At 46.9% G+C, this 1,029,729-nt stretch overlaps 1 protein-coding gene, 1 non-coding gene and 1 pseudogene across 14 annotated transcripts; 1 reads left to right on the forward strand and 2 right to left on the reverse strand.

The window, feature by feature from the left end:
- Nucleotides 1–78,388: 78,388 nt before the first annotated feature.
- LOC118632806 lies at nt 78,389–78,451 on the reverse strand. Its single transcript, XR_004960070.1, has one exon. It is a non-coding gene; the product is annotated as a U7 small nuclear RNA (small nuclear RNA).
- Nucleotides 78,452–217,744: 139,293 nt separating this feature from the next.
- Nucleotides 217,745–919,658, reverse strand: KCNMA1 (potassium calcium-activated channel subfamily M alpha 1). 13 transcript variants are annotated; one of them, XM_036264758.1, is made up of 32 exons: nt 919,109–919,658; nt 714,665–714,826; nt 559,803–559,864; nt 502,030–502,123; nt 501,107–501,218; nt 449,653–449,728; nt 437,775–437,850; nt 435,299–435,469; nt 433,600–433,691; nt 415,966–416,076; nt 413,373–413,478; nt 411,628–411,710; nt 407,897–407,966; nt 401,897–402,052; nt 369,477–369,586; nt 357,338–357,406; nt 355,052–355,063; nt 348,290–348,376; nt 341,897–341,973; nt 331,790–331,963; nt 302,826–302,919; nt 290,195–290,318; nt 285,359–285,583; nt 281,794–281,986; nt 252,343–252,456; nt 251,491–251,571; nt 247,572–247,702; nt 231,728–231,922; nt 229,234–229,352; nt 227,257–227,481; nt 224,942–224,970; nt 217,745–218,135 (listed from the first exon to the last, which is right to left on the reverse strand). In XM_036264758.1, exons 1-32 carry the CDS (start codon nt 919,484–919,486, stop codon nt 217,981–217,983), a joined length of 3,963 nt encoding a protein of 1,320 aa, XP_036120651.1. In that variant the 5' UTR covers nt 919,487–919,658; the 3' UTR covers nt 217,745–217,980. The 13 variants fall into 13 exon arrangements, with proteins under 13 accessions (XP_036120651.1, XP_036120649.1, XP_036120653.1 ...); XM_036264756.1 differs by lacking the exons at nt 331,790–331,963; nt 355,052–355,063 and adding an exon at nt 338,477–338,485; XM_036264759.1 differs by lacking the exons at nt 224,942–224,970; nt 331,790–331,963 and adding an exon at nt 338,477–338,485 and having other exon boundaries at nt 218,046–218,135.
- Nucleotides 919,659–949,963: 30,305 nt separating this feature from the next.
- On the forward strand, nt 949,964–951,462 carry LOC118632608 (annotated as a pseudogene).
- The last annotated feature ends 78,267 nt before the right edge of the window (nt 951,463–1,029,729 follow it).

Here is a 1,029,729-nt window from a genome sequence, read left to right on the forward strand (position 1 = left end):
GGCTCACAGTCACTGGGAGGAGGTGGGAAACAGCACTTACTGTCACATGTGATAGAGGCGGGGTGCAGCCGGTGAGGAAGGAAATCCTGAGGGGGTCAGAGAAAGCTTTCTGGAAGAGGATCCATCTGAAGAGTGTCTGAAGGTGAGTGCCAGCTCCCTTGTGCCTCAGTGTCCCAGCAGGTTCCTTTACTCAGCCCTGCAGTCTTATCACTTCCACAACCTCTTCCTGGCCTTCATCAGAGGGTCTTCTTCAGATCCCATCATGCCTTCCAGATTCTTGCTCACACAATACTTACAAATTAGATGAAAACTTGGGATGATTGAAGCTTAGAGCCCCTAGTAAAGAGTGGTAGTGATGCAGGACTCGAGGGACTTGACACCACTACGTAGAGACCATGGGCAAGTCTCCTGTCTTACAGGCATTTACGGTAGGTCACACTGGTCTCGGGTGTCTAGCCAATTGTTGGGACATATACCTCACTGCTCTAGCTCTGGGTGAGGAGACAATACATCGCCTTAAAGAGAAAGTCTCCCCACCCACTGTGGAGCCTGCGTTTGTCTGAAAGAAGGTTTATGGCAACTTAGGTACCACTTACGCAAATTCTACAGCGAATACCCTAGAAATTTGCTCCCCTCTCAGCTAGACCTCTGACGTCCTTCACATGCTATCTCCAGAAAGGGGCCTTGCTGCCCTTCTTGCCTCCTCCTTCCTCTCGCTCCCCCCTGTCAGGTGGAGAGCAGGGTCTCAGGGTAGCAGGGCCCCTCTCTCTCCAGGCCACCGTTGCCCGTTGGTGGAAGGAGCTCAACTCACTGTTCTTATGGTCGTTCTCCCACCGTGGTATCCAGGATTACTGCTCTACCTATGCTTTTCATAAGCTGGGATTCTGACACGCCTGTGCTGTGGCTTCACGCCATGCTTGGAAATGAATCATCACCCCAGCTTTGGTGTGAGAAGGTGGGGGCCAGGACTGAGGATGTGGCACAAGTCACATCACTGGTTCCCAGGGCCAAAATCACCCCATCTGCACACCCTCAACATAGTCACATCGGTCACATATTATAAAATGATATAGTGCAACGTGGTTAAATACATCACTGATTTGCCAATAATAGGTATTGGTGTGAAGTCTAACTGGCGGTGCAGCTGCCTGAGGTATTGATTTTACTGTCTAATGGTTGAGAGAGATGTTATCTTGATTAATTAGAAGTCAAAAACAAATGCATCTTCTGTTAGATCTCTTGTGGCATTCACCTGAAAAAATTCTACATGTGTCTCAAAATGTTGCAAACCTCAAAGGACAGGTGAAGAGAGCGCAAACCACCCCCTCTGCCGCCTGTGCCAGGGGAAGATAAGGTCCGTGAGGCCTGGGCAAGCTGATGTGAGCTTATCGACAGAAAGGAAGTGGGGTACCCAGCTTTCTCTTCCCTCCCACTGCAGCCTCCAATTCAGAAATTAAAAGGAGAAAGCACCAGTGGGGACAGAGGTTTCCCTGGAGGTGAGTACTGCAGCCGTTCTGGTCTTGGCCGGATGGGAGCGGCCCACACGCCTGCCGTCCCGAAGACGCAACGGTCGGGCATGGGATTTCCTCTGCAAGAGGCATTTCAGAAGCACTAGGGGATACTTTTCAGAAGCCATGAGTAGAGTGCTAAATAATACTAATTTTAAAAAGAAAAGGCATACGTACATCATCTGTGCTAAATTTTGGTTAAAGGATGCTTTAAAGAAAATCCGAAGGAGTTTAAGAGGGAGAACTGTTGCTTGGACAATCTAATGAACTTTAAAACAAAATTATTCATTGACCTTAAAATACAATCCATACAGCATGGTAAGCTAAACTATAGCACAAAGCTATAGTGAGGGCTGATTTTTTTTTTTTTTTTTTTTGGATTTGTGAGTGAAGTTTGTAAAATGATCTACATTGGCTAGAGGTGGTTTTTATGTTTTTATTCATTGTTCTAAAACTTTCTCTGTTCTTCCACTTGGACACTACCTGTATCAATGAAGCTGAAGGTACATCTATCTACCCGCCACTGTGGGCATGTAAAGTGGCTGTTATGAGCACCCCTGGAAAACATTCTGAGCTGTCTGTGCAGACAATGTAACTGCTCTGCAATTTACGAACTATTTGACATTGGGAAAATAATACGGCGTTTCTAAGCCTTAGCATCTTATTTGATGTCATTGATCTATTCAACAGATATTTATTAAGAAATAGTTACTGAAGTGAGAAGAATACAGTGATAACCAAAGACACCTGGGTCCCCACTCATATTGGAGTTTATGTTGTAGTTGTGACATTCTAAATGGGATAATTTAATGCATGTAAAAGAACCTTGGAATCTGTGACCTGTTTTTTAGCTGTAAGATACAATGGATAATTTTATTTAATTGCTGGATGACTTAAGTCTTCATCAGGGCTAAGCGTAAGCCATTCTATGTCATGTTTTAAAGTGTTTATTTGGAAATCTAAGCTACAGATTTGAAAGATTGTTTGCCAAGTTCACTTTTTTTTAAAGGACATTTTCCCATTTAGGAGAAAAGTTTGTACCTGCAGAGAATGTCACCGGTGTCGGGGTCACCTTGCTGAGGGCCTCGGGAGGCAGCCCATCCCCACAGCTTGACCGAGAGTCTATTTTTCTTGCCAAGTGTCTGGATGCTACTCTTTCCCTAAATGCTTCCCCAATCTCCGTGTCATTCCTCAATTTCCACTTTCGCCAGACCAAATCAAACCAGATCTTGGCTTGCAGTTAATCTGTCCATTAGACTGATAGTTCCCACTCCGGGCAGGCTCCGTGCCACGTGGCAGGGGCGCAGCCTTGGGCTCTTCTGCCCTTGGACTCGCCGGTTTAGCAGAAGGTCCTTAGAACAGTCCTCATTTCATCCTGTTCTGGACATTTTGAGGAGGCGGCACAGAGATGAACTGAGGCTGCCTGAGGATGGGGTGTGGACTTGCGTGAGGATCTCCTCCCGTCCACCTGTTTCCGCAGCCCTGCCGCTCAGTGCAAAATGGCCCAAGGAAGCTGCCCTCAGCCCCACACAATTTAGAGGCAGACAGTGCTTTAAAGGAGCCGATTTTTCAAGTTTCATGTTTATTTTATGTGGGTTTTTCCAAAGAGTTTACCAGGAAAAAAACAGAGAGAGTGTGTGTGTGAAAGGTCCACAATTTAGCTGTTCAAACCGCCCCTTCCTCCTAGAGGGAAGAAGCTTCAGAAAGGGCCGCTCCTTTTGTCCGAGCCACTGGAATCATTCACTGAAAGTAAGAAGCACAGATGCCTTCTACAGAGGCCGGCACATGCATCAGACACGCTCCCAGGCAGACGGAGGGCCCGTGACTGAAATCTGTCCCCTTGCTTGCTTGGTTCTTGCACCAGCTGGACCAGGAGCCATCCTGAGGAGTTAGAAATATCGTGCATGCAAAATAAATCCGAAACACAAGAATGACTTGCATGATTAAATCACAAAGGGGCTTTTGGGAAAAGGTGGCCAGGGAAACTGTGCACCCTGCCTCCCTAAGCGGGCCCCTGCAGCGAGCACCCCCAGAATGAGCCTCCCAGCAGCCGCACAGCACAGGAGGCGCCCCCAGCCCCTCCAGCACCCGAGGCAGAGGCGGCTGGCGGTAAGAAGACCTTGGCTAATGCAGTCAGCTCGGCTCTCCCGCCTGCTCTGACTGACAGGCCGGGCCCTGCTCATCCCTGAAAACTAGCACCAGGGAATGACATACAGTTTGATAACATAAGATGCTTAGGTTTTTTGGCTCAAGTGAGATGTTCAGAGCTAATAGCCCCGTGAGCTGAGTTTTAGCTGTGATCTGCACCTTGAGATATCCGTTATGTCTGGCTCAGGAAAAAGGGAAAAGAATGAGAGCTTATTTCTAGAAAGGTTTCCGATGAGCAGCATTTGTCATTGAAGGGGAAGATGGGTATAATTAGCTTGTCAGTCTAGTTTGGGCTGAGCAGGCTGTCTCTGCGAAGAAAGATGGACTAACTGCCACAGCCACTGACAGGCGGTCGATAGCGCAGCAATTAATGTCATAAATAATTCCAGAACCAATTACATCAAAATGGACTCAGAGCTTTAAAAAGGTACAGAATTCTCTTATTCTTCCTGCTAACAGCAAGAAACAGCTTTCATTTTTCTCTGTAATTACTTTTCATCGTATATAGCAATGCAGCTGAGCTTTTCTGTCCATATTTAAGCCTTGTCTTTCTCCCAGCCTCTTCCCCCACCGCCAGCCTCCCTCCTTCACCCCACAGGACAAGGCTGTTCAAGTCGATCTTCCCTACCAGAGCAGTGGGGTGAATGTCTAATCTTTTAGCTGGGCTGTTGGTGGAGAACTCCAGCTACACCTAAATGATTAAGAGCCAAGTTTTCGAAAATGTCATGGACAATGACAGCAGAGTGCCCCAAACAATGGCATTTGGAAATGAAGACATTTGTGAAATAAATGGATTGGTCTTATTATTTTAAAGGTTGCTGTGACTTTGCTTCCACTGAATTTATTGATTTTTTTCCCCTTTCTCCTTCTCCTTCTTCTTCCTCTTCTCCCCCTCCTCCTCTGTACAATTGCCAGGCCAAACTATTCCCTCTACACTGCGAACACAATTCAATACCACCCATGTGTGCTAATGGGCATTTTTTTTTTTCAAAGAAAGACTATCAGTCTCTTTAGCATAGTGTTTTCTTAAAAGCTATTCGCTTGAGCTGTCTCAACTCTTTAGCTCGTTCTCTGCATTACAGTACATATGTAGATAACACAAAGGCTATTACACCCATAATAGCAACGACATGCCAGATACCACTGGTGCTAATAGTCTTTTTTCCTTCCTTGCTTTCTTTCTAGCCCCATCAGTGGTGTCTGTGCCTGGTGTAGAGAAAACAGGGGATTGTGGGAAAGCAAATTATTGCAGTATTCATTCACAGCTTTGTTCCGGGCCTGACAAACATTTCCAACTTTTCAGCCATGGTGGCATTCCCTCCGGAGGGACCAGGGAAAATGGCTCATGAAGTTCCCACCGTTTGGAAACCAGAAACAGCTGTTGGCGTCGCTTGCAGTTTGCTGAGTGTGCTCTGGCTCCGAGCTCCCGCAGCTGATGGCTCTCCCTTTAGCAGTAGGTGTCACTGTGGTGAGTGGTAATTACAGAGGAAGATTTCAGAGGACATGGGATAATTAGGCCAGCCTGCGCAGGCATAAACACTGACATTTACCGTATTAAAAACTGGAGATGTCGGCATTTTCCTCCCTCGCAAGACCAGGACAAGAGCAACCTCGCCAACAATGATATGTTTTCAAGAGAACAAAGGGTCTTTGCATTTGGGGGGTTTGGGTGCCTGTGCCTGGCAGCTGGGGCGGAAGGGGTTCTGCGGACCACGTGGGGAAGGGTCCTGCTGAGGTTCCATGGCTCCTGTTCTGAGCTCACATTCCTTGTGCTGGATGGGCAGTGCCACCTCCTGGGTTTGAATGGTGGCAGGGGCGGGGGGGGGGTGGGCATGATGAATGACACCGTGCAGACAGCGCCCTTCCCTTCCCCTTCAGGCTAGGCTCAGATAGATTTTCTCAGTACCCCTTTCACCTGGTACCTGGTGATTCGATGACACTAACACCAGGTAAATTTTCTAGTTCTTCAGCAAGTGACAGAAGGTAGGTGACCTCAATTTCTAGTCCTATAAACCCAAAGACCACTCCAAGGGTTGAAGCGGTGGGGATATTCTGCACCCTCCATCCCAAACAGAAATGGAACATGTGCCTGAGGACCTGTTCAATAATACCCAGGCAGGAGCTGAAACCTCAGGAAGGGAGCCTCCCTTAAGGATCCCAGCCTGCTGCAAATGCAAGGCTGTCAAACCAGGGGGCCTGGGTTTGCGTCCCAGCCTTGCACTGTTCCATTAAACAACCTGGTAACTCGAATCCCCAGGTTTCCCTTCTATAAAATGAAAAAATAAAACTAGCTCATCGGGTTGTTGTAAGGATAAAATAAATACATAAAATATTGAACACACAAGAAGAGTTAGATAAAATGATACAAGTTGGATAAAATGGTAGCTGGAAGTGGTAGGAAGAATTTGAGAAAATGGTAAAATTATATATGATTATAAAAGTTCATTTGCCCCAAATAGGAACTGCATTTGAGGTTGATTTCCCCAAAGAAGAGAGAGGCTCAAGTTCAAGTTTTCTATGCTTGGGAGAAGTGACAATGATTAAATGAGGAACCATGGGTTTTCTCTGAATAAAAGACCTGGAGAGATGTTTGTGCATGAGAACAACATGGTGTTAGTCAGTTCTCGTATTTGCTGGCTCACTGACCCTGCAGCTGTAGGGGAGGGCTTTCTCTAGGCTGAGACTACACTCTAGCCTTTGAGTGGGACCTTCTCAGTATGGTCTGGGTCCTAAACATGCAGGCCTTCATGGTCTATGCACATTTTACTTCTCTACAGGGAGGGCCAGGGCCTGCATACCTTGCAGTGGGTTGCTGGGAATGGGATCCTGGAGCCTGTGATCTGGGAAAGAAGGGACTCGTGGGAAGAGCTGGAAACCTTGTTCCAGGTGGCTGTGTGCTAACCCTGGACAATTTACTGCAACTATCTACACTTGAATTTCCTCACTTCTGGCAGAAGGTAACTCGCCTCCATCAGTGCTGTGGGAGGAGTAAATGAGCCAGCTCAGGAAAAACACCTGCCTCCTAGGTACTAAGACCTTGCCCCCGTCATTTGTATATTCCTTTTCTCATCTGTAAGACACCTGGCCTTCTTTGCAAGGAGGTTGTGAGCATCTGAGGTCAAATGGCATATAAATATGAAACACTTCCTTGTTGTTACCTTCATGCCAACCGGAAGAGCCTTCTGGATGCAGCTGTTCTTGAGGATGTCAGGCCTGAATTCCTTGTTCTGACTCAGGGAGCAAGCCGCCTTTCTGCAAGGTCAGCAGCCACGTTTTCAAGCAAGCTGAACTGGAGATGGGCCCTTTTCTCTCAGCTGTAGTTTGCAAACAGAAAATAAGCCCAATAAATTCATTTCAACTATTTCTAGGTATTAGTGTCAACCTAAACTCTTGGACTTTGGACACATAAAAATCCAGATTTCCAGAATATTACCGTGGTTTGTGAAAGAGTAGGACCCCATATTTTAAAGAGTGAACATCCTAGACAATTTGGCCTCCATGGAGATAGGCGTGCCTACAGCAGAACTGAGAGAATAGTCCAACCGTGATCTGCACCAAGCAAAAGCTGGCTTGCACTGTGAGGGTTAAGGCAAGATTTGTGGCAAAGGCAACATGATCACATGACGTATGAGCAGCCTCAGGACTGCGGTAGTCTTTTCCTATGCTGTCTGAGATGGTCCCAGAGTGATGCTTTCATGGTCCTGTGGTGCTGCCAAGATTTTTTTCTGCTGTTTAGCATCTTGAGCAACCATTCTTTCTCTTTTCCTTAACTCTAAAGGGGCTAGATTCTTATCCACCCTATAGGTATTATGGATTTTTAAATAAGTCATAGGTTTTGGAGTTGAATTCTGGATTCAAATTCTAATCCCACTACTGTCTTGCTATACAACTTTGGACAAAATAATAGATCTTAGTTTTGCTTTTTCTTTAATTTTTTTCTTCCCTGTTTGTTATCTTTAGAATAATGAATATAGTAATATCTACCTCATAAGGCTGCAGGGTAAATTATATAACATCCAAAAGGTAATCATGAAAGTAGTTATATAGCAGTAAAAGTAATAGTTGTACAATAATAGTAATAATAATAATAATAATAGAAGATACTATGTTTTATACTTAAGTCACAGCTAAAAATGATCATAGTTGGATTTCCAACCCATTTTCTGACTTTAAATCCCCTCTGAAAAAACTGGAGAACATGCATAAAGCACTGGGCACATAATAACCTATGATTATTTTCTTCCTTATTGCTTGACTTGAATGCCAGTGCTAGGTCCTCTGATTGAACTGTGGATTCCTTTACGACACCTGGATTCTCTGCTGGGCTCTTCTTCTTCCCAGGGCTCTTCCCCGGGGGGCAGATGGAATTTTAACATCACTGCCAATGTCAGGTTTCTGTTTGGAGAATTAGGACATGGGCGTGGTAGAGATGCTGGCTGTGGTGCAGCTAAAGATGCCTAGAGGTGGGTGGAAAACTTAAGGCCTGGAGCCCAAGGTGCTGTAGAGTACTGAACATTTACTAAACTCTCCAATTCATTTTATTTTTCTGTGTAATTCAGAAAGTTCCCACAGCCTACTCCCACCCCCACTTCAGCCAATATCTCTCTGTTTCCTCATCTTCCAGGTCTGCCCCGACTTAAGTCCCTTGCTAATGAAGGTAGGTATCTCTTGTTATATTCAGAATTCACTTCCTTCCACTTGATTGTAAACCCAAGAAGGGTAGGAACTTTTGGAGTTTTGTTTGTCAAGTTGTCTCTACCTCCTGGAACAGTAAATGGAACATGAAAACAACTCAGTAAACATTTGCTGAATAATGAATGAATTTGATTTAACTAGAGCTCTTTGAAACTTCAGGTGCTCCAAAAGTCTCTTTTCTCAGAGTGTAGGAAACCAAGTTTCCAATAGCAAACAAAATGCAAGTTCTGGTTAAATTTAATTATCTCAAATTGTCAAGCTCTATTCCTATCAGAAGCAATTCAGATACCTGTACTTGTTGGGCCTACTATAAATTCAGGCTCATGGTGGATGACTTAAAACTATGTTTTTGGAATGACAGAAAGGGTAGGAAAAAGGGGAGTTTATATTCCATTTTCTTTTTGTTGTTTTGATAAGTATGCTGCCTTCATTGTCATTCAAGTCTTCATACGAGAAAAATAATAAAAACATTATGAAAAGTTATCTTTTTGTATCATCTAAGATATAATACAATAATTTTATACACAAAATCATGTTAATATAAATACTGACCAAAATATAATACGTATACATATAATTATATTAAATGTAATTATTTTCATATTTTCTGTGCTTGCTGATTATGGAAAAATCCAATTCTGTGGGGTTATTATATATTTTTAGATGGCAACTTTCCCCTTCTCAACATCATTATCCATAAATAATCTCATAATAGTCAAGCATAAATACATTTCCCTCTCTTCTAACAGAGTCAGCTCTTGGAATGGACACCCTAGAGTGACAGTTGAGAGTGTTAAGAAACAAAAGCACCAGCAGCAATACAAAAGAACAGGAGCTAGAGTATCATTGACTAGTGCCTCTCGTGATGTGTGCATGGCAAGGAAGGAAGATGGCCCCCTTTGAGCTCATCACTGATCAACAGAATGCAGAGTTGAATTCTGGGCTTCCAAACAGTTTATTTGCCATCTTCTTACTTGACTTGATGATGCTGCTGTTGTTGGATTTCATCCTGATTTGATCATATATTTTCAAGACTTAGAGAAGACATCTCAAAAGCTAAATTTAGAAATTTTATATTTCTTATACTGAACAAACTATGTCCAACTTTGAGGAGTAATAGAAGCGTTTAGTTGAACAATCTGTTAAAAGGAGTATATGGGTAGGGAGGCACAGAATGATTTTCCTCTGATCTTTAGTGGCAGGTATTTTAGAGTCCTCATGACGTCATATGGGCCCTTACGCCAGCAGTGTCTGAGGCTGGTCATCTGAGTCAGTAAATTGACTTGAACTGTGTTCTGTCTCTTGCTCTGAAAAAAAGACCTAATACAGTATCAAGTAGTTCCCTTTTCATTTAACTTACCTCATCTATACTACTTCTTTTCTCTTTCCTTGTTCAACTCAAGGGAGTAACTCACTCTTTTACACCCTTAGCAAATTTACAATCTCATTTATCACTATTTCACACTTTATAATATTGATTTTTTATGCACATACTTGCTTTTTATAAATAAATTACAAACACATGGAAAGTAAGATCATCTACATCTTTGAATTACACCTAGCTTAATTTCTTTGCACACAGTAGGTTCTCAGCAGTTGGAAATGAGGATTACTGGCAGATGCATGAAAAAGTCTGCATGTCAAAGGGCTAATGAAGTCTTCATTTATTAGTTTATTCATCAAATATTTACTAAATATTTACTATATATCTGGCACTGTGATAATAAAATTCACCTGGGGATGCATGTATTCTTTTTCCGAATTGCAGCAGATACCTGGCATGGTTTCACGGAGCAAGTTGGAGACTTGGGAAGAACTAGTTCTTGGTATAATTTCACATTCAAATACAACATACAGCTCAAACTATTGGAGAAAATACAGCTGAGAATTCCCTGTGTTTAATATCTGTCATTAAAATGACAGCAATAAAGCCTAAAACCCAAAAAGGGGAAATCAGCTGGGTCCTTATAGATTGTCGCAGCCAAGAGCAATAAAAACTAAATCAATCACAGATCATGGCAGTAGATAATTTAGATAGTACTGGAAATTAAATGAAAGGACATTTCAGGACCCAGCCCCCACTGTGGGAGGATGAACATGCCCTCAGAATTCAGATGTGCTCTTTGAACAGTCTAGGGTAAAAATAGGAAGGAAAGGGGAAATTATTTAAATGAGATTTAAATTGCTTTGTTTCATTATTCCTCTGAAGGTTGCTTTTGTTATTACATTGCAATATTTAGCCATCAACATTTCTGACACACCATGGGTTTCTGGGCATTCCCCTTCTTGTACAAGATAAAGAAAGGTGGCTCTCCTGAGAGTGGGCATGTCATCTGGGCAGCTGGCACCCAACCATCAGCTTATTGCTAGGGTTAGTTTTCGAGAGGACTTTTTGGACCAGAGGCAAATGTGGAGTGGGGCAAAGAGCTCCTCCAGAAGCCAGGAGATCTTTGTTCCAGGCCTGTTTCTGCCACTGTCAATTACAGATCAACCAATCTGGGCTTCAGAATTCTCATTGGCAACAGGAAAAGATTAGATTCCATGACCCCTCAGATCTTGTCTAGTGCTATGACTCTGGGATTCTATTATAAATGATCCGTATGAAGAACAGAGTCCCGGGGGTGGCCTTGACCTGGATGAGTTTGGCTACTAGACTGAGTGAATGCCCTGGATATAAGAACTCCTTTCCTGCTCTCCTCGCCCAGCAAACGTATCTAGAATCAATGCATGAATGAATGACCAGGGGGCCCTCTTCCATTCTTTGTGGATTGCATCTAGTTCACTGAAATGTTCCCAGTGAGGGATACATTTTCTTATTTCAAATAACATATTGCCTTCTCCTTTGGGCTGATGTATGGGGAATCACTGGATCCATTTCCAATGTTTGCTCGTCTGAAGAAAACTACCTTGTGTTTAGTTCTTGTTTGGGGGGTTTCCACTGGATGTTAAGCCAGCTTCCCTGACCCTTGTCCAAATGGTCTATTCTTTTAGTATTATAACATAAGGGAAAGAGGGTTCATGCCACTTGCAGGAGAAGGGGGTAGGGCACAGGAGTATTAAAACAACCCATGTAGACACCAAAGGTAATCTTTGAAGGATCAAAACACCTGTCCCCTCCCATTGGCATGAAGGGTTGATGTAAGCCACGTCAATAATCATAGACATAAAATATACCACCTGTAAGATGGGAAGTTTAGGTGGTGATGGACTGTGCTGAACATCGGGAGGGAAAACAAGGAGGACAGATTGGAGGAGCGATGGAAAAGCTGTGTCAGCTGACCATCGAATTTAAAACCATGTGCGAGGCAATTCTAAAGGCCTGGAGAAATTTCTTTGCATTTGAAAGTAAATGATAGTTGGTGAACTATTGATAAAGGGCCATTGATAGCCCTTTTGAAGACTCACAGTTTGGAAAAAGACAACAACATAGACTCTCAGACATTCCGACGTGCATTTCTGGCTCCAGGTTGAGGCATGTTTCTGGCCACCAGCTGCCCTCTGCCCTTTCAGGGCCCCATTTCCTCCACCATCACGTCACCCTCTCTCCTTCTTAACTCCCATGGCAAGTCCCCTTTCACCCCCGAAGGCTTGCCAGCTGTTCTCTGCACTCTCTCCACCATCCTTCCACAAAACTTACAACAATGATAAACACTTGGTGAGCACACCAGCCTCTGTGCTGGACACACTGGTGTACAACCTCAATTTCCCATCTCAAGAGCCTCAGGAGGCAGCTACGCGCATCATTGTCGTCATTTTAAAAACGAGAAAGCTAAGGATTAAAGTGGTTATGCCAATGTGCCCAGTGGAACTCCAACTCCAACTCATGCAGCCTACATCTGGGCACATGACTTGACCCACCACCGGTTACCTCTACCAGTAACAGTCAGAACTGGCCCTTTGGAAATAATTATTCACAGTTTGCTTTTGATATAGTTTTTATCTTTGTATTACCATAATGCCATTTAGATTTCTTTTGCCTATAGCCCTAAGCTCCTAGAGACCAAGTTTCATGCCCCTTCCTTCTTTGCTACCTCCCTCCTTTGTCACCACCAACCTGCGTGGCAGGTCCCTTCAAGCCCACTATCCCCTTTGGGCCTTGACTAATGGCTCATCCCAGACCAGTTTCCTTCTAAGTTGTCCTTTTGTCTGCCTCCTTCTCTCTGTCCAAGTGCAAGAACTCCAGGAGGCGATGTGAAGTGATGAGTCCCCACGTGTGCCCACAACCGCAGTGCAGCTGGGCTGCAAAACCAGTTTATTGTCTTAAAGAGAGGATCTGGTTTAGCCTGAGTTTACATCTCATCTGCCTCTCATTTGTTAGATGGGCTCCGGGGCTCAGCTTACATTGCGTCAACTCAGCTGGTATGTATACAATGCCAGCGATGTGGAGGGGGCTCACATGTGTTGAATACATCTACTGCATCTTAGGTCTCTGAAGGTCACTCACTAAAGTAATATATGGTGCTAGTGTTGGTGGCTGAAGGTCAAGTCATCTTGCTTTTCATAATGCATAAACCTGAAACTCACTCAGACACCAATCATATGACCTAAACCTTGGAACAAATATTTTACTAAGTAAATCAGAGAGCATGCTGGCATTTCTATTAACCTTCAATGCACTGCTGACAGAAAATGAATAATGATAAATAATAACTCAAGCCTGTAAATCATGTTTAGCATCAGAAGCAAGAAAAAAATGCTCGTGTGTGCTACCATCTGTTAGGAAGAGAACAACAGGGACTGGAGGAGAGAAGTGGGAGAAGGGAGAGCAGGCTGCTGTTGGCTGGAGTAAGCACCTTTTGGATTCAATAAACTGACCGACAAAGGATAAGCCACTTCTGAGCAGGATTGATGGAGTAAGAAAACCCCCTTTTCCTCCCATCTCCTGTTTGGTGGACATCAGTTTCTGGCTTTCATCTGCCAACTTTGTGTGTTTCCTCTGTTCCCCATCTTTTGCCTCATTAAATCTATTTCCACTCTACCCACTGGGTTTCGGGGTCATTTGCAAAGGAGTCTTCTAACTAAGCAAAACCTTCTTGGGGACATTCCTTTCCTTCCTCCATCTCCCAAGAGTAGCACTTGGTTTTCATTGTCCTGTGGGCAGGGCTAGGAGCTGGACTGCTGCCTTGAAGTTCCTCTCCCCATAAACATCTCTGCAGAGGGAGGACCCAGGCAGAGGGTCCTCCTTCCAGCACAGAATAATTAATTGTGATTACAAACAATTTCACAAAATAGAAATAGAAATATGACTCCCAGATCATCACGGTGTGTGAGATGTGAGGTCTCCAATAAAAAGTTCCCCTTATAGGAAAACCCCCAGTTCACTTGGGTGAGGAAGTTCTAGAATCTGATGCTTGCATGTAGCAGAATCTCCTCCTGGGGTTGTGGGCCTGCAGTTGCTCTTCCCTCCTCTCTCCTCCTTTCACTGGGCCAACGTTTGCCAAGTTGGCATTGCCTTTGGATGCATTCTAGCCAAGAAACAGACAAAAGCATGTTCTATGGTCAAATATCTTGGAATAAAAATCCATTCATGCCACTTTTTTGCTGATTCTGTAAGTACCCCAAGTGCCAAGGCAGATCTGGCCACTGATTCATTGAGAAGTCTGACTCGAGGTCACGCTGACCATTTCTTTTTTTCCAGATGATCCCCGCTCGTCCAGTCAACAGGCTGCTCGAGAGGAAGCCAGGCTTGTCAAGGGGCTTTCCATCTCAGACCCTGTGTTTGTTTCTCCATGAGACGTGGGACCAACAGTCCCCGCCAGGGTGCCAGCTCAGTGGGTTGAGTGACATATTGCTGATTATAACGTGTAGCCCCTGGGGCTCTGGCCATGCTGGCTGCTTTGTGACTTAATATGTTCTTCTCCTTGGGAATTATAGAATCAGAGAGAGAGTACATTCTTTTTATTGTCTGAAACATAAGTCTTCTTTTGAATGCCAGTAATTCAAAGTCATTCTCTACCCCTTGAGATCAGAGTTATGCTAAGTGATGATAAACCCAATATTGTAAGTAGAAGAAAAGTAGTTCTAACTGTTTGCAGAAATCTTGTCTTTGACTTTCCTTTATTTGCTATTGGATCTATTTTCCTGTTTGGATTTGGGGCCTCATCAAAGAACTGGAAAAGAAATGCAGTCACAGAGCACTAAGTTTATAGCAGGAAAATTATTGTAGGTTGCCACTAAGCTGTGGACATCTCTCTCTGGGCCTCAGTTTCCCCTCCTGTAAAATTGTCTAACATCGTGAATTTCCACTTCATCGGCTTCTTCTCTTCCCTTTCTTTATTTCTTTACCGTCCCCACTTTTATAATTAGAGGGGGAAATAGATGAAAGAAAAAAAATGAAAGAAAAAGCAGAAAATTAGCATTTTCTTGGCTGCACATTTCAGTTATTAATATTGCAATTTGAGGTAATGAAATTCACAAAATGCAAGAGGTTTAGGTTTGCCTGGTGGGGTGAACTCTCACATGGTATATGGCTTGAATTTCAAGTGGAGGTTCATTATGCAGAATGTACAATGTGGGCAAGCTAACAATGCCATAAACCCTTCACTTTTGCAATTTTTGACTTTAATGTTGCATTACTGTAGGTTTTGGGTTTTAATATGCTGTATAAATATGGAATGCATATTTGTAGGTATAGGCACCGTGAAAGGGAGGATTCTTCTGTTTTAAATCTCTGGCTTTGAAAGCCCAGCTCTGTTTGCTCTCTGGTTGACTTTGTTAGAAAGCAGGTGGGAGCAGAGTAGGGCAGGGTGAGTTACCTGGGAACAATCCTCATTATGCCCAAACCCATTATGAAAGGCAGAGGCTTGCTTTCACCCTCGCTGCAGTTTGTGGAGGATTTAGTAATGGAGACCAGCAGCTCCTGGGAGGGAAGCATCAGGATAAAGGAAAGATTGTGCTTGGCTCATCCCTGGCACTCGCCCAGGCCTGCGCTTCCTCTGGTTCTGCTGATGGTCAGTGCCAGCTCCCTCCCTGTTGTCTCTCCGATTAATGATGTTGTTCACCCTGAGCAGTAGGTGGAAGTCAACAGAAAAGATGAGAATAGCTGCGCGGTTCATCTCTAGCAGAGGACGTGGCAAATTCCATGCACCCAATATGGATAGTCAGTGAGCACCGGCAAGATGCCCTATCGGGACAACATTGCATCTTTACTGCCAAGGACTGCCCAGGCCCCCAGCCTGCCTGCTGAGGTGTTCTCCATTGTCAGAGACAACAAAGGGACCACCCTTTTCTCCCTTAGGAGTCATCACTGTCAGCCTTAGCACTCTGTTGTCTGATGGGAGGTCCTTTCCCAATGGCTGGGATCCTCAAGCTCTTCCCATTGGTCATGGATTGAGGTGAGAAAGGGCTTGTTAGAGAGACTAATATAGTCAGAGAGGCAGGTTTTGGAAAGACAGGCAAAAACCAACTTCTAAGACTCAAGGAGAAGAAGCTTTACACCCCAGGATTTCATTTGTGAATCATTATACAGGACTCACCAACCCGCCCCAGCACTGGCCGATCCACGTCGGGCCCCCTGTGGTGACAGCATCTCTGCATCTCAGAATCACACATGTTCTGAGTCAAGGGGTCCCTTCGAGGTAATACAACACTTCTCAGTTCTTTCTTCCACTAAACTGCCATAATTTTAAGACATACACTTCTATTAAAGACTGTTGTACTGTCTACCTTGCCTTGAAATTATTGGTATAATCGTCTGTCTCTTCTACTTTCCACTGAAATGAGATTTTTCATGTCATATTCAAATCACTCAGCATTTCTTGAGGATCTGCCATGTGCCAGGTCCCGCGATGTGCACAGCGGCCCCTGCCCTTCAGAGAAGGATAGTACATGAATAAGCAGAGCTCATTTACTGGGGTGAGTGCTGCAATAAATAAGCACACACATAGGGAAGGGGCATTCTCCTTGCCTCGGGGAGCAAAGTAATAGAAGAATGAAAGAGCATTCAGGGAATGCCAGTCGTTTGGTATAACTTTTACTTAGGACAAAAGGGTCATCTCAGTGGAGGTGAGACTGGAAAGTGGGCTAAGGCCAGGAGGACAAGGGCATGTTCGGGTCCTTGCTTAGAATTGCACAGTAACACCTGGTGGTCCAGGGCTTGACCTAGGGGCCCAAGAAAATCTCCTTCTGAAGAAACTCTTCATGAGATCAAACTTGGCCCTTCTAGCATCTGGCGCCAACCCAGAGCATCCACACTATAGTCAGTAGAGTTATGTGGGTTCTCTGTGGTCTATATGCTTCATTTTGAAGAATACACACAGGATCCTCCTTCCTGGAATACTTTTCTATGAACTTCCTTTAAAACTCAACATTTCCACCATTGGTGCTATTCATGTGAGTTCAGGCATGGTGTCCTAAAGGCATTTGTTATGTTCCAAAGAGTTTATCTGGTAAAAACAATATATTCTGATGTTATTTGTCATGAAAACCTAACACCTTTTTAGGACAACTGCCAGCACCACAAACACACCAGATCACCCACGTGTGTCTCATGCATCTGGGGCAGATAGAAGATTCTAACTCCACTAGAGGATGAAAGAGGCCCTCTTAAAGGTGGAAATTTAGTTCTAGAATCAATGATTGCTATGTGTCCTGGCCTGGAATATTCTAGGTGCTGTGAGAATTCTTCTTCCCCAAGTCAGCACTGGGCCCTTCACTAAAGCACATGGGAGTGTGTTTGTGTGTGTGCTGATGGGAAGGGAACGGTACCCTCAGTGCTGGGAGACAGAGGTGCCAGCTGGAACATTAGCATCCCGATCTGACGTGACTGTCAGAAAAATCATCTGTGACCCAAATGGGGCCACACTAAAGGTAATTTATCTTCTCACTCAGTTTAGTTTGCGCTTTCCCCAGAGCAGGCCATGCCAATTAAGCAAAAAATAAGGCAAATTGTGTGTGTTGTGGTGCCTGGTGCTGACTGCTCCCCCAGAGATACCTACAAATTAATTTCCTTATTGTAGTCCTCATTCTGTACCCAGTTCCAAAATGGAAAGCTCAGCAGTTTATCTCCTTACTCTCTTATCCCCTTCATCCACTTTCATCCACAACAAAATTAAATCATTTAACGATTTTAATAAGCACTAAAAAGCATAATGAGCCAAATAATGAAGAACTCATATTATTTTCTTTATCTACTTTGTACTTAATTTATTTGATATGTTTCCTTTGCATGCTTTTTCTCTAGCATGTTTCCAATAATATTAGGCTTGTAGGTAAAAGTTTCCTTTAGTTCCAATGAAAACTAGTAAAAATCCCAATTTGAAAGTTGGATGGACTTCTGTCCTGACCACCCAGGAAAGGATTTCAGTACTCCTTTTGAACTTGATGTCAGTGAATTCTCTCTTAAGCCTCAAGCAGAATGCCCCCCCCCCCTCCGGGGCTGAAGAAGCCATGTCCATTTCCACCCCAAGTGCAGGGTATGGTCGGTATAGGAGGTATGGCCCATGCTGGCCTGCACATCTCCTTGTCTGTGGTTACGATACGTGGGTGAGAGGGCCCAGACAAGGATGTGGCTGAAGTGATGGGACCCAAAGTTCAAAGTTTAGGCATCCCAAGCTTCTAGTTCTGCCTTGTGGCTAAGCATCATTTGCTTATTCTGTGAGGTACTTGTAACTATTCTATGGCCTGTGGAGCCTGTAGATCGGGTAGAGGGGATTAGCCAGGTATCCCTTCTTTGCATCTTTCAGAGTGGCTCCCCATAGCGATGGCTCAGGGTAGAGGACAGCAAAGTAAACAGGGAACTGAAAGAGTAGGCGTCTAATGAACATTGCATCTGCATTCCTCATGCAGCCTAGCGTGAGGGAGACGGACCAGCCTGGAGAATTCAGACTGGATGGAGGTTAGAGAACATGCACACAAGCCATCATGTGTGTGTGTGTTTAAGTATGCAGTGTTTCTGTCTCAGTAAGAATAAAATGCAAGTGTGTCTATATATATATATGTATATATATTATATATATATAAATCCTCACCTGAGGATATATATTTTTTTCAGTTTATCTTCAGGTAGAGTGGGAGGGAGGCAGGGGGTGGAGGGACAGAGAGAGAGAGATGAGAGAGGGTACATCCACCAGCTGCCTCCCAGAAGACCCCAAACAGGACCAGGGCCTGAACGAAACCGAGGTGCTTGCCCAGAATCGAACCCTGTGACTCTTTGGTGTGCAGGCCGACACTCTAACCACTGAGCCAAGTGGCCAGGGCTACAAGTATATTTTTAAACCCAATCCCAGGGTTTAAAAAATATACGAAGGCTGGGAGGAAGGAAGAGAGTAAGGAAGCTCAGAAGGCAAAGAGGGAAAGTAATTTATCAGGACTTTTTTTTCCCCAGAGAAAACTACATCTATTAAATGGCAACACACGTGGCCCTGTTCGGAATAGGCCTTGGGCTGAGGTGGAGAGCGATTCCAGGAGCCTCGGGGTAAGGCTTTACCAGCGGCCCTGGAGGCCCTGGAGCCCTTGGGCAGGAAAGGGGCTGGATGGGGCGGTGCTGCCTCGGAGACAGTGCGGGGTGTGTCCCAGAGCAGGGCCAGGATCTGCAGGGCAGGATCCCGGGCTTCGGGGCTCCAAGGAGAAGCGTGGGCTGAGTTACAGGAACACTGCTCAGCCCCCTCGCCGCCTTCATGGCATCCTGAGTGGCAGAACGAGCTGCACAGCCGGGCTGGGAACCCCCGTCCTGTCCTGTGGCATGCTGGCTTCCCAGGGCCTCAGTTTCTCATCTGCACAAGGCGTGAAGAAAATAACCCATGGCCTGTGGTTGCGGTCGCTGTGACCACAGACGTGCGGCCCGTGGGTCCTCGGAGCCGCTGTGGGTGTCCGCTCGCTCGACCCTCTTGCTTGTCCAAAGCTCTCCTCTCCCCTGCAAACTTCTGCTGGCCTCAGCTCTGTGCTCATGAGAGGTTTTCTGGAGCGGAGATTGATTAAAATGTAGTGGCATACCCTCATTTTGCGTCACCGTGAGTGTGACTAATAGCCGTGGAATTCATGCCACAGATAAATAATTGGCCCTTCAGCCGTCTTCCATGTCTTCAGAGACGCAGCCATGATCTATCACAGCTGCAGACATCTCAATGAGCATCATCTCTAGATCATAATAGATCATGTTACATTTGTATATGCTCAGGAACATAATTTACTATTAAACGGGGCCAAGATCAGCACCAAAGAAATTATCCTTCCGCGGAGGCGGACTCTTCGACTGCATTATATGCACGCTGCGATTTTTAAAATATTAATTATATTGTAAACTAAAGGTTTACTTTATGTATCATAAATTTGGCTGTCTCTTCTTTCTGTGTGCCCAATAAATATACTTCTCATCAACTTTTAATTATGCTGTTTGCATTATCCTGTCCTGAGGATGAGAGTGGGAGCTAAATCATGGTCTCCTAATGCGGACCACAGCATAAGTTTAGTTAATTAAACCATATATTTTATTAGTTCTTGCACTTCTATCTTGTAAACCATGCATTATTATGTTGATGTTGGTGGTGGGGGAGGCATAAAGTAACATAGCAAAGGTGTTTTTATTATTGTTGTTATTATTATTTATTCTGGAGATTCGGATAATTTAGGAAAAGTGGAATTGTTTTATCTCTGTGTAGTTGTGCTGCACTCGGGACTCCGGGCCACTGTCCCTCTGAAAGGTGGGAAGAGGGTGAACTGTTATCAGAGGGCCAGGACCCAGTTTTGAGACCAGTCCAGAGCCCATGATGGAAACTCAGGCCTGGGGTGGGCTCACCCCAAGCCCTCTGAGGAGCAGAGAGTAGCTCCCAGGCAGACCCATCCGACCCAACTTAGGTTGTGCCTTTGGGCAAGTGGGCTTTGGTCTTTAGGACCATTTCTCCGGTCTTTAATTCAGGTACAAAACAACAGAGGCTTTGAGACGTAATAATTCTTCTTCAAGTTTTAGAGACGTTGGCCCTGGGTTTTAGAATGGAAGTCTGAGGTGTCCCTGAGGCAGGCAGAGAAGGGGATAAGTTGAGGGAGAGATGCAAAGCTGATTGGATGACATTGCTGGTCTGCCCTTGTATTGCAGGTCACATGGCACTGACAAATAGAAGCTGGGAGACAAAGGAAATGGAGTTAAAATGTTACTGTGTCATTTACTAGCCATGTGACTAAGAGAAGATATATAATGGTGCTAGCCTGTTTCCTCATCTAAGGGTGGAGTGCGTGAAAATACCCCTTCAGGCTAATGTGATGATTGAGAGGGAAGACAGGGCTAGCACATCGCCCATATACACTAGCTGTGTACTATTTGTGGAGGCAGTGCTGCCGCCCTTCCTGTCGACCCTCACACACCCCTGTAGGTCTGAGAAGTGGCTGCCCAGCACTGAACTGAGCTGCAGGCCCAGGGCCAAGCCTGAGGGTCAGGCAATGGCTGCACCACCACAGCAGGATCCAAGCCGCTCTTGAGGGAAGCCCATGCACTGATAGCTAAAACCATTGTTTCTGGCAGATTCTCTGTGTTCTCCCTTGTGTCCATGTTGACCACTGAGTTCTACTGTCCTGGAGGTCCCAACGGCTCCCACAGCCTCCCTTCAGCGTTGTCTGTAGCCCTCCCCCTGCTTGGCCATCTGAACATGCATCCCCAGGCCCCCAGTACCCTGTGCCTCCCCACTGCAGCCTTGCACACAGATACAGGTGCCTGCAGTGCCCCCCAACAACAAGAGGGTCCTTACGGCATTATGGGACCCTTTTGTGGCCTGCTCCTTTATAAATGACTCCCCCAAAATGTTCTGGCTTTATCAAGTCCATCATTCTCCTCCTCTTTCTCCCCACCAAAATAAATACATAAAGAGCAGAGGCAAGATCTGCTTTGTTTCAACTTTTAAAAGTCTTTGAAGGCACAGCTCTTCCAGAACATTAAAAAGCCTTTTGTTTCTTAACTGCTGCTCAGGTGGTGAAGCCCCCTCTCCTCACTGGGAGGGGGAGGAGGGTCCACTGTGCTTTGCGGTTGGCTCAGGTCTTCTCTCACCCGCCCCCTCCAGTTGTGCTGCCCTCCAGGACAGAGTCCGAGGCAGAGTTACAATAAACAAAGACAGTGAGTCACAGCCACATGAGCAGGGGTGACTGGAGCAGTCTGTGCTTGTGGTGCCCTCCCCTGTGAGAACGTGGGTGGGGAGCAGAGGAAGGAACCCCCGGAGGAAGACTTCGTGCCTGTAATGGATCCCATATGCCAAGGGCTGAGTTCTGATACTCTCCAGCCCCAAAGCACCTGGGCTTTGATTTGGATTTTATTGTGGATGGGTGGGGGATAGGATCAGTATGCATGGACTTCAGATCTCAAGCTGACAGTTCGGCATTAAATGTGGCATTTCCCCCCCCACTCGGCCTGCGTGTGGTCTTACCTCCCACTCTGCCCTGTGGCTCTCCTCTCCCTTTCCTTAAGACTTTCTTTATCTACTAGTTTAAAAACTGTGAACAGGTGTATGCTCTGAACTATGGGAATGTCACTCACCTCTCTCTACTCTGAGGATACTGAAGGAAGGCTGACATTTTCCATTATTTAATCTCCCTGTGGATGGGGTGGAAAAGACAGGGGGATGGCAGGGAAGGGACTTCAACAGAGGCCCCATACCCACGTGTCAACACTTCCAGCCCAACTGAAGAGTTGACAGCATAAAAGTCTAATTTTGGAATTTTATGCGCCTTGAACTAAATGTTACATAGGCTCCTCCCTTTTCTGTTGCTACTTTGTAGAAAGAAAAGCAAAGAAAATTTCAGCAAGATCTAGCCTATTGACAAATAGAAATCCTCAACTATATTCTCCAAGTTTGTAACTTCTACAGCCGGGCTCTATTTTAACAATCCAGTTTCAAAATCACACCCCTTCATGAGTCTAAGGAATTTCAGTGATCAGTGGTTACAGGCGGAGGAACTTCTGAGAGAAGGTAAACTTGAAGCATCATAGACTGAAAAGCTCCCACAATCCATTCGATGTTTGATGAATGCAAGAGGACCCAGATGGAGCCCAGACCTGGAGCATCGTGCGTTTGATCTGCTGGACTCTGCCTCTCCGTCAGGACACCAGGGCTTTGCAGGAAAGCAGAAGCCAAACTGAATTCCAGATGGAAAGGAAATCCAAGTGTCACCCTGGGATGCCAATGATCTGGTTTAGTCATTAAGAATGCCACAGCTAACAGAAAGCTTCAATCTGAGCCGTTAAGAATTTACTAGTTTTGTCTTTTCAACCCCTACTGCGGGAGACCCCTGAACCTTTATTTCCCTTCGAGGCTGTCCTGGGTTTTCTTCTTTAACATTGTCCCTGATTTATGGTATGTCCACATTTCCCTGGATAGTACCATCTTTTGAGTTATACATCATCAGAGTGACTCATTCTGATGATGTATGGCCCCAATACATCATCAAAGCTCCTTGCTCTGCTGTTGCACTAATGATATGTTAGTGTAATACATCACCGGGCTGAGCTGCAGCCGTGATGGATGGCGCCGAGGGTGATGGGAGCCCATGGAGAGGGAAGCTGAGGAGCAGGCTCTGGGTAGAAACAGGAGGAAAATCAGTCAATCCCAAGTCTACCTCCCTTCCTGGTACCAATGCCCGTGCTGAATTAGTGCCGTGGCATGCATCCCGAAACTTAAAGAAGCACAGAAGCATGCATCACCCCGAAAGCAGTGTTAGCTTTGGGGCTCAAGTACCTTAGAGGTACCTTAGAGGCTATTCAGTTACCTGAGATCACAGGCACCTTAGAGGTTATATATATGACCATAATTAAGAGGTAGGAGGAGTCCATTGAATTGAACTGGGCAAAGAGGAGCAAAAAAGAAGTGGGGGTCTGGACAAGGACTCCTTCCAGCAGGAGGGAGGTGAGTGCCCACAGAAGAAAGCAGGGATCCGAAATCTATGACCCACGCTCATAACTACGAACAGAGTTCGGATGGGAGTGCTCCCGTGGCTCCTCGGAACACGTGGTCCCTGCGCTCTTCTCTCAGACCCCCTTTCTGCCAGCGCTCACTCCTGGTCACACTTCTGACCTGCTGTGAACATCAGCCTTACGGGAGCCCTGAGGTGTTGAGTATTGGTTGGTAGACAGATCCAAGTGCTAGACTGCACCCACACCACCCATTACAACAATAACAACAGCTACAACTATACTAACGGCCACTCGCTGCTACCTTAGCTCCGCACCCAGGCTCTCTGTAAAGACGGAGCTCCCAGTACCTCTCATGGTCCCTGGCGCCTGTGTGCTCTGTCTCTCACGTGGAAGGTGTCAGTGTGCATTAGTATGTCCCCATAGGTTTACCTCTTCTAGGTATTTCATATAAAGGAAATTGCACAATAGGTGGCCTTTTGTGTCTGGCTTCTTTCACTTAGCATAATGTTTTTGAGATTCATTTGCATCGTAGCAAGTAACAGTATTTTTTCCTTCTTATGGCTTATATATGAGGTAATTGTGATATACACATATATCACATTTGTTTATCCATTAGTCCACCTGTGGCTATCTGGGCTATTTTCATCATTTGGCTATTGTGAATAGTGCTGTTATGAACATTCATGTATAAGTATTCATTTGGGTACTTGTTTTCAATTCTTTAGGGTAGACGCCTAGGACTAGAATTGCTGGGTCATATAACAATTCTATGTTTAACATTTTGAAAGCTGCTAGTTTCTTGAGTGAATGTTTCTTGATGGAAATATCTAGAAATCTCTCTCTTTTTCATTCTGGAAAGATGGCTTTTCTGGTTACACTACTCAGCATTTTATAGGCATTACCATCATCGTTTGGCTTCAATTACTGCTATTGCTTTAGTCTCGTATCATTTTTAAGTGTCTGATTCTTCTCTCTTGATATTTTTCAGATCGTTTGTCTTTGGTGTGATACAAATTTGTTATTTTATTAATTATTTTTGTTGTTATGTGTTTGTGTGAATTTTCTGCCTTTAATAGCAGGTATTATGTACCAATATCTGTTAATTCCATTTAAAGATTAAAAATATAATCATTAAAGAGAAAAACACTTAATTCTATCAATATTTACAAAAAAATCAGTTGATAAAATTAAACAAATATTAACAAAAAGAAAACAAACCAAAATTAACCAACAAAAAATATCTTAGAAATAGAAGTACTTCCTTAACTTTACAAAAGATATGTAACGAAAAGAAACTACAGCCAATGCCATTCTTTTTTTTTTCTTTTTCTTTTATTTTTTTAAATCTTTATTGTTGAATGTAAAATGTATTACAGATGTTCCACTTTTTTCCCCCATTGACCCCCTCCTCCCCACCCCCGCCCCCCTCCTGCCTTTTCCCACACTATTGTCTGTGTCCATTGGTTATGCATATAAGTTCTTGGGTTTATTTCTTCCCACCCCCCAACCCCTTTCCCTTTGAGGTTTGTCAGTCTAGCAATGAATTTGTACTTCTTTATCCCTTCACCTTTTTCACCCATTCCCCCAAACCCCCTCCCAACTGGCAACCAACAAAATGTTCTCTGTATCTATAAGAATGTTTCTGTTCTGCCTATTCATTTTGTTTATAGATTCCATTGTTGATAGATATGTATTCATTGCCATTTTGTTTGTTCATATATTTTATCTTTTTCTTCAAAAAGACCCTTCATCATTTCATATAATAATGGTTTGGTGGTGATGAACTCCTTTAACTTTTTCTTGTCTGGGAAAGTCTTTATATGGCCATCGATTCTAAATGACAGCTTTGCAGGATAGAGTAATTTTGGTTGTAGGTTCTTGCTTTTCATCACTCTAAATATTTCTTGCCATTCCCTTCTGGCCTGCAAAGTTTCTTTTGAGAAATCAGCTGACAGCCTTATGGGAACTCCCTTATAGGTAACTAGCTGCCTTTCTCTTGCTGCTTTTAAGATTCTCTCTTTGTCTTGAACCTTTTGCATTTTGATGATGATGTGTCTTGGTGTGGGCCTCTTGGGGTTCATCTTGTTTGGGACTCTCTGTGCTTCCTGAACTTGTATGTCTGTTTCCTTCACCATGTTAGGAAAGTTTTCTGCCATTATTGTTTCAAACAGGTTTTCGATTTCTTGTTCTCTCTCTTCTCCTTTTGGCACCCCCAAGATGCAAATGTTGGCACGCTTGAAGTTGTCCCAGAGGCTCCTTACACTATCCTCATTTTTTTGGATTCTTTTTTCTTTTTGCTGTTCTGATTGGGTTTTTTGCTTTCTTATATTCCAAACCGATGGTTTGCTCCTTGGATTTACGTACTCTATTATTGAAGCTGTGTAAATTATTCTTTATTTCAGTTAATGCCTCCTTCAATTCTAACTGCATCCATGACTTCTGACTGGTCCTTTTTTATGCTCTTGAGGCCCTCACTAAGTTCACTGAGGTTCTCACTAAGTTTATTGAGCATCCTTATAAGCAGTATTTTGAACTCAGCCTCTGTTAGGTTGCTTATCTCCATTTTGCTTAGTTCTTTTCCTTGGGGTTTTGTTCTGTTCTTTCATGTGGGACCTGTTTCTTTGTCTCCTCATTTTGGCTGCCTCCCTGTGTTTGTTTCTGTGTATTACTTAACAAGAGGTATGGGGCTAGCTGAGACCAGATGCTGCTCGTTTGAAAGAATTTAGGAAAAGCCTGAAGCAGGATCCAAGACAGGCCAATCCTATGGTTAAGCAAGTGGCAACAGCTTGGGTGGGCCTGAAAGTTGGGTGGGGCGGGGCCTCAGGGAGTCACCAGGGCGGGGCTACCAGTGTGAGCCAGGTTGCTGGAGTCACAGATATGGCGGCTGTCTGCCGCCCCCGGGGAAGGGCTCACCAAAGGAACAAAGGCCTCTGACAGCACGTTTGTCCCCGAGAAAGCCCCCTCTCCAGCCCTCGCTCCAGTGCCAAACAGCTCAGTTCTTCCCTGTATGTCTCTGGCGCCCCTCGAGCTGCCTCCCCTCCAAGCTTAGAGGGAGAGAGTCCGCTAAGTCCGTGCGCGGGCCCTTTAAGGAGTTGCCTGGGGCTCCAGCCTCCTCAGCCTCACTGAGCCTCAGTTCCCACCAGTTTTTCCAGCCAGAAGTTTTGGGGACTTCTCTTCCTGGCACTGGAACCCTGAGTGGGGCTCCTGGTGTGAGACGGGGACCCCTCAGTCCTCAGGGAGGACCTTCCCAGCCGAGGTGTCCTCCTGATTTTTATCTGCCACACGTGGGTGTGGGACCAGCCCGTCCCCTCCGCCCTCCAACCAGTCTGGATGTGGCTGCTGCTTTAATTCCGTAGTTGTAGGACTGCCATTCAGCTTGATTTCAGGCGGTTCTGAATGATGATTGTTCTGTAGTTTAGTTGTAACTTTGATGTGGTTGTGGGAGGACACGATACCGCGTTTACCTACCCGCCATCTTGACCGGAAGTCCATTCTTAATAGTAAAGTTAAAATTATTCTTTAAAAGGTCAGAGGGAGAAAGAAGTCCCAACATCATCACTTCTGTCAATTCTTACAGGGAGATTCTAGCTGATGTAGTAAGGAGAGGGGAGGAAGTAAACAGTACAGGAATGGAAAGAGGTAATAATATTGACACAGATGATATAATTGACTACATTGAAAACTTAAAAGAATCTAAATATAAGTTATAAAAATCAATGAGAGCTTTCCAAGGTGGCTGGATATAATATCAACATTTTTTTTAAGTTGCATCTTCTATATCAAAAAGAAATTTTTTAAAGATATAATTTAAATAAAAGTACACCATTCATAATAATAACAGAAAATAAATACCTAATAAAAATAAATACCTAATAAATAAATTTAGGAAACCGAAAAATGGCGGCGGAGTGAACGGAGCTACACAGACCGTCTCCCAGAACCAAACTGGAATTACAACTATAACACAGACAAATCGACGGGAAAAAGCAACAGAAAAGCAGCTTACGAGGACCATACAACGAGGGACCCTGACTCCATCCCGGGAGGCTTGCGAAGGCGCGAGACGGGGGCTGGGAGCCCACGGTCGGCAGCTCGGCAGCGGCCTTAGCTGTAAGCGGCGCCCTCGGGTCACACTCCCAGGCGGCTCCCACAGCGCAGCCGGGACAGAGGCTGAAACAGCCACAGCCACTCACCTTGGGCTCCGGCAGGAGGGAGGGCAGACTGGACTGGAACTGTGTCGGGACACTCGGGGTTGGAGGGCGCTCAGAGCTTTGGCTGAGTGCAGCCACTCAGGACGGTGGCCACATTGCTCCTTCCCAGGGCTCTGAGGAGAGGCAGCAGCCCCTCCCTCGGAGATCCAACCCCACCCTGTGGGCCATTGAAGTGTTAATTGAGGCTCACTAACGACCAGCATCTGCCCCACCCTCGTGAAAGCCCCTTGGCTGAGCACCAGAGGGAGTTTTTCAATCAACTGACAACCCAAAACTCATCAATTAACCTAGACTGCTAGCCTCCAGGCAAAAAGCTAGAGGATAATAGTACCTTTCCTGGGCTGGCAACTTTGACCAGGAAAGTAAGACTTGACAGTGGTGTTCAACGCGGGTCATCCCTCGCTCATCTAAACACAGGAGAGGGAGCCACAAACAGCAGAACACCAACACCCTCAGGGAGAACTTGACAGGCTCCAAAGCCCACAGTGATAGCTAAAATGGTGAAACACAGAAACAGAAGCCAAATGAAAGAGCAGGACACCTCCACCGAAGATGAGATCAATGTGGAGCAATTAGGCATGTTAACAGAGCTAGAATTCAGAGCCATGATCCTGAGGAAGCTGAACAGCATGAGTAAGGACATAGAGACACTGAAAATAAGCCAAATGGAAATTAAAAACCAACAAGAAGAGATAAAAAATGACATATCCGAAATGAAAAACACATTGGAAGGTTTAAAAAGAAGAGTAGGGGAAGCTGAGGACCGGATCAGTGAATTAGAAGACAGGGTAGAAAAAATCAACCAATCAGAAAAACAAAAGGAAAAAACTATTAAAAAACAGGAAGACAGCTTAAGAGAACTATGGGACAACTGGAAACGTAATAATATTCGCATCATAGGAGTCCCCGAAGAAGAAGAAAAGGAGCAAGGGATAGAGAATATATTCAAAACAATAGTGAGAGAAAACTTCCCTAATTTGGTGAAGGAAGAAGGCATTCAAGTTCAAGAAGCACAGAGAGTCCCAAGTAAGAAGAACCCAAACAGGCCCACACCAAGACACATAGTAATTAAAATGCCACAAATTAAAGACAAAGAGAGAATCCTAAAAGCAGCAAGAGATAAGCAACAGGTTACCTACAAAGGGAACCCCATAAGGCTCTCAGCTGACTTCTCACAAGAAACACTACAGGCCAGAAGAGAATGGCATGAAGTAATCAAAGTCATGAAAAACAAGAATCTGAATCCAAGACTACTCTACCCAGCAAGGCTATCATTTAAAATAGAAGATCAAATAAAGAGCTTCCCAGACAAAAAAAAGGCTAAGGGAATACATTAGCACCAAACCAGCACTGCAAGAAATGTTAAAAGGACTGCTGTAATTAGCAGTAGATATGGGAAGAAAAATAGAACCACACTAAACGAAAATGGCAATAAATAAGTACATATCAATAATCACCTTAAACGTAAATGGATTGAATGCTCCCATAAAGAGACACAGAGTAGCTGATTGGATAAGAAAGCATGACTCATCTATATGTTGTTTACAAGAGACCCACCTCTCAACAAAAGACTCACAAAGGTTGAAAGTGAAGGGATGGAAAAAAATTTTCCAAGCAAATGGAAAGCAAAAAAAAAGCTGGGGTAGCAATTCTCATATCTGATAAAATAGATTTCAAAATGAAGACCATAACTAGAGACAAAGACGGCCACTACATAATATTGAAAGGATCTATCCAACAGGAAGATATAACCTTGATAAACATATATGCACCCAATATAGGAGCACCAAAATATATTAAAAATCTTCTGGAGGACTTCCAAGGAGAAATCGACAACAATACAATCATAGCAGGGGACTTCAACACCCCGTTGACAGCACTGGATAGATCCTCTAGGCAAAAAATTAGCAAGGAAACAGAGACTCTAAATGAAGCACTAGACCAAATGGATTTAATAGATATCTACAGAGAATTACACCCCAAAACTACAGAATACACATTCTTCTCAAGTGCACATGGGACATTCTCAAAGATAGACCACATGATAGGACACAAACTAAATCTCTACAAGTTCAAGAAGATTGAAATCATATCAAGCATCTTCTCAGATCACAATGGCATGAAACTAGAAATCAATTGCAACAAGAACATGCAAAGACATTTGAACACATGGAGGCTAAATAGCATGTTATTAAACAATGAATGGGTCACCGAGGAGATCAAGGAAGAAATTAAAAACTTCCTGGAAACCAATGAAAATGAACACACAACAACACAAAATCTATGGGATGCAGCGAAAGCAGTTCTGAGAGGGAAGTTCATAGCACTACAGGCCTACCTCAAAAAACAAGAAAAATTTCTAATTGACTGTCTAACCTCACAACTTAAAGAATTAGAAAGCAAACAAAAAGAAAACCCCAGAGCAAGTAGAAGGAAGGAAATAGTAAAGATCAGAGCAGAAATAAATGACATAGAGACCAAAAAAACAATTCAAAGGATCAATGAAACAAAGAGCTGGTTTTTCGAAAAGATAAACAAGATAGATGGACCCTTAGCTAGACTCACCAAGAAACAAAGAGAGAGAACCCAAATACACAAAATCAGAAATGAAAGAGGAGAAGTAACAACCAACACCACGGAAATACAAAAGATCGTTAACAACTACTATGAACAACTATATGGCAACAAATTCGACAATCTCAGCGAAATGGACAAATTTCTAGAAACACACAGTCTCCCAAAACTATTCCCGGAAGAGATAGAAAACTTGAACAGACCAATAACAACTAAGGAAATTGAAGAGGTAATCAAGACTCTCCCAGCAAACAAAAGCCCAGGCCCAGATGGTTTCACGGGGGAGTTTTACCGAACATTCAAAAAAGAACTAACACCCATTCTCCTCAAACTATTTCAAAAAATTCAAGAAGAAGGAAGACTTCCAAACACGTTCTATGAGGCCAGCATAATTCTAATTCCAAAACCAGAAAAAGACACTACGAAGAAAGAAAACTACAGGCCAATATCCCTGATGAACATAGACGCCAAAATCCTGAACAAAATACTAGCAAATCGGATCCAGAAATACATCAAAAAAATTATTCACCATGACCAAGTGGGATTCATTCCAGGGATGCAAGGCTGGTACAATATTCGCAAATCAATAAACGTGATACACCACATAAACAAAATGAAGAATAAAAACCACATGATCATATCAATAGATGCTGAAAAAGCATTCGACAAAATCCAGCATCCTTTTCTGATAAATACGCTCAGCAATGTGGGAATAGAGGGATCATATCTCAACATAATAAAGGCCATATATGAAAGACCTACAGCCAACATCATACTCAATGGACAGAAACTAAAAACATTTCCATTAAGAACAGGAACAAGACAGGGATGTCCACTTTCGCCACTCTTATTTAACATTGTACTGGAAGTCTTAGCCACAGCAATCAGACATGAAGAAAAAATAAAAGGGATCCAAATTGGAAAGGAGGAAGTGAAACTGTCATTATTTGCAGATGACATGATATTGTACATAGAAAACCCTAAAGACTCCATCAAAAATCTATTAGACTTAATAAATGAATTTGGCAAAGTAGCAGGATACAAAATTAACGTCAAGAAATCGACGGCATTCTTGTACATCAATGATGAACTCACAGAAAGAGAAACTGAAAAAACAATCCCATTTACCATCGCTCCAAAAAAATTACGATACCTAGGAATAAACTTAACCAAAGAAGTAAAGGACCTATTTGCAGAAAACTACAGGTCATTGAAAAAAGAAATAGAGGAAGATATAAAAAAGTGGAAGCACATACCCTGTTCATGGATTGGAAGAATTAACATCATTAAAATGTCCATACTACCCAAAGCAATCTATAGATTCAATGCAATCCCCATCAAAATACCAATGACATATTTCATAGAACTAGAACAAATACTTCAAAAGTTCATATGGAACCAAAAAAGACCCCGAATAGCCACAGCAATCTTGAAAAAGAAGAACAAAGTTGGAGGGATCACAATACCAGATATCAGGTTATACTACAAAGCGACTGTAACCAAAACAGCCTGGTACTGGCACAAGAACAGGCATATAGACCAGTGGAACAGAACTGAAAACCCAGAAATGGACCCAAGGCAATACGCTCAATTAATATTTGACAAAGGTGGCAAGAGCATACAGTGGAGTAAAGACAGCCTCTTTAATAAATGGTGTTGGGAAAATTGGACAGCTACATGCAAAAAAATGAAACTAGACCATCAACTTACACCATATACAAAAATAAACTCAAAATGGATAAAAGACTTAAATGTGACCCGTGAATCCATAAAATTCTAGAAGAAAATGTAGGCAACAAAATTTCGGACATCATACGGAGCAGAATTTTCACTGATACATCACCTAAGGCAACAGAAATAAAGGAGAAAATGAACACATGGGACTACATCAAACTAAAAAGCTTCTGCACAGCAAAAGAAACAATCATCAAAATGGAAAGGCAACCCACTGTATGGGAGAACATCATTGCCAATGATGTATCAGATAAGGGGTTAATTTCCAATATATACAGAGTGCTCATACAACTCCACAAAAGGAAGACAAAGAACCCAATTAAAAAATGGGCAGAGGAGCTGAATAGACACCTCTCCAAACAGGACATACAAATGGCCAAGAGACATATGAAGAAATGCTCAACATCACTAATCATCAGAGAGATGCAAATTAAAACAACTATGAGGTATCACCTCACACCTGTCAGAATGGCCGCCATCAACAAATCATCAAACAACAAGTGTTGGCGAGGGTGTGGAGAAAAGGGGACTCTAATACACTGCTGGTGGGAATGCAGACTGGTGCAGCCGCTATGGAAAACAATATGGTGCTACCTCAAAAAATTAAAATTGAACTTCCATTTGACCCAGTGATCCCACTGCTGGGAATATACCCTAAGAAGCCTGAAACACCAATCAGGAAGAATATATGTACCCCCATGTTCATAGCAGCACTATTTACAATAGCTAAGATCTGGAAACAGCCCAAGTGTCCACCAGTAGACGAATGGATAAAAAAGCTGTGGTACATATACACAATGGAGTACTATGCAGCGGTAAGAAAGAAAGATCTCTTATCCTTTGAGACGACATGGAGGGACCTGGAAAGTATTATCCTAAGTGAAAGAAGCCAAGCAGAAAAGACAAATACCACATGATCTCACTTATATACGGAATATAATGAACATAACAGTCTGAGGAATACAGTAGACCCAGACACATGGAAGTAGGGCACAGACTGACATCCCTCAGAAGAGGGGATGGGGGTGGGGGGGTGGGAAGAGATAAACCACAGAACTTATATGCATGTATGCATGACCAATGGACATGGACAACTAAGCCGGGGACAGGGTGGAGGAGGGTGGGGTCGGGGGTGCCAATGGGGTAAAAAGGTAAAATATCTATAAGAAAAAAATAAATAAATAAATAAAATTCAAAAAATAAATAAATAAATAAATAAATTTAACAAAAGATCTGAAATTCTCTGATGTAGAAGCATTAAAATTGCATAATGAAAGAAATTAAAGATTCTTTAATAAGTGTAGAGTATTCCTTATTTATGAATTGAAAAACTCAAATTCTTAAAGATTCAGTTCTCATAAATTGATTTTTAGATTCAACGCATGTCTAATAAAAATTCTAAGTAAGATTTTCAAGGAATTTGTTAAGCTGTTTCTCAAATGTATACAAAAGAGCAAATGTCCCCAAATACCCAAGGCACAGAAAAATAAGAATAGGATGAGGGAACAATCCCTTCCAAATATCAGGACACATTTTAAAGCCAAATAACTAAGATACTCTCAATATTGTGAACAGAAAGTTAATTTGGAGCCCAATAAAAGTACAGACAGAATCCCATGCTTACATAAACATTTGATATATACCAGAGGAAAGAGGTCACATCCCTAAGGGACCAGTGTATAACTGGCATGGGGACAGATGGCTTTACTTGTGAAAAAATGAAGTAAAATTATATACTTACCTCATACCATGCAATCAATTCCAGGTTAATTAAATGCATAAATATAAGTATTAAACTATTAAAATTTGGAAGATATATAAGAGAATATATTCATAAAATTGAAATAGGAAATGTTTTCTTAAATAAAACTAAAAAAAAAAATGCTAGCCAAAAGAGTTAAATTACATTAAAATAAGTATTTTGTTCCTCCAATGACACCATAAAGGGAATGAAAGATAAGCCATAGATTGGGAAAAGTATTTTCCAACAAAGGATTAGTACCTGAAAATATAATGAACTTCTCAAAATTAAAAAAAAAAAAAAATACTTATAAATGGTTAAATAAAACCCTAAAAATTCCATGAAAAGACTATTAGACCTAAGATACAAATTCAGCAAAGTTTCAGAATACAAAGTTACAGGATACAAAATCAACATGCAAAAATCAGTTGCAGCTCTGGCTGGTTTGGCTCAGAGGTTAGAACGTCGGTCAGAGGACCAGAGAGTCCCGGGTTCGGTTCCTGCTGGGGGCGTGTACCTCAGTTGCAGTTTGTCCTTGGCCCAGATTGGGGTTGTGTGGGTGGTGGCCAGTCGATGTGTCTCTCTCACATCAGTGTTTCTCTCTCTCTAATCCTCCCTCTCTCCCTCCCGCTCTATCTGAAATGCAAAAATATCCTCTGGTGAGGATTAAAAAAAAAAAATCAGTTGCATTTCTATACTCCAATAATGAACAATCTGAAAGAAATGAAGAAATTAGCTATACTGAACAATTGCTCTGACTGACTAAAATACTTAATAATGAACTTAACAAAGGAGGCAAAAGTCTTGAAAATTACCCAGGAGGCAAAAGACACTGAAAACCTACAAAAATTGCTAAAAGAAATACAGACAACACAAATAAATGGATAGACATATGTTCATGGACTGAAAGGCTTACTATTTTATGTCAATTCTACCTAAAGTGATCTACAGATTTAATAAAATCCCTATGAAAATCTGACTAGCATTTTATGCAGAAATGGAAAAATACACTCTAAAAATCAGATGTCACCTCAAGGGATCCCGAATAACCAAATCAATCTTATAAAAGAAGAAAAAAGTTGGGTCTCACATTTGTTAATTTCAAAACTGATTAAAATGCTTACAGTAATCAACAAAGTGTGGTACTGGCATGAAGACAGACATAGAGGCCAATAAAATAGAATAGACAGCTCAGAAAATGACTTTGTTTTCAACAAAGGTGCCGAGGGGAAAGGACAATTTTTTCAACACAATGGTTTACAAAAAAATATAGTTTGTCTTTTCAGTAAGTCCAGTTGAGAAAACTGGATTTGCACATGCAAAAGAGTGAAGTGGGACCTTTACTCACACTATAGACAAACATTAACTCAAAATGGATTAAAGGAAAACCTAAAACTATAAAACTCCTAGAAGAAAACATAAAGGGAGAGCTTAGAGGACATTGGATTTGGCAATGATTTCTTGGTTATGGCACCAAAATCATAGGCAAGAAAAGTAAAAATAGCTAAATTTGACATCAAAATTAAAACTTTCTGTGGGTCAAAGGACACAATCAACAGAGTGGAAAAGCAGTTTATAGAATGGGAGAAAATATTCGTGCATCATATATGTGATGAGGGGTTAATATCCAGAATATTAAAAAACAAACAAACAAAACTCCTACAGCTCAATAACAACAATAAAATAATCAGATTAAAAAATGGTTAAAAGACATGAATAGACATTTTTCCAAAGAAGATATACAATGTCCACAAGCATAAAAAAAAAGGTACTCAACATCTCTAACTGTTAGGGTCATGCAAAACAAACCACAATGAGATATTAACTCCCATCTATTATGATGGCAATGATTAAACAAATTATAAGTTGGCAAAAATTTGAAGAAATTGGAAACCTTGAATCCTTTTTTGGTGGGAATGTAAAATGCTGCAGCCACTATGGAAAATAGTATGATGGTTCCTAAAAATATTTTAAATGGAGTAACCATATGATCCAGCAATTCCACTTCTGGGTATGTATTCAAAAGAATCAAACACAAGGTCTTGAAGATAGAAAAGAGATCTATGCTACCTAAATGTCCTTTGACAGATGAACAAATAAATAAAATGTGGCATATACATACAAAGGAGTGTTATTCAGCCTTAGAAAGGAAGGAAGTTCAGAAAAAGTGAAAACATATACCTTGTTCATGGATTGGAAGAATTAACATCATTAAAATGTCCATACTACCCAAAGCAATCTATAAATTCAATGCAATCTCCATTAAAATACCAACATATTACACAGAACAAATGCTTCAAAAGTTTATATGGAACCAAAAAACACCCTGAATAGCCACAGCAATCTCAAAACAGAAGAACAAAGTAGGAGGGATCACAATACCGGATATCAGGTAATGCTACAAAACCACTGTAATCAAAACAGCCTGGTACTGGCACAAGTACAGGCATATAGATCAATGGAACAGAACAGAGAACCTGAAAATTGACCCAAGACATTATGTTCAATTAATATTTGACAAAACTGATAAGAGCATACAATGGAGTAAAGACAGCCTCCTTAATAAATGGTGTTGGGAAAATTAGATAGCTACATGCAAAAAAAAAAAAAAAAAAAATGAAGCTAGACCACCAACTTACAACATACACAACAATAAACTCGAAATGATGAAAGAATTAAATATGACATGTGAATCCATAGAAATCCTAGAAGAAAATGTAGGCAACAAAATTTCAGACATCACACACAGCAAGATTTTCATTGATACAATGCCTAAGGCAAGAGAAACAAAGAAAAAAACTTAATAAGTGGGACTACATCAAACTAAAAAGCTTCTGTACAGCAAAAGAAACAAGTATCAAAATGGAAAGGGAACCCACTATATGGGAGAGCATAATTGCCAATGATACATCAGATAAGGGGTTAATTTCCAAAATATATAGAGTACTCATACAACTCAACAAAAGGAAGACAAAGAATATAATTAAAAAATGGTCAGAGGACCTAAATAGACACCTCTCCAAACAGAGTATACAAATGGCCAAGAGACATATAAAATAATGCTCAACATCACTAATTATCAGAGAGATGCAAATAAAATGACTATGAGGTATCACCTCACACCTGTCAGAATGGCCGCCATCAACAAATCATCAAACAACAAGTGTTGATGAGGGTGCGGAGAAAAGGGGAGTCTAGTACACTGCTGGTGGGAATGCAGACTGGTAGAGCCACTATGGAAAACAATATGGTGTTTCCTCAAAAAATTAAAAATCGAACTGCCATTTCACCCAGTGATCCCACTTCTAGCATTATATCCTAAGAAGCCTGAAACACCAATCAGAAAGAATATATGTGCCCCTATGTTTATAGCAGCACTATTTACAATAGCTAAGATCTGGAAACAGCCCAAGTGTCCATCAGTAGATGAATGGATAAAAAAGCTGTGGTACATATACACAATGGAGTACTATGCAGCTGTAAGAATGAAAGATCTCTTATCCTTTGAGATGACATGGAGGGACCTGGAGAGTATTATTCTAAACAAAATAAGCCAATCAGAGAAAGACAAATATCACATGATCTCACTTATTTGTGGAATATAATGAACAAAATAATCTGATAAACAAAGACTCAGAGCCATAGAAAGGAGTATGGTTCACACTGACAAACCTCAGAGGAGGGGGCAGGGGGAGGAAAGAGATAAACCAAAAAACTTACATGTATATATGTATAACCAATTGACACAGACAACAGTGCGATGGGGGGGAGGGCAGAATTGGGAGGAGGCTGTTTGGGGGAGAAAGGAGAAACATTTGTAACAAATATAAATTATTATTTTTTAAAGCTATAACAATAAAGAACTTAGAAAGGGGAAAAAAGCTTATTTTTGCAACCTTAGGATAGGAAACAATATTTTTAACAGAATACAAAAAGCATTAAAAAAAAAAAAAGGACGTTCAGCCTTGGCTAGTTTTGTTCAGTGGTTAGAGCATCAGTCTGTATGGTCCTGGGTTTGAATCCCAGTCAAGGGCACATACCTGGGTTGCAGGTTCAATCTCCAGCCCTGGTCAGGGCATGTACAGGAGGCAACCAATCAATGTGTTTTTCTCACATCAATGTTTCTCTCTGTCTCTCCCCTCTTCCACTCTTTCTAAAAGAAATCAATGGAAAAAATATTCCAGGGTGAGTATTAATAAAAACAACAAAAAGAAGGAAATTCTAACATGCTACAATGTGGATGAACCTCGAGGACATTATGCTAACTGAAATAAATTAGTCACAAAAAGGCAAATACTATACGATTCCACTTATATGAGACATAAAAGTAATTGAATTCATATTAAAATAAAGTAGAATGGTAATGCTAGAATAGTACCTGCCAGGGGCTGGGAGAAGGGGAAAATATGGATTTGTTTAATGGGTATAGAGTTTCAGTTTTATAAGGGGAAAAAAATTCTGATATTGGTTGCACAATGAAGTATACGAATATACTTGACACTATTGTACTGTACATTTGAAATTGTTTGATAGTAAATATTAACTTATGTGTATTTTACCATAATTCTAAGAAATGGCTTTGAGGAGCTGAAGAAACATTTCAGAGAAAAGTTATTACAATGGCAAATAAAAATATTAAAATGATCAAATTAACTAGTAATCAGGGATATGCAAATTACCACAATGAGATACTAGTTCACACCTGCTAGGTTGCAAAAATTAACAAGTTTGACGGTACTAAGTGGTGATGGGATTGTGAAATACTGGCAACTCTTACACAAAACCACTCCCAGAGTGTGTGGGCTTCTAAACAATAATGTATGTTTCAGGAACTGTGTCTAAACAATTAAAACCACCCCAAATCAGTTTGTCAGCACTATTCTGGCAGCCCAATCTCACACAATCATGCAAAAGAAATATGCTTCAGCCAGCACAAGCAATGTGCTAGCCAGGCAAAGCCCTGGAACAGGGACCTTACCTTGAAGCCCATGACAACCTCAGAGATGTGAGTCTGGGGACTAATTTCCCATGTGTGGGCAGGGCAGTACATAAGGGGTAGGGGGTTAGAGGGCCAGAGGGAATCCTAAAGAAGCTAAATAAGGTATAGAATGCCCTACCCACACAGCACTCCTAGTCTAAGCCAGTCTTAGACACTGGAGGGAACTTAGAAAATTTTCTGAAAGACAGTGCAGAGTGCACAGTGCCCCTTGGCACAGGCCTGGGAAGAGACTTCTTGACTAGGTACAAAGGCAGCCCTGTTCTTACTTACTGCTGACAGACAATGCATCAGTATGACCACTTTGGGAAACAATTTGCATTTATCTTGTCAAGTTCAACATGCACATTACTTTTGACTCAGGAGTTCTACCTCTAGATATACATAGTAGACCATTTCTTGCATATTTGTCATAGGAGTAATTTATGAGGCTATTCAGTCCATCATTACACTAGCTAAAAACTAGAAAGAACTAATATGTCCATCTACAATAGCACAGATAAATAAATAGGATTTTCACCTCATGGAACATTAATAGTTCCATGATCCACACTGTAGATTCTACAATTATATACAACAACATAAATGAATCTTCATATATGATGATGAATAGTGGGGAGAAACATGTCATTCAAGACTATGTGCCGAATGCCCTCTGAGTTCCAAGTTGCAGTGCTTTTTAAGCAGTTGCCTGCTACTGGGCACAGTGCAAGACACTGATCCACGGAGTAAGGAGTGGATAATACTGCTTCTTGGAAGAGCTGTATTTTGGACTTCATAATCATTTTCAAAACGACAGCTCGGGTTGGAAAATGCCAGCAGAGTGATGGAGCTACAAAACCAGCTCCAGACCAACTGGATTACATGATAATAAAGACAAAATGTCAGGAAGGGGAAACCCAAAGGCAGCCTGGAGAACCACATAACCAGGGACACTGACTCAATCCTGGTAGCTTGTGAGGACGCGAGAGGGGGCCAGGAGCCCACGGTCCGCAGCGGCCTGGGCTGGGACCAGAGGACTGGGGTGGGACCAGGGGACTCGGCTGGAAGATGCGAAACCCGGTGCGACCTGGCTGAGTCTGAGACCTTGCGGAGTCCGCGACTCAGGGTGCAGGCGCCCGTACTGGGAGAAGCGCCCTCAGGTTTAAAGTCCAGGCAGCTCCCCAGCAGAGTTGAAAGAGCTAATTGGCCAGCACTCAACCTGGGCTCCGCAAGAGGGAGGCAGACGGGACTGGATGTGTGGGACATGGGATTGGAGGGGGCTCAGAGCTTTTCTGAGTGCAGCCACCCAGGGCCCTGGGGAAGGCGGCGGCCCCTCCCTCAAGAGATTAACCACCCTGGTGGCCATGAATGCTATTGGGGCCCAATAACAACAGCAGCTGCCCCACCCTCGGAAATCCTCTATCTGACCACCTGAAGGAGATTTCATGCACGCAGAAACCAAGGTTTTCAGAGACCTCAACTAATAGCTCAGGCAAAGAAAGCTAGAAGAAACTAAATTCCCTGGACGGCAACACTAACCGGAAAGTAGACGTGAAATGGTGTTTTAAAGTGGTCCTCCATGACTAATCTAAACACCAACAAACTAAAAAAAACTACTACTCCAAACCGCAACAAAAACCAACACAACCAAGCACAACTCACAATACAACCCAAAAACACCCCCAGGGAACATTTGGCCAGACCCTCCAAGCCCCACTGTATAAGCCCAATGGGAAAATACAAATCAAAAAAAAACGAAACACAGCCAAAGGACAGAACTAAGAGACCTCCACCGCAGAATGAGATAAATGGGTACAGTTAAAAGCAAGTTACACCGAATTAGATTCAACCATGTCTTGAGGAAGCTCAACAGCATGGGTAAGGACATAGAGATGCGGAAAATCGCCAATTTGGAAATTAAAAAACCACCATAAGAGATAAAAATGAACATATCAGAAAAAGAAATAAAACCATTGAAGGTCTAAAAATGCAGAGTAGAGAAACTGAGGACCGTCAGTAATTAGAAGACGGATAGATAAAAAAAACACCAATCAGCAATAAAAGGAAAAAACGATTAAAACAGGAAGCAGCTTAAAGAACAGTGGACGACGGAAACGTACTAATATTCATATCTATGGAGTCCCGCAGAAGAAGAAAATGAGGCAAGGTTAGAGAATAATTCAAAGAACGAGTGACATAAACCGTGCCTAATTTGGTGAGGAATAGGCTTCACGTTTCAAGAAGCAGCAGAGAGCCCCAAGTACAGAAACCCAAACAGTTGCCCACCAAACACATAGTAAGATCCAAATACTGCCAAAAATTAAAGACAAAGAGAGAACCTTAAAAGCATCAAGATCTAAGCAGCATAAGCAAACATGTTACCTACAAGGAAAACCCTAAGGCTCTAGCTGACTTCTCGAACAATAAACACTACAGGCCATAATTGGAATGGCATGAAGTAATCGTAATTTCATGAAAACAAGGATCTGAATCCATACTACTCTACCCAGCAAGGTTATCAATTCAAACTAGAAGGTCAAATACAGAGCCTCCCAGACAAAAAAAAAAGGCTAAGGGCATACATTAGCACCAAACCATTACTGAAGCGAAATGTTACATCGGCTGTAATTAGGCAGAGAATGGGAAGAAAAATAGAACCACACTAAACAAAAAGCATAAATAAGTCATATCAATATCACCATAAATGTAAAATGGCCTGAAGGCCCCATAAAACCACACAGAGTACTGATGGATCAGAAAGGCATGACTCCTCTATATGTTTTTATTTAAACAAGAGACCCCCCTCACACAACCAAGGACTCACAGAGTTGAGAGTGGAGGGATGGAAAAATTCTCCCAACAAAGGGAAAGCAAAAAAAATGCGGGTTAGCAATACTCATATCTGATTTAATAGATTTTCAAAAGACGGCCATAACAGAGACAGAAGGCACTACATAATATTGAAAGGATCTCTCCAACAGCAAGATGCATAACGCTTGATAAACATATATGCACCCAAGATAGGAGCCCAAAATAATTAAAAATCTTCTGGAGGACTTCGAGGAGAAATCAATAGCAATATATCATAGCAGAACTTCAACACCCCCGCTGACTATCACTGGATAGATCCTCTAGAAAACAAATTAGAAGAAACAGTGACTCTAAATGAAGCACTAGACCAATGTGGGAATTTTTTAATAGATAGCTACAGAGAATTCCAAAACCCCCAAACTACAGAATCAATTCATCCTCAATTCATCATGGGACATTATCAAAGAAACCACATGTAGGGCACACACGAAGTCTCTCTGTCAAGAAGACTGAAATCTTCTCAGATTCAAAGTGGAAGGAACGAGAAATCAATTGCAAGAACATACAAAGACATTGACACACATGGGAAGCTAAATAGCATGTTATTTAAACATGAATGGGTCATCCGCGGAGATCAAGGAAAAATAAAAAAATTCCTGAAACCCAATGAATGAACACACAACACACCAAATTATCCGATGCAGCAAAAGCAGTCTGATAGGGAAGTTCATAGCACGACAGGCCGTCCTCAAGCAACAAGAAAAATCTCTAAGCTATAGAACCTACAACTAAGAACTAGAGAGCAAAAAAAAGAAAACCCCAGAGCAAGTAGAAGGAAAGAAAAATAGTAAAGATCAGATCAGAAATAAACAACATGGTAGAACCAAAAAAACAATTCAAAGAATCCATGAAACAAGAGCTGTCTTTCGAAAAGGATAAATAAGGATGTGATGGACCCTAGCCAGACTCACCAAGAACCAAGAGAGAGAACTCAAATCCACAAAAATCAAATAAAAGAGAAGAGTAACAACTGACACCGACCAGAAATAAAAAAATCGTTACCAACTACTATGAAAAATATATGCACACAAATTCGACAACTAGGCAAATGGACCAAATTTTCTAGAAAGGGCACATAGTCTCCCAAAAACTGGACCAGGATGAGATAGAAAACTTGAACAGACCAGTACATTAGAAGAAATTTAAGATTTAATTCAAGACTCTCCCAGCCAACAAAAGCCGCAGCCGGATGGCTTCACTGGGGGAGTTTTACCCAACATTCAAAGAAGAACTAATACCCATTCTCCATAAATATTTTCAAAAAATTCAAGAAGAAGGAGACTTCCAACTCGGTTATGAGCCATCAGAATTCAATTCAAACCAAAACCACACTACAAAGAAGTAACCTACAGGCCATATCCCTTGACCATGATGCCAAAATCCTGAACAAAAACAGCCACAATCTGTCTCCAGCAATACACCAAAAATTATCCACCATGACCAAGTGGGATATCCCAGGGATGCAAGCTGGGTCCAATATATTTCGCAATCAATAAACTTGATACACCAACATAAATCAATGAAGAATAACAACACATATCATTATCAATACATGCAAAAGCATTCGACTCCAAATCCAGCATCCATTTCTGATACAAAACGCTCACAATGCGGGAAATAGCAGGATCATATTCGCGACTAATAAAGGCATATATGAAAAGACCTACAGCCAACATATACCAAGGGCAAAAAAACTAAAAGTATTTCCATTAAGAACAGAACAAGACAGGAGCCCAACTTTCACTATCTTATTTAACATAGTACTGGACGTCCTTAGCCATAGCAATCAGACAGTAATATAAAAATAAAAGGGATCCAAATTGGAAAGGAGAAGTACATTGTCCATTATTTTGGCAGAAGACATGATACTAACGTAGAAAACCGCCCAAGCTGCCATCACAAATTTACTAACTAATAAAATGATTGGGAAAAGTGCAGAATACTGAAATAAGTCAAGGAAATCGAGGCATCTTATCCCCAATATGAATCACAGAAAGAGAAAACACGAAAAAATCCCATTTACCATTGCGCCAAAAAATGCAATACCTAGGAATAGAACTTAACCAAAAACTAAAGAACATTCACAGAAAACTAAGGTCATTGAAAAAAGAAATAGAGGAACATATAAACATTGGAAGCACATACCCTGTTCCTGATTGGGAGCATTACAACATCATTAAAATTCGCTATTACCCACAGCAACCTATAGATTTCAATGCAATCCCATCAAAAACCAACAGATATTAACAGAATTAGAAACAAGTACCAAAAGTTCATATGAACCAAAAACAACCCTGAATGCACAAAGCAATCTTGAAAAGGAAGACAAAGTGGAGGGATCACATTACCAGATTTCATTTATACTACAACACCACCGTAATCAAAACAGCCTTGGTACTGGCATAGACCACATATTAACCAGTGGAACAGAACAGAAACCCAGAATGGACCCAGGCAATATGCTCAATTAATATGACAAAGGTGGCAAGATTATACAGTGAGTAATGACAGCCTCTTTAATACATGGTGCGGAACACAAAATAATACAGCTGCATGCTGAAAAATGAAACTAACTAGCAACTTACAACCCTACACAAGAATAAACTCAAATGGATAAAAGACTTAAATGTGACTCATGAAATCCAAAAAAGCCTAAAGAAACTGTATGCACACAAAATTCAGACATCATCTGCAGCAACATTTTTCAACTGATAAGCACCTAAGGCATAGAAACAAAGGAGAAAAGGAAAACATGGGACATCAAACTCAAAGCGTCTGCACAGGGAAAGAGACAATCATCAAAAGGAAAGCAGCCCACTGTATGGGAGACCATAATGACCAACGATATATCAGATAAGGGTTAATTTCCATATATATAGAGTGCTCAACACTCAACAAAAGGAAGACAAAGAACCCAATTAAAAAAGGCAGCCGAACTAAATAGACAACTCTCCAAACAGGACATACAAATGGCTAAGGACATGAGAAATGCTCAACTCCCAAAATCATCAGAGAGATGCAAATTAAAACAACGAGGTATCACCTATACCTGTCAGAATGGCCACCATCAACAATCAGCAAACAACAAATGGTGGCAGGGGAGAGACAAAGGGGACTCAATACCTGCTGGTGGGAATGCAAATGGGCAGCCACATGGAAAACAATATGGTAGGACCTCAAAAAAATTAAATTTGAACATACCTTTGACCCAGTGATCCCAGTCCTAGAATATACCCTAGAAGCCTGAAACACCATCAAAGAAGAGAGGTACCCCCCATGTTAGCAGACAATATTTACAAATAGCTAGATCTGAAACAGCCCAAATGTCATCAGTAGACGAATGGATAAAAAGCAGGGTACATATACACAATGGAGTAATACAAGAAGTTTTTTTTGAAGAAAGAAAGATAAATATCCTTTGAGCAAAACAGAGAGAGGGAAAGGAAGGTATCATCCTAGTGAAACAAGCCAAACAGAGAAAGAAAAGTATCATATGATTCACTTATTGTGGAATAAAGAACATAACAGTCCGAGAATGGGGTAGCCCAGACACGTGGAAGTGGGGATACAGACTGACAATCCCCAGAAAGGGGGTAATGAGGGAGATAAACCACGACTTATGTGCATTATGCTGAACAGTACATGGACAACAAACTGGGGATGGGCAGGGAGGGAGGGGGAGGGGGAAATTGGTGGGGGAAAAAGGAGAAACATCTGTAACAAAAATTAATTAGTAAAAAATAAATTAATTAAAAAAGACTATGTGCCATCTGATTCAATTTTTATAAAATTAAATAATATCTAACATATATTCATACCTACACACATGTTTGGAAGGCAGTTGATGGAAGCAGGGAGAAATTTGCAAGTAGAATCAGAGATACTGGCAATGTTTTCATTTTTAAGTTGATTGGGGGTTTATGGATATTTATTATACCATTAAGCTTCATAGCTTATATATGCCATATATTATTTCTATGTATCCAATATCATGTATGTGTTTACATAATTTTTAAAAGAAAATACTTCTTTGGTTAAGTTTATTCCTAGGTATCTTAATTTTTTTTGCTGCGATGGTAAATGGGATTGTCTTTTTAGTTTCTCTTTCTGTGAGTTCATCATTGGTATATAAGAATGCTATTGATTTCTTGATGTTAATTTTGTATCCTGCTACTTTGCCAAATTCATTTATTAAGTCTAGTAGATTTTTGATAGTCTTTAGGGTTTTCTATGTACAATATCAAGTCATCTACGAATAATGACAGTTTCACTTCCTCCTTTCCAATTTGGATCCTCTTTATTTTTTCTTCATGTCTAATCTCTGTGGCTAAGACTTCCAGTACTATGTTAAATAAGAGTGGGGAAAGTGGGCATCCCTGTCTTGTTCCCATTCTTAAAGGGAATGCTTTTAGTTTTTTCCCATTGAGTATGATGTATGTACCCCTATGTTCATAGCAGCACTATTTACAATAGGTAAGATCTGAAAACAACCCATGTGTCTATCAGTAGATAGGCTTAAAAAGCTGTGGTACATGTACACAATGGTATACTATGCAGCTGTAAGAAAGAATGATCTCTTATTTTTTGAGATGGACCTGGAGACTATTATGCTAAGTAAAACAAGCCAAGCAGAGAAAGACAAATACACATGATCTCACTTATTTGTGGAATATAATGAACTACACAAACTGATGAACAAAATTAACCCAGAGACATAGAGGTAGGGTACAGACTGACAAGTCTTAGAGGGAGGGGTGGGTGGGTAGGGGGGAAACAATAAACCACAGAACTTACATGAATGTATGCATGACCAATGAACATAGACAACAAAGCTGGGGATGGAGCAGGGGGGAATGGGAGGAGGGTGTCAATGGGGGAAAAATGAGAAACATCTGTAACAAAAACAAATTCATAAATAAAAAAATAAAGGCATTTAAAGAGTGAAATAAAAGAAAATAAATAAAATTAAAAATCTCTTTAACCAAGAATGTCTCAAACATGTTTGTGGACAGGACATTCTTTCTATGGGAACTTCATTATTGTCCTTGGAATATGCTTTAAATAACTGATTTGAAAGTCAGTAGAGTTTTATCATTGTGGTTTCTCAAGAGAGTGAGCCAGAATGCTGTGTGGTTCGGTGTCTCCTCATTTCAACAGCAATGCCACCCAGGAGGAGACCAAATTCAAACTTGTATCTCCTCAAAAACTGGGAGAGTAGAATATTTGGGACTATGACAAATGATTCAAGCTTCATTGTCCTCAGTACTTGACTTCTTTGCTTTACCTTCCTTGTGAATATAAATTATTTTCTATTCAGAGAAACATTAGTTCACTCTGAAATAATAAGCACTTTTAGTGGCTGTCTGCTGAAATCCAATCCATCATGTCCTTGCTCACAGCCTATCTCTTCTCTCAAAATCTAAACTGTGAGTGAGAAATGATGTGTAAATTGCTCACTACACCTTCATGGTGAGCAGTGCTGGTGTTTGAGGACCCAGTGATGTCAACCTAGTGCTGGATAAGGGGTTGTTTGAGTTCTTTGATCAAAATGTGACTTAAGAAAGTAGTTATGCACATTCATATTTCTCCCCCGCTTGACAGAAGACCTCCAGGGAATGTGGCAGTCATGTCTCTTGGTTGAACAGACTCAAAAATTTCATTCTTGGCTATGTAACTAATGCTTACTCATTCCCAACTCAAGTCAACAAATATTTATAGAGATTTATTGAGTGTTTGTTATTGGATTGTGTGGCTGAAGATGAAAGATGAATTGAAATTACCCTCCTTCCTCAAGGAAGTGGAATGAGAGACAATGTTGAAAAGGAAAGAGGTTCTCATCTCAGCTCTGCTATTATCTAGCTGGGTGGGCCCAGACCACTGCTTCATCTGTCTGGGGCTGTTTGCTCTTTCATAAATTAAAGTGTTGGTGCTGGATAATTTTGAACGTTTCTTCCAAAGTTAAAAGTTGACGTTTCTATGAATTTAGTTGCATCGATGAGACTAATCAGAGAAATTTATTATTATAAGCCATCAAGGTCATCTAGTTTCCAGTCCCTAGGTTTGCAAACATGGAAACCTGGATCCAGAAAGATGATGAGATTTGTTTAAGGTCACATGGCTACAATGCAGGGAAGTATTAGGGGTGTGGAGGGAAGAGGTGTAACTTTGGACACACTACAGTTTTTGTTTATTTTGGAATGTCGACTATGGGCTATGTCAGAAGGCAAGTAGACAATGAGAAATTAAGCTGACCCTCCTTCTTTAGCTATTTTTGCTATAGAAAGGAGAAAATTGACCCTATATAGATGAAAGAGTTACATGATGAATTGTGTCCAAAGAACCATGTTACCAGAGAGAGAGTTTGCTTTTAGGACAGTGAAAGATCTTAGACTTAAAACAGGGAATGTATGGATATTAAAACATTTATTCTCCCACTAAGCACAGCCAGTGTGCCTGCTCCTCTTTTTGGCCTTAGTAACTAAAGAGCAGTTATATTTTATTTTCATCTCACTTTCATTCTGCTAATGTCCTCTCCTGATATTAACTTGAGTTAAGGCTTTACTTTCCATGAATTCTGCCTATAGTAATTTATGAATAGTGGTCTTTGGACATGGAGCAAAATGGATCTGGTGAGCTCACCACAGGATACTTACAGAATAAGTCTGGAGGAAAAAATTATGGAGTTATCCCCAAGATTTGTGTGTAGGGGACAGACATAGAGAAAATTTATCAAAGATTGGAGTTGAGGCCTTGCCTGCATTGATAGGAGTATAAGATCCCAAGGATTTTTCCAGAGATTGTTGAGCAGGCCAGGAATCTCTCCTTAACTATTGGGAGTTGGATTAGTTAGCTATTGCTGTGTAACAAAGTACCCCAAATTCAGTGGCTTAAACAACAATCATTTTAAAAATATGTTTTTATTGATTTTAGAGAGAGAGAAGAAGGGAAAAGGAGAGAGAGAAAAACATCAATGAGAGAGAGAAACATTGATTGATGCACACTCCGCACTGGGGATCAAGCCCACAACTTGAGCATGTGCCCTGACCAGGAATCAAACCTGTGACCTCTCAGTGCATGGGACGATATTCAACCCACTGAGCCACACCAGCTAGAGCATCTGTAATACTTTCAAGAATAAGGTACATTAAAAAATATATATATATGAACGAAAATTCTAAAATAATCTTCTAATAATCTAGATAATTCTAGATAATAAATAATCTAGATAATTCTAAAATAAAAGTAATAATCTCCATTCAAAATAATAATTTTTTATTTTAGCTTGGATACCTGTGGATCAGTTGGGTGCTCCTGATGAACACTAGGGTTGCTTCATTTCTGTTGGGCTTGCTCACAGGTATGAGAGGTCTCTGGAGTGTTTTCTCTGAGCAGGGCTTAGTTGAGGCACGTTGGTTGTGGCAGCTCAGGATTCCTCATCCTCTTCTTGGATCAGCAGATTGTCCCAGGCATCTTTCTTTTGGTGAAGGCAGAAGGTAACAAGACCAAGCATCAACACACCAGGCTGTGTGTTTTTTATCCCATTGGTGAAAGCAAGTCACAGGCTGAGCTCAGATTCAACCAGTAGGAACACAGACTCCAATTCTTTAGCAAGAACTACACAATCACATAATCAATATGTGTAGAGAAAGAAGGTGAAGAATTTGAGTCATTAATGGAAAAGAACAATGCTTTTAAAACCTCAATATATCATTTAGAGAGTTAAAAAAAGATGCAACCTTTCCCAAGACAAATCCATGGTATGTAAAATGTACTTATGTCTCTGGAGTTTATTAATCCTTTGACACCCATCTGTGAAACCCAAATTAAAATTCCTAGCCAAGAGGGTCAGGGTGGCTGACTAAGGGGTGGCACTATTATAAAGAGAAAAGCACCTGCCCATGAATGTGTCCAGTAGGGTGCTCCAGGTATGAGGTGTGCTCATCTGTTGAGAACAGAGGTTATTCTATCATAGGGTTAAGTCTTGAGATCAACAAGTATAAGATCCAGTGCCAAAGTACATACAGAAGGAAGAGCTCTGTATGGGTGGTTATTCTAGAATGTACCACACCGACATCCTATCTTGGCAGTGTTTTCATTAAATACAATACTTTATGAATTCCAACTTTATTGCTTCATTAGCATAGTGACAGGAAGTTATATTTCACTTTTCAAAATAAGATTATTTATCTCTCCCTAATGGCCTACTGCTTCTGGAGAGGACATAAGCAGTGAGAGGCAATTAAACCTTCAGAATAGGTGGCAGAGCTGGTTTTTAAAAAACATGACTTCTATGGCCAGAAGTCCTCCAACACCCACCAGCCAAGGAAAGGAGGTGGGCCCAGTGACCTGTCAATAATGCTGCTGTGTGCAGTTGACAAAGGAAACCTGAGTGACTCCAGTGACCTTGCAAGGCTCCCTGGTGAATGCATAGCTCCCATGAACACACGTTGGTTGGTCTATTTTCAGTAAATTTACCCTCTGCGTAAAGTAAGTAAAATAATATCCATTCAACTTATTTATCTTTTCTTGGTTAATGAAGTCAAAACAGATGGCTTATTTGTGAAGATGTCATTTTTAAAGCTGGGAACCTCAAAAACACTGACTTAGAAAAACGAAGTAGGAGAGGCTAAAGGACGATACTCAGTTGTTTACTGTCTTATATCGGCAATTGTCTCGTCTACACACCAGAGCTCTGCTGGGAGCGCTGGCCTTGCAGAACTCGCCTCTGCAGTTCTTGCTCTGTCCGCGTCCTTCCCTGGACCCTGAACACCCCAGGGGGTGGGGTCTGCACCTGCTTTTCTTCCTGTTAGTTTTCTAGTACCTACCACAGAGTCTAGCACACAGTAGGTGCTCAATAAATCTGTCACGTGAACAAAAAAACACACTTCCAAAGCTCTTTGGTACCTTATTGCATATTAGCCTTTTCAAACACTAATGAACTTATATTTTAACCAAGATCACTCTCCTTGGGTTTGGCTGCATTTTGGGGATTCCTTGGGGAAGAAATGGGAACTTGAAAAGTGTGATATTGTAATAGTATAATTCTAAGTAAAAAAAATAAAATAAAAGTATAATGAGCTTAATTTAACCAAGGATTTAAAATGCTAAATTTGAAAGCTGTTTTCCCACAGAGGTGTTATAATGATGAAAATATTTTTAAGAAACTTTTTTTTTTGACTCTGTGTTTAATCAAGAAAATTTAACAGGTTCTATTTCACATAAAAAGTTGAGCTTATTATTAACAATAGGAATATTAATTGGCAGTCACTGTGAACTATAATACTGTCTAGCCTTTGAGATGAACAATTAATTATCACTTTTTTGTTTTATTTTAATTAAGCACTTATGCAGCACTTTACATATTCAGTGTACTTTATAACCATTAATTACAGAATTAATGCACAAATATAAATTATACATGTTTAGGAAAAAGAATCATCTTTAAATTACAAGTAAAGGAGCTGTTAAGTTTGCACAGTCTCTCTCTTTGGAAGAAAATTCTGCCCATATGATAAGAGGTTCAAAAAACATATTTTTATAAAGAAAGATGGGACTAGTAAATGTTAACTAATGGTTTATGAGAAGGACTTGCAACAAATTCTAAAAGATGGGTACGGTTTCACTTCTTTAAATTATCTGCTGTTTTCAGGAATACATATTTTTAGGAGCTTAATGGTTGCTAAGTATACCCAGCTCCCCTAGTGAAGCTGGCTCACTAAAGGAGCGGTATTTTTGCATTGTCCTTTCTCGGTGAAGGATTTGGGGAAGGAGAATGAGGGTGGCCTTTCAGACAAGATGCACTGTGCTTCAGAAACAGAAGGAAAGCGTGGGTTCGGGGTGCAGAAACAGGCAGGGAGGATTTTGAGAAACACGAAGAGGCAGCGCTAAGGGCAGCTGAGCTGGGGAATGTTTGTCCTGAGCCCAGGCAGCCTGCTCTGCAGACCCAGGGAGCAAAGACACGCTCTCAAGGGACAGTGCCGAGAAGGGCCTGGCTTGGGCTGGTGCAAAACAGTCCTTGGCACTCACTTCCTGAGCTAAAGCACCGAGAGAGGAAAAGCATGGCTCTGGAACAAGGCACTTTGGGCAAATTCCTTCACCTCTCAGAGCCTCAGTTTCTTCATCTGTGAATTGGGAACAGTACATGTAAGTACCTCATAGGGTTAGTGTGAAAATAAAATGAGTCCATTCATGTGAAACACTTTAAATAGTAAATTCTTGACCAATGTTAGTCATTTTTATTTGTTACTGTTTGTCCCCAAACTAGGCAATTGTTTGGAACTGGTGTACCAGGGTCCCTGTTAGTAGAGTGCTCCCTGGGGGAAGATGAGGGTCCTGCTCTAACAAGCAGCAGAGCAGGCTCTCAACCGGTCAGCTGCCTGCTGAGATGAAGGGGCTGCTGGACAGGAGGCTCCGTAAGAGGGAGGCAATGGCAACCATCTGAAATGAAGGGCTTGGAAGGCACTGACACAGGCTGACCGAAGAACAAACTTAGCAGTTGCATCCTTGCTGCCACCAGATATCTGAAGGAATCGGATTGTTGCAGGACCCTGGGAGCAGATCCGGAACACCTGCGTGTAGAGGGACCTGCTGTCCCGTCCCTGGACAGACAGCCCGGTGCACGCTTGTTGAATGGAGGAATGAACACATAAAAAACATCTGTATGAGAAAGAACTTGCTCAGAGCTAGCACCACTGAGCGAGAATGAGGCCCTGTCACGGAGGTGACTAAGGGTCAACCCTTTAGAGTTAGGCAGACTTGGGTCAAAATGTGGCTACTGGCAAGTTCCCACCCTGGGAACTTGACCTAACCCTTCTCAGAAACAACCCCTTTATGTGTAAAATGTATATATTAGCTATACCAGTTTCACGGGGTTGTGGTGAAGGTTAAATGATAAATGCATGTATCATAAGATTTCAATGAGTCATAATCACAGTAGCAGTAGGAGTAGTTATTATTATCGCCAGGCCGGGTAAATACAAGTCAAAGACATTGTAGAGGGACCTGGGGGATTAGATCACAGATGGAACGGAATGACTTTTAGCTTTCCTTTCAAAGTATACGCCCTGTGCTCCTATTTTCAGGAACCGTATACTCCGTTTTATAGACTAATTTCGGAGTAGTGAGTGTGTGCCTGTGTATTAGAGAGAGAGGAAGGATCTGTCTGGCAGTAGGAAGGACTACAGCCCTCAGCCAGGGAAATGATTAACAACAGTAGGAGGGCCTGAGGAAGGGTGGCATCTGTGACCTCAGTTTCACTGGTGCTGCGCTCTAGCTACTGAGCTTACCAGTCATAGAACTAGCCACCAGAGCCCAGAGGTAAAGAGAAATGAACTAAGAGTAGTTTCCCAGCAGCCATGAGCTTGCCTGGCAAGCTCTGGGTCCCTCTGATTATGGCCATTCTCCGTGGTCTCTCCATTTCCAGCGCAGGATAAACCATGAACTCCTGTGGTCTTTTATTAGTGTGCTGCTCAGTTCTCCTTGGTGCTATAGACTCCAAGCTGAAACCTCTGCTGCTGGAAGGAATCCCCTCGTATCAGACCCAACCTGCTCCAGGTGGGCCTGGGTGGCAGCACCCGGCCCAGCAGGTGAGGGCACCACAAGGTGAGGTAAGGAAGATTTTATTTTAGCTGTAGCAGGGCCACCATGTTGCGTAGTTCCAGGAGGTGTCATTACCGTCGTGGCTACGTGCTACAGCCTCCTGGACCAGCGTGGAGGTCTGTGAAGTCACTGCACGCCTCTGGCCCCGGAGATGGCCCCGTGGAGGCAGGGAGACCACAAAGTTATGAAGATCGGACTAAATGTTGGCTCCGTTCAATTCAGAAATTCTGGACACTAAAATATTTTAAGGCGTAGCTTTTTCCTTCCTTTTGGGAACTTGCGTTTTTCTAGGGAGAAGACCAATGAAGGTGTGGTGCCTGGTGATGAGTTGGTGCCTCCGGAGTGGCATTGCTTGCACGTCATGTAGCATCTCATTGAAACTAATCATTATTTTCTTGACCTGGCCAAGGCAGGGAAGGGGGCGTACCAATGCTACTGCAGTTGGTTTGGAGAGAAAAATTCTGATGAACAAAATCATATAAGACTTGAGCAAGTGTAATCTGGTATACACAGCCTCCTGGTCAGAAACTACGGTGGAGGGTAAAAAACAAGAAGAAAGACAGGATTAATCTGGACACTTTGGCATATGTTAACCTGGAGAGGCAGATGTGGAAATGGAGCCCCAACATGCAACAGAGTAATCAGTTCTAACACGTGGAGTTCATCTTGGGGAACCTTTGAGGATCTCAGTAAACTATGGAGATTACATATATATATATATATATGTATATTTTTGCACATGTAAATATCTCATATATATACAAGCACGTCATACATGCCCTATTATATACAGAATCCCGTTTGTGGACGGCCCTGGAATTCCTGGACTCTACACAAAGAACCCATGTGTAGAGTAGCCTTTATTGCTTGACAACTGTGCTCCTGCTGTTTCTAGGTTGAAGATTTTGCTTCTGCAACTTGTCTGGATTCTCCCCAAGAGTAGGAACCTCATTTTGATTCTAGCACATTGGTACCTAATAATACAATGCCAAACGTAAGGGTAAGTATTTAATAACTTTAAGCCAAATAAGTAAATGTTAAAAGACTAATTCCAAGGTTAGACCCAGAACTAACATTTTCCTAATCACCCAGGCCTAAAGAAAACTCATGCTTTGATATGCTTTTCTCTCTTGTTGGAGGTACTCACTGGACAAGCAAGACCTTTCAACACCTCTGCTTGAAGGCAGACAAAAATTTTTTTGCTCTGAAAAGAATCTAAAAGCTAGCTCCAAAAAGGAGTTTGAAAACTAGGGAGAAACAGCCCCAAGCATGCAAACATGACACAGCCTCCAAATAAACTGACATCAAAGGTGACCATGCCAGGAGTCCCAGGGAGTTTAAGAAAGCTGCCTTGGGGGTGTTTAAGGGAGGTCTCCCATCAAGTGTCCTGCAGTGCCCTGGTCACGCAGGCTAGATTTTAGAAATGTGTCTGCCTCCTGTTCTTGGCCAACGGTGCCCTCAGCCAAAACCAATTGGGACACAGGAATGCATTCCAAAGGAGAGAAAATGTTACAACTGGGCCCTTTGTGAGCCTTCCTGGAAGCTGGCGGTGCCCAGCCCCATGGCTGGGCTTCACAAGCTGGGATGAGCCTTTGACATGAACCCGGAGGCCCTTCCAGGCCATGGCTCAGTCACTGAAACATGGAAAACGCCGCGGAGACCGTTGGGAACGGTTCACAGAGTCCGGGTGGGAGTGCTGCCGTGGGCCGGACCCTTCTGGGGAAGGACAGCATGAAAGAAGAAAAGAGGTGCCTACGGCCTAGCTTCCCTGAGCCACAATCGGCCTCCTGTGGCAGAGACGAAGGGAATTCAGCAGCCCAGCTGCCCAGCTCTGTCCTTTGGGTCTGGGCCAAGTAAGACTCAAGCCGCCCGGGGCTGAGATGCCAGCACTGGGCCCTCCATCAACCCCTTGCAAGGCATGTTTGTGAGTATTTGAGTTCTCAGAGTCTAGAAGACCAGTGTTTTGTGGCCCATGTTAAGCACGAGGCCTTGGGCAAAGAATGCATTGAGCAATATGGTTTATTTCCCATTTGTGAATTTAATCGTCATGTAGTTAATGTTGACTCTGAATAAAAATAAATAAAACTCAATTTGTTCTATTAGGCATATATAAGCTAGAGATGGCTGATGGGTATGGACTCAAGCAACTGCCATGCTGCACATGATGATTAACATACAAAGGGAGGACATAGAAGAAGGATGCAAATTTTAATTATTAAAATCAAGAGGAGGAGGAGAAAGTGTTTAAACCAAGAGTCAAATACAATCATGAGAGAGGGAAACAGGTAGTACCTGCCCCACCCAACCCTCAGAGGCTCTGAGCAGAAATACACACGTGATCATGTGGATGCAGTGCTCAGACTTATTTGGAAGAAAACGTGTGCACTTGAGACCTTGGTCTTTGATAACCATTGACTGTAATGACAACACACTGGTTGTCTGATGTGTCTCAACAGCCTTATATTAGCCAGTCCTGAGGAGCCGGCTGAGGCCTGACAAACACCGTCTTGTCCCTGGAAGAGAAGACGCGAAGGGGAGAGGTAAGGATGGTGACACTGCTCTTCAGACAGAAAGCTTCCGTGGCTGTGGTCAAACTAACATCTTCTACATTCTCAAGACATGCTGTTTTGCAGTGGGATAGTCAGGCTGACCTGAGTTTAAATTCTTGTTCTGCCAATGTTACATGTGTGATCTGGGGCAGGCTGCTTAGATTCTCCGACCTTGAACTTCCTCAGCTGGGAAATGGTAGCAGTTTTACATACCACAAAGGGTTACTGTAAAGAGGAAACGCAGCGATACTTGTAAACCCCGCACCTGCCGGTCCGGTCCTCAGTCCAGGTTCACTCCCCTCCTGACGTGTCAGAATTGTGACTCTTGACAGGCCTAATTCAAGCTACCCATCATGATCCCTCAGCTCTATGTAGTGTCATGTCTGTACTTTCTACTAAAATTTCCATCTGTTTGAAATATAAACCAAACTTCCTGGACTTGTGTAAGTTACATGTAAGCCTTGGACTTACGGCTGATTGAGCTACAAACGATCGCCGGAGGCCCCGGCCTCGGGGACCCCTCGTTCTCTCCCTTGGCAATTGCTCGTGGGGTCTGCTGCAGACGTTAGCTCCAGAAGGGCTTTTATTTAGTCAATGTGATACATTTTTGCTACCTTTAGAGACCCGAATATGAGGGTAAAGAGAGCCAGAGGGAGCCAAAGCTTTTGGTTTTCACCGGCTTCGATCAAGCCGTGGGGAAGACCAGGATGTGCATGGCCTTGGGCGAGTCTGCTGTCAAGAGTTGGCTCCCCCGTGGCTGCCTCTACCCCGTCACTGTCCCCGGAGGCATGTGTGCCGTCCCTGCTGCCAGAAAGCAGGCACCGCTGGAGAAGACCTGACAGGGGCATCCTTGATCCTTAAAGTGTGGACCACGAATATCTTTTTATCAAGTGTGAAGAAGGTCTTGTGCTACTTGATGAAAAGCAGATTTATGGGACGTGGTGCAGGTAGGGCGGTGAATTGGCTTGCTTGGCGTGTTCGCCAGTTGATTATGATGCCTGCTATCATTTGGTGTTTACCATCCAGATGGGTATAACAGGGGCCTTCCACCAGCATCAAGTAATAGCCGTCAACAGGCCTCATGTTTGTGCAAGGACGCTGTGGCTAGAACTGAGGGAGGCTGCAGGTGCAGGTGAGTCATGGACAGGGTGGAGCCAGGATTCTGGAAGAGGTGAGTGGTCTGGAGGGTGGTGTTTGGTGCAGAGGAAATGGCAGGTACCTAAGGTCAAAACAAGACAAGAGATCGGAACCATGCTGAGTTGACCCCGTAGAGGAAATAAAGGACCAGCGCACGCAGTGGTGAGAAGCTAGGGAGCCAGAAGAGCATGGCAGCTGTACTGCCACCTGCAGTGCACTCGGGGTCCTGCAGCGGTTCTCACGTCGTTTGCCCAGCTCCTCGGGGGAAGGAAGAAAGATAGAAATCAGAGAATAAGGAATCAGGAATAAGATCAACCATGTTTGTTTTCAAAATTCTCCCAACAATCCTGAATCCCAATGTCCAGGTCCTGTCTGTCACTTAACTCTGATCATAGGACATTAAATACCAGCCACAGGTCACATTGGTGCAAAGAGCAGAGCCACACATCAGACAGTGTCCTGCACATTTTGGATATTAATCCTGACAGGAAAATCTTTAGCATTGTATGGATTAGTCAATGTAAATTCATTAACTACTTGTCATGACTGTAATATAATCTGGCCTGACCGTAAAGATTCGACAGCACGGTGTTAATCAAATCTACACAGAAAACAACACATTTCTGTTTAGAATCAACGACTGCTCTTCTTGCCAAATCGGAGGATCTGGGGCTTTGCAGGAGGAAGGGTGCTTGTCTGCACGTCCCTGCTGTGGCCCCGTCTGCAAAAGAGTATCACAGAGCATGACAATTGGAAGGTACTTCCCATTCCCGCAAACCTCGCGCCCTCCAAGTAGTAGAAGCCCGGCAATCTCCAGTCCCCATCAGTGAGAGGTTCACAGATAATAAAGCAGAATGTATTCTGCAGGGTTGAACATTTTCTCCTAGGTTGAGTCATTATCAGGTTTTAATCATGCTCATTAGCCAGCCATTAGAGTCCTGTCCAGCTTTCCACCGCCAGAGAGGAGCGGAGAGAATGAGTGTGGCGGGGGCTGCACCCTACTGGCGAAATGCTCACCATCTGTTCCCAGCTGTAACTCCCTGCATGAGCACCCCGGCTCCTGGCCACAGCTGTCTTAGATCCCCAGCACTGAATCTACTGATTTCTCTAGGCTGAGCCAGGCCTGAGCCCACCAGGACTTGAAACAGTAAGACTTGGACATTTACTAAATCAGAAGCAAGCCAGCGCCAATTTACCGATTACGAGGTCGCCATTTCAGCAGAAACTTGCGGGTTTTTTTATCTCTATAGTTTGGTGCATTAAGGAGCCAGTAAGAAGGCAGCTTTGGAACTAATGAGTGCAGAGGAAATTACCATAAACCCTTCCTGTTCTGTCCTGAAAGCAAGTACCACTGAGTAAACAACATGGCCGTTACCCATGCAGAAGAGGGAATACTCAAGATTTTTAATATTTTAGCATTTGCATGAATTCTCTCTGTCCCAAACTGTACTTTTTCTCGGATTGCACTGTCCCATGTTCTTTTATCTTTCTATAGACGGGTTTTATTGGAGCAGAGTGGCTGGCAGAGGGCTCACACACAGCTGGCGTTTCCTGAAGTTGTGTTGAGTGATGGAACGGCGCACGTGTACTTTCTTATCTCAGAGTTAGTAATGCAAAGTGGTTTCATCGATTTCCAGCATGAAAGTTTTTCTTTCTGGACCCATGTCTACTGCTTCAGAACATTCTGCCTGGAGTAACCAGTTGTCTTTTCGTTTATAACCTGATCATTCAGAAGAGCAAAATATATATATATATATATATATATATATATATATATTATATATATATATATTTTCATGATTCTTTCTTATAAAAATCTCTCTTCATGCTTTTGTCTCTTCTGTAGATTCTTGTCCATGTTCATTTCAGTGGTAAGTTTTCAGACTTTCTCCCTTGCTCCCTGTTTGATCCCCAGTGTACTCAGTGCAGTGAGACAGGGCAGCTGGCTGAGCCCCTGACTTCTAACTTGAGGGTCCCCCTTCTTGTGAGGGAAGTCCACGCAGGTGGTGAAACAGCATCCCAACAGCCTAGTGTCCAAGATGGTCCAGGGAAGAGTTCACCTGCAGGAAAACAGGTGCATTTTGCTAATGGGAACTAAAAGAAGAGCCAAATGATGAGAAGTTGACCACCTTAGTGGATAACAGCCACAAGACTTGAAGGGCTACACACAGGGCACCCCAGCAAAACCAGAACATAGCTACAGTTTCAAAATAACACAGCATTAAAGCCAGACCGAGTCACTGGAACTGGACATTTGGCCTCAGGAATGAGGTAAGTAGAACCTCAAAGCTCAGAGCCAACGTGTTTTCTGAGCATCAGATCTGAGTTCACAGCTACCTCCGACCTGGGAGGGAGGGGGCGGAGGTCAGCCGTGGACAAGAACTTCAGCAGTGCGAGGAGCGGGCGTAGCTGTGAGGATGAGCAGCGGCCAGTTAGAGCCTCTGTTGACTTACAATGAATTCAACTGGGAAGATCCAGGAGATTTAGCAAGTGTCCTCTGTAAACATGCTAGTGTTAAATTTAAAGCTTAGACCACAAAGAGCCCTGGGTTATGAGAGAGAAGCAGTAACTTGTTATAAATTAACATTGAACTCTTACCCTTCAAGGAAGTGCCAGTCATGAAGGACTAAATGTGATCCACCTGGAAACGAAAGCTGCGGGTCCCGGTTGACTAAGCATTTCTCACCAAGGCCAGAAGTAGGAGCGTTTAGAAGGAAGACAGGACCTTCTGTCGGAGCTGCCCTGCTCCACCCTTCCGTCAGTGAGGTCGTTCTGCCCATGGCTACCCATCCCCACCCACCCCAACAGAGAAGGGGGAAAGGCTGTGAGGACCATCCAGTTCAGCACTGGATTCTGTAAGTGTTGCATTTATTTATTTATTTACTGATGTTTCATGCACATTAATGATAGAATCACAGTGTTATAGGATGTTGAGGCTCTTCACTTTGCTTGTAAGGAAAATAAGGTACAAAGAAGGGAGGTACCATCTTGAGATTTTATAGCAAGTGAGATACAGAGGTAAGTCAGGAGCTAGTTTGAGTTCCACAAGCATAGGGACCAAGCCAACCTTATCAGCCTAGAGCTTTGTTGCCCAGCACATTGCCTGACAATAGCAGAGGCTAGGAGAAAACGTGGAAGGGAGGGAGGGAGGGAGGGAGGGAGGGAGGGAGGGAGGGAGGGAAGGAAGGGAGGAAGGAAGGGAGGGAGGAAGGGAGAAAGGGAGGGAGGGAAGGAGGGAGGGAAGGGAGGGAGGGAGGGAGGAAGGAAGGAAGGAAGGAAGGAAGGAAGGGATGAAGGAAGGAAGGAAGGAAGGAGGAAGGAGGGAGGGAAGGAAGGAAGGAAGGAAGGAAGGAAGGAGGGAGAGGAGGAGGGGGGAGGAAGGAAGAAGGAAGGGAGGAGGGAGGGAGGGAGGGAGGGAGGAGGGAGGAAGGAAGGAGGAGGGAGGGGAAGGAAGGGGGGGAGGGAAGGAGAGAGGAAGGGAGGAGGGAGGGGGGGAGGGAGGAGGGAGGGAGAGGAAGAAGGGAGGAAGGGAGGAAAGGAAGGAGGGAGGGAGGGAGGGAGGGAGGGAGGGAGGGAGGAGGGAGGAAGGAAGGAAGGAAGGAGAGGGAAGGGGGGAGGGGAGGAAGGAGGGAGGAAGGAAGGAAGGAAGGAAGGAAGGAAGGAAGGAAGAGGGAGGGAGGAAGGGAGGGAGGGAGGGAGGGAGGAAGGGAGGGAGGAAGGAAGGGAGGGAGGAAAGAAGAAAGGAAGGGAGAAAGGGAGGGGGGAGGGAAGGAGGAGGGAGGAGGAAGGAAGGAGGGAGGGAAGGGAGGGGAGGAGGAAGGGAGGGAGGAAGGGAGGGAGGAAGAAGGAATGGAGGGAAGGAAGGGAGGGAGGGAGGAAGGAGAGGAAGGGAGGGAGGGAGGGAGGGAGGGAGGACGGGGGAGGAAGGAGAGGAAGGAAGGAAGGAGGGAGGGAGGGAGGGAGGAAGGGAGGAAGGAAGGGAGGGAGGGAGGGAGGGAAGGGAAGGGAGGGAGGAAGGACGGAAGGAGGGAGGGAGGGAGAGGAGAAGGAAAGGAAGGAAGGAAGGGAGGAAGGGAGGGAGGGGGAAGGAAGGGAGGAAGGAAGAAGGGAGGAAGGAAGGAGGGAGGGAAGGGAGGAGGGAGGGAGGAAGGAGGAGGGAGGAAGGAGGGGGAGTTAAGGAAGGAAGGGAGGGAGGGAAGGGAGGAGGAAGGAAGGATAAAGGAAGGAAGGATGGAGGGAGGAGGAGGAAGGAAGGAAGGAAGGAAGGAAGGAAGGAAGGGAGGGAGGGAGGGAGGGAGGGAGGGAGGGAGGAAGGAAGGGAGGGAGGAAAGAAGAAAGGAAGGGAGAAAGGGAGGGGGAGGGAGGAGGGAGGGAGGAGGAAGGAAGGGGGGAGGGAAGGGGGGAGGGAGGAAGGAAGGAAGGAAGGGAGGGAGGGAGGGAGGAAGGAAGGGAGGGAGGGAGGAAGGGAGGGAGGGAGGGAGGAAGGAAGGAAGGGAGGGAGGGAGAAAGGAAGGGAGGGAGGGAAGAAAGGAAGGAGGGAGGGAGGGAGGGAGGGAGGGAAGGATTACTGTGTTATGGGTGAGAATTTTATAAAAAGAGTGTTGAGTGTAACTGCTCAGGGTTCAGGGAGAAAAAGCCAACGGAGGCAGTTTTATTTTTTTTTGTGACTCAACTTTTGAATCAAATCCCAGAACTCAGATTCCAAAAGAGATGACAAGAATAATTATCTTTTCAATTCATATTGTAGTGTGACCTTTCTTTGGAAACTTTCATTACATAATTTCAGAGATGTCAGTTGGGAGGGAGAATTTTTTTCTAATGAAACAGTACAGACCACTCCAGTGATCCCTGGGAAAGGGATGTGGTCCTTTCTCCTCCAGGTTTCACTGAACTCTCCCTGCCTTGTGGGAACTGAGAAAAACCAGGATGTGTTGATTTGTCATGTTTCTTTAATAATGTTTGTCGTTCACTGAAAGCTACAACGCCAGCCTCCTCCCTGCATGATGAATGCCCAGGCGCCTCTCCAAGCGAAGGGCTGCTGAGCCACCCCGAGGAATGGGGCCCCCTGTCCTCCCTCCCCCGCGGCCTGCCTCACACAGCACGTGGCAGCCAGCACACGCAACGCACAGCACACGTGTACAAGCATGCACGCCAGTCTGCTCGGTGCTTGTGTCAGCCTGGGCCACACTTAGTTAAGGTAGAGGGTTTTCATTTCTTTGCCTCCTACAGGGCTTTCCAGTTGTTTCCTTGCTCTGTGTGGGTAGCAACAGCTGAGATAAAGTTGGTTGTTCTCTTCTTTGGGAATCTGGTGAAATACAGAACACATCAGAGCTGGCTGTTTTGAATGAGTGGGCCATCCTAGCCTGCTCAAAAGGACATGCAGACATGGCTATTCAATTTTCTTGCTGAAGTCTGGGTGCCATCTTTGCTATGCTGATAGCACTGAAGTCCCACAAGGACAGCGATCCGTGTCTGTTTCATTTCCAGATGGGCCCTAAGTCCCTACAAATGTGCCTGCTACATAGTAGGTGCTCAATCAATATGTTTGAAAGGACGAAAAACTCTGGATTGTTTTTAGGAACATACACCATCTCTCCTGGCATACACTTCCTGGAACATCTATCCCACCTCTACCCCTTCCCAAGGTAAGTCCATTTATATTCAAGGACCAGCTCCATGTCACCACTTTGGCATTTTTTATATCTCCACTCTAAGTGTAGGTATCACTCCTTCCTCCTGGCCCTCATAGCATGTCGCTTTTACTAGAGAAATGTACACATTGAGTTGCAATTATGTAGTCACATATTTTTGTCCTCCATTAGCAAAAAGGTTTTTCTAAGGCAAACACACTATTTGCTCATTTCTGTTCTCTAGCATATATTAAAATTGCTGTAAGTCACTGTAGCACAGTAACTAAAATATTGCTTCTGGTGCCAGACTATCTTGGTTTGAATTCTACATCTGCTATTTGCTAACCATGCAGACTTGGTCCATTTATAACTGTGTCTTCCTTTCATTTTCGTAAAATGGTGTTAACAATAGCCATCACGTAGTTGTTATAAGGGCTTGCGTTAATTAAGGCATGTATAGCACTTAGAATTCTGCTTTGTGCAAATTAAACACTCAATAAACATTCACCTATTTTTATTTAGAATGGTGCTTAAGGTTGACATTTAAAATTTTTCTTTTTAAAAATATACTTCTTTCTCTACAACCTCTCCAACCATTGTTATTACTTGTCTCGCTGAAAACAGACATTTTAACAGGTCTGAGGTGTTGTCTCATTGAAGTTTTTATTTGCATTTCCTTAACAGCTAGTGAAACTGAGCATCTTTTCATAGATCGGCTGGCCATTTGTATGTCTTCTTGGGAGAAGTCTCTGTTCAGATCCTGTGCCCTTTTTAAAAATTGGATTGTTTGTTTGTTTGGTGCTGAGTTGTATGAGTTCTTTATAACTTTAGGATATTAACCCATGTTAGAGTTCTTGTTTGCAAATATCTTCTCCCATTCGCCTGGCTGCCTTTATGTTTTGTTTGCTGTTTCTTTTGCGTGCAGAAGATTTTTAGTTTAATATAGCTCCATTCATTTATTTTTGCCTTTACTTCCCTTGCCTTTGGGGTCAAATTCATAAAATCCTTTTACTCATATGTAGGATATAAAACTGAAAGAAACAAATGAACAGACAAGAAAAACGAACAAAAACTCATAGACGCAGACAACAGCAGGGCAGTCACCAGAGGGAAGTGGGTAGGGGAGTTAGTAAAGGAAGTTAAATGTATGGTGATGGAAGAAGATTTGACTTTGGGTGGCAGGCACACATTATAATATACAGATAATTTATTACAGAATTGTACATTTGAAACCTATATAGTTACATTAACCAATGTCACCCCAATAAATGTAATAAAAAAGAAATAAAAAATAAAAATAAATAAATAAACATACACTTTTCTTCTAGCTGTTTAGTATTTAGGCAATCTTTTACCAACCGTAACCCTTGATTTCTGTTGAGGTGCTCACCTCACCCTAAATCCTAAATGTCGGTCTCTGTAGTTTTCCCAAAACCCCATTCTCTCCTCCTTCGTGCAGTGGGCTTGTGAATCAGATCCACCCAGTCACGTCGCCGGTCCCATGGTGAAGTCAGAGATGGCTACGTGACCTCTTCACAGCCAGGAAGATAGTGTGAAGCTTGTGTTGGGGTGCCTGGGACAGAGGAGCGTGCCCCTTCCACACTGGGCTACACCTGGAAACATTTGACTCACTACTCCAGCGGTCTTATTTCCTGGAGGCAGAGTTATCTGAGAAGGGGATCACAAGGAGAACTGGACCGAGAGAGAGAGAGGGGAAAACTGGATCTCTGATGACATTGTCCGAGTCCCTGCTCAATCTATGCAAGGAGCTAGCAACACTCCTGAACGTTTCCTTCTATGAGCCCTGTCCCCCTAATGATGGCTGCATCACTCCTCAATTTAGTGGCTTAAAACAATGGAAAAATGTATTTTGCTCAGGAATCAGCAGTTTAGGTGGGGCTCAGTAGTGACACTTTGCATCTCCTCCACAAGATGTCAAAGGTGGCGGCCTGAGGGCCAGGCTGCAGTCATGTGAAGGCTTGGTGGCTGCGGCCAGGCGTCAGCAAGAGGCGTCGGCTCCTCTCTGTCCGGGTCTCTTTAGGCAGTCCTTCCTCACCGGCGAGTCTGGGCTTCCTCGCATCATGGTGCATCTTTCCCCAAGGTAAGCATTCCAGTCCCATCCCCTATAAACGAGAGAGTGCCAGGCAGAAACTGTGTCCTTTTTATGGAAAGCCACTCAGCACCAATTCTGCCATTCCTGACTGGTGGAGCACTCACAAAACAACTCAGGCTCAAGAGCAGGGGAAGGGCAGTGTTCCAGAGGAGCATGTGGGGCTGGGGCATCGCTGTGGTCATTTCTGGGAAATGCAGTGTGCCACGAGTCAGTCTGGGTTAGACTTTCTATCACTCATCACAGAAAGAATCCTAAGTACACAAGGTTGATAAACATTTGTTGAATAGATGAGTTAACTGTTGAAAATCTGTTTTGCCTAAGCTTATAGAGTTTGTTGATTTCCCCTTCAAACAAACCACAACTTTTATTGTCTTTTGTTCTGCTCCACGTTTTGTTCAGGAAAAAAAAAAAAGAAGAATCTCTTATTGCAGGAGAGCCTAACAAACAGGGGCATATAATTTGATTCATTCAACTAATTAGCTTTGCCAGTCAGGGCAGGCCCACTTCAACAAGCCTTCAGCAACATGGTACATGAGATGTACTTGTACAACTATTTATGCCTCTCAAAACACTCATACTCATGACAATTTTCAACTCATCCTACTAGGAGGAGCAGATTTTGTTAACTTTATCACCTGGCTTGGTTTAAAGATGAACAGAGCTTGATAGCTAAAGATTAATAGTACTGTGTAGTAGACTGTAAAGAGTTTAATAGAAGTACAACATAAAATGGCTACATGCATATATATATTTAGGGAGAATTGGGATAAACCAAAATGGAACAAAGTTGTTGGTTTTTTGGAATTTTACTCTAGGAGCCTGAAAGTCCTTAAGTTGTCATTTACCAACAGGAACTGTAGAGCAGAGACTGTTCTTAGCTAATTGGACCATAGAACATTTTTCTTCTAAGGCTCTTGTTTAATTCAGGTGTTCCTAGGAACACAGTTTGAAAAATGCTTACATTCCTGAGACAGATCGTGGAGGCAACCATAAACATTTTGTGTGTGTGTGTGTGTGTGTGTGTTTTTCTCTACTTGCTTGTTGGTTTTTTTTTATTAGTTTCTCCAGCCTATTAAATTTCGTAGTTTTCATATAAACACTCCACAAATGGTGTCCATATGAGGATGACATCCTCTGATTCATTTGAGGGAGTAACTGCTATCTTCCTGGGTGGGATAATGTCTTTCATCTGTAGAATGTATGACTATGGTGTGTGGTAACATTGACATGCCATCGAGCAAGATAAGTCTTCCTGCCACCAAGAGAAGTGCCTTTTCCCAAGTCAGAGTGGCTCTAATTCTTTCTGACAGTCTCACGGGTGTGCTGTGCTTGGTATGTATTTCCTAGCTCTGGAAACTGGATCCAATCCTTCAACCAGGACTTCCTTTTAAAGGCAACCTTATGAGCCAACAAAGAAATGGTGGCTATTCACTTTTCTTCAAGAACAATGTTGCTTTGCCAATATTCATTTGATGTGTTTCTTTAGTTACAGTTTGCTTGGAACTTGGCCATCTTGTGATCGGATATTCTAAGCAGAAGGGGTGAGGCAGCTCTAGAATTGTTGGCTTCCTTTCCACTTTCTTTATTTCCCAGCTAAGTGTCCTGGTACTTGCTGTCCTCACCCCCACCCTCCAACCATTTTTGTTGGGAAACTCCTTTATGGTTTAACATGGTATTTGGTACCTACTGTTATCAAATATTTACAGCCTGTCAGCCCTCAAAACCTGACACAGACCAGAACCACATTGGACTGAGCATCTATCCAGCAATTTACATTTCTTTTGTTGTGTGTTTCTGATGGTGAGAATAGCACAAACAGCAGGGGGGAATTCTATCCACCAGAGGATGTCACAGAAGGGTCTCTCGCTTCCAGATCTCTCTCTCTTTAAGAGAAAATTCAGCCCAGTCATGAAGAGGTAGTTGGAGACTGTGATTCTTATTTAAGCCATGTGAGCAATCATGAGAAAAGGACAAGGAGGTGAACAATGGGCAGAGAAGGTTGATATTTGGATCCAGCGTTGCTTAAAGTATTTTCTAATTAACATCCATTCTGCAGAATGTCAGTAGTTATCAACTGAAAGAGAGATTGTTGAATTGATTGAATTCAGAAAATCTGCAGTTCAGAACATTTTTTATTACAGGATTTATCAGAGCCCTTACTACACTAATGTACTTTGTGCATTTCCAAAACAGGGCATGTCCCAAAAGGACAATGTTCTAGATACTTCATTAATTAACTTATTTTAATCCTCACAATTCCATGAAGCAGCTAGTATTTTCACCTTCACTTTACAGATGAAAAAATTGAGGCACAAAGACATGACATTCTTGTCCAGAGTCACTCAGCAAATAGGCAGTGTAATCAGAAATTAATCCCAGACTATCTGACTCCAGAACTTTTGTTCTAATCCACATTACTATACTAATTTGATAAATACTGAGGAAGGTGTCACTGCACCTTGGGAGTTGATTCAGGAAAATGAAATGACACTGCTCAATAAAATGGTTTTATAACATGTTTAGAATAGAGAATCCCTGATGGAAACACATTTTTGCCTTTTCCTGATTGATTTTTACAGAGAGAGGAATGGGGGAGAGAGAGAGAGAGAGAGAGAAACATTGATGAGAACGAACATCAATTGACCGCCTCCTGCAGGTTCCCCGCTGGGGATCAGGCCCACAAGTTGGACATGCACCCTGATAGGGAATCCAACTGGTGACCTCTCGGTGTATGGGTCAATGCTCAGCCTCTTAACCACAACAGCTGGGCAACACATTTTTGCCTTTTCATGTGACAGTGATATTTCTGACTCTTTCTAATGACACCAGCTTCCTCCACTTGCCTTGTGCTCTTAAGCATGCAATGGATGGCATATGGGAGGGTGTTGTGAATCATGGGGTTATGTCTGGTAGCTCTTTTGTGATCTTGGAAAACTAATACTTTGGCTGTCCTGTTGCTTAAGGTGTTTTTAAACTATATTCCAAAATTTCATGTGCTTTTAAAAAATTAATAGACTTTATTTTTAAAGCAGTTATAGGTTTACATAGAAGTTGAGTGGGAAGTACTGACAATTCTCACATACTCCCTTCTCCCCACTTTCACTAACAGTTTTCCCTATTATTAATATCTTGCATTGCTCTGATACATTTGTTACAAATGATGAATCAATATTGATATATTATTAACTGAAGCCCATAGTTTACATTAGGGTTAACTTTTTACAGTTATAGTTCTATGGCTTTTTGACAAATGCATAATATCAAGTATTCACCATGACAGTATATAGAGAATAGTTGCATTGCCCTAAAAATCCCCTGTGCTCCAATTATTATCCCTCTCTTCCTATTCCCAAACCACTGGCAATTACCTTTCCAGAATGTCATATAGTTGAAGTCACAGAGTATATAGCCTTTGGCTATTAATTTCTTTTTTTTTTTCTTTTTTTTTTCCTCACCCGAGGACATTTTTCGATATTTTGTTCGAATAGAGTGAAAGGGAGAGGGAGAGAGAGAGAGAGAGAGAGAAACATCGACGTGAAAGCGACACATCGAGTGGTTGCCACCCACACGACCCAACCAGGGCTGGGGACAAACTGCAACCAAGGTACATGCCCTTAGCGGGAACCGAACCCGGGTCTCTCCGGACCACAGGCCAACGCTCTAACCGCTGAGCCAAACCGGCCAGGGCGGCTATTAATTTCTTTTACTTAGCAATATAAATTTAAGGTTCCTTTAAGTCATTTACTGTTTAGTATTTCATTTTTTTCATTACTGAATAATATTCCATTATGTGGATGTACCACAGTTGGTTGAGCCATTCACCTCTGGAAGAATATCTTGGAGCTTCCAAGTTTTGTTAATTATGAATATAGCTTCTATGAACATTCATGTGCAGGTTTTTCTATGGATGTAAATTTTCAACTCATTTAGGTACATACTTAGTAGTGTGACTGGTAGATTTCTGTCATTTAAAGAATTGGCCCATTTAATCTTAGTTATTCAACTTGTGGAAATAGAGTTGTTAATATTCTTTTGTTATCCTCTTATTGTCCACTGGATCAGTAGTGATGATCCCTTTTTCATTTCTGATATTAGTAATTTGGGTTTTTGCTCTTTTTCTCTTGGTTAGCCTAGCTAAATGTTCATTATTTTATTGATATTTGCAACCTGTCAGCTTTTGTTTTCATTGATTTTTTTCTTACTGATTTTCTTATTTCAATATCTTTGATTTCTGCTCTAATTTTTATTATTTCTTACCTTCTTCTTACTTTAGATCTAAATTTCTCTTCTTTTTTCTATTTTCCTAAGGTGGAAGCTTTGATTATTGATTTTGATCTGTCTTCTTTTCTAATATGTGCACTCAATGCTATAAATTTCCCTCCAAGTACTGCTTTTGTTGCATCCCACACATTTTGATGCAACAAGTTGTATTTTAATTTTTATTTAATTCATGACATTTTAAAATTTCTCTTGACACTTCTTCTTTGACCTATGTGTTATTTAGATGTATGTTATTTAATTTCCAAGTGCTTTAGAATTTTCTAACTCTTTCTGGTTTAATTCCACTGTGCTCTAAGAAACTACATTCTACTCTTTTAAATATGTGATGATAGGCTTTATGGCTCAGAATGTGGCCCATCTTGCTAAATGTTCTTGAGAAAACATGTGCTTGAGAAAAATATGTGTTCTGCTATTGTTATATGAAATATTCTGTTAAGTGTCATCTGGATTCAGTTGATTGATAGTGTTCTGTTCAAATCTATTTTTATATAGTACACTGTTAGATCTGTCAATTACTGTTCAAGGAGGTGATGAAATCTCCAAGTATAGTGAATTTGTCTATTTCTCCTTGTAGATCTATCAGGTTTTAGCACAGGTATTTTGATGCTCTGTTGCTAGACACATTAAGGATTGTTATGTCATCTTGGAAAATTGACCCCTTTGTCATTGTGTAATGCTCTATACCTGTGTCTGAAATTAATATAGCTACTCCAACTTGATTAATTTTAGTATAGTATACCTTTCTCCATCCCTTAACAGTTTTCTTGTAGAAAACATAGTTTGTAATTGATTTTTTAAATCCACTCTCATAGTCTATCTTTTAATTGGTGTACTTAGACCATTCACATTTAAAGTGACTATTGATATAGTTGGCTTAATAGCTACCATATTTTAATATCTTCAATTCATTGCTCTCATTCTTTTTTTTTTTTTTCTTCCACTCTTTTTCTGCCTTCTATGGCTTTAACTGAACATTTGACATGATTCCATTTTCTCTCCTCTCTTAGAATATCAAATATAATTTCCTTTAAAATTTTTAGTGGTTTTACCAAAGTCTTCAATATAAATATACAACTAGTCCGAGTCCACTTTCAGGTGACACTTTACTACTTTATGGCCAGTGCAGGTCCTTTATAATAGTTTTCTCATTTCTTCCCTCCCATCTCTTTTAACATTGTTGTCATTTATTTTATTTTTTCATAATTAAACTGAATACAGTGTTGCTGTTATTATTTTGAACAAACTCTGTCTGTTAGGTAAACTAAAACTAAACATTTTTATTTTAATCTCATTTATTTTTTTCTCTAGCACTTATTCTTTCTTTATAAAGATCTGAGTTTCTCCCCTAAATCATTTTCCTCTTTTCTAAAGAACTTCTTTTAACTTTTATTTCAAAGTAGAGCTACTAGAAATAAGTTCCCTCAATTTTTGTTTGCGTGAGAGTCTTTAGTTATCCTTCACATTTGAAGGGTTACTTTGCAGAATACAGAATTAGATGTTGGTGGGTTTTGTTTTGTTTTTTTCCTTTCAACAGTTCAAATGTTTTACTTCCCTCTTTTCTTGCTTGCATGGTTTGTGTAATCTTAAATATTTTTTCTTTATATGTAAGGAACCCCTAACCCCTAGCTTTTTTCAAGATTTTACCTTCTTCTTTGATATTCTGTATTTGAATATGATATGCCTAGATGTAGGTTTTGTAGTATTTATCATATTTGGTATTCCACAAGCTTTCTGGATCTGAGTTTTATTGTCTGTCATTAATTTTGGAAATTTCTCAACTATTACTACTTCAAGTATTTAATCTCTTCCTTTGTCAACCACGTCTCCTCTGGTATTCTCATTACACACATTTTATATCTTTTGTAATTATCCTACAGTACTTGGATATTCTATTCCATTTTACTTTTATTTATTTATTTTTCTCTTTACTTTCAGTTTGGGAGTTTTCTGTTGCTATATCTTTAATTTCACTGATTCTCCAGCTGTGTTCAGTCCACATATGAGCCCTCAAAGGAATTCTTAATTTACGGTGTTTGTAAATTCTCACATTTCCTTTTGATTTTTTTTCTTAGAGTTTCATCTTTCCACTTACATTACACATCTTCTCTGTAGTTCACCAATTCATGTGAGCCTTAACATATTCACCAAAGTTATTTTAAATTTCTGGTCTGATCATTCTAAATCCCTGCAATAGCTCAGTCTGGTTTCAGTGCTTGCTTTGTTTCCTAAAATGATTGTTTTTACTTTTTAGCGATGCCTTGTAATTTTTGTTGAAAGTCAAATGTAATATATTGGATTTTAAAAGCTGAGGTAAATAAGCCTGAAGCGTGGGTTTTTATGTTTATCTGACTAGGAGTTAGGCTGCATTTATTGTTTGCTGTAGCTATAGGTATCAGAAGCAAAAATATCCTCTAGTATCTTCGTTTTTGCCTCTCCTATTGTCTTTGGGTTTCACTAGAGACTTCTTAGTAGCACCTGAGCCTTGAGGTTCTTTTGCCTGTAAAGCATCGCTGCTATGTAGAAACTGGTGGACGTGGTGGCACACATGGGGGAGTGAAGGCATTCTATAGTTTTGCAATCTGTTCTCATAATTTTAGTGAGCCTGTGACTGGGTGTAACCTTCACAAAACTTCGCAGCTCTTTTCCCCTTTAGGTGAGACAAGAAATCTAGAACGAGCCGCACACAGGCACTGCCGTCTCCCAGGCTGAGGTCTAGCAGGCCGGGGGTCGGGTACTTCTCTTCCTCAGTGACAGCAGTATCTGTAACACCCAAGTCATTAGACTCTGGTAAAAATGGTTCTTTCTTTTCTTTCCTAACTTATTTATTTATTTATTTGAGATATACCTGACATATAACAATATATTACTCTCAGGTGTACAACATAATCACTTTATATTTGTATATATTGCAAAACTATCACCACAGTAAGTCTAGTTAACACCTGTCACCATACATAGTGGCTTCTATGTATCATCATTCATAGAGGTACATAAAATAGTTGATTTTGTGTGAAGTCCTTTTTTTAAAAAATATGTTTTTATTGATTCTTTAGAGAGAGAGGAAGGGAGCTAGAGAGATATAGAAACATCGATGTGAAAAGAAACATCAATCGGCTGCCTCCTGCACGCCCCCTACTGGGGACAGAGCCTGCAGCCCAGGCATGCGCTATGACTGGGAATCAAACAGGGACCTCTCAGTCCATGGGACTTCGTTCAATTTACTGATTTACACTGGCTAGGCAAGTGAAGTCCCTTTTTAAGGAGAACAGAATATTCTAGTTATATTTTGAAAAGGTTACTTCCTCACTCACCTTAGCCCCCACCAGAAACATAAGGAGATTTTTATCGGACGTATACCTTGAGGACCTAGTCGGATACCTAGAGGTAAAGCTTTAAAAAGTGCACGGTCCCTTCTGAAATCCTGTCTCTCAAACTGGTACACACCAAGCTTCTGGCACTTTTCAGTTCCCTTGAAGGGTTTCTCCCAGAACTGGCTCCCGTGCCCACCTCTGCTCTCAGTAACTGTGGTTCTCTATATTCACCTCTCACCAGCTGTCAAGAAAATGGCTTACCCCATGACCTCACTGCTCTGATAACCCAAGAAGAATTGTGAATGTCCACTTTAGTTGGTTGTTGTTGTTGTTGTTGTTGTTGTTGTTGTTGTTAGGATGGAAGTGACAGCTTCAAGGTTCTTTGCATGTTGAATCAGAAACTGGAAGTTAATTTCATGTTCTTTTCAGGAGAAAGAAAATACTACTTACTGATGCTTCCCACACCCTTTTTGCTGTCTACATGGATTCATTTTTCTGCTGCTGTACCTCCTCGTCTACTGGAAAGTTCCTTCCCACCTATAAATAACTGTGATCACTCGAGGGCCACCTCAGTTGCTCCTCCACCAAAGCAGTGGATTCTCTGCGCCAAACTTCTGTAGTAGCTGTGACCCACACCACACTTTTATTTTGTTTTGACCTTTTTCTGATCATTCTGTGACCTGGAATTTTTGAAGAGAGACCATGTAAAAGCCACCGAGGGAACTAAAACACCCTAGGAGTTGATGTCATTCCTTTTTCCCTGAGGATCTCCTGAGACCTGTCAGGACGAAGTCAGAGGCAAGAGGATCTCTGAGCGCTGACAATGAAGGCATGTCCTCCCTGCCTGTACGTCCAGCAACCTGTGGGGTGACTTGGAAAGAGTCAGAAAAAGGCATTCTTCTCTTAAGAATTTTACTTGCATCTCTCATATATTGGCATAGTAATTTTTTTGAGATTAAGTTACCATCTGCAAGGAAATGTAATATATACACACCTATGATGCTTAAACTGTGAATGGAGCCCTCTTAGACATGCATATTCGGCATTACATCCAAACTGGGAGGACTTGCCTCCGATCGATTAAAACCTTTAAAGTGATTCGCAACTAGAACCGTACAATAGAAGACCTCTGAATCTCATTAAATTTAAAGGACCACAATATTTAATTTCTTCAAATTTTTACTTTTAATGCCCAGTTATATCTTCGTTCTGTTTATTCAATTCTTAACTATTTTTCAAAACCCAGCCTAACTCCTACTTTCTCGAAGACAGTTTCAGTGACTTCTACGGTTTTCAGTGATCTTGCGTATCTCTTAAATTCTACACCACTCATCTACCTCCACAAAGTTCATTATACATCACCTTGTCTTGTCCGTTGTTATCTCAGAAAAGTTAACCTTTTCATCTAAGGAGGTGGGATGCCCTGAGCGCAAAGATAATGTCTTTAATTTTTTTCTAGCCCCCATTGCCTTCATTTGGAGACACTGAGTGGTCTTTTTGTAAACACATTCTGTTTGGATGATAGTATCATTAGCAGACAAATGGGCTGTAGGTTCTGCTAAACTCTTATTGCTTCAGCCTTTGATGGTCAACTCCCTGGATCTCAGCTATGATTAATCATCTTCATTTTTTACTAACTGTAGATGTGGATAAAGACATAAGCCAATTCCGAACAAAGAACACAACCCTAGATTGAGCGTGTGAATGAAATTTCCACAAAAACGTAGAAGTAAACAAAAGGTGGTTCGTGTACAGTCGTCCCTCGCCGCTGCCTTTGAGAAACCGCGACAGAGTGAGGCCGCGAACGTCAGGCGCGGAGCGGGAGGGACGACTGTGCACGTGAAGAACCCTGCCTGGCAAGTCGTTTACCGGCAGAGTGCGGACCGATCAACCGCGATCAACGAGGGCGGCTGTACACGTTCAGTGAGTTTGGCTGGTTTTCTTACTAAAGCTGCCTTTCATCGCATCTGCTTCCTAGACGCGCAGAAAGCAGTGCCCGAGAATCCTGTGCGTTCTCAGTCCAGCGCTCGATCAGACTCGCTGAGCACTACTGTGCCGGCCCGGAGGCTCTGTGCCGAGGTAAAAATGAACCCCATGTGGCATCTGCCCCAGGGAGGCGCCAAGTCTGGTTGGTGCCCAAAGACAAACCCACACAGCTCGGCGACACGGGACAGGGAACGCGACCAAAGAGCTGTGCAAGAGCTCAGGGGGGACGCGGAGGCTCCGAGGAGTCGGGGGGTGGGCTGTGACCTGGCTTATGAACCCAGAAGAATATTGGGAAATAAGAAAAAGAGGATTTTTTATTAGGCATAGAAAAGATGCCCAAAGCAATGACACCGAGCAGGGGAGTGGGAGGTGTGATCCTGATGGAGGCGCGTTTATTGGAGTACCGGGAAATAAGAGGAGTTTGGGAAGGGGTCAAATGTATAGTAGTGTTATTATAGAAACCAGATATTAGTCAGAATCTTATTTATCTGAAGTTTCTGGAATCCCATCTCAAACTTGCTTAAGCAAAAATTTTGTGTGGGGGTGCAGAAAGGAAGAGAAAGAAGGACGAAAGAAAGGGAGGGAGAGAGGGAAAGAGAAGAAAATAACTCAGCAGTGTACATATCTCCAGGCATGCCTAGATCCAGGTGTCCAAAGGCAACGTCATCAGGCACGTCCTCCTCTAGTTTCAACTGTATTCTCCTCGATATTGAACTCCTGTCTTCCTGGTGTCAAAAGGTCACCAGCCACCCACATTTCCACCCTATTAACTCAGCAATCCCAATGAAAAGGGAGCTTCACTTTTAAACTTCTTTTTTTAAAATATGTTTTTATTGATTTCAGGGAGAGGGAGAGAGATAGAAACATTGATGAGAGAGAAACATTGATTGCCGCCTCCTGCATGCCCCCTACTGGGGTTTGAGTCCCGGGCATGTGCTCTGGCAGGGAATCCAACTGACGATCTCCTGGTGCCTGGGGTGATGCCCAGTCCACTGAGCCGCACAGGCCGGGTGGAGCTTCACTTCGGTGACCCCAGCACAGGATCGCACGTGTGCCACTGGGCAGTCCTGTGCTCCGTGTCGATCTCTGCCTTACTGAGACCAGAGGGTCTGTTCACGGTGTGCATTCCTAGAGTCCAAGAATGGAGTCACCTGTTCCCAAACCACTCGAATTGTGTGTAGGGGAGGAGAAGAGATGGTTCTCCAAAGAAAACTGGGAAGTTATTACCTAAAAGGAAGTCGGGGCAGGGCAGAAAACAGTAAGATAATCCAACTGTAGAGGCCTCAGAAAACCAGGCAGAGGGCATCTTATGAAGCAGACATTGGGAAACAGTAGCTAGAAGTCAGTGGAAGCCACTTAAAGGTAACTCGAAGGTGCAGAGTGGCCAGGAGCAGGCAGGAGGGTTTTAAGCACAGAGTCAGGTAGCACTCACAGCAATGCAGTCTAACCAATGTACTGACGGCATGGTGACATGCAGGGACCTTGTTTGTTTGTTTTTTCATCCTCACCTGAGGACATTTTTCCATTTTTTGTACAGATAGAGTGGGAGGGAGAGAGAGGAAGAGAGAGAGAGAAAAACATCGATGTGAAAGGGACACATCGAGTGGCTGCCACTGCACGACCAACCAGGGCCGGGGACAAACTGCAACCGAGGTACATGCCCTTAGCAGGAACCGAACCCGGGTCTCTCAGGACCGCAGGCCAACGCTCTAACGGCTGAGCCAAACCAGCCAGGGCAGGGACCTTGTTTTTATTGTGGTCTTTTATCTGTGCTATCCATTGCCGTAGTCACTAGCCATATGTGGACATTCCTATTTAAATTAATTAAAACTAAATAAAATTTAAAATTCAGTTTCCTGTACCAGGCACAACTCAACTGCTCAATAAGCATATGTGGTTAATAGCTATCATATTATGTAGAACAGATTAGAACAATTTCAGCACTGCAGAAAGTTCCATTAGGCAGCATTGGATTGTACTATTGCTTCCATCATTTCAGTTCATTTTCCCAAGAAACAAATGTGCTCAGACATACCACTTTTCTTTTGTTGGCCAATTTAAAATAATGAGATAAAAGAATAGAATTATTCTGCTAATGATAGATTCAATATGGAATCTCCAATGAGAGGCTTTAATCTCAAACCTGAAGTTCTGTTAAAAATGTTGATTATCTATACATTGTTCCACCTACCACCTGTGTGCTCTCTTTCTCTCCTCCTCTAAGCCTGTCCTGGCTGGAAAAGCTGTGATTATTGAAAGCTGTCACATTGATTAACAGATATCAATGAAGTATCTGTCGAAAAGAGAGAACATGACGCTGGTTAATTCTGGTTTGGGGGCTCCAGGGTCCTCAGTTGGTGTTATGCAGACTTCCCAGCTGGCTTTTAAGATAGGATTCTCCAGCTCCTTGGTCAGCCACCCACTGGGTACCCTGGGTAGTCCTGACAGTATCAGGGGAAGCCTCAAGTTTCAAAACTGAATCTTCCTGTAATTGATGAAAAATTATCTACAACTGCTACATCCCCAAATGGTAGTTTGCTACATAAAAGAGGTCCTTTGGGTTTTATAAATATAGTGGAAATAAATTTGGAGTGTGTTTAAGCATTAGTCATCAGAGGAAAGAGTGGAATAGGATAGCAACCATCATTTGCTGAGCCACGGTATGGCGACTGTGCCCAGAGACATGACAACAAAGAACTTTCACTTGAATATCATAAGAACCCCATGTGAGGTGGGGATCATTCCCACTATTGCTGATGAGGAAACTGAGGCTCAATGAGGTCAAATACTTTGTAAACACTTCAAAAGCTGCCACTACAGTGCCAGAGGTGAGACCTAAACCCATTGTGGTCTGACACCCATTTTGAGTTTTTCATTACCTTGCACTCCTGCAATATTTGCTGAACACATAAGAAAGCTTGGCCTTGGGTTGTGACCACCTACTCTGCTTCATCAGAAGTCCACACAGATTCCAGCTGGGGAGTCCTAAGATTTGAGCAGTGTTCAGGTTCGAGTCCTTCTACCTTTGTCAGATTTTATATATATATGGATTTTGGTCCATTTTATTTATTTATTTATTTATTTATTTATTTATTTATTTATTTGATACATGCCCCTAGCCACTGGGGCCAGCGGGAACCGAACCTGGGACTCTCTGGTCGGCAGGCCAATCCTCCAGCGGCTGAGCCAAACCAGCCAGGGCTTGGTCCATTCTGGTATGCATGTATTCATTGAATCATTCCGCTTTCAAAAAACAGTTACTGAGAATCTCTTATAGATCAGATGTTGGGGATAATAGAGATGAACAAATAAAGCATGAGCTCTACTCAAATAGCTCATCATATCCTCTATGAGATAGATACATCAGTAAACTTTTAGAAAGCAGGGTAGCAGATACAATGACAATGAGAGAAGAACACATAGGGTGCTGTGCAACAGTGTTCCGAAGGTTTGTTTGGTGGTGGGAGGAGCAGCCGGAAGTAGGCAATGAGGGGTGCATTGTAGAGAAATTAAAAATGATAATTGAATCAACTAAAAGTTAGACTTCTTTTTGTTATCATCATGGAATAATAATACATTCTAAACAATATTGATGACAAAACTCTCCTGCCCCTGAAAATCATTTTTGCCTAAATTTTGAATAACTGGTGAAGTTACTGTTAAGCTTGAATAATATATACAATAGAAAATTATCACATTGTTTTTTGTCCTCTGTGCTTTAAGAATCATTTCATTCTATGTAGAAGTTAATTCAGAGCACTCCCAGTTATTTAGTCAGCCCCCACACATGTAGACCTAATTGCACACATTTGTTTCCAGAGTAAATTCATAAAATAGTAGACAAGCTCATTTCAGAATCAGCACGAGTCTTCAATGTCTACAGTACTGCATATTCCTGAATTAACCAGTAGATTCCAAATAATCAACGATAGCGCAATGATTAGAGAGGTACCAGAACTAGAGTTACTTCATGCTAAGTGACCACACATTGGTGTTTAAAATTAAAAATAAGGAAACAGTACAAACTACAAATTATAATAGTTTTCTTACAGGTAAAGAAAGATTTTAAATCTTAAATGAAATATTTTACAGATTGTGCAAATATCTCTTTTTTGTCTTATTTAATTAATTTATTTTTGTTACAGATGTTTCTTTTTTTTCCCCTATTGACACACTCCTCCCATCCCCTCCCCCTTCCAGCATTGTTGTCTATGTCCGTTGGTTATGCTTATATGCATAAGTTCCTTTGTTTATTTCTTCCCTCCCCTCCCTCTACTGTGAAGTTTGTCAGTCTGAACCCTACTTCTATGTCTCTGGGTATATTTGGTTCATCACCTTATTTTGTTCATTATATTCCACAAATAAATGAGATAATGTGGTATTTGTCTTTCTCTGATTGGCTAATTTCACTTAGCATAATCCTCTCCAGGTCCTTCTATGTCCTCACAAAGGATAAGAGATCTTTCTTTCTTACAGCTGCACAGCTTCTTTTTTAGGGCCTTCCGGTGAAAACCGGAAGACATACTAGACAAATTCAAAATGAGCTGTAAGCACTTGCACAGCTTTTTTTTTCTTACGTGTTTTATTTTTTTAATTAATTTATTTTTGTTACAGATGTTTCTCCTTTTTCCCCCACTGAAGACAAAGAATCCAATTAAAAAATGGGCAGAAAAACTAAATAGACACCTCTCCAAACAGGACATACAAATGGCTAAGAGACATATGAAGAAATGCTCAACATCACTAATCATCAGAGAGATGCAAATTAAAACAATGAGGTATCACCTCACACCTGTCAGAATGGCCGCCATCAACAATTCATCAAACAACAAGTGTTGCCAAGGGTGTGGAGAAAGGGGGACTCTAGTACACTGCTGGTGGAAATGCAGGCTGGTGCAGCCACTATGGAAAACAATATGTTGTTACCTCAAACAATTAAAAATTGAACTGCCATTTGACCCAGTGATTCCACTTCTAGGAATATACCCTAAGAAGCCTGAAGCACCAATCAGAAAGAATATATGTACCCCATGTTCATAGCAGCACTATTTAAAATAGCTAAGATCTGGAAACAGCCCAAATGTCCATCACTAGACGAATGGATAACAAAGCTGTGGTACATGTACACAATGGAGTACTATGCAGCGGTAAGAAAGAAAGATCTCTTATCCTTTGAGACTACATGGAGGGACCTGGAAAGTATTATCCTAAGCAAAACAAGCCAAACAGAGAACAACAAATATCATATGATCTCACTTATTTGTGGAATATAATGAACATAACAGTCTGAGGAATGGGGTAGTCCCAGAGATGTGAAAGTGGGGTACAGACTGACAATCTCCAGAAGAGGGAGTGGTGGGGGAGAGATAAACTACAGAACTTATATGCATGTACGCATGAACAATGGACATGGACAACAAAGCTGGGGACAGGGTGGGGAGGGAGGGGGAGGGAGGAATCAGTTGCACAGCTTTTTTATCCACTCATCTACTGATAAACACTTGGGCTGTTTCCACATCTTAGCTATTGTAAATAATGCTGCTATGAACGTGTATTCTTTCTGATTGTGTTTCCGGCTTCTTAGGGTATATTCTTAGAAGTGGGATCACTGGGTCAAATGGCAGTTCAATTTGTAATTTTTTGAGGAAACACTACATTGTTTTCCATAGTGGCTGCACCAGTCTGCATTCCCACCAGCAGTGTACTAGAGTCTCCTTTTCTCCACACACTCGCCAGCACTTGTTGTTTGATGATTTGTTGATGGCGGCCATTCTGGCAGGTGTTAGGTGATACCTCACAGTCATTTTAATTTGCATCTTTCTGATGATTAGTGATGTTGAGCATTTTTTCATATGTCTCTTGGCCATTATTATGTCCTGTTTGGAGAGGTGTCTATTCAGCTCCTCTGCCCATTTTTTAATTGGGTTCTTTGTCTTCCTTTTATTGAGTTGTATAAGTACTCTATATATTTTGGAAATTAACCCCTTATCTGATGTATTGTTTGCAATTATGCTCTCCCATGTAGTGAACTCCCTTTCGATTTTGATGCTTGTTTCTTTTGCTGTGCAGAAGTTTTTTAGCTTGATGTAGTCCAATGTACTAACTTTTCCTTTGTTTCTCTTGCACAGTGTTGGTATCAGTGAAAATTCTGCTGCATGTTTTGTCTGAAATTTTGTTGCCTACATTTTCTTTTAGGATTTTTGTGGACTCACAAGCTACATTTAAGTGTTTTATCCATTTTGAGTTTATTCTTGTTTATGGTGTAAGTTGGTGGTCTAGTTCCTTCCTTCCTTCCTTTCTTTCTTTCTCTCTCTCTCTCTCTCTCTCTCTCTTTCTTTCTTTCTTTCTTTTTTTCTTTCTTTCTTTCCATGTAGCTGTCCAATTATCCCAACACCATTTATTAAAGAGGATGTCTTTACTTCATTGTACGCTCTTGCTACCTTTGTCAAATATTAAGAGCATACTCTCTTGGGTCAGTTTCCGGGTTCTCTGTTCTGTTTCCTTAATCTATATGCCTGTTTTTGTGGTACCAGGCTGTTTTGATTACAGTGGCTTTGTAATATAACCTGATATTTGGTATTGTGATTCCCTCCTAGTTTGTTTTTATTTTTCAAGATTTCTGTGGCTATTAGTGGTCACTTTTGGTTCCATATAAGCTTTTTGAATGTTTGTTCTAGTTCTGTGAAATATGCCATTGGTGTTTTAATGGGGATTGCATTGAATCTATAGATTGCTTTGTGTAGTATGCACATTTTAATTATGTTAGTTCTTCCAATCCATGATCAAGGTATATTCTTCCACTTTTTAATATTTTTCTCTATTTCTTTTTTCAACATCCTATAGTTTTCTGCGAATAGGTCCTTTACTTCTTTGGTTACATTTATTCCTAGGTATCTTAATTTTTTTATTTCAATGGTAAATGGGATTTTTAAAAAATTTTATCTCTATGTGTTTATTATTGGTGTATAAAAATGCCAGTGACTTCTGATTGTTGATTTTGTATCCTGCCACTTTGTCAAATTCATTTATTATATCTAGTAGTTTTTTGATGGAGTCTTTAGGGTTTTCTATGTGCAATACCATGTCATCTGTGAATAATGACAGTTTCACTTCTTCCTTCCAATTTGGATCTCTTTTATTTTTTCTTCTTTAATTGCGGTGGCTAAGACTTCCAGTACTATGTTAAATAAGAGTGGTGAAAGTGGACATCCCGCCCTGGCCGGTTTGGCTCAGCAGTTGGAGCGTCAGCCTGCGGTACAGAGAAAGTGGATATCCCTGTCTTGTTCCTGTTCTTAGGGGAAATGCTTTTAGTTTTTTCCCATTGAGTATGATTTTGCTGTAGGTTTGTCATAAATGGCCTTTATTATGTTGAGCTATGATCCTTCTATTCCCACTTTGCTGAGAGTTTTTATTGAAAATGGATACTGTATTTTGTCAAAGGCTTTTTCAGCATCTATTGATAGGATCACATGATTTTTATCTTTCATTTTGTTTATGTGGTGTATCACACTTATTGATTTACAAATATTGTATCAGCCTTGCATCCCTGTGATAAATCCCACTTGATCATGGTGTATAATTTGTTTAATATATTGTTGGATTTGGTTTGCAAAGATTTTGTTGAGGATTTTGGCATCTATGTTCATCAGGGACATTGGCCTATAATTTTCTTTTTTTGTAGTATCTTTATCTAGTTTTGTGCAGGATTATGCTGGCCTCATAAAGAGAGCTTAGAAGTCTTCCTTCCTCTTGAATTTTTTGCAATAGTTTGAGAAGAATAAGTGATAGTTCTTCTTTGAATGTTTGATAAAACTCCTCTATGTAGCCATCTGGACCAGGGCTTTTGTTTGCTGGGAGTTTATTGATTCCTTCTTCTATTTCCTTAGTTGTTATTGGTCTGTTTAGGTTTTCTGACTCTTTCCAGTTGAGTTTTAGAATAGAATATGATGCTAAGAATTTGTCCATTCTGCCTAAGTTGTCAAATTTGTTGGCATATAATCATTCATAAGATAAAGAATTCAAAGCAATAACTTTAAGGGTGCTCAAACAATTTCGTGAAAACTACAAGCAACTTCATGAGAATTATAAAGAACTCAGTGGGAACTACATCAGCCTAAACAAGAGGGAATAACTATGGATAAACATCAAGTAGAAATAAAGAAAGACATAGCTGATATGAAAAATACCTTAGAAGGTCTCAATAGTAGATTAGAAGAAGCTGAAGACTGAATCAGTGAGTTAAAGAAAAGATAGAAAAAAACCCACCCAAATAGAGCAACAAATGAGAAAAAAAATTAAAAAGCAGATGGGAGTTTAAGGGAGCTTTCGGACAACACAAAACATAACAACATTCACATCATAGGAGTACCATAAAGGAGAAGAATCAGAGAAGGGAATAGAGAAACTGTTTGAAGAAATAATGACAGAAAATTTTCCTAATTTGGTGAAGGAAAAAGTCACACAAGTCCAGGAAACATTGAGAGTCCTAAGCAAGATGAACCCAAAAAGACCCACAGCTAGACACATCATAATTAAAATGTCAAACATTAAAGACAAAGAATCTTAAAAGAAGTAAGAGAGAGAAAGAAAGTTACCTACAAGGGAGCTCCCATTAGACTGTTAGCTGATTTCTCAATAAAAACACTGCAGGCCAGAAGGGAGTGGCATGAAATATACAAAAAATGAAAGGCAAGGGTCTGAATCAAAGACTACTCTATCCAGCAAGGTTATCATTCAAAATTGAAGGTGAAATAAAGAGCTTCAAAGACAAAAATAAGCTAGAGGAATTTACCACCACCTGAAAGAAATGCTAAAGGGACTGCTATAAGAAGAAGAAAGAGAGAGCTAGAGAGAAACATAGGCATCAAATAAAGATGGCAACTTATAAGTATCTATTAATAATAACCTTAAATGTAAATGGCTTAAATGCTCCAATCAAAAGACACCAGGTAGCTGATTGGATAAGAAAACATGACCCATATATATGCTGTCTACAAGAGACCTACTTCACAACAAAAGACTCACACAGAATGGAAGTGAAGAGATGGAAAAAAATTTTTCAGGCAAATGGAAATGAAAAAAAAAAAATCTGGTGCAGCAATTTTTATATCTGATAAGATACACTTCAAAATGAGGACTGTAATAAGAGACAAAAAAGGTCACTACATAACATTAAAGGGATCAATTTAACAAGAGGATATAACCCCGGTAAACATATATGCACCAAATATAGGAGCACCAAAATATATTTAAAAACTTCTGGACTTCAAGGGAGAGATCAATAGCAATGCAATCATAGTGGGTGACTTTAATACCCTACTGACACCACTGGATAGATCTTCTAGACAAAAAACTTGCAAGGAAATAGAGTCCATAAATGATGAACTACATCAGTTGGACTTAACTGATATTTACAGAACATTTCACCCCAAAGCTCCAGAATATATATTCTTCTCAAGTATACACAGGACATTCTCAAAGATAGACCACATGTTAGGACACAAACTAAGTCTCTTCAAATTCAAGAAGATTGAAATAATTATCAAGCATCTTCTCAGATCACAATGGCATGAAACTAGAAATCAATTACAATAAAACACTCAAAAACATTCAAACACATGGAAGCTAAATAGCACGTTATTAACAATGAATTGGTTACTCATTAGATTAAGAATAAAATAAAAAACTTCCTGGAAACTAATAAAAATGAACACACAACAATACAAAATCTATTGGACACAGCAAAAGCAGTCCTGAGAGAGAAGCTCATAGTAATACAGGCCTACTTCAAGAAAAGAAAAAAATTTCTAATCAACCATCTAACCCAACAACTTAAAGATTTAGAAAGAGAACAAAAAGAAACACCAAGAGTTAGTAGAAGTAAGGAAATAATCAAAGTTGGAGCAGAAATAAATGACACAGAGACTAAAAAAACAATATAAAAGATCAATGAAACCAAGAGCTATTTCTTTGAAAAACTAAACAAGATTGGTCAACTTTTAGCCAAACTCACCAAGAAACAAAGAGAGAGAACCCAAATTAATAAAATCAGAAATGAAAGAGGTGAAGTAACAACAGACACCACAGAATGCAAATATCTTTTAAGTTGACATTTAAAACTGTCAATTTTTTAAACTAGTAAACAAATAAGAAAATAATGGTTATTATTAATTGTTATGTGACTTCAACCAAAAATAACTTCATCTGTTAGAAGAGGGAGGTGTTATAAACAATCTGCTGTGGTGTCCGACATACTAAGTCCAGCCCTGGTGCTGTGGCTCAGAGGAGGCCCCTGACACCCACAGACTTGGGGGAGCCTGATGCTCCTTAGAGCTCAGGATGGTGGGAGTGGAGGATATTTGCATTCTGTGGTGTCTGTTGTTACTTCATCTCTTTCATTTCTGATTTTATTAATTTGGGTCCTCTCTCTTTGTTTTTTGGAGGATGAATGTTAGTGATGACAAGAGCTGAATCTGATAAGGTGGGCAGGGACAGGTGAGGGAGTCCAGAGGCTTAGAAGGTTTTCAAAGGGGAAGAGAAATGGTAAGATTTGTGCATTAGAAAGTCCACTGACATTCTTGTTCACAGGCAGCAGGCTAGTTTTTTTAACTTTAACATTTTTAACAATTTGTCATTTAAAAATAATTTCAGGCTTACAAAACAAAGTGCAAAAGGACTTTTCAAATATCCTTCACACAAAATTCTCAGCAATCAAATCTTAGTACAATTGATATGCTATTATCTAATCAATAAACCTTATTAGAATCAATTATCCAATTAATGCCTTTTTTTTTGGTCTAGCATTCAACTAGGGTGTCATGATGCATTTAGTCATTGTGCCTTTAATTAGTATCTCCTCCAGTCTGGGACAGTTCCTCAGTCTGCCTTCGTTTTTCATGACCTCAGTACTTTTGAAACAGCATTGGCCATTTATTTTATAAACTGACCCTCAATTTGAGTTTGTGTAATGTCTCCACCTGATTAAATTCTAATTTAAATTTCTGGCAAAATATTGAAAAATTGACATTGTGTCATTCTCTGAGTACGAATTAGGAGGCTCTTTTTGATTTGTGCCATTACTGATGATTGACATCACTTCGTTACGGGGCTATATGTGAGGCATCTTCACTCTGGTTATTATTTTTTCCTATTTGTAATTAAGAAGTATATTATATAGAGGTATTTTAAGACCGTATAAATATCTTGTTTCTCCTCATACTGCCACCCACTAATTTTAACATCTACTGATAATTCTTGTATGAAACTCCTATTGCTGTGACATTCCTCACACAGTGGTTTTTATTTCCACACTTCCTTCTACATACATAGTTAGAAATATACTATAAGGAACAGCTGTCTCATTCAATCATTTATATCATTTTATAAGTATACATCTATATAAGTTTATACCTATATAAAGCCGTGGATTCTTAATTTAATCTATGGGTTATTACTGATTTATTTTATTTCTCAAAATATTCCGCATTCAGCCATTGGGAGCCTTTTCACGTTGGTGTCTATCTTACATGTCGCAATTCTTTTTTTTCCCCTTGTTCAAAGCAGTTGCATGTATATGTTTTTAAAAACAGAATTAGTAAATTAAGTATTTTTTCCTGTGCTTGATTATTTGCTATTGTCTCACAGCTCTAGGATGCTGCTTGCTAGTCCCACTTATTTTTCTCCTGTGTTTTTGTAACCTACCTGCACCTTCACTGATTCTTCCCCAGCTGTGTGAAGTGTCCTGACGAGCCCATGAAGAGCACTTCTCATACCTATTACTATGGGTTTTTATTTCCAGGATTTCCATATGGATCTTATAGTTTCTTTTGTTCTTTCTCCAAAAAATGTCTACCTTTTTACTGTTTATGAATGCTGCCCACCATTTTTATGGGAGTCTTTAATATATTAACCATAGTTATGTTTAAGTTCCCATCTGTTTCCAACATCTGGTTCACCTTTGAGTCTGATTCTGCTGATTATTTTGTCTCTTGTTGGTGGATGTATTTTCTTGCCTTTTAGCCCCTTGTCACTTTTAATCAAGTGGCAGACATTGTGTGTAGACCAATAGCATCTGAGGTAAATAATATTTATGCCTGGAAATAGGCACACTTCTCTGTTGGGCCATTAGTGTGATAGTTTAGTTAATCTAGTGAGGACCAGAGCTGGGTTTAGGTTTCACTGGTTCTAATGTTACCTATAATGTACACTAGCATTACCTTGTGTTTAGTTTGGGGCTCTGGCCTGGGTTAGTGCCTCTCAATGCTTCTGCTCCACCCTCAACTGCCAGGGTGGTTTCTCTCCATGCTCTTCCCCATTCTCTACTTCAGTAACTTCTGGTTTTATATTTGTTATTGTCTTTCTTGTGCTTTCTTTTACTTTATTTTCTTATACCTTTTATATATTTTTAAGCTGAATTTTTAATTCCCTCACTTTATTTGTTTCACTGTTATTTATGGGTATTTTTGGCTATGCAGTTTCTTCCAAGCATTACTTTAAATGTATCCATAGATTCTGATGAAGTGTTTTCATTTATCATTAATTTTTATGATTCTATATTTTCCATATGTGTTGTCCCTTTACATGAAGTTATTTTTTAATTCCAGCTAGAAGGACTTTAAGGTTCTAAACTTTTCTTAATGATATCTAAGTGTTCATTTTTTCATAATGATCAAATATAGTATTATTTATAATATTTCTATTTTATGAGACTTACTGCTGATTTCTTTGTGACTTAATATAGGGTAAATTTTGTGATGACCCACACGTGCTTTAGAAGAAAATTTTTTGTTTTCAGTTGTGTGTGTATGTCTATTCCTAAAGTCTCAGGATGTTTTCTTTATCCTTGAAGTCTAATAGTTTTATATGATGTGTCAGAGTGTTGATCATCTCAGTGTTAATTTTTCAAGAATTCGATGGGCCCTTTCAATGTGTAGCTTCAAGTTCTCTTTTATTTCTGGAAAGTAGTACTGAATTTAAATTTTAAATATTAGATATGTTCAATTATTTTATTTTTCTTGTTCTGGGCCTCCAGTTATATTATGTTATCTCTTCTTTGCCAGTCTTTTATTAGTAACATTTTCTCTGTCTTTTGTTCTTGTTTATTTACTTCATTTCCTTTATCTTGGCTATTTACTATCTTTATTCAATACAATTTATTAACTTTTCATTTGAATCTATTTTCCCCTGAAATAATTTTGTTTTTTTTTTTTTATATTTCCTTGATTCAATAAACTATCATTTTTTTCCTACTGTTCTCCTTTTTTTTTTTTTTTTTGGAATTGCTGATTTAAGGTAATTTTTTTATATTTTCAATTGCTTGCTTATATATATTTAATTAATTTTGCAGTGTTGTTTTGCAAGTTATCTTTACTTTATAGTTACTTTTATTTTTAGGAGAGAATTTTCATCACCTGAAATGTATTGATTCTTTTTTCTAATTTTTTATTACTTTAAATAGACTTTTTAATTGTTTTTTTGTTTTTTGTGGGGTTTTTTGTTTGTTTTTTAAATTTTTTTGTTGTTGTTACAGATATTTCTCCTTTTTTACTCCATTGACACCCTCCTACCCATCCCCCCTCCCGCCCCGTCCCCGGCTTTGTCGTCCATGTCCATTGGTTATGTATACATGCATATAAGTTCTGTGGTTTATCTCTTTTCACCCCCCCACCCCCTCATCTGAGGGATCTCAGTATGTGCCCTACTTCCATGTTTCTGGGTCTACCATATTCCTCAGACTGTTATGTTCATTATATTTCGTATATATGTGAGATCATGTAGTATTTGACTTTTTCTGCTTGGCTTATTTCACTTAGGATAATACTTTCCAGGTCCTTCCATGTCGTCTCAAAGGATAAGAGATCTTTCTTTCTTACAGCTGCATAGTACTCCATTGTGTATATGTATCACAGCTTTGTTATCCATTCGTCTACTGATGGACACTTGGGCTGTTTCCAGATCTTAGCTATTGTAAATAGTGCTGCTATGAACATGGGGGTACGTATATTCTTTCTGATGGGTGTTTCAGGCTTCTTAGGGTATATTCCTAGAATTGGGATCACTGGGTCAAATGGAAGTTCAATTTTTCATTTTTTGAGGTAACAACATATTGTTTTCCATAGTAGCTGCACCAGTCTGCATTCCCATCAACAGTGTACTAGAGTCCCCTTTTCTCCACACCCTCGCCAACACTTGTTGTTTGATGAATTGTTGATGGCGGCCATTCAGACAGGTGTGAGGTAATACCTCATTGTTGTTTTAATTTGCATCTCTCTGATGATAAGTGATGTTGAGCATTTCTTCATATGTCTCTTGGCCATTTTTATGTCCTGTTTGGAGAGGTGTCTATTCAGCTCCTCTGCACATTTTTCAATTGGGTTCTTTGTCTTCCTTTTGTTGAGTTGTATGAACACTCTATATATATTGGAAATTAACCCCTTATCTGATATATCATTGGCAATGATGTTCTCCATACAGTGGGTTGCCTTTCCATTTTGATGATTTTTTTTGCTGTGGAGAAGCTTTTTAGTTTGATGTAGTCCCATGTGTTCATTTTCTCCTTTGTTTCTGTTGCCTTAGGTAATGTATCAGTGAAAATTCTGCTGCGTATAATGTCCGAAATATTGATGCCTACATTTTCTTCCAGAATTTTTATGGATTTACGGGTCACATTTAAGTCTTTTATCTGTTTTGAGTTTATTTTTGTGTATGGTGTAAGTTGATGGTCTAGTTTCATTTTTTTTTGCATGTAGCTGTCCAGTTTTCCCAACACCATTTATTAAAGAAGCTATCTTTACTCCACTGTATGCTCTTGCCCTCTTTGTCAAATATTAATTGAGCATATTGCCTTGGGTCCATTTCTGGGTTCTCAGTTCTGTTCCACTGGTCTATATGCCTGCTCTTGTGCCAGTACCAGGCTGTTTTGATTACAGTCACTTTGTAGTATAACCTGATATCTGGCATTGTGATCCCACCTACTTTGTCCTTCTTTTTCAAAATTGCTGTGGCTATTCAGGGACTTTTTTGTTTCCATATGAACTTTTGAAGTATTTGTTCTAGTTCTGTGAAGTATGTCGTTGATATTTTGATGGGGATTGCATTGAATCTATACATTGCTTTGGGTAGTATGGAAATTTTAATGATGTTAATTCTTCCAATCCATGAAGAAGGTATGTGCTTCCACTTTTTTATATCTTCCTCTATTTCTTTTTTCAATGACCTGTAGTTTTCTGCAAATACGTCTTTTACTTCTTTGGTTAAGTTTATTCCTAGGTATCTTAATTTTTTTGCCGCGATGGTAAATGGGATTGTTTTTTCAGTTGCTCTTTCTGTGAGTTCATCATTGGTGTATACAAATGCCATCGATTTCTTAACCTTAAGTTTGCATCCTGCTACTTTGCCAAATTCATTTATCAAGTCTACTAGATTTTTGATGGAGTCTTTAGGGTTTTCTATGTATAACATCATGTCATCTGCAAATAATGATGGTTTCACTTCCTCCTTTCCCAATTTAGATCCCTTTTATTTTTTCCTCATGTCTGATTGCTGTGGCTAAGACTTCCAGTACTATGTTAAATAAGAGTGGTGAAAGTAAACATCCCTCTCTTGTTCCTGTTCTTAATGGAAAAGTTTTTAGTTTCTGCCCATTGAGTATGATGTTGGCTGTAGGTCTTTTATATATGGCCTTTATTATGTCAAGATATGATCCCTCTATTCCCACATTGTTGAGCGTTTTTATCCAAAATGGATGCTGGATTTTGTCTAATGCTTTTTCAGCATCTATTGATATGATCATGTGGTTTTTATTCTTAATTTTGTTTATGTGGTGTATCACATTTATTGATTTGCGAATATTGTACCAGCCTTGCATCCCTGGAATGAATCCCACATGGTCACAGTGAATAATTTTTTTGATGTATGGCTGGATTAGATTTGCTAGTATTTTGTTCAGGATTTTGGCGTCTATGTTCATCAAGGATATCGGCGTGTAGTTTTCTTTCCTTGTAGTGTCTTTTTCTGGTTTTGGAGTTAGAATTATGCCGGTCTCATAGAATGAGTTTGGAAGTCTTCCTTCTTCTTGAGTTTTTTGAAATAGTTTGAGAAGAATGGGTGTTAGTTCTTTTTTGAATGTTTGGTAAAACTCCCCCGTGAAGCCATCTGGGCCTGGACTTTTGTTTGCTGGGAGAGTCTTGATTACCTCTTCAATTTCCTTAGTTGTTATTGGTCTGTTTAAGTTTTTTATCTCTTCCTGGTCCAGTTTTGGGAGACTGTGTGTTTCTAGAAATTTGTCCATTTCACTTAGATTGTCAAATTTGTTGCCATGTAGTTGTTCATAGTAGCTATTAACGATCTTTTGTATTTCTGTGGTGTCAGTTATTACTTCTCCTCTTTCATTTCTGATTTTGTGTATTTGGGTTCTCTCTCTTTGTTTCTTGGTGAGTCTAGCTAAGGGTCCATCAATCTTGTTTATCCTTTCGAAAAACCAGCTCTTTGTTTCATTGATCCTTTGAATTGGTTTTTTTTTTTTTTGGTTTCTACGTCATTTATTTCTGCTCTAATCTTTACTATTTTCTTTAAGTTTTGAGGTTAGACAGTCAATTAGAAATTTTTCTTGTTTCTTGAGGTAGGCCTGTAGTACTATGAACTTCCCTCTCAGAACTGCTTTCGCTGCATCCCATAGATTTTGTGTTGTTGTGTGTTCATTTTCATTGGTTTCCAGGAAGTTTTTAATTTTTTCCTTGATTTCCTTGGTAACCCATTCATTGTTTAATAACATGCTATTTAGCCTCCATGTGCTCAAATGTCTTTACATGTTCTTGTTGCAATTGATTTCTAGTTTCATGCCTTTGTGGTCTGAGAAGATGCTTGATATGATTTAAATATTCTTGAACTTGTACAGATTTAGTTTGTGTCCTATCATGTGGTCTATCTTTGAGAATGTCTCATGCACTTGAGAAGAATGTGAATTCTGTAGTTTTGGGTGTAATTCTCTCTAGATATCTACTAAATCCATTTGGTCTAGTGCTTCATTTAGAGTCTCTGTTTCCTTGCTAATTTTTTGTCTAGAGGATCTATCCAGTGATGTTAGCGGGGTGTTGAAGTTCCCTGCTATGATTGTATTGCTATCGATTTCTCCTTGGAAGTTCTCCAGAAGATTTTTAATATATTTTGGTGCTCCTATATTGGGTGCATATATGTTTATCAAGGTTATATCTTTCTGTTGGATAGATCCTTTCAATATTATGTAGTGGCCTTCTTTGTCTCTAGTTATGGCCTTCATTTTGAAATCTATTTTATCAGATATGAGTATTGCAACCCCAGATTTTTTTTTGCTTACCATTTGCTTGGAAAATTTTTTTCCAGCCCTTCACTCTCAACCTATGTGAGTCCTTTGTTGTGAGGTGGGCCTCTTGTAAACAACATATATATGAGTCATGCTTTCTTATCCAATCAGCTACTCTATGTCTTTTTATGGGAGCATTCAATCCATTTACATTTAAAGTGATTATTGACATGTACTTGTTTATTGCCGTTTTTGTTTAGTGAGGTTATATTTTTCTTCCTATTTCATGTACTAATTACAGTAGTCCTTTTAACATTTCTTTCAGTGCTGGTTTGGTGCTAATGTATTCCCTTAGCCTTTTTTTTTTTTTTTTTTTTGTCTTGGAAGCTCTTTATTTGACCTTCTGTTTTGAATGATAGCCTGGCTGGGTAGAGTAGTCTTGGATTCAGATCCTTGTTTTTCATGACCTTGATTACTTCATGCCATTGCCTTCTGGCCTGTATTGTTTCTTGTGAGAAGTCAGCTGAGAGCCTTATGGGGTTTCCTTTGTAGTTAACCTGTTGCTTATCTCTTGCTGCGTTTAGGGTTCTCTCTTTGTTTTTAATTTTTGCCATTTTAATTACTATGTGTCTTGGCGTCGCCCTGTTTGGGTTCTTCCTACTTGGGGTTCTCTTGAACTTGAATGCCTTCTTCCTTCACCAAATTAGACAAGGTTTCTCTCACTATTTCTTTGAATATATTCTCTAACCCTTGCTCATTTTTTTCTTCTTCGGGGACTCCTATGATGCGAATATTATTACGTTTCCATTTGTCCCACAGTTCTCTTAAGCTGTCTTTCTGTTTTTTAATCATTTTTTCCTTTTGGTTTTCAGATTGGTTGATTTCTTCTAGCCTGTCTTCTAATTCACTGATCCAGTCCTCAGCTTCTTCTTCTCTGCTTTTTAGACCTTCCAATGTGTTTTTAGTTTCTGATATGTCATTTTTTTATCTCTTCTTGGTGGTTTTTAATTTCAAATTGGTTTATTTTCAGCCTCTCTGTGTCCTTACCCATGCTGTTGAGCTGCCTCAAGATCATGGTTCTGAATTCTAGCCCTGTTTACTTGCCTAACTGCTCCACATTGATCTCATCTTTTGTGAAGGTCTCTTGTTCTTTCATTTGGCTTCTGTTTCTGTGTTTCATCATTTTGGCTATCACAGTGGGCTTTGGAGCCTGTCAAGTTTTCCCTGTGGGTGTTGGTGTTCTGCTGTTTGTGGCTCCCTCTCCTGGGTTTAGATGAGCGAGGGAGGACCCACGTTAAACACCACTGACAAGTCTTACTTTCCTGGTTAAAGTTGCTAACCCAGGAAAGTTACTGTTATCCTAGCTTTTTGCCTGGAGGCTAGCAGTCGAGGTTACTTGAAGAGTTTTAGGTTGTCAGTTGATTGAAAAACTCTCTCAGGTGCTCAGCATAAGGGGATTTCTTGAGGGTGGGGCAGATGCTTATTGTTAATGAGCCCCAATTAGCACTTCAAAGGCCCACAGGGTGGCATTGGATCTCCGAGGGAGGGGCTACTGCCTCTCCCCAGAGCCCTGGGAAGGAGCAATATGGCCACCGTCCTGCATGGCCTCAACTCAGCAAAAGCTCTGAGTGCCCTCCAAATCCCGAGTGTCTCGACACAGTTCCAGTCCAGTCTGCCCTCCCTCTGCTGGCACCCCAGGTGAGTGGCTGTGGCTGTTTTAGCCTCTTTCCAGGCTCTGCGCTGTGGAGCCGCTTGGGACTTTAACCTTAGGGCGCTGCTCACAGCTAAGGCCGCTGTTGTCTGTGGATTCCCAGCCCCCATCTCGCACCTTTGCAATTCTACCAGGATCGAGTCAGTGTCCCTGGTTATATGGTCCTCGCAAGCTGCTTTTCTGTTGGTTTTTCCCATCGATTTGTCTGTGTTATAGTTGTAATTCCAGTTTGGTTCTGGGAGACAGTCTGTGTAGCTTCCGTTCACTCCGCCGACATTTTGGATCTCTGATTCTTCAAGATTTGTTAATATTTATTTTCTAATTCAATGCTGCCCTCTCCTGCCTGTGTCACAAAATCCATTCTTTAGTGGAGAGCATGTGTGAGTGTGTGTGTGTGTGTGTGTGTGTGTGTGTGTGAGAGAGAGAGAGAGAGAGAGAGAGTTCTGTTTCCTCTATTTTTGTTCTTTTATTTGTTCCCTTACAGAACCCTAAAGTTTTCCATTTTGCTTCCTTTCTCCTTCATTATTCAGTTGTCAAAGGGGGTCTTCTCCTTTTCTCTTAACCTGTTTCTCTTCCTGAAGCCATACCTTTCAAAACTGCCATAACACATTATGTGTAGCTGAAAGCACCTTTCCTGTCCTTAATAATCAAATCTGTCAGTGGATTTTTTAAATTACTTTTACACCTAGGGTAAAATTTCTATTTCTTTCTGGCTATGGTTTTAAAGAAATTTATGTACACCTTTAGCTCCCATCTTATCAATTTTTTTTTTAGTTTGTCTCATACTCTCCTTGTTCATCTTGAGCAGCTTTTTGTGGGAGCATGAGTGACAGCTCACTGGGATTTGGTAATCTTTATTTCTTCAGTTGTTTTAAAGACTGATAATTTTCACCTGGCCAATGTGGCTCAGTGGTTGAGCATTGACCCATGCACCAAGAGATTGCTGGTTTGATTCCCAGTCAGGGCATATGCCCAGGTTGTGGGCCCAATTCCCAGTGGGGGGCATGCAGGAAACAGCCAATCAATGTTCTCTTTCATTGATGTTTTATCTCTCTCTCTCCTTTCCTGTCTCTAAAATCGAAAGAAAGAAAGAAAGAAAGAAAGAAAGAAAGAAAGAAAGAAAGAAAGAGAGAAAGAAAGAAAGAGAAGAAAGAGAAGAAGAAGAAAGAGAAAGAAAAAGAAATAAAGAAAGAAAGAAGAAAGAGAAAGAAAGAAAGAAAGAAAGAAGAAAGAAAGAAAGAAAGAAAGAAAGAAAGATTGGTAGTTTTCTGTGTTCTAGTTATGCTGAGACTGTAGGTTTTGTGGAGTTTAATCCACCTTCTTTTGTTCTCTATTATTTTTACAAGATACATGGAAAGTGTAGACCTAAGTAGCTGCTATTATTTTCAAGTACTCCAAAGTCCCCCATGTATCATTGTAATCAAGCATTAAAATTTTTAGCCTGCAGAGTAGTATATCCCAAATCATGCAGCTAGTCAGTAACAGAAACTAGGGACAATAGAGTGTAGCAATTAGAGCCCAAACAGTAGGATAAGATAAATGTGGTTTTAAATACTGGTTTTCTAGCTGTGATATTATGCATGACTTATTACCTACTCTTACCCCTCCATATCTTCATCTAACAAATAGAGATTATAGTATTTATCTCATGGTTTATAGTGAAATTAACTGAGATAAACTTTAAAAAGTCTGCAGTATATTCTTTAACATGATATGTCTCAATAGATATAAATTGAAGCCTTTCTTCCCCAAAAAATGTTCTTTTTACAACTTTTCCCCAGATATTTACAATATCCTGCTACCAATCTAATCAGAAAGAACTCAGGTGAACCCAATCTTGGCTTACTCTAAAGAAGAGTTTGTGATCCTGATATTTCAAAACTTCAAAAGTAATAGCTCAGAGTCTAAATGAAATTTGAGAGTTTAATCTCCCATTGGCTGCTTTAACCTCTCCACAAGATTTCTAGCAGTTGGTAATTCATTTCATTTGTGGTTATTCAATTGCAAGCAAAAAAATCCCACAGTTGACCCTTGAGCAATGTAAGTGTTAGGGTCACCAACCACAAGTGCAGTTGAAAATCTGCATAAAACTTAAGTGAGTCCTTCATGTATGTCGGTTTCCAATGGCCAGTTGACCCTTAAACACCAGTTTAAATGGCACAGGTCAACTGAACTTTGATAGTTAATGGAATTGAGTGGGCCAATTGAAAGAAGTTTGTGTATAAAGAGATCCATGCAGTTCAAGTCTGCATTATTCAAGAGTCAGCTATATTTCCTAAGCAGATTGTTTGTTTGTTTGTGATGCTGTATGTGATTGTACAGATGCCTTTTCTTATGTTGACCTGACTTCTTCCTCCCTTCAACTTTCATCCACTAGATCCAGTCTTGGCAACTAAAAGTCATTATAATAATTCTACTTCTCTGTATTCTGAGAGCCTCAGAGATAAGTCTGGCTCACTGAAGTTATTTGAAACAAAGTGTTCAATTAATTTTTTTTTTTTTTTTTTACTAACTTTAGGGACTTTATTGTTTTGGTGATTGGTCCTTCTCTGTTTTCAGAAATAACTAGTCTTCTGCATGATTATCCCTAAGATAGGTTGTAGGATGTTTTTCTCTGTTTGCTAGGTATACCAGATCTCTCTCTGAAATGTCCATTTTGGATCTTCGTTAGAATCCAGCCCTTCCATATAGCAGAGCATTGTGGCAGTGATTTCTTTTTCTGGATGCTAAAGTGCGTTATCTAATTAAAGGATATAAACATATGTCCAGCAGGGCTCAGGACCAGTAATGAAAGTGATTATTTCTGATTTTCTCTGATGCTTTTTGTTTTTCCAACTCTTTTAGAGTGGATTTTTTCACCCTCAGTCTCCTTCTGCCCATTCCTGGTAGCATTTTATTCTATGTGATTGAGAAGGTCTGTAATATAAACTGATTGCATAAAAACATGATGCAAATATAAAAGCAGTTTCATCAAGCGTAGAATGGCCCCAAGTTTTAAAAATGGTTATAAATAGACTTTTCATAGACTCTCATTTTAGCAGCAAACATAACAACAAAATAATCAGAACATGGTCTAACAGACTTGCCATCTGTAGAACTACCTTATCCACCATGTCTGCTATACCACCCTGATTTCAAATGAGATACTTTTCACCACTCTATGCCATAGGGTCAACATAATCACCAAATCAATAAAATATATGATAATCTTATTTCCCCAAATCAGTACTATAATTCACAATTTTGGTATAGCTAATAGAAGTTGTAGTAAAATGATAATGGGCAGCTTTTCCTGAGTACTGTGTGCCCACTGGGCTAAATGCTTTGTGTTCATTATTTAACTTAATCATCAAAAAAATTCTATAAGTATTCCAAGACTTTTCCTAAATTTACTGTAAAATATCTTTCTTCTCATCAAACTTCTTGAAAGAGTCTGTATTTGATGACTTTCCCTTGCAACCATTAGAATTTTGCTTCTGTCCTCATCAGTCTATTGAATCTTATCACCAATAACACTGTATTGTGCAATTCAAAGCCTTCTCTTTATTTCTTATCCTGTTGGCCCTTTACTAAAGCCTTCAACACTGTTGAGCATTCCCTTGCCTATGAAATTGGCTAATATGTATTTTTATCCCAATTTTCCAGATGAAGAAGTTGAGGCTTCCATGGGTTGAATAACTTGCCAAAGGTCACACAACTAATAAATCAAAGAGGCAGTTTTGATAAATCCAGAGTTCAGGCCCTTCACCCCACTAGGCAATTCCACATCCCCAAACTCACAATTTGTAGTTCTCAAACAAACCCTACTACAAAGATATTCATTTCTACTTCACCTAGGCAAGTCATTTCTGTGGTTAAACCATTTGGACTTGAGATTCCAAGATTACAAACTATGTTCATGACTTGTTAATCACAAGAGTCCCCACATAACCATGCCTCCTTCTTGAATGATGTTAGTACAGTTCTCTCCAATTGCCTCAATTCCATTTTCTCTGGTCACACTGCTACATTTTCCCTGTCAACTCCAGCATTAGACAGAGACTCACCCAGCTACTCAATTTCTGAATAGTTGCCCCCTGCTGAGAAAGGGTATCATTTCAGGAACATCTTGAGTGCTTTTAAATCTCATATTTCTTACCTTTTCCCTAAGTCCAAAACTTCTTCCTCTTGAATCTCAACAGATTATGGAGCTTTTTACATCTTCAATATAACAGAGGCCATGGAAGTATAAAGCAAACATATTTTTCTCCCTTCCATCTCCAAACATATTCACTTGTCCTGATCTTCCCCTATCTACGCCTCAAACGTAGTTGCACATTAGAACCCATAAGGAAGTTTTAAACCAGGCAGAACCCTACACCAGATAAAGCAGACCCTCCAGAGGTGGGACTCAGGCATTGATGTCTTTTAAACCTCTTCCGCTAATTCCAATAACCAGCCAAGTTTGTAGGCCACTGCCTAGTCTCAAATATTTCTTAGAGTAACTTCCCAACTTGCATAGTTACAAGGATCACCTGTGATGTTTATTATATGTTGAGATACCCAGGTTCCTCTGGTAGAAAACTAAATTAGAAGGTCTGGATTGGAGTCCAGGGATATATTTAACAAGTACCTACAGGTAATTTCTGTTTCAGGTTAATTTAGGAAATATCATGGATTTTTTTTTTTTTTTTTTTGGTCTCCTCATTAATAGTTTCATACTCTATCAGTTTCTTTTCTGACCTCGAATATTTTTAAAGTATTTCCCACTTTTAAATCATCTTGCCTCTCCAATTATCTTCCTAAAGTGACCATCATATCTCTCTTTTTATCATCAAAAGTCGTGAAAGTCTTGGCAGTGGCTCCCATTGAGTCCTCACCCCAGGTTAATCTGCCTCCTATTCACACTACTCTTCTAACCCAGGATTGCTAATAATTGGCCTGAAGGCTTTTCTGTTGTGTTTTTTTTTTTGTTTTTTTTTTCCATTGAATCTATTGGGGTAACACTGGTTTCAAGGGTATAATTCTATAACATACCATCTGCATACTGCATCATGTGCCCATCGCCCAAAGTAAAGTTTCTTTCCATCCCCATTTGTCCCTGCTTTGCCCTCTTCCACCCCCACCCTTTCACTCTGGCCATACCATATTGTTTTCCATGTCTGTGTGTTTCTGTTTTTCTTAATCCCTTCACCTTTTTTATCCAGCCCCCCAACCTTCCTCCCCTCTGACAGCTGTCAGTCTGTTCTCTGTATCTATGACTCTGTTTCTATTTTATTTGTTAGTTTATTTTGTTCATTGGATTCTACACATAAGTGAAATAATATGGTATTTGTCTTTCTCTGACTGGTTTATTTTACTTAGTATCATTTTCTCCAGGTCCATTCATGCTGTCACAAAAGGTAAGATTCCCTTCTTTTTTATGACTAAGTAGTATTCCACTGTGTAAATGTACCACCAGTTTTTTATCTACTCATCTAATGATGGGCACTTGAGCTGCTTCCAAATCTTGACTATTGTAAATAATGCTGCAATGAACATAGGGGTGCATTCATTTTTTCAAATTAGTGTTTTGAGTTTCTTCAGATATATTTTCAGAAGTGGAATCACTGGATCATAAAGTAGTTCTATTTTTAATTTTTTGAGGAAACTCCATACTGTTTTCCACAATGGCTGCACCAATCTGCATTCCCACCAACAGTCCATCAGGGTTCCCTTTTCTTTACATCTTCACCAAACGGTTGTTTGTTGATTTATTGATGATAGCCATTCTGACAAGTGTAAGTGATATCTCACTGTGGTTTTAACTTGAATTTATCTGATGATTAATGACATTTAGCATTTTTTCACATGTCTATTGACCATCTGTATGTCTTCTTTAGAGAAGTGTCTATCCAGGTCCTCTACCCATTATTTAATTTGTTATTTGTTTTCTTGGTGTCAAGATGTATGAGTTCTTTATACATTTTAAATATTAACCCCCTTATCAGATATAGCATTGGCAAATATGTTCTCCCATTCAGCGGGTTGTCTTTTCATTGTGTTGATGGTTTTCTTTGCTGTGCAAAAGCTTTTTAATTTGATGTAGTCTCATTTGTTTAGTTTTTCTTTTGTTTCCCTTGCCCAAGGAGAAAAAAATATTGCTGTGATGAATGGCTGAGATTTTACTGCCCATGTTTTCTTCTAGAATTTTTATAGTTTTGTGACTTATATTTAAGTCTTTAATCTATTTATTTTTAGTTTGTTCTTGTGTATGGTGTAAGGAAATGATCTAGTGTCATTTTCTGTATGTAGCTGTCTGAATTTCCTACACCATTTATTGAAGAGACTGTCTTTATCCCATTGTATATTTTGCTTCCTTTGTCAAATATTAATTGGCCATAATTAGTATGGGCTTATTTCTGGGCAATCTATTCTGTTCCATTGATCTATAAACCTGTTTTATGCCAGTACCATGCTGTTTTGATTACTGTGGCCTTGTAGTATAATTTGATATCAGGTAGCATAATTCCTTCAAACTTTTTCTACTTATTCAAGATTGCTGAGGCTATTCGTGGTCTTTTTGTGGTTTCATATAAATTTTTGGAATATTTGTTTTAGTTCTGTGAGATATTCCATTGGTATTTCATTTTATTTTATTTTACTATTATTATTTTTTATCCTCACCCGAGAACATTTTTCCAATTTTTATTCAGATAGAGCAGTAGGGAGAGAGAGAGAGAGAAACATCGACGTGAAAGGGACACATCTAGTGCCCGCCACCCACATGACCCAGCCAGGGCCGGGGACAAACTGCAGCCAAGGTACTTGCCCTTAGCGAGAACCGAACCCAGGTCTCTGTGAACTGCAGGCTGATGCTCTAACCACTGAGCTAGACTGGCCAGGGCCTATTGGTATTCTAATAGGAGTTGTGTTGAGTCTACAGATTGCTTTGGGTAGTATGGACATTTTAGTGATGTTAAGTCTTCCTTTTTGTGAACATGGTATATGCTTACACTTATTGGTATCTTCATCCATTTCTTTTTTTAGTATCTTATAATTTTCCAAGTACAGGTTTTTTACATCCTTGGTTAAATTTATTGCTAAATAAATTTATTTATTTTGGTGCAATTATAAATGGGATTGTTTTCTTAGTTTCTCTTTTTGATAGTTCATTATTAGTGCATTAAAATGCCACTGATTTCTGAATAGTAATTTTGTATCCTGCTACTTTGCTGAGTTTATTCATCAGTTCTAGTAGCTTTTCAGTGGAGTCTTTAGGATTTTCTATACAGTATTGTGTCATCTGCAAATAATGACAATTTTACTTCCTCCTTTTCAATTTAGATGTCTTTTCTTTCTTCTTCTTGTCTGATTGCTGTGGCTAGTACTTTCTGCATTGTGTTGAATAAGAGTGTTGAAAACAGACATTTCTGTCTTATTCCTGATCTTAAGGGAAATGCTTTTAGTTTTTGCCCATTGAGTATGATTTTGACAGTGGGTTTGTCATATACGGGTTTCATTATTCTATTCCCAGTTTGGTGAGGTAATATTCTATTCTCAGTTTGGTGAGAGTTTTTATCATAAATGGGTGCTGGATTTTATCAAATGATTTTTCTGCATCTCTTGATATGATCATGTGATTTTTGTCATTCATTTTGTTTATGTGATATATTATGTTTATCGATTTATAAATATTGTACCAACCTTGCATCCCCACAATAAATCCTACTTGATCATGGTGTATGATCTTTTTAATGTATTGCTGGCTCAGGTTTGCTAATATTGTGTTTAGAAGATTTTAGCATCTACTTTCATCAGGGATATTGGCCTATACTTTTCCTTCTTTGTAATGTTTTTTATCTGGAATTAGGATAATGCTGGCCTTGTGAAAAGAGCTCAAAATTCCCTCCTCTTGAATTTTTTGGAATAGTTTAAAAAGGATAGGTGTTAGTTGTTCTTTGATTGCTTGGTAAAATTCACCTGTGAAATTGTCTATGAAACTTTTGTTTCTTGGGACTTTTTTTATTACTGCTTCAATTTCATTAGCTGTAATTGGCCTATTCAGATTTTCTGATTCTTCCTGATTAAGTTTTGGAAGACTATATGTTCCTAGGAGTTTACCCATTTCACCCAGGTTGTCCAATTTTTTGGCATATAGTTGTTTGTAATATATTATTGCAATCCTCTGTATGTCTTTGGTGTCAGTTGTCATTTCTCCTCTTTCATTTCTAATTTTATTTATTTGGGTCCTCTTTTTTTCTTTTTTCTTTTTTTTTTTTTTTTTTTGTGAGTCTGACTAAGGGTTTGCCAATCTTTTTTCTCTTTTCTGAAAAACAGCTATTGGTTTCATTGATTTGTTTTTTTGTTTTTTTAGTTTCTATGTCATTTATTTCCACTCTAAATATTTATTATTTCCTTTCTTCTACTTACTCTGCCCTTGGTTTGTTGTTCTTTTTCTAATTCTTTTATATGTAGGGTTAGACTGTTTATTTTAGATTTTTCTTGCTTCTTGAGGTAAGCCTCTAATGCTATAAATTTTCCTCTTAGGGCTGCTTTCACTGTGTCCCATATGTTTAGCTTTGTTGTGTGTTCATTTTTATTTGTCTCAAGGTAATTTTTTATTTCTTCTTTGATCTTATTGGTAACCCATTCATTGTTTAGTAACATGTTATTTAGCCTTCATGTGTTTGAGTGTGTTTCAGTTTTTTTATTATAATTGATTTCTAGTTTCAGACCATTGTGGTCAGAGAAGATGCTTGATATGATTTCAATCTTCTTGAATTTATTAAGACTCTTTTTGTGTCCTACTATGTAGCCTATCCTAAAAAATGTTTCATGAAAAGAATGTATATTCTTTGTAATCTGTTTGGTTTCAACTAAATTAATTTTCTTGTAGCATTTGCTGTTAACCATCATTATCCCCACTCTCATCACTACTCCAGAAACATTCTCCCTTGATTTTCCTTTTAGTTCTCTGACCAGTTTTTTTTTTTTTCTTTTAGTGAGTCAGTTCCTTGGTTTCTTCTATAAGTATTTTTATAGTATTCTCTTTGTCTCCTTATTCTCTTCAGACATATTTTTATTGGATATTCTCATCCATTCCATGGCTTCAACCACAACCACATACTGATCAGTATCAAAATTATATCTCCAGTTCTAAACCGTACATCATTACATTGAACAAGCCACCCATTAGCATGTAGTATTTCCAATTCATCATGCCCCAAGTAAACTCAATATCACTCTGCTACATCATCTTCTGTCTTACTACCTCTATTAACATTACTTTGCTTTAATTTTTTTTCTTTATTAATTTTAGGGAGAGGAAGAGAGAGAGAGAGAGACATCAATGAGAGAGAACATCAATTGCCCACAACCTGGGCATGTGCCCCAACTGGGAATTGAACTGGTGACCTCTTGGTGCATGGGTCAACACTCAACCACTCAGCCACACTGAAGGCATCATTACCTTGCTTTGAATTTCCATTTAGAATTCTTGGAATAATTCCTGGTGTTATTGATTGTATCTGTGTCTATAAGAGGCCATATATTATTAAATCTCCCCACACTGGCACCTCAGCAAAGTGAAGAACCATCTCCTGCTCACCTCAGTCCTGAATAATTTGCCCCAACTATACTGCCATCTCTGCATTCTGATCCACCCTCCCTCTGATGAGCTTCTCACCTCAGTGATCTAATAGCTCATCCTTAACTTTGGATCATCTTCTATACTTGGTTCTTATAGACTATTTCCATGGTGATATTCTTGGCTATCCTCTTATACTACATGTCTCCCTTGGCTGTGCTGCCTTAGTTGGCCCCATACAAATTCTTCTCAAGGTCCTACATTCTCCTAAGACCAATATTTTTGAAACAGAGGTGAGGTAGCCCTTCAACCATATTTGCCCTATCCCATTGATCAAGTGCTTGGTAGTCTATTTATAAATTTCTCATATCTTTTTTCCTTCTCTCTAGTCCTTGTGAAACCCTAATCCAGGATTTTATTCTTTTTGTCTGAGACTATTATAATAGTTTCTGCCTAGTTTTTTTTTTTTTTTTTTTTTTTTAATCTACACAGCCATCTGATTACATTATTCCCCACCTTAAAGTTATGAATTGGTCTTTACTGTCTATAGATGAACAAATCTAAATTTCTTAGCTTGTCATATACATCCCTTCATCTGGTCTCCATGTACATTTCTAGTCTTTTCTACAACCTATTTGTCCCCCAGAGTCTTTTTTCCTATACCTAGCCCCTCTCATTTGATCTTTTTTGTTTTGTCTGTTTACTTCTCTTCTTCTCTTCTCTTCTCTTCTCTTCTCTTCTCTTCTCTTCTCTTCTCTTCTCTTCTCTTCTCTTCTCTTCTCTTCTCTTCTCTTCTCTTCTCTTCTCTTCCCTTCCCTTCCCTTCCCTTCCCTTCCCTTCCCTTCCCTTCCCTTCCCTTCCCTCCTCTCCTCCCCTCCCCTCCCCTCCCCTCCCCTCCTCCTTCCCCTCCCCTCCTCTTCTCCCCTCCCCTCCCCTCCCGTCCCCCTCTCCTCCCCTCCTCCTTCCCCTCCCCTCCCCCCCTCCCCTCCCCTCCCCTCCCCTCCCCTCCCCTCCCCTCCCCTCCTCTCCTCTCCCCTCTCCTCTCCTCCTCTCCCCTCCCCTCCCCTCCCCTCTCCTCTCCTCTCTGTCCTGGATCATACTGTATCTGTAATGCCCTTATTCACCTAGAGTTTCTTGAATGTCTATCCCCAAAGCCTCCTATTTTCTCTAACATCTTTTGCCCTGGAAATAATTTATCACTTTTATTTGTGTTTCTTTAACTACAGCAAAGAACATATTGTATTATATTTATGCCCACAAATAGCTGTCTTCTCCATTACAAGTTCTTCAAATGCAGGGACTATGTCTATTCCAAGTTTTTTTTCCTAACTGCTAGTTCTATGCCTGAAAAATGGAACATACTCCTTGAATATTAGCTAGTTGAATGGAATTACTACAATCTTTTTACCAGTGATCTGCAAACTACAGGCAACAGGCCATATTTGTTTATTATTGCAAATAACGGTTTTCTTGGCACACAACTGCTCCTACTCAATTACTAATTATCTATGACTCTATTCATTCTACAAAGGTAGAGGGCAATAGTTGCAATAGAAATTATCAAGTCCACAAAGGCTAAAATATATATACTATCTGGCCTTTAAATTTGATGACCCTTACTTCTGGCTATTGAAGAGTATTCTCAGTAAATGTTAAATATAATTTTCACACTTTATATTATTGTTACAATTTTTCCATGCTAGATCCCATGCCTTTACTTGGATCAAGAATAGAATGTTCCAATAGGTGAGAAAAATATAATTTCTGTCCAAGAATCTCTCCAACTGCTCATTTCTTTTCTTGGGAGTTCTGTTCTCCTGCTGTAAGACACTTCTCTTGTTTTGCTGAACCATTGGATGGTTTAGAAAAAAATTGCTGTGAAATCATGGGCTTAGAAGATTTAAAATAAGGCAAAATATTTCACCAGAGAAATATATTAAAAACTGTGTTTATGTCTTCCCTCAGCCAAGATTTATAAGTCTAAAATAATCAGCTAGCACCACTGGGAAGAGTAGGCTTCCCAGCTGATGAGGAAAGAGGTATATTTTTTGAATACCTTGAGTCCTTCCATGTTGCTTTGGCAGGATGTTAATGGGATTACCCACACTTCATTTGGAGAAGGCTTGGCCCAGAATATATATCTGGATCATACCTGAATACCAAAGGAGAGCTCCCTATATCATAAACATCCCTGAGCCGTTGCATAGATGTTAAAACCTTGGGTGCCTTTGTTGTAGTCCTTAATTCTGTTAATCGCCCTAGGTAAAGATTAGCTGCTCTTGTCAATTTAATTCAGCTTCAAACAAAGCAACAAGGTCACTATTTTCCCCCTTTTCTCTCTCTCTCCCTCTCTCGAGTTGCCAGCAAACAGGATTGAGTTGTCATGTAGCTCTAATAGGCAGCACGGGGAATCGTTAGTCCACCTCAACTCCCTGACTGATGGGCACTTCACTTCAATCATCTGCCTGAGCAGTAGTGGCCCAGTACTATTGACACTGTGTCAGCTGCGAGAGAAGATGCCTTAATCGGCCTCGACACCCTCTGCATTGATTTGACAAGTTGCTGTAATGACCTTCTTGTTTTTCTGAAGGATTACTGTTTACTCGGGAGGTGCTGCTGACTTAAATGTACTGCATCGTCATGGAAACGCCGATAGTGGAGGCTGCCTCTCCACCAGGACTGGGTGGAGGTTGAGGGTGCTAGGAGATTCTGAATATTTCAATGAACTGTTCTTCCCCTGTAGTGCTAATTCCAGCCCATTAATTAGACCTACTTTGGAGAGCCAACCGGAATTAGGGACCAGCCTTGTCAGGTGCCCTGTAAAAGACAGTTTGCTACATAACACATTCTTCTTCCAAAATTCACGTTTGGGTTTACTTTGCAGTAAGAAAGCTGTTCATTGTGCCACCTCCTGAGTGCACCTGGAAATTATTACTATTTATATCGTATTGAAGGAAGCTGCCTCTTCCTGAGCAGACACACCCTTACATTAGGAAAAGGGATAGAAATGTAAGGAAAGGAAACAATATTTTGAGCACCTGCCATGTAACTGGCAGTGCGTTAGCACTGTTACATTTATGAATAAAAATAAGAATTGCTCTGTGAATGTCAGCTATTATTATTATTGTTATTAATTGATTCTAAGATCCACGATTTGCCCATCTTAACATTTCTGAAATCATGTATATCTAATAAATCAATCCCAGTATACATGTTGTCAGCCAGGTGGCAGTTGTGACATAGTTAGGAAAAACACATTTCATTGACAGAACAACAAAAAACAATAGCATCAGAGTGCCTTAGATTCTGGAGTGCAGATTTTTGTCATGAGTGCTTTGTACAGATTACTTCTTTAAATCCTTAAAAATCTTGTACAATTACATATTGCATTTGGCCACAAGTAGCATAGACTTACTTGCAGAGGACTGAACACAAAAGGATTTATTTTTTTCTCAAATAACAAGCAGTGTAAGAGAAAGAGCTTGCTGTCATTGTTTTAGCAACTCAGGGATGTCAAAGCCACAGTCTCAGCAACTCTCTTTGTCTTTTCCTCATGGACCCAAGATAGCTGCTGAATCTAAAGATATCACATCCTAATTGTAGATAAAAAGAACACATAAAATTAACAGAGTATAGCACTCAGATGCACCAGCTTCCTTCAAAAGGACCCCTATATGTCACTCTTGACAATTTTAATTTATAATTCGTTGACCACCATTATCTGCAAGGAAGGCTGTCTTTTGTAAATCATAGCATATTGCCACACCTGCCAAAGCTGGGAGTATGTTATTACGAAAGAAGAGCAGAATGAACATTGTGTAGGCAACTGTGATTTAACGGATGAGCCAGATATTACTGTGCCCATTGTACAGACCATGAAATTGAAGTTCAAAGAGGGTAAGTGATTGAACTGTCACATGAAATAAACAGTTTTATTCCCAGGCTACAGATAAATAATAAATCAAATTTACAGAGATTAGGTGATTAGCTCTTTTTATCACAAGTCTTTTACCCTAGGGTTTTAGCACTATGTACTATACCACAAGTCATTCTAGGGAAGGCTTAAATTTAATGGCAAGATCATTTGGAAATGGAAGGAGGAACTGAGCTAGCAAACACAATTGAGTATTTCTTCTTCTTCTTCCAGGGATCCACCAGTGGCCATGAACAGAACCCATCCTTGTGGGGGTCTGTGATTTGTCTGGTGTTCATTAAGCATGCACAGAATGTCTGGGTGCTTTTCCAAGGCTCTTGAATGGGAACCATCTGCCCATATTTTGCTGCCTATTCTAAGGCCTATTGGCCAAGCAAGTGTTTTATCTCTTGGGCTCTTGTTGACTCCTGACTTCCCTGGGAAAGTCCTATGCAACTTCAGCTGTGATTTAGAGATGCTTAGAAAAAAAAAGTAGCTAAGGCATGCGTGGAAATTAAGGGATTAGAGAGTCCCAAGGGTGGTAAAGTAGGGAGAGATGATTGATTACCTGAGGTGATCTGAGTCAAGGCACCTGGTAGGTAAGGAGGAGGAATTTCTACTTTTAATTGGCCTTTTCTATGGGAACTGCTCTTCCCACCCCACCCCCAACACGTACACCATTCCATGTGGTTGTAATGGGGCTTCTAATCATGGGACCCCATTTAGCTCCCTGGCACTTAGCTGGACTCATGTCACCAGGCTATAGATCCAAAGTGTAAATGGGTTCAGTGATTAGTCCAGTAACTGGGGGTATGATCCAAATAGGGCCAGTCAGAAACCTCCTGAGATTCTGCATTTTGATACAGAAAGAATGTTTCTCTCCCTCTTAGGCCATGAGCCATTAGTATAAAGGCCTGGGGATGCTAGAAACCATTTTTATCACCAGCTGGAGTTGCTAGAGAAAGACGCAATCACACAGTGGGAGTGAATCCACACAGCAAGACAGCCAGAGCCCTGACAACATCATTTGAGCCCCCGAATCCAGCAATGCCGGCAGCTATATATCCTATAACCCATTTCAAACCAGATTAAAGCAACAGTGACACAATGAAGCACCATTGCTGGATAAAGCCAAGAGATGGCCAACTGAAAAGTTTAAAAGAACATAAACAAGGCCTTTATCCAAGACTGTTTGAAGGACAAATAAGAAATGAGTTGAGAAGAATGGTTCAAAACTGAGTTTAAGAACATAGAAGATAAGATACAACTTTTTCACACAGCGTCTGTGTGTGTATATACACACATATTTCTACAGGTATACACTGTTTATTTCATGGATGGATGTATACTTGTACATATGTATGTATGTGTATACACTGTTACTTTTCAGATCTCTGTAAGTGCAGTTGTGATTGAATTAGTAGCTCTTGCAGACAATTTTGAATTTTCTCAAGTCTTTTTTATCATTTTCTAAAGCAGTGAATAGGGAAAATAGTTCCCATCACAATCACAAAAAGGTCAATGAACGTTTTCGCTAACTGGTGGCTAACTGAAAACTTGCCTCTTTCCTTCTCCCAAAAAGAGCCTCCAAACACAGAGATGTGGTGCCCACAGTTCTTCAGGCTTCTTCTTCAGACCGTTTTCTGTAACGAGTTTGAAAATTCAGCAATGGCCATGCAGACAGGAGCGGGACACTTGTGTCAGCCATGTTTCGGTTTTCACTCTTACCATCATGTATTTATAAGCACCTTCATGCGAGGACACGCCTAGTTTGCTGCCAGCCCCCATGTGCTTCCCACACACGCTGTCAGGGAGCAAAGCACAGGCGCAGAGGAAATGTTCAACTGGCTCATGTGCGACTCAGTTAAATAAATAATAAGATGACAGTCCCTAACAGTGATTCACTGCACAATTGCTAATGGGCTATACATGGTCCGTTATGCCCATATTGTGTTACCACTGAGTCAAATTAAAGGATGAGAAAAGTTAGATTTGTGTGGCACTTTAAATTGAAGCATGCTTCAATATGCTACTTGAGCATAATAAAAGAATACCCGTAGACCATCATATGTTGGCATGGTAATGCATTGAGCCCAGATAAATGGGGCAGTCGTCTGAAGCAGGAACTAATGATTGCCAAATCAGCAGTTAGCAAGCCAGGGGCTTGACACATTTCAGGTTTTGAAAGAAAGAGCACGAGAAAACATTCACAGTCCTGTTGATCAACATTTGATGAGGGTGAAAAAAAGTTCATTGGGTCTTGCTAACCTTCCCTGAATGGAAGGGTCCCTGTGTATATTAGAGGTGGCCAGTTTGGCTCAGCAGTTAGAGTTGGCCCATGGACCAAAGAGTTGCAGGTTCAATTCCAGTCAAGGACTAATACCTCGGCTATGGTTTGATCTCTGGCCCTAGTCAGGGTCTTGTGGGAGGCAACCCATCAGTGTGTCTCTCTCACATCAATGTTTCTCTTCTCTCTCTCTCTCTCTCTCTCTCTCTCCCTCTCCTCCACACTCCCTCCTTTCCACTGCATCTGAAAAAAAAAAATCAATGAAAAAATATCCTCAGGTAAGGATAAAAAAAGAAGAGGTCGCCCTGTTTGGGGGGATCAGAACTCCCTGTCTACACTCTTCTCCATGCTGCCTCCCCAGGGTGTCACCCAGGGTAACCACAGAGCCTTAAGCTGCTCAATGCAATATACCTCTTGGCAGAGGAACAAAAAATTAAAACTGTAATTCATGTTTCAAAGTTTAAATGTGCTTTTTTTTTTCTTGGTGTTTTGGGAATTTTTTTTCCCTTTTAGTTTTCATCTTGAAAGATTTGTGCTACTCCACCATTCCATACTAGAACATAATCTCGTTTAGAGAGCAGGATAGTAATATTGCATCTTTACTGGGCCCCACAGCCAAGCTCAGGGGCCTACTTGAGTTCAGCCCATTCCTCCCCCAACAGAATCGTTAGCTGTGAGCCTGGTGGAAAGGAACTTTGCATTTGGTGCCCCGGTGCTACTCCATCTATTGTCTCCTCTATCCCCTTTTCTCCCATTCCACTTTGAGTTGACTTCACCATTCTCTTTTTTCGTGTGTGATATATTTTTACTTATTTCCAATTAAACCCACTTAGGTACCCATGCTTTCATTCTATCCCCAAAATACAACTTCTAACATTTCATTGTACGTTTGTGACTGGGGCCATAAAACAATTCTGCAGAGAATAAGTATGTCTACCTCTAGGAGCCCTGAGGCAACTTTCACATGGACTGAAACGAAGTGGTCAATGAATATCACATTGAACATGTGTATAGACCATCCTGGACACAGCTGTGCACGCACATGCGTGTCACCAGCTGGTGATCACAAAGAGCAGTGCCCTCTCTGCAGGTGGAGACACCTAGTAGGGAAGGTTGAGATGGGCTCCAGGCCGTGGATGATGAATAAACATCCTTATAAACTTTTCTCTAGCAATGTATTCATGAGGATTATGAGAGTCATAAATTACAATTCCTAAATACACTTTTGCATATTAATGAGTCCCCTGTTGATCCCATAAATTAATAGGATTGCTACAAAGTGGAATTTGGAAGCTCTTCAGTAGCAGTGAGATCTTCCAGTTCCTCTCTAAACCTTCTGCAGAAGCAGCCTCCTCTGCAGTCACCGACATGAGCTGGGTTTTATCGTGGACAAAGCCACATCATCGACTTGTGGCCTGTATTATTCTCATGCAGCAACCAAACAAGAGGTCAGTCCAGCCTGGGGTGACTTCTCCAAGAGAAGGTTGAGGAAGGACAGAGGGAAACCTGACTTACCTTTTCCATCAAAAAATGACTTTACTTTTTGGAAACAACAAACCCACCCTGTGTGGAAACTCAGCGGGACTTTTAGTGGTGAGTGAGCCTCTCCTACTTTGGGCGAGAGCTCGGTTGAATCTACCTGGCCCCCGAGTTGCCTCCCCCCCTCCTGTCCCTCAGTAGCTTTACAAGTCAGGCTCTGACAGTTACCTCCATTTTCCAGAGTGGCATCTGCCTATTGCCCCGAGGCCTCAAGACATTCTCTCCTCTTGCCTGCTTCCCTGGAAACCTCTCAGTGATGTTCTAGGTCTCAGGTCCTGCTCTTCCTGATGACAGCACTATCTCTAACCCACTGGTCCCCAAGTGTGGTCCCAAACCAGCAGCATTTTGTGGGATCACATTAAAAATGCAAATCCTGTGCCCCTGTCTTGCTTACCCTTTTCATAACATGGAGACACATAGACAAGCAGTTCTTATTCATTGTGAGGTCTGTTAAAGAGGCGTAAATGGCATCGCTTGTTCTAATGCCCATATACTAATCCTAGATTTAATACTGACCCAATCACTGTTTCAAATTCTCTCAGAAACATAATCTGAATCAACCAGTCTGTAATTTTGTGGTCAAAACCAGAGTTAATCTGTCACATGAGCCCTCTCTATTCTACCGCTAATCCCCACCCATAGAAAAAGAAGGAATCTTCATGATAAAAGTTCTTTCTCTTACTTTCCCCAAAGAGAAGATGTCCTGGTCAAAAAATAATCCTTTTCTTTCCTTTTGTGAATATCTCCCTTGCCCCACCCTTCTTCCTATAGAAACCTTTCATTTTGTACAGCCACTCAGAGAGAGCACCCTTCTAGTTGCTAGATGGGATGCTGCCTGATGCATGAATCCCTTTAATAAAGCCAATTGTATCTTCACATTTACTGGGTTAAATTTTGTTCTTTAGCAGGTATTACCCATCAGAGCAGAGAATGTACCTGTTCTTGCCTTATCCTTTGTGTCCAGGTGGTGTGACTGGGGGAATTTCCAAGCCTGACTGATGGATGCATTGTAGGGGCTCAGCAAATAGTGACTGATTGAATGATTGAAAGTAACTGTGAGGCAGAATCATAAGGTAATCAAATGCCCAGGCTCTGGAGCCGGAATGCCCAGAATCAAAATCAAATTCTGACTCTTATGTTTCTGGTTGTATGGCTCTAGACAGTTACTCAGTTTCTATGCTTCCTGGCAAAATAAGTATGGAAATGGCCTCAGTTCAATAGGCTTGGTGTGTCAATTCAATAGATTAATACAGGTAAAGTACTTTGATCACGGCATGACATCTGGTAAGCACCCACTATTAGGAGTATAAAAAAAAAACTTTAATTCTGACATATTCGTGTTGCTAGAGGATTTCATTGGATTTCCTCAAAGGATACTTTGAATTAGAATCTGGGATGCATCTTGATTCCATATTCTATTTGTCAGCACTTTTCAACACGGTGTCTGGAGAAGAGCTTCTTTTTGCCATGTTTTCAACTCAATTAACAGTGTGAATGTTAATGGTCAATGGCACCAGAATGTTAAATCTTGGTCCTTGAATTTTGACTAAGAAAGAATTCAGAGCCAAGACTCAAAAAGAAGTGAAAGTTTATTTAGAAAGTGACAGAGGTAGAAGAAGTGAGTCATAGAAGAAATGGGCTCAGGGAAGAATTTACAGAAGCAAAAGAAGGGCCCTTGGAGCGTAAGAGAAAAGAAAGGGTGAGGAGCGGTGTGGGTGTGCTCCAGAGAGAGCCCTGCACTGGGTCCTTTGTCTTAAGGGATTTTATCTGTTTCCAGAGGTGGGGATCTTAGGGAAGGTCCCAGGGAGGATCTCAATGGAATATTCATCAGATTTCTTAGTGTGTTCTTTCAGGGCCATGGTCTCTACTGATTGGTTGGTGCCAGGGCAGGGAGTCATTAGTTATCACACCTCATCCTGAGGTCAGCCATGGCATCCCCCCCTGGCTTTACTGCTTTTTGGGGGGCTGGAGCTGAAATACAACTGAAGCCTAGATATTAACAGTCCTGAGATTTTCTTCATAAGATTATTTGATGTAGATCAGCACCTCATTGTCCTGAGAGCTTAATGAGTAAAGAAGTGGTCATGCAAGGGCTTGTGTATGAAGCTATTCTCGGCCCCCTTGTTCCTGCTCTGCGGGGGTCTACCACGTGACTAGCAACACGCCAGTGGAGGAAACTGAATGATCAGCAATATGAAAGGTCAGGAGGTCTAAACTTCATGACCAGCAATATTCTAGGGAAAGAAAGGTGACCCTGGGGGTGAGGTCCCACCTTACCATTGTTCATTTCTAGGCATCTGGGCTTTCTGCCCTGGTGACCTTCTGTACCTGGCTTATCCTTCCTACTCTGCTCCTGTCTGTTGAGTTGCCTACAATACCATTTATAAATCTGAAGCTGAGTTGATCAGAGCAAGGATTTGCTGGACAGTCTCTTTCTTCCTCTTCCTCTTCTCACCTTTCCTTTTGCTCAGCCCCCTCTTCTTTTTCCCTCATTATTTTCTATCTCACTCTTACCACTCTTCTCTTTCTTGTCTCTCTCTCTCCTTTCTCTGCCCACCACTTTCTTCACTCTCACACTAAGGACTTCTTTCTGCCTCTCTCTCCCCTAGATGTTCCTGGATCTATCAAGTTTCCACCATAGAGAGTCTGAGACAACCAAGATTTAGAAATGACTTAACTGCCACGGTTTTCAACCCAAATGAAAATGCTAGAAATGTGTTCAGGGAAAAGAAAAATCAATGCAAACAGTGCCCTCCACATTATTTTGTTCACTAAACCTTATACTGAGCTTGTTTGCCTGTTTCTAGCTGAGGGATCTTGCTACAAAGCTGTCCATGATGCAGAGGCTGGAGGGGCTGCCCAGGGGCCATCTTGACGTTCTTGTGATCCCAGCCCACCAGCAGAGTGCCAACCTCATGGGCATGCAAAGCAGACAGACCGGCTAGCTGCGCTGCTGCCTTGTGTCAGATGCTTCAACTACCCTTGCAGCATGGAGGGGCCTTCATGGAAAGAGCTAGTGATCTCCCTGTGCCTGGACTGGGTCAGCCCCTCACAGGTACTTACGGGATGATCTGATGCTTGGTGGGAGGCTGGACAAGGTGGTTTCAGAGATCCCTTCAAAGTGGAAACTCTGTGGTTGTGTTACCTGCTGTGCTCTAGGTCACGCCTCTGACCATGGAGGGCTTTCTTAACAGTCAGCATCCTCTCTGCCCTTTGGCAGACAAACCACGTTGCCTCTGGGTTTTGCCTTAGCCTATACTCCTTCTCAAATACTAACAAAGCCAGATCCCTTCCTCTGATGTGGCACCGCGCTCCCAGGCCTGTTGATGGTGGCATATGCAGATGAGGGTGTGGCTTGACTTAGGAGGGAAGTTATGGTGACAAGAGTCCATGCCCTTCTTTGCCAACACTCTCAGCAGAGAATCCCTCTGTTCTTCCCAGGAATGCTTCTTCCTCCCTCCTTAAAAGCCAAAACAAATTTCTCTCCCATCTTCCCCCAGCCTAACAGGTGACTCCTGGCCAGGGCAGGGAGGGGGGAAGAGCAGTGTCTGCTTCTCCCTCTGGCTCCCCTCCACCCCACTGAGCTCACGCGTTCCCACTTCATGTCACTGACGACGTTATTTATCGATCCTGCTGACAGCAGCAGTAAATAGAGCCCAGGCTGTTTTACATCGCTGATGAGAAGGCAGGCTCCATAACTCATCAGGCCCAATCTGATTCCACATCAGTCCTCTTCCCTTTTTTCTTTTCTGTATCTCATTACAGGAACAGGAATTAATACACATGGACAGGAGAGAAATGAGTTCAGCTGCTCTCAGGACTTTGGCGGGGAGGTAAGCATCCTCCGCGGCTCCTTAAGAAAAATTGACAGATGGGTCAGCCCTCATCGAGGCCCATTAGCTGTGCCCTGATGACAACAGACCGTGGGTTATCGCATATTCGGGCTTGTGCTAAGATTCGGGGGTTAGGGAGAGAGCCCTCCAACACTTCTTCTGAACCCCAGTGTACAGTATGGGCCACGGGGTGCCCTGAACCCTATGACAAAATGGTGCATTTTAGGGGAATGCCTATTTTACTATGTCAGTATTTGAGGAGCAAATATATATTAAAATAAAACACATATATTTTAACGTCAAGTTGGCTCAAATGGCCAAGAATTTTATTTTATTTTTATTTTATATTATTATAATTTTTTAATCCTCACCCAAGGATATTTTTCCATGATAGTTAGATAGAGTGGGGGGGGGGCATCAATTGGTTTTCCTCCACATGACCTTGACCAGGGCCGAGGATTGAACCTGCAACCAAGGTACGTGCACCTTGACTGGGAGTTGAACCTGAGGCTCTGTGGTCCTCGGTCCGACGCTCTAACCACTGAACCAAATGGGCTGGGGCTGGCCATGAATTTTAATGGGAAACTTCAAAGAATTCTCACTCTGAGTGTCCGGGAGCTGTGCCTCTGACCCTTGTTGAGGGGCAATCCCGTTGCTCTAGCTTTGGGACCTTCTCCAGTAAAATACTTTCAGCAGTGAGCCACCCTCTTTATCCTACTCTTCTTTGACAAGCAGTGTCCTTACATTCTATATTGAAGCAATGAATGAGTTGTGGAGTTCAACCCACGACAACAGTATGTCTACACTGAGAGACAGGGCGTTGGTGAACCCCATACTGGATGGAGGAAGGGAAACCTGGGGTGATTTTCCAGGCCAGGCCTTTGTCGCAGGACTTCAGGCACATAGCTCGCCTTTCCCCAAACCTCTCGCCCCCTCCATGAAATGGGGATGGCGGTTTCCACCAGCCTTGGTCCTGGTGTGAATTAACTGAGACAAAGAGGAGAACTTTGCTTGTAAACATGTTGTCAGCGGGGTTTCTGCAGTGGTTTGGGAAGGCAGAGGGCATGTGAAAGGGCTGCACGTTATACATTGTCTCACCACGTACAACACAATTTGTATCGTTGTTGAGCACCTGCTGCTTGAATCAAGGCCAGACCGTGGGAATGCTAAGTGGGGTACCAGATGACTCTGCTCCGAGGAACTCCATGCCTAAGAAAACTAGACAAATGTCACCAAGGTGGGACAATTAGCAAGCAAGAATGTCCAGGTAGGCTGTGTTCAGACTGAGTAATAAAAAGACAAGACAATCACAGCCAACATTTATGGGGGTCGAGTGTGCGCCAGGCACTGTCCTTAGGGCTTTACCTGTGGCTATCACATCTAAACTTCCCAACGGACATACAAAGTGTGTCTTCAATTTATAATTAAAGAATTGAGGCGAAACAAGATGAAGAACCTTGCCCGAGGTCTGATTGTGTTTGCACCCAGCTTTGTCAGACCTCAAAGCCCTTCAGTACGAGGCTTCCCCCGGGAACATGGCCATTCAGGGGGACTTGCATGAAAGCGGTGAAGAAAGCCCAGTGTCTCCACCTCTCGTGCTCCCACACTAGATTCCAGACCCCGCACTGTGCTTCATTTTATTGATTTGCAAAATAAGGAGATTGAATTAGATTATCTCAGTTCTGAGATTCTAGATACACTTGTGAAAAGGGAAGCCAGGAACACTCAGCCTCATTCTACAGAAGCTTCTGGTAGGTTTTGAAGTCTTTATTTTAAGTGGAATAGAGAAGGGCATCATAGAACTGTAAACTAGGCTTCCTTAGCTTTCAGGAAATGATGCCTTTCATTTTAGAAAAGCAGAGGTAGAAAAAAATCTCCACAACTCATTCATTGCTTCAATATAAATTTTAAATATATGCGCATATATATTCAAATATAAAATATAGATTGTTTACATATAATAGATGGTACTTACATATATAAGTCCATGTATAGGCAGACAAGCATTTATCATTACTATCGTAATTTGAATTAACCTGCTTGAATTTTCGGCTGCCTCTCCCTCCCTTCCACTCAGAGCTCTGAGTGTTGAGACATCTGAAAACCCACCTCTTACTCTTTTCTTCGCCACCTATAGAAGTTGCTGATGCTTGTCTCCCAGCTGTTTCATAGTTCCTAACTTTGCTTAAAAGCATTTCTAATTCCTCATATTGGAAAGAGGATTGCAAATGAAGTTTCATACGAAATGTTTTGTACCAGGAAAACGAAAGCCCCATTTTTCCCCCTAATAAATGCCAAAATTATCACAGACTCAAGGCTCATGAATAATGTATGTCGTCCAATTAAGTGCAAATGCTTTTCAGTTCTTGCAGCTGGTATGTGATACCAGTTCTGTCCTTAGAATGGGCACTGAGGCTGGGGTGGGAAAAGAAGTTGGGGAGGGTGAGTGGCTGTGCGTGTGTGTCTGAAAGCTAAGCCCCCCGACTGGCATGCTCATTACATCCTGGGAGTTAAACTCCCCATGCTTGAGTTCACAGAGAGGTTTTTTTCCAACCATAAGTGGAACTCATCTTAAATTTCTAAATCCCCAATCTTTAGGAGCTGGGGAGCCCTTGCTGGTCATGCTGTCTTCCACCTGTAAAACCATCAAGTCTAATTGGCCACAGACGCCTCTCCTAGTCTGGACGCCTCAGAAGGTCAGCCTGAGGCCTCCTCTCCAAGGAAGCTACAGCTGTGACCCCGTGAGTAGCTCATTTCGTCCTTTTGGCTCCTGATCCAGAAGCCTTTCTTCACCAAGAGATCCTGGCAGCCTCTGAGGCTGCTGAGTTGGGTGTGTTCTCGATCTTCAACTGCCCAAAACACAGAGCCTGGAAGACACTGACATCATGTCACTGCTTTCATGAACGCACCCAGGAAAGGAGGTGGTCTCGCATGTCTGAGCGCCGGTGTTCTCATCAGAAATAGAAGATGGTACATAGCCACAGTGGTGTCCCAGGTGGTGTGTAAACCAGCAGTGGTGTTATCTGTAAATCCCGAAGCCTCGTGCAAACGTTTCTTAAGTACCCTTTACTCTGAGTGTCTAGACGTCCTCACTTATAGCTTCATGACTGGACATGACAAATCTCCAGGTCTTAGGCTCGCCCAAGTCAGATTAATGTTGTTCATAAAAACATACATTTATCAGGATTTCCATTTGTAGTATTTAGTTGTGCCAAATAACAGAGCCAGCCAGGGGTTTCGTAGAATTACACCGTCTAATCATGAATGCTGGAGACAGAATTTTTTTCAGCCTGGAATCTCTTCTTATAACTCAGGGCTGATGAGTGCTGCCCTACATTTCTCGATGGATCCAATTTAACACTAGACGAAGCAGTGACTCAGACTAACTTAAATATCTCAAGACGAGTTTCACCTTTTCCTCTGAGGCCGTATCAGTTCAATTGCATAAGTGCAAATTTATTGAAAGTGGTTTGGTGCTTAGCTTTTCTCTATTGGCAGTAATGGAGTTTAAATTTATAGCGGGCTGATGAATTTCAGATAAGAGAACCATTACCTTACAACAACATTAAGGAAAAATATATAACTCCGACTGCTGAACCTCGAACGCGGATTGTTTGAATGAGGGGAGGTGGATGTGGTAGGCCGACACGTGCAAAGGCAGTTCCTTCCCATCCCCGTGGCGCTGGCGCCAAGTGTGAGAGCACGGCCCCTCCGCAGGCTCGGGGTGTCGTGCATTACAAGTGTGAGAGCACGGCCCCTCCGCAGGCTCGGGGTGTCGTGCATTACAAGTGTGAGAGCACGGCCCCTCCGCAGGCTCGGGGTGTCGTGCATTACAAGTGTGAGAGCACGGCCCCTCCGCAGGCTCGGGGTGTCGTGCATTACAAGTGTGAGAGCACGGCCCCTCCGCAGGCTCGGGGTGTCATGCATTACAAGTGTGAGAGCACGGCCCCTCCCGCAGGCTCGGGGTGTCGTGCATTACAAGTGTGAGAGCACGGCCCCTCCGCAGGCTCGGGGTGTCGTGCATTACAAGTGTGAGAGCACGGCCCCTCCGCAGGCTCGGGGTGTCGTGCATTACAAGTGTGAGAGCACGGCCCCTCCCGCAGGCTCGGGGTGTCGTGCATTACAAGTGTGAGAGCACGGCCCCTCCGCAGGCTCGGGGTGTCGTGCATTACAAGTGTGAGAGCACGGCCCCTCCGCAGGCTCGGGGTGTCGTGCATTACAAGTGTGAGAGCACGGCCCCCTCCCGCAGGCTCGGGGTGTCGTGCATTACAAGTGTGAGAGCACGGCCCCTCCGCAGGCTCGGGGTGTCGTGCATTACAAGTGTGAGAGCACGGCCCCTCCGCAGGCTCGGGGTGTCGTGCATTACAAGTGTGAGAGCACGGCCCCTCCCGCAGGCTCGGGGTGTCGTGCATTACAAGTGTGAGAGCACGGCCCCTCCGCAGGCTCGGGGTGTCGTGCATTACAAGTGTGAGAGCACGGCCCCTCCGCAGGCTCGGGGTGTCGTGCATTACAAGTGTGAGAGCACGGCCCCCTCCGCAGGCTCGGGGTGTCGTGCATTACAAGTGTGAGAGCACGGCCCCTCCGCAGGCTCGGGGTGTCGTGCATTACAAGTGTGAGAGCACGGCCCCTCCGCAGGCTCGGGGTGTCGTGCATTACAAGTGTGAGAGCACGGCCCCTCCGCAGGCTCGGGGTGTCGTGCATTACAAGTGCCTTAGAATAAAATAGCAGGAGTTGGAGAGAACCCGGAGGTGAGATTTTTCTTCTCTTTGGTAATATAATTGGAGGTGTCTTCTGGCAATGCACCAAGGCTTCTAGGGCTTAGGCTGTTCATTCGGTACTTGTAACGTGCCTCTCTCATTTGTGATGTTCCTTTTACGACATAGCTTTGTCTTCCCATGAAGCGGGCTGCGGCACTGTGGACACTGAAAGGAAGCTGCCCAGACACACGTGCAAGGCCTGGGCGAGGTTGAAAGAGGCCTGGTCTTCTCCATTTTCTTGAGGTTTCTGGTATATTAAAAAAAAAAGGAAAAATACTGAAGCAGGATTATAAAAATCATGTTATGATTTCAAGCCACTATGCTGAACAAATTAACTCCTTAAGTTAAAAAATGCAATATTATCGAACTGCACTGAAGATAATCACAGAATTGATGTAATAGGGGTTACGGACAGTGTTTTTCTATAGCGGAACATACGTTTCTGATTGTGTGATAAACTATTTTTTCGCCAATTCGGTCACGTATCTCAGCAATTGTGTGAATAAGCTCACGTGGAGACAAAGTCTAAATGTGCGACTCTGCGCGTCTGCTCCTCAAATGGCCTTTCTGCCTTCCCATCTCGCCCACTCTCCTGGAGGCCGTATTCCTGGGCAGCTCATCTGTAAACTGTGTGTCTGTGGCTGGTACAGGTGGGGGTGCTCAGCGCCACAGAGGTCCAAGGTGAGACCCGGGCCTCACAATGAGAGGCATTCTAGCTGCTTTCAAAGAGAAGAGCAGCGTCCGCCAGCCTCCAGGAAACCTGTCTCGGGGCCGTTTCTCTGGGGTCCTTCCTTCTCTGCAGTTTGCTCTGTGCAGGGCAAACCAGCCGCAACTCGCCCTGAAGATAAGAGGAAATAGAGGAAAAAGACATTCATTTCTTTGAATCCCTCTGACCTTCCTGAGCAAGGAGTCGCTGAGGGATGCAGCAGGCGAACGGTCTCTGTCATTGCACACACACCCCTCTGGCCTTCGTGGGGCAAGCAGTCAGGAGAGGGACAGTCAGGAGAGGGAAGGCCACCAGAGCACGCGGGGGTCTTTTCCCTGCGGCTCGCGCTCTCTGTTCCAGAACACCAGAGGCATCCAAGCACTTAAAATGCAATTAACTTTAAGAGAAAACCCTTAGTTTTCTGTAAATAATACCACAGGGATTTGTTTAGAATGAGACATTCATTTTGTAGTTATACACACAGCAAATTTGAAAGAAAAGGGCTGAATTCAGTTGGCTAGTCATTTATTTTGAAAAGAACTGGCTATTAACTGAACTCAGCAAACTGTGAATGAAATTAAATAGGCAAACAACTTGACGCTTTGCCAGTTTTCTCGGCTCACTAACATCTTTGTTGCGGCCTAGTCTTGGAAAGGTTGGTCCCATCATTCTGGCCCACTGAAAAGGACTATGGTCCCTTCTTATAATAGCCCAAAAGATCAGACCCAGACTAATGTGGCCTTCAGTGGAAAAGAGTATTTCAAATGCAAATTGCAGACCAGTGTCCAATGTTGCTCCGAGAATGTCAATCACAATTTTAACTTGAAGTCTTTGAGGCTCTATCAGCAAGCACAAGTTGTTTGTTTTTTAATGTAAAGACAATGGCACACATAAAAATAGTAAAAGTAACAATAACAGTCATATTACATTTTGATTCACAGGCAATTTTAAAAGTGGACAGAAAATGTGAGATTATTTAATCCAATTGTTTATTTGACGGATGAAGCGGCGCAGACTGGGCGAAGTGACCTGCGTGGCTTCCCTGCTGCAGTCGCCGCCTCCTCCGGCCTCTTGGCTCCGAAACGGACATCGTGGAGCTTCTGAATTAGGAGAGACAGTTGACTTTTTTGGTTCCTTTTTCATTTTTCTCAAAACTCGTAAAATATCATTAGAGTGCTTTTTAATTTTTCTGAAAAGCAGGAAATCGTAAGATTGATAAATAGTTTAATGTGAACCTGATGGCTTGATGAATTAAACACCAAGATGAGGAACCACTACAATTCATATGTCAATTCAGACTATTTTCGGGAAATGATTTGAATCAATTGCTAATAAAATTGAGAAATTTAGGAGCCGCTTTCTGACTTCCAAATGACAGGGCTCATATTTAACTCAAGAGATGTGACAGTTAATGACAACATAAAAAGTGCCATGAATTATTTTCCAGATCACGGGAAAATTACAGCATCTCCCCATTGAAACAGCTCTCAGCTCATCAGCATAAAAATAAACAGCCTTAATCACATGCTAAGAAATCTTCAATGCTGTTTAAAATCTAGGTTCCCTTTGAAATAAACAAAGCCATAATCCTCAGGAATAATTGTAATATTTCATAACCTCTTCCTTAATACAGAGTGATAGATGAACTGGTATTAAAGCTGACACCCTATGGGAAAAAAAATGTGCATTGTTGTTCTTAGATCTAATTACTTTAAACCCTTAAGATAGGTAGAGTTTAATTTTTCATCTCTGCTTTAATTCAGAGGCTGAGCTTTCCAATCCTGTTCATGTTTAAAGAGCTTGTTTTGTATATCTTTACATACTTTTGATTTCCAGCCAGACTCCTTAATTAATTGAAAGTTACATCTGAATATAACAAGACAGTTATTGTGTTAATGAAATACCAATGGAAAGAGCACCGATCAATATTTAATCTAATTAAGGTTGATACAAGGCATATTATTATGTAATTAACTCAAAAACAGCATAAGTAATACAAGCATGGATAAATTTTTATTAATATATTTGTTAAGAATTTTTAGATCATGCTGTTTTATGGGTTTACTTGAGAGATATAAAATTAAAATGTTTGTCAAGATGCCACTGGAGCAACTATTAAATGTGGCTTTTAATCATCGTAACAGGCCTTTAGGTTCCCGTGCGGTTCCAGTAGTCTCACTGAGGATGAAAAATGGTTTTGCTGCCAACAAGAGTCCATGTGGAAAATATTTCTGGAATGGTGTTCTAATTTTTTTTTTAAGTTCCCATGCACTTGGCAAGGATGACGTAGAATAGGGTTGGTATGTGCAAGAAAGTTTGGGGAATGTTCAATATTTTTAAGAACACTTCTTAAAGAGCTCTACGTGTTGCTAGAGAGAGAAAAAAAAAATTGAACAGTAAATGTCATTGTATTAGTCTCCATATATCTTACGGGTTTTTTTTTTCCTCACCCGAGGACATTTTTTCCATTTTTTGTTTAGATAGAGTGGGAGGTAGAGAGAGGAAGAGAGAGAGAGAGAGAGAAACATCGACATGAAAGGGGCACATCGAGTGGCTGCCACCGGCACAAACCAACCAGGGCCGGGGACAAACCGCAACCGAGGTACGTGCCCTTAGCGGGAACCGAACCCAGGTCTCTCTGGACCGCAGGCTGACGCTCTAACTGCTGAGCCAAACCGGCCAGGGCTCTTATGGGGTTTTAATACCTCAGCTTCACAGATTCCTGTAGAATTGCGACTTGAAGGGTCAACTTTGGTGGAACACTAATTATCTCACACAAAGACCAGAATTTATTATTGTGTTTTTTCAGAGCTCCAAACATACAGAGTCACAATATGGGAAAACATTTAAATGAGGATCTTGAAGCCAAATCCAAGAATGGGCCATTAACATGGGTGGTATGTTTTGGAATGTCCATTTGTTCTGAGTAATGTAAAGAATGAGTTCAAGCCCAGCTGGGGTGGCTCAGTGGTTGAGCATCAACCTATGCACCAAAACCGGGTTCGATTCCCGGTCAGAGCACATGCTCAGGTTGTGGGCCCAATCCCCAGATGGGGGGCATGCAGGAGGCGGCCAATGTGTTTCCCTCACATTGATGTTTCTCTCTCTCTTCCTTTCTCTCTTCCTTCCGCTCTATCTAAAGATAAATGCAAAAATGTCCTTGGATAAGGATTAAAAAAAAAAAAAAAATGAGTTCAAGGTTACAAACTCAATGTTGTTTTTTAGGGTTATTGCTCAGAAAGTTCAGAGTGTTTCACGGTTCCCTAAATCCCACAACCAAATCGAACTGTTGAACCAGTGAACCATCTGCTTGACTCTTCTCATCCTTCTTACAAGTAGATGTACTTAGAGACTCTTTGGTCCCTGCTGCTGGAATACCCAAAATACTAGGCAAATTTTTTATTCAAATAAATATAAAGATTGAATTTGGTGAAACAGTGATTTTATTTCAAAGGTTCCCATGCTTCCCCCAATCCTACTATTTTATAGTAGGAAGAATATGGAAGTTACTGGAACAATTGCTTGTTCTCTGTCATTCTTGGTATGTGTATCTTGCCAAAACCTTGAAGTGGCGTTTCTGTTTTTTATCTGAATGAGGGAGGGTGGGATAACTCTTACCCTATGATTCTTCATGTCTCCTATGAGCAATAACAACATGGTTGAATCATTATATACACAACCTATTTTTCGTCCTCTCCCTGGAGAAGGGCTGATAAGAAAGTCATAAAGTTGTGGGATAAAGATGTTCCAAATAGAAGTAAACTTTTAACTACTTCTGTGTGACTGTGTAATGAAGCCATTGATACATGCATGGGGCAAGCTAACAATGTTTCTTTTCTTTTAACCATCCTTAGAATTATCTTGAGTCAGTTGTGGAGGCAAGTGAGGGAAAGATTCACAAAGGCCCTGGTTCTGTACAGAACCCAGTCTGATGGCCCGGGCTGAGGGTTCTCAGTCCGTCTGGAGCTCGAGGCAGCAGCAGCCCTGAGAGGGGTGGGAGGGGCCAGAGGAGACAGAGCAGGAGGAGAGGACTTGACCAGCCCAGTCACAAACTCCCCCTTCCCCACACCACCTCCTTAAAGAAATGTGCAGAGAGAACACTGGCATTTGTTAACCCTTATCAAATCAAACCTGACATTTTGAAGGTTCTTTGCCTATAGAGGAACAATTAATCTTTATTTTCAAGGAAAAGGAAATAAAAGACACCAACGAAAAAAAAAAATGAGAACTTCCACGTGAAGTAAAGAATACAGTACACTCTTTTTTTTTTTTTAAATCCTCACCCGAGGACGTTTTTCCATTTTTTGTTCAGATAGAGTGGGAGGGAGAGAGAGGAAGAGAGAGAGAGAAACATCAATGTGAGAGAGACACATCGAATAGTTGCCACCCACACGACTCAAACCGGGGCCAGGGACAAACTGCAACTGAGGGACATGCCCTTAGCGGGAACTGAACCTGCGTCTCTCAGGACTGCAGGGCAACACTAACCGCTGAGCCAAACCAGCCGGGGCTACAGTAGACTCTTTAGGAGAGTTTTCTGGTAGAACCGCTTCTGAATGTGATGTATTAAAAGTATTCTAACTGGTCTGTTATATTACCCTTAGCTTTTCTCCCCAAAGAAAAGCGGTTCTATATTTTCTCTATCATTTCTGAGCCTTTCCTTTTTTTATAATCAACTTTCTTGAGGTAAATTTTACTTACAAAAAATTATCAATTTTAAATGTACAGTTTCATGACTTGGGCACACACATGTATAAAGTCATGGAATGACAACAACAGTTAAGATATAGAGTAATTCCATCACCCCCACAATTTCCCTTCTGCCTCTTTGCAGTCAATCCCCTCCCCGTGCCAGCCATAGGCACCACTGAGGGGCTTGCTGTTACTATAGTTTTGCTTTTTCTAGAATTGTATTCCAACAGAATCATGCAATACGCAATCTTTCGTATCTGGCTTCTTCTACTTAGCATAATGCTTTTAAGGTTCATTATGTAGTTGATTATTTCAGTAGTTTATACTTTCATGCTGCTGAGGAGTATTTCTTGAATGGATATGCCGCAATATATTTATCATTTCACCAATGAATATACCATTGGGTTTTTTCCAATCTTTAGTTATTAAGAATAAAGTTGATATAAACATGATTACAAGTGTTTGGACATACATGTGTTTTCATTGCCCTGGGATAAATACAAAGAAGTTGGAATGCTGAGTTGAATGGTAAAAGTACGTTGAAATTTATTAGAAACAGCTGACTTGTTTTTAAGTGATTGTATAATTGTATTCACACCAGCAAAGCAGGGGCGGTCTAGCTACCTCGCATCCTTGCCAACCCTTAGGCTGATGGGCTTTTTATTTTACACATTCTACGGGATATTCAATAGTTTTTCATCTGGCTTTAATTTTCATTTAAATTCTGTAGAGATGTTTGGCATCTTTTCAATCCTTATCTAGTCAATTATACTCTCTGGTGAAATATCTGTCCAGATTATCAGCCCTTTTTTAAAAAAAATATTTTTTCTCTATTGATTTTCAGAGAGAGAGGAAAGGAGAGAGATAGAAACATTGATGAGAGAGAACATCAACTGGCCACCTCCTGCATGCCCCCCACAGGGGATCGGGCCCACAACCTCGGCAGGTGTCCTGACTGGGAATCACACCAGTGACCTCTTGGTGCAGGGGTCAATGCTCAACCACTGAGCCAGACCCACTGGGCTCATTGGCCCTTTTAAAAAAGTATTTTTTCTTACTACTTCATTGTAAAAGTGTTTTATTTATTCTAAATACAAGTCCTTTATCAGATATCTTTGTAAATTTTCTGCCAGTATGTGACTGGCTTTTTCATTTTCAAAACAGTGTATTTCTGAATGTTGATAAAACCACTTTATTTTTGCTTCTTATAATTCATGCTTTTTTGTTTATATTATCAAGGAAGTTTTTCCCAACTAAAGATTTTTCTCCATTAAAATTTTCTAGGAATTGTATATATTATTTTAGATCTTAACTTTAGTTCTATGATCCATGATGAGTTCTTTATTATATATGGTGTGGGATAAGTGTTCATTTTTCAATGCGAGGTCCAGTTTTTTTGGCAACATGTTGGAAAAAAAAAGTGTACTTTCTCCATTGAATTATCTTGGTAGGGTGGTTGAAAATAAATTGATAATATAGGTGTAAAACAGTTTCTATACTGTTTATTCTATTCCATTAAATTATATGTCTATCACACTGTTTTAATTACTGTAGCTTAATAATAAGTCTTGCTAACAGGTCATATACTTCAGTGATCAAATGATCTTCACTTTCATAGTGGTCTTGACCATTCTGGCCTTTGCAGTTCTATGAAATTTAGAATCAAATTGTCAATATCTTTAAAAATCCTGCTGGGACTTTGGTTGAGATTGAGATTGCATTGACTCTCTAGATTAATTTTATAAATCTTGACATTAAAATATGATTCAGTCTCAGATATATGATACTATACATTTCTTATAGTAATATTTTGCAGTTTTCAACATACAGTTCTTGCACAGATTGTCTTATATTTATTTGTGAATATTTCATGTTTATGATTTTGCAAATAGTATTATTTTTCATTACATTTCCAATTGTTGATTGCTAGTGCATAGAAATGCAATCAGTTTTGTATATTGACATTGGATCCTGCCATCTTACTAAAATCACTCACTAGTTTCTGTAGCTTTTTTTGTATTGATTAATTTTAGAGAGAGAAGAAGGGGAAGAGAGAGACATCAGTTGGTTGTTCCACTTATTTATGCATTCTTGTATGTGCCATGATTGGGGATTGAACCCACAACCTTGGTGAATAGGGATGATGCTCTAAGCAACTGAGTTGATTTCTTGTATTTTTCTACTTAGATGATTATATTGTCTGCATTTAAATATTGTGTTCCTTATTTCTTTTAAATCTGTTCAATTTTACTTCTTTTTTTGTTGTTAATCCTCACCCAAGGATATTTTTCCATCGATTTTTAGATAGAGTAGAAAGGAGGGAGAGAGAGAGAAAAACATCAATGTGAGAGAATCACATTGATTGGTTTCCTCCCACACCACCTGAAGTGGGGCCAGAAACTGAACCTGCAACCCAGGTATGTGCCCTTGATCACGAATCAAATCACGACCCTTCAGTCCAAGGGCCAATGTTCTAACTGCTGAGCCAAACCAGTCAGGGCTCACTTTCACTTCTTTTTCTTACCTACTGCACTAGATAAGACCATCCACACAACACTGAATAGAGATGGTAAGAGCAGACCTTCTTGTTTGTTTCCTACCACAGGCATAAAGCACTGTCTTATGGATGACATCAACTGTAGGTTTTTCATCAGGCTGAGAAATTTTCCTTCTACAGCTGAGAGAAATTTAAGAAGACATACTGGAGAGAGAGATTATATTTATGAGTCTGAAGATTCAGTGTTATTTAGATATCAGTTTCCCCCCAGTGGAATAATAGATTCAATGGAATGTCAATCAAATTTCTAAAAGGCTTTTTGGTAGATATTGAAGAGTTTTTTTCTAAAATTTCTGTGGAAACGTGAAAGACGTAGAAATGCTAAAACAACTTTGGAAAAGTTTGTTTGAAAAGTTGGAAGAATTATGCTATCTGATTTCAAGATTCATAATAAAACTATGGTGATCAAAGCAGTACAAAATAAGAGTCAAGATAAACAGTGAAACAGAATAGAGAAACTAGAAATAGACCCCTACAGATATAATTTGTTGACTTTCAAAAAGGAGAAAAAGTTATTTGGTGGAGAACAGCCATTTCAACAAATGGTGCTGAAAATTGTTGATATCAATATGAAAAAAAGGACCTTAATTCATATCTTGCAATATTTTAAAAAATTAACTCAAAAGCAGATTATGGACCTACATATTATACCTAAAATTATGAAACTTCTAGAAGAAAATATAGGAGAGAGGCTTTCTTAGATATAATTCTAAAAGGAGAAACCATAAAAAATGATAACTTGGCCTTTTGACTTGTGCTCTTTGAATGATACTATTAAGAGAATGAACATACAAGCCACAGATTGTGAGAAAGTATTTGCAAATCACATATCTGATAAAGGAAGTGTATGTAGCATGTACGTAATTCCAAGTATTTTATCATAAGAACAAACTAATTTTAAATATTTTGGACTATTATTACAGGGATAGAAGTCCCAACATATATGTAACAGATGTTTTTGGAGGATGAAATAGAGTAAGTGAACAGAAAATAATATTCCAAAAATAACTGATAATTTCTAAGGACTAAAGAAAGACATGCATCCTTAGATTTCAAGGGATGACAGAACCAGACTAAAATACACACTACAACAACAGCAATGATGCTGTACTAACATTGCAAATACACCTCTGAGCATTAACAGTGAAAGGAAAATCTACTTATTCGTACATCTTTGCCCCAGACCCGGCTTCAAGAATTCGGGTAACACTAGATTTGTCATCAATAATACTGGATACAAAGTCACAGTGGAGCACTGGAAAGTACAGAGAAAAAAAAGTCCTTGGATTCTAGAATCCTCTCCCCACACACACTGTCATTTAAGGGTGAGTCAATAACTTCTAGACTGTGTCTGAAAAGTACTACTTATGAGAGGCTGAACTACATCAGGAATGAGAATTAATACAGAAAAAGCAGAAGTATGCATGAAGATATAGTTAATAGAGAAGTGAGAATCACTTGTTGTTGAGGTCTAAGTAAGTAAGTACTATGAAAACAAAATAATCTTAACAATAATATTAACTAAAGTTCCTGCCATTTCCCACGTGGGCATTAGAGGGGGCTAGGGAGAAAAACTGAGGAAAATGAGTTTGCTATGATTTTCATTGCTCTGGTCAAAACATATTTGCTAATTAACCGATTCCAAACTTTAAAGAAATACAAACTATATAACTAATTACAGAAATACTTCACCTAGGAACTGCTCAGTTAATGATGTTTTGCCATAACAGCGCTTGAAAATTATACTGTCTTTTGGGACACAACATTTATTTATTTATTTATCTATTTATTTATCTATTTATTTATTTATTTTTGGTATGATGACTTAAAAATTTTTTTTTTCTTTATTGAGTTTTTGAGAGTAATGAAGGGAGAGGGAGAGAGAGATAGAAACATCGATGAAAGAGAACATCGATTAGCCACCTCCTGCATGCCCCTCACTGGGGATTGGTCCCACAACCTGGGCATGTGCACCGACTGGGAATTGAACCGGCGACCTCTTGGTGCGTGGGTCGATTTTCAACCACTGAGCCACACTAGCTGGGCATGACTCTTCATTGAAAAACACTCTGAGTAATACACTCTAAGATACATTTTCAAGCAAAGACACATTCACCGATTTACTAGGCACACTTTCTGGTCTGAGAATATCATATGGAACAAATTTAAACAGCAGGTCACGGTTCAGTGAACCCAAACCTTTTTATTTGTGAATATTGGCCACGTGGGAAGGATAAGAGCAGCTTCTTCATCTCTGCAGTCTGTTGGGTGTGTGTACTTTTTCCATATGTTTCAGCATGCTTTTGGATTTAGTCTGTGTTTTCTTAGATGTTTTTCTATTCTTTGATTTTATTTATAAGAGCTTGAGTGCAAGATAAAACACGAATTCAAAAATGTTAGCAAGAGGTGCAGAATGAGGAATGCCCCTTTTGAAGAGCGACCCCTTGCATTTCTCCTCCACAAACTGGTACCCACTCGAAAGTTTGCTCTTCATCTTATGGTAAGTACAATAAACCTGTTACATTATGTAGCTATTGGTCTTTAAATTAGTGCTTATATTTTATAAAGTTGTTCAATTGTTCAGTTTACATTTCTCTCTACCTGTGTAAAATGTGTGGGTCTCTGGGGCTGAAATGGAGCCCATCGCACTTTCCCGGGGAAGTTCATAGACACGGGTTTGTCCATTCAGCTCTGACATGTAGGGAGCTGGCAGGTCGTCACTCTTGTTATTATGGGAAATGCTGGGCAGAGTGAAAATCAACAGCTGCTCTTGAACCCACCAGAGAACTGAGGTCACAGGGAGAACTGCCACTCCAGCACCCGGAGAGACAGGTACACCCAGAGAGATACCCACTAGAGACTTGTTACCTGGAGCCAAGGCACCGGGGCCGGAAGGTGTAAAAGCACTTCCTTTACTAGTAATTTTGACAAATTGCTGTAGGCTGAGTGCGAACTAACTTGGTCGTGACAGATTCCTGGGGGCTGCAATCAAAGGACAGTTCCCACACTTTTCCGGGCCTTCTTTCCAAGAACCCCACAGTTCTCAGAGTGAGGATCCAAGGAAAATTTCCTGTGGCTCTGACAGGAGGGGAAGGCAGCGAGCGTCAGCTTCTCTCTTCCTTCCCTGTAGCAAAGGCGTGTTTAGTCTTCAAGGAGAAACATTGGCCACAGAGCAACACTGAAACTTTATCTCAGCTGGGGAGTCCTGCCCTCCCCCTGCAGCCTGCTAGCAGTTCTGTTTCACCCGAGGGCACGAGAACACGTTCAAGGAAGTGCACTGGGAACTTGGTGCAGGGGAGAGGAAGGGAGCTGCATGCCTTGAGGAGGGACAGAAACCCTTGGGAGGGCCACACCCTGCGACAGACGTCCTCCAGAAGACAGAGATCCGCCCCCCTCACACACTAAACCACCATACTAATAAACTTGCAATATAACAGAATTATAGCAAAAATCGCTCTAAGACATAGACTTCCTCTGAGAAGCAAGAAAAGCCTCAAAACCAAGAGAAGAAACAAAACCAGTATCAGAGGAATTTCAAGTCTTTACTACATATCACTACAGCAAACATTTAACACAGTCCACCTCTAACCAGATTAACACAAATCCTCTCCAGAAAGGTCTAGTAACCCAGTAACTACTATGGATACAACAGGTTGACATTCAATAAAAAACTAAAAGGTAAATCAAAGGCAAGGAAAAACAATTGGAGGAGGCATAACAATGATCAAAACCACATTCAGGTATGTGAATTTACAGAAAAGGAATTTAACTGTGATTAACATGTTAAAGTATCTAGTAAAAAAAAAAATAAGAATAATAATAGGTGACATGTAAAAGCAAATGGGTCATGTCACCAGACTGGTAGAAACTATTTTAAAAAATTAAAAGAAAATATTAGAAATCTAAAACACAGAAATAAAGGATGCCTTCAGCAGACTCATGAATAGATTTGGCACAGTCAAGGAAATAATCAATGAACTTGAACATAAGCCAATAGAAACTTCCTAAACTGAAACGCAAACAGAGAAAAAAAAAAATTAACAGATTAGAATATCCAAGAACATTGGGGATGAACATAATTGTAATTGTAATACCAGAAAGAGCAGAAAAAAAGAATGAGTCTGAAGAAATTTTTGAAGTAACAATAGCTGAGATGTTACCAAAATTATTGACAGATACCAAACCACAAGTTTCATAAGCTCAGAAAACATCAAACAAAATAAATACATACACACCCACACACAAATATACCAGAAACCTAAGCATATCATGTCCAACTGTAGAAAACCAAACAAAAAGAAAATCTTAAAATAAACTAGAGGAGGGAGAAAAACCTTCCCTACATAGGAACAAAAATAAGAAACAGCAGACTTCTCATCAGAATCCACCCAGCAAAAAGAGAATGCAGTGAAATATTGAAAGAAAAAAAACAAAACTGCCAACATAGAATTCTATAACCACTAAAATTATTCTTTAAAAGTAAAGAAAAAACACTTTCTCAGATAAATAAAAACTTAGATATTGTTCATAGCAATTTCATTAAAATTTTAAAAGAAATTCTTCAGGCATATGGAAAAGTATATAAGTCAGAAACTTGGATCCACATAAAGAAAGAGTGTCAGAAAAAGATAAAATAAAGTAAAAATAAATATTTTATTATTCTTTTGTTTTGTTTTGTTTTTTGTTTCAATATTTTTTCTTTATTGATTTTAGAGAGAGAGGAAAAGACTGAGAGAGATAGAAACATTGATGAGAGAACATCGACTGGCCGCCTCCTGCATGCCCCTCAGTGGGGATCGGGCCCACAACCTGGGCATGTGTCCTGACCAGGAATTGAACTGTCAACCTCTTGGTGCATGGGTTGATGCTCAAGCAGTGAGCCACACCTGCCAGGCATATTTTATGAGTCTTAATTAATCTAAAAGAGACCTATTTGTTCAAAGCAGTAAAAAAATAATATATTGGGTAATTACAGCATATGATAAGTGAAATATATTACAAATATTTCACAAGGGACAGTTGGAGGAATCGGGAATATTCTGTTATAAGATCCCTGGACTATTTATAAATGGTATAGTGTTACTTTAAAGTTTATTTAGATTGTTTTTAATCTATATATTGTGAACCAAAAAGAAATCTCTAAAAACCTTTTAGAAGGAAGTATAAATGACATGCTGAGAGAAGATAAAAGAGGCTCATAAAATGATCAATTAAAACCAGATAAGACAGAAAAACAGGAGATAAAATGAAACAAAAAACAAATGTAATATTTAGAAAACAGTTACAAAGATGGTCTGTGTTAATGCAATTATGTCAATAATCACTTTAAATGTAAAGGGTGCAAGCATGACAGTTATAAGTCAGAGATTGTTAAATTGAAGAAACATAATTGTGTGCCATCTAGAAAAATGCCACTTTAAACAAAAATTTTTGGACTTCAGTAAAGAGTTGGAAAAGGATATAACATTAATCAAAATAAAGCTGGAATAACTATCTTAATTAAAGACAAAGTAAACTGCAGACCAGAAAACATTACCAGCGATAAAGAGAGATATTACATTTTAAATAAATGTAATTTTAAATCAATGTAATTTTAAATAAATAAAAATTGAGGGAGGTCAATTTTTCAAGAACACATAACAAAGTTATAAACATGTATGTACCTAACAAAAGAGCACCAAAGTACACGAGGCAGTAACTGACAGGACAGAAACGAGAATAGACAAGTATACTATTGTATTTGGAGACATCCATGCATCTCTGTCAGTAATTGATAGATCAAGCAGGCCCCAAATTAGTCAAGATAGAGTGACCTGAAAAGCACTATAAATCATTTTGATCAAACTGACACATATAGAACGCTCTATCAAAGAACAGCAGAATACACACCGTTCTCAAGTACACATGAAATATTCACCAAGACAGATAATGTCTGGGTTATTAATGTGCATCTCAAATTTTTTTAAAGGATAGAAATCATACCATATAAAATATGCTCTCAGATTACCACAGAATTAAACTAGTGGTCAATAACAGAAAGATGGCTGGAAAATGCCCCAAATCGGAATATTAACATGACACTTCTAAAGAACCACAAGGTCAAATAAGAATTTTCAAAAGATTTTTAAATACTTTAAACTAAATTAAAATATAACATTAAAATTTGCACAAAACAGCAAATGCAGTGCTTGGAGGAAAATTTATGGTGTTAAATAGACATATTAGAAAAGAACAAAGATTTTAAAGTCAATAATCTAAACATCCATCTGAGAAAAGTAGAGAAAAACAAAGTACACCTAAAACAAGGAGCAGAAAGGAATTTATACAAACTAGAACAGAATTAACAAAATTTAAACCAGAAGAACAATAGAGAAAACAAATAAAGTAAAAACGTACTTCTTTGAAAACATTAATAAAGACTGGTAAGACTCTAGACCATCTAAGCCTGTAAAAGAGAAAGAAGAAACAAATTAAAAATATCATGAATAAGCCCTGGCTGGTTTGGCTCAGCGGTTAGAGCGTCAGCCTGAGGTCCTGAGAGACCCAGGTTCGGTTCCCACTAAGGGCACGTACCTCAGTTGCAGTTTGTCCCAGGCCGTGGTGGGTCGGGTCGTGCAGGTGGCAGCCGCTCAGTGTGTTCCTTTCACATCGATGTTTCTCTCTCTCTCTCTGTTCCTCTCTCTCCCTCCCACTCTACCTGAACGAAAAATGGAAAAATGTCCTCTCCTCGGGTGAGGATAAAAAAAAAAAAAAAAATTAAAAATATCATGAATAAGACAGGAGTCTTGATTGCTACTCCAAGGACATTAAAAGGATAACAAGAAAGAACTATGAACAATTCCATACCCACAATTTCATAACTTAGATAAAATGGACCAATGTCTTGAATTATTTAAACTAATTATTTAAACTAATATATCTCATTTAAGAAGAAACAGATAATCTGAATAGTACTGAAACTATCACATACATTGAATTCATTATTTACCACCTTCCACAAATGAAATCGCCAGGTCCAGCTGGTTATAAGAATTCTACCAAACATTTAAGAAAAAAGTAATGCCAATTCTAACACAAAAACCAGGTAAAGACACTACAAGAAAAGAAACTACAAGCTGATATATATCATACACATGGACAACAGATTTTCAACAAAATACATGTAAGTTGACTCCAACAATATATAGAAAGGATAATACAGTACTACTAAGCGGGATTCATTCCAGGAATTCAAGGATGGTCTGTGATATAGACATCACAACTTACACAAAAATTAACTGAAAATAGATACAGACCTAAACATAAAATGCAAAACTATAAAACTTCTAGAAGAAAAGTTGTATAATATTGGTTTTGATGATAACATTTTAGCTATAAAACCAGAATCATCATCCATGAAGAAAAAAATGAATAAATTGAATGTTATTAAATTTTAAAACTTGCTCTGTAAAATACATTGTTAAGAGAATGAAAAGACAAGCCACAGACTGGGAGAAAATATTTGCAAATCACATACCTGATAAAGGACTTGTATCCAGAATATACAAAGAACTCTTAAAACTCTGCACTAACAACACAAAACAACCCAATTAAAAAGGAACACAAACTCATCAGCACAGAAATATACAGATGTCAAAGAAACATAGGAGACATGCCAACATCCTATTATTTGGGAAACAAATTCAAACAACAATGAGATAACACAATTCAAACAAGGAGATTTCACTACATAACTAGTAGGATGGCTAAAAATAAAACAACACTGACCAATAAATGCTGGTGAGAATGCAGGGCAATGGGAACTCTCATTCAGGACTGGTGGGAAGGCAAAATGGTACAACTATTTTGCAACAATTTGGCAAGTTTTGTTTTTTTCTAGATAAAACATGTTTAAGTTGTGCTAAAATATACATAACATAAAATTTACCATTTTAAGTGTATAGTTCAGTGGCATAAACTCAGTACATTCATATTATCATGCAACCATCACCACCATCCATCTCCAGAAAGATTTTTCATCTTTTCAAACTATAACTCTGTATCCATTAAAAAATAACTCCCATCCTTCCCTTTCTCAAATCCCATTCTCCAATAAGAGAAATTAGGATTTCTGGGAGAATGGCAGTTTTAAGGGCTGAGCAAGGATATATAGGATGAACCTAATGCATCCTGTAGTGTCAGAGAGGGAGGAAGTACTAAAACCAAACCAGACGTAAAAACAATGAACATCTGTAATACTTTCCACAACAAAGATAAATGTATAATTAAAAAAAAAATAGGGCTATGTCAAAGAGACACAGTAGCCAACTAAAGAGCTCCCAATGGCCAAAGCCTAACAATGTGAGCAACAAAAATAAATAGCATGTATCAGAAATATATCCCAAAGTATAAATATAAATATCGATAAACCTATATTGGTGTAAAAACTGAATGAATAAATTAATGAAGAGTAGACAAATTTCCTATACAGAAGAATTATAGACAATACATGCAGATCATAATTCCCCTTTCCCTTAAGTTTGGGAGGGATTGACTTTCCCCTAAGCAGTATAGTGTGGAAAGGGGGGGTAACTTTAAAGGGGATAAACAACAAACACTACCTCAGCCATGTGATCAAGTTCAACACCTTCAGTGATAAGTCATATCAACAGCATGTATTCTTGATATGATGTGATAAGAATAGCACTTTACAAACTTTGTGGTCCCTTATGAACCCATAATTCCAGTTTAATCATGAGAAAAAACACCAGACAAACCCAAACTGAGAAACATGCTACTCAATACCTGCCAGAATTCTTCTAAAGTGTCAAAACTGTAAAAAACGAGGAATATCTGAGAGATTGTTATAATATGAAGTGCTCTAAGGAGTCATGATGGCCAAAGGTAATGTTATATTCTTGATGGAATCCCCAAACAGATAAAGGACATTAATTAAAACTAATAAATATGAACAAAGTTTGGACTTTAGTTAGCAATAGTGAATCAATATTGGTTAATTAGTTTTGACAAATATATCATGCTAATGTAAGATGACTGTTTATCTTTATTCTAGAACATGAATTATTTATTAAGGTCTATAAAATCCATGATTTATGGATATTAGGCCTCCATATTTAATATCTCAGAAACTTAATAAATGCAGTAAACTATAAGAAAAATTGATCCCTTGTTTCTCCCTGAGTCCTATTTCTCATTTCCTCGTGGTCCAATCTTCATAAGCCACTACTGTTCCAAAACACCCACACCTGGTAGTTTGTACTACGACTGGTTAAGCTGACCGTTGGCTGTCAGACCAGTTTTCTTTTTGTAGATCTTTGTGAACGCTTGAGCAATTAGCTCTGTGAGATGGCTCTGGTCCTTTACCGTCTCTTTATCTTTCTCAGGGAAGGAGATGCAACCTAGAGCTGTTTCTAGACCCCATTTCAAAAATAAGGGAAGAAAGAGAGAAAATGACTCTGAGCAAAACGTCCCTGAGTTTTCTTCATGGCAAACTGCCTACAGAATGGAAGAAATGCTCATTCCCAAGAGGATATTTTTATTGTAAGAAGGAATATTGTGGGAAAAGTTATGGACAAGACCCTTGGACAAGTTGTGAAGAGGAAGCCCCGAGAGAGTTTAAATGACTTTCCCAAGGTCATAGTTTGTTAGAATCCAAGAGGAACTAATACATCTTTCTAAAATAACATACTTATTTTAGTCTTTCACCTCCTTAGCAAATTTAACCTTTTCCATCCAGCTGTTAAGATAACCCAGTGATCATACAAGCTAAATCAACACCAGGGACAGATCTCAGAAAGTGCCCCCAAACTGCCTCCCTTTTCATTATTGAAAACCATGAGATGAGAGCCTTTAATAACTCACTGCACAAGAGGACCATTACTGTCAGCATCTACCACTCAGCCATATATTATAGCTTTTTACTTCTCCACACAAAATTGCTTTGAAATTTACATTTGCTATAAAGGATTCAAGTCCATCACTATTAATTTTCTTCTACAAATTATGTTTAATTATCACCTCTTTCCACCTAGAAAGAAACCCGTCTTGTACTCCTGTCCATATAGCTCTAAGAAGAGTTTCCTAGGCATGAATCTTTGATGGCAATTTTACATTCCTTACCTGCCCTTTTCCCTGAAGCTCACACAGCGACTTAGAGATATGGAAATGAACAGTGTCCTGCTTACATATGAAATCTGCTCTTTTTAAGCAGGGGTAGAGGGGGAGGAGTATAACATTTTCCAGCTTTAGCCTAGGAACAATTAGGTTAAAAACATTCAGCAGCTTTGAAAGTCCATCCCTGATTGATTGCTTAACAGCTCATATATTGCATCTACTAAAGAAACTTCTTGGAGATTCACTTATCTTTCTGATGCTGAAAGAATCTTCTTTATCCCCTCCCTCAGTTTTGGAGCTTTAGAAGAAACAAATTTAAAAGAAATAAAGAGAGAGAAATCCAAAAATTATACTTTATTATTTTTTTCACTTAATTTCTATGCTCCCTTTGCACATGGTATCGTATAAATAGCATGTCTTAGGAGTCAGAAACATCATCCATCTGACGATAACTTCACCTGAAATGTATGAAACTTTGGGCAAATCACCTCTGAGTCCCTGCTCTCTCAACTTTAAACATAATCTATTTAAAGTTTAACTAAGATTAGCATGTATTATGCTTGGCATTCAAGGAATTCAAATGTTAATTACCTTCCACTTCTGGATTCAATGAAGTAATATTTTTGTCTATAATCTTTTGTCTGCAACTGATCAAAACTCAACTCAAACTAGCTTAAGCAGAAAGGGAATTCACTGACTCACATAGCTAGGAAGCCCTGGCATGCCTCTGGCGTTAGACGTAGTTGGATTAAGCTTCCAAACAATGTCGTCATGGCTCTTGATTCCATCTCTGTTTGGAGCTGTTCTGAACATAAGCACGGACAAAATGCCTGGCAAAGAGCCCATTTAAGTTATAGATTTTCAGCCCCCTCTCTTAGCAGTCCCTCAGTCAAGAAAACTGTCTCCTACTATCTATATAATAAGTTCGTGGATGATTCTAATTGTCCTTGCTTGAGTCATGCACCCACCTCGAACCCCATCCCTGTGACCATGGGGAAGGGACTACTCAGTTTAGCCAATCTGGGTCAGGACCTATCATTGTGGCAGAGAGCAAATTACCATGATTTATACTCTTATCAGGATTATATAAAGTGAGGGATCCGAAAGAAATTAGAAGAATGACTGATTTCTAAGACTGAGGGGGGAAATAAAAATAGGTAAATAAAAATTTTCGCTTCCACTATGCATTGTTGTTAATAAACAAATAAGTATTTGGCTTTTTTCCACCCCCTTCCCTAAAATTGTCTTATTTAAGGATATGTAGTCTGTATTAGGGGTCAGCAAAATACAGTCCACAGACCAAACATGGCCCACTACCTGTTTTATAAATAGTTTTATTGAAACACTCATTTCTTAATGAATTATCTATGGTTGTTTTCACACTACAACATCAGGGTTGAGTAGCTGCAACAGAGTTCTTATATACTGCAAAGCCTAAAGTGATTGCTCTCTGGCTCTGTTCAGAGCAAGTTTGCCAACTCCTGATCTACGTTGCACTGACAAAGATAATGAGAGAGACAGAGACATGCTTACTTAGAATATTTGATTGAAATATAATGGAAATATTGATGACATATTTTTATGTAATTTGCATCCACAATCTGTTAGTAATAAAGGTTTTAGACATTAGAAAAATATATCTTGCCAAAAAAGTGTCCTCCACACAGTACATTCTCAATATGTATTTTTAATACATAGTTAACAGCATAACCATCCACCAAATTCACTCAAGATCCCAAATTAGGAGCCATCCGATTTGTCCTTTTTCCTCACACTCCACTTCACCCATACCTTCCAATCCCCTTAGCTCTACCTGCAAAATATATTCCAAATGCTGCTGCTTCTCTTCATCCCTCAGCCTCCTCCCTAGTGCAAGCCAGTATCATTTCTTTTCTAGAGTGATGTAGTAGTTTTCTAACTGGTCTCTCTGCTCCTATCCTCACTCATTTACACTCCATAATTCCCCCACAACAGCCAAGAGGGGTCCTTTTAAAAACAAATCAGGTATTTTTCTTCCCTAAAACCCTCCAATGGCTTCTCCCTTTGCTTAGAGTGAAATCCAACTTCTTGGCCTTGGACTGCAAGCCACTGCGTGAACTGGCCCTGCCCACCTCTCAGCCTCCACCAGATTCCCTCTAGCCCCTTGTCCCCACTCTAGCAGTGAAAGGCTTCTTTAGTTTCTAAAATATACCATGCTCATTCCTACTTTAGGATTTCCCCGCTCCCTTCCTCTGCCAACAACTTTCTGCTCTCACCCTCATATGGCTGGCTGATTTTGCCTAGTACATCAAGAATCAATTCAAAGGCCACCTCTTCATTGGATTAAAAGATATTTTCCAGTAACTTTTCTAGAATATATACTATTGTAGTATTAAAAGTGGTATTCTATGTTCTATCTGGCTACCACATGCATTGGAGATTCACATTATATATAAGTACAAAGTAATTAACATCCACAACCTTGTTGTTTACAGCATCATCTATTTGTTAACAATCTGACTTCCTAACATGGTCTAGGTATTGACTGGAGTAAAATGCACACAATGACATAGTCCAGGTGAATAACATCTAAAAATGAGATGTAGCAATATATTTATTTATATATTTCTTATTTTCATAGATTTTGACTAATAGTTTGATAATTAGCTCCAGCTCATCTATTTACTTCAATTACTAAAGAGTTTTTTGAGCTTGTTGTTGAACTTAACAAGCATTGGCTAAAATAGATTTCACACAGCTAAGTACTAAGAAAATAAGAAACTCTCCCTGTTTAGATAACTCAATAAAGGTATATATTTTCACCCACGAGCTGTTCATTTCAGGTAAGTCAGACAAAAATCATCACCATCATTATTAAAACATCAAATCTCATGACTTTTTGAAAGATTGTGATACAGGAGGCATTAACTGATTTTCTGTTGCAGGACATACAGCGTGTTAATTGACTCTGAATATGACCTTGGCCCATCGGGGTGTTATCACTGCATAATATAAGCTTTGATTACACTATGACTGACCCCTGCTGGTTCATAGTTATTCTGAATACCAAAAGTCCAAACCAATATATTAATGCAGGTAGAAACTAATATATGCACTTATACCCATTAGGTATAGTTCTTCAGCCCAAGTACTAGCCATCTTACGGATTATTTCAACCCCATGTTTTCCATAAAGATAGTTTGAGAATTTGGCCAAATACTATAGGAGAGAAAGTCCAGATACAATATGTATACATTATTAATCTGTCAGTATAGGGTCTCCTTCCTGCAGTAAGTTTAATAAAGTTAGCTTGGCCTAGGACACAGTTTTTCTAGTGGTCTTTGGTGATGTCAGCAGTCAAAACATCCCACACCCCTCTTATTTTCTGGCACTTTGCTGTATATACTGGGGATTTAATGGTGACTAAAGGTGACACAGTCCATGTACTTCTGTGAGGGAGAAATGTATTAATCAAATTACAGTAAAGATACATAAATTTAAATTGTGATTGTGTTAGAAGGGAAAGTTACAAGGTGTTGTGGGCACAAATCACCGGATCATGTGACACTTTTAGGGAGAATATGAAGGCCGCATGTTTGAAATGTTTGATCTGAGATATTAAGGATGAGTAAGTCTTAACTAGGCCACATGGAGAAGAAGATGGAAAAGAAGGGAAAGAGGTACAAATGAAAGGAAGAGAAGAGGAATCAATACGGAAGAAGGGTTGAAGCAAGAAAAATGGAGAGGGAGGGCTGAGGAGGGAAAAGAGGAAGTGAGGGGAGGGCAGAAAGGGGAGTGGAAGAGCATTTAGGCACATGGAAGATCTGCGTGACAACACCTGAGAAAAAATCTTCTTATGTTACAACAGAGAACCAAGAAGAAGCAATATGAGATACGACGACGAGGTTAGTGGGGGCAACATATAAGCCTAATGGCCAGAAAAGTTGTACCTTTATCTTTAGTGTATGAGATGTCTGTTTTATCATATTATTGCTAGCATTAAGTATTATTTATGTTTTCATCATTTTTAATTTGATAGATGAAAAATACCCCATTATTTCCATTTTTAATCATTTATTTACTGAACTTAAGGAGAAAAAGCAATTTAATATTTATTTAACTTAATGAAGGAAGTACTTCATTATAACTTATCTCTTCATATTCTTGGCCTCAATGTGTCCATTGAGACCCCAATTTTCTTATCTACTTGAACAAGATTTATTTTTTAAAATTTTTTCCTTGTGATAATTTTTAATGAGAATTGAATTTTAAGGAACAGTTAACATCAGTTGTCTTTTAACAACAGTAGCATGGTACAACAGATCACTTTCCTAAAAATTTCAAAAGTTCAAAAACAACAAATATTGAACTTATAATATTAGGTGAAGCCAATTCTATCTCAAGTGAGATTCTAAATTTCAACTCAAGCAATGCATAAGATTAAGACATGAGCTAATCCCAGCAAGAAAATTATAGATAATACCTTGAGTCTGGTCTTTGTATGAATCCATTTATTTATTCATTTGTTCATCCATTGAACACATTTTAACTGAGTGCTTAACATGCAAAAATCTCTGGGAATCTTCAGATGAGCAAGAAATATTTTTGTACTCAATCTCAACCACATCAGAAAGATATTTCTCGCCCTGGCCGGTTTGGCTCAGCAGTTGGAGCGTCGACCTGCGGTACAGAGAGACCTGGGTTCGGTTCCCGCTGAGGACATGTACCTCGGATGCAGTTTATCCCTGGCCCTGTTTGGTTGTGCGGGTGGCAGCCACTCGATGCATCCCTTCACATCGATGTTTCTCTCTCTCTCTCTTCCTCTCTCTCCCTCCCGCTCTATCTGAACAAAAAATAGAAAAGTGACCTCGGGTGAGGAAAAAAAAAAAAAAGAAAGATATTTCTCTACTAATTAATATCTTTTAAAGTAAAAAGCTTATTAATTTAAAAGCTGTTGATATAGGTATATATTTTACATAGCATACATATACCCCATTTAGCAAAATGTGGAGAAAGGAGACACTTTAATGTCTTTCTGGGATAATGTCTAGTTTTACTCTAAAGGCAAATTAAGTTAGAATGTATAGCTAATTCTTTCCAATTATTTACGAATTTAATGACTCTTTAACACTTGTTTATATGGTTAAGAATCTTAGGACCTTTTTTCCTTTTTTTTAAATGTTTTTAATTAATTTATTTATTTTTGTTACAGATGTTTTTCGTTTCCCCCTACTGATTTGCACCTCCTCCTCCCTCCCTGTCCTGTCCCCAGCTTTGTTGTCCATGTCCATTGGTCATGCATACCTGCATATAAGTTCAGTGGTTTGTATTTCTGTGGTGTCAGTTATTATTTCTCCTCTTTCATTTCTGATTTTGTATATTTGGGTTCTCTCTCTTTGTTTCTTGGTGTGTCTAGCTAAGGGTCCATCAATCTTGTTGATCTTTTCAAAGAACCAGCTCTTTATTTCATTGATCCTTTGAATTGTTTTTTTGGTCTCCATGTCATTTATTTCTGCTCTGATTTTTACTATTTCCTTCCTTCTACTTGCTCTGGAGTTTTCTTTTTGTTTGCTTTCTAGTTCTTTATATTGTGAGGTTAGATAGTCTATTAGAAATGCTTCTTGTTTCTTGAAGTAGGCCTGTAGTGCTATGAGCTTCCCTCTCAGAACTGCTTTCGCTGCATCCCATAGATTTTGTGTTGTTGTGTGTTCATTTTCATTGGTTTCCAGGAAATTTTTAATTTATTCCTTGATCTCCATGGTAACCCATTCATTGTTAAATAACATGCTATTTAACCTCCATGTTTTCAAATGTCTTTGCATGTTTTTGTTGCAATTGATTTCTAGTTTCATGCCATTGTGATCTGAGAAGATGCTTGATATGATTTCAATCTTCTTGAACTTGTAGAGACTTAGTTTGTGCCCTAACATGTGGTCTATCTTTGAAAATGTCCCATGTGCACTTGGGAAGAATGTGAATTCTGCAGTTTTGCAGTGTAATTCTCTGTAGATATCTATTAAATCCATTTGATCTAGCGCTTCATTTAGAGTCTGTGTTTCCTTGTTAATTTTTTGTCTAGATGATCTATCCAGTGATGTCAGCAGGGTGTTAAAGTCCCCTACTATGATTGTATTGCTGTTGATTTCTCCTTTGAAATTCTCCAGAAGATTTTTAATATATGTTGGTGCTCCTATATTGGATGCATATATGTTTACCAAGGTTATATCTTCCTGTTGGATAGATCCTTTTAATATTATGTAGTGGCCTTCTTGGTCTCTAGTTATGGTCTTCATTTTGAAATCTACTTTATCTGATATGAGTATTGCTACCCCAGCCTTTTTTTTTTTTTTTTTTTTTTTGGCTTTCCATTTGCTTGATAGATTTTTTTCCATCCCTTCACTTTCAACCTATGTGAGTCTTTTGTTGTGAGGTGGTGGGTCTCTTGTAAACAACATATATGTGAGTCATGCTTTCTTATCCAATCAGCTACTCTGTGTCTTTATCAGAGCATTTAAAGCATTCACATTTAAGGTGATAATTGATAGGTACTTATTTATTGCCATTTTTGTTTAGTGTGGTTCTATTTTTCTTCCTATTTCTTCTACTAATTACAGCAGTTCTTTTAGCATAACTTGCAGTGTTGGTTTGGTGTTAATATATTCCCTTAGCCTTTTTTTTTTTGTCTGGAAAGCTCTTTATTTGACCTGCTATTTTGAATGATAGCCTGCTAGATAGATTAATCTTGGATTTAGAGTCTTGTTTTTCATGACCTTGATTACTTCATGCCATTCCCTTCTGGCCAGTAGTGTTTCTGTAGAGAAGTCAGTTGAGAGGCTTATGGGGTTTTCTTTGTAGTTAACCTGTTGCTTATCTCCGGCTGCCCTTAGGATTCTCTGTTTGTCTTTAATGTTTGGCATTTTGATTACTATGTGTCTTGGTGTGGGGTGTTTGGGTTCTTCTTACTTGGGGCTCTCTGTGCTTCTTAAACTTGAATGCCTTCTTCCTTCTCCAAGTTAGGAAAGTTTTCTGCCACTATTTCTTCAAATATATTCTCTAACCTTGCCCATTTTCTTCCTCTTCGGGGACTCCTATTATGCAAATGTTATTACGTTTCCAGTTGTCCCACAGTTCTCTTAAGCTATCTTCCTGTTTTTTAATTGTTTTTTCTTTTTGGTTTTCTGATTGGTTGCTTTTTTCTACCCTGTTTTGTAATTCAATGATCCGGTCCTCAGCTTCCTCTACTCTAATGGTTAGTCCTTCTAATGTGTTCTTTATTTCTGCTATGTCATTCTTCATTTCCACTTGGTTGGTTTTCAATGTTTCTATATCTTTACTCAAGAGGCTGATGTCCTTACTCATGCTGTTGAGCTTCCTCAAGATCATGGCTCTGAACTATACCTCTGATAATTTGCTTAGCTGCATTTCATTGATCTCATCTTTGATAGAGTTCTCTTCTTCTTTCATTTGGGATTTGTTAGTTTGTTTCACCATTTTGGCTGTTTCAGTGGGTTTTGGAGCCTGCCAAATTTTCTCTGTGGGTGTTGGTGTTCTGCTGTTTGTGGCTCCCTCTGCTGGGTTTGGATGAGCCTGGGTGGGCCCATGTTAAACACCACTGTCAAGTCTTACTTTCCTGGGTAGATTTGAAAGCCCAGAAAAGGTTCAGTTAACCTCTAGCTTTTTCCTGGTAGCTAGTAATCTCAGTTACTCAGGGCCTTGGAATGTAGCCCTGGTGTTCTGCATAAGAGGATTTCCAGAGGGTGGGATAGATGCTGGTTGTTAATGAGCCTCAATTTTCATTTCTTTGCCTCACCTGGGAAAGGTGAATCTCTGAGGCGGGGGCTGCTGCTTTTCCCCACAACTCTGGGAAGGTGTACACTGGCCACAGGCCTCTGTGGCCGTAACTCAGCAAAAACTCTGGGTGCCCTTTAAATCCCAGTTGTTCCCACAGAATTCCAGCCCAGTCTGCCCTCCTCTGCCAGAGCCCCCAGGTGAGTAGCTGTGGCTATTTTAGTGCTCTGTCCAGACTCTCTGCACTGTGGAGCCAGCTTGGTCTTTATTCCCCAAGGGCGCTGCTCACAGCTAGGACTGCTGCTGTCCGTGGGCTCCCAGCCTGCCACCCTCTCATGCTTCTGCAGATCCTACCAGTGTTCCAGGTTATATGGTCCTGTCCTGCTGCTTTTCTGTTGCTTTTTTCTGAGGATTTGTCTTTATTTTAGTTGTAATTCCCATTTGGTTCTGGGATATCGTCTGTGTAGCTTCCATTCACTCCACCTTCATTTTCACATCCTCTAAGCCTATCTTGTGTGCAGCTGGGTCTCACAGGCCTCTCTGGTGCCCCTGCCCCTGCAGGTCCCGTGGGCGGGCAGCTGGATGGTACCAGTCTCTCTGGGCCTCCAGCTTCCCACTGCTCTTGTGAGCTGCTGGGCCACACAGGCCTCTGTGGAGCCCCAGGTCCCACTGCTGGCGGCTGGGGAGTGCTGCTGCCCCGTGGGGCTCAACTCCTGCTCAGTTTTTGCTGTAGTTTTTGGGGATGGGTCTCTGCTGCTGGTCTGTGCTTCTGTTGCCTGGGAATGAATGTCTGCTCCCCAGCCTCTGTTGCTGTGGGTATATTTCCACTCTGATGGGGCTGCTACTATCGGGGATGGTGCTGGGCTCCGGGATGTTTGTGGCTTCCACGACCGGCACCTGGGAGCTCCACTACTGTGCACTGGTCTGTGTTGACACAGTGTGTCCACTGGTCCGATGGTGCCAGGTGCACTGATGGGCTCAGGTTGCTGGGCCCTAGCCGCTCCCACTGCTTCCTCCCAGGGAAGACCCGGGATCTTCCAAAATGGTGGGACCTCCCCACAGGCAGGGAGAAGCACCCTGAAGGGCCGCTCACCGCAGTAGCTGCTCCGTCCACAGCACAGGAACCTCTGCTCTGTGTCTCTGCACTGCTCGGGATTGGTCGTCTACTGTCACATCCACTCCCTCTCTCACACACTCGCTCCCTCCGGTCCTGCCCGCCGCCATCCTCCTCTTTAACCTGAACCAGATATTGTACATTAACTGATATCAGTCCTTCAGAATAATTTTCGCAAATAGTCCTCCTAGTTTATTGTTGGCTTTTAATCTTTATATTGTTTTGTAGATATAGAGAAAAACTTTATTTTTATGAATTAAGGTGACAGATATATATATTTTGTATTCTCACCCAAGGAATATTTATTGATTTTATAATTATTATTATTCTTAAACTATCTTTATTGTTGAATGTATTACAAATGTCCCCCCTGGAAGGGAGAGAGGGCAAGAGAGAAAGAGAAACATCGACCAGCTGCCTCCCATCTGCACCCTGACTGGGGATCCAACCTGCACTAGGTGTGTGCCCTGACCTGGAATTGAACCTGCAGCCTTTTGGTATAAGGGACAACACTCCAAACAACTGAACTACCCAGTCAGGGCAAAGCCATGAATATTTTCACTTGTGATTTCTGCTTTGCTTTTCTACATAGAGTCTTTCTTAATCCAAAGCCTGAAATAATCACCTAAATGTTTTAAGGACTTTTATGATTTGGATTTCTACATTTAGATATTAAAATATTTAGTACTTATTTGGAGCTCTGCATCTGTTAAGGATCTAAATATACTTTAACACCCTGAATAATTTTTTAAAATATTTGCAGAGCCATTTGTGACTCATCTCTCCCACCCTTTCTCTGCAGTTGTGATGCCTCATGACAAGAGTTTTATTTTTCGAAGGCTGGAGTCTGAACAGCGCCACCTATTCTATTTTATTTGTCTGTTTACCCCTGGGGCGACGTTGATTTAAGTCTGAGACCTTTACACTGAGTTGTAGTGTCTGGCAGCCGGTCCCAGCTCTCACCTGGTTATCCCTTTAGAAGAACGTATCCTCTTCTGAAGAAACAAGTCTTTCTGAAGTGTTCATTCGGCTGTTAACAGACTTGCCCTCCAATGTTGGGATGCCGTCCCGGCACCTCGCAGCTCGCGAAGCTCGAGCCGGGTAGTTTCCCGAGCTGCAAGGGAAAGACAACTCGAAGACCTGCCTGTGAGGTCAGAGGTCAGCACGCGCAGCCCCCACTCGGGGGGCCTTGATCCCCGCGCTCTCAGATGCCGATGCGGCACCTGCGCGGCCCGAGCCCGTCTCGAGGATCAGCTAATGCATGACAGCGCTTTGTGGGCACGAGGTCGAGCCTGGTCCGAGCCTGGTCCGAGCCTGCAGCTGGGTGGCCTTGCGCGGCGGCCGTGACCGGAGCACCGCACCCTCCCACGAGATCTTCATTGCCCTCCACTCCTTACCTGGCCTCTTCACCTAAAACTTCCTAATTTTCAGGGTCACATTTTGTCATTAATATTGTGAAAGCAAATAATCCGATGCTTAAAATGACCACAGTTAACTCCTGCTATCAAGTGAAGAGCCTTAAACACAAACAGGACAAAATAATAGGCCTCCTCTCCCCGATGAGCTTAGATGCGGGGATTGAGTTTTCTTCAAGAGCAAAGAGGAAAAAATGAAGTTGGTACCTGTGTGTCCATCCCATGTGAAGAAAGGAACAGAGATGGGTGGGCTACGGGGCCAAAGGCTAACAGAGAGAAGAGAAAAGGACAGGAGTGACCTGTGAAATCCAGCTGTCCCCACACTGCGTGTCACGAGGGTGAAAACCCTCACACTTTCTGAGAGGAGATCTCTCCCTCCAGCCAGCGTGCTGTTTGCCCAGGTCTGGCCTGATGGGAAAGGCCGGCCCCAGAGGCCTCCCGGGGCGCCGCCGCCCTCCCCTCCTCTGAGGCCGGGCTCCAGGTTGTCACACAGCCCAGCAAACCCCAACAAGTTAATTTGTAATCCTAGGGGGAAATGACGGCGCGTGCCTGTCACTGAGCACTCTCCCTGCCGGTTTAAACAGCTGATTAGTTAGCGCCACCGGAATCGATCCGCATCAGTTCCACCTGCATGCGCCCACCAGGAACCACTTTATTGTAAATCAATCATTCTGAAAACATCTCACAGAGGGGCCAGGCTCTGCTAACAAGCCGTCAGTTCCTGCTGCCATTGGCAGCACCCAGCAAATGAGGAGTGCAACCAACATTTACTCAAAAATTATCTCTTCAGGTCCTTTTGAGCCTGAGCGGGGGTGGAGAAGCAGGGACCGGTGTAGGCCTCCCAGCGCAGCAGTGCTCAAGGCTGTGGCTTCGTCTCCTGGGAAGGAGGCCACGCTGAGCCAGGCCCCCATTTAAAAAATGGGCAAAAGCCCTGGCTGGTTTGGCTCAGCAGTTAGAGTGTTGATCTGTGGACTGAAGGGTCTCAGGTTCGATTCCCGGTCAAGGGCACCTGCCTGAGTTGCAGGTCCAATCCCACAGCCCCCACTGAGGTTGTGCGGGAGGCAACCAATCAGTGTGTCTCTCACATCAGTGTTTCTCTCCTTTGCTGTCTCTCCCTCCCTCCCTCCCACTTTTCCACTCGATCTAAAAATCAATGAAAAAATACCCTTGAGTGAGGATTAACAATAACAACAACAAAAAATGGGCAAAAGATCTGAATGGACATTTCTCAAAGGAAGATCTGTAGATGGATGGTCAGGTGCGTGGAAAGTGCTCAGCATCATCCATCACCCTGGAAATGGAAATTGACACCTCAGCAAGGTGCTTACATCACCACCAGAACCACTCAGATCAGAAGACTGACAACACCCAGCGTCGCTGATGACGTGGATGGTGCCAACTGAACCTGCAAAGGTCAGTGAATGTGTAAAGTGACATAAATACTTTGGGGAAAGGATTTGCAGTTTCCTAAAAAACTAAACATAGACCTTCCCTATCACCAGCAAGTCTACTTCTACATGTTTACCAGACAGAAATGAAAACACCATCTGCACAAAGACTCGTACAGGGATATTCATAGCAGCTTGACTTCAAACAGCCCAAATCTGGAAACAGCCCAGGTGCTCATTGACAGGTAAGTGGATAAACAAAGTGTGGCATTTCTGTTCGTGGAGTACTACTCAGCAATAAAAAAGGAACAACTTCTTGATGATGAATGGGGTGAATCTCAAAAACAACATGCTGAGGGAAGAACCTTACACAAAGGAGGATGTGTGGATGACATTCTAGAGCAAACCCAACTGATCCACAGTGGGAGCAAAGTCCTGACAGCGTTTGCTTCTGGGGAGGTGATGTGGAGGAGGGACTAGAATGTGGCATGAAAGAACTTTCTGGAGTGATGGTCAGATTATGTCAGTATATATATACAGCAAAACTTGGTGAAGGGTCCAGTTAAGTTTTTTTTTTTTTGGTTAATCTCACCTGAGGATATTTTCCACTGTTTTTTCTTTAGAGAGAGTGGGAGGGAAGGAAGGAGGAGGGGGAGAGAGAGACACATCGATTGGTTGCCTCTCAGGGCCAGGGATTAAACCTGCAACCCAGGTACGTGCCCTTGACCAGGAATCGAACTGAAAACCCTGTGGTGCAGTGGCTAATGCTCTAACCACTGAGCAGTACTGGCCAGGGCCAGTTAATATTTTCACATTAAATTATATGCAAACATTTTATCAAAGCTAAAAGGTAAGAGAGAATTATAAATAAATGTTAAATCTAGTTAATGATATGTGTGCTGAAGTATTTGGGGTAATCAAGGTCTGCAGTTTACTCTAAAATGCACTTAAAAATAAGATGAGTCAATAACTGAATGAAAGGGTGGACAAATGGATAGATATGTCAAAAATCAAGTATAATAAAACCTAAGTGGGATGGGAAGCTGGCTCATTATAAAATCCTTTCAACTGTTGGAAATCTTTGACGATACAATGTTGGGTGTGAAATGAGGGGAAGAGTGACGAGATAAAGGGTCTTCCTTCAGCATCACCAGCATACAGGGCTTTGTGTCCTGTCCGAGTGGCCCATGGGTCTCTAACTGAACCTTTGCCCCACCCATTGACTAGAGACAATGATGACAGTTTGACTACCCGGAAGACAAACCTACCGGATAGCACTGGAACACACTCCTCAGTGAAAAGATGTGCAGGGAATATTATCACTGGTTTCCAAGAGCCTCGTTCTGAACACGTTCAACTCTTTTCAGCTAAAGAGATGGGACAAAGGCATTTTGTCTTGAGCTATTTTGCTGCTACCTTGGTGGCGTCTATCTGAATCTCAGTATGTGCGGAAAGTTGTAGGGAACTTCTCCCATTCTGGGTTGTGGAGAGCTCTATTGTTTGGGTTTCGTTCGAAGGCACGAAGGTAACAACCTGATTTTGCCAAGTCTGGGCCAGACAGCCTCACGCAGGCCCCATTCGGCTCATTTGCTGACAGATGATTGCATTGTCAGCACTGCATGGCTGAGGGTAATCGTGTCATGACGACTCCCTTGTAAGCCCTGCGTCAGAAGGCGGCACTCCGGGAGCAGTTGGAGAGTGGGGAGGAGTAGATTTGGACTGCCCAGGCAAGCAGCTGAGTGCCCGTGGCCCAGCGGCGTCAGTGGGGGCTTGTGGAGGCGCAGATGGGAGAACCTGCTTAAAGTCACTGGGGAGACAGTTATGGTAATGAAACTTCACAAGGTAATGGTTACAAGATAATACAGTTAGAGGAACCGTGGATTGATGAGGACTTGGCAACTGAGGTGGAACAGGATTTAAGGAGGCAGTAGGTGTGTTGAAACTACCAGTACTAATGTAAGAGTTAAGCGCCCAGCTGCTAAATTTAGCTTTGCCTGGGTTCAAGTCCCAGCTGGCCACTTACTAGCTCTGTGGCCGTGGGCAAATTACTCCAACTCTATAGGCCTCTGTTTTGCCCTATCTGCAAAATGATTTAAATAATTGTGGCCCACATATGGTTGTTGTGAGGACTGTGAGCAAGGTAGGAGGATGAGAATGATCTGGGTGTGTGATGGCATCCTGTCAGTGTTTATTGTGACTCCAGGCTAGTTCTCCTCCTCTGGGCCTCGGGTGGTCGTAGTTACGATAATACAGTGTTGGGCTCCAAATCCTCCTCTGTTGCTTGGCTACCGTCTGCCTCCATTCGGGTTGGAGATTCCTGTTCTGGGCATGGGCAGTAACTTATCGCAGTAAACAGAATAAATGCAAGACATGAGTAAGTCTGTTTTAGGCTGAGCAAGTACTTTCTGAGGATTCTTTCAGAGAATTGAGGCATAGGGTCCCTATACTTCTGGGAGGTGATCTAACATTTCTAGGCCTCACCTTCCTCATCTTGGAATAGAGTAATAAGTGCACGTGTGCATGTGTGTAAGCACGCATGACTGTGTGTGTTTGTGCACGCAGACTGTCGCACAACATGATTAGATTAATCAGAATCCTCATGGGCTCTTTTTAGGAACCATGATCTCATTTATACTTTTAATATTTTGCCCCAATAAATGTCTGTGCTCTAAGCAAAAACTCCAGCCCAGAAGTGAGGAAGGATATGGTGACCCTATAAGAATGAAAAAAGAGGTGGAAAATCAGCAAATGTCAGACATCTGGGTTCCTGGCCGGAAGCTGGGCTAGGACCACCAAGTGCCTGAGGCTGGCCCCCGAGGAGGCAAATGTGGAAAGAAATGTGTGACGAGAGAGATGGTGGGAGCCATCAAGCATGTCCGGGGGTCCTACCCCCACAGCGCCCATTCCTTAGCTCCGTGCTGCCCTTTCTCAGACTGCAGGGCTCTGAGTCCTGCTCGGCAGGCTGCGGGGCCCCTGAGTGCGTGTTGAATGGACGCATGAATCAAAGGAGCTGACTTAACTGGGAACACACTTTAATGTTGATTGTTGAAAAGGACTTGGGTTCGCATGCCCACAGTAGAGAAAGCAATTCAATTACCAACACTAATAGACAATAAACCCCGGCTCAAACATGGCAATTTTATGAGACACTTGTCTGCAGCAACTTGGACTTTTCTTTCCGTGGTTTCCCTTCCCTTTCTCCCCCCATCGGCCATCTGTAAGCACCACAGCATGGAGTCACGGCCTTTCCATTTGCCCCTGGGTCTCCGTGTCACCGTCTGGGCTATGGGAAGCCGAAGTTGGCTGATTAGTCATTTGTTTTTCTTTTTCTTTCCCATACAGTTGAATACCCTCCTGGTCCCCAGGCTGAAGAATTTGGCCTGTGCAAACAGGGCACGCACAATGGGTGGGAAACTTCCTTGTTTTGAAAGGGGAAATAGAGTCGGAAGGGGTTTAAAGCACTGAAAAGGCCTGAATTTGTCCTGACTCCCTGGTGGCTGAGTAGGTCAGAGAATAAATGTAACCTTGATATTTCTGGGTCCCTGCAAACAGGGCAGAGGTATTCAGACCAGAGGATTAGCTAGGCTGTTAGTTAACACATGAAAACGCCTTCACAATTTTCCCTGCAGGAGGCTGGAGAAGGGATAGAGAAGAGGGATTAGTTGAGAGGGGAAAGACCGATGCATGTGGAAAGCAAGATGATTTGAGGTAGCAAAGAGAGAGGACAAAGTCGGACACACCTTGGAATCTGTCTTTTGGATGACAGAGGGTAGGATGGGTTTAATCTATATTTAGTCCCCAAAGCTCAGAGCTGCACGGCAACCTTTGTTATGCCAGAGAGACTCATGTTGGACGCCAGAGCAAGGGCAAGAGAGGACGAGGACAGTGGGAGCGAAGAATTGCAGAAGAGGGGCAGGGCACACGGGGCGGGGGCTGCTGTGGGGGAAGGGAGCTCTCTCTGTCCCTCTTTTGTGAATATAAAGACAAGTCCATCAAACCCTGGCAGGCTGCAGTGATGAGAAAGATACATAATATGATAAAGCTTGGTAGCAGGCATGTGTGATTGAACAGACCAATGAAGAGATAACATTTGAAAGCTTTACTGCTTGGAAAGCTGTTAGCAAGCTGGTGTCCCCTTCATCATGTTTAATTTTACTTTTACTACCCTTCATTTGCTTTGACGGGTTGATGTTGCCATGGTGCAGTTGGAATTCTCATAAAAGTGCTGTTACCCTTTCAAGATGGCCATTTTTTTCTAGGGTTTATACCACATTTTATAGTTATGTCAGAAGGTTTACTTGGTTTATGAATTCTCCAAGCTCTAAGATTGCTCTCAAAAAACTCTGGGTTGCTTTCAGTTCTTGCCGTTTAATTTGTGCTCTTTTAACAACAGTCACATCTTTGGATGATGTCCCGACTTAATTAGAAATGCATCTTATGGCTCATGCAAGTAAACAAAGGGCACACGGAGAAACCAACCCCCTTCTCTGGGTTATAAGCCCCTGAATAGATGTAACTGTCTATGCAACTGAATATTGTACTTGATGCATAAAATGGTCATAAATAACATAACTATGACTAACCCTTAAATCTAATGATTAATATGTAACCATATAACTTGATGACTCCTTTATTTCCTTTCTAACAATTTAAGGCTGGCAAACTGTATAAGGGGAAAAGTCTTTATTAAATCCTACTAAGGAGCCCAGGCTACAGATTGAGTAAGACTGTGAGTAGGTCTTCAACTTCAGCAATTATTAAAGTCTATTCACTTATTCAGGGTGATCTAATTAATCATCATATCTATGTCTAAGAAATTTAAGCAAGCAGAGAAATTCAAGGCATTATGCACCACCACATTTGAGAGGTCACTCAAACTGAGATAGTCAAAAGCAGCATGTAACTGCGAGACAGTCTGCCAAGATGTATTATAAAACATAATTTCAGTACATCAGAATGTGTTTCTATGTAAAGATTTGAGGTGAGTCATCAGAAGTGCATTCCAAAATCTATCTTTCAGGTTCATCTGAGTCAATAAAAATTTTCTCCCTTCTTCCACATTGCCTTGAAAGATTTGAAATGTGGGCACAGTTTTGAGAGTGGTCAGCTACCCATCTGTGTTAGTTTGCTATGGTTGCTCTGACCAGTTGCCACAAACTTAATGGCTTAAACAATACTAATTGATTATCTTAGTGTTCTGGAGGTCAGAAGTTCAAAATGGGTCTCACTGGGCTGAAACCACAGTGTCGGGGGGCAGCATTCCTCCGGAGACTCTGAGGGGGGGTGTTTCCTTACCTTTTCCAGCTTTTGTAGGCTGCCTTCATTCCTTGGCCTGTGGCCCCCTTTCCTGCATCTTCAAAGCCAGTGATGTCCCATGTCTCTGACCATATTTTCATAGTCACATCTCTGTCTCTCTTCTGCCTCCCTCTTTCACTTTTAAGGATCCTTATGATTTCATTAGATGCCCCCAGATAATCGGGGAAAATGTTCCTATTTTAAGGCCAGCTGATTAGCAGCCTCAATCCCATCTGCAGCTTTAGTCCCTCTTTGCCAAGTAAAATGATGTGTTTACAGGTTCCCTGGATTAGGATGTGGTCATGTGTGGAGGGCCTTCTAAATCCACCTGGCCCACCATCCACTGGAGGTGGCAAGCATGTCAGAGGACCCCTTGGAGCAGTATGCAGAAGGCTGTCACATTAAACTGGAGTTGGACTGACCAGAGGTCCACTTTCCAGCACAGAGATTATTTAACCTTTAATAAGGAACTGAATCTCTCTGACTTTGGCTTCCCCTCTGGTAAAATGGGTGTGTAACATTTTATGAGAGTTTTAAAGGCTTTGGAGTATTTAATTACATATGCATAAAGTGATTATTTAAACTCTCTCTATTTTACATTTTAATAGCTTTGAATTTTGCTATTAAAAATAACACTGCAGCCCTGGCCGGTTTGGCTCAGCGGTTAGAGCGTTGGCCTGCGGTCCAGAGAGACCCGGGTTCGGTTCCCGCTAAGGGCATGTACCTCGGTTGCAGTTTGTCCCCGGCCCTGGTTGGGTCGTGCGGTTGGCAGCCACTCGATGTGTTCCTTTCGCATCGATGTTTCTCTCTCTCTCTCTCTGTTCCTCTCTCTCCCTCCCACTCTACCTGAACAAAAAATGGAAAAATGTCCTCGGGTGAGGATTAAAAAAAATAATAATAAATAACACTGCATTGTATATCCCTATAAAGTGATAATTTCTAAACTGCAGTTATACTGGGCCCAGGGGTGTGAACATCTTTAAGGATCTTGATACTTCCCAAAACAGGCAGCACAGATGCAAGTGTACATCCCAGAGGGAGCATATGGCAGGACAAATGAACCTACTCATGCTTATCCTTCTCCGTTCCTGAGGTCTGTCGTGATATGTTTAATGACACCCATTTTTATATCCATCATGGCCAATAAATGCAAAGGAATCCCTTTCAATGATGCTCAACCAAAAAAACTTCAGAAAAGGAAAACCCTGTTGGAGTTATGATAAAGAAGTGGTCTAAAATGTCAAAGTTCAGTGCGGCTTGCAAAGTTCCCCCGTGGTATTCATCATGCGGTCATTTCTGTCACACAGCTCCCCCTAACAAACTGACATTAAAATCTAGGCACTTGTAATATATCAGTAAACTAAAAATGCCTGCCCTCATGAGGCGTCCATTCCAACAGAATAGATGTGGCTACTATTAAGTACTACTGGTTGATGAAGACATTCTTAGAACAAAGGTAATTTGACTAATCTTGATATTTTTTGAGACCTAACTTGACCCATAAATATGGCTGGAGAACCTAGGTGAATAGCATATTCTTAAATTATCTCCTTCCAATGTCCACTGGTCCAGCCAAACTTCTAGCTGAAAGCAGTGCTGTCAATTGTTTTAATCTGCTCAACGTCACCTCTTTTCGGGAAATGCACCTCCCCCAATACATGTGGTTCTTGTAGGACAGGCAACCGTAAGACTCTTTTCCCTTGACTACAGGGGTAGAAGGAGAATTCAGGTGAAGCTGTTCAGCATCTCTCGCCTATAGATTTAAATGCTAGCTTAATCATAGAAGACATAGAGGAATGTAAGATACTTGGTGCCCTGCTGCAGTAGGCAGGGGCCCCAGAGACACGGAGCCACTGCTGCAGGCCCTGGAAGGGCCTTGGTTCCTTCTCTTCCAGTGGCTTACTTACCGTCCTCTTCCTTTTAGCCTGTGAGGTCTCTTCTAATTCCCTGCTTCCTCAGACCATTACGTTGTGCTTGAGAGAGGCAGAGTCAGTTTCTGTTGCTTAGAACAGAAAACCGTAACAGATAGAAACTGCATACAATCAGCAGGCCATATCGAAGATAAGAAACTCAGGGAGATGTTGACTGGTTCTTCTTTTGTTGTTGTTTTTTTGTTTGTTTGTTTTTATCCTCACCCGAGGACATTTTTCCATTTTTTGTTCAGGTAGAGTGGGAGGGAGAGAGAGGAACAGAGAGAGAGAGAAACATCGATGTGAAAGGAACACATCGAGTGGCTGCCACCCGCACAACCGACCAGGGCTGGGGACAAACTGCAACCGAGGTACGCGCCCTTAGCGGGAACCGAACCCGGGTCTCTCAGGACCGCAGGCCGAGGCTCCAACCGCTGAGCCAAACCGGCCAGGGCAACTAGTTCTTCTTTTGATGAACCCAAAATAAAGTCATGTACTGACGAAGAGTAGGGAGCTTAGTCCCCATCTAATGGAAACTTCTTGTTTCTCATGTAAGGAAATTTAGACCCAAAGTAGAGAAGGAACTTGCCCAAATTTCCGCAGTGATTTATTGGTAAATTGGTAACTTTATGCACTTAGGTCATACTAATATCAACATAATTTAGTTTATCAACTGAACTATCAGAGTTATTATAAATTCTGAGATAAATAATATAACTGTGATTTTAGCTATTATACAGGAAAGAGTCTGTTTTTAAGTAGTAACCATGAAGGTCACATGTAGGTAGTAGTAGAAGTGAGAGGGCACCTATTATCGATGATCATCTTCTTCCTAGAATGGTAATTTTGCTGTAAATATTGACTAGTCTGGTCTCTAATTATCATATGAGGATTGGTCAAGTCTTGGAACCTCATTGTCTTCTGGTAAATGATTTCTAAAATAACCTTCCATGATCCCCATTGCCTAGTATTTACACCCTCATGAAATCTCCCCTTGAGTGTCAACTGATAGACTTAGTGACTTATATCTAACCGATGGAACGTCAGTTCTATGATTAAAATTACAAAAGATTGTGACTTTATCTTGCTAGCAGACTCTGGCTGGCTGACCTGGATAAAATAAGCTGCCATATTGGAGAGGCCATGTGGCAAAAATTAAGGTAGCCTACAGCCAAAAGCCGGCAAGAACCTGAGGCTCTCTGTCCAACAGTCTTCAAGGCACTAAAGACTGATGACAACCACTGAACGAATCAGGAAGCAGATCCTATTTTAGTAAAACCTTGGTTGCAGTCTTTTGAGAGACTCCCCAGTCAATTACCCAGCTAAGCCATGCCCAGATTCCTGACCCCAAAATCTATGAGATAAAAATTCTGTGTTTTTTTTTCCATCCACTAAGGTTTGTGATATTTTGTTACACAGCAACAGCGCTTGATGGATTACAGTTTTGTTTTTTAACCTTCTTGGAAGATAAAGACTTTCTTACCATGGTTACATAAGAAAAGTAAGTTGGACTATGGGTTTTGAACACTCTCAGATTAACAGCCCTGTACAAAGTGGCAAGGAGTGTCCTATGTCCCTTAGGGCCAACCAGCTCTCGAGTCAAGTGTTTTAAAATGGGAAATAGCAATATGGATATGCAGCCTTGCCACTGTTCACAGGCAGGGATTAGTACAATTCAGAAGATAATTCTGCAGGAAAGAAAGGTAAGAATCAAGTAGCACTAGTAGGAAAGAGGTTTTTGAGGGATCGTTGGTCTCACCGGTGTCCTTAATTGCACATTTTTATTTAGTTTTAGCCAACTGGCAGTTAAACACCATTTTAATTATGTTAGCATTGGAAACAGAAGAGTATTTAGTTTGAGTTTCTTGTTCCAACTTCCTTTCTTAATTGCCTTTTCATTCAAGCTGAAGACTTATGGAGGCAGCCACAGCCCAGTTGAAAAACAATTCTTTGTATCAGTGACTGGGCCTCATAACAGAGCACCTTAATAAGACCAAGTTCTGTACTTCCTGACTCCCCAAGATGGATTATGTTCATAGTCCATTATTTGAACGAGGGTACCTGAATTATGGCAAATCTATCTGAAACAGCATTGTAGAACTGTATTTTATCTTTAAGAAATGTATTTTATAAAAGTAAGATATTTACTTCTGTTGCAGGAAGGAATTTAAGCAGAAAAATTTCTCTCTAATGTTTGTTGAATCATATGAGAATGATGAGGGGAACAGGGTGATACATCAACCAACTAACTTGAAAAACTCACTTGTATTTTTATTTCAGGAAGAAAGGCTGAGCTAAGGGTGCCCTATGGTATTGCATGAAATACTTTTCTTCTTTTTCCAAGTCATGCATATCACCCAGGAATTCACAAGGGTGGCATCTCTATTCTCTATTACTTAAATTTGCACAACCATGTAATCAATTCTTTCCTTTCCTTCCTCTTTCGGGCTGGTGAACGGAGTTGAAATTCAGTCTTTGAGGATGGCAATGTTTGTTTGGAATTATAGAACCATAGACTTTGAGAACCAGAAGGAACCTCTGAAACTATCTGGTGTGACCCTCTTATTTTTTAAGTGAGGTAACCAAGGCCTTTGGTGAAAGATCCTATCTAGGACTGATGTTTTTAATGACACTTGAAACCCTGAACCAAAAGACACCAGGGTCAGGTTTCACAAAGAGCTGGGAAATCATGGACCCAGGTTGGAAGATTTAACTTCATTTCAGTTCATTTTTTCTTGTGTGAAGGAAGTTAGAGTAAGAGTAGAGGCTAAAGGAACACAGACTGTGGTGGCAGAGCCCTGGGTTCTCAGCATGGCTCTCTAACTCTGTGACCTTGGAAAAGTCACTTCATCTCTCAGTTTCCTGTACTGGTACACATGGAGAAAAACAGTAGGACCAACCACTTGGGTTGTGGTGAGGATGACCTGAACTCTTAAGTGCAAAGCTCTTAGCAAGTACTCCTGAAATATTTGTAATTCATCATTGTTAGCTCCGACAACTATTATACCATCCTGACTTTGCTAATCCTTGCCAATAGCAAATCACTTTGGGCCTCATTTGGGGCATATATAAATTCATGGGATTTCAGCATTAGGAATCTTTTGATCTTGGATCCTACTTTCTGATGACCTCAGTTTTAAGGCTCTCTCTTCCACCAGCTCCGACTTTGGCTGCTTTCTGGACTAGAAGTGTCCTGAGGGTCAAGCATACAGTTGACCTTTCTCTGCTTGTCTCTAAGACCCTAGCACAGTGCCTTTGACTAATAGATCCCCATATTAAATCAACACTGTGCTATTGAATGTTATTACTTCTAGAGACAAAGCAAGTTTGATGGATTCATGCACAAATAGAAGATCCTAGCTAAATAACAGCTGAGGATAACATACCATAACGCTCTCCAAAGAGCTCATGTGTAGTGCCAGTGCTCAGGGAACACTGGGCTATCAGTGCACACAAGGAACATGAAACAAGAATTGGATCAGTACATCAATTAAAAAGGGGTTGAATGGGAAGATGAGTTTTAACGGAAGGGAGTCTATAGTGGGAGGTTAGACTAGGTCTAATGGTGGAAAGAGATTCAAAAATATTTATTTGTCATTTTCACCCTGAGGTAAAAGAACTAGTGCCTTAGCTGATTTTTTTAAAGTACTTGAAATGTAGTTTTAAGCATGAAGCTTTTTAGTTGCCAAGCACAGTGTGCTCTAGGGAGGGGCCCTGGTAGTATTTCTCACCCTTCTTTTTTGCCATGCACAGAGCCTCCATGACAGGCAAAGACTTGGAGGAAACTAAGTGCCATGCTTTGATCACTCAGATAGACTGTCCCCTGTTGTCAGGGCTTACATTGTAAATCATTCTGGCCACTCAATGTGCAGCCCAGCAAAGAACCTTTGTCAGGGAAAGGTCAGATGCAGTTATTAACACAGAGTGACAACTGTACTTCAGAAAACAATTGCCCTCTCCCGTCCCTGCAACCTTCACAGAAGTCTTTGCTGACAATCTCTTTATTCCTGTGTATTGTCAGCACGATATTTAACCGCACCTCGCCGTCCATCTCGGCTCTGAGAAGTGCAGGCAGAGAGAGCAGTGTAACTGGGGAGAATAAAGGACACGAAGAACATTTTCATCTCTGGCCAGGTCAATTCAATAGCACTTCTGTGAACATTTAATATTTTTTTTCTTGGTTAGCAAGACTGATGCAAGTCTGAGTCACAACCAGTGAGTTTTACAGCTAGTGAGAGTTCTACCATCCCTTAGGAGTCCCAAAGAACTCCAGGACACTTCGCTCCCGTGGCAAATACTGGGCTCTATATGGGGTCTGTCCCCATCACTCTATCTCCCTGAGGCCTCAGTCACTAAAGAATGATTGAGGATCTCGGGTCAGATCAACCAATGTACTGCTGTGATTTCTCAACACTTTGCATGCTGGCACCGCTTCGTGCCTGCCATTATGAAATTTAATTGTACCTATCTTGAATGACCAAATGCATGAATTTCTCTTTGCTCTGAAAATGAGCAAAGCTGAGCGGGTAGTTTGTTTTGTAGATGATGGGGAAGTGATCGGGTTAACCCTTCCTGAACAATCCGGGTGGAGGAAAAAGGCAGTAATGCAAACCCTTGCAGCCTTCCATGACTATGAGCCTGTGTCTTACTGTAGCTAAGCAGGAGTTCACAAGCAGAGTGGCAAACGGTATTGACAGCTTCTAAGTGCATGCCTGTGTCTGCGTGTGCAAGTGAGCATGCTCACGCCCCCAAAGCAGCCGTAGCCATGCATGTGGCGGGACGAAGACCAAAAGCAGTGAGAGAGGAATGACACCCGAGCCGCTGGCAGCCAGTATCGCTTCACACAAGCACCCAAATCAAGTAATCGCCATGGGTTACCGGTTGTTGATCTGGATGCTAGGATGAGTCAAACCACTACCCTCGGGCTGGGTGGACGGCTTCTGTATCACTGGATGCGTTTCCTTAGTGTGTTATATCTACTACCATGACCCCTGAGCCAAGCCAGCCGTATCCTGGGTAGATTTTACAAACAGCTTTGTCCCCAGAGTGGTGGTGCCTGTGGAGACGGGGAGCCGCTCCGGAGAGCTCGCTGAGACGGAGAAGCTGTGACAGGTGATAAAATGATGAGCTCCCCGAGGAAATCTCCACAGGCTTGGAGCTAGCTCTGCGATTAGTCTTGTCCTCTTCGGGGAATGCATATTGCCTTTCCCAGCCTCTTGGAAGGAATAATATATGATTTGGATATTACTCTGCTATTGACATGCTGGCATTTCTGCTTTTAACAATTTTTAAAGAAACAAGTAGAAGTTTACCACACTGGGTACTTAATAGCCCTGGAAGACAGCTGAGGGTGGTTGTGTGAAAGCCTATTACACTTGTCCCGGGCTTCCCTGGGTCATTAAATGTACCCAAGCATCAGGCATAGGGATCGGTACGCTCTCTCTTCTCACAACATAATTACAAATAAGATAGATTTTTAATAGATGGGATTAGGAATTCTAAGCCAAACTCCCCCCTCCTCCTGCCCAGCTCCCTGTTTCCTCCTGAAGACTGGACCTTTTTATTGCTCTAGTGAGGGACACAGGGCTGATCTGTTGTTTCATAGTGGTCCAGCGTCAGGGACCTGAGTTTCCTCCAGATTTATATGATAATAAGTCCTGCCAAATGTGGGTTCACCTCTGTTTTTATTTTTATTTTTTCCATTTGATTTCAGACACAAGCAACACAGGCAGAGCTCATTTTTAACCACTTTTTGAGATGTCCCAGTCATCACCTCTGACAATGTGCTCATTCTCTCAATGAGTCTGTGCCACTTCAGGTCAATGACATGGATTTGATTTCATTCCAATGCAGAGGGTGCTAGATATAATAAAACACTGCATTGAGGTAGAATAAAAAAGTTTGCAGCTAGATTCAAAAAAGATTTTTCTTATTTATAATATTTTTGGTATTGTGATAAGATCATTTCTATAAAATATGTTTTTATTGATTTTTTTAGAGAGAGAGGAAGGGAGATAGAGAGAGAAAAATCTATGTGAGAGAGAAACATCAATGGGCTGCCTCCTGCGGGCTGCCTCCTGCATGCCCCCTACTGGGGATCAAGTCCACAACCCAGGCCTGTGCCCTGACTGGGAATTGAACCAGGATCTCTCAGTCCTCGGGACAACGCTCAATCCACTGAGCCACAGGCTGGGCAAGAATCATTTTTAATTTGACTTTTTAGAAAAATGGACTTGTTCATGTTTATAAACTTTATATTCTTACTTCTTGCACACTAATGATTATTTCCTTGCAATTTTAGGCATGAAGACTGAGACAAAAAAATATGAACCATACAAGAAGACTCACATAAGATAGAAAATATGGAGGGAACCAGCAGTATGACTCATTGCTCTCGGCACTGTGCAGGTGGCATGACTGATTTTTTTGGATTCAATCGGAAATGTTTTAAGTTAATGTTTCAAAGAAAAAAAAGGAAGGTTCTGAAATTCCTAGGAGGAACCCAGTCATGGGTCTGAGGTGTTGGGGTTAGCTTGAGGGATAGACATGGGATACTCAAAGGGGATGCCCACGTGTATATGACTCGGCCTCCCAGGAGGAAAGGGCAGGAGGAGCTTAAGCTGATGAGTGCATCAGGCCTGGGACCCTGAACAGGAGAGGAGACGAGACGGTAGGAAATATTGCGTATGCACACACAGTCATGGGCTGAATGCGTCCTCCCCAAAATTGTATGTTGCAGTCCTAATTCCCACTACCTCAAAATGTGACTGTATTGGGAGACAGGACCTTTAAAAATGTAATTAGGTTAAATGAGGTCATTAGGTTGGACTCTCTAATCCAATATGACTGTTTTTTTTTCTTTTTTTATAAGAAGAGGAGCCGAGCACACAGACACACCAAGAGGAAAGAAAGACTATACGAAAATGCAGGGAGAAGATGCTCACCTACAAGGCGAGGAGAGAGGCCTCGAGCTCGGGCCTCGAGCTTCGGGGTGTCTACTAGGGCCTTCCAGACTAACACGTACACGTGCGGAGACACACAGAGACGCTTTTTAAGACTTTAAACACAAGAGGATCAAAGTATAAAGTTTTGCGATTCATCTTCGTTTTTTATATATTTTTATTATTATAAAAATGTCAAACATTCAGAAAAGAAGAAAGATAATATAATGAACATTTATGTACCTACTGTCAATATTTAGCAAATTTAGCAGGTTGCTGATTTTGCTTCAAAACGTCTTTGAGGGAATACAAAGTTGCAGTACAGTTGAGACTCCTTAGTTCTCCACACAAATCCTGATCTCTGCCCCAACCTAGCAATTACAGTGTCAGGAAGCCCTGTATATCTGTCCCAAGGATAATTTTGAAAATTTAATGCATATAGATGAATCCATATATTCATACTATTGTTTTATGTTTTTATATTGATGTCATCCCACTGTATGGATAATTTTGTAACCTGTCCTTTAAGCACCCACTTTTACAGTTTATCGTAATGACACATTTGTCTGTAATTGGTTCATGTCATCTGCTGTATAATGTTCCACTCAGGGATGTACCAATGTTATTCTTATTTACTTGCTGATGAACTTTTGGGACATCTTTAGTTTGTTGTTATTACAAATACTGCTTCCATGACTATTTCTGAACATGTCTCCTTGTGCACATATGTGAGAGTTTATCTGGTGAGTACACTTACAAGCAGAATTGCCAAAATACTTTTCAAAGTTGATAAACTAATTTGGCTCCCACTAACAGGGTATGTAAACTATTTATTTCTTTACATCTTGCCAACACTTCATTTTGTCAAACTTTCAGATCTGATGAGTATGAAATATCTAAATTTAAAAATTTGCATTTTTCATAAATGTGTCTATTTTTTTCACAGTTATTAGTCACCTGGTTTTCTCCTTTTTAAATTGCCCATTGTGACCTCATAGGGCTGAATAGCATTTACTTGTTGATGTGTAAGAGTCCTGTGTATATTCTGAATTCTAAAACTTGGTCAGTTATGTGTGTTACAAATATCTTCTTCCTGATTGTGGCTTGTATTTTCTTTTTTTTTTTTTTTTTTTTTTGGAGACTTTGGTCAAGCAGAAGATTTTAATGTAATCAATCTTTTTCTTCATGATTTGTGCTTTCTGTGTCTTATTTAGGTGGTTCTGAAGACATCTTCTTCTACACTTTTGCTAAAAAGATTTAAAGTTTTGATTTTTTACCTTTAATTTTTGGGAAAAAATAGAAAGTGTAAGACAAGGTCCTGAATTTCCATTTGTGTCCATGTGACTAAGCAGTAAACTCTACCTCATTTACTTAGTGGTGAGACCTTTCCCCACCAATCAGTGCTGGCACACCTATTGCACACCAAGTTCCCACATTTATTTGTGGCTCTAATGTTGGGCAATGCTGACCTACTGGTTACTTTTTCTGTCTATGCATAAATACTATAATATCTTAAAATTATCACTTTATTTATTTAAAATTTTATTTTTCCCCATCATCATTTACCCTCTTACAACTCCTCTCTCCCTCTCCCCCACAATCACTACACTGTTGTCCGTGTCCATAAATTTTTGTTCTTTTTGCTCAATTATTACTTTAATAAGACATTACTCAACAGGCAAGGTCCCCTTCATTTTGTTTTCAACATTGATTTATTTTTGTTATGTTTCTTACCTTTTCTTACGAATTTTAGAACCACCTCATTAAGTTTCATAAAAGATCACTGCTGCAATTTTGCATTCTTTCTGATAGGTTACAGGTTGAGGGAGGAAGGGAGAACATACACAGGCACTATTAGTTCTTGATTTGTATACACAAAAAAATGTAGGAACGTCACAGAAGTCAGGTGGCTATTAGCATACATCAGTGTGACTGTCACTAACCCAAAGGATCTGAGAAAGTGTGCAGTTGTGGATGCTACAGAATCTGAAAAAACACAATTCTTGTTGTACTTCTATTCCTTTATACTTGAAGATGTCACATGCCATGGACACTCCACGTTTCCAGCCAGGCAGTATCTGTTGACACGACCTGTGGCATTTGAAAGCAGGTTCCCAGCCAGCATTCTTGATCATGCTATTTGCCATCTGCATTCCAGCATTAATTGAAGTTGTTTTCCCTTACATATTTGGATTGAAATTACATGTAATTTATACATAAATTTAGAGAAAAGAAAAAATTGAGAGTATCAAAACTGCTCATAGTATACCTTTCCATTGATTTAGGTATGTTTTATGTCCATTAATAAAATGTATTTCTTTTATTTATAATGTTCAAAAGGTGTTCTTACTGTTAGGGATTTTATTTTGTAAGTGGTATTTTTTAATTGGTTATTGCCGGCATATAGAAATATTATAAAATTTTTATGTTGAACTTCTAGCTAACAATCTTATTATTTCTAATACTTTGTAGATTTTCTTGAATTTTTTTTTTTAACCCTCACCCAAGGATATTTTTTCTATTTATCTTCAGATAGAGTGGAAGGGAGGGAGAGAGAGAGAAACATCGATCAGTCAGTGGGCCAATACTGTAACCGCTGAGCCAATCCGGCCAGGGAAGATTCTCTTGGATTTTTTAATGTAGAAAATAATATTCTCACAACAGAGTTTGCCACTTTATTTCCAATACTTATACTTTTTGTTTCTTTTTCTTTCTTTATTGTGTTGGTTAGGAACTCCAATAAAATGTTAAATAGAAGCAGTGATAGCAGGAATTCTAAATTTGCCTCTAACGTTAAAGATTTCTCAAGTTTCATTACTAAGTAAGTTGCTTTCAGTAAGTTTTCAGCTTATCAGATTACAAAAGGATTCCTTCATTTTGCCTTTTGATCTTCCTTTTTTATGTGGACCCTGAGAAAAAAGATACCTACCAGAAGGACTCCCGGTAGCTTAACTGGGCTCAAATTAAAAAAACAAAAAAACCACAGCCTCGCAGCCTTTTCTACACAGGACCGTCTTACGCAAACTGCACTTCAGGAAAGAGCCTGCAATTAATTACCTGCCTCCAGCATTGAACTGCCAGCCTCACTGTGTTCCTGCCATCAGAGTCCCCCTTGTAAAGGAGTTCCTGAAATCTTATTTCAATCAATAAGACTACGGCTTTCCCCATCCCGTCAGAGCTGCACAGCTATATCCCCATCAGCTTCTTCACCAACCAGAGAGGCTCCATTCTGACCAATCAAGACATTGCCCTTTGGACCAATCAAACATTGAGTATTTGGAGTCCTCATGCAAATGGACCAATCAGGGACTAGGGGTGGGGACTTCCATCTATATAAATAATTTGCCCTGTGACTCTGGAAGTTTACTTTCCCTTTTCACTGAAGACTGTGTTTCCCTGGCTGGGGCTGAAACACCAAAGATGTCTTGCCAGAGCGGAACGAAGCAGACCAGTGAAGGTCAGAGCAGACTGGCACAGAACGGAGCCCACTAGAACAGAATGGAGCAGACCATCAAGGAGCGGAGCAGAGTTGTCTAGCTTGAGCGGGGCCTGGCCCAGGACCACCTGGCCCCAGGGTTCCCTCACAGCCATGCCGTTTTCACAGAGGTGCTGTATCACAGTTGAGCTGTATTTGCACTGAATAAAGTTTTCTGTTTCATCACACCCCAAATTGGGGGTTCTTGTTGACTTTGACTTGGTGCAAGTGACCATCCATTGACATTTAAAATCCAAAGTGAGTGTTAAATTTTATTAAATTCCTTTTCGGTGTTTAGGAAAATGACCATATTTTCTTCGTTTTACTCTTTTAATCTGATGACCTACATAAGGAGATTTCCTGATATGAAGTTACCTTTGCTTGTTTTAATACATAATATAGATATAAATTTCTTAATATATGTTCTGATTTTATTTAACAAATATGACAGAACATTTATAAATTTAATACCTAAATACATTTAGATACTTAATATATTCAATGGTAATATGATAGAATACATAGGGGGTTTTTTTTGTTTTTTTGTTTGTTTGTTTTTTTGGTACATGCCCCTAGCGGGAACTGAACTCAGGACTCTCTGGTCCACAGACTGACGCTCCAACCGCTGAGCCAAACTGGCCACGGCAGGGTTTTCTTAATAATGAACTAGGCTTGCATAATTTTCAAAACTAAATAAACAGGTCAACCATATACTAGATAGATAGATAGATAGATAGATAGATAGATAGATAGATAGATGATAGATTTTTAAATGTAAATATATGCATATTTTTTAATTTTTTTCCTTTATTGATTTTAGAGAGAGAGGAAGGGAGAGGGAGAGAGAGATAGAAACATCAATGAAAAAGAATGTCAACTGGCCACCTCCTGCATGCTCCCCACTGAGGGTTTGGCCCACAATCTAGGCATGTGTCTTGACCGGGAATCAAACCGGCAACCTCCTGGTGCAGGGGTAAATGCTCAACCGCTGAGCCACACTGGCTGGACTATGTAAATATATATTTATACTATTGTTTTTAATATAAATATTTCATATTATACATATTTATTTAATAAAATACTGATATATAATTAGTAATATTATATATAGGATTTGGAAGCTATGTTTGTAGATAAACTAGTCTATAATTTTATTTTCTTGACCTATCCTTGTCTGATTATATTATTTAAGTTACACTAACCTTAGAGAGCAAGTCAATTTTTTATCTTTTATTATCTAAAAAAATTATATTATAAGACATTTTTCTTGAAAGATAGCAAATTTTCTGTAAAATTATTTTGTTGTTGTTTAGAGAAGAAAAGGTTTTTTAAAATTGGGTCAAATTTTGATGGTTATTGATTTATTTGGGTTTTTTAAGCTTTCTCCAGATAATTATAGCAGTCTGTAATGTTCTAGTCTGTTGTCCATTTCATTTACATTTTTCAGAATTATTGTCAAAATTATCAAACTTTTAAATTATTTATTTTTATTTCCAGTGTATCTAAATTTTAGGTTCTTTTTTTTTATCCTCACCCGAGGACATTTTTTTATTTTTTGTTCACATAGAGTGGGAGGGAGAGAGAGGAAGAGAGAGAGAGAGAGAAACATCGACGTGAAAGGTACACATCGAGTGGCTGCCACCTGCATGACCCAACCAGGGCCGGGGACAAACTGCAACTGAGATATGTGCCCTTAGTGGGAACCGAACCCGGGTCTCTCTGGATCGCAGGCCGACGCTCTCACCGCTGAGCCAAACTGGCCAGGGCTAAATTTTAGGCTCTTTTAAAAAAAAAACACTAATACTGTTTATTTAGTTTTATATTTCTAATTTATGTGACCTAAGTTTTGTTTATTTTATTTGTTTCTTAAAAAAACAACTTTTCAGTTTATTGTGCTTATGGTCACTTTTTATTTTAGTGTCTGTTTCTAACTTTATTTTGTTCATCATTTCATTTATTTTGATGTGCACTCATAATTTTTACTTTGTTTTGTTATTTCTTATGTAGTTGTAGGATTACCTTTTCAGTGTCTTTTAATTTTAAAATATCTTTTTATATAGATATACGTTTACCTCGGAGTAATACTTTAGCTGCATCTCACAAGCTTTTATATGCAGTGTGTCTACTGGGATTCTAAATGTATCAAACATTTCTTTGTGGTTTATTCTCTAATTCAAATGTTAAAGATAGGAATACTCATTTCTAAACCTATGTTTATTTTTTGTATCTAACTTTATTTTACTGTAGTTAGAAAAAGTTAATATAAATAATTTTAGATGTGTTGAACTTTTGTTTTGGTGCTTTAGAACTCTATCAGATCAAATAGAGTTTGAGAGGTGGTAGGTAGGTAAATATATTAATGGAAAGTTAAAGCATGATCATTTGCTTCAGGAGAAAGATATAAAAATAATTTTAAATTGTATTTCCATTTTTAAAATGTTAAAAATGCATAATTATAATTTTTAAATAAGCTATAATTTTCAGGGAGAAATAAAGAATGAACAGAGGCAGAGAAAAATGTAAATAAGAAGCAAAGAAAAGAGATGGGGAAAGAAAGACAAAATAAAATGCTAACACACAGGCGAGTACCTCAGGAGTCAAGAACAATAGAGATAGACTAAATGTACTTATTAAAAGAGTGACTCTCTGAATGAATGAAAAAAAATCAATTATAAGCTAATACCATAAAAATGATACAGAAAAGTTGAATACAACAATTTGAAAAAAAGATAAACTCAGGAAAATATCACTAAAAGAAAACTACACTGATATCAACAACAAATAATTTAACATAAAAATATGATTAGCAATATAAAGACTACAGATAGCAGCAATTAAGCAAGACTATATAAAAATCATGAATTCATGTATTCAACTACAACACACACACATACAATAATATTGAAATATTTCACAAATTATCTGAGAAGTTATCAGATAAAGAAGCCAAAAATGGCCCTGGCCGGTTTGGCTCAGCGGTTAGAGCATCAGCCTGCAGTCCAGAGAAACCCGGGTTCGGTTCCCGCTAAGGGCACATACCTCGGTTGCAGTTTGTCCCCGGCCCTGGTTGGGTCGTGTGTGTGGCAACCACTCGATATGTCCCTTTCACATTGATGTTTCTCTCCCGCCCCTCCCCCCCCCGACTCTATCTGAACAAAATATGGAAAAATGTCCTTGGGTGAGGATTAAAAAAAAGAAGAAGAAGAAGAAGAAGAAGCCAAAAATGTAAGATATTATGAACATTTTCTTACCATTTAGATCTCTAATTTCATTTTTAATGTCTTTATAGTTTTTCTTGGAGAGAAGCACAATAGGTCTGTCTCTATTTTCTGTATGATTTTTCTCTTAGTTTTTGGTTAGGTGACCTATCTTTTTGGGTGACTAGTAGTATTTTTTTTTTAGAAAGAGAGAGAGAGACAGAGAGAAACATTGATTGATTGCATCCTGCAATTGCTCCAACAGGGAACTGAGCCCACAACCTGGGTATGTGCCCCGACCAGGAATTGAACCAACAGCTTTTGGTGTACAGGACAATGCTCCAACCAACTGAGCCTGCCTAGTAGTATTTTTGAATTGAGGCATAACACATACCAAAACAGGAAAAGCTCTTAGTTTATAATTTGCTGAATTACTACATGTGGACAATGACTGTGTAAGACACCTTAGCAAGACAGAGAATATTTCAGAATCATGGAAGGCTTGTTTATGTTTCCTCCAGTCACTAGTCCCCAGAGGTAACCACTGTTCTGATTTTCTGTTTCTACAACTCAGTTTTTAAACTTCATATAAATGAAATACCATTTTATGTAGTCTTTTGTGTCTACCATAGTTCACTGTACGAAGTCTTTAGATCCATCCACGTTGTCCTGTGTATCAGTAGTTTGTATTTGCTTCCCATTATGTGTATTGCTTTATTGTCTAAATTTACCACACATTATTTACTTTGCTATTCTTTTTTTATCCTCACCAGAGGACATTTTTCGATATTTTGTTCAGATAGAGTGGGAGGGAGAGAGAGAGAGAAAGAAACATCAACGTGAAAGGGACACATCAAGTGGTTGCCACCCACAGGACCCAACCAGGGCCGGGGACAAACTGCAACCGAGGTACGTGCCCTTAGCGGGAACCGAACCCGGGTCTCTCTGGACCGCGGGCCGACGCTCTAGCCGCTGAGCCAAACCGGCCAGGGCCACTTTGCTATCTTGATGGATACAGAGGTGCTTCCCGGTGAAAGTTTTTAATCATAGTTGCCATGATTATTCTTGTACATGAATTTTAATATATTTCTACTGGGTATGTGCCAGAGTGACGTTATTGGGTTATGTTGGCTTTAGAAGATATTTCCAAATATATGATTGACCAAATACTTTGCTCTTATCTCCATAGAACCTACTCTTTAGAAATATTCAAATAATCCCCTGTCTCATGAAAGTACAGCCCAAATTTCAGACACAATCCTTTAGGGACTCCTCTAAAGATATAAGATATTTATTTCATGAGATATTTCAATTTTACATCCTCTCTAACACCTGACTATTATCAGTTGTTTAAATTGTATCCATTCTCATAGGTACATAAGAGTATCTCACAATGATTTTATTTTGCATTTCTCTGAAGAATAATGATACTGAGCACCTTTTTTTTTTTAATACGTGCCCCTAGCAGGAACCGAACCCGGACTCTCTTGTCCGCAGGCCAACACTCCAACCGCTGAGCCAAACCGGCCAGGGCATGAGCACCCTTTTTTTAAAATTTCTTTTTCGTTATTGACTTTAGAGAGTGAGGAAGGGAGAGGGAGAGAGAGAGAGAAACAACAATGAGAGAGAACATCAACTGGCCACCTCCGGCATGACCCCCACTGGGGATTAGGCCCCCAACCTGGGCATGTGCCCTGACTGGGAATCGAACTGGTGAACTCTTGGTGCATGGGTTTACTCTCAACCACTGAGCCACACCAGCTGGGCAGAGCACCCTTTTTTTATGGTCACTGGATCTTACAATTTTTTATTTTATAAATATGTAATTATAAATATAAAGATGCAAGCTGATACTAACTTCTTCTAAAGAAGAATTCCCCTCTCTTTGCAGGACAGGTAGACTAGAGTTTTAAGCGATGGTTTTTCTTCTGTGCTATTTGAGGCTCCTCTAACTAACCTATAATGTGAGAAGTGTACATCTTCTTCCAGGCTGTTCTCAGACCTTAGCCTGCCGAAGAGCTCCTCGTCCAGACCACTCTTGGAAGCCTGTCGCTGCTCCAGGCGGCCCTGTCTTTCCCTTGGATGGCTCTCGGCTCCCCTCCCTGCGCTACGCCGCCTGCCGTCAGTACACAGCGGACGGGCAACAGCTTCGGAGGGTGAGGAAATTTCAGACGCAGAGCCTGACTTTCCCTCGGGCCTGCTGCTCGGATTATCAGTCACAGCCTTTTTCTCTGAGATTCTCAGACATGGTCTAGCTGTCGTCAGACTCCAGGGCATATGTATCAGCTCCACGAGTGTTTTTCTACAAAACAGTAAGAGAAAGAGTAGATACTTCCTCTCTTTGCTTATTGAGAAGGACTCAGAAGTCAGATTTCATCAAAGAAGTCCTTTTCTTATGACCTTCTCTTGACAATTTTATGCTGCCCAAATGGTTACAGTGTTTCAAATGTCATGAAATAAGCTCAGCTATTTGCTTTGAGAATTTGCATTTCAGTGTGATTTTGAAAGTTTTTATCTGTGATAATGTGGTAGGCTGAATAACGGCCCTGCAAATATGTCCAAATTCAAATCCCGAGAATGGTCTAATATGTTACTTTACATAATAAAAGGGACTCTGCACTGTGACTGGGTTAGGTAAGGATTTGAAATGGGGAGAGAACTGGGTGGGCCCGATGTAATCACTAAGGTCCTTCTAACAGAAAGGCAGGAGGGTCCGCGTCAGTAGGAGGCGCTGTGATAACAGAGGCAGGGCAGGAGGGATGTGAAGAAGGGGCGGGGAGCCACGGAATGCCAGTGGCCTCCAGAAACTGAGAAAAGGCAAGGAAACGACTTCTCCCCCGGAGCCTTTAGAAAGAATCAGCCCTGCCAACACCTTGACTTTAGTGCAGGGAGGCGGATTATGAACTTCTGATCCCCAGAACACTACAATAATAAATTTGTGTGATTTTTAAGCCACAGAGATTGTGACTATTTGTTACTATAGCAACAGGAAGCTAATACTGGTACTTTGGTACATCAGCCAAAATTTCAAATCTTATCCTTGCTACCGAGGCACAAGATCCCTTAGAAAACTGAGTTATTAGAATAGTTAGATTAAGAGCACATGTTGCTTCTAATTACAGGACAGATGATGTATTTGGAGGACTGCTGGATTCCAACTTCTGTTCCCTCATGGGTGGTGCTGGTACACGTTGCACAAAGACTGAGTATCACTGTAGTGTTGTACCGGCTGCAAATACCGACCTGCCCATTTGTATTAGCCAAGCAACCTGGGGAAGTTACCTATTTTTATTTACTTATAAAAAAGGTTACATTTTCTACCTTTTGGATTCAATGAAATTATTTAAAACTTGGCAACCTTTTTAGTCAGTACCTGCTATGCAGAAACTGGTTTTAAAAGTATAGCCATTAAAGAGTTGAGTTAAATAATTGATGACAAAATTGGTGACATTTAGATTTATGATTAAGTCCATTTGGAAGTGTTTATTGAGCATTCATTTAGTGCTCAAGACAGTCTTGGATGCTGCGGTGGGTTTAAAAATATTTATCCTTGAGGTGGTTACCAGAGAGAGTTAGACCTTCTGTGGATAAGTACTGAGCCAGCCAGTGTCAGCCCAGCTAGGCGAGATGTCTCCCTGACTCGGGAAGATACAGTGTCCTGGTGCAGGGCAGCTGGCTTTAAAATGTCAGTTTCCTTTCCTGGTAAAAAGTAAGTTCTTGCAGCATGTGAAATATATTTAGTAGTGCTATTGAGGAATAAATCTTAAAAGATACACACTTGAAAGGTTAATATTGACATCCTGTAAGACATAACTTTATATGTAGCACAACTATTGATCAAACTGTGGTGATGGGCTGGGAAGCTCCGGCGTAGATTTGTAAGAGGCCACGGGTGCTCAGGGAACTCAGGAGTTCCGAGAAGGCGAGCCTTTACGCAGCCCTTTCTGGCTGTGTACGCTAATGAGATTCCGATTAAAAGACGATTCTCCAGTTAAGAGTAATGTTTATTTCATTAATAAGTTGTGGAGGAAATCGGTGAATGGCCAAAATTATCCTGGATAGAGGATAAGAGGAGTGTTTTAAATTTGGAGAGCTGAATATCCAAAGGGGACTTTTTATTTCGTTTTTCTAACTGCTCTATAGCAAGAGAACATTGAAGGAACCAGTGACTAGATCTGGCTGTTCCTTCCATACTTCCACAGAAAAATAAAATGGTACTGTGTGTGTCACTTAAGCATATGCCACAATACACAAAAGAGAAATTAGATTATTAGATTTGTTTCTTTAACTTTTTATTTCAAAATAATTTCAAACTTATAAAAATGTTGTAAAAAATTGCAAAGAATTTCTGTATGAACTTCACCCAGACTGAGCAAGTGTCAAGATTATAATTAGCATAATCTAGAAATTAATATTGATATAATATTATCTAAACTATCAATTGGTGCCCTAATGTTCATTTTCTTGTCCCGGGTTCAATTTGGTATTGCACATTACATTTAACTATTATGTTTCCTTAGTGATCATTAATCGAAAACAGTTTCTTCGTCTTTATCTTTCACGACTTGGCACATTTAAAAACCCCTGGCCAACCATTTTCTAGACTGTTCCTTGATACAGGTTTGTCAATTATTTCTTTTTTTTTTAATTTTTATTTATTTATTTACTTTATTAATTTATTTTTGTTACAGATGTTTCTCTTTTTTCCCCCATTGACACCCTCCTCCCCATCCCCATCCCCAGTTTTGTTGTCCATGTCCATCAGTTATGCGTACATGCATATAAGTTCTGTGGTTTATCTCTTCTCCCCCACCCCTCTTCTGAAGGTTGTCAGTCTGTACCCTACTTCCACATCTCTGGGTCTACCCTGTTCCTCAGACTGTTATGTTTATATTCTTTATGATTAAATTGAAGTTATACAGTTTAGGTGAGAATATAGAAAAGTGGTATTGCATCCTTATTGGTGCATAATTCAGAAATCCAGCCTTCTTTGTTCCACAACTGGTAATGTTAACTTGGATCACTTTGGTCAAGTGATGTTGCCAGTTATCCCTACTTTTTCTTTTCTGTTGCATCTTCTGAGAAGTTGCTTTGAGAATACATAAAAATCTTGTTTCTTATCCCACTTTTGTTCCCACCCTCATTTTAATATTCACTGATGATACTTACCTGAAATAATCATTACTGGGGTGCTTTTCTATTTTCACCATTCCTTCTGTGTCTGTGACTTGGAATTCAACTATAAGGAAGAGTATCCCTTCCTCCCCCAATTTTAAATTTATTCAATTAATTATTATTAATAATGTGGACTAATGAATTTCTATTTTATTCTTTACATTGTAAACAAGTTTCTGACTTACCCTTCTTGAGGTCCCTGTGCTTAACATGTATATTTTATTTTGTTTCATTTCTTATTCAGAAAATAACATAATATAGAAATTCTTTGGATCTAAATTTTTGATAAAAATAAATGCTTGGGGATATTTTGTATGATATGAGATGTAGATCTAATTTGATCTTTCTTTAAATTGATTACCCAGTTGTCCCAGCCCCATTTGTTAAAAGTCCCTCTTAGCCCTACTTAGTTGAGATACCAACTTTATCATACACTAAATGTCCATATGTTCTTGGGTCTATTTTTGGATTTTCTCTTCTGGTCCACTAGCCTGTTTGCCTATTCATGAGCCTGTCTAGCACTCTTTTAATTATAGAGGCTTTAGGCTATATTTTAATATCTAGTACAGCTCATTGTCCCCTTCATTCCCCCGCCCCCACATGTTTTTCTTTTTTTTGACTATTCTATCATGTCTGATTTTCCCCAATAACTTTAGTATAAACTCATCTAGTTTCAAATAAAACATGTGTCATTTTAATTAAGATTGTGCTAAATTTATAAATTAGTTTAGGGAGTGCTGACATTTGTATAAAATTGAGCCTATCCAAGAACAGGGAATATCTTTCCATTTGTTCATGTTTACGTTGTCTCTTTCAAAAGCTTTTGTAGGCATTTTCTTATAGAGGTTTTGCACATTTCTTATTAAGCTTACTCATAACTGCTTTATCTCCTCTGCTGCTATTGTGAATAGTGTCTCTCTACCACTGTCTTCTAACTGGTTATTGCTTGTGTGTTTAAGGGCCATTGGTTTCAACATATACATTTTATATCCTGTAACTTTCCCGAATTGCTTCAAGTTTAAGTTAGTTTCGTTATTGGTTCCCAGGTATACTATCATATCATTTGCAAGCTGAGAAAGTTGTACCTTTTCTTTATTAACACATTCCAAGGTATGTGAGTTAGGACCTCAAATCAGTGTATTTATTTTGTCTAACATAATTCAACCCAGAACAAGTATACAATTCAATACATATTCATAAGTTCTTTATGAAAATATTTTTACATCTCCTATATTCTTATTCACTATTTTTTGCCCAATTGATATTTCTTGTACTGAAAATGGTGTTTTAAAGTCCTCATTAGAATGTATCCTTGCATTTTCTATAGATTTTGCTTCCTAAGGATGATTTCTATGTTATTAAGTGCACAGATTGCTATAAAATAACTTTATTGTGATTTGTGGCATTTAGTCTGTACTTCATTTAATGTTTTTATTTAAATTCTACTTTGTCTGCTAAAGGATGTTTTCTTTTACCTACTTTCTTTTTTAAAATATATTTTCATTGATTTTTAGAGAGAGAGGAAGGGAGAGGGGGAGAGAGAGAGAGAGAGAGAAAGAGAGAGAGAGAGAGAGACATCAATGAGAGAGACACATCGATTGGCTGCCTCCTGCACACCCCCCACTGGGGATTGAACTGCAACCTGAGCATGTGCCCTGACCAGGAATCAAACCAGGGTGACCTCTTGGTCCATGGGTTGACGCTTAAACACTGAGCCACACTGGCTGGGCTACCTACTTTCTTTTTAATTCCAGTTGCATACCTTTGTTCAGCCATGCCTTTTTTTTGTTATGCATTTCAAATCACTTTCATTTAGTTATGTCTCTTGTATAGAACACATAATTGGCTCATGTGAGACAAATTTTAATTTTTTCTTTTATTAGATGAGTAAAACACCTTTTAATTTATCAGTGTTATTGACATATTTGGCCCCAACTCTGTCATAATACTTTATAGTTATATGTATTTCATTTACTATATTCCTTTGTCTGTTTGATATGTCTTCTTTGATTTTTTTTCATTTTTCTATTAATACTTAAGATAGCCCATATTATTGTTCTACCTTTGCACTAAGACTCTTTTTTAAGTACCCTTAGTTCCATGTTCTCTTATTGGTAATTTTATCAACAGCTGTCAGGTTCTCATGATACCGTTTAACTCCTAGCTATTGCCTAGACGGTGAGATGATTCTGCTTCCGTTTCCTCTCGCTTTTCATTCCATTTTTAATTGTATTATTTCAGCCTTGTCAAAATGTATGGCATGTGCACATTAATCTTTTACTTCAACTCATCCTTTGTATTACTCTTAGCCTGCTATACCTATATTTATATATAGTATTTATGTGTACAAATTTAATATAGATCATGTGTATTAATTTTTTTAATAAAATATTCACTATCACTTGTGTTTTGTGGGTATTCCTAATAATCTCTTGGATGAATGAAGCCTTTCCTCTAGAAAATTCCATAGAAGAGCTATGGGTATAGAATTTTAAGTATTAGTATGTTTAAAACATTTTATATAATCTTTGAGACTTCATCAATAGCTTGAAAATTGTTGGTTCAGATTTTAGTTTTTTTGTTGTTGTTGTTTGTTTTTTTGTTTTGCTTTTTTTTTGTGTGTGTTCTTTGGAACTACTACTCTGTTTTTGCCTTGTTTTTGATGTGGTGGTTGAGAAGTGTGATGTCAGTCTAATTATTTTACTATTATAAATTGTTTTACCTTTTTCCATGAGGCCTTGAGATAGTTTCTTATCTTTGAGGTCTAATAGTTTTATTGGGATATAGTTGGGAATTGATGTATCCAGGTTCATTTTCCTAGGTACCAAATGTCAACTTTCAATATGTAAATGCAGATATTTTTCTAAAAGTTTTCTTAGATTATAATTTCTGATATTATTTATGTTCCTTTTTTTGTTTTTGTCTCCTTAGACCCCAATTATACATATAGTGTTTCTTCTTTTCCTGTCTTTCATTTTTACCACTTTCTTCCAGCTTTGTTGTTGTTGTTGTTAATCCTCACCTGAGGATAATTTTCCATTGAATTTTTTTAGATAGAGTGGAAGGGAGAGAGGAAAAGAGAGAGAGAGAGAAACATCGATGTGAGAGAGACACATCAATTGGTTGCTTCCTACACCATCCCGACCAGGGTGGTGGTGGGGGGTGAAGAGGAGAGAGACCTGAAACCCAGGTATGTACCCTTGACTGGGAATTGAACCTGAGACCCTATGGTCCATGGGTTGATGCTCTAATCACTGAGCCAAAACGGCCAGGGAGCTTCTGGCTTTTTATTTCTTTCTTTATACCACTTTTATTTTTTTGGCTCATTTCCTGAATCTTCTCAATGCTCTATTAATGTTTACTTGCTACCATTCCTTAGGACATTTTGTAATTTAGTATTCATTTCTGAGCCGATTTTTTTTAAATTTCTTTTTGGAATTTAATCAATTTATTTCTTCCTGTTGTTATTCATTTCTGTTCTTTGTCATTAAATTTCTGAGTCAATGTACTTTTTTACATCCCAAGTGCTTATTTAATGTTATTTAAACAGTATGGAGCATTGGTCGGAATTGTTCTGTTTTATAGTTTGATTATTTTTTCTTTTGGGGGAGATATGGGCACATGAGGTGATGAATTCTTTTTGAGTTATCTTTTGTACTAGCTTCTTGTAGACTTGGTGTTTTTATTATTCAGTCTATTTTCTGGTTTGGGGGCAGATTTTAGCATCCTTAGTTCAATGTCCCTCTCTCCTCTTAGTGCAGTCAAACTGGGTTTATCCCATACATGTCTATTTATGAAGGAGCATTGTGTGTGTTCTGATTATTTTGGGTTTATTTTTTATTTGTTTGTCCTTTAGGATTATGCATTGTTACCACCTAATTCCCAAAAAGAACTTCTGCCTTTCTTTTTTTGCTTTTTTTTTTTTTTGGTCCTCCAGAAGCTATGCCTTTCAAAATCTGCCTCTTTCGATTACACATGTTTTAAACTCCTCCCTTCTAGTTAGTGCTCTCATTTAGCAGGAAATGTTTCTAACATTTTCACACTTAGGGTGGTTCTCATTGTAGTGGTTCTTTTAGAGCAATTTTAGGCCAGCTGTTAGCTCCTCTCCTCCATGTTTTTAATAAAGTTGTTTTTTTTTTAATCCTCACCCGAGGACACTTTTTCATTCTTTGTTCAGATAGAGCAGGAGGGAGAGAGAGAGAGAGAGAAACATCGATGTGAAAGGGACACATCGAGTGGCTGCCACCCGCACGACCAACCAGGGCCGGGGACAAACTGCAACCGAGGTACATGCCCTTAGCGGGAACCGAACCCGGGTCTCTCCGGACCGCAGGCCGACGCTCTAACCGCTGAGCCAAACCGGTCAGGGCTCCTCCATGTTTTTAGATCTCCCCTGCTGACCGCAAAGGCTTGTAGTGGGAGTGTGAAACTCTGCTCACTGCCATTTGATGTTTTCCCTTTCTTAAAATTGAACTTGGCTTGAAGTTTGAGGGTTCTCTCTGTTCTATTTATGCTAAGGCTGTGGTTTTTTGGGTGGGGAGAAAGAGAGAGAGAGAGAGAGAGAGAGAGAGAGAGAGAGAGAGAGAAGGAGAGGGGAGGGGAGGAGAGAAGGGGAGGGGGAGAGGAGAGAGGAGGGGAGGGGAGGAGATGGGAGGGGGAAGGGATGACAAGGGAGTAGAGGGGAGGGGAGGAGAGGAGGGAAGAGGAGAGAAGAGAAGAGGAGGGGAGGGGTGAGAACAAGGGAGGAGAGGGGAGGGGAGGAGAGAAGGGGAGGGGGGAGAGGAGAGAGGAGGTGAGGGGAGGAGAGGAGATGGGAGGGGAGGAGAGGATAGGAGGGGGAGAGGAGAGAGGAGGAGAGGAGAGGGGAGGGGAGTGGAGGTCAAGGGAGGAGAGGGGAAGGGAGGAAAGGGAAGGGGAGGAGAAGGGAGAGGGGAAGAGAGGAAAGGAGAGAGGAGAGGAGAGGAGAAGGGAGGGGAGGGGAAGAGAGAAAAGAGGAGGAGAAAGGAGAGGAGAGGAGAGGAGAGGAGAGGGGAGGAGAGGAGAGGAGAGGAGAGGAGAGGAGAGGAGAGGAGAGGAGAGGAGAGGAGAGGAGAGGAGAGGAGAGGAGAGGAGAGGAGAGGAGAGGAGAGGAGGAGGGGAGTGGAGGACAAGGGAGAAGAGGGAAGGGGAGGGGACAGGAGGAGAGGGGAATGGAGGGAGGGGAGGGAGGGGAAGGGAGGAGAGGGGAGAGAAGAGAAGAGGAGGAGGAGGAAGAGGAGGAGAAGGAGGAGGAAGAGGAGGACAGAGGAGGAGGGAGAGGAGGACAGAGGAGGAGGAAGAGGAGGAGAAGGAGGAGAGGGAGAAGATATAACACACATGGGGAAACAGTGGCCTGGCAGCAGTCATTGAGTTCGGCTCCCTGGAAACCGTCGGTGTGCTTTTAATAATCCAATTGCCCTGTTTTTTCTGTAGAAAAAAGAAAAGTTGTTTGTCAGAAAAAGGATTTCCTGTATCCTATCCTCAGCTTGCCCTTGGCTGATTACATTTTGGCTCTTTCCTATTGATTCTTTTCATCATGTGTCTAGAGAAACCATAAAAATGTGCATCTTTATTTTGTGGAGATATTGTCTTAAATTTGAATGCCAGGTCGCCTCTTCAGAGCATGTATGTGCATATATTTATGTATGTGCATGTATGCTGGTTGTATGTGCACATGTTGCATATGTGTGGCATGTACATGTAGGTAACATTCTGCTTCTCCCCACCTCAGCTCTCCACTCACAGTGTCACCCTCTCTAACTTGTAAATATCAGTCTTTTACTTCAAGAATCTTGATTTCTAATATTCCATTGTTAACAGACCTTCCTATATTCCCAGGTCTTACTTTGATAGTCCTTAGCTCTCATCTGACCTCATCGGAACTTCGGTCTCCGATTCCTGAACACCTCTCTGGTAATCGCTTTTCTCCTCCTCTTCCCAGCGGCTCCTTCGGCAGGTAGGCGCCTGCCCTGCATGGCTGTGACTCGGTGCGGGCCATCTCCGCTGAGGGGTCGGGGACCACAGGCAGGAGGAGCGGGCAGACAGCGCAGGGGGTGTGGGCAGCGACGATCCCAGCGCGCTCCGCCTCGAGGCTGCAGATGGTTAGTTTCATAGTGTGTGAACCCAACAAAACTGTCTCCAGGCTACATTTGTCCGTTCGCTTCTTGCCTTATTGCGTCCACTGCTCTGCTCCAAAGCCTCAGCTTGTGCTGAACTCACTATCTGCTTCTCCCACGCCCCCGAGTGACTCCCTTGCCGAAGAGAAGAACTGTTACTGTCGGCCCCCAGCTTCCCTGCAACTCACCGCCAGAGCGGGCGCCCTGCACGGAGCCCCACCTGCCCGAGCCTCCGGGAGGGCTCCATCCTCCGCAGAGGTGCCGCGGCCTGTCGCCCCTCCAGGGACCTACTGCGGTGCTTCTCTGCTGCAGTCAGTGCCCCGCTAAAGTGGCTTCTATTCATAAGAAGCCCACCCCTAACCTCAGGCACTTGTTATCTTAGCTTCCTTTCCTAGCAGACATCACAGTCTGTAGTCCTGTGCTTTCTGCCTATTTACGTGTATTTCCCTCCACCAGAACATGAACTCTCTGAGGGCAGGACCACCTCTCCTCCACTCACTGCATAGCTCCAGGGTCGAGGAAGTGGCTGCCATGTGTTAGGCACTCAGTAACCACTTGTTCAATAAAGGAATTAATCAAGACAAAGGTTCAAGGGGTTTGAAATTCCAAGGGATGTTGCAGGTGAGATCTAAAGCAGAGCTTGGCCGGCATTTTTCTGTGAAGAGCCAGATAGTAAATATTTCAGTGTTGCAGACCATAAAATCTGTCACAACTGTTCAGCTCTGCTGGTACGGCAGGAAGGAAGCCTTGGTGATACACACAGATGGCTGTGTCCCTGTCTGGGCCACCGCCATCATTTTCAGACCCGGTCTAGCCAGATGACCAGACATTACACAAACCAAAATCCTGTGCTCACCCTGCTCCTCGTGGATGCTCAAGAAATTACAGTTCAGACTGACACACTTCAGAGGCGGGGTCGGGAGGTGGGAGAGAAACCAAAGAATTGATGCACAGAAGGATAAGCAATGGACATAGACAACAACACTGTGGGTGGGAGGGGGCGGGAACGGGGGGAAGGTGTCAATGGAGGAAAAAAGAGAAACATCTGTAACAAAAATACATTAATTAAATTAAAAATAATAATAATAAATTACATGTGCGTGTGTATATTCACATCTGTGCTCCCTACCGAGAGGCCACAGGTCAGAGTGGCTGAGTGCGTCTGGAGCCAGACTGCTCTGTGCAGATTGAGTCTTCCACGCACGTGCTGTGTGACCGTGGACAAGTCACTGCCCCCTCTTCACGCCTGTTTTCTCATCCTGAAGATAGGGATAGTAACAGCGTCTGTGTTGTAGGGTGAGTGACTAAGTGAGGCAGTCCATGCGGAACAAGGCTTGCACCTAACTGCTGGATGTCAGTGTTGAACTATGGACCAGGTCCTTTCCAAGTCTTCTGCGTACGTTGCCTCATTTCTGACTTACGGGAGCCCAGTGAGGTAGGTATTATAAGGTATAATAAGTGAGGTATTCTATTTTAAAGACATGGAAACAGGGGTTCAGAGAAACTAGGTAAGATTCCATGGTCACACAGTTAACAAATGATAGTATTAGGGCCACACAAATATACTTAGAGATTAAACACCTTTGAAAAGAAAGTATCATGAATTTTCTTACCTAGTATCAATTTAAAAACAAAAATAACCAATATAGATTGGCTTCTGCACTGTTTTTAAAATATGGCTGAAACTACTCTGATACACTTCTCATTAAGAGGAATTTCCTTCTCCCGAATCCAGATGGGTTTGAGATTGCTTCAACCAATATAATATGGGAAAAGTGAAACTGTGGCTTTTTCCTGTGGGAACCACTGGGTTGAGGGAGCGTGGCCTTCTCCCCCTGCGACATGTGTGCTCATCCACTGACATCAGTGGACTCCGAGAGGGGGATCACCTGACAAGAATGTCACTGTGCCTGCTGTGTTCACAGTGTGAACTTACACAAAAACTTAGACAGCCCTATGCTGTCAGTGAACGGGCAGGTCATCAGACCAGTGCTGAGTCTTGGGGTACTGGCAGAGCTGTGGCTGGAATTCCCAGAATTCCAGGTGGTGGGCCTCATCGTTCTGAACAGGGTGCTTTTGAAAATATGCACTGTGGGAGCCCCATGTTTGTACCAAGCAAAACCTGGTGCCATTGGCACCACAGAGTGAACACAACACAGAAGTGATATGCCATCTGCTCTGCCCTGGCTGCCTCGGCCTTCCTGGCACTGGTCAGTCTAAAGGTCATCGTATTGAAGAAGTTTCTGAACTTTTGGTGGTTGAAGATAAAGTTGAAGGCTACAAGAGGCTGTTTTGTTTCTTTAAGAAACTTAAGGAATGATATAAAAAATATCTATGCCTGCCCAGCTGGTGTGACTCAGTGGATTGAACATCATCCCATGGACTGAGAGGTCCTGGCTCAGTTCCCAGTCAGGGCACGTGCCTGGGTTGCGGGCTCAATTCCCAGTTGGGGGGCGTTCAGGAGGCAGCCGACAGATGTTTCTCTCTCACATCGATGTTTCTCTCTCCCTTCCTCTCTCTCTAAAAAATCAATAAAAACATATTTTAAAAAAATATCTATGCCTCTCAGTAAATGAGAAACTGCCATCATGTCTAGCACAGGGGAACTAGTAGCATCTATAATGGGACAGCGGTATGACAGCTCTGGAAAGACAGCTCTGCAATTACTCTGCTCAGCGTAAGTATATTGAACCTTTTGCAACTTGTTGCTGGTGGTCACATGGGCCATGTCTGCATCTGGACTGGCAGTGTCTTCCGCAGGTTAGGTGACCTGTGGCCTGGTGTGAGCTGCCTCCCTGAGGAGTAACTGCCCCTTCCCGAGCCCTCCATGCTTAATGCTGCCTCGGAAGAATCTTGAAAAACACAGAGATCCGAAGAGTACCACACGAGATTCATCACAGGGTCCTGAAGAAGAATCCACTGAAAAACCTGAGAAACAGCCTAAGCCAGAACACCATCTTCACCAGGAGGAGGACCGCACGCTCTGGATAGACGAAGCCAGAACACCATCTTCACCGGGAGGAGGACCGCATGCTCTGGCTAGACGAAGCCAGAACACCATCTTCACCGGGAGGAGGACCGCGCGCTCTGGCTAGATGAAGCCAGAACACCATCTTCACCGGGAGGAGGACCGCGCGCTCTGGCTAGATGAAGCCAGAACACCATCTTCACCGGGAGGAGGACCACGCGCTCTGGCTAGATGAAGCCAGAACACCATCTTCACCGGGAGGAGGACCACACGCTCTGGCTAGATGAAGCCAGAACACCATCTTCACCGGGAAGAGGACCACGCACTCTGGCTAGAGGAAGCCAGAACACCTCTGTTCACCGGGAGGAGGGCCACACGCTCTGGCTAGAGGAAGCCAGAACACCATCTTCACCGGGAGGAGGACCGCGTGGTCTGGCTAGACGAAGCCAGAACACCATCTTCACCGGGAGGAGGACCACACGCTCTGGCTAGACGAAGCCAGAACACCATCTTCACCGGGAGGAGGACCACACGCTCTGGCTAGACGAAGCCAGAACACCATCTTCACCGGGAGGAGGACCGCGCGCTCTGGCTAGACGAAGCCAGAACACCATCTTCACTGGGAGGAGGACCGCGCGCTCTGGCTAGACGAAGCCAGAACACCATCTTCACCGGGAGGAGGACCGCGCGCTCTGGCTAGACGAAGCCAGAACACCATCTTCACCAGGAGGAGGACCACGCGCTCTGGCTAGAGGAAGCCAGAACACCATCTTCACCGGGAGGAGGACCGCGCGCTCTGGCTAGACGAAGCCAGGACACCATCTTCACCGGGAGGAGGACCGCGCGCCCTGGCTAGAGGAAGCAGCAGCGCTGGAAGTCAGATCAGAGGAGAAGGGGGTTCCTGGCAAGAAGCCTGTGGTCGGGAAGGAAGGAAAGAGGGCTGGTGGTGTCACAAGGCAGAAGAAGCCTTTGGTGGGAACAAAGGCTACAGCTATCAAGAAACCAGAAGCTCAAAAGAAGCCCACAGAAAAGAAACCACCACAGAAAAAAGCCCACGGCATAAACTTAAATTTGTTTAGTGTCTAAAGGTCAAATCGGTTTGGACAGTGATTTTGAAAAAAAACATGCTCAAAGACAGTGAGAAATATGAGGGGAAGAGGGACACTATGTGCTATACAAAGGGCCCTCAGCTTGTGCCGTGTTCACTGGAACATAGTCTCTTTCAAGAACTCTGAGCAGCCATGTAAAAAGTCCAATTACCCTGAGGCTGCCACATTGTGAAGAAGCCCAAGCCACATGGAGAGGCCACACATAGGTGCTTACATCAATGTCCCATCTGAGTCCAGCTCTAAAGTCATCTCAGCCCACAAGCCAGACGTACATGTGAGTGAGTCTTCAAACAGTTCCAACCCTCAGCCATGGAGTAACCCACAGCTACTTAATTCTTCCCAGCTGAAGCCCTAGACATCATGGAGCAGACAAACCATCCCTTCTGGGATCTGTCTGAGTTCTTAAACCACAGAATCCATGAGCATAGTAAAAGAGTTGGTGTTTTATAGGACTAAGTTTTGGGGTGTTTTGTTAGCACATAGATATACAGAACAGCTTCTTCTCAAACATCCCTAAACTCGAATTATAGTTCAGTTGATCGATGCTGGTTCCCTGTATTTCTCAGTGGCTATTCGTTGCTTCTACCCTGGATGTCTTTTGAGTCATCCAGCATTAGAAGGAGCTGGGATTGGAACCTACAAGTCTTCTTTTACATCAGGTTTGCTGACCCCCACACTCTACTAGGTGATCATAAGCAAATGATTTCATTTCTTTAGGTCAGTTGCATCTTCTAAAATGGCGAGCAGAGCCTGCTTTGCAGGATGCCATGAGAATCGAATACGACCCTGGGTGTAAAATTGCTTTAAAGGAACTTAGACTCCGAACCTTTGGCAAGAGACCTGGAACAGAGGGCAGTTTTAATCTTCCTGGAGTTCAGTCTTTCAAAAAAGCATTTGCCCAAACGAATCAATAGTGTTGATACCACAGCTCTGAGAAGAGCAAGCACACTTCTCGCCATGCACTGGGGGCTCCTAAAATGTCTCTGTGTGTGCAAGTGTCTGTAATTTAATAGTGGGCCAGCCTGGTGATTTTGAAACAACTCAAGTGTCTGACATGAGAGCGAGTGACAGTTCTTGGAATGAGGGCTATGAAATGCAAGTACATTGCAAATCACTCAGTCGTGCTGTCGGGGGAATCACAGTCACCATATATATTTTCTTAAAAGTAGTTTCCCAGCAAACCTTTCATAAAATTCATGACTGTGACTGACCTCTGCTATATGCTTACCTCCACAGCTTTCCTTCCCTCCAGTATAGCCCTGGCTTATAATGACTTGTGGAAAACACTGTTGGTTGGATGCTGAGTGGCCATTCCAAGCCCTTCTCCCTGTCTGCATCCTTCTGAAGAGTCCAGAAAACCAATACTTGGCGTCCCAGTTCCCATGCAGGTAGGGGTAGCCCGTGCTCATGAGGACTAGACATACATCTTCTGGCAAGGTTGCTTATAAAATATTTCTCTTTACTGACATAAGACACACAGCGATGACACAGCCTCCCCGCTTACTCTCTCTACCGCCTCGAGTGCGTAATGGATGGAGCTGCAGCATCCATCCTGTGACAATGAGGGACACATCAAAGTGGTATCTGCTCTGACATCCTTGAATCAACCGCCTCTCTCTGTAAGAAATAGGTTTGAGTTTGTGTAAGCCACTGGGGCTATAGTTTCTTTCACTTGCAGATGCAGAAAATTCTGATATAAAACTCGTGCCACAATTACACCAGTGTCCTAAGTGCGCAGGTAACTTTTACTTGCCCACCCCTTATGAGGATGGTAGACACAAAAACCCTTGCGTGTAAAGTCACTTAGAATTCACACATTTCTCACCCTCCACTGACCCATGGCTTCCCAGACATCCTCCACATCTGCCCGGGTGGTGCCACTCTGCCGGTTCAGACGCGAAGTGCTCCTGCCGAGGCCACTGCCACAGCCGCCCTGGTTCTTGTCCCCGCGGCGGTGCCCTCGCGCTCTCCACACTGAAGCCATGGGGGCCTTTCTAGAAGCAAATGCCATCCATATATTCCAGCTCAAGGCAGCATTGCAGCCAGCGGAGCACTATGGCGGGCTGCAGTGGTGGGCTGGTGTTGGGGTGGGCACGAGGTTGAATGCCCTTTGGGTTCCAGAAGACATGATGAATGGGTGTGGAGCCTGAAGGGCTTCTCACTGGGCAGTGGTTGTATTTTCCAAGTCTGCCTACAGGGCCCAGGGCCCAGGGGAACTGAGAGGACTGTCCGCCTGTAGGACAGGAATCAGGCCTGAAATGGAAAGTGCTACCTAAGGAGACCCAGGGCACACAGCTAGTGAGAAGAAAATAGAATCATCCCTAAGAAGAGTCAAGACAGCTCCAGAAATTAAATAAATAAAAAAAATATGGACATAGCAGGAATAGAAACCAGAAAATGAGAAATGGCAAATCAAAAAAGGATACAATATGCTGTGTGGTTCCAGTCCGGGGCTGGGCACAGACACCCTGCAGACACAGGTCACCTGGTACGTGATGCCTGGCTACAGTGGTGACGGTGGGTGTGACAGCTAAAGAACCACCTCAGCTAGATAACCCTACTTTTATTTTTTCATGTTTACTTTTCCAACTTTGTAATGGAGTAAAACTATTTCTATGTAAAAAAAATAGATAAGTGCTTACTAAAGTGGGGAGGGAGGAGAGAAGGTTGGCTCTACGCTCTCTGTCCTCTGCTGCCCCTTGTGGCGGCCCTTGGGAATGTTCGTGGACGTCAAGGGAGAGCGTAGACTGCTGGTGTCACTCCTCTGAGCAAAGTAGGACAGGAGCAACTCCAATCTTCTTTGAGTGTCTCATGAACTCTACTGACCCTCTCTTTAACGAAAAAAGACATGCCCATAAACAGATATTCGTAAAACTTTGCTCACAATTTCAGAAAGTGAAGAATCCCACTGTAAAAGTAGGCACACTCAGACCCAGGGGCCATTCTGCCTCTTTGTCACCTCTCTGCTATTATCATTCTGTTCTTTAAAATTATGTTCTTGGACCCCAGCCTATGACGACATGCAGATGTGAAAGGGCTCAGAAAATGCAGAGGTGAAGTCAGTGTGGGACACTCTTTTCCTACCAATGAGACTAATGTTGCTTATAGCCAACAAGAGTTAAAGATCAAAGATGAAGAAATAGGGCAAATATGACTACTAAAAGCCCCCAACTATGTTGATTGCCCCATAATTTACATGGAAATCTGTTTCCCCATCCAGGGATTGTGAACCACTAGCTTCACACAACATCCCCCAGGGAATTTCTATGCCTCAGAGGACTTCCCTCCCACCTGACAGACTATGCCCACTGTTTTCAGGTTAGCCATCAATTACTCATCCATTCTTCTCCTTTCTGAGCCTCATCCTGCTTTTCCTACAAGTATTCTGTTCATCTTCCTTCAAGCTTCACTCTACCTTTGGGAAGATGAGCTTTTCCCTGCACTGATCTTCATATGGACTCGATCCCCAGCTCATAGTCTTCTCATAAGCTGGCTCCTTTGCAATTGTGTTTCTGCATGAGGCAAGCCAAAGGTAAAGATGCATGGAATCGTAGGCCAAGGAAGAAAGACTAACAAGTAAATTAAACAGTTAAGAATGGAACTTGATAGAACAGATGACAAGTACTAATGAAGTTCAGGAAAAGACAAAAAAACAAGAGCTGTGTGAGTTAGGGTAGGAGCCACAGTGATGCCTAGATTTAGGTGAGGCCTTGAAGCCACCACATTTATGGAGCTTACCATGTGTTAGGCTCTGCTAAATATCTCACTATACAAGCTTTGTTATTGTTATGCTAACTTTGCAGATGAGGAGACTGAAGTTCAGAGATATTAAAGAACTTACTCAATATCATAAAGCCAGGATTCAAACCCAGATCCTTCTGATGTCAAAGCTATCACCAGACTCCAGAACATGTGATTGATAGTGCCTAGCACATGTGACTGCTCTATCAATATTTGCTAAATGAGGGAAGGAAGGAAGGAAGGAAGGAAGGAAGGAAGGAAGGAAGGAAGGAAGGAAAGAAGGAAGGAAGGAAGGGAGGGAGAGAGGGTGGGAGGGAGGTGCTATGTGAGGATAAGAAGGTTCGAATACCTTATCGTGTGGACTATACACCCGTGGTGGAGGTGGAAACTTTAATGAAGAAGCTGATTGTGCAGCCACTGAATCGCTGATATTTGTTGAATGTTTACTATGTACAAAGTGCTTTAACACTTCAAGACAATCTTCTTGAAGCCAAAAGGAATATACTGAGCACTAGACACCAGGCTGGTCCTGTTGGGCCTTCAGGATGGTAAATTATCCTCAAGTGTTCACAGCCCAATTGCAGAAGAAAGACCTGTAATGTACTTCACGCCATGGATAGGGCTATCTGGGGGTTTAATTTACCTACTCTCTGCTCACTGTCTACAACCATGAACAATCCATCAGGAGTTAGATTTCCTTGGCTCTGGGGATTTTGGAGTGATCGATGGGCTCTGAACACAGTAGAAATCCACCCTGCCCCTTCCCTAGTTCACACAAACTCCTGGTAATAGACTCCCATAGAGCGTGAGCAATTTACAGTATAATGAATGTGTTTTATTCTGGTTCAGTGTGGGCACCGTGGCCCCTGCTTGCCTTCCTGTTGTTTTATTTATTCCGCAGTCCCTCCCATCGTTGTAGCTATTCCCATTAGCTCTCCTTTTCTGTGAGGTCATTCTAAGGACAGGATGTTGTAGTGGCCCAAGAAGAGTTGTGAACAAGTGCAAGCCAGGTGTGTGTTGGTGACGCTCTTTCTTCCTTGGGGCTCTCTGAAATCTGGCCCATAAAAAAAAAATATCACACACTCAAGATTTAGAGCCCAAATTCCGATTTTGAGGTTAGTGTCATTCAGATGAATGCCCCTGAGCCAGGTACAACAGAGCAGTTACTGGGAGAGATAAGGTGATTCAGTGCCAAGCCTCAGTGAGCTGTAACTCACAGGGGTGGGGGAGACATTTTTGTAACCACTAAAATGTGTAAGGCCAGCCTCAGCCCTATATATTGCTGTTTTCCACAATGGCTGTTTCCCGGGAAATTCATCTCTTTCGCCACGGGATGCGAGGGGCATTGAGAATCAGTCAGTTTCCTATACCGGCCTCGTTAACACGAGTGGCGGGACATTAATGCGATGCTAGTAATCACATTGGTGTTAGATATGTGCAGTGTTAGGGCGACAGCTCTGAATCTCAATCTACTGCATTTGGTTAAGAGCAATGCTGATAGTGGCACCAGGAACGATGGACTCCCCAGCTTTCTTGCCCAGCAGTATAAACACTCCAGTGCTAAATGGTTCATTTATATGTGAATAAAATTAAGATTCCCTTCTGATTATTTTTGGCACATGCTCTTTAATGCCAAAGCCGTTAGGTCACAGTGGTCAATGGATAATGCATCATAACAGGTTACAACCTCCGCAAGGATTTCTTAATTGACATAAAAATATTTTTTTCCTCCAAGGGACTGACACCGTGGCAGGTGCAAAGTGATGGCCCACCTTCTAAGTGTCCATTAGAAGATCTTAATTCAAGAAGGATGTGGCTTTAATACTTAGCTGGACTGGGGATAGTGTTCTTCTCAGGGCTAAGGTACCTCATGTTTGGTAGGACAATTTTTCAGTTGAGTCTCTCAGTGCAAATAACTTGAGAAACTGATTTTAAGAATTTCCGGAGTTTCTTTTTGTTCTTGAAGGACATAACTGGAAACCATAGGTGTTCATTGAATGCAAAGGAAGAACTCTAACTAGAAGTAGGAAATTTGCCAGTGGGGAAAGTTAGTCTTTGCCAAAACCTTGTGTGAAAGATAGGAAAATTTATTTACCGTCAACAATGGAACCATATATTTCAGCCATTCATTGGGACAGGGGGCTAATGTGTCTCGAGAACTATGACCCACTGTAACCAATTGGGTGTTCTTGGGAGAGGTTGCGGAACGGGCCTTCCCCGGTGCTCCCGGCTCCGCGTGCCAGGAGGGAAGGTTTCCTAGACCTTCGTGACTCATCTCTCCCGCTCCTGCTGCTTGGGCTCCATCACTGCTTTGCTTTGAACAGAAAGTTTTCAAATGCGTGTTTGTTCACTGCAGTGTTAGAAGTTTTGGAGGCAAGAAAACCATGGGTTTGTAGTCTGCTGGCTCCTTGGGAACTCCTAGGGAACAAGAACCTGGGTTTCCTCTGCGCGTAGCCAGATGAGCCATAGCAGAAAGGAGACAGTATTAGGTAAATATGATTCTAACACTCCAGAAAGGCAAACCATTATGTTTTTGCTTAAAATATAAAAGCCAGGCATACTTTTTCAATGTGTGTGGTCGAGTCAACAGCTCTTAATCTTCTGGCCTTCAAGTTCTCCACCCTACGAAACCAAACAAAACTTCACAGAATGTCTGCTATGCATGATGATGCTAGAATCCAAAGAAGAAAACAGGAGCTCACTTTGTAAGCAGAGACTAAGGTGTAATGCGTGCACCAAACAAGGAGTCTGTAGTGCCGAAGCGTTCGGAGCGGCACTCTCCCTTGGTGTGGAAGTGCGAGGAAAGGGATGGTGAATTTCCCTGGGAGGGGAGAGCTCCATCTGCAGTGTCCAGAAAGGCTTGACAGAGGAGCTGATACTTAAGTTGAGCTTGAAAAATGAGTATTATGGTGCTGGGTGGAAAACAGAGTGGCTTGGGTGGGAAGGGGACAGTCCCAGCCACAATGTGCCTAAGGAAGTGGCATCATGTGACCGTCACCACCGGGGTCCCAGCCAGGTGGAGAGGAGAGCAGCAGCAAAGCCTCCACGGGTGCACTCATTACTCAGGAACTGCTCCCGAGAATCCACTGTCCCACACACTGGACTGCGCAGTAAATGCCGTGATGATATGGACAGGATATTGACGTTTAGCCTTTTTTCCTGTCTTATTTTTTCTATTATGAATGTGATACTATTGTAGGAACTCACTACTATGCGTAATATTTACTGTTACAGTACACATATACAAGAAAGTAACTTCTAAGAAAGTCAAAAGAATTTGTATTTGATAGTCATTTTTGTTGTTGTTGCTAAGTAAAAGAGGTCTGCTGAAGTGAGGAAAGGGAAGGATTGAGGTATTTTAAGAAATATATATGTATGTATATTTAAAAGCAATATATATTATTTAAGGTATATATATATATATATATATATATATATATATATATATATATATATTTCAAACTTCTAGATTTTTAGTAGTAAGAAAGTTCTTGTGTCACGTTGTAATTGGTCACCCCTCGAGTTTCTTTTCATAACACCTCTGCCGAGCACTGATTTGGGATTTGGGTGATGGACAGAAGAGAGGAAAATGATTGAGGATTAATGAAGAATATGAAAGTGGTCACTAGATAGCCAACGCCTCTAAGTACCATTACATGTAGGGAAAGAAGCACCATTGTAAACACTTAAACTGGGGATGACATAATCACACATAACTATTAGAAATAGAATATTATCAGAGGATGGCCAAAGGAAATCTAAGAAGGAGAAATTTGGGGAGACAATACTGTGTGCTATTCTGGATGAGATGAGTGTGGGGTGTCTGTGGGTGTTCAGTAGGATTATAAAAGGTAGAACATTTTGAGAGGCAAATACCTAACCAGTAAGGAACCACTGGATTTTGAAGAAAAGGCAGGGGAAGAAAAGACTTTAAGGAAAAACAAATGGTCAGAAAGATGAAAGAAACTAAGGGAAGGGAACTAATATTTATCTAATATCTGTTATATCTGTTTCAAATCAAAGACTGCTATGAACTTAACCTGTGTGATGCATTGTGTCTTCATACTAAACCTAAAAATAATCTCATCCCACTTTGTGGTTGAGATGTTTTGAAATATTAACTGACTTCTTTCCTGCAATTTATTTATTTATTGTTTATTTTTGTTGCAGATGTCCTCCTCCTGCATCCCCGCCCCGCCTTCACTGCACCGTTGTCTGTGCCCATTGGTTGTGCATATATACATATAAGTTATTTGGTTTCTCTCTTTCCACCCCCACCCCTCTTCCCTCTTGGGTTTGTCAGTCTATTCCCCACTTCCATGTCTCTGGATCTATTTTGTTTATCAGCTTATTTTGTTATAATGAACAAAATAAGTGAGATCATATAATACTTGTCTTTCTCTGACTGGCTTATTTCACTCAGTATAATACTCCCCAGGTTCCTCCATGTCATCTAAAAAGATAAGAGATCTTTCTTTCTTACAGCTGCATAGTATTCCATTATGTAAATGTACCACAGCTTTTTTTATCCACTCATCTACTGATGGGCGCAGGCTGTTTCCAGATCTTAGCTATTGTAAATAGTGCTGCTAAGAACATAGGTGTGCATATTGCAAATTAAAACAACTATGATGTATCACCTCACACCTGCCAGAATGGCCGCCATCAACAAATCATCAAACAACAACTGTTGGCGAGGGTGTGGAACAGAGGGGACTCTAGTGCACTGCTGGTGGGAATGCAGACTGGTGCAGCCACTATGGAAAACAACATGGTGTTTCCTCAAAAAATTAAAAATAGAACTGCCATTTGACCCAGTGATTTCACTTCTAGGAATATACCCTAAGAAGCCTGAAACACCAATTAGAAAGAATATATGTACCTGCAATTTCTTTATACCCATTAGCCTTTTCCCCTGTGGCACCCAGAGTCATAGACTCCTAGAATGACTGTTACAAAAGAAAGTAGAAGAAAAAGGCTTTTGATTTTAAAGAAACTAGGGTTTTAATTTTGAAAAAATACATAGCTCTGGAGCGTGTGAGCACCGAGTGGGCTGTGTCTCTGACTCTCTGGAAGAGGCCTGGGAAGGAGGCAGGCCTGCGGTAGAAACGGCACGCTGTGTCCAGGGTGACGGGCTCCACGCAGCCTCACAGAGTTCCTCCGGCCCTAGCAAGGCGCAAGAGCAGTAGTCAAATTCAAGTTGAGAGTGGCATGGCCATGAAGACCCCCAAGTTTCTGACAGGCCAATAAAGTATACTCAGGAAGGCCATTAAACTAGCTCAGGTAGAGGTAAATGCGGGAGGCCTTTGGTTCAGGAATGAGGCATGACTCAGGGGCACATGCATCGATGACAACCAAGACCAGATGAAAAAGTGCACCTCAGAAGAGGTCAGGATGGACGGATCCTGCCTAACCCTGGATCAGAAATCCTCAGCCCAAACCTTAGAACTGCATGAGTCCCCAAGAGCAGCAAAGCACCTCGGGGAAAGAAAGATAAGCCCTTAAAATGTTTGAGATTGCATATCTGCTCTCTAGCTGAATGGGAGCATTAAACACTGGAGAAAAATAAAGAAAATTATATTTCTTGCACTGCTGAGTTTGTGATCAAAGATTCATGTGTACAATAAACAGTAAAACTGCTTTTAGGAGAGGGGGTTAAGGTGATTTGCAGAGGCCATGCAGGTAGACAGTGCAGGAGCCTGTACATAAGGTCTGCCTGGCTCCAGAACCCTTGCTCTTGGTACTTCCATTTGTATTGCACTCTCCCATTTTCTAAAGTCAAGAGAAAAATGGTCAGCTGTGTCAGACTTTTGGGACTGACTCGGAGAAGGTTCCTAACCTTACGTACCTTTATTTCCCCATGTGCTGAGGGCCGGTGATGGAGTAAGTCAGCTGAAGAGCAGACCCAGATTCATCTGCGAACCTTTCATTGTCCCACCCACTTCCACAGCAGTGAAGTAGACACGTACGTTGAGCAGGGAGGGATGTTAAAAGAGTTTGTATTCCACAGTCATTTTTGTTGATGCCATATAGAAAAAGTCTGCTGCAGTGGACAAAGGAAAGAATTAAGGTTCTTAAAGCATTTATATTAAACAGTTACTGTATGCCAGGAGCTGTATATTAGTGCTACTGAAAGTTCGCGCCATGGACCAGTAGCACTAATATAACTCGTAAGCTCGTTAGAGCTACAGATTTTTAGACTCCACCCCAGATCTATTGAGTCAGAATCTCTTGAAATGGGGCCCAGATATATGTGTTTTAATAAACACCCAATTAGCTATTATGCACATTGAGCTTCATGAAAGCCTGCTATAGAAATATGAAAAGCACTTGACTAGAGATGAGGAAATGGATTCTGGAGAAATATGGACCCAGGTGGGATTGGAAATCACAAGCATGTAAAGTAGCCCATCATCATGGTTATCAGATGCCCACGTGACCCCTTGATGGACAACAAGGAGACAGACTCAGAGAGAAGGGCAGGATGTGTTCATGTAAGATACAGGAAACCTGCAGGGTACATGAGCAAAACATCAAGAAGATAAAACGGAGGAGCCTAAAAGGGTGTGGTTGGCTTGATTAAGCCACATAACCACACACACGAGGGTAGAATGATCCCAGGATGGAGAGGATCGATGGGAATCCTTGTCCCAGGTTAAGGGATTTAAAGAAGCCATGACATCTCAATGTCACCTCCCTGCAGTGAATGACAGGATGGTGGAAGGACCTGGTCAGATGAGTGTCCTAGCATAAGTAGGTTGTTGAAGTGGAATGGAGGTAAAAGATAATAGACGTCTTTGTCCTCTGTTTACAAATTTTTTCTGATGTCACTAGGAGGTCTGCGCACCTGCAATAGGGGAACTAATTACTGGGAAAATCATAAAAATCATCCCCTTTCTATAATCTCTTTATTGACTTTATTTCTGTGCATCTCCCCTCCCCTCACCTTCCTCAAATTCTCATGTTTCCGGAAGATGAACAAATCTGCACCCAGTCCCAGCTCCCCATCTGTGAGTTAAAACGAGGTGTCAGGATGTGCACACACACAAGCCTGGCTTCACCATGAGAGAACTTTTGCTGTTGCCCATCTAGAGAAATCACTCGACTCCTGTGTGCTGTGCTGGGCCAGTGTCCTTAACAACAGCGGTGTCACTTTGATGTTCTCTGAGGCAGGGGGTGCTTGGAAGTTGAAAGATAGAACAGACATGGATAAATAGCACCCTGAGCAGACTGCTTATTGCACCATTATTGCCAGCAATTATTTCACCGAGTGACACATCTGATAACAAGTCAGCCACCTTCTCCAGGAAGCGTCTCGGTAGCTACAGCTAGGGACTTCTGCCTGGCTTTTTATAACAGATGGAACCTGTTAATTTTCTGGCTGGAGTCTTGAGCTTCCTCCTCTGCAGTTTTGTCTGCTTCTGAGTCAGGGTCAAGGTTCTCGGTGCTGGCTTTGTAGGAGCTAGCTGGGGTTTTGGGCTGTTTCCTGGCACGGGCCATGTGGTGGCCTTCTGATTGGTCCTTGCCAGTCTTCCTCTGCTCAGGCCCTCCTCAGCCTGTCATTACCCTCGACAGTCCTCCCTTTCTGGCTTTGGAAATGCAGACATGACGTCTGAGAAACTGAACAGCTGTGTCTAAGGAAGGCGGCATCTGATGGGCTGTTATTTTGATGATCACGTACAACACTATGTGCATGGCATTGTCTGGGACAGCCACCGATATTAACTCACTCGATCTTCATAATCATGGTTGAAGGTATTATTAAAAGCCCTGATTTTTTCTAACAGGGAAACTGAGGAACCGAGGTAAACAGCAGCCACACCGCTCCTGGTAGGCAGAGCGGGATTCAAACCCAGGCAGTCTGCTGCAGGATTACCCAGGGGGGCAGCGGGCTTTCTGAGGCCTGCCTGAGAGTTGTCCCTCAGCGATTGTTCTGCTGGGGTCGTTGTCTCAAGTGGCTGACACCAGGACCTGCTGCTGGAATAGTGACTTCAGTCACACAAGACCCGCTGTGTTTGGGGACCACTACAGCCTAATGGGGACAGCTTGCTTCTGGTTAGAAAGTTGCGCGTGGGTGGGACTAGATCCACCGTGGATGGGAGGTGGTTCCCATGCCAGGGAGGCGTAACCGCCACATGTATTGGAGCGCGTGCGGTGGAGAGAGGCGCGGGGGTGTGAGGAGAGGGCTGGACCGGCACGCCAGGGGCTGGCAGGTGTTGCTGGAAGATGTTTTTGGAGTTGGCTGCCCACTGGTTGGTTCCATAGCCCCGACCTCAGTCTGGCTCAGATCAAGGGGGAACATTTTCTAAAATCCCCACATCACCCTGGCCAGTTTGGCTCAGCCCCTGGACCAATGAGTCGTGGGTTCGATTTCGGCCAAAGGTAGTACCTCAGTTGCGGTTGGTCCCTGGTCCTGGTTGGGGTTGTGGGGGAAGCAACCAGTCGATGTGTCTCTCTCACATCAATGTTTCTCTCTCTTTCCTTCCCTCCCACTCTCTCTAAAGATAAACGCAAAAATATCCTCGGACGAGCATTAAAAATAATAATAATAAAAATAAAATAAATAAAATCCCTACATCTCTGTCTCCAAACCTGATGTCAGAGATACTCGTCTGGGAAGTCTGAATCTGTGTACATGTTCTATTTTCCCCACAAACGTATTGTTTAGATCCACTTCCTGCTTTAAGCTAAGCTATCAGGACCTGAACGTTTTGCCCTGGCACCACTTAAGGCTGTGTGTGGGCTCCCCGGATGGCACGCGGATACCAGCTAAGGCAGCGCACTGTTCTGTTACCAGAACTGAAGAAGTGTGTCTTTAGCCAGCTTTTCACTACAAATGTGGCAGAATATCATACTTCCTCGCCTCTTTCTTCCCTTTCCCATTCCTCCTCCCAGCTGGAACTTGGGCTTTGGTAAAGGCAGCTGCAGAAGTAGAATGCCATCCTAAGATATTTTAACTATGTTGAAAATATGGTAAGGCAAAGGTTTATTTTTCTTGTAGGTATTTCAAATGTCAGTAAATTGTTAGTTTTAGGCGTGTGCTAAAATTCCCACTAATTTCCAATATGAGTTAAAGAAGGAACTATCTAAGGAGTTGAATTTTCACAAGTGTTACTGAGAAACCAAAGAAAACAAGTCATTGAGTTACAAGACGATGGCAAATGTGAATTCAAAGCTACATACTGAAGCCCAAAAAGAGGTAATCCAAACATCTGGTGCCACCAAAAGTGAGCAGACTCAATAGGAATAGAGGAGAATGTATGACGCCCAGAGGACTGTTTACCAGCCCTGAAGTCTTGAGCAGGGGTGGGAATAAAGATGAAATGGCTTTGGGTAAACAAAAATGGTGTCTGCCATCACTGTTGAGGGCACATTCATGTCCATTCTTCCTTCTCGTGTCTTGTTCTTTTCCTCTAGGAAAACTACCTCCTGCACTTTGGGGACATGTTTTCCAAGGAAGTGTACCAGCCATCCCCACATCCTGGGGTGGATATTTGACCCAGGATAAGGACTATATATCCTCAGACTTCTCCTAAAACAATCATGGGTGTCAGGTTGCCCAGCTTGGTCAGAGATAAGCCTGGAGCTGCTCTTGGCCATTGGCTCCATCACAAGGGGAGGGCTGGTCTGTGAATGAAGCCAGCACAGAGGAAAGCCAAGTCTAGGCGCACAGAGACACATTTCTTATGTCATTTGAGCACCTAGATCATGTTGCGTCTGAAGCCATCCCTCTGGGCTGTCATACTTATAAGCTAATAATTTGCTTCTTTTGTTTAAGTTAATTTTAGGTATATTTCTGTCTGCCACTAATATAAAACTGCATTTACTCCTTTGAGTAACAGTTAATGCTTTACACACATGAAGCCCAGGTTGTACCCTTCCCAAAACATGTGTCCTCCTCCTCTACCAGTGCCTACTGCCCAGAATTCAGCACCTGCCATTCTTTTGCATATTGTTGTAATGATATACTATCCACAGTAATTGTAATGTATCTGGGTATAACATTGTTAAATAGGTTTAAAACTTGGTATAAAACATATGGGTTCTAAAATTTGCTTTTTTATTCTTCTTTTTTTAACTTCAGGACTGTCTGCGTGTCATCCAAGTTGATTTATGTGACTATTGTTCATTAACTTTGACTGCGCTATTGAAATACATTTGATGGATATACCACAATCTGTCTGTTTTCCTGTTGACGGACATCTAGGTTACTTCCATTTTTTTTTTTCACATGCAGAAAAGTGCTTCATTGAAAAGATTTTGCCTGCCGCTGTGTGCTCACCTGGAGGGCGCCTCTGTAGTGCACTTGCAGGAGAAAAACTGGTTGGTGGTAGGTTATGCACATCTTCAAATACACGAGATGTTGGGGTGAAACTTACACTGTGGTTTTAGTTTGTATTACCGAGATAATTACATAAGTTGAATGCTTACTTCAGTACTTTGACTCTTTGAGTTTGTCCTTCCATAAATTTTAAATTTGTATCTATTGTTCATTTTCTTCCTTTGGATTATGGCCTTTCTTATTAATTTGGGGGGAATTCTTTGTATATTCTATACACCTGTTCTTGTTGACTATATTTGTTTCAAAAAGTTTCTCTTAATATGTGACCTATATTTTTATTTTTGCTATACTTTTCTTTCAGTTAAGATAATTTCTTAATTTTAAGGCAGTTAAATGTATTTTTTCTTATCTCTTGTCTTTTACATTTTCTGTGTCTGCACAGAGATCTTCTTGAGGAAGACACGGTCCAAAACGGTGGCATGAAGAGGTATGCAGAACCTCTCCTGAGTGAAATAACTATAACTGGGAAAATTTATTAAAAAGAAAGACAACATCGCCCTGGCCGGTTTGCCTCAGCAGTCAGAGTGTCGGCCTGCAGTCCAGAGAGACCCGGGTTCGGTTCCCGCTAAGGGCACATAGGTAGGTTGCAGTTTGTCCCCGGCCCCAGTGGGGGTTGTGTGGGTGGCAACCAGTCGATGTGTCTCTCTCGCATCGATGTTTCTCTCTCTTCCTCCCTTTCTCCCTCCTGCTCTATCTGAAATGCAAAAATGTCCTTGGGTGAGGATAAAAAATAATAATAACAAAAAAGAAAGACAACATTTAAAGTCTCTGCACTTTGTTCTAGGGACATACGGTAAATGAAGCAACATTTATCCAGGAAAGTCTACAGACTGTGGTTAAGGACAGTGAGAGTCTGGGGTCCCAGGGCCATGACACTCTCTCCTCCCCTTCCTCAGCTCCGCGTGCTGGAAGCGCCACTCTGATTGGGTTTGGTCAGGAAGAGGAGCCTCCCTCTCCAGCCAGTTCTCGCCAGAGGCCGCTGCTTCTCTCTAGAGAGGACGGTCACCGGCATCTCTCGGCCCCCTTCTAGCTCCATGTAGTGGAGGCTAAGTTTCAGGTGCACGTGGCCAAGAGATTAAGGTTTCATTTCTCCAACCCAGCCCAACTCGTAGGGCAGGGGCTCTAGATCATGTGTAGCACGCTGAGGATACAGGGCCCGCTTGCCCTGGTCTCAGCCCGATGGTAAGGCACGAGCTCCGTGCCTGGGGAAGCCAGCCGCTGCCCGAGGACTGCCCCCGCAGCACCGCGCAGAGAGCTCACAGAGCCCCGTCGCCCTCAATGCAAGCATGCCACTGTCTCCACCCCAGCTCCACAGCAGTGTCCTCGAAACTTCGCTCAGAAAAAAAAAAGACAGGCTATAAGAACAAAGAGCCAGCTCCAAAGCTCTCTCTCCAAGGGAAGTTATGTGGAACAGAGTGTGGGAAAGTTCAAGGCTAAGAGCACTCTTGAAAACAATAGCGATTCTGATGGTAAGTGGTTAAGAAGGTACCAGCTGAACTGTAGGGCAGCTGGTTTACTGGAAAGTACCAGGGGGAGAGAAGCTAAGAGCCTCCCTAGGACTAAGACAAACCTCAGCAACTTGCCTCCAAAATGGTTCCTACAAAGAGGCCTTAATTTAATTGAGTCAAACTATGGTGCAATTTAAGCACCAGGATACTGTAAGAAAACAATAGAAAAAATCAGTGTGCAATTCATGAACTCTGACATGCTGGGTGTGATACCAAGAGAGGTCTTGGCAAAAAAAATATATATATATATACAAATATAATAACTGAAAATAAAAAAGAATACTGCTATTGTTGGCAGACATAATTGTGTAGGGAGGCTATTCAAAGGAGTAGAGCCGTGACCCTTTTACTCTCCACTGCCTCTGTAGTTCACCACTGCCTTGAACAGGCATTTTGTCTTTTTGAAAAAAATTTTTTATAGTTTCCCTAGTTGATCTCAGTGGGATATCTTGAATAATTTATAAATTTGACAAATGGGTTTATGATATAATATATTAAATTTTATTTTTGATATAAATACTTTTTAAATGTTTATTTGTTACAGCAATGTTTTAGTTTACGCCTTTTGCCTGTCGTGTCATAGTTGTACCTTCCCCAATCTGAGACTCACTTTTCATGTCTGGTATGTCCTGTTACTTCAACTACTTCTTTTTAATCCTTTAGTCAGTTAGCTCATTTTATTGTGATTAAAAAACTTCACATGAGATTTACCCTTTAACAGATTTTTAAGTGTATAATACAAGACAGTATTCTCAATTATAGGCACAAAGTTGTGCAGTGAATCTAGAACGTATTCATCATGCAAGTGATTTGTTTTTTGTATAGAGTTAAACAGGCCTTGTATTAGTCTCCAGAACAAGCAATACTAACTGGATGACTTAAACAACAAAAATGTGTTCTCTCTCAGTTCTGAAGCTAGAAGTCCTAAATCAAGGTATAAGCAGGCCCAGGCTCCCTCGGAGACTCTGGGAAGTATCCTTTCTTGCCTCTCTAGCGTCTGGTGGTGGCCAACAATCTGCCGTGTTCCTTGCCATTATGTCTCATCATTCCAATCTCTGCCTCAACCTCCACGTGGACTTCTTGCACCTGTGTTTCTGTTTTTTTCTTATAAGGACACCAGTCATATTGGATTAGGGGCCCACCCTACTCTAAGGGCCCACCATACCTAAGATAAGGCATGACCTTATCTTAACAAATTTTGTCTACAATGACACCCTTTTCAAATAAGGTTGCATTCTGAGGTATTTGTGTTAGGACTGTAACATTTCTTTAAGGGGACATAATTTAACTAATAAAAAACATGAAGTTTTATTTTCCCCCCATGACTACTCTATTATCCCAGGATCATTTGAATTACCACCTTTTCTCCACTAATAAGTAACGCCATCTTTATCAGATTTAAATTACCAGATATTTTGGGGGAAATTTCTGGTATTTCTATTTCTCTAATCAGACAGTTAAGTCATATATTGGTACTACAGTTTTGATTATTGTCACTTTATAATATGTCTTTTGTTTTCTTTTAATCAACTTGATTGAGGTATAGTTTACATACCATAAAATACACTGATTTTAGCTATATTTTCTGTTAATTGTGACAAATTTATACAACCATGTAAGCATCACTACAACTCAGACACGGAAAATTTCTCTCACTCCCAGGCTCCCTCATATCACATCCCAGTCCATCCTCTCTTCCCATGGCTGTCCCCAAGCAAGCACATATATGCTCTCTGTCACTATAGATGTGTTTTTTTCTAGAGTTTCATATACATGAAATTATATAGCATGTATTTTGTGTGTGTGTTATTACTTTGGTTCAGCATAATATTTTTGAAACCATCTGTCTTCTTATGTGCATCACAGCTCCATTCCCATTCATTGCTGCGAGGCGATCCACCGCTTGGGTGTATTATACTTCTGTTTTACATCGACCTGTTGATGGACTTGGAGGCGCTTCCGGGCGGGACTGTTATGAATACAGCTGCTATGAATGTTTGTAGTTTTAGCAATGGAATTGCTGGGTTTTACCGAAAGTGCACGTATAACTTCAACGAGCACTGTCAAATTTCCACAATGGCGTTCTCACCGGCCCCTACATTTCTGGTGCTCCGCGTCCTGCGGCCCCTGGTTCTCAGTCTCGAACTCCAGCCGACCTCATCCAGGTGAGCCGTACCTCACTGTAGTTTTAATTTGCCTTTCCCTGATGATAATGGTATTGAGTGAGCATCTTCTCACTGAACATGTTTAAGCTTATTATTAGTTTATTTTTGTTTTATATTTTTTACATTATATTTTACATGTATATATTTTGTAATTGTATTTAGGAAAACTATTGACTTTTGCAGTTTAATTTTTTTATTCAGCCACCTTATTTAATTTTTTTACAATTTGTCAGTGTTTTCCAGTTGATTCCCTTGGGTTTTGCATAGATATAATCATAATCTGCATATTATAAAAACCTTACCTTCGTTCCAAATCTGAAGACATTTCACTTTGTTTTGTTGTCTGATAAAATAAGCTAGACAGAATGAACAAACTTAAATATTAGTAGACTTTCTTTCTTGAATTGTTCTTTGGATGAAAAACTTTGAGAGTTCCCTTATTATGTGTAATGCTTATTTTTAAATAGAATTTAACTTAGTTATAATGTTAACAGTGACTTGATAAGACATCAAGAGGATTTGGGTCAGGCGCTGTTCTATCTTAAAACTGTCTTCTGTGTAGAGTGAAATAGAATTGGAACGAAATAGATCCAGAGACATGGAATAGGGATCTGACTGACAAATTTTAGAGGAAGGGGGGAGGGCAGAAAGAGACAAACCAAAGAGTTATATGCATATATGCATAACCAATGGACATAGACAAATTCCTCAATTTGGTTTTAATTTTTGCTTTCAAATTGTTTTATTTGTAGTAGGTTTATTTTTTTATTTCTGATGTTATTATTAGTTATTAATAATCTTGCAATAGATAATTTGTACTTAGGGCATTTTTTTTTTTTTTTTAATTCTCACCCAAGGTTATGTTTCCATTGGGTTGAGAAAGAGAGAGAAACACCAATGTGAGAGAGAAACATTGATCTACTGCCACCCATAAACACCCCAACCAGGGATTGAACTCACAACTGCAACCTAGGTATGTGATCTAACTGGGAATCAAACCCGTGATCTTTTTCGTGTACAGGACAACACTGCAACAAACTGAGCCACCCAGCCCAGCCAGGGCTATGGCATTTATTTGTGTGTGTGTGTGGAATAATATATGCTATAATTTTTTAATGTTTCATGGGATCTTAAAAAGAAGTGTATTCTCTATTTTTAGTGTATCTAAATATGTGAATATTTAGTGTATTTAGTGTAAATATTTTTGGTGTATCTATATATGTGAAACTTGCATATAAGGTATATATTTATTAATATGTTATTAATTCTTTTATAGCCTTGCTTATTTTTGTCCTCCTGGTGCATGGGACTACTTTGCCCATTTTTTAATTGTAGTGTTTGTTTTCCTCTTGTTGAGTTGTATGAGTTCTTTCTGTATTTTGGAAATTAACCCTTTATCAGATGTATCATTGGTGAATATGCTCTCCCATACCGTGAGTTCCTTTTGCATTTTGAGGATAGTTTCTTTTGCTGCACAGAAGCTTTTTAGTTTAATGTGGTCCCATTTGTTTGTTTTTTTCCTTTGTTTTTCTTGCCCTAGCAGATATATCTGCGAAAATTCTGCCACATAAGATGTCTGAGATTTTACTGCCTATGTTTTCTTCTAGGATTTTTATGGTTTCGTGACTTACATTAAAGTCTTTTATTCATTTTGAGTTCATTCTTGTGTATGGTATAAGTTAGTTTCTTTTTGTTTTGCATGTACCTGTCCAATTTTCCCAACATCATTTACTGAAGAGACGGTCTTTACTTCATTGCATGCTCTTGCCTCTTTTGTGTTAACATTTTTATACTAACAGGTTTTACTTTTCCCTAAGTCTTTTTTAAAAAATAAAGTTAGCCTATTTTGTTTACTTATGTAATATAGTCAGACTTAAATTTGCTGTCTTATTTTTTATCCTTTTTATTTTTATTTTCTTCTCTTATTTTATTTTATTTCCATTACCATTTATCTCCCCTTAGCCTCCTCCACCTCCACCCATCTATACCCCCACCCCACCCCCATGTCCAGGAGCCCTTAGTCGGCTCTTTTGTTCATAGTTCACAATACGCCTGTGTTTGCTTCACTTTGTGTAGCATGTCACGTATGAAGTTCAGTATGTGTACCTATATTCCATTTTTATGTATTTCCACTAATGGTTATCTTTTGACAGCATTGTTTTTCCTTTGATATAGTCAAAGGTTGTTTGGGTTTTCATGAGTGAGGGGAAAACTCTAATCCACAGACAACAGTTTTTAAAACTCACTCTTTTTTTTTTTTGTTCAGATAGAGTGGAAGGGAGAGAGAGAGAGAGAGAAACATCGATGTGAAAGGGACACATCGAGTGGCCGCCACCCACACAACCGAACCAAGGCCGGGGACAAACTGCAACCGAGGTACGTGCCCTTAGCAGGAACCGAACCCGGGTCTCTCCGGACCGCAGGCCAACGCTCTAACCGCTGAGCCAAACCGGCCAGGGCTAAAACTCACTCTTGATTCCACCACTTTGTCAGGGGCGCCCCCTGAGGACAGCGTCACGCTGCCCTATCAGAGGGCAGGAGACTCTGGAGCTGGGGAGGAAAAGGAAACAACTTGAATGAATGTCATAGACAGTGGCTTTTTAACTTAGATATATGCATGATACAGAATAGTAATATTCTATATCTTTTTATCATTAGAATTTAATACTTAAAAGGATAAATTAAATTTAGATCTATTAATTCTGAGGGAATATATTTATATATTTTAATTAAAAGCAGGTTGTATATTCATATTTATAGTATGAGTCCTGTTTTGCCAACCAGAAAAAAATGGTAAACATTTCTCTACTTGACTGGAACATCTTAACATTGCGTTCACATTCGAGGGGATTGAGAGGGTAAAGGCTGCGTGAAGAAATGATGTCATTCTTTTGTCATTGTTTATGGTGAGCATGTGCTATTTTTGAAGTTTTAAAGAGAAAGTTAATGAACAAATTAAAGAAATACATAACTTTAAAATAGCCCTGGCCAGTTTGGCTCAATTATTGGAGTGTCAGCCCGTGGACCAATGAGTTGTGGGTTCAGTTCCAGTCAAGGGCACGTACCTGGGTTGCAGTTCGGTCCCTGGCCCTGGTCAGAGTCGTGCGGGAGGCAACCAGTCTATATGTCCCTCTCACATCAGTGTCTCTCTCTCTCCCCTCTCTCCCACTCTGTCTGAAAATAAATGGAGAAATATCTTCGGATGAGGATTTAAAAAACAAAAAGAAAAATAAAATAAATTGCATAGGTAGGTCAACATGAAGAAAACATAAATGGAAAAATTGGCAGTAAAAATATAAAAAGACACTTACCTTTGTTAATAACTTACAAGTTCAAGTGACAATGAAAATCCCCTTTTCAACTCTCAGGTTGGCCCACTATTTGGTGGCTGCTCTGTGATCCTTTTTTTGTTGTTTGTTTGCTTGTTCTCCGACCCATCTAAAGAAAGAGGTGATCCCACCCCCAGTCTGACCCGGGTACAACGGGACTGCTTCAAGTCTACGTCAAGTATGTGATTTCCAGACCCTTTTCTGGTTATATTTGCGGGGACAGCAGTATACTAGGTACCTTAGAAAACCTTTCCTCTCTAATAAAAAGGTCCCATGAGAGAAAATGCCCTCTTCTTTCTCACAGGACCCTGGCATGCCTTATGTGGCCGCAGGAACGGCAGTCCTTGTCTGACCACGAGCTCTGGCGTCGTGTACATGCTGAGGACGGCAGGACACACAAACGGAGGTACCCGGACTCCTGGTGAAGATGCGCGGTCCGCTGCACCGCCCGGCCCGACTCCCCTCTGCACGGCTCCTGGCGCGCGGTCCGCTCCACCGCCCGGCCCGACTCCCCTCTGCACTGCTCCCACCGCCCTGCCCGACTCCCCTCTGCACGGCCCGACTCCCCTCTGCACTGCTCCCACCGCCCTGCCCGACTCCCCTCTGCACGGCTCCTGGTGCGTGGTCCTCTGCACCGCCGGCCCGACTCCCCTCTGCACTGCTCCCACCGCCCGGCCCGACTCCGCTCTGCACGGCTCAGGTCCGCGGATGACAGGCACGCAGTGCCTCACCACACCTTGCGTGTATTCTGGTTGACATAATACCCCACATCAAAGAGGGTATGAAAACCAGAGACTCATTGATGGATGGTAGAATTATGATTTAACACACCCTCTTGGGAGGATAATTTAGCATTCTCAAATACAATAAAAATGTTTTTTGAAATGACAGAACAATTTCAGTTCTGGGAATTTATTCTAGTATAACATGCACATTTGTGCACAAAGGTATATACACCGGATGTTCGCTGAGCCTCTGGGTGAACTAGAAGACTGGGGTGCCTCCATTTGTGTGTCCAACCTGAACAACAGTAGGTAAGAGAAAGATTAAATAAATTATTTTTATTTTTACTTTAAAAAAATATATTTGTATTGAGTTTAGAGACAGAGAAAGGGAGAAGGAGAGAGAGCACGGCACTGATTGGCTGCCTCCTGCATGCCTCCGCCCCCTCGCCCCTAGGAATTGAGCCCGAAAACCAGGCATGTGGCCTGACCAGGAATTAAACTGGCAACCTCTTGGTGCATAGGACAATGCCCAACCAACGGAGCCATAACGGCCAGGGCTAAATTACTTTTTTTTTTTATCCTCACCTGAGGATGTTTTTCTGTTTATCTTCAGATAGAATGGGAGGGAGAGAGAGGGAGAGAAAGGGAGAGAGACAGAAACATCCACGTGAAAGAGACACATGGACTGGTTGCCTCCTGCACAACCCCGACCAGGGCCGGGACAAACCGCAACAGAGGTACGTGCCCTTGGCCAGAATCACATCCACAACTCATTAGTCTGCAGGCCGAAGCTCTAACAGCTGAGCGGAACCCACCAGGGCTAAATTACTTTTTAAATGGAATACTATGTAGCCCTTAGAAAGATTGATGGATGGATAAAAACAAAGTGAACATTGTATTGTTTTTAAAAAGCCATATAGAGTGTATATAAAATGCATAGCATGTTATGGGTGGATCATGCTTGAATATGCATAAACTAATTCTGAAAGGATGCAAAAGTAACATTAAACATGATTGTCTATAAGGAGGGGAACTCGGTAACTAAGATAATGGGAAGGAGACCTACTTTTATTGTTTACTTAACTTATACTTTTTTAAGTGTGTGTTACTAGTATGATCTATTTTAATTAATTCATTTTTGTTTTAATTAATGAAGGAATGAAGGTCTGTGAAAGGCATATCCTTTCTTGGGAAGATCCCTTGATTAAAAAAAGACTGCAAAATAGAATAAGGCCGTAATGCGGACAGATGTTGCCAGCTGAGGCCCGTGGGAAATGGCAGCCTGGGAGCTCGGAGCTCCCCACTCTGCTGCAGGCCGCTCCGGTGGGTGTGGAGAGGGTGCTGGTTGGTGCTGAAGGTGCAGTTACAGGAAGACATTTGTGTGAGTAAGACCCATGCTTGCTAGCCTGGCCGGTCAGAGCTCAACAGGGGCGACAAACACAGGACTGTAGAGAAAATGTCCCTGTGTCTCATGCTGGCCTGCTGCATCGAGGCCACCTGGAGCTAGGGAACTGTGAGATGCAGAGCCCGGAGCGAGCAGAACTTCATTCCCATTCTGGCAAAGCTGCTTGTATCCTTTGTGGCCTTGGGCCCTTATTTATTTATGTTTCCTATAAAGAAGTATCTTAAGCACTTTTTCTGATGATAATTATACAAGTTTAATCTACATAAATGTAAACAAAACAAAAGTGTATAAAGTGAAAAGCACAAACCTTTCATAGGTCTCTTAATGTTTCTCCTCTGCCTCCTGCCCTACCTTGGCAATCACTGTTAATGGCTTGATCTTTTTTACTTCAAAATTTTAATAAAGGCGTAACTATGCCTAATCATTTAACAGAAATGGGATCCTACTATCCATCGTATCTTCTCCCTGTATGCAGTATCGGCCAGACCTTTTCTGTGCAAGGTGAGACGGTAAACACTTGAGGCTGTACCTGTCATACAGCCTTTGTCCCAATTACTCATCTCCACTGCTACAGTAGGAATCTGCTACAGATGGTGCACAATGAATGGGCCTGGCTGTGTTCCAACAAACTTTACTTACCAAACAGGCAGCAGGCCACATATCGCCTACGAGACAGTTTGTCAACCCCTGATATGCATAAATCTACCTCATCTGTTTTACTGGGTGCCTAGTACTCCACTGAATGGATGAATAAATTCACTTAACTCATCCTCCACTGAGGGGTATTTCCAGCTGTCTCCTTTAGCAGCCTCCGTCTTCATCAGCATTATTTCCCAGTTAGCCGGCTGAGCCGGTGCCCTCTTTCTACCCCCGTGGACATGCTCACTGATCTCCCGGTGCACTGACGTTTCATGCCCTGTGAGCGGCTCCTTACTCCACCTGCCTCCATGGTGCTGGCAGTCACCACCTGAGGCACCAGCAGTCCCAAGCTTGTTTAAGGATTTGTACTTGTCACTGTAGCATGCAATTTAATGAATAGAAATGGAAGTCCAAGAAAGACAGTGTTGATCCCAGCAAAACAAAGTCAGTTATTTTTGCAAAGACCAGATTAAGGTGAATTGCTTTTTAAAAAATCTGTCAAGCCCTGGCCGGTTTGGCTCAGCGGTTAGCATGTCGGCCTGTGGTCCAGAGAGACCCGGGTTCGGTTCCTGCTAAGGGCACGTACCTCGGTTGCAGTTTGTCCCCGGCCCTGGTTGGTTGTGCGGGTGGCAGCCACTCGATGTGTCCCTTTCACATTGATGTCTTGCTCTCTCTCTCTCTCTCCTCCTCTCTCTCCCTTCCACTCTATCAGAACAAAAAAATGGAAAAATGTCCTCGGGTGAGGATAAATAAAATAAATTAAAATAAAATAAAATAAAATAAAATAAAATATCTGTCAAATTAGGAACAGGTGAGATTATTATAGTAGCCTGAAACCAAAGAGCCTTAGGTGGGCAGCCTGTGAGGTCCCTACGTTGGCTCTTCGGACAGAGCGGGCTGAGCTGTGAGGTGGGTCTGAGCACCCACTGCTTCCTCCGGTTTTCAGAGGCTGGGTGGACAGGGACACTGCCTTCTCAGAGGCTGGGTGGACAGGGACACTGCCTTCTCAGAGGCTGGGTGGACAGGGACACTGCCTTCTCAGAGGCTGGGTGGACAGGGACACTGCCTTCGGCTCTGAGACATCTCATGCTCCCACTGCCCAGACAGATTTTCCAGGTCTTTGTGTCCTTCCAGATGCCTTGAATCTCTGATTGTTAGCTTCTATTTTCAGACTCTCTGAATGTCAAAGGTTAATAAGCATGCAATTCTGTTTCTTCTTGCCAAAGCCTGGTCCGTTACCATTTAAAACAGTGGTAAGCCCGTATTTACATGGCGTGTTGTTCACGCTGTACTTTCTTTGCACACGGTCTGTTCGCCCCCCCCCCCCCCCCCCCCCCCGTTTTTCTCCCAGGCAGAATCTATCTTATCTGACATTGCAAAGCAGTTAACATTGATTCTGGCGAATGGTCTACTTTGATTTTTGCTACAGGGAGATTTTAGCACAAATTCACATATATTGTTTTCTCAACAAATAGAAAAATATGTTCCACATTCATTGTGCTGCAGATGCCAAGCCTGCTACCTTGTGACTCGCTGTCTCATCTCTTTTATTTGCTTTCTCTGTCACTGTCGATCTCCTCCTAATGCTTCATCCTTTATGCAGCCTCCCTCCTCGGAGCCGCTTTGGCAGTGGAGTTTGCCTAACTAATAGGGACCATATGCTCTGCAATTACATTCCCCAACAACACTCAGACTTGTTAGCAAACACTGGAGAGGGCAAGTTGAGGGACCAGAGTGCAGCGATGGTCAGGAATTGGCACATTCTGACAGGTGAGCCTGCCTTTGCTGAGCCCTGTGGATGAATGAGTTCTGGTTTGGGCTGGTTTTGGCTTAGGTAGAACAGGGGTTTGTTTCTGCAAGTATCGGTCAATTGGTAGATGGTCCTTCACATGGCTAAGTGCCCCTCGCACGTGTTCCCAGTGGCACGCTGTACTGACCCCATAGATCAGTTTTTAATAAATGGCAATAACCTGTTTATTTGTTGGTTCCATTCCTCCCCAGACTGGGGAGGCTGTGATCACAATGTTGTCACTGCTGTGTTCTCAGATCCCGGCGGAGGAATGTAACATGAACAGCTACTCAGTAAATACTTGGCTGATGAGTGCCCAGGAATCTCTGCACTGTCACGCATTATATACATCACCCAGGTGTAACTCCGAAGGCTTGCACCCCTCCAGGGTAGGCCAGCCTTAACCCTGCGAGTCCCGCCTCCCTACACAGTTCAAATGCATAGGATTCGGAGCACGATTTAAACCGTGACCCTGAGATGGCAGCGGTCATTTTTAAGAGGTCCTTTTGGCCCCGAGATGAAGTTTGTCTCTTGCTCTGTTGGGCACGAGTGTGGGGCAGGCTGGTCAAGCTTTTCACAGGTCGTTCTGGGGGTTGATGAGCTGGATGTGGGGGTGAGGAACATTGCTTCCAGTGCCAATGTCAAGACAGGGTAACCAGCAGGGGAGCAGGAGGCGGGGGAGGAAGTTCCGGCTCCTCAGAGCCCGGCCGGTGGCCGCCCATTTCCTTCGAGGCCTGTGTGCTGCAGCCTCCGCAGGAGCTGTGGCCCCTCCGGCCACCGTGCGACCCTGTAGGGATTCTCAGCTATCACATCTAATGACAGTGACTCTTTTCCACACCGCAGTCTTGGGCTGGCACCAATGACAGTGTCCTTGGAGGTGTGGGGTCTATTTGTAATCAAAGCTGAAAAAGCAAGCCCACGGTCCTATCGGCCCCTAACTTCCCCTTCACCAGAGAGAACACAGCGGCCTGCCAGGAGCTCAGGGACTTTGCCCCTCTCACCACCACCCCGTCCCCACGACCTTGTGGATGCCACAGAGACACAAGAAACACTCATTTTAGAACACAAATACATAAATTTTTAATCTGCGAAAAATACAAAATGAAACCATGTACAAGTTATGTACAAACCCTTTGTACAAGACGAGAGCTACCACTGGTTGTTGCAGATGACGGAGTGGGTGGGTCACTTCGGAGCACCGGCCGGTCTCTCCTCCGAGGCCTGCTCAGTCCTAGGCGTTGAGGTGACCGTCATCAGAAAGCCAACCCTCAGAAGTTTGAAAGACAGATGAATAAGCCACGCTCTTTTTCCTTAATGAACATGTAGGCTGCCCTCAGTGTAAGATACTGCTTTTTCCTTTGTCCCCTGAAGAAAGGTTGAGTGCAGGTTTGGGTGTGAAGTGGGGGCATTTCTTTACAGTATGTGGGTGGTAGGAAGTGGGCCAGAAGTTTTAGGCAGGATGTGATTGTGCCACCAAGGATGGGACCTCTTTAATTAGGATTTCCAGGCAGGTCTTGGTTCCAGTGTGAAGTGTTGCAGCTCTGGTCAAACGTGTGCGGCTGTGCTGGGGAAGGAGGGGAGGGGAGACGGCCTCTCTCCGCGGCCAGGGCCTTGGTTCAGTGTGCAAGAGGGGGTCCATCAACCTCGCGGGCAGGCTCCCTACCTGCTGGCTGCCTTCTCTCTGACCCCGCAGCCCACGCGAGGACGGGCGGTTTGCTCCTCAGGCCTGTGTCAGGGCCGTGTCTGCCCGTCTGAGATTCTGGGCAGAGGCCTGTGCTGCTTCCTAAGGGACACTGGAGGGCTCCGGTGTCCTTCTGGCCCTGCCCTGCTGAAAGCAAGGTGGAGGAGAAACACAGAAGTCCTCACGGGGCTAAAGACACCAAAGGAAACTCAAAATTTAAACTCTACCTGGAAATTAAGGTCCGTTTTCACCAGACCAGAAAAACTCTCTCCTCGCGCTGCCTGTCAAGAAAAGCCACCGCGGCACAGTGACGGCAGCATTTAAAAATCCTGAACCCAAAGCCGCCAGAGTGTGCGCTCCTGTGGGGGATGAGAAACAGGGTGACATGCGTCCTTCTCCATGGACCTGGAAGAGCATCCAGCCTGCACTCTGACGGCGCCCAAAGCCACACATAGTGGCTGCCTGCCTGCCTGCCCTGAGCCAGGCCCCATGACACCCTGGGATAAAGACAAATAGACAAATTTCCTGGTCTTCTCGTGTGAGTCCTTTTACTTCTGAGTCACCATCTCCCAGGCCCTTCATGTCCAACCTCACAAGAAATGTTCAGCTTTGTGCACACTCTCAGGATGACTTCCAGAAACAACAGACACCTCAAAACTGTCTGCCTGGCCAGTGCTCAGGCCCTGGTGTTCATCAGCTCTGTCTGAAACTTGTGGTGGCTTTCTATGACATTTAAACCAAGCCTCAACCTCTCCGCTTGGCCCGGGCAGCCCTCATGCTCCTCATGTCTCCAGTCACGTGCTGCCTGCCGAGACACCTCCACCACCACCAGCACATGCTCCTCTGTGTTCTTCCCGCCCTCAGAGGCCAATGCCGCCTCGCTCTCCTTTCGGCCCAAACACCACCTCCTGCCATGACAGCGTGCTCCTGGCTGGTGGCTCTGTAAATGCTCTTCGTAGCCCTTGGTTTTTGTTCTTTCTTCCCAGTCTCTTGCTGAATGTTCTGAGTTTGGCCTATCTTTAGATAGAGAAGTCTCAGGACAATTTTCTTGCTACAAAAACAAGGCAAAAAAGGGAAGGTCTGGTGCAGATAGTCTAACTGAACATGGCTTCCCAGGCCGACCACGTGAGGCTGGCTGTCACGGGCCCTCCGCTCAGTGGGAGGGCAGAAGCGGGGGGCACGTAGGCTGCTTTCTCTCTCTGCCTGTCCCAAGCTTGCTTGCCGCAGGAATGAAAAATTAGGCGCTGTAGTTGCTTGGGAAATAAAATTAAATTGCTGTGTGGCAATTCTGAAAATATTAACAACTGGTATTGCATGGGCAATTACCAATCAAAGGAGACCTCACCTACACAAGCAATGTGGCCATGCTGATACAAACCAGCTAGAGATCATTTCTAATTACTGCTCTCTCTTAAATAAGTCCAAAGGGCCACCTCACTTCCTCAAATAACCATGGGATTTACATGTTAAATCATCTATTCTAAGTAGAAAAAAATGCCCTTCTGGAACATGAGACAAGTAGAAAGGGGGCAGAAAGATAATTTCCCAGGTAAGTGGCAAGTGAGTTCTCAGTCCCCTCAGTTTTAAAAAGAGGATGAGTCAAACTCTAAATAAGAAAGTCCTTTCATGGGCCGCAGTGACTGGTGATTTCCCACCACTCCAAAGGTAGCAAATGGGAACAGAATAGAAAATAGACAGACCCCAGGGACCGAATAGAAAGCAGGCAAATTCTGCGCTGACCTCCTTGTCCAGTTGAATGGGTTTGTCTCCTCTCCTCCAAGGAAGGTAGTCCACATCCCAGTGGACTGGGATATTCCTTTTTTCTTTCTCTTTCTACGTCTCTTCCTCCTTTTATACCTTCCTTCCTTGCTTTCTTTACTGAGGTTCTCTTTGACAATGAAAATGATAGATCAAAAGTAGGCTTATGAATGTAAGTAGCAAAGAGATAGTATACTAATTGAAGAAAAAAATCAAATACACAGACAACATGGAATAAAATGAGAAATAAGACTGGTTACTTCCTAAAACCCAGACACGGAGGCAGAAATAAAAATGAAGAAACCTTCAGGAGTCCAGTATCCACGAGCCTCAAACTATGTCATGGAAACTGGAGATACGGTGCAGAGGTGAAGGGCTGACCAAAACGGATCTTTGAACCAGGAAACAGGGCCGGCAGGAAGGAGATGGCAAAGAAAGCCTTAGGAACACACAGAGATCTAGTCAATGGTGTGATCCAGGGGAATCTAAATTTTGAAATTCACATTTTAAATCTAAAGAGACTCCAAAGGGTAGAGCAGAAGAGTGAGCTATGGAGCCTGGGTGACGCAGCGTGACCTCCACTGTAGCACAGGACAGGGCTGTCCCCAAGGGCTGGCTCCCCACTCCCACTCCCAACCTGGACCATGTCCCCTCAGACTTGAAAGGGATGTTAGGGTCATTGAGATGAATCCCTCTCGTTTACAAAGGGGTCACTGAGACTCAGAGAGTTTAAAGGCCACTTCACAGTGCGTAGCTGGCTATTTGCAGATGTAGCTCTGGGTCCCTCAATGAGACCATGAGCAGGAAAGTTAGACTCTCACCTTCTCACATGAAAATATCCCCAATTTTCTTATGCTTTTCCACTTTCTGCTTTTCAATCCTAAACAAACAGTATGAATTCCAGTCTATTTCAAGCCTTCAATTACATTTTGTACAAAGTACATCATAAAATGCCCCAGCCTTTCAAATGGAAGAGTCTCTGGGTGTTCCCCAACATGCCTAAGTCACGATCACTTGTATTTAAGGTGTTTTAGGTGACATTTTAAAATAGAAAATTTCTGAGACGAAAGTAAAAGTATTCTTAAAAAGAAAGATGATGATGGTGATGATAACTTTATAAGTGAGTGCCTTCTGATTTTTAAATAACCGATGGTGAGTCTTTGATTCCCAAAGCACCCAAGAATCCTTAGTTTGGCAAAACAGCTTCCTGACCCCCAAACTGGGACAGGCGATCCGAGCCTTATAACACTGGCTGTGGCCATGATGACCATCATCGGTCTATACTAAATGTATCCAGAGACTCGAATTTGGGTGGTGGGGTGGGATGAGCACCCACTCAGGGCCAGAGACTTCAACAAATAGAAAAAATAAAAACAACACGCTTCGCATCCCTGAGCCCTTCAGTGACCCTAAAATCCTGTTTCTGTTTCCAGGTCACTTCCAACCCACCAGGAAACAACTTCTGCCAAAGGAGCCACCAACCAAACATTTTGCACACTTCCTTACACATGCCTGCTCTGTTCTGTGGCTCAGAACGGTTCATGTTACCTACGGAACATAGTTCCTGCTCCATCTTGGAAGAAAATAGATTCCTGATGATTCACTTTTTGGGGGGATGCCTTCTTAGTTTTTTTGGTTTAAAAAAAAAAGTTCAGAGTCAAATCTCTAGCAATGCTTAGCATGGAAATTGCTTGTCTGCTTCCAGACTGACCTGGTGTAGAGAGAGAAGGAAGAGAGGGCAGCGGGCATGGGCTCTGTGGCTTCAGTCCCTCTAAGACTAGTTGGGTGGCCACCATCACCTGCCGGAGGAGACCAAATAGTGACGACAAGTTCAAAAATGGTTGTCAGGAACAAGAGTAAGGAAGAGTCCACCAGAGTTCATGAAGGAAAGAAGAGCGTGGATTGATGGGCATAGGCTTGGGAGACCCCAGTGCAGAATCATGATGGAGAAGAAGGCCCGTCTCCCAGGAAAGTTGTAAAATCCTGGCCAGAGATCCGCCCCCAAACCAATGTTACTACTTCTGTTGGAAACCAGTTCATGTTCATAACTCTGACTATAGACTGTGACATCATTTTAGTCGGCTGAGTAGGCTAGTGATAGGTTATAAGTAGTTTTTAAACAATCCGATTGGACATACATTATATTCACAATAGCTTTATAGAACTAATTCTACAAAATGTGACGACACAGTCTGACAAGTCACTTCAAGACGGCGCCTACAGGGCGGAAGCCCGACTGTATTGGCTCCCGGGGACTGGACAGAGGTGGAAGCTCATTTTGCCTACGTCGTGATTGGAACACTTAGTGGACGTGTGTTTTCATGGTGATTCCATTGCTTGCCTCTGATCTGATTTGCACTAACATACCAGGTACCACAGGGTCATGGTCTAAAGAATTAATGGAATAGATATTATGGGACTTTGGGGAATATTTTGGTAAGTTTGGTTTCTTCAGGTGTCCACAGTTTACATTTTTAAGAAAATAAAAAGGACTGTCACATCCATGCTTCTCCAGAGACCCTGATGACTGTATCGGAGATTAATAATTTTGCACTTAAAAGACTTGGAACAGAACAGTTGCCGGGACGACCGTACACTGAGCGTGCGAGGGACAGCCGCGCTCTCAGACGCAGTCATCGGGTCTGGTGGCGGGAAAATGTTCCCACAGGGTGCGGTGGCCGATACATCTGATTTCATTGCTGGTAATTTTCAAAGGCCTTTAATAACAGTCTGTTTTAAGTGCATTCCTTACTTTCCTTTTGTTATTCATTTTTATATTGTTGTGGCAAGTTTGTGGGTTTTGTCTCAGTGACTTAAAGAAAGCCAGAAAAGCTAGACTTTGGGCAAAAGTCATCTCATTAATTATAAACATTTTCTGGCTTTTAAACAAAAATTCAGTGAAAAGTATGAGTGTATTATAATATCCTGTTTATTTTATTTTATTTTTTTATCCTCACGAGAATATTTTTCCATTGATTTTTTGAAAGTGGAAAGGAGGGAGGGAGGGAGAGGGAGAGAGAAAAATCGATCTGAGAGAGACACATCGATTGGCTGCCACCCACACAACCCCGACCGGACCTGGAATCTAACCTGGAACCCAGGTAAGAGCCCTCGTCCTGAACCACACTCTCCACCCTTCAGTAGGTCTGAAGGTCTATGCTCTAACCACTGAGCCAAACAGGCCAGGGCATCATATCCTGTTGTTAAGCAAAACTATTCATTAGTGTTTACAAACTTTCAGGCTTAAAACCTCTGAGACTTGGGGCATGGGGTAAGCCCACCAGACCCTTTCACACTTGAAGTGACTTGCATGAGTGGCTCGGAGACATGAAATGAGAAGCAAACAGCATGGAGGAGTCCCCACCGTCTACACAATGAGCAGAGCCGAGTCTCCTTTGCAGCTGCTCCTCCACTCGGCATCCCGGCGTGCTCCCAGCTCTCCTGGTGGTGGTAGCGGCTGGTCAGCCTGACCTGGCAGTTGTAGAAAAGCTGCAAAAAGGTCTTCCCATGAAGTATATGAACAAAGGGATAAGAAATACAGAATGAAAACTAAAACTACAAAAATATGACTTTCAACTGTGAAAATAAATACATTTCCATTTATTAAGAGCTGGTGTCCATGCAGCCAAAATACACACTCACCCAGGAAAGTCACCTGCCCCCTTGTGTCTTCTTTTTTGAATTTACTAAAATACATGTTTACATCATTGAACCATTTAATTTTTTTTTAAATAATCCATTTCCTTTTGTTACAATTAATTGTGATGGTGACCATCATTCTCCTCAAAGAAAAAGAGAGAAAGAAGGGAAATACACATTAAGGAGTCTGGCCACATATTCATTTTGATTTTGCATTGTTTCGATATAGGGAAGATATTTGACAATGAAAAAAAAGAAAAATATATATTTTCTTTCTAATAAATAAAAATAATTTAAAATGCTAGAGGCTATACATGACTATTTTAGTATGTTCATTTATAAATGAAGTCATTTTCTTTTCCAAAATACATGGTAGCAATATTCAAGGCAGACAAAGAGAAAGATCTGTCTACTTTATTTTTCTTGCAAGCCTTGCTTATCCTAACGTTCCACCAGTGAGTCCGCATGTAAGAGGGAAAAAAGTCACATCACCATTGATGAAGTTTGTCAGGCTTTACAAAAATAGTTCTGGTCTCCTGGGAGTCAACATTCATCTTCAACTTCTCTGATTGGTGGAATCAAGCTGCTTGTGGATTTATACTGGTTGATCTGGTTAGCCATGTGGGTACTCATGGGCTTGATTTGAATGTTTCTGGGATAGGCATTATCCGGTTCATCTGTAAACCATTTCTTTTCTGCTAAAGGGCAAAATGGATAGAGAAGAAGAAGGAGAAACGAGAAGCTTAATTAGTCCTAGGGTAAAGCCTTTGGAAAGTTCATTGAAAAATGCAAAAAGGTAACAGATAGAAGCTGACAGTGAGTCATTGCTAAGAGAGACAGTGCAATGTAGGGAGAACCCAGAACCTGAAACATACCTGTTACCAGAGCAAGTGATGACCAATGGGCCATGAGGACCTGAGGCTCCAGGGGTGGACCTCGGGGAATAAAGAGAGGTTGGAAACAGACTCTGGCAGTGTTCTCTGGGGCTCCTTCAGTGGCCTGAAAAGCTTTGGTGGGAAGAAGATGCTAAATATATCAAATATTGGGTATAGACATTGTACCCGAGGAAAGATTTGTGTGTCTCTGTTGCCCAGGGAGTGATCTAGAATCTTTTGCAGGGTCTCCTTCTCCCAGCCTTTACTTAGCTTCACTTATAAAAAGCACACTTCGAATTATATCTCACTATTCCATTCTTCTATTTCTTTAGAAGCCAGTTTTAAGGGTCTTAAATTAAACCCACAGCTGTTGCCAGCCAACGAGATTAAAAAGCAGAAGAGCAACCCATGTTTTCAGAGAATTTTGAAATGGCTTTTATTTCCAGAAAGGAAACTCTGTGTTGGTATAAAGTTATGAGAAGAATTCCTAGTGGCACTCTCTTAATTGGCTATAATAACCTAAACTGTCGATAAGGGAGCTTGAAGATGCCTCGGCATTTCATTTCCACCCCACATGCAGAGCCGGCTGGGAAAGTGCTGAGTCAGAGCCCCGGCTGGTGAGAAGGGGATGGCCGGTCCTCTTGGCGATTCAGTGCTGTTTCTTAGGACCAAGCCTCCATCCCGCCTCTTTCTAGGATGGAAAGTTTCTGGAGAAGAGGCCATGTGTATAGACAGGAAGGGACTGGGCGAATAGGACATTCTAACTTGGGAATCATATGCCTCATGTCAGTGACTTAGGAAAAGGGAAGCAAAAGGGGAACGGTTTCAAGCACACCCCTTGCTGTAGGGACAGTGACCGCTCCAGCATCCTTTTCTGCCCATCAGAACAATTCATCACCGCCTGCTCACCTAGCATGACAGAGACGTGTGTGTCCCTGTTTGGCTAGTGATTTCTAAATTCAGTGTCTGTGTTTAGCTCATGACCACTCGGCTTGTTTGTCCTTGGGCTAGACTTTCTCTGGCCGTCTGGAACCCTGAGCCCTTGACGTCAGCACTAAGCCTGGGGTTGGGGTGAGCCATGGTGAAAGCTCACTCACTACCCTTTGTGCAGCAGCTCGGTCCACCCCCCAGAAAACTTCCAGCCTCTTGGGTCGTTCTCCGCCTCCTCTCCTGCTCTGGCGCTCTCACCTATTGTAATGAAGTTCACTTTGATTGGAGCAGATTGGACGATAGGAATTCATAATGCTACATCTTCACAGTGAAGCTAACTGATTAAGTGCTTTAAATTATTCCCCCTGACAGAATGATAAAGTTACAATCTGTTCAGAGATGATCTACAGCTTGCCAGACTCCTACAGCTCCTTTCTACATTCATTTATCTTTTTGTCAAGCAGAGTTTTTTTTTTTCTTTCTTTTTTTTTTCCCTGAGCTTCAATTCCATAGATCTTTTAAAGTCATCAGCACATCTGAATTATTAATGAGGCTTCGAGGCAAGGTTCCTGATGGGCTGGTTAGAAAAGGTTGCACAGAACTGGGACTGTGTACACATCAAAATAATTTCAGCTCCATTTAAAAAACCATTTAGTTCAGGTGTGACATGGATGAACCATTATGCATTTGTGGAAACCAATTTTTTGTGATCTACGATTAAACTAACCTTTCAGAGGAGAGTAAAGTATGATGGTTATCATGTTTAAAAGCATTGCCAGGCCACCGAAACAATTTCAAACTATGACTTTTTCCAGCGGTTTACGTGGAAAGACGGGTTTCAGAAGCAGGGTCTGCCTGTGCGGCCCGTGACTGGGGTCTCGCCACCATGTGGACGGATTCTGCACAGGGACCCGTGCTGGGTTGCTCGTGCCAGGTTGGAAGCGAGAGTGAACTCCACTTATGAAAACGACTAGGGCTTTGGGTGAAGGACCTAAGACAGCAGCAATTTGCTGAAATTTTTACAACGGCTGCCGACAATAATTGCTCAGAATTTAGTCTTTACAGTTCAATTCAAAGTTGGCATTTTGACCTTTCAAGGCAGAGAATATCAATTTCCTTCTGCTGTCTGTAAGAAAGAGAGAATTATTTCCCCATGTAAGCTTCTTTTGCTTCCCTTTTAAAGTTCTTGCTATAAGAAAATTCTAAGCTGAGTAGCCCCTGTATTTTGACCACCGGGCTTCGACACAAGGACTTACGTTAAAGCCCATCCTGGTAACAAGCTGGGGTTTTCATCGGGGCTGAGAGACAGGCTTTTCAATTGGGCGGCTTGTAAGATGTAAGTAGAAGTGTTGGAGACTTGGTTAGATGGGACGTTGAGAAAGTAGAAACATGAATGCTCTGAGCATCGTACTAAAATGTCTGGGGGCAAAGGTGTTTTAGGGAGAGATTCTCCCCAAGGGCTCAGGGGCACACCAGAGCTTAATGATCGCCAGTCTTTCTGCTACAGTGGAGAGTGTTTCAAGTATGACAATGACACTTTGGTTATTGAATCTTGCCTTCCAAAAAAAAAGTGTGCCAATGGGTGGCTATAAAATCCGCCATAAGGAAGGGCGCTCAGGGAAGGAATTCAAATGAGTGCTGAAGTAGGGGTCTAGGATAAATTCAAATCTGAGTCTCTCTCCTCTCCTTGCCTCACCCCATATGGCAGAAAGATTTCTGGGAAATTTAGTTCATCCCTAAGCTGAGAAGGGCTATAGGTCTGATTGTGAAAAACAGCCCCATTTGTGAATAAGCTCTTGCGGATGACATGCATGATGTCATCACGGTGAGCGTCCGTGTGACCTGCGGAGTTAGGAAGGCGTGGCACTGCACACAGTCTGTGGCAGGTGGGCTGGTAGCACAAGATAAGACCTGGGAGATAACTGCAGAGAGATGCTGGAGAAAAACCGACACTGCTGTTGGCAGGTGCCACCGATCAAGACCAGCCGTGCCATGACGTGTCCGGCGTGGACAAGCAATGAGGTGCAAGCCAAGGAGATGGTGTGGGGCGGTCAGTTAAGCTCCGATGGACGTGGCGCCCTCCCATACTAGTTGCGATGCTCTGAGCAGGTCACTGCAAAATGTATCTTAGCTTTAGTGTCTCTTCTGTAAAATGGGGCTGATGATAAGAGTTTCCTAATGTTGTGGTTTGAATTAAAGCGGCTGATGTTCATGAATCTCTTACTACAGGTCCAAATACGTAAGTCAACGTAAACTGTTACGACTATTCGTAATATTAGCAAGCAGGCATTATACCATAGTGGCAAAATGTATAAACCAGTTTTAAATTCCATTCTGCCACTTCCAGGCTAGGTGACTTTAAACAAATCCACCCCTCCGATTCTGCATCCTTCCTACGAAGATACCAACAGTATCCACATCTGAGGTTGTCTTAAGGACTTGAATGAGTCCTGCGTGGGAAGTACTTAGAAGAGTGTCTGGCCCTGGTCATCACTGGGGTGTTAGCTTTTAGTATAAGCTTAGCAACAATGCAAGTACTCTCAGTCCTGAGAGACTCTACGCAAGGATGGGCAGTACCTTTCAGTATGATTGCAAATGAGCTGGGAGTAGAGAACAGAGGTGTGTAAGTTGGAGTTGGGGGGTGATGACCTGGATGGGGACTGTGGCCATAGAGATGACACAGGCGGATTTCGTTGGGTAGTCTTCTTTGGAAGGTGAGGAGCAGGGGTGACCTGGTGTCCTGCCTAGGGAGGTCAGGGCTGCTACCCTCCCGTGGTACCTGGGTCTCTGAAACACGCTTACGCCCGACAAGCGCTCTACCCCACCTGCAACCCGTCTCCATCGCCACTGCTCCCTTTATCACTGAGACTGAAGGTCCAGAATAAGGTCTGCATTTCCTCCAGCCACAAACTATCCCAGAATATCAGGCTATGGTGGGAAAGGTCCCAGATCTGGGCTGACGTTACTACTGGGGAGCCAGAAGCAGAGAGCAGGCTGCACCGTGGCAGGGAGTCTCTGCTGGCTCCATGGTTGTCAGTGCTGTGGGATTTAGCCTTTGCACATAACTGCTCCCCGGAGGAGGCTGCATCAGCGGGGAGACGATGACACAGCAAAGGCATCTGGAATAATTGGCCCTCTTCTCCCTGTACTGCAAGCCGAGGTTGAGAGCGAAAGGGATTGAAAGAAAAAAAGATCCCATTTGGATGGAGGTGACGGCTGCGGACAGGAAGGCTAACAAGGAGCTCCGCCTTCAAAGGGAACGCAGTGTGCTTCCCAGCTCCCGTTTCTGAGCGGCAGTGTGGCGCCCCTGCCCTCGGACCCTCAGGCTCCCAGGGCCCCCCACGCACTGCGTCCTTTCCTCTCCTCGGGCAAAGTGTGGCTATTTTATAGAAATCAAAGTCACTAGCACTGCAACCAGAGCTGTTTTAGTTTATGAAAATTGTCTCTCTCCTTTGCAGTGGTCCACTCTGACTGCATGTGCCTCCTCTTACTGAGACTAACGCTGCCCTGGGCTGCAGGGCAAACTGCCCCCTCCTGCCCCCACTGCCTGGAGGGAGGAATTCGCCCTCGTCCCTTTCAGGTGGCAGGTGGCAGAGATAATCCCTCTCACTTCCCGGGAAATGAATGTGCACCCTCCTGGTGGCAGACAGGCAACCAGGTTAGTGACAGGTGCCCACAGCTACTTCTCTGTCATGCTGTGACAGAGCAGGGACGGGCTGAGAGGCTCACTGAGACATCGGCTGTGCCTGTCTTGGCTTCCACAGGCCCAGAGTTTCCATGCTCTCCTCTTTCTCCTGCAGCAGCCTGTTGCTATAGGAACAGGGCAGGTTGATTTAATTGTCTCTATTGGGATGCAGACACCTTTAGGCTTTTCCCATGCTGAAGAAGAGCCAGTCAGAAGGTTTTTCTGGTCACCTGGGATCTTGACAATGCTGGCAGAAGGCATGGTCTGTCTCGGTGAGCTTACAGGACTGTCCCCTTTCTCAGAATCTGTGCACCCAGCTGGAGAAGGCGCCAGCCATGCAGCAGCACCGTGAAGACCCTCAGGCATTTGTGGTATCATTTTAAGATTAGCCAAGGGGGTCAAGAAGATTTATAAAATAGTAAAAGATATAAAAATATTTAAGGTCAATTTATGTACTGAGCATCTATTGTGAGTTAAGTTCTGGGTCACAACCTTTAGTATTTACAACAGAACTTGAAACTTTTCCCAACTGTGGGATAAATCTCAATATACATAGAGGGGTCCAGCTTTCTCTTTAGCCATTTGAACTGGCTTCGGGGAAGACCCTGAGCAGCAGTCATTAGGGATGTTGATGAGGAGACCTCCTGTCTACCCACCTCCTTTTAAGGTTTAACCCTTTCGAAGCCAAAAGCAAACTGGACTGAATGGCTTGCAAATTGCTTCTCTTCTAGAATGGGGCAGAAAATTCAGTTTCTAGCTGCTGTTCTTTTTAAATGCACAAATGTTCTCTTCAGATAACTCTTTCACTTTCTATCCTTACCTACTTGCTTCTCTTATTGGTGGAGGGGGAGAGCAGAGACACAGAACGTGCATACCCCTCCCTAGGGGAGCCTGAAAGAGGAGGGGCAGTTTGGGGTCACACAGAAACAATGGAAGATTTTTGTTCTACTGAGGAAAGTAGAATAGAGTAATTTTGGCTAATAAAATAGAATAATACTACCTTTTTCATCATTGACTATATCATTACCCAAGTATAGTCAACTCTTAATCGTGTGGCTGAAGTCCAGGAAAATCCCAAAATGTCATCTCATGTCACAGTCTGGTCCCACTCCGTCCCCATCACAATATCATGTCACCAGAGCTGCTCACAGATTGCATATCTAACGCGTTTTGGATTTACTTCTCTCTATCTGCCCAATCTCTGGTTGGGATTGAACAAACGTCTGAAAGGCACGGGGCAGGAGAGACTGGATCCTTAGCCCCAGAGAACCGGGTGTGGGCTACTGAGCTGCTGCGCACAGCTGAACAGTTTTAATTTGGGGTCACACTGATCAAACATAAAGGAGACCAATGCCTTTGCCGTTAATGACCCTCCTGGTTTCAATCAAAAGGAGGGTGACATATTAACCAAGAAGCAGGTTTGCCAAATGGAATAGCTGCAAATATTTCCCAGAGAAGTGTATCACCTGGCATCATCACGTGACTTAGTAGGTCTTGTCAAGATAAACACAGACATGTGGACAGACTAATGGGGGACTGGGTGGGGTGGTGGTAATGGGGGGAGGGAAGTGGAGGAAAAGCTGGGTTTCTTGATGGGAAAATGCTTTTGAACTTGGAGCAAGGTACCAAGGTGGGCAGGGAGGCCACGTGCAGATTTAAAGGCAAGCCAGATGGAGAGAAGTTTCCCCAAATTACCCAGCCCCAACCCCAGAACACCAAAACAAACTCGAAAGAATCTAGCAGTAGCAGCAGCACAGCCGCATTGCGCTGAGCAATTTAGAAAGTGGAGGAAGGAGGAGGAGGAAGGGGGAAGGAGGGGAAATGGGAGGGGGAAAAGCAAAACAAAACAAATAAAACCACAAACAGAACAACATAAATAAAATAAACAAACCAATAACAGAATAAAATTTGTAACTCCTTTTTTTTTTAATTTCACGAAAGTTTTCACAAGGACAACGTTATAGAAGAAAACCCCAGCAGTGGCTAGGTCATGCAGAACCATTAATTGTCATACCTTGGCCCATTCTATTCATCCTTGTTGCACTTTAGAGAGAGAAGTAAGCTATGTGAGTTTACAATGCTTTTAAACTGTCATATTTCCTGTTGAGCACTTTAACTGGCACATTCTTATAGTTATAAATGTTCTGAGGGCATAACTTTATAACCTCCTTTGCAAAGAATGCATGAAGAGTTCTTCATGATCCAAAACTAGAGGGCGTGTGTGTGTGTGTGTGTGTGTGTGTATACACATAAATGTGTATAGAGATATTTATATAGTTATATATAAAAAGATAGGTAGTTATACATAATATATAAATCAATATCTGGGGACAAAAATAATTTGAAAAAAAATTTCCACTCATAGGGCTTTTTAATATACATGTGTACAATGATCCCCCACCCTTTACTGGTCTGAACACTGCACAGCCCTGTCTTTGGTATGGGGGTCCAGGTTCTGACTGAGCCTCACCATTTTGTCAGTAAAAGTGCTTGTCAATTCACACAGCAAGCAAATCTCCAAAACTGTCATGCTTGGGGGGACAGGGGATCCAAAATCTAAACCCAAACCGTTCACCATAAAAACCCCTTTTTAGAGATGGTACAGCTGTGACATGTTTCTCCTCCTCTCCACCCCTACTCTGTTGGATGGAATTTTTTTAAAGTAAACATTTCAAATATGTCTATACCAGCCCAGGGCTAGCCCATCTACAGAAGACGTTGGTTAAGGTGGGGTGGGCCGATGCATAACTACTGCGCTGCCTAAAGCATGATTTGCATGCATAAAACATCTGAAAACTGTATATTGATAAAAGGGTATTTTTCTACCTTTCCTCTCATGCTTACTAACTGATAAAAAGAAAGAAAGAAAACAAAAGAAAAAATAATTATAGCAAAACGTGTTTGGCTCACTGTTGTACTCTCCTCCTCCCGTCTCAAACTGGCAAGTTCTCTGCCATTGTCCTTTACCCGCCTGCGTGCATTGGCTTCGCTAAGAAATCGATGAGGAGGATTTTCCCACCGGCCTTCTGCTTTGGGACAGCCAGCGTCACACAGCTGTTTCAGCAGTTTAAGGTGGTAGCTGGCTTTTGTCTTTGTTGAGTCAACTGTGGCTTGATCCTCCTACATTCTGATTTATTTAGCATGTTGGCTCCTAGAAAACAATGATCTTCTGCTGGCTTTATCTACCTCTCAGGTACCATGGCCCCAGCCCTTGCTCCTACCTGGCTGGGGGGCCCTAGCTAATCAAACAGAGGGGAGTAAAAAGGTCCCCTGAGAATGTGTGGAAAAATACTTGCTCTTTCCGGAGCATTATTTATTCTGTACATAAGGTAAGTAATTCACCTTTTAAAAGATGTAAAAGTCCCAGGAAGGCAGTTTTTAATGACTTACATCTGATATTTATGATACATATGGCTTTTCATCCCAAATGTCAAAAGTGAAAGAAAAAAAAATAGCTATTCATATGGCAGCGTAAGGAGACAGAATAACAATTTAATATGCAATCAAACCTCTTTGCACTTAAATTAAATGACTAGAATTTGATACATCCACGAATGGAATACTATTCTTTCCTACACAGTAAGGGCAGAAATGTTCATCTGAACTCCCAAAGGAAGTCAGTCTGGGACTAAAGCCCTTGGTTAGGAGCTCAGAAACCTCGGATGTTCTCTTACAACAAGCAGGTGCTTCATCATCATCTACACAAAAGGCAAAAGCTTTTCAAAAGCTTCTCCATCCTTCCACCCAGAAAATGGAAACATTGTATTGTTTTTGTTCCTTTGTGGTTGCTCGTTTAAAATAAACATGTGTGTATATATGACTGCATATATATATATATGTGTATATATATATATATATATATATGAAAGAAAAGAAGGAAATAAGAACAAAATCAAAACCCAAAGCACCCTGTTAATCCTGATAAATCAGCATGAACTTTTCTTCTACATCCACTAAATTAACTAGGTTCCCTTTCTCTGCCTAAGTGACACGGATCGCGAGCGCTCTGCTATCTGCTACCCGTTCCGGCAGCAACGAGCTATTTACGTCTGGAGCGTGCCTTTGGGTTACCTTCCCCCTAGAATCATAAATAACTTTTGGTCCTTCTGCTTAGTTGCTGTTGTGCTCAAGGGTTTTATGGTGGTGAAATAAAAATGACAACCACATGCACACTATCATACATATGCAAATATGTGTAAAAAAGGGGGGGCTACAGGGGAAATGGGGAAGTTACTGTTGGAAACACCCACTGGGGAAATGAGTGGCAGATACAGTTTCACACACGGTGGCAGTGGATACACATATCAGAGCCGCTCTTCCTGCACGTACTTCTGTTTGTCTCGGGACTCCCGGGACTTGGGCCGGTTCGGTCGGTTTGCCGTGGACGGGATGGAGTGGACGGAGGAGCTCTTCTTGCTGGAGGACTGGGACGAGTGGGAGGAATGGGAGAGGCTGGCCCGGGACTGGCCGGCGTTGTGGTCAAACTGCATTAAGCAGAAGATCAGGTCCGTCGGCACGAGCTCAAACTCGTACGGGGGGTTGGTGATGACGTACCTGGCCGGGGACAAAGAGGTCACAGAATGAGTATGACTGAGTAGAGATTTCACCTGTGTCTGAATCAAGAGGAACTGCCTGGTTCCCGGGTCTATCAGAGCATCTGGAAGGTGAATTATAGCTGGCCCAAGGCCTTAAAAATTATCTTCCAAGTTGAACTAAATCTTCCTCTGTGTAGGTGGACAGAAACCAGCCAGGAGACCCGACATCCCGAGATGCCGAATCAGTGCCGCTAACAGGAAAAGCCAACTGTGCTGCCTATGATCTGCGTGCCCCTGTCGACACAAGGTCAAGCTTATGTCTGACCCTGAGCAGCCCAAGAGCAGCCAGGAGGTCGCATGGGCTGTACTGCGTCTTCCATTCTGGAATGCTCTGACAGTCTAAGGCACACGTCATGGAATCTCTGCTTACCATAATCTGGCATCTCCTTAGTCCTTCCTCACTCTTTACCTTTTACAAATCAACTTGGCGGGGATTGTACTAGATGGAAGAACATGAAACACCTCTTGCCCATGTCAGCCCTGCTGTGACTGTGCTCCTCGACTTGATCAGACTTTCTCTGGTCCGCACCAGACAGACTTCAGAACACAAATCACTGCTTCATTGACAGCAGTGGATCTCAAAGTGTGGTCCTCAGGCCAGAGATATCCGCATCACCCAAGAACGTCTTAAAAATGCAAATTATTATTATTTTTTTACTTTTAGTTAGATTTATTATAACACCCTTTTTTCTTTTTATTTATGTGAATTGTACATTGTCTTTTAAAATTATCTTTATTGTTGAAAGTATTACTGACGTCCACCTTCTACCCCCTCATCCTTGGTCCCACCCCCACCCCAGGCCTTCACCCCACTATTGTCTCTGTCCATGGGTTATGCATACTGCAAATTCTTAAGCAACCCCACCGGAAACCTACTGAACCAGACACTCTGGGCGTGAGGTCCACCAATTTGTGTTTTAACAAGCTTTGCATGTGATTCTCATGCTCACAAAACCTTGGGAACCCACTGGCCTACAGCAATCTCTCAGCTCTGGCTACACACTGTCATCCCTGGGCAGTAAATAGTTTTATTTTCATTCCAGACAGGTTAAGTCAGACTAATGAGAGGTGTGTTTTTAAAGCACTCCCAGGGATTCTAATATGCAAGCGGGGCTGGGAAACACTCAACTCTATAGACTGTTCACCTGGGGCATAGGTACACATACTGACTTGGATCATTCTAGGATGTACTTTTAATTTGGGGCTGTTATAAATGCATATTAGAAAAATATAACTAGCACACATAAAGTGTTATTTTTTTTCTGCTAAAGGTGATAATATACAATTTTCTTAAATATATAAAGGTGGATGAGTCAGTTAAAAATATATTAAGTAAAAATATAAGCATCTAAGAGATGGCAAAGGATTCATTTATCTTAAATACCAGCAATATGAAATATCTCTATATTAGCTACCAACAGAGTTGTCCCCATAGCTGCAGTTTGGAGGAGATGCTTCTATTCAAACATTTGTAGTTAGGTGATAGAACTATCCTATAAAACTTGAATTCCTCCTACAATGTCTTTACATCTGCTATTAGCAATTAAAGAATAAAAGCTTCCCATATCCTTCACACTCGGTGTTGGATTGAACGTGAGCAGAGGGATTTGCTTGCTGAGAGCATGTTTACAGGCCTCTGCTTGTGTGGGGGTCAGGAAGGTCATTTATGTCTCTGCATTTCGGTGGGAGAACAGAGTGGAAATATACTCACCTCTTTGTGCACTGGCTGGGGGCACTGAGGTGGGCATCTCTCAGCCGGTAAATTCCAAAACAAAGCATATTATACGTTTTCAGAGCTTTGCAGAACAGATCACCATAACAACCACCATCCTGGGAGACAACAAGAGAACAGAGAGAAACATCATTTTTATTGGCTCGGAAGTAGAGGTCCAGGGGCAAATGGGCTTTACGCGAAGGTTTGTTTTGGTGTCTCCTGAGTTGGAGGGTTTGTGTCAAGGGACTGGCTGAAAGAGCCAACGTGGTTAACACCCCACACCCACTCTTGGTGATGTTTCTGGATTCAGGTAAGAATGAGTTTTCCCTTGGTTCTCTCTCTCTTTCTCTAAGGATACGGCACCTCTCCCTCACTTTGAGGGTGTAAAGCTTGAAGGTCTCAGACGACGTTCAGCTGGGGAGGAGAAACCAGCTCTGCAAAATGGTGATTATGTTTAGCCCCAGCTTGACTGCATCACTGTGATCTGACCGTGTTGTCAAAACCACTCAAGTGATAATTGAAATCACTGTGAGAAGAAAAGACCCCACCAGGTACTATGGTGACAGACTCTTTCAGGTAAGGACTGTGTGAAAAGCACAATTTACAGACCTCAGAGATGGCAAGAGTGGAAGAGAAAATGTTTCTCTGGGAGCTGGAGGTCTGCAAGTTGAATAACTGGAATTAACAGCTCTAATCAGTTCACAACCCCCTTCCAAGGGCCTGGAGCCTGATGTGGAAGGTGAAGGCAAATTCAGCCCTTGGAAATGCTGGCTTCAGCAGCCAGGTGGCTCAGGTAGGCGCTATTATTATAGGAAGGGCACTGAAGAGTGACTACTGGAAATAAAGTGACTGCATTTGTCCTTCCTGTCATTGGGATTTCTATATGGGCATCATGTCAGAGAGCACACACATAACAGAGCCAAAATTTACCATTCTATAAAGCCTCGATCCTTTAAAAATATATCAGTAAGTAGATGGTAGTTAAAAGAGCCACTAGCTATGGAAGCTCCCTTTCACAAAAGCCCAGTCTAACATAGGTCCCTACCCATAACCCAACTAAAATATGGGGCAAGTCGGTATCAGGGTTTCAGAAGAAACAGAGAAAGTGACCCTTTCCTTGAGTGGTACTATTGTTTGTGTGATAAGTTTATTAGTTCCCAAGACTTGTGGTTCCACCCCTTGAACGCACCCCCGGAGCAAGGCTGGGAATAGGGTCAAGACTGCATACTTCTGCCGAAGTCCCTGAACCAGGCTAGTGCTTGGAACCCAAAGGGAGACACTGGCCACCTCTGCGGCACAGAGGGCATGGAGGACATGACTCCAGCCCTCAGAAAGGAGAAGACCTGGGTCTGGAAGTAGAGACATTCAAGGGTCCACATGAGATGCTATTTGGCCAGCAATGGTGTTTTGAAAACCACCAGGGCCTGAGTCCTATCCAGACACAAAAACTCAGAAACCTGGGGGCCGGGCATGGACATCAGTGGTTTGCAAGAGCTCCTCACGGGCTATTCATGTGCAGTTGGGGTTCAGTAGCCCTGAGCTATGCTAAGGTTCAGTAGCAAGTGTTCCCAGACTTGACTGCATGTTGGAATCACCTGCTGTCTTCTGTCTCTTGGTAGAAGACACCCAAGGGGAGTGATGAGCCACAGGCTCTGAAGCCAGGGTTCCTGATGCAAATCCCTGGTAGTCTTCAGTCTCTCTGAGCCTCCGTTTCCTTACAGTGTCTGAAAATAGAACCTATATCTAAGGGTTGCCATGAGGGTCAAAATGAATGATTACAGCCCTGCCCAGTGGCTCAGCGGTTCGAGGGTCAGCCCATGCACCAAGGGTCACAAACTTGATTCCCAGTCAAGGGCACATACCTAGGTTGCAGGTTCGACCCCTGGCCTGGTCAGGGTGTGTGCAGGAGTCAACCAATTGATGTGTTTCTCTCACATCGATGTTTCTCTCTCTTTCTCTCTCTCACCCTCCCTCCATTCCACTCTCTCTAAAAATCAATGAAAAAAATATCCTCAAATAAGGATTAACAACAACCGGAAAAATTGACTACATGTAAAGCACAGTGCCTGATATTCAGTAAATCATAACATTACTTCCATGGTTGTTTCTTCAGAAGGTAGAAAAAACAGCCCTGGCCGGTTTGGCTCAGCGGTTGGAGTGTCGGCCTGCGGTCTGGAGAGATCCGGGTTCAGTTCCCGCTAAGGGCACGTACCTCGGTTGCAGTTTGTCCCTGGCTCTGGTTGGTCATGCGGGTGGCAGCCACTCGATGTGTTCCTTTCACATCGATGTTTCTCTCTCTCTCTGTTCCTCTCTCTCCCTCCCACTCTACCTGAACAAAAAATGGAAAAATGTCCTCGGGTGAGGATAAAAAAAAACAAAAACAAACAGAAGGTAGAAAAAACAGATGCTGAGCTTGTCACTGCCTGGCACCCAGCTCATTCGGACCAAACCGTTAGCAAACAGCAGTCTCGGGGGTCTGCGCCACACTCACCCCCAGGTCCGCAAAGGGCCCGTCCAGCAGCGCTAGCTGGGCCACGCGGCAGCGGTCCCTGTTGGCCAGCGTCTGCGGGGTGCTGTAGCCCCCTCGAAGAGCGTTCTCCTCAGCAATCAGAGCCTCGAGCTCGGGCGTGGCTCCTCCGGTCACCAGGGTCCGTATCAGGGTAAGGATATTGTCATTGAAGTACGTCTGTAGGCGACAGAGAGAGATGGGGTAAGTCCTTTAGGCACACACCCTAAAATCATGCTGAGCGGCATCCAAATTACAACTTTTCTTGGTATTTCGTTTAAAGTTTTGGCCTGTCTCTTCAAATAACTTCCTGTGGGAAGTAGGAAGACAGCAGCCTCCCATTATTCCATTATCCTCTCTCCTACTTGGTTCTACCACAAGAGCCTGCCTTTTAAAAACCAATTCAGAGGCTTTTTATTAAAGGGCTAAAGTCTGAATGGTTGGTGTGTACCATAACTGATGTTACTAGGGCTGTACACACTATGTACACGTGTAATAGAACGCAGCCTGCCCAGGCTGCTAACCGAAGCAGGGCTGCCCTGAGGCCCTGATACCCATGAGCCTAGAAGCCTCCTTCCCCAAAAGTGGCCAAACTTATGTGTGGATTGGCCCTGGCCAGGTAGCTTAGTTGGTTAGAGCATTGTCCCAACATGCAAGGTTTCAGGTTCGATCTCTGGTCGAGGCACATACAAGAAACAACCAATGAATGCATAAATGGATGGGACAACAAATCGATGTTTCTCTCTCTCAAATCAATTAAAAGCTCAAAAAAGCTGTGTTGGAAGGAGGTACCAAGGGCATCATTAAGGCCACACAAGCAATAACTTTTCACATGCTCAGATGCAGCCGAACTCAGAAGTCAATTAAATATGCCAGAGAAATGTACAATGAGGTGCCAGTCCTGCAGGGTGCACTTCAGGTTTGTTTTTACATAACCTCAGGAGTCGGAGGCAAACACGGCTTATTAGAGAAGCTTCCTCTCCGTGTACATTTGTCTAACATCTGACACATAACAGGTCTGTCAAGAGTAAAACAATGGGAGTTTTAAAAAATTAATAGGATGTCAAATAAAAGAGCTCACAAAGACATTTGTCACCCAGCCTAATTCGAGAAAACCTCAGTTAGGGGTCTGCATTCCATTATGGCATATAAGAAGAAATCAAATAGGCTAAATAAAATCCACCCGAATACTGCCTGTGACAGGAGGAGGGACAGACCTCTGGAGCAGGTCGGGAAAGACCACTGCGTTTTGACTTCAGTGGTTTCTTAGACAGTTTACCTGGCTACACATAGTGGGGACCAGGTCAGGTACAGGTAGGTTCTCGCCTGCTGGCATCGCTAGTTCTGTGTCTTGGGGAAGTGGCCTAATCATTCTGGCTTTGCTTTCCTCGTCCGTTAAAAAGCACAGTCATTAAGATCAAGTTTATATGCAAAGAATTCCATGAGGACTTCCGAGTTTAGATGAGAGCTAGTGGGGCTGAGTTCATTTTCCTCACTGAAATGTTCACAAAATACAAGTGATACAAAATCCCAAGAGTAAAGGAAAATAGGAGTGTTATTCAGAACCAGTCAGACCACAAGGAGAATGTATCCTCTATCAAGCTCAGCTGTGAGGGGCAGAGGCCGACAAAGACACAATGTTACTGGCATGTGTGTGTGTGTGTGTGTGTGTGTGTGTGTGTGTATGTAATCGTATATACCTATATCTATTATCTGACTGATAGGTAGGTAGATAGGTGGATGGATGGATGGATGGATGGATGGATGGACAAACAGATGGATGGACGGACAGATGGACAGATGTAGAGTGGTTCATGGAGGAGTCAGGCTGCGGGTTCAATGCTGACCTCACCACTAAGTAGCTAAGTGAACTTACGAAGTTATTTACCATTTTGTGCCTCATTTCATGATCCTTCGGATGTGACAGCAGGGCGGCTATGCGGACTGTGTAACTGGTACATGTGGGCACTAGGAGAGTGTGTGCAGGAAGCACTGACAGATACTGTGGCCTGACCCTGCAGACTTGGCCCTTTCATGACAGGAACAGTCAGCTCTCTCCTAACCTTCCCTTTTTAAAAATCTTTGACATTTTTTTGTGGAGGGAAAGCAAGACCATCCTTGAATCTTCACTTCTCAGTCGGCCTCCATCGAAGACCCTGTTGAGACCCAGGAGAGGCCCAGCGAGGGCGGGGGCTGCATGCTGGGGTGTGGAGGCCAGAGGTACGCGAATTGAGGTGGGCTCAGTGCACACACAAACATTTCCGAAGATTTCTGAGCTAAATCCTCCTCCCGGCTGCCAGAGTCTATCATTAGACTCTGTAGCACATTAAATGAGTGAGCGCTGAACACAAAACCTTGGCGAGCACCTTGGCACTGGGACCACCCTTCTGGAGCAGGCCTGCAGGGGGTGCAGCAGCACACATGGGGGACCACGACACACCGGGGCCTCGGGTGCGGAAACAGACCCTCCGGACTCATCGTAGAGCGGGGCAAACAAAGAGCCGAAATAGTACTTTTTAAAAGGGAACCAGTGTTTCAGCTGTCAAGGCAAAGTGTTTCTTTGACTTGAAAGGAGAGAAACAAAAACTTGTTTTGGAATTATAATAAAATTTTTTTAAATAGAAAGTGTCTATAACAAGTCAAAGATTAGATGATAAGAAAGCTTACTTCATACAACTTATCCAACATTTTATGTAAGATATTGAAATAAAAATGGATGTGGTGAGAAATAGTTAAAAGAGCCCAATACCTTTCCATGACAAACATACTCAACACACTAGGAATAGACGGGAACTTCCTCCCTCTGACAAAGGGCGCGCATGAAAAACACAAGCTAACATCAAACTTAATGTTGAAACACGCGGTGCTTTCCCCTTAAGATCAGGAACAAGAGGAAGAAACTGGCCTTCACCACTTCTATTTAACATAGTACTGGAGGTTCCAGCCAGGGCTAGAAAGAAATAAAAGGCATCCATATCAGAAGGAAAGAAAACTGTTTCTATTCCCTGAGAACATAATCTTGCGTGTACTGGGTGGGGAGAACATAGGTTTACAGCTGTATGTGAAACACAGACTTAATAAAGCTATTATAGTAATTATAACCAGCATTAGTTTTCCCACAAAAACAACTATAAACTTAATTTTGCCCCACCCCTGTATATAAATCCTAGAGAATCCACTAAAATACTATTATAGGTAATGAATGAGTTGAGCAACTTTGCAGGATACAGAATCAATATGCAAAAATCATTTGTGTATCTGTGTTCTTTCCATGAACAATACCAGAATGAAATTAAGAAAACAATCCCACTCAAAAAAGCATTACAAATAATAAAATACTTAGTAATAAGTATTACCCAAGGAGGTAGAAGATTGGTACATAGAAAACTCCAAAATATTGCTGAAAGAAATTAAATAGAATCTAAATAAATGGAAAGACATCCCACGTTCATGAACTGAAAGACAATATAATTAAGACGGCACTACTCCTCAAAACAAGATACATATTCAGTGCAAGCTCTATCAAAATCTCAAAGACAATTTTTGCAGAAATGGATAAGCTGATTCTAAAATTCATATAAAATTGTAAGTGACCACAAAGTCAAGACAATCTTGAAAGAAAAAAAAGTTGGTGGCCTCACACTTTCTAATTTTATTTTTTTATTTTTTGTTTTACTTATTTATTTATTTTTTATTAATTAATTTTTGTCACAGATGTTTCTCCTTTTCCCCCACTGATTTCCCCCTCCCCCTCCCTCCCTGCCCTTTCCCCAGTTTGTCGTCCATGTCCACTGTTCATGCGTACATGCATATAAGTTCTGTGGTTTATCTCTTCCCCACCACCCCCCTATTTAGGGGATTGTCAGTCTGTATCCCACTTCTGCGTCTCTGGGACTACCCCCTTCCTCAGACTGTTATGTTCATTATATTCCACAAATAAGTGAGATCATATGAAACTTGTCTTTCTCTGTTTGGCTTGTTTCACTTAGGATGATACTTTCCAGGTCCCTCCATGTAGTCTCGATGTGGTACTGGCATAAAGATAGACATATAGAGCATTGAAATAGACTTGAGAGTCCAGAAACAAACTCACACATATTTGGTCAACTGATTCTGAACAAAGGTGTCAAGGCTATGCTGGAGAAAGAATATAGCCTCTTAAACAAATTATGCTACAACAACTGGTGCAGAAGAACAAAGTTGGACCCCTACCTCACACCATATACACAAATTAACTTGAAATGGATGAAATACCTAAATATAAAAACTATAAACACTTAGAAAAAAACACAGGGGTAAATCTTCATCATCTTTAATTTGAAAATGGACTATTTTATATGATATCTAAAACATAAACAAAAAAAGATACATTGAACTTTATCAAAATTAAAAGTATTCTGTGCATCAAAGGCCACAATCCAGAAAGTGAAAAGAAAACCTACAGAATGAGAGAAAATATTTGAAAATCATATATCTGATAAGGGTCTAGTATCCAGAAGATATTTAAAAATCTTACAATTCATCAACAGAAAAACAAATTACCGTTTCATTTAGTTTTTTTACAAATGGACAAAAAACTTAAACATTTCTCCAAAAAAGATATAAAAATGGTCAACAAACAAATAAAAAGATGCTCAACATCACTAGTCATCAATAAAATGCAAATCAAAAACATGAGATACCATTTCACACCCATTAGAATGGTTATAATAAAAAAGACAGGTAACAGTAAGAGTTGGTGAGGGTGTGAGAAACTGGAATGCTAATGCACTGCTGGTGGGAATATGAAATGATGCTGCTATTTTGGAAACAGGTTGGAAGTTCCTCCTATAGTTAAACACAGACTTACCATATAACCCACCAATCTCACTCTTCTGCACATACCGAAGAGAAATGAAAACATATGTCCATGTGAAACTTGTACGTAGATGCTTATAACAGCATCATTCATAACAGCAAAAAAGTGAAAATTATCTAAATGTCCATCAATTAGTGAAGGTATAAACAAAACATGTTATGTCCATGCATGAATATTATTTGGACATAAAAGGGAATGAAGACCCTGGTTGGTTTGGCTCAGAAGTTAGAGTGTCGGCCCGTGGGTTGATTCCGGTCAAGGGCATGTACCTGGGTTGCAGATTTGATCCCAGGGCCTAACTCTGGTTGGGGTCATGTGGGAGGTAGCCAATCAATGTATCTCTCTCACATTGATATTTCTATCTCTCTCTCTCTCCTTCCTTCCCTTCCACTCTCTCTAAAAATCAATGGAAAAATATCCTAAGGTGAGAATTAACAAATAAACAAACAAAAGGAATAAAGTACAGATACTTGCTCCAACGATGAACCTTGAAAAGATTATGCTAAGTTAAAAAAGTCAGTCGCAAAAGAATACATATTATTTGATTCCATTTATATGAAATGTCTGGATGAGGCAAATCTACAGAGGTAGAGAGTAGATTAATGGCTGCTTAGGGTTAGGTAGGGGGGCAGAGGGATAGTGGGGAATAGCTAAAGGGTATGGATTTCTTTTTAAGGCAAAGAAAATGTTCTAAAATTCACTGTAGTGATGGTTGTACATACCTGTGATTATACTAAAAGCCACTGAATTGTACATTTAAGTATATAAATTGTCTGATGTTAATTATATTTCAATAAAGATGTTAAAAATAGTCAAAAGGTAACTAAACTTGTAATGGCCAGATATTTATCTGTTAGGAAGCAGTAATTAATGATACTGTATTAGACACTGAAAATTTTGTTAAGTGGGTAGATCTCGTGTTAAATATCCTTATCAGAATGAAGAAAAAGAAGCAGTAAGTTGTAGAACTGAAAATCATACACACAACACACACAACACACATACACACAACACACACACACACACAATCAGTCATATGGAAGTAAAACTAAAGGTCACCTAAGCCCCATAGAGAAATGTGTCGAGATTTTTTTCTTGTTCTTTTTTTAAACAAGACTGCTGGTAGCTATTGAGAAAAGAAAACAGGTTATATCGACAGATAGTAAGTGCTCACAAGTTAAAGTTGTGAGCAAAGTCTAAGCAGGTGACAATGAGCGAGCAAGCGAGGAAACAGTGGGCGCGGAATGAATGAGGGTGAGAACACAGTGGCTCACGAGCCAGGCGCGGCCGGCAGTAAGACCTGTGATGTACTAGGTACATATTTGAGTTCAAGTTATTAAATGAAGGAAAAAGCAACCTACTGCAGTAAGTGCAAGATCAGGTTAGCCAGAGTCTTCTCTAGAAAACTGAAGATCAATGTCAGCTGAGTTTGAAAGGATACATGTATATAAAAAATTAGCCAGGAAGCTAAATTATTAATCATTTGTGAAAGCAATAGAAATATTTTTGGATCTCTAAGTACTTAAGCATTTATTGATTTACTTCATTCAAAAAAATACTCAGAAGCAAATATCAGCCCCCTGGTGAAATATATTGAAACTTGAAATTTAAAACCAAAACACTGTTGTATATCTTATTACAAAACTGAATGCAAATGTCAAAAGTAATTTTTTAAAAAAATGTGACAAAATTATCTATTAATACAGTAGTATTACATTGTTTTTTAAAGTCATAAAAAAGAGGTAGGATAGAGGAGAATGGACATCAAGGCGTGTAAATTCCCTGATCTTATTTGTAAAAGAAGGAATCAAAAGCTACTAAAGGGTTTTTAGGTAGTAACACTTAAAAAATATAGTTTCGATTATATTTATAGAATGTCTGGTAACACTAGAGTAAAAAATAGAATGGACAGTTTACACATCACTAAAGAAAATAAACATACAAAATAAAGTTTATATATCCAAAGATAGATAATAGAAGACAATTAATTACAGATGTCTATACAAAGCACAATGCGAAATTATAGCATTATATGTTCTATAATAAACATAAATGAACTAAATGATTTGATAATATGGCAAAGATTCTAGGATTTGTTCAAAAAACAAAATCAAAATCAAACTGTTATCTTCAGAGACAAATAGGAAAAAGAACAACAAAAACAGATATAGAAAAATATATTTCAAGGAAGAATTGTATTTATGTTTCTATTGATTTTTTAGAGAGATAGAAACATTAACATGAGAGATACACCAATCGGCTGCCTCCGGCATGTGCCCTGACTGGGAATCGAACCGGAACCTCTCAGTCCATGGAACAACGCTCAATCCACTAAACCACACTGGCTGGGCTACTTTATATATTTTCTACTGTGGAAATATAAATATATATATTTTTTTAATTTCTGAAAAAGAAAGTATATGGAATTCACACAACTCAACAGCAAAAAAAACAAACAAAACTATTTTAAAATGTGCAAAGGAACTGAATAAACATTTTAACACAAAAGATATTCAAATGGCCAACAGGTACTGGGGAAAGTGCTCAGCATCATTAATCATTAGGAAAATGCAAATCACAATGAAATACCACCTCATACCTTTTAGTGATTGTTGTTAAAATGTTACGAAATAACAAGTGTTGGTGAGAATGTGGAGAAAAGGAGAGCTTTGCACACTGTTGGTGGCAATGTAGGCTGGTACAGCCACTAGGAAAACAGTATGGCATGCCTCAAAAAACTACCAGCAGAATTATATATGAGCCTGAAATTCCACTTATGTATATATATCACAAGGAAACAAAATCACAATCTTGAAGTTATCTTCTGCACCCTCAGGTTCTCTGCAGCATTAGTAACAATAGCCAAGACATGGAAACAACCTAGGTATCCATCCACACATAAATGGATAAAGAGAATGTGGTATATATACAGACATGAATCTTGAGAGCATTATGCTAAGTGAAAAAAGTCAGAGAACTACAAATACTATAAAATCTCACTTATATTTGAATCTAAAAAAATTTAAATATGTTTTTATTGGAATTTTTGAGAGAGAGAGGAAGGGAGAGATAGAAACATCAATGAGAAACATTGATCAGCTGCCTCCTGCACGCCCCCTACTGGGGACTGAGCCTGCAACCTGGGCATACGCCTTGAGGGGAAATCCAGCTGGGACCTCTTGGTCCATGGGCCAATATTCAGTCCACTGAGCCACACTGGCCAGGCTGAATCTAAAAAAATTTGATCTCACAGAAACAGACAACGGATTGGTGGTTGCAGAGTGGGAAGTGAGAAGTCAGGAAAATGGGCGAAGGTGGTCAAAAGATACAAACTTCCAGCTATAAGATGAGTAAGTTCTGGGGATGTAATAATGTACAGTATGGTAACTATAGTTAATAATACTGTACTATACATTTGAAAGTTTCTAAGAGAGTTAATTTTTTAAGTTCCCACCCATCAAAAAATTGTAATTATGTGAGATGAAGGATCTTATCGTAGTAATTAGTCATTTTGCAATATATACATATATAAAATGATTACATTGTATACCGTAAACTTACATGAAGTTTTAAGTCCATTACATCTCAATAAAACTTGGGATGGGGAGGAAAGTAAATGTTATAAATAGTTAGGGGCAAAAAATGTAGCCGCAACCTGGTGAAAATATAGCTGAATATGTAACTGATTTCAGGGTACCTAACAGTGCTCTTGTTCAGCAAGCACTTTTTAAGAATAAAAACGATTGATGAATTGACAAAAGAAAACACACACACATGATTACACACAAATCAAAATTCAATATACTTCAAAACTGTCATAAACACTATTAAAGAGCCTCTGATAAGGGCACTGATAAGCAGCGTGTTATAAGAAGGTGCTTACACACCAGTGGCAATAGTGTGACCTGGGACAATTGTTTCTGGGAGATGCTCTGACCATAGGTATCAAGAGCTTGAAAAATGTTAAAAACTCAGTATGTTTACCTCAAGATAATAAGCTGCTCCTTCTTCAAAGATTTATGTACAATCATGTTTATCACAGGGTTAATTACTGTTACAACAAAACATTAACAAGTGAGATACCCCACAAAGTTAACAGTTAAATAGTCTAGAACATCTGTATGTTGCTGTCTCATACCCAATGGAGGCTTTGCAAATCTTGATACTCAAGAATATGACATGATAAAATGCTCTTGATAAAACACTAACTGTGAAAATAAATTTAAAAAGATATAAAACTGGATGATTTCATATCTGTCTACTCATCTGGAAGGAAATATACCAAAATACTAACCATGCTTATCTTTGGGTGTTGGGAATATAGTTCATTTAAATGTTCTTCTTTATATATTTCTCTGCTTTCCAAAGTTTCCATACTGAGTATGAATAACTTTTCTAATAAAAATATGGTCAATGATGTTTAAACAAAGAACACTGTAAGTCCTGCTTTGCAATGATAAGTCTAGAAGGTCAACATGAAAGGTTATTGTTTTGTTGGATCTTTAGGATTTGACCTTAACATGCTTTCCCTTCTGTGTTGAAATCAGTTACACTGAAATGGTGTAATCTTTTTGATCAATCAGTCATTGACATTTATTGAGCAGCTACTAATCCCTGGGCCTTGGTTTGGAGTGAAACGTGTGCTATTCAAAGAGTGTGTCACTTTCAAAATGGTCATCAAGGAATATAATTTCAGGGTGGGTTGCAGGGTTTCACAGGTGTCTGAACAACTCTGGACACAACTCTGTGCCCTCTGAGATGGCACCGCATCCCCTCCAGATCTGTCTTTGATTTCTCCGTGCAGGCTTCACGGAGCAGCTCTGCAGCCACCCGACCTGCCACGGCAAAAAGGAACGACGGCGTTCTGTCTGCAGCACGCTCTGCTCCTGTTGCAATGCTTCGGAACTCATCTGCAGACAACACTTTGAGCATTCGTATGGGTGTGCTTTGAGCATGTACCAAGGTCTCTGCAATCTGAGTAGCTTGGTGAAGAGACAGTGCTTTCCCTGAAAAAAGGTGACCAGTTGGTCATACTGGAAGTCAACTTTTTTTACATGGTCACTCACATGGTGGTTTGCAATTAACCACTAAACCCAGGGCTTTCTGCACAGGAAGTGGCTGTTTCAGCATCATGCAGCAAACCTGGGGCTAGCACTTCAAATGCCAACCGTCAAAGACTCTTTGTTCATGTGGAGGATGTGCCAGCTAAAGCAACCTCTGTGCCAGCCACCTGACCCAGAAGGCACAATTGTCTGGGTTAACAGAAATACTAGGATTGGAAAAACCATTCTGAAGGGAGGACTGTCATGTGTCTGTGTGGTCCTTCGCCTCCTAGATTTTACACTGGTAGTCTTCTCTGGGCCTTACCTTGGCCATGCTCACGACTCCTGTGCTAGAAGCCTTGGGGGACTCTTGCACAGAGCCGCCAACCCTGGAGGACTAGTCTCCAGAGATGCTTTGGGCAGAGGCCCTTGCTACCGCATTTCCTGTGTCACAAGGACATTGGAGAGCTCATGAAAACTGAGTTAGGGTCCTGCTCAGTGCCTGGAATGAGGAGATCTGTGGGGTCTAAGAAACTGGGGCGTCCCTCTTCCCACTACCAAGGTCAGGGTTCCACGCCTGGTCTGAAGAGCCTTTTCCTAAGCCAGGCAACACGTGCCCTGAGGTACAGACTTCGGGACTCAGCTAATACGGTTTAAATTCCATCTCTGCCATTCAGGAGCTATAACAATGGAAAAGTTACCTAACATTTTGTTTTTCTTTTTTCTGTGCCTCAGATTCCTCATTCCTATAACAGGGATAAAAACAAATAAAAAACAAAACAAAAACAAAACCACAGACCAAACCCAGCTTATAGCATAGTGTTAAATAGGCCACCTTGTGTAACTTCTAATGCACAATGAATACTCAGTAAATGGTAGTTCATTGAAAGAACAATGCAACCAACTGAGAAAATTCCCTTCTCTGTGCCCTTGTGTTCTCGTCGCTGATATCAGAGAGCCGACCGCGTCACATGTGTGGTCCCCTTGGCCTCCACATTTTGATGATGCTCAGGTCCTGTAAGCAGGCCCAGCAGCGGGCAGAAGCTGGGGAAAGGACCCATTCATGGAGTGCAACAGGAACCGAGCCACGGCCACCTCGCCTGCCCTGTGGGTGCCCCTCCGCACGTGTCTCCAACGCGCCGAGCATCTTCCTCTTTTTATTTTTTCACAGTGTAATTACCAGAGCTTATGTTTCACAGTTAATGCTGTCAAGCCTTTTAAACTAATTGGTCTTTTATAGAAAATTTAACTGAAAATTAACACATCTTTTAATAACATTGCCTTAACTTTAATGGCACTTCGCCTTTCGTTTATAATTGCTCTGAAATTGTCATTTTCCATGTCATGGCTGCCATTTTTTATATTTCCTAGTTTTCACGGTGTATACTTTATTTTTAGTATTTTTCTCTCATGAGGGATGAGAACTATTTGATTTTTTCCAACCCTGGGCCTCCTGGCCCGGCGCGACAGCAGCGGCAGGTTCCGTGTCCCGCAGAGCAGACGATGTTCGGCGCGCTGACACCAACCAGCTCTGCTGCTCGGGACGGAGGGTGACTTTGTGGATCTCACAGGGCACTGGGTTAGTTTGGGCTGAGAACTTGGCCTTCTCCAGAACGCAGTTCAGGAGAACTACAGTTAATGACAGGACAGTCAAGAGGGTCAATCTTGTGCCTCCATCTTCCCAGGGTCACATTCTCCAGGGGCATTATAAGGGCGCCCGTAGCATCCAAAAGAAGGTGCATCCTCTAACCAGGACTGCCTGTCTGCCTGCTTCCTGCACGCCCCCTCCGCATCCAGCCCCAGCCGACCACCATGGCCATCGCCCCTCCCTCGGACACGACGCCCAGCTCACCACCGCTTTTCAGCCCTTGCTCGTTCTCGTGCCTGGGGAGCCAGTCGTCCTCACCTCCCCTTTGTTCAGTGCCAGCTCCAGAGCTGCTGCCCGAGACAGCAGGACTCGGTCGCTTTGGCTAAAACAGGTCTCCATGCGCTTCAGAGGAGCTATCTACCTGACAGTACTGCTTTACTTACATAGTTACTGTCACTTACATAGTTCCCGCCCACCAGAATGCAAGTTCAGGCAACGTGGGGGCAGGGTCTTCATCCTTCTCCGCCACTGCCTGGCATTTAGTAAGTGCCAACAAGCATATCGCTTAATAACAAGAAGTACACACAGCGTTTGTGGTGTGCTAAGTTCTGCGCTAATCAGTTTATAACCTTAACTTATTTAGTCATATCAACAATCCTATGGTGTAGGTACTATTATCTCCCCATTTTAAAGATAAGCAAACTGAGGCACAGAAAGGTCAAGGTAACAGAGACAGTAATGGTGGTGCTGGGATCTGCATCCAAGCAGTTTGGCTCTTGAATCCATGACTTTTCTTTCTAGGGAGGGTCTCGGGGGAACTTACATTGAGGATGAAAATAGGTGGGAGTGGTAGCTATGTGAAAAAGAAATCTGAACACTCGTGTGCCCATTTCAATCTAACTACAGAGAGGCTTCCTTTCATCTTGGTGTGTGTGCATGTGTGTGAGCAGCAAGCTGGTGTTCTGGAAAATACACTTCTTACTTGTGATCTCCTTAGAGTTGAACCCATAAGCATAATTATCCCCTCTTGTCATGTGTGTCTGCTGTCGATTTGCAGGAGAAAGCCAAGAGGCCACGTCTGCAACACCCCTATCTGTCCCTCGATCGCCTGTGACGAATCAAAACAGTCCTCTTCGAACAAATGAAGCAGTAAGCAGCAGGAGTGGCGTTACAAAGGACAACGCTCAGGACATGTTTAGACACATGATTAAATGGCAGTTTCGGGAGGAATGCTAGAAAGAGGAGATCAGCATCTAAAGAGATGTGTGCGGATGTCGTGACGTTGCTTGTAAGCGGGTGCCTGAGATGGAAGCTTACCTCCGACGCCTGCTGCTTGGAGGAGTCTTGTAAATTAAGGGTGAGGTGGAATGCAAAGAAATCGCAGATAAGATTTTATCAGAAGGTGTAGATCCAATTGGTCTACTGAACCAGACCCTACCCAAGACCTCACTGTGAAACGTGTCCATCCTAGGCAATGATAACAAGCCTGGAATAATTTGATAGGCATTCTGGTTAATTATGTGTAAAGTTACTATCAGCAGATCAGTTAAGTATGCCTTGCTTCAATATGTTGACTAAGTTTATTCACATTTGCCCCAAAGATCAGAAACCAGAGCTGAAGGGCCAAGCACAGTTCTGGGCCCTCAGTGACTGCTGCTGTTGCTGATCATTACAGTGACAGTTACTAGATTCCTGACACCCTCTTATCCGGGGGCGGAATTCAGAAGAAATGCATTTGTATCCAACAGGCCTTAGCATCCTCTCCCAAACACTTTAGTTTACATTTCAAAGAAGATTAGAGATGGCTTTTTAAAAATTTCAAACTCACTCACTTTGATTTCTCATCTGAGTTTCCAAGAACTGACTCCCCAGTGATACAGTGGACAGACAGCTGTGCAACTCCAACCCAGATGTGCACGCTCACCCTCACCCCGTGGCCACCATGCGCCCCCCTGGCTGTGTAGAGCTGATGCTCTCTGGTGCAGTTCTGTTCCTTGGATCCAGGGCTGGTCTCACGGGTGTGTGGCCTGTGCAGCCACCCAGGGCTCATGCTCAGAAGGGCCCTCACGTGGTTTCATGTCCCACAGCCTCCATCTTGAAATTCTTAATAACAGATGAAAAAGTGGCCTTGAAAATTATGTAGCTGGCCTTGCCTGGAATATACTGAATGCTGATATGTCAAAACAAATAATTTTATAAGTTTGAATTTTAAAAAGTGTAATAGCATATTTGTAATTCTGGGGAAAAAAAGTATTATAAATGCTTTAACTCTCTCTTGTTGAGAACAGCCTCTGTAATCTCTCTAATTAGAATCAGAAGTAAAATAAAGTTTTTAAAAAGATGAGTTACAGATATCGGTTGGAAGCTGGACTGTGAGGACCGTTGCAGAGAATACGGCAGTGTGATGAGCATGTCCTCTAGCTTCTATCATGCCTTCCAGTCTGCTTATGGAGTTGCCCAAACTGGGCACTGGCAGGTAGGAAGATCAGGCTCGGTATCCTCGGGCCATCAGGAAGCTCAAACCCAGAGAAACCAAGAGAGCCCTTCCCTGGGGACCACTTCCTTTCCTTCTTGGCTTGGAAAACGCTGGTATGGCTTGGGGCCCAGGCAGCCTTAATTCAGACAAATGTTGTGTCATAATTATTTTTAAATCCATAATTCTGATGTTTAACTAAGATACACTTGCAGTTGGACCACATTCAGGAATATACAATAACCTAAATTAGTCTTAAAAAGCTTTATTTATTTATTTATTTTTTGTACATGCCCCTAGCGGGAACCGAACCCGGGACTCTCGGGTCTGCAGGCCGATGCTCCAACCGCTGAGCCAAACTGGCCAGGGCTAGGGATAGTCTTTAATGAAGATCAGAATAATGCATAATGAGCATATCGGTTGCTTAACACATATAGAACAGCCTTCTCAAGTTCTTTAAGAAATGCATGTGTATGAAAGCTCTTTGAGCTGTTTATGATTTTAATGTGTTCAATAAAACTCCTTCTCGTGGGTTCTCCAAAGGGCAGTACTGTCCAGCTTGTGCTCTATGTTAAAAAATTGTGAATTTGAGAATTCCAAACTGAAAAAACCTTTTCTATATAATAAATAAAGACACTCAGTGGGAACATGTCACAATCCCCAGGTGATGATCCACTCTAGTGTCTGCTTTTGCCTTTCATAGTTCAGGATAGCTCCATTAAATGGGGACCTTCATTTTTATTGTTTTTTTTATTTTGGGTCTCTCTCAATAGTGAAAAAAACAATGCCTATCAAATTAAAAAGAAACCAAAGATGCTTGTGAACCTTTGGCCGGCGCACCCTCCGCTCTCTGCCGCCACTCTAGTCTGTCTCTGCCGCAAAGAACAGGCATGGCCTAGCGCTCATGCTTAGTCCTCAGGCAGAATGTATGTCTCGTGTCTGGCAGTGACCTAGGAGTCACCCTTGACACTTCGTACTCGTCCACCTTCAGCTCATATTCCATCTGTTCCAAATCCTTTCAGTTTTACAATAAACAGCACTGAGACCCACCCACCTCCCTCCGCTCCGCAGCTCTGCCCCAGTGTAAGAGACGAGAGCCTCTTGCTCAGGCTCCCTGCAGCCATCCTGCCCCCGAAGCGTCCTCCACACCCCAGCCCAGGCAGCCCCCTTGGAACAACCTGATCACAACACTTGCCAGCTCAAAACCCTTCGATGCCTCCTCATTGCTCTTAAATCAAAAGACTGCCCAGAAGGAGTGGCTCAGTTGGTTGAGCATCGTCCTGTGCACCAAAATGTTGCCAGTTCAATTCTGGATCAGGGCACATACTGGGTTATGGGTTCGATCCCCTATCGGGGCACATATTGAAGGCAACTGATTGATGTTTCTCTCTCTCTAAGCATGTCCTTGGGTGAGGGTAAATACATACATACATACATACATACACACATACATAAGACCGACCTTGCCTCATTCCCCCTTTCCCTCTCTGAATGTGGCCCTTGAGGATGTCAGGTTCCACCACCCCAGGGCCTTGCATTGCGTTCCTCTTCAGGGGACACTGTTCCCCACCAAATCTCCCCTCTTTATTGCTCGGATTTTAACATAAAATGTATATTATTTCTCTGTGGAATCTCTCTCCAATCCTGAAAACCAGGTCAAGTGCTCACCTAGATTTATTCACAGCCTTCCTTGAACCTTCAAGAATTTATGATCCAACGCTTATTTGCATGACAGCTTGATGAACCCTGGGTCCCCTTCCAGACTGCGAGCTCTGGGTGGGCACGATGTCCACCGCGGCTCGCGCTCCAGCCCCGCACCTCTCACCGGGGAGGCGGGGCCCCCACTCCCGGATCCCGCAGCCACTCACCGCGCTCATGAGCGAGTCCAGGACACTGACGGCAAACGCTGTCCCGCAGGCGAACGGCTGTGTGAGGTACAGTTCTGTGTCGGGGTCATCGTCATCGTCTTGGTCCAAAAACTGAACATTAGTATCATTCACTAGAAAAAGTGTAAAATAAGAATTAGCTCAAAAGACCACAGACAGGCAACGAAGCCAGAGGAAGAGCAGGCTAGTGGTTTAGGAGCACGGAAGTCACTGAAGAGGAAGGAAAGCATGGGGGAAGCAGTGGATGGCTCTGGGGGCCAGTGGGACTCAATGGACTGCTCCTACGTGACTGTTGAGTTTCCGAGGCCGGAGAGCAAGGAACTTGCCCTGTGGCAGGCTGCGGGAGGACTCGTTGACAGTGCTGGTCAGTCCTTTGGTATAGTTTTAGAATCATGACCGAAAAATACCCTGCAGTGTTTTTCGTAGCCAAGTCCTTTGAGAGATGGACATATTTTCAAGATGAGTAGCCACGATTAGGCAGCCATGCTGGGGTGCTAAGTTTAGCCACAAGGAAAGGAAAGCAACTTACTGAGAGTGAAGAGCAATTGACTTGGAGCACAGCAGAGGCAAAGAGCAGGGAAGTCACCTGCAGGCCCGCCCGACCCTGCCTGGGATCGGACTGGCCTGCGGAGTGAGTGGCTGGTGTCCCCAGCCCTGAATCTGGGCCCACACCCAACAGGCCCTGCTTAATACAGAGGTGAGCCCGGCGGGATGTGTCCCCAGCTCCTCCAGCTGCTGTGGCGTTCTCCCTTCCTCTTCTACACAGCTCAGCCTTCTCTGCTTCAGCTCGAGCAGAGGCGGCCCTGGTGCTGCGCGTGTTTCTGTCTAGGAGCCCCGGCGGGATGTGTCCCCAGCTCCTCCAGCGCACACACAGACTGGCTGTGTCACTGAGATGTCTTCAACTTATTAAAAATTAAATGACAAATTAATTTCCATTCCCATCTGGCTCCAGAAATGATCAGTTTTGCAGAGCAAGTACTAGTTGGGGAACGTGTGTGGTGGGGGAAGAGATGAGCGCTTGTGATTTCTGGAATAATTATTGTGCTCTTAGGAAAAGAATGGATGAGGTTTCCTTTTTCTGATTCCTTTCTGAATGTATCAGCAGCCAATTATCTTTCCTAGAGTTCTTGTCTTAATTGTTTTTTTCCCCAAAAGTAACTTTTGGATAACTTTTCTTCTTTTTCTCTAACTTTTGTTTATTGTATGCGGCAGATTGAGTGAGGATAGGATAACAACTAGAAATGGGATTATTTTTAAGTAACACTTTCCCTAGAGAAAGATTCTAAGGGGGAGAAACCTTTGCTCTGTTCTTCCAAGTGCCTCATGACTGGGTCCCCACTATCTCAGCAACACTTGCATCACAGGCTCGTGGGGGGAGGGCGGGGTGCAGTTTGGCAACTAGGTGCTGGGTCCAGGCTCGCACTGACTCCCTTCGGTGCATTTCATCGTTGCACACCTAGTCTCTCTCTGTAAGATGGGAGAGGTGCTAGCAGCTCTCGCGAGGCTGTGGGGACGCCCCATGGGCTGTGCTGGGAGAGCTGGCCCAGCCCCAGGACAATGATCGGCGGCTCCCAGGATCGCCTCTCTGACACTAAGCCTTCCATCTACCCCTACGGATGGAAGTTCAGCTTCCTCCACCCTCTCAGAAGCCCACAAGGTCTTCCTCAGGGACCCCACCAGGCTCAACTCGCAGCCCCCCCTTACCCCAGAGCATGCTGTGGGCCACATGTTGTCTTCCTACTTTGTGAGTCAGAAAATGTGGCCCTGGACACCATGCAGAGGATGTGGCTTTATTTGCAATAGCCGAGGAAGGCATGTGCATCGACACTCCAAAAGGAGCGCATCTGCCACCTCTTTTCACGATGACGAGGGAGGCCTGGGACTAGACTTAGAGGGGAAGCAGCCAAAGTAGAGAGAGGAGACTCTAGGTTTTCACGGAGCTTGGGTTTGAGTCGTTGGGAAAGAACTCTAGGGCGTGAGGCAGGCTCAGTGAAAACCCTGTGTGCCGCTCTGGGTTACACAGACTCAGAGGGGGAGCAGCCAGGGTCACCCCAATCCCATGTCACAGAACAGTCATCATGGGGGTGCTAAGAGGTAATTAAAACAATCGCTCCAATAGGTATGAGGTCAAATACAACTGGGAAACAGGCAGAGTGAACACTTTTTATTAAAAAGTGTCCTTCCTGTGGGATTCCTAGGAGTCTTTGACCACAGACATCGACTCGGGCTCTCCAAATGGGTGAAGACAGGAATATCCTGCACAATTTAAAAAACCCATTTGACCTTGGCATCTTCTGTGGTTCTAAAAAGGCATTTTTCTGGTTTGGCCTAATGCAGACCACATCTCAGAACAGGTCGAAGGTGAAAAGTACATGTTTGTGGGAACACGGGAAGTGAAGTGGTCAGAGGATGATGGCGTATGGCCAACGGCTGTCTGACTACTAGAAAAATTGGTCTTAAGGCAGAAGGTGAGGGTGACGGGAGTCACGGGCACATGCGCAGTTCTCTGAGCTGACAGAAGACACCTGGGGAGGGCCAAGGCTTCCGGAGACTGTGATGCTCATGGAACTCCTGAATTGTTGCCTCCGATTTGGGGTGCAAAGCTGTTTCTTTTCTCGTCTACTAATCACAAATCAAGATATCCTCGCTAGCTGGTAGCTCATGAATTCCGAATAAAAGAAGAAATTCCTGGCAGTGAGGGTTTTGCTGTTTGTACAGCTTTGCCAGCCAGAGGACTGGGCTGCGCGGGCGCCCAGGGCCTCTTACCACAGTGCAGCTGTGGGCAGAGCGGCCCGGACCGAGGCTCTCGGCCAACTGCTCCAGCCTGAAAAGACACCTCTGCTGCTGCCGGGAACAGAGAGCGCTGCGCTGCGGGGCTGGTCCTGACAGATGGCCGCGTCTACGATCACAGTGCCGAGCGGTGGACAATCTATCCCTTAGTTTCTAGACACCTTGCTAGCAAGATGATTGTGTTAAAAGCTGCTCTTTTATTTTGAAATATATTTTGGGGCCAAGAAAATGGCACGTTAGCTTCATTTGTGAGTCACTTGAAAGCAAGGTGCTCCCCACACCTCCCTGCCCACCTTTCCGCCAAGCTACACTTTCACTGTCTCTATCAGAAGATGGATCCCCGGCTCTGGACCTGCTGCTGATGGGTGCCTTTATTGACCAAGTTATGGGGAATCGTGGACGGGCTTGACCACCGCAGCGTGACCAAGTCCGTCTTCCCGATGAGTCCCACCTCCCAGAGAGGGCTCCGGGCAGCGGGGTCAGGGCTGGGCCCTGGGGCTGCGAACCTCGTCCTTGGCACCCTCCTGAAATCTGCTTGGGAAAGAAAGGCTCCCTAGGAGCTGGCTGCTTTTATGGCTTCAGAACCAGAGCTTCTGAGAAAGGGCCTAGTATGAAAAAAAGCAAATAAAGTCAGAATAAAGGAAAATAAACAGCTGGAGGGAAGGCACCGTCTTAGGTTTCTTATCTTGAAATTTTTATATTTCTCCTTTGACTTCCTCTGAGAGCTGTGAAGACATGTCAGTCAAACTGACAGTGTGTTGGAAGAGGAATAGAAGGGAGAAGGCGGGAGAGCAGGGGGACACATGGAAAAGAGGGAAAAAAGACCCAGGCCAAAGAAAATGAATGCAAGCAAAGATGCTTTGAAAACAACTGCCAGGTCGGATGGGTGTGATCAAAGGTTTACTGATGCTGTGTGGGGAAAAATCATTACGAAAGGCCAGAACAAGACAGTCGATTCCGGCCAGAGCCACAAATAAAACACATTCAAAGCAGTGCCATGGGGTAGCCTTTCTCTTACAGCCGCCGAAATAAAACACAAGCTGATGGTGGCTGGGAACAGCACAGCAGAACAAAAGGAGACACTGATGTGAAGGAAAACAGTGCTTCTTACCCAGTTCAGTTATCATTAGAATGTGCGTCCCACTGTTTTTTTCCTGATTGACTGATACCAAAGGCAACTTGCCAGGCTTAGCTAATTGGATACAGCGTTTAAGGGTTGGGGAAAGGGAGTGGAGGAAAGTACAGAGAAAGAAAAGAGTGAGGGAATAACAGAGGAACATTCTTAAGTAAAGGGACCCAGGTCCTGGACCATAGGGTTAGCATCTGTCTTGGTGGGGGTGGCGAGACGGGGTAGAGGCCACTCAGGGCTTTTGCAAGTTTACAAGTGGGACAGGGAGTGTCATGGCCAGTTCGAACGTTGGATTCCACTGGGCAGCAAGCGTGGCCCTCAAAACCCCATCATTTTTTGAACCCGAGTGGCATTCACTGAAAATGGCCTTTGTCTGAGAAGTTCACTTCGGATTGATTTTATGACACATTAGCCCAATGCTTCTCCCCAGTTCTCAAAATGGGCTTGGCTTAGAGCCGAAGCTCCATGCCCCCGCGCAAGGCTCTGACTGTAGGAGCTGTCCAGAGGTGCTTCTGATGAAACTATCAAGAGTCCATGGACTATGCTTTCCTCCCTCTTCCCTAATTTATGCCTCAATCTCAAAACCATCATTTCAGATTCCTTTGAAAACAGTGACCTGCATGAAGGAAGCTGTCTATTCATCTCAGAGGAAACAAATCAGTTTGCCCTTCGGTAATCTGATATTTCTAGGCATACCTTTCTTCAACCTTCCTCAAAACAACCCCCACTAGAGTCTACTATGCTAAAAGAGCTAAAACATAGGCCAACCTCCTCATATCCAACATGGTTGGAAGAGAGAACCAACGTCTGCCCATAGCTGATGTTCACCCCTACCTAATTCAGTGATGATGGGGATGTTGACCCCCGTCGTGATGGATGGCTGACGCAACATCCCGTGCACTGGGCTGTTATCTGGCGAGGATCTGTCCATTCCTGGAGGTGTGAACCCTGGTGGGAAGTAAAAAGAGAAGAGAGAAAAATCAGAGATGTGGCAAATTTGGAAATAATGAAAGTTCAGAGTACATACACAATCCAGAAAAAAAAGGAAAACATAGCTTATGCATTATTTACAGGTCGACATTTAGGTCTCCCAGGATAAACTCTGATGAGTTGCTTTTTAGAAGAACACAGTAGGATAGCATTAGAAATAATTCCAACCCATTTTGTTAGTTCCCTAAAAACCATTCTATGACCATTATTGACTTTGCGCTCAGATTTTTGTTCCCTCTCCACCTAGGCACACATGAGAATCCCACCTAAGTGCTTCCTTGAAGTTAGATATGACCATGCAACACAGGAAATGTTCTGGCCCACGAAAACTGAACAGAACCATACATATCATCACTTCTGGGCCAGTACAGTGATACCTCGGTTCTCGAACGCCTTGACTTTCGACCAAATCGGTATTCGACCAGGAGATTCGAGAAACTTTTGTCTTGGAATCCGAACAAATATTTGGAACTCGAACTTCCGAGATGAGCCGAGTTGAGCCGAATGGCGTTCATTCGGCCCAGCGCGCCTTGCTCGCGTCATCAGTGTGAGTGCAGAGAGAGAGTCACGCTTTGTGGAGAGAGTCACGCTTTACACTGAATTTAACCCTTAGACATACTGTACACTTTTATTTCTTGTTGAGACTTATGTTTTTCTACATATTATATACAAATTAGGCCAGTAAATAGGCATTTTCTGGGGCTTGGAACTAATTAATCCAGTTTCCATTATTTCCTATTGGGTTTCATTGCTTCGGTTCTCGAACAATTTGGTTCTCGACCGTCCTCCTGGAACGAATTATGTTCGAGAACCGAGGTATCACTGTATTTGAGCCCCCGCTTGTCCTCCCAGACCATGGCCAATGCGGGAACATGGGTTGCTATGGAGAAGAAGGCTGGCAGCAGCCCTGGACAGTAGCCCAGACCCACAAGCATTCTGAGTAAGTAAAAAAGCAATCTATTGCTTTAAGACACTGAGATTTGTTTTGCGGTTGTTACCACAGAATAACCTAACTTACCTTTTTATCGTAAACCAATTGATTGTTTACTCTCTTGCCAGCAAGGCTTATATGGGTTTTTGACAGAGTTCTAGCCAAGGGGAAATGGGACAGAATCTGCTTGAGGGCTTTTAGGGGGTATTTCCTTGCTCTTAAAAAGAATTGCATAATAAGAGAGGTTCTCTCTCTCTCTTTCTTTTTTTTTTTTTGGTATGTGCCCCTAGTGAGAACCGAACCCAGGACTCTCTGGTCCACAGGCCGATGCTCCAACTGCTAAGCCAAACTGGCCAGGGCAAGAGATTCTCTTTTGATGCACTGGACATGGCTTTTGTGCCTGTAGAACCACGCAGCGGTCTCATAACCAGACGGGCACCAGCTGAGGACAAGGTCGGCTTAATGATATTGGCTGAACTGAGTGACAGGAAGACTGAATGGCAGGGAGCACAGCTCTTGAGTTCCTGCACCCAAACCAACTAACCTCAGAAGTTCTTACTGCAAGAGATTTGATATATACATACAAATAAGATTATATGCATACAATCATACGATTTTATATAATTTCATGTAAATAAATTATATATATAAAATTTCTTTTGGAAAAAAATCCTGAGTTAGGATGGCTTTACATACATATATACACACACACACATATACTATATATATATACACACAATTATATATTTTTTCCTTTTGTTTGAGCCAAAATTAGTGGTTGCTGTTTTATACTTGCAGCTAAAATCATCCTGACCATTGAGCATGCTGCCTGCTCCCAGTGGACCCTTGAACTTCCCATGTGCCTAACACAGATCTTTCACGTAGACGTGTGCACACTGGATTGGAAAGCAGCCTACTTCGTTCATGATTATTGCGCTCTGGGCTTCTTCGGGTCTCAGACCCAAATCCCAAGTACACAGTACAATGAGCTTGACCCAGCGTAACTTCAAGATAGTGAAGGTGAGAAACCATCCATCTGGGCTAAATGGTTGCCTCTTTAAGGATGCACATTGAGACATTAATATACCTACACGTTCATACCATGAAAATTAATGTAACCACGTGGAGCACGTGGCAAGTGGTGCATGAGCTCCGTGCTGGCTGAAAGAGCCAATCTGCTCCTCTGGCTCGGAAGACAGGCAGACACGTTCACTTTGGTTTCTCTCTGCCCTCGATGGACCACTATGTGAGCTTGTCAATGAGGAACCGATGCAAAGTCGCTTGCTAAGTTTCCAGGGACAAAATTCCAAGTAGATTGGGTGACCAGTTTCCTTGCTTACTCTCCCGTAATGTGACAAGGTGGGGTTGAACCTGGCATTACGGTGTGTGTGAAGCTTCTAGGGAAGGAAATGACAGTCACTGCCTGTTGTTCTGGAGGTGCATAACGCAGGAAATGCCAGAACAGACAAAAGTGTTTGGCTATTTTCTGCTCTTCTGTGTATAAATTTCATACTGTTGGGTGTCATACTTTCAGAAAGGAAAAGAAAAGTTTTATTTACTTTTCATTCCCTGATTGCATTTAATTTTTTTCTTTGTATTGACATACTGTGCACAGCCTAATTTTCAATGAAGGGGTAGTGTCCATCTTCCTAAACGCCGGAGTGCATGTGTTCCGGCCAACCACATAGCCGAGGACACGCACTGTGCACGCTGGCTGTTCCCTTCCCCTGCAACAGCGAAGGGGAAACAAACTGTGTGCATCAGAAGTTTCATTCAAAGGCATGAAAAACCGTGACAGCTGCGCAGATTCCGAGGTGACGTGTTCAAGTTTCTTCAGCTTGACAAGTGAACACCTTAAATCGGTAATGCTGTATGCATAATACATGGCCTGTATTTTGACATCCATCATGAAATGCTGACTTGAGAAAATACAGGTTTGTACGTCAAGGAATAGCACCATAAAACAGGGAGGATGCAGGACCCACTGGATTAGGAAAACGGTATTTCATTACAAAACCTGCAACAAGCCAGTGTCTTTTTATTTCATCTTATTTAAAAATTCCATCTTCAGCTGTGAAAAGACTCGATTCCTTTGCATGAAAGCTTCATTTAGAAATGGCATGCTCGCTGCAAGGGCCTCTTTCATTCTGCTTTCATATTCCATCTCCCCTTCAGTCACCAAGCCTGGTTCCATTAGCATCTGCAAACTGACAAACTATTGTGGGTGTCCAAAGACGTCTCTCCATTAGAGGTCCTTCTTTCTCCTACACATGACCCCAAGAACAGGGTGCTTTTGTTGGCAAGAAAACTTCAGCAATTATAATGTTTCCTTCTCTTTTGATACTCTTCTAGTCACACATTTTTTAAAAGCAAAAAGAAAGACTCAAGAGATAGACTCCACCCTGTGTTCCCCCTGGTGTAGAGTTGTGTTGAAGATGGACACCATTTATTTAGCATTGTTTCTTTTGTAAAGGTCCTGATATGGGAAAATGGTGGCTGGAAATGGCAGGGCTGATCCCCATCCCTTAAGCAGTCTTGGAGAGAACAGAATTCAAGCGCCTTCCGTCTGAAGGGCTGAGGCAATCCGCCTTTGATGCCATTGGATGGCATCTACCCTATTCATCATAAAGCAATTGATAAAGGGACAGGCCTGAACCGTGTCCAGGTCTCAGAAAGTCTTCCTCCCCATCCCACTATCGTTAGCCGCAGCGGACACATCTTCGGTTGGACTTTAATTCTCTCCATATGGAAGCACAGACCCATGGGATAAACTACAGGGACTCTAACCTCCCACTAGAGAACAGTGGAGCTGGGAAAACGCTCCCTTCACTCGTTAAACCAACACTTGGAAAATTAATTTTAGAAACAACCACTTATTTTACCAGAATAGATGCGTAAAAGTGCTGACATTAGAGAGATTACAAGAAAAGTTCTTGATCAGGAACAGACTCAAGTGCAAAGATCTGCAGCCCAGACTCTTACCGAGATGACCTCTCGAGTCTTTAGCTCTTTCCATTGCTCTCTCAGGCATGGACAAGCTTTGGCCTAAACATGACTTCTAAAGACTATCTGATCTCCTTAAACTGAAGGCCCCTCCCCATTCCAGTCCTCGGGGGCAGATGTGATGAGCTTACATTATCTGTTCTTTCCTTTGGCATCAGGCACAAATGGCCCCATGATGACCCCTTGCCAAGCATGGTTACTACACATGCTGAGTGAGAACTTTAGGCCAGAGACTGGGTTTTCTATTTCTTTCAGCTTCCCAGATTGTCTACAGAACGCCTGGCCCATGGAGAAGAAACAGAGTGGAATAGTTACAGTCAGATGTCTTGGGTCTGTCTCATCCACTAATTAGCCATGTAACTGTCAGCATAGCACAGACTTTCTCCAGCCCTTGATTCTTTGTCTACAAACTGAAAGTACCTCCTACACAGGGTAGTTGTGAAGATAACATCAAATAGTGCATTCAAAACTTTTAGTACAATGCCTGGCATAAATCAAGTACTCACAAGTGTTGACTGCTGATGTGGATATTTTAATGGGTACACAATAAATATCTGTGGATGGGCACAGCCTCCATCTCCACCCTTTCTCTACGGGTAAAGCACTGAGGTAGCTTTTTTTTTTTTTTTTTTTTTATAAGGACTTTCCATATAGAGACAATCATGGAAAATTAATGGAAAGGCAATGAGCAATGTGGATATATTATTACAAATAATTAGCTAAACCCAGTAAGAAAAATACAACCCAAAATATGTAAGAAAGGAGGACTTCAGATATGGGATAGTGAGGATTTTCTTTAGGTATGTTGAAAAACCGGTGGCCAGTCTTCATGTAGGAAAGGTTCTTAATTCCTTATAGCAGCTGCAGCATCTCTGTGGAGCCTTGTGTTCTAGACCTGACCTCCCACGTCCCATTTTCATGATAAGAGCTCTTCCAGGGGCTAGAGGCCTCTGCCAGGGAAACTGCTGGGAGCTTAGTGACCTTTAGTTAAATGAGACGAGGGAGTTCCAGGATGGCTTTGAGTTAGGGAACTGAATACAGACACTTGACCTGTTCCTAAGAAATGCAAGAAGAGAACTGGAATAACAAGGAGATGATCAAGGTTTCGTTTTCCTATCGGCTCACGCAGCACAGCATCCATCCCGGGCTGCAAAAGCACGTGCCCCTCTGGGGAACGGCCAGGAGAGTGCCAGGGTGACGCAGACACAAGTGCACTAGAAAATGAGAAAGACTCAGTCCCACAGAACAGCAAGGATATTCTAGGTCTGGATTAAGCTAATTGAGAATGAAGAAGGTGGGTTTAAATAGAAGCTCAAGAGAAAAAAAAGCCGACATTTACTGAGTGACTACTATGTACTAAACTCCGCTTATAAAATAACTTTAATTCTTAAAACCATCCTATGTAGATAATACTGTTCTACAGATGAGAAAATGGAAGCACAGAGAAGGCAGGCCATTTGCTCCAGAGCATACATGAAGGCACTAGAAGATCTCAGGTTTAAACCCAGGTAAACTGGCTTCAGAGTCTCCTCTAAACCACCCGCCAGTATTCCTTCCTATTAAGGGACAGAGCTGTACTAAGAGATTTTTCATGAGCCCAGCTCATTTATTCGTCATAACAACCCTTTGAGTGTACTGACTGAAAATATTCCCATTTTTTGGATAAGAAAAGTAAAATTCGGAGCAGTCCAATAACGTCCTCAAGCGCACCCAGCTGGTAAGCAGCAGGTCTGGGGGCTGCAGCCAGGCAGTCGGATGGACGTCAGAGCCCAGGGATAATAGCCATCCAAGCCCCTGCCCTCAGCCTGTGAGGGTCTCTCCCTCCGTCCTGGCAGGCAGGTGTGTGGCCGAAGCCAGACTTGCTCCTATCTGGTTTTCACTTTTAAACAATAGCAGATAACACCGGGGACCTACCGTAGTTCTGCGGAACTTGCTTTGGTATGGTAGCATGCACAGCTCGGTACATATAACAAATGCTTTATTACAGTACTGCTCCATGGAGGAACACACAAAGTACTTTTTAAATCTTCCCTGGGTAAGTCCCCAAGCCTTTCCAGGGAGAGAGTGAGATGAACATTCTTATCAATCATCTCCCCTAGAATAAATGGAGAAATGAAGGTAAGTGCCTCCCCCACCCCATAGATTTAACATAAAGGAATTGGTTCAAATGGTGGGCCAAATTATCTTTTATTGTGTGCATATAAATGATGGTTAGAAATCCATATGCTATGTTAAACTAGGGAAATAAATTAGGCCAAGTCATCTAGGTTTGCTGAGACAGGTATTCAATATGAAGTTGTAAAAGGGAAATATCACCATTAAAAATGATCTATAAAGACATGTTAAAATCAAGAGAAACATCTCATATTACATCATATGTGAGACGAATTAAATTTCCTATTAATGTCAGGAAAAAACAAATCCAAAAGCCAAATGTCAGATGAAGTGAAGATCAATAAAAATATTTTGATAAGTAAATGCAACAATGCTATTTAACACATGATTGGCAACTGCTAAGCCATAAATTATCCAAATTTCCCATTGCTGCTTATGGGAAAATTATGCAGATTAGACTTGATTAGGCTTATATCATGAGACTCAATTTGGACTTTAATCTATTAAGCGCCCATAAATGAGGCATTTGAATAGCTCCCCTGAGCAAGTACAGTAATAGCCACAGCAGTCATTTCGCAGTTCGTATTCTAACAAATTCTTCAGCAGCTGAAGTAAAGAAAATTCCATGTATACAAGCACAACTGCTTTCCAACTTGTGGGGGGAAATCCATGTGCACAGGCTTGGTTTGGGAAATAGATTCATGGCAAAGTCTGCAAGAGAAATCCAGCAAGGGAAAACCTCCGTTTAACCTTGCAATCTTTTTTCATAGTTTTCGGTGGCTTTGCACAAATGTGGAGTCTCGAGTCATGAAGGCCAGACAGCTGACCAGTACTGATTCAGTAAAAAACGATTATTTACCAAGGAAGCAGCTTCTCCTGACACTGCTCAACTGATCCCTTTCCACTTAGGAGCCTAAGGTGGAAGGAGCCCCCAACAGGGTGATGGAGATCAATGCAGGGAGGGAAGAAGGGGGACCTACTCTGTCAGTTTCAATCGTGTTATCTGCTTTGTTTGAAATAATCCATGTTCCTGGAGCTGACAACTGTCTCCTACTCAGAGCCTAAAGACAGAGCTTAGAAATCATATAAATAGCCAATTCGGAGTAACCTAAACCATACCACTGGGTCTCTAGTGTCTCTTTACCAATCACTTGAGTTAGAGATGTAAGAGATTTGAAAATCCTGGAAACAACCCTTCCACTTTACAGATGAAGAAACTGAGGCTCAGAGAAGAGAAGTTATCACATCCACCGTCACAGAGCCAGGATCATGTTTATCGGTTGTTATCTGTTCCCTTTCAACTCCTTCTCCACCTGAGGAACCCATGCACAGTGTTTGGTGGTGGTAATGGTGGGGGTACAACCCTGTGCCCACCCTGGCCACAGAATGCTAACATGAAAGCAGACAGTCTGACTTCACAGAGGCAGCAAGACGGTCCCCATTATCCCGGGTACATGACTCCTTTAGGCATGGGCCTGTCCCCCAAGCTGGGGCCAATCTGTTCTCCTCAGGTCACTGTGTAAAAGACATTAAAGGTGCTGTGATGCAGAGCCAGCAGGATGTAGGACTGGAGCTGCTGGTGACTGCTTAGCCCACCACCACGGGGCAAGTGATTCAAGAGGCAAAGAGAATGGCTGCTCACGTCATTCAAGCTCCTGGGACAATGTGCCTAAAGCCTGAGGCACCCCAGGAAATGACTGCCTTTTAAAATTAATTCTGAGTTGGATTTCTATCTCTTGCAATCAAAATGCCCCAAATAATACAGTAATTAAGAAAAATCTCCATTCTTGGTGAAATAGCTCATGTCGAAACAAGTGAATGACTGACTGTATCTTCATTCAAGGTTTTTGTTCACTTCCAGTGACCAGGGACAAGATGTGGGTCAACACTCCATCCCCCCCTTTCTTCTGTCTACAATAAGTGACATCGATATCTTTAACAGTCCCTTTTCTGGAGCCGTGTTTGAGGAAGCCTTGGAAACATGTCTCTACCTGCTGAGTGAAGTACATCTTGTAGAATTTGCATTTGGGTCTGAAGTAAACCAAACAATGTTCTCCATAGCTATTTGTCCATTAAATTTCATACGATACATTCAGTACTTAGACAAGTCTCACACATGAAACAAATATATTTGCAAGAGTCTCCAAGCAGAGTCTTTTTCCTTATCATAAGCTGGAAGAGCTTACCATTTGTATCTGTTTCTCAAAGGGGTCAGTACAAGGAAGAAAGGGAGGAAGGGAGAGAGGGAGGGAGGGAGGGAGGAAGGAAGGAAGAAGAGGGAGACGGAGGGTAAAACAAAGGTAGTCACAACTTCCATTGACCAATCAGTGAGGACCTCGACTCCAAAGGTGCACACCTAGAGAAATGGTGAATATCCTGAAACCCTCCCCTGAGATTTCTCCTAAGGTTCCCGTCCATCTGAAAGAAAGAGATAAAAACTCAAGACAAAGGACCCAATGCTCGCTCTCCCTCTGCGGAGCAGCCCCCACCATTCCCTTTCCCCTCTTTTTCCCCCGACAGGCAGGCATCACCTAAACCCTAAAGGACCCCAGGAGACTGGCAACCAGGGGAGCAGTGGGCACTGCAGACCCTCCCGGCTAACCCGACACTGTTCCCAAGGCCCCTTCTCTCTGACTTCCCAGAGACCTAGAGCAACGCAGCCAGGCTCTCCGGCTGCTTCTTTATGCTACGTCCTTCCTTGTTTCACGTCCCCAGCTTGAATGAATGTTCCCTCCTAGTCACCTGGACTCCTGTTGTGAAATGTTTCCTGCACGAAGACAAGAACGTGGCTGGCCCCAGGCAGACCTGCTCGGAGCCAGGTCCCCTGTCTGATAGCAAAATGACTTAACATTTTACATACCCTTTGGCCTAATCAATTTCACTTCTGAAAATATGTGTACAGCCATGATTTCCCTATTAAAGATTTGGTTACAGTGTTCTTTATTTGTAGCTATTAAATAGCAATGTTAAATTGAAAACACGTGTGTTTAGTTTTAGGTAACTGATAAGAATGCACCCACTAAAAATGCAGAAAAACATTTAATGACTTGCATAAATGGTCATGATAAAATGTTTGTGGAAACACACAGGCCAAATACTAATATGTATGATTCATTTTTGAGGGGGAAGTACCTAACTACAGAAACAAAACTAATGTGTCGACTTTCTTATGCCTGAGTGATAAAATGATAGGGAATGCATTTTTCTTCTCTTTGCTTATATGCAGTTGCTAAATTTTCTAAAATGAATGTTTTATTTGTGCAATTAGAAAAAATTTACCCAAATTATAAACTAATAGAAGGAAAAACCCTGAAACGTTGAAACCCCACATCATCTTTAAGGGCTGAAAACAGCTGGTTGACAGGGTAGATGGACGCGCCTGGTTGAACCGTCGGGATCCTAAAGGTCATTCAGAGAACCCGCCTGCTTTGGGAGCTGGGGAGACTAAGGTCTAGGACGGAAGTGAGCAGTCACAGGTTACAGATGAAGAGACTCTAGAAGAACAAGGCCAGACAAGAGCTTGTGTGGTCCGCAGTTCTCCGCTACTGCAGCCTCCCACCACATTGTAAGAGCCGCTCGGTCTCAGAGCAAAGGGTTCCAAGAGCTCTCGTGGCTCTGAGGGGCCCTGAAGCCACAGCGCTCCAGGCACGTGGCTGAGGACCAGAGCAGCCAGAGCTGGCTTCCAGCACAGAAGAGTGGCACTTGCTGATTCTTATCTCTGTTCCCACCACGCCTTACCCACATCCGCTTCCCCTCCCTGTCCACTTCCCTCTCAACCCAGCTCCTGCCCCTCCTCACCTCCTCCAGGAAGACCGTGTCTAACTTCTCTTCCCCTGTTCAGCTACTTCCTAAAGATGTCTTCCTCTGCACTTTCCCCATTCCCTTTATTCATTATTTTAAACTGGACAAATTACTACTAATTGTGCAATTACTAGATACCAATTGTAATGTTTATTTAAAGCATCTTTGATATTCTCTTTTTAAAATCTCCATATCTATTGGATTCTTCATTTCAATATGGCATGGAGTATATAAGTTTTCTTTATTGCTATTATCTATTCTTAATTCCTGTTCTGGACCCTCCTTCTTTGGTGACAAGAGGACAAAGGCTGCTTTGCCTCTAGTGTAGGATCCCCTCTTTTATGCTGGGTCACATTTCCAGTAAACCAGAGGCACGCCGTGCCCGGGGAAAAGGCAGACATAACATTGCAAAACAGCGATATGAGGTGGGTACTAACAAAACCCACAGAAACTCCTCGTGCTGCCAGGACCATATACCATTTTGTTTCCATTACATCAATTTTTCTTCTCCCCCTTTTGTGAGCATTAATCAAAGAAATGCAAAGAGCTCATTAAAGTGATAGATTGACTGAAAATGTAACCACCTTTACATTATAAACAGTTTCTTTATGTTCTCAGTGCCATGGGCTTTGTTTTTCAGCATTTGTCATGTAGTTCAAATGTCCTTTTACATCTAAAACACCCAATGCCAAATGGGCCCCAGTTGTTGGTTTAGTATGAACCAATGGCCAGTGTAGCAGAAACGAGAGCTATGAAATCACAAGCAAACTAAAACATCCATATCTTAAGTGCACAGAAAATTAAGTAGTTGCAAAAGATGGATTTGCCAAGTGATCCAAAGCATTGCTGTGCAGTTCAGGAAAAGCAGAATCCCATCACCGACAGCATCCAGCCAGCTGTCTCTGAAAGGTTCTAGGGACAGAACGCCTCACCCAGAATAGCAGCCGAGGTTCCAAACATTTGATAGTCTTTTAAAAAGAGCACTGTACATTTTTATTTAAGTTTTTAAGGCTTTCTTGCATATATGTTTATGCTAGCAGATGGCTATATAACTAGGATCTTGGCTCTTGGGGGTCAGGCATTCATATAATCACACACACACACACACACACACACACACACACACACACACACTCTCTCTCTCTGAAATGAGCCATAACATCATGGGTAAGAACTTGAATTCTGGAGCTACTCCCCAAGTGTGTGATCCAGGGCAATTGTCTAAAACACTGTGCCTCAACCTCCTCATCTATAAAATGGGAGTGTAATATGTCAGGAAGATTCAATGAGTGTAATAATACAAGTAAACTGCTTACAACAATGACTTGCACAGAGTGAGCACTTTAAAAGTACTAACTTGTTTACAATGATGACAGCAATGACAATGATGATGATGACAACCATCAAGATGATGATAACAACAGACTAGTAATATTGACAGAGAAATAAACTGAGAACCAAAAGATGTGGGTTTTAGCCCTAACTCCCTGTGAGAACTTAGGAGGATTCAATATCTTCTTCAAACTAGTTTTTTCCATCTGTAAAATTGAGGTAGACAAGGCATTGCCTTCTGGGTCTGGAAAATTTATCATCCCAATTCTGGGGCTTCATATATAATACTGGAACCATGATAACTCTGGGTTTAATCACTCAGTATTCAGGAATACCCAGTCACGGATGGGGTTGTTTTTTTTAAAAAAATGGAAGACACAAGCCCTCTTTTGCAGGACCCTAGTACACAGTCTGCATCAACAAACACACCAATATATGTATGCAAGTGACATAGACTAATGCCCTGCAGCTTGCATGTCACAAGTCAAGGCATGACATCACATCCGCTCTCAGGAGTAGCCCATATACATACATGTTCTTCCCTTCAGGAACCCTCATACACTCCTCTCACTAACATAATCTGGGGTCATCTCCTTCTGCGTGATCATAATCCTGGCAACTGTCTGGTCCTCAGTTTCTTCATCTGTAAAATGGGGATGACTCTAAGATCCATTTTGGCTCTGAAATTTATGTTTCCTTCATGACTCCAGGTTTTTAAAAGTAAGCTGGTACAAAATAACCTAGCCAGGAGAATCCAGAGGGTCTCTTCAGGGCTCTAGCACAAACCCTGCCTTTCAATTCAAATTTATACCTTTGCCCTGAGAATGAAATTTCAGTGCCCAAACCAATGAGAAGGATGTGCTTTCTCCAGAGTTGCTATAATAGTGGAGAAGGCCATAAATAACCATTTATTAAACAAACAGTATGGGCTAAAGGAAGAGAAACCGCCACAATTAGGCCCCTGGGGCCTGTAGGCGCGTACATAACAGTGGGACTCTCCTAATCCTGACAATATGTTACCAGTTGTTCCATTTTCTTGAAGTTATCCTCACAATCAAGATGCTATCCCAGCCATTGTGGGCTTTAGAACTATTTTTAATTTTAATTTAAAGAGCAATTAAAGAAAGACAATGGACATGCAGGATAATAAAGTAAGTGATTAGCAGCATGAAAATGACAAAGGCTTAATGATTATATGGTTCCGGTCTCCAAAGGGCTTGTGGAGAGAAAGCCCTTTCTACATGTGGTTGTTCAGCTAATGTGTCTCAACTCACAATTACAACATTGCTGACACCATTAACCAGTGAAACAACATCACTTCATGAAATCCTTGTTGCCTCATTAAAATGGAAAGGGTCAGGTAATTTACCAGCGTTGTATGTCTAGTTTTGTTGTTGGTAATTAGCAAACATTACCCAGCATGGACTCCCGCTGGGAGCTGGAGAAACTTTGTGAAATATTAAAGAGGAAAGTCTTTATATTTCACTGGAAAATTGAAAAGAGGTGCAGAAATATTCTCCTTGTCACTCACTCCCTTGCTTTTAGGAAAGGGAAGAAGTTGGAGCTCTTTGTCTCAGGGAGACATGGACAGAATGCCCTGGGACGTCACTGTCCCTGTCAATAGCTGATTCGGGCTGTATACCTGCAAACAGGGTCTGGGTCCCTGCTGACAAAAAGGGGTGGGATGGGGAGCACAGGAAAATTATAAACCACGTTTTTATTGTTCTTACTGAGTTTTTTTGAATTAATCTCCTTGAAATAGAGGAAAGGAGCTATAAAACCTTTTCTCTTTGGAGCGCTTTATGATTTACATAAGCACCAGAATTGTTTATTCAAAAGTTATTTATATGTATTTTTAAATGCAGAGATTGAGGAAATATATCCCAAGGCCCTGACTTCCTCCTCCCTGCCTCCTAATGAAAGCATCTCCAGGCAGGGACCCAGCCCGCCTGCGACGCCAGCAGCACTTGGTGTGTTGTCAGAAAGCAGAATGCTGTCTTATTCTTTAAATGGAACTTTTGGAACATAAAACACATTCCAATAAATGTGAACAGAAAATTATGAATTCATTAAACTACTTTGGTATCTTGCGCTATATATAATATTTATATTCCGACTACTGTAAAATATGCTTTAATATCTTTAGGCAACTATAAGAACTTAAATATTTATAAAATGGCTAAAGATAAAGTATGGCCCTCTTATTCCTACATACAGATGATGTAAGGCATGCAATCAAAGACAATAACACTCTCTGCCCATTTGTCATCTTAAAGGAGCCGATCAACGCGCCATCCCTCGTGTGCCATCTACATAAGAGTTGTTGCCGACACAGGCAACTCCAGAGGACTTTGCGCCTTAAAAACTACCCAGAGTGCTATACTTCACAGAAAACAGAGCTTTCTGAAAATGGAGACAAAACAATAAATTTGCAGGCAAAACAGCTCCAAGAGGGGCCTCAAAATACTGCTGTATTTATCTCTGGGACATCTGGGAACGGGAAGCATTTTGATTTAATATTTCATAACATAGAGGCCATTGCTTGCTTGTATGGTATATAATTAATGCTCATAAAAAGGAAGGTTTCTTTTAAAAGGTCCTCAGTATCCTTAATGCAAATAAATAAACAAACAAGTAAATAAATAAGAGACACACCTGGACTTCCTTCAGAAATGTGAACAGCCTCATATAATACCAATAAATAGAAAGCCATCATGAATTTATAATCACCTGGGGCCTATTAAAAGTAGATTTATAGATTAAGTGTGAAACTTCAGCCCTGACATGCTCATTATTTACCATCCTTGCTTGTCCTTAGACCCAGGGACTGATTGATTTTCGAGATTTTTCCATTTTCTACACCCATTAGTGTTCAGAGAACTACCTGCACCCACCCGCCTTGGTCCCAGCCATGCACACTCCCCTGGTTTGTTGTCCTTGCTCCTTCTCTATCAGGATGGTGTAAGACAGTGGGCCACCTGGAAGTTTATAGTCAAAGTTCATTTTTCAGACACCCTACATTTTCATGATACCCATTCTATGCCTTCCAAACTTGCCAGCACCCACCCTTAGGAGGCTGCCAGTTCTGTGAATGGAGATTTAAGCTTGGTGAACCTTTATATAAGAATCACAGATGGTGGCCCTGGTTAGGATGAAGCTAGGCCTGTGCTTCTCACTTTGGGTTGCAGGTTGGAATCTCTGATGCCTGCGTTCTGTTCCCAGAGTCTGATTTCGCTGCTCTGGGAGGTGGCCTGGGCGTGGACTGGTATAAAAGCTCCTCAGCTGATCATGATGGGCACCCCAGGTGGAAGAACTACAAGGCTGGGTATATTTCTGCAAAAATCTAAGGGAGATGGAGAGGGCCAGAGAGAAGACCCATCATTTTATTGGACATTTAAAGGGATCCAGGACCCCTCCCCCAATTAAGAACTAGTAAGTCGGCCCAGCCAGTGTGGCTCAGTGCCTGAGTGTCGACCCATGCATGAAGAGGTTGCCAGTTTGATTCCCAGTTAGAGCACATGCCCAGGTTATGGGCCCAGTCCCCAGTGGGGGACATGCAGGAGGCAGCAAATAGATGTTCTCTCTCATCGATGTTTCTATCTCTCTCTCTCCTTCTTCCCTTCCTCTCTTTCTAAAAATCAATGAAGAAAAAATAATACAGAAAAGTGGGTAATGGGCCTCATCAAAGTGGTCACCACCCATATCATGGACATAGTAAACATTTGCATATTTATTATAATCTTTTTTCCTGGAGGATGGCAGAAAAGGTGTATTGCTCAAATATAATTCATATATTATGAGAATTTGTCGACAGATGGAAGAAAACTGTCGTGAGAAAGGTACACTCACGTAAAAGTACAGTGCGGATTAGAGAAAGCGCTATATCTCGGGTATTTCTCACAGCAATTCAATGAGCCAGGTGCAGTTAGGAGTCTCAGTGAGAAAACTGACAGGCAAAGGGGTTAGTTGTCCTGGGCATAGTAGGTGGCACGCAAACCCAGGCTGTCGGGTCCAGAGCCGACAAGCGCATGACTAATCTTGTCTGCAAAGTGCTGATTCTACAGCTCTTGATGTTTCATCAACCCACCTGTGGCCATCACCTCCGGATTCTCACATAATCCCTCAGGGCACTGGGGTGGGGCCACTAAACCCAGCCCCACACTATAGATGAAGAAAATCATAGAGTGTTTATCCAAAGTCAAATAACACATGACCTGACAAAAGTAGGATTTAAATCTTGTTACTTGGCCCTCCACCATCGTGGTGTCACTCTGACAGCCCTGGGGTTAGTCCCCAAAGTGACTAGGACAGCAGGTCCTCACCGAATTCCTGCTGCCGGGGGTAGAGTGTGCCAGCCTGCTGCTGAGCAGTGCCATCTCTGCGCGGCCAGGAAAGCTCTCAGGAACCATTCAAGCTTCCTGAAGCAGAAATACAGATGTTTTCTGCCCTTTACTTAATTATTGTAGGTCTCAGTCCTACAACATCCTCAAGCCCTGGGCTGGAACTCTGCAACTGGACCTGCAATGAGGCCAATAAAAGGTTGAGGATCAGAAGCAATCTAGAGGAACGAGCTGAGTTACACTAGAGAACGCTTGGACAAATCTGAGCGCGGCTCCTACTGACAAGTGCAATGTCTTCGAGCTTTGTAACATTTTGCCGGTGCCCAGCTGTCAAGTGAGTGGAGAGTGAAGAAAAGGATGTGGTGTTTAATAAAGATTCATCTCATTTGAAGGCAAACGAAGACAGAGCAGGCTGTGAACCACAGATACTCAGGATGAGGTCATTTATTTGCTCACTTTATAAACCTCTACTAAGCACCTACTAGCTGTGAGGTGCTCTGCTAAGTATTTACATATATTTCTGCCCCTTCATGAAAGGGGGAGGTCAGTGAGACATAGACCAGTGTTTTGAGGGCCTATCCAAGTTAGCAGTGACTTCACCTGTAACCATTTCCTTTGACCCTTGAGAGCCTTAAGCCCCCTCAGTTATATCACTAGTAGATACCGTACCAAGTGCCCCTCCATGAATACCTCTGGCCTTCCCTTCTCTCAATAGCTCTGGCTCCTCTGCCTACCCCTTTACTTAGGATAACCATGGCCACTTTCAGATTCAACTCCACCAGCTCTGGAGCTCTACCCACAAACCGTCCCAGCCCAAAGCACCTCTGCTTTCTCATAGCACTCTGAATAGTGGCATCCATGAGGCATGGTATCTGGTAGAACATCTTTATTAGAGAAATGTAAAAGGATGCTCAATGACTACTATCCTGGTCTTCTAGAATTTGGAGAAAAACTTCTTCCAGAACATTCCACTGAAGTACATAGGCTCATTCATAGCCTTCAATATTCTATATTTTTTATCCTCACCCGAGGACATTTTTTTTTTTTTTTTTTGATATTTTGTTCAGATAGAGTGGGAGGGAGAGAGAGAGAGAGAGAAACATCGATGTGAAAGGGACACATCGAGTGGTTGCCACCCACACAACCCAACCAGGGCCGGGGACAAACTGCAACCGAGGTACATGCCCTAAGCAGGAACCGAACCCTGGTCTCTCGGGACCACAGGCCGATGCTCTAACCGCTGAGCCAAACCGGCCAGGGCGCCTTCAATATTCTATAAACCCAGAATGAAAGTCATTTACAAATCAGTTGACTTATTTGCAGGGAAATTTTTAAGAGAAGAAATGAGGGTGTTAAGAGTTCGCGTGAGTTTCCGCCTGTAAGAACGGTGAGGACAAAACATGCGCTGGAGACTTGGCTCATTTGCTAGCTTGAGGGCATACTCTCCTCACAGCATGTGAGTTACATTCTTGCCTCAAAACACTGCAATTAATTCACATCAGGCATTTTACACGGTACTCTGGAATGTTCCAGATCCAATATTGTTGAACATGTGTGCTCAGGTTGTACCATACTAGTTATTTTAAATGTCTGCATCATGCCTGCCTATAGATCCATTAGCATCACAATGGCACAGATGGTGGGAAGAACAGGGACACTAATCTCAGGCACAGGCTATAAACCAACCGAAACTCAGGAAAAGAACCACTGACCAACCCCATCTGTAACTGGCATCTCATAAGGGCCTTCAAGCGTCCGTGGACGATAAGACTTTTGCAGCTGCGCTTCCCTCCCACGGGGCAGTTTATCTGGACACTCTTCTGAGCATAACGTCCCGCCTGCAGTCCTAGGCTCGGGACCACACTGGCCTGTTCGTTCCTGTCTACTGCTTTCCATGGAAACTTCCACATGGAGAGTGCGGTAAGTAAATAAAACCTGAAAATATTTCATAAGTTTCTGAACCAAAAAAGCAATATCTGAATTTCAAACTTTCCACCACCTTTCCAACAGCTCTAAAATCAAATCTCTATTATTGGGATGAAAAGCTCAAACAATCAGACTGTCCACAGGGCAGGCCAAGCAGGGGACGAGAGAACCCTAGTGTCTCTGACTGTTAGAACGGGGAGGGCCAGGGACTCACAAAATAGTCGGGTGCAAGGAGCAGTTTAGAAATGGAAATGGCATGACTCGGCTGCTTTCATGTCCTGAATGTCTGTCCCCAGGCTTCCTCCCATGACTTTTAAAAACATATAGATTCATCACAGTAACACCTGTTCTCTTTGAGGAGGCAGACTGACGTGGTAAGAAACATACAAGCTTTGGAACCAGTTTGGAGATCAACTTGATGTCTTCTTGACTAGCTATGAGACTTTGGGCAAGTTGCTGAATTTTCCTGAGCCTGTTTTCTCATCTGTGAAATGGAGATAAATAACCTCTGTCTCAGCGGGTTTTCAGAAAGATTAAATGAAATATTGCATATTAATGAGCTCAATGCATGACTCACCTGAAAAACAAAAGGAATTCTAATTTTTTAAAAGAAGCATTAACCAGGCACACACGTTGGGAGGAACAAAGCAGCTCATGAGCGCCCGCTGTTAGGGGTTCAGCCCAACCCTGACACCGCGCCACATGTGTTCTGTCTCCGAGCTAAGATCTCTCACTGCAGTTGTCCCAAGCCTGGCCGAGCCTGAGTAGGGAAGGGACTCTACTCCGCATGCAGCTGGGAAGAAAAGGCTACTGGGTCCATACTGGGTCTGCCTGCTCTTCCCCCACCCCTTCCCTAAGGAAGACCTCGTGCGTGGAGGGCCTCCAGACTTCCACGGGCTCCCAGAGTGGTCCAGGCCCCTCGAGTTCTTGCTCCAGTTAATGTTGTTGCTATTGTTTTCTGTTGTTTCCTTCGCCGGAAATCTGTTACCAGAATAGTAAATGGCTATCTTAGGAAGATCTCTCAAGTGGAGAGATGTGCTGTGTAAAAAAAAGTCGAAGTCGTTTAGAAAACAGCTGCAATTGCTGTTCTCAGAGATCCATCCTCAGCACCGCGCGGAGGTTCTTCTGGTGACGTCCACAGAAGAAACGGCACAGGGCCTGCCCTTTCGGTCCCCGAGACCTGCGCGGAGCCCTGGGCCAGATTTTCTTTATTGTTTAGTAAGCTCTTTTAATGAAATGTACTACTCTTATTATAGAGGACTCAAAATAAGATCTAAATCACAAACCAATAAAAGAAAATTATTGGGCTGGGTATCTAAAGTTACTACCTAGAGGCTACTCCAGTGTGGTATTTATAAATCTCTGAACAGTTCAGTATAATTGTCTTTCTGGTTTTTGGGACTGGCGCCAACTGCCGTTTCCGTTACAAGTGGAGAAAAATATTTGAGTGCAGGGCTTTGCTTGTCCGCGGGATAAAGAGAGTGGCCGCCCCCACGGCTCAGACTGAGAGCCGACTGTGGTCATGAAGTGTTACATGGGAGCCGCTGGAGAAGAGCCTTCTCCGATTTCAGGAGGGAGAACGTGTGTGAGGATGTGTGTATAGGTGTGCTGGCAAGAGACCGGGTGCACAGGAAGCGAGGCTGGGGGGGCCTGGGGGGAGAAGGAGGGAAATGGGCAGGGCAGGTGTTGAAGGGTGACGGGGGACTTGAAGATGGGGGTGGTCTGTCAAATGAATGGCAAAGCCAGATGTGCAGCTGTTCACTGCAGTGCAGGCCGCTCCCCAGCTCGGGCACACAGGCGGTGCATTCGAGGAAGGCGTGACCGCCTCCACTAAACCCTCCCTCGGACCCCAGCCCAGCAAACACCATCGCTCTCCCAGCGGATCATCCAAAACACAGATCCCAGCTCATAACAATGACATATAAAAAACCAGAAGCCCTCAGTTGCAAAGGACCACAGAACGCAGTTCATCCAGTTTCCCTCCCGTCACCAAGATCGTGTTAGCGACTTCCCGTCGGTGAGCGGACAGGTGGCGGGAGCCTCGCGGCATTGGCAGGCAGCAGCTCTGTTCGGAAAATGCCTGGCTGGTGTGGGACTAAAATCTGGTTCTCCTTCATCATTAGCCATCGGTCCTGATTTCCTCTGATGGAGCAGAAGGTAAAATGGCCCTTTCAGCCCAATAGCCCCGTTCTCTTAACTGCTTGGCAAGTGACATGTTGTCTAAGCCTTTCCGGTTCTGGTCATCCCTTGTCAACATTCTTGTGTTTGTCAATTCCTCCCTTCAAATCTTCACAGCTCCTGACACACTCCCCACAGACCTGCCGGGACGAAACAATCACTCTCAGGACGAATTATACTTCCCTCGGCGAGCTTCCTGCAGCCGGTCTGTAGTGATTATCTGAGACGTGCGCTCAGCGGTCCTCATTCCGTCCTGTGGGTTTTGTCCCAAAGTTCCAGCTTAGGAAGCACCTGTTCGATCCCGACTTCTGTCATCCAGTAATTTAGAGGTTCTAATCCACACGGTCTTCCCCAAAGGGTATTTCCCCTCTGGAACAGTCAAAGCTACCTCAGACTCTAGGGTGCCCCCCACGAACGCTATTGCTCTAAGTACCCCAGCCGCACTTCCAGGGACAATGCCCCGCCCCGCCTGAGGCTCGTCCTTTGCTGCAATGCAGACAAAGGAGAGCATCTGTTCACCTGTAGACATCACGTGTGCTGATGTGCCTGTGCTGTTTGTGTGTGAGCCGTGATAAATAGTTTTAACTTGGTGGCTATAGTGAGGCAGAGAATATAGAAAAATAAATTTAGGGGAGGCAAGGAAAACCACAGAGTGGACATACCTCCTGGGTTGGGACTATGGCTCAGTGTACCCTGTGCTGTTTTCCAAGACACTCCTCAAACTTCTGTCCTTCCACTGTCCTCTCATTCACTCCCCTAGAGCAGGAGCAATGGACAGATCTCTAGCTCTGAGCTTCCCTGGGATCAGGACTCCATTTCCACCCATCTGCTTCCCATGCGCCCTGCTCCCCGCGCCCCCTGCTTCCCGCGCCCCCTGCTTCCCGCGCCCCCTGCTCCCCGCGCCCCCTGCTCCCCGGCCCCCTGCTCCCCGGCCCCCTGCTTCCCCTGCCCCCTGCTCCCCGGCCCCCTGCTCCCCGCGCCCCCTGCTCCCCGGCCCCCTGCTTCCCCTGCCCCCTGCTCCCCTGCCCCCTGCTCCCCGCGCCCCCTGCTCCCCGGGCCCCCTGCTCCCCGGGCCCCCTGCTTCCCCTGCCCCCTGCTTCCCCTGCCCCCTGCTTCCCGGGCCCCCTGCTTCCCCTGCCCCCTGCTTCCCCTGCCCCCTGCTTCCCCTGCCCCCTGCTCCCCGGGCCCCCTGCTTCCCCTGCCCCCTGCTTCCCCTGCCCCCTGCTTCCCCTGCCCCCTGCTCCCCGGGCCCCCTGCTTCCCCTGCTTCCCCTGCCCCCTGCTCCCCGGGCCCCCTGCTTCCCCTGCCCCCTGCTTCCCCTGCCCCCTGCTTCCCGTGCCCCCTGCTCCCCGGGCCCCCTGCTCCCCGGGCCCCCTGCTTCCCCTGCCCCCTGCTTCCCGTGCCCCCTGCTTCCCGTGCCCCCTGCTTCCCCTGCCCCCTGCTTCCCGTGCCCCCTGCTTCCCGTGCCCCCCGCTTCCCGTGCCCCCTGTATTTGCCACCACTCCACAAGGAAATGAACCATGGCTAAACCCAACACTGCCACACGCCCTTCTCCCATCGCCAGTCCCTCCAACCTGCAGGCTATGTCCTGTGACAGTGTCACTGCCCCACATCACTGAGGAGGAAGCTCATGCTCACAGTCTGTTTTACATTTACCACGTCACACGCTAGAACCTCCCATTCTTTCTCCATCTCAAGGTTCCTGCTCTCCTTCTGGACAACCATTGTCCTCACCCAGTTCCCCGCATCCTCTTCTTTCCAACCCCGAACAATGCCTCACACGGCTGCCAGATCAATCTCCCTAAAGCACAGGTCCAATCCTATCACTCTCTTGCTTTGAAACCTTCCATAGCTCCCCAGTGCCTACTGAATTATTTACAGCTTCCTAACTCAGAAATTCATAAAAAGTTATTTACAGCTTCCTAACTCAAAAAAGAAAAAAAAAAATCCCCAATGCCCAACCCACATTTCAGCCTCATGTGTCCCTGCTGTCTTATACACACACTGGATTCCAGCCAAATTATACTCATTGCTGTCCTTCAAACAGTCCCCGTGTACCTCTGCCCCCTGACTGCTATTCTTCTCTCTGACTGCAGCCAGATCTATTTGTCTCCACCTGCTGAAATCCTATGCATTTTTCAGTGTCTCTCAAACCCAGGTTCTCTCCCTGCCCCGGGGCTGGCCTCCACAAACTGTAATTCTCTCGCAGCAAAGCAGCACCCTGAAAGGGCTATGCACGTGCACAGGAATGGCCTCTGTGACCCGTCTCCCCAGCAATGCCTGCCATGCACAGTCTGGGCAGACAGCAGGTGCTTAATAAGTGTATATGGAATTGGATTGACACCTTCGGGACAGGTAGCATGAGCCAGATGAACAAACAGCATATAACAGGAGAGGGGACAACAGCAGAACCTGGACACAGACATCCAAAGTTAGCGCCGACAGTAAAATATACATGCTCCATCCTCTCCAAGACACCTCGGCTCTGAGGGGAGCACACGGTGGCTCTGGGGTGAGCACTGCTGCTGTTTAATAGCAGCACAGCGTGGGACCCCAGCTCCACCACCTTTCCAAAGCGGTGGTCAGGAAGAAGGCCTGTGCATTGGGCAACTAGTACCCTTGACTTATGACCTTGAGACATAAGGGACAAGATTGACAAATATGGACAGTTAGGAAGAAAACAGTTACAGCCTGGCCTTTCCACCACATCCCCCCACCTCTTTTTTCCCCTGCTTCAGGTTTTTCACTCTTGGGAAAGCTAAAGATTATACAAAAATATGAAAGGAAGAAGGCCGACCAATAAGTGAGCCAAGAGAACTGTCGTAAAGAAGCAAAACGGTTTAAAAGTTAAGGTTGCCAGGAGACCCAGGTAAAAGTCATACTCACCCTCTCTAAGTACCAGTTTCCTCCTCTTGGAGATCAAAATGGTAACCTCCCTGCCTAGCATACCTCCTCTGAGGAGCACTAGGGCGGTGGCTGTCAGCCCTGGCTGCATGGGGACTCACGAGGAGCTTGTAAGACTCCTGATGCCCAAGTTGTACCCAGACCAGTTAAATGACAAATGCCGGTGCAACCGAGACATCAATATTTTTTATAGTTTGTCAGGTAAGTACAGTGTGCAGACACATTGTGAAAATTAACACCTAAGACATGCATATCTCCTCGGTTGCCTTGCCAAAGGTCTACCACATCGTAGCAGCAGACATGCATGGAGCATGGGCATCATCGTTGCGGTTGGTGTTGGCGGTGGTCATGACAGGGGTGGTGGTGCTTGTGGTGTTCAGACGGGCTCTGTTTTGGGCTCAGAGTTCCCCCAGAGAGGAACTGTTTTCAGTGTAGTATCACCAGTCTCTGCTCCAGCTCCGCAGGAGTATTTCATTCTCTGCAACCACTCACTCCTCTCTGTGATCAAACCTGCCACCCTTCAGCTCTCCTTCCTCTGAACTCCACATCCCTCTTTGACCTCCCAGGGGTGTATTTCCTGCTCCGTTTCTGGCTTGTGAGTTCAGTCTGTACGCCCCAGCTCTGGTTTGACTTCTTCCCCGACCATCTTGGACTAGGTGGCAACTCGTTTTAATAATCTCTCAACAGCACCATGGAATGTATTGCTCCTCTGAATCTCCATCCCACAGTAAAGCCAACTTCTCCTTTCTCTGCTCTTTCTGCTGAGCAGCGCACAGAAATGACACCTCATGGCTCCAACCTCAGCAGGTGCTCACCGAGGCTCACCTGTGCTTCCCCTGCCTCCGGTCTGCTCCCCGGCACGTGTCCTGCCATGTCTGCTCCCAGCTGTCCCTGCCCCAACTGCCCACCCCCTCAGCTCCTCAAGGAAAACCAAGCTGGCTGCTTCGTGAAGAAAGCAGAAGCCATCAGACTGAGCTCCCTTTTCCCCATCCAGCCTTCTTCTGAAGGCCACATTATCTTCTCCTGCTTCTCCCTGTCCCTCTCCTATCAATGAACAGCTCTTTCCTGTAACATCAAACTTTCCCTCTTTGAGAGTTAACTCACCTCAGTCTACTGCAGCTAACAATATACATACACTTCTCCTCATTTTAAAAACAAACAAAAATATCTTTTCTTTGTCAAGAGCTTCTCAAATATCCTATTTCTCTCCCTAACAACACAAAAAGCAATATACAGTCTCCAAATCTCGTCTTATCTGAATTAACACTTCAGACCCTTGAATACTGGCATCTACTGGCAACAGGCTACTCAACTATTCTTGCTTAAGGTCATCAACTTCATGAAGGTCACATGCACCGCTGACTCCTTTAGGCCGGCCCTCATCTACTTGATTTTCTGCAGCATCGGACAGTGCTAAACACCATTCCCTTTCAAATCAGTCAGCCCAACTAATTCTTATTGCATGTTAACTCTGTCAGATCCTGTGCTAGCGACACTGAGGACATGAAGATGAACATGAGGAGCAGTTCCCGCCGCTTTCAGGGCCCACTGTCTACTCAAGAAAACACACACATCGAGATAGAACTGGGATACCTTCTACATTGCTAATCTGGAATTTATTCAACTTGCTTCTCCTTTACCTTTCACACCACAGCCTTTCATACCACACACTTAGACTCCTCTAAGTCTTTACCTTCAGTCCCCTCACTGGATGCTCTCCCGCTGGCCCTTCAATGTCAATGTTTCCCAAAGCTCCACGTTTACCCTTTTTAATTCGTTGGCCTCCCTGGGAAGTGGCCACTCTCAAAGCCTCTCCACCGCCCATCACCAATGGCTTCCAACTCTATAACTTCAAACCTAACTTTATCCCGATAGCCTCATGTTCTTATTTCTAGTTGGAAGTACAGATAATTCCAACTCAAATGGACTGGGACCAAATTCTTTCCCTTCTGCCCCAATCCTGTTTCTCCTCCTGGGTCCTCTGCTTACTGAACTGCTTTACACCCACGCTGTAGCTAACCTTGAAGTAAACTTATTCCCAGTATCTCATCCCCGCTCACCCCCCTCCTTCCCATCTAACTGGTCTTCAATGGCGATCCTTTCTGTTTCAACACCATCTCAACTGCTGTCTTTCCCTAGCTACTGAGGTCACTAAACCTGCACTGCCCTCCCTCATCCCCTCCCTTGTAGTCCACCGCAGTAGTTTTCTTAGATGGCTCATGCCACCATCTCTCTCCACCTCTAAACCATGCTCATAGTTTTGCCTGTTATCTTTCTAAAAGATTGATTTAATCACCATCTCCCTCTACATCCAGACCCTTAGCAAAGCAACAAGCCTATGCTGTGGAACTGTAATGTCCCATACGGCAGCCACTAGCCTCACGCCGTCATTTAAATGTAAATTTACTGAAATTAAATAAAAGGGAAGTTAGTCCTTCAGTCACACTAGCCACATGTGTTCAGCTCAGTCACAAAGGTCAGCTCTTCTTGGAAGCCTTCTCTACTCCTTGAAATGTATAAAATGAGGAGTTCTCTGCTCATGTATTTCTGGCCTGGGCCTCGTCTCATGTGTTAGAGCTGTTTATGGGGTACCTCCTCCACACACCCGAGTACCTCAAGGACAGGAAGTTGCTGAAACCGTGTCATCTCTGTGTCTGTGTCCTGAGCCTTTATAGTGCCTATACACAGTGGGCACTCATTGTTTTCCTCTTTCTTTCCTTTCAGGGTTAAGGGTAAGCAGGGAGAAACTGTAAGATGCTCCTTTCCTAATGATATGAACGTGTAATGGGAAACCCAATCACACGCTCCCTCTTCTCAGGGGCTGACTCCACCGGCTCTCTGAGAATGAACCCTCCTCCTCTGCTCGCCCTCCCCCCGAGATCAGACTCAGTTCCCGTCTTTTAGAACCACAGGGAAGCCGTCTGGCGAGAGCCACTGTTGTACCAGCTGATTTAAATTGAAATGTTTTCCCCAGATAAATGTGCGCTAAATAATACACCAGCTCTCCAGCCAAAGGGAAGTGACAGGCGCTCTGTAAATAAAGGCACTTAGTTGCTGGTGAAGAGCTGCAAAGTGGTTCTGAGCTGATGTTTGCTGACCAGCAAGAAGTGGCTTCACCTGCTTTATGTAATTGTCACTGCAGTCCTGCCCGCTGTATATTAAAACTGCATCTCATAGACCCAACTGTCACATCGGATGTACCAGCAGCATGGAGGATGCCACCTCTCTCTGTAATTGTTTTTGACAACCAGCCATCACATCTCAGATCATTTTAGAAAGTGTCTGGTCCCGAATCCCTAGGCTGGGTCAGTTCTGACACCATGTGGACTACAGCAGTGACCCCAACAGGAACGTGAAGAGAAAGAGTTTAGGAAAATAGTTTTGTTTGTCTAGGAGACAAGCAGCAGGCAGTCACTGTCGGAACACGAATCCCAGTGAGGACTCTGCCTTCACGGTGTTAGGACACATTTCTTACGTTACATTGTATCATGAGAGAAAAGCTCTCCACAAGGAAAGTTCCACAAGGATGAATACGCCGTGCAAGAGCACACACATCTGTCCAGAGTCCACATTTCTGCCCTCTGCCTTCTGGACAGGTGCCAATGAAGCTCTCAGGACAAAGCGAACGGGTTCCATGAGGACTACAGCACAACTAGTGAGGACAACTGGGTGGCAGTGGCCAGAAATTATGTAATTTTCACTTGGGGGAGGCTATATTTGTTTCCCAAAAGGAAAGGGTAACAGGTTGTACTCTGCAATCCCAGTCCACCCAGAGCGCCCCGAATGCCCAGGTGAAGGGTAGTGAACGTGTCTGAGTCCAGTGAGCACTCCAGGTGTCAAGGGTCTCATGGAGGGACAGTGTCTGGGAAGCTCAGCTCATCCACCTGGCCCCACAGGCTGGGATGGCCCCGAGGAGGGGTGAACTTGCAAAGCCTGCCCCTCGGGGAAGAAGTGACTTCCCGTGTGGATGTCCACTGCAACCACTGCTGCTGGGAAGGGCAGAGTGTCACCGGAGAACAGTTAGAAACCCAGGACAAGAGAAGAGCAGACACGGCGAGAAAAGGAGGGAAACGTGGGCTTGCTGGGCCCACAGCTGCCGCAGCCTCTCACTGAGGGCAGAAAAGGCAGTCTCCTGGTGACTGGGGGACCAGGGACCTGTGACTCCCCATAGAGCACACCCTCTGGCATCCTCGAGCATGTGTGTACTTGTGCAAAAGAAGGCCCCTTCTCTTTTTGTTTGTGTTTTTTTTTTTTTTTGCAAGAAAAATGAACTCCCTTCCCCTCTCTTCCTTATCTCCCATCAAAATCTATTTTTCTTGCTTATTCTGTGCTAAACATAGTACAGGCAGCCTTTGAGCTATGGGTGGGTATCTGAGAAGGGGAGAGGAAGCATTGTTACCCCTATGGCCATCACAGAGGATCTAAGAGGCTGGCATAAGGGTTGTGAGAGCTGAAGGGACACCTATGTCAGATGTGTACACAGCTGAACCTTGAACAATGCAGGGGTTAGGGGTGCTGACCTCTCATGCAATTGAAAAGCCACATGTAACTTTGACCCTCCCCAAACTTTACTAATAGCCTACTACTGACTGGAAGCCTTATCAATAAAATAAACAGTCAATTAAAACATATTACACATGTAATTATATACTGTATTCTTACAGTAACATTATTGAGAAAACCATAAGAGGAAATAATTTACAGTACTGAATGTGTTTATTGAAAAAGAAAATCGTATATAAGTGGACCCATGCAGTTCAAACCTCTGCTGTTCAATTGTATAACTAAATTGTACATTAATATTTTGATCCATGGACCTGGAAATCACAATGATTGAACTGGGAGGAACTAGGCATACTGGGGGGAGGGGTGTTTTCCCACCCTCTGCTCAGTCCCCCCACCCACAGGGGGCACTCTTTCCCTTCCCCGGGCGCTTCCTGCCAGGAGGAGAGGTGGTCAGCATGCTCAAGGGACCTGGGTTTGCTAGCGTGAAGACTCCCTGTGCCTTAACGCAGTGCTCAGGAGTCACCTGGGAGCCTGTAGTCTGTGGTGGGCATGAGGTTCTGCATTGCTAACCAGGCCCCTGGTGGTGCCCATGCTGGTGTGAGAGGACCTGCGCTGAAGAACAAGTACTCAGAGGCAGGAACTACATTCTAGTGGGCCTTGTCCACCTCCTAGGGGGCCAGCTTACTGTCCCCTCACAGCCTGGGTCACCTCCACTCCCTGCCCCCCGGAATGCAGCTGGGTAGGTAAGAGGTGGTCCGGACGTTGCTCTGCCCTGCGGGCACAGCTCAGTAAGTGGGCACCGAGACTGAGATTTGCAGGAGAAGTAGAGGGTGATGGAGTAGAGAGGCCAAAACTGGGCTTTGGGCTGTACCCACCAGGGTTATGCGAAGAGCAGAAGCCACTCTATTCCAAGGTACAGAGGCTGACACCATTGGAAAGGCTGTCGGAGCCAGTCAACTAGGCCACCATTCACCACTTGCAACACCACACAGAAGGTTCTCCTGAGCTTCACCAGAAGATGTCATGAATCCCAGACCCCCCGAGAAGCCCGCACCCCCGTCTCAGTCCTTAGCACCAAAGCCAGCGGTTCTTAGAAGGCTCCCCTAAGATCTGCTTTGAACCCCACATCCGCGCAGGGTCTAGCTGCAGCTGCCTCTCTTTCTCTTCTAGTTTTCAGATCTCTCCCAGGACCCCTGTCTCATTGGCCGAATCCAGCCCAGAACCATGCAAGGAAAAGGATTCTGGGAACTGTGGTTCCTGGCCTCTCAACAACCTCAGCAGATGTTAGAAGGAGGTGGTGGTGGTGCTGAGTTGACAAAAGATAACGTAGCGCATAGGTCTAGGCCGCTTGGAGCCGAGCTTTAGCACGTCATAGGATGGTGTTTATGTCCCGGCAGTAATAGTTCTCAGGGGCTGTGCTCCCTCTAGTTTGATCCTGGAGTGATGGGTGTCACACTCCCATCAGGCACCCAATGTCACCCGTCCAGTAGGCCACATATGACAAGAATCCTACAGTTCAGGGCAAGCCTACACAGAGGTGTTTTTGGGGGGTGGGGGGTGGGGGGGATGCCTCACACCCTGAGGCCCAGATTAGTGAGGCTGTTTGTCATGGGGTTTTTGCTGTGTTGCCTGCCTGAGCCTCCTGGATGACATCTTTGCTTGCGGCTGTCTGCCCAGGATCTGGAGACAATGACAGGGCAGACGGCAGAGCGGACGGCGGATGTCGTCATTTGGCGCCGCTGTGCCTCCCGTGGGGAAGGCACAGGTGGACGAGCACCACCTCTTGCTCAATGGCTTTCAGTGCCCATGCAGTCCCCTCTTCAGGGGTCACCTCCCTGGATCAGCATATAATAACTTAAAGCTTAACTAACCCGTGCAGTTGTAACAATAGCAAAACTTAGTGCAGGTCAATGGCAAAGACACATTCTGGGGAGAAACACTGGGCATTGCTCAGCCAGAGTCTTCCCCCTGCTCTGACATTTACTTGGTGACCCTGGTTTGGGAAGACTGGGGGGTTGGGGGCTAAAGGCCGGTTCGTTCTCTGGGAAGACAGCCTCTTCTGTGTGTGGCTCTTCAAGCCTGCACCCGGGATGGCAAGAAGAGGCAGCAATGCCCCTTTGAACAGTGTCGCAGTGACTGCTGGTTCCACTGCCAGGCAGATTGACGCGAGCCTCTTTGAATTACTGAGTGAAGGATATCCCTCTTGCCAGCCCCTGTCCCCTGTAGGCAGAGGAGAGGAGTATTACAGCCTGTCCTTACCTTGGGAATTAGCCTGTAAGACCCCGATGCTGTCATCAAACTGCATAGATTTGATGTTGAGTGACGCCAAGATGCATTCCTTGTCCTGCAGCGAAGTATCATCAATATTATTCTGATTGGCTGACAGGATAACGCACATGTCACAGAGGTTGATGTTGACGGCCCTTAAATCAGCCCGACTTAATGGTGTACCCTTTGGCATAGAGGAAAGAAATAAAAAAAACAAGGAGAAGCAAAAGTGAGACTGAGGGACGAGAGGGAAAGAGGGAAAAAATAAAAACAAATTAAAGATTGCGCTGGAGCTCTGGGAAATTATTTAACAAGTATCTTTTTTTATGCCTTGACATTAAGCTGGCCTAACTACGTTCAGGGGAATAGGAGCTGTGTGCTAATCTAAAGGGTAGTCAGTGCTGATGGCAGCATTTTAGGCTTGCTCTCAATACTCAATCAAGCTATTACTAACAAACCAGGGAGGGATAATGCCAGGGTTCTACATCTTCTTCCTGCCTGGAAATCGTCTTGATTTAAGTAACTGTCCTGTGGCAACCTCTGGCTTTCAGAATGTAATGAGAGGGTGGGTTTCAAGTGCCTGTTTATTTAATAACAGGTCACTTCTGTCACAAGCAAAAGACATCAGCTCCAAGGAGAATTTCCAGAGCAGCCAAGGGGAATGGCCAGCGAGTGTGGTCATGAGGTGGGGCTGCGACAATGCTCCACCTGGAGGATGTGGGAGGGAGTGCAGTTCATGTGCACTTTGCAAAGGGGAGATGGAGAGAAGGAAGCTTCAGGTCCTATCATTTTATTGCACATTTTCAGCAGAAAAAATAAGGAAATCGCCTAGTTGTCCAACAACGTAGGAGTGGTTAAACACACTATGGGGCATATATACCATGGGCGTCTACGAAGCCAGCAAAGAGCCTGAAACAGCTCAACCTGCGGGCATCGCCCTGGAAGAAACTCGAACAGAAAAATGCGTGGAAAAATATAAAAAGCACGTTCTACACAATTTGAAAAGTAGGATTTCATTTATATGAAAGGAAACCCACACAATACAACGATATACTTGTGAATGTATTTATAAGTGTATGTACACTCAAGAGAGAAAGTTCAGGGACAGCTCACACTAAACCAATCACAGCAATTACCTCTGGGGAGGAGAATAACATTGGGAGTGAAGGGAAAAGTTTGTTTTTGACTTTGCAAACTTCTGTATTATTCGAATGTTTTGTAATGTGTTTGTATATTACTGGTGTAATTAAAAATAAATAAGCCAGTAAACAGATTTTTTAAAGTCCTAAAACAACAATATAGTGGGAGGAAAAGCAGACCAAGGAGGTGATGGCTGAGAGGCCAGGAAGGCCACCACGGGTGACATAGGAGGGTCAGTGTCGGAGGTGAGGGATGTGAACCCCAAATGCCCTGAGTCACAGCAGAACTCATCAGACGATCCCACAGCTGAGCTCCCAGGGACATCCTTCTGGGGTTCACACCCAGCTCCCAGCCTCTGTGGTTCTCCATCCAGAATCCAGCCCTGTTTTGCCTGCATGGAGACTCCAGTAGCCTTCACCCCACTGACTGTGCAGGGAGAGGCTTTGCCATCTGCCTCCCATCTCTGGTTCCCTTTCTCTGGTTCTCCTTCCTAGAAAGGGGCTTTGAGAAGGTTGGACTTGGCTTCGGAGGTCAAGGCCATCAACCCTCTCTTATGACTCAGTAGCAGTCACGACTCTATTCTCGGCCCCCAGAATAGTGCCACTAAGTGGAATGAAGGAGGGAGAGGCATTTAGTACTAAGGGGCTGAGGAGCTACTCTTTTCAGACACCCATCTCTTGAGAGGAGGAGAAGAATCCCCCGTTCCTGGGATGTCTCGGTCCAGAAGAAGTGTGACCAACTTCCTGAATCACTGCACCAGGGCAGAGCCTCGGTAGCCTACATCCATATTCTTTTAATTTTCATCTTGTGGGGAATCCAGTAGTAATTGTGACATAAGACAATCCCTGCAAAGCTGTATACAGGTGATTTCAAAACTCAAGAAGTGCAAATGACACACATAGAAACACCTTGTGTTTCTCGGGGCTGGCCCGGCCTACGAGGCATTGTGTGAACAGTGAAATATGTGAAGACAGAGAAGGTCCATTTTGTACCAATATACTGTGTTTGAGTATGCTAAATTTTGGAGTGTTTGAAAAGGACCTGTAAATATATAAGCTCATTCATATAAACGTAGGCAGGTGAGTGGATGTATACAAGGGCACGCACAAGGAAACACACACCCCAAACATCACACATACACACAGGCTCATGTAGCCCAGCAAAACATTAGCTCCTTACAGGGCCTTTTAGACCCAGTCCGTGTACTCCCAGGGGACTATGTATAACATCACTTGTAGGAAGATAATCGTGGAAAAATAGAATCAAATCGATGATGTCTGAAATTAGCAAGGTGTATATATGTTTACACTCTTCAGTGTGAATGACTATTTGTTTAATTACGTATGTTTATTAAATCAGTGAGTTTTTGGTGCAGCATCCAAATGATATCTGTCTATATTTTTCTCACCTCTTTAAATATTTACTGAGCACCTATTGTGCCCAGCATATGTAAGAAACAATGGAGGCTACTAATGAATATTACTTGTGGGGTAGACTCTTTTGTGTTGTTTATTGAATTATGATACCTCACTATATTTTTCCATTTTTGAGCTTCTGGAAGCTGACAATAGAAATAAAGAATTTCAGCTCCATAAGTGGGAATAAATCCAGCCCTCTAGAAATGTAGCATCAAATTCATGTCCCCCAATTTTATGGATGTGAACTTCCAAGAAAACTTCGTGAAAATAAGTGATATTTGCATGGATTTGTGACACAAAGAACTGTATCAAATGTTCAAATGTACAATACAATCTTTTGAAAATCACTGCAAATATATTAGTTAATGATTAGGAATAGTTGGTTACATGACTCATAGATCATGCACCCTGTCCTCACACTGAGCTGTAGGACACCACACTTTCCTGTCAGATTTGGGTAGCAGCCACGCATGTGTGGGCTCACATACGAACCCAGGAAAACAGTGCTGGGCTGCTACATGAGTCAGGGGTAGATGTTGACCAGCACAAGAGAGCAGCTTCGGACAGCAAAAATAAGTGAAGAGCTCTGTTAAATACATTTAGTTAAAAACAGAATGTGGTACAATCGAGATTTCCCCAAGCATTTATAATGGCATAAATAAAATGATATAAATAGTTCCATAAGTAAATTCCGCTCTAAGCATCATAATATCGAACAGCACTGGGTCTGGGTAGACACTGACATGGTTAATGCATTTGATACCAGCTACACTTCATGTCTGATGAGCGAATGAACCGGGTTGCGGATTCCTTTTAATAAGGTCCCCAGGGTTTGGATATTCCCAGACAGAGCAGAGAGAAGGGCTGAGTCCTCAGGCCCATAACCAGATAAAGAAGCAGAGGCATGATCAAAGCTACGACTATTATATCCACCTGGGATTTTCTTTTGTGAATGAAAGGAAGAAAAAAACCCGTCAATAACGTGACCTTGGACTTACAGGCAATATGGACACTTTGGGGAAGTTGTGAAGCGTCTCCCATTCCCGCTTGAGGTACTCAATGGAGCCCACAAACACGATGTGCTTGAGCTCGTGGTAATGGAAGTTGCTGGCGCGCAGTGGCATCACCAGGTTCCGGAGGCCGATCAGGGCGGAGCTGACATCGCCGAAGATGCAGACCACGACATGGCCACTGAGGACGGTCATGGCGGCCTCACTGCGAGTCTGCAACAGGGAGGAACACGTGAGCATGCGCGAAGACCTCACAGGAAAGCCTGAGTGTCGAGGATCGAGTGAGCATGTGCTGAGTTCTTACTGTGTTATTAGATGCTATTATTTTTATTTCAATATGCCATATATATTTATCATTTGAGTATGTGTGCATATATTACACTGGTATAATAAACATATCAAAACATACATCCACACGAATCACTTCCTTTTTTGAGTAAAGATTTTAAAAAGATATGCCCTATAGGCATATGAGCAGATCCTTCATAATGATTTTCAGAGGGCAAATCAGAGGGAACAACAATATTTATGTTATTTGGAAAGGGAAGCCTCAGTTTCTATTAAATTGCTGATAAAATGATCTGCATTTTCGCCCTGGCCACGTGGCTCAGTTGGTTGGAGTGTCCCACGCACCAAAAGGTTTGGGTTCATTTCTGGTCAGGGCACATGCCTAGGTTGTGGGTTTGATCCCTGCTCCAGGCACATATGGGAGGTAACTGATCAATGTTTCTCTCCCTCTCTCTCTCTCCCTTCCCCTCTCTCTCTAAAATTCAATTAAAAATAAAATAAAATAAAATAAAATAAAATAAAATAAAATAAAATAAAACATATATCCTCAGGTGAGGATTTTTAAAAAATGAGCTGTGTTTTCTGCCTGCTTGCTGAGATGAGGATAAAATGGTCAGATCCTACGCTGGTCTCAATGAATTTGAATTACGAGTTCTAGACTTGTCTGTGAGATGACAAGTCTGTCACTGCATCAACAGGTGGTACCCTAAGCCAGGCATTGGCACACTATGGCCCGCAGGCCAAATCCTCCCACCACCAACTTTTGTATGGCCATGGCTGGTGAGCTAATATTGATTTCTACATTTTCAAATGGTTGGGGGAAAAAATCAAAAGAAGACTGTTTCACAATATGGGTGTGTTGCAATAAAATCTTACTAGAATTTGAATTTCTTATAATTTTCCCATAAGTTCCAATAAGATTTGATTGCAACACAGCCAGTCTTGCTCATGTAGCACGGCCAGTGCTTGCTTTTCCGTTGCAATGGCAGAGTGGGTTGATAGCTGTGACTGGACGCTGCAGCCGACGAAACCTACATGGTTCATTACATGACTGTTCACAGCTGAGCCCTGGCCCCCGCGGCCTTGGGGAGCACGCCTGGAGCAGCTCACCTGCAGAAGTCACCAGAGAAAGATTTCCAAAAAATCATTGGGAAAAAAAGATCTAGAGCTAGTTCAGCTGGAGCAATGACAGCCTGTGTCTTTGCCTAACCCTAGTCCTGTATCTACAAAGGAGACGAATAATAGAATCAAATACCCCCATCCCCCACCCCCCACCCCGAGGAGGACAAGCGCTTCCCCAGAAATGCAAATGTTTGCCACTGCTGGCTGTTTTGCTCACTGTGCTGGTGAAGAGCCACAAGACCAGCTGTGGGCCTCTGTCTGCCTCTCCTTCTGGCCCAGTACCTCCCATCTTGCCTTCCTCCTTCCCTGCCCACCCACTGAAAGCCTGGATAGCCCTATGCGGCTTACAGTGCTTTTGGGGAGGCATATTAATGCCCACTGCACACATCAAACTCTGCTCCAAGTGATCCCTAGAAGTGACCGCGTATTGATTGTTTAAGGCCAATATTGCAATTCACGACAATGTCAGGGTTATTAACGTAACCCCCGAGGAGAAGGAGAAGCTAGCTTTCACTCCCTGATCATTAGAATCAAACAGGGGCTGTTACACTACCGGTTTCCCTCTGCGACAGTCCAGGAACATGGAAGACAGGCTGTAAGCAATGCTTCATAAGCAGACGGAGAGGCAGCCCACACCACACCTCGTGGAGCTGGCTATTGTGGCTGCATGGCAGAGCGTGTGCCCAGGTCCCACCGACAGGGCGGTCCGTCTGGCAGGTGCTACGAGGCTACTAAGTATGTTCAATGGCAAGATCACCCGGGAGCTAGCTCCCTTCATCAAGCCCGAAGAATCCAAACTCAGTCCAGAGGAGGGGCCGGGAATCCAGAATAAGGAGGTGGAGGAGGCACCCGTTACAGAGTGGCCAGGGCACAGCTGACCCCAGAAGCTTAGACATGGGACCAACACACCAATCCTTAGATCAGCCTGAACACCACCTGAGAGCCTGGAGCGATCTCAATTCCTGGACCTCGGCCCTGGAGAATCGGATGCAGACAGGTTTAAGGCCCACTGGACTCGTGTGCATCCTGTGTCTCCCACGCATGCTTCACGGCCTGACCCAAGCCGGGCCTCAGGGGCCTCAACCCTCCGAGCACAGCCTGTTTGCATCCCATTGGGCTCCCTAGCCACTTAAATACAAGCCAGTCTTCACCCCTAGATCTGAATAGTAGCATTTGACATGTAGCTTTCAATATATTGTTTCATAGTTATATTTTATGTCTTCTCTTCAATTAGATGATCATTTCCTACACCAAAGCCGTCAGGGCACACACACCACAAAGCATCCTCTGAGCATTCTCATCTCTGCTCCAGTGTGACTTTAGAGGGGGCCTCTTGGACCACACTGTCTAAATAGCACCTGCCGGTCCCTTTCTAGCCCATGACCCTGCTTTGTTTTCTTCAACATCTGACATGTTGTATATGCACTTGTCCACCTGGGGCCCTCGCTTGGCCCCCACTGAAAGACAAGTTCTGGGAGAGCAGATGTCAGAGGCTGCACCCCAGCCAGAGAGCAGTGCCTGCACTTCAAAGTCTTGTTAATGAGTTATTTTTCAGATGAGAAAGTAGTAACTCGTCTCCCCAAACCCTTTCATGCCAGCAGGGCACTTTGATTGGATGTCTGTTGTTTATTAAAACCCTGGGTCCCAGCAATGGCGTTTGGCCTTTGCCCTGCCACAGGTGGGAACAGGGCGAGTTTAGATGACCAGGGCAAAGATGCAGGGAACACGTCAGGGTGTAAACACGAAGCACCTTGGTGATGAGCCCCCCTGTTCTGCTGGGGAGCTGGACAACGCTGTCTCCTGAATCCTGCCTTTCCATGCTTGTGTCCACAGCCTCCCAGAGACCAGCACCGTGCTGTGCTGGCTGGTAAGAGTTGTTTACAATTAAACTGAAAAACACACACATTCAGATAGAACACGGGAAAAATTCTAGTGGGTTGGGGTACAGCCACTTAGAGGAGCGGGGGCAGCTCTTTCTCAGGAAGGGTGGCTGCGACGGCAGAAACGACGGGGGTTTCCTGGCTGGCACAAGGGAGCAGGCAACGCCGTCTGGGGACTAGAGGCACAAGGAAGGAAGGAACCTTCCATTGGAACTTTCCAATTATTATTATTAATTTAATTCTCACCCAAGGATATTTTCCATTTATTTTCAGACAGAGTGGGAGAGAGCGAGAAACATCAGTGTGAGAGATATACATCAATTGGTTGTCCCCTGCATGACCCAGACCAGGGCCAGGGACTGAACTGCAATTGAGGTATATGCTCTTGACCAGAATTGAACCCAAGACTCTGGTCTACAGGCTGACGCTCTAACCGCTGAGTCAAACCGGCCAGCGAGGAACCTTATGATTATTAATCCATTTTCCATGAATTGGCGAGACAGGAAACTGAGAGAAAGCTGATGCAGGCATTACAACTTAACACTGTTAACAGGGCAAGTCTAACGAGCAGAATGGATTGTTCTCTATGCTGACACACCCCGGACAAACTAGAGGAAGCCATGGTTGCTACAGAGGTGACCCAACCAAGAAATAGGGCTCCGAGCACCCGCCTTCCCAAGATGACCCATGGTTCACCACTGTCATTATCAGCTCTTTGTCTACTTTTTGTGCTAAGAAGGATCACAAATACGCAATGTTATTACCTAGATGAATACAATATTTATGTCATAAATACATAATAATACAGGCAGTATTCAGATTTCTTATGACTTTTAATAGTAATAAAGATGATAGCCCAGCTAGTGTGGCTCAGTGGTTGAGCATCGACCCATGCACCAAGAGGTCGCAGGTTTGATTCCCGGTCAGGGCACATGCCCAGGTTGAGGGCCAAATCCCCAGTGGGGGGGCACGCAAAAGGCGGCCAATCGCTCATCAATGTTTCTATTTCTCTCCCTCTCTCCCTTCCTCTCTCTCTAAAATCAATAAAGAAAAAAATTTGTTTAATAAAAAGATAATAATTGGTAATTAGAGCCATATATTGGGTTTCAGTTTTTACTACAACTCTATGAGTTACGGTTATTCTCATCTCATTCTCTTACAGACAAGAGAACTGAAGAGCAAGGAGGTCAAGTGACTCGTCCAAGGCCATGTAGCTAGTAAAAGGCAGAGGCAGACTCTGGCCCCAGGGCCACACCCACAGAAGGTATGGTACATATGGCCTCCCATGATGCTGTTCAAACAGCGTGCAATCCTATTGTAATGAGCCAATAAAGATTCAGAGGTAGAAAATTCTACTCTCAGTTCATGTTCTGATGAGAGTTCTAGCTGCTCCAATATGTGTCCTGAATTTTAATCATCGAAAGTAATTAGGCCCAGGGACTGTATTATCCACCACCCAGCTAGGAAAAGCACATTCCCAGCAAATGCAGTCTGAGACAGAAGTAGAGGGCCGATTCCGCAGCCTGCCACTCACCAGGATGACTTTCTCGATCTCCTTGGGTGCGCACCAGTGAAACATCCCGGTAGAGTCATACTTCTTCACGTTGCAGTCCATGTTGTCGATCTGATCATTGCCGGGAATTAACAAGGGGTCATGCCTGGGGAGAAAAGGACAGGGAACCTAAGTGGAAAGTGTGATAAATTATAAATGAAAAGTGGCCGAATTATACTCGGAGGAGATGAAAGGTTGTCACCGAAGGCCAGCCCTGTGCTTGCAAAACCCACCCTTTGAAGGACGACTGCCCCAAACCACCACCGCTGGAAGTGCAGGTGGCCTTTGTCAGGCAGTAAATCTGTCATTCCTCCCAGTCCCCTTTTCTACAGTGGCCTTCACGTTCTTTGTGGACTTGGCCTCCCTTTTTATGAATAGCTCACTCTCCGTCCTCCTCTCATTTTACCAGCTGCCCAGTCTCTCCGGCGCACGGCTGTGATTAGCACTGGCAATGAAGAGGAAGGAATGGGAACGGTCTCATGCTGACTGGCATAGGATGGAAAGCCAATTACTCGCTCTTTCTGCCTACAACTTCTGACTTGATTCTCCTCGCAGTAAAAGCTTTAACAGGCTGCACTTTAAATATTTTAGCAATTTGCCCAATCAGATTTTGCTCTCCCTGGCTGCAGCCCTTTAAAGATTCAGCAGCATGTCACTTTGGAGCAGACTGACTACCAAATGCCCACATCTGGAATACACGAGTCCAATGCTAAGCAACACCCTCTCTCCTTCCCTTGACAACTGCATTTGCACTAACCACCCAGTGATGCCCCCCCTGACCCCACCTTCCCCTCCTGACTGCAGCATCCCCTGCATGAGCGCCTCAAGCTCTTAACAGACATGTCTTGTTTACTAGTGGACAAGGAGGGGCTTGTACAGAGTCCTCCCCTCCAGGGGACTTCCAGCCTCACAGACACCCCTAAGCACTGGGCAGGTCTAACAAGATTGCAGCATCTCGGGCCATTTCCACGTCCAGATTCCGTCTCCCGTATGGTTCTGTGCCTCAGGTTTGAGGTAGTTATTTGGGTCGCTGCAACAATGGCCATCTATAATTAGAGCAATGTCCCAGGTGAGCTATCCACGCAGTGGAGCTTTTTCCTGAACAACACTATCCATTCCAGTACGAAAATATAAGTAAGTTTAAATTCCAAAGATTTATTATAAAGTGATTTTACTTTTTAAATAATCTACTTCAAGCATCAATGAGTGACTTCATTTCATTTTTCATATTTCTCTCTCTGAAATTTTTCTGATGCTGCTCACTAGATGTTCGGAATGTAGACAGTGAGGCTGCAATCCCTCCTACGTGGTCCACAGACGGAGACTTAAGCTTTCAGGGTATCTGCCATGACCATCCCAATACGCTTCCCACCCCACTTAAAATGGGAAAACGCTGACTGCATTTATTTGTTCCTGAGAGCTTGCTTTCAAGCTATGCCCAATGACAAGTGAGGCAACCCTGCAAAGTTACCTTCAATGAACATGCTAAATTATGATAGGAACTGTCACATCAGGTCCTAAAGGAGAAGAACATCCCCCTTGGAATAGCATCTCAACAGCTGGGTTGTTGGGAAGTCTTGGGGTTTATAAACCACTGGGCCACCTTTCAGATACTGAACTCAGTCAAAATGATAAAATACAAAAGTGATAAAAACTGGTCACAGATGAGGGCGAGAGCTAAGTTTGAATATTCTGCCCTTGAAGAAGGTGTGATCGTTCTATAGCGACTATTCTCTGGGTTAAGTAGATGAGCAGGAACCACCTGAGAGGAAAGGTGAGAAAAGGAACAGAACAAACTCGTCCCAGGCCTAGGAGGACATATTTTAATCAAGAGCCTTGTTTGTTGGTTGGAGAAGGAAGATTATCTCAGCAAGGTCTGAGACCTGCCCCGAGTGCATTCAGGAATTAAAAGACACCCAGGGCAACATTTACATAACATCAGCAAGCGAGCCAATGCTAGAGCAAGCTGACCATAGTTCCACTTTGACAGTGTGTGTCTTCGGAGAGAGCACACACATTGTGGTTGTTTCTTTCTCTGGGGGAAATCTTTCCATGCTAACACTGGCCTCCAAGCTTCATCTTAGAAAACCAACAAAACAAGCCTTATGCTCAGTTACTCCCCACTGAGAGGGAAAAAGACAGCTTTTTAATGACAAGCCTCATTAACTGGAGTGAGGTTTGGGGGCACCAGGTAATTTGACACTGGGGCTGCAAGCTGTGACAGGCGCTGGAATGTCCAGGAGCATCTGGGGGGTCTCAGTGCTGCGCCACGCTGCACCCTGTGATCCCCACAATCTTTCGGCCTGGCCTGGCTCATTTAAGTATAAATAACCACGACTTTCCTCAAAGGAATCTGAGAACCATCAAAAATTTCCCAGAACAAAGTTATCTCCTTTTCTGAACAGCTGTGATACCCGGAATTTGAACTCTGGTTTCTTGGATCAACAAAGCAACCAATAAACATAAATCCCCTATTCTGAGCCAGGAATAGAAGATACTGTAAAGAAAAAGACCTAGTCCTTTTTCAAAGATAGGGTCATAATATAGCAAAGAGAGAAAATGCCAGTCAATAGTTGTGATGCACTGTGGTAAGTGTTACAGCAAAGTAACACACGGTGGTATGAGAACACCAAGAACAAAGTTGCTAATTGCCTGGTATCTGAGTAACATCAAGGAAGGCTTCATGGAGAAGGTAACATTCGACCTAGGCCCTGAAAGGAAAGAAGGAATCCCAGCACAGTTTAATAGTTAATCCATTAGGATCATCTCAGAGAATTGAGGCCCAAATAATAAAAAGACAAATATGGCACCTAAAACCATGGTGGCAGATGACAGCTAGGGTCTTATCTAACCTCAGGCACAAAAGACTCAGGCCAGGCACACTAGCTGTCGTCAGGTGTGCAATGACCATCAAGTGGAAGATGGATTCAACTGAGTATGACTGACCAAGAGCAGACTAGGAACAATGCAGGACATTCAGGTGGAACAAACATCAAGTTCCCAAAAAGGAGAATGTTATAAAAATTGAAGCTCTTAAAACATGAAATGAGATGTTTCCCAAGGCATTGGATGTCTCATCACTGGAGACATTCCAGAGGAGCTGGTGATATAAAGGGTGTTATATTACAGATGTCAGGTAAGCCCAAAGGCCTCTCAGGTTTGAAGCAGCTGCTCTCATTAGGGAAAGGTGGCTGGGAGGATCCGGGGAATATTGAACCACTGTTGGCCATCAAAAAGCCAAAGGGCACTGAGCGAGTAAAGAAAAGTTGTTGAGTAAAGATGGGCAATAAGAAGCATGGAAAACTGGTAACTTTTAGAGTTGCATTCGGGCCAGAACTGTTCCTCATTCACTGACTTCCAAAGTCGGTGACTCACTCCAGTAACACCAGAGGCTGTAACTACTTGGTCCAGACAGAATACATGATTTTACCACGTCTTTCCTATAGCGACTTTAAGTGCCTTAGGTTGGCTAATGCTGTGGAGAGATCTCCGACATCAGTGAAGAGTGAAGAGCCAGTTGTCCACACGAACTTCTGTATCTAAACTGAGATTTGGGGGGTTTATATCAATAGAAGCAAGTCCAAGCATTTACCACTGAGCACAACCAACACTGCTGGGCTAAGGACCAGGAGAAGACAAGGGAGCACGTTGCACATGGAAAAGAAAACCAAAAAAAGCCTCCCTGAACCAAGCATCCTGCATCTGGGTTAACACAATGACTTAGGGGACAACTTCCACAGGCTCTCAGACGACTCCTCAAAGACCACTTAGTTGGAACCCAGGACCAGGAACAGACACTGCTTTTCACGTCTTAATCACTTTATGTATTTTCTCAACTCACAGGGTAATCCCAACTCCCCTAAAATGCACCAAAATTAACTCATGACTCATTTGTCCCTTACCACTTAGCCAATGTATATGCCTTATTTCAGGGTAACAGAAACACTGTGAAGTGAGGTATATCTGCTGCTGTAGGGATGTTAAGAGCTGAACTGTGTCCCCGACAAAGTCTGTATGTTGAAGTCCTAAACCTCAGAACCTCAGAATGTGACCATCTTTTGAGATGTGGTCTTTAAATTAAAATGAGGTCATTAGGGTAGGTCTGAATCTAATGTAACTGGTGTCCTTGTAGGAAGAGGACATGTAGACTGAGACATCTTCAGAAGGAAAATGATGTGAAGACATGGAGAGAAGACAGCCATCTCCAAGCCAAGGAGAGAGGCTGGGTATGGGTCCTTTCTCCGTGGCCTGAAGGAGCCACCACCACCACCATCTTGATCTCGGACTTCCAGATTCCAGAACCGTTAAGAAATTACATTGCTGTCATGGTGCCCAATCTGTGATACTCTCTTATGGCACCTTTGGGAAACAAGCACAAGAATTCAGCCTGAAGGAAAACAGGCACAGTGTATCAAACATCACTCCACTGATGGCCTGGCTGCCCTTCTGCCTCAGTCTCACCTGTTCAGCTAAGGAAGACGAGCATCCTGATCATCAGTTTACGAATGGAAATATACCAGAAATATACAGTATCTTATTCAGAGAGCTTGGGCCAATGTTCCTCTCCTCCCCAGCATAACTGACCATCCCCAACAAACATACATAATTAGATCTACTCCACCCAAGTGGGAACTACTCTCCAGTCTTTCATTTACACCCATATTGTCCGGCCAGTTCGGCTCAGTGGTTGAGCATCAACCCATGCACCAAGAGGTTGCCGGTTCGATTCCCGGTCAGGGCACATGCCCATGTTGTGGGCCTGATCCCCAGTGAGGAGCATGCAGGAGGCAGCCAATCAATGTTCTCTCTCATCAATGTTTCTCTCTCTCTCCCTCTCCCTTCCTCTCTCTCTCATAGCAATAAAGAAAAAAATAATAATTTACACCTACATTTGAGGAGCAATACCTATGATAGCCCAACCCAACAAAAAGAAGAAGCCTGGGCTCTTGTCAGTTAATTTGTTTAGTAGAACCAAGAGTTTTTCTCCAAAGGGAGTGCTCTGGGGATGGATACCATGGAAGACAGGAAAACATCTATATCCTTAGGGATAATATAGCATAAAGCCAAAATGTCTGTCTTCAAGTCTTGGCTCATCTACTACTTGCTACAGTGTGCCTTGCCTCAGTTTCTTCACCTGTAAAATGGGAGTGTTAATCATTGTCATTACTTAAAGGATTCAGTCTGAGGATTATATGAGTCGAGTCCTGTCATGCATGTTTGTATGCATGGGAAACAGTGGATTAGTGTCGTGGCTAAGGTGGGCAGAGAGGCAAGGTTTTGGACAGAGAGGTCTCCTGACTGAAAGCCACTGCCCCTCTCGCCCTCTCCCACTTGCAGGAGGCAGCTGGATCTTGTCCATTGTCCTTTGCAATGTCCCAAGCCACTGCGCCCTAAGCTGCAAAGACAGGGGGACCAGCATCGTGACAATTTATGAAATGCACAACTTGCATGAATACTCAGTGGAAAATGACCCTGTGAGCCCTTGTCAGAACAGCGTGCTCAGGAGAGCCTCCATCATCAGTCAGGGCTTGGGGAGCTTCTGCGTACCCCGGTATCTGAAGGCCCCCTTTAGGAATACCCACATTTTTATAGCAAACGAAGAGCCCCAGTGAGTTAAAATTTTCATATCTATACTTCTTGAATCTCAGCTCACACGTCCAAAGTCCACAGTGAAATTTAAGTATGTCCGTCTTCAAATGAAGAGTAAGAATGAGGGTTTGAGGCTTTGCAGGGCAAGGAACGCCACGTACCATCAGTTAATCTCAGGAAGTGAACTAAATGCAGGGCTCCGGCAGAAGCACAGAAATCACGCCTTGAAGACAACAGCCTAAAGCAAGACCACAACCCCTTTCCTAGCAAACCTGCCTTGAGGAAGCTGTTGTTATAGTTCAAAGACTATCATTCCCCGTGCAGGCAAATAAAGCAAAGCCCAGTTTTTTTCTCTGGCAGTGGGTTGAACCCTGGACTTCAGAAATTTACATTAGAGTACAAGTAACAAAACCAAAAAAAAAACTTATGAAAGAGGAAAACGACCAAATTGTTTTAAACGTGTCCCCTTTCCCTCGCCCGACTTTCAGGACCTCATTTCTCAGCACACAAGACCTCTCCCGTGGTCACGAGCACCCCCTTAGAGTGAGGCCCAGCTGCCTGGTCTCCCTGGGGAGTGCAGGCTCGAGAGAACGGGGGCAAACGTCTCACCCTCTGCAGGCTTTCCGTGCAGGAGGCAAAGCTGGTTATACTGAGTACGTGTTGTGTCAGGACTCCAGCGGCCAGCAGGACAGATCGGAGGCCTCCACGTTTTCTCCAAACGTTCTGTCTGAAGCTGCCCTCCTAGGGGTCCCCCCTTCCCCAGAGCTCCCACAGAAGTGAGAGATCCTCTCTCAGAGACAATATGTGCGTATCGGCCTCACCCATTAGATGGTGAGCAGCATGAGGGCGGGGACCCCTACTTCACTCCTCCGTGTATTTCCAGAGCCCAGCCGCGGACACAGTACATGCTCAATAACCAACCAACTAACAAGAGGAGTTAATGAGTGAGTTCTAGTCTCCACATACTTTTATTTATTATTTTTTTAATCCTCACCCAAGGGTATTTTTCCATTGATTTTCAGATTGGGGGGGCGGGAGAGAGAAACATCCATGTGAGAGAGCCACACTGATTGGATGCTTCCCACGTGACCCCAACAAGGGTCGGGGATAGAACTGCAACCAAGGTACGTGTCCTTGACCAGAATCAAATCTGTGACTCTTTGGTCCGCAGGCCGACACTCTAACCACTGAACCAAACCGGCCAGAGCCTAGTCTCTGGACACTTTTAAACAAGTCAATGGGCACTTATCAGACCTTTTATGGAGATGGGAAATTGTGCCTGCCCAGTGGGCACCCACTCACCTTTGGTTTCTTGTGACAATTCTTTTTGAGAACAACTAAGGCTCTTGCACTATTTTTCTCTTTACAGGGGCTGTACTGGAAGTAGGGCACCGTGGTCTGAAGGGAGTCCCTGAAATGTGTCTATCACTAGGACCCAGCAGGCTGACACAACGTTGCATTCGAGGACCTGTGTTTGACCCTCCCAAACACAGGTCCTCGAATGCAATGTTCCAGTCTCAGGCCATGCAGGTGGGTCTCTGGTGGTGCCGGTCACATGAGACTAGAGAGGGTCTCAGGTGTCACCTCAAAGGGCTCATATTGGGTTTTTAGCACCATAAATGATCTGCCTCATTCTGGGGTGCACTTAATTTCTGGGTGTATGGTATTTGCTATGTTGCGAGGATCAGGACTGGTGGATTCGGGCACCTGTCTTACTCACCCTTCCATCATCTCCCCTGCGATGTGGCTGCCCACTGGCCTGCCCTCACCTCCCACTAGACAACCATCCCTGGAATCGTCTTGGAAAGACCTCCAGGCCAGGCTCTCACCACTCTGGCAAAAGTAGAACCCTTCTCACCTCTTCTGTAACTATCTGGTCACTTTTCCCTATCTAACAAGTACAGAGTCAAAACTACTGCCACCGAGTCTGTCATCTCTTATTATGCAGCCACCATCCCCAGAGGAAGAAGGAAATGAGTGTCTTTATGTTAGGAAGACATCTGGGGACGGACATGTTCTGCAGCCCCAGGGGGCGTGTACAGGGTGCTCTGGGGATGGGAGGACCTGTGTCAAAGCCACCAATGCTGGGGTGAGACCCACTGCCGCTTCCCTCTCCAGGCCCACGAAGCCTGCCACGTCCTAGCCGTCTGCGCTGAGAGGTCAGTTTATTTGGCTAAGCTGTCCTCCTTTGTTCTGCCCAGTGCAAGGAACTGTGGCACAGCATTCTGCCCAACTCAGATGGGGCTCAGGTCATTTTATCATCTTCTACTGCTAGAACCCCTCAAGCTGACAAAAGACCCCGTGGAAGGTAAGAGCCAAAGGAGAAATCCTGGGACTTAACAAGAAGATGAGTTTATTTCACTTAATGATCAATAAATGCCCAAGAGGATAATCTGTTTTCCTCAAATCATATTTCTCCTCCCATTCAGAAAACAAATGTCTAATATTTTCTCGGTCTCGTGGCATGAAGCTCCCCGAGTGTTCAATTTCTCTGTTTCTGGTATCACCGATTATCCTCGCTGGCCTGGCTGGGGCCACGCCTCTGGTGAACTGTCTATCCGACACATCGTGCCTAAATCCTCGCGGCCGAGCGTCTTGGTGTCACCCCAGGTTCCCCAGCTCCTGGAGAAATGGGTGTTCTGTGAACTGATGTCAGAAAGGCTGTGTGTCCTTGGGAAGACCATGCAGTCCACTTCCGGTCTGGCACCCAAAGGACCTCGGCAGAGACTGGGGTGGGGGGGGCCTTCTCTTTATACCTCTGTGTTTATGTAACATGTGCTGCCAGAAGGCCACCAGAGACCCCCAAACACAAGTTAGGGCCCTTCCTCCTTGGAAACCGGCGAGGGTTCCCCACGCCTACGACAGGAAAGGCCTCGTTGAGCAGGCGCCAGGCTACGCAAGGACCCTTTTCCAGCCACACCAAGTTGCTTCCTGTGGCCTGAGCACCTCTCTCCACTGGGCGGACAGTGAAGGAGTGAATACTATGGGCTTGGCAGCTAAACTGCCTGGGTTCCAGTCTTCCTCACTAGGTAGGAGTTACTGGATGTACTAGACTTCCCAGCCGTGACTCAGCCTCTCCATCTGCAGAATGGGGGAAGAGTAATTCCTACTCATGGAGCTGCAGTTAGGGTTTGGTGAGTTCACAGGCATGGCGAACTTGGAGGGTCGCCGGGCCCCCGGTAAATAGTGAACAGGGTAGGTCATAGTATCGATAGAGAATCCTCCTCATCATGCAGGGCTGGGCTCGGTGAAACCTTCGCACACAGGCCCAGCCTTCCAAGCAGAGGGCCGTCAGCTCTGTTCTCGGGCCCAGGCCAGTTGCTGTCCAAACTGCTCCTGCTCTGCTGTGCTATGTATGCTGCTCTGCCCCTACATTACACTGGAGCATTTGGAGATGGGCACCTACTCGCACCACGTCGCCTTGCCCTAGCAGACCTCCCCAGAAGGCAGGAGGCTCGCACTCCACACGCTGCACAGAAATGGCCTTGAGGGAGGAGCAGGAGCAGACAGCACAGCGCAGGCCTTGGGGGCTCCACTGGGGGCACGGCGAGAGCCGGGCATGGCCTCCCACCGCCTACCCCTCGAGAAGTATCCTCGGCAGCCAAGCAGCACTAAGAAAGTGCTGTGGAAAGCACTGCGTGTGGTGTAACTGGGCAGGGACGCCGGGAGTCCCCGAATCTGGCACAGCTGCAGGCAAGGGGTGTCCAGCTCACTTTCTTTTTCCCTAGCGGGACTTGCTAGAGAGTTTTCACTGGATGCCCAATGGGGCCTGTGAGACCCCCAAATTAAGGACCCTTGACTTAGTTATTTAGGGACGCAGTTCTTGCCCCAAAGGGCCTTACCACGAAAGACACAGCTATCCCTACAAGGCACAAACCCAGCAGCTGGGAATGGAGCAATGATCAGTGCTCAGTGAACACGGAGGGAAACCGGGAGAGGCTGCTCCAAGTTTACAGAGCAACAAGGAGGCAGACAGCAGGGCCCCGGGGACCTCTGCGGCCATGTCACAGAGGCCGTGCAGCCAAAGGGCTTCTGTCATGACACGGACCCCGGCTTGCAGCACAGACATTCGCCATTTGGCTCAGTCTGACTGCGAGGGCTGTTTCCTGTCAGGGAGACACACTGTGTCAGATCCAGACACACAAACCGGGCTGCTCACCTAATGACTGCGCAGCGAGTTCAGCAACACTGAAAAATCAAGGGGGGCCAGACACCAGAACACAGGGGATACAGAGCCCCATTAGTGCTGCGCCCAGCGGCACCGCCTGCTGGCAGGTGTTTTGCCAGGAATGCTCAGGAGCCTGTTTTACTTGCAGAAGCCTCAGTGGTCAATTAAAGCCCATCCTCGCCCATCCTGGACGCTGCTGTTTCTCCTGGAGCTGTTGCTACCACTGCCTCATAGGCCACTCAACTCTGCCACGTTCACAGTGATTGATTCTGCTCCAAAAGCAAGCCACACACTCATGTCGAGAAACCCACTTCAAACACGTCATTAGCTTCCTTTATGGGTTTTTCGGGTAATAAGGAATCGGACCTGGGAGTCCTCTCTTCTGTAGAGCAGAAAGGGAGCGTTTGAAGAGGTGGGGAGACTGGAGAAGCCACAAGGTACTGCATGAGCCCTGTTTTCTCTCAGTCAACAGGAGGGATCTGGCTGAAACAGGCCACAGCCATGTATTCAAACCCACCAAACTCGTGGTCTTCATCCACACACTGGAGGTGAGGGAACAGAGGGGTGAGCGCCTGGTCCCGGCTCCCGGTCAGAGTCCGGAGCACGCCTGGAGCTCAGGAAGTAACGGAACAGTGTCTAAGGTTTGCTGACCTGCGTGGGACAGCCGTTCCAGCTCAGCTGCGACCGAGGACCACTGGGGCTGGGGTGAGCATCCCGGTGACAGCAGCACGGCCATCGCAGCAGCCCAAAGGCACCGACACCAGAGACGTGAGCTCTGCAGCCTGGCGAGTTTCAGTCGCCCCCGACCCATGTTAGCGATTCTGACGCACCCGATCAGACAGCCAGCCCGGATGACTGCCTCCCACAGCCCCTCTCCGACGGGCAATGAAAGCAAGACCCACTTTGAAAATTCTCCCCCATCATGCAAACTGACACAGGCATGCTTTTCAAAAACCCACAGCCAATCTGTTGATCATTACTTATTTACAAAGGCCTCGGGCAGAAAGTCCTGTAAAAACCATGCGTGCTCCGGTATACACTAGCTTTTTCTGCTTGTGGAAGAAAAGTCCCCTCAAGGCTACCTCAAACCATCACTTTCTATTGCACATAAAATGTAGCGTGTAACACTAAAGTATTTAATATATATGGTATAATATATCTACAGGAAAGGCATTTGTGTAGAAGCATGTTACCCTGGGTTTGGTAATTTGATGTTTTGCTGAAGGCTATGACTTAAAAAAGCTTCCACGTCCTACAGAAGACCTGTCATCTTGGTACCCAAGAGCCAACAGAATAAAGAAGGACCCTTAAGCAGCAAAACTTCGACACGGCTTTGAAGCATATGAAAACAGTGTAACTCCTCAGAATTATTATTACGCGAGATCAAAGGAACGCGCCGCACTTTACATAGCAAACAGGCAGGGGATGTGGCTCCCATGGTTCAGATTTCTCAGACTTCTCTTTATTTATTTAGTTGCTTCTCTAAAATTTAGGCAAAAGAAAGTGCCTGGGCTTTTCTCTACTTTCAATGGGCAAAACCATTAGCGATTGCCTGACGGGGAAGAGGTGGGGGCTGAATGCAGCGGCCAGCGCCTTCGGGGAAGCCTGGCAGTGGGCGGTCCTTCCTCCTCATGAACTGTAAACAAGCATGAAGACCAGCGACACTGAGCGACACTGAGCGAGGGGGAAGCGGAAGACTGCTTAGGAAACATTAACAGGAAGAGATGGTCACAGTGGGGAGGACACGGGGCTGGTGAGTCTTCCATGGGACCTGGTGTCCACAACGCGTGGAGGGCTCTGCCCATCTCTGTCCAGAAAGGTGCTGGAGGAGAGCCAGGAAGATGGGGGAGGAGGGGAAATCGCTATGATTATATTTCAATAAGCAAAGGCAGAAGAGTGGTAGATGCAAATGGAAAGAAAGTAACATCACATGGCAGGTGTTTCCGTGGTCACTTAGGGAGAGAGGTGCCACCTGAGATCACCTGCTTCACCAGGTGCTAGAGTCAGGGTGTTAGAGAGGGTAAGCACTGTGACTGACAGGAACAGAGGACAAAACAGGGAAGATGAAAGATAAAGAGGCCAAGAAAGGAATTTGCAGAACTCTGTTGCAATTTGGTTTCACTTTCTATTTCTTAGAGGAAGCCAGAGTCAAGATGGGAAGGGGAGGGGAGGGGAGGGGAGGGGAGGGGAGGGGAGAAGGGGGGAGGAGAAAGGAAGGAAATAGGGGAAAGAGGGAGAGAAGGGGAAAGAGAGAGAACGCACACTTTATTTCATAATTAATACTGCTTTTAGCCTGAGCAGAACTGCATTACTTTTGAACTTTGCTTTGGCAAGTCCACAGATTATTAGACTTTTTTATCCGTCAACATCAATTAACAGAAATTTAATTTCAATCGACAGGATGAAAGGAAGGCAATCTTCAGGTTCATTTTTGATTGTGATGATACATCTCACATATGGCCTTAAGTACAGACAACAGTCCTCACAGGGACCCCAGCAGAAAGAGACTCGCCCGAGGCAACTAACCGTGCGCGTCCCTCTGATTGGCTGCCGCCGTCATTAGTGCCACTGCTGTTTAGGAACTACACATACACGGGACATGGTGACAGCTACGACTTTAAAGCCTATGTATTTTTCAAACAGCTTTTCAAACTGTTTTTCATGACAGAGTTTTTTCAGCTCTATCATTAACTGCTGACAAGCTGACAGAGTAAATACTCCAGCCTTTAAGAAGCCATCTCAAGATCCCGTCCCCTCCCCCTCCGCCTGCTTGGGGGCCTGGGCATGAAGGGAGAGGGTGAGGAGACGAAGAGAAGGAGCTTGAGGGGACCCCTGGCCCGAGGCCCCTCTCCTTACCTCATCAGCTTGGGCGAGGAGCTGGGGGAGTTCCGCATGCCTCCATTCCGTTGCTTTTTTTTGGGTGACAGCGTGGAGGGCTGCTCATCTTCAACTGGAAATACAGGCAGCTCATGAGAGTATGAACAGTTTGAGGACAGACCGTGAAATACAGGCAAGATATCAAAGGACACACACTCATGGCTCAGTCACTCACTATGAATTCATGGCTGGTTTTTGGACCCAATGACAAAGACCAAATGAGTTAGTCAAAGAAGCCGGCTCAGGAGAGGTGAAGGCATCACCTTTTACACTCCAGCGTTTGAACATGCACTTGAAACAGACTACAACAGTTTGTACACACCCTGCCATGGAAAGAAAGGAAACCGTAATTTATCTGTATACAAATGTGTCTATATATATATATATATATGTATATATATATACACACACACACACACACACACACACAGACACACACACACGCCTTCTTTATTCTCAAGAGATCATTTTGGTTACTTTGCTTTTGCTTTGCTGGGTAATCGAATGGGTTTTCCCGTAACCAAAATCAGAAATAAAGTTGTATTTGAAATAGCAGCCCGATAGCTGCTAGCCTGCTGCTTCTGCAAATGAACCAACTTAACTGGTGCCTGATCCCTGCACATCAGAGGAAGAGTCTTGGGGACAGGCTAGGATTTGAGGCCTTGCAGCCAATGTTTCAGTCACGCAGGACTGGGAACATCAGTGCATGCTGGCTCAAGGATCCGCAGCCCACTCAGCTCCTGCCCCTCCACCTCCCCAAAGGAAATCTTTTCTTAATTTATTAGGATGGGAAGACCAGGCTCCGAGGTTGGAAAACCAGGCCGGAGAAGAACACCCACATGCAGGAGGAGGTCGCCAGCAAATGGCAGCGCTGCTGATGTGAGGGGCAGGGAAGGAGGGCAGCGCAGGGGGTTGGAAACCAAAGGCTGTTTTCCAAACGTCTAAACTACACACATCGCTAAGCAACGTGAAGCTTTGCTCACACACGACACAGCACCCGACTGCCTTTGCCCAAAGACACCCACTAACAAGCTCTGTAGATGTATTAGCCTGCATCATGCTTCTTTTTAAGAAGGTCACTTGATAATTAGCAGATGTGTACCCAGCCTGTCACCCAAGGGCATCTGCGGGAAAATTCTAGTCCTCCTCTCCCCACCCCCACAATTCAGGCTAAAGCTGTAATGTCAAAAAAGAAAAATGGGGTCCTCGGGTTCTGATAGTTGACTGCAGCACAGACTGGGAGGAAGCACCCTGAAGCCCGGAATGCACAGCGGTCACCTTAAAGCTGAGAAGAGAAATATTAGCAGTGACAACATCAAAAGATGCTTGACGTATGTTAATAGTGTACAAGTCTTGGGTCGGAAAGAAAATGTCATCTCAGCTACTTGATATTACCCAGAAAGACCCACATCAGCACGTCGTTACACGGTCCTTCCCTGGAAACCCTGAGTACGTGTAGGATGTTATGATACATGGCTCCAAAGGGACTGCAGTCATCCAACTGCCCTGGACCTGCTTCAAAGCATCACACTTGGCACCCCCACCGCTCTACTGTCAGGCTGAGGCTGGCCAACTCCTGGCCAACACCGGGAAAGGGAACGAGAATGTGGCGTAAGGTGAGCGCTGCTCCAGGAGAAACGGAGGCAAGGACGCACCTATATGTGCTCGCAGCCCATGGCCACCCACCCCCATCCCCAAAGGCCCATGCTTAGGCCGCGACCGTATCAGTCACTTAAGACTCCAGGCAGGGACTCTGTGCCTGGGAGGGTATCGCATCTTATCAGAAATGAGTATCCACAGCAAATCACAAGGAGACTGAACAGCACTTAAAAGATTAAAGGAAATAAATACCAGCCACATAAATGGTATTGAAAAAAATCACTTAGAGCTGATATGCATCTCTGGGCGAGCAAACAGGCACTCTGAGCTTGACCTGAATTCATCTTCCTTTCACAGGACAGGGGGCCGGGCATCCCAGGCAATAACGGGGCAGAAAGGCAGTGAGATTGAGAGAGCGAGAGAGCGAGAGAGAGAGAGGGAGAGAGGGAGAGAGAGAGCGCGAGAGAGAGAGGGAGAGAGGGAGGTAGAGAGGGAGAGAGAGAGAGCGAGAAATGCTTTTGCACTTTCCCCATCTTAGACTGGGGTAGAGAGTCTTATACCGACTCCACCTGTAATACAAGGTCATCCTTTAATGTGGGCCACTTGCAATAGCTGTATTGTGTGTACTGTGTTCAGGGTGACCTGGATTAGCTCAGTAGCATGCCAGACTAAATAATCGTGCATGGCAGTGGACTAGTGGGGATGAAAGTCCTTTTCTTCTCTATCGTACAAGCCTTTCAATGGTCGGAACAAAATACCCAAAGGGTCTTTCACCCAGTCTACCATGGCTAACTTCATTCAAGGCCGCCAGATGCTGCCGTGGTTTTGTCTGTGTTGGTTAAGACCTGAACAGAAGTCATGCTCGACATTTCTGTTAGATTCTTTGCTTAATATTTGTTTTCCCATTTGCACTGGGTCCACAATAAATAACCCTCTTTGGTTAAAAACCCCTGATCCTTGCACCTTGTTGCTGTCTGTTTACTGCAGTGATGTTCAGATGGAAGGCTTGCAAGTTAATACCTGTTAGCCAGCTCCAGGGAGACACCTTGCTCTGGTGCTAGTTATGCCTCCTTCTGTGCAAGGAAACTATTTATTTTCATTGCAAGTCAGAAAGATCATCCATCATAATCATACTGCATTTAAACTGGGATTTGTTCTCTTAAATGAAACTCGTGTTCAAAGGTTTCCTCCTGCACCCACGGCCTGGAAATGCAGATCTGGTCCCCGAGGAGAAGGGGAAATGTCTCCACTTAAAGATGTGAGCGCTGTCTAATGGGGACTGTTACAGATGGTTCAGATCCCACAAGAGGAGCAGTGATAACTTCCTTCTCATAAGTGGGGTAGAAACCATATTTAATGATTACCCTCTACAAAGATTCCATCCATTTCTGCATATTTAGAGAAAGCAAATCTAGGAAAACTTTCAGTTAAGCTATAAAATATAATGTTCATTTCATGGCTTCTGTGATTACATCAGAGGAATAAAAAATGAATTAAAAGGGAGACTTAAAATTACATACTTTCAGGAAAGTTAAATGTACTGAAGTAGGGGCAGCCCCTCACGCTGACGCACACTCACAGGTTCCTAGTTTGCCTGCTTTTGCCTGATGCCAATACCCCCGTCTCCTGCACCTCACTGGCATCACGCTGTACAAGCCTCGTGAAGGTGAAGATACGATCTGCTAAAGGAACCTGACTTACCAGCTTCTTTAAAACACAAACAAGCTGAGGAATCCAATGTGGAATGTTCACAGGGGCTGAACTCCATCCAGTCTCCAAGTCCTCATAAAACCCAAGGGCTTGTTTGTGCACATCCCTAAGTATAACACTTACTGGCTGCTGTGACTTCCCGCGCTCGCCCGTCCGAGAGGCACTGAATCTAACAGTTTTACAGCTGGAGGAGGCTCGGTGCTAGAAAAATGTCAGGCAAGTCTAATGAGGCCTCAGATCCCTTGGTTGGCGCTAGAGTTTAATTCAAAGTTACATTGATGTTTTAACATGTTTGCTTATACTTGACTAAAGAGGATTCATTATTTCGATGACATAACCTCCAGACAATGTTCTGGGAATTGATTTAGGATGTGGTGGTAATTCCAACAGCCTTAATGCGGAGTCGAGCATCTGTAACAACATTTTACTCGACTTTCCATCGTCATTCCGTTTTCAAGCTAATGCACGGCGACTCTTCCAGAAACACTGGCCAGTACGCTGGGCTTACTTTGAGATGATCACATATTTTACTGGGTTTTTAGAAAAAGAAATCCCTTTCTTTATTGGCCTAGCCAGCTTGCAAACAGTGTGTCCAGGTTCACCAGTGCCTCTTTGTGGGCCTCTGAGTAAAACGGGCAATGATTTCAACTTCCAGCTTCCCCTAATCGTCCAGTGCCCGACATAGGATGAGCCTGTGGCTCAGCTCCAGCCTGGGGCGCATTCCTTCTTCCCTGTTTCCTCAACAGGGTTTAGGGGGATGATGCCCTCTGAGACTTAAAGGTGAGTTTGTTGGCTGGAGTTAAGAAATAGTTCAAAGCAAATAAACTCAGAAACGTAATAAAAGGCAAACGACCCATAAACATGAGTTGACTGGCTATCTCCATTACGTTATTAATCACCACATCTGGAGAAACCCACATCTGCACACACTTAGCAGGTCATTAGTAATGTCATATTCACACTGGAATCACTCAGAGTAAGAGGCATGCAAAGTGGCTTGAACGGCAAAGGCATCTAGCTGACGGGCTCCCGGCTGCAGTCTCGAGCAAGCTGCCAGTTTGCAGCACAGTAGTTTTAGTTATTATTTATTGGTCTTCAAAGTTTTGCTCTGGTATTTTGCTGCCCAACCAGCTCAATGCATGCTGAAGTCCACAGCCATGCATCTTGCCTCTGCAACTGAACTCAGCATGTTAAAGGAGAGCATTGAGGGGTGCAGGGCAGTTACTCAAAACTGGGATGGGATCCAGCACTCCTTCACCTGGCTTGGTCACAAGCCGAGAATTTTGAGTTGCGTTCTTGAACTCAAATGGGTCTTTGGGATAGTGTGATCTAGCTTCGACCTTGACTGCCAAACAATAATGAGACAGAAAAAAAAAAAAGGAAATTAATCCTTTGTGAAATTTTTCATTAGAAAAGTTGCAAACCAGTTCTAACATAAAATAGAATTACAGCTTTAAATTAAAATGAAAGTTCCTTCCTCACAGCTACATTGAGAGTTGTTTGTTTTCTTTTCTTTTACCCTGATGACCTCTTGAAATTCCCTTTGCTGGGTTATTGTCATCAAAGTCCAAAGGGATAATATATCAGAAGATAATCTTGTTTGTGCAATAATTGCCAAAAACATACAGAGTTCCCCTCTCCCTTACAACACACATGGACATAGAAAACTCAGTTTAGCAGCCAGAAAAGACCCGTTATCTCCTGCTGCTGCTCAAGCACATCCCACAAGTGAGCATGACATTCTAAGTCATCAGCCCACGATGTCAAACTACCCGACTTCATCTCGAACCCCTGGCCTGGACTGCTGCTGCCAGAGGTGTGTCCAGTGCCGTGGGTCTGCCACTCCTGAGAACGGGGATGTGTTGTTATCCTCAGAGCATGAGGGACATCAGGGAAAGTGGGTGTGTGTTTTCAGTTTTTCAGGGTGTGATGTTGTTTTACTGAAACTGCAGGTAAAGCGAGGGCAAAACTGCTGGTCTCATAATTGAACAATGTGCTTCTTGATTTCTGTGGGTTTATCAAACTTGCTCCCCAAGAAAAACCATATCAATCATAGTAAAACACAGTTCTTTTGCAATGTGTAATTCACAATGGACAAACTCCCAAGCTGACCCGACATCCCTTTAATATGGACGCCTGACACTTTCACCAGCAAGTGTGGGCTACTTGACTTGAAGGTCTTGCAGTGTGGCCACAGAAGAGCGATCCGTGGGGACTGCACGTGCCTGCCAGCGCGGCTGGGCAGCTGAGCGCAGTTGAAGTGAGGGAAGGCAGCCTAGTTCTCTGACTAAAGGCTCAATGGGCAGCTCAACGTCTGAATATGGGGAGTTAGAGTCAGCGATACCCTTGAAATGAGAGTCTCCGCTCTGACAACCTTGGGATAATATATATCACCAAGCAGTTTGATAAACTCTTTGCAGTGTTATGGATAAGGTCAAGCCATAAAGCCATTTTTGAAAGCTCATGGTGACTATTAATACAGAAATAATGAAAAGATGAAAGATGCTGCCTCCCCAAAGCGATGCCAACAATAATATCTCTAACACACAGCACATATAACCTCTCTACACTTGAGCAAAGCTTTATCCTATCCATTATCAGGCAGGCTAATTTTACAACTTCTAGCTGAGAAGTCAGAAATACATTTATTTGGAAAACCTAGAGGATGTAAGTTAAAGAATAAAAACAACCCGCCATTATGTACAATGAGGATGAAAAGCATCTCCAGGTGGCCCATCTGCCCTGGCACAGGCACAGGAAGCACCTGCCCCCTGCAGGCTGAGGGCAGGGAGGGGAGGCTGGCTGGAGCTCTTTCATTTCTGGCTTTTGTGGCGCTCATGTGAGAACGTGGAGGGAGACTTTAAGGAACAAGGAGTTATGTAAAAGTTAGTCACAGGGTATATTTTTGGCTTTATTCACTGCCTAGGAAACCTGAATTGTGTAACTTTGAGTCCATCAACACAGAGTAATGAAAGAATTCAGCTCCTACATGGGAGAGAGAAGCAGTATATACGTATACTCAGAGACTCTACCTGACCTGCATCGCAATGTTCTCTGCAGAGACACGGTGGGCCTGACGAATCTGCTGGCAGCACAGGTGGACTCGATGTACCTACCAGACCCACATTCCTCCGTCCCATCTCCAACCACAAGCCTGCTCTATATGTATCTTGGTAGAGTCCAACATCCATCAAAGTCCCTGTATCTAGAATCGCAGCTCATACATCTTCACTAAAAACTCGTCCTGCTGTAATAACATGCCCAACACTCGGTTCTGCTCAGTCTTTAGTAGAAATTCCATTTGGAGATCTGTTGCCGTAGGCTCTTTTCTTCCTGTTTTCTCTGGGAACAGACTGTCTCTATCACCTCAAGGGCAAAGAAAAGCCTCACACGAAGATCACTAGGTATTACCTTCTCAGAGACGAGTCAGAGATGAATAATGGAAGTCTAAGAACAAATATACAACTGAAACGAGAAATGCAAGACGTTCCTTGAATTATTGCTATGAAGCTTGGAGACTGGGAAGGTAGTAGATGAAAGATAACTGTTATTTTGAATTAAACTGGGAAAAATGTACAAGAGTCCAACAAAAACAGCCTCTTTTCAACTTTCCTTTCCTTCCTTGACTTCTCCCAACACCAACAAGCTGGTAAGGTTTTGCGGCCAGTAAGTGTACCAGACTCCTTTACGTCACCCTGGAATGGACAGGGCACGTTTCTGGGGTTAGGGTTTCAGAACAGAGATGAAATATGTCAAGTCCCTGGCACCAATAGCTGCCTTCTTTCTTCTTTTATTTCTCAAGTTCAGAGGTTAGTAAACTGTAGTCTGGAACATGTTTTTGTATGGCCATGAGCTAAAAGTGGTTTTCACATTTTTATTTTTTAAAGGTTTTTTTTATTGATTTCTAGAGAGAAAGGAAGAGACAGGGAGAGAGAAAAACATCAATGTGAGAGTGAAATGTCAATCGACTATCCCCTGCATACACCCTACTGGAATCGAGCCCACAACCCAGGCCTGTCCCCTGACCGGGAATTGAACCAGAGACCTTTCGGTGCATGGGACAATGACCAACCAACTAAGCCACATGGGCCAGGGACGTTTTTACACTTTTAAATGGTTGTGGGACAAGATTTAAGAAGAAAAATATTTAATAACACACTAAAGTTACACAAAATTCAAATTGGTGGCTATAAGTAAAGTTTTATTGGGACATGGCCCATCCTTTGTCTACCTGTTGCCTGTGTCTGTGTTCCCTTTACAACGGGGAGTCGAGCAGTTGCGACAGAGACTGGATGGCTGCAAAGCCCTTGACAGAAAGTTTGGTGACCCCTGCTCTCATGTATCTTCTCACATTTTTCTAATTTCCTGTTTCCTAAAAGGGCAGTGTTTTTTCCAATCTTCCAAGACAACTAAACAGTAAAAGAAACACACATGGAGCCACTTTAAGTGAACAAATTTGGCAAAGTCAGGAGGGATAGAGGTAGCTTAGTGGCTGCAATATCCCTATCACCCAACCTACTATTAGTTCCACAGTTGCCCTTGCATTTGGGGACACCAGTCAGGTGAGTCTCCCCTTCTTCAAGTCAAGATAAGTCAGAGGCATCCACCCTGCGCTTTGAGACCAGGCGAACCACATCTCCCACACGCGGTCCCTTGACGCTGTCAGGGTCGCTGCAAGTCCACCCTGCGCCAGCCCAGACAAGACAACAGATTAACCATTAGGCTAGATATGCTGAAAATATACAGCTTCAACCTTTCCCCAGCTAGCTCAGAGCGATATATAGATGATTATTTCAAGCGTCAGCTGCCGCATAGATTTAAAGCCCTGCACAGTAACTCCTGGATCCGTCTGCCCCTTGTCAAACCTGCACAGCTTTCGTTGCGGGATACGCGGTATGGCAGTTTCACTGTGAATCCGGAATGATCCAGACGGCTGCTGTCTCTTTGTTAACAGGAAGCCAAACTGATGAGTTTGTAATGCATTTCTTATCAAAGGTAGTTTCAGAAAAGAAAATGTGTCCCATCAGCTTGGCTGGAATTTCACATAGACTAGATTATGGGCCTAATCAGAACATCTCTGTTATTTTCGTGAGGAAATATATAATTCTGCATCCATCCCATTAAAATCACTTTATGCCAATGAATTATGTATTTATGAATTTATAATTATCCTTGGTTTCTCCCCTCCTACAGGGTACTTAATAGAACCATCGGCTGGAGCCTACAAAGTAATATGCTTAATAGATGCGAGCATGCTAATGTATATATTTTTAAGTTAACGCTGATCTTTCTGAGCTGTGTGTCTAAATTGATCATTGTGAATAAAGGGTTGTAATTTTCAACTCATACATTTAACAAAGACAAAATGGGCTGTAATGGAATTTATGGAGCTTGTGAGGGAACTCTTCTTCTAACATGGCTCATTATCAAGTAGACTGGGATTTACTGCAGGACGATCTGGTCCCTCTGAAAGGCAACCAGAGAAAGTGCCTGTACGTCCAGAGCGGCACTCCCGGCACCTTGTCTGTGCTTGTGTGAGTGGCAGCAGTGGCCGGTTCTCTGTCGTGCTGTTGTTATGACTCCTGCTGACCAGTGAAACTCAGGACTTAGACACTGGCACTAAAATCGCTGTTTATCCTCTCCTTCATTTAAAATTCTGACTTAAAAAATATATTTTTCTTAATTTTTTTAGAGAGAGAGGAAGGGAGAGATAGAAACATCCAAGTAAGAGAAAAACATCGATCTGCTGCCTCCTGCACGCCCCCTACAGGGGATCGAGCCTGCAACCCGGGCCTGTGTCCTGACCGGAAATCGAACTGGGACCTCTCAGTCCACGGGACAATATTCTGTCCACTGAGCCACACCAGCTGGGCTAAAATTCTGACTTTTTATTCATCATGAATTTCTTTTTCACATTTTTATTTTTTTAAATTACATCATACTATCATTTATCTTAATTACTGAGGTTTTTGATGCCCCCTTAACTTTGGTGTCCAAGGTAAGTACCTCACTCACTCTGTGCTGGCCCTGCCCGGTCATATCCCAGGGTGCTCTAGGAGCTGCTCCTGCCATCTCGCCTGTCATTACAAAGACGTTCTCTTCCTCTGTATCTGCAAGTGTGTCTTGTGCTCCTTTGTTCGGAACTGGACAAGACTTATAAAACAAGTTATTCTTTTGATAGCTTCACGCTGTTTACATGGGATTGTTCAGGAAGACCCTTTGCCAGAAAGGCTTCCTTATGGATTTGCAGATTGTCAGACATCTGAAGGAGCGGACAAAAGATCCTGCTGCCTCAGGAATCTGAGATTTGCCACCTGCCCAGGGTGAGAAACAGAAAAGAGAGAAAGGTACAGGTCCCTTGTGGACTTATTTCACACGTCCCATCAAACCCTCCTGGTTAACAGTGTTGATTTACATCTCCACTTTGGGGTACATGTTTTTATTTGCTTATATGTTTTGACTCAGATGCTACCTTTCTTCCCTCTTTGTTTTTCCTCCTCTCAAATAGCTTTAAGTAAACATAATGGGCAGAAAATGTCAATCATATTTTTATTTCCATGTTCACTGTGTTATTTACATTTGTAAAATGAATGTTCGCCCTAGTGATTCTATTTGAAGACCAGCCTAGAATCTAATTGGGACTACGTAAAATTGTTTTCTAAACCATAAGCTGTTATGCAGATAAGGACCATTATTATTATTAATATCATTATTATCAGCTCATTCATAAACACTGTATTTTCCATTGAACTAGTCGTATCAAAGCCCCCGAGAATTCTAATATCTATTCCAGATGGTTGCACCGATACTTTCTCTGAAACGCAGATAAAGGTAAAATGCATGGGTTTTCAGTGCAACCCCGATATACCACATGGCCCGATGAAGAATGTTCTGCCAGAACACTTTAGAAATACTGAATGCTTTTAACCTTGGGAGGTAAGACCAGTCTCGGATTGTGATTTTACACTAAACACAGCATTTAGTATATTTCTTAAGGGCATAGTCACCTTCTAACAGTGATCTTGAACTATAAAATCATTATCTGTATTCCACTATAATTTATCCTTGGAAGCATCCCGTGCAACATTTTAAAATGCTAGTTCACGTGGGCTCTTCCTGCTCCACCCAGCTAGAGAACGAGGTGTAGAATGCACGAGGGGGGCTGGAAGGGGTTTAGGGATGGCCTGGCCTCACCCTCTTTGGGCTACATAAAGGAAGGTGATACGAATATGCAGCCCCAACACCAGGGCCCAGCCTGCTATCAGAATTCTGCTCAGAACAGCGTGAGGACACAGCTTCCGCATTCAGGCCCCTGGCAGGTCCCTCTAACCTGCATTCGAACTCTGCTCTCAGACAGTTCTAGCTCTGCCGTGTCACAGGATCTGTTGTTATCCTCACCAGACAGGTGAGGACACCAGGATCTGGAGATGCTGAGGGGCTGAGAGAGATGACTGGGGACCACACGCTGCCAGTCCGGGTGCTCTGCGGGCACCACGCCGCGATTCACGGGCTCCCGTGCGTCAGACAATCTTTAAGTCTGAGATATCCACAAAATATGGACTTCTAACTTCTACTTTAAAATCTTGCATTAGACTCGGCTTCCATTTCAGCTGTCTCGTGGGGCACGAGCTTACCAGCTGGTCAGCACCCCAACACTGCTTACTGTACCCCAGCCATATGGCGGGCACCCCTCTTACATTTCCAGTCCTGGCTCCAGCCATATTCAGCGAGATAGAGATGTTAAGATATGGGATATCCCTCTGCAAATGTCAACTCAAAATGAACAGCAAGAATGTAACAGGTAAGCACACAGGCCCTGAAGCTACACTGCAGGGCCCGAACCAGGCTATTTGGCAAATTTCCTAACTTCAGTTTTCTCACCTATAAAATGGAAATAATCAGAATATGTTCTTCATAGGGCTGTTGTGAAAATAGACTGAAAACATGGAAAGTGCTTGTAAGAGTTTCCGGCGAGCTCTTACTAATGTTGCCTATCCTCGTGGTCTTGGCTTTGAGAGATCAGCGTAACTGGCGCTCCTGGCACAGGCCCTTTGCCACGGGCCAGTCTGCTTTCTTCAGACTTTGCTCTACTCAAGGACACTCCCACTCTCTTCTGCTCCAAACAACTGACTGGTATCCAACCACCAGAACAGGGTGAGATTCACCACCACGACCCCCCCCCCCCATCCGCTATACCTCCTTCCACTGTCACCTTGTCCCCTACTTCACATGGCCCCAGTGAACTGCTCAGGTCGAAATAATTAGGCTATGCCAAATGTCATAAAAACAAGAAAAGCCAGAAAATGTTTAAACGGGCCTTAATTGGAGAAGGCTGGGACCACTCAGGGCAGTAACAAATGAAAATCAGATGCAAACGTAGAGAAACCCCACCATTCCCTCTAAATTACAGGAAATTCACACTGCTTGTGATGGGCTCTTTTCCTTAAATTTCTGGTGGGAGGTCATGGAATTGGGGCATGCATGTGAGAGAAGGGGGTAGAGAATCATGGGGTTAGTGGCTCCTTCACTATTCCCTCCCACTGGGTCTTCCTTTCACCTACCTACTCAACCCACCCTTCAAGAAACAGGTTAGGCTGCCTCCTCCAGGCAGCCTTCCCAGATGACTAACTGTAACAAAGAAGAATCTCTCCTTTCTTGACACTCTCATCTCACACCCCTCTGATATCTCTTTATCTTTTGCATTAGAATTTGTTTTCTATTCCATGTATCCTACTTACCAACTAGACTTATAAGCTCCTATTTGGTAGTTTACAAATTTCTGAATATCTCATAGTGCTGAGCCTCTGGTAATGTCCCTAATAAATGTCTCCTAATTGCCAGAGAGGAAGTGTTGCAGAGGGGAAGAATCACAGCCCGGTGCTGAGGGACCTGGGTTCTAGTCCTGGCTTGAATCAACTGTATGGTCTTGGCTTGGCAAGACCCCTCCCCTCCTGGGGGATCGGCATTAATTACGTATAAGGACTGTTTCAGCTCCGACTCGTAATGGTTCTGGCTTACTGCTCTCTTCTGTTACTTGACAGATATCACAGAGCCAGCCGTGGACCGAAGGCCTCTAACTCCCCAGGTACGTGTACTTATCTAGCGCTTCCTACCAGACCCAACCCCAGGAAGCACTGCAGATCAGGAAAGCAGGATTCCTGGCCCAAGGAAAGTAAGGTCTAGCACAGAGCTTTTCAATCCTGCCTCTCAAGAAAATGACCTGGAGAACCTTACAAAACACCCATGCTTGAATCGCACCTCAGACCAACTCGACAAATATCTGGAGGGTGGGAGCTGGGCATTGCTTTTTCTTTTTTTCCAAAAATCTTTTAAAAGATACACAATAAGAGAGAACCACAGTCTAGCTGTAGAATTGAGAATAACTCATTAAATATATATAACAATTCACAAGTTGTGTGAAGAACCCTTAAAAGGTGTTACATGATAGTGTCAGTTGGAGGCTAAATGTACGGCCTCAGTAAGTGCCGGAAGGTCTGGGCTGGTCAGGGAAAAACTGTGGGACTTGAAACAAGGGCCGGATGGATAGTCAGCTGTGTTCACATACGCATCCCCAAAATCAAACACAGCATCTGGCACCCTGGAGTCAACGAGGGAAGGGTGTGCTGGTGGAGGGAACAGCCTGAACAAAGCAAGGAGGTGGGGAGCACTCATCTGGGCAACTATCAGCAATCGATGTGGCTGGAGCAGAAAGATTTGTTAAGGTACAGACAGGGCGTAGTGGGCAGACAGTGTGAGGCTTCAACTCCAAACGACAGAATTTGCGTAACATTGGGTAATAATCTGAGTCCTCTGAAAGTTTGTTTTTTTTTTTTTTTTTTATGACTTAAATACTCAAATTCAAAGAGGGTAGTGGGTGGTTTGAATCTTGGCAAAGTCTATCACCCTCCCACCCCCGACTCAGCCTACTTTTTTTGGGCCACTTAGAAGTTATAAAGGTCCAAGATAAGACACACACACGTGCATGAAACTAAAAACAAGGAGGCTACTGGCAATGGGCCAGTTCCACTGGAGGCCATGCTTTTCCTGGAGAGTGTATTTGACAGGATAATAAAGTTATTTGAGGCCTTGGAAAGGGGTCCTGTGAAATTCACAAGGCTGCGGCCTCACCGCTCAGCCAGGTAAATCCAAACTTGACTCGGGGACAGTGATTTCCTGTCTTCGACTACTCGAGAGCTGATCCCGTTCCCCACAAAGGGACTAGAAGGAAAACCATCAGGGTCTGACTTTTAACAGGAACAGTGATTGCAATCAATAGTTTGAAAAAGAAAACAACATTTTCAACAAAACTAGGGCTTTCAGGTGGACTCACGGAGAAGAAAATGTTTCCCCAATCCTAGACTACTCATAGCACTTCTGGATTTCTCTGTCAAAAGCATGTAAGTGAATAAAATCGGGATGTACATTATATCCTCTGGGTCCTGGACCCGCACCCCCCACCCTAGTATGCCTACAAAAGCTTAAAAATTCTAATTGGATTATCAGAATGAATGGTTTCAAATTTTTAAGTTATGAAAGGTATAAAATGTTTGCATTCCAAGTTCTTTATGTTCTGATAGGTAATACTTAATAAAGAAAATAAATAAATGAATTACCCAAGATATATTTTCATTCTCTCCTTCCACAGGCCCACTTTATACTCAAACACCATGAACAAAAGGAACAGTGTAGGCTTTCTCAAAATGAGTTATTAAAAAGACATAGTTGTGTCTTTAAAATATAAAATAAAAAGAATGAAAAAAGAGGCTGTGTGAGAAAGAGTACCAAAATAACAGCAATTTTTTTCTTTGCCTCATTGATGCCCAAACTGACGAGCTGATTAGCCTTTGTGCGCACAACCTTATTAAAAAACAAACAAACAAACACACTACAAAACAACACTCTGGTCCTGTTTGTAGAAATGTAGTTCTGGCCCAGGGAGAAAAGCAACATTCTTTGGTTAACTTGGATTCTAAAGTAATTCTTGATGAAAAAGCATCACATTAAAATTATTTTTATATAGCACATTAATCCAGTACGTAAGCCACTTTTATAAAAATGCCCCCCATCCTGGTGTAGAACGAAGCCTAGGGAATGAACTTGTATAAATAAATATTAGATAAAAATGGGGACTTTCTATGTAAAAGTAAAATGGTGGAGATAATCCAATCTTAGGGGTGAGAATCTGGTATTGTGCAGTTACCTTTTAAAAACATAGTAACATTTCTTTAAGATTTGTTCCAAATGAGCATTAAGGGGACCAAGTTGGATTTAAAGAATCTTAGCAATTGAGAGGTATTGTCTTAGTAGAGGTATATCTCCTAAAAAACAAACAAACAAAACAAATAAATAAACTCAGTTTTAGACATTCATCTTACACAAATAAAGGACAGAGAATCTGGAAAAGCTAAAGCAAAATGGAAGGGCAGTGGTCGTAGTACCCAGACTACAGCCAGGTAGGGGCTTTCATTTATAGAAAAGCAGCGCCACCTGCTGGTAACATGCATTTCAAGCCCCTCCAGTTTGCAGACCATCATCTATCTTGCAATCTATGCATAAATATACAGCAGTATTTTTCAGCTGCTGTTATACATAAGAATTTTATTACCAGTCGGCAGATTTCTAACACACTGGTTGTAGTTTAATAATACTCTATTACCTGAAGTGTGGGTTATATAAAAACCTAGAATGTTAATTGTTGACAAACCAATTCTAATATGTAAAGTACTATAAGTCAACCAGTAAATATCCAAATAAATCAAAAGGGATCGCTCTTTTGCTGCTAACAACATGTTATTAAATACCACAATTTGATAACTTACATAAAAATAATGTTCATACACTTCAATGTACTAAGAAATCAGGGAAATGCATTATAATTATACTGAGGGCTTTCCTTCATTTACAATTTTGAGAAAAATATTTTTGCAAAGAATATTTTTCCTTTTCTTTAAAAATGTATCTAAACCAGGGTGTCATTTAGGAAATTTTCCCATATAACAAAACCTGAGTTATAAATAACTAAGATTACATCTATAAAATGTTATATTTTTAAAATGGCAATAGAGAAGGCTTAGAGAATATAAGTCACTGAAACAGTGAGCAGAGAAACACTACCTGTCATTTTGCAGAAAAAGATCACACAAACGAGATAGCAAAGAAACACAATAAAAGGAAAAAACAGGGATGTGATAGGTGACTCTGATTACATCTGCAAAGGAAACTGTGAAATAAATTAACACCCAAGCGCCCACGATAGTCATACCGTAGCTTCACTGCGCGGGATTGTTATGCAACAGAGAAGGTTGGTGATTTTGTACGAACAGAAATAAAGTGTAGGCTGTGAAGTCTGGTGGTGATAACTAATGACCATACTACTTACAACTCTGATTTGATCTTTAACAGAAAAAAATAAAAAAGTACTCCACCGGGTAGATGTATGCAATAGGGCTCATATTTTTCACTTGAAACAAATAAACCCCAAATGGGATCAAAGGCCCCAGTAAATGAAAAATGACAGTTTCTCTGCTGCCCTGATTCGATCTCAAGCAAGACCACCATGCTGATAACAGTCCAGAGCTCAGAGGGAGCACAGGAAGGGCCGAGCACACTGCCCATTCCGCCGATGAGAAGCCCACTCTAACTCAAAAAGTCATTGAGATTTAATCTCTAACAACAATGAAGACTGCTCATGCAGCAACCCAAGGGATATTCCTTAAACACACGCACGCACTTGCACACAAGCTCAATTGTGTTATTTCCGATGGAAATGGTGGAAGCCCCTTACATTCAGCTCTCCACGTGGATGAGCTGGGAAAGGCAGAGTATAAAGAGCATCAAATGTTGAGGTGCTTCCTTTGAGCCCAAAGTGTCTCCTGTTACCTACCGCCAGGGACTGACCTAGAAGGGTCTTGCGCACAGGAGAGCGCATCTCGTCTCCCACTTCCACTGCTCGCCCCCTGCTGTGGAAGAGGGGCCAGTAGCAATTTCAGGCAGATATGGAGGTTGTGGAGGAATCTGATGGAACTAAGGCTACCAAGATTAGAGCTGGGGACCAACCCTGCCTGAACCTAGCTCCCAGCGTGTCTGCCGGTGGACAGCGAGGGAAGGCCCGAGGCTGGCTGGGCCCGGGGACCACAGGTGCAAGCCCCGCCTCCGGAGCAGCTGGGATGAATTCAAACGGTGAGAAGTCACCAGTGGATGAAGACAGCTTGCTTCAGTTAAAGTGTACTGCAGCCGGAGAGGCAGATGAGGTCACTAGGGGCGTAGTGAAACACCAGGTGAGCCAGGCCTTCCCAACGTGCTCCTCCACCCACAGGGACCCCAACACCCCATGACATGTAGAAGGGGAAGACATCCACATCCCAGACCCACGACAGCGTCTGAACACTGTGCCTGGCAGCAGAAGCAGGGAAGAGAAGGGTCTCCTTCTGAAGAAGCAGTCAATTCTAGATCAAGCCACTCAAAACTGCTCCGCAGCCCAGGAAAGCAGCTGCTCAGAAACAAATGATTCGTTCAGGACGGTAGCAGCAGGCGAAGCCAGACCGCTGGGCTGAGACGCACCCTCCTCCTGAAACGCAGGCCTAGCAAACTGTGGGAACGAACGCCTTCCCTTGCGGTTTTTGTCAGTCCGCAAACGTCTGTTGAATTCCTACCGTGTCCCTGGGCTGCTGGGTGCAACACACTGAGAATTCCAAGGCCTCTGAGAGTTGTCTGTTGCCGACTTCTAAAAAGCTCCACAAACACCACTCTGATTGGGGCTGACATGAAGTGTCAGAGGCTCAGGAGAAAGAGACCCACTGATTTTGACCCGAGGTGGGAGGTCGGGCCGTCAGGAAGTCCTCCCGAGGAGGTAGTACTGGAGCTGTGTGTAAAGCAGAGGTCAGCAAACTGCTACGAACATCAGGCAGAAACCCTTTGGGCTCTGTGAACCGTACGCTTTCTGCTGCAGCTACTCAGCTGTGCTGTTCTCACTTGAAAGCAGCTCTGGGCAGTACGCAAAGGAATGGCCATGACGGTTACAATAAAACTTTATTTACTAAAACAGGCAGTAGGCCAAGTTTGGTCCACAGACCACGATGTGCTGACCCCGCTTTAAAAGATGGGTCAGCTTCCGTCTTCGAGAAGAGAGCAGAGACAGAATCACAGGCACAGGAAAAAGTTATAGAAACCGGTGAAATAACAAAAATAAGACATTTATAGAGGACTGTGGGATGAAGGCTACTTACATGGAAAACAGAACTAGAAACCTAGGTGAGGGCCCTTGAATGCCATGTTAAGAAGGTAGTCAGTTGTCCTTTGAAAACAAGGACTCATCAAAGCTTTTCTTGTTTTCTCTTTAGAATGGGATGAAAATGTAACCAAATCTGTGTTTTCAAGTAATAAACGTGGTGGCGGAAGGGAGACTAACCGGAGAGTAGCGGTGGTGGGCCTAAAGTCGGTAGTGCCCCTGAGCATGGAGACAGGTTTGAAAGGTGATCAAGTCAGGAGACCCAGCCACCGGGAGGGAGGAGCAGGACAGCAGAATCCTCAGGATTTCAAAGTGTGCATCACTGCTCACCCCCCATCTCTAGACCCTCCTCACGTCAGGCCCAGGGCCACGGCTTGGCCCACTCTGGGCCCCACCCTGGCACGAACCTCACCGATGAGGAAGTCAACAAGCAGCTGCACCCAACTCTTCATAAAGCGATTTAGGAAAGGTGATGGGAAGTCCCAACACCAAGCAGACCTCAAAGATGGGTTGAGACCATCAAGACCATCATCAAAAAGAAATTTTAGCCCTGGCCAGGTGGCTCAGTTGTTTGGAGCATCGTCCTATACACCAAAAGATTGTGGGTTCAATTCCGGTCAGGGCACTTGCCTAGGTTTTGGGTTTGATCCCTGGAGTGTGTACGGAAGGCAACCCATCGATGTTTCTCTCTCACAAAGATCTCTCTCACTAAAAATCAACGAAAACATATCCTCAGGTGAGGATTAATAAAATGTATTAAGAAAAGAAATTTTAGTAGTTTTTTAAAATGTCACCTCTCCCCACCAGCTCCCCAAGCCTCCTGCCATCTTCCAAGAACACAGGAAATTCACTCAGCGTCTACGTCCTTGTGGATGGAAGGATGGAAAGGCACAGGGGAGTCCAGTAAGACAGAGGGATGAGACCGAGCCACAGTCGCAGCCGCTCTGAGACGTTCCTGTCACCCTTTTACAGACGGGGACACCTGCAATGACGACGCCTGGGACCTGCCCGAGTCCTAAGGCGTGGGGTGCGTCTCTCCTGTCGCCGGAGGACCTGAGAAGGCACCGGTGCTTGGAGGAGGCGGCAGATCCGGACATGATCGAGGCATCGCTCTTACTCGTCAGCATCCACTGGTGAGCATGCCCAACGTGCCTGTGCCAGGCATGATTTCCAAAGTCCCCAGAAAACACACAAACCCCTTCATCCCTTCCCCTTCCTCGCAGGTCAGCCTTCAATTGCCAAGGTCACCGCAGTGAGGGGAATGGCTGGTAGTCCCCGAGTTTGATCAGAGAGAAGAGCACCGTCGGCCTCACGGACCCATCTTCATCCTCACAGAAGTCTGGGAAGCGGCCCTTCCAGCACTGCCCTGGCACCTTCCACATCCACACCCCAAGACGGCAGGTCCCACGACCTGAGCCGCTTCCTCCGGCCTGCATTCCTGGCCAGTTTCATCCTGTCACATTCCCTGTGCACCTCTCGTCTCCGCCGGTCCCTGCATCTCCTTTTCCAGTGCCATTGTTTGGGGCGCTGGCTTTGAAGCATCCCTGCTGGACATGTCCGCTCAGTTGGATGTATTACAGGCCCTATGTGGAAATTTACTCATCGGCACTGAAAAGAGGCCAGATTGACCTTGACAAGATGCAGAGAGCAATTCAAAGCCACTCAAAAGTAGGAGAATGCTTGATGCTGCCTGAGGTCTCTGCGAGCAATTGAGAAAGCTCCCTGGCCCCTCGTCTGCAGCAGAATATGCCCAGTAAGGACTCTTCACAGCAAACAGCCAGGAGACACTCAGCTTCTGGGCATCTCTAGGTGGGAGGAATTCTCACATGGGCGCTGTTGGATATGATCTGCCTACCTCAAGTCAGAGTCAATGATCCTAATGGTCACGAGTGGCCTTAATGTTCCTCCACATTTGGGCATGCGACGCGGCCATCTGCAAATGGTTATGACTCTGGACACACGGGCCCCTCCGCTCATATTGGCTTCACCTGACTCACAGAAAACGCTTGGGTTCATCAAAATTAGTGGAACTGAATGCAACCGTCCGAGCCCTCGATTCTCCAGGACAAATGTCTCTCCTCACTTGAAATGTGAATTTTTGCCTGTGATGTTTTTTCTCTTTGATCCCTTACTTTCTTTCTCAATATTTAACCTTCACAAGGAATACGAATTGGACCTACTCGATGATCATTTTTAAGATCCCTCAGTTATGTCCTTGGTTTTCTTGCTATGTTTCCCCCTTTACCCTTCTTCTCTCCCAGTTCTTTATGTTTATGTGTATAATGTGTGCAAATAGAGGTGTATTGTAAGCTGCTTAGAGTTTTAGGAAACTTCACAGATCTGGGGCCATCCTGCTTCTGGCATATGCTATCCCTTTAACTGGGGCTGAGAATCCCTTCCCTCGTCAACTCCTTACTGAACTGGAACCTTCAGGCCGTTCTCTAATCAAGCACTGCTGCCAACACGCAGCCCCATCAAGGGTGCCAGCACGCTACAGTCGACCTCGCAGGGCAGGACGGCAGCTCGGAGGTCCCTTCTTGCCCGGTGCAGCCCCACAGGCTCCAGCCGAGAGCCAGCGTTGGCCCAAATGGAGATGATCTGAATGCTGGCCATCAGCTCCACTCCCAGGAGGCGGCCACGCTCTCTGCGGACGCCCCCCTCTGCGCTGTCCATCCGCGTTGCGTGGCTCCAGCCCTGAGGAGTGGTCTTTCCCGTCATTGAAAGGTGTGTCTGTTGGTGGTCATCCCATGCAGATGTGCCCCCAAGGCGTCCACCATAGGGGTTCTCTCTGTAGCTCCAGGGAGATGGGCTGGGAGTCACCCAACGTACTGAAGGACAGATGGGGCTTTCAGGGTTACTAGGAGAGGCCAGGGCAGTTTTTCTCTTGCTGTTTCCTTGACTTCAAGAGGACAGACAACTCAGTGAGCTGTTCAGAGAGGAAAGGCCACAGGGGAAGCTCAGGTCCTGTGCTCAGGCTGGACATCACAAGACTCTCCTCACGACCAGGGCCTCTGGGCGTCTAGAACCTCCCTTCACACGAGCATGTCCAGCTATTTCCAAAGGGTGTTTTCCCACTGAGACTTCAACTGTGTGAGTCCATTTAGAGTCCTCCGAGGTAAGTGGTTGGCTGGGAAACCAGAAGTCTTGTCAGCAAATGCAGAGGTGGCTGATTCCGATTGGGTAATTCCAAGGCTGGTTGGGAGAAAGGCCCGAGGGACGGACAACACCCAGCCATCGGGTGGGTGCCTCTGCTGCAGCCGCTCCGGAAGTTGGCAGTCTTAGCCGCCCCTCGCACGCCCCCACTGGGAGGGGACCCCGGATTCAAGTGCGTTTCCACACTCTTAATGACCCCTACAGTCACGGGGCTGACACAGAGACACGATGATGCGGGCAAAGGTCTTGTGCAGAGAGAAACAAAAAGGAAAAGACAACTGTGCCAGGGTACTGAAAAGCCACATGGCTTCCCAGATTGCGTGGTGGCGACTCACCGCAAATGTTTTCTATTTCCACTGGAGAAGGGGAAGTGGTTGGAAACTACAATGGCGTTTCAGTGACCGAGCTGCGAAGTATTCTTATTGTCCGGCCTAGATGTAAGGGGACACGCTGTCTCCCTGAGAAAGACGAGAGGCCAAGTCCCGTTGCCACACACAGGGAGTTAGGAAAATAATTCCCATGCGCTCCAGTCGAAGTTATCACATGCAGCTGATCCAAGACCTCAGGGCTGGTCACATGTCCCAGCGGGTGGCCCCGCCTGCTTCGCTGCTGCCTGGCCAGTGACGTGCGTGCCAGCACTGAGCTGCCTGCCTCTCCCTCCTCCCACCAGAAGGTGCGGCTCTTACTGGAAGTGGGGAGGGTGGGGAGGGAGGAAGAAGGAATTGTAGTTAGGAGGAGGAAACAGACGGGCCAGAGCCGCAGGACCAGGGCCGGTGCACACAGCCCTGCAGGCCGCCAGTCCAGCCGAGACTTCAGTAGGTTCTCCTGCGGTAAGAAGAAACCCACTAAGCCCGGCAAGTATTGCGATGACTGCCAGGTCAGCTGGGGACCACTGCGCTCAAGGAATTCAACTAACGGAAGCAACCGCTTCAGAGCTATTAAACTTTCTTTACAAAGATTTTAGCTTCTTGGATTTGCATCTGGATAACTGTGCTTCAGAGACGGAGTCCTGGAGGCTGGCAGTCACTCTGCCTTCCTTCCCACCGTCTCTGAGCAGACGGATGCTGCCCCGCCACAGCCTCTCTTCTGCTGGTCTCCACCTCGCAGGTGTCCTCCAACTGCCCCCCAGGGCTCCAGTCCCTTCTTTGGCTGCCATAGGAGTCCTTTCAAAGCCCAGCGTCAGGGGCCACTCCTCTGAGCAAAAACCCTGAATGTTTTCTGTCGTTTTTCAGATTAAGAACAAAACCCTCACAGCCTAGACCCTGTCGATGTGGGCCCCACTTACATTTCGGGGCTCCTCTCCCTGAAATCTGCTGATCAGGACTTAAGTTCCAGCCAAACTGGGTGGCCAGCTGTGTGTCAGGAGGCTCCCGACCTCCCTGCTGCCATACCCGTTCTCCTGCTGTTGGACAGAACACCCTTTTCCTTCTGTTCTCCAAGGCACGTCTGCAATGTCACGTCCTACCGGATCTTTCCTTGGCCGACCAACAGGAGGTGACCTCTGGGCCTTTGCACTGCCACGCACTTCGCACCTCGACTCCCCTCATTGTCTCGAGTCTTCATTACTGAAATTCCCATCTTTCTCTCCTCCCTCGGAGACAGACAGACCTATGGATCTTCAGCTGTGTAACTGGGAACTCAACTTCCTCCACAGGCAGTGGAGCCACCCGGCTGGTTTTCCAATCCCACCCCACCCCTGACTTGCTGTGTGACCCTTGGCGGGTCATTTATCCTCCTCGTGCCTTAGCTGCCTCATCTGTGACACGTGTACAGGTGCCTCAGCTGCAAACAACAGTTACTAGCTCAGGATAAGGGTTAAATTAATATTTGTAAAGAACAGAGAACAGGGCCTGCAATGCAGCAAATGCTATGAGTGTTCAATTTAACGACATGCACACACGCACACCCCCTTGCTGTGCTGGCAGAGTACCTCACACAGAGTGAAAGGACAGACTCCACTGAGCCCACTCTTAGCTTGAATCCAAGTTGAGGGATTAGCCATTTTCTAGGAAGCCCACATTAGCGGGCCTCGGCTCCTGGGGGTGAAACACAGTAACAGCAGGTCTGCTAGGGAGCGGCCCGGCCTTGGACAAGGCCAAAGCGTCACCCTAGCCTGCCACGGGGAAGCATGTGCAGCAGGCCTTCGGCCCCTCCCCTCACCAGTGAGGCGACCTGTGCGTCACCTCCACATGGTCTGTCTGGAAATGGTCCCCATTACGCTGTACGGAGCTCACTGTTTCTAGGCATAAATGCAAGTCAAAGGCCCCAAACTTTAAGCCCTTCCTATGGGCATGCTGGCACATGTCCTGAATTCACTGAGCCAGATGACAAACGCCGCTCTCGGACGAAGGAAGCATCCGACGGACATGATGGGCACCGCATGAGAAAGGAGAAGCGAGGCCGGCTGAGGCCAGAGGTACAGTGAACGACGAGCGGCTCTCTTCCGTCCCAATGGGACTGGGAGGCGGGAGGGGGCGAAGCCTGTGCCACCCGCCGCCCGCCAGCCCTCTCCAGTGGTTTTCCACTGTTCCTGTTACCAGTCTGATACTAATTTGAGACAATGCCCGATCACATCACAACAAATTAGCCGCAGACACGCAATTGCAATCAACTTGGGGGCTATCCTGAGTGCGGGCTGGGGATTCCTTGTCTCCCGGAGCCGCACGCTCCCACAGATGTTTCTAAAAGCCTCTTCCCAGAGGCCCATTTAGAGAGAAATTAAATGCAACTTTGACTTAATTAACGTTTTAAATGATAATGAATACAATGTAGATTCATAGGAGGCATTTACATTGTGTTGTAAAATTGATAAAAATTTAATAACTCTTTGTTAATAAGTTATGTCTCCCCAGACCCACAAAGCCTAAGGCACTGCAGACTCCAGACTGGGTCTAATCCAGGCTCCGGGTACAGGTGGAGGGGAGCCGAGATGGACTTGACATTTGCTCCAAGGCTGCTCTAATTCAACCCCTGCTTGTTCATCGGTACTTTATTTCATGCAGTAAAGGTCAGGGTCGGGGCTCAAGGCACAGCCTTGACAAGAGAGCACAAGCGAAAGGCGGGCTGGCCTGGCATCTGTCGCCTAAGATAGTGGAGGGGGGGATGGGGAGCTAAAGGGCCACCTGGGTCCCTCCATGGAGGTAGGACAGAGAATGGGCTGCCTGGTGGGGGAGCCATCAGGGTGAGTGCTGTGACAACCGGCCACCGTCCTGAATAAAAATGCAAACATAAGGTCCATGGCACAGGACCCTGCTCCGCTTACTTGGGGCACACCAACATCTTTTCTAGTTTGTCCTCGAAGAGTCGAGCCACCTATTAAAGCATGTCTGTGTAAAGGGAGGTGGCCAAGTGACGGGGTACACCCCACGGACCCTTTCATCTTTCTTCATTCTGACTTTTCCACTTCTTGTCTCCCAACTCGGTTTCAAAGGCTTTCGTTTGAAAGACTGGCTGCCACTGCCCACTGTTCCCATCGCCTTCACCTGTACCGTGTCTCTCGGAGCACGTTTATCCACGAAACTATGGGGGCACAGTGAGGTTCCCTAATGAAGTCAACTACATCACCAAACACTAAACTGAAAAAGACAACACAACTCAGCTGTGTTACGAATGAAAACCTGCTTTGTTGGGAGCTCTTTAGAGATGGGCCATGGGAGGGATTCTCCTCCCAGGAAGTTTGGCCCAAGCACGACGCTTCCTCATGGCAGACGCACAGCGCACAGGCCCGTGGGCGCGGGTTCCAGTCAGCTCTCTGCTGAATGGGCCACCACACAGTCAAGTGAGAGGCATGGCTTCTGTAGCCTTGTCCGCTACCAAGAGGCCCTCCCCGGTACGCTGTCAGTCTCCCAGGGTGGGTGACTGCGTGGTGAAAAGGGGCAAATCAAGACATGGGAGCCAGGGCCGGCTAAAGAGCTAGCGTGGGACCCAGAGGCTGCTGCAGAGCCTGCTGGAGAGAGACAGAGACAGACAGACGGAGGGGGAGGGGCTGGGTGGAGGGAGAGAGCCTAGAAGTAACATGAACAAATAAAATTTAGGGCTGGGGAATTGGAGGAAGTCACCCAAAACTATACATAAGAGGGCTGTCGGTCTTAGATGCAGCTTGTGACGTTAAATGTCATTCTAACAGCGTGGGGCGGTCAGCACAGGGTGTGTCCTATCAGCCATTTCCCTCGAGCTGTCCACTCCTGCGCCAGGATCTGATCTGTGTGCTTCAGACGCCACCAGTCCCCGCGGGTGACTTCACTTCTACTGACAATGTTAATTCTCTGCCCGTGCAAACCAAAGGCTACTCGGATAAGCGGATTTTTGTTTATTATCTGACAAGAGATTGCACTGGACGCATTTTGGTGTGTCTCCCTTCAACCTAGTCGTGTTGGACTTCTTGTCTCCATGGAGCCACCGGAGCTGAATGCCTCCTGGCATTATATGTATACCCAAAATAAAAGTCATGCCCAATTTAAACCAACTGCAGTGCTTTGGAAAGGGTGCAGGCATCGTGCAGGTTTAAACAGTCAGTAAATGGGAAGAAGGGCATGAGCCGCCGCACCTACGCTTTCACGAAAACTACTTCCAGTGCAGGTGCGCAGGGCCATCTCCCCTCTCGCACGGATGCGTTTGTTCAGGCCACGGTCACTGCCGGTTTGTGCCTGTGTCCCGAACCAGCAGGGCCCTGTGTTGTCACTGCATCATCACTTAATTGTCCCTTTCGGTCAGACATGGCAATCAGAGCAGGTAAGTCAAATAGCAGAACTTATTAGAACCTAAATGTACATTCATATGCTAGACATATATTTTTATATTTGATAGCACTAGAACATAGCTACTTGTAAGAAGTTTTTAAAGAGTCTGTTAAGAGAGCTGGCATTTCTGCCCAGGACCAGCTGAAGTGGAGACGAAACTGGAATAACCAGACAAGGAGGCTCCGTGCACACCCGCCCCAGCCCACCGTGCTGAACAGTCAGTCTTGCCCCAAATAGAATCATCTCGTGATGAATCCTTAGGGGTCACTCTGCCTCACTTTTCTGACACTGGTTGTTAAGTCTTTTGTAAAGAACTCCTTCTCTGCAGATCTTTTTGTCCAAAGAGCCGGGCCTCACGCCTCCCGTGAGCGGCACAGGAGCCAGCAGGGCAGTCCCCGCTCCACAGCAGCGGGCAGCGGAGACGGGCCACACCTCCGAGGGGAGGTGAGCCGGGCGGGCAGGTCCCGCTGTGAGAAGACAGATTTCTAAAACCGTACGCACACTTTTTAATACATTACTGCTCCTCTGGGAGCCGGCTACTTCTCTTCCCACTTCAGAAAACACATAATGGGACTTTGTGTTTCAATTTAATGTCCCTTGAAAACGGAAATCTTTCTCCTTATAAGAAAAAAAAAATGGTGAAGAGGGAGACGAAAGGCGAGAGAGAAACGGTTGGGCCGTCTCCAAAGCACACTGGCTCAACTGGGGAACAGCACCAAAGCAAGCCCCGTAATCATATAATGACCTTAATGAGTGTCTTGGGAAACAATACAGCCCCGGAATAAAAGACAAAGGGCAAAACCCATCAGGGCTCTGCTGACACTAATTCAAAATGATTTTCAGAACAACTAAAGAATGTAAGAGAAGTAATCTGATCCGCCCATCTGACCTCACTTTGATTCAAGGGCCCTTCTCCTGCCATTTCTAATCGTCAACCCTCTACATTTCACATCTGCTCATATTTAATGAAAAGCCCGCTCTCACCACTGCTCTTTGAGTCCCCAGCTCTGTGGAGCGGGCACCACCCAACCCCGCCGGCGGCGAGGGAGGGCCGGCATGGCTGTTGGAGCTCGGCCAGCAGAATTCCGCACAGAGAAAGACATTTTTTAATTGGAGAAGAAGGGCTTATGTGGGCGCATAAAGAGGCTCAAATTGGAATGGATTTTCCTAACTTATTATTAATGGTCAAAGGTGAGTGGTCTCACACAGGGATGGATGAAATCTGCCTTTGTTTGATGGAGTGATGAAACGGAGGCGGCCGCCCCCCAGCTGTCAGTACCAGTTAAGCCTCCGACATGCAGCCCGAAGCCGGTGCTTTCCATGGTGGGGCGGGTTTCAGAGCGCTGGAAGGACACCAGTCCCATGCACGGGATGTCTCTAGGAGGACGGGACAGTCCCACCCCGAGGCTCCCTTCTCCTGGCCTCCATCAGCACTTAGATTGCAGAGCTGAGAAGTCCCTCCAGGGACCGTTTCTCCCAGATAAAGCGGAGACTGCACACACGGGGACCATGGCCCTCACACAGGTTTGGCCGCGCCTGGTATGGGTGACCAGGACCAAGACCAGACCACAAAGTCCCGGTTTAGAGTCCCAAGGGGCTTCTTCCTTCCCTCCACTGACCCTCTGGCTGAGGTTTTGGAGTCCAGTGATTAACTGGACACAGCCGCTGTGCCTGAGGCAGAAGGGTGACTAGTGGCGGACAGTGACAGTCCCCACGACCAAAGGCCAAGTGGGCCACGCTCACCTGCAGCTCCTCACCCCAGCTCGTGCCCTGAAGCTGGTGTCTTGCCACACTCACAGACACACATTCTCTGTATGGCTGTGACCAGTCCACCTTGGTACTGTTGTATGATAAGTGAACCCTCATGATGAGAATAAGGGGTAAGAATTCATCTGTGGCCTCTGTAAGAATCATTTAAAAGAAAACGTTCTTTCTACAAAGTTCCTTTTAGGTCAATGTCAAGACATGATTCAGAAGCCCCAAGTCCCTCTCAGTGCAACCTTCAATAGCTATTACGTTTACTAACGAGTCCTGTCCCCAGCACTGTTCTGGACAAGCAGTGAGTCAGGAATTAGAGGAAGATTCAGGGTCCGAGAGCTAACTTTTCCAGGTGACAGCTCAGCACCTCGGGTCTGAGCTGCACCAGCACCTGGCCTGACAGGTCTGCAGGGCACCAGGGAAGCGTGGCGCGCTCAGCCCTTGCGTCTCTGCGGATCGCTGTCACACAAGCACACTGTCCCGGGACCACCTTCGCATCGGCACAGGGCGTGGGCAAACTCCGCGGGAGAGAAAGCTCAAGAGCAAAGTGCTGTCCCCACCCCTGCTGCGCTGCCAGTGCGACTGCCCCGCCGCAGACGCTGAGCTTCTGCTCTGCTCAGACAGGAGGCCGCTGGCCACAGGGCCTCCGAGAAACGCTCTGCGTGCTTTCGAGGGGACAGGACGGCACGAGGCACGAAAGGAAAGCTGGCCTTCCGCCTCCCATGCTGCCAACAGTGTCAAGTACAGTTCCAGCTGCATCTGCCGCTTCCAAGTCCTCACTTCGAACCACAAACTTCGCCCTTAAGGGAGCCCCGCAGCCCAGTGTCGCTGTGTACAAACTGCAGCTTTCAATCACACCCCAGCAAAGCCCACGCCGAGGACAACGTGAGGGGTGTCTCAGGAGGGGGCCGAGCTCAGCTCGCAGGCCCCCAGCTCAGGACCTCCACTGGCTCTCATCTCTGAGCTGTCAGGTAACAGGCGGCCGAGCGCTAGGCCCACGCAACAGACTCAAGGGCTTCGTGGACGATCACTGCTTACAGTCTTGGTCGTTTGGAATCACAATTGCTACAAGGCACCTCAACAGGGGGCTATGGTTTTGGGAAAAGAAAATACATTTCTGGAGTGATGCTTTGATTCAGTCACCCTTCGGGGGCCTGTGGAGCCCACCCGTTTACATGGGCTGCGGATTTAGAATACTTTTTCTCAGAACATGTGACACAATCTGGCACTGCAGGAATGAGATACAGATTAGGAAAAACAGTACACACACACACACACACACACACACACACAACCCACTGCATCGAAACCCTGTTGTACTTTGGAAACTACCTGATCTCACTAAAAGTCATTTACAGCTACAGCCGGCTTGGTTCTCGCTACACCTTTTCCCTTCCTCCCTGACCCAGCCAAGGTCTAAGCTTTCCCCAAACATTAGATATCCATCTCCACATATCTCCACATTAAAACTGAATTTGATTTGTTGTCACATTAATTTCCATTTGCATTTATTTAAAGGAGAGAGGGAGACTGCCACCAGACTGTCACATCACAGGGAAGCACGTGTTAGCAGACGGCAAGGGAGGCCTTCCCAGCACGCACAGAGACACAGGCCACTGGAGCAACACAGCGCCACATACAAGGTCACATGGGGAGGAACGCATCAGCTGGGCTGACTCAAGACCACAGGCACGACACGGACGGGGTGACATCACAGACAGCGGAGACACGAGTGCGCGTGTCGGGGTTGAACTTACAGGCACGGAAACTGGTGGAGCAATCATTAACAGAGACAGGAGAGAGTGGGAATGCTCGCTCACGGGCGTCCACGTTACCACGCACACGGCCTGACACGCACGAGCAGTCACGCTCAGAACGTCCGCAATCAAAACAACATGCCCGTCTCATTCTCTTGTAGATGGACATCTTGGCTACAGCGCGAGGTGGATGAGAGGAGAGGAAGAGCGGTAGTTAATGGCAAGGTCAGCAAGGTGGCTGGAGGGAGCTGAGGGATTTAACACAGGTCTTAGTTCATATTAACAGTCTTGACCCAGGGAAAATATGCAGAGTGACTGTTGGTAACAGTTTGGTTGTATATTAAAAAAAGCAGGGAGAATATAAATTGCCTTTAAAATCCCCCAGGGCTGCTGTGGGTGGTTTTTCTCCCCAGGTGAGCGGGTGACTACAGGAAAAGGGCTGATTACAATCGGCGTCTCGGACGAGAAGAAGACCACATTATAGACAGCAAAAATGGAACCGACATTTTCCCCTGGCACAATTAATACAGGAGGACAGAATATATATACAGCCAATCAATGAACTGCTGACTTGGTATAATAAGTGGTTTCTGTAAGACGCAAAAATAGTTAATCTGTAGGCTTTCTAATTTCCATCCATTCCTGGGCATTAGGCAGAGCCTGGGACAGGCCTTCATCCAATTAGGTAGAAACCATCACGTGTTAACACAGAACTCGAGGATGCCTCTGCCGGACTCCCCCAGAGTCAGTTGACATGATGCTTACAGGAATTTAAATTTACTCTTGACAGAACAAATATCCAAATCTGTCCATATAAGAAATGCAGCTACTCAAGGCTAATGCCGCGTGTTTGACATTAAAGGCAGTTCAAAAATAAAAAATCACCCAAAGCATATGAGATGTTGGTCTATTGGAACACGTTCAGCTACTCAGGGGTGTATTTTCTGCTCAAAGCTGAGAGAATCTGAAAATCCCATCTCCTTTTCTCTCCTCGCCCACCCGAAGTTCAGAAAGCAACTGGGCTATTGGTTAATCATAATTTTTTCTTATACTGAAAATACTGGCCAGAATAAATTAAACATTACAAAACATGAAATAAAAGAAGAAATCCCACGTAAAATATTGAGACTCGCATGCAGCATCCACAGTGCTTGCACGGCGAGTACTGTAGGCTCTGTGCTGCGGGGGACCCGGCTCGGGCTCTGACCTGCAGAAAAGGGGCGGACCTCACTGCAGCAGCGCTCAGCCCTTCATCTTACTCTCCAAGCCAGTTACAGGTAAGCACAGTGAGAAGCTTTGTACCTCAATCTGGTGCTACAACAGGCAAAGTGTTTGATCATCACTTAGCCTGAACTGGCTGGCTTCTCTCACTGGCGGGGCTGGGGGTGGGATTCATATTTATTCTAAGCATCACAGCCAAAGAGTAACCTGAACAAAAGAGAGGTGTTATTCCCTGCGCCCACACCTTCCATTTCAAAAGTCATATTTCCCCCCTTTCTTTTTCTTTGTGGAGAATGGTTGCACCCTAACTTTAAAATATGGCTTGTGGTTTTGCCCTCTTTGAATGTTACAGTCACCACGAAGAGAGGTTTAAATCTCTCAAATGGGTCAAGTCCTGTTCTAAGACCTTTATGACTTGCCATACAGTATATTTGTCAAGCAGGGGTAACGTTATGCTTGTGAGGAACAGGCACTGGGGAGATGAATGAGAGACCTCTTCAGCAGCACCTCCATTCCTGTAAACTCAGCTCACATTTTTAGTGACATGTTCCTTCAGCATCCTAGCTAGTTGGTTGCTCAGCCCTTCACCATGCAGCCCCGGCCCTGTCCAATGTGTGGCACATCATTCCTGAGCTCAGCTTTTAGGGGGAAGAAAATTCTACTATAGCATTTGAATCAGAAGAATTTAGCAAGTATGGCGTGAATGCCCAGACACCCCGAAACAGCAGTTACTGAAATCAAGAAAGGGAAAAAGTCTTTTACAGAAGACCAGAAAATAAAGTTATTGTAAATGCACCCAGAGCCAGTGTACAACTTGGAGACCACTGGCTTGTTTTTTTGTTTTTTTTCCTAGTTCTTCTACTGAAAATATTGATTTGTTATTTACACAGAAGAGGGAAACGAAGATGATTTTTTGTTTCACTGTAGATAAATTGTTTTGAAAAAAATTTTAATCAAATGCTGTAGCAGAAGAGAAGCCCATCAAACTCTGAAATGCTATGCTTCTCATTAGCAACAGTCCCTGGTTCTCATTTTCATCCTGCCATTTTGGGTTCATATACAATAATAAAATCTGACACATTTATAGGGAAAGAAAGTTCTTATATATACACCGTCTTTAAGGACAAGAGGAGGGGGGAGGGGTGGAATAGTTTCGAAATGGTTTTGTCAGAGGTATGCCCATCATGATGGGTGATTTCAACCTCCTACTTGATGAGAGTTCAGGAGGAAACACCACTTAAAACCAGTACTTCTCAGGGACTGTTTGCAACTGTTATTGTTGGCTCCTCTGGAGACCATGCATTGTTCTAAAATTTCATATTGTTAGCATGCAGGAACAGGCTGAAACTGGTAATCAAAGCAGCGAGAAAAAACAACAAAAAAAACAACAAAAAAAACATTTGCTATAAGAAGATTAAATGTTAATTATAAGCAGTCACATTCCAAAGCAGCATATGCATAAAAAGGAAAACATGCTATTACTCGTCATTGCTTCAGTCATCACTTTTACACTCACACCAAATACAAAACAGAAATCTCAACACAAACAAGCACCACCACACACAAAAAAATCAGCAAGAACGATCAATGAGAGGCTCAAAGACAAGACAGGAACAGTTAAAGATGAAAGAGCCCCATACTGACAGACCTTTACCAGTTACAATGTCTAGGTCAAGTGCCCCCAACTGCAGGGGCCGCTCCTGGCTCTACTTCTGGAAGAGTCCGTTTTCATTGACCCCCCCATCAGGTGTCTTCACCTGTATACTTCCAGGTCCACTTTCTTAAAAGGCAAGGCCCTCTCTGACCTCCCGCTGGGGAGTGGCCCGGCGGCCCCCAGGGTGTGTGTTCAACAGGATGAGCCTTCCTCTGGGCCATGATAGTCGTGAGAGGGCTCTTTAACTATAAACAGATGAGGACATGTCTCCCTGGTGGCAGTTATTCCAGAAGATGTGGCCATTGTATGTAAACTTATACTCTCCAGTTGTAAAATAAAATGATATCAAAATTAAGTCATGGGCCTCCTAATTTGAAAAAGACTACCCTTTGCCTCCCTGAACTCTCTCTCTCAGGCTTGAATCCTTTGGTTTTGTTGCAGCAAATCATGGATATGCAGATCACTGGTATTTTATTTCCATTTCTCTGTGATTGTCTCCTTTTCTAGAGCTGATGTAGGTGAGAAGGTTAATTTCAGATAACAGCGCCACCGAAAACTCCCAAGGTTAGGTTTCAAGGAGCAACTTTGAAAGTTTCAGTATTTGTTGAAAACAGAAGTAAATTTTATATCTACTCCCTGGCCACAAAAAGTGCCCTCTCTCTTTTAGTGTTTGCTGATTTTCTTTATTTTGTAGTCACCCAATGCTTTCTTCCCAAATCCCAAAGCTGAGAAAAGGGAGCTTTCCCCAGGATTTCAAAGGCAATACAAAGTAGATCTATGAGGACATCTAGTGGATCTGCTTGGAAGAGCAGCCAGTTACCTTACTACTCCAAGGATCTGGCCTTTCTCGGAAAGGGAGCAGAAAGAGGACCCTGTGTGCCTCTAAGAACTGAAATGTGTGCAGTGTCATTTTAATGCAATGGCTTCTCACAATCTACAACAGATGTTTAGGAGGCAGCAGGGTCAAAGGGGTTAGAGGTTCTCAGAGATGGTCCTAGAGTGGTCAAAAGTGGAAGACTGACCCTGCGGCCATGGCCAGCAGAGTAGGACCACTTCAGCACCAGCTGGCTGGGCCCTCGAGGCTCTGGGGCAGCTTCCTGAGACAGGGAACAGACACGAGCGAGTCTCTGGTAGGTGAACATATTGTAGCTACTTGTCATTCCATCTCAGGGCTCTTAGAACTTTATGCTCAATGAATCGCCCCCGTAAGCCAGCTTAACTGTAGGAGAGCTGAAATATAAGCCTCTGGGGACCTGGTTTCTCTTTGGCCTACATTATAAGGTTCTTGTTCCTGGACTGGTGCCACAGGTTCAGAGAGGTTATGTGGTTGCCAAGAATGAGACCCTGGGTCTCACCTTCCTCCTAAGAACTCTGTCCTAACAGTTTAACAGTTTGGGGAGGGGGGTCTTTTACATGCTTTCCTTCACCACAATAAAGTGCCTATTCATGCAGTATTTCCATTATGACTTCCTAGTACTATTTATAGAGACAATATAAAAGTATTTCCCTAATGGACATCATCAAAGGTTTACTCCTTACTCGTGTTTAAAACGGGGAGATTTCTCAGACGTACTCTTAGACAACATTTCCTATGGTTTTCAAAGGTCGTGATCCTGAGAAAGGACGCCTGTGGAGAAGTGGGTGCTGTGGATGGACTTTAGCCTCGCATGGAACTGACAATCAGCTGTCAGAATGAGGCTCTCTGCTCCTTAGCCCTCCCCAGCCAGCCTGGAATGGAAGAGGGGGATGGAGTCCAGCCCGTTCTCAGCACCATCTGCCTCCTGCATCAGCAACCAAATTGCCAGCCAATTTCCAATTGCACAATCTTAATTTCCAGGGTGGGTTGGAATGGGCAGGAGAGGCAAGACTGGACAGAGAGGCTCAGATGGAGTTGTCCAACTGCTGGGAAAAAACATTTTAGGTTTCCAATGGAGCAATTCAAGGGAAAACCGTTGTGGCAGAAACAATATCCGCCATTCAATTCAGAGACACTTGTCAGATCACAACCTCATGTTCAAAATCAGTCCAATGCAGGAAGGATTATTTCCAAGCCTGAACCCTGGAGCTGTTCTTCATAGGCTCACGGCAACTAAAATTACAGGTAAAAACATCCGCGGAAGAAAAAGTTCACCGAGGTGTAAGGTTGAGGCATTTGTTTGACGTGACACTGGAGTCAGAGGGCATTCTTTCAAGTCCTATAAATGAGAAATTATGTCTTCACTTAGCAGAATTCCTCCAATTAGCTTCTGGAGGGAGAAGAAAGATCTTCCAGGTGGTTTTCCCGAAACAAAAAGAGGGGGAAGGCAAAGCTAGCTGAGGTCAGCAGCACAGAGCCCGCGCTGGCTGGTCCTGCCCTCAGCACCGCACTGCGGAAGGCAGAGGAATTTGGCACTGGAGTTGCTTGTTGAAAGACATCAAGATTTCCCACGGATTCTGAAGGATCACAGATTCCTTTGCAGCTCTGAGGGTAGCAGAGTGTCCCTGCCCTCACGCCATCCTCAACGGTGTTCTGCAGGTACAGGGAGCCGCAGAGCCAATTCTGCAGAATCATGCACCACGTCAAGGAAGGCCACACTGAGCATTCTACACCCCCTGACTCTGAAGACTAGCCAAAACCAGACGACCGACTTGCCTCTTCTGCTGCAAAGGAATCTGGGAGGACCAAGTGCTGAGACATCTTTCCAAATCCCAGGACCAGTGGCCTGAACCGGTCAGCAGGTCGTTTCAGTGGTCTCATGTACCTGAGTGAGGACCCCGTTCTCATTCCTGGTGCCACGGAAGCAGCGCTGCTTTATGCCACACGTGAAATACTGGCCCTCAAAGCTCCTCAACTGCTGCACCCCGATGGAGGGGGGGGGGTCCTGCTCCTTCCTAAGTGAGGGCTGGGTGACCTGCATCTCCTGGTTCAGACTTCTGCTCGCTCATTAGCAAAACAGAACATTTTCCTCCAGTCCCCTTCCGCCTTCAACAACTGGATGTTTACTGAGCAAGTAAACATCTTCCAAGATGCCCGACTAACACCCGCAGAGGAAGTGGGTATGTCCCAGTGGGCACTGATTGAAGGAGAAACTTTATTTTAAAGCAAGGGAACTTCATAGACTGTCAGAAATAATTACCACTGTGGAAACACGTGTCTCCGTTGAGGCAGTTTAAGGCTCACGGTCCCAAAGTTGGGTGTCCAGTTAATTCTAAAGAAAGCACTCTCCATCCAGGGAGGAGCACGCATGGTAGCAAGTGCACCAGTCTCTCTACAAACTGTCTCTGCACTTATATATGAAAATGTGCATTTGTACATATTAAAGTCCTGGTACATAGAATACATATATCACAACACAGAAGTATATATGTAGTATATGTGTTTCCTTTAGGATAGAAATTCAAGCTCAATAGTTGAGACAAGTATAATTTATCAGAGGCAAGCCTGGTGATGACCCCCAATCAGTGAGACATCTAGAGCTATAGTGGTAATTACCTCAGCCTACGCAGTGTCCCCTAAAGGTCCTGAGACAAGGCCTTCAAGAGAAACACTGTGTCAAGGTCTTATTTTCAAATGGAAAAATAAGACTGTACCCGCAGCTGGCAAGGTGGAAGGGTGGCTGGGCAGAGAGGTCTGCCCTCAGGGGTCTCCAGCTCCAGGCTACTCTGCAGACTGTGTTGCATGAGAGAGTCAGGGCATGATGTCATTGCTACATGCAACATAAATACCAAAAGAAAAAAAGAAACTGAAACTGTACAGAAAATAAAAGAAGTATCTCTGCTAGAGAAAGACAGGGGGACTGGACTCCGGGCTGTTGGGAACCCGTTTTACTCACAATATATCACTACCAGTGTGCAGTTAAAATAGAGTAGGGGCCGTATTCCAAGGCAGCAAAGAGAAAAAAATAAATCAAAAATATGTCAATGATTAGAAGTTCAAGAAAATTTCTTCAAACACATCAATTTAGACATGACTTGTCCCCGGGGAGTCTACCCTTTGGCAAACTTTTGAGGCTGGGGGAGAAAATATCAGTGGTTAGACCAGGTGTGTTATACAGAAAAAGAAATGTATAGTAGATGCTGAGAACATGCTCCTTGGCCAGACGCTGGGTTTGGCCCTCTTCCTTGATGGACAGCTATGAAGAAATGGAAAGAAATGCAAAAGTTAAACTATACTACGGCAGAAGTCCCAGGCATGGAAGGTCCACGCTCGATGTTTCTCCAGATAGTGGGACGTGAGACGTTTCAAGGTATCGAACAGAAGTGGATGGGGAGGTGGGGGGGGGGGGGGGGAGAAGAGCTGGGCTGGGAGAGGAGGGTTAGGAAGCTGTGCATAAGGACCGGCGACTGTCACCAGCTCTGCCCTCATGGAGATGTGTCATTCTAGTAAGTTATTAACACCTGGCCTACCAGGTTCAGACAAATGACTATGTGGGCCGGCTGCTCTCTCCAACTTAGGGCATCGGACAACGTGCATTCAAGTCACGTTAACAAGTCTAGCTCCTTCTCAGGACAGTTTCTTTGCAACCCAAACCACGCTTCCCTGACTTCCTGACTTGCCTAGTATACCTCCTGTCTAGTAACTCATTTATTCTAACTATCACTTACACCTGCACCCTGCCCTCCAGGGCACAGGCTGCGGTGGCCTCTTCATGAGGAAGAACAGTATCTGGACTATTCCAGTTGTTATCAACCACGAACCTCAGGCTGAGGGCCCCTACGAGAGGAGGCGTGCATGTGGGGAGGAGGGTGAGGGAGCAGGGATGAGACCCTCGTGACACTGGCTTGGCTCGGGGGAGGCGGTCCCATTGTAGTGATCTATGCTGTGCATGGTGGGAGGTCAAACGCTCCACTAGCTGAACCAACTTGAATGGAAATGAAGAAAAGAAAATGAGTTCCAACAACTATGGCTTTTCCCTCCAGGATGGTGTTGGACTGCTGCTGTTTGCTTGCCTTGAACCAAGATGGACAAATGTCCTAGAGGCCAACGCATTCCTAGGGACTTGGCCATCTGCCTGCTAACTGCACTACAGCGCCCTCGGAGGAAGAGCTCGGTGGGAGTCCGAGCAGCTTTCTCTCCGTCCTTCCTGCTTCCCTGAAGCTACTCTGTCCAGTCACCAGGGAGAGCGGAGCAGCAGGAACCGGCCACGTTATTTCCTTGCTTATAAACGATTATAGTCACTGTAGGACTAAAGCCGAGTTTCGAGCCATGGCGCCTGCCTTTCATCTCCGGTCCTGTCTTGTACCCTCTCTCCAATCCCAGCAGCTGCACTGCAAACTTATTTCTGCTCCTGGCCTTTGCCCACCTCGTCTGCCTACCTGGACTGGATCTCAGGGTTAGAGCCACCTACCAAGGGAGACCTTCCAGAGCCTTCTAGCTAAAGCAGCTCTCTCGGGTAATCTCCAGCCTCTTCACAGCCCTCGTCTCTATCTGAATGCATTTCATTGTTTCTGTGATCACTGTTCTGTGACCATTCACCAGAATGAAGGCTTCGAGGGGCAGGGACTTCGTCTCGTTCACCGCTCCATCCCTAGCATGAGAATAGTGCCTTGCACAAACAAGGTACTCAAACCGCACGGACGTGACCCGCAGGTGCATCTCACTGGGACCCCCAGGGGACCAGGTTCTCTGTGAATCACTGGCCTCAAGCTCTCCTGCGCTGCCCATGCCACGCCACTGTGAGTCTCCTTACAAAGGGTTCCGCTGGCATCTGTTACTCTGTCCTGCTTATTTCCACCTCGGACGGTATGTCGCTTCTGATGGGAAAGATCCGGAAAAGACACTTTATGAAAGGTTGTCAGAAAAGGAGGATTCTCAGGCCCCAAGAAGTCAGAGGCTCTGGTTCTGAGATTTCCGTAAATATTCATCTTGGGGGATGTCAGAGTTGAGAGGAGGGGACTCTGTGTGTTAAGTCAATGAAGAAGGGGGAGTAAAACAGTGGGCACCAGCTGCCCCAGGCCGGGAAGCAGCCTGAACAGACTTCTACAGAAACTGCTGCAGACCGAGAACGCTCCGCGTGGGGATTTGCCCAAGACCCGCGTGTCTTCTCCACACTCCAGAGCAGCGGCACTGACGTCCTGTTTCACATCTAGGGGCCCCCTCTAGGGGTGCAGTGAATAAAGCCCTGTGTGTCCCAGGAACGGTGTTCACCTGCTTGGTTCCTGCTCCTGACAAACTGCTTTATGGGATGATCCTCTAACTGCATCTGACTCCTCTGACCCAGATTGCCCACTTCGCCCTTTCTCCTGACGCAGGTTAGGGCACAGCACCAGAGGCCTCGGGCAAGCCCGAGCCTGTCTGCTGGGTCTCTGTAACGTCGGTAATCTCATCCTGTCACGGAACTAGATTTAATTTCTTCTTTTTGTAAAATGGGATTAATAACACTCCCTGCCAACGATGCAGGATTATGGTGAGGATCAAATAAAACAATGACCCCAAGGCGCTCTGAAGAGACTGGACATAGGAAGGAAGGTGTCATGCTCACGTTTCTCCAGGGTTGTGAGCAAACTGTTAGGCCATGCAGCAGGCGTGGCCCCCTGGAGACAAAGCCCACTCAGGTCCTGGGTTCTCAGGAGCTCAGGACCCTACAGCCCTGACTCCCCCGCAAGCTGTCGGAAGGGGTTTGAGATCAGCTGCACCAGAAGCTGCCTTGGCCCAATCCCGTCTCCTGCAAAGGGCAGTGGTGTCTGAGGTTGGTCACCCGGACAGTGACAAAATCCATAGGCAATGGCCATGTTCTTTACTTGAGCCAGTCTGAAGGTATCACAGTTGAAAACTCTGACCTTTGGTACCAAAACCTGCCGCATTCCCGATAGAGAGAGAGCTCCCCCTCGGGAGACTGGTCCTCACACTCAGGTTCCCGCTCGGCCCTAGTCCGGCCGTCTGGACACTTGGCATCCCATATCCACTGGGCATGACTGTACAGAGATACCCTCCACGGCGCTGCTGTCCTCGCCCAACACCGTGCTCACTGTGTTCGACCGCACACCTCCACCCAGGCCTCCCGTCAGCCAAGGAGTGGGACTGGGCGCTAGGCTTACTCCCAGGGGTTGGCCGCGGTGACTTTCACCCTCTGCTCTACCAAAGTGAGAACAGGTATTTATTCCATGTCTCTTTAAACTGCTGGGCGAAACATAAACATGTTCAAGGAAACTCTTGATGTTTAGTGTTTCTTCAAGAGGAAAAGGAGAAGGGAAATTAATTTGGGGAAAAAGGAAGGAGAGAGGGAGGGACGGGGAAAAAAGATGCTACTTACGCCGTTTGCAGCCGCATTTTTTTATTCTTTTGGGATCTGTGATGTCATCGTGACAAGCCTTGCAGTAGAAAAATGCCCTGGAGAAAGAGAACGGAAAAACGGACACATTTCATAACCCACCCGAATGCAATGAGCCCCACATTTCCTCGCGGTGGTGCCAAATTAATGAAACACGCCAGCACTAATTTCCTTTCATCTTTTGAAAGGTTTAGACGTTTACAGACGGAAATGTTTGTTGCAAGACCATTTATTTCAAACACAGGTTTCTGCGATTTGATTTAGTGCTTCTTTTAATAAACGTTCATCTGAGAGGAACGGGGTAAGGGCTGCCGGGAGGACACTGGGTCTCTCCGCCTGCCTCTCATTCCTGAGAACAGCCCTCGATGCTGCTGCTCCGAACACATGGACAGGCAGCCCCGGCCCTCGCGGGGAGTTCCATACACCTCCGAAATCCTCAGTCTGCTTAACTACACATTCAAGGGGCACAGGATGGCGGTCCTCGGCCAAATACAAATCATCTTCTTGTCCCTCTGAAAGTATCTTTTCATTTCAGCCACCATGAGAGAGGTTGAGGAGGAGATTGGAAAGTGAAAATCAAAAGTGATGAATCACGGGGTTCCTCTGTCAATCTCCTCCTGGGATTTCATCGCCCATATTTACTGTCAAGTTGTCGGGACCAACTCCCGTGTTCTCCAGCCTTGAGATCATGTAATAAATGAAGACTTTCTTCCCACTATGGAGCTTTGCTCAGCTGACCTCTGGGATGGGGTGGGCAAAGGGTACTGTACAGTGGAGGTGAGTAGGAGACCCAGAGAAAGCAGTCAGTCAATAGAAAAACCCCCTTATCTTATTTCAGTGTCGATATGTGATGCAAAGTGTGCTGGCCACGTCAAAGATGTTCCGGATGAGGTCAAATAAATTCGAGCACTATTTAAAATGCTCTGGACCTAGAAAAACTCACCGGAGGCCTGTGGCCTTTCAGTACTGGGGAGGTGATGAAATTCTCTGAACAGCCTCACAACCTTCTGAGTACAGAGACTAACGAAATCCCCGGTTCAGCACCTCCCCACCCCAGCATGACGCTGAATGCCAGCGAAAAACGGGTTTTCCATGACCAGGGCTATAAAGAAATAAACACATTCTTGGCCATTTTATTCCCAGGTTCCTTTCCGTTTTTCATAGGACTAACATTTGTGGAAACTACTGTTAAGACTTGATCTGGAAGAGATCTGAGATCTTGCACCTAAAATCCTGGGGTCTCTGTGCCCTCGTTTGTCAATGGAGGAAGTCGTCATACCTGCCTCAAGCCATCCTGTGCTGGAGCCTGGCCAGCCCCAGGACTTCTAGATCCAAGCCTATGCTCCCTCCACTCGAGCAGCTCATTCACTATTTCTTTAAATGCTGGTTTTCATCTGTTTTACAAAAACTTAAAAAGTGACTGACCGTTTGCCCTCAGGGGTAAGGTGGCTAAGAACCCAGTCACCGGTGACCTGCCTCTCGAAAGGGGAGGTGCAGGAGAGGAGGAAGCCGTTTTGCTTCTACTTCCTATGCTCATCCCCTTCTTTGATGTTCCTACACATATTAATTATAATAGCGAACATTAATAGAACACAGACCATAGGCCAGGTGCTGTTTTAAGCATTTAACAAGTATTAACATAGTTTATCCTCAAACAGTGTTTGAAGGAGGTATTATTATACCTGTTTTACAGATAAGAAAATTGAAGAACAGAGAGGTTAAGTGATCTGCCCAAGGTCACACAGCCGAGTGGCAGAACCAGGATTAAAATCCACACAGTCTAGTCCCAGTGCCCAAGGTGTTAAACACATCTCTACTAGAGAGGTGATGAAATGATGATGATCCTGAATAGACCACTGAAAAGATAAAGTATAATTATTTCATGAACTAAAGTGAGATTCTGAATGTAAATACCCACAGGAGTCAGGCAGGTCAAGTTAATGAGTGAATGGGGTGAAGGTGTGCGTCTGCGGTGACCTAGAGACACATCCCCCACCTGGAGAGGGCAGCGTGTCTAAGCTCCAGCTGATTTTTGCCAAGTGGCACGTCTTTGCAAGCACCATTCCAGTCCCTCCCAATCTCTGCCTCTCTCGTGCTCACCTGGCAAAGCCCCCACCTTGCTGCACAACTGCACCTGAGCAACTGAGTGTTGGTGAGGAAAGGAAACACGACTGTGCTGCCTGCTCTCACTTGAAACCCTTGGTTTTTATACTCCTCAGGACCCACGCCCTTTCTCCTCCTCCCATCTCGGCCCTCTCTGCTCTCCTCTCCTGCACACCCACCCCTTCCTCAAGTAGCCTTCAGCTGGTGACCTTGCACATACGTCGTCAAGACCAGCTCTGCATCCTGTGAGGGTGGCATTTCGGGTCCCCTTGTTCTCTGGTCTCTCACTGTGCTTGTCCAATGGGGGAGCCAGCAGGCGACCGAATGGTGAGAAGAGATGAGTCCCTCCCTACCAGCTCATAAAATGGCAGTAGAGAATTTCCCTCCAGAAGGACACAGCTCCTGTGAGGTCCTTTCCTACAGGACCAGCTCCATGTCCCGTTCTGACAGCCTTCCTTCCCTTGACTCTAAGGCTGACGGTGGTGTCCCTCTGTTGCTAACTCTGAGTGCTTTTCCATCTCTTGTTGGTTTTCCTTAATTCTTCCCACACCTTTATAGATTCTCTTCACAGACTCTCCTCCTTTCTCCCATTTAAGTGTGTCATCTGTTCCTTGCCAGGACCCTCACTGATACAGCACCCAAATTGACATCTCCAGGCCTCCCCTTTGCCCAGAACTCCAGAATCTTAGAGCCAACTGCCTTTATGACATCTCCATATACCCTACTTAACATAGCCAATTAGAATTCCTCAATTCCTTCCACCCCAAACTTGCTCCTTCCCCCATTTTTCAGTAAATTGAGCCATCACCCACCCAATTGTGTAAGACTCAAATCTAGGCTCCATTCTTGATTCCTCGTTTCCTTCACTTCTTATGCCCAGTTTCATCAGTGGGTCCTACGTGCTCCAAAATATATGCTGAATTAATCCTATTCCTCACCACCTCTACTCACCAGTATAGCCCAAGCCATCATCTCTCACCCACTCCATGCAGGAGTCTCCGAGTCTCCTGACCTCCTCTCCTGCTCCACTGCATCTGATTCTCTACAGAGCAGGTGGAAAGGCCTTTTAATAATATAAATCAGCCCTGGCCAGTGTGCTAAATGGTTAGAGCACTGGCCCGAGCACCAAAGGTCATAGGTTCTATTCCTGGTCAAGGGCACTTACCTGAGTTGCAAGTTCTATCCATGGCCCTAGTTGGGGCACACATGGGAGGCTACCAACAATGTGTCTCTCTCACATCAATGTTTATCTCTCTCTCTCTCTCTGCCTCCCTCCCTGCCTTCCACTCTCTCTAAAAATGAATGGAAAAAAATATCCTCAGGTGAAGATTAACAAAACAACAACAACAACAAATAATAACAATATAAATCAGACAACATTACCACCAGCATAAAACCACCCATGACTCTACTTGATAACACATCCAACTTCTGTATAAAGTCCTTTAGGAACTAGCCTCACTTCACCACTCTACTCCCCCAGATACCCTCTTTTTCCTTTGGGTCCCTAAACACAACAAACGTGTTCCCCTAATGTCTCCTCTTCCCTTCAGATCTTTGTATAATGGATTCTTTCCCATCAACTCAGTCTCTACTCAAGCATCACTCCCTCCAAACCACCTTCACTTACACTCCATCTAAATCAGCGACCCAGATCCATCAATGCTTTGCACCATAATTAACAGCTGCAATCTCTCCTACATGGATCGTGAGCCCATGAGAGCAAGGACTGCTCTCCGCTGTTTTCCTGGCACCTCGTACAGTGTCCCAGAAAGTGAGTGACCTAAGGACGTTTGATGAATGAATAAATGCTGCCCAGTAATGCTGGGTCTGCAAGTTTTTCAGGAGAAACAAGCAATTGGGATTTTTACATAAAAGATTAGGACTTCTTCAGCTTGGTAACTTGTTTTGTTGTTGTTGTTGTTGTTACTCAAATGAATCAATGTCTGCAAGCCAAGCTGAGTCAATGAGGCACCATTTTGTGATTCCTACATGAAATACTATGTGGTCATTTAAAAACCCAAATGTTTAGTGGCAAGGAGGAAAGGACAAGGGCCCAAATACTTCTCCCAATGTGACCTTGTTAAGACTGGAATTGGATGGTTTCACTCCTTTTTTTTTTCTCTAAAACACTGCATCTGAAAGTTTTCATGAGCCAGAATCCATTAACTTCCTTGGTTGCTTTTCTGCAGCAGAGAGTGCAAACTTGATACAGGAGCATCATAATCGACTTTTCCATTTTTACAAAACTTGTTTAGTTTCATTCAAATCACCGATGCCCTTTCTGCAGTCTTCATCTATTTGAAATCCCCTAACTGACAGCGTTTGCTCTGACACATCGCACACCACGGAAAATTACAGGCTGGCCTAACTTGGTGTCAGCATGTATTTGTGAACACCATAAAGCACGAAATGAGACACGCTGCACTCCCTGATATAGGAGGTAATTTGTTTTTTGCCTGGTATTTGTGACATTCATTAGTGAGCAATGCAATAGGAAATAGAATTACGCGAATGGGAGCTGTGTGTTCCATTTGCTATGTGGGAGGTACACGTGAGCTGGGGGCCGTGTGCTCCAGCCCCGCCCGCGGTGCTTCGTGTCTCAGCCTGGCTGTGAGCAGCACCTTCTCTTCTGGGGGACCTGGGTGATGGTGTTCAGTCCCACTCCCACTCCACCTGTCTTCTCAGGTAAACCCAGTTCACGGGGTGCTCCTAAAGAACAGTGAGGACCCAGGAACTGGATAGGGGTTTTCCTCTCCCATACATGAATAATGCTAACTTTGCAGAAGTAAATTTAAGTCATTAGATAGCTCAGTTAAAAACTTTTTTTTTTTTGCATTTCCACCCCATTTTTTTCCTGCACGCTTTAGTGAATGGCATGGCTAATTTGAAGAGTGGGTGATGGAGAAGGTAACAATAAGCATCAGTTCTCAAATACAGTTCTGTGCTCAGCATGCCAGGCTCAGTGTGGGCAATTAATTAAGAACCTAAGACTTCCTGCCAGCAGTGTGGCCTTGAGCAAGTTAGTTAGCCAATCTGTGCCTCAGTTTCCTCATATGTAAAATAGGGCTAATAATGCCACCTATGTCATGGGGCTATGGAGAGGATTGTGTGAGTCCCCCACACCTGGCCCCTGGTACGCAGAACAGGGCCGCCACATACTAAACCCCACACATGAGAACTTGCTCGTATTATTATGTCTGCCAGAAACTGTGGGTTTTGAAAAGGAAAGACAGGTCCCCCCCCCAGGCTCTGCCACCTGACTGTGTGCCGTGTGGCCTGGACAAAACATTAGTTTCACAGATGAGGAAACCAAAGCCTAAGTGTTTAGGAGACTTACCTCATGCGTTTATTTTGAGGAGGAGCCATAAAGAATGTAGGACACTCAGCACATGCCTGGCTTTGAGTAGGAACTCATTAAATGAAGAAACAGGCTTAAACAAATGACAGACCTTCACAATTAATAACTTATTGAAAATCTTTTAAGTAATGTTATTGTTGAGCTAAGTGATCTATCTTACCATTGAGTCACATTTTCTGCTAGTAAATGTCTCCTAGTCCATAGGATAGAATCAAATATAACCAACTATATTCCATGGTGTTCTGCGAAGAGCCCTGGGATTTCCTAGGCTGTCTGAACAGGTTTCAGGATAGTAATAAAGGTGTCATAAAACACGGAGGCCAATGAAACCCTGGGCTATACCAACAGAGGCTTAAGAATTGAACCTGACAACCGCAGTCACTGACCTAGAAGGCCACAAAGAGAAATACAACCAGTTCAGTATTTCATCTGAAATCCATCCAAACCTCTTGAGATTCCATTTGACACTAAAAGTAAAGCACTGATGATTCTCAAGTAACTTTGCCCGACTAGTAACACTAAGTACAGAGCATGAGGAGGCAGGTGTCCTGTGCCATGTTGTTCTGGGTCATTGAGAACCGGGGGTGGGGGAGCTTGAACAAGCAATGCAGCGCTCAGGACCTCTGTTTGCTTCCTTTGGAAATGGAGGAGGAACTAACTAGTCCCTCCCAACTCTAAGATGTTATTATTCTCATTCAAAGATGTGGAATTGATTCTGTGAAGAGGAGCCCATGGAAACATCTGAAAGAGTGGCCCCTTTTCCCTAAGATTTGGCACCATTTGATGCCCAAAGATATGTTGAGAAATTTGGGGGTTAGGGCCAAATACAACATACGACGGCATGCCCACCTTGATGGGTCAGGGTGTCTATGGTAGAAGAGAAAGAAAGGCAGGTGAAAATAAACTCTTACCTTTTAACTTCTTTGGCATCACTTGCGATGAAAAATCCTAAAGTACCTTCTTGGATCTTAAGATGGTTTCCAGGATTAATTAATATACTGCTCAGTGAACAAAAACAAACAAAGAAGACACATGTGTGAGGTCATGTTCAAGTAAAACCTTGAAGGCTACACCATACTGTTAATTTTATAGGGGGCCCACTAGTCTACTGCTTTCCCCAGAGATTTCGTCCCGAGATTGCCATCCACTGTCCCACACATTTAATTGGATAAAGCCATCATAAAGCTCAGCTGCTCAATTCCCAGGTTGGCATACTCTCAGTTGCAGAAATCAAAGCAAATCTAGGTTTTAGGGGTTGCCATCATGGGCTTCTGATTTGAAGCAAAATTCCCAATAATGTACTTCTTTGAAAAATGCTGTTGATTATCAACATTGAGTGTTATTAGTCTAATAAAGCTATTGCTACACCAATTTTCCATTAGATGACAGAGCATTAATGGGACCCCTATATGCAAACAGAAACATACATGTACACACACCACATATCACTGCAGGGAATGGTACAAGACACCCATACCAATGCAGAAGCAAACAGAACATCTGCATGACATTGATGAGGACATGGAAGTGGATTCCATGTACAATCTGTGTAGAAAGAACTGGGTCTCCCAGAAGAGTGAGAAAGGAAAATGCCAGCAATTGGAAACTCTTAATGATTCCAGCTTGCTCTTTACAGAAATGTAAGGGAGCCTTTGAATAAGGTGTGTATCTAGCACATCCTGATTGGGGCAAACTAATTAGAAAGCAAATGCAAATTACCACACACACACAAAAAAGTTCCCTGCAGAGAAGATGAACCTAAATATACACTGTCCTATTTCAAAGTGGTATAAATAGATTAGCTGACCAAGTTGTGTTTGGACTGACAGGTGAGATAAATGTATCCTAATCTAATAAATGGATGAAACAAACAAGTTTAATTTTCTGCCGATCAAAAGCAGAATCCAGGAACACTTCACAGAGACTACGATGGGGCTGTGGGCTGCATGGATATGGAATTCAGGGACTCTAAATTCAGCAACAGATACCATGGAGGGAGTCTCTGGTCTAAAAATTGGGTGTTTCATGTAATAGATGTTTGGAAACAGGCTAAAGGAAGTCCTTACTGCCTAAAACAATCACAATGGAGGATGGCCAATTAACATGTAATCCTTTTCTGCTGGTAAAACCATTCCAGAAAAGTGCTGTGGCCAAAAGAGCCATGTGTCTGTAGCAATACAAGAAGGACCCAGGTGAACTTCTGTTCTATTGGGAGAACGGAGTAGACCATTATTGCAAAATAATTGTCTGTGGTCACAAGAACATCCACTGTTACCCATAACAAGACATGACAGACGGAAACCAACCCCATGTCATTGCTATGATTGCCACTAAATAACAGCAACAGCCCATGAAGACCTGACTGTCCTGCCTGGGACCACAGACAGCAGCGAGGCCCTCACGCACTGGCAGAAGCAGGCCCGCTAACTGCACAGCTTGCAAAGGGCAGTGCTGAGATGCCTCCTAACTACCTCCTCCAGTGCTTCCGTTCCTGGAACCGCCCTCTGACTTGTCATCAGCACCGGGAGGAAAGGGCCTGAGCTTCTACAGTTTAACCAGATTCCCTTTCCAAGCTGATTAAGCGCAATGTTTTAGACAGTCAGCACTCTGGATTTTGCATACTTTCCTACCCCCGTTCCTGCAAGGCAGTTCTTATGCCCTGGCTCTGCAATCAGAAAGTGGGTCCAAGTTCCAGCATAGCCATGTCGCAGTGGCTCACTTTGGGCAAGTTCCTGAACCTCTCTGGAACTCATCCTCCTCACCCACAAGACGGGGATGATGATAATCATAGTCTTTCTTCAGAAGATTAAGCGGGATCATGGACAGAAGGCTCCATGTGTATTGGTTATTGTTCCTTTTATTATTTACTATTGCAGAAAAGCCACAGAGGTATTTCATCCTCAGTGAATGAGCCAACTTTTCTTAGCTGGCCCCAGGAAGTGGCACACAGGGGCTTCTTACAAAACACCCTGGCCATACAGAGAGGAAGTTGCAGGGTGAGGAACTGTATATTTTAGAAAAATGGACAAGGATATAATAAAAAATTCTGGGTACTTCTGGAGTCTAAAGGAGCTAATAATTCCTTGAAATTGGAAAATTCTACCTGTTGACATGTATTCATTTAGGAATATTTTTAAAAAGCTTCCTGAGTGAAAAAAAAAAAATCGTATCATGATTTCAGCAACACAATTCCAAAGGGGGAAATCTAACACTCACAATGTCCTGGTGACACCCATGCACAAAACCAGCCTCCCCAGAGCCCGCTGCCCCTTTGCCACAGAGTGTGCCTCAGTGAGTGCAGGCAGGACTGACCCGCACGCGCCACGTGGAGCCGCAAGGTGCCGTCAGTGAAGAACTGGCCTGCGGGAAGGATTTCGGACTGTCACTCAGAGGCTGCAGGTTGGAATCACGTATCACAGCCCTCGGCTTGCTCTAGGCAAGTCTGAGGTGGAGAGGAAGATTCGGGGACGGACGTAAGGCAGATCTGTGTCCAATCTCAGTGCTGCCGCTGCGAGGCGAGCACACGGGCACCGGCACGTGCCAGGCCTGGGGCCTCAGGCCTGGCCTTGGGCACGGGGATGCCGCTAAGCCTCACTCTCCTCATCTGTGAGACAGCTGAAGAAGCACTAGCTTCCCATGTTGCTAAGAGAATTGAAGTGCACCCTATGTGCCAAGTGACTGCTACATAGCAGATCCTTAATACACGGTCACTTAAGAGTAAGAAAAAGACAACAATGACCTCAGAAATAAGTCATCTCTCCCAGCATCACAGCTCCCCACTGTGTCCTTGGCACGAAGAAACTACCCAGGAGGCACTGAAGCCCTTCTCACTGACCACGGTGTCTGAAAGACTTTTTCCTGCACAGTATCTGCAGGTGAGCTCATCTGGACTGGCCTTTGGCTGCACAGAAGAGTGGGTCTCTGTCCCTTCAACTTTACGGACCTCCAAGAACATCACTGACCAGGTGATTCCAGAATGTTCTCTCATTCTCTCCTGGACAGGGTTGGGAGGCTTTCAATCATCTCTATGTGGTGCATGAGCTGAAAGAATGAGCCCAGCTTCTGAGATGCAAGACAGGCATCTGGATACTTGCGCTGGATTCCGCTCACACACCCAGGGGTTTGGTGACGAAGCAGGTGAGCCTGATGCCAGGCCCACTGCATACAGCTCGCCCTGTGCAAGGGTTCAAAGTTCCAAAGACTCCGTGGAAATGTTCTACTCTTTTTTGATATTTTAGACATTAAGTCTTCTATACACATTCCAAATCTAGAAAGTTTAAAGTACTGATCCTCGTCTGTTTGAAAATATAAAGACGATTAGGATCCTGGACAGAAGTCACTTCTCTGTTCCTGCACAGTGCCTACTCTCCACAGAATAGGTTACTGACCTCCCAGTGGGAATATGTAAATCTTTCCAACTATCTTTGATCTCTTAAAATACCCAGTGTTAAGTTTGTTTGTTCTTATGGCTGCCAGAAGCCTCCCCACCCCCTCCCCACCCCACCCCCGTGCATCACTTTAAATCAGTCCTGGCTCCAATTTTGTCTAATTCACTAGCTTATCAGATAGAGATAAACTCTAAGATGTGTCATGTGAAGAATCAAGAAAATCTCTAAGAAAAAAGTCCATATATCAATTAGCAGAATTCCAATAGGGACATTTTCTTGGCAGGGGTGGACTTTCCTTCATTTCAAGGAACCTATAAATTATCCTCTTTCTTCTGACTTGTTAATTTCGACTGAAAAGATTCAGTGATAGCTGGAGGCACAGGGCTGGCGTGGTCCCTTCCCTGGGGATTCTTGTTCTCGCTCTTTCTTTTGCTTTCAGACTAATTTTGTATCTAGACATATTCCTTGGCTCCTCACCCACACTATGGAGCAAATAAATATCTTTTGTCGGGAACTCATAGTTGTGTAAAGGAGTAAAAAGCATGATCATATTTTCTTTACTTTTATAAATTAGATTCACATAGTGGCAAGCTTAGAGTCCTGCACGGTAGGCACTTTTCAACTACTTGTTGAATGCGTGAAAAACATAAGTCATAGGTCTCTGTTCCTTTCCCTCTCTACTAAGGAGAAAGGTAGTCACAGCTGTTCTTTCAAAGACCAAGCTGCAGTTCTTATCAGTTGGCTTATTGGAGGAGTGACCACACCTATTCTAGGGGGGTGGCAAATGAGCTAGCAATATCCCAGAGACATTAAGTATAAATATGCAAATAACAAATATATAAACAGCTGGCCACGTAGGGAGTTGAAGCAACTGATTTTAATACAGAAAACACCACTCACTTAGAACTGGAATATGTGTTCCTAAACATAAGACGCATTCACGTGAAACTGGCTAGCAGGGCTCAGTCCACCAGAGAAATGTCTCTGCCAGGGTCCTCCCAAGCTGCAATGCATTGCATTGTGTATCTCTTGCTGAACTTTGATCAGGATGGAGATTTGGGGCTTGAGGGGGAGAAAAGACGTATTCCCTTTCTCCACCACTTGATATAACAACCGGGAACATCTAGTTATTTCTGCTCCAATTATCATAAACTTTACTTGTTTGCTGCTTTTAGAGACAACCAATGATTGTCTACTAATTCAACTGAAACAGATACTTTTTAAAGGAAACTTTCATCCATTATGGAAAAATATGACAGGTGTGTATCTCTTTCCTCCCTGCTCAATTTCTGGTGGGTGTAATGTACCATTCCCTGAGCAATTACAAAATATCACTTTCAAGAGAACATAGTATGTATTTGATAACATGGTCATTATATCTGTGTCTAGAAAGCTAATGGGACTTCATTACCTAGAACAAGAGAATAAGAATCATCTAGGACTTCAGTTCATGCTGTGCCCAGAGGAATTATGCCACTGAAGGTGGTCTCTTGGACCACACAAGGTCATCTGCAATTGCTTTTGGTGGGACTTTGTTGGCACCGATTGGTTCCCATGTCAGGGAGTACAGCTGCCCAGCAGTTTGGGGCTGTGTCAGGGAAAAGACGGCAGAAAGCCCAAATCTCACTGCCTTTCTGGAACTTTTTGTTTCTTCTGGGCGTTAAATATAAACTGCCGAGTCCCACACGACTAGACACACACACTTCCCAATGTGGATTCCATGCTTCGACATACTGGCCCAGGTCACCTACACAGAGACCATAACAAAGATTGCTCCCAGTCATTCAGACTCAAGTGACCGCTACTGGGGTCCACCAATGGCATGTTTACCCTGGTGCCAACTCTATTCTTTTAGAAATGGCATTTTTAAATCGATTTTGCACATAAGGAAAGCCGGCCAAATGGGACAGAGGAGAGAGAGTTCATCTGGAAAGGACAACGCTGGAGGTTTGGTTCTGGGAACAAGCCAAGTCTCTTCTGGTACACTTTAAGTAACATCATGCCTACATCACAACATGCCTTCACCACACAATAAAGGACTCAAAGGCCAAGGGCCAACAGCACAGGTGCAACCACTGTGGGCCTTGGAAGATGTACAGTGTTGCAGTAACTTCTCGCAGTTGGATCATAACAATAATACCAAACTGACAGGAAGCCACCTCTATTATCACACATCTCAGAAGAGCACAGAAGAATCTGACTTTGGAAAGAGTTCCACACAGACACACACACACAAACACACACACACACACAGTTATGGACACAAACATGACAGCAGTTACAACCACAGAGAAAAACAACTCTTGAGAAGATGAACAAGTAAGCATCTCAACAGTATGTTTCCAACAACACTTCCTTAGAGACAGAACACACTGAAAAGCTACACTGGAAACATTAACCAAAAAATAAAAACATAAATCTATCAATGAGGATTTGGTCATGCTTCATGCAACATATAACAGCGGCAAAGGGTGAGGGCGCAAGGTGAACTGATATACTTCATACTGAGAAATCCGCCCAAATACACTGGGGAAGACAGAAAGCCTAAGTCCATCTCCATGAACAGTACTCATTCAGCAAAACAAATGTGAGAATCTGGCAATTAAGTAGCAGTACCCTAAGTCTGCACAGAGCACTGCCCAAAAAATAAATATCCAAATGTTATCATCAAAATAAGTGTAAGGAAAGGGAGGGTGGTATGCGGGCTTGGTCTCTGTTTTGTGGATAAAAGGACACAAATTCTGCTCTACAGACTGGAACACGGACATGGGAAGGAGGAGGTCATGGGAATGTGGATGTGGGATGCAGACAAATGGCACCAGAGGCTGGTGGACACCAGGACACATCAGGACAGGACAGAAACAGACACCGAGGGCTGGAGAGAAGCATCCTCCTTTTCAACGTGAATAGCATCGTTCCCATGGTTGGTGCCATGACTGAAAATAGGATTGTGTCTTTTGGGTTTGTTTTTGCTGTTTTTTTTTTCTAGGTTTCCTGCAAAGAAGTTAGTGCGTCATCCAAAAGAATCAACAAATCCAACAAGAAAAGCAATATGCTACTTTCAATTTTTATGAACTCTAATTGGAGAGGGGTTAATATATAAATATACATATATAAAATATATGAATATATATATATAGACACTGGGCAAGGGACTGAGATTATATATACATATACACATATATATAGAATCTCTATCTTCCTGGATTCTTGACAAACAGTTAGTCCTGTGGTTAGAGTGAAGATAGAGGGAGGTTGGGAGGGAAGTTAACGAAGAGCGCATACCGCTTTCGGCTTCTGCAAAACGACAAGAAAAGAATTTACAATCAAACAATTTGATAATAAATTGACTGACACCAGAAGGAAAAGAAGGAATAAAACCTTTGTTTCAAATTATTTGAAGGATACATGTGAAAACAAGGTTTTTCAGCAAAGCATGAAAACAGTCTCATGGGGTGAACAACAGAGGTCACTGCGCACAGGCTGGAGGCCAGGGTGGGGTGGGGGCAGGGTCTCTAAATCTAACACCCGAGCACTTGGCAAATGTGAAAGGAAAGGAAATGGGACATTTTCAATGCAGGAAAAAATCAAAATTATCATCTCAGGATGGGGGAAACACTCGATTCTTTGAAACCCAGACACTGTGTTTGGTAAGTGCTGTGTTTTCTCACTGCCGTGATCCACATTCCCTCACACACACCTTCTTCCACTAGAACCAATAAGCCTCCACGCTGAGACCAAGCCACACTTGAGGACCAAAGCTGGCAACGGCACACGGAAAGCCAAAACAAAGCCAAACAAGTTCTTTTCTCCCTTTTCTTAAAAAAAAAAAAAAAATCTAAGAAACTCTGTGAAGATGGCTTTGTTGAAAACATCTCTGATTCATGAATTAATTGGAGGGTCCACCAAAGAAAAGACTCTGTCTTCAGGGAAAGCTCATCTCTTTCTTAAGAGTGCTGACTGTGCACTCATACTGAACCATTAACACCTTTTCTCTCCCTCCTTGTGACCGAGAAGTGGCAGGTGGGAGATGAGCGGTCACTGTTGAGAGCACGGTCTCCTGCTATAAAATTACTCCAGGATGGCTGAGAAACACTATTCAGCATCACCCACATCATACCACTTTTTTGAGAAATGCACAAATAATAAAGAGAGAATACTGAATTACACAAAGATTTACTGACTTGGCAACATAAAGAATATTATTTGCAAAAACCCCTACACAGGTACAGGTGAGCACTGGCAAAGACACGGGCAAGGAGCAGTCCCAGAAACACCTGCGTTACATGTTGAACAGCAAATAGCCAGGCCTCTCAGTGTCTTTTTGCAAATAATATTCTTCACTTTGCCAACATAGAAAAAAAAATGTGTATCCACATACACATTTGTTAACTGCTACAGCCATGTTCTACACGTGGCTACCGAATCCACCGGTTGGTCTTCCTTTCGGTAGATTTGGATTTTCATAGTAGTAGAACATTGGATCAGATTGACTTCGCGAGCAATCTGATCTGGGGGTTAGGTAATGAGAACATTGGATTGACTTGCTCACAATCCCATGCTTTTTGTCATAGAGACCAAGACTGAACATTTGGAAGTCTGGATTCATGGAGTCATTCATCCAAATAATGAAAATTCCTTAAATGACAATAGCAGGAACCTTCTGGTCTTGCCCTGTACTCTGCTCCGTCATTAAGGAGTGTGTCAGGAAGGGGTGTCTGCACTCTACAGGACATATTGACTACAACTAGAAACAAATCATAGACGTCATTTAGAGGACAAAAGCTCGAACATTTCTCAATGAATTATCTTTCTTCAAAACTATTGCTAAAAATTGATGGGGGTTGGGGGCAAAAATCTTCTTCATTTTATCTGTAATACATACAGAATTTCATCAACAAAATTCCTTTTTAATATGATGCTTCCTTCTTCCAGTGTGAACTCATATATTGACTGGGGTGTTATCTGTTTCAACCAGACCCAGTCCCTCATCAGTCTGATTTGCACATAATTAAATACAAAATAAATAAATAAAGAAGGCTCCTGCCTCAGAGCCTTGATCTCCTGGCTAATTTACATGAAGCTGCTATTCTGCCACCTGGATTTCGGTTGCACCGGGAGAAGCACATATGGTCCACAATAGGCTGCTTGTAATTTGGCCATCAAGAGATCTCGTATCTCCCATCACGGCTCTGCCCCTGCCTGCCGGAGTCCACCTGCTTTGCGCTCAGCAGTATAAAGGGGATAAGAGGACAGTGTCTGTCTCTGCTTTTATGCCGAGAGGGTGGAAGTGGAAGTTGGCATGATCGGACGGAGATCTGAGTGTCTCATCCCTTTCCCCTGGGACACTCTCTTCGCCCAGAGGGGCTCAAGATGCCAGGTGGGTCTGGGATAGAAATGCCCATGTCTGGTTGAACATGCACTGAAATGTGTCCTAGGGTCAGAGAGGTGTTGCCTCAGGGGTCCAAGAAAATAAATAAAGCCTAGGAAAGAAGAAGTGGACCGCAGGTTCCCAGGGCGCTCTGTCACCATCAGAAACGTCAGCTGGCCGCTGGGTCGCAGCAAACTTACCGGCTCTCTCGGTTGGCAGACTTGTACTCAATGGCTATCATTAGGAGCTTGAGCTTCACAAAGCACAGCCTGCAATGAGATGGAGACACCTCCCCGTCAGTGCTTCTGAAGGCCTAGGGCCACACAGCAAACACGTTACGACCTTTTTATCTCCGAATCCAGTCCTTATCCCAGTCACTGTGCCAAACAGATGAGGCTGAGAGCGACACCTCCCAGCTTCCCCGTTCAAGCTGATTTCTTGCAAGCGATAAGGTGCTGAATGTTCAAAGTGCAAATTGCACTCAGGTCTTGATGTCTAGACACAGACCCAAGCAGGAATTGGTGTCCGGGGACCTATGCTGGGCCAGATTCATTAGTTTCTTGGTTGGGTAGTAAAATGTTAACTGCAGTGGGAGGGAGGTTTTTGGAGCAGCTGGAGCTGTTATTTGGATTCCATTTTGGTCGTTTGTACAAATGGCTCATATTGTTGTCCCGAGCAGACCCCTGTGTGCTCGGAATGATGGCAATAACCCTTAGCCTCCATGTAACTGCCCAGCACAGGACTGCGGCACCACCCTCCTGACACCGGCCAAGCTGTCCCGCCTCATCTGCCCGTGGCTGCTGCCCGAGGCCCAGACTGCTTTGAGGCCGGCTCGTTCCTGCCTTGGTGCCTTCACTGATGTGGATTCTGTCCCCAGAGCATCTTCTCTTTTCTTCCCCACCCACCCTCCATGCCCACATCAAATCCACCTTCCACATAGGTCTTCTGTGGCTACGCTGCCCTATGATTTTCTCTCTGTTCTGAGAATCCTGCACACCTTGTCTGTAACTACATCACCTAGCCCGTAGTCAGTCTGACACTGGCTGTGGCTTCATGGGTCTGAACTTTATCTCTTCAACCAATGTAACCTCTTTGAGAGTCTTGGACTGGTTTGGAATTCCCCATAGTTCTGCAAATGGGACCACTGATACAGACAAGCTCAACATGAGACTTCCACGTACTGGGGTTCAATCCTAAGAAAATAATAAAAGGTTCTGTAAAATACTGTCTGCATAAAGATATTCAAGGTAGTAGCACGTATGCAGAGTAAAACACTGAAAGCAGCCTGAATGTTCAGTAATAAGGCAGCGGTAAGTATGATACACTGTGGTATGTATTAGCACTCAAATTTAGATTTTGAAGAATACTTTATGGTATGAGATCAACAAATATATCATGTAAATACAAATATGTACATAACATGATACAATTAAGGTGAAAATATCTATTTATATACTCATAGAAACCAAAGCTCACATAAATAAAAAAAATAATTACATATATTAGAATTGTGTTTCTACAGTGGGCGTCATCACCTGGGTCCCAAAGACGCTGAGTAACGAAGCAGTGGCCTGCGGGGAGGGGGTGCTCTGGGCTCATCTACCTCCAGCACTGCAAGGGGAAGGGTATGGGTCACAGGTCAGGGCCTTTCTTGGTGTTTTCACTTAATCCCTACAATATCCCTAAGAGGGAAGTATTATCCTAGTTATTCAGACTTCTATTGCTATCTCTATTGTACAGGTGCTGACACTATGGCTTGGAAAGCTCATGTAACTTGTCAAGGTCCCCGGCTGCTACTTGGCAGGATGTACATCTTCATCTCTGGTGAAGCCTATTTTGTGTTGGCAGAGAGAGGCCATCTGCAACTATACAAGGGAATAAATATTAAATTTCTAGATGAGGACAAGTACTATGCAGAAAATAAAACTCCTAAGAGAATAGAGAGTAACTGGAAAAGTGTGTTATCTGTGGTGGTCCAGGAGGACCATTCTGACGGAGTGACACTAGAGCACAGAGCATGATGGGAAGAAGGGGCAATGAGTGGATCCAGTGGAAGAGCATCCTAGCAGGAAGTAGAAGCAGGAAGGACTTGGGGTATCTGAGGGCCAGCAATCACGACTGGGTCAGGGAGCTAGGGGGGAGCAAGTTCAGAGGACTTGTTGGCCAATAGCAAGAAGTCTGTAGCTTGTTCCATGTAGAATTGGGAAGCTTCGGGTTCGTTTTAAAAAGCGAGGTGCCAGAATCAGATGTGCTGGACCTGTGGATGTGTTACCTACAGGTAAAGTGCTGATGAAGGCTTCATGCTCTGTGGTGGGGATAAGACCAATTGCTCATTCATGATCGTGGGGTCACGGTCCGCCATACTGCTCTCAACAGACAGTCAGATTTCAAAGGACCACTTTCATGCAGGAGTACTGGGCTCTCTGGTGATTTGCAGGTTTTCTGATTTCTGCCAGCAGACTCTAACGACCTGGGCTTTATGCTGATTATGCAGTTCGCTGAAATACCAGTCCAACCACAGCTGGAAAAGTGCTCTTCTTAATTTATGTCCCACAGAGCATTGCTAACACGCACCTTTTATGGGGCTGTTACTTCTGGAGCTTAAACTGTTTAAAATATCAGATGGCTTATGCAATATTTGTGGAACCAAATTACTAAGATTAAGTAACCATTTTCTAATGTATATAGCAGCTAAATGCCAAAAACTCAAGGAGAAGTCTGATCTTAACTTAGCACAATCATGAAGAGACCAATTTGCTGATATTCTATGAGCAGAGGCCACTCCAATTTGGGACTCTGGTAGTTCCTGGGATCAAGGATCTTGATTGCTTTAACAACCTGATCCTACAGGTGAGACAGAAAGAAATGGGTTCATAGTAATAATGAATAATATCTTTAAGCTACTATGATACCATTTACCAACTACAGATATAAAAAGAAAGTGGCTTTCTAACACAAGAAAGTCAATAAAATCTATGTGGCCTTGTACACATTCATAACCTAGCATGGGGTATACCTGTAGATAGCTGAGTCCTCTTTCATAACTCTCAAATTCCTAAGATAATTCTGTATTACTTTATAGAATCCTCTTTTTTTTTAATCCTCACCCAAGGATATTTTTCAGTTAATCTTCAGATAGAGTAGGAGGAAGGGAGAAAGAGAGAAACATCAGTGTGAGAGGGACACATGGACTGGTTGTTTCCTGCATAACCCTGACCAGGGCAGGGCTGAACCGCAACTAAGATATGTACCCTTGACCGGAATCGAATCTTCAACTCATTGGTCTGCTGGCCGATGCTCTAACCACTGAACAAAACTGACCAGAGCTAGAAGTCTCTCTCTTTTTTTTTTTAATCCTCACCCGAAGACATTTTTCCATTTTTTGTTCAGACAGAGTGGGAAGGAGAGAAAGGAAGAGAGAGAGAGAGAGAGAGAGAGAAACATCGATGTGAAAGGGACACATTGAGTGGCTGCCTCCCACAGGGCCCAACCAGGACCAGGGACAAACTGCAACCGAGGTACGTGCCCTGAGCGGGAACCGAACCTGGGTCTCTCTGGACCGCAGGTTGACACTCTAACAGCTGAGCCAAACTGGCCAAGAGCCTCTTTTTAAGAAGCCCTTTGACCCAAAACATGCCTTTGCTCACTGGGCGAAGAGGAGAGGGACAGTGAGGGAAACCAAGCGATTATATACAGACAGTGCCACGACCACAGATGTTTGACATGTGGGCCGTCTGCATCCAATCCTGCTCTTCTCACACCGATGACAAACTGAAGTCCAAAGACGGGAAAGCAACTTACTCAAGGTCCAAAGGCCTTTACATATAAGGCCAAAAGTGGAAATTAAGCAATTCGTTCAAGGTTAACCCACTTCTATGTAGAAATGTCAAAATTGGAAATCAAGTCTCACTGCAGAATCTGCTCAGATGTTTCCCATAGACGAGGGGGACATGAATTGGTGGCAAGAAGCCCAGTGTGCAAACATGTTCTGTTTGGTCAGTATTGCGTTTTTTGTTTTTGGTTTTTTAACTGGCATTAGATCCCAACAGGTGATTTCATATAAAAACCAGTTTTTCGGCTTTCCTGAACAAATCAGATAAGGCCACACTGAGGCTACATTTCATATGGCTGACAGAGACTGGAGCTTCAAAGCCCTTGTCCCTTTGGACAAGAAATGGGTTCTCCAATGTGCCACACAGTCTCCACCTCTCCCTACTGTCTCAGACCTCACTGTTCACTCTGGGTTGCCAACAGGCATCTGAGATTTTTATCCCTGCTCTAAGAGCATCATCTGGATGTTTGCAAAATACTGGTCTTGAGCAATTTACTGCTTACAATGGAAGCAGAACTATGTCTCCCTTTGTTAAAATCAGTTTTTCGTTAGATACTGCCACAGAGAGTGGGTCAATGCCAGGGTACTAAGCTTACGGCTGCAGCACAGGTGCAGCCCCCGTGGGGGGTCCAGTGGGGAAAACCAGATCAAGGGGAGAAAACATGAGAGTGGGTGTGGTTCGGGTGGTAATCTTTTATTTATTCATCCCTCACCCTCCAGACTGAGCTTCTTCCGTGTGAGACACATGCTTTATCTCCCTGGCATTTTGGAAAGAGCACAGCATAAGCTTTCAATAAATCTGTTTAATTAATGTATGAAAGAATGGGGAGCAGAACCTCACGAGTTGCTGGAATAATACAGAAGAGATAAAGTGATAAACTGAGAAAGGCTTCTTACCTTGTCTTGTGCTTTAAAAACACAGATTGGGGTCAGGGAGTGTGTAGAAGGGAATAATAGCAGCGATGTGCTCTGGAAATCCAATTTTTGCCTTCAATCTACAATGCCCTGATGTAAGCAAAATCTAAGATACAGACAGCCACTTCTCTTGGGACAAATCCTGTTCCAAGGGGTTCACCCCCCAAGAATGTGCTTGCAGACTAACTACCCAAAATTGATGTCCTGGGATTAAACATTTTACTTGCATCATTCGACACCATTTTTTTTTTTTGGTAAAGCAAAATGGGCTTTGCTCACCCAGTTCTTACAGTCAGTCCATGGCTCTGCTCAGGCTACTGTTTCAATGTGCCAGGACGGGAGGGGGGGGGCAAGCAAGCCTTCACAGTGATGAACAGGATGAAGTCAGCCGTAAGTTAGTAAGAATTTAATTCTCGGCTTCTAAAATAAAATGTCCCAATGTATCCAATGCAGGAACTTGTCGCTGGCTGCAAAAATAATTACAGGGGAATAGAAATGACTTTTTTTTTTTAAGAAAAAAACACCATTGACACAAAAAGGTCTTAAACCAGCAATCTGCAATAAAACTGTTGTAATAACAAGTTAGATTGCTTCCTTGATAATTATTAAGTAGAGGTCTACGCGATTTGACAACGACATTATACAAAGCCCTTTTTTTTACTGCCAGCATCATCTGTTAACTAGAGTAGTTTCAACCCAGATGTTCCTGAGCAAAGGCTCTTAAGAATTAGAGTCCAACTGTTTCCACCTACCCAGAGGGAAATCAATTGTTCTTGCCATTAAATCAGCCCCTGGACTAGAAAGATTGCTTGCTAGTGTGAATTAAGTGTAGAAACCTGTGTAGAGTTTGCACCTTCGAATGTGCTCAGGAAGAATATGCAAATACATGGCCTGGGGCCAGGAGTGAGGTGGGTGAGGCCAGAAGGGGCAGCTCTCGGTGTGCCCCCCTTCCTTTATCCAGAGGGACCCTGGGAATGTCAGGCTGACACCTGTGATCAGAGTAGATGCAGATGTAACTACTGGGCATTGAGAAACCAGATCTCCAGGATCTAGGGGCTAGAATGAAAAAAATTCACATTTAGGAACCTTAACTTAAAATGATAGGCTCTCAAAATGGAAACATCTAGTTAAAAACAACAACAACAAGTTGAAACAGCGGGATTTGTAAGACTCAGCATCAAGGAAATGGAAGTGGTTTGTGATTTTAAATGCTCATGGAGCTGTTATTCAGATGTCGTCTCCCAACAGCTTTGACAGAGCGGCAGTGCGAAGCCTTTACAACAGCTGACCTCAGACGTACACACACTCACAATTCTCTCCACTAGCATACTTAAGACGCCTAAACTTTAAAATAATTACATTCTTTGGTATGGACAAGTAGCATTTGTCTAGAATGTGAATACATGCATTTTAGAAAGTTTAGCTATTGTATCCATCAGAAACATGAAATAAATTGTGTTTGCTGTGAGTACCCAGCATCAAGTCAAGCCCCTAGCATCCACCTACTTCCAGGTGGACTGCCCACCTGACCCTTCCTGCGGAGAGTTCCCCCTGCCACGGCCTCTGTAGCCCTCGACTGACGGTGTTCACAGGTCTCATGATCATGGCTTATTCACTAGCATGTACCAGGATTACTGGCCACCTTCTGGCTCCCTATAGTGGAAAACCTCATCAATAATGTATTCCTGTCTATGTTCATATATGTTTAGTCCTAATTACAATACCCCCAAATAATGAGATGAACATTATTTTTCCTCAAAAAAAAAATAATGTTTAAAGCTGAGACTTGAGCCTTTCCATAAATTCTCATAAAATGCTTGTTTCTGCAGTCTGGCCAAATTGATCTATCACGTAACAGTGGGATCTGCCGGCTTGTCTCTGCTCCCTGCTCAGATCTGGACGTCCTTCTCTAAGGACCAACGAAGTCACGGAACTCCAGGCGCACTGGCTGTAGAGACCCCGGGCGGGAGACCCAGCCTTCTCCAGGCCGTCTGAAATCTGAAGTTTCCCCACGGGGCTTCCTTCGAAAGACCTGCCATACAAAACAGCACAGGACCCCGGATACAGATGGGAGGGGATCCCCCTTAGCCCTCACACAGAAGCACCCACGCTTGTGTCTGGGCTTGGAGCACAGTCCCTACCCATTAGCACCGTGAAGATCTGATCAGAGTTCCCCGAGTTACCCCAGCATTCAATACTCTACATCAAATCTGAATTTTAGCTGCTCCGCCAGCTGCAGGGGGACAGAGAGAGACACACTACATTTTAAGTTCACCTTTTGTCCTAATCCCCTCTGGGCTGTAAAACCTGATACAATTAGGCTTTTATATTTTGGAGGTGATGAACGACTAACGAAAGTGCTCACGCTGCGGTTCAGAACTGGAACACGGTGTTCTTGTGGCCGAACCTCTGAAAACTATGGTTTCCTCTGGGCTCCCCTTCTTTCCCTGCCTCCCTCCTCTCCCCTGGGCCCTCACTTTCCTACCTGCAGGCAGGGGTCTATCCTCATATTTGTTAGTTCTCATGAAAAAACACTATCGCTATTTCCCCCGAAAACATCCCATGCCAAAAGATATCCAATTTGTCTCTTCTTCTGATCTAAAGGGAAAGCAGTTTGCTCTCTCTGGAAAACCTTAAAGAGACCAGGTGTTGAGGGAGTTCTGTAGTACCGTGTGGCTCCCAGCCTCCTATCCCCTGCCACTTAGCATCCTCTCTTCCCTCTTCCTTCCTTCTCTGAATCCAACCTCCTTACAAGGTACAGACCAAGTGCCATCTCTTCCAGGAAGCCTCTCCTGGTTACCCCAGCCTCCAGGTACCTCTCAGCATCTGTCCGCTGTTGTGTAGATCTGTCAAACAAACACTTATCAACAGGTGTTCAGCTCCCCCCGAGGACCCGAGGATGGGAGCATGTTCCTTAGTCAGACTGCACACCCAGAAGGCAGCCGCTGTAGGAAAACAGAATCCTTTACTTGGCATTTATAAGTATTGTTATTAATCTTTTACTGTGCATATATTTGATCAAATCTATTACAGGTTCCTCTAGAGATGGCACCATGACTGATACACTGGCACTAATACCCTACATTCATTAAATACCTACTCAGTTGACTGACTGGTGACTGAGGGCAGAATTTTCTAAAGGGTAAGAGTAAATATAACCTGGAAATGCCACAGTATCTCTTTCTCCCTCTGCGCTTACATCATGTTTGATGGGCCGGGAAGGGTCTGTGGGAGGACGAGGAGCAGTGGGAAAGGGGGAAAGGGCACTGCAAGCTCTGAGACAGGTGACGTCATTCCTGTTTCAGAGAGGAGGACATGGGGGCAAGCATGGAGCCAAGGGCAGGCGCCCGTAACTATCGAAGGAAGGAGGTATGCCGAAATCAAGTGGTTTGCCCCAAATCACCCATCCAGCAGGAGGCCGATCTGCAGGTTTGGCCTCTGGCCTTTGCAACTCTGTGGCTCACCCTCCACAACACCACACAGCAGCCCATTATGTAACTGCTCAAGAGCAGGCCGCCTCCGTGGGAAACATCCTCGTACCCAGCCCCTTGCTTCCTGCAGGCTTGGCACGGGCCATCTGCACCCCCAGAGTCACTGCTGAGGAAGATGGGGACGGGAGGGGAAGGGAGCAAGTGGCTTTCTGGTGTTCAGACAACAATGGATGGCATCCTCTCCCCCACATCCACAAGCTCCTTTGCCTCGATTTCACTGCCACACGGGCCCAGGAGCAAGCCAGCTACGCACGGCCAAGGGGAAATGCTCAGGAGTTGCTGGTCCTTAAGAGGCACACCCTGAGGGTGCCCTGGGGAAGGTCCAGGACATGCCCACCATGACCTCCAACAAGGTCAAGAGGTGCTCTGAGTGTTGCATCCTGAACGCCCTTGTTTCCTCTGGGCTTCTCTGCCTTTAGTGTGTGTCTGTTCTCCCCAGCCTTAGATCACTTATGACTCTGTGGAACATAACCGAGAGCATTAGAGGGTTGGGTACCCACATGGTTTTGCTATACTGATCGGGATAGGCATGGGAAGTGGGAAGAGCAGTCAGTGGTTTGCCTGGCGTGGTAGAGAGCAGAGCAGGAGATCGAGGAATACCCCACCGGGAGAAGGAATGATGGCCGGGAAGCCACACACAGGCCCAAATCTTAGCAGGATGCAGCTCACCCATGCTTCTATGATTTGGCTAAAATGAGAGAGAAACATTCCAGTGTCTGAGCCCAAAGTGGGGGATAAGAGAGGTTATTCCAGCTGTGGTATGGAGGGGTGGGGTCCGCGAGCGTTCCCAGTCAACAAGCTTTGAATCAGAATCACCTGATTTGTTTGCAAAAAATGCAAATTTGGGGGCCTTAGCCCAGATATTAAAATCTAAAGATGTAGCCTAGGAACCTCTCCATTTAATAAGCTCCCCAGGAGATTCTTAATGAGCCAGACTTCATCTAGCAACTACTCCCAGCTGCTCGCACGAGGCCCGGCGCCGGAGCACTGGAGCGTTGCTTGTCTGCAAGGCGGCTTGAGAAGGGGCACCGCCGTCTTCAGTGTCCGCGTTTATAAACCAGGGACAGCAGTGCTGAGTCACAGAACTGGTATGAGGGTTCAGCAGAAAATGTAAATAAGTATTTAGAAATAATGTTGCATTTTATCTACAGTAGCTACTCCTGTTTTTGGAACAAAGCTGATGCCCGGAAGTCCAAGTACATGGCTGGTAAGCATCTCCCTAGGCCGAGAGAGCATCTCTCAGCTTGGCATTTTTAAAAACTTGCCTTGGGGGGGCCTTCTGCCCCTCCTGCCTCTCCTCCTCCTGCACCCCTTTATCCTGCTCCCTTGTCTTTTCACAGGATGCCTCTCTCGGCTCCTAAGGTAACACGAAGCTCCCCCACGCTGTGAATGCGCCCTGCGATGGGGCACTCGGCAGCCTAGGGGGAGAGGGTTTTCTTTCTTCTCTTCTGTAAGATGTTATGTGCTGCACACTATTTTGAGCGGTGCATTATTACAGAAGCTGCCCTGAAAATCTGTATGTTTTATCTGTGTTTTATTATACCCAGAATATTCCCCAATTCTTTTTCGTCTACATGAAGCAGCTTAAAATATATTTTGGCATCCTTTATGTCATCTTGAAATTGAATAGCCAATTCTTACTGTAATGAAAATACTCATGCGCCTACCCGGTGATATACAACACTACACTCTAATTACGACTGTGCTTTAATTAACCTGAATTGAAGAGTGTTATCATTAAACTGCTGGTAACTTTGAATTATGGCTTTTCTTTAATTTAAAGTAGAAAACACAGATAATTAAGCCTCCAGATAATCAAATGCTTGAGGAGAGCTTCAATGTTTGGGGATGTTCCTAAATCTCATTAAATGTCCTTTCTTTATTGATTATTTCTACCTCGGCTGTATCGTTGTGTTAAACGAATAATAGCACTAAGTTGAACACATTCTCGTTCACGTCAGAAGGTTTTGGGTTTTATTGTGCTCCAGAAGCTGTTCTGGAAAATACTAAATTCTCTGACAACAAGGTGTGTCTGGTGTAGTCGGAACTCCTCGAAGCATGTTCTTAACTTGAAATCAATCAAGGGAAAGAATGTCACTGTCACTAGTGTCTGGCTCTTGAGCTGGCTCCGAGGGGCGGTGAAGTTTCACGCTACCCTATGGGTCAGCGTTGGCAAGCTCACATGTCCACCGGGCCAGGCCTGGGCTGGCGATGCCCGTCTGGCCCAGTTTAGGCTGTCAGGCAGGGGAGGGCCGGCCCTGAATCTTCCTTACAGCGACCTGGAGGTGCTAGCATTAGGTAGAAATGCAAGTCCCGTGTTGGCTCATCAGAATTTCAGGAGAGTCCAAAAATCTATTTCATAGGTAAAATACTTCTATTTTCAAATACGGCAACTAACTTTTAAGAAATGAAACACTGTGGATGGCAAATTCCAGTCCAATTTAGCAGGTGGGGACATAGTTGCGGCCTCCAGGGAGAGCAGTCCCAGGGCTACATGGGACACCCCTGGGCACCCAGGAGCAGAGAAGCAGCCTTCGAGGGCGCGCCCGTTAGATACGCACACCAGGTAAGCCAGGGAACATTTACTACCAAGGCCCGGGGCTTCAAACACTCTCTGCCGATGCCTCCACTGCCACAGGCGCCCTCAGCTCTGCGGCGTGCCCACACACCCCTCTGGTAGGTGGCAGAGGCCACAGCTGCCTTTTATAAGACCTGCTTCTTTGTAATCCTGAATTCTCCCGAGCTTCCTATCCTAGGCGGGCCAAGCTCCGAGGCAGAGACGGTCCCCGGAGACAGCCTCTGCTCCAGGACCCAAAACCAGTCTCTGTGGCAGAAAGAGAAATGGCTTTCAGAGACCGGGACACGTGGGAGTTACTAGGGGCATCCATTTTCAGAAAATAACTTCTTCCGAAACAATTACCTATTCACTTTTCCAGTCCATTTAGCATTTAAACTTTCGCTTCGAGACAGGGTGAGAAATTTCAGTAAACAGCCAAACCATTTTGGGTTGCTCAGGGCCTGGCCCAGGGACAGACGGCGTGCACCTGCTGCGTTTACGGGCAGGCATCCCCACGCAGACCCACGCGCCATCCCCGCCCCACAGTGCACAGAACAGAACTACGGGGCCGGGGAACGGGAGCCCCGGGGCCGTCCTCCTCAGACCTCCCTCTCCGGAAGGTCAGTTTGGTTTCTAGACAGGCAGACAGACAAGGGAACAGCTTTTTTTCCTTGGCCCAGTGGTTTCCCAGATTCCCCTTGCCTTCCAACTGGAGTCAGTGAGACTGAGTTTATCGAACCCTTTGCTAAGGCATCCATGGATCAGGCTGAACATTTCAGCAGCCCGTGGATTTTGTGTTTTCAAAGGGAATGAAGCCTGTTTGACTTATACTCAACATCTGAGAGTCTAAGTGGGGAATTTAAGGCATTGTTCTGGTGGATGTTCCTTGGGGTCTGGGACACCTGAGGTCATACCCCTTGGGTAATCACCTCATCCCCTGAGGGGCTGGGGCTGGCTGGGGCTGCCCTTTCTCAAATCCATCTTGCTGAGCCAGTATCCGGAGAAGCTCAGCCTTCTTGTCATTATAACATGGCAGGTGCCCATGTTAGGGACTTTGCAAGGTCTCCTCTGGTCTGTATGGCTGTGCATGTCCTTAGCAATCATGAACGCACTCTAAACAGTGGCCTCTCTGATGTCTCTATGATCTGACTTGAGAGATTAAAACTCCTTTCATATAGGGGCTAGCAAGATTTTCTAGTAAAATCAAAGACATGGGTTCATGCCTCCCCTTCAGAAATGTGTCTACATCCCAGGAGCATAATTCAAGATATGCAAGAAAGGCGCAGTTCCTAATTTAGTACAAATTACAGATCCAAGCCTGAGATGCTCAGAACTGGAGGAAAAAGTAGGACCAGCGGAAATCCCCAAGGCAGACACCATGCCGTGACCCTCCTTCCTGTTCACCGCACAAGACTGAGCCCATAGGACACAGTCCGAAACTGTCGAATGTCCCCACTGTGCAGGGCAGAGGTGAGTGTCTTTCCTGCAGGGGGCCCATGAAATACACCCTAGAGCTGAGCAGCATGTGGTTGATGGTCACTTACTCACAAACAGTAGGGAAGGACAGACCCACGAAGGCACTGGAGAGATATTCTGTGTACATTTCATTGGAGACTCCTTCTAAGTAGTATTTCTGCCATGTGTCTTCCTCGATCTGCAGGAGAAGAATGAGAGGAGAGTTTAAGGGACTGGCAGTAGGCGGTAAAAGGAAACCTTGGGTTCTGCCATCCTGCAGACAAATGCATGCACTAGTCACGTGACCGTGACCTTCTTCAGCGACCAGGAACACAAGCCATCGCCCACATGAAGCTCCCCATGACCCCAAATCCACAGACTAGAAGCAGTTCCCCTCTACAGCACCTCTTCTTTTTAAACCTGCAGGATCCCCAAGGGTGTAGAGTCCTGGGCACTTATGCAACACTGGTGGGCAGGTAAACTGAGGTGATTTCTTTGGAGAGCAATTTTACAATTGTTATCAACGTTCAGAAAAGTCTATGTTCTTTTACACAATTCCATGCTAGGTATACACAGCAAAGAAACAAGTAGGCAACAAAATAAAGACATACGTATAAGAACATCCTTCCTATTTGTGAGAAACTGAAAATAACCACAAATGGTACATTTCTACAGTGAAATACAAAGAATTAAAAGTTATGAGGAAAATGCATATGTTAACATAGAAATTATGTAAAAAGGCACATTACTAAATGGCGTGTGTAGTCAGATGCTGTTTTTTTTTAAATACCCTGTGATTATCTGAATGTTTGTAAGGCCATGGAAAAATCTAGAAAGCTGTGCACTAAAACACTAACAGTTGTTATGCCTGAGATGTAGAATGACAGTTTTTTCTCCACAGATTTCTCTAATGTCTGGAGTCTTTTACAATGGGCATATATATATGTATTACAATGAAACCATACACCTATCTCTACTTTGGGGGGAAAAATATTTTTCCAACCCCATCTTGAGTACTATGAAAAGTAAAATGTCATTTCAGAGAGGTCTTACCCCAATTTTCATTAATGTGGGGGTTTTCCCTAATTAATCAAGTTCAACTGGTTTTCCTAACAACCTTCTTCATGAAAAGATTTTTTTTTACCTTAGAATCAATCGTTAAAAATCATAAAGTGAATGATAACAAGAATGCTCAGTTTGCCCCTCTGGAGCTTGGGGACCTCACCAGTTCCCAGGGCGGGTGGGCGGCAAGCGGTGTCCTTGGGGATCTGTAAGCTGCTGCCTCCCATGTTCATACCTTCCGCGGTTCCGTGGGGGGAAGGATGGCAGGAAGCTTCCCAGCCAACAGGAAGTGTCTCTGAATAATTTCTTGTGCTGATGTGGAATTAAAAGGCCTCTTGCCTATGGCCCAACAGTAAGTTAACTGGGGAATTGCAGTGCTTGAAATTTAAAGACTTGGAACTGGTGGGAAATGATCACCTACCATCTACTTGGTGACACCGGAACAGAGAAACCAGAAATGACTTAGAAATAAATTGAATGCTCCCTGCTTCTATGCTGTTTGTCTCCTTGTGCTCAGTCTGGGGATTAGATTATGTCAGCTAATCTCGTTAGTCTGAGCTGCTTCTTCCCTCCTACATGTTCCCATTAGCTATGCGATGCTGCTGGGTATGGATTGTTTATCTACAAATTGGTCTTCCCCAGAGTGGGGTCTTTAAAAACAAGGGCACTCAACCATATCTACTGCTAATCTATATAATTTTAAAAATTAACTGCAATGTGTATAGCCTAGGCACAAACTTCTTAATTTCCTCAAATTCTAAGATTTCAGCTTTTTTCCCAAATAAAAGATGTGCTTGACTTTATAAGCAAAGGTCATTAATTCTAACTAATCTAAAGAAAGCCTAGTCTGCCTCAGTAAATAATTTGAATAATAGAACACGTTAGGCATTATATTATCATAATGTTTTATTGGTAAGTAAGATAGTATATGAGAGATCGCCAATTATAAGTCTTCATAGTAGAACGTTATGAGCAAATTATATTGTAGTAGGAATTCAGCCTATTCTTTTAGCAGGGACACTCCTTTTATGTATTTATTTATTTAATCCTCACCTGAGGATAGATTTTAGAGAGAGGAAGGGACAGAGAGAGAGAGGAACATCGATGTGAGAGAAAAACACTGATTGGTTGCCTCCTGTATGGGCTCTGACCAGGGATCAAACCTGCAACCTAGGTGTGTGCCCTGACCGAGAATCGAACCTGTAACATTTTTGGTGTACAGGACAATGCTGAACTACTCGGCAAGCTGGTTGTTTTTATGTTGCTAATTTAAATATTAAACTTGATTTTCAAAAATAATAAAAGTATGAAATTTTATCTCAATTATTTTTTATTATTGGTGGTATTCCTCAAATAATGTGGTTTTCATGTAGTTCTTTTAGGCATGGTCAGTATTTTCATACCTCTAAGTCCTAATTGAACTACTCTTTGGACCAAATTTTATTGTAGGTTAATCACTAAACTTTTTAAATAAGTAGAAACAGAGTCTTTGTAGGACAACAGTATTAGGCATGTTTGTTTTGAACTTAGCAAAAACTGTTTCACTGATTTATTCATTCAGCAAATATTTATTGAGCATATTCTATAACTTGGGGCCTGTTCTAGTTACTGATAAAATCCTATTTATTTCCCCATATTTTTCTCTTTGATGGTAAAAGCACCAGATATATCTGGCTATGATATATCTGACCAGACATTTGTGACTCTCACTGATTTTTTTCCACATGTCTTTTCCTGCAAATTTGCCATTGCGGCTGATTCGAAATGCTTGAAGACCAAAAAGCTGGGGAAAAAAATGTACCAAACTTTTCTGGAAAGCAGAATGCCTCTTCCACGTACACGTGTGGACTCTTAGTATCTCCAGTGCTAGACGCATCAGCACTGAACGGACGGCATGCATGCGAAGCGCTTACATTCATCGCTGCTCCCTTTAAGATTTCCATGTCGTAACACTGTTTCCCTATGGTAAGTCAGCATGTTCTTCGGCTTCCGATAAATGTTACACACACACACACACACAAAATCAGCAACCAAAAAACACTTAAAAATGGTTAAGATGATAAATCTTACTATATATATATATATATATATATATATATATATATCAATTAAATTTTAAAAACCGTATGTACAACATAAGAGCAGAAGAATCAGTAATTGACTACTATGGAGATGCTTTAATCCTTAAGGGCCAGAATGACAGCTGTGACGGGACAGGCCGGTCCCATCCGGAGAGCCAGGCAGCAAGCGCCCAGCCTCACGATGGCAGTGTCACCGCCTCAGACAACAGGCCTGATCTTCACCGCGGGCCAGGGTTCCAATGATAACTTCTTGTTCAGGTTTACCTTCCTGTGTCTCAAGCATGGCATCTTCAACTTAGTTTGGAAAAGCAAAAGCGAAACTGCAAATTCCTTTTATCTTTGTCAGCAGTAATGCAATGCATTCTCAGGAAAGGAAAGCTAAGTGAAAAATATGTTGACTTTAAAACACTTGCCCTGACCGTGTGGCTGGGTCAGTTGGTTGGGCATCATCCAGTGCACCAAAAGGTCACCAGTTTGATTCCTGGTCAGGGCACAGGCCCGGGTTGTGGGCTTGATCCCTGGTGGGAGGCGTGAGGGAGGAAGCCGATCAATGTTGTGCTCTAACATCGATGTTTCTCTTTCTCCCTCTCTCTTCCTCTCTCTCTAAAAACCATTTGAAAAATACACTGTGCTCAACACAGAGAAAATGATAGTGTACAAAGAGATCTAGAGAGGGTGGAATGAGTAAGGTCACTATGATTCACCTTCAACGGATGATGAAACTGAGGCACAGAGAGGTTAAGTAATGCACTGAAGGTCACACAGCCAACAAGTGGGACACACAGGTTCAGAGATCACGTTCTTGTTCTTAATCACCTACCATATTACCTCTTCCTAGAGATGACTAGGGAAATATAGGGAAGGGGTGATGCTAAAATTGGGGGGAGAGGCAGGGAAAGTTTGCTATATGTAAGAACCTAAGGGGGAAATATCAGATCAGAAGATCCTCAAGGACTCAAAATCGTAAACTGTGGAGCCCATGACTTTGAGAGAGATCAGGAGGAGGAACATCCAGTCGAGCTGAAAGAGACTTCAGGCCTCCTCTCAGCATGACGGCATCATTTCTATTCTGCACAATGGAACCGTCCAGCCTACAGCTCCTCTCCTAAAATAGTCCATGCTGTTCCCACATTTGTGTTGTCAATGTATTTTTAACTGTGATGTGAATACACACTTCCCAGCAGAAAAATGAAGGAATGGGACCAAAATGACTTAGGGAAAGGTGCCAGAATTAATTTGCCAGTCATTCAGCAATCCGTCAAAGGCAAAGTGTTTCCTGAGGCAGCAGTTTCTCCTCCGACTAGCACATCAGACTCCAGCTGCTTCAGAAAAGCACCTGGCAAAGATGCGCAGGTGATGTGCGCTGACTACTCACAGGATCCCCGGGAGAAGAGGGGACCGAGCCACAGGGCTAGCTCGACTCCACTCTTGTGGTCTTATTTATCTACCCTTCATTATCTAATTTTTCAACCAGTCTACTTCCACCCCCCAAGCAAATGGCTGCCCGCCAATCCATAGGCCGATGGCTCCGTCATCAAAGGGCCTTCCAACTGGAACCATCAGCCTTGGCTCTGGGGGAAGTAACACCTTCTTGGTTCCAATTTTCGTGTGTTACTAATGATTGAGTGGTAATGACGCCTTTTATATTTTATGCTTTCTCTGATTAGAGTGAAACTATGTTTCTCTAATGCTAACAGCCTGGTGAATGTGAAAAATCAACCATCCCAGCTGGGCCACGTTTCAATCTCCGTGATTTCTGTTTCCAGCAATGAGTCAGAATAGCCATGTTGATAACAGCCAAATCATTTTGCAAAAGTCTATCCCTTCCTCCAGAGTCATGTCAATAATTCCAAAGATGCTCATATACCAATCCTTATTTAATTGAAAACAAGTACACTGTTTTAACCCAAATATGTTATATTGTGCACATCAAAAATAATGAACTGAAAGGAAATTATAAAAACCAATGGCTGTTCCTTTAACAGCTGCAAGAAGAAAGAGTCGGAGCATCCAACTCTCAAAACTGGCAGCAGGAGGCTCGTCTAATACCAGGTTGTTTTTACATTTATATATATTTTTTAAATATATCTACATTCTCAGTTAATATTCTTCCTCTAAATCACGTACAGTTTTAAATCATAAAGGTACTTAAGAATTAATTAGCCACATGTGAATGAATATTTGTACATATAAATTACACAGTATGTTGACCATTGTCCTTTATAATATGACAGACTAAAACAGTACAGTGACATAAATTGGCCAGTGTACCTTAGATGCCATAAAAATATATTTATTCTTACAAAAAGAGGGAGAAGGCAAAGAATGTGTCAAGCCCTTGACTACAATTATAAACGTGGAATCCGTGTTTGCGAGCTCCAGGCTGATGAATGTGTGGGCTGGTTACTGAAATGAGTGAGGTCACCCCCCCCCCCCGCCCCCAACGCATGCTCTGTCCCTGGGAGACATCTGATTTACCGTTGCATGGAAGGGTCTCTTGCTGGAAAGAATGATGTGAAGGACAACCGCATGTTGAGAAGACTATCACTGGGCATCCTGTATTCTCTCCTCCTCTGTTTCCTTCTGAGTCCCCATGTTAACAAACCTGCCCATCTCCATCCACGGGCACGCGGCCCTCTCTCTCGTCCCCTTCCTAGCCTTAACATTCTTCAGCATAATTACACACCCTGAAATCAACTCATGGAATTAAAAAACATAACGTTTGACTCTTGCTAGCTTAGTCCTCACGGGCGGCAGGACAGAGAATACCTCACCGCAGTTTTCTGCGGGTGGAGGAAACAGGTGATACAGTTGAAACTAGAGGAACGATATGAAGAGATGGAGAACGAATGGTGTTCTGTGCCTTTTCAGAATGTATTTCTTTCTTGGGCCACACTGCCTACCGAGGCTGTACTCCCTGGGTGGGGGCAGGTCGGCTGCCCTTCCGAGGATGGGGACAGGACAGCACTGCCCTCGGACCCCCTTGGCATTCCACAATGGCAGGCTATTTCAGATGGCATTCACCAGAGGGTAGGATGGAAGGATCTCCGCTTTTTCTAAAGGCATCAGGACAATGTCAATGAAAACAAGTGACTTGGGATTTGATAGCATGCCAGGTACTGGTTGCTTCAGCACTGAAGGAATAAATAAACAACTCCAAAGACGAATTTCAGGGTAGGCTTGAGCCAACTCTCTTATTCCCAGACTAGGGGGCTGCAGACTATCAAGTAAGATTTCTTCCACCAGACATTATGAAAAAAAAATGAGCCCATACGAGGTATTTAGAGAGAGATGAACAGACCACGCCATGGAAGCATTGGAACGTATGGCGTTTTCCAACGCGTTCCACAGCCGGGATATTTCTATGGAACAGAAGTGCCAGGGGGCGGAGGGTCAAGAAGGGTTAGCAAGAAAGCTCCATGCGAGAACTTTTAAAAAGAATTATTATTAAGAAATTAGTTAAGAAAGTATTCCCTGTGTGGCAGGAAATGGGTACTTTTTTCAACGCGGAGAAAGTTTTCTACTGTCTCCTGATTCTTCCTTCTGATGTAGGAAAGGTGTTTATGCTTAGGCAATGTCAGACATTTCAAAGATCGCCCATTTGCTATCTGTTCAAATACAGCTTTGGTTTTGCAATCTTGCTAACAGTTCATCACATCCTCACTGGCGCTTCAAATAATAAGTTTCTGAAAACACCTCTAAAAATAACTCTAATCTGGGTAGAGCGAGCCGGAAGTAACGTTCCCCAGCAGGCTGCCAGCAACCCTCGGGGACAGTGCAGCCTTGCACCCAGACTTCCGGGGACACAGCTTCTCAGCCGTGCGAGGGGAGGGACCAGGCTTCGATGTTCACTTCTAATAGCCATTCCTTTGCAGACCAAACCTTCTGAATTCCCTATCAGAGGTGAATTTCAAAACAAAGAAATATAAAAAAACTGAAAAGACAAGTACTAGTCTTGTCTGTAGTACTAAACTGACATGCAAAGTACTAGTCCAAAATTTTTATCATGAGGTTTAGCTGATATAAAATCAATCTGTCAATTGCTTTAAAAGTTCCAAAGCAGTTACTCTTGTTTTCTTCCTCATTCTCGGGGGGCGGGCACGACCAGGTCCCAGGACCCACCTATGGCCAACGCCCCGTTGTGCTGCTCACCGTACCTTAGAACCCTTCCTTCCTACGTTTCCCCCAAGTATCCACAACACTGAATGATTTTCAAATCGATTTTCCAAAGTAAGCTCAACAGAAGAGACTAAGAAGTATTACCTTGAACATAGAGAGTGAAGAGGGGGTTCTAGGGTGCCCCCCATTCAAATGGAGGCTATTTTGAAGGCAGAAAATTTTGTCCGAATCTCTAGTGAGTGGGACAATATATGTATCATAGTAGTAGCTCAATAATATTGGTGGAATGGATGAAATACATTTGGGAAGCACTGGATTTAACAAAGCCAAACAGGACTTTTTAGGGTGATGCTGGGAGTATTTAATATGGTAACAGGAATCATAAATCTCCAGGGAAGGGGCATGGTATTTAGTCACAGAATTCTCTATTCTAGGAGCAGCTCACGGAGCTGGGCAGTGCTAATCCAATCTCTCTCCCTGCCAACCTCAACACGCTGTTTCGCTCGATCCTTCTGCCACAAACTGACCTCTCTATGGCCATGTTCTGTGGTCAAGTTCAGGATGGGCCTCCGCACTGCGAGGCTTTCTTCACTTCCCCAGCTTGGTGTGCTCCACCTCGCCTTAATGGGAACCCCGACCGTGCCACCTCCAGCGGGGCTGGGAGGGCTGACCTGGATACTAGCAGCCCACTGCCACCTCTACAGAAAGGAGCCCTCTTTCTCAGGACTCTGCCATATTCCTCGTGGGACTTCACTCTCCATTTTCCTTGTGTCTTCACTTTTAGGGTCCCGATGTTTCCAATGAATCAACATTGGACTCCAACAGCAAACAGCAGACAGACTGAGCCCGTCAAGACTGCATTTGGCAACGCCATCACGTCTAAATTCTCCATTTGAGGCCAAACACAACCACGGGTTAACTATCATTTCTATATTTAGGACTGGGAGAAGAGGAAAGAAGTTAGAAAAGCAATTACAGACTTGCATTGGATGATACAGACCCCAGGGGAGCATGTGCCTTTGCAGGACGTTCAGAATTCCCCAGTTTGGTGAGAATCTCACTGCATCCACTGGTGTTCACACTCGGGGTAACTGCTCACCAGTGGGTACATCTGAGGGCTTGCTTAACTGAAGTCTTCCAAGGCTGAGGCTAGTGCTTGTGCACAGGAATCACCCAAGGTCTCAGACAAATGCATTTTCTGATGCTGTGGTCCTGAGGTGGGGTCTAAGATTGCATTTCTGACAAGCTCCCCAGACACCACTGATGCTGCCCAAACATAGACCACTCTTTGAGTAACAGGATCTATTCCCAAAGTCAGTGGAGAACTGGGAACATGGATTCTCCATCACGCCCTTATGGACCAGAGATTAATGAGAATCAACCACAGCCAAAGGATTTGAGTTAGAGATGGAAAAGAATGTTTTCCAAGAGTATTACTAAATGCTGGAGCAGTTACAGAGAAAGTTTGTCGCTAATTAAGTACACAATGGGTATCCAAGTGTTTTGGTTGTTGTGGTAATTAGTTGAAACAATATTTCAAGGATCCAGATGTATCTGCTTAGTCTTTCTCCACTGATCCAGTGACCCTGCTGATAGCTGGTCTCCATGTCAACATGGCTGGGTAAAGATGGAACAATAATGTGGCTATATTTAATTCAATTAAAAATAAAGTTTCAGAAAACGGCCCTAATTTGTTTCCCTAATTTCTGTTCAACTTTCCCATTTGAGGACGCGGCGCTGAGCGTGAGGACGGCAGCGCTGCCGGCTCAGCCCCGACTCGGCGGCAGCGGACTCGGGCGCCTGTGAGCTCATCGCCCGCTCTACGGCCAGTCAAGGCGAGCCCAGGGACCAGGCTTCATTTCAGCGCCGAGGCTTTGCCCGTAAACTTTCGCTTTCTGGCTGAACAGAGCCATTTCGGCCGCGGGCATAAATTGTGCTAGTTTTAGGGACCAGGGTGACGGGGAAGCCAAATGGGTTATTTGCGAGCCAGGTATCCAGGGCAGAGGCACCCGCTTTATCGTGTATTCATTGTTATCTGGAAAATCTCTCGCCAGCTAGAGAATATTTTCGCACGAAGTTAGAAATGACTTCAGAAATCCCCCTCTGCTGCTTCCTAGAGTGGATCTGAGGCCTCATCAAAAAGACATTTGGCTCAGAAATTGAAAATGGGCAGCCAATAAATTGCTGAGGTATTTAGCTGGGTTTAGCAGTTTCCTTTTAAGGGGGACTGTGATCCTGAGTGCAGTAGCAATGTACAAAGTACCAAAGCACATTCAGGCTCTGGGTTCGAATCCCAGACTGAGTGCCTCAGGGCCAAACTACAGAAGCTCTCCCAGCCTCAATGCCCTCACCTGCAAAGTTAGAGCAACAGTCCTACCACCTGCAGGAAGGCAGCTGAAATGAGCGATGCATGTGCCCACCATACTAAAAGAGGGCATTCATCATGCACCCTGTAGATGTTCCGTGTCAGCTATCATTATAAGTCCTGAGTGATGAGGGTGATGATGGTGATGGTGAGGATGAAGACACCTCTGCTCACACAAAGGAACTCAGGCCAGTTAGGTGGGGGGCTTGTGATTCATGGCTTTCTATTGTTTGCTGCTGCTAGAAAAGCCTGCAAGCCACTGAGCATCAAGTGATCCTCTGGACTGAAGAGAAAAACTAAGCAGCTGAGCATGTCCCCTAAAGAAAGCAGTGTTCTGCGGAGGCCCTCCCTGTCGTCTGCCTATCCGAGTGGCCAGCAAGTTCACTCTGAATGGATATAATGGTAAGAGATAGGGTAGGTGTTTGGAGGAAGTGATGTTGGCCCAAAACAGAAGAGGGGCCATGTGTGGACAACCACCTTAAAATGATGTAGAAAGACAGCCAGGCTTTCTGAGAGGAGACCCAAGCAAACAAGGTCCTGACTGGATTAGCTCTTTCTGGTTCCTGGACTTGACTCTTGCCAACACCCTTCACCTCGGCCTCTGGACACTCTGTGCTTATATCATCCCCCCCCAGCAAATGGCTTTCTTTCCGGCCTCACCTCCCAGCCTGCTTTTGATATGTAGAACATCCTCGGTGTGCAGAGTAGGCATGCTAATAAGCTGGTGCTTATTCAAACATTATTTTCAAAAACACTTGCTCAACTTACATTTGGAGGAGACGCTGAGCATGGGTGGGGAGATAAGAGCGAAGAATAACCACTGGCGGGAGCCTCAGCCTCTACTGGCTTCAGCAGTTCAGCCCGGGCCCCGTTCCGCAGACTCCCCGCACCAGAACAAAAGCCTGCACGTATGGGGACGCATCCTTTTCAGAAGGCAAGTTAGGGAACATCTGTGTTCCCTGAACAGGCCTTTTGGGAGGAAGGATCTCACCCCTCCTACCCCAAAGTGTTCACCAAAGCATTCCTTCAACCACAAGCCACAGGCCTCCTGAGCGCTCTGGAGGGTGTGCGTCTCCTTCCTGCTGGACTCCTAGGAGCAGTTTAGCACTTGCTCCAGGCAGTATCTCCAGGAAGCTGCCAGGCTGGCCGTTTCCTGCAGCTGGTGTAAGAAGACAGAGAGGACTTGCCACGATCCTGTTTGGGCAGGGAGAGACCTCTCTGTCCCTGTGTTCACTGGTCCTGTGAGCATGGTCTATCCCCCAGGCAGGACCCAGAAGTCGCTGCTCTCTGCGTTCTCCACAGGTGACTCATCCCAGCACAGGGCTCTGTCCGGGGCAAGGCTGCACCTGCTGGATGGGCTTTCATTACATACACTAAAGAACAGAGACTCTCCATTCACTGCAGAGGCCTGGGAAAAGCCAGGCTGATGCACCCAGCTTCCACTCGTCCCTGCAGATAAAATCCTCCAGCCCACGAGTGAGGGCGGGTATTGACAGACAGGTTGAAGGAGTTGAAGGAACCAGTATCATTTAGGCTGATGAACAATGCTGCTGCCCTAGAAGACGTATTTAAGCAGAAAATTCTGCTAACTCTATCTCCCCACAAAGAGTTCCAGAGACCTCCCCCAACATCAGTCATTTATAGAGATGTCGGCAACACAACACTGTAAACAATATGGGGTGGGGGACTTTTAAACCACCCTGGAGGATGGTTTTACATTAGGTTCATCCTTCTTGCTTCTCCCATCAGTAACCAAGTCAAACCCAATCCCAAGTCTCATCACCACTAGGGACCCAAATGGTACTCCCTTCTCCTAAGAAGGAAGAAGGGGGCTAGGTGCATTCATACATGGATGATGTCTCCAACAGCTCCAGGCTCTTACACTTTATACAGTGGATGAATATGAAGCTCAGAAAGGTGGAGTAATAAGTCCTAGGTCTTGCAACAAAGCATGTCTTAAATCAGAGTCTTGCAGTTCTTCTACCCCCTTCCTCCGCCCACTGCCCAGCTACATGCCGTCCTCCCTCGTTACAGGAGAGCAGCCAGGCAAGGGCTGCACTGGCACATCTGGATAACACAGGGGTCCATGGCTACCCCTGCACAGGGAAATACATTCCAACATCTCTGGATGGTAAATCTAATACCTAGTCTGAATTCCAAAAGGAGCACCAAATACTCCTCTTTTATTCGTTCTTTCTTCACTAGTCTATTCAGGGAGAAGAAAAACTACCCAACCCCTGAAAGAAATGGCCATCTCACTACCAGCCTTTAGCTGAAACGAGAAATCCACAGAAAGGCCTTAAGAAATGAGACTTACTTTGTCACAGTCTTAAAAAAAGAAGAAACTGATGAAATCCATCGTACTAAAAAGCAACGCCATAAGTATGGAGGCTAGGATTGAATACAGATTTCTGTTGTCAGACTGGCAGCAAAGAGCTTTGCAAACGAAGGTCGTGGGCATAGAGATATATGTACCTTCTCAGTGGGCAGTGACACCCGCCCACCAATGCAGTGTGGGAGGAGGGGCTGACATCTCTCACTCACGTCAGCTGATGCCATCCCCTCTGTCTCACTCCCCATCCCTACTGTACACACAGCAGTGTCGAGACAGGGCACCTGTATTTCTTTGAACTTGAAACCCTTATCAGTAGGACTGTATCACTCTTGTTTCCGTGAAATACAGGTGGCAGTTTATGATAAAAACTACAAAAAGTATACCCAGTTGAAAAATTTTATCTCATGCCATTTTTCAAGATGGCAGATGGATGCCTAAATTGATCTCAGCATCATTTTACTGCTGCCCCAAAGTTTCTCTAAATCAGCCAAATGAGTTGGAAGTTGAACAGCTACCTCACATTGTTCTGCCAGGAGATGTGCTGGATTCCACTGTAAGGCAAGGTCTTGTCACATGGTTAGCCTGTGATGTAAAGACGGATGACCTCAAACCCATCCCAAAGAGAACGATTACCAAATGTGCCAAAGAACATATGATAAGGGCAGGCCATGGAGGCAATAATTCCCTAGTCTGGCTGTAAGGGACAAACATGGAATATGGCTTCTATTGTGACATCTGGGTTTCTGTTCTGGATAAATGGAGTAAGCACCCTCAACCCTGTATCTTGCATTAAATGCATCTATCAAACTTGGACAGAATGCATGCAGCAGCTATCTGAAGCCTCTGAGAAGTACATAGCAGCTGGCAGCTTAGGGAGAGTGACCAGAATGGGAAGTACCACCAAATCGGCAGTGAGTTTCCCATCGTTTTCTCTTGGTGCCCTCTGGCATAAGCTGCAAGCAGCCAACCTGCTCGTTGAGCACCAGAATGTAAAAGCCCCAACAGCAGCTCTCGTCTGGCCCAAAGAGCAGGACTGAGGTTCTTAACACTGCGAGAAAGTGGGGAAATCATGACTTCTCTTTTTGTTTTTCAGCTCTTTTCTTATCCAGTGGTAGCGGCAGCGGCGGCGGCAATGGGAGCTAGAAGGAAGCAGGAGAACCTTCTCTGGCTGGAGGATATGCGGTCCCAAGAGAGTGGGGCAAAGTCCTGTTGCTTTTTAAAAAATATATGTTATTGATTTTAGAGACAGAGGAAAGGAGAGGGAGAGAGAGATACATTGATCGGTTGCCTCCCGTCAACCAGGGATTAAACCCTCAACCTGGGCATGTGCCCTGACTGGAAATTGAACCAGTGACCTTTCAGTGTGCGGGACAACACTCAACCAACTGAGCCACACTGGCCAGGGCTGTCCTGTTGCTTTTTATCTCTCTTTGTCCTCCCACTGCATGTCCCAGATAGGACACAGTCACTGGAACAGCAAAGCAGGGCAACCAGAGACCTAGATTTCTAGTCAGAAGATTAAAAACAAAAACAAAAAGGAAGGCCCCATGAAATTGAAGTTCCCTTGAGATCACAGAGAAAGAAGACTTGGGAAAGTAGTCCCTAACAACTGTTTATGAATTCCTGGGCCCACCCTGGGCTGTGTGCATAGAGAGAACTGACCCTATACAGCATATATAAATGTTGAGAACTATGGCCCAGTCTGACTGATGTAGGGCAGATTCAAATAGCACCGTGATGCTTTGAAAACTCAACTAACACTGGAATCACATGCCAGAGAGGCTTGGTCAGAACTTGCAGCCTAAAATCAAACAGGACAATTCTATGCCAAAATAAAATTATCAATATTTTTTTAAGATTTATACAAGACTCAGAGTTGCATAATAAACTAATTAAGATGTCCAGGATACAATAAAAAAAAATTACTTGGCATATGAATAATCAGAAAAATCTCAACTTGTACCTAATGGCACATATATTAGAACTGTCTAATAAGGGCCTTAAAGCTGCTATCATAAAAAAGTTACAATAACTAAATGAGAATACTTTTATAAAGAATTAAAAGACAGAAAGCCTTAGTAAAGAAACAAGACAAAAAGTCAGGTCAGTGTGGCTCAGTGATTGAGCATCAACCCATGCACAAAGAGGTCGCCAGTTTGATTCCTGGTCAGGGCACATGCCTGGTTGCAGGATAGATCCCCAGTAGGGGGCATGCAGGAGGCAGCTGATGGATGGTTCTCTTTCACATTGATGTTTCTATCTCTCTCTCCCTTTCTCTCTCTAAAAACCAATAAAATATATTTTTAAAAAAGAAACAAGATAAAAAGCAGAATCATATGGAAATTCTAGAATTGAAAAATACAATAATTAACACAATCTAGATGCGCTCAATAACGAATGGAGATGATAGAGAAAGGAATCAATGAACTTAAATTTAAATCAACATAAATTATACTATTTGAACAACAGAGAGAAAACAACTTTTAAAATGAACAGAGCCTTAAGGTCCTGTGATATATTAGAAAAATGTCCAGCATTTGTATTATGGGAAACCCAGAAGGATAGAAAAAAGAATATGACACAGAAAAAACATCTGAAGAAATAGTGAAAGAAAACTTCCCAAATTCCACTAAAGACAAGCTCTAGAGAGTCAAGAATCTCAGTTAGCCTCAGTAGAATAAACCCAAAGAAATAATGTTCAAACAATCAGATGACAGAAAACTAAAGACAAAAAGAAAATATTAAAAGCAACCACAGAAAAATGACTCATTACTTATAGGTTAACAACAATATAAATAACTATAGATTTCTCATCAGAAACAATGAAGGCAAGAAGGAAGTAAAACAACATTTTTAAAATACTAAAATAAAAAGATTTGTCCACCCAGAATTTTGTATTCACCAAAAATGTTCTTCAGGATTGATGGTGAAATAAAGACATTCTCAGATGAAGGAAAACAGTATTTGTTACCAGCAGACTAGTCTAAAGGAATTGCTAAAAGAAGTTGTTCAGACAGAATGGAAATGATACCAAAGGGAAAACTGAAGCATCAGGAATGAAGACAAAACAACAGAAGTAGAAAATACCAGGATAAATATAGAACACTCTCCGTTTGTTGAGTTCTTTAAAATATGCTTGATGGTTGAAAGCAAACGGTGTAATGTTGTCTTATGGGTTTTCAATGTATGCAAATGTAATAATGCACAGCACAACTACAACCAACAACAAAAATGGGGAGGGTAAAGAGACCTGTAGGTTGGTAAGGTTTCTAGACTACTCTAAAAGAGGTAAATCACTGATCTAAGTAGATTTGAAAAGTTAAGCATGTACATTATAGTCCTAAGGACAGTCAGTTAAAAGACTATATGAAGATATATAATAAACACTATAGGTAAAATGAAATACTAAAAATGTTCAAAATATGCCCTGGCCAGTTTGGCTCAGCGGTTGGAGCATCGGCCTGCGGACTAGAGAATCCCTGATTCGGTTCCCGCTAGGGGCACATACCAAAAAAATCAATCAATCAATCAATAAAAATAAATAAATAAAAATATTCAAAATAACCTAAAAGAAGAAATTAAAAAAGAAAGAGGAGAACTAAAACAGAGGAAACAGAAAACAAATTAACAAAATATTAGACTGAAATCCAAATAGACCAATAATTGCATTACAAATAGTCTAACACATCTTTTAATAGAGATACATAGAATTGATTTTTTTTAAATAAATCCATTATAAGCTGTCTATAAGAAAATATCTTGGCCCTGGCCGGTTTGGCTCAGAGTGTCAGCCTGCGGTTCAGAGAGACCCGGGGTTCGGTTCCCTCTAAAGGTGCGTATCTCGGTTGCAGTTTGTCCACGGCCCTGGTTGGTTGTGCAGGTGGCAGCCACTCGATGTGTCCCTTTCACGTCGATGTTTCTCTTTCTCTCTCTCCCTCCCACTCTATCTGAACAAAAAACAAAAAAATGTCCTCGGCTGAGGATTAAAAAAAAAAGAAAATATCTTAAAATTTAAAAGACATAGATAGGTTCAAACAAAAAATGATGAGAAAAGATATATATTTTTCCTGAGGAAAGCATTAATAAAAAAGAAAGTTTGAATGGGTCTATTTACATCAGACCTGAAGTCTTTAAGATTTCAGAGCAAAGACGATTACCAAGGATATTAGGAACAATATATAAAGATGAAAAGGACTTCCAAGATCAGACAAGATCGGACACGTTCAAGTTGCTAATACTACTCAGCCATAAGAAAAGATAAAATACTGCCATTTGCAAAAACATGGATGGACCTTGAGACTATCATGCTAAGTGAAATAAGTCAGTCAGGAAAAGCCGAGAACCAGATGGTCTCACTCATATGTGGAGTATAAAACTGACAGACAGACAACAGTGTGATGGTTACCAGAGGGACGGGGTAGGGTGGTAAAGGGTAAATGGATCCAAACACATAGTGACAAAAGACACTTTGACTTTGGATGGTGGGCACACAATGCAATATACACAACATGTACCACAGAAATGTACAGCTGAAACCTATATAATCTTATTAACGAGTTGTCACCCCAATAAATTTAATTTAGAATAAAATTAAATTAAAAGGTCAATACACCAAGAAAATGCAACAATCCAAATGTATATACACCTAACAGAGTTTCAAAAGACACAGAGCAAAACCGGACAGAACTGAAACAGACAAGTCCACAGTTGCAGTTGGAGACTCTGCACTCCTTTGAATGAGGAAAACTAGTAGATACAAAAATCAGCACGGGTATAGAACTGAACAACACCGTCACCAACTAGATCTAATTGACATTTTATAGAACATTCTACTCAACAGTAGCAGAATAAAAACGTTTCAAAGCTCGCATAAAATAGTCACCAAGATAAATCATATAAAACACACTTTAACAAATTTAAAGGAATTGAAATCATACGAAGTAGGTTCTCTAACAATAATAGAGTCCAACTACCAGTCAGCAATAGGAAGATAAGACGAATATCTCCAAATACTTGGGAATTATGCAATACACATCTAAATAATCCATAGGTCAAAGAAGAAATATCAAGTGAAATTACAAAATTTTTGTACTGAATGAGAATACAACATATCAAAATTTGTGGAATGCAGTTAATGCAGTGCTTAGAATAAAATTATAGCATTAAATGCTTATATTAAAAAAGAAGAATCTCAAATCAATAACATAAGCTTCATCTAAAAAAGCTAAAAGAGTAAAATAACCTGGCCGGTGTAGCTCAGTGGATTAAGTGTTGTCCCATGGACTGAGAGGTCCCTATTCAATTCCCAGTCAGGGCACATGCCTGGGTTGCAGGCTCAATCCCCAGTGGGGGGCATGCAGGAGGCAGCTGATCGATGTTTCTCTCTCTCACATCAATTTTTCTATCTCTCTCTCCTTTCCTCGCTCTCTAAAAAAAATCAATAAAAACACATTTTTTTAAAACAAAGTAAAATAAACCCTAAGCAAGCAGGAAAAAAACCAGAAAAGTAAAAAAATAAATTAAATAAACTAAAAATTGATTCATTGAAAAGATCAGCAAAATTTACATGTATAGTAAGACTAACAAAAAATGAAAGGAGACACAAATTATAAAACAGGAATTAGGGAGAGGTTATCACTACATACCATGCAGACATTAAATAAACAATAATGGAAATTATGAACAACTTTATGTACATAAATTGAGCAACTCAATTAAACTGAATTTTTTTAAAGATGTCATTAAATTAGACTAATTCCTCATAAACCTTAAACTGCCACAACTCACCCAAGAGTACGTAAATAACCTGAATAGATTTGTAACTGTTAAAGAAACTGAATTAGTCTTTAAAGACCTTTGGAAAAAGAAATTCAGGTCCAGAGAATTCTATTAAACACTTGAAGAAAAAAAAGAACACCAATTCTACACGCTCCCTTCTAGAGAACAGAAGGAAAAAAACTTCCCTACTCATTTTATGAAATCAACTAAAACCAGACAAAGACAGGATAAGAAATCTATAGAACAATATCTACTCACAAACATATAAACAAAAAAATCTACATAAAATATTAGCAAATCAAGCCCATCCATATATTTACATATATGTACATCTATGCATGTGTATATACGTGTGTGTGTGTGTGTGTGTGTGTGTGTGTTGTGTCACACTACAAGCAAGTGAGGTTTATCCTGGAATACACAGTGGCGTTCAATATTCTCAAATCAGTTAATACAATCCACCATATTAACACTCTAAAGAATAAAAACAATATGATTATATCAACTGATGCACAAAAAACATTTGGTAAAATTCAACATCCATTCATGATAAAATTCTCATCAAATCAATAAAAAAGAACTTCCTTAACCTCAAAAGAAGGGCTAACCTTACATTCCTATAGCTAACATTAAACTTAATGGTGAAGTACCGAATCGGCCCCCTTGAGAGAGGGGACAAATCAAAGATATACCCCTTCGCCCCTTCTGTTCAACACCCTGCAAGAAGTGCAAGCCAGTGAAACATGGTTGCAGAACACAAGGTTAAAATAGAAACACAAGGTGCATTGCTATGTACCTCCAATGAACAACTGGAAACTGAATTTTTTTAAAGATGTCATTAACAATAACTCTCAAAAAAGTATTACTCATGTATAAATCTAACAAAAATGTACAGAATCTGATTGCTGAAAACTACAAAACACTGATGAAAGAAGTTAAAGATTATCTAAATAAATAGGCCATGCTCATAGTTGGAATCCACTTGGATGCTGATACTCCCTCAAACTGATCTACAGGTTTAACACAATTCAAATCAAAATACCAGATATGGACAAGCTGATTGATTATTCTAAAATTCATATGAAAAGGCAAAAATACTAGACTAGCCAAAGCAATTTGAAAAAGAATACATTTGGAGGAATCACATTACCTAATGCCAATTTTAAGTCACCAAGAATTATTTCCAGATCTTGAAACCTAATGGAATTTGTCTGATTAAACTTTGGAGGTTCCTGGGGCTGGTAGCTCCTTTCTTCCTTCCATTTTCTTTCCTTTGGAATGGGAATGCTTATCACTGTTATCGTGTGGCTGTCCTACTGCTATACTCTGGAGGCAGAACACTTGCATTCTGATTTTACAGCTCCACAGGTGGAAGGAATTTTACCCCAGCATGCATTATTCGCAGAGTCTCACCCATAAGTGATTTAGATAATGAAATATGGGACTTTTGAGTTAATGACATTTAGATGAGGTTTTGAACTTGATGCTGTAGGACTGAGACTTTTAAGTATTTTAGGATGGGATGAATGTATTTTGCATGTGGGATCAATATGGATCTTTGGAGACCAGAAAACAGATATGGTAGGTTAAATAATGGTCCCCAAAGATAACCACACCCTAATCCCTGAAACCTGTGAATGTTACCTTGTATGACAAAAGAACTTTGCAGACTGTATTTAAGGATTTATGGATGTGAGATTATTCTCTACAGGCATACCTGTTTTGCTGTGCTTTGCTTTACTGCCCTTCACAGGTGTTGCATTTTTTACAAGTTAAAGGCAAGATCCTTCATCAGCAAAGAAGATTATGACTCACTTTATGTGTGACACTCATTTTGTTACAGTGGTCTGGAACCAAACCCGCAATATCTCTGAGGTCTGCTTGTATTATCCAAGAGGGCCCTAATTGTAATCTCAACTTTCTTAGAAGGATGCAGGTGGCGATTTGGCAGGTTAAGAGGAAATAGGAAATGTGACATTGGAAGCAAAAGGTGAGAGCGATGTGAGGAAGGAGCCACAGCCAAGGAATGCAGGCAGCCTCCAGATGCCAGAAAATGCAGGGAAGCAGAGCCTCCACGAGGAACCAGCCTTGCCAACACCTTGACTTTGGTCCAGTGAAACTGATTTCAGATTTCTGGCCTCCAGAAAAGGAAGAGAAAGTAAGTGTGTTGTTTTAAGCAACTAAGTTTGTGGTGATGTATTATAGCAGCCAGGGGACATGAATACATTGTTCTCATTTCTCTTGGGTAGATACCTATGAGTACAATTGCCAGGTCATATGTATATTCTATATTTAACATTTTGAGAAAACTTCCAAAATTTACAAAATTAAGAACTTTGATTCAGGACAAACAGTATCAAGAAAATAAAAACACAAGCTACAGACCAGGAGAAAATATTTATAAATCCCATATCCAACAAAATATCCAGACTATATAAGAAACGTTTAAACTCAAACTGAAACACCAGATAGCCCAATTAAAAAAATAGGCCCAATACTGACCACACCAGAGGCTGGCGAGGGTGTGGAGCAACAGACTCTCATGCACTGCTGGCGGGGGTGTGGAGCAACAGACTCTCATGCACTGCTGGCGGGGGTGTAGAGCAACAGACTCATGCACTGCTGGCGGGGGTGTGGAGCAACAGACTCTCATGCACTGCTGGCGGGGGTGTAGAGCAACAGACTCATGCACTGCTGGCGGGGGTGTGGAGCAACAGACTCATGCACTGCTGGCGGGGGTGTGGAGCAACAGACTCTCATGCACTGCTGGCGGGGGTGTGGAGCAACAGACTCTCATGCACTGCTGGCGGGGGTGTAGAGCAACAGACTCTCATGCACTGCTGGCGGGGGTGTAGAGCAACAGACTCTCATGCACTGCTGGCGGGGGTGTAGAGCAACAGACTCATGCACTGCTGGCGGGGGTGTAGAGCAACAGACTCTCATGCACTGCTGGCGGGGGTGTGGAGCAACAGACTCATGCACTGCTGGCGGGGGTGTAGAGCAACAGACTCATGCACTGCTGGCGGGGGTGTAGAGCAACAGACTCTCATGCACTGCTGGTGGGGGTGTAGAGCAACAGACTCATGCACTGCTGGCGGGGGTGTGGAGCAACAGACTCTCATGCACTGCTGGTGGGGGTGTAGAGCAACAGACTCATGCACTGCTGGCGGGGGTGTAGAGCAACAGACTCTCATGCACTGCTGGCCGGGGTGTAGAGCAACAGACTCTCATGCACTGCTGGCGGGGGTGTGGAGCAACAGACTCTCATGCACTGCTGGCTGGGGTGTAGAGCAACAGACTCATGCACTGCTGGCGGGACTGCACATGAGCACAGCCACTTAGGAAGGCAGCTGGGTGGTTTCTTACAAAACTAAACCTACTTTTACCATATGACCCAACAATCAAATTCTTGGTATTTACCAAAAGATGTGAAAATTTACGTCCACAAAAACCTGCTCAGGTAGTAGGTTTACTAATAAATGACCAAATGTAGAAGCAACTAAGATGCCCTTCAATAGGTGAATAGATTAAAAACAAAAACAATGTGGTTCATCCAGACAATGGAATAGTATTAAATGCTAAAAAGAAATGAACTCTCAAGCCATGAAAAGACATGGAAGAACCTGAAAAACATATTACTAAGTGAAAGAAGCCAATCTAAAAAGGCTACATATAATTGATTATACATATGAATCATACATCTGTATAATTCCAACTATATGACACTCTGGAAAAGGCAAAACTTATGGAGACAGTAGAAAGATCAGTGTTTGCCAGGGATGAGGGGGGAAGAGGGTTCATCAATTGCTCATTTGTTGAATAATGTTGATGTTGATAATGGGGGAAGCTATGCCTGTGTGGGTGCAGGGAGTATATGGGAAATCTCTGTACCTCCACTCAATCTTCCTATAAACCTGAACTGCTTTAAAAAATGAAGCCTATAAAAAAAATGGGCCACACTTCACAAAAGAATATACAGATGACAAATTAGCATAAGCTGAGATGCTCAACAACATTAGCTATTAGAGAAATACATATTAAAACCTTAATAAGATACCACTACACACACATTAGAATGACTAAAATTAAAAATACTGACAATGCCAAGTGTTGACAAGGATGCAGAGCAACACAGACTCTCTTACATTGCTAGAGGGAATGATAAATGGTACAGGCATTCTGGAGAATACTTTGGCAGTTTCTTTTAAAGTTAAACATATACTTACCCTACAATCGAACAATTCTACTTCTAGGTATTTGCTCTAGAGAAATTAAAACATATGTCCATACAAACTTCTATACAAATGTTCTTATCATCTCTGTTCATAATCACTCCAAATTGAAAGCAACCTAAACGCCATTATAAGAATGAATGGTAAACAAACCAAGGCACATCCATAAAATGCCATACTTTTCAGCAATAGAAAGGAATAAAATATTGATATACACAATAACCTGGATGGATCTCAAGAAAATTATGCTGAATGAAAAAGCCTGTTTCAAAGGTTACAAATTGTATGATTCCATTTGCAAGACATTCTCAGAAAGGCAAAGTATATTGAGAGAGAACAAACAGTGATCATCAGGGGCTGGGGGTCTAGGGGTGAAGTGAGAGTATGATGGGACGTGAGAGCCTGAGGGGTTTGGAGGTTACTGAGACTATTGTGTACCCTGATTCTGGCGGTGGCTGCATGATTCTGCATATGTGTTAAATGCATAAAACTCTGTACACACACATACACACATCAACTTTGATGGAAGTTAATTTTTTATTTTTTAATTTTTTTTTTTTTTATCCTCACCCGAGGACATTTTTCCATTTTTTTTGTTCAGGTAGAGTGGGAGGGAGAGAGAGGAACAGAGAGAGAGAGAAACATCGATGTGAAAGGAACACATCGAGTGGTTGCCACCCGCACAACCGACCAGGGCCAGGGACAAACTGCAACTGAGGTACGTGCCCTTAGCGGGAACCAAACCCGGGTCTCTCAGGACCGCAGGCCGACGCTCTAACCGCTGAGCCAAACCGGCCAGGGCAGTTAATTTTTTAAAGTAAAATTAAAAGAGATACAGTATCTAGACAATTAAATTACTACCGAATCTCAGTGGAACCACATACTTTAAACATCTTCCTATAAAGGAAAATGGCGAGAAGCGAGGTGAATGGAACTGGAGGTCTCTGCTAACCTTGAGGACATCAGCTCAGTGCTCCACCACCTGTGCCCAAATTGTTTGAGTCATTAAATACTTTATGATGGTCAGAAGGTACGAGCAAGGTGAGCTATCCCTTTCCCTAGGAAGTGTTCCTTTCTTCCTGTTCCCAGTGCTGTTTAATCCTTCGGGTCTCACACCTTCTGCACTGGTCACTCCCCGTGCTGGAAATCCACCATCCTGCATTCTGACCCACTTGGCCTTCCTTCCGATGGCTGGGACTACATTCTTTTAGCTCTTTTACATTTACTTTCAACAGATAGGTCGTCATCCCCCTCCATGCTCTGTGGCAGCACTGACCGGAGCAGCAAATTGTCCCACGAGGCAAGGCGTTGGGGTCCAGGGAGGATGGACTGCCTCGGTCCTTCTCAGACTGAGGCACCATAAAGGGAACTGGCCAGACATGTTTTTCTATCTTTGCAATGTATCTTAATTTTTATAACATGTAGTTTGATATGGCTGAGTAAACTTAGGACACTACATTGACAAATATTGCAAAGTGGTTTCTATTCTTAGAAGCTACTGATGTGAATGCAAAAACAAGCAATGTTTCTCTTTGAGACATTTTTCTAGGGGAAGTGACATGTAACAGCAGGGAAATCACTGAGCTAAGAGCCCACCGATCTAGTGAAGTTCTGGCCTCGTGATACTATTTCCCATACGGCTGTGCAACGAGAAGCAGTCATCTTCCCATTTCCCCTGCTCCTCTTCCTTCTGCTTTACAGACGAGGAAGGTCAGAAACACCAGCTACTTGGCAACAGAAGCACATTTCCAGAATGATAGTCAATAAAATGCTTGTGTAACGAGTCAAATAAAAATAATTTAAGTAAAAGTACATATAATATAAACTATAAAGTGATATGCAAACTTAGGGTACTATTATAATCGATGTTCTTGACAAAATACCCACTGTATCATCTGTGGTGGTTCTTTCTTTGTATCCCCTAGTTTTACAGAATAATCACCTCAAAGGAACGCAAATTGTTCCTCATTGTTGTAGGCATACCCTACACGTGGTATCCTTCAGGCAGTGGTTCTCAACCTTCCTAATGCCGCCACCCTTTAGTACAGCTCCTCCTGTCTGTGGGCATGTCTGCATGTGGGCAGACCCTCCTGGGGCGGATAGAGGAGCGGTGTTTTGGTTCCTAAGACCATCGGGAATATGTGTTTTCTGATGGTCTTAGGCGACCCTGTGAAAGGGTCGTTCGAAACCCCAAAGAGGTCGCGACCCACAGGTTGAGAACCTCTGCTTTAGAGATTGCTAACCAATAGACAGAATAAGGGAACCTGATGGTTAAATAGCATTTTGAGATTGTTGCTTAAAAAATCACAGACGGTGGGTGGTGCCCATAAAACCTAAGTTAGAAAATTGGAAGTGGGGGAGGCCAGAGGACTCAGCCTATGGATGCGCAGGTGTGCTCAGAAATGCATGCAATTAGTTAAAAGCCAATAATCTCTGAAAGAGCTCATTTTGATGTCTGACCAGAGACTTGGTCAAGAGGGCCTTATGCTACATTAATGACAATACCCTGGCAACTGATAAGGGCCAGGGTGAGTGACAGCTTCTCCTGGATTTCACGGTGAATGCTGGTCATTACGGCCTCTGGCTCCGTCCTCACTGGGCACAGGGCTGTTTGCAAGTTATGTAATCTTGCTGGCTGCCCTCCCCTTTGTTCAGTCCATGCCAAGTGCCAAATAAAAGAATCCATATGTGATTACAGCTATAAAACCGAAAGGAAAAAATTAGACAAATATATAACATTTTGGGGTTTCTAAGTTTGTTTTACCTTTAATGCTAGGCAGACAGTTTACACAAATCATTTTGCTGCAAAGTAAAGAATAATGAGTTAAATGTGTTCCCTGTCACCATCAATCATGTATGTTTGCCTTTGATTGACCAAACACATAAGACACATGAAATGACTTTCTAATCATGTTAGGGGAAGGGAGGGAGGGAGAAGGGGAAAGGAGGGGGAGGAGGAGTTTCACCCTTTTTCGTTTTATTCAGAAATTCCATTGACATTTTCTGGCAATCTTCTAACACACTGTAGGGGCTTCTCTTTGCTAATAATGTTTGCCTGGAGAATTTGTAAAGGTCTGAGAACTCTTTAATTCAATGTTCAAGAAAGTACCCGGGCCAGAGGGGAACGGAATCCCTGTTAATAGTTCATGGATTAATTCCCTTCATTCGTTTTCAGGGGAGCTGCTTCCGTTCAGGTGAGCGCTGGTCACCGGCAGGGCGGCGGGGAGGCCAGGGCGCCCCGAGCGGAGAGCCAGCCGGCACCAGGGACGCACAGCGAGTCCACCAGAATGGGATGCTGGGGTTAGCGAATTCATCTCAATGCATGGGTGTCTGTGATGATTTCTGAATTTAAACAACACGCTGACTGGATTTTCTGCCAGTCAGAATGGTTTATAACCAAATCTAACCAGCCTAAACGCATCCTCGCCAAAGATTATAAAGCTTTGAATTTCAAGTTGCTACATGGAGTCAGAGCCCTTCAGCTTGGCAAGGGAACAGCATACAGTAGCAAAAGACGTTTTCAGCACCCAAATCACCCCGAAGTGTCAGTGGCTGGTCCTGGCCCCACCCAGCTGTCTGTACCAAAGACAAGCCAGGCCAGACTGAGCCAATGTGTCCGTCTCCTCGGCAGCCGTTCACTGGGCTCTGCTGCCAGCCAGGCGCCGTGCTAGGCACTGCGGCAGCGAGCAGCCCAGCCTCACGGTGCTCACACGGTCTCAGGAAAAAGGGAAAAACAGAAAACGCCACCGAGAAAGCCAAAGCCCCCAGAGAGTGGATAAGGACGTGGGTATATGTGGGTGGAGAGTGATGCAACTTCTTAAAATGAAGTTCTGACCTTTTTACACAGAAATGGCATTCATCCCATGAAACAAAGAGCATCTAGATCCTTCCTAAAGAATGGGAATTTGCACATTTATTCCCTGTAGGGGCCCTCAGAAGCCCCAGAGACATTCATAAGTGTAATCACTTTCTTCGTGATGTGCCTGCACTTGCCAGAACAGTTGTGGGATCATAGAGCACCCCCTCACTGGCCAGAACAGCTGTGGGATCACAGAGCACCCCCTCACTGGAGACCTGCGGTCTTCATGGACCAGAGGCCTCGACAGGTGGAGGTGTCAGTTCTCTCCAGAGACCCCAGGACAGACCCACACATGCCCTGGCACCTCCCATAAAACGGGGCCCCCGGGGTCTGGATAAAGCACTATTTCTTAACCTGGTCCTGGTTCTGTGGGAGTGTTGACTTCGAGGCTATTTAAGAAGCCGCCCATTTATTAAATGAACACTTTATGTTTGTATGTTATACTTCAATTAAAAGTTTGTTTTCAATCTAATGTTTTAGGGAGAGGTCTCACGGTGAAAGTAGCAGACATGAGGATTTGATGGAGGGAAGCCACGCAGCTCCGAGGGGGAGCGATTCCAAGCAGAGAGAGAAGCCGACACAAGCCCTGGCCAAGGCAGTGTGGCCGACTAAGGAGTAGGAGCACTCACAACAGGAGACCAGGAGGTCACAGAAACCTGACAGCTTAGGACCTAAAGACCTTTGTAAGGACTTCATCCTGATAGGATGGGATGCCACAGAGAGGTTTATGCAGGGGTGACGGGATTTGACTCATGCTTCAGAAGGCCTGTTCTGGATGCTTTGTTGGAGACAGACTGGAGGGAAGGAGGGTAAGGTCAGAGCACAGAGACCCGTGCAAAGGCTGGTGTAATGTTATGGGAGGCAGAGGATGGTGGTTTGGAGCTGACAGTAAGAACGGAGGTGGTGAGAGGTGCTCAGATTCTGGACACATTTCGGAAGCGGAACCAAGGGGATTTCCTGCTGAATGGGTTGTTGTAGTACAGAAGAAAAAGAAAGGAGTCAGGAACGACTGCAGGATTTCAGTCTGCGCAATGGGAGGACGGCAGAGCCAACGGTGCAATGGGAGAAAAGCAGGTTTATCGGCAAAGAACAGAAATTCTGTTCTGGGTCTGTGAAGTCTGAGATGAGACGAGACATTCAAGACGAGATGTTGAGTAGCAGGGGAATAGATAATACTGGGCTCAAGGAAGAAGTTCTGGATGGAGACATAAACGTGGGTGTCATCTGTACACCTAGAAGCTATGGGAGTAAACGAGGTTACGAAGGGGTGAGTATAACTGTACGGGAAGCCCTTCTCCACCAATGAGGGACATCTGCAGAGGTCCACCGTCAGGACACCATCTCTGAGGAGGGTGGCATTGCCCGTGAGGATGGAATAAGCAACAGCTCGCGTCTCACTCTCCTACTCACACCATGTGTATGTCCTTTGCCAGACAAACCTCTGTTCTGGCACCAGTGTTCCTTCCTGGAAGCAGAAAGCCACCTCAATCCTGCCGTATCAGAGCCCGGAGTTCATTTCAGAGACCCCTTCACCAAGCTCTTCCTCTCCACACAGCGTTGGTCCTGTGTCTAGTATACACCCCTGCACACACACACACATCTGGTTAAAAACCTCTGGTCTATAGAGCTTATATCCACCAGCCAATAAAAACTGCTGTTGTCCCCCAGAAGCACCTGAGCCAATTAGCTTTACCCCCCAAATACAGCAGTGCATGATGTCAATTCCTTCTTTGGATGGTGATTCATTTCCCCACCCTGACTCATCCCCTCATCTGCCTTGATACAGTGACTGCACCCTTGCAGAGAGGCCAGAGAGAAAGGCCAATATGATCTACATGATGGGGCTGTGCAACCCTGTGCCCACACATCCCAGTCTGAGCGGAAGCTTCTAGAAGCCCATCAGCACCTCCTAGCTGTAGGATGACATCCTGATAGTACACTGCCTAGAACATGGTAGGTGGCCAAGGAATCTCAACTGAATCAACAGTTTCCATAAGATAAACTACAGAAAGCTAAGATTTGTGCTAAGATGATGGCACTAGCTAAGGTTCCCTCTTATCGCTGATCCAATCTCCTCTTGGTATACTCAGGGACAAGCCTGGAACCAGTTTTCCTGGGTTCACATGTCTGAGTTCATCACTCCAACTTTATGTCCTCTCCCAGGCTGCTGAACTTGTCTGCCCCTGCAAATTGGGGGTAATAACAGTGCCATGTCTGGGTAGGGTCACTGGGAGAATTAAATGAGATAGTGCATATAAAGGACAGCACAGGGCTTGGCACATAGTTGGGGCTTAATATAGTTCAGCTGTTATTAAAGATCCTTGACTTATATTTCTAGCTCCTAAATCATGTTTTTATTCACACATTTATGCACATAAACATAACCCAAAATAAAAGTATTAAAAAATTTATTCCCTTGGCCACAATTATTGCTAGGATTATGTATTGTTGAAAGTTTATCTCAACATGGTGATAACAACAACGACAAATGGTGTTCAGGTCCAGCAGACGCCTCCTCAGCCCAGATACAATCTTAACGACATGGACCATTTCCCTACTGCTTCCTCGTTCACACGCAGAAAGTGTGCAGGAACGGCTGCATTGTCATCAATGGTAAGTAAATTTCACCCACTTTCCAACTTATAAAATAGAAAAAAATTTAAAAAGTATACCACATAATTTTTCCAGTTTCATAACTGATTTGTCCAACCAAGAAATAATACGGAATGCCTGGCATGCTCCAGGCTGTGTGTGTGTGTGTGTGTGTGTGTGTGTGTGTGCGTGCGCGCGCGCACATGCGCGCATGCGTGTATAAAATGGTAGGTTCATGGAGTTAAAAGAGTTGGCAATCCTGAGAACAATTTAAATGTGCTCAATTTGAAGACTTAGTGCAGACTGAAAAGAAATTTTAAGAATTAATCACCCTCTAAATACACACAACACCCACACACACAATTTATCATGTCCAAGGACAGCTAATCCTAGTAAGAATAATAGCACAATTCACAAAAATAGCAGGTCAAGCCCCAACTTGAAACCAGATATGTTGGAGCGAAAGTGAAGTATTACATGGTAAGACTCTAAAACCAAAAAAAAAAAAAAATCAATGAATCTTAAATTACATCCAAGGGAGGAAGCCAAGCAGAGGATAAGTGTGGCCACTTATTCAGGGTGAGGCCGTGGCAGACAGGCTAACTAAGTTCATTGTCTTGATCATTCTAGAAGACAGCAGGAAGATGCTGCCTCGAACCTGGCAGGCAGGTGGCAGGAGGTCAGACAGTGGTAAGTGAACAGGCCACTCCAGGCCTGGTTGATAAGGCAGACGTTGACAAGTCACAGGAACCAGAAATTTGCCTTCACTCGTTAAAGGAACTTGAGGTCAAAACTAGGTGTTGTGGACAAAATGTGTAACCTGTCATTAGCAACGAGCCACTGGGCCAGAGGACCCCTGAGCGGCCAATTCAGCCCCTTCATAAAGGCCTTGGTTGTAAAGTTAGCATGGATTTATTCAACAAATCTCAGCACACCACAAACTAGAATGCGTGCCTTGAAGGTTAAGTGAAATTAATTAAAGGCAAGCTTAAAAAACTCATTCCCCTGAAGATGTGGGCTAAAACCATAAATAGATTCCCAAAATTTTAGATTCAGTCAGAGATAACATACGCACTACGGGAGCGAGGCTTTCGGGGGCAATGACTTGGGGCCCCAGGATGAGGATCTTTGAAATTGACATGGCTGAGGGGATAGGCAAGTACTCCCCCATATTCCCTGTAGCCTCTGGGCTGGGTCTGTCTTGCACCTGCTATATACCAGTAGCCCTCTCGTTGGGCTTCCTCGCCCTCGCTTTCAGTCTTGGCTTTAAAAGCCCGGGGCTAGTCACTGAGCCTGTGACATATCATCAGTCATATTCCTCTTCCTTCTTCTCTCCATAGGGACCGAGTACAGTGTATGCTGGGAAACCAAGAAACAGACACCGCACTTGCCCAGGGCAAGGGAGAGGTGAGCTCACACTCTACCTTTGGCTTCGAGAAATGCTGTGTTCTCAAGGGATCAGATGTTGCCAAAGCCCCACCCCATCTCCCTGCATCCTAATAGGACTGCCTGTCCCCATGGAAGTGCTGTGTAGGACATGGGGGACACTGGGGGAGGAAGCAATTTCTGTAAACAATAATCCACTTACAGACTTCCTTTTCCATCTGCCCCCAAATAAAAATAAGTGAAGGCTTTGTGACTCCTGGAATGGGAGATAATATATAAACCTTTCCAAGGAGAGCATCGTGGTGGTGTGCACTATGAACCAAAGGAGACAGGGTCTGGGACCTGGAGGTGAGTGCAGAGATGACACTACAGAATGGGGAGCATGTGCTAAGGCTGCCCTACTTAGGAGAAAAATAGAAGACAGGAAGCCTTGTTATTTCCAGGTCATGTGCTTAGTGAATTCCAACACAAAGACCACCTGAATGTCACTTGGCCAAGCTACTCCTAAACCCCGAGCAGTTGGCCCGGGACACAAACAACACGGTAACATAACCCCAAGTGGGAAATGTGTTTTCAGTTATACCGAGCCGAGCCGGGCCTCTCCCACAGGCTCTTCCTAAGTAGGAAATTGGCAGTGGGCTCGGTGCGGCTGCAGGGGACATCCTTGGCTGCAGAGGTGAGGCCCTTCAGCGTCTGGAGGGAAGCTGGACAGGAGTGCTTTCTCCCTGCTGGTAATAGCACTGGAGAATCAGCGTCATATTCATTTTAGTAATTTCCCTGACAGGTGGCTCTAGTTTCCAGGCAGGCACCACAAAATCAAAACATCCGCATGTCAAGTGCCCCGTAGCAGCGGGCCCTGCCGAGGCTGCATTACATCAGCCCGAGGAAGCAGAGCCCAGGTCATCAGACCCGGGCCTGGACCCATGGGCGAGTCCCTGCTGGGAGAAACCGCGGGGCTTGTTGAACAAGCCAACAGGCTCTAGGCGACAGTTCTGTATCCTGGTCTGGGCTCCTTGTGTGGAACAGAAGAGCCCTGAGACACACGAGCTTACATCTGGCTTTGGGGCTTGTCTCTACGTCCAGCCACAGGACCACCCACCGCCCCATGTCGCCCGCCCTGTTTCCTCCAGGAGCCGACTAGCGGCCTGCACTCAAGCAGCCATTGAAAGAGACACCCTGTCCTTGCTGTGTGCTGGTCTGAGCCAGCACTCCAGGGAAGCTGAGGTCTTTGGGCACAGAGACTAGAGAGTTTTTCCAATCAAGGCATCCACTGCTCAAATGACTGAAGGGACGCAAGACAGTTTGTCTTCCTCCATAGAGCAGTGGTTCTCAACCTTCTGATGCCGTGACCCTTTAATGCAGTTCCTCATATTGTGGTGACCCCCAACCATAAAATTATTTTTGTTGCTACTTCATAATTGTAATTTTGCTACTGTTATGTCTTAGGCGACCCCTGTGAAAGGGTCATTCGACCCCAAAGGGGTCGCGACCCACAGATTGAGAACCGCTGCCATAGAGGCATGTTAACTATAAATGGGCTAAATAATGTAAATGAGGTGGGTACAGCAGGGAAGGACCTAGAAAAATATCCTGTTCTAAGTCAAACAACCGTGGAGGCCCAGATGGGCACCGAGGGCACTGACATGGAGTTGGTCCCCCTCACCGTACCAGGGCCATGTCCTCAACTCCACCAAAGTCCTCACCCCGGCGATGGTATGGCAGCAATGGGAGCGAAGGCCGGAGAGCTCATGTCTCTGATTTCACAACTTTTGGCTCCCTTTGGGTCCTCCTGGTGACACACTAACTTCCTACCGATTCAGGAAGGGGAATGTGACTAAATGAGTAGCAGGAAGGGCAATGGAAGCCCAGATCTTGAGCTAGTGGCCACCAATGCCAATCAGAGAGACCCAAACAAGACAGGCCTTACTGTACTGGTGTGCACCTCGACTGCTGAGGCTGAGCGCAGCCCTCGGATGAGGACTGGTCCGCATTATCCTGAGCTCCAAGGGCCCTGACGTAGGAGCCTGAACCCTCTGCCCTGTGTCCTAGGACACACCTGGCCTGGAGCACAGAGTGGGACCCAGCAGGCAGCGGAGTGGACAGGCTGTCAGGAGATGAGCATGTCCAGACCGCCTGTCTCATGGCGGACAGGGCGCCACTGCCGGGGACGCGGTTCGTCATTTCACTCTCCATTCAAATAACTGTGGCGTGTCAGCCCTGCTGGCCTCCTTGATTGTGCAGAAATAAATAAATGAATTATGTTGCTGGGGTTTGGGCTTCAGCACAAACACATGGTCTGCATTTATCCACACAGTGAGAGGTCCACCAGCCACTTGATGTAAAAGAGCAAAATGATAATTCTTTTCTTTAGGCGCTCTGGTGCCATATGGAATGTATATAAATCATATTTTTGTTTTAATAGCGGAGGCTTTGTTGATAGATAAACATGTGGTTTATCTAAAAAAAAAAGAGAGGATTGTGCTTTGAACAATCATTTAATGGCCATGGATGTGCCAAATAAAAATAAAAACATAATTTTGAAAGCAGTTGGCCTCTTGCCCAAATCTGTAACAAGGAATTTCTCCTTAACCAGAGTGGTTAAAGCCTGCCGATCTGTTTTGAGTTTAAGCTGTGCTCTATACTCAACCCCACGACAAACTGAATCCAGGGCTAATGTGCTCTAATAGGACAAGACGTTACCTTTATGAATGACCTCATGGAGAAGAGGTTGGCGAGCATGGTGGAGAGGCCCTGAGCCAGGCAGCTCTGGGCTATGAACCCCAGCTTCAGCTCTGCCAGGCAGATTGCATCATCACCCTCTTTCCAGTTCCAGCTTGGGATGTTTAGCAGATGGGCCTGTGGAGAGAGAACAGTGATGAGACCTTACTTTGCTACATGTTCAATTGTCTAAAATCTCCTCTGGGAAACACAGCATTGCCCAAGTGCTCAGGGTCATCCAGACCTGTCCTCGCTTTCCCTGGCTTGGGTCCGGTGCCTGGTGTTTCACTCACCTCTCCTCTTCATCAGACTTCAGTCTCGCGGAACATTGCTCCTGCACCTACCAAGCTAGAGGCCTCCCCTCAGGTTTGTCCTTTAGCCAAATACAGTCCAGAGGGACATCCCTCTTATGACACTGGACCATGCTCCTAGGATGTCTGGCTAGGTTGCTCATAAACTGGCTCCTCAAATAGACTCTAATACTCTCCAGTGTCTGTGTACTTGAGATTTATTTTCTATCTGCCTTCCCAATACTCCAGATCAGTGGCTCCCAAGCTTGAGTGGGCATCAGAATTACCTGGAGGGTTTGAACAAAATCACTGCTGGCCCCTCCCCCACGGTTTCTGATTCAGTGGGTGTGGGAGAGCTGGAGAACCTACATTTCTCATAAGGGCCAGGTGATGATGAGCTGTTGAGCTGGGGACCACACTTGAGAAGCACTGCCCTAAATCACCAGGCAAACCGGGTGTGCACACGTCACAATCTGTTGCACACAGACAATCCTGTTCGACAGTTGGGTCAGTCGCTGAGACCAGGGCCCAGAGGCATGCTCAGCCAGTTACATTTAAGTGGCATGAAGCAGAGTCACAGATGATACACTAGACGAAAGAATCATGATTCAAAGAGTCCTCCACAGTCAGAAATGTGTGTGTGTGTGGGGGGGGGGGGCAATCAGAAAGGATTTAAAAGACCTTAATGTCAAGTACAGCACTTAGGTTAAGAAAAATCAATTATATAAATTATATAAATTTAAAATGAGAAGACCTAACTTGGCAGCAGACATGAGGAAAAAGAGAAAGGAAAAAAACAAAACAAACAAACTTAAGTATGTGGATAACTAAAACCCAGAGAGGCCAACCATGTGACAAATGACAGAAAAAGCCAAAGCTTGCTTGTTAGAAATGGTCTCCAGATAAGGGAAGTGAAGGTTCCATTCTGATATGAATGGGTCAGGCTAGTTCTAGAGTACTCCATCCAGTTTAACAGTCAGATTTAGGAAGCAAAGCTGATCCTATGAATAATTTACAGAGAAAGCTGACAAGAGAGGGTGGGTTCTGGACCACACCTCTTGAAGAACAGTGAGGAGCCAGAGTGTTTGGCCTGCAGAGGGACCGGCCTTCAGGGAGACAGGTGGTTACCTCCGAACACCTAGGTGCTGTTATGAAGAGAGATTAGGTTGGTCCAGAGAGCAGAATTGGGACTGCCTGGAATATATTACAAGGAAGCAGTTATTTGGGCTTGTTTTATAAGGAACTTTCTAAGGATGTGAGTTGTCTAAGAAATGGAGAGGTCTGCCTCCAATGCAAGGTCTTTGTCCTTAAAACTCCGCAAGTGTCCTAGTTTCCGCAAAAGACCACTTGTTTTGCATGGGAGAGAACCCTCTAGTCCTGCTAATGCCAAGACTCTATGACCCTGAAGTGACTATTTCTCTCCAAACGCGAAGAACACCCAGAAGGCTGCCCTTCACTTTCGGAACAATATACGCAGTTGTACAAGAAGGAGACTGAAGACTCATTGTGAGGAAAGGGCAGGTCCTCAAGCTCCACGCTCCGCTGTCAGAAATGCCACTCTTGTGAAATTCCTTCTTGCAGAATCCAGTTCTGTGCCACCTCCTCACCCTAAGCCAGCGGGGTCTGCTCCTGGAGAGAGAACCGCGTCCTTCCTGATGACGGCATTGTTAAAGCAGCCCACGTGGGGCCGGAGCAAGGCAATTCCCGTCAGGCTGAGTGTCAGACCCTGCACACACCGTACCCTCGATCCAGCAACTGGCCCTGCCCTTTAGCTCATGTCTGTTCCGACTCTCCACTGGCTTAAGAAGGCCCCTTTCCCCTCTGCTTCCCTGGCATCGTAGCAATAACATATCAGTCTAAGTGAGGAAATACTCATTTTCACTAACATCCCCTGAGAAGAATGAGGAGAAATTAGCTCTAAGTAATGAACAATTAAATCATCAAGTGTGAAAGCAGTTGTGGGTAAACCAAGCCCGAGACAGATACTACATAACCTTCATGGCCTTCAAATGAACAAACAAACAAACAAACAAGACGTTTTCAAGAGGGTCTCTCACATCCCCTGCCTGCCAGGGTATGAAGTCCAGGCTTTAGGTCTTGGGCCCCTCGTGTGCCCATCTGGTTTGAGTTCCTTAGATGTAGTTTACATGTTCACACAGGAAAGTCATTTGTTCCATTTCTCAGGCTTCCTTTCTTTGCCCCCACATCTTCTGCCATCACGGGGCAGGGAGCCACATGGGATGTGCCAAAACCTGGGACCAGGGACTTCAGCGAGTGTGGAACAAAGAGAGGAGATGGACCCGGGAACTCTGACTGCGCTTCTGGCCACTCTGTCCTTTTCCATTTGAGGGTAGGTTGGGCCCGTGGGAAACCTGGCATGGCTGCCTGGGCATCGGGAGGGACCCTTCTAGCATGGAGAAGCAGACCTGCTGAGCAGGGTCTAGCAGGCAGGGTTCCCGGCTTCTGCCGCTGGCCGCCACCGCTGCTCATCTCGAGAAGAAGAGAAGGGATATCACACAGGTCATCCCGGGAAACCAGGAGAGGAATTCCAGCCCATAAGCCTGGGGAAGCCACCACAAGGAAAAGGAAGGTCACGGCTGAGAAAACACTTAGTACCACTGTCCCAGGGTAAGGTTCATGGTGAGAAAGCGTGAAGACCTTGCAACTCCTGGGCCATACGACTTGGCTTCCAGGTCTGAGACAAAGACCTCTCACCCGTCTGCTGGGGTGGAAAAAGCCGGTAACAGCTAAATCAACAGGAGTAACACTTTTCTAAGATGTCACAAATTATTGTTTCCTTGAAGAGATTCAAGCCATTTACACTCAAATCAGAAAATGTCCTGGGCCACAGTCTTTCCATGTTCAGAGATGACTAGGCGGCCAGGGTGTCTCTGCATGGAGTCTAGTGATATTAAACAGAGCCACTTGGGAGAACATCTATCTTTAAGGCCTGCTGAGGAGCCGCAGCGTGGTTCAGTGGGCTGTGGCTCGATCTAAAGAGACGATGGCAGTTGGCACTTGTGTTTCTTAGCTCACTGGCTGCCAAGTGACCACGATTTGTACCCTCCAGAGCTGCTCTGTCTGAGCCTAGAGCCCCAGTCTGAAGTCACACTGGGATGCTAAAATGCACAGATGGTCAGATGAGAACTAAATGAGATAATGGATTTCAAAGCTCTTTTAAAACCATAAAATATGACACAAATGTCTGAGATTATTATGATGACAAACTCAGAAGTAGTTCTACATGGAGAAAATGCAGGCAGCCTCCCGACATCCCTCTAGGTCCTAGAATACCACCACCATTTGGTCACAGGGGATTGGAATTCTATATATTTCGTATATGGTTTCCAATTAAAAAATTAACCACCTCTTGGGATATATTGACAGTAACATAAGCTACACACACCTACCAGGTCCTTTCCTGAAAGCAAGTTGTAATGGGTGGAGATCTCTGGTGAAGAGAAAATACCAAGAGAGGAAGAAAAATAGTACTGTGTGGAGAATGGAGAAAAAAAAAACATCAAAAGGGTAGGTGGGAGGACCTTAGGAAACAGAGCAAAATAATTATTATTATTTTCTTTACTAATTTTAGAGAGAGGAAGGGAGAGGAAGAGATAGAAAGATCGATGGGAGAGAACATCGAATGGCTGCCTCCTGTACACCCCCCAACTGGGGATCGGGCCCACAGCCTGGGCATGTGCCCTGACTGAGAATCAAACCAGCAACCTCTTAGTACATGGGTCGATGCTCAACCACTGAGCCACACTGGCTAGGCCAGAGCAAAATTATTAAGCAAGATGAAGGTCTATTTGCAGTCCTATAAGGAATAAGATAAAATAATGACCAGTGGACTTTCTGATCTTTCTCTAGAAGAAAGAGATGAGATGAGAGAGCAAGGCCGTGTGTCCAAGTTGCTCTGTCCCTCACACCCTCACTAATCACAGGGACAGAGTCTCACAGGTGATTTTTACCTAACTCTGAAACCCAGTAGACTGGGGTGGCTCAAAACAAAATGTGTTTTAAGCAAGTAACCCCAGGTCAGTTGATGTCTCCCTTGTTTATGAATAACTGCAAAGTGAGGCTTGTGAGCCTCATGCCATCTGGATCCTCAGTCTGTGGAGCTACTTCGAGTTTGACAAGAATCACAGCTGAAATCCTCCTTGATTTCTTGAAGATGCCACATCGGCACTCATTGGAAGCAGAAAGGAAGAAACTGACATCCCTTTGTAAACATACACCATTAATTTTCCCATTCAATCTAAACCCAGCCAAAAATCTAAACAGCTTCGAGAACTCCCACACTAAATAAAATTTCAAATCTCAAGCGGAAGAAGGAAAGTCCGCTGCCTTAGGAGCTGTCACCAGCCATAGTCCCACTGAGAAGTCACCTCCACCTACAGAGCTGTTGTCAAAAACTATCTCCAAACTGGTGCTTGTGAGGTTTCAACATCCTCACTTCATTTCTTCAGTGTCCTTGGGTTTGCAGAGACAAACAGAACAGCGTGACCTTGGGTGCCCCCCACCAAGCCACTGGCTGCAGCACAACACTCTGCAGTGGGCCCACCTGCCGAGGGCTGGGCAAGATTGGCAGCGGGCAGCAGACCCGAGTGGTGGGCCAGTCACCGACAGCAGGCTCCACTGAACAGCAGCCTCTGATGGGCCTCCACACAGCAAAATGGAGCGGCGCTTGCCAGCAATTAAGAACTCATGGCACGGCCCTGGCGCATTTGGCAGAGCAGGGCCTTCTCTGGGTCACCTGACTGCCTATTTCGTAGGGGATATGGCCTGGAAGATGGGACACACGCTCACTCAGAAACCAGCAGGGAGTTATTCTGTTCAGACAGGACACCTGGTTCCAGGTACTGAGCAGCATTAAGGGGATAACTGGTTCCACATCAAGCAGAGGAAGGTACTACCTTCCCTCCCCCAAAGCTGTTTCCGGGGAGCTTAATGACCAGCCAGTGAAGAAGCGCTGCCTTTGAATGAGACTGGGCTCTGGGAACAACAGACTCCACCATTTCTTTTCTTTCCAATCCCCCTTGGAAGCAAGAACACCAGGAAAACTCCTTTGTGCTCCATCTCTAGAAAGCCAACTATTTCCTGAATTCAACCATGCGATTCTCATCTCGAACTTGAGAATGCCTGTTCCACCTCCTCCACCCAACATGTGTTCTGTTCCCCCAAGTTCACCTGGTCTCAGATAGGAAAGTTCTGTTTGGGACACTGTCTACACCTTGAGCGTTAAATCCTTGAGTGTACAAAACAGGACTTCATCGCTCTGTCCATGTGGGGTTGTGGAGCCAGGCAGAGTGTTGACTACCTAGTAGGTGCTCAGTAAATACCAACTAAAGAAATTAGTGCAGCACATACAAATGGAAGTTGTTGCAATGGGGTCGAAGAATGCATCAATGTTTCTGAAACGGGGGTCCGACAGATGCTTCCCGAATGAACGAATCAATACGTGAAGGAGTTTCCTTCCAGTGACCAGCTGCAAACAAGGTGTCTGTCTGGACTGAAGAAATGCCCCCAGAAGGTTTTCCCCACCACCCTCTTTATCCCGGCCTTCAGATGGCACTGTCATGTGTGCAGGTGTATGTGTATGCACACACGTGCGTTGTGGCTGAACGACGGGGGGAAGAGATTGGGTCCAGGTGTGCATTTCTGCGCCTAGGACAGGTCCTCGCTGCCCTACCTTGTTGTGGTACTGCAGCATCTGAGTGATGATTCTTATCTTCGGATGGTAGTTCTTTATGGAGATTACTCTGCAAAAGAAAAAACCAACACTGAAGCAGGGTTTGTCTTACCCTTGGCGTCTGATGGGAAGATTTAATTTGATTACAACCAAATGGAGTGAATGGGGGCCAGCAGCCAGGGCCATCCTGAGGGGCTGCAGGCACCGGGCCAACTGAAACTGTGTTTTCACCATCATGCCCCATAGTCGTGTGAAAAAGAAACCACAAAACCACAACAGATTGTGTTCTGGGCACAAAGAAGAGAGACCTCTGTGGTGCCTGGGAGACGGCTGGTATGTGAGGAGGTGTGTGCTCTGGTGCAAGGGTGGGCACTTGTCCGACACAGGTATCCGAAGAAAGCAAGCTCAGCTCGCGAGGCCAAGGTGTGCAATCTCATACCCGGTGAACAGCCTAGAAACAACTTGCTGTGAGTCCAATTCTCCAAGTTAATAATTTGAGACAACAATGATAAATCAAACAAGTAACCTAACAAATGATTCTAATTGTCATACACATGGCCACTCACAAAAATGATTTCTAATCTAAGTCGGGATGCTAGGATGGAATCAATGACTCAGCCTTCAATAGCTAATAGCATCCAAATGATTACTTTGATGCTGATTAGAACAGGGGCAAGGCCTTTCGGAGGTCACGATCCAGTGGAAAATCCCTTCAAGCTGCCCTCCGTCCATACTCAGCATTAACCACTGCCTGCCCTTCTCCTCCTCCCAACAGTCACTGTGCTAAGAGGGGAGGGGAGCAGGGAGCAGAGGAATAAAAACACCTGGACTCCAGTCCCAGCTATTGTACTAAGGAACTGGGTGACCTTCAGGAAATCCCTGGTCTCTCTGTGCCTATTTCCTCATCTGGACATTGGGGGCAAGAAAACCTGCTTTATTTATTTCACAGGCTTGGTATGAGCAGCAAAATGAAAGACCAGATGTGAAAATGCTTTGAAATCATTAAAAGCTCTCTCCACGTGTAAGTTATGGTTTTTGTCATTACCGACTCTGTCAGAGGTGACATTGTACATTTCCTTCTGTGACAGGAAGGCTAAAGAATGGAATTCCACAGAAAGGCCCACCTCCTAAGCCTAATCAGAAATGCAAGTGCATTTATCATGACCACCCCCACAAACTTCCCACCAAGAACCGCTGTGCTTCCGCCCTTATCCGTGCAAAGGCGGAGAGAGGCAGCCAGGGAGCAGCTATGTCTGAAAAGCTACAACCTGTGAATTTAGGAAATGGATCGCGCATAAGTCTCTCCTGCACAAATTCACCCTGGGTCTCTGCACTTGAAGGATTTCATTTTCTTTTTGAAAAAGTGTTGTGTTGGCCCGTGCTTATAACTCAAGGACTTTGAGCCTCTGTCAGCCCTCTGAATTCAGTTCACAGCATCAGCCAGTTTTCTGCATTAGCTCATTTCAAATGGATCTTTGACATTTTAATTTCAAACAGGGCAGATTGGTCTCATTAAATTAAGGAGGAAGGAGGATTATACAAATAAGGGGAAGACAGAGCCCATTTTTAACCCTGAACCTCCCATGTCCTTGGCCTGCCTGGGACTTAGTTCTGATTCTGGTTAGTGGATGGCTCCGTTACATTTCTGATACTACCTTTGTTCAAATCTTTATGCCTTGGCATCATGCCCATCGCCCTAGTAACTATATGTCTTCATATTAACCCTATCATAGTCAGGGCTTACATAAACTATTGGGATGAAGAGAAATGCCCATTTCGAAGCTATTATCATTTCAATTAGTCACTTTTGAAGGCAGTGCCAGCCTCAAACTTGTCTGTGGGCTCAACACATTAAGCTTCATCTTCTTCAGATTTTTTTAGATGAAATGTTGAAGATAATAAAGCCTAGTTCCTTAAAGTCTACATGTTTTATAACTTCAAATGACACACAAACATGGTGAAGGACTGAAATCCTAGTCCAAGGAAGGGGCAGGCTGCCCACCTTACGCTGCGGGGGCTGTAGTCACTTCCAGCTGTGACTAGTCAGGGGCTGGGACCAGGTGTGGGAGCAGGTCCTCCTTCCCCATCTCCCTGCAGCCTGGCAGGTCCGACGCTTACAAGAGCTCATGCATCAACTTCCTTAAACGACTGCACTAATCATATTGCCAAAGGAAAGAGAGTGGAAAGAGAACACTGCGCCAGATGTTGCTTCCAGACACAAGGACCAGATGCCGAGGGGAGGCCCTGCTCATCCGAAACGCACAGAGGAATTCCCCCACCTCACTGATGGGAAAGCTCATGTCACTCGGGGCCACTGATTAAAGGCACAGAAAGGAGACATGAGCACAGCGATGATGCAAAGGCAACTTCCCAACCCCCACCTCAGGGAATTCCTAGGACGAGGACACCAAGCTGCAGGGAGACGGGAATCTGACCAGACCCAGAGGATGGCTGTTCGCAATTAGGCAAGAGTTCCTGGGAATACAGTGGGAGTGAAATGTGTTGTCTTAGTTCATCTCTTCTCCAGAAGTTTCTCTTTATTATTCCCTCCCTGCATTCTTAATGACTCCGCAATTTATGCTGCAGGAGAGAAGATTTCAAAAGGGCTTTAACTATCTGGAGCGAAATATCTTAACTTTGTAGGCATTTCCTAGTCACAGGGTGTACGGAATAGGGGTCTATGAAAAGAACAAAAGCAGACAGTTTCCTCCTGAAACAGTGAGGAACAGCAGTTGGGCAGAGAATGGCCTCACAGGCGAGCCCATCTGCTGGGCAGTATCTCCAAAGTGCCCCCACCCCAGGAAATGTTCTGTAAAAATGGGGCGGGGGCTTGTAGTCAAATAGGTTTGAGAAATTCTCTATAGCACATTTTCTTAAAAATTCATATCAACATTTGCCCTGGCCGGTTTGGCTCAGCGGTTAGGGCATCGACCTGTGGTCCAGAGAGACCCGGGTTGGGTTCCCGCTAAGGGCACGTACCTCGGTTGCAGTTTGTCCCTGGCCCTGGTTGGGTCATGCGGGTGGCAGCCACTCGATGTGTCCCTTTCATGTCGATGTTTCTCTCTCTCTCTCTCTCCCTCCCTCTCTATCTGAACAAAATATCGAAAAATGTCCTCCGGTGAGGATAAAAAACAACAATTCGTATCAAGATTAAAAGCATTGAGAAAGCTTTCACAAACAAGCCCCTTTGTGGGTGAAAGTAATCAATGAGCTGCAGGCACACTTGGAAGCTCTGACATGGGGCTTCTTATCCTGCGCACCATTGACATTCTGGGCCACGTGATCCTCTGCTGTGGGCAGCTGGCCTCTGTGTTGCAGGGTGTTGAGTGCAATACTGGTCTCTACCCACCAGGCATAAGCAGGATTGTCCCCTCGTTACGACAACCAAGAACATCCCAGACGTAAAAAGGTCCCGAGAGACAAAATCTTCCCCGGTTAAGGTATCTCAGGTCTATTCCCCCTTAGGTAACATAGCACCTTAATTCAGGCCTCTGGCCGTTTAAATGTATGTTTCCTTTTCCAGTCCTGCCTAAAGGATCTCAAACTCAGGACCCCCGAGCTCCCACTTCTGAGGGTGAACTTCCTGTTGACGAGGCCTTGTGTCACTGCCCTCCACACTCACCACAGCCTCAGCTCCCCCAGGCATCTGCAGGTGGCAAGCTGCAGAGGACCCAAAGGGACAGCACATGGGATGCAGAGCCCCAAGAGCCTCCCTGCCCCCCCCAGGTTACCTCATGATGTTGGAGGCGTCCTCAGCATCGGGGTCTGCGCAGTACTTGTTGGCAAGGATGAGGCACGCATCTGCTGACTCTATCTAAGACGCCGAAGGAAAACCAAAGGGCACAAACACGTAAGTGGCCATGCTTGGGAGCAGTCTCTCTCTGTGAACAGCTCTTGGGGAACCTGGTCCTTTGCAAGAAACATTTTTAAAGGAGTCCTGAGAGATTATAGTTTTGACAAAAATGTAGGTTGCAAGTCTTGTTATGATATAAACAATTCATCTTTTTTGCTGTTGGGGGGAACATGTACCTTAGTAATTACACTGTTCATTTTGCAGTCTTACAAGTGAGCTTTGCAGATTTCTTTAAATAACAATTAATGAAGACTTTCGGTCCCCCCACCTACTTTCCCCACCATGATCCTATTTTTTCCAGGCAGAAAATAGAGTTAGGTGCACTGAACCCCTTCTCTCAGGTTACCAAGATGACTGAGGAGTTGAGGATTCAGTAATTTAGACTCTGAAATCCTTCATCTAACCTTTTTCACATCTTAACTGGGGAATAAAAGGAAATGAGAGCCCTGAATCAGATAACAGCTTAGTACTGTTTAGTATTCAATTATCATTCCGATATTCAAAAGACAACAGATCTATCTGTTATGAAATGATGCGTTACAGATGATCTCAAACTATAACCTACTGACTTATTTAAACATGAGCCCAAAATAATTGATTCCTTCGAGGGGATCGTGAGCTGTGCTAATATTTGCTCACCTCAAAATTAGGTCCAAGAACAGTAACTACTTTCTCTAAGTTCTCACAGCTGTCATTTGGATCATGTCTGGGTGAACTGAAGATGACCTGGACTCTAAGAACTCTCCTGCTGGCTCAGGCCTGCCACCTGTCCTCCTTGGCATGTTGTGCTTAGCAGGCCCTTCCTGCATTTGGAGAAGGGCATGCTTCCCTCCATGCTATTCACAACATGTCTCTGGTTTTCTTTAATAACCCAAAGAATTTACCCAATTCCTTTTGGCTTATTCATGTTTGCCAATCACATTATTTCCTGAATGATGCGGTCGGTGACCACAGTCAGCATTTAGATGTCAGCGGATTCACAATTCCAGGGTACACTCCCTGGCGTGCAGACAGTCAGCGTGCTCACAGACTTGAGATGTAATGACTTTGCTGTACCTATTCCCTTATAAGCATTGGGTGTGCTTTCTAAGAAGATTCCACCTTAGCAGAAAGATTAGCCCATTACTAAGTGAGATCAGATACCTGTATGTTTAGTTCTGTGCCTTAGTCTTTGTGGGGTGGGGACTCAAAATATTTTATTGCTTGGTAAAATTTTGTTTTGTGTTTTATCCTTCATGTTCCTTTCTGATATAAATAATAGATTTCAGAGCTATGTTGAGTCCGACTTAAGTATTCAAGATGGGAAGGACTTAATTATTACATTGAATATAAAGTACTGAGTCCACACCCTAGTCTTCGGCAGCGCTGATACCCAGAGAACTAGCGAAAGGAGTTTCTGTCCCGGTTACTGCAGGTGTGGAATGCTCACAGGTGGCCTGCCAGGCACCAGCAGAACCAAGTCCTGGGACAGGTGGCAGGGTGGTATTGAGGTAGCTGGTATCTGACTTATTGCATTAGGGTTGGGAGGTGACTCCGCCATCCTGGGAGGCATGTCCCCTCACCACCAAGTCAGGCACCCCCTCTTAGATGGAGTAAAAGCAGAAGTTGCTCCCTCCTTCTTACCTTGACTCTCGCAAGATCATGCGGATTGAGGACTGAACCCTGATAAAATTCCACCTGAGTAAAATGTCGTTTGAACAGAGCTTCAAGCTCCAGGTTGGGGGAAATGCTGTGCAGGGAGAGAAGAAACAGCCATTAGTACGACAGACGCAGGTATTTCAGCCTCCGTGGCCCCTCCTCTTGACTCGCACAAAGGGAGACCTGGGAAAAGACTTTCCCCTTCAAAGCACCTCCCTGTCTCCTCATAAGTAAAAGGCTCACACTCAAGAGAGGTAAAACCTCAGCTCAGCTGGACCAAAACCAATGCCAAGGTAAAATACACAGGCTCAGTCTTTTGCAAAGTCTGAGGCGTGTGGGGCAAAATGTCGACTTCATTATGAATGGGATCCCTATTTTATAAACAGAGAAGGCAAGGCGGTGGCACTAGGGATTAGACAAAGGTCCCCCTGGCAGAGCCTCCCACTCTTCCCCTCATCAAAAGCCTTTTCCTGGCTTCTCCACCTCATGGAGTTCTCATCCCCACGAAATGAGCAGCCCCGCCCCCGCCCCAGTTCATTCACTCTCAGTGCTGTTCTTGATGCGCACCTGTGCGCACGATCCCTCATCCTGAGGGCTGAGCTGTAAGGACATCTTCCCCACTGAAGAACACATTAAAACAGCATCGAGCTATTCGTTCATTCACTCATTTTGCAGAGATGAACAAACCTACTCTCTAAACTGTACTTTACTAGGCACTGGGAGATGTATTTAGTTAGAACCTACAAGGTGCCAAGAACTGTTAATCAACACTTGGCTAACATGTATTAAGTACTTAGTCATAATAATGTTTAATGTTCTGAGCATTTATTACATGGCAGAAACCATTCTAAATACATGACCAGCATTAACTTATTTACACCTCAAAACAACCCTAGAGGAAGGTATGTTATCAACACAAAGCTTCAAGAGGTTAATGAACTGGGCCATCTACAATGACGCTGACACTACTGGAGGCTGGGGACACAGGTGAGTCCTAACCACGGAAGCATTAGAAGCCGACTTGTTGATTCAGACTAAGTTGATTCTCTCGCCGGTGAGAGAAGGGCAGCTGCCTGTGCACGGCAGACAGTCTTCAGATGCCACACAACGTGCCCCTTTCCCACGGCCTTGGGCTCTCCCTGGCACAGAGGCCCAGGCCCGTCTGCCACCTGGTTAAACTGGCCAGTCAGGAAACACAGGATCAATGTCGTGCTCTCGTGTGGCACGGGTGCTCATCTTGGAACGTTCACCCCCAGGAGGGCAGAGCCTGCGCACTACACTTCTCTCGGACCTTCGGAACACCAGCAGAAGACACGCCCCACAGCTGGCGTTCGGCAGCTAAGCACTGAGCTGATCTACGGTTCTGCTCCTGGGCCCACGGCCTGGATGGTCTCCTCCAAACTCGGAGAAGTCAGTGCCGAGCAGAGTGCTGGGGCTCCCACAGGGTGGCCAGTTTGGTATTCTGTGAACAAGTGCCCGAAGGGGGATGCACAGAACAGGAGCTGGCAGGGAAGCCCACCTCTGTGGGCTCCTGGAGCAGGACTGAGTCCTGAGAGGTCAACCCCGTATCACGGCAACACCAACACGTAGGCTCTGTCCCTCCAGCATCTGCGGCTGGGCTAGGCCCTTGAGGGTCCCATTTCCATAGAAGAAGACAAGCAACCATGTCCTCCTGCAGGAGCCTTCCAACTCTCCATTCTGTGGCAGACTAGCTTGTACTTCAAAGAGGATGAGACAGTTAAAATCTCAACACTGAGCAGAGGGGAGCTAGCTTGTTTTCCTCACCTGTAAATCAAACATAGTAAGACCTCACTTCTAAATTGATTGTGACCTAATAATGTTTCCGTTCCCAGCAGTAGCTGACACTCATGGAGCGGTCACTGCATGTTGCCTCTGCTCTGCATGTGTACATGAACTACTTTTCACACTCACAACAGCCCAAGGAGGCAGGCAGAAGCCATGATGACCTCTCCATCTTATGGATGTGAAAACTGAGGCCCAGACGGGTTAAGTAACTCGTTCAGCAAGTGATGGGTTGAGTCAAGATTCAGATCAGGTGTTCTGAGCCCAGACATGTACTTTCACTTCCTCCGTTGATTAGAGGAGAGACTGTACGCACAGTGACCAGCATGCGGTGTCCCCCAGTGGAGGTTTCTGGGAGCCACAGTTGTTGTTGCTATTGTTGCCTTATGCCTGCTTCCTGTTGTTTGTGTCTTCCTTGATCACCATGTCACTCCTGCACATAAAGTATCCACACCACAGCACTAACACTCCACATCACACGCTGTGACATGCCTGGATCACAGATCCGGATCCCGAGGGGTCAGCAATGACATACATGACCCACAGTAAAGTCCATTGTTACCTGCCAGAATTGCCTCCACAGACCAGGAACTGCTCTCACCTGAGCTCGAGTGTCGCCTCCCTTCCCATTGGTTTATCCTGTCCCCTCCAATGAGGTCAATATAAACCAGCCGGGACCACGACTTGCTCAACTCTACCCACCCCGCCGCTCCTGCAGGCACTCAGGGTGCCGCTCTTGTTGGATGGAGGGTCTCAAACAACAGGGGCCTCTTACTTGTGAAGAAAGACGATCTCCACATTGACGTCGTCCCGGTCCTTATGCAGAAAGTCCTTCAGGAAATTGGAAACACTCTCCAGAGTGATGTGTCCACAGACCACAATGTGCCTGAATGGGAGAGGCCAGTTAGAGGAGGCCCGCCCAGGGGCCACCCAGGCACCCACTCCCAGCAGGACAGGCAAGCGCGCAGCTGCAGGGAAGCATCGCCGCCTCCCAAGGCCCGACCAAAGCCCAGCGCCCACCCCCAGAGGGCTGTGAGGCGAAGCAGTGTGCTGGCAGGTGCTCAGTGCCTCCTCACAGAAGAGGCATATGGCTTCTCACCTGATGCTGCACAAAATCCTATTAAAAGCCCAACCGTTTGGCCAAGTGGTTTTATGCATTGAACAATAAGTGACATTATGCTTGCGCTTAAATGGCGCATTATCAAGTCCCTTGCAGAATCATATCTCTCCCTTTCTGCCCACAAAGCGTCCTCCCGGGAGATTTACTGAATGAGTCTTGTTTTATGACATAGAGCTTATCAGGTAATGAGATAACAAATCTTGCTGAAACGATGATTTTGTGTGTAAGAAAGTGAACTTTTATCAGGGTGGCTAATGCGCGGTTTGACACGTTATGGGCTCTGCTGGCCATAAGCAGTAAAAAGGAAAATTTTGCATTTTTCCGCCATAACTCCTCCGACAATGGGGGCATGTAACACTTTACAGTAAGTGAGCATTACTCAGGGCTAAATGGGGATGGGACGCCTGTGGAATCGGAGATCAGCCACAGATCTGTGTGTCCCCAGACAGCTGCTTCCTTAGGGCGCCGGGGAGTTCTCTGAGAGCCAAAGGAAGTGGCCTCAAGCGGGGAGAAGCTGGGAAGAGAGGAGGCTGGCGCTGTCGGCCTTGTTCCAGGGTGATTTGGACTTCTCTTTCTGGAGACGTGGCTCCCCCTGAGGAGAGGAGCCCCTCTTCCAGAACAGTTGGAATAAAAACCCCCGCCCAACATCTTTGGGTTCCTGGACCAGTCTGACTTGGACACCAGGCTATACTGTGGTCATTTATATTTGCTACATGGTGCTCGATCCGGACCAAGCACTTTGGTGAGAGTTAGCCCCAGGACCACACGTCGGGATGGGCTGTACAACAAAACCCACTGGCTCAGCAGAGGTCGCAGCAAGGGGCTCAGTCCAGGTCCCTGTGCCCCGCGGACTGAGTGGCAGAGGCTCAGTCCCTGGCTGGGCTGTGAGGCACTGGCTGGTGGTGAAGATGAAGCACAGGCATTCTGTGGGAGAATAAAACGGCCAGGTCCCCTGCACTTCATAACTGCTGTGTGCACATTCCAATAAGGCAGAAAGCGCACTGGCTGGAGGCAGCTCGTAATGGGAGGCAGCGATGATCACTTATGCAATGTTCCATTAGATGCCATTATAAGAGCCTGCCCTTTTGTTGTAATTTGGTGCTTGACTAAGTATGTGAGAATAATGCAGTAAACTCATTGGTGAAAGGATAATGATGCCGAACAAAGAGTAAATCAATAATGCGCACGGTGCAGTTAATAATATCGCCATTATGGACTGTTATTGTTATGGAGCTGCACTTAGCGATCGGGCAAGTGGAGGCCGGCACGGGGAGGAAGGAGTGTCAGTGGCCGCCTCACACGAGACATCGGAACTTGATCACTGTGCTCTCTTGCCAGCTAGCTTGAGGGAGGTCCCTGGGCCACCCATCCAAATCTTATGCTCCAATCCCATATGACTAGTCCCTTCCTAAAATGCACAGGATGGCAGAGTACGCAATTTAAGTTAAACACTTGGATTACGTACATTTGTATCACATCATACCTTAAAGTGTTTCTTGCGGCCCATGTGCACGTACGTGGACGGACAGGCCGCACGTGAACGTGGTGGTCCGAATAAGATTTCTGATTCTGAATTTGCCAAGTGTGTTCAGAAAGTGGCTGAGAAACAGGACCTCCCTCCTGACCTCTCCACGAACAGTGGGGCAGCTGTGGGCAGTTCTAATACTTTCTGCCCACAAACTTCCATGATGAAGAGCAGGATCAGCACAAGCCAACGTAAGGACACCCCCCAGGACTGACCCTGGTTCCCCCGCATGTGAAAGTAAGCCAGGTTTGATCCCTGCTCTGCCACCAAGGACGTATGATCCCGGGCAAGGTTCTTATCCCCACTCGATAGACGAGGGAGCCGAGAGGTTAATGCCCCAGCCAGCCTCCTGCCCCAGGCGTTGCGAAGCTCACAGCTCTCTACCACATAAGCCCTGTTATTATCCAGAGCAGGACTCAAATCAATGAGAGGGCCAGGGCAGTGCCTGAACATCCACCCTTCCTTTCCTGTACGCAAAGAACTGAATGAACATCTGCTAGCATCCTCTCTTCCTCCTCTGCAACCATTTATCTCTTGGACAGATGGATGAGAAGTGGAAGGGAAGGAGATGAGTTCACCCTCTCACCCTTGAATCAAAGACTCGGCCGGCTGATTTATGCAGCCTTAGAAAGAGTCAGGGTTCTTTTAGTTGAAAATGTGCTGGGTACATATAAAATATATTCCAATGCAATCAATATTATCCCTTAAGCCTTTAATTAGCTTTCACTTCTCTTAAGAAGTAGACAAATGCTGGCAGGACAGAGGAGAAAAAAAGAAGGATGGGCTTTTCTCATTTGGTGTTAGCTGTTCGATACCATTCTAGACCATGTAAAATATGTATCTTTTAGCTACTGCATGATTTCTGGGGTAGAGAGCAGTCTTTATCAAAAAGGGAGGAGAAAAAAAATCTTCCTTCAACATAATTGGTATTTTTGCTCAGAAAAAGCGAGATTGATTGAAAGCAGATTGCTCCCTGCCCAAGGAGAGTTGTTAGGTGCATTATCACGACGACCTTGGAGAACCCATATTGTTCCAATCTGTCCTGTATCTGATTCGAAGATTTACAGCTTCCCCTTTTTGTGCCAATAATCATTTCCCTGTATTTTGTTTTCCATACAGTGAAAGGTATCAAGGAGCCCACATATTGAAAATGTTTGAATGCAGTTAGAGTTGATGGATGGGGGAAGCCACCTCCCTCACTCAGCATCTGCATTAGGAGGTCTGCTCCCCCCAGTGCGCCTCCAAGGCAGCCCAACGCCCCCAGGAGTGTGAGGGGTGGACGGTGAGAGGGAACATTTATGTTCCGGATACATTTCCAGGAGGTGAAAATCCAGGGGCCGTAGTTTGGGGAAGGATGTTACTGAGGGGCGAAGAGAAGCAGAATTTCCTGTGTCTTCATCAACTGAAACGCTCGAAGGCGCAGCGCGGGCCCCCTCGAGAGCAGTGGTTCTCCGAAGGAGACCCTCCCCCGAAATGATCTGCTCCATGACACCCGCAAATCTACCATGTGAGACTCCTACTTTGCTAGCCCTGTGGTAGCTCAGCTCAGATACTGAGTTTCTAAGTAGTCTTAGGTAAGGCACCATTCTGTGCTTTAGAGTTACGAAGCCAGAATCTCAGGGGTGGAACTAGTACCACGAGGGTATCTTGAGCATTTCCTAAGTAGATCCTGCAGGAGAAGTGCCTATGGAAAGTCTGGCCCAGCACAAGCACTAGGTGTGGGATTCGTGTGACATCTGTAAATCAGAATGTAACACATGCAAAATGCTCTGTGGCCTATATAATCCCACCTTATCCTCCAACAACCTGTGCCCTGATTATCTGCATCTTTTCAGATAACCTCTCTGGACCTCATTTTCCTTAAGTGATGTCCTGAGGTCCCACAGCAAGTACAAGTGATTTGCCCAGGCCGTGAGCCCAGGCTCCGACCTAGTTCTCCCTAAGAGGAAGGGGTGATGTAGGAAGGACACAGGCTTCGGTGCTCAGCTTCCGCTCCCTCATGACAGGCAGGCTGGACCAAGAGGAGGTCCTCCTGAACACATGGTGGGGGGTATGTCGGAGGGTCCTCACTGGGCCAGGAGAGGGGCTTAGTGTGGGGACTCGGTGGACAGAGATAAAGCTCACCTCAAGCATCACAGAGGCAGTGTCACGAGATCCTGGCTGCAATTGGTCAGCCCAGCCAGAAGGCTAAGACAGCCATGGCTGAGGCAGCAGGAGCTCGAAACCAAGTTTCGGTGTAAGTCCTTCAGTTTGGCAAACCAGGGCCGGGGAAGCGATGCAGATGTCTGTCTTAGATATTCTGCCATGTCCAGCTCAAGACTTCCTCACCAGCCCTAGGACCAGGAGGACAGCAGACATCTAGATGGTTGGTTGACAATGGCCAGTATTTAGGAAAGTCACACTGTGAAGGCAGCCGATGTGACTCCGTCTGCAGAGTGGGAGCTGGACTCTAGCGGCCTGGCCACCCGGCGCGTGAAGATGGCCAGCAAACCTAAATCAATCAGCATTTCTCCTCTGATGTACTTCTGGTTTTTAAAGTTTTGTCTAGTTCTGTGAATAAGTCTTTTTTGGGATTAACTAATGTTAGTAGCTAGGGTTAAAAGATCCATCTCAGATGCACGAGGAAGCATCTGAAATGTCAAAATAGTAGCAGATGGCATTTTGTGGAAAGGAGTTACTTATCCAGTGTAGCAAGCGTGGCTGGTTTGGGGTCAGGGCTCCATAAATACAGCCTGGATGAATCAGGGATGGTGACCCTGGTGGGTCAGGAGCATGCATGGCATCAGGGCTTGAGTGTGACTCAATCCGAATAAGAACAATGCTTGACTATGATGGACGCTATCAGAGCTCATCAGAAAACCACCAACTGCTTATTTCATGGGGGACTCTTCACTACATATACACTGATGTCACTAACCATCTTCACCTCCAGAACAACAGCCCACACATTACCCTCAAGCACTCTGCTCTCTTCCTGAAAGTGGGTCAGGGAAGCTGGACGCCCATGGAGCCGAGCTCGCTGCAGAGTTCAGCACCACAGGTGCCTTTCAGCACGGGCGGCTCAGGGACTGACTCTGGCTGGACGCACACAGGGCGGAGGGGCCACCAGACGAAGCTGTTCAAGGCTGCAGAGCACGAGACACACACAACCACTGAAGTGAGGCTAGCTCAATGACAGCAAAAACCTACACGCTTAAAAAAACCCACGCAGCGTGGCTTAGCCAGCAGCCTTTGAAAAGAGGACCGTGGCTGTGGTGGTCCCTGCACGTTCTCACGTGCATTCCTGTGGGAACTGCCCTTGGCGAATGGACAGGCTCGTGCCTGCATCATTCTGGCATGGACACTGAGGTCCAGAGGCTTGGTGCCAAGTGGATGCGGACTACCCCATGGTTCGATGCCTTCTAAACCGAGGCAGCCGTTGGCGCTGCGGGAAGGAGCTCACTCCTGTGTGACCGGGATGGTCACTATTGAAGGAAGAGGCCCAGACTGACTGGGCTGCACACAGACACTGCTGAGTCCACCCACAAGGTCCCCGCTCTCTGCCCCCACCAGCCGGTGCCACCGTCTATCTAGATGTCTGCAGCAGTCTCCTAATTCCGTTCTGTTTACTCTCCCCACCACTCCCACCCCACCTCCCCTGAAAAGCTAAAGAGTGAGGAGGAAGGCAAATCCGACTGCATCAGGCCCCACGGGGCAGGGAGGCCCTACATCTCCAGCAGAACCTCCCTCCAGGAAGACAATGTAAAATGCACAGCTTGGAGCTGTTTATTTTTAAAGATACTATAGCCATTTTTACTGGAACAAGTATAAAGAACTTAAAAACCCATAGCTATCCTGTCACAATAAATCATACAGAGTAAATTGAAAATCCTATACAGCTTTTCCTGAATACATCGTGCCCACTTTGTCAAAGAGGTAGATGAAATGTGGCATATATTGATCTCGATGTCTCTGTAAAACTATAATACTTAGATCAAATACATATGCTAGAATCTCTTGTCTTTCTGCTGAGCCTTCTAATCATGTTTTTCTCGTCTCCCCTCCCCCCAATGCCTCCCACCATCGGTAGCTGCTGACTTGATGGGAATGCATTTTAGGAGGGACTTGTCAGAGGAATTCAGAGCATTTCATCATGTAGGAAGCAGGACGGCGTGGCAAGAGATCCTGCAGCCCACACCTCTGGTCAGTACGAAAAGTGCTGCCCAAACGGAAGAATCTGCACTGACTCCTGCCTTCCCGCTGCTGTGCGGACAGCTGGCCCTAAAGGACTATCCCAGGGATTCCCGTGTGGGGTCCCGTCTTCTGCAAACAAAGCAGGTAGGTGGGCCCCGTCCTTCCACCCTGGGACCTAGCTCAGCACCCCCGAGATTCACCAATGGACTGGTTGGCACCATGGTAAGCCCAGGAGAAGGTTAGTAGGTAACCGCGAGCCTGGCAGAGCAGTGGCTGGTTCTCCACCTCAGATCTGCTACCATGTGTCCAGTTTGTGAGAGAACAGTACAGGCAAAAGGACAGACATGAAACCCAAATAACTGCCAGCGCATCACCCAAACCCTGTTTCAACCATTTCCTGTTAAAACAAACAAAAAAAACAAAAGCAAACAAATAACAACCACCCAAGGAGATCAGGAGATAAGAGCAGTTCCTAGCAGGACCACCTCTAGGACTTCCACTTCCTGAATCACAGAGGAAGGAAGTGGGTTCTCCCTCCTAGTGAGGAAGACAATGAAGTCATCATCTGGCCCAGCTGTCAACAGAGCTGCTCTGGAGGAGACAGCTGCTTGGCTGTTCCCCTAAATGGGGGCAGAAGGCTGAGCAACTCCAGCCCAACAGCGCAGCAAAGGCACCTCTGGGAAACAGCCCAAGGTCAGAGGACAGCCTACTGGTTGCCCCAGTGGAAAGCACTGGGATGTCCTGACCTGAGAACTTTCTGCCTGAAGGGGTGCATCTTACCACATGCAGGTGGTCAGGACCTGAACCCCCCAGAGGGGTCTGTGTCCGCACCCCCACTGTCCCAAATCAGACCTCCACAAATAGTGCACGAAGAATGGTCTCCCAACTTTTGTAGTTGGTTACCTAACCAGTGTTTCAATCCAAGCCTTAAAACTAAATTCTGGGAATCTCAGTGTGGGAGACAGTGGTTGATTTTACCTGTTTAGTACATACCCTCCCTCTGTCAACAGCACCCCATTTTTCTTTCTTTTATTTTTATCCTCACCCAAGGATATTTTTCTATTGATTTTTAGATTGGGGGGGGTGGAGGGAGGGAGAGAAAGAGAAACATCAATGTGAGAGAGACACATTAATTGGTTGCCTCCCATGAGAACCTGACAGGGGCCAGGGATTGAACCTGCAACCCAGGTATGTGCCCTTGACCCGGAATCAAACCTGCGACCTTTGATCTGTGATGCCATGCTATAACTGCTGAGCCAAACCGGCCAGGGCCCTCATTTTTAATTTGGAGAATCACTCACCCTAAGCTGATACAGTCCTGGTTCCCTGCCCAAGCTCGGCCAATCAGTGCTTTTCAGTTTCTCATCTAATCCTCACATTAACCCAGGATATAGACATTACCACCACCGCTTTGGTTTCTTTCTCTCTGCTCCTTCTCTTCTTACTTCCTTCCCAGGAGAGTAATTGCACAGCCCTCATAAGTAAGCGATGCCCTAACTGCACAGCTTCACAGACCGCGCGTCCATGTCTCCCTCCAGCCCCTCACCCCTCTGCCTTTTATTCATCCCATTACTGCAGACACAGTGGCCTCCGGCCATGCTTAAGTCAGCCAGGCTTCCCTGGACCCGACTCCCCCACCCCAGCCGGCTCTGCTCTTATAGCAGGATCAGGGTACGAAACAGCACTCTCCTCTAGTCAGATCAAAGCAGATTTCTCTCTCCACCTGGTAATGCTGTTTCTGAAAAGGAGGGGCCAAGAAAAGAAAAGATTAAGGCAAAAGCCAGCTACCCCTTTGGGGACAAAGGTAAAACAGAAAGAGAATGAATCCAAAAAGAAATGGTTCTTCATTTTGCCACGGAGGGGAGACATGCAGCTTTGATGTGCAAACTGAGCTCCCCCTTCCCCCTAACACTCCTGGTGAATCACACCTCAAGGACCTAGAGCATGTGCTCTTGGACTTGACCTTCCCATAAGGAAAATCAAGTTGACACACACTGGCCTTGTTCGCCACCACACTCAAGGGTGTTGCCCTAGCTAGCCAGCCAGGCTAGTAAGGTAACACACTTGCAGAGGCCTGGAGCCTCAAGCATCCCTTACACACACAGACCTGGGAGCTGTCCACAGCTTCCAGGGCTTGGTGAAGCCTAGCACTCCTCAGAGGGAAAGTACAGAATGGAGCAGAACTTAGGGTAACATTAGCAGCTCCCCATCCTCCCAAACCCCTCTGCACCTCTCTTCAACCTTAGACCCACAGGTTGTTTTTTTGTTTTTGATTTTTAAAAATATTTTTCTTTATTGATTTTAGAGAGAGAGGAAGGGAGAGGGGGAAAGAGAGAGAAACATCATGAGAGAGAACATCAATTGGCCACCTCCTGGGCATGTGCCCTGATTGGGAATCGAACCAGTGACCTCCTTGGTGCATGGGTCGAGGCTCAACCACTGAGCCACACGGGCCAGGCAGATCCATAGGTTTTTGGTGCAGAAATCACCTGCTGTTAGCTTTGCCCAAATAACTCCAGTGGATACATTTAACAATGGGAATTACCCAATGTTCTAGCAGCATTCATTCTGAAATGCGTGAACACTTTGTGTTGCTTTTATACCTTCATGATTTTATTGAATAAAATTCTTGCCAAAAAAGCAGGAGTGATGCTCCCACGTAATGGTGATCAAGCTTCTGTTTAGCTGCCACTGGCTTCCTGAGTGGCTCTGATTGGCCGATGTCTCTGGAAAGCTCCAGGATGGCAAGCAGCACTCTCTAGCTCATCTTTTCAAACACAGCACTGTAGCACTGTGCCTGGAACGTGGCGGGGCTCAAACAATGGCTAGTGAGCAAATATGCTGAAGGAGAGCATTCCTAAATTTGTTCTAGATAGTAATTGACATTGGCCTTTGTGGTCAGCAGCCAAGGTCATTAAAACCTCTCCCAGAGCCAGGCAGGCAGGTGTCTCTGAACTGTCTCAATAACCCCTTACTGAGAAGGTATAGGGAGGGATATAAGATGCTTTGACTGACAATCAGTGCCCCCATTTGGAGCAGTCCCTGTGGTGCTGAGGGTGGGAACAGGCCATTGCTATGCAAAACCAGTACTGGCCAGGTTCACATTGCATTAGCCCCTATAGATTTTTTAATAAAAAGAGACACTGTACTTGGCCAGTTAGAAAGTTTCCTGGTTTATTTTCAGTGTATAATGGCATCATCTATGGGATGAGTCCCAAAGCCACTAAGAACTGCTTTGCACAGGTCTGGAAAGATTTCTGTCGGAATGAAAGACATAGCTGGATGACAGAAAACGGTGCAACTCAGCCTCCAGCACTGTGCTGTCCTTCAGATCCCAAATCTACCCAGCAAGGATCTGTCCAATCAGTGTGAGGCTGAAGAGCAGCAATCTTCAGAGATTATAATTAGAAAAGTCATATTCAGAAGTCTTTTTTTTTTTTTTGATGGAAGAAAGAATATTTGAGAGCAAAATCTGGGCTTAAATATGACTTTTTATTTTTTTAGGCACACAGTTCATCTCCCACCTACATTTCTATTCTTGTTTTCGGAACAATAGCTGGAACATTTTGATAACTGTGTGGAAGGGAAGAGAGGCAGCAGGAAAGTGTGGGGGGTGGGGGGAGGCTTTTGTTCCATTAGTATTATCAGGAAATTGATTTAATATGCACCCAAGTCTCTTTAAATAGAACTTCAAGTTTGAAAGGGACTGAGGATGTGGCTAAGAATCCAAAGCAGATGCAAAGAAAGAAGCGCCCACATCCACACCCACCAAGACCCCTCGTGCAGGAAAGCGATACCTGGCATATCACATTATATGATACAGCATCTCATTGGCACTTGCTTTCGGTGTCTGTGCCTTGGTACTGAATTTCAGAAGTAGTCAAGGGGTCATTGTTCCAAAGTATTAGGGCAATCTCGTTTTTTCCCTCCCCTAAAAGTTTCGTGCTAATCAAAGCGGAATGCCTAATCAGTCCAAGGCGGCCTGCCAGCTTGCATTAGCCGTTTGTCTTCCTAGTTACTGTGTCTGTCTGTCTCCAGGTCTTCATATCTTTGTGAAGATCGGTTATTGGGGCCTGTGTTTCCTTGTGACTCGAATGGCTACCAGATGATCTATCCTGGTGATATGTTGATGACTTGCTAATTTATGGTTTTTAAAATCTAGGAAGCTGAAGACATAGCTGGGGAGTTCAGGCTGGGCTCCGTGGGCCTTGCGAGGCGCAGGCTGAATGGCTTACTTGTCAAGGGATGGAAGCTTGCGTAAAATACGAAGCTTCAGTCCCGTTTTAGCCAGAGCCATGTCTGTGCAACAGAAATCAGAGCTGACACCTCACAGGGGACATCACTCACAGGAGCAGTGCCCCACGCGGACCGTGGAGAAGAGTGAGCGCTGCCCAGCTCCACGCAGGCGGAAAAGGGAAGAAAACCCAGGGCGCTCTACCCTACACAGCACCCCACGACGCGGCCTGCACCCCAGACCCGGTGCTAGGCAAGGCTGCTGTGGGGGGGCTGTCACTGCTCGGGGCCAGCAGGGAGAGTCTCAATGTGCAGACTTTGAGCTCCCCCCACACCGGTGGCCAAATAACAGGCACCGTGCAGTAAGACACACTGGAGTTCTACGGGGTGTGGGAGCACACGGGTCCCCAGGGCCAGGCGCACAGCACTCAAAGAACACGTGGGGGTGAACGGAGATGAAGGATTGCATGTTAGTTCTCCTTCAGGTGGGGGACTACCAGGCGCAGTTTAGATGAGTCTTCGTAAAGAAATAATCCCTGTTCCTCCACAGCAGATCATTTAAATTCCAATTCTTTCCAAAAGAAAGGTCCAGGCCATGGTGGGGTGAGTGTAGTGGACGGGGAGCTGGGACTTCATGTTGATAGAGACAGGCAGGCAGGAGGGACTGGAAAGGGGGATCAGAAATGAACAAAGGGTGCAGAGGGGGCTGAGGAGCCTGTTCTGACTAGAGGAAAGACAGTCAGGAAGGCACACAGCGTCCCCCTGGCGGGTCATGGAAGAGCAGGTTAGGTAATCCTGAGCCCCAGAGAAAGAGTTAGACTGAGTCCCATGGAGGTACAACAAAAGATCAAGGGTGCAAGAGGGGTTCACAAAATATGAATTTTAAAACCTTGATGTTCCCCTCTTTTAGGGGTAACGAGAGCTGGGTTCACTAGTCGTTGACAAGACTGTAACATCTCTCTGAGGTGTCCCCTCTGTGGCCTGTTTATTGAAGGTAAATAATCCCTGTTTCTCTCTGTAACAGAATCTTCAGTTTTGTCTCTGTTTTGTAAGATGTGTGCCTAGTAGCTCCTTTCATCACAGCTTCGCTCACTGCCTGTGACCTCCTGGAGACTGAACCCCTGGCAGCTCACCACCAGGTCCCTGGCCCCCGACACCTCCGGGCACTGTGCCCGGCACAGAGGCACTCACCAAACCCCAGCATGGACAGTGAGGCAGGGACCCACTGGGCTCTAGCAGCTCTTAGTTCTTGACATTTTGTTCCAAATTGCTGAATACTCTTTAAAATATAAGCATTTACAGTGATACCTCGGTTCTCGAACGCCTCGGTTTTCGACCAAATGGAGATTCGAGAAACTTTTGTCTCGGAATCCGAACAAATATTTGGAACTCGAACTTCCGAGATGAGCCGAGTTGAGCCGAATGGCGTTCATTCGGCCCAGCGTGCCTTGCTTGCGTCATCAGTGTGAGTGCAGAGAGAGAGTCACGCTTTGTGGAGAGAGTCACGCTTTCCTATTGGGGTCATTGCTTCGGTTCTCGAACAATTCGGTTCTTGACCGTCCTCCTGGAACGAATTATGTTCGAGAACCGAGGTATCACTGTACATGGAAGATCATAAAGCACTCTGTTCTCATTTTTATTTTATTTATTTATATTAAATATGTTTTTATTGATTTTTTTAGAGAAGAAGGGAAAGAGAGAGAGAAACATTGATTGGCTGCCTCCTGCACACTCCCTACAGGGGCTCAAGCCCGCAACCTGGGCATGTGCCCTGACCCGGAATCAAACCGGGACCTCTCAGGCCATGGGACGACGCTCAATCCACTGAGCCACACCAGCTGAGCTGTTCTCATTTTTAAATGGAAAAGCATGACAGAGTCCACCCACCTCTGTGATTTCGGGGCTCCATTGTGCAGCCCTGAGGACACCCTGAGGTGAAGGCAGACTGCCCCTCACCCCCCTGCAGCAAGTATCTACCTGAGGGCTAATGTTGCTGCTCAAAGCTCTGAAATAAGCCAGAAAATGTGTCTTGCAGTGTCCCCGGAGGGCCTGTTCCTCTAATTCTCTCTGGCAGCTGAGGGACCAGCAGAGACGCGCTCTCAGCTCTGCCGCGGACCAGCCGAGGAACTGAAGTGAAGGTCGCTGTTACCAGGCAAAGAAGGCTCCTCCTAGGACAGAATGCAGGAGGCTCTGCTGGGGGTCCAAATCTGGCAGATCACTCAACCCACTACGGCTGGTAACCTAGGAAAGGGACCTCCCAGGAAGGGTGGAGCCGGAAAAGGGCCGAAAGTGTTGAGAGCCACAAGAAAGACACAATCTCACTTTGAGCAATGATCTGTCTGTCCGTCCTTGAGAGGCCCTTGTCAGAAGCGTTCAAAAGGTACATTTCTCATCTAATTGAATGAGAAAAATAAAAGAAAGAAATGGTTTTGTCCCTCTCCACCTTTTTGTCCTTGACCCTGGGGCCAGGAACCTTAGAGGTCTAACTAATCGGAGGGAGGAGACAGGCCCAAAGTGATACGCATTTCTTCCTCCCCAGCATATGCAGTGCCTGGCCCCGCTTGAGGATCGAGGTGAAGAAAAATGCACAATGATAATCTCTGAGTTCAGAGCAAAACAGGGGTCTCCAGAGATGGTCTAGAGACACAACATGACCCAGCGAAGCATATTGACCCCGGTCAAATCCCACATCCACCCTTTACTAGCTGTGTGATGTCAGGAAAGTCACGTAGCCTCTCTGTTCCTCAGCCTCCTCACTCACTGCAAATGAAGATGATGATAATACCTTCCTCACAGGTTGCTGAGCCAATCAAGAAATATGCAAGTGGCCCAGCCAGTACGCCTCAGTGGATTCAGCGTTGTCCCATGGACCGAGAGGTCCAGGTTCAATTCCTGATCAGAGCACATGCCGGGTTGTGGGCTCAATCCCCAGTAGGGGGTGTGCAGGAGACAGCCAATCGATGTATCTCTTTCACATTGCTGTTTCTCTCTCTCCCTTTCTCTCTCTCAAAAATCAATAAAAACATATTAAAAAAAAAAAAAGAAATAGGCAAGTGTTTGTAGTTATTATCATTGTCATGGAAGGCGGTCCTAGGGCTTTGTGCTGTCTGATTCCTGGCCTCCTGCCAGCAGTACACAGGAAGTGTTCCCAGGGAAGCCCGAGCGTCTACGCTTCACAGACAGCTTTGTAGAGTAGACCTGGTGGTCTGTGACAGCTCCCCAACCAGAGGGGGTCCAGCTTTCTCGTTCAGCTGGGGACATTTCCTCCAAGTGAACCATGCACTTCCTGCCCCCTTTGCCCACTCCCTGTCCTCTGCCATTCACTCCTCTTTCTGTGTATCTTCTCAGTATCTGGCTACAAGGAATCCGGAGAATAAGCCATCCCACCCCATTTTCCTCGGCCCCAAACACCTGGCCTAAGGTATTGCCTCAGTTTGGGGCCCCAGAAGCCCAGCATAGCAAATGTGAGGTCTGGACGGCTCCCCATTAGGCTGCCTCTGACAAGGGGGTTGAAGCAGATGGATTCCTCTCTCTGTGGCTGATTATTTTCCATGGCCCTTGGCCATGTGACCTCGGACCATGATCTTGTCAGTTCTCATAAACTAACCCGAGTGGGCTGAGTCACACACAGAGGGAACCCTCTGGGGGAACAGCAGGGACTGTGGGAGGATGGAGAGCTGGGATCACAAAGGCCATGAGAGCCTCACCCCTCCGCCCCCCACCTCCGAGCAGCTTGGACAGTACATGAAAGCAAGCGGGATGGCTGGCTGCAGGCACGCTACGCTTCTGAATAAAATGTGGGGACTCAGCCCACAGGGCTAATTGTCCCCAAGACCTCCAACCTGGAAAGACTGCCTTTCTTGGTCATTCCTGGAACCCTTGGTTGTTGACATGCAAGTCCCTATTCTTAGGAGCCCCAGCTCACCCCCATTGGCCTGGGACATCGGGTAGGGGGTCAGCACAGACTACTGCTGAGCTGGCTGGAGTCAGCCATGCAGACCGTCAATGCTGCACTGATGAAGATGCTCTGGGGACCTTACGGGACGTCTGCCAAACTCACACTGAAAATGAGGTGCCAGTGAAACCTTCATCTTTCCCAACACCCTAAAACCAGGTGTCCCATAAACAAACCCCCAAGCTTCTCTGCCCAATTTTCTTTTACTCTAAATAATCTTTGGATTTCAAAGTTGTGTGTCTCCATAGTTTTGGGTCACGAGTTACCTTGAATTCTCTGACAAGTTAATGCATTTTTAGGGAGGTTATTCCTGAGTAAAATATGCAAATGTAAACAAATCCCTTAATGATGTATATGTTTTAATTACTTTCTGGGCACCCACTTGATTACATCCCAGGGAGCAGCGTGTCTGTAAGTGTGTCCATGAGCACAGCACATATACTCATGCACACACAAACACACAGCGAAGCATGCGATTTTCAGAGTCTGCGCTCGATCTTTCAACAAAGTTTAGCTGCTTTCCTTTTGCAAATGCATTTAATTTTATCTGGAAACTTTTTGACGTTAGAAATAGAACAACTGTAGTTTCTCATTATGTTTTCTGCCAGAATCCATGCTTGGTTGCTCAACTAAAGACCTTATATTGCTAATTACTACCACATGCCCGTATCCCAAGCGCAAGGAAACTTATTGATTCTGACAGCCCATTCTCTCAACACTGAATTCCAAATGAAAACTCAAATTTTGGCCAAACATAACATTTCATCAATCTTGTTCTACTGACTGCAAAAACAACATCAAACAAAGGGTGCTAATGGCCTTTATTACCGTTCCTTTCCCAAGCTTATACTTTCTGATGAAAGATCTAAGTGACCAAAGGGCTTCTTTAAACTACTTAGTAATTAGCTTTTGAACCAGGAAACAATGCGTAAAGTGAAGTGAGCAGTCCCGGTGCTGATGACAGAACCCGCTCTGTCCGCAGGGTCGGCGAACACTGGAGATCCAAAGAGAATGTTAAAAGCAAAGTGCACATTTTCATAAAGAGAACAGAAAACAAGAGAGAGAGGATGAAAAAATGAGCGGCTACGAGCGGTGATGGAGACTACAGAGATGAAGGGCAGAACCAAAGCTGCGGGAAGCCTGTGATCTGAAGTCACCACCGGGAGGTTGCAGCGGAAACGCCAAGGCGAAAGTGACCCATCAGACCAGGCTAGTGAGTAGGTATCGGTCTGAGGGCCCGAGCAGGATCACCCCGCACGAAAGCTGTCGGCCACCAGGACCACCCACATTGGGCTTGGGAAATTATTTGGGGGCAAAAACTGACCTGGAGTGAGAGTCAAGAAATATTTTCGACACAGATTTGGGCACTTGAGTGTCCTCTGGAGGCAGCCATGGGAAACACTGGCTGGGACAGGGGGCTGGAGGCCGCACAGAGCCCCGGGCTCGGAACCCCTCCTGCTTTATGGCCACCTGTCCACACCTTAAAGGCAGGACGAGAGAGAAGCTGCTTTCACCCTGACACGGAACAAACGGCCAGTGGGGGCCTCCAGACGTATTTGGCCTTTCGGATCCAACCAGTGGCCCAGAAATCAGAACAGCTTGGTCCTCATCTCAGCCAGGGCTGTTAAGGGACCAGGAGGACGAGGCCCGGCACAGGGAAGGCGGAGCGCAGCCGCCACAGACAGAGGCCAACTGGCTCCTCTCACCCACCGTCCTTTGTTCCGTTGAAAGGGAGCTGGTGCCCTGTGGGTACTTCAAGAAAATGAGCCTTTTCCCCACCTCCTCCTCTTCTGGCAGAGGCTGGACACCTGAGCTGGGTGTGCTGCGGCAGCCAAGAGAGCAGCTCGCCCACCGAGCGGGACTGTCAGGCGAGGACGGGGAGGGACGCCCGCTGCGGGTCGGATTTTCGCTTAAAAACCAAACAGGCCGTTTAAGAGCTTGTCTGAAAAGGGGTGGAAAACACCTAGTCCCAGCGCAGGAGCTTCTGTCCCGGGGAAGAGGCGAGCGATGGCAACAGTCTGCACCTAGGTCTGGGGGGGTGCCGGCGGGCACACAGGCACAGGTGTCCTGAGCTGTACAATACAGGTGGGTGCATCTCATCTATAGAAGTTTAAACAACAACAAAAACAAAAATACAAAACCTCAGAAACAACACTGTGTGCCCAAGAAGCTGCTTTTTATTTCTCAATATGCTTTTACTAATTTGAGAGAGAGGAAGGGAGGAAAGAGAGAGAGAAAAACATTGATGAGAGAGAAACATCATGCGGCTGCCTCCTGCACACCCCCCACTAGGGATCGAACCCACAACCCAGGCATGTGCCCTGACTGGGAATTGAACCAGCGACCTCTTGGTGAATGGGTCAACGCTCAACCACTGAGCCACAGCAGCCGGGCAAGAAGATTTTTTTAAGAAGTGAAGAATGGTGGCTGCCAGCCCTGTCCGCCTCCAACATTCCCCTCAGGAGATGGTGCTGGCAGGACAGAGTGGTGAGGCCCTGCCATGTACCCAGGAGTAAAACCTCTGGTTGATGATGGCCCACACATTGAAACTGAGAAAGTGAGCAAGTTGAAATAGACCCCATGTAGAAAGCATCTGTGTATGGGAAGCCAGACAGAAGACTCATCACCAGGGCATGCAGTGCTCTGACATACCAGAGACATACTATTTCTTGCCCAGAGGCATTTCAACTGAGCAGTGAATCTCTCTGAGAGTAAGCTCTGCATCTCCTGCCTAAAGAGAACTGGGTCCCTGGTGGCCACACCTTACAGTAGGCAAGGTGACCTTGATCTTGACCTGACCTTGCCCTCCCCCAAGACTTCCTTGCTGGAGTAAGATCTCATGTTATTGCTGCACAGAAAACCCATTAGATGGCATCATCCTAGTCTGAGGGACCGCCGTGTACCCAGCCAGCCAGCTGGTGAGGAGTGAATGAGTTTACTTGCTAGGGATCGGAACAGAAGAGATGGGCCCAGCTGCACCTGGACCCTTCCAGGATCAACCCATGTCTCTTGGAACGATGAGACGGGAAGAAAGCCGTGAATGGAAACAAGGCTAGGCAGTCGATTCAGGTGTGACAACCTGGGTAGCCCTGGGCTTCACACCCCACACAGAACGTGGCCCTCCCCTCACCGAAGCACCCGTGGGAGGGGAGAGTGGCAGCTGTCAGGTGGGGACTCTTGGAAGCCACTCAACCACATCTTTTCTGATGCGACTGACTTACTTTCTGCCTCCATGTTTGTTAAAAGTCCCGCCGAATTTATTCCGATTCAGGATGAGAGCAGCAATTTCGGGCACGTAGCGAGCAAACATTGCCTACATGCATGAAACAAAGAAACAAGAGCAAAACAAGGCATGCAGAGCGGACCCCACACAGCGAGGCGGCAGACCGCTGGGCATACTTACTTTCTTCCACTAACCGCACTATAGGAGCCCCCGTATTTCTTGCGGTTTCCTATTAACTCTATGATTTCAGGGACGTAGCTGGCAAACATGGCCTGAGGAGGAGATAGGAGACAGAAGAGAGACTAAAAAGACAGGCCGAAGAAAGGGGTGACCTTTTCAGAAGGGGGGTTACTAAGATCTGAAAACACAAAAGGATTAGAACTGTAAAGGTATATACTAATATGCTGGATTATAAAAAAAAAAGGGGGGTAAGCTCCTGAAGATACACAGGACAAAACAAACATCAGCAACCTAGACAACCAAAGGAAAAATCACAGCTGAAAAATCTGAAGGAGACAGCAATAAATAATTGACATCTATCTCTTCTTCCTAAGAAAAATAAGTAAAGGGAGATGCATGCTGGGAAATTATACACTCATGCGACACACAGACACACACACAAATATGCACATACACACATATGCACACGAGTATGCACGCACACACACACACACAAATTACTGCAAGAGAAGACCTTTCTTTCTAGTTAAAATTCAAAGGAGAATCAATGCCTTTATAAGTAATTAAAGGCAATAAATACTAAAGGAAGATTAAAACAATACAGGCTTATCCATTTAAAAAAAAAATCACCAAAAAGCACACAAGGTAAATTTAGGAAGTCACACAGGAGGAAAGGACAGAAAGGGAAACACAAATCTGCCATGTTTTGTCCAACAAACTGTACCTGTGGCTGGGTACGAGGGTCTCATTGCCTACAGGGACCTCAGACACTGGGAGCCTTCACACTGATGTACACGCACGTACATTTACATACACATACATTTCTCAATGTACATGTCACGTGCATACAAAGCAGAGCTATGCGTATGCAGTGTGTAAATGTGCGTGTGGTGCACACAGGTGGAAGCTGTGTGTGAAGTAGGATTTAGTCACTTACGTCATACACAGCAAAAATCTAAACTACAAGCGAGATGCTTTGAGAGACAAAATGCAGCCACCGTTGCTGCATGGCCAGAAGTCCCCCTTGCAAATGGCATCATAACTGACCCTTGTGATCTGCATAGAACAGAAAAGCAGACAGCAAACCCCTCTGACTTGCAAAGGGGAGAAAAAATACCCCAGGTGTCACGCACAATGGACTTAGTTGGCTGTTTATAAAGTGAACACATGGAGCCACATGACACCCATCTGGACAAGCCCAGGGGGCGCTCCATCTCTGGAGTGGGGACCCTACTCTTTAGGGTAGACCTAGCCACAGTGTTTGTTGGAAGTTTGGGGAGGATCGGCAAGGGGTGGAAGAGTCCTGAAACCGCAAACTGTCTATAGGGTATCGACGGCATCTACCAGGGCCAGGGACAGCAATTGTCCTTGCAGTATGTCAGGTCCTGAATTACATGACAAAGGGACTCTCTCAGTTAAAGTGAGCATCACTTTCTTAAGACAATTAGGTCTGTTCCTGGCTAAATGGCTGCCCCCAGTAAGGACAGCAAGCCTGGGCCTCTGGGGAACAAGTTTAATACACCAAAGAAATACGCAGGCAAGTTGCCCTCAGTGTGGACTTCCTTGGCCTGATTGTAACACTATGGTGACCACTTGCTTTAATGCAGAAACACAGTATCCAAATACAAAGCTTTAAGAAAAGGGATAACAGAAAATGTTAATGGTCGTAAAAATCAACAACATAATAAAGAGTTTTTACCAGTCCCCCGAGGATGAAGAAGACCATGAAGAGGCGTCCAAGCGTGGTTTTTGCATAAACATCCCCATAGCCAACAGTGGACATGGTGACCATGAGTAAGTAGACACATTCCCAGTAGGTAAGAGCCTGGTTGTTTTGGAAATTTTCCCATGGGTCCCCTGAATTCTCCACCTAAAGCAAGGGGACGGGGAGAAAAGGAACACGTTACACTGGACAGATGCAGTAGCAGGAACACAGACGCTCCAGCCGATGCTTCTGGAGATGCAGCCCCTCCACACAGGTGTCTGCTGCCCCAGGCCGAGTTCTGCCAGTGACCCAGTGACGGCTGAGCAGGTAACAGGGAGAGAAGAGTGGTAGTAACACACTCATGCCTTCCTAGCTGCCTGGGGCTGAGAGGGAGAGGAACGGAAGTAAATGTCCCTACTCGTTTTCCTTCTCATGGGTAAAGATCTGAAGTCAGCTGGACGTTAGGGCCTTGCTCTGGCCATGTCCTATGGCATTCCCATCAAGGAAAGAGCCAGAGAGCCTGCCCTGACCTTCCTTAGCGAGTTCCTGCTCAGTCTCAGAGGGCCCAACTCACACGCTCCCAGAGAAATTCTAGAGCCTCCCACAGAAGGCCCCCTCGTTTCATTATCTGGCAAAGGGCCCTGCTCCTCCAGATCTTACACCCAAACCCCAAACAGCATCTCCTGGAGTCTGACTCTGCACTCCCTGGTTTGCAGAATGTCAGCAATGGCTCTACCCTGCAAACTGCAGCAATTTCCTGGGAGCTCGGAAAGTGGGCTCATGAGAACAGTTTGCTTCTGCACAACACTTCAGACCCAGGGCTAGCAAGCTTTTCTGCAAAGGACCGGAGAGTAAATACTTTCAGCTCTGTGGCCACACAGTGTCTGATCTCTGTAGTGATGACTCAACTCTGCGCTTGTGGCTGAAATCAGCCAGAGGTAACAGTGAAACCGAGAAAGCAGGGTCCCATTTGGAGACCTGTGGCCTCAGGGCTGCAGTTTGCTTATCTCTGCCTTCAAGTTCTCAAAACACTTTCAGTCCTCCCATCATACTCCATCTGCCACAAAGCTGAGAGACAGGCAACAGAGATACTTTAGATGCTCTCAGGAGAGAAGGAGAGATGGGGGCTGGGTCTCCAGGACCAATGCCTGTGATCCGTCAGCATGGCCAGTGTGAGGGCAGCCCCCCCCAGGCATGCAGGCCCCCCGACCTCCAACTCGGCCTCTACAGAAAAAGCCAGCACCTGGCCTTCTTCACACATCAACACCTGTCCTCAACGTGACATTTCTCTGGAGGTTTCTTGGTGAAGGAGAAGGTACTTCTCACAGTAGTAAGATGAGGTCACTAGCCTATTGAAAATGACTAACCCAGCCCTGGCCAGTTGGGCTCAGCAGTTAGAGTATTGGCGCTCGGGCCAAAGAGTCATGGGTTTGATTCCAGACAAGGGCACATACCTCAATTATGGTTCATCCCTGGCCCTGGTTGAGTTCATGCGGGAGGCAACCAGTCGATGTGTCCCTCTCACGTCAATGTTTCTCTCTCTCTCTCCCCCGCCCTCCCACTCTATCTGAAGATTTTTAAAAAAGAAAAAAGAAAATGACTAACCCATCCTTATCGGCGATTTAGGCACTTGGCAGAATTAGGGTAGTTATTGAAGGGTGATTTCAGCCAACAATCCCAATAGCAGAAAGAGATAGGTGGGGACCATCGGATCCAGTGACTAAATGAGAGCCGGGCTTCCATCCGGCTGTGCTCCACTGGGTGAAAATCACCTACGTCCCAATGGCAGGCAGCTAAACGCATGCGTCCACCCTTAGGCCAGAGCGGCTCAGCCTAGAAGGGCACCTGTACTCAAAGCTTCAGAGTTAGATGAGGTTCTTTCCAGGTGTAATAGTTTGTATTTGTATGAAACAGGCTCAGGACAATAGCTGTGTTCCCTAAAAGCAGGGGGAAAGTCTGCCCTGAAAAGGTGGGAACAGCTTGACTTCATAATAGAAGGCTTTCAAAGAGTCATTCATTTAAAAGAATTAACATTTTTGAGATATAAAATAACTTGACAAGTCATCAGGCAAGAGAATCAAAGGTGGCTTTTTGTAAGGGGGGAGTGTAGAGAAATTGAAGGATCTGAATTTGTTGTTTACTAAGAGATGTGGGTCAAACTTCCAACCTTGTCCCCAAGACATTTTCTGGCATTTACTGAGGAAGCACTGCCATCTTGTGGCTGATTGAGGGTATTGCAGACAGAATGAGAATGTACCAAAGGCCCAGGGCACTACCAGTGAGCTGAAAAATGCAGAACCAGTTTGGGGTAAAGGGTTGGAAACCCAGAAAAGGGTGCAGTTGCTTCTTCTTTTCCTACCTTCTACAGCTGAGCTTAAGTTTCTCAGCAGGGAGAAAAAATTCAGGCAATGAAATGACTCAGGCGTTTGTTCCAGGAAGCCAGAGCTAAAGCATCTTCAAGGATACTCACCAAATGGATGAACCCGGCCGCCGTTAGCCACGTGCTGATAAATATGGAGAGCAGATTCACCAGCTTGATGGAATTACTGTGCAAAAGAGACAACAAGCAAAACCCCTAGGTTACAAAAGAAGTCCGTGTGGGGGCAGAGTGACGGGCCCCTTCAGGGGCAGGAAGCTTGCCCCACCCCCAGCAGCCAGAAGGCCGTATCAGTAGGCCAGGCCAGGGCCTACAGGAGAACAGCATCAGGGCTACTGAACGTTGTCCCTAAATTAACCCCTCCAGCTGTGTTCAAGTTTTGTTTTTTAAATTAATTTTTATTTTGAAAGTCTTTAAATCCACAGACATAATCAAAGAATAGTATAATGAACACGTGTATGTCCTTCACCTGACTAATTTGCTTTGTCTTTACTTTTTCTTCTTTCTTTCTTTTCTTTTTTGGTTGAACCATTTTCAGGTAGACTATAGACATCATGACACAATCCCCTAAATATTTCAGCATTCAACAGCTAAGGACACCGGGCAACCCAATCACAACAAAATCACCGTGCCTCAGAAAGTTAACAGGAATTTGGTAAGGTCCTCAAATTTCACTCCTTATTTAAATGTCTCTATTTACTGATGTTTTCACTTTTTTTCACCCTGATCCAGGAACTGACCAAAGTTCATTTGGTTATAATGTTGCTTTAATCCAGGGATCAGGAAAGTTTCTGTAAAGGGTCAGTTAGCAAATACCTTAGGTGTTGCAGGTCATAGAGTCCCTGTTACAATTACTTGAAGCTGCCACTGTAGGATAAAAGCAGCCTTAAACAACATATAAAGAAATGGATGTGGCTGTGTGCCAATAAAACTTTATTTACAAAGCAGGCAGTGGGCTGCCATGGGCTATAGTGTGCCAATCCCTGCTTTATTCTCTTTTAACCTACAATCTACCCCCTTTTTTGTTTGTTTTCAATAACATTTAATTTTCTGTGCACCCAGGTCGGCTGTCTTATAGGATGCTCCATGGTGTGGATTCGTCTGATTGGTTCCCCCATGATTAGATTCTGTTTAGGTTCTTCAGTTAAGAATATCTGCCTCGAATAGCATCACATCAGGAAATCCCAACTCAGTCACACAGGTGTAGTCACTTGGTTACCCTGGGAATGCCAGCTCTCGCCACAGAAAGGTACCCATTTCCCTTTGTAATTCATTTGCCATCTGTGCCGTGAGGTTCTGAGACCATAAGAACATCCTGTTTTCCATCAACCTTATACCCAATCGTTTCAGCACCCACCAATGTTCCCTGAGCGGATCAACTGGAACTCAGTAAGATTTAAGGTCCCCGGGAGGAGAAGCCTTGTCTGCCTGGGTCCTGGGAGCAGCGATCTCTGGCTCACAGTAGGGCTCCCGTGAACATGCGCTGAGTGAGCATGTCTGTTCCTCTGCAACCTTCCCACTAAGCATCACCCCGGCCCAGCCGGCGGCTCAGTGGTTGGGCATCGACCCTGCACCAAGAGGCCACCAGTTTGGTTCCCGGTCAGGACACACGCCCAGGTTGTGGGCCCAATCCCCAGTGGGGGGCATGCAGGAGGCGGCTGATGGGTGTTCTCTCTCATGGATGTTTCTATCTCTCTCCCTCTCCCTTCCTCTCTCTCTAAAATCAATAAAGAAAAAAAAGTCACCCTGTTCGCTCTCACTGGGCAGAGCTCCCGGAAGGCTGTTGTGGGCAGGTCACCTCCCTGTCAAAGGCTCCCTGATGAGTAAGAGTTTTTCCAAACTCTCCCCTCCGATTTCCAGCACTGTCTGAAGTTCTAGGCTTCCCTCCCACTGCTCTTCCGAACTCCTGGAACACTCATCACAGCCAAACCTACTTACTATGTCTTTGTTTCTTATTCAGATGGAAAGCCCCTCCCATCCATCCAAGTCGGTTCTTCAAAGCCTGGTTCGATCCCCGCCGCCCCTGCAATGCCAAGTGATTCTTCCTCTGGGCTCTTCCCTCCAGCCACACACTGGGTATCCACCCCGCTGTCTCAGACATGTTTTGTAATGTCATTTTAGATGGCTGTTCGACTCGTACCTAACCACATCTTGCAGGAAAGAACTCTCTTTTATCTCATTCAGTGCCCCACAGTGGTCTCCCACCTCCCACAGGGTGGTTCAGCCCATCATGTTTCATGGATTGTTCTAGGCCTCTTCCCTCCTCTCTTCAAGGGGAACCAAAGGTTTAGTTCTAAGAGTTTAAGATCATATTAATAGCAATGGCTAACACTTTTATTACACACCCCACTATTCTAAGTGTTTCTCACATGTTAACTCATCTAATCGTCATGATGACTCCAGGAGGTCATCCGGAGGTGAGGACACTGGACCAGGCCCACGCCCATGAGCGGAGCTGGAACCCAAACCCAGACAATCTGGCTGCAGGACTGCCCCTCGGCCACAACACGGCAGAGCAAGGGTCACGAGCTGGAGGGTCATAGATGAGACAGGGTCCGAGAGTCCTGCCCAAGGGGGAGAGACTACCTCGACATTGATTAACACCTAAAACTGCCACAGCAAAGAATGGAAAGGAAATGTTCAGATGACTAGTCTGTTCCGGGCCCACACGTGAGGAAGGCGGCTGGGGCTGCGGTCCGCGGGCAGCTGGGGTTAGAGGAGGAGCCCGCAGGGAGGTCGGGGTCAGGATACCAGGACGGGCACGATGCCAGAGCCCAGCTTTCCTTGGCCTTCGATCGTTTTTCGTTTACATGACTGAGCAGAGGAACCATGTCTTAGTTTTCTAAAGCTGGTTCTGACAGTTCAGGGAAAGAATACGCAGATATGTTCACTTTTGAAGTGTGTGCAACAACTTCCTTGTGGTTCAAAGCCAGACTAGGAACATAGCCAAGAAGTCCCCGCTGTCTGTCTCGGTCATTTCTAGCGTTGCCAGGTTACAATAATGGCCTATAATAATGGGCAATATTTACTGAGTCCTCATCATGTGCTGAGTTCTTCATTTTCCCTTTGATACTATCATGGTTCCCATGCCCAGGTAAGAACGCCGAGGCTTAGTGAGCTTCAGCAGCTGGCCTGGGAAAACATGGTCAGTAAGGGGTGCAGTCAATATGCAAACCCAGGACTGCCGCCCCCAAAGCCTGCTGACCTAGTGACGGAGAGGAGCACAGAGAAGCGCGTGGACCTGTGGTCCTGGGCCACTTCGCTCTGCCCACATCTCTTCCTGCAGGGCAGCCCGTGGCTGGGTGGCGTCTGCCTGCAGTGCCTGAGCCAGACTGACTGATGGAGGATCTCCCAGCTCGAGAGAGCTATGAGGTCGAGACCATTAGAGGCATTTTTAAGAAACCAAGTGGAAAAGAATCTTTCTTCTGAGATTTGGGTATTAAAAAAACAAGCCTAGAGCTCACGAGGGCCCTCTGCCTTGTAGAAAGCCTGCCCGGGATGAAATCTGAAAGACATGGGGAGAGCAGCGGGACCCTGATAAGAGAAGCTGGACCCTTGAACTGGACATGCCCAGTTCCCTCATGGACCCACAGGCATCCAAGGCTAGTTTGAGGCGGATTCTGTCATTACTTGCAATTTAAAGCCATCTTTCTACAGCGGAGGGGTTGATATCCAAAACGCCCTTGGAGAGCCCAGAGCTGAGCAGGTCTGTAGAGCTGATCTGGGACCGGCTCCATCTGTGGGAGGAGCGCAATTCTGCACCACCCACCTCTGTGTAACCAGTGCGGTCAGTTCTGTGGCCCTAAAAGTTCCGGGATGAATCTAGCCCAGATCTGCCAAATCCTGGCCTTCGTCCCTTTTCCAGACACTAACTACTATGGGTCATGCCTCCCCTCTAAGTAGTTGCTACAGCTGTGAATGAAGATCACCAACTGGCCATGGTCCTGTTTAAAGCCTCTCATCTAAGCCTCCTTCAGAGCTGGGAGATGCTGTAACTCGTCTTCTGTTCCCTAGAGCAGCCGCCAGCCCGAGGCCCACTCACTGGCCTCGCAGTGTCTTCTCTCTGGACGAACCCACCCCTCCTCCCCAGATATCTGCAGAGTAGAGATAAGGCAAATGGATAAAAGGCATCCACCCAACAAGCCCTATCAAGTGAAGTGACCCTGGCAGTCAATGTTGCAGCTGGATCCCCACCACATCCTGTCCCCAACCAGCTTCCCAGTGGGAAGCCAAACAAAGCAGACCTCCCTGCCTCCACCCCCCACCCTCTAGGTGCACTCTAACTGGCGGGAGCAAGACAGATGTGGAGCAGGTAGCCAGTGGCCACGGCAGAGATCTCAGGGAAGCATGTATTGTTCATTTTCTCAGATAATTAAGTACCAAGTACAGATTCCCAGACCCTAAGGCCTGAGCAAAGCAGTATCCCACCAATCACCACGTGGAGCCTCGTGAGCTAGTAAAACTATTGGAGTCTCTGAGCCTCTCGGTGCTTCAGAAAAAACGACCTAAATATGGTGATTATTAATCTTTAAATGATTAGTCACAGTAATAGTAATGGTGCTTAAGGGAACTCTTGCTGTGCGTAGAACATTTAATCACTGTTGCTGAAAGAGTCCATATTCAGTGCTGAAATCTGATTATTCTATTGGCATCAGCATCATTACAGATCCCTGGTCTTAGGAATTTGTTTTCCAATTTAAGTCCACAACCAGGCAATCCCCTAAAAGCTCTGTGCACAAGATGCAAGGTTAACCCCTGCTGGGCGCTCCGTCCTCTGCAACTGGCACCTCACCAGGTTGCAGGGGACTCCTCGGAAGGAGGGTGGGGGAGCAGAGACAGGGTTGTGTGCATGGCGAAAGAGGCCCCAGGAGGCAGCCCCAGACTTCATGGCCAAGCCCAAGGGTCGGACCAAACATGAAGGTCCCCATGGTTAGACTGGCAGGCACTATTCAGATCTTAGCCCACTCCCCATGCCTGAGGGAGGGAGGGATTGTGACCTTACTATGAGAACCTAATGCGTCTAAACAAAAACTTTGCAGGATCATTTCTGGATCTCACGACCTCTCACTAGCCATTAAAGAAATCCACAGCAGCGGATGCTGCAAATCATTGCGGGCAGGCACCAGAGACCCTCTGTCCCTGTGGGTCAGAGACCAATCCAGGACTGCGTAGACCTGGAGGATGACAGTCTGTTCTTTCTGAGACTACGGCTGCAAGCCCAGAGCTGTCTGGGGCCATCTCTGCCCTTGGTGTATTTAAGGAGATGTGTTTTGGTTAAGCCTGAACATGCCATCCGATTTCCATACAAACGCACAGATCTGTCCCTGTTCTGCCTGTCTGCTATCTTCCTCTACTTCTAGTCGAGGCTACAGCCAGGTGTCAATGCCCTTATTCTGTTTTATTGTTCCCTTTGCTGGACAGAAGTAAAATATCCACCCCTGCAAAGCCCTCTGGACAGTACCACTCTGAGATGAACGCTCTGAGCATGAACCAGGCCACCTCTACCCCTTCTATGCCTCCAGGTCCCTCCGGCTCTGCCGCCCCCCACCTTGCGCTGCCCAAAGCCCATCCCTGACATTCTCACCTGGACAACTGCACAGACTGGTCTCATCCCTCTGCCTTGGATGCTTCAAACCCTCTCTTTAGACAGTTGGTGGAGTAAATGGGTCGTTCTAAGACATGAACCTGATCGCATTCTTCTCCCCCTTAGGCCCATTCAGCACCTCTGCCTTGCTCTTTGAGTCACATCCATGGCATCACTGATGTGACCTCTAACTGCACAGTCCCTCAGACCCCCCGATGTGGCCTCCACCTGCACAGTACCTCAGACCCCCCCCGATGTGGCCTCTACCTGCACAGTCCCTCAGACCCCCCCCGATGTGGCCTCTACCTGCACAGTCCCTCAGACCCCCCCGATGTGGCCTCTACCTGCACAGTCCCTCAGACCCCCCAATGTGGCCTCTACCTGCACAGTCCCTCAGACCCCCCAATGTGGCCTCTACCTGCACAGTCCCTCAGACCCCTCAATGTGGCCTCTACATGCACAGTCCCTCAGACTCCCCGATGTGGCCTCTACCTGCACAGTCCCTCAGACCCCCCCGATGTGGCCTCTACCTGCACAGTCCCTCAGACCCCCCAATGTGGCCTCTACCTGCACAGTCCCTCAGACCCCCCAATGTGGCCTCTACCTGCACAGTCCCTCAGACCCCCCAATGTGGCCTCTACCTGCACAGTCCCTCAGACCCCTCAATGTGGCCTCTACCTGCACAGTCCCTCAGACCCCCCGATGTGGCCTCCACCTGCACAGTCCCTCAGACTCCCCGATGTGGCCTCCACCTGCACAGTCCCTCAGACCCCCCAATGTGGCCTCCACCTGCACAGTCCCTCAGACCCCCCAATGTGGCCTCCACCTGCACAGTCCCTCAGACCCCCCAATGTGGCCTCCACCTGCACAGTCCCTCAGACCCCCCAATGTGGCCTCCACCTGCACAGTCCCTCAGACCCCCCAATGTGGCCTCTACCTGCACAGTCCCTCAGACCCCCCAATGTGGCCTCCACCTGCACAGTCCCTCAGACCCCCCAATGTGGCCTCCACCTGCACAGTCCCTCAGACCCCCCAATGTGGCCTCTACCTGCACAGTCCCTCAGACCCCCCAATGTGGCCTCTACCTGCACAGTCCCTCTGACCCCCCAATGTGGCCTCTACCTGCACAGTCCCTCAGACCCCCCAATGTGGCCTCTACCTGCACAGTCCCTCAGACCCCCCAATGTGGCCTCTACCTGCACAGTCCCTCAGACTCCCCGATGTGGCCTCCACCTGCACAGTCCCTCTGACCCCCTGATGTGGCCTCTACCTGCACAGTCCCTCAGACCCACCCCACTGAATACTCTTTATTAAGAGCTTCACTTTGGAGCTCTTTCTGAGATCATATGCGTAGTACAGTGATTTCAGTTCCAAAAGTATCTCCCCCCGCCCAAATGTGTTTTTAGGTAAATGACAGTACATATATATCATGGGATGCTACGTGGAAAAGAATAGTGATATGGTAGAATATTAGTAATGTCACCTCAACCATTGGTGGTGTTGGGGAAATTGTACTTGATCCTTTATGCTTCTCTATATTGTTGAGATATTTATAATGAGCATATATTACTTAGAGGAAACAGGAAGTTTTCCTCCTTCTAAAAATTGCTAGGTAGGTCCTGGCTGGGTAGCTCCATTGGTTAGAGCGTAGTCCTGATACTCCAAGGTTTCAGGTTCAATCACCAGTCAGGGCACATACAAGAAGCCAATGAATGCATAAATATGTGGGACAACAAATCTCTCTCTCTCTCTCCCCCCCTCCCTTCCCTCTCTCTAAAATCAATAAATTAAAAAATTGTAACTGCTAGGCGATCCGTGGTGTGTGTGCGCTGTCCTTAGACATCTCCTTAAACACAGCAGACTACATTCCACTTCCAGCCCCACCCCCTACATACGTCCCATGGGAAGTTCCTTAAATGCACTGAGTTGAACTTTCCTTATCTGCTGACATCTACAGTACAGGTGTGACGGTTTCTGGGTGAGTGTGTGAATATTAAATAACTGGCGTTACATTACAAATTTAACCGGATCTTCTGAAACCTAAAGCCGCCGCTGTTCTCCCGTATGTTCTCTCTGCTCTTCCCTGGTCCTGAGTCGGCTCCCTGTTTTTGGCTGGGGAGAGAGCGGCAGCGAGTGCCCACGGAGGACGTACCGCCCCAGAACAAAGATGGGTTTTACTTCAAGTTCAGGATTCAGGACTTGAAATGCCAACTTTCATCTGCAAGGCCAGACCCAGGAGAGAGGAGTGTTCTGACCATGCAGCCGTCGGCTGACCACGGAGAGCCACCGGCCAAGCCAGCCTAGACCAGACCTGCTCGCTGACCCAGAGTCATGGAACATTGTTCAGAAGTGCTTGTTGTTCTGAGCCACTGAGTGATCAGGTCACTTATCACTGAGCGACAAGTAACATGTAGGAGACTTCCGGGTTTTTTAATACATAATTGTCTCCATAAAGTCTGCAGCATGAGGGGCACATTTATTTATGATACTGACATAGTTTTGTTTTGATTTTGAATACCTTTGGAATTACACTGTATAAGTGTTCATTGTTGATGTATAGCATGTAACTGATTTTTGGACATGAACCTTACTAAGTCTTACAGTTTGCTTTTATTTTCTCCTGGGTTCCCTCTGGAGAAAATCATTATTTGCAGTAGATGCGTCGTTAACCATCAATACCTGCTGCGCTAACCAAGCTGCCCGTGCAGCCTTACCCAGCGGGGCCACTGGGCCTGAGCCCGCTCCCGGCTCGCAGGGCCACCGAAACTGCCAAACATGCACATGGTGACAGCGACCTTCCACGTCCCCTTCAGCAGGCCCTTCTCAGTACCCAGGGCCTTGGGGATTCTTCTTTCGGCCGCCAGTTCGGGGAATGGCCCTGACGCTATCACATAACTGCAATTTGCTTCTTTCATCTGTTTTTCCTCTGACTTCCTGTTCCCTCTCGTTTTCCAGGTAACCCCTTAAGCCTCTCTGTTCCTTATTTCCCCTCCCTCCCTCCCAGCCCCACATTAATTCTCTGCCTGCCTCTCCCAGCTCTTCGTCAGTAAGGCCCCCAAAGAACAGGATGACACGGCCATTTCAAATCATTATTTCAAATCACAGTTGCGATGTCCCCATCCCGACCCAATGCCACAGACTGACAGGTTGGCTTGGATTTACCACCAGAGAAAGCCAGACAGAGTCGCCCTAAAGGTGATTACGGGCCTCCACCCCACCTGCCTGGACGGTCCCCCTGGAAGCAGCAGAGAACAGAGATGTCACCAGACAATGGCTCAACGTCCAAAGCCCTACGAAACCAAGGCTTCCATTGCTCTGAGATCTGCGCTCGGGTGCACGGGGCAAGGAGCTCAGCCAGGCACCTGGAGAGAACAGGGCAGCAGGCTCTCTGAAGTCCCTAGAGTTCTTCGGACCAAAGGAAGTTTCCATTGGTGCCTGGTGATCTGGCCTTGGCCTGCCCTCCTGATCTCTGCTCCCTTCCTTGCAGCACAGAACCCAGTCTCCAGGAGCACAGTCCTCAAAGTCCCGCCAGGACCCCTGTGCTCTCTGCAGCTTTCCCGACTGGAAGTCACCCCACTCCCCATCTCTCACGTGCCCCTTCTCCAGCCCAGCAGTGACACCTCGCTTTTACAGGTCACAGAAGACACCCCTTTGCCTTGGAAAGATGCCTGATGGCCCCGCACGTCTCGCCCCAGTAGCTGCATCCAGGCACCAACCACCGGCCAGTGGGCCAGGCTGGCTCTCCCTCTCCCAGTGAGCTCTCTGACTGCGGGGCTCTGCCCCAACCCCCGCCTTGCTGCAGGCACAAGCCGGGGCTCCCATTCAACTTGCATAAATGACTGTCACCTGGCTGTGACCAGAAGCAACAGGAACTGGGACAATCCAAGTTGTGATGATAAGCACCCCTGACAGTAGGAGTTTCATTCAGTGGGAAGTGGGGGAGTGGGGTTCTGGGAAATGCTGCTTTGGGCTCAGGAGGGCAGACCGGCCCCCTCCCCCAGGCCTGCCACCCACGACCCCTCACTGGGGCCGCTCCGCCCCTCTGCACTGGGCGAGTGAACCACTCACACGTGTAGAGGTGCTAGGCCGACTGTTCACCAGGGATGCTGAGCCTGCGCCTGCAGCCGAAGGAAAGGACTGTGTTCGGAGGAATGGGAAATGGGGTGGGGATCTCTGGGCAAAAGTCCAGAAAGAGATATTTATTCAGAGGGCGCCTCAGCCTCCCAAGCCCAGAAAAGGAGTCACATGAAATAAAGGACCGGAGAACGCAGTGCCCGCCACATCATCCCTCAGAGCGAGGGCCCCTTCTGCAGATGCTGGAGTCAGAGGACCGAACTCGCCCATGTATGAGGTCGTCGTGACAAGGCGAGGAGGCATGTGCCACGTCGGAGTGCGTGGGTGTCTCCACAACCACTGTCCCCCTGGGAGAAACATCCGTGCCCTGAACACAGCCCTGGTGACCAGCACCGATTCTGCCCGAAGAAATACAATCCAGTGGAGCAAACACGGTGTAGGTGAACAGTGGGGACTATAGATCGGCTGAGTTTTTGTTGTTGTTAATCCTCACCCAAGGATATTTTCCCATTGATTTTCAGAGGGGGTTGGGGGGAGCGAGAAACATCAAAGTGAGAGAGACACATCGATTGGTTGCTTCCTGCATGTGTCCTGACCAGGGCTGCGGATCAAACCTGCAACCCAGGTTCATGCCCTTGACCTGGACTCAAGCCCGTGACCTTCGGTGCATAGGCTGATGCTCCAGCTGCTGAGCACACCAGCCAGGGTGAGATTTGTTAATAATTTTAATTTCAGGAGTATAAGAGTCCGTGTATAGAAGAGCCGTAAGAAGGCAGAAATCAAGGCTATCATCACTCAGAGAAATTATGAAGATTAACAATATTCACTCTAAATCAATAATCTTACATACCATTAAACAGAGGGCTAATAACCCTGGCCGGTTTGGCTCAGTGGTTAGAGCGTCAGCCCACCGACCAGTGAGTCGATCGCGGGTTCAATTCCGGTCAAGGGCACGTACCTCAGTTGCGATTCATCCCCAGCCCTGGTTGGGATGTGCGGGAGGCAGCCACTCGATGTATTCCTTTCCTGTTGATGTTTCTGTTTCTCTTTCTCTCTCTCTTCCTCTCCCTGCCTCCCATTCTACCTGAACAAAAATGGAAAAATGTCCTCGGGTGAGGATTAAAAATAAATAAATAAATAGAGGGCTGATAAATCCTGACCCCAGGGCATGAAATAGGATGGCAGGACACATGGGAGAAGACTACAGTGTTCCATGTTCCCTCCCTCTCACTCAGCTGATAAAGGGAATTTACCTCACATTCACATAGATGGATAGGCAGGGAGGGAAAACCAATTTGGACTTAACCCAAAATAAACAAACAAAACCCACTAAGACCCAAAGAAGAAAGCCTATAGCCTGGCACATTTGTTGGGCATGACAGATTTGGTGCCGAAGCCAAGCCTGACCCCCAAATGCAGGTGTGTTAATTGTACCTCACAAAGCAGAAGGGCCCTGCTTTTAATCAAGTATCAAACGCGTCAAGAGGAAATGGAACATTAGCAGTGAGCTTCCTCAAGTGTAATTTCCTGTAAGAGAAATTTACAGCCTGCACTTACTCTCCATTAGAGTACGTCTAACTTCTTTCATTAGTTTCTTCAGCAAGACAGCCCTGGGTTCGGGCCAGCTCTGCGAACCCTCAAGTCATCGGGAAAGGGATCTCCGGGGATTTCTCCTCCTGGGCCAGTAGGGTTTTCCAGACCCTAACACCACCAGCAGAAGCAGCCGTGGTGCATGTAGCAGCAGAAGGTTTTTAGGGAGTCCCCAAAGGCAATCCACAGAGCAAGCCCCAGGGGCTACACTAGCTATAAAATGAACATCTAAAATGTACTTTGAAATGAAATGATTTTCTGTTTGCCATATGAGGTTTGTGATTGCCTCTCAAAAAGCATTGCTTCTATTGCTTTTATGGCCAGGTTCAATTTCTTATTTAGTGATGTAATAAAGGGGTGCTTTAGAACGGGGAGCAAGGACTTCCGAATCAATGAGCAGATGTATCCCTCATCTGCGGGGCACCTCTCCCCTTGACACCCAGCTCATTTCCTAATTTCTGAGCAACCCGCGCCGGCCCCGAAACTGGGGACACAGGCAGAGCTGTTTCTCTCCCTTTACCGTGGAGCCCCCACCCAGACCCAGCCCCGCCAAAGACAGCGACCCCAACCCTACGCTGAGCTTTCTCCGGGTCTCTGGGGTGCGTCGCTCTTTCTGTGAATAATGGAACTTGAACTTTATTGTGATAAAGGCAACGCACCTGATATTTACCACCTGGCACTGGAGACCAGAATGGAGAGAGAGTAGGAGGAAGAACATCTTACCTTGTTTTAAGGATATTCAGAAACTGCAAGATTTCTGAAAACTGGATCAGTCTGAGAGCCCTTAAAAATCTCAAACCTGAAAAGAGAAATGAAGAGACGTTATTTTCAGCACGTGGCATCGATGTTCGCAGTGTGATTTGCAGCTGCCAGGGGTGAAGGGGGACAAAGTCCTTGCAGAGTCGCCTCTCAGTACCTCGGACCCATCTTTCATCCAGATCCGTGACGGGTTCAGTCTCAGCTGCTCACACTGACTCTCACTAGAGGAGGCTGTTTGGAGCCACTGTGAGAGAGTCCATTTAACAGGTCCTCTCTCCTGTCCGTCTCTGATCTAAGGCACTGTTTCGAAGTTACCTTGTTGCCTGACAGGATTACGTCTCTGAAAAATTACTGGGAATATCTCAATGTAACCTTTATGCTAAGAGCAGATTAGGAACAAATCAAATAACCTTGTCTTTGACGGACTTTCTAAAATCTTCCTCTGCATCCTGAAAACATGAAGAGTATGGCCTGCGTGTTCTCTGTTTTCTACAATCTCACACCCTATAACTTCAAGCTTCCAAACTTAGATACTTCCACTGTCTACTGCGTGCCAAGATCAAGGTTTCTCCTCCGAATCAGCAGCCTCTCTCAGTGGAGAAGAGCCAGTGTTTCTAGGGGGCAGAGGAGCGGGAGACGGAAAGAAACACGATCAAGGATTAAAGAAACTTCAAGTTATTGTTGTGTTTTAATAGCCAAGGGTAAAACATATTTCTGCTGAGATCAAATCTGTGAGTCAGAAACATTCTGAGTCCCACGTGGGTTTTAACGCTTGGCTGTCCTACGAGAGACTGGCTTACTGACAGCAGGGCTTTGAGACATGTTCGATGGCACATCCTCTCCCAAAGGGAGTTTCTTTAGCAGATTTTCCTAAAGCATTCTATCCAGTGCCCCCACGTGCCAGGCACAGCTAAGTGCCAAGTGGGCTAAGCTGTTGACAATGGCGAGACTTTTTCTGCCCCCATATGTGAGACAGTAAGGGGGTACAGAGGTGAATGCACAGAGGTGGGAAGAAACAGAGGGAAGAAGTGGTAGTGAGTCACCAGACACCCAGGATGAATCAAGGAGAGCAGACAGACCGGAAGTTTCCCTAAACAGCTCTACTTACTCCTTATTCAAGTACAAGGAAAAAGCTAATTTAAAGCCCATGGGGTGGGGGAGTGGGGGGTCCCATGCACAAGAGAGAAAAGAGGATAATGTCTCAAAAAGAAAAATTCTCATCTGAATAGGATTTACCTTCATGAACAAAAGATTATTTTCAGAAAACATTCACCTTCTATTTTAAATGATATTCATATCAAAATGATATCTTGTTTTCTTAAACAAGAAAGTGCAGAGATGAGAAGGGATGTTGGTGAAATGAAGAGACTCAAGAGTCCAAAACAGAGTCCTAGCCAAACTGATGAAGGTTGACTGAACACTGCTGAACACTGACCTTGATGCAGAGGACAAAACTGAGAGGTCATCTCAGACTACAGGAAAAATAAGGAAAAGAGAGAGAGAGAACATTAAGCTTAAGAAACTATAAATGGAGAGAAGATCACAAAGGGAAGTACAGACAAGATTATAAGTATGGTCAGGACATAATAGGAATGAACTTTCTAGATATGAAACAGATTCTAGATTAAAGGGTAAAATTGATGGCCGGCTCTTAGAAACCAGTGTTGCGAAGTACTTGATTTTTTTCCTCTAAAGATCAAGTATTAAAATAAATTTAAAAATAAACACAAAGGGTCAGGTGGGGAAAGGATTAGCTTTAATGCAACTAAGATCACATTATGCAACAGGAAGTTTTACATGACAATCAAGCAGTGCTCAGAATTTTCAGACAACAGGGTCAGGCCCCAGATTTGCATACCTGGCCCAGTAGTTATTCAATAGTAAAGGCAACAAAAAATATTTTCAAATATCTAAGGTCTCAGAAAATATATTGTTTGTGAGAAAGCATTTTCAAAGCAGTTTGCAAGCTTTATTCAATCAGAACAAGTAGTAGGAGCTGGAAAGTGTATTTTGATCAATTTCTACTATTGGTCCTAAGCATCCAGCCCAACGCAGGTGGCTGACCTCACTCCAGCACTGTGGGCACATGCTGCTGGGAGATAAAATATTACATAAGAAACTCGGGCTAGAGGAAGACTGGCAACACTGACCCCAGCCAAGGACATAAGGAGTCTTTAGTAATGTATTGGCCACTGATGGACTCATTCCGAAAATTCTGTGTGTGCATGGACATATATTCACTTATGGAAATAAAAACAGAATACAAATGACCTAAACTTCTAAACAGCTTTCTTTCTTTGTATCTTTAAGTGATGCCACTTGCATCCTACATTGTTCTTATGTAGCTCGTCACTCTTTAAAGTGACTCACAAAAACAAAAGAATAAAAGCTTTTCTTTTTCAATAAGGTATATGAAAATCAGGGTAGAAAAAAATGCACGCTGCAGCCACAAGCTCCCGTTCTCTGCTAGAGGTAAACTGGAGTCCAGCTCTGAACCGTCTGCCAACAAAAGCAAGCAGGGAGACACGATAAGATTAATAATGTATAAAAGAGAAAAACAAGCTGGCCCTCAGGAGAACAATTATCTCAGGGTGGAAACCCGAGAAAAACGTCCCTGAAAGGGGCCCAGGGTGAAGCAGGAGCAGTGATCTCATGGATGGAACAGCAGAACATAAGAAAGTTCAACACTGGTTAAAAAAATCAGTCTACATGTTATCCTTAGATCAAGCCACAGTTCACAACAGCTCCTCACTGCTTTCTGCCCTGGACTCCTTATGGTCTATTCTCCTCACAGGAATCAGAGTGAACTTGTTAAAGGTAAAATGGATCTTGTCTCTCCTCCTCTGCTCAAAATCCTCCAATTCCCCCATTTCACACAAAGTCAAAGTCGTTCAAGGACCTAAAGCAAGGTCGCCCCCCTCTCCTTTTGGACTCCTTCTCCTCCTCGCATCACCTTCCCTCTGGTCTGGCTGTCTTCTTCAGTGACCCCCGACTGCAGGCATGCTTCTGCCTCAGGGCCTTTGTACCCGCTGTCCTCTCTGCCAGGAATACTCTTGCCCAGATGTCCACCTGATGCGCCCCTGACCTCCTTCATGTGTTTACTCAGTGTCACTATCTCAGTGAAACCATCCCTGGTTACTCTACCCAAAACTGGAACTCTCCCCTCGCTCTCCCTATGTCAGAGTACATAGTTATTAAGAAAAGAGAAGAGAGCAAACTAAGTCTGAGTAAGTTGGGAAACAAGTTTCAGTCACCCCAGGGAGTAGCCAGCATCTTTCTGACAATATCCTGCCTAGCGGACTAAGTTGGACAGACAACTTTACAGACACCCTGGGTGGGCTGGGGAACCAGCATCCCCTTACCCAGAGTAACAGGGGAAAGAGAAAACATCCTTGCCTGAGTAATTGTGCAGAAGTCAAATGAGGAAGCAGAACTATGAGGCATGTGCAGTAGAAGCCAAAATGACGACCACAAAAGCAGGAAGAGACTAGCCTGGAAAAGGATCAGACTGGAGAAGGGCACAAGCCCCCAGAAGATCCAGGAAAGAGATTGGATAGGGGGTGGGCATTAGCACAGACCCGGGAAAAGCCAGGAAAGAGACTAGATGGGAGGAGGGCACCAGCACAGGCCTGGGAAAGGCCTGGGAAGAGACTGGATGGAGGAGGGCACCAGCACAGGCCTGGGAAAGGCCAGGGAAGAGACTGGGTGGTTTGAAGAAAGCCTGCTCTTTTCCAAACCCAAGGAAATACATGGAGGCTCAGGAAGGACCTGGGGGCAGCTGCTGCCCTACAGCCTGCCCGCTCTCTCCACTTCTCCCAGAGGGTACTATCACTTGTCACTCTAATAAACCTTGCCACTATCACTAAACTCCTTTTATGTGAGTGTCCCTGAAATTATTTTCCTGGAACAACACACAAGAGCCCATTTCTGCCAGTTACACCCCAGCTCTCTCTCTCTCTCTTTTTTTTTTTAAAGAGAAGTTTATTTTTTAATATGTTTTTATTAATTTTTTTGAGAGAGAGAGAGAGAAACATCAATCAGCTGCCTCCAGCACGCCCCCCACCGGGGATCGAGCCTAAAACCCAGGCATGTGCCCCAACCTGGAATCAAATGGGGACCTCTCAGTCCTTGGGAGGATGCTCAGTCCACAGAACCACACCAGCCAGGCAACACCCCGTCTCTTTATTTGTCTTACCTGCTGTTCTTTTCTCCTCAGTATAAAGCACATGCATCTTATTTATGTAATTTGCTTTCTTTCTACTTAGCTATAGCAGCAGTTCCGTGAGGGGAGGAACTGATGTCTGTTTTGTTCGTGGCTGTGTTTCATGTACCTAAAATAGTGCCTGGCATATGGTGGATGCCCAATGAATGTCTGCTTGAATTAAATGAAAAAATCAGACTTGAAAAGGAATTAGATGGCCGAGAGCTAAAGGTTAGATACCCTGCATTCAGAACCACACGTTGCTGGCCAAAGGGGAAATCCAAGAGCTCTGAGGTCGGGGCTAATGCTCACAGGAAATTCAAAGCCACCTAACCAAGGAAGAGCCTTAACCACTGGCCACTCTGCTGCACCCAGAGAGGGCCCTGAGGGGTAGGGCAGCAACTCAGATTACATAAAGGAGGCCAAGAGAAGGGAGGTAGGAGGGTCAATGCCTGAGTGACAAATTATTCATCTTCTCTGCTTTATACTACTATATTCTTATTATTTATCCCATAAAATTAAAAATCTCTGAAATAAAATGACCTTTCAGGGAAACAGAAAATGGCTATAACAGAATTGTGAACAAAATGTGTGTGTACCAAAAATCATGAAGTATGCCCCCATCCCCAAAGGTACCATGTCCAGATGGTTTTACAAGTGAGTTCTTTCAGACAGTCAAGAAAGAGCAAACTTCCCTACAGAATTTATGATTCTACAATCAATTTTTATTATATAGTAATAAAAATATTTGTCTCCATTTTCCTATACTCTACATTGGTTTATAAAGCTGGCATTAGCTGAACACAGGCAGCCCACACGTGCCCCACAAAGGGCATGTTCATGACACTAATGACTACCTATAAGAATCCTACATAAAATACTAGCATCTCATATGCAAAACTATATCAAATGAATAACGCACACGATCTGTGTCAGATGTTGTACAGTGCAATCCAGATCCCTTCTTCAGGGATCTTTATTGATCCCAGCTCCTGAAGAGTGGCCTCACCCAAGGTTACATCCCTGCTAGAGGTGGTCCCCAAAACTGGTGGATGTGGGGACAAAAGCTTGCTGCCTTGCCTTCATTTAGGACAACTCTGTAGGGCCATCCAGCTGCAGAGCGCCCCATGGGGTGGGCTGCGGTCTCAGTGCAGCTGGGGCTCTATACCTAGTTTCCTTCTTCTCTCACAGACAGATACCATGAGAACCCGCCCTGGAGATGGACACCAGAAGACTAAGTATTCTGATTATACCTGTGGGTGCGTTGGTGGTACTCAACAAATGGCAATGTCATCACAAGAAGCTATATAATTAAAACAGCATAGGGTCATATACAACCCACCAGAAAAGCCAACACAACAAACAGAAACACACACACACACACACACTCACAGTATATAGTATTATTGTTATTTCAAATTATTGGTGAAATGACGATATTCGCTATGTTATAAATCAATTTCTACTGAAGCCTACTATTTTTAATTACTTCCCACATGCCAAAACCTTTAACTATATTTTATTTAATCCATACAACAGAAGGAGATAGTTAAGGATAAACAGACTAGAGTGTTCAGCAGTTTTTAAGCAACAGAGTCAGATTTCAACCCAAATTTGTCTAACTCCACAAAGCCCACGCTTGTAACTATTGCCCTGGCACAGGCATTGGCCAACTTTCAAACATCAAGCACTTTCAGCACTGTGGTCATCGTAACGCTCCTAACAATTTGCATTTCTATCAGTATATAAATGCCCTTTGCCAATATCCCCACTGTATTACATACTGTGGTTAACAAACAAAAAAAAGGTGCCCTAACCCATGTGGCTCAAACGTAAGAGTGTCAGCCCACGCACCAAAGGGTCACGGGTTTGATTCCCAGTTAAGGGCATGAACCTAGGCCCCGGTCTGGCGCATGCAGGAAGCAACCAGTTGATCTCTCTTACATTGATCTTTCTTTCTTTCTTTCTTTCTTTCTTTCTTTCTTTCTTTCTTTCTTTCTTTCTTTCTTTCTTTTCTCTTTCTTTCTCTCTCTCTCTCTCTCTCTCTCTCTCTCTCTCTCTCTCTCTCTCTCTCTTTCCTCCCTACCTCCCTTCCACTCTTTATAAAAATCAATGGAAAAAAATATCCTTGGGTGAGGATTATCAAAAAGGAAAGACAGATGAAGGAGCGAATGTAAGAGTCCCAGTTTGATAAACTCCAACTTCAAACAGGGGCTCACTGTTCTTTTATTTTGTTCTTCTGTGTTAAAAAATATTTAATTATTTTTTTTCAGTATTAAGTCATTTTACTTTCTTCTTTAAATAAACTGGTTTTTACCAGTGTACCTGTGTGTTCATCTTTTCTTAGTAATATATTTGACCTCTCTTTTCATTATTGATTTTTAGAGAGAGAAACATCGATGTGAGAGTGGGACATCAACAGGCCGCCTCCTGCACGCTCCTCACTGGGTACTGAGCCCACAACCCGGGCATGTGCCCTGACCGGGAACCGAACCGGTAACTTCTCAGTACTTGGGAGGATGCCCAACCACCTGAGCCAAACCTGCCAGGGCTGAGCTCTTTTATAATAAGGATATTATATATTATCTCCCACAGTTTATCACTCTTCTTTCAATTTTGCTTAGTTTTTTTTCCTGTCTAAAAGTTCGCTTAAAGTTGGTTTTTCTGCCCTGGCCGATTTGGCTCAGCAGTTAGAGCGTTGGCCCACAGACCAATGAGTCATGTTTGATTCTGGTCAAGGGCATGTACCTCGGTTGCAGTTCACCCCTGGCCCTGGTCGGGGTAGTGTAGGAGGCAACCAGTCAATGTGTCTCTATCACATCAAGTTTCTCTCTTTCTCTCTCCCTCCCACTCTATCTGATAATAACTAGAAAAATATCCTCAGGTGAGGAATAAAAAAAAAGTTGGCTTTTCTTTTTTAATTCTTAAGTTTGTTATATAGTCAAATATATGTCTTTTCATCATTGTTTTATTTTTTTTCAATAATCAAAGATGGTTGCCTCCAACATAAAAACAGATTTTTTTTAAATGCATTTACATTTTCTCTTGGTACGTTCAGGGCAGTGGTTCTACGCCTTGGCTGCACATGTCAATCACCTAGGACGCTCCTGAGGATTACTGATACCTGGATCTCACTTCTGCTTCCCCTGTTCTGACCCAGTGGGCCTGGGCTACCGCCAGGTACAGGGTGTTAACGTTCTGAGGCGATCGTAACGAGCCATGGAGGTTGAACAGCACTGCAAAGTTGTTCAGGAACTGAGCAGACAGTGAGTATTTTAGGTTGTGTCACAACCACCACACTTGGCCGTCAGAGATCCATCACCAAATGCGTATGGTTGTACTAGGGTAACATTTTATTCGAACAAGTGGACTGTGGGGGTCTAGTTTGCTATGCCTGCTTTAGAGACCTGCTCTTCAAATTTCATGTGGAAACAAATCCCCTGGGGTTTGTCAACATTCAGATTATGACTCTGCGGGTCTGCGAGGGGCCTAAAACTCTGCATTTCTAACCAGTTCCAAGACTTTACAGTTGGTCAGAGACCACACTTTGAGAACACAAGGCTGCAGGACAGAGGTTCCCAGCCTTTGTTGCCACTACAATCACCTGGGATTATAAGACAATACTGATGCCTTCCCCCCGCCCAGATACTCTGATTTAATTGGCCTGGGGTGCAACCTGGGCATCAGGATTTTCCTAGCTCCCCAAGTGATTCCAAAGTGCAACAAGGTTTGGGAACTTCTGAGTTAGGGTATCTTTTCTTCTTTTAACTTCTAGCTTGTTATTCATCTTGATGGATATTCATTTATTATGATTAATAGTGTGCCAAAGGAACCAAGTTTTAATATTCTCCCCAAAATGGCAAATTTCCCTCTACCTAAGTAATCACTTGAGTAATCTGAAACTGGCTCTTTACTTTTATTACTTTTAAAAAACATGCTAGCTAACTATAAGTTAGGATAAATCAATAGTGTATGGAGAGACTACCTATAATGCAGTCAGCTTAATATTTTAGTGAAAAAGTACTTTTAACAACACTAGGAGAAATATAATTTCTACTTTAGGAATTGTAAAAGTTCCAAATCACTTTGTGGGGGTAAACAATAACAACAATAAAGCAAACAAACAAAATAAGATAAAGTACTGGCATATCCAATAAACAAAAACAAATAGAAAAAAGTGTCATGTACAATTATAAACTAGTAAAATGTGAAAAACTCAGTGAGTGGGGACAACTTTCCAAAAAATGTAAACTTTGAAAGTTGATATGCACAAAAACGAAAATCAGTATAGAATAATAATTGAAATATAAATGGAAAATGTTATTAATAGCTTCCCCTCAAAAGACTTAGCACCCATATACTTTACTTTTAATTCTTGGAAACATTTACATGTAATTGAGATGTCAAACCATCACAGTACAAAAAAAGATGGAAAATCTCTCCCTTCCTCTCTCTCTAAAAAAAAATCAATAAAAATTATTTTTTAAAAAAAGATGATAAGCTACTATATTTTTATTATAAAATAAACATAAACCTGGTACCAAAAACTGACTCTCAAAACAAAGAAGTAAAATAATCTCACTGAGATTAGAGATGCTAAAATTCTACATAAAATACCAATACATATGATTCATTAATGGATTAAAATAATGCTCCAGAGAATTCTGATTAAATATAGCAGATTCAACAGAATGGTTTATCTCTAAGTCCTTTCAAAACCTCACTAAAATAATACTAAAGGGAGAAAAAATCAACAAAGTCCCACAAGGACAAATAACGGAGGAGGCAGCAGCTACAGTGCATGAGAGGAAACCGGATGTTGGTAGACAAAACGTGAACATCCTGTTAGAAATTCACCGGGCAAACCTGAGAAACATAACTTCACATCCATGCAACATATATAGTAAGAATATATATGGATATTTATATACATAGCTCTATCTATATATTTATCTATTTCTTTGATACTAACAGAATATCAGACATGTCCTTGGTCAATAAGTTTTGATGAGGAATTCCACAAAGATTGAGGTTGGTGGGGGTAGTGGGGTGAGGAGATCATAAAGAAGAAGAAAACAAATGTCCAAAAGATGGAATGGGTGACCGGCAGTGTGAAGTGGGAGGCTGGGACAATGACTGACAGATCAGGATATCAAACAAGACCACCCAGTATACAGCAGTAAGTGTGGGCATTTTGTCGGGTAACGCAGTATCCTGAGTAAACTGGTAACTCCTAAAAGAAAGAGGCTGTCTCCACAGCTACAAGACCAGCTACTGGGCCAAAATGCCCTACTGCACACCCCTGAGCTTCCCCGACAAACAAAGACGGCATTTGCACACAGGCTAACAGAAAATCTCAAATTCAAAGAAAAGCACAAAATCAAAAATCACCGAACATTTGAGAAAAGTCAGACTTTCTTTGAGGCAGATACATATTCTGACACGTGAGGATACAACATCAGCAAAGCAACAACTTTAGAAAACGTTTAATTGCAAAACACATGGAATTTGTGAGAAAATGTGTCAACTCAACAAAAATCTACTAGGTATCTTAGAATTTAAAATTCTAAACACGGAAACTTTAAAAGACCAACTAATCAAAAGAATGGACACAGCCGCATGCAGACTGGCGTGCTGGGCTATCCAACAGTGGTCTCTTCACAAAGAGACAGCGACTCAAAGTACAAAAGTCAGGACACATGGAAGAGAGGTGTGGAATTTTCAATATGCATGCAATTGAGTTTCCAGAAGGAGGAAATAAAGGCAACAGAAAGCAGGAAAATTTGGGTGGGAGGGTGCGAGAGACAAACCAAAGAATTTATATGCATGTACGCATAACCAAAGGACATGAACAACAAAGCCGGGGACAGGGTGGGGGGGATGGGGAGGAGGGTGTCAATGGGGTAAAAAAGGAGAAACATCTGTAACAAAAATAAAATTAAAAGAAAAAAATCAAATTAAGAAAAAAAAATAGCCCTGGCCGGCTTGGCTCAGCGGTTAGAGCATCGGCCTGCGGTCCGGAGAGACCCGGGTTCGGTTCCCGCTAAGGGCACGTACCTCGGTTGCAGTTTGTCCCGGCCCTGGTCGGTTGTGCGGGTGGCAGCCACTAGATGTGTTCCTTTCACATCAATGTTTCTCTCTCTCTCTCTGTTCCTCTCTCTCCCTCCCACTCTACCTGAACAAAAAATGGAAAAATGTCCTAGGGTGAGGATAAAAAAAAAGAAAAATATATATATATATAAGAAGGAAAAAATGACTAACAACAAAAAAAAAGGTCAACTAGCCCAGCCAGTGAGACTCAGTGGATTGAGAGTCGTCCCATGGACTGAGAGGTCCCGGTTAGATTCCCAGTCAGGGCACTTGCCCGGGCTGCAGTCTTAATCCCCAGTAGGGGGAGTGCAGGAGGCAGCTGATTGATATATCTCTCACATCAATGTTTCCATCTCTCCCTTCCTTCCTCTCTCTCTAAAAAAAAATCAATAAAAACAGATTTAAAAAAATAAAGAAAATTTCACCAAATTCCAAAATGCAGACATCGTATAGGTCACATTTACCACAAAGCAACAGAGTAAGAAAATCACAAAAGAACAGACAAAATCGACTGTATTATAGAGAGAAGAATGTAATATATGACAATGAAGTCGTCATATCGTAAGTCAAAAGGGAGACACACACTATGCAATAATGATGGAACAACGATTAGCAATGGGGATCAATTTACACAGTCGCCTATACTACAATCAAAATTAAATTGAGATGAACTGCAATTAAATATAAACAATATACCACAGAAAAACTGAAGAAAATGTAATTTTATATTTATTAGCCCTCTGAAGTAAGGAAACATTTCTAAACTCAGATGTGAAAGGAATCATAAAAACTTTTAAATATCAGATCAGCCATCATAAAAATATCAAAATTCTACATGTCAAAAAAAGTAATGAATATAATAACTTTCAGAAAAATAATGTAATCAAATATGATATAATTAGGATAAATTTTTTGTAATGTCATAAGCATTTATATAAAATATTATATTGCTAGTTCATAAATAGGCAAAAAAGTCATAAACAGGCACATCATGAAATAGGAAAAATAACTAGTGAACAATCATTAGAAATTATTATATTTGGCTGAAATAATTAAAATGCATATTAAACAAAATTATGCTAACAATGTGTTTATTCTACTTACTTGCAATATATTTGAGTTTTGCTTACTAGAGATAACTCTGCAATGAAATAGTCTTATAATTTGATGGTGGAATTGTGAATTGATACAGCATTTTCAGAAACTAATTCCACATTATAAATCAAGTTAATTCCATTTCTGGGAATAAAGCCTATGAAAATGCAACAAAATATGAAAAAAAGCTACAGGAACAAAGACATTTATTGCAAAATTATTCATTAAGCAGGAAAAATAGAAAGCAGCTTAATCTCTGAAAATAAGTCTTCTTAAATATAGTCCATCTTCTTTATGGGATTTTACACAAGTTTGGAAAAGAGCGTAAAATGAGAAAATGCTTATGATACAATATTAAGCTAAAAAAGTAAAATGTAGAAAGTAGAATGGTGGTTATCTGAGGCTGAGAGGTGGGGGAAGGGATTTATTTAATGGGTACAAAGTTCCAGATTTGCAAGATGAAAATGTTCAGGAAATTGTGCACAACAATGTAAATGGATTTAACACCACTGAACTGCACACTGAGAAATGGTTAAGATGGAAAGTTTCAGGTTATGTGTCTTTTACCACAATAAAAAATAAATAGCAAACTGGAAACAGTGAAAAGAAAAATGAAGCTGGATGTAAAGCACATGTTCTCTCTGATGAAACTATAAAAAATACAGGTATATGAAAAATAAAAACTAGAAGAAAAGTATGAAATGTTCAAAACGGTTGTGTTCTGGAGGCAGCGTTTGGGAATTTCTTTAATTTTTCCCAGTTTTTACATTGTTCTACCATATTTACATTAAAATTCCTATTTACAGTCATGATTTCTGGCTGCTGCTGTTACAACGTCAGGACTGGTGCAGGTTCAACGCCTGGAAGCTGGAAGCCCTGCAAGAGGCCCCCAGTCACTTCTGTCCCTTCGGAGGGTCCGACTTGGCATCTGGACCTGAGTGATCAGGTCCGGGTCATCCGGAGAACTAATGCCATGAAATTTCAGCAGTAGCACTAGACAGGTTAAAGGATTTGGGATTTCCTTCCTAGATGGAAGCAAAATTGCCATATTGACAGAAACGGAGGGATACACAGGTAACTGATCAACAATTCACTGCTCACAGGATCCCACTATCCCCAGACAGAAAAACTCAGGAGACTCCTACAAGCAAGGTCCCTTTTGAGATGGAGAAAACAAAACAGCAAACACATCCAAGCCCGTGGTGGGAAGCAGCTGGGGTTTTCCAGTTTGCTCTTTTCCATTCCCTTTAACTCCTTAATCTTTAAATCCAAAAGGCTGAAAGGTTCAAATAAACCTCTGTCATTTTCAATCCCTCCAACACCACACAAATCCAGAAGATAAATTATTATTGTGATATCTGACAAGGTCATGATCGTGGTCATCTGGCCTTGCAGGCTGACAGCTCAAGTGGAAAACAGGAGACAGACACAGCACAGGGGGGCATCCCCAGATTGTCTCCTGCAGCCAGCTGCCATCACTGGATCCCACCCCCCATGCCCAACTCAGTCACTGACAGGCTTCTCAGCCCCAGCACAGAGTGAATCAGGGCCTCCCGATTTGTCCCCCACCTTATCCCAATCCTGCTTCCTGTCTGATGGAAGATAAACATCAGTTGATATTTGAACTTGGATTGTGACTCCATTCATCCATCCATCCATCCATCCATCCATCCTTCCATTCATACATGCCATTCACGTGCAGTGAATCTGTACCACTCATTCACTGTTCTACACATGAAGGCACAGGGGTGATGCTCCTGCCTCAAGAGCCTTTATTTAAATAGGGGAACCAGAAAGTAGAGAAACAAAAATGTTGAAATAAACCAAAAAGTCTTATTGATTTCCCTCATAAATATATATGAAATAACTCATCTTTTCCCTCTCCATGGCCAGAACCATGGTCCAAGTCACTGCTACCCCCAGTTTGCCCAGGAGTGTCTCAGCTGGTCTTCCTGCTGCACTCCATCCCCTTCCCCACATGCCCAGAGTCCATTCTCCAGCAAGCAGCCAGCACAATCTGCTCACAGACCACATCACTCCCAGATACAAGCTCTCACATGGCTTCCATCTCGCTAGAGATCAAGTTCAGAGTCCTCGCCTTGCTGTTGAAGCTTTACATGATCTAGTCTCTCTTCATTCCATTTCCGTTCTTCTGGTCCTCACACCTTCCACACTGTATCTCTCTCCTCCCACTCCCCAGTTCCTTCTCAGCTCAGGGCCCTCCCTTCCATTCCCTTCTGGAATGTTCCTCCCCCAGATCATTGCCAGGCTGGCTCAACTGACAGAAGCTCAGAGAAACAGCCCCTGGCCATTCATTACCCTGCCCTTCTTTGTCGTACTTGTTACCATCTGAAAAGATCTGAGTTGCCTGCTGAGTTGATTCCCCAGCAGCATGAGCTCCACTGCAGACCCCACACCCTACTTGCCACTACCCATCATCCTCCAGAACAGAAATGACCGGCACATACTAAGCACTCACTATGGAAAACGAATGAATACATTTATGAGAAACCCTTTCAAAAGAAATGTAAAAAAGAAAATTATACAATAAGCTAAGCCTGTGATTTTAGTCCATTGCTCAACCTTATCTCAGGAAATGGTCTCTTTTCTCTTAGCTTAAAATTGCCATCATCCCTGCCATCTCTCACCACTTTGGCACTGGGCCTCATCATGCTGGGTGTCCTAAAGCACAGTAGCTCTTTCTAGAAGTGAAGAAAGAGGCAAGATAACAATCCTATCAGCAGATCTCAGGTCACAGACACAAGGCATGAATATTTAGACTCCAGACAAAGTCCTGGGAGATGTCTTAGCCCAAGGAAGCCTTTCACGTCAGTTCTAATGGAAAAGATGGACTGGGATTCACCTGTCACTTGTGATCCATGATTCTGCCACACCTGCCCACGCAATGCAGCAGTAGCACAAGTTCTCTGTCCGCATCCCAGTCCTAACTGCTTCCCTGGCAACCACACTCCGTTCTGGAAATGAGGCTTGCTAAGACTGGGACTTTTAGGTCCAGAAATGTATATTTAGCTCATTTAAGTTCAAACTCCTATGCATTATGGATGCCCAAATAAAACCAAACGCCTATTGGAAAGCAGCTGAAACAAGAAAATCCTCCCTTAGGATGTCTCTTATGATCTTTGCTGGGTGAGAATAATGAAGTATCATCCAAGACAGGCTAGGCAACCTTTTCATGGCCCAGTGTGAGGACAGAGAAAGCAAACTAAAAGACCTGAAAGACGCTGTTGTCCCTGGGGGGAAATGTGTGTGTGTGTGTCTGTGTGTGTGTGTGTGTGTGTGTGTGTGTGTGTGTATGACTTCGTGTGTGTGTGTGTGTGTGTATTCCATAGCTCTAAAGGCTGCTTGTGAAAATGGTGACTCACTGGAAATTACTACCACTTAATAAACAAGGAGGCTGCTCCCATCATTTGCCACAATTCCCCCAACATTTCTGAAATATATTCTTTAATATCTCAAAAACATTCAGACGCTCTAGAGACCAGTTACATTCCTCTAGAAGGGAAGGAGAGGGCTCCTGCCCGGTCCAGCACTCAGTTCAGGGGCGATGACAGCACAGGGGGATGGAGAAGGCCATCACCCATCCACTGGACACTCCCCGCAATCCAGCCCGTACGGAGAGCACTCCTTTCCAGGGCAGCCTCCAGGAATATGAAATATTGGGGGATAAATGCCAGGATTAAGGGAGACCTTACCCCAAGAAGCACAAAGCCGGCAGCAAGACACCAAGGACTGCCAGCAGTTCTGCGGTTCCTCCTTCTCAGGAGCGGGGGGCCCGGACCTCACCCGGTAGCCATCATGGAACAAATCGCCCAGAGACTTTTTGCGACGCCTGGTGGGCCTGCAAACCTCTGTGCTGGTGCTGTTGGGTGGGTGATGGTAGACCAGAATCTTACTGGGGATCATGACAGAGGCAGAGAACTGGGCTGGGCTCCAAGTTCCCTTCAATTTACTTCTTGCACAAGCAGATGCTCGGCAAGAGCCTAGAGCAGCCTGTGTCCCTCTATCTCGTGCTGTAGACAGGTCCTCCTGTCTGGACAGTGCTGCCCACCAGCATCTATGTCCTAGTGGAGCAAATAGACTCTCTCTCAGCACCCGCTGTCTGAAGCACAGCAGAAAGGCTGTTGGAAAGGGAGGGGCAGCACGCTGATCCACTATGTCCTACAAGCTGATCCATCAGCCTCACTCTGCAAATTACCACAAAAGCTCCTTTGGACATGGTTTAGGAGTATGGAAGGAGAAAGGCTATATATAATTCCTCAAATCAGGGTGCACAGAATAGAATGTGAAGAAGGCTGAAGTGTAGGGACCTTTGGACCATTTCTTTTATTTTAGTGACCCTGTCTGAAGTTTGAGGATTCACAGGGAGGACTTTTCTGTAGGATGTGATACTCAACTAGAGAGAAAAACTGAATGGTTCCACTCTTCCTGCCCCCCTCCCACCATGGAGGGCTGAGGTGGGGGAGGGACTCTGGGCCTTCCAGAGGAAGAAGGGAGGGAACACACTTGTTAGAGCTCCTCATCCTCCCCATATACACACACTCTCTTGCCCCGTAGTTCTCAGCGTCTCCTCTCATTACCAATGCCAGTCCCCTCTTTCTCCCAAGCAATGAGTGTGAACCAAAATACAACAGAGACAGAGAAAGGGAAAAAATAGTAAAAATATAAATAGAGAAATAACTGGATTCCATAAATTGTTAGCCAAGGCTCCCCCTAATCCAGCCCCCACCAGTTTTTCCAGCCTTCACACTGCCCTCTAACAAAGTTAAAATTATTTGAGGAAATTTTCAGAGACACATTATTTCTCCTTGTATAGAACAATGTAGATTAGTCCATTCACCCAACCATGGTGTATTGAGCATCTATTATGTTTCAAGCACTGTGCTGGGTACTGGGTATTCAGCAATTAATATGAACAATATAAGACCAGTTTGTAGTACAACAGGAAAGAGAAGCAATATAAATATTCTATAATAACTTTAATGAATTAATAATTTGGTAAAGTACTGCAAAGAAAAAGCAATAAATACCCATATATGTATGTATGTGTACAGTATTGCATTTGTATGTGCATGGAAAATGCTGTCATGTGGATACCAGTAAGGGTTTCACATTTCTTCTGAATCTTAACAGCTGAGTAGCAGATATTCAGATGAAGAGATAAAAGTTGTGGTGAGGGGAATTTTTTTAGGTTAAAGTAAGAGCATGACAAATATCCTAAAGAGGGGAGAAAATGGCCTGTTCCTCAGTGTGTCTAAAATGAAACAATAGATAGGATACTAACTTTTTAATACCTACAGTTCTCTGGAAATAATAGACATAACCACAGGTTCTACAGACATGAAGAGGACAATTAAAGAATATTATGAACAATATGATGTCTACAAATTTGAAAACTAAATGAAATAGACAAATGTATTTTTAAAATACTTTTTCAAAATGACACTAAAAGAAATAGAAAATCTAGACAGCCATATGCCGGTTAGAAAGATTTAAACTTCAACTAAAAACATTTTCACAAAGAACATTTGAGGTCTACACGGTTTCCAATGGAGAATTCTACCAAACATTTAAAAAGTAAATGATACCAGTATTACACAAACTCTTTTAGAGAACAGAGGAAGAGAAAACATTTTCCAACTTGTCTTATGATGTTAGAATAATGACACCAAAACCTGAGAAGGTCATTACCAAAAAAGAAGGAGGAGGAGGGGGAGGGAGAGGAGAAGAAAGAGAAGAAGGAGAAGAAGAAGAAATTACAGATCAATACATTTCATCAACATTGGCAAAACAATCCTTAAATACATGCCAGTAAAATAAATCCAGAAGTACATAAAAAAGATGATATATACCAAGTGGAGTTTTAATCCCCAGAATACAAAATTAGTTTAACAAACAAAAACCAATCATGTAATTCATCACATTAATAAATTAAGAGAAAAAGCATTTGACCATTTTAATGGATGTCAGAAAAATATTTGACAAAACACAACACCCACTATATGATAAAAATGATAAAGCTGCACGTGTTAAGTGTGTTAAGAGAGGTATCATGGCCTAAACAAAGACAGGTTGAATAATGAACTGGAGTTCAGAAACAAACCCACAAATGCACAGTCACTGATTTACAGCAAAAGCACCAATACAATTCCATGGGGAAAGAAGATGTTTCTCTACAAGTGATGCTAGAAAAACTGGAGGTCTGTAAATGGAAAGAAACGCATCTCAGGTCTTACTTGACACTATAGACAGAATTAGTTTGAGATGGACCACAGCCTTAATGTAAAAGCTAAATATAACGCCTCTAAAAAGGGCACAGGGGACATTGGGGTATGAAAGATTTCTCATGACACAAAAGGCACTGACCTCCTCCCCCCAAAAGATTGATCAATTAAATATCATTAAAATGAAAAACTCATCAAAAGACAATAAGAGCATTGAAAGATAACTCACAGAAATTTTAATAACTACTTCCCAGATAACTATCCAGATTTTATAATGTTTGTGAAGCCCTGCACAGGGAAGGACACAAGGTTATGCTCAGCAAATTCTTCCCTGTCAATCCACCAAAGTTCTAGGGTCCAGCCAAAGAGGTTTATCTTCTGCTCATGGGATGTCACAACATTAATGGGCACCCTGACCTCCTAGCATCCATACCACATCCCCTCTTGTCTCCGCAGATCAGGCCCCATTAGTGTGGTCATGAGACGTGTGGCCTCCAGAGCCAGACTGCTGGGGCCTGGATCCCAGCATCTCCACTTATGAGCCACAGGTTCTTGGGAAAGAATTTCAAACCTACCTCAAGTCCCTGACTCTTAAAATGGGAAAAACTTCCCAAGATAAATGTATCACCCAATGATCTGTAACAGTTAAAATTGTCCTTGGCACATATGAAGTGTTGATGAGTGTGTGCTCTTATTATTACTAATATACTGAGCTAAGCACACCAGGGATACACACATGATTAGCTATAAGTCTATCCTCAAGGAATTAACAGTCTTGTGGAACAAGTCACAGTTGTATTTAGTTAGATTTAAAATAAAGTGACTACCTACATCATTTTATTTTAGGGGAAGACCTCAAAATGAACCATTTTCCCTCACTTGTCCATTGGTGCCTAAAATCCCACCATGAGAGCAGCAGCATCACACATAGCAAAACAGGCCTGTGTTTCTGGCATCAGACAGATGTGGTCTGAACCCTGGCTCCCTGCCTAATGCCCTGTGAGAACCTAGGATGGTTCTATGAAAACTTTAAGCCTATGACCACATGGAAAAATAAAGGTAAGAATTATGCCTCTAAGGTATTATGAAAATAAACTGATTTAACATGCATTTTAATATGCCTAACAGAGAGAATGTGCTACCTGAGTACCTCTTCCCAGCCTCCTCCAAAGGCCCTGCACTCGGCCCCTCTTCCTTGGATCAAATGGTCTGGTCCCTATTAAAGTGCACATCTACTGGTGTCCTTTACCCCTCAGTTAGAAACAAGGGGTCAGCTAGGTGGGGAGAAAATGTACAAAGCCACCTGGACATGCAGGAGGGGAGTGGGTGCAGAGGACCAGGTAGAAAGGGGAAGACTGTGAAGCAAACGGTGAGCTAAAACCAACTTCACTTGTGGCCAAGTAATGGCCCTGTTTTTAGCTGCCAAAGAAGTCATCCAACATGTGTTATTTGAAACAGGGAAGAAAATGTCAAGGATGACTCTGTGACCAGGCCCATACTACTCATCTTATCATTTAGCCTCCAAATCCCAGACCATTTCAGTCAAGTGCTTCCCCCCACACACTCTTATCTTCTCAGAGCTGGAGACCAGAAGCCCGTGGCATTGGCACGGGCTTCAAATTACAAGGGAAATGGATGTTTTGCTTTCATCCCTGGCTTGATTATTTAAGAAAATTTTGCCTAATCTATAGTTAATCTACCTCCCCACTCCCATCCACCCCATCTTCCTCCCTTCCTTCCATCTTTCCTTTTGTCCTCCTTTTTCTCCTCCCTTCCTCCTAAGAACTAACCACCTGAGGGCCAGAGCAGTATGTAATCTGTCCCATCCTTCCTTCCCCACCTCCCCTCACCAGTGAGCATCGCACTGAATGTCACCGATGTCCTGGTCCCTATACTTCCCTCTTTGTCTGTCCTGGCACAGCATATGTCTCACTGGAGACCAGTGAATCCACCCTTGTCCGCTATTCCCTTCTCATACCCAAAGTGAAAACCTGAGCTCATGAAGAGAACTGGAATAATCCTCCCTAATTCCACTTCCTATGTTGAGCCCCCGCTGGGAGGCGGACACATGGCCCTCAGCTTCTCTCCTGTCTGACATTTGGACCCACAGGGGACAGATGGCAGTCTCTGGCCGCTGACATGCCCACAGGTTTGATTCTGAGATTTGCACCCCTATCTCCTGCAGGGAGGAACTGAATCTGTTTACACGGTCCAAAGAAAAATAAAAGCAAAACCCCATGTATTATATTGGAATAAACTAGGGGAGGGCCCCACCACCTGGGAGTAGAGAGGATGAGTGTTACCAGGCACCTGCCAGCATCAGGACCAGAGAGGGGTACTCGGGCACCAAAACCAAGGAAGCACCCATTCTAAGGCCAACCCCACCCTTGCAATGCTCCCAGAGTGAGTTCTTTCTTGTCTTTTGCACCCTGTGTCATTCTCTTGCTTCACCCCAGTCCCAGCCCTGGTACCTGCAGTTAATTTGCTACTAGGTCCATCTCTGAGATTGGCCCTGCGTTTTCCATCACCTATGGCAACAGATAAACATACTAGGTCATGATTGCTGTGAACAGGAAAAATCTGTAAAGATGATTCTGAGATCAACGTTATCCTAAAATTGAATTCAAGCAGAATTTTTGTGCCAGTGGCTTCGAACAGAGACTGAGGAACACAGTGAATTCCATCCCCATTTGCAGTTTACAAAGAACGGAGGCCGTCCTCCAGATGGGCGCTCTGGGTTTAGCTCTCTATGAATGCGGAAAGCGCACACTGGATCCTCTGTCAGTGAAAGCATTTTTCACACGGGCCTCAGGTGCCTCGGGATTAGCTAGGTTTAATTCAGATGCCCAAAATTAATTTAAGGTCAACTCAGAGGATGAAAATAAAGTGTGTGCTGGAGGGGGAGGGGGCGTTAATTTGCTACAGGAGCACCTCAGCTGTGTTTTGTTCTGATACTCTAAATTAACACAAAGATGAACTTGGATAATCAACATCTGGGGTTAGCAATTTTTTTTTTCTTTTTTCTGTATAGGGCCAATGATAAACATCTCAGGCTCTGCGGGCCACACAGTCTCTGCCGAAACTACTCACCTTGGCCACTGCAGCGTGAAATCCGGCCATAGACACTATGTAAGCAGGTGACCTTGGCTATGTTCCAGGAGAACTTGATTTCCAAAAATAGGTGGTAGGCCCGATTTAGCCTGCAGGCCATAGCTTAACTACCTCACATTTATTGACATTTTGGAGAGAGGAAGGAAAAGTTAATTTGGTGCTTTTGCAAGTTAGTAACACTCAGTGGGTCCATCTGATCTCTGCAATACTCATTTGAGCATCTGGTATTTGGTACTTATATATTTTTCTCGTTTAGTTCAGGTATTTTTAAATCATTTCAGAATATGAAATCCTTGAGGTCAAGGTCTCCATCTGTCTTCTTTGTCTATAATCCGTAATGCCTGACACGGCCATGAAATCATTACAATCATGTCTTTCCTTACTGAAAGAGGGTGAGTCATACCTTTGGTTTTGATATGGGAGGACTTGGAGACCTTCTAACCTAAGAGGAGAAAAGGTCCCTTCAAAAAGATGGATTAGCACCCCCTCCATGTACTTCTGACATCGTGAATAAAGCTATGTTAGAGCCTCAACCTTGTTCTGACCAAAAACAAGTTAGCAGGTCCTGCTTAGTGATTCCAAAGTCCTTGGCTCATAAGCTTATTTCAGCATTTTTCCTATAAATAAATGGCTACAAAACTTCCATCTCCTGTTCATATGCGCAATGTCCAGCATAAGGCAGCATTCAATAAATATGTGTTGAAGACAGGAGGAAATGAATGTAAGTTGGGCTTAGGTCATAAACCCTTTGTTATGCTAATGGCCTTTGCCAAGTGGTTCAGGCAGTTTCAATGTGACAGGCAAGAATTTGGGCTGTGGGCTCCTAGTTCCAGCCACACTCACACTGCCCAGTGAAATAACCTGTCTCCGATCTCAGCCCGTCCCTGAGGACAAGGAGGTCTCTAATCCGAGTTTAAGCCGCAGGCTTCATTGCCCGGCTGGTTCCACCGGTCTCACCTGTTCTACACACTGACTCTGAGTGACAGGAGATGAGCCCTGAAATCTCCTTCCTGTCCCAGAACCATCTGCTGAATGGTCACGTGGTGACAGATAATGTCTCGGAAGTCCTTACAGCATATTACTTCACTGATGAAGATGGATTGCAGCCAAACAGGGATCTTGAACCCCAGGAAACATCTCAGACGCAGCGGGAACCCTCTCCCAGAGAGGCAAACCGTGCATGCTGCTCAGACCATCGGCCATGCCTGCCGAGACGTGATTTATGTGAAAATAAGTAAGGCCAGTCACTGCTTTATCATTAGCAATGAATGGATGCTTTCTTCCTGCCACAGACGGACTGAGGATGGAAACGAACAACACACTCATGTGGTTGTGCTGGTTTTCTGTACGAAGGCCCGAGACGATGCCTGCACATCAAATCAAGCCCCGTCAATCTGCACCGAGACTCAGTTCGGGTAGAGAGGCCAGCCCTTCCCTCACCTTCCCTCAGACACCTCCCTGTGGCCATCCACTGGCTGCATGAGGGGACCAGAGGAAATAAATGGACACAAGTTGCAACCCAGTAGACAGAGAGGAAATATACATATAAAAGAAATGAACTGGTCAGCGATAAGTGAGTGGGAGTTGTTAGGGCCAGAAATACTATATACAACATGGTCTTGACTCTAAAGAGGCAAAAACAATAAAAAATAAATAAAAGCAAAAATGAAAAACAGCAAATCAATCATCATAATCACTTCTTGGAACAGACTATGAATATTAAGAGTGAGGAGAGCACAGGTCCACGAGGCAGAAATCCACGGACAATGCACACTCCTATGCTGGCTGAACTTCCTGCCATAATTCTTATATCAAAACTGCTGAGAGAGACAAAGAACACAATAAAAAAATACCTTAAGATTTCTGGTGGCTAAAGAAAGAACCATGTGGATTCTAATTTCAGGAGCTCTCCAACACATCATGTTACCTTAAACAAGTCCTTTTCCTCTTAGTGGTTTAGGTTTCTCATCGAAAGCAATGAAGGGAGGAAGGGCAGGAGAGAGAAAGAGACAGGAAGTATAATAGACAATCTCTCATGTCCCTCTCAAATCAAATTTCTATCATTGTATCTCTGTGCTTCTAGAGGTCCCTCAGGAACAAAGAAATAAAAAATAGCCCAAAGAGGAAAAATAAAAACCATTCTTACAAACCTGCAGTTTCTCTAGCTACTCTGTAACCGTGAACAAGGCTACTGTTGTGGAGTACCGACCCCTCCTGCAAGCCTCCCTGTGCTGCCCCAGACCTGCCCAGCTGGTCCAGACACACTGGGATGCTGGAGCACAAGACTTACTCTGATGCCTAATTTCTGAATGATCCCGCTCACACCAGGAGGACAGCTTTGGCATAAGACGTTGTATCTCAGTGGCCTCACCTTATGGAATGACTTTTTTTAATAAATGTTAATTGCAACTCATTAATTAAGGGAGATGTTATATTGGGCAGGGAAGTCATTGAGTCAGCGATTCTTGCTGCGAAGCATTTATCACAAACCAAAATCCTGGATATTATGCATTTTTATGTGGCTTACAGGGCAGTATGAGAGCCAAATATCACAGCTTCTGATCATCGTGGATCTGGGATGGAAAGGGTCTTTCAGGTTAGAAGGGGTCGAGTCCACCCTCAGAGAATTTCTGGAATACTGTGGCTAAGGGCAGAGACTTTGAAGACAGGCCTGGACAGATTTCCGTATATTGTTCAAAACAGAGAATTCCTTTTATCTTGTCATAGCGTGTGTAGGACAATGCCAGGCACACCGAGGGTGCTCAATAAGTATGTGGATTAAAATTAAATCTTGGCTTTACCATTTATAAACTGCGATACAGGGGATCTTCTGTAATCTCTTGGAGACTCTGGGGATTTTTAGTTGTTCACTTTTAAAAAAATGGGATGTCTCAGTTTGGGTTCCCCCAGCTGCGGACCCTGAGCAAAGAATTCAATTCCAAGTAGCTTATTTGGGCAGTGATCTCAGGAAACACCAGTAGGGGAGTGGGGACAGGAGAAAGGGATGGGAAAGAAGTCAGCAACAAAGAGTTCATCAAGCAAGTGTCACTGGAAAACTAGAGCAGAAGCCCACGGAGGAGCTGGCAGCAGCGCAGAAGGTCCGAACAGAGGTCTCTCACTGACTGGTGAGCACTGGAGCATCGGTCCGTCACCCCCCAGTCAGTGCTGGTTGAGAGAAGAATTAATTCCCAAGTGCTTATGACCTGGAGACAGGCCAAGAAGCGAGCATCCTGGCCTGGAGCAAACCCTCGGGAAGAAGTGCTGAGGCAGGGATCCAAACCCAGCTGCCCGCACAGAGGGAGGACAAGGGGCGAGGGGGACATGCAGTCCACCTCACGGGAACAATAAAACCTGTCTCTTAGGTTGTTATGAGGCTTGAACAAAACAGTATATGCAAAGGACTTATTATTACTGTTCTCTGCACTGTGGCTCCATTTACTGAGGGCTCACTGCTGGGAGGCCATGTCTGGTAGAAAAACACTGTCCCAGGGGTGTCTGAAGATACCACAGGGCCAGAGAAATGCCACAGCCTGGCCTGGGAAACTGACAGTGTGCACCAGTACATGAAGGCTCTGGGAATTCCTGCAGCTAAGAAACTCTAATTAAACTAGGATTTCCCGAGCTCACTTGCCCATAGAGTTCTCTTTCCATAACGTCTACCAACTTTCTGGCTCATCCAAGATCCCATGAAGGACACTGCAGGAAGAGAAGGCCTGAGGCTGGCGGTTTCACCCAGGACAGCACTCTATAATTTTATCTCACCCCCCAAATTCTGTAGACAGTGTACTTTCTCTTGCCACCTTGATTTCACCTCCTGTCGCAATGAAGTCCAATCCACACGGATGAGTCCCTTGCTTTTCATTTCTCCGGCTCATGCTGGTATTACTGTGCCATTTGAAGTGACTCCTTCTGGGACCATACACAGAGCTCACATCTCCAAAGAAAGGGCGCCTGCAACTGCCTGAAGTTGGCCAGCAGTCACTGTGTTGTGCTTCTTCAACGGGTGGCACTGCCCAGTGGACAGGAGGCTCCGGTCCCAGCCGCGCCGCTTACTAACTTCAGGGAATTAACCACTTTCCCAGCGTCATTTGTGAAATGAGAAGATGAGCCTAGTTCACAGCTTGCTACAAAGGCTGAGGAAAGCCCAGGACTAAGCCTCCAGCACACAGCTGACAGTCACTGAATAGCACCTGCCTTTCAAATCTCTGCTGACGCTCCCACAGGAATCCGAACTCACCTTCTTATTGACTTAGGATAATTGTCACGTGAAGAGAAAATGCAATGATGGGAGGGTAGGAATGTTGCCTGAATAATTCAAGCCACTCAGTGACTATCTATATCTATATCTGTATAAAGTCTGTCTGCTACTTTCTGATCTCCAAAAAGTGTGTGTGTGTGTGTGTGTGTGTGTGTGTGTTTATTTATGTATCTACAGAAGGAGAGGGTGGGGGAGAGAGACAGAGACCCTGAGCCTGTATAGCTACCTATCTATAGGTACACAGATAAATAAATATAAATATTTATGGTGCCTGGCATTGTGCTAGGTACTGAGAACACAGCACTGAATAAGACACACATGATCACAGGTTTCAAGGAATCACAGTCTAGAAAGACAGACTACACAAATAAATAATCAAACAAATAGTTACAAAGTGCTACAAGAGATCCCCAAGCGAACAGACTTTCCAGGGGGCACTCAGAACTGTGTGGTCAGACCAGGCCTTTCTAAGGGGGTGGCAGGTCAGCGTAGAACTGGAGATGGGAACAGGCTGGTCACAGGGAAGCAGGAGCAAGTGCCGCCCAACAGGAGGAGCGAGCGGCCTGGGTGGCCTTCTGGGGCAGGAAAGGGCAAGGGTGCAGCCTGCAGTAAACGGGGCGGGGGAGGCCTGAGTGATGCCACGGGGGAAGGCAGGAGCCCACCATGGCAGGATCTGTAGTCCCCAAGGAGCACACAGGGTCTCAGTCTAAGAACAAGGAAAGGCATAAAAGAGCTTAAAGCAGGGGAATGGCATGATCGGACTGAAAACATTCCTGCAGACGATTAGGGGATGATGCTGATGCGAGATTCTCAGAGCACCTGCTCCTTACTGCTCTCCAGAAGGTGTGATTCCATAATAACGGCAAACAGTGGGCCAGGTACCTTTCTGAGCAGCTTTAAATAACTCATGTCTCCCCCACAAAACCCTACATGAGCTGGCTGTAGTAGTCCCCATCTACAGATGCAGCACTTGGGGCACAGAGAGGGAAAGAGCATGCCCAAGCTCACCAGCAACGAGGGGATGCTGCCACCATCTGAGCTGAGACGGTGAGAAGCAGCTACGCAAGGGCCTGGGCTGAGCACTGCACATTTAGTTAAGTTAAGAAAAGACTTAACTAAGACTAAATAAATACGGGAACTCTAGTTCCAGAAGAGAATGTTATAAAACCTCGATAAAATGAAAACAATGTAACTAATTAGTGAGGAGAAAGGATGTGGGAGGAAATATAAATGTGGTAATTTTCTCTCCTTTCATAGCAGAAAGCGCATCAAATTAAAAAACAGAGTTAAGAGAAAACATGACTCCTCCTGCCTTGTTTTTCCCAATTGCCTTCTGGTAATCACACCACCATGCTTTGGAACCAAGTTACCCAAGTTCAGCAGTTCCTCTAGCTTTCTTCCCTTTTCTTCCTATGTTCAAATAAAAGTAAAGTTAGCATTTTTATTTTTAATACAGCACATGTAATTTGAACTCATATAAGTTTCTGTTTATCTAATGTATTTATTTAACATATAGAAAAATGTCAAAAATTATTTTCACAGGCTGTTATCAAAATTTTTGTTTGTCTTCATCATATGACTTCTTTGTATCTTCTGTGTTGCTTCCATTTCATCTGAATGACGATGTGTCATTTTTATAAAAATTATAAAAGAATTACTTTGAAAATGTGCAGACCTCTTTGACTCAATCCCATAAAATAAAATCTTAGTGTTGGAATAAAATAGAAGCTTCTTTATCTTGGAGGGATAGGAAGTAATTTTATGGTTGGAAGCCATGTACCAACCAAACACTAAAGCTCCTGGCCCTGCCTTGAGCTCAGCCAAGTTCTCCAGTCAGGGCAGAGTCTGGGAGGTCTGAGCACAGAGCTGCAGTGCCCTCCAAGCCCCAGTGCCTTTAACGGGAACAGAGTCCAGGCACCTTCCCTGGGACCAATGCAGCGAGCTCTGGGCTCCGGTCACATGCATCACAAACGCTCCAGCAAGGTCCTTCTGCTCAGCGATGAACTGCCTCTGTTCCTGCTTTTGGTGCCCTGTGGGTCAGGGGAGGCCGGAGATGAGCCAGGAAAATTAAGGATTCGATCTAGAGAAGCATGTCAAGAAATGTAAACAGGTCTTATACAGGGTAGTGGCCAGATTTCTAACAGGCTCAGAGAAAACAATCGGGAATAACTGGAATGAGATCGAACAAAAGAAAATCATTTACGAGAAGGAAGTCAGGCCCTCGAGACTCTGCGGTGAAAGGACTGGAAGCAATGAGGGGGAATGAATGAAATAGGCAGAGCAAGAGAAAAGTAATGACCCTCATCAGTGGTTTAGGATTAAAAGATGTATTTCCTTTCATCTTCATAATAACGCCCTTAGGTAGCAAAGGCAAGTGCACGCCTCCCTTTGATAGGTGAGTTACTCAAGGTCAACCAGACTGGACCACAACCAGTTCTCTGGACTCATGTCCATGACTCTTCTCACCTGATCACTGAGCGGTGGGGTCTCCTCTCTCTCTCCCATGACTTCTCACAGAAGTGAGATCTGTATGAATCTGATATTCTCCACAGTTCCTCTTCCACGGGTCCTAGCCTGCTCCTAGCTCCTTCTCTCTCTGGTTCAGGGGTCAAAGCCAAGCTTATTAAAAAGCTTGGTGGAAATTCCATGTGTGGCTTAGCTGTCCTGCAGCCCCTTTATTTCCTAGGAAGGAAGGAATCCCAGGGAAGGTTAAGTTTCTTGCTCGGGTTTAATGCAATACAAGGTCAAGCTTTGATAGGTACCCAGGTATAATTTCAAGGGGAAAGTGGGTCAAGGTGACAGCTCTTTTCTGGGTAAGGGAAATAAGGAGGACTGTGTCTTCTGAACATTGCAGCCTAGCAGGCAATGTGTAAGTGTGAGATCCTGATACCACCACCCACCCTGCAAGTACCGTGCCAATAACCTTGACCAACAGCAAACCACCTTCCTATCAGCACAGGTTTAGGGGAAAGACGTTATATATTAAAAATAACAACAGTTTATAAACGTTCTGTTGTGTGAGGGTTTTTTCTCCCATTCTTTCTCAAGGCAACTGGCTTGTATATAAATCACACTGTGTGCTACACAATATATGACACAACTGTGAATTACAAGGTCATAATTTTGCCAGCAATTTCAGATGCTGCCATAAACCATCCAAGGTCTGAAGAGAGCTCTAATACATTTTGATTTTTTTTTCTAAGCCCCCAGAATGGCATTCTAGGCCAGCCATTAAAAGATACTTCATTATCAAAACCGTGAGACATAGTAGCTCTACCTATTATATAGAAACAAGCACAGGGAGGCAACCAAAATGAGGAGACAAAGAAACATGTCCCAAATGAAAGAACAGAACAAAACTTCAGAAAAAAATCTAAACAAAATGGAGAAGACCAATCTACCAGATGCAGAGTTCAAAACACTGGTTATAAAAGTGCTTATAAGCTCAGCCAGTGTGGCTCACTGGTTAAGCATCGACCCATGCACCAAGAGCTTGCTGGTTTGATTCCTGGTCAGACACAGGCCCAGGTTGTGAGCCCAATCCCCAGTGGGGGGGCCAGTGGGAGGCAACCAATGTTCTCTCTCATTGATGTTTCTATCTCTCTCTCACTCTCCCTTCTTCTCTCTCTAAAATCAGTAAAGAAAAAAATGCTCAGTAAGAACGTCAACAAAGAACAAAGAAACATAAAAAGGGGGTGGGTGGGGGAGGGAAGAGATAAACCACAGAACTTATATGCATGTACGCATAACCAATGGACATGGACAACAAAGCTGGGGATGGGGGGGGGGGGAGAGAAGAGTGTCAGTGGGGAAAAAAAGAGAAATATCTGTAACAAAAATAAAGAAAAAAAGAAAAAGAAAACATAAAAAAGAACTAGTCTGAAATGAAGACTACAATAACAAAAATGAAGAATATATTAGAGAGAATCAACAGTAGAGTGGAGCAGAGGCTTGAATCTGCAATTTGGAAGCTAGGTAGCAGAAAATACCCAATCAGAACAGCAAAAAGAAAGAAAAAAAAATCCAAAGAATGAAGATAGTTTAAGAGGATTCTGAAACAACATCAAATTTAAGCATTTATTTCCATCATAGGGGTACCAGAATTAGAAGAGAGAGCAGGGAACTAAAAACCAATTTGAAGAAATAATGATGGAAAACTTACCTAACCTGGTGAAGAAAATAAACGTACAAGCTCTGGAAGCACAGAGTCCCAAACATGATAAACCCCAAGAGGCCCACACCAAGACACATCACAACTAAAATTCCAAAGGTTAAAGATAAACAGATAATCTTACTAACAACAAGAAAAAAGCACTTAGTTACTCCAAGGGAACTCCCATAAGACTGTCAGCTGATTTCTCAACAGAAACTTTGCAGGCCAGAAGGTTGTGTCAAGAAATACTTAAAGCACTGAAATGCAAAAACTCACGACCAAGATTACTCTACCTAGCAAAGCTATCATTTAGAATCAAAGATCAAATAAAGAGCTTTCCAGACAAAAAATAAACTAAAGGAGTTCACCACCAAACCCGTACTACAAGAAATGTTAAAAGGACTTCTTCAAGAAGAAGGGGAAAAAAAGATAAAAATATGAATAATAAAATGGCAATAAATACATATCTATCAATACTTACTTTAAAATTAAATGGATTAAATGCTCCAATCAAAAGACATAGGGTGGCTGAATGGATAAGAAAACAAGACCCTTACATATGCTGCCTACAAGAGACTCACTTCAGATCAATAGACATATACAGATTGAAAATAAAGGGGTGAAAAAATGTGTCTCAAGAAAATGGAAACAACAGAAAAAGCTGGGATAGCAATACTTATACCAGACAAAATAGACTTTAAAACAGAGGCTATAATGAGAAAAGGAACTAGCAATTCTACTTCTGAGTATTTATACAAAGAAATCCAAAACATTAATTTGAAAAGACATATGCATCCATATGCTCACTGCAACATATTTACAATAGCTGATGGAAGCAACCTAAGTGTCCATCAACATTTTATGAATGGATAAAGAAGGTGCAGATATACAATGGAATATACAATGGAATATTACTCAGCTATAGAAAAGAATGCAATCTTACCATTTACGACAACATGGATGGACCTAGAGAACTGTACTGAGCGAAATAAGTCAGAGAAAGACAAATGCCATACGATTTCATTTACATGTGGAATCTAAAAATCAAAGTAAATAAGAAAGAAGACTAGAAACAGACTTATAGATACAGAGAACATTTTGACGGTTTTAGATGGGAGGGGCTTACCGGGATGAGTGAAAAAGGTAAAGGGATTAAGAAGAACAAATTAGTAGTTACATAATAGTCATGGGGATGTCAACTACAGCAAAATTAATATAGTCAATAATATTCTAACAACTATGTATGGTGTCAGATGGGTACTAGTTCTATTTGGGTGGTCACTCATAAGTTATATGAATGCATAATCACTGTTTTATATTCCTGAAACTAATATAACATTGCATATCAACTGTAATTAAAAATAAAACTTATTGTAAAAACAGATATTTCATTGCTTGCTTTTATTTAGGGGAGGGATCCATTATCACCATCCCCCTTTCTTTTCTTCCATGTTGTATCATTGCCTTTTTCTTATTTAATTACTGGGCATCTAGCCTCAGATATATGTTCACTCAGCCTTCTTAAGAGGAAGATGAGCTTAGTGTTAGACTCTGAATTAGAAAAGTCCCCAGAGAAATACCATTTGTGCCCAGGAAAGAGATATAGACATGACCTTGGACCAGGTGGTCCTGTTAGGTCTGCCATGGAAACATTTCCTGCATCTTCTGCCATTACCTTCCTCCTTCTTCAGCTTGAGTTATGCCTACTTTCTTGCTTTGCCCCCTAATTTCAAGCCTATGTTCATTTGCAAGCACTAACCATTATTTGACTTTCCTATAATCCCATTCTCCAGCTGGCCAAGTCCTATTTCAGACTCCAAGAACCAACCAAAAGGCCACTTCTTTTGGAAAGGCTTCCCTGGCCCCTCGAGCTGTCTCTTCTCTGCCCACAGAGCACTCCAGCGCTAACTCAGCCCAATGCACTAATTCTTTACTTGTTTCTCTCTCCCCCGTGACGGAGCTCACCAACCCGTGCCCCATTTCCTTTGTTCACGCGAGTATGCATTAATTCACCAAACACTGTAACTTCATTCAGACATAACACAAAGTAGGTGTGTAATAAATGTCTGTTGAATTAAACAAAATGAAGTGAAATGAAGAAATGGGTAGATGGACAGGTGGATGGATTCCATCTACTGTGGATCTGTAGGAGGTGGACAACGAGAAGGATCATCATGGGCTAATAGGGAAGGCCGTCCTCCAGCTCCCAAATCTTCCCCAAAGGGACTAAATCCACTTATTGTTTTCACCACCATCAGCCACCCCAACACAAACCCTGAAATATCCAGCCAGTCTCCACTGAACAGGCAGCATCTCCCCGCTGTCTACTCATGGCACTGTGTGTACCGTACATGTGACTCCTAACCACAGAGCAACTGCCTCATGTGAACATGCACCTAAACTAACTGGCCAGCACAAGGAGGCAGGGGTGTGCGATAGCTCTCCTAATCACAGTGGGATATGACTGGTGAGAAGCCCCGGATTCTAGCCCTGCCCCAGCCACTTACTAGTTGTGGGATGCTGGACCAACCACAGACTTCTTGGAACACAGTTGTAACACCTGCCAAACGGGCGAATACAATAACACCTACCTCACAGTTGCTTAAATATAATAGTGTTCACAAAACGTTTTACCAAGTTAACAGCTATGGATATGTTGTATGTCTTATATGTAAATGAACTCATGCAGTCCCCATAGGCACCAGCTTCTGTTAGTCATGGAGGCCACTACCCTCCCGTCATACTCCCTGGACACTGAGCTTCCTTTCAAATTAAGACTGGACATTCAGACAGGAGACTCAACGACACCTAAGTTAGGTCTGCTTTCATTCTTACCATGAGATACACACAGGGCATGACACCCCACTCTTGACTTAGAAGCCTATTTTTTAGGAGGCTCAGTCCCTCCATGGCACTATATAGTCCACTCAGGATGGTCAGCAACTGGCTTCACTGCCCATCAATGGAAAAACAGTCTGCCACTCTATGGTCCTTGCCCACATGATTGCTTCCAAGGGCAGATGTGGGGTAGGGAAATAAATACCAGTTTTTAGTGATGCCTGTATCCTTCATCCAGGGCAAGGTGAACAGGACAGGGAAGATTTTCCATTTGGACTCACTGGTATATTCCACTGGTTTAAATAGTAGTTACTGTACTGTGCCAACAGGACACTTGATCTGAGAAAGTCGGGAACACTAGATCCCATCATCCAATTACTATCCTACTACATTGAAGTCAATTACGTGTACATATAGATGTGTGTCTCATGTAATCAATACATGAGTAAGTGTGAATTACAGCCTAAAAAGTGAATGTGTATGCGTTTCAATGTATATCTTCTCGTGTTTACTGTTGTGTTATAATTTAACTGTTCATTCATTCCTCTGTATGTTTGCTCATCGAATACTTTACACTCCCATCGTGGCCAAGATATTTCGAGTTCCCATATCCATAACTCCATTAACCTACTCTAGGCTGAAGCTGTGTGGTACACTTCACAGTGTGCCCCTCCTCACAAGAACGCTGCTATGATCAGTCTGTTGATGACGCATGTATTAATCTCAAATCAAATCCCCAAATCCCACTCTTTTCTCTCTTTGCCTTTTTTCCAGGCCTCAAGAGGTACATGGACTCTACTCAAATTGTTATTACTTTGGGCCCAGTTAAAAGAACCTAAAATTGGCAGTCTGGGTGGCCCCATTCCAAGCATCCTTTTATATAAAAAGAACTATAATTTGATGAACAAGGAATTATGGAACTGCAGCTAAGGGAATTATTCCCCCGTCCAGATAATGTCGTGGACCCAACCGTTCTGATAAATAAATACACTCACTTACACAATTAAGTTACTGTTTAAGGACATTTACTCTGGAATCCCCAAAAGTATTCTGAAAGATTTCAAAATTGTTGGTGATGAAGAAATAAACTACTAGCTGGAGAATAATAGATTATTGAATTGATACTGGCCAGAAACAGACAAGCAAGAAAAGTATTATACAAAACCTTTTAAGGACCTAATCTCTCCTTACTTCTATTTTTACTAATACTTTCCTGGACCACTTTCCATCACTAGGAAATAAAATAGAGTGGGCGTTTTATTGTTTTCCAACTGCAATGCAGAGATAACATCTTTGCCTCTGGTTTTGATCAAGATGAAGACTGGGAAGATCCAAGCTAAACGAGAGGAGCTGGGAACGTTTGCTTTTTGGTTTTTTGTTTTTCCTGAATATCTCTCTCTAACCTCCAAGGAAGTTATCGAAGAATCCACCAGCTTTGTACAACAGGCAAAGAGCGAGCGAGCGAGCGAGCGAGCGAGCGAGCAGAAGGTTTCTGAGAGTCAGACAGCAAGCTGACTTGAGGCGTGGGAAAGTCACCCCGTCCACACTGACTTCCCGTCTGTCGATGGGGGACATGAGAAAGATGCTTGCGGCATCTGGAGGGTGCGGTCCAGAAGCCCCAACAGATTTCAGAGTGTATGGTATACATTAACTATGGACTGGGGTTCTTATTTCTTCACAGTCATGAGTCATCTTGCAAAACCTGACCTGCTGAGGACCACGGCCGTGCCCACACCGGTGACTAACCCTCACGATGACTGCCAAGGGAGGCCGGCATGCCGATCCGTCTCCCAAAAGAAACACAGAATCAAGTATTCCTGTTTTACAATATAGGAATTAAACTGCATGTGGAGAAATCTTTAAAAGTCACCAAAGAAGGAAGTACCGGAGGTCTGATTACTCTCTCCTTCTCTACTCTCTGTGTCGACGATAGTGCCGTTAATGGGGAGATCTCCAAGCCAAGAACCAGTCCTTCTAGATTTTTCCTACTTCCTCATCATCCATATATCCATCAGCCATGGTCTTTTAGGTTCTTCCTCCTTAATATTCCTCTTGATTTCCCCTCCCCTCCATAATTCCTGCTTCTGCTCTGGTGAAGCCCGAGGGACTTCTTCCCTACATTCTAAAGTGGTCTCAGGTAGTCCTCTGTCTCCAACCTAATCCCGTCTCCACTGTTCCGCAGGGGCGCTCTCCACACTCTTTCCTGTAGACCGCACGATTCTGAAGGACTTTTGCAGAGATGCTGTCAAGATCAGACTTGCATATTTTAAACTCCCTCATGTACTACTCAAATTCCTGGCCAATGTGGCCCCTGGCTCCAGGGGCTGCCTTTCCAGGGCCTTGACCCCATCACATTCAGGTCCTTTAAAAGGAACTGCTTCTAGCCTTTCTTCACATGGCTCCTTCCCTGGCCATTCTTGGTCTTAGCGTTCTCTTCATTCAGACTTGGATGCAGGACACCGCCTCCATGAAGCTCTCCTGTCCACCTAGAATACAACCGATGACTCCTTCCCTGTACCAAGTTTAGGTCACTTTGCTGTTTTTATTACACTTGTTTTTTCACATGTATCTTCTTCAGTTACATACTAACTCATCTGAGGACAGGCACTGTGTCTTATTTCTGTAATATGCCCAGTGCCTGATAGGAAGCCTGGCACAGAGCAGGTACTCAATAAATGCTTGGATGAAGGAATCAATCAATTAAAACTTCCATAAACCTTTACGCTAACCATTCATCTACACCTATAGCAATGGTTGCAAGCTACAGCCTGTGGGCCACATCTGGCCCCTCATCTTTCTGTACAGCCTGCATAAAAGTAATATTTCAGTGTCTGTGAATAAAGTTTTATTGAAATACAGCCATGACCATTCTTGGCTGCTTTCCTGCTGCAAAGGCAGAGCTGAGTAGTTGCAGTAGAGACTGTATGGCCCCCAACACCTAAATCACTTAGTATCTGGTCCTTTACTGAGACTTGCTGATGCCTAACCTACAGAATGGAATGTGGGCACTCTCATCATTTTGTCATTCATTCCACTATTCACTCAGTGGATACTACTGAGTATCTGCCATGTGCCAAGTGTTCAACAGCTTCTTGGAATAAAACATAGAGCTGAGAAAGGCATCTGAATGACCAAATTCACAGTCTGGGTCTGCAGCAGGAAAAAAAGATGAATCAAACAATCTTCTAAGTGCCTTCACAATTACAAGTCTAATGAGTGCAAAGAAATGGTACCTGAAGTAACCGTGCATTACACATCGAATTAGCACCGTGGCTAGAGATGGTAAAGCAACGGCCAAACGGAACAGCACTCGAGTGGCTCTCTCTTCTCCTTCCCTTCTTTCTCTGCCCTGAGTCTTCATTCTCACTTGGGTCTCTCTTTTAGATTGACTTGAGAAAAGCTTCTGCTGCCTGTGTGACACTCATTTACTTTATAACCCCAGCACCCAGACCAAAGCCAGACACACGGGAGACACTCAGGCATCATTGTTGAATAAATAAAAGAATTAATTAGTGGAAGAAATGTGGGCAAATTCCTTGGCATCCCTGAGCCTCAGTTTTCTCGTAAGTGAAATGAAGGACATGATGTTCCCAAGTCCTTCCAGTTCTGAACTCTGCAGTTCCTCACGTCCTTAGAGCTGGCCCCCACCTGGCTGTCTGATTCACTCATTTCCATGGACATACGGCAGCCTCCCTCTGCTTCTGCAGCCTGATGCGTCTCCTGAATGACACATGAACCCTGCCCCAGGCAACACGGCCCACGTCAATCCATTCCACAGATCACTGCTGGCAGCGAATAGGGAGTGTACCTTGGGGTATCAGCCAAGGTCTACTCAAGGTCTTTTGCATAAAGGGTGGCCAGGCTGAACACACACTAGCAGAGAAAAGAGATGACAATGACCTCACAAATCGGACCATTACAGCACTGAATCATGAAGCTTTTCTTTCCACACCCATTTTTAGATTGCAACGTTAAACCACAAATCAGCCTTTGTTGCCCCCGTCCCCATATACAGGCTGCTGATCACTTTTGAAAGATCCGGGAACATAAGGAACTCTGAAAGCCTCGTTCCTGGATTACTTCATAGCTCCTCTCAACCCTAGAAGCAGCTGTTTTCCTTTGGTATCTAGACCCCTGCAAGCAGTGTGGACAAAAGGACATTTGCACCACTGTCGTCGTTAATTGTGCTCTGGTAACTGCTGGGCTCTCCAGCTCCTGCCGCCTGACAACAGGAATGCTCCTCGCCCAGCCACATGCTTCCAGGATGCCTGTCACCCCAGGAGATCAGAACCACCCTTCCAACGCATTTCCCCTTAAAACCCGAGACCTTCTGTGGTCAGCAGGGTAGCAAGTTATCTTCCTCCTGGAGTCATGACTCTCGCCCCTCTTCCAGTTTCATCTCATCTTTTTATTTTCTCATCTGAAATATGTATTTTCAACTTCGCTGAGATAAAGTCCAATCAAAAAGTCAAAGGAAATGACAGAAATGTCACAACAGAAAAAAACAGGCTTTCTCTTCCCTAAAAATGAATTGATACAAGGAATGACAGCTCGGGATAAAAATATTCACTACTTTTTTTGGCCTCTTTTCATATTATTCTGCATCTGCTATGCGGCTGAAAGTGTATCAAATGAAAAGCCCTATTAGCTTCCACAGAAATGACCGTTGGGACCCGCCCAATGGTAGTCAATGGTTATATTACGCTAACTCACCTCCCAGAAGGAAAGAAGAAAAGAGTGAAATCGTGACATTAACAGTGCAGTCCTCATTTAAACACTGTGGTTCTGCCTCATGTACCAGCGCCGCTCTCCTGCGGCGCGCAGAGCATGACCACTCTCAAGTGCATTCAGCAAGTTCCTATCTCTGTTTAGGTTTCAGATCTGAGCATTCTTTCGTTGTTCAAAGCTCACAGTCTGACATGTGGAAAGGAAAGCGACAGGGCTTCACTATTTCTTTCAAATCGAAAGTCAATTCAGTCCGAAGACAGAAGGAAAATATCCTAGGGGCTTGAGAAGACTCTGTAAACCACTGAAGACAGTCCTTCATCTGAGTGAAGCCAGTGAGGTGCTCACATGCGGTCAGGCTAGACTTCCTCCCGCCCCCCACCCCGAAAGTCCACTGAGACCCGGCTGTGTGTGGGGAGTGGTTGCAGTGCACACCCAGCCTGACTGCTTATACCTACTTTTCAGAATCCTGTTGGCCTGACAATTGTCTTTTTCCAGATTTTACACATAGTCTGGAAACCTTTGGAAGGATAGCATCTAAGAGTAAAAACTTAAGGCCTATTTTATCCAAGGTCAATTAACCAGGATTCAAGGAGCTAGAATTCCAAGAGCTTCTGTGTTTTTCATTCCTACTTTCTCTCACTAGGTGGCAGAACTGTACAACAAACCGCTCACAACAGGAGCCCGACAAGGCAGTTGTGCTGAAGTGGGGGATCCAGGAAGCCTCAGAGCGCTTTGGGAACAGGACAGACACCTGGGGCAGGTGAGAGCAGGGAACAAACAGCCTGTGACATCAGCATTTCCCTCAGGCCCCTGTGCTTACAAGGCCAGGGAGGTACGCAGGGAACAGCCTTGAAGGAGGTGCTGCTCACTTTCAGGACATGGCCTCCTCCAAGTTCCCTTTATACCAGATGCCAGTTTTGTTTACGGTCTGATCTCATTGGTCGAGTTTTTGAAGACTTCTGTCTCTCATCACATAAGAGAGCTAATACTGAAGAGTGAGCACTTGGGAGTAATTCAAACCTCAGGCTCTGAGATCACGAAGACCTGAGTTCGAATCCTTGCTGCATCACTTGCTAAAGTCCCACAGCTGATGAGACCACGCATCTCTCTCAGGGCCAGGTTTTTCTTTCTTACAGAGCTGTTAAAAGGATTAAATCAGATAGAAATATAAAGATCTTAGCCTAATACCTGCCACATAACACATGGTAGTTAAAATAATAACAGTAAAAATAAGATTTTTATAACTATAATATTTGTAACTGATTCAGAAAAAAAGTTCATGTCCAGTTTATCAAAACTGATTAGGAGCCAGTATGTGCAAAACACTGTGCCAGAAATTTAGAGGAATTTAAAAGAATATAATGTGTAGCTTCTGACCTAGAGCAGGGATCAGATCCCATACTTTTGTAAAGAGCCCGATAGTCACCAATTGAGGCTTTGGGGGCCATGAGTCTCTGCCTCACTATCACAGACAATATCCAAATGAATGGGCATGGCTGTGTTCTAAACAATGTTATTTACAAAGACAGGCAGTGGGGCAGATTTGCTAATTCCTGAGCTGATTGATGAGCCAGGACATGTAACTATTACTTATAAAAATACAGCCAACATCAGACCACCCATGAGTGATTTAGATAATAATGGTTTCATTTATTTATTTATTTTTCTTTATTGATTTCAGAGAGAGGAAAGGAGGGGGAGAGAAAGAGATAGAAACATTGATAAGAGACATCAGCCGCCTCCCGCATGCCCCCCACTGGGGATCAGGCCCACAACTTGGGCATGTGCCCTGACTGGGAATTAAACCAGCAACCTCTTAGTACATGGGTCGACACTCAACCACTGAGCCACACTGGCCAGGCGATGATAATGATTTTAAAATAGTCAAAGTCATAACTGGTTGAGTTCAGGTGAGTTGAGAGAATGGGTGAGCACCTGCTAGACAGGGAAACCATCAAAGTCATAGAGATGGAATATATTTGTGCTTGGGGTGAAGAGGCTGGTTGGAGTAAAAAGGAGAGAAATTCACAGAGAGGCAGACAATAAGAGTATAAAGGACAGAGACTGTAAGACATTTTACAGAGAGGAAGCGTTTACTGTGCTCCAAACCTGGCCAAGGGGAAGTTTTGCGACCCACCCAGGAAATAAGTGAACCCCTTTGTGAGGCAGATTGCTAAGTTCTTACTTAGCCTTAAAGAAAGAAGAGGAATTTAGAGATTTAGGAGCAAAGCGGCACCACAGTGGTATATGATATTTATCTCGAGTAACAGGATGCATTTCCTCAGAAGTGCAGCTGTTCTCATCACCCATCACCTGCCCTTACTTTTATGAGCAGGTCCAGGCCCAGACCTGGGCATCTCAGTGTTTCCAGGTAGGATGAATGGAAAAGAATGTTTGTTAAAATAAATTATTCCGGGGGTGGAGAGGGGTTAGGCCCTAAGAGAATCCTTTCCTGGGGGAGGGAGGAGGTTCGGCTTCACACCAGGGTGAGACCATGCTTCTCAGGGTGTGCAAATCCTCAGGCCCCACCCGAGAACTTCTGAATCAGATACTGGGGGTGTGGGGCCCAGCAGCCTGTGCTTCAGCCAGCCCTCTAGGTGATGCTGATGTGCGCAGAAGTTTGAAAACCATCGATCTATCTAGAAAGCGTGTTCTAAAACAACTGTCCTTACTCATGCACAGACAGTGGGACGCAATAGACCCGGGATAGAGCTTGAATGGTTTTTAGTTTCTCAGATATTCAGGAGTGTTCTAGGTTTAAGAACCACCACTGTGCTGGGCTACTCAATCCTGGCTGCATGTTGGAATTACTCAGGAAACTTGAAAACATTCTAATGGCTGAGTTCTGCCCCAGCGATTCCGATGATCTGAAAGCATCATCTGGCTGGGAGGAGAGGGCATTTCAAAGCTCCCCAGGTGATTTCTAACATGCTGTCCATATACTTACACTTGAGCATGTATAAGAACCACCAGGATAATTTATTAAACCAATCCCCAAAAGTCTATAGGTTTGGGCCTGGGCCCAAGAATTTCCACTTCTAATGAGCTTCCTTCCAGGTGATGCGTTGGCCCACATACCACACCTTAGTGGCTTTGCTCTTGGAGGAATATGCTTACTGTTTAGACACCTGGAATCTACTTTGCGTTGGTATGGCCAACTTTCCTCCCTCTGTTCCTCCTCTGAATTTCTATACATTTATTATTATTCCTTACAAAGCATGTGCCCAGTTAAATTATCCACATCTCAAAGGCAAGATTTTTGTTTTCACCATCTGTGAGCCACTCCCAGGAGTCAGTGGCTTGCACACAGTAAGTATTCAGCTGAAAAAGTGCAAGAGTGTCTCTGAGCTGCTTCCACAGTGTTCACGTCCTCCCTACATGACCTGCCAGCCTGGTCAATCCGTCACGGCCTTGAGTTCACCGAGAAGAATCAAGGCATCTCTCTTTGAAAATGATGCAAAGGCAAATATCCGTCCAGTCCCAGAGGTTTAAATTGCTCAAGGAGCCGTTTCAATAATACCCAGATGAAGCACAGCCTACTGGAGAGGTTCTGGCATTTACGAAAACCTAGTGCTGAATTTGCTCCTTGAAGACATTCAAGATGTACTTCCAATTTGGCATGTAACAGAGCTGTGCAACTCAATGAGGACTTCGAGTCTCTGCTGCCTACAGAGTGCATCTTATCTAAAGCACGTCCCTGACAGAGCAACATCAAGAGAGCGAAACTGGAAATCTCTTTCAGGGGACTCCTTCCTCTAGAAGCAGTTTTAGCTATGGAAGCTACCAGAATGGTAATCAGCTCCCTGAAAATACCTGGACTCTGAGCATGCCACTTGCTGGAGCTGTCTCCGCTGGCAATCACAGGGACAGAGCCAAATGAGTTCATTTCTCTCGCTGCCCTACAGCGAATCGTCCAGCGTCATTCCCAAGGTGCATGGTGCCACTGAGTTTTCCCCTCCAAAAAAAAACAAACAGACAAGCTCTGGCAGAGAGCAGACCCATAATCTCTATCACAGTTTCAAGGTGGACTAACCATAGAAACGGGTTGTTTTTATTTATTTTACTATTTTGTATCATAAACAAAGATGCTCAGAAAAGGAAGCTGGTAAACAAGAAAAAAAATGTTTTAAGGTTAAATAAAACAGTAGGTTGAAGGCTGGTGAGTTACAGAACTGTATGAATTCAATTTAAAAAAAAAAAAAAGAACTGATTTACTTTTCTTCTCAACTTCCGTTCTCCCTAGGAGTACCAAAGACATTCTGTTAGGTGGTCTCAGGAGCTGGAGCAGGGAGGACGCTGCACTCAGCATTTGATCTGATAACACAAGATTGTTGCCTAATATTTTAAGTATAACTCTTAGGGCTCATTAATTTTATAGCTTGAGAGCCGGCATAATATAGTATTGAGAAACGTGGACCTTGAAGGTAGACGGCCTGGGCCTGAGCCTGGCTCTGTCACTTACTCATCATGTGACCCTCTGCAAGCTACTGAACCATCTGTGCCTCAGTTTCCCCTTCTGTAATATGGGGTTTAAATGCCCTAAGTTGATAGTATTGTTTGGAACATTACCTAGGATAATTATAAGTAGTATATGTATATGGCCACACATACATATACATACCACATACACATATACATATAATATGAACACACACACTCTACTCTGGGTCTAGAAGTACTTTCTTCTCTTTTAGGGTGTTCTCTCGCTCTGTCTCTCTCCTCTTCCCTGCCCCCTAAGACATCTGGCCCCCAATAGAAAAGCCATACTTTTTAAATTTTTATTGTTATTATTTTAAATAAAACTACTGACCATAGGAAGGGGTTTACTCAGGAACTTTAGAGAATCTAGATGTCTAGATGCCTGCGGTTCTGGAGCAGGTGACTCTGGGCTCCTCCAGACTTTGGGCACTGGGCCCAGGAATCCCCTCGAGGGGAGGAGCTGGGGGGGTTCAAGGCTGTGTGTTGAGTCCAGTCATCAGACACCCCTTATGGAGTGCCAAGTGGGCCGAGCCCACCTCTGCCAAGCACCAACTGCCATTGGACTTTGAGCTGGTCTGTCCACGCTCGCTCCTCCATCCTAGTTCATCTCAGACTAGTCCTGCAAACTCCAAACAGGCCTGTAGGGGGAACCAGAGGCCTTTCCTTTCAGAAACCAAGTCTGAGCAGCAGTGAGAGTTCTGGGGAAGAACCTGGGCTGGAGGAGGGCCCATGCAAGGCCTCTTGTGCTTTGTTTTTTGTTTTTTGTTTTCCTACCAACACCTACAGTAATTTAATTTGGGTACAGTGGTGGGAGTTTCATTTTGATGGTGGTCTACTAATGATTTCTCTACATCTGCTCAATGAAGTTATTTACTTCTTTCAGACACAGATAATTTACCATTGGTCCTTTCAATAAATACCACTTCAGTAAACATCTATTACGCTCCCAGTGTTTGAAGGCTGTCCTGGATGTACAAAGGTGGAAAATCCATGGTGCATCCTATCAAAAGACTCACGTTCTAGCACAGCGCAGCCAACAGACCTTCCTATGACGATGGACATGCTCTGTCTATACTTACCTGTCCAACAACTCAGCCACTAGCCACACGTGCTAATAAGATCTTGAAATGGGGCTAGTGTGACTGAGAAACTGGGCTCTTGTTTAATTGTGATTCATCGACACCTAAATGGCTAACTGTGTCGAGCGCCCACCATATCGGACGGCCTAGTCCAGAAGGAAAGCCTGGCAACGCGAAGTGAGGCCCAGACCGAAGCATGAGCACCACTGGGACCACACTGAGATGCAGGATCCCTGCTCCCGCCCCCGCCTCCCCTCCCAAGTCACAAACCACCCCAGCAAGGCCCCCTGGCGCTCCATGTGCACGCTGAGCTTTAGAAGCATCTTCTAGGGAGGAATGACCAAAACCCTCATAGTCAGAAGACGTGTACAAGTGGTGCTCACCCTTCCTGCCCTTCAAATGCAACTGGGGAGCATTAAAAAATGCTGAGCCTAGGTCACCCCCACCCCGCAACCCAGAGACCTTGACTGAATTGCTTGGAGGTTTAGTCTAAATGTCATGAGCTTTCAAAGCTCTTGGGAGTGTGTTGGGAGGGGGTTATAGACAGCCAAATTTGGAACCATCCCAGCACAGCCTAGGACGTGGTTCTCAAAACTGGGTGAACACCAGGATCCCCAGGAGGCTATAAAACGCGGACTGTGGGCTCAGATTCGGAGAGTCCCAACCAGGGGCTAGGCTGGGTCCAGGAGTCTACATTTCTGACAAGTCCCCAGGTGCTGCTGGCGCCTCCAGTCCGGCAATGTGCTCTAAAAACCACGGCTCCATAATCAGACTCACCTGGCCTGAGTCCTGGATCCGTTCACTACCTGGGAAAGTTACCTAACCCCGAACCTCGTTCCCTAAATTGTAAAGTCAGATGAAAAGTATTCATTGGCTTGCTGAGAATATTAACTGAGATAATGCTCATGAGATGCTGAGTCCAGTGTCTTCTCTAATAAGCCATCAACAACAGCTCATTACCATTATTGTAAGAAGACTCATTCATGCAACAAGAACAGATTATGTACCAGGAACTGCTCAGGGCACCAGGGACACAGCGAAACAAGACCATCCAGGTCCCAGCCACACTGCCTCATGAACTTGCACCCTGACAGTGTGAAACAGGCTGATTAACCCTGGCCTGTGTGGCTCCATTGGTTGGGCTTGTCCCATGTGCCCAAAGGCTGAAGATTCGATTCCTGGTCAAAGGACATGCTCAATCCCCAGCAGGGGGCATGCAGGAAGCAGCCAATTGATATCTCTCCTCCCTTCTTCTAAAACTCAATAAAAATATATTTTTAAAAACACTGATGATACTACTCTTACAGTGCTACGCATAACAGCAAAGGAAACAAAGGTCAGGGAGAAATTCACTGAAACTGGGAGACCATGAAGGCTCACACGGGTGCAGTTAGGGCTGTGCCTCCAGGGAAAAGGGGAAGGAGCTGTAATCCCTAGGCTGGTGGACACAGTCCTGACTGGGCACAGGGGAGACAGCTGGGGCAGGAGATCTGAGGGGAAGGGGAGGGGGGTGAGGTCTGCGCTGCCCAAATGGGGCTCCCTCCCTCTGTTTTTGTTTTTAAATCTCAACACACTGAAAAGAGCTGGTGTCAGAAACTGGAAACCGGTCAAGGCTTTCACTCTTAAGTCTTCTTACCAAATGCAGGGGCTGGTCAAGGTCAGGTCCAGATCTGAACCTCATCTCACAGCACGGGACGTGGGCTCTTTAAGCACAGGAGTGGCCCTGGGGCCAGACGCCTTCTGAAGTGGACTGACAACAGTGAGACTCTCAAGGCTGCACAGGAGCCCCTGAAAAACGGGGAACTTGGGGTTCTGACCCCATACATTGTCTTCTGTGGAAAAATAGTGAAATACCACCAAAACTCATTCACCTCATTTGGCACTCCAAAATTCTGGCTTCTCGCTGCCCTTTTAAGTAAACTCAAAAAGGCAAGAAAGCATGAGTTCCAAGGAAAAGAGGGCTTCTCAGCAGGGGCTGTGGAGACCCTGCCCTTCGCTGCTGCGGCCACACAGGAAGGGGCGCCCAGAGCTCAGGTAACTTGTTTAAAAACCATGGATGGCTAACAGCACATCTGCCTAGTAATTCACCAAGAAGATTAAAAAACACTACATGCAAGTGAGGATATAGGGCCGGTTTCAGGCTCCGAAAAGAATCTCCCAAGGGTGCCGTCATAGAGCAGGTCGGGAAAGCACAGTGGGGGGCACAGGGAGGGTCTCCCCCTCCCCCCTGCAATGCCTGCGGGAGCTCAGACTCTGGGTGTGTAGAGCCGCTGGCAGGCTGGGGCACAGGTCCCAGCTCGAAGTCCTCCCAGCTCCTTGACTTTGGGCAAGTTACCTAACCTCTCTGAATCTCAGTATCCTCTTTGACAAAATAGGAATAATAAAAATACCCCTTTGGTAGGCAGAATAATGCCCCCTTCCCAAAATGTTCACGTTAATCCTTAGAACCTGTGACAATAGTAACTTACATGGCAAAAAGCAATCAATGTAGCAGATAAATTGAGGTTGGTAATCAGCTGACTTTAAGATGGGGAGATGATCCTGAATTATCCAGGTGAGCCCCCGAGGTAATCACAAGGATCCTTAGAAGTAGAAGAGGGAGTCCTGGCCGGTTTGGCTCAGCGGTTAAAGTGTCGTCCTGCAAACCACAGTCACAGGTTCGATTCCAGTCAAGGGCATGTACCTTGGTTGCAGTTTGGTCCCCAGCCCTGGTCAGGGTAGAGTGGGTGGCAACCAATCGGCGTGTCTCTCACATTGATGTCTCTCTCTCTCTCTCCCTCCCTCCCTCCCTCTCTATCTGAGAGAAAAAAAAAATAGAAGAGGGAGGAGAAGAGAGTCAGAGAGGAGATGGCAGGGAGCAAGATCATAAAGAGGTCAAGTGAGGACTCAGCTCACCACCCCACCGCGGGCTTTTTAGACGGAGGAGGGGCCGTGAGCCAAGGAAAGGGGACGACCTGGGGACGCTGGAAAGGGCAGGGAAAGGCAGTCTTAGTTCCCAGAAAGGAGCAGAGCCCTGAGGACACTTTTATCTTAGCCCGGGGGGACCTACGTTAACTTCCAACCTACAGAACTAAGCTCAGCTCCTGTTGTTTTACGACCCAACGTTTGTGGCAGTTTGTCACTGCAACAAGAAGCTCATACACCTATCTCACGGGGCTGTGAGGCTGTGCCTGGCACTTTCTTATCCAGGATATAGCAGACTCCTCCATGGACACTTGCTACCCGTCACGGGGAAATCCACGCGCTTCCTCTTCCAGCTCACCATCGCCACCTCCGCGCCTCCCTGCCTTCTGCCGCCGGAGCTCCTTCTCCTCCGAACTCCAGGGCCTGGCGGTGCGGGTGTGGACCTGGCGCTCTGGGACTGCAGCCCACAGCGCGCAGTTACCTCCTGCTGCTGCTGCTGCTGCTGCTGCTGCTGCTGCTGCTGCTGCTGCTTGTGTGTCCATTTTGGTTCCAAAACTAGATTGAAACCTTGGTCTCAGACAGGAACTATGTCCTGTCCTTTGGTTGTTGTTTGTTTTTAAGAACCTGTACTTTTTTTGTTTATAAGCCTGTTTTTATCATCTTTTGACACAAAAAAGAATTGCCCAGGCATATATTTATAAGCAGATAACCTAAATCATTTTAATTGCCCTGTAGCTGGGCATTAACTAATTTTCCTTTCTGTTTTTAGTAGTTTTCTATTTTCCAGCAGTTTGCTGAAGGTTGTAAAGTCTACAGTTCAAGGCCAGGCCCATCCGGAGCTAGGGAACCAGATTTACAGTTTCTCGGCCACGGTTCAATGGCTGGCTCCTTACCAGCCCCTGATTTGCTCAGAGAAGAGGGACGGAGGGTGTTGAGAATCAGTAACACAAGGAAAGAGCAGGCCAAGCACGTTCCTCTCATCCCAGCACTGAGCACACAGTATGTGCTCGGGCAAGACAGGCTCAGCGGCTGGCCAGTGAGCGCCTAATTATTTTTCCTCTACTTTCTTCGTTTAAACACACAAGATGACCCTCAACAAAAATATATAAACCACCCTGCCTGGTTTTGCTCAGCGGTTAGAGCATTGGCCCGCAGACCAGAGTCTGGGGTTCGAATCCAGTCAAGGGCACAGACCTCTGTTGCGGTTCAGTCCCCGGCCCTGGTCAGGGTGGTGCAAGAGGAAACCAATCGATGTGTCTCTCTCGCATCTATGTTTCTCTCTCTCCCTCCCTCCCTCCCTCCCTCTCTCCCACTCTATCTGAAGATAAATGGAAAAATATCCTCGGGCGAGGATTAAAACAATGTTTACACACACACACAAAGGAGGCACAGCCCACTGACCTACTTTGGGGTTACAGTTCCCAAAAGAACGAGACAGACAAAAGAGTTCTCCCCAGGTCTCAAAATAAAATCTCTCTCCTTTCAAGGTCCATTTATTTTAGGAAGTAGGATAAAAATTGTGTGAGAGAAACAAAAATGAATAAGCTCATGTGTGGGAACAGGAATTAAAATAAGCAGCAACTTGCCGCTTGCCGACGTGGATGTCCTCACATCCTGCTGCCTTATTTTTGGTTCTATTCTGGTTAGTTTTCTTCCCTAGCACTTCATTTATTTATTTATTTTTTCTTAACCCTCACCCAAGGATATGTATTTTAGAGGAAGGGGGAGAGAGGGAGGGAGAGAAACATCGATGTAAGAGAGAAACATTTATCTGTTTCCTCTTATACCTGCCCTGACCGGGAATCGAACCTGTAACCCAGGTATGTGCCCTGCCAGGAATCTAATCAACTGAGCCACCCAGGCAAGGCTCTTTCCTGGTGCTTTAAAGTATGGCAGGTAGGTCAGAAATCCCAGTTCGTCCTACGTACTGCCACTTGACTCACATCACCTCACTGAATCCCCACCTCAACTTTGGCCAGTGAGTGGTATCAATATCCCTATTGCACAGGTAAGAACACGTAGTTTAAACAGGTAAAAGGACCATCAGCAAGTGGCTGAGCCAAGATCTGAACTGAGGGGTGGAGCACAGAGCTTGGATTGATCCACTCTGTCTGTGGAGTCAGGACCCGCACCCCACCCTCGGTCCCTCTCTCAGGCGGAGTCGATCTGATCCTCAAATCACTAAGGGACCCAGGAACTTAGGACATACCTGTTTCCCTGGTCATGGCGCTGACTCTAGAAACTGGACGTGGGAAAGAGAAGTGAGAGTATGTGTTCTTAATGAGGTCCCTTCCCTGCTGGCCGGCCTGCAGCAAAGCCCACGGTGAGCAAGAAGAGATGGAGGGTGCCGACAGAAAGCAGCAGCCTGAGCTGTCATCCCCAGCCCAGTCCCGGACCCCCAGTCTTCCCAGGGTGCACAGAGGCAGAAGAATGCAGCCTGCGCGTGGACAAAACGTCAGACCCAACCTGGGACAAATCGCCCCTTCCACCACGCTGGGGCACTGGGGCCTTGGACAGGACAGCTAACCTCTCTGTACCTCAGTTTCTCTATCTCAAAATGGGGAAAAGAATTCCTAAGGGGCTCAAGTTCATGTTTGTCAGGGGCTTGTCAGAGTGCCCAGAGCATAGTACAACCAGAACAAATACTAGCTGTTATTAGTAATACACTATCAAATGCACCAAGATAATTAATATACACAAAATAGTAAGTAAATACCATAGTATAGAATATGCAACCATACAGTAACAAAAAGAAACCAAATGTGGTGTCGGTTATGCTGTGGGAAAGATAAGGGCGGGGGTCATGGCCTTCACTGGTTTATCCTTTCAAATGCCCGCTGTGCCAGCCCTCTGTTCCGGGCGGGGCTCCAGAGATGTGCGCAGGAGGACCAGGAGAGACTGCGCTTTCCTGCATCTCACCCCAAACCTCAGCCAGTAAGGCAACACCCTTTCATTTCCCAGGAGGAGGGCAGCACTTTGTGAAATGCCCCATTTAATGAGATTATTCCTTCAACTTTATATGCCATACCTCCTGGGAATGTTCATTTTGTCTCTGGCAGCTTGCCGGTACAATAATTATTTTGCAATGTAATAACCCATGTATTAAATCAGACACGGGAACCGCCTTGAAATATTATACTGAATTCCCTTCTATAACAGGCAGACCAGTTTTAAATCTCACCCAAGGGGCTTAGTTACCAAAGAACAAAAAGTGTGTCATTAAAAGTGTTTTCTCCTACAAGAGGAGAAAGGTTAGCTGTTGTTATTTTTGTTGTTATTACTATTATTATTATTTCAGGACCCAAAAGGTCATTGGTCTGTGTTTTCAGTTTCACTGGTACCCATGCTTTCTAATATACTATATAATATTCTTACTTATTAGGTTCCTATTTTCCTGTTCTTCCCCCACTGCTACGTAAAAGGGTAGGGTTTTATTCACTGTTGTTTTCTAATAATTTGGAGAAGTGCCTGGTACATAGTAGATGCTCAATAAACGTTGTTCAATTAATGAACAAGTTGAAGCACCGTTTAGAGTATTTTTGGAAGAGCAACCACAATGGGTGCAAAGTGTATCTCATTTTCTTCTCCCTTTTCTGTTTTTTTCACCAGATCGGAACACATCTCCAAAAATCAGGATTGAAGCATCCACAAGCAGGCATGGGTTCTAAAACACCCAAGTTCTGCCACAGTAAGACGCCCTAGGGCACGTTCCACTCACAAGGAGGAGACTGGCCTCCACACCCTTCCCCAGGTGAGACCTGATGGCTGCACGGAAGGGACATCTCCACCCCAGGCATGAGGGGTCTCCTCAACCATCTAGGACCACAGGAGACGGGAGAAAGAATGGATCCCCACATAAAATTCAGATTCATGAAGTATGAGGATGGGAAAGTAACTTAGTCCAAACCTTCCATTTTTCAGATGGGAAAACTGAGGGTCCAGAAAAGGAAAGTGGTTGTTCAAGTGCACAGAGTAACTACAGCACAGCCAGGAAGAGAAGGCACACTCCTTTGTTTCCTTCAGTGCTGTTCCTTTCCTCCCTCCTTCTCTCTTCCTCTTCCTCCCTCCTTACCTTACCCTTCCTTCCTCCTTCCTTCTCTCCGGTCCTTCCTTCCTTGTCTCTGTTTAAGGTTGTATACGTGTGTTTGTGGACTCTTCAAACACGATGGTTTAGAGCAAGCCCTGGTTAGAAGCCCATATATTATTTTGACTTGGAAATGTTGGTGATTTAATTTCACTAACTTTCTAGTCCTCCCCAACAACCTGGATATCCCAAATGGTCCCAAATTTCCCATTAATAATACAAGCATCTTAGAGACTTTCTGCACTAAAAGAACCTAAGAGCTCACTTAGCCCAACCTCCATTTTACAGATGAAAAACAACAGGCCAAGTGACAAAAAGTGAGTCGTGGGGTCACAAAGCAGTTAACAGCCAAGCTGAGGTGCCCCAGACCCTTGGATACAGAGCACAGTTGGGTCACAGTGAACACAGCCCTCAGATCTGTGTGCCGCTCAAGGGTCTCATCATGCTGGCTAGGAAACCCCGTCTGAGCAAGCCTGTCTCAAACCCAGCATGAGAAAACTCATAGAAAATAGGCCTTGGAGGACACACAGCCACACATGTATTATTATATATACTGCATAAAGCTGCTTATTTTTAAAATACATGATATCGTGTAATAAATTCGCAGTGCTAGCAAGAACATCATAACACATTGCTAGTAGAAGCATCTCTTAACACAACACTTTTGAAACGTTATCCATCAACATCAGTATGAACTACAATACACATATTCAAGTCCTTTTCCAGGAACTGGAAGTATCTATAGAAACAGAACTGTACAAATGCGTGGACAAGTGTGTTTATTAGACCAGTGTTTATAGTAGAGAAAGGAAACACTGGGGTGGTCCATCCTTAGGGTTATGGATGAATAAACAGGGTACAACAATGTATGGAATTCTGTGCTGAAGGGATGTTGTCATTTATTAGCAAGAAAACCCAATGTGATTGGCACAGTTATCTTGTACAAAGACCACCACCTCTTAAACACTGTCATCTGTGAACATTCATGCTTTCTGTGGTGGAATGAACACAACGGAACGTTGTGGAGGTCCATCTACACTGAGCATCCCAGAGAGCAGGCAGGGAGGGATGCAGTGGGAAGAGATGATTACTATTTTCTTTATGTACACATCTTAGAATGTTTATACTGACTATAGTGTATATATTATTTTGAAAAAAATCAGATTAAGACAAAAAATTCTGAGAATAAAGACAGATGGGACCCACAAATAGTCCTCCAAGTCCTGTTTCAGCCTCTCTTCTTCCCATGTAAGACCCCTGGCAGCAGACACATTCTGAGAAAATTATTCAGTGCAGCAGAGAGCCTCAAAGCCCTGCCAATGTCATCCCCTGAAATTGTTACTGTTCCCACCAAACTGGCCTAGTCCTCATGCAGGAAGTGAGATGCAGAGCAGAGACAGGAAGTGAGATGCAGAGCAGAGACAGGAAGTGAGATGCAGAGCAGAGACAGGAAGTGAGATGCACAGCAGAGACAGGAAGTGAGATGCACAGCAGAGACAGGAAGTGAGATGCAGGGACAAGAAGTGAGATGCACAGCAGAGACAGGAAGTGAGATACAGAGATAGGAAGTGAGATGCACAACAGAGACAGGAAGTGAGAGGTGAGCACAGCACCAGCAAAAGCTTTTCATTTAACACAGGAAGGGAGCTCAGTCTTCTTCAAGGTGAGGAGTGACTCAAGAGATGTTTTACCTTATCCTGTCCCAAAAAAGAACTCATCACTATAAATAAATCATGCAGGACCCACTCTTCATAAAACTGAGAAGCCTCTAGAAGCTAAATTTAGCAGGCAGGCCTCCTGAGGCACCTGAACCAGTGACTTGGAAATTTGGCCTTGTCCCCCTGGGCCTATTCATCCAGTAGTGACTCTGAGTTAAATAAAAAGTGACAGACCCATGAATGTAGAGGTCCTGGCTGTGTCAGTGATGACTACTAGGCTTCCACAATGATAAAAATACATTACCTGAAGCACTAAATCTGCACATCCTTGTGGTCTAGTGCTCCAAAGAGAACTGTCACCATCAACTTCAAAAACTCCGAGTTGTTCACATTAATACACAGAACTCTGAAACAGCTCAGCCCTCTGAACCACCTTAGATTCCATATTTTATCTGTGGCTCAGGAACCAGTAAGAAGAAAGAAGAGAGACTGACTTACCAAGCCAACTTCTGTTTAAGTATACAGACACAAATACTGGGGGGACTGTGAAGAAATCCACTACAGAGTTCACTTCCAGCCAGAACCACAGCTTATCGTTGGCCGCAATGAACTGGGGGAAAGGAAAAGAGAAAAAATGAGAACATGGTGCCAGCATTCAAAATATACTCTTGCCAAAGGTTATGTTTTGGTTTTTTTTGTGGGGGTCTGGAGTGAGATAGTATGTTCTTCTCATATCTACCCCAATTACACGCTATTTTTGTCTTAGAAATCAGATAACCTTTTCTAAAGAATGACTCTGTGCTGTGTTAGCCTTGGAGAAAGCTCAGGCAGTATATTTTTCTGTGGTTTCCAACTGCATCAGAGGGAAGGTTGAACGATCTCACCTTCATTAGACTCTCTAATGTAAATAAAGTGTATATGGATGCATTCATACACACACACGCACACACACCCTCTGTAATCTACTTTTGTACAGCTCCTGTCATACACAGAGTGTAGTATATAATGCCCCCAAGACACAAATACTGCTACCCTACCCACTGATTCCACTGTTCTCTTAGGATTCACCTAACTGAGCACTGGTAAACATACATTTAAAGGTAGAAAGCATTTTTTTTGTCCTATTTAAGAAAACAATGCCCTCCTCTTTAAACAGAGGGAAGAGAAGCAGTTGGCCAGTGGAGGTAAATAGTTATTTCAATCCCCACTTCTTCCCCTGTGAACACAATTAACATGTACTTCAGAAAATGCTGCTCTAAGGCAAGGGCTCTCTCACAGACTGAAAATCAGAAACAGTCTGTTGTGTCCCCTGGGAACACTGGGCTTTGTCTGCCGTGAGAGCAGAAGCTGGTAGAGGATGCTCCCTGTCTACCAGACTGGCATGCCCCATCGTGATACTGAGCAGTGCTGCTCAAACTTACCCGCAAGCCAAAGTAGAGAAGGAAGAACACGTTGAAAGCCATGTCGATCTGTAATGTGAAATCTTTGTAGAAATTCTGGCAGGATTCTATTGGGCTATTAGACAGGAAGAAGAAAAAGCAAGGGGTAAATGAAAAGCATCATCAAGTCTCCCACATGCTGTGCAGTGGTGGAGCTCGGGGTAGAGGACACAGTGAACGTTCATAAGATAAAACATTTGGTCTTTCTACCCCCTGTGATAATCAAGCAAGCATTGCCAAGGGGTCTTTCCATTCAACCATTCAGTCTTTTGTTCTTTTATTTATTTTTGTAATTACATATATATAAATATATATTATTTTTATCATCATTCAACAGTTGAGCTAAAAATCTAAAGAAGATCATGCAGACACCTTGGAGGAAGGACAAGCAAGAGACACTACCAAATTCCTTAATTTCACATTAACCCTTAAAGGACTGACTTCTTTCTTTTAGAGGACACGTCCATGAGCTAAAAACAGTCCCTTCCACTCTCCAGCACGTTGGAAGTGGAGCCTGTTTCCAATTAAACACAGTGGCTGTGTTTTGAACCTTTTTAAAGCCATCAGTTGATGAATAGTAAAGGACCCAGGAGCATCTCAGGAAAGCCGTGGAGGAGAGGATCCTGGTTGGTGTACGGCTAGACTAAGTATGGACTTTGTGCGCAACATCCTGACCCGGGGAAAGAAGCACTGCCGACTGATAAAATTCAAGACCATTAAACAAAATGTTGAAGCAGTACTCTAAGGGTTAATTTTATTTTTATTTTTGGCATGCAGGTTAATTGGCTTTGTGTGTGTCAAGCAGCCAATGCGAACCCCCAGCACTCTGTTCAAGAGTAGGCAGACCAAAGGGTACTACTATACAAACTGGTACACGGCTTCCATGTGCTTTCCCGTGGCAAACTGATCAGAGAATCAGTGTGTTAAAAGTCCCAAGACTGGGGCTGTGTGGGAAGCAGGAAAGCCTCATAAGCATCTCAAAGCTGTGAATGAAAATTCATAATATACTGTTATCAGTAAGCAAATGGTAATACTCAGGCCAGGAACATAAAAGACGGTGAGGTTGAGGAAAGGGGGGGAAGTATGGGGAGAAGTGAAATACTTCACCCAGATGGAAAGCAACGTGGACCTCCAGGCCAGGAGAGGGCGAGCTTGAAAAGTGCAGGATGCACGATTTCCGAGGACTGCCACTTTGGAAATCGCTGTACGCAATACCAGTTAGTATAGTTGTACTTCTGCAAGGACAATGCTTAGTTGTTCAACAGGCAGGAATCTGTGCGGTATGGGAGTGCAGGGCCCACCTAGAGCCTTGGTGGGCCAGTCTGTGGGACTCTCTGATCATATTACATGCACAGGAGTTATCCATTCTTCATCTCTATTGTGAGTCAAACATGCCCTTTGTCCTCTCCCAGATCACAAATACAAGGAAAAACCTCCAAGAGCATTAAGAGCAATCTATATCTGCATTGGCAGACTACGCAGACTAAACAAAAAACAAACACTAAAAAATGGTTCTTTTATAAAGGAAATGACAACTGCTAGGTTTTCACTAAGGTAGGGAATTTTGAGGAAAGACGATGAATTTGTATAGTCCAATGCTGAAAGGAGAAGGGGAAAAGCTAAACATCACAGCCTACCATTGCTCTTTGCCTGTCCTCCCATACAAGTATTAATTTAAATGAAAAAGGGAAATCCAGACCTGGAGTTAATAAGTGACACTTCTGCAATTCCCAAGCCATGATGGCACTTTGTTTTGTTTCAAGAACAAGACCTACAAAGTTCACAGGTGCCAGGGTTCTTAGCTACTCTAGCTGCAGTGAAAGCAAGTACATGAAGTAGGTTGACCAGAAATCCACTACAGATCCCAAAGGCTGAAGGAACCATACATCTCTGTGCTATGTGAGTCACTGGTATGATGTGCTACTAAAAAGTAAAGGGGTGTGTGTGTGTGTGTGTGTGTGTGTGTGTGTGTGTAAGACAGTGAGCAAGGAGTGAGGACTGAGAGTTCTATTGGTAAGTATTACTCACATCTTCATGTATACCAGCAATAACTTAGCTGTGTTCATCAAGACTGATGTGTATTTAGTCAAGGGGACAGAGAGAAAAATCATGGTTCCTAAGTCTATTATGGAAAACTCACTATCATCTCGCCAAGGCCAAATGATAACATTACTGTTGCCCTCACAATAGTTATTGGTGGAGTTACTGATGGTATATTTGGAGTTCCCTAGCTCTTATTAATTGCATGGCCTCTTTGGTTAATTTGGTAGTTACCTTGAAATACATCTTGTGGGGAAAGTATTTGCTGGGCTTCAGAACAGGACAGAACTATGTGGGGGGAGAGGTGAGCTCAATGCCACTGAGGATGTCTTGGTTCGACATCAATGGAAGCAGATGTAACACCTTCTTTCCACTGTTCCATGGCCTCCTTGACATCTCTCCTGCTCCCACCTATAGCGCCCATTCCTGAAGGCAACAGTGAGAGGGCTTGATGCTAAAGGACACTATGTTGAAAAATATAACTCTACAGCACCCCTGTTTATAGAGAACAATGTTGAAACCATAATAGACCTTTTTGCTATCAAATTTAGATCTTACTTAATCCTTGTTTCATATCATTCCTCGAGTCCTAGACTTGGAGCTGAAATAATAAAGGGAGCATTTCCTCTGTTGGAGCTCACCAATAATGTGAGCACACTGCTGAGATGGAAGGGGAGAGAAGCAGGAAATTCAGGGACAAAAGAGGAGCAGCCCCTCAGGCCCAGGTAGGACCAGAGTAATCAGGGAGTCTGTTTTCCACCCCTTTTAGCTCTTGAACTTGCCAGAAAGCCCAAGGAGAAAAGCCCTGCTGAATTTTCTCAAGTGGCCACAGAACTGTTGATCAGGATCCCCCCTGAGATCAATCCTCCAAGGGCCTTTGGTCCATGGACTACACGTCAGAGACCACGGAGCAGAGGTTCCAGAGCCCCATCCTCTCATTCCCCAAATGGAAACGACCCATGGAGAAGCTCGCCAGTCTTACAAAAACACTTAATTCAACAAACAAAAGGGGTGGCCATATCAGCCAGGATGTCTTTTCCTCCCAAAGAGAGTTTATCTTAATGATTCGTGCTCACTGTGGGATGGGAGAGTGAAATACAACTCCTCTTCCTTCCTGTGTGAAGTAGAGGGTTCCTTGTCTAGATACACAGAAATTTAAAGAGCTAGAAAAAGAATCTTTTTTTTTTTTAATCTATACAGGAGAGAGACCCTGAATTACACACTTGAATTTAAATCGTCATCCTGATGAGCGTGCCCACAGTAGCACAGGCTTTTTATGGACATATGTTGCCAATAAAAACAGTTGAGTTTTAAGAACTGAAATAAGGACACTAGTTCTAATTCTGGTAGTAGAAAATGGACTTTTCCTAAATTGTTCTTGGTTAATTAATGACTTAGTAATTAGAGGGCACAGATATTCTGCAAGCTGATGAACTCTTCATTCTGAGGCTCCCGAGTCCATGGATCAAGACTGGTACTAAAACCTCAGGCGAATTTAGTGTTCTGACCAGGACTCCATGGTTGGGGCACCTTCAAAAGAACCTCAAAAAAGATCTGCTTCTTATGGGATGAATGTTCAGTGTGAGAGACTGAAATCAACCTCCTATTTCCTCTTAACCATCAAGTAAGTATATCTTAGTGTTTAGCTCTCTCTATAGAGGAAAATAAGATACATGCAAGTGGGAAATAGATCTCTTTCTTCATCAATTTAACAACATAATAAGCAAGGAAGACCCATGAGTGGGAAAATCCAGTAGTCTCTCCTGAGGAAGGAGTTAAGAACGCATCTTTCCAAAGCACAAGGCCAGCCACAGCTCCCATGCCTTCTTGCAAAGGGCAAAGGACTAAAGACAAAAACCTCACTTCTAGATGTTCCTCTGGACATCTGCATCATCTCCAGGAGGGAAGTAATTTTCTTCTTGCCTCAGCCTCTAAACTTTCCTGGGGTTTTCTGGAGTCTGTTTTCCCTCCCTGAATCTGGCTGTCCAACCCTGTGAAGATACTTCTTCAGGACAGCGGTTCTCAAACTTGAGCATGCACCCGAAGGGCTGTTAGAACCGTGGTGGGCCCCCCCTCCCAGGGTTTCTGGTTTAGTGGGTCTGGACAGGGTTCCAAGAACTTGCAGTTCTAACGATTTCCCAGCTGCTCACCCGGGGCCACACTTTTCGAACACTGCTCCAGACCTTTCTTGCAACTATACACTAATTACAGATGTTGACATCTCCATTCAGACATGAACAGAGACGGCGTTGGAGACCACCCCCAGGTAACCAGCTGCATACCACTTAATTAATTGCTGAGACCAAGGGGTTGAACAGATATTTTCAGTTTCAGATGTGAACATGGGGGAGAAATTAAGACGATACAGGGAAATAATTACAACACCACTATGCAAGCTTCACCGATGACATTCCAATGAACAATCAAAATGTGCTGGGCAGCACATTTGTAGTGAGATACTTAAAGGAAAAATGGTGATGGGGGAGGTTATGAAGACCATCATTTGTAAGAGATAAAGAAATGCTAAGCAGCTTAGGCACAACAATAGCAAACATCCGAGATGATTTAATAAATAACCTCGTGGGATGGAAGGGACTAGCTATGGAATAAAAAACACTTTCAGAAATAATTTCCAATATTTAAATTCTTCCCACTCTTGTGATGAGTCCCTTTTTAAATTGGATGGGGCCTTTTCAATTCCCATCAGGGTAATTGTCCACCAGAGTTCAGGCTGACAGACACACAGACATAAATTGATACAAAAAGCTTAACGATTCCAGACTCTTCTAGTCTCACTTCTGCAGTGTTGCCAGATTAATTTAATTAAAAGATGTCATTCACCCATCATCATGGCTTCCTTCTGCATCATACATCTACTCCAAGGCTGCGAAGAAGCCCTAAAACCCAGCCCTTCTCTCAGCCTCTCCCATTTTATATTCTGCTCCACTCCAGCCAAGCCCCTTGCTGCTATGAGCTGGTGTCTTCATTATTTCAATTATGTGACCCCCATGTTCCTAAATCTGAAGCTCTGCTCTTGCTGGGGCCTCTTCAAATGCTCTTCCCTCTTTGTGTTCACACCTTAGGCAGCCTTCAAAGCCAACTGAAAAGTATGGCTTGGCAAATGACTCATGCCCCCACTGACTCCTCCCATCCCTGAATCCCAAAGCATCAGGAGCAAGGGATCCAAACCATCTTACAATGTTGATTATTATTCAATCCAATGTAATAATACCTGGCATTTGTATGGAGTTTGCATATACTATTGCATTTGGTCCTCACAACTTGGCAAAATAAAGTAGATATTGTGTTATAATCTCCTTTCTGCAAACAGAGAAGCAGAGGCTCAGACTCCTACCCAAGATCATGTAGCTAAGCAGTGGAGTTGGGACAGAGACCTAGTATCATTTCTGCCATACCACCTACTTCTCCAGATGAATTGCAACATCCTTGGAGAGGAAAAAGAACATAAGACATAGTTTCTGATATCCACAGAGCCTGGTACCAAACTCATGCAGAAACGATGGGGGTTGGCTGACTTACAGAGGAAGTGAAATGTCTTAGAAAAAATTCAGAGGAAGCTGACCTATACAACCTCCACCTAACCCTGCTGTGTAAAGACTGTCACGTGGGACATTACTAGTCCTCCAAAGTCCTTCCTGGGACCCTGACTAGCAGTGGCATTATGGAGCCTGGCCCCATCAGCTGAGGACAAGTTCTTCTGCTTAAAGAGAAGTAATTCCTAGTTATCTATCTGCTTAAAGATGGATGACCCTCAACATGCCCTAATTTTCTCTCACCCTCTCCTATTCTAGAAGAACAAGAATGAACACAGCAAGGGATGATAATATTTAGACTCTGAACACTTCTAATTATGGACTAGGCTATCAATAAGCTTTATATCCCATTTAACCAAAATTTTAAAAATGATGACATCACATAGTCATGGATACTACAAAATCTATCTGCAAGAAAAAGAAAAAATTCAAGTGACTTGAGGTTTAGTAATTTTGAGTTTTAATAGTATCTGGATTTACTGAATAAGCTAAGTATCTGTTTTTCTGCCTACAAAATAGGACTAAAAGCACCTAACTACTCAGGATATTATGAGACCAAGACATTTTAAAAGGGAAGCCAGTCTTTGCAATGTACAGTTGAAAAACAAGGGTTTGAATTGCATGGTCCACTTACATGTGGACCTTTTTCAATAAATATGTACAGTACTGTAAATGTATGTTTTCTTCCTTATACTTTTCTTAACATTTTCTTTTCTCTAGCTCACTGTATTCTAAGAATACAGTATATAATACACATAACATACAAAATGAATATTAATTGACTATTTATGTTATGGGTAAGGCTTCCAGGCAATAGTATAGGCTATAAGCAGTTAAGTTTTGGGGAATCAAAAGTTATATGTGGATTTTTGAGTGTGTGGGGGTTGGTGCCCCTAACCTCTACTTTGTTCAAGGGTCAACTGTGCTCCAAATTAGAAATCAGTGTTTTTATTCACATAATTTTAAGTCTCAGAAAAATATCTTACAAGCTAATGACAATAGTGAATTCAGTGCGAATGACATGACACTAATTAGTCATTGAGAAAGCAATATTTTTTTTATAAAACATCGTCTTCTCAAGTGGACAGTACCCCAAGACTGTTCAGGGCTTGAATGGGTCGAGGGTGAAGCTTTCTACCTTTTTGCTTCTCTCAGTGCCCCCATTTAAATTATTTTGTCCAAGCTTTGGACTTAAAAACTTATTATTTTAATGTTGGTGCTTTTGGTGTTTACACTGAATGGGGCCAATATTCAATAAATTGTGTAGTTTTTATTAATTTTACCAAACAGAAGCAACCCTCTTCTGTTGATCAGCATTGTGATGTTATCCCAAATGTCTTGGCGTACTTATTGTCTAAGATGTATTGTTGCTGGGTAACTTTGTGTTCAGTACTAACGACAGTAACATCAAAATGAGTGATTTGTTTTGTCTTAAAACACTTCTCTCAGACCTTTCAATGGTGCTAATGTGAATAGAAAATACTTTTTGTTATTTGCAGTATTGATCTATCATGATCCCAAGCCAGATGGCTAAGTGGATTTTCTGGGAAATTTTCGGTTATGGGTTTGTATCAATAGGTCTATTAATCCTTCTGACAGCACCAGGCTTCTAATCATGCCCTAGCTCGGTTGAGGACATGTGATCCAAGAGCCACAAACATATGCCTCATTAGAGTCATGTTGAAATTAATTGGAACAAATGGATAGGTGGTCTATAGACCCTCACTACTCTTTGAAATCCTATGTATTTACTGTCTTCTTGCAGTTTGAGTGATGTGGAGACTCCTGGAACAGTAACAGCAACAGACTTCAGAGCAGTTGTATGGCTCAGGGTGTCTACCTGAATAATTAGTTCTAATAATTATGTATTCTTCTAGGAGACAAAGGAAATTACATAGATGGCTGACAGGGAGAACAAAATATGTCAGTTCCTTACACATTAGATTTCTCAATGAAACACATACATAATTTGTTTCTGTGAAACCCAGGTGATTAAATCTCTGTCACTTGCTCACAGAGCTCTTGTCACAAAACTTCAATATCCTATCTGAGCTTAGATTTTCCTTCTCATCTTCATTCCATATCTTTTCATCCACTAATGCACCCAAATTGATAAATCAAAAGCAAAATGTGGGCATTATAAGTTAACCTAAGGAGTAGTTAGCAGTTAGGTAGTTTTGGAGTTCCACGGAAGAGTTAAAATCCCAGCTCTATGGGTTACTAGCTGTACAATCGTGGGCAAATAATTTGACCTCTCCAAGCCTTGATTTTCTCATCTATAAAACCTCAAAGGCTGTTTTGAGGATGAAACTAAATGAGTAAAAACCAAACACTGAACAAGTGATAGTTATTTTCAAAACCAAGTTAATGATAGTTACAACTGTTTGTAGAAAAATGCCAAAAAATAACAATCTCCAAGTGAACAAAACTGATAGAAGAATCAATCATTTCACACTTTACTTCTCCATTTGCATTTGCTTAATTGCCTACTTATCAGGTGTTGCAATGTAATCCAAACGCCCAATAGGATGCGCAGTGAAGTAACGTCTGGTGTGATTCTGTACATCAGAGCATTAACTTTGGGTGATATTAAAGAAGAAACACTGGAAAAAATATATTTCCATGAAGGCACCACAGTCTCACAAATGCTAAATAATTAACCAAAATTTCCTAACAGAGGAAGCCATGAGTCACTTTAATGAGTGGCCACAGGAGGTTGTGTGTTCTCCTTTCCCCAGTCTTTATCAGGGGAGTTTCCTGTGCCTGGCTGGCTTAGCATAGACCTAGAGCAGAGACAGGGGAGGAATCAGTCATGTGTCTTCTAAACAAGCTTTCAATTTTCTGTCTGTAAGATCTTGTATGTCTTCAAACTGGACTCTTGGGGTGATGTGCAAGAAACCTTCCCACTAATGCTTGTTTGCTCCAGCTTGTCTACAAACTACAATGATTGCAATCACAGTTGTTACCAGAGTAGAATTAGTGTGCACATTTGCCAGCAACTTGTATGTGATAAATCAGAATTAAGCAACTGCATAGAACAGAGTCTCACCAAATGAGCACTGCTTTCGTTTGCACTGAACTGTCTGAGAAGTCCTGGCCGACTGACTTCCTCTCTTGTCTCCCTGCTCTGCTGACGCTTCCCATCTCTTCTTCAGTAAAGCTCGTTACGAAAGACATGATGGGCTAGATGCTTCTTCAGTCCAGTGTGTACACACTCAAGCACCAAGACGACAAAACAGACAAGAGTTCTTCAAGGGCAAGGGCAAGGAGCCGTGTGTGGGTGGGCACACAGTCCACAGCTCTCCAGCTCAAACATGTGCTTGCTGCCAAACCCCAACCTCACTCTGAGACCACGCACACAACAGGACAGCCTGGGTGAGGAGGTCAGAAGTGGGGGGAAGAATGGGAACGAGAAGTCCCAGGTCCGAAGGGAAACAGGAAGCCAGACACAATGCCCGGCAAGGGGAGCAGACTCAGCCCTGCGCCTTCCTTCTCTCACACCCCATGTCTTCTACCCGAGGCAACAAGAGCAGAGGCCACATCCTGCTGCTGCCTCCTGCCCCCAGCGCCTTTTCCCTGGATATGAACTGTTGTCATCCATGTATGAAAAAGCCCATGAACGATAATGTCTACCCAGTTATAACCAATAGCCGGCTCCTAGACGCTGGGGAGCAACTATCTGGTGTCTGCATTTCCTAAGGAGAGAGCAAGCATAAGGCTCTTCCTGGCACTTCGGCCTCGAGCCTCCCCACAGAAGCTCTCCTAGCTGCAGACAGAACAGCAGAGGCTCCCAAGATGAAGTGTGAGCCCTCTCTTTGCAAAGGCAGTCCGATCAGAGCAAGGTGGAGCGTTCATATTGGGATTCCCACAGCATAACAGGTTCAAATCACTGTGGGACCTCTGCGGGCTTTACTGGGGACAGACCTCACAATTCTTCTGTGTGAGCCTTCTTCTCCAAATGTTTGTCTTGGACTCTCTGGGCATTCCCTGGTCAGTCATTAGTTTCCTACTTAGCTTATGCCCTTCTCCCTAACTTGGACATAATCCTGACACACCTGGACAACCTGACCTTGACAATGCCCTTTTGCTATGGGTCAACCTGCAAGGATCTAGAGTGGAGAAGCAAAAACTACTGACTCCATAACCAGGCCCAACCTGTTGTGGGTCCAAGACTGACCGGCTAATCAGATAGGGGATAACAAGGATGCCTGAGACAGACCCTTTCCTGTTCTCTCCATGGACTCCAAAATTCGGCTAGCAGCCTAAGGGACCTACTACAGTTTCTACTCTGCTCCCTTCCAGCCACATCCGGACACAGCCAGAATGGCACACAGTCCCCTCCGTGGTCTCACTCAAATAGCTACCCTTACAACCGGTGGTAAAACTAAAGACCTGCCTGGTGTTGATTTCAGGAGACTGGAGAGCATCAGGAAACAATTATGTAAATAAACAGTTGTTCATTCATCTGCTACTTCACTTTGAAGAAGAGAAAACACTGTCACAAAACATACACATATACTCACTGCCATTAGTGAAAAGTAACACATTAATTTATATGTGATGCTAAAGGATAAATGTGATCACTTTGTTTCTGACATCCTGAGATGTTTCTGCATTTTGTTTGTTTGCTTTGCTTTACGAAGACACAGAGAAAGACCTGGTACAAGTGTTTCTGAAAACTGTCATAGAAAACAATGACACCTTTATTACCCAAGGGAATAAAATAGCTGTCTTAGCTCTGTCTTTGGCTGACGGCTCAGGCATGGAAGTTTTTAAGTATTCCTATTTAGGAGTTTTGTTGAGAGCCCAGCAGCCTCACAGACAAAAAGGAGAGCTGACTGAAGCCCCGAGTCTGCCGAGAACAAGCAGGAGTCACTCATTAGGAATGCCATAAAACGACCTGGGTAGTGGAGACCAGCATCACCACGGAAAACCATAGGTGACAAGTTACCTCCAGAAACAGTCATCAGCAAGGCAAACGGCAAGCACTTCTTAAATCCTATGAGTATACAATCCGATATTCAAGTATACACTCTGAAGTTCCTTCTCAACTACTTCATGAAAATAACTTCTCTCCTGGAACATTTCTTTTCCTGCATTGTTTGTCTAGCCCACATGCTTCTGGTGAGCATTGGAAATCACTTAGTTATCAAAACTGTCCTGCTCATGCCGTAGAAGTAAGGGCTCTTTCCACCCTATCCACGGGGTCCACGTTTCGAAAGGACTATCATGAATTCTATGCTCTGTGGGGTGAAGTTCCTTTTCCTTGCTTCCTCCTGCAGTTCCCCTTCCTAACTCTGTTGCCATACCTTTGACTTTTCTCTAGGGTTGTTTTCCCCATTGCTATAAAAGCATCTCTGCGAGGGACCCAGGATGCCCTGAGAAGTTGATTTCTTATGATTTTCTCCTTTGTCTCCATGAGTGGGTCTACATATCCCCACTCTAGGCTGGATTTCAGAAATTATTTCATTGTATGTGGAAGCACAGTGTTTTCCTGAGAAAGCGGTGTGGGTCCTCTGCTGAGGAACCTCACAAAGGAGAGTCAGCTGTTGTTTTCGGCAAGCCCCTGGCTGGAAGCTCTGGTCAAGCAAGAGCACGTCAACGTGCTGGTCAGGACCGCCCGCTCTGCACAGGTCTGCACTAAAATCCCACCTACGCTCCTCTCGAAGACAGAGATGCGTCCATTCAAAGGGCCTGTATACTGGTTAGCGCAGGAACGTGTTATGAAACTCTAAGCAAAGTGTTTCTAAAGGGTGAATAGTGTATAGGATAGGGACAGGGGAGTATGGAAAGAATGTCAATTTGCTAAGTCTCCCTGATATAGGAAATCACGATTCATGAGGAAAACTAAAAGCAAGGTAGGAAGCATTCATTTTTGGGTCAGTATGACTGCTCACTGTATAGTTTCAATCCAAGGGGCTCTGGCAAGCTAGTACACCAGGAATTCTCTAAGAAGTCTTATTCCTACCCCAGGATTATCGGTTTGGTGACACCCACCTTTCACCTTTCTTGATTTGCAGCCAAGGCATATCTAAAATGTAAAGCATCTAATTACATGAAGTAACAAAAAATGCAGTAAGAAAACAGATCCTGACAATCATGTTTATAAAAGTGCATTCTGAGAATAAAAGAAGGAACAAAACACATGTTTAAAAATAAAAGCAGTTTTAAAGAGAGTTGTTAGGAAGCCCTGAGGCAAAAATATATTCCCACGAGAGACATGATCACATTCCCAATCAACAACGCTGAATGCGATGCCGACACGCTTCGCTGAATGTGCTGTCCCTTCACAGTGCTACCATCTCATATCCTTTAACGTCGAATCAGTGGCACTTCTGTTTACACAATGAACTAAGACAAAGGCCAATGACTGTATTTCCCAGGGCATTTCGTTTAAGAGGTGTTTTTTTAACTACAAACATCTGCACATTTATTATTAGATCTAAACAAAACCAAAGTAGGTAACTGTTCAGAAAGATCTGCCAGGTACTGTAACACTGGTCCTTTGAGCACATCCACACAGAGCTGGGAATCTGCAGGACTGCTCATCAAGTCAGTCATTACTTGGAAAACCGACCCTCACTTCTAAACTCCTTGTCATTAGCTTTTCTGCTCAGCACACGCTTGAAAACAGTAGGTTGATTTCTCTTTCCCAACGTTCTAGTCTTGAGTTTTCAAGGGACAAGGTGGCCATTGTGGCATCACAGCAAGCTGGGGGCCCGTAAGGATGTCCAAAGAGAACCCTAAATCTCAGTGCTTCGGCGTCAGAATGCGCGCTGCCCCGATTCTATGCATGCGCCCCGTGCTCACGACATTCAGGTCCGGGCCTGGGGAAGCACGCGGCATGCACGGGCAGTGCAGGAAATGGCTCCGGGGAGCCTGGAGGCAACAACCGAAAGGGTGAGGTTGCATCATGCAATGAAAACCACAGCTTGGCCTCAGCTGCCATGCAGAAAAGACCTACATCAAAGAGTCTGCAGTGCGGCTCCTGGGTAAGAGTCGATATGAGAGAGGTGAGTTACTTCAGCAACAAAAGACACAGGCAGAAAAATGTTCAAACCACTGTCAACAGGACACTGTACAGAGCACTGGCATTCCACGGGAGAAGAGGCAGCTCAGGGGCGGAGCGGGAGACAGAGGAGGCCAGGTGAGCACCAAACTGCCAGTGCTCTGATGAGGTGGTGTCCCTGGCCATCCATGTCTTTTTATCATGTGTGTTACTTTGACAAATAACCTCATTAGAGCCTTTAACATCAACCATAATTTTTAAGGCATCAGTTACATAAATATACACACCATGATTTCCTGTGGTTACAGTTCATTATAGAAGCAGAGCTGAGCTGGTTGGATAAATAAGAGACAGTTAAGCGCCAACATCCTGAACACTTTGGTTACAGAGTTCATGGTGACTCCCAAGGCACAGCATGGCGCTAAGGGAACCCAACGGTCACGAAAGCTCGGGGGGCACAGGGTAGGTAACTCAATGCAGCTAAAACCCTGGAAAGCCACCTACAGTGTTGAATTTGAACCCACTCCTGGGAGCCAACTTTCCTCCATCTAGCACGCAAGGCAGGTCGACAGTGAGTCCCCACGTACATCTTGACCATGTCACAGAACCTTAGTTACAGGTGAGTTTCCCCAAAGGTATTTTTAACAAAATCAATTGCTCAAGGGGAAAAAAAACCAAAACGTTAAAGTTCTTCTTGATAGAATAAAAATCCTACTGACTCAGCAGAGGGCCACCCAGCTGCCCTGTGCTATCAAGGTCACATAGGACATTTGAGAAGAGTTATTTCCCACCCCACGCCTCGTGGTCCCTGAACGTCGAGTACAGAAAGGATGGTGGTATAGTCCAGCCCTGAATCACAATTTCTCCCTCCTGGTTCTGACCGGAAATAGTGAGAGGAAAGCAGGTGTTCCTCGTAAAATGTCCTCCTGGAGCTCAGCCTTCTCATCCCCTGGTGTGTGATAAGCGCTTTGGAGAGACCCAGGCCCAGTGCGCATGCGCAGGGCGCTATCGCGGCCTCACTTGCTGGGCGAGAGCTGGACGTGCACCAGACCCAGCAGCACCGGTGGGGTAAGCGCAGGCCGGGCTGAGTACACGGGGCACCACCCAGCACCCCTTCCACGCCTCGGGACGCAGCTGTTTCTGCTTGATCCCCATCCATTCCCTCGCAGCAACTCAAAACTTACAAGCTTAAGTGGAATGACAGATTTTCAAAACAATGATTGTTTTGAATAAAAATATAATAGTCTGTACATTCATTCAACACATATCCCCAAGGTTCTTCTTCTGCGACAGGCATGATACTAGTTTTAGGGACACAAAATCCAATAAAACATGGTTCCTGCTCTTGAGGAATTTTCCCTTGAGCAGAGGAGCCTGCCCAGATTTTGATTCCTGAAAGCATAATGCAAGACTGCCTTGCTCCACAGGTCCTAGCCACCCTGTACAACCTTGGGCACGTCACTCCATCTCTGCGTACCTCAGTATCCTCATACAGAAGATGCAGATACCTACCTCCTCAGGTTGTTGGGAGGAATAAATGAGTTACCAAAGGCTGTTACATTGGTGGCTGGAACATGGTAAAGGGGTAAAGGGATGTCAGTTAGCTAGTATGATCATTAGCACTCAAATGCAGGTAAGAAACACAGAGCTCTGGAAACAGAAGATGAGCTCCTCCCGAGCAGTGAGGAGGAACCCTCAGGGAGGGATGGCAGGACAAGGTGCCGAAGCAGAGGGGTGTGTGGGCAGAAACTCAGCGGCTTGGGAGGACACAGTGCATTCTGGGAATGGACTGGAGCCTGAGACAACCAGAGGACTGGCAGACAGGGGACAGTGGAGCATCTCTGTGCCGCGGAAGCATGTCTAGTCCTTACCCCACAGAAAAAAGGGAACCGACACACATTTACATGTAGGAAAATGATGCCGGCCATTATCTTCATTTCGCGAGAAGTTAACACCAGTGACGCTATGGAGAGGGAATTGGAAGCAGGAGAATGTGGAGGCAAAGAGGCCAATGAGTCAAATTAAATTCCAAAGGACCAAAGTCACCTATGCCAATACTATGATGAAAAGTGTTCTTGCAGCCCAAAGTATCCTGAAATCCTGGAACAAGCCCTTCTCCAGGGCAGGATGCTGCCAGGGCTTCTTTGGGAGAGGGGTCAGACCCACGCGCCACTGCGCCGCTACCTCAGCCTCGTGTTGCCTCTCCGACAGCAGCACTCACAGCTATTAAGTCTTTGTGTAAAAAGTATGTTTCCTTCTCTTTTGAAAGGCCCCAGCCTATTAAGAAGCCTTTCTCTCTGTTATTTAGAAGGCAGAGTCTAAACTAGTTAGAATCTACATATAATGAACACACTTCAGTGTCTGGAATGGGGGATACCTGTACATATTGGACACATGGCAACCACTAAAGCCAAATTACATGTGAGAACACACAGAGTCGTGTAGAAGAGATAGCTGATGATACATTTTCTCTGCTCATTTTCTAAAGATCTTAGTTAGCAATGCCACCAAGCCATCACTCAGGAATAGCTGAGGTATTCATCAAATCCTATGTCCACCATGAAGAACTGCCTTTCCCTCCAAGTCCTATCCTTTCGGGGTTTAGGCATCCTCAGATCCCAGAGGGTGCCTGGAAATATGAATTCTGGGGGCTGTAGCTTTCTTTTGGTTGGAGTCAAGACAGCAAGAGAGAAGATGCCATTTTTGACCAAATGCTTTCACTTTACGAGTTACCAAGTCCGTTCAATGCTCACTTAGCTCAACAAGTGTGGCGGGAACTCTCCCCTCAGCTGATGAGGCAGAAGCAGGGAAGTTTTGCGTATGCACTGTTGTGACCACGTGCTTATTTGGTGAAGCTTCTAGATGGGAGTTTCCATGAGCCAGGACAAGGGTGTATATGCTGACACAGGGGCAATGACCCCTCTACACTCAGGCTTGTGCTGACAGAACATGAGCTGAACCCATGTGGGAACACAGGCTGCTATTCTCCAAGCCCCTGGCACTGGGCTGGGAGCAGGTGCCCAGGGAAATGGTCAGGCTCAGCAGGAGCCACCCTTGTGGGGCTGCCACTGGCTCATGTTCAGAGGAGAGTGCCACAGGTCCTAACTAACACTGGAAAACAGAGGATCTAATCTAGGTGGCGGGTATCTCTGAAGAATCGAGGGAGAGGAATGGAACGTCTGTCTTGTCAGGAAAAGTCTGAATTATTCTCAACTACCTACTGCCTCTCCCTTTCTCTCCCAACTGGGTAACAAGATGGACACCAACAAAAGCAGTTTTCTCCTTACTGCTGCCCCAGGAGGTGAACAAACACAGACCCACAGAACTCCAAAGAGGAAAGTAGCATCAGGGTGTCCTGACCTTTCCCAGGTTACTCTCCTGGTACTTGTTGGATGAAAACCAACGGAAATGGCCAAAGAGCTCCTGCCCATGTTTCCCAACGTCTTTCCCAGCAAAAAATACCTGCAGCTGCTCCTACCCAAACCTGTGCTCCTGCGGAAAGCAGTGGTCTGTGCACCTTCCCACGCATGCATGTGTGTGTGGTGGCAGGTGAGCAGGACAACGTGGGAGAACCTGTCAGTAGACATCAAGTTTGCATTCTGATCAACAGAGCCAACTATGGATGGAGGATGCTTTTATTTGGAAAGATCGAGAAAAAGGGAACAGGTGATTCTTTTGAAACCCGAACGGTATTAGCAGGTAATAGACCGAATAATAATTCTTTTTAGTTGATTTTAAGCCTCAAAGTCATTTTGAAATTAATACCATTTTAAAAGTTATTAATGCAACCTTATAAAAATGTTGGTATCTACTTTTTAGTTTGTTCATTTATTTAAAAAATTTAGTTTCTCACATGGGGGTTTCTTTATGCTGATAGAAGAGTTCTATATTTTCATTAAGAAGGAAGAGAAAAAACACAAATCTACATGTGATAAAATGTCCTCAAACCAAAATTTAAAAGTGCTTCATAAAACTGGCAAAAACCCCAAAAAAGTGTGCACCTGAGTTCAGCATTGAGCCCATGTCAATTTCCCTGTTTCAACAGCATACAATGGCTATGTAACAGACAGTGCTAACACTGGAGGAAGGGTACACAGAAACTACATTTTTTTTGCAACATCTTGTGAATCATAAACTAGTAAAGTTATAATAACATAATAATCAATTATTCTGCCTGTTTGGTTTTACCTTAGCCAGGTGTCAAGCTAGTGTTCTATTTGTGGTAATACAAGCTTCAAAAAATATACAAACAGATTTCTTGAGAAAGCATTTATTTGGCACCTGTTATATGTATAGCATTGTGTTCAACTCCAAAAGATACAAAAGATAAACTGTCAATATCAATCAATATTAACAATCTTACTCCCTTTCTCAGGAGAATACTAATAAACGGGAATACATAAGATACTAATGTATCTTATATGCAAATTCTCACAATCTCTCAAGACGGAATCAAGTGTCAATAAATACGGGTCACTGAGGTGACAAGGAAGTCCTAGGAGGAACCCACAGTTATCTCCCCAGGTGAGCAGAAGTCAGCTACCATGCTGTGTTAATAACCCTATAAGGCCTCCCCACTTAACATATAGCTGGCCCTGCACTGAGCTATCCTTCTGCTTATTTTTTCAGCCTCTCTCGTTCCCTTCCCAGAGCTCAGTGCTTGCCATCCTAGGGAGCCAATTACTGATACCTGCTTCACTAAGGTACTAGCTGATAATAAGAACTACTTAAAATTTTAAAAACAACCATAGAAGTTTCAAGAATGAATGTTCAATTGTAGAATTTTAAGTAAACTGCAAGTTAGAAGGAGAGATATTTTGGAGTATTGGGGGGGTGCCTTTGAAACAACCCCCAAATCACCCATGGGTAGCCATCCACTCTACCTACTAAAACTGCTCATCTGTAGGAGTCAAGTCAAGGTCAAACGCAGCCGCAAAGAGGGAGCCTTAGAATGCCAAAGACTTTACAAGAAACATGCCAACCGTTTCATTTTTTGAGAAGTTTCCTTTAATAGAAACAAAAGAAATGTGCAAAGAGTAAAATCTCCGGGAAGTAAAGTCTCAGCTCATAAATATCCAGGACGGGCCAGTTCTGAACCAAGCATTGAAATCATTTAATAGTGACTTTCCCTTTAATTTGTCCATTCAAATCAGCATCTATTTTGATGGCTAACTCCTTCTAGTCATCACTCTCCCTAAATATTAAATTGATAAAAAATAAAATTATTTTCTTAAATAGTAATTAACTGTAAAAATGTTTAAAGTCATTAGCTACAGAAACACCATGCTCTATGTAAGCAATTCTAAAAAGATTATCCATAGTCATGTATAAGCTAATAGTAGAGAAGCAAAGATCTAATAATATCCATTTGTTATGAGTAGCAACAAAATTGTAGGGATCAAAACACCCCTTTGCTCAACTGAAACCATGAACAACGTGATGTCTTAATGGCAACAAAGAAAAATAAAGCCATTAGGTGGAACCATCTGCAAAAGGACCAGTTTCACCAGGAGGGAGAACACCTGTTTAACTTAAAGCTTAAAATCAATCCCATTAAATATAAAATACTTTTGCTCCGTTAAAAAAAAAAAATCATCTACCAGTGCTAAGACAATTAAGTGAGGACAGCACCATCACTATTTGAAACAGAAAAAAACAATTTAATGTCACTGTGTCCTAATTCACTACTAAGTCAGTGCAAGAGTTTTTCGAATTACCAATCTGACATCGAAGTAATTGTTTTTCTACTCGGTAGAGATACTTTCACATGTGTTGAGTGAGGTTGTGAAGTTTTAATTAGTTAAGATATGACAAGTGCTTGGATGGTCACTAGCACAGAGTAAGGATGGCTCGTTAACTGTTACAGATGACTGTTAACTACAAAGCCACAATCTATGCTCCTGTCTGCTCTTGGCCAGACGGCACTGCTGACCAGACCTCTTTCGCTTCCATCTAAGTTCCACACTCACCTTCTTTTCATTCCACCAAGCTCCCAAGTTTCTGCCCATGTTCACTGTAATGGAATGGCCACAAGAGCTGAAAATTGTGTCCTGTCCACTCCTTCACCGGAGCCCAAACTAGTTCCTGGAACATGGTAGGTACTCAATAAACTTAGCTAAATGAATAAACAAATAAATGGAGGGCCAAAGGAAGAAATAAAAGAGAGGGAGGGAGGAAAAGAGGGAGGGAAGGAGGAAGAAAGGAAGGATTCCTATGATTATGGCTATGGTCAAGAAGAGTTAGCTAGTGTTTCCCTTATCAAACCATGATCATTAGCAGGAGGTAGCCCCCACCTCAGCTCCTATGTGTATATGACTCGGATCCCCACATCCGGGGATTTTCATCTCTATGATTCCAACATAAGGAGTCACTTGAGAATTTATTATTCTATAATACATCACCTGGAAAGATGTTTGACATCTAATTTTTTTTTACTTACAACTTAACCACACACTTCTAATCTCACTTGACGGCAAAACAGAACATTACCTTGTCAGCTGCCTTTCTCGATTATGTGACAAAGAAACTGATAGCCTGCCCCATGTTAATCTAAAGCTCTTCTTATCATTAATGAAGATGTGTTCCTAAATATATTTGAGCCCGCTCATGCAATGCTTCCACATTTAAAGTGCACTTACAGCCCTGGCCGGTTTGGCTCAGCGGCTGGAGCGTCGGCCTGCGGTCCAGAGAGACCCGGGTTGGGTTCCCGCTGGGAGCTCATGCCTTGGTTGCAGTTTGTCCTCGGCCCTGGTTGGTCGTGTGGGTGGCAGCCACTCAATATGTCCCTTTCACATCGATGTTTTTCTCTCTTTCCCTCCCCCCCCCCCACTCTACCTGAACAAACAGTGGAAGAATGTCCTCAGGTGAGGATGAAAAAAAAAAAAAGTGCGCTTACAATGATACAGTTGTCCAGGGTTCATTACATATTGGCATGGAACGGGGTATATAATTTTGAAGTTAAAATAAAAGGACTCAGGATTCAGACCAGGGGCTCAAATTCTAGTCCCGATTACTAACCATGTAGCCTCAACCAAGATATTTAACCTTTCTAAGGCTTCCTTTATCCAGCAGTGAAATGAAGAAAATCACAGCAGTGCTACTGAGCAGAATAATAAGGTAAGTTTGTAAAGGGCTTATCTTTGTATATAGTAAGTTCTCAATAAATATGGAAACTGCTTATAGGCCTAGAGAGAGCAAACTGGAACTAAAGTCAGAATCCCTTAATGACAGCTAGCTAAGCCAGTGTGTGACCTCGTGAGCACTGGTAAATACTGGCTGAATGAATGCCTGGTTCTTGGTGACTGGCTATGAGGTCTATGAGGTGGCCCTCCCCTATCTTTCTTGCCAATGTCTGTTCGGGTTGTACAGGGCTTCCTAAACTTATGTGAAACATTTTGTAGAATCTCTTTCCTTGAGCCTATTCTAGCCAGAACTACATGCATACCATAGCTGCGTAATGAGGCGAGTGCCTCCTTAAGCCTGATGCCAGCTCCTGCCCATGTCTTCTTGCACCAATACACCCCACTTGAATCTCTGCATGGGCACTTCCTTTTAGAAGAACCAACCAGGAATGACTAGCTCTGGGCTGAGAACCTGGAATACAGATCATAATAGCTCAGCCAGTTGACTTGTTTGTGTAAACTGCTTATGCATCTTTCACTCTGATTTAGGAAATAGCTTTGGCTTCTTAATATCAGCCCATCCATCTTCCACACTCTTACTCATTTCTGACAAGAAAATTAGAGTGGAAAGCCACACTGTTGCAAACTTGCTGGTAAGTATCAGCTTAACCTTATTTGATCTGGTGGATTTTTGGAGATGAGGAAACAGATGAACGGCTGCCAGCCCAACACCCCTCTCTCAGTGCCAATGTTGCTGGATTCACTTGCTCGTGCCACCTTTCCGAGCTGCAGTTAAACCTTCATACAGGAATGCATGCCCATCAAAGCAGAGCAATAAGGGAGACACAGTCCTGGGGCTTTGGGAAAACCAAAGGACAATGACCCAGTCTCGATAGGTCCTTAGCGACCACTGTCCATATCAAAGGCTTCCATAGACAAACCCACCACATTCACATGCCTTTGTATTAGATTTAAAAGCGCACCCCCTCCCAGGTGTACAATTGCAGCTATGCAGTCTGTTCATTTTTAACGTACAGGCAAGAGCTAACCAAGTACACTGAACCCCCACTCTGACCCTCAATAGCATCAAGATGTATTTTTATAGTGTTAGTAACGCACCAGCCATTATGTGTACTTTTGAAGTAATTCTCATCCTGTCAACCGCAGTAAGAGCCCAGGCAAATGCTGAGCAGTCCTGGTGCTCAGTGGTTACACAGTCCTCGGCCACGCCCCGTGGGTAATTTCCCCTAAGTGTATATGTGCTTAAATGGCACCTACCAACTATATGTGTCTGTGAGAGCGCAAATGTGGTGGGCCCGCTCTCTCCAGATGCGCTCGCTCCCACTGGGAGGGCGCTCTCTGCCTCCCCCTCCAGACGCACTGGGTACAGGCTGCACAGAGGGGCTGACAATGCCAAGTGCAGCACCACCGTCTCTGTTCCGGCTCTAGACTCAGGCCAGAGTAAACCTGCTCTCACACATGACCACCCCTCTGGGTGCCTCCATAGGAACCAGACAGGTCGCGGTGACACAATCCCTGTCTTTAAGTGTTTATCGGTTCCCGGTTCAGAACTACCCAACACGCAAGCCAATTCAAATGGAAAACGATAACGAGTACCACCTTCGTGCCGTGTGCCAAATACTAGGTTTCTCTTCTATTAATTTTTGGTCTCACACATTTAGTCTTGAAAAGAACATGACAGGCTCCTGGCCTTTAAGTTCTAACTTTAGAGAACAACCTCAGAAAGAGTTTTGGGAACTGAAGCCAAGGGTGAAGGAAAGAAAAAGGCAGAAATACCGCAGTGGGTTAGTTAAGGACTGAGGTTTGGGTAGTAAATTTGAATTGTCTTGGCACTAATTCTGTGTGCCACACTAAATCATACTTACTATTTTCAATTACTAAATGTCAAACTCGTTAAATTCTTCCTCTCCTCCATCTCCCTCCCTCTCATCAATCTCTCTCCTCCTCCCTTCCCCTTTCCCTTGAAGGAAATAACAGCAACATGCTCTCCAAGGCGTGGCAAAGTCAGATTGGTTTTCTGAACATCACATTTTATGCAGAAAAAAATGGCAAGAACCCCTCATAAAAGGTGGCTTCCTGCGTAGCCCATCCAGGTCCGTCCAGATCACACTTCTTTCACGCCCTCATTGCTTTCATGAGCTTCTTCCTTTTCTTGTCTAGTCTCATGTTCAGGGCAACTGCCGATGTATGCAGTTCTGAATTTTATTTTAAGTAATTTGTAGTTGACTATCATTTATTTGTTCAATTGGTATAATTAAATCTAATTACATAATTGATGAAAGACTGACTAATCACATAATTAGAATGTGCAATAATAACTGTTGAAATCCCACTGTCGTGCAATGACACAATTATGATGTGTGACAATGTGGTATCCCTCGCAGGGCACCCTGCTAGTCCTTCCTGCGTGAGTGGCATGCGGCTAAGGTCGGAGGCCTGCAGAGTAGCTTTCAGCGTCGAGACCTGGACTTCTATTCCTCTTTACCTCCTTTACCTAAGCTTGATGTCTACACTCTGTGCAAATCTCAGGCAGCAAAAGGGGCCAGAGGAAGGTCCTCGGGAGGACAGGAGCGCCCACATCTCCAAGGACCAGGTCACCAAAACAACCACCCTTAAAACATAAAGCAGTATCTGCAAGGGAAGAACTTGAATTTCTGAAACTTGCATTCCTACTTGTCCATTTTAAATTCAAAATTGTAATCAAGGCACAAGAAACTGGGTAGCAAAGGTCTCCAGACCACACACAATTATAAGTCAGCCTGATGATTATGGCGGGGACACTGGCACTGGCTCACAGTCTTCCCATCCACTGCACCCCTGTCACCTCCTTGATGACTGTGACATAGGGAAGCACGGAAATGCCGCCTCTCAACCGTGACCACTCCCTGTACTGCATGACACCCACCCTCCCATGGCCATTCTCTGGGCCTGGTCATCAGCAGCGACCCCAAACATCCCAGTCTTCAACCACAACCTCTTACCCCTTAGGCTCACCAGTTCAGAAATTCCACAAGGTGTTTTTCTTCAACCTCAGAAATCTCCAATCTCCAAATCCCCAACCCCAGGCCAGTCATTTGCTCCCTGTCACACCACACGCCCTCCATGCCCAGCCTAATTTCCACAGTCCTGCATTATCACCAGCCCTGTGTAGCCATTCTCCATCCCTAAAAGTCCTCCTGATGACAGACTTAACTCTTCGTCTGCTCCACACAGATCCAGAGCCTCTGAAAATCCCTGGATAAACCCCCACCGCTGAAATGACTGCTTTCCTGCTAAACTCATGATCTCACACTGCAATTGACACTCTACACCGACTGCAAACTGCTATTTTTCTGAATTGGTTTGCTTTCCAATTTCCCAAGGCCACTATTTCATAGCTCCTCTTCTTGCCTCTAACCTCCCAGGTCCCTTTCTATACCATTGTGCCCAGCCGATGGCCTCACAGCAATGTGTCATTACAAATAATAGGCGAAATCAGATCAAGTTCCACTCTTTGTCCTTCGGGCTGTCCGCCACGCCTGCACTCCCACCCGGCCCCGCCTCTCTGCCTCCCTGTGCAGTGGAGCAAGGTCCCCTCCTCCTTCAGAGGGCCAAGGTCCCCAGACAGTGGTTTCGGCTCCGTCCCGTCTGTGATGGTCTAGCCTCGTGCCATTAGTACCGGAGTGCTGCCTCCAAACACAAACTTGCTCAGCGATCTCCACTGCACGAAACACCTACCTTGATCCACATCCACTCAGACACTCGACTCTCATCGTCTGCACTGCCAGCCAAATTTCCAAAAGGGCTCCATCTCTCAGTCTACCCCACCCAGGCCCGTCCCCATCACTCTCTCTCAGCTCTTACCAAAGACACCCCAACATCCAGGCCGCACACTCACAGACGACTCTGGGCTCCTGTCCTCCCCATGCCTCAGCAGCGCCTGGCAGTAGGTCACTTCCTCCTCCTCCAAACTGTCTCTTTGGCAAGATTCTGCCATCCCATCCTCCGAGGTTCTGACATTTTTCAGTTTCCTGGACAGGCTGCTCTGTTTTACCCAGATTCTAAATGGTGGGGTCACTCCTCCCTCCATCCTGGGCCACTTGCACCTCTTTCCCTACATGATCCCATCCATTCAAAGTCCTCTGTACAAGCTGAAAACTGAATCCCAGCCCAGGCTTTCTTCCGAGTTCTGGACTCTCATATTGAACCTCCTACTGGGCATCACCTCCTCCATGTCTCACAGACTCCTCAAACTTAACATGTTCATGATGGAAGTCCTAACTTGTCCCCAAGCAACTTACCGACCCCCCAATGCAGTTCTTCCCTTCTCAGTGAATGCCTCTACCTCAAGAAGGATCCTTGATCCCTCCTTCCGTTCACTCCATAATCCGAGCCGCCAGTGGGTTCCGCCCAGAGTGTCTTTCTGCGCTTTGCCTTCCCTGCTTTAGCACCCCACCAGCTCCCGCCGCAGCCATCTTCCATTTGACCGTCTCCGCTTTCATCTCCAGGGCCTGATTATGGATCGCACCTGGATTTCTGTATTTGTCTGTTTTATTGTTTTCCCCACCTGTCTCCCCGCTAGATTATAAATGGTCCTTGACTAGGTTCACTGGGTGACTGGCTACAGCGTCCAGCCTGATCAGGGCACTACGTTTCCACGGAATGAACAAAGAGCGACCGTGGCGTTGGTGTCTGTAAGCTGCAGAGATGCACCCTGTAGCGAACTCACAGGGTCACTATAGAAGCTGAGGGCAGAACTGAGCTAATAGGAAAAGAAGCTAAAAGTTCTTCAAAAAGTTAAACATGCTAAGAGATACCATATACATTGTATCTCCCCAAAATGTATACATTGAATGTGATGGTACTTGGAGATAGGGCCTTTAGGAGATAATTAGGTTTAGATGAGGCCATTGGGGGGGGGGGTCATTCTGACGGATTAATGCTCTTACAAGAGGAGAGAGCAGACAGGGCTGGCTGACCAGTGCTCTATCCCTCCCCCTCCCTCTCCCCCTCTTCCTCTGTGTGTGTGTGTGTGTGTGTGTGTGTGTGTGTGTGTGGACATGGGGAGAAGGTGGCTGTCTGCAAGCCAAGAAGAGAGTTCTCGCCAAAAACCCCCCAATGCTGGCACCAGGATCTTGGACTTCCCAGCCTCCAGAATTGTAAGAAATAAAGTTCTCTTGTTTAAGTCACTCGGTATAAGGTATTTTGTTATGACAGCCCAAACTGACCAAGACATCATGTGCCTAGTACTTCCACTTTTAGGCATATACTCAAGAGAAAGGAAAATATACATCTATGCAAAAACCTGGGCATAATTCACAATAGGCAAAAAATGGAATCAGCCTAAATGTTCATCAACTGATGAAGGAAGAAACAAAACATAGTAAAACCATAAAATGGAATACAGTTTGGATGAGATACTAATACATGCTACAACATGGATGAACCTTGAAAATAAAATGCTAAGTGAAAGAAGCTAGACACAAAAGGCCCTGTAGTACAAAATTCCATTTATGTGACATGTCCTGAATAGGCAAATCATAAAGTCAGAAAACAGATCAGTGGTTGCCTAGGGTAGAAAAGATTGGGGGCAGGGGATGAGGAACTAGTAATGGATACAGGCTTTCTTTTGGTGGTGTTGAAAATGTTCTAGAATCCGATCACGGTGATGGTTATACAATTCTGTGAATATAATAAAAACCAATGAAGCATTTTAAATGGGTATGTTTTATTATAATATATGAGATATATCTTTTTTAAAAAGCTGTTAAAAAGAAGAAAAAGGGAAAAAAGAGCAGGAGGAGAAGGTTATACATTATACATGTAATATATAACTATATGCTTACCTTTAAAATATCAATACTCAATTTCATCAACTCTATGTTGCCATCAATAAGAAGATGGACCATTTTATGTACCACTAAGAAGAAAAAAGTCTATCAGTTATAGCCTTAAGAAGCCATTACTTGTAAAAACATTTCTTGCTTTCAAAGATGTTAAAGTATCAAAAAAAAATTGTATCTTCAAATTAATGAAATGTGGCAGCTTTCTTCAATTCTATGAATCAGCTCATGAAGTCTTCTAAATAGGAACAACTTCTTTAGGGGGAATTCATTCACCATTAACTCACTTATACAAAAAAAAAAAAAAAAAAAAATTTTTCAAATGAGTATTATAAGCTGGACATCAGCTTTGCATGTGACTTTGACTTTGAATACATCATTCATTGAATCCTCACAACTATCCTCTGAGGTAAGCATTATGTTCTCATTTTAAAGACAAGGAACGAGGCTGCAGAAAGGTGAATAGTTGTTGCGAGGCAGAGCCAGGCTGCAAAGCCATGTCTCCAAGTCTCCACTCGGCCACATTAGGAATGAAAACTTCAAATGAGTAAGTCATTATTTTTTTTAATGAATTCTACCTTTTCCTGTATTAGCTCATCTCTCACTTTCTCCCTGCTCACCTCCTCCCAGCATCAAATTATCTATGTTAAATGAATGGGTTTACGAACCAAAAACATCAAGAGTGTTTGGGGACACCCTTGAGCTCCCTAGGTTCAGGGTTTGGGTTTGCTATGAAGTCTCCAAGAGCTACAAGAATGAAAACACGGAGACACTTAATGATGATGCAGACTGAACCAGGTGGAAAATAAAAAACAAAATGAGAAACAAGAGTGGTATGACGTGCAGGTGCACCTCAATTTATGCTGCAGATGTTTAGCTGAAAATTATGTGTAGACCAAACTGATTTATACACTGAATCCTATTGTAAATGCAACAAGAAACACTGTGATGAAACCTTGTGATGGAAACTTTTATAATGAGAAAAAATTCTTTGTGCTGAGAATAGTTAATTCCCAATCTCTCTTTTGAATTCTTTTTCTTTTCAAGTGGCGCCCACCTATACAAAAACATTCCATACTCCCTTGGACCCTTGGTGGGCAGGAATGTCACGAGACAAAAAAGATTTTCAAAAGACTTTTAAAATGTGCCTATCTACCCTATTTTTAACAGTCATTTCCATAATGTTTGAAATATACAGTTGACCCTTGAACTACGTGGGGGTTGGGGTGCTGACCCTTTGTGCAGGTGAAACCCATGTATAACTTTTGACACTCCTAAATGTAACTACTTATAGTCTACTGTTGACCAGAAGCTTTACCAATAACATAAACAGTTGGTTAACACATATTTTGTACACTATATGTATTATATATTGTATTCTTACAGTATATTAAGCTAAAGAAAATGTTATTAAGAAAATCATAAGGAAGAGAAAAAACATTTACAGAATTTATTTTAAAAAATTCAAGTACAAATGGACCCACGCAGTTCAAACCCCGGTTGTTCAAGGGTCAACAGTGTATCTTAATACAGTGGGAGGGCAGAAGAGATGCTCCCTGGAAGGGAGTAGGGAAGGGTTGGCCCTGGAAACAAATTCCAGGGCCACCACGGAAGGAAGGGGTTGAAGGGTGGGGGAGCTTGGAGAAGACTTATCTCCCTCAGGTCGCCCAAAGCTATGAGTCCCTCTCTTCAGATAGCTGAGAGGGTGGCCAAGGTTGAAGGAGTCCAGCACCCACTCCCAGGGGACCCCCATAGCCCCCTTGCACTTACAGAGCAGCCAGCTCTCTGGTCTTCTCCTATGGTCAAAGGTCACAAAGTGGCTACCCACACCGTTATTTTAATCAGAAGTGTTACATTAAAAACAACAACTGGGTTTCCAGAATCACGTGACCAAACAGGAGCTCTGGAAGACCTGCGCCACATTTCTACTGGGGAATGCCCACTGTAGCTGGGCAGGTGTCCCCTGGGGACAGGGCTCCCCAGGCTCCAGGACTCCTGACTGCATTGTGTCCGAGCATTGTGAAAACTCCTGTGGGCGTTTTCAGTTGAACCCAGAGGAAGGCCCCTCAGAGCTGAGCGCCACCACACTTCCTCCACATCAGTGAGGGGCAGTGCGGCGTCACCCAATCCCCGCAGCCCTCCAACACCCAGAGCCCCAAGAACACCCTTCCCCTACTGTAGCTCACATGCCAACCTTTAGGAGACTGTTTCTTTTTCCTTTTCATTTCTGAGATGCAGCCCCAATTCTTTCAGATCCTTTGCTTTTGAAACGCCTACCTGGATTTCATCATCTAGTGACATCATCACTCCATACTGGAGCCAGGCCTCCAGAGCTCCTGCTTCCCAGACACGCATAATAAGTTAATTTTACCCTTTCAGACCATAGGGCTTAGACAGAGGTTTTGGTTGCTTTTTCTGCTTTCCATCAGCCTAATACAATCTTGAATTCATTCTAAGAAGAACCCTAATGCATTCATTTCTTCCAAGCTGGCACCAGAAACTGAATACACTTAATACACAGGCGCTTGGGGTCAGCGGGCTCAAACTGGGGGCAGTGGATAGAGGTGCAAGCCCCATACCTAGGCAGGCCTGGCATCCTGGGTGCACTGGCTCCTTATGCCTCGGCACTGACTGCACACATATTTTAAGGGCTCTGACCCCTACATGGTTTCTCTGCACCCTCATCTCTTAGTCCACCAGGGAACTGTCAAGATGCCCCCTGGTCTGTCTCTGTCACCGAGTTCTGACACACTACTCCGCCCAGCCTGTCCTCAGCACTGTCTCGTCATCCCTACGACAACTCTGGTGGCAGCTCCTTCGTACAGGTGGAGACCCTGAAACTTCGCGAATTTAAATCATCATAATAACTAAAATTCCTCAGAGCACTGTTCTTAGTGCTTCAGAGGCTGACTCAATTACTCCTCAAAACCACCTTATTTGTGTTACGATTTGCATTACATTCACATTACAGAAGAGGAAACTGAGGCCCAGAGAGGAGATTAAGTAACACGCCCAAGTTCACCCAGCCAGCAAGTGATTAAGCAAAATTTAAATTCAAGCAGTTTGACATGAAAGATGTGCTTTGACCTCTAGGCTGACTGTCAAGGTCACACCACTGGTCAGGGCTAGAGCCAGGGGACAGCCATGTGCTGCGCAGTTCTGGACCACTGTGCAGTCAGGGCTCTTCTGCAGCATCTCCAAAACCTGGCCCTTGGTGTCTGGGATGAACGCCCTACCTTCCTCGGAGCTAGGCTGGAAAACATGTTTCCTTGTCTTACTTATTTCTGAATTCTCCAGAGATTAGAAACTTCTAGCAGAGGGGTTCAGCCATATGGAGAAATTTTGGGTCACTCTGGTACATGCGAAGGAGCCCCTCTCACAGTGACGTCAAGGAGGCTTCTCTAAACACAAGGAACAGGGGTCTGCATCGGATAGCCTCCCTGGTGGGCTGGAAACTCCAGCGAGTTTTGACATCTAAACCTTCTCAAGCTCTGGGGTCTCATCCCCCTCACCTCTTAGCCATATGTGTTAGTTTCTGCTGCAAGGTCTGTCTGAAGACATAAGTGATACCCCAACTCACGAGACCAGCTGTTTCCTCTTTCCATAAAATCCAGAGATTCTGGGACTCTGGGAGGTCTCTAGCAGTCACTGACCCAGCCACCAGCATCTGGGTGCTACAAACAATGGCCCTGGGGAACACAAAATCATCCATTGCTCACCCCACTGATCTTAATAGAGAGTGGATAGACAGAAGGTTTATAAATCAGGATGAGTCATTCGGTTCACCAAGGGAAAAAATAAATAAACCAACACTCCAATTAATTTTAACCTGAAAAGAAAGTGCTTGTGAATGGTGCTTCAGCAAGTCCGCAGGCTCTGAGCAACCTTCAGTACTCACAATGCAAACTGCTCGTACTGCTCGCTGGAGAATTCCTTGATACCTTCTGCTCCTCTGCCCTCCCTCGCTTCCTCTCCGCCCTCCTCTCGCCACATCCCTTCCCTTCACTCCTGAAGAGCCAAAAGGACATTTCTGGAAATGGCCTTCCAATCGCTCAATCTTTTTCTTAAAAATGTTAATGAATCTTTTACTTTTTTTGTTGTTCTTGTTAATCCTCACCAGAGGATATTTTTCCATTGATTTTTAGAGAGGGGGGAGGAGAGGAGAGAAACATCAATGTGAGAGAGACTCATCCATTGGTTGCCTCCTGCAGGACCCCAACCAGCTAGGACATGAATCTTTTACTTTTAATGAATCTTCCCAAGACCCTAATTAGCTTCACCTGAGATGCTGGGACTCTCCTAGGCCTAAATAATCCACAGATAAGGTCAAAGGCCCAATGGACTCCCGGAAATTGTGTCCAGAACTGTGGGGGTGGATGTTTCCTGACTCCCCGTCCACCCAAAGGTCCATCGTTTTCATAAAATTCTTAAGCAGGACTACACCTCCCGCAGGACTACATGTCCCGCCATCCTCCCAAAAGGAGCACCACGCGTTAAAGAAGGACTCCATACCTACCTAACTGCTGCATCACAGGACATGTACGATGTAGCATCGGAAAGCTGGGATTTTGAAGCCAAGTAAACTCAGTTTGAATCCCAGCTCTGCCACTTCACAAGCAACATAAATGCCCTAACTTCCCTGAGCTTCCAAGACCTCATTTATAAAGCATGATCACAGTAACAATTTCATTACAGGGTTACTGGGTGATTAAACATGAAATAACACATTTAAGAATGGAGCATTCATCTAGAGAAAAAAGCAAAATGGAAAATAAAGGTAGATCTAGGCTGTCAGCAGAGAACTTGCTCTCCTGTCTCTGGGAGTGCCCCCAGGCTTTGCTACAGATGAAGGTCACTGTTCCGCAAAGGTAACCAGGTCCCTATGGTCCCTAGGAGACGGCAGGAGCACTCTTTTCTGAGTATCATATTAGACTATAACCTTTTCATGGATCTTATAGTGAAATACTCAATCTGAATTACAATAATCCTCCATCTATTCTACCCACTGTCCCCTTCCCCCAACATGAGAGAGGTTGAAATATTTCAATCAAATAAAATGTGACCTCCGATCACTATGAGGGCCCTAAACTGTCCCCAGGGAGCCTGCACAGCCAGCCAGCAGGGGTCCTGCTGCAAGACCCAAGCTTTCTCCACCCAGTGGCAGCCTGGTTCTCCCTGGGCGGGGCTGCTCCAGGATGAACACCAGTGGACTGTGTCTCAACCCTTCAGCTGATCGGTCTTCCAGGTCAGCAGCAGTGATTCCAGGACTATCCTGATTAGTCAGCTCCTTTTTCGTGGCCGGATTCCAGGTTCCAGAAAGATAGGGCCAGGAAAACACTGGGGACGAGAGGATCCCACCCTCTGCATTTCTGCTTCCCAAGGCAGAGTTGCTCTGCCCCTCAGAAGAGCAAGCAAACAAACACTTTAGCCTAATGAACTGAGCTCAGGTCAGACACCAGAGTCCTCATTGACCTCTGGCTGTCTGGGTTTACATTATGAATTGGACAGTGGGGTGTGCTAATGCAGGGTTAAGCTGCATTTAATAATTATGCCATTTCTCTTCGGCTGTAAAGAACGACCACTTGGAAAACACAGTGGTCATAGTTTTTCTCATCAGACCATGCTGTAACAGAGTTAGCATTGGTTTTGCAATGACATTCACCCAGCCATGTGTTCATCTTGGCAGGATGCAGGTGATCCCTTCCCATCTGTATTGTCATCTTTAAAGTCCTTATTATCAGCCTCACTCCCCAGCTAGAGAAGCTGTCTGTCCCCAAAACAAGTTTAAAAGAAGGGGCAGGAGAGTTAGCGTGTGTCAAGGATGACCCATAACAGTGGTGGCCTCTTCGGATACCTTCTTAAATGAACATGCAGACATGATGACAGGAAACCCAGAAGGCAGGAGAATCGGGCCAAAGGCTGTAAGGGCTGCCGCAGGGCTAACGCAGCTCACTGGGCCGTAAGTCCATTTCTCAAACGCAGGTGTCCTGGCTGACTAGTCACCATGCCTCCGGTCTTTCCTCCACTCTAGGGGTGGTTTCTTAACAGGCTCACTTCATGAGGCAGCACAGTATCAGAAAGCAGCTTCAATGAGCACTCTTAGGCCACAATCGTGGGCGCCCGGCAGAGGTCCTAGGTAAAGTGAAGAAGCAGGTGGGAAGTCTTGGTGGTGCCGGCTCATGTGCAGAACCAAGCAGCCCAACAGGACAGAGATCTAGGTCAGCAAGCAAGTGAGAGAGTCTTCATTGCCTGACATCAGAGCCATTCCAGAAGAGCCGAGTCCAGGAGCAAGCCAGCAGTGCCACGCCCAGCACGATCTGGTGGCCGTGGAAGGGTATGCACCGACTTCTCCACCACGCCTCTGCTGCGGACCTGCTGCTGAGGCCGGCACAAGGTCCCTCTCAGCCCTGCCTGTCTCTCTCCTTTTGCCATATTTGCTGAATATCTAGGATGTTACAGTTCCATGGACACAGACACACCTGGGGTTCGGCTGATCTAATTAGCCATAGATGAGTCTGTTCCCAAAATAGAGTCAATTATTCTAATTTCTGTTCTAACTAAGAAGCTATGGCATAGGCCCATGGCACACAACCTCAGGTTGGGAGAGGAGATGCATTCCTTCTGAACAGGCCCTGAAAGGCTTTCGATGCCACATGACCAGGACTTTGAAAGTCACATTCTGAAGAGGGAGCTGAGCACATGGATAGAGACATCTTCCTTTGCACACAGCTCCCAAATCCCTAAATCTAAATGGAGAACACCAGTGAACCCATCTACTTTGGGAGGTCTTCATACTACAGGAAAGGGCTGCATGGTAATCCCAGCACCTACAGCCCTAGCCTAGAAAACCAGGGATGCAGGGTGGCACTGAAGACCAACACACCTGCTCAAGCATGAGCTCCCTAGAGCTGCCTCCCCTGACCCCAGGCAGGTGCTGACCACTCCCTCCTCGCGTCCACCTGCTCCAGCCCCACCTCCACCCAGCACAACTGCAGGGCCTCTACACCCACACCTGGATCGTGGCGGTGCTGCCCATTACCTAGGTGATATGGGGGAGCCCCTTAGCTTTTTTGAACCCCCATCTTCTCATCTATAAAATGAGAATGATGAAAGCACCCACCTCAGGAGCTTGTGGTAAGGCTTGGATGCGTTAATAAGAAGAAAATGCTTAGAACATAGACTAGAACATAATAAGCACTCAATACCCTTTTGCTGTGGTTGTTGTTGTCAGATTCCTTGTCAGGCTGTGAGCCCTTTGTGGGTAGGAAACTTTTTCTATTCCCTCTGTGGCACCCAGCAAAGAACACGATGCACAATGAGGTTCAATAGATGGCTGATGAGTGAATGAATGATGTCAATCCAAGGGACCGTGCTGGTCCACTGACACTCAGTTTCACTGAGTGGTGACTAGGTGGCTGCTGAGTCCTTCCCTTCAGTATGCTGACAGAGGGGCCAGTGTCGGAAAGACGGAGCAGCATTTCAGGAAGAACAAGGTGGGGAGGGGGGCATGACCCATCTTTCTCCACCTGTCCCACGAGACTCTGACATGACTAGAAAGACCGCAAAGCTCTCAATAGGCTCTGTTTCTAAGGCAAGGCAGAAGCCAACTGGTATTCCCAGTAACTCCTGGGGTGCGCTGCTGCTTCACACCCACTGGGAGCCAGCCCCTTAGCTTCGGCCCCAGTGGCCCATCTCCATGCCTCTCTGAATCCATGCAGCAGAAAGCTTGGGACACCCCACAGCCAGCCACAGGAAGCTCCCAGGGCTGGCCTGGCTGCTGGCCACTGTGAAACCATCACTGAGAAGACCTTTGTGGCCTTCCTCCTGTGGCCTCAGAAGGAGGCAAGGACTGGGACCTGGCAGGCAGCCAAGGAGCCATGGAGGCCACGTGCCCAAATGGAGGAGAATAACAATGTCCTTTGAACTGAAACTGCTGAGGTCCCATCTATAGCATGGAGAGTGCTGTGGATCCCCTAGCAGAACTATCTCACCTGGGCCCTGACCAAACCACCCCAGGATGCTGCAGGCTGAGACCCCAGATCCTAGCTCTAGAGGAAGCTTCCTGCTAAGCCCTGGGGGCCGCTGTTGCCAAAAGATAAGTGATGGCCCTACAGCTGGAAATTCATGCACTGAGCGTCCTTAGTGTTTTTAGACATATTTAGTCTTTTTTTGGAATGTCAAGTAATATTGAAGGAGGGCATGCTATTTTTACGAATTTTAAGGAAGGGCCATGAACTCATCAGAGGTTGAGAACACCGCCTGGAGGGTTCTTGCCCTGCTGTGTGTACGCATCACGTTCTATTTATAACTGACATCAGTCACCTCACTCCCAACAGTCATGGTGGAAACAACATAATAATCCGGAACTAACAGATGTATACGTGCTTTTGGCTTACCTACCTCTCTCAGATCTGGAATATTCTGGATTTTCAGCCACTGCTAAAAGCTTTTTAGCAACAGCCGAAAGGAGCTGACCAAATGCACAGCCCAGAGACCAAAATTCCTGTCCCTCTGTCTTCATCCCGAAGCACTCTCTCTGACCCACACTAGCGTGAGCTCCCAGCCCACACACCCCCAAGCATGGGAGGCACCAGGAGGCCGCAGCCACCAACATTTGTTGAGGATTTCATGAGGATCGGCTCTGAAAGTGATTTCTTACTTGGAAAATCATTCATCACGAGCAGACTGTCAAAAACAATCTCATTTCAAACCCTTCCGAGGGAGAAAAGAACTGGCAAGTGGCACTAAGTAATCCACCACGTGGCCCCCGGGAGTGGTTTCTCTCTGCCCCATCCAGGACTGGAGGCTTTGAGGAGACGGGGGGAATAAATCACAGGGACTCTGAGGAAACCTGTTCACCCCACAGGGAGGGGCTGCAGGTACCACAGAGGCGATGAGGAGGGCCACACACCCCTGGGTGTATAGCTGCATGCTCAGTATGGTCCCCATTTTACAGACTGTCAATGTCCAGAAGGACGACTTCAGCATCCTAAGAGAGAGGTCGCCTCCCTCATTACAAAATCTGCCCTCTCAATACTTTTAGTGCCACTTGAATGCCAGAATTCTCCTACTTCGGAGTAATTAAGGGAAAAGCTTATTGCTCTTCTATAGAATCCAGCCTCCCCTTTGCCCAGGGCAGAATTCCCTTGGCCAGACCATGGCATGGAGCTTACGGCACACTAGGTCATTGTTCTGCGCACGCCGTTTCCACTGACGTCAACGCCCTGGAAGCAGCTAGAACATCCAGCAATTTGCAGTCCACACAGAAAAGCAGGACACGGGAAATTCCCCCTAAGTTCCTGGCTTTTGGGAGGGGTGGGCAGCTAGTTACAGACAGGACAGCGGCCGACCCCTTTCCTTAGAGAGCGTCTGACTAACCAGGTTGTGGGTCTGAGGTTCGCCTTGCCAGCCATGACTTGGAAGGCGCCAAAAATGCGAATCCTGACGTCAACGCTCCACCTTACCCAGGAACTAGGTGAAACTGAGCCCCCGTTAGAGGGGCTGCTCCCACCAGTCCTATGGCGAGTGAAACTGCATGATTATAACAACCCCAAAATAAATCACTAGGTTGGTGTGTATGACATTTCAGGATCAGAGTGTCCCCAAACTGCTTTCCTTTGCTGTCCAGGGGCCTGAAATACATGGTTTTGCCCCAGACAAATGCAGGGTTGAAGTTAAAGACCTGGATCCAATCCTCCCTGCCCACGTCCTAGCTCCCCGTCTGAGCCTTGGCATCCTCGCCCAGACCACAAGGATGATGTTGGTATTTACCTTCTAGGTAATACTACAAGGGGCTTAGCGTACTGCCTGGCACAGAATAAGCATTACATAAAATATTTTTTAGAAAATTCTCCGCCAGAGATGAATTAAGGGGTGGGCCAACTGGTCAGTTCCCGGCGGGGAGGGGGTCAATATATAATGTACCCAAGAAATCATGGAAAGGTAACAAGATGGAAAATGGGATTTCAGTAAGAGTGCTCCCTACACATGACTAGGAAGACTACTTGGGAAAGCCACCATGAGGAGATGGGACTCTGCAGGGACAAGTTCAAAGGCCAACAGAGGGTCTCTGCATAGCTACGCAGCTGGCCAAGGCCTCTGAGGCACCTCTGTCATAGTTTCCTTCCCTCTTCTTCTCTTCCCCACACAAAGCTCAGTGTCTCCACTAAATAAATGTTTAAGAAATATGTAAAGGCTATCAAAGCGAAGGCATGCAACATTAGTCTCGGCATCTCCTCGGACAACCACGCTCTGAGCTAACTGGGCATCGGACCTAAACACGCTCACTGCTTCTCTCCTTCTCTCTCACTATTCAAAAACTCCAACTCGGGCCACCCGAGGTCATGGGGCACCTCCTTCCACAGGAGGCGTCGGTCCCAAAGCCTCACTGCCACCAGGGCCAAGGTCCAGGGGAGGAGTAGCCCTCGGCACTCACTGTGTGGGGACCTGCGGTGCCTAAGCCCAAGCAAAGCACAATCCACCAGGCGCACTATATCACTGGGCCTTATCAGTGAGCGTCATCTCGGAGAGGGGGCTGAAATGTTTATGTAGGAATGCATGTTCATATCATCGTAATATAAATAATTGTCGCCTCTTCCAAAGTTAATTTTTCTTTTCTCTTCTTTTTTAAGAATGATAAGAAGGCCATGTTCTGGGAAGAACAGGATGATCAATAACCACTCCAAGTGCATCCGGACCATGGACATAATGGGAAATAAACAAAGGTGAGTCATGTACCTGAAGAATCTCAGGATCATGAATTAATCCAGTTTATCTTCCCAATTTCATCATGCAGATTCATCTCCCTCACCCCCGTCAACTGGTATATACAAACAGAATAAATATATTAAAGTGCCAATCTTAATTTAATTAAGCATGATTTGGCAGGAAATCTACTGCAATGAAAACAGTCGTGATAAGGTCGAATACCAAAAGAAAATAATACAAAAAATGTAAAAGCACACTGTTTAAAATCCATCTCTTTCCCTCACCACTGAGAAGACAAAGCACTCATTCAGCCTCATGTCTGCCAAGCACGTGCTAGGAAGTTCCACAAATCTCTACCCCAGCGTTAAGTTGGGCAGTATCATGGCCATTATAGAGCTGAAACGACAGAGACTTTCAGAGGAGTAACGTGCCTGTGGTTACACTCCCAGAAAGAGGTGCACCTGGATGTGAGTCCCACTCTGAGTCCAAAGCCTGTGTTTTTCCAGTGTTGCCTATTGACACACCCCTAAAGCTGTCCTGGTGGGTGGAACAAACCCCTGAGATGAACCAGGGTGGGATTCCAATGCTGACCCGGAGCTACTTTTACTCTAGAAATCCAAAACGAACAGTAGAGGCTCCAAGCAGAACAGCAAAAGCAAAAACAAAACAAACAGACAAAAAGAAAATAACACATGTGGGCGAAGACATGGACAAATTGCAATCCTTGTAAATTGTTGGTGGGAATGTAACACGACACAGCTACTGTGGAAGAGTTTAGTGGTTCCTCAAAAAGTGAAACAGAATTATCAGATGATCCAGCAATTCCACTCCTAGGTACATAATCACTAAAAACAGAAATTCAAACAAATACTTGGGCGCACATGTTCAGAGCAGTGTTATTTACGATAGCCAAACAGTGGAAACGACCCAAATGCCATCAACCGATGAATTGATAAACAAATGTGATATAGCTATACAATGGAGCATTACTCTGCCATGAAAAGGAATTCCATACTGATACATGCAACAACATGGACAAACCCTGGTAACACAGGGTGGGGCAAAAGTAGGTTTACAGCTGCTCATATGAAAAATAACACAATAATTAATAAATAATGAAAAAACTCAGTTTTGCATGTTCACAGCTGTAAACCTATGTTTGCCCCACTCCGTATGGTGCTCGGTGTGGGCAGCCAGACACAGAAAGTCACATGTATGGTTCCATGTATCTGAAACATCCAGAAGAAGCAGATCCATTGAGACAGAAAGCAGATCATGGGTTGCCAGGGGCAGGGAAAATGGGAATGGGCTTTCCTTTTGGGGTAATAAAAATGTCGGAGTTAAATAGAGGTGATGGTTGCACAACACAGTGAATATACTAAATGGCACTGGATCATACTCTTTAATATGGCTAATGGTTAGTTTATGCTATGTGAATTCCACCTCGATTGAAAAAAACAAACAGCCAAGAGTGGCAGGTTCTCTGATCCATTCTGTGGTCTGTGGACGAAGAAGGTGAGCCACAGGGGTCCAGCTGTCCCACTCGGAGTTACACTGGTAAAGTGGCACAGTAAGGATTAGAAATGGACCCTTTGTCAATTCATTTAACAAACTGGGCATCCAGACTGCCAAGGGGCACTAGAGAAAAAGGAGAAAAATACTGAGGGAAATCTACCTTCCTCAAGCATCACTGAGTGCATATCAGCTTCTTCCCCTCTGGCTCAAGGTTAAGGTTCCTGGGAAGGCTTCCTCCACCCCCACCCAGGGAGAAGGGCCTTATATTTCCGGGTGAACACAAGCCACAGAGAACTGCACATATGGAACACCCCTGGATCCCCTCAGCAGAGCAGTGTGCATGTCCAGGAAGAGTGCTTCTCTGGCTTCTGCTGGAGCTGCAGCAGGAAACCTCAATTAACAATCCGGTTTCTCCTCTAACTCCCAGAGCATTACTGGAGCCAAGCTGTGTCCAGAGAAGGACCCTAAGTTACTCAGGTTTTAATACGCCTGGAGTGACAATTTACTTAGCCTGGGCTTCAGTAGATACCAAGTGACTGAGAAACGATGGTTGTTTTGGCCATTATGTTGCCTGCACAATCAAACCCTGTAACCCCCTGAAAGGACAGCTCCTCCACTCTCTGTACACGTGCCTGGGAGAAAACCATGCTCAATGGACATGTTTAGGATACATACATTCCTGAATAGATTCTTTCCTGCTCACTCCAATCACTGATCTCCCTGAACAAATTTAGCATCTGCGTGAGAAGTCATGATGCTGAGGGCTCATTCCCCCTCCCCTAGCTCGGCTTTCTGATCCGTGTGGTTTTGATGTTGCTTCGCACACACAAGAATGCATGTGCAGGTGTGCAGAGTGTGTGTAGAACGAACATTTTCCCTTGTTAAAAGGCACAGTGAGATTGGCAACACCTTGCAATCCAACTCCCCAAAACATTTATAGTGTTTAGGTCTACCACCAATCCTCTCAACATTTCTACAAATTGTAACTAAAACTCAGGTCTGCTGGGAGGAAAATGCCTGCTGCCAAGGTCAACAATCTGGAAGTCACCCTCGACTTCTCTCTGTTTTCAACTAAACAGTACATTCTGTCCATGACACCTCCCACATGTGCAAGGTTCAACACTCGCTGCGTCCGTCCCAGCCCAAGGCATCGTCCTATCACTGGGACTACTGAAACCACCTCCCAAATATTCTCCTGGCTTTTATCGTACAGCCCACACTCGAGTCTTCCCATCACAGTCAGGAGGACTTTTTTGGTAACACCTTTGTTGAATTAGAATTAATATACCATTCAATTCACCCATGTAGAGTATACAATTCAATGTTTTTTAGGACATTCACAGATTTGTGCAACCATCACTCTAATCAAATTTAGAGTATTTTTTTATCACTTCAAAAAGAAACTCTATATCCTTTAGCTATCCATCCCCAGTCTTCTCTCCCCTGTAGGCCCTAAGCAATCATTAATTAATTCTCTGTCTCTATATATTTGCCTATTCTGGGCATTTCATATAAATAGAGTAATATGTATTCCTATATTACTGGCTTCTTTCACTCAGCAAAATTTTTCAAGGCTCATAAATATTGTGGCATGTATCAGTATTTCATTCCTTTTCATCGCCAAATAATATTCCACTGCATGAATACAGCACATTTTGCTAATCCAATTGTCTGTTGTTTCCACTATTGTTTTGGCTGTCATGTATAATGCTGCTATGACCAGTTTTAAGTAGACATATGCTTTCATTTCTCTTGGCTATACACCTAGGAGTGGAATAGCTGTGTTCATGGTAACTCTATGTTTAACTTTTTAAGAAGCTGTCAGATGGCATTCAGAAGCTGCTGCATTTTGCATTCCCAGCAACATACAGGGGTCATGATTTGTCCACATCTTACTATCACTGAGCTGTCATTTTTAGTATAGCCATTCTAGTGAGTGTGAAGTGGTATTGCATTGTAGTTTTTATTTGCACTCTCCTGATAACCAATGTGTTGATAAATATTTATTCTCTGCTCATTTATCAGATGTGCAATGTGCAAACATTTTCCCCCATTCTGTGGGTTTGCTTTTCACTTCTTTGGTAGTGCTCTTTGAAATACAAAAGTTTTAAATTTTGATGAGGTCCAACTGATCTATTGTTTCTTATGTTGTTTGTGCTTTTGGTATCACACTAAGAACTAACTGCCAAATCCAACGTCACGAAGGTTTACCCCTATGCTTTTTCCCAAACATTTAAAAGTTTCCGCTCTTATATTAGGTCTTTGATCCATTTTGGGTTAATTTGTATGTGCTGTGAGGTGAGAATCCAACTTCATTCTTTTGCTTGTGGCTATCCAGTTATCTCAGCTCCATGTTTTAAAAATACTGTTCTTCCCCCATTGAATGATCTTGGTACCCTTGCCAAAAATCAGTCAGCTATACATGTATGGGCTTATTTCTGGACTCTCAATTCTATTTTATTAATCTAAATATCCAGAATGGCTTTTTAAAAGCAGAATCACTACTCATCTCTGTGAAAAACAGCTCAACCCCCAGTAAAAGTCACCTTCTTTCCCAAGGCTTCCTACCCAGGGGCCACAGACTCTCAAGAGGTCCTTGGATATTCAAAGTCGATGAACTTGCATGAGAAAAATTGTATCTTTATTTATTAACCTTTAATTCAAATTTAGCATTTCCTTTCATTATCAATGTGGGCAAGACACTAGAAAAAATATTAAAGATACCTCTGACTTTGTTAATAACAAAAAAATCCCAGATATTTACATGTATGACTATTATTGATGCAGATTATCTCAAAATATTGTTTACACCAATCCTATTTAAAAATGATAGGGTTACATAAGAACTGTTGTACTTGACCTTGGTAATAATGCATTAGTCAATAAGCACATGTACTCTATCGTGAATTTGTTTTTTATATTCTGATAACTATATTTCAATATAATTGGTTTTCTTGTAATTCAACATTTTTATATTATGCATTCATATATATTCTGAAAAGGGAGTCATGGTCTTCACTAGACTAAGAAAGGAGTTCTCATAACAACCAAGGTTGAGAAACTCTGCTTTTCCCATTACCTTTGTTTCTTCCCTGCAATGATCACCGAGATTCTCTTATTTTTTCGCTAACATGTCTCCCTCTGACACTGCAACTGGAAGTGCCTAGTGCTTAAAATAGTGCCTGGTGCATAATAGCCACTCAATAAATATTTATTGAGTTAATTACTGAATCATCAGTCATTTTCTAAACAAGAGCTAAATCATCAGCTTAATGAAAATAAAAATTTCTGATACCAAATCAGTGATGCATAATTCATACTGAAAACAATTTCAATTTATATCATCCATCAGATTTAACAATATGTCCTATGTCCTGTTCTATGTGCTTTCCATGCAGTCTCTCATTTACTGTTCACAGCCCAAGGAGCAGGAATTGTTATTATCCATATCTACGGCTGTGGAAACTCAGGCTCAGAGAGGTTAATCTCCCCCCAAGGTCACACAGCTAGTAAGTAACAGAGGGAAGATTTGTAACCAGGTCAGGCTGCCTGAAGAGTATCAGTTTTTAACTAAAAAAAGTCACTTCGAGGGAAAAATATAGACATTCAGAGAAAGACAGGCAGATGTTTCTTCAACTGAGAAAACCGAGACGCTATAAAGAACTCTGCCCTAGGATGTTGAGTTCAGCAGAGATTTCCAGGAAAATTTTCTTTCCACTGTCCTGCTTATGAACCACAGCAAGAAAACCCTTTAGCAACAAAACCAGCAGAACTGGGTGCTGACAGGCTGCCTCACATGAAGAGCGAAGGTCTTAAGGGTCCAATTTTGCAAACACGATGAACACTAACAGGAGTAACCTAAGTCTGTTCTTGTCTTTCCTGGGGTCCTGCTTGCTTCTCTAAATATTAGGACCCAGCCTCATTCGGGACATTAAGCATTTCATTAAGCTGAAATCCAAGTTAATTGGGCTGCACATTACCGATGTCCCTGGCTGGAGACTGTCTCATCTTTCAGGTGGCAAGGGGGCAGCAAGGCCTGATGACATGCGGATCTGCATTTTATCCCCAGCTTGAGGTCTCAGTGTTTTCTGGGTTTGACCTCATCAAGCCTTACAGCAGGGAAGTTAAACTGGAGCAGGGAGACAGATGTTCTCCTTACCAACGCTGCCAAGGGCACCTGTAGGCCCATCTATCTGGTCTGCAAAGGACCAAAGCGCAGGAAGAGTCCTGGTCACCTGGAGATGGAAGTAAACAGGGTCAAATTGAAGGCCCGCTGTGCCCAGGGCAGCTCGCCCACATGGAGAGCAGGCGCTCGGGTAGCTTTTTTCCTGTGCCCTGTGCCCAGTTCCATTTTACCAGCTGCTGGCTCCTGCAGAATCATTCTGCTTGAGTGTACAGGGGCTGAGCAGACGCATAATCATGTTGTTTTCAACGATGATTCTAATGACATAATAGACCCTGGACAGACCAGACGCAGTGAAGCGCATTCCCTCTCCTCTGCTCTCCACGCTTATGCTCAAAGGACCCCTCACAATCTGTCCAGAAGAGACCCTCCCCAGCCAGCCAGCCTCCTCACTAACTCTGCTGCAAAGATGTTAACTGTGCCCAGAGAGAGTTCTGGCCTTGACCCTTATCTTCTGGAAGGCCATCTCAGCCCTTGGGATGTCATGCCTGACAAAAGTTTTTCCCTGGGTGCCTTGGGTCAGGGAGATAGTGATAATGGGAATGGGTGTGTGTTGGGGCGGGGGGTAACCACCCAAGAAAGTCTAACAATGTGATATATGGGGAGGAGCTTGGGGTCACATGGCATCTGTCAACCTCCAAAATGACTGAAAACTGAAGTCAGTCACTGAAGTTTATGTGATTGAGCCCCAAGAAAAACTCTGAACACTGAGGCTCCGTGAGCTTCCCTGGTTGGCAATACACCTTGAATGTTGTCCCATATCCATGCTACAGAGGTGACAGCACCAGGGGAACCATGGAAGAGAACCACGGGGAGTTCAGCACTTACCAGATGGGCCCCATGCCCCTCTTCTCTTGGCTGACTTTAACCTGTGTCCTTTCCCGTCTTAACCTATCTGTGAGGTGGTCTGTGGACTGCTCACCCTCTCTCCTTCCTCCATGTTATCTAAGTCCCCCACACCCGGGACCCAGCTCTCCGGTTCCTCCCTCCCCAACGCTGCCCTGCATTCCTGCAGCCTGGAGGACACTCTACCTTCTGGTCTCTACCTTTTAGCAAAACCCACAGTAAGAATCCGGGTGGGGCAAAAGTAGGTTTATACTTGTGAGTACATGAAACACAGAGTTCATTCTTGTATTATTATTTATTAATTACTGTATTGTTTTCCAAATGAACAAATGTAAATCTACTTTTGCCACGCCCCATGTTTTATATCGCCAACCAGCACACACATAGGTTTACACAATATATAAAGATCTGTGTATATTAACTGAAGCAAAAGTTTCACATAATCACACTGACCTTCTGGAGCAGTAGTTTTATCTAAGGCTGTTTGATCTCATGTTTTTAAAATGCTTGCTAAGTACAGCAAAGAAAATACAGCATAGTCAATAATATTGCAATAACTATGTAGGGCGCCAGGTGGGTACTGAAAATATCAGGGGGAATACTTTCTAAAGTGTATGTTTGCCTAACCACTATACTGTACACCTGAAACTAATACAAAATAATAGTGAATGTAAACTGAAAACATATTTTAAATTTAAAAAAGAACGGTAGACAAACTGAACACATGCAAAGATAAATAAATAAAGTGCTTGCTGTGACCCACTCTCTTACTTCCATGATCCACTGGTGAGTTACAATCTGCAGTTTTAAGAATCTTAGGTCTTGCCCTGGCCAGTGTGGCTCAGCCATTAGAGTGTCCACCTCCGGACCAGAAAGTCCCGGGTTTGGTTCCCGCTAAGGGCATGTACCTCAGTTGCAGCTTGTCCCCGGCCCTGGTTGGGTTGGGGTGGCTGGCGACCAGTCGATGTGTCTCTCTCACGTCAATGTTTCTCTCTCTCTCTTCCTCCCTCTCTCCCTCTAGCTCTATCTGAAGATAAATGCAAAAGTGTCCTTGGGTGAGGATAAAAAAAAGAATCTCAGTCTCGTCCACTACACCTCGATAATTAATCACACATCACTGGCTTGCAATCCATCGCTTTATTTCTTAACTTCAGTGTGTTTACATCTTGTCTTTCTAAAGACCTGGTTAAAAGCTTCAAACAAACCTGAGAAGAACAGCAACAGCATCAAGTACTTTTTGGGCCACTTTCATGCCAGGCTCTGCACTAAGAGCTTTCACACCTCACCTGATCCTTTCCACACAGGGCCTCAGGTTCCCATTATCATTGTCTCTCAAGGGCATCTTCACCTGCATCACAAAGGAGAGACCGTACACCCTGGAAGGTCAGCGCCTGCCAAGGACACACAGCTGCACAGCAGTAGGCAGAGCTGGGCTGAGCCTGGAAGGTGACTCCATGCCTGGGGCTGGGCGCTCAGCAGCGCTGCCTTTCCTTCATAGCATGCTCCTCCCAGGCCTCGCCCGGCCCCCAGCAGACTGGGCACCACACACAGGGATGCATACACTGGCCCAGGCCGCTGGCGCAGGGGGAAGCCAGGGTCAGCGACATTCTGTGGGTTCCCAGCCTCTCAGGCCTGTCACATCCCCTCACTCATCTCAGGGGTGTCTCCTTCCTCCAGAATGCCAGTCCCCATGGCCCGCTTCCTGTGCCCGCCTTCTGCACCCCGAGGAGGTGGTCCCAGCCACTGGCCGGCAGACGAGGGTGGGAGGAAGAACTCTGAAGCAGGCGGGCCTTTCAGGGAAAGTGGGCTTCTTCAAAGATGCTCTTGTTTTCTGTCAACCTGGTCCAAAGACCAGTGGGATGAGGCCACGGAGGTCCCCAGCGACTCTCCAGCTGTGGGTGAGACGCAGATTTCTGGAGAAGTGGCAGCTGCTTGCACCCCTGTGTGCAGCCCAGTAGTGCCCAGGTCCTGGTGCCGCAGCCCTGGGTCTTGGGTGGAACTTCGGCTGGGGATTATCTGCACCCCTGATTTAGCCGAGGAGGAAATCTTCCCTTGGGAACAGCCAGCTAACCACATGCAGAGAAGCAGCAGACAAGCAGCGGTCAGGCTCTGCCCTCTAGACCCAGCTCACCTCACGTGCTGCTCCAGTGTGGCCTGCTGCTATGGGGCAGCCAGGCAGCCCGGGCCTCCTTCCCTAATTCATTAGCACTGTCCCCACGTGTCTGCGAGCTCATGCAGCCAGGAAAGGGGCACCTGCTCAAGAAGAGAAAACCCACCGCAGAGACTCCTGCTTAGTGTTTGGGACTCCGGGAGGGGATGGCTTCCGGCCGCACGGAGACTGCCCTGTCTGCCATGGATCTTTATGGCAGAGCAGGAACCAACCAACAGAGCAGGGGTGCTTCACTCGGGGTCCACAGACCAATAGTAGGCTCCCTGGCAAGCAAAACCCCTATAGCCTGCATCAAGTTCCCAAAAGGGAGCTTGTCCCACAAAAGCAGCACCACCACCCTACACAAGTCTACACACACCGCCTCCTATATTTCCACTGCTGCAGCTTCCCACCCTTACTCGTCTGTGCCTCCTCCAAGCACACACACACACACACATGCAACCACCAGATGCCCCCTGCCCCCCAGCCGCACCACAGACACCCTGACAGACTGCTGCCAGGCGGACAGCTGCCCGGGGCACACCTCGGTCGTGAGTGCTGCCTTCAGACCTTGCCCATCGCTCCGGCTCATGCCCCAGGAAGAGGGACGACTGAATGCTCTCCTCAGCCACTTCCGCCTGCTGCTACAGGGAAAAGCACGTGCCAGGTAGAGTCATCTCAGCACACCCATGTTCTTCCCCTTTCTCAACATCCTGTCCCTGCAGTTCCCTCTGGGGCATCAACCTCCAGTGGACCCCAAGCTGGGCCATGGGTTCATGCTCAGCATCTTCGGCGGGGGAGGGGAGGGGAGGCAAAAACACGGGCTCTGAAAGGAAGAGGTGGGGCTCTCTGGGCCTGAACAGGCAGGCCCTGGAGCCACACCTACAATTTCTTCCTGAGGGAAGCATGGCAGGTGAAAGAAAGGTTTTCCAGACGATGAACAGCTGGAATCTGGGTTAGTCTGGGTTATCATAATGAAGTGACCATCTTTTCCCAGCTCTGAAAATACCTAAGCTCTAGACTTTATACTCAAGCAGAGCACATACCACTCTAACGTTAACTGCTGTGTTTCCTGTGAAAAGTGACAGACCGGGGCGGGGCAGGGTGGGGCCCAGACTTAGGACAGTATCTGAGCAGAAAGGTCCAGCGGTGCTTCCAGCTTTGTTTGGAAGAGGCCCTGACACAAGAACAGGGTCAGGAACTGTCAACCCTAATGCTGAGCACACTGCAAACTTTCGGGGCGATGAAACGACAGCCAGCATCTGCCTGTGTTGGCCCACGTGCTGTCAGACACACAGGCCAGAAGTCGAGCCGTTTCATACAGCGTGCCCACATGCCCAAGGAAGTCAGGGGCTCGTCTCGGGCCATCACCCACACCTACAGGCTGTTTTGGTCAAGTGCCCACACTGGCGGAATAGACAGATTTGGGCCTCTTTTCTTATAAAGAATCTGACGATTTAAGGGGGTTATGTTCACTTCCATTTATGTCCTGGAAAATACACTCTCGTGACCTAGCAACCATGTTTAAAAAGCTCTTGTAGCTCTTAAACAAACAGTGTATGTTTATGAGGGCCTAACGACGCTATTTTCAGTGATGACGTGGTTAGTGATATGTAGCTTTGGGGATTTACAGTAAGTTGTGGGTGATGTATTGCTGTGACATACAGTATTTGCCTAGAGAAAAGTGGACACTGACTTAAGCAGCATTTGAAAATGTGTTAGACTGGAAACAAGCCAGGACAACTAGAGGCCAAGGTCTCCTCATCGTGGAGAGAGAAGGGGCCCTTCTGGGGAGACAGAAGTCCAAGAGCTAAGGATGTTGTCTGGCACCCAGGGAGCAGAGCCAATTCAAGACCAGAAGGAGATGCAGTTTGAACAGAGCCTGCAAGCAGGAGGCCCAAATGGGGACTGCAGCGGTGTTTGGGTTGGCCTGCAGCGCACTTGAAAATCTCAGAGTCCTGGGTAACATTTTAAAACTGGGGATTCGACACAAAAGCCCAGCTTCTGCTCTTCGCTTCGGAACATGGGCAGATCTGGCTGCAGCGTCTGCATTACTGCTGAGACAACCAGCTGGAGCTGGAAGCCATTTCAGGGATACCTGAGCTCTCCACTCCCCTCGTCCCTCCAGATCGGCTCCCCTCTCTGACGTCTGCCCACCCTGCCAACGTGAGCTTGCAAACCTCGGAAATAGGAATCGTGTTTTTACAGTGGTACTCTCAGGGAATCGACCACCTGACATGACCAGATTCATTTTCAGATATAAGAATGGACAAGCACACGATTCTCCAAAACCCAGCAGAAAGCAACATTATTAGTTTTTTATTTTTAAATTGTGAACATGTCCACAGGTGCCATTTGGGTGGCTGGAGTTAATGTTTCCCAAAGACAAGGCTTAAGACACGGTTTGCAATGAAATGTTTATTTTTATTTTGTGAGACGGCACTGGGAGGGTGTGGGGAGGCATCTGTCTTGGGCATGTTTTATCATCTGTGAGGATTTCCAGACGAATGGGCTGGCAGGAAGGGAGGGAGGAGGGCAGCTTCTTCATCCGGCATGGCTCACTCGGTGCCCGGCTCCCGCCCATGACAACATCTTCATTTTAATTTGTTTAAAATCGGAAGAGAAAAGCAACTACAACAGTAATGAATATGTAATTATGGATCCAGCCTGGATTATACTCATCTTGATAAAACACAGTTACAGTTATACTTTTAACATTGTTTATGGAGAAAGGAACCCAGAGGGCACAAGAAGCAAGGGCTCCTGAAACCCCGTGCGGCCCCTGGCACATGCCAGGCTCCAGACAAGCATCTCAGGTCGTGCTGTGCTTGCTTGGTCGATAGCATGGCCTGGCCTCCCAAGACTTGCCTCCCACCACAAGCCTGGATGCGGCAAGGTCCTCAGCAAGGCCCCTGAGAGGCCTGCCGGCCCCTGGCCTAGGTTTCAAAGAGATGGACTGGATTCCTTTCCCTCGGCCACTTCTGGGAACTCCAATGGACGTTTCCAAGGTCTCCATCGTGTGCACAAGGAGAAGGAGGGGATCGCCACCGGAGACGGCCTGCTTCCCTGCCTCTGCTACGCTGCGCTCGCTCGGCGCTCAGCCTGTGCTTGGTGCCCAGGCCGGCCTCCCTGCACCCAGCACACACCAGAAATAGAAGCCAACAGGCCAAGTGCAGGCCATCAAGACAGCCCCTCCGTGGAGTCCTAGACTTGGGGGGAGACTGAGTTTTCTGTCTCCTCAACTCAAAACCTCCCCAGATCCCAAACTCTTCAAAAACATGCAGCTACCTTCTCAGCTTCTCAACTTCAGCACTTATCATTAGCAATGCTCCTACTAATAACTGACGATGTTTCACTTCTTACCTTGCTTTGTTACCTTATTTTTCCTCTAGTTTTGACTGGACTTCCTGACCCTTGTAAATATAGATATACACAGATATACATATACACACACATACACATACATACACATACACACACACACACACATAACATAAGATTCAGGCTTATACATCATATATGAAATCCCCCAAAACATAGCAAAATGTCATGCACACAATCAGTACTCAATAGAGATCTATCACCTGACCGACACCTTTAGGAGCACAGGTACACGGGTACACGGCTATCGGTGGCATCCCTGTTATTATGATGACAGTGGTTGCCAATCCCTTCATGCTGTGCTTTCCCATTGGTTCATAGATTGGACAAGATTGCCCTCTACACACACACGTGCACACACACACACACACACTCCTCCCAAACTCTGGGAACAGTGACATATGCATCAAAAAGTCCCAAGGGCATCCCTGCTGCAAGTGACTCTATTTTTAAACCTCAAATGACTCATTGCTGACCGGGGTCTCCCCAAAGCCACAGCTTGTCAGGCGGTCAGGAAGAAGGACAAGGCGGACAAAAGCAAAGACAGCAGTCACATCCCCAGTCCTGTCTGCAGCCCATCCATCCCATGTGGAAGCCACAAGGGCTGACCACACACCTTAGCACCACTATGCGGTGTTAAGCGTAAGTCCTGCCCTGGGATTGGATTGAACTACTCTGAGCACTAACCTTTCCCTCCAGGGGCTCCCACCCTGATCTCCACAGACGCAGATGCACCCCTGGCTGGACTTCGGGCGAAGGACGGGTGCTATATGGCAGGGAAAAGATCCAGCCCCTCCGGGGTTAGCACTTGCGGGCTCAGAAGACATAGCTGCGTCACTGGGCCTGCCAGGGGATGCGTTACCTCATGGGCCCTGAAGGACCCTTTAAAAGAAATAAGACGGCTAAGAGGGTGTCAAACTATTCAGCTTTCTTTTTAAATTCTGGAGATGGTGTGAAGAGAAGAAAGAATGTATTCTGCTTTTCAAAAGCAGAGTAGATATGATTTACAAATATAGTTATCAGATAGTGTTTTCACAGGAAAAACAAATGAGCAATTGGGCAAAGTCCTCAAAAATTTGGCATCATACATTCCAAATAGGCCAAGTCAATGTATTCAGCCTGGTTAACCTTCCACAACAGAGATGAACTCTTCCCTCCCACTCTGAAATAGTGGGGGGGGGGGGGGGGGGCGACACAGAGTGGTAGGATCAAAATCAAGGCATCCAAAGCCTCCTGCCAGGGGGATGAACTCAAGTGATCCCAAGCGGCTGCCTGGCTAGGTTGGATTTATTCCACCTGAGATGATCTCTGTCCCTCTCCATGGCCCAAAGTTCCCCTGCGATGACAGTGGGAAACTCCAGAACTGGCGTAAAAGGTCATGATTTGCTTCACTAAATAATGGATAAGATCCGCTGTCACATCTTTGTTCATTATTTATTTCACAGAAAAACGAAGAGATCGTAGAAAAGGGCCTGGACTGCGAGGCAGCGCTCTGGCTTCCAGCTCCAGTGTTGCCCCTGGCAACTTGGGTGACCTGAGCAGGTCACGCAGCCCTCACCCTGCCGGAGAGGGCGTTGAGGCACATGGGATGGTGGTGTCAAGTGCATGGTCACCTCTTCAAGTTCTAACATTTATTCTCCAGTTGCCTTTTGCAGCAAAACTGGAAGGTCTTCCATCCTCCTTCCTGCTCCGAATGCAGTCCCTGAGTTTTTCCAAAGAAAGGTCACAGACAGCAGTTCCCTCCTGGGTGGCACTGCAGGTGGGCCTATGTGTCACCTGCACAGTGAGAAGTAAGCCAGGAGGCAGAGACCACTTCAACATGTGGGGGGGGCACCCACTTGGCATATTCCCCACCAGTTTCTTTTCAGGTTTCCACCCAACTGAACACAGAAAGGCCGTTTGGAAAACTAGATGAGGTCGAATGGCTGGGTTAGGGTCTCTCCTGTGTCAGAGGCCAAGGGTCCCACTAAAGGTTAAATTCTGAAAGGGACGGAGGACTCCCATCAGGAGTTATTTCCAGCCTGTTTGCCGAGGGCGTCTCCCCCGCTCCAGGGCCCCTCCTCCAGCTGACATCCCATCCTTCCAGCAGCTGCCAGCGCTTCTGTCGCGTTCCCTCCGCAGATGTGCAGTGCTGTTCTGCACATCCTGCCCTTGAACTTTCCCTACCCATAATTTTCCAAACCAAAGCCTGGCAATAAAAGTGTCAGGGAGAGATGAAGAACACTGGGGGGAGTATTTAAAAAGGAAAAAAAGAATAGGGTGCTGTTTTACACACACAGTGGTTTGTGTTGACTTCCTGGACAAAGGCTGAGCGCCGGCCGTGGCTTCCCAAAAAAGACAAACACGGTTCCCCAAAGGAGCCGACAGCCTCGTTCTCTCTGCCTCGCGCCAACTAGCTGTTCGCTGCGTGGCAAGGGTTCGCTAACGGGTTAGTCGCGGTAGTGTTCACTGTCCTTCACAGTTCACACGTGCTGGCCTCACAGCTCTGCCTGGAGGCTGGGCATGTGCGAGGCACGGTGTCGACACCTGTGGGCACAGTCGCTAAGGAGACAGGAGGAGGAAGCCGGATATCTTAAGACAGTTTCCAAGACCTCCACTATGACGTCTTTGGGGTCAGATTTCCCTAGAGCCCGTTGGTTTGACAATACTAACTTTCTAAGCCCACAAGGAAGAACAATAACTACCTAAAGGCTGCAGCGCTCTAGAGAGATCAAAGAATTGTAACGGGAAGCAGGGCCTCTGTCGTTATCTGTGTTAGTGTGCCAAATTACAGGCGCAGAGAACTGGGCAAGCATGGGAGGGCAAAGGGTCTGTCTGGAAAGAATCCTTCAGTGGGAAGAACCCTTGAGAAACAATCATCTTTCCTTGTTTTTTGCGACCTTGACCCTATTCCATCACAAAATGCCGCTACTCCCCTGAGATAAAGTGAAAAGAGTCTTATTCAGCCAAATTCGGAAGAAATGAACCAAGGGCCAGAGACATCAGACAACACATGTCCCGTGGATCTAGCCCACATGTCCCATGTCGTGGGGACAGAGCTCTGATAGGACCCTCGGAAGCACTGCTGACTTTCAAACTTGGCCCCACATGCACAAAATAGGGAGAGGGAAAACGAGACCGATGAGTCGGCAGGATAAGGCTAGGGGGTCTCTCATTCTTGCAAGTCCTCGTTAGAACATGCCGTCACTTCCACAAGCTGGAATTTCACTTCTTGACACTTGGAAGAGAGACATCTTGAGACATGCTGGATTCACATCCTGGCTGCACAATGTATTAGCCACGCGCCTTTGAGCAAATGTTGCAGCTTCAGCCTCCTCACCTGCTAAGTGGGAATGCTGAACCCGGACGGTGTGGCTCAGTGGACTGAGCATCATCCCATGGACTAAGAGGTCCTGGTTTGATTCCTGGTCAGGGCACATGCCCCAGTTGTGGGCTCGATCCCCAGTAGGGAGCATGCAGGAGGCAGCCAATCAATATTTCTTTCTAACATCAATGTTTCTCTCTCTCCTTTCCTCTCTCTAAAAAAATCAATAAAAAACATACTTTAAAAATAATAATAAATAAGGTGGGAATGCTGTAATACCTACTCTATCAAGCTGTTATTAGACTCGATGGCACTGCATGAATTACTCATCTTAAAGTGCTTAGCACCATACTTCACACAAAGCACGTGATGAGTCAAGTTAGTTCCCCTCAATCCCTGCCTCATGTGAGGACTGGGGCAGGTGAAACAGTTGGGTCACTGGCCATTTTTGTTCAAGCTCTGGGTATCCCCATTACACCAATGATGCCAGTTTGATTTTCACAGACTATGAAAACAGCCTGGTCAATGTTCCATTGTAATCTTAAAAACAGTTTTTCTTGCCCATAACTAACCATAGCAATTTTATCATGTGGAAAATATTTGGCATTATCACACTGAAGATGTTTCAAATGAATAAATGGATACAAAATAAATAAATTATTGAATACAAACTTAAATTTTAAAGACTAGGGCAAGGCCATTTCTACACCGTAACCCCGCTGTTACCCTGGAATCCAGCCCTTAAATTATACTGCTCTCCCAATCCAGTGGTGCTGTTCCTCCCCCTTCCTGATGTCCACATCCCAAAACACTGCCTCCGACACCAGGGCCAAGAGAAGGACTGGCACGCAGCAGGCGCCCCCACTGTGGCCCAGCCACCTTGGAGCAAATAGAGTCATTAAGGAAACTTTTAACCATGTGTATCTTCAGCTTCACTCTGCTAGCAGCAGGCAGCCTGCCTTTCAGAGACAGGGCTGCACTGAAGCCACCAGGAAGCAGGACTTGACCTTCATTTTCAGTACACACAGTATTAAATATTCATAATCCACATAACTATAGCATAAAAGGTAGCAGAGTTTAAACATGCATCAAAAAAATAAATATCTTGACACAAGTGAGTCATCTTTTCCAGGATGCCCCTGGAAGAAGTGCAAATATCCAGGGCCCTGCGCCTCTCTTTCCCAACTTTCTCTTGCAATTCTAGAAGCAGCAGGAACTGCTGCATTACACAACCCATGAATCCTGCCCTCAGTCTGACATCTTGGGGCTTTTTTTCCCCTTATCTACTAGGGAAGTATCCCTGTTCCTATATCAGAAGGAAGAAACAGGGACAGAACTAGCCACAGTGACATCATCACCCACAGGGCACCTAGGGGCACTTTCAAGTCAGTTGTGCATTCCTTTAAAATCTTTGCTTCTAGAAAATCAGTGTGTGGGAAGAAAGGGTTGGAGTAAGCATTGAGACATCAGTTAGAAGCCAGAGTAGGGTGTGCCTTAAATTGGGCACGGCAACTTTAAAAAAGAATGAAAAAGAAATGGAGTTCTTTTCTTTTGGACAACAACTTATGTGGCTCGCTGAAGGGTATCTGGGGGATGGGTTACTGTGTGTGGTGGGCTAAATGCATTTCTGTGTCCACTAAGCAACTACATGGATTTCTATCCAAAGACTTGGTAGGACAGCTTGGGTGACTCTAGAGAGGCTACTGCTGGGATGATGAAGCATAATTTTAACACAGTTTAATATAATTCTCTCTGCCTTTCAACTCTAGGAGTTGTCTGGACAATCCATCTCAGCTGATAGTAATCACTTGAAGCTGCCCAAGTGGTTCTTGTGTGGTGAACACCAGAAAATTAAGGCTCATGGAAGGGCTTCTCAAAGCCTTGCGTGAAAAAGAACTGCTCAGGGATCACCGGGGCCTGACGACAGAAAAGAAAAGATGCAGAGTTGAGAATGTATTTGGAAATAACTTGCCTGCTGCTTCTTTTTTCTTTTAATTAAAATGGAGTTTATTAGCTTTCCTCTTAATATAAACATGACGAAGAAAAACCACGTAAGTTGTGGCGTTCTTTTCAAAATAGAACTGCAATCACTACTAGAACCACCAAGCTCTGAACTCTATAAACGTTTTTTGAGGTGGTAGACTGTAATATTTTATAGTCCATCATCTTTTGTTTCTGTCCTTTAAAAGTGAAGGAAGCGGCAGCCCTCAGTCTACGTGAAGCCTTGCTGTATCGAAAGTGTTCCCTGGCCCTGGCCAGTATGGCTCAGCGGTTAGAGCGTCGGCCTGCAGTGCGGAGAGACCCAAGTTCGGTTCCCGCTAAGGGCACATCCTTCGGTTGCAGTTTGTCCCCGGCCCTGGTTGGTTGTGGGGGTGGCAGCCACTCGATGTGTCCCTTCACGTCGATGTTTCTCTCTCTCTCTCCCTCCCACTCTATCTGTACAAAAAAATGGAAAAATATTCTCAGGTGAGGATAAAAAAAAAAAAAGAAAGTGTTCCCTGGCCCAGAAATGCTTCGTTTGCAGGCAAAATGTCTAGGAACGTATTTGAGAATGTAGGAGAAAGATTTCACATAGTTGAGAACGTTAATTTTGAAAAATCAATCTCCTAAAAGATTGATCACTTAACTCCCTGCCCTTTCAAGCCCAAGGAGAGGGCTCCTAAGACTTGCATGTTTCCTTTCAAACAGCAAGACTTAAACGGGACACCTACAGCCAGGCCAACATGTAGGATACAAAAGTTGGTTCTTGACAGCAAAGCAAGCAGCAAAGGTGAGAAAGATCACGCGCTCATCAACCAGGACACTGGTCTGTAGCGCCTTCCTCCCCAGCTGCCACACCGAAGCAGGATACGCACCCAGCCCACCAGTCCTCGCACCCGGAACTGGTCTGTCCTGACACTGAACCTGCAGACCTCACACCTTGAACCTGGGTGGCCAGAGTATTCCCCACCATTTGGGGGAGGCCACCCAAATGGCTAAAATTTACCAACTCCAGCCAGTGTGGCTCAGTGGATTGAGCATCCTGGTTGGATTCCCAATCAGGGCACAAGCCCAGGTTGTGGGCTTGATCCCCAGTAGGGGGTGTGCAGGAGGTAGCCAACTGATATTTCCCTCTCACATGGATGTTTATATCTATCTCTTTCCTCTCTCTCTAAAAAAATAATTACCAAATCATTATCTCATATATATATATATATATATTTTTTGATATGTGCCCCTAGCCACTAGAGCCTAGCAGAAACTGAACCGGGGACTCTCTGGTCCACAGGCCGATGCTCCAACCGCTGAGCCAAACTGGCCAGCGCCATTACAACACATTTTTAAAAATTTACTAAAATAAGCTATTTCATGGACAATGTCTCTCCAATTAGATTCACATAAGGGGAGGCCTAGAGATTGTCTTTTAAGTTATTTATTAATTTGAAGGGTATAAATACTAACTAGCATTCATCTGAAGAATACTGGAAACATTTTTCAGGATGATGATTTTTGTAAAAATTCCAAGAGAAATTTAAAGCTTTCTTTCCAAGATGCCCATTTTTTTCCAAATGGCCAGCAAAACCACCAGTGGGTAAAACTGATGACAGTTTTTAATGAAAAAGATGAATTTTTAAGAATTTACAGCCTTCTTTCTTACCTGCTTTCCATTAGCATTTTATGTGTGGATAGAACTTCACTTTATCTTGTTCACTTTGCTTGATTATAGTTTGCCTAAAGATTCTTATTCGTTTCTTCTATTCCTGGGAATCTATAGATGTCATGAAGGTTACTTTATAGACTCTACTTTAATTCCTCCCTTACTAAAACTAAGCATTCTTGTCGGCTACCCTCAGAAAGATGGCAGACTCCTTGGTATTGACTATGCCGATCCGGTCACCCATTGGAAAGAACCTTGGAGTATGGTTTCAGAACCAAAAGAAGTAATGCAAAGAAGTGGAAAGGGCTATATAAATAAACATAAGGTCTTCTTATGTACATAGTCTCTCTCTGCCAAACCACACAGTCTAGTGACAGAGAAGAAAGACCGAGTTTAGGATGAGGCTAGGACGGTCCCCAGGGAGAGGCGGGCAATCTTGGCTCTAGGATCTCGGCATTTTTGCTGGGAAAGCTGAGAACAGAATGGAAGGTCCATCCTTGGACTAGACTCTCTGCAAGGCCATAAAAGAGCCAGAACCAGAGAGGACCCCGTTTCCAGCTTCCCCAAGGCATCAGAGAATCATAACAAAATCCAAAAGGCACGGCAGTCATGCCAGGCACCCAAGGAAGAGGGTCTTGCCATGTGGAAGCGCATCAGGGTCTCGTTGCAGAAGACTGTCCCACAATAGGCGCTGCAAAAAGGACACAGTGCAGACCCGTGCAACAGGAGCCTTTTATTTTAACTGAGAAATACAGAGGAACAAGAAGGGAGCAAAGGGAAGAGGCACCAGACATCTGTCCTTCTGACCGATGGCCACACTCACCTCCATGGAAGGGTTTGCTTTGTCTGGGGCACACAGACTATAGGCCCAAACCACTTCCTGAGCCCTGGCATGGAAGCTGGCAGGAGACGCGCCCCCTGCCATGTGAGGACACTCCTCACGCCTAGGGAGAGAATGGAGAAGTAAGACCAGGGGCTTTAGACGACCTTTGCTTCCATTCAAATATGATCAAAATTATTAAGAGTAGATATTTAGAAGGGGCTTACCTTCCGTGAGAGATAACTTGGAGTTTTTGAAACGGAAAAGGTGCTTCTTCGCTTTCTTGGCCAGGAAGAGCTGATGGAGGATTGTGTGGAATCTCACCTTCTGGAGAACTTTTAAAGAACCTAAGATGGGCAACGGCAGCCCAGCTTGTGTGTGGGGACTGGCTGAGGACTTGACAGTCTCACACTTGGTTGATTTCCAGAGATAAGTGATTAGAGCTGGCATTTTCTTTATCTTCCCTAACATGACATTTTGGCCTTGGCATCCAAGTGCACAAAATCCTTTGGCTGGTGACCAGATGCCTCTGAGAAATTCAGAGTTTATGCGTGCATGAAATTATTAGCATTCTGAGCCACAGAAAAAGAACACTAAGCTCAGAATTCAAACACAGCAGGGTCTGTGCCAACAGGAACCTCGAGCAGGTCTCCTGGGGTCACACTCTTGTATCCAGCCAGACCAGGGACAGAGTTCAAGGGGTCACAAACACTCTCACAGTGAAAAACGCAGGCAAAGCACTCAAGGCCACTGTCCAGTGTCAAGTTCATGTCACCACAGAAAGGCTGGTCAGACCAGCTCATCTCTAGTTTCCCAGATGCTGTCAGCTTCAAGATTGCGATAGAATAGTTGGAACAAATGAAGCATCCAGGGGTAATGCCTGCTGGAACGAGGGCAGAACTGGCCACCACCTAGCAGCTCTGCTCAATGACCTCTTCTGCCTCCTACAAAGCCTTTACCATCTATCACACAGACCACACCCCAGGCTTACCCTGAAGCACCAGTTCACTCAGCCGGCCCCCGAGGGTCTACGTGAGTGTCCACTCTAGAAATTCTCAGATGGCCATGGTCCTCCACCTCTGGGAGTCATCATGAACTCCTCTGTCCCATCTCCTTCCCTTCCCAAGTCAAGAAGCACCAGGAAGCAATGCTTCAGCTGGATATTTGGTTGGCAGATATAAAGGACAGTCAGCATCATGCTTTCTAACTGATTTCAAATAAGAGGAAACATTGGAAACCCCAGTAAGAAAAGAGCCCTAGCACCTCGGCAAGAATGGCTCTGACCCTCGCCAGCTGGGCACTCTGACCTTGCCAGAGGCTGCAGGTGTGCATCGGCACTCTCTGACCCTCCTGCCTCTTCAGTGCAAGCACTTCCTCAGGAAACAGCCATTTAAAAATAGATAATACCCAGCTAACAGGCTTGCGCTCCAGTACCCACCCTCCCTCTCACAGCCAGCAGAGTCCTTCCGTGTGCCAGCTTGCTTTCCCCTCCAGAAAATCTGCACACACAGCCCTGCCGTGCGCGAGGAGTCTCCCACACTCAGAAGGCTCTTGCAAAGGCTGGTGTTAAAGTAAATCATTGATCGATGTAAAGGCTCATGGTTGTGTCAGAAAAAGGGAGCAAGACAATGTATTTGAATACTCACTTTGACGAATCTATGAAGTATATTACAAGTGCACCAATGCTGAGAGCAAAGACTAAGACAACCTGCAAAACAAGAGAAAAATGCCATCACTTAAGGGCAGAACAACACTGGGATTTTATTTTTTAATTTTATGACACATGCAGACACAGCTCGGAAATAGGGCGCCCGCTGCTTTCCGGGGCCTGCCTGGAAATCTATCTCCTTGCTCCTGATGTTGGCTCCTTACCTGGCAGTGGGCAGCAACCTCGCTGCTAGCCAACAGGGGTCAGGGCAGACTCTTGTATCCTAAGGCTCAGGTTCTTTTTTTTTTTTTTTTTTAATGAATTTTACCTTTTTACCCCATTGGCACCCCCCACCCTACCCCCCCCCACCCTGTTCCCGGCTTAGTTGTCCATGTCCATTGGTCATGCATACATGCATATAAGTTCTGTGGTTTATCTCTTCCCACCCCCCCACCCCCCATCCCCTCTTCTGAGGGATGTCAGTCTGTGCCCTACTTCCATGTGTCTGGGTCTACTGTATTCCTCAGACTGTTATGTTCATTATATTATAAAGAAGCCAAGCAGAAAAAGACAAATACCACATGATCTCACTTATATATGGAATATAAGGCTCAGGTTCTTATCTGGCCCTATTAGCTCAGGGCGAATCGTTTCCACACCCAAATTAAGACACTTCAGTAAGAAAAGAGCAGGTAAAAATCAGGGGTGATACAACTTTTCATATTCTACGCAAGCTAGGCCCCAAGAGAACTCAAATACAGGAATATCAATTTTTAGCAGCTTTAACAAGATGTAATTTTACATGCTGTAAAATTCACCCATTTTAAATGTAGACTTCAATCAATGGCTTTGAATAATTTTATCAAGTTCTGTCACTGTAGACTCAATAAACTCCCTCATGCTCATTAACAGTTAATCCACTGTTCCCACCCCAGCCCTAGATAGGCACTAATTCACTTGTTTCTAGTCAAGTAAGACCAACTGAAAAGCAGAAAGTTAGACTTGACTTCGGGTAGTGAACAAACAACACAATGTGTGTGTTATGGAACTGTACACTTGAAACCCACATAATTCTGTTAACCAGTGTCACCCTAATAAAGTCAATAAACATTAAAAAAAAAAAAAAAAGTTAGCATTAGCAGGTTTGGCTCAGTGGTAGAGCATCGGTCCCCGGACCAATGAGTCACGGGTTTGATTCCAGCCAAAGGCAATACCTCAGTTGCAGTTCATCTCCGGCCCTGGTCGGGGTCATGTGGGAGGCAACCATTACATGTGTCCCTCTTATGTTGATGTTTCTTTCTCTATCCCTTTCTCTCCCTCTCTCCCCCTCCTACTCTATCTAAGGATAATTTCTATTAAATCCTCAGGTGAGGATTTAAAATAAAGGTCAAATTGCCGGGTTGGTGTTGCATCATACCATGGACTGAGAGGTCCTGGTTCTATTCCGGGACAGGGCACATGCCCAGGTTGCAGGCTCGATCCCCGTAGGGGGCATGCAGGAGGCAGCTAACAGATGTTTCTCTCTCATCGATGTTTCTATCTCTCTCCCTTCCTCTCCCTCTAAAACAAACAAACAAAAAAAAACAAAATATATTTTAAAATACAATAAATACATAAAGGTCATATTATTTCTAGAACCAAACATACATTCTCTTTCCCACTAATCTTCAGAAGCCAGGAACACCTCGCTCTAGCTGTTTTCTCAGCACCTAACAGTTCATCTGGGCGAGGTGGTCAGTCCTTTGAGGTAGAGGTGATCTTGTCATGTCAATCTCAAGCTGGACTTATTTCAATAAACGCATAATAAAATGTGGTGGGGGGAGAGAAAAGCTCAGGTGTGCTGCTTGTACAAATATCCATGTGAGGGGGGGTGGTTCTCAAGTATTTTAGAAACAGTTTAGGTGTAGAAGAAAACCAAATAAGGGAATACATGAGGCCAGCTACATGGCAATTCCTGTTCTCCTTTACACTCTTCACTCAAAAGTAATCACCTTTGATGGAAAAGACAGCTCAGCATCCCCTTCAGAGGATAGCTGTCACTCCAAAGTCCATCAAATGAACATGTAGCATATTGGGCTGATGCTGGTACCTCTCTGCTCACTCAACATTCTAATTGGTTTATTTCATCTTTCGCAGAGGAGAGTCGGGGTCCAACCAAAAGGATGTTCAAAAACAAAACAGACACTAAGAGCCAATAATCAATCTTAAGAACAAAAAGTCACCCTGGCCGGTTTGGCTCAGCGGTTGGAGCGTTGGCCTGCGGTACAGAGAGACCTGGGTTCGGTTCCCGCTAAGGGCTCGTACCTCGGTTGCAGTTTGTCCCCGGCCCTGGTTGGTCGTGAGGGTGGCAGCCACTCGATGTGTCCCTTCACGTCGATGTTTCTCTCTCTCTCTCTTCCTCTCTCTCCCTCCCGCTCTATCTGAACAAAAAATGGAAAAATGTCCTCGGGTGAGGATAAAAAAAAAGAACAAAAAGTCAACACCACCACCATATACAATGCCAGGGGACAACATACCTTTCAGACCTGCTAACTCCTAAGAAGTGTCAGTCTCCTATGAGAGATTAACATCTCTCTGGCATTGGCTTGTGCACAGAGATAAATCCCAATGCGCTTGAGAGAGAGACTACCTCACACGCTTCTGTACTTGTATGTGCACCACCATAGCTGACAGAAAATAAAATCTGCATATTCATTTAAAATACTGCAAAACTCCATGGAGCTACAGAGGAGGGATGGCAAGCTACACATTAAAACATGGGCGGTTATAACAACTGGACGCTGTAGAATGGGTATGTAGCTCCATAGCGCCTGATAAATTCTCCTTATGAAAGAAAGTATGAAGACACTACTGGGGTCTATTTTATTTTTCCATTTTGCTTTAAAAACTAAAACATGTCCTAGTTGAATCCAAGGAAACTTCTACAATCTGTCAGCAATTACTATGGACCAGGTACAAATCTCCCCACAGCGCACCTGAGACTCTCCCCTCACACACATTCATTCATTCCTTCCTTGAAAAGTTCTGCACAAAAACAAAACAATCAAAAAAATAAACAGTCCTCTGCGTTTCCCTCCTATATCTGAATGAGGCAGCAAAACAAATAGTTTAAGATTAATTCTGTTCTGTGCTGCTATTTCTGACACAAGCAGTGAGATCCTAGCCCTGACCTCATTCTCAAAATGCTGCAAAGAGAAGGGGTGTGGCCTGAACAGAGGGGAAGGGCCTGGTCTTCATTCATGAACAGTTGATTCAAGACTAATCTCTGTCAATTTGGCTGCATGTGTGTGCATGTGCGTGTGTGAATGCTGAGCTTTGGTCAAGCCGGGGACACAGGCTTATTCCATTAAAAGCTGGAGAGGAAAGGAGAAGAAAGGGGAAGGGAGAGAAGAAGAGGAGAAAAGAGGAAGGGGAAAGAAAAGGAAAGAAGTCTTTGCAAATGTCATCTACAGCATTCTGAAATGAGCTCAAAAATCTCCACTTTCCTGCAATGGCAATGATTCCCCAGCCTCGGAGTGGCCAAAGCAACTGACACTAATTTCTCCCAGCTGCCTGCAACCGGCCTCTGTGATGAAAAATAACGTGCAGCTTATTTAAGCAAATCAGCCAGTGACAGCAGGGAAGGAATCCTGCTAGCCTTTTCAGATGCAAACTCAAATATCAGCATCTCTCCAATAAGTCAAGGAAGGGAAGAAATCCAGGAGGCACATGACCTCCAAATCTCCAGAAACTGAAGATCTGAACTAATGTTCAGCTGGAAGACTCTCTCAAGGAGGTACAGGGTGCCTGAACTCCCCCCACCCACCCATCTACCTCCAGGTATGAAATGACTGATTAGCAGAGGATCCGTTTCTCCATATTGAAACAACTGTGCATGTGATTTTTTTTTTTAAGTTTTTTTCCTAATCCTTACCCAAGCATATGTTTATTGATTTTAGAAAGAGAGAGAGAGAGAGAGAGATCAAATGGTTGCCTCCCACACATGCCCTGATTGGGGATCAAACCCACAACCTAGGTATGTTCCCTTAATGGGAATCAAATATGGAACCTTTTGGTGTTTGGGATGATGCTCCAACCAACTGAGCCACCTAGCCAGAGCGTGAATGTAATTTTTCAACTTGCTAAATGCCTCTTTCTCATGTCAGGCTTGATCACATTGTCAGCCTGTATCCAAGTACTACAGAAAATACATCAACCTTTGACTTGGGCCCTGAAAACAGGAATCCAATAGAGTTATCTTCTACAGGCCCTAGCAAAGAACCTGTCCTCCTGCCTCATCTCTGTCTCTGAGAAAACCCCCACTGTCTGAGTTCCCTAATCTAAATATTTTAAAAATCAGTTTCACTACACAAAATGATTCTATTCTAGCCTAAATGGTAATAGTTATGTTACAGAGAACCCTCAAATAATCATCTAAGTATTTATGTGACCTCTGCTATGCATAAAGCCCTAGGAAAAGTAAAAGAAAAAAGACACTTGGAGTCATGAAATACACTCCTTTGCGGAGTAATCCTTCCATAGATGGATCCTATGCTATTATCCAGTCAGTGAGCAACTATGTAGTACGGGTACATAAGCCATTGATTTGGTGGAACAATCCTGAATGGAGAGGAGCTAGGAAGGGTAGGAACAGGGGCTCCTGTCACAATATCCTCCTCACTCTCAAAGTGTCCCTTCTTCCCATGTCTCCTCAGCAAGTAGGATGGCCTTGGGGAGTCCTTTCATGTGCTTCTGTCGTCCCAGGGATAAGAGACACTGAAACCCCAGCCACATAAGATGAGCCAAGCGAAGCACAGAACCTGAGACAAGAAGACACTTGCTGTCCAGCAGCTGCGTTACAGAACACCCCTTACAGTGACCAAGCGCTTTGTAAAGCATTATGTGCAAACGAGAGCTTGTGAACACAGTCTGACCAAGGGGATAACGTGAGCCTGCCCTCTCAGGGTACCTTTGTGCCAACCTCCACTACAGCCAGTCCCGCCCTCCTGACTTTTCATAGTCAGGCTTCACCAAATCACCTTGGCTACCTGCATGGTGCTAACTGCCATATTCCTAGGTTTACTGGACATACCCGTATGCTGTGTGGTGATGCTCAGCGCTGAGTGGTTGGTTACAGAGCGCCAGAATCCTAAACACAGAAGTGACTAGACACATGTCATTATAACAATGGTGCTTGGGAGTCATCTACTTTCAAAACTCCAAGATCACACATGACGTGTGTTTGCACAGAAGAGTACCAAACAAACACACACACACACACAGAGTGTACTGGCAGAACTTCTGTCCCTAACACCTGACTCCAGCAGACAGAGAAATATTAACAGCCACCTTCACGATGGAAGTTCCAGCAGACTCTTAAGACCTTCCAAAGGTCTTGAAAAGTTCGCAATAGTGGAAAATAGTGCAGCCAGGCACAAAATACCACCCCTGGGGCGCTGGAACTTCTCGAGGAAAGGCAGGTCCAGTGATGAGAATACAGAGAGAATGAATCAGAAATGCTGACTTCAGAGATGTTGCCCATTCTAGAACCCGGTTTCAAGCCTTTGAGTTTGGGCCCAAATGCTTTCAGTCAACATACAAGGCCACAAGGGCCTTCAGACATGAATCTGAAGCAGAGGCTCGCAGAGGTGGCTACCGCCAGGTATGATCACCTCAGAGCTTCCCCTGAAAAACAGAGATGCCCTCAGCTGCCGAGACCAGAAAATCTCGAGCCTGGGGGGAGGGGGAAGCTGGACATCCCTTATTTTTTTTTTTTTTTTTTAATCCTCACCTGAGGATATTTTTTTTTTTCCATTTTTTGTACAGATAGAGTGGGAGGGAGAGAGAGGAAGGGAGAGAGAGAGAGAAACATCGATGTGAAGGGACATATCGAGTGGCCGCCACCCGCACGACCAACCAGGGCCGGGGACAAACTGCAACCGAGGTACGCGCCCTTAGCGGGAACCGAACCCGGGTCTCTCCGGACCGCAGGCCGACGCTCTAACCGCTGAGCCAAACCGGCCAGGGCTGGACATCCCTTATTTTTAACAAGCTCCTTCAGTGAATCTGACATGTGACCAAGAATGGGAGTCACTGAATTAAAGCCATTAGGGGAAACCACTTAGCTCCAGTCAGAGATTAATTTACAAATGTCTCCTTAGCAATTAGTCCATCAGAACATATGCATGAGGCCTGCAGGCTTTGAGAATTAGGAGCACTCTGCGAAGTACAGAGAGGAAGATGAATTAATTCTCTCCTGAGCAGGTTTTACACATTCCGCTCAGCTCTCAGCAGAACAAATGACCCTAATTAATGATTCTGCACGTTTGATCGGGGCCTAGCCAGCGACTGGCAGCAGCAACCCCTCCGAACGTGGACAATTTTCTATACATGATCCCAAAGGCACATGACTTTTTCTTGAGGGATCATTTATATATGATAGAATTCACTGTATTAAAAAATAGACATGTGCACTCCCAAGGCAAAACAATCTGGGGACATTTTGTCTATGGGAGACAACATCTTTCCAACACCCAAATTATAATGTTTGGTCTGGTGAATTTAATAGCTCCAACGAAACGGTATTCAACTCCTCTGCACAGGCCTAGAGGGAGAGCGAGGGAAATAGAAAACTAAAATAGCTAACTCAGGCCTGATCTTTGCCTTCAACAAGCATGGAATCCAGAAGCTTAGATGATTCAGGAGTCCCTTGTGAATTTAGTAAATGCTACACATACAACGAGATGCTCCCAGGATGCCTACCGAAGGAGGGGACAGAGAAGTGACACCACCATCATTGCAAACTCCCATAGTAGAGAAGGATGGAGAGGGAAACCAGGGGAGAGGACAGAAGAGTTCCTGACAATCCAGGTCCACCTGGCTGTTCCAGGGAAGGACAGACAGCAGGTGCATCTCAGGACTGATGTGGCAGGAAGAGCACAGGACTTCCATCAGGAGGCCCTGCCTGGGTTTGAACTCAGCTCTGCCCCATAAGCAGATGCTCTTGAGCCCATCACTTAATGTCTCAAGGGAAATGGTGGGAATGGAACAAGTGACTATTCAGTGAGGATCTTGAAAGGTTACTGCATATAATCAAAGAACTAAAAGCATTTGGCTTATAAAGGTAGCCCTCTGTCACGCCAGCTGTGCACCAATTGTGCACACTTACGATTCGGTATGATGACAATAATGTGCCACTGCTGTGTCAGAGGCGGTTTCTCTCACAAAGTCACAAGTGGAAACTCCACGGACACGCCAATTTCCTTTGTGTTTCCAGCAGGCAATCAATTGCTCACTCAGCTTGTCACCCCACACAACAGAAACAGAACAGGGGCCACTGTGCCTCAGCTCTGCTGTCGCTGCCGGAAAACGAGTGTGGATCTGACCCAGCCCCTCACCTCTTGCCTGTTTCTCAGAAGAGCCCACATTTCTGTAGGTTCTACCCTGAAAGCTCATACTCTGACTCTCATTGGTTTCTTAAGGGAAAAAGGGAAGGATTGTTTTTCTCTGCAATCTGGCAAGTATAGTAATATATTTTTCTCATCCCTATACCCTTAATGGTTCTCAACAGCAGATATAATCTTGCTACCAAAAAACGAGATTTTTGTTATCATAAATGACCAAAGATTTGTAAAATATAAAACCAACATTTTGACAGTGCCATTTAAACATCCAAAGGTCCCTATGTTTCCAACCTAACATTCTGGCACATTTCGTCTGATTTATGCAAGTGTTTACACAGTAAATGGCTTCACTGGAAACCAAGACTCCAAACAATAGTATGAGTATAGATGTATTTATGCTGAAATAAAGAGAAAAGAAAGAGTGCTTTCAGTAGTCAGTGTTTAGAATTACAGCATTAAAATAAAATACATGGGACTTCAAGGTAAGAGTGAAACTATGTAAGGAAGCCTAGATACATGCCTGTGGGTTGTGGGCATTTAAATCTGGTGCCTCCGTAAGTGCAATAGTTCAAAATGTACTACTACTTAGTGTACACACAGGCTGTAAGGGACACAGAGATAATAAAAGAATACTCCACTAATCAATAACAAATTTGGGTCTCTATTGATATTTATTAAGCAACTACATTCCCAGCAATGTATCTCTGTCCATTTTCATATTAGGTAATTTCAAAATTACTATAGATAAAAAGGAAGCCCTGAAAAATAATAAGAATTCTTTTATTTTAAAAGATTTTTTTATTGATTTTTAGAAAGAAAGGAAGGCAGAAAGAGACAGAGATAGAGAGAGAGAGGGAGAGAGAGAGAGATGAATCAGCTGCCTCCAGCACCCCCCCCTAACAGGGATGGAGCCTACAACCTGGGCACGTGCTCTGACCGGGAATCAAACGGCAACCTTTCAGTCGGTGCATGGCACAGGGCAACAGGATTCTTTTTGAGTATAAGTTACAAAGAACAAGATTATTATAAATGACACATTTGCTGGAATACAGATAAAATTAAGTGCAATTATGGCTTTTTGGAGAGGGAAGAGGAGAATGTGACTAATAAAGGTAGAGAGAGTTTGAAGTCTTGTTTTTTCTATGTTCCCCACAGAAGAATCTGTGGCATAAATCACGGGCCCTTCTGATGGCCCATGTTGACATAACTCTAGGGTGCAGGCTGTGTGAACTTCTCCAGGGCAGTGTTCCCTATCACAGGAGTGTCACCTGTCTTACATCCTGGGTTTTACTGACCATGCTCATCTCATTTTGCACAACCTAAAAATACAGAAGACTTAAGTGCATTCATCCAAGGCCTCAAAGTATTATAACTGAAATAAGAAACTGAAAAAGGGGAAAGCAATTGTAACATTCAGTCAGAAAAATTTCCGTAAATCCTGTGTCCCTCCTGAGAGGTGAGACTGAGTGACCCTGAAGTCATTGCACCATAGAACTCAGCAGGCTGATGTCTGTATATTTTTACCAAGGGCATTAAAACTGTACACTGGCAAGCAGCATAGCATCTTCCATTTGTAGCCTAACGTTTGAAAGGTCTTTCCTGTCTAATTACCGAAAAATCTAGGGGAAAAAGTTCCATCTGCTGGTAGAGCTCCCAAGTTTACAGATAATGAGCTTTTGGAAAAATCGTCTGGCTTAAACGCATGTGGGTTTGGCCAACTGGATTTTAATTTAATTAGGTTTCTAGGACAAGAAAACCTCTACAGCACTGTCAGGTTGCCAGTTGCCATTTACTGTTACCAAGGACTAAATTTATGGCCATCTTTGTTCTGCTTCTAAAATCTTGCAGCTTTTATAGTATATTAACGGAAAAATTAGAACTGAAGCAGGGATTCAGACAGATACTTGTACACCCAAATACTCAACAGCTTTATTCACAACAGCTGAAAAGTGGAAACCACCCACGTGTCCAATCACAGAAGAGTAAACAAACAAAATGTGGTATGCCCATACAATGGACTATTATTCAGCCTTGAAAAAGAAGGAAATTCTTACATATGCTCCAACATGGATGAACCTTAAAGATATTATGCTAAGTGAAATAAGCCAAACACCAAAGGACAAGTACTATATGATTTCACTTATATGAGTTGCCCAAATTCATCAAATTCGTAGGCACAGAAAGTAGAATGGTAGTTGCTGGGGATAAGGGGAGTTTTTGTTTAATGTGTATAGAATCTCTGTGTATGTTGGTGGAAAAGGTCTGGGAATGCATAGTGATGACGGTTGAACAACACTGTAAATGTACTTAAGCCACTGAATTCTACACTTACAAATGGCTAAAACAGTAAATCTTACGTGTATTTTATCACAATAAAGAAATGGAAGAGAAATACTGAGAACCTGCAAGAAGAATCCAGCAGTATATTTACATTTCAAAACTCAAACATAGTCATCTTCTCACAGGGATACTGACATCTGTCCTTTCAAAGGCAGTGGGCACCTCCAAGAACACTATGTTACATGTAAGTGCCTCTTGTCCCCCCTGAGATGTTGGATTGCCCTCAGTTAGGTAGAATTTCTTATTTAGTTTCCAGAATCTATCTCCATTTGGCCAGATTTTCCATGTCCCCACCTTCCCCTCCCACTCCTACCCTCATCTATTACTGATGCACAAAGTAAGATACACATTTCTCAGGGATCAGGGATTCTAACTGGATCCAGGACTGACCTTTTCTTTTGGCAACTGTGGCTAAAGTTCCAGATATGATTGGGAGTTTTAAGAGTGCACCCTAGCCCAGCTGGTGTGGCTCACTGATTGAGTGTTGACTAATGCACCAAGAGGTCATTGGTTCGATTCCCAGTCAGGGCACATGCTCAGGTTGTGGGCCAAATCCCCAGTGGGGGGCATGCAGGAGTCAGCCAACTGATGTTCTCTCTCATTGATGTTTCTATATCTCTCCCTCTCTCCTTTCCTCTTTCTCTAAAAATCAATAAAGAAAAAAATTCTTTTTAAAAATAAAACAAAAGAGTGCATCCTTTACCACAATTAAAACAAAAAGTAAAGAAAATAAAAAGAGTGTGCCCTTGGCTTATAACCACTTTAAAAATACAAAACAATTTCCTCTAGAAGATAATAGAATAGATCAGGACATTTGGTCTCCAAAACCAAACCTCAAGGCCAAGATGCAGGAATGACTTGGCCACAGCCCCTCAGTGAGTTGGTGGGACCTTGAAGTCACCCCTAGAAACAACCTAAAATTCCCGTCTTCTACAATAATGATTTGGCCACCAAAAGTGTTGCTTTTAGAAAGGACTGTCAGTGAACAAAAAAAAAGCAGTGCCACCAAAGCCACTCAGCATCAAAGGAGTTGGCTAAAGATTTGAAAGCCATTAAATTGACAGGGGAATGTTGACAACAACATAGATCAGGCTTCCAAATCAGTCACCCGCCGCACGCTGGGCTTGACCCTAGACGTGCACAGGCATGGTTCCGAAAACATGACACTCCATTTTCTCTTTTGTAGAACCAACTGCAGACCATGACAAAGGGGATGGTCTCTCAAACACCACCTAGGCAAAGAATAAGCCTAGCAGGCCCTTTGGGTTAAGATTTACAGTGGGTTGAAATCCAAGTCTCTAAAGAGAAGGGACTAGCTGGCATCTTTCCCTCTTCCCCTCATCTCGGGGAACAATGGATTTGTTTATTTGTTTATTAGTATTTCTATTTAATTCTGACAGATAAGCTACCCTTCCTGAAGGAAGTAGAGAGCTCCAAGGCAAAGTACTCCTCATATTCACAAATCCCTACTCCCACAGTCTGGATAATCAGAAGGCAGGGCCTGTCAGCAGCACAAACCTCAACACAAGCAGTCATGCTGCCCTGAGCGAGGGCTGGGAAACCCCACCAAACGGGGCATCAGTGCTGATTTAGAAGGTTAGACCACAGCCTCAACTGCAACGTCTCCCAGATCAGATGCTAACGACCTGCACAGGGTAACTGGATTTCTACCTTAGTGACCAACAGTCAGAACACCACACCTTCCACTTTCACACATTGAGGGCTGGGGGTGAGCATGATCAGGTAAGCCTCTGTAAGCCTCATTACTTTGGAAACAAAGAGGACGGTGTGTTTATGGAATGCCACCTGTCTTTTCAAGGTCACTGAAAAAGATGAAGAGCATGTGCCTGCTGTTCAGGTCAGCTTCACACTTTAGCACCTCAGACTGGCAGACCGAGCACATGGTTAACACCTCAGCAGGGTAGGGGCCAAAGAATGTAGGAAGAACTTTCTATTTCCTGTTTTTAAGAGCTTCAGCACCATTATTAAGAAGAAATCAGAAATGGGGTAGATGTCCTTAAATCTTTTGTATGGGCATTCTAGATTTTCAATTTCCTTGTGAGGGAGAACCATCACCTTCTTCTCAGGGTTTAGGGGCTCGATGGTCATAATCTATCTGTGCATTTCATCACAGCCCCAGCCTGATCACCAAATTCCCTGCTCGTCACTACATTAAAAGATCTTTATGCACCAGAATTCAGTCCTGTGAAGTGCTCTCACCATTTTACAAACATTTATTCATTCATTCATTCATCCATCCATCCATCCATTTGTTACACCATTGCTGAGGGTCTGCCACAGACTCAGGGTTGAGCTGGCAGGGACTGCCGAGCTGTAAAAGAACGCCCCTGCTTTATAGAAGTCACACTCTAGTTTTCATTCTTGCACAAAGCAGGATGACAAAAGCCAAAATGAGGTTCCGATCATCGAAAGACATTCAAGATGTTTATGCCCTAGCCTACTGGTGGTTTTCACACCTGAGTGTGCAGCAGAATTATCCACAGGGTCTGTTAAAACACAGATGCTGGACCCATCCCGAAGACTTGAATTTCGGAAGTCTGGGGGAACCTGGGAATCTGTGTGTCTAATAAATTCCAGGTGATAGCAATACTGCTCATTCAGGGACCAGATTGAGAACCACTGTTTTACACCATCATAGAATGAAAAAAGTTTATCCTTTCATTTTTGAATGTGAATGTAAAATCAGCTTAAATTGGTTATTTTAGATGCGTGCCATTTGGACACAATTCCCTTTAAATATCTATAAAAAGATACTTCAAAGGCTTCTCATAGGGAAAAGAATTGGCCAGAATTCTTTGTCTTGAAATTTCATCCCAATCACTTTCATGCTCCAGTTCAGTGGGCCAGGGCGGCGATTTTCCACCCTTTTCATCTCGTGGCACAAACTAATTACTACGGTTGTGCCGCACACCGGTTGAAAATCGCTGGGCTAGCGAATGCCAGCAAGATGTTGTGTTTTGGTTTTTAATTAAGTTAATATATCTTCTTCACAGAAAGCTACCTCGTAAATGTAGATAGGATGTCACGGGCACTAATATAACTATTAGAACCACCGTTCCAATAGGCCTAGACTTCTGAGGCCACAGCCGCCGGGACCCTACGACTTGTAAAGCTGTGTGGCGCAGGGACTTCGGTTTCCAAAGACATCAGAAAGCGCCACACATGGAAAACGGGAGCTCAGCGACAAACCATTTCCTTTACTGTTGGAAAGAACCCGTTTGAAGAACAGCTGCCCACGTGCCTTCCCAGACAAGGAGCCAAAGGCCACGCCCCTGCTTGTTTTCTCCGACGTGGCTGAGAGGAGGCAGACAGATGGAGCCCAGGCGGCCCCCTGGCAGTGACCCGGCTCCGCGTGCTCTGTAGACAGCCCCCAGCCCCCAGCCCTCAGCCCTCAGCCCTCAGCCCTCACCGGGACGCGAGTCTGCGGGCACGTTCTCTCCAGCTGCGCCAGGCAGGGCACGCTCCCTGAGGCGGCGCCACGTCGGGCACGCTCTCTCTGGCGGCGCCACGCCGGGCACGCTCTCTCTGGCGGCGCCACGCCGGGCACGCTCCCTGAGGCGGCGCCACGCCGGGCACGCTCTCTCTGGCGGCGCCACGCCGGGCACGCTCTCCGGCGGCGCCACGTCCGGCATGCTGATTTGCCATTCCAGAGTTTGTTTTAAATGATCGTTCCACTAAACAGGATGGTTAGATTTGAGTCTTCTACCTTTATCTTTTCTCGTTCCTTTGTTTCTTCTATTGGACAGTGAAGCCATCCAGACACAGAGGACCCGACAGCTCAGCCTCCGCGAATTGCCCTTCGTGTGCTGCTCCAGAAAGACCCTGAGGAGACTCGAGTCAGAATACTTCACATTCTCTCCTGTAGTCACCGTTTCCTTCTCGGTCTCCTTGAGGGGAGAGGGTGTCTCTCACGCCTGTGTCCCCACCACTGACTATTCTTTCCACAAACATTTATTGAGTGACTACTGCATGCAAGGCCTAGATACACACCAGAAAGCCAAAGAGGACCCCTGCCCTCAGGAACCTTACAATCTACAACAGAGACAGACACTCTGGTCACAGTAGCAAGTAACTGAATGGCGACAAGGACTCCGAAGAGAGGAAGGGGGAGCCTCATGGACTGTGGGGTCCAAGGAGACTTACTTGAGGAGGATGAGAAGGCGTCAACTAGAATAAGACCATTTCACACAGAAAACAGCACAACATGTCCAAAGCTTCTTCCCAAGGCCCCTTCCTATTTGCTGAGTGAGCCGAGGGACCAAGACAGTGCTGCGCTCTCACCGTAAGAGGGCCTGCGAAGGCAAGGTGAAAATGACCGGCCTGAAGGAATGAAGACCGCTATACTCAAGCGGGAGATGTCCCCACGCTGAGGAAAGAAACTGAGGCCCAGGGAGCTTACATGTCTTGTGCAACAGGCAGAGCTGGGCCTCAGATCCACGTTTGACTCTGCCTTTGTTCTTCTAATTTATGACACCAAAGCTAATCCCCGAATGTGGGCTATGAGGCCTCCAGTGTCCCAGAAACTGTCCCCATCATACTTCCCCTTTTAAAACTCTGTGGGCATCCACCAGCATTCTCTGAGTTCCTCAGTGAAGAACCGTCAAGGCTGGAAGCATCTCGATCATCATGATGTAATGACCAAAATGAGGACTCAAAGGGTAGGCACTGACCCCACTTCCCCCCATCCCACTACAGGCAACCCTCTCTTCCATCTCTGAGGAGACTATTTCTACTTCTTTGTTGTAAAAATAACCTTTGTTATTAACATAGTTTTCAATCTTGAACCTTATATTGAAAATTTTTTCTACAAAATCCCAATCCAACAGGGAGGACCATCCAACCATGGAAAGGACTGCTACATGTGGTACTGAGCTTTCTGTCCCTGAGGATACTCAAGTAGATTCACGAGATCACCAACCAGGAAAAAGGAATTTATTTATTATATCAGCTTCTGATGCCACTTTAATAAGCCAAAACTGGAAGCTTCCTGACAGTAGACTGTGCTATGTCTGTATGCCCATGATGATTGTCCTTCCCAGTTCTCCCCACACCCTGGGATAATCATTAAGAGCACCCCTCTTCACTCTCAAAGGTGTTCTGTGTAGATGACAAAGAATTTGGCCATCCATTTTATGACACACTTAGACCCTTGGAGAGGCCCTAATACATCCTGACCCAGAGGCTGCTAAATATCCAGAAAAAGATAGCAAAGGATGGTTTAGAACTTGTAGTGTTCTTATAGCCACTTCAGAAACTTCCTGTTCTCTGCTTAATAACCTGTGTGCCTGCCATATCAAGAGGTGAATGCCAATGCCTAAAATGCTATTATTTCTTACAAATATTCTCTCTCTCTCTCTCTCTCTCTCTCTCACACACACACACACACACACACACAGAGTTTACAGAGATTAGGAGATTCTCTGACTAAAGCTGGTAGTTTTTCCATGTGTCACTTTGATAAATGAGTGTTCTTTTAAGGTCTTGCTTGGCATTGAGCATGACTAATAAATCGCTGGAGGTGATGAGAACTCATCCACTCCAATAGAATCACTGGATCCTGAGGAGGAGGGAGATGAATGCTGAGATTTCAGATGCAAAGCAGTCCATCAAAGCCAGTTCTCGTCTGTGGGCAGTGGCATCTAACACAACATGCTCGCAAAATCGGTTCTGAATGAATAGAACAATTCAGCCTCCGATCCCACATGACACTCCAATCATGGGATTGGGGCTGCGTCATATGCTTTCTCTACCTAAAATAATAAAGTGGGGAATGGTGGAAATGAATTCCTCATGGCTACCATTTTGTTTATTTCTTTTTAAGCTTTATTAAGGTCTAAGTGACAAAAATTGTACATATTTAAGGTATCCAGCATGATGATTCCATATATAAAGGGGTGGGCAAAAGTAGGTTTATAATTGTGAGTATGCAAAACACAGAATTTATTCTTGTATTATTATTTATTTATTAATCATTGTATTATTTATATTATTTGTATTATTGTTATTGTTATTATTTTGTATCCTTACTTATGATTTATCTTTTAGGTAATGATAATTTAACCAATAACTGGTAATCTAACCAATAACTAATAAAAGTAGATAGTTAAACAATACTGGAAGATAGAGACTATGGAAAAGATTCGACAGAAATAGGCTGAAGAATTTGATCCACCTTCACCAAGTAGACAATTTATAGAATACATAGCAAATTTGATGAAACTTGGTCCATTTGAAACACTCCAAAAAGTGGCTAACCAGTCAGTACTACTACCCAGAAAAATGATAGTAAGTCAGGCATTTATGAAGAGCCTCCAAAAAATAAAAACAAAGAGCGTCTATTGAGTTAGGCCTTTCCCATAGATCTTTGACTCATCTAATGCAACGTTTAGTTTTGAAAATGTATCAGCCAAGATTGTTTAATGGGTTATGATCTGGATCACTGGTTACAGTTCTGCAAAATGGCTCTGAATGAAGAAAGACAAGGAAATGGCATCACTGATAAAATTACCTGTCTGACGAAGTGCATTTTAAACTTTCAGGTGCTGTAAATCAGTATGACTATGTCTACGACTCAAGAGACAATCCCAAGTAACAACAGAAGGGCAGTTGAAGCAGTTGGGGGTTACAGTTTAGGCAGGTCTTTTGTGTAAGGAGGTACTTAGACCAATTTTTTTCCATACAACTGTTACACATAATCTGTATCTTAACGTGCCGAGGGATGCTGTTTTACCACAATTACAGAGACTGCGTGATAATGATGACTTCTTTCAACAAGAAGGAGTTCCTCCACACCGTGTCATAACAGTGAATGAGTTTCTTGATGAACAATTACCCAATAAGTGGACAGTCGACAAGGGCCAGTAGAATAGCCACCACAATCACCAGACCTCACCCTAAAGGAATTCTTCTTTTGAGGTGTTAACAAAAATAAAATCTTTTCATGAAAACCACCTGTGGATGATATGATTCACTGCATAAGAAAAGCATGTCAATAGCTCTGGCCGATTTGGCTCAGCGGTTAGAACATCGGCCTGTGGTCCAGAGAGACCCGGGTTCAGTTCCAGCTAAGGGCACGTACCTCAGTTACAGTTTGTCCCTGGCCCTGGTTTGGTCGTGCAGGTGGCAGCCACTCAATGTGTCCCTTTCACGTAGATGTCTCTCTCTCTCTCTCTCCCCCTCTCTCTCTCTCTCTCCTCCCCTCCCTCCCTCCCTCCCACTCTATCTGAACAAAAAATGGAAAAATGTCCTTGGGTGAGGATTAAAAAAAAAGCATGTCAAGAAATTGATGACAATAATGAACTCTGTGCCAAAGTGTGCTTGAGTATACCAAGTAGACTACAAAAATATAGTCTTACAAGATTATACCTAAGTGCACTGTATCACTATGACATTCTTTTGAGTTAATAAAGTTATTGTGCCCTGGCTGGTTTGGCTCAGTAGTTAGAGTGTCAGCCTGCAGACCAGAGAGTCCCGGGTTCAGTTCCCGCTAAGGGTACATACCTCAGTTGTAGCTTGTCCCCGGCCCTGGTTGGGGTCGTGTGGGTGGCAACCACTCAATGTGTCTCTCTCACATCAATGTTTCTCTCTCTCTCTTCCTCCCTCCCTCCCGCTCTATCTGAAGATAAAAAATGTCCTCAGGTGAGGATTAAAAAAATAAATAAATAAAAATAAAATAAAGCTATTATAATAATCATAACCTGCATGTCTTTTTCCATATGAACATCTGTAAACCTACTTTTGTTGTATATACAGGGTGTCCCAAAACAGTGTTTACAGGATGTCTATAGATTCTATTACATTTTGAAAATGAAGTGTATTTTAATATACACTGGCTTTATAATTACACTGTTTTTGTATATATGTATTTTGGGGGGAACAACACATATACACACTGAAATGATGATCTTAATCAAGCTAATTAATATAACCATCACCTCACAGACTTACCATTTGTGTGTGTATGTGGTAAGAATATTTAAGATCTACTCTCAGTTCTCAGCAAATTTCAAGTATATAATACAGTATTATTTTTTTAATGTTTTTTAAATTGATTTTAGAGAGAGAGGAAGGGAGAGAGAGATGGAAATATTGATGAGAGAGAATATCAATTGGCTGCCTCCTGCATGCCCCCCACTGGAAATTGGGCCCATAATCTTGGTATGTGCCCTGACTGGGAATCGAGCCTGCGACCTCTTGGTGATTGGTTGACATTCAACCACTGAGCCACACTGGCCAGGCGTATAATACAGTATTATTAACTATAGTCACCATGCTATACTTTAGGTCTCAGAACCTATTCATTGCATAACTGAAAGTTGGTACCCTTTGACCAACAACTTCCCATCCCCTCCTCCTCCCAGCCTCTGGCAACCACCATTTTACTCTTTGCTTTCCTTAGTTGAACTTTTTTAGGTTTTCATATATCAGTGAGATCACACAGTATGTCTTTGTGTGTCTAGCTTATTTCACTTATCATAATGTCCTTCAGGTTCATCATGTTGCCACAAATGAGAGAACCTCCCTCTTTGTTATGGCTGAATAATATATATATTACATTTTCTTTATTCTTTCATCTATACATGGACACTTAGGTTGTTTCCATGTCTTGGTTATTGTGAATAATTCTCAATGAATATTGAAGTGCAGATATCTCTTTGAGATACTGATTTCATTTCCTTTGGCTAGGTACACAGAAATTGAGTTTCTGGATCATATATGATAGTTCTATTTTTAATATTTTTAGAAAACTCCATACTATTTTCCATAGTGGCTACAGCAATTTATAATACCACCAACAATGTTGGGCCACAAAGAAGTCTTAACAAATTTAAGAAGAATGAAATCATATCAAGTATCTTTTCCTACCACGTGGTATAAAACTAAAAATCCATAAGAAAAAAAATGAAAAATTCACAAATATGTGTAAATTAAACACATTATTGAACAACTAATGGGTCAAAAAAAAAATCAAAAAGGAAATAAAAAAGTATCTTGAGACAAAAATGAAAGCACAGTATATCAAAACTTACAGGATGCAGCAAAAGTAACTCAAAGAGGGAAGTTTACAGCAATAAACGTGTACACTTTTTTTTTTTATCCTCACCCGAGGACATTTTTGCATGTATCCTCAGATAGAGCGGGAGGATGAGAGGGAGGAAGAGAGAGAGAGAGAAACATCAATGTGAGAGAGACACATCAAGTGGTTGCCACCCATGCCACCCACATGACCCCAACCAGGGCCTGGGACAAACTGCAACCGAGGTACGTACCCTTAGCGGGAACAGAAGCTCTGGTCCACGGGCCGACGCTTTAACCGCTGAGCCAAACTGGCCAGGGGAATAAACACCTACACTTTTTTTTTTTTAAGATCTCAAATAACCTAACTACTTCTCAAGAAACTAGAAAAAGAAAAACAAACTAAGAACAAAGTTAGCAGAAGGAAGAAAACAATACAGATTATAATGGAAATCAATGCAATAGAGACTATAAAGAAATATAAAAGATGAACAAAACTGAGTTTCTTTGAGGACTTCCACTCAAGATGATGAAGTAGGTAATTTTTATGCTTGCTTCCTCCCATAATCACATAAAAAGTACAACTAAATTACAGAACAAACACCCTTGAGAACCACCTGAAGACCAACTGATCAGAACACTTATAACTAGGAATATAAAAAAGAAGCCACATCGAGACTGGCAGGAGGAACAGAGATGTGGAACAGGCAGGCCCCACACCAATGGTGTGATGGTTAAGAAATGAGAGGTCCACAGCCGGTGTGGCGCAGTGGTTGAGCGTTGACCCATGCATCAAGAGGTCGCCAGTTCCATTCCCAGTCAGGGCACATGCCTAGTTTGTGAGCCCAATCCCCAGTGGGGGCCATGCAGAAAGTGGACAATTGATGTTCTCTCTCATTGATGTTTCTCTCTCTCTCTGCTTCTCTCTTCGTCTCTCTAAAACCAATAAAGAAAAAAAATTTTTTTTAAAGAAATGAGAAGAAATCCTTCATCTGTAGAGGTCCCCCACGAGGAGTAAAGGGCCCCTGGCCCTCTCCAGGCTCCTCAGCCCAGGATTCCAGTGCCAAAATGAAAAGGCCCCATAACTTCTGGCTGTGAGAACCAGTTGGGATTAGGGTTCAGTGAGATAGAGGGCTGCTGAAACCCAGCCATTCCTCTTGAAGGGCCCAGGCATGAACTTACTGCTGATAGACTCACCACTTGCTCTAAGCTCCAGAGCTGGGGCAGCAGCTTGAAAAGCACCAGGGACACAGGAGGAGAAGCTGAACTGACTAGCTACAGGGAGAAAGCTGAAAGGGAGGGGGGCAGGGGCAGGGCAGACGCCATTGTTCCTTTACTGAGCCCTCCCCAACCCAGCTGACAGGAATAGGTGGGTGACAATTCTGAGTCTATTAACTTGGCTATCACCATCCCCCCCAAGTTGAGCACCCAGCCTGAACCTTGTTCCGTTGCTGTTCCTCACAAACAGCCTGTATCGGCTCATATGGAAAACTTTCCTAAAATCTCTAAAAGTTTCACAAACCCCAAACAAGCAGCATCTGATTTGACATGCCCCATATCTCTTGCTAAACAGCTCCAAACCCAGCACTAGTGGCAACCAGCCTCAGTTCACAGTTTAGCTTCTCCCAGGCACTTCCAAGGCCAGCATGAGCAGCAATCATCTGCAGATCATTCTGTGCTCCTACCAAGTGGCTCCAGGCCGAGCACAGCAGTAGCTGACCTTAGCCTGTACCAGAGCTTCTCCCAAGAGGCCCAGAACCAACACACCCAGTGGCTGGCTTCAGACCACAACAGAAAACCATGCAACCACGTCTACAAATTACACACCCAAAAAGCAGACTCAGCAGGAACCAGAGCCCTGAAAGCAAATCCCACCTCGTAAGGTCAGCTCCAGCACAACATTTCATCCACTGTTGTCATGGCCATTTCTCACAGCCAGTCAACCTGAGGGTCAATCCCTCCCACCGATGTGCCAATAGCAATCAAGTCTCAACTACAAGAGTAGGGTACATACCACCCACAGAAAGGACATCTATGGAGCATCCAGCTCAGGTGACCAGGGAGACTGCTCCACTGGGCCCCACAGGACACCTATTACATAAGGCCACTCTGCGAAGATCAGGAAACATAAGTGATCTACATAATACATAGAAACAAACACATGGATTCAGCCAAAGTGAGGAGACAAAGGAACATGTTCAAAATGAAACCATAGAGTAAAACTCCAGAAAAACAGCTAAACAAAATGGAGACAAGTAATCTACAAGATGCAGAGTTCAAAACACTGGTTATAAGGATGCCCAACAAATTTAGGGGAAGAGTAGATGACCTCAGTGAGAACTTTAACAAAAAAAATAAAACACATAAAGATTGAGATAGAAATCATAAAAGAACAGTCAGACATACAGAATAAAATAAGTGAAATGAAGAATACATTAGATAGAATCAACAAATTAGTTGAAGCAGAGGATCAAATCAGCAATTAGACAGACAAGGTAATAGAAAATATCCAATCAGAAAAGAAAAAAGAATTTTTTTTTAAAAGAGGATAGTTTAAAGAACACCTGAAACAACATCAGTCACACCAACATTTGTTTCACAGGGGTACCAGGAAGAGCAAAGAGAAAGCAAGAGACTGAAAACCTGTCTGAAGAAATAATGATGAAAAATTTCCCTAATCTGGCAAAAGAAATAGACGCACAAGTCCAGGAAGTAGACAGTCACAAACAAGATGAACCCAAAGAGGCCCACAGCAAGACACATCACAATTAAAACACCAAAGGGTAAAAATAAAAAGATAATCTTGAAAGCAGCAAGAAAAAAGCAGTTAGTTACCTACGAAGGAGTTCACATAAGAATTTCAACTGATTTCTTAACTGAAACTTTGCAGACCAGGAGGGATTAGCACAAAATATTCAAAGTGATAAAAAGCAAGGACCTATAAACAAGATTGCTCTACCCAGCAAGGTTATCATTTAGAATGGCGGAGAGAGAAAGAGTGTCCCAGGCAAAAAAAAGCTAAAGGAGTTCTTAATCACAAAAAATGTTAAGCGCCTTCTTTAAGAAAAAGAAATAAATAAATAATGTGACTAATTAAATGGCAATAACTACCTACCTATCAATAATTACTTTAAATGCAAATGAATTAAATGTTCCAATCAAAAGATATAGGGTGCCTGGAGGGATAAGGAAAAAAGACCCATACATATGCTGTCTACAAGAGACCAACTTCAGATCAAAAGATACACAAACTGAAAGTAAAAAGCTAAAAGGAGATATTTCATTAAAACGGAAACAAACAAACAAAAAGCTGGGATAGTAATACCTGTATCAGACAAAATAGACTTTAAAAGAGGCTGTAATAAAAGATAAAGAACATTTCATAATGATAAAGGGCTCAATCAATAAAAGGATATAACCCTTGTGAATATTTATATACCCAAGATAGAAGTACCTAAATATAAAAATAAAATATTAACAGATATACAGGGAGAGATGGGCAGTAATACAGTCATAGTAGGGCCTTTGATATATGACTGGCATCAATAGATAGATCATTCAAACAGAAAATGAACAAGACACATTTGACCAGATGGATTTAATTGATACTTTTAGAGCATTTCACCCCAAAGCAGCAGAATATAGATTATTTTCAAGCACACATAGAATATTTTCCAGTGTAGACCATGTTAGACCACAAAACAAGTCTAAACAAATTTAACATGATTAATATCATATCAAGTATCTTCAATGGTATGAAACTAGAAATCAACTACAAGCAGAAAACTGAAAAACACAGACACAAGTAGAAGCTAAATAACATGCTACAAAACAATGAATGGGTTACAACAAAATCAAGGAAGAAATAAAAAGATATCTTGAGACAAATAAAATGAAAACACAATGAGTCAAAAGCTATTGAACACACCCAAAGCAGTTCTAAGAGGGAAATTCATAGCAATACATCCTACCTCAAGAAACAAGAAAATTCTCAAATAAATGATCTATCCTTACATCTAAAGGAACTAGAAAAAGAACAACAAACAAAACCCAAAGTGAGTAAAAGGGAGGAAATAATAAATATCAGAGCAAAAATAAACAAAATAGTATTTAAAAAGAAATTTTTTTTTAAATCAATAAAACCAAGAGCTGGTTATTTGAAAAAGTAAATAGTACTGATAAACCTTTAACCAGACTTATCAAGAAAAAAAAAGAGAGAGAGAAAGAAAATAAGAAATTAAAGATGAGAAGTGACAACTGCCACCACAGAAATACAAGAAAATGCTATAAAAAAATTATATGCCAACAAATTGGACAAGCTGGAAAAAAATGAACAAATTCCTAGAAATATACCATCTTCCAAGACTGAATCAAAAAGAAACAGAAAATCTGAAGATACCCATAACTACTAACAAAATTGAATCATTTATAATAAAAAAAAAAAACTACCAAGAAAGAAAAGGCCTGTAACCAGATGGCTTTGCAGGTTAATTTTCCCAAATGTACAAGGAAGAATTACCATCTATCCTTCTCAAACTATTCCAAAAAAATTGAAAAGGAGGGAAGTCTCCCATGCTCATTTTACAATGCCAACATTTCTCTTATTCCAAAACCAAACAAAGAAATTACACCAAAAACAATTATAGGCCAGTATCCCTGATGAACATAGATGCAAAAATCTCAACAAAATATTAGCAAACCAAATTCAGTGATACATGAAAAAGATCACATATCATTATCAAGTGAAATTTATTCTTGGCATGTAAGATTTGTTCAACATCCACAAATCAATTAACATGACATACCACATAAACAAATTGAAGGATAAAAATCATAGGATCATATCAATAGATGCATAAAAAAATTTTATAAAACCCAGCATCCATTTATGATAAAAACTCTGAGCAAATAGAGAATAGAAAGAACATACCTCAACAGAAAGGCCATATATGACAAACCCACAGATAACATCATACTTAACAATGAAAAGCTAAAAGCATTCTCCTTAAGACCAGAAACATAAAAAGATGTCCACTTCCAACACTTTTATTCAACATAGTATTGGAAGTCCTAGCCATAGCAATCAGACAATAAAAGAAATAAAAGGCATGGGAAAGAAAAAAGTAAAACTTTCATTTGTGCAGATCATCTTCTATATACAGAGAACCATAAAGATTCCACCAAAAATAACATAAGAACTGACAAATCAGTAAAATAGAAGGATACAAAATTAATATTCAGAAATTGGTTGCATTATTATACACCAATAATGAGCTATCAGAAACAAAATTAAGAAAACAATCCTACTTAGAACTATAAGACACTGAAGAAAGAAATTAAAGATGACACAAACATACAATGCTCATGGATAGAAAGAATAAACATTGTTAAAATGCCCATAATACCCAAAGCAATCTATAGATTCAACGCAATCCCTATCAAAATGACATGCCCACCCAGTGTGGATCAATAGTTGAGCATCAACCCATGCACCAAGAGGTCACGGGTTCAATTCCTGGTCAGGGCCCATGCCCAGGCTGTGGGCCAAACCCTCAGTGGGGAGCATGCAGGAGGTGGCAATCGATGTTCTCGCTCATCGATGTTTCTCTCTCTCTCTCCATCTCCCATCTACTCTCTCAAAAAAAAATCAATAAAGAAAAAAAATTTTTTTTTAATACCAATGACATTTTTCTCAGAAAAGAACAAATAAGCCTAAATTTTATATAGACCCACAAAAGACCCCAAATAGCCAAAGCAACCTTAAGAAAGTGAACAAAGTTGGAGATTTCACACTACTTGATAAGAAACTATCAAAACAATAGTACTGACATAAAAACAGACACAGATCACATAGACACATTGTATAAAGAATCAAAAATAAACCCATACCTATAAGGTCAATTAGTCCGTGACAAAGAAGGCAAGACATACAGTGGGGTAAAGATGGTCTCTTCAATAAATGGTGATGGGAAAACTGGAAAAGCACTTGCAGACGAATGAAACTGGATCACTTTCTTACACCATATACAAGAATAAACTCAACATGGATTAAAGACTTAAATGAAGACCTAAAATCATAAAACTCATAGAGGAGAACATAAGCAGTAAACTATTTGACATTGCTCTTAGCAATATTGTTTTGGATATTTCTTCTCGGGCAAAGGAAAGAAAAGAAAATGTAAACAAATGGGACCACATCAAACTAAAAAGTTTTGCACAGCAAAAGAAACCATCAACAAAACAAAAAGACAGCCTGCTGAATTAGAGAAAATGTTCTCAAATTACACATCTGATAAAAGGTTAATACTCAAAATATATAAGGAACTCATACAACCTAACACCAAAAAAAAAAAAAAATCCTATTAAAAATGAGCGTAGTACCTCAGTAAACATGTTCTCCAAAGAGGACATACAAATTGCCAATAGACATATGAAATGATGTTGAACATCACTAATCATCAGAGAATGGACATTAAAACCACAATGAGCTATCACCTCACACCTGTCAGAATGGCTGCCATCATTAAATCAGCAAACAGCAAGTGTTGATGAGGATGTGGAGGAAAGGGAACACTCATACACTGTTGGTGGGATTGCAAATTGGTGAAGCCACTATGAAAAACAGTATAGAGGTTTTGCAAAAAATTAAAAATACAACTACCATATGATCAAGCAATTCTACTTCTAGTTATTTATCCAAAGAAACCCAAAACACAAATTTAAGAAGACATATGCATCTCTATGTTCATTACAACATTATTTACAATAGCCAGGATATGAAAACAACATAAGTGTCCATCAATAGACAAGTGGATAAAGATGATGGGATGCATATATATACAATGGGATATTAGTCAGCCATAAAAAAAAAAAAAATGAAATCTTGCCATTTGCAACCATATGGATGGACCTAGAAGGTAATATACTAAGTGTAATATGTCAAACAGAGAAAGACAAATACTATATGATTTCACTTATATGTGGAATCTAAAAAACCAAATAAATAAAACAGAAACAAACTCATAGGTACAGAGAACATTTTGATGATTACCAGACAGGAGGAGCATGGAGGGATGGGTGAAAAGGGAAATGGATTAAGATGTACAAATTGCCAGTTATAAAAGAGTCGTGGCAGTGTAAAGTACAGCACAAAGAATACATATTGTAATAACTATTGTATGAATGTCAGATAGGTACTAGACTTATCGGGGTGATTACTTCATAAGCTATATGTCTAATCACTATGTTATACACTTGAAACTAATATAATATTGTATATCAACTATAATAGAAAAAAATTTTAATTATAAAAATAAAGAAACTGAGTTTCTTTTATTTTTGGAATGTGCCCCTAGTGGGAACTGAACCTGGGACTCTCTGATCTGCAGGCCGACGCTCCAACCGCTGAGCCAAACTGGCCAGGGCTGAGTTTCTTTTTTATAGGTAAACAAAATTAGCAAACCTTAGCTAGAGTAACCCAGAAAAAAAGAGAAGACTCAAATAAATAAAATTATAAATGAAATAGAAAACATTACAACTAATAACACAGAAATATATAGGATCGTAAGAGGCTACTATGAACAACTATACACCAACAAAGTAGATCACCTAAAAGAAATGGATTAATTCCTAGAAACATACAAACCTTCCAAGACTGAATCATGCAGAAATAGAAAATCTCAACAGACCAGTAATAAGTAAGACTCAATCGAAAATTTAAAATCTCCCAACAAAGAAAAAGCCCACGACCAGATGGCTTCACCAGTGAATTCTACCAAATATTTAAAGAACAATAAACACCAATCTTCTAAAACTCTTCCAAAAAATTGAAGAGGAGGATACTTCCAAACTCATTTTATGAGGCTAGCATTACCCTGATACCAAAGCCAGATAAGAACACTACCAAAAACAAACAAACAAACAAACAAAAAAAAACCCCAAAACTAAAGTACAAGGCAATATCCCTAATGAACACAGATGTAAAAACCCTCAACAAAATGTTAGCAAAACCAGATTAAACAGTGGGTTCTATTTTTAAGGAAAACATTAGACTACTTAGGATGGGCTGGAACACTGGCTCAATCTGGCAGAGAGGTGGCTCTGTTCTGCTGCCACGTAAGCAGAGTGACTCACAGAACACAAGTCCCGGTGATAACTGAACATGAAGTGACCCCGGGAGACACTGTGCCCATGCAGAGAAACACAACCCAAGCATTTCGTGGCAAAAGCTCCTGGCAATCCTCAGCCTGGGAAGAAAAGAATGACCTAAGGAAGCTTGGTCAACTCCATGACATAAGCTGCTTTACCACTGTGCAGAGGCAGGGTCCCCACCCTGAATGGCCCCACTTCTGGCTTGAGGAATGGGAAGTCATCTCCACATCATCACTTCAGGTGCTTCTGAAAGATGCTTCCTCATCCCCCAAAAAAACCTCCCTATTTAATATTCTGAAATTTTAGCATTAGAGCTTACTTACTTTGAGATTTACATGAGGCTTGTTTCTTGGCTGTCTTAATGAGCACAAGGTATAACAAACTTATCCATTCTAAATGATTTACTACAGTGATACTGAAATCATAATGTGTCTGTGATCTTCTGTGGCTGTTTGTTAAAAATGCATTTCCAAATATAGTAATTCCAAAGGTTTCAGACTTCTGAGAAAGGGTTCAGAAATCTGCATTTCAACAAGCACACCATGTCCCCGTTCCCTGAGATTCTGACACATTTTTAAGCAAGGTCTATTTAATGTATCAGTTCTTCTAAAACTTGAGTTTGTTTGTTTGCTTGCTTGCTTGCTTTAGAAAGAGAGGAAGAGAGAGAGAGAGAGAGAGATTGAAACATGGATGTGAGAGAGAAACATCAATCGGCTGCCTGCAGTGCGCCTCCTACTGGGGATCAAGCCGGCAGCCTGGGCATGTGCCCTGACCGCGAATCAAACCAGGACCTCTCAGTCCATGGGATGACACTCAATCCACTGAGCCAGACTGGCCACGCAGACTTGAAAGTTTTTCAAACCCAGATCACCAAGTTAGACTGCAGAACAATGACATCAGCATCTCGGGGTGCAGGGAAAGATCAGGCATTGGTATTTTTCTGATGTATTAGAAGTAAAGCTCCCAGGTAATTCCAATGTGCAACCTGGACTAAGAATTACTAATTACATGCATCTGAAAACCGAGGTCACCTGAGCAGTGATGGGTAGGAATCTTTCTTTAGGCAGAGGAAGGTGGAAATTGCAATGACCTTCAAGGGCTTGGGTGAGAGAAAGCCTGATGGAGTTGGGATTCTGTGTTAGCAAAGTGAGGACTACCCAGTTCTCCAATGTCTCCACTTGGGTGACCCTGAAAGACTCAGTCATTGAGGAGCCTGGCCTCCCCACACACCCACACTCCTCTTGGAAGCCAAAACCCACGGGGAGACTGCAGCATGCTGGAGCTCTGGGGGGACACACACGACGTGTGAAGGTCAAGGACAGCCTCAGAGCTTGGAACTGACTGGGCTGTTTTCTGCCGCCTGGGTTTCAGGAGCTTGCGTCACTTTGGCAGGCTGCCCCCTGCCTCTGCGGGGTCCCTTGAGCAAGCAAAGGCACCTCTGGGTCCAGGTCCAGGGTTTGGCCCTCAAGCATGGGGATGAGTGGACATCTGCTTCCTGCCAGTGGCCATGCAGGCCTCGGTCCTCGCCAAGAACCAGGCAAGTGCACAAGGTGTGAGTAGATCTGCCTCACGATTACCCAACTCCAACCAAATCCACATCTCCTCAAGCAAAACAGGGGTCATATGCAACGTATGATCCCACAAACCTCTGTCCCGTGGCACTCCACCTGCAAAAGCTAAGTCATAACGGCACATGCTGGTCTGGGAACTGGAATGAGGATGGTGAAGACCATGGGGCACTGGCCATTTGGTGGGCACAGTAGGTGTTTGCTCTGTTCAAGCACTCTGCGGGGATGAGGGTGAACTGGAGGCCAGCACTGTCCGACAGCAATAGAATTCAAGCTGCACTTGTCATTTTAAATTTCCATTTTAAAAAGTAAACATTTGAAAGTGATATTTATGTTTAAAATATTTTATATGAAACCCAATATATACAAAATATTTTACTTCAAGATGGAATTAATGTTGAAAATGATTAATGAGCCCTGGCCAGTTTGGCTCAGCAGTTAGAGTGTCGGCCCACAGACCAGAGTCGCGGGTTCAATTCCAGTCAAGGGCACGTACCTCGGCTGCAGTTCGGTCCCTAGCCCTGGTTGGGGTTGTGACGGAGGCAGCCAATTGGTGTGTCCCTCTCACATAGATGTTGCTCTCTTTCTCTCTCTCTCTCCCACTCCCACTCTATCTGAAGATAAATGGGAAAATATCCTTGGGTGGAGACTTAAAAAAAAAAAAAGAAAATGATTAATGAGATGCTAGAAATAACCCATACACCCAACACATCCATCACAATCCAGTACACAGTGTCTCCAACGCAACAGCTGCTGCACTTAGTAGAAATGAGTCCTACTGAAACAGCAAAGTTGTGTTCAACAGAAAAATGTTACATTGCTTCAGTTTTGAAGTTCGTATGGAAATCAATTAAAGTTAAATAAAATCTGAAAACTACCTCTCAGTTTCACTAGCCACATTTCAAGTGCTCAACAGCCAGTGACTATGTTATTGGACAGCCAGAGAGAGGAACTTTCTACCCCTGCAGAGAGGTCTTGTGGGCGGCACAGTTCTAGACCCTTAACCCACCGAAAAGATCCCTGTTCTCTTTCTATCAGCCCAGGATGAGGACACTCAGAAATGTTCTGAGTGATGTGGTCAGGAAGCACAGTGGTAAATGCTAGAACTGCACCCACACACTCAGCAGCCATGAGACCTTGGTTCACACATCTGCCAGAGGGGAGAAAGAAGACAATCTACCTCAAAGAGTTATAAGATTAAATAAGTTAGTATTTGTGAAACACTCAAGACGATGTCTGCCATGTCAGAAATGCTCTGTAAGTCCATGTTAAATGTATACATTTCCAGGACAACTGCTTGTTGGGCAGTGTGCACGCTGGTATCCTTCATCCAAGAATGATCTTCCTGGAAGATGCAAAAGAACTTCTCACCTGCAAACAGCTACCAACCTCTGGCTGCCAGTGTCATTCACTGATTCACTCAAGAAATATTTATTGATGTCTCACCTTAAGTAAAGCACTGTGACTTCAGGCCCTGGGAGGAAAGGAACTCAGGTAGTCCAAAATGTTCCAGAATGTCTGGCCCTTTCCCATCCTCCACACCATGCCTTCCTGGTTCTCGAAGGCAGAGGCAGAACACCAGCCCTTCTCAGGCTCTGTCTCCTTCTTCAGGCCTGAGCTCAGACCACTCCCCCAGAGGCCCTTCCTGCCTCCCCTTTCTCCAGCTGCGATCCGAGCGTGCGAGCGAGCATGCGCCCTGCACTGGCCTGGCCCTCCTTGTCAGCTCAGTGCGCCCTGGAATCCCCTCTCTGTTTACTTCTTCGCTTGTTAATTGCTTATTTAACCTCAAGAAGATAAACTCTGTAAGGACAGAGACCTGGTCTGTTTGGTCTTTGCTACGACCCCAACACTCAGATCAGAGGCTGCAACAAAATAGGTGTTTTATGTAGAATCACTGAATAAACAAATAAATGAATGAATGTACGAATGAATAAATTCCTTCCTTGACATATACCTTCTCCAGTTTCTCCTTGCTTGATATTCCAAAGCACATTTCATTTTTCACATTTTGAGGAACTCCATTCTGTATACTTAATACATATGATTAACTACTTTTGTGTATATGTTTTGTCTCCCCAACTAGACTACAATCCCTTGAGACTGTGACCTGAATGTTACACTAATCCTGTGACCCTCTTAACGCTCAGCACAAGGCACGTCCTCAATGAACACTTGTCGATGAACAAGTGGGAAGTACAAAGCAGAGTCCCCAGACTAATTTTCTTGTCACACATAGTGGACTGTTTCCACAAATAACAAAATAACAATTTGTAAGATGAAGTATATATTATACATATTTTATGCATAAATGGATATATATGGATATATATGGATGGATATATATTATGTTGTATTTCTCATTCTAATTGAATGAGGCTATTTTTCCAACTACTTTCCAGTCCAAGAATAAAACTGTAAAGAATAATGTTAAATGTTAGATCATTATGTTGGTTTTCTGTAATTAGATGGCAGTGTTTCAGAAAAGCTTTGAGTCATCTGTAAGATTTTTGTGGGGGGTACAGCATACTACATCTAAAATGGCACTTATCTTAGCAAACACATTTCTATTGCAAATGATTTGTTCCAATAAAGCTATTCCTTGGCAAAGACCTGGCATTTCTTCTAAGCCCCCTACCAGAAGAGATGCATGGAGACATGAGCACCAGAGATGAGACAGCTTATAAAATCCCCGTCATCAGAAGCCGCCGAGACACATTCCCTAAGGCAGAAGAGGCATCAATTTGTCTACCCTCTTCTCCAGTTTCAAATCCTATGGCACTTGCATTGTGTAAATATTCTTGAAAAGATAGTTATAAATAAGTCCTCAAAACTTATAATAAGGTAAGCTATGGCCTTTAATATACATCGATATTTTCTTTCTCTCTCTTCTTCCTGGCGCCTCCTTTCTTCTTTTCTTTCTAAAACAAAATCAGGAGGTTGGTCACACGCAAAAATAAACTCAATTTCTATGGAAGCTGAGTTCTTGAGCGATTAAGTATACAAACCAACCATTTGAAGCAGGGAGAAAAATCCATAAAGACTAAATTATTTTCTGATGTACTTATTACATGAAGGGTCTATTATGAAAAGCTGTTGTACTTGCAAGACGAATTCACATCTGTGCAACTCATCTATTTCTAGGGAAACGCAGATAAATTTTTTATAATAACCTGAAAAGGTTTGTGGAATAGATATAAAAAGGATCAATATTCTAAGACTTTAATGTCAAATGGAGACAATAGAGAAGATGGTCCAAAGCAAGGACTCAATTTTAATTTAATTTTTTTAAAAAGAAGAGTTAATCATTTAAGCAGAGAGAGCAGCCATTCAGCTAGGAGAAGTCGGGGAAGGGGCTGGTGGAAGTGTGGTTCAGCTGTGAGGAAATAATGGGCAGAATTTGAAGGGTGGAACACAGTCTACTCACAATTTCACTGATTCACACATATTGATCTCCTTCTGTATACTGGGCAACATTCCCAGCAGCAGGAAGACGGCAGAGAACAAGGGACAAAGGTCCTTTACACAGCAGATCTGCTGGTGGGGAGAGGACCCTTTCTAGAAAGTAGCTGTGACAAGACCTGCACAATCTGAGGTTTACATGTACATCCAGGAAGGGAAGGGGTTTAATTTTTCTTTTGCATTGTCTTTTTCTTGAGCTTAGAAGGTTTTCCCTCTGTACCGCAGGCCGACGCTCCAACCGCTGAGCCAAACCGGCCAGGGCGGAAGGTTTTCCTTCATGATGACACGTAGACTTTCTCTGGGCTTTGTGACATTTGTGTTGCAAACAAGAAGCTTCCTCTCAGAGTCAAAAGTCTGTCTTTACCTTTCTCCTTTCCTCTCATTTTACTAACCATGGGACGCAGTTAATGAGCATGACACATCATCGAAGATTTCTCCTAACTCCTTCAAGTGTGACTGTCCCCATTGCAGTCTGTAGGGGCAGCCAGCTGAGAACCTCATGCTATTTATAGGCTTAAAAGTAAGCTTCTCCCAGGACCTGGGATCCTAAACCAATCTCCTCTGCCCCAAACCCTCTGAGGCAGTGAGCATGCCCACCATGCCCACACAGTCTGTACCAGGATGCACTCCCCCACCTCAATCAAGGAACCTACACAATTACTGAGCTAACCATTTAAATGATGCCACTGAGAAATAAAGCCATTTTCCTTGTTAAAAATGTATGTGCTGCCCTATCCATTTATCTCTTTCCTTGGCAGGGCTCTGTATTAATTTATTGCCCAATAAAGCACAGACACTAGCAGAGCTGCTGAGCCATGCCGAGGGAAAGGCCCACTATTTCATCCCAGCAAAGGCAGCCTGAGCCAAAACACAAACATAAGCACACTGGGCAGCACAGCCGTGGCTGGCTAATCCTGGCTCCACGTGCTGTCCCACAGGCACAAAAGAGCGGCAGGTGTACAGCTTTTGGGAGAATGCAGGGGATTAATAATAATGGATTGTCAGAGGAAATGGAGTAAGTTTGGTCTGTGAGCCAACTGCCCTTGGGTTTCCCTTCTATTGGATGGTAAACCTCACTGGCACACGTACTCTCCTGGTAAGCTTTAGAGGGAGAGAAGCTGAGACAGGAAATTATAAAGATGGAGATGGGTGGGACTCAGCTTGCCAGGGTGTCGGCCATCCCAGGATACTGTCTCATCTAGTTGGAAGCATGATGCTCGTTCACATCCTTCCTTTGCGGTTCACATCCAGTGAATCATTGTGTGCCCATCAGATCTCAGCTTTAGTGCAAAACCTTGGCAGTGATTATCTTGTGCATGGAAGTGATTAGCACCTGAGAATCTCTTTCATGGATGATCAATTACATAGACAGCAGGTTCTTCCTATTTGGACGGCTTTGACCTCAGAGAGTCTTTACCAATGGAAAGTTCATGAGCAAAGGTTGGTGGGGGGTGGGGGTCTGGATTTTCTTCTTGACTTCCTGGCTGGCTCCAGTCTTGCAGGGGATTGAAAGGGGGAATGAAGCCAGGAAATGTGGGCCCTTGCTCAGCTACCTGAGACCTGAACACCAAGGGTGGTTCTAAGGGTTCAGAAAAGTCATTAAGTGTTACTCTGAGAAGGAATGGTCAAGGTCATCTAGCCCTGGGCCTGCATTTCACAGCGGAAACTGGGACCCAGTGAGGAATTGACATGTCCAAGGCCTACTGTGAGTCAGAAGCAAAAGCAAAAGTAGGTAGCTGAAAAGAGCAAAGCCTCAGGTCTGCCTTCAATTTGCCACAGTCCCAGTGGTTTGTTCCCCCAGAGAGGGCACACCTGGCCAAGCCACACACCCTACAACACAGATGGACATCCTCCTCCCCTGCAGGCAGTTCTCAGCAGGCTACCCTGGCCTACCCTTGTCACTCCGCAGAAGGATGAGAGGAGCATGCAAGCCTCTCACCAGGAAGGAGAATGGCGGGGGAGGCCCAGCACCCCCGAGGTCCAGCCATTCATGCAATCCCTTCTTCCATTTGTCACCAAACAATGAGCTTATGCTGCCATCCATCTCTCCTCCAAGGGTCCCCTTGGTACAACAGAGGAGGCATGTGAAAAAGCCATTGATTTTGCAGAAGGTCTTCAGTTCACTAGAAAAAGCAAGGAAGTGTGCCTGTGGGAATCATCACCATCCCTGTCATGTGCCATATTCCATCCCCTCTGTACCTGTCTTCCAAGGGTGCCCACGTGCACTGCCCTCACCCCCTCCTCCATGCTCACAAATCCTCCCCGTCTGCAAACTCTATTCATGATGTTTCTCCTGCCACTCCTGTCCCCCTGCCACACTGTCCTTCTCTGCGCAGAGCAAGAGTGCATCATGGACCTCACCAGGGAACAGGGCTGCTTCTCAGGACAGGTACCGCCGACATGTGCAGAACCGGTGCCTGCCACGTACTTTTGTTCCAGTTGATGATCACCTCCATAATTAGACCCCTTGGGCACTAGGGCCATTCTTTGTGTACCTTCCACCAATGTGCCTTGAGGACCCTTGAGGCCACCTGCACTGGAAGCCCCCACAGGTCTTTGCAAACATGCAGAGGACTAAGCCTAACCCCAGACGTGCAAGCCCAGAATCTTGATCCCGGTTGTGAATACCTGCCTCGGGGTGCCTTGCACAGCACCCAGCAGATCATGCACATGAAGAAACACTTGTTGACCTGGCACTGCGAGCAAGTTCAGGGAGAGGGGCCCGGGGTGGAGTCTGGGCCTGATTTAACCCTGCCGGTGTGGCCCTGTGGAATCTTCTTAACCCTTTGGGCTTTGGTTTCTTCACCTCTAAAACAGACACTGTGGGTTTGTGGCTCATGGGTGTGAAGTTTCTCACAGAGATACAGGCTTAGTAGGTACTGAATTCGAGGAGTTCGCATTATGCGTGGGGTCTGTGGAGGATTCACACAGGTCAATCCTGTAACTACCCTGCCAAGTCCACAGGGAAGAGGTATCCAAAGGCTAGTGATGGGGCCTGACCTGGAAGTATGCTAATGACATAGTAACCACAGAATAACTTGTACAATAAACATATCACAAATAATAAACTAATATAATATTAACAGCAGCAAAGATGTATGCGATACATATTTTGTACCAGGAACTATTCTAAGTATTTTATGTATATTAACTCACAAAACATTTTCGGAGATAAGTGTTATTATTATTATCCTCATCATCATCTCCATTTTATAGCTGAGGAAACTGAGGCCCCGGGACTGTGGGGTCATTTGCCCCTCATCCCGCAGCAGCAAATGCACAGAGCTGGGGTTCCTGCAGCCACCAGGGCTTGCTGACATGTCTGCCGAGCAGGCTCATCTCTTTGTAGTTAGTGCCCTGGGAGCTACTGAGCTGTGCTCAGCAAGTTGTCCTTGCCTTATAGAGAGCTCTGCCTTCCCTGGAAAAAGTCCTCCCTCCCCCAGGGGAGGAACGGAGTTGAAGAGCTGCAAATTCGGCCATCCCATCCCCTGGCAGTGTTTGCTCAGCGTGCTCCAGGCCAGATCCCAACAAGAAGGAACGTCCCTGGACCTCCACTCCCGAGAGCTCAGATTCCAGGCCTCTCTCAGTAAAGAGGCCAACTAATGCAAAATGCAGAGACTGTACCCTGAGAGCTTTTCCATGAGGTGGCTGGGCCCAGGATGGGGCAACTGTCCAACTAGCTGATGCATTTTTCAAAACTTCTGAATGACTGATGCTGCCTCCCGAAGGAGAGGAATTAGCATGGTCCCCGTGCCAGCCGCCAGCAGAGCTGGGACAGACCACAGCACAGACACCAGCACCCCAGGTCTGCCCCGACCACTCACTCTCGGGGCCGGGAGGGACTCCAAACTAAGAGTGAATTCTTCCTGGGCCTCATTCTCTGGACTTTTGGAATAATTAAAAGGGCCCTAGTCATTTATCCATGTAACCTGCTCTACCTTCTAATAGGTTTAGCAGATCACTGAACCAAGCAACTCCAAGGCACCATCATCTTTCACCAGATTCTTAGGCTATTCTCCTAACTTGTCTCCCTGCTTCTACATCTAACACCAAGGATCAGGGGCCAGTGGCAGGGTGCTGATTTGCAAAGCTGCTTGAGAAGTCCACAGTTATGCCCATGGATACGGGTTAGTGAAATCTTTCAGTTTCTAATAGTTCATCCAAGGGAAAAACAAAAAAGAATGATAGAGATGTTTCCTTATCATCCAAACAATTAAAGGATTATCCCCTTCCATTAATCAATGCCAGGAGCTGCCCATTCAGTGGTATCACACCGTGCCCACACCCATTCAAAAACGAGCATGGCTTATTTCTGAAGTGAGTCCTGCTGATCACATGGATATGATCAGTGTGCTCTGCTGTGGACCTTTGTGACAAGCCACATAACTCAGTGCACATCTAGCCAATGGCATTTGCATTTAAGAAAATAATCTGTTTATCACCTATGGTGACTCGCGCTACCTGCTAGGTGCTTTAGAGGACAAAACAGAAATATAAAATATGATTCCCTCTCTTAACAAATATACATGTCCCATGGAGAGACGAAATGAATACCTAACAAATAGGCTGACCATCCATCAGACTGTGTATGGTTAAATGAAACAAGCAGTGGGAGAGATCATTAAAAGCCTTAGGAATTGAGGAGTAGATGATCAGTGTGGCTGGAGTGACTGCAGAAATAATCTATCAAAAGTAAGTAAAGTGCACTGGCTGGTGTGGCTCGGTTGACTGGGCATTGCCCTGGGCACCAAAAGGTTGCTGATTTGATTCCTGGTCAGGGCACATGCTCAGGTTTCAAGCTGGATTCCCATTTGCGGGGGGGGGGGGGGGGGGGGGGGCTGCTATGTGGAAGGTGGCCAATGTTTTGCTCTCACATCTATGTTTCTCTCTCTCTCTCTCCCTCTCCCTTCCTCTCTCTCTAAAATTCAATTTTTTAAAAAAGTAAAGTGATAAATGTGTGAAGTAATTGAGTCCTAGCACAGCTTCCCAAAAAGCAACAAATATTTAATGCATTGTATTGAAATGCCACAGATGTTCCTGACTCCTGCATTTATCTGAAAATAACAACCAGTCTCCAAACCCCAGCCTCATCCAAGTGTTATGGAAACTGGTCACGACAGTGAAGACAAAAATAGTTTTCCCTGCCACACTGGGTCTCCCAAAGCAGCTGAACAATTGAAGTAAGATATATAGGATTTGGGGGGGGTAGACATTAATAATCACATGACTTAATTTATAAAGCAACATGACCTCGATTCCAGGGGAAAACTGAGGGATGGTGAAGTCATTAAAGTGTCACTGCTAAAGGAAAAGACTCTCTCAGCCACCATTTGCCCTCCCACTGCTAGTCAGTGCTGTGAAGTGGGGCACACGAGTGGACACAGGACACAGTACATTGCAAATGTTACAGACAGACCTGTATGAGTGGCTGTTCCTCATCGAGTGAAAATGTGGCAGCAGTTAGAAGACATGAGCAGAGCAAGGACGATGGGCCAGGTACAGAAGGTCACCAGGGCAGAAAGCCCCAGGGGCCCAGCAACCTTTCATATGGCTAGCCATGCAGTTCAGACCCTCCCTGACCTTTCCTTCCCTGGCAAGTCACCAGTCGTGTGGGTTAAACCCCCTTGAGGGCCAGGGAATTGCCCTCAAGCATTAAGCTCCCAGGTTAATGAGGTTCTGACGCACATCAAATACATCCAGGCCTCAGTTGTTTTTCATCTCCAGACCCAGAAAAGCAGCAAAACCAGATAAGCGACTCCATGGCTGACATCGACCATCGGCATTGACTAAGGACCCACTGCCCTAGAATCAAACAATCAATGGAGACCAGGACCTTAAAGGACAAACCTTGAAAACAGATGAACATTCCATTGAGATCCTTCCCTAAAATCCGCACCCTTAAAACCCCTTAGGACTAAGGACACAGCTCCCTCTCCCTCTCTGAGCACGAGCACGAGCATGAGCATGGAACACGAGCACGAGCATGGAGCATGAGCACAAGCATGGAGCACAAGCACGAGCATGGAGCACAAGCATGGAGCACAAGCATGGAGCACGAGCACGAGCGTGGAGTACGAGCACGAGCATGGAGCACGAGCATGGAGCACAAGCATGGAACACAAGCACGAACATGGAGCACGAGCACGAGCATGGAGCACGAGCACGAGCATGGAGCATGAGCACGAGCATGGAGCATGAGCACGAGCATGGAGCACGAGCATGGAGCATGAGCATGGAACACAAGCACGAACATGGAGCACGAGCATGGAGCATGGAGCACGAGCACGAGCATGGAGCATGGAGCATGGAGCACGAGCACGAGCATGGAGCATGGAGCACGAGCATGGAGCATGGAGCATGGAGCACGAGCATGGAGCATGGAGCATGGAGCACGAGCATGGAGCATGGAGCAGCTGCACCTTTCCTTCCTGTTCCCCTCCTCCCCACCCCAGGTGCCTTACCTTTACCCTTCTCTCTCCTAAGCTCCAGGACCCTTCTTTTGCTGAACTTGTTTCATGGGCCAATTTCTCTACAGCTCACTTCTTCCACCTCTGTGATTTTCTAAATCAACTTTGTCTTACAGTTTGAGTCTTGGCTCTGAATTCTTTCTCAGCCAGAAGTCAAGTACCAAAGTTGCTGAATTGAGGTCCCGTCTGCCTCTACTGGTCTCACACCTGGATCTATTCTTGTCACCAACAAAAATTTACCTGAAGAACCCTCATGATTAACAAGAACAGTTCATTCTAGACACAGATCCTAAAATCATTCCCACGCTTTGTTTTTTTTGGAAGTTCCAACAATTTCTCTCCACCACCTTCGGCTCTGGGCCAGCAGCACTGTGCCTGGCAGAGCAGGAGAATTCCATTAAGCTCTGACAAGACCAATTCTGAATTTATAGCAAGTTTTCAAAAACAACGTGACACCCTACTACATTTAGAATAATTATTCCATCAGCTCTCTACTTAAACAGTTTAAAGGAAAGGAAGGAAACTGGGGTGGAGGTTTTAGGCTTATTTTATAACAAATTTTCCAAGAGCAAATTCCAAAGCAGCCATTGAAAATACTTAATCCTAGGGTGGGACCCCCACCTGGTGCATCCAAAATTAATGGTAGGAAGAGACAGGAGATGGAAGATAAATCTACCCAGAGCAGGAATACAAAGGGCAAGGATGAACTAATTAATGATATCACTTCGCAGTTAACTGGTACCTTTCATAAGGGAACCTCAATGCACTTTACAAATAATACTTATTTTCCCATCTCCACGAAGCAGGGACATGAGTGGCAAGCCCAAAGGTCACAGAGGGCGTGTGTGATGATTTAATAGGTTCCTCCCTCCAAGCCCCCTCACTGTGTCTCACTCTCGCTCTTTCAACCACCTACATGGGTGTCTTTGAAAATGTCCAGAATCTTGTTCCTCCAACATCAAATACCAAATACCACTTGGGATCTGAAGGAAATTTTGTCCTCACTTTGAAATCTCAGCTGGAACAACAAAAACGTATCTAAATTCACCAATGTGCTGGAGACACCACCTATCACCAGTGCAGGGGAGCTGTGGTTTCACAGAAAAGGATGCACTGTCTAGGGAATACGCCTTTGGGTTTTCTCCTTCTGATTGTGTGGCAGCTATTTTACAATTCTGTACATTGTAGATAAATGATAGCAATGCCGACAAGTCTTGTCTGTGGACATGTAAATTCTGTCCTTTGCAAGAAAGGCTTATTTGACTTCTCCCTCCCACTGTGGGAAAAACAGCTTTGCCTCTATGGCTTGTTCATTCTAATATTCCTGATGGGTAAGTGTGTGTGTTCTTTTCAACTGGTTATAATACCTGCCCAGTTCCCTCACTGACTAGGAAGTATAATAAAATTTTTAACACAGATTCATTTTGATATCTGACTGTCACGATTTTACCCTTTTTGTGGAAATTATTTTTTAACACCAATTCCACCTTAGAAATGCTCTACCCCAAAGTTGGAAACACAGATGGGAACAGCAAGAACTCAGAAGAAAGCTGGTGGAGAAAACAGAGGCTGAAAACTTCCCTTGCTCAGGCTAGAGCTGTAAATATCAGAATGTAAAGTAGGGGCATTTTTTTCTGACAGTAACAAACCCATAAATTAGAAAGATCTGTAATCTTGTCACAACCGAAATCGTGTTAACTCAAATGTAAAACATGCTAACTAGACCCAGCACTGACAAGTGCCGGAGACAGGACCGCACACCATCCCCCAAAGTGCCAAAAGCCCCGACAAAGCTCATGTGAGTCAGAAAGAGGCCACCTCCTCCTCTGGGTGGACACAGCCGCATTCGGGGGCTTCTGGCTTGGCAAGTGGGGTACAGACTGTATTTGAGTTGTTTCTTGTGCTTTCAGTCAGTCACCCCGAACAGTGCTCACCCCACACAACCGGATGTGGTGGTCCTGGGTCGAAGACACTGGCAGCCCAAGCCCCGAACCATACAGGAATGTGCAGACAGAGGGCAGCTGCTCCTGAGCAGGGTGAGGGAGCCTGCGAGGCCCGTGCCCAGGCTGGCCTGGTCTCGACCACTGAGGTCCAAGAGGACTGAAGGTGGTCACTAACTCTGGGGCACCCTGCTCCAACCACACATGGGACCTGGTGCCTGCCCTGTGACTCCATGCTTTACGCAAGGGTCAAGAATTGAGTGGCAATAAAAAGAAGTACTGATATATGGAACAACACAGACACACCTTGACGTCAGTGTGCTAAGTGAAAGAAGCCAGACACCAGAGACCGCTTATCACAGGCTTCAATTTATATTAAATGCATGGAATCAGCAAACGTGGAGGGCTGAAGGAGTTTCCCCAAGACACCTGAGCTGTGTGCCTGGATGTTATGATTCTGATGACCATAAAGAGGCCAGGAGTGCAGGGAAGGAAGAACTTGTGTCGGTTAACAGAAAGGTTAGCCTCATGGGTATGCTTCATTCTCCCTACCCTTGTCACTGGCTAGTTCTGCCACTATCTTTAGAACATGCTCTTAGAAACTCTCATTTTCATTTACCATCACAGCCTTTCTTCCCAACTTTTCCCCACGTTCATTCTATCGCTTAAATCTCACGCTTTCCCCTTTATTGTTTCTCACGGAACAGCAGGAGAACAAATCGTGTGCGTCGCCCTGGCATCTGCCATCGGGCTTCCTCCCCTACAAGCCCCACCACACTGGCCTTTCCTGGCGACAGGTGTGCCTCCCTCCAACCTCCCACTTGACTGTTGCAAATGTGATCTGCTCTGTCTGGAACATTCTCCCTGCCTCTCCTTCATCCACACCTCTTTCATCAGATGACTTAGATTCATCCCTCAGAGCTCAAGCCAAGTGTTGCTCTAGAAAGTTTTTCCTGATTTTTAATCCCCTGACTCTCTTGGCAACACTTCTCATGTGCGCATGCACGCAGGGCAGTATATCTGAATCCTGTACGTTAAATTCACATCTTGTACGACTTTGTTGACCAGACGATGCCCAGGTAATCGGAGAACAGACATCTACAGAATAGCTTTGCTTTCTGCCCATCCAGCAGTCAAGACTGTCTCCCTGCCTCCCAGCCTCCAGGTGCAACAGCAAAGAGCTGGATGGCTTGATAAGAAACACCAGTGGCCAAAGGGCACGTGCCCCTGGGGCCAAACACACTGCCACCTCTGGCTGAGTGAGCTTCCCCACTTTTGGAGTCAGACCAGAGAGGGCGAAGTCCGTTAGTGGAAGCATGTTGTAGCGGAAAACACGCGGGCTTTGGAACCTAGGTTTACCTACCAGACTTTTCTCGATTTGCTGGTGTTCCAGCTCCCTGACCTGTGACCAGGGGCGAAAGAAAGGAGACACCGGTGTGTGGACTAGCACAGTGCCTGCAACACAACGAGCAGTCAGAAAACGTCCACTTTCTTTCTTCATCGGCAACTTCTTTATCATTTCAACCAGACTTATTTCCTCTTCTTCCAATCTCCGGCTATCTAGACAGAACTTAAAAGCACCTCCCTGGGCTCAAGAAGGAAGGTGAAAGAGGGCCATGTTTCCGGGACAGCCAGCCCACTGCCGCCTGGGGGCTGCTGAGGAAGATCCCTGTGGCCACAGCGAGCCGGCGGGGCTCAGCAGGCCGGTGACGCGATGCACAGACTGACAGCCCGACAGGGATGACCACGCTCCTCATTGGGTTCTTGACAAATTCCAGAAATTCTCTCCTCCCTTCATAAACATGTCCCGTTAGGTCACAGTCAGAGGCTGAGCCTATGAGAATTCAAGGAGGATGGTAGGGAGATGGGTCCCTGGGCACGGAGGGCAGAGTGCAGAACACGGAGGGTAGGGGGCACGTCTGTCCTCTTAGGTATTCATTCCACAGGCACTGGGCTCGGCGCTTATGCTGGGGGCACAACTGTCACAAAACAAAACAGGGCACTTAATTTACTGACGAAGGTGGACACTCACCCACTAGTCACCCGTGAACCAGTGAGCCCAGACTGCGATGGCAGCATGAAGGGACAGAACAGGATTCCAGGAGAGTTGTTAACAAAGAAACAGGGTGAGGGAAAGTTTCCCAGAAAGTCAGTTTGGGCTGACATCTGAAGAAGTAGGTGCTGTCCAGGCAAAGGACATGTGATGGAGGGAGGAGAGGAGAATGCGAGGGGAGGAGAGTGGGGGAGGGACACGTGCAGAGCCCGGTGACCACACACAGGATGAATACGAGGAAAACCAGGCAAAGCCAACGTGACCGCAGCCCACTGAGGAGGAGAGGGAAATGCAGGGCGTGGGAGAGGAGGATGGTTCCCGAAGGCTCGGGGCAGATGGCTGGGTTACAGGGCATAATTAGACAAGGGGGTCCATTGTGAGACTCTTCACTGGAAATACAGCCCTTACAATGAGCAGCTGGAACTAAAATACCTGGAACAACAGCCCTCTTGGAGAGCAAAGTAAATGCAGTTGACAGAGGTTGAGACTGACCACTGATTATTATTTTTTTAATCCTCACCCGAGGACATTTTTGCATTTATCTTCAGATAGAGCAGGACGGAGAGAGGGAGGAAGAGAGAACGAAATATCTATGTGAGAGACACATCAAGTGGCCGCCACCCACACGACCCCAACCAGGGCTGGGGACCAACTGCAACCGAGGTATGTGCCCTGAGTGGGAACCGAACCTGGGTCTCTCTGGTCCTCAGGCTGACGCTCTAACTGCTGAGATAAACCAGCCAGGGCCTGATCATTTTTTTACTTTGTAAAATGTTTGTGATGCAGCATAGTAAAATGTTTAAATCAGAGCACCAGCACCTCCCGCGTGGCTCTGTCCCCTTTCAGGAGAGACTCTGTGAAGCTGAAAACTGAACTAAACAGCAGCCTCATTTCTCTGTAAGTGTATGTACTTGCCTTTTAAAGAATTCTCAAATTAAGGTTATAGCAGCTAACAATAAACATTCATGTATTTCTCACAATCTCAGAGAATGGGACCAGCATTATTAACAAACTGCCTTTTTCTGTTTTCTCAGAAAATGGTCCATTTTTAAATGGTCTCATTTATCCTGAGCTTCTATAAGCATTAACAATTCGTGAAATGAGTTAATTATGTTCTTGGGAGTTTTAATAACATCTACCAACGTAAGTAACATCCTGATGGTCTTGAAATGTGTCCAGAAAACATACAGAAAGGAATAAATGCGTTCAGCTGAGTGGAACGTCGTGCATATTTATAGAAAGCACACATTATCCTGCAGGGGCCATGCTCTGTATGTACAGCACTGCCGGTGGCCCTGAATCAAGCTGAGTTGCAAACAGATCCCTCCTTTAAAGTGCATCAATGTACACATATTGGCACAGAGCCACACCAAGCATTCCAAATCCAAAGGTGTTGGTCACCCAAACTTTGAGAGAAAGGATAATGAAACCTAATCGTTAACAAGCCAAGTAGGGATTTCAAGAACATCCATGAATTTTCAGGGGTCACCAGCAGGAAACTGAGGACAATGAAGCAGAGGGAAAAATAAAGATGTCATATGAGTTCATCACTGGTGTATAAGAATGCCATCAATTTCTTGACATTAATTTTGTATCCTGCTACCTTGCCAAATTCATTTATTACATCTAGTAGATTTTTGATGAAGTCTTTAGGGTTTTCTATGTATAATATCATGTCATCTGCAAATAATGACAGTTTCACTTCCTCCTTTCCAATTTTTATTTCTTTTATTTTTTCTTGCTGTCTGATTGCTGTGGCTAAGACTTCCAGTACTATGTTAAATAACAGTGGCAAAAATGGGCATCCTTGTCTTTTTCCAGTTCTTAAGGGAAATGCTTTTAGTTTTTGCCCATTGAGTATGATGTTGGCTGTAGGTCTTTCATATATGGCCTTTATTATGTCGAGATATGATCCCTCTATTCCCACACAGCTGAGTGTTTTTATCAGAAATGGATGCTGGATTTTGTCAAATGCTTTTTCAGAGTCTATTGATATGATCATGTAGTTTTTATCTGTCATTTTGTTTATGTGGTGTATCACATTATTGATTTGCAAATATTGTACCAGCCTTGCGTGCCTGGGATGAATCCCACTTTGTCGTGGTGAATAATTTTTTTGATGTATTGCTGGGAATGATTTGCTAGTATTTTGTTAAGGATTTTGGTATCTATATTCATCAGGGATATTGGCCTGTAGTTTTCTTTCTTTGTAGTGTCTTTTTCGGATGAGCTCACAGAAAGAGAAACTAAAAAAAAATTCCATTTACCATCGCAGAAAAACAATTAAGATACCTAGGAATAAATTTAACCAAAGTAGTAAAGGACCTATTTTCAGAAAACTACAGGACATTGAAAAAACAAATAGAGGAAGATATAAAAAAGTGGAAACACATCCCTTGTTCATGGATTGGAAGAATTAACATCATTAAAATGTCCATATTACCCAAAGCAATCTATAGATTCAGTGCAAGCCCCATCAAAATACCAGTGACATACTTCACAGAACTAAAACAAATACTTCAAAAGTTCATATTAAACCAAAAAATACCCCAAATAGTCACAGCAATCTTGAAAAAGAAGGACAAAGTAGGCGGGATCACAATACCAGATATCAGGTTATACTACAAAGCAACTGTAATCAAAACAGCCTGGTACTGGCAGAAGAACAGGCATTTAGCCAGTGGAACAGAACAGAGAACCCGGAAATTGACCCAAGACATTATGCTCAATTAATATTTGACAATGGTGGCAAGAGCATACAATGGAGTAAAGACAGCTTCTTTAATAAATGGTGTTGGGAAAATTGGACAGCTACATGCAAAAAAATGAAACTAGACCATCAACTTACACCATACACAAAAATAAACTCAAAATGGATAAAAGACTTAAATGTGACTCATTAATCCATAAAAGTCCTAGAAGAAAATGTAGGCAACAAAATTTCAGACATCATACGCAGCAGAATTTTCACTGATACATCACCTAAGGCAACAGAAACAAAGGAAAAAATGAACACATGGGAATACATCAAACTAAAAAGCTTCTGCACAGCAAAAGAAACAACCATCAAAATGAAAAGGCAACCCACTCTATGGGAGAGCATAATTTCCAATGATACATCAGGTAAGGGGTTAATTCCAAAATGTATAGAGTGCTCATACAACTCAACAAACGGAAGACAAAGAACCCAATTAAAAAATGGGCAGAAGAGCTAAATAGATACCTCTCCAAACAGGACATACAAATGGCCAAGAGACATATGAAAAAATGCTCAACATCACTAATCATCAGAGAGATGCAAATTAAAACAACAATGAGGTATCACCTCACACCTGTCAGAATGGCTGCCATCAACAAATCATCAAACAACAAGTGCTGGTGAGGGTGTGGAGAAAAGGGGACTCTAGTACACTGCTGGTGGGAATGCAGCCTGGTGCAGCCACTATGGAAAACACTGTGGTGTTACCTCAAAAAATTAAAAATTGAATTGCCATTTGACCCAGTGATCCCACTTTTAGGAATATACCCTACGAAGCCTGAAACACCAATCAGAAAGAATATATGTACCCCTATGTTCACAGCAGCACTATTTACAATAGCTAAGATCTGGAAACAGCCCAAGTGTCCATCAGTAGATGAACAGATAAAACGGTTGTGATACATATACACAATGGAGTACTATGTAGCTGTAAGAAAGAAAGATCTCTTATCCTTTGAGACGACATAAAGGGACCTGGAGAGTATTATCCTACGCAAAACAAGCCAAGCAGAGAAATACAAATGTCACATGATCTCACTTATTTGTGGAATATAATGAACATAACAGTCTGAGGAACAGGGTAGACACAGAGACGTACAAGTAGTGTACAGAGTAACAACCTTCGAGGGGGAAGGGAAGAGATAAACCACAGAACTTATATGCATGTACGCATAACTGATGGACATGGGCAACAAAACTGGGGGTGGGGTGGGGGAGTGGGGAGACGGGTGTCAATGGGGAAAAAAGGAGCAACATCTGTTATAAAAATAAATTTAAAAAAAAAAGATGTCACATGGGGATGACATGTGGATCTCAACTGCCTAAATCTAGGTTAGTGTTTGCTCTCTCCTTTTTAACTGTCTGTCTTTTCGCTCACTACAAGTTCAATTTGCCAACAGGTAATAAACTGGAATGGCTAGAGTTTCCTCTTACTCTACTCCCCTGGTTATTTGCCCAGGGGGTTGCTGGGTGTGAAATGGGACATGGCAGAAGAGCACAGGACCAGCACTCAGAGTGACGCTGCCCTGCCCCTGACCAGCCGTGTGCCCTTGTAAACGTGTCACCATCGCTGAGCCCCAGCCTCCCGTCCTTAGGACAAAGGGGTTGTCGTGACACACCTCGCACGAGTTGTCCGCACGATTAAGTGAAGGGCATGGAAGGTGCCCGCTTAGCCCCTGCGCAGGTCAGCCAGCACCCTCCCTCTGCTGGCAGTGATGGCGGTTTACAAGAACAGGGAGGAGCCATCCTGACCACCCACCCCACAATCACAGTGCTCATCGTCCCCCGTGCCAAGGTCTCCAAACCCCGGTCACTCATGTCCAGTCCTGAAAGACAGCATGTTACAACTGGGTTCCACCTACACAATTAATTCTGTAAAATGTCTTTCTTTAAACTGCATCCTCGTAAATCTACCTCTTACATGGAACTTTGTTACCACCAGAAATAGAAAGCCCGTCTCACTTGCCATAACTAGAAAGAAACCTTAAATATACAGGAAAAAAAAAAAAAAATCCCAGATCATTTAGATTGGGCCATGATACTACTTCCCAGGAGACCGAGCCTGCGGCCCGAGGGGATTCCCACAGCGCAGAGAGGCTTGGACACCACAGGAGCAGGTGGAGACCTTCTCCCTGTGTAAACAGAACACATGGGGTTCTGACCATGACGCTGGGTCAGCACATCGTTGACATCCTGGAACCCCATCTCCCGTGTCAGCTAGAGGACTTCCATGGCAACGTGTGGGGTTTTACAGATAAACAAACATGCTCCATGGCAGCAAGGAATATTTCCAATATTTCCTGAGAGGGAAGGATCCCAGTTAATTCTAGCCCATCCATCTCTAGCATTGCAGGATGAGGCATTAGAACTCCTAAAATGTACAGACGTGTACATTCCCTGGCTAACAGTAATGTTACTGGCTTATCATTAAGTCTCTGCAAACTTGACTGGGGGTGCTGTGTATGTGTATGTATGTGGGAGGCCACTTAAATCTCATGCATCTTCAGTCAGACCCCATCTCTCCTGAGGTTAGGTTTCTAAGCTATCGGTTCATACACTTCATCTCTGTCTATAAACGCCTTTAACCCAAATATTGTGTGAGTACACCTGTCCTCGGAGAGACCCTGAGTGGGAAGCATTGCCCGTGGAGGATTAGAGTAGACGTGTAATCACGTTCCATACTGAGCTACGGCCTTCATCCAATACAAATGCCACATTCGCTTAGGAGGGGTGTCTGCACGGCACAAACAGCAGGGACATGGAGGACTGGGTCCTGAATCAGCCTGCTCAGCACAACCGAACTCATTCAGCCAGTTAATTCACACCTCAGGGTTGCACCACTATGATAAGATAAATGGAAAGGCATTTATCTTACACGTGGAGGGAGTCCCCATCCTGTGGAGAAACTTCCGCTTCTCCACACTGGTAGGGGCGAGTGTATTACACAGATCGCCAGACGCAACCCCGACAGCACTCGCGTTCAGGGAGCCTGCACCGGGGGAGCAGGAACCACACCCCGCACAGGGAGGTGCGATTCGGTGTCAGTGCCTCCTCTCCTGCCTGTCAACTCGCTCTAGCAACGTTAGATGGTGCTGCCTGCTCCAGAAACTCCATCAGTGCCAGGGAACCCCAGTCTGGGATCCTAAATTTCACTGCAGATCACTCATGCAGACAAAGGAGTTCTCTGATTTGTGGACTGAGCAAGAGCCAAAACTCTGGACACCTGTGTGTCCAAGAAAATGCATTTCTAAGTCAAAGGCATTTATTTTTTAGATGGGACTTGGCATGAGCAGGGTGTACAAGGAAAGAGAGTGGTTTCCTGGAAGGGGTGGAGCGCTGGCAGGCTGCGAGCTGGACTGGGCACGCTGAGAGAGCACACCCAGGCTCGTCCCCGCTGCCAGCGCCTCACGCGGCCACTCACAGGGCTGACAGGTCCCTGGATCACTCAACAGGCAGGCAGCAGACTCTCAGGGTAAAGGGAGTTAACGGTGCCTTATCTTGAGCTCCACTATTAACAAACTTGTCATCACCAAACCCAGTGGTTAGTCACTGGTACAATTTGATAGAAAGAGAGAACACTGGAGACAAACAAGCTGACCCAGATGGGCTGGCTAAGGGGGTCAAGTGGCAATAAACTCTGTTATCTCTGCCGCTCAGCAAATGAAAAGTCCTTGCTAAGCGAGCATTCTGGCTCCCTATGAACTGGCCATGTACCATGTATGGTGATTGTTAAGCAGATGAATAAGCACCAGAGAAAATGCTTAACACTAAAACTCTGCTGAAGTCAGTAACATCTTTCTCCAGCAACTTGGGTTTGTTGATCTAAAAATTACTTACTGTTGTCTTGACAAGGCATGAGAGCCACACTACTGGAGATTTCCAGTTAACAAGTGCCCAATAGCAAAGGTGGATACCAGGGATCAGGTTTCTGCTTTACAGTGAGACAAAAGAGATCAAGCCAAGGAACGGGCCCAGCCCTGCCCCCACACAGGGCGCATCACTAAGCCTTCGTAAACCTCAGCTTTCTTCTCTGAAAAGCGAGGCCACTGGAATGATGAGCACTCTCAACCCGAATGGGAAGCACACCATGGAAGAGTCCAGATCTGGAGTCCTCAAAATTAACTGACAATGAAAGGCTAGTATGTGGTAGCTGCTTTGTATGTACTGACTAACGTATCTTCACACCAATCCTGTGTGAATCCTCTTGTCATACCCATTTTACAGATGGGAAACTCAAGGCTCAGAAAGGTTGACAACTTGCCCAAGGGTCACCCAGCCAGCAAGGTGGAGATGGAACATGGAACCCAAGTGCTCTTAATTATTCCACCATAATGCCTCTCAATAAAGGTTAAGAGCAGCTACAGTTACAGCCCATTGATGGGCAGACTGTCGATTAGAGGAGATCTGAGGCTTAAGGAAGAGGCTATTCTCACGCCCATTCCAACCTTTATTTGAGAGAGAGAGAGACAGGAAATGATGTAACTACATAGCACAGCCCAAGGCTTGTGTCTCAAAAGTGAACCCATTGACTGGACCAGAATAAAGGTTGACAGACATCTGCTGACCCATCCAGCTTAGCCATGGGGGTCTGGGATTCCTCGGTGCTTTGGGCTGCAACTTGCTCGCTCCCCTTTTTGGAAGTCCAGTGTCCTTCCTTGCAGCTGTGACAATCCTGAGCCCAACCCAGCAGGGAGGATCCTGACAGGCTTATCTCCTCCAGCTCCCAGGAGTCTCTTGTTGGCTGTCAGATTGAAATCACCAACCCAATTCTCCCAATTACCTCCTTGGCAGGCAACCACACCGGAGCCGCTCCTTCTCCACCTGGGCCCAGCAGCTTCTTGCCCACGCGGACATCCCCATTCTCGGCGCGGCCCCAGAGGCATGGGCTCCTGAGGGCATTAGTGTGAGGCCTGCCACCACCACAACCGCGTGCACCCTCGTCTGAGCCGCCCCGTGGAGCAGGCACACTTGGCTAAATGGGTGATGCTCTAACTATCAGCAGGCATCTGCAATTCCAGCCGGCCTGCCTCCAGGCACATGACCTATACCTGCACTTATGTAAGAGACGCGGCCGAAGTTACAAAGGCTCCACTAGGTGTCAGTGTCCAGGACAGAAACGAAGGTCTCGAGGCCGCCCTGTAGGCCGCCCTGTAGTCCGTCTCCACTTTCCCGAATAAGTTCTCTTTTAACCAACGCTTCACCTCTTCCAAGCTTGCACAAAAGGAGTAAATAATGAAATAATGCAGGTGACCCCAAAAGGTGAATATCTGCTTCAATCAAAAGAGTCCCGGAAGAGAAGGCAGTCTCAAAGGTCACCAACTTCAGATTCTACTGATCAGACATTCTCAGAAAGACAAAAATTACAGTGATGGGAAGCAGACCAGTGGTTGCCAGGGGTGATGGGTGGAGGGCAGGCGCTTTCTGGGGGAAAGAGCAGTCTGTTTCCTGATTATGATGGTGGCTGCCTGTATCTCTGCAAAAATTCACAGAACTTGACATAGTAAAAAGCCCATCATACTGTACGATCATTTATAAAATAAAAATGTTTAAAAGGCCCATGAATCTTTTTTTCTCCAGAAGATGACATTTCCTCATATTTTAAAAAATAGGATTATATTTAAAATATTATCGATCATCTTACAAGAACTTTAAATGGATCTAGTTGCAGTGGAGAGTGAGTGAAACAACATGTTAAAGTGCCTTTAAAATAAACGGACGTGGAAGAAGCCCTGAGAGTGGAAGTGCCTGGAGGAAGAAGTCAGCTCAGACTTTACAACCTCCCAGTAGCAGAGGGTCTGAGGCCTGGGGCCGCACCCCTCCTGCTGGTGGCCACTGCCCCTCCCATTGGGAAAAGGGGGCTCCAGAGAAGGACTGTTCCCCATGCCCTTAGTTTCTATTGCACACTGACTTAAGTACACAGACCCGTCGCTGGGAGTGAGATGCTTTCCTTCAGCTCAAAATTAGGGCAGGTTGTCCTCTGGAACCGAAAGCACGGAGGTCCCGCGTGAAGGCTGATGAGACGCTGGTCTTGCGGGGCTCCCCTCTCTGACTGCCGGACAGGGTCTCTGCAGAACGCCGCGCTGCCTTTCAGAGCGGGGCCTGTGTCCCCAGCCTGGACTGGCAGGCCGGGCACTGTTTTGAACACAGGTACAGTTTTCATCCCTGGAGAGACTGGGAGGTTCAGCACACAGGATGCTCACCAGACATACGGTGTTCTTTTTTTTTTTCTTTTAATACTTACCAAAGATATGGGGTTTTTTGTTGTTTTTTGTGTTTTTTGTTTTAATCCTCACCTGAGGACACTTTTGCATTTATCTTCAGATAGAGCAGGAGGGAGAGAGGGGGGAAGAGAGACAGAGAAACATCGATGTGAGAGAGACACATCGAGTGGTCGCCACCCACACGAGCCCAACAGAGGCCGGGAACAAACCGCAACCAAGGTACATGCCCTTAGCGGCAATTGAACCCGGGACTCTCTGGTCCGCAGGCCGATGCTCTAGCCGCTGAGCCAAACTGGCCAGGGCTGAAGAGATGTTTTCATTGATTTCTAGAGAGAGAGGAAAGGAGACAGAGAAACAAAGAGACATCGATAGGATGCCTCCCTCCCATGTGCGTCCGACTGAAGATTGAACCCACAACCCAGGCATGTGCCCTGACCAGGGATCGAACCGGCAACCTCTTGGTGTGTAGGACGATGCTCCAACTACCGGAGTCACCAGCCAGGGCAACAGTGTTCTCTAAAAGGGACCCTTCTGCCTGGCAGGTGTGGCTCAGTGGTTGAGCGTCAGCCCACACACCAAGAGGCCTTTGGTTCGATTCCCTGTCAGGACACATGCCCAGGTTGTGGGCCCGATCTCTACAGGAGGCGGCCAACCAACGTCCTCTCTCATCAGTGTTTCTCTCTCTCCCTCTCTCTCTAACATCAATAAAGAAAATTAAATTAAAAATACAAAGAAAATAAAGGGCCCTTTACCTGCCGTCATTCAGACAGAAGCCTGGGAAGTGTGAAGGCTCACATCCCACCCCACTCCTGACCACAGCCTCCTGTGCCTTTCTTTCCTGTGAATTTAGCACGAGCCCCCAAAGGCTGTTACCTTTCTCCTGCCATTCAATTAAAGTAACTTCCAGAAACGCCTTAATTACAGGTCAGTGTCCTTATTACATTAGAGGTTTAAAGAAAAGTCCCTGATTCAAACCTGCTGAGATTTCCAATACTGAAAAGTACTTACAGCCCTTTGATAAAGCTCCAGTCAACCTTCATATTTAAACGGGAAAACCTGCTGCAGCTGTAAACTCCACCCTCGCGCAAACACCGGGGATGAGGCAGCAAAGGCCCCACTCAGCTCGAAGGAGGAAGAAGGAGGCACGCCCTCTGTAAGTCAGTTTGGACAGACGACAGTGGTTCTTTGTAATGCAGAGAACCCTCAAAGGAAAATTCACAGGAGACCCACAATTACTCCTTCAGCATGGCGAAATGTCACAAGGAGCAGATGGGTTAGCCAGTGGCAGCCACCACCCTTGCTCCAACCAGACTCTCCATGGACAATAGCTGGCAAGAAGGAAAGCAGCACAGAGGCTGGGATGGCCACGGGTGGGACCTGGAACAGGGGACATCTAAGCCACCCCCCCATGTTCAGGGAAAGGAATGGGGAAGAAGTCACGCATTTGCCAGGGCTCTACTTAGGTTGTTTATTTCACATTCTCTGCAAGGTGTTCTTTAAAAATAATAACAATACACACACACACACGTTTTTTATTGATTGTTTAGAGAGAGAAGAAGGGAGAGAGAGAAAAATTGATGGGAGAAAGAAACATCAATCGGCTGCCTTCTGCATGCCCCCTACTGCAACCCAAGCACGTGCCCTGACCAGGAATCAAACCGGGACCTCTCAGTCCGTGGGACAATGCTCAGTCCACTGAGCCACACCGGCCAGGCACTCCAAGGTGTCCTTAACTCCACCTTACGGACAAGTAGAGGCTCCAGTGCAAGAATCAACTGCCCAGTCACCAGACAGAGGTCACAAGGAATATGGAATTCAGCTCCGGTCCCTTAACACCTTGAGGCCATGGATGAATCCAAGGCTCTGGGAAGGGTCCCAAATGTTACCAATTTTAAAACTGAACAAAGGAATGCAAGTTTAAAATGGTGTTCACAGGAACTCCTCAAGTAACATAACACTGTGCATATAAAAGCCCCAGTGGCTCCTATTAAAGGCTCATGAAGGAGTGTGATTTCCAGAAATACGCCTTCCCCTTCCCCAGCTAGGGCCGCTGGGAGAGCAGACACAGCCGGCTGGGACCTAGGGAGTGACTGTCCTGCCCAGGCCGCAGAGCTCCTCCCTCTCAGGCTGGCCCCTTAGGGATGGGCCCCATCAGAAGGGACTGGTGTGGAAGGGTGTATCCCACTCATTCATGGGCTCGGCAACCACTTACGGAGGCCCTGCTAGGTGCCCAGGACTGCTGGGGACGCCAGGCACAGAGCAAGCCAACAGCTGTTCTCACATCAGTTCCCCGACTTTCTCTTGCTCTGTTCTGGGTGACAGGGTCTGACGCCACAGACCAGGCTTCCCGGTGGCAAGCTTGCCAGTGGGTGCAGTGCTGGGTCTAGCCAGTGGGAGCGCTGGGGAGCTGGAGGCGGAAGGAAGGAAGAAGCTGGACTGGACCTACTCCTCCGACTCTCCTTCTCTCTCCTTCAGGTGGTGCCTGCATATCACCGAGTCCCCCTGTTGCCCCTCCAGGCCCAGGTTCCCATCTCTTCCTATCCTCCTGTGGCGGATGGCCTGTTGGCCTCTCTGTCCTTCCTAACCCTGGGTACCTGGCTCCCCACGCTGGCTCCCCTCTCTAAACCACCCTGTTTTCCTGACTGGATCTGACTCCTACAGGAGTTGACATGACTCGCCAGATCTCTGTCCTCTAAGAGCTCACATTCCAGTGGGGAAAATCCGAAGGGCAAGAAAACAACCAAATAAACCAATAAATAATAGTTCCTGGTAGAGTTAAGGATTATGAGGGGAATTGGGAGCGAGGTGGCAGGAGCCAGGGGCACAGGCTGCACCGGATGGTGAGGGCGTACACCCCCCAACATCTGAGAAATGCAGTGGAACCCACCTACAAAAAGCCTGGGGAGACACGCAGGCCCTGTGTGACAGAGGTGTGCTGAGAGCCCAGCCACTCTGGCCAATGTCCTTATTGTCGGGGGGGGGGGGGGATTCTTACATGCCCCTCCCCAAACTGCTTCCCTATCCAGTACATTACCCCACCTAAGAGACAGCTAACCATCCCCCTCATCAATTTGCACAAAGAGGGCAGAAGCATGGTTTTGGGGGCTCCACCATGATCTGAGAAGAGAGGTAATCACTGTGTACTCACAGCCCCACTGGTGCCCTCCCCCACCATTCCGGAAGGTTCCTGGTGCACAACAGCATGGCTTTGCACTCAGAGGCTGTCCCCAGACACCTACTCCAGGACTCTGGGCCTCAGAACCTCTCCCTGCCTCCTTGGTCTACCACACAGCTCCAAGTTTCCATGCTCTGCTTTGTGTCCAGTTATTTCACTGTTACCCTGGCTGGGCTCCTTCTCATTTTCTCAAACAGACAAAGGCAGGCTTCCAAGCAAGGCTGGCGAAGGGGAAAACAGAACCGAAGTCCCCACTGTCCATTTCTCCCTGAAATACTACTAATCTGGCATTTAGGTTGTTTGCTCCTTTCATCAGAACGCCATTAAGAAATCTCTGCCGGGTTTCTGTACACAGTTTTTCTCTAATGAAGCGTCAAATCTCTTTCACAAACAATAGCTGTGTCACAACCAAGCACTCTGGCCAGCTGGCGCGGCTGCGACCTCGGGCACACGCAGCGTGAGTTTCGGGTCTGTTCCTCCCAAAACAGCCTCTTCCAGGCAGAGTCCAGATGCTGTTTGGCTCCAGTGACTGGACAGACAAAAGGAACTGGTAGTTTTCAGGAGACACAGTGTTGTGTCCCCAGCATCTGACATCATATCTTGGAACATGATGCTTCCAGCATATCCTTTTGAGCGAACAGGTCCATCCTGGTTGCAACTCTGGGTCCAGACCTGCAGCGGTTCGCCTGGTGGGGGGACCTGTAAATCCTGGACTTAACCCACATACAGTGAGGGTAGACGTGGTCAGAGACAGAGCCATGAGGAGGAGCCCGGAGGCAATCAGTGAGCGACACAGCAGGGCCCATAGTACTTGGCCACACCAGCCACCAGGGAATCCAAGTGCATGTTGATTCATTTCTCTTGAAAGGCAAGTGGCAATAACTAACCAAATTTGAGGTGCATGTAACCTGGTGCCCAACAATGCCACTCATAGGAGTTTACCCCACAGGTATACTGGCACATGTGTGAAAAGACAAATATAAGAAGGCATTTGCTGTGACACTGTTGTTTTTTATAGCAAAAATTAGAAATAATCATGAGGTCTCTGAGTAAGGGACTGGTTACATATATTTTGACTCACAGATAAAAGGAAAACTATGTAGCTGTTAAAAAGGGCAGGGAGCCCTGGCTGGGTAGTGGGTAGCTCAGTTCCTTAGAGCATCATCCTGATACACCAAGGTTGCAGGTTCAATCTCCAGTCAGGGCACATACAAGAAGCAACCAACGAATGTAAAAATAAGTGGAACAACACCCCTCTCTCTCTCTCTCAAAATTAACTTTAGAAATTAAAGAAAAATGTCAGGTATATAAATCCAGATATGAACAGATCACTAAGAAATGTAGTAGTGTGAAAATGAGCTATCAATTGCCTTTAAAACATGGGACAGTTACAAATATACACACGTGTATGTAAGTGTAAATGCTTGTATATGCATGGATTCTTAGTGGAAGGATGCACTCACTAGAAATTGTTAATAAAGCCAGTTCTCACTCTGAGAAGCAGAAACAGAGCACTACAAGTGGGCGAAGAAAGACATTTTTAAATACATCTGTTTTTGTACAATTTCTTTCTTTCTTTTTTTTTTTTTTTGCAAGTGAATATTCTATCTTTTAAAAGAACAAATAGAACATTCCCTAAGGTTTGGGTGAATAAAACAGAGAAATCACTGACTGAAAGTTGGGGTGACAGAAAGTTGGTCCCCCAAAGATGCCCACATCTTCCTCCCAGCACCTGTGAATGTTAGCTCGACTGACAAAAGGGCCTTTGCTGGTGTGATCAGGTTAAGAATCTCGAGATGGGGAGACTACCCTGGATTATCCCAGTAGGTGATAAATGCCATCAGAAGGTCCTAATACGAGGGATGCGGGATGCGGGAGGGTCAGAGTGGGAGGAGAGGTGACAATGGGAGCAGAGGTCGTGGTGAGGTGAGGAAGGGCCCTGGGCCAGAGTTGCAGGCAGCCTCTGGAAGCAGGAAAAGTCAAGGAAACAGATTCTCCCCTGAGCTCCTCGGCCTGCCGATACCTCAATTTTAACCCCGCGAGACTGATTTTAGACTTCTAACTTCCAGAACAGTGAAATAATACGTTTGTGATGTTTTAAGACACCAAATGCGTGGTAACTTGTCATAGCAGCAATTGGAAACGAACATAGGAATACCTCTGGAAGAGTCTAACTCATGCATCAGAAGGGGACAATCAGACAGGCTTGCCCCAAATGGTGGCTCATCAACCCTGACTGATCCTTCTGCCGCAGACATGACAGGTTATCCATAACACTGTCAGCGACCACAAAGTCTGATGAATGACAAACATCTCCCTTAGTCTGATCCAGCCACTATGCCCAGCCCCACACCAGGGCGAACTCAGCATCTGTCTGGCCTAATCGCTACTCTCTTAACAGAATGGCATGTCTATCCTACCGTGTGTCCATCCCATTTGTCAGTAGGAAGGAAACAGAGGAGAGGTCCTATCTGCCAACCTGCTTAAAGAGGGTTATGAAATGTTAGAGGAATGTCCAGGGGGCTAATGTGGAGAGAATAAAGCTCTTTCTGTGGATTTGGAAAAGCCCATTGTGACCTTGAACTTCTCTCTGCCTTTGAACATTCACTTAACTGTACCCAGGACATGGAAGGAGGATGCAGACTTGGCCCATTGCTCCAGAAGTTCAGAGGGAACTGTGAGAGGTGAGTTCGTAAGCACAGCCTTCCTCTGGCTCCCGGAGGACTACACAACCAAGACAGTCCCACTGTCTCATCCCAAGCACAGAGCCAACCCAGGTGGCCCTATCACACCCAACATTATGCCAGGTGGAGCCTAAACAATTGTTGCAACTCACATTCCATCTACAGTATGTTGTTGCCAACGCTCTTAGGATACTAAATATAAGATTATTAAAAAGCTAAAAACATACCAGCAAGAACCTCAATGGAAACTTTACCGTTATTTTCTTTTTCTGCGTAGGGAACATAACCTTGGTCATTTTCTTTCATTCAAGTGACAGCTTCACCCAAGCTCTATGGCTGCCACGCACAGTGTATGCTGCTGCTTTGGTGATAAATAACCCACTGAATCATCTCATTAAGTCAATGGCGATTAGTATGGGACCCCATTTTGTAAACTATAAGGCACATGTCTGGTGGCGAGGCTAGTAAGGCTCTAAATACACTCGTAATTGACCTGGCTGTGCTCTGAGACAGATGGTACAGAACGGCAGCCGTCACCTGCGGAAAGGGGGGTGGACTAAAACACACTTCCTTCTTCAGCCAGTGCCTCTGCTCTCCCCGCCTCTGCCTCTGTATTCCCAAGATCTGAACATCGCAGGCACGGAGAAAGGAAGATGCTCCTGCCTGGTTTCCGATGAAGAGACCTGTGCACTGACTGATCCCCACATGAGTGCACAGAGCAGTCCCACTAGCAACACCCAGCAGAGCTGGTGAACACTCAGGGCCACGAATGGTCCATTCCAAAGGCCTGCAGCTCACCATTTCCTCCCCACGCAGGCCCCCGATTTTGTCAAGAAACTAGCAACCTCTACTTGTATATCGAAACCAGCGTCCTAAATTGTGTCACAAGAATTGAAACCAAGTACACCCTGCTGAGCCAGAGACAGCTTGTCAACAAAGAGAACTGAGTGGCCACACATGCCCTTCTAGGGCACAGAGGAAGGGATATTACTCTAAAGAAAACAAACACACACAGCTAACTCTAATACCCAGATAACTTTAGGCCCTACCACACCAGATGACCTCCCAAAGTACCCCTCATTTAAGGTTCCCTGCCTAAAAGCCAGCAAGGCTAGAGAGGATGGCCCTCAGCATCCAGTGCTCCTCCCAGTGACCACTAGAGTAATGGCCACCAAATGCCCACAGGCTGGGCCCGCGGTGGGCAGGGCAGGGGAGAGCCTGCAGGAGGTCTGCACGGTCAGTGGACAGCTGGGGAGGGCTGGCCTGGGCAGAGCCGGTCCTGTACACCCCTGCGGGCACTCAGGGAATCTGCCTGCAGAGGCCGCAGGGCCTCCCTGTTTGTGGAATAGTCAGTCAGACTCTGGAACAGAGGAGTGTTCTCTGTGCGTTACTGTCCACAGCGCTGCTCTGCAGTCATGCGATCTTACTGCACAAGGGAGCTTGGGGACCTTCTCGCCACGCAGGTGCTGAGCCAGCAGACTATTTTAATTGAGACAACTTTAATTGGAGTGACTTCGGAAATGTGGTAGAGACCTCAGCTGCAACACCCTCGGCCACCCCACCCCACCCCCAACTTACTGCTGCCACCCAGGTCCCTCTTGCAAGCAGCCATCATTCTAATGCCAGCTAAATACTGCATATCCCAATTAACTCCCCCACCCCCATCTAACATTCTCCCCATGACACAACATTTTAAGGCGAGTGGTAAGGGTTCCTCAGGAGGCTGCTGCTTTGAAGCCCAAATGAGCAGCAGAAAGGACCCCACCAACCAGACCAGCAGCCTGGATTTCCCATCTGGCCCACGCCCGGAGCTATGTAACCCTCTGGTCTTCCTCCAATGAACTCTGAAATGTTATTTCAAATTCAGAGTCCAAATGGATGCTTTCTGGAAGTCAGCGTAAGCCACCAAGCTTTGGAAACAAGTTCAAGCCGTCGTGTACTTTCCATTACCAAGGCCGCTCTGGAATGCAGGCCCTAAGAGGTGCCGCCGCTTCCGGCCAGGAGCACAGAGAAAGAGCAAACGGGAGGAGAAGCCTGCGCGAGGAGGATGGGCTTAGGGGCGGGCGTGCGGGTTCCTCGGCTCGCGGTCAGCCGCCTGCCCACCCCTCTCCCACTCCCGCTGCGCGTGGAGCGGACTGCCAGGGAAGCAGGGACCTTTGACCTGAAAGCACAGCACCAAGGGCCCCAGAGCTAGAAGGACCTCAAATTTCTCCACCCTAGTCCTCCACCATCAGACAAGGCCGTGACAAGGATTCTCCATGACACTGTGGACAACAGGCTGAAGAAGCACCAGGAGGTGGCGGGGAGCCCGCTCACCGCACACGGCATGCTCTTCGGCCCGGCCACATCCCTTACTCTCCCTTGATCACAGGACCTGGCGAGGGACCTCGAGTTGGATTCCAACCCCACTCGTGCCCGTGGCGGGGCACCTTGCACAGGGCACAAGGGATGTCCATATATGGGATGTGCCCACTTTGGGGCATTCAGGGCCCAGTAGGGGAAAGCCACCCACGGGCTCTTGGGGAGGGAAGAGCAGACTTGGGTCTCACTACATTTTCTGGGCTACCTCTGCAAACCAAGTGCCACCACTGACCAGCTCTGCGACTGTGGACACATCATTTAGCCTCTCTATACCTTAACTCCCTCCCCCGAAAAACAGGGACAATGGTAGCACTTGTACGGTAAGGTTGTTCTGAGGATTAAATGACCACATTTTTGCAAAGCACTATGTCATTATGTTATTAGATCAATTCCAAGAGTCACAGTCTCTAATATATAATAATTGAAAGGCTAAAATATATCTCATAATATTGAGGCATATTTTAATACATACTTAATACAGAGTTTTCTCCTATCCCTTTCTTCCTAAAAGGCAGTTATTACACTCAACGGCGCATCTTACTACCAGTTTTAGAGTCAAGGAGATACCGCCTTTTAATTACCACTCTGTGCATAGCAACAGATGCCATGTGAGAGACTCCCTTCTTCTTGGGAATTTGCAGCTTGGTCTCGACTAACACCATTGTGGGGGGAGAGGGGGAGGTGCTCTCCAAGCCAGCATCTCTACCTTTCCGAAGCACCTTTAGGTCCCTCCTGGTGCTCTCCAATCCAGACTCTGAGGATCCTTGCTGGAGGACCTGGGGAAGCATGTGGTACAGAGGATCCCAGATACCAGGCAGCGGGGCCACCCTGGAGGTTCGGAATGGATTAGTGGACGTAGCAACCGGACATCAGACTTTTAAAAGCTCTCAGAGGCCTGTAGCACACAGCCAGGATTGAGAACTACGGCTTCAGTCAGTCTCATCTCCTACTCCACTCCTCCCGAAACCTGCAGCTAACAAGTAGCTGGCAGCCTTCTCCTGAACTCCAGGAGGACTGCAGCCCTCACTAACTCAGGCTGCAGAACCAAAAACAGGAGGTTCTTCCTCAGGCAGGGACTTTGCTATGTTGAGAAGGGGAGAAGACCTTGAAGGCAATTTTAAGCTGAAAAATGAAGAATCTACTTTAAAATTATCCCTTCTTCCTAGCCAGCTAAGTTCAGATACCTGGATAGTAACCTATTTTGAATCTGGCAGAAATTTCTGACTTACAAATGCTCTAACCCTCTACACCAACCATGCTGAGAACGTGAGATGACTTTCACGCTGGCTTGATTCCTACGACATGGTGAACGGGAAGGAGAATCGTCAGAAGCAAATTTCCTCTAACATGTTAGGTAAATCTGCTTCTAGGTAGATTCCATTTTGAGGAATTTCTTCCCCTTTCTTTTTCCTCTTGCATCCATGCCAGGCTTCTCTCTTTACTGCAGATCTTGTTTCCACTCTATCTTTTTCTTCCAGAGCTACAATCCAGCAAATTACAACCGTGACTTATTTCCCCAACCATAATGACACTACCCCACTTTGGAGAATTAGTGTGAGCGGACTCCGACATCACTTGAATCGACCCCTAGAGGGGGTACACGTACATTTTCCTGTATCTTTAGCATTGGAAACCATCTGATTGGACACTAAAGGTTTAGTTCTCTGAAGAAATTGACGAAAGCTCCAGTAGGCATCCAAGATGCTATTAAATCACAACAAGGAAACACCTTACAAGGGTTATATTTTCAGCCTATCTGAAAGCAGGGTCCCTGTGAGCCTGAGGAGCTTGGTGGCAAGTCCAAGCCAGTTAAAGCCAAGCTGGTGACCTCTGGTCCTGACTCCATCCAGGGTAAGAGCACAGTCAAAATGGGCCAAGTGGAAAGGAGCTACCAAATCTGGGGGGCCTGTGCGCCAGGAGCCGGGCTGGGTCCTCTGCGTGTACTCCCTCATCCCTCCTCACAGGCCCTGGGAGGCAGGATTACCTTCAGGCTCCCACAGGGTCACCGAGAAAATAAAACAGCAGACACGGATTCAACCTTGGTTCCCCTGACTGCCAAGCCTCTTCACGCCAAGAGGCGGAGCAACTTGCTCCCAACCCACAGGTCCAGACCTGGGGAATGGGGCGCTTCTCCAATGTCCCCGTACTCTGGGTCGGGAACTCTGGCCTTTGCATCCTTATATTGCTCTCCCTCTCACTGCTTCTTAAGCACTTAATGCTGTCCTGGGTTCAGATCCCCATTCCACCACTTACAGCTACGCAGCCTTGGGCAAGTTACCTAATCTATCTGGCCTCAGTTTCTTCACCTTTCCAATGGAAAAGTAATTATGTGTGAATATTAGGTGAGTCAGTTAAGGCAGCGCACAGAAGAGTGAGCCAGAACTCACTGTCCCCGCTACCGATACCCTCCAGCCTCACCGGCTCACACAGCTCGGCGACCCTGTCTAGGGCACGTCTTCTAAGGCCCTCAGCGCAGTCCTGGGCTCCCCTACCTGCAGGGCCTAGCACCGCGGGCACTTAACAGTCCCCATGGATTCTGACGCCTCCGGAGGGCACTTTCCTAAACTGAAGGGTCTTCTGGCAAACTTCTACCACTTAACCCAACCAGCTGCAGTGCCACCTGTAACCTCCACTCAGGAAATGTTCCCAAGTGAGGTACAGCTAATTCCCGTGTTGCCCGAGCCTCCACACCCTTCCAGTGTGAGCCAAAGGCAGCATGTTCCCCGGCGCGGTGCTCTCTCCTTGCCACTCAGTGTGGCCTGCAGACCAGTGGCGTCAGCACCCCCTGGGAGCTGGCTAAATGCCAATCTTGGGCCCCCACTGAGGGCATCAGAATAGCTGGGCCCGGCCCGGCCGGCGTGGCTCAGTGGATTGAGCCTCACTGCATTGACTGATTCCCGGTCAGGGCACATACCTGGGTTGTAGATATGATCCCTGGTCAGGGTGCATATGGGAGGCAACTGATGGATGTTTCTCTCCCACATCGATGTTTCTCTCTCTTTCCCCACCTTCCTCTCTATCTAAATATCAATAAAAATTGATTTTAGTGTCTTCGGGTGAGGATCTTATAAAAAGTTTCCTGTGTTCTAATATGCACTGATAGAGACCTTTCTCACCAGCCCTCTTTGGTCCTTGGCACCCCATCAAAAGGACTTGGTCATATTTCCTTATATCTAAGCAACTGGCTTCTTAAAATTCAGTGGGTCCTGGGAAAAGGCGCAGTTCCAGTTTAAGGTCTTCAGAAACAAGCTGTGTCATCTTAGGCAGCAGGAATTGCAGCAAACACTTACACCGTAACTACTATATTCCAGGACGTGTTCTAGGACATGCTAACCTAAGAGTGTCATCTACTAACAACCCTGACACATAAGTACTACTGTTGTCTACATTTTATATTAAAAAAACACTAAAGAACAATAGGCCAAGTAATGTCCAATCTAGCAAATTCCAGATGTTTAGCCCATGGAGTCTTGTTCCAGGGCCTGTGCCTTCAACCATTACTATACTGTTTCTCTTTATCAGCAATAACATTGAGGGTCACATTCATTGCAATCTATTCCTTTCCAGTCCCATGTATTGACTTTAAAACATTCTCAGCTTTTCATATTAAATTAGTTTCTCATCCTGACATCAGAGTTAAGACTGGCAGCGTGACAGATGTCTTTATGCCTTGACCCAAAGGAGTAACAAACATGGGCATTTCAGACCAACGTTAAGGAATCAGAGGGGCACGCTGATGGGCCGCGGGACCACACGAGTCCCTCAAATCACAGCTCAGCTGCCCAGTTTTCCCACAATGGAGCTGGACTACCTTAGCCTCCAGAAATACGAAAAGAAAAATTGTGGAAGGGAAAATTGGAAAGAGAAAGAATGAGGCCACAATCTTCACCCTGTAGGCATCTTCGTCAACTAGGAAGGTCTTTGAGAAAGACTGAGCCTTGGCTGGTATGGGTCCGTGAGTTGGAGTGTCATCTTTTTTTTTTTTTTATCTTCACCAGAGGACAGTTTTGCATTTATCTTGAGATAGAGCGGGAGGGAGAGAGGGAGAGAGAGAGAGAGAGAGAGAGAGAGAGAGAGGAACATCGACGTGAAAGAGACACATCGAGTGGTTGCCACCCACACGACCCCAAACGGGGCCGGGGACAAACTGCAACCTTTGCGGGAACCGAACTCAGGTCTCCCTGGTCCGCGGGACGATGCTCTAACCGCTGAGCAAAACTGGCCAGGATGGAGCATCATCCTTTATACCAACAGGCTGAGGGTTCAAACTAGGTTCAAACATACCTAGTTTGTAGGTTCAATCCCTGGTCTGGGTTCGTACAGAATATTCCTCTCTCACATCAATGTTTCTCACATTGATGATTCTCTCCCCTCATATCTCTCTCTTTCTCCTTTCCCCTCTCAAAATCAATAAGCTTGTTATCGGGTAAGAATAAAAATAAATAAATAAAAAGAAAGAAAGAAAGACTGAATGTTATTAGCAGGGAACTGGAAAAATAATATCATCTTGCCATCTGTGATTGCTTAGCAATAGCCAATAAGCATCACTTACAGACTCTGCGATGATTCCACTCACGTCCCCTGTCCACTATGAGTCACATTTCCTACCTTCACCTCCACAGGAGACGGACGCTGAGGGCCAGGTCTCCACACTCCCTGCCCTGGTCCTCCAGGCCAGGAGCAGAGAACTGACAGCCACCTAGAGGAGGCCTCTCTTCTCGTTGGCTTGGTTCTGGAGAATAGGTCTTCTGGGCAGGGCAACGCATGCTGAGATGGTAAAACAACTGGGGAGAGCGTTTTGGGGTAAATGGCCAAAGAAATATTTATTGTTGTCTTAAGCCACCCAAGGTGGCTCACAGGTTGCCAGCTGCCTGACCTTAGTGACCTGTTCTCTGTGAGTCAGTACTTGACTCCAGTGCAGCCCAAACAACCAGTTCGTATTTGCCCAGCAGTAGGACTGACTTCTGCTACTTCAGGATACCACTCCTGCTCTTCTGGCTCCAAAATGCACGGCAAGATCATCTCCAGAAGTACCAGCTGACATCTGCCCTCCCTGCAGGCCGTTCACACCCAGTGCACGGTCTCGCCAAGGGGGTTTTGCAGCTGGGAAACAGGTGGCTTGACAACAAGGGTTCATCCTCTGGTTCATGCAATGGGGTTCATGGAAGAGATGGGTGCTAGGGAGGGCCCTGCAGGCCAAGCAGAGGAGAGAGGGAGAGACTTTCTCCCGACTACGGAGAAGCAGGCGGAAGGTGGGGCTTATACAGGCAAGAGACTCACACTTTCCTGGTGGCAGCGAGAGGACAGGAGCTCAGAGGGGTGGCTGCCTGGTACCCCGGGGAGGATGCAACTCTAATGCCGGTTTCCTGCCTGCACCAGACTCCCAAGCTCCGTGTGCAGCACAGATACAGCCCCAGACGCAATGGGACTCGGATGTCACAACCAGCACCTCATGAGGGACTAGGTGCCCACATCAGTGGTGGCCAGAAGCCTGTGACTGGGGGCTACTTCAGCCTCAACCGCTATGTACAACCCAGCAGGGGAAATATCCCCCGTAAACACATAGAGTTACAGCGTTCAGTTGATCAGAAGATTAAAAAATAAAGAAGACATTGTTTACCAAAATATGTTTGTGAACTGAGCCACCCAGCCCAAGGGCTCTGATTATGGACTCACAAACTGCCCACATCTGCCTGGCTCTTTTTCCAGGTGTTTGCCTCCCTTACAAAGCCCACCTATTTGTCTTTCTATCCTTCGGGTCCGGCTGCGGCGCTGAGTCTCCCACCAAGCCCTCCTTCATGCCCCCAGGATCTCAAGGTTCTCTCTCCCTCTTACTTCTGCCTGTGCCACTCAAATCCTAAATGACATTCCACCTTGTGTAAACGGTGGCATTTTCTCTTGTGACTTAGGTTCACCTCACCAATTAGAGAGCGAACTCCTGGAAGGAAGAGCCCATGACGTCACTGTATTCCCACTCTGCCTAGCAGGGGGCTGGGCCCGCAGCAGATGCTCACCGAGCTCCAGGTGGGCAGAAGACCAGACCTCTGCTTGGAGCACGGAGCCCAGACTTGCACGCAGAGGGTGTGCTCTGAAAGTGAGCAGTGCAGGGCAGTTCTGCCGGTCACACTCCTTTCCCAGGACTAGGGACCCAGAGGCCAGCAGCATTGCTGCCACGCAAAAGTCAAACATCGCAGGAGGGAAAATGTCACGGCCTTCCTCCTCTAACTGCCTAGGGAGTGCAGCCACAGGCAGACATCATCTGCATAATAGTCAGGTTGAGGGCAAGGCCAAGTGCAATTCCCACAGTAAATATTTAAAGCAGCTTCTCAAAGACAAACCCAACCAGCACCCCCCTGAGGGACTGCCCTCCCTTCCCTTCCCCCTCTGCAGCTCCAGCCTCCTAATTGAGGCTGCAAAGAAAGCTCCAGACAGAGCATGCGCAGGCAGAAAACAGACTTCAAAAGCGGGCTGTGAAAGGGAGAGGTCACCTCCAGATCAGCTTTCTGAGGGATACCTCCAATGACTGCCCAAAACGTGGAGGGGGCGCCCTCCAGAGGGGAGCACCACGGTCTGCAGGGCTCTCAGGAAGCAGGTGTATCTTCCCTGTGGTGCTTAGTGCTGGCCAGGAAGGCGCCTCCTCCTGTCCCTCCAAGGGCCTCCCCTGCCCTGACTCCTGGAGTGGATCCCGAAACATTCAGCACAAGAATAGTCAAGGATGCTAAGCTCCACAACATGCTTTTCACCTGTGGCGGTAAAATGACAGTTCACAGCCAGGATAGGCTTTTTCCTTGATCATCTCATCAAATCCCACCAGGACCCCAGGGCGGTGAGGGCGGGGACAGCCTCTGTGTCCATGCAGCACCCGCAGGGCCTGGCCCTGTGCCAGACTTGGTAGACACTCAACAAATCCTAGTAAAAAAGTAAACATTCCCAGTGAGAAATGTTAACTCATTAACTGTAAAGGACCTGTTCAAGGTCACAGAGCAAGTTAGGAAACTTGAATTCTGGTTCTTTATCTTCCACTCCAGCCAGGTTCTCTGCAGTTATATCTCGGAGCCATGATGAATGAAAAGGGGAAGGACATTAATGCTGATACCAGCAGCTAACACTGGGCCATACTGACGCGCAGGCCCCTGGGCACTTTCTCGTGTAACTCACAAAATCCCACAACCACCTTACAATGTAGGTGCTAGAATCCTCCCCATATTTCAGGTAAAGAAAAGGGGGCCCCAGCCGGTTTGTGTAACTTGGCCAAGGTCACTAGGCAAGGAGGAGACAGGGCCATCCCATGGAGGGAGTCAAGTAGTGGCACCCACAGATGCCACAGCAGGCCGCCGGGGCTCAGATGCGCACACAGACAGGCGCCGGGCCGCCCCGGGTTCAGATGCGCGCACAGACAGGCGCTGGGCCACCCGGGCTCAGATGCGCGCACTGACGGGCACCGGGCAGCCCGGGTTCACATCCGCACACAGACGGGCGCTGGGCCGCCCAGGTTCAGATCTGCACACAGACGGGCGCCGGGCCGCCCGGGTTCAGATGCGCACACAGACGGGCGCCGGGCCGCCCGGGTTCAGATCTGCACACAGACGGGCGCCGGGCCGCCCGGGTTCACATCCGCACAGGGTCTTGATTCACAATCCTGTGCTCTTTCTCATACTCTACTCTGTCCCCTTCTTTCCAAAAGTCACTGTGGTCCAAGACTCCATGGAGGAAGGCTCCAGGGTTGGCTGCTGTTTGGGTATCCCACACTGGACCTGACAGGAGAGCAGTGGCCACGAGAGTAAGGCTTCCCAGACTTCTCTTGCCCACCAATGAGCAGGAGAGCCAGTTAAAATGCAGGTGGTTGGGCCCCACCCCCAGGGTTTCTGAGCCCAAGGGACAGGGTCAAGCCTGGGAATCTGAATTTCTAACAAACCCCCAGATGATACTGCTCCACAGACCACACTCTGAGTAGTACCATCCCCGAGATCTTTTGAACCAAACCTCTCATTTCCTTAATGCAGAATCTGAGACCAGAGAGGCTGACTCATTTGCCCACTGTCCCACAGCATGGCAGTAACAGACGCAGGACCAAAAGTCATGACTCAGTTTTCCCTTTGTTCCTACTGTGCCAGGCTTACCTTGAAACAACAATCAAATCACTTTCCTACTTACAACTCTTTGTGAGTACCACATGCCTTTCCTGTTTCAGCTCCTTTGTCCTTACAAATACCCTTTGAGGTGGGGGCAGTGGTCACAATTTACAGAGGAAGAAAGGGAGGGTCACAAAATTAGCAACAACGAAAATTAGCTCAAGATCACAGGGGTCGAGCTGAGTCCACCAAGTTCTGTCCAGCTCAGGGCTGCACCTCCTCCGGCCCTTCAGCTCTCAGAAGGGAACTCGCTCTACCGAGTGCTAAATGCACACCTCACATCCCACTTAGCTTCCGGGAAGGGGGCGCCTAGAAACAAGGGTAGAATTAAGATAATAGAACAATGAACAAACATTTTTAAAATGTTTTCAAAATGATGTCCAGGAGGAAGGCAGACAGCCTCCTGAGTCCCAGCCACGCAAACACAGCTTCTCTTTCTCTCCCCAGCCTTCCAGGGCATGGAGCCTGGGCCCAGGTGTTGACACCACAGCCCTGTAAATTCTGTCCCCGAGAGTCCTGGCTCTCCGCAAATAAAATTAATTGCCTGCAAACTCTAAATGGGTGATTACAATCTATAAAGCAACCTATAAAATGACATCATGGGGATTGATATTTATTCTCTCCCACTGATTTCCATTATAAATTTTCTCAGTTTACGAGTCAAAATAGTTTCTTCTGCTATCCGCTTGGGCATAACACTCATCTAAAGAAGGAAACATCTGGCTGAGCTGCCTGGAGCTCACATCACCCCCAGCGGTCAGTGGGACACAGCAGGAACCTGGAGGACGCTCGTGAAGCCCAAGGAACCCACAACCTCACAAACACGTCCCAACTGCTGCTGAACTGTAGGCTCTGTGCTAGGGCTTGAGCAACAGCTAACAAGATCGGGATGGTTCCGCCGTGGGCCTGGTGAGTGGCTGGACGGAGGAGAGAAGAGGAAAGACAGACAGTAAACACCAAGCAACAACAACAAAACATCATGGATAACACGTGGTAACCTGTAAGGTGTTCCAAAGGAAACGCGCAGGGAGCTTGAGGTATGGAACGGGAGCAGCCGGCCTGGTCAGGTAAGATAGGAGCCCAGGAAGGATGATCGAGAGGGACCAGGCAAAAGGTGGGGGACTTGAATGGAGAAGGGCAGGGTTATATTCTCAGCAAAGGGATCCACATGGGTAGAACCAGGTGTTTGTTGTTTTGTTTTGTTTTGTATTTTGTTTGTTAATCCTCACCTGAGGATATTTTTTCCATTCATTTTTAGAGAGAGCGGAATGGAGAGAGAGAGGGGGAGAAACATTCATGTGAGAGAGATACATCGATTGGTTGCCTCCAGCATGTGCCCTGACCAGGGCCAGGAATCAAACCTGCAACCCAGTATGTGCCCTTGACTGGGAATCAAACCCAAGACCCTTCAGTTTGCAGGCCGATGCTCTAACCACTGAGCTTCACTGGCCAGGGCCAGATGTTTTTTGTTCTTAAGTTACTTTATCAGTATCACATAAAGAATGAGACAACTTCAGGAGCAGACAACCCATGTAAGGAGATTGGGTTTCCTTCTAAGTACAATGGGGGCAAGTGAAGAGTTTTTAAAGTGTATTAACATAATCAGAAACCCATTTTTTAAAAAGCCCCCCGGCCACTGTTGAAAGAATGGAATTTGATAGGGAGGGGGCACCTAGGAGAGAGTGTCAGCAGATTTCTGTGTCCGATAGCCTGGGGACTGGCGCCAGGCAACTTGCTGACCATTACCACGCTTACCCAACCTTAACCCCCGCCCTGTTCCAGGAACTGTTTGCCCCGGGCTTATAGACCCACACCCTATTACGCATCAGGCAGATATAAAAGTCGCAGACCCCAGCACTGGGCGCGGCTTCTAGGACTCGACCCCCGGAGTCTGTGAACCCGCCCAGAGTGTACCCAATAAAGCCTGATCTGGTTATTCAGCTGTTTGCCTCTCCAGAAGCGACGGTGGCCTGAACCAGGTGAGAAGGGAACGGGCCACAGCGAGCCCTGTGGGTGTTGCTGGTACTCGGCACAGCTCAGGGCACGAGCGTGAAACGGTGATCATTCTCTGACCCAGCACCGAATCCAGTCTCAGGTTCACAGCTGGAAGCCATGAAGCAGCCAGAGTCAGTACTAAGTCAAGTGACCACCTCGCCGGCGCCCACCGAACATGTATGGCGACCCCAAGCCAGATGGAACTGTCAGCTTGCAGGACTCAGAAGGCAGAACCTCCTTCCTTTTATGTAACCCAGGCTCTGCTATTGCCTAAGTCTCAAAGATCATCAAATTCAGGTCAGAAGAGGGGACATGGTCCCCTGCAACTGTATTTCCCAATAGGCTGTGCAGGACTCTCGTTTTATATGGCTCACCCAAAGCCAATCTTTCCCAGTCTTCAGAATTTTCTCATGTTAAGCTCCAGGGACATTTCTATCAGCCCTATCCCACTTGGATTCAATTTGTAACTATCATTTGTACTATCTTTATTGTTGTCTAATAACTGCACGTTCATTAATTACATTTCCTAAGAAGACGCCACACTACTAAAAGATCGGCACAGCACACCCAGCAGGGTGCTGCCACAGGGGAGTGCAAATTAAATATCAGGAAATGGAGTTGGCTGACTTGAGAGAACTTGGAAGAAATGGGACTATGGTGATGCCACCTAAACAAGGGAAAGTGAGTCGGAGGGTGGACTCAGAGTGCTGTGCTGCCCACAGTGTCCTCGTGTGCTGGCCAAGATGACTGCCACTCCCCAAGTGCCTAGGGATGGTGGTTTCTTTGAATATTTGACCTGAAAAGAAGTTCCCCAATCAGACCCTGTCATTCATTTTCACACTGTCCCATCTGAGTCCCACGCTGAGTACAGCCCAGATGAAATCAACACTGTGTTTACAGCACAATCCCAGGCCAGTCCTTTCTGCATCTCACCCAGGATGGGAGGTAAGACCCTGCTCCTTTGTGCTCACACATTAGCTTGGCTTACAGAAACGCATTCCCATTTCTTAATGCCTGCTGTGATTCTAGGTAATTCCTCTAAGTGCACTGTTGAATCCCAGCAGCTGCTCCAGACGCCAGCAAAGAAGACGGCTGCACTGAGAACCAGGAGGAAGCCAGCCAGCCGGCAGCTTCCTAACACTGAGTTGTGGCCAAACTGGCAGCCCAAGGGGTCCCTTTACATGTGGGTCTCCCCACCGCCATACGTACCCTTTTCCTGCCCTGAGATCACTCTGATGTCTAAGTCTGGGAGGCTCAAAACTATAGGCCATTTCCCCTTGGCACACCGAGCTGTGTTTATCCTTGAAAGCCCAGGACGAGGAACCTGGAATTTATACTGAGCCCCTGCCCGCAAAGCAGCCTCAAGCATTGGAATGCTGCCTAAGGCTTCTCGGCCAGAAGGCAGAGTCAGGATTTGAACTCGATTCCTATGAGTTCCAAAGCACCATGCTTTCCAATCCTGCAGTGTCCCTACTGCTCCGGGAGCACCACTATGTCCCTTACCCCAAGGAGCCTGACCACCTCAACAGCATTGTCCACATCGGGGCCGACCATGTGCCAACCCAGAGCATAAATATCATCTTCATGACCAAAACTGTTTCCTCACTGGATCCAACATCAGCATCTTTGCACCTGCCACTTTCCCAAGGAAGGATTTTTCCACGAGGCAAGGACAAAGCATGCAGCCAGCAAAGGGGATCCTAGACACACACGCACACACGAACTTCTATCTTACAGCCTCTTGGCCTGAATAACCCCTCCACATGTGTCTGTGCCCAGGTGCCTCAGAGGCTGGCATCACCTCCCTGACAGCAAATACATCTGTCTAAGGAATCTCCAGCTAGAGGAAGTTCTACAAAAGCTGAGCCAAGCAAGGTACCCAGTCAACAGTAAAACTGCCTCCCTCCCAGCACGCGGCTTAAAGTCAGCCTCCCTCGCCAGGTGGCTAAGAAACCACCATCCTTTTCATCTCCCGGCACTCCAGCTCGGTGTGAGGGCTGAGGTGGGGGCCTAGGCGGGAGATCTCACCCACACCGACTGCCTGGCTTCAGTGTTCCTGACTGGTGTGTGCATTCTCCAGAAAAAGTGTGTTTTGCCCACAGCCTCTCCTGAGCGACTCAGCACATGCAGGGAGGGCAGCGGGGGTGCTGCGCAGGGTGGGCCCACTCTGTTCTCATTCCGGGCTTGAGGAACAGCCTCAGCTGTGGGTCCGGGACAGGAAGCCTAGGCATCGAGTGGGGAGACTGGGGCGTTGCTGACTGGGGTGGCCTGGGCGAGTCCCTGCTCTCTTTAGCTTCCGTTTCCTCATCTGATTCCTGGGCTGAATTCCCGATGGGTCAACTCAGCCAGTGGCTCGACTGGCCATGCAGAAACCACCTTTCCTCCTCGTTCCTCCTTCCCGGAGAACACAGGACATGAGGTGTCGAGTTGGGGCACATTCATGTACAGGGTTACATGTGAGCTGGTTCTTCACTGACGGGTGGGACTCAGACAGTCACTGTCATGGGGGTGGGTGGCACAATGATGTGGAGGTATCGGTTGCAGTTTGTCCCCGGCCCTGGTTGGTCGTGCGGGTGGCAGCCACTCGATGTGTCCCTTTCACGTCGATGTCTCTCTCTCTCTCTCTCTTCCTCTCTCTCCCTCCCACTCTACCTGAACAAAAAAATGGAAAAATGTCCTTGGGTGAGGATAAAAATAAATAAATAAATAAATAAAAGATGTGGAGGTAGGGATGTGCTCAGCACCTCTGAGGAGCTGCCAGGGCCGGTACTTCAGGCAGTATGCACTGGTAGAGCCACACAGGCCTCGAAAATAGCAAAACCTTTTCTACTGATTGGCAAACAGCCAGTGGCGAAGCCCCAAGAGACCTCTCTCAGCTGCCCCTGTATCTCCAGTCCCCCATCTGCCCTGTCACCTCCAAGAGCCAACAACCAGAAGGTGAACCCCTGAGGTTTCGGTCCAAAACCTCATGCCTCTACCATGGCGCCCGGAAGTAGCACACAGGGCCCTTATTGAGCGTCTCCAAATGGCAGGTACCGTTAGGTTTACATGTATTAGTTCCTGGAAGCTTCACATGAACCTCTTCGGAGTAGGAAACTGAGCTTTGGAACTGGCAAGTGGTGTGTCTAGGGTCGTTTGCCTGTGAGTGGAAGTGGCAAGACCAGGACACGGACAATGAGCCCACTCCATGCTCATTCCAGCAAGTCCTAGTGCCTCTGAGCAGTCTGACCCATGGACAGACCAGTCGTGGAGGCAGAGGAGTCTGGCCCTGCTACTAGGAGGGTGCCTTTGAGATCGACTTGTGAGACAGTGGGACAAATGATCGTGGGAACATATGAAGTCACCTTTACGAGAGTGTTTTATAAACAAGGGAAATGAGAACAGGCCCGAGGTGAGGGACGGTGAGATGGCCTAATAAGACCCTTCTCGACCCCGGAGCCCTGGTCCCACAGGGACAGGAAAGCCTGTTATTTTTAAGGCCCCAATCAAACTCCTGAGGAGGTAGGAGACTTAAATATGTCTGAAAGCAAAACAAACGTCCTCGACCCCCAGCTCCAACCTTCCTTGAGATTCGTCCGGCAGGTCTGACACACAGAACCTTTCACCGGAGCTGCTGTCGGGTCAACGTGCAGTTCTGGCCCCTAAAGGCCAGGGGCAGCTCCAGACTGATCTCTTCCGAAAAGATTCTCAAGCCGGTGCGGAGTCTGCGGCAGAGAAGCAGGTGGAAGACAGCAGAAGGGATGGCGCAGGCACACTCAGGGCCACTGCGCTGAGCGTGTGCAGTTCCCATGGGAAGACCTCTGCTACTCCTCCAGCTTCCCCTCTGGGCGAAGACGGGTCCCAGCGCTCCCATCAGGGCCCCGCAGCAGAACCAGCAGCAGCCGGTTGGAGGAGCTAGTCAGTGGGGAGGGTAGCCTGTTCTCTGGTTTCCATGGCAATAGATGCTCCTTTCTCCTTGTCTCTTGGCTCCAGGGAAAGAGAAGGACACCCAAGAGAAGACAGTGGCAACTAGGGGGAGAGAAGTAGTAACAGGCCCCCTCGCCAGACAGCTGCCACCCCACATGTTGGTAGTGACAGCTCTCACTGACCTTGAGCAAGTCAGGCCCCAGCTCTGGACCCGGCTTGTTCATCTGTAAAAGGAGAGAGCTGGACCAGAGATGATCCAGCAAAACCTTCCCAGTGCCCAAGCCCCAGGACCCAGCGGCTTGTGGAAGCAGACCAGTCACTGCACCGGCGCTGCCTCACCCGGCAGCCCTGGAAGCGACCTCAGTAAGCATGCATTCGCAGGGCTGGGATCTGGTCTATTCACTCCCCAGCCTTACAGTGGTGTGTTCGCAAGGAGGCTGTCTCAGCAGGCCCGTCCCACACATTCTGGGGGCCTGGGTCCCCTGGGGCTCACTCAAGCCAAGGCGTGGCAGGTGAGCTGGAATGTCACGCCACCCCACCCAGCCCTGCGCATGCTACCTCGCTGCAGGCGTTTGGATACAACCCTCAAGCTTCGGTGTGCACAGCCCTCCAGGTACTGGCCCTTGTGACTGCTCCACTGAAGAGCCCCAAGAGAGAAGAACCCCGAAAGAGGTTATTCTACTCGACGCAGAGTGCTGGGGTGAGATGGGCGCGGGGACTAGGAGAGCTGCTCCCCAGGCAAAGGGGAGCCCTGAGCAGAAGCAGGGCGCTGTGGGCTCGTCCCTCGGGTTTGGGGAAGTATCAGCGGCTGTGGCTGATGGTCTAAAGTGGAATGAGGGGTGCAGCCTGAGATGAGGGGAGGGGGAGGGGCAGAAATGTGGGTGCAGAATATCAGGAGGTGTGTTGGCATGCTGCTATTTCCAGGGCTGAGAGGAGAAAAGGGGTTCACAGATTGGAAGTACATGCCATGTGCCCGGGGCTGGCTTTCTGGGACATGGTAAGAGGACTCGGGGAAGACAGTAGTGGCCCTTGCTGAGGGCAGGTTGTCACTCAGCCCTCCCCATGAGCCTGCGGGGTGGGGCATGAAGGAGCAGTGCAGGGCCATGGAGGGACTAACCCAGGAGTATATTCTCTTACAAGGCCATACAATAACAATTCATGAAAAAAAGCACATGATTCTCAACTGCTGTGCGCTGCCCTCCCAGCTGCCCTCGGGAGTCCAAAAGCTCGGAAAAGGTCATGGCTGGATGGGGCATGTGAGGACGGGATTCTTACTGTAGGGGAGCCTCCGGAACACCCAGCGTGCCTCCAACTCCTGTGCGAAACGGTTCAACAGAGCATTTCCAGGCCTCAAGTCAGGAGCTTCCTTATACCCTAGCGAAAAGCTGGTCTAAACATAAGAAATCTGATTAGCTCCCAAGGCTGAGCAATCTCATTGTATTAGTCCCTACCAGTCGGTCCACAGGAGGAGTGCTCTGTGCAGGAAGCCAATTAGGGCTCCTGACACCTGCGCCAGGGCCCAGGCGGGGACGGGGCCTCCACAGCCCTGACAGCCTTTGTTTTCTATTGCATGTTCATTTTGAGTTCCGTGGGGTTTTTTTTTGTTTTTTGTGGGTTTTTTTTTGAAGTTTTTTTATTGACTTGTAGAAAGAGGGAGAGAGAGAACATCAATGGGCTGCCTCCTGCACCCCCCTCTCAGGGACCGAGCCTACAACCAGGGCACATGCCCTGACCGGGAATTGAACCAGCAACCTTTCAGTGTGCGGGCCGACGCCCAACCGAGCCACACAGGCGAAGGAGTTTGGTTTTTATTAACATGTTAAACTCTCTGCTATAGGACCAAGATTTTAAGGCCAAATAGGTCAGGAACATCGTGGATAATGTGCTGGAAATTCTCTCCCTCCCAGTGGGAACCCAGGGCAAGCAACCGCTGGGACCCTCAGAACGCACGGAGACCTAATCAGTGTCCCTCTCACTACGAAGTCCTTGAGGAAAGGGGCTGTTTCATTACTTTACATCCATTACATCACCACAGCCTAGGACAGTACCTAGTACATGGTAAGAATGAATGGAATGAATGAGCTGATGAATCAGTAAGTGATGAATAACATAGTTTTCAGTCAGCCAACAACTTTATCTGGGAACCTGCTGTACACGGTATTTTGTATCCTAATACTACAGTGGTGATTTGCATTGCATTCACAGAATTTTGGGGTTAAAAAGGAATTTGAATTAATCTAAACTGGTGAGTTTTTAAAAATTGTAATCTATTAATGGATCATGAAATTAATCTATCTATGAGTCCGGATCGTCATTTTATAAGTGCAATGAGAATGGAATGAAGGGGAGGGGAGGGGAGAAGAGGGGAGATCAGAATACATCCCGTGTGGTAAGTGTAAGTACAGATAACCCAGACTTGTATTTGTGGGGTACCATTGGGTGTGTGCACTAGGTGTACCCTCTTTCAATAAACCCAAAAGCCATTGATTTCACTACTTTAGAGACCATAGTTGGAACAAGCAATTTTCCAGCCCTTGTGGGCTCCTCTATAGAAAATGAATTTCATCCAGAAGCAACCCATTCCACTTACAAACTGTGGGACTCACGTGGTTCAGAACACACCACGTCACACATATGCACACAAGCCAACATATAGTTTCATGAAGCAATACTTACTATGTATAATGACATACAACAAGGTGTTTTATTTTATTCTATTTCATTTTTTGAGGATATGGTGATGACCTATTAAACACAATCCGTACTGCACTAGATGGTGTCTGATACTCTGAATATGGCAGGACAGGGCTCCAGGAAGAGTTTCACATCAATGCCATTTATTTCGCAGTGTTCAGCTGCGGGTCTACATGTGGCTGTGTGCAATGGAAGATAACCACCCGGCGCGCTGGAGCCTGGCTCAAAAAGGAGTAGGCACAGTCTCTGCCTGTCTGTTATCAGCCCCATGGGCAGGCTCACCGAGAGAAGACCATGAGTCTTCTACAGAGCGCACTAATAGCTACTGCAAATACACTATTATCCTTGGTTCTCTTGCTGATAACATAGTGGCCATCATGTGTTTCCTCTGAAGGTCTGAAAGCAAAAGCATCTTGAAGATTAAAAGTCAGAAGCAAAGTTTGAATGGTGATCTTTTTTTTTTTTTATTCCCCAACCAAACATGGAAGGTGTCTTTGGAGAGCCAACCTAATCAAATAAAGTAGAATCAATTTACTGGAGACATAATCCAACTTGCATAATTGTCCTGGCTGGTTTTCACCACAGATGTTCACAACGACACGGCTCATTAAATAATGAAGTCTTCATCGCTCTCTTCATGGGGCTGCGATTCTTTCCCCGCACCCTCAAGGAAACGCTCCTCCATTCGCATGAAGTGCCACCGCGAGCCACCGCGAGCCACCGCGGTGATCAGGGGGATTGATTTTCATGACGCTTGATTAACTAGACATCATGAATTGCATCTCCTACAAGCCACTTTATCCCATGGAGAATCCCCCACTATGTACTCATGCTGGGCTGTGGGCTCCCTGTAGACAGGGACCACATCCCTTCATCTTTCCATGTCCGGGCCTAAGCAAAGTGCCTGGCATTTGCTGGGTGTGAAATCCATGTCTATGGAGTTCAGAGGAGAACATCTCCAGTCTGGGATTCTTAAGGGCTTCACGAGAGCAAGTCTGGCAGCACCCTGCTTGTGATGAATATTTGGTCTCAAATCATGTCCCCTTCTTTTCTGATTTGTTAATTTTCCACTTGACTGGACCAAATTGTCCAAGTTTGCACGAAAGCAGACAGAATTTCAAAATCCCCTCTGGCCAAGGTTCAGCAGTGCCAATGTCTCTGCCTTCAGGCTCAGAGGCACACTTAACCCCTCTGGATGGCGGGAAACCTGTGCCAAGCGCAGTCGCAGGCGTGCTGGAGAGTGGCCTGTTCAGAAGAGGCCTCTGGAAGCTGGGCTGCTAGGAGGTGGCAATGACCTGGTAAGTTTCCTGAGACTTGAGAAGTCAGCCATTTGGTTTACAAAGTATGGGAAAGAAGACATTAAAAAACTGGCAGATTTAAGGACTAAATCTCTTACACCAACCCACTTACTCAAACAAAGATGGCCAGCCCACCCCAGGTTCCAACTCAGAAATCTGCATCTCCAACACGTTCCCAGGTCGGGGCTGCAGATTACAAGCAAGATGCTGGAGCCAGCTGCCCAGATGGGAGCCCTGAATCCACCACTTACTTACTAGTCTGTAATTTTAGGCGTCATTTAAACCCTCCCAGCCCCGTGACACCAAGTGTCAAACGACGGCACTGAGAGCACATTTCTCCCAAGGTTGTTTTGAAGGTCAGCAGAGAACATCCAGTGGTTGCCAGGGACTTGGCAGGCGGAAAGGGCTCAAAGCCAACCACACAAGGAGGAAAGGCAGGAGTATGCTCGGGCGCAGAAACTGCTGGGCAGCAAAGCTGCACGCCCATTCTGGCCCTCGCCCTGCCACTGCTGCTGCGTGACCCTGGGCAAGCCCTCTCCGGGCGTCCTGACCTCACTACTAACACAAGGGCATTTTACAATGGGCTGAGGGTGCCTTTAAGCTCGAAGCTTCCAAAGCCCTTCGCTCCTTCACCTACCACTCAGCATCATACATCAGTTCTGCCTCCCCAAACCCTCCCTATCACCCCAGGCTTCCCATGGCCAGGTCTACAGCAAAGCAAGTAAAGACTGCCTTGAAATCATGGCCTGATTCCTTTGCCCTGGAGGGTCCTCCGCTTTGGCCGGACCCACCCGACTCAGCTAACGGAGGCAAGTCAACCTTGGACCCTTCCTGCTGAAGCCCTAACATGCTGCCACAATTTTTTGTCTCATTTGCAACCAACTCCATTCATGCCACTCTCTGATATTTTTCTGCGGCTGCACTCTAGACTGGAGGACATGCGACTTCATGGAAGTGCTGGGAGGGGACCAGCATGGCTCCATGGGGAGCAGGTGCTCACATGGGCACTGAAGGGAGCACACACTCTCAGAGCCCAGTTTGGGGGAGGGGGTGTTTGGAGGAGGTCTGAAGTTCAAATTCCTCATCCCCCATACAAAACACATGCCCCTCCCCCATACGCGCACCCACCCCAGCTCGGCCCCCGTCCTGCTTCCTGCCAACTGCAGGGACCGGGAAAGGGCCCTTGCTGGCACAAGGCTGCTGCGCATTCTGCTCTTATCAGATGTTGGCAAAAGTTCCCCATCAAGGAAGATAAAGTTGATGTGGCATTAATAAACCTCCAATGCAGAGATCAGCTCTGGCTGGCACCTCTCGAAGATCCCATCAGCAGCCAGCCAGTCCAGCCTGGCGGGCCCAGAGTCCACGGTTCTGAGGAAGGTGTCCTAAAGGCTAGGACCTCCTTAAGGATCTCAACCCCAACGAGGGTTCCAATGAGGGGGGCTCCCCCAGGTCCCCAGGTGAGGCAGGAGCTGAGGGAGGAGGGGCACTGGCAAAAAGGTCCCTGAGTAAATGTCACTCATCACTGTTTAGTACCCAGAAAGTGCTGAGTGTTTGCTCCAGTCACCTCATTTAAGGCCACAGGCTCAGGGAGGGAGCTACTACTTTCAGGAGAGGGCGCTGCGTCCGGGGAGGTTACATCAGCAGTATGGGCACCATCAGATCAGCTAACGCTTGCTGAGTGCTTCTGGTGCCGGGCTAAGGTTTGCCTGCATTTTCTCAACCATCCCATCAGTTAAGCTCTAGTAGGATCCCCATTTTGGAGCTGGAACTTGAGGCTTAGGGAGGTTAAATGCGTTGTTCGAGGTTACACAGCAAAGATGCTTAGCCGGCATTAAAGTCGTGTCTGTTGGATTCTGAAGCCCATGCCACCATGTGCTGCCCTCGTGATGGGGGTGCTGCAGGATACCACCAGAGAGGCCCCTCTCCCCAGCATACTCCACCCTGCGGCACGCGGTTCACCTGTGGTCCTGCCTTCCCGTCAGAAAGCGGCGTGCAGGTGCGTGGCCCTCCTCTCGCCGAGGGAGCAGCCCCGCTATCAGTGTGGGGCTCTTTAAATGTTTGACACATGAATGAAGTGACGGGCAGGCCCTGCTCACGTCCTAGAAGACCACAAACGTGTCTCACGTGACTTGTAATGATCACGTGACAGCAAATACTTCCGTACACAGCATGGACAGGTCTAAGTCCTTAAGTCTTTACAGATATGAACATATTTAATCTTCACATCAACCCATTTTACAGGTAGAAGAGGTGAGGCACAGCAAGGTTGGGCTACTTGCTCAAGCACCCACAAGTGATAAGTGGTAGAGCTGGGATCTGAACCCAAGCCATCTAGCACCAAGTCCCCCCGCTCTCTGCCTCCCAGGTGTTGTCTGTGTGCAGGGACAGGGAGGCTCTCTGGGGTCACAGAGCTCCCTGACAGTCCACAACACCAGGTCTCCAGCTCAGACTGAGAGGAGAGAGCTCTGAACAGCAGCAGCTGGAGGTTAAATTCTGAGTAATTAACATGTTTATCCATCATTGAGGAATGTTCCCCAGAGAATTCAAGTGTCATTTCACTGCGTTTAATTCAGGAACGCATTTACTGTGTCTTGCCAACAAACACTAAGAGGGAAGGGGCTGGCAGCTTCTTGGCAGAAAGGGAGGGAGCAGGCTGCTGCCTGGGCCGGCAGTGTTGCCGCCGACTGTTCCCAGGATACTCAGCGAGGGACGTGGCGCTGCTTTCAGGACCCCAAGACTTGGGGCAAACTCGCAGGCAGGGGGACAGGAGGGACCTCGCAGTCTCCAGGGAAGGGCTCTAGGCCCAGGCCGGGTAATCCTGTTGCACCCTTACCAGCTGTGTCACCTTGGCAAGTGACTTCCTCGGCCGCACATGTAATCATATGTCTTTAGCTGAGTTCCTCCTGAAACAGCCCTGGAGGCCAAGCCTGGGGCAAGCAATGGATCTGGAAGACGATCCGGGAAACACCATGCGGGGTAAGGACGCGGAAAGGAGAGACCAGGACCAAACCCCCTGATGAGTGCGGCGTTCCCGTGTGGGTGACTCAGAGAGCTCTCCACGAGGGGTGTCCCGCTGAGGGTGAGGAGGCTGAGTCTTCGATTCCACCCACCTGCCCGTCACAATAGAGGGTCACTGCTGCGGTGCTGACTCCCTCACTGGGTTTTATGTCCCACGTGCGTGTGTGTTTGTCTCTCACTGGTTTTAATCTCCCAGAGGAGTGCGACCAGATTGCCAATCCCAGAACGTCAGACATACTTCAGAGTGATACGTCCCATCCACACATGAAGGCAAGCTCTGTGAGAGCAGAGCCCTACATCCCCAGACTCTGGGACAAAACAGGCACTCGAAATATATTGCTGATGCGTGAGCAGGCAAACACATTTCCTTGGCACTCACTGTGCACCAGGCGTTGTACCAGAGCTCCACATACACCGTCCTATTTTATCATGGTGGGTGACAGAAGGATGAATGTAGTCATAAACACGCTCCTGTTCCTCACCCACAACACCCACGCCTCATGCTTCGCAGGTGCTTCGCTCCCCTGCCTGCCATCCCCCAACCAGGTCCTAGCCCAGGACACCAGCACTGCCGGCCGCCTCTCGGCACGTTGGCAGAGCAGCTCCCCAGAGCCCAGTGCTCACCAGCACGGTAAGACCCGCCCGGGAAGCTTTGCACATCCCACTTCGAGCGCAGTGAGAGCCTCTGTCATCTAACAGGTTTGGCAGTCAGGGCTGGATGCAGACTGAGGACAGTTACTTTTCCGAGCCAAGAGAGCTCGAGCCCACCCCACGTCCTTCCCAGGCTGCCAGCCCACAGCACGGGGGAAAGAGACAACAAAAGTAGTCACTCATTTATTCATTCAGCCACAAACACACCTCACACAACTGAGCACCTACCGTGTCCAAAGCAGTTCTGTGCTCTGTGAGGGACAAACATATAAATAAGAAACAGTCCTTGACCTTGAGGAACTTATGACCTAGGTTGAAAATAACAGGTGCATTAACTCTGATGTCCACCATCTGTGCTTACCCGGTGCTGGGCCCGGCCATGCGACCTCTGGCTATGCCCTGCATCACTTACAGCCTGAAGGTGGCACTTGTTTGGACCCTCCCTCCTGCCCCTCCCTCCACCCCATCTCCCAGACACAGGCCATGAGGAACAACAGAGAATGCTGAGGATTCCACAAGTAAGGTGGAGAAGGGACTTTTAAATCTCACACCTGACGGCAAATGAGTCTAACAGGAGGTTATGTGTTCACTTCCATTCCCCTAGGCCATGGTACAACCAAGGATTCTTCCTGCCCCTCCCCCACACAGACAGACCCATCCTTCCAGGTGAAAACACAGCCCTGAGAAGCCAAAGTGCCTCACTCTCCCTCCGAAAGCCTCTTCACCCTTTGACCCTCACCCTCCCACTAGAACAGGCTTCACTCCTATGGACATCATTAGGGATATTCAAAATATCCCAACTCTCTTCATTCTGGACAACTGGTGGGGTACTGTCCAGTCTCCTCTGAAGTTACGTATGGCCAGGTGGTTTGCTCTGGCCAAGGAATCCTAGCAAATCAATGTGTGCCATTTCTGGATGGAAACGTTCAACCAGAGTGGTACACCGCTGTCTTGGGGCAGGATGATGTTGGAAGCAAATGCTAAAATGGGGCGTCCGTCAGTTTGGTTCCCTGGGTGACTAACGAAGAGCCTCTGCCTTTCCTCCCCCTGCCTTCTATGACTGATAGTATACATGTATAGAGCATAAAATAAATCTTTCTTGTGTTATACCACTGTTGGGGTTGTCTGTTACTGCAGCAGAGCAGAGCTAACCTGACTAATACAGCCTCTTTGATGCAGAACAATTCAGCTCTGCCCCAACCTACAGGCAAACTGTCACATTCAGCTCATTCTGGTGCTCACCAAACCAAATAAATCCTCCAGATAATAGAATCCTCATGCTGCAAAAGCCAGTTTAGATAGTTGAACATTCCCCTTTAAGTCTCACCTCTTGCCCTCAAGAGACTCATCAACATATTTTTTTTTTTTCTAAACAAAATGGTAGAGACTTTAAGAGAAATTCTGGAGAAGAAATTTCTAACTGGCACACAAGCAGCGTGCCCTGGTAAGTGCCACGAGAAAGGTGGCTGTCAACCCAAAGCAGACACAAGAAACAGTAGCATTAATTTGCACACAAGATGCCTTCAAGAGGGAGGTGATATCTCCCAAACCCTCATGAAGGCCTTTCTATAAGAAAGGAAGAAAACAATTCCCTAAGAATAAAATCTGAGTGTGGCTCTGAACTCTAAAGCTGAGGTTGGGACCCCAGGCCAACCCGAAGAAGGAAGCAGTCCCGTTGGCTTTCTGCACTTGGCATCACTGGGCCAGACCCTTCTCGCCACACAGGAGTCAGAGCCTTGCCAAGCCTGCCCTCTCCGGCCTCCTCCCAGCCCACTCCCAGGCCAGGATGCACAAAGGCAGGTGCTTCCTGCCTCCCTTGTCTCTCCTTCTCACCTGCCCACCCACCACATCTTAGAACAACAGACCGTTCACTTGATCTACTTATGATATGACACGACTCCAGCCCAAGAACTACAGGAAAAACCTGAACACGGTCCTGAAGTGTTCTGGAAGTCCGTGTTTAAAGGGAAATAATCCACCCCCAGGACCCTGACGACACGCCCAGGTGGCTCTCGTGGCCTACCCCGAACAGTCGTCTCTCAAACCCACACCGAGGGCAGAGCTCCGGGGCTCCGGGGCCTCCACCACGGCTTTCTGGTCTCTCTCGCCTGCTGCACTGTCTTGAGTGGTCATCTCCTCATTTCACATTTGACTTGGGTCCCATTCCCTCAGGGTTTTCTAAGGAAATTTCACATTTACGCTGTTAATGGCTACTATTGTGCCCTCCCCAGGAAGGTGTTCTTTCGTTTTTTTCTTAAGATTTTTTATTGCTTTTGAGAGAAAGGGAGACGGAAACATGGATGTGAGAGGGAAACATCGATTGGCTGCCTCCTGCTTGCTCCCCACCCAGTTCCACCAGGGATCAAGCCCCCAACCCAGGCATGTGCCCTGACTATGAATCGAATCAGCAACCTTTCAGTGCACGAGATGACAACCAACTGAGCCACACCGGCCAGGCCCTAGGAAGGTGTTTATATTTAATCAAACCACTTCTGGGAATGATGCATTACTCAGTGGAATTTTTCAGTACGCGATGGGTCACGAAGACCCTTGGATGTCAACAAGGACAACAGGCCTTTCCTGAGTACGTCACTCTACATGTCATGCTGTATTTCACATATGCCAAGCAAGCCTCTCACACACAACTCTGAAAACACCACATTCATATCCACCCTTAAATTATGTGACTTTTGCCAGAAGAGAAAGGATCAGACTGGTAGCTCTGCTGAGTGGTCAAATCCCCCTAAAGACAAACCACTTCTCCCACAGACATGAGAGTAGCTCTCAGAAGCCCGAGTCTTGAGGACATTGTCAGTGAGAACACAAAGGCCGTAGCTTGTTAGTAATCAATTAATTCTCAGCTAGCTTTATCCCAAGTCATCCAGCAGAAGCAATGAGAAGAGATTTACAAGCTGTGTGCATATAATTAATATTTTTAAATGGCATGAGTATAATTAATCCTTCAAAGAACATCCGCACCAGAGCAAGCAGTGTTGTCTGAGCCCCTGTCCATATGCCTCTATTTTCAGTTCCTTTCTGGGAGGAAGACAACAGTCCCAAGTTTGTTTGTTTTGTTTCTTCTGTGGCTCAATATAACCACATTCTTTCTGCTTCAGTAAATCACTACTGAAGCTTCAAAGAATTCCTGGAAAGTTCTAATTCCACTCAGTCCTTAGGAGGAGAAACCTACAAATGCCAAGACCTAGCAGTTTCATCCACAAGGAGTCTGCCTTAGGACAACGCAGCCACGCTGCCCAGGATACACAGGTCATGTCGCAGGAACAAAGAACCTCGAAAACTGTGAGGACTTCACGTTTCATCATTAATTTCTCATTCACTGCAAAGTCACTCAGGGTCTGGTGGCTCTCCAAGGTAACTTCTTTTAAAGAGATAACTCGGGGATCCTGGCTTTATCTCATGGTTCTACCATCTCCACCCGTGACCTCTGTGATCACCGTAGAGGGCACGGGAGCGCGTGGGGAAGCAGGCGGGGGCTTTCCACTGACCCAGACTGAAGGGACACACATCATTTATGCTCATAGGGCACTTGACTGCAGGGGCCTTGGAAGAGAGGGGGAGCCCGTTGTTGTTTGGCCGTCATTAAATGTCTGGCCACACTGGTTCCCATTTAGCAGTGTTGGGACACTTTATAATGTTACCTACTTAGCAACTCTTGAATTCCAGCCCTTACAGTCTGTGCTCTAAGTTCATCATAAAATTATCACAAGGTGACACCCAGTGTGGTTCAGTGGAATGAGCATCATCCCATGGACTGAGAGGTCCCGGTTGGATTCTCGGGCAGGGCACATGCCCAGGTTGTAAGCTTGATCCCCAGTGGGAGCGTGCCGGAGGCAGCCAAGTAATGTTTCTCTCTCTTCCTTCCTCCCTCTCTAAAAAATCAATGAAAAGATATTTTTTAAAATTATCATGAGGTGGCAAGGGGGTCCAGATCACTGCACAGAGCTCACGAGGAATGTGGCACATGTGCATATTAGAACCCACAGCTTCTTCTCTTTTCCCTCGGGATATCCCATAGTGCCACACAGAGCTATGTCCTATGCTCTGGGAAGAGAAGAATGGACCCACAGAGGGTCACCTTGAGGAGCCCTGCTCCTCAAAAGCAGAATGAAAGTTGTCAGGGTGGGAGAAGGAGCACGGTCTGGCCAAGATCACTAAAACAGGGAGGATTTCATTGCAAATTTTCCTCTGCCTCGGAGCTGGGAGATAAAGGAGTTCATCGTTTCCACACTTTGGAAGGAGATCTGATTGTCAAAAACACACAGAGACTCTAGAGATGCTCAGTCTACGGAGTGTGGAGCCCAGAAATCTGCACATGAATAAACAACCCCAGGTGATCTTGATGAACAACCATATCTGGCAGCTGGTGCACTGGAGGAAAAGGCAAGTCCCCACTAATCCTGGGCCTGACTTAGTCTTAAAGTGAGAGCCAAGACCAAGTAATCGATGTGGGCCAAGCCCAGATCAGCAGACCACTGGGCTCCCTTCCACATCTGATGGAGGGCGAAGGGGTTCTGGCTGGTCTTCATAGTGAGAACAGGTTGGCACACCAAAGAAATGACTGGCCCCCTCCCTTGGAAACCAAGCTCCAGGGATTGGGTTTTTCCCTTTAGCAACAAGTGGAACTCCCTAGAAAAATGTTTTAGGTTGGGGTGGGAATAAATTCTAATGCACAAAGCCATTGCCAATGGTAAGCACTGGCCTCTCCATCCATCCCAGGCCAGTTTGGGGACACACCAGGACACAGGCACATGGAGGGGTCTAGAAGAATAAGACTTTGGTCTAGATTTATGGATTTGACCTCCCCAAATGTAATCAGGCCAATCATTTTACCAGGGTGTAATTTTGTGACAAGAGACTTATCATCCCTGCTGAGCTGTGAGAAGGATGATATGAATGTATACACAGCTTGGGAGAGCCGAGAGTACTATTTAATGATCAAATAAAAGTTGCATAATATATAGGAGATATATTTTTATGTTTTCCACTTCTCTCTCCTGTCTCACCTATCACACGTATCTTGGCAGGCTTGTGGGACTCCCTCTTGCTATAGAGGCCTGGGGCAGGGGGACTCAAGGGTAGGGGTTTTCCAGAATTGAGACTGGGCTCAAAGCTGCAGAGCCATCCACTGGCCTAGGGCTCTCAAGGATGAGGACTGGAGGCAATCTCTGGAAAAACAATTCTGTGAGCTTATGAGTGGTCCTGAGCTTGATACTCAGATGCTGAGTGACCAGATTCAGTCTGGGCAAGACAAGGGTAAGAAGCAATGTCTTTTCTGAGGATTCTGGGGAAAGAGTAGGCACTGAAGCAAAAGGAGTGTTCCCTTCTTCCCCAGCACACCCACAGCTGCACCACGGACCACAGCAGACTCTTGCAGTGGACGAAGACCAGACAGCGTTGCACGCACTGGGCACTGGCCGCTCCAGCAGTGCAGCACTTAGGGTCAGGGGGGCATCCCTCCCACTCTGCCACCTCTCAGGTGAGAAAATTCTCGAACTCTTCCAGTTTCCTCATCTGTAAAATGAGACAACTATATCCACCCCACCAGGTCCTGGTGAGAATTAAATGATGTCATGCAATTAAAGAACCCAGAACCAAGCCCAGCGCATTGTAAGTATCCAAGAGCCCAAGGTCGTGGCTTTGTCCTCTAGAGTAGCACCTGCTCTGCTCATCTCATTGAGCCACTGGGATATGATCAAAGGGCAAAGCCTGGAAAATGTGAAAGTCCTTGTGAAGCCATGCTGGTTATTTCCGTCATGACCTCAGCGGTCCTGAATGTACACAGCAGAGGCTCAGCCTACGTTCCACCCTTCCTGGAAGTGGTGTTTGTTAGGAGCTGGAAAGCCAGGTCAAGTGGAGGCATTTCAAAGTGTGCAAGTTGTTTGGGCTGAAGCTGAACATTTAGGGTTATCAAGGAAAGAACCAGGGAGAAGCAGACTTCTGAACAATTAATATAGCTCTGGAGTCTGTGTGTGTGTGTGTGTGTGTGTGTGAGAGAGAGAGAGAGAGAGAGAGAGAGAGAGAGAGAGAGAGAGAGAGAGACAAAGAGGCTGAGAGACAGAGAGGCTGAGAGAGACAGACTTGAGCTGACTAGGAGCCTTCCCTTCATTACCATGCTGATTTAAACGGCCAGGACTGCAGCCTGGCCAGGCCACTGATGAGGAAAGACAATAGAAAAACAGAAGGCAACTCAGGATGCAAACACCTCATTTTTGCAGTGTGATAAATGAATTCATCCTTTTGCTAAATGCCAAGTTCATATTTCTCTTGGCACCAGCTGTGTCCCTCCCTGCCTCCCCCGGTGGCGAGCCTGGCCTCCCGGACGCCTGCCCTTGGGCAGCCACCCAGCCTTGGCCCTGAGAATCCAGGAGAGGGGGTGTGGCTGGACAGCAAGCGCGAACACACCCAGTCCAGCCTTGGGGGAATGGCCTTTTGTGTGGAATGATAGCCCCTGACAGCCCCAAGCACTGGCTGTGGGGAGCTCAGGGCTTCGGCTTCGGGCTGCAGCTCAGGCAGCTGACCTGGCCAGAATGTCACTGACAGTTGCCCCATCCTGCCCACAGTCAGGGAAGATGCAGGCAAGGAGAAAGGACTATCAACCTTCAAGGCCAGTTACCAGCTGGGACCTGTGCTCTCCTGCACTGTGCCAACAGGTCTCTGTCTCTAGGCTATCCTAGCCAGAATATCCGCAGTGTCTCCCCACATAGATAACCTGCCAGGTGTCTCCCTCTGGCTTTCAGTACGAGGCTCAACCCTTAGCCGGCCACTGAGAACTGAGGTTGACTCTACTGCTCTGAACTCATGTGGTCCCTTGAGTTTGCCTATTGCCCCTCTTATCACCCAGGATGATCATTCTCTCTTTTGGGGTCTTCTCCCCCATTCTTTAGTGCAGGGTCTGTATCTCTGACCTCTGCATGCCCAGTGCCACCCTGCACATGGTCTGGAACAGGAAGTGTGCTCAGTAGTGGCTTGAAGGTAATTTGTTCATTCCTCAGACCACTCCCCACACTGTCCCCTGGTCTAACCTTCTGCCCTCTTTACTCTCTAGAGCAGCGGTACTCAACCTGTGGGTTGCAACCCCTTTGGGGGTCGAATGAACCTTTCACAGGGGTCGCCTAAGACATTATTGCCGATGGTCTTAGGAACCAAGACATTGCTCCTCTATCTTCTCCAGGCAGGTCCGCCCACATGCAGATACGCCCACAGACAACATGAGGGACTGTATTAAAGGGTCGGGGCATTAGGAAGGTTGAGATCCACTGCTCTAGAGTGTCCTCCCTGTTCTGTTTGTTTTCATTGCCATGGCTTAGCTCAAGGTCCCCTGCAAGTCTCACCTTCTCTATGAAGCCCCTTCGTTGTTCTGCTTTTTCCTAAGTTTCCGTTGCACCCGATTAACTGCATCCCCCATGTGGAGCTCCATAGGGAAGGCTTTGTAATTGTTACGTAACGCCTCTGGACCTCCTCTGTAAGCATGCCTAACAAGAGTTTTGCCATAAGTGTTAAATTAAGACAGAATATAAATCAAGAATGTAGCACAGTGCCTGCCACATAGTAAGTGCTCAAAATAGTGATCTTTGAGAGTGATGATAATGGTGGTGGTAATATCCCTTTATATTATATCTCAAACCCCGAATTACCAATTCCCTCTTCAAAATTTGTCCAAACTTCAAAGCATATAACACAATGTACTCTTGGTGGAAGCTTTATTGATAATATTAATAATACTGATAATATTTTATGTTGATATTAATGATGCCTGCAGGTTCAAACAGCACAGAGTCATGAAGAGATTTGGGGGGGGGGGTGTCAAACATTGACTTTCTCATGAGGGCCTCAGATTCCTGTGCTGTAAATACATGAGTTTTCTAGGAGGATCTGAGTTTCTATCGAGTGATGATATTGCAATTCTGTTATTAATGAGACTAGTCGACACCAAAGTGAGCCTGTCCCTCATCCTTATGGGCATCCCCACCCAATATGCCTGGGCACACCAATGCAAGCATGCCAGTGAAGAAATAGCAAACACTGAGATTTATGTCCGCTCAAGACATCCGTTCTCATTGCAACATGCCACATTTTCTGTTTTAAAGATTACTCCAGGTGGCATCATGGTTGAGATTCCCTCTTGCAACCGTGGGTCAGCAGCAAATGTTGCAGCAAAATAATCCACACCAGAGGTGCTTATTAACCCTTTTACCTAGCACACCCATTTTTGCTTCTGGGCCCATACTTTATGACTTCTGAGGCAACTTCACCAGCCATCTCTGGCTTCCAGAGTATCACTATGCTCTTGTCTAGACAAAACTAGATCATCAACAGAACATGGTACTGAGCATCATATCCTATTAAATACCAACCACTCCTCTTACATCTCTGCTTGAAAAGGGTTATCCCCCCTTTCCACCCTGAGGATTCCTTACAGTGGACACAGGATGGCCCTCGGTTCAGAGTGTGAGCTCTTTTCTACTACTTCGACCTAACTGGGTTACCTTGAGAAATTTACTTTCTCTCTCTATGGCTCATTTTCTTCATCTATAAAACTGTAATAGTTACCCACATCCCCTAGTACTGTTGAGGTTGTGGTGATTAAATAAAATAATACATGCAAAGCAGTCAGAGCAGCGCCTGGCTCACAATAAGCACTCAATAAACAAGTACTGTCGTTGACATCATTTAATGATATTGAATAAAAGGTAAATGTGTATTCCTTTCTTTAATGTTGGCAACAACTACACTGAAGGACCAAAATCTCAGGCAGGCAAGTCATAAGGGTCAGTTGCTTACTCTGCAGCTTTTCCTTGGAAAATGTTTAAAGGATGATACACTCTGACATCACCATGTGTGCGCTCAGACAATGCTCGTTCGACTTTCTACAAGGCTTAGAAAAATGTCCTATGGAAGATAAACAGCAGAGAACACATGCACAGACTAAAATCCCCTACTCTAACACCCAGGCCCCTGTCCATGGTCCTGAAAAAGAAACAAGTGGACTAAGTCTGATGAGAAGTCATGACTTCTGAGAGACTGCCAAATATGAAAGAGAACTCTTTAAAATCATGCTCAAATAAACACAATTATTGAGAATAAATGTGTTTGGCTTAGTAAATGGACTTCCCCACCTATTGTGCTCCTGATTCTAAACTTGTCACCAAAAAGAACCTCATAATGCATACCAGAACTAACATAAATTACTTAGAGAATCACTGGCTCCCCTCTGTTGACCTGGATAATAAGAAATTCAAAAACATGAATCTCCTGTCCTGTCCTGAAATGAGTTAATTCTTCTATTCTCTACTGCAAAGAGGTGGCAGGGAATATTTATTAAGAGTAAAACCCTAGAGTCAAATAGCCTGGATCCTAACTCCTAACTCCTCACTTATCAGGAGACAATGTCGGTCAAGCTCCTTCACCTCTTCAGATCTCAGTTCATTCATCTATAAAAATGATCATGAACACAGTACTCAGCTCATAAGATTATTTTAAAAATTAAATAAGATAATGAACTTGAATCGCTTAGAAATTGCATGCATCATAGTAAAAACTCAGTAAGTATATTCTTATTAATGTTATAATTGTCTTTGTTCTTATTGTTCCAAATCAGACTTAACAAAGATAAGGCCTTCTTTTTCCCTCTATATCTTGATTTGCATGGATGCCCTTCCTTCTCTCTGCTCCTATTATCTGCTCCCTTCTATCCTCCTCCTGAGCAAAATGTAGAGACAAATCAAGTAAGAGATAAGGAAAGTTATTTACTCAGCCACCCACTGAACTGAACATAAAAGGAACTCAGAAATTTCTTTAAATGGGAGACAGTGAAAACTCAAAGGTCACAATTCCCCTAAAAGCCCTGAAGAACCAAAGTGCCCTCAGCCCACATCACAACAAAGCAACTCTTCATTTTGCTCAGCCATGCTTGAGGTCACCCCCCATCTGCTTCTCCATCACTCTGGCAGCCTCCAGAGGAGCCCAGCAGGCTTGCAAGGCTGGCACAAGCTGTGCAGGTCACCAAAGCCAAGGCCTCAGCTGATTGGTTCCTTTGAAGAATACTTAATGTTTCTGGCCCATGACCCAGAAACTCCAGCAGTCAGAATGAAAAACAAGCAATGATAATGACCCTATCTGATCTTAAACTCATAATACTTTCCTGAACTATATTTCCTCAATCTTCTTAGCACCCCTTCCAAGCAGGCAGTTAGTGCCACGCCAATTATACAGAAAAAGTAGTTGAGGCCCAGAGATTGATGTGACCTGATAAAACTCACACAGCTACCAGTGAGTGACAAATTCGGGAAAGCCCAGGCTGGCTCATCAGGCAGCAAGATTTAGTGGGAAAAGCAGGGATTGCAGCCAGTGAGAACTCTATTTCAATCCCAGTTCCAACACTTACTAGCTGCATGACTTTGGGAAAGTGACTTAACCTATGAGGACTCAGTTTCTCATCTATAAAATGGAAATAGTATCTTCCATTCAGGATGCTGGAGAGTGAACAATAATATGGGCACAGAACTGAGCCCATTGTTGGACACAGAGGTGGGATTCAATAAGAAGACACAGTTGTCATTATTGTCATTGTCAAGACAGCCGAGTCCTCTTTTAATGTGGAAAGCCATATGGAATCTGTCCTGAAGGAGGCAGTAGCATACACTGGCTTCACACAAATACCAGTGTCCTACTATCTCCTTTCCCTGTACCTGCTCTGATGTACCCATCAGTCATATGCCTGAACTACAAGGAGCTCAGCTATCACATGTGGCTTATCTGGGAAACTTTTAAATCCCATACTGGCCTGGCTCAACCCACTTGGCATACTCCCAGGCTCCTGACTCTGACTGGCGGCAGGTGTGAGCATGAAGAATGTAATAGCTGATATCTTAGAAAACCCTGTTCATCCTTGTATACAATAGAGCTTTATAACATATGTCATTGTGGTAATAATGGATCAATGAAACAATCCATTTCCATAAACAATCCTTCCTATCCTGACTAGGTATAAGCAATAAGGATGAAATGATGCTGAAGAGGTAGGCAGTAAAGGGCATTTTATGATCATTAATATTCAAATGCCACCAAAATTCTCATTTATATTTAATAAATATGGCAATAATCAAGAAGAGAATATGCCCCCTTCCACAAAATTGCCCCATGGAGCACTGCAAGGCCTTAAAGAATTAACTGTTGGAATATCTGCTCTTCTAGATTTTCCAGGCTGCTACTTCCTCTCACTGAGTGAGTAATCAAGAGATGTCTATAATTAATTAAATGATACCATGCACATAGATGGGATCCACTCAAGGTTACAACCATACACAGCACCAGGGCCCTAAAAATACCATGAGGGACAAGACATAGTCCCAGCCATCAACGAAGTCACCACCCAGTGTGGGAGACAGATTACAGAGGCAATTACAAAGCAGTGTGGTGGGCTGCGTGCTCGGGGCCAGGGGAGCACAGAGAAGGAGTTCTTTCCCTGAACTCTGGACATTCAGCTCAAAGCTGAGATTTAAAAGGTACAGAGAAGTTGGCCAGGGGAGGAGAAGGGGGAAACGAGAAGAAGTTGCCCTGGGTCGAGAAAACACTTGGGCAAAAACCATTCATCCCAGAACTTGGGGACCTCAGGGCAGCCGATGAAAATATGTGAGGTAGTGAGCAGCAAGGGCTAACCCACAAATGCAGCCACTCCCAGTCGCCCACCCAACATTGGCTGCTCAAGAGTTGAAGCTGTTCCCAGCTGCTGCCACCGTCTGCCGGAAGTGCTGGTTCCAGATGAGCTGCTCTGCCCAGGAGCTGTGGGTGGTTTGGTATCTCCTTCAGGCTCAGCGCTGAACCCCCACCTCCCCACCTGCTACTGTCACCCCAGCTGCCCCTCCACCTGCCTTCCTGGGTGGCAGAATGGCCAGCCCTGCCACCTGCTTCACTGCAGGGCACCGGACATGGTGCACATCTGCGGAACAGCAGCAAGGAAGGCGGAAGAAGATCGGTTAGAGACTGAGAGTAGAGAAATGGAAACCACAGAAGTGAACGGCTCTCGGAAGAAAGTCGTTCAATCAGCTTCACCCCAGCTTCTGAATTTCAGACGAACTCAGAGAGATACTCGACTCATTTAACAATGAGCCCGTGTGTTAGCATAGTTAAAGGGAACTTTCCTAATCTCAAAGTTGCAACTAACAAAAAAAGAGATCCTTCCCTCTCTAGCCAAGTGGGGTCCTTCCACAGAGAACGCAGCCACATCAGCTATGAGTAAAACAAACACATTTTCATTCCACTTCTTGCCTGGGGCCCCAGCATGGCCTCTGGGGTTCAAGGTGAATGTCGATTCTGCAAGCCAGTTCCAGAAGATAAAGCTCAATGTCATAGACGGGACAAAGCAGGACCTGAGTCGGGCTGCCCTGGACAGAGGACCTGCTGGCTCCTGTTTTGATGAACTAAATGGCTGAGACACCGCTTATTTCAGAAATGGCCCGGAGAAGAATTCACCGCCCTCTCAAACCACATTACTACAAATCAGCCCCATGCCTATAATCTAAAAATAATGTTTGTGCTTAAATTCAAACAACCACACTGATAGAAAACTGTAGCATTGTTAGCCTTCAACCCACTTTGGGCTCAAACCCAAAACCAGAGTCTCATAGCATCTGCTTGCAGGATCAGGCTCCTCGAGAGGTCTCTGTCCACACAACCACTCCGGCCGGTCCTGCCTCGGAGGATTTTCAGGGGAGACACGCCTGTGTTACCTGAGAACACCTGAGAGTGCTGCAGCTGCCGAAGTGTCCCCTACTTGAGGACCTGCTTCACAGAGGATGTGAGCGTGCGGGGTAACTGGCGTGTCCTCATGCTTCTGAGAGTCAGCTGTGAGCTCTCTGGGAGGTAAACCCACCTCCTTGCCTCACCGCTGCCGGAAGCACATAAAGGATGTCAGATACATGTACTCGTTGAATGAATAAGTGAATAAAAGAAACATAATATTAGGTCAATGACAGAAACCATAAGATAAAGTGAGCCCCAGAAGATTGGCTCACCTTCTTCAGATATTTGGTCAATTGTTACTTACTCGAGGCTTCTCTGGAAGGTTCACCTGTCACCCCCTGACCCCACCACATCCCCTTTCCTTGCCCTTGTTTTCTTTTCCTCAGACTACTTATTATACCATAAGACCTGTAAACATTTTATTTGAAAATGTGTTTATTTCCATCCACTGTGTAAGGTCCAAACTGTACGTCACCAGTTCAATTCCTGGTCAGGGCACATGCCCAGGTTGTGGGCCAAATTCCCACTGGGGGCCATGCAGGAGGCGGCCAATCAATGTTCTCTCTCACCAATGTTTCTATCTCCCTCTCCCTCTTCCTTTCTCTCTAAAAATAAATAAAGGAAAAATATATATATTTAATCATATTATATATATATAAATAATAAATAAATGGCACACTCACATATGAAACTTAGACTGAATCTAAGGCGAGGTCAAACCAGTGCTGAGAGAACCATAACGAGAGCGACCTAGGTAACTGGCATTTTCTTCCCAGCCACTTTACAAAGTAAAAGGAAACAGGTGAAATTGATTGCAGTACTATTTTAGACAACCCTATATATCCAGAATGTTATTTCAACATGTACGCAATATGTTTTAAGTTTTGCCTATGAGATATTTTACATTCTTTCTTACACCTAGTCTTTGCCTGTATATATGTCCCCGCGCATCCCCATTCAGACCAGTTGTATTTCAAGGGTCTGCTAGCCTGTGGCCAGTAACCACCATATTGGACAGCTCCAGGTTACACCCAAGGGTTTTCGGGGCGTAGAGAGGAGTGCCTTGGGGGGCAGCAGAGACTAGAGAAGGTCCCATGAGAGTCACCCTTCCTCCCTCTTTCCCACCCTTCCTCCCCTCCCTTCCCCCTCTGCCTGCCCCTTGGAAGCAAGGGTGATGACCGCAGGGATGAAGAGACAACCCAAGAAGATAACCCCACTCTGAGACCTCGGTCCACCGCACCGCTCCTCTTCATTCTCTTAGGCACAGTGGGAAAGGTAAAATCCCATTCCTGCTAGTGAGAGATCTGGGTCTTTGCCCATGAGCACGAAAATAAGACTCCTCTGATCTCAAAAGAGAAATATATTCAAGCCTTAGGCAACCCTCAGGGCTTCGAGTTGTTCCCAACCCTTGCGATCATCACTTACCTGGGAAGTCTGTCAAGGAAAGGTGCACTGCATATACCCCCAGATTCCGGTGTAACTGGCCTACAGTAAAGCCTGGCATTCCGGCACCCAGCAAAGGCCCCCAGGTGGGTCCCGCCTGTGTCTGCACTCAGAACAGCTGGGCTGGGAGGCAGGCACTGCCAGGTGGTGGAGAGGAAAGACTGGTCTGTCCGCTAAGACGCTGCTATCCACAGTGCTGAGCCCTGGGCTGCATGTACGTTTCTCACAGGACCCATACGACAACCCTGTGAGACAGGCGTCACGAATGCATTTTACAGGTGAAGAAACTGAGGCTCTGGAGACTAAACGGCTTTTCTGGGGTCACACAATTAGCAATTGGCAAAGAAAGAAATTCAAACCAGGTCTGACTCAAAAATCCACTCATCCCTCCTACCAGCCCTGTGTCTCCTCATTATCAACCCTGCCCCCCAGCTCCCTCACCTCAATCTTGGTTCAAGTTGCAATTAACAAAGAAGAGATAGGATGGGAACGAGAGAATGAAAATAACCAGGCAGGGGAGAGTTGGGAAAGAAAAATAATAGTCATGAAGGGCCAGCATTTCCTGGGAGACTTTTACAAAAACTGAAGAGAATCATTGTAAGAGCACATGGGTAAGGGTACCAAAACTGATCACAAAATCTGTTTAGGAGTGATGAGAATGAGGTAGTAATGAGAAAAGACGCCCCATCATCTAGCTTCCAAAGGGAAGCCTGTCTTCCCTAATCAATGGATAGACCGGAAAAAATACCAAAGAATAGAAGAAGAAAAAGAAAGGGACATAAACAAAGATATGTTCTCTTTCTTAGAGCTCTTATCCTGTAAAAAATTAACACAATATTCAAAAGAAAAAAGGAAAGAGAGAGGAAAAGGGAGGGAGGGAGGGAGAGAAAACCTGGTAATAATAGAAGAGAAATCAGTCTTGCCTGACAGTATTTAAATTGAATGTCTATGAGCATGTCTCATAATTTTCAGTGAAAGTAGAAGCTATTAAAAAGTCAATGCACAAGATTAAAATTTAGAATGCTATTTTAATAATACTGAATTGTACTCCATTTCAAATGGCTGTCATTGTTAAGCTCCACCAATTTGAGAACATCTGATGGATGGCATTGGAGCTGAGTGATGGGAAGCATGAATTGGGCAGACCCAGCGCAACTGACACAGCCAGACAGGCGAAGAGCCCTCATCCTCAAGGACCTCTGCTGACCAGGTTGATGGGCCAACCCGAAGACTGTTTACCTCTCTGTCTAACAGGATGAATACTGTCCTACCTAAAGGAACAATGGGATAAGGGGAGTAAAGAACCATTGTCAGAAGCAAGTACTATGAGACCAAGAATGCATCACACACCTGCCTTGCATGGGACCTGTGCTGGGTCCCTGGTGGAGAGGCCATCTCCTGAAAGTCTCCGCCACCACACCCCTATTTCTAACTTAGAGAGTCCACCAACATGCCGTTGACTAGTCAGTGCTAGGATACAGGCATGCTCAGGCTGTTCCAGAAGTCAGACGCAACTCATTGGGCACCTTCTCTGAGCCTCCCTCCCGGAGAGACTGGGATTTTGTTCTGTGTACCAGCACTGTGCCCGAGAGATGGTGTGTGAGTCCTAAGTACTGGGAGGTCTCTCATTCAACATACTTCTTGTCCTTGCTCTCCTTGAGGTCCCCAGAGCTTCCGCCCGGGTCTCCCGTTCAAGCCCCTAAGCCTCCTGAGCTCCTGCTGTCCCCACTGCCTGACCTGCTCCCCCTCGTTTCTGGGTCTCAGAGCCTGTTCCCATCATCTCCTCCAGAAAGTGCCACCACAGATTCCAGCCCATTCTGTCTCCTCATCCCCCAGCTCTGCGCCTGTTTGACACACAGCCAACCGCTGATAACAGGAACAGTATCACCTTGTTCACCAGGGCAAGTGTGGTCTCTTCAAAGGAGGAGTGAACTTCTGAACCTTGTGTGCAATGGGGTCCCAGGTCTGACCACCCATCAGGTGAGACGACGTAGCTAAAGCGCCTGTCTTGGTGCCTGGCACATAAGAGGTGCTCAAGAACTGTGAGACTCCTCCCAGCTGCCCTTCTCCAGAAGGTCTGAGCTTAGAAGGCGGGACCAGCTCTTCCCCTCCCCAAGGAAGCCCGGGTGTGTCCCCAAGACATGTCTAATGCATGTATTCTCAATGGGGGCGGCATCTCCTCCAAAGGGGCAAAAATTAGTATTGGGGAGGGGTTGCAAAAAGTCTTACTCCTTTTATGTATAAGCACAGACACACTTATAGTACATAAACAGATACACAGTATATCCGTGATAGTGAAATTTCATTGGGGGGATGATTAGGGAAAAAAAGGGGGGGTTTACAAGCCCCTGTGGGCCAGCAGCAAAGAATTGGCTGAGGAACACTGGTCTGATGTTACTGCCAATCAAAAAAGAGGTGGCCTCTCTCATGCCCATCTCAGCTGAGCCTCTTCTCACCCGTCTCTTACATTTCCTCTCTCATGTCTCTTCCAAATCAATAATACGATATTTTTGAAAATGCTGTCAAATCCACATTCATTCCTTCTAACCCCATTCCCGACCTCTCTACAACTTCACTGATCTAATCTGCTGCCTCTCCTGGGATGTGAGCCGTGCAACTGGCCGCAGAGAAAGCAGGCACTGGAGAGCTCACACATTCCAGTCTTGGTTTTCCAGCCACCCCCAGCAGCTGCAAGGCAGGAAGGAGCTGAGCTGAGTGCCCATCCCTCATCCCCCACGCCTGCCACCCAGCTCCACTCAGAAGGGTGCAAGTCAAAGCTTGTCTGCAACTTCCATAAGAACTAAATGAGCCCTGCTGGTCCTCCCCAACCCACCCCTGCTGCCCTGGGGTAGGAAGGATTATTGGTAGGTTTGAACTTTGACTGGTTTGTAGGAATGCAGCAGACACTGTTGTTTCGCTCTCCCAAAGTAGATTCCCAATGTGTCTGTCTGAGAGGCTAGAAAGCTGAATAATCACCTTCTCGCTTCTCTTGCAGCTATGGATGGCCATATCAAATACTGTGCATGGGAGGAATTCTGATAAGAAAGAGGAAGGAACAGCTTAACCTGATGTTGTCCTTCCCCTTTTCTTCCTACCTTAGAATACAAATTCCGAAGATTCCCAGCTGTATTGCAACTTTGAGGGCAAAGCCAAGATAACCTTAACATCCTAGAGGGATAACCTTGCCACGACATAGCAGCTGAACTAGCACCACAACTATCTATGTCTAGACTTCTTTTTGTGTAGAAAATTGCTTTTCTCTGTTGTTACCTAAAAGTATTCTAAGTAACACAGGGATCAAGGGTAAAATGCATCACACTCACCAATCTGCCTTCCCTCTTTACAAACACATCTCTGCTCCAAAAGAGGATGCCTTATACCTCTCTCAAGTAATCTGGGCATATTGCAGGGGGTGGGGTCAGGGAGACTCTGCCACACTGACCCAGACTCCTGAGTTCAGGGCACCTCTACAGTAAGTGGACCTGGGTTCTAGTCCTGAATCCCCACCAAAAGCTGTCTGACCTAAGATAAGATACCTGACCTTCCAGAAGGTGCATTATTTTTACTATAAAATGAAGTTGAGACTAGGATACAACAAAATCATAGTATTGTTACCCCTAAAGAGTAAATGAAATAAAATATGCAAAGTGCTATCTCAGTGCCCAGTACACACTATGTTGTCCGTTCTGATGGCTGTCATGGTGGTTTTCTATCCTCCCTTTGTGGGTCTGCATTATTGTAAGCTTTGTCTGTCTCATTTCCCAACTCTTTTTCTAAGAGTTTACTTGGTTCTGGTCTTACTCTAATTCTCTCATCTCCATCTCTCTGCGGATTGTCTGTCTCTACCTGGCTTTTTCTCTCTCTTCCCAACTCCCACTAATTTTCACTGTGGAGTGAAATCTGCCTAGTTTGCCCGTTTCTGAAGATCTCTCTTGCGGGACCAGCCCCAGGTCCCTGCACACGGGGCCCAGGCTCCTCTGAAAACAGGGCTTCCCATTACAGCTACAGGGCTTGCTGAGGCCATGGGCTCAGGGGGAGAGTGAACCCATGAATCTTGAGCCCCAAACCCAGAGAGTGGAGCTTTCCAGATGTGCCTCGTGTCCTGAGAGGCCCAGTAAGGGCAGCCCTGAAGGTCAAGAAAGGGCCCAGACGTTGTTCCCTGCTTAGCCTCTGAACCTCCGATGAGATCAAAACCCAGTGCTTTCTGGGCCCTCACAGCCCCACCCACACGGCTCTCCCAGGCAAGCCGCCATCGCCCCTGGGAACGGCAACTGTGTAGACTTGAAAAATCAAACAGCAAACAACTCCAAGGACATGGTGGAGGAAAGGTTGGCTTGTTAATTTTTCAGGAGTCAGGCTAATGGAATCCTGTCCTCTCTCAGGTCCAAGGACAGGCTCTCAGTCATGGTTCTTTTGACATGCGTCCCCAGATCCTTCGTGTTCCTTAGTGACCGTGAGGGGCGGGGGAGGGGAGCGGCTTCCTGCAGGGACAGGTTGCTGATGAGCCAGGAGAGACGTGGCTGGTGAGAAAGGGCAACGCTGCCCCCCACCAGAAACCACGCTGCCTCCAAGGCTGCATCAGCAGCCCAGTCTGAGGGCTTCGGAAGGAGTCACGGGCCCACAGACTCCACTCCCAGCTCCCTTCCTGCCCGCTGCAGGGCTCCTTAGCAGAACTCGAAACAGTATGGGGGGGACAACTCCTTCTCTCAGGAAGTTTACTGCCCAAATGGAAAGCAATGCCTGTGTACACGGTGTCCAGCCACGCAGGGACCCCTGCTTGCCTCTCTCGGCTTCCACAGCACCCCAACTTCCCCCTGTGGTGAAGGAGGCACCGGACCAGCAGTAGTGAACAACGGCTGATTTCTCTGAGCACGTATCTGTGCGGCACCGCGTGTTCCAAACGCTTCTCATGTACCAACCACTGAAAGCTCCATCAGAGTGAGGGACCATCACACTTTTCTCATTTACAATGGAGACAAAGGCCCACAGGGGACATGTCCAAGGAAACACAGATACTAAATGGCAGAGACGTGTTTGAAATCTGGAGTCTGCCTTTTTCATAACAGCATCAATAATAATAATAGCTAAAATGTTTTTAAATAACGTTTAATTTTAAGAAACCCACGTAGCACTTACTATATGCCAAGCACTGTGGAAGTGTCTTACATCGACTGGGCCATCTACTCCCACGCCAGCAGCACGAGATGACTTCTGTCATTCTACCCTGCTTTACACATGGAGGGGCGGTCCAGGGAGAGCCGACGATTAGACTCAGTGGCCTGAGTGGTCCAACATCTGAAGCCCGTGAGCTCAGGGCCCTGCAGCACCAGCTCCCTGCAGCCTCGGCTAAGCCCCAGAGCAGACCCCCCTGAGGAACCCGCTCAAGCCTCCTCCAGGTCTGCACACGGGCCACTAAGGACTGGCCACGACCAACCTGTCCTCCTCAGCCTCACACAGTGGGCGGTGCCAGCATCACAGAGGTCAAGGCCGCTTGCACACTACAGAGGGACATGAGCTAAATTCATTTTCCTCCTGTCAAGAGAAACTCAACAAGGGTGTAATCAAAAGCTAATGTGTGCGCCTGTGCCTGGGCCCATCGGAGGTGGCACATAACTGAGCAAGCCCTGCGTGCCCAGAGAAGCAGGGCAGAGCCCATCGCGGGGAAGTGTCACTCATCCAGCCGGCAGACATCAGTGTTTAATAACATTATGGAAATATGCTGAAGACCGCGGGAAGGACAGAGCCTTGAGGGAGGGGCGTCACCAACACTGGAGAGCTTCTGCCTCCAGAAAAGGACCATCTGTCCTTATCCAAACTGGCTGTTTTTCCCAGGACACCTCCTCTAGGCTGGGCAGGTCTATTCCTCCTGGACTTAGGACCAGAGCTTGGTGTGGCTCTACCTTCTTGCTGAATGGACCCCAGGGGACCCCAGGGAACCCCAGGTGAGCAGTGAGGCCAGGTCTCCAAGTTACTGAAAAGGGTGCCTAGGGGCCAGGTGGGGGCCAGGCCCTTCTCCTCCCTTACAGTTGGTACCAATGGTGATTCTTACACGCCTCTCACCAGAGGCCAGGGACTTTTCTGAGTGTTTTACATCTAATAACTCATTTCATCTGAATAACAATCCTATGGGATAGGTGCTGCTACTATCCAGGTTTTACAGATGAGGAAACTGAGGCACAGATAATACCTGTCCAAGTTCACACAGGTAGTGTGTTGTGTTTCAGCCCACGCAGTCTGGCTTGAAGTCCATCGCCCTAACCTGACAATGAAGCGAGTCTTCAGCCAAGCCTTGAGGTAGGGGAGAGGGGAGGGGAGAAGTGACCGGCTGGCATCATTCATTCACATCTTATCAAGCACCTTCTCTGGACCAGATACTGTTCTAGGCACTGAGGACACAAGGGAGCATGAACAGGTGGGAGAATACAGTCCAGCAAGAGGACACAGATAATATCTAAACAGATAAATAAGATGATGTCACAAAATGGCAACTAAAATAAGATAAAACAGGGAAGTCTGAGTGTTTTGTTATTTCAAAACAAAATAACAGAAGTTATTTTAGAGAGGGAGAAAGTTCCTTTAAATAGCAGCAGGCCTCGCCAAGGCTGAAGAATTCATTTGGTGGAGGCGTCCAGTGCCTACAGGACACGGGGAGTGTGCCGTCCTGGGGCCTCGCGTGGACTCGGCTCCATGCACTCCAGGGCCCACGGACCGAAGCGCTGCCACTTGCAGAGCACCCTCAGAAGCACCAACCTTTGTGGATGCCAAACTACAGAGAGGACTATCCTGCTGAACCAAAGGAGCCGGGAATGTACAGGGACAACTGGAGTGCCCGGTGAGCCTTACCACCACAGCCCCAGCCCCAAGGGACGCTGATGGAGACAGCGGAGCCGCGTGACGGCTCAAGCCCTTGAGAGGCAGAACCCAGCCAGGCTGAGTGGAAGGTGAGCCTCTAGGAGCAGGGAGTTAATAGGTTTTTCCAAATGAATGGCCCTTTAATTTCAATTCAACGAGGTGAGGGGATCAGGTGAAGGAAGCCAGGTGAAAAGGACGATTAATCCATCTAGCAAGGACCTTGGGTGCTGAATGCATCAAAAGATGAATTCATTTGTGAACCATAATAATTTGCTACCAGGAAAAATAATTATCTTGCAGCTCGACTGGCCCCAGAGTCAACCTTTATTTAACTAGTTATTTTGGGCTGCTCATCCTGCCTGCCTCTCTTAGAAACTTAGAGTGCTTTCTCCCTCCCTCTTTTCCTCTTCTTTATTTTTTGGTAAATTCCAAAGACTTGCTCATTTCAGAACCACCTTCAGGCGGAGTGCCTGTTTTCCCTGTCCCTGTCCCTCTGCAGGTCACTGTCCTCACCTAACCACTCACTGCCTGGCATTCTCCCTTGTTCCCTTCAGAGCACTAACTACTATCTTAAAATAGATTATTTATAGGCTTATTGGCTTTTTCCATAACCTGGCTCTTCCACCAGAATGTAAGCTGGGTAGAGCGGGACCTTGCCCATGCCCACTGGCCAGATCCTCACACGGACCAGTGGAGAGCCACTGAATAAATGAACAAAAAGATGCTTAAAGACCACATGGAGCTCTTAGTCTTTTTAGTCCTCCTAAGAACATCCACTTATTGCTACTGATGAGTCCCACTTATGAATGAAGAAAACAACAGAATACAGTAACCTGCCCAAGGTTACAAAGATAGTAAATAAAGTAGCCAAGATCTGAACCCAGGCAGTCAGCTCCAGAAGCCTGTTCTTTTTATTTAGGAGTTTAAGAAATATTTATAGACTGAATGAATGAATATTGAATGAATAGCTGCCCTGCTGCTTTCCTTCCCAGGGTTATCTGTTTTCAGCTTCTTCTGGAGCCCTATGTATGAGGCATGGTCCTAAATTCTCTACACACACTCTTCAGTCCCCCGGCACCTCCCAAGTCCGGTCCTCAGAACCGCACCTCATTGTCCAGCTCAGGCCTCCCAGCTCCCCTTTGGCAGGTGGTGGTGCCAGCTGGACCTGAAATCATGGACTTGCTCCTTCAGAAAACAAACAATCCAAGATGCAGAAGGAGGTGCTTCCCCTGAAAAGCAAGTGGCTGGCCTAGCAGGTCCAGAGGAACCCCTCCCTCTGTCCAGAAATCGAATCCCACAGAGAAGTTATGGGTTTCATCTGGGTCCAACCTTCCACCCAAAGAAACAAATGCACAGTAACCAGCCTGGAGTACCAACTGCTGGACGCTAGAATGGAAGGGAGGAGAGGCAGGGCGTAAACTGCTTTTTCTACTCCACTGGTTCTGAGAGGGGAGGAAGAACCAAGTGGGTTATTAGGAAGCATCACCATATGCCACAGGTCTCTGACTCCAGACCGCCTCCTCGTCCCCATGTTCCATGGCTCATGTCCGTGACGTGACTCTGCAGGTTCTGCTCCATCTCATGCTCTCTGTGCCCACGCCTTGAACAGTGCCTGGCATGCAGGGGGTGCTCAGTAAATGCTGACGGACGGAAGGAAGAAAGTAAGGAAGGAAGGAAGGAAGGACCCACTCCCTCCCTGCCATGGCTCTGCCTTCATTCCCAACCCCCATCACTGCCCAGCGGCAACTTGGCTTCATTCTCTTGGACCCAAGTCTTGGACACAGTCATGTGCTGACCAACCTTGTACTGCCCTCCCCAGCAGGGATGCTCACAGGACCCTGAGCCAAGGGAGGTAAAATAGGGTTATTCTAGGAAAACGTGCTTTCATTGAGCAGTAAAACTTGCTGTTTCCCATGACCCGTCCTGAAATGCAGAAGGTGCAGCACTGCTCAGCCGCGGGAGTCCTCGCACTCGGGCCCGCAGCAAGCGAGGCGCCGCCGAGCCGCTCACTGCCCAGTCGTGCAAACCAAGTGAGCGTTTGTGTCCAGGAAGCAGACACACTCTAACAGCTCAGCACCTCCAAATCAACACTCCGCTAGGAACCCACCCGGTTCTCCCCTGACTCTGAAAGCCAGCGGGTAGGAAGAGCCTGGCACAAACGTGGCCCTCCTTGCTTTCCTTCCCGCCCATCCTAGCATCTTGCATCTGGCTCCTCGGGTCATTTGTTTTGCTCTTGTCCCTCAGGCTGAAGGGTGTCCACAGTTCTGAACTTGTTAACTAGAACCTGTCTGGAGAATTCAGATGAGGAACGCATCCCAGCGCTCCGTCACCCTGCAGTGCCTGGGGTGTCTACCCCCAATCAGCCAGAGGACTGGCTGGGCAGTTCTTCAGGTCATCTGCAGAAAAGTGTCCTTTCTGGGCACCTGGACTGTTCAGTAGGTAAACAGACTCACTGGGTTCTGGGTCCTGTCCTTGGCACAACCTCACCCCAGCCAAGCAGGCACATATAAACGAACCATCGTCTCAGACAGAAATGCTAGACCCAAGACTCCTGGCAAATCAGCACTGAATCTCTGCCTTCCTCTCCTGGCTCATGAACAGTGTCCTCCAGCCCAAATGACAGTATGTCCCACATAGACAGGATTGAAGTGTCCACTGCTGGATGGCCCTGCTGCCCAAGGACGTGCCCGTGCTCAAACCCTGCACCCTCCTAGCATATGTCTCTACAGAAAGGAATGAGAAAGGGCATTTCCATGGGATAAGGCTGCCAGAATTTGAACCTCAATCTTATAATCTGTGGCCTTAGGACCTTTAGCAAGTCACTGAACTGCATAAGCCAAAGTTTCTCCATCTGAAAAATGAAGAGTATAGGTGCCCTGGTGGTATTGTAAGGATTACATGAAATCACACATGTAAATCAGCCTAGTACAAAGCCTGATGCAGAGCTGAGGTTTATTGGGCATTAACTATATGCCAGGCCTTGTGCTTGGCCCTCCCATACATTGTTATTAGCCTCACTGTGCTCATAAGACATGGTATCACCATCTCTGTTTTATACCAGAGAAGAATGAAGCCCAGAGAAGTCAAGCAACCTGCACAAAGACCAACAGCTTGGGAGGGGGAGAATTAGGATTTGAACCCAGGATCCACGTGGAGGGTGCCTCCTACAGAGCTGACAGCAGGCCCGTGTCTCCAGGTCCCCAGGCAGCTCCGCGGGCCCAGTTGGAGACAGCAGGCCCGGCTTTGAGCCCTCTCTGTGTTGTGTGACTTAGCTCCAGTCTCTTTACCACTGAGATGCTCTCCTTCCTTCACCGTAAAACTGGGACAACTGTAACCTCCTTGTAAGTCTGTTGTGAGGCTTAAATAACACAAGGGTGCTTTGCAATCTTTTACCCAAAGTGAGATTCTTATGCTATGTCATGTTCTGTGACTCCAAGAGAAGACACGAACAATTAGCACCATGTTAAAAGCCTTTAGTAAATGATAATTAATGTTATTAATAATAATCATAGCTAACACATACAGGACATATTATATTTCAGGAATTGTGCGAAGAGCTATGAAGTAGGTACTATTTATTATCCTCTTTTACAGATGAGAAAACAGCATGTAACAGTAACCTGCTCAAGGGCACCAAACCGAACGCTGAAAACATACAGTCTGGCTAGTCACCTGGCTGCATTCAAGTGATGGGCTGGCCCAGGTGAGCGGTTCATCTGCACTGTTCCCGGGACGTCACCAGCAATTTGGTCTCACTGGGATAAGCAGAGGCAGTCGGGTCACGTTCCTGCAGGACTTCTGTGGTAGTTGATATGTAAATGAGAACGAACAGCATCAAGGGGAGATACCACGCAGCCTTCCCCACACTCTGAGGGCACGGCATGTCCTGAGATACCGTCTTAGAAATCCACACCTGAGTCATTGTCTCTACACAGAACAGCCTCCCTTTGGTGCTGGAAACACCAAAAGGGCAGAGAAGGGCAGAGTGGACAGCCCTGTCTTCACCCTCTGTCCTTACCCTCTGGTTCAGATCTGCAGCAGTGTGTCCGCCTGCAGTCTTGGACAGCCACAGCCCCAGTCTGCACGACAGGCCCACAGAGGCCCCAGCAGGGGTAGGACCGGGGGAAAAGGTCAGCCTGGTACAGTCCTGGGAAGCAGAGGCCCTGGTCAGAGCCTGCTGAGAATCAGTGGCCTTTTGAACACAGGTGTGACATTCACCTGGACTGTTGGGACCCATTTGGTGGGAAAGAAGGAGGTTTTCATATCCCTGCTCTCATCCCCAGCAGGCTCCGGAAACATATTTCTGTATGGCTGATTAAGTATGAAAAAGAGAATACTGAATATTCCTATAGGGATCTCACAGAACAGGAGCACGTTCATTAGCTGCGGAATTTCCCAATGACTCCTGGAAATTGCCACAATTAAACCAAATTAAGTGTTTCCGTTCCACAGATAGGCTGCCACTGTTCTTTAGAGTATAGGTGGCCTTGCAAAGGAAGGTTCTGGAATTCCAGACAAAGCAGCATTTCCTCGGTGCAAATCTGAGATCCGGTACCCAAATGCCTTGGAGCTCATTCTAAACCTGGAAATACTTTTCCTACGATTACTAAGATTGTGTTGGCCAATGAGGAGGAGATCCTTTGCTCTGCAGCTCACTTTCTTAATGCAATCCTTGGAACCCCCCCCCTCCAGTGGCTGAGCAAAAAGGGCACCATCACCCCCATGTCCATGGGGGAAATGCAGACTCAGAAAGTTGCTCCCGATCCACTACTTGAGTCAGCAGGGAAACCGCGTTCAGAAAATTCGCTCAGTTCCTTTCCTCCCCATCACCTGCTTTCCCCTGTAAGAAACTGACCAGCACTTCTTCTGCATGAAGTGTCCATCTGAAAGTTACTAGCAAGGGTTAGACAAGAAGCCACAGCTTTGGGTTCTGTGGTTTCAGGTTCAGGACAAAAACAGCACGGATATGTTCTTGAGCGTGGTGGCAACTGTCTCTGAGGCCAGCCATTCCTACTCTCTGGGCCTGCAATCAAATTTATTTGGGAAAATCTGCCATTAACCAAAAAGTTTAAAGAGCTTTATTCTTCCAGTGAGTCTTACATAGATTTATTTACATGCCCATTTCACTGACAAGAACACTGAGGCACTGGGCACATGACACACTACAGAGTCAGGAGTCCTTGGAGGACAACTGTTCATTCATCCTTGTGCAAGGACCAAAGGTGTCCACTGACAGTGTAAATGCAGTATTTCGTTTCAGGAGACAGTGTGAGAGGCCAAGCGGGGGACCACAGCAGAGCTTCCTGCTGCTCACAGCTGAGTTTGCAAAGCAAGAGGAAGCAGGGCGGCCTTGAGCTCCGGCAGGCCGAAGTCTCCCGCGGTCTTCACAGCAGAATCGCCGAGTGCAGCACACAGCCCCTTTGAAGACGGCAACACGGAGGCCAGTGCTCAAAACCCTGACTTTGCCTAGGAAACCGTGAGACAATCTATCAGGTTTACCCTACTCTGGAAAAGAGCCTAAGAGGAATCCAGCACCTACCCACCCATGACCGTGGTAAGTCCCTTGCCCTGTGTTCCTGTCACTACAAACCTTCCTTGAATCAGGCCTTAATTCCAGGGCTGTACCAAGTCACTGTGATGACCAGAGGACACAATACCCTCCTTGGTGCCCGTGTGGATGAAGTAGGTGATGTTCTTGGTCATTCACTGAGACTCAGGGGCTGACTCAAAGATTAAAGGAGGGTTTGGGGGCCAGAGATTCAGTGATCTTGGCCCCAAACTTTCTCTTCCTTCAGCCACAACTCCACTTCCATCTGTACTATAGGTTGGGTCCTATCTAAGGTGTCACTTAAAGAAGATTTTGAAAGATGGGGAAAAAAAGAGTTTGAAATTCACTTAGATAATACTCTGGGGACTTTATTCAAAGGGCTGAAAATGTACACAGATATTATATTTATTAATGTGATGTATTCAAAGTATTGCAAATTTTTCAAGAGCTTTATCAATGACAGGAGCTGAGATATTTTCATCTGTGTCACCAATCATCTCTGAGGGGACTAAAGATCAAAGGACACCAAAAAGATGACCCCTAACACAGGTTGAAATTCCTAGGAAGTCACAATTAACTCATACCAACAAGGACATTTGGGGAAGATTATCCACTTTTCCTAAGACTTTTGGTCTCTGCAAAATTCTACAGATATTCTCCACCAGACTCTAGCCTGTTTGGTAAGCTGGCCACAGCCAGTGTGGAGCACAAAGACCCCAGAAGGCACCAGGGGCTCTGGGCACTGCTTCTCCCCCAGCACGGGCTCCACCACTGGGATCTCAGAGCCCAGGGCCCGGGGCTTCCCTCCACCGCTGTCTTGTTAGCCCACAGCCAGGGCCGCCCTCGGCTTTTCCTTCCTCCCAAGGACAGAAGGATTCGGAACGCCTGTTCAAGCACGTGAACTAAACTCTGAAAACTAATTCAAATCAGGCATTCTCAGAACCAGGTCTGGCGCGTCCCCAGGAGGTCCACAGATATTTTTGCAAAAGTCATGCAATGATGTTCATCTCTTTGGATCTGGTACTATGGAGTCATCTATTGATATTTAGGAACAAAACAAACAGCAAACACCATCCTCATATTAACAAGAGCAAGTCTGTTCTTCCAGACATTTCTGATGCCTGCTTTTGGGAGACAAATTAGTAGACTGGGATATTCATAAGTAAATTTGCCCGCCAGAGTGGTTCACAGCCAGAAACATTCCAGTTCAAATTGGACACAAATTTTAAGTGTCTGACCAGTGTCTGATCTGCCCGGCAAAGTCCATGGACAGTCTTTCTGATTCTCTCCTGAATGCAAACAACGTTCTACACTGGCTGTCTGGCCACATCTACCCCAGTCACCAGTGGGTTGAAACACATGTAGTATGTCGTCCATTGTTTATATTAGGTATCAAAATATGTATTTATATTTCTTCATAAGATTTAAAAACCCTATTTTCATTGAATGCTCATGTTAGATCAGGGAACAATAGTCTCTTATTTCTCTCGGTATACCCAGGAAAAATACATGCAGAGCGCTAGAAAGAGGAATATTTATTTGTTCAGCTGTGCAACTATGTAGCAGATGCTGATACTCCTGCACCAAGCCCCTCTCCCTTTCTCCTTTATGCTAAATGCTATGCAGCATGACTTCCTGCACTGAACCAGATGCTCTCCACCTGTGCTGTCCAAGGCAGTGGCCACTAGCCACAGGTGGCTCCTGGATATCTGAAACACGGCTAGAGTGACCGGGGGGCTGAACTTGTCATGCCAATGAAATTTAAATAGCCACACATGGCTAGCAGCTACCATATTAGAGAGAAAACATACACTGTTCTTTCTGTAGTGAGCAGTTTGTGGTCAGGGTCTAAGAAAAATGCACAAGGGGTTCCTAGAAGTTCTCGGTTTCTAGCTGCTCTGAGGTCTCATAAACAGAAAAGTCTTAGTACTCCCTCTGGGTGGTTCAACATCCATTAGGGAGAAGAGCACGTGCAGATAGAGCCGCTACAAAAGGTACAGACACAGCAGAGGCAGAATATAGATGCAAACGTGTACACTGGTTGATAATTCAGAAGGCGACAGCTCTCTCCGGCTTAGTTGGGGAGCCAAATGCCAAATGGGAAACATCAGTCTCTCTGAGTCCATGGAAAACAATCCCCTGAATGCAAAATTAGAACTTGCTAACTATTTCCTGATCCGGCCCTTTGTATTTTTCATGAAGCTTAAAGGAGATTAATGGGACAATCAGGATATTACCAATGAGATACACATGCATTTCAGGACAGGATGTGACAGATGACTGTGAAGCCTCCAGGATGGGGAGGGGAGCAGATGTGGACCAAGCCCTGGACTGAGAAGCTCCTCGCCATGAGTCCTGTCCTGGTCCTGATAGCGGACACCTGGCCAGGACCCCGCGGGAAGGCAGTCAGCCCTCCCCTGAGGTCCTCTGGGCAGGAGAAGGAGCCCATCACTGAGGAGCTGTGCGCTCCAAGGGAGACAATATTGGCAGCCAGCACTCCAGAAATGACAAAGCTCTACTCAAGAATGACTCACATTATTATTAAGCAGTTCAATCAGCATAATCATTATTAATAATGGCCAACATTTATCAGGTGTCTGCTATATGCCAGATGGTAGGTATGCACTGTCTTCAAGTTACAGCAACCCTACAAGAGCTATCTGATTATTCCTACTGTTGGAGCTTACGAGATGCTGCCGCATTTACTACACATTAACTCATTCAATCCTCACAGCCGCCCTATCGTGTGGGTATTATTCCTGTTCATATTTTACAGATAAACAATGGAGGCCAAGGAGGTCAAGTTACAGTCATCGCCCTCCCAACAAAATTGGCTGAAAGGCCAAATGACCAGAGGAAACACTGGAAAAGAGCCCCCGAGTGGAAGATTAGAACTTGGCGACTCCTTCCTGATCTGGACCAGTGAATGGTAGAGCTGGACAGGACCCCAGGCGCAGCTTGGAAGCGGCAGAGCCAGGATGTGGACTCAGGCAGACTGACTACAGTCGTGTTCTTCCCCAAGGCCCACTGCCTCCTAAACAGTGACCACAGCAAGACCTGAACCCCAGGCCCACTGACCTCCAACTGCTCTTCCCAGAGCCACCCTCCTCGGGGACAGTCATCCACACAGTGTGCCAGCTCTGGCTAATGGCCCTGCATACTTCTTCCTCTCATCAGTGTGAAAAAAGGAACAAAAGCCACCCTTTCTTTGCCAAGCCATAGCAGAAGAAATTTAGTTACTTCGGTAGGAAGGGTAGGCGGTGACCTTGGAGTTCGGGAAATTTTAGAAAATGCTATGCCAGATGTTTCACCCTCTTTGAAAAAAGCAGCTCTCTAAAAGACCTAAGAGACCCGTTGCTACAAAGATGTAGAGCATCTCGTGTGGCACTGATGCCATCGTGCCACAAAAGTCCTCACACACTAATAGAGAGTGAGTGTCGCCAGGCAAAGGCAAAGTAAGCGGGCCAGAGCGTAAGCTAGGATGAGACAATAGAGACGAAAAAGGACGTGCAGTGGCTGGATGCCCAAGATCAAGCCTCACATCTGAGGTGCCACAGATGAGCATCAAAGGTTATGTGTGGTCGGTGTGTGCTACCACCACGGCTCAAAAGAGAGTGTACAAGCTTAAATGCTACAGTGAACATTTCTTCGATGCCTTCCCAGCATCCACTGTCCACTTCCTCCCTCCATTAGTCCCCAAAATTCTACTTGGGGGTCCAGGTGATTCCAGGGAAATTGACTCCATCAATGTACGTGGTCCCTTAACAACGACGACTGGCTCGAGGTTGGCCACATGACCGAATCAGGGTAATTCGCAGGTCTCTGGCTGGGAGTGCTAAAATAAAGCCACTTTGCTGCCTAATGGGCATGAAAAGGAAGCACACAGCTCCAGGAGCTTATCAGCCATCGCAGGGCCCCAGCGAGAGCCAGCCGGCACTGCAGACACCAGTACATGAGAGAGAACGACCTGAGACGGAAGAAACCAGACCCTTGGCGACACTGCTGAGCCAGTGGATTGGGCCTCACCCTAAGCCAGCCCTAATTCTGTGCTTTTCAATTAGATGAGACAATAAATCCCCTTTATTGTTTAAGCCAGTTTGTGTTGGGGTTTCTGTTCTTTGCAGTGAAAGCATGTGAACCAATACAACGGTGCCACGTTGACCATCCCGCAACATGAGAAGGCATAGTCCACGGTGACGCTAGATGCCCTGACACTGGCAGCTCCATCTAAGACTCGTGTATTCAAAGCGCAGACATCCGTAATTGTCGGCAGCACAAGTCAATTTAACAAAACACTCACGTCTTACTCAGTTAGAAGAATAAATTCCCTCTGTACCGCACCCATATGGGAAACGCCCCTCACTCTTCAAGGCCTAGCTCAAAGTCCCTTTCTTCCTCCTAGACTACACGCAGGCAAAAGTAATCACTTACTTCTGTTTTATTTTTTATTCCCATGTTTTAATGTAACTATAAACACACATCAACTGCATGCTGCTCAAGGACAGAGAACATGTCCCATGTATCCCTGGATGCATCAAACTCAGCACATGAACACGCTGGGTGCTCCAGGCTGCCCCGCCTCTGACCAGGCCCAGAAGACTCTGACCCTGTTTTCTCTCATGTAAAATAGGGCTGGTGACATATCGTAGGGTTGTTGTCAAAATGTGAATTAATATTTATTTTAAAATGCAACTGCTTGGTATATGATAAGTACTCAATAACAGACAGTTACAGGTATTTCATAAAAACTTGTTCAATTAATAAATTAAATAGCCCAGATAGTAAAATTAGGTAGATAGATAGATAGATAAAAATTTTCAGTACCTATTAGCTCTCAACTGATGGCCAAAAACTAATATTAAGCCTAGAGGCAAAAAGTGACTGTGGTCAGAGAAGTGGCCCAGAGCTTGCCCTGCCTTCCAGACAAGGTGCGAGTCCATCAGCTAGGCTCTGCATGCCCTTCCGATGTCTAGGAGCAGGATGGCAGAGGACCATGCCAATGCCTGGGGTACTTTACAGGAAACCAAACCAAAGAAATTACCTAAGGGAATCAGCTGACAAACATGGATTGCCCCAGGACAAGCCCCAAAACCCACCTGACCAAACCATCTCACAGCGAAAAGTTACTGTCTTCAGCTGCCCAGCACCCGTTGTCCTTTCTGCTAATTACACTGTCACTCTCAGTCCTTGTGGTGCAGGGAGGGCCCGCCTCCCCCTCAGCCCCAGGGGTGGGTGACCACCAGGCTTGCCCAGGAAAAGCACCAGACCGATTATGCTGGCCATGGGGACTGGTTCGGAAATGAGCATGTGAACCAACCTGCTCCAATGAGAGTCAGCTCTGGGATTTCTGCTGGAACTGGTGCATGTGAAACAGAAGTTGTAAGAAGTGAGTATTACATGCATTTGATTCTGTTGCACAACCCCACATGGAGGAAGCCTGCCCAAGTAGGAGACTGACGCAGAAGAAAGCAGGGCTGTGAGGTGAAGGGGAAATGGAACAAAAGAGTGCGTGCAAGAGACCTAAGGACATCAGTCCGGCATCTGGAGTCGGCTAACTGAGGCCGAACCTAATCTCTGGGCTTTTCAGTTACTGGAATCATCACACACACACACACTTAGTTTTTTGCTTACGCACTTGAACTAGGTTTCTCTCACGTGCACACAAAAATTCCTGCAGCCACCTATCGGCTTAATAGATCCCGGCTTTGCCCCTTGACACTCCTGGACTCTGGGATAGTCACTCTGGCAGCATCCTCTGGAGATGCTAGAACCAGCTGGGATCCTCAGGAGAGGGGCTTATGCACACAGCCCACTGAAAGGGGAAGATGACAGATTTCAGCTTCTTTTCAAAATCTGGCCTGATAGAGTCCATCCAGGACTTTTCTCTTTCTCTGTTGCCCTGGTTCCTCTCTAGGTGAATAAAGAAGCACTTTTGAGCAAACATCTCCATTGTTTATCTAGCAGAGTTCATCTTCTTTATTGAAATATGTGATTTATTTTAAAAATTAAATTTCCCATGAGATGCAATCATTGAAATGAAGGCTAAAGCTAGTATTTCTTAAACTTTAGTTTCCTGTACACAAACTGATATTTTATAGATTCCAGAAACTTCTACAGTTATGAAAAAGGCCCTCAGTTTTAGACTTGGATTCTCTGTTACCTAAAACAACATGAGAAGGATGGTCACACACAAAATCTGGGGAAATGCACCAAGAGCAGCCTAGGAATTCAAGTGGAGCTTAGGAAAGAGCAGCTTCAAAATACAAAGCAAGCTGAGGACAGGTGGGCTGGGTTCTGGAGCCCACCCACAAAAGCTGCAGAGTCAGAGGGAGCTGGTGGCAAGATTTGGGATACAAAGAAATGTTTTTGTTTCTGATGCCCTTTTCCAGACAGAATATCTAAGCACAAGCACAATACAGAAGCAATGTATAAGTGGAGGGCTCCTTCAAAGAGGGGCGTTTGAGGAGGAGCACTGAGGACCTGCTGAGACCGCCCGGCCCAGGCCCCCGCAGCCCACTGAGAGCCTCAGATCTGGTCCTCCCTCCTGTCCATCCTTCCAGAGCCGCACAACCGGCCTCGCTGCGGCTACACCAATCGGAAACCCTGCCACGAAGCTCTCAGGATAAGCTACATGGTAAAACGCAGGACTTGGCCTGTTGGTTTGTCTGTAGAATCAGTCTCGTTCCCCACCTTCCCATCCCAACCACCAGGGCAGGATGTTATCTGTGGGCCAATGTCTCCCCCAGCCTCCCATCTGGGGCACAGCACCAGGACACTGCCTAGGACCCCACAAATGATCGTCCTCCCTCCCCCAGGACACCTCTTCCTTTTCAAGGACCAGGGCTTCCAGCATCTTCCCCCAGACAACCCTCTCCCCCCGGGAGCTGCCAAGGAGGAGGACATTCCCGAAGGCCTCTGCACTCAACCCAGCCTTCTCCAAGACACGGCCGCAAACACCCTGCAGGATTATTACAGATGGACCCACAGGGAAGAGTGAAAACGTATCAAAATCTAGGATGACTTTATAAAGTAAGAGGAAATGTTCTACATCAGAGCAAGGTAGTTAGTTGCAAGGTCTTCATACAACTAGACATGAACGGTGCCTGGGTCATCTTTCTCTTCTCATTCCCCACCCCAGCCTTCACTCCTTCGAGCCTTCACTCTCTCAGCATCCTGTTTCCCCTTTATACTAAAAGTCAGCCCCGTTTTTTGTGTTTGCCCACACCATTTCCCCAAACTCACTCCTGAGGATAACAGGGCCAGTGAGGCATTTCCTATAGGAATTCTCATCCATACCCCAGAGGGGGTGATGCTCTGTTTTTCCATTGTGCTCACGATCAAAGACTCAAATCCTGCTCCCGCCCACAGAGGCCATGTGCTCACTGCCCCGCAGGTGCTCGCAACCTCTCGGGTCTCAAGGCTGCTGGTGTCAGCGCACACAGGTGTGTTGGCTCTCTGCCTGCAGTCGGGAGCGTGGGCTGGCAGGGGTGCGGGAGGTGCACCCAGCAAGAGGTAGGGAAGGCCCCAGGACCGGGAAGTGAGGGTGCAGTGAAGGGCTGCTGCTGGGCATGTTTAAGTGGGTGCCGCTTATGGGAATGTGGCAGCTGACAAGGCTCGGAGGGGATGGCAGATGTCTCTCGGCTCCAGGAACAAACAACACCGCCCTGCGGGGATGAAAAAACAGCCTCAGCCAAACCAGCCTGGAGAGGTGCAGTTCCCCAGGAATAATCGGAAGACAGCTGTGTAGGAGTCCAGACTCAACCACACACCTGCTCCCCCAAAGAAAGGGTGTTCACATTATGAAACCTTAGAAAGGAGCTCCAGGAACAAGTGTGTGTGAGCCCGGATGGCCTCGTTCATGATCAGATGAGCTACCCATTCAAGAAAGACTTGAGGGATATTCAGAAAACACCCCAAATACTCAACCCACAAAGTGAGCTTCCATGGAACTATCATCTCCACCAGGGATAGTGTTGGGCCAATGGATTGAGTCTCACCCTAAGTCAACCCTGACTCTGTGCTTTCCAATCACAAGCCAATCCCATTGGCTCCTGCACTGAGAGCAGTGTCCGACACATAGTAGGTGTTCAACAGCTGTTTGTTGAATGAACAAATAAACAGGAAAAGGCAGTAGGAAGCAAAGCTACCAAAAGGGCCTCTGCCTGAGCAGAGCAGGTGAAAGGAAGGATAATCAGTAACATCACTACAAAGAAAGGGAACATGATCTAAATACACAAGACTGCAAACTCGTGGTGAACGCTGAATTATGCCAGTGGCATTTTAAATGTTTCATAGAACTGACTGTACACAGAAGAAGAGACCATTCCAGGCTTAAGAGAGCCCAGGTCTTGTCTTAGAGAAAAGGAAGAAAATATAAAACAGGAGGTAGACTATAATGCAATAGATGTTCTAGAATGAGGTCTGGAGCCTTGATTGGGACAGCCATGGAAGGCTTCCCAGAGGAGGTGACAGTGAGCAGAAGGGTGGGAGGCTGAGGAAAAGGTCATGCAGACAGAGGAAGGCTTCTAAGAACTGTCTACTCTGTGGGGAGGCCCCGCCCCTGGTGGAGCACGAGGCATGTCCCCGTTCCAGGCTGTGGAAGCCCCCATGGTTTGGTCTCTGATTTTCTCGGGGAAGCAGAGTCAAGCCCAAGCCCAAGGTCTCACTCAACCTTGACCTCTGCGGTGCAGGTGGGTGCTCTCCCTCTGGGCCACTCTAAAGACGGCTATTCCCTGAGCATCTGGAGACGGGCACCTCTGCACAAGGGGGCTTCGGTCTTCTGCCCACTTTGCTTGCTGCTCCTCACCGCCTGTCGGCTTCCCAGATGTGTTTCTCAGGTTTCCGGGGGAAACCCGGGCAGTGTTCCCTCCAGGGGAACATGAAGTGCTGGGACATGAAGAAAACCCAGCAGCTCCCTTTCCAAAACGCCCCGCCCCGCTCAGGCCGTAGGGCGGAGCCCGCTCCCTGCAGGCACACACAGCTGGAGGGAGGAACTGAGGAGCCAGGGCACAGGTGAGGTCAGGGGCCTGAGCCTGCTTCAATGCCAGAGCCGGGGAGCTGGAATGATCTGGGGCCCCGCAGCTTGAGAGCCCTCTGAGTGAGTGGCCCTGGAGCTCTCTGAAGTCATGTGTCAGGGTCTGTGGGGGACAAAGCTGGGATCAGAGTCGCCAGAATGTGGGCACAGACCCCAGCGCAGTAACCTTCCAGCTGTCTCACTCTGGACATGTCCCTCAACCTCTCAGCATTAAGTCTCTCACCTGTAAAGTGACTAGTATGCCTGTGTTGCAGGGATGTGGTTAAGATCAAATGTAACAAAGTCTAAATTGCTTCTGGTGCAAAACAGGCAATTGGCAAATGATAGCTATTTTACTGTCATTAGTACTACTATCATCATCATCATCATCAGACCAGGCCTCAGACTTCCCAAATCTGAATCCAGAGCCCTCTGGTCTGGCAGACAAGAATGAGAAGGTAGAACAAGCCTGAGGAGCCCCAGTGTGTGCTCCGGACTCGGACCTGCCTCCCAGGAGGCTCAGCGCCACCTGTCTGGAGTCCCACCTCCCCCAGCAGCAGGGTGACTGGCTGCCCCTGGATTTCCTTTCAGCACAGACCTGGAAGGCAGAACAGGGAGCACAGGACTCAGGAGGTTTAGGGAGCTGGGATTAGAGGCGAGAGGAAGGGTGTTTCCACTTAACTGCTCCGCCACCTCACACCGCAGCGGGGGAGGAATTGCAGGGAGGAGGTGAGAGCGGAGGAGAGCCAGAGGGGCTGGTGGGCAGGTCACTGGGGGTTGGCTGGAGCGCTGGCCCCACCTGGGAGGGGCTCAAGGGACTGTCTGCAGCCAGGCGGGTCAGGGCGACCACTGCCCCTGGCTAGCCCACACAGCCCATCTTGTGGGCCAAAAGCGGCCTCTGGCTGATGCTGGGCTCTCCAAAGTGGGAGCAGAGGACCTACACGAACAGCCAGGCAGGGCCGCCAGGCAGGGCCGCCAGGCACGTCCTCAACTGTGCAAACAGAGCTGGTGACATGGGCCCAGGTGAGCTGTTTCTGACCCAGCCTGCAGGCCCAGTTCCCCATTCCCCAGAGCTGAGCCCATCACAGCCGAGCCAGGCCCAGGGTCTTGTCAGCAGGCTGCTGTGGTCTTGTCTGCCCATTAGCACCTCGGCCTCCCTCCTGTGCTCTCTCCTCCCCAAAGACCTTTCACACCCATTATCTCACACAGGCTCAGGCAGGCTGCCAGAGGGTAGGCTGGGAGGAGGGCTCCCTGAGCCCGCACAGAAGAGAGTGCTGGCCCGCTGACAGGCCAGAGGCTACACTGGGGCCCTCCCGATCCAACACTCTGCACGGTAACCCTCCCCCAGGAAAATAACCAGCTCCAGGACACATGCTTGGGAGGAGGGCATCACCAAGCCCTCCCCCACACGCACACGTGCACAGGAGGCTGGGACAGGCTGGGAGACAACGTGGGAAGATCTAGAAAGCTTTGTGTTCAAATTAAGGCCATACCTGTGTCTCAGTCCTTCAGGCTGCAATAACAAAATACCGTAGACCAGTGGCTTAAACAGTGCCCACTTGTTCTCCAGTCCGGGGGGCTGGAAGGCCAAGGTCCAGGTCCAGCACACTTGGTGACGGCCACCTCTCCGTGTCCTCACATGGAGGAAGGGCGGGAGCTTTCTGGGCCTTTTTTATGAGCTTTCTGGGCCTTTTATAATGTCACAAGGTTCTGCCCTCAGGACCTAACAATCCCCACCCAAAGGCACCACCTCCTAAGACTGTCAGCTCAAGTATTAGGTTTTGACATATGAATTTGGGAGGAACAAACAGTCCATCTCTGTCGATCCCTCGTTGCTCGGCACTGCGCACCTCAACTCTCCTCCGTACGACGGGGTGTCACTGGGAGGGACACACGGGGTGGCACAAGGACCACGCAGAGCCCCGAAGACAGCAGGCTCGCAGCGAGGGAGACAGCTCCGGGTGGACCTCGCCTGCTGTCCTGCCTCAGGCCTGGTGCCTGGATCGGGGCAGTGCAGCCTGGCAGGACCGGGCCGCAGCCCGCCTCCAGTTCCCTCCTCCTCTCCCGTCGCCCCTCGGCTCGTGGACGGTCAGCTGACAGGAGGGCAGCATGGGTCCAACAGGCATCTGACCAATCTCTCCAGGCGACTCCTGTGTAGAGGAGGAACACCTCAAAGAGCCCTGCTGCTCTCTGGGCTGGGCCTTTTACAGTGAGACTGGAGTGGGGGTGGGGATGAAGTGCCCTTTCGAAGTGTTTAGGTCCCCCTGCAGGTAGGAGAAACGAACAGTGGGCGCAGCGTGAAGGCTGGCAGTGGGGTGGTACCAAGCGGCATCAGAGCACTAAGCTGGCAGGCGGACGGTTCCAGTCCTGACCTGTCCAGGACACTCACACTCTTGAGAGCTGTGAGTTTCTTAAGATTTTTTCTGAACAACACAGGAGCTTCTTCAACACGGTGTATCCCAGCGGACAGCACAGATGCACTGCTCCTCATCCGTCCACAGTGCAATTAAATCATCAACGTGAAATTCCAGTCCCGGCCCCGCAGCTGGGACTTCCACCTTCCCACTCCCAGGGCTTCTCACCCCGGAGGCCTGGTGGGCCTGGGTCACGGGAAAGTCCGTGGCTTCGGACCCGCAGGTCCCCACAGACCCCAGAGGCTGCAGCACCTGTGAACCTGTCCCAGCTCCACAGCAGGGACCAGAGTCAGGAAGAACCAAGGTGATCACCAAGGCCAGTCCTCATGCCAGCCCTCGGGGCTGAGGGCACAAGCTCTTCCTATAAAAATGGCATTTATGCTTTTAGTAACCATTTATTTAATCCAACTTCATCTGGTGCTAGTAAATAGAATCACATTACTTCCTTGCTTAAAACCTTTTTAGGGCTTTCAGTGGTGCCCGGGATAAGATGCAAAATACTTCCTGCAGCCTTCAAGGCCACATGCTCTGGTCCTCCCGGCCGTCAGCCGGGCTGCTCCCTGCTCACCACACGGGTCTCCTGGCCTCACCCCTCCTTGCTTGAATACATGCAGCTGTTTCTTGCCTCAGGACACATGCTTTTCCTCCTCTTTGTCCAGCTAATCCTTGTCCCCATTTCTGGTCTCAGCTCAAATGCTATCTCCTGACAACTCCCCTGACTACTCCCAAAGCACGTCATTCCCATTTTCCTCGAGGTCTTTTAAAAACAGACTTGTCGATATGCATGGTTACCCACTTCTGCGTCGAATGCCTTCGCTTTCCCCACCACTATGGAACCGAAACAATATTAGAGTTTCTCTGCCCATTTGCAGAATGTCCAACGCCAAGCAGATTCTCAGCAAATCTTTGCTGAACAAATATGTTCATTTATTCACTCGATTCTGCAAAGTCTGACTTCATTCATTCAAAGAGCTCCCTTGAACCATGAATTAAGAAACCACCGTCTACTAAGCACTGTACTGGAGGCTGACATCAGCTCCTTTATATTTGTAGTTAGTAATGCTGCCACTTTTTTTAATCCTCACCTAAGAATATTTTTCCATTTTTGTTCAAATCGAGCAGGAGGGAGAAAGGGGGTGGGGGAGAGAGAGAGAGAGAGAGAGAGAGAGAGAGATCAATGTGAGAGGGACACATCGAATGGTTTCCTCCCGCATGATCCCAATCAGGGGCTGGGGATGAATCGCAACGGAGGTATGTGCCCTTGACCAGAATCGAACCCAAGACTCATTGGTCCATTGGCCGACACTCAGGGCATATGCTGCCACTTTTAAATGAGCAAGTCCTGACTCCAAAACTAAGTAACTTTTATAAGTCAAGGAGTAAGCAAGTGGCCAAACCAGAATTGGAACCTTTCACTCATAACTTCTTACTTTTCCCACCAAATGATAGAAGTGACAAGGGCTTGAGTGCCCAAGCGGGATGGGGAGCTGGTCCCCGTCTCCAGCCGCAGGATCAGACCCGGAGTGGCACTGCTCCTCTGCCCCCACAGAGGCTGCTGGGCAGCCACGAAATGGAATTGGCATATTTACCTGCCTCTGATTAAATAGAGTTTTTACTTGACAGCAGTTGCTGAAATAACTTGGACTATAAATAAATAGGAAGTAGGCTAATCTGAACCTGCCTTCAAAGCTGACTCCCTTTCCAATGAAGCTGCACAAAATCCAATCTGCTCCAAAGCAAAGGGGACAAAGGAGAAAGACCGTTCGGTCTCGGTGGCACTTTAACGGAGGAGTAATTGAGGCTGCTTCCGGCACGAAGGTGCTGAGGAGGAGGTACTGTGCCAAGACACCGGCGTGCCAGCGCCACCTGCGAAGAAGGAGCAAGCTGAGGGCAGGGCGCTTGGAGCGGATGACAAAGGCATCACAACTTCATACCCCAGGCTGGGAACAGACGCACTTTGTCTCAGATGTGCCTTGGGTCCTCTCCCATCCCCTCAGAAGTACCACAGCCCACTCCAGGGCAGGCGATGAAAAGTCATGGACACCTTCCACACCCAAACTTGGAGCAACCCAGATACCCTGTTCAGGGGCCTTCCAGAGAAGAGGCGTTCGTTGACTTCAAGATCCCTCAACTAGAGAACTGTCGGCTGCAGGCCCAGATGTTCTGACTCTAAACAGCCTCTCATTCAACAGTAGAGCTTCCCTTCATAGCCTCCTCTGTTTGGAGGAAAGGTAACCAGGAGAGGGTGACAGTCTGGCCTCCCGAGGACTCGCACTTGATAAAGGTACGTTTGAACCTACACTTGACAGCTCTATTTGGTTTCCTCTCTTCCTCCCCACCCCTCACTCTTTACCTCCATCCGCCTAACATTACCCTTGCAGCCGACTCCCCAAAGCATCCTGAGAATCTGTCCCTGTGCTTTGTGCCCCAGGACGGTTTAGGCCACTGGACAAGAGGGACCTCAGGCACTCTCCTTGCTTCTTCACTGACACACTCTACAACCTTAACCTCCCAGGATCTCAGTGATATTAATTACTGAGACAGGGAGAAAGAATCCTTGCCCCGGATTTCATATAAATACAAAGTATCTAAAGAAAAGAATATAGAAGATCTTTGAGAAAAGAATAAAACCCTGACAGACACTGCTGGGGCAACTCGAGGCACCTTCTTTCGGACCCATAACTTGGGTTAGTTCCAAGGACGCAGCGCACAAACTGTCAACGAGGACAATGCCTGGAGGGTGTGTTCAAGTCTTTGGCCTGTTTTCCAATTGGGTTCCTTTCTTCTGTTACATTTTAGACTTCTTTATATAAGCAGGCTATACAAAGTCCTTTGTGAGCCATGTCATTTCCAAGTATTTTCTCGCACTACGTAGCTTGTCTTTTCATTTCTCAAAACACTCTTTCACGGAGCAAAAGGCTTTAATTCTGATGAAGTCCAATCAACTCATTGTTCTTCCATTGATCATCTTCCTGGTGTCAATTCCAAGAACTCTTTGCCTAACCACAGGTCACAAAGACTTTCTCCTAAAAGTTTTATTGACACTTACATTAGCTGTACATTTTGAGTAAATTTTTGTATGAGTGTACAGTTTAGGTAAGGGTTTGTTTTTTTCATTTTCAGATGTCTAACTGTTTACATTCCACTTGTAGAAAAGACTTTCTCCATTGGATTGTATTTCCACCTCCATCAGAAAACAGTTTGACCATATTTGTTGTGGGTCCATTTCTGGACTCTCTGTGCTTCCACTGACCTATGTGTCTATCCCTCTGCCAACACCACACTGTCTTGATTATTGCAGCTTTATAATAAGTCTTAAAACCAGGTATGATTTTAAATGTGACTCCTCCAAATATGTTCTTTTTCAAAATTATTAAGCTATTCCAGTTATTTTGGCTTTCCACACAAATTTTAGAAATTGGCTTATTTATATCTATAGAAAGTCTTGCTTAGATTTTGATCAGAACTGTGTTAAATCTATATGGAAATGTAGGGGAGAAATGACATCTTTACTGATGAGTCTTCCCATCCATGAACCTGGTATGTCTTGCCTTTTATGTAAGTCTTCAAAATCTTCATTTTAGTAGGATCCCCCAGGTAACTGCTCTGTACATCAGAGTTTAAGAAGCACACTGTTCTAGAGTGGGAATCAGTGAAGCCGTCTGGGAAAAAACACAAAATATGGATATCTGGGTCCCCCCTAGACCAACTGAATAAGAATCTCTGAAAGTGGGCTTAGGCACTGGAAGTTTCTAAGTTTTCCTGGTTATTCTAAGCAGCAGCCTGGTGTGAACCCCTACTCTAGACTCAGACAAGGGCTTATGAGAATCTGGGTTCCCACGGCTCTGGCCCCATGCTTATTAAACCAGTCTGATTTAGGCCATTGGTTCACTTCCTCTCAACCCATCTGACATGATCACTTGGGGACAGGGGTGTTAGCTCACTGAGAATTTTCAAGAAGCAATTTTGATAGGTGGATGGACCAAGCTCCCCCTGTTGGTCCAAGACATATCCTATACTTGAAAACTGCCTTTCCCCACCTACCCCAGGAACTGGAGCAAGATTCCAGAATCCCATCTTCTGGCTGCCTCCTCCCTTCTGAAGTCTTGCTGGAAGTTACTGAGGCGGCAGGAGACAGGAGAGAGCGTGTGTGTGTGCAGGAGAACTGTCTAATTGCATAAGCCTAATCAGTAAGATCTGTGACCCAAAATACTTGCTCCTAGCTTTCAAATCCACTTCCACCCCTGCTGAGTCAGGGAACCAGCTCCACATTTAAGAGAAAAACCCTTCTGTAATCTGCAAGGGAGGTTTCCTGTGTCTTCCTCTGTGGCTCCTTGGAAATGTTAAATGCACATCTCACCTACGGCAAGATGGGAGCGTGATGCACTGGCCCCCAAAATACAGACCTATGATATGCTGTCTGAAGACACCCTTGTTTCTGTTATTTTTAATGGATTTGGAGGAAAGAGGAGCTGATGTAGATAAAAATGGATGTAAAACTTAACGCTTCTGTTTTGGATGTGCGCCAACCCCAGCCAGCCAAAAACAGACTCAATGCATCAATAATATTTCTCTTTGAAGCTGCAGATCCTTTGTGGGGCGGGGGGGTGGGGGGGGGGTCTATAAACACTCATAGAGGACAGAAGGACAAAAAAAATAGGAAAAGAGCAAAAGCTGCGTTCTGGGCCTCCAGGTGGTGGCCTCAGTGACAGCCATGCCGGAGTGCCTGCTTTTAGACATCCATGTACCTATTTCCTGCAAAAAGCTCTTCGAAGAATGACGAGAACACCTCCTTTCCTGCAGGGCTGCCAAGTTCATCCTCAGCACTGCTGCCTCTGCCTGAGGATGACTTAGCTCTGGTTCCCACTTTGTTTGAAGAGAAACATTCAAAGATCTTCAGAACCATCCAATCCCAACATACAAACGCCTCAACTGCAGAGCCATGGCATGCTGAGGTTGCACCACGCAAGCCCTGAGGTTTCCTCTCTCGCCGTTCTGTGAGAAGGTGGAAGTGACCTACCCAAGGTCACGCAGTGGGTTATATACAGAGCACCAGGAGGGAGTCAGCATGGACCAGAACAGTAGTGGGGTCCATGAGAAAGGACTTGGCCTTTGAAGTCCAACCAACCTAGGTTCCGATACCAGCCTTGCCAATGACCAGCTGTGACCTTGACCTCACACAAGTAGAATCATAGTGTTCTCTAGTTCACATGGCACCTTGGAGAATGAGAACTCGTGAGAATGTGCAGGACGGGCTGCCACACAGCGGTGCTCACTGAGCAGCAGTGACGTCTACGGCCTGATCTCCCCACTCCCAGTCCAGTGCTCCTTTCGCAGTCCCGCCCTGGGAAGACCCAGAGCCAGTCCAAGAAGCCACAAGGGCTGAGGATTAAAGGTGCTGCCCGCCTCACAAGCACAGGCCAGCACCAGCCAGGCTTCTTGCACGACAGCGGATTTGTCCTGCACCCCCGCCCTGAGCCAGACACCTGCTCCCTTTCCTCGCCTTACCCTCTGTTCTGGGTCTGTGGCTCCAGGTCAGGGGAGCCCTGCTCAGCGGCCACAACTGCCATGGCCAGTCTCCAGGTCAGCACCCCTCTTGCTGCTACCGCCTGCCTTGTGGGACCCAGCATGGAAGGACCTTCAGTGACCACACTGTCCACAGAGAAGTCACAGGCTGGAGCCCCACAGGTCACATACCTATTCTATTTCTTGACCCATGGAATGATTTAATTTTAATGTTTTTACTTAGTTGACATCATGTAAAAAAAAAAAGCAGACTTTCCAAAAATGTAGATTTCTGACTTCCCTTGAAAAATCACAAACTGGCCAAATGGCCACAGTTGGCCAGGGCTCTGAGGCAGCTGCTCCCTCCGCTGGGGAGACTCCCTCTGCTCATCCAGGCCCCCAGAATGCATGACCTTCCGAGGGCAGCATCTGAGTCTCCAACCTGACACAACATGGGCTCCCTGGTCCCCAGCTGGACACGCAAGGCGCTTCACCACCTGGCACACCGCACCTAGTCAAACCTTCTCCCAGGGGCATGGAAACGCTCCCTGCTCAGTGCCCACTCTGTTCTTCTGCTTCCTCAACCCAGTCAAGAGTATGTCCTCTCCGGAAACTCTCCCCGGCCGCCCCGGCCGCAGAGGGCTCCTTCCCAGGGCCTCGAGCCGCCATCCCACCCACCCGTTAGCTTTTCCTGTGAGCGTGTCCTGTTCCGCAGCTAACTGGTGACCTTCTCGAGCAGTTCCTCAGGCCAGGGGGCAGGCAAGGCTCTGCACAGGGAAAGTCTGGACAAAGGCGAAGTGCTTGGTCAAGGTTGTCATCCACACCACCGCTCAGCCACAGGCCGGGCTGCCCGCCCTCCAGCCCGTGTCTCCACTCCACTATCTCCCTTTCCTCCGCCAGAGGACCGGACCCCGGTCTCCTGGGAACACTCCAGCAGGACTAGGACTTGCTTTCTGTTGCACCGGGGAGCGTCCCACACCCCCCTCTCCCTACCCTCACCCCAGGGTCAAACACAGAACTCTGCACACGATAGCAGCTCAACAAATACGCCTTAAATAAAAAGTGCCTGCCCTGCCCGGGTGGTTCCGTTAGTTGGAGCACTGTCCCATACACCAAAAGGTTTGGGGCTCCATTCCCAGTCAGAGCACACACCCAGGTTGTGGGTCGATCACTGGTCGGGGTGCACATGGAAGGCAACTGATTGATGTTTCTCTTTCATCTCTCTCCCACCCCCACCCCCACCCCCTTCCTTTCTCTCTAAAATCAATAAACATATCCTCAGGTGAGAATAATTAAATGAATAAATAAAAAGCACCTTAGTTTTTATTCCCTACATCTTTGTGTCTGCTGTTTACCTCTGGCCGAGCATGTCTTTCCTTTTCACCAACCACCCAAATCTGTGGGGCTTGGGAATTCCGTGTCTCAGGTTCCTGGTCTGGATTCCTGTTTCCTGACTCTGCCAAGACCCCTCGTCCCAGTCTCCCGCGCACTGTGCTCTGGCCTGTCACAGCCGTTTCCAGATGTGCACGTATTTGCTCAAGCCTGCCTCCCCGCAGGGGTCAAGTTCCTCGGGCCAGGACTGTGCAGCCTCCTTCCATGTTCCTGTCCACGATCCTCGTTTTGCCAAAGAGGAAATGGAAGCAAGAAGCAGCTCCATGCGTGGCTGGCGAGGGGGAACGAGGCAGGAGGAGGAGAGGGCCTGGCGAGGGGACTCGGCCTTTATCAGGAGTGAGGCACAGGAAGGGCAGCGGCTGTAACCACCCAACCAAGGACTATTTCATCATGTCGGGCAGGCACCTGCTGGGCTTGCTGTTTACTGTCAATTGAAGGCTCAGCGTCGGAGAAGCTGCATGGCCGGTTCTCCCCAGTAGAAAGACAAACGATTTCTGCTCAGGAGGAAAGATAATCCCAAAGTTTATTATTTATTGCATTGTAAGCCAGGAAGTAGTCTCATAGCGAATCTAGCAGTCTTTTTCTTTTTTAATCCTCACCCGAGGATATTGTTTGCATGGATTTTTAGATAAAGTGAACGGGAGGGACGAGAGAGAGAGAGAAACATCGACAAAAGAGAGACACATATCAGTTGCCTCCTGCATGACCCCAACCAGGGCAGGGGATCGAACCTGCAACCGAGGTACATGCCCCTGGCCAGAAATCGAACCTGCACCCTTTGGTTCAAGGGCTGATGCTCTAACGGCTGAGCAAACGGGCCAAGGCGAACCTAGTCTCATCCCAATGTTCTCCACTCTGTTACCCTGTCGCTCCCTTGGTAGGAGTGAACGCAGCTCCTCACACGTGCACATTCTGTGTTGCATGAGTCGTGTTTTGGGGTTTTGAGAGGTTGGGCTCTGACAGCGAGCCTGCTAGCAGTCTGAGGACGCGGGCAAGTGTCTCCCGCCCTCTTCCGGACTCGGTCTCCTCCTCAGTAACACGAGAGAGCGGGTGTACATGGGAACCACGAGTTCTGCGAATCTTCTAGTTCAATAAAGAACCTTACGAAGAATAATTTCTTCACAGAATTGAACACCTTATGGAGTCATTTCCAACAACAACAATGACAACAACTAACATTTATCTAGCCCCAGGTATCAAGCTCTGTCCCATTTAATTCTCACATAATGAGGTATTGTTACTAGTCCCATTTACGGATGAGGTTATGAAAGCTGACCAAGTGTTTTTTAATCAGGAGACACCACATTCCTCCTTCCATCCATGTTTTGTGTTTTGTTTTTTATGTATTTCTTCACCTTTCTACTGACCCATCATTCCAACTATCCACCCAGCTAATACAAAACAAAGTGGTCTCACGTTCCCTTTGGCTCTATCAAGTGGACTGAAATGGCACTTACAAGAGGTAGTGAATGCCCTGGTCGGGTGGCTCGGGTGGCTGAGCATCGTCCCAGGCACGAGAGGCCGCCGGCACCAGTCCGGGCACGTGCCCAAGCTGCAGGCTCCACCCCAGGAGGGTGATTGATGCTTCTCCCTCACATCAGTGTTTCTCTCCCTCTCCCTTCCTCCCATTCTCTTTCTCTAAGATCAATCACAAAATTAAAAGAAAAAGAAAAATGAGGTAATGATTATTTCCAGCTGCGAGTCCAGGAAGACTTCCTGGAAGAGATGCCACTTGGAGCTTGCCCCTCAGGGTCAAGCAGGTTGAGAGGTCCCAGGAGCACCCCAGCTGAAGGCTGCGGTGGCAGAGGACTGGTGTCAGAGAAGGGCAGGAGGGACCCACCATGACGTGAGCAGTGTGGCAGCTGCTGGAAGGCTGTGTGAAGGGCGGATGGCGGCCGACAGACATGGAGAGAAAGGCTGAGTGGTCTTGATGTCGGTCAGTACCTCCTTGAGAATCGTGATGCGTTTCGCTGATCTGACGCTGTCCACACTCACCCAGACCTGGAGGGCCATGCGTGTGGGTACAGCCGCAGACACAAACCCTTTCCCAGGTGCCGTGACTAGGCTAAGGCTGGGCACCCCGACAACCAGGGTCCTGACCTCCTAGATGGTAGTGACAGCAATCATGGAAGGATCTACCCAACCTGTGGCCTCCCTTCCCCGACACGTGGCCCGGAGCTAATTTAAGCCAGTCTGAGCTCACTTCACAAGCAGTTGTCACACAAGGCTACATCAAAGGACGCCCGAGGCCCAAATATTTAGCAAGCAGAACACTCCCTCCATCCATCAGTTTGGTAATTCTATCCAAGGAAAAAAGAAAAGCTATTGGGGTTTCTCTCCTGGCCCACTCATTTCTCGTAAACATGCCAGGCCATTTACAGCTCAGCTCCCTGCTCTCTAAACATTTATACATTTCTCCCTCTTAGCACGTCCTTGGCCGTTTGATGAAGTGGCAGATCACAGGGCTGGACCTCAAGGCCTTGGAACCTTTGGGTTTCGTCCAAACCTGCTTTCTAATGGCATCCATGCCAGCCTCCCCCTCCAACAAACACAGGGTCACTGACTCCTTCAGACTGGCTGAGGCCTTGGCTGCCCTACGCCTCCTCCCACAGGTACCCGAGGCAGGGCGAGTACACACCCTTCGGGCAGGCACAGGCATGAGGACATTTTACCAGCTGGGCTTCTCCTGGGCAAGCTGGTGGGTTCCCTCGTGACCGTTAGGGCTGAGTGGGGGCCAGCATTTCACAACACCCTGATGCCCGCAGACGTGGGTGACGGAGCGTGTCTATGAGGGGAGGAAGCTGCCCACACCCCGCTCCCTGGACTGTGACATGAATCTGACACGAGGCCCAGATCAGCACACACGCTGCAGCCCTGCCCGGGCGTGAGCTGTCCCGCAGGAACAGTGGGCTTCCCAGGGCAGTGGCCGGAGAGCGGAGTTCTGGCCGCTGGCGAAGCCGCGGCAGGAGGGAGCCTGGAGAAAGGGCTTCGAGGCGGGGAGTGGCGGGCGGGGAAGGGCTCCCAGTCGCCTCTCCCGCTGGCCTGCCTCCGATTTCAGGGGCAACTTTGAATACAAGGAAGCACACCGCCTCCAGGGCTGGACCCCACTACAATCCGGAGCCCGCCCCTGCCGGCTGGCTGACCCTGCAAGTTCCCAGCACCCTGGAGCCTCACTTTCCTCACCAGCAGAATGGGGGCTGGCATGCACCTCCCACGGCTGCCGAGCGGAGGACCTGCCTGAGGAGGACGAGTATGTTCCCGGGTTCTGAGCAGCAGCGGGCACAGCCCTCTGTGCCCGCATCTACGTGCTGAAGTGGAGCCGCTTGACTGCAAGCACCTTGAAAGCAAAGACCAAGCCTTTCGACTCTGACTGCGGTGCCTCCACCCAGTGCCTCAGCCGCGAGAAGACTGTGAGGCCCCAGACCCCCTTCCAGGAAGGACATGCTGCCCAGGTGCTGGCGGGCTGGCAGCAGCTTCTTCAGGGCTTGCTCAGCTGCACAGAGCTGCCTGGCCCAAGGTGACGCCCTTCAGGGCCAGCCCACCTATGACTGGGGAGAGGGAATAAAGGCCCATGTCACGCTGGCAGGTCGTCTGGGCTCCAGGTCTCTCCATGGGGTTGGCGGATGCTACAGCAGGCCCAGAGCACACCTGACCTCAGATGTCTGGCCTCTTTCCCTCCCACGGGCATTGGTGCCATGAACACCCCCTGATAAACACCTGCACACTCGACTGTAACGAGCCCCTACATGCAGCCTGAATAAATGTCGGAAACAAGACCCTTGCCTGCTAAATCCAGAATTACCCAGACCCCCTGTGCCCAGGGGTCTGCCCGACACCTGACCCCTCTGGTCCTAGGTGTTCTTGCTGCTGGCATTGCCAGAGTCCAGGGTAAGGAAAATGGCACGTGGTGGGGCTGTGACCATCCCGAGGGCCACACTTCCACACAGGCCATCCCCCATCCAGGAAACCAGGCACGCGGTTGTCCTGCGACAGGGGCTGAGTCTGAGCTCTGTAGACATTCTCCACCACCACGGCCCCTCGGCGCTGTCTCCCCACGTAGCCGGGAGTCAGCCCTGGGCAGGGGGTAGATGAAGCAGTGGAACAGGCAAGAGGGAACCCTGCAATGGGACAGCACCCGCTTTCTGTATCCCAGGCTGGCTCAGTCATCTGAGGCCACTGTCTGCAGACTTGCCCTGAGATGCAAGCTTCCACCACTATCAGAAGAACCAGAAACACTTTTTGTAATTTTTAAAATTGATTTTAGAGAAACAGGGGAAGGCGGGGAAAAGAGAGAGAGAGAGAAACATCAGTCTCTTGTCCCACTTATTTCTGCATTCATTGGTTGATTCTTGCATGTGCCCTGACCAGGGGATGGGACCTGCAACCTCAGCGTATCGGAACAACGTTCTAACCTATTGAGCTACCTGGCCAAGGCCCAGAAACAATTTTTTTCCTAGAAGATAAATGGCTAATTGCAAAATAATTATTTTGTCAACTGCCACATAAGACTCTTTTAATTGGAAACAAACAAACAAACAAACAAACAGGAAATGCTTCACTTTTTAAATAAAAAAAATTTGGAACATTTAGGTTTAAAATGCCAGTAGCGAGGTGAGGAGGAGGAGACTGGGCAGGGCCACCTGGTAGATGGGGCCACGGAGAGAGAAGGGGTCTGTCCACAGTGTCAGGCAGCCTCCTGGGCCCCCTAGTGCCAGACCAGCTTGCCTGGCAGCCCCAGCGCACCCCACGGCCTGCAGCCTCCCCTCCCCCACACCCTGCGCTTCTCCTGAAGCCAGGGCTTGCTGAGAAGGACCCCTCTCCAGCGCTCGCCCCTGTCACACAGAGGGCCTGCTCCTCCTCACTCAAGGCAAAGATGACCCTCTGCGGTTTCTGTTGACTGTTGACGGGTTTGCCAAAGAAAGAGGCGGGCCAAGGAGAATGGCTGCTGGGTCTGCCCCCTAGAGGAGGGGACTCTGATTTTGCCAAAGGAAAGTAGAGCATCTGCTAAGCTGGGTCCCGCCCTGGGCATGGTGGAAAGGACCTCCCCTTCAAAGGGCTTGCAGAGAAGGCTGGCATCAGATCATGGGCACACTGCTCTGTGGGATACCCCGGGGGTTCCACAGAGCTCCTGCAAGGCCTGTGGGGCCGGTGGGGGCAGCTCCAGCCTTTCCGGTAACCAAAGCAGCTGGGTTTTGTCAGTTTACAGAGAGCTCTGGGCCTTCAAGAGTGTGAAGCCAGGGCCTTAGCAGATCTCCCTGGGCATCCCGGGAGCAGAGGCCGTCTGTCAGACCACTTCATGGCTGTGCAGCCCTCAGCAAGTCACTCAGGCACGCTGAGCCCAGCGTCCCGCTTGTGTGCAGCTGCAATGACAACAGCGCCCACTGCTGCCCGGGTGTGAGGGCCAAGCGAGGCCAGTCCCACCAGGGCGCCACTCTGCGCCTGGCTCCTGGCGAGTCCGCGGTGACTGCGAGAAGCCACGGGAGCACTGGGTATTCTGAGTGAGCACCGCCCTTGCCAGCGCCTGCACTCGAGATGAACTTCTAGCTCTAGGAGCGGGAAAGCGGAGGGGCTTGATTCCTCTTACCACCTGCGGACGTCCCCAGCACGCAAAGTGCTTAAAACCTGAGAAAATAAGGCACAGTTCTGAGAGTGCTGTCTTCACTCACCTGAGCCACACTGGTCCCCTCAGCCCAGCCCCAGGGTGCCCTGGAGCCAATGGGCCATGAGACCAAGATGCACTGACCCACCCTCTGGGTGAAAGGGTTTCACAGACACCCTGCAAAGTGGTGAGATTGTCGCTTTTCTGTGGATCACATGTTTGCACCTCCTTGTCGTCCACCCTATCTCACAAGTGCCTGAGGTTTAGGAAAAGGCTTAGCTGGGAAAAGCTGAAGACATTTGCTTCTGTCTTGACTCTTTAGGGAGAAGAAGGAGAAACTGTCTCATGCTCAGCTGGGCAGTGACTCTGCCCAGTTCTCCATTCTCCAGCTTCAGCGCAATGGAGAGTGTGAGGTCCCCCTCCCGCCACATGCACTCAGGACAACCTGGCTCTGGAGTCTGGAGACCTGGATTAGGTCCACCGCCATTGCCGACTTGATGTACGTGATAAGACAAGTGACGTAAACTCTCCGATCCCCAGCTTCCACATAGTAAAGAGAGATCTTCGTTCCAGGGCTCATTACTTTAAGGACATTTGAAATGTTCAAATGTCAAATAAGGTAGCGTAGGAGACAGCACCTTGACAAGTGAAAAGCGCTGTGTGCAAATATAAAACTCTGTTATCTTCATAAACCAACTGATCTATGGTGATCACTTGGCAGGAAGAACATGAGGAAGTAATTTCAGCACAGAACTATTATTCACCGTGGGACTATTCAGGTAAAGCTGTGAATGACAGCCCTTGGCCCCACCCTCCAGCGCCGGTTCTCGCTGTTCAGCGGCAGACACCGAGCTGAGAAGCTGCTAACAACCTTGGTAATTGCTGACTTCTACTCAGAAGTTCCTGGTTCGTGAGCATTGTTTCGTTTGATGTCTGAGAAATAACAGAGCATCCCCTGACACTGTAGAAAATGCTGTCTGTTTAAAGATGTTGACGTTAAGTTGAATAATTAATAACCAAGAAAGACAACAAATAAACAGAAACTTCTAGACACACTGGTTAACAGAAGATGGAAGCATACACCCCACTCTCATTACAGACCACTGTCCAACAAAAAATTGGGATATTTTCCTGATACTAATTCAGTAAAAAGAAAACAAACAAACAAAACACTTAATGTTAATATATGTTAAAGAAAGAAGCATTAAAGGCATCAACAAATTTTAAATTAAAGCATAAAACTCTCTTCTACTCAACAAGCAATAAGAACACACTTGAATTCTTTTCCATGGGCATTTAAGGGACACTAAGAGGTACAGAAAGAAAGGGGAAAAGTAAAGAAAAGAAAACAGTCAGGTACATACTTAGGAAGAGAAAACAAGAGTGATCGAAAAGAAACGGAGAAGTGAAAGACCTCTGGGATGCAGAACGAAGGAGAAAATCAGACATAGGTTAGGAGAGAGGAAAACAACCCACCAAACAACAACAATAAAATAAGAAATAGAGAGAAACTTTCATAAAAGCAACCTCTCATTTTGGAAGATTAACGCCAGAAGCTTTGACAACATGTTACAGATTTACCATTACAGGAGTTAGAGTAACCTCCTGCTAACTGCCTCCTTAATGAGATCACATCACACCCAGACCACGTCCAGCTGCTGGGCCAGCAGGCCGGCGTCCCCGCCCGCGACGCCAAGCTGTAGCTTCATGTCACGTGGGCCAGCATTTCCGCCGGTGGCCACTCACTGAGCCAGTGACTCACCTCTCCACGCCCAGTTTTCTCACCTGCAGGGTGCACAGGACGGAGAGGAACAGGTGCTCACCTCATGACAGGGACGTGAGGACTCAGGGGGTCGCAGGGGAAGCAGCGGGCATCGTCTGCAGCATTAGCAAGCCCTTAACCAGTGCTAGTGTTAGTTATCAGCTGGGGTTACAGCTCACCTCGCAGGGAGAAGAGGAATGAATGTGTGTACAGATTAAACACACATATTTCAGGAACGTTTGTCGCGTCGTGTGAAAGAGCTTGCTTTGTTAAGTTGAAGGCCTCACGCTCGCCATCCTCCCCTCACACCCAACGCGAAGAACATTCTTCAGTCCCACCAAAGACACACTGCACCTCCGTCCTGCTCTGGGTTTGCACACGGAGCCCCCGCCCAGCGGGGTCCCCTCCCTATGTCTTCCTTAGGAACCCCAGCCTGGACTCGAACTTGGGAAGGCATCTCCCTGGGCCCAGGCCTTCCTGCGGCCCCGGTGCCACCGCAGAGCACTGTCCCCTCCGCCCTCAGAGGGTCCCTTGCATCTGGAGCCTGGCAGTGCCACTTTGAAGAGACTTCCCGTGTGACGTCCTTGCTCAGCCTGCTCGGGAAGAGCGAAGGTCCACTTCGGGAACCTGATGCAAAGTGTCCCAGTCAGGGGTGCCCGCACCCTCAAATGCACCCATAAACGAGCACGGGTCCACGTCCAGCAGAGAGCCCGGCACACAGGGGCTGCTCCGTGAAGGACCGGCCTGCCTCACACTTGGCTGCTGGCAGCCCTGCCTTTGGAACACCTGCTGCCCTCCCCCTGGCCTGGCAGAGCCCCGCCAGGTGCTGGACGATGCCTCTGTTCTGAAGGAATGACGCCCGAGGAGCCGCCTGTCTGCTGTCTCCTTCAGGCAGCGTAGTGGGCACCATGATGTGAAATCACTCCTCTACCTCAAAAGAGAGGGCAAAATTCCCCAAAACGTATGACCTCTTAGAAAGTCAACATGTACAGCGTAGTCCGGGGCAACGGTCTGCCTTTCTGACCTTAGAGTCCCATTGGGGGGAAGGGCTTTCCTCTTTCCTTCCCAGGGGCTCTGAACTGGACGGACCTGAGACCAGGCTCTCACCCGTCCGCTCAGCAGATCCGTTCATTCACGCGTTCCAGGCGCCAGAGGCCGATGACACAGCTGTGACCCATACAGACCAAACCCCTCCTGTTACGGGGTGGTGTGGGTTCCAGTGGGAGCCAGGGACGATGAATGATAAGCAAGCAAATCATGTGCTGTATTATACAACGGTAAGTGTTACAAAGAAAAACTAAAGCTAGGAAGGACAGGAAGTAGAAGTAATTTAATATAGGGGAAAGGTATAGAAACTAAAAGTTACGGAAAAGATAAGGACAACTCGGAATGTGACACGACGCTGACTTGCCACGTGAACATGAGCAGTCCTGTGCTCCGTCCGAGCCTAGGCTCCTTCCCTGCAGAACTCGCTGCACCAAAACCCCGGTTCTCTAAGCAACAGGCAGCAGTTTGGGTTGAGACTAGAATTTGTCAAGATCTAACGGTTGTGATCTAAGCTTCATAAAGAATATTCTCACATCCTGTAGCGATCCCAGCAAATCCTCCCTCCCTGCCCTTGGTCTCAGGAAATGTGAGGACAAGAACAGATTCACTTGTTATTTTATATTTGTAATGGTTGACTTAAAAACCTTAAGCCCAGGCCCCCCTTCCCCTCAAACACCTCAGCAAACCCTCCTGATGGGTATGAACCCCTAAAAAGGTCACGAAGTGGGACTCTACAAGCCAGGACACTGGGCAAGCTGGCTTCAAACGCCTGCTTATCCTGTCCCCCATGCAGTCCCTGACGACAGCTGGGCTTCCTTCGGCTCGTTCCATGTGCCAAACACAGTTCTAAGTGCTCTTCGTGAATAACTCACTCACAGCCCTAGGAAGTAGCTGTTCTGACTATTCCCACCTCAGAGAGGAAGCAAATGAGACACAGTAAAAGAGCTTGTCCAAGGTCACAGAGTTTCTAAAAGGGAGAGAAGAGCCCAGACCCTGTGTTTGACCACTACTGCTACAAAGCAGCAAGGTCAAAAGACATACAGTTGACCTTGAACAACTGGGGAGTTGGGAATTAGGAGAGCTGACCCCCCCACACACACACATATAACTTTTGACTCCCCCAATTTTAACTACTAATAGCCTATAAGAAGCCTTGCCGATAACATAAGCGAGTCAAGCAACACATATTCGGTACGTTGTGCGTATGCACACTGCATTCTTACAAGGCAGGGAAAATGGGTTGACAGACTTGTGCTATATTTGCTGATGCCGCAACTGTTTAAATCTGCATGTAGGGCCCACGCACTTCAAACCCTTGTTGTTCAAGGGTCAACTATATAATACAAGCCACATGTGTACTTTTGAATTTTGTAGCAAGCACATTTTTTGGACACTTAACTAATGTACTTACAACCATATAAAGATTTAAAGACAAATAATATTCCAAGTGGGAGGAAGAGGTTTTCAAATTGCTTTCTACCTGAAACTCACATACATTGATTTTCTTGCACACTTTTCTTTAAGGTTGAGTGTTGGCTACCTCCCTGATAGCCATTCCCCCACCCCCTTCCTTCTTCAGAGAGCCCGGGTTTGTTCAGACGCCCTGGCCTCACTCCTGAGCCAGAAAGGTGTCCTGGGGGCTCCTGGGAAAGTGGTCCAGCTCCTGGGAAAGAGGCCTGGAAGAGATGGTTCCTTTCCATGCAGACTTTTCTCTTTTCACTTTCTTTTAATTGTGGTAAAACATACATAATGTAAGATTTCTTTTGGAAATATGTTTTTATTGATTTTAGAGAGAACATAGGGAGAGGGAGAGAGAAACATGTGAGAGAGAATCATCGACAAGTTGCCTCCCGTATGTGCCCCGACCAGGGATCAAACCCACAACCTGGGTATGAGCCCTGACCAGGAATCGAACCGGAGACCGTTTGGTGCATGGGTGATGCTCAACCAACTGAGCCACACTGGCCAGGGTGATCAATTTAACCATCTTAAGTGACAGTTCAATGTCATTAAGTACATTCACATTGTACAGCCATCACCACTATCCAGCGGGGAGGCACACTTTTAAAAATAAAAAGAAACAGGTAAAAATAATTTTAATATGATCATTTATTTAACCTACATTAGGTTCTGGATTGATTGTCCAAAATATTATCATTTTGAGATGTAATAAATATAAAAATTACTAATAAGTGTTAGTAACAGTTTGGAGCCTTTGCACTCCATTCCTGTACTGCAGTTCACAAGTACAGCACATCTTAGTTTGGACAGGCCCCATTTCAAATGCTCGACAGCGCCTGGGTTCGGGCTCCCGCTGGTCAGCCCAGGGCTGGCGGCTCAGGCCCATGCACGCTCAGCCACCTCGCGGGCATCCCCCGGGAGAGCCGCGAGCCATCTGTTTATGGAAGGTGTGTGCGTCACCATCAGCTCTCCAGGGCAGTCTGTGAGTCACTGCAGGACCCTGCACAGCATCTGCTCTGAGGAGAGCTGTTCCTGGGGGGTAAATCTCGTACTTCTGGCCACCCACTGCGGGTCCATCTCCAAAATGAAAGAGTGACCTCAGCCGTGGAGGTGGAGACAGCACCTGCGTAGCCGCTCGGGCACTCCCAGGCTAGCCGATAGACCCGTGCCTGCATGGGAGAGAGGAGCGTGTGCGCAGGACTGAGGCGAGCAGCGGCTGCCATGGAAACCGACCAGCCTCACTCCAGACTTTTCCCTGCTGCCTTGATCATTCAGTGGCTCATGAAGCCCAGTGGAGAGGCATTGTCCCTGTACCTATGGAAACCTTCCAAATGGGGCCATTATGTGAAAAGTAGATCAAAGAGGAAATGGTTACATACCTTTTCCACCCATCATCACATCCACGTTTTGTACCTGCTATTACCCAAAGGATAAGAAAATAAATCCACCCTTGCCTCAGAGAGGAATGGCTGAGGGGTATCAAGGTATGACAATAGGGGTGAGGTGGCCCCAAAAGAGGGAAGCAGAAAAACTGCCCCAACTACCCACCATAGTAAACGCTTGACTGGACAATGGTTGTGGCTCCACGGGTGTTACGATCTGCCCAACCGCAATCAGACCTGCCATCTCCTCCACAGCAGATCCCTCGTTTGATCTTCTCTTCCTGCAGCCGTGCATCTTTGGGATCTTCCGATTCATTTTTTCATTCACTCATTCATTCATTCATTCATTCACTCACTTGTTCTTGAATAAGAAGCACCATGGTACAGTGGAAAGAGCCTGAGCTAGCAACTCACAAGAACCCAGGTTTAAATCCCAGTTCTGATGCTTATTGGACACATGGTCTAACCCAAGTCACTAAAAAGTCTCTGAGCCTTGGTTTTCTCATCTGTAACGTAGGGGTGAGGAGAGAATGGTTGTCACTTGTCTTCCATACAGTTCCAGTCCACATTGTAGATGTTGACTTATATCTCTGTCTCTGCCCCTAGACTGTGCGTTCCTTGACTAGCGAAACCATGTCTCATTCCATTTAGCTCATTAGTAACAGCTGAGCAGAGTCTGGTACTTCCAGATACTCAGTAAATCATCTGAATGAAGAAATGACCAAGTGCTTTCATATGAATGCCCATCCTCCCTTCCCCTCTCCCCCTCCTTATTTCTCTTTTTAAACTTCACTCACACAGCAATCTGGTTCAGGATTATTTTAGCCCAGTCCCAGACAGAGGGATTATAACATTAACAAACCCGATTTCTATTCTCAAGGAATTTACAATTTACTGCATTCATTTAACAAACCGTTTGTATAATATTTAGTCTGTTCTAAGCACTTTACAAATATTAGCTCATTTAATCCTCATAATAACCCTAAAAGGGAGGTACTATTATTGTCCCCTGTCACTCTCCCAACGTCACACTAGTACATGGCAGAGCAGACGTTAAACTTGGCCAGGCTGGCTCTACATCCAGTGCTCTTAACTGCTGCGCCACTGCCTTTGTAGGGTGCGCACATCACCCGCACACGTGTACACGGAGAGTGCACAGCGTGGTGACTTACAGAGGACGGCACGACCCCACGCTGCGGCGCCAGGTCGAGTAGAATCTGAACACAGAGTGCATGGAAGGGAGGTGGGGCCGATGAGGCTGAGCCCGGACCATCTGCACGAGGGGTCTGGGCTTCAGGCCACGAGAAGCTCCTGAAGGTCCCTGAGCCATGGAAGAATTTAAACAAAGCTGGTTTGGGGGAAGATCCACCTGGCAGTGGCATGCAAGGTGCACTAAAGGGAGGTGATGGGACAAATGTGGGGAGGGCTACCGCTATGCAAGAGATGAAGGCGGACACAGGACCTGAACCAGCACAGTGGAGGCAGGGGCATGGGGGCTGGGGGAGATCTACACCAGTTTTCCACCAAATCACTCAAATCAGCAGCAAGTTCCAGAAGCATCACTGGGCGCTCTCTTGGCCACCCCACGTGGCACAGGGGCTCCTTGCAGCACTGGTGTCCAGAGAAGGGAAAGAAACAGGGCGCCCTTGAGCCGGCATGGAGATGCAGACTGAGGCTCTCCCTGTTGTGTACGGCTGGTGGCTGCAGCCAAGTGGCAAATTCAACCTGGTCAGAGAACCGGGCCACCTCATACGTGAAAGGTAGCTGGTACAGCAAACTGCAGTCCTGTCTGTGGCACTGCCGCATGAACCCCAGCGCAGAATCTAAACCCAGGCTGGGTCTTTCAGCTAACGGTGCTGTCCATCCCAATTCCCACCGCGCTGGAAGGGGCGGAGCAAGAACTGAGGAAAGGATGAGGAGTTCGGGGGTGAGTTATGGCCCAAGAATATGATTTGTGAGCCTTCTTCCAACCTGCCCCGGTTGTTTCAAATCTTCTATCCAGCTCCAGTTTTGCATAAATTCCTGAGACGCTTCTGTCTGACATCAGAATGAAATAGATGCTGGGGTATGGACACAATAGGTAAACACATAAAACCAAAACAGAACAACAACAGCAACTTTGCTTTGACAAAAGCTAAAGCTTTCTTTATTTATCATAGTTAAAGCCTTGGAATCCCATTTTCATCTTGATGGAGGCAATAAAATCTTCGCAACTTGTATGGCTCCCAGGATGAAGCTGAGGACTCTACCGGCTCCCACCCTGCAACTCTCGCAGACTTTGAAATTCAAGTCAGGGCAGAACCTGCTTTTGGTCAGAGGCAAAATGTATTTTTATCTTTGCAAGCACAGCCATTAAGATGTGAGCATGAATACCTGAAGAGATAAAACATTAAGGGGGGAAACAGGAAGAAATAGAAGGTGAGGCTTCTGAAGTAAGAGAGGGCATGATGATGCATCAACCCCCACTGAAAGCTTCTTACAGCGACAGGGGAGGGAGCTGTAGGGAGCTGTGGGGACAGGCATCTGCAGAGACCGGGAGGATGGAGCCAGAGTGGGCCGAGGGAGCTGTAGGGAGCTGTGGGGACAGGCATCTGCAGAGACCAGGAGGATGGAGCCGGAGTGGGCCGAGGGAGCTGTGGGGACAGGGAGCTGTGGGGACAGGCATCTGCAGAGACCAGGAGGATGGAGCCGGAGTGGGCCGAGGGAGCTGTGGGGCCGAGGGAGCTGTGGGGACAGGCATCTGCAGAGACCGGGAGGATGGAGCCGGAGTGGGCTGAGGGATCTCTGCAATGGGAGGGCGGTCATCGGTGTGTGCTCTGTGCCTGGAGAGGTGTAAGAGTGGATCTGACAAATGGGGAGATGGTGCTTGTGTTTCTGATTGTCTAGAATCTCTGCAGATCTGAAATCCACCCCCTCGGCTTCTCCAAACACTGAAGAAAATCTCCAGATGGAAAAATTTGAAGTCAGGCTGCAATGTGAAAAGAAAAAAGAAAAGAAAAGAAAGCTCGTATAGAAAGCTGACAATTTTCTGCTCTTCTGAGATCTAACCTAGGGTGCTGGGGTGTCAAACACTAGACAGTCAGGAAACACAGGTTCTTGTCCACATGCTGCTTTGCACCGACTGGGTGACCTTGGACAAGCCTCGCTTTACTTACACACAAAGTAAATTTTAGGGAAAGTGATCAAGAACAGAGATAATTAAGCCATAAGAAGGCATAAATAACAGTGGTCCTGCCACTCTCCAATCATCGCTCATGACAGAAATCACCAATCACGCACCGCGTCCTGGAGAGCAGACCCGTTACTCTTTGTTGCTCTTTGTTGCTGAGCCCTGACTCTTCAGCAAAGCATTCTGGGTAATCACGACCAACTGATCATCAGAATGGGCTCAGGAGATGAAATCTGTTCACCACCCTGGACTAGATCCCTACTAATCCTTGAACACCAAAGCTCTAAAGTGCTACATGTCACACATACTCTCGTTACACAAACCCTTAACAACATTCTGGCTCTTCTTCTCCTTGGCCTTTCTGCCAAGTCTTAGCAGCCAAGGCTATGAAGAATAAAACGGCTTGAAGGCCCTTCACTCAACTGCGAGTCTGAAGCTGCAAAGTGACCTTGGACATCTTCCTTGAACCTCTTTAGCTTTCCTGCTAAAAAGCTCCTTCCTGCGGCCCATGTCCTCTCTACCCTCCTAAGGAATTCATCAAGGTAGAGAATCCTATTTCTTTTCAAATGTTTTAGACCACGGAATAGAAGACAGCCTGGGGAAGTTCAAAGATATTCAATTATTACCCTCAGTTCTTTTGAAAATTATTAAAGAGCCCAGAATTAGAAATTCAGATTTCCTCCGGATCCCTGAGAACAAACAGCTCACTTGTAAATGGCTTAATGTGTCTGTTTAATGTACACAAAATTATCTTTCAGGAAAGTGGATGGCTTTTCATGTCATTTTGCATCTCTAAAATATACCACCTATGGCAAAAGGATTGGGAATCAAGGTCTGACAAAATCTCCAGCAGAAATAATTAGCACCAGAGGCTGTGTCTGGGAGGGAGTAAAGGAAAGAGAATCTGCTTGCTTGTTTATTTTGGTCGCTCTATCTTGACTTCTCCACCACAGTGGGAAGACTGGAAAGGTGGCTTGCAGAATTGCCTCTGGTTTGGTTTTTGGAGGTGACCCTGAGCCCACAACACAGCAAACTCCTCTGGGCCAGGGCGCCATGGAAAACCGGCTGCAACGCTGACACTTTCCGGAAAAACACCCAGCTACTCCCCTGGTTTGCAAGGTGGGCACAGGTCGGAGGAACGGCAAGAGTTTGTAATTCAGCATCGGGGAGAGAACCAATCCTTACTCCCGAGAATGTGGACAGTCTCTGCTTAAATCATGGTAATTAAATTGAAAATACTTGAAATAGCCAATTATGTTGTGTTTTTGAAAAAATATTTGTATCGATTTTTAGAGAGAGAGGACAGGAGAGGGACAGAGAGAGAGAAACACGGATGAGAGAGATTGATCGCTGCCTCCTGCACTCCCCCGCCCTGGGATGGAGCCCAACTCCTGGGCAGGTGCCCTGACAGGAAATGGAACCAGCAACCTGTCGGTGCATGGGACGACACCCAGCCATTAGTCACACTGGCTGGGCTGTGGTGGTGGTTCTGGAAGCTCATCTAAGAAGTTCACCTGAAATGAAACTTCATTTGGGGAACTTAGGCAGCGCCAAACCCACACATCACCCACGGTATTCACACCTTGCTATAAATTCAGGGGTTCTCCTGGCAGCTCCCACCAGTGCCCTGGGTACCTTGCTCCAGAAATAAAAACCAGCTTCCATCACAAAGGTTTCCTTCTCAGCTCCTCCTGGGTGCCTCTACTGGTCATGATGTAAAGAAATGTGCCTCTTATGAAACGTTTACAGGTACAAAGTGAAGAAGCCGCTTCTGCCTCCGAAGGAGCATGGACTGTTAGGAAGGAGGCAGCTTGCTTCCGCAGCCGTCCTGACACAACGATGCAACAGCAGAGGACGCGCGCATCTGACCCAGGGTCCGCCCGAGCAGAGGCTGCTCAATCACGAAGGAGGCTTTTACGGTTAATTTTCGGGCCAGCGGGATGACCAAGTTGGAATGTGACCTCTTCGGAGGTTCCCTGCTGTTTGAAGTTGGCTCAAGGAGAGAAATTCACGACTGGCATCATTTAGAAAAAAACAACTCCTCCTGGGAGGACCAGGCCCCTTGGGGAGCCCTCCACCAAGGCATCCTTCCTCCCACCAGCTCCACGGTCACAGGCCGGCTCCCATTACCCGATGCTTCCTTTCTCTGCAGACTGAGATCCGCCTGGAATGAGTCCGGAAGGCGAAGCAGCGTAGGGGAGTGAGAGGCAGGGGCTCTGCCACACAGGGAGAGTTAGGGACCACGTTCCGAATGGGATGCCACCCCACGGGAGGCCCAGCACAGCCGCCCCAACTGCATCCTGCTTCTCTCTACTGCTCCTTCTCCTTTGGCAGCGCCCCCGTGCCTAGCAGAGTGCCGGACACAGTCGTCTGAGGTTAGCCCTCGCTGCCTTTGCTCACTGGAGGCTGGTACCGGGAAAGGAACACACTACTGTCAGGTTGCTGCTATCCCCTCATTTTATCCTGGGAGACACCAAGGCCTTGAAAGGGGACTGACTTGTCCAAGGTCACCAGAAAGGTTATGGCAGAGCCACGATTAGAACCGTGTTCTGATGACCACCGCTCCTCAGACGACAGTGACTGTCATCTCCACTGCTCTCATATCCCAAGCTGATCTCAAAAGGCGTCACTAATGCCCAAGGCCCAGGAGACACACCGCACGAACCTCGGTGACTAAGCTGATTTCCTCCTTCTGGTGACCTAAGCTTTTTTTCTGGAGAGGTCCAAGGTGGCCAGGACACCAAGCAGCCACCTCGTGGCTCCGAAGGAGACAATAACCTGGCCACCGCCCCAGGAGCCCACGCAGGTGCCTGCAGGATTAAGCAGCTCCGAGGACAACAGCTTTCCTTCGCAGGAAGTTATTTTTCACCCCTGGGGCATAAGCCCAGGCAGCCAGCACTGGGACAGCCCAGCAGATAAAATTAACTCCAGAGAGATCCAGCAGGCCACAGAGAGAACGGCCTGGCCCCCTCCCGCCCTCGGGATTCCAGCCCCCACACCTTCCTGTGTGAGTCAGGGGGCCAGCGGCTCCAGCGGCAGCCAGGGAGCCGACAGCCTCCGGCCTCTGAAACTCTGCCTTTTTGCGATTCAGCCTCTGCTTCAAGCTATTTTTAGTGAAAGCAAAGCTTGGATTTGAGGGAGGGTGGTGTGAACACAGGGCCTTTCCTTCCTCTCTCCTTTTCAATGAGCTGTTTCCTGTTTCCCTTAGGACAGTCGCTTCACCAATAGCCACAGGAGGAGAAGAAGAGAAGACTAAAAAGATAAATGGGGAAAAGGTCAGAAGTTGGCATCTCTAAAGCAGTCTGGAAACAGTTCTAGGAAGGTGGCGGTGCCTCAACCCTTCGGGTCGATCCGCTGGATCCTGGATTCTTCACAGGTGCTAGAAATCAGTATGTCCAGTCCATTTGCTCTCTGGACTAACCCCCTCCAATAAGCAAGGAGGCCTGAGGGAGGAGGCACACACAGCAGGAGTAACCTGCGGTGCCCTGGAGCAGGCTGTGCGTCCCCAGGTGTGACTGGGCCCCTGGCTTCCCAGTTTTGTCGTACCTTCCATGCTGGCACCAGGCCAGTTTTCTGCTCTAAAATTAACTGGCCAAACAATAAGACAGCTCTGGTGCTTAAGAGGCTGGTGCTTGTAATTGAGTTTTCGAGTGCCCTAATTCCTTAGGAAAGGCAGAGGAGCCACCGCCCTGTCCTACTTCCCCACTACTAAACACTCGAGAACATTTTTTGCAATGAAATGTTTAGGACAAAGGGTGGATTTCTGTTGTCATTCCCCTGAAGCAGTTGTGTTTCTGAAGAAGGAAAAAAGCCTTTCTGGACAGAGGCCCTGAACATGGGGCTTCTCATGCTCCAAATTAGGATGCGTGGGGCTCAGGCACGAGGTCTGCCGCTCCTAAACATAGCTCCTGCACAGAGCCCGGACGTCAGCGCACACGTGGCCCCACCTGCGGCTTCCGAGCACGTGCTCCCAGTTCCGACAATGGCTGACGACTCTGTCATCATCGTCATGTCTATTTTTGAGTCTCCCTGCTAAACAAACTTCCTCGCAGCCGAAATGGAGGCTCTGAGCAGAGTCTCCGTCCACTAGGCTATTTTCTGGCCAATAGGAGCTGCTGAAGCACTGACATCCCAGGAAGGCTGTGGGGGGACCCTCCCAGCCCAAGATGGCAGGCTCCATCCCCCTCAAAGCCTCCAGGGGGCACCAGCTTTCACAGGCTGGGAAGGAAGGCGGGAAGGAGGGGAGGGAGGGAGGGAGGAGTTTACCATTAGTCACAGAAACAACTGTGCACAGACACAGGGTCCGGAATGTGAGATCTGGACCAGACGCACGTCGGCTGGAGCCCCATCCAAGGACTGAGGGACAGGCCACAGGTTCTGATTATCACCAATTTACTTCAAAAATCTTACCACCCAAAGCATTGTAGCAAAATGCAAGCATAACATTTCCAATGTCAACTCTTTGGATGGTTTCACTTTGCAGATTTCGCTGGAAGGACTAACACATGTAATGCCTTGAACAGCATCTGACACCTAGTAGGAGCCTCAGAAACGTTTGGAGGAATGGATGGACAGCGCACAGGAGACGCCTTCCATGGATAATGGAATCTGTAACCTTATCTTCTGGTGACGTAACCCACTTTCCAGCATCTATCAGAAGGATCTGAGGTTGCTGCCAGCCAAAACCATTGTTAAAGACACCTCCCACATACTAATGAGACAAGCCCTCAGAACCCAGCCCTGTGTCGTCAGCCTGCCCCACGTCCAGGAGGGCACGACACGGGGACTGCAGTGAGTGCACTTGACCCTCTTTCCACAGACTCATCTGTCATCCTGCCAAGGCGTTTCCTGTGACCTGAGTCTATGATGCACAGCTCCCGGGGAGAGCCCAGCCCTCCCTCTGGCCCCCCGCCAGCTCGCGGAGGCTATATGAAGTGAGAATTTCCTAGCCGACTTGACAATGGCCGTCAGGCTGGCCTGAGCCAGCTGCAGAAAGGACAGGGCCTAAGTATGTGCATGGAGCAAAGATCATCGGCTGGTGAGACCCAGACCAGGGCTGCCTGCGCCCTCAGACCCCTTTCCAGTGGCCATGCCCGGCCAGCTCAGCACAGAGAGGACGTCTGAGTTTGGTGAGGCCTGGGGGCTGTTCCATCTCTGTCACAGGAAAGGATTTATTCTCCACTCACCCCTGAAGCTCCAGATCAGCCCACTTGCTCCATGACATGGAGACTGGGCTCACACTACAATAGCAAAAACAACAACAGCTAATGCTTATTAAACACTAACCATGAAAGAGGCATTATTCTAGCATTCACTGATGCATCAAATCCTCAAAATAACACTAAGAAGCAGAGACTATTATTATGCCCATTGAACAGGCAAGGAAACTGAGACACCAAATATGAAGCAAATAGCCCAGGGTAAAAGCCCTAGGAAATGGTGGAGCTGGGACTCGGCAGGACGACTGCAGAAGTTGACTGCAAACCGCCCTGCTGCCCCACACACAACAGCCCCCACGTTCCAAGGCTGTGGCATCCCAACGACACGCGTCCCAAGGAGAGAGGACCGTGTTCCGCCGTCCTCCTTGTAGTGCCAGTCAAATGAGAAAGACACCCCAGGAGCCAGGTGGAGATCAAAAGAGAGCAGGAGCCCCATTCAGACAGGGCTGGATCAGCGAAGGGGCAGGACTCCTGTCTCCTGGCCCGACAGAGAAGCTGAGACAGAGAGAACAGAAGCAAGGTGACTGGCAAGGTGACTGGCAGGGGGGCGCCCTGGCCTGCTTGCTGCACAGACCTCACTTGTGAGGCACCCGCTGACTGGGTGCTACGTTCAGGTCTGTGTATGACAAAACTGTGCGGATGGGACAGCTGGGCGAATAGGTATAAATGATGAACAGACAGGGGGATGGGGTGGAAGGACAAAGCAGGCACTACTCCCACCCTCAATTCCCCACTGAAACCCCAGAGAAGGAAGGCAGGAAGAGGCTCTTCCTTCTCCAGAGCTGTCGAAGATTAATTTTTTAAACTGCCCTTCATTTTTGCAGAGGAGGTCAGAAAAGCCAACACACCAGCTAGTAAAATTAGCAGCCGCCCTTTACAGAATGCTCTGGAGAGGCCACACAGAGCACGTGGCCTGCAGGCCGGCAATGCAGACCAGCAGCCAGAGCAGCTGAGGCCCCAGCCCGCAGGCCGCACGGGGCGCTCTCCATGGTAGGGACTAGCCGCTGGGCTGCGGCGGGCTGGCGGTGCCCTGACAGCAGGGGATGCGGGCAACAGAGGGGACACTTAGAGAGAAACCTGCTACAGAATGTCCACACACATTCTGCTGACCGTGGGAAGTCTTATGCTGAGCCAGTTGAGAAGCTGCTGTGGAACTGGGGGGCAACCCTCCCTGCCCTCTGTCTCCCCATCTCTCCACACCATTTAACTCTGCTTATGAAAGGGGACAGAGGGTACATCTTAGCCATTCATTACCTTATGCCATGAGGAACTTCAGGGCAGTCCATTGACCACGTAGAGAAGGACAATGACAGTCACAGAGTAGGAGAACTTGCGGTCTGATTCCGGGGTTGGCAAACTTTGTACAGGGCAAGACAGTAACTACCCTAAGCTGGTGGATATTTCGGACTCAGTGGGCGCTACTCAGTTCTGCTGTCACAGTGGGTTGCAAAACATGTCAATGAGTGAGCATGGCCACATCCCAATAAAACTGTTTATGAACACCGAAACCTGAATTTATTTCATCCTTACGTGTCACAAAAGATTCTTCTTTTGATTCTTTTAAAAACCATTTTAAGCCCTGGCCAGTTTGGCTCAGAGGTTAGAGCGTCAGCCTGCGGTCCAGAGAGATCCGGGCTCGGTTCCCGCTAAAGGCACGTACCTTGGTTGCAGTTTGTCACCGGCCCTCTTTGGGTTGTGCAAGAGGCAGCCACTCGATGTGTCCCTTTCACATCAATGTTTTTCTCTCTCTCTCTCTCACTCTCTCTCTCTCTCTCTCTCTCCCCCCTTCCCATTCTATCTGAACAAAAAAAACGGAAAAATGTCCTCGGGTGAGGATTTAAAAAAAAAACAAAAACATTTAAAAATATAACAACCATTCTTTGCTTGTGGGCTGTACAAAAAAGGCAGGTGGCCAGATTCTGCCCATGGGCTACGGTTTGCTGACCCCTATGCTAGTTAGTGTTCCCCAAAATGTGTTCTTTGTGAGGCCCATGCGCATATCATGGGGAAAGGTTCCACGGTGGAATAGGCACGGGAGGCTGGGGAAAATGTCCTTCTGTGTTCCTACCGCAGGACTTCTTCAAAACGTACATGCTGATTCACACTGGCAGTCTCAAAAGGGAATGAGAAATGGTCTGTGCGAGTTCCAGGGGGCCACTTCTCTCCTGAACGCCTCCGGGGTCAGGTTTTCCGAGAACTGAATCAGAGCACCAAGGACGAAGTCTGACCAGTGGTCAGAAACAGCGCCACCAAGGTGATCCTGCTTCTCTGTGACCATCTCCGGGCACAGGCAGTCACTGCCTATGGTGGGTGACTTCCCGACTCCTGTTCCTTCACCCAATGATGCCGAGATCCAAGTAACTAATTTAGCGCATCTTTTGTCAGACGAAGACAAAATCTCACGTTTAATAATTTTATAAAGAAAGCATACCTTCTTTGACTTACTGATTCCTACCCAATATATAAACTTTATTTATGCACAGGATAAAATAAAGAACCATTCTTAAGTACTGAAGAAGAATGACCATGTGTCTCCTTTGAAAGAGGGTTCACTTGGGGGAGTTAAAATTCAATTCAAATAAAATCTCAATTTACTCCCAGTGGTACAGAGAGCAGGATCTACCTGTTCACTATGCGGCATTTTTAGTAAAAGTACATGCCCGTGAAACCTCCGGTCTTTCTGCCACATAGGGCATTTGCAGGTGATATAAAAATGTCATACAGAGCTGCCTACAATGTAAAAAAAAGACAGAAAAAGGAGTGCAACTTAGAGGAGAGAGAGAAGGATGAAAATGTGTGTGAATTTGCCACCAGACACCAAGAAGAAAAATGTAGAGGGTGCTGCTGAGATGTCCCCAGCACCAGAAGCCTCCTAAAGGGAGACACCATGGCAGCGAAGGGCACAGGTCTGATGAGGTGCATGCCCATGCGCGCCCCCGCTTTGGGCAACTGCTTCAGTCTCACGGGCAACGCAGAGCAGTGAGCACACCTGTTTCACTCCATGAACCAACAGGAATATTTCTAGTTCAAAGGTGTTTGGCACATATTTTCTCTGGGGCTCTGGGAGAAAAGACGGTTAGGCTATGTATATAATGTTAATGTAAAACGACACACATGAGACATATTTAGGAAGATTAAAAAAAACACTGGTGTTTTTCTTTCTCCTTACTTCAACTAATCAGCCCCCAGACAGTAAAGCAAGGAGCATGTATTTTCAGTTCACGGAATAGATGCATTCTGGAGCAATATTAAGAGGTGGTGCAGTACCATGGGACTATGGGAAATAATCAAAGGAATAATTCTCAAGGCTCTATCTTTGCTGAACTACTAGCAAGACCAGGCTTGGAAGAGAAGCACAAAACACTGAATCTGTAACAAACAGGCTGAGGGGCAGCCCAGGCAGTGTAGACACTGCGTACACTTTGAGGTGACGTCATGCTTGGCCACAAGCCAGTTTCTCTAGGGAGACAGTCACTCTGAGATCAATGTGGAAATTAATATAAATACGCAGAAGCCAGGTACTAATATAGATGGTGTGAGTACTACAGACACTCCCCATTGTAAATGGGTTCTCTGAGGCTATCTATCTTATGTGACCTTTTTTTGGTTAATCTTCACTTAAGGATATTTTTTCATTGATTTTTAGATAGAGTGGAAGGCAGGGAGGGAAGGAGAGAAAGAGAAACATTGATGTGAGAGAGACACACCGATTGGTTGCCTCCCACACGACCTCGACTGGGACTGGGAATCAAACCTGCAAACCAGTACATGCCCTTGACCGGGAATCGAACCCAAGACCCTTTGGTCCAAGGGCCAATGCTCTAACTGCTGAGCCAAATGAGCCGGGGCTCTTGTGCTATTTTATCACAGAAAGTTTCTTCCTAAGGAATTTCTTTCAATTTCTGACTTTCAATTTCTTTATCAAATAAGGAGAAGAACTAGACCAAACATCAGCAAACTATGGCCCATGAAATAACTCTGGCCCACCACCTGTTTTTGTAAGTAAATTTGTACTGGGACACAGTCTTGCCCACATCTTGCTGGTGGCTCCTTTCAAACTACAAAGGCAAAGGTGAGTAGTTGTGTCCGAATCTCCAGTCCACAAGGCCTAAAACACTTACTATCTGGCCCTTACAGACAAACCTACCAACCCTGAACTGGACGATGGCGGACTAACACTGATTTTGGCTATGCTTCTATCAAGTACAACCAAACATGCCCGCCTCAGGGTGCTTCTCGCCTTCTTCATCCACAGGCACCACCTTACTCTTGGAAGGATGTTAATTTGCTCACAAAGCCGTTGGAGCACATAAGCACACACACGACAAGTTCAACAGAAGCGTGAGGAAATCAGGACAGAGGGAAAAGGAGAGAGAGACACAGGGATGAAGCCAGGGGCATGTGAATACACAGAAAACAAACCCCAATACTCAGTGTTTTCAATGGACCACTGACGTGGCTCCACACAGCCATGACAGAGAGAGAGCATGATCCGTCTCTCGGTTTAGAGTTTTCACTAGAGGTTCGTCAGGAGAACCACAGCAAACCCTGGCACAAAGCTACTTGTCCAGAGTCTGTGCACAGAGCGGATACAGGACATGCATTGAGCAAAGTCCCCAACGATGACCAAATAACCGGGAGGTGTCCTGATCCTATTCACGGCTACAAGGAAATGCACTCAGTGTGAGCCACCTCCAAATCCCAAAGTGGAATTTATCAGCAATTCTTCCAGTACATTACAAAATTTTGAAATAAGCATGGGCCACTTTTATAATCAGAAAATAATTTTTTTTTTTTTTATCCTTACCCAAGGACATTTTTCGATATTTTGTTCAGATAGACTGGGAGGAGAGGGGAGGAGAGAGAGAGAGAGAGAGAGAGAGAGAGAGAGAGAGAGAGAGAGAGAGAGAGAAACAATGATGTGAAGGGACACATCGAGTGGCTGCCACCCGCATGACCCAACCAGGGCCGGGGACAAACTGCAACCGAGGTACATGCCCTTAGCAGGAACTGAACCCGGGTCTCTCAGGACCGCAGGCCAACGCTCTAACCGCTGAGCCAAACCGGCGAAGGCCAGAAAATAAACATTTTTAATTAAAGAAAAGATCACGGGAGCCGGGAGCCCTGACGGCCGGGTGTTCACTGCGAGGCGGACGCCCTCAGCCGCACGCTCACAGAAAGGGCTCCGCCCGGCCCTGCTGGCTGGTGAGGCTGGAGTGTGAGGGCTGCGGGTGCGACAAGGCAAAGACGGGCTGTTCCGAGACCTGGCCAAGGAACTGTTACACTTTGAGGAAGAAGCTCCAGGGGTTCACTCTAAAAGTCACTGGTGAATGGAGATAATCATTGGCCATTTTGTACATTGAGCTTTATAACTTTATACGTAGTTTATCATTATAAATAATTCACGGCCTGGTCTGCTTTAGGCCCAGTGCCTAGAACAGTGTCTGATCAGAAGTAAGTACTTACCGCATGAACGATGTGTTCCCCTGAGATCTTGGACAAAAGGGGAGACTACAGATATGCCGAGGTTGTCCTGGCGAACCTCCCCCAACTGGGTCTTTCCCACAATGCCCCAGCTTGGAGACTCCCTCACCTGTGACAGTGAGGCAGGTGGAAAAGGGGCCCAGATGTGGGGGATAAGTTCCTGAGTCATGCATCAAGAAACACAAATTAAAAACTGAAAAGGGGCCTGGCCAGTGTGGCTCAGTGGTTGAGCATCGACCCATGTACCAAGAGGTCGCTGGTTCAATTCCTGGTCAGGGCACATGTCTGGGTTGCAGGCTCGATCCCCAGTAGGGGGCATGCAGGATCCCCAGCAGGGGGCAATCGATGTTTCTCTTTCTCCCTCTCCTTTTCTCTCTCTCTGAAAATCAATAAAAACATATTTTTTAAAAAATGGAAAAGGAAACTGAACAGCCGGGTGTCTAGTCTCGCTGCAGTCCTGTTGTTGGAAGGATAAACACTTGGACAGCTCAAGACAAACACAGCTTTGGGTTCTGAGCAGGCAGAGTGGCTTTCTCTGCACTCCGAAACATCCATTTGAAATCCGCTCCTTGCTCAGAGCAAGGACATACTTCCTCCTAGAGGAGAGGCTGTTCTGGAGTCGGAGATGCCTGCTCTCCGTGCGTGGCACCCGCTCTGCTCTGAGCGCCAGGGCGGCTGGACAGGACTGTCTCCAAGGAGACCTTCAGAGAGCAGCTGGCTTCACGGGCAAGGCCTGAGCAGACTGTGCTTGTCCACGCAAATGTTAACAGAATCCGGCCAAGTAGCCTTAGGCCCTAACTGGCTCAAAGACAGGAAAGTCAAAATGTCACAGCCAAAGAGACAGTTGGCAGTGGCTTAGAAAAGAAGAGCCATCATCTTCAACTCGGAAGAAAGAGCACCACGCAGGGAGTCCAGAGGCCTGCAGGTATGAGCCTGGAGGCTGCTTTTTCTTCGGCAAGTCATTGCCTTTTCTGTGCCTTGGTTTCCTCAACTATAAAATGTTCCATAAATTCTCCGATAAGACTGGCTTGCTTGCTTTCTTGTAATGAACCCCTACAATACCTCAGCAAAATGAGAGATACAAAAACATAGGACATGGTCCCCACCCTTCAATCTGATCATAACACAGAGTCTAAGCAGAGTGCCTGGCTTCCGAGGGGCTCCCGCCAACTTCCTGTCAGAAGGAGCATGAAGGAGGATGCTGGGTGCACGTGGCCTGTGGGTCCCCATCTGCAGTGCCACCGCATCCACCCACCTGCCCCACAGCGTGGTGCCAGCTCAGGCCTTGCCCCGCCAGGTCCCCTGCAGTAACCCCCTCGAATCCCGTCACAGGTGGCAGGGGCTCACTCTCCTAACTGAACCTGGCCCCTCTGAGCTCCACATCACCAGTCTGGTCTTCGTTTGTCCACCAGCTGTCCCTGCACAACCACCAGTCATGATACCCTTCCGTCAAATTCTCCCTTCCTACAAAATTCTGTCTAAATTCTTTTGCTTGGCATTTGAAGAGCGGACAAGCTGTCTCCAGCCCACCTTCCCAGGCTCGCTTCCCTCGGTGTCCCTCTCTCCGTGGCCTGCACCTCATTCCGGTAACGCGCCGCCCCTTCCCTGCTCCTGCTGCTCCTCCTCTCTGCTCTGATGTTCAGGGTCCTAACCCACAGTGCAACACGCACTCAGATGCTCTGTTCTACTGTTATTAATCAAACATCCGTGGAGCAATGGAAGCAGGATCGTGCCTGTTTTCCACAGGGCAGAAGAGAACGCCTGCCCAGAGTGATGCCCCAGAGCTCGGGGCTGATGCTGATGAAGATCCCCGAACTGTCTGCACTGGCGACGTGGAAGCGCCAGGGCTGCACCTCTGTGTGACCAGACTGTCTGCAGCGCCTCACCCCGCAGCAGCGCACACGCAGAGGGCCTGCCTCCATGTCGTCCCACGTGAACGCCCAGGCCGGAACTCAACTTCTGTGAGTTTCCCACGTGGCATCCACTCACGTACAAGCACGAGAGAGCGTGAGACTGCTGGAAACGTGGGGGTGGGGGGACAAGGACGGTGGGTACAGCACAGCCCACAGCACTGCCACCTTCAATACCTCATCAGACCCGTGCTGCCAGTTGCCCCTGGGTCCCTCCGACCTGCACCGTCCCCTCTCCGCCCCTCCGTGCAGCAGCTGGCCTCACCAGGTTCTCTCTCCTCTTCCTCCAACATCCCATCTTCAAATGTCTCCCCTTTCTATTTTGCTGCCAATTGACATCAGCCATGGCTTCACATCCAGACTCTTGGAAGGCTCAGCTCATGATGGGTCCCCACAGAGCCCTGTCCTCCTTGAAGGCTGTCTGGCCACCACCTGCCACTCAGGCCTGGCATCCAGTGTCTTACCCCTTCCCTCAAGCTGTTTGTAAGGTATTTTTCCCAAACATGAAGTAGAGTTCTCCCGAAGGATTCGATGGGTGAAATATTCACCACCTCCCTACAGTCACCTGCTCAGAGGGCTTTTGCCATGAAATGTCAAGGGTGACAACACCCATTTTCCAGCATCCCTGCCTGATCTTTGACGCACCCAGACATCAGGACATCCCCATTCATTCTGTCTATGAGCCTGATGACTTTTGACCAAGTCCCAGCTTCAGGCCCAGGAAAGACAGCCCGTACAAAACAGTCTCCAGAACTATAATAAGAAATTATTTGGAAGGCAAATCCTTCTCAGGGATACTCCTGACCCAGAGCAGACCCAAGAAAGCCAGTGGGCAAGCTACCCCAGGGAAGAGCCCATGTATGTCAGCAGCATGGCCTGGCCAGTGACCAATTTGTGTTTGTTTGTCTGGGACTTTTCCTATCTTTGCACGGAAAGACCCATGTCCAAGGTACCCCTCAGTCCCAGGCAAACTGGGATGGTTGGTCACTCCAGGCTTGTCCCGCCTGTGATCCTTGCCAAGAACCAGAGGTCATGAGGCCAGTCAGTGAAGCCAAGCTCCATACAAGCAGGTCGGAGAGAAAGCCGGAAATGCACTGCGAAGGCACAGGATGAGCCCTGGCTGCAGATGGGGCCGGAAACAGCTTCATCAGAAATCAGGTCACAGGAGCAAGGCTCCAAGCACAGGCCAGACAGCCTCAGGTGGACTGCCAATGAGTTTCACCAGCATGACTGAGGCTCGCCACCGTGGAGAGGATCCAGATCACACAGGGCAGGAGATCAGGAAACTCCCCCAAAGGGGCTTTCTGCTTAGCAGTCAGAGGACAACAGTAAAATCCCCAGAAGGCCAGCAAACACACACACACTCAGAACTCCCTGGATCCTTCCCTAACAGACCCTCTGTGCCCCGTACAATGGCCCACTCGGCAAACACTGGCTTAGATGTGCAGGAACCCAGCCTCCCCTCTATGACCATACATCAGCACTCGCTGTTCAGCCTACCTAGCCAGGGGCCTGGAGAAGACCCCGCAAAACATCACAGTCCTGTAAACAAAGCCATCATGGACCAAACAGCAGGCCTCCTAGTGCAAGGAGGGAGTTGAGGACTCACCAGGACTCTGCCGGTCAGTGTCTGGGCAGATATCATCACCCCCGCCCAGTCCTTCACGGAGGTCATCCAGCCGACCTCGGCTGCCACCACCTCCTCTTTTTCGTCCACTGGCTTGAGAGTGCCATCAGCCTGGCTTGAGCCATTGTTAATCTTCTGGGCCTCCTGGCAACAGAGAAAACAAAGGTTGAGATTAGGGACCAATTGCATTTTACAAACACAACCTACCTCCAAAAATGAAAGGGTCCTTGGCTATGGTAGGAACTATCTTTAAGGAAGAGGGATAGGGAAGAAGGGAAGGGCTATGGTTTCGATCAGTTTTTTTAATCTTTTTTTAAAAGGAATCTTTTGCCTGGCCGGTGGCTCAGTGGATAGAGCATTGTCCCATGGTCTGAGAGGTCCTGGTTCAATTCCGGGTCAGGGCACATGCCTGGGTTGTGAGCTCGATCCCCAGTAGGGGGCGTGCAAGAGGCAGCCGATCAATGTTTCTCTCACATCGATGTTTCTCTCTCTCCCTTCCTCTCTCTCTAAAAAAAATCAATAAAAACATTTTATAGAAAGAATCTTTTCTTTATTTCTTCTCAAAATATCTTTGTGAAAGGAAGAAGAATGAGATCATTCTGTTTCCGTTTTAAAGAAAAAATCACACAGCTCAAGAGGAAAAGCATCTTGACTGCCCAGCCTTCATCCCTTCTCACAAGCATGCCCACTGTTTTCCTTCAGGAAATCCCCATTTCCGCATCGCCATCTGTGGGGTTCAAAAGGGATGACAGACCCACACTGGCTCCAGGAACCAGGACTGGTCAATCATATCACTCCATCTTCCTAGCAACAGTGACTGGGCCTTGGATGGTCACATGACCCACACCAACCCAGTGCAACTCAGGCCCAGGACCTGCTAGGAAAAGTAGGACAGGTGATCCCTGAGAATGAAGGCAGCACAGAGAAAAGTAGAAGTGATAAAATACCGATGTCATCATTTGAACACCTGAATCCAGCTGTGCCTGAAATCCACCCCAGACCTTTTCAGTCACAGGAGACAATAAATTCCCCTTCATGTCCTAAAATGTGCTTGAGGAAACAAGGCTGCCATCATCAGATAACTGAGCCCTACCCTGGGCCCTAACTTGAACTCTTTCACACACAATGTGCCCTCTCTTCCCACAAATACTCTTCTGCCACAAAGGGTCACAGCTTGTTCCCTCATCAGCCTCAAGTCTTTGCTTAAATATCACCTTTTCAATAGTGTTCTCTGGTTACCCTTTTAAAATTATAACCCCGCCTTCCAAGAGCAGAGCCCTTCTGCTTTATTCTTTCCCATAGCACTTAAAACCTCTAATACACTCTATAATTCTCTTACTTCATTTACCGTCTGCCTTCCCCGAGTGCTGTATCCTGCGTGCCTAAATGAGTGCCTGGCATACAGTTGGCTCAATACACATGAATGAATGAATGAATGAATGAATGAATGAATGAATGAATGAAAAGGGTTATGAATATTAGCCCCTCATGGACTATGGAACCTAGACTTAGAGTTGCCAAATAAAATTCAAGACACCTGGAGAAATTTGAACTTCAGGAAAACAACAAATAAAGTTTTAGCATGAGCATGCCCCCAAACATTGCATGGACATACTTAGACTAAAAACGATTCTATTATTTACCTAAAATTTAAATTTAACTGAACTAAGCCCCTTACTCAAATACCCACTGAGATTATTTTTGCAGATATAGATGTTTTAAAAGATGCCAGGAAAAGTATGTTCATCATTTAAAACACTGGAATTGAATGTCCACAGCAAACTGCCCCTGGGGACCATTGTGAACTGGAGGGAAGGGGGAGACCAAGGGCAGAGGTAAAGTCTGTCTGCAGCGAGCGAGGGCGAGGCAGGGTGAGGAGAGGACAGCTGGGGGCACTGGATGAGTCATCCCGTGGGGGACCTGCAGCCTGGCAGGAAGCTGCTCCTGATGCTTGGCTCTCCCCTCCACCACCTCTGACTGGGGGAACCGGGAAGAGAGAAGCAACACCAGCAACACGGGGTGCTCATGTTTTCTTTCCAAGTGTGCTGGGCCCCACAGAGCTAAAACAGTCCAAGAGGAGGCCATAAGCTGGGGTGGGGTGGGGGATGGGCAAGGGAAGAAGGGGCCACTTGCTGACATCTGTGGAACCCCCTGCCTGACACCTAAGGCCAGTCTCAGTGGCCTGGTAGGACCCCAAGTCTCCGCCACGTGGAGACTCTGCACAGAAGGGGTCCTGGAAGAGGAGACCTGGATCCAGGGGCAGCCTTAATCCTGAAGGTGTAGAGTCAGCTCTCCTACCCTAAGGGACCTGCCCTACAAGCTGGGACAATACCGCCTGCCCCAAGGGCACTTGACACCTGTTCAGTCAATGAGTCCCGCACCTTCTCCTTTAGCCACTGACACTCCAGCAGTGTCTCAAACCTGAGGGCAACAGAACACCTGGGGGGCTGTTCACCCAGGGTGCTGGGCCCATCCCCACCTGTATTTCCAACAAGTTCCCAGGTGATATGGAGGCTGCTGGTCTGGGAGCCCCACTTGGGGAACCCCTGCTCCTGTTCATACTGGCTTGATCCTCCCTGCTCTGATCTGAAGTGGGACATGGACTTAACTCCCAGCCCTGCCCAGCCTCTCCCTTGGCCCAGGCACGGAATGCCTTCCTGCGGAACTGGGGAACGCAGGGTGGACAGGGAAGAGGTGGGGCGGGAGAAGGCCCTCACATCAGAGGCTTTGTGTTTCCACTTGAGTGGTGCCTCCCAGGGACATTTCTGAACTGGCCCAGGGCCCCGAGCAGGGCTAGCTCTCTGCAGCTGAACCCCAGAGCCCAGGCTCCAGCCACCACACCCACCGGGAGGAGGCAGTCGCAAGAAAGGGCGGGCAGGCAGGAAACCCACTCCAGTCACCGTGGTTTCAGTGCATTAATAATTCACAGCACACGCCTATATGGCAGATAACGCCGACTTGCCAGCCCTCTTACCTATTGTTTTACAAGGCATTCATTATTTTAATTACTTTATGATAGGCAAAGAAAAACACAGACGAAAGGGAGATAATGCCCTTGTTATTATTTGCTTCCAATCGATGTTTCGAGCTTAATTACACACGAGGGAGGCAGGACTGGGGGAGGGGCGGGGGAGCGAGCCTGGAGCCCTGCGAAGCCTGAAGCCAGCGGGCCAGGCAGGCGCTCCCTAGCACGGAGGGCGCTCTGGCCAAAGCACCCTCAGTAGAAGCAGGGACTATGCTCTGGAGAAAAGGGGGACGAGGCCCAGAGAGGGCAGTTAAGTGGCCTTGCTGGCACACAGCAGGAAGGAGTGGTAAGGGGCAGAGCCCTCTGTAATAGTGACTGGCCTCTACTTATCAAGCCAGACTGGGTGTCAGCAACTACAAATTAGGTGCTTTCTATGTGTGATCTCGATTAGAGCTTATAAATCCAACAGCAGGTGGAATTATCCCCATTTTACAGACAGGGCAACTGAGAGCAGGTACCTCAGGGGAAGGCACAGAGCCAGAGGGTCAGGATGGAGGCAGAGAGCCCACCGAGGCTGAGGTGTGCTCCCTGCTGGCAAGCTGACTGTCACGGGCATGTTCGCTCCGGAGCCTCAGCCTCCTCCGTGTAAACTGTGGACAGGCACGCCAACCCATTAAGGTGGTGGCGAAGCTTAGGTGAGATTAGCGATGCACAGTGCTTGTCACATGATGGAATGTCCACTGGTGGGACTGGGTGCCCCTAAGGACACAGTGGAGGCTGCACCACCACAGAGACTGCTGGCCTGAGAGGCACACTGGCCCAGCGGGGACCGTACTAAATGCTTATGGAACGGAGGGTAAACGAGCGTGGGTTCCAACAGCTTTGACCCTTCGACTAGGTAAAGGACCCCTGGGAGGTAAGGTACCCCAACTTCTGGAGGGGTTCCAGCAGGAGCTGTGTGGCAATCTGCAAAACAGCTGGGGCAGACCTTCCCATACAGAGTGAGCCCTGGACTGAGTGACCTCTTGGATCCTTCTGACTCGAAGCTCTATCAGATCAACCTCCCACTGGAGATGTGGAGATGAGGACCAGAGAGAGGCTGCCTCTTGGGGCCCAGGACACTGCCTCAGAGGGAACAGCACTTGGTCCTGAATGGCAAAGTGGGCGTCCATGCACCCCAAACCGCCACTTCCCACTGCAGAGAAAAGATGCCATGAGGGATGCGAGACAGGGTGACATCCTGGCATGTGGAGGTCCTGCGGGGCCAAATCCTGAGAAAGGGGCTCAGTCTTGCTTTGGACACCACGCCTCCCTCCGGCTGTGCCCTCCCTCCCTCCCTCCAGAGTCCTGTGTAAAACAAGCCACAGCTGCCTCCTGGGGCCAACATGGAAGAACATGTCATCTCAGCACCCTGGCCAGTGTGGGGGGCACAGAGGGCAGTGCCACATGGGGGGGAGGGACACAGAGGGCAGTGCTGCACGGGGGGGAGGGCCACGGAGGGCAGTGCCGCACGGGGGGGAGGGCACGGAGGGCAGTGCCGCACGGGGGGGAGGGCACGGAGGGCAGTGCCGCACGGGGCGGTGGGGGGCGCGGCAGGTGCTGGAGGCTGGGGACACGGGAGGGCACTGCTGCCCTTCACATGGCTGGGCCCAGACACATGGTTTCACCCACTTCTCCTCATTCTTTTCAGCGGCATCTGCCCTGGTTTCCTGCTGACATGGCCACAGAGGTCCTCGCCTCTCCTCTGTCACCTGTGGCCAAGGGCCTGACCAGACCACAGTCACCTGGTACTCACTATACAGAGCACATCTCTGTTGGGTGTTTGGACGTTTCCCCTAAATCACCCGGTCAAAGACCAAAGCCTGAGAAGGACCTCAGCACCCACTCTGGATGCCATCCTCCACTCACTGCGCAGTTGAGACCTGAGGCCTGAGGCGGGGAGTGGGGTGCAAAGCCACATGCTCAGTGCCCCCAACCAGCCAGGTGACCCCAAGCCCAGAGTAACCCCAGCTGGCTCTCTTCCCCTTATCTCTCGTTGCCAATCTAGCCAGTGCCCCTGCTGCGGCCTGGAGGCCAGGTGTCCTAACCCCAGAGCCTCCACGGGCCGGGGCCCAGGTTCAGGTGTGGGGGCCACAGCAGGGAGCAGCCTTCTTGTCTTCAAAGCACTGGCTTCCCCGGCAGCAAGGGCAGCCCTGACCCAGCACGGGAGAGCGAGCCCATTCTGATCCCGGGACCCCACCGTCCCCAGCCCTCAGGGCTGCGCCCGGTCTCTCTCCGGCCTTCCGGAATTAGACCCAGTGCATGGGAACTTCAGGTTTGTAGTGTGGTGGGAAGACCTGTGAGGATGGAAGGACACCCAAATCCAGGTCCAGCTTTTCTGGATGTCCTTGGACAAGTCGCTTCGTTTTTCGAAGCCTCCTCTCTGCAAGGATGAGTGCACCTGTCACCTGGGGAGGTGGACGCCAGCACTTCCGGCAAGTACCCGCTGCCTAATGAAGGTGGTGACGGTGACATTGCTGTCTTCTGGATCTGAGCAGGAAGCAGTGCTGCTCTGGAGAAAGGGGTCCGGGACCCCAAAGCCAGGCCTCACAGAGCATGTGGTTCAACTCTCAGATCCCCACCCCGCTGCACCTTGCAGAGCAGGGCCCATTCACCTCCCTGCACAAGATGCTGAGATTGCCAAGTCCTGCCAGGTGGCCGGCCGTGCTGTGAGCAGCCACTACACCTGCTGCCACCCAGCTGGACTCACTCACCCGGGCAGGCCACCTTGGGCACCACACCTGCTGGGTGACTGCAGTGGGGATGGGGGCCAGCAGCCAGCAGGGTTTCAGAGTCCCCTCGCTGCTCCCAGCTAAGGTCACCCCCAGATGACAAGTCTGTCCGGGTTTAATTAGGTCTCAGTTCTTCAAACACTGGCTCCTCATCCCAGATGTGGGAAGTTGTTTACGCATTGATCATCTGGGAGAAAAACCACCCTTAAAAATATAAATCGGATCACGTCACTACCATGCCAACACCCCCTGAGGCTTCTCGTCCCACTCAAAGCACGTCATAGACTTCACTCAGAGCAACCCACCCAATCTGTCCCACTCCTGCCACCACCCTCCGAGCCTGCCCTCTGTCACTCCCTCCCGCCACACCACCTCCGTGTGCTGCCAGAGCGTTCCAGGCCCTCTCCCGGCTCCGGGCGGACGGCACTGGCGGCCCCGGCCTTGCTCGGGCCAGTGATACCTTATTGGTGAGTGCTTCCCTGCCCACTGACAATGACAGCCCCCCCCCCGATCACACCCCCATGCTCTGTGCCCCTCAGAGCATCTATACCGCCATCTGGGAGCCTGTGCACTTCAACCACGCGTACAGCCTGTAAGCTCAACGAGAGACACGAAGCCGTCATCTCTCGTTCACTGCTGCATCCGCAACACTGACACAGTGAGCTCAGAGCAAGCACTTGCCACACCTCAGTGAGAGGCAGGCAGGGAGGGAGCTGCAGCAAGGGGAGGTCAGTGCTTGGCACGCCCAACACCTAGAACAGATGCGATCGGAATACGTAGAGATGATGACAATGGCGCTGGCTGCCGTTTCCGAGCAGCATCACAGTCACCCGATGAGTAGGTGCGAGCACACTCATCTGCAGGTGAGGGTCAGGCAGCTGGCCCAGGAGGACTCGGTCAGAATCTAAACCCAGCTACTGACGCCAAAAGGAGACAAGCACATGTCCCGACATCCTCCCAGGGACAGCATGTGGAGCAAATGGGACAATGTGTGTGGAGGAGGATGGGCGTCTGTGCGGTGCCCAGGGAAGGTGTATTATCATCTTGAGCACTCAATTCACCCCACGCAGTCTGCAGGCTGCCTGTACCACAAACCTCTTCAAGGTCTCCGTGCCTTGAGAGGGCGGTTAAATGAAGAACAGAGGAACACGGTTCCTTTCTTGGCCAAGAACCAGCACAGGAATGCACATCATCCTTCATGGAGCAGAGCATCGAACGGGAAATGAATGTGGCCGAGGTGCCAGGCTGTGAGCCCTCCTGCTGAGCACCGAGTTCTCCATGCAGAGGCCAGCGAAGGAGAGGGTTCAGCCTCCCTGGGTGCTGTCCACACCCTGGGTGGCTGTCACGCCTGCCCTCTTGGCCCAGTGGTCCTGAGGTCCTGCTAGGAACAGCCTCCCCTAATCCCTCGGGGACAGGGAAGGGGCCAGGAACACTTCCATCTCTACCTGGACCCTCTGCCCAGGCCTTGGTACCACGGAACAGTTCCTGGGTGCTCAACTTCTACAGGGCTGTTGGGGAAGAGAGGACCCAGAAATCCCCATGTGTCTTCTTCTTGTGTCTCGCAGGCCCCTCTGTCCTCAAATTTCCCAGGTCGACATCAGAAAGCCATTTCCCCTGAGCCTGTAGTGATGGATTCTGTTTCCCCGCTATTTCTTCTATCTGCCTGGACCCCCACCAGCATCCATCCCCCAGCAGCCTCCACCTCCTGTCCCTGCCCCCTCTCAGCTGGCAGACCGACGCAGCCCTGCACGCGGCTGCCTGGGTGCAGTGCAAAGCAGGCGGAGCCGTTCTCTCCTGTCAGAGGAGGGCGGCGGGGGCAGAACCCTGGGCTGAAAGGTGGGAAGCCTGCACTCCAGCCCCGGCTCTGCCAGGGACAAGCTGTGTGGCCTTGGCCAGTCACCTGACCTCTCTGAGCAAAGTCCTCATCTGGGAGATGAGAGGGAGCAGTGGGTGAAACCCACTAGGAGCTCATGTGTGTTCTGTGCCGGAGGGGTCACCCGGGGAGGGCAGAGGAGACAAGACCGGCGGCCCCAGGAAACCAAAGCCACTCTGCATTGCGCGGTGTCCACCGAGTGCAGGTTTTGGGCTAGACTGCTTCTGTGTGAAGGGGTTTTCTGTGGAAAAATAAAGTTTGAAATCCACTGGGTGAAAATCCACAGGCCCACTCCAGCTTTGAGAAGATGCTTTACTTCATGGCCGTGGTTATGACTTTCTGTGGCACAGTTGGCCAAAGACCCAAAAATGCCTGAACCTCAGCACCTACAAACCCACGGGCTCCCAGTGGCTCCACGCGGGCCACTGTCCTGGTCCCTGAGCCCTGTGTCCTCACGGGGCCTAAACGCTGGGAAGGGTCTTCCAGCCATGCCCACTCCTGCCACACAGCACAGAGCCACCGTCCTAGGCACAGTGCCCGTCCTGGACAGGCAGCCAGCCACGGGGTCCTCCCAGGTACCGATAATCCTGCGCATTAGGGATTAGGCCGATTACCTTAAGCGGCTCAAGCAAATGAAGCATAATGTGGGCACCATCAGCTGGGACTTTCCTGTGAGAGTTCTGCCAAGGGAGGGGAGGGGGCAGGGCGGATGGGGCAGCAGAGGCGGGCTCCACCCAGAGCTGGTGGGAGGGTGGCACAGTTGCTTTCTGTCCCCGGGAAGCTCGGTTCCCCAACCTGTCCCCGGCAGTGCAGAGCCTCCCCTGCACCTTGCAGCGTCCTGTCCACCTCCCCGCACCCCACACACGCAGGGGACACCACGTTCGCGCTGGATGAACTCACCCAGCAGCTGTCCGGTTTGCTAACTTCAAGCTACACCCCCGGGAACGGGGCACAGTGTTCGCAGATTCACGCCACCAGACCCTAAAGGGCAGCTCAGACAACACCATTTGCTCTGGGTGTTGGAGCACCATCTGAGTTTATCGGATCCCATAAGAGACCTGATCATCTTACGGTTCACACTGCTAGCAGCTCCCTGAGCTGTGTGTGAGCAACTGCTCTTCATCGGTTTTTGTGGGAGAAAAAAAAAGGTGGCAGCAGAAAAAGGCCCGCTGACCTTTAGCAAGTCGCTCACCATCTCTGTGCCTCAGGGTTCCTGTCTCAAAGTCAGAGGAGCTGAGTAAACGCTCCCCAGGTTCTGTCCGGCCTGACCTGGAGGTCAGGAGTGGTAAGTCCCTCACTAACAGGTGTCTGGTGGTGTAAAATGCTCGGGGAGAGCAGTGTGCCGATGGGCCACGTTCTCTCCTAGGTGGTTTATCACCATCTCACTGAATCCTCACAACCCGACTGCAAGGTAGGAACGTTACGAGGCCCACAGAGGTTGGGTCATTTACGAGATCACTCACCTTGTAAGCGGCAGAGCTGAAAATTAAATCCAGTCCCTTCTAGGACTAAAGGCCATGTTTCTCTTCTATCCCTGAGTGCCCTGGGATAGGCAAAGGGTACAGAGAAGAGCTGGGCTCTCCTTCTGAGATGCAGCTTATTACTCCCACTGAAATAATCATCTTATACCCTCAGGGCTTCTAAATAACAGATCCCTGCAGGACAGACCTCTGCATCTGGACAACCATGAAGGAAAGGGTGTTGGAGAAATGGCTTGGGGAGGGTCCCGCGTAGGAACAGAATGACCCACGAGACATGATACTCCACTGTGAGATGTGTTCTTAAGTGGCCACACTTGCTGCTCAACCCCACGCTTTCAGGAGCAACGCACACATCTCTGCCAATACATCAGATGTGCAAAATAATTACTTGCTTTTCTTCAATTAGCTTAATATAACGGGAGCATAAAAGTGACAGTCCAGAGTTCCCTGTCGGGGCTTGGGAGACTAGAAATTGGACCTGCAGAGAGCTCAGCGCTGCTCCCTCGGCCAGAGGGACCGGGCTGGGTCCATGTCAGCCAGCTCTCTGGCAAAGGCATGGTGGCTCTGCTGGCCTGCAGGGCAGCCTGACCTGCCCGGGGACAGCTCAGGAACCTCCCCGAGAGGAAACCCACCACAGTGGCCCAGTCAGAAGACAAAAAGCATATTTGTTTTCCAGTAGAGGAAAAACAACTTGTGCCCTGGCCAGTTTGGCTCAGCGGTTAGAGCGCCAGCCTGTGGTTTGGAGAGGCCCAGGTTCGGTTCCCGCTAAGGGCAGGTACCTCGATTGCAGTTTGTCCCCGGCCCTGGTTGGGTTGTGTGGGTGACGACCACTAGATGTGTCCCTTTCACGTCGATGTTTTCTCTCTCTCTCTCTCCCTCCCACTCTATCTGAACAAAATATCGAAAAATGTCCTCGGGTGAGGATAAAAAAAAAACAACAACTTGTAATCACACCAGGCAAGCCTGAAGCAGGGCCACAAGTTCAGGTGGATGAATAATGGATGTAATTTTCTGAACGCCTTGGTATCTTGGTTGATCCTGTTAACAGTCCTGCAAGCGAGGCACCAGCACCCCCATTCTGAAGATGAACAACGGAGGCACGGGGGCTTTCTGAAGATCTGTGGTTAGCACCGTGGCCTCACAAATCCCACTGAGGCCGTGCGCTCAACACCAATCCCTTTCCTTGTGGGAAGAACCGCATGTTTTATGGACGGCAATTTAGCATGACTCCTTGTTTCAAGGGAAGCACTCAAACTCCTTCAAAACATGTTGTCTTAAAAAAAAAATGAATCTCAGAGTCACAGAGCACCGAGGTCAGAGGTGCGAGGGACTTGGTGTGCGGTCGATTCCCTTCCTTCAGAAGGGAGGGGCCGAGGGTACAGACCGGGAGAAACAGCGTTCACCAGAGGCTGCGGATCGCCCCACGGGGCCGAGAGGAGGCTCGGGGACAGCGGGAAGCAGTCACTGCTGTCTAGCCTCAGTTTCCTCGTTGGAGAAGTAGGCTTACACATCTGCCAAGAGCATCTGTAAGGACCCGCCGTGATGATGAATGAATGCAGAGCCCTCTGGTGAAGGCTCAGTAAACAGCAGTCCCTGTCAGCTTGTAACACCCTGAACAGTGGCCTGCCCAAGGTCCCACAGCTAACAAGGAACTGACCAGGCTGGGAATCCATGTTTTCCAAACAGCAAATCTGATCTCTGTCCACTCCACTGAAGGGGAGGCCTAATCTGGTTTTTTGTCAAGACAGGCAAGAGGTAGATAACTAGGACCGACAGGAAAGCCAAAACCCTCATTTTCATAAAAGAAGGCAGAATTCTCTCTGCCATGGCCAAGTTAATCTCTATGGCTCAAGTTAATGGAGAAAAGGGCAGAATGGATCAAAACAAGGATATGAATAAGGCTGCGGAATAACTGAATGCTGCCCAAAGATGATGGGTTTCAGTGGTTCTCAACCTCCCTAATGCCGCGACCCTTTAGTACAGCTCCTCATGTTGTCTGTGGGCGTGTCTGCATGTGGGGGGACCCTCCTGGGGTGGATAGAGGAGCGGTGTCTTGGTTCCTAAGACCATCGGAATATGTGTTTTCCAACGGTCTTAGGAGACCCCTGTGAAAGGGTCGTTCGACCCCCAAAGGGGTCGCGACCCACAGGTTGAGAACCGCTGGTTTAAATGCTCCAGGGACCAGCTCACCTGGTCAGAGGTGACAGGCTCTTGCAGCTCCTGAAGAGCAGCCCTGGGTGATTCGGAAATGTCCGCACTGCCAGGAGGGGCTGCTGAGAGAGACCGTGGAAGGGTCCGGAGGGGAGAAGGGGGAGAGGAAGGAAGCCCACTGCCCTGGGCATCGGGGCAGGAGCTGGTCTGGGTGGGAAGGACGGCCCTCCGGTCCGTGGCCCGTGGGCCACAAAGCAGCTCTGCTCCGGGACAGTCTGAAAACAGCGGCGGCAGCACCTGGTAATGCGTGTGTGTCAGCAAGTGGCCAGTGCTCCTCTCCAGGGAGCGCTGTCCCCTTCTTCCACACTATGTCACCACTCCTTTGTCGGGAAGAATGTGGCCTTTACATGAAATGACAATGATGACAGAGCTGGCCTGGACAGTTTCTTTTTCATGTCCTTGCTTGTCAAAATAAAAGGCCGGCAACCCTGTGAGAGCCTGTTTTTTGAAGTTTAATTTAGTATCACGTGGGAAGTCTAGGAAACACTCGCCTAGTCCTCATTCTGCAGACGGAAAAGGATCGCCCAGAGACCTTGCTCGCGGTGGCCAGGCCCCTCTGTGTGGCCCCAGGGTGTCGTCACGCCATCAGAAGCAGCCTGGAGGGGCCAGGAGAGGCAGGGCCCAGGAAACAGAGACAAGGTCCCTCAGGGCTCCAGCAGCTCAGCTAGTGCTGGCCCCAGAGCAGGAGAGAAAGGAATGCGTCAGGTTTCGGGGTTCAGGGCCTTACCAAAGGGTCCTGAGTTCCCAGCCTCACTGCTGGGCCCTAACGCCCACCCCGGCGCTGCAGCGGGAAATGCACGGAACCTAAACAACCTCCCTGGAAACACTGCGACTGTTGCCAGGGCCCCAGACCATGGTTCTGGGGCAAGTGGAGGGAAGGTACCGGCAGACAGCAGATGGATGGATTGCCTGTGGCTGAACGTTGCCCTCCCTCCAAGTTAACAGGCAGAAGCAGCATGGAGTAAGAAGGCAACTTGTGAACATCTAAGTTACAGCCCAGCGCCACAGATCGCTGTCACCCCTCGGGGCCCCAGTCCCCTCAGAACTCTCACACCACCTGACCTCGCACTCGGCTGGCTCCTTCCCCATCGGCCTCCCCACAGGGTGACTTAAGTCCTGGGCATCTGGCCCATCTGCTCACTGCAAATCCTCAGAGCCTAGAACTGTGCTTAGCACATAGTGGGGACGTGACAGTGTGTTAAAGAGTGACTGACAAATGCTGGGGTTTTGTTTTCTTCTGCTTTGTTTTCACTCTGTTCATATTTTCTGGAATCTGAGGTCTTCCTCAGTCCCTGCCATGCACAGCACAGAACTCCAACTCCTGCCTGGTGTTCGGACGGCAGTCTGCCCTTGCCCTTCTTCACAGAGCTCTCTGATGGGACTCGGACCCCTGACCCCCACACCTCGTGTCTGCTTTTCCTATCCTGGGATGCGCTCTCCACTGTCTCCACCATCCTCATCTCCCCGTCAGATCCAGGGGCCCAGTGACGGGCTCTTCCTGCCCAACCCCGGTGCCCACAGCCGCTCCCTCGCTCAACACGGACCCCGCAGCTCGTATTGGCCCAGTCAGCTTGGAAGCTCCCTGAAGTCATGGCCCATGTTTTTATACCCAGTGTTTGGCATACAGCGGTGATTAACAGATATGTAGTGACTGAATAAATTAAGACTCTGCTCAGTACTGGGAAAGCAGCCCTTGCCCGGGTGCTGCTGACATCCTGGCCGAACCAGGGAAGTTTCCATGACTTGCACCTTGGACGGAGCACAGGTCCCAAACTGCGGCTCCACGTTCAACACAAACACCGAACCCCAACAGGAGTCGAGGCCGGGGCCTCCAAGAGGCACATGGCTCGCCAGGCACGTCGCTCGAGGAAAGACGAATGTTCTTGTTTACAAAAGGTCTGTCCTGGGCCAGGAAAATGTCCACCACGATTTAGGACCTAATCCAGTGAGCGCCTACGGCCCTCAACTGAACATTTTTCAGCCTCTTCCATTTGCTGAACTTAGATGGGATTTGGTTTCAGGTCAAAAAAGCTATTGAAATTCGGTCATCCCACTGCCTTTGCCAATGACCCCCATTCAGGAAGTCAGAGGCAGGACGGCCGGTGGCCAGGTGCACTGATGCACTCGGGGGCAGTGCAACTGGCCAGCCCATGTGGGGGCCCAGGCTCCAATCTTGGGGCTCCACAGGGCTGCCTATCTCCCTGCACTCGGATTCTGCACCCCGCTCAGAAGGCCTGGCTGAGCTCCGCCTGGGTTCCCACCACTCCAGTCTGTATCTACATTTCCAACACAGCAGCCAAATACAGAAAAATCTGGGCTGGCTGTTAATGTGAAATAATAACAATAAGTCAAGAAATAGCCTGGGGACAGGGGAGGGGACTTCTATTTCTATCGGGTTCAGATGACTGCTTCTCCTTCTCCTTCTAGATCCCTGAAGGGAGTGAGGAAGGGCAAGGCCCCGGGTACTGTGAAACTTTGGCCCTTTTCTTGGCACCCCTGCACCCATCAATCTCCTCCGAATGGCCTGGGACCCCTCCAACCCTGGACATTGGGGAGAGGCTAAGCAGCTGTGAGAAACTTCTTTCTTGAAGAAGGTTTTTCCAAAATTATATCAGGTTTCCTTCTACCCCAGCTCGTCGGCAGGAACTCTTGCCTAACATGGTTGAAGAATGTCTTAGAAACTGGTGTGATTCAGTCTGGCCTCCGATGAGGTTTTCCACCCAGACCGAGCACGCTGAGTGTCTGGACGTGTTGGCTCGCCACTTCTGGGGAACCCGCACCCTTTCCCTGTCTCCAGCCCGGGGTCAGGAGGGCACCCTTCACGAAGTGGGTCCAGCCCAAAGATGAGCCAGGGACTAGAGAAAACAAGCCCATGGGAGCCAAAAGGTGCACACACAGCGGCCTCCCTCCCGACGGCGTCCCTCTCCTCCCCCCAATCTCCTGAATTTGTCAATCTGTTGCGACGCGCCGGTGAGTGAAGAGCAACACGGAGAGAAGTTCCGAAAGGCACACACCCCTCTCCTGGAAGACAGTGCAGAGCCTCCAGCCTTCTCTTCCGATGGAGAACATCACTGCCCTCATGCCTGTTCAGACTAGCCTCCTTCCACAAGAGCAGGCTCTAACCGAAGCTGGTCCAAAGATAATTGTTAGAAAATGCAGTTTCCAAAAATGTCTGTAAGCTGAATGTCAAGATTACTAATGAAATATTTCTGAACTGTTGTTAATTCTGCTGCATCCTTGTGTGAGGGCCCACAGTCTCCCCTGGGCAGAAAGAAACATTTTCTCCCTCCATTCATGCTCCATCTTCCATGCGGGGGGGCACACCAGGTGGGCACCGGATGAAGCTAACTGTTAAATCTCGGATCTGACCACTGCAGTGAGAGAAGAGTCCTGCAGGACAACGGCCGTCTGCACGCTGCTCATCACCTGAGCCAGGAACCTGCGTGGCCCGCGTTTCCATAGCAACCGTCGGTCTGCCCTGAGAACTCACGGGTATAGGATCTCCTTCAGGTGGGCAGCTCTAGAGGAAAAGTCAGAATGTCGCCTGAGCCCCCGTCTTTGTTCTTCTTCATCTTCTGCAGCTGCTTTTCGGACCAGAAGCTGGACAGAGACAGTTTCATAAGATTTCTTAGCGTGGACATACCAACCATGAGAAACAAGCCAAGGAGAAGGGACCCAGGGAAAGCTCTGGGTACTGACCTGTTTCTTCACCCAGTGGGTGGATTTTCTTATGATTATTCACTATTTCGTACTTTGATATTTATGTTTCTCTGTATGTTTGTTTTACTTGGCTATTTTTAAAGACTTTTAGAAATGAATCAGCAAACTGTTCTTAAGAGACCCATCATCATCACCCACATTTATGAAGTATCCTCTGGACAGGACAACGGAAACAACCCTGTGTCACTGCCCTGAACAACAGAACCAAGTACCCAAAAAAACGCACTGTAACTCATTGGTCTCTGGGCACAGCCGGGAGCCAGGCACCGGCTGGAAAGAGAAGGCCAAGCAGAGGTCAAAGGCTATTAGAAATCATCACAGGACCAATGGGCTAGAAAACCCAACTTGTTGATGCCTTGAGGTCACAACATGCGGCAGGCAGGGCCCTGGCCATCAGAGAAGCAGCGAGCCCTGGGCTGCCCGGCCAGCCCATGAATGAGGGTTGCTCACTCTCTCAGCACAGCCTGGACTGCAGTGTCAGACACACTGAGCAACCAGGAGTCTGAGTCAGTTTTCCAAACCAGCTCGGGAGCCCTGGGACCACCTCCTCCCCTCCACTCATCACTCAGCCCAGCCACACTGCTCCTCCATCCTCTGTACACACCTTACACTGACACAAGGCCATCGTCTCATTCATAGTGGATCAGTCCCCTCGCCTCTCCTTTCCACGTCTGATGTACCTTCACGATGCAGTTTAAAAGCCACCTCCATCATGAAGCCTCTACAGATTTCTTAACTGGAATGAACATCTCCCAGTGGTGCTCACTCAGCACTCCCTCTCTGTCCCCTCAGACAATTATTTGTTCCTCTAGTCATTAGCCCTCGTTACATTCAGATACTGTGGATTCATTCATCACTCCTCCAGCTAAGAATCCTGAGGTCAGAAACTGGATTTTTTTCCCTTTATTGATTAGAGAGAGAGAGAGAGAGAGAGAAAACATCGATGAAAGAGAACATCGACTGGTTGCCTCCTGCATGCCCCCCACTGGGGATTTGGCCCACAACCTGGGCATGTGCCTTGGCCAGCAATTGAACCGGTAACCTCTTGGTACATGAGTTGACGCTCAGCCACTGAGCCACACTGGCCGGGCGGAAACTGGATCTTATCAGTTCTCATATCTATAGAATATATGTATGTGTGTATATGTATACATATATGTATATATATTCGAATATGTGTGTGTGTGTATTCCAATACCTACGTCTAGCACTGTGCCTCATGAATATGCAGCAGGTGTGCAACAAGCAATCAATGTTCACTACTAAATCAGAGACCAAGAGAGTGCAGGCCCAGCACCTGGGTTGTCAAGGAGCACACAGGGCCTGCATGGAGGGAGGGGAGCACTGCAGAGAGCCGTTCCATCTCAAAGCCACACACTCCTCCCCACCCTCTCTCTCTCCCCTAGTTCACTGCTCAGCTTCCCAATTATTTGTGCATCATCCACTCTGGCTCCAGCCCCCCATCCATTCTCCGGACCAAGTTTAGACCACTCGTCTCACTATACCTGTGCCTAAACGCTTCAGTGACTCCCCAGCTCTTAGGTGAGTTCAAGATGCTCAGCAAGGCCTTCCAAGGCGCTCTGCCTATCTGGCCTCTGGCTGGCATCCTGCCACAGGTGGGACCACGCTTGGCCTCACCTTCTTTAGGCTCCAGCCATACTGGACTTTCTCCCATCCCTCAGTGCACGGTCCTCTTTCCTGACTCAGGATTTACAAGGATCACCTACCTCCCTGGATCAACCTTCTCCATCTAGTCATATTCCCGACTTTCCTCATCCTGAGGATCCTTCTCCAAAAAGCCTTCTCTTATGCCCCGCCCCTCCCCCACCCACCCCCCCCACGACCATCAGTGAGTGAAGGCCCCAGTCCTGAGGTCCTTGCACTCTCCCTCCACAGTACTCAAGGCACTAGCAGCACGTGTTCACCCCTCTCGGCTTCACCACTCCAGGGGTCTGCACACTGTTTCCGCAGAGGGTCAGAGAAAGCGTCTTGGGCCCTGCGGCCTGTACGCCATGTGGTCTCGATAGCAAAGACTCAATCCTGCTGTAGAGCAAAGTGGCCACAGACAAGATGTAAACAGACGAGAGTGGTTGTGTCCCAATAACGTTTTATTTATAGACAATGAAATTTGAATTTTATATAAGGTTCACATTTCATGGAATAGCTTTCATTTAAATTGTCTTCAACGATTTAAAAAACGTAAAAACCATTCTTAGCTCACAGGCTACACAGAAACAGATGGAAGGCCAGACTCGGCCCACGGCCTGCGGCGTGCCAGCTCCCGCGCCAGGCGGCCAGGCCCGTGGAGAGAGGGACTGGGCTGCTCGCGGATGTGTCCCCTGGCCCCAGGCCGGCTCCTCGAAGCTGGTTCACAGACACGCACCGAGTGCCTGCTGGGGGCCGGGGGCAGCGCCGGCCCGATGGGACTCTCCACGCAAAAGCGTAGCTCTTTCAGCGAGGAAATCTGAAATGCTACTGTTCCCTTCCTCGAAATTTTCAACACGCAGTGCACAGAGCCTATCAGAAGCTCAGAACTAGCCACCAGCCAAGGAACTTGTTTGATTCAGATCAACACAGTGCTTCCCAAACTCATGTGATCAAAGAACTTTCTACTCGAACCCAAACATCTACCAGTCCCCACAGGCAATCCCATTAGGACGTGCGGCTAGGAGGACAGAGGCAAGCGCTGGGAAGAACAGTTCTCAGACCATTCTGGGCCTCAGAACCACCTGGGAGACCTGCTGGACCAGCTGGGCCCTCCCCAGAGTTCCTGATCCAGCAGGTCCGGGGTGTAGCCTCAGAATTTACATTTCTCACAAGTTCTCAGCTGATACTGAGATCCCGCTTTGTCTGGGGACCCCACTTTGAGAAACACTGATCTGAAAAAGGACCTTCAAGGCCTAAGTCCTCCACCTGAGGATCCCTCCTGCTTCCAAGGGCCTGAATCTCAGGAGAACCCCAACTGTCTGCTTCCTCACACTAGCAGGAGAAACTCTGACTCATCCCTCAGGCATTAGGGCAAGGCAAGGGAGAGGGTTGTCCGTGTCCCCCAAAATTATGTTTAAGTTTTAACCCCCAGTACCAATGAATATGTCTTTAATTGGAAATAGGGTCTTTGCAGATGTAATCAGTGAGTCTTTAATCCAGTATCACCGATGTCCTTATCGGAGGAGGAGAGAGAGGCACAGGGACGAGGGTGCCATGTGAGACAGACGCAGGAGGGAGGCCATGTGACGACGGAGGAAGAGACTGGTGTGATGAAGCTGCAAGCCAAGAAATGCCGAGGATGGATGCCAACACCAGAAGCTAGGAGTAAGCAAAAAGGGATTCTCCCATCAGGGTTAAGAGGGAGCATAGGCCCACAAACCCTTGATTCTTGACTTCTGACCTCCAGAACTGCGAAAGATTACATTTCTGTTGTTTGAAGCTACCCAGTTTGTAACGCCTTTCCCCAGACAGAGTGTCCTTCATCACCACAGATAACACACACACGCACAGCCCAGACGAAGCTCGGGCCAAGCCTTAACTCTGGGTGTCCATATGAATTTCAAGGGGACAACCTGTCCCAGCTCTCTGACCCTTTTGTCATCTCTGCACCACTGCTACCTGGTGAGGGTTCAAGCTGGGGTCTCTCTTCGCAGATTAGATTACCTAATTAGGATGATATTCTGTTGGACTCATGGGGCTGCTTTTGGCAAAAATGATGTGATTACTTCTTAGTCTAAAAAGAAGTCAATGAGGCCAGGTTGGTTAGAGCATCATCCCGATACACCAGGTTGCAGGTTTGATCCCTGGTGAGGGCACATACAAGCAGCAACCGAGGAGTGCATAAATAAGTAGAACAACAAATCAATGTTTCTCTCTCAAAATCGATCAATAAATAAAATAATAACTTCTTAAAAACTCAATGAGTAAATTAAGAAGACTTGGCTGTCACCACCCTGGCTCCACCAGTCCCATTTCTCCCCAGGAGGCAAGGGGCTTCTCAGTCACATGTAGAGTTTCTAGTCATCTGGTCTGAGCTGGACACGCCTTCTCTAATCAGTATGGGAATGGTTCAGCAGTACATTATTTTCACAGTCTGAGTACCCTGGTTTTAGTCATGAATTATACCCCTCTCCTTTTAAAAATACAAGGGGTACAATTTTTATTCTCAAATTAGACAGACTAGTTATGTGCCCGATACGTTGGGAAGGAGCCAAGAAAAGAACATGAACACAGCTCATTATTGTTGATAGAGAGAAAGGAGACACCAGGAAATGGGGACTCTCTATTGCCAAGCTCAGAGGCCAATGAATGAAAAATCAGATCCAACCAAATGCCTTCCTTGCCCCTCCAATCCATGCCAACCCAGGGCTGGCAGCTCACATGAAGTTGGTATGAACTTGAAGCTCTTCAGATGTTTTATAGGTGGGCCGAGGCCATGTTTTCTGCTGCAGCAGATCATGAGATTGTCGAGACATCACCTCCCACTCTAAAGCCCTTGGAAAGTACGAGAGGAGTCTGATTCTTTGAGATGGGCAGAGCAGAGACACACTATGCCCCCAGACATTGAGAATCACCTCCGTCATCCCTTCCAAGGTCAGCACCTCATTTCAAATGTCCGTGTGATCCACCAGACAGCATGTTAGCCTTTGGCCAGGAGAGGAGACTACCAGTGCATTCCCATCTCTGCCTTGACTGTGGAGTTGAGAAGTAATCCAGCCGGGGGAATGGTGCGCCGTCACAGGGGACACACAGTCCTGGGTGTGCAGATTTGTCTCAGTTTATGCTTGTTTTGTTTCGTATTGAAATCGAATTTGCCGTGCAAACTGCAGCAAGTTAGTAAACCCTCTGCAGGGTGCTGTGAGGATTGTATGAGATGCTCGATGGTCTGGTACATTACTACTAACTCATACATCACTTACTATGGCTAAATATAAATCTAAGTAACACACATGTACTTGCCTTGTCATCCTTGTAGTGACTGTTGCTAACATCTCCCACTCTGCAGATGAGAGCTCAGATGCACTGAGAAGTCAAGGCACCTGCCCGTGGTCACGCAGCTCGAAAGCTGACAAGCTGAGCCTAGGAAGACTGGCTGTGAGCCTGTGCTCTCATCAAAGGGATCAGCTGCATCTCCACAGGGGAGGTCTCTGCGGTTAGGAATGAAGCCCTACGTTCATGCATTCATTCATTCATTCATTCATTCATTCATTCAACAATACACCTGTGTGCCACTCAGAGAGACAGTGCTCACTGTAGGCTCTCAGACAATAAAATACAACCTGTGCTTACAGCTGAAGATCTTTCGAGGCAAATAAGACAAGTGCCCCAAACCAAATAAAGGTAGGACATGACACAGGAGAGAAGACAGAGCGTGGAGGAGGCTGTTAAAAGGCAGGAGCCAGTCTCCGTGGAACAGGCTGATTTCACGAAGGAGGTGGGAGGAGGACAATTTCTGCCAAGCCCTCAGGATCCCTGGGCCTCAAACTGGGCGGTGTCGGAGTAGGCACAGGGAAGGTACTTGTTGAATGAATGAATGAATGAATAATGGATGAATCAGGAAGTAAGTGTTGGAGGGCTGATGGCTGCTTCCAGGAGTGACTATTTTGTGTAGAGACAATGCCCAGCTCTATCACAGTAGTACTTTCAAACCACTGGTTCCCTCACCTGAGTTTCTCTCCTGTGAGCTTTCCATGACCACTCCTAGCCCGACTGTACGCATGTTCAGGCTCCTGAGCATGGGCGTCCCCCAGCCCAGCCTTCTCTATCATGTCTGTCCACGGTGCTTAGGGGAGAGGTCAGCATCCAGTGGGCGCTGGGTACAAGTCTACAGAGGCCTGCCTTCTCACTGTCTGCATTTGTTCCCCTTGTTCAACTGCCAATCAGCCCACACCCACCCTGGAAGTGTGGGTCCAGGGCGGGTCCCCCAGGGGGGCAGCGTGGGCGCCCTCCAGGCTTGCCCCGGCCCAGGACTCCTCCTGCTGTGAGCAAAGCTGAGATCCTTAGTTTCCTGTGCGGAGCTGGGTGACTAAGAGCCCTAATGATTCCTACAGTCTTCGAGGACCTTCCTCCAAAGGCAGGAGGGTGTTAAAAATGCATGGGTCTCCGCTGGGCCGTGCAGCCTGCTTGGAGGCCTGTAACACAGCATTTTAAAGGGGGGCCTGCATCTGCCATGGGCTGTCTGTCCAGGCAGGGCCTTGGCTTCTGAGCCTGAGAGGATGAGCCAGGCCTGGGGCAGAGCAGGCTGCCACACATCTCGGGCCTCAGCAACACGGACCAGGGCTGCAGGAGTCATGAGAAACCAGGTCTCCGTAGTGAACACACGAGTCACCCCTCAGGTGGGCCGGGGCGCTCCGCGGATTCACTGTGCTTCAAACCCTCCCTCTGCCAGCGGAGAGGACAGTCTCTTTCTCCGGGTCAGGAACGGACCTAGGCAGCCACACCTTCAGAGAAAGCAGCGGCAGCGGGCCCAGGGCGGAGGTGGCCTCTGGTTCAGGAGCACAGGCTTCCTCCAGACCGGCCTGAGCCTGGGGCCTGGCTGGACCCTGATTTGATACTTTTTCCCCATCTGTGAAGTGGGCATGATGTCTCCCAATTCCCTGGATTGTAGAACATACGTGGAAGACTTTACACAATGGCCAGAATATATTTATAGCAAGAAAATACTTGTAGATGATCACGATGAGGAGAATTTAAAGGGAGTCATTTTCAAGGCCTGCTTCTAGTCCTGCCTGGGGAAACCTTTCTACCGGCACTCCAATAAAGCTCAAATGACTCGTTTTATATAACAAACCTGCGATGGCTCTGAGCCAGGCATTGTTCTCGCCATTCTGTAAACACTAACGCAATCCACAACCACCTGATGCAGTGTGTACCACTGTTGTGCCAATTTTGCAGATGAGGAAACTGAGGCCAGAGAGGTTAGGTGACCCAACCAAGGTCACGGAAGGACAAGCAGGGGAGTCACGCCGAGATGCGCACCCAGGCAGGCTGCTCTGACACCCAGGCTCTTGGTCAAGGCTGCACTGCACTGCCCCACCCTTAATCTCGTAGCTGTTGTTACATCCTCTCATCTTCTTGGGCGGACCTGGCTCTCCGACTGAAAAGGAAGACCCTGAGGAACAATAGGAGCCTCCTCTCTAACATCTCCGAAGTCCTGAAGTCCCTAACAGAGCCCAGCTCAGAGCAGGTGCACAGCCAACCCCTGCTGACCCACCTGCCAAGACCTGCCGTGCCCCTCGCTGCCTTCCACCCACCCCCAGCCGAGATAAGAGAGCAAAGCCCACAGCCTCTCGGCGCCTGTGCTGCATGCCCAGCTCCCCTCCAGGGCAGTGCTTTCAAACTGTGACCTCCACCCACAGCAAGAAATAGGTTTCACATCGTGACCCACACACATCTCGTACATGAGTAATTGCAACAAAGGGCTCATGAAACAATACCTAACCTTATTACAAGAGATGTACAGCACTTTCACGTCTTTTTTTTAGCAATGGTTGCAACCTGCTAAATTGATTTTATAATCCACTAAGGGTTGCAGCCACGAACTGAAAATTTCTTCTTAGGGGAGCTCATTTCTAACATGAGGCACGTACAGTTTCTAAGCACAGTGCACAGCAGTTCTTCCCAAAGGAAGAGCCAGACAGCCCTGCCCACTGTGTGTGAGCACCAGGTGCTGTCACAGTCTCATGGCCACGGGGACGCTCCCCAGAGCCCTGCACCTGGCGGCGGCACTGAGGCCGTGCCATGCAGACAGGTCCAAGCTGGAAGAAGGCTGGACTCAAGCCAGCACAGAATTAAGAGCATGGCTGGAAATGAGTCCAAATGCCGGCTCTGCTAGTAACTTGGGTGAGTTCTTAGCCTCCCTTGAGCCTCAGTCCCCTCACCTGGAAATGGGGTTGTTAATATCCACCACCAAGAGTGGCTATGTGGATTAGCAGAAAACACTCAGAACAGTGTCAGGACTCATAATACTGAATTAGTGCTGATGGGTGGTGGTGGGAAGGCTTTGCAGCCCCCTTAAATCTGACGCACACCACACAAGGGACTTCCCACCATTCTCTGTGTCTCCAGATTTACAGATCCTGCAACATTAGAGAAAATGGCAGCACTTCCTAGCACATGGTTAACACTCAAATGGCTGAACCAACTGAGCAAGGACCTAGGGCTATGCCCATTCAATCATCCATCACTGAGTATCCTGTTTTGTTTTGGTTAATCCTCACCCAAGGATACTTTTCCATTGATTTTCTTAGAGAGAGTGGAATGAAGAGAGGGAGGGAAGGAAAGAGAGAGAAACATTGATGTGAGAGACACATCAATCAGCTGCTTCCCACACAACCCCAGTGGGGTTAGGGATTGAACCCGCAACCCAGGTACACACCCTTGACTGGGCATCGAACCTGAGACCCTTTGGACCTTGGGCCTATGCTCCAACCACTAAACCAAACCGGCCAGGGCCTGAGTGTCCTTTTTAAAAAGGCGTTTCATACAATCTCCTCCAGGGCCAGTGGCAAATAAAGTTTGTTGCATAAATTTCACAAGTTTGCTCCCATCTGATTATCTCTGAACACAGGACAATGCTCCCTCCTCTACAGATGGGGAACGTGGAGATGGCGCCTCCCCCCAAGGTCTCCCCAGGGCCCTCCTAAAGTGCTGTCCGCGACAGGTGGACTGTGAGCCTGCTCACACTGCCTGCTGCCTCCAAGGGAGAAGCCAGCTTCTCAGTGAACGGCTGGGACCCCAGGGATACCGAGGCCCCTGTGATGACAATAAGCAGAGGACTGGGGGGTGGAGGGCAGGCAGAAAGTGAATGTCCACCTTGGGTCAGACACGTCAAGTGCCTGGTGGCAGCAGAGAATCCTGGGGAAGGAAGGGAAGCTCAGAGCGAACCCTAGAATGGCTGCTGATCTCCCTGAAGCTGTTCACAACAAAGGGCATTTCTGTGAGGGGCTGATTCGGCGTGACAGTACCTTGCTGCAGATACAACTGCACGGTCCCCTCTGGGTGGGTCAGCCGTGGTGGAATTCCCTTCCTAGTGTTTCGGTTCCTGGAGGCGATTGTGTGCGTGGGGAGGGGCTAAGGGGAAGAGCTGGAATACCTGACTATCCATAAAAACCACATGTGATTTTAAACTTTCAAAGGGTGATGAATCTCTGTGAGCTGGAAATTCTCCTTGGAACCTCAGCCCGCCTGCGGGAACGGCGTCTGGCAGGCTGTGGGCTCTGAAATCCAAGTTTCTCAGGCAACAGAGCCCAGTGAGCTCCCCCAGATGGGCCACCGAAGGGGGAGACAAGACCCAGGAAAGGGAGACTGTGTGTTCTTCTCACCTAGACACCAGCCCATGAGCTGCCAGAGATGCCAGACCCTGCTTACTGGACATACGGGTATGTGGGCACGTGGCCTGGAGCCGGGGAATGTACATCGAGGAGGAGGCAGAGAGGCCTCGCCCTCCTGCCTTCCAGAGAGCGATGATGTTCAGGGGCCAGAGAGCCTGAGGGTAAATGGTGTACCAAGTAGGGGAGCATCACCAAACCACCCAGTCCCCCAAGTATTAGAGCTGGGAGGGGTGGGGGGCTTTAAGGACCACACAGTCCAGGGTTTCTCAACCTCAGCACAATTGATGTTTTGGCCTATGCTGCGGGTATCTGCCCTGTGTTGTGGGATGTTTGCAGCATCCCCGGCCTCTGTCCCCTGGATGCCAGCAGCAACCTGCCCTCCTTCCCAGTTGCCCCCAGTTTAGACAACTAAGTTGTCACCAGACATTGGCACTGTCGCCACCAGCTGAGAACCACTGATGTAGACTAGTGATTCCCAAGGTAGATTCCAAGGAGCATGAGTTCCGTTAGCTCCTCTACAACACAAGTGCTCTGTGGTCCGCTAAGTTTGGGAATCACTGAAGACTGCACCCCCCTTAGCTACTCCCCATATTAGTGTATTAAAGGCCCTAAAAGTTCTGCAAGAAGAAACGAGTTTAATAACTTTGTTTAAGCTCATATTTTAACCTAGTATTTTGTGTACTTTCTCAAATAAAACCCTTTATTATCTAGTTACAACTCTCAGAACTAATGTTCCAAAGAACATATTGTGAGATTTTCATACATGTGTGCGTGTGCGCACATGTGTGTGCGATATGCCAGCCAACCCATCCTCCCCACGGACCAGAACTGAGCAATGAGCTGGTCATGCTCCCAAGTCCTGTTAACAGGTGGTGGCAGTGCCAAGCCCGGAGTCCTGATGTCCAGTCTACGCCCCTGCACAAATGGTGTGGATGTTATCCACAGCGAGATACGGGGTCCAGCCTCCCTTGGCCACGTCACAGTGTGGTTCTACCAACACCATCCAGGACAGCCACCTGGGGAGTGGAGCTGGTGAGCATGAGCTTGACTGTTGCCCAGGAGAGCGGACAGAGCCCACACTCTCCGCAGGCAGAGCTGAAGAGGACCCCACGGTGGTGACCACCGAACCTGCGGAGGACGCAGGGAGGTGCCATCCGCTCACCTCACCTCCACGCACCGCCTCTCACCAGCCCATCTCAGTGCAAGTCCCACCAGCGTCAGGAAGCCCAGCTCGTCCTCATGCCGGTACAACACCTCTGTGCGGCCGCGGGTGCAGGAAGGGCCTCCGCTGAGTGTGCCAGGAGGACTATGTCAGCCGCTGAAGGCCAAAGCCTGCACCATCAATGTGCCTTGATTAAAATTCACAGATCATCAATAACAATAAACTCTCCCCTCTCCTCTCTGTCTCTTCATGATTTCCTTGGGTCACATTGCACTATGGCTTTTCCAAGTTTCAGACAATGACATGTTTGGGGATGGCAGCTGTTCCTCCTCTGAAGTGTCCGCTGTCCATCTGCATTTCCACCAGTTCCAAGAGCTAAGAGATCAATTTCCAGCTCAGACCAGCTGGCCCAGTGACCCTCCTGAAGGCAGCATATCAAGGTGCCAGTTTCCCCTGACTCTGGCCCAGACCACATGCAGTGACTGGTCATCCTCCTGATGGGCTCAGCTGCCAAGACCAAGCACTGGAGGGGCCACCGATGGGCTCCCACTCCCAGATTGCAAAGCACAAAGATGACGTGAAGAGACAGACTGTCGATGACGTGGCATTCTGTAGCTGAGTGTGGGGATTCAAATGCAATCAGTACCTCGAGGCCTCTGGCGCCAGGGAGCAGAGGAGGATCCCAGGGATTGCTCTGGTCCTTTGTGATTTGCCAGACAGAAGGGTGTAAGCACAGGGAATGGGGAAGGGTCTAAGTGGAAGGCGGGCCTGGGCCCCATCCTGGTTTACCAAGGCTCCAGCCGGTCTGAAGAATACAGAGGTGACCGCAGGGGAGGCTGAGGGCTCAGTCCCGCGGCAGCTGGTGTCTCAGCAGCTGCAACATGAAATCCAGCAGCAACTGCTGGATACTGCAGCTTCCCCGGAGCCTGAACACCGACAGCAAAAGGCCAGGGGCCGGGCCCGGGTGGGAAGAGCACACAGCAGGCCTCTCCCACCGCAGGATCCCAGACTGAGACCCAGATCTCCACCCACCCCGTGCCCCACCTCCGAGTTACCGGGTGAGGTCCTGCTTGAAGAGAGGCCAAAGGACTTCGCCTCCTCAACCTGCTTTACTGCCCTGCACAGGTCCCACCCGGGCACCCAGTGTTCTTTCCCTCAGCCCACTTTTATGGGCACCTTTCTAGGTGCTGGGCACACGATGCCAACAGGCCCTGCTCACCTGTCGACCCTATTCCTCATCAAACCACCTGCGGCAGCGGCGGCCTGATCCCGCGTCCTCGTTCTGAGCCGCGGAGCCGAGCGCAGCCATCCTGTGTCAGATGCGGAGACTCACAGCTTTGGCATCACCGTCACACCCGGGAGCAGACTGGCATCCACCTGACCCAAATCCCTCCGACGGCCAATGAGAAAACAGAGACCTGGGCAAATGGTGGGCCTGGGGAGGTGGTGGCCAGTCAGGCCCAGAAGGCAGAGAACCCAAAAACACCCCCTTTCGATCCAGCTTTTTGCCTACACTGTCATTTTAAAGCTGGGCCATTCTGCTACAACTTAAAAAAACAAAGTATTGCCCGGCTGGTGTGGCTCAGTGGACTGAGTGTCATCCCATGGACGGAAAGGTCCCAGTTCGATTCCTGGTCAGGGCACATGCCTGGGTTTCGGGCTCAATTGCTAGTGGGGGTGAGCTGGAGGCAGCCAGTCAATGTTTCTCTCTCACATCGATGTTTCCATCTCTCTTTCCCTTCTTCTCTCTCTCAAGAAAACAAACAACAAAAAAAACAAAGTAATGAACTTTCAACATTGTTTTTAATTATCAAATAAGAGGCAAAATTGACTTTGCATGCACTACCTGGGTAGGAGAGACTTCTAGAAAGGCCGGGGCGGGGGGAAGATGGGGTGGATTAAGGATGGTGTGAGGTAAGGGATTGCGTGAGGGTCAGGGAGAGGTCAAGGTCAGGGATAGAGTAGGCTATGGCGGGGGAACAGGCAGGGAGGTTTGTTCATAAGAAGAGGGAATTACTGACTGTATTTCAAACTGAGGAAGGTCAGGGGCTCAGAAATCAGGCAACCATCATGATGTCTGCTTTAATGTGTCAAAAGCGGTGATGTCAGTGTTTGACAGGTCATTCTGACATCCACACAGGGGCATTGAGCACAGCACAGTGTCCTGCGGGCCCAAGCCGGATCCACCCCCGGCCACAGAAAGCCTCCCCGTGGGAAGCTCAGCTAAACAGTGCAGGGCACAACCTGCCATCGCCTCGCAGGTGACCTTGCTCGCCCAGCACAGGCAGCTGGCCTCACAGCCTGTGAACCGCGGGAGGGGTCGTAGGCACGGTCTCTGCCATCCGTGCAGGGTCTGCCTCTCGCCTTCCCGACCACGTTCCCCAGGGAAGAACCAATCGCTAAAAAGTCAGAGGCACCAGCACAAGCAGCCTTCCTGCCACTCCGGGGAAGACTGGCGGGTTCCTGGGCAAGGACCTGGTTCTGGGCCGGCTGGAGTAGAGCTGGAGGCCACCAGAACTGGGAGACACCATGGTCTGGAGGGGCAGCCGTCGCTAAGAAGCCTCTCCCCACACCCATCTCCAAGCCGACCTCGAGATGCCAGCTGAGCCGGCGACTCGGTGCAAGACTGTCCTCTGTGTGCAGAGTTTGGGCATCGGGAAGTCAGTGCAAGTTCTTCCGTATGAAGACAGGCCACCAGCGTCCTCGGGGCCCTCAGAGCCTGGCACGGTGGCTCTCACTCCCAGACCCCAGGCCCAGCCAAAGGCTGCCGAGAAGCCTGCGGCCCACGGAGATGTGTGTGTAAGAGATGAACAGTGATTCGCCGAGGTCCTTGTGCAGGAGGGAGAAGATGCTGCCCTGCCCTAGAGGACCTTTTTGGCTGCTGGAAGCTGCCCTCTGTGTCCTGTTGATGATGCGGTCAGCAAGGGAGTCAGAGCGGGGGCTTTCCGACTAACCCAGAACAAAGGGCTGTCTAACCCTGCTGGTCACGCAGCGCCGCCTCAAGCGCCCGGGCTGCACGTGCCTGCGCCACCAGTAGCCGGAAACGTCTTCTTGAAGTGAACTTGCATTTTTTAATTCAGTAAATATACTAATATATTTTAATGGAAAGTTGTAAGACTATCGCAGTGAAACACCAGGATTACTTGTGTGTGTGTGTGTGGGGGGGGATAACCTTCCAAATAAGCACAATGCAGCACAAAGCAGAGCGGGCAGTCCCAGGGGGCGCTGCCCAGAGGGACACAGGTGAGACTGCGAGTGCTCAGGACCGAGGCCGCGCCTCCTCCTCGAGACCAGCGCTGCACGAAGAGCGCAAAGGCCCATCTGCCTCCTGGTGACTCAGGTCTTGTCCTTGTGTCCGACGCTGCTTGCACTTGGGAACCCTGAAGCCTAACAAACTCTCAAGTTTCTGTCAACGTCCAGATCCCGTAACACCTAAGGACATGACTACATGTCGAAGAAACCAGGCACAAGGAGGCAGAAAATGCGCCAGCAACACGGGCTGCTGGCTGAACCAGGTCCAAAGTTGCTGCCCAGTCCCACCCCTCGTAAACATATCCCACAATCTTCGGGTTACAATGAGGACACAAAAGACCAGAGAGGGAAGAGAATGTGCCCAGTTCACCAGCTGGTGGTGACAGAGTGAAGAACTCTATCTTTAGTTACATCATGGAACCCAGATCCTGAAGTAGGGGAGGGCTTTTAAAACACTTTCAATCCCAGTCTCAGACCACAAGGAGAATTCAGCCAACGAACCCGCAAGACTCGGAGGCCGGAGGCCGAGTCAGTGCTGGCAGGTGCAGAATGCGTCTGCGTCGGGAAGGAAGACGGGACCAGGCCCCCAGGCGTCCTTAAGACCTGCTGGAGGTGGCTTTCGTAACAGGCCTGCTCCAACGCCATCCCTAAGGGAATCAGAGAGACGCAGCCGAGGTGGCCTTCACGGGCCGCACACCTGGGCCCTGCTTCTCCATCAAGACCCAACAGGGACAGAGTCCCAGAACCCCAGGCAGAAGGGCGCGAAGGACACCTATCAGGTGAAACTAGAGGTTTACCAAAAGTAGAGACTTAGGTCGAAGCTGGCTATTTACATTACAAGAAAACGTCTCCACTCTCCAAACGCCATCCTTGGCCATCTGAGCTTCCTTGGACACAGAGTGTTTGTTAACAGACTATTAACTCCTCGCAGGTTCCCAAGCTCCAAAGAAAACTTGCAGGAAAGGAAGGGGGAGGGAACCGAAACCCCTGCTGTTTGTCTGCCAGGCTTTCTTTACACACAGTATCTCAGTTCATTAATCCTCCCAGCTGGGGTAGGAGTGATCCTCTCCACTTTGCCGAAAAGGAAACTGAGCACAGAGAAGTGCAGTAACCAACCCGAGGTCACACAGCTACCATGGCACCAAAAGCACAGCGCGTTCCCAGCAGCACACAGCGTGGCCTTCCCCGGGAAGTCCATCTGCACTTCATCGCAGCGTTTGGACACACCCTGCTGCTGCGCACTTCAACAACTGTTTGAAATGAACGTAAATGAATGCTAAGAACGCCATACACGGTAAAGATGTCTAAATGGAGCTGAAAACGTTTAAAAACGTGTATGGGTCAGAGGCATCAAAAGAAAAGTTTCTGACTGTACCAGGCTCGAAAGGGAAGGGATTCCTGGTGCCAGCCCGAGTTCTTCACATACACAGTCCTTCAGCCAAAATGTGCCATTTGAATAGACTGGAAAGCAAGAACGAGGGAGGTGCTCCCAGCTTGCCCGATGCCCAGCTTGCCCCCCTCTGCCTCCTAGGATCTGGGACTGATCTGGCCGGCCAGAGGGCAGAGCAGAGCGCGTTACCAAGGATGAGCCCGGGACGCTTTCTGAGCAGGGTCCTGACTGTACCCCCTTCAGGAGGTACACTCTAGATGTGGGCTAGAAGCACTGGGTACCCAGCAGTGACCAGGTGGGCAGGATGGAAGGAAAGGGAGAGGAGGGAGGGAGGGAAGGAAGAAGGCAGGAATTCAGTTAAAATATACTGTCAGGAGCATAGGATAAAAATAAGAATAGTTTTTTTTGTGTGTGTTTTTTTCAGTAATTTAAAGCATTTTTTAAAATGGAAGATATGCTGGTGGGATTGTGACTGGTTTTTTTAATGTCTTTGAAAGCTATTATTACATCATTTTTACAACTTTAAAATTCTAGAGTGAAAAGGTGTAACAACATTCAAGGATAGAAAATTCAAAGCAACTCACCAAGGGGAACGTGGTTTGCGATGATTTTATAAAACAGTAGCACATACAGTTGCTAACATCCTCCTGGGACCAGAACCAAGGCCCACTGGACCAGGCCTGAAGGATTTCATGAAACTTGAATGTCCAGGACCTCTGATGGCAAAGCCTAGAAACCCACAGAAAAAGGGGCCACAGGGTACAGAGGGGGGCTGGGAGCCAGGACCCTGGTCTGTGGACAAAATGGATGGCCGCAGTCAAGTCCCTTACCTGGCTGGCCAGTGTCCACCCCTTAAAGTAAGGGTCTATGTTAGGCCCAGGATAAGAAGCAAGTGCTTTGAAGAGTTAGCCTCAGGACACAGGACAGTAAGGGTGGGAAGAACCCCTGGGGACCTAGGACACCCAGGCCAAGGAGGCAGCTGCCACTCGAATTCCAGGCTGCCAGAACAGATTTTTTTTTTTTTTCCAAGAGAAACTAGAAGTCTACACCTTCATGTGGACTCTTACTTTTTCTGTAGGCATCTAATATTTTTTAAATGTAAGTATCCTGAAGGTGAGACAGACCCTGGTCAGACATCCCAGAGATCCCCAAGAGTGTGGGGCGTCACGTGGGCCTGCCCTCTGCCTGCTGCGTCGTCCCCGCACAGGGATCGCTGGCCCGTGCTCCCCGGGCAGCACCTCTGCCAGAGGACACCGCGCAGAGAGAGGGCAACGGAAACTTCTGCGTGGAACTAACTCTATCTGTTGCTAAAATGGGGAAGAGCTTCTGCAAAGGTGCACATGGGGCCCCATCTGAGCTTGCTGGGCCCCGGGGATGGTGGCAACGTGCCTGGCTGGCCCACTGCCTCTGCCTCCCGTGCAGCCTGTGCGACCGCACATCCGGGCTTCCTGCTGGAGCCTGCCAAGGCCCTTCCAGGCCTATGATTGGAGAAGCCCGGCCCCAAACGAGACCCCTCTATCCCCCAAGTCCCTTCCTTCTTAAGCTCCTAACCCGGTTCGCTCCAATTTCTAGCAAGCTCTAAAGTGGGTCCATGCTCGCTGCCTCGACTATCCCACCCACCCCTCTCTGTCTAAAACCCTGCATCTGGCTTCTGCTTCCTACCCAACCACGCTCCGAGAATTAGTCTTCCAGGGCACTACTAACGTTTTAATGGACTAATTCAATGTCTCCTCTAAGATCTTACCCAAACAAAGCTCTCTGACAGATAATAATAATAATAACCAACAATTATCAACTGGATATTAAGTGTACCAGGCCCTGTCCCAAGTCTTTGCGTAAGAAGCACTTCAAATGCATTTGAACGTACTTCTATGAAATGTTCCTACGATACGCTCCAGGATAAACCCCATTGTTACAAATGAGAAAACTGAGTGTCAGAGAAGTTAAGTAACTTGCCCAAGGTCACACAGCTAGAAAGTGGCAAAAGCAAGATGAGCTGCCTAGGCAGTCAGCTATGAAGTCCACACTCCTTCTCCTCCCAAGATTTTATTATGAAAATGTCAAATACACATCAAGGCTGAAAGAATCCCTCACTTAGATTCTACCATGAACATTATTACATTTGACTGTATTGCTCTACCACAAATCTACCCAAAGGTACCACCTTTGGCTCCACTAGAAAGGCAGCTGGTAAACACTTTGAGGTTTAGCTCAGACGCTGACATTTCTGAATCAGAAATCATTTGGTATCTGACACCCACTCCCGCCATTCCCGCCACGGCTGGGGGTAGAGGCGGGGCTGGCGGCAAGGGGAGCACTGACCTCGGCACACCTGTGCTCACCACACCACTTGTCCCACCCGAGCTGAGTTCTCCCGTGGCACAAAGCAAGGAGGGAAGGCACTGGGAATAGCTTGCCAACTCAAGACCACCGGGGTCTCTCCAGAAGTGGTTGGGGGACAGCAGGAGGGGCAACACCTGGGGCAAGGCAGCCGTGCCTGCCTTCAGAGGCCTTCCACCGGCCGCGTGGGATCTTACCGCACCGCTCGGCTCTGATGCTGTGTGTCTTCCACAAGCAGGAGGCTTGCGCTCCATCACCAGGCCCAGGAGTGAGATAGGAGGATTGTCGGGGAAATCTCTCATCCCAAGGCCTCAATGTACACCTCAAGGGGATGTCCTTTCCATAGAAGACTGTGAGAATGCCCCCCTGGAGTCCTGCAGAGTGGTGGCATCCTGGCCAACCCCAGTCCCTCTGCTCCATGGAAAAGGTGTTCAACCATTAAAACCAGCTTTCTCTCAGTGCCTCTTGCAAAGTAAAGACCCTCAGTGGGGCTGCACATAAAAAGAAAGGCCTGGGACCCTGGCTGGTTCAGTGCTTTGGTTCAGTGGTTAGAGCACTGGCCCGCAGACCAAAGAGTTGCAGGTTCAAATTCAGTCGCGGGCATGGACCTCAGTTGCAGTTTGGTCCCCAGCCCTGGTTGAGGTCATGCAGGAGGCAACCAGTCAATGTGTCTCTCTTGCATCAATGTTTCTCTCTCTCTCTCTCTCTCTCTCTCTCTCTCTCTCCCCTCCCCCCCTCTCTCCCACTCTGTCTGAAGATAAGTGGAAGAATATCCTTGGGTGAGGATTTAAAAAATAAAATTAAAAAAAAGAAAGGCCTGGGGACCAGGCTACGGGAGCACCGAAGTCTGGGTCCTGCCACCTTAGGCTCCAATACTTCCTGCTGCGTGACCTTAAGAAACCCTCACACCCTCTCTGGGTCAGAGCGTTCTCATCTGCACCAGTGGTGCTGCACCAAACGAAAAGAACAAGCACACCTTCCTGTTACTGTGTCCAAGGCTGGGCGAGGGGAGCAGGCACAGCAAGGATCTCAGCAGACACCTCACAGCCCTGTGTGCCTCCCTCTGCACATATTACCTGGTTGAATCCCTACAACTCTGTGAGACAGATGCAATTTTTATCCATATTTTATCAGTAAGGAAACTGAGGCACAGAGAAGTTCAAATCTTCCTAAGGTCACATGGTTAGCACAAGGCAGAGTGAGGGTGACATGCAGCAGCAGGCCCGGGAGTCCATGCAGGCCACGGCCGTACAACGCCACCCACTAGAGAGGCCCAGACCCTCCCTGGCCTCCAGCAAGACTCAGCCCAGCCGAGGTGGCAGGACAAATACGAAGAGTTAAATGTTGATGAAACGTTGAAACAACACCGGCGGGCAGAGCATCACTAACTGCCAATGAAACCAACCAGACGAACTGCTGTAAAGGTCCAGGGGGAAATGCGGGGTCCTCGGAGGCTGCAGGGAGCCTGGGAGACTGGACAGGGATGGGCTATCGGAGGGTGAGCAGGATTTGAACAGGCAAAGAGAAAGGGAGAGAGCATTCCAACGAGAAGCACAATTCAAAGAGAGAGCCACATATTTAAAGAGGTGGGGGACCCCAAATGACTAAAGTACCTAGGAGCAGGGCACCGAGCTGAAAAGGTGGGCTGAGGCCAGGCCTCAGGGTAACTTGGACTAAGCCAGGCCAAGGAGCCTGCACTTTAATTTACGCTGCAGATAACAGGGAGCCACAGAAGAACTGGAGTGAGGGTAGACAAGCATCACGACCAGGCCTGCAGGTGATACAGTGGACGCACTAGGGGGTGGCAAGGGGAGAACCTGACGAATTATTTCAGGTGTTGACCAAGGAGCCCTGGGTCTTGACAAAGGAAAGTAAGAGATTAAGGTCATGCTAGGCCTCAGAAACCAACTAGGGAGGGGGACACCTGAAGTCTTCCACTGGGCTTCTTCTAAATAATGTGCTATTTACAATCTAGCATTCTGTGTTACCAGGGAAGTAAGCAAATGCGATGCAGTCCCCCAGGATCACATCCCGTGAACAGGACTTCTTAATGCTGTTTTATCCTTCTGACCAAAACACACTAGGAAGAAATGAAGCATGAGCATCCCCAGAAGGCTCTCCATCCAGACGACCGTTTTCCTGTCGGCCAGCGCAACCCTGCAGACCCACGGGTGGCCCACCAGCCAGGCAGCCCCTTCATCCTGGGCAGCCTCATCTGCTTAACCATCTGGTGGCTATAAACAGAAAAGCTGGACAATAGGCTAAGCTTTGTCTCTGTCTTGCAAACAAAGACAGGGTCCCCAGCTGACAGGACGAGGAGCACAGGGTCTCAGTCAGTCCAGCCAGGTCACTCTTCCTCTGGGGGAGCCACAGAGCCTGCGGCAGCTTTGGGAACCCCCCGGGGGTGCTGGGGACCTCTCCTCTCCCAGCTGAGCCAGCGGTGCAGACTGCGCGCCCACTCAGTTCTTGGAAGGGCCTGGGGGCAGGAAAAGTCACCCAGGAGACTGGAAAGGTCCATCTGCTCTGAGGTGTCTCCTTGCCCATAGGGTCACGGTCTAGCTCCAGGCCTGGCCAGAGTAGTTCAGTGGACTGAGCATCGCCCCATGTACCAAGTGGTCACTGGTTCAATCCCCAGTCAGGGCACATGCCCGGGTTGTGGGATCAATCCCCAGTAGGGGGTGTGCAGGAGGCAGCCAATCAATGTTCCTCTCTCACACTGATGTTTCTACCTCTCTCTCTTTCCCTTCCTGTCTCTAAAAAAAATAAAATACTAAAAAGACTAAAAGATCTAGCTCCATTTACCTAGGCCTTTCCCGCCTGCCCGCCCACCGTGCCCACGTTCGGCCACCACTCTGGCCCCATCTCACTGCCAGGCTTTAGCAGCTGCCCTGAGCTGTGGGTTCCTCCAGACCAGAACCAGGAGGTGAGCTGAGTAAACATTCAGGGGCAGGAACACCTGTCCTCGATGCCTGATGACCACAAGGGGAAGCCTGGCACCTGAGCCCCATTCGCCTCTCCACCCGGACCTGTGCCACCCCTCCAACTCCGTCACCAGCCGTCATTCTGCCCTGTTTGCATGGTGCCCCTCTTGCTCTAGCCCCCACGATCCAGGGGCGACCCAGGTGTGCAGCCTGAGGCCTGGCTTTGCCTCTGGCTCTGCTACTTTGCTGGGCACATGGCTCAGTCGTCCAGCACCTCGGTCCCTCAACAGTGTGATGGGTTCAAGAGTAGCACTGACCTCCCAGGAGGCTTACAAGGGCCAGAGAGAGCACATAGGGGTTTCTCCTGAGCCTGGCATGTGGCAGTGCCCCTGGCAGCTTTCATGTAGATCTGGCCCCACCCCCGCACACAGAGGACCCGCACGTGTTCTATGATGGGCTGACTTCCCCTCCCCTCTTCCCCCTTCACGCCCCGTGGAAGCCAGGTGGCGCCCTGGGCTTCTGTCCTCAGGACTCCTGTCCCTGTCAAGTGTGAATCTGAACACATTTCCCTAGGTGTCTGATACCTGCTGTTCCCCCTTCGTCAGCATCCCTCCTGTCCTGGCTCGGGCCTCCCTCGGCACAGGTGGCCAATATGCAGGGAGAGCCCTGCTTCCAAGCACACGTTTGCTTTGCAGTTAATGTGTTTACCCAGTGACACGGACACCAGGTACCAGCCAGGGACCGCTCGGATCCAGGAGTGGCTGGGTACACACAGGGCCGGGCAGCCGAGCCAGGGGAAAAGCCCCTGGGGCACCGGTCTGTGAGGGCTCGCTGCCTCCGCAGGCTGTTCCACACGGAAGGGGCTTCTCAGCGGCCACACGGGCGCGGGCACGCACTCGCCTGCGGAGACCGACTCTCCTGGTCTTGACGCCCTTGTGTTCATGCCGGAGGCACCCACCTCCTTCAGATCCATCACTAAGCCTCCTTGTGGCATTTTTAGAGCCACTTATGGGCTGTGGTTGTGGCTTGGACAGTTCTTCTGTTGTTGTTGCTGTTTTGTTAATTTCTCACCCGAGGATATTTTCCCACTGAGTTTAAGGCAGAGCGGAAGGGAGGGAGGGGGAGAGAACAGCAAAGATCGATGTGAGAGAGACACATCAATTGGTTGCCTCCCGCACAACCCTAATTGGGGCCGGAGGTCAAACCTGGACCCAGGCACGTGCCCTTGACCGGGAGTCACACACACAACCCTTCAGTTCATAAACCAACGCTCTGACCACTGAGCCAAACCAGCCAGGGCTGCACAATTCTTCTTAAGGGAGTTCATGTAGGCTGGGCTTCATGGGGGCCAGAGAACAGGGGGAGATGTCTGTCATCGGAGAGCTTGGCCGCCCCTGCAGAGTGCAGACACCTCAGCACACGAGGAATCAGGCCAGCCTGGCCCTGCACTGGGTCGCAGGTGGAACAGGAGAGAACCAGGCTTTGCAGCCAAAGGGCAGGGTCAAATCCTGCTATGCCACCCCCTGGCTAGGTGAATACTGCTGATCCACTTAACCTGAGTCTCGATGTCCTCATCTGAGAAATGGGAATGAAAAAATGCCTTCTGGGCTGTTTTGAGAACACAAGAACATAATTTAGAAAGGTGACAAGCACATAGTAGGAGCTTGCTTAACCGGGCTGAGATTTGCCAAGACGCAGAACTATTGTGCTGACTTATCCAAACTTCTCCTGCTCTAGGGAGACACTGAGTCCTGGGAATTATCCAATGTTTCACCACAGTAAATTCTCCAAGGATGAGCAGCAGGGAGAAGAAAGAGATCTTTTCTCTCTTTTCTTCAAAAGCTTCAGGTAGCGTCCGGCTGGTGTGGCTTAGTGGCTGAGCATCGACCCACGCACCATGAGGTCACCGGTTCAATTCCTGGTCAGGACACAGGCCCAGGTTGTGGGCCCGATCCCCAGTGGGTGGCATGCAGGAGGTGGCCGATCAATGTTCTCTCTCATCAATGTTTCTATATCTCTCTCCCTCTCACTTCCTCTCTCTCTAAAATCAATAAAGGAAAAATAAAAAATAAAAAACAAACAAATAAACCTTAAGAAAAAAAAAAAAGCTGCAGGTAGCCAGATGCAGGATGGTGTAGGTGGCCAAGCAGCTAGATCCTTAAATAGCAACTAATGTCTGATTGGAATTAATAATGAAGTGCCACCTGTGAGGGACTTGGAACCACCTTAACCTGCCACATGGCAGTTATATGCACTCTCCTAGCACCTGGTTCGTGAGAGGTAAAACGTCATGCAAAATGCCTCGGCTGTCTCCATGCTAAGAGGGGAGGCTGGCCCAGAGTGGCTGCCAGCCCCAGTGTGCCCAACCCCTGGAGAGGTGATCCTGGCGGCCTCCCAGGCCGAACGAAAGGCCTGAGGACAACCTGCCCAGTGAGCACTGCTGAGCCTGGGGAACAACTACACCTGTCCAAAGGTGAAGACTCCCTCTGAGCAAGGGAAAGACACCCCCAAAGAGTTGCCAACTCCCTGCTGTGGTCACCATGGTAAGGGCCTTGAAAAGCCTTGCAGGACGGCACAGGAGTTCCCAATTCAGTCAGGGGCCAAAGTGTCACAGCACCGCTATCTCCCAGGTCAGGGGCAGGGCATGCGCCGTGAACAGGCCCCATGCCACACCATGAGATGTGATTTCCATAGCAACGCAACGGCAGGTGCATACGCAACTCTACGACGCCCAAAGCTTGTCCCAGACAGGCCCAGAGTGCCTGAGTCCCAACAGCAGAGACCACCAGCAGTACCGAGAGATGGAAAACAAGCTTTTATTGTTCAGTTTCAGAAAAGCCCAGGGGTAGCCATAGAGAAAGAAAATGTGGCTCCTCTCTCAGCTTTCTATCAAGGCCGCTCCAAGAAGCCCCTGTGTGCGAGCACAGGCCCGCCTAGCTGAGCTCTGCCCACTCGGGGTCCTTCGTAAAGAGATTCCCGCTCCCCCGTCTCTCCTCGCTCTTTCATGCACACACACACACACACACACACACACAATGCAAGCACATATGGGAAAATTAAAATATATACAGGTCCTTTGGTAGATTTGTAGATCAAAAAATATATAAATGACCAATTTCAACAAGATCTTTTAATAAAAATGTATAGTTAACATTACCTTTGGACACTTCTATTACTATATCTGCAGCATAATTGTTACTTTCTTTTTTTTATTGATTGATTTTCAGAAAGATAGAGGAAGGGAGAGAGAGAAGAGAGAGAGAGAAACATCAATTTGTTGTTCCACTTATTTATGTATTCATGTTCAATTCTTGTATGTGCCCTCACTGGGGATCAAACCCGAAACCCTGGCATATCGGGACAATGCTGTCACCAACTGAGCTACCAGCAGGGCCTGTAAATTGTTACTTTAACTGTGCAATATTTCCTAACAGAACTCACACCGAGTGGGAGGGAGGGAGCAGGGCAAGAGGGCGGGGCCTGAGACTCGAACTCCACACCAGGTACAAGCTGCACAATTAGCAGCCAGCGATCTGATGGGAATAACTCAGGAAACTTAACCACGCAGGCTGCGCCAGAGCCCTGCTTACTATCCACAGAGGCTACACAGCCATCAGTCAAGGCCAAGGGAGGTGAGCCACAAACAGGCCACGGGACCATTCTGTCTCTGCTCCTTCATCAAATCCCAAAATACCATGATGATACCCAAGCCGTATGGGCAGTAGAGCCAAAGGACGGGTGGCAAGTGGCAGGAGGGGACCAGCCCGTGTGAGACAGGAGGATGCTGGGCAGGAGGCAGGGGCCAGGAGGGGACCAGCCCGTGTGAGACAGGAAGAGGCTGGGCAGGAGGCAGGGGCCAGGAGGGGACCGGCCCGTGTGAGACAGGAAGATGCTGGGCAGGAGGCAGGGGCCAGGAGGGGACCGGCCCGTGTGAGACAGGAGGATGCTGGGCAGGAGGCAGGGGTCAGGAGGGGACCGGCCCGTGTGAGACAGGAGGATGCTGGGCGGGAGGCAGGGGCCAGGAGGGGACCGGCCCGTGTGAGACAGGAAGATGCTGGGCAGGAGGCAGGGGCCAGGAGGGGACCGGCCCGTGTGAGACAGGAGGATGCTGGGCGGGAGGCAGGGGCCAGGAGGGGACCGGCCCGTGTGAGACAGGAAGATGCTGGGCGGGAGGCAGGGGCCAGGAGGGGACCGGCCCGTGTGAGACAGGAAGATGCTGGGCAGGAGACAGGGGCCAGGAGGGGACCGGCCCGTGTGAGACAGGAAGATGCTGGGCAGGAGACAGGGGCCAGGAGGGGACCGGCCCATGTGAGACAGGAAGATGCTGGGCGGGAGGCAGGGGCCAGGAGGGGACCGGCCCGTGTGAGACAGGAAGATGCTGGGCAGGAGGCAGGGGCCAGGAGGGGACCGGCCCATGTGAGACAGGAAGATGCTGGGCAGGAGGCAGGGGCCAGGAGGGGACCGGCCCATGTGAGACAGGAAGATGCTGGGCGGGAGGCAGGGGCCAGGAGGGGACCGGCCCATGTGAGACAGGAAGATGCTGGGCGGGAGGCAGGGGCCAGGAGGGGACCGGCCCGTGTGAGACAGGAAGATGCTGGGCAGGAGGCAGGGGCCAGGAGGAGACCGGCCCGTGTGAGACAGGAGGATGCTGGGCAGGAGGCAGGGGCAGGAGGGGACCGGCCCGTGTGAGACAGGAAGATGCTGGGCGGGAGGCAGGGGCCAGGAGGGGACCGGCCCGTGTGAGACAGGAAGATGCTGGGCAGGAGGCAGGGGCCAGGAGGGGACCGGCCCATGTGAGACAGGAAGATGCTGGGCGGGAGGCAGGGGCCAGGAGGGGACCGGCCCGTGTGAGACAGGAAGATGCTGGGCAGGAGGCAGGGGCCAGGAGGGGACCGGCCCGTGTGAGACAGGAAGATGCTGGGCAGGAGGCAGGAGCATGGAGGGGACCGGCCCGTGTGAGACAGGAAGATGCTGGGCAGGAGGCAGGGGCCCAATGACACTTTCACTTCCACGTTCTCCCCAGAGAACCTGCCTCAAACGCCTGCTGAGACCAGACCACCATGATATGACCAGAGTAACCGCCTATGAAACCCCTCTGCTCAGGGCTATCTGAAGAATCGAAACAGACCGGCTGTCAGGCCCAAGACCAGCCTCTGTTCACCTGAGGGGCTACGAGGTGCCCAGCAAATAGGCTCGCCTGGCTGCCAGCTTCCCCCAGATGCCAGTCCGAGGGTGAGGACGCCCCCCCACCCAGGGAGTTGGGTGCTCTATCCGGATCCCTGCCACCACCTCCGAGGAGCCGTGAACGGAAATGGGTGACCAGGCTCCAGGAGGCTCTCCTCCACCCTCATCAAGGGTGCACCTGGCTCTGCAGGAAGCAGACCGTCTCCCAGCTGCAGGGCACAGCAGAGTTCACTCCAGGTCACTTGGGGAGACACCCCACCAGGCTGGCTCGGCTCCTTTAAAGCGACGGGGAAACAGGCTTCCGAGGAGGGCTGAAGAGCAAACAACCGGAAGGTCACCGCACAGGCGCCTGGGCTGTTTCTCCGCGGTGACAGCGCCTCGGCCTGGACCCGAGCTCGAGGCTCCGTGCCGCCTCTGGCGTGTGCTGTGCTACTCTGACTCCTCACCCGGGCTCACGCCGTCCTGCTCAGGGAGCTCTGCCTACTCCTGAGGTGCCGAAGCCCGAGGTGTCCTCCGGCTCCATCCCGCTACTCCTGCCTGCGGACATGCCCTTCAAGGAAAGCCATGTTGCCCAGCTTCTACAGACGGGCAGGAGGCAGGTGTCAGGAGAGGACGGGCTCGGGGCAGCCTTGGCTCCAGAAGGGGCTTTACCCAGGGTCACGCCCTTCCTGGGGCAGTCCTGGGGAGTGCTTGGGGTGAGGGTGGAGAGGCCCAGCCCTTCTGGCCCAAAGGGATCCACTGTTGGGCAGTACTCACGGGAGCTCCCTGCTGGGCTGGCCGAGGCTCATGGGGCCAGACTCGTCTCCACTCGGCTCTCCGGAGCACCCCCTCCCTTCACAGGCCTCGATCCCTATTAGACACCCTGCACCCAAACTCAGAGAACCCAACCTGCAGCCGTGCCCGCCCTTCAGTGGTCACTGGTGGGCCATAACTATTATAACCCGTTTCTCCCACGGAAGATGTTCCATGAACGTCTGACAATCAGTTGGAATAAATCAATGTTTCCACCTGTGGGCCAAGCTCCAGCAGCCTGCACCCTCCAGCACACTCGGTAGTGGTCCCTCGGGGAGACTACAGGACGGCCAGGCCAGGGACTGCAGCACACTGCAGAACACACCTCCCCTGCCTCCCACGGTCACACAGCACACCGGCCCTTCCATCTCGAACGAGAGGCCTGAAGGCCGCACAGCAGACGATCTCTGGGATGTTTGGATCCTGAGATCCAGGCAGTGGCTCAAGGGGTCCTCAGCGCCCTAAGTGATGGCTCGGTCTTTTTCTTCCTGGACCGTGGCACTTTGCCATCAGCAATGCGGTACCAGGTGAGGCCTCGCTCACCGGGCACTTAGGTCGGGTGGCCTGGCAGCGCAGCAAAGTGTTAAAAGGGTACGATTAGAGACGCTGTTAAAACAACCCAAATGTTACTGAAGATATTTGCCGAGTTTCATGCAATATAAATAGCAGGGTTTATGATGTCATGCCTACAATTTTGAGCAGGCTGACATGCCAAGGTGACGCTCAGTGCATGTCCATCCAAGCTGGGACTTCTCTTGCCTGATTTTTCTCTCCTTAATGTTACCGTCCTCAGGAATAGTAATCCAGGGTGTGTCCGTCCTAACAAAGGGGCGATGATATCCTGCCACTCAAAGGGCCTGGACGACCACCCAGAACACAAGCCGAAGCTCGGGCTGGGGTGTGCAGAGACAGCTCTGCTCCCCAAGCTGCTGGAAACACCGCTTCCTACTTGAGGAGCTCACACGCTGTGAGTCCGTCAGCTGGGAAGGAAGGCAACCTTGCAGAGCAGGGCCAGCATTCACCAGGGTGAGGGGACTGCGTTCTGGCAGGGTTTCAGCCCGAGTCTGAAAAGTCTACATCACACAAAGAACAGCAATCAGTCATTCATCAAAGATGAGCCTTGTAATAGCACCCACCATCGGTCAGGGGCTCCGCACACCCCATTTCATCCTCACACAATCCGACAAGGTGTTGGTTGGCACACCCATTTTACAGGTGAAGAAACCAAGACCCAGCAAACCCATAACTAATCCACGATCACCCAAATAAACAGCAGCAACTTCCGAATGGTTTGGGTGTAACAGGTCTTATTTCTGAGCAGAGGAGGCAGGCTGAGGAGGGGCACCTTTCCTTTCATTCCATGTACTTCTGTGTTGTTTACGTTTGTTATCAACACAGGTCTTCTTGTATTACTTTTTAAATCCGCAAAACATCAAAAAGAACTTCTGGGCAAGAGAAATGGTCCTACTTGTACAGAAAAAAATGTATGGTAATTTGACAACCGTCTACCAATAGCCATACACGCTTCTGTGCTTTGCTACAAAAATGCCATTTCTGGAAATCTATCCTGAAAAAGTAAGCAGAAGCAGACAAAATTACATGTAAAAAATGTTTTATTATGAAGCTTTATTTTTAATAACCAGAAAGAAATTAAATGTCTGACAACAGAGAAGACTGAACACCCTCGTGATGGTTGGGATGGTGCCATTAAAAATATTCTTGAAACAGCAACAGCAACAGAAGGGAAAGCTCATTACATACTTCTAGGTTTAAGTAACAAATAAGTCTAACTGCTAATGCAGATAAAAGCTAACATATGCATCACCCCACCCCCCACCACGGAGGCATACAAAAGAATCTCTGAACATTAGATAACTTTTTTTTTTTTAATTTTTTTTATCCTCACCAGAGGACATTTTTGTATTCATCTTCAGATAGAGTGGGAGGGAGAGAGGGAGGAAGAAAGAGAAAGAAACATCGACGTGAGAAAGACACATTGAGTGGTTGCCACCCACACGACCCCAACCAGGGCCAGGGACAAACTGCAACCAAGGTACATGCCCTTAGCAGGAACCGAACCCAGGACTCTCGAGTCCACAGGCTGACGACCTGACCGCTGAGCCAAACCGGGCAGGACAAGAGTAGATAACTTTAGAGAGGGGTTTCGGGGATGAAGGTGGGTGGGTGGGCAGACAGCTTTTACTTTTTATTTTATATGGTTATGAATTATTTAAATGTTTGCCATGTGTTACTTTAATATTAAAAATAAACATTTTAAAGCTTTACATATATTATGATCCAATTATGTTTTCAGAATAACATTTTGTTATAATAAAATACACCAAAATACATGCTGCATTGCAGAATTATAGATAAGATTGCTTTCTCTTTTTTTTTATATTTTCCAAGTTTTCTACCATAAACACAAATTTTATCATAAAGTGCTTCTCTTTTAACCTTTAGAACATCCTAGCAGGAAGAGACTGTACTCCTAACAAGGACCTTAGGAATTGCAGGCTTTCACCAGCCATGTCTTGCCTCAGACCCACTCACAGGGCCACACTGTCCTGAGTCCAGGGGAAGAAACGGGGCCACAGGAGACCCCTAACGCGAAGCAGCTAACACAGCGGACCCAAACTCACACCAGCTTGGCCTCGCATGCCAGCTGCGGCCGCTCCGGCCCTGGGCCCCTGTTACAGAGGCAGCTAGAACTAAACACGGAAGAATCTCTTCATTTTCACCCTGAACAACACAGTGGGTGGAGGACATAGACAGATTTTTAAAAGGAACCTCTCCACCCTGAAGTGGTCCCCAATGAGTGGTCACATCTGGCCCGTGCAAAGCGCTGAAGGGGTCACAAAGATGGCCAGATGTGGGTGGGCCTGGCCCTCAGAGGAGAGGGCAGCCCAGGTGAGGCGGGAAGAAGGTGTGTAACCGATTCGAATCCTAAGCACAGTGACCAGAGCGCTAACTGCAGAGACACGGATGAAGGGCAACCGGGGTTCAGAGGAGGGAAGTGCACTGCGAGCCTGGGGTACAAGGATGGCTCCAGAGGAGGTGGTATGGGAACGGGTTAGAGGTCGGGGTGTGCTCACTGCAGGCCAGGTGTCCGCCTGCCCAGGCGAGGGCAGTCTGCAGTGTGGACTGCATGCGCCAGTGACTGCCCTCCTGCTCGTGGGCAAGGCTGCCGGCCACCACCATGTGGAGGCTCCTACGTTCCCCAAGACCTCCACCCCTGTCTCCGTCCCCCAGGGCATAACTCAGTCATGCTCAGCAGTGAACACTTGGTGGATATTCACAAGTCTTTTCACCACAGAAAACTAGACCCAACAACATTTTCTGTGACGCGCACCCGGCTCTGCCTAACGTGACTGGATGCCTCCGTGCCGCCGACATGGCAACAGCAGCGGAAAGGGAAGCGCAGACCCTCGGCCTGCTCGGTGCCCGGACGAGAGCTGGCACCCAAGAGGCAAAGCTCTCTTCACTAAAGGACAGCAAGGCTCTCCCTTCCCTGACCCCGCCCTGGCCCCAGAAGGAGGAAGCTACCCGACTCTCATCTCCCCACACCTGCCCCTGCCCCCATTCTGCAGCGTCACACACACGGTGCAGCGAGACTAGCCGCGCCTCGTAGTCACCCAGACCGCTCAGGGACCACAGATCAAGGGCGACATCACACGGAGGAAGTTGCACTTGAAGGGGCGCGTGAGTGGGCACCCAGGAGAGCAAAGCCGGGGTGGGGGTAAGTTTGTAAAGTTTATTAGAGAATGAAGTGGGTTAATGTCATTGCAGCATGAAAGACACTTTGATGGGGATAATTTACCTGTAACTGATCAGGTTGTATCCACCCAGCTAGTGGGGTAATGAGACACTTTAGAAATCGCAGGGTAGAGACCCTTCACACAGCGGAGGCTGGGGCCATTAGGGGAAATCCTGCCGGGCCCTTCTTGTCTGCCCATGGGTGTGGCACCCCCACAGAGCTACTGGCCCTTGACAGCCACTAACCCCTCCTGTGAATCAGGGGCTGCATAATCTCTAAGTTCCCTCCTAAAAACAAGGTCTTTTCCAGGAATAAGTGTTTACCCTCCATCAGCTGGGGAGACAGGGTCTTTTCTCAATGCAGGGACAAGGGGTCCTCTGTCTTGCATCTGATCAGTTTCTGTTTTGCGGGTTGGAGGGGAAGTCCCAGCTCTTGGATCCGCCCCATTCAAGATGCTCCTAAAAGTCAGACAATGCATCATCTCATTTAAGGACCAGCAGACCTGAGCTCAAACCCTAAATTTGGGGAATTTCCTTCATCTCTCTGTCATTTGCTCATCCGGAAAACTGGGATGATGGCACCTGGCTGAAGGGCTGCTGTGCAGACAGGGCCTGGGACAAAGGAAACCCCGGAATATGGTACAAACTTACTGCCGTGACTTACGGGGAAGTCGCAGAAAAGGAAGCCCTGCACTGACATCCGTTCCTCAGTAACTGGCGGCTCCAGCTCCGCCTGTGTGTATGGGGTCCAGGCTGGCTCTTGGGGCCACAGCTAGATTCTCTCAGGGCTCCCAAGCAGTCACCTTAACAACCCATAAAAAGTATCCCCGTGAGCCACAGCATGGTGGGAATGGAGATCCGGCTCCGTCTTCTGACAGCCACCGAGAGACGCCAGCTAGAATGAGCAGCCCCAGAACACGGGCTGTTCTCATGTCCAGAGACTCTCCAAAGGAAGGAACGGGAGCTGGATTTGCCCCCTCCTGAAACAACTAAAATTTAGGTTTGCACCAATTTGGAGCTCAGGCAGGGCAGGGCAATGATCTCTGAGCCATGAAGGAGGTGACCCAGCCTGCAGCCTATTGAGTCCAGACCACAGCGCAGAGACGGGGCCCAGGCAGAGCCCAGGAGTCTCGCTGGGTTAGGAGACGGAGCTCGACTCCAGAGAGGCCAAGGCAACTGGCGTTCACAGGCAGGCACCCGAGGGGACAGCTGCCCAGGCGGCCCCCAGCGAGCAGCCCCGAGTCTTCCGCTACAGACTGATCAGCACAGGCACGTGAAGAACTGCCCAAGGCAGGAGAGAAACACCCCGACGAAGCGCAGAGCAGATCCCTGGGGCTCACACAGGGCGAGGAACAAGTCATGCCCACCAGCCAGAGCACAAAACCTCAGAATTCACGGGGCACCGTGTTAAGTCCTAACCCAGTGCCTCTGAAGGTGACTGTACCTGGAGATGGTCCTTAAAGAGGTAATTAAATCTAACGGAGTCATTAGTGTGGGCCCCAATCCCACGACTGGTGTCCTTGTAAGCGGAGATCAGGACAGCACAGGCAGAGGGGTGACCTTGTGAGGTCACACACGAGAAAATGGCCAATGCAAGCGAAGGAGACCAGCCTCAGGAGAAACATCCCTAACAGCACTTTGATCTTCGACTTCCAGCCTCCAGATCGATGAGAAACAAACACCTGGTGTGAAGCCACCCAACCCGTGGTATGTCACATGGCAGCCCTCGCAAACAGATGCAGCTACTCAGCACGGTCTTGCCTCTGCAGTGGGGAAAAGTTGGCCCTAGCTTAAGGCAGCTCTGGTCCTACCTGATAAAGCTTAAAAAGCAAGGCCCAAACTTCCCATGTAACTTCACTGTGTCCCAGAAGAAAGCAAGAATATTTACAGAGTACGAAAATATCCAGCACCCAACAAGGTGAAATGGACAGTGTCTGACATCCAGTCGCAAACTATCAGGCACGCGAGGCAAAGAAAAGACAACCCATAATGAAGAGAAACATCAAAAACGCCCCCGGGCAATTCTGCAGCCACATCCACCGTGTGTATCTAGACCCTGCCACCAAACCCACCTGCTTCCCCAGGTCCTTTCCAGAGACTTACACTACTTTTCCATCATGGAAACGACAGAGAGACAACGCTATTCTGTCTGCCTGCCAACACAGCGTGGCCCGTGCACCCGCTGAGTCTGGGCCTGTTACTCACAGAGGTCTGTGGCTATCCCTTGCTGTTTTCACCAGTTTAGTTCATCCTGTGTGTCAGTCTTCCTGAACCTCTCCTGATGGACACCAAGTTAGGTCCTTCATTCATAAGGGTCTGTTAAAATCAAAATGTGTCAGTATTCACTGCATCTGAGCGTGTCTGCTTCTTCTCATGCCTTCACCCATTCCTTCTTCCCCTGAGGGTTAATGGTGTAATTGTTTAATGTGTGGCACATACGTCGAATGCCATGCACAGAGCCTTCCACCTCTCGTGGGCGCTGTTCTGTTAAGGCCCTCCCTTAGACAACTGTCTAAGCAAACCAGCGGAGCGAGAGACCCAGAGGCAGACCCCAGCACCCCGGCTGTGCATCACAGCTTCCACTGAGCAGCACAGTCTGCCATTTGCCCAGGAACCGACCTTCCAGCAATGAGGGCGCCTGGAAGAGCTGGCCAAGCCCCTGGGGGGCGGATCCCATCAGGTACCTTGCAGCTGTCCACCTGGACTTCCTCCTTCTCCCTGCCACCTTAATCCTTGTTCCTTAGAGTCATAAAGTTCTAGGCTAATACAGCAGCGTTGGTCTCTCTCAGATATTCATTCTTTCATGTAAGCAAACAAATATTTACTGAGTGCCTACTGTGTGCCTGGCAGCACCGTTCAACCTTATGGCCTTTGGACCCTCACACCATCCCTGACGTAAGACAAACAGGAATCATCACCCCCGCTTCAGAGGTGAGGACACTGAGGTCTCTGGAAAAGACTGAGTAACCTGCTCGGGGTCACACAGGGAATGGAACGTGGAGCCAGGAATGTGAACCCAGGACCCTAGAACCAAGCCTCGCATGGACCGTCTTGCTCCCTGCAGTCGCTGCACTGACCTGGTCACAGTTCGTACGTCAGTGTGTCCCTGCCCTCCCTGCCAGCCTCCTCCAGACCTCCTCTGAGTCCGTTCTGAGTGCTCCTTTGCAACCCAGAGGAGGAGTAACTTTTTCCCAGTTCATTCACATTTGATGAGGTCACAAAAAATCAAAGTGGCCTTCACCTAATCTACACATTCCCTCTCTGCTAAGTGATGGCGTAACATCAGGCAGGCCTGAAGGATCCAAGACAAACTCAGGCCAGCCACAAGGCCCCTGCATGCTGTGACCCTCCCCCACCTCACGAGCCACCTTCAAGGACACGTCCATGAAGCCTGACCTGCGCAGAAGGCCCGGCCCCATGAAAGGGCAGACTAGAGAACTGACCGGCCCCCGGGCCAGTGCCGACGGCCGGAACGCAGTTCCCTCCCCCACCACTGCTGTGCTGGTGGAAAGTGGGTCAGAGCTGGCCAGCCCATTCATTTAATCCAAACTCCCCCTCTCCATTCAGCTTGTAGTCCTCAGCACTTTCAGTCCAAGGATGCGCTATTTCCTCTACAAAATAAACCAAATAAATTAAGCCCGTGCTCTTTGATCTCAGGGCTGATGGACAGAACAGAAACAATCTGCCATCCTCCAGCCATCCAGACACACACACACACACACACACACACACACACACACACACTCACACTCACACACACTCACAAAATACAGCCACTGCTTCAGGAGGGCAGAAAGCCAGCTTCTAGCCACCTGCCAGACCCCTGTTGGGAATGGAGCATGGCTAAGAAAGGAGAGCTTGCCGCCCATCACCCACTACAGCAAGAGTCTGCATGACATGCTGCAAGGCCAGTCAGAGTCAAGACTGAGGCCGGAGCTCTCATTTGGTTTGACCACATAGGCCCATTTTGTGGGTTTTTGTCCTCATTCCCACCCCAGGGCCTTTGCACAGGCTCTGATCCCCATCTAAAATGCTTTCTCTCTGGATCTTGGAAAGCTAACCCTTTCTCATCCTTCACATCACAGTTTAAACATGACCTGCCAGGAGAGGCCTTCCCCATCAAAATTAGCTCCCATACTACTCCACCCTCATTGGTCTATTCCATCACCCTATTCTGTTACCTTTTTGGCATTAATCAGAATCAGCAATTATCTTGTTTGTCTTTTTGTTCTCTTGTTGATTTTCTGACTCTACCTCTGTCTCCATGAGAGGGGGCATCATCTATCTTGATCAACACTGTCTCCTAGAGGCTAGCCATCAGGTAAATGTTCAGCAAAGCAGAGAGGCTGAATGAGGGAGAACAGGGTCCTCTATCTAGTGCCAGCTCTGCCTGACTCGCAGTGTATGAGGACCCAGCTCAGTGGCACGGCTGCAGGGTCCCGCTGGAGGGAGCAGTCTGTGTGCTTGAGATCAGGAAGCTGCCAAGAGGATGAGACACTCAGCTGGTGCTGGGGAGGCAGAGAGCATCAAGGGGACTTTCCTAGCAGGCTTGCTCAGCCAGCGCAACTGAGGACAATGGCCAGTTTGCAGAAAGGACCCTAGACCAAGAGTAGAGACCCCTATGAACCCTTGGGTTTCCAAAGAGTGAGACAGGTGGTTACATTATTTATTATGTCAAATCTTTTGATGAGTACAGAGCAACTAAGAATCTGAAGAAAGAAGTCGACTTTTTTTCTAGTGAAATGCACGTACACAGAGACAAAATAGTGCCTACATTTCCCAGAGGTCCATGGACTCCCTGCAACTCATGCACAAGCCCCGGGTGAGAATGTCTCATCTACAGGCTCTCTCAGGGCTCCATATGGGTCATTTGCCTCAGACCCAGTCCTGACCCCTCCTCTACAGACTACACTCCCCAGCTCCCTTCCTCTGCCTCTAGTAGGTCTGGCCAATAGGAATACAGGCAGAAGACTGGAGGGCAGGAGGAGGGAAGAAACCAGGCTACTTCTCCCATCAATCTCTGCTTTGGGTGGTGTCTTCACAGTGGCTCTTCCCTCTGGGTCTCCAGCTCTCCCCAGAGGGTCCCTTCCTCTGTGGTCCTGTCCCACCCAGTAAGCCTCCCAAAGTTCCAGTATCCCCAGGTTCTGCGGGATCCTGGTCTCTAGGACACCAGCTCCCCTGTCCCTCCAGCCCTAAGGGACGCTAGCAGCTTCCTGCTCTTGCTATTCTCAGGGTGCTCCTCCATTTCCTGCTTGCTTTTGATCTCCTCCAACACCTTTAGACTTATCTCCCCATAAAAGATCCTCCTACTGCATTCTGGTCTCCTGAACGGCCGCTCAGGCATTCTGGGAGGCTGAGCTTCTGAGAAAGGCCAGTCTGACCTGAAGGACCGAACTCCTAGGAAGTTCTAGAAGTTGGAGGAGACTGGGAAAACCTATGTTGCCTCCAAGGGCAATGCCCCCATCCTGTCCAGTTCCATTCCACGAAAAAGCCTCGCCATCACCACCTAGCTCAGCTGTTCCCTGCCTTCCCACGGCTGTGGGAAACCAACGAGCAGCCCTGCCCAGGCATCCGTGAACCGTGCTCTCATCAAACGTAGCTGCTGCGTTTCCCAGCGTCCTGCTCGGAGCTCACGCTAGTCACGAAGGCAGGTGCGCCCTGCCAAAAAGACCCAGGTATGCCAGACAGCTCCCGGGTACTCGCACCGGGGAGCCGGGCAGTCAGGAACTCCAGCCCCGTAGCCCAAAGACACACACAGTCTGGATTCCGTCAGCATGAGCAGGCATCCTTCAGCTGGGGCAGAGAACCCCGGAATAGCACCTTCTCATTGTGCTCGCTTCTTTTAATGAACAGACTATGCCCCCTTATTTCTCCCAACCATTGTGCAACGGAAGTAGGGTTGGCACCGAGCCAGGAGTGGAGGCAAGATCATCCTCACTGAAGACAGGCAGAGGGAGGTTTGGGCGGCTTGCCCCAGGCCCATGGCCACTTGGAGGCAGAGCCAGGATTAGAACCCAGCCAGGGCAGGGAATGACTCATCACCGTCCCACAACTTGCACACACAAACCTCAATACCCTATGAATTTGGGTTCCCCCAGACACAGACCCAAGATAGAAATTTCAGTGCAAACTGAATCATGGAAGCACTGATATTCAACTATATTTTTACTTTAAAAGAATGGCAATTTCATGTGGTTTGAATGAGTAGTTTGGGTGGTGATTCCGGGGAAGAACCAGTCAGGGAGTGTCTGTTAGCCATCAGGGCACTGCTGCAGACAGCTGAGGGGCTGGGGATCTGGGCAGGGCGGGCACAGGGCTCTGCTCTGCATGGCAGACACCAGTCACATCTGGCCAATTCAAATTACCTAAAATAAGCCCGGCTGGTGTGGCTCAGTGACTGGGCATTGTCCCACAGACTGAGAGGTCCCAGTGTGATTCCTGGTCAGGTCACATGCCCTGGTTTCGGGCTCAATCCCCAGTAGGGAGCGTGCAGGAGGCAACCGATCAATGTTTCTCTCTCTCCCCTCCTCTCTCTCCCTTCCTCTCTCTCTACAGAATCATTAAAAACATATTTTTAAAAAAGAAATTACCTAAAATTAAAAATTCGGTTTCTCAGTCTCACTAGCCACATTTTAAGAGCTCAGTGGTCACATGTGGCCAGTGGCTGCCACTGTACAGCATGGGTGTAGACCGTCTCCATCCTCACAGAAAGTCCTATGGGCAGTGCCCGCGCAGAACATGAATGAGAGGGGCCGGAATCGGGGCTGTGTGTACTCCCATCGGGGTCTGTGACTGGGGCTGCTGCTGGGGGTGTGGATCTGGGCACCTTCGGCTCTCCTGGCTCGCTCCGGCTCCAGGAGGCAAGGGCTGGAACAGATGAATGGTAGGGACACGGCAGGGCACTGACAGTGTCTGCTACCATCACCGGTGCCCCTGCTCGTAATTCTCCACCCTTGCTGAAGCCCCTCTGGGTGCAGGCGTTTCCTTCCCGATGGGACTGTGGCCCTGAGGTGCCTGGCCTGGACAACATACCGAGAAAGACACAACCCAGGCCTTGCAAGCACGTGTGATCTACAGCAGGCAGCTAGGACACAGACCGCAGCACATGGCAACCGTACAAACACTGACCAATAAACTCAACTCGGCAGCCTGCATGAAGGCCTCTGAGCGGTGCTGGCTAATGGCTCCCTCGTGTTGCCTGCAACAACAATCCAGAGCTTAACCGATACGCTCTGGAGACGGGCACCTCCATTAGGTAGGTCGGTCCCTGAGTATCCACGTTACGGCAATCTGCAAAGCACAGCTCTGAGACATCAGCGGCCTGGTCAAAGGCCTGGCAAGGTCAACGCAGTTCTCTGAATCCAGCACTCACAGCCCATCCCTCCCCCACCTGCTCGCAGCACCGCAGCGGCCGGAGCTCAGGCCTTCTGGAGCCGGACCACCTGGTTCACATCCCAGCTCCTTCCCACTTCCCATTATCTGATGTCTCGGCGTTGGAGTGTCTTCCTCTGTAAGGCGAACACAACAACAACAATAATAGTACCTTCTCAGTAGGGCTGTTACTAGGGTTAAATGGGTCCATATTTCAAGGACTTAGAGCAGAGGGGCAGATTTGTCTGTCACAGGCCAGTCAGTAAATATTTCCGGTGTTGTGGGCCAGGTGGTCGCTGTCACCATTTCTCACCTGTGAGCGGGGCCCAAAGCAGTCACAGGCAATATGTAAATGAGTGGGCATGGATGCTCCCATAGAACTTTAAAACAGCCATGGCCGGGTGGCGAAGTTGGTTGAGCATCATCCTATACACCGAATAGCTGCAGGCTGGATTCCTGGTCAGGGCACATACCTAGGTTGTGGGTTCCATCCCTGGTTGGGGCACATACAGGAGGCAGCTGATCAATGTTTCTCTCTCTCTAAAAATCAATAAAAACATCCTCAGGTGAGGATTAAAAAAATAACTTTATTATAAAGTCAGGGAGTAGGCCAGATTTCCCTGCAGGCCATATCTTACAATAATACACCAACCCCTACACAGAACAATACCTGTTCTATAGTAAGTGCTAGATTAATGTTTGTTAAATGAATAAAATATGCTGTGTTCTCCTGCCTCTCAAATCCTTCTTGCATTGTTGCCTCTGCCTCCCCCCCCCCCCCAGTTTTCAAGGCCAAGCTCAAAAAGCCTCCCTAGACCCTCCCTCTTTTCTCAGCCTCATCCCCAGAGCACCGCGCGTGCTCGTCCATCCTGACACTGCCCAGACTGCCATTTGTGGAGGGACTTGTTTAGCTGTAGAATGTAATGGTGCTGGTAGATGAGGAAAAGAAAAGTGTCTTCATTTTACAGGTAGAAAGCAAGGTCCAGAGAGGCCAAGTAACTCCCTCAAGGACACACAGCAAGGGTTAGGACCTGACACTGGGTATCATGAGTCTCGAGTCAGTATAGTCTTGGACTTAATGAGGCTACAATATTGGAGGGGAGGAGGCACAGGTTGCCCGGCAGTGGAAGCTTCACTGCCAACCCGGTACCATCCACTTCGGGGGCCATTCTAGCCTGGATCTAGGCTGGCTGTGCTGCCCTCCCCAGAGGCCCTTTACTTGCTGTGTCAGCTTCGCTCTGATCACAGCATGTACAAGGCTGGCCCCCACGCAAGGGAAGGCAGGCGTACTTCCGAGTCTGTCATGCGCTCAGTGTGGGGCCAGGCACCTGCTGAATGGAGTTGGTCCCATTTGCTTTTTCTTCCTCTCCCTTCACCTGAGAGTACTACCCAGTGTCTTCTGTGCAGAGGGGACCTACAGGATAGACCCAGAAACAGTCCTCAGGACACGTGTCCCTGTCCCATCTGCTTTCCAGGGCATCGGGGGCAGATTCCAGAGCAGCCTGGACCTGGGGGGTTTTGGGTGCCCACCACTGAGAGTGGGCTTCAAAGAGCCACAGCCCAAAGCATGGCTACAGATACACAAAGTCAGACACAGGAAAGTCTGCACACACAGTCACACACATACTCCCACAGACGTACACACCTACACACATATGCACAGAGACACAGATATATGCACACATTGGCATGAACACACAGGAATGCAAACTCACACAGACATGCACAAACACGCTGACACATAACACACGTACACATGACCACACAGATACACAAACATCAGATACATGCTCCTGATGGCACATAAGCACACACACATACACATAAACACATACATGCACAAACATAAATGTGCACGCATACACATGCTCACAAATATACCTAAACATCCCACATACTCAGACCCATATACTCACATACACTTGGGCACACACATACACACATACCCACACTCGCACACACTGCCTGATGCTTTTAGCTTCCACTCGTACAGATATGCACAGTGTGCTTTCCCAGAAAGACATCTAAGGTCTTGAGAAAGGGACTATGCCCTGTTCACTCCCCTGCCCACTGTAGACCCTTTAACACCCACAGCGTCCTGCCTGGTGCCTTGAACACAGCTGGTACTCGTGTTTAACTGGTGGAAGAATGAATCGAGTTGTCACATCCGTGGGCCTTACGTCCACGGGCAGCTTGGTTAAGAAGTGCTGACCATGTACCTGAGTTCCACGCTCTTCCTGCCACCCAAAGGAACCTTCACTGCCCAGCCCAGCTGGGGTGCCAGCCTGCCCTTCGCCAGCCTCTTGGTGGAGTGCTGCTCATGCACACCTCGGCCAGAAGTGGGAGAAACCCTGATGAAACCCAAACCAAGTCATTTGGCAAGACCTGTCTATGCCTGAGGTCAAAGGTCTCCCTGGGTGGGGAGGGTGTGGCAAAAACCACAGGCTAAAGAGGCCCTGGCGACCCCTTTCCAGCACCAGGTCTTCCAGCTAACATTATAAATAAAACCCAGAGCCAGGAGTTCACTCTACCTGAGTGTAACAGGGGACATGCCCCCACCTGGCTTCCCTTCCGACCACCATCATGCAAACTGTGGCTCAGAGAGAGCGCCGGCCCTGCTGGGCCTGGGAAGACACCCCTTCTTCACGACCTCTCCCCAGCAGGGAGGTGAAGGCCTGTCACCTGCTCTGGGCCTCAGTGTTCCTGCCACATCTGCCAAATGGGGTGAATATGTGCTCCATCCTAAACACTAAGGGTGCAGGGGCCAGGGGGAAGGACCCTGAGCGCATGAGGGGTGGCGCGAGGTGGCCTGTCACCGAAGCCAAGCCGCAGCAGCAGCCCCCTCCCAGCTCCCCAGGAGCAGAAGAGTCGCTCTGCAAGTAACTGACGGAGCGCAGTCTAAAAATACAAACTAGGTTGGCACTCAGGGTGGTTACTGCTCAGAGAGGGAGTTAATTCAGGCGCTCGAATCTCCGTGGGATGGGAACCGTGTGCCTAAAGCCAGGGGACCGCGCAGAAACTGGGTGAGACGCGGCGCCCACTTCAACCCTGAGCACGATGAAAGGGAAGACGATGGGCCGGAAGCACCAGCGTGCCCAGGCCCCACAGTGCAAAGGAAGGAACCTGGGGAAGGGGCGGGGGGTAGACCGCTCAGCAAGGAGGTGGGGAGGTGTCTCACGACAAGGTTCCCACTCCCACTCATGCAGCAAGTCTCAGCCTCTGCTCTGCGGAGCACCTTGCTGCTCCAAGCACGGGCCCCGGGCCAGCAGCATCAGCCCCACCGGGACCTGCGTCTAAAATACGGGATCACAGCGACTGTAGGTAGACCTCTGAACCCGCGTTCTGAGGAGTCAAAACCCCTGAATGCGGCCCAGCTGTTGCCTTCCAACGGCTGTGTGACTGTGTGGGAGTCCTTTGACCTCTCTGGGTGCTGCCGTTTCCTCTCAGAGCTATGTTGCAAGTGAGCTTCGTTTCTCTCTCCTGGGTCCTGGGGGGCTCAAGTCAGACCCTCCATCTGCAGTCCCCTGGAGAAGTGCGAGGACCCTTGCAAAGAAATGCTTCCGGCCCTACCAGGCTCTCCCCTCCCCCTCCTACATCATCAGTGCACAGACAGGGAGACGATCCTTGAAGGCCACACTGAGCCAGAAACATGGCCTCCTAATTTCATTTTAAAACTTAATGGCTCTCAATTTTTTTAAAAAAAAAGAGAGAGGAGCTTTGCTAATGCAAATCTGAGACATACTAAGTGAGCAGAGTATTCCACCTAGAAATCCAGACCTTACACTGTGCTTTGCCTTCAAGAAATTCAGATGTCAATACTGAATTCCCATTTAACAAATAGGCTTTCAAGGCTCAGAGAGGTTACATGAGCAGATCAGAGTCACTCAGCCAGTGAAAGGCAGGGCCAGCCTGAGAACCCAGGCTCCCTGACTTCTAAAGCTAACGCTCTTACGGACTTCAGCGTACCCGTGTTCTTGACAGCCAACCCAGACTGGTGTGTGGACAGGGAAGAAAAAGCCATTCTAATTTTGGTCTGAGTTGAACAGAATTGAGAAGATAAATCTGCCATGGGAGGAAATTACATTCCAGAGCTTGGATAGCAAGTTTCTAAATTATTGCTTGTGTTGTTTCATCAAATTCACTGCCTCCTTCCATTAGCTCCAGGTGCTGAGAGGACCAAGCACCTGTCGTCCACATAGGACTGACCTGGGTGCAAACCTACCTGGGTAGGGAACAAAGGAAAATGGTCCAAATTCTAAACTGAAAACAGACGAGAGACTTAAGTACACCCCAAATGGAACACACACACGTTAGTAATTCCGACGCTAAGTTCTGAAAAGGCCAGGCCTCAGTCCTTCTGGGCTCCAATCTGGGAGCCAAGCACAGTCTCTAACAATGCTGGGAGTAGCAGGCAGACCTCAGCAGAAGCCGAGCTCCTCGCCCACAGCTGGTGCCCAGGAGTGCGGAAAGCAAACTGCCGGGCCTTCCCGGTTCGGGGGGCTCTTCGGCCGGTGGTTCCGGTAAGCGCAGAGCCAGTCGTCCTAGCCCAAGGGCACCAGGCAGTCTGCAGCTCCAGGCCAAATGGAAAGGAATCTGCAATGGGCCCTCCCTTCTGGCTCCAGAATGGTACCTCTGTCTCTGAAGCTGCCCGCTTCCCCAGGTCTGGGAAGGCGTCGTGGTGCCATGGGAATATTTGGGAATGTGGATTTCAATATGGACTCTGCTATTTACTAGCTGTGCCCACCTGGGATGAGCCACATAAACACATCGAACCTCAGAGTTCTCATCTGTCAAATGGGAATAATAGCCAAGGGATAGTACCAGCCTCAGAGGGCTGCATGGAGGATTAAATGGATACCATATACAAAGCACCTCGTTGGAGCCTGGCAAACAGCAGGCATCTAATGAATGCTGGCTCCCTCCTCCCATGTAAAACAAACACACTCTTCAGGGGTGGGCCCTTCCTGGGAATGATCTCTTCCCTTATACATTACATTAAGAAAGTGGGCCAGTCTCTGCCACGTTCCCTGTTTCATCCCTCAGCCCAAGGTTGTTCCTTTGCACAACTGCAGGGGGCACTGCCCACATTGTGGTCTTAATGTCCATTCCACCTCCTCAAGGCTGGGCAGTCCACACCCTGCCTCAGCCTATGGAGGTGTCCACGAGATGCTGGAAAGGAAAAGACAGACCAAATCTGTCCTGGCAGGGAACGGGACCACCCCAGAAAGTACTCCTGGCAGAGGCTCAGCTGGCAGGAGGTGTTAGCCCAGGAAGGGCACACCCTTGGCAGGAGCATCAGGGGCTGACCACAGCTGCTAAAAGCAGAGGCAAAGACTGGCCGTGTGGCTCAGGGCTGGTTGGCCCAGCCCCTACCCAGAGCTCCCTGCCCCTCTTAAGCTTCGCCGGCTGCCAATACCTCACCCGTCACACTGCCTAGCACAGACTCCTCGCACAGCTCTCCCCTCCTTCACCCCAACTAGAAGTAAGGTCCCCACAGGCAGAGGAGTGGCCAGTGTCGCTGTGGTCGTCCCAGGGGTGGGGAGCCAAAAGCATCAACTTAAAAATTAGCCTGCTATATTTGGTCAGGCTAATTTGGTGAGGCTTTGTGATGTTAGCTGGTATTGATTTTTCGAGCCGTATACGGCCCGCGGGCTGGACGTTTCCCACCTCTGAGAGCCCAGTCTGTGGGCCCGCTTTGGGCAAGCCACCTGGCCACCTGTACCTGTTTCTGCAGCGCCAATGGAAGACTGACTTACCTTTCCCTAGCCACCTCCTCACAGGATGGTGAGAAAGTCCCATGCACAGAGCCGAGGCCATGCATGTGGTCATATGGAATGGTGGTGCCCAGAGGGAGGCAAGGTCCACCTTTGATTTGAAAGCCCTGGAGAAAAGAAAGCCTAAATCACATAAACAGAACTTGAAAGAAAAAGGGGAGGAAGAAAGGAGAGAGGGGTGGAGGAGCCAGGAAGAAAAAGGATGAGAATATGAGAGAAAAAAGTAAAGAGAAAAGACAAAAGAAAGATCGAAACCTGTGCCAGGGATAACCCAGCTGGAAGAACACGGAGCCTCTCCCAAGATCTCAGGGTGACCTCTGGGCCTGTCTGTGAAGGACACCACCTTATAAAGCTCCTGCCACTTCTATCTGACATGCATCAGCACCTCCCACGGCTCCCGGACCTACATACCCATCTGTTAAAGCTTACACTGCGCAGGCCATGGCCACGCTGCTGGTAGGACCGGACAGGCTTACATCAGACAGGCACACTCTCATCAACCCCCTTACGACCGTGTGTTTCACGAGGGAAAGTCTGTCCACAGTGCAGCCACCTGCACTGGTGTTGGCTGAGTGGTGGATGTAATGCTGGGCAGTTGGAAGACCCTAAGGGGTTCTGGGTGCCTTGGGGATGATCCAGAGGGTTTCAGACATTACAATTCAGTTTGCCTTAATATTCAGCCATAGAGTCGAATGACAGTGTTCTCGGTCACAGCAGCCAAGTTGTGGGGACATTTGGAGCTGCCGGAGACCACAAAGTCATCTTTTACTCCAACGCCTCCATGAGCAGATAGGGAAGGTAAGCTTGAGGCATTTGACCTTCCCAAGGTCACCACTGCTTCCTGGAAGAGCTGAGACCAGTAACCAAGTTTCCAGACTTGGGAGGGAGCAGAGCACGTGGTCCAAGAGCAGAGACTGGGGTGTCCTGAAGTCCCAGAAAGGCAGCCCCAAGGGGACAGGAAAGTGCAAGAGGCCAAGTTCTACATTCACAGAAGGCCTCAGGTCTAGACCTCGAAGCTGCCCTGATGAGCTGATACATCCATCCAGGGAGATGAGCTCATGCAATGGGGTAAACATACCACTGTCCATCAAGTTTAGACTGTTGTCCTGTTACCAGATCTCATCCCTGGCAGTACAACAGGGATTAACGTTGAGTTTACATATTAAGTAATTGTCCTCTGAATAGCATAATTCTATTGTATTTGATTTATTTTCTTTTTAAAGACCTTCTATAGTTAATTAATTTAAACAGAACAGACCACTATGAGCATAACCCTCTTTTGGCATTTCATTTTATTTTTTTCAATATGTACAGACCTAGAGATTCTGGAGTCAGAACACCGGACTCATGGGCCTGTAACTGTGTGACCTCATGCAAGTTAGCTGGCCTCTCTGTGCCGGTTACAGGATGAACTGTGTCCCCCTCAGAAAAAGTCATGTCAAAATCCTAACCTTCTTCCAGTACCTCGGAATATGACCGCATTTGGAGATAAGTCTTTAAAGAGATGCTGCTATTGAAACGAGGCCAGCAGAGTGGGCTCTAATCCATCGTGACTGATACCCTTTGCAGAAGAAACCTGGGCACACAGTACGGAGGGAAAACGCTAGGAAGGCAGAGAGGAGATAACCATCCACAAGCTAAGGGGGAGGCCTAGAGCAGCTCCTTCCCCACAGCCCTAAGGAGCCAAACTGCCTTGCTCTCAGTTCCGGCCTCCAGGTGTAGAAATGAATCGCTGTGGTTGGAGCCCCGGCCTGTGGGCTTTGTGATCGCAGCCCCAGCAAACTAGAACAGAGATCCTCGCTCTCCTCCAGGGGAAAATGCAGATAGAAGTCCCTTCCTCACCGAGTCCTGTGGAGTCCCCAGTTCCTGGCATTCAGTAAGTGTTTCTTACACTTCTTACCTGCACTGAGCCTTAACCCAGCCTGGTCTTGGCAAACTGTTTGAGCTCGCTCTTCAGTGTAGCCAAGAGGCTTACAGATAAAGCAGAGAACAGTGAATGCTTCCGGCAACCCAGAGGCCCCTCGATTCTCCCACCCCCTTCACCCCAAGTACCTCAGAGCTGTCCTCACAGGACTGTCCTTCCGCCCCTCCCACGCATGTCACTCCCACCCACCCTGGCTTTAGGACCAGCCTGCCACCCCCACTTCTCCCACCCAGCACTTCCCAAGGCCCAGCCAGGAAGCCTGACTCTCCCGTTCATCCAAGTACGCAGCTACGTCCAATCCTCAGATCACGGACATCAGAAGCCTCCTCTTCCAGTTTATTGGCGAAGGAGGATTTCTGGTCAAGACTGTTTACTTTGAAGTGAGCTGAAGTGAGCAGCTCCGGACAGTGCTCCTGGCCACCCAGGCGGAAGGCAGCCTGTTGGTGGCAGTTTGAGAATTGTGACTCATTTTCTATTGGTCTTACAAAGGGTCCCTGAGGGAAACAGTCCCCAGAGGGGACCCCTGGGGGCTGTTGACAAAAGAATGCCCAGCCTAAGAAAAAGTCTTATAAGAGTTTATTTGAGCCAAACTGGCAATAATGGCTAGGAAGCAAATCTCAACGGACTGAGATACTGCCCCGGAGAATGGCAATTTCACAGCTTATTTTACACATTAGAATCAAAGGAGGAGAGGTAAGGAGTTACATCAAATCCACTGGCATAGATTACGGATGCAGGAGCGGGCAAAGGGGAAACCTCTAGGGCTGGATGAACCAACAGTAAGCTGAAGGGACACACTCCTACATTAGCAGTACAGGAGTTACTACTTCCAGACACACAGAGGGACACGGTGGACACGAGCACAGTGAGGGGCGCTGTCTCCAGCGCTGGTCGGAGGTGGTGCCCTGAGGGATCTGGAAATGGAGATTATCTGACATTTCAAAGGGATGTTATTTTAGATGCCCAAAGACAATAGACACTTTCAAAGTTAGAGGCTGATCTTCGACAAGGAAGCTACAGGCCGAAAACATGACTGTTCCACGACCCACTTTCAGCTTTTTACGTTCAAACCACCCAGCGTGGTTGTCAGATTTAGTATGCGGCCCATTTTCCATCCACAGGGCCTAGAACAACATAACTGGAGGTGACGGAAAACGTTCCATGGGTGTGTGAACTCACTGAAAAGCAGACTGAGAAACTGCTTAGAACAGGCCAATGAAGAGAGAGGCACCAAGACCTGCAGCAACCACACGGCTTCCAGAGGGATCACCATAAATCCAGAAGCTTGGCCAAACGTGAAAACCCAGCCCTCTGCTGTCTCAGCAAACGAGGGACTCGGTGACCGCGGCGGCCTCCAAACCTGTGCGGCGTTAGGGAGGAGAATGAGGTCTTTTAGAAGCCAGGCTCTAGAGCCCTCTGACTCCAGGGGAATTCTCATCTGTTAATGGGTTTTCCGCTGATGGCTGGGGAAAGACAGACTTCATCGTGGGTTTGAGGCTGAATATTGAGCCACATAAGTCAGGAAGCCGCTGATACCTCCTGTCTTTCTTCAACCACATCAAGAACAGGCTGTGTGGGGATACAGATTTTTAAAAAATGAATCAGCTAATAGCAGATGAAGACCTAAGGATGCTGCAAAGATTATATTAATCCCATCAGCCACCATGAGCAAGGAGGCAAAAGTCAGATGCCTACTTGTGCCTCTGGCCCTCAGAGCCTCTTTAGGAGGACATGGGATTGGGCCTGGGCAGAAGCCACAGGGCCATCTTCTCCACCGGTCACCGACCGTTTAGAGGGACCTAAGGGAGAGAAGCAGGTGGAACCCTCTATTCCCTGCGCCAATTCCGGGGAGTGCCTTGGAAATGGAAATATATTCACTTCTCCCACAAATGATAATGGACTTCCTATGTGACGCCATGGCCACAGTGAAGATTAAGAAGGACCCAGTGTCTGCCTCAAGTTTATGGTCCAGGGATGATTCTGGTTGGGCAAACCAAAGAGGTGATGGCACAGAATTCTATCATCAATGTTTCACACTGGTTGCTCCAAACAGAAGACTTGGGGTGTGTGACGCTGTGACTTATAATAAGAAATACTGGCCTCTGACCCCATTTCTGGCACAGGGCTCCTCCAACCCCCGGAACTGTCTAAATGCTGAGTACCTGGTAAAGTTTTTATTGTTATGTTAATAAGATGATGTTTGGAATGTCCCTGTCACCTAGGGTGGGAGTGGTTGCCAGAGGAACCAACCATTCTAATTAGTGGATGGGACATTTCAGTCCCACCTCCACCCCTTGAACTGGTGATGAATCTCCTTTTCCAGACCCTTACTGGGAAAAGAGGCTGGAGACTGAGTTTAATCACCAACGGCGGATGACTGAACAATGGTGCCTGTGTGATGCAGTCCCGTGAAACCCCGCAGGGTGGGTTCAGAGCTCCCAGGCTGGTGCCCACGCGGACACGGGGGCGAGGGCTGCCCTGGGGACGAGCGGACGTGAGCAAGGGGCCACCCGGACAGTGACTCACACCTGTCTTCCCACAGTGCCGGGTTGATTAGGGGAGACTCCCCAGTAGGCCAACAGAGCCATAGGTTACACACAGGGATGAGGAGCTGAGCAACAGAAGTGAGCCAGGTCCGGCCCGGTGCCAAGTCCCCGTCACTGGTGGCATCCGCAGGCGGAGAGGCGGGCCTCGGTCCCAAGCCAGTGGCTACAGTGGCACCATGTGTCCTATGGTGAAGTCCCTGCAGGTGTCCAAGCATGACCCATGGTACAGCCAAGCCCGAGTGTCAAAGAGCCAGAGCTCTGAGTTCTTATAGCCCAATGTGGGCAGTGGTCCCACTAATACTGGTGTCCAGATGGAGTCCTTATCCAACGGTTCGGACTTGTGGTTTTGGATGTGCCAGGCCCCTCCCAAGGGTGTTCCCATCACACCCCATTACCTCATTGCTGGGCTTCATGCTATTTGACATAACTGTCATGGCTGACAGTGACTCCATATTGGATTGTCAAAAGGTGTCTAAAAAGTCTGCTCTGCTCTCGCTTTACACAGCATGCTGGCTCTGAGCCCTTTCCCCGTGCCTCGCCGTGTGCCCCTGGCTGTTCCTGAGTTATACCCCTTTACAATAAACCAGTAATCTAGTAAGTAAATGTCTGTTTGTTTTATGAGCCACTCTAGCAAATTAACCCAAGGAGGAGTCAGTGGGACTTCCGATCTATAGTCCGTTGATCAGAAGCACAGGGGATGCCCTAGACTTGCAACTGATGTCTAAGGGGGAAAGGGGAGAGCCTGTGGGCTGAACCCTTAATCTGTGGGATCTGACCCTGTCTCCAGGTAAACAGTGTAAGAACTGAGTTGAACTGTAGGACACCTAGCTGGTGTCTCTGAGAATTGTTTGGTGGAGGAAAACTCCACACAATGTAATTGGTGACCACAACCTCAGTTGATGATCAAAATTAGGACTGGTGTCAGAATTGCAGAGAGCACCCCAGAGAAGTTCCCACGCGGAGGAAGGGCATGGCACAAGAAGAACTTCAGAACAGAAACACAAACCGAGGCCCACACTCCTTATCCTGAGCACACACGGCCTCTGAGCAGGGGCTGTCCGCTTAGGGGGTAAGGAGGCTAAACCTGGGTGGGGAGCGGCAGTGGGTATGAGGGCTTTCCTGCCCACAGAGAAATACACACCTACGTACACACACTTCACACATACAGACACATCACACACATACATACACACACTCCACACATATAGACACATCACACACACATAAGCACACTCCATACACACACTCCATACATATAGACACATCACATTCACTTCATACATATAAACACATCGCACACATACATATCCACACACTACTTACACATATACACAGTTTGTTTTCTTGTTTTTAATAGAAAACAGAGAATTTTAAAAGGAAACAAAAAATGGTGTCTGGACAATGAGCTCGATGCTACTATGGGCTCTTAATGGAAGATCTTCTGAAGTCAGATTCCCACACCTGAACGCTGATTCATTTCTTTTTGGTCTGTTGTTGTTGACAGGCACTAAAATGTAAATATCTGTGCACGCAAAAGCAGCTTCCGACTCCTCCATCTGGGACTGTGGGGACCCTGGCTGCCGAACGGTCCGCAGGCTCAGCAGTTCCCCAGAACAAGGGCAGGAAGAACTCGAGGGTCAGGGGAGCGAGCGCGCAAGGCCTCACGAGGACTAGTTCAGGCGCAGAGCTGGGTCCTGAGCACGTGGCCCATACAGTGGCGCTGAGGAGCCCTGCGAGCCCAGACACTGCCTTGACAAGATGCACCCGGATCTCCCTGGCAGGGGCCCCCCAAGGAGGCTGAAGGACTCTACCATTCTCAGGCTGGCGGGGGTGGGGAGTGCAAACCAAAGCTGCCCCAGAGCTCATTCCCAGAAAAACACCCATCTTGGTGCACTAGGTTGCTCCTCCAGCTGCAACCTGACCCGGGTCCCCACATGGGGCATAGTGCTGCCCCTCGCATGGGACACACACCCTCTGTTAATACTCAGCCTCCTCCTTTCTCCTTGCCGAACCCACAGCACAGGTGCCTAAGGACTGGGTTCTTTTTAGAAGGAACCTGTGTTCCCCAAAGTTCCTTACCAAAGGCCAATTGACTACTATTGGCTAGATTTCATATAGACTCAGAACTGCAGCTGTCCCCATGAAGCAGGCATTGAAGGGGGTCCTGGACCCCAGAACAGAACATTCACATCCCTCAAAAAACAGGGTGGAACTCTACCCTGCAAGGAGCTGCTGAAGGATAAACGGGCTCTTAGCCCGAGGCAGTGAGGGCCACAAAGACCTTCAGCACTGTCTTCACGATCTCTAAAGAGCTGTCCCGTGCTCAGACTATCTGTCCAGTCCCCTAGAACCAGCAGATGGAAGATGCAGAGAGAAGAAAGTTCCTTCTGACTTTCCCAGGAAGGATGGACCTCCTTGAATGGAACAGAGCCCCCTGCACTGAGGCATGTAAGAGGAGGCTGGATGGTCCCTCGCTGGGGACGCTGAACCAGTGATACAAGCATCAGGTGGGAAAATGGGTTGACGGGACCTTTCTACTTTCTTCCAAACTTGAGTCTCTAATTCAGCAGACTGAACACAAAGGTGCTGGAGACCTCCTGGGCACCTACCTACAGGGCTCTCCTCTAGGCCTAAAAATAGAATTCCCTAGTCCCGATCCAAATTAGATCCTTAATAACTTGTCTCTATGGCTATAAATATGTCTCTTTGAGGGCCAGTTAATATGATTATTTTAATCAGCTCCTCTCCCTAGGACTGCCAGCTCCCCCTCAGCCCTGACTGCCTGAGCAGGTTGGCTGTCCGTCCCCTCCCCAACAGCTCCGTGGAGCAGCGAGATGAAGGCGGGGTGGCCCCAGGCAGACACTTCTGCTTCCCTTCTCGAACCCCCTGGGACCTTCATGGCACTCTGGGGATTGCTCTTGATCACTGACCAGGCCTCCCAGTAGAAGACGGGGTTGAAAACGCAAGTGCCCACAGCGGCCAAACAGCAAAAGGTGTAAGTCACACACACGGTACCGTGAGAGGAGCATCAGAGGCCGAACTGTCCACCGAGTCCTTATTTCAGAACTCGGACCTGCAGCACCTCAGACTGTGACTGTACTTGGAGACAGGGTCTTTAAAGAGGTGATTAAGTTAAGAGGAGGTCATTAGGGTGGGTGGGCCTTAAGCCAATCTGACTGGTGCCCTATAAGAGATCAGTACCCAGAGGAAGACCCCGGGAAGACATAGACAGAACGGCCATCTATGAGCCAAGGAGAGAGGGCTCAGAAGGAACCAGCCCTGCAGCACCTGAATCTCAGACTTCAGCCTCCAGAGCTGAAACATGAATTCTTGTATAGCCCCCCAGCCTTGGGGTTTTGTCACGGAGCCCATTCAGGGAGGTTGGTGCATATCCTGTCTGGAGGTTTTCAACTGTTATTTTTCCCTTTTTCTTAAAGACTAGCTCAGCCAAACAAAACAGAGACCTGGACCTCGCTTTCCCAGTGTATGACCCCGAATGGAAAGAAGGGCAGTAGGGTGTGTAGGAGTGTAGGAGAAAGGGCCCTGGGCCCCTGGTCAGGAGGGCTGCTCACCCCGGCTATTTTAACAAGCTCTGTGCTCATGAACTACCCAACCACCTTAGCCCCCATTCCATCGTCATCATGAGTTGGACCAAATGACATTGAAGGGTCCCTCTAGCATTGATATTCTTTCAAGTTCTAAGGCTGAGGACTGCAGCTAGCAAGGGGCAGCGTCGCGGCACAACCCCGACGGGAGAGGCCCTGGAGGACGGAGTGGGCGGCCTCAGGAGCAGCCCACAGGGGTGGGGTGGAGGGCTGTGTCTTGGAGCCAGAAGCTTCAGTTCATGACCTGCCCTGTCTTGTTCCTCAGTTTACTGGCTGCATGGCCTTGGGCACCCCCCCCCCCGCACACACACACACCTAACACCCAAAAAGGAGGTAGCAGGAGCGTCCGTGCTGTGCACCAGTAAAACATCCGACCACATCAAAGCGGCTCACCGCTACTCGTGGACAAGAAGGAAGGGTGGACACCTCGTACTTTCTCAGGACTGACGTCCCCATCTATCAGAGTCCCCACAAGGTGATACCCCAGCAAGACAGCATGCGTGTTCAGTCAGAGGTGGAGCTGCAGGGCTCACCCCCCCCCCACAGCTCTGCACCCCACGCTGCTGTAAGGCCCTACGGTGCGTGCGAGTGCGCTCCTCAGTGCCACGAGGCAGGGAAGAAACTACGGGCGTCTTCCCAAGGATCCACGCGAGGCGACGCTGACAGCATGAACGTCCCTTATGCAGGCTTCACTGAGCCTGTCCCCCAAGTAGTATCATTCCCATTGCACAGATGAAGAAACGAAGGCTAGCAGTGGAAACTAAGCAAAACAGGGACAGGGTGGGAGGGTGAAAAAAAAACACAGGGCTTGGCGTCATAACCTGACCTTGAACAGGTTGTTTAATATCTTGCTATCAAATTACATGCAAATCAGGTCATGTGGCTAGCACTCACAGAGCCGCTATGTGACCTGAGGGTTTCAACTGAGAACACATGACACCACATTTCATGGATTCATGTCCTCTCAGACCTGAAAGGGCCCTGGGCAACCACAGGTCTGGTTCACTTGGTCTCCGGGCAGGAAACCGAGGTCAGAGAGTCCCTTGGCCAGGGTCTCACACAGAAGCTCTGGCCAGGCTAGAACCAGGACCTGGGATCTATTTCTCAGACCACCCTGCCCTGTCCACTTGCCTTGAAAATATTCCTCTGTAAAAACGCGCAAACCACAAAGAGCCTGTGCGTTGCGGTGGCGAGGAGAAGGTTTCATCCCTGCTCCCCAGACCCGGGCCTTGCCCCAGGCTGCACCCTGCTGGCCTCCTACGGGGACTTTGAGCAGAAAGCAAGTGTGCCGGTGCTCCTCGTGCAGAATAAAGCTGCTGAGAGGAGCCCAGAGGACTGGAATTAGAAACTCTAATTATTAGAACTCTCCAAATGCACAGAAGGACAGTTTATAATTAGCACATGTCAAAAGGCCATCCCCAAAGGAGATGGGTAGTAAATTAGAAAACAAAGACGTTCCAGAGAAGGACTGGGGAGCTGGGCTACTTGGCCTCCCAGCCCTCCCTAGAGGTCTGAGTCCAATCTGCCTCCCATCCCTCCACGCCCCCTGGCTCCTGGTGCTGGCCTCCTCCAGAAGTCCTTCTGCACAGTGATCCCCCTATTTGGGGCCCAAGCAGCTCTCACCCCAAGTCTTGAGCTGGCCAGAGGCTTGTCACTCCGGCTCACTCCGGATCTCCCAATAAGGATGGAAGGATCGCCTCTCTGCAGGGAAAAGTCTCCAGTGGACTAACGTCGTCATCCCTGCACAGGCGCGTGGGCAGCGTGGCCTCTTAGCCGGAGCTGCTCCTGCAATTAAAGCTCCCCCAAGGGGACTGGGAAAGTCCAGCGTGGAAGGGAAGGGTCATCTCCCCGCTTCTTTCGTGAAAGAACGAATGAATAATGAACTGTCTGACTTATATGCCATAAATACTTCCTTGAGCACTTCCTGTGTTTTATTCACAGCATTTGAGCTTGCGAGGGGAGAGTAGTCATAAAGATACAGAAATGAGTAATATATGACCCTGCCCTAGAGAAATGCACATTAGCACAAACTCAACAGGTAAAAAAAAAAAAAAAAATAAGAAACAGCAAGAGAACTGGCCCCTGGAGGCAGGGACACCTGGCTCCCAGGGAAAGTCCCAGCTGGGTCACCTGCCTCGTGCAGATCATATCCGCGGAGATAATCCCTGCCTGGCTTCCCCCACAGGCGGCGCCATGGAGAACACAGCGAAACACAGCAGCAAGCCCTCCGGGAAAGGCCTGTAACACAGGAACTCATTTTCATAACACGAACCAATCTTCTTTCTGATGACTGAGAATAAAATAACATCTTTGTTTTTCCACATTCTCTGCTCTTACTCAAGATGGTCTCCAGTTCCTTGGACAAATATCCCTTGAGAAAGACAATGTATCAGGCCATCATACGTCTGTACTTACCAAAGAACCTTCTAGACATTGATTTATTTTCCCATATAGTGTTGCCCATAGGAGAAAGAATACATTTATGCGTAGGAATGATAAGAAGGAGCAAATGAACTCCACTTGTTTGGTGGGGCTGCTGAGTACTGTGTTGAGAAGGATTCTGAGCCTGCCTCTTGGGGTAGCTGGAAAAAGTATCCTGATAGATTAATGATGTCTGTTACAAATAAGGGATAGGATGTAGCACTTTATCATTTATGATTTAGGCAGATGATATTCCCACGCAACCAGACTCATTGTATGCATTTATAGTTGTGTCCTCCATTCAAGAGTTAGCTGAATTTCGATCAATCTCCTGAATCTAATTCTTCTACATGAACTGTTAAAATTAAGCTCTCTTGGCCAGCAAAGCTAAAGGCGTGACCTCATCAAGAAACGGTCACCCTTAGGAAATGAGCCAGTCTCTCAGTCCCTGTTTAAATGTGCTACCATGTCTCGATTGTGTTTTTATAAACTGAGAACAATGTCTCAGATAACTGGGTGCCATTATCTGGGGTCTGGGGGACAGGCACTGCATATAAAATCACCCAGTTAAATACCTGCAGAAACCTGACACCTCTGGCCTTCCATTCTATGGCACCTCTTAAAAGTCTTTACAACTTTCAGTCTTCAACACTTCTCAGGAAAACATTCTCTGAGTTTATCCTGGGCTCAATGTAGTGGGAATTCCTCCCATTTGCCCATGATTTACCCTGCTCAAGTTTTAAAGGGGACATCTCTCTTGGCGTGTTGGCACCAGTGAAGTCCTACTTCCTTGGTCGCTCCGCTCACATTTTATAAACCCCTGTGTCTAGGCTGATTTCAGGTGGAGCTGGGCCGCAGTCAGGGCCTGCTGCTTGTGGGAAGGACAGCTGGGCGCACGGCACTGCGATCCTGACCAAGAGGGAAGGGAACAGGCTGGCCCAGGCCCAGCAGCGCCTCCGTGAGAGATCGGGGAGCGGGGCCCTTGGGTGATCTTTCGTTTGCAGTTAGAGCCACAGACTGCTGAGGCAGGAGGCAGCTTAGAACCCACTAGTGGCGACAGATGTGGAAACTGGGCCCCCCCAAAATTAACCTGCCCATGATCCTAGGAAAAGTCAGGGACAGCAACTACAGATAACAGCATCCCCGAAGGGCACGTTCTTAGGAATTTCATACATCTTTCTGCTTCAGGTGGTTTCCTCCTAAGTCTTCTCACAATGTTCTCAATGCCCACCTGGGTCTAGAAGTCCTCTCCCACTCAGGGCTAGAGCACATCGTCTTGGCCACTGTAGATTTTCAAAGTTTTTAAAATAAACGAATAAATGAAGTGATGTATATAATTCTGTAGAAAGATGTTCTGTGCAATTCTATAACAGAAAAAAAAAAGAAAAGAAATGCCTAAATGGAAAACAGAAGGAAAAGCGGTGAGTATCCGTATCTTGGGATATTAGTCCTTTTTAAATATGTTTACAGAGTCTCCATAACAAGTGGAAATGCTGGTAAAACGATGACGCGAAGGAAAAACAGAACCCTGAATCGCACACACTCTGACCTTGACGTCAGAGAGAAAAGAGCACAGCGGTGTCGCAGGGAGAAGGTCGCACAAGACGTGAGCAGTGGTAGATGTCCTGATGTGATTGCAGGTGGTTTATTTCTGCTGCTTTGCGCTTCGATTCTTTGTAGGTATATTTTCAATGTGCCTGTAGGACTTACACAGGCTGTGGGAGGGGCTGAGACACGGAAAGGAATGTCCACAGATATTGTTTGTCCTTCGTGGGATTTGGAAAGAGACAGAGGTGTCTCTTTTCACATAGAGACGTTGATGGAAGAAAGAGAATCGGGCGCTGACCAAGGAGGCAGACACTCCCCTGTGCCCAGCGGCCCGGCCGCTCCCGGAGTGCTCAGCACTGGGCACCAGCTGCCTCAGGACCCTGCACTGTTGCCCCGTGTCTTGTCTTTGAGGCTATACAGTCGTGTAACCTTTCATGTGTGTCTCTCTCTCGCTTCCCTCGGCAGAGGAGGGGACCCCTGCCTTATAATTCCTTGGACCCTCCACAGAGCTAAGCCTAGAGATTTCTTCAATAACTGACACTTCAGGTCTCAGGAACTACTTGCCCATCAGCTGACTGACTGAATAGGTTAAAGAGGAGAATGGTCCCATGAGGCACTTTGGGTTTTAACCAAGACAGAAACCAGATGTACTCCTTCAGGACCCACTGACCTTGCCAACCAGGATGCCAGTGTATGTCAACTGTGATGCTGGCATTAGTCCCTGGCAGGGCTGAGCCTCCAGCCAATAAACCGGGGTACTCAGACATCAGGATGTGTGCCTCACTTCTCACTAGACCTGGGTTGGCTACAGGCCAGTGACCGGGAAGGGCTGGCCCTGCCCGCCTCCCATCTGGCCACAAGGATCCAGTTCCAGTTTCTGACCTGCCTTTGGGTTTGGCACAGTGACCCAGGGCTCCGGCCGGAAAATCCCAGTCATAAAACTCCGGTCTGATCCGACCCGGCCCACAAGCCCCTCCTGGGCTGCAGCAGAGCGGACCCCCCCCCCCCCAGCCGAGCCAAAGGCACTCAGAGAGGCACCCTGCTTTACTGCGCTACTGAAGCACCCCTCCCTGGGGGCAGGACACGTAGCGGATGCAGGCCTGGGAAGAAGGCTTTAGCTTTCATTGTATCCTATAAGCCTAAACCTGCCCCCAGGATGCTCACAGCTGGCGACAGCAGGCTCTGGCTCCCCCGCTGAATTATTCTGAAACCACAGGGACGGTTGCTTCTCCAAAGTGCTGGCCTCCCACCCCGCCCCACACAGGCTCCACTTCTGGTAGAGCCTACCCTGATCACCCACGCACAGGAGCCCCGGGTGCTAGGAACCTCTTCTCGAAGACACACATGCATACGCAGATAGCGAATACATGTTATCTTCCCAATGAAAGCACATTTTCCTTAGGAGCAGGGTCTAATCACACTTTCTGCGTCTAGCTGGATAATGAACCCAATAACCTTGAATTAATGAATAAATGAACGAGTAGGCTTCTTAACGGACTGGCCAGGTGACAGCTCCCGGGAATTGCAGGCAGAAGGTCCTCCTCCAAATCACACCCTTCCAAATCCAAGGAGATACTCAACTCAATCAGGATGTGGCAGATATAAAGTAATAATGAAAGTAATCATTTCTTTGAACCTACTAGATGCTCGGTACAAAGTAGTGGATCTATATCTCGCACAATAATTGTATAAGTAAGATACTATTCCCTTTTTACAGGTAAGGAAAATGAAGATCAGAGACCATCCAAGGTTGAGAATATTGCAGTCGGGACAAAGCTTCGTAAACTGTAAAGGGTGCTGGTCTTAGAACTGCCCTAGCTGACCGCAGCTGGCAGAGCCCAGCACCCTGGAGCACGGAGAGGCGGGGCGGCACTTGGAGCAGGTGGGCTCTGCAGGACTCAAGCTGTTCCCAGGGACCCAGCCCAGGCAGAAAGTAACTGCCCTGACTGGCCTTTTGCTAAAGTGCTCAGAAGACAGTTCCCATCCTTCAATTTTATCTAATCAAAGCAAAGAATTCATAAGAACCTGCATTCATTCATTCATCAGGCAGATTAAATATTTGATAACCCTGCAGTTTAATTTTTTATGGCTCAGTGTGTGCCAGGAGCCGCTCCCAGGGAGGCCACCCCTGTCCCTGGGACGGAGCCGCAGTGGGGCGGGCAGCAGAGCAGGGGCACGGGAGGGAGGGGTGCTGTCCCTGCCAGCTTGCCTGCCCTGACCACAATGCCACGCTCGTCTGGATCCCCGGGCCAAACAGCCACAGCTGCTGTTCTCTAAATTCTTCAAGAGACTCCATCAAACACAGAGGTTGTGGCGGAGGCGGGCTGAGGACCTCACAAGGTCAGGGAAGAACCCAGGGGACCAAAAATGTCCAGGTCCCAGAAAGGCGGGCAGCCTCCTCCTTCTGTCCCTTTCCCAGGTCACCTGACCACACATCGGATAAAGCTTCCGGACAGATGTACAACACGGCGTAAGGGCAAAGTCACGTTGTTCACCTTCCTGGCAGCTAATAGCGCCAAGGGACTGTCCTTGCCGCTCACTGGCCCCGTCCAGCAACGCGCTCCCGTCACAAAGGTCCTCCCTACAGCTCGTCTCAGCCCTCGGGAGGCTTCGGAGTCTCCAGAGAAGGAAGAATTCTAAGGCCAGAGCACTTCAAAGCCTCAAACTGCCTCCTCCGGGGCCATAGGGTCTCTCTCCCGGTCCTTACATTATCTTCAAGGTGAAATTCCCGCAGATTTTGTCTCATCCACCCCCAAATGCTCAAATCTCATGCAGCATGTTTTCAATCCCTCAGTGGCCCAAGTCAGTCTCACCCCACCCCCAGTGCCTCTCACCCCCTTTCCCCCGCCTCCCCCCTTCTCCCTGCCCCCACGGCAAGAGCTGGCATCTGGGCATTCAGCTGATGCCCACTCAACATCCATCCAATTAATGTCTTCAAGAGTGTGGAGGGGCCAGAAGAAGAAACTGTGGCATTCCAGCAGCCAGCAAAGATTTCTGTCTTAATTTCTTGTTAATTGGCTGCACCACCAACAGCATATCAGAATTCTCCCCGCTCCAACCTCCTGTCCACCGCTCCCTCCCACCCTCACTGGGGAAGGACGGCCTGCAGTCCTGCTGGAAAAGGAGAGAAATGCCACAGCAGAGCTCAGCTCGTTTTTCCCGCCGTCCCCATTCATCATCAGCCTAATGAGGAGTCGTGTTTGTGACACAGCTCTCACTCCATCAGTGTGTGGCTCATTGAGGCAGGCGACGAGGAGGAAAGGGACATGACACTCCTCCCAGAGAAGAGCGATGGCCTCCGGGTGGTAAACCCGAGGGTGGAGGCCGCTCTCCCTGGGATCTCCGGCCCTGTCTCTGCTCTGCAGACCCCTCTGGGGCCCACGGTATCTCAAGGGAAGACGGGAATCTTCCAGTAACCCACACAGCCTGCTCCCAGCCTCGCCGGTGGTGGATGTGTCATCACTGGACACTGTCACGGAAACGTGGGCGTGTGTGGGGAAGGGAAAGCTGCTAATCCACTTTCCCCATTTCAGACTCTGGTGAAATTATGAGCAAAGCTTATCCCTGCATGGGGACAACTCACTGCAGAAACAACCCCGACACATCAGGGAAGCAGGCAATTCATCTGATGTCTTGGCACAGCCACACGAGCCACTGGCATCATGACAGAAAGGACACGCTGGACGGTCACCACCCCCGCCCTCCTCCGGGACACCAGACAGAGTTTTTGTGGCTTACACTGGACATTTTAATAAAGGATCAACCTCATAACACGGGGGAAGACAGTAGAGAACAGGGTCTAGGGTGTGGGTCCAGGGTGGGGGCACAGAGAGAAAACAAAATGTTCCTTGGGGCAGAAAAGCCCTCTGGGACCCAGCATGGTGGGACTTCTGACTTTTTTTCGTATTTTGGAGGAGGGGAAAGATTTACCCAGAGGACAAAGTATGAGCCACCTCAGTAACTATCTAGAAATGTCTCACATTTGATTACTTTACAAATTACAGGCGCATGTTCGGTGCCTGATCTTATCTGACCCTATTAGATAGGTGTCACTATCCACATTTCACAGACAGGAGACTAACCTGCCCAAGGTAAGAGACTTGGCAAAGGAACTAGGAAGCCAACGTTTCTGGGCCCCCTTCCATGGAAGCTGCTAACACTCTATGCCAATGTAATTAATGAGCAAAGTGAAAACTGGTACTAGACACGGAGTCTATGTGTTGCGCATGGTGCTGAGCACTTTACCTCAACTACCTCCTATTTTAACCCTCACACCACAGCTGGGAGAGAGTGTTACAATCCTCATTCACCAAATGAGAAAATCAAGACCCTGGGCCATCAGTAACCTATTCAAGGCCACAGAACCAACAGGAGCACAACCAGGACTCCAATCTGAGCTCCTGCTCATGAGCCTCAGTGGTTCCCAATTTTGCCTGTGCATCAGGATCACCTGACGGGCTGGTGACAAGACATGCTGGCCTACACCCCCCGTCTCTGATTCTGGGGTCTGGGGCAAGGCCTAAGAATGTGCCTTTCCAAAAGAGCCCAGGTGATTCTCATGCTGCTGGTCTGGGGACCCCACTTTGAGAACCACTGCTCTGACGCTGCCTCTTGTCACCCATCAGCGGACACGCTCATCCTCTTAGAGATGTGATGAAATGAGGTGTGCAAATAAGGCATGACAGCAGGAAGCCACCTGCCCGGTCACAGAACCGCTCTCTCGAGACTTGTCACTGTAAATGGAGTACACACCATCCACAGACACATCAGCTGGGGGATGTTCTCAGCCATTTACCAGAGGACTCACTCCGCCCCTCAGAGGACCCCCCCCCCCCGAAAGGAAGTCTGCCCTCCACTCTTCAGCGCGAGCTCTCCGGGTGGTTCAAGTGCACCCTCTTCCGAAGCCGGGCGAGCACCAGCGGAGGAGCAGCCCCAGCGGCCTCCGGCGTCTGTGTGAGCATAGACACCGTGCCACCCAGATGTTCCACATAGACACAGACACAGAAAGTCACTCTAAAGGATGACAGGAGTAAGCAGAAACAGACGTTTTCGCATTTTCTTCCTGTGTTCCAAAGGCCAGTTTTGTGCATCCCACTTTGAAGACTGCTAGCCTGGAATTCAGTGTTCCCTCTGAACAATGACTCAGTTCCCACTTCCAGGATCGACCGTGAGGACCTGTCCGCTGCCCCCTTGCCTTGCTGAAGAGTCGCTGTTCCATGGTCGGGGAAAGTCAGTTCTGTTTTGCACACTATTAACCCTTAGAGTGTACACACTGCTCCTCCAAGAGTTACCCCAATGAGCCCCAGCCCATCATGAGTGTCCTGTAAGGAGGTTTCAGCCAAAGCTGCTTGATTTTGTGGGTCATTTCTCTGAGAGAGGATGGACGCATCAAAGAGCCAGAGGGAAGACAGCAGCAGCCATGAAAGCTGCGTCTGAACCGCAGAGAGGAGGAGCACACCCACCGCTCACCTAGAGGACTGGGAGGGAGCACGGCGGGTCGGCCTCCACCAATAACCGTGGATGAGGCATGGGGCACGCTGTGTCTCCCCAGACGCCAGTGTCCTTGCCCATCAAATGAGGTATCAGGTGACCAACCACATCCTGGTTTCTGGTTTGACTAAAGAGTTTCCTAGAATGCCAGACTCGCAGTGCTAAAACCAGGGCAGTCCCATATAAACTGCAATGGTTTGTCACCCCAGGTGTAAACCAGGTACCAGCCCTGGGTGAGCCTGGGTGTTTATCATCCCCACCCTGACCTCTGCTATAAGGTGTCTCAAGACCTGCAGGGAGTCTGAGGCCAATCCCAGCTCTCAAGGGCTTTGCAATTCTACCAAGATAGAGTTTATAATAATAACAACAACAATAAAGTCAAGCCAGATTTAATATCCATACCAGATCCGAACAGAGGGTGGAGAGAAGACTTCGTGTAGGCTTCAGTAGCCAGGACCGACTCGATGGAGGAAACCAAGGTCTAGGACTTGGCAGACGGGGCGCAAATCCAAACATGCCCTTCCTGCCCAGCAGTGTGGCTCAGGGATGGAGCATCAACCCATGCACCAAGAGGTCACCGGTTCGATTCCCGGTCAGGGTACATGCCCAGTTTGTGGGCCCGATCCCCAGTGGGGGGCATGCAGGAGGTAGCCAATTGATGTTCTCTCTCATTGACGTTTCTCTCTCTCTCTCTCTCTTTCCTTTCTCTCTAAAATCAATAAAAACTTTATATATTAAAAAAAAAAAAGCAGCCCCTCCCTCTCCGCCACCTTTTTCTTTCTCCCTCCCCTCTCCACCACCTTCTGAAGTAGGCTCTGGAGTCTCACTGAATCCAAACCCAATGCTACCCTTTTATTTTTGGAGAGATCTTGAGACAGTTCCTCAAATTCCCACAGCCTGGGTATTCTTTCTTTAAAATGGGGTGAATTATACCCCCACTTCTGAAGGTTGTTTTAAAGACTGAATGGAGTAATGTACACAGAGAACTGTCCTAGGGCATGTGCTCCATCAATATTGACTCCTCATTTCCCTTGAGCCTTCTCCGTCTGTTATGAATCTAAGGTATGTTTTACAAACAGTGTATGAGCTACTGTGAATACTGTTGTTAACGAAGGGGATAGTAGGGTTACTTCTCTCGTCTGCGGCTCCTGAAGCAGAAAAGACAAGCGCAGGGGTATGGGGAGAAAAAGTCACAGGGAAGCCAGCCTGGCCACAGGCAAGGCCGCAGGTTTCAGAGAAAGGAGCATCTTTCCTTTGATTTCAAGGTGGAACCCACAGATAGCCCTGGGCAGTCACCATGCAGAAGCTCCCCTCCCTCCTCTGGTTCTGGAGAAAGGTACCAGGCCTCTGCCCCATGCTGCGAGGGCATGTTCCCTCAGGCCACAGCAATCCAGGCTAAGTAAGCATCAGCTCAGGACCAAGTCTTAACGCTCCTGGAGAGCTTTCTGAGAGCGTGGCAGGTTTCAAGAATCCCGCAGGTGAAATGTCAGCAGCATTTGGAAGGGTGCCCTCCTTCTTGAGCTGGTCTCCATTCAGGTCAGCCCTAGAAACAGGCATATATAGCAGAATCCAAATCAGTAAGCCCCACATACACCTGGGCCTGAAATTCCACCATTAGGAATTCACTTCTTTGATACTGACGTCTTTCCTTGGGCAATATGTTGTTGATTTTTGTTTCTGTTGTTGCCTATTATGTCCTCAGAACTAAAACACCCTTAATGCAAGTAAGATCAAGATACAAATTATTTGAGATTTAATTTAAGCCCTCACCAGCAGCATCACCCAGGAACTCGTTAGAAATGCAGAGTCTTGCTTCCTACCCCAGAGCTACAGAACCGGGAATCCTGAGGATAGAGCTGGGCTTTGTTTTAATAAGGCTCCCAGGTGATGCTGCTGCTGTTTGCTTGAGAACCAGGGGCTTCAGCCTTTATCATCAGACATCTTGTGCCACGCACAGTGACTGTGTCCACTTTCATGTATTTGCGCAGCATGCACGGACTACACAGCACAGGCCAAGTGTATCCCCTGGTCCTCACATGGCCCAGAGGTGTCACAAGATGGCAGGCAATATGCTAAATCCCCTAAGTAGTTACCCTCCAAGACCTTCAGAGGTTGTTGTCGGTCAACCTGAGGAAAGGCCATCATGCTGAGGCATGGCCAGCTGACTGTCCTCCAAGGGTTGTCCTAGGCATTGTAGGATGCCTAGCAGCACCCTGGTCTCTACCCACCAGATACCGGTAACGTGCTATCCCAGTTATGCCAAATTTCCCAATGGGGGGCACAATTATGCCTGATCAAGAATTACTGGGTAAGAGTACCATATGTCCTGATGTCTAAGAGCCCTACCAACTGTAAGAGTCAACAGTTGAAATGTGGACTTGTAGAAGATTCCTCGTAAATATCCAGCTCCCATAATGAATCTAACATAGGATGTGACCTACCGAAGTTTGAATACATGTAAACTTTTGTAAATGTGCCCCACCGTACCCCAGCTCCAGCATTCAGAAATCCAGCATATGACTCCAGCTTTTGGGTGCTCTTACAGACAGCAAGGACTTAGTAACACCCCAAAATGAAATTACCATCACCCTGATTGAAAGCGATGATTATTGGAACTTCTCAGGCAAACATAGTTTTTATTCGTTTAACACTAATATAACTACTACTATAAATATCTGAAATGTGTGGAGTTCTTACTGTACACCAGGACCACGCTGAGCAATGTGCATGCATTAGGTGATTTAATCCCCACGGTAGCCCTTGGAGGTCAATGCTATGCTTATTCACAGTGAGCAGCTGGAAAAGCAGGTTCAGAGAGGTTAAGCGACATGCCTAAGGTGTCAGAGTCCACCTGACTCCGCAGCTTGTGCTGTTGCCGCTATAGAAACATCCCATCACAGACAGCTCCCGCAGGGAACAGCAGACCCACTTCTCCCCGCGCCTCCACTTGGAGGAAAGCACAGGCTTTCCTCTCCGGGACCCGGATCTCTGGGGACCATCGAGACCAGCAGGCACAGCAGTGCAGCCAGAGTGTCACGGATGCATCCTCTCCCTGGACCACTCAGAACCCCAGGCATTATGGGAGTCACATACATAGGGTACACTGGCTTGTAAATGTTCTTGACCTTGTTTTTACCTTGAAACACTCCAGAGTGTGTGTGTGTGTGTGTGTGTGTGTGTGTGTATAGAGAGAGAGAGAGAAACACTTGCTAAATAGATTACCAGATGTTCCTCCATTTCAAACTTCAGGACACTGAGACCACCCACCACTTTCAATGCAGGTCATTATCCAAAAGAAAACAAATCTAAGAGCACAGGCCCTCAGATTCTGTTTGTCCTGCATCCAGAATTCCCCCCAGGGCTGATTCCCTTGCTCTGTAACTGCTCTAAGGGTTCTCGCATTCCCTTCTGTATTATCAGCAAATGGAGAAATAATGGGGTTTGAGTTGCCTGGTGCCCAAAGAACTGGCCCAGGAGACCAGTGAAGGATCCCAGAGCCTCAGCCTGGAACGAGAGCCTGGCACACGGTGTGTCCATGCCCTGTGTTACTAGGGCACCTTGAGGGGGCTGCCTCGCTGTTCTGTGGCCCAGTTTCCCCCTTGGCAGCGTGCTGAGTGAGATGCCCCCATGGTGTGATATTATTACCTGGCACACCAAGGAATGAGGCCACTGCTACAATGAGGCCACCCCGCCCCCGCCCCAAGATTCTTCACAATTCTGATCTTCAAGGCCGGACCACTAGCAATGTAGGGCAGCGGCCGCTCCCGTGTGCCTTCGAACGGAGGACGAAGAGGGCACCGTGGGAATCACATCTCTGGGGACTCAACAGTGACAGAAGGAACCACAGAGAAAGGAAGTGCATACTATGGGCCTCACCCTGGGGGAAATGGGTATAAAACTCACACACACACACACATACACACACACGCACGCACACACGCACGCACACATACGCCAGGGAGTCTAATTTTAGTAGCCAGTCACCCCAGCAAAGCACTTTACAAGCAGTTATTTTGAGAAATGCTATTAGCCACTGGGTTATTTTTAATGCCCCTTGTGGGACAGGCGTGTGTGACACAGCAGCTGAAAGGCAGTAAACTCAAAGCCTTGGATGTGTCCGGGGTCCAGGGCCAGCCCCTTGGGATAGCAGATGCAGGGAATAGGGAGCATCCTGTGCCCTCTCAGTGACAACCACTGGGTTTCCCAGGATGAGCACCAGGACTGGAATGAACGAGAAGTCTGTAACAGCCAAGCTGCCAATGAGCCACAAGACTGCGATGCGCCCCATGAGCATGACACCCCTCAGCATCTCCACACAGCCCAGTGGTCACAGTCCATACCTGACGTCTGCAACCCAACTTCCCCGGCCCAGCATTCACAGAGACTGCTCCTGGCCCCTGGCCCCTGGCCCCTGGCCCCTGGCTCTCTGCTTTCCCCCTCCTCCCTGTTCACCAAGACGACCCCTCCCACCTCCCCTCGTCCAGCCCACACTGAGCTCACTCTGTAAACACCTGCAGTAGAAACCGTCACGTCTTGGGGACACTTTGCATCTGACGGCTCCCACCGGGTCACCTGTGAACAAGTTCTTCATGGAAAGAACTGCCACCATTTACTGAGTGCTTATGACGAGCCAGGCTTCCTGCCAAGACCTTTGCAAATCTCAGGGAATTCTCCTAAGGGTCCTAGTGGGTACCCTCATCCCAACTTTAAAGATGAGGAAACCAAGGCCTAGGGGCAGCGGCCAGGGTCTCCTAGGCTGATCTAGGCGAGGCCCTGCAGCGTGGCGGCCAAGGTCCAGACAGACTTGGGGGAGGCTGCGTCAGACCCTAGCTCCAGACCTTGGAGTCTTTCCCTGGGCTGCCGTGGAGATGAAAGGAGGGAAACCTTTCAAGGTGCCTGGTACACAGTGGCACTGTCTACGGGGCAGCTCTGAGCCCTGGAGGTGAGGGCAGAGTGTTTTGACCAACTAGCCACTTGGGAGCCCGATGCTCACAGGAACTCTGTAAAAGTTTACAAAGAAACTGAGTTAAGAGAAGTGAAACCACTCACCTAAGGTCAAAGCCAATTCGTGGGGATTTGCACCAAGAGTTGAACACAAGTCTGAGTTTTCACTAGAATCCTCTGTTGGTTGTCTTGTCTCTCTGGTCACATCCCTCTTAGTTCTGGCTTGGGATCAGGCCTTTACATGAACTCCTTAACAGCTATACTGTTCTGGCAAGCCTTTGTAAATGGGGGCCCCGGCTGCAGATCAGAGCCCCTCCCCTCCCAGGGCACCCCTGGCTTATCACTGCGCCCAGGCTGGCACAGTGCTTCGAAAGCAGAGGCAGTGGCAGAACACTTCGCAAAGCCTCCCTGAGGGCCAGGGCCCGCTGTTCAAATGACAACAAGCTGCCCATGGGGACCCAAAGCCTAAAGGTCAGGAATCTGGGACAGGCGAGACATGCCACTGTGTGCTGCAGAAATCCAAACTGTAAGACGTCAAGTGTGCTCTGGAGACAGGATGACAGCGAACGCAAGCCCAGCTGAGCAAGTATGTGTGAGTGAATGATGTGTGTGGTTCCATTTCAGGCACCCGGCAGATTCATCAAGCTCATCACCCTCCTAGAATTGCCGGCAAAAGGCCACGTGTTTAACGCCTTGCCAGTCAATCCATCAGCACAGAAGAGGTGGTGTGCCCGGGGCAGGGCTGGGAGCCTAGGGGTGGCAGCAAAGATGTATCCCTGTCCCCCACGGCCCATGGTCTCGGCCGAGGACACAAGATGGACACCTATGAAATGCTGAGGGCACCGTCAAACGCAGAACTCTGATATGGTGCTAACTGAGGTATCACATTCCTTGTGAACCTACTATGTGCCCAAGAACCCATGTGCCTAGTTCTGCTTGTGAAACACTGAGCAAGTCACTCCACCCAGAGTCTAGGTTTCCTCCCCGCACAACGGGTACTGATAAGACATCGTGCAGGCCCTCCGAGCGAGGCCGAGGAGGGGAGCCCTGTGCAGCGCTGGCTTACCCCGTGCACGGGGAACAGCACAGGGGTCTCTGCCTTCTGGGAGCTTGTCAGTCAAAGGGGTGAACTCAAACGTTGAACAGACGATGAGCACAGTGGTCAGGTGGACTAAGGACACAGCTGACACCACCACCCGGCAGAATGGGCCGGAGGGCTCTGATTCCAACCAAACTCACCACGTGCCCCTGGGCTTCCAAAGGCAATCTCCGTTCAGCCTCGATCTCTCACCAGCCGGACGTGTGCTCCCCACCAAGGTCCCAGTCTTCATTACCCTTCTAGGGGCTGGGAGGACCTGTCCCTGCCCTCCCCAGCGTCCAGGGGGATGCTGGCCATTGCTGGCCGTCCTTGGCTTGTAGACTAATCACCAGGATCTCTTCTCGCACCTTCACACAGCCTCCCTGCCGGCCTGTCTGTGCCCAAACTCCGCTTTGCTATAAGGACCCCAGTCACAGGGATTAGGGCTCGGCCTGATGACTTGGTGTTAACCTGATCATCCGTGAAGACTCCAGTTCCAAATAAGGCCAATTCACAGGTACTGGGGGCTAGGACTTCAATATTGGGGGGGGGGTACATAAGTCAATCTATAATATTTGCATTTCCCAAAGGAGAAACCATTTTTAAAAAGTCAAGTTGGAACTCCTAACATTACTAATATCCTGGGGCAGAATGCCGAGAAGTAGGCAAGATGTCTGAAAGACCTCCTGGCTCCAGCCCCGACTGGCCTGTGCGGCTCCACGCCTGCATGGACTCCTTGCCAGTGGCCCTGACTTCGGTCTGTCTGCCTCCTATGCCCTCTAGCATCATGCTGCCCGACCCTGACTCTTACCATTGAGCTCCACCTCATCCACTCCACTGTCCTGCTCCACGGCCCCAAGTGGCTGGCCCCTGCCGTGAGGACAGAGTGTGGCCTTCACATCACCTTCTGCACCCACCCACAAGAACATTAACCAGAGGGTGCCCCTGACTTCTCAGGCCCTGTGTCCTCATTTGTGAAAGGCAGAAGGAGCAAACTCTCCACGCACCCATCCCTGCAATGCTCCCTGAGACACAGGCGAGGGGGCAGCTAGGAGCCCGAGTCCAGGCTGCTGCCTTGGAGGCCGGTGCAGGCAGACGCGGCGCCAAGCTCTGGCCCCAGCCGAGGGGTGAACAAATGAGGAAAAGCAGCCCTGCTGTACACAGAGGCAGGGAAGAGACCTTCAGACCAGAGACAGACATCTCCTTGCACCGGAGAGAGAGCAGAGGGCTCCGGAGCCGCTGTGGCCTCCTTCCCTGTGGGTGCTCACAGAAAGCTGCCAGTCTTGGGGCATCTTCCTGCCCGGGAAGTTCAATGGCACCGAGGCTGGCGAAACCATCTGCCGAGGTTCTCAGCAAGCGGAGCCCTCCTAGAGGCCTGGAAGCAGACGGAGGCAGCAGGCTCCCTGGGCGTTGATGGTCTCGGATGGCACTTTGTCTGCAGTAAAAGATGCCTGAGGACTCTCGTCCAGCTCTCCTTCCCTGGCCCAGGGCCCTGAATCGTCTTCGCAGCTGTACCCACCTGAGCACACGGCCCGGCCAGGCCTCAGTACCATCCTGGGCCCCCGACTTCCTGTCACCTCATTGCCAACAAAGTTGTATCCATCCTCCTCACCAGGGGACAGGACTTCCAGGTAAGATAGCACTTCAGCCCTGGCTGGTTTGGCTCAGCGGTTAGAGCATTGGCCCATAGACCAGAGAGTCCCGGGTTCGGTTCCCGCTAAGAGCACGTACCTTGGTTGCAGTTTGTCCCGGGCCCCGGTTGGGGTCGTGTGGGTGGCAGCCACTCAATGTGTCTCTCTCACATCAATGTTTCTCTCTCTCTCTTCCCCCCTCTCTCCCTCCCACTCTACCTGAAGATAAATGCAAAAATGCCCTCGGGTGAGGATTAAAAAAAAAAAAAAGATAGCATTTCACAGTTGTTCTAAAGACTGTTCCAGAAAAAGCACCTTCCAAGGAGAGCTCTGAGCTCTGGCAGACCAGTGGGCGCCCGGAGCAACAGCACGTGTTCTGACAGCGAGCTCACAGCCGCGCCGGGAGGTGCAGGAACACCCCCATTTCACAGGTAAGGCAACTAAGTTTGAAAACATGAGAGAGTCCACAGAACAGAAGTAACTAGGAGCCGATGCCCCCCCCCCCGCCCCAGCCACCATGCACATATTCCCCCACGCCACTGTCTACTGGCTGTCGTCCCTGGTGTCCTGTGGGCGCCTCCCAGCCAACTCGGCAGAGTTCAACTCACTGCCTTGCCCCCCTCAGGCTTCCTGCTCTCCCCTCACCGCCCCCCCCCCCCCGCTCTTCCCATATTCTTTCTCCTCCCTAGGTCATCGCCATCTACTGCGCTGGCAACACAACACTCAGACAGCAACCCGAACTCGCCTGGGGCGGAGCAGACACGTGCGTCCTGCTGGTTTGCTGGCCTCTCAACTGGAAAAACCCTGCAGCCTCGTGTAATAAATTTTCTGAAGGTGCCAGAGCTTTCTTATCAACTGTCCTTTATGAATAGTCAAAGTCCAATGGGGAAAGAGCACCCTTTCTCGGCCTGAGCACGAAGGCCATTTGCATATCACCTCTGATGGCTCTGGAGTGCCAGGGACCTTGGTGGAAATGACTGTCCATCAAGTAACCCTCAAGGACATGACCGTGCCTAGTGCCAGACACAGACGAGAGACGCGGCACACCAAGTCCGCGGCCCCTGAGGATGAGGGAGGCAACGCGTGTGTTCCTGACCTGCTCCTCGCCCCTGCGGACAACGAATCCGGGACAATGCGTCAACCCCTGCTCCAGGCCCAGAAACCCCAGACAGGCTTCTAAAACCCAAGCCCCCAGCATGAGGTCATGGGGGGGAGGGGCTGTCAGAAGATCCGCTCTTTCTTCCAAAGTCTCTGGATCTCCTAAAAGAGAGCACAGTTTACCCGGAGCTGGACTACTAGGACTAGTGCCACAGAGACAGGAAACCTGAGGCTGCAATGGCCTCATCCAAGTCAATGTCAAATCCAGAGGCCCTGGGCTCCTCCTGCTAAGACCTGAGGTCTGAGGTAGGAAGAAAGGGGAGGCCGCCAGTAGGCGGGTAGACGAGAAGCCCGGAGGAAGCAGGCACTTGCCCCTCAACCCTGCACTCATGAGCACGGGCAGTGGGAAGAGACAGGCTCTGGAGGAAACTGACCATTTATGAGTCGCCATGGCAACACGAGCACAGGCCTGCAATGCCTTCCTGCCCAGATGCCTATTGACAGAACGGAACGAGCACAACAAGCCTGGAGAACGTGCAGCACGTCCAGAATCCAGGAATAGGTGCCATCCCCGTGCCAGAAACCTCAAAGAATCTCTTTTTAAAAAAGTGATCAAGAAAGGGAGAAGGCAATGAGGCCCCTCGGCAGGCCCTGCTTCGTGAGAGGTGGAAGAATGTTTATGCCACAAGGAGTACCGGCCGTTGAAGGGCCGCACATCAGAGCTGCCCAGATGGGAAGACTGAACGGGACAGGGAGCCAAGCCTGAGGCCGTGAAGCTGCATTCGCCAGGCACCCTGCTGTCCCTGAGGGGCCACCGCAGTGTGTGCCATCAGCAGCCCTGGGAAGCCCAGGAGCCACATGGCAGGTGCACCAAGAAGAAAACTAGCTGGGGGCAGGGGCTTGTCCCTGACTTGGCAGGTGGCAGCTCCAGTAGGAGGACAGTTCAAGCACAGTTTGTACCTGGCATGGTGGCCAGGTCAAACAGTTGGCTCGTGGTGTAATGGGTTCACCAGATGCAGACAAGAAATATCACGGCATCGAGTTTCCCTACTGGAACCACTCACAGCTCGAGATCACCGGCCCCGCCTTACAGCTTGCTGGATCATGAAAGTCTTCACTGCATCCACCAGTGCTCTGCTGGAGGAGCCCAGAGGAGCATTCTGTCTGCAGGGAGGTGCACAGCTCAGGGGCCCAGGAGAACGGAACCTCCCTATTTATAGGCAAACACTGTCCACACTCATGGATGAAAAACAAAACCCTCCCTCCAGACCTGTCAAGGCGTTCTTCAACACTAAAAGCAGACGACACAGCACTCCAAATAAAGATGAGATTTGAGAAAGTATTACTGGTTAGAAAGGCATTATGTCATCGTGGCCAAGAGCGCAGGCTCTGTGGTGAAACCAGCTGGCCCTGAATCCGGGCCCCAGCACTGCCTGGGAGAGGCTGAGTAGGGTTCAACCTCTCTGAGCATCTGTCTCCCCAGTGCACAGTGAGGAGACTCAGAGCACGTGCCCCTCTTACTTGTGCCAAGGGTTACAGGGGGTAATGCAGCAAACTGCTCAGTCCGGTGCCAGCAGCATGTTACATGCTCAGTGAACAATAACTCTTAGGATAATTGAAGCATCGAGAAACCACCTACTCCATGTCTGCAATGCAAGTCAAAAGGACTTATACCTGAACAAAGATGTGCTGTGAAGGGCAAATTTTCAAGGCACTCCCAAAGCAAAGAGGAAGGAGGATAAAGCAGAAATACAGTCTAAGGGGCAGGTTATACAAAAAGATGACGGAGGCAGAGGACAGGCAGCTAATTCCGAATGAATTGAACTGAAAAATTATGAAAACATAAGAAAACTTTCCAACACTAAAGACAGACCTAGGTCTGAAGGTCAAAAGGTTCACTAACTATTAGGTATATTTTAATGATTTATGTCATGATGCAGAAGTATAAGCATCCACACAGAAGATGGCAGATTACCTATGAAAGGAATAAACCCCTGGCCCAAATCGGACTTCTCCCCTGCAAAACTCAACAACAGGGCCAAGGTGTCGTTCACGCTGGAAGGAACACAGTGCGATGAATTTTCCAGGAAGGTTATACAGGTGTTAAGGTTTTCACAGGTATGGCAAAAACAGCAATCAAATTAGGGATGCCCTGGTGATACAGCTCTGGCAATGAACACCAAGATTCACTAGGTCTAAATAACCATTGTTATATATCACAGAATCAAAATGAAAAGTAAAATACAACTTTTTAAAGAGAAGATAAAATGTGAAAAAGTAAAATGTAATAATACAATTGAAATTTAAAATATCCACTGTACAATAAAAGCACGAATGCAACACTAGGGGTAGAGGAATGAAAAGAATTAGACTGCTATTACCTCACAGGGAGGGAGTCAAAGATGCTGTTTCATTCTGCACATTAACCATTAGCAAAATACGGTTGAAGAAAATGTTAAATATCTGAGAAGTAACAAAGGTAAGGCCAACATTCCAATTTACTAGAGAAAATATAAAATAAAAATTTAAGTGATTCATTAGAGCGAGACAAAGGGAATGGCAAAAAAAAGGCCATTAAAAACAGAAGAAAGTCAGAAAGCCAAAATACATTCACTTTTAGAATAAAATTTTTAAACATCTATAGATACCTACACATATATATCAAACATATATATATAATATATGCTGAATAAATATATATAATTATATACTTTTTAGAAGAAACATACCCTAAACAAAGTGATAAATTAAGGCTGAAAGTGAAATAACAGACAAAAATTTGTAAGCAAAAATCAAGTAAAAGCAATGGCGTCAGGATGGAGGCTTTGACATCCAGATTGAAAAAATTTCAAGACAAAAAAAACATTAAATTAGACAATGCAAGAGGCTCTATGTGGATGACGACTATGATCCAAAGTGAGTGTCTTACGGTCAAAGACGTTATGTACTGAGTAAGAACGCACCAAAACGCGAGACAGCGAATTATCAGAAACAAACGGAGACTAGGGACAGAAACACGGCAGCAGTCGGGGCTTTCTCAAAGGGCTATTGCTCTCTCATAGATCACATCAGCCAAGATGGAACATAGTTAGGAACGATCAGGACGGCATTGTGGCGGAGACTCCCGCCCTCTCGCTTCACAGGTGAGGAGACTGCGTGGGAAGGTGAACAGAGCGGAGAGCAGTGCTTCTCAAAGCGTGGTCCCTGACCCACAGCAACGGCACCACCTGCAAACTTAGAAATGCACATTCTGGGGCCCCTCCCAGGCCCAATCCGAGTCAGAAAGTACCGGGTGGGGCCCAGGCCTGCAGGTGGTGCTGAGGCAGGTTCAAGGCTGAGAATCACCAACGCAGTGATCAAGCCCATGGGCTCCCAAGGCCAAGAGCATCCAGCCCTGTTTAGTCATTGCTGGGTGACTTCAGACAGGACCGCTTAACCTCTCTGTGCCTCAGGTTCATCTTCCACACACCGAGAGGAGGAACGTGCCCCCGTGAGGACGACGGGTCCCTCCTGGAGGCAGGCGTGCTGCGGCGTGAGCTCACTGAGCTGGAACTCCACCGCGGGACGCGCAGCAGAGCCCACCTCGAGCCCACCGCTCTCCTCCCAGTGCCGGGCACCTGCACTGTGCCCACCCCTCCGTGCCTGCGCCCAGGGAGGATGTGCCGCCCCTGACAATGAATCAGTGCCATCTCATGGCTGGTTCCTCGTCTGTGCACGAGGTAGCGCCACACACTCCAGCTGGAGCCGAGGCCGCTGAGTGACTCACTGAGCTTGTCATTTCAGGACTCCTTCCCTGCCCACCCCCACTGCCCTCCATCCCCCCTCCTACCCCAGTCTTCCTCCCTCTGGCAAGTCTGCAAAGCTGGGCAGAGGCAAGCCCAGACCCCAGGCCCTGGTCTCTAAAAAGGAGAGAAAGACAGGGGAGCCCCAGGTACTTCCCAGGGCGCTGACAAACAGGTTTTCTTCGTCTGTAGCAGATCAGTCTGGTGTGTCCCAAGTGAAAATGTCCCAGCAGACAGGAGACAATTTTTCTACTCCTACAAATGCAATTCATATCTGAGATGTGGCAGGGATTTCATTGTTGCTAACTGTGTGTCATCGTGATTAGATCATATGCTCAAGCATTTTCGAGCTCTAAGTGCCCAAGGAAATCAACCCTCATCTGGCAGGTGAGACTCACGAAGCACAGAGAAACTCTGGGGCAGCCCCAAGGCCACACAGCAGAGAAATCTACCAGCAAGGACTGACATGCCCGAGGACTCAAAGCAGCTTCTTTCTACTACACCAGGTTGCCATGAAACAGCTGCAGTGCCTGGGGAGAGAAAGTCACGAGAAGAAAACTTTCTGCCTGGCACTCCCACTGGTGATCGTGCTTCTGACACAGGAAATGCCTTTTCTTTATAGCAGTTTTCTCACCTGGAAAAAACGCCTCCTGTATCGCTTCAGTCACAGCTGAACATGCCTAGGAAGATGTGGGGCCTGAGCCAGACAGAACACGTGAACAGCGCCTCTGAGTCCTTTCTCGGGTGACCTCCTCCATTCCAAATGCCTGCCCCTCCTCCTACCTGCCCCAAATCGTCCGCATCTCAGACCCTTACAGAGCCCTCTCCTCCAGGAAGTCCTCCGCAAACGTCATCGTGCTCTGCCCTTTTCCACCAAGATGCCCTAGGGCCTAGAGGAATCAGAGCTTAGGTTTAACCATACGCCACGGGCTTGTCCTCAGGCTTCAGGCTGCGTCTCACCCAGAAGGAGAGAGCATGCCCCTACGTCTCTGACACCCCGTGGACACCAAGAAACGGGCTAGGTCTGTCTGATGGCAAAGCCTGAACTCGCACCTCTCCAAGTTCAAATTTCATCTCTACCACTCACCCACCCTGTGTAACTGGGCAAACACCCCTGAAGCTCTCTAAGCCTGTTGCCCTGCTGGAAAATGGCAATAGTACCTTCCTCCTAGGTTGCATAAAGCTCCAAACACCCTAAAAGATACTGAAGTCACTATAATAAAAATGACACTGATAATGATAATAGTAAATATCATTAGTACAGAATACTTACTTTTGAATTTGGGTTGGTTTGTCCAAGACCACTTGACAACTCTATCAAAGAAGTGTAAACAGGTAAGACCCTTTTGGGCTAAAACATTGCCGACACATCACCCACAAACCCTCTAGTTCAGGGAAGGAAATGGGATGGTATAGACTTCTTGGTTTAAAAATGTAATCATTGCGCTGGCCAGTTTGACTCAGCAGTTAGAGCATCAGCCCACAGACTGAAGGGTCACGGGTTTAATTCCCAGTCAAGGGCATGAACATGGGTTGCAGTTGCAATCCCCAGTCCCGGTTGGGGTCATGCAGGAGGCAACCAGTCGATGTGTCTCTCTCACATCAATATTTCGCTCTCTTGCTCTCTCTCACTCTCTTCCACTCTCTCTAAAAATCAATGGAAAAATATCCTCTGGTGAGGATTAACCAGATAAATAAATAAATAAAATTTTAAAAATGTAATCATAAATTCCACCTTCCAAAAACTAACTTAGCCACCCCAAGAATCTCAGGGAGGCATACAAGGAACAGGTCACAGGTGAAACCATCGCCTCTTCATCTTGGAGAGCAATGTCTTTTTTTCGTAATGAGTATATAGAGTTCATAAAGGCACCGAAGACCCGTCCTGTCTTGGGCTGTCAAGTTTGTTGGGGAAAGAAACCCAATTCATACAGAAAAATACATCAATAAATAATAGCATGGCGGCGACTTACTAGCAAGTAGTGCCCCCTTAACTGTGGGGATGTGTTCCAAGACTCCCAGTAGAGTTGCAGATAGTACTGACCTCTACAGATACTGCATATAACAGTATATATACTGTTTTCCCTAAACATACACACATACATACCTTTTCACTTAAAGGAAGCACTTTCCGGCTTCTTTTTGAAGCATGTCGAATTGCCAGCATGTGCTCGGGGGCCATCATTAAGTAAAATAGCGGTTGCTTGAACACAAGCACTGTGACACTGTGACAGCTACTGTGACTAAAGAGCGGGCCCGTTCTCAGCATGGAGACGCTGGACAGAGGGCTGAATCACATCCCAGGCAGCCGAGCGGTACTACAAGACTTCATCACACTACTCAGGACAATGTGCAATTAAAACTTAAGAGTTGTTTATTTCTGGAATTTTCCATTTAATATTTTAGGACCATAACTGACCACATGTAACTGAAACCAGAAAGGGAAACCACGGATAAGGAAGGTCTATTGTAAATAGCTGACCTCATATCTAAGAGTAAACAATGGCCCAGCTAAAGCAATCTACCTGGAGCAGAATCACGGCTGCTTCCCAAAGGCTGATTTCTTGATCCCATCAAACTGTTTTAATACATGCCGGGGTTTCTTTCTTTCTTCCAAGGCTCAGGGAGTTAGTTCAATCCCTTCAAAAGAGATCACTCTCACCTGTCCCCCCAGTGCCAGTGGCTTGGAGAGAAAGGTCCGGTCACTTATATTCTAGACACAAACACACATGGGATGCCCCACCCACCCACTCAGCTGGGCGTTCCATGAAACCCAGAGTGTAGTTCTAGGGTCCTAAGAAAGATCCAGAAAAGCCTGGTAGCTTTATTTCAAATTGAGGGAGTCACTAAATTTCCAACACTTTAGCGTTTCTTGGAGAATCTGAGCACATCCTCTGATGTCTAGCTGCCCCCTGTGTCTGAGGATCTACTTCCTGCATCGGGCCACCCAGTACTGGTCCAGCACACCCTATGCACAGGGCACTGTGCCAGCAGGCAGGGATACGGAAGTGAATCAGGCGCGGCCCTGCCCACGGAGCTGCCGTTCTTTAAACCGTTTCTCCAGACTCCCAAGGGAGCAAATGGCGGGCCCATGCCCATGTGTGAACTGCTGAAGGCGCTACGGGATTCTCTAGTGCGGGGAGGGGTCCGTGCAAAATAGTTTCAAGGCCTCAAGCAGCACCTCACATGAGTTGTCATTACAGTGACCTTCCGCATCAGGCATTCATTTAACGAGTCAGGCACTGAAGGAGAGAGCATGTGACTTGCCCAAGGTCACACGGCTAGGCAATGGCCAGCATGACTGAAAGGAGGGAGGGTGCAGGAAGGGGCAAGAGCACAGGTCGCAGCGGTGTGGCCATGGAGGGTCTCTCCACAAGGGGGCACAGCTGAGCAGCAGCAGCCCTGAAGAACTCCCAGTTGTCCCTTTTTTGGTTATATTTCTGCCTGAAAAGACTATGTTTCTCACACCGATCCCCATGGGCTTACATTTCACTGCGTAATTCATTCCACATGTACTTTCACAGTTTCTCATATTTCCAGCACCTAGTCTCGCCTCTGGAAAGACAGACTTCCCCCATGGTCTTCTCATATAGTGTCTACATGGGGAGGGATTCAGAACCAGCTTCATGCACCCGCCAAGTCTAACCTCTCCTCTGTAGTCATGACTGCACAGACTGACTATGTTACCCTCTGCAGACTGCAAAGACTAGCCATGGGGCAGGGAGGCAGTGATGGGGACACTAGGGACCAAGGGTGGGGGTCGGGGGAAGGGCTGAACTAGCCCAGATCCTTGCAAACTTTTTCATCACAGCCCTGAGGCCAGAAGAACACTGACCCCTGCCCCCCCAACCTCCACTTCAGGGAGCCTGGGTTGGAAGCTGAAGGATCAATCCTTCCGCAGGCAGGAAGCGTCTTTAAAGTGTTGCATTTTATCCGTTAAAATGTATGCATATTTGCATTCCTCTCCATGATGAAAGTGACTGAATTTTAAAGGGTATATATTCCCAAACCTTCGAGACCTGGTTCTCAAGGAAAATGTGCCATGCTCACACTGAGGCTTGTAGCATTCCCTGTGAGACCACAGGCTGTATACTTCTAAAGCGAGGAACCACAGATCCAAGAGAGTGGGTCCCCGAGATTCCATGACCATGTTCGTTCATACCACCCGCTCACGGATTCACAGCCCAGAGGAGCCCCAGGTCCGTGGCTGGCAGCTGAGTCAGCAGCTCTCCGGGCCGTGGCCTTTCCCACCTACTCATGAATTACTACCCGCTGCCGCTTGCTGGTTAGTGCCTGGAAACACTCAGTGTGCGGAAGTGAAGTGGTACCTGGGCAGCAACTTGTCAGCAGCAGGAACCGGTCCAAGTCAGGGCAGGGCAGTGGTGAAATTGAGAAAATAGTGCAAGTAGAACAGAGTGAAAATTAAATTTGATCACTACTGGTCACCCTCAGTCATTCGTTCACTTATTTGTCCAATAGTATTGCACACTTGCCACGTGCAAAGCACTGTACCCTGGCGATGATGAATCAGAGCTTCAGAAAGCTCAAGAGGTAAGACTAGTATTCAGAAAACTCTGACAGAAGATAGTAAAGTTTGGTGCTTTAAAAAGGGAATGGGGGAGGAGAGTGGTGGTTAGAGGAGGGAGAGATTACTTCTAGCTTGAGCACCAAAAACAGAAGCATCCTGGAAGAGCTGGCTTTGGCCCCAAGCTAAGAAGAATTAGCGAGACTTAAAGATGTGCAGACAAGGAAGCAGAAAGAACAGAATAAACTACCCCATGAGGCAGAAAATAGAGATACAAGGACAGAAGTTATGTGGGCTGGAGGCCAGGAACATAAAGAGGAGGAAAAAGGGAAGAATTATGGAGATCTTTGAACACCAAGAAAAGATGTTGGTACTTTTTGTTTTCCTTTAGCTAACGAGGAGCCATGAAAGGGTATTTGATGAGGAAAGGGAAATAAGCAGCTAACATTTAGAAAGTTTAATTGGGTAGTCAGATGTATGACTAAAGTCAGAAACGAGAGCCGCGGGCCAGCTGGCAGACCACTGGAATGGTCCAAGCAAGCAGCAACGGCAGCCTGAGCCAGACCAGAGGCGGCAGCCCTGGACAGAGAAATGCACTCAGGGAATAACTGAGGGAGAACTGCTGGGATTTGGCAACAGACTAGCAAAGGTACAGTGGAAAGTTGCTCCCTTAAAACCATGCTGCTTGGGAGAGAGAAACTATTTCCCTCGTCTCCTCACAGGGAAGTAGGGTGTGACTCCCCCATCCCTTTTTGGTGAATTTGATCCCACTGGCTCGTGTGGAGTTAAAAGCTAATCAGACTTTCTTCTGAAAGTTCTGAAACCACCAACAGAGAGCCTCCTTGAACAGACCCTCCATCAGGCCCACAACGCATCCTGCTTTCACACGGCATCTCCACACCCAAGAGTTGAAGCTCAAGGGGGCCCCACTCCCCTTCGTATGGCAGGAGCCAGGAAACATGTCATTCAAGAACAATTCAAAATCAAAAGGGGTTTTCAGGGAGCTTAGATAGGGCTTCCTGCACCCAGAGAGAAACCAAGGACATAGACAGAGTTGACGTGCATGTGTGATGGGGGGGGGGGGCTTTTAAATGTGGAGAGAGAAAAACAGAAGGTTTTCCTCTGAAGCCTCAGCTCCCAGCCATCTCCCGGGATCAGCTCCTAGACCCCTCCTACCACCCATCACAGAGCTTCACGCCAGAGGAACAGGCCATTCCCTGCAGGCCTGAGTTTATGCACCAGCTCAGAAAAGAGAGCAGCACACTATTTCCCAGTGGGCTGGGGCAAGCAAACATTTGTTTCTACAAGCCACACAAAAAATGTAACAAGTTAAAAAACAAAAAGTGCTTTGCAGCCTCTAATTTTGTCATTCAAAAGGCAAATGGCTATATGAAACACCACAGGAAGATACAGTATATATTCTTGCGACTAGTTTAGTTCCTGTTGAATGGAAGAATGTCCATGAGAAAGAAAGCAGGCCCTGTTTTCTCAGTCCTTAAAATGCTGACCCGTTTGGCTCAGCGGTTAGTGTCAGCCCTCAGAGGGTCACAGGTTTGTTTACTGGACAAGGGCACATACCTGGGTTGCAGGTTCAATCCCCAGCCCCAGCTGGGGTTGTGCAGGAGGCAACCAACCGACGTGTCCCTCTCACATCAAGGTTTCTCTCCCTCCTTCCCTCCCTCCCTCCCTCCCTCCCTCCCTCCCTCCCTTCCACTCTGTCTAAAAAAGAATCAGTGAAGAGACATCCTCAGGTGAGGGTAAAGCGGAGGTGTGCCCAGGCTTACCAGCGAGGTGCAGCACGAAGCCAGCTTTCCAATGCTCCCTGAGCCCCGAGAGGAGACGCGAGGGCTGACCTGACCGGAGGCTCCGCAGACTGCGGCCCCGCAGCAGCCGGTTCGGAGGAACTGTGCCTGGACAGGCTGTTCTTCCCCACAGGCGGGCTCCACAGCCCTGGTGTTCACACAGCGAGCCCGCACTGTCCTGGCGCACCAAGCCGGCGCCTGCTCACTGCCCAGGAGGAAAACGCACAGGCCTCAGATCTGAAGACACCGGCTGCCTTCCTCTTTCTCCCTCCGCACCCTCCAGGCTCCTTTTCGGGAACGGGGGACACTAATGGGAAAAGACACTCTCTTTTGCACACTCTGGTGACACTGCATGCAAGCTACATGACCTTTCTGGAAGGCAACTTGGCGATGTGGACAGAGACTTCACAGACCTCAACTACAGCACAGCCTGAAACGGTGAAACCCTGAAACCAGCTTGCAAGACTAATGGCAGGAAGATGGTTAAGTAGATTAACCGTCCAGTGTTTAATCAAAATACAGTACAGCTACTTGAGAAACTAATTGCATCAGTAAAAAGTTTATTTCAGAGTTGTTGATGAAATAGTAAAAGATCCGTATATGTATCTAAATGCATTAAAATAAGTTTGCCGTGAAATGTATCCGAATATTAACAGCGATCATCTGTGGGATGTAACAGTTACTTTCATTTAGATACTTTTTAAAATTGTGGTAAAAGATATGTAACATAAAATTTACCATTTTAATTACTCTTCAGTGTACAGTTCATTCGCATTGTAGTGCAGCCGTCACAACCACCCAAACGGACACACTGTACACATTAAATACTAACTCCGCCTTCCCCGCCCCCACCACCTTTCTACTTCCTCTCTCTTCCGGGACAGGTTCTTAGAGGACGACTTCACAGTGGGGTGAGAAGTGGACCCTGAATCAGGAGCACCCAGCTCCACCACCTGGTCGCAGGAGCTCGGACAAGCTGCGAGAGCTTTCCAAGCCACGGTTTCCTCATCTGTGAAATGGGGATGACGGTAGTAACATCTAGCTCATGGAACGTCTGTGATGTGGAAATAAAGCAGGCAGCACGCTGGGGAGAGCGGCCGGCACTTACTCAGTGCTCAATACATATTGGTTATTCTTTTCAGTAACTCGTTCTCTAACCACCTGATCTGGCAAACAGATCTGTGTGCTGTCAGGTGACACTTCTTAAAGGTGGTGGCTCTGAGAGAGGCTGCAGTTCACGCCTCCCACCCACAGCTTCTCTTTGGGGAACGCGCCTGCCCTCCACACTGTGGCTTTGGGGCTGGACTCTTGCACATGGACACCCACCAGTATCTGTTAGCACTGGCTGGTCATCGTCCTGGAGCAAACCAAGCGTGGGCCCAGAGGGCTCCAAAGACAGCGGAACCGTGGGCAAGCTGGCTCTACGGGGAACAGGGCTGTTAAGGGAGGAACTGTGCCCTCCACATTCATGTTAAAGTCCTAACCCCCAGTACCTCAGAACATGACCATATGTGCAGATAAGGTCTTTAAAGAAGTAATTAGGTTAACACAAGGTCATTACAGGGTCCTCAGAAGGAATGCAGACGCGTACAGACGGAGGACCACGCAAAGGCACGGGGAGAAGACACCCATCTGCAGGCCAGGGAGAGAGGCCTCGGAGTGAGCCAAACCTGCCAACACCTTGATCTCAGACTTCTAGCCTCCAGAACTGTGAGAAAGTAAAATTCTGTTGTTTAAGCCACTGTTGCAGGAGGATATTCAGAAGATATGACTGCTGGGTGACCTGTGAGCTGGAGCCAAACAATCAGGGGCTCCTTCCCCCTCCCCTGTCTTTGGAATGCATGTTCCTTCCCACCGTTTGCTGTGGGGGCCATTTTCAAGGGCGGAGCCGGGATGGGGTAAGGTGTTGTTGAGACCACCTGGATGTGCACATGACTGAACCCCGTCAAGACCTCCGTAAACGTGAAGGTTCTGGTGAGCAAGTGCCGAGGTCCACTCATCTTGCCAAGACAAACCGAGTAATCATTTCCCTTGCCAGTGAAACCTGCCACCTACCAAGCAGAGTGGCCTGCCTCTTTCTTCAGTCTTTCCTTGCCCTTCGTGTACAGATGCCAGTTTGCAAACTAACAGCCACCCCGTCGGTGGCATTTATTATGGCAACCCTAACAGACTAACACAGGGCTCGCGAGGACTGCCCTCAGCTCGTGACCCAAAGTCACGTGGAGCCAGAGAGGCAGGAGGCCTCCCGAAACACCCCTGCAAGGACCCTGGTTCCAATTTTTAGCCTTGCTGCTTATTGGCAATGGGACAAGTCATTGGTCTTTGAACCTCTGTTTCTTCCTCTTTCTCTAATGGGGCCACTCTAAGGACTGAGTCTTAGAGTCAGGTAGAGAAGTCTCCAAACAGGTCCTTCTGCTCCAGTCCAGCCCTCGCTCCCTGGCCTCACTGCTGCAGGAGCAAACTTTACACATGTGAACTCGGTCACATCAAGGCTACTGAAACCCTTCGGTAATGTCCCATCCCTCTGGGAAGCAATTCAGACTCTGCACCGTTCCCTACAAGAAACAGCCCCTGCCAACCTCCTTCTGCAGCAGCCCCCACCCCCAAATTCTGTTCACAGTGGCTTCTTTGTTGTTTCTGAAACAAGTCAGTGTGTTCCTGCCTCAGGGCCTTTGCACTAGCTTTCCCCACTACCTAAAAATGCTTTTCTTCCCAATTTCCACCTGGCTGGCCTCCTCTCAGGTCGAATGTCTCCTCCTCAGAGGCCTTTCCCAGCCACAGTAAAGCGACTGAGTATCACTGCACGCTGTCGTGTTCCCAGACGTCAGCAGCGCTCGTCGCGTCCCTGGGGGCTGCTTCCCCAGCGCCTTCCAGTGCCCAGGCCGAGCTCAGGGAATGTGCTGCCTGCAAGCACCTTCGAACTACAAGTGCTGCGGAAATGTGCACGTCACCATGCCCGAAGGAGCCGACCAGCAATTCTGGGAAAACGGGAAGAGGGACAAGGAGGACGGACAATTCAGGGTGAAGTGGGCGGTCTTCAAATGTGATTTAAGAAATAAACCAACTTATTGTCTTAAATACGTGAGGCTCGCAGGCCTGGGAGGCACAAGCCGTACCGATGATGTCTTCATTCTAGTCTGGCTTCACCTGCCCCATCCAGCCAGAGGACCCACATAAATTCCAGCCACTGCCGTCCTCCTGGAGCCCGCACCGAACCCCTCGTTGGGGGTGGCCAGGGAAGGGATTCTGGCCTGGAAAGCAGGGCCGACTCACCCCCCTCCTTCATCTGGGCCCTTCTCACTGTAGCGCTGCCGGCCTGGGGCCCGCACTCCGGAAGCAGGGGGGCTGAGTCACAGATGGCCCACGAGCCTGGTGCCAGCGGAACGGCACCCGAGCCTGTCTTTAGGAGTTCTGCAGGCTGAAACATCCATTTGCCCTGGCGCCCAAGCCTGGAGCCTCCCCGCTAACATCACTGGTGGGCAGCATGTGGCTCTCCCCCACCCGCCGAGGCGCACGGGCCTCGCTGAGGTCCAGCGGGCCTAGCGGAGCCCCCCTATAGACGGCTGCACCCCAGGTGTCCTGGTCTGCCCTCACTCAAGGTTGGCTAGGCCTCACCGGGAGCTGCAGGCGGCACCAGCCTTTGGAAAGTACTGGCAAGGCAGAAGCAAATTGCTCTGTGTCCTGGCTGCCCGACTGGCACATCCCCCAGGTGTTCATCGGACACCTAACCCACGTGTGGCCACATCGAGGCAGCTGGCCCAGGAGGCGTGACTAGTCTCCTCCTCAGAGCCTGAAAACAGCTCCTCACTTCAGTACAGACTCCAGAGGCAAGTTCCCAAGCCGTCTCCGCCCAGCCGGCCCCAGGCTTCCCATTTCCTGGAAATGACCACGTGCCAATTCCAGAAGCTACGGGGAACCCCCTGCTACGGGGCGTGGAGAAGGGGTTACCATCTCATCGGACCCCTGCCATACCAATCGTGTCTCCTCTCTTCCTGAAGACTCACCGAGTGCCTGGCGTGGTGAGGAGCGAGAGAGGAGAAGGATAACGGGCCCTGCCGGTCCCCCCACCCCAACCACTGTACAACTGTGTAGGCCAAACCAAACCTACCTGCGGACCACCAGCCTGGTCCCTCTGACAGCGAGGACGGTGACTGGGTTCTGGGAGGACGTTCAGAGGCTCCATCCTGTCGGCCTCTCCCCAGGAGACCTCCCTGGCCTGCCTCTGAACCAGTGGCACAGGCCGAGGCCCGACCCACGAGCCAGGAAACGTGGCTCTCACCGCTCTGAGAAGGGAACAGGATGATGACCAGGAGAGACGGGGAATGACAAGGGTCAGGTGTTCAGGTGTTCCCACACACAGGGATTAGGGAGGAGGGACAGGGAGCCACAGGGCTTGTCCCCATGTCAGGTGAAGTACTGGGGACCTGCCTTGCTCCCTTCTTTGCCCAGCACAAACAGAGCAGGAATGAAAAGTAGACTCCACCCCTGGAGCCCCAACTGCTGGGAACCCCCTACCACACACCATACAGGTGTCATTTCCCAAGTCCTTGTGGGCCATCCTTCTGGCTCTTCCCTCTTCCTTCCTGTTTCTCAAGACTAAATCCTCCCCTTTTTGAAAGATCCTGCTCAAGTATCAGCTCCTCCAACGAGCAGCCCCTCCTGACGTGCCCCCCACCAGCCCTGGGTCCAGCAGCCCGCACACCCCTCTGGGCACCCACAACCTTCCTGCTTCTGGCCGGCCGCCTCACGCCAGCAGCTCAGCCAGGGAAGGGCTGGTCGTTCTTTACCCCGGCGGCCAGCACGGACATCTCAGGGCACAGAAGCAGCTCTGTGCGGAACTGAACTAGGCAAAATGTCAAGGAGCACAGGCTCTGAGCACCAATGTGTGCCAGGTGCCATGAGAGGCGCACACGGGCCGCTGAGATGAGCCCCGTGCATCCAGCGGCCTCAGGGGCCCAGAACATGTTGGGGGTGACAGATGTTTAAGAATCCCCCATCAAGGAGACTCCCGTGCCCACTGGCCTCGCTCGGCTCCGCCCTCCGGGTCTCCTCCACACTCCTGCATCTGCAGTCCCTTCCCGCTGCTCTGCTGTAAGCCTGGCTGCTCCGAGCCGCTCCAAGAGCACCCCCCTCACCCCGATTTTCCCCTTTCCCTTCTTGTTGGTCCTTCTGCACCTACACCGTCTGACTCACATGCTTCCTAAACCATCCTGTTTCCGGGCTGCTCCACCACGGACCAGAAGCTGGTGCAAGCAGGCCTGTGTCTGCTCTGCCCCCTGCTATACCTGACACATGTTGGCTGAATGAATGAACTGAAGGAGAAAGTAAGACCCTTACAAAAAGCATTGCAAGAAGCCAAGACCTCTGAGCCCCTTACGTGCCCAAGCAGCAGCTGGGACCCCCTAACTCCACCTCCTTCTCTTCCTCTTCTGCTGTCGGGGAGCAGGACATGGGCAGAACTTTCTGCTCATCACGCCTCCGTACCCTTCTGTGGCTCCAGTGCCACAGAGACAGTCAGCAACCTCTCCGGGTAAGTATAAGAGGGCATGACTGGGAGTGTCCATAGGAGCGGCACAGGTATGGGGGGGCATCTGGGTGTGTGGGGGTGGACAGAGGGGTGGAGAGGCCCGCCTATGGAGGTGTGTCTAGGGAGCTGCAGGTGTGTGAGCCAATGTACCTGATCGGCGACTGGATGTGAGTGGGTGCGGGCAAGGGTGTCTGTGGACATGGGTCTGTGTGTTGAAAAGGCTCGAAGAGGGGAAGAAGACAAGCAGTGTGGGTGTGCACACGCGTGTGAACGCAGGGAAGGCGCGCTGGTGGGAGAGAGTGCTGGAGCTCCCTCCCCCTGCTGAAAACCCAGCTGGAGACAGAGATGGAGCGAGAGGGCTGCCCGCAGGTGCTCGGAGAGAACTCCTCCCTCTCCGCTCCCTGACCTACATCCAGCCAAATGGGAAGGAAGCGGTGTAATGGGAGGCCCAGGCCTCCTCCATTGAAGGACCAGGGCAGTTACACAGCTGCAACCAGGCCACGGAAGCAGCCCGAGTACACAGACCAACCCCCAGCACAGCGCCTCCGCCCCCTGGGCTGGGGTCAGAGGTGACCCTCAGAAGGAGCCCCAGCCCCAGGGATTTAGCATCAGGGCTGAACTCATAGATCTGGATCCCCGGAGATTCCAGAAAGCAGAGGTCTCAGTGCAGTGCTGGGCACTTCATTATTAGCGACACATCTAATGAACATCGCAGCCGGGACAACAGTACGGCTGGAGGTGCTGACCCCCGGCTGGGCTTTCTGCAGAGCTGGGGCTCACAGGGCAAGGAGGCTGCTCCGCATCAGCACCTCCCTGCGGGCCACGGGACAAGGACGCGAACACCTAGGAGAGCTCCCAGCCTCTCCCCCTCCGCTGTGGAGGAGAAAGCAAGCACGGGCTGCTCTCCAGGGCACAGGCCCGAAGGAGGACACCTGGGGGCGGTCCCAACTTCATCCTCAAACTCGGGGCAACCTCGAGAAGCATCTTTTTCTTGGTGACACTGCTGAGAGGGAGTCTGTGGCCATGGAAGGCTTGAGGGTGGGGGTGGGGAAACCAATTAAGAGGGGACAAATTTAGCTGTCTCCCACTTTGCCGTCAAGGACAACAAACAGGCTCGTGTCCTAATCTCTCAAGGACTGGAGATGGGACGGTGACAGAAGCTAAGTGGGAAAACCCAGCGGTGGGAGCCACGCGTACTTGTGTTACCGCACTCAGTGGAGATCATCTCCCGTTGCTAAGCACCGGCTGTACACACATGGTTACTATTAGAAAGTTAATCATGGAAAATGCTGAGGTCTCTTTCCCCAGCCCGGCATCTCTCGGCTCCACGCTACAGTTTCATCTTCCATATAACGTTACGGGACAGTGCCTTTGGCTCCGTCCGCTCCCTTGTCCCAGGCCTCTGACCTTTCCGTTCCCTTCCAGCCGCACGCCACGTCAGCCCCACACGGCTCTGAGCCACCCTGGCCCCGACCAGCACGTTGACATTTTCCATGCAGCCACACCAGCCAGCAACATACTCAGGGGGGATTAAGACAACTTGCTCCATCACCCAAGTTGCTTCAGGGGAGGGAAAACAGCCTCCAGCCTTGGCAGCTGGCGCTACCCACACACTGTCTCTGCCGAGACGGAGGCCAAGCAGAAGCGGTTCAAACCCAACCTGCACGGCCGGCCACTCCCGCCTCGCCCTTTCTGAAAGCTCGCCAAAGAGGGGGCCACGTGTGAAGGCCAGCCTCATGAAAGATTAGTGCCGTCTTGTCAGCCAACACCCCAGTGAGCAGATAATTGATTTGGGGGTTTTATGATGATCTGTGGGCACTGCTTCCCTCTCCATTAGCCTGGATAATTGAGAGGAGACTGCAAAGGACTATTAACATCCCAACCAAGGTCAGTCAGCTCCCTAACCCAAAGACTGAGCTACTGTGGCTTTTATTAATAGTAGCAAGAACAGTAAATAACATGCATATTTATAAAGCAAATGAATTCTATTACCTCGACAATTAAGGCCTGGGTGAAACAAAAAATGAAAAGTTTTTTCTAAGTTGCAAGCTAGTCATTTTCTGAGGATTTAAGCGCCTTCTATTTGACGGCATGGAAACTGAGAAAGGGGGTGTCTGAGGGTCCCGACGTGAGGTCTCGGCTGGCTCCGGTTGGGTGTCCAGGCCCACAGCTGTGTGACCTTGGCAAGTCACTTCACCTGGAAGGGCCCCCATCACACAGGGCAAATGACTCAGGACAGGATGCACGTGAAGGGCTCCACACAGTGTCCAGGGCAGAGCAGCACTCCCTAAATATGCTCCTATTATAACAGGTGTTACTAACGATAGTGACATCGCACGTACGAAGATGTGATCTCTTCCATTCCCACACCAACCCACGAATGAAGACAAGGGTGTCACGTCCTCCGCCACACCTCAGCCGGTCATCTCCCTGCTCCGAGCCAGGGCACCTCCGGCCTGTCCTCAACTGAGAGGACCTGTGATGCAGCCAAGGACCCTCGAGGGCTGCCTAGAGGACGAGCGTGGACGGGAGCTCAGACCAGGTCCCACGCTGGCGTGGACAACATTCCCCAACAACCCCGGCTTTGGAAAACATCGAAATCCCCAAAGGCTCACTTGCAGAAAATTCTTCCAAACTTCTCAGTACACTTATTCCCCCAAAAGTCCAAGAGCTTTACTTCTCACTCATGTATTCAACAAACATTTACGGAGCCTCTACTATGTGCCAGGCTCTGGGCTTGGCGTTTGGAATGCAGTGGTGACCAAGACAGCCAAGGTCCCTTGTCCTCATGCGGGACTTACTGTGAAAGGTCAGCAGACAATGATCAAGTCAACAAGACACAATTACAGTCGTGGTAAGGGCTTTGAGAGAAGCAAATGGGGTGCCAAAGTAAGTACAATCACACACTACAAAATTTTACTTCTGTTGGTGTTTGTGTTTTTTCTGTGTCCCCCACAGAATTTAGCTCCTCGAGGGCACCGTCTGCTCACCACTGTATGCCATGTAGCCAGAATGATGTGTGCGATTCCTGGTAAATATGTGTTGAATGTGTTGTTACGTGGTCAGGAAGGCTTCTCTGTCCCAGTGGCTGTAAGCTAAGACATGACAGATGAGAAGGCGCCTGCATACAAAAAGGCAAAAGAACGATTCTAGCATGTGTAAAGGCCCTGAGGTATGCCATAGCTTGGCATGTTCTTTGCAGACAAGATTCTAGGCGCAGATAATGTCCAAGACAGACGGACAACTTTGTGTCACCCTCATCCAAAAGCAACCTTTAAAAGGCCACAACAGGCACCGTCTACCACTCAGCAAGTCTCTCTGGGCCCCATCTCATCTTCCACTTCTGGTTTCCTGCTCTCCTCTGCTTTCCTCAATGTCCGTCCTAATTCCTGGTGGCAGCAAAGTACAAGGTTAGCGGCATGCACACTGGTGCCAGGAAGCTGGGGTTTCAACCCCAGCTCTGCCATTACTGCTTCGGTGATGTGGGGAAGGTCACTTAACCTCTCTGTGCTCCAGTGCACTCATCTGTAAGTCATGGATAACAGAGAAGCAATTCTGGGAGCTACTGCAAGGGTTAGACACATTAACGATGTGAAGCTCTTAGCTCAGTCCCTGACACTGGAGGTACCCAATAAACTCGAGCATTATCATTACCTATTTTAAGCATCATCATTTTTTTTTAATCCTCACCCGAGGACATTTCTCCATTTTTTGTTCAGACAGAGTGGGAGGGGGAGAGAGAAACATCAACGTGAAAGGGACACATCCAGTGGTTGCCACCCACATGACCCAACCAAGGCCAGGGACAAACTGCAACCGAAGCACGTGCCCTTAGTGGGAACCGAACCCAGGTCTCTCTGGACCATAGGCCGATGCTCTAACCACTGAGCCAAATCGGCCAGGGCAGCAGCATCATTTTTATTGTTAGATTCTCCACCCTCCCTGGGAGTGATGACTGGGTCGGTGAATAGCAGCCACCCAGGCACCTCATCCAAACACCTGACCCCTCTTACCTTGGGGTGGTCATCAGTCAGATGTGCCTATCCCAAGTCCTCACTCTATCCAGTGATTTCAGGGGGACCCTAAGAGGACGCAGGGCTTCCCATATGTTCCCACAAGCTGCATTCAATGGCTCCTCTGGGCTGCCCAGAGCACACTGGTGCACAAAGGGGGTTCTGTGGTCCCACTGGGGGTTTCTGCAACCTTACCTGAGACTTGATTCCCCCATTTGACATTCTTTCTTTCATTTAACTTTTTAAAAAGCACTCCCCAATGTTTTGCTTTTTCAAATTGCCTTTCCTCCCCCTCAACACCCCCCACCTGCCCTCGAATCCTCAGTAGTTTCAAAATTGAAGTAACTGCTGCTAATTTAAACGCGTACATCAGACGAGGCAAGCTGGACTCGTTCTCTTAGCAACAGCCCCTCGCCCACACCTCACAGCTGTCCTGCCCAGGAGCAGGTCTTGAGCACGACAGCAGGGAGCAGGAGACGTAGGAGCAGGGTTTGGGGGCCTTGCTTAGAGCCTGCTTCTGGCCTCTACCCTTGGAGGAAGATCGTAGATCTAAACTCTGCCAAGCTGCCAACTGCACAAGAAATGGGTCTCATGCCCAGGCAGTGTGGCTCAGTGGTTGAGCGTCGACCCATGCACCAAGAGGTGGCCAGTTTGATTCCCATTAGAGCACATGCCCAGGGTGTGGGCCCGATCCCCAGTGGGGGGCATGCAGGAGGCAGCCAATCGATGTTCTCGCTCATCGATATTTCTATCCCTCTCTTTCCCTCTCCCTTCCTCTCTCCAAAATCAATAAAGAAAACAAATTTTTTTAAACACAAAGAAATGGGTCTCAGGGAAGCCAGCTGCAAGTAAACCCGCTGGATCCCCTTCTGAGCTTACAGAACTGCCAGCGCAGAGACTCTCGTTTCCTCTAATAAGCCCCGAATCCTCCCTTGAGTGAGCTTTGTGCATTAAACAGCAGCATGTACTCTCAACGTGTGAGGCTCCTTCCCCCGCTGTTCACATCAGAAATGTAAGGGGCGAGTCACACCTGCACGCGACAATGTGAACGTCCCCTCCTTCATGCAGTCTTCCTGAACCCCTCCCTCACACCCGAAGGGGAGTTCCTCCCCCACCCTCTCCCAGCTTTTCTCCCATCTCTCGCTACGCAGCAAGATCATGGTCAAGCCGGTGCACAACTGTCTCCTCGAGAAGAGAAGCCATGTCTCTCCCAACCTTGATCTTACCTCCACCGCACTCACACCACAGACAAGCACACACAGTACCTGCAGAATGCTTGGTGCACAGTAGGTGCTTAATAGTTAAGGACTGTTAGGATGAATTACTATATAAATGTGAGAGGAGCTCACCCATTTGAAGGAGGAGTGAAAAAGGAGGCAACACTGGTATTAACTGAGATAGCCCCCCATTGGTCTCATTGGTAAATATGGCTTTTCACACATTGGGTTTGCGTAAGGTGGAGGCACATGGAAAACAGAAGCTAAGGCAGGAAATGCAAGCCAGGTACCCCAAGCAAGAGAGAAATGCCTGTTTGCCATGTAGGGGAGATGGTGTCGGAAGGGAGACGATGAAGTACAGAAATGCTGCTCTAAGAACATTCCCGGGCCTCACAGCTCTAGCTAAGTGTTTATTACATGACATTATGAAGGTGTTCTGTTTCTTGATGTAAGTGTCGGTTACAATGGTATGTTCAGTCTCATAGATGCACAGACTTTCTGGTATGTTCACTTTTCAGTCTCACATTATAGTTCAATTTAAAAAGAAAAAAGAAATGATTAAACAATATTCCCCCATGGATATGTACCTCACTGTCCAAGTGAAGTCAGCGAGAGAGCAGAGTTTGTTTTACAAAAATTCACCCTACAAGAACTCAGCTGCTGCCACCTGCATCGTGAGATAAGCCTCCACTGTGCGCAGGCCGGCAGCAGGCTGCGAGATGTCGGAACGCGGAATGCTCGAGTCACAAGCATCGGCTCCACAAGAGCAGACGCTTTGATGAACTTTGTTCCTTGTCCCCAGGCCGACCCAGCTCAAGCATCCACATGCGCAGGAAGCCAAGAATGTGCAAACTATACTCTCAGAATAATAAGCAGGCGACTCCTTTCTCCTCTGGGAACCCTCAAATGTTTCGGAGTTTCTATCACTCTCCAGATCACAGAGCAACCTCAGCACGATGCGGTGTGCGGTGTGCGGAGTGCCGTACAGCCCTGGTGACTTGGTTCCCAAGAAGAAAACTCAATGTCAGGCACACCGGTGCAGCTGTGAGTGGCTTTGGCTTTGTTCAGGGTGGCACCTAGGGACTGAGGGCTCTGCGTCCAGTTATCCGTGAGCCAGCTACTCCCCACCCACGTTTTCTGCCATTGACATCAGACCATAATGGACACCAGAGCCACCCTGACAGTGAGGGACGGCTCTGGCGAGTGCTTGGAGGTTATTCAGGCAGCAAGAGCAGGGCACACTCCCTCTAGACCAGCGGTTCTTAACCTGTGGGTTGCGACCTTTTTGGGGGCCAAACGACCCTTTCACAGGGGTCACCTAAGACATAACAGTAGCCAAATTACAGTTATAAAGTAGCAACAAAAATAATTTTATGGTTGGGGGTTACCACAACATGAGGAACTGTAGTAAAGGGTCGCAGCATCAGGAAGGTTGAGAACCGCTGCTCTAGACACTGGGGTCAAGGGCAGTCATGGATCACCTGCATGGACATGAGCTCCAGCCTCCCTCAGCACCAAGTGAGGCTGTGCCACCACCACTACTGACTACCTAACCAAGTCAATGCCCAGCCGCTGAGACCACAGAACCCCAACGAGGCCAGGTCGATTTGCTTTTAGGAAGGCATGTGGTTTAATTTTTTTGTTGTTGGACAATCTTGTCTAGAGAATTGTTACCATGACTTAATTTTATAGCCACCTTGTACAGATTAAAATAGGATGAAATCAACATTTTCTGGGCCTTGTGCAGTTTTAGCTGATGCAATCTGACATGCATTTATGGAGTACCCGTATGTTCCAGACACCATTCTAAGTCCTTGGAATCAGGTAGTGAGAATATGAGAGTTGAAAACTTCCCCGAAAAGGGAAGACATATCCAGGTCTGACCATGTCCTCGTGGGTTTGAATTAGTTCTCTTGTGGATGTCTTGAGGCTTCTTTATTGCATTTCTTGTAACACCCAGAGAGCACAGGGTTACAGACTCAGTGGTTGATCAATACATTTATTAATGCAAATGACAGGCCCTACAAGGAGTTGCTAGAAGCCCTCCCAACATTCACCTCCCCTGCATTCCGGGACTCCTCCACTAGCTGTGGAACATCTCGGGACACCCCCAATGCCCACTGTGCTTGCACAGTTGGAGCCTGGGTTCCAGGAGAGATCGGGTGATTTTGGCAAGTCACCCCCCCCACTCTTGGGACTCAGTTTCCTCCACTATAAAGTGAAGAAACTGGAAAAGATCATCCAATTTCCTTCCAAGTCCTACCATTCAGTGATGCCTTGTGCATCCAGGTCAACGGGAGCTGCCTTTTACTATTCATGAATGCAAGAGACAGCTAGACACCAGCCACCTCCTCTTTCCCAGCATGGCCCCACTCTGTTCAAGTTCCCACCGTTTCCCTACACTGCCCTGGGCCTCAGGTAGGCTGAGCCCAGCCCCTCACCAGCTGCTGGGCCCTGTCTAGCCTGTATCAGTGGGCATTCCCATTCCACCTGCCACTGGCTGACTGACGAGTAAGCAAATGGCCTAGTTCCGGTCAATGCGACAGATGGAGAACTTGATGTGGGGAGGGGGCTTCCAGGAAAAATGTCCTCTCTCTATAAAGCCCTCACCAGAAGACATGATCCCCACTCGGCCTCTGGACATTGCCATGTCTGGATGTGATGCCTGGAACTACTGCGGCCATTTTGCAACCATGAGAGGAACCAGATTTAGGATGAAGTTGTCATCAAGGAGCAGAGTAGAGAAACAGAAGGAGCCAGAGCTCCAAGCATCACTGAGCCACTGAGCCGCCCACACCAGACAGCACCCCTCCCCCAACCTCAGCAACCTCTGTTCTACTTATGGGAGATACTTCCTTCCTATTTAAGCCAATCTGAGTCTGTGTTTCCCATTATTGGAGCCAAAGCATCCCAACTACTATAGTGAATCACCAATGGGAAAAGAATGGAAGTATTCTGGCACACACTTAACACTAAAGCTGTACTGTGTATACACGACTGGGTTTTCCTTTAACATTGGAAAATGTTCTAGGCTACCACCTGGATGGAGGCTACCCTTTGAAACCAATCCCTGACATCCCTTCCCTTTCTTTCTCAGAAGCCAATAGTACTTATTTCTACTACTTTTGTTCATTTACACTTTGCGTGGCTGCCTGGTTTCTAGACAAATGAGAGTGGCCTGAAAATTCCAACAGGAAACAGCATGACTTGCCCTTCTCCATGGCAACAACGGGCACAGCCACTACAAGAGCAGAAGAATCAGAGGCAGAGTTCTATGTTGTGATGATGGTTCTGAGCTCTCGACGTGTTCTTCGTTTTGTTCTACCTGTGAATGAGTCTCAGATTTCTCAGTCTGCTTACTAGCTGAGACAGATTTCAGCAAAATGTCAGGGAGAAACATAGGGCTCCTCCTCTCTCTCTCCCCTCCCCCTTATACCCCTCCCTCCCACTCCCCCCTCCTCTCACCAAGGTAACAAAAGAAACAATAATTAAGTCAATGAGCATTAAATGGTGCCGCCATGTGCAATAAAAACTCCCCCATCTTACACTGCCATTTCCTTTTTAAACCCTTGGGGGCATTGTGTGCAAATCTAGTAAATAGCATTAGAGAAAAATAATGCCACACATACTTCTGGGAGCACATCCTGTCCCTTTAAGACTCGGCCCACTGCTCGGTTCCATTCTAGGCCGGAGCTCCAGTTTCAAGCCTGCGGTCCCCTTACTGCTTCATGCAGTATTAATACGGCCCTGGCAAGCTCCCAAATTTGCATTGTAAACCATAATCTGGGCCAGCTCCCACAGGACAAACTGGTTTGGGGCTCCCTCTTCATGCCCCAGGAGGTCCTTCCCGCTCTCCGAGGCCAGGCCACCCTGCACCTGGGTTCCCCACCTGCAGGCTCAGCCGGAGGCAACCACAGGGCTCTTCAACAAGCACCTGATAGCCTCCACGTGGAGTGTCCTCTGTGGGTGCTGCTTACACAACAGCAGATGAAGCAGACTATCGCATGAAGGGCACGGGGGTGGGGAGCCCTCAGACACCAGAGCCCAAGCGCAACTCAGGGTCACCTCCGCAGTAGGCCCAAAGGCACCATGAACACCCCTGAGCTGGGTGGTCCCATGGGTCCTCCTCAGATCTGCTGAAAACACTTGCTCCCCCCCCTCTCACCCCATTCACTGGAGGGCAGGGTCTCTCTTTGGCATTATTTCTAGGAGAACCCATAACCATTTTCGTTTATTAAGAGGAAGAGAGGTGAGGCTGGGGAGGGGAGGAGGAGGGAACGTCAAGGATGAAAAGGGTGGAAGGGTGAGGGTACAGTTGAAAGGGCCCCAAGGCAGCCAGCAGACCCAGGGGCTTGTGTGGGTTCCAGGGGGCACACACAGCCTCCCACCACAAGTCAAGAGACCTCCCAGGCTCAGCCTGTGACCTGGGCTGTGGACACACCCATCTCTGCTTCTCTGAGGCATCATGTGCTGTGTCAGGAAAGGCTCTGGACACAGTCTGTCTGGGTTCAAATCCCAGATCATTACTCAGGCGCTGTGTGACCTTCGGGAAGACATTTAACCACTCTGTGCCTCGGTCTCCTCATCTGGAAACTGGGAGCAAGAATAGCGCCCACATCCTGGAGTTGCTGGAGAGGATGCAAAAGAATGCCCTGGCACATGGTAACCATTTGGTCCATCTCTCTGAGCTGGGACCTAACAGGGAACAGCTCTGGGCGGAGCCAAAGGGTACACTCAAGGACCCAGCAATTCCCGCAATATGTTAAACACAGAATTACCATTATAACTCAGCAATCTCATTCCAAAGCCAAACAGAATTACCCAGAACAACAAGTGCTCAAGCAAACACTTGTACACCCGTGTTCACAGCAGCACTATTCACGATAGCCAAGAGTAGAAACAACCCAAATGTCCCTCAACAGATGAACGGACCAACTACATGCGGTGCATCGTGCAATGGAGTTGACTGCGCCGTGGAAGGGAAAAGGACTGACACCTGCTGCAACACGGATGAACCTGAGAGAAGTGGCCAGACACAAGGACTGTGCACACATGGTTCCAATGATACGAACTATCCAGAATGGCTAATCTACGGAACCAGCTAGGAGAGCCATGGTTTCGGGGGGTGGGGGGGAGCTGCCAATGGGAAAGGCTTCCATCTGGGGCGATGACAAGTCTGGAACTAGAAGGCAGTGGTGGTTCACTGTACCTGTATATTTATAATCAGTTAAAACAATAAATTGTATGGTATATGTACTTTCACACACAAAAGAACCCAGAAAAGGTGCAGCTCTCATACTCTTGTCCCCTGAGATCTTTTACCCGGTAGGGGGCTCAGGCGGACAGAGGGGCAGGGCTGGGGCTGCTGTGATATGCTGAGTTCCACTCCCGTCTGCCCGCGTTCCCCACGCTGTACTGCAGTTTCTCACACATGCACGAGCCTGTCCGCTGAGCCTTTCGGGGGCCTTTCCCTGCACCGGGGGCGCTGCCATCCCTGGCCCCTGTCTAACTCCCTCACGTCCAGGACCCAGCTCACTCTCCCCACTGCCCCAGGGAGCCAGGCCCTAAAACGTCCTATAGAGGAGGAAGCCCAGGCTCCGGGAGGTTGGCAGCAGGTCTCACACTAGTAACAGCGTGGATACAGAAAGTTAAAACTTGTCATTGTAAAATTCACTCCCTTTTCTTCCCACAGTCTAAAGAGCTGGCTCTCCAATCCTCTCCCCAGCAGGGAGACACAGAAACAGGGACAAAGTTGCAGAACAGGCCCTTGGCACTGGGCTCCCACACCCAGTCCGGCGGGTCCTGTCCTCACAACACACTCCAGTCAGTGGGGCGACTGCGGGGGATGGCAAGCAGGGCAGAGGAGAGAGATCTTCAGGGAAAACGGGAAGATCTGTCCCAGCCACTCCACTGGGTGGATGTCCTGGAGCACGTCTCTCTCTCTCTCTGGGTCCATTTTTTATATAAAATAATTTAATCCTATTAAGTGATGTAAAATGGAGTAGGCTGTCTCCAAGATCTCTCTAGCTCCATGGCTAATATTATAATGACTAACAATGCCCTGGAAGTTTTGGGGAAAGTGGCCATTTGTTCAGATCACTTGGCGGAACTCAAGGCCAGAGTTGACTGCATCCTGCCGGGTTCATGCCACGTGCAAGCTGAGCTACCGGCAATTTTCTCTTCCAGCGTCTTCCACCCGCACCCTGCACCTTCTCTGCACCAGGAGCACGCGAGAAAGTGCAGACACGCGAACCCTGCTCCTCCCTTGCATCCTACGGGAGGAACCACTGTCCCACTCACCCCTTCCTGATTTCTGCCATGTCTGCATACCCTGCACTAAAATTCACTGCACATTACTCTGTAAATTTACTGTCTCCCTTTATTTGAAATTAGCATTGTCCTGAGCAATAATATCTGTGAAATCACGATTTTTTCACAAACACACAACTATAATAAGACTTCGTCTGGGTCCCACCTGAAAGCACCCACTGGTGTTGGGACGCCGCGAAACACAGCGTTGGCTCCCTCAGTCCCCACCAGCGACCCTCTTAGGTCGGTGCTGTTTGCTACCATTCTAGGGAAGGCGACTGAGGCTCGAGGAGGCCAGTGTCGAAGGTGACAGCCGAAGCACCGCGGCCGGAACCAGACCTGAGCGTGCCTGATTCTGAATCCCTCGTCTCTGCCACTTCTGTAAGCATCCAGCTTGTCCACAAGCTACAGGGGTGAATAAAAGTCAGGAGATTAAAAATAATGCTGACGACCTTTATCACCTATTCTACTTAATCCTGTCCTAAGAACTTGACAGTAATATTTTCCATGATTCTCTGAAACAGGAGTAATTCATCTCTGCATAAGCAAAGCTGACAGCCAGCAAATCAGAATGGAGAAGAGAGCACTTGGTGAGCCCCGATGGGTTGGCTCCATGGACACGGCCCCTCATCCACCCCGGCAAGGTCACAGTTTATTCCCCATCCGGGCGATGCTGGGTTCAGGCTGTCCCACAGGCTACACCACCGCCCTGCCAGCCCTCCAGAAAACACAGCTGACTCACAAGGGACTCTGGCTGTGCATGTGTGTGACTCAGCACAGGTCGCCAGGCCTCCTGGGAAAACAATGGCGAGAGCACGTGGGGTCGGCGGGGTCACCTACAAATGCAGGAATGCCCGGGGCCTCCACACACTGAGCCAGCCAAGAAGACGGCTTCCATCCCAGCCTGGAAAATGTGAGGACTGGGAGGTCCGGCACCCAGTGTCATCACGTCTGACTCCTGGTAGGGCAGCAAGGGGAAACCCGCCAGGAAAAAGGCCGTGAGGGACATCTGAAGGGCACTGAGCTGTGTCAGGCCAGGCTGGACAGAAGTGCCTGTCTCCGGCACTACCTGGGCCCTGGAATCGTAGAGCTTCCGACAGTCAGTACCCGCAGGTACAGTCCTCTGCCACGTTGAGTGGAGGAAATTGTCAATTACACAGCCATCCCCTAAACTCAGGAATCAATAAAGTGTAAGTGAAGAAGAGCCCAGTTACCCATACAAATTCAACAACAATAACAAAGAAAAATGAAGAGCAAATTCCCAGCTCATTATCCCTCTGCAGCATTTTCCAGTAACAAGTCAATAAGCAGCAGAAATAATCTCCCACAAAAAAGGAGCAGTTGGGGGATGCACTTGGGTGCTCAGAGGGAGAAGAGGTTTGCCGTGTATTTCAGTGGGAGGCAAAGCCCGTGTCACACAATATGTCCACTGAGCAGGATCCCCACGCAGGCATGTGCTAACAAGTCATTTGACTCCAACAAGATGCCTTTCAGCCTTCCCAGGACATGTGCAGAGGGCAGACCCCCCCGCCCCCGCAGCGCGCTGGGCTCTCTGGGCCATCTGACCGAGTGAGTAGGGCAGAGGCTGGCAGCAGAGAGAGTGACCAGCTGATGAAAAGAGAGAGTGCCCCACACGAAGCATGCCTGCTGGGGGGAGGAGCTGGGGTCAGCCCACATCTTCCCAGACCTTTTCTTTCTCATTTAAGCCTGGAAAACACTTCTGTCCAAGTCTCACCACCAGGGACCAGCCAACGTCCAAACCCCACTCAGAAGAGAAAACTCAAACACCAACACATCTCATGTACTGATTATTTTTTTATTAATCCTCACCCAAGGATATGTTTTTATTTATTTATTTATTTTAGGGAGAGAGATGAAAAGAAAAACACTGATGTGAAAGTGAAACATCTATCAGTTGCCTGGACTGGGGATCGAATCCACAACCTAGGTATGTGCGCTGACCAGAAATCGAACCCACAACTTTTTGGCGTGTGGGAAAACACTCCAACCAACTGAACCACCGGGCCAGGGTACTGATTACATTTAAGGCCGGGTCAGAATTTCCTTGGTGTGTTTCCATCAAGGTGGTGGTGGAGGTGAAGTGATGGGATAGTTACATTATTTACAGTAGGATTTTGCAATTCCTCATTCATATAATCTCTTGCTCTTGCTTATAGATAAAGTAAACAAGACATAAAGAAGCAAACATCATAAAAGTATACTGGCTGGTGGACAATAGAGCCAAAACCAGAGTCCCTGTAGAAAAATCTACTTATTTTAATGAAACCTTCCCCCGACAGTATGGGACCCTGACTTCTGAGGACACCTGGGTGATCCTGAAAGGTGCTCCCCAAACTTTGCCGTGCTCGCTGCATGTTCTCTTGGAAACCTGACATCACTCTCTTCCTTGGCTCTTCCGCCATCTGTGATCATTAATTCTACAGCTTTTGTTCATGGCTTTCTCCTCTGCAGAACAGATCCCTACCGTGAGGCTCCGGACAGACACAGCAAGTCTTAAAAACGCTGGGAGAAGGAGTGCATGTGTGTTCTCATGAACGAACCCTCGTGCACTCACCACACACACTGACCCTCCACACCATGACAGGCCCTGCCTTCCACCCTGGGAAATCGCGCAAGGCTGCCACTGTGCCCATCACGTCTAGGAAGGTCACGTCGTGTATGTGGAGGACTCGACAAGATAACACAGCACTGACCCCAGGAGCAGAGAGCCGAGGGAAGACACGCCAGCACGTGTCAGAGGCCACTTGACACGGCAGAAAGGGGACTGGGGAAGCCGGAGCTCTCTGGTCTGGCTTCCCGCCCCGTCAATGGTTGCTGGCTTTGGACAAGTGACTTCTCCAGGCCTTGACTGCTGCCATTAGCAAAAAAAAAAAAAAAAAAAGCCAAACCAAAGGAGAAAGAGCATCCCAGGACTGGAAACTTCTGGGCTGGAAGAAGGGCTCCTGAGGGGCCTAACTTCCTGGAGTGCTGGGACCAGTCTTCCTTCCATAGCCCAGTCCGATCCCACTCTGTGCCAGGCTCCACCCCTCCCTCTGCTCTCCTTCACCACCCCCACCAGATTCGTCCAGCCCTATGAAGGGCTCACTCTTCCAGCCACTGGCCTTCAGAGACCCCTCTGATGAACACCTACTAGGCTGTCCCAAGCCCTACAAAGGAAGGTGGACTGTCCCCGGCTTAGGCTTTGTTTGTGGAAGAGACTGACTTGCATCTTGACAACTCAGGGCAGAAATGCCAGAGGGAAAAACTGGGGGGGAGGGTATACATGTATGGCTGTTCTTTCCCACCCAGGCCCACTCCTCCGGCTCTACAGATCCAAACCTCTGCAAGGCACCATCTTCCCACCTCTATGCCGGAGCACGCTACTCCCATCTAAAAGAGGCGAAGCCAGCCCTCCTTTGCTCCATCTGCCCCAGGGCTGGCCCACTAACTGCCCACACTGGCCTCTGGGCCGGCAGCCCCTGCCAAGGGCACACGTAAGCCAGGTGGTTTGGTAACTCCGGGCCAGGCTTCCCATCACGGAGTGACCAGGCCCTCCCTGGCCTTCTCCTGGGCATGTCAACCCCAGCCTCGTGTTCCCCACGGAACCTACTAATACCATATCCAAGAAAAGTTAGCTCAGAAACGGTTGTGGTTCTCTTAGTTACAAAGCACAAACAGCCGCAACACCCCACACTAGAGAAAGGCTAAGAAACCGGTGGTACAGCCATCCTGAACAGTAGCAGTCGTAAAAATGTTTACAGTCTAGTAACAGCACAGAAACATGGGCTACAGTAATGCGGTGGGGGAGGCAGCGCACAACACTGGTAAGGATACAGCCACAGTCAAGGACACTGTGACAACGCGGAAAGCTGTACAAAGAAAGGGGTGTGAAGAAATGGATCAAAAGGTAACCAACAGGTATCTCTCAGCAGAGACCAGAGACAAGGTGCCCCCCCTCTGTCTACATCTATGTATTGTTATAACAGCAAACTATAAGCAATTCCCTTTAAACACATCAAATTTCTCATGGAGGAACATAAAATTTCTCACCTTCGAACATAAGCTCAGAAAGATCATGAATCTTGGCATCAAAATTTCTAGGTTCTAGATTCAGATACGTCTGTTCCCAAAGGCATGTGGCCTTGGAAAATGAAAAGCGTTTGTTTCTACTTCTCACCTATAACCTTCATCTACAAACTTCAACCTCCATCTACATCCTACTTCAGCAACCTAAAACCAAAACCTACACCTGCAAACTAAAACCACACTTATAACTACAACCTACATCTATAGCCTGTAACTAAAAACTATACTTACAAACTACACCCTACCTACAACCAACAAGGTTGCCCCTAGGGCTGTGGGGTCACCCAGTGCCCGTCTTTGCATGAAAATGGTATACGAAGGTGAGACATGAAGTTCTTCAGATCTACACACACTTACGAGCTGCAATACCAACCACATATGAGCTCACTAAGTGGATCCTGATTCCAGAAGGAAGTGCTAACTTACTAGAAAATTCCTCTCAGGGCTCAAAAGTCAAATAGTCACCATGTGACTCCTGCTCATCCACCCAACACCTCTCAGGGCCTATCGGGTTTGGTTCAGGAAGCTTATCACGTTCCTTTTAAAAATAGAGATAGGCCCTGGCCAGTTTGGCTGAGCGATTAGAGCATCAGCCTGCAGACCAAAGAGTCTTGGGTTCGATTCCGGTCAAGGGCACGTACCTCAGTTACAGTTTGGTCCGTGGCCCTGGTTGAGGTCGCGTGGGAGGCAACCAATTGATGTCTCTCCCTCTCTCTCTCTCACTCCCACTCTCTCTGAAGATAATAGACTCAGGTGAGGATTTTAAAAAGATAGATATAGAAGAAGCTTTAATTCAGTTTAATAAAAAAAAATTTTAAAGACAAAGGAGCCCTGGTGGGAGTGGCTCGGTCGGCATCGTCCCGTGCACCAAAGGTGGCTGGTGTCGGGGTGAGCAGGAGGTGCTGACCCATTTCCACTCTCACATCGATGTTTCTCTTTCTTCTCTCTCTCTCCTTTCCTCTCTCTCTAAAAATCAATAGAAATATTTTTTTAATTAGAGAAAAACACACTAGCAGGTACATTTTGTTCAATTATTTGGTTTGGCAACTACTCTTTGTCTAGAATGATTTAGAATTGTCCCTCGTGGCAAGCACAGCGTAGGGAATAAGTCAGTAACACTGCAGTAACTACGTCTGGTGTCAGACGGGTACTAAACGTAGGGGCGAACGCTTCATAAAGTACACAAATGTCTAATCACTACGTTGTACACCTGAAACTAACTAATGTTCTATGTCAACTCTAAGTGAAAAATAAATTTTTTTTAAAAAAATTGTCCCAGCCCTGGCCGGTTTGGCTCAGCGGTTAGAGCGTCGGCCTGCGGTCCAGAGAGACCCGGGTTCAGTTCCCGCTAAGGGCACGTACTTCGGTTGCAGTTTGTCCCCGGCCCTGGTTGGTCGTGCGGGTGGCAGCCACTCGATGTGTCCCTTCACGTCGATGTTTCTCTCTCTTCCTTCCTCTCTCTCCCTCCCACTCTATCTGTACAAAAAATGGAAAAATGTCCTCGGGTAAGGATAAAAAAAAAAAAAAAATTGTCCCAGGTGAGGGCACGAGCGCTGGCCTCTGGGGCGGACGGAAGGCAGCACCCTTCTTTGTTCAGACCGGAGGGCCTGGCTCCCCACAGCATCCTGCCTGGGCTTGCTTCCCAGCGCTGCTCAGAATGCGATGTCCTCTCTCCCAGAGGTCACCTCAAAGTCCAGAACTCTTCTCCCCTATCTGGCTGGTAAAAGAAGAAGAGGTTGAGGCTGGGGTGCGACCCCCCTCTCGACCCCCCTCCAACATGGAATTGCAGCTCCACCAGCTACTGGGAAGTGACCCTAAGCAAGTGACCTCACCTCACCAAGCTTCGGTCTCCTCATTGGAAATAGGAACCCCAATATTAGTTAGCCCTTAGGATGTGCTGGACACTAAGCTAAGGGCCTTGCATCTAAGAACTCATCTATTCTTGCAACAGCACTATTACGAGAGGAGAGCAGTGGTACTGCTGCTATCACCCCCACTGGTGGACAGTCCATGGTGGAGACACAGAGGTAAGCAACTCTCTCCGGGTCCGACCACTAGCTGGCAGTGCTGGGACTGAACCCAGGCACTGTCTCCCATGCTCTCGCTGTTACACTCGAATTTATCTGTCAGGGGGCTGGGGGGCGGGGCAGTACCCATTTGACAGAGTCATTATGTAGACTTCAAACGTCGGTGATCTGAAACACCACAGTGAAACCTCAATAAAAAGCAGTACTTCCAGCTTCTGAGTAATTTGCACAACCTTGTATAATACCTGGCACAGAGCAGGAAATCAAAATCCTTACTGACCCTTGTTCATTTCCTTCAGAGGTGCCTTTGATTGTTTCATGTTTGCATACCAAACACTGGGAATCACCGATTCTAAAATCTCTGCGGGAACACACAGGATCCCAGAACTGAAAGGAACCACGATCTGGTTCCAACACTCAAAGGATCTTCGAATTCTCTCAAGAATCAAGCTTCTCTTCTCTATCACCTGCCCCCTTCCTTTTTCGTTTCAGAGGCAACAAATGCGCTCTGCCAGGCCGGGGTGGCTCAGTGGACTGGGCATCATCCCATGGACTGAGAGGTCCTGGTTCGATTCCCGGTCAGGGCACATGCCCGGGTTGTGAGTTCAATCCCCAGTAGGGAGCGTGCAGGAGGCAGCTGTTCAATGTATCACTCTCACATCGATGTTTCTATTTCTCTCTCCCTTCCTCTCCCTCTCTAAAAAAATCAATTAAAAAAAAACATATTTTTATTTTAAAGAGAAAGAAATGCCCTCCTTTTGGTCCATCCTAAGCCATGCCTCACCAGATGCCAGAAGAGCCACTCACTGGGCAGAATGAAGCGAGTCTGCAGTGTCCAGTCCTGCTGTGGAGACTTCTCACCTCCCCAGCGCCCACTGGCCTGCCTTCCCCGACCACACACAAACCCAGAACTGGGCCTGGGAAGGGGATTCCATAGGCAGACACGTGAGCTTGTTGGAAAGTGTCTTCCACATTCAGACCCTCCCATGACTGCAAAAAGATAAAAACCACCCAGAATTCTCTTTCTTTTGACTTAGAACTTCAGAACTGGCTCAGTGACACCTGACATCTCTCACTCTCTCTTGCTCTCTGTCTTCCTTTCTTCCTCCTATTCTGCTTTAAACAGAAGGCATTTCTTTAAAACCCTACCTGGCACTGAGAAACAGAACAACCTGTTGTTAAGAATCTCACAGTTCCTAAGGATCCAGGAAGAGTCTTGGGGGCAACTGTGGCCCCACTGTCACAAGACCATCACCGCAAGCCATTCAGACCGCACACCACCAACTGCTCCTCCCGGGCGCGCACGTCCGGTGTGGCTGCCCCTCCTCTTAACTCTGGTGGGGCCCAGTGAGAATGGAACGGGGTTCTGTTATGATGTGGAGGAGCAGGCTGGCAGAGCAGGGCTTCTGGGGAGGCCCTCTACACACACGCACACGCACACACACAGACACCCACACACTAAAACACGCACACAGATACACTCACATACTATACATACACACACGCTATACACAAGCTACTCTGCAGTCTACTCACACCTACTCTATACATGTGCTACATTCTACTGTCACCCTCAGCCACCAGTACCCGGGAACCCCCCACGGCCTGACGGGCCGGGGTTCCTCCCAAGCCCGCCAGCCACTGAAGCAGCCCTGTGCACCCTGTGTGGCCATGCAATGTCACTGCACCTTAACTTCCTCTTGTGCGTCTTAGAGAGTGCCAGCACCAACCAGGGCCAGCATACGGCCAGTCCTCAACAGCCCAGCCAAACCATGAGCCCATGTCTATAACCCACAGTGCCTCCCGCCTCGCCCTCCTCCACAGAGCCCCTGGATCTTCCTACAGCCTGATGACTGCAGGGCAAAAGCCTGACCGAACAGGGGCCTCTAGGATCCTGTGCTAGCTCCACAAAGGCATCTGATCGAATTGGCCCATGTCTGTGACAGGAGCTCGTTGTTAAACACTGGCTAAGTGGGACACTGCATGAGAAGTGGTCAGCACAGGCCTGGCTCGGAGTCCCCGCTTGGTACACGTTATCTTCGAGGCTGGGCCGCCCCACAAGAAGGTCCCTCCTCTCACTGAAGAGTGACCTGTCTCCATCATGCCACCAGCTGTGGTCCTGTATTTACCCATGGGGCTAAACAGATTCCAATACAGGCTGGTTGGCCCAGGAGGGCCCCTGGGAAGAGGCTGGGGACTCTGAGACTACACCATTCACACACCTGCTGCCCCACCCTCGGTAAACAGCAGGTGTCCCGGAGGAACCTCTTCTCTTTACCTCCCTCCCCCTCCAGAGCTGCAAGGTCATTCTCTATGCCCAGCTCCCTGGGAGGTGTGGTTTTTCACATTTATAGGTGTCTGCCCAGGCACTCAATAGAAGTCTGAAGGCCTGTCTGAGATCACACAGTGAAGGAGCTGAAAATAAAACCTAGGTTTCATCTCCTGACCCCTAATCCACTAAAATACCTGCAATTCTAATGTCTCCTGTCAGAGAATAGACCCCAGGTGGGATAAGGGAGTGGCCTAGGGCTTTCCAAATAAGATATTGTGGAGGCGAGGCACATCGAGGCTGGGGACCAGAACTCAACTCTCACGGGTGGATACGGGATAAGGGACCCAGTCTGCCAGGGTCCCTCAGCCCCAGACTTCCCCGCTCACCCTACTGTCGCCTCCAGGGTCCATCCCAGGTGGGCAGCCCGGGCTCTGGGGAGTCATGCTCCTTTGTTCTGTACTCAGTCTGTGGGCATCGGGCCCGGGCACCGCCCCCTCTCAGTGTCTGTACCACCTACCTCCAGGCATGCCAAGTGAAAACAGCAATGCTCGCTGCCCGCCGCCCTGCGCAGTCAGCTGCCCTTTGCATTGCGGGGGGGCAGTGGGGATACAGCTGCAGCCCCTGACGGCACATCTAAAATAAGCCGGCGGAGGGGCCCAGACTCCCCCCTGGCCTCTCCCACCCACCACCCCAGAGCGCGGCAAGGAGCGGCTGTTTCTTTTTTCTCCCACCCCAAGGAGATCAACATGTTGTGTGAAAACAGCTCCATCCAGCAAAGCTCTACTTTACACCTCCCTCCATCTGGACCGTCCCTCCTGGCATTCCATGAATTCACCACGAATCCCTTCCCGAATCACGACTGACTTCTCAGTGCTGGCTGCCTCCTGCCCAGCTGTGCCCCAGCCAGGTGAGCTGAGCAGTCACCCAGGCTCAGCCACAGGCGCGAGTACGCAGTGTAACATTTTACCAGGGAGGAAACGTGTGGGAGAGATGAGGCCTTAAGCCCAGGAACAAAAGGCACCAGGACAAGGTGCTCCCGTTCCTAAAGGCCCTCCTGTGAGAGAACTGTCACCATCCTGACGAGAAGTTCTTCTAGATAACTTTCATAACGCTCACCTTGGTAATGTACTCATGGATAAAGTAATGCTTAGTGGTTCTTCGGGTAAAGTGATGTTAACATTACTTACATCGTTGGTAGTAAGAGTAGCACTAGTAACTGGAAAACACTACGCATCTTTTTTTTTTTTTTTTTTTTTTTTTTTTATCCTCACCGGAGGATATTTTTCCATTTTTTGTACAGATAGAGTGGGAGGGAGAGAGAAAAAGGGAGAGAGAGAGAGAGAAACATCGACGTGAAGGGACACATCGAGTGGCTGCCACCCGCACGACCGACCAGGGCGGGGACAAACTGCAACCGAAGTACGTGCCCTTAGCGGGAACCGAACCCGGGTCTCTCCGGACCGCAGGCCGACGCTCTAACCGCTGAGCCAAACTGGCCAGGGCAACACTATGCATCTTAATGACGATCAGGCACTATGCTGGATACTTCACATATTGTATTTGATCAATAATTCTGTATCACGTTCAATGTCCCAAGAAAAGATTTTGGTTAGGTACATATGTTAAAAATGTAAGCGTAATTAAAAGAGACTATAATATGATCTAGCTTGTGAACCAGCAAAGGGAAAACCAACAGGATGTGAAACTATCCATCAACATGAGACAGGAGAAAGAAAAAAGGAGGGCTGTAAAGAGAACCCCAAAATAAAACAGTAGGAAAGCACACTCAAAAATTATATCAGTGGTTATAATAAGTGTAAATGGATTAAATCTACCTATCAAAACAGAGATCGTCCGATTAGTTAAAAATCTTGAAAAAATCCAATTACGTGCTTGTCACAAGAGACATATCTAAAAGAAACCTTACTAAAAGGCTGAAAATAAAGAGATAGAAAATAACATGCCAGGCAAACACTAACCAAAATAAAACTGGTAGAACATGTAATTAATGTCATTCAAAACTAATTTGGATCCTCAAAACAGTGAAGTGTAGATTTGAAATCCCTATTTTGCATAAGGAGACTGAGGAACAAAGGGGCTGGGTTACTTGCCCAAGGTCATGCCAGCAGCTGGGGCAGAAAGAGGAAGCACACTCAGGTTTATTTAATGCAAACCTCATGCTTTCAACCAAAACACTCCCTTGTTCTAAGTAGCATTACCTTGGGAAATAGTTAGTGGGTGGAAAATACATATTCCATAATCAAGGTGCAGAGTATGAGTGAGGGAAATGGAGAACGCGTCGTGAGTCACTAAAGAAGTAAGAAAAAAAATTTACTGGTTCTTCATCCAAAAGGAAGATTAGCGAAAACACCCGGGGGAGCGCTAAGAAAATGCTGGTGTTTTAGTCCCCACCCCAGACCCATTAATGTAGCATCTCTAGGGGTGAGGCCCAGGCATCAGTATTTTAAAAGCTTTCAAAGTGACTCTATGTACAGGGAGCGTTTAGAACAATTTATCTGTATACATACTCGAGGGCAAGTCATCTAAAAGATAGTACTTTCAGGTCATTGTGAAAAGCATAAATTAGATGTCCCCCAACTTCATCCCTTCTAACTGCAAGTCAAAAAGGAAATAAATAGAATAAGAAGAGGTATGTGACCCCTTCCTCTGCACTGTGAGGAGAAATCACATCTGGGAATATCTGAGAAAACAGCTGACAGAAACCCTGTGCTAATACCCCACCCTATTTTTTTTTTATAAATATGTTTATATTGATTTTTTAGAGAGAGAGGAAGGGGGGGGAGAGAGAGAAACATCGATCAACTGCCTCCTGCACATCCCCTTCTGAGGATGGAGCCCGCAACCTGGGCATGTGCCCTGACGGGAAATCCAACCCAGCCCTCTCCCTGTCCATGGGATGACGCTCAATCCACTGACCCACGCCAGCTGGGGTCCCCTCATTCTTGAGGAGAATAGAATCTCAGAATCATAGGGGTGGAAAGAATCTTATAGGAAACTTAAAATGGACCCTAGACTTGGCCGATCATTACATTCTGCTTGGAAACTTTGAGAAAATATATTCTGTGTCCTCCCTGAGGGGAGTCTGATCCCACACATCTGACTCAAGCCTGGAAACAGTCAGAGGTTTTTGGAGGGGCAGAGCAGAGTGAAGCCAGAGCCCAGTTACTCCATGTCCTGAGACACAATGAAGCAAAACAAAACTTTTTTTTTTAAGCCAGCGATGCAACAAGGAATGCCATCAACATCGAAAGGCAGAGACCTAAGCTGAGGTTGGGGACAGGATTTGGCATGATGTTTGAGGTTCTTGTCCCTACCCCACCCCTAGAAGCATTATTGGTGAGGCCAAAATCCTGAGACTTTTCACTCATTACTGCATATTTGGAGAGAAGCAAACTGTTTGCATTGTTATTTCTTCCCTTTTCTGACTCGATAGGGACACATTACAAATCGCCAGGAAGTAGCTGTAAAACATGATGCAAACAAATCTCCATCCTAGTAGCAAAGGCTCCAGGGCTCAACGCTCAGTTGAGGGGATCACCTAAATGTCAAGGACACCCCCTCGTGGAGGACAGCACATCCCCAGGAGTCAGATGAACCTTGGAACAGGACGTTTAACAAAATCTCCTGTGTTCCTACCCAAAGGAACACACAGCTCTGAGTTCCTACCCTCCTGCATGCCCCATGATCCCCATCAAGCTCCAGGCAGAGAAATCATTCCACGTGCAGCTCGGACACCACGGCAGAGGTTTTAGGTAAGTCACAGAAAGAGTCGAAAGCACTTGCCCACCTATCAGAGCAATTAGAAGGACCAGACCAAGCTACCCAAGAGTTCAGCATCGGCAAGATCATGCACTTGACACAGACTGCAGGGGAATAAGGAACACAGAAGATGAAGAGCTCTGTCTGGATGAAAACAACCAAAGAAGCAGGAAATTTCCCACCAGTGCTTAAAGCTACAGAAGGAATTCATCAGAATATATGTTCAATAAAACAAGAAAGTTAAATTACAAAGAAGTTAGATCAAAGCAAATAAACTGAAGACCAAAATACCAACCATTTCAGATTGCTGAATAAATTGCAGCCAGAAAGAATACAAGTTGTAAACTGGATTCCTGCATAGGGGAAGGCTTGAGACTAAACAACTCCAGAATGTATTAAATATTATCAACCTCAACAATGTAACAACAATGCTGTTACTAAAATAGGACAGGGAGGAGGAGGAGGAAGTCTGTGAATGCTAATTTCTTCATCCTTTATAGCTTGGACTCAAAGTCTAAAATTAAAAGTAGTCGTTAACAGAAAAGAATGACTTCAACCTCATATTTTTCATAGCCTTAATGAGATCTTTTAGAAAATATGTTTCAATGAAGAAATATTTATCCACAGCTCAACACTGCTTTCAGATGTTTCCTCTAAGAAAATTAAGCAAAGTAGGTTCATATTCTTCTTTAAAATTAGATATAGAGTGTGGTCCTATTATTCTAAGATCACCCTATCAATCTGTATCCTTCTAGCCGCATATATCCATAGAAAGATTCTTTTGTGATCTCCTCCTACTGTTCAAGAAGGTTATTTCTAGGTAGTGAGATTCTGAATTATTTTTAAAATTTCTTTCTGAACATGGTTGTTACCTGGATTATTTGCAGCAAATATTTCAAAAACAATTTTTTTTTTTTTAAGAAGAAAAAGCTCCCCAGTGGCTGAGATGCTCACAGCCAATTTGGAGGACCTCTTAACCTCACCCAGAAATCTCCCTGCAGCATTCCTGAGAAAAGCCATCACCCAGCTGTTGCCAAAATCCCCAGGGCCAATGAGGCTGAGGACTTCACTGTCACCCAACTGTCCTCTCCCACTGCGGGGCCACTTGAGTTTAGAGTGCAGCTCATATTCTTACTATCGCTCTCCTTGCTGTTGCAGCTCCTGGCACTCATGCCTACTTTGTATTGATTGCCCTAACCACGAGCTCATCATACACGTCTACGTTCCCCTCTAACCTGCAGAGCCACGCTGTGAGGTTACAGCTTTCATCACAGTGTCCCCCATTTTCCTGTTAGAGACTGAGACCCAGAGAAGTGAGTTTTCCCGAGACCCCACAGCTAATAGATAGCAGATCTGGGCTCCAGCCCTCATTCTGGTGAACTTTAAAATCCATGTTTTCGACTAAAAGTGCTTTGCTGGGGAGTGACTCGTGCTAGTCCAGACCCACCTCTCCATAGCTGCTAGGCACTGGCACGGGCTCTCTCGGGGAGCACCAGGACAGTCTACCCGCTTTCCAGGTGACCATGCCTTGCAGTGCAGGAAGACAAAAGTCACATGACTTGCATCTGACCAACTTCCTTCTCCACAGCGAGCCCACACCAGATGCAAAAGGAAAAGAAACGAGATGCCTTCTTTCTGCCCTGTGACAAAGCCACTCATTGAATGAGTTTACAAGAAATCGCTTTTAAAGAGTTGCTAATAGTCGGGTTCCCCAGGAAGATCTCCCAAGAGAGTGGCATGCCACAGACAACTCCCAACCCTCTGGGTTAATGGGTGGGTGCAGCGGTATGGATAACATAACAGAACTGGCACAGAAGTGTATCGTATGTATTTTTCCATTTATCTTCCTAATTATAGTTTTTCATAGACTCATATTTAAATGAGTGTCTACTCCCCTAACTCACTGACTGGTAGTGAAGGGAGAAAAAATAGGTTGAAAAAATTGAGTGGATTTTCTACCCAGTGTGAATCTTCCCTGCACCATTACAGACAGCTCTCTGGGCTGGGCGGGGGACTCAGGGTTCGGATGGGGTCTCTCCTTGGTTTATAATCTCCCCAAGTCTGATTTCCACACACACATCCAACAGCCTGTCCAGCCCGCACTGCCTGCATCTCCTGTGTCCGGAGCCCCAGGCAGCCCGGCACAGGAGCCCCCCAGGCTGCAGGGCACAGAAGCCCCCAGGCAGCAGGGCACAGGAGCCCCCCAGGCAGCCCGGCACAGGAGCCCCCAGGCAGCCCAGCACAGGAGCCCCCCCAGGCAGCCCGGCACAGGAGCCCCTAGGCAGCCCGGCACAGGAGACCCCCAGGCAGCCCGGCACAGGAGCCCCTCAGGCAGCCCGGCACAGGACCCCCCAGGTAGCTGGGCACAGGAGCCCCCAGGTAGCCGGGCACAGGAGCCCCCAGGTATCCCGGCACAGGAGCCCCCAGGTATCCCGGCACAGGAGCCCCCAGGCTGCAGGGCACAGGAGACCCCCAGGCAGCCCGGCACAGGAGCCCCTAGGCAGCCCGGCACAGGAGCCCCCCAGGTAGCCGGGCACAGGAGCCCCCCAGGCAGCCCGGCACAGGAGCCCCCCAGGTAGCCGGGCACAGGAGCCCCCAGGTATCCCGGCACAGGAACCCCCAGGCAGCAGGGCACAGGAGTCCCCAGGTAGCCGGGCACAGGAGCCCCCAGGTATCCCGGCACAGGAGCCCCCAGGCTGCAGGGCACAGGAGCCCCCCGGCCTTGCCTGGAACACATTCTCCCAGGTCTGCACACTTCCCCAGCAGGGTCTTGTTCCAAAGAAAGATTCTGCTGCCTTGGTTTTGCACAGAGCCAGCCAGGCCTCCACCAAAATGCAAACCTGTGTTGGCAGCGAGGCCATGGACCAGGGCCTGGAAAACATGGCTTCATCTCCCAGCATAGGAACAGGGACCCAGTATAGCTCAGCCCAGCTGGGCTGATGACCCCACCACCTTGTCCCTAAATCCTCTGCAGTGTCCTTGGTAGCACCTCCATGGCCTGAAATCCAAGCCCCCCAGCCCTCCGGGCACATGCTTTGCTCCCTACTTCCTCTCCAGGGCTGTTCCCCAGACAGTACTGAACTCATTTGTCCTCGCAGGTCTGTCCCTTACAGGGGAGGGGAGACACTCAACACCACAGCCCAGAAGGAACCTCCGCAGGGAATCAGTCAAAAGCCAGACACTAAAATTACATTTCTCACTCCCTTCCCTTTAGGAGGGAAGTCTGTGTGGGGCTGGCTGTGATCACACACTCTCTGCCTAAGTGGGAGAGCTCTCAACTGCCTCCTCCTCCTCCTCCTCCTTCTCCTCACCTCCCTCCCCAGCCTTCGAGGCCCCTTCTCCACTGAATCCCCAGCTTACTGCCTCCCACTGGCTCCCCCAGCTCCATTGAGAACATTCGGAGAGCTCTGGCCTACCCACCAGGAGAGGGTGCACCGCCACTGCCCTGCATGGACGCACAGGACTCAGGGAGCAGAAGGAGACCGCGTTAGCACAGAACGAGGAACACTTCAGCTTCCAAGAATCTTCAAAAACACCAGAACAAGCAGAGGGGCAAGACAAGCTCTGCAAAGCAGGTGACTGGAGCCTCAGGCCTCTCCTGTCCCTTTCTTCTGGGAAAGTTCACACCAGAAGGTTTCCCAAGATTCTCAGACATGTGCCCCCTCTCCCTGGCACCGCCTGGCCCCGTCCTGGCTGAGCATCTCCAGTGGAGAAGGATGGGACAGGCTGGCTCTCAGCAGTGTCTGTTCACCATGCAGAAGCCTGTGGTTTCAGGCCTCCTTCAATTTTAAAACATTGCTGCTGGGTGGTTACTTGTCAGGGAACCACACAGACAACCTCAGAGATGCTGAGCCAGACCTGAATGTTACTGCGTATTTGTTGTCCTTTACTGGGCACCAACTATGTGTCAGGCACTCTGCTCACTGCTTTGCACACCACCTTTCATGCAGTCCTCCAGCAGCCATGGAGATGGTATCCTCACCCCTTGTGCAGGTGAGGTCTGGAGCTCTGAAAGGTTAAGGAAGTTGCCTCCAGCCATAACAAGTACTGATGCACAGCCAGACATAAACCTAGTCCCAGAAACCATGACCTTCCTTCTACACCAAGTGGTTTCCCCAAAGGGTGCCCATGACTCCATGCAGGATCCCAGCCCCGCCCGGATCATCCATCAGAGCAGAGGAGGAACACTCCTCTGTCAAAATGAAGGATGCTAATAGCAAGGGTGTTTAGCTGGGAGTGTTCGAATTTCCATTAAAAATCTCCTTGTGCAAAGATGAGCTGAAAAAATCAGGCTGAATCTGCCTTAGAAGCCAGTACCTCCTGGAATCTGGGCGTCTCTCCCAAGCCAGCTCAGGAGCCCCGCTGCTTCCCCACCGACCTGCAATCCCACCATGAATTATTAAGAAATCATGCGGGCTTGGCTGAAAGAACAGAACTGGTCCATTATATCTTATTCTATCCACGAAACCTTAAATAGTATGCCTGAGTTCAGACCACCCTTGCCTTTCACTTTTCTTGGCTTTAGGAATACACGGAGGGGGATGGAGCCGGGCACCCACCTATCTGAGCATTTACAGTAAACCAGCCTCGGCCAAGACAGGGCCCCCGATCAGGACCACCTCTGTGTGACTTTTCCAGATCAACTGGATTTGGGGTGAGAATCAGCCTTTCCACACACAGTTAGCCTTCTTACCTCCCAGGCCTCTCCTGGGCAGGAATTCTTAGAGGAGGGTTTTTAAACAGAGGCTAAGTCGACGAGGAACTGCTTCCTCTTGGAATGTCTGACTCAGGTGGTTCCCAGGACCAAAAAGACCAAATGAAATGGGCTGACCCCTGAGATGATCATTTAGAACAAGGGTCAGTAAACCAATGGTCCATGGGTCAAACCTGGCCCATTTGTGTTTGTAAATAAAGTTTTATTGGGACACAGCCATGCTGACCTGTGATGTATTATCTATGGCTGAGTCCATGCTACAAAGGCACGGCTGAGTCACTGCAACAGCATGGCCCACAAAGTATAAAATGTGTACTCTCTTGGCCCTTATAGAAAAAAAAAACAATTGAAACTCTCCATTTAGAAAAACTTTCAGAAGTGGTTGGGTCAATTTTTGGGGGTTTGGGGGGTTTTTTTTGGTACATGCCCCTAGCAGGAACCAAACCCGGGACTCTCTGGTCCACAGGCCAACGCTCCAACCGCTGAGCCAACCAGACAGGGCTCTTGAGGTTTTTAAAGAGCAAATAGTGTATCTCAAGTATACCTGGTACAGCCTTGCCTGGAAGGCAAAGAGTAGAAGAAATGGGCCTGGAGGTCCCTTCTAGCCCACAGAAAGCCAAAAAAGGGGCAGGGTGCCTGGTACCCAATTATTCAGATGGCAACGTATTTCGAGAAGGACAATCTGTGCACCTCTTGGGGAGGCCAAATCAACACACCTGGCACGACCATGCAGCCTGATGTGCCCCACGTCTAGCATCTGGAAACCTGACATGGACAGTGACTGCGTCAGGAGGGCAAGCATGGGGCTCAGGGGCAGAGGAAGCCTGAAGCTGTACCCCGGCGGGAGGCCGCAGACCCGCTGGTCCACAGCTCCAGAGCCTCCGACCTGCAGCACACACACCAGCCCCGGGCAGCGGTGCGCATGGCGTCTGGAAGCTGCCCCTTTCACTTAGCCTCTGCTCCAGCCTACCTATGGCATGACTCTTGATAGTAGCAACAGGGATTGGGGCAGAACCATTGGACCAGGACTCAGGAAACCAGGGGTCTCACCCCAGCTCTGCTGCTGACTCCTCACATGACCTTAGGCAACTCATTTCATGTCTCTGGGCCTCGGCTTTTTCTTTTGTCAAATGGATTAATACTACCTGCTACACCTAATGCACAGAGCTAGTCATTCAACAACTATTGAGCATCTACTATAGCCAGACATTGTTCTGGCACTTGAGGTATAGCAAACACAAGACTGGCAAAGCCCTGCCTCATGGTGCTTTGCTCTGGTTGGAATGGAGCCTAATGAGGAATGCACAAGGGACACTTCGAAAAGCCGTGATGTGCTACGTCTGCATCATTGGGGCTGATGTGATCCTCCCACACCAGGCCATTTCTAGACTGGATTCACACAGAGCAGGCTCCTGGGAATAAGTCACTGACAACAGACACGGACTGGAAACTTCTAGATGCCCTGTCTGTATTAGCCCTCCAACCACACAGCCCTCAGCGCTGAGGAAGGTACTGTAAGTGCACACAAGCAAGCAAGCGGGGGCCCAGAGCAATGAAGCCACTCTCCTGGGATGACACACCAGGAAAGGCAGAGGCAGGATTAAAATCCAGGCATCCCGACACTTGGGCACACATATTAAACCACCCCCTGCCCTGCCTCTACTGAGAATGTGAGTGTCCCGCCCCTCTGGTCTCCCTCTGCCAGCTGGAGGTGTTGAACTCACTGTGACTTCTTCCATCGTGACCTTGAGGAGGAAAGGCCCGACCCTCCAGGCCAGGAGAGAGTGTCCTCATTCGCTGTTTCAGTCCCGGAAGAAGAAACAGCTTCACAGGAGTGCTGCACCCTGGGCCTGAATCTGACACCAGACAGTCGCTGCAGCTCCCTCTCGGGGTCACCATGTCCGGGCTGGGGATCCCCAGGAGGGCATATATCTAGTTGTGGGCAGTGAGCAGTGAGCCCAGCCCAGGGAGGCGGGCCAGAAACTGTCGCTGGCAGGGAGGGGACTTGTGAGCAAAAAGGGCGATGTTATGCTTGGTAAGGCAGTCATCTGGAACGTGACCTTCCACTTCTTTCCCTTTTGCTATCCCCAAGTTTTGGTAACGTACATTTAAATGGCAGGCCAAGTTCCCAACACAGTGTAGGAAATTAAGCACAGGTCGGAAAGCCATGTATGCACGCCTGATCCATGTGGTTTAAGGGAAACGGTGCCCCCTGGAAACGTCTCTCAGTGGCAGTACTGACAAGTGAGAAATCCCCCAACGGGAAGGTAAAGTTGGAGAGGGTCAGGGACACACAGCCACCTTTGGCCCATATGGAGTCTTTTTCTCCCTTGCCAGTGTGGAAGGATAAAAGTGCTGCTTTATTCAGGAACAGAACAGCTTCCCTTACAGAAGAGGAGGATGCTAAGTGGGGGAGAGAGAACAGAGTGTGGACCAAAGGATTCAGATTCTGGGGCAGCACGGGGACCCCATCCAAGCCATGCAAGATATTCTCATGCACTGGGCACTGATGCTTGTGTCTGGTCTGCTCACTGCCAGGGCCAGGGATGAGCAAAGGAGAAAGGAAAAGACGACAGAGCAGAGCCCGCCTTGGGGTAGGCCCTGGTGCATCCGCTTGGGAGGGTGGGCTGTCGGGTACGGCAGAGGACTGGCCCTGCTCCCAGGCCAGATTGTATCATCTCTCCCCAGGGGCTCCCATTTGACTGGTTCTGGCTGGGGCTGCCTCTCTCTCGATGCCTGCGGCGAAGACTTGAGTATGTTTGGTCCTGAGAAGTGCCAGCGTCCAGGGCTCTCTTCACTTCGATGCTGGAAGCAATGAGAAGTCCCTGGGGCCTCAACTCCCTCTGGGATTCCCACTATTCTCTCCGGCCTCACTTTCCCTTTTATCTCTGGGATTAACGTATCGCTATGCCAGCTACACAGCTGTCGGCATGCCTGGCTTCGCCTGCCTCACGCACACCCACGAGCAGGAGACCTGGAAGAAACCTCCGAACACATGCCGTGGCAAGCACCGGTCCGGGCACCCTCTCCGGGCACCCTCTCCCAGGACCCGGGCTGATCTAGGCGGAAGCAAGACTGGGGAGTGGCGAGAGCTGCACCTGCCCCTTCTGAGCACGTTTTCGAAAGCGGAGCATCTTGAAGGTAGGATCTTGACATGACTGTGAGGACTGAGAAGGAAAGATGCTGAAGCACAGTGAGAAGACGACCCCGAGACGAGCAGAAAGGGTCGTCCCTGTGGGGTACCAGTTTCATATGCTGCCTCCCAACCCAAGCACGGCATAAGCCCTGCTCCCCAAGGTTGGCCTCCCAAAGTAAGGCCCTAACCAAGATTTTGGGGTCAGAGGTATGCACCCAAAGCCACTCAGGGGACACCCTCATGGAGTGTAAAACTGATTCAAAGATGTAAGGAAAAGACCATTTTTCTATTAAACAGAACACACACATCATGAAGAGACAGGGAAAACCTGCACAAGACTATTATGTAAATGTGCAGAGTGGGTGCCTATGGACTACGCTCGAGGGAGGAAGGTGGGGCTCAGTCATCTACACTCTTCTCTCCCTTTCAAGAACTTCAGGAGAAAACTCTCAAAAGCACTAAATCCCTTTTCTTTCCAGCACTGTCGCAATACAACTGACATCTAACAGCGTGTGAGATGAAGGTGTCACACTGTGCACCCAGTTCCCAATGGCTCCATTTTACAGATCAGAAAACTGAGACCCAGAGAAAGAAGAGCAGAAGCAGACTGGATCCTGAGTCCCCGAGCCCCATGATCAATGTTCTTCCCAGAAAAGTATCACCCAGCCTCAAGGGGGCCTCCCAAGAGGCAAGGAACTATTTTCAATCTACTTCGTCCAGCCCAGTGCCTGGGACAGCTCCCTGCTAAGGTACCCCCTTGATTAAACACCGCCGTGTGTGGTGATGCTTGCGATTCCAGCCAGGGCTCCGCAGATGCTGCAGCCGTGGTCCTCCAAGGACAGCCCCTCCCTCTCGAGCACGCGTGTGAAGCACCGAGAGACGACCGGGACCTGGCTGGCAAGTCCACTCCAGCCACCACTAAGAGGACAGCCGTGGATGCAGAAGCCACCCTCCTCGTCCGGGGACGGCTATGGGGGTTGAGTCCACAAAGGAGACCCCACGGTTCTCAGCTGACAGACGCCTACACCTTCCACTGAAAGATTGGAAGCGGCAAGGAGGAGGTCAAAAGTCAGCGAGAGATGCACAGGCCTCCCTGAGCCACAGTGAAAACACTCCCTGGACAAATGGGGCCTTTCCAGGTGCCTCTGAAATGTGCAGAGACAAGGAAGGGGTCAGTGACGACCCGGGCTCCAGCACATCTGCCCGGTGAACCTCCTGTCGCCTCCATTGACCAGCTGTGTGACCTCAATAAGGCCATCTCCTTCTCTGGGTGCATTTCCTCTTCTGAAAGCAGGGACAGTCACTGTCCCCGTACCCCGTGGGTGGAGGGAGGACTGGAAGGGGCAAGGTACGCTTCTGGAAGCAGGCCCGACAACTTCCTCTGCTGGCTAACAGCCAGGTCTCCACACCCGGGCGAGTCTGCTGGCCCCTCAGCCCTCTGAGAGCCCAGTGATGAGACAGGGCCGGCACAGGACTGTCCGAGGCCCCCGAAGACGGGCCTGGAGAACCAAGTCCTTTCTGATGATGTGAGGAAGGTTCCACGGAAACTGCTTTGCAACTTGGAAAAGACGATGACCGAGAAAATGTCCAAAAGAAACTCTGCCTCCCACTAGTGAGCCCACATGTTTTCCAAGGCGCTGCTGGCCCTGGGGACGGTGCCGTCTGAGAAGACTCGCACTCGAGAGGCCCTGACTGCACGGTCACAGCACTGAGCCCACGGAGTCCGCCCTCACTGAGCGCGTGGGCAGGCAGCTCCTGCGGGGCTTGGGGAAGGGGAACCGGGAGGAGGCAGGAGCAGTCCTCACGGAGGGGTGTGGGGGCTGGCACAGGCATCTTACTGGCTTGTCCCACCATGCAAAAGTGACCTCTCTTCTGAGAAACGCCTAACGAGAACGCTACCAGCAATCTCTGTTCCCCCACCATCTTTTCACTCTGACGCACACATCTGCACACACACGCAGACACACACACAGGTGTGTGCCACAGGAAGCTGTACTGAGAAGGGGTGGCATCACTCTGTGGACGTGAGCAGGCTGGCTTGGGGAGCAGAGCGACGCTGAGGTGAGCTGAGGTACCTCAGCGACGGGGTCAGCACAACCCTTCCTCACAGGCAGCTGACTCTACGACCAAGTCACAAGGCCTTCGGTGCTTCTTGGGACTTGATTTGAGCCCCAACAAAAACTCTATGGATCAGCAGTCAATTCTGTTATAAGAAGTGAGTGCCCAGGACTGAAGATCCCATGGGTCAGGGGAAAAGATCCCAGAAATGGAGATCACGAAGAAATAACCTGGACATTAAAATCAAGGAAAGTCAACCTCCCTTCTAGCAGAGAAAACAAATCTACTTCTAAAATGATTTTTTTCAAGCTTATCTTTCTGAATCAAATGTAAAAAACAATTATGAAACTATAAGTTCTGTTAGTTCAGCCAACTTCACAACCACCACCAAAAAATCCAAGAGGTTCGTATAGCTTTAAGCTGAGTCCTGTGCCACGTGTCTTGAAGTAGCCCAAGATCCCAGCCCCCACGCGACGTTAAGAATGAAGTATGAAGCAGTATAAAAACATCATTTTCCATTTGGCACAGAGAATAGCCCTTGGTGGTTAAACTAAACAGAGGAAAGGGCCCTATGCCCCTCGCACACACGTGCCTCATGAGGGCGGTGGCATCCAGAGACGCAGTGCTTAGAGAAACCAGGAATCTTGGTCGTATTTGGGGGCTTCTGGTACCATGCTGGAATCAACAAGGTAAATCCCAATGAACTATTACCGTCTCGTCACTGCCGAAGAACTCACTTAGGCAACAACAACATTCTACCAGGGAGCCACAGCAAAAGGCAGGTTTTCCAAAGCATTCTGAGCTCCTCTCAAAACGAACTAGACAAAAATTCAGAGTGGGTACACAGCATGACCAGAGACAGGAGCTCGGACGCCTGTTCCAGGCTCTAAGCCACCTTCTACCACCTGGGGCACTTTGAGCAGGTCACCCAGCCTCACAGAGCTGAGCCTGTTTTCTCATCTCTAAAATGGAACTGCCGTTTTCAAAGTGATTGAGAGGAACTGGAAGTCGTAATTCAAGAGACAGAACTACGTAACCTCTAAAGTACTCTTCGGAACATGCTGCTGCTGCTGCTGATGATGATGATGATGGTGATGAAGTCGGTGATACAAGAAGGCCACTCCATGCTCTTTACAAAGCCATGACCATGCTGCACCAGGCAGAACCCAGGATCCTACAGATATAAACCAGACCCATCCAGAGCAGAGGATAAAAATGAGCATCAGTCCTGGGTCATGAACACACTCAGTCAAGTGCCTCCTGCCCAGCACCAGGGCATCATCTTCCATCAACACGCAACAGTCATGCTGCAATGAGCACACCTGTGAGCCAAAACACCCTTGGAAAACACCATCACCGGGGCATTTCCCCAGCTCCAGCCTCTGGCCCATCTAGCACAGGCACATCACACTGCAATGTCTCAAACTCATCTCCTGAGGGCCCTACCGAGGCAATGGAGTATGTGTTCTAGCTGATGGTCCTCTAGCTGCAATAGCTGGCTGGTTGGAGACTAATATAAATAACTCACTCAGATAATTCTGGCAATTAAGTCTGGCAAAAGAGCAGGAGATGGATTCTGAGCAAAGAACAGCACAGGAGGCAGGTTTTGAAAGGTAGGGAGAGCTATGCAGGAAATTAGCTCCAGAGAGGCTCACAGGGAATCCAGGGCTCTGGGCTCATTATTTCAATCTTGGCAGCTGTCAATCACTGCCAAAAGGCAGCTTAATTCTGCCCCAAAGCTTTCGGGAGCACTGTGAATCAAGGCCCACAATTAGCCCTTCAATGCTGAGCCCCTGAGTTATGGGCATTCGCCAGCTGGGAGGGGACAAGCTCCTCCGACACAGCGTGTGCCCTGGGCATAAAGGATGTGTGGACAAACACACACACTCGGCCAGCCAGCGGTGACAGAAACACACCTATAATATTAGCCCAACTGAGTTTATGAGAAGCAAGTGTGCAGTTCAATACTCTTATATGGTTCATGGGAGACTCTTGGGCAGTGACAAAGAATATAATTCTCACCCTCCTTAGTGTTTACACAGATGAACAGGAAATGTAGAAAACAGTAATAATGTGCTATTAGGAGAGGGGCTGGGTGATTCTAGATCCCCCGCCCCATGTTTTCAGAAAAATTAAGCTGTCTGCCTGGAAATGACTTTCTTATCTCTGCACCATGCTCCAAGAAAGTAAGCTAACCTCCCAGGCTGGATTGTATAAAGGTTGCACCAGTCAAATAAGACATTTGGGTGTGCAGATTATAAGAAATGCTAAGCAGCAGAAATCCTTGTTAATAGCAATACATTCTTTTCTTTCCCCTCAACCTGAATAACTTGCACAGCTCTCTCGAGTTCTCTATGTCCTCTGATCTTCACAGCAAACCTGGGAAGCGGGCCTCCACCCACCTGTAAGGATACGGAAATGGCTCCGAAAGTGGGTTCTCATTTCTCCAGATTACAGTTGACTCCTGGAATGCTCGTCATTCTGGTTCTACAAAGATAAGAACGCCCATCGTCGGACACGCCCACGTGCACAGTGCTAGGGCGACACATCCCTCGGAGCGCACACTCAGAGTAGAGGCAGGTGCCGAGCACACGCCTCCACCACGAGCGGACGGCTGCGGCCGCGGATCCACTGGAGCACGACGATGCCGGGGGAGGGGCAGACCATGAAGTCCCGGAAGGGGGTATGGAAGCCCTGACCATGGTTCCCCAACTGAACGGGGTGTCAGGAAGCGTCTCAGGTGACTGGTGTCGTAAGGAGAAGCGGCCAGGCTTTCAGCTGGCTCCAAGCAGACAGGTTCCTACAAAGAAGCTATCAACTGTGCACCTTCTGCCTCCTGCCAGCCTCTGCCAGTCAGGAACACAGCTGCACCTCCGAAGAGGCTTCAGGGGCAGTCTCGTCATTCCAAGTAAGGTCTCTGCCCTTCCGGATGCGAGATGGCAGAAGGCACAAAATAAATGCAAGGAGAGGCTTGGAAGTCAGCATCAAGCCAGGCGTCTTGATAAAAGTCCATTTGCGGAGCTTCATTTTCTAATGAGTTTCTTTAAAGTGGCCGTGAGCCACCTATCAGCCTTAGGTGGCGAGATGCTGCTTCAGCTTCATCCTAACTCAGCGGTGTACGTTTAGGCACCGGTGCTGCCTGGGAATGGGAGAGACTGGGGTCTGACCCAAGCTTCAAAAGGCCTGATGGGTTCTTGGTGCCTGCGGCCTTCAGCCCCAGAAGGCTAGTCACTCTCCAGGCCCCCGGTGAGCTCAGCCCCTGTCAACACTCAGTAGGTGCTCAGATAACCCGCAGCTGGTGCACAGAAGCGGGGTCTGCTGGTGGTCCCTCCGGGACGACCTAAGGCAGCAGGGCACATGCCACGGCTGAGGCTGGGAGGGTGCACTGGGACAGCTCTACTGGTGTTAAAATGTTGAAATGCTCCTTATGTGTTAGTAAGTGGCCTCTCTCCACAAACTCCTGTGTGCCCACCGCCACCCTGACCCCTCCTGTGACCCCAGGCCTCCCGATGATCCAGCAATTGAAGAAGAGGCAGCACTTGGTGCAGCAGGTGGACGCTCCTCCAGGACCACATCAGTGCCCGGGCTGTGCACCTGCGACGCGCTGTGCTTCCCCTCCTGCGGGTGCCGCCCAGTCCACGGTGCTGCGGCGGAGAGTGAGCTGGGACCACACTATCTACTCTCCACGGGGCGAGAGGGGTCACCCAGCTCTCCCCTTCGTTGAGGGCTCCTCCTTCATTCCCGCCGAGACTAGGGAACCCTGGGGGAGGCACCCCGGCCCTACACAAACTGTGTGCATGCCTGAGTCTAATACCCACTTGTTTTTGAGGAAGAGAAATAACATGAGCAGCAGCTCCTGGCTGCACCTCCGGAATTAAAAATCTGGTTGGTATCACAACTATACATTTCAAAAATCGTCAGGCCGAGCACAGAGAAGCCACTGCTCCATCCACGGCGTCGCAGCAGAGTCCACCGTGCTCGGGGCCTGGCATGACGGCCACTGGACCGGCTCAGCGGCTCACCAAGACTGCAGCCGAAACGGAGAGAACACAGCGCAGAAAGTGGAGCTCGCTGCCTGCGGGAAGGCGCTGCCGCACGAAGGTCTCAGTTACGGACCTGGACGTGACCCACTGTGAGCCTCCAGGGAAACGATGCAGTGAGAGCCCCGATCTAGCTGACCCCGCCCTGTCACTGATGAGGACACCGAGACCAGAGGCGGTGACCTGGGCAAGGCCGCTGGAGAGCGCGCAGCGTGGTGTTTCCAGTCCACGTAGCCTCAGCCTTCCCTTCTCTTCCAGAAGCTCGGGCTCCGGACACAAGTGTCGAGTTTCCTGGGTGCTAAGTAGCTGGCTCTTCAGCCCCCAAAAGCTGTGCTCAAGTGGTCTCTAGCATCTGTGACTTTTACCAGAAGATTGACCTTAGCACCTGACCTCCTGACCCTGGCCAGAAAGAGAGACCCACTCTGTTGGGGCCGCCGTTCCCACAGCCAGGCTGAAGGCTGGGCAGCTGGGGCCCAGCCTCCGCCTCGAGTACCCTGTTCTCTGACCTCCAAAGTCCCACCAGCAAACTGCGGGGACACGGGGCCCAAGGGGGCCTTCCTCCAGCTCAGTCTCCAGCAAGGAACTAGAGCACTTTGGCCAGACTTCCTGTTTCCACAGGTGGCCCACCTGGGGCCACTGGGAAAATGAGGAGACGGTATGCTTTGTGAGAGCCTGGCACAGGTGGGAGGCTCTGCCTGATGACATGACCTCACCTGATATATAATAAAGCCCAGGATACAGGGACATATGTTAATATCACCCACACCCAGAGCTATCGCTTCTACCATGTTTACTGTACTCTAAGCATTTCATATGTATTATTTAATCTCCCCATCAGCTCAATAAAGGAGGTGTTCAACCCCATTTTGCAAGAAATGAATTGAGTAAGAAAGGCTACATGACTTGCCCCAGATCGTATAGCTGATTGGTAGCAGAGCCAAGACTTGAACCCAGGCAGTCCAGCTTCAGAACCCACCCCATGAGTAGCTCCATTATCAGGTGCAGAAACAGAGACCCAGAAAAGCCGTACCGTTTGTGTCGACTCCGCCCAGAGACTGTACTCATGAGCCAGGGGAATGGTCAGTATACGGAACAACCATCAAGACAAACGTGGGTCAAGCCTGAAGACCCTGAGCCTCTAGTAGCCGCCTCATGGGAGGTCCGGAGGCTCTCAGGGAAGGAGCCAGAGTGATGGAGACACCACAGAGTGCAGGGCAGTGGCCACAGTGACCAGAGGGATGTTTTTCACTGTTATCCATTTGAGCACCACAGACAGCCCAGATAAAAGACAGCTAAGGCTCCGACTTGAATCTGTGAATCTCGTTTGTTATCTACAGGGTGGGAATCTGGAAAGGATCCTAGAGCATATCCGATTCATACCCCCGTTTTACCAGTGGGGAAACCTAGGCTGCCATGTGGAGCATCAGACCCCAGGTCACGCAGCTGGTGTCAAGAGTCAAGATGAAAACGCAAGGGCCCGGATGGGGGTTTGAGGGTGTGTCCATGGTGGTGTGTCCTTTCTCCGTCCATGCTGATTCTGCCCAGTAAATAATACGTGTTGATGATGCACCCGTCTGGAGCCCAGTTCACAGCTGGGGCGCACACCCTGACAGTCCGGGGTCCTAGCAGAGGGTCTTCAGCTGCTCAGATTTCTACCAGTGACTGTACCGCTGGGTATCGTGCATATTCAGATTTTTTGAGTAAGCACCTGAATTCTGTGTAATTGATTTCAGCATCCACTGGAGGCAGCTTCTAGATTTGCCATTAACATCCGAGGCTGTCTATGCACAAATGTATAGTTCCCTGGAAAATGTGGTCAGAAACAGTAAAACTGACATACATAGAGAGCTTCTTCATACCTTAGTAGTACTGAACTGCAAGAAGAGAGTATCTCAAACTAAGCTTTAACCACAATGCCCTTCAAAATTAACTACAGTAGTCAAGAGCTGTCCAGATCTTTCCGGTCCATATTGTTTTAGTGAAAATTCAAGTGTCCCCATCCTTTTTCTCTCTGCCAAAGCAATTCCCTGGGCCCGGCAGTTACCTCAGACACTTGTCCTACCCAAACAAGAGCTTTGGTAATTGATCATTTGGGGTTCTAACCTGTACTCTGTGGTAACACCTCTTGTGGAAGCTAAAGCTGCTGTTAGTTTTAATCACCCCTCCTCTGCCTAAGCTGACAGTCAGTTACACATGTCTGTCCTGCATTAGGCACATTGAATTGTTCCAGGAGAGGGAGGGGGCCTCTCGCTGAGGACATCTTACCCAGGCAGACGCTGCGAAGCAGTAATGCAGTGGGACCCACACTGCCGCTCACACACGGCCTTCGCCCCCGGCCGCGCGGATGGCAAAAACTGACTCTATGCCCTGAAATTTTCCATTCTTGATCTCAGCCCAAAGGTAACTTTTTTATTTTTAAATTTGACCAAAAGGAAAAAAAAAAAAGAAAACAGAAGAAACTTAACTATTTTTTATTCCTACCGGGGCTCAAGGCACGCTTTGTTCTTGCCAAAGCGAGGTAAGAATTTTTAACACACAGGTAGCTCAAACAGCGGAGCTTCAAAGAACCAAGTATTCCAACCAACTAGTGTCCACAGTGGCAGCACCTTGCTCTGTATGCAAAACCGCAAATCAGTGGCCAGGACGAGCAGGAGCTGAGACTCCACTTTCTGTACCCTTTGTCCCAAGAGGCACTGAACTACTGTAAAGAAACAGAATTCTGGCCTTTCTAAGCTGGATGGTTGGGCCTCGTGAGTTTCCTCGTCTCTAGGTGATAAGCTCACCCTGCAGGGAGAAGTGATGGGTCACCTGACTGCCTCTGACCCCTGCTCTCTGCTAGTCCTTCCTATCCAACTCCAGCCCCACCTCCCTGTGTATTCCCTCTACTCTCACTCCATCCAGCTACTCCCAGCCCCATGGAGGACGAGGAGGAGTGATGTCCCTGAAGGAGAAGCATTAAGAGTACAAATCACTCTTTATCTAACCACCTCCCTGATCCTTCAAGAACCCCCTGGATTTCAGCCCCAGGATGCTCCTCTCCACTCTCCCATCTACCTGAACACACACCTGACCCACGCTGCAGGCCCAAGGACAGTACACAGTGATGAGACCGCACCCATCCCTCCGTGACGCTGTGTCGAAGACACGGCCAGACCCCAGGCCCCAGTCCTGCTCTGCCAGTATTAATGGGAGCCAGTGAGCAAGCTTACTACTCTGCAAATCAGGGCCGAGCTCATCTGTCCTGCCCGTCCCATCGCGTTGTCATGAAAATCAGGGAGAATCATAGGGTGAACACACTTTGTATTCAGGCCTCAATATAAACACATATTCCTATTAATAGGCACAGGGTGCAGCACAGAGTGGTATGTTCCTTCAGGATAAAATCTAAGAGTTATTGGCAGTCAAAGAAAGTGAATAACACCAGGCAGAAAACAAGGCACTAAAAAAGAAGGAGCCTGGGATCAACAGGGCTCCAGCCAAGGGTGATTCATAGTGACAGAGCAACCAGTGAAGTCTTCCTGGAAGAGGAGGCTTTGTACACGGCCTGGAGTGGCTCTCACTGTGTTGGCCAAAGGTGCGAATTTCATACATGCCCCTACCCTAGAACAAGAGCTCCTCAAGGGCAGGGGCCTGTCTTGGAAGTCTCAGTTTTCCCTGCCTCTTCCTGGCACCGAGTTGCCTCAGAATAGGTGTGTGTTGAGTGAATGAAGAAAGCCCTGAATTAACAGAAATCTGAAGACCTAGGGAGGAGGAGGGACTCCCAGGTAAAACAACTGTGTCCTGAGGGCTGGCCCAGGGTACCCTGTAGACCAGTCCAGTCCCGGCAGAGAGGGATTCACGAAGGACAGACGAGGAAGCGGGGCTGGAAAAGCAGCAAGGGGGGGTCAGGCCCTGACTTGGGGTCCAAGAGTCCAGGCCTCTGAGCACAGAGGGCAGCAGGGGGAGTTCGGAGTGGCACCCTGAAATCAGCACCGGGGAGATCAGTCGGGCAGCTGCGTACGGATGCCCGGGGGAGGGGCGAGTGAGCCAGGCAGCACAGTCAGGAAGCAACTGCAGGAATGCAGGCAGGTGGAGAGGACCCAGGTGTCACCCCTCCCAGCCCAAGCCCGCCTCTGGCAGCACTGCCTCTGCCGCAGCGGGAGCTCCCGCAGGGCCACATTCGGCGACCGCCCTCATCGGACTGGACCCCAAGCGTCCTCGAGTCCCCCTGCCCTACACCCAGCACCAGCCTCCCCTCCTGCGTCCCTCTAGAGACAGCCAGTCCATTTTTAGATGGCAGCTCCCTAGGCCGCTCTCCCTTAAAGGAGATAAACAGGGATGGGGCGGGGCGGGGGCGGGGCAGGCAGGGGGAGCACTTTCACTGCTGATACATTTTCCCAGAGTGGGATCTTCTCAACGGTTTCGCAAGTTAATATGTCAATATGACAGCTAAGACTATGATAAAAAGAAGGTACAGAAAAAATTGTGAAAGAAAGGCCTGGGTCCTGGCCGGTTTGGCTCAGCGGTTAGAGCGTCGGCCTGCTGTCCAGAGAGACCTGGGTTCGGTTCCCGCTAAGGGCACCTACCTGGGCCCTGGTTGGTCGTGCGGGTGGCAGCCACTCGATGTGTCCCTTTCATGTCGATGTTTCTCTCTCTCTCTCTTCCTCTCTCTCCCTCCCACTCTATCTAAGTAAAAAAGTGAGAAAAAAAATGTCCTCGAGTGAGGATTAAAAAAAAGAAGAATGGCCTAGTAGGTTCAACCCACATCAATGTCAGGAAGTAAATCCTGGTGGTCATGAGCAGAGGAGGGAAGCGCTGTGGGCAGGCTGCCTTGATTGCAGTCCAGCTCCTGCCACTTACTAGCCTGTGGCTGTGGCTGTGGCAGCTGGACTCTGAGTCCATCTCCCCCATCTGTAAAATGATGTTAATGATGGTTCCCACCCAGCAGGGAAATCCTGGGAATTATATGAGGTCATCGGCGCAGCACTTTGTGCCCAGCCTGTGGTGGATGAGTGACCAGTAACCAGTGGCTATTAAGGGTCCAGTGCCAGAGGCTGTCTCCAGAGGCACAAACCACCTCAAACACCTGAGGCATATGAGCCAACGCCCTGCAGCATGGCGGCCCCGCAGCAGGTGCGGAGATGTGCGCCCCACCCCCACTGGAATTCCAGCCCTAATTCTCTATCCAGGGACACAGAATAAGCTGATGCCTCTTCCCCATCACAGACCTCAGACAGGGGGAGGCAGCTGCTGCATCTCCACAAAACAGTCTCTTCTGTAAAGTCTCCCTTTATGTTCGTCTCTCCCTTCACTTATCTTATGCTCACCTGCTGCAGAGAGGAGATTAGGCATTAGAGACAGATAAATGGGAAGAAAATAGTTTGTGAGTGAAATAGCAAAAAAGAGTCTTGAAAATTCTCGCTTGGGAATGTACAATGTTGGGTTCAGGAGGCCTGTCCACATGGAATCCCACTGAAGCTGCAGCCCTGGGACCTGCCCTCACATCCCACCTCCCAGGAACACAGAGGGTGACTCGGGTCCCCCTGGCCTCCAAGGCCCCTGCTCCGGGCAGCCACCTGAACAGCCCCGCGGCACAAGCACTTCTCGCCATGCTGTGGGGAACTGTGCTGTGGGGAACATCTGAAAATAAAGTTTCCAGTTACTGCTGGCATCTCTGGAGTGTCCTGCTGCTGGCTGCAGCTGTCTCCTGGAAGGGCAGTGGCGTCACCCTCAGGCCTGACCGTGCTGAGTTCCAAGGCTGGGCTGGGCTCATGTCACTGGGGAGGGGGACTGCCATTTCCTCCCGGAGGCCAGCGCTGCTCAGGTTCCTTGCTTCCTGTCCTGGGTAGAATTCCACTGTCATGACTTGGGCTCATAGCAGGAAGGATCCAGAACCTATTCCAAGGTCCAGGACAACCCCAGCTGACAGCTTCTAAAACTCTTATTATGCGTCAAGCATTGTCCTGGGTCCAGACAAGCCCAAATGAGACCTACCCCCCAAATTCTCACTCACTTCCCGAATGTAAAAGAATGTTGTTGCAGTCCTCTGCTAAAGAGGGAGAGAAAATCAAAGAGGAAAGAGAGAAAGTGAAAGAGAACGGGTGGGAATAAAGTGAAAAGAGGTAAAGAGAGGAAAGGGGACAGCAGGAGGGAGAAGGGAGGGAAGAAGGTCTGGCCCCGAGGCTGTGTTTGCCGCTGTGCACCACTGCTCAGGCGCCGCCCGCCCTCCCTCTTCCCCTCTGCTCAGGCGCCCGCCCTCCCTCTTCCCCACTGCTCAGGCGCCGCCCACCCTCCCTCTTCCCCTCTGCTCAGGCGCCCGCCCTCCCTCTTCCCCACTGCTCAGGCGCCGCCCGCCCTCCCTCTTCCCCACTGCTCAGGCGCCGCCCGCCCTCCCTCTTCCCCACTGCTCAGGCGCCGCCCGCCCTCCCTCTTCCCCACTGCTCAGGCGCCGCCCACCCTCCCTCTTCCCCTCTGCTCAGGCGCTGCCTGCCCTCTTCCCCACTGCTCAGGCGCCGCCCGCCCTCCCTCTTCCCCTCTGCTCAGGCGCCGCCCACCCTCCCTCTTCCCCACTGCTCAGGCGCCGCCCGCCCTCCCTCTTCCCCTCTGCTCAGGCGCCGCCCACCCTCCCTCTTCCCCACTGCTCAGGCGCCGCCCGCCCTCCCTCTTCCCCACTGCTCAGGCGCCGCCCGCCCTCCCTCTTCCCCTCTGCTCAGGCGCCGCCCGCCCTCCCTCTTCCCCACTGCTCAGGCGCCGCCCGCCCTCCCTCTTCCCCACTGCTCAGGCGCCGCCCGCCCTCCCTCTTCCCCTCTGCTCAGGCGCCGCCCGCCCTCCCTCTTCCCCACTGCTCAGGCGCCGCCCGCCCTCCCTCTTCCCCACTGCTCAGGCGCCGCCCGCCCTCCCTCTTCCCCACTGCTCAGGCGCCGCCCGCCCTCCCTCTTCCCCTCTGCTCAGGCGCCGCCCGCCCTCCCTACCCCCCCCCTCCACTGTTCGGGAGCTCGGCCCTGGGACAGTCCTGGCAGGTCCTGTCCTCTGGAAGAGCTGACCAAGAGCGCAGGACACAGGATGCCTGCAGGGCCATGTAACAGACTGGGCCTGAGCCCTACAGCAGAATTCAAGCTCCATGCAAAGTTCGGATTTCCCAAGGGCTGGGATCAGTGTGATTGGGGGTAGGATTTGCAGGCTGTGCTTGAGCAAGATCCATATCTGTCACCATATTAACCACATTCAGGCCCCTCAAATTCAGAACCCCGCCATCATCACCACCCCGGGGTAGGAGCCTGGCCAGAGCCTCACGAGCCAACACTGACCCCTCTGGCCAGCAGCCTGCCTTTCAGCCCTCCTGGCCCCTCCTCACAGAGCCCCAGGCTCCCCGTCAGCTTGCAGGTGAGATGTGTAACTCTTGAGAACAGAAAGTCCCTGGAGCCACTATGGGCAATTATGTACACAGTCCCTTACTCATCTGAGGAGCCAACTTAATTAAACAAGAAATCGCAGGACCCTTCCCACGGGAGAAGGTGGAGGCGACTATGTAGTTCCCGAGTCAAGGGAATGAAGGGAAAAGGGAATCATGACTCTTTCAAAAACCGATCGATAGAGCAAACCCATGGGGTCAGATCACACAGAGGAAAAAGAATCCCAGAGGTTAAGAGCAACCCAAGGTTACACAGCCAGTCAATGAAAGCCTCTTTGGCTACCAATCTGTTTTCTTTCTAATATGTTATAATGCATTTAATGCTGCAATACTGTGCAAATTAGGGTGGTTTTTTTAGTGTTATCTTTGATATATCCTTATTCAGAATTTTTTTTTTAAGAAAAATTTTTATATGTTTTAATTGATTTTTAAAGAGAGAGGAAGGGAGAGGAGGGGTGGGGGGCATCCATCTCATCCCAACCGGGGAATTGAGCCCAAAACCTGGGCATATGCCCTGGCCAGGAATCGAATCGACCTTTTGGTACATGGAAAAACACTCAACCAACAGAGCCAACCTGACCAGGGCCAGAATTTCTGTCTTAATGTTTCTGAAAACAATCTATGAATGTACATGCCTAATGCTGAAGATCATATTTTCAATTTCAGTTATGTTTTTCATTTCTGGAAGTTCTTTCTATTTGTTTTTCTTCAAACAGCCACAGATTTTTTAAAAATTAGTCTAGTGTTTCTTGCTCATTTTTTTTAACAACTTCTTAAAATTTTATTAACAATTTAAATGCATTGTATATCCAATAGGTCTTACATCTGAAACCCTTGGGGTTCTAACCTCTGTACGTACTCTTTCTGCTTTAACTCATGGCGACTTGGTTCCTCATCTGGTTTGTAATGGGAGAGTAAAAGTTTGTATTTGAGTGGCTGGGCTTTGCCTACAGAAATCTTTCTATGCTTGAGCTATGAGTATGTCCCTCCAGAGAGAATTTTCATTTAATTCTAACAGACACTATGCGGTGCTCCCAACTCAAAATTACATCAGATTCACTTCGCAGCTCGGGTTCCTGGGTCACGCAGGTAGCACCCACTCAAACCGGAACCTCGAAGGCAGCAGCGACTACAGGCTCCCACAGGAGACACTCACACCCTCCCGACACCACACGTCCAAACAGGCCACTTCCCTGGCTGTTCCCTTTGCCCTGGGGCAGATGTGTGCTGGGCACCTGTCCCTGAGGAGGGAGACCCCCGGAGGGGCTGGCTTTGTGGAGAAATCCCACTTCCCACCTGGCGGAGGCCCCAGCTCTGTTCTCCTGGGTCTTCATGAAGGACACACTGCCCATCCTGGTTTCAAGTCTGAGCTCCCTCGGCCCGATTTCTTTGAGACATGATCAAAGTACCTCCTCTCAGGGTCTGGATCTGGGTCCTTCCCTGTCCCACACTGGAAGCTAGACTGACCTTCTCCAGTCTCAGGAGCCCAGAGTTCCCCGGGCCCTCGGAGGCAGAAGTTTTAAAACCTTTGAAGTTTTGAGGTCTGTACTGGGAAAGAAGAAAAGCTGCATCCGCCTCTAGGTTTTGATGACCTACAAGGCTGAGAATGATGAAGAAAAGTGCGTTCCAGTAGCAGTTTCTGGAGGGGTGTCTGAAACATTGCCGAGAAGGTAGCCAGAGAAAGGAAAAGGAAGGAGCAGAAGCGCGTAGAGGCGAAAAGACTCTATAATGAATGCAGAGACATCCCTGTGTCTTTTTACTTTGTTCGGTTATTCCTCATCTGTGGCCCAGCAGATAAAAGTGACACCTTTTCAGCACAGACACTCACACACACACACTCTCACACACACTCCCACACACTCTCACACACACACACTCTCACACACACACACACACACACACACACGTCGGCCTTGGTTCAAGTATAGAAAGTGCATCGTCAGACTATAGTTCCATCTGATAAAGAAACCAGGCCAGCCTGGCCGGTGTGGCTCAGTGGTTGAGCGTCGACCCACGCACAAGGAGTTCGCCGGTTCAAGTCCCAGTCAGGGCACAAGCCCAAGCTGTGGGCTCGATCCCCAGTGAGGGGCATGCTGGAGGGCCAAGTTGGCTCATGTGGTAAGAACAGCCATTATTTCATTAACTTGTGTTACTGTGAGATATATATGTAAACAGGTAGATAAAAGATACACAGATGCATACATACACAAACATATGTATACCTAGTACAGTATATACATGTACATATATAAATATGGGTATGTATATATGTACGTGTATATAATATACAGATATACAGTATACACAATGTCCAGTGTGTGCTTCTTACTGTGGACCATGGTCTAAAAAGGTTTGCTGTGTTAGATTGATTTTCTGTGCATCTTTTCAGAACAAACACCCCGTGAGTTATTTTCTCTGGTGTTACATAACCCAGGCACTCTGTATGAAACTCATCCCCAGCTAAACCCTCTGTTTTTCAGATGTGTTTTAATGATGGGACCTGCCCTCTCATTGCACCTCTGCAGCTCACTCACTCTGCCCCTCGGACAGGGATCCGACCTGGGGCGAGCTCCCGGCGCATGCAGAGGCGGACCCCACAGACCCGGAGCACCTGCTCACGCACCGAGGGAGAGCTGATGACACGCAGCCCCTGGGTGCTGGTGAGGCACACATAAGGTAATACCGACAATAGTGTCTCTGGGCACATGGTAAGTACCGTGTAATTTCGTTTTGAAGATCAGATTATGATTAGTTTCCACATCTGGTGTTTCATGACGATTCTAAATCCACATTTATGGTGCATATGCGCTGTCCCCAGAGAGCTGAAATTCATGGCTACTTTCAGAAGCCCCTAGGCCCCAGCCACTGCAAGACCTGGGACTGGAGACCATAACCACCACCCTTTCCTACCCCATCCCAGCCCTTGGAAGGCTCAGCTGGTCTCTCAATGAATCACAGCCAGAACTCTGTTTGTCACCCAACTACCTGGGAGGACTTTGAGTAAATATTTCTCTAAACCTCATTCTTACCACCACCAGTAGTGAGTGAGGGGCCCCGCTCCCCAACAGCCCACCATTTCCATCCAAGGAATCCTGGGGCAGTGCAGACCTCACCATCTCCCCAGCAAAGACCAAAGGACCCCACTGAAAGCAAACCCCAGCATTAGGCAGTGGTGGCAAAGGTGGGCAACAGAAAAGGAAAGGAATACGTGCACTGGTCTCTCCGAGAACCGGCGCCTTCCTCCTCTGGAGTGGAGCTATTGGATCAAGCCGGTACCGTCTTCACAGCACTTAGGGCTTGAGTCACCCAGGTACAACTCCACCCCAGGCCATGGCGGGCATCTATCCCGCCCCCCACCAGCACGGGATCCCGGTTGCACCTTCCCTTTCAGATGGAGGCCTGCCTCCTGCACATTTTCCGGGTCCCAGGGTCCCCCAAGGCACTGTCACATTGCTGGCAGACAAATGGCTCGTGCTACTCAATTTACAGCTGAGAAAACTGACGTTTATTTCATAGGCCTAAAGCACTGGCTCTCCATCCTGGCTGCTCATTAGAACCCCTTGGGGAGCTTCCGATACTCACAGTGCCCCTGCCACACCAGAGGCTCCTCGGTGACCCAGGCGTTTCCTCTGTTGATCTTCCCAAGTGATGCCGATGTGCCTGCGGTCGGCCTTCCAGAGCAGCAGGGCCATGGGGAAGCCGGTTCAAACAGAGCCCTGCCCCACTCCCGGCGTTTGATTCACTGGCTCCGGGCTGGGGCCTAAGTTGGCTTTCTAACTAGCTGCACAGGTGAGGCTGACGCTGCTGGTCCAGGGGAAGAACCAGTGCTCCCGGGGGTTCCAGGGAGAGAAGCAGAACTCGGACCAGTGCTCAAGGCCCACGGAACAGCCCGTCTTCTCGGCTGTGGACTAGGAGTGACCCGGCTCTCGAAGCACTGCCCAGAGCAGGCTCCGCCACAGACTTCTGTGTGCACTTCCAGGGACCCTACCAACACTCGGACCCGTGCTGCTGGTCCTTAACCACGCTGCGGGGGCAGGGTGCAGACTGGAGGCCTGACTCCGGGTCCACGCTCTCCCCTGGCGGCTCACTCGAAGCAGCCTGGGCAGGCAACTCGGCCTTTCCCTAGCAGAGACCTTCCTCCTTGGCCATCTGCTCCCTTGCCCTTGCTCTGAGGCAGCATAAAGCAAAGGTCCCTGTCCCAGCGCAGCTCCCAGGTAACTGTCCCTATCTGCACCCTCAGCTTCTCTCCACAAGCCACTCCCGTCCCTTCACTCCGCTTCCTGTGTCCGAGCAGACACAACTCTCCACTGGACACGGGCTCCCAAGGGCCTGCCGCGGGCCGTGTCAGACTAGAACCCAGCTGGGGCACAAGACAGAGGCCCAGGGAGAGGGTGCCCGGGGCCCAAGCGGAGGGACGAGAGCTGGAATGAGAGGCTGCACAGGAGAAGGCCCAGCCTCCCACCTCGAGGCCGTGGTGTCGCTGGGCTGCCCGCTCTGCGCTGTAAGGTACCGCCCCACTCTCCAGATGTCGTGACAGCCCACAGATGCCGCAAGGCCCGCCAAAGCCAGACGGGAAGACGTGAACAGCAAGGACTTCCGCTGCTCAGCAGTAACTGGGCGCCGGGCGCGGTGTTCCGTCTCTACAGGTGTTGTCTCATTTAATTCCACCAAAACCCCAAGCAATGCTCACTGCTAAGGTGCCCCATTTTACTGCAGAATGGAGGCTTACAGGTGGGAAGTAACACGAAGTAACAGGAGGTAACAGCTGAAATTTAACTCCAGGCTGAAACACCTACACTCTTAACTGGCACACAGCACTGTCTCATCGAAGGCTGGAAGGGACCAGGCTCAGCCCTCTTCCAAGATCAAGGGTTCCATGCCAGATGGTCACTCCTGAGCCGGCTGTGTCCGGAGCTGTCCCATGCCATTTCATACAATAATAAATAACAATTTCATTACAGTTAAGAGACCAGCCTACTCTAAATGATATACACACATAAATTATTTATATATAAATGTTTAATTACATATTTGAAATATTTTATATAGCAATTATTTAATTATAATACATATGTCTATATACAAAATATACATACACTCCTTTAATCTAACACCCATATTTTATTTTATTTTATTTTTATCCTCACCCGAGGACATTTTTCCATTTTTTGTTGAGATAGAGCGGGAGAGAGAGAGAGGAAGAGAGAGAGAGAGAAACATGGATGTGAAAGGGACACATCGAGTGGCTGCCACCCGCACGACCAACCAGGGCCGGGGACAAACTGCAACCGAGGTACGTGCCCTTAGTGGGAACCGAACCTGGGTCTCTCTGTACCGCAGGCTGACACTCCAACCGCTGAGCCAAACCGGCCAGGGCTAACACCCATAGTAAGTAGATGACGTTAAGACCTCCATCTTACAGGTGAGAAAACTGAAGGACGGAGAGTGTGAGTAACCGTCCCAGGCCTCACAGGTGGAAAAGCCAGCCTAGTTCTCAAGTCTTGCTCTTGCCTCCCCTCCTCTGCTCACAGGCGTCCTCCGCTAAACGACATCCTAAGAGCACAGTTCAAGGCTTCTAGGAGCTCTGTGCCCACACCATGCCCAGCCCAGTAGCCGAGTCCTTTGTAGGTACCTTGATAAATGCCTACTAATGACCAAACAGGTGTCTCCGACCCTATCTATAGCTCCCAGCATGGCTGGCTGGCTATAATTAGCACAGCCTCCCTCCGGACTGGAGCTAAACTAAACCAGAGGATTAGAGGCCAGCAGCTTGGGCAGTGCCTCTGGACATCTCCAGCACACAGCACGGGTGACACACAGGAGGAGTCTCAGCCAGGGGCCTTTCCCTTGGGTGGTGCATTGATCCAAAGGGTTTCCCAATGGCCTCCCCTGGCCTTCTCTCAATTCTGGGGACTGATTTCCCTGGCATCCCCCAATAAAAGCAAAAGAAGATGAATGATCCTTTACTAGGAGGGTCAAGAGACCAGGATTCGGTCCCTGGCTCTGCCTCTGATTAGCCCAGTGACTAAGTGACTCAATTTCCCTGGGTTTCAGTCTCACCTCTTGAAATGAAGAGGACAGCCAGGTCCCTGCTGAAGTGCCTCCCAAGCATTTCACAGATGTCCGAAGGGGCTGCGGTGAGGTCCTGTGGTTGACAGAAATGCCAGGAGGCTCTGGAGATGGGCCTAAGGGATGGTGCAGCCACCACAAAGCAGGGCTCTAACCCGAGGGCCTAGTGTGACTCTCGGGACGCTGGCACTGGGCTGCAGAGGAGACGGGGAGAGTCTCACCTTCCCCTCTCCACAGCCTCTCGCTGCCCACTGCCCGCTCACTGGGGACTTGAAATGGCACTCCCTGGAGGCCTACCTGGCCTCTTGCGTAGACAGCCCACCCGCATCTCTGCCCTCGCAGAGCGGAGGACTGGAAACTCTTTCTCAAGTGTGTGTTTATGTATGCCTCCGTGTGTCCCGCCTGGAACGCAAGCCCCACAGGGACAGCCCGAGTCGGCCGTCCCCACCTCTGGAGTACATGGTGTGTACCAGCCACTCCGTGTGCCTCTGCTGACGCGTGACCCAGGTCTGCCCCAGGCCCTGCTTCTCCCATACTGAGCTCCTGGCCCTGAGCAATCAGAGCCCCTGGGTTTCTCCTTAGTTTTCCTATTTAAACACTGAGTCTCCAAGCAAAGCATCGAGCCGCCAAACCAGACAGGCAAGTTGGGAAGATCCCCTGGAGGAGGTGATTCCTGCAGGGATGAGTCCGTGACGTCTAGCCAAGGATGGGAAGAAGAGAAAGGACAAAGCATAGAGGTGAAGGTGGCCCATGCAGGAGATCCAAGCAGCTGGGAGTTCGTAAGAGCGTAAAGGACCAAAGAACCAGGTAGGGTTGGGGAAGCAGGCAGGCGACAGTGTCAAAAGGCCTGAGGTGCCCTCCCAGGAACCATGGATTTTATCCTACAGCCCAGGTGTTGGCAAACTTTCCTGTGACCATCTGTGCACTCGCTCAACTCTGCCACTGTCATGTGAGAGCAGCCACGAAAGATGAGTAAATGTGCACAGCTGTTTCCAGCAAAACTTCATTTATTTCTTGGCCGGGTAGCTGAGTTAAGCGTCACCCCAGTACGCCAAGGTTGTGGATTTGATCCCCGGTCATGGCACATACAAGAATCAACCAATGAATGCATAAAAAAGTGGAACAACAAATCCATGTTTCTCTCTCTCTCTCCCTTCCTCTCTCTCACTCTAAAACCAAAATAGATCTTTATTTATTGACACTGAAATTTGAATTTCTCGTAATTCTCATGTGACAAAAAAAATCCTTTGTTTTTTTCTGACCACTGTCAGATGTAGAAGCCATCCTCAGCTAGCGGGCCTTGCACACAGAAGTGGCTGGCCAGCCTCTGCTGCCAGCAATTGAAAGGTTTGAAGTAAGGACATGACCAGGTCCAGGTGACTTTCTCAATCTTTCTGGTGGTTGATGGAGGATGGACCATTAGGGGTTATTCCAAAGGCCAGAAGACCCTTCGAGGAGACCCTTGGGATAGTTTGGGTGAAAGAAAGAACAGACATCAACACAGGAAATGAGACCCAGAGGCTCCTCCTGGAGAGTGGTTTTCACTGTATCCACTGGGGCAAGGAGGCAGGTGTCCCGGGATCCTTCTTAACCAATCAGGAGCCATGCCTCCTGTGACTGGCAATTAAACCAAAAGTACACAAGCTTGCAAAGTCTGGAATGGACAAGAGTCCTTTGTCCTAGTAAAGCCGATGACCAAAGACAACTGCTTTGCTTCTGCAGACACACCCAGCTAAACTTTCCACACAGTGTTGTGTAAAAAAAAACCTCGACATTTATGTTATCGTGCTGCTATAAGAAAACGTCCTTATTTTTCAGAGAGGCATAGTAAAATCTCTAGGGGTGAAATTCTGCGATGTTAGTAACAGACTTTAATGTATTTCAGCAATTAAGAAATGAATGCAGCCAAAACAGCACCCACCTGTGCCGGCCTCCTCTGCCACGGCTTGGGGAACACGGGCACCCCCAGTGCGCACGCGAGCATGTGACAAGCCTCTGCTCCTTCAGAGGAGGCATGTGTGTTCTGCAAAGGAGGTGACACCCCCAAGCCCAAGCAGGCGAGGGCACAGAGCAGAGCCTGCGACCTTCCTGAGCTGAGCCGTCCCTGAGGCTCCCTCCGCAGTTCCCTGCCACGGCCCAAAGAGAGGCTGCCATGTCTGACGTCGCACTAGCAAAGCTAACGTTTATCAAGCCTTTGCCAGGTACCTAATGTTTTGTATGCAATATTATCTTTTTTATTATTATTATCGATTTCTGAGAGAGAGAGGAAGGGAGAGAGAGAAACAATTTGTCAATTTGTTGTTCCACTTATTGAAGCTTCATTGGTTGCTTTTTCTTTTTTTTTTATCCTCACCCGAGGACATTTTTCCATTTTTTGTTCAGGTAGAGTGGGAGGGAGAGAGAGGAACAGAGAGAGAGAGAAACATCAATGTGAAAGGAACACATCGAGTGGCTGCCACCCGCACGACCAACCAGGGCCGGGGACAAACTGCAACCGAGGTACGTGCCCTTAGCGGGAACCGAACCCGGGTCTCTCAGGACTGCAGGCCGACGCTCTAACCGCTGAGCAAAACCGGCCAGGGCCATTGGTTGCTTTTTCTATGAGCCCTGACCAGAAACCAAACACCCATCCTTGGCATATCGGGACAACACTCTAACCAACTGAGCTCCCTGGCCAGGGTTCATCTGCTTCAAATCTCACAGCTAGCCTGTGAGGAATACACTACCCTTGCATCCATTTTGCAGGTGAGGAGACGGATGCTTTGCGCACAGCACGTGCAGTCACACAGGTCCCTGCAATTAGAAAGGCCCCACGCTTGACTTAATGCTCTTCTGCCCCCATCGAAACTTCTTAATGATTTGTGAACAGGAGTCTCATGTGTCACTTGGCACTGGCCCCTGCTAGCGAGGCAGCAGTCCGCTCAGAGTAAAGTGGCTCACAGGGACATTGGTGAACCCAGGCCATCGGGCTCCAGCAGCCCAGCTATGACATGGTTAGAAATTACATTTGTGACGTGCCTTCTTGATTCCAGGCTCCTAAAAGGCAAAGCCAGGACAGTCACCCGGACCTGACACCCAAATCTGGACGTCTAACCTAGGCAGGACAAAGTCTTGGGGGCCTGGGCCAGTCAGCTCCTGAGCCCACTGTGCCCCCTCCCCCCACTCTTTCTCCTTGGGGAGCAGGTGCCCATTCTCATTGGCCATCCCCACTTACTCCACAGTACCCTCGGGCTGCTGCCTGGATGCTGCACAGGGCTACCTGAGGCCGCTGGGCTGGCCTCGGAAGGGCCCCCGCCACGCTGGCCTGCTCGCTGGCCCAGATGCACACACGCCTGGACAGGTGAAGGACGGACTTCAGAGAGCATCTGAGCTGTGGAGGAGTCAGAGAAAGCCAGGAGAGAGGCCGATTCTACACGCTCTCATAAGACTTCCAGATCTGGGCAAGAAAGTCTGCCACAAAAAAAGAAAGTAAAACCTCTTTTTTTTTTTTTTTAATTCGGCAAACCAGGAGACATGCCCTCAGGATACAGTTCTGAAGTCCCACTTCTCACGTTTTCCAAGGGCTGAGAAGATTGGCAATTTCTCCAGCAAGATCAACGCACCTCCACCCAGCCCCACCAGGGCCGACGGGGAGCTATCTCCAAGCCCAGCTGGACCTGGGGAGCTGGGAGGCCTGGGGTCGGGTCCCTGGCCGACACTCACTGGCTGATGGACCTTGGAAGTTACTTCTCGCTCAGCTTCCTCCTCTGCAAAGCAGAACAGCAATGCCTGCCACACAGGGTTACTAGGAGGCAGCATCGTGTTAACACAGTGGAGTAGGAGCTTGACAACTGCTCACAGTCAGTATTAATACCAGTGTCTTCAAGCCGGAACTGAAGAACCTGAAGAAATGCCCGCTCACCAGGCAGCAGCCGCGCTGCCACGCCCTAGGTCTCTGGCCTCTGGTAACCCGGACACAAGCCAGCAGCATTGCTCCTCCGCTGAACCGCAAGCAAGCGCCTGCCCCACCCGGACACTCCGAGAGCAGCGCACGCGGCCACGCCCTTCGGGGGCCTTCTTGACCTGAGTGGTTGAGGCCTCGGCAGACACCCAGGTGTTTGGTTCCATATTAGCTTTCAGATGGGCCTTTCAGCCAACTTTAATAGACATGTGACTGCTTAGCTATGGGCATGGCCCCCACGCATGGGGCACTCAGCCAGCCAGGCAAGCCCCACTTTCTGTGTGATAGTCTGCCCCATGACTGGTTACCGGCCCATCTGCCAACGTGCACGGCACAGTTGAGTCTGGTGAAGTGAGAGCACTGCAGTGTCTCCATCCCCTCCTGCTCCAGTCTGCAGCACTGTAGGCCTCCAACCATCTTTTGGCTACAAATGCCGCTCATGGGTCCAGGACTATCAGGGCTAATTAGCACCTCTATGCCAAACACACAAACAGGGCTGTTCTTGCTGAATTCTGACCTGGCCCTCGTGGTTCTGGCCGCTCCTTCTGGGTCTGCCCTTCACTTCTGCTCCCTGGATTCCCAGGCTGAGCTTCCTGGTCAGCCCCATCTGGGCCTGACCAGAGCCGATGCCACTCTGAGCAGCTGAAGATCATCAGAAATCAGGTCAATGGATCACTGGCCTAGTTTCACAGAAAGTCAGATGGGGACACAACTGGCCACTGGAATTTGGGTCCCGGCAAACACAGGCTTGACGGATCCTGGGTGGTATCACTTCCCACACAGGGACACCAGTTCCGAAGGCAGTGTCTCTATGGTCTAACACCCAGCGCATCTACTCCCACGGAGAAATGATTATGACATGTTTGACCTTGGAGCCTATGCTGATGTAGTTTTCTAAGATCTGAAATCTAAGTAATACAATAATCAGCTTCATAACAATAAGCCCATCCTTGAGGGAAACTGGTCCATCCTTCTTGATCAATGACCTAACGTTCCACACAGGCAGAGGTTAGTCCTCAGGTAATCTCCTTGGTCTGTGGCAGAAGAAAGGGGGGGGAGATGGGGTGCTGACGCTTTATTCTTTGGGGTTCTCCCAAGAACCAACCTTCCAAGTTCAGCCTCAATACTGGCTCCACAGCAAAAGCCAACAAATCCAACCCCTCCACCTAAAATCCTGGTCTCCAACCCTGAATATTAACCACACTCAGGCAGCAGACACTAATGAGGTGTAACTCTATATAGATTTTCAATATATTTTCCATTTCTGAAAAGTAGTCTCATTCATAAATGATACACATTGGGGGAGTTGTTTTATGGGGTAACAATGACTAACCTGTGTTTCCACTTTCATTTGTAATGTTTTATTATATGTTATCGAGGACCTGATTTGGTGACAATTTGTTGATTTCTTCAATTGCTTAGCTCAGTTACAAAACCCCAAAGAGCAGGACTTAGGTACTGTGCCAGTCAGTAACCCAGGTCAGAGAAACACTTCCGTGCACAGTGCTGTTCTGTAAGCCCTAACTGCCTGTGGCTAGCCTGGGTCCCCCACCCTGACTCTTCCCCAGCAACGAACACCAACACTCCAACATGCAAACTAGAGGGTTAGCCTGTGAGTGACCCTTGTCTGTCTCTCAAGCCACAGAAGTCCCACAGAGAAGCCCATCCTCTGGTACTTACAGCACACCACAGCATGGCCTCCGCCTCCCCTCCCAAGTATAATCGCCAGCTCCCTGGATGGACAGACCTCACACTCCTGCCCAAGGGACACCAGGATCCTTCATTCCCTGCACCATCTACACTCACACACCCGGCCCTCTGCCTCTGTCCTTCTCACCCTAAATGCCCTCCCTAACCTCCTGTAAGCTGCCCCCCAGAACCCCGAAGATGTGACTGCTCCCTGCTTTAAATCTCCACCGCAAATCTTCTGTACTTAACGTTATTTGTGTGAGCTCAGACCACACACAAGACAGTTTGCTGAGTGACAGGGGACCCAGGGGAGGGAAAAGCATTCCTTCTCTTCAAGCTGATCACACTCTGAGGGAGGTGAGCAGAGACACGAGTCACTGCCACTCGGTGGGAAGTGGCCATGCCTGGGGCCACAGTCAATCAGGAGCACAAGGTCAGGGTCAGATCGGCAGGCGTGAGTCTCTGCTTCACAACAAACTAGCTGCTGCAGGAACTTACGCAAGTCACCTTACTGCCAGCATCTCAGTTTCCTCTTCCAGAATTTGGGAACAATTATGGATCTTACTGCATCGGACTGCGGTCGTGATTAAATCAATTAATGCAATTAAAGACATTTATTATACTCAATCATTTCTGCAAAAGTGAAGAAGATATGTATAAGGATATCGCCTGGTTTTGTACCAAGCTCTTCTCTGATCCCTTGCACCAGAATGGAGCCCTATGCCGACAGCAGGCTCTCAACAGACATTCATTAACCTGGCCTGGATATGCTCAGTACATTATCCCGTTTCTGTTCCCTTTATCTCTGGCATCTCTGTTTGTTTATAAAATACATGTTCTTCAAGAATGAGCTCGGACACCACCTCTGAAGTAGGCTTCCCTGCTTCATGAGCCGAGCAGCATCCAGGAACACAGGTCCAGACCACCTTAGTTCCCCTGCTGTGGGGCACGCCGCGCACCCGCACGCGCGGCTCCTGGAGCACAAAGGCTGCGCCGCTCACGCTGGTGCTCTTCAGTGCTCGGCTCTGATGGCAGACGGTTAGAGCTGCGCTATTTCTGTGGGGGACACACCAAGACTTTCTGAAACTGCTTTCTCATAAGCACATGAGCCAGAATGGCCATCCAGAACCTCATTTTTATCAAAAACAGAAGCCAATTTGACAAAGCACACTTTATAGCACAGTGAAATTGAATGTCCAAACCAAACAATGTATTCATCAACACACATTTTCCATCTCTTCTATATAACAGAGGGCCCCAGTTTTTGTCGAATGTTTTCCTGAAATCAGCATGGAACCTGAAACCAGGCAGTGTCACCGTCGTCTCGGGACAGACTCGATGCCTGATTTTTATTTCATTTGTAACCGGACCACACGGTCATGGCACCGAGCTATTCCCACCCATGCTCTTGGTTCTGGGGCGATGGAGGAAGCTGACTCTAGAGTTCAGACACAGACGTATGGTCTCATGTTTGCCAGCCGCTTCCTGATACTGCACGGGCAGCCTCCGCCGCCCACACTCCAGGGAGCAGGCGCACGAGTCCCCTCCCCGGTAAGTAATAGCTTTTGTTCCATGTCGTGAACTGAACAGAGATGCAGTCATAAATTAAATGATTTGAGCCTTCATCAGTAAATAGTCAATGTTATTGTTTATTAAAAAGCTAATAATCCAGTCAATTTTTTAAATTAAGCAAGAAGCCGCTAAAATAAATTGAATAGTTAAGCCGAATGTTAATGGAGTGGAATCATGAGGGAGGTGGGGAGTAAGTTTCAGAACCTACATTTTTTCTCCACATAATACATGCTAATGACAAACAACAGGGAGAGAGGTTTCTAGCCACACCCCCTGGACACTCCCGTGCCAAAGCCGAGGTTCCGTATCTGTGCAGAGGGCTGCCAACTTCTAGGGAGATGCACAGAGTGCTCCTAAATCAGCCTCGCGATGGGCTCCCAGCTGTGGTTTTATTCCATGTTTTCACTGTTTCATCTCTTTCCATGACAGACAGAATCTCCTGCTCTAGTGAGAGAGCCCTGACCAGCACCCAGGTTTCCAAGTTGGACGGGTGGTCTCTACTCTGCCATCTGTGCCTTTAATAAAAAGGCAGCAGCCCTGGCCGGTTTGGCTCAGCGGTTAGAGCGTCGGCCTGCGGTCCTGAGAGACCCGGGTTCGGTTTCCGCTAAGGGCACATACCTCGGTTGCAGTTTGTCCCCGGCCCTGGTCGGTTGTGCGGGTGGCAGCCACTCGATGTGTCCCTTTCACATCGATGTTTCTCTCTCTGTGTTCCTCTCTCTCTCTCCCACTCTACCTGAACAAAAAATGGAAAAATGTCCTCGGGTGAGGATAAAAAAAAAAAAAAAGACAGCAGCCCCGTGTTCTAAACAACCATGCCCAGTGGTTCAAAACAAAGCGCTGTTCAAATTTTTTTTTTGGAACATAACCTGCCTCATAACTGGGAAGAGGCAGGAGGCCTGAGCACTGCGTGTGCTGGAGACCACACCAGGATGTGCTGTCACAGCCTACGGGAGGCGAGCAGCCTCCGAGGCGCAGAGAGCAGGCTGGTGTACACGGGCCGTGGCGCTCGCCGGGCAGAGAGCAGGCTGGCGTACACGGGCCGTGGCGCTCATCGGGCAGAGAGCAGGCTGCTGTACACGGGCCGTGGCGCTCGCCGGGCAGAGAGCAGGCTGCTGTACACGGGCGTGGCGCTCGCCGGGCAGAGAGCAGGCTGGCGTACACGGGCCGTGGCGCTCATCGGGCAGAGAGCAGGCTGCTGTACACGGGCCGTGGCGCTCATCGGGCAGAGAGCAGGCTGCTGTACACGGGCCGTGGCGCTCATCGGGCAGAGAGCAGGCTGCTGTACACGGGCCGTGGCGCTCGCCGGGCAGAGAGCAGGCTGCTGTACACGGGCGTGGCGCTCATCGGGCAGAGAGCAGGCTGGCGTACACGGGCCGTGGCGCTCATCGGGCAGAGAGCAGGCTGCTGTACACGGGCGTGGCGCTCATCGGGCAGAGAGCAGGCTGGCGTACACGGGCCGTGGCGCTCATCGGGCAGAGAGCAGGCTGGCGTACACGGGCGTGGCGCTCATCGGGCAGAGAGCAGGCTGCTGTACACGGGCCGTGGCGCTCGCCGGGCAGAGAGCAGGCTGCTGTACACGGGCCGTGGCGCTCGCCGGGCAGAGAGCAGGCTGCTGTACATGGGCCGTGGCGCTCGCCGGGCAGAGAGCAGGCTGGCGTACACGAGCCGTGGCGCTCATCGGGCAGAGAGCAGGCTGGCGTACACGGGCCGTGGCGCTCATCGGGCAGAGAGCAGGCTGCTGTACACGGGCGTGGCGCTCGCCGGGCAGAGAGCAGGCTGGCGTACACGAGCCGTGGCGCTCATCGGGCAGAGAGCAGGCTGCTGTACATGGCTGTGGAGCTCGCCGGGCAGAGAGCAGGCTGGCATACACGGGCCACACCGGGCAGAATGAAACATTTGCACTTCTCTCCCCGCACTGGACATGGAAAGCAAAACTCATTCTACAAGCAAAACCCTCTTCTACATTCTTAAGTGTCCAAACGAACTCTCCCAGCAGCACACACTTCTATGGCTTTGCGTCACGGGGATGAGCCCAGGGAAGGAACAAAGGAGGCTTTTCATGTAAGTAAAGTGGGGAGGTGAAAGTTAAAAGAACAGAGCTAGAGAAGCACCCAGGATTCGGCTGCGTGAGCTCTTCTCGGGAGGCTGACTCTCTGCGTCCAGGCTGCCAAGGGTCCAGAAATCCGAGGCCCCTCCAGCAGAACCAGCGGCAGGATCCCTGCTTTGCCGAGCCCGTTCTGCCCTCCTGAACGCTTCCCTATCTGTACCGATCGACAAGCGAACGTTTACTGCCTGCCCGAGGCGGGCCTGCTACAGGCCACCATCTCCCCAACCAACGATCTCGCAGCCCTGACCTTCACGTGCAAGTGTGCTCCTCTGCAAAGGGAAAATGAGACCCGATCTGCCCTTGAGATGTTTCCGGTGTATTCGCAGAGACAAGAACGGGTCCCACAAAAAGAGAAACGCTACAGCAAACACTCTTGTTTAACTTCATGTCCCTCAAACTTTGATCAGAATCATAACCACATGAGGAGCTGGTTAAAAAACTAATTGGCCTGAGTCTCATCCTTGGAGATTCTCCTTGCATGGGTCCGAGGTCTGGGCTTCTGTTTCTTTAATAAGAATCCACAAGGATTAAAAAACAACAACAAAAACACTACCCTGGCTGGCAAATGAGACAGTCCTTCATGCTGGCCAAGGTCAGAGGACTCCAGCGGGGTCAGTATGGAGGGCCTGCAAGAGCAGACGGCAGAGAAGTAGGAAGAGGGCAGGTCAAGACCTGGGCAAAGGTGCAATAAACACTTGGAATGCAGCATGCAGAAGATTCCGGACGCAGCAGACGGCTGCACTGGAGGGAGAGGTCGAGACAAACAGGAAGAGTGGGATCAGAGCCAGGAGGGCCATGAATGACAGGCCCAGTGTGCAAGTCAGCATACAAGCAAAAGGGAGCGTGAGAGGGCGGTGGTGAGACAAGAGTTTCCGAAAGAGGAGTCCAGTGCTCCGCTGGGCTAGAATCGTCAGGGGAACCAGAAAGGAGGCCTACGGGCCTAGTGCTACATTTTAATACCCTATTCTGTCCTCTCCACAGATCACGGAACTCAGCAAGGCAGACAATATTATCTTCTTTCTATAGAGAGAAAACTGAGGCACAGAAGTGTGCAACGGGGAAGAAAGCTGGGGGGGGGGGGGCAGGTGGCAACTTCAGCCCTACGCCCAGTCTTTACAAATCCACCCTCTGGCCCTGGCCGGTTTGGCTCAGTGGTTAGAGCGTCGGCCTGCGGTCCGGAGAGACCCGGGTTCAGTTCCCGCTAAGGGCACGTACTTCGGTTGCAGTTTGTCCCCGGCCCTGGTTGGTCGTGCGGGTGGCAGCCACTCGATGTGTCCCTTCACGTCGATGTTTCTCTCTCTCTCTCTCCCTTCCTCTCTCTCCCTCCCACTCTATCTGTACAAAAAATGGAAAAATATCCTCGGGTGAGGATTAAAAAAAAAAAAACAAATCCACCCTCTGTATTTCCAGCCCAGTCAACATACATTTTGCTTGGAATGAAGACATTTTTTAATTTAACCAATTCCTTATAAGACACCCTGTTCTTTGTTATAGAAGATCTTCCACCACAAGAATGGCCAGCTTTCTGCATGACCTGGGGAATAGGTATTCCAAATACATTTGCAGAGCACCTCTTATATGCAAGGAGCACAAGAGGCAAAGAGAAAGGAAAACTCCATTCTTGCCCTCAAGAAACTCACCTTCTCACGCAGAGGCCGGCAAACTTTTTCTGTAAAGGACCAGACAGTCAACATTTTAAGCTGTGCAGGCCATTGGGTCTCGACAGCAACTCTTCACCTCTGCCAATCTAATGCAAAAGCGTGACGGACAATACATAAACAAATGGGTGCAGCTGTGTTGCAATAAAACTTTATTTACCAAACAAGGAGTGGGCCAGTTGGACCTGCAGGCTCTAATTTGCTAACCCCTGATCAAAGCTGGGAAAATAAACCTGTACATGACTATTTATAAAACAAGACAGGTATGTTATTAATAAAACAACTTGGGAACACAGAGGGAAGAGAGACCAATGTGCTCTGGCCAGGGAGAGTTGAGGAGGTGCCATGTGAGCAGGGCAAGTCACCTGGCTGTTCTCGGTCTCAGCATAAATGACAGGGGTGAACCAGAAGCACGCTGACGTCCCTCTTGTTCCAAAACTGTGTGGTCTGGACGACACATGCCTTCCTGCCCAGGGCCTTCCAAATGCACAAACAGTATGGTCTCTCCCAAGCTTCCTGATGCCTCCCCCCACCTCTGACATCAATTTCTGAATGTTCCTTAAAGGAATTAATATTCCTAAATGATTCTGGAGGTTTAAATACACAGGCACATACGTAAACATTCTTACCACCAGTGTGTTAAGTCCAAACATAATGGAATCATTTGTCTCCCTCAAGGCTTTCTCGTTCCTTCACACACTTCCTCTCTCCGGAAAAGAACCCATCTGCTTCCGCGTCACAGACTCTGGGAAGAGTTCTGCTCCACCAAGTGCCGGCCTCAAGAAGAACATGGAGCCAGGAAGAAAGCAGGGGTGGCCACACACCTCATCTGTCCCGCTGAGCAGGTGCCAGACGGGAAAACAGAAATAGAGCCATGGAGCCCAACAGCAACACCTCCAACGGTGCCAACAGGCAACGGGCGAGGCCCAGGTAAATAAAGTTAGACAGCCTGTGTAATGCAGGACACATGCAGGCCTCGGAGTGACATCATCCAAGCCAGCCAAGGTCAACTCCTGTCAAAAGCTTCATCAGCCTCCGTTTCTGGGGTCTGAGACTCCCTTGACCAAGGTTGTCAACAGGGCAAAGGCAGACAAAAGGCACCCACAGACTGCAATCAGGGCCCACAAAATGGCTGTGTGTGATTCAAGCCTCAACCCCACCTGGGGAAATCCTACCCCACTCAAGCCTTACCTTCTCCTCCATGAAGCCTTCCTGACTAAATTGGCAGTGGCCTGTTTCTCCTCTTTACATCTCAAAGTGGGGACACTGGACCAGCAGCAGCAGCATTACCTGGGAACTTGCTGAAAATGCAAATTCTCAGCCCCACCCATAGACCAGGTGACTCGGACATGCTGTGGGTAAGACCCAGCAATCTGTGTGTTAACCGAGTCTTCTGGGTGAGTCTGGAGCAGGCTGCAATCTGGGAAGCAGCAACCTGGGGTCCAGACTCTAGACCACTAACTATCTGTAGCATGGACACTGGCCCTTCTCACACATTTCCCTGGGCTCTTGGTCCACAGGAAATGTAACTTTATTTCAGAGCTCGATCTCAGGTGTCCATCAATGGCCTGCCTTGCCCAGCATAGGGTCCCATAGCAAGCTCATATGTTAAGCTAGTAACTGTGGAATTTAATGAACTCGAGCTCTTATATCACCATCATGTTATGAAATCACAGAATCTGAACGCTCAAAGGGGCTTCAGGGCCCACCCACCCAGCGGCCCACAAGGCTCTGCCAGGACCCAGCTGCTCTGTTCCGGTTCCCCTCACTGCAGGTCACCTGTTCTGCTAACACTGGGAAGTTCACTGGAGGAAAAAAATGACTGAGCAGGTGTACCAGGCACTGCAGTAGGGGCTGGGTACATCAGCAACGCAGACAGGCGACTCTGAGGGGGCTGGCAAGCCAGGTCAAGGGGAGACCCAAAGGACAGTAAATACAATCAATGCATACCAACCACAAGAAGACATCAGACAAACCCAACTGGAGGACGCAGCACGAAAATAACTAAACCGTGCTCTTCACAAATGTCAGTCAGGAAAGACAGAGCCACGTACAGATCAGACAAGACGAAGGAGACGTGACAGACGCGGGCAGCAGGGGATCCTGGCCTGCATCCTGGACTGGAGCCTGAGAACCGAAAGGGCGTTTGTGGGAAACGGTGACGTGCGAGGGTCTGCAGCTTAGCGAGTGGTGTTAAACCAACGCTCAATTCCCAGGTCCCAGGCACGCCGTCCGGTTGTCTAGATGTGAACACCAGTCCTGGCTGGCTGAAGGGCAGACGGGAACTCTGTACTAATGTGCACCTTTTTAAACCTATTTTGGATGTGATACAGTCGAGAAAAAGGGATCAACATGCTGGGGGTGCTAATCACATGTTTAAACAGAGGGGTTCCTGTAGGCCTCAGCTAGAGGGTGGCATGTGAGCAAGACCTGGAAGCAATAAAGGAGCCAACCAGTGAGGCTTGTGAGTAACAAGGAGGCAAAAAGCAGTCTTTCCAGGATTTCTGCCCACTGGTCCTTATTCTTCTATCCAGACTAAGCCTGACAGTTCTCTCAATACTTAAAGCATCACTGTGTCCCCTGAGCCTTCTCTCCAGAGGAGCCTCAGAGTCCTGCGCCTGCACCCTGAGTGTGCCCTGGAGGCCAGCAGCCCTGGAGAAGGCAGTCAGAGGGCGTGCACAGGGCAGTGGGACCTGACAAGGGCCAAGGTCAAGAGCAAGGGCACCTCCACCTTCCTCGTTCTGGAATTGCCCAGGTCTCCGTTTCTTGCCAGCAGATACTTCAGCTCCTTCTCCCCTGTCCTCTGAACATTGTCCATATGTGACCAGAACCTGGAGCAGGGGAGCTCGGAGTGGGATCAGAGTGAGCAAGCAGACATGAGTCAGGACTGCAACTCCACCTCGTGACTAAGGATCCAAGTTCCCGGTTTCTAGTCTCTTCAGATAACACAGGGCATCACAACCCAAAAAGCAAAGCAGCCCACTCTGGGAGTCTGAAGTCCTGGGTTCTAGGAACCTCAGAAAAGTCTCTCCCCTCCAGGTATCAGTTTCATCTAAAAAGTGATACGGTTGAATTAGTTAATCCCTGAGATCCTTTGCAGGACTAGCATTCCATGATCATGAAGTAGCAAATGAACTTGCACACAGCCGTGCAGCTGGAAGGATGATGTGAGTGGTAACGAAGGCAGTGATCAGATCTGGGGCCTCCCATCCCACATGAATCACAAGGACTGCAAATGAGAATTGTTACTATTAATAAAATGACACCTTACATTGCAGAGTGATTTTCCATTTATAAAGCACGTCTATACACATTATTTGTGATCCTCATACCAACCCAGTGAAAGGGGAATGAAAGATGTTTCTTTTGCCCAGATGAGAAAACCAAGTTCAGTGGCCACTCAGTGAGGAGTGAGTGCTACACCCTGACCATCGGCAGCCTTTTGATGCCTTGTCTTCTCTCTGTTGCTCGATGCTGTCATTGTTCCCACTATAATCCACGCAACCACCTAAGATTCTATCTCTGGGAGCTGTGACCAGTTCAAGGCATCCACACTCTAAGGAAACCCAGGGGCAAGCATCCAAAGTGTGCCCAGCGCTGGCTTGGCTCCGTCCATCCAATGGGCTTTTGGAGACACCGTCTTTACCCAGAGGGGTGGGGACAGCATCCCACCTTTGTTTCCCTGACACTCAAAACAGAACAGATGAATTATCACAGCTCACATGTTCATCTCACTGCAACATCAGATGTTTCAAAATAATTAAATACAGAGAATGGGAATGTGAAGGAAAAAGCCCCAATTTCAATGCCAGTGTCCCATGCAAGTGATAAAAAGGGGACGACGGCCAAAGTCAAGTTGAGAGTCAGCTCTTGGAGGCACCAGGCTTAAGGTGGTTCTCTCCCACGTGGGCCACCTTGGCTGAGCTGTCCTACCACTAGCAGTACTCACGCCTAGCCATTGGCTGACATTTACAACAGGCAAGGGACACATTTGCTCTACCAGCCTCCATGGTCCCCTTCCAAACAGCCCCGTTCTCCATGCACAGAGGCATGCTCAGAATGGGTGACTGTGCTCATGGCATGTTAGAAAGGGCCAGCCAGGTGAGAACTTTGTTCTCCAAGCCTGTCTACACACACCTTGCGTCCATACGCCAAGCACCTGGGATCAAAACTGCCCACCTGGGGCGTGGGCTGGCCTCCGCTGTCCCACCTCCCTCCACTGAGCTAGGACCAAGACAGTCCTGGCCAGCTGAGTGTGGACAAAGCGTCTGGCCCATAAAATCTGCCCACGCACCATCCTCTTCTCTCCTTTCCCATCAGCCAGCAGAGGACCCAGAGGAGGTCTCTGGGCACAGACAGAAGGAGCTCAAATCCTTGACCAGACATTTGGGGAGCTGCTCCACTGGGTACACCCACGTTGGTGTTCATCATAAATGTCATGGAGGTGGGAGATGCCCTTTTGTCGTGTGACGTTACAGAAGTTGGGCACTGTCTGAGACGACGGTTAGGCCGCCTGGACTAGATGATGACCAGCGGAGCTGTTGCTTCGGAGACCTCCCAACGGGGCTGCACACTCAGCGACCAGAGACGTTACCGCAGCTCACAGCCAGGTCTCCTCACAGTGCCTCAACCCAGTGACGGCTAAAAGGGAGACCGCGTAAAAGGGGTTCACAAGCTGACGGACACCAGAGCCGGTCAGCTAGGTCACGTCTGCTTTCGGCCTGTCTGAGGAACATCAGCACAACGCACTGGTCACAACGCAACTGCGATCTCGAGTTCAGTGTTGAGACGAATTCCTTTTCTCCAACACCTAGATTTTCACTCTGGACAATGACAGTGCTGCAGATTGGCCTCTAGCTAGTCCGTCACATGAGGTTACCTGGTCACAGTGTCGAATGTCCTCACTGTGGACAGACCATGCTGGAATGGGCCAATAACTCACCAGGAAAATAAAAATGGGCAAAGGATTTGAAAGAAATTTCACCAACAAAAAACAGAAACACAAAATAAAACAGAAATGAGATATAACATCTCACCCATAGATGGGCAAAAATCAGAGTGTGACAAGACCCTGTTGCATAGGGATTGGGAAGAAGGCACCTTCCTTCACGGTCCTTGGATGGGGGGACAGTGGTCCCTCTCCCAAAGGAGGTCAACTCAGTAACATCTCTCGAGATGTAAACAGCAAATCTCTTTCAATTAAGGGGTTCTACTTCTAGAAATCTACCAAACCATTATCCTCATACTCACGTGTGAAAAGACTTGGGCATGAGATACTCAGTGTTTGAATTGTGACAGATGGGAAACAGCCTAATGTCCAACAGTATTAATCACTCAAGCACACGCAGCTGTTAAATAGATGAGGAGTCTGCATCTAAGTTTACAAGATCCCACACTCCAACATCATGGAGAAAGGGGCCAGGCAAGTACACACCCTACCAGCATCCACACGTACACCCCCACCGCCACTCCACCAGCATCCACATGTACATGCCCACTGTCACAGCATCCCATGCTTACAGGACGAGACACTCAGAGGGAGCCTTATCCTTAAGATGCTGTAGGAACACGAGTCAATATTTGACAAGGTGTGAATCTGTGTCCCTGTAGCTCCTCACTGTTGTGCATATTTTAGGCATATGAAAAATTAGCTATAATGCAAAAAACACTGTGTCTTGTTATCTTTTGGCTCTCTTGACATCACAACCATCAAACAAGCTCCCAAAAAAGAGCAAATGATATCATTCCCAGCAGCACACCCCAGAAGGCCACAAACACCTTCCCATCTGACAAAGAATTCCAGAGCTGTCTTTTCGGGTGGGTGAGATTTTTTTGCAGACTATTTAGCAACCCAGGACAAATCTAGCCATCAGAGACTTAAAAACGGTTCTATCATTTTATAAAAGTGGCTACAACCTTTCTGGGGGAAATTCCAATAGTATCCATTAAAATTAAACATATACATGCCCCTTGACCTAGAAAGCTCACACCCCAACACAGAGAACAAAAGCACCAGAACGGAAGGCCCTGTGGTAGTGGGGAAGGGAACCACCTGACAACACCAAATGACCACGAAAAGAGAACGGCTGAATCCATAAGTACATAGATATATAAAACACGAGCTCTCGCCCAGGCACCTGGTGGAGTGCTCACGGTGTACTGGCAAATCAGAAAAGCGAGCTACAAGAAAAAAGAGCGTGAGATCCCACTTTCATTAAGTGACCAGAAAGCCCTACACAAACTTTCCTCCTTCAGTTCCTCTCCTCTATGATTCCATTTCCTACCTCTTTTCCTGTCACTCATCCTGCTCCAGGTGACAGAGGTCATTACCAGACCCCACCTTGCCCCAGGGCCTTTGCACTTACCCTCAGCTTCAGTTCTCCTACCGAGATCTGCATGGCTATCTCTCACGTGCCCCTTAGGTCTCTGTACAAAAGCCCCCTTCTGAATAAATGCTACCCCAATCTCCTCAGTCAAAATTACAAAGGAAGAGGGGCTTTTCCTGCTTTGTTTTTCTCCATAGAACTTACTGCCTTACACTGCACGAACAGATCTTCTAACCCTCTAGACTGTAAGCTCCATGAGGGACTTCTGTCTCTTGTTCACTGTGCATCTCCAGCACCTAGCACAGTGCCTTAAATCCCCTCCGAGAGAACAGAGAGCCTGTTTGCACCTCTTGGCATGGGGCCTGGAGAAATGAGGCAAAGAACTTACACTAGACACCTAGCACAGGTTGTGAAGCCACAGAAGAGAGGAGGGTGGCTGCAGACAACTGTCAAAGGCTACCTTTTCTTCCATGCCTTCTTTTGGTCTACATATTTTTTAAATCCACGTATAACTGGACCCGCCCAGTTCAAACCTGTGTTGTTCAAGGGTCAAACATGTTATTATTCCATCAGTTTCTGTGAACGTATGTTATTATTACAATTGTTGAAGGGCATTTAATAAATTAAAAAGTAAAGATATAAACAGGGCTAGGAAGAGGCAGAGTGGAGGGCAGGCAAGCCAAATGAAGAGCACGGGACTCCATCCAGACCATGCCCACCAACTACTGCATCCTCTATTCCCTCCTTGCATCTCAGGACGGACTCTCGGAAGAAAACCAACCCCTCCCACATCACACACACAAGTGTACAAGAAGGGACAAGCTGTTGCTCCTCAAAAACTCAGAGTACAGTCTAACCCAAATATAAACGCTCTGGATCCCTCCCACCGAGCCCTGCCACTACTGGAGACGGTCACAGGACTTACAGACGAACTACTGGGGATGATGGTAAGGTCTGATGGGCAGGGGAGAGTAGCAGACAGGAAGGAGCATTGACCTGGGAGGCCAGGTTCGCTGTTGCCTCCCTTCTCGTGGAGTAACCATGGGCAAAGTCACTTAACCTTTCTGAGCCACAGGTCTCTCCTCTGCAAAGATTAAAAAATCTTACCCTGGCTGGTTTGGCTCAACAGTTAGAGCATCGGCCTACAGATCGAAGGGTCACGGGTTCAATTCCTGGTCAAGGGCACATACCTGGGTTGCAGGTTTGATCCCTGGCCCCGGTAGGGATCATGAGGAAGGCAAACAATTGATGTGTCTCTCTCATATTGATGTTTCTCTGTTTCTCTTTCTCTCTCTCTCTCTCTCTCTCTCTCTCTCTCTCTCTCTCTCTCTCCTTCCCTCCCTCCCTCCCTCCCTTCTACTCTATCTAAAAAGCAACGGAGCCCTGGTCGGTTTGGCTCAGTGGTTGGAGCATCGGCCTGTTGTCCCGAGAGGCCCGAGTTCAGTTCCCACTAAGGGCATGTACCTCAGTTACGGTTTGTCCCCGGCCCTGCTTGGGTCGTGCAGGAGGTGGCCATTCGATGTGCCCCTTTCACGTCGATGTTTCTCTCTCTCCCTCTCTCTCCCTCCCACTCTGTCTGAACAAAAAATAGAAAAATGTCCTCGAGTAAGGATAAAAAAATAATAATAATAAAATTTAAAAAATAAAAAGCAATGGAAAAATATCCTCAGGTGAGGATTTTTTTTTTAAATCTCTCATGCTCTGGCTAGTGTAGCTAAGTGGTTAGAGCATCGGCCAAAACACCAAGGGTAGAGGGTTCAATTCCTGGTCAAGGGCATGTACCAGGGTTGCAGGTTCATTCCCCAGCCCCTTGTCAATGTTTCCCTCTCACACATCGATGTTTCTCTCTCTATCCCCCCCACCCCCGCTTTTTCCCCTCTCTCCACTCTCTCTAGAAATCAATGGAAAAAAATATCTTCAGGTGAGAATTAACAACAAAAAAAGCTCTTACTCACAGACCCAGAGAGTGAACTGGTGGTCGTCCGAGGGGAGAAGGCTGGAGGGCTGGGCGAAAGAGGTGAAGAAATGAAGAAGTACACCTTGGTAGGTACAAAACAGTCACTGGGATGTAAAGTACGGCATAGGGAACACAGCCAATAATAGTGTAATAACTACGTATGGTGCCAGGTGGGTACCTGAAACACCGGGAGGATCACTTCGTTAACTATGTAACTGTCTGACCACTATGCTGTACTCCTGAACCAATACAAAATAATACTGAATGTAAACTGGGATTGGAAAATAGAATTTAAAGTTCTTTTAAAAAGAAAAATCTGTCTTGCCCCAGTGGGCTGGATTATGTACAGGGCTTTATCACACTATACCAATGTAAGTTAGGAGACAACAGCCACCTTGGACGCCACATGGGGTAATGTCAAAACCCCAAACTACACAGAGCCTTGACTCCCTCAACTCTGCTTTCCATCAGGCTATTAGGAGGCCATGAATTTTTTAATTGAGGTAAAATTAGTATATAACAGCATATAAGTTTCAGGTGCATAACATTATAATTCGACATCTGTATACACTACAAAGTGATCACCACCAAAAGTCTAGTTCTTGTTTTGTTTTATTTGTTCATTTGTTTTGTTTTGTATTTGTCTTTCTCCATCTGACTTAATTCACTTAGCTGGACCTCTAGGTCCAGCCGTGTGTCGTAAATTGCAAGTTTTTCTTCTTTTTTACGGCTGAGGAGTATTTTACTGTATGTGTGCACCGTATCTTCCTTAGCCAACTGTCTATCAATGGACACTTAGGTTGTTTCCATACCTGGGCTTATTGTAAATGATGTTGTAATAAACAGGTGTGCATGTATCTTTCCGAATTAGCGCTTTCTTATTGAAAGCCATAGATTTTTGTACTTGACCTTTGGTTGAACTCCATTGCTTCTAATATTTATAAATTCAGAGTCTAGGATTTCCTCTAGCCAGAAGATCAGGTCATCAGCCCCACACCCACACCCAAAAAAGACACCTTTATGTCTTCCTGTCCATTGCTATGTCTCTTACCTTTCTCGACTTACAGCACTGGCTCAAACCTACAGTTCAATGTAGAATAAGACAAGTGATAGTGGGCATTCCTGTCTTACTCTTAACTTGAAAGGAACGTGTCTCACACTTATTTAGTATCAAGAATAGTATTTGCTATAGATTCTAGTAGCTATCGATCATCAAATTAAGGAAGTCTCCTTCTGTGCCAAGTTTGTAATGCTTTTTCAACAAGTGTCAAGTGGATTATGTTGCATGCTTTTTCTGAAATTAGAGAGATCACCACACCACTGTTCCCCTGAATCTGTTTTCATAGACAACTGCACAGCACTGGTTGCCCCTGATCCAGGGTCACCTGGATCAAGGTCACCCTGTGACCCTAGACACAGCGATGTCACCCTACCTCAGCTGCCAGCGATCTTCGATGATCACATCCCCTCTTCAACCCTGTAACTCCCTGGGCTAACTGCACCATCCTCAATGTTCACTAGCCCCTTAAATGCCCTGGACCTTCACCCCTATGAAGGGGACATGAGGTCAAGGGCAAGTTCACGGCCAGCACAAGTCCGTCCACATCATGAGAAATCACCCCAGGTCTGTACTGGGGAAGTGGGTGAATCGTATCTATCATTTTCTCAGGTCGAATAGGTTGTTTTTCTAATTTTAGTACCTGGGGCAAAGCTCGCCTCAGTCAAAGGTTCCCACGGAGCTATTCCAAAATGGAATGAAACTCCCCAGGTAGTAAGCTCCCTGCTCCCGAGGTGCTGGCACAGAGGTGGGAAGGGTGTTTCTACAGGAGATGAAGAGCGGGTGGCCTGGGTCTCCTTAACTGTAGAATGAGAATAAAGGAGGAGGAAGAGGAGGAAGAGGGCCAGCCTGGAGGGACATGCAGGAAGTAGGATTTCTGAGCATTTCCAAGCACTTTATACGTATCTCCTCATTAGTCCTCACAACAGCTCCTTTAGGTACTAGGAATCATAGAGAAGTTACTGTGAAATGCATGTGCACGCACGGGTGCGTACGTGCGCGCACACACACACACACACAATCTAGTTCAAGATAACAGTCAGCAGGTGGCAGAGCCCAGAGTTGCACCAAAGGCCTCTGCTCTAGTCCTTACCGCCCCTGCCCCATGCCACTCTGTCTCCTGCTACAGGTCATTAAGCTGCTTGTTAAACTGCCTAACACAGCCTACAGCCACTTAATGGGCACTTAATGAATCTCCCCAGACTGAGATGGTCAAAGGTCTCTTCCACTGGGCAAAAGCCATTTTCTCATCTGCAAAACAAAGGAGAGACTTCCTTCTGGTCTTTCACCACCAGGAGGTCTGACTGCAGGACTTTTACAGCCCCTCTACCTTTTCACAACACAGCCATCCCTCAGTGCTCTGGGGCATCTGGCTCAGGATCCCAGCAAAATCCCAGGATGCTCAAGTCCCTTTATATGAAATGGCGTGGCATTTGCATTTAACCCAGGCATATCCTACTGTATACTCTAAAACATCTGTAGATTGCTTATAACACCAACACAATGTAAATGCTACTCAATAGCTGTGATACTATATTTCTTAGGGAATAACAAGAAAAAAATGTTAGTAGTACATAGCACAAGTCAGCAACAATATAACTTTTTTGGAATGTTTTCCACTTGTGGTTGGTTGAATCCCCAGATGCAGAACCAAGGATACAGAGAATGTACTGTATATTCAGAAACATGATCTCATCTCAGCTCCACACCTCTGACAGGTGAGAAATTGACAGACAAGGTCACTGAGACTCACCTGTGAAGGTTCTGCCAAGGTCCCATGGCTGGACTAGCACACTCACGTCCAGGGACACCAGGGACCATCATTATCTCCATCTCAACCAAAGCCTCATGGGTGAAAAGACAATCTCAAAAATTCTTTCAAAAGCAGAGCTACAATTAAACCTGTGTTCAAATCCCAATCTGTGATGTAGATTAGTGGCCATGTGCACTCCACAGCTGTCTGGTGACATAAATGAGGAAGCAGTGCGCCCACGATTCGGCCAATCAAGCACAGATCGTGCCATCGCCTTGGACTTGGACCCTGTGACCTCTGCACCTTGCATACATCTGCGCTTTCAGAAACTAGGAAGGAGAGCATCCGGAGGCAGCTCCCTCCCCGCAGTCTCCCCATGGAGTAGCTCCTGCATTCGGTTGCAACACAGAAAGCAGCAGACCGTGGAGGCCCCGGTTGGGTTCCAACAGTCTGTTTATCATCAGAGGTCAACACCATGGTGTCTCCCTTCTCCACAGGTCCTGGTAAGCATCAAGGTCAATTCATTTTACTAGTTACTCAACCAGAAACCATGTGGACCTCAAGGACCTGTCTAAAGTCTACCTGGTCAAGGGATATAGCAAATTATTTGGACCAGGAGCCAAAGCCTGCTAACGTTTAGGCCCAGGCAGCAGGCCCCTCTGAGCCAGGGACGGGTAGTGCTCAGCCCTTGCTCCTCTGTTGAAAAGAAGATCCACGCCTCCTAAGAAACGAACCTTTCTTCTCACCAAAACCATTCTACACGAAAGGGCACCGAGGAGAGGCCAGCCCCTCCACGTTTCACATCCCAGCCGGTGGCAGGGGCCTTCTGAGTTTATTCCAACTTGCAAGGCCCACAAAACTCACCAATTTTTTTTAATCCTCGCCTGAGGATATTTTTCTAGTTATCTTCAGATAAAGTGGGAGGGAATGGGGGGAGGGAGGGAGGGAGAGAGAGCGAAATATGCACGTGAGAAGGACACATTGAGTGGCTGCCTCCCACATGACCCCAACCAGGGCCGGAACGAACCGCCACCAAGGTACATGCCCTTGACCGGAATCGAATCCGAGACCCATTGGTCCATGGGCCAACGCTCTAACTGCTGAGGAAAACTGGCCAGGGCAAAAACTCACCAATTCTGACAGCAAAAATTTTATATCAGACATCCAGGTCTCCCATGTCCACCTAGACACTGAGGCCGCAGTTGGGAGAGAGGGAGAGAGGCCCTCGTGGTGGTGACATCAGGTTCTGACGACTCTTGTGTCCTTGCAGACGAAAGTGCTCAGACCAAGGTACAGAGGCTCACTCTTGCAGCATGACATGCAGATCAGAAACCACATATACATGACGCCATTTACACGAATGGCCAGAACAGGCAGATCACAGGGGCCAGAGCAGTCTGGGCTGGGCGAGGAGGGGACAGGGGTAACTGCTCATAGGGGTAAAGGGTTTCTTTTGGGGGTGCTGAAAATGTTCTGTAATTAGATGATGGTGAGGTTGCATAACTCTGTGACAATGCTAGAAACCATTTTAAAAGGGCAAACTTTGTGGTACTTGAGTGGTCTCTCAATAAAAAATGTTTGTTTTTTAATTTTGATGGTAGAGAGAATATGAATGTGCCGAGTGAGGAGGAGCTGCCCTGCACTGCGTCTCCGCACCCTCACGCTCCTGCCAGTCCTGCAGGGGTGGGACCAGCACCTTCGCCTGTCCCGACCTCAGCAGGCCCCTCCTGCCAAGCGGTCCCCCCCTTCCGCGGACTCAAAGGTCTAAGCCGCCCAGGCAGGCATGGGAACATTCTCAGAACGCTCCCAGGAACACCTCTGGGAATATTCATCTGGGAGGAGAGCTGGCGCTTCCCCAAGCCCAGGACGGGAAAGGACTGAAACCAGGCGGACACCTTCCTCTTGTTCAAAGGCAAAGAACCATTTGGGGCTGCAGGCTTGGCAGACTTCAGAGGAAGACAAATCAGGCATAAAAACTGCTAGAGGTTCCATTAGCAAGACGGAGCAAAAAATAGGATTCTCACATCCCCCTGTTGCCCTCGGGGCCCCTCATTCTGCTAAAAATAAAGCCAGGCCCTGGTATTTGTTATGCCAGCGTTCTCAGGAGTCCCTGCAGGGCCAGCCTCGCTCTGGGCTCCTCCGAGTATCCCTCCTGCTCTTTCTCCCCAACTTCGCATGGATTTCCATAGCTCAGGGGACAGCAAGCATCCAGGGCTGAGAGAAATGTGTCCATGGATCGTGAAGCTGAGACAGACTCTTTCTGATGTCCCACTTCAAGGCTGTGATCACCAAACACGTGTCCCTTCAAGGCAACAGGGTCTGAGCATCGATGGTAGTGTGGGAGCAGGGGACACAGATCCATTCAATGATGGGACACCCTACACCCCCACCCTCTAGGGTCCTGGCTGGTGTTAGGAGAAGGAGTCAAAGCGTGGGGCAGAGAGGACCTGCTGGGGCAATGTGCCAGCCTAAACTCTCGCCCACCCCTTCCCACTACACAGTAGGAAGCACTACCGCTCACACTTGCCACAGACCCGCACCCCCAGGCTGCCCAGTACTCCTGCAGCACCAGCTCCCTGGGCTGCAGTCCCGGCTCTACTACTTACCAAAGTCTGCTCTTACATAAGTCACTTCACCTCCATCTCTAAAATAAGGGTCATAACCCTCCTACCTCGCCAGGTTCATCTGACGCTCTTACAACACTACCTGACACATGAAGGGGTGCAATATGCCAGATATCAATGGGGACACGCGAACAATGTGTGTCCAGGGAAGCTGCTCCGGCCTCAGGGAGGTAAACGTCAGCGCTCCTCCCTCCAGGCGCCCAGCAGAGCAGGTGCAGCAAGAACAGGCCACGAGGACAGGAGCCGAACATGTGCTGCTCTCAGCTCTCATTTTAGCCATCACCAAACCCGCCTGCTGGAAACTCCACAGTGGGCACCAAAGAGCCTTCCCATCAAGGACAGAGACATAGAAATTCAAAAATAAAATAAAATAAGCCTCTTCAAACAACAATCAGCAGGCATGGCATTTACGAGCTTTGAGCGGTTAGCAAGTTCTCTTCAGGTCTCCCGACAGACGGACGTCGGAGCTCGGGCCCCAGGCTGGTTCCCTCTCCAACCATTGGCAGGCAGCTCTCCTGGAAGTGGCATCTGGAAAACCACCCTTTTCGCAGAGGGCCTCACAGCCCTGGAAACTTGGTCCTGGCCCCAAGACCCAGCATCCCTCAGCCTCTACCTTTCATGGGCAGCTTGGGGTGCCCACCACGTGCCACTGTGACCCAAGGAGGCTCTGGCAGATCTCCAAGGCCGGGACCCATCTCAGGTGTGGCTCCAGGAACACAGTGGCCCATAAAACGGCCTCGAGGCTGGGCACAAGGGAGCAGCCACAACAAGCTACAGCTCTAACAGCACACAGCCTGCGGCTGCAGCCAACAAGCCAGCGGCTTGTGACCCACAGCAGGTTCCCGCCCCAGACCCCCACCCAGCTGCAGCCCAGACACAGGTGGCTGGGTCCTCAGGGGCCACGTGGTCCAGAGGCGCTGCACAGGGCTGCGGCTGCACGGACTGAGCCTGTGCCCGTCCCAAAGGGCCAAGCAGGCTGCAGGGGAAAGAGCTGCACCCAGCCCGCCGCCGGGGCTCCGTGAATGGTGCCCTTCATCCCTTCTGAGCCTAAAGGTTCCCTGGCAAGTTGAGCGTAATTCCCATCTTTCAGATGGGGAAACTGAGGCTCTGAGAAGCTGCACAACTAGGAAGTGACTTCCCTGGGCTTTGAGCCAGATGTCTGTCCCCAAACATGGGCTTTGCCCATCTCCCTCTTTCTCCATAGCTCCTGGAGTGGCCTGGTGACAGGGATGTCAGGACACAACTTGGGCGTCTCAGCCCTCTGCTAAGTGCCTTCCAGACACAGGGCACGTCAGCTCCCAGGGCGGCCTCCCTCCTGCGGGGACTGGGCCTCGAGCAGCCTCTCCACACCCCAGCCACGGCTGAGGGAGAGGTGGCACCGTCTCCCACCCCACGATCTAGAAAGCTCTCCATGTCTAGGCCAGGCACACAGGCCGTCGGGTCTCCAACGGACGGCAACGATGAGGAAGTGGCTCATATCCCGCAGGTGCTTCCTCGATGCAGGTGTTCACCCTTATTAGCTCACTGCACTGGCACAGGCTCTGTGAGGAAGGTGCCCATTTTACAGAAAACTGAGACTTATGGAGGACATGCAACTTGTCCAAGGTCAGGCAGCCATAAATGGCAGAGCAGGCCTGCACACCACACCACCTCTCAGGGCCACACCCACAGATGTGTCCACTCAGTCCCCACCTTCCCAGTCCCACAGTAATGGCTGCGGCCCTAGGTTTGCTCAGGCTCCACCTTCTGCCCTTTGCTCACGACCTCCGGGCCTCCCGGGGCCCCTCTGCCTCAGTCTCTTTGCAGCTACAGCTGCTGAAAGGCTGGGCTGGCCCTGCCCCGAGTCCCTCTCCCACTTGCCTGGAAGGAGGGGGTGGGGCAATCAGGTGTAAGCACCTCCTCCAGAGGGACACACAGATCCCAGCGGTCACTGACATAGCACTCCTCAGAACCAAGAAAGACCTGTGTGCATCCAGCAGTTCTTTTCTTCCTAGGCCCTTTCTACCCCACCCCACACCCCACACCACCCCAGGCAGCTCACTCACTGAGCCTCCCTTAGTGACGTCGAGCCCCCCTTCCCGAAGCAGGCAGAGCAGAGCCATGCGGGATGTACCCCGTTCAGCCAGCTCTGGCCATCTTGGTCATTCCGTGCCTCCTTGGGCACCATGACCATGGGAAAGACCCTACAAGACCTTGGGGAAGCTGACCTTCCCAGAGACCCTGGCCTCACCCACAGCTGCCCTCGGCAGTGGCATGATCAGCTCTCCCTCCTGGGAATTCGGACTCACCCAAGCAGACCAGGCAGGCAGGCATGAGGTGTGCGATGCCGGGCTTGGGATGCATGATGTTTAGGCAGCCTTTTGGCAAATACAGGAAAACAAGACAGCAGGATAGGGAAGGGGCTGAAAGTAGGAAAAGGTGTGAGATGGTGCTCCTGAGACTCCGAGAAACGACCTCGAGTCACCCAGCAGTGAGAAGGGGGTTCAGGACCGCTCCAGAGGATGCGGGGCAGCGCTGCGGAGTCGGGCCAGCAGCACAGGAAGGGCTGGTCTTCCTGCTGCTGCCTGCAAGGTGCTGCTCCCCCACTGAGCATGCTCCTTTGACTCCTGCCCTCTTCTCCCTTAAAAATGTCATTCATTTACACACAGTGGTCAGCCGGAGCATGGCCCCCAAATACCAACGTCCTAATCCCCAGAACCTTCGAGAGTTTCTTATATGGCAAAGAGGCTCTGTAAATGTGATTGAGGGAAGGAGCTTAGGATGGCGAGAGTCTCCTGGATTATCCCTAAATGTGACCACAACGGTCCTGAGAAGGGAAGGCAGAGCAGGTGTGACCACGGCAGAGAACGTAAGAGATGTGATGGTGGACACGGTGCAGGAACGTGCTCTGCAGAGGAAAGAAGGGGCCGCAGACGAGGAACACAGGTGGCCACTGGGAGCTGCGAAGGCGAGGCGAAGGTCTCTGCTCAGCCTCCGGAGGAACCCAGCCTATGGATGCCTCGCCTGTAGCCCAGTGACACTAATGACAGACTTCTGACCTCCAGGCTGTTAGGAGAATCATCTGCAGTGCCTTAAGCTACTAAATTTGTGGTCATTTGTCACAGCAGCAGTAGGAAACTAATACACACACTCAGTCCACCTGAGCAGTCAAGGTGCCTTCTCCACGCTCAGCACCCTGTTAGCCACAAGAGGTAAGCTTTGGGCAAAGGAGACCCACTCCTGCCCTCCTAAAGCTCAGTTACTCTCCCTCCTCGTGTCTTCTCTCCTAGGGCCCCTTGTGGCCTGCAACATGCGGCCATCTGCCTCTCTAAGTCCTCCCTGTCCTTCAGTGTCAAGCCCACTCCCTCCAGAAAGCTTTGTTGGGGCCTCAGAGACTTCAAGGGCACAGATTCCTATGCACATCTCCTCCCACCTGGGCCCGGCTAACGCCTCCTGTCCTTCAGGTGTCACTTCTGCAGAGAAGCCCTTCCAGAGCCCTACAGCAGATGAGGGTCACATTCCATGGTCTTTCATCACATCCCAGACTTCCCGTGTGCGCATGTGTGCGTGTGTGTAAGCATGAGACCAGCTACTAAACACAGGCTCGTTCACTCCTGAGTTCATCCCCACCCCATGGCAAACATTTCTTTGACCCCCTCTGCCTGGAGCTGCTGTCTTTAGCATCTTTACTGAAACAAACCACCCCGCCGCTGCTGGGCGTGGGCTGCACGGTGTGTGCTGGGTCTCCCGTCAGCTGCACAGGCTCCCTGAAAGGAGACCCCGCCACATCCAGCCGCGCTCCGCCACACCGCAGCCTCCACACGCCAGCGACATCGCGTGTTCATCTGGACTAGGCCTACAGGCTCTGGAATTTGGCCATCAACATTTAAAGAGGAAAAGCATGAAGGTCTCTAAATAATCAAATTTCTCTTTTTAAAAAAAAGCAGCTGATCGGCAACCTCAGGCCTGAGTCAGACACAAGGAGAAGTCTGAGCTCAAATTTCAAAAACACAGACTCCAAGGGTGAATCTCCTCATGACCTTCAGGCCAGGGTCAGGCCATTCCAGGGCAGAGGCTGCCGGGAAAAGAGCATCCAGACGAGCGGAGAACAGCTGGAAAAAGGCAGAGACAAGGTGGCAGGCACCATCAGCTCCATCAGCCCGCACGCCGCCCCGGTCCCACCCGCAGGCCCTGCACGCCGCCCCAGTCCTGCCCCACCACCTCCTCGGAATGGCCTTTCCTGACCACCCGAGGAAGCCCCTCAAACACACGCAATCCCATCACCCTCTGAAGTTATCTCATTCATGTACTGATCGATTGCTGACCCCACCCCTGCTCCCAATCCAGACCTTTTCCTGCGGTTCTCCCGGCGCTTCCGACAGTGCCTGGCACAGAGGGTGCTCAAGAATGCCGACTGGACCGCCACTGGGCACATCTGGACGGCACTGGGCCATGGAGACAAGGCCCAGCCCTGCCCTCACAGAGCCCATCTGTGGTGTGTGCCGGCCTCCGCCCCACACGTACAGAATCTCCTCCTTCCCAGCCCAAGGCAGCTCTGTCCACGTCACGATGGGACAGGTGAGAATGCAGAACCCTGAGGTCAGGCACAGCAGATCCGTCGGAAACGACGCACGGCTGACTGGAAGCCCCAGACACAGGCCACCGCGTGGGACTCCATCGACAGGAAGTGTCCGCACAGGCAGAGAGCAGACTGTGCAGAGGCCGGGGGGAGGGGAAATGGCAATGACCACTAGGGGGTACAGGCTTCCTTCTGGGGTGAGGAAATGTTCTGGAATTAGAGAGTGGTGATGGTTCCTAAGCTTTGTGAATACACTACAAACTACCAAATTGTACCCTTTAAAAGGATACATTTTATCTCAATTAATAAAATACTCATTGAGGAGACTTCCGGTCAAGATGGCGGGTAGGTAAACGCGGCATTGCGTCCTCCCACAACCACATCAAAGTTACAACTAAACTACAGAACCACCTTCATTCGAAAGCGCCTGAAACCAAGCTGAATGGCAGTCCTACAGCTACGGAATTAAAGCAGCTGCATCGAGACTGGTAGGAGGGCGGAGGGGACGGGCTGGTCCCACACCCACGTGTGGCAGATAAAAATCAGGAGGACACCTCGGCTGGGAAGGTCCTCCCTGAGGACTGAGGGGTCCCCGTCCCACACCAGGTGCCCCGCACAGGGTCCCAGTGCCAGGAAGAGAATCCCCATAACTTCTGGCTGGAAAAACCAGTAGAAACTGAGGCTCAGGGAAGCTGAAGCGGCTGGAGCCCCAGGCAGCTCCTTAAAGGGCCCGCGCACGGACTTATCGGACTCTCTCCCTCTGAGCTTGGAGGGGAGGCAGCTCGAGGGGCACCAGAGACACACAGGGAAGAACTGAGCTGTTTGGCACTGGAGCGAGGGCTGGAGAGGGGGCTTTCTCCTGGACAAACGTGCTGTAAGAGGCCTTTGTTCCTTTGGTGAGCCCTTCCCTGGGGCGGCAGACAGCAGCCATATCTGGGACTCCAGCAACCTGGCTCACACTGGGAGCCCGGCCCTGGTGACTCCCTGAGGCTCCGCCCCGCCCAACTTTCAGGCCCACCCAAGCTGTTGCCAAATGTTTAACCATAGGATTGACCTGTTTTGGATCCTGCTTCAGGTTTTCCTAAATTCTTTCAAACAAGCAGCATCGGGTCTCAGCTAGCCCCATACCTCTCATTAAGTAATACACAGAAACAAGCACAGGGAGGCAGCCAAAATGAGGAGACAAAGAAACAGGTCCCACATGAAAGAACAGAACAAAACCCCAAGAAAAGAACTAAGCGAAATGGAGATAAGCAACCTAACAGATGCTGAGTTCAAAATACTGCTTATAAGGATGCTCAATGAACTTAGTGAGAACCTCAGTGAACTTAGTGAGGGCCTCAAGAGCATAAAAAAGGACCAGTCAGAAATGATGGATGCACAGTCAGAAATGAAGGAGGCATTAACTGAAATAAAAAATAATTTACACAGATTCAATAATAGAGTACGTAAATCCGAGAAGCAAACCACTGATTTGGAATATAAGGAAGCAAAAAACGCCCAATCAGAACAGCAAAAAGAAAAAAGAATACAAAAAAATGAGGATAGTGTAAGGAGCCTCTGGGACAACTTCAAGCGTGCCAACATTCGCATCTTGGGGGTGCCAGAAGGAGAAGAAAGAGAACAAGAAATTAAAAACCTGTTTGAAACAATAATGGCAGAAAACTTTCCTAACTTGGTGAAGGAAAACAGACATACAAGTCCAGGAAGCACAGAGAGTCCCAAACAAGATGAACCCCAAGAGGCCCACACCAAGACACATCATCATCAAAATGCAAAAGGTTCAAGACAAAGAGAGAATCTGAAAAGCAACAAGAGAAAGGCAGCTAGTTACCTACAAGGGAGTTCCCATAAGGCTGTCAGCTGATTTCTCAAAAGAAACTTTGCAGGCCAGAAGGGAGTGGCAAGAAATATTCAGAGTGATGAAAAGCAAGAACCTACAACCAAGATTACTCTATCCTGCAAAGCTGTCATTTAGAATAGATGGCCATATAAAGACTTTCCCAGACAAGAAAAAGTTAAAGGAGTTCATCACCACCAAACCGTTATTATATGAAATGATGAAGGGTCTTTTTGAAGAAAAAGATAAAATATATGAACAAACAAAATGGCAATGAATACATATCTATCAACAATGGAATCTACAAACAAAATGAACAGGCAGAACAGAAACATTCTCATAGATACAGAGAACATTTTGTTGGTTGCAAGATGGGAGGGGGGTTGGGGGAATGGGTGAAAAAGGTGAAGGGATTAAGAAGTACAAATTCATTGCTAGACTGACAAACCTCAAAGGGAAAGGGGTTGGGGGGTGGGAAAAAATAAACCAAAGAACTTATATGCATAACCAATGGACACAGACAATAATGTGGGAAAAGGCGGGAGGGGGGCGGTAGTGGGGAGGAGGGGGTCAATGGGGGAAAAATGAGGAACATCTGTAATACATTCAACAATAAAGATTTATTTAAAAATAAAATAAAATACTCATTGACAAATGCCACACTGTCCAGGCTCAGCTCCTGGCTCAAGCCATAAGCTGTGTGAGCTCAGACAAATGACTTAACCTCTCTGTACCTCAGTCTTCCTATTTGTAAACTGGGGTAATAATTGTGCCAACCTCACCAGGGTGCTATTAAATTTGATCATCATGTGTAGGGGACTTTGGTTGACTGCTTTTGAAATTTCCATAATCCCCTTTTCTTGCAGACCATTTTTCATTTGGGGTGTTTAAGTTTCTGAGGATACTAATCAGACCCCTGGGCCCCAGTCTGCCCAATTAGATTCTTGGGACCTGTGTAAGAATGCTTCCTGCCAAACATGAACTGACAGAGTACGCCCTCCGGAGCCGTGGCAGCCACCTTGGAACTCAGAGGCAAAGCAGCCTAAGGATGACGCCACCTGTAAGAAACGTAGATCAGAGACACAGAAAGAAACGGCATCCTTAGGAACACCACTGAGCCCCTGGGTTAAGTCTCACCTAAAATCACCCACCTTTTCAATTATATGAGCCAATGAAGTCCCTTTACTGTTGAAGTCCCTTAACATCATCAGCATTTCCACTACATACCATCCAAAGCATCACAACTGATTCAGCTAGTGAAGTCCCACTGTCACACAGCAATTTCTCAAAGTGGGAGCTATTGAGACTTTGTCCAAACTTCTCCAATGCTAGTCACCAGGTCAATGTGCACCCAGATGTCTAGAGAACACTACTGGCTTATAACCTTATAATCCAATTCCATGTGCCTGTGATGGGCAAGCCACAGACAACTTCATCAAAGGCCCTAGAATCAGTGCATACAACAAGCATTGCTGGGGTGATTTACTGTGTGCTCAGACAAGACTGGGAGGGAGGAGGAAGGGTGTAAGTGAAGAAAAAGGCACTATGATTTACAATCCAACAGAGGAGTTTACAATCTAATCTGGAAGCCAAGCTCAAGGCCCACACAACAGGAAAGCATATATTTGCCTCCTTACATGATTTAAGCAATTCAACAGCAAAAGCTGAAAGCATTCGAGGAAGAAAAAGATGGGCGTCCTGGAGGCTTTCTGGTTTTCCCTGGCTCCTGTGTGGCCACAAATAGGCCTATCCAGGCCCAGACATACTTCCTCCCAGACTTGTGGAGGGAAAAGCATATGAGAACCCAGAACCCCAGAGATAATATACACATCCATGTACATGGCCGGAGACCCAGACACATTCCAGGTCCTGCACACGAAGCTTGCTAAACGACGCCAGGAGCCAGGCCATTTCTCTTCCCCCGATTTCTTTTCTTCTCCCATCTTCTTCACAATGCAGCAGGAATGTGATGTGTGAAATAATTACTGTTCGAGCCCCGGGGCAGGTGGGGAGTCTCCAATCCAGAAAAAGCAAAATGTAAATGACACAAAAAGAGATCAAGATACATGAAGGTTCATCTTCTCTTCCCTTGTGGTGGGAACCAGATCTGCAGAGCGCTCATGGAGCTGTTTCCTCTGAATCCCTCTGAGCACCGATGGAAGACATCTCATCCTCCTGCCTGAACACAGAACGCAGCGTGGGCTGTTGCCTCCAAGAGCTGTTGGCTACACAGGTGCATATAGGTAGCAATTCACCAACCTGTACACTGACGACCTGTGCAGGCCCCGTATGTGTTTAGACCTCAACTTAAAAAATGGAAGTCAAAAGACTGGCAGGTTCCTTCTCATCCATGACCTTGCTCTCATCACCACGACCTCCTCACCTTGCTTCCCATGCATCTCTGACATACTCTTGGCCCCAAAAGAAACAAGAAAGGTGAAGAGACCCACTGAGGCCATTTGCTTCAGGAAGACAAAGCTGGTGCTAGTTCGTTCTGGACCCCATGCCTGTCGGATAACTGTTTATTGTGAGAGTGAATTACAAATGGTCTGAACTCTTGACCACACAATAGGGCTGTGCCTTCCACCTCCTGGGATGTCTCTGTGCCCCTGGGGTGATTATTTAACCTCTCTGAGTCTTAGCACCTGAAGAACACCTGCCCTTCAGGGTTGCTACCAGCTTAGAGGCAAAGTGTCCAGCTCCGACAATGACACATTGTAAGCTCAGCGAATGACAGTCCCCTGCCCCAACCTTCCCCCAGCCAAAGCACAGGGCTTAATAAACCCAGGTTGACTGGAACTAACCAGCACCGCCCGCCCCCCATGCTCTGTGCCTCTCTCCAATACACTCTGCACCCCATTGAAGAATTCAAAGTCATGTGGCCCCAAGACAATGCTTTGTACTAAAATCAGTCCCAGTGCGGGTAACAAGTAAAGTAAGATGCTCACGAACGCCTTTGGGCCCACTGAGTTTGGCTAGCAGGGGCCTTAGAGGAGGTGTTCGGGCGGCGCGGGTTAATTAGCAGTAACCAGATGCCACAATTCACCTCCGTGCTTAGACCCGGGTGCAGCAAAACTACAGGCGCTCTGTTCTTTGACAGGATGTTTGCGTTGAGCTGAAATCTCCTCCTCCGTCCAATGTGCGGCAATTCGGCTCAGCAGGGTGACAGGAACTTGGCTCCCCTCAGGGTGGCTGGTAGCTGGCCTGACAAAGGCCCTTCACACAGGGATGAAAGAAGGACGCGGGGTGGGGTGGGGGAGAAAAGGAGGACTGGCGTTTCATCACAGAGGCGAGACTGTCTGCAGGTGGGGGTGGCTGCCTGGCATCGCACTGGGCAGGCGGATCCGCTCCTGGGGACTGGGTGTGATCTGCTTCAGGACCCCGCGGCAAACTGCCCGGAAATGGAGTGGGGAGAGGCCACCTTCGCAGACCCCCGGCACCCACACCCTGCCACTGCCCAGGCCTGCCTCCTCCGCTCCTGGTGAAGTGGCCTGGCAGGCTCAAGCTCAGCCGCGGACAAGAAGGAGATTCAGTGCCCAAAATATAAATGCAGCCAGTGTGCAGTACTGGTCAGCTCATCAGCAAGAGTCTGTTGAATGCCCTTTTGTCCATTCATTTGCCCAGTGTCTACCGAGTGTGCACCTTGGGTCAGGCCACATGCTTGGCTCCGGTACAGAGGTAAACGAAGCCCACAAGCCAGAGTGCGCCGAACTCTTGGGGATCCAGAGTAGGAGCCTACGATTCAGCTGGAGAGCTGGACCAGTGAGGCGTCACGACTTCTCCGAAGCCCGCCCCACCCCCACCTCGCACAGCACTTACTGTAAGGTGAGCTCAACAGTGGACTCGGACAGCACCTGCTTCCGTTGAACGGCAACTTCCACCTGGACTCACAGTAAAATGGTGGCCACTGTCCACCTCTCACCTCTCACGTGCTGGTGGAACTTTCCCCAGGATCTGCATCCTACAGGCAAGGGAGGCTGAGGCTTGGGGAGGTCAGACCACTGGCCCAAGCCCACACCGCCCACCAGTGGAGGAGGCAAGAGCTGGCCCAGAGCCATGTGGCCCAGGACCATGCCCCTCCCACCTCACCACACAAGTGGAAGGAGCACCCCACTCATCCCTCACCCAGCCCCAACTCAACCGTGGGCTCCCCAAGGAGGCACCTCCGTGACTGATGACCCTGGGATCCTCTTCATGGCCTTGCATGGTGCATGACAAGTTGCCAATGAGCAAGATATTTGCGTAACTGCGTGAATGTGGCAGAATGAACTTGAGAACAGAGGAGAGAGAGGGAAGAAAGACAACCCAGAAGTCTTCCTGGAAGAGTTCAGTGAACACAGAAGTCATTCTTGTTGCCTCGGAACATATAATCCCCAACGGGGGCGTCGAGGCCAAGCACCCGCGCCTCAGGCATCAGAGCGCTGGATCCCTAAACAGGAAGCTGTCAAATAAGAAATGGGCCCAGCCAGGGGGGGAGACTGAGGTTCGAGAAGGCCGTTCTTTGGGCCCTTACAGCCCAGAGGTCCTCTGGTCCCTGCACAGGGCCGCAGGCCCCCCAGCCATCCCCAGGCCAGGGAAGCTGGCAGGACAGAGTCGGACGGGCTCACCACATGCGAAGGCCTTGTGCAGACCCTCTGCCTTCCACCCTTCATCTCTTCTGTTCCCTCTGCTCGTGTCTCCTGCCCGAGGTGAGGAAAGGGGAGTGGGGCAGGACGGAACATTCTGGAGCAAAGTCAAGGTTCTTACAAAAAACATAGGATTGTTGGAGCCACTGAGACCCTCAGAATCGCCTCAGCCCACCCTCGCCTTCCAGGCAGACGCTGAGGCCCTCCAGAGTTAACCGTTTGAAAGTGAAGTCACTGTACTCCGAGCTCTTCCTCTGGCCTCCCCTCTCACTGCTTCTTCCCATCCTCCTCCTTCCTGCAGGGGGAGTGACAGGGAGGTATGGAGAGGGCGCAATCCTGACCCCTCTCGCTTACCCTAAGCTCTGCCTCCATACGTAGTGTCCCAAGGAAAAGTCACCACCAGTGTGGACCTGTCTTGGTGTCCCTGGCTACCAGGCGGCCTCCTCCTCGTCATAGTGGCATCATCGCCATGGCTACTGATGGAGAAGAGGGGCCTAAAATGACAGTCACTTTACCATGACAAGCACTGTCTGCTGAACACCTGGGAGGTCCAAGTGCTCCCGATTCAACCCACACGGAAACCCTACGTGGCAGCTCTTTCCAGTGTTCCCATCTTAACCACAGAAAGTGGCTTGGCGAAGCGAGGTGAGTGGTCCAAAGCCACTGTGCTGGTACCAGATGGAGCTGGGATTCGAGCCTGCCTTCGTCCAGCTCCAAGTTCTGGCTATAAAGGTCACAAGTCTGAATTTAAGAGACCAAAGCCAGCATTCAAATGAGCGCTACCCCTCTGCGGTGGGGCGGGGGAGGAGAATTACACATCTACTCCAAGGCTGCCAAAATTCAGGGCATTTCTAGAACTGTCTTTGGAACTCAAAGACAAAGGTATTTTACATACCACCCAGAATTCAGATTCAATACATCATAATGACACATTTGGGGGACCAGAAATACCTTACCCTCATTGGCGTCCTCTCTTACTCATCACACTTGCCTGGAAACTTCCTCAAGAAGTTTCCTAAAATCAAACTAACGTCCAAGTGCTGAGAGATGTCTGCAGTGACATTTGAGCGAACAAGAGAACGCAGTGATGACCTCAGAGCCTGTTCCCACGGAGAGGCCCTCACTGTGCAGGTGAGGACGAAACATTCGTTCTGTCTGTACTGCACTTGTTCAAAAAGCATGCATGATGCTGGACATTGTTGTAGATTGACAGAGATAAACATAAAAAGGTCCCTATCCTCCTGGAGCCCTCAACATAGGTACAACATTTCAGGAAATTCTGCAGAGGACCTCAACTGGCCCAAGCACGGCAGGTGCAGAAATGGCCAGCATGTGGTCCCAGACTGCAGGAGCACTGCATTCCAGAAGGGGGTGCACCCAGCCACACCCAAGAGTGACCACCTTAGAGGTGGCTGCCCACGTTAGGAAGAATCATGGTCCACGCTCCATGTTAGGAAAACAGTCGGTCTCCCAAAGGTGACCCAAGTGAAATAACAATAATAGCAAACGCATTGCACTTGTTACGTATCAGATGCTACTCTGAGCAGTAACACGTATCATCCTCCCAACTCCATGAAGCGGATACTATTGTGAGTCCCACTTTCCAGGTGAGTAAACTGAGGCACAGAGAGATTAAGCAACTTGGCAAAGGTCTAAAAGTCCGCAAGCCACAGAACTATGAGTTGAGCCCACGGAGTCTGGCTCCAGAGGGTGTGCTCTTAATGACTACACTGAGCCACCAAGGAGGGACGGTGCTCACTGGGACACGCGGGTTCTGGTCCACGGGGTTTTAGAGAAGTGGCCACACTACTCATGTTATCGCATACATTCGAATTCCCCGTTGTCTCAGCAGCAAACTCTTGAACTCGCTCTGCTAAAACATGACACCTGAACTGGGTGGGATGGGCTGAAGTGACATCTCCAAGGACGAAGCACCTCACCGCAGGGAGGGAGACGAGGGAGCCGGGGAACAGCCTCTGCCGTCCCTCTCCGCGTTCTAGGCAGAGAGCACTTCGGGTGCTATTCAAAGCAGGAGAGAGCTGAGGGCACCCGGGCATCCACCCTGAGGAGCCCTGTGAATCACAGCCCCTTCCTTATTCACAACGAAGGACTGTTATCTGGCAACAGCCAAGATGCCTCTTCTCTTGGGAGGGGGAGAGGGAGGCAATGAAGCTCCTTGGTCCCTTTGTTCCTACAGGTGTTCAAAGGAGCAAGTCAAGCTGAAGGCCGGGACTGGAACGGGGGCGGAAGAAAGCCTGGAGCAGCACAGGGAGCGGCTGGGAGTTAACATCTGGAGCCAGGAAATCCTGGGTTCGCAGGGGCTCTGCCGCTTAGCCGGTGCCCCTCGGGCCAGCACCATAACCCCTGCCAGCCTCAGTCCTCGGTTTCAGCTCATATATAAAACTGAGATAACAGTAATAATACCCACAACATAGGCTTTTTGAGTGAATTAAATGAGAAAAAGCATGGAGAGCGCTTAACCCTGCATCTAACACCAGCAGCACGCAGTAAGCATCGGTGTTGTCAGGGGCACTGGTAACCATTAGCTACGGCACAGCCAGCCGTGGGCAGCAGAAGCCCTCGCCTTCATTTTCCCCAGCGTGGCCCCCGGAGTCCTTTCTGCGGTCTGGGTGTTCTCCAAATCCATGTCCTACATTTCCCAGGATCCTCTGCAGTTCAGGCCCACAGGGGTGAGGAGCCACGGTTCCACGTGCATCTCCTCAGAGCCTCTCCATGGGGCCTGGACATCTTGGGGTGGTCTGACTTCTTATACATGGTGGCTGGCTTCTCAAAAGCCAGTGTTCCAAGGGACCAAGAGGGGAGCTGCAGGCTCTTCTGATGTGCCCTCAGAAATCACAGAACCCTTCCCGGCACAGCCTATTGGTCATGCCCAAGTCACAGAGCTAGCCCTGACCCAAAGGGGGCTACCCGAGAGCATGAACACCGGGCATCGTGGTTCACAGAGAGCCTTCCTGGAAACAGCGGCTTCAATGTTATTGATCCCCTTACTGCCCAGTGTCCAGGACCCCCTGGAATAGGCAAATGGGTTGAAAGGAGGAAAACTACCAGGTGCCCACAAGGAGCATCAGCAGGACGGTGCACGTGGGTGGAGAGGACAAACGGAGCAGGGAGTCTCAGGAGAGAGTGGACCTGACTCGGTGGGTGGAAAACACCTGTGGCTCAGGCCTGGGCTTTTTGTGGTAATGACCAGGCAGCTCCACAGTACAACTAGCTCCTGACTGTGTCAGCTCGTCCCCGGGACCATGAGCCGGTCCAGTGCACCAGGGCTTGGGAAGGGCAGTGGACTGTGGACCTGTTTACTCTGGCTCGACCTCCTCACCCAGAACCAGCAGGCACCATGGCCGGCAGAAAGGCCAGTTATGCAACCACCCTCGCAGCAGCCTGCCAGCCTCAGAGACCAGCCTGGCTGCCAGGCCTGGTAGTGAGACTGCTGGGGCCTGCTCCGACTGCCATTTTCCACGCAGGCACAGGGCACACTGCTGACACACCCTGGGCAGCAGGGGCCCTGGGAGGAGCTGAGCACAGCACCACTGGCAACAGAGAGGCCTTTTCTAAGTCCTCGGGTCCTGTTACTGCTCACCCATGGACCTCAGGGGCATGCGCGGGCTGGCACCTGAGCATTCTCCCTTCTCAAAGACCCAGGTCCGATGCTGCACAACGCTCAGGAGTCACATATAGCCTGTCCCGGGGGCTGGCATCCCTTCACACCCCACGTCCCCTGCGGGCTCTCTGGCCACTCCCACTCCAACCAAGACTCAGTGTTTTCCGACGTTTCTGAATCTCAAGTTACTAATGTTTCTCTTACTTTGTTGGCCATACAGAATTATGGGCCTCACACTGACTGTTTAATTTCTCATACAACTATATTATACCCACCCAGCTAGACGCCAAAAAAGCCACACACGTGGATGCATGGGCTGTGCATGCGCAACTCCAGGGCATGGCTCATGCCCACAAAGTGAAAGGTACCTCTGCAATCACACAACGTGCCAGGAGATCACAATGTCTTCCACGACCCTGTAGCCCTGGGAAGAGGACAGCCCTACGAACAAGGATGCGTGGACTGACCAGTTCATCACCTGCCTCCAAATATGCCACGCACGGGGTTCGGCAGGCACAAGGCCACAGTGCCCAGCGGTCTAGAAAGAAATCCATACTGCGATACAATAATGTGTTTCCAGGCCGTGGAGGCGGAGCAGGGCAAGGAATCGATCTTTCTAGGGCAAGGGAAGATTCATAACCACTGAATGAGTTACCTCTACCTTCTTCTGAGTGTGCAGATTAAATCCTCTGCCCCACCAACATCTGAAATGCACTTTTATTTATAACAGATCAGGGAATCCAGATACATCTACTTGCTTTTCACAGAATTCCCATTCTTTTGATAACACAGTTTCAGAGTCTGAGATATGAGCAGACAGCATGTGGACATAATAAGGCATCATTCCCATCAGGATGGTTAGGATCACAGTTTAATGACAAGATTTGCTGGTGGGTGTCAAACTTTCCCATCCTCCAGGATCTCCTGCATTTGTGTGCATGCGTGTGCATGCACACACACACATTCTCTCTATGTCTTTAAAATCTACTTGAATTCTGCATCTTGCTCCGAAGACCTTCCATGTATGTGTTAATATTAAAAACTGTTTTTATCAAGGAGGACCAATACTCAGAAAAATGCCCCAGTGCCTCCACAAACCCTCAGCACAGGGACATGGTGCACAGACCCTAACACAGTATGGGTCACCTGCGTGGGTCTCATGGCAGCCCCCGAGCTGCACACAGCACACCTGCCTACCCAGCAGACACAGGTAATTCCATTTTCCAGCAGGGAAACCAAGACTCGGCGAGATTATAAGGGCTAGGTAACCTTTAAGGTTAGTGTTTCTACCCTGATAGTACTGAATTCTCTGAACTTGTCTAAGGGATCTCACATCTCATCTGGGGACAGTGCCTGAGTCTCAACACACTGACTCCTCTCCGGTCCTACCTGTGGCCTCAGTTCTCCGCTCTGTGCAGGGCTGCGCCGAGCAGAGCGGACCTACCACTACAGGAGGTAATTCTAGGTGTGCACGCACAGGGGCTCTTCTGCCTGGCTGCCTGGATTTAAACCTGCCTCTGCCCCTCACCAGTGTGTGACCTGGAGCGAGTCACTCAACCTCTGAATGCCTCAGTTCCCTCATCTGTAAAGTGAGGATGATAATACCACCTACCACTGGGCTGTTATGAGGGTTAAATAAGGTAATACATTGAAAGAGCTTAGAAACTACCGGACACATCGTAAGCATTCAATGTTTGCTATCCCCCCACACAATAAAATAAATGTTTTTCTTCTCTACGCCTCAATCTTGTAATCTGTAAAATGGGGATTATAAAAGTGTTCACACCATAGGATTGTTTTTGATGTTTAAATAACATAATAAACATAAGGAACTTAACACAATGCTGGATACATAGCAACTACTCAAAAAATTTATTAATTTTCTCTTTTTTCCCGAAGAAAAACTCCAGTCCACATAGACTTACCACAGCAGAACACCAGTACGTGTGGAGACCAGTGCGGGGTCTGAGCAGGACGAGGAAAGGCTGAGAGAGAATGTTTGAGAATCAGATGCTGTTTCCTAAAGCAGACGACAGACAGGATATATTGCAATTCGTCCTCTCTGGGTCGGGAAGTACAGAGGGCAGAGAGCACGCGCTGGCGGGCTTGGGAGGAAGAACAGGAACGTCTCATTTGCCAGTTTCTCTTTTCACCATTAAAACCGTTTCCAAGCCCTGCCTAGCACTTAAATAGCATCATCCCTGGAGATAGCTGCTTCAGTTTCATCACAGTCTGTGTTCATAGCATACAAATAGGAGCCTTCATGATTTTATTAGTTTCCATGCGGCTCAGGAGAGATCTGCATGATAACATTTCAACTCCTGATTTAAAGAAGGAGCCAATTAAAAGCCGCATGCTCGCACTGCCTGTCACTGGGAAGTAAAACGGTTCCCAGAGTTTAAAACTCTCTGTCATCTCTGGTTCATGGCCATAAATCAACTATTCAGCACTTCAGCTGCATTAACGACTATTTGAATTTTTAGTTAATTTTGTAAGAAATACTTGTAGAATGTCTGCTTCCCCCAAGGAGAGTTAAACCACAAGATAGAAAAAGCTGAGGAAGTTTTTGTCTGGGCTTCCTCGAGTCCTACACAATCATCAGTTCACTCAATCACACCCCAGAGCTACCTGGGACTCTGTGGATCTGGGAAGTGTTCATGCAGGGTATCTGTGACAGGGTAAAATTCAATACGTGGCCCCGGGAGCACAATCTAATTCATGGTATGTAACCTAAGAGACTATTCAGTGAGTTCAGAAGTTACTGAATACGTGGGGGTCAGCCCTGCAGACACGCTCTCCTCGGCCACAGAAGCCACGGTCACCTTGGCCCTCCTCTGGCGGCTGCGATGTCCTGTGGGACAGGGCTGAGATGAACATGCTCGTTGTGGGGTTGCTTCTGGAGTGGGCTAAGAAAAAGCATCAAAGTAAATTGATTTGCATGACGTTCTCTCTAATCAGATGTTTCTTTTTATGCCCAACCTCAAGAAAGACAGCCTGCCATAGCCTGGTCTGTAATTGGAGACGTCTTCAGCTTTTCCTCCATACCAAAGCTGAAAATTGAAACCTCCACAGTGGAATGGCTGTATCCTTAGAAGTAACGAAAACCTATTTCTGAGATTTTATTTTAATGACAAGTTGGTGGTATGTCCAGTGGGGTCTGTGTCCCCAGATTGCAATTCTTAAATATGCCATCTCATCAAAGCTGACACTCAAGTTTTGGGTACATGTCCATCAAATGTCACTCTTGTGGTTTATAGCAGAACCAGAACTGCTCCCTGGGCCCACCTCCTTGAATAATTTGCTCTTGGGTTCTCTATCAGGTAAAAATGGGAGCAATGAAATATGGTTTAAGAAATGGCTACATATTCAATCACTGAGTGGGAGAGCACGCTAACACGAGAAAACACTGGGGCCCAGAGACAATGACCAGCCTAAGACACCAAAACAAAAATCCAGTGGTGCTTTCACTTCACCCTGAGAATAAACACCATTAAACCAGAGTCTATGGGCAGAAAGAGGGTTCTCCTGTCTGTTCTCCTGCTGCAGTGTGGATACTGTCGAAACCAACCAAGGCCAACCTGGGCACTTATGGGACTGCCACTGGCCAGTCGGTAGAGGAAGACTATCGGCCACCCTGCCAACCAACGTGGAGCACCACAGTGACAATGTGTCTGGGACGAAAATGTGCCCAAAGATAACTGGTCATCTCTAGGAGGTGGGACTGAAGGAATTTTTTTCCTTTTTTTTTTTTTTTTTTAACTGTGGTAAAATAGACACACCACAAAATTTACCATCTTACCCATTTTTAAGTGTACAGTTCAGTGGTATTAAGCATATTCATGTTGTTAGGCATAACATTTCCATTTTGCAAAACTGACATGCTATACCCATTAAACAACCCCTCGTTTCTTCAGCCCCTGGTTATCAGCAACCTACTTTCTGTCTCTATAATGTGACTACCCCAGATACTGTATGTAACTGGAACCAGACAGTATTTGTCCCTTTGGTCTGGCTTATGTCACTCAGCTTAATGTTGTCAAGGTCCATCCATGTTGTAGCAGGTATCAATACTTCCTTCCTTCTTCAACCTGACTGATCCATTGCATGTCTACACCACATCCATCAGTGGGCACTAGGGTTGCTTCCACCTTTGGGCTATTATGAATAATGCTGCTGTGAACATAGGTGTACAAATATCTTATTTTGGATCCATGCCCAGAGTGAACTGCTGGGTCATAATTCTATTTTTAATTTTTTGAGGAACCACCGTACTGTTTTCCACAGTGGCCACATCATTTTACATCCTCACCAACAGTGCACCATGTGTCCAAGCCTCCCCATCCTCGCCAACACTTGTTATTTCCTGGGTTTTGATACAGCAGCCATGCTAGTGGCTGTGAGGTGTCCCTTTTTATTAATGCCTCTCGGCAATAACTACATTTTCTACAATAAATATACTGTGTATTTAGGATTAAGTGTAAAACACTAAAGTTGAAAAAGAAATCTTATGGGGCAAACAGGTTGCACGTGTACTTAAGAAAAGAATTTCTGTTTTAAGACTGAGGCAAGCCAGTCACTTTTCTTGTGGGTTTAGCAGAGACGTCGTCTCTATATTCCTCAAGAATCTCCCACCTGACCAGCTGCGGCTGCCACAGCCAACCCACTGGGCCAATGGCTGTGATTCAAGGGCAACTAGACAATTCCCACAGTGCTGCGAGGAAAGTGCTCCACATGCACAAAGAAGAAACAATGTATAAGCTGCTGCCAGCTAAGGTTGGTCCTGAAAATCCCCACACTTGGATAAACCCCCTCTTCCAGATCTTCCCCGCAGGCCCGAGAGCCTCCTGTCTCTGAGTTCTCCGTCTGCTTACTGCTGCACGTCCATTTCTTCACCTTCCAGAGCCACAAAGAGTCCACTCTCCAAAGTCACAACTCCAAGCAGCAACTTCTCACGAAGAGGAGTGAGATTCTGCTCTTGGGTAACAGCCCACAAAGAAGATCCCAGGAAGCCTTAGAACCCTAGTGTCTGGGCCAAGGGCCAAGGGCCACAGGGCCACCAGCTCCATGGAGCAATTAATTAGATGGAACTTCTCACCAGAAGAGCTAAAATCTTCCTAAGGTGAAATCACTCTTTCCACTGGTCTTTATACAATGCTTCGCTGCTCAGGAGTGAGGTCAGTGGTCATGATTTATTTAGTAAGACAAAGGGACTAAAAACAAAACCCATCCAATTACATATGTATCCCCCTTCTGGCTTCCATAAGAGATGCTCTCACTTACTTTGTGGGCACACTCCCTGGACCCCTGCCCTCCCTCACCTCCTCCTCTTGTATGCCCCCCTTTCCTTTTTCGTTTCTTTCTGTTCCGTACAACAAGGAAAATGGCAGCGATAACATCTCAAAGCCCAAGAGAAGAGAAAAGATAAGCAGTTGGGCAGGAATAATCTTCAATTCTAGGTGGCGCCTATATTTAAATGATGTGAAAGAGGCTCAAGATTTGTCTGTTCTCTCTCCTTTAGAAAAGGCCAACACATAAAGCAGAGCCCTACTTGAGCTTCTTAACAAAGGATCCACATCTACATCTGGATTCTTGGCATGGCCCCAAAATCACATCTGCTCTCGGCCAAATCCAGCACTAAACTGTAAAGGAAGATGAACTTTGGAAACGGGGCATGTGCCAGAAATAAAGAAGCGATCTGATGGCCCTAGGGTAGCCAGAACCTCCACCCACGCTTCTGACAAGAGCAGACAGATTCAGAGGGCAAACTGCAAGAACCAACAGCCAGAATGGGCCATCTTCCCAACTTTAAAGAGTGGAGCAAAGGGACACCTCAAGAGGAGAAGGACACCGGTGAGTCGTGAGACAGAAAGGAGGTGTCCTGCACAGCAGCAGCACAAGGTAAGGACGTTATATGTCTCGACAGCAGTGCTGACGTCTCAGTACCTCCCAGCTCTGGGCCTTCCTGGGTTGGATTTAGAATTTGAAATCTATCATCCACATGTCCCACAGGTAGCGGAAATGAACCAAAGCAAAGAGGGGCTAATTCAAGGAAAAAGATCTTTCCATTCTTTCTGTGGAGGAGGGGTCTCCAGGGGAGTGGTGGCCTCCGGAGATGATGGACACTCTGCTCCAGCGATGGGGCAGAGGGCTCCCAGCCCTGGTTCTGGGGGGAAGCAGGACCCGGGCCCCAAAGCTCCCTTCCACCCTAGGACTTTGTAATTCCATGTGCTTCTAAACTCGCAAGATCAAGTCCCTACTTGTCCACCAACCTCCAAAATTCAGTCCCTCTGCTGCTGGACTTGGTGGGATCTGGGACCCTGACAAAACCTGGTAGGGGACAATGAAATAGCATAAAGAATACAAAGAAACAGAGACATTATGAATAACTTCACCTTGGGCCACGGAAAGAAGCATTAGTCATACAGGTAATGAGATCTTATAGGGAGATGATTCCGAGAGGCTCAGCTTGATGATGTTAAGTATATCCATTCTGGACCTGGAGCGCCAATTACATTGCCAAATTGGCAATTAGACATAATGTCCCAAAGACAATCACCTAATAATGCCAAAAACAAAGCAAATTTCATCTTCAAGCAGCTATTCTATTGAGGCTGCCCTTCGTCCCCTGCCTGACTCATGTGCCCTCACAAACAACAGCTCGCCATGACCCAAACCCTTGTCACCCACTGGCCAAGAGACCGCGCAGCATGAATGGGTAGAGTCCAGGAATGAAGAAAACGTCATTTTGTCACCAAATCAACCCACCCATTTGCCTAGAATTTCTCCGTCACTTCTAACAAATTAGCCCACCCCCCCAAATAAAACACAGGGAAATGTATCTGCACCTGCCACGTTCTCACGCAGCTCCCAGCTAACTGCTCGGAAAGGGCCCTCCCAGCACACCCGTACTTGCATTGATATGACTCACTTCCTGCCCTCAAGGGGTCTGCAGGTAACTCTGAGACCAGACATGCGCATACCCATGAGAAGGTAACAGGTTTTTTCCCCTCCCACTCTGTCAACTAAAAGTCAGAACTGGGTCTGGTCTTATATTTCCCTTAGCACCTTGCTCAGTACACAGTATGCACTTACGGTGCAATAAAAGCAAATATAACAACCATAATAACCATGAGATTTGCAAACCTACTGTGTGTTGGGCATTACACTAAGCCTTTCTTCACTTGGGCTGCTGGAGATGCTCATGGGCCAAGTTTATTCCAGGTTCTCTCCTTTGACAGTGGAACAATACAAAAAGCACATCTCAAGGAAAACGTCCCTAACAGAATGAGCTGTGAAAAACCTTGCGATGGTGAGAGAAGGAGCTACTTTCAAGTTCAATGGCTGAACTTCTTGAGAGGTGCCACTGGAGGGCTGCACAGCACAGTGCCACGCGTCTCTGCCCACTCCGTGACCAGGTCTGGAGCTCAACCCTTTCAAGCTGAACCCTCTGTCTAGGAAGGCCCACCCAGGTCCCTATGGCAAATCAGGCCGGCAGTGCTGCTGTGTGCACTGACTTCAAACGCTCCAGAGGGAGTGGCCAGCAGCTGTCTTCCTGAAGCATCACCACAGCGCAGCGCTCGCCTTTAATTTTGCAAGAAGGTGGTTTGGCTGGGTTGCCATCCTAACTTCAGAAAGTCTCCCCTCTGGCGGCATGACCAAATGGCATGAGCAAAGCCCACATGTGATGGCAATACACAGACCACACTCTGTAGAACCCTGTAGAACCCTGCTCTGGCCGCCACAACCCAACCCCAAGCCAGCAGGCTTGCGGGCTCCTCGGGGCTCCTCGGGAGCGGGCGCACGGACAAGCAACTTGAGCGGTAAGCGCCCAGGCTGAACCGCAGCAACTCAGAGACCTGAGCAGGTTTCTCGACCCAGCTGTCCTGGCACAGTGAACCTTCCTCTTCTCATCCCTTTCCACTCTGAAGGGTGGGGAATTTCCATATTTAAAAATAGGCCGATCTTCAGGGAGGAACTGCCTGCAGGCTGAGGGGTGGACCAGACCCTTGCTGCTCCTGCTGTGGTCTGCCCAGCGTGGGCACTGCCAGTGTCTTGTCAGAAATGCAGACTCTCAGGTCCCACCGTGGACTTTCTGAATCAAACCTTGTGTTTTAATGGCTCCTCGGGTGACTCATGCGCATATTAAGGTGTGAGAAGCCCCACCATTAGCCGGACTAGATGCTCTATCCAGCCCCTGGATGCGGAGATCTGATACCACTAATGAATATTCTTTGAGCCTTCTATCCAGAAGGCTAGAACACCGTGTGTGCCTCTGCGGGTGGAGCCCCTGAGCTTCCTTCTCCACGGTGCCCAGGGCCAGGATTCCACCCATTCAGGAGGCATTTCTACAAAGGAGACACATTGCTCCCTACTATGCACAGAATGACTGTGGAATCTCAGAGATCCCGCGGCGGGGTCTGATCTCGCCTGACCCCCAGGCATGACTCCGTGAAAACCAGAGTCCTCAGCTGGGCCCCAGGAGCTGTGGCCTTGCAACACAAACACAGCTCTTTTCCCAGGAGCCCCAGAGGCAGCCCGCCAAGGGCTCCACAGCTCTGGAGTCCCAGGAAGGTGGTGCTGCCTGTGTGATGCACAGGTTAGCATGGCCACTGCCGCTGTGAGCTGGGACACCCCAGCTGCCCACTTTGGAAAGAAGGTCCTGAAATTGCAATCCGATGCCAACCTGACCGCTTCAGCACTAGACTTCTGGTGCCCTGGTGAGGGGTGAGGGTGAAAACAACAGGGAGAAAACAACAAGGCAAGCACTTATTCCTACTACCAGGCACCCAGTGAATGTCCCCATTCAGGGAAGAAGACAGTGATGAGGGGAAAAAAGAGGCCTACTCGGTCCTGGCCTTGGAATCCTTCCTCCCCAAGGCCAAATGCTAGGGCAGCTCTTCCTTTCCTCCTGATGCCTGTTTAGACAAGGCCCCCGGGCACTGGCAGGAGGGCAGCCCATGGCTTGCAGTCACTGTGTCCTCCTAGCAAATGGGGCACTGAGAGTACCTATCCCCCCACAGGGATGTGCTCTATTACGATCCCCAATTTGTAGATGAGGAAACCGAGGAACAAAGCAGGAAAGTCCTTGCCCAAGGTCACAGGCTGACTCTCGGGTACTGCACAGCAGGCTTGACATCTAGGCTAGCTGCTCCGAGTGAGCACGGTCATGAGCAGTTCAATCAGTGTCTCCACTGCAGGCCTTCGCCAAGCCTGGACTCTCCAAGGGGGCGCTCGGGTGTGCCAGGACTCCCCACTTTATTCACAAGGTTAACTTCAAGGGCAAGTGCTCCACGGAACACACTTCGGGAAACACTAAAACTGATCCAGGTAGAGAGAGCATCCTGGTTACGAAACTTACATTATTTGAGGAACAGGTGTATGAGTCCAGGGGTTCACAGGGATGGAATCGGTTCCTTCTCAAGGGAAGGTGGACAGCCACACCTGCCCAACAAACCTTTCATTTCTGACGTGCACACAGCTACTGGGGCCCCCCGCGTCCATGCTCGTCCAGGGACGTGCCCACCATAAAGCACCAGCCATCTGCCAGGCCTTCACCCACGGAGCCTTTCTTGGCTGCCCCTCCCCAATCTGCCAGCCTTGCAACAGCCAAAAACCATGAGCCCAAATCTCACTCTGACTCTAACTGGTTATTAGACAGCCGACTTCAGGGTCTCGAGATTCCTTTTGGCTCAAAATGTCTATTTGTTGTAGCCTGTGCCCTACAGGGACCAAAAGTTAAGGAATCAAGAGAAAAGAAACTCACCACCTTATGGAGCTACAGGAGCACCCATTAAGGAGGCCTGCTAAATGCCAGGCAGGTGCTGGATGCCGCGCACCCATTATTGCCACTCCTTATAAGAAGCCTACGAAGTAAGCACCATTACACTCTTTCACAGACGACGAGATTAAGGCTTGACATGGTTGCCAGACAAGGGTGCCCTGCTCATAAGAGCAGATCCATGATTTGCACTTGGGCCTGACTGCAGAGTCTCCACTCAAGTGTGTATTTCCATAGAGAGAGCCAGGCACGAGAAGCAAAAGCTGAGGATAAGGGAAGGTCAGCTGCAGTGGGACCCGAGAACTTCTCCAAGGCCTAGGTGAGCTCATCAGAAAGAAGTATGCGAAGGTTGTCTGATGCAGCTGATCCCCAGGATGAGATGAGGCACCAGGGCCAATGTGGCATCAAGAATTCAGAGGCCCTGAAGCTCCAGCCCTGATTGGATGCGTCAGGCCAGACCCTGGGTAATTACCAAGCTGTAATGGGATCTGATATTTGTATTAGTCACGAGCCTGACGGAGAAAACGTGTTGTTTTTTTCAGACACAGCCATGGAGACAATACCTCAATAATTCATTACGTGCAGACCAGCCTCGACCAGGCCTCTACGGGGAGGACAGCTCGAACTGAGAGCAGGAGGCAGTCCATGCCTGCCCCATGCAGGCCCCGAGGCAAACCGCAGCTCCACAGGAAGTTAGCCTCAGCTTCCCCAGATGAACTGAAAGGAAAGGAGACTGTGCTGGACAAGGAGCAGGAGACGGAAGGAAAGACAGGAGCGCTCCGAGGCTGAGCTCCTAAGGGAACGGCTGCTCCACTGCAACCCACATTCTGAGCTAGAGACTGCCCACCGTCCTTCCACTTCCTGACCCTGAGTCAGAGCAGAAAGGGACACGAGAAGACAGAATTCAATCTCCACATTTTAAACACAAGAAAAGAGAGACCAGAGAGGTTAGATGACTTCTTCAAGGTCATGCCTCATTCAGGCTGCCAGAGCTCCCTGTTCACCCCAGTCTGCTACTGGATCGGACCTCAAAATGTTAAGGCCTAGTGAAGAGTGAGCTCTAGTGAGACTCAACAGGGAAAAAACAAAGTGACAAAGTACAACAAAGAACACAGTGTCGAGATGACTGTGTCCAGGTTCCCAACAGGGGGAAATGTAATTCATTTTCTTCCTTTATTTCCCACATACAGTTCTTTTCAAAATAATAGAGTCATTCACCATTTGGGATTCAGAGGCCAAAGGTACTAATGATGTACCCACAGTCCCAGGTTCCTTTAATCAAAAAGGATGGTGCAAACCCAGGGACCAAATGCTTGTGATTCCACAGCTCCCTGCTGAAATTTATCTCCCACGGAATTTCTGGTGCTAAAAAGACCAGTCTTCCAATGGACTCCAGCTCCTGGTCAAACTATGTTGGGACTGAGTGAAGGTTAGGGTGAACACCGCTGAGGGCCAGTAGAATTCTGTGGAAAAGCAGCCTAGGTTTGCTTGGGAAACCCAGTAGTAAAATAATTATTCCAAGTTCAAGCCAAATGTATTCTTCTCTACTACCAAATACTTGGAAAGCAAAATGAATGTTGGGAAGAAAAAAAAACACACAAAAAGAACAACAACAAAAAAACCATGACTGCAACAGACATCAAGGGCAGAAAGAACTTATAAAAGGTCTAAGTTATTACCAGTGGGTGTGATGAGCTATCTACACTAAGTTTAACTGCGCAAATCAAGGGGCAGGTATTAAGAGGTTCTAGGCATGGTTTAAAATGAACTCTAATGGCATCAAAAGTGACCTGACCTTGTTCTACATCGCCTCTCTTTCCAATCAACTGCAAGGATCTCTGATTTTTTGTAGAAACTTCCAGTTATGTCAACTCAGCAGGTCTTGGAGCTACAAAATACAGCCTAGTATATAGGGATCGTTTTATTTCTCTAATGATCATTGCCAAAAACTATTTTTCTTGAGAAAACTGACAGAAGTTGTGCTTGGTCATCATTCAGGAAAGAGATTCTTTCTGTGAACAATATGATTAGCATTTCATCAAGGTACTGCAGTGGCACTGATGTATCCCCTAGAGCAAAAAGATTTTAGAGACTGTTTAAAAGCCCAGGACCACAAAAACACCAAAACTTACTTTGATTCGTTGAAAAAAAGTTTGCCTTATAATCAAGATTGCCCAGTTCCTTATGGACAAGGAGGCTGTTAAAAAGTTCATCAGAATCACTCATCTAAAGAACATTTTAGATGCACACAACCATGAGCTATCTTTCCCCCAGGGCTGACAACAAAACTCTGCAAAGGAAAATCAACGTCAGCGCTGAAGACACTGGGGGTGGAGGAGAGGAAATGATGGTTAAGTAGGCCCTATGAGTGAGCGGCTGTTAGGGTCAGGCAATGCTCGGGTCTCAGGGTCTCATGGTTAGGATTCTGCTTCCTCTGGTGGCTTCTCTGGAATGCGGGAGGTAAGGAGAAACCTCTATGGCTGAGAAGGCAACTCCAAAGAAAGCAGGCTGGCCAACACCTGCAGGCTTCTGGAGAAGTGGGAGGAGAGGAAGAGAGTGATGGCTTTTCTTGTTCTCCCTTATTTCCAACACATCAGTGTTTTCCCAAACACAAACCTGCTGCCACAAAACACAGCTGAGCTTCAGCACCCAACAGGATGCATAATTAATGATCAGGAGAGCAAGGTCCAGTTCACCCAGTGCCACCCACAGCCCCTGGTTTCCCTACCTCTTCCTGTAGCAACTGAGGAGCCTGCGACAAGTTGCCATGCCCTGTGGAAGTTTGAGGGGTCCTCCTGGGAACTTTCCCAGAAATGGTGTGAACATTCCAAGCTCTGCCTCTACCTTGCACTGTTCCCCTAGCCCCCCTGATCCCCTCTCCCTCTGTAAATGCTGGCACTCAAGTGCCCTAGGATGGGAACTACTCAAACAGAAGGCAGCTCAGTCACTTGTTTCCAGTATTCTTTTACATTGTGCAGTTTCTATGCCCCCTCACCTTCAGCGATCGGGATGGGGGAATGTCCGCAGAAACCCAGCGACAGACCAGCCAGCCTAACAACCATATATAAAGTGAAGTGACCCTCGGCGCTGGTGGGCGGCCCTGGGCCAGGAACAGCTTAACCTGACATCCAGCCACCCGAAACCGTCGGAGAGGAGGCTCGGTGTGAAACCGCGGCCTCCGCGGTCTCCCGGGCAGACCTCTCGCTTCAGCTCCACGCTACCGGTGGCATTTCCAGGGACCTAAAGGAGGTGGCATGGGGGCGAGAATACAGATGCCCCAGAAGTTGGGGCTGGGGGAGTATGTTCCACTAGAATATCTAAGGAATGGAGAGGGAGATGACATCAGATGTGTGACCTCGCCACACTCCTAAAGTAGCAACCTCCTTGGGTTACCACCAAATCTGGGGTGCATCTCCCCAACTTTCTCTCGACACCCCGCCACCCCCACCCTCGTCCCCTCACTTCCTCTGGCCATGTTCCTCCCCGGGGATTCCCTAGAGCAAAAGGTTAAGGTTTTTCCTTTCTTCTGACTCCACGAACCCATCTCCCCAACAGGTTTCTAAAGTGCGGGCCGTTGTGCTCCCTCTCACCCACCGCAAGGAGCCGAGCATGGGCAGGCGAGGGGTGCGGAGCACGCCCCCAGCCGCCCCCAGCTTCCTCGTTGCCCGCGAGGTTGGCTCTCCCTACCCCGCACCACAGCACCCGAGCGGCGCGCGTCCCCCACCGTGGCCGCAGCCGCAAACAACCGTACAATAAACAAGGGAACAGGACTGGGCGTCCGTGTCCCGGAGCGCACCGGCTGGGGGCAACTCCTCACCTCCGGCGCGCCGCCCGCTGCCCCGATCCGAGGGCGCAGGCAGAGCGGAGGGAAGGGACGGCGGTGCAGGGAAGGCGGGCAGGGATGGAGAAAGGCACCGCGCTGTGAGCAGCGAGGAGGTGGGCTGCGGGGGACGCTGAGCAGCGGCTGGGCTGGCGCAGGGGGCGGGCGCCCGGGGCGCGCCTTACCTTCGTCTTGCCCCCGCAGTGGCAGCAAACGGTCCACAGGTACTTGAGCGTCCGCCAGAGCAGAATGATGAAGAGGCCCCCGAAGAAAGTCACCATAGAGGAGGCCAGGAAAGCCCACCACATTCGTTGGCCTCGGCTGTCGCACGGCACCTCCATGGTCACCGGGATGATGAGCGCATCCATCTTGGGCTCGTGGACCGAGGACGAGGAGGAAGAGGAGGAGGATGAAGAAGAAGAGGAGGAGGAGGAGGAGGAGGAGGACGCGTCTAGGCTGAGATGGTTCGCGTGGATATTGCTACTCATTCTAAGACTGCTGCCTCCGCCGCCGCCGCCGCCGCCGCCGCTGCTGCCGCCGCCACCGCCGCCACCATTTGCCATAGCTAGCAACGGGCAGCCGGCGCAGGGGCTCGGGGGAGCTCCTCCCGCCGCCAGCGCCACCCCGAACACCCATCAACAGCCATATTGCTGCTACTGCTGCCGCCGCCGCCGCCGCCGCCGAGCGCGGGGAGGGGGACGGGGAGGTGCCTGGGCTCGGGGCGCTGTGCGCGACCTGGCGGGGTGCGCGGAGATATATACAGCCAGCCGCGCCGCCCGCCCTCCCCCCGGCCACCGGCCCGCCCGCCCCGGGGGGAGGGGATGGAGCGCGGGGGCAGCTCCCCCTCCTCCGCCCGCGCCCCGCTCGCTCGGAGCCGCGCTGGCCGGGAGCGCAGAAAGTGAGGGGGCGCCGCGGGCCGCCCGCGCCCGGGGTCTGCACCGCCCCCGGGCCCGCCCCGGCTCTGTGCGCGGGTCCGGGTGCCCTCAGCGCGGCGCCGCCCGCCGTGCGACAGGCGTGTGCGCTGCGCTCCGGCCCGGGACCCCCTCCCCACGCGCAGCTTGCGCAGCTGAAGAGCGGCTTTTGGCTTATTAGGCGACAAGTCGTTAGTAATGTATAATCAGCCCCCTCGGCCCGGACGCCAGCCCTCCTCCCCCGCTACGCTCGGCTCCGGCTCCCCGCCCCTGTGCGCACTGGGCCGCGGCAGGTTCACCGCGTCCGGTCGCCGAGCGCCGCCGCCGCTAGCCCCTGCTCCCTGAGCGCGTCGCCTCGCCGCTGAACCTCCTGGGCCTCCGCCGGTCCTTCCTCCTCGCCTCCTCCGGCTCTCCTCGCCTCCGTCCTCGCCGCCCGAGCCTCTTCGGCGCGCGCCCCGCGCTCCCCGCGGCCGCCAGCAGCAGCAGCTGCAGCAACTGGAGCGGGCGCGGGCTCAAGCCACCCGAGGCGGGAGGGAAGGAGGCTCGCAGGGCTAGCTCGCCTAGAGTCGGGGCTGGGCAGGGGGCAGGCTGACCACTGGGCGGCAGCCTGGCACGCACCCCTGGCACCCCCAGTGCGCGAAGCCGAGTGCCCTAAGCCCAGGCGCAGGACTTCAACTCTCGCCGATGTTCTGCCACCCCAGCATAGCTCCCTGGAAATCCCGAAAAGGATGCCTGAGCTCCCATGGCAGGCCATTTTTCCCCAAAGGAGACCCCACTGGGGAGACGAGGAGAGCAGTGACCAGCTGTGGACTCAATTCCACAGGCCTGACACCTCAAGATCTTTGGGCCTCGAGAGTTAGAAGGACTATTCTTCCAGATACACACCCTAGCCAATCCCACCAATCCTTAGTTTGCTCTTCCGTTCCCCCTTTCTAGGGGCTCCAGTACCCTGAGCTTCTGGCTAGAAAGCAGGGCATCCAGGAGACGGGCAGCGGCCTTCGGCCCTGACAGCAGCAGGTGGTCTTCCTGCCGTCCCCTCCTGAAGCCTCAGAGGCTGCCTAAGAAAGTGAGAGGGCAGAGAGAACTTGGCCTTGGGGCGGAGCGGGCTCCGACAGGCAGTACGGTTTCCTTTCTGTAGCTTTACTCCAGCATGTGAGGAGGGCCGCTAGGAGAAGGGGTGCTCCGCCTCCAGTCAACCCACCTTTCCCCATTTAGGGTCTTCCCTCCTCCCCCCTTAAAGATGAAGGAGCCTTTGTTCAGCAGCCTTTATCCCTTCAGCCCACGGGAATCCTGCTTCTGATATTCTCAGAAACGTATTCCCTTGCGCTACCAGCTGGGCTACAGGTTTTTCCAATGCTAATTAAAAGGAAGATAATCACACTGTCCCCTCATTGTCCCCACAGTGGTTTCCCCAACATTTCCAGCTCATTAGTTTAAGCCTAATTGGGTTTCTTTCAGCCCTTCCTGTGATGAGGGCAGAGTTAGCATCCTTCACTGTACAGGCCAGTGCTGTTTCTGCCTGAGCCAGAGCTCAGCCCCTCCTCTCGCCCTTGAATGCCCTGGGATGCAGGAGAGGACCTGGCAAGGGAGGCCGAGCTGGGCAGAGAGGCTGAAGGGGTTGTTTGCAGCTTCTCCTGCTTCGTTCAGAACATATTCCCTGAGTTCAGGACATAGCATCCACTAGAAGAGAGTCAAGGTCAAAGGGGAAAGTGGAATGAGATAGAGTTCTTGAGTGTTCGGTACTGGAAAGCAGTATGTAAAAAGGAGCTACAGACTGTATTTTCCAGAAGGTGAAATTGTCATTTATTTGGTGCCTCAGCCTTGTCATCCGTGTTCAACAGCCGCTCTGAAGGCACCCCTGCCCAATCAGGCCCACACGTTCCGAGGCCCTGGGTCTTTCCAGCACTGGGTTGAGGAGGTGGGGTCCACTCCAGAAGTGTTGTGGGATGTGCAAGAAGAAGACTGTGGCCTTGAGGTTCTTTGATTTATTAGCCTTCTAAATGGCTGTACTTTGCTGCCTTTGGGCCTCTATAAATGTCAGGAAAGTTAAAGACTTTCCTTAAATCAAGTTCAAGATTTGAAATTTAAAAACAAAACACCCATAACATCAAAACAGCAGCAAAGGCTAGGACCATTTCCCCCAGGAGATATACAACCCCCACGATGAATTTCCTCCCCCACAAAACTGAGCTTCACAAACCAACAAATGCCCTGCAGGCTTTCCCCGACTTCCCCCACAACCCGAGTTCCCCGAAACACCAGTCTGGGGCTATCAGCAACAGGCCGCTGGTTGCTATGATTCCTATTACCCTAAATCATAGCTGAATCCCCAGCTATGTTTCTCTTCCACCATCATCTTTATCTCATCATCCTCCAGAGAGTGCTGGGAGCCACTAGACATCATCTCCAGCTCTCTTCATCACCCCTGCCTGTGCTGATTGAAGCTTCCAGCAACTTCTGTGTTATCAAAACCTAAGTTCCGTTGGCATTCATCAGAGACCCTCCCCATCAAAGTCACTGTCCTATCATTCCTACAACCTCCAGCCCTTCACCATGTCGCTGGCTGGTAGGCACTGAATGAGACAGTGCTATCACCCACTACCATCCGCCAGAAATGGACCACATCAGGCCTTTGCCCAGCTCTCTCCTGCTACTTTCTTCTCGTCCACGAAATTCTGTGCCAGGTTCAGGAAACCTGGCACCTGGCCTCGCCCGTTGAGGAAGAGTTTCTGCACACGCACAATGGCCCTTCTGACTTAAAAGGAATGTACTACCTTTCAGTCAGTGTGTTTCCTCTTTTGTAAATTGTAATAGAAACAGGACCTGCCCCACCTACCTCCGGGGTCATTTGTGAGGATAAAAAAGAAAACATACAGGTTTTGAGTGTAATTACTGTGACCCAAAAACAGACAGCCAAACTCAGACCGATCTTCTCACCCCTGGTCTGCACACGTGTGTGCGGACACTGCGCCCTGAGGGAGACGTGTGCAGGCAGAATTGTTGCTCCCTGTCCCCGCTTTGCTCTTCTGCATCCCAAGAGGCCCCCACTGAAATGAGAACTGAGGCCAGTTCCCCACCCTCTGCTGCAGCCGTCACCCTCTGCCCGCAGGTCCCACGGACAGCCAGCCAAGGGCAGTCTCCAGGGTCCAGCAGAGCCACTCCAGCCTGACGGGCCCTCTGAACCTGACACACATGCCCGCTCGTGGCCCTCCCGCTGCCTGGGACAGCCTCGGACGTGTGAAGAGTATAGAGAAGCACCTATGGATAGCACGGTGCATTCACCTCATTCCCCAGTGTCTGCAGACTGGGAATTAAGGACCACGGCACAAGAAACTGAAGTCCTAAACTAAAGTAGAAATTTCAACCTCCTCTGTTCTGAAAACAGTACAAGCCACTTATGTGTTTCTAGCTACATTTATAAACGTCTCAAAGAGGAGGTCAGCATCTCTATCATGTGAACGTGTGCCTGTGGCAGCTTTCAGAGCAGACCAGGGTTTCAGTTTTCTAAAGAATTCTAATCTGAACAATCCCAGCTGATTTAAAAGAAATAAATAAAAGTGCATAAACATACAAACTGAAAAAGCAGAGTGGTTAAAGTAATAGGCAAGAAGAACAAAGAAGCTTATTTAATTAAATCTTGGCCCGACATCATAATTAATGTACACCAGGCTTCATTTATCTGGGCCCTGGACCCAGTTCCAATACTCCTGACATCAATCTTAGTGATTTGCTGTGGAGAAGCCAGGTGGACTCTGTAAGTGATGTAGCGCCCTCTGGTGCCTCTTTCTGGCACGACAGTATTTTGTGAATGTTTGAAAAAGAGGTTTATTAAGTCAGAAATTCGATTTGAAAATTCCAAAAAGGAAAGTCCTTCTGTAAAAATCTAAAACCACAATAATATTAATTATCCATTTTACAGTCCCACCAATATAAAAACTTTTGTGATCAAAGCAGCTAACATGGCTCATGTTGTTACCATGATTTAATGTCCTATCTTTTTATTTTTTATTTTTGTTAATCCTCACCTGAGTATTTTTCCCATTGATATTTAGAGAGAGTGGAAGGGAGAAAGAGAGGAGAGAGAGAGAGAGAGGAACATCGATGTGTCAGAGACAGAAGCCCCGATCGGGCCAGGGATCAAACCTGCAACTCAGCTACGCCCCCATGACTGCGAGTCAAACCCCAGACCCTTGGGTGCGCAGGCCGACTCTCTAACCACTGAGGGACACCGACCATGGCTAATGTCCTATCCTCCAACCATTGGTAATGTAACACTCCTTGAATTACCATTATGTTATCTTCTACATGACTATAGATCTCTTCCCTTCCTTCCTTGCTTTTGTCTTTATAATCTCTTTTGATGAAGGAATGGGCAGTAGCTATTCTTTCATTTTACAGGTAAGGAAACTAAAGTTTAGACCTGTCAAGTCATTGGGCACGACAAGAGTGCCTGTAACTTCGGAGAATTTATTTCTTCGTGATGTCTAATGGCAGAGAGCCACAGCTGCTCACCCCTGAAACCATGCACAGGAGCCCGTGAGGGCCAGAAAAGGCATTGGTCCCCAAGCCCGAGAAAGGCGTCTGTTTAGTATAAATATTCATTTTATATTTGTTTCTACCTATAAGAATAATTCAGACTCATTAAAAATTTGGAAAATGAAAGTTTCATAAAAAATATAAAAATCCTCCCTTGCCAGTTTGGCTCAGCGGATGGAGCATCGGTCCACGGACCAGAGAATCCCGGGTTCAGTTCCCGCTAAGGGCACGTACCTCAGGTGCAGTTTGTCCCCGGCCCCGGTGGGGTCGTGCAGGTGGCAGCCACTCGATGTGTCTCTCTCACATTGATTTTTCTCTCTCTTCCTTCCTCTCTCCCTCCCGCTCTATCTGAAGATGAATGCAAAAATGTCCTCAGGCGAGAATTACATATATATATATATATATATATATATATATATATCCATTGCCATTCCACCACCCACAGATAATAATTACTAATATTTCAATATATTTTTTACACTCTTTTCTTGGGTATGCATTATTTCAAAATTAAGATTAGATTGAACATCTCATTTTTATCCTATTTTTTCTTAACATTACATTGTAAATATTTTTCTTCATATCATTAAATATCACAGAAAACACTTTTTTTTTTTACCCTCACCCAAGGACATTTTTGCATTCATCTTCAGATAGAGAGAGAGGGAGAGAGGGAGGAAGAGAGAGAGAGAGAAACATCGATATGAGAGAGACACATTGACTGGTCGCCACCCACATGACCCCAACCAGGGTAGCTGACGAACTGCAACCGAGGTACAAGCCCTTAGCGGGAACTGAACCCGAGTCTCTCTGGTCCGCAGGCCAACGCTCTAACTGCTGAGCCAAACCGGCCAGGGCCAGAAAACACTTAAAAAACAATTGAGCATCCCATTAGCTGGCATACTGCTGACCTTTAGGTTATTCCAAAATTTAACATCTTTTTAAATAAGCCCTAAAATTATGTTTGATTCATAGTTGAGAGGATGTCCTGAAGATGTTCACTGATATTCTTACATACTAGACCAGTGCCCATCTTCCGGAGAGGGTACGTGTGTGAGCCAGCCTGGCTGTGAGCTACCGCCCAGCCTTGCCCAAAGCACTGGCCTCGTTTCAACCAATTCTGAGGGAAGAATGTGTGGGCTCAGACTTGGCACCGACAGGAATATTCTCCCCTTTTCTCACCCCTCAAAGCTAGTGTCTCTGGGAAAATGATGTCTGTGGTCCTACCATAGCTTCTTCAGTCATTGTCCCCAGTGCCTGCCAAGATACAAACTTGCAAGAACACAGTCTTCATTCCTCTAAACTGTATCCGTGGCTGGGCAGAGTAAACCCAACTCACGGCCGTGCTCTGGTTAGAATTGCATCCCACAGGACTACCGCAATTCTGCAAGTCCCCATCTCCCTTTCATCTCTGTGATCAGTGTCACCCCGCCAGAACACCAGTACCGCAGACCTTGCCTCTGGGAGGTAGGGCAAAGTTAGTCCACCCGTTCTCACTAGTGGGCAAAAAAAGAAGCCAAAGGGGAACAGATTCTCCTCAGTACTACCCAACTTGTTGTTCTGATTTCTAGACCAACAGACTTTCTAACCCTTTTCTTAGATGATCCCTGACTTGATTTTGCAGAAGCTCTGCTTTGAGATCTGGGCGTCTAGGGCTCAACGACTCTGCAAATGAGTCGAGGGGATTGACCCTGCTCTGCCTCACAACTCTTGCCACATTTGCAAGTAAGGACAATGCCAAGACCATCTCTCCTACTTGTAAACCCTCTTGAGAATAAGAAGAGACAGTCCAAATTCAGACATCTTGGGGTTCTATTGCATCCTCATTCTGACACCCCCCCCCCCCCCGTGTCTGCTTTTGGTATATTGTTTTCCGGAGCAGATGCCCTACTTCCACTCGACAACTGGCCTCCCTTGACGTTGCATGACTTCTTCGGCTTCAGTGTCTATTCACAGTTCCCAAGCTTTATGCTTCCCCAAAATTAGATAATTTAATGATTTTTAAAATATATATACTTTTATGAGAGGTCAAGCTGTCTGCATGAAACCAAGAAATCCTGTCTTTACAAGCTTTTTTTCAAAACAAGATAAAAGCCCAATCTAGCAATATCCTCAGAGTTGCAGAAGAACAAGCCATAAAGGAGACACAATCCAATAAACTGGCTGCCGAGTTCAAGAAGAAAGTTTATTAAAAGTCTTTATGTTAGGTGCTTGCCACATTTTATCAGAGGAACGCTGTTAGACTTCCGGAATCTGTGAAGCACCATGCTGGGAATACTGCCCGGGGACAAGAAAGGGAGGTAGTCCCAGCTCTGGCCAGGGCCTGAGTCCTGTGTCAGCCACCAAAGGGATTTTTCCCAGTGGATTTTGCTTGGCTGTCCGAATCCAGGAGAGTGATGCCAATTGCCTGGCTATTCTAGCAAGTCCAAGCACAGAGAGGAATGACGTTTGGTTCCTCCAGGTGCTGAAGCCACTGATGTTTGGGAGACCCACTGGGTACCTCATCAGCTCTCCACCCTGGGGACCTCTGCCATGAGCGTGTGTGAGCACACACTTCTTTAGATACTTCGAGAAAGACACGTGGCACGATGCAGCCAGCCAGAGCAGGCCGAGAGACACAGTGGGGCGCTCTGAGCCCGCTTGCAGAGAGCCCCGGAGCACCAGCACCTGTGCTGGAAGCATTTTCTGCAAGGCGCTCTGCTGGATTGGAGGTGTGCAAAAACATCCTTTTGGTTATCTACAAATCTCTTTTGTTCCTCCCTCCTTATAACGAAATTAGAAGGTGTAAATTGAACAAAGTAACCCACAAGCTGTCCTAACATCCCTGGGAACTCCTTGGGTGATGAATAGTTATAGACCTAGAGCTTTTTATTTGACTTGTTCCTGGCTCTTCCATCAGGATCTGGCTGGGTGATGCTGTGCTGAGACAGAGTAGTTGGTATGCATCCGTGGTTTTATTTCGGAAGTAATGTGAACTCTGTTTAAAGCACCATGGCTCAGGTGGGAATTCCAGCCCCTTTATCGTTAGCGTAGAAATTTCATGGTCCATACTTGCGGCCCGTGGGTGTGGCTCTTCACTCAGTCCAGTGGGGAAGGCCACCTGAGTGAGGACAAATCTAAAGACTGGACAGGACGCACCCCCTCATCACACTGGCCAGACGGCTCACCCTGCTCCCTCACCCAGGGGGCTTCCAGGGAGACTGGTCGTCCGCACTGCCCAGTAGACTCGGGGGCACTTTCCAAGTCCCCAAGTTTAACACAAACATGTCCCCAACGCTTAGACGGCCTCCACAACTTTGCCAGGCCGACACAACGCCTTCAGTGTCGCTTACTTAACCTTTGCCTCCAGCTGGCTCCTTTTATTTACTCAAATTTATTTCAAAGGAAATTCTAGAATGCGACCTTCGTGGAAAACCAGCGCTGCCATGAATAGACGGTAAATAAATGACAATAAGCACAAGTAAAATGAGTAAATAAGTAGGCTAAGTAGAAGGCAAGTGTGAGGATGGCGTGATGAGTAAGAACGAGGTGACAAGCCAGGCCCTGGTGCCTTCACCCTGAGGCCTGGGCTCCCTGGGCTGGCAGGAAAAACGGGCAAATGTTAGAAAGAGAGTTGCTGTTGGTTCTGAGGCCTTTCCCCCGGCCCGTGGGCAGCGCCCTCGCTGGCCACCCAGCCTCTGCCCGCTCTCTGGACCGTGGTAGCTCCAGAGCCGAAAGGACTTCAGAGACCACCTTGCCTGGCCGTGTCTGTTGAGAAGGCAGGAAAGGGAGGCGCTGCCGACCGTAAGGAACGTGCCCGAATCTGCTCACGAGCGACTGAGCTGGAGGTGGAACTCAACTCTGCCCCTTCCTTCTCCGCGGCCTTTTCTGCCTCCCACGTGCCACCTGGTCAGCAGATGGGCCTGTTGGGGACCCGGGGGCAGTGAACTTTCCCTGCCATCATGCCTTCTGCTCCCAGCAGGTCTCAGAAACCCCGTCTTGCTGACCTTTCTTTAAAGTGTGAATCTGGGTCTCTGAGTCCCATGGGGCCTTTCCCCATTGGGCCGCCACTACCAGGAGATCTCAGAAGTCCCCCTGGCTGATGACAGGACCCAGGAATCTCACCTTCATGACATCTGGGCCTCTGGGCACCCTTCAGAGGCCGGGCATCCCTGTTGGTCTAGGAAATGCTCCCCAGTGGAAGACTTTAAACTCAGCAGGGCATCAAGCCACCCTGCCCCTCAGCCTCTCCCCGGGCGGACGCAGCCTGAGGCCCAGACGGGAGCTTTGAAGAACCTCTGTGGAGTGAGCCCTGGGGCCGCAGCAAGGCAGGGCCTCTTCAAGGCCTGCGGGGTAAGGGAGAGAGGCCGGAATGGGCGTCATGCTGTGCCTCCAGAGAGCAGGGAGGTGCTGGGACGTAGCGGGCGGTGGAAAAGTTCGCGGGAACACGTGTGTGGCGTGGGAGAGGAGCCAGGCAGCAGAGGACAGGGAAGACACGGAATGAAACGTTAAAGGAAGGTGAGGGAGAGAGACAGAGACGAAGGACACAGCGGCCTACTGGGGGCCTCTGGGTGCTGCCCTTCCCTGGCAAGGCACAGACAGGCGGCAGCTGTCACCGAACGGGTCCTAAAGTTTCCACAGCAAGAAACAAATCATGTCTCTTCTAAAGGAGACACACAGAACCCTGGTGGCCAATTCCTGGCAGGTGAGCCTCCCCACTCCCCAACCTCTCAAACTCTGGGATGCCTCTTTTCCCAGGGGGACCAGTGACTCGAGATGCTGGGTCTGCCTGCAGGACATGGTTCAGGGACACCCCACAGCATGGACCTTGCAGCCCTGCAAAGTCTCAGGGTTTGCATTGGCCAGGGTGAGCCTGTGCTGTGTGCAGGCGGTGGGCAGGGAGAAATCCCTTCATTCGCTGTGTACTCTATTCTTATCACCAAGATGAGGGCTCAGGAAAAGCAACACCTAGAAATTGCCACCCAGCCGACAGAGGGTCCAAACTGCCAAGCAGTGACTCCTCATGGCGCTTATCAGCCTGCAGCGTGACATGCTTGCCGAGAGTGCCACCCGCCCAGCCTCCTTGCCAGCGACAGTGACTGGACACTTGTCTCTCCAGCTGACTACACAGAACTTTTAAGCCACAGGAGGAGCTAAAGAGGAAACACATCCACCTAACATGTCCTATTCCACTTCTCTAGGCCCAGTTCTTCAACCTGACAAAGGAAAAAGCATTATTTATTTATGAGGCCAATATTTACTGAGCACCCACCATCTGCTGTGTGCTCTGTGCTATTGAGTTTCCATAAACAGGTGCGCCCCTCCCAGCAGCTCTCCCCACCACCGCCGGAGGGGTCCTGGGGGCGCTGCCACGGGGATTAAAGGAATTTCCATCATCGCCCAGTGGAAGTGCTCGTCCAGCCCAGAGTCACGACGTGTCCCTGCGCCGGAGTCCAACAGGGCTGGCTCAGGTTTCAGCTCTGCTCTTCTCTCTGGCTGTTGGTGTGGGTTACGTTTCTTAGCTTCTTGAATTTCAATTTCCTGATCTGAATATTGGGGAGAATAAAAGTGCTTCCTCAATGAGGTTTTATGAACCCAGATAAAGTGTTAGCACAATACCTGGCACACAGCAAGTCTTGGCCTGTTACTATCTTTGTTATCATTAACAAGAGCAGAAAAGTGGTTATATTTCCACTGTATCAGAGTCTCCATACCCTGAGGCATATAAGGAGATACATCCTGCCCTGGCTGGTGTGGCTCATTTAGTTGGAGCATCATCCTGTATACCAAAAGGTGGTGGGTTCGGGTCCCGTTAGGGCACATATCCAGGTTGCAGGCTCAATCCCCAGCTGGGGTGCGTGTGGGAGGCAGTCAATCTCTCTCTCTCTCTCTCTCTCTCTCTCTCTCTCTCTCTCTCTCTCCCCCTTCCTCCCCATGTCATTCTTGTCCTTACTCCCCTATCTCAACCCAGGAATGATCACATTCTTATTTACTTATCTTTGTTTGCTGCTCAGTGTTGTCTCTCCTCCTGTGACTGAAGGATCGTCCCATCCCTTCTTCCCCCTTTTCCCAGAATCTTGGCTCATTTCTTCTCCCAGGTCATATGTTCTTTTGTCCCAAGAACTTATGTCTCAACAACAATATCTCACAGACTCGTGAGCACAAAATGCTTAGAGAAAATGTGGTAGAGAAATAGGTCCCCTTCCCAAAGGAGATTCAGCTATCTTTTTGTAGGTTGCCAATGTCATCAACCAAGACAAGAGTCTGCCGAACATCTAACATGCAGTTGGAAGTATATTAGTTGCTGAGAATACAAAAAAAAATTTTTAATAAGATATATATTCTCAACTCAAGATGGAAAGAATTCCCAGAGATGAAACCTCACTGAATATGAACTCACAATTCAAAATTTCAAAACCCATGAGAAAGAATCACATCAGGAGCCTGTGTCACTGGCCAGAAGGAAAACAAGATCCAACAAGACTGCCAAGGGCTTGAGACAAAAGAATAATATGAAGGAGAACATAAAATTCATAACTTTAAATTATTAAAAGCATAAAGGAAGGAAATAGAAAAAATGGCAGGGAGACACAATAAAACACAAACACAAGCAGATTTGGAAAAGAACCCAAAAATATGTATGGTAAAAAAATGTTTAATGGCCGCTGAAATTTTAAAACTCAGTGAATAAGATAAATAGCAGATTAGACTTGGTTGGACTATGAGAATTAGGCAAATAAAAATAGACGTGAGAAATATGCCCAGGATGTACTACACAAAAAGAAAAAGATGGAAATAAGAGCACTGAACCTGGCCAATGTGGCTCAGTGGATTGTGTGCCAACCCGTGGACTGCGAGATCCTGATTCGGTTCCCGGTCAGGGCACATGCCCAGGTTGCAGGCTCCATCCCCAGTAGGGAGCATGCAGGGGTCAGTGATCAATGTATCTCTCTCACATTGATGTTTCTCTGTCTCTCTCTAATAAAAAATCAATAAATTTTTTTTTAAAAAGACGTAAGATCATTGGAACTGTGAGTACAACAGACAGAATGAGAATGCCAATCATATAGTATATCTAATGAGAGTTCCAGAAAAGGGGCACAGAGAATGGGGAGAGATAATATTCAAAGAGCTAAGAGCTAAGAATTGATGTAAAACAAGAATTCAGGAAGCACAAGTTATAAGCAGTGCAAGTAAAAACCTACCTGTAGATGCCTTGTAGACAAACTGTAATTTACCAAAGTCAAAGAGTAAAATATTAAAAGCAAGACAAGAGAAAGGGAGATTAACCTACAGAGGAATGACAACCAACAGACTTCTCAACAGGAAAACTGAAACCTGGGACAGCAGAACCAGATCATCAAAGGACTGAATGAACATAACTGTCAACCTAGAACTCTATACTGAACTACATTGTGATTCAGCCATGCAGGGGGAATAAAATGTGTGTCACCAACAGACACTCCTTGAAAGAATTTCTGAAGGATAAACTTCAGGGAATCTGGAACTGAACCCAGGAGGGAGTCGTGAAGAATCAGCATCGATGAGCAATGATACTGATACTGAATGGGTGACACTAAACAAGCACTGATTTCTAAAGCAACAATAATGTTAATGATAAATTTGTGTACCAACAAACACGATGGAGCCAAAATACTGGACACAATAACATGTTAGACAAAGACAGTGCATCCAGCTTAAACATATCAAGATTCTCAGGCTGTCTGTAAGAGGATAAAGGTATGAATTACCTTAAGATTAAGTCAAGTAAACATGGTAAAATATTAGGAGTAACCAATGAAACAATAAAAGTGAAATCGATAGCTCCCAAATCAAAGAGGAATGAAAAGGAAAATAAGGAAGGCAGAATAAAATAGGGTAAACAGAATCAATTTAAAAATGGTATGTATTCAAACATATCTAATTACAGTAAAAGTAAATAGACTCAACCCACCAATTAAAAAAAATAATTACATGATTGAATTTAAATTGTTTAGGAAGGTGCTATTTCCCAGAAACACATCTATAATTTGAGAATCCAGAAAAGTTGAAATAAAGCACTGGGGAAATTCTAATAAAGAGAAAGCAGTTTGCCCTGGCTGGTTTGGCTCAGCGGTTAGACCGTTGGCCCACAGACCATAGAGACCCGGGTTCAGTTCCCACTAAGAGCACGTACCTCGGTTGCAGTTTGTCTCTGGCCCTGTTGGGGTCATGTGGGTGGCAGCCAGTCGATGTGTCTCTCTCGCATCAATGTTTCTCTCTCTCTCTCTTCCTCCCTCTCTCCCTCCCGCTCTATCTGAAGATAAATGCAAAAATGTCCTTGGGCGAGGATAAAAGAAACAGAGAAAGCAGTTTGGCTGTTTTATTACCAGACGAAATAGACTTTAAGATACAAGTAAGTGGAATCGACACAAGCAATCCTGGGTGCAGCAGTGGACATTGCCAGACGCCAAGGGACGGGGTGCCTGACAATGTCAGCATCTCAGATTCAAGTATGAGGTGAACAGATTCTTCTTCACATTACGCTCTGTTATTTTTAATGTGTATTTTAAGCATCCAGGCATCAGGTACCATGCCAACTATTCTATATACATTATTCCTGTGTCTTCGAGAAATCTCACAATGGAGCCCTGGCAGATCTGGCTCGCAGTTAGGCATTGCCCATGGACTGAGAGTCATGGGTTCCATTGCGGTCAAGGGCATGACCTGGGTTTGGGGTTAGATCGCTGGCCCTGGTTGGGGTCATATGGGAAGCAACCAATCGATGTGTCTCTCACAGTGATGTTTCTCACTCTCCCTCTCGCCCCCCCCCCTCCCATTCTCTTTAAAAAATCAATGCATAAATATCCTCGGGTGAGGAGTAACAACGACAGAATCCCTGTCCTGGATTTCAGGTGTTCTGTTAATCAGTACAATTTTGGTTGCTGAAAAACAACCTCAATTTAAGCGAAAAGTAAAGACAGAGGAGAATCTCCCAGTAGAAAATCCCCTCGGAAGGATTCTGAGTGGCCAAGTTTCATTGCAGCCCCCTCCCCAGCCCGTGTGAGCTCAGGGGGTAGGCCACTGTGATTGGACAGATGTCCACCCAGCCCACAAGGGGACTGGCAAAATGAGTGATTCCACAAGAGCAGATTTCATTATCATCCTTTTATAAATGAAATTCTGAGACTCAGAGACTGAGTTTACATCCAAAGCCCCAATCCTACATGGTAGAGCTGATGGGAAACCAAGCTTCCCCCGCCAAAAATAAAAGGCTGCACTTTTTCTCCAAGCAATGGACACAGAACTTCATACCGAGCAGGTTCTCAGGAATTATGCTAATTGATTTTGAAGAAACTATTGTATGTAGTAACAACCGACCACTCTTCTTCATAGGCACTAAAAGTTGTGGACAAAGAACTCGAGAGCCAACAACTCTATAGCATGCAGCCCTCCCAGGGGTCTGCCACAGATAGCAATGAATTTGGTATCGTAATTCATCCTCCTGTTCAGAACCCCTTAGCACCGACGATGTGTATTGTGCAGGGCAGCCCTGAAATCGTCTTTAATTGTTTCATAGCTAGTGTGGCCCAGCGTCTCCCTGTCCTCCCTTAGCACGCAGCTGAGCCGGCACTGGTGTTCAGACTGTCGGCTCTAGGTTATTTGGCCAAAGCAATTATTCTCAACAGTTTTTGACTCATGGAGCCATTTGGAAAACTGATGAAATCTGGGATTTCACCACTGGGGGGAAATAACCAAGGCCTGTTTGCACATATACACAAAACTTTAGTGACTCCACGGACCTCCTGAAGCACGTCCGCGAAGCCCTGGAGTTGAAGATCAGCCTCAGCAAGAGGAGAAGAGAACTTCTTACCCCCAAGAGGTAGTCCTGGCATGCTACTAATCAACCTGAAAACACTGGGGTTGGTCATCTGGGACCATCTTAAGTGGCCACGATGTGCCAACCCTCGAGGGAGGACACCCCCACAGTCTGCTACTGGCTACACGGATCCTGCTCAGTTGAGTTGCCATATACCAGGGACTCTGCTGGCCACAGAGGGACACAAGCTAGAGTAAGACCCTGTCCTGCATTTCCGGGAGCTCAAGAGAGATATGTAAGCAATGGCCACTCCAACGTGGCCAACGCCAGGCAGAGCTGTGCAGGGCCCTGTGGGAACACTGGCGGGAGGGGGAAGTACGGGGAGATTTCCCAGGAGAGAAAATCTCAATGGAAAGATGCGGTGTTTTCTAGCAAAGAACTGGGGAGGAAGGGAAGCATCCCTGATGGTAGGAACATGAGCAAAGACCCAAACTCATGTGGAGTGGCAAGTGCAGGGAACCCTGAACAGGTCGGTATTCCTAGAGTAGTGATTCTCAGTCAGGGTGACTGTGCCACCCTACCCCCAAATCCTCGCCACGGACATTGGCAATGTCTGGAGACATTTTTGGTTGTCATATTTGGGGAGTGGGGTGCTACTGGCATCTAGCAGGTGGAACCCAGGGCTGCTGCTAATCATACTTCAATGCGCAGAACAGCCTCTGACAACACAGTGTTGAGAGAGCCTGCATTGGAGGTCAGGCGTGCGTGGGGAAGTGTCACCCATGCGGAACGACGTTTCTGTGTCTGTGGAGCTGCTGCATCAGACCTGCCTCCCTGGAGCAGACGCGAGACCTGCCCCGCTCTGGCAGGGACAGGGGTGGGAGAGCTCGCCCTCTGCGCACTCAACATACAGATAAATGCGTGGAGCCGGCTCGGCATCTGCACTTACACCTCAGTGGTGTTTGCTGAACAAGATTCTTCTGCTTCTGACCCCAACCGATAGTACCGCAGGGTCCGATTGGACATGATTCGCAGCCCATCCCAGGGAGCCGCAGGTAACCCAGGTTGTCCACGGGATTTGGCTTGCCTGGTTAGCCCACGTGGGACACAGGAAGGAGAATTTGGAGCTGTTACCTAGGACCACCTGAGATCAAACACAACCCCCAAGACAGGTGAACTATGTTCTCTCTACAACCAGAAAACATTTGGGGGGAGAGTAAGAAGGTTCAGATGTAACTGTCTCTATAGTGACTTCTCAACTTTAGGGATATGAGAACAAATTCCTTCAATGAGCTACCACGAAGCAGGCTGGAAACTCTGTGTGCAAGGTCCACGAAATCAGAGGAGAAGCCTCTCGCCCACAGGTTTACTGAGGGTGACTATGGGAAAGAGAAAGTACCCGCTGCGTAGGCCAGGGGGAGCCACTACCAACGCGGCCCTAACCGAGGAGCCCTCCGGGTGCCTGAGGCCTGCACAGGAGACCGTGCTCTGAGGCTGCTGACGGAGCGTATCTAGTTTCGGGGGCTGGATCATTAGAGCTCTCTCCCCCCATCATGGCACGTGTCATCCTTGACATCCCTGCAGAAAGCATCACTGGTCTTCAACAGATCCATCCCTGAGAGGAAAAGCCAGGTCCCCACTGCCAAACTTAACCAGGAAGAGGTCTAGAGACTCTGGGAGGACACCTGATTTAGCTGGGGAGCTGTGACCGTGACCTCGTGCCCGGAGCCGGGGTGAAGAGAGGGCGAGCTCTCCCACTATTCGGGGATACTGTAGCTGCTGGTTACGGCCAAAACCAAAACAAAACACCACTGCTTTCTTCTCCCAACGCCAAGTCTACATCCAAACGTGTTAGGCTGAGCTAAGAAAACAGAACTAAGGCCATGCGTCCTGAGACCAACAGGAGCTTCCGTTTCCCTAGGAAGCCCTGTGCCTCCCCCGCCAGAGGGGCAGCTGCCAGTCGGTTGACTCACTCTCTGGGCACAGAGCACCTTTGACTTAGGAAACGTATAAACCTGTGGGAGACACGAGTCATCAAGCGTGGTACTGGGAAAGGGTGGTCTGGGCTCCATGTACACAAACACACTGGGCACACTGGGCACTCGCAAGCTGCCAACTTTCTTGATGGAATTGTTGTTGTTGTTGTTAATCCTCACTCGAGGATATTTTTCTGTCTTTTGTTGGTGTTAGCAAGAGTGGAAGGGAGGGAGAGAGAGAGAAACATCTATGTGAGAGAGACACATTGATTGGTTGCCTCCCACACACTCTCCAACCCGGGGCCAGAGATCAAACCTGTAACCTAGGTACGAGCCCTTGACCAGGAATCAAACCTGAGACTCTCTGTCCGCAGGCCGACGCTCTAACTGTTGAGCCAAACTGGCCAGGGCCCTTGATGGAATCTCTGAAAAGGCTTCTCCGTCCGTCTGGGGATCCCAGCAGCAGACGGGCGCCCTGGGAAATGCAGCCTGAAATTTCAATCTGCCAAAAACCAGCACTTTCCCTTCTCAATGTACGCTCAGCCTGGGGGTCCCTTCTTTGAAGCGAAATGAGGCTAGAGCCTGCGCTCTGCCTCTGGGCCCTATTTTTAAATATCCTGCGATCGGATTATTTTTACAACCCAAGTTTCATTTGACTGTTGGGCCTCTTCTGGGACCCTGTAATTACCCGGCGCTGTTTGCAGGGTTAGCACACAGCTCCGAGGTGGCCTGAGCACAGGAGACGGTTTTGTTGTGCGTGTGTGTTGCCTTCATTGCCAAGTTACTCCTAACTTGTTAACCAGTGTAAAGATGAGTTCCATAAACACCTTCCTCCGGGCTCCCGCCCAGGCAGCGGAGGTCCTGGATGGATATTTCAGGAAGATGAGAAGCAACCGCAAGGAAGCATCACGCCTCATCCTGGCCCTTGTCCGAATGGTGTAGGAAGATTGCAACCAAAAATACCTCCTGGAAACAGAATGACCACGTGGCCTGAGGCAGACTGGTGGTCTCAAGGTTTTGGTTTTTTCCAAGAACGGCACAAGAAGATTACTGAAGGGTTGTACTTTTCTTAGAAAATGGCCACGTCAGTGCCAGGGGCGCGCTGGAGTGCGGAAAGGCAGAGGCTCCCTGCCCACCACGTCTACCACAGGGCAGTGGCGCGAGGCAAGTGTGCAGCAGACAGATCTGGGTTCAGATTTCAGCTCGGTGTCTCTCCGAAGTGTGGCCTTGGACGTCCACTGAACTCTGATTGCTGGTTTTCCATCTACAAAACATGAAGATCATGATGTCCATAGGTTGTATAGTGATCAAAGAAGACCGCAGATATAAAGCATTCGGCAAGCATCCAGCACCTAGAGGACGCTTGAGAGGTGGTGGCTATTACAACATCGCTGTTATCGTTGCTGTTTTCTCACCGTTAATTCCTCACAGCTTTATAGGGGCTAGGGCTTGCAAAGGACTTTCCTAGCCTTTTTGTTTGTTTGTTTTTTAGAAAATCTGACCAGATAATTATTCATGTGGTTAAAAATATGACAGTAAAGCAATATACAAATACACAATGGAAGTCTAGGTCGCACCGGCTCTGCCCACCGGCTCCCTGCCTCACTGCTGCCCCTCAGGCAACCACTTCCGTTTCCACGTACCCTCCAGTGTGCCTTATGCACATGCGTGTGCATGTGTTCAGATTTCCCCCTTTCTGTGCACGAGGGTAGCATTCTATTAACATGACTCTGCTCTTGGATGTTCTTACCTTATAACAAGTCTTCACTATGCACTATGGACAGATTCCACTGGAGTTTTTTCCACATTAATATACAGGAATCTCTCTCTCTCTCTCTCTCTCTCTCTCTCTCTCTCTCTCTCACACACACACACACACACACACACACACACACAGATCTACACTACGTTCCATGGAGTAGCTCTATCCCAGCTTCTTTAACCAGCCCCTCTGGGCGCCCTGTAGTCAGCCTGCAGTGCGTCTCCATGGTTCCTGACACTGCAGCAGGAAAGACCCTTGGCCATCATGATTTTAGGCGAGAGCAGGCACACTCCTGGAATGAACTCCCAGTGAGGTCGCTGCCTCTAAGGGCGTGAGCATCTGAGATCCTCATGGGTCTTGCCACCTGCTCCCATCAGGGCTGTGCCGTTGTGCACCTCGCCCAGCAGCATACAAGAGAAACCAGTGCCTCTAAACCTCGCCATTTCTTCTGCTGGTTACTTGCCATATCTCCAAACACTATTCCGAGCCACTGTTTCTTTTCTATTCTTTAACCATTTCAAACCCTTTTGTGTGCAATTCAGTGACATTGATTACATTCACAATGTCGTATAACCACCACCACTATCCACCTCCAGAAGGTCTCATCGTCACAAACTGAAGCTCTGTACCCATTAAACAGTAAGCCCCCTGCACCTCCTGGCCCCCTTCTCTGTCCAGGTAGCATGGTTGAAGGAACCAAGACTCCTGCCCAGCCGCCTGAAATACTCCCACTTGCTCTCAGAACCATGACATTCTTTTAATAAAAGGGAACGGAGATTGCATTGTGTTATGAGAGATCAGCCTGCTACAACAAAAACTGCCTGGAAAAGGAAACCAACACCTTTCAACTTCACGTACACTTGTGAATAACTCATTTCTCTATGCAGCTTTCCATGTGGGGGAGGGGGCGTGATGCTATAGCTCATGGTGTGTGGGTTGAGGGGCTCAGAAAGGAAAAGTGGGCCAAATGATACATTTATCTACATGCTTGACTGCGGGTGAGGCCTACTTGACAGATACGCGAGGGTGAATTTATTTCTGCATCAGGCAAGTACTCTGCTTTCTAAGCCCTGGAGTTCTGCAGACACCTCCTACCAGGACTGCCCTCGCCCCAGACTCTCCAGCCCTGCCGAGATTCCTGGTCCCATGTTCCAAACTTCACGAGGACCAGAAGCTTAGGGGAGATGAGGGGTAGGGAGAATGAGCCCGGAAGAGAAAAGAAGGTGGCAGCAAGTAGGAAGGACACTGACCGATCGTGCAGGGGAAGCCTTTGCAGAGAACCGGCACCCAGTAATGCTCAGTAAGCACTGAGGCCGCCGCCGCCGCTGCAGATGAGACAGCAGACAGACACGCTCCAGGACCAGCGGTGGGAATGGTCACTCAGCTCCTGGCCACAGAGCTGCTCCTTCCAGCTCCCACACATAGATCTTAATTCTACCTCCTGAGCTGCCCAGACATGTACACTCATCAGCACGTGGAAGAGAGCACCCCCTCTTCTCCAGCTGGGACATTCCCCACTCTTCAGACATTCTTCATAGCTTTGGGCTTCTAGATCCTCCTCAAGGGCTTCCGCAGATTGCAAGAAGGCAGGCGAGGAGAGCGGTCCTGGACAGGGAGGGCGACTCGGCTGGGGAGCACGTAGAACCTGATGGACCCAGAGCCTGAGGGAATGGGACGAAAGTGTAGGGTTCCTTGGGTCACAGGTCAACGAGATGGTTCCTCAGGTCTTGCTCCAGAGTGGAGATCCAGGAGAGCATTTCCACTGGACTCGGCTGGGTGAGCCCTGCACCAGAGATGCCGGGACTTGCTAGGGCGCTACAGCTGAATCCCTGGTGCTTCTGGTATTCAGTTAGCATTTCGGAGGTTCACCGTCCGAGCCCATCTGAGTAAGGAGGCTCCCAGTGCCGTCTCAACGCCGCCTCTGCCACGTGCAGGTGGAGAGTTTAGCTGTGATATGAAGACTTTGAACAACACGTTCCAGGGGCCACGCCCCGGCAGAGCTGTCTCGCCTCCCTGTGAGGACGTGGACGCAGCGCAGGACAGGGTGGAGAGGCAGCGTGCCGGAGGAGAGTGAGGCAGCCCTACTCACTCCCCTGCAAAGCCCTGTGAACGCCGGAGCGTGTGGGGAGCAAAATGTCAGCATCAAGACCTACTCACTGATAGTGGTTAATAGGCTGGCAGAGTTCTGGTGTTGAACTTCAGTTAGAAAATGTGCACATTGTTTGCCCTATGTGATTTTTCAGCTCCAACTATCCAAGTACTTACTCACTGTTGCAACTCAGCAACTTAATTTCCTAAACATTCATTCTTTTTCATTGAGAACATCTCCTTCATCCATTATCCATTCTTCCCACATCACTCTTTACTTCAACAAACCTCCCCAGAGCAAATACCACATCAACACGCCCTTCTCCACTGAGCCAGCAGCAATTTCAAGAATAAAGGCAGAAGCAGCTTTGATACACAGAACAAAGTACCACAAAAGTGTATGGCCACTAGTGTCCCCTCTAAGGGTGTCACCACACAATGATGAGAGGAACAGAGTCACTGGCTTTCTACTTCTCCCAGTTCACTGACCACAGGGCCACTCAGTGGCAAGATCCCTGATCAGTGTGAATAGTCCCCCATTAAACAATCAGCCTGGCCACGTCTGCGTGCCCGGACAGGTGGGCCTGGGAGGGTTCGCCATCACCACGCGTGGATGTGGAGGTCAGGTGTAGGCTCTTGCCTGGGCCCCGCTGGAGGACAGGTGTGGCTGCATGTGGCCAGCCTGGCCCCTCCTAGCAAAGCACCATCTTCCTTCTTCTGCCCAGTCTGCCTCCCCGTCCACTTTCTCTTGTCTTCTTTGGATGGCAGCAACTGCCCAAGTTGGTTCCTGTGAGTCAGTTCCACCTACTTTCAGTCAAACTCCACTCCTGGCTTGGTGATCTTCCAAGACAAACGCAGAAGCCACAGGAGGCTGGAGCGGTGCCCTCGCGGACAGTTGCCCAACAGAACTCCAATTAATTTCTCAGGTTGCCGTCAGGACCTCCAACCTGGGAGAGGAGTCGGTGTCCAAGCCTGGCGGGGCACGTGGCTGGTGTCCAGTGCAGACATTTAGGATGCTGGGGCCTCTTCGCCGCTGCCTTTCAACGTGAGAACCGGTCCCTGACTTCAGCACTCACACACACTAGAGAGACAAAGCTGGTGAATTCTACATGTTTCCTAAAGTCAAGCGTCAGAACGAGAGGAAGGCGAGGCAGACAGTGAGGCAGGCAGACAGAGCGGAGTGAAAGCTGAGAGTCCAGCTGCAGATTCAGAGAGAACACTGTTTCAGGTCTGGAGCTGGCCCATCTCTCACACTTGGACCCTGAACTGAGCTCACCCCACATTTTAAAACGTACACCTCTCCTCTTCTCCAGTATCTGCAGTGGCTCTAGAATTTTCGCATAAGCAGATGACAACCTGGTTGGAAGAGGGAATTTGTTTCGAAGCTGCAGTTGGATATTAAGCACACTATTTTGATTTTGAATAAAGACTTACTTGGAGTAACTGATGGGAAGGATCAGGGTATTCCCACACCCCAGAACAATCTCTGTTCCAGTCAGTCAAGTTATTCTCTTTCCTCTCAACTCATGAGGTCCGTGCCCACATTCCTAGCTTCGCTCCTCTCCCTTCCTCCCCCCTACCCGGGGAACTGCATAGACCCTCCCGGGCGCGGCTTCTCCATGAGACCCAGTTAAACACTATTCAGTGAACACTGCTCACGTACTTGGCAGCTGGGCATGGTCTCTGGGTGGATGCCAAGCACTGCCTAACAAGCCCCGACTCTATACTGGACTTTAGGGTTTGCTAAGCTTTCGCCTCCAGTATTGTATCCAAATGTCACGGCAGCCTGTCATGGCAGCCAGGAGAGAAGGGTCATCAGCCCATCTTCAGGGTGAGGCGAGAGGCAGGCGCAGCAGTGTGTGCACAGATTTCAGACACACAGACTCCAACGGAAATCCCAGTTGTAACGGCTATTGCTGTGTGTGGACTGAGGCAGTGAGTTTCTGTATTCTCATCTATAAAATGGAACTATAGCGCCCCTCCGGCAAGACTTTTGTTAGATCTAGAGATAACAAGTTTAAGGTGCCTAGCAAAATATATGGAATGAGTATAAGCTCCTAAATGGCAGCAATTTTGATGATAGTGATGATGGTAGTGATGGTGGTGTTGATGATGGTGATGGTGGTGTTGGTGACAGTGATGTTGGTGATGGTGGTGATGCTGGGGATAATGATGGTGATGACGATGATGATGGTCATGGTGTTGGTGATGACAGTGATAACAATAATGCTGATGGTAGTGGTGATGATGATGAGCCCTCTATTCTTCTACTCCAAGGCAACATGTTAGTTCTGCGTAGAACCCATCATGAAGCCAGCAGCCGTGGGCAGGTGTTACCTGGATGCCTGGCCAAAGCCTCATTCCCTTTGTCTGGTCTCACTCACCAAGTATTCAAGTCCAGGTTGTTATACCCAGCAGCTCCTTGTCCCCGTTTAACTGTCCCCGGATTGCTCCAGGTGGCCTTTCTAGGCAGGAGCTCATCACAATTAGTCCTCACAAGGAAATGTTGAAAGGCAAGTGATTATTTTGGGGAATTACTTGTCAGCAAGAAGCTACAACTCTGATAGGACATAATAGAGGCCATGTGTTAATTACAATCTACAAGATGCTATCACATCATTTCTTAATCCACAGCTCGTTAGGCATTCCAGCCTCAGCTTCCTGTCATTACTGTGGGCTGGTTACAATGTGTGAAGAAGGCATCTCAAATGAGGACAATTTTAGGACTGTGGGGACACACCCATATGCAAGTGGTCAGTAAGCATCTTCTTAAGAGCCTAATTTTGCCTTGGATCCAAAGTACCACGTATATACCTATGAGAGCAAGCATGCTCACACGCATCCACATGCGCACACACGCACACACACACGCAGGCACTCTTAGACTATCTTGTAAAAATATCTAATTTCCTGATTATATTTCTTCTAGTTTCCTTTCTTTGGAATATTTTTAAGCAACTAGGAATTATTTCTTGCGATGAGAAACCCAAATTGTCAGTTATTCAGTATTTCCTGAGGGCCTACTTCGTGCCATGCCTGCAGTGGGCACGGGGTAGCAGACGAGGAGAACGTGTGTCCTCGTGGAGTTTACAATCTAGTTAGAGAGAAAGGCTCCGGGCCCGCGAAGCAAGGCGATGAAGGAGTGACAGCAGAGGACAGAGGTGTAATCCATTGTAAATGCTCCCTGCTTTCTGAGGAGGAAAGGGTCTGAGCATAGAGCCTGCAGGGCTGGGACACACTGCCCAGGCCCCACAGAAGCAGGGAGGGAGGGAAGAAGAGAGGGAGCTTGTGTGTGCACACACAGAGGGGGAGGAGGAAAAATTGCTAAGCAAAGAGACCCAGAGAATGATCTTGAATATTAGATAAGATGTGAGGTGATAGGGGACACTGTTCTGTGATTAAGCAAAGAGTGGAAGGTGATAACAGGAGTTAGTTTAAATGTTTGAAGGTCATCCAGGGCTGTATCCAGATTCTTCTGATGCCTGTTCTTTCTGAGAAATTTCACTGAACTGGTTCAGCTTCCTTGGGGGTGTGTGTGTGTGTGTGTGTGTGGGTGTGTGTAGGTGTCTGTGGGTATGTGGGTGTGGCTATGAATGTATGTGTGTGGGTGCATGTGGCTGTGGGTATGAGTGGGTGTGGATGTATGCGTGTGGGTGTGTGAGTGTGTGTGTATGAGTGTTGGGTGTGTGTAGGGGTCTGTGGGTGTGTGGGTGTGGCTGTGGGTGGGTGTGGCTGTGGGGGTGGGGGTGTGGGTGTGTATAGGTGTGGCTGTGGGTGTGGGTGGGTGTGCCTGTGTGTGTGTGTAGGGGATGTGGGTGTGTGTAGGTGTGGCTGTGGATGTGTGGGTGTGGCTGTGGGTGTGACTGTGTGTGGGTGTGGCTGTGGTTGTGGCTGTGGCTGTGGCTGTGGCTGTGGGTGTGAGTGGGTGGAGAAGGGGGGTATGTGGGGGTGGTGTGGTGTGGGTAGGTGTGTGTGTGTGTCAGGGGGAGAGGTGTGTGGGTGTGTGTGGGTGTGAGTGGGGGTGGATGTGGGGGTGGGGTGGGGGTGTGGGTGGGTATGGGGAGAGGGGTGTGTGGGTGGGTGGGTGTGGGTGTGGGTGTGTGTGGGTGTGAGTGTGTGTGTGTGTGTGTGAATCCTGATGAGAAAGGGAATGGGTGTTCACAGAGCTAACCTGGTGTTCTTGTTCTTCGGGGTGTATTAAGAACTGAGGGGTCAAACAGGCAGAGGTTAGGGAGCTGAAGATGCCCTTGGCCTCAGGCAGGTTTAAAGGAAACTGGCTCACACAATCTTGTTTTATAGTTTAAACCTCATCCTCCAATTTGGCAGGGCCCTTACATGTCCATATTACCCTTGACTAAGGATTTCTCATGCTTGCGGAAGATGTACGTTCACAGATGCTTGTTACCTGCCGTTTAAAGGGCCCCAATGCCTAGGGGCCGTGACCTCAGATTTAGTTCCTCACTGCCCATCCCGTAAGTATGAGCCGCATGGTCATTCCAACCCACCTTCCAAGCCAAGTCATTTTAGGATCCAGCCGTAGGGCCAGTGCTGGGTCAGCTCTGAGCAATGGGCAGGAGGCTTACGGGGATTAAGGCAAGGCAGGGGACACCAGATTTGGTTTCAAAGTGATCTTCACCAGGATATTGGATTGCCTTTTAAGGAGCCACTAATGGAGATGGGGTGGGAAGTGGCCAGCCCTTTGGAAAATAATAACCCTGAAGATTTTCCATCCCGATAGTGAAATTGAGTCGCCCAATGGCAGGCAGCCACTTGGGATTACTGCTCCACTTTGCTTGTTTAGAGGGGAGTCAATGACACTGGAAGGACTTGTCCCAGGGCCAGCGATGGGAAAAGCCACCAGCAGGTCAGCATCAAGGCGGGAAAGGACATCCACTGAGCTCCCCACTCCCCGAGCCCACAGGTCACCGTGTGGGCTGGGAGCAGACAGAGGGCGATCCCCTGGACAGTAAGGGGTTCCAGGAGACCCTCCTGCCAGGCTGTGCACCACCCAAATGAAATTCCTTCTCCACAGAGAGCCTGGAAGGTTTTCAGGTCCCTGATACCCCCTTAAGTGGTGAAAGTATTCAAAGAGATACAGGAGGGAGCTGGACACAATGGGGGTGGGGGCTGCAGAGAGTTGGCCTGTGGCTGACTGAAAGGCCCCTTGGGGTCAGAAGCCAGTCTGGGCTCAGGAAGGGAGTGAAAGAGAGACTGACTTGATTGCCAGTCCACCAAGGTCGGCCATTCAGGGAACATGGCCTCAGTCTTGCTGACTCAGAAGTTACCCTTTAACACAAAGCCTGGGTTTAATCCCTCCCATCTCTCCTTACTGCCAAGCCAAACTGTTTACCCCTCCACTCAGAGCTGCTCTGTCCTCCTGCCGGCCTTCCCCTGGGGCCATTCGGACTGCCTCCTCCAGCTCACCCTCCAGGCGGCCACCCTGAGCCTGTCCCGACGGGATGCCGCACCAGCACGGCCTCCCTAGACCCCCAATTCCTGTGTGTGGGGGGATGGCCAAGAGCATGGGTGCTACAGACCCCCAAGTTGAAATTCCAGCTTGGACACTGATGATTGGGGGGACCTTGTGACTCTCACTCTCTGAGACTCGGTTTATGGACGTCATCATAGCCTATTCGTCAGTTGTGGTGAGAACTAAGTGAAATATGATGTGTGTTGGGTGGCCAGCATCTGGCCTGGCACACAGTAGATGCTAAATTAACTCTCCCTTCAGAACGTGGGCCCCAAAAGGAAGGACCGAGAGCTCTTGTTCTCTCCTCTGGAACATCCCAACGAGGCTAGAAGAAAATTGTGTGCAGGCTGCCCAGGACCCAGTGGCCAGTGCCCAAAGTCTGCATTACCCTCCGCAGGCCACCAGCCAAGAAAGAGGACCACACTCAGCGCCATGAGGCCAGCACAGCGTCACTGTTCCTGAGGCTCCAGGACACCACGGGTCAGGCCTGTTCATCTGGCTGTGAGTTGAGGAATGTCCAGGTTGCCACTCAGGTCCCCAGAGGACCCCCACAGCAAAGCCCCCTGCTCCTTGAGAGAGCTCGATGGCATCTAATGGATGGAGAAGGAGCCCCGCGAAGGGACTCAGGAGCAGGACTCTGCCACCAGCGTCATTGTCAAACACTGCTCTGGAAGAACAAGCCAATACCATTAGACAAGGAGAAAACAAGAGGTAAACATATTACAAAGGAGGAAGCAGACTAAATGTGATCTGCAGATGATATGATTATACAGTGCTTCCAAATCAACTGAAAACTGTAGGGAAAAAACCAGAATTGAGTTGTGTGGCTTCTTATACAAACAGCAGGCAGTAAGAAAATACATGGGAAGAAATGATCCCCTTTATAATAAGAAGAAAAAAGATAAGAATCCTAAAGAATATTTCACAATAATTGTATAGGATCTATATGAGAAAAATTTTAAACCTTCAGTGAGGACTTTTAATAATATTTGAATAAATTAAAAGACATGTTCTTGAATACAAAATTTCAGTGTTATAAAAATTTGTTTTCATTCAAAGCAATCCCAGTTTACGTACTGGCAAAATTTCTTTTGACTAGACAAATTTATTCTAAAGTTTATCTGGAAACACAGATGTATGAGAATACCCAGGAAGGTGATGAGGGAAAGTGAAGATAGACTTCCTCACTAGATATTTTTTTGTTTTGTTTTGTTTTTATCCTCACTCGAGGACATTTTTGCATTTATCTTGAGATAGAGCAAAAGAGGGAGCATTTATCTTGAGATAGAGGGAGAGAGGAAGAGAGAGAGAGAAATATCAATATGAGAGAGAGAGATCGAGTGTTTGCCACCCCACAACCCTAACCAGGGCCAGGGACAAACTGCACCCGAGGTACGGGCCTTAATAGGAACAGAACCCGGGCTTCTCTAGTCCATGGGCCGACGCTCTACCGCTGAGCCGAACCGGCCAGGGCCCTCACCAGATATTTTAAAGTGTTTTTTGTAAATGACTAAAACACTTTGGCACTATGCATTAACAGATAAACATTTTCACAAGGCAGGAGAGAATCTACATACAAACCCAAATGCATATTGAAATTTGGTTTATGATAAAGATGTAATTCAAGTCAGTGACTTTAAACAAAATATTTTTCAATAAATGTAATAGGAATGACTGCTTAACCATTTAGGGGAGAAAAAAATCTCACTAAGCTTAAACCCATTTTTTATCTCACATTGAAATAAATTACAGATGAAACAAAAATTTTAATGAGAAATATAAACTTCAAAAGTTCTAGTTAGATACATATGTGACTTAAAAAATAATCTTGGGATATGGAGGTTCTCTTCAGGCATAACACAAAATCCAAAAGTCATTTTTTTTAAAATGATTATACCAAAAAAAATTTTTTAATCTGTATGGTTAAAAAGTAAATAGCATGGGGACTTCCAGTCAAGATGGCGGCGCAGGTAAACACGGTCTCATCTCCTCCCACAACCACATCAAAATTACAACTAAACTACAGAACAACCATCATTCAGAACCACCTGACATTGAGCTGAATGGAAGTCCTACAACTACAAAGTTAAAGAAGCAGCCACATCGAGACTGGTAGGAGGGCGGAGGGGACGGGCTGGGCCCACACCCACGTGTGGTGGATAAAAATCAGGAGGACACCTCGGCTGGGAAGGTCCTCCCTGAGGACTGAGGGGTCCCTGTCCCACACCAAGCTCCCAGCTCAGGGTTCCAGTGCCAGGAAGAGAATCCCCATAACTTCTGGCTGGAAAAACCAGTGGGAACTGAGGCTGATGGAGGCTGAGGCTGACGGAGTCTCAGGCAGCTCCTCTTAAAAGACCCGAGGACTTACTCGGACTCGCACCCTCCAGGCTCCAGCATGGGGGAGGCAGCTTGAAAAGCACTAGAGACATACGGGGATGAACGGAGTGATTTGGCATCAGAGTGAAAGCTGGAGAGGCAGCTTCCTCCTGGACAGATGTGCTGGTGGAGGCCCTCGATCCTTTGGTGAGCCCTTCTCCCACGGGCCCGGCAGATGGGCACCATATCTGGGACTCCAGCAACCTGGCTCACACTGTTTGCCTCACCCTGGTGATTCCATGAGGCCCCGCCCCACCCAACTTTCAGGCCCACCCAAGCTGTTTCCAGTTTCTTTACCAAAGGATTGGCTTGTCTTAGATCCTGCTTCAAAATTTCCTAACATCTCTCAAACAAGCAGCATCTGGTCTCAGCAAGTCCCATACTTCTCATTAAGTGGCCTCAGACCTGGTACTAGAAGCAACCGGCCTTGGTTCACAACTTGGCTTTTCCTGGGCACCTCCAAGCCCAGCACAAGAAGCAGCCATCTGCAGATCACTTTGTAGCTTATGCCTGGTGGCCCTAGGTAGAACACAGGTGGTGGCTGACCTTGCCCCAGAGCCAGCACACCCAGTGGACAGCTTCAGACCACATCCAAACACCACCACCCAACCATCTCCACAAGTGACACATTTAAGGAGTAAACTCAGTGGGTACCAGAGTCTTGTTGAAGTAAGTCTTGCTCTGTGTTGTGGGCCAGTGCACAGCTGATCCTCCAAAGTAGTCAGAGGCCAGTGGGCATTGGGCACAGCCAGTTCTTGCAGCTGATCAGCCTGAGTAAATAGCTCCCATTGATGTGCCAACAGCAATCAAGACTCAATTACAACAGAAGGGTGTATAGTCCACACGAGGGGTGCACATCGAGGGCCTAGCTGGGGTAACCAGGGAGGTTGAGCCATTGGACCCTACAGGACATCTACTACAATAGGCCACCCTATGAAGCCTAGGAGACATAGCAACTCTACCTAATCCATAGAAACAAACACAGGGAGGCAAACAAAATGAGGAGACAAAGAAACATGTCCCAAATAAAAGAACAGAGCAAAATTCCAGGAAAAGAACTAAATGAAATGGAGATAAGCAATCTAACAGATGCAGAGTTCAAAACACTGCTTATAAGAATGCTCAATGAACTTAGTAAGAATTTCAAGGAACTTAGTGAGGACCTCAAGAGCATAACAAAGGACTAGTCAGAAATGAAGGATGCACTAACTGAAATAAAGAATAATTTACAGGGAATCAATCGTAGAGTAGGTGAAGCCAAGAAGTAAACTTTTGATTTGGAATATAAGGAAGCAAAAACCATCCAATCAGAACATCAAACAGAAAAAAGAATCCCCCAAAATGAGGATAGTGTAAAGGAGCCTCTGGGACAACTTCAAGCATACCAACATTTGCATCATGGGAGTGCCAGAAGGAGAAGAGAAAGAGCAAGAAATTGTAAACCTATTTGAAAAAATAATGACAGAAAACTTCCCTAACTTGGTGGAAAAAAAACAGACACATAAGTCCAGGAAGCAAGATGAACCCAAAGAGTTCCACACCAAGACCCATTATCATTAAAATGCAAAAAGTTAAAGACAAAGAGAGAATCTTAAAAGCAGCAAGAGAAAAGCAGTTAGTTACTTACAATGGAGCTCCCATAAGACTGTCAGTTGATTTCTCAGAAGAAACTTTGCAGGCCAGAAGAGAGTGGTAAGAAATATTCACAGTGATGAAAAGCAAGGACCTGCAACCATGATTACTCTGTCCTGCAAAGCTATCATGTAAAATCAATGGACATATAAAGAGTTTCCCAGACAAGAAAAAGCTAAAGGAGTTCACCATCAAACTAGTAGTATATGAAATGTTGATGGGTTTTCTTGAAGAAAAAGAATAAAAATATGAACAATAAAATGGCAATAAATACATATCTATCAACAACTGAAGCTATAAACAAAATGAGCAAGCAGAACAGAAACAGACTCATGGATACAGAGAACTTTTTGTTGGTTGCCAGATGGAGGGGGTTAGGAGGATAGGTAAAAAAAGGTGAAGGTTTAAGAAGCACAAATTGGAACTTCTGGCTACAGGCCTGCACCAGCGCGTGCGCTTGGGGAGCCAGCAGTGGGGTTCCGCACGCACGTTTGCACGCAGTGAGGGAGAAATGGGGGACTCTGCTTCAACCCCACCTGCAACCTCAGCCTCCACCTCGGCGACCAGCCGCCCTGGAGCAGCTGGATAAAGAGCAGATCAGAAAGGCAGTAGAAGCTCTGTCGGCACATGCCAGGTCCAGGAAAAATGCTAATGAATTGCTTTCGAATGAGAATAAAAATTTCTTTTAATGGTGGTGTTATGGAAAATTCCAAGTAAAGAACTGAGGGTCAGATTGTTCTTGCCTCATGGTATTCGGTCAGATTTATTAGATATGTTTATTGACTAAGGATGAACCCAATGCAACTCCTGAAAAGACAGAACGTTTTTATAAGAAGCTTTTGAACAAGCATGGAATTAAAAACATTTCTCAGATTATTCCCCTCCGAACTTTAAAAAAGGAATATAAAGCCTATGAGGCCAAACTCCGCCTCCTGGGTAGTTTCGACTTGTTCCTTACTGATGCAAGAATCAGGCGGCTCTTACCCTCACACCTTGGAAGACACTTCTATAAGAGAAAGAACGTTCCAGTACCTGTAAACCTTAAAGCCAAAAATCTCTCCAAAGAGATCAACTCCTCGGTAGGCGGAACCGTCTCAAACATCTCTAAAAGCAGTTCCTGCAGCGCTGTCCGCATCCGTCACACTGGAATGCAGGCTCAGCACATCACGGAGAACATCGCTGCTGTCACAAGGAAGCTGTCACAGGCATTACCAGAGAGGTGGAGAGCGTGAGACTCTTGTATGTGAACACTGAGAGATCGGTTGCCCTTCGATCTTTTCTTCATTTGTCAGCTGTCAGGTGAAGCCAAAAGAGTGCGCACTCCTAGTCAGAAGAAGCAAGAAGCAAAGAAAATGCAAAAACAAAAAGAACATAATAAAAAACGAAAGGAGAAGAAAAGAAACAAAAGGCTTATGAAACAAGATAGAAAGGCTACCTCGGCCCTGACTACAGAGGAGGCGGCCCCTAAAACTAGTGGCCCTCCAGTGAAGGACCCTGGACCCCAGAAGAAAGACCCTCAAGCCTGAGAAGAAAGAGACCCCCAAGCCTGAGAAGAAAGAGACCCCCAAGCCTGAGAAGAAAGAGACCCGCAGAGTAAAAGCTCAAAATAAAGTGCAAGATGAATCCGAAGAAGAAATTCCATTACTGGTTCCAACAGGAGGGGCTCCTGCCACAGGAAACGTCGGGGTACAAAAACATGCCACAGGAAAGAAGTCTCCAGAAAGGAGTGCAGGTCCCAACACACCTCGTGGGGACAAGAGAAAGGCCTTTCCAGCTTTGGAGGCTCCAAAAGCAGCAGAGCCTGTGACCCAGGTAAAGGCTCAGAGAAGAAGCCCAGAATCAAAGAAGAGGTGGAGACACAAAGAAACTCCCCATTGGGGAAAAGACTCAAGACAGACGCCCAAAAAGCCAGAGGCCAAGTTCTTCACTACAGCCAATAAATCTGCAAGAAAAGCTCCCCACACCTCCAAACAATGGCCCAAAAAAACCAAAGTGCCCCAGCCGACTTAAAATCAGTGACTCAACCAGGAGGACACGTCAGAGCTGCCTGGAGAACTTCTGAAAAATACCCGGGTCCTACCCCTGTTGTAACCTCCTCCAAGAGTGAGGCCTGGACTTGAATATGTTCAAAACCTCCACACGTGATTCCGGTGCATGTTCGTGAGTGTAGGGACCGGTAGTTGGAATCCATTTTTTAAGTTGCTCTTCTGTGTATTTGCTAATATAATACAAAATACAGTGCTTTTATTAAAGTGTAAAAAAGAAAGGAAGGAAGGAAGGAAGGAAGGAAGGGAGGGAGGGAGGGAGGGAGGGAGGGAGGGAGGGAGGGAGGGAGGGAGGGAGGAAGGAAGGAGCACACATTGGTTGTTAGACTGAAAAACCTCAAAGGGAAGGGGAGGGTGAGAAGGTATACCAAAGAACTTCTATTCATATGTGTATAACCAATGGCCTCAGAAAATAGTATGGGGAAGGGGCAGTGGGAGCAAGGATGAGGCGGTCAATGGGGGGAAAAGGAGGGACATCTGTAATACATTGAACAATAAAGATACGTTTTTTAAAAAGACATATGGTACAATGGATACTACGCAATGTATAACAAGAACTAGGTGGTGCCATTTGTGCTGAAATAGAAAGGTCTCCAAACCAGTGGAGGAAGCTCACCTGTTCAGTCTTCACCTAGCAGACTTACCAAATCACTGGATGCTCGAGTTGCTCCGTGATACAGGGGGCAGTGCCCATGGCCCACACCCCAGCATCCAAGGCCCCTCTCCAACAGGAGCAGAACACTTAGCGGGAATCACTGTGCTTGTTCCCCAACCTGTGTACGCCAGTTGTACTTACTATTGTAAATTCATAACTAAATACTACAGAAACTAAGTATGAGTACAAAAATGAGAGTCATTTCTGTGAGAACTAAGGTGAATGCTTTGAAAAAGCTCAATGAATGTGAGTTTCTAAAAAAAAAGAAGAAAAACAAAAAGATGCCTAAGTAGGTGTGAGTGAGACAACTATAAAAGATGGTGGTGAGAGTTCTGTTCTCACATCTTCCAAATACCTTTAAATTGTCATTCCACATTAAGAAACTGAAATCGCAAATGTGTGATGGATGTGGTTTTCACTTTAAGGCAACCTGGGACCCCATTAGCTGGGGCATGCTCAAGAGGTGAGCCTGAGCCCTACATCGTCAGTTCACCTGCTGATATCTGATGATGCACTTGTAGGTGTAATGTTATTGTTGTCGTGTCTGTTTGTTTTGAAGAACCTGTATCTTTTAGAGATGCTATATTAGTGAGCGTGGGCTGTCATGACAAAACACTATAGACTGGGTGATTTCAACAACAGGAGTTTATTTCTCATAGTCTGAGAAACTGGAAGTGCAAGATCAAGATGCCCAAAATGATGGTGCCTGGTGAGAGCCCTCTTCTTGGGTTAGTGACAGCCACCTTCCTACTGTGTCTTCACATGACCACTCCTTGGTGCATGTACGTGGAGAGACAGAAGAAGCAAGCTTTCTGGTGTTTCTTCTCAGAAGGGTGCTAATCCCATTGCAAGGGTCCCACCCTCATGACCTCCTCTAATCCTAATTACCGTCCAAAGGCCCCGCCTCTAAATGCCATTACATATGAATTTTGGAAGGACACAGTTTAATCCATAGCAGATGCAGACTGAAATATTAGGGATTAAAAATTACATGTGTAATTTGCTTCAAAGTAATAGATGAAACGAACTTACCATTATTCAATAATTTCTGAAGCTGAATGATGGGCACAAGAGGGTTCATTATACTAGTCTGCCGATTTTGTATATGCTTAAAATTTTCCAGAATAATCATGTTTTTAAAACTGTCAGATTAATATATGCTCATGTATTATAAATTAGATTCATATTTTTTATGTCTAGATATATACGTTTTACAATTACCTCTTAGCCTGCTCATTGACCAGCAGCAACACATCAGGCGAGAGGGCTTCAGCTGTATCACTGAAGGAAAAGGAAAAGGGTGTAGATACAATGTTATTATATTACACTTAAATATGGTGAGACGCACCCATGGCATATTTAAATTTTACCCAACACTCAGGCACAAGAATCATTGCTTTTCTTAGTACTTTTCTGAAACCAAACTGAATCTGTTCTCCATCCCTGTCCTGCAAAGGTGGTAAAAATGTCCATCTCAGGCAGATTTCTGTCACCCCACCTAGTGGAAGTACAGTGAAAGAGGCTGTCCTTGCTGCCCTCCACATCCCGTGGGGTGAGCGACTGCAGACCCACTCCCTATCCTGGTGCCAGAGGTCACTGGGGCCTTTCCTCAGTTCAGCCTGCCCAATAGCAACCTCCACAGCCACCTGTCCTGCCCCCCCACCCCCCCCCCCCCGTCGTCATGCAGGGTGGTGCTGAGCTCCGGGGGGCCTCCTGCTGTGCCGCTGGGCAGGTGCCTCCGGAGCCTCATTCTCCCTGCAGAGAGCGAGCTGCGGAACTGGCCCAGTCTTTAAGGAGTCCGTAAGGCTCCCCAGGGAGTCCTTCTGCCCCTACATGTCTCTCAATTGCTTTTTTTTTCTTTACAAAACTTTTTTTTTTTTTGTCCTCACCCAAGGACATTTTTGCATTTATCTTCAGACAGAGCGGGAGGGAGAGGGGGAAGAGAGAGAGAAACATCGATGTGAGAGAGACACATCGAGTGGCTGCCACCCACACGACCCCAACCAGGGCCGGGGACAAACTGAAACCAAGATACGTGCCCTTGTTGGGAACTGAACCCGGGACTCTCTGGTCCGCGGGCAGACGCTCTAACCACTGAGCCAAACCGACCAGGGCCAAAACTTCATGTTTTTAATCATTGATAGTTTAGAAAAGTTACTTTCAGCTTTACAACTTATTATGGGTAATGTCATGTATATCTTCAGAATTTTTACCAAATTTAGAAAAACCTATCTCAAGTTTCATTCATATATCAGCTGAAAAACATCAGGACACTTCAACTTCTCTTAAGTGGACATGTCAGTGGTTTTTACTGTGTCCCCAATTACCTTTTAAAATGTACTTTTTGAGCCTGCAGATTCTGGGATGTCTAAGCATCATTGGTTAAAACACCGATTCCTTGGGGACAGAGGAGGCAAGGCCATCATCTTTCTTAGAAGTAGACACTGGTTTGCAGGCAGGAAAGAAGAGAACTAACAATTGCCAAATGCCTACCATGTGCCATGCTGTGGACCCAAGCTCCTTCCGTCACATATATTCCATCTCTCTCAGTGCTGGGAGGTGGGCATTCTTAACGACTTACTTTTAGAATGAGAAAGGGAACCACTGGTTACTTGTGGTGGGGCTGCCATTAGAACCCAAGACCTTATGCTGTAGGCTGCAGGCTCGGGGCCACAGCAGCCCAGGTAAAGCAGTGGGAGCTTTGCTGAGCCCCCCGCTGGGCTGAGCGGAAGACCCTCGAGCACCTGTCTGGGGTACCTGTGTCTATCCATATTTTTTCATTCTGTTTAGAAAGTTTCCATCATTTGCTTCATTTTAAGCTGTGACCAGGATCATCTGACTATGAGCAATAATATGTTTGAGGAATGTTAAAGAATTAAAAAGAATACATGTAAAGAGGGCCATTCACAGTGCCTGGACCCCAGTAAGTCTTCAATAAGTCATAGCCATTGCTATTATCGTCATTATTTCCCTTTTCCTGTCCCTTCTCTTCCTTCCCCTCCTCTGGCGAAGGCACTGTAAACTGCAAAGGTCAGCTGGCTCCTCCCTGCCTCCCAGCTGTCCACGCTGGGCTGCTAATGAGCAGATGTCCCTGGAGATCAGAGGGAGTGGGAGAAGAGAGGCAGGACTCTGTGGGGACTCCCTCTAGGGGAGGCCACCTGGCGCTACGGAAAGAACATCTCTTCTAAGGTGCACAGCTGGAGGCCTGGCCTGCTTCTCTGATTCTGCCGTTTGTTGGCTATATATACTGGTCTGGCTGAGCCACCTCCCCTTGCCGTGTCTGTTTCCTGCCAGCTCAGTGAGAGGGTTGAACTAGACAGGATTTACTTTCCTTTATAGCCCTTTCATTCAGCAGAAGTGCCTGGCGTTGCCCACCTGACCCAGGCAGGGGAGTGCAGCCCGAACCAGACGCGGCAGGCCCTGCCCGCCTGCTGCCCCGCAGGGGGCTCTGCAGCCGAGCTTCTTGGAGTCTGAGGGTCCATGGCGTGTTCCCCACCGCCTGACTCCTGTTCGGAGGCACCCCGGGTCTGTTAGAAACAGAGCCAAGGGTGATGAGATCAGCCTTTGCAGGACCACCCACCCTCTACAGGGAGGAGCCCAGGGGACGTTCTCAGCTCACCCGAGTTGAAGGAACGTCCAGCCCGAGAAAAAGTCTTGTAAGAGTTGGTGTGAGCCAAACTGACGACAATTGCTGGGAAGCAAAATCTGAACGGACTGAGAAAATGCTCCTGAGAAGGCAGTTCTACAGCTTATTTTATACATTAGAATCAAAGGACGAGACTACACGAAATCCACTGGTGGTAGATTCGGGAGGTGGGAGAAAGCAAAGTTGGGGGAAATCTCTGAGACTAGATTACAAAGAGAAGTGGAGAGGCCCTACTCCTTTTAGCTCGGTGGGTGCAGGATAGTGACATTTCCACACACAGACACGGTATTCAGGGAACAGGATGATACAACGTTCACGGTCTCGCGCTCTGCTGGGATGCTGCGCCCTGAGGTCTGGAGAATATTACCCCGGCATCTTAAATGTATCTCAGACGCACAAAGACAATGGACAGGCTCACTTAAGGGAAAGACTGACCTTTGTCAAGAAACTCCAGGCCTAGGCCTGGACCACCCGTCATGACCCGCTCTTGGTCTGGAAGTTTCATGTTCAGACCATCCTCTGTGGTTACTTGTGGTCTCTAACTTTGTAAGACTCACCATGCAGGCCTCCCCTGAGCTTGCCAGACTTAGTACGTGGCCCTTTTCTTTATCCACACCCAGATCAGGGAGAAAAATGTGACCGAACTGAGTCCCTGCCCTTTGCCCCTCTCCATCCTGCCGCTTCCAGGAGGCTCTGTGCCCTCCCTGGGGTGCTGACCAGGCAGGCACAGGAAGGAAGGGTGAGGTTCCTGACTCTTCGGCCCCTGCCACAGCCATGAGGTCATTCAGTAGCTCCCAAGATTGTGCACAGGTTCCCAGCAAGTCACCTAGGAGAAGGCAGCAAACAGATCGCCAGGAGTGTACTCCATCGGGAGGGTCAAGTTCAAGGGCAAGCGGTCATAGGCATGCAGGCTGAGGACAGCCCTGTGCAGACAGACAGATCGATGGAGGGGGTCCTGAAGGGCGTTCTTGCCGCTGCTCTAATGGCCTAGCTGTATTTGGCCAACCCACGTATCCCAGGCCCATGCCAAGAAGAGTGGACCCAATAAATAAAAACTGTGGCAGCCAGGCCCCAGAGCACAGAAAGCCAGCTCATGCCAAATTCATATCTGCTCCCTGTCCTCTGGGGGCCGTGGCATAGTGGTGAGCCCACGGGCACTGGGGCTGCACGCCTGGGTGGAAATTCTGGCTTCCTCCATCACCGCGTGGCCCTGGGCAAGTTTCTCACTGTGCGCCTGTTTTCTCGCCTAGAAACTGGAGATGATCATAATAGCGTCTACTCATGGGGTTGTTGTGAGATTTGAAAGGATTGTTGCATTTTCAGCATATTATAATATATATGTAATCCCATTTAGTCCTCATATATCTAATCCACACCTATTCCTCATATATATGTACACATATGTATCTTTCAGAACAGTGACTGGCCTATAGTTAATGCTCCGCATAACTGTTGTGATGCTAGTGTTACTGCTATTTCTTTGTGAATATAATTTTTTTTACTTTATGTAGCATGTAAGTTTACAAATTCCCTTCATTTTTATTATCTCAAACATATACTTGTAAATTTTACTCATCCACCCACTAGACAGTATGTTTCATGAGAGCAGGACATTTTTGACTATTTTATTCATTGCTGTATCCTGAAAGCCTAGAACAGTGCCTGGCATAAAGTAGATGCTGAATAAATATTTGTTGAATGGATAAATGGATGAATTCAACAAACATTTATTGAAAGCCTGTTATAGACCTAACACTGAGGATTCAAATGTTAATAACTATGGTAACTGACCTTTGAAAAAGACTTAAATTGGTAGTCAGTTGTAAAGTAATGAAAGGTACTACTACCCTGTGAAATAGCAGCCACAAGCATAGTGGTTCTCAGTGCTGATTTTGCCCCAGCATCCCTGAGAGACCAGCCCCAGCCCGAGAAAAGATGGTTAGGAGCCTCTGCAGGAAGGAGGTGTAGGCAGGCACTGTGCTCGGTGACTCTGTTGGCAGTAGGAACGTGTATTGTCTGTCTATTGGATGCTATTATGGTTTTTGTTTTTATTTTTTACTAATACGTCTTAAATGAGCCGGTTCTTTGTCCATGGAACCCTCTCTGCCCTTGCCTCCCTAAGCCTATTCTGGTCTGAGCTTTTTGCCTCATCTAAAGCACATGGCCCCACCTCTTGTGTTCAATGCAATTCTAGTGCAGGGCCCTGAACAATCCATCTCCCTGGACCCTGAAGGAGAGCATGTGGAAGAACATACTTTCTTCCCCCAAGTCATTTCTCCACGTTGTTGTCCTTGAATATTGTAGATAAAGCAGTGATCTGGAAATTGAGAGACTTGGGGTCAAATCCCAGGTGTGCATTAGGGAAATATAAGTAAAGAAACACAAGGAGATACCGCTTCACTCCCACAGGGATAGTTAAAACAGAAAGACGACGACAAGTGTACGCGAGGTGGTCAGGAAGCTGGAACCCTCACACATTGCTTGTGGGAATGTAAAATGGTGCAGCTACTGTGGACAACAGTCTGGCCTTTCCAAAAGGTTCAACAGAATTACCATAACACTCAGCAAATCCACCTCCAGGTATACGCCCAAGAGAAATGAAAACATACATCCACACAGAAACTTGTGCACAAATGTTCATATCGGCATTATTCACAATTGACAAAAAGTGGAAGCAACCCAAATGTTGATCAGCTGTTGAATGGATGAATAAAACTTGGTACATGCACACAATGGAATATTACTCAGCCATAAAAAGGAAGAACATTTGCCCGGCCAGTGTGGTTCAGTGGTTAGGTGTCGACCCATGTACCAAGAGGTCGCCAGTTCGATTCCCAGTCAGGGCACATGCCCAGGTTGTGGGCCCGATCCCCAGTAGGAGGTATACAGGAGGTGGCTAATCCATGTTCTCTCTCATCGATGTTTCTCTCTCTCTCTCTCTCTCTCTCTCTCTCTCTCTCTCTCCCTCTCCCTTCCTCTGTGTCTCTAAAATCAGTAAAGAAAAAAAATTTTTTTAAAAAGGAAGAACATTCTGACATATGCAACAACATACAGGGACCTAGAAAACATTATTCTAAGTGAAAGGGCCAGGCACCAAAGGCCACAAATTATATGATTTCATGTCTGTGAAATGCTCAGAATAGGCAAATCCACAGAGACAGAATGGAGACAAGTGGTTTCCAGGAGGAAATCCATCCCAAAATGCATCTGATTGAAACACATTCATCTTATTAAGTCCTTACCACACCGTGGGAAGAAATAGAATTTTATTTAAAAGTTACCAGGGCCCTGGCCAGTTTGGCTTAGCAGTTAGAGCATCGGTCTATGGACCAAAGAGTCCTGGGTTTGATTTCAGTTGCGGTTCATCCCCGGCCCCAGTTGGGGTCGTGCAGGTGGCAACCAATCAATGTGTCTCTCTCACATCAATGTTTATCTCTTTCTCTTTCTCTCTCTCTCTCCCTCCCACTCTGTCTGAAGATAAATGTAAAAATATCCTCAGGTGAGGATTTAAAAAAATAATAAAAATAAATAAAAGTCCCCAGGGATTGTCTGTCTAAAGGAGTCCTGATAGCAGCCCTTCCTGTGTAAGGTACATAACCAGCCACTCACTTTTGCCTCATGGATGCGCTGGAGCCGGGGGCTGCTGTGTTCTGGCAGAGGCTGACCACCTGCTTGTGAAACTATTTCAAAACCCTTCTCCAGGTTAGGAGCAAAGCTGCAAGTGAAACCTGCTTCTCTGATTGTCTTGCTCTCAGAGAGAAACTGGCTGCCCCCCGCCCGGACCCCATGGCTTCTTTGGAAAGTGCCCCTGAGCTCAAATCAAATAAAGGCAGGCTCCATCTCCGAGGCTGTGTAAGGAGGCAGACAATTATCTTTTCGTGGAATCAAACCAACAGCCAGCCCATGTGAAGCTCTCAGGCAGCCAGACTGCAGCGGGAGGAGAGCTGTCCCTGCCCGGCGGGCTGCCATGTGCTCACCGCGCAGCCCAGGGCAGGTGGACCCAGCCCTGACCCCGTGAAACCCGCCCTGAGAAAGATCACTGGGCTGGAAGAACCCCCGAGACTGGAGTTGGAAGAAATATTAGATCTTCAAAAGTATTCTGCAGTCAAACGCCTCGCCTTACAGATGGCAGAACGGGTGTGGGGCGTGACGCTGCAGGGGGAAGGCACCCAGGGGCACCCAGGGGTGGTGTCTGAGTGGTTTCGGGGGATCTCCCGGGCAGGAGGCTGCTCCCTTTCTCTCGCTCGCAGTGCTTCTGCTGGTCTGGAGGAGAAAGCCTCTCCGGGAGTGACTGTCTCCTCAGCACCCATCGCTCGTGCACCTGCCAGCTCCATCCCGACCCAGGCGACAGGGTAGGCAGGCTCCTGCGCGCACTGACTCCCTGGCTCAGTGCGTGCTGGTGGCAGCGGCGGCGGTGGTGATTTCAAGAGTTATCCCCTATTTATCACACACGATTCTGTCTTTCCTTTATGGTATCTAATTTCAAGTTTCCTTTAAACACATATTGATTTGTGTCCAAAAGAGGGAATTATTTAAATTTTTAAAATGTATATAAATAATTGAATGGGTCACAGATATGTCCAAAGTCTAAAACACACACACATAATCCCTGCCAAGTATTTATCCAGTCTCATCTTGGATACCACCAGTGAAGGAGAGCTTACTACCTTTCGAGTGAGCTTATACCAGGCTATGGTTGGACAGCTCCAACTACTCAAAATAAGAGAGTGTTTATTTTTTTAAAAATATGTTTTTATTGATTTTTTTAGAGAGAGAGGAAGGGAAAGAGAAACATCGGTGTGAGAGAGATACATGGATCGGCTGCTTCCTGCACTTCCCCTACTGGAGATTGAGCCTGCCACCCAGGCATGTGCCCTGACCGGGACTCGAACCAGGACCCCTCAGTCCATGTGACTGATGCTCAATCCACTGAGCCACACTGGCAGGATAGAAAGTGTTTACTTAATGCTTCTTAGCAACAACAACCCCACCCCACCCCCACTCCTGGCCCTGTCCCTGCCCCTTCTTAAATGAATAGGACCTGGCCATCCTTGCCAGGCACACCTAGGGCCAAGCTCTGTGGATCACGGGTACAGGCTTCAAACCCGACTTTGGTGACAGGTCCTTGATGACTCTGAGGTCCCAGCTGGAGGCAAAGAGTTTCTTCCATCTCTGAATCTGTGTTTGGAGGCAGGCAGGCCAGATGGCCCCCAGCACAGACAGGTAGCAACCTCCTGTGGATTCCGGGGCACAGAGGGGCAGGAATGAGAGACTGGGAACCCCCTGAGCATAGACCCCTAGGACTTCCTGCAAGTCTGTGAAAGCCTCTGTTACCGGCACCTTGAAGCCCCTGGGCCAACCCCCAAGGTTCTCAGGGCCCCCGCTCCAGCCAACCGCGCACAGAGACTCGCTGACTCAGTGGGCCCTGCCAAGGAGCCGAAAAGGTCTTCCTTTCCACACCTGACTCTTGCCCATCATCTTCCGGCCTGGCCACCGTGTGGCTTCAGGGATCCCATGTCTTCTGCTCCCGGGCGAGCCCCTCGGCACCTCGCCCTTGCAGACCTGCCTCCTTCCCATCAGCTCCAGGCACCACCAGCTCCAGCGGCGTCCTTCCGGCTGCCCTCCCTCTCCCAGGTGTTCAGGTCACCATGCCCCTCTCCTTCGGCCGAGCTGCCAATCAGTACATGCTGCAGTGATCACAACCCACAGACAGCGGGCGGTGAGAGTCTCCAGGCTGCGTATGGAGGTCCCCCCTGCTGGGCACTGGGGCCAGCCCCCGTCCCCTGCACCCACCTTCTCCCTCCACCCCAGCAGAGCCCGGGGAAGGTCAGTGAAGGTCATGCTCTGCCAGCTCAGAGCCCCTGACATCAGTTTCTGTCCTTCGAGCTGGCGCTGAGCACAGATGCCTTCCCTGGCCACCCGGGCGTGGCCGGCTGTGAGCGCCGGGACTTCCCCACGCCTTGGTGATCACAGCCATGCCAAGCCCTTCTCAGCTGATCTGGAGCAATTAGGTAAAGTGTGGCTTCCTAGCTTTACCCAGAATTTTAAACGCAAAGTAAATGATTGCTTTTCCTTTCAGCCCAGACTGGATTCACCTGTCCTGTAATCCCCACGACAGCACCAGGGCCACCAGTGACCACCCCGGCCAGTCCTCTGGGCCAAGCCCCGCTCTGACTGCCCTCCCCAGGTGCCAGCCTCTGCTGCCCTTGCCCGCGCTCCCATCCGCCTGGCACATCGCCAACCACACAGCCTAGAAAGGGACTAGTGGGGTCCGCCCACCGCGCCAAGGGGTCGGAGATGGAGTGGGCCCCTGGAGCAGCCGTCCTCACACCCAGCGCCGGCTGCCGTCCTTGTTGCCCAGGGGACATGCAGAAGCGGCGGTGTGAGAGAGAAGATGGAAGTCGTCAGCCCGAGGCTCGCTCGTTGTCCTGAGAGGGGTGGGGAAGGGTGTGAGCTTTGGGGGACCCTTGGCAAAGCCAATTACAGTCTTTCCATAAACAGGCAGATTCACTTAAGATTTTAAAAACTGATCAAGCCCTGGCCGGTGGCTCAGTTGGTTTAGCATCACCCAAGCGCCAAGAGGTCACTGGTTCGATTCCCAGTCAGGGCACATGCCCAGGTTGCAGGTTTGGTCTCCAGTGGGGGCATGAGGAAGGCAGCCAATCGGTGCTTCTCTCACACACCCATGTGGTTTTTTTCCCCATCTCTCCCTTCTTCTTTCTAAAATTAATTTTTTTAATGGTCAAAACAGCAGTTGCTTCTGAGGTAGGGGGCAGAAACTGACTGGGATAGGGCATGAGAGAACTTTCATTATAGGTAAGTTTTACCTCGAAAGGAAAACAGACTGTAAATAAATACTGAACGGTGCTCTCCCATAGGAAGGTCAGCGGGGTTGGGTGTTTCCCGCCTCTGTGTTGTCCAGGACGGTCCCCAGCAGTCACGGTGGCTGTGGAGTGCTGGCGACTGAGGCAGGGACAGCACATGGTGCTCACAGACCACAGGGGCAGGGAGGTCTCATCAGGGACTGAGGGGCACAGAGATAGCCAAGGGCAGGAAGCGCCGAGTCTCCTGGTTCTGGGGTGACCCTCGTGCCCTTCAGCCCAGAGAGAGAGACCAGCCTTGGGCTGGGGTGAGGAGAACGCTGGCTGGGGAGCCCGGGGCCCCGCTCAGGACAGACGGCTTCCTGAAGGGGACCGCCTTCGGTCGGGCAGTTCTACACTCTCAGTTCTATAAAGCGCTTCACACATGCACCATCTCCTTTCCCCCTCAGAACTTAGCAAATGTCCTCCTTCCCTGCCTCCCTTCCTTTTCCCCTTCCATCCCTTCTAAGTGGTGGTCAAAACTTAGCTCTGTGGTCGAACTGCCAGGGTTTGAATTCTCGCTCGCCAGGCATGACTTAGTAACATGGTACATTTTAACTTCTCTTTGCCTTAGTTTCTCAACTTGTAAAACAGGAATAATACTAGCACTTGCCTTGCTGGGATGTCATGAGGATGAAAGAAATAATCCATGCAAAGCGTTTTATTGTTATTATCAATATCTACTCAGCAGTATAAATGATAGCGGGGGAATTGGAGTTGAGGCCAGGCCAGCTCAGGGCCCAGAGAGGGTGAGAGCGACAGTCCAAGCTGGGCCCGGGGTGCCCACAAGGCACAGGAGGGGGGCTCAGTGAGCTCTCTGCCCGCCCAGAGCAGCACCTGAGCTTTCTGCACCTGGCTCTCAGGTGTTTGCCTTGCCATTTGCTCCTGAATCTCCCACCTGAAAAATGTCTCCTCCCTGAGCCGACCAGTGATGAATCCTCAGGCCCATCACTACCATTTCTAATGCTTCACCTTCCTGTGCCCAGCAAGCAGCATGCTGGCCCCTTGTCTCTGGAGGCTGCAGCCAAGAGGGAGGCTGCACAGGACAGAGCACATGGCAGGGAGAGGGACTTCTGGGCCCCCCACCTCCCCATCAGCCTGCCAGGGTGGGAGGATGGAAAAACCAATCACTAGTAAACTGTGTGTGAGTGTGTGTGTGTGAGAGAGAGAGAGAGAGAGAGAGAGAGAGAGGGAGGGAGGGAGGGAGGGAGGGAGAGAGAGGGATGGAGGCCTTACATTGACAGAGCATCACACTTATGCACTTATTGATCCTTATAGGACTCTGGAAAGGCAGGTGTTTTGCATTCCTATATTTGCAATGAGGATTGTTAGAGAGGGGCAAAACAACTTACCCAGGATCAGCTGTATTAAATCTTGGTGTGTGTTATCAGTGTCCCATCAGTTATTACATGCCTGGGAAGTTTCCTAAAAGCCCCGCATCAATCAGAAAAGGTGTCGCTGAGGTCACCACTGGGTGTCTTTCTAGCAAGATTCTCCAGCCTTGTTTCCATGGCCATGTGCCATCTCTCTGGACAACCTCCCGGTTGATGGACGGGCGTGCAGGTCCGGTGGGCAGACCGTCGTGGAGAGCCCTGCTGTGCTGAGCAAGCGCCGGGGGCAGAAGGCGGCATACAGAGGTGCATGAGATACAGAGGCTGGTTGTGCCCAAGTAACAAGCACCTAGAGCTTAGCACCAGGGCTCCACAACTCGGAGAGCAATTTGTTGATATTTTGGTTGCAAAGATAATACTTTATAAGTGTGAAATTCTGCATCTTAATTATGATAGCAATAGCTATCATTATGAAGCAAGTTCTGTTTTCCAGGCCCTGTGCTAAGTGTCTTACATAGCACAGCCTTCATTAAGCCTCATCTTAGTTGATAGATACCTAATGACATAGGTACCGCTATCCTCAGCATCACCCGGCTCACCTCCAAAGTGCTGAAGCCGAGGTTTGAACCCAGGCAGTGTGATTCGGGAGCCTCGTGCTGAACTGTCAGTGCAGGTCTCACACTAGAAAGACCTTTCCTGAGCCTTGTGTACCTGTCACAGACACGAAGAATTCAGTGCATTTTCAGAGCAGTACACAAGTGGGACATCTCATTGAGAGCTAATCATATGGTTAGCTTTAGCCACAAAGGTGTGAATACAATTCCTCTTCTTTTAGTTTACTAATCTCCTGTCCACTCCCAACTGAAGATTATGACCACATTTTGGTTCACAGTGCTGATATGAATCAACTAATCCAAATTCTTGTCTATCTGACTGCTTAGGAGTCCCAGGCTGCCCTCCGGGCCCTGAACTTCATTGTTCCATCTTGTGGCCAGTTCAGAGAGCTCCCCGGCTGGACACCATGCTGTGCTCAGGACATACCACCTACGGTAGAAGGCACTGGGGCTTGAAATAGGGCTCTGTCCTCTAGCAGTTGTGTGACCTGGAGTAGTCCCTGCAGCTCCCTGCAGCCTAGTTTCATCTGTCAAACAAGGTCTAGAACCCCGATCTGCCCAGCACTATAGAGATGACACCAGAAAGATCACTCTATCACTGACTGATCACTCACTAAGTGCCAGACGCTGTTCCTGCCTTATCCGATCTGATCCACACAGCAACCCTGCAAGACAGGCACTATTACAGCCTGCATCTTACAGGTGAGGAAGCTGAGGTTCAGAGAGACAGATGACTTGTGAGGGTTAGACAGCTAATAAAGGACATGTGCATGTTCATCCTATACAAGGCTTTGCCCTCAAAAAAAATCTGTGCTTACTCTGTTCAGGAGATAAAAAATAAAACAACGACAATGCTGGCAGAGAACCAGAAACTCTACCCAAAGAGGCATATCATATTTGTAAAGGAAACAAGCATTCTAGAACTAAAAAATACAGCAACTAAAAGGAATAACTCAATGGATGAGTCAATAGAGCTAAACAGAGAATTAGTGAATTGGAAAATTATAAATAATTATCCAGAATGAAACAGAGAGAAAAAATATAGAGAAGAATAGAAAAGGATTAGAGACCAATTAAACACTGAGAAGGTGCAACGTGGTTGTGCCTAGAGCAAGCATGGAGGGAGAGGAATGGACAACAGAAACACTTCAATTTACAACGGCTCACCATGCTGCCATATTGATTAAAGACAGCAAGGCACATATTTGAGAACCCCCATAACCCACAAAAGGCAGGCTGTAGTAAGAGGTTGGGGATAAAACACGTCGCACATCATAATAAAAGTGTAGAGAATAAAGGGCAAAGAGGAAATTTTAAAAGCAGATAAGTGGGGGAAAAAAACAGCAGATTACCTTAGAACACAAAATATCCTTTAAAACGAAGACAAGCCCTGGCCAGTTTTGCTCAGCAGTTAGAGCATTGGCCCGGGGTTCGGTTCCCACTAAAGGCATGTACCTCGGTTGCAGTTTGTGCCCCGCCCTGGATGGGGTTGTGTGGATGGCAGCCAGTCGATGTGTCTCTCTCTCATTGATGTTTCTCTCTCTCTCTCTTCCTTCCTCTCTCCCTCCCACTCTATCTGAAGATAAATGCAAAAATGTCCTCGGGTGAGGATTTAAAAAATGAAGACAAAATAAGGACATTTTCAGACAATCTGAGGAAATTTTCCAAGGGCAAGCCAGCTAAAGGGAGGGCTGACGGTGTTACTCCGACGATGGAACAGATTCCGATGGGAGGCTGGAGATGCAGGAGGCATAAAAGCAACAACAGAGTCATGAAGATGTGGGTACGTGTAAATGATCACTGCCTGTTTCAACAATAATAATTATTGAATTTAAAATATTAAAAATGTAAATATATGTCAGCAATATAAGTTGAGAAGGGGATAAATTAAATTAAAACGTTCTGACAACTTCCCATTGCCTAAAAAGATGGTAATATTCCTAATTGATATTAGACATTTTATAAGTCAAGGACAAAGGAGGTACTTTCTAGGGTGAACAGCAAAATAATTACAATATGTATAATAGAGAGTGTGAAAGGAATAACAACATGCTCAATAAATCAGAAGGAGCAGGAAAGGACTAAGGGGAACTAGAATGGACAGACAAAATAGAGCCTAGTAAAAATGGTAAATTTAAACTCAAGTATATCAGAAACTACATGAAGTAATTAATATATTACTAATTTATTAGTAGTATATTATAAACCGTTAGTACAAGAGAGTGGGAAAGAGATAATATTTCAATAAACAAAGCGGGAATATTGGATATCTGCATGACGGGCACAAAATGAAACCATGCACTTCAGGCTTCAGACCAAAATCAATTGCAGGTGCAGCACAGACTGGACTGGAAAAGCAGACAGTGGAGAGAGAGAAAATAGTGGCGGAGTGAATGGAGCTACACAGACCATCTCCCAGGACCAAACTGGAATTACAACGAAAATAAAGACAAATCGTCAGGAAGGGACAACCAAAGGGCAGCTTGGGGGACCACATAACCAGGGACACTGACTCCATCCTGGTAGGCTTGCGAGGACGCGAGAGGGAGCCGGGAGCCCACGGTCAGCAGTGGCTTGGGCTGGGATCAGCAGCCTCAGCTGGAAGCTGCTGCCGCCTGGGCTGGGTCCTGTGGCCTCGGCTGGGTCCTACGCTCTCGGCTGGGTCCTATGACCCCGGCTGGTGCCTCAGCCTCGGCTGGGTGCTACGCCTTCGGCTGGGACCAGCAGCTGCCTCGGCTGGGTCCTATGCCCTCGGCTGGGTGCTACGCCCTCGCCTGGTGCCTCAGCCTCGGCCGCCCTCAGCTGGGAGCAGCGCCCTCAGGTTAAAGTCCCAGGTGGCTCCACAGCACAGAGCCCAGACAGAGGCTAAATTGGCAGTAGCCACTCACCTTGGGCTCCAGCAGAGGGAAGGCAGACTGGACTGGAACTGTGTGGGGACACTCGGGACTTGAAGGGTGCTCAGAGCTTTTGCTGAGTGCAGCCACACAGGACTCTGGTCATCTTACTCCTTCCCAGGGCCCTGGGGAGAGGCGGTGGCCTCCCCTGGGAGATTCAATCCCACCCGGTGGCCATTGAAATGCTAATTGAGGCCCATTAACAACCAGCATCTGCCCCAACCTCCCGAAATCCTCTTACACTGAACACCTGAGGGAGTTTTTCAGTCAACTCAGAAACCAAGGTTCTTCAGGTGACAGCTACTAATAGCCTCCAGGCAAAAAAGGTAGATGATAATTACCATTCCCTGGGCTACCAACTCTAATCAGGAAAGTTAAGACTTGACGGTGGTGTTTAAAGTGGGTCCTCCCTGCCTCATCCAAACCAAGGAGGGGGAGCCACAAACAGCAGAACACCAACACCCACAGGGAAAATTTGGCAGACTCCAAAGCCCACTGTGATAGCCAAAATGGTGAAAAACAGAAAGAAAAACCAAATGAAAGAACAAGAGACCTCTACCAAAGATGAGATAAATGAGGTGCAGTTAAGCAAGTTAACAGAACTAGAATTCAGAGCCATGATCTTCAGGAAGCTCAACAGCATGTGTAAGGACATGAGCACCATGAGTAAAGACATAGAAATGTTGAAAATCAACCAGTTGGAAATTAAAAACCACCAAGAAGAAATGAAGAATGACATATCAGAAATGAAAAATACATTGGAGGGTCTAAAAAGCAGAATAGAGGAAGCTGAGGACCGGATCAGTGAATTAGAAGACAGGGTAGAAAAAAATCAACCAATCAGAAGACCAAAAGGAAAAAACGATTAAAAAAACAGGAAGACAGCCCTGGCCGGTTTGGCTCAGTGGTTGGAGCGACGGCCTGCGGTACAGAGAGACCCGGTTTCGGTTCCCGCTAAGGGCACGTACCTCGGTTGCAGTTTGTCCCCGGCCCTGGTTGGTCGTGCGGGTGGCAGCCACTCGATGTGTCCCTTCACGTAGATGTTTCTCTCTCTCTCTCTCTTCCTCTCTCTCCCTCCTGCTTTATCTGAACAAAAAATGGAAAAATGTCCTCGGGTGAGGATAAAAAAAAAAAAAAAAACAGGGAGACAGCTTAAGAGAACTGTGGGACAACGTAATAATATTCACATCATAGGAGTCCCCGAAGAAGAAAATGAGCAAGGGTTAGAGAATATATTCAAAGAAATAGTGAGAGAAAACTTCCCTAATTTGGTGAAGGAAGAAGGCATTCAAGTTCAAGAAGCACAGAGAGCCCCAAGTACAGTAAGAAGAACCCAAACAGGCCCTCACTAAGACACATAGTAATCAAACTGCCAAAAATTGAAGACAAAGAGAGAATCCTAAAAGCAGCAAGAGATAAGCAACAGGTTACCTATAAAGGAAACCCCAAAAGGCTCTCAGCTGACTTCTCACAAGAAAGACTACAGGCCAGAAGGGATTGGCATGAAGTAATCAAGGTCATGAAAAACAAGGATCTGAATCCAAGACTACTCTACCCAGCAAGGCTATCATTCAAAATAAAAGGTCAAATAAAGAGCTTCCCAGACAAAAAAAAAAGGCTAAGGGAATACATTAGCACCAAACCAGCACTGCAAGAAATGTTAAAAGGACTGCTGTAATTAGCAGGAGAAAGGGGAAGAAAAATAGAACCACACTAAACAAAAATGGCAATAAATAAGTACATATCAATGATCACTTAAATGTAAATGGATTGAATGCTCCCATAAAAAGACACAGAGTAGCTGATTGGATAAGAAAGCATGGCTCATCTATATGTTGTTTACAAGAAACCCACCTCACAATAAAAGACTCACATAGGTTGAAAGTGAAGGGATGGAAAAAAATCTTCCAAGCACACGAAAAGGAAAAAAAGCTGGAGTAGCAATACTCATATCTGATAAAATAGATTTCAAAATGAAGGCCATAACTAGAGACAAAGAAGGCCACTACATAATATTGAAAGGATCTATCCAACAGGAAGATATAACCTTGATAAACATATATGCACCCAATAAAGGAGCACCAAAATATATTAAAAATCTTCTGGAGGACTTCAAAGGAGAAATCGATAGCAATACAATCATAGCAGGGGACTTCAACACCCCACTGACATCACTGAATAGATCCTCTAGACAAAAAATCAGCAAGGAAACAGAGACTCTAAATGAAGCAATAGACCAAATGGATTTAATAGATATCTACAGAGAATTACACCCCAAAACTACAGAATTCACATTCTTCTCAAGTGCACATGGGACATTCTCAAAGATAGACCACATGTTAGGGCACAAACTAAGTCTCTCCAAGTTCAAGAAGATTGAAATCATATCAAGCATATTCTCAGATCACAATGGCACGAAACTAGAAATCAATTGCAAGAAGAACATACAAAGACATTTGAACACATGGAAGCTAAATAGCATGTTATTAAACAATGAATGGGTTACCGAAGAGATCAAGAAAGAAATTAAAAACTTCCTAGAAACCAATGAAAATGAAGACACAACAACACAAAATCTATGGGATGCAGCGAAAGCAGTTCTGAGAGGGAAGTTCATAGCACTACAGGGCTACCTCAAGAAACAAGAAAAATCTCTACTAGACTATCTAACCTCACAACTTAAAGAACTAGACAGCAAACACAAAGAAAACCCCAGAGCAAGTAGAAGGAAGGAAATAGTAAAAATCAGAGCAGAAATAAACAACATAGAGACCAAAAAAACAATTCAAAGGATCAATGAAACAAAGAGCTGGTTTTTTGAAAAGATAAACAAGATTGATGGACCCTTAGCTAGACTCACCAAGAAACAAAGAGAGAGAACCCAAATATACAAAATCAGAAATGAAAGAGGAGAAGTAACAACTGACACCACAGAAATACAAAAGATCATTAACAACTACTATGAACAATTATATGGCAACAAATTCAATAATCTAAGCAAAATGGACAAATTTCTAGAAACACCTAGTCTCCCAAAACTGGATCGGGAAGAGATAGAAAATTTGAACAGACCAATAACAACAGAAGAAATTGAAGATGTAATTAAGACTCTCCCAGCAAACAAAAGCCCAGGCCTGGATGGCTTCACGGGGGAGTTTTACCGAACATTCAAAGAAGAACTAACACCCATTCTCCTCAAACTATTTCGAAAAATTCAAGAAGAAGGAAGACTTCCAAACTCATTTTATGAAGCCAGCATAATTCTAATCCCAAAACCAGAAAAAGACACTACAAAGAAAGAAAACTACAAGCCAATATCCCTGATGAACATAGATGCCAAAATCCTGAACAAAATACTAGCAAATCGGATCCAGCAATCCACCAAAAATATTATCCACCATGACCAAGTGGGATTCATCCCAGGGATGCAAGGTTAGTGCAATATTCGCAAATCAATAAACATGATACAACACATAAATAAAATGAAGAATAGAAACCACATGATCATATCAATAGATGCCGAAAAAGCCTTCGACAAAATCCAGCATCCATTTCTGATAAAAACGCTCAGCAATGTGGGAATAGAGGGATCATAACCTCCACATAATAAAGGCCATATATGAAAGACCTACAGCCAACATCATACTCAATGGGCAAACACTAAAAGCATTTTCCTTAAGAACAGGAACAAGGCAAGGATGCCCACTTTCGCCACTCTTATTCAACATAGTACTGGAAGTCTTAGCCACAGCAATCAGACAGGAAGAAAAAATAAAAGGGATCCAAATTGGAAAGGAGGAAGTGAAACTGTCATTATTTGCAGATGACATGATACTATACATAAAAAAACACCAAAGACTCCATCAAAAATTCACTAGACTTAATAAATGAATTTGGCAAAGTAGCGGGATACAAAATTAACATCAAGAAATCGATGGCATTCTTATACACCAATGATGAACTCACAGAAAGAGAAATTAAGAAAACAATCCCATTTACCATTGTGGCAGAAAAATTAAGATACCTAGGAATAAACTTAACCAAAGAAATAAAGGACCTATTCGCAGAAAACTACAGGTCATTGAAAAAAGAAATAGAGGAAGATATAAAAAAGTGGAAGCACATACCCTGTTCATGGATTGGAAGAATTAACATCATTAAAATGTCCATATTACCCAAAGCAATCTATAGATTCAATGCAATCCCCATCAAAATACCAACGGCATATTTCACAGAATTAGAACAAGTACTTCAAAAGTTCATATGGAACCAAAAAAGACCTCGAATAGCCACAGCAATCTTGAAAAGGAGGAACAAAGTTGGAGGGATCACATTACCAGATTTCAGCTTATACCACAAAGCCACTGTAATCAAAACAGCCTGGTACTGGCACAAGAACAGGCATAAAGACCAGTAGAACAGAACAGAGAACCCAGAAATGGACCCAAGGCAATATGCTCAATTAATATTTGACAAAGGTGGCAAGAGCATACAGTGGTGTAAGGACAGCCTCTTTAATAAATGGTCCTGGGAAAATTGGACAGCTACATGCAGAAAAATGAAACTAGACCATCAACTTACACCCTACACAAGAATAAACTCAAAATGGATAAAAGACTTAAATGTGACTCATGAATCTATAAAAATCCTAGAAGAAACTGTAGGCAACAAAATTTCAGACATCATACGCAGCAGAATTTTCACTGATACATCACCTAAGGCAACAGAAACAAAGGAGAAAATGAACACATGGGACTACATCAAACTCAAAAGCTTCTGCACAGTGAAAGATACAATCATCAAAACGGAAAGACTACCCACTGTATGAGAGAGCATAATTGCCAATGATATATCAGATAAGGGGTTAATTTCCAATATATATAGAGTGCTCATACAACTCAACAAACGGAAGACAAAGAGCCCAATTAAAAAATGGGCAGAGGATCTAAATAGACACCTCTCTAAAAAGGACATACAAATGGCTAAGAGACATATGAAGAAATGCTCAACATCACTAATCATCAGAGAGATGCAAATTAAAACAACAATGAGGTATCACCTCACACCTGTCAGAATGGCCACCATCAACAAATCATCAAACAACAAGTGTTGGCGAGGGTGTGGAGAAAAGGGGACTCTAATACACTGCTGGTGGGAATGCAGACTGGTGCAGCCACTATGGAAAACAATATGGTGTTACCTCAAAAAATTAAAAATTGAATTGCTATTTGACCCAGTGGTCCCAGTTCTAGGAACATACCCTAAGAAGCCTGAAACACCAATCAGAAAGAATATATGTACCCCCATGTTTGTAGCAGCACTATTTACAATAGCTAAGATCTGGAAACAGCCAGGTGTCCAGTAGACGAATGGATAAAAAAGCAGTGGTACATATACACAATGGAGTACTACACAGCTGTAAGAAAGAAAGATCTCTTATCCTTTGAGACTACATGGAGGGACCTGGAAAGTATCATCCTAAGTGAAACAAGCCAAACAGAGAAAGACAAGTATCATAGTATCATATGATCTCACTTATTTGTGGAATATAATGAACATAACAGTCTGAGGATTGGGGTAGTCCCAGGGACGTGGAAATGGGGTATAGACTGACAATCCCCAAAAGAGGGGGTGGTGGGGGAGAGATAAACCACAGAACTTATACGCATGTATGCATGAACAATGGACGTGGACAACAAAGCTGGGGACAGGGCAGGGAGGGAGGGGGGTGGGGGGAATCAGTGGGGTAAAAAGGAGAAACATCTGTAACAAAAATTAATTAATAAAATTTAAAAAAATAAATAAAGCAAAGCAGACAGTAAGCCTCTAGATAGAAGGCGATATGGGAAACTATCTTGATGGCCCAAATTTAGAAAAAAACTTCCTAATCAGAACAGAAAAACACTAACCAATAAACACCCCATTAAATGAAGAACCTCTTGTTCATTAGAAACACAAACACAAAAGAACTCCTGCAAAACAGCAAGAAACAAATATCCCAATAGGAAAAAAGCAAGAACCTTAAGCAAACAGTTCATAGGAGGAACTCAGCCCATTCATTACCAGAGAAATGAAAATTAAAATCACAATGAGATATCACTGTATACCCACAGTGTACCAGAAGAACAAAAGGACAAAGATGCACAAATACACAAGAGTTATAAAAACATACTAATGCACACTGCATGCACTGACGGACGTAAGGTGGGTGAGGACGGGAGCTTCAGACACCCATGGAGAGCAGGAATGCAGTCTTGGTTGAACCACTTTGGAAACAGGTTGGCATTACGCTAACTGAGGATACGCACACCCTAGAATTCAGCATTTCTCCTGCGAAGCAGAGCAAAATGCATATTCATAGCAACGTGATTCTTGCAGTCTCAAACGAGATTACTCAAAAGGCCATTTACAGCAGAATGTAAATATATTGTGGTAATTTTATAAAATGGACAACTATACCAAAATGGCAATGTGGCACACACTACCACCTCTTACAAACATATGTGTTTCAAACAGTGTCAAGACACATATTTCAAAATGACATACACGATAACTTTCTATTTATAAAAATTTAAAATTAAGCAAAACTGTATTTTTAGGGACGAGTGCATACATGCGGATTATAAAGAAGGAAAGCGTGATCGCCACGGGAGTCAGGAGAGGGGCATCCTCTGCGGGGAGGGGGCGCTGTGAGAAGGGGCATGAGGCAGGTTTCTGGGGCACCAGCACAAAGTGACAATTACACGTGTGTTTGCTTTTTTATTATTTATTGGCCCATGAATGTCTGTGTAGTAAACTTTTCTGAATGTGTCATATTTCAAAATGAGTAAATGACTTAGCTAACTGGTCGGGCAATGAGAACTAACTTTGCCGTCTAGGATACTTGGTGGACATTTTCCAAGATTTGTATGAAAATATGTTTAAAGTTTGCGCAAAATAATTTCATCAAATAATTTCATCAAATGTTATGCTGGTAAGGGTAAAATGAAATTTATGTTTGGGTTTTCCCCAACTCTTTGGGTGACTATCAGTTTAAACAAGTGTTCCTCTGTATAGGAGAGAGAGAGTAACTAATAGCCGTTTGATAGGTTTGGTACACAGCCTTGCCCAGGACCTTCCCAGAAATTGAGCATGTGAATTACTGTAACGACTGGGTTGCAAATCAATGGTTTCTCATTCTTTGCTTTCAACAACACTAAAAAACTTCGCCAAACTCTTAGCTGATAGAACGTTAAAAGTGGTTTTTCAATACATAATCAATGGACACAGACAATAGTATGGAGAAGGCAAGAGGGGTGGGAGCAGGGAGGAGGAGGTCAATGGGTTGTTGAGATATATCATGATGTGATTTTTCAGCATGTAACCTACACAGTGTTTGAAGAATTATGTGACAGCGCTGTAATCAGGCCTGTTCCATTCTTACTTACTTGTTTGTGTGAACAAGGTTTCCTAGCGTTTACCTCAGTGAAACAGTCAGTAGACAGAGAAATGAGCGGAAGCCCGTCCATGCTAGCAATAAGTAATAGTCCACCTGGATAAATAAAGCAATTGATTTTAAAAATTGCTCAATTCATGTTATTAAGAAATAGATTTCCAGTTTGTTTGTTTTTTACTTTTATGTTTATTATTTATAAAAACTTAATTTACTGCCCTGGCCAGTTTTTCTCAGTGGTTAGAGTGTTGGCCTGCAGAGCAACGAGCCTCGGGATGATTCCGGTCAAGGGCACGTACGTACCCCAGTTGCTGTTCAGTCCCCGGCCCTGGTTGGAGTCGTGGGAGAGGCCACCAATCAATGTGTCTCTCTCCCGTGGAAGTTTCTCTCTCTCTCTCTCTCTCTCTCTCTCTCTCTCTCTCTCTCTCTCTCTCTCTGTCTCTGTCTCTCTGTCTCTCTGTCTCTCTCTGTCTTATACTCTGTCTGAAGATAAATGGAAAAATATCTTAGGGTGAGGATTTTTTTAAAACTTGATTTACATACATTGTTTTGCTCAGTTGTGTCTTCACTGAGATTGTAATATAGCTCAATCCCAGACAAATTTTCAATCTTTGGAGAGATATATGGCCACAAGAAATGAAAACATTTTTTCAGTGTGTATATATGTATATATATGTGTGTGATTTTATTCCAGAAACACAAGATAAAATAATCCGTAAAAAACTTTCAACCATTAAAAATATGTTAGGGTGAAATCCTCTAAGTCACACAGAATGAAAATAAGAGTTCAAGAAGAAAAATGAATGATCTAAAATTTGACTGTTAAAGATTTTGTTCATGTATTTTTAAATAGATGATGGTAAGTATCAAATAACTATGAAATTTGTATTTCTTTAAATACATTTTAAAGTGATGCGACAGTTTTAGAATGTTAACAGTTTTGATGAGTCTGAATTTCACTCTTTGCAACTATTTAAACTTATAAAAAGTTTTTGGTGTTAGCTTTAAAATACACACAAGGATACATGGTTTTTAACCCCAATGGCTTAAATAGACTAAAAGTTTATGCTCCTGCATAAAAAAGTTAGAGAGAGCCTGGGACGGGTTGCTTGCTCAATGGTTAGAGCATCGACCTGCAGACCGAAAGGTTGCAGGTTCGATTCCCAGCCCCCATTGGGGTCGTGAGGGAGACAACCAATCCATGTGTCTCTCTCAACTAGATGTTCTTCTCTCTCTCTCTCCCTCCCACCCTTCCACCCTCAGAAAATCAATGGAAAAAAATGGGGAGGTGAGGATTAACAACAACAAAAACAAAAGTCAGAGACCAGCCCTAGTTGGTGCGGCAGCTCTTTGACATCATCAGAGGCTCGGATCCCTCTGCCCTGCCGTCCTTGGGAGGTGGCTTCACCCTCAAGGTCATATGACTACTGGAAGGTCAGCCATCATTCCCATGATCTAGGAGTGTCAGGGAAGGGCCACACAGCTCTCCCAGGAGCCCTGCCAGCCCCGTGCACTGGCCATGCCTACCTTCCTGAAAGCCCGGAAAAGGGGGTTTTTCAACTGCGCATGTCACCCAGGGTCCTGTTTCCAAGGGGAAAGATGAGAATATGTATTTGGTAGGCATAGTCTCTCGGTTACATGCAGTATGACCCCACGCCCATTAAAGTGTTTACATACATGTGTACTTATGCCTTGTTATGCCTGGAAAAATATTAATGATCGATCACTGGGTAGAGGAATTTCAGGTTATTTTTACTTACTCCTTAGCATTTTCATATATTGAATTTTTTTACGATAAACATGGCAATTCTTACCCCCAAAATTACAGATTTCATAAGCTAAAAGGGGACAAACTAGGGGAAAAAATCCAAGACTAGAGTCAAGATTTGAGTTTAAATTCCACTCTGCAACATGACTTAGGTGTATATGTTAATCTATGTGAACCGCAATTTCCTTGTCTAAGAAAGGAAGACTGGCGAGGTTCTTCTGTACCGTCTGGCTTCCTTGTTTCTGATGAGAAGTCCAGAGTCATTCTTATTTTCATTCTACCGTATGTAATTTCCCTCTAGCTGCTTTGGAGATTCTTCTCTTCGTCCTTCGTTCTCAGCAATTCTCCAATGTCCCTTGTGTGGTTTTCTTCATGTTTATTCTGCATGCACTTTGTTGAAATTCTCATATCTGTACATTTATATTTTTCATCCTATTTGTAAAAATGTCAGTTCTTATCTTTTTTTTCCATTTTTCTGCCCCCATCACCTTTCTGGTAAAGCAATTGCATGTATGATAGACCAGCTGATTTTGTTCCACAGGTCACTGAGGCTCTGCTAATATTTTTCAAATTTTTTCTCTCTAGGCTCTCATTTGTACAGTTTATATTCCGTTTTAAAATTCGCTGATCTTCCCTTCTGCAACGTATAATCTGCTGTTATTTCTATCCAGGGAAGTTTTAATTTTAGATATTCGATTTTTCACTGTACAAGTTCTATTCTGTTATTTTTATTGTTCTATCTTCTTAAGTTCATGTTTTCCTTTAAGCTCTTGAACATTTGTTGTTGTTAATCCTCATCCAAGGATATTTTTCCATTGGTTTTTACATAGAGTGGATAGGAGAAGGTGGGGGGATAGAGAGAAACATTGATGTGAGACACAGCAATTGGTTGCCTCCCACATGGAGATTGACCCTGCAACCTAGGTATATGCCCTTGACCCAGAATCGAACCTGTGACCCTTCTGTCCATGGGCTGATACTGTAACTGCTGAGCCAAACCAGCCAGGGCCTTGAACATATTTTTTTAAACTATCTAAAGTCTCTGTCTGCTAATTCTATCATCTCTGCTATTTCTAGGTCTGTTTCTATTCACTACATTTTTCTCTTTTTTTATTTAAAACATTTTATTAGAGCCCAGCTGGTGTGACTCAGTGGTTGAGCATCAATCCATGCACCAAGAGATCGCTGGTTCTATTCCTGGTCAGGGCACATGCTCAGGTTGTGGGCCTGATACCCAGTGGGGGGCATGCAGGAGGCGGCCAATCAATGTTCTCTCTCATCAATGTTCCTGTCTCTCTCCCTCTCTCTTTCTCTCTCTAAAAATCAATAAAGAAAAAAATTAAACTAAAAATAATTTATTAGATAATGTACATTAAGAATAATATGTGTTTGAGTATTGGACTTTGTTGTTTTCCTCTTAAAAATGTTATTTTGTTCTAACAGACAATTAAGTTACTGTGTATCTAGATGCTACTTTGAAAGAAACTTTTCAAAGCTTTGTTAAAGTACCTCTGGACTAGCCTTTGCTTTAGGGATCCTTAAGCCTTCCTCTGAGAGGTGGTCTTCCCCAAGTCACTGCTAAATGCCCCGGTGTCCATCGTTTTCTCTGTTCCGGTCAGTCAGAGCTCGTCTTCCAAGCTTGGAGGTGCTGCTCATTATTCAGCAACCTGGCTGCTGTTCATTTTCCAGTGTTGCACTTTGGCCTTCTGGAATTTCACCCTACACATGTGCACCTTGGTATTCGGCCAGAGACTTAAGGGGATTCTTTTGGCCCCCTTGCTTTCTGCTGAGATTCATTCACATACCACAGAATCCACCCCTTAAAATGTATAATTCAGTGGTTTCTAGTATTCTCCCCAGGTGTGCAACCATCAGCACATCTGATTCCAGATGTTTTTCATCAGCTCAAGGGGATCCTGTAGTAGATTTCTGGAGTTCTAGGTCGGTAGAGTTCTCTCCTCTCTGATGCTCTCCCCACAATTCCAGATGCCTCGGCCTCCCTGAACTCCAGACTCTGTCTCCCCAGCTCATTGAGATTGTTGTTCTCTGTCTGGACACCCCCCTCCCCCCGCCACACACACACACACACACCCTGCTGGGCTCTGGTAAGTGTCCCCAGGCAGACAGCCGAAGTGATCATAGGGCTCCTACCTCAGAGATCACAGCCCCCACTGTCTGCTGTCCAATGTCCGAAAACACTTTTTATATATTTTTTTCTGGTTTTGTAGTTATTTATGGGAGGAGTGTTCAGCTAGTATAATTACTCCTTCATGGCCAGAAGTAGAAGTCTCAGTTTATTTGGCTTTTTAGAGTAAACCAGTTTGTCATGGCGCTTGGCAATAACAAACACGAAACAGATCACTGTTGTCACTGACTTAATTTTTTATATATTACTGGAGTTATCTTCTCGTACCTCTCCTCCCAGTCTCCCATTACTTAGTAGCCACAGAAATGACGAGAGGGAAGATGTTAGCTCCTCGCAGCTTCAGACTGGCCCCATATTGTCCTGCCCCAGTGGGTGTGACCCCCTCTCCTTGCCATGCTGGTGAGTTCAGTTAAACCAGACCTAAGCTAATTCACGCATGACATTCTCCTGACCATGTGGATGGTCAGGAATATTCTGGAATAGGGATTTCAGGGGTTAAAGGGAGAAAAATGTATCTTTCCCTCTCTTAATGTCTCCTTCCTTTGAAGGAAAATCCATTCATGTGGTTTCTGACTTCTCTCTACCCCTTTACTCACCTTGGCCCAGGGGAGGCAAAGTGATCTACATAAATGGGATCAGGAAGAACACACTGGGCATGCTCGGGCCAGCTCATGTCTGTGTCCACTTAGGAGTGAGCTGCCCGTGGAGGGCACAGTCTCCTCTGCGCCTCCGTGCTGGGGGCTCACTGACAGAGCAGGTTTGCCACAGTTGGAGGCCTCCGGCGGGCGAATAGGTGGCTCTGATTTGGGGGTTGGGGTTCTGTGCTCTTACCCGAGGTCATAGCCTCCAACAGTCAGGACAACAGGTAATATTTTACTCTTATAACTCAGATAGAGACAAGGAATGTGACTTCCTGGGGCCCCTCAGAGACCACAACAGACCCACGACCCCACTCAGCCCTGCGAGCTAGCAGGGCGGGTTTGGTGGATGGCTGTTTCTCAAGAAGCTCCTGTGCTGCGGCTGTCGCGAGCACGTGCACACAGCGCAGCCTGCGGTGAAGCCAGCCTGGGGGATGGAGCTGGGGGAGCAGAAAGAAGCCATCTGCCGATGCCTGCCCAGCCTTGAGACTTTCCAATTATAGGAACCAATATATCTCCTTTACTATTTAAGCCAGTGGGGTTTTGCTTTCTTTTACTTGTTCACAAAAAACATCCTAGCAGACACAACCCCTGTTCACTTTAAAAGTACTCTTACGTATATTACCTCATTTGTTCTTCTCAAAGTAGTCGAGAGATAAACAAAGTCCTCACTTGGTGTTGTCATTAGGCTTGACGACTTGATGCAGAACGATGCCATAGGCTAATTGATATAAAAATAGTTGGGTCCCTACAGCATCTACCAATGTTGTCACAGAACTACATTGGCCAGAATGTTATTCAAGGATCTGCTGTCAAGATCAGGAAACTGAGAGCTAGAAATGTAAAATGAGCCCCTCAAGATCACATGATAGAAAAACAACAGACAGCGATGGAACTCAAGCCCAGATTTCCTTACTCTGAGATCTGTGCTGTGTGGATCTCCAAGCAGAAGGTGTTCTGACAGCTTAGATGTCCTACGAGGGATGCAACCAAGGCTTTGGGGCTCACATCAAAGAGGGTGGTGACCATGGTCTTCCCAAGTCACGCCCCTCTGTCCTATCAAGCTTGTAATCTAAGGCTGGGTGGCTCTCAGAACAGAGCTCCCAACAACAGGGATTTGAATGGGGATCCTGCTTCTAATGAAGAGCCCCCTGGAGGAGCCAAGGAGATGTTTCCACAGCACTGGGTCCCAGAGGACGGTGATCGAGGAAATTGGCAGTGAGCCTAGTAAGAATGCATTGAGTATGGGCCTGAAGGTAGGCATTTGTAAATGCACTTAAAAGATACACACACACACACACACACACACAGCTCTCGTGCTCTCTCTCGCTCTCTCTCTCTCTATATATATATATATTGCAAACACCAGAAGCAGCAGCATCCAGCCTCAGGATACCCTAAGACATTCACTGACATGTAAAATGCTTCCAATGGAGGCCATTTTGTTAACTTTGCAGTTGAAATGCAGCTCCCACCTTGCCGCTCACAACCTCTGGGAAGCAGTGGACTGTATTAAGCATTGACAGTCATTTACTCCTCATTGTGATGGTTGGGTTATCACTCCTTTTCCTGAGACTTGGAGAGTGAGAGTCTTGTACAAGACAGGAGGGATCCCCAAGTGGAAGGGTCATTCTCCATGGCATGGGGGACCCCTGCGCTCGGGGATCCTTGGCATCCCTTACCATGGGCCTGCAGAAGGGGCAACACCTCACTAAACTGATCTGATGCTAGAAGGAATTACTCCTTCCCCTCCTGCCATTCCTCCTTGTCCCCCTGCAGCACCCACACACCCCAAAATAATGCCAACAGGAAGAAACATTTCCATTTCCACGCATTGTTCTCAGTCTCCTTCATCCCAGTGTCTGCTTTGATGTCGGTCAGGGGCTGGGGCTGGGAGGCTGAGCATTGTGGTGATCAGGAGGGACTGGCCCTCAGCCGAAGGTGGAGGCCACAAGCAGTTGACTTGCCTGTGGCTCTGGGGGACACTTGGGCTGCTCAAGTTTCCTTAGGAGAGGACAGGAGCAGGGGGAGCTGTGAACTGCCCCGTCTCCTAGGGCAGCGTCACCAGCAACCTGCGGGCAGGTGAAAACACTGCTCGCGCTGGGTCACCCCCAGGGACAGCGAACTCCTCCTTCACAGGGAGAGTGACGACAGGACAGGCCTCCCGGAGCTCAGCGCAGCGCTCGGAGCACAGGGGTGCTCTTCCGACGGCAGCTCTGGTGTTCGCTTGTCTTGGGTCTGGGAGAAGGTCAGGAGGTGGGAAATACTGCAAAGAGAAGGAAAAGGAAGTGTGGGTGGGGAGGCTGCAAGGCACTTCGTGACGTTAACAACAGCACTGCAAACGCGGGGGAGAGGGCCGCCAGACCTAGCTGGGCTTGCGAAGCGTTTAACAACTTTCGATCGGACTAAGGGTCCTTCCAGGGCTTCCACAGAGCATGAGGCCGCGACTACCTTTACTGCCCTGACCGTCCTGGCTGCACCTCTGAGAGGACTCATCAGTTCAGTCTACCTTTACTGCCCTGATGCCTGCGGCGGACCCCCAGGCATCACCCACCACCGATGGGGAGAGGGTGCCCTTTGGTTCTGAGCCACCGCCACTGAGCTCCACACTCGCCTTGGGGCTGAGAACCATTGCTGAAAAGGACCAGTGGGATTTGGGCCACTTGGAAAAGCAGGTCTTGATCCCCAGACCCAGGCTGTGACAGGCCTCAGCTATTATTTCTTACTGTCCACATTCGGGGTGCAGTCCCAGCCCCGAGCACCCCAGGCTCAGAAACGCCCTGATGCCCAGCCCAGGGGGGCCCAGGCCCGTAAGAACGGCAGGGCCATCCTGGCTGTCCCCAGGATAGCAGGAACCTGAGGGCTCCGTGCACACGAGGCAGGGCGTGCGTTAACGACCACGCTCTCCGCTAGTCTTACCGCTCCCCTGGGCCTCTCTCCTTGCCACTAGCACCCCAGATAACTGGTGCTTCTCCAGGTGGGGGCCCTAAGGAAAACTGAGGCTGCGTTTCTGGCTCCAAACGGTGGACAGCCACTCGGGGAGCCTGGCCTTGCCTGCAGACTGGCGCCATCGCCTGGTGGTGAGCGGGACTGACACGCTCCTGTTCATCCCTTTCCTCCACCCATGTCTCCAGTCATGGGCTTGTCCAGAGCGCTGGCTGTCTCCCTGCCCTCTGGGAGGGGTGTGAGAGGGACGGACACAACGTTGACCACACAGAGGAAATGCGTCAGGCAAAGGAGCACAAACGTGACAACCACCAGCCAGAAGAGGCTGAACTTAATGCAAACAGGCCACCTGCGGGGGGGAGAGGCAGGCGGGAAGGCCGGCTGAGGCTTCCAGGATTGCCAGGCTCCACCTAGGCTCAGCTGCCAGCAGGGGTGCCTCCAAGACGGGTCGAACGCACGTGCTTCGGAGCTCGACAAGCTGGGTTTGAATCCGGGCGCCTCCGCAGGCCAGGTGTGTGACCTCCAGCAAGCTGCGGTTCCTCCTGAGTAAGGTGCATTTCCTGAGTCCTGAGAAGAGGATGCAGAACCTTGCCTTGCTGTGTTGTTATGATGATGAAATTAAATAATAGATGTGGAGCTTGACACAGTGCTCAGAACAGAACCTATTCTCAGAAGCAATCCGTTAACAGGGACCTTCCCAGGCCGGGAAGCTCAGCTGGTTAGAGCATCGTCCTGCAACACCACGGTTGCAGGTTCGGTCCCCCTGGTCAGGGCACATACAAGAATCAGCCAGTGAATACATAAATACGTGGAACAACAAATCCATGTCTGGGAAGCCACTTGGCATGAGCTCAGAGCTGACCCCCGGCCTGCCCTCAGCAAGGCAGGGCTGTTGGTGAGCCAGCAGGGTCCCCGCTGAAGAATCTGGCCCAAATTACGAAGATGAAGCCTTCATCAATGCTCTGTGCACGCCACCCGAGGCTCAACTGGCCAGGAGGACGTTTTAATTTAGCTACAGAAGAGGAATGAGCAGAACACAGAACACTCCTGTCCTCCAGAGAGAGAAGTAGGACCCCAGGAGGTCACACGACCCCCAAGGGCCACACGCCAGTCAGCAGAGGCCTCGCTGCGGGCAGTTCCCTCTTCCTGCTAGTCCCCATCAGGTGTGCGACAGGTCCCCTCTTCTCCCAGAATCCACTCCTCTCACAGGTCAGCTAGGAAGGTCAGACTTAGTTCTGTCCACCAGCAATTACGGACTCATTCATTCACCAAATCCTTCCCATTCCGTGTTGATTAGACTCTTCGATTTCAAGGAACAAAAATTGACTCCACCTAAATGAAGCAAAAAATATATTTTTAAAAAATATTTTTCCTTACTGATTTTTAAAGAGAGAGGAAGGGAGAGGGAGAGAGAGAAACATGATGAGAGAGAATATCAATTCACTGCCTCTTGCATGCCCCCCACTGGGGATTGGGCCCACAACCTGGGCATGTGCCCTGACCCGGAATCGAATCAGCGGCCCCTTGGTGCATGGGCCCACGCTCAACCACTGAACTACACCAGCCGGGCTAAAAATATATTTTTAAAATTTATTTGAAGAAGATGGAGAAGCTCTTTGAATTGAAGAAAAGCTGAAGGCTTAGCTCCAGGGATCTCAGGGCCAGGAGTGCCTGGGCGGTCCCTGGAGGGCCACACCCCCACCCCTGCACCCCTTGCTCCCCCACCTCTACCAGCGGACGATTAGGTGCCGATTGTTCTCAATGTTTTGGTAAAATCAAATGTCAGACTCTCGGATAACGCTGAGACCCCTTGTATCAAACGTCAGACTCTCGGATAACGCTGAGACCCCTTGTATCGGAATGCCCTGGACAGACAATCCATAGGGTTTCACTCACATGTGGAATCTAGGGGACAAAATGAACTAACAACAAAGTAGACACAGACGCGCAGAAGGAGAGCAGGCTGACAGCTGGGGGGCGGGGGGTTGAGCAAGAGAAAAAACTCATGGGCATGGACCACGTGTGGGGATTGCCGAGGAGGGAGGGGGTGGGGAAGTGGAGGAGGCTATGAGGGGATCAATGGTGATGGAGGAGACTTGACCTGAGCTGGTGAACACGCAATAGTGGACAGAGGATGTGTTGTAGAATTGTACACCTGAAACCTGTATAATTTAGTTAACCAGTGTCACTCCAATAAATTCAATGAAAAAGGGAGAAAAAATGCCCTGGAAAGCTTCAGGAAACATGGATTGCTGAGCCCACACCCCAAACCCTGAGTCTGAAGTAGGATGCCAGAATGTTGCATTTCTACCAAGCTCCTAGGCAATGCTGGTGCTGCTTGTCCAGGCCCATACCTCGAGAACCACCGCTCTGGGGGAATCTAGCGTGGGCTGTGGGCCAGTCTTAGCCGGGCAGCCTGGGGCACCTTGAGAAATAGTCCCACAGGGCTGTACTCAGTGGGGTCTCCAAACAAATCAGGATACTGTGGCCAAAAGAGGGAATGGGGTTAGGAAGGAGAGAACAGATCTTGTTTAAAAAAAGTGACAACAGGCCCAAAATGGAGTCATTTGTGCTAAGCCCATGTCACCAAACCAAGATGAAATAGCTAATTATAGCTTCAACCTCTCCCATGAGAGGAATTTTAACCAGTCAATCTGGAATTACCTGGTCACTACCCGTGAGGTATTCTTCCTGACAGACCCCTGCTGTCCCCAAAGGAAGGTGACCTTGCCTGAAACAATCCACTCTTTGCTGGTAATCTCCTTGCCCTGTCCCCTCTCGCCTACAAGTCTTCAGGTTGTGCAGCTCGTCGGAGCTCCTTTCTACTTGTAAGATGGGTGCTGCCTGATACATGAATCATTGCATAAAGTCAATAATGTCTTTAAAATGTTCTCCATTGAATTATGTTATTTAACAGTGTGCATCATTCAAATATTTGGGGAAGACTCTCAGGTCTCGCTGGTTGGTGTGTTAAATGTCTCCCAGTTTCGTCTGCTATTCTTCCCAAGGTGCACGGATGACCCTCCTTGCAATCTTGAGGGAGAACAAGACCTCTGTCTTTCAGGCAGGAACGTGTGTTACTGAAGCCTGGTATGAGATGATGCTTTTACTAGCAATTCAGTAGCAAGGGGTGGGGGTGGGGGTGGGGGGGGACACTGTCCCAACTTTCATGGAGCTTCCGTGGGTAATCAAAATGAAACTTGGGCCCTGGCTGGTTTGGCTCTCTGGTTAGAGCGTCGGCCTGCGGAAGAGAGAGTCCTGGGTTCGGTTCCTGCTAAGGGCACGTACCTCGGTTGCAGTTTGTCCCCAGCCCCGGTTGGGGTCGTGTGGGTGGCAACCAGTCAATGTATCTCTCTCCCGTCGATGTTTCTCTCTCTCTTCCTCCCTCTCTCCCTTCTACTCTATCTAAAGATAAATACAAAAATGTCCTCGGGTGAAGATAAAAAAAAAAAAAGAAACTTGCTTTGCCTGGCCAGTGTGGCTCAGTGGTTGAGCATCGACCCAGGTACCAAGCAGTCGCCTGTTCAATTCCCGGTCAGGGCACATGCCCAGGTTGTGGGCCAAATCCCCAGTGGGGGGCATGTAGGAGGCAGCCAACTGATGTTTTCTCTCATCAATGTTTCTATCTCTCTCTCCCTCTCCCTTCCCCTCTCTCTTAAATCAATTAAAAAAATAATTTTTTTTAAGTCTCAATATAAAAAAAAAAAATGAAACTTGGTTCTAGATGAGGTCTCTACAGCACACAACAGTGAGGCCATCACCTCCCTCAGTCTAGTTACCTGCTTCCCTTAAAGCAGCCTAAGTGCACTGGGCCTCTCAGAAGCCACACCTACCACTGACTCACTACGTTATTCAAAAGCATGTAGTGAACGTTTACAGTGACCATCCCTGCGCAGTGCACCACAGGGGTGCAAGAGCTGCCGCCAGTCTCACTGAAATATGATTACCTGGCAGCCAGACAAGATCTCTGCATCCCAAACTGGACACCCAAGGAGTTGCCTTCGCCTGTCCCATCAGGAACACTTGGACGCTCTGCATCAGCAGAGCCCGCGTTGGGAGACAGGACCCACAGGCTGGGCAATCTGCATCATGTCTCTCCTGGCGCTCTCGAGTCTCCCCTACTGCAGCAGATGGGGTCTCCCTGCCACCCCCTTTAAAAGGCTTATGAATGGTCCGCTCTGCGTCAGGAGTGGGGAGAAGAGCTGAGGCATCAAAGAATCTCCTTTAACAGAAGACTCTGGGCCCCAAAAGGTGGAAGGGTTGCTAAGTTCCCGCAGTTCATAGATGACAACCAGGATCCAGACCCAGACCCCTCCTGCCATGAGAGCCAGGGCCCTCCCCACCAGACCACCAGAAGGAGCATGGGTAAGGCAAGGCACAGAAGGAGAAAACGGGATGCATTTTGCTCCTGAACTAGCTGCTCAGGAGACACTAATGGAAAAGTGCTAGGAAACGCACACTATAAATCATTAAGCAATTGATGCGATGTAAGCAATACATCAGGGAAAACCTTCAGTGCCTATGATGAAAGAGCCTAAGACAGAACATTCTTCAGTGTGGCCGAGCGAGCCACAGAAATAGCAGGCAGACATAACTCAAAGCTCAGAAAGCTTTTGTTTTCAAACTTGCAATGCCAAGGGGGTGAGACAGAGACAGGGCACCGGGGCCAAATGCATTAAGGTGATCTATTGGTCAGACGGTCCAGATTCAATTACTCTGACAGAAAACGCGGCTCGTTAGGCAGCTCCCCAGGAACAGGAAAGGAGGACTGTCCCTTTTCCGAGCCAGAGCTACTCGGAACGTGTCAGAACTGTAGGGACAGTGTGCAGGGTGTCGAGCATTTGGGTGGTGAGGGAAGGAAGACCTTCTGCCCCGGAGCACCTGGGTTTATGGGGCTCAGTTTTCGTTGGGACTGAGCTTCCAGCCTGGTAATAGCTAGAGCTAGCACATGCACAGTGCTCACAGCTTGCCTGACCTCGCCACTGTCCCCCACGGACCAGGAGAGGGGATGAGCTGCTGCTGATGCCCCCAACATGCCCGTATAAATCTTCAGAGCACCCCAGCACTCTGGCTTCTGACCTGCCACTTGGAACCTGCCTGGGCTGTTACTCACCAGTGGCACCACAAAGTACCCGGATAAATTCTGACAATAATCTTTTTGTTTTGCTTGATGATTAGAGAGCTCTCATGTAGAGCCAAGCTGCACGTTTGGGGTTTCTTAAAAGACATGGACTTGCATCTATACAGTGTACAGCAGCCACTTGTTTTGTCTCCATCTGTTTCAGACTACCTCTAAAGCAATGAGTTGCATTTGACCTAAGCTCAAGGAGTTCCCACCTCTGTGTCCTGAATGAGCCCCAGGGGTGATCTGGCCCATTCATCAGCACTTTCTGGCCTGGTGCCATGCTGGTCACTACGGGGACACCAGTGGATTAGGTATGACTCTGCCTTCAGTGAATTCAGCCTCCTGGAGTGACTTAGCACTAACAACAGTTACAGGGCAGCACACGGGTGGGACTCTAGAACTGTCCAAGTGCTTCAGACACCGACCGAAAGAGAACCTAGCTCTCGAGAGAGCGGCAGGAAGAGGAACTGAGCAGGAGACGGGTCCGATTGTTTACAGCTAAACAGCCTGCACAGCGCCAGGGAACATGGGGAGACCCCAAAGGCTTGCGGTGGGGGGACACTTATGATCTCCCTCCTAGATACATGGAGGAGAGGCTGGAGGGGAACTTACAATCCAGGCAAGAGATGAGGGTTAAGCCAAGGCAGAGGCACTGAAGATGGAAAAGAACAACGGATTCAGGGGGAAATTAGAGGAGATATAAACAGGGCCTTTTTTCTCCTGTGGGCTTCACTTCAGCTTCAGATCTACTTGCCATGAAAATAACTTTGCATCTGGCTCTGACCATGGCTGAAGAATCACGAGACCTGGTTTTCAGGTTAGGTCATTCCAACTTTGGGAAACACAAGTCAGAACAGAAGAGTAGGTTTCAGATCATGTCTGTCTGCAAGTCACTTACTCTCTGAAGCACAGTCGCACCCTTTGCACAGTAGCATCACGACATCCACCTCTGAGCTTACATGGCCCCCCACTCGAGTGCCGGTGTGGCCTCAGCTCTTCGTCTTTCCTAACAATGAGGACAGCATCAGCCTCCACCATTTACTGAGCGCTTTCTATGGGCCAGGCACTATCTCTTTTTTAAATGGTTATGTGACTTGCCCAAGGTCACAAAGTTAGTAAGTGTCTGAGGTTTATTATTATTATTTTTAATCCTCACCCGGGGCCTTTTTTTTTTTTTATCTTCAGATAGAGTGGGAGGGAGAGAGGGAGGAAGAGAAAGAGAGAAACATCGACATGAGAGAGACACATCGAGTGGTTGGTTGCCACCCGCACAACCCCAACCGGGCTGGGGACAAACGCAACCGAGATATGTGCCCTTAGCGGGAACCGAACCCGGGACTCTCTGGTCTGCAGGCCGACGCTCTAACCGCTGAGCCAAACAGGGCAGGCCAGGCACTATTTTAACAAGCATTAACTCATTTGATCCTCACAACAGATCAAGAGACTGAGGCAAAAAGAGATGCAGTAACTTGCCAAATTCTCACAGACAGAGGCCAATCAAGGGCATGTATTCAGCAGAGCCGCCTCTCAGCATCCTCCTACCCTATGTGCAGGAGGTCCAGGCTTTCCCTCCGGCGCGCCTTCCTCCCCTGTGTGTCCAACACAAGGCAGTCCTGCTTCCTGGAACCAGGGGACAAAGAACAAGCTCAGCTCTCTGCTGTCATTGCCAGATGCTACCACCAGGTGTCAGTATTGAAAGCCAATCCTATAAAGTTGGTCTGTTGGTGGGGTGCTCTTATTCCTGTTCAAACTACAGTGGGGTCCCACGCTGGGGCTCCAAGCCTTCCTTTCTCCCATATTCTCACCTTTGTGTTTTGATACTATTCCTCGGATCATACTGGGAGTGTGTGTGGGGTGGGGAGTGGCTTTGAATCCAGTGGGGCTTCTAGCCCCTTTTTGGTCCTGGACCACTAGACTCTTTCCTTTCTGGCAGGTCCCTTTGGACCCCTTGGGGTTCTTTCCTAACATAATGCCACGGGTCATGCCAAATGACCTCACTAGTTCCACCAAACTTCAAGTTTCTGGGAGCAGCTGAACTTGGGGTCAAAATGTGTTTACACACACGAGATCCTCACTGGGCAACTTGTACAAATCAGCTCAGCCACACTGAATCTGACTACTACAGGGAGAAATAGCATTTTCTAAACACACACACACACACACACACACAACAAACCAACAAGATGCCCTGTTGTATCTTTTTTCCAGGGTAGCGGGTGTCAATTCCTCCAGCCTGGGCACAGCTGGCCGGGGCTCAGGTGACTGCTGTCTAAACAAAAGCCTACTACAGAGCGTACAGTCCAGGTCAGGTGTTAGCAGCTTCTTTCTCTATGTCTAAAGAGACTATTACACACTTTGTGGCCATTAGGAACCCTCTTCTATACCGAGAAAAAGCTTCCCACCACAGAGGTCAGTTCGGACCAAGGGGCTGCCGAGATCTACAGAGTGTTGTTAAGTTTCTTTGTGGACTTACGTAAGAAGGTTGATGGACATAGTTTGCTCTCCTAGGCAGAGAGATTCTGAGGCTGAAATTTACTGTAAACACAAAACAGAGACTAATCCTCGGCAAAGCAGGGGAATGCCATGGAAAATCAAATGTATCTAACAGCATAACCACAATTAGCCATATTTAACCAAGAAAAACACAAAGTACCTGGCCAAATTTGAATTTCAGATAAACAATCAATAATTTTTATAATAAGCATGTCACCTGCAATATTTGGGACAAACTTCCTCTAAAAAATTATTGGTTGTTTATCTGAAATTCAAATTTAACAGAGCATCCTGCATTTTATCCATCAACCCTAATTCTGAAGTATAACCATAGTCAGAAGCAAATCCAAGTCCTAAGAAAGAAACATCAAAGCTACTTCATTTAAAATGTACTTTGCTGCTAAACACTGACCTAACTTTCTTTTATCTAAAACAGTGGTTCTTAGCCCTGGCTGGTTTGACTCAGCGGCTGGAGCATTGGCCTGCGGACCAGAGTCCTGGGTTTGGTTCCTGCTAGGGGCACGTACCAAAAAAAACCCCATATATATATATAGTTTTTATATAGAGAGAACTATATATATATATAGTTTCTATATATATATATATATATAAAGTACTGACCTATGTGTCCCACAAACCTTTATATATATATAACAGTGGTTCTTGAGCTGGACTACACATTGGAATTAGCTGAAGAGTTAAAAATATAGATATGGGCTTCCCCCAATGGGCGGGGCCATAGTTCCCTGTCCCCTTAGGGGAGACCATGCCTCTCCCAGATCCCCTCCTCAGATTTGAGAACTTGTCCTGGACAATTGCAAATCAAATAAGGGAAAAATTGAGGGCTTGACAGCTGAATTTGTGAACTTGAAGTTATTCAGTTTAATAAATGCAGGCTTGATTTCAGTTTCAAATCTCTTCAAACTATCTAAGTTGAAAAAGCTTTAGCTCAGTGACAATAGAATCTATATCAGCATCTTGGAAGTTTCCATAATGGGGGATCGGGCCCACATCCTGGGCATGTGCCCTGACCAGGAATCAAACCTGCGACCTCTTGGTGCATGGGTCGATGCTCAACCACTGAGCCACACCGGCTGGACTACACTTCTTTTTTTAATGACATTTTTTTTTTTTTTTTTATCCTCATTCGAGGACATTTTTTCATTTTTTTGTGATCAGGTAGAGTGGGAGGGAGAGAGAGGAACAGAGAGAGAGAGAGAAACATCGACGTGAAAGGAACACATCGAGTGGCTGCCACCCGCACAACCGACCAGGGCCGGGGACAAACTGCAACCAAGGTACATGCCCTTAGCGGGAACCGAACCCGGGTCTCTCAGGACCACAGGCCAACGCTCTAACCGCTGAGCCAAACCGGCTGAGCCAAACCGGCCAGGGCTTAATGACTTTTTACATTAGGACATTTTATGTGAAAACTGCCCCAAAAAAAGTATTTTTAAGAATTTAAATTAAATATACATGTTCCTCTTTGGGGTGTGTGTGTGTGTGTGTGTGTGTGTGTGTGTAGCAGGATAGGGCAAAATAGGTTTACAGTTATTCATATGGAAAATAATACAATAATTAATAAATAATCATACAATAATAAACTGTTTCACATACAACTGTAAACTTACTTTTTAAAAAATGTTTTTATTGATTTTTTAGAAAGAAAGGAAGGGTGAGAGACAAAACATCAATGTGAGAAACATCAGTCAGCTGCCTCCTGCATACCCCCTAATGGGGATCGAGTCCACAATCCCGGCATGTGCCCTGACCAGGAGTCGAACTGGAACCTCTCAGTCCATGGGATGACGCTCAGTCCACTGAGCCACACTGGCCGGGCTAAACCTACTTTTTCATATATATATATGAAGAGATTGAGAGAGAAAGAGATAACTATGTAGATGCCCATGTCTATCCCTGGGGATTCATATTAAATTCATATTAAGCTGCTTTGGGCATGGGACCCAGGTGATATTAACACGCAACTGAGGTGGAGAACCATTGCCTGAAAGCAGTGATTTTCTACCCATTTCATCTCGTGGCACACGTAAACTACTAAAATTTTGTGGCACACCAAAAAATAAATTTTTTCCTATCTGACAAAAAATATAGGTATAGTTTTGATTCATGCACACTGGTCGGCTATTGTTGTGTTGGCTTTTATTTTTTTTAAGCTAATCTAAGGGAAAAGAGGTCAGTGCCCTGACTAAATAGTCAGGTACTAAATGTGTTCAATGTTTTGTGGCTCACCGATGTACCCACCGCCGCACACTGGCTGAAAATCACTGCCTTAAAGCAAAGAGTGCCCTGTATCTGGCTATTCAGCAGAAAACTTCTGAAGTGGTGAAGGAAATAAGACTGATGCACTTAATTTGCAGGTACAAGCTTCTCTGAACTCCTGTCAGTGAGCCCACGCCAGCTACAGCCCTGAATGCTCTGACGGTAACCTGGCAGACAGTGGTGGGTACATCTGGTACAATACCAAGAGTCAGCCATAATGTAAACTATGGATTTGGGGTGACGATGATGTGTCTGTGTAGGTTTATCAGTTGTAACAAATGTACCACTCTGGTGGGATGTGGATCATGGGGTAAGCTTTGCATGTGTGGGTATGCAAGGGGTACAAGGAAAACCTCGGTTCCTTCTGCTCAGTTTTGCTGTGAACCTAAAACTGCAAGTGTTTTAATAAAAATTAATTTTCATTTTTTCTTTATTTTTATTGTTGACTCTATTACAGATGTCTGTCTCCCCTTTGCCTCCCTCCACCCAGCCCCTGCCGCCCTTCCCCTCTGGCCATCACCACACTGCTGTCTGTCTATGGGTTATGCATAGATGTTTTCTGGCTAATCTGTTCACCTTCTTTCCTCCAGTCCCTCCCTCCCCTTCCCCTCTAACAGCTGTCAGACTTTTCCATGTATCCATGCCTCTGTTCCTATTTTATTCGTCAGTTTATTTTGTTCATTACATTCCACATATAAGTTAGATCATGTGTATTTGTCTTTCTCTGACTGGCTTATTAGAATTTATAAGGAAGAAGAAAAGAGGAGGAGGAAAGTACTGACCTATGTGTCCCACGAACCTGACATCTCTACTGTCTGGCCCTATACTAAAAGGCTGACTGCTCTGGCCAGGTGGCTCACTGGCTGGAGCACCATCCCTCCCAGCAGAAAGGTTTCAGGTTGGTCCCCAGTCAGGCCACATACCTAAGTTGCAGGTATGATCCCTGGTCGGGATGTGTGTGGAAGACAACAAATCGATGTTTCTCTCTCTCCTTTCCCCTCTCTCTAAAACTAATAAACACATCTGCGGGTGAAGATTTAAAAAAAAAAAGTTTACTGATCTCTGGTCCAAAAGATGAAAATCTGGACTGAATAACGATGAAAATACAATACCACCAAATTGATGTAATATAGCTTAAGCAGTGCTGATAGGAAAAAGAAGAGAGCCTCGCATGAACAGTCTAAGGTCCCATAATAAAAACTAGAAGAAGAAGAGGAAACTAAACCAAAAGCAAGCAGGAAGAAGAAAATAATGATACTAGTGGAAATAAATGAAATTGAAACCAAAAATCAATATAGGAGAAAATCAATGAAACAAAAACTGGCTCTTTGTAAAGATGGGTAAAATTGACAAACCTGTAGCAATACTGACAAAGAAAGAGGGAGAAGACACAAATGACAATATCAGGAATGAAACAGACATATCAGACCTTGCAGCCATCAAAGAATAATAAAGAATACTACAGACAACTATACATACAAATTTAACAACTTAGATGAAATGGACCAATTTCTTGAAAAGCACAAACTACTATAAGCCACCCAATACAGTATAATTTGAATAACTTTATAAGTATTAAAGAAATTGAACTCATAATTTTAAAATTGCCCCTCCCGAAAAAGTCTTGAGGCACAGATGTCTTTAGCACTGAATTCTACAAAACACTTAAAGGAGAATTAACTCCACTTTTATATAATCTCTTCCAAAAAACAGAAAATGAGGGAACTTTATTGAGATATAATTGACAAATATATGTAAATTATATTTAAATATATATTTAAGGTATACAAATTACATATATAATTTATATACATGCATTTTAAAGTATAAATCATGATGATTTGATGTATGTATATACTGTGAGATGATTACCACAATCAAGTTAATTAACACATCCATCGATTCACCTAGTTTCCATTTTTTGAGTGATGAGAACACTTAAGATGTGCTCTCAGCAAATTCCAATATACAATGCAGTATTAACTGTAGTCACCATGCTACACATTAGATCCCCAAAACTTACTCATAAGTGAAGTTTGCACCCTTGACCAACACCTCCCCATTTCTCCCAACACCCAGCTCCTGATAAACACTGTTCTACTCCCCGCTTTGATGAATTTTTTTTATCTTTTAGTTACTACTTATAGGTGAGATCATGTACTATTTATCTTTTTGTTCCAGAATTATTTCCCATATAAAATCCTCTAGATTTATCCATGATGTTGAAAATGGCAGGATATACCTCATTTTTATGACTTAATAATATGGTGTGTGTGTGTGTGTGTGTGTGTGTGTAATCACATTGTGTTTATCCATTCATTTTTCATAGAACACTTAGGTTGTCTCCATATCTTGTCTTTCTGAATAATTCACAGTGAACAGGAATATACAGATATCTCTTCAATATGCAATTCATTTTATAAAACCAAATAATACAATGGACATAGACAACCATGCTGGGGGGACGGGATCGGGAGGAATGGTGTCTATGGGACAACCATGCTAGGGGGGCGGGATCGGGAGAAATGGTGTCTATGGGACAACAATGCTGGGGGGTGAAATCGGGAGGAATGGTGTCTATGGGACAACCATGCTGGGGGTTGGGATCGGGAGGAATGGTGTCTATGGGACAACCATGCTGGGGGGGCGGGATCGGGAGGAATGGTGTCTATGGGACAACAATGCTGGGGGGCGGGATCGGGAGGAATGGTGTCTATGGGACAACCATGCTGGGCGGCGGGATCAGGAGGAATGGTGTCTATGGGACAACCATGCTGGGGGGCGAAATCGGGAGGAATGGTGTCTATGGGACAACCGTGCTGGGGGGCGGGATCGGGAGGAATGGTGTCTATGGGACAACCATGCTGGGGGGCGGGATCGGGAGGAATGGTGTCTATGGGACAACCATGCTGGGGGGCGGGATCGGGAGGAATGGTGTCTATGGGACAACAATGCTGGGGGGCGAAATCGGGAGGAATGGTGTCTATGGGACAACCATGCTGGGGGGCGGGATCGGGAGGAATGGTGTCTATGGGACAACAATGCTGGGGGGCGAAATCGAGAGGAATGGTGTCTATGGGACAACCATGCTGGGGGGCGGGATCGGGAGGAATGGTGTCTATGGGACAACAATGCTGGGGGGCGAAATCGGGAGGAATGGTGTCTATGGGACAACCATGCTGGGGGGCGGGATCGGGAGGAATGGTGTCTATGGGACAACAATGCTGGGGGGCGAAATCGAGAGGAATGGTGTCTATGGGACAACCATGCTGGGGGGCGGGATCGGGAGGAATGGTGTCTATGGGACAACCATGCTGGGGGGGCGGGATCAGGAGGAATGGTGTCTATGGGACAACCATGCTGGGGGGCGGGATCGGGAGGAATGGTGTCTATGGGACAACCATGCTGGGGGGCGGGATCGGGAGGAATGGTGTCTATGGGACAACAATGCTGGGGGACGGGATCGGGAGGAATGGTGTCTATGGGACAACAATGCTGGGGGGCGGGATCGGGAGGAATGGTGTCTATGGGACAACCATGCTGGGGGGGCGGGATCAGGAGGAATGGTGTCTATGGGACAACCATGCTGGGGGTTGGGATCGGGAGGAATGGTGTCTATGGGACAACCATGCTGGGGGGTTGGGATCGGGAGGAATGGTGTCTATGGGACAACCATGCTGGGGGTTGGGATCAGGAGGAATGGTGTCTATGGGACAACCATGCTGGGGGGTTGGGATCGGGAGGAATGGTGTCTATGGGACAACCATGCTGGGGGGCGGGATCGGGAGGAATGGTGTCTATGGGACAACAATGCTGGGGGGCGGGATCGGGAGGAATGATGTCTATGGGACAACCATGCTGGGCGGCGGGATCGGGAGGAATGGTGTCTATGGGACAACAATGCTGGGGGGCGGGATCGGGAGTAATGGTGTCTATGGGACAACAATGCTGGGCGGTGGGATCGGGAGGAATGGTGTGTATTGGGAAAAGAGAAGAAATATCTGTAACAAAAATAAATTAATGTAAAAAAAAATACCCTGTTGATACCAGAACCAGATAATTACGACCAAACAACAACAACCACAGCCTAATATCTCTAAAAAAATCCATAACAAAAATTAGCAAGGAGAATTCAGTAATACGTTAAAAGTATATGTAACATGAACAAGAAGGTTTTGTTCCAGGAATCCAAAGCTGGTTCAATATTTAAAAGTAGACAGTGTTATCTACCATACTGACAGACTAAAGAAGAAAAATTACATGAGCGTATCATTTGATGTAAAAATTTTTTAACAATATTCAACTCTCATTCATGATAAAAACTTTCAGAATTCTAAAAACAGAGAGAAACTCCTTCACCTTAATGAAATACATCTGCTGGGTACACTTTCTGATTACTTTACAAGGCCAATATCACCCTCATACCAAAACCAGAGAATGGCACACTAAGAAAATTACAGCCCAGAATCTCTGAGGAATATATATTTAAAACAAAAACAAAGAAACAAAAAAACCCTCAACAAAATACTATAAAATATAATTCAACAACACATTTTAAAAAGCATACACCATGATCAAAGATTCCTGAGATGCTACGATGGTTTCACATGCAAATCAATAAATGTGATATATGACATTCACAGAATGAAGGATAAAAATCACCATCATCTCAGTCAACATTATTTCATGATAAAAACTCTCAATGAATCAAGCATAGAAGAAATGCGCCTCAACATAATAAAGGTCGTATATGACAAGCCTACAACTACGTCATACACTCAACAGTGAAAAGCTAAGAGCTTTTCCTCTAAGATCAAGAACAAGATGAGGATGCTCATTCTCACCCTATTTGACATATCACTGGAACTTCTAGCCAGAGCAATTAGGCAAGAAAAAGAATTAAAAAGTTTCCAAATTGGAAAGAAAGAGGTAAAATTGTCTGTTTGCAGATGAAATGATCTTATGGAAAATAAGAAGCCACCAAAAGCTGTTACAATAAACAAATTCAGTAAAATTTCAGGATACAAAATCAATATAGAAAAACTAGTTGCATTTCTAAAAACTAACAATGAACTATTATAAATAGAAAATAAATAATCCTGCTTACAATAGCATCAAAAATAATTAAATACTTAGGAATAAATTTAACCAAAGAGATGGAAGATCTGTACACTGGAAACAATAAGGTATTAATGAAAGAAACTGAGGAAGACACATATAAGTGAAAAAATATCCCATGGTCATAGATTGGAAGAATTAATAGGGTTAAAATGTTCATACTACCTAATGTAATCTACAGATTCAATGCAATCTCTTTCAAAATTCCAGTGGCATTTTTCACAGAAATAGAGAAAACAATCCTATGGTATAGAATAAGTAGCCAGGTTTAAACACAATCACATATGGTCAAGTAATCTTTGACAGGGGTGCCAAAAACACAAAATGAGGAAAGGAAAATCCCTTCAATAAATGGTGCTGGGAGAACTGAATATCCACATGCAAAAGAATTAAATTGGATCCTTCTCTTAAATCATATGTAAAAATTAACTCTGAATGGATTAAAACATTAATGTAAGACCTGAAAAATAAAACTCTTAGGAAAAAGAAAAAAAAAATAAATAAATAAATAAGAAAAAGCTCCCTGATAATATACATAGATTTACTTCAATTTCTATCAAAATCCCAGGAAGATTTTTTTTTTTTGCAGATATAGACAAGATTATTCCAAAATTTATATGGAAAGGCAAAGGAACTAGAATAGCTAAAAGAGTTTGAAAGTGACCCGAAAAAGGTAGGAGGAACCACTCTACCCAATTTCAAGACTTATTACATAACTATAGTAATCAAGACTATGTGATAAACACACAGATTAATGGAACAAAATAGAGGATCAGAAATAGCCCAGTACAACTAGAGCCGACTGATTAAATTATTTCATAAACTATGTGTGAAAGCAATCCAGTGCAGGAAGGCCGGTCTTTTCAACAAATGGTGAAGTACACATCCATAGGTGAAAGGTAAAAACACCTTTACCTAAATGTCACACTTTACATAAAAATTAACTCTAAATGGGTCATAGATTTAAATGGGAAATTATAAGATTTCTGGGAGAAAATCTTCAGCACGTAGGGATTAGTGAAGAGTTCTTAGAACACCAAAGCACTATCTATAAAAGAGAAAAATTGATAGACTTCATCAAAATAAAAAAACTTTTGCTCTGTAAAAGACCTTATTAAGCTACAGACTAGGAGAAAATATTTACAAGTCACATATGTGACAAAGTACTTGTAACTTGAATACATAAAGAACACTTGAAATTCAACATTAAAATAAATCCAATTAGAAAATGGGCAAGAGATAAGAAGAAATGCTGCTGCAAAGAGATATACAGATGGCAAATACGCATATGAAAAGATGTTCTACATCATTAGCCCTTGGAGAAATGCAAATTAGGACCACTTGGAGCTACCCCTGCATGGGGAGGCTGAGGCGGTGAGAATTTGCCAGGCAGAGCACTGGAAAGGAGGGAGCTTTGCAAGGAAATCCAGAAATCTACACAAGGGTCCACTTCAAAATGTAGCTGAATATGAATCTGTGCCTACATAGGGTAAAACTCAGTAACACTGGAAAACAACAACCAGAGAAAGACATTTCCTCAGAGAGCTCTAAGCTAAACAATTTTCAGTGCTCACACGGGACTGGGAATCACTTTAATTCCAGAATAGTCACATCTTAATAACTTGAGAGTATGGGATAATCTATACCTGCCCTTAAAAAGCTTAAGATTGAGCTGAACCAGCAGTATCTTAACTGCCAGAACAAAGCCAAACTATGGAGCACAACACAATATAGCACTGCTAAATGTAAGATTTAAAATGCCATGCACAATGCAAAAATGTTCTCGGGTGAGGGTAAAAAAAATAATAATAAAATGCCATGCACAATAAAAAATTACTAGGTATATGAAGAAGAAAGTGCTACTCATAACGGGGGTTGGGGGAAGGTGGTTAATGGGGGAAAATTCTGAATCATATATATGATGGGTGCATGTCAAAGTGACAGGCGCCAACTTGAAGGAACACCAAATGAATGACCAGGTCTGGGACAATATTTTTAAAAATATGTTTTTATTGACTTCAGAGAGAAGAAGGGAGAGAGGGAGAGACATAGAAATATGGATGAGAGAGAAACACCCATCGGCTGCCTCCTGCATGCCCCATGCTGGGGATCAAGCCCACAACCCAGGCATGTTTCCTGATCAGGAATCCAACTGGCAACCTCCTGGTGCATGGACAGTGCTCAACCAACTGAGCCACGCTGGCTAGGCAGGTCTGGGTAATTTTAACAAGAAAATATAGTCATGGATTATAACCCATGGGATAAAATAAATATCCACAAGTCCACACCGATATAAATAAATGATTAGAGAAGAGATAGCTCTTCCTTTCAGTAAAATTCTAACTTATTAATGTTGAAGAAATGATGGAAATAGAAAAAAAAAATCACCATTTGGTAAATACCATGGTAATAATCATTGCTGGTGAGAATCATCAATGGCTGCTAAATGGTGGGCTAAAGTATGGTGAAAAAGGAGATCTCCGACTGGTCTCAAATAAGATACATTGGCATCTTGTTGTACCTCTTGATAAAATGCACTGAGAGGGCACAACAAAACTTCTGTGGTTCTTGCCAAAACCTCTACCTAAGTATAAGAAAATACCAGACAAACTAACTTGAGGAATATTGTGCAAAAATGTCAAAGTCTTGCGTTGTCTCAAATTGGAGAAGACAATGAAACAGGACAGCAAAATGTAAAGTGGGATCCTGCACTGGATCTTGGGCAGATAAATAACATTAGAGGTGCAGCTGGTAACTTTGAATAAGGTTTGTAGGGTCATTAATAATATCAAATCTATGTTAATTTCCTGGTTTAGCTCATTTACGGTGGTTATGTGAGATATTACAAAAAACCTACAGCCATCAACACACAGAATGATGGAAGATCAAATGTTTTCTTCCCTTAGATCAGGAGAATGTCCTTACTGGTTTTATTCAATATTTTGCTGAAGACTATCCATTACAATAGGGAATCAGAGAGAAATAAAAAGGCATACAGATTGGAAAGAAAGAATTAAAATTGTTTTTATTACCCTGGCTGGTTTGGCTCACCTGTTAGAGCATCAGCCCGTGTACTGAAGGGTCATGGGTTTGATTCCTAGTCGAGGCCATGTACCTAAGTTGCAGGTTCAATCCCTGGCCCCAGTCAGGGTTGCTCAGGAAGCAACCAGTCAATGTGTCTCTCTCACATCAATATTTCTCTCTCTCTCTCTCCCCCTCCCTCCCTTCCACTCTAAAAAATCCATGGAAAAATATGTTTGGGTGAGGATTAACAACAACAAAAAAATGTCTTTATTCATCATTGACATGATTATGTATGTCGTGTATGTAGAAAATTCTTAAGAATATATCTTAAAGCTACTAGAATTTAAAAAGGTTAGCAAGGCTGCAGGATTTAAGATCAGTATACAAAAATCAATTGTATTGGCCCTGCCTGGTAGCTCAGTTGGTCAGTGTGTCATCCCAATGCACCGAGATTGTAGATTCAATTTCTGGTCAGGGCCAAGAAGCAACTAATAAATACATAAATAAGTGGAACAACAAATTGATGTCTGCCTCTCTCTTCCTCTAAAATCAATCAATTAAAAAAAATGTATTCCCATATACTACATACCAGCAACAAACAACTGGGAAATGAATACAATAATAGCCAAAATATGAAATATTTGGGAATAAATTAAAATATATGAAATATCTGTGCACTGAAAACCTACAAAACATTTCTGAAATGTAAAAAGACTTCAATAAATAGATATGCCATATTTAAGAACTGAAACAGTGATCTTTCAACAGGTGTGTCTTAAGAATTTTTAAAACATGTAATACCTGACTATTTAGTCAGGAGCACTGACCTTTTGTCCCTTAGACTGTCAAATAAAAAATGACAGTAGCCAACACAACAATAGCCGTCTGGTGTGAATGAATCAAAATTATGCCTATTTTGGTTTTATCAGATAGGCAAAAAAAAAATTATTTTTTGGTGTGCCACAGAATTTTAGTAATTAATTTGTGTGTGCCATGAGATGAAGAAGGTTGAACATTGTTGTGTTACCATAGACAGTCAGAGGGGCAGGCCATGTGGGGTCTGTGCAGAGGATATGGGTGCCAGGGGACTCCAACTGGCTCCCCAAATGTGCAGATGCCATGACCAGTGCTGAGAGGCAGGCTGAGAGCTGTGTCATCTCCAGACTTTCTGATGGAGGGTCCTGCAGCCAGCTCTTCCCCACTGACACTGATATCAGTAGACAATCAGGGAGCTCCACGGCGTCTCCCCATTGGCCAAGATAGTACAGTGGGAGGTTCTCTAACTGAGCATGACAAAGGTTTGAACCATGAATGGATAGGGCCTGAGTACTCCAAAAGCTAGCAAGATAATTGAATAGAATTTTAAAAAGCCCTCCTCTCCCTCCCCTGTAAGAACTGCCGGCTTGAGCAGGAAGATGAGATAGTGTTTGAGACAGGAGTTCACCAGTCTCCAGGTCATAATACCTGAATAAACCTCTTTCCTTTTGCACCAGAACCTGTCTCACAAGTTTGGTTTTGTTGTGGCAGGCAGTCAAACGCACATATTCAGTTACAGCTGGACTAAGAGATTCAATATTGGTTTTTTTTTATCCTCACCCGAGGATATTTTTCGATATTTTGTTCAGATAGAGGGAGAGGGAGAGAGAGAGAGAGAAACATCGACGTGAAAGGGACACATCGAGTGGTTGCCACCCACACGACCCAACCAGGGCCGGGGACAAACTGCAACCGAGGTACATGCCCTTAGCGGGAACCGAACCCGGGTCTCTCCGGACCGCAGGCCGACGCTCTAACCGCTGAGCCAAACCGGCCAGGGCAGAGATTCAATATTGTTAAGATGTCAATGTCCCCAAATTGATCTGTACATTCAGTGTAATCTCTATCATAATCTCAGCAGGTTTCCTGTAGAAATTGATTAGCTGACTCTATAATTTAAATAAAGATGTAAAGAACCTCTAATAGAATTTTGAGGACTTACACTATCTGGTTTTAAGTTTTACTATAAAGCTATTGTTAACAGAGTGTAGAATTGGCTCAAGGGTAATCATGTAGACTGATGGAATATAAAGTCCAGAAATGAACTCTATACATATATGATTGGTTGACTTCCAACAAAGTTGCCAAGTTAATTCAATGGGGGAAAGGAGAGTCTTTTTAATAAATGGTGCTGGATTAACTAGATACCCATATCTAGTTAGGTTAAAAAAAAATGAATCTCAATCCTTACCTCACACTATACACAAAAATCAACTTTGGTTGGATTGTAGAAGCTTATAACAACTTTATTCACAATGGTCAATCTGGAAATATCCCAACCCAAAACAAGTGAATGGAAAAACAAAGTCTTATATATCCAGATGATGGAATATACTCTGCAATAAAAAGGAAATATAAATGCAAAAACATGAATGAATCTCAAAAACATGCTGTCTGGCTGGTTTGGCTCAGCAGTTAGAGCATCTGCCTGTGGACCAAAGGATCATGGGTTTGATTTCCAGTCAAGGGCACATACCTGGGTTGCAGGTTTGATCCCCAGCTCCAGTTAGGGTCATGTAGAAGGCAACCAATCAATGTCTCTCTCCCATCGACGTTTCTCTCTCTCCCTCCCTCCCTCCCTCCCTTGCATTCTATCTAAAAGTCAATGGGAAAGTATCTTCAGGTGAGGACTAACAAAAACAACAAAATTTTTTTAAATAAAACAAAACATTATGCTGAGCAAAAGAAGGATACTGTATAATCTATTGGTCTGAAACTCTAAGAGAGGTAAAGCTAATTTATTATACAGAAAACAGATTGGTGAGTCTGGGAGTGGCGGGTGGGGGTTAACTGCCAAGGGACATGGGGGAAATGTCATTTATCTGCATTGTGACAATGTTTACAGAAGTTTAAACATTATCACAACTTTCAAACTGTACTATTTAAATGGGCTTTTTTTTTTTTTACTGTGTGTAAATCACACCTCAGTGAAAACATTTTTTAAATTAACTGTAAAGATGATCATTTCTGCTCATCCCTGCATAACCAATGTGCAGATATATCGGCTCCTATATCTGTGGTCCTCAAAACATCAGTCACCTGGGGCTCGAGGGGCTTGTTTGGAAACTCGTCTTCCCAGGCCCATCCCACTGGTGGATGCCTGGCACTTGGTGTTTGATACAAGCATTCTAGATGTCCCCAGGCTACACTTTGGAAAATGTGCCCTCTTAGATTTTTTTCTCCAAAGTCAGAATCAGGATGTGTTTGGCCATCTGGTAAGAGACCTGAGGTGGCTGGAGGTGGCACTTGGGCTGGCTACCAGGGGCAACTAGTGGGGTGTGCCTTCAGAGAAAGGGTACCAGGTTTGAATGCCACTTTAAATGTCTCTGGTCGAGCCACACTGCCCCTCCCCCGGGAAATTCAGTTAGATAGTCACTACCTGGTCAACCTTTCTCGTTGGTGAGGACCAACGGAAAGTTCTTAAGTAACTGTCATCAGCAGTTGGTGGGCTAAGCCCCACCCACGTTGCCAAGGCAACCAGGCTTGCTGAGACTGGCCCAGCCTCCCAAGACCCCAGTGCCACTGGGTCCAGTCAAGAGAGCTGGGCAGGGAAGAAGGTCCCATGAAGAAGCCCTCAGGCCTATGGCTCCCCTCCCGAGGCAGGAAAGAGGCCTGGAAATGAGGAGAAAGGGAAGTGGGTAGTCCGTTCAAGGGTTTAGGGAACCAAGGTCCCATAAACACAGGAGCCTCCTGGAGCTGTTTTTCAGAAACTGGGTCAGAAGGAGACCTCAGAGCTGTTGCCAGGCCCCAGAGGAACGCCAGAGACCACTGCTCAGTCTGAGGGCAGAAAGCTATTGTCGCCATGGGTCCCCCCTGGGGGCGGGTCCGGGCTTCTCATCAAAGGAGCAAACGAAATAGCATGGGGGAATGGTGATGTGGGGATCCAGCAAAAGCTTCAAACTGACCTATAAAAATAGATTAAAATATATAGAACTAATGCTGGTTAACAGAAAAGGAGTGGGGCGGGGGGTCAGGCAGTGGAGAGGGAGTAGAGAAATCAAATCCCAAAGAATCAGCCTCAGGAGCCTGGAGGAACTAACTGTACAAAGCATAGCTCCGAGCTTCCTGGCAGCAAGGGAGCAGATGGGTGGCGTTCGACTCCGACTGGCAGAAGAAAGCATCAGTTCCAATTTTTCAGGAAAGGACACTGATTTCCCGACTCCTGAGCAAGGCAGGAAGCCACAGCTTCTCCTTAGTTTTCAGCATCCACAGAAAAGGGAACTCTGACCTCAAACAGGTGCTGGTGAGGGGTTCTGAATCAAGGAAATGAGACATGGTTGCGCTCAAATGGAAGAAGGTTGACCAAAGACTATTGCCCTGAAGCTAATGAAGCTTAACTTCAGGACCCTACACTCTTTCTGTCCATCCAGGGCAAACTGCACAGATTTGGAGGGTTTTGCTTTCATTGATTTTCTACAAATTCAAACAGACTCATGGATACAGTTAGGGATTTAGAAACAAAAGCGAAAGTGGTGAGTGCTCTCCTAAAAGCGTTGTTCGTTGGGAAGTTAGCCTGGGGAAGACTTGCCCTCTCTGCAGGCCCAGGCTGCTGGGAAGGAGCAGGGGGAATGAAGGCCTCCTCCCTGCTGTGGAGGCTGCGGGGTGCAGGGCAGCAGGGGTGCAGGGCAGTGGGCCAGACAAAAAGCAGCAGCTCAGCCTCCCCACCACCCACCACAGACACACACACACACACACACACACACACACACACACACACAGTCTTAAGCCTGGCTGCTGTTGTCTTCCTCCCAGCATCCCCAGGATGCCCTGCTGGCATGTGGGGACGCTGAGGGTAAAATGCTAGGCCTGGGAGCACTTTGTACTTCTCCTGTACTTACTTTGCCCACCTCCTTTCACAGCTATTTGTATGTAACCCTCTCAGCAGCAGGTCCCTCGATGCCAGGGCAGTATCTTCCCTGCCTCTGCTCCATCCAGGAGCTCTTACGTTGTACACAGTATACACGTCAACTCACTCTTGGGGATTTGATTCAAACAGAAGTAAGGAGGGCTCTTCCCGAAAACAGCCAGAGGTGACCTCTGAAAATGGTTCACTATTCACTTGATCCTGAAAACCCCATAAAATCGTGCAAATCCAGAGGTTCAAATCTTCGTGTTCACTCTGAGAACAGCCATGGAGCTGCCCAGGCCATCAGTGATGTGCATATCCAAAAGCCTAAAGAACGTCACTTCCCAGAAGCAATGCGCGCCACTCCGTCCTTACAATGGGAGGTGGGTAGGTGGGCCAGGCCCAACAGTGGGGGTGGACACAGGGTCCCCAAAAGAGTGCTGAGTTTTTGCTGCACATGCTTAAACGTGCAGTGAGGCTGAGCTGAAGGGTTTAGGTGCAGGTACTCCGGGCACTGAGCACATCAGGTGAACAAAGCTCCCAGATGCGGCAGAACGGACAGCTCGAGGCGGTTAACCGCACGTGAGCTCTCCCGCCGCGTGCAGAGAGGACCCTCCTGGGAAAGAGCAGACTGTTCCTAAACCAGGGAGGAGGCTGCACAGAAGGAAAAGATATCCCAGAGGAAACTGAAGAAACAAAAACTTATGGCCTGGGAATAAATTCAGCATAAAATAAATTGTAATAAAAGTAAAGAAAAAAAATCGAAGTAAAGAAGTAAGAGACTTGAGCGTGAGTGTGAGCTTGGTTCCGGCTCTATGTTGATAAGATATTTGGCAGGCAGACTCAGCCCCTCTCACTGATCACAGATGGCAAGTGAGGCCAATAGTCAGAAGCACAGACGAGTGCAGGTCCCATGTGGGCTGGAAGTTAGTAAAATTGGGGAATTTTGAGAAAAATAATGCAAGATTACAAATATAAATTAAGGTTCAGAGCTCGGGAGTGTGGAGTCCTGAAGGTTAAGCTTCAAGAACTTCAAGAGCAAATAGCCTGCGGCCTCTGAGGTACCTGAGGAAGGTGTCCCACAGGTGGTACGTGAACTTGGAGCCTTGAAAAGGAGGCACAATCGGGAAAGAGCAAACCAAAGGGCTGTGTGTGTGGCAGGAGGAACAGATTTAAGAATGCCAGGGACCGGCGGGCAGCCAATGAGCAAGCAGCCCTGGACAGGAGCTGCGCGGTGTACTGGCCGGAGAGGAAGGCTAGGAACCAGCTCGGCGAAGTGGGGGGCCTTGAGCGCAGGCTAAGGGGGCCGGGTGGTATCCCACTGCTTTCAGGAACCGTGGACCTTCTTGGTTTTTAAATGTCACAGCGACCTGAGCAGAGAAATGCTTCACGGAGATTAGCCGGGTCGTATTGCACCAAGAAGGCAGGGAAGCTGGAGGGTTATTACGAGCGTCCCGGCTTGGGTGGTAAGGGCCTGAACCTAGGCTGTAGCTGTGTGGGAGTAAAAGAAAATGATCGACTCAGGGGGCTTTGGTGAGTTAGGGACCAAGAGGGGAAGGATTCCAAGAAGCCTGGATTCTGCTGATTATTAGAGAGCTGTATCCTTAACGGAAACGGGCAGGTCAAGGAGCAGAGCAGGTTTAAAGGAGAAGATGAAGATGTTAGGCTCTTTGGACTTGCGGTGGTGAAGAGCTATGGGTTCTGAGACAGTGGTCTGAAGCTTGGGTTCCAGGAATGGAGAAGCGCCGTTTGGTAACAGGATTCACTCACTGGCTCATTCAACATGCACTTATTGGTGACCCCTGCACGCCCAGGCCTGTGTTAGGTGTTAAAGGGGGAATGTGAAGGATGTTTTCCCTCCCTCTGAATGTAGCATATCAAGAGAGAAGAGGGAGAGGTGAAACCAATCGAGCTGGGCAGGGTCTGTGGGGTGTACAATGAATGACCCAGAAGTGGGGAGTTGGCTCTGACTTCTGTCACCCTGTTGTTTTCCAGAAAGTATTTGTCTCGATTTGCCGTCATGTGGCGCTTTCCTGTAACTTCTCCCCCATGCCACTGGTGTTCCTCCCGAACAGCAGACTTGTCTGAGGAGACCGGTGCTCACCACCGCTGTAGTGTGGTCGACGGTCCTGGAGTCAGATGAGGGGTAATGGACAGAGAGGTGCTGGGTCACGGAACAGAGAAACCCTGAGAGGAGGGACCCGGGCCACTCTTGGACCCCGGAGGAACGGGACAGGAGCTGAACCCCACATGATGGGGGTCTGCACATGTGGGGCGGAAGGGGACAGCACGCCTGGCCCTGAGAGAGTCGCCAAACTCCCTCCACTAGAGAGAACCTGATGCTGGGCCGGTCTCTCCAACCCATCAAACCTCAGCTACAGGCAGGAGGCAGACGTTCCAATAGCAGCTGTGTTAACACACGGAACGCGGGCCCCAGGAGGGTGGTGTGATCTCATGGGGAGCTCCCTGACTCCCTCACTGCTCCCCACACCTGGAAGGGCGTGGCCAAGGAGCAAGCAGGGAAACAGGGAGGCAGTAGGGGCCAGCAGAGGAAGCAGCCACTGGGCCCAGGGAGGCCTGGGCCACAGCTCCAAGAAGACCTTTTCTAGCAGCAAACTGACTAGAGCTTTTTTTGCACCTTCAAGTGTACAGAGGTGACCTCATGGGTGGGGTTGCTTTTCCTAATGTCTATCACTGAAGTGTGTGCTTCAATTTCTTTGCTTCATAATATCCTTTCTTGGACTTTTTGTATGAATGTGTATAATATTTTTAAAAATGTAACATTAACTTTAGGCATTTGAGATCAAAACAGCAATTACTGGGCAATCTGAAATCCATAGGGCTCGATGTTCCTCTTAATTGCCAACCAAGCAGCGTGTCCTCGCTCAGGAAGGAACCGTCCACTGCACAGTTCCACGGCCTGCGTGAGGACTGGGTGGCCGGGCCGCGGGCGCTGTGTCTGCGCGTCCCGACCCGCAGGGCTCCGCGGCAGCCGTGGGTCTCCTTACGCGTTTTCTTCACCTTCCGTGGCAAAGTGGAGAAAGGAAGAACCGGAAGAAGAAAGAAAAGCATTATTACAGGTCTACTGTTGTTGAACAAATTTTAAGAAGTCGCAATCAAATTAATTGTGCCACTTATTCCCACTCAGTCACCAGCATACAATACGATGCTGAGGCCGTGAGTGGGACCAGGGTTTTCAGTCATTTCCATACGTAGTCATACCTCATATGATGGACAGAGAGCCCATGTGGCACGGAGAGCGGGTCACGTCTCGGTCAGTGAAACGACACCATGTCCAGTGCCGCAGGAGCTCGCCCTCGCCCAGCCCGGGTGACTCGAGCCGCAGGGCCAAGCTCGTCCTGACCCCTGAGGTTCTCCCCCAGGGGCCTGCCCTCCGACCGCCCAGGGAACCGCTCACACATGAGAAGCCGTGCTCCTAACTGGAAACAGAAAGGGACCTTAGACATGAAGCAGGGCCCCTTTACTTATTGATTATTTATATTTCAACAAACAAAACACTGAGGATGAGTATCCACATGCTGCCTCCCTAGCTCTCTCAAACTCTATTTTGCTCCTCTGTTCAGATCTTTAAAAAAAAGTCTCATGCTGCTGATGCCCACGAGGCTTCTATTCTGGCAGGACAGATAGGATAACCTGAAGAGCTTCCTGGAACAAAACACCTAGACAATGTTGAGTACAATTTACAAAACATTTTTAATGCATGGCTGAGCTCGCAAGAAAGTAAGGGAAAAGCCCCGGGGCCGCCCGCCAGGGGGCCTGGGCTCCGGAGCGGGCACCCACCCGCCCCTCTGCGGCCTGCCACGGGGCCTGGGCTCCGGAGCGGGCACCCACCCGCCCCTCTGCGGCCCGCCACGGGGCCTGGGCTCCGGAGAGGGCACCCACCCGCCCCTCTGCGGCCCGCCACGGGGCCTGGGCTCCGGAGAGGGCACCCACCCGCCCCTCTGCGGCCCGCCACGGGGCCTGGGCTCAGGAGAGGGCACCCACCCGCCCCTCTGCGGCCCGCCACGGGGCCTGGGCTCAGGAGAGGGCACCCACCAGCCCCTCTGCGGCCCGCCACGGGGCCTGGGCTCCGGAGCAGGCACCCACGCCCCTCTGCGGCCTGCCACGGGAGGTGTGGTGGGTGGGGCTTAGCTTAGGAAGCTTGGCTTTCAGTGCCTACACAGGGAGACGAGACAGAAGCCTTTGACCTTGCCAGACTGGGACTCAATAAAAACAATACTCTCAGCTAAAGGGGAAATTAGAAAAGCTAACACAGGAAGAAAAAGTCTGTCTAGCTTAGCCTAGCTGCTGGGTAGGAGAGTCTCCCTAGAGAATTCTGAACCGAGGTCTGGCACTCACAGGCTCTGTAGTCTAAACGTGCACTGCTCTCATATTTGGGGGACTCAAAAAATTGCCACTGTGCTGACTATCTCCCTAGATGACCCGGCATAAGCAGATGAAGTAAGTCTGTGCAGGCCCAAGAAATGAGTCCCGAGTGGGTACTCGAGCCCCAAGCCAAGAGGGTTCTTGGCTTCATGCAGGAAAAAATTCAAGGCGTGAGCCAGACAAGAGGTTAAACTGGAGCAGGCTTCATTGAGCACAGAGGATAAGCAAGAAAAGCCACTCCACAGACGGTGGTGGAGTCTCCTCACGAGAGAAGGAAGGGAGACCCCAACCATCTCTGGAGGTTGAGCTGACATCTGCTTGCAGTTTCTATGGAAACTGCTGGTACGGGGAAATAGAGTGGGGAACTGTTGGGGTTAACGTTAACCGTGGCAAGGTAGGATCTGTGGCCTTGGGTTTCCTGGTGTGGTGTGGGTGAGTGAGAGGTGCAGGCGAGCAGCCAGTCATCGTCCTCTGCAGGAGTCCCCTTGTCCGAGGCTCCTCCTGGCCTGCTTGCGTCTCCTTGTCGGGCAGCACAGAGCAGGCCCCTGGCTTCAACTCTGACTCATTTACATAGTTCTCAGGCCCCTCTTCTGCTTCAGGGTCAATCCATAAGCCAAGCTTCGCAGGGGTCCCACTGAAAAACCCTGCTAAAGATGAACGTAAAGACAAACTCAAGGTCCAGGATGTAATACACTTGAAACAACATCTACCCCTGGACTTGGATTTCCCCACTCTCTTCATGTACGAGACACCCCTTCGGTCCGATACCCACTGCCCCTAAGACCCTGAGCCCTCCCCTATCCTGTTAGCTTCCCGAGAGGAACCACAAAATTTGTGATATTGCCATGTGTTTTATACTTAAATCACACTACATGATTCCATAAATAACATATATGTGTTTGTAACCTCAAGCATATTGATAAAAATGATGTTACCTGGGCCACACAGCAGGGTCAGTCCAAGGGCAATGAGTGCCGCCCACTCCCTGGCCCAGTGTAACCTGCAGTGCCCGGCTCTGCAAACCCAGGTCCAGACGGGAGCAGGGAGGAGCGCGCGGGAGGCTCCGGACACCACACACACACACACACACAGAGCAGTCCCAGAAATATTTGAAATGTTTTTGTTTTCAAAAGAGTTTGTTTTAGAACGCGGGTTTGTAGAAGGCAGGTGCCCTGCCCTGGACAACGGAGGGCACAGCGCTTCTTAGAAACACTGCTTGGCAAGAATATCACTTTACTAAATGAACAAATATTCCTGGTTGGTTGTTTTAGGAAGTAACTCCAAAAACAAGAACTCTTATCCTGCCTCAGACTACCTGCAAATTTTATTTTGTAATATTGGTTTCTCAGCATTGCTTGTAAAATATGTTGTTGTTTTTTTAATGAATTTATACATTTTAATATGAGGGGGGAAATGAACTCTCCTGTGTGCTAAGAAGAAAACTCTTTATTACCTCAAATTCCCAGTATGTCATAAGAAGTCATCTTAGCTGTCGTTTTTAAGAAGAAGACATTAACTGGCTATTGCAGGCTGTGTTTCCAGACTCCTCCCAGCAGGGCTCGTCTTCAGGAACCCAAACATATATTCCCTAGAGTCACCGCAGAGAACTTGAGCTCAGCCTCATTTTGGGTTCCCTTTGATGGAAGCAGTCCCGCCCTGGGGACTGGGAGCCCAGAGAGGGGGTGGAAGGCCCACGTCCAGGGCGAAGGGCTGCCCACCGGAAAGGAGCCTGGAGGAACATCCGGGGAAGTGGAGGCCCAGGCTCCTGTGTGATTCCCTCGGACTAGCTCTGTGTGCAGGTGGAGGCTGCAACCTGGAATCCCAGCCAGGAATGGGACTGGAGTGGGCGATGTGGTAGTAGGTACACGTGGCCCAGCCAACTCACCAGCCAGCCAGCACCCCACCTGGGGTGTCAGCACCTGACTGCACCATGGAACAGGTGCAGTGGCTGGGAAGCTGACATCTTCCTCCAGGAATTTCTCTCCTGGGGCCTGGTTCTGATGGTCCTTCCAACATTTGGAGCCAGGCAGCATATTTCCCTAAAACGTCTTGGGATTCATCCTCGGGGTCTGTGCAAGGCTGAGCTGTGCAAAGCCTTCTGAGGACAGCTGCAGGGACCCAGGGGACCCGCCTCTGCGTGAGCACGTGGTCTGCTCAATGAGTCAGTCTCACAGCACATTTTGTAGTGTTTTCACGTAGACCTTCTCCTGGCCTTGTCCTTTCCAGATAGGTAGACTGCCCAGGAGCTCTCCTGGGGGGCTCTGTTCTGCCTAATTGCCTGAGAATCCCGGAGGTTGCTCCTGTGCCCCCGGCCTCCCAGGTGAGAGTCAGGAACCAGCGGCAGTTTGGCAGTTTTTCCGCTGCCGTCACTTCTGCAGCTTCTGTACAGTGTTGCCGCTGACCATTGGCCCCGGACAGCGAGACACACTGGTGCCCACAAATAGGATGGTGTTCTTGATGGTTCAGATCCCCACTGAAGACACAAGCAGAGTCATAGTTCCACACGAGCCCCGTGGCTCTGTCCATCCTCAGGGCTCACGGGCGGGGCCAGGACCACCTCTACCTGGAGACACTTTCCCTTTGGGAGCCGTCAGCTGCGAAGTCGACAGCTAAGAGCAAATCCAAGGGAGCTTGCCTCCCTGCAGGAATGCACACTAGAACTGTGCCTGAGAGCGGGGGGTTTTGTCTGAAACCTTTCACCACATAAAGGTCAGGGCTGCCCACTCATCTCACGTGGACACAGCTCGGGGGGACTTCCCCAGAGACTTTTCCCTAAGCAAAGATCTTGATTTGAGCTCCCACCTACACACAGAAGTAGCAGGACACTCAAACATTGCAGCTTTGTTGATTAAATATTTGAAAAATACGTCTATTCCACCAGGCAACTGACTATATGTCTATTTCAAGCCATCCCTTCCAGTTAAGTCTAAGATACTGTTCTTGAAAATAAATCCTTAAAAGGACTTTTTAAAGGAGTTTACCTCTCTCACAGTCAGTGATATCCACTCTGGAAATGGATGTCCTGGGTGTCCTGTGTTGGGGTCAGGCTGGAGGGCTGAAAGGGAAGGAAGGGCATCATGCTTTTCGGGTTCCAAAACCAGAGGGCCTCCTGTGGCGTCATTGTCCTAGCTGAGCCAATGCCTCTCTCTGTTTGCAGACTGGGCCACAGTTAGTTGTATATGGAGTCATGGTGTAGTAAAGGGTCCCATGTCCTCTCTGGCCCTTCCCTAACGGCTCATGTCAGTCCTGCTGCTACTGTGACAAGCAGTTCTCACAGAGCCCAGAGAGGTGTTATCAGACAGCCTCCTGAGTCAGAGGGAGCGAGCTGTCCCCAACCTCGATCCTTGGCTTTGCATATAAATGAATGTATATGCGAGATCTTGATTGAGTTGTGATGAAGTGAATTTATTAAAATAAGTGAATTTATTTTAAAAATTAAAGCATGGCCTTGGCTGGTTTGACTCAGCAGTTAGAGCATTGGCCTGGGGACTGGAGGGTTGTGGGTTCAATTCCCGGTCAAGGGCATGTACCAGGGCTGTAGGTTTGATCTTCAGCCCTGGTCAGGGTTGTGCAGGAGGCAACCAAGAGATGTGTCTCTCTCACATCAATGTTTCTCTCTCCCTCCCTCCCTCCCTCCCTCCCTTCCACTCTATCTAAATATCAATGGAAAAATATCCTCGGGTGAGGATTAACAACAACAAAAAAATTAAAGTGTGCACACTTATTAAGGAAGCAAAGCAGGCACACCTATACATCTGGTTTATGAAGCACAGACGGGCTCTCATCTCAGCTAATCTGAAGAGCCAGTAGGGTAGGTGGTTTCTGCTTTATATACCCTCCTGTCGATTAAATTTTTTTTTTAATTCCTCTGCTAGATATTCTGGTACAGATTAACTCTGAAGAGCTCCCCTTTTCTTTGTTATGACTTTCCCACAATATATGGGAAGTACCTGGCAATTAGATCCTAACTGCTGGCTTTCTGTTGTTTAAACAGTGGGATAAGACTGCATCCCTCCTTCTCCCTCCTCCCTGCTGTTTTAACAGCCTCAAGATGATTTGCACTAAGTAGTCTCTGATTCCCCCTCCTCCCCCTCCCTTTCCCCTCCTCTCCTGCATTCTTTTGTGAGAAGGAGAGGTTTTAACGCTTTGTTCTCAAGATAAGATCCTGCTACAAGTGAGTTGCTCTTTTTTTGGGGACTTTAAGGAGGGAATCTATTTGAAGTTAAACAGATGGGGGTTTGAATTGGAAGTGGGGGGTTGCCTTGAGAAGTTGCAGTTTGTTTGTTATTCAGGAGACAGTCCTGCTGATGTGTGGGGTGGAGAGCGGGGGTCTTATCATATCTTCTTTAGCCTATAAAATACGTTTTGGAGTAAAGAAAAAAAAGAGTTCCACCTGAAGGAGCTGCAAAGAATTGGAAAGAGGAAGATCTGTCTGAAGGGGGGAGGGGAGTTTCTAGTCACTAGAGGCTCTTGTGGTGAGAACTGCTTTTTGAGGTGCTAAGAGTGGCTGGGAGAGCCCAGCCCTCATCTATTTTACTGTTTGGGTAGAAAGGCCGTTTGAAGGTGCAGACACCAGCAGTCTCCACGTTTAATTATCAGGTGCTTCTCATAAATTGTGGGGGGGAAATCATAAAAAAGAAAAGCCTCTTTTCTGTCCTTACAAGGGGAGCAAAGGGAAGGCCAGACATAGGCATGTGTCAGGCAAAGCACTGGGGGAAGGAGACTGGACAAAGGGAAGATGAAAGCATTTCTAGTAAAGTTGGGTGTTGTAGGGAATATGCTTGCTTGTCAATCACAGCTGGGAACAAAGATGATTGGCCAGGATGGGCTTGGCCACTGCGAGCACACAGATTTTAATCCCCTGAAGGAAGGAATTTGCTCTCCTGTTTGCCCACATGGCCCACAGCCAGGCCGACCCCACACACAATGGTCTAATGGACTGGAACGAGCCTGATGCTGGAGTGGCCCAGGCTGCAACATGTAAAGGAAACTCTGGACACTGGCTTTACTGAAGTTTCTAGCTCTACTGAAACCCCAACTATGCTTCTTCCATGACTGGATTAATGGTAATGGGACTTTAGAAACCCAGGGATGTAATACCACGAAAATAAAGCTTTCTACCATATCTCATCGTCCCATGGGGGCCTCCATAAATGCTTATTTCAGCAGAATCCCAAGAACCCCGCTTCCACCAACAACACTGCCTCCGCGTTGGAAGCAGAGCAGGCAAGCTGGTTACCGCAGGCCTGCAGCATGTCATTAGCCAGCCAGCACACACACTTTCCTGGGGGCTCGCCCTCGGGGCAAGGCCTAGGGAGACTGCAAAGGCAGCTGTCCTTGCCCTAAGAATGTCCCACAGCTAAGCATGACTTCAGAGCCCAGGACTGGCTGAGTTCAAAGAGATGCTGCAGGTCCCGCTTGGTTCCCCATTCTTCTGGCTCCCTCGTCTGCTGGCAAAGCTACGTCCCTGGCTGGATCAGCACTCCTGCCTGCTCTTCCAGACGCTGGTCCTCCTCCGGCCGGGCCCAGTCTCCCAGGTCCGGGTGGGGGTGGACACGTTCTCACCTCCCAGCAGCCAGGCTAGGAAAGGAGTTAGGAGCACAGACTCTGGCATTGCCAATAAGTAGCAAGTTTCTCAACTTCTCTGCCTCAGTTTTCCCGTCTGTAAATGGGGAGTAGTCATACTTACCAAACGGGATTGAACATTAATATCTATGAAGGACTTGGGGAAGTACCCGACACATACGAGGTGTCAGGTATCTCGCCCAGGAAGAAAGAGAAAAGAAGCCGCAAAGGCAGCAAAAGTTTTATTGACGTTTCCGGGCGAGCTTCACTGGCCCACGTGGCGGGACCAGGGAAGTCGCGCAGCTACTGTCCCCCGGGAAGATTTATAGGGACGTTAGGGACCTGGGCGGGGTGATTAGGTGTGGCGCCAGGTGACTGGCTAGCTGCTGGGGAGATTTGAACGTGGCGTATGTTGATTGGCTGGGAAGGGTGGTGGGATGTGACCAGGAGTGTCGCCTCAGCCACATCGGAGCCTCCCGAGTTAGGTTTCGATTTCTCCTCTGGCCATCCATTTCCATGGCCATGTGACTCCCAGGTCATGTGACTCCCCGGAACTCGCCAGCCTTACACTAGGGACCATGTAATTGTCGTCACTACTCTGATTGCTGCTGCCTCGGACCTCATAGCTTTTCACCTGCCCTTCCAGTTGCTCATTTATGGCGGTGACAGAAAACTAGTTTGAGGCTCTCTGATTCGCTAGGAATAGACCAGAGACACTCAGCTTACCACGGACCCACGTGGGCCGGCAGAATAGCTGTCCACTCCTGGCACTGCAAGGCCTCAGTCAGAGCTGTGCTGTTGGCGTCGTCAGTTAAACTCTTTTCTTTTTTTTTAAATGTGGGTGTTTTTTTTTTTTTACTGATTTGAGAGAGAGAGAAAGGGAGAGAGAGAAAAACATTGATCAGCTGCCTCCCACACACACCCCAACCGGGGATCTAGCCAGCAAGCGGGGTATGTGCCCTTGCGGGGAATCGAATTGGCAACCTTTTGGTGCACGGGATGACACTCCACCAGCAGAGCCACGCTGGCCAGGCTGCATTGGCCTTTTCTGTCTGCTAGGACCGTTACCACACAGGAGTCACCACTCACAGGCCAGGGGCAGAGCCGTACTGTTCACCTCCGTTGTCATTTGTGGGCTCTGGGAAAGAGGACACCTACTGAGAAGGGCTCCTGGTGGCTAACCGGGCTCAAATGTCAAAACCAGAGCCTAGCAGCCATCTCTGCGCAGGGGCCTCTGGCTCAGCTGCACCTCAGGGAGCAGGCTGTGCGGACGGCCTGCACTGTCCCCACGGCCGGGCACGGGCTCCGGGGCGGGCTGGCAGTGCTCGGGTAGCCACCTGAGTGTTGGTTGCATGATGTACGGTGTGTGACTGTCATCCACATATTTGTAATTAATGTACCTTGTGTACATGAGTGACATTTCTCAGCAACACAGATTCCAAAAAAGCAGCAAATGGGTTACTTGGGCAGTTTTAATAACCGCTGTTTGCTATACACTATTTCCTGTGTGCTTGAACGTCATGCCCAATTTTATCAAAAGGTCGTGTAGGCCAGTAAGATGCACCACTCCATCTCCTTCCAGAGGACCTGCTGTGGGTGGGGTTCCCCACAGACTGACAGCTTTCGGCTGCTCCCCGAGCCCCGAGGCCGCTCAGGCCCCGGGCTGCTCCCAGCAGGGTCTGACACAGCAGAGGTAGCGCCGGCCCACCCCTGCCAGCGCGGGCTCTTCGGAAGAGCAGCTTTTGCTCGGGGCCTTTGGCCTGGCTGCGATTTTCTCCGAATTGCACTGCAATTCGAGGCTCCTCCTCGGTCCTGCCCTCCTGCTATCCCTTCGCAGGAGTCGGATCCAACTCCAGCTTGAAGGCTTTTCTACACACCCGGCCCTTCCCTTGATCCTCCACAGGCCTTTCCCCAATAAACCTCTTGTATGTCTAATCCCACGTTGGCATCCGCTTCTCAGGGGAACCAAATGGACAGATGTGTTCCAAGGCTTTTTTCCTACGCATCCTTTTAAAAACTGAGGCCACCCCCAAGGTGTGGTTTTGTATACCTTTTCATATTACATATTTCGAGTACTTTTCCATGCTACCAAATGTTCTTCAAAATAGGCTTCTAAAACGGCTGCATAGCACACGTATGAAATGCACCACTATCTTTTTGAAGTCTTTTAGATTCATGGTGTGCATTTGTTATGTTTGAGCTGCCCAGCACATTTTGAATATCCTTCCACTTGGGAACTTCCCCACATTAGTGGGTCCTGCCGCCAAACTACAAACCCAAATTTGCCTTCTCAGGTCCGCTTGCAGGTGGGCACGGGAGACGGCCCTCCCAGATACACTTGCAGAAAATCTACTAGAAAGAGCAGTGCATGGACACCTTTTCTCTCGTTAGCAGCGACAGAGATGTTTGGCTGTCCAGGCGTAGGTCCTGCCTGTTCCTCATCTTCCTTATTGGTTGTAAGGAAGTAGCAGCTCCACTTAGAGGAAAGGTAACTAAAAGTCAGTGTTTAAAGGGACCCATCCATTGATAGATCCAAAATGATGGTTGAGGTATTTTGACTCTTGATGAAGTGCCCCCAAGTTATGTACCAGGGGACAGGTCTGTCTGAGAGGCCAAAGATGAATCAGTCCTAAAAGATGGGCTGCAAGCAGCACTGTTGTATAAAGTGTTTCCAGGGCTCTGGAAACATGAACTTGGCTTTGAAGCCCGGTTCTCTCTCTTACAAGCAACCAGCCTGTTTCCTTTGATACCTTGAGGCTTCACTGTTCCTTTAAGAGTAGAATCAGATTAATGCTTTTAAGAACAGAAAATCTATGAAAAGGTAAGTCACCAATATTCAATAAATGAGTTTCTTCATCAAGTAAATACCCTGCTTGTTAGTCATAAAAAGAACAAGGCAGATCCATGTGTTCTGATACAGAAACACCTCTGGCATTGGGGGGGGGGGGGGACCAAGTCGGTGGGCTACGGCTTTGTTTAGGTAAAAACAGGAAGGGGAAGCTAAATCCGTTTTCTGCTTGTGTAGACAAAAACTGTACTGATGGTTACTTGAAGGAAGTACAACCAGGGACAGATCAAAATACACTCCTTCCTAAGCATTAGTGTGAGAAGTTCAGACACACTAGTGTGCTGTTCTGGGATGAAAACCTGTGTACTCAGCATCCAGACCTAACGCAACTTTTGCCGTATTGTACCATCTATATCTGCTGAACCATCTCAAAGGACATTAGACACTGTCCCTCTGCAGACTTGAGTGCACATTGCCACAACATAGTCCCCGACACAGTGCCATTAGCACCCTAACATCCTTACCAATCCCCTAATAGCATTTTATTCTAAATCCATATTCAAATCTCAATTGTTTCCCAAATGTCTCTTACAACTTTTTTTCTTGTTTGGTTATATCAATCTCTGAAGCCATTTTTTTAAGTAAAAGACTTTGTTATACATCATTATATAACATATATATTCCCATATAACATATACTGTATATCCCAAAATAGTGTGTCTTTAAATGTTATGTAAATGGATTCAGATTCTTTTGTGACTTGCTTCTTTTATGCATCAGATTGTTTTTGTAGCCGTGGACTCTATAAGAATAGGCTGCATTTTGTTTATCTGTTCTCCCTGTAGATGAACAATTGGGTGTTTTTTAGGTTGGGGTAATTAACTAAAAGGTAGTTATACTCATTCTCATATAGCTCATAAGCGTCATTCTGGTGACAGGAGCTGTGAGCTGTACCCCTAGGAGAGGAATTGCTAGGTTGCAGGGTATGTGTGTATCTTAAGATACTTTTCATCTAAAGCAGTCTCTCCCTCCATCCACACACCCCTCCACAGCTTGTGTGTGTGTGTGTGTGTGTGTGTGTGTGTGATTGTCTTGTAGAATATTCATGGTAGATTTCCCTCACTGTTTCTTCATTCCCTGACCTTCCTGTAACCCTGCAGCTGGACTTTATGGCGTGATGAGATCCAGACAAAGCTCTTCCAGCAAGGATACCTCATCGGCGTGCTGTGCTCTCACTTCATGTTGCCTGTCATCGGCGTGTCTGGTGGTCTCATTATGAAAGATTGAATGTACTAATAGATAACAGCCAGGACATATCTAGAAAAGGGACTTGGACCCACAATCTGAAGCCAAACAACTTGTAACAATTGGTCCCAAATGACCAAGACTTGAGTAGTACCTGCCAGCTTCCTTAATTTCTGCCCCAGCTTCCAGCTTAGTGGGGCCAAGAGGAGAAGACGACAGACATGCCCCTAACCAAGCACATGGGAGGCCCACCGCTAACTAGTCGGCCTCCAGCATCCCCAGGCCAACAGACTGACCAGGCCCGCCGGAGGCTTCGCTTTCCCAGCGTACAGCGTTCCCTCCCCCGCCTGCCTCTGTGCCTCTGCCCACGGCAAGTGAGGGGGGCTGGCTCGTGACAGCAAGCGGGGTCAGCAGCCTTTGCTTGCTCCTATTTGAGCGGCCTTGTTTTGACAGTTATTGCTGATGCTAAGTGTGATCACAGTGAAGGGGGACTAGCCAGACCTCTCGCTCTGCATTTTCAGGCCTCTGCCATGTGTCTATGCCGCGCAGGAGCTCCAGCTGCGGAGCGCCAGGTCCTTCTCGGATAGTCTGAGAAACCACGGGGGACCAGAGGGAACGACCCAGCCCTCCCCCCAGGGTCAGGTGGGGCTCACCCGGCAGTGGGAGCCGGAGGGCACCATGCATGCAGGCCAAGGACAAGTCAAGGACGTGGGGGACACCGGGGGATGTGCTGCTCTGCTCCTGGGGGCCGCCGGGCAGGCAGCCACCATTCAACGGGCCATGTCCTCCATGACCCCACAGCCTAATTAACATTTGTCAGATAAAGACGGTTTCACTTTATTTTAATCTTAAACAAGTGCTTCGACTATGTGATTTTAAGTCAAGTGTCACACATCTGGCTCAGTAAATGATAACGGTGGTTCTCAGCAACAGGGTTTGGCCCTCTTTTCATTCGACATGTAATGAATTAAATGGTCTCATAAAAATGAATTTAATTTGAATTTGAATAAAAGAATGCTACAATCAAACAATGACCATTAAAACAGAAGAAAGACTTTTACTCCTGGGACATGTGAAGGGCAGAGACCTGAAAGCCACCTAGTGCAGTCACAGCTCGGTGGCGGTGTGCGGGCCACCGGGCCCCCAGGCTGGCGGCGGCTGCACGGCCTTCTCCCTCTGGGGGCAGTGTACACTGTCCCGCACCTTCCAGGACCCTTGAAGAGCAAGGAACAGTGGCCCTTTTCCAGGCTCCTTCCCTCACGTCCCAAGGTCTCAGCCGAACAGAGGCTCCGAGTACAGTGAGCATCGGGGTGAGGGGGCCTCACCTGACTTCCAGCAGAGAGCACGTGCCCAGCCCACCCCAGCCTTCTCTCCGCACACGCTCCAAAGCAGGCTTCCAGGCGGGCTCGATGGAAAACATCTTTAAAACATTTTCCTTTCCTTGTTTAAAAACCACACTCCCTGTTGTCAACTGTCTGGAAAACAGGAAATGATAGCAGTTCACACAGCTGCGGGGCGTCCCCCCTACACTCCCACCCCAAACACCGAGCCCATCTCTGAGGCTGTGTGGCATTTGGGCAGCATCGGGGCCCTGGCGGGGAGAGGCTCCCGGTGATGGGTCAGCCCCCGCGCAGGCCCTTCGGGGGCGCTCTGCACTGCCTCTGTCCCCTCCGCAGGCCCAGTCCGCTGCCACACAGCCTAAGTGCGAAGAGGAGGAGGGACGGACACTGCGTGCTGCCTCAGGTGCGGAGGGGCCCCACCTTCCAGTCAGCGGACCTGCGGAAGCAGTAGTAGGAATAAACTGCCGAAGCGTCCTCTCTCTGGGATGAGACAGAGATGAGACAGCTCAGCACATACATTTGTATCTCTTTACTTTTGAAGCAGAAAAAGAAAACGATTCCAAGAAGAGCCGATCACCAGATCCTCGCAGACACAGGTCTTCTAAGGCAAGGAGGCCTTTCAGTCCCACCCACCGAAACCCTGAAATCCTTTGGCCGCTCCCCACCCTTTCAGGGACGTTTTGTGCAACAGAGAAGGCAGCTGCCCCTTGTCCGCGGGCGCCACCTGAGGCTTCAGCGCTGAAACCACAACAAAGAGTCTACGAAGACTTTCAAAACCCCAGCACATCCCACAGCTGGGTGGGCTCACGACAAGGGGGCACGCACACCTCCCCACTGCGGGCTCTGGCTTTTTTCATCCCCGCTTTTCCCCCAGAGATTGGTTCAGATTGATATCTGACTGTCTCAGCCACCTTGAGGGCCTGAGTCCCTACGGGGGGTGTCTTCACCACCGAGCCGTGTGCTTGACGCTCCCAGCTGAAGCAGGGACGAGTGCAGGCGTCCTGACTAGCTCCCGGTGTCCTTTGGGGGCTCTGAACTCAGCACACGAGGGTGGGTGCTTGCCCCACCAACTGGCTAGAGTGGAGAGATCAGGAAACCTTCTGGGTGAGAGTTTAAACCTGCAGGGTTCTTGATGGTGCCTACTTCTGAGTCTTCTTAACCTCTTCTGCTGCAGTCAGGAATGGCTGAATCTCTGCTGCCATCTGGGGGACTCAGTCCCACCCATTAAAACCCTGAAATCCTTTTGTGGGTTTCACTGCAACTGTCCTGTCCCTACATTGGTCTTGGTACCCCCTCACTGCCCTAGCAGCTGTCGTGGGGCATGTTCAGCCATGTCTTGACTTGCTCAGCTAGTTCCTCCCCTGGGGACTTGGATGATCTCCTGATGATGGTCATCATGAGGATCCAACCCAGGGCTGTACACAAACCCACTCAGTATTTGGAGCAGAGGTGTGAGTGATTACTTTGCCGACTCGGCTCCTGCTCATGGTAGACACCACAGAGGCCTTCAACCTCTTTGAACATGATCAGCACCTACAATTACCTTCTTTGCAGATCCGAGAACAATGCCAAACAGTGTGTCAGGAACACGTGACACGATGACACAACTCGAGCAGAGCAGCCTGCCATCGGAGCGCCCTTCCTGGGCAGCGGCTGTGAAAGGGGCAGGAAAGACGAACCGAGTAACGGAGAACTGATCAGAGTGGGGCACTCGCCACAGTTACAAGAAAATCGATCACCTTTGCTCTGTTAATCGTGGTCGCTTTGTTCTGATTAAAGAAAGTGCACTCTGACCTGGCTGGGAGGTGTGAGCCCCGGGAGCTGCCCTCAGGAATGCTGTCCACTCTCCTAGTTTGGGAACAAGGGGGAAATGCTTGACCTCGTGGAAAGATGAATGACCTGGTTATCCGAGCATTGGAGCCCTGGAGGCGACACACTGGTGACCACCTTTTGCAATCCCCAGCCCACATGCCTCCCCCTTCCTGAAACCTTTGCCGCCTCCCGGCCCGCATCCTTCCCGTGACTGTGATTGCTTGTGACCACTTAGTCCGTTTCCGTTTTCTTTTTGCCTTCCCCCTTAGCTGCCCTTCCCCACGTGGCTACCCTTTAAAAACGCCTGGCTAGTGAGGGGACAGAGCAGATTTTACGCAATGACCCATGCTCTCCCATACTGCCGGCAATATTGAAATAAATGCTCATATACTACTCAACCTTGGCTCTGCTTAATTAGCTCAAGCAGTGACAGGTGACCCAGACCCATGCGTTGTCCAGTTTCAGCTGGGCACACCAACCTTTGCTGATTGGGTAGTTGGATGATGAGCAGTAACCCTTGACCTGTTGTGAATACCTGCAGTGTCGAGAGCGCCACATAATCCACTGTGACCCAGCACAGGATTTCCAGACTGTTGTTACAGGGCCGCAGGAGGGACTCCTGTCTGAATGGCATACTGCTTTGGCACGGAGGCCAGCCCCTTCCTGCTCCCCAACGCCTCGGCCTCTTCCTCGGACGGCTGGGGAGACGGGCGCACAGCCTCTAAGGGAGCTAGAGAAGTTCTAATGGGCTCCCATCCCACTTTCTTCTGCATCTGTAGACATCCTGAATGGTCCCGTCCCCTCATTTTTAAGGGCCAGTTACCTGGGCTTTGACCTGCAATAAGAAACCTGCCTTCTGATCTCTGTACCTTCCAGAATCAACTCTGAGATTTTTGGTTTTAAACAAACAATTGTATTCCCCACAAATGAAGATGATCTCAAGCAGCAGCCTCCTAAAGCATCACCTGCTTAGTCCAGACTCCGTTAACATGTAGAAATAATAGATTTAGAATGTTATTAAAAATGTAATTTAAAAAAATACATTGGTTTTTGCCCTGGCCGGTTTGGCTCAGCGGTTAGAGCGTCGGCCTGCGGTCCTGAGAGACCCGGGTTCGGTTCCCGCTAAGGGCACGTACCTCGGTTGCAGTTTGTCCCCGGCCCTGGTCGGTTGTGCGGGTGGCAGCCACTCGATGTGTCCCGTTTGCATCGATGTTTCTCTCTCTCTCTCTGTTCCTCTCTCTCCCTCCCACTCTACCTGAACAAAAAATGGAAAAATGTCCTCGGGTGAGGAAAAAAAAAAAATACATTGGTTTTTAAGAAAAGGGGGATTTAGAAATTTAAAAATGTTACCAAAAGTATCTATTTCTAACACAAAAGTATAAATAGAAGTTACTGTACTTCTAGAATAATGTAAACTTCTAATATGCAAAAATTAAATATACAGTATCATTCTAATTATTAGCAGATGACCTCAATAACAATAGCTGCTAGTCAAAAAAGAGCCACTGTCATTTCCAGCAAAATCCCTTCCAACTCGAGATCGATCACTGTCACTCTGTCCATGGAGGACTAACACTGGTGTGCACTGTCGCTGAACTTGAAGTGGCTCCAATTCTGTTCTTTTTCTATCGTGATGTGTTCTGAGCTGCATATCACATACAAATCACATCCCGCCATGTGCTGCGGAACCATCCCGTCTGCAGAGGGGCACCCGGGCCCTGCCAGTCCGTTTTATCCTCACAGTCACTGATTCCCAACATTTCTGTTGATCTTCAGCTGACTCGAGTAGGCGTCAAGTGGCTGAAACGGTTAACTTCCTCAGAGCAGGTGACACCTGTGAGCAGCTCCAACACAAGTGTGCTTCTATCTTAAAGGTAACATGGCAAAAAGCGGGGGGGGGGGGGGGGGGGGGGGGGGGGGGGGGGGCTCAGGCAATTTACTTTAATGGCCTAAAGCCTCAATGTCCTTATCTGTAAACTATAATCTCACATAGAAGCTTCTATCTAGTTTTAAAGGTCTGTAAACACAACAACAAACTTAATCCAAATGCCCATCTGCTGGGAACTGGTTAATGTACTGGTAAACCCACTGTGTGTGTGGAGGGGGTGTGTACACTTGGCTAGGCTGCAGTCCCGTTACTCAGTTAGTACGCTAGGTGTGGCTGCAAAGGGATTTTGCAGATGCAATAAGAGCCCCTAACGAGACATTACAAATAAGGGAGAGTCATGGATAACCTGGGTAGGCCTGGTTTAATCAGTTGAAGGACCTTAGAAGCAGAAGCCTTAAAAGCTGAAACTTCTATGAAAACAAAAAGACATTGCACCTGTACAGGCAGTTCCGCCCGTACCTGTGAATTCACCCTGTGCACACTCTTCCCTTCCTGTCTGCCTGCAGTCAGCTTCGGTCTGGGTCTGGGGTTCCACCTGCCCAGGGTCCTCCTGCTTGGACCACTGGCCCCACGGACTTCGGGCTCGCTTAGCCAGCACCCACAATCACATAAGCAATTGCTTAACAAATTTATACATTTACGTCTATATTGTACTGATTCCCACCGGCCCTGCCGTGCTTGTTGAAGCCTGGCTGACACACCGCCAGCTGGAAGGGGTGCCCCCTAAAGGAACGAGACGTGCGCTTGAGACCCTTCCCAGCCCCGCGGAGAGTCAAACAACAGAAAAGGAATAAGAAAAGGTGTAAGTCTTACTTCTGGGCTGGAAGAGCAGATTGATAAACTTAACTATGCTCTTCTATTAAAACAAAGTAAATATAGGAAAAGGATTTATTTTAGAAATACATAAATCGAGAAAGACGGCGAGAACAGAGGCAATGACCACAGTCATTTCAGAAGCGGGAAAGCAGATGGGCCCACAGCAGCCCGGTGGGAGCAGTGACGCCTTCGATGTCCATTGCATCTAGACCCCACGAGGTCTAGCCGGACAGCTGTACGTCCCTCTTCCTGGCATTTAAAGGCCTTAGCAGAGCTGTGCTGTTTTCATCGTCAGAGCTACACTGGCGCTTTCTGTCTGCTAGGACCGTTACCACACAGGGGTGTTACCACTCACAGGCCGAACAGAGCAGTCCTGTCCATCTCCTTTATCATTCGGGGTCCTGAGAAAGAAGACGCCTACTAAGAAGGGCTCCTGGTGGCTAACTGGGCTCAAGTGTCAAATACAGAGCCGAGCAGCTACTTCCACACAGGGGCCTCTCACTCAAACTGCACCTCAGGGAGCAGGCTGCACCGAAACTCCTGCCTCTGCACACGCTCCTGCGTGGGAGCTGCCCTTACAAAGGACTTCCTGGGATCCCCTTTCCCCCAACAGGACTGAGGCTTTCCCCATCCAATCAGAGCTGCACAACTATATCCCCATTAGCTTCTTCACTGACCAATCAGAGCAGTTCCAATCTGGTCCAAGAGGCAGTGACTGTCCTATCAAACTGAAAGGATTTTGAATTCTCATTTGCATGAGGATGGACCAGAGATCAGGAGTGGGTTTTCCTATGTAAGTCAGGTCCCCTCGGGCTCTGGAACTGCACTTTCCCTTTCTACTGAAGACTGAAGACTATGTCTCCCCAGTTGGAGCTGAAACACTAAAGACGTCTCGGAGAACAGAGCTGTCTAGCTGAAGAGGGTCCTAGGCCCTCGTTCAGAAACCATGTCTTCTACTGTCCAGGGAGGAGACAGACTGGCCTCTGCCAAGCAGAAGGAAATGCAGTAGCCCCGGAGCCTGGATCCCAGGACCTCTGCTTCTACTGGCCTCTGAGCTCCCAGGGGAGCCATCGCCCCACTGGCCAGGCTTCCGCCAGAAGTTGCCCTGGTCCGCGGAGAGTGCTGCCCTGAGCTGACGTCGATGAGCCCCACTGGTCCCAGAACACTTCGAGTCCTCGCTCGCAGACCCCGAGGGGCTCCTGTGAACTCCCGGGGAAGCTGAGGCACTCTGCACAGACTTCATCCAACATGGCAGCGTAGCTCCCCTCACACAGCTGCATCTGTGCCCGACGCCCAGTGTCTTCAAAACTGACACTATGGTTTTAAGGTATCTCCAGTGGGGACCAAAACAGACAGAAAAGCAAAGAGATGATTAAACCACAAGTCAGGAAGCACCTACCCTGATGGAAAACGTGAATTCAACGGGGTTGGCATAGGGTTGCTTCTCAGGTAGTGAGAGGGTTCTCCTTAAAGACAATGTACCGTCCATTTTATTATTTTTTGGACCATACATTTAATTTTAATTTTTAAAATACTTACCTGAGTGGAAGGGAGCAACCAGGGCCGGGGACCAAACCACAACTGAGGCACATGCCCTTGACTGGAATTGAACCCGCGACTCCCTGGTCCTCAGGCCGATGCTCTAACCGCTGAGTCAAACCGGCCAGGGCAAGGACCATACCTTTAAATTACGTATGTCCTTCTGTATGCATGACACATTTCACAGTTAAAAAACACACGTAGCCCTGGCCGGTTTGGCTCAGCGGTTGGAGCATTGGCCTGCGGTCCAGAGAGACCAGGGTTTGGTTCCCGCTAAGGGCATGTACCTTGGTCGCAGTTTGTCCCCGGCCCTGGTTGGGTTGTGCAGGTGGCAACCACTCGATGTGTCCCTTTCACGTCGATGTTTCTCTCTCTCTCTCTCCCTCCCACTCTATCTGAAAAAAAAAAAAAGGGAAAATGTCCTCAGGTGAGGATAGAAAACACACACACACACATAAACTCACAATAGAGAACCAGGACAAGAGGCCGGACCGAACACAAGGCGTGAGCAGACGAGAGCACAGACTGACGAGTGGAGGTTGCGGAAACACAGGCTAGAATAATAGAAGGGAGCCATGGAAAAGGCCCAGCTGCCCAAGGCCCAGACTTGGAGCCCTGTCTCCTGAGAGAGGACTGTCATTCCAGTGCCAGCCGAGCTTCCCAATGGTTGGCATCCATGACCCAGGTGGCCCTCTGCCCTGTCAACCTGGTGTGGGTGGCAGCTCAGCTTCCCAGCACCAAATTGCAGTTGGCCAACTACTCTCCTCAGCCTTGGAGCTTTGTCTCAGCCAAAAAGAGGTCCGAGGCTTTGGGCCAGTGTTTGGCTTCTAACCCAGAGCCCTTCAGCGTGTGCTCCTAAGTATTAGGTGTCAAGCTCTCCTACAGCCTCTGCAAAGTCACGTGTGTCAAAGAGCCTGGAGCTGGGGTTTGCTCAGCCTCTGCAAGGCCAGGAGTGACGTCAGCCTAGATGTCAGCATAGGAAGGGCCTTGGGGGTCACCTAGTCTGTGCTGTCTTTGGAGGCCCAGATGCCAGGGCCGAGAGACAGCACTCTGCCCACGGCCGCATGGCCGGGGTTAGTCAGCTCTGCCTTTCCAGAATGCCTGGAGCCTGCAGGAGACAAACTCCAACCTGGGTCCGACACTGAGGTGGCAGGTGCCTGGTGCCTCCACCCCACTCAGCCCCAGCCTGGGTTAGAGACAGCACGGCCCCCTCCCAGTGCTGCTGGCAGTATGTCCCAGGTGGCCCTGTGGGGCCCGGTGCGTCCAGAAACAGTCTGTGATCTCAGCAACTTGACTGGCCCTCCATTTTCTGAAAGGTTGAGATGCCCGGCCGGTGTGGCTCCGTTGGTTGAGTGTTGTCCCATGCACCAGAAGGTCACAGGTTTGAACCCAGTCAGGGTACATGACCGGGTTGCAAGCTTGATCCCAAATAGGGGCGTGCAAGAGGCAGCCGATCAGTGTTTCTCTCCATTCCTCTCTCTCTAAAAAAATCAATATAAACATATTTGAAATGTAAAATAAAAGGTGCAGTGTATTTTTCCCTGTAATTATAAAAGAAAACCAAGTTCCCCATGGAAAATTTGGAAAATACAGAAACATCTAAAGAAAACAAAATTACTCATGATGCCGCAAGTCAAACTATTAAGGTGTGGACAACATAATTGAACTCTTTAAAAGAAACCATTCCTGGCCTGGCCGGTTTGGCTCAGCGGTTGGAGCGTCGGCCTGCGGTCCTGAGAGACCCAGGTTCGGTTCCCGCTAAGGGCATGTACCTCGGTTGCAGTTTGTCCCCGGCCCTGGTTGGTCGTGTGGGTGGCAGCCGTTCGATGTGTCCCTTTCACATCGATGTTTCTCTCTCTCTCTCTCTCTTCCTCTCTCTCCCTCCCACTCTATCTGAACAAAAAATGGAAAAATGTCCTCGGGTGAGGATAAAAAAAAAAGAAACCATTCCTAAGACTAGCAGCATCCTGCCCCCAATTACCTTGCAGGTGATGAACTCAATGAAGCAGCTGCCGCCCTCTGAGAAGGACACCGAGTCTGGCTGTCGAGGGGTGTGGGGAGGCTGAGTCCTGGGCCCCAGGCGCTGCAGCGGCCCCACAGAGCTCTGACCCTGGCGGCCACAGGGGAGGCCGAGGGCAGGTCCATGGGGACAGCAGGGAAGGACCAGGACTGGCCCAGCCACCACAGCAGGAGGCTTTTCCAGAACATGGACCCCAAGCTCCTCCACGCAGGAAGAGCACAAGAGGAGGGCTCTTTTGTGACCCAGGCTCAGAGCATTTGAAGGCCAGCCCTGGCTTCCTGGCCACTGTCCCCAGCTTCCCCGCCACCTGAAACAGGTTTTCAGGCCCCAGCACGCTGCTCCAGTGAGCCCTGCCAATGCTGGGTGGTGTCAGAACACAGCCCCCACGCCAGGCTGGGCCCCACTCACCCCGGGCCTGGGCTGGGCCCTTCCCCCTTGCAGACAGGGCCTTGACTGAGAACATCACGGATCCCTTCCCCTTCCCTCTCCACGGCCCAGCTCAAACCTGCGGACCAGAATGGAAGCATCTGAGCTCGGGCAGGAGCTGAGTGTTACACAAATCAGCGCCGGGTGCAACCACCACCCACACTGTGCTAGACAGACGTGATGCACGGACGGTCCCGGGGGAGGGAGCCGAGTGCGAGGCTGGTGCCGCAGGTGCAGGGGCCCTGTTATCCCAGAGCCGGAAGGAGCCCAGGCCGGCCAGGAGGAAAGCCCCCGGGGCTCGGAGGAAAGGAACGCTGGGGGGCAGGAGGCGGGAAACAAGTGAGACACAGGCGCCTTCATCACCACGAGTTACAGAAATTGACCTTTATTTATGGTACTAAAGTCTGTGTAACTTTTGATACAAAGTAAGGTTTCAGTACAGAAAATCCCAGTCTGTTGGGAGCGTACCTGTGCACACTGCACCATCACAGTCCCACTGTCTGCAGCCCAGAAAGCCCGAGCGCGCTGAGCCCTCGAGACAGCCCGCCGCGCTGA

The sequence above is a fragment of the Molossus molossus genome, unplaced genomic scaffold, assembly GCF_014108415.1.
Source record: "Molossus molossus isolate mMolMol1 unplaced genomic scaffold, mMolMol1.p scaffold_m16_p_17, whole genome shotgun sequence".
In the NCBI taxonomy this organism is placed as follows: domain Eukaryota; kingdom Metazoa; phylum Chordata; class Mammalia; order Chiroptera; family Molossidae; genus Molossus; species Molossus molossus.

Bases quoted from the DNA above. Each gene is read 5' to 3' on its own strand.
- KCNMA1 (XM_036264758.1), bottom strand. From the start codon at position 919,486: ATGGCAAATGGTGGCGGCGGTGGCGGCGGCAGCAGCGGCGGCGGCGGC. The intron at 501,219-502,029 runs GTAAGTTTGAGC...CCTTTCCCCCAG, and splicing joins TTCTCTACTTTGGCTTGCGG to TTCATTGCGGCCAACGATAA. The intron at 302,920-331,789 runs GTAAGTTCAACC...CTGTATTTCCAG, and splicing joins CTCCACCAGTTTCCGTGCCT to TTGAAGATGAGCAGCCCTCC.